This window comes from Schistocerca piceifrons, chromosome 3 (genome assembly GCF_021461385.2).
Source record: "Schistocerca piceifrons isolate TAMUIC-IGC-003096 chromosome 3, iqSchPice1.1, whole genome shotgun sequence".
NCBI classification, from domain to species: domain Eukaryota; kingdom Metazoa; phylum Arthropoda; class Insecta; order Orthoptera; family Acrididae; genus Schistocerca; species Schistocerca piceifrons.
Genome location: NC_060140.1, coordinates 901,909,586 through 903,063,018, shown reverse-complemented (window position 1 = coordinate 903,063,018; position 1,153,433 = coordinate 901,909,586). Strand labels below are relative to the sequence as shown.

The 1,153,433-nt window shown below is 40.3% G+C and overlaps 3 protein-coding genes across 18 annotated transcripts; 2 read left to right on the top strand and 1 right to left on the bottom strand.

The window, feature by feature from the left end:
- The first annotated feature begins 21,889 nt into the window (after positions 1-21,889).
- Positions 21,890-126,159, top strand: LOC124789178 (frizzled-5-like). The gene is made up of 7 exons (XM_047256472.1): positions 21,890-22,156; positions 79,364-79,504; positions 85,946-86,317; positions 94,770-94,922; positions 108,246-108,550; positions 113,560-113,803; positions 125,557-126,159. Exons 1-7 carry the CDS (start codon positions 21,890-21,892, stop codon positions 126,157-126,159), a joined length of 2,085 nt encoding a protein of 694 aa, XP_047112428.1.
- A 149,461-nt stretch (positions 126,160-275,620) lies between these two features.
- On the bottom strand, positions 275,621-537,579 carry LOC124789177 (protein bric-a-brac 1). Its single transcript, XM_047256470.1, has 11 exons — positions 537,456-537,579; positions 448,835-448,992; positions 416,648-416,812; positions 397,229-397,744; positions 369,226-369,433; positions 325,073-325,185; positions 324,864-324,951; positions 297,190-297,255; positions 291,917-292,201; positions 276,039-276,630; positions 275,621-275,672 (listed from the first exon to the last, which is right to left on the bottom strand). The coding sequence occupies exons 2-11, from the start codon at positions 448,970-448,972 to the stop codon at positions 275,621-275,623; spliced, it is 2,223 nt and encodes a 740-aa protein (XP_047112426.1). The 5' UTR covers positions 448,973-448,992; positions 537,456-537,579.
- A 203-nt stretch (positions 537,580-537,782) lies between these two features.
- On the top strand, positions 537,783-1,090,551 carry LOC124788276 (longitudinals lacking protein-like). Of its 16 annotated transcripts, none has more exons than XR_007016079.1 (7): positions 537,783-537,918; positions 538,302-538,488; positions 538,583-539,507; positions 539,684-539,779; positions 543,818-544,966; positions 545,250-545,344; positions 546,852-547,146. XR_007016079.1 is itself a non-coding variant. In XM_047255503.1 (7 exons), the coding sequence occupies exons 2-7, from the start codon at positions 538,315-538,317 to the stop codon at positions 1,090,121-1,090,123; spliced, it is 1,395 nt and encodes a 464-aa protein (XP_047111459.1). In that variant the 5' UTR covers positions 537,783-537,918; positions 538,302-538,314; the 3' UTR covers positions 1,090,124-1,090,257. The 16 variants fall into 16 exon arrangements, 15 of the variants coding, with proteins under 15 accessions (XP_047111459.1, XP_047111452.1, XP_047111460.1 ...); XM_047255503.1 differs by lacking the exons at positions 543,818-544,966; positions 545,250-545,344; positions 546,852-547,146 and adding exons at positions 1,070,759-1,070,848; positions 1,083,107-1,083,189; positions 1,090,097-1,090,257; XM_047255496.1 differs by lacking the exons at positions 543,818-544,966; positions 545,250-545,344; positions 546,852-547,146 and adding exons at positions 792,194-792,319; positions 795,787-795,986; positions 799,768-799,812.
- The last annotated feature ends 62,882 nt before the right edge of the window (positions 1,090,552-1,153,433 follow it).

Sequence of the window (1,153,433 nt, the reverse complement as noted above, 5' to 3'; positions counted from 1 at the left end):
CCCACACATTGAGGCTGAACTGGTGCTGATGGTTCGCTGCACCCATACCCTGGGGATTCTCCGTAGTCGACAGGGGGACGTTGTGAAGGTTGACGAAACCGCCCCTCGCGAAGATAGCCTGATCTCTGAGTACGACGGATGACAAAAACCGCAGCATCGTGGCTGCCTATGCGACGAACCAGCAATGAAAGCCCGCGTGTAACGAGGCCTGCACACGTTGTAAAAGATCCGGATAGTGGCAGTTGTGGAGAATGTTTTCACGTTCGTCTGGCTTGCTCATGCTGGTGAGCTGCCTACTTGGTGCCGATACTGGCTTCGCTGTCAGAGATCCTTCAAGTGGATGGAATGCTTTTCCGACCACATGGCCATCTGACCTTTCTTGTTTCTTACCTCGTCAGGGATCATTTCCTGCAGTCTGCAGCGTTTAGCAAATCTCCCTGTAGACTACGTGAAGTTTTCCTAGCGTTAAGAATGGAAGTTTGGATTAATGACATACTTTTTTTGTTTTTTTTTAGCTTGTTTCTGACTTGGTATCTCGAGGGACAACGTAATGCAAGGTGTCTGTGGGGAAGGCGCTAATCTCTAGCTGGGCTTCTAGCCTGGTTTTGTCAGATTTTTCCCAGTTCCTTAATCTCTCCATATCTGGATGAGCATCGTTAAGCACAACAAAATTACAAATCGATGGCGCTTCGTATTGTTTCTTAATTCATTTTTAACAGTTTATATTAACGATGAGAAAATCATTATTTGAATAAGAAACCTTGCTTTGAGTCTAATCGTCTCGGTGCTGCAGGAACGATTACGTAAAATAACGGATTCATTTCTCTGGCATCTGCTGGGTAAAATAATTGTAACTAGTGATTACTACAATGTAGCTAACTAGCTTGTGTGTTAACGATGTCCAGCGGTCACGGACAAACGAAACATACAGCAATTCCATATAGCATATCAAACTGTACATGCCATATTTTTCGTCTATTAATGGTCTACGACCTTCGATACTGTGAGAAGTGACCATCCACATTCTTGTGTTTTAATGTAAAAATTTTAATGTAATCATGTTCATTGTTCGTGCTTGTTACATGTCTAATTTTCATATGAATATTTGGGTTAAAATGTCCATCTTCAGTCAATTAAATATACTGGTTACTGTACAATGCTTTTGGACGCCTGAGGCTTGATCAGATGCGTTTCAATGGATGTCACATGTTCATTAGTTCTGCTGCGGGTTTAAAAAAATAAAACACATTACAAATAATAATGAGCGTATGGCATTGGTGGCCGGGAGACCCCTCGCGGGGCGGTTCGGCTGCCGCTCCACAAGTTCTTTAACGCCACTACGACGACTTGCGAGTGAATGAGGATGAAATGATGAAAGACACACAACACCCAGTCATCTCGAGGCCGGGAATCGAACCCGGGGCCCCTTGCGCGGGGAGCGAGAACGCTACCGCAAGACCACGAGCCGCGGACAAACACATAATTATGGCAGGCCAAGTAACTTTAACTGAATTTTGCACTACAAAGTGACACAGATACGTGACACTGTTTTCCAACATAGTTACCTAGTCTCTGTTGACAACGGTCGGAAGGATCTACCAATCGTTACATTCCTCAGCGATAGCAATAGAAATCCGCTCCTTGGTTAAGGAACCATTCGAGAACCGCTGTGTGAACGTCTTCATCGTTGCAAAATCTGCGATTGCACCGCATCAGTTTCTCGATTGCAATCTGTGGTCGATGTCGCTGGCCTTCCTCCCCGATTAGCCTCACCCACCCTGTGCGGTTTGGTCAAATTGTTGCCACCACATCAATACGGTTGGAACCGGACACTGTATGTGGTCAATACATCGCCAGGATTTCACGATGAATCAGTGCGTAATTTATACGATTTGCACACAAGTATAGTGCTACCTCGCGTACTGCAGTTTTAGAATAATTTTTCAGTTGCCGCACCATTTCACTCCAATAGTATGATGCGCCTGTTATCCGTACCGCAGCAAAACTGTGTCTACAAGAAACCCAAAACATGCAATCTCTTCTGCCAATGCGCTACTCTTGTTGTGTGTATCGTGGAACGACATGTATAACTCACTTTTAGAAGTCACCTCGTATGTGTTGTGTTGGTGAATTTCGTAAACTATTTTCGTCCGTAACATATTCATGAACCATACGAACATGCATTTTATCATTGTGGTAATTATTAAATCTCAGTGATTTGGCTTCTTGTTCATTATCTGCTGGTCAACCTCTACACTCCAAAAAGGTTGGATTTTTTTCTTTTTTCCTTAATTACGCTCAATCACTTTTTGAAACTGAATGAACAATTGACTAATGAAATAGCCAACATCGATTACCCGAAACAATTGGGGCAGGTGGCGTTCGGATAACTGTATTTTCGGATAGCTGATCATTTACAAAAACATGTTGTATCTGTGTTCGCAGGAATATGAAACAAAGAAGCTTTGAACTAAACATAAAACTCTACATTTATATATTTTGCGTCAAACTCGTCTTCTAGTTGTGCCGGTGCTACAGCTTTCGCCGCATCCGCATCTCTCTCGCCAAACGCCTCGATCTCGCCATCCATCCTTATCCTTTTCTATTGCTCTTCTTTCCATCGCTTCTTGGATACCCTCAACTATCCTTTCCGTGGACTTTTTCTCCTTCCAGGAGGTTCCCATCTGTATTCGTCCATTCTTTTTAAAGGCCTAACCATCCTAGCTGGCTTTCTTCTATTTTATCTGTCATACTATAATGAGTCTGCGTCATTCCTCTTATTTCCTCATCTCTTACGTTGTCAAGTCGGGAGAGTCTACACGCTGTTCTCAATGGTCCATTCTTAGAGCTCAAAGTCTCTTTTTATTTCTGTCAGTTCCAGCACTCACTCCCATAGCTTGTCATGGGTTCCACAACAGAGTTGTGTAAACGCATTTTAAGCTTTAAACTCATTACTGAGGACCAAAGAACACGATTTAATTCTTGAATAGCCGCTCTTCCCTTTCTGATCTGTTACTGTATACGTCTGTCACATTTTGCATCATGTGATATGATGCTACCCAGGTACTTTTTACGCTTAACACATTTTAATATGGTCTCCGTCATTGTCGAAGTTACTTCCCTCCTCTCTCCAACATAGGTATTTTGTGCTCTCAAAATGAATTTTCAAATCTCACTTTTTATACTCTTCAAACAACTTCCTAAGCATGTAAAAATATCCTCTTTATCTTCTGCTGCAACGACCTGATCGTCAGCACAGAAAAGCGTGTACGTACACTGGTTGCCTACTTCAGTCCCCATTCCCATGCATTTTCTACACAATAGATAAAGTGCCTTCTGCACATACACTATGTGATCAAAAGTATCCGGACACATGGCTGAAAATGACTTACAAGTTCGTGCCGCCCTCCATCGGTAATGCTGGAATTCAATATGGTGTTGGCCCACCTTTAACCTTGATGACAGCTTCCACTCTCGCAGGCATACGTTCAATCACGTGCTGGAAGGTTTCTTGGGGAATGGCAGCCCATTCTTCACGGAGTGCTGCACTAAGGAGAGGTATCGATGTAGGTCGGTGAAGCGTGGCACGAAATTGGCTTTCCAAAACATCCCAAAGCTGTTCTGTAGGATTCATGTCAGGACTCTGTGCAGGCCAGTCCGTTATGGAGATGTTACTGTCGTGTAACCACTCCGCCACAGACCGTGCGTTATGAACAGGTGCTCGAGCGTGTTGAACGATGCAATCGCCATCCCCGAATTGCTCTTCAACAGTGGGAAGCAAGAAGGTGCTTAAAACATCAATGTAGGCATGTACTGTGATAGTGCCACGCAAAACAGCAAAAGGTGCAAGACCCCTCCATGAGAAAGAGGACCACACCATAAAACCACTGCCTCCGAATTTTACTGTTGGCACTACACACGCTGGCAGATGACGTTCACCGCGTATTCGCCATACCCACACCCTGCCATCAGATTGCCACATCGTGCACTGGCGTGATGTGTGGCTTATGAGCAGCCGCTCGAGCATGAAATCCAAATTTTCTCACCTCCGGCCTAACTGTCATAGTATTTGCAGTGGATCGTGATGCAGTTTGGAATTCCTGTGTAATGGTCTGGATAGATGTCTGCCTATTACACATTACTACACTCTTCAACTGTCGGCAGTCTCTGTCAGTCAACAGACGAGGTCGGCCTGTACGCTTTTGTGCTGTACGTACCCCTTCACGTTTCCTCTTCACTACTACATCGGGAACAGTGGACCTAAGGATGTTTGGGAGTGCGTAAATCTCGCGTACAGACGTATGACGCAACTGACACCCAATCAGCTGACCTCGTTCCGCCGAGTGCCTCATTCTGCTCTCTCACGATGTCTAATGACTACTGAGGTCGCTGATATGGAGTAGCTGGCAGTAGGTGGCAGCACAATGCACCTAATATGAAAAACGTATGTTTTTTGGGTGTGTCCGGATACTTTTGATCACATAGAGTACATTTGAAAAAAGTGTGGCAGACAGACAGCATCCTTGTTTCAATCCTTTGGTTATTCTGAAGGCCTTCTAGAAATTTCTTTCCCTTCTTTAATGATGCACTCTGCCGAGTTGTAGCGGTTTATGATACTCCTTACATAAGTTTCTGGAAATTCCCTTGGCCACAGCACCTCGAACAACAGCTTAAGTGGCACTGTGTTACATACGTTCTCAAGATCTAATACTCACAAACTGTATAAAAAAACTGGACATCACATCAGTATTTTTAAAACCACTTCATGTCTGTCTCAAGGCAATGGAAAGCGTCCTCACTAGATTGCCCTTTAGTTGTATGTTCGGTGTCGCTAGGCTCTTTCTCGTCGTCACTATGACCCTGGTCATCGATGATCACTCATCATCCGTCAGTATTTGATAGTGTCGTCAACACCACAGCAAGCCAGTATTGGTTCAAATGGCTCTGAGCACTATTGGACTTAACGTCTGAGGTCATCAGTCCCCTAGAACTTAGAACTACTTAAACGTAACTAACCTAAGGACATCACAGACATCCATACCCGAGGCAGGATTCGAACCTGCGACCGTAGCGGTCGCGCGGTTCCAGACTGTAGCGCGTAGAACCGCTCGGCCACCCCTGCCGGCCAAGCCAGTCTTGAATATGTTCCTGATCCCATTGTCCATAATCAGCAGATTCTTTAATCAGCACAGCCAGTTCGGGTACAAACTTTCATCTCTTTTCTGTGCACGCTTCCACCTTATCAAGTAAATTCTCGAATTTTGTAATGCTATCACCCTTTCTTTTAACGTTCGATATTGCTGAATTTCCAACTCCATTCCCCCTAACAACACAGCGCCTTTCTTCAACTGACATTTTATTTTAAGTTTATTTGAAACTCTAAAAATACCGTTTCTGTATTTAGTTGTTATTGCAATGACACAAAAATAGCACGGTCTGCCATAAGCAAAGGTCTGGAAGTCTGCAGAGTACAGCAACAATGACGACTGGGAAAGAGAGGGAAACCGCCAGACTTGGCAGCCCAGCGCCACTGGAATTGCCACGTGGCAGCAATGTATAACGTGGTCGTCGAGATTTACTGTGAAACATGTTAATTTGTTGTAAACATTACCGTGAAGACATCGGACCATTCGACGCCGAGTTACAACTAAATTTCAACACGTGCGCTAAAATTGTTCCACTCTTACGATCACGTGCTGACTACTGGTAATTAGAATGGAATAAAACCGCTGTGAAAAATGGAAAGTTGACACGGAGTAGCTAAAGATGTGTGCCACTGCAGCAGCACTGGAGCACATAATATATAATAAAGTAATGACGACAATAATCATTCACACTATCCTGCACGCACATTAAAATACTATTCATGGATTAATCAAATTAATTACTTATGCAGGTAAAATAGTGCAGTTGCTAAACTGAATAATTTATTGGAATGGCTGAAACAGCGCTCTCGTAATGAAACTTTATACTTGTGTGCCAAAATAATTTGCAATGAAAGGTTCTGAAAATAGTTGTAAATGATGTCAGTTGTTTACACTACGTTTAAGTCAGTAGTCTCGGAAAGTGCACGCAAACTGTTAGTGAGAAACTGCACTTTATGAGTAATTATAAATTACCTGGATTGTTGCTGTGTCGTTGCCCTTCAGTGGCGGAAAATAAATTTCATGTCATTCCTCGTTCATTTTACATTAATTATATCATAGTGGCACCTCTGTTCTTGTATTATTTCCATACGAAACCATGTTATAAATATTCCACCATACGTATTCCATCGATCATCACAAAATGCTCGCAGTTGCAGACAGAGTACTCGCCATAGCCGCAGCGAATGAGGTGCCCGGACAACTACTCTCAAAGCTGCAAGATAAAGGAAGTCTCTGCTTACCTAATGTAGTTTCTCGTATAAGGATAATAAATGTTTTACATACTTCGTTTCTAATTTAACACATATTACAATTTAACTTTTGAAATAATTGGTTCCACAAATAATATTATTCACAAATACTAAAGTGCTCAGACATCAGTGACAATATTTATGCAAACAGTTCCGTACGCTACTACGAGATGGCGTTTCTGATTACAGTGACTAGAGAGCCGATGTAAAGAGAGAGAGAGTGGCCAATGGTGATAGCGTCGCTGATTGGCTGAGAATAGCCGGCACGGTAAATCAGCGTGTTCGGCCAGAGGGTTAGCTGCCCTCTGTAATAAAAAAACTGAGTTAATGGATCAACCACGAACTGAATCTTACAAAAAAAAAAAAAAAAGCCGAGGACGCCATGTTTTTTTTTACCAAACTGACACATGTTAAGCTGAAATACTAAACACCTTTTTCCAAAGCTGTTTCACAGAGGAAGACCGCACCGCAGTTCCTTCTCTAAATCCTCGCACGAACGGAAAAATGGCTGACATCGAAATAAGTGTCCAAGGAATAGAGAAGCAACTGAAATGACTCAACAGAGGAAAGTCCACTGGACCTGACGGGATACCATTTCGATTCTACACAGAGGACGCGAAAGAACTTGCCCCCCCTTCTGATAGCCGTGTATCGCAACTCTCTAGAGGAACAGAAGGTTCCAAATGATTGGAAAAGAGCACAGGTAGTCCCAGTCTTCAAGAAGGGTTGTCGAGCAGATGCGCAAAACTATAGACCTATATATCTGACATCGATCTGTTGTAGAATTTTAGAACATGTTTTTTTCTCGCGTATCACGTCATTTCTGGAAACCCAGAATCTACTCTGTAGGAATCAACATGGATTCCGGAAACAGCGATCGTGTGAGACCGAACTCGCTTTATTTGTTCATGAGACCCATAAAATATTAGATACAGGCTCCCAGGTAGATGCCATTTTCCTTGACTTCTGGAAGGCGTTCGATACAGTTCCGCACTGTCCCATGATAAACAAAGTAAGAGCCCACAGAATATCAGACCAGCTGTGTGACTGGATTGAAGAGTTTTTAGCAAACAGAACACAGCATGTTGTTCTCAATGGAGAGACGTCGACAGACGTTCAAGTAACCTCTGTCGTGCCACAGGGGAGTGTTATGGGACCATTGTTTCTCACTATATAAATAAATGACCTAGTAGATAGTGTCGGAAGTTCCATGCGGCTTTTCGCGGATGATGCTGTGGTATACAGAGAAGTTGCAGCATTAGAAAATTGCAGCGAAATGCAGGAAGATCTGCAGCAGATAGGCACTTGGTGCAGGGAGTGGCAACTGACCCTTAACATAGACAAATGTATTGCAAATACATAGAAAGGATACTTTATCGTATGAGTATATGATAGCAGAACAAACACCGGTAGCAGTTACTTCTGTAAAATATCTGAGAGTATGCGTGCGGAACGATTTGAAGTGGAATGATCATATAAAATTAATTGTTGGTAAGGCGGGTGCCAGGTTGAGATTCATTGGGAGAGTCGTTAGAAAATGTAGTCCATCAACAAAGGAGGTGGCTTACAAAACACTCGTTCGACCTGTGCTTGAGTATTGCTCATCAGTGTGGGATCCGTACCAGATCGGGTTGACGGAGGAGATAGAGAAGATCCAAAGAAGAGCTGCGCGTTTCGTCACAGTGTTATTTGGTAAGCATGATAGCGTTACGGAGATGTTCAGCAAACTCCAGTGGCAGACTCTGCAAGAGAGGCGCTCTGCATCGCGGTGTAGCTTGCTGTCCAGGTTTTGAGAGGGTGCGTTTCTGAATGAGGTATCGAATATATTGCTTCCCCCTGCTTATACATCCCGAGGAGATCACGAATGTAAAATTAGAGAGATTCGAGAGCACACGGAGGCTTTCCGGCAATCGTTCTTCCCGCGAAACATATGCGACTGGAACAGCAAAGGGAGGTAATGACAGTGGCACGTAAAGTGCCCTCCGCCACACACCGTTAAGTGGCTTGCGGAGTATAAATTTAGATGTAGTATATGTAGACTTGGTACGTGTATAAATAAATACTGTGTGTGATTTGTACCATTGGTTCTCTTCAACGCTTCGAACACCAATTCCATTGTACAATTGTGTACAGGTTGTAATACGGTAATATTTACGTAAATAACCTTACAGTCATTCTGTTGATGGGATCTATGACGATACTTTTAGAACTTCACAGCAATTTTAGAGGCAAAATTTTTATTCAATGTGATTTACTGAGCGTTACTAATAATATGAATTACAAAATCATCAAGGACAGTCAAGAGGAATGCCTGGTTGCTCCGCTGTTGGGTGCAAAAACCGAAGTGAAGACGGATATATGATGCTCGTTCTCCCAAAAAATGAAGAAACTGTTAGAAAGCTCGTTTGGTCTCTTTGTGTATCGAACAATCAATTTCGTTTTATATGCTTATAATGCTTGCAAAACGAAATTAAAAAATTACAGAATAACCTTTTTACTGTACATCCCCTCCATGAAAATGTAAGAACACTGTAGTGTGGCCTTGTAGCATAGGGGTAGAGTTTTAACTTTGTAATACAAAGGTCGTGAGTTAGAATCCTGCACATTCTAGGTTTTTTAAACGTTATTTTCTAGATTTTCAATGGTTGTAGAGTGACAATTCATGCTACACAATGTGTTGTAACATGCATACGGAACCCACTTGGGTCTGTAGTCTTGGCTACTCACATTCCTGTAAATTATAATAATCGTGCGGATATTCAGTTACCTATTTTGAATTCCTTTCTGCTGTTTCAGTAGACTACCTAAGTATTGATATTTTTCCGATTTTCTGTGGTATAAAGTTCCTATAAGTGTGTACAGAATGACATGTTTTGCCAGCATAAGAAAAGAAAATATTATAAGATCGACACACACTTAAAATGCATTATGTGGGGACGGAAAGAGACAAGGGTTTACCAATTTCAGCGATGAATACCCGCACGGAAAAATCTGAAATAGCATCATGTACTCTGAGTTACATTAAATGAAACTTATTTTTCTCATCAATGTTTATATAGCATCACAAAATACAGCTGTTGAAATTCGGCAGACATACACAGTTTCACGATACTTCCATTTGCTCACATATTTATTAGGCCTATATAAACATAGACGAATGGCATTTGTTTTAGTCATGTACCGAGTATTAAGCTGGAAGATCTGCTTTGGTCAAGTGCGTCAAACACATGCCTTATTTTACTCGTGAAGTGGCCAGCTTTCTGCTTGGGTCGCTACCTAATTGCACGTCCCGCGTGCGATCTGGTAAAAACATGGCGGCTACGGGCCGATTTTCCACTCTCTCCCTATATAGGCTCTTTACAGTCACAGAACAAAAAATGTGTTCACATGTGTGTGAAATCTGATGGGACTTAACTGCTAAGGTCATCAGTCCCTAAGCATACACACTACTTAACCTAAATTATCCTAAGTACAAACACACACACCCATGCCCGAGGGAGGATTCGAACCTCCGCCGGGACCAGCCGCACAGTCCATGATTGCAGTGCCTTAGACGTCACAGAACACTAGCGCATACTTGGAAATATTCCAGATCGTATTATCAACTGAAATTAATAAACTGACAAATGAAGATTGTGCTATATATTTGTGTTTTGCAAGTGATAGACTTTAAGTGTATGTTACCGTCTTGACGTAACTGTGTCGTTACAAACGCTTTCGGCTAAGCAATGTTCCGCTGATCGGTATTTGCATAATCAATGTTCTAACGTATTACGAACATTCTGTCGCTTCACTAGATCACAGAGGTTTTCTCCTTACACGAGAAACAGGATGAAATTCGTTTTCTGCAATCCAGAATTTTATTTCCTTCGGTTCACAGAAAGCAGTTATTCTAGATTTTTATGCGAGTGCATTAAACCGCCCGAGTCGAATGGCAGGAATTGCAACCCGAACCATGATGGCGATACCATAAAATATTCTCGACTTCTTCTTGCGTCATTTTCTGTTGATAAGGACGATACTGGTAACCGTCGAAAGCACGAGGTTTTATCCAGAAATTGCACGGCACGAAATCAGAATATTTTACATAAAGGTATCGTTTCGAAATACGTCGTTCTAGCATTAATCATGTTTCCACGGACAGTGTTCTCATCGTTTAGCTCAGGAAGTCGCGGCTACGGTTAAGTGCATGTGGTGGGATAATCGCCACTGGCTGTCGATTTCTAACGTACATATCAGTGGGGGAAGTCTGCCGTCGAAACAGTGACGCAGTAGCGGCGGCTGCGCGGGACGGCGGCTGTTTCCCTCAACTGGTGACCACTCTCGCCTCGTTGCACTGACAGCTGCCGCGGGACCTGCTAGCGGCTGTCACCCTTCACCCCCACCGCCTTTCTGCGGTGGGTTTATTTCCGTTCTGTGTGGGAAGAGCTCTTCGCGTGATAGAGTGACTAGTCTACCGCCAGAGACGTCCAGCATTTATGGTATTCCGTACTGCAGCAAACAGTGCAGGTCGCTACTTACTGAACTCTACTGAGACGACAGTTAAATAATTATTTTTAATTACGTTTTTAACCTTGTAATATTAGTCTCAGGTGTATTTTTTTAAATACCCCCACATTTTTGCCGGCCGGTGTGGCCAAGCGGTTCTAGGCGCTTCAGTCTGGAACCGCGCGACCGATACGGTCTCAGGTTCGAATCCTGTCTCGGGCATGGATGTGTGTGATGTCCTTAGGTTAGTTAGGTTTGAGTAGTTCTAAGTTCTAGGGGCCTGATGACCTCAGATGTTAAGTCCCATAGCGCTCAGAGCCATTTGAACTATTTTGAACCCTATATTTTTCCTACAAATACAGTTACTGGCACAGCATCAAAAACGGAAGGGCGATAAAGCACCAATAAATAACAGAACATTTTTGGTGGTCACTACTTGGATCACTTAGCCATCCATCAGACCACTTCGTGCTGCTGTTAGTCGCGATCAAAAACTTTCCGTTTGAGGGCGTTGATGCAGCGTACATTCAACGTACTGTGACTCCGACGTGGGTATATAACACCGACTTGTAAGCAAACGGTTAGTGTGCCATTCGTGTCTTTTCGACGTGTCTACGGTAAATGCCGAAACTTGAACTGTGGCGACGTTACTACCGACTGCGTCCAAACAAGACCAGCGTGCTGTTATTCTTTTCTTGGCTACCGAAGGACGAACACCGGTAGACGTCGATCGGAGAAAGAAGAATGTGTGTGGGGCAGCATGTCGGTCGAAAACCAACTGCGAGAAGGGGTGCTGCTGCTTCATGGCAGCGTACGTCCCCGCATCGCAAACGGCGTAACGCAGAAGTTACGCCAACTATAGTGGGAGTCTCTCGGGCACCCGCCTTGTAGCCCTGATCTCTCCCCACGCAATTATCACACTTGGGTCCCTTAAAAAAGGCCTCGAAGGGTCGACGATTCCTGTCGGACGAGGATGTATAGCAGGCAGTTGCGGATTTCTTCACGCAGCAGGACACGATGTTTTACGAAACGAGTATATTCAACGTGCTGCGTCGGCGATTTCGCCTGACTGGCTTACCGTTTCTGGATTTTACTGCCCCTTATACATTTAACCTGCAGTGCGGCATGGAACTGTGTAAATGTGTTCCAGCAAAGCACACCGGGCTTCACAGTAATACCATGTAACACTGCCCCTAGCGTTGGTTACGCTTCAAGACGGCGAGAAAGAGTCCAGTTCCGCCTTATCCAGATGAAGCCGCTCACTGGTATAACTACTAAATTGCGTGGATGTTGATTCTTACCTTTCACCCGATGTTCCAAATAGTCTGAGAAATTTCCTAGGGGATTAAGATCTGTGAATTAACGAATCAGTTGAGATTCCAAAGGTACCGGTGTGTACCTTAAACCACGAACTATGCGTGCAGCCAAGCTGGTGCAGTGTGAGAACTGGACTATGGGAACCCAGAATCAAATATACAGGTAGTCGCTCTGGTGTAGGCTGTAACAGCAGCGCATACATTGGTAGTTCCATTTACATGATGGCGCGCTCACAACCTCGACAGAATTATACTGAAATGTACTCCGGCCGTGAAAACCCACGTTCAGATGATGATTATGACGCTTCACGGCGCTCATCGGCACGGTTAGCACAGGTCTCGCTGAGATCAACGCACGCGTTTTGTGAACTGATCGAAGAAATATTTTCTTACAAATAACGCCAATATAGTCTGTCCCAGTATCTTCCAAGACTGGAGCAATTTCCCTTTAATTATTGGAACCCTAACAGTGACGGAAGAGCAATGTTATAAATGATAAACTTTACGAAAAATTTGTTACGAGGAAAATGAATAATCAGGAGATTATGTGAGTTTTTGACGTAGGAGGAGGTGAGTTCCTTTTTAAAATAACAAAACTACCGTCAAATATTGAAATTTAAAAACCTGTAGCAATTACAGGAAGTTATTATAGTCTCTACGTAAGCTACTACCAGGGTAATCCCAAAAGTAAGGTCTCCTATTTTTAAAGTACATAAACCTATTCATTTCTACAATGGTTTACCTCACTTTAGAGCTTGAACATTTATCTATTTTTCGACATTATCACCATTTCTGTCGATGCATTTTTGTAGACGCCGTATCAGTTTTTGTATGCCCATGTCATACCAGCTCGCCACCATGCTGTTCAGAAAGTTATAAACTGACGTGATAGTTGCTTGGTCTCAGGTGTAGAGTGGTATGCCCAGGTTTCGTCACCCGTGACAGCTGAGTCCAGAAAGTTGTCCTGTTCGGCTGTAAGGCGGTGAAGAAATGCGCGGGAAGCACCAACTCGTTGCCGCTTGTGGTCCTCAGTCAGCATGTGTGGCACCCATCTTGCGCGCACCTTCCGGTAGTTCAATGTTTCCGTTAAAATTCTGTGAGCGGTGCTTCGGGAAACCTCAGGAAGCAACGTGCAGAGATCATCCAGGGTGATCCGCCGATCTTCACGCATGCTTTGCTCAACCTTCAACACTGTCTCCTCAGGAATTGACGGTCTCCCGCTCCTCTGTTCGTCGTGAATTTCGGTCCGACCAGCTGCAAACTCTCTAACCACTTACGAACATTTTTGACTTTTCTTTGCGTATTTTTTCAGAAAACACTAAAAGATCGTAACTTCGCGAAGTCGCGCTTAGGCTTAAATTTTGTAAACGTGTTTGTTTCTTGTTTCCCGGTAATTTAACTAGTGTCTCGGTAACAAATAAGTAAACTACCGTAAATAGCGTATAACTTCATTGTTTTAATACAGATTTCAGAAAAACAGCGTAACTTTATATCAGAAACTTGCCTATATACATTTGTTTATAGGCCTAATTCTCGTAACGTTTTTGGAGAGTCAAAGTTAAAGTATCTCGTTTAATTGTCCTTTTTTTTCATTCCATCGAGTGAAATATATAATAAATAGCGTATACCTTCATTGTTTTAATACAGATCTCAGAAAAACAGCGGAATTTTAAATCAGAAACTTGCTTATATACATTTGTGAATAGGCTTAATTCTTGTAACGTCTTTTTTGATTTTCGGTAATTTAATTGATTTATTCTAGCTAAAGTATTATTTTTGCCATGAGTGAGAAGTGCCTGACTTGCCGTAGAATTGTTAGTTCCGGGGTTTGGTGTGATGGATGTAGTAGTTTTTTTCACTGGGGGGACTGCAGTGGCGTGGGTGTTGGGAAAGTGGATCAGGCTCATCAGTGGTTATGTAGGATTTGCAGCAGAGATAGGAAGATAGTGGAACAGGGGGGGAAAATTGCTGCCCTTCAGGCTGAGCTAGATCAGGCTAGGGAAGATCTGGACAGGTTAAGGAGGGAGAAGGGCAAAGAGATGTGGGAAGTGGCAACAGGTAGCAGAAGGAACAGGCCTAGAACTAAGTTTGACAGTTTTGTGGTGAATGTCAAAAATAAGTTTGACCTGTTGCTTCAGTTAGAAACTGATGAGCCTCAAGCAGAGGTAGGTGTAGACAGGACACAACAAACTTTCAATAGGAAATTGAAAAAGAATGTAGGAAAGTCATCGAAAAGGAAGAAAGTTTTGTTGTTAGGCAGTTCTCATGCCAGAGGTGTAGGCCAACTTCTGCAGGAGGAATTAGGACCAGAATACCAGGTCACAAATTTTTTCAAACCAAGTGCTAGTCTGGATCAGGTGACAGAGGATTTAGGTTCACTCTGTAAAGGATTTACCAGGGAAGACACCGTGGTTATTGTGGGAGGGCCAGGGAACAGCATCGACAGAGATCCTGGGTACAGTATAGAATGTGACCTGGTAAAGATTGCGTCGGCATCGAGACACACAAATGTTGAATTTGTATCTGTCCTGAGACGCCATGACCGGCCTCATTTGAACTCTTCTGTTGGGAGAGTTAATTTGGAGTTGGAACAGCTGCTTGGGTCGGGTGCGGGGGCTCATATTGGTGTGGTTCCTGTTGATTATCTCAGTTGGTGGGACTATACCAAGCACGGCCTACATCTCAACAGGAAAGGGAAGGGGAAACTGGCTGGGGTAATAGCAGGAAATTTAAGGGGGGGGGAGGCACTGCCATGAATGGTAAAAAATACCAGTGGTTACAGGTGTTGGAGCAGCACCTTTTTTAGGATAGGTAAGACAGAAAGATGTCAAGTTCTACGAGAGGTCAGGATTGAAACAACTCTTCAGTTTAGGAAAGAAATTAAACAGCACAATTCTAGCACATTTGATCACCAATCACAGCTATCAATTATAAATTTTCACCAATCACCAGAAATTTTATCTCCACCAAGTTGTATCTCAGTCCTAGGTAATTGCATTGATGAATTAAAGTCACCCAACCCAGTTGACATAATCTGCCTCTCTGAACACCATGTGACCACTGGTATAGGAACTAGGCCTAAGCACAATGAGAAACTCAGACAGGAGAGTACTGCAAATGTTAGAATAAGGAAAGGTTCTCATAAAAGTATAATTAAAAATAATGTAAGTATATTTCATCAAAATATTGGGAGTTTAAAGAATAAAGTAGATTAGCTTCTGGTTTGTTTAGAAGATTTAGAAGCTGAGAATGAAATAGATATACTATGCCTGTCTGAGCATCACATTGTTACTGATATGGATAAGGTAAATGTAAGTGGATATAAGCTCTCTGCACATGTAATGGGAGAAAATATGGAGAAAGGAGGAGTTGCCATATATGTCAAAAGTTATCATTGTGCAAAAAGTATAGAAACAAAAAAGTTTTGTGTAGAGAAACATATAGAAGCATGTGCCTGTGAGCTTAAATTAAATAAAGGCACATTTATAATTGTAACTGTATATAGGTCCCCATCAGGAAATTTTCATCTATTTCTGAAAAATTTGGACTCCTTGTTGTGCTATCTGTCAGACAGGGGGAAGCAAATTATTATTTGTGGGGACTTCAATGTAGATTCTCTGAAAGAGGGTAATAGGAAAAATGACCTTGAAGTATTACTCGGTTCTTTCAATTTGACACCCGTTATTGATTTTCCTACTCGGGTGGTAAAGGATAGCAGCTCACTGATAGATAACTTCTTTATAGACCAAGATAAGTTTAACCAGATAAATGCTCAGCCTGTTGAGAATGGTCTTTCTGATCATGGTGCACAGCTAGTTACAATATATGACATAGCTCCATTCAGCAATACTAAACAGTCCTCCAAAGTAGTACGTTCAGTCAACGATTTAACAATTGCAAATTTCAGGGAAAGCCTACAGCAGTTAGACTGGGATGAGGTGTACCGTGAACCTGATGCCAATTTAAAATATAATTTATTTCATGACATTTTTGTAAATGCATTTGAAAACTGCTTCCCCAAGAAAATAGTTAAATATACTTGTAAGAAACCTTGTAACAAACCATGGCTTACTAAGGGTATAAAAATATCTTGTAACTGGAAAAGGGAAATGTATCTGGCAGCGAGAAAGAGTAGTGACCCAGAAACTATCAAAAATTATAAAAACTACTGTGTTATATTAAGAAAAGCTATTAAAAAATCCAGGAGTATGTGTATCATGTCTGAAATCAGCAACTCTGATAATAAAATTAAAACAATTTGGAATATTATTAAAAGAGAAACAGGTCAACCAAGAGCAGAGGAAGACAGTATTACCATCAAATTGAATGAAAACTTTACGAACAAAAAGTCAGAAGTTGAAAATATTTTTAATAATCATTTTCTAAATGTTGTGGATATAGTAGGATCCAGGTGTTCATTAGAAGATGCTAAGCTGTTAATGGAAGAGGCCATACCTATGCAATTTGATACAATTGAAATCTCACCCACTTCTCCCTCTGAAATTAGGAAAATAATAAACTTGCTTAAAAGCAAAAACTCACATGGAATTGATGGCATTTCCAGCAAAATACTAAAAGCTTGTTCTCAACAGATAAGTAAGATTCTCAGCCACCTGTGTAATAGCTCTCTGGAACAGGGCATTTTCCCTGATGGACTGAAATATACTATTGTTATACCTTTGCATAAAAAGGGGGATAGATCTGATGTCAACAATTACCGTCCAATCTCCCTTCTAACAGCTTTATCCAAAATTTTTGAGAAAGTAATGTATTCAAGAGTAGCTTCACATATCTGTAAAAATGAAGTACTAACAAAATGTCAGTTTGGTTTCCAGAAAGGTTTTTCAACAGAAAATGCCATATATGCTTACACCAGTCAAATTTTGAATGATCTGAATAACCGAACACCACCCATTGGGATTTTTTGTGATCTCTCAAAGGCTTTTGATTGTGTAAATCATGAAATTCTGCTAGACAAGCTCAAGTATTGTGGCATGAGTGGGACAGTGCACAAATGGTTTAATTCATACCTAACTGGAAGAGTGCAGAAAGTTGAAATAAGTAGTTCTCGTAACATCCAAAGATCAGCAGATTCCTCAAACTGGGGAACTATCAAGAATGGGGTTCCACAAGGGTCAGTCTTGGGTCCTTTGTTGTTCTTATTATATATTAATGACTTGCCATTCTACATTCATGAAGAGGCAAAGTTAGTTCTCTTTGCTGATGATACAAGTATAGTAATCACACCTGACAAACAAGAATTAACTGATGAAATTGTCAATACTGTCTTTCAGAAAATTACTAAGTGGTTCCTTGTAAACGGACTCTCACTGAATTTTGATAAGACACAGTACATACAGTTCCGTACAGGGATTGGTATGACGCCATTAATAAATATAGACCTTAATCAGAAGCATATAGCTACGGTAGAATATTCCAAATTTTTAGGTGTGTCCATTGATGAGAGATTAAATTGGAAGAAACACATTGATGATCTGCTGAAACGTTTGAGTTCAGCTACTTATGCAATAAGGGTCATTGCAAATTTTGGTGATAAACATCTTAGTAAATTAGCTTACTACGCCTATTTTCACTCATTGCTTGCATATGGCATCATATTTTGGGGGAATTCATCACTGAGGAATAAAGTATTTATTGCACAAAAGCGTGTAATCAGAATAATAGCTGGAGTCCACCCAAGATCATCCTGCAGACATTTATTTAAGGATCTAGGGATATTCACAGTAGCTTCTCAGTATATATACTCTCTTATGAAATTTGTTATTAACAACCAAACCCAATTCAAAAGTAATAGCAGTGTGCATAACTACAATACTAGGAGAAAGGATGATCTTCACTATTCAAGATTAAATCTAACTTTAGCACAGAAAGGGGTGAATTATACTGCCACTAAAGTCTTTGGTCACTTACCAAATAGTATCAAAAGTCTGACAGATAACCGACAAGTATTTAAGAAGAAATTAAAAGAATTTCTGAATGACAACTCCTTTACTCCATAGAGGAATTTTTAGATATAAATTAAGAAAAAAAAGAAAAAAATATTTAAAAAATAAAAAAAACAAACACAAGAAAATAAAGTTGTTATATTAACTTAAGTATGTTGTTAAATTAACCTAATTATGTCATGTATTAGAAAATTCGACTCGTTCCACATCATTACGAAATATCGTATTCATGATCCATGGAACTAGTATTAATCTAATCTAATCTAATCTGACATACATGTACGACTCACCATACACTTCCGTCAACTGGCTATGGATTTCAATCGGCGCAGTGCCCTTTGCGTTCAAAAACTGCGCACAATTCGCACTTGGCGGTAACATCCAACGAGAGCTCCATTCTCAACGGCTGCCAAGCCAAGACTGAGCGCCTCAGCGCGGCGTACGCATGTTTACACACAGCGCTTGAAGCACCCTTCATAACAGTGTGACCAACTGGCACACAGTGTTCTGTACTTATAAAAAAATAGATCTTACTTTTGGGATTACTCTCGTATTTCGTGAATTTAAGTTTACCTGGATGAAAACACTAAAATGTTTCCCCTGATACATATGAGCAGCCGACCTCTAACGTGCGAAACTGGCACGAACCAGCCGCGCTCAGACTTAGGTCCGATATACAGGATGTCCCAGAAATGTTGCGACAAATTTCTAGGGGAGGTTTGTTCATTGTGTAAAGCTTGGGTATTGCATAGGAACCCGTGGCCGCAAACGACAGAGTAAGTGGTAGCAGAGGTTGAAGATCGGGAAAGAAACTAGAGAATGATTCACTTGAATCATTTATTCGACGTAATAAGTACACATGGTGTAAGGCATGAATACAGTTCTAATGTTACGTAGATGCTCGAAGTCTGAACAATCACCGACGGAGCGCTGACTGCCGGCAGTCCTCGATCACATCGGGAGCTTCTTTGATTGTAGCAGCTGCGCAGACGGTTCTTGCGATAAGATCCATTCGAAAGTTAACAGAATCACTACACGTGAGAGATTTGTTCGCATTGGACTGGATGTTCGTAGGCATTAGAACAGGTCACTTCCACATTGGTGGCTTGGGCGTTGTGGACCGATTCGCCGGTCCCCACGCACGCAGGGTTTATCGAGCCTCGATTTCTGTCTTTGAAGAGTCTGAAATGGATGTAGGATCGTTTGCACAGCTGCTACGATCAAAGAAACTCCTGTTGAGCAGTCAATGCTCCGACGGTGTGAGGCAGGCGTGGCATCTGATGGTTCAAACTTCGACCATCTACGTAACATTAGAACTGTATTCCTGTGGTTCACCAAGTGTATTCATTACGTCCAATAAATGTTTGAAATGAATCACTGTCTCGCCTCCTTTCCGATCTTCGACCTCCATTTGCGGCCATGGGTTGCTATGAAATTCTCAATCGTTATGTTCCTCACTTTCTACAAAAGTGTGTTACAACATTTCTGGGACACCCAGCATATCACTACTTCCCCTCAAGAAATCAGTTTTCCACCGCCAATATTTGTGTATCTCGTTTAGTCGTCTCGCATGGGTCTGGTCGATGTAGCAAACGTTTTCCTCTTAATGTTTGTGTGTATGAAAAAAAAAACTTAGTAAAGAGGGATCACAAGCTCGTTTTGCGGAGGGTTGGGGAAATACATCAAATGTGAAAGGAGACATTTCGGCATTTTGTTAAGCGATAAAGGGAAACCACGGAAAGCATAAATGTGGACCGGGGATTTGAACCGCCGTCCTCTGCCATCCGAATCCAGTGTCTTTCTACTGCGTCATGTCGCTTGGGACAGCAGAAAGGGCAGCAACCCAGTAACAAATACACAGCCTCAGCAACAACTCGCAGGTAGTCCAGCCGTGAATCTGATAGCACGGGGTCAGTTAGTCCCCTACAGACAAATCCTATGTTCATGTATCCCGCTAGCTCCCTTTAAACGTTTAATTTGCCACCGCCATCATTTGTCTCTCTAATTCAGTTGTTTTCCATGTTCCTGATCCATATATTAAAATAGTTCGTGCAGTAGTACAGTAGATTCTTTTCTTTGAATGTTCGTGTATATGACATAAGAAAATCGTAGGAGAGCTAGGCAAGTCACCAAACTTAGACAGCTAGGCGTTGCGGATTAATGATAAATAGACTGGCTGAGAAAAAAACTGAGTTATCCAGAAGACATGCTCGAATGTCAGTGTAAAGCCGTACATGAACAAACCACTGGCGAGAATGTAGATGACAGAGTTGCCATTATCTGTGCCAGGTAGAATATTCACAAGAGTACATTACTGTTGTTCATCTCTCTCCCCACATCCACCACTGCTGGCGGCTCACCTCCAACTGCGCAACGCTATGCGCTGTTAACAGCCAACTAGACTTGGCTACTGTTTCTATGTTTCGATACAGTGTATCGATACGTGGAAGGGCTGGGAAACATGGTGAATTTACAGTTACGGTTCGAAACACCTTGAAAGACAAAAATTTTTCTGTTATATTTTGTTATTTATTCGAATTATTTGGCATTGTTTGTGAGTCTATAGTCACTGTGCCTATTATCCACAATGATTCCCTTTGTGTGCATGGGAATTAGCAGGATGGGTATATTCCCATACTAGCGGAATGTGGGAATCCCAGTACCACATCCGTTGTTTCTGCAGTTCGCTCCCACCTCCAGTTCCGTTCGTGGTGGTTCTTCTGTCTTCAGCTATGGCTGTCCTCAGCCAATTGAAAAGTATGAAAGTCACACGACACGAAAGCAGCGCATTTGCTGCATGAAATACGAAACTGCCAAGACGCCTAAGTGATAGTTTCATACTTTCTGCGATATGATCAGCGCTCTCGCACCTCATTTGTGTTTATATGGACATACCTATACAGTAGACATTCAAGATGATAAAATGTCTAGGTTTATTAGATTACAACACACAAACTGTTTAACTGTTTCGAAACAGCCTATCGAAACATTACATTGTACTGTATCATTTGTTTCGAAACAGTTACGTGTTTCAGTTTGCCCATCTCTACAGCCAACTGCCCAACACTACAATACCAAATTCCAACAATGCAAGCCAGCCACAGACTGCACACAGCACAGTCAGTGATTTTCATATAGAGCGCTACATGGCGTTACTAACATAAAAACCTAAACAGCCTACTTACAACGTATTGATAAGTGGGCTCCAACTGCGAAGTTGTTTGTAAATTTAACTCGATTTTGTAATAACTAAATTACAAACACACATCCTCTGAACTGGTGAAGTTTCATTTCGTTTTCTCTTCAGCTTATGACTCCTCACTTTTTTGGTCAGCCAGCGTACATTTAGTACAGGAAAGCGGAGTTGTAGTACATAATGAAAATGAAATTCAAAGGAAGAATGAAAAATTTTGATCAAATTAGAAAAACAAAAATAAAGTAGCAAACCATAACGTAAGCAAAAGACTGAAACTACGAAATTCAGTAGTGAATCAGGGAAACAACTTACGAACCACGCAAGGGGGTGAAATACGATAGTATTAGTACTAAAGAATCGGCGTGTTTGGGGGACAGACGTAGGCGCGGCATGCGGAACCCCTGCTGCGTAGCGCGCAAGGGGAATGTGGTGCATTTGGTAGGAAAGGGCGGCCCCAGGAGATTTCGGCTCTGGGAAGAGGGCAGCGAGTGAAATTGCTTTGGGGAAGGACGCGAAGTGTTTGGCGATGCGGAAGCGGGGGGCGCGATGTGTAGGTAGAGGGTGCGCAGTTGGTGGGAGTTCGGCGCGCTGGCAGCGGCCGTGGCTTGTGACTGCCGCCAGCGTGAGGCGCGAGGTGCGAGGTGCGGACGTAACGAGCGGCATCCGCCCCACGCCGCACGCCGCTCCTACCGTATCGGCGCTCCACACGCCGGAGGCAGGCGGGGGCGCCAGGCCGCTGGGTCGCAGGCACGGCGTAATGGGAGCACCGGACAAAAAGCTCGTCTGCCCCGGGGTATGTCACGTTGATTTCGTGTAAGACCTCCTCTAGCCTCGAGAATGGCCTCGATTCGGTGAGGAAGACGGTCCACAAGGTTGCTCAGGTACACCGAATTCGATTAAAACCACATTCCCCGAGCGATCAAATTACACGGGTGTGAACTGCTTTCACGGACTGTTCCAAATAGTCCCAGACATTTTCTATTTGTCATTAGTCTCCTTACATTGGGAGAACGCAGATGTGCACTGAACTGATGAATAACCACTCCAGCTGGTAATAATCCATTAACTTACTCCACGGCCGGATTCCGCTTTCATACTGAAGCCATTTTCTAGTGAATCTAAAACTGGTAAATGCTACCAAACGTTGTACAACGACGGACGTTCAATAAAAATGCAACAAATTTTTTCCTATCCAATTTCGGTTGAAAAAATGCGGAATTTCTTGGGGGTCGTCGTGGGATATTCCCGCTTCAGCTCAATTGTTTCGTAAAGTTCGGATAGGTGGCGGCGCTATCCGTAGCCTTCAAAATGGCGTCCGTAACGGAAGTGCGTTTCAAGCAGAGCTTCAACCAGAGCATCGCAGATATTCACATGCGCCTACAGAAAGTCTATGGAGGCCTGGCACTGAATAAAAGCACGGTGAATCGTTGGGCGAGGCGTCTGTCATCATCACAGCAAGGTCACGGAAACCTATCTGGTCTCCTGTGTGTTGTCTGGACGTACACAGCTGTAACTCCTCTAATGTTGGAACGTGCGGACACTCTCATTTGAGGCAATTGACAGATCACAATCAAACAGCTGGTGCACAACTGGACGGCTCTGTTAGTGGTGCTGACACATTGGTCCACCAGTTGGGGTACTCAAAGGTGCATGTTCACTAGGTTTCTTGCTGAGCAACGAAGGACCATCAGCGCGGAATCGCTTGCGCGTAGGAGGCTGATCTTGACAGTTTTTGTCGAACATTGTGAGAGGCGATGAAAGATGGGCTCATCACTTAGACCCGGAAACAAAACGGCGATCCATGAAGTGGCGTCACTCTACTTCTCCTCCGAAGAAAGAGTCCAAAGCCGTACCCCCAGCGGGTAAAAGTCATGGCGAGTCTTCTGGTAGTTTGAATGGGTTACTTGTCTGATGTCCTCTCACACAAGTCAGCTCATTCGAGAGGAGCTCACAAAACTTCATTGGACTGTTCTTCCTCATATCTTTGACCTTCCGACTTCCATCTGTTTGTCTCAATGAAGGATGTACTCTGCGGGAAGCAGTACTCGGATGATGGGGAGGCTACTGATGTAGCAAGACGTTGTCTCCGACGTCGACCACTAGTGTGGTTCCATGCTGGCGTACAGGCCCTGCTAGTAAGGTGGCGTAAGGTCGTCGCACTGATCGCAGATTATGTTGAAAAATAGGGTTTTGTAGGCAAAAGAGTGGGAAGTAATATGCGTACATCCTGTATAAAAGCAAGCTGCTTTCAGAAAAAACGTTTTGTATTGTTGAATGCCCCTATTACGTAATGATACAATGAATACATAAGTAATTTACATAATAGGAAAGCAGTAGTTTCGAAAAGAAAATGTCAAGTTTACACATGTATAGTAAAGTTACAGAGAAAACAGAAATTAGTTTCCATTGTATTGTAGTAAAGGAAAGTTAAATGATTACGAAAGTAAGTCGAGTAGAATTAAACTGGTATGGCAAAAAAAAGTAGGAAAAATGGGTACGTCACGATTATAAGAAGTGTACACCTTGATAAATTACGACCATTACCACGCTTTAGCATTAAAAGGAATTATATCTGACCCTCCGAAAATTTTAAATTGTGTGGCTCCAGCGTAAAAACTGAAATCGGTCGTGGAATGAACTACATGATTTTTAGAAACCGTAGCTGCTGTTCAACGATCTTGTATGGGGTTAAGATGGGGTGATTTAGCGGACCAGTTGAAGTGCGATAGGACACCAAAGTCTACTTTGGTCCAGAAATGTATGATATTTGAGCAAATTCGTCAGAGCAAACTACACGCCTCCACCCCGCTAGCGCCCATTTCCTGTGATGTTTGGTCCAGTGACGGTGTGACCTTCATGTGGTACAGTGAGCGATGGCACATTCCGAGATATCAGATTCTGAATGTCCGTTGTATGTTTAAGTTGCCTTTGCAGCAGTCGCTCAGAAACTGGTTGAGGTGGACTTACCTCCACTTCGGTATTTGAAACCTATTGTCCCCGGTTCCGTCGGTTAGGATCGTTTTATGACCACTGTTCTTACGCAGTGTTACCTGACTGCGAGTGACACAGTATTCCTTGCGAACCTGTTGGACAGTCTGCTTTGATGCACCAATCTGTGCGCTATCTTCATTCACGATGTAGTCACGGGGCCCTCCAAACACAGTAGCTCCTTTCTTCCACTGTGTCGTGTCTCCATTTCGGCCTGTTTATCTGCGCTGATTCCACGCAACCTACTGACACTTGCGCACTACACCACTGCCGCGATGTGCGTGCAGGATTACACGCCCGCCTGGTACCAGTTGTGCTCCAAACCGATCAGTGTGTTCTTTTAAGTGCTGAGTAATATTTCGTCCCGTGAGCTTACAATGTCACGTATAACAAAGTATGGGACTCGGTCCCTACAGGCCGTAGCTCCTCGACTCCCCTCGTTCGGTGCAAAACATGACAAACCTGTGGCCGGAACTGAGAACTGCTCCTCAGTCTGGTACCCTCACCGAAGCAAATACAAAACAGAAAAGATACAAATGAGAGCAGCGCGTTTGTTTACGGGTTCGTTCGGTAAGCGCGAGAGTGTCATGGAGATTCTTTTCCGACTCCAGTTGCAGACATTACAAGAGAGGTATTGCGTATTTGTGGCTTGCTGCTAACTTTCCGAGAGGCCTCGTTCCTACAAAACTCAGCCAACGTAATGCGTTCCCCGACACATCTGTCGGAAACAAATCATGTGGATAAAATTTGAAAGATCCGAGGCTTCACAAGTGTCGTTCTTCCCAGGAACTATTCGCGACTGGAACAGGAAACGGAGAAAGCAGTGAAATTATGCCTTTAATTATTTTTATCATTTAAACACTGACCTACAAGATTTTCCCTGACAAGGACAACTCAAACTTAACCTCTTCGTTTATTACCCACAATACACAAGCCCAACTCAATCTGACTGCTATATAGTGACAACATGACTTCCAATAATAAACACAAAAGAACGACCTGAATTGCAAGAAATCCTAACAATAATAAGAATCCAAAAAATATTAAATTAAATATGAAACTACCTCCAACTCTGTTAATTTCCTAAACTCATTTAATTCACGAATCCCATTTTTTTATAAGTAACTTACCTAACAGAAAATCTTCATAACACGAACTACAGTTCTAAAAATTATATACTTGTCAATAATTCCACAACCCAAACATTACCAACAACATCCACCCTCATCCTCGTTTTCTTGCGTCTCACTTTACAATGCATGTCCTACCAGCACAGAGTCTCCACTAAGAATAATATGTCCATACACTTCTTTGTGCACTCGCTAATTGCTAGTCCGTCCAACCACAGAGGCTCTTGCCTAGGGCGCAGAGCGGTGTCAGCAATATTAATGCTGTCTTTAGCGCTGCCAACATACAAAAATACAAACAGGCTACCAAACAGGCTACTTACAGCAGAACTGCTACTTAAAGTATCCTCTGTCAGAAAGAGTAAAGTCGCTTGCAGAATATAGATTTACGTGTAATGAAACCTCTAAAGTCAGGCTCTTCCTTTTATAACTACGAAAATCCGTTGCCCTTACGGCAGCAGTTGATACAATGGATTTACTACAAATAATGTAGGCTCAGTGGTCCGATTTAGCTGCGAAAATATACTCAAATTGGTTGGTTACCACTACTAGATCAAATAGACAGTGAAGTAATAATGTATGTTCTGCTGGGGATGATGCACTTGTGCTGCCTGAAAATTTCACGCGACGTTGCGTACAACGATTCGTTCCTGACGAGTATCGTAACAAAGTACTCAGTTGCAGATTCTCACGACCATTACGAATGTCTGAACATGCGTTGGGTGGTTTGCAATCCGTTTTCGACCATCCACGATTTTTTGTAAAGGAAAATATTCTGCAGTAAGAAAAAGTAAACTGTTTATCATTTCGAAACTAATCGCTATAACTGTTAACTATGAGACACAATGGCCAATACCTTCTTGGAGAAATGTTTGCGGTTCCCTCAGGAACGGAGATTGAACCCAGGCGTACACCTCTTCGTCCGAAGCAAATCGAAGGCGGATAACGTCTTTCTTCAGGACTCCAAAAATATCGGAATCGCATGGGGAGATGTCGGGACTGTGTGGAGCACACGCAACGGCTTTCCAGTGAAACTTCTGCAGCGCAGTCGAAACGACTTTGGCAACATGCGTGCGGGCCCACACGTTTCGGCTACGCTGCAGAAGTTTCACTGGAAAGCTCTTTGTACACCCTCCACTAAGTCCCGACATCTCCCCATTCAATTTCCAAATTTTTGAAACCCTGAAGAAAGACGTTAACCGAAGTTAATTTGCTTCAGACGAAGCAAAGCACGGTTCTGGAGGCAACCGCAAAGATTTTTCCACGAAGGCATTGACCGTCTTCTCTGACGGTGGGATAAATTTATTAAGTTACGGCAACTACTTCTGAAATAATAAACGGTTTACTTACATTGCTTCCATCTGTTTCATTTTCATCTGCCTGTCCGTTATATTTTCCAATAAATCCACAATGACGCTGAAGACCTACAAGAAACTCCTAGGAACCCTCTTCTCTTGTCAACTGGTCAACTTCACAAACTGCAAAACTGCGCAGTAGAATTGGTCAGTGGATCCACTTAACCGGCAATTAAGTCGGAGTTGGTGAGCAGTGTGCCGTGTTTCGTGCTACCGCAGCAGCCGACGAGCAGGCTGAGGCTAACCTGGGGAAACAGAGGGATAGTTGCTTGAATATAGAGGAACAGCCGTGCACAATGACACCTAGTTTTACATGTTTTCTTTATCAGTGCACTGAAGGATAAGAATAGGAGCGCAGTAAGAACACAGCCCAAGTAAACAATGTAGAAACATTTCATTAGGAAATACATAAACCAACAAACTCCGCCTAGGAGAAAAAGTATATCATAGCAACTGTTTGTGAAGGTTCGTAATGTACACTGAATTTACACAAGTCTGAACCTGGGGTAAGAGTAAGCCAAGTCTGAGAATCACTGGATAGCGGAATAATGCAACGTGAAGGTCGAAGGCCGACATCAAAAGTCCGTGCATTCCCCGATGCAGAGGCCACGTCCCGATGATGGTGGTGACGGACACCGGCGGCTCTCTCAATCCGCATGGCTCAAGTACGGTACAGTATCACAGGCTGCAAAGTTTACAACGAGACTGACTGAAGAAGTGCGGGTGCTGTCAGCACCTGTCCCAGAGAGTGGCTTTGTGCTGGCTTAAATACCCAGGCTGTGTAGTAATACTGGAGGAACTCTGGAATCATGTGGCCTGTGGAAGCAAACAGGTGTGGCACTCAGACTGCCGCATGCTGGCCTGCTCAGTGTGCTCGATCGTGGCTCTGCCGTCTGCAGACGTAGCCCCTTCCAGGTAGGCTATCCGCATACCACAAGTGTGAGAGGAGGTGCAGATCTGTCTGTCGGGCGAACGAACTGGAAGTTCTCGAAGAATAATGATTTCTCCAGGTCAAGAGGTGTAAAAATTAGTGATTTTTCTATTGTTTAGTTGATTGGGTTGGATAGAAGATGGCTGAGGTACAGAACATAAATCAGAAGTTGAGATGGAAGCCACACTGATTAAGTGGATGGGTTTGTGGATGCATTTAGATAGGATGGATCCAGAGACACTGATAAAGACTGAGTGAATTCTGATGGGTCGGTAGAAGGAAGTATCGTTAGGGGGGGGGGAGCATTTGTATGAGAAAAATGGGATTTTGGGGCTCTCCATGCTCAGGTAGTAACTTGTGGAGAGGATCGTGTTGTAAAGGATCGCACGACTTGCTAGGAATAAATACAATTTTCGATAAGAGCAGGTGACTTTGAAGATTTTGTTGGGCGTAACTTCAGCGTCCCTCTTTTAGTCCAGAAGGGAGCTCATTAGAAAAGAGGGCCCGGCTTCTCGCTGCTGAAACAGAAAGGCCGCGGATTGTTCTGGAAGGCGAGTGCGTTGCGGGCAGCCGTGCCTCGCAGAGTGGTGCGGGCTTTGACGCGGCGCCGACAAAGCCCGCGGAACAAATGCTGGTCTCGGCTCTAGTGTGTACTCGGCATCTCGGAAAACAATAACGCGAGGATCTGGAGTCCTCAGCCCGGCCGGGCAGGGAAGGTAAACAGCAGCCAGATGCGCCTGCGACTGCGGCCGGGCTGCGACCGGGCGCCCGCCACGCCCCTGTGACGTCGGCGCCTTTGTTGTCGCTTTGCGGCCGAGGGCCGCGTAATTGGGCCGCCCGCCGCTGGCGCGCGCGGCGCTCGCGTCGCGTCGACAGCCCTCAGCCGGGCTCGAGGACCGCCTCAAAGGCGCCGCCCCGCCGCCCCCGCTGCACGCGAGGCGCGGCACGCGCTGCGCCGCGTGTGTGGTCGCTGCCACCTGCCCGGCAGCGAACCGCGGACGCGGGCCGCTCCCACCTCTCACATAAAAGACCACATTCCCACTCGGATGTGCAATCTAAATCTCAGAATTCGATTGATAAAACAGTTTGTCCGTTCGGCGCTACTGTTGTTGTTGTTGTTGTGGTCTTCAGTCCTGAGACTGGTTTGATGCAGCTCTCCATGCTACTCTATCCTGTGCAAGCTTTTTCATCTCCCAGTACCTACTGCAACCTACATCCTTCTGAATCTGCTTAGTGTATTCATCTCTTGGTCTCCCTCTACGATTTTTACCCTCCACGCTGCCCTCCAATACTAAATTGGTGAACCCTTGATGCCTCAGAACATGTCCTACCAACCGATCCCTTCTTCTGGTCAAGTTGTGCCACAAACTTCTCTTCTCCCCAATCCTATTCAATACTTCCTCATTAGTTATGTGATCTACCCATCTAATCTTCAGCATTCTTCTGTAGCACCACATTTCGAAAGCTTCTATTCTCTTCTTGTCCAAAATATTTATCGGCCATGTTTCACTTCCATACATGGCTACACTCCATACGAATACTTTCAGAAATGACTTCCTGACACTTAAATCAATACTCGATGTTAACAAATTTCTCTTCTTCAGAAACGCTTTCCTTGCCATTGCCAGCCTGCATTTTATATCCTCTCTACTTCGACCATCATCAGTTATTTTGCTCCCCAAATAGCAAAACTCCTTTACTACTTTAAGTGCCTCATTTCCTAATCTAATTCCCTCAGCATCACCCGACTTAATTAGACTACATTCCATTATCCTTGTTTTGCTTTTGTTGATGTTCATCTTGTATCCTCCTTTCAAGACACTGTCCATTCCATTCAACTGCTCTTCCAAGTCCTTTGCTGTCTCTGACAGAATTACAATGTCATCGGCGAACCTCAAAGTTTTTATTTCTTCTCCATGAATTTTAATACCTACTCCGAATTTTTCTTTTGTTTCCTTTACTGCTTGCTCAATATACAGATTGAACAACATCGGGGAGAGGCTACAACCCTGTCTTACTCCCTTCCCAACCACTGCTTCCCTTTCATGTCCCTCGACTCTTATAACTGCCATTTGGTTTCTGTACAAATTGTAAATAGCCTTTCGCTCCCTATATTTTACCCCTGCCACCTTTAGAATTTGAAAGAGAGTATTCCAGTCAACATTGTCAAAAGCTTTCTCTAAGTCTACAAATGCTAGAAACGTAGGTTTGCCTTTCCTTAATCTTTCTTCTAAGATAAGTCGTAAGGTCAGTATTGCCTCACGTGTTCCAGTGTTTCTACGGAATCCAAACTGATCTTCCCCGAGGTTGGCTTCTACTAGTTTTTCCATTCGTCTGTAAAAAATTCGTGTTAGTATTTTGCAGCTGTGACTTATTAAGCTGATAGTTCGGTAATTTTCACATCTGTCAACACCTGCTTTCTTTGGGATTGGAATTATTATATTCTTCTTGAAGTCTGAGGGTATTTCGCCTGTTTCATACATCTTGCTCACCAGATGGTAGAGTTTTGTCAGGACTGGCTCTCCCACGGCCGTCAGTAGTTCCAATGGAATGTTGTCTACTCCGGGGGCCTTGTTTCGACTCAGGTCTTTCAGTGCTCTGTCAAACACTTCACGCACTATCATATCTCCCATTTCATCTTCATCTACATCCTCTTCCATTTCCATAATATTGTCCTCAAGTACATCGCCCTTGTATAGACCCTCTATATACTCCTTCCACCTTTCTGCTTTCCCTTCTTTGCTTAGAACTGGGTTTCCATCTGAGCTCTTGATATTTATACAAGTCGTTCTCTTATCTCCAAAGGTCTCTTTAATTTTCCTGTAGGCGGTATCTATCTTACCCCTAGTGAAACAGGCCTCTACATCCTTACATTTGTCCTCTAGCCATCCCTGCTTAGCCATTTTGCACTTCCTGTCGATCTCATTTTTGAGACGTTTGTATTCCTTTTTGCCTGTTTCACTTACTGCATTTTTATATTTTCTCCTTTCATCAATTAAATTCAATATTTCTTCTGTTACCCAAGGATTTCTACTAGCCCTCGTCTTTTTACCTACTTGATCCTCTGCTGCCTTCACTACTTCATCCCTCAAAGCTACCCATTCTTCTTCTACTGTATTTATTTCCCCCATTCCTGTCAATTGCTCCCTTATGCTCTCCCTGAATCTCTGTACAACCTCTGGTTCTTTTAGTTTATCCAGGTCCCATCTCCTTAAATTCCCACCTTTTTGCAGTTTCTTCAGTTTTAATCTACAGGTCATAACCAATAGATTGTGGTCAGAGTCCACATCTGCCCCTGGAAATGTCTTACAATTTAAAACCTGGTTCCTAAATCTCTGTCTTACCATTATATAATCTATCTGATACCTTTTAGTATCTCCAGGGTTCTTCCATGTATACAACCTTCTTTCATGATTCTTAAACCAAGTGTTAGTTATGATTATGTTGTGCTCTGTGCAAAATTCGACCAGGCGGCTTCCTCTTTCATTTCTGTCCCCCAATCCATATTCACCTACTATGTTTCCTTCTCTCCCTTTTCCTACACTCGAATTCCAGTCACCCATGACTATTGAATTTTTGTCTCCCTTCACAATCTGAATAATTTCTTTTATTTCATCATACATTTCTTCAATTTCTTCGTCATCTGCAGAGCTACTGTATGGAATGGAAAGTTGTTAAAAGCCTTCTATTTTACATTACGGAGGCTGAATACCAACAACAAAATTTCGGAAGGCTGACACGGGTATTTATCGACTATTTAGATACAAGTAATCCGTGGTCTCCGGTGGCTCGCATATAGTTCACTGAATGCAATGGAACAATGGCACAGCGATGTTGACCCGTTCCTGCTCCGAAGACATCACAGTACTTCCGCACCTGTACACAGACGCCTATGAGAAACTGGAGCCTACAGTGTTAGAAAGATTGAATATTACAGGCTTTTTCAAAAAAATGGTTCAAATGGCTCTGAGCACTATGGGACTTAACTGCAGTGGTCATCAGTCCCCTAGAACTTAGAACTACTTAAACCTAACTAACCTAAGGACATCACACACATCCATGCCCGAGGCAGGATTCGAACCTGCGAGACTGTAGCGCTTAGAACCGCTCGGCCACTCCGGCCGGCACATGATTTTTCACTTTGCGAAAGTATTTTTATAGCAACAAAGGTCAATAGAAGGCAGTTCGGTTGTTGCCATACGCGTTTCGCTTCATTTATATTGGAAGCCAGAAATTGGCCAGCTGGAGTTTGGAAACCTAACGAATACATCTCCATGACCGCACACGAGTTAACAGCGCTGGAAACCGTAAGTAATACCGAACGATAAGTTCACATTACGAACTTGGTGCTACAGAAGTTGATTTTAACCTAAAAAACGAGAGAAAGACTCGTCAAAATGTAATATACCAGCATATTATATCTACCACATAAACGTTAATTGTAGGTAAAAAAAAAAATGTATTGCATGCCACCAATGGTGCTTCCCAAATAACTGAAGCGGAACGCGTATGGCAACAAATAAACTCCTTTCAATTGGTTTTGGTACATACCTCCAAGAATTTAAAGCAACTAAAGGCAAGACGGAAAACAGAAAAAAATGACGAAAGGCCAGTAGGGTAAAGAACTTACGGAGATCATCGTTGCACTTTAACGAGCCACTGGAGATCCCAAGTCCCTTACGCCAAAAGACTCGCACAGTATCCCCGAACAATCTGCGAAGTTCGGGTTCATGATGTAGAAGTGTACGAAAACTTACACTGCCGTCGTCTCCTCATAATTCAATGATAAATGAGAAAGTTGTACTGCGATTAAACAAAAATCAGGATTTGTTAAAAACAGCGAAAAGAAGAAAAACAGCTTTTTTACATCTTCTAATGAGAAAGTCAAAGCACCAATTACTCCAACTGATCACTTAAGAGAGAATAGAAGGCAGACTGCGAAGCGGTCGCAAGAAGGTATCATTGTTGTAAAACGTCAATAGCGGACTGGCCTACGTACGGGTGAACACCTAATACAAGCGGCAATGGACAGACTCACGATGAGTCATGTGGTCGCAAACTAAATCAGCAGATGCAGATCCAAATAAGAATATTCGCTACAGGTGCCGGGGAACGGGAGAAGAACGACACGGACGTTACGTCAGCCGTACCAAATGCCGTAGTACAGCCCGGTTTTCGGTAACGACCTCATGGTCACAGACCCTCTCAGCGCCATTTCCGTTATTATTTGACGAAGTAGTCTATTTTTGTAAACACTACACTTTTTAATTCGGTGTCGGTTGAATCTTAATTATTAGTGCGGCACGAAGCGTTTCGACAGCACGGTGTTACCACTTGCTACCGACCTGCAAATTATACATTATTTCATCTGCCTATATTTGTTAAAAGTGCGATGTTTTCGTTGTTGTTGCGTATACCACAGATGTCCGGTGACAAATATCGTTTGTTTTGCATAGACAATATATTGTGAGATATGATTCAACATTAGGTACTTTTACATGTCATTTCTTCTTCTTCTTCTTCTTCTTCTTCTTCTTCTGTCGCATCCAAGTTTCCATCTCCTCCTATCTTGCCAGTCTTCTTGCACGGCTCTGCCTTCCCATCGTTCCAGTGTAGCGGGGGTCTTTCTCTTTTTCTGTGTTGCGGAGCTCTCCAGTGCCATATTGTAGAACGTCATGTTTCCTCTGGAACTCTTCTAAGATGTCTACTTCATTGTGTCTACGAAATCCTTGGTACCTCCCATCCTTTCTCGTAGCACTTCATTTCTTATTTTGCCTGTTCTTCTTACTTCACAGCTTCGCCTCCAAAACTCCTTTTCTATTGCCTCTTATTTCTTCTCATTGACCCTGGAAACTGCCCACAGTTCAGCACCATACAGAGCAATGCTCTCAAAACGAAATAACCTTCAACGTTTGTATGATGACTGAGAATATATACCCCATTTATGGCACGCTGAACACTAAACAAAATCAAAGACAGCGATACTTACACACGACGCTCATATTTCTATAGTGATTGCCTCTATCAAAGAAAATATTACATCTAAACACAATGTTATTATACGTAAATTATACTACGATAATTGTCAGTACAGAGCAAATTTTTCTTAGAGAAATTACAGGAAAATATAGATTAATTTTAATTAACGAAAAACTTAAGAAACTGTAATTTCATCAGACATAAGACTGAGTATGTTCCACATAACATAGGACATGCGAACTATAACTTGAAGCCATGAAGCTTAAGAGTAAATTTTATGAGCAGGACCAACGAAATTTCGCTACCCAATATCTCTTTCTCATCCAGTAGCAAAAAACATGGCGTCTACAGTTAATATAATCAGACGAAATAATGTGCGATTGATCCATGGGTACTTGATGGTGGCCGCATGCTGTGGAAAGGTGCCCTTCGTGTTATTCAATCTGAACATAGAGCAAGCAGTAAAGGAAACCAAGCAGAAATTTCGAAACTAACTTAAAGTTAATGGAGAAGTAATAAAAACGTTAAGTTTTGGCATTGGCACTGAAATTTCGTTAGAGACAGCAAAACACTTGGAAGATCAGTTGAATGAAGTTGGATACTGCCTTGAAGACAAACCAGCAGATACTGAATTAAATTAGGAAATGAGACAATAAAAGTACTACATGAGTTTTGCTATTTGGGCAGCAAAATAAATGACGATGACAGAAGAAGAGATGGTGTAAAAAACAGACTGGCAGTAACTAGAAAAGTTCTTTTTCTGAAAACGAAAAACGTATTTACAGGTAATATAAATCTTAGGCAGTGTTCTCGGAAGGTACGCCGGTGAGCAACAACGTTCCACAAGATTGACTGCCGCCTGGTGGCGCGGAAAGGAAATCGAGGCGATACGGGAAGCAAACCCCAGAAAAGGCTAAGCCAACATTTTTGGTCCCGTCACTCGTTGTTTCCGTCGTTCAGACTTCCGTCTCTCCACCTGCAACCAACACATGCCTCTGACTAACAAAGTAAAGTATTCAGGACTAACTTTCGACACAAAACTAACACTGAACGCGCATCACCTTACCATCCAACCAAAGCTAGATGCCGACTAAAACTGCTAACTGGCCGCACCTCCGCACCTGGGGTCTACACCCTTCTACCATTATCCTCACCTATAAATTTCTCATCCGCCCCATCCTAACCTACGATAAAATTGCCTGCCTAAATTCTGTAAGTCCCTTGAAATCCTGGAACGACAAGCATCCGCTTCGCCTTCCGCATCCGCCTACTTATCCCAACTCGCATCCTGTACTAACTCATCCACAACCCACACCTTCTCTTCCTAGAGCACATTCGAATCCGAAACGTAATCGCAAAATCCAGTCCCAGCACCCAATTCCCCCCTCCCCCCCCCTCCCCCTCCCTCCCCCCCCCCCCCCCACCCCCCCCCTCCCCCCCCGCACTAATGACCAGTCCAGGTACCTTGCTATGCGGCACTACATCCATATTTCACCTTCCATGCACCTCCACGCCTTACCTATCCTATCCTGCCGGAATTTTAACCAGCTCCCACTCCACAACGAAATCCGTTCCTAGATATAACCTTCTTCCCAACCGTCCCAGTTTCGATTCCCGGCTGGGTCGGGGATTGTCTCCGCTCGGAGACAGGGTGTTCGTGTTGTGCTATCATTTCGTCATCGTTCCGGTAAAGTGGCGAGACTGGACAGCGAAAAGATTGGGAATTTGTACGGGCGCTGATAGCGACGCAGTTGAGCGCCTCACAAACCAAATATGATGATCATTTTTCCAAACCTAATCACAACGTGCCACGTCACACCATCCTCCAGTTTTTCCCTTCCCCCTTCATCCGTCTTGCTGACTTCCAGTCGCTACCTGCAGTTCTAAAAGGTCCCAGAGTCCTATTCATCATTACACCTTCATCATGACAATTTTTTCGTGTTTCACCTAGCATCACCATTACACCACTGCATCATTCACTTTCACATCTACATCGTCACTCTGCAATTCACACTGAAGAGCGTTGCTCGAACCATTTTCATAGTACTTCTCTACCATTCCACTCTCGAATGGCGCGTGGGAAAAAGGAACACCTAAATCTTTCCGTTCGAGCTCCGATTTCTCTTATTTTATTATGATGATCATTTCTCCCTATTTAGATGGGTGTCAACAAAATATTTACGCATTCAGAAGAGAAAGTTGGTGATTGAAATTTCGTAAATAGATCTCGCCGCAAAGAAAACCGCCTTTGTTCCAGTGACACTCACCCCTATTGCATGATAATACGAAACGAGCTGCCCTTCTTTGCACTTTTTCGGTGTCCTCCGTCAATCATACCTGGTAAGGATCCCACACCGTGCACCAGTATTCCAGCAGAGGACGGACAAGTGTAATGTAGGCTGTCTCTCTAGTGGATTTGTCGCATCTTCTAAGTGTTCTGCCAACAAAGTGCAGTCTTTGTTTCGCATTCCCCACAATATTATCTATGTGGTCTTTCCAATTTAAGTTGCTCGTAATTGTAATTCCTTGGCATTTAGTCGAATTCACATCCCTTAGATTTGTGCAATTTATCGTATACCCAAAATTTATCGGATTTCTTTTAGTACCCATGTGGACGACCTCGCACTTTTCTTTCTTCAGTGCCAATTGCCACTTTTTGCACCATACAGAAATTCTCTCTAGATCATTGTAATTGAAATTGATAGTCTGATGATTTTACTAGATGGTAAATTACAGCGTTATCTGCAAACAAGCTAAGGGGGCTGCTCAAATTACCATCTAGGTCATTTATGTAAACCAGGAACGGCAGAGGGCCTATAACACTACCTTGCGGAACGCCAGATATCACTTCTGTTCTACGCGATGATTTACCGTCTATCACTACGAACTGTGACCTCTCTGAGAGGAAATCACGAATCCAGTCACACAACTGAGACGATACTCCATATGCACGCAATTTGATTAATAGTCACTTGTGAGGAACGGTATCAAAAGCCTTCTGGAAATCTAGGAATATGGAATCGATCTGAGATCCCTTGTCGACAGCACTGATTACTTCGTGGAAATAAAGAGCTATCTGCGTTGCACAAGAACGATATTTTCTGAATCCGTGTTGGTTATGTGTCAATAAGTCATTTTATTCAAGGTGACTGTGTTTTAACTTTATTGTAAAATCGTCAAACGAGTTTTAAAAACCACCAGTATTTTCATGTATGTGTATTTAACAATCCTCGTTTATCGTCGTTAGATTTTTTGTCGCTATCGACCACCTATGTGTTTTTTACAATAACATGTCTAATGTCACCTTTTATAAGTTTTAACCGTTTTTAAATAAAGTTTTTGAATCCTTTGGCTGAAGTGTGGCCCCGTTATGGGGAATTGAAATAACAATAAAGAAAAAAAAGGATGCAAGACGCGAATGGGGAAATCCACTGACAAAAGTAGTTTTGAAAAAGGGTAAGCTGTTATGCCTTCTCGGAACCGGGGAAGGTGGTCAGCTGTTCGCCTGGTGCAGTTGTGAAGTGCTCGAAAGTCGATTAAACCTCAAGTGGGCGACAAGATGTTGGACGTCCACGCCTCATAGCAGACGTGGAGGTTGGAAGAATTCCCGCTCTGTAAAGCCGACTAGAAAGCGGTCTGTGGCACATCTGCCGACAGAGCACATCGCTGGCGCAGGCTCAGTTATTCCGGAGCAAACCGTTCTGTGCAAACTGTTGAACGTGGGGCTGGGCAGCAGACTTCCTCTACGTGTCTCCATATCAACCGAACGACATCGTCAGTTACGGCAGTAATGGGCACGGGACCGAAGAGATTGTCGCGTGGATCAGTGGACACGTGTCGCCTGGTCGTATGATTCGTATTTATTGTTACCCCAAGCCGACGGTCGTGTCCGGACGTTCAGCTTGGCTTCTGTGAGTCCTGTGGTAGCAAATCGAGGGCACCTTGGCAGCTGTGGACTACGTGAACGTATTGCGTTCCAGCGGTGGACCACCACGTTTCTACGCCGGTGGTCGTAATGCTTTGGCGCGCCGGTGTATTTGGCTAGAGTGTAGCCCTAAATGGAAGTAAAACGCGGACGACTACAAATACAGAAAGAAGAAAACTGAAGCTTTTGAAATGTGGAGTAGCAAAAAAATGCTGAAGATTAGCTGAGTGGTTAGAGAAAGTAATGAGCTCCTGAATCGAATCGTGGGGAAAACAAATTTCTGGCACGGCTTGATAAGTTTATCGTATACATACGGAGGCATCAAGATATAGTCACTTTGAGACTTCGTGAGGATTAAAACTGTGTGCGGTAACCGAGCTCGAACCCTGAACCTTCGCCTTTCGGAGGCAAGTGCTGTTTCGAGTGAGAAGGAGACGGCGCCTCACGTCATCGTCGATTTCGTCCAATTTTATGATATTTATTTATTGATTTACACGTCTAGTTCCATAGGAAAAAAACTGAAGAGCAAATCTCCAAGGTCATGGAACGTGTCAATACACGAAATTGCAACATAAAAGTAATAAAAGATAAAATAAAATGTTTATGATCCCAAAAAACTCGGGCCATAAGTTTAAGTAAATGCAATCAACAATACAACAAGAATCAGCTTAATTTTTCAAGGAACTCCTCTACAGAATAGCAGGAGTGACCCATGAGGAAACTCTTCAGTTTCGATTCGAAAGTGCGTGGATTACTGCTAAGATTTTTGAATTCTTGTGGTAGCTTACTGAAAATGGATGTAGCACTATACTGCACACCTTTCTCCACAAGAGTATAGGAATTGCGATCCAAATGCAGATTCGATTTCCGCCTAGTATTAATTGAGTGAATGCTGCTAATACTTGGGAATAAGCTGATATTGTTAACAAGAAATGACAGTAAAGAATTTATATATTTAGAGGCCAATGTCAGAATACACAGACTAGTGAACAGGGGTCGACAAGAGGTTCGCGAACTTACACCACTTACTGCCTGAACTGCCAGTTACTGATCCAAAAATATACTTTGAGAATGGGAAGAGCTGTCTTGTTGTTGTGGTCCTCAGTCCTGAGACTGGTTTGATGCAGCTTTCCATGCTACCCTATCCTGTGCAAGCTTCATCATCTCCCAGTACCTACTGCAGCCTACATTTTTCTGAATCTGCTTAGTGTATTTATCTCTTGGTCTCCCTCTACGATTTTTACCCTCCACGTTGCCCTCCAATGCTAAATTTGTGATCCCTTGATGCCTCAGAATATGTCCTACTAACCGGTCCCTTCTTTTTGTCAAGTTGTGCCACAAACTCTTCTCCCCAATTCAATTCAATACTTCATCATTAGTTATGTGATCTACCCATCTAATCTTCAGCATTCAGCATTCTTCTGTAGCATTTGTCCTGATAATGATGTCCTCTTGAGTAGTCCCCGCCCGGAGATTCGAATGGGGGACTATTTTTCCTGCGGAATATTTTACCCAAGAGGACACCATCATCATTAACCATACAGTAAAGCTGCATGTCCTCGGGGAAAATTACGGCTGTAGTTTCCCCTTGCTTTCAGCCGTTCGCAGTACCAGCACAGCAAGGCCGTTTTGGTTAGTGTTGCAAGGCCAGATCAGTCAATCATCCAGACTGTTGCCCCTGCAACTACTGAAAAGGCTGCTGCCCCTCTTCAGCAACCACACGTTTGTCTGGCCTCTCAACAGATACCCCTCCGTTGTGGTTGCACCTACGGTACGGCCATCTGTATCGCTGAGGCACGCAAGCCTCCCCACCAACGGCAAGGTCCATGGTTCAAGGGGAAGAGTTACCCCAAAATATAATACCGTACGACAAAAACGAATGAAAATAAGCAGAGTAGACTAATTTTCGTGTCGAACGATCACTTACTGCAGATACCGTCCGAATAGTAAAAATTGCAGTATTAAGTCTATGATCGAGATCCTGAACGTGGGCTTTCCACGACAGTTCACTATCTGAACACCTAGAAATTTGAACTGTTCAGTTTCACTAATCATATGCCCATTCTGCGAAATTAAAACGTCAGGATTTGTTGAATTCTGTTTTAGAAACTGTAAAAACTGAGCCGTATTGTGATTTAGCGTTGGTTTATTTTCTACAAGCCATGAAATTATATCATGAACTGCACTATTTGAAACAGTCACTGTTGCACACAACATTCTTTACCAACAAGCTAGTGTCATCATCAAACAGAAATATTGTAGAATTACCTGTAATACAATGCAGACCGTGGCCAGAAATGGAAGCTCCAGATGACGAAGAGTTTAGAAAAATCAGAAATTTCGGCGCAGTTCTGTCGAAGCATGGGCCATTTATGTTAGCGAAGTCCTTGAGGCAGCGGTTGGAGCAGTGGAAATGCGCAGAACGGTGATCCGAAGCGCCGTCATTGCTTCATCAAAATACCCTTAGATAAAAATTTTTGGAATGATGTGAACAAGCTCTACGTGCAGGAGAACAATTTTTTTCTATTACTTTACTCGTGCGGAAGACAACAAATCCACAATTACACGACGAGAGTTTGCAACATAACTAAGGATTCCCATTTTGCAGCATTAAACTGATTCGAACTCCCCCTCCTCACCCCCCTCCACCCACCCGACACACACACACACACACACACACACACACACACACACACACACACACACAATGCACTCCGTTAGTCCAATTCTGCGATGTCTATTTTTATGTTCAAACTGATCTCATTGAGAGAGAAAAAGAAATCAAATCCCGAGAAGAGTGTCTCAAAATACTTTATACTGTACATCATCAGCTATCCTCGCCAATATTTGGTGACGTGATGGTCTACGCGAGGTTTCTGCCAAACTGTACGATGAGAGCGAAACTTTTATGAATGTTAACCAAGTTTGTTTTTCTATAGAAACTTTCAAACTAACTTGCCATCATACAAATGTTGCGTTTTAACGTGTGATTATTCCCCTGTTAAGATGTGTATCAGTGCAGGAACTGTGGATGATCAACTGTAAAATAGTTGTAGGAGTAACCCACTAAATTAAAGGCCCATACCATTAACGTCGATATGCAGTAGGATTTTGGAACATACATTGTGTTCGAAAATTATGAATTACCTCGAAGAAAATAGTCTTTTGAGACACAGTCAACACACATTTAGAAAACATCGTTCTTTTGAAACACAACTAGCTCTTTACTCGCACGAAGTGTTGAGTGCTATTGACAAGGGACTTTCAAATTGATTCCGTATTTCTGGATTTCCGGAAGGCTTTTGACACTGTACCACACAAGCGGCTTGTAGTAAAACTGCGTGTCTATGGAATATCGCCTCAGTTACGTGACTGGATTCATGATTTCCTCTCAGAGAGGCCACAGTTCGTAGTAATTGACGGAAAGTCATCGAATAAAACAGAAGTGATTTCTGGCGGTCCCCAAGGTATTGTTATAGGCCCTTTGCTGTTCCTTATCTATATAAACGATTTGGGAGACAATCTGAGCGGTCGTCTTAGGTTGCTTGCAGATGACGCTGTCATTTATCGACTAATAAAGTCGTCAGAAGATCAAAAACTTGCATAACGATTTAGAAAAGATACCTGTATGGTGCGAAAATTGGCAGTTGATCCTAAATAACGAAACCTGTGAGGTCATCCACATGGAATCCGTTAAACTTAGGTTACACGATAAGTCAGTCAAATCTAAAGGCCATGAATTCAACTAAATACTTAGGGGTTACAATTACAAATAACCTACATTGGAACGATCTCATAGATAATGTTGTGGGTAGAGCAAATCAAGCCTTATTTTGAAATATTGCTGTGCGGTGTGGGATCCTCAAGTGGGACTGACGGATGACAGTGAAAAAGTTCAAAGAAGGGCAGCACGTTTTTTAATTATCGCGAAATAGGGGAGAGAGAGTGACTGAAATGATACAGTATTTAGGATGGACATCATTATAACAAAGGCGTTTTTCGTTGAGGAGGCATCTTCTCATGAAGTTCCAATGACCAATTTTCACATTTTCTCCTGCGAATGTGAAAATAGTTTGTTTACGCCGACCTACAAAGGAAGAAACGATCATCACAATAACATAATGGGAATCAGAGGTCGCACGGAAAGATATAGGTGTTCGTTTCTTCCGCGTGCTGTACGAGATTGAAATAACACAGAATTGTGAAGGTGGTTTCGATGAACCTTCTGCCAGGTACTTAAATGTGATTTGCAGAGTACCCATGTAGATGTAGAGTAAAAGTAACTAATTTTGTATAAGAAGTTCTCCTGTATGCATTATAAGCCCTTCCTGGAAATTTATTTACAATCCCAAATTTCCCTTTGCCTTTTCTTTCCATGCCTTTTATGAAAATATTAATAAATACAATATATTGAACATTAATTCTGTTTAGAGTGATCGTGACGTAAAAACTGAAAAGCTGTTGCATAGGTACTTGACCCCGCGATACTTCACTGCGTCCATCGCTGCCCGGAAAGTACGAGTACGTCGGAATACTCGCAAATCATTCGTGCCTAACCCGGCTCGTGCTAGAAACGATGTTTTCCCTAAACGCTTGGTCATCTGTCACTTTGATGTCTGGCCTCGCCTTGCATATACCGTAAATACGGAAGAAATCGGTGGTGGGGAGTTGGCGCAGTCCCCCTGTGAGCTACCCAAACAGGTCTCTCGACCCGTCTTTACAGCTCTACTTCGGCCAGTACCTCATTTCCTACCTTCCAGATTTCACACTTCTTCCGCAAAACTTGGAGGACTAGCATTCCTTAAAGAAACAATACTGCGGAGACATTCGGGATGTTTTCAGAATGAGCAGTCATTTTGTAATAGAGGGAAGAACGAGGAGTTAAAATTACTGTGGAGAGAGCCGAAGGTATGACTTAGTGAACAGGACCAAGCGGATGAAGGTTGCAGTAGTCCCGGAGAGGTTAAGAAACTTGCACAGTACAGAGCTGCGTCAGACCAGACTGACAACATCTACGACGACGACTGTTGTAGAATAATACTGTTCGTTTCTGTTTGTTTATAAAAGGAATATTAGCTGTCCGATAAAACGTGACCTACGAGCCTGGGACAGTGACGTCACTTGTAGGATGAACCGACCGAAATTTGGCCAGATGACGCCTCCCGTGACGTCGCATGCGCTGCTGCTGACCTTGTGTGCGGCAGCCGACGCAGGAGGTGTACGGAGATTAGGCAGTCAGTAACAGGAATATGGTTTCCCCCTTATTTTGTGAGCAATGAGACCTTTCATTTACTATCAAAACTAATAATGTTCAGAAAAAAACTGCCGACCAAACTTGTTGCAAATTACAGTCTTTCTCGAAGTTCCTTATCACTCACACGTGTTCTACATCTGCATCTGCATCCACACTCCGCAAGCCACCTGACGGTGTTTGGCGGAGGGTACCTTGAGTACCTCTATCGGTTCTCTCTTCTATTCCAGTCTCGTATTGTTCGTGGAAAGAAAGATTGTCGGTATGCCTCTGTGTGGGCTCTAATCTCTCTGATTTTATCCTCATGGTCTCTTCGCGAGATATACGTAGGTGGGAGCAATATACTGCTTGACTACTCGCTGAAGGTATGTTCTCGAAACTTCAACAAAAGCCCGTACCGAGCTACTGAGCGTCTCTCCTGCAAAGTCTTCCACTGGAGTTTATCTATCATCTCCGTAACGCTTTCGCGATTACTAAATGATCCTGTAACGAAGCGCGCTGCTCTCCGTTGGATCTTCTTTGTCTCTTCTATCAACCCTATCTGGTACGGATCCCACACTGGTGAGCAATATTCAAGCAGTGGGGGAACAAGCGTACTGTAACCCACTTCTTTTGTTTTCGGATTGCATTTCCTTAGGATTCTTCCAATGAATCTCAGTCTGGCATCTGCTTTACCGACGATCAACTTAATATGATCATTCCATTTTAAATCACTCCTAATCCCTACTCCCAGATAATTTATGGAGTTAACTGCTTCCAGTTGCTGACCTGCTATATTGCAGCTAATTGATAAGGGATCTTTCTATGTATTCGCAGCACATTAGACTTGTCTACATTGAGACTGAATTGCCATTGCCTGCAGCATGCGTCAATTCGCTGTAGATCCACCTGCATTTCAGTACAATTTTCCATTGTTACAACCTCTCGATATACAACAGCATCCTCCACAAAAAGCCTCAGTGATCTTCCGATGTTATCCGCATGGTCATTTATGTATATTGTGAATAGCAACGGTCCTACGACACTCCCCTGCGGCACACCTGAAATCATCCTTACTTTGGAAAACTTCTCTCCATTGAGAATGACATGCTGCATTCTGTTATCTAGGAACTCTTCAATCCAATCACACAATTGGTCTGATAGTCCATATGCTCTTACTTTGTTCATTAAACGACTGTGGGGAACTGTATCAAACGCCTTGCGGAAGTCAGGAAGCACGGCATCTGTCCTGGTAATGTTTCACAATCTTCAGTGAGCATTGCTATTCTGGAAAGATACGTACTCGTGAAATTTATTGATTCTTACTACTTCTGCGGAAAAAGTAATTTTCTCACCTCTTGCTCTACCCTGACAAATTATAAAGAAATAGAAAATTACTAGCACTAAGTGCTGTACTTTTCGATGGTAGCGTGCCTGAGTTATTGCAGACGTGTGAATTCGGACGTGTATTATAGTGGTTGCACAGTGAGATTGGCCGCACTGTATTAGCCGTGGAGCTGCAGGGTTTTTGAGAGCATTCGCCACCTCCGCTGCACAGCAAACTGGCAGCTGGGGTGCGCCCGGGGCTGGGATAGGGGGGCGGCAGCGAGAGGGAGCGGACCCTGTGTGTGTGTGTGTGTGTTCCCTCTGTAGGGCCACGCCCTGCCCGGCAGTCGTAAACCAGCCGGACACCATCGGGCACGCTTCTCTCTACTACATCAGGGCGGGACCTTTGCCTCATCAGGACAGACGAGTCTAGGGTTCAGCCTTTTCTTTTTTTGTGGTTGGACCGTGTAGCAGTGTGATCTTTTAATGCACAACGCCACAATTTCGCCTCTCGTGCCAACCTCAGATCAAGATTTCAATAAAACGTCTTGAGTTACGTATTATGTTCATCGGGTATCACAAAAGCGAAAACTAATGCGGGCGAAAGCACATGATAATAGAAGCAAAAACGGTACAGTAAACAGGGGCCCGCAACGAGTCTTTCGTCAGATAGCTATTTGCCCTCACTGACTTCAGGATGAAATATTGTCCTAGTTAGTACTGTCCTAGTTGAAATGTAAGCTTCTCGATTAAGTTCCCATCTCATAAGGGCTCAACTGTCACCTATGGTTTACCTTAACAAATATATACAATACTGCTTCAGCGCATTACACTCTACAATTTAGTGTAGACTCGTACCTCTTGCAGGAGGTGCTCCACGTGTCGTTCTCGCATTCCGATGCAATACTGTACTCGCTCCGCTAAGAGTTACGAATCCTTTCAAACACTTCATGTCTCAAAACAGAATTATCCAGAAAACTGAGGTCGGGTGATGTCGGAAGTCAGCATTGAGGCAGTGCACGACGTATCCACCTTGGACCATATTGGCGCGTTAGACCATGGGCATAGGCGATATTTGAGCCCAATTAGATAGCAACTTCATCAAAAAAATTATATTTTAAATGCATTTGTACTAACCAGGGCAATGATGTATCGTAATGGACTCGCAAAATATCTCACATTCACTGAAAGTTTCTATCTGTTACCTAATGTTTTAGCCCTTATCGGTTTACGCTATTAATTATGATTCCACTTCTATATTCCAGTATCTGTCCTTCCTTACAATTTTTACCATCTGAGGCTCTCTCTAGAACCACGGAAGCTATCCCCCTATCTGTTATCATATTTCCTATCTTCCTGTCCCGTCTTCCAGGCAGTGTTTTTCACACATTTCTTCCTTTATCTACTCCGAGCAGAATCTCATTTCTTATTTTATGACTACAGTTCATCTCTATAGTCCTCGTAACTGTCCCATCAGGACAGATGTTACAAGAGAGGCGCTATACTTCAAGGAGAGGTTTACTGATAAAATTCCGAGAGAGTACTTTTTCAGGTAATGTATTACTTCCTTCCACACCCATTTCCTACAATGACCGCGACGGAAAAATTATAGAATACAGAAATCATACGATAGCTTGCCGATAGTTATTCTTCAAGCGTACAGCAGGCGTTGACAGGAGGGGTAAACAGTGTGTCACAGGAGGAAATGTCAGCATCCAGGGATATGACACGAAGGATCATTTGAAGCAAAGAAGTTCATATGGACGTATATTTAATATAGTTTTTTTTTGCATTATTCGATACGTTTCAGGTTTTCACATGTACAACATCAAACATTGTAGCGTGCGTTTTACAAAGTATCAATTGAAAAATGCATATTCGTAACATATTCACCACTAAGAATTCTGCACGTCACATTACAGCTGTTGTACAATTCACAGTGTGTTGCTGTTACTCAACAGTTTTTTGAACTACACGTTCAGAAGAAAAAATAGGAACTTGGAAGAACACCTGTTTCGCGCAATGTACTGAAAGCTTCAGTAAAAGCTCTATTATTAGGAATTCGAGGTGTCGGAAAGCGCTGACGGTATTCTTCGACAACAGCAGCAGTACTACCGTCGCATAAGCCGTAAACATACACCGCATCTGCATATTCTTCATTAGTGGAGGTGTGCGGCATTTTAGTCAGCGCGTGTTCACAGTCGACCGACGCTTCTCTCCGGTACACTCTCAGTCGCACGCACCAGTCAGTACATACCACGGGAAACTGTGCACTAAGCGGGCAAATTTTATGGTAGAAAGACATACCGAGCAAAGACAGTGTAAGCAACGAGGTAGGCTGAATTAGAGGAAAGCGTCAAAGCGGTTTGATGGATAAAAATAGGCCGTTGACTACATGAGGGGCTGCACCGCCCCCACTCGGTGACAGGAACAGGCGATTTGGCAAGGCGTTATGCCGACCCTTCCGCAGTACGCTGTTTAAATCAATGACGTCGAAGTGTGCGCAGACAGAAGACGGCCAGCAGTATTTGTTTTATACCAAATGCGTTAAGGCATACGAAACGCAGTAGGTGCTTGCCTCGTTTCAAAGAAGATTATGTCAGAGTACTTCATGCTACAATACCAAGCTGAATCACAAGACTGACCGAGCTTGAAACAAGTTTTTTGTTTAAGATCGCACGCTTCCTCAAGCAGTATTAGTTTGAATAAAATCCTCTTGAGTGTTAAACCGTGTCGTCATGAAACACAGAACTCTAAAACAGACGTTTTGCTCGTATTTCAGCAGTCCACTTCGTTGCTCTATGAAATGGCTATAGTATTTCAAAATGACGCGGCCTAACAGTCAAAATGATTTTATTCGAGATTTAACAATATCAGAGAAGGAAAGTTGCTACTCACCATATAGTGGAGATGCTGAGTCGCGATAGGCACAACAAAAAGATTCACACAATAATAGCTTTCGGTCATTAAGGCCTTTGTCAGCAGTAGAGACACATACACACACGCACACACACACTCGTGCAAACGCTACTTGCACACACGTCTGCAATATCGGAGAACTGAAACCACACTGAGATTTAGACTATGTAACTGTCGTAAGCTATACATAAAAATGTGGGAGTACGAACATGTAACTATGAAATGAACATTTGGACCTGTCAGACGGAATAAAAAAACCTGAAAGTATTTCTGTGTTCATCTGCCGTGCCTAACTATTTATTTTATCAAATTTTTTATTTTATCAAATACACCGTACTATAAATAACGAAAATACTCTTTTCAATTTAGATTTACGGAAGTACCAAATTTATGGAACGGAAATCCTATCCGTGTGAATGCTTTGCTCCTAAACAGGTGGGTAGATTTCAGAAAGGTTTTAGGAACGGTGTAATACATTTAGTCCACTTGATTTATGGTTTTTCCACATTTAATCGGTTGAGTAGTATAAGATTTCTTTCCTGAATGAATACATTGGAAAGTCGGCCGCAGTGGCCAAGCGGTTCTAGGCGCTTCAGTCTGGAACCGCGCGACCGCTACGGTCGCAGGTTCGAATTCTGCCTCGGGCATGGATGTGTTTGATGTCCTTAGGTTAGTTAGGTTTAAGTAGTTCTAAGTTCTAGGGGACTGATGACCTCTGATGTTAAGTCCCATAGTGCTCAGAGCCATTTGAACCAATACATTGGAAAGCAGTTGTCACGACTTTTCGAAATTTTTCACTTGTAGCATATACCGTGACTCACTATACTGACTTCGATGAGATTGTCTACACTATATAGCACAGCTGTTTGCAAACAGTTGTAGGTCATATTTCTTAAAATGGGTGAATAGCAACGAGCCGTAGATTTGCTGACAGCCTCTCTTCGTTCAAGGAGCCTTTGTCTCGGAATTCAGAAGAACGCTCCAAGTTCCAAGGGATTTATAAGATTAAGACACATCCTGTTTGTGAGAAAATTGATATAGTTGGTTGACATGTTTTAAAGGTATATCTGATTTTGCTCGGATAGCGGTAAAAACATTCATTCCATTATTTATCGGTCTCACGTGGACCGAGTGGGGCTACGTAGTAGTTAGCTCACTCGACTTGCATTCGGGAGGACGACGGTTCACATCCGCGTCCGGCCATCTTGACTGAGATTTTCCGTGATTTCTGTAAATTTTTCCATGTTGTATCCTAGCCAGTAATGCCAACCGAGCCCGCTGCCAAAAGGTTGGCAGCATCAAAGTACGGACGCCGTCCGCATAAGCAGCGCCAGCGAGACAGGAAATCGCCGCAAGTCTGCGCGCGCCACCGCTGGCTTTTGGCTTCTTAAGCGCTGGAGTCGCGAGCGCTAGGACAGTTCTGCATTCGCCGCTCAGTTGTGTACTCGCCACCGAATTGTGTACTTGCTAGTCAGTTGTGTGTTCATCGCAGCAGAGTTGTTGTTTGTAGTCAGCCGACGCTGACCTATCCGCTCCGACTCGAACTAGACAGATCTCTGTAGACACGGAGTTCCCTATTGTGTTTCTGTATCTTTATCAATAAAGATAAGTACCGACTTTTATTTAATCAGAGTGTTTGGTTTTTCATCTTTCTGTTTACTGTTCCAGCGGACCGGTCGGCCCGCTATTAAAAGTGTGGCGGTGACTTCGTAAGCCATTTCTACAGCCAAGTGTTTGTCGCTACGAACACCGCCACAAAATTCCAGGTCCCTTTGAAAGGGCATGCCTGATTTTCTTTCCCATACTCGAAACGTTTCGAGCTTGTGCTCCGTCTCTGATGACCTTGATGTCGACGGGACGTTAAATCGTAATCTGTTTTCTTCGTCAGGTCTCACATGTGAACAGAATGCAGCAACTGTAGGTTAGCATCCACTGGTCAGTCGGTGGGTTCTTATTAGCAAACGCCGAACAGAGCAACAGAGGCTCGGACAACACAGCATCGTAATGAATGCGGCGAAGCTGCGTATAGAGTTCGGGGAGCTCGCGTACTAGCCAGGCAGAGGCTTACCTCCGAGAGCAAGATACGAGAGGCTTCTAAGTTTGTGGAATAGCCCGCCAACACGAACGGTAGCGCAGGGTACATACAGGCTCCCATCGCCTTGGCTCCCGGCAGCAACCGGGTTACGGACCTGCAGCGCTCGCGAGGGGTGGTTGCCCCGTCAATAAACATAGCAGCCCAAGCCTCATAACATAATGCACGGTGTGGGCACCGCACGAGTTAAATACTCAGACATTCAATTTTCCTGTTCCTCATTGGACGATACCAGACACTACAACACGGCAAACAAATTGTTAACGTGACAGTACGGCTGTCGTAGCTTGTTCCTGTGAAGAGCCTCTTCCTCGCCAAGAACGCTTGCTGCTCTTCGGTTGACAATCAGACCACACATGTAACGAATGACCTGGCCGGTTTCCTACGAGGTCACTCAAACTGGACAGAAACTGGTACTGTCGAATTAAGATCTCCAGCGAGCAACATAGGAAACACCGAGGCGCTCGTCGTTCTAGATCATTCATTGATGTAACTGATGGCAAAATACAGGTAAATAAAACAAGTGTACTGTCAAATCTGTGAATAACCTCCCATCACTAGGGGTCTACTGATAGATGGCAAATGGCTTTTAGTAAACTGTATCTGCAGTTAAGGTGAAGTTCAGTCTCGTCTTCGGTTTCATAATTTCTAATTTTGTTCTATCATAAAAAGCCGTGTTACCTCTGGTGTTTAACTTCCAGAAAAATAATCACCACCAACAAGTTAAATGTGTTTTCGTTTTTCAATAAAAATAACATACATCATAATTTAAACGGCACTATATCCTGTATAGACTGCAGCACCCACGGGCTTTGGCAAGGCATTTGCAGTATTATTTATCAACGTGACGTCACTCTAGGGGATAAGGACCAATTACATAATGCATTCGACTTTACATAATTTTGGTTGCTGTGACCTTCAGTCCAAGGACTGAGACAGCTCTAAACATTTATCTTCTGGAAGGCTCTTCCTCTCTGCCTGACTGGCGACCTGACTGCACTTAAAGCGATTAACTGCTTTCAGGTCTCGCCCCCCCTCCCCCCCCCCCACTCTTCCCTCCACAACCAAACTGAGTATTCCTTTCAAACTAAATCGTTGCCGCCGTTTGACAGTAGGTTTTCATCATTTGTTTATTTCAATTACGCGATTTCGGCTGTAAAGCCAGTATCTTCCATAACAAGGCACGAAGTTAAAATTAATTAAATCGATTGAATATTTAAGATTCAACGAAAAGAGTGGCGTTTGATGTGATTCTCAAATACGTTTGTGTGAAGACGGCGGCACCGTCAGATGCAACGAAACGAGTTAAGGAGTTTTCACTTTGCACTTGAAAATAGCTCTACAGTCGAAATCGCGATAAGGCGATAAATAAATAACAAAAATTACTGACCAATCTCGGCAATGATTTCATTTAAATTTCCATTATGACTGTGGTTACCGACAAAGGAAAAATCATGACTATTCCTTGATGCCTCCGAATGCCTTCTTTTAGTCAAGTTGTGCTGTAAATTTCTTTTCAGACCGGATTGTCAAGAGCTTCGCTTGAATCTATAAATACTGTAAAGGTAGATTTGTCGTTTTTTAAACATAAGTCGTGCCATAAGAATTGTCCCTCGAGAACCCATATTTCCCCGGAGCCCAAAGGGATCTTGCCCGTGGTTTGTTTCTATTAGTTTTCTCATTATTTTTTTCGTTCTTTTGTAAATAATTGGCGTCATTATTTTTCAAGTGTGACTTAAAAAACTGATAGTTCGGTAATATTCACATCCATCAGCACCGGTTTTCTTTGGATATTGGCATTATTACATTATTATTGAAGTCAGAAGGTATTTAATCTTCCCATATATCTAGGTGAAATAGTTTTGTCATGGCTGTTTTATCCCAAGGATTTCAGTAATTCTCTCAAATTCTTCTCACAGTATCATATCATCCATCTCGTCTTCTTTGTTCTACACTGAAGAGTCAAAGAAACTGGTACACCTACTTAATATCGTGTAGGCCCCAGCGAACGCGCAGAAGAGGAAAGGCCGCTGGACCTGATGGCATACCAGTTCGATTTTACACAGAGTACGCGAAGGAACTTGCCCCCTTCTTGTAGCGGTGTCCCGTAGGTCACTAGAAGAGCGTAGCGTTCCAAAGGATTGGAAAAGGGCACAGGTCATCCCCGTTTTCAAGAAGGGACGTCGAACAGATGTGCAGAACTATAGACCTGTGTCTCTAACGCCGATAAGTTGTAGAATTTTGGAACACGTATTATCTTCAAGTATAATAACTTTTCTGGAGACTAGAAATCTACTCTGTAGGAATCAGCATGGGTTTCGAAAAAGACGGTCGTGTGAAACCCAGCTCGCGCTATTCGTCCACGAGACTCAGAGGGCCGTAGACACGGGTTCACAGGTAGATGCCGTGTTTCTTGACTTCCGCAACGCGTTTGATACAGTTCCCCACAGTCGTTTAATTAACAAAGTAAGGTCATATGGACTATCAGACCAATTGTGTGATTGGATTGAAGAGTAACACAACGCAGTATGTCATTCCCAATGGAGAGAAGTCTTCCGAAGTAAGAGTATTTCAGGTGTGCCGCAGGGGAGTGTCGTAGAACCGTTGCTATTCACAATATACATAAATGACCTAGTGGATAACATCGGAAGTTCACTGAGGCTTTTTGCAGATTATGCTGTAGTATATTGAGAGGTTGTAACAATGGAAGATTGAACTGAAATGCAGGAGGATCTGCAACGAATTGACGCATTGTGCAGGGAATGGCAATTGAATCTAAATGTAGACAAGTGTAATGCGCTGCGAATACATAGAAAGAAAGATCCTTTATCATTTAGCTACAATATAGCAGGTCAGCAACTGGAAACAGTTAATTCCATAAATTATCTGGGAGTAGGCATTAGTGATTTAAAATGGAATGACCGTGTAACATTGATCGTCGGTAAAGCAGATGCCAGGCTGAGATTCATTGGAAGAATCCTAAGGAAATGCAGTCCGAAAACAAGGGAAGTAGGTTACAGTACACTTTTTCGCCCACTGCTTGAATACTGCTCAGCAGTGTGGGATCTGTACCAGATAGGGTTGATAGAAGAGATAGAGAAGATCCAACGAAGAGCAGCGCGCTTCGTTACAGGATCATTTAGTAATCGCGAAAGCGTTACAGAGATGACAGATAAACTCCAGTGGAAGACTTTGCAGGAGAGACGCTCAGTAGCTCGGTACGAGCTTTTGTTGGAGAACATACCTTCACCGAGGAGTCGAGCAGTATATTGCTCCCTACTACGTATATCTCCCGAAGAGACCATGAGGATAAAATCAGAGAGATTAGAGCCCACACAGAGGCATACCGACAATCTTTCTTTCCACGAAAAATACGAGACTGGAACAGAAGTCAGAACCGATAGAGGTACTCAAAGTACCCTCCGCCACACACCGTCAGGTGGCTTACGGAGTATGGATGTAGACGTAGAAGTGCTGTAACTCGATGTGGCATGGACTCGACTAATGTCTGAAGTCGTGCTGGAGGGAAATGACACCACGAATCCTGCAGGGTATCCATAAATCCGTAAGAGTACGAGGGGGTCGAGATCTCTTCTGAACACCACACTGCAAGGCATCCTAGATATGCTCAATAATGATGATGTCTGGGCAATTTGGTGGCCAGCGGAAGTGTTTAAACTCAGAATATTCCTGGAGAAATTCTGTAGCAATTCAGGACGTGAGGAATGTCGTATTGTCCTGCTGGAATTGTCCAAGCCCGTCGGAATGCACAATGGACATGAGTGGACACAATGGACGTGAGTGGATGCAGGTGATCAGACAGGATGCTTATGCACTGTCGCCTGTCAGAGCCGTATCTAGACGTATCAGGGGTAAAGTTGCGATGACAGACGCCTCGCCCAACTACTTACCTTGCTTTTGTACTCTGCCAGGTCCCCGTAGACATTCTGCAAGCGCCTATGAATATTTGCGATGCTCTTGTTTGCCACCAACAGAAAATCAGTAACAGCTTTTTTCTTGGAACCCACCTCCATTACAGACAGTTATGAAGCCTACGAATAGCGCCGCCACTTTTCGAAACAGTAGTGGCTGGAACTGGATCAGTCCACGATATTTCACAACAAATCCCGCATGTTTTCAGCTGAAATTGGCCGAGAGAAAAAATGTGTTGCATTAGTTACTAGAAGCCCTTTGTTAAATGATCGACGTGGTTGGGTGGTGTAGCTCTTCTGCGAGGCCGGAACGATTTCCCGCCCGTCATTGCCCAGCTGAGGTGGTGGTCGGTCCTAATGAGGCGTCGCCCACATCCGGTGGTAATGGCCGGCGCCGCGCTCGCCGCTGCTGACTGCTGACTGCTGACGCCTGACGCTGACAGGTGACAGCTGACGGGCCGTCACTGCGCTGAGTGGCGTCGGGACGCGCCGCTTCCCGTGCCCGCAGCGGAAGCGCCAATGAGCCGGTCAAATGGGGCGCGCCCGGCGCCCTCTCGATTGACACAATGAGCAGTGGCCTGCAGTGAGCTGCGCTGCACGTCGATTCCAATGAAGACGAGAGAGCTGATTGGGATTTTAATTGTAATAAGGATTTTAATTCCTTCTGACCCTCTCCCAATACACGAACGCGCCTTGGGGACGGGATCTTTGCTATTTGCGAAGCAAGATCCCACATACGGTTGAATTCCTCTAGTCCCTTGATCTACACGACTCGCATTGTCTTCTGTCTGTCCCTTTCGGTGATTTTCCTAGGTGGACTGAACCCAGCGGTACCGGATAACGGATTTGTTCCTTGGCGGGTAGCGTCGATTCTGTCTAGAGGTGAAACGAAACACAGCAATATTTATTTTGCTTCTATGATTTATTATTATGGCAGACTGATCTGTAGCCTGCCTTCTGAAAGGTGAGAATTTGGTTGTCAGTTAGCGTCTCCAACGAATGCGATAACGCCATTTCTTGTTATGGTGTGTACTATGCCCATATTAAATTTCAGTAACTATCGGTAAGATACATTATGAAAATACAACAACGGGAGGACTGGTATCTAGAGTGCGAGAACCTTATTCCAGGTCAGCCTGGGTGGCCGAGCGGTTCTAGGCGCTACAGTCCGGAGCCGCGCGACCGCTACGGTCCCAGGTTCGAATCCTGCCTCGGGCATGGATGTGTGTGATGTCCTTGGGTTAGTTACGTTTAAGTAGTTCTAAGTTCTAGGGGACCTATGACCTCAGAAGTTAAGTCCCATAGTGCTCAGAGCCTTATTCCAGACTGGGAAATTACAGGTCTTAATAACTGAGATGGAAATTTTAAATTTAGATATACTTCGTTTAGCAGAAGTGGTGTGGCCACAACCTGGAGACTTCTGGAGTGGAAATTATCGTGTAATCCATTCTGGTATAGCATACAACAAACCAGGATATGATGGATTAGGCGCAACCTTACATAAGAAACTGGGAAGCAGAGTCAACGGATTCGTGCAGGACAAGGAATGAGTAATTACAGTAAGAATTGAAACTAAACCAAAGGATACTGTGGTAGTTCAAGTCTACATGCCAACAACAGAGGAAGGAGAAGAAGTGGTGGGAAAATGTTATGAGGAGTTTTCAGAACTGATAGAGAAAATGAAGGGCGAAGAAAGCCTTATTTTACTTGGATATTGGAATGCAATAGTAGGAGAAGGAACCAAAGGAAATACAGTTGCTATAATTATACGGATTGGGAAAAAGAAATGAGAGACGAAAGAGATTTGTAGAGTTATGGCGTAAATTAGTCATAACGAATACTATATTCCAGTATCATCCGAGGAGAGGATATACGTGGAAAGCCCCAGGAGACATATGAAGGGCACAAATAGACTACGTACTGGTAAGAGAAAGATCCTACAATCAGACGGATAGCATAAGTTACTCTCGAGTTAAATGTCACCAGCAACCATAATGTAGTTATGATGCGCTGTGAACTGAAGTTACGAAGTTTAAAGGTGAAAGAAAGAAAACTGTGGGAGGTATCTAAACTTAAAGTGGAGTCTACCAAAGTCAGTACGAAGCACAGACAAACAGTACCATTAGAATACCAGAGAACATATGGGGGTGGAAGACAAATGGAGTAAAATAAAGATATACATATAAAGATATACATTCTAAACTCAGCAGAAGTATTATTAGGGAAAAAGAAGCAGGAGAATAGGAAAGAATGAAAAAACAGGAAGTCTTGAATATGATAAAGCAAAGAAGATACTAAAAGAATGAAGGATAAAGAATGAATGTAAAATACAAGAGCTTCAGGAACAAGATTAATAAGATGGCAAAACAAGATAAAGAATATCGATTAAAAGAAATTTGTGAACACACAGATAATAGCATGGAGGCAAGAGAAATTGGCATGGCTTACAGAGAAATGAAGGCGTTCTTCGAAACAACAAATGCAAGAACGAGCATTAATGTATGATGAAATTATAGCGAAACGATGGAAGGAATACGTAGGACAGTTATACAGAAGACACAACAGCAATCAGACTATCTAAAAGGAAGAAAAAATAGAGCTCCTGTCATGAGAGAAGAGTATGAGAAAGGACTAAGGACGCTATGGAAATGAAGGCTCTTGGATGTGATGACGATGTCGTGTGACTAGGGCCTCCTGTTGGGTAGACCGTTCGCCGGGTGCAAGTCTTTCGATCTGACGCCACTTCGGCGACTTGTGCGTCGGTGGGGATGAAATGATGGCGATTAGGACGATAGAACTACTTAAAAAGTTGGATAATAAAGTGAAGATGGCACTTTGTGACTTAGTATGTGATACGTACAGGTTTGGAGAGTAACTAGAAGACTTTGTTAAATCGATGATAGTACCATCGCCTTGGAAACCAGATGTAAGGACGTGTGAACAACACCGAACATTGAGTGTAGTGTGCCATGCATCCGAAATAGCCACCAAAATTATTCTCAGAAGAATGGAAAAACAAATAGACGGACAGTTATCTAAAGACCAGTACGGTTTTAGATAAGGTGTAGAAACAAGAGAAGCAATAGTGCACTGAGGTAAGTCACAGAGAAAAAGCTGAAAAGGGCAAGAATACATTCATAGCAATTGTAGAGCTTGAGAAAGCTTTTGACCTTGTCAATTGGAACGTATTGTGCAGACCCCTCGCCACTCAGAGAGAGAAGACTTACATATAACACCTACATGCGTGAAATCGAAGTAGTTCGCTGAGGTAATAAAGAAGAATCAACTAACATTCAAAATGTTCAAATGCGTGTGAATTCCTGAGAGACCAAACTGCTGAGGTCATCGGTCCCTAGACTTACACACAACTTAAGCTAACTTACGCTAAGAACAACATGCACACCCATGCCCGAAGGAGGACTTGAGCCTCCGGCGGGAGGGGCAGCGCAGTCCGTGACGTGGCGCTTCCAGCCCCACGGCCACTCCGCGCGGCAGCATTCATAACGGGGTACGGCAAATTGCACCCTATCCACATGCTTATTTAATCTACACATACAGAAGGCAGTCAACAGTGTGGTAGAAGAATTGAGCACGGGAGTAACGGTTGATGGATGTAAGGTAGAGATGCTGAGATTTGCCAATGATATTGCACTAATTGCAGGAAGTGAACAAGAGCTACAGAAAATGCTGAATACGATGGATAGAACAATGGAGGAGGAATTCTATACGACATTAAATACATATGAAACAAAAATTCTAGTCTACAGCAGAAAGAAAGAACGGAAGTAAGACAGCGGTAGAGTTGAAAAATGGAACAACCGAAGAAGGAAACGAGTTTAATTACCTGGGAGGTAAAATTACGAGTCATGGAAGAAGCTACAAGGAGATAGTATGCAGATTTTGCAGGCCGAGAATGCTTTTAATAAGAAGAAAAACATTTATTACAAAGAATATAAGCCTTGATTTGAGGAAACAAATGAAGACCTATGGTTCAAATGGCTCTGAGCACTATGGGACTTAACTTCTGAGGTCATCAGTCCCCTAGAACTTCGAACTACTAAAACCTAACTAACCTAAGGACATCACACACATACATGCCCGAGGCGGGATTCGAACCTGCGAGCGTAGCGGTCGCAGACTGACGCGCCTAGAACCGCTCGGCCACCAACGGCCGGTGGAGAATTGCAAGTACAGCAGCTACGATAGGAATGAGAGAGGAGATGATGCTCGTTGCTGCAGAATTATGAAAATCAGCTTCATAAAACACCTAAAAGGGAGAAGGGCTCAGCTTATAGACCATATACTCCTATATGTTGGTCTATTGAAAAGAATAATTGAGGGAGAGTACAAGGCAGAAATTACAGAGGAAGACGCAGACTTGAGTACATTAAACAAATCATGGAGGACATGTATTGTTATCCAGACTACGAGCTGAAATGGAACGCGGACAAGCGAGAATAATGTGGAGCTGCTGCCAACGACCATCACAGCTTCCTTGGCACTTTTTTTCCTCTGCCCTTCAAACCGCTACCCTTCGTTCGATTTCGACCAAATCTATCTCCAGATGAGCACCTTAGCCAGACGTACGCAAACATCGCAGTACCCACATCCTGCAACACCTCACTTTAGTGAATACTAACCATTATGCAGAGATGGCAGTAGACCTATTGTGTGTGTGTGTGTGTGTGTGTGTGTGTGTGTGTGTGTGTGTGAGAGAGAGAGAGAGAGAGAGAGAGAGGGAGAGAGAGAGAGAGAGAGAGAGAGAGAGAAGTGGGTTTTATCTGCCATTTTGATGACGCCATGAGTCAAAGCAGATGGATGGTATCAGCAGGGTCAGTATCTTCGTTTGACCTAATCCGTCCAAAGAGAAGCTCCGTAGTACCAGTTAAATATTGATGCTCGACTCTGCTATGCTCGCTTAAGGGCTAGACGTTATCACATGTCGTCATTACCATTAATTCGGAGATAATACTACGACAAATCCTGGCAGGATAAAGCATATGTCAGAGAAGTGCAGGACGAATGCCTGGTCAATGGGACAGTTCGTGTGGGTGCCAAAAGCCAACCGTTTTGCTACTGACATCACAGTAGTTATGGAGCCTGAGTCCTTTAACATATTCGCTAGTTGCTGGGAGCTGGACAAAAATATGAGTTGGTCGGCAGCTCTCCGAATGTAGGAGGTTGAGACCGGAGGGTAGAGATGCTGCTTGATAATGTTGCTGATTTCTGATTTCGAAGTTAGTAGTTTACAGTGACTAAGAAAGATATTTTTAGAGTACGGAAAGCGTGTGAAGTTGTACAAGGGCGTTCCAATGTGCAGGTGTAGAGATGGTTGCAGCCTTGATGCTTTGAGCTGTGCTCGTGATTGACAGGCAGTCGTGGATCTTGTAGCTAGCTGGAAGTAATGTTTGGTGAAAGAAACATACTTTATTTTTGGTTCGAATTTCGACCTACTTAGCTTTGAACTGTTATCCTGTTGTGTGTCTGTGGAGATTTATGCGGAGGTTGCGAGGAACCGTTGGAGGTGGCGTATGTTGTCCAGTCCAGAGCTCGGATCACACTACATTTCTGCCTTTCTAAAGGCAGTTACAGTGCTACAAGGAATTTATCAGAAGTGTTGGAGTACTGACAACTTTAACACACTTGTTCGGGTCAAGAGCACGGTGGCAACACGTTGTTGTTGTTGCGGTCTTCAGTCCTGAGACTGGTTTGATGCAGCTCTCCATGCTACTCTATCCTGTGCAAGCCTCTTCATCTCCCAGTACCCACCGCAACCTACATCCTTCTGAATCTGCTTAGTGTACTGATCTCTTGGTCTCCCTCTACGATTTTTACCCTCCACGCTGCCCTCCAATGCTAAATTTGTGATCCCTTGATGCCTCAAAACATGTCCTACCAACCGATCCCTTCTTCTAGTCAAGTTGTGCCACAAACTTCTCTTCTCCCCAATCCTATTCAATACCTCATTAGTTACGTGATCTACCCATCTAATCTTCAGCATTCTTCTGTAGCACCACATTTCGAAAGCTTCTATTCTCTTCTTGTCCAAACTGGTTATCGTCCATGTTTCACTTCCATACATGGCTACACTCCATACATATACTTTCAGAAACGACTTCCTAACACTTAAATCTATACTCGATGTTAACAAATTTCTCTTCTTCAGAAACGATTTCCTTGCCATTGCCAGTCTACATTTTATATCCTCTCTACTTCGACCATCATCAGTTATTTTACTCCCTAAATAGCAAAACTCCTTTACTACTTTAAGTGTCTCATTTCCTAATCTAATTCCCTCAGCATCACCCGATTTAATTTGACTACATTCCATTATCCTTGTTTTGCTTTTGTTGATGTTCATCTTATATCCTCTATTCAAGACACCGTCCATTCCGTTCAACAGCTCTTCCAAGTCCTTTGCTGTCTCTGACAGAATTACAATGTCATCGGCGAACCTCAAAGTTTTTACTTCTTCTCCACGAATTTTAATACCTACTCCGAATTTTTCTTTTGTTTCCTTTACTGCTTGCTCAATATACAGTTTGAATAACATCGGGGAGTTGCTACAACCCTGTCTCACTCCCTTCCAAACCTCTGCTTCCCTTTCATGCCCCTCGACTCTTATAACTGCCATCTGGTTTCTGTACAAATTGTAAATAGCCTTTCGCTCCCTGTATTTTACCCCTGCCACCTTCAGAATTTGAAAGAGAGTATTCCAGTTAACGTTGTCAAAAGCTTTCTCTAAGTCTACAAGTGCTAGAAACGTAGGTTTGCCTTTTCTTAATCTTTCTTCTAAGATAAGTCGTAAGGTTAGTATTGCCTCACGTGTTCCAACATTTCTACGGAATCCAAACTGATCTCCCCCAGGTTGGCTTCTGCTAGTTTTTCCATTCGTCTGTAAAGAATTCACGCTAGTACTTTGCAGCTGTGACTTATTAAACTGACAGTTCAGTAATTTTCACATCTTGCATGGGGGCTTAATTAAATAAATTTGATTGATTGAAAATATTTTTAGTTTTAGTAACTGTATGTCCGATTACGCAAGTCTCGTAATCGGTTGGCCCTGACTAGTATTATTACGCAATCTGACTGCAAAGAACAATGTAAGAAAATTTTCGTAAACACAGTTAATTAATTAAGACCCCAGCAACTATAAAAATCTACGAAACCAATGAGCACAAGAGTAACTGTTCTGTATGTGGGAGTGTGACTCAACGTCCACATCTGGCACGGTTCTTTTCCAACAAGACAAGAATTTTGATACCAATTATACTGACGTGACAAAAGAAATTTAGAAAAACTATAATTACGCAAAAAAAATCACAATTACACTCTAATGCAAGAACACGAGCCAGATGCTTTGTTGACTGAACCTGTAGTGACGCATTATTTCACACACACAATTAATAAAAAAAAAAACATTGTAATTTTTACCTTCATATATATTGACGAAATGCACTCATTACAATAACATCTGCTATCTCTCCCATCAAATAACTGCATAAAATATGGAACAACACTCTTTACTACAACATCTTACTCCGACTTCACGACAAGCACGAGCTCTTAACACACACTGTCCTCTCCGATCTCCTAACAAGCACTGACTGCCACGAACTCTAAACAGGCACTGACTGCCACGAACTCTCGACAACCACTGTGGAGGCGGCTTAATAGTACTCTTTGGCGCAATCTCTGGCGCAGTGGCACAGTGTAGCCACCTTTCATATGCCCCTCCTCCACAGGCCAGAATTTGATGGTATTTTTGCCAGCATTGGTGGTGAAAATACCACCAAATTCGTCCACAAAAATACAGACAAAAATAAAAGATAATATTAATACCTAAATATCACATAATTAGTTAAAAATTTAGGCTTTGCACTGACCTTTTACTAACCTAATATATGAAAAATAGTAAGCAATACAACTTATTTTCATACATGTGACTTTACATAAGAGTTCACACAATATACAAAAAATCAGTTTATACAAATGTTCACATAAAATGCTTTCAATGATTAGTTTATACAAAAAAAGATACTAACAGGTGACATCTTTTCAGTAGAAGCAGTCCATCAGTTGCACCCAGTAAAGTTTAGGAGGTACCCCCAGCAACAAGTCACATTAGTTCAGTAGAGGCAATCCATCAGAGGTACCCAGCAATGTTGAGCAGGTGCAGACACCAACAAGTGACATTATTTCAGTAGAAGCAGTCCATCAGTTGCACCCAGCAATGTTGAGCAGGTGCAGACAGCAAGAAGTAACATCATTTCAGTAGAAACAGTCCATCTGTGGCACCCAGTAATGTTGAGCAGGTGCAGACAGCAAGAAGTAACATCATTTCAGTAGAAACAGTCCATCTGTGGCACCCAGTAATGTTGAGTAGGTGCAGACACCAACAAGTGACATCATTTCAGTAAAAACAGTTCATCAGTTGCACCCAGCAATGTGGAGTGCAGGTGCAGAGAGCAACAAATGACATCATTTCAGTAGAAGCAGTCCATTAGTGGCATCAGCAATGTTGATCAGGTGCACACAGCAACAGGGGACATCTTTTCAGTAGAAGCAGTCCATCTGTGGCACCCAGCAATATTGAGTAGGTGCAGACAGCAACAAGTGACTTCATTTCAGTAAAAACAGTTCATCAGTTGCACCCAGCAATGTTGAGAGCAGGTGCAGACACCAACAAGTGACACCATTTCAGCAGAAGCAGTCCATCAGTTGCACCCAGCAATGTTAAGTAGGTGCAGACAGCAACAGGGGACATCTTTTCAGTAGAAACAGTTCATAAGTAACATCATTTCAGTAGAAGCAGTCAATCAGTTGCACCCAGCAATGTTGAGCAGGTACAGACACCAACAAGTGACTTCATTTCAGTAAAAAACAGTTCATCAGTTGCACCCAGCAATGTTGAGCAGGTGCAGACAGCAACAAGTGACACCATTTCAGTAAAAGCAGTCCATCAGTTGCACCCAGCAATGTTGAGAGCAGGTGCAGACACCAACAAGTGACTTCATTTCAGTAGAAACAGTTCATCAGTTGCATCAGCAATGTTGATCAGGTGCACACAGCAACAGGGGACATCTTTTCAGTAGACGCAGTCTATCAGTGGCACCCAGCAATATTGACTAGGTGCAGACAGCAAAAAGTCACATCTCTCAGCAGAAGCAGTTCCATCAAACTCACTAGCACTGTTCACACTGTTCATCAGCAGAAATTAAACACGACCAAATGTCACACATCATGTTGAAAAGTGCAGGTAACAGTTCAGAATATTTATCTTCACTAATCAGACAGTTCAGGCATGAACAATAGTTTGAATGCACATACAAATGCTTTTACAGTAACATACAAATCATAACAAACACACAAATGATGTCAGATAATTGTCCTATTAACTATTACAATACACAAATACCAGTAAACCTATAATATTTATGGGTGTCAGTGCAAGCCACTACCAACAAATAAAATAATATTTAGGAGATAGGTGGGTAGGATTAGGAAAGGAAAACACACAAAACACACTCACTCATCTTTCATCCACATTAAGTACTACTGTGTAATTGAATAGTGTTAACTGTGTAAATGTAATTCTGTCAAAATCTGATGTTCATCATGTGTATCAACTAGTACTGGCAGCAATGTATAACAGTCAATAATAGTTAGTCAACGTCATAGTCATCATGTCAAGACCAATGTTTGCCAAGCCAGATCAAAATGTACTGTTGTTGAACAACTGTCAGTGAGCCAAGATATGCAATTACTTCCTCTCTCCAAAAAAAAGTATATACTGCTAGTGATTTAACAAAGTGTGTGTATAGACTGTCTTCTTTCTACTTTAGTGTTTTAGTCTGCTCTCTTCATCCTCTTTGTTCCATAAGACCAACAAAAAAAATATGCTCCTCACTTACTTTACCTCTTATACACCAAAACTCCAATAATCATACCTCAATAATACGTCGATAAATATAAACCTCAGCACCAATATCATTTCACTTCCATAACAACTCAACTTCATATAATCTCTATACCTCAATAATACGTCGATAAATATAAACCTCAGCACCAATATCATCTCACTTCCATCACAACTCTTTCCTCTAGTCAGTCTCCTCGAACAAGTACAGATAAAATCCTAATGCAACTTCAAGTCAGCATCCCATACAATCCGAAGACACATTGTCAACACACAACCTCTGTGTAATCCATCTGACCCAAATTTTCTACTCATTATAAATTATAAGATACATTTTGGTTCCTTGTCCATCATTAAATAAAAGAAATGCATACCTGACCTCTAACAGACTTAGTTCGAATAACTCTCAGTAATTAAGTACGATTACGGAGTGTGAATGATCATAATATTTCACAGTGTGTACACCACTTCAAGAATCATAGCAGAAGCAAACATGTGGAGTATTTTTTGTGTCAAGTGTCACTTCCTATTTCAATTGCTCACGAAAAATGCAGTGTAATAATTGTCAATGGTCTAAACCTAGTATTGGTATGTCATGTCGTTAGCTTCCTTCCTATTAGCATAAATCTATACAGCTTCCATAAAACCTCAGCTCATGTGACTTCTATGACTTTCTTGTACTAATGTCGTTCGTCGAATGATAGTAGTTAATTTTTTTATCTTAAAAATGTAAGACACTGAGCGTAAGCAAAACTTGCAATAGCGAGTAAATATACCAGTAAAGAACAGAATGTCAACAAGTGGATGCAGCACAATTCCTACAACGAGGCTCTGCCAAGCGAACAATCTATAATTAATCCAATAGTGTGACCTAAACTCTATGTTTATACACAGTATATCAGCATTTCTATACACCAAATTAAAGAGCAGTTATGGCAACAAAACAGAAATGTGTAAGCAAAACTTGCAATAGCGAGTAAATATACCAGTAGAGAACAAAAAGTCAACAAGTGGATGCAGCACAATTCCTACAACGAGGCTCTGCCAAGCGAACAATCTATAATCAATACAGTAGTGTGACCTAAACTCTATGTTTATACACAGTATATCAGCATTTCTATACACCAAATTAAAGAGCAGTTATGGCAACAAAACAGAAATGTGTAAGCAAAACTTGCAATAGCGAGTAAATATACCAGTAGAGAACAAAAAGTCAACAAGTGGATGCAGCACAATTCCTACGACGAGGCTCTGCCAAGCGAACAATCTATAATCAATACAGTAGTGTGACCTAAACCCTATGTTTGTACACTGTACAACAGCATTGCTATATACCAAATTAAAGAGCAGTTATGGCAACAAAACAGAAATGTGTAAATATGCAATCCATACAAAAAGCAGCAAACATGTCATTAGCATCATATCAGCATAAGCAAATAAATGTTCATATGTCATCTTAATAAGTAAACATGAAGGCGCAAGCAGATAAATCACAAAGTATAACTTACATACATATCAGCACAATAAATCAGGTGACAATTATAATTTAAATAACTAAGCACAGCAGGCACATAATTAAAAAAATAGGACATCAGTGAAAAAGCAGCGCAGCCAAGCGATGCATAATATACACAAGTTACAACCCAGTTCATTAATAATCATTGTCAAAATCAGTTAACGTACGCAAGCACGTCGCTTCACAAGTAAATTCATAGAACCTGAAATTAGCACAAAGTATGAATCACGTAATCGCGAGCAGCAAATTACGTCTAAAGTACGTACCTAAGTGGAAACATGTTACCTGAAAAATAAACTCAATTAATAGTTACCCTTTTTAGTTTATTAGTTTCTTCTTCAAAATTACATTCTTCCTGAAAATTTCTCGATAGCAGGTCGTCTTAACGTCGGACACGCACAGAATTTACCTGAAGTTCTTAAATACTTTATACAACCGTATCCTGCAAAATACTGAATGTTAATAACACAATTCAACAAGTCCTTATAGCTTTATACAGAATTTAGTCGGAGAAATTAGACTGTGTGTTTGTTTACGGCTGTCAGTGCATTCGCACTGAGCGCTCGATCAGCTGTAGGCGCGTGACGTCGGAAGCTATTGTTCGCGGTCAACGACTGCCTTGTGCGGCGCGCAGACTTGACTGTTGCTTTGAGTATGTGCCGCCGCCAAAACACAGCGCGGTACTCTTGCATTCTCCGTGTTTACATGTGGCTGTTAGTTCTCCAAAGTATGTCATTCCACAAAAATTTTTACGTTTGATATATGATGTATTCCTTTAGAGCGTCGAGATTTAAGAGTTTCTACTTCAACAGTGTTATCATGTATAATTTTGCGAATTCTGTATGGACCGTTATAAAGCAGAAAAAATTTGCGACATAAGCCTTTTCCTTTATGAGACAAACGGTGGGACTTAATTAATACCTTTTGACCAACTGACAAGATTTTTAAACGACCAGGACGCTTAGATGATTTCTCTCTTTTAGCAGCCGCAGATACAATATTTCGTAGAGCCAGGTTGACAACTTCAGAATGCCGCAGTTTCCGTGAAGGTGGAAAAGGAACGATTTCAGAAATGCGATTTGTTGGCACTTTATTTTTTAATGTCAATATAGGCGGTAAAGAAGTTGAGTCATTAGGAAGTTCATTCAGAATGTTTTGAAAAATATGAAGATACTGATCCCAAGTTCTGTGATTCTGATGACAATAAAGACGGCACAATTTATTGATTTCCTTCATCCATCTCTCTGAAGCGTTAGATTGAGGGTGAAAAAGTGAAATGAAGATTGGTTTAATTTTACGACGGTGTAGAGTACGAAGCCAAATTTTAGAACGAAACTGTGATCCATTATCTGATATAACCTTATCAACATGACCAACTTCTTTAAGAAAATGTTTGATAAAAGCGTTAGATACTGAACGAGCTGTTGCTTTGCGTAAAGGTGTAAAACACACATATTTTGATGTCAGTTCCACTGCTACGAAAATGTACGCAAAACCATTAGTAGATCGAACCACTGGACCAAACAAATCGACTGCAGCCATTTCCTTTAATTTCGCTGGAATGATGGGAAACAACGGTGCTCTGTGAGAAATCGTTGGAGGCTTAGCCATTTGACATAATTTGCATTTGGCAAGAACAGATCGAATACGTTTTTCCATATTACTGAAGTAACAATTTTCTCGTAATTTATGAAAGCATTTTCGGGGACCAAAGTGTGCATAACTGAAATGCGTATACCAAATCAGCTTATTAACCCACTCATCAGGAATACAAACTAACCAAACGGAGTTGTCGACCGATTTTCGTTTAAAAAGAATGTCATTGCGAACTAAATAATGCTGTCTAATCGCCACGCTTTCCTTTCTCCTCCACTTCTCCTTAATGTCCTTCCAGATTGGATCCTTATTTTGCTCCTTAGCGATGTCCTGGAGCGAAGACGAAATAAAGTTCTCAAACGCAACACCTTGAATATACATCAAACAATAATTGTTTTCCTTGTAGTCCTCTTCAGCACTTTGTTTCAAACCCATAGGTGCACGTGATAAAGCATCGGCAACAATATTAGAAGAACCCTGTATGTAAACAATACTAAAGTCAAATTCCTGTAGGTACAGCGCCCATCGTGACAATCTGCCATGAGTTAATTTTGTTGGCATAAGAAATTCCAGAGCTCGATGATCGGTATAAACCTTAGTATGTCTGCCAAACAAAAATGTGCGAAATTTTGTAAAAGCCCAAACAACAGCCAAAGCTTCAAGTTCCGTAATCGAATAATTCTTTTCTGATTTAGAGAGAACACGACTTCCAAACGCAATAGTTTTCTGTACTACAACGCCGTTTTCTTCTATCTCTTGAAATAAATGTGCACCTAGGCCTTTGTATGATGAGTCCGTCGCCAAACAAAATTCTTTAGATAAATCCGGATGTGAAAGAAGTGGAGCAGCAACTAAAGCATCACGAAGCTGTTCAAATTCTGACTGAGCTTCCTCATCCCAACACCAATTAGATTTCTTTCCAGATAGTTCACATAAACGTGGTGTGGCCAAATCGTCCAATTTAACAAAGCGTCGAAGAAAATTACAGACACCAAGGAAACTACGAACGTCACGTTTTGTGCTAGGAACAGCATAATTACGAATAGCATCTAATTTTTCTGGATCAGGAAGAATACCTTCTGTAGAAATAATGTGACCGAGAAATTTCACCTGAGAGCGACCAAATTCAGATTTTTCCAAGTTCACTGTCATGCCAACTCGTGCAAAAATACGTAACAATGAATCCAAAATTTTGTTGTGCTCACTCCAAGAACGTTTAGCGATAAGAATGTCGTCAACATATGAAGTAATATTGTCACGAAGATAAACAGGTAAAATTTCATTTAAGCTACGAATGAATGCTGCTGAAGATACAGTAAGTCCAAACGGTAATTTCCGAAATTGGTAACAGTTACCAAAAGCTAAAAAAGCAGTGTATTTTCTACAATCAGGGTGGAGTTCTATTTGCCAAAAACTTGCGCGCATATCAATCGTGGATAAAACTTTAATTCCATGGAAATGTTGAAGAAGTTCATCTAAATTTTGTGGACGGTCAGTTTCAGGAATAATGATATTATTTATCTGTCTGGAATCCAGAACCAAACGAATTGATCCATCCTTTTTAAGAACAACGTGTAATGGGCTAGTATAAGGACTGACTGCAGGCTCAATAATGCCCTGATCTAACATGTACTGAAGTTCATTCTTAACCTTGTCTCTGTAAGCCAAAGGAATAGCGTACGTTTTCCCGCGAAATGGTGTGTGTTCTTTTACTTTAAATAGATATTGTAAGCCTTGTATAGTTCCTGTGTGATGACTAAACACTGTAGCATGTGAAGTCAAAATGTGGTGCAGCTCTTCTCTTGCAACGTCATCTGGCACTTCAGCTTTCTTAACCTTTTCGTTAATTAATTCTTCGCTATTAATTATATCATCCATCGCGTCTCTGTATCTGTTGTCATTATCATGAATAAACACATTGTCGTCATAATGCTCAACGAAAACATCAGAAGTAAGAAACCTTAAACATTTTGTATCTGACTCAGATCTTGTTAAACACTCGAAAAATTTTAAACATTTCGGCATTCCAGCAACAGTCAAATTTACACTTCCTTCTTTAAAGTTCAAAATGGCCTTATGTGCATTAAGAAACTCCATACCTAATATAACTTGTGTACTGAGTGATGGAACAATAATAAAATTAGCAGAAAATTCGTATCCTTGACAAATGAAATTTAAATTGGTCTGTTGTTTGACCTCCACACTTTTTCCAGAAATAGCACCTTGAATTGTAGTTTTAGAAATAGGTAACACAGGACAGGCAATAGTTCTTTCACATATACGAAAAACTGATTCACTAATGACATTCAATGGGCTCCCAGAATCTAAAACTGCAGTGAACTTATTCTTACCCACACATACTTCAATAACAGGATGTAAAAATGCGTCTACATTATTTTCCTTTTCATCTAACAAAATGTCTCTCATGTCTTCCAGGCGTACGTAGTGTAAAGTCGTAGTGTCATTACTTTCTGAACCGTCTATATTGCTGCCAGAAGCCGAAGCTGCAAGTCATTGTCGATTGTTTGCGTCACGTCTTTGAGTATTCGCGTCATTTCGCGGATCAATTTCTACTATTTGCACTTGTCTTTCTGAATTTCTGTCACGTGGAGGATGCCAATTAGGTCCCTCCTGTCTGTTAGATGCAAATTCTTGGTTGTGTCTGTTATTAAAATTTCTGTTTTCCGGTCTGTCTGCATAACTACTTCTTGTATAATTTCGACTGTCACTTCTGAAATTATTGTTGTATCTACTACCCTGATTATTTCTGTAGTAAGAATTTCTATTACTGTATGAATAATTTCTGTCCTGATGATACCGATGACTGTTTCCGTATGATTGATCATTCCGGTACGAATTACCGCTATTGTCTGTGTAATTTCTGTTAGAACGTCTGTTATTATCATAAGGCTGGTATCTGTTGTCCTGTCTGTTACGCCTGTCATTCTCAAAATTACCGCTATAACGTCCGTTCCGACCACTATCACTTTTCTCTGAAAATCTATTGTAATTACTGTTACTGAAAAAGTTACTAGAGGTCCCGTCGTCGTTGTCATACTCAAGTTCTTGCAACAAAGTCTTAAAAGTCTCAATGTCGTCTTTACATCTTCCGGCCAAAGCAATTTGTCTTATGGATTGTGGCAGCTTAGTTAAACAAATGCGAATTAATTCAGTCGGGCTATAAGGGTTGGACAGGAACTGATTTTTTCGAATCATGTCTTCAAAGTACTCTGCCGGCGTGCGGAACTCAGACTGTTTGAAATTACGCTGCATAATAAGACTGTGTTTGACTCTGTCTTGCGTGTTTTCGGACCAATATGCCGATAGAAATGCATGATAAAAATCATTTAGATTATTACAATCTCTAATGAGTGCACGCATCCGCGTCGCCGGTTCGTTTTCTAAATATCCACACATAAATTCCAGTTTGTGACTTAGTGGCCAATTTGGTGGAAGTGCGTACATAAATTGATCTAACCATGCACATGGATGTATGTCATTCTTAGAATTGCGGAAGATCTTAAATTTCCGGACAGTCAAAAAGTGTTTATAGTCAAAGTTTTCGCCTCGTGGCGACAAAGACCTACCGCGTCTGTCCCAGTCCGAATGTCGATTATTGTAAAGTTCGCGCGCCTGGCGCTCTCTTGTTGCATCCCGTAAATGAAACAAATTATTTTCTTCAAACCCCTCTGCTACCTGTGATTCTAAATTTTTTCTGCTATCTTTTCCTACAATTTCGCCTTCGATCTGCTTGACTTGCTTTCGTAATGCCTCAAATTCCCTTTTCACGCGTTCATTAAATTTTCCCTGATTTTCAACATGCTTATTTATGTTCTGGTATTCTTCGGTTTCTGCAAATGGCAATGGTGCTGTATCATCCGAATCTCTGTCCCCATGTAAACTAAGATTTGTCAGTTTATCTGAAATTTCCTCAACTCTTTCCGATAAGTCACCTAATTGTTCTTTCTGTTTATTTATGTCTTCCGTAAGTGTCGCGACTCGGGTTTCAGTATTGTCACATTTGGTAGCTAGCTGTTCATATTGTTGTGTTAGGTTATTTAATCTGTCATTTGGTACGGATCTTTCGATTCTCTCAAATATTTCTTCCTTATCCTTTGCACGTTGTAAATTTAACTCTGAAAAATTCTGTACTATCACGCGATCTCTTTCTTCCTGTTCTCTATCCTGTTCCCTTTGTCTGATTTCTACTGCAATTAATCTATTATTGTGAGAATTCAGAATCGGTTGTACTTCCTCTCTGATTTCCTTCTTTAATTCATCTTTCATATTTTTGAAACATGTCCCTATTCTTGAATCTAACCGTGTTTCCAAAGTTCCCATCTCTGTTTTAATTGTTCCAATCTCTGTTTTTAATTCAGATCCAAACCGTGTTTCCATTGTTCCCATATCAGTTTTTAATTCAGATCGTAAAGTTCCTATCTCTGTTTTTAATTCCGATCTAAACCGTGTTTCCATTGTTCCCATCTGTGTTTTTAATTCAGATCCCAAATTTAATATTACACCCATCAACTGCTCCATATCAGCCGGTTCGAAATTCTTTTCGCCCCTAACATTTCCCGCAAAACCATTTTCCTTCGTCATAGCTGTAAAGCTATCAGTGTTCGATACTATTCCAGAATCTTCTATCGTTAATCTCGGATTCTGTGGATTTTCTGATTGAGAAAAATTTTGAAATGGTTCCGGACTATTTTCCCGACTCATTACATTGTTTTCAACTCCATTATTCATCGCACTGTTTTCCTGTGTTGGCGAGTTCGCCATGTCAACAATTTCGTCATTCTCACTATCCATCATTTTTCCCTTTTTCATAGATCGCGTAATCATTTGCAAAACATACAAAGAATTCGTCACTGTACGAAAATTACACACGGTGACTCTTTATCTCAACAATACCATTCAAATGCAATGACTCCCTCAAACACGATCAATCGAACAATTGAAATAATTGCACAAAATTGTCAAACGCGTATACAAGGCAATAAAAATTAAATTTTGAAAAATACCATTAGAAGAATGCCAATTACCAAATCTACACATGCAAAATAGACTCCAATTACTAAACTACAAATTACTACAACAATACTACTGTCAACTACTTTTACAATCAGAACAATTCCAAGGGACGATCCGAAGCAGCGGTCGCCACGTGCATGGGGGCTTAATTAAATATATATTGATATTGAAAATACTTTTAATTTTAGTAACTGTCTGTCCGATTACGCAAGTCTCGTAATCGGTTGGCCCTGACTAGAATTGTTAACCTATCTGACTGCAAAGAACAATGTAAGAAAATTTTCGTAAACACAGTTAATTAATTAAGACCCCAGCAACTATAAAAATCTACGAAACCAATGAGCACAAGAGTAACTGTTCTGTATGTGGGAGTGTGACTCAACGTCCACATCTGGCACGGTTCTTTTCCAACAAGACAAGAATTTTGATACCAATTATACTGACGTGACAAAAGAAATTTAGAAAAACTATAATTACGCAAAAAAAATCACAATTACACTCTAATGCAAGAACACGAGCCAGATGCTTTGTTGACTGAACCTGTAGTGACGCATTATTTCACACACACAATTAATAAAAAAAAAAACATTGTAATTTTTACCTTCATATATATTGACGAAATGCACTCATTACAATAACATCTGCTATCTCTCCCATCAAATAACTGCATAAAATATGGAACAACACTCTTTACTACAACATCTTACTCCGACTTCACGACAAGCACGAGCTCTTAACACACACTGTCCTCTCCGATCTCCTAACAAGCACTGACTGCCACGAACTCTAAACAGGCACTGACTGCCACGAACTCTCGACAACCACTGTGGAGGCGGCTTAATAGTACTCTTTGGCGCAATCTCTGGCGCAGTGGCACAGTGTAGCCACCTTTCAATCTGTCAACACTTGCTTTCTTTGGGATTGGAATTATTATATTCTTCGTGAAGTCTGTCGGTATTTCGCCTGTCTCGTACATCTTGCTCACCAGATGGTAGAGTTTTGTTATGACTGGCTCTCCCAAGGCCATCAGTAGTTCTAATGGAATGTTGTCTACTCCGGGGCCTTGTTTCGACTCAGGTCTTTCAGTGCTCTGTCAAACTCTTCACGCAGTATCATTTCCCATTTCATCTTCATCTACATCCTCTTCCATTTCAATAATATTGTCCTCAAGTACATCGCCCTTGTATAAACCCTCTATATACTCCTTCCACCTTTCTGCCTTCCCTTCTTTGCTTAGAACTGGGTTGCCATCTGAGCTCTTGATATTCATACAAGTGGTTCTCTTCTCTCCAAAGGTCTCTTCAATTTTCCTGTAGGCAGTATCTATCTCACCCCTAGTGAGACAAGCCTCTACATCCTTACATTTGTCCTCTAGCCATCCCTGCTTAGCCATTTTGCACTTCCTGTCGATCTCATTTTTGAGACGTTTGTATTCCTTTTTGCCTGCTTCATTTACTGCATTTTTATATTTTCTCCTTTCATCAATTAAATTCAATATTTCTTCTGTTACCCAAGGATTTCTATTAGCCCTCGTCACTTATGAGGACAGTTTTACAGGTGCAGCAGTGCCGATAATTGTACAGCGTTCATCGATCCGTACTACTGGCGCTTATGTCCTCTTCATATAGGGGCCGCTATTGTCGCGTTTTCGTCCTGGAGAGGGGTCGGTCAGCGTGCTATTGGCTGACATCTTCTCACAGCCATCTCTTCTCTATGTATTGAAAAGATGTAGTCGATATGTATCCACATGTTTATTACAGTTCGTGTAATAATCGAAAGTAAGTCAGTCGAGTATTCGGATGCAACGTTATTTCATCGTCCCGTATCCTGTCAGGTCTGTCCACACGCTACAACTGCCTGGAATGTCACAGCCGGCACAATTGTTTTCCCCCTTCTCCAGGTGCTTCCAGATCCCCTCGTACAGAAACATTACAATACACAGCTTGCGGGATGTTCTAGGCTTCATATAAAACAAAACGATGCGTGATGACACACGCCGCCTGTGAGCTCGTGCTGGAGAAACGAGCGCTGGAAAACGGCCGCCTGTCAGTCCAGCTCTCGAGAAGGCAGCCTCCACTTGAGCCCACGCCGGCACGCAAGACGCTGCGGGGCCCTCCGTGCTTTGATCGTGCGCCCTTTGCATATTTATAAAATGTGCCGCGGGAAGCTGGGGTCGCGAGGATGTGCCGTGATGTGTGGTGGTGTTGTGAGGCCTGGTGAGGCAGGCTGGTGGACAGCTGCGCCCGCAGCCGTCGTCGCAGCTCAAACCTGTCGAAATGTAGTGTGAGGAGGGCTATGCGAGAGGCGTTCAATGAATTCGAAAGTGAAGTTCTATGTACTGACTTGGCAGAAAATCCTAAGAAATTTTGGTCTTATGTCAAAGCGGCGGGTGCAGACACTCTGTGACCAAAATGGTACTGAAACAGAAAATGACAGACTTAAGGCCGAAATACTAAATGTCTTTTTCCAAAGCTGTTTCACAGAGGAAGACTGCACTGTAGTTCCTTCTCTAGATTGTCGCACAGATGGCAAAATGGTAGATATCGAAACAGATGACAGAGGGACGGAAAAACAATTAAAATCGCTCAAAAGAGTAAAGGCTGCTGAACCTGATGGGATGCCAGTTCGATTTTACACAGAGTACGCGAAGGAACTTGTCCCCTTCTTGCAACGGCGTACCGTAGTTCTCTAGAAGAGCGTAGCGTTCCAAAAGATTGGAAAAGGGCACGGGTCGAGAAGGGACGTCGAACAGATGTGCAGAACTATAGACCTATGTCTCTAACGTCGATCAGATGTGAAATTTTAAACACGTATTATGTTCGAGTATAACGACTTTTCTGGAGACAAGAAATCCACTCTGTAGGGATCAGCATGGGTATTCGAAAAAGACGGTCGTGTGAAACCCAGCTCGCGCTATTCGTCCACGAGACTCAGAGGGCCGTAGACACGGGTTCCCAGGTAGATTCCGTGTTTCTTGACTTCCGCAAGGTGTTCGATACAGTTCCCCACAGTAGTTTAATGAACAAAGTAAGAGCATATGGACTATTAGACCAATTGTGTGATTAGATTGAAGAGTTCCTAGATAACAGAACGCAGCATATCATTCTCAATGGAGAGAAGTCTTCCGAAGTAAGAGTGATTTCAGGTGTGCCGCAGGGGAGTGTCGTAGGACCGTTGCTATTCACAATATACATAAATGACCTAGTGGATAACATCGGAAGTTCACTGAGGCTTTTTGCGGATGATGCTGTAGTATATCGAGAGGTTGTAACAATGGAAAATTGTACTGAAATGCAGGTGGATCTACAGCGAATTGACGCATGCTGCAGGCAATGGCAATTCAGTCTCAATGTAGACAAGTCTAATGTGCTGCGAATACATAGAAAGATCCCTTATCAATTAGCTGCAATATAGCAGGTCAGCAACTGGAAGCAGTTAACTCCATAAATTATCTGGGAGTAGGGATTAGGAGTGATTTAAAATGGAATGATCATATTAAGTTGATCGTCGGTAAAACAGATGCCAGACTGAGATTCATTGGAAGAATCCTAAGGAAATGCAATCCGAAAACGAAGGAAGTAGGTTACAGTACACTTGTTCGCCGACTGCTTGAATATTGCTCACCGGTGTGGGATCCGTACCAGATAGGGTTGATAGAAGAGATAGAGAAGATCCAACGGAGAGCAGCGCGCTTCGTTACAGGATCATTTAGTAATCGCGAAAGCGTTACGGAGATGATAGATAAACTCCAGTGGAAGACTCTGCAGGAGAGACGCTCAGTAGCTCGGTACGGGCTTTTGTTGAAGTTTCGAGAACATACCTTCACCGAGGTGTCAAGCAGTATATTGCTCCCTCCTACGTATATCTCGCGAAGAGACCATGAGGATAAAATCAGAGAGATTAGAGCCCACACAGAGGCATACCGACAATCTTTCTTTCCACGAACAATACGAGACTGGAGGAGGAGGAGATTACTGTTTAACATCCCGTCGACAACAAGGTCATTAGAGACGGAGCACAAGCTCGGATTAGGGAAGGATGGGGAAGGAAATCGGCCGTGCCCTTTCTAAGGAGCCATCCCGGCATTTGCCTGAAGCGATTTAGGGAAATCACGGAAAACCTAAATCAGGACGGCCGGACCCGGGATTGAACCGTCGTGCTCCCGAATGCGAGCCAATACGAGACTGGAATAGAAGGGAGAACCGATAGAGGCACTCAAGGTAGCCTTCGCCACACACCGTCAGGTGGCTTGCGGAGTGTATATGTAGACGTAGAAGGTGCAGATGTGCCAGAGCATATTGCCAACGTATGTGCTAAGGCTTTCCGGGCAGACTGGAGTGATACCTAATAAATCGATCCGGCCTAGTGAGACACTATCCACTAGGTCCTCACATTGCTGCCTTGCGCTGCATCTGACATCTTCAGAGTTTTTATATTTCTTTCGACTGCCGCTGATTGTTCCGTATTATGCGGACAATATGTCGTGGCAGTCGGCCGCGACCGTAAACCAACGAGAACTTAGAATGACCACGAGTAGAGAATCGCTGCGGGGGAACATGCCCCGCTTGCCTCTCGGAAGGCTGTCTTCCTATGTCTGCGTTCTGTGCTTCCACGAAAGCAAAACTGACATAACGGTCGCAGGGATCGCTCTGATTCCTTTTGTTGTGGCGAGAGTTGCATTCGAATCCCGTTAGGAACCGGATTAGCCTCTTCAATCATTTAAAAATAAGAAACAAAAACAAGCAATCCACAACGCAAAGGAAATTGGAGTACACGAAGCAGACTACCGTGCAATTGTTTGCTGCGGTTGGCAGTGTTGGTTCAGGCCCGACCTCTATCAGTATCTTATGCAACCGTGGTACAAACCACTCTCCACCTTAAACTGTGTCCGCACAATACCGTTGTTGTTGTCGTTTTCATTGGCCTTCAGTGTGTTACCGATGGGCAAAGCCTCTTTCCAGTTTCTTCCAGTAGTCCCATTGGTCATACTGGTCCTCCATATAGCAACAGCACATCTCGCACCATCATCTTTATTTTTTCCGTTTCCATTCATCCTTCCATGGCCAGCCATTCTGTCGTTACTGTGCTCCAACAGCGGTCAGACATTCTCGTCAGAAGTCCCATACACAGAAATTATAACGTTTTAGCTTGCTTCAGCACCGTTTACGTCAGTTTATTTCTGATTCTGTCTCTTCGTGAAGTTTTTAAATAGTGCACATTTAATTATTATTTCATATGGATAGATCAGACGAGGGTTGGAACTTAAATAGTGGCAACTACTGATTCACAACCGATACAAAAGAGTTACATGTTTGCACCGTTAGAAGAGCCTGTTCTGTTGATGGTGTGAAGGAGCGCTCTACTGCCTGTCGAATCTCTGGAACAGTTCTGAAGCGAATGCCACGATGCGGTTCCTTCATCTGCGCAATCAAATCAAAGTCACAAGGACAAGTCCGGAAAGTATGGTGGATGGTACAGTACTTCCCAATCTCATCGACTCAACAGAGCAGCCACAGCTTGCGCTGTATGCGCCCGCGCATTGCCGTGCAAAATGATGGGTGGGCTGCGCAGAAAGTGTCGCCGCTTCTTTCGCAAAGCTGGTCGCAGGTGATGCTCTAAAAATGGACAGTAATACTGTGCATTGACGGTCTGCCGTGGAGGAACGTAATGCGTTAGGATAACACTGTCACAGTAGTACACGAGAATCACCATAACTGTCACAATACGGGGCTCTGACGTACTTTCGACTTTCGCGGCAACCCAAAATGACGCCATTCGTTGGACTGGCGTTTCAGTTTTGGCTCGTACGATGTGGCCCATGTCTCATCCAGTGTTACGATACAAATTAAGAAAGCCTCTCCTTCGCGCTCATAGCGCTCCAAGTGCGTCTGAGCAGCGTCGTAACGCACTTATTACTGCATTTCCGTCAAGTCATACGGCACCCATCGTGATGCAATTTTTCGCTTGCCCAGGCGTTTCTTCAGGATGCGAAGCACAGTCTAATGCGCTAATCCAGTTTCGTGGGCTAGCTCACGAATCGTATGGCGTCGATCAATGTCCACTAACGCGGCAACAACATGCACTTCTTCAGAGATGCTAGGACGATCTACCCGATGCCATGTCTGCCACAGTTCGCCGACCTTCGTTGAAGGCTTTTACCCAACGTGCCACTGTTCTGTTCGGCAATGGCGATTCCCCGCAGGCTCTTGAAGACCTTGATGACACTGTCGTGCTGTACGACCTCTGGCACATTCAATCTTGATCCAACTCCATTGTTCCTGTTTCGAAATCATAGTGACACCGTTACGTTAGACCGCTCGCTCACAAGTGACTGTGTTTCCCTCGATTGTGCGCACGCCGGTGACGTGGAACGGGCGAGTCCATTTGCTCGGAGGTAAGGTAGGTATGTCAACAACGCGTGTTATCAGCGACAATCGTACGTCGCTGTCAAAATCTCCTCTCTGATACTCCCATTTATTCTCCGATTGAGGCACCTATCCAAACCCAACAACAAAATCTAGCAACCAGCGAGTTCGCCTGGGATTAAGGCTCGTTTGGAAGCTGTCGAGAACCGATCTTGTCACGCGCCATTTGTGAATGTTACAGGGATGGTGGAAATGAGAATATAAGGGGCAGTCAAATAAAAACGAGACACATGGAAAAAAATAAGAAAACCATTATTTCGAAAGTTATCGCAATAAACGTTGATATATCGTTGATACGTATATTTATCCCACTGTGAGACTAGACGGCCAGTAGCTTCATGGAGAAATGTTTTCAGTTGCCCATGGAAACGTTATTGTATCCAGGTGTGCAGATCTTCGCGCAAAGCAAATCGACAGCCACGAATGTTGTTCTCAGGGCACCAAAAATATGGAAATATCATGGGGAGAGATAGAAACTGTGTGGATAATGTAAAAGAGCTTACCAGCGAAATTTTTGATCTAACTAGTTACTCTCCTGTTTCTCTTTTGGGTCTGCGAGCGCACATGCTTCAACGCCTTGATTGCTTTGCGTTCCACCTTATAGACACCTGATGAAACTGTTCGTGTCGAGAGAGTATTCGATGCTGTACTGTTATATACCGAATAGAAACCGAAGCACCGTTTCACGCTTGTCGGCAGCGACCGAAAAAGAGCCGAAAACGAACGGAACCGAATGGAATCACACGCGTCTGAAATAGGCCTTACAAAGCCGGTGTAATCGGTCAACTTTTCGTACGATTACTGTTGGTGTTAAGTTCCGATGTTGCCCTTAACAACGATAATAACGCAATTAATATAGTAAATTAAAATTAGATGGATTGCGTTCAATAAGAGATTGAGGGAATCCCCTTTTAATAAATCGGTGTGTCCACAGAGTAAAGTAATGCGCTGATTGGTGTCTACTATAAATAATAGGGTTACCACCGTAATTTAGACTTTACCATATATTATGCTTATCCATTACGGATATTTTAGAACCGTGACTGTATATTAACGTAAATAAATTATACACAACTGCAACCAGTCACTTTTTTCATTAATAATGCTTTATTACATTAACCGGTTTTCGAACCCTTTCAGGTTAATCTTCAGATGATTTCTGGAGAATCCGGGAAGTTACATCATTACTGGGTGCTGGTTTGCGACAGTATAGGCGTCTTTTTTTCGTATCTGTCTGCCTCCATTTTGATGTCCAGAACACTTTCACACGAACTATATTAGTTCACACTTTAACAGTGTGTGCCTATACTGTCACAAACCAGCACCCAGCATTATTAATGAAAAAAGTGACTGGTTGCAGTTGTGTATAATTTATTTACCATATATTTTCCTACATCCCTGTCACAATAAAATAACCCTAAATTACACATAATAAAAGACGTTTCGTCCTAAAAAAAAGAGCGAAATCCCGGAGAGTAGAAAATTGTATTGACATGGAGTGACGCTGTTGCAGGGGATGGCGGGCTGAGATGGCGGCGAGTGCTTGGCTGGAGGCGGCGTGGGCGGCGGCGCTGCTGGTGCTAGCGCTGGCGGGGACGGCGGAGGCGGTGGGGGCGGAGGCGCTGGCGGCGCTGGCGCTGCTGGGTGCCGCGGGGGCGGCAGGGGCCGAGGCGCCGGCCACGGCGGCTGCGGCGCCACCCCCAGGGCTGGCGGCGGGGGCGGGCGCGGCGGTGGCGTCGGGACGCTGCGAAGAGATCCGCATTCCCATGTGCCGCGGCGTCGGTTACAACCTCACCTCGATGCCCAACGAACTCAACCACGACTCCCAGGAGGAGGCCGGGCTTGAGGTACGTGCGGCTGCCACACTCACAGGTGCCAGTAGTAGTACATGTCACACTCCAACACTGATCTCTTGGCATGACCAATGGGCACGGATGGATAATGGTGCTCAATAATAATAATAATAATAATAATAAGTCATGTTAAACAACATGGAGCGGCGTAGCGCTGTGGTTAATGCACTAAGCAAAGCAGCAAACTGCTCTTCGACAGAGTAATCGCAATTCTCCTCCCTCTGATCAGCTAAGTTCTCCTAAAAATGGGAACCTCCTATTCTCGCTGTTATTAGATTTATTTCCTACTGGCAGGATGAAATTAAGGCCAGACTCGTTGCTTAACGACAGTATCCATTACTAACGCTAAGAATTATAGGACAGAACTGGAGCTCACCAGAGAGACAGAACACACAGTGTGTCTGTGACACGTTGTTTAGCGCTCCCTGCAGTGCGATGCTGGGGTGTTAGCCGCTATACTTTCCGTACTCAATCTGTGGTTGTTCTAAACTCGACATATATTTGCATATAAGTTGTAAAATAAGAACTTGCTGAATTTCTTTTCGAAATCGCGCCTAACGTTTGCGCAATGTAAAAATGCACGCAAAGAAGCAGTAGAACTACGACATTTCTTATTTCGAGTGAGTACTGCTTTACAACAATACGGGGTTCTGGGTTAACGTTTATGCAAACACACTTGTTATTTATTTATTTATTCCCCCCCCCCCCCTCCCAAAGTGTTTTGCATCAAGGCGGGCCCGCAATCCCACATTGCTGTTTTTGTGTGCAAACACTGACCAATGAAACAGTTTCAAGATAAAATTGTTGAATACTGTTTTACTGGCCGTCCGCGGTTATAGTATTTGTATGAAAGCTATTGCTGCTGTCGAAAGACGATGCGTAAGGGGAGATAAAAAAGTTTCCTTTTGATGGCGTTACTGCAGCGTACATACAAAACAGCACGATTCCGATGCGAATATACAGGGTGGTCCATTGATAGTGAGCGGGCCAAATATCTCACGAAATAACCGTCAAACGAAAAAACTACAAAGAACGAAACTCGTCTAGCTTGAAGGGGAAACCAGATGGCGCTATGGTTGGCCCGCTAGATGGCGCTGCCGTAGGTCAAACGGATATCAACTGCGTTTTTTTTTTTAAATAGAAACCCCCATTTTTTTATTACATACTCGTGTAGTACTTACTGAAATATGAATGTTTTGGTTGTACCACTTTCTTCGCTTTGTGATATATAGCGCTGTAATAGTCACAAACGTGTAAGTACGTGGTATCACGTAACATTCCGCCAGTGTGGACGGTATTTGCTTCGTAATACATTACCCGTGTTAAAATGGACCGTTCACCAATTGCGGAAAAGGTCGATATCGTGTTGATATATGGCTATTGTGACGAAAATGCCCAGCGGACTTGTGCTATGTATGCTGCTCGGTATCCTGGACGACATCATCCAAGTGTCCGGACCGTTCGCCGGATAGCTACGTTATTTAAGGAAACAGGAAGTGTTCAGCCACATGTGAAACGTCAACCACGACCTGCAACAAATGATGATGTCCAAGTAGGTGTTTTAGCTTCTGTCGCGGCTAATCCGCACATCAGTAGCAGACAAAATGTGCGAGAATCTGGAATCTCAAAAACGTCGGTGTTGAGAATGCTACATCAACATCGATTGCACCCATCCCATATTTCTATGCACCAGGAATTGCATGGCGACGACTTTGAACGTCGTGTACAGTTCTGCCACTGGCCACAAGAGAAATTACCGGACGATGACAGATTTTTTGCACGCGTTCTATTTAGCGACGAAGCGTCATTCACCAACAGCGGTAACGTAAACCGGCATAATATGCACTATTGGGCAACGGAAAATCCACGATGGCTGCGACAAGTGGAACATGAGCGACCTTGGCAGGCTAATGTATGGTGCGGCATTATGGGAGGAAGGGTAATTGGCCCCCATTTTATCGATGGCAATCTAAATGGTGCAATGTATGCTGATTTTCTAGGTAATGTTCTACCGATGTTATTACAAGATGTTCCACTGCATCACAGAATGGCGATGTACTTCCAACATGATGGATGTCCGGCACATAGCTCGCGTGTGGTTGAAGCGGTACTGAATAGCATATTTCATTATAGGTGGATTGGTCGTCGAAGCACCATACAATGGCCCGCATGTTCACCGGATCTGACGTCCCCGGATTTCTTTCTGTGGGGAAAGTTGAAGGATATTTGCTATCGTGATCCACCGACAACGCCCGACAACATGCGTCAGCGCATTGTCAATGCATGTGCGAACATTACGGAAGGCGAACTACTCGCTGTTGAGAGGAATGTCGTTACACGTATTGCCAAATGCATTGAGGTTGACGGACATCATTTTGAGCATTTGTTGCATTAATGTGGTATTTACAGTTAATGACGCTGTAACAGTATGTGTTCTCAGAAATGATAAGTTCACGAAGGTGCGTGTATCACATTGGAACAACCGAAATAAAATGTTCAAATGTTCTTTCGTTCTGTATTTTGATTCAAAAAACCTACCTGTTGCCAACTGTTGGTCTAAAATTGTGAGCGATATGTTTGTGACTATTGCAGCGCCATCTATGACAAAGCGAAAAAAGTGGTCCAACTAAAACATTCATATTTCATTAAGTACTACACGAATATGTAATAAAAAATGGGGGTTCCTATTAAAAAAACGCAGTTGATACCCGTTTGACCTATGGCAGCGCTATCTAGCGGGCCAACCATAGCGCCATCTGGTTTCCCCCTTCAAGCTAGACAAGTTTCGTTCTTTGTAGATTTTTCGTTTGACGCTTATTTCGTGAGATATTTGGCCCGGTCACGACCAATGGACCACCCTGTAAAATCACAGACATTTAAGCCATGGGTTAGTGTGGCCTTCAGAGAGAAAATTTTTGATCGTCCCTCATAAATTGTTAGTGCGCTATACTCAGAGACAGTATTATTTGTTACTATAATCGCTAAGCGGTAACATTTAAAATTTTGTAGTTTCCTTACGCCTTATCATGTACCATGCCCGTTTCTTGACTGCTGAAAACGTGACGGAGGGTTGTTCAATTTGTTCAACTCTGGTCGCGATGTTGCCTCTCTTTGAAACTATCTGAGCCCGACCCTAGTGCCCAGAGTCAGTGGTCATGTGTGTGTGACTTACGTTTGCGTGAATGAATGTACGAGGGTGAGTCAAATGAAAACCTTAAATTTGTAATAACAAATCGAAATTTCGCGCCGTTATCCTGTAAGTTGGTAAGCGTGCTACAAACAGCGTGCAGAATGGCCTGTAGGTGGCAGCATAGTGCAGATGCACACATACCGTCGCAGTATCAGTATAAAGATGGCCGCCCCACTTGCGACTTGCACCAGGGAAGTACAGCGTTCTGCTATTCGGTTTTTGCGTAGTGAAGATGTGAAACCTATTGAAATTCATCGACAAATGAAGGTTCAGTATGGTGATGCATGTTTGTCACAGCAGCAAGTCTACGAATGGAGTAGGAAGTTCGCAAATGGTGTGAATTCAGTGGAAGATGCTCCTCGTCCAGGTCAGGCACAACGAGTTGTGACTCCACAGAACATTGCAGCAGTTGAAGCCGAGTGACACTGAATGACAATGCACCATGTTTACAGATTAGTCATGGGTCAGCACAGCACACTGTGCATGATGTGCTCCAGTTTCCCAAAGTGTCTGCAAGGTGGGTGCCGCGGCAGCTGACGCCTGAAATGAGAGAACGACGTGTTGATGCTTGTGAAGAACTACTTCGGCGCTAGGAACGAGGAGGTGATGGCTCCCTTGCAAGAATCGTTACTAGGGATGAAACCTGGGTTCACTTCCACCAACCCGAAACGAAGAGAGCGAGCAAGGAATGGCGCCATTCCTCATCACCAAAACCAAAGAAGTTTCGAACAGAGCCATCAGCAGGGATGGTTATGCTGATTGTCTTTTGGGACGAAAAAGGCGTCATTTCGGAGCATTACATGCCTAGAGGGACCACTATCACCAGTGCATCACACACAGATCTCCTAAAAAATCATCTCCGGCGTGGAATCAAATCAAAGCGAAGTGGACTGCTGTCAGCAGGTGTCCTTTTGCAACATGACAAAGGAAGGCCCCACACTGCCCGTACAACAGTTGCAACAATCACAGACCTGCATTTTGAGTGTCTTCTTCATCGACCATACTCACCAGAGCTTGCCCCAAGTGATTTCTATATGGTTGGACTTTTAAAAGTCGCAATGGGAGGAGAGAAGTTCCGTTCTGATGAAGAGGTACGCCACGCAGTGCATGAGTGGTTGCACGGACTACCAAAAGAATTTTTTTCTAAAGGAATTTATGCAGTTTGTAAGCACTGGAGGACTTGCATTGAGGGTGGGGGAGATTATGTTGAAAAGTGATACAGCTTTGTACCACTTGTGCATAATAAATAATATTTAAAAAACATTTAAGGTTTTCCTTTGACTCATCGTCGTATGTGCGTTGTCTATTTTAGAAGAAGGTCTTCTGGCAAAAAGCTCACGTGTTCAGCAGTCTTCTTGTTTTGTCTGTCTGCGACTCGACATCTCCTCTGTATGTCATTATCATAATACTGTCTGTATCTCTAACAAGGGAACCTCCCCATCGCACGCCCCTCAGATTTAGTTACAAGTTGGCAGAGTGGATAGGCCTTGAAAAACTGAACACAGATCAATCGCGAAACCAGGAAGAAGTTGTGTGGAACTATGAAAAAATAAGCAAAATATACAAACTGAGTAGTCCATGCGCAAGATAAGCAACATCAAGGATAATGTAAGCATAGGAGCGCCGTGGTCCCGTGGTTAGCGTGAGCAGCTGCGGAACGAGAGAACCTTGGTTCAAGTCTTCCCTGGAGTGAAAACTTTACTTTCTTTATTTTCGCAAAGTTATGATCTGTCCGTTCGTTCATTGACGTCTCTGTTCACTGTAATAAGTTTAGTGTCTGTGTTTTGCGACCGCACCGCAAAACCGTGCGATTAGTAGACGAAAGGACGTGCCTCTTCAATGGAAACTGAAAACATTTGATCGCAAGGTCATAGGTCAACCGATTCCTACACAGGGAAACGCGTCTGATATATTCTGTACGACACAGGTGACGGCATGTGCGTCACATGACAGGAATATGTTGTCGACCCACCTAACTTTTACACTTGGCGAATGGGTAAAAAGATTCTTCTTCCTTACCCGATTTAGGTTTTCTTGTGGATGTGGTAATCACTCCCAAAAAAGTGATGAAAACGTAAGTGTTTGTGACATAAACTGTAAATAAAAAATTAAAATTTTGAGTCTTTTTTTTTTGTAACGTAATAAACTTTTATTTACAAAATAACAAGTACAGTTATGAGATTTGAAGGTACTTTCAATTTTTATTTCTGTTAGTTATCGAGTCTTTTTCTTTTCTGGTATGTAACTTTGTTGCAATTGTCTGTTTCGTTATATGTTGTGCGTTTGCAGGTTGATTTACACTGTTGCACTGATTTGTAAGTCAGTGGAGCAAGAATATTTCATTTTTTTCAGCTTTGTTTGCATTTTTGTTAAATTTTATGGGTTGTTGATTCAAACACTTCTAAGTTCTTGACTTTATGTAGAGTTTTTGATCTGGTGCCATTATGTGGCATGTAACTATTATTAGAGTTGTCTTATTGGCTAAGGCTTACATCTAGGAGACAAAGGTCAATGACAAATATGTGTGAATGAGTATTGTGTATATATATATATATATAGCGAAGGTGTCAACGAGATGGTGATTGAGGGGAAGAGAGCGAGAGAGAGAGATAGTGAGAGGGCGATATGGAACACATATGAGACATAATTAAAGAAAAACTCTATAAGTGGACAAATATATTCTAGATAAGCTTAACATGATTAGATAGGAATTGAATATAGATGTTTCTTTTGTTAGTCTACTCACATAGTCATCTTCGGCGTAGCGAGTGAGGTTTCGCACATTTTTAAGAACGCTACCTGGATATGCGCTATATGTGTAGCCGTAGCACTCATCTACTAATATTTACACTCTTTTTTTTTTTTTTTTTTTTTTTTTTTTTTTTTTTTTTTTTTTTTGTGATTGCACTGCACAAATTTTACAGGGAAGACTTGAACCAAGGCCCTCTCGTTTCGCATCTGCTCACTCTAACCACGGGACCACCGCGCTCCTGAGTCCAAACGCTCCTTGATGTTGCATATGTTACACATGGACTACTCAGTTTGTATATTTTGCTTATTTTTTCATAGTTCCACACAACTTCTTCCTGTTTGCTCGATTGATCTGTGTTCAGTTTTCAAGGCCTATCCACTGTGCCAACTTATAATTAAATCTGAGGGGCGTGCGATGGGGAGGTTCCCTTGCAAGTGTTTATAAGAAAGCGCCCGGTGCGGCGGAGGAGTGACGTGAGAGTGGGCTTGGGCAGGTGCACCAGTTCTACCCGCTGGTGGAGATCCGGTGCTCGGAGGACCTGCGGCTCTTCCTGTGCTCCGTGTACACGCCCATCTGCCTGGAGGAGTACGAGCAGCCGCTGCCGCCGTGCCGCGGGCTGTGCGAGCGCGCGCGCGCCGGCTGCGAGCCCATCATGGCGCAGTACGGCTTCCCCTGGCCGGAGCGCATGGCGTGCGAGCGGCTGCCCGTCGCGGCGCCCGCCTCCGAGAAGCTCTGCCTCGACCGCAACAGCAGCCGCGCCGCGCCGCCGGGCCACGACGCCGCCCCCGGCGCCGCCTCCACCGCCAGGCCGCCGCGGCGCGGCGCGGGCAGCGGCCAGCACGCCGACTGCCGGCCCGGCAAGAAGGTAATGGCCGCTAGACGCGCGCGCAGGCGGCAGGGCAGCCCGCCCGGTTAGGCCGCTATTACACTATCAAATCTTTGTCAAAGATATTTGACGGTGTAATAGGGAACTCTGTCAAATGTCGTCCAATATTTGATCAAATCTAGGGCCTCCTGTAGATTTGATCAAAGAAATCGCTTGTCTTCTCTTCACTGCAATGTGACATGTTACCACATGGAGCGCTAGCATCGGTGCAGCGCTCTGTCGTCTGTAGTGTTTTTATAAACATTGCCGGTAAATACAATTGGTGTGTGTCGGCAACTACAAAATTAATGGAGATGTATGAAGCTGATGAGGCGCTTTACAACATGAGGCACCCTGAATACAAAAACCTAACATAACCCTCTCCTGTAGCAAGGAATCGGAGTGTTACAGTGAGCCTGTCTTCTGAAGATGTAGCAGTTCTTAAGTGAATATTGTACTTTGTGATATGAGGATACACTTCACTGAGCACATACAGAAATGTATGCTCATCCATTCTTAAGTAATTGATGTACGACTTGACGTCTTCCACTGTAAGCTGACGTAACAAGTTTTGTTGAATGCTTTTATCGTGTCTTCGTAAAACCCACGGCTTCACACAGATTAGATTAGTTTTTCGTTCCATAGATCCGTGCTGAGGAGATCCTCGTGGATGTGGTGGTACATGTCAATTTTTTATAGCTGAAATAACAATACTAATAGTGTGAATACATACAATACATCATTTGTTTCTATTAAAAATTTCGTCAATGGAGTAGAAGGAGTTGGCCACTAGTAAGTCTTTCAGGCTCCTTTTAAACTGATCTTTGTTTGTAACTAAATTTTTTATGTTTTCTGGCAAAATATTGAAGATGAGTGTTCCTGAGTAGTGGATCCCTTTTTGAACGAAAGTAAGTGCTTTTAACTCATTGTTCCTGGTGTTTTATGTATGAACTGAGTTGTTTGTTGGAAATATATATATATTATTTAGGACAAATTTCATTAAGGAGTAAATATACTGAGAGGCAATAGTTAGTATACCTAGTTCTTTGAAGAGGGTTCTGCAGGACGTCCGTGAATTTACACCACAAATAATACGTATTACACCGTTTTGGACTCTGAAAACTTTTGTTTGACTTGAAGAGTTACCCCAAAATATTATACCATATGACATTATGGAATGAAAGTAGGCGAAGTATGCAAGCTTTTTCATTTTTATGTCGCTTGTGTCTGCTAACACTCGAATTGCAAATACAGATTTGTTAAGGCGTTTCTGCAGTTCTGTGGTGTGCTCCTCCCAACTGAATTTATTATCAAGTTGTAATCCCAGGAATTTAAGACTGTCAACCTCGTATGTATGGTTCCTTTTTTTCCCCCACTTTTTTTCCGCATGTGCACACAATGCAAGTGCGGTACGTGCAACTGCTGCCGTTAATAACAAGTTGTTGTCAGCCATCTTGAACTTTGACGAAAAATTTGATGACAGTGTAATACCCCTTCTAGCGCTACGTCAAAGATCTTTGTCAAATATATTTGACGGATTATTTGATCACATCTTTGGTCAAATCTTTGACAAAGAAATTTGATAGTGTAATACCGGTCTAATACCCCTTCTAGCGCTACGTCGAAGATCTTTGTCAAATATATTGGACGGAATATTTGATCACATCTTTGATCAAATCTTTGAAAAAGAAATTTGATAGTGTAATACGGGCCTTAGCCGTGCGGTGTAACGCACTGCTTTCCGGACGAGAAGGCAGGCCGGTCCCCGGCACGAATCCACCCGGTGGATTAGTGTCGAGGTCTGATGCGCCGGCCACTCTGTGGATGGTTTTTAAGGCGGTTTTCCATCTGCCTCGGCGAATGCGGGCTGATTCACCTTATTCCGCATCAGTTACACTATGTCGGTGCTTGCTGCGTAAAAACTGTCTCCACGTACGCGTACACCACCATTACTGTACCACGCAAACATAGAGGTTACAATCGTCAGGTGTGAGACGTTCCCGGGGGGGTCTACTGGGGGCCGAACCGCACAATAACCCTGGGTTCAGTGTGGGGCGGCGGTGGAGTGAGTAGACTGCTGTAGCCTGTTGTGGGGTTGTGAACCACTGAGGGCTACGGCGGGGACGAAGCCTCTCCGTCGTTTCTGGGTCCCCAGTTCAATACTACACAATACAATCGGCTGGGCACGCTCGGGGAGAGCGGTAGTGGTGGGGGTTGCGAACAGGCGCTCTAGGGGAAATGCCGACCAGAGGGGTAGTGCTGTTGTAAACTGAAGCCTTTTGTAAATATTAAGTGGACCCCTCCATGCCCACACTTGCACAATGACCGTTCACGACGGTTGACTGTCACCTCTGCTTTGGCTGGTAAGTAAAAAAATTCCACTGAAAATGCAGCAAAAGCAGTGATTTATTTTCTCCTGGCTTGTTAAACTAGTAACTTTCGTAGAAGTGTCATCAGTGGCGAATTTTGAGTAAAACCTCCATTTATTTTGTTGCCTTGTTAAAAATTTGCTTCTTGTGACTGAACACAGTGCAGTGTACACAATGTCATCTCACTAACATGTTGCTTAGACTTAACTGCGAGAGAGTTCTGAACAGTGGTTTATTAAGTTAGGAAATGGGGAAAATAAGGAGAATAGCTTATGAAAAAGCACATACTCGGTACAAAAATAAATTTGTAGTGTCTTCACTTACGCTTTTCTGAAACCCACAGCATTTCAAGTTGTGCCAGCCATCGATGGCCCTTGAAAATTACACTTTTTCATCGAAAATGTCTGCACTTACTGGAATAACACGGTAGATACTGAAGTTTTGCGTAGCAACCATATGGCAAAACTCTCGCCTCTTTGCATGCTACCATTTGCCAAAATTTCATTCCGACATGTCAAACCACTTATGAAATATGAGGATCGTTATGGATTTTTGTTATGGTTTCATCACTGTCGCAGGCGCTTGCAAATGAGTGTGCTACTTCAGATTGATTTTCACTAGATTAGTGACAGAGGCCTGCACCAAAATCTAAGCAAAACTTCAATATGTTAGCTAAATTTCGTACACAGCAACATAGTATGCAATATGCACCAAACGCAAAATGATTGCGACCCCTATTTTTCATTGCAACCTTTTGCGAATTTGGCGCTGTGTCTTACTTAAACGCAAATATCGCAATGAGTATGACTATTAACGAAATGACTGGCTCGTCGTGATGAAGCTCAAAAGCGGGCAAACAATTCTGGCCTCTCCTTCCGAACGAACGAGCTCGCCCAGCGCTTTGGACGCGCATCGGCCACGGCACCCTGCGCAGACTCCACTGGTTGCTTTTCGCGACTCCCTGAAGACTACGGTAATCTTCCTAGTAGCCATGGTCAGTTACAATTGTACCCACATTACCTGCGTATTAGGTGTGTTGCAGACCTATCAGGTTTTACCTCATATCGATCGCTTTGTTTACGTATGCTATCAGTGTCTTACTAGATTCCCCTACAAACTGGAAGTAAGTTAATTTGGACGGCAGAAAAGTGTTGGGTGCTCTCTTTATTATTTCATTTTTTAGTGCGTAACAGCGATGTAACATGTCACAGGGGCTAGGCTTTGTTGATTTACTCGGTAAGTGAACGATAGATAAAAGCTACGTGTCACTAGTATTATATATGCATGTCCCGACAAAAAATGAAGTACCCAGAAGAAGTTGTCCAGTGGCAGAGTAAGTACTATCGGCTGGTATGTAAATGGGTAGAACTGCAATTCTCTGTGGCAGGTAGAGTGGACACAATGGCACATTAGTGTTGTTCGTGTTAATGTCGTCACCAGGCCTGGTAGTTTGTATAACAAGTGTCAGCAGCGTCAGAAATTGGGTGATGGCTGTGAAGGACGCGGAACAGCGTTATCGGCACCTGACAGAGTTTGAAAGATACCATTGTTGGTATCCATTTGGCCGGCTAGTCGGCGGAAGTTCGGCTGGCGAATTGCAAGTCTATTTAGTTAAGGCCATATTGGGCGACTTGTGTGTCGATGATGATGATGATGATAATGAAATGATGATGACAACACAACATCCAGCTCCCGAGGGGAGAACATCTCCGAGCCGGCCGGGAATAACCTGGGTCCGCTGTATGGCAGTCAGACGCACTGATAGCGACTGAAGGGACTCTGACGGCACAACAGTACCTCATGGACATCCTGTGTCCTCATCTACTAACTCTCAAGCGACAGCATCGTGGTGTCATTTTTCGACAGGGCAATACTCGTCTACATATGGCATGTGTTCTATGAACTGCTTGCGTGATTTTGAGCTACCCCATGGCCAGCAAGATCCCCTGATCTGTCGCGTATAAAAAATGTATGGGACCAGGTCAGACTTCAACTCTTACATATTGCCGTTATTCAGGATATCGAGGACCAGTTACAACAGTTGTGGGTCAGTAGGCTTAGGAGAGGATGTAATGGGTTTATGACATCCTTCCCAACCGATGGAGTGCTCTCATCCAGGCCACAGGGAGCGCAACTTCATACTAACAAGTGGGCTCTTACTGCTGAACAGTTGTGGGTCAGTAGGCTTAGGAGAGGATGTAATGGGTTTATGACATCCTTCCCAACCGATGGAGTGCTCTCATCCAGGCCACAGGGAGCGCAACTTCATACCAACAAGTGGGCTCTTACTGCTGAATTCTTTGTCAATTTGACTCGATATTGTAATCACCGAAATAACTTCTCATATTCTCTGAGCCTCTGAATATTCATTTCGTTTCCTCTTCCGTTCCTGGGTCTTTCACTTTGTTTGCTAGCCAGTGTGTGTTTCTTTCCATCGCATCGCAATTATGCTCTGTGGGTAACGAATCCGGCGACTGCACATTCCTCAAGGAATTGTGGGTGTACAGTACAGTGTGGAGTTTTGCATTATCACGATCGAACATGCCGTTAGATACCCTGGTCGTTAAAGGTATGTCAAAAGGTTTACCATTCTTGAGATATACCAACGAACATTACGCCTAGCTCCGCACACCAAGATCACAGGAGCTGGACAGTTAAGCGTCTCGAGAATCACAGCTTGTGTGACCTTGCACTGGATCAACTAGGGACACGACAGACAGAGAAGCGAGACTCGTCATGAACACCCCAGCATGCCACTCAGTGTCGCAGCTGATTCTGGCTTCACACCATGCAGGTCTCTATTTTTTGTAGTATGGCGTCTGCGGTAAACAACGAATCGAGATCTCATCTCAAATTCCAGTTACCTGCTCTCGACGGTCCGTGGTAACACTCTGCTTGTAATCTCTGCCCAGGTTTCAGCTGCTGTCGTCCTTCTATCAGTCTGAGCCAGTCGAACAATCCTACAGTCTACTTGTGGTGCAGTCCTTCAGGCAGGAAGCGTATGTATTCTTCGCGTCATACAGAGTTGTCCGACTTTTTACGGTCGTGTTCGGTGAAATACATACAAGTTCATCGTGTCCAGCTTTTGTTAGGCTTTTTAGCGATGAGGTAGAGAATGCACAACCAAGGTCCAGTTCAAACTAATCAAGTTGATGCAATGTAATTTAAAATTATCCTGCCAAGAGTTTCACAAAATAATTCCAGAAAAAGATTACATTCGTGGTAAATTGGATTCAAACGAAAAATATTAATACTTAACTGCAGGTTACAGTTATATTTTTATAAGCATAATTGAAATGACCAAAGTTACTGAGTATCTTTTCGTTTTCCATCTCAGAAGAAACGTAATTGTTTATTTTTTAACGAAGAACGTTTGGTTTATTTTGACGTAAGATTATTCTAGGAAGAAGGCTGAGTATTTAAGAAGACTGAACATTTATTTGCTGTCGTAACTCCCAACTGTTTACTGACAGTATTTTTTTAGTTTAAGCACGTTTAAGGCTGGTCTCGTAAAAACTGACTGTAATTGATTATTCATAAATGACTGAAAATACCCAGCTGGCTTTATTTCTATTTAAAATAGTAAGTCCGGCCTTTAGGGCAAAATGTGTGGCTAAATGTAACTCCGATGGCCGCTTTTCTATTTTTGAACCTGGCAGTCCTACGCACAGTTCTCCTGAGTCCTTAGAGGCGCCATTAGTTCTGCAGTCATTCCCCCTACACGCAACTCCGTGTGGAACCTGTTACCATGATACTCTTAGGAGTCTCCTGCCAGTCATTCGACCGTTGTCAAAGTCTGAAGAATGACGATAAGCAGCACGTGCACATTCTCAGGGTATATTGTATTGCTATATGCGTGTGAAAATTTCCAGTAACGTTACCAACACCTTTCTTCATCTGTAGGAATGGCTTTTTCTGCATGGAAAATACTTAAAACACACTTGCACAAGAATTGTATGAAATGGAGTCGAATGACAGCCGAACATCCGCCACAATGGGCGCGTGAATGGTCCCATTCAAAAATAATAACCACACGCGTTAAGACATTTACCTCGCTGGGGACGACACGATCGGCTCATGTTTCATAGAACGCGGTCGGCTGCTGACGGATCCACAACTGCACCAGTTCCTGTACTTCCTCGTCCAACTGAAACTGACGTCCACGAAGATCTTTCAATAGGTCGACAAAGATGTGAAAATCTTACGGTGAAAGATCTGGGCTGTACGGAGGATGTTACAGCGTTTCCCAACCAAAGCGCTGAAGCGTAGCCTTTGTCCTATTGGCGATGTGTAAGCGGGAGTTACCATGCAGAAGGATGATTCCGCCTGACAGCATTCCGACAGCCCGAGGGCAAACAGAAAGTTAGCAGTGGAAACATCCCGCATCTCCCCGCCAGAGAAATCGAAAGCTGTTCACGCAAGTTCCGGTAAGGTCACGATGATCTTCTTCGACTGCAGAGGCCCTCTGCCTCTGCTACGCTTCAGCCACTTGGTTGGGAAACACATCAGCATTCTCCTTACAGCCCGGATGTTTCACCGTGTGATTTTCACATCTTTGTCGAACTAAAGGAAGACATTCGTGGACGTCAGTTTCGGTCGGATGAGGAAGTGCAGTAGTGGATGGGGTTGTAGATCCGTCAGCGGCCGGATCACGTTCTACGAAACAGGAGTTAACCGTCTCGTGTCCCAGTGGCTGAATGTCATAACGCGCGAGGCGATTACTTTTGGATGGAACCATTGCAAGGTACCATTGTGGTGAATGTTCCAGTTTCATTTGACTGTCCCTTATATACACTACTGGCCATTAAAATTGCTACACCACCAAGATGACGTGCTACAGACGCGAAATTTAACCGAAAGGAAGAAGATGCTGTGATATGCAAATGATTAGCTTTTCAGAGCATTCGCACAAGGTTGGGGCCGGTGGCGACACCTACAACGCGCTGACATGAGGAAAGTTTCCAACCGATTTCTCATACACAAACAGCAGTTGACCGGCGTCGCCTGGTGAAACGTTGTTGTGATGCCTAGTGTAAGGAGGAGAAATGCGTACCATCACGTTTCCGACATTGATAAAGGTCGGATTGTAGCATATCGCGATTGCGGTTTATCGTATCGCGACATTGCTGCTCGCGTTGGTCGAGATCCAATGACTGTTAGCAGAATATGGAAGCGGTGGGTTCAGGAGGGTAATACGGAACGCCGTGCTGGATCCCAACGGCCTCGTATCACTAACAGTCGAGGTGACAGGCATCTTATCCGCATAGCTGTAACGGATCGTGCAGCCACGTCTCGATCCCTGAGTCAACAGATGGGGACGTTTGCAAGACAACAACCATCTGCACGAACAGTTCGCCGACGTTTGCAGCAGCATGGACTATCAGCTCGGAGACCATGGTTGCGGTTAACCTTGACGCTGCATCACAGACAGGAGCGCCTGCGACGGTGTACTCAACGACGAACCTGGGTGCACGAATGGCAAAACGTCATTTTTGCGGATGAATCCAGGTTAATGCACGACCGCATGTTGCAGGTCCTGTACGGGCCTTTCTGGTCACAGAAAATGTTCGACTGCTGCCCTGGCCAGCACATTCTCCAGATCTCTCACCAATTGAAAACGTCTGGTCAATGGTTGCCGAGCAACTGGCTCGTCACAACACGCCAGTCACTACTCTTTATGAACTGTGGTATCGTGTTGAAGCTGCATGGGCAGCTGTACCTGTACACACCATCCAAGCTCTGTTTGTCTGAATGCTCAGGCGTATCAAGGCCGTTATTACGGCCAGAGGTGGTTGTCCTGGGTACTGATTTCTCAGGATCTATGTACCCAAATTGCGTGAGAATGTAATCACATGTCAGTTGTAGTATAATATATTTGTCCAGTGAATACCTGTTTATCATCTGCCTTTCTTCTTGGTGTAGCAACTTTAATGGCCAGTAGTGTATATTATAGGCCATAGACATGGAAATGCTGCAGTATCAGTTTGGTAGCCGCGGTGTGACGTCTCCGTCAGTGTAGAGCAGGTAGCGACTAGAGACAGACGCGCTGGCTTTGCCACTGAGTTCGGTTGGCGGTGTTGCAGGGCTGCCGCGGGTCTGCGCCGGCCGACTGCTCGTGCCGCTGCCGGCCGCCGCTGCTGCAGCTGCAGCCCGGCTCTCCCTGGTTCAACGCCTCCGTCCAGGTGGCCGGCGTGCACGACTGCGCCATGCCGTGCCGCGGCGTCTTCTTCACGCAGGTAACACACTCCCACCCTTCCTGCCCTACGTCTGTCTTCGCTAACCAATACGAGCAATAGTTACAAACTTCTATTTATTTTTTTATTTTTGTTTTTTGAGTCATCTGTCGTCTGACTGCTTTGATGGTACCCGCCAAGAACTCCTCTCCTGTGCCAAACGTCATCATCTCAGAGTAGCACTTGCAGCCTATGTCCTCAAATATCTCCTGGGTGTATTTCAGTCTGTGTTTTCGTCTACAGTTTTTATCTCTACGGTTCCCTCTGGTACCGTGGAAGGTGTTCCACAATGTCTTAACAGATGTCCTATCATGCCGCCCCTTCCTTTTGCCAGTCCTTTTCATATACTGTATTTCTTTCCTCGCCGATTACCCGGAGAACTACCTCATTCTTCACGTTACCAGTACACCTAATTTTCAGCATCCTTCTGTAGCACCGCATCTCAAATGCTTCGGTTCTCTTCCGGTTTTCCCACTGTCCATGTTTCACTACCCTACAATGCTCTGCTCCAAACATACATACTCAGAAATTTCTTCTCAAAATTATGGCCTCTCCTCTGCATTTAACAGTACAATTGCCATCGCACTCTTAATGTTACCACATATGCTTTTAATTTCACTGAAGATTGTTTTGACTTTTCTATGTGCTGAGTCAGTCCTGAGTCTGACAATCATTTCTGTTCTGATCTCTTCTCATTTTTCGTGCAGGCATCTCGCCTTTGCTTCCCTACACTTCCTATTTACTTCATTCCTAAGTGACTTGTATTGCTGTATTCCTGGGTCTCCCTGAACAGGCTGGCCGTAGTGGCCGAGCGGTTCTAGGCGCTACAGTCTCGAACCGCGCGACCGCTACGGTCGCAGGTTAGAATCCTGCCTCGAGCAAGGATGTGTGTGATGTCCTTAGGTTAGTTAGGTTTAAGTAGTTCTAAGTTCTAGTGGACTCATGACCTCAGAAGTTAAGTCCCATAGTTCTCAGAGCCATTTCAACGATTTTTTTAACCCCCTGAACATTTTTGTACTTTCTTCTTTCATCAAATTCAAATGTCTGTAAGTACTATCGGACTTAACATCTGAGGTCATCAGTCGACTAGGCTTAGAACTACTTAAACCTAACCTAAGGACATCACACACATCCATGCCCGAGGCAGGATTCGAACCTGCGACCATAGCAGCAGCGCGTTTCGGAACTGAAGCACCTACAACCGCTCGGCCACAGCGGCCAGCTTCTCTCATCGATCAACCGAAGTTTGTCATCTGTTACCCATGGTTTCTTCGCAGTTACCTTCTTTGTACCTATGTTTTTCTCTCCGACTTCGGTCATTGCCCTTTTTAGAGTTGTCCAATTCTGTTCAACCGAAATGCATGCTGAACTCTTCCTCATCGCAGTATCTGTAGCCTCGGAGAACTTCAAGCGTACCTCTTGATTCCTTACTACTTCCATATCCCATTTCTTTGCACATTGATTATTCCTGACTAGTCTCTTAAACTTCAGCCTACTCTTCATCACTATTAAACTGTGATCTGAATCTGTATCTCCTCCAGGGTATGCCTTACAATCGAATATCTGATGTCTGAATCTTGCCCGATAATAATGTAGCATATAACTGAAATCTTCCCGTATCTTCCTGCCTTTTCCAAGTATACTGCCTCCTCTTGTGATTCTTAGAGTATTCGCTATTACTAGCTGAAATTTATTTCAGGACTTAATTAGAGCCGGCCGCGGTGGCCGAGCGGTTCTAGGCGCTTCAGTCCGGAACCGCGCTGCTGCTACGGTCGCAGGTTCGAATCCTGCCTCGGGCATGGATGTGTGTGATGTCCTTAGGTTATTTAAGTTTATGTAGTTCTAAGTGTAGGGGACTGGTGGCCTCTGATGTTGAGTCGTATAGTGCTTAGAGCCATTTGATTTGAACTTAGTCTGTCTCCTATCTCATTCCTAGTACCAAGCCCGTATTCTGCCGTAGTCCTTCGTTCTATTTCTTCCCCTACAACCGCATTCCAGTCCGCCATGACTATTAGATTTTTATCTCCCTTTAAGTGCTTAATTATCCGTTCAATACCTTCATACATTTTCACTCTCTCTTCATCTTCTACTTGCGACGTCAGCATGTATATCTTTCATCATCTCGAAAAAATCAAGGTGCAGCCGTGGAACCTGGTGATTATGTCAGTGCTTCTATACATATTTATTCTTCAATGCAACACATTTTCCCCAATAACTGTTATGTTGCGGGAAAAATAGTTGGTTGAGTGAAGACGTACTTCTCTGCCAAAGACGGGATGGACGTGTACAGCAGGAGGAGGTCCCAGTGACGATAATATAACTTCTTCATTACTTCTTTACTAATTTGTACAGCTGGCACTCTACAATGCAACTTGTTGGAAGTGGCTGTGGATAGGTATGAAGATGAACCGAAGACTTTAATTAATCCAGTCAACTCACACAGACATCTGAGTGCGTTTCCGTCTTCACATAATGTTCTGCCGCTGCAGTGGCACGCAAGGTGGACTTGCGTACAGTGAACATGTGCTGCTCTGGAGGCAGCAGCCTTGCCTCTCTGGTATGCTGAGTTGACAGCTGCGGTCGGGTGCTGCTCGTGGCTTTCTGAGGTGCGGGGCAGTTGGCAGGATCGAGTGGCGTAGCCGAAGGTTGTGGTGACCCAGCATTGTCTGGAATCGAAGTCTCGACCGACGCTGAAGAACAGTGGCGAGTGGCTGGTGCACTGTTGGCTGCCCGGGCTGAGCAAAACGGCCGCTGTCTAGTGGGTCGCCACGAGATGACAGCATCGCCGGTGATGGTGACTGGTTGATAGCGACTGAGCGTCTCATCGCTGCCCAGCTGGTCAAATGGGGACGAGCTGGTTTGGGAGGGCTTAAATGTCACTAAAGCTCGCTGCTCGCTGACTTTGAGGGAGGTACGGTGTTCAGTGTCTCACGCCGAATTATCTGGAATGAAGGCAACGACCTGCTGTCGTAATTAGCAGCGGATCGAGCTGCAGTTGTTTCTGGTGACCGACCTGGTTTCATCACATGGGCGGCTGTGAAGTGGTGGTAGTAGGTGTGTCTCAGCTCAAGGGTCGCTGACCGCTACCTGAGCCATAATGGCCGTCCTAATAATCTGTCGCTGGCTTCAAGTTCTGTTTAACTTCTTGTCTTTACAGGCAGAGACATTGGTTGTATGAGTCTGTATTATGGCTGTTCAGGAACAGTGCACAACGAGAAAAGTCTCCTCAGCATTCTGAAAATGCCTGTTGCGCAATGATTGCTTTGTCGATGAAACATGACTAATCACTGGGTGTCATATCACAAGAAAATGAGGGTGAGACGACATTTGATAGCGGAGTGGATTGGGTTCGTGTAAGTGTGTAACCTCCCCCTCACTTATCGACCTTAATGACAGTGAAAAATTAAACCGCGTGTACCTAGTGGAAATTTGGGAAAAGCAATCGTCACCGAAGTCAATTTGTCGGTAAAGAGGGAGGAAAGGGTTACATCTAGACGAAAGGAAAAATGCAAATGAAACTGGTGGAAATTAATTTTGAAAAGGGGTAAAGTTAATAAAGAAAGTAAATCTGCGGCCGTTACGTTAACAATTAACTAGCGGTAATTAGATATTTGAGATTTGGGGGAAATTACGGTCGCCAGTCCTAAGGACAATTACTATAGTAACTGAAAAAAGAAAGGTTATTACACATATAATTAGCACTAGAAGCGTGGCAACTGAAGGTTGACACGTGTAGTGTGAAAACTGAAAGTTTGTCAGAAGTAATAAATTTCGCTACACTCTGACTTAATTTAGCAAAAGAATTAATAAAACCGGAAAATCGAAAGTTATTTAGTGACTGAAGTTAATAGTGAGCTTTCTTTCTGAAGCACATCGAAATTCAGTAAAATACGGTTAGTCTTGGACTACCTCAACAATCATTTCAAAAGCTACTTTAATCTACGCAATGTAGAAATAAGAGATTTAACTTTGAACTTGAATTTAATGATTCTGAACAATTAACAATAGTAAAATTTAGTACGTATCAAGCTGAGCTGCAGTCACAGGTAACTAAAATATGGTAACGAAACTCACACTCTTAATTTGTGCTTCTGTAATCTAAGTATTGTAGCCAGCTATGAATACCTTAACTGAACTTTGAAATTAAAGTAGTGAAATCGAATGATTGTACTTTAATGCTGGCGTCTGAATTTCAACGACACTCGGGTTCATTTCGGAAAAGGAAGGGACCCTGCTTGGCAATGCAATTGGGACAATGAGCAACAAAGGTTCATGCTAAGTTGCTGTAATTTTGTGATGCAACAATTTTAAAAGTTTGAAAAGCTGAGGTCTGCCATACAGTTCTAAAACTTTACGTGCTTCCAGTCTTCCTTGTTGGTTGATTGAAAGTTTGAAGCCGTCGATCGAGGAGGTGGCGACAGTCCCTCATTGTCGGCCGTCGCTGTTGCAGATGCTGGATGTCGGCGCGCCTTTTTCTCGACACGGTCACCAGACGAAACGGGCTCTTGATGTGCGCCAGCTAATGGTTCCCGTCCGCGACACCATGTCAGAAAATATCACCGCAAGTCGAGCGCAATTACATGCTGCCAAACCCCGAAAGCGCGGCAACTCGCGGGAGCGTCACACAACACACCTGCTCCACTCGCTACTCCAGCCAGACCCCCTCTGCTCTGCCCGCGCTCCACGCGGTAGAGTTAATACTACCAAAGATCCTAAACACTTGGGTTCTCCACACGACCTATCGATGTATTCGTTCGATAGCATAGTTTTCCCTAGGCCAGACCCAGCGTATAAATACAAATAATATTCACAAAACAAACCAATTATAAATCGACATAAATGCATATATATATATATACAAATAGTAAAACAATTACAATATACAAAGACACAGAAACGTTATATCTTCAGGTAACAAAATAAGGAAAAAAATTGCAGTGCAATAGATGGAAATAGGAGGATATGCGTTTCCAGCGTTACAAGTGCTCGTTGCTATAATAAATCTGCTTGCAATAACCAGCTAGCACTATGTTTCACCACCACGCTCATCTAGATACAATAGTACAACTTCTTAGTCAATGACCGATAGGGTACTACCGAAACCCAGTGCACTTTGATAGGATTGCGTCAAGTGGACTACTTGATAGCTGGGGCAACTGCTCGTCAAGAAGCCCAGCCGAACGCTTATAAAACCTAGCAGTGTAACCGCCGTGTGGCTACTAGAGTGAGGCCACCTTCTGCTGGAGCAGTTAGATCTGTTTATCATTCTATGGGACAGACTAATTGGGGGACCAACAAGAACACCAGCGGGCTGAGCATCGAACTCGGGTCCTCCGAGCTACTGATCCTCTGGGCGTCCAATGCCAGACGCCCCCAGCCACACGCGAGGCTGGGGTTCGTACTCGGTTGTCATCAATGCTGACACACACCACGGTAAACTGCCAGCTCGCCTCTGTGGCGGCATAGCCACGCCAGACCGAGGCGCCAGCACGTGACACAGCTCTGTCGCCGCTGCCCTCGAATGCCAACCGCGCAAGGCCGCCATGCTACTCAGCTGTACTGGACATGGCGAGCGCAGGCGTCTTTTTGATGAATAACAGCCCTTTGAATATCGTGGATTCGACGGCCCTCGCCCTCCGCCCCCCCCCCCCCCCGGATGTGGTTGTGACACTTGTGTAGTAAACTCATAAATTAAAGAATGAGGTAACTGTCTGAAAGATGTGACTGGAACTGTCCGTGCTTGCCACTAAGGAACCCATCACTGTACAATAGTATTAAGTGTCTTAAGTCTTGAATGGAATGATCGATCTACTGACAAGGGAACCTCCCCATCGCACCCCCCTCAGATTTAGTTATAAGTTGGCACAGTGGATAGGCCTTGAAAAACTGAACACAGATCAATCGAGAAAACAGGAAGAAGTTCTGTGGAACTATGAAAAAAATAAGCAAAATATACAAACTGAGTAGTCCATGCGCAAGATATGCCACAACTGGGAGAACATAAGCTCAGGAGCGCCGTGGTCCCGTGGTTAGCAGTGAGTAACTGCGGAGCGAAAGGTCCTTGGTTCAAGTCTTCCGTCGAGTGAAAAGTTTACTTTCTTTTTTTCGCAAAGTTATGATCTGTCCGTTCGTTCATTGACGTCTCTGTTCACTGTAATAAGTTTAGTGTCTGTGTTTTGCGACCGCACCGCAAACCCGTGCGATTAGTAGACGAAAGGACGTGCCTCTCCAATGGGAACCGAAAACATTTGATCGCAAGGTCATAGGTCAACCGATTCCTACACAGGAAAACACGTCCGATATATTCTATACGACACTGGTGGCGGCATGTGCGCCACATGACAGGAATATGTTGTCGACCCGCCTAACTTGTACACTTGGCGAATGGGTAAAAAGATTCTTCTTCCTTGCCCGATTTAGGTTTTCTTGTGGATGTGATAATCATTCCCAAAAAAGTGATGAAAACATAACGAGTTTGTCACGGACGGACGGACAGAAAATAATTGTCTGAAAATAAAAAATAAAAACATTTCACTCGAGAGAAGACTTGAACCAAGGACCTCTCACTCCGCAGCTGCTCACACTAACCACGGAACCACGGCGCTCCTGAGCTCGTCTTCTCCTTGTTGTTACCTATCTTGCACATGGACTACTCAGTTTGTATATTTTGCTTATTTTTTTCATAATTCTTCACAACTTCTTCCTGTTTTCTCGACTGATCTGTGTTCAGTTTTTCAAGGCCTATCCACTGTGCCAACTTACAACTAAATCTGAAGGGGGTGCGATGGGGAGCACACACTATGCAATGAGCAGTGGCAGATGTGAGATTAACAGTAAACTTAAAACTGGAGGCCACGATGTAAACGTAGTGAAGGAATTCCGGTACTTTGGAAGCAAAATAACACACGAAGGTCGAAGCTAGGACGACATAAAAAGCAGACTAGCACAGGCAAAGAGCACAGTCCTAGACAATATAAATCCACTAGTATCAACCATTGGTCTCTATTTGAGGGACAAATCTCTGAGAATGTGCGTTTGGAACACAACATTGTATGGATGTGAATCATGGACTGCGGGAAGAAACCGAAGAATAAATGCAGAACGTTGCAGCGATTCATGAGTTTCCAGTTGCTGCACCCTTGTACGGGTACCAGTGTAATACAGAACTCGAAACTTTCCATATTACCGACCATGGGATGGACAATTTTCGTGGCAACACACGAGCACTAGCATTAGCCAGGGAAAGCGCTGCGCCGTCAGTTACAGCATCAGCAACCTTGTCAATAACTTCCGCCGGGAAAGGAAGCTTTCTTCTTCCAGGTGCCACACCAAGCTCACTCGTGTTTTCGAATTTCAGAATCATCATCTTGAAATCATTTAATGACATCGGGCGTCTCCTCAGACCTCTCAGTCGGCGATACTCTCTCAGTGGAGCTCTGCAGATTGCTGCCGTCCACATAACGCAGCAGTTCACTGACAGTGTTCTCTCTTCTCGATAGCCATACTGTTCGGGCACAGTATGGCTCGTCACATGTCAGCGTGGATGTCATAGCATCTTACAAACAGTGTACAGCGCCAGATTTGCTCCTGTTGGTCAAAATTGGAACTGTTTTTTTTTTTTTTTTTTTTTTTTTTTCAAAGTAAATCGGCTCCACATAAATGCATTAGAATGTCTACCAAGCCTCACAACTGTATGATAATTACAGCCCACACTTGACCTCCGTGAGTAATTGGACTTCAATTATAAGCACCCTGTACAATCGCGCTCAGTATTCATGTAAGGTCGTAGGCCTCCTGTGCGGCTTTATGTCGCAAGTTAATCGAAATGCACTATTTTAAAGGCAACTTGGTAGCGGAAACTAACTTTTTCCATTGTCTTTCAATGCTACAATTACCACTAGACTCTTGCTTCGTGCTTTATCAACATTATACTGCTTTGGCAGAGTATTGTGTGGATTCTGCACCTGTGCAGTCTAGGAAATAAATCAATATTATTTAGCATTCCATTTTCAGTTGTAGCATATACTTACGAAATACAGTATTGGAAATGACTGATTTACAAAACTGCCGGCTGTCCCGGTACAAGTATTACGGCAGCACGAATTTTTTATGATGGTATCGTAATGTAAATGTAGAACAATGTCGCAGTTCCATTGTAGAGTCTACAGGTCAACATTTCTGTCACGAAAATGATGAAAACAGCAGAAAGGTCTTAACTTTACGATCCAACATTGAAGGGCGTGCTGTGTCTTGTAGCACCACAGGGTCTGATACAAAATCTTCATCCATATTCTGAAAACCACGACAGAGGGAATTTCCCCTGTAGCAGTGATTAGGGCTTCTTCCCTTTCCATTCATGTATAGAGAGCGGAAAGAATGATTGTTCGAACACCTCTGTATGCGCTTGACGCTTTATGGAGAAGCTCGTCAAATTTGTAACGGTAACAATAAATTGCTGTTTTTGCATAGCCAGAAGCATTTTCTCGCATTCGTCGTGCGTAGCAGACCCGTAACGCTTCAGACTAAAAGTGTAGGAACCTGCGCTGCACTGTGAGAATTTCTTCAACTACTTGAACAGTTGCATCTTGGGAGTTCTGTGTAGCGTGAACGCATGTAGTTCAACAGTTGATCTATATATTGCTACTGATCTTGAAAAACGTTAAGTTATCGATTTTAAATATACATTACGTTATACAGATAATTTTGAAGTATATATCGATAAAAAATGGGTTATAGTAGACACTACAGCTAGTATTTATGGGCGTATTTTTTAAACGTTACATCTTCGTTAACTTAGGCATTCGCAAGCAAACTGTTCTTTTGTTTTAAATAATGAATCCTGCCGTATTTCAAGGAAAAAAGAGAGTTGTCACTCGCGAGGCTGGCGGAGAGAATGACGACGTCTGCATGAGGGCCTCCTGTAGTGATACCACTATGTAAGGTGAACCGACTGGATAAGAAGACCAAAGAAAGTTGACTGTCCATCAGTTATTCTTTTCTACAACTAATTCATGGGAGGAGCGGATCTTTTAGATTCGGCAATTGCGCTGTACACACTCGACGTTAGATTGAAAAAGTACTACTACCGGCTATTTTTTCAGTTCCTTGATATGGTGGTAGCAAATACGTGGTTATTGTACATGACGGACTGTCTCTCTCTTGATATATCCAAAAATAAGCAGAGGCCACTTTGTCAGTTCAGAGCTGAACCAGCTGATGCCCTGTGCAAAATAAACAAGGATGTAAGTGGGAGGAAGAGGGGCAGACCTCCTTCAAGTGTAGATTCTGAATGTATAGACAAGAAGAAAATAGGGCATGCTTCAAAGCCATTTCCCTCAAAGGCTGTTCTCCAGGACGATGTTGAACATTGGTCAGTTGTATCTGAGAAGAGATGTAGATGCAAGATGCCAAACTGCAGATTATCAGTTATCTGCCCGAAGTGTAACGTTTATTTGTGCATCGAGAAGAAAAGGGGCTTTAGTAAAGAATAAAAATTATGACCGTCAAAAGTTTTAAATTCTTAAATATTTTCATGTATCAGAAACGTATATATGTAACTCAAGAAACGAAGGAATTACGACATATAGCTGCTAGTGGGCATTTTGTACATCAATGGGGAAAGTTGAAAATTTGTGCCTAACCAGGATTCAAACCTGGAGACTCCTGCTCACTAGGCAGATTCTCTGATATCTACGAGTCACTGTGCAGACTACCCTAGCACGCCTCCTATCAGTTTATCCATACACTACTGTCGTACTGCCCCAGCCCAATATCCTCATTACTCGCGTCGTTTCGCCGATTTCTGTAAGAGTTCGAGCGTTGGAGTGAAGGGATTATTGGGCAACCTCGCCTCAGTGATATATGTGTGATCCGTCCATATAAGTCATTGGTATCCTTAATACATAATGTAACAAGTATTTAACGCTACAAAATATTTTACATAAATATGACAATGTATTTTTTATCAGTACAGGGTATATCATAATTAATGGCGTAAACGCATACAGTTGAAAGTACACGATACTAGAAGCAAAAAAGTCAGAGTAAACATAGGGTCGAAAATGCATACCTTAAGAGCTGCGAGCAATTTTTCATCTTCGATACTGTGAAGCAAATTTCTTCTACTGCTAGCTCTTTGCTTTCCACATTTTGGGAAGTAGTGTGGACCAAAACAAAAATAAGTCCAGTAAACATTTGCTCGAAAATGCATACCTTAAAAGTTATGAGTAATTGAAGAGCTGTTTTTCCTAGTAGCGAAGATGAGCACGTGCTCATAGCTGTTAAGGTATGCATCTTATAGCACATGTGTTACTGGACATTTTTTCCTTGTTTTGGTCCATACTACTACTTCCCAAAATATGGAAGGAGAGAGCTCTCAGTAGAGGAGATTTGCTTCACAGTATCGAAGATGAAGAATTGCTCGCAGCTCTTAGGGTATGCATTTACGACCCTGTTTATACTGAGGCTTTTTTGCTTCTAGTGTCGTGTACTTTCAACTGTATGCGTTTACGCCATTAATTATGATACACCCTACATACGTATATTGTGACCTTTAAGTAACACAAATATAGGATTTTTTCGACTTCATCACTTCATAATTCTTTCCATGGAAGAGTAATTAGTCTAACTTTGCCACGCGATCCCGTCAAAGCGGTACATAGTTGTTTGCAGTATATTCGAAGTACGCTTTCTTGCGATGGTTTGCATTTATCTTCAACTGTCTGCCACTTTTGTTTTTTTAAGCTTATCCATGACACTCTCCCAAGGGTCAAACAAACCTGAAACCATTCGTGCTGTCGTCCTTCCAATATCGCGCTGCTAGTCCTGTTTGGCATGTGTCTCAATAAGTTCTACAATATTCTTGTTAAACATCTCTTTTGTAGATTGACTTGTTTCTCTAGTATTTTACCAGTGAACTTAACTCTGCCACCTGCTTTACCGTAAATTAACTACACTAAAGCAGGTGGCCTATATAATCATTCCGTATCATATCCCTACAAATTATTACAAAAAAGTGTGAGTTGACTGCCGGCCGCGGTGGCCGAACGGTTTTAGGCGCTTCAGTCCGGAACCGCTCGACTGCTACGGTCGCAGGTTCGAATCCTGCCTCGGGCATGAATGTGTGTGATATCCTTAGGTTAGATAGGTTTAAGTAGTTCTAAGTTCTAGGGGACTGATGACCTCAGAAGTTAAGTCCCATAGTGGTCAGAGCCATCTGATCCATTTGTTGTGAGTTGACCGATTCGAATTGCAACTCCTCTGTATTGTAATCATAGGATACTGTGTGTTCTTGCATTGTGAAAGGCAAAATTGTACATTGATGAAGATTTAAGGCAACTTGTCTATTTGTGCACCACTTCGTAACCTTATCAACATACGATGTATATATACAGACTGAAGTGACGAATGAAAATTTGTACCGAGGCCAGCGTTCAAACCTGGGACTCGTGCTGACTAGGCAGCTGTGTTAACCACTACGCCACCCTGACACAGTGACTTTGCACAACTGCACAGACTGTACCCTAGCACTCCTCCCTCCTCGACCCAAATTCCCATTCACGATTCAGCCCACTGGTATTTCCCGTAGACTCGAACTTGAGACTTGGAAATATCTCTGGAATAAAACAGTTTTATTTGATTATCGAGATATGCCTGAATATTTATGCAGATTGTTTGCTCACTTGTGAAGTGTAAATTTTGCATTAAGGTAAAAAAAGTTAGTGAGTTTTATTTACACTACTGGCCATTAAAACTGTTACACCAAGAAGAAATGCAGATGATAAACGGGTTTTCATTTGACAAATATATTTTACTCGAACTGACATGTGATTATATTTTCACGCAATTTGGGTGTATAGAGCCTGAGAAATCAATACCCATAACAACCACCTCTGGCCGTAATAACGGCCTTCATAGGCCTGGGCATTGACTGAAACACAGTTTGGATGGCGTGTACAGGTACAGCTGACCATGCAGCTTCAACACGATACCACAGTTCATCAAGAATAGTGACTGGCGTATTGTGACGAGCCAGTTGCTCGGTCACCATTGACCAGACGTTTTCAATTGGTGAGAGATCTGGAGAATGTGCTGGCCAGGGCAGCACTCGAACATTTCCTGATCCAGAAAGGCCCGTACAGGACCTGCAACATGCGGTGGTGCATTATCCTGCTGAAATTTAGGGTTTCGAAGGGATCGAATGAAGAGTAGAGCCACGGGTCGTAACACATCTGGAATGTAACGTCCACTGTTCAAAGTGCCGTCAATGCGAACAAGAGGTGACCGAGACGTGTAACCAGTGGCACCCCATACCATCACGCTGGGTGATACGCCAGTATGGCGACGACGAAACACGCTTCCAATGTGCGTTCGCTGCGATGTCGCCAAACTCGGATGCGACCATCATGATGCTGTAAACAGAACGTGGATTCATCCGAAAAAATGACCTTTTGCCATTCGTGCACCCAGGTTTGTCGTTGAGTACACCGTCGCAGGCGCTCCTGTCTGTGATGCAGCGTCAAGGGTAACCGTAGCCATGGTCTCCGAGCTGATAGTGCGTGCTGCTGCAAACGTCGTTGAACAGTTCGTGCAGATGGTTGTCTTGCAAACGTCCCCATCTGTCGACTGAGGGATCGAGACGTAGCTGCACGATCCATTACAGCCATGCGAATAAGATGCCTGTCCTCGACTGCTAGTGAAACGAGGCCGTTGGGATCCAGCACGGCGTTCCGTATCACCCTCCTGAACCCACCGATTCCATATTCTGCTAACAGTCAGTGGATCTCGACCAACGCGAGCAGCAATGTCGCGATACGATAAACCGCAATCGCGATTGGCTACAATCCGACCTTTATCAAAGTCGGAAACGTGATGGTACGCATTTCTCCTACTTACACGAGGCATCACAACAACGTTTCACCAGGAAACGCCGGTCAACTGCTGTTTGTGTATGAGAAATCGGTTGGAAACTTTCCTCGTGTCAGCACGTTGTAGGTGTCGTCACCGGCGCCAACTTTGTGTGAATGCTCTGAAAAGCTAATCATTTGCATATCACAGCATCTTCTTCCTGTCGGTTAAATTTCGCGTCTGTAGCACGTCATCTTCGTGGTCTAGCAGTTTTAAATGCCAGTGGTGTACGTTTTGTTGCAATCGTATTTCCGAAGATGTGGTAAAATCAGTAGCCGCTGTTGCTGTGCATGGGATCCTGATCCTCCTGTGTGCGAGCATTTCCCCGACCCCAGTTGTGCGACTGCTCGAACGTCAACATTTTGCCCCTCCCTGGCACCTCGTGCACGGTCTAGTAACGAGCCGTGTGGTGTGGCACAGGAGGAGAAGGAGTTCGCGGCGGTGTGGATCAGCCTGTGGTCGGGGCTGTGCTTCGTGTCGACGCTGATGACGCTGACGACGTTCCTGATCGAGCCGGAGCGCTTCCGCTACCCGGAGCGGCCGATCGTCTTCCTGTCGGGCTGCTACTGCGTGGTGAGCGCCGGCTACCTGGCGCGCGCGCTGCTCGGGCCCGAGGCGGCGGCCTGCGACGGCCCGCTGCTGCGCCACGGCCAGGCGTCGCCGCCCGGGCTCTGCGCGCTCGTCTTCCTGCTCATCTACTTCTTCGGCATGGCCTCCTCCATCTGGTCAGTACCACCCGTTTCACATTATTTTGCCAACTTTTACTAACAAGAAACAAGCTAGGTTGCAAAGCCAGCATAAGCTTTATTGACGCGTTTCGCTTTTTTGAGCCATCTTCAGAATTCGTACAGTAACATTATTCATATGTGTCGCCCTATCTAAGCATAGATTCGTACCTTCGGCAAAGGTGCGCACCAAAATTTCGACTACTTATGACTAATGCCTTACCTGCCGTTCCCGTACGAATTCTGCAGACGCCTCGAAGCTCAAAGGCGAAACGCGTCAATAAAGCTTACGATATCTTTGCAATCTACATTGTTTTTCCTACTGACAATACAGAGGGGTCCAAAAAAATGCATCCACTGTTTAAAAGTCCATAACTGGCAAACTAATTGACGGAGTTGTCTCATCTTTGCTACTGTAATAGTTTGTAATTCCGGCAATCGTCACACAAGCGTTGCATTGCGTGGTTTTCTTTTGTCAGATAACAGTCGCCAGGTAGTCAGTGTTTTGTTCTTAGTTGTACCCAGTTACCTGAGTAAACGTGGCTAGCGTAAGGCTTACGTTCGATGAGTATCCACCACGTTCGCCAGACCTAACTCCTCTGGGCTTATACCTGTGGGGAACACTAAAGGACGTCGTTTATCGACAAAAGCCACGCACATTCAATGAACTTGGAGAATCCATCGTACATTCATGTGCAAATATCCAACTGAACAAGTTACAGTTAGTAGTTCGTGCTGTAGTTGGGCGGCATCGTTTGTGTGTGGATGTTAATGGTGACCATTTCGAACACCTGCAGTGATATCTTTAAGTTGGACTTCAAGCTACACTTTCACCAAAAATGACACAACTTCGTCAACTAGTTTGCAAGTTATGGACTTTTAAACAGTGGATACATTTTTTTGGACCCCTCTGTACATCACTGTTGCTGCGCCACGGCCATAGAGTTGGACGATGTATAAGTGTTTTCTACGTTCGTGTACACGTCTCACTGCAGAAAACAGAAGACTTCTCAAAAACACGTATTTACCAAAATGTTTCGTAATTGTTCAAACGAGTTCAACACTCATTGCTATAGGAAAACTGTTGTATAACACACTCTGAGTACCATAATTCCAGTTATTCGTTTGGGTAAATCTCATGTTTTTGCTTCATTCTTTCCAGTTTAGTTCGTAAAATAAATAAAATTCTTCGTAAATAAAACAAGTGCTTTATAAAACACTTTCTTTATGAGTAATTCTTATATACTCGCTGCATGTTTATCGTCTCACAACAGGAAATGGCATCATCTTTATTAACCTACATCAGTATAATAGATTTGTAAGGTTGCTGTGCATTTTAATATTATGGACTAGTCTCAAAGGTAGTGATAAATAATCTCTGATACTTCAATGATACGCAGAAAAGAAATATGTAATAGCCACAACGATAGTAACGTTATGTGACTCGACTATACGTGGAAAACAGTCACACACAGCAGACTTCCACAAATTCAGCGCAATACAAAGAATGGGGCTGCATATTGAAATATCGTACGTATTACAGGACTGAACAGTTTCATGAAGGCGGCAAATTATTCGCAATATTTGTGTTAACTTTCCGTTTATAGCGTCCCACTGAGCTATGCGTCTGCCTCCACGGTTGTGCAAGTATATTTTCACAGTGCGAAAGTAGTTAACTAGTTGAAAGATCACACTATCGTCTGCAAATTTTCTGAACTTTCTGCAGGCGTTTCCATACGCATCACAAAGTTACTTTATATATTCCAATCTCTGCCCTTCTCTACAATGTTTACCCCCTCTATGGCTCCGTCTAGTACCATGAAAGCTGTCCCCTGATGTCTCAACACATGCCTTCTCATCTTGTCCCTATTACACTTAGTACTTTCCACATCTTTCCCCGACGATTCTGTGTAGAGTCTATTCGTTTCTTATCTTGTCAGTCAGCTTGATTTTCGGCTCACTTCTATAACATAACATGTAAAATGCTTCGACTCTCCTCTTTTTCATTTTTTCCATACTCTTATTCACTTACTATTTACATTCCTAGAAACAAAGACAACAATAGTAAGCTCACTGAAGTAGTAAATATCTCAGGACCCTTTCTTGGGGGTTAATTATTACTTTGAGACAAAGGGAGCGTTGCACATAGACATTCATAGGAGTGCTGCAGTGTATTGCATTACTAGACACTGCACCGACATTGTGCTACCGATGAGCACCTCTCAGTGCATGTATTTGCGACTGGTGGGAGCTGCGATGTACACGACCGTTGCCCTTGTCGGGTCTGCCGCAACTCCGACAATAATAATTGCGGTGAGCACGCCTCACGTCAGACCTAACTTGACACTTAACTGAAGGACATTTCGTTGGTCCGAGATGAGTGCAATTTCAGCACCAGAGTGCTGACCGCGCTGTCCCTGACGAAATGATGATGATGATGATGATGATGATGATGATGATGTGCACCTCTCGTAGTGGATCGGCTTGACGGTGAACTGAAAAACATAAAAGAAATCTAGGTCCAGTTAAGCTGGCTTTAGTGATGATTCGATGTAGGGCTTTGGCCGGTTGATTTAGCACTTATCCCCTGCACTTTCCCCCCGCGCCCCCCCCCCCCCCTACAACCTTCTTCTTCTTCTTCTTCTTTTGCGGCTTGATTAAATTAACATCAGGGGTGCTATGGTGGCATGTTTATTTATTTATTTACATTTTCTGCGTGTAGACCATCAAGCTGATGACTTTTGCAAACGTCATACACTGGTTGAGTAGATTAATATAGATAACACTTACGTACAGTGGCGGTTAATACATTCATCTTTATTCTAATTATATGTTACAACAGAGGGCAAGTAGATTAGAATTCACTGAGTAATTATAAACATTTATTTACTAAGAAGGCTATTAATTCCCTGTGGAACAACTTTGGTTCACAAGTTGTCAAAATATGTGGCAGCTCTTGAACCGTATCTGACGATTAATATAAGGACTATTGTAAGTTATTTTTCTGCCAACAAAACTTGACCGCTTCGTCGGTTATCTCTTTCCTGTCTCAGCAGGTGAAAATTTGATAGGACTTGGTGAGGTCTGCCCACGAGATAAACTCCTGATACTTGAATTCCCAATTAAAGGGTTCGGGGTTCGAGCCAACGTTGGAAGGGAGAGTGGGAGAAAAGGAATGTCAGTAAAGGTAAAAGGATAGGGATAGTCGTGGTGTGGATAGGTGTCGTCGTGGGTAGACACGGCAATCTTATTGAGCGTCGCCCTCAAACTGTTCTTGTCCGTCAAGCCTGGCAGCGAAGTGTGAACCGTGAATTTACTTTCAAAACTTTTCTTAAGGATTTACTTTATCTACTAGTGATTCATCAAGGCTGAAAGACTACACTGGTGCAAATCTGCAACACACCAGATTACTTTAAACTAAGAGTTTTAACAATTTGCACAAGCACACAAACTATGGCGCCCCTGTGGGAGGGATGGAAATAGTACGAAACACTAACAATTAAAATATTAACTTGCCACCAAATGTGCAACTTGATTTTTTAAAAAAAACAAAAAAAAACAAAAAAAAACCTCTTACGGTGGAAGGGTGACAACTTTATATACTAAAATGACCATTTAAATAAAAACCCATACAATACAGTCTTACATACAATATACAAGGTTGGCCAAACATGCTCTACATTACACATATACCGCCTCTCAAGATGATAGGCAAGATAAAAACCTATTTGAGGAATTCGTTAACACCGAATCTGACAAACAAGACGGAGGGAACTACTAACGTATGGCAGATTGACAGGTAGATTACTGAACAACCCGATCCGCAGGTTGCTCTAACCCGCTCCTACTCCACAAGGTAAAAACGGACCACCCAATTCGTAAATAACCACCTTCCTGCGGGTGCGCAAACGGAGAAGAATGGTAGGACGACCCCAAAACAAAGTGGCTGGTGACCTCACCAAGAAAACAAGTAAAATTTAACAAGTAAATGACACAACATATCTCCAGTCACTTAACTTCTAACAAACTGCGATTTCTGGCGAAGACCTGGCGCAGCACCCACAACGTTCTCCCGAACCGTCCGCTGCCAGCCGCTTCAACGGGCGCAGGATGGCGCGCCGATCTCCCGTCTCACGGCGTCGCAGCTCGCACCGGCCAGACTGATGTCGTGGGTTGACTCCTGTTGCTCTCGTGTCGACCGCGAAGCCACTACTCCTCGCTATACGGCGCGGCCCACTGGACTTACGTGGCGACGTCACATGCGCCGACGCTCAAGGCGGACAAGTCATCTTGTGTTTCAGTGCGCGACCGACCAACCGATCGATCCAACCGCCAATGACCGTTGCCTGAGCAACTCGAGCAGACTGGCGGCCTAACACATACTAGCACTCCGGACGACAGAGACAGACACTGACTGCCCCACACTGACCCGGTTGACCAACTGACCCCTGGCGAGCTTATAGCGCCCCTTAAATGCACGTGAACGGGCAACCTTTCCCCTTTTCCACCAGAGGGGCGCCACAGCGGCGCCACCGCCAGAAACGATGGACGACTGCTTCACACAACGCGCTGCGGCGCGCTCTTCAAAACAGCAATTTTTACCACGGCTCAGACTGGGTCACAAAACGAGTGCGACCTTCCCCAAGCATTATAATTTTTCCTCTAGTATGTCCTTACTTCTGATCGGCAGGTTTTGATTCGTGTTAAAAGCATGATCTTGAGTGATGATTAATTTGTTCGCACGTACAGTGAACTCGTAAGCATTGTCAGGTCCCTATAACAGTTACCTCGATCGACAGACAAGTACGCGTCCTGGGTGCGCATCCAGTCCCTCCAGCTACTACATACAGTAGCACTCGGCAGCCCTCCTTGACGTCACTGCCTGTAGAATTTCTATCTCCAGGCAGCTTGCGCAGACTCGCCAGAGGGTAAGTGATTGGATTTTCAGCAGCTGGAGGATGGCTTGGTGGACGAAGTGGGAAGGAAACGAGTTGGGTGGTCGTGCGCAGGTGGGTGGTGCTGTCGCTGACGTGGTTCCTGGCGGCGGGCCTGAAGTGGGGCAACGAGGCGATCGCGGGCTACGCGCACTACTTCCACCTGGCGGCGTGGCTGGTGCCGACGCTCAAGTGCGTGGCCGCGCTGCTGCTCGCCGCCGTCGACGGCGACCCCGTGGCCGGCGTCTGCTCCGTCGGCAACCAGAACCCCGCGCACCTGCGCCTCTTCGTGCTCGGCCCGCTCGTCCTCTACCTGCTGGTACGTACTACTCTCTTCCAGCACGGAACTTAAGTTTTAACTGCCACTAAGAAAAAATATCACGCAATTAATTTTTATTTATTTATACGAGGGGCGTTCAATAAGTAATCCCGCTAGGTCACTACCGGGCTCGTCCCCACGCACCGCCTAAGTTACCCGCCTCGCAGACATCTGAACACGTTCGCACTTTTCCATGGATCACACTAGACGCAGACAGCTTGGGTACACTAATTCCGTCCCGGGTAAGGTGGGGGGGGGGGGGGGTGTACGGGGTGGCGACAATTTTTTCGGCCAATTTCGGTTGAAAAAATACGGAATTTGTTGTGAGGCACCGTGGAATACTCCCGTTTCAGCCCCCATAGTTTCACGAAGTTCCGACATGTGGCGGTGCTACAGGTAGTCTTCAAAATGGTGTCTGTAACGGAATTACGAGGCGTGTTTTTTTAGGTAAGTACCATTTTGAAATTTAAAAAACACGTGCTAAGATATCTCAATAATTTTATTTTCACATGAAAGCCCGTACCTTTTCTGCTTTTCTACATAATTTCCGTCAATATTGAGGCACTTGTCATAACGTTGTACCAGTTTTTGAATACCCTCCTCGTAGTAGTCTGCCGCCTAACTTGTTAACCACTGCATCACCACTGTTTTGACTTCGTCATCGTCTCGAAGCCGTTGACCGCCCAGGTGTTTCTTCGAGTGAAGGAACAGATGGTAGTAACTGGGCGCAAGATCGAGTCTGTACGGAGGATGATCTAGAGTTTCCCATCGAAAAGATGTGATGAGATATTCGGTCTGATTGGCCACATGCGGACGGGCATTGTCTTGCAACAAAACGATGCCCTTACTCAAGTTCCATGGACTGTTGCTTTGATTATGGCGTGACGTAGGCCACCCATGTTTCATCGCCACTAACAATTTGGCTTAAGAAATCATCACCGTCGTCGTGGTACCGCTCAAGGAAAGTCAATGCACTGTCTAAACGTTTGCTTTTGTGCACATCCGTCAACATTTTCGGTACCCAACGTCCGCACAATTTTCGGTAATTCAAGTGCTCGGTCACAATGCAATACAAAACACTACGAGAAACATTAAAAAAAGTCATCCCGCAAGCAGGAAATCGTCAAGTGTCCGTTTTCTTTCACCTTATTGTCCACTTCTTGCACCAAACTTTCATTAACGGCAGAAGGACGCCCACTTCGTTGTTCATCATGCACATTTGCGCCGCCATCTTTAAATGCTCTCACCCACTTTCTTACCATTCCATCCCTTCGTAAACTGCACAGATCTCACGATGAATACCGATCGCTTTTAGGCCTTTAGTACTAAGAAATCTTATAACAGCCCGTACTTCACAGTCGGCGGGACTCACGATGATCGGAGGCATCTTAAACACTGAGTACACAACGGAAACAAGGAAGAATCAAACTGTAATGGCGTCAGTGCGTAAATTAAGGTACAGGCTTTCATGTAAAAATAAAATTATTGAGATATCTTAGCACGTCTTTTTTTTATTTCGAAACGGTACTTACTTAAAAAACACGCCTCGTATGTTCCAAGGAAAGAGCTGTCATGCTTTCTTTTGAAAGTAAAACGGACCATCGGAGATATCCATAGGCGCTTGCAGAATGTCTACGGAAATATGGCAATGAACAAAAGCACAGTGAGTCATTCGGTGAGGCGTACGTCATCATCGCAGCATGGTTGCACAGGACTGTCTGATCTCTCGCGTGCCGGCCGGCCGTACACAGCTGTGGCTCATTCGAGGTGATCAACGCATGCAAACAAACTTCTCCTTCTCCGTGACAACACGAGGCCTCACACTCGTCTGCGCACCCGAGAGGAGCTCACAAAGCTCGTTGGACTGTTCTTCCTTATCCACTCTACGGCCCGGATTGCGAACGTTCCATCTGTTTGTCCTATCCTGCAGGAAGCAGTACGTAGATGATACGAAGATTATTGATGGAGCAAGGGGTTGGCTCCGAAGTATACCACGCGGCTATCCAGCGTAAGGCATTATTTGAAAAATAGTGTTTTGTAGCCAAAAGAATGGCGAATAATATGGTATATTGGAATCCTGAATGAAACCAACCTCCTTTCAGAAAAATTATTGCATTACTTAGTGTATACACCTCGTAACTAGACGTCTGCAAGGGTAATACACGTTGAAATCCCCACATCACATTAACGTAGCATCCCGCTAGAGAGCCAAAACAGAATGACACAGCCCATTTATATAACTGAATATCGTGTAATAATTCGCTTTCTGCATTTGAAGGAAAACAGATATGCAACAAGGTAGATAGATAGCTGATAGAAGAGATAGAGAAGATCCAACGGAGAGCAGCGCGCTTCGTTACAGGATCATTTAGTAATCGCGAAAGCGTTACGGAAATGATAGATAAACTCCAGTGGAAGACTCTGCAGGAGAGACGCTCAGTAGCTCGGTACAGGCTTTTGTTAAAGTTTCGAGAACATACCTCCACCGAAGAGTCAAGCAGTATATTGCTCCCTCCTACGTATATCTCGCGAAGAGACCATGAGGATAATATCAGAGAGATTAGAGCCCACACAGAAGCATACCGACAATCCTTCTTTCCACGAACAATACGAGACTGGAATAGAAGGGAGAACCGATAGAGGTACTCAGGGTACCCTCCGCCACACACCGTCAGGTGGCTTGCGGAGTATGGATGTAGATGTAGATGTATAATCCATGCTGAGTTGATGAAAATGGCTCTGAGCACTATGGGACTTAACTTCTAAGGTCATCAGTCACCTAGAACTTAGAACTACTTAAACCTAACTAACCTAAGGACATTACACACATCCATGCCCGAGGCAGGATTCGAACCTGCGACCGTAGCGGGTCGCGCGGTTCTAGACTGTAGCGCCTAGAACCGCTCGTGAGTTGATGAAAATGTACTGAACAATGTACTGTTGTATGGCAATGGTTAGATGTCGCAGACGAATGCAGTGGGGTCAAAAAGTCTGAATGACGAAGAGTGAAGTGGCAGACCTTCTCTCTGTGAAGAAGGGGGAGTCCGAACAGAAGTGGAGGCATCGTTGTTCGAAGAACGGCTTGTCACAATTGAGGCGATACTGGAAAAAGTGGAAATTTGCCGTAGATCAGTACTGAACATCTCGCAAGACATTTTGAACGCAACAGAGATCGTAGACCGCTGCCTTCCGAGGCTGATCCGCCTCCGTTCTTAAGCCCACCATATCCAGATAGCAGCGGAAATGCTGTAATTGTGTCGGATGACTTCGTCAGCTGCCTGTTCACCACGGACTACGGTGGAAGTGCCGAGACAAGGGAGTAAGGCAAGCAGTGGAAACATGGCGATTAAAAGGCGGACACAGCCGTCACCACAAAAGCTGAGACGATGTTAGAAAAATCTCCGAGCGGAGCTGTGAGGGGAAGTGTACTTGTTGCACAGGACTCAGTCACACGTACTGTCTCTTTGGGCAGTCAGATTTCGGTATAGCGCCCAATGACTTCTTCCTCTTCTCTCGGATAAATTAAACACTGCGTGCGAGACATTTATACAACGACAGGGGAGTGTTATGGGACCATTGCTTTTCACAATATATATAAATGACTTAGTAGATAGTGTCGGAAGTTCCATGCGGCTTTTCGCGGATGATGCTGTAGTATACAGAGAAGTTGCTGCATTAGAAAATTGTAGCGAAATACAGGAAGATCTGCAGCGGATAGGCACTTGGTGCAGGGAGTGGCAACTGACCCTTAACATAGACAAATGTAATGTATTGCGAATACATAGAAAGAAGGATCCTTTATTGTATGATTATATGATAGCGGAACAAACACTGGTAGCAGTTACTTCTGTAAAATATCTGGGAGTATGCGTACGGAACGATTTGAAGTGGAATGATCATATAAAACTAATTGTCGGTAAGGCGGGTACCAGGTTGAGATTCATTGGGAGAGTGCTTAGAAAATGTAGTCCATCAACAAAGGAGGTGGCTTACAAAACACTCGTTCGACCTATACTTGAGTATTGCTCATCAGTGTGGGATCCGTACCAGGTCGGGTTGACGGAGGAGATAGAGAAGATCCAAAGAAGAGCGGCGCGTTTCGTCACTGGGTTATTTGGTAACCGTGATAGCGTTACGGAGATGTTTAATAAACTCAAGTGGCAGACTCTGCAAGAGAGGCGCTCTGCATCGCGGTGTAGCTTGCTCGCCAGGTTTCGAGAGGGTGCGTTTCTGGATGAGGTATCGAATATATAGCTTCCCCCTACTTATACTTCCCGAGGAGATCACGAATGTAAAATTAGAGAGATTAGAGCGCGCACGGAGGCTTTCAGACAGTCGTTCTTCCCGCGAACCATACGCGACTGGAACAGGAAAGGGAGGTAATGACAGTGGCACGTAAAGTGCCCTCCGCCACACACCGTTGGGTGGCTTGCGGAGTATCAATGTAGATGTAGATGTAGAAGTGATTTCCGAGGTACAATGTTTCCTCATCAGCGAAAATGCAGACTTCTACAACCAAAGTCTTCATCAAGTCACCCATCGTTGGGAAAATTGTGTCGCATTGAAGGGTTAAGACCTACAGAACAACTTATAGCGACACAATATATTATTTCCGCAGCTTTTTTTTTCCTTAGAGGTGATAAATAAAACATTATGAATACCTTCCATACAATGGTACCCCATGAACAGAACAAGTAGTATGTAACGGGCAGTCAGGTGAAAACGAGAAGGATGGAAAAAGCAAGTAAATCGTGTATTATTTCACAAGTAATCGCCATAACTCTTAAATCATTTGTCCCACTCTGAGGCGAGACGGTCAATGCCTTTAGGAAAAAAAATTTGCAGCTGCCTACGGAACCGATATTGTGCTCGGGCCTGCACCTCTTCGTCCGAAGCAAATCGTCGGTCATGAATGTCTTTCTTCAGGGCTCCAAAAATATGAAAAATGCATGGGAGAGATCGGGACTGTATGAAGGATTTGTAATGGTTTCCCAGCGAAACTTCTGCAGCGTTGTCGAAACGACAGGCACGCCAGCTGCGGGAAAGTGATGACCTTTTCTTCGACCGAAGGGGGCTGCTGCTCACTGAGTTTCTAAAACACAGTGTGTGGATAATTTGCAACAACTGAAGCGCACTATCGAATCTAAACGGCCAGGAATGTAGACGGACGGTATCACTCTGTTGCAGGATAATGCCAACCCGCATATCTCCAGGGTTGTTTTCACTGTGCTTCATAAGCTTCGCGGTGATGTCCTGACTGTTCCTCCATACTGTCCCGATCTTTCTCAGGCGATTTACACATTTTGGAGCCCTGAAGAAAGACATTCGTGGCCGTTGATTTGCTTCGGACGCAGAGATGCGTGCCTGGGTACAATCAATCGTAGATTCGTAGGCAACCGCAAACCTTTTCTCGTGAAGGAATTGACCACTTTACCTCACAGTGGGATCAACGTATTAACAGTTACTGTGGTTACTTTTGAATTAATGAACACTTTATTTGCTTTTTTCCACGTGTCTCGTTTTCATTTGACTACCATTTATAGGTTTATATTGGCAGTTGCTGTATATCTTTACATAGAAATTATGTAACCTTTTTACTATAGGTTCCATGGAAACAGGAGACATTTGGTAAGGATTCACAATGAAAAATAGATATTTTTACTCTCCGTTTACCTTTCCTTATTCTCTTCGGCTGTATTCATTGATATATAATATGTACGCTATGGATATAAGAGCCAAATGTGACCAGCCAGCTCAGCCGAGAGCGCTAATGCGCTGCTTTCTGGACTCGGGTAGGCGCGCCGACCCCAGATCGATTCCGCCCGGCGGATTGCCGACGAGGGTCGGTGTGCCAGTCAGCTTGGATGTGGTTTTCGGGCGGTTTTTCACATCCCACTAGGTGAATACTGGGCTGGTCCCCACGTCCCGCCTATGTTACCCGCCTCCCTGACATCTGAACACGTTCGCACTATTCCATGGATCACACTAGACGCAGACAGCTGGGGTACGCTAATTCCGCCCGGGGGGGATGGGGTGGCGACAGGACGGGTATGTATCCGGCCACCCTCTGACACTAACAACGCCAAATCAGTAGTAACAAGGCCGACCCAGCGTTTAAGTGGGACAAAGGCACAAGGAAATGATGATGGATATAACAGCCAAATGCCCCTATGTTGAGCCACGTCACAAGGAGGAAAGAATCTATCTAAATCCACAAGGTATGTCTTTGAGAGTGGCAACGTTTTCCGCTTTGATACGAGTTGATAATGTTGTACATCCTTAGCAAGCTGTGACGTAGATAATATTAGTGGATTTAGGCATTCGGCTGTTAGACGTCATGCCATTGAGGAAACCTCCAGCCTACTCCACATTATAACCCTGGCAGCACAACGTCTCACCGATAACCCTTGTAGACTGTCAAATAATCCATCCTAAGCTATAACCCGCCCCACTCTTTCCTTCACAAAAGAAGGCTGGAGCCGATTTCACTATTGTAAACCCTGTTTACCTTCAGATCCGTCTTTCCCACCTATTACATCCATACCCCATACATATAATAACATTAGTTCCACTTATACGTTAATGAGAAGCCAGAGTAATAAATTAAGAGTCTCCATTGAAAGTAAGCACGATAAAATATAGGATAAGTGCTAGAATCCTCTTCAGGCAATAGAATAGTTAAACTGGAAACTGTTGAGACACCTAATGTATGCCAATACTTCTCGATATTTTAAAATGAAAGTGGATCTAAAATATTAGTGTTCGTGGGTTAATTAACTGCAGTTCACTTCAGTGGCGTTTTATAATGTGAAACTGCGAACAGAAATGGCTGAGATATATGAAGAACTATGTAACTATCTATCTTATATCCAAATTACCATTCTAGGCTTAACGTTCAGCATAGTGCAAACGAACAACATTCATTCCTCAATTTTGTGATATGTGTGTTTAATTGTGTATTTAAAGTATCGTAAAGTTTAAAGCCTAATTATAACTACTTTGTACATGTAAATAACTTGAGCAGAATTTATATAACTTTCACAAGATGTTATCATGCCATACTAATTTTCAGAAAGAATAATAAATGAAACACACCGACTAATTCAAAAATGGTTCAAATGGCTCTGAGCACTATGGGACTCAACTGCTGAGGTCATTAGTCCCCTAGAACTTAGAACTAGTTAAACCTAACTAACCTAAGGACATCACAAACATCCATGCCCGAGGCAGGATTCGAACCTGCGACCGTAGCGGTCTTGCGGTTCCAGACTGCAGCGCCTTTAACCGCACGGCCACTTCGGCCGGCCACACCGACTAATTAAATGGTGTCTCGGATAGGTTGGAATGTTCCTCCAGCCACATATAATTGAACCTGCTATCGCATACCTATCATCGATAGCCATAAACATTAACGAGGAGAATTGGACAAGTGTCGTAACCCGATTTCCCAGAAAATTTGCTCAGTGGAAGAGGGACCAAAATAAGCGAACATGTGTCTCGAGTTATCCGTAGATACTCGACCATTTCTGAGAAAACTACTCTCAAAGGTTTCGAGGTATTTTCCGGGCACTTTGTGTCTCTCTTACCGGATGAAATCCTCGGATTAAATGGTCGCTCAACGGTTAGCGTCGTTACTTTCTTTAATTTTGTGTCACGTGTTCCAAACCTTATTGTTACTTTAATTTTTGTTTTCATCTGCAGAAGATTACCACACGAATGTTTTCCAGTGTATATTGATATAATATTATCCTTATTCGTCTATTAATTCTATGTCAGGTTAAAGAATTAAAAAAAGTGAATGAGAAGATTATTTGGAACGGTTTTCGGTGAGACTTCTGTAATGTGTTTCGATTCATGACCAACTGCAAGCGATAGCTTTTGGAAAAGTCATCCGTTATGCAAGGTTTGCTCGAAATTATTGCCAACGAGCGAAACCTTCACCAAAGTTAACGACTTTTCTTTCGCCGACTAAGATTCATGCGAAGAAATGTCACTATGGCAAACCTGTCGTAGCACCATGCTCTTGGTGCTCGGAATATTTGTATTTCGGATGTTTCTGCGATCGATATCATCCAAGGGAGTGCACCAAATCTTCCTGAAGAATAAACGTATGAATGAAATGTAAGAATTGATATGACACTGGAATATCACAATGTGTAACCCCTCAACGTTCACATACAAATATACTGGGTGGTCCATTGATAGTAACCGAGCCAAATATCTCACGCAGTAAGCGTCAAACGAAAAAACTACAAAGAATGAAACTCGTCTAGCTTGAAGGGGGAAACCAGATGGCGCTATCGTTGGCCCGCTAGAAGGCGCTGCCATAGGTCAAACGGATATCAACTGCGTTTTTTAAAATAGGATTCCCCATTTTTTATTCCATATTCGTGTAGTACGTAAAGAAATATGAATGTTTTAGTTGGAACACTTTTTTCGCTATGTGCTAGATGGCGCTGTAATAGTCACAAACGTACAAGTACGTGGTATCACGTAACATTCCTCCAGTGCGGACGGTATTTGCTTCGTGATACATTACCCGTGTTGAAATGGACCGTTTACCAATTGCGGAGAAGGTCGATATCGTGTTGATGTATGGCTATTGTGATCAAAATGCCCAACGGGCGTGTGCTATGTATGCTGCTCGGTCAACCACCACCTGCAACAAATGATGATGTCCATGTAGGTGTATTAGCTGCTGTCGCGGCTAATATGCACACCAGTAGCAGACAAATTGCGCGAGAATCGGGAATCTCAAAAACGTCGGTGTTGAGAATGCTACATCAATATCGATTGCACCCGTACCATATTTCTATGCACCAGGAATTGCATGGCAACGACTTTGAACATGTGAGTACAGTTCTGCCACAGGGCACAAGAGAAATTACGGGACGATGACAGATTTTTTTGCACGCGTTCTATTTAGCGACGAAGCGTCATTCACAAACAGCGGTAACGTGAACCGGCATAATATGCACTATTGGGCAACGGAAAATCCACGGTGGCTGCGACTAGTGGAACATGAGCGACCTTGGCAGGCTAATGTATGGTGCAGCATTATGGGAGGAAGGATAATTGGCCCCCATTTTATCGAAGGCAATCTAAATGGTGCAGTGTATGCTGATTTCCTACGTAATGTTCTACCGATGTTACTACAAGATGTTTCACTGCATGACAGAATGGCGATGTGCTTCCAACATGATAGATGTCCGGCACATAGCTCGCGTGTGATTGAAGCGGTATTGAATAGCATATTTCATGACAGGTGGATTGGTCGTCGAAGCACCATACCATGGCCCGCACGTTCACCGGATCTGATGTCCCCGGACTTCTTTCTGTGGGGAAAGTTGAAGGATATTTGCTATCATGATCCACCGACGACGCCTGACAACATGCGTCAGCACATTGTCAATGCATGTGCGAACATTACGGAAGGCGAACTACTCGCTGTTGAGAGGAATGTCGTTACACGTATTGCCAAATGCATTGAGGTTGACGGACATCACTTTGAGCATTTATTGCATTAATGTGGTATTTACAGGTAATTACACTGTAACAGCATGCGTTCTGAGAAATGATAAGTTCACGAAGGTTCGTGTATCACATTGGAACAACCGAAATAAAATGTTCAAAGGTACCTACGTTCTGTATTTTAATTTAAAAAGCTACCTGTTACCAACCGTTCGTCTAAAATTGTGAGCCATATGTTCGTGACTATTACAGCGCCATCTATCACAAAGTGAAAAAAGTGGTCCAAGTAAAACATTCATATTTCTTTACGTACTACACGAATATGTAATAAAAATGGGGGTTCCTCTTTAAAAAAAAACGCAGTTGATATCCGTTTGACCCATGGCAGCGCCATCTAGCGGGCGAACCATAGCGGCATCTGGTTTCCCCCTTCAAGCTAGACAAATTTCTTCTTTGTAGTTTTTTCGTTTGGCGCTTATTTCGTGAGATATTTGGCCGGGTCACGATCAATGGACCACCCAGTATATCATATAATAACAGTGTGACACTTATTTTGAAATCGAGTTGTAGTTTTGCAGTTAATATAACTACCTTGTCCCCTAATTTGATAAGAAACATTAGTATAATAATTCTCTACGGACACTGGTAGATATTTAAAAACAATAAAAAGAAAATAAATATAAAAGTCAAGTTTCGGATACAGGGGGCAAAATTAAGAAATCGCAAGACGCACTACTGAGCCACCATATCGTCGGAGAACACTGCTCAGTAAAAGGCAGATAAAGTAGCTGGATAATACTTCGTAGCTTTGACTGTCATTTTTTTTCTGAAACGGTCGAGCATCTAGAGACAAGCCGAGACATTTGTTAGCTTATTTTGACTCCTTTTCCACTAGGCGAAGTTTCTGGGAATTCGGGATATGAAACTTGCTGAGTTCTCCTCGTAAGTAGCATTAACGTATGTAATGTTGATGCATTAAGTTGTTCTGAAAGCGGTGCTGATATTCAAGAAATAAAAGCGGGTTAAAATCTGTGAGCTACCTGGGGAAGTTAACCTTGCATTACTGAGCAACTGTTTCACCAGGTATCCAGTCTAGCTTACCAAATTCCCAACCAGACTAACATTAATTATAATCTTTTAGTAATCTTACGACAACCGGTGATATATATATATATATATATATATATATATATATATATATATATATATATAATAATTTAAATAAAAAGAAATAAACCAATTTATATTCGGACATTTATTTTAACATTGATCATTGTTCCGTTTAAAATTTCAGCATATTAAACTTGATTCATAACTAAACTGGTGCCTTCTTTAGGATTGTGAAAATGTGAATTTGTAATCTTATGGAACGCATGGAGCCAAGATTGGGAAACTGCATACAACACTGCATTCATAAAATAACACATGAAGAACGTTGAAAGATATGTAAGAAGAAATTAACCACAACCATCCGATTCAATTTTCACCCAAAGAAGTTAAGTTCGTAGCGCAGTCGTGTCCGTCATGAAATTATTACCAACCGAGGGTGCTTCACAGATACAAACGGAAGTGACCAGAGAGGGAGCTTCCTATGCCAACATGACAAGAGACGGACAGGACCATACTAAGAATAGAAACCTCTTTGCTTTTAGAAAGCGTAGCTACCTGTTCCGACGTTGGTCCTACTGTTCTCAAGCAGACAGGCTTGTTTGCTACCATCGAGCATGTAACCAGAAACACATGTGCTCATTCATCCTTTCACACAGAAGGGAAGGGGGATGCAGTATCTTATAGTATACGGTATATAAAAAAAAGCGGATGTAGGTTTCGTATGAGACTGTGTGACATGAGTTACATATAAACTGTGTTTTAAAGTGTAGTAGTGTGACAGATCGTTCTTGTTTATGTGTAAAAGTAACACGCTCCACTGCTCAGTCTCCTCGCAGATAGTCAGAAGCAACACAGTAAATTTAGAAGTGGAATGTATGCCGTAAATGACAACAGTCTTAAGAAATTAACATGAAAGGAATCCGACAGAGACCTTTCACGTAAAAACAGAAATAATGTGCGAAAGGGAACATTGCTGTTGTAACATACTGAAAAAGATGATGTCCCTCGCACTTTTCTGTTGTCTGGTCTCCCCCCCCCCCCCCCCTCCTACCGTCCTTTTCATCCTATCCCCTAACCTCCTCTAGCAGTGGTTGTTGATTTTTGGTTAGAAGTCTCCGGCTCTCTCTGTCCTTCAAGGGAGACGGATGCGCACTGACGGCCTCTGTCCGCAGGTGGGTACCTCGTTCCTGATGGGCGGCTTCGTGTCGCTGTTCCGCATCCGCAACGTGATCAAGCAGCAGGCGTGCGGCGGCCGCAGCAAGGCGGACAAGCTGGAGAAGCTGATGATCCGCATCGGCATCTTCAGCGTGCTGTACACGGTGCCGGCGACGATCGTGATCGGCTGCTACCTGTACGAGAGCAGCTGGCACGCGGCGTGGACGCGGCCGCTCGTGTGCCCGTGCGCGCCGCGCTCGCCGCGCCCGCTCTACTCGGTGCTCATGCTCAAGTACTTCATGGCGCTCGCCGTCGGCATCACGTCGGGCGTCTGGATCTGGTCGGGCAAGACGCTCGACTCGTGGCGGCGCCTGTGGCGGCGCCTGTGCGGCGCGCCGCCGCTGCCCGCGCCGCCCCCGGCGCGCAAGCTGCCCGGCGCGCCGCCCCCGCACGCCGCCGCCCCCGCCGCCGCCGCCGCCGCCGGCGGCACGTCCGCGCCCGGCTCGACGCTGCTGGCCGCGCCGCACGTGGCCGTGGGCGGCGGCGCGGGCGGCGGGCCCCCGCAGCACCACCACGTGCTCAAGGCGGGGCCCCCGCCCGCCCCCGCCTCGCACGTATGACGGCCGCTGCCGCCGCCCGCGCCCGCCGCCGCGCCGGCCACCGCCGCCCACTCGCACGCCACCCCCGACGAGGGGCTCAGCAACTACGGCCCGCTCTAGGCTGTCCACTCTGCACGGTCGAATGCTACGACTCGTCCAGTACGCTCGCGTCCCGAAGAGAACAATGGTGCAACCTCCCAAACCACACGGATTCCCTTTTGGTGATCTGTGCGATACGTCTTCGCTGCTTGGGATAACTACTGGAGGCACGTCTCCAGCGTCCGCCTCTTTGGCCGAACTACCGACAGTCGTCCGTTTCTCACCGACTGGCACCTCCCTTCGCGCGTGTGTTTGTATCTAGTAGACTGGGACGGCTTACAGAGTGTAAGGACGCTTGCACTACAGATCTCGATAAAGTATGTCGCCTTACATCGACATATCCTCGAGTATTCTCTTCTCCATTGGATGTCGACACCTCAGGCTACTCTTCATCCATTCTACTGCTGACTATTCAACGAGACGCCTTTCGTCGTGCCCGGTCAAAGAGCTTTGTAGCGTCCTGTCTGAGATCCAGCTGTTAGCTGTTCAGGAAAGCCGCACTGAACGCACGTACCAGTAGCAGTTGCTTCAATCGTATATTTACGATTTATGGGTTGGTGCGATGGCTTCTGTGAATCCGATCCTTTCTTTGTACCGTCACTGAAATCTCAGCAAATGACTCCTCTATTCTTGTACTGTCGCCAGGATGTAGTAGTTCCAACAGTGTATCATCGTGCCTAATCCCTTCAATACTTTGGCATATCTTACACATGAGAGAACAGTTCATTAGTCCAAACTGATGTGGGATCTAACAGTGTCTCTACATAATTCTTTGCCAAAACGATTTAGACAGACCTGCAGTATCTGAACTCACACTCTTGAGTCTTGAACATCTGTTCATAACTGCGACCGAGTATCGCTGATATTTATTAGTCCACAATTCTTTATTTGTTACTTGAAGTTCAAATTCTCGACGACCTTATTCTCCAGAATGTTATATATCATAGATTTATGGATCACGAACAATCGCATCTGGGGCTTCCTTCAGTTTAGTCATCTCAGATGCTTTACCTGTCAAAATAATCTAATTAATGTAACGATGGATCTTTTCAAGTAGTTTCAACGTGGATGCTTGTGGACTGCCAGTGAGCACTAATCACTGGTTATTTGGCAGATTCCACATGCCATAAACTTTGGCAGGACACACAGTCAAAACTTCTTTCCAGAACGAGGTTAGGACTATGATGGTAGGGCGAGATGCAGGACCGTAGCCAAAGTTTACTAATTCTTCACGCTTCCTGGCAGAACACAGTGTTTGGGGATTTCTTTCCATCTCCAGTATCTCTGATCTGCTACTGAAGTCGCCCATCTGTGTCTGTGGGACAGACTGCGATATGGTTATCAGCATATCGCACACAGTACAAATCTTTCGTCTTGCGTTTGTGTAAGATACACAGGAAAGAGCTTTCTCAGACTTAAAGTAACTCTTCTGTCTCTCCATATTCTCCATAAACTACCTTTTGCTTTAACGACCCTATACATTTTTAAAAGCGGTCAAGAGCTTGTCACATTAATGTATTGTAAGCACTTCACAGGATTCCTACAAGCCACTACATATATCATCTACATTTATCCACTTTTTCGGAGACCCTCCTTGACTGCTTCTCACAATTTCTCTGTCAGGCAGACGCTACATTTCTCTCTGCTTTTGGACTTCTTTCTTAATTGGTTCCCTTCCAAACTCTTCGGCACGGAGAAATTATGGCCTTTTATTTCGAGCCCATTCTTCCTTAAATGCACGTGCCTTCTTGCTTGTATCGCCCTCTTCTACATGTCTCTTTTTCATGTTCACGCAACTATCTCACCACTTTTTGTTTGGATTTCTGTTTTTGCTTGGATTCTGACGACTTCAGAGGTACTTACGGGCGTCATACACTGCTCAGATGATACAATATGATTACTCCAACAGACCAGCTCTTCCGCCACAGTGAAAATGGAAAGAAATTTCTGGAATCTACCAGACCCTGTACGTGTCCCGTCGGAAGGTGCGATGGGGAAGCATGGAGGGGTGAGGTGTGTTTGTTTGTGGTGGCAGAGAATGCTCAGAAATCCACCACGTTGCCAAGCATGACTACGGCTTGCTGTGGACAACAATAAACCTGAAGTCTGGAGATGAGCTGTAATCGCCGTCCAGCGTTGTTTACAGAAATGGATCCGGAAGAAGACTAAATGTGATTTGCTGCTGGTGGTTAGTAAAGGTGGACGTACATAACGGTTCAAAACTGCGCCGCCTTCGGACGTGACGCATTTGTCAGAAAAGTTCGTTTTATCACAAAACACACTGAACGGAGCAGCGACTTCGCATACAAAGAAATTTCTTTCAGTGTTAGCAGTGACAATTGACGTTACAGCAGCTACCCCTCACTTGGGTGGCTGTGCAATGCTGTTAAGAAAATTTCACCGACCAATTTTTCTTCTCGAAGACAGCTCCATTTTCACATCAAGTCTGTTGCGTATCGGGCAAGCAGACCGTTCTAATGGTTTTCGCCATTTATGATGTGATGTACAGTCTGCTGAACTGGGGAATGCGTTGGCCCACAGACTAAACATCACTGCCCGAACTACTTTCGTGGGTGTGCACTTCGATCTCAGTGACTTTTACGTAAAGTCATCTGAGTGTTGAAACCTATTTGAATGAGACATATTTATATCCATTTCCTAATGTGTACTGTTTATAGCCAAAGCGTTTAATGTTAAAAACTTGTAGCATCACGATAGGAAATATTTTTATATTGTGCTACTGGTGAATCAAACTCTGAGCACAGAGAGATACACTTTTACCTTTTTAAGTGCTACTCATCATATCTATACTTGTGTGTAAATAATCGTGACGTGAATGTTTGTGCTTTTGTGAGAAAATTAGCAGATACTATTTAATGAATAGCAGTTTTATATTCGTAGACTCAGTGTATTAGAACTGTATTGCAACGTTGCATTTTTATACTCATACTTAATATGTACATAAGATATAAAGGAGATGTTATATACATATTTTTATTGTACCTGTATACGACATACGTTAAGTTTATAAAGACTCCTTAATCTTTTGCTATTTCTCCCACACTCAGCGTCAAACTAATTTTGGCAATTTGGTTATGGCACGTTCCGACGCAGCACGGTTTTCTTTGATTCTGTCGGCTGCAGTCCCACGTTTCAGCACTAAAATAACTTCGGTCTTTCTTCAATTAGTAATTACAGGATGACTGCGTGAAGCTGTCATTTCTCATAAGACTTTTTTTTTTACTGAATGAGTTTCGATAAAATGTCAACATTCCTACTCGCGCTACGTTTACACCAAGAGTTAAATTCATTATGGAAAGAAACTGGAATTCCGACAGTAGCTGAAATTGGGGGCTGAAAGAAATTCAATGGTTACAAGTGAAAATTTGAGCCGGACCAGCACGCGAAGCCGGATTTCCCGCATTACGCGAGCGGTCGCCTTGACCGTTCGACTATTCGAGCATGCTTCCCACCCAACACAAATTCCCAACTTGTCGGACATTACATACGTAGCATCCCCTGTCCATTAGTCTCATTTTTCGCAGCCTCAGGCTGGTTTCCACAAGAGGTCGGACGAAGAGTGCATATGCACTAAATGATCATTCATTACCGTCAAAGTGCATATATTTATACGTGTGGTGTCTGTTCTTTCGGGCATGTCCGAAAGAGCAGGTACCACACATATAAACTTTACGTGTTTTCGTATGGCCTCCTTAAAACAAAGCACTTTAGTGTTCCGTGGTGAAACGAATATTATATAGTGGCTCCATTCTAGATTCACTGCTCACTGATAATGGTTGGAAAGGTGAGTTCTAGGGTGGAAATGGAGCTTGTCAATGCGTCATGTTCAGTACAAAGATCCTCCAAAATACCGTAAACTGAGCTTATTATGAGCCATCAGGCAATTGGTCTTAGCCTGAGGTTATTGTAGAATAAAATCTTTTAACTGCTCTGCTATCTAATGTCCATTATCATTATTCGTTCCAGTTTCAAGAATCCGTGTAGCTCGTTGTAAATTTGCTAAAAAGCTAACGAAACTAACAAATACTCAGTAGTCGTAATCCCGGCGTAATTTATAAGAAGACAAATTTCGTCTTCAGGTCGATTGTTCTGCCCTGTTGGGTAGCTGTCTCTGACGATAGTTTCGCTTCGCAGACGTAACTGGCATTCAAATAAATCACGGGAAACTTTAAAGTCTTTAATGCTGTTGTACTATGAGGTTCAATGCAGTTTCGCCAACAAGACATCTTCCAAAAACATTTAATTAAATAAGTGCAGCTACGGCCCATATCCAGAAACTTGCCTTTTTCACTGCCGAGACACAAAACAGTGCTAACGAGAGTTACAGAACGATATTTTGATTACAAGTTTCGAAGATGTTATTTTATGAAAAAGATAGAATAACACAGTCTTGGTAAGTCACAAAACTTAGCCGCACAAATGAAACACGGACAGAGTATAACGCTAGAATATGTGTGCTTCATCTGTGATATTTTTTCGCCGACAGAGCTGAGAAACCGTGCTGTGGCACCCTTCTAACTCGAATCGGTGCTTCATGTAATGTGGTTCTCCATTTTTACTGTGTGAGGGAGCTGCTGACGTTTATTAACTGAAAGTCCCAGCTGTTGCCTATCGTCGCAGACGAGGCTGCTGGAGCCGTAACTAGCCCAAACGAACCTTTTTTCCTTGCCTGCCTTCTCCGCTTCACTTTCTTTCGCCAAACAAAATAGAAAAAATAAAGCCTCACATTGATCCAAGACAACTCTGCATCAATATTCTTCCAGGCTTAGCCAGACTTTTTAGAACTTAGTGAAAACCTGAGTGGTCTACATGAGGATACGGGCGGTGCTCGTCGCGCACGACGCTGACGTAGACGGCGCCGCCTGCAGACTGCATAGCGTTCTCTAGCACACGTGTCGCACTTGGCGTCCTAGTCATAGCTGTGTTAGTATTTTCATACGTGGTGTCTCACGTTTGTAAAAGGTTTTTTATACAAGTGAGTTTAGTGTGTAATGAGTTACCAGAGTCGTAATTAAGAGAAAGGTGACAATGTCATGCTCTCTCTGTTATTATTTCTGTAAATTAAGAGATTAATTCCGCAGGATCTGCTTATTGATACGTAATTTTATCTTTTTTTATTTTAAATTGTTACACGAAAACCAAATCCTTAAATACAGGGTATTAAAAATACGTTGAGTTTGTTGAATTTCAATTAGATGATTTCAGACTGTTCATATTGTAAATAAAATTTTGTGTCTTTTTTGTGAAATTGAATGAATAAAACTTATTAGCATCTCTTGAGTACATGTATAATTCATTTACGTAGTTTTAAAATAAATCCAGCCTTTAAACATATGTTACGTCTCCCACGCAACGGAATCCAAGATCACTCAGCAACTTAGCGGTATTAAAATCATATCCGCACGTCCCTTTCTTCCTGAAAGTTTTAACTAGCAGGCTTACACAAAAAACCTTCAAAATTTAGTATAAATAGCGGAATACCACAGTACTGGTAAGAGTGTCATGTGTATCTGACATAAAAATGATGTTAGAAGGAAGGTCGGCGTTGGCCGTAATTTTGATGATTTATTGACAGCAAAATCGATTTTCGATCAGATAATGATCATCTTCAGTGCTGGAAGTTAAAAATTTCACATAGCTATCAGTGAATAAGAAACAAAAGACCACAAATACACCTGAGTATAAACCAACTGTTGGCAAGAACATACCTTTAGCATACAAATTAAAGCTCGAAGGCACTGGTGTCAAGTAATTATCAGTAACAAAAGCTATGAAACGATCACAATAACTGAAGCAGCTGTTTACATTCACCTATACAGCAGATCTCGGTGTGACAGGGGCTTGGAACGCCCTCTGTGACATGTCACGTGAAGACTTAACCTTACTTTATTTGGCAAGAGATTACCACAAAATACCAAAGTGCACTTGCAAATCATTAATTGAATATTTCAAATTTAAAATTGTACATTAAAAACGCATAGCAAAAAAGAAGGGGTAAACGCACATCTTGCCAACATACACTGGCGTGTTATTTTCAGATAACTATATTTGATGCCATGTTATTCGTATATTTTTCTTCTTTACTAGGCCTGTAATCTGACACCGTATAATTTTACCTGTTGTTTTTATTCTTGCATATTTTTTAAGTTATCTCAAAATAACACGCCAGTGTATGTTGGCAAGATGTGCAGTTACCCCTTCCTTTCTGCTACGCGTTTTTAATGTACAATTTTAAATTTGAAATATTCAATTAATGATTTGCAAGTGCGCTTTGGTATTTTGTGGTAATCTCTTGCCAAATTAATGTTAAGTCATCACGTGACACATGTCACATAGAGGGCGTTCCAAGGTCCTGTCACACCGAGGTCTGCTGTATAGGTGTATGTAAACAGCGGCTTCAGTTATTGTGATCGTTTCATAGCTTTTGTTACTGATAATAACTTGACACCGGTGCCTTCGAGCTTTAATTTGTATGCTAAAGGTATGTTCTTGCCAACAGTTGGTTTATACTCAGGTGTATTTGTGGTCTTTCGTTTCTTATTCACTGATCGCTATGTGAAATTTTTAACTTCCAGAACTGAAGATGATCATTATGTGATCGAAAATCGATTTTGCTGTCAATAAATCATCAAAATTACGGCCAACGCTGACCTTCCTTCTAATTTCACTTCTATGGTCGTTGTGCACATAGCACTCTATGGAGTCGCCAATCAATAAAAATGATGGTTATGTAATATATGTAACAAATAAGTAATCTTATGGTACATTAGCTCATAATATGGGCAGACAAAAAATTAATCACCCTCAGGAGAGAGGACGCTAATACACTATATACAAAGAACGAAGCGCCACGAAGGAATTATGCGAATGGGTTGGAAATCGGTAGATGTGATGTACATGTATAGATAAACAAACGGTTACAGTTTCAGAAAAATTGAATGATTTGTTCAAGAGAAAGATCTGCACGAATTGACCAAATCTCTAAAGCGTTGGTCGACCTGTGACTCCTACGCAAACAGTGATTTGGCTTGACATCAATTGCCACGATTTTTGGATGTCCTTTGAGGGATATCGCTCCAAATTCTGTGCAACTGGCGCGTTAAATCGTGAAAATGCCGAGCTGGCTGGCGGGCCTGCCCATAATGCTGCAAACGTTCCCAGCTGGGGAGAGATCCGGCGACATTGCTCGCCAAGGTAGGATTTGGCAAGCAGTGAAAACTCTCGACGTGTTCGCGCGGGCAACGTTTTGCTGATTTGTAAGCCCAGGACCGCTTGCCACGAAGGACAACAAACAGGGCGTACAATATCGCCGACGTAGCGCTGTGCTGAAAGGGTCCCACGGATGGCAACCAACCGCTTTCTGGGGCGTCTCCAGACTCGTCTTCGACCAGGAATCTCACTGACTGGAGCATAGTGCCTTCAGTAATGAGTTCCGCTTCGAACAGAGCCCAATGACAGCAAAGGCGTGTCTGAAGATATTCAGGGCTTACATTTCAGCAAGATAATGTCCGCCCACACACGGCGAGAGTTTCCGCAGCTTGTCTTCGTGCTTGCCAAATCCTGCCTTGGTCAGAAAGGTTGCCATTGGAGCAATATGGGCAGAGCCCTCCAACCAGCTCGGGATTTTGATGATGTGACGTGCCAACTGGACAGAACTTGGCACGATATCTCTCAGGAGCACGTCCAGCAACTCTGACTCATTGCCAATACTGCTTGCATAAGGGCCAGAGGTGGAGCAACGCATTATTGACACGCTCAATTTGTGAAGCTCTTTCTCTTGAGTAAATCACCCAGTTTTTCTGAAACTGTAATCATTTGTCTGTACATGTACATCACATCTACCGATTTCCGTCCCATGTAGATAATTCCTTCGTTGTGCGTCGTTGGTAAACGCCTCAGTTTGGCGAGGAAGAGAGTCCACAAGTTTCTTCATACTTAATCCACTGTTCCAAATAGTTGCATATATTTTCTGTGGGATTAAGGTCGGATGATTTACCGGGCCGACAATATGCGAGAAGGTGCCGGGGTATTCAGAAAACCGGGGAGCCCTATGTGCATACTTGGAAGCCGGTAGTGTCCACAGCAGACTATCTCGAAGACACAGAAGAAAGAGCAATACTTGTTCACCCAGAATGTTGAAACAAATCTGGTTCGTGTTCACGGTAACTTGAATGCTTGGTCCCGGGTCACGATACAAAAAACGCCCCCAAAACATCGCAGTACCATCTCCAGCCTGAATTACATCGTTCACACAAACCTAGCTGTTTTAACGCCTCGTTGGGCAGTCGACACAGCGTGTCGCTTCAAGCAATGGCCTTTTGCGACGAGCCCGTTTGCATATACCTATTACACGCAGTTCCCTTCGTAATGCTCGCTCGGAAACTGGTTGAGACGGACCTGCACTAACGGCGGGGATCCATGTCCGGATTGAAACCGATTGACATTGGCAAGGCATGGCTCTCGGCTCCGACTCCTACCAGTTAGAATCTTAAGACGAGCAATGTTCTTGCGCCCTCTTACTTGGCTGCGAGTGATAACCCTTCATTGTAGACACGTTGGGCAATCCTCGTTTATACAACAACAAATAGGACAGCTTCCTTCGCAGTGTAGTTATGGACACGTTCAAGCACGATAGCTTCTTTCTGCCACGTCTCCACATCGACCCCTCTTACTGCCGTGATTCCGTATGGCACACACACACACACACACACACACACACACACACACACACACACAATTTCATTGTCACAACTTATGTCTACGGTGGCGGTTGACACAACAGCACCATAGCAGTTTCACACCATCTGCAGCAATTCCAAAGCTAACACTGTGCTATTTTAAAGGAGGGACTAACATTTTGTCCGCTAACCAAGAACACAAAAATAATTCGCCCCTCCAGAGTCAGTTGTAATATAACGGCATGAGTCTTAAACACATCACTATACACTGCTCAGAGTACGTGCTCGGTCTGCGATGAATCGTTATACTTACCGCTTCGTAACACTATTATTGTGCAAAGCACGTAATATTGTAGTGTAGGTGTAACGTAGATAGGCTAAAACTATTTGTGTGTTTGGACACTGGTACGTTCCAGCTAAGCCGTCTATTAGCAACAGCCGGATTACACCATTTTCAAACCGTAAAATACGTAAATGTTGTCGTTTCTTAAGTAAAGCTACACGCCACTTTTCACTGTTGTCGTTTCGCTCATCAGTCCTAAGAATGATTCTTTGCGAGCCGTTCTCTTCATTTCAGCATACCTGCTGTATCACACATCACCGTCGATCTGCCTTGTACACTCGTTTCTAGAATCTTTCCTTCTACTATCCATTGAACAACAACTTTGAGCCTTGACTTATGTCGTAATCTGTGGCCATCCATTCAGTCTCTCCATTTCATTAAACCTTTAATTAAAGTTTTTTCATCAACCCATTGCAGGTCGACTTCTTTCCTTACTCGATAAACTCACTCGATACTCTAGCATCCTGAAAACCCACATTTCAAACGCTGCCAGTCATTTTTTTTCTGTTTTCTCTATCGTCCATTTTCGCGCAAGTGCAAAACTATGCTTCAAACATTCCACCAGTACTGACTACTCCACTCCGCTTCGGAAAATAAGAATAACACACTCCCCAACAATAATTTTTTTTATTGCACTCATGTTCCAAATAATAGTGTCTCTGTTCCATTTATATTGATTAATAACCCGTTTCGCGCTCTTAGTGCATCATCAGATTAATAGAAAAAAGTGTCAAGGTAAGTATTACATGAAAGTTCCTATTTGCGAACCTATCTAAAACATTAAGTGCAAGAGTAAGCTAATGGTGCGAAGATGTGAACATACATTAAAAAGGCAGCGCAGGCCTCTTTAGCCAGAATTAAAAGCCATGGTTTTAATCACCCTAATCAACATTAAAACTATGGAAAAGTCGTTTGAAGCGGAAACGCAATCGTCAAACTGAAGATAAAAATCCTGAAACGATAAAAAAAGTGGCCATGCAAGGACAAAAAACCACGAAATACACGCGAAGCCGAGTATTCACAATAAGGGAAGTGAAAGAACTCGGCAAGAACCATTAGCAAACTGTGCAGATTGGCCGGCGTTCACAGGCGTGGGTCTCACTGATTAACAAATACTACCGCCGATGGAATGTGTGCTGAGGTGTGGAAGACGCGGACTCAAGCGAGGTAAAAGCTGAAGGGTATGGAAGGCGGAGTTGCGATGTTAGCGGTGAGGGTAAGCTGCATTAAACGACTTACGTAAGCTGACAAAATTCAAACGCACTACTGGCCATTAAAATTGCTACACCACGAAGATGACGTGGTACAGACGCGAAGATGCTGTGATATGCAAATGATTAGCTTTACAGAGCATTCACACAAGATTGGCGCCGGTGACGACACCTACAACTTGCTGACATGAGGAAAGTTTCCAACCGATTTCTCATACACAAATAGCAGTTGACCGGCGTTGCCTGGTGAAACGTTGTTGTGATGCCTCGTGTAAGGAGGAGAAATGCGTACCATCACGTTTCAGATTTTGATAAAGGTCGGATTGTAGCCTATCGTGATTGCGGTTTATCGTATCGCGACATTGCTGCTCGCGCTGGTCGAGATCCAATGAGTGTTAGCAGAATATGGAATCGGTGGGTTCAGGAGGGTAATACGGAACGCCTTGCTGGATCCCAACGGACTCGTATCACACTAGCAGTCGAGATGACAGTCATCTTATCCGCATGGCTGTAACGGATCGTGCAGCCACGTCTCAACCTCTGAGTCAACAGATGGGGACGTTTGCAAGACAACAACCATCTGCACGAACAGTTCGACGACGTTTGCAGCAGTACGGACTAGCAGCACGAAGACCGTGGCTGCAGTTACCCTTGACGCTGCATCACAGACAGGAGCGCCTGCGATGGTGTACTCAACGACGAACCTGGGTGCACGAATGGCAAAACGTCATTTTTTCGGATGAATCCGGGTTCTGTTTACAGCATCGTGATGGTCGCATCCTTGTTTGGCAGCACCGCGGTGAACGCACATTGGGCGCGTGTATTCGTCATCGCCATACTGGCGTATGACCCAGCGTGATGGTATGGGGTGCCATTGGTTACACGTCTCGGTCACCTCTTGTTCGCGTTGACGGCACTTCGAACAGTGGACGTTACATTTCAGATGTGTTACGACCCGTGGCTCTATCCTTCATTCGATCCCTGCGAAACCCTACATTTCAGCAGGATAATGCACAACCGCATGTTGCAGGTCCTGTACGGGCCTTTCTGTACACAAAATGTTCGACTGCTGCCCTGGCCGGCACATTCTCCAGAGCTCTCACCAACTGAAAACATCTGGTCAATAGTGGCCGAGCAACTGGCTCGTTACAATACGCCAGTCACTACTCTCGATGAACTGTGGTATCGTGTTGAAGCTGCATAGGCAGCTGTACCTGCACACGCCATCCAAGCTCTGTTTGACTCAATGCCCAGGCGTATGAAGGCCGTTATTACGGCCAGAGGTGGTTGTTCTGGGTACTGATTTCTCAGGATCTATGCACCCAAAGTGCGTGAAAATGTAATCACATGTCAGTTCTGGTATAATATATTTGTCCAATGAATACCAGTTTATCATCTGCATTTCTTCTTGGTGTAGCAATTTTAATGTGCAGTAGTGTATTGTGAGGATATATAAGGGGCCGATTTTTCGTCCCGGGACAGTCAGTCCACGGCCGAGTTTCAGACAAGAAACCTGTGTTGGTTACAACAACAACAATGCATCAACTTAACTGTGAAATAAGTGTAACACAATTAAGCCATGTGTTAAAACAATGACAGTGTCTGTTCAATTTATTTGAAATACATTGTAATGTGTGGTTAGGCTTTTGTACTCGTAGATGTTCAACAGTAAACTACTGTAACAGTATGTGGATGTTTGCCTGCAACCTATTAATGAGGCTTATAGAACGTTAAACAATAACACACCGGCAATGTGACTGTGTATTATTGGAGGGTTGTGAACAGTGAAAGTAAAGAACTGTGAAATGCAAATACGCACTTGTCGGCTACATCATTCAAAGTAGTCAGTGTTTAACTTCCACCCCAATTTTCCAGCCAGTATAGCAATGCAGTACGTCGACATCGAGGACTAGCAACGAGATTATAAAGCAGTGAACGTCACCACTTCTTGTATGGTACTTCAACAGTTAGGGTTGAACTGTACAACTGATGGTGCTTCCTGTTACCCTACATATTAGTAATGACCGTATTTTACGTCTACATCGAAGTCTTAAGTGTTTGCATCTAAAATGGTATGTATTTCTGTTTAAAAAAGCGTTTTGTTCTTCAGTATTGTTCGTATAGAACTGATTTTTATAAGGAATTTGCGTTTCTGTAAAGTTTGTAACATAACATCCGTTGCCTTAAAGTTTCTAATAGGTCATCAGACGATGGATTAATAAATAAGTTCAGAGAAAACCAGAGACTGTTTCTAAGCTAGTACCATACAGCCTTTTTAAAATCTTTCCAATCATTATATAAGATACTCTTGCAGTTGCCACTCCTGTGGTTGATGCCACTTCTCAGAGGGCTGTCACTGGCGACAAGAGAGAAGCTACTCTCTTCACTGCTCCAGCTGCAGTTTTCCCTACATCGTGTACAGGCCGAGTCCACAGGGGTGAGGTCCCAAATGTGTGCTCTGGTTGCTGTGAGATATTCACTGACCACATCAAAACGAGCTACCTTAAATTCAGTTTACCCTGTGAACCGTGCTCCTAGAGACCAATTGAATCAGTTATTTTGCAAAGGGCATGAGTCACATTTTTTTGCCATATTGAGTTATGCTTGGATTTGGTATCTATAGAGATAGATACATCGTTTTGTATTAAAACGGCATCAGTCCAATGCATAACGTAGGTAGGGGAAGTTTGTTGAATGTTTTGAAAAGGGCATTTGTCGAGAACTCATGCCTCTTTCAAAACAACTACGCTGCTGCTATCTGGTGACAATTTTAGTAAACTCTTCACTCTTGGTTGAGTGTAGTTTTATAGTTGATTTGTGTGATACTAATGAATCACCTCGAAAACGCAAAAATGGCCAACGAAACCCAGAAGAATACAAACAGAAGAAGATTAAAATGTGTAAAGTAAAGGGAAATGAGCATGTCAGCTATCCTGGGAACGTCATTGCAGCCGGATCTACAGGACCCGATTGCAGGTCAGTTTCTAACCTAACTTTTGTGTAGGTGACATCTTATTAATAATAGAATCTAATACAAACTAAGCATTCAGCATAATGGGCAGCAGAACAATAAAATCACATTTGAATGGGGCAAACATTCACTTCATCTTCACTAATTAAAATCTATAAAACAAATATATCAAAATTTTAATGTAGGATCATTCTGTTTACTGGGATCAATCAATGAATTTTAGTGTAATTATTAATCTTCAACTACACAGCATAAATACAGACTCACCTGTATTTAAGCTCAAACAAATTAAAAATCTACAGTAGTAAATTTATATTTCCAAGAATTTATGCAGATAACACAGTTTGCCTAAATACCCATTGCAAAACGCTAAAGCCAAAACTAGTAGCTTTTATTTGATTTCAGAAGCAGTACCAAGTGTTTTACAAAATTCATTGACCTAGACAAGACAATAATTTTGAAAAATTTCCATGAATTTGAAACTAAAATGGAGCAAGATATTTTCCTACAAGCCCAGCTGACTATCTGTTGTTCATTGCCATAGACCATGTGTAAGGTGGCAGAATAAATGGTCAGTTTCGCACCTTACATGAGACCTTTACAAATCGCAATGAGAACGTGAGAATGACACCTAACGTAAATCGACAGTTATGAGAACATTTGTCTATCAATATGTAATGCAAAATGGGATGGCAGTCAAATCACTGTAATTAACACTCCAGTCCTATACAATGCGTTTCTTTGAGTGGAAGGTAGAACAGGGAACGCGAGTCGAGTCGAGTCGCTTTTAGTTTTGAAAAGCCAGCTCCACAACAGCATAGCGAAACCGTGCTGCGGGAGCTATGCTGGGTACCACTTAAAGGGGTGGCAGGAAAGAGGACAGTGACCCCGGGCCAGGTGATTCAAGCTGGAGTGCCGCCTGTAGCGAGGGCATTGGTACAAGAGCAAGAGAAGAAGCTTTAGAAAACTGTGTTTCGAAATTTCAACGGGAGTTGAACAAAAGCAAGTGACGCACTTTCGTCCAGCGAGTGCGACACACGGAAAGGCCAATGTACTTTAGGCATCTAGAATGGGCACAAAACGTCCGATTGGCGGAAACTCACTAGGAAGGAGAAAACTACTGAAGTATCGAAGCAGTTTGATAGAAGGGACGTTGTGATTGGTAGAGGGTGTTTCTACAAAATGAGAGGAACGCTCCTATTGGCCGAAGAAAGCCGTGACGTGAAAAAGGAATCCAAGTGGAGGGAGGCAGTTCTGTCATGACTAGGACAAGAGAGAAATTTTTGGGTGGACTCTTCTCTGAACCAGCGTCAAGTGCAGAACGGAGCGCTTAACGCTCCGTACAATGCAGAGAAGAAATTTGTGTGGACACTGCGTTCACAGCGGCTGCACTCCAGCTAAAATTAGCTGTAGCAACGTTTAGCTCCAACTGTGGAGAAACGAACCAGCCAGATTAGTTCTTACGAGAACTGAGAGGGCACTATAATATGCACACTGCTCCAACTATGCGCGTGTATATCGCCACATACTAACAGTAGGGCTGAGCACATGTTTTCTCGCATAACGGGAAACATAGGGAAAGTTTCTACTGGAAAGTTCAGCAAAGGCCAGATTAGTTTGTAGGAATTTCAGTGGGAGAGAGTGGCCTTGCAGACAGCAGCACGTCGCAGCTTAAGGTAAATACTGCGTACAGAGGCGTAAACTTTGTTGGTTCACCAGCTTGCGTCCACTGTACGAGGTGCATTCAAGTTCTAAGGCCTCCGATTTTTTTTCTAATTAACTACTCACCCGAAAACGATGAAACTGGCGTTACTTCTCGACGTAATCGCCCTGCAGACGTACACATTTTTCACAACGTTGACGCCATGATTCCATGGCAGCGGCGAAGGCTTCTTTAGGAGTCTGTTTTGACCACTGGAAAATCGCTGAGGCAATAGCAGCACGGCTGGTGAATGTGCGGCCACGGAGAGTGTCTTTCATTGTTGGAAAAAGCCAAAAGTCACTAGGAGCCAGATCAGGTGAGTAGGGAGCATGAGGAATCACTTCAAAGTTGTTATCACGAAGAAACTGTTGCGTAACGTTATCTCGATGTGCGGGTGTGTTGTTTCGGTGAAACAGCACACGTGCAGCCCTTCCCGGACGTTTTTGTTGCAGTGCAGGAAGGAATTTGTTCTTCAAAACATTTTCGTAGGATGCACCTGTTACCGTAGTGCCCTTTGGAACGCAATGGGTAAGGATTACGCCCTCGCTGTCCCAGAACATCATTTTTTTCAGCACTGGCGGTTACCCGAAATCTTTTTGGTGGCGGTGAATCTGTGTGCTTCCATTGAGCTGACTGGCGCTTTGTTTCTGGATTGAAAAATGGCATCCACGTCTCATCCATTGTCACAACCGACGAAAAGAAAGTCCCATTCGTGCTGTCGTTGCGCGTCAACATTGCTCGGCAACATGCCACACGGGCAGCCGTGAGGTCGTCTGTCAGCATTCGTGGCATCCACCTGGATGACACTTTTCGCATTTTCAGGTCGTCATGCAGGATTGTGTGCACATAACCCACAGAAATGCCAACTCTGGAGGCGATCTGTTCAACAGTCACTCGGCGATCTCCCAAAACAATTCTCTCCACTTTTTCGACCGTGTCGTCAAACCGGCTTGTGCGAGCCCGAGGTTGTTTCGGTTTGTTGTCACACGATGTTCAGCCTTCATTAAACTGTCGCACCCACGAACGCACTTTCGACACATCCATAACTCCATCACCACATGTCTCCTTCAACTGTCGATGAATTTGAATTGGTTTCACACCGCGCAAATTCGGAAAACGAGTGATTGCACGCTGTTCAAGTAAGGAAAACGTCGCAATTTTAAGTATTTAAAACAGTTCTCATTCTCGCCACTGGCGGTAAAATTCCACCTGCCGTACAGTGCTGCCATCTCTGGGACGTATTGACAATGAACGCAGCCTCATTTTAAAACAATGCTCATGTTTCTATCTCTTTCCAGTCCGGAGAAAAAAAATCGGAGGCCTTAGGTTAGGTTAGGTTAGGTTGAATGCACCTCGTATACTCGAGCGGCCTTGGGTAATCTTGCCCTCAGATTTGTCACTTGACTAACCATCCACCGTAGACCTGAGTGTCATCCTAAATAGTACCGAACTTTGAACCGGAATCGGACGATTTTCGTAGTACTGACCAACATCATAACGTACGTGTAGGAGCGATTTTGTAAGGAAACATCCAATTAAACTTTCATATTATTGTGCTTAGGATTAATGTAAAGAAACTTCCAATTAAACTTTCATAATACTGTGCTTAAGATTAATGTTCATTCAGAGAGTTAATATTTAACATTGTTGTGTATAAACGGATTTCACTTTTTGATGTTGGGAAGTTTGCGTTATCCATTGCCCTGTATTTATGTTGGCGAGTTGAAAACTGTGTGAAAAGCTGTAATTTGGTGAGAAATATTGCGACATTAAACTTGTCATATCACCTCACACAGTTGTTCTCAATTCAAGAATAAGCAAAAACAACAATAAAACCCAACCTCACACATGGAAGGATATTAACTCAAGTTGAGTTACTGTGATCGCTTCTCAGTTTTGGTTACTGACAACTTGATACCAGTGCCTATGAATTTATTGTACACCACAGCACTGAAGATGATCACTATGTGATTGAAAATCGATTTTGCTGGAAAAGTTCGTATGCATTTTCGTGGCGACAAACACGCCGAAGCCGTTCCTTCAGGTACCTGAGTAGACAGTCATTGCACCATGACGAAGGACATCGAACACTGTCCCAGAAGACCGTCGGCGTGAGTTTACTGGCTGAGGGTGCAGCTTTGAATTTTTTCTTTGGAGGAAACGTGGTGTGCAACCACGCCATGGACTGTCGTTTTGTCATCGGTTCGAAGTGATGAACCCATGTTACATCGCCTGTGATGGCGTTCGACAAAAACTTGTCACGGTCAGCCTCGTAACAAGCAAGCAGTTCCGCACAGATGGTGCTTCGTTGCTCTTCATGGTCTTCTGCTTGGCGGCGAGTACACCAGCAGGCACACACCTTTGAGTGGACGAGTGAGTAAGCACTATCAACAGGGAACTCCAGTTGTCCAGCGAAGCGTTTGATTGTGATCCGCCCATCACGTAGAATGAGAGTGTCCGCACGTTCCAATTTTGCAGGAGTCACAGCTGTGTGCGACTGGCCGGCATGCCGGAGATTGGGCAGTTTTCCGCGACATCGTTGCGATGTGACAGGCGCCTCACCGTGCTTTCGTTCACTGCTAGATCTCCGTAGACACCCTGCAAGTGCCTATGAATACATGCGATGCTCTGGTTTTCCGCCTAAAGAAACTAAATGACAGCTCTCTGCTTGGAGCGCGCCTCCGTTATAGACTACATTTTGAAGGTTGCATAAAGTGGCGCCACCTATCGGAACTTCGTGGAACTACAGGGGCTGAAGCGGGAATATTCCACGATGTCCCAAAACAAATTCCACATTTTTCAACCGTAACTGGCCGAGAAAATCTTTTTTTGCATTAATTATTGAACGCCTCTCGTATGTCAGTATAAGAGGTCCTCATGGTAGCATATTAGAATCGTCACTGTTTCTGATATAGAAATGATTTTCCCAATAGTGTAGGTTGGTTTGTGGAATTGAACGGACCAGACTACTAGGGCTATCGGTCGCGTTTTTCACGAACTTTAAACACCCACAAAGAATAAGAACGAACAATGGAGATGACAAGAGACGACACAGGACAAGAAAGACACAGACAGAGGCCAGAAAAAAGGAATTAAAATCACATCGCGTATGACAGTGGTTGGCCGACCAAAGAAACAAAAAAGGAAAAGCCAACCACCAAGAAACGCACCAAAAACCCTAATCATAGGCCAAAAGCCAGACTCAACACAAAAAAGTACAAACACTTAGATCAAGTGATCAAAACCCCCGGCACGAGTAAAACTCAAAACTAAATCTGCTATCGTAACGTCATCTGATAAAAGAGCAGGAAGCGTATCAGACAGCGCAAACGTCTGCCTGAGTAAAACTCAAAACTAAATCTGCTATCGTAACGTCATCTGATAAAAGAGCAGGAAGCGTATCAGACAGCGCAAACGTCTGCCTGAGTGGAGTTAAAAGCGGGCAGTCCAACCAGATGTGGACCACCGGTCAAAGCTGACCCACAGCGACATAAAGGTGGGTCCTCGCGGCGCAATAAATAGTAGTGTGTCATCGAGGTGTGGCCAATGCGCAGCCGGCAGAGGACAACAGAGTCCTTGCGAGAGACCCGCAAGGAGGAGCGCCACACACCGGTAGCCTCCTTGATGGCCCCAGTAGTGTTGGTCATGGGGAAAAATTCACTTTCATGACGATAGCAACAGTACAGACACTGATAACACAAGGGAACTCCTTGAAGAGACAGCGAATAAAAACATGAAGGGAGATCACAATTACACATTATGCAATAAAGTTAATTTGAACCTAAAGAAAGTGAGAAAGACACCGTTAAATCAAATGTAGAGTCTGTATTTATACACTGCATGACAAACACAACATTTATAGTGATTGACAATTAGCTGAACTGGTGTACACATACAAAGATGTTTGCAAGCAGAATGACATGTAGAGTTAGATTCCTGTCGTCAGTGTGTAACACTCAGGTATTTTAGTTATTTACTGTTCATACGAGACACCCATTCCACACCTACGTATGGAATTCTTTCTGGGGAACAAACCCACAAAATGTGAAGCCACATTTCACAGTGATTCAACGGTCCCGTCGAAACGCTATGTAGGATGCCATAATGTTCGTCAAACCAGTAACATCTGCATGCAGCCCTGTGGATAAGGCTGTTGTCTATTCGAAGACGAGAGTGTGTACAGCATTCTCATCACGAACTTGCAGAAGATAGGACAGTACGTGGTAACTGAAAATGTTGAAGTAAATAACGTGGTCCACATCCACGATACCTTAAAGAATGGTACGGAACTCACCGCCGAAACATCGCGGAACCATCTCCAGCCTCTGCAAACTGCGAGATAAAAACGGCATCGAGCCGTCGGTGCATTCGATGGCTTGCATCATTCGCAAAGAGTCACAAACGCAGCTTGTCGAACCACACCGATCGCCTCCAGACAACTACTGTCCATTTTCTGTGTTGTTCGGCCTACTAAAGAACGGAACTGGTGCTGGTAGTTGGGAGCTCCAACGTCAGGCGCGTAATGGGACCCCTTAGGGATATGGCAGCAAGAGGGGAATAAAACCAATGTGCACTCCGAGTGCATACCGGGGGGAGTCATTCCAGATGTGGAAAGGATCCTTCCGGATGCCATGGAGGGTACAGGGTGCACCCATCTGCAGGTGGTCGCTCATGTCGGCACCAATGATGTGTGTCGCTATGGATCGGAGGAAGTCCTCTCGGGCTTCCGGCGGCTATCTGATTTGGTGAAGACTGCCAGTCTCGCTAGCGGGATGAAAGCAGAGCTCACCATCTGCAGCATCGTCGACAGGACTGACTGCGGACCTTTGGTACAGAGCCGAGTGGAGGGTCTGAATCAGAGGCTGAGACGGTTCTGCGACCGTATGGGCTGCAGATTCCTCGACTTGCGCCGTAGGGTGGTGGGGTTTCGGGTTCCGCTGGATAGGTCAGGAGCCCACTACACGCAACAAGCGGCTACAAGGGTAGCAGGGGTTGTGTGGCGTGGGCAAGTACAGAAAGGGCAACAGCCTCAACGGGTGCGGGGCAAAGTCAGGACATGCGGGGACCAAGCAGCAATCGGTATTGTAATTGTAAACTGTCGAAGCTGCGTTGGTAAAGTACCGGAACTTCAAGCGCTGATAGAAAGCACCGAAGCTGAAATCGTTATAGGTACAGAAAGCTGGCTGAAGCCAGAGATAAATTCTGCCGAAATTTTTACAAAGGTACAGACGGTGTTTAGAAAGGATAGATTGCATGCAACCGGTGATGGAGTGTTCGTCGCTGTTAGTAGTAGTTTATCCTGTAGTGAAGTAGAAGTGGATAGTTCCTGTGAATTATTATGGGTGGAGGCTACACTCAACAACCGAGCTAGGTTAATAATTGGTTCCTTTTACCGACCTCCCGACTCAGCAGCATTAGTGGCCGAACAACTGAGAGAAAATTTGGAATACATTTCACATAAATTTTCTCAGCATGTTATAGTCTTAGGTGGAGATTTCAATTTACCAGATATAGACTGGGACACTCAGATGTTTAGGACGGGTGGTAGGGACAGAGCATCGAGTGACATTATACTGAGTGCACTATCCGAAAATTACCTCGAGCAAGTAAACAGCGAACCGACTCGTGGAGATAACATCTTGGACCTACTGATGAAACGTCCCCTTTGAACAATTTATACATGACTGTGCTTAACCTGACACACAATATTTTTTAGCGCAACGCAATCTGACTTTCAAAATTCCCTACAAAAAAATGGCCCTGACTAACATTAAACTATACCTTTCACAAATCACTTACCTCACAAAAATCTTCGCTGCTCAAGCTACTGCAATACAGCGAGCGCCACTACTGCCAGCTAAATAAAAGATTCAAACTATGGAAGGCACTAACTACTGATAGGGATAGTTAGCAAATGAAAGATATTAATAGAGAACAAACAATGTATTTACCTTGATATCATCATATATAAATATAGCAGTTCATGACAAATTTCAAAACTCCGCCATCTCTCTCCCCACATCCACCACTGCTGGCGGCTCACCTCCAACTGACCAACGCTACGCGCTGTTAACATCCAGCTGCCCCTCTACAATGGCAGACAACAATGCAAACTAGCCACAGACTGCACACAGCACAGCCAGTGATTTCATTTTCATACAGAGAGCGCTACGTGGCGGCGGCGTTACCAATATAAGAACCTAAACAGCCTACTTACATAAAGAAAACATAAACAGCCTACTTACATAGCCCCCATGCTCCCCACAAAATTTTTTTACAAATGGTGTTGGGCACTGGCCAATACAGATTTGACAAAAATTTTTCACAATTACAGTAACAAAGATATAAAATGCACACACTTATTGATACAATGTTGGTCAAAAGCTAAAATTTTCTCACAGTCCATAAAGATAGTCCTGATCATTCATCATAATAGTAATTACAGTTTCTCATTAGTAAAAGAAATTGCACATAGAAGTAGTGGATTTCCATACAGTCTTGAAGAAGTAGTGTTGTCCTTCCAACGGAAAGACAGTGCTGACTCTTGACATGCTGACAGGTAATGGGCCACAACAGAGTAAACCCACAGCAGAGTCAGTCGACGTTTTGAAGAATATATGAAACGTCCCCTTTGAACAATTTGTACATGACTGTGCTTAACCTGACACACAATATTTTTTAGCGCAACGCAATCTGACTTTCAAAATTCCCTACAAAAGAATGGCCCTGACTAACATTAAACTATACCTTTCACAAATCACTTACCTCACAAAAATCTTCGCTGCTCAAGCTACTGCAATACAGCGAGCGCCACTACTGCCAGCTAAATAAAAGTTTCAAACTATGGAAGGCACTAACTACTGATAGGGATAGTTAGCAAATGAAAGATATTAATAGAGAACAAACAATGTATTTACCTTGATATCATCATATATAAATATAGCAGTTCATGACAAATTTCAAAACTCCGCCATCTCTCTCCCCACATCCACCACTGCTGGCGGCTCACCTCCAACTGACCAACGCTATGCGCTGTTAACATCCAGCTGCCCCTCTACAATGGCAGACAACAATGCAAACTAGCCACAGGCTGCACACAGCACAGCCAGTGATTTCATTTTCATACAGAGAGCGCTACGTGGCGGCGGCGTTACCAATATAAGAACCTAAACAACCTACTTACATAAAGAAAACATAAACAGCCTACTTACACTGATAACAAACAGACCCGAACTTTTCGACTCTCTATGTGCAGAACAGGAATCAGTGATCATAAGGCCGTTGCAGCATCCCTGAATATGGAAGTTAATAGGAACATAAAAAAAGGGAGGAAGGTTTATCTGTTTAGCAAGAGTAATAGAAGGCAGATTTCAGACTACCTAACAGATCAAAACGAAAATTTCTGTTCCGACACCGATAATGTTGAGTGTTTATGGAAAAAGTTCAAGGCAATCGTAAAATGCGTTTTAGACAGGTATGTGCCGAGTAAAACTGTCAGGGACGGGAAAAACCCACCGTGGTACAACAACAAAGTTAGGAAACTACTGCGAAAGCAAAGAGAGCTTCACTCCAAGTTTAAACGCAGCCAAAACCTCTCACAAGGGGAGGCCGCCAATTGTGAAATTCAGATTCGATTCATACTGCGCATAATAAAAGCTCATGGCCAGAGGTGTAATGTGGCAAAGCACCAAGATGCACTTCTCAGCCGTTGTCGAGAAAATCGACAGTTAAAAGAAACCGTTGCGGTGAAATACTCTCTACAGTTAATAATTTTCTACAGCGTCGTGGCGCAGCGGTAAGCGCTCGGGTTCGTAATCCGAAGGTCGCCGGATTGAACCCCGCGGCATGCAACTTTTTTTTTTGTTATTAGTTTTTTGTATGAATTGCTTATGCATGTTGGTGAAGGCGGATCGCTCTCCAATTGTACCGCCTCCATTTTTCCTTTTGTTTAACAGGGTGTACCAAAGCTCTCACGCCCGCGCTGATTTTCGACGATGTTGTAAGTTGCGCTAGGGACCGCATCTACCTTCTTTCGAAGTTAGCAGACAACTACGCTGTTATGCGGCGGCTCGTTTCGGCCCATTCAACATCTGTCCATCAAGTGTAACGAGCGAGTAACGGAGTTTATATTTCATACCTGCCACAGCAAATTTGTGTTCGTGGGGTCTCTATTCTAATTCGAACGTTTGACTTACGCTATACGTATTCGTTTCGGAATATCGTTTCTACGTCTTCCGTTAACTATACGTGGTAAACATTATGAAGACAATTAATAACATTTGTGAAATACAACTTTGTTTGCGGAAAACATAATGATGTTCGAAGTCGCCAGTTTTTCCACGACAAACGACTTTCAACAACTTATTATATGCATAATTGTTGCAACTGATTGCCGGGAATTGTATATATGTGTGTGTGTATATATATATATACACATTTGAATTACAAAAAACAAATACTAAAAAAAAAAAGTTGCATGGCGCGAGATTCGATCCGGCGACTTTCGGATTACAAACCCGAGCGTTTACCACTGCGCCACAACGCTGTAGAAAATTGTAAATCGTAGAGAGTATTTCACCGCAACGGTTTCTTTTTAACTGTCGGTTTTCTCGACAACGGCTGAGAAGTGCATCTTAGTGCTTTGCCACATTACACCTCTGGCCATGAGCTTTTATTATGCGCAGTATGAATCGAATCTGAATTTCACAATTGGCGGCCTCCCCTTGTCAGACAAACAGAAGCTAAACGATGTCAAAGTTAGCGTAAGGAGGGCTATGCGTGAAGCGTTCAGTGAATTCGAAAGTAAAATTCTATGTACCGACTTGACAGAAAATCCTAGGAAGTTCTGGTCTTACGTTAAATCAGTAAGTGGTTCGAAAACCATATCTAGACACTCCGGGATGATGATGGCATTGAAACAGAGGATGACACGCGTAAAGCTGAAATACTAAACACCTTTTTCCAAAGCTGTTTCACAGAGGAAGACCGCACTGCAGTTCCTTCTCTAAATCCTCGCACAAATGAAAAAATGGCTGACATCGAAATAAGTGTCCAAGGAATAGAAAAGCAACTGGAATCACTCAACAGAGGAAAATCCACTGGACCCGAAGGGATAGCAATTCGATTCTACACAGAGTACGCGGAAGACCTTGCCTCCCTTCTAACAGCCATGTACCGCAAGTCTCTAGAGCAACGGAAGGTTCCAAATGATTGGAAAAGAGCACAGGTAGTCCCAGTCTTCAAGAAGGGTCGTCGAGCAGATGCGCAAAACTATGGACCTATATCTCTGACGTCGATCTGTTGTAGAATTTTAGAACATGTTTTTTGCTCGAGTATCAAGTCGTTTTTGGAAACCCAGAATCTACTATGTAGGAATCAACATGGATTCCGGAAACAGCGATCGTGTGAGACCCAACTCGCTTTATTGGTTCATGAGACCCAGAAAATATTAGATACGGGCTCCCAGGTAAATGCTAATTTTTCTTGACTTCCGGAAGGCGTTCGATACAGTTCCGCACTGTCGCCTGATAAACAAAGTAAGAGCCTACGGAATATCAGACCAGCTGTGTGGCTGGATTGAAGAGTTTTTAGCAAACAGAACACAGCATGTTGTTATCAATGGAGAGACGTCGACAGACGTTAAAGTAACCTCTGGCGTGCCACAGGGGAGTGTTATGGGACCATTGCTTTTCACAATATATATAAATGACCTAGTAGATAGTGTCGGAAGTTCCATGCGGCTTTTCGCGGATGATGCTGTAGTATACAGAGAAGTTGCAGCATTAGAAAATTGTAGCGAAATGCAGGAAGATCTGCAGCGGATAGGCACTTGGTGCAGGGAGTGGCAACTGACCCTTAACATAGACAAATGTAATGTATTGCGAATACATAGAAAGAAGGATCCTTTATTGTATGATTATATGATAGCGGAACAAACACTGGTAGCAGTTACTTCTGTAAAATATCTGGGAGTATGCGTGCGGAACGATTTGAAGTGGAATGATCATATAAAATTAATTGTTGGTAAGGCGGGTACCAGGTTGAGATTCATTGGGAGAGTGCTTAGAAAATGTAGTCCATCAACAAAGGAGGTGGCTTACAAAACACTCGTTCGACCTATACTTGAGTAGTGCTCATCAGTGTGGGATCCGTACCAGATCGGGTTGACGGAGGAGATAGAGAAGATCCAAAGAAGACCGGCGCGTTTCGTCACAGGGTTATTTGGTAACCGTGATAGCGTTACGGAGATCTTTAACAAACTCAAGCGGCAGACTCTGCAAGAGAGGCGCTCTGCATTGCGGTGTAGCTTGCTCGCCAGGTTTCGAGAGGGTGCGTTTCTTGATGAAGTATCGAATATATTGCTTCCCCCTGCTTATACCTCCTGAGGAGATCAAGAATGTAAAATTAGAGAGATTAGAGCGCGCACGGAGGCTTTCAGACAGTCGTTCTTCCCGCGAACCATATGCGACTGGAAGAGGAAAGGGAGGTAATGACAGTGGCATGTAAAGTGGCCTCCGCCACACACCGTTGGGTGGCTTGCGGAGTATAAATGTAGATGTAGATGTAGAACAATCTCCTCAATGCCAACCAGGGTAGATTTCCAAAACATAGATTATGTGAAACCCAACTCGCACTTTTCTCACATGATATACTGAAAGCCTTGGATCAAGGCAGTCAGGCAGATGCAGTATCTATTTCCGGAGACATTTGACTCAGTACCACACCTACGCTTATTATCAGAAGTACCATTGTATTGGGTATCAGACGAAATATCTGACTGGGCTGAAGACTTATTGATAGGGAGGACGCAGCATGTTATCTTGGATGGATAGTCATCGACACATGTAGAAGATACTGGGCCCCTTGCTGTTCATGTTTTATGTTAATGATCTTGCAGACAATATTGATACAGGATTTGGGATGGACGTCATCAAAACAAAGGCGTTTCTTTCTGCGACGGGATCTTCTCACGAAATTTCAATCACCAACTTTCTTCTCCGAATGCGAAAATATTTTAAAATCAGAGCTCGTACGGAAAGGCATAGATGTTCGTTTTCTCTGCGCGCTTTTCGAGAGTGGAACATAAGGAAATTTTTGTGAAATTGGTTCGATAAACCCTCTGCCAGGCACTTAAATGTGATTTAGAGAGTAGCAACGACGTAGCCGATAACTAGCTATAAGACGTTAACTAGTCATTGTAACTGCAGTTAAGGGCAGATGCTCCACGAATGTTCTCTCAGTGTACACATGTACACATATTCCCCTAAATCCAGAGTGGGTACTTTCCCCAGTCAGAATTTTTGTAGGTAGGCAGGACTACCCACCATACCCGTACCAACCGCTGACCCTGCGTCTACGCCCATTGCACCTTTGTTTTTAAATGATCTGACAATATTTGTGATGTCTGTTTCACCTGTCGGAAATATGAATAGGCATTCTGATATTTCTGGTGAAACTTTGCTCTTTTTAGTCCTTGTTTCATTTTGTTTCATCAGATTCTGAACTGTGTTTGTATTATCTTTCTAAAAGGCAATTTCTATACCCACTGACCCATCATCGCCCAGCCCAAACCATTAAGGATACAAACTTGAAATTTGCAGAGATTGTTGATCTTCTACTGTAGGCATCGTTTAAGAAGAGATTCTTCGAAATTCCACTCCTAAGGGGGTGAAGTTGGGGTGAAAGCCTTTTGAAAACATTTCGATGTTAACACAATTTTGTAGCTAGAACTACGAAAATTGGTATTTCGTTTCTCAGTAAGAAATTTAAAAAAAAATTCGTATTACAGTTTTTTTGGAAATTCAACCCCCTAACGAAGTGAAATGGGGTTGAAAAGTTTTAAGAAAATATTTGATTATGACAGCATTTTCAAAGTTAAGTCTACGAAGATTTGAATTTGGCCTCTCTGTTTCAAATAAAAGAACACGAGTCTCACGGTTTCTAGAAATTTAGCCACAAAGGGTTGAAATAGGGATGAAAGTTTTTAAGAAAATATTTCGTTACTTTAAAACGCTACTACATCGATGAAAACTGATAATCCACCTCTGTACTACCTATAACGAAATATGTGTTACGGGATGGAAGTTTCTACGGAAATAACACCACAAGAACGGAAAAGGCATGATTAACAAAAACTTCCGACTCCAGCTATCAGAAGCACTGTTGGTCAGAAGTATATTCGGATAAGAACTTGACTCTATTGCCTTAATTAGCGTTAAACGTTTACATGATTTTGCAGTTCGCAAACAAGATAAAAATTCGAAAAATAAACAAAAAGTCTGTGCAGACCATACAATCTAGCGAGTAAAGCAGCACGCACTAAGTTAGTACTGATTCAGAGTGGAACGCACTTCATGTGAATGAGTCAGTACTTCCCCTTTTGCTGCAAGTACTATGTTCCCACTAACTGGGTTATTTGATTCATTCCTCTTTGTAATTATGTGTGAGTAGACGTCTTAGAAATATTTGCTGATGTTCCAACTTGATGTTTACGATATCTAGATTTTGCTTGCCTTATCATCTTGCTACATTATGTCTTCTTATGTCTGTACATTTCACAGTCTGCTTGACTATTACATTTCCAGTATCCTTTTTTTAAAAACTTTTAAATCTTCTCTAGTATTGATGATTCTTCTGGTGATCTTTCTTATAAAATTAACTTTTGACAATCATTCATCTGAATTTAAAGAATTTACTAATTTCTCCAATCCATTATCATTCCGATTATCGTACAAAAAATCAGTTGTTTCTTGTTATACGTGACAAATCTAGTGGCCAGCATTCCACTGGGCTGTGCCAGAAAAATTTCTTATAGGAGCAGATAACAAACGCGTTATCCGGCGACTTCATTGAGGTAAGATTTTTCAATTTATTCAGAATGAATTTTCTGGGCCACGACGCAGCAATGCTGACGTCCAGACTTACCAGTTTAGGTGCACAGTCAGTTAATAATTGAAAAGTTATGTATGAGTCACATTTTTTATTGGGAGGTTAGTCTCGTTATTATTGCGAGGTTACGGAATAATAAACTGTTGGGAGGTTACATTGACTGTGAATGTTATCATTATTTTTTCTGCTGGGAGGTTACACTTGGCGACAACCGGCCAGGATCGTATTTTTTGTGAATTTCTGCGTAGTAGTCAGTTATATATCTGCTCTTATTTACCTAATGTTAAATGTAGTTTGCATCTGGCGCAACGCATTTACTAATTTGTCACTCCTTCTCTCACAGATCATCGGCAGTTTATTGCTCTTTGTTGTTATTGTATTTGTTCCATTTTGCTTTGTCTTTGATTTTGTGCCTACCTTTGAGTTGTGAAAATGCCGCGAAAAACTGCTAACAGTACATCGCGATGCGTAATGAGTGAGAAAGCCGTCTTGAATAATTTGACTGATAACACTAGCGACACTCAGTGTCATAATGATAATCCTCGAATTATAGATAACCAGTGCGTGCCGACCACCAGTAATGATTTTAATCCAAGTGATGAACAAACAAATTCAATCATGTCCACACTTAATTTAACGACAATTGATGACACGGCACGTTTCGGTACAATAAACGCTGCACAGTTTGACACACCTGATTTGCAAAATTTGCACAGTGAACAGATAAATATTTCTAACGGAGGTGAACAATGTACTCAAAATATGTCAGATTTATTTGATTCCGATGTAGTGACCAACAGTGCACATCCGATTGGCAAATCTTTTCGTGAATCAGACAATGAACAAATGGTTACACAAAACGTGACACATGCAGATACATCACACAGCACAGAAAATAGAGTCGCTAATTTTGACATGGATCAAGTTATGAAAATCTCAAACAGTTGAAGGAAAAACAAGACACCAATTATAGACAACTTAATGAAAACTACGACGGGTCTATCAAACAAACTAATGAGAACTTTAAACAGATTAATGAACAGATTACAGCCGTTGCCGTGCAATGTCATGATACTAAAGAACAATTACGTGAGGAAATTAATGTTTGTGCTAGGAACAGTAGTGAAGAAAGAGATGAAATCAGAGCAGTCGGTAAACAATGTTCAGATAACGCAACACAGTTACGCGACGAGTTTAAATTAATGTCAGCAGAACTTTCACGCACTCTGGATGCGGATGTCGACAAGAAATTTGAAGAACAGAACAGCCAAATTGACGAACGTTTTAATCACCACTTTCAAAACAGTGAGACGCGTTACCGTAAATTCATACAGTAACAGAACAAAGTAAAGAAACAAGTCATGGAAACAATTACTGCACAGTGACAGGAAGACCAGTGTTAAGTTGTTTACTAAAGCAAAAACATATGTAGACACCAACATTGCTACAGTATCAGACGAAATCTATGCTATCAAACAGTTGAACACTGAATTGCATGATGAAATCTCTGATCTTAAAACAAAAACAGATACACGCAGTAGACTTTCAGACAGTGACCAGCAAACTTGAATAATTGGAATTAATACAGGATCCCGTTGCCATTAAAACAGACGTTAAGAAATTGAACAAAACCACACGTAAAATGCAAAAACAAATTAATGCTTGTGACACTAAAAATTACGATCAGGTAAAAGCACTGACTGAAAAATTTGGTGAATTGGCCAGTCGTATTGACGTTATCGAAAATAACAGACACCAAATCGGACGATACGTCACCGATTTCGTTCAATCAAACATCCGAATTCCAAAATTTACAGCAGACAATCAGTGAGATATGTTCGTCCATCAATACATTGCGTAAAAAATTCTCATCTTTACAGCAAGAAGTGACAGAAATGAAAAATGTTTCAACATACGCCACATTCTGAACATTTGTCACACACAGACAGTAAAACTTAGGTAATTTACAGAGAGTACGTGACATAGATTCCGAACAGACACAGACAAACAGATTATCATAGAATCCTGAACCTGTTCAGACATTCAGAGACGATAATTTTGACTACAAGCACTTACTAGCTGTTAGGAAATTTAAGGTATTTGAAAATGACAGAACGCAGATTCTCCCTTTGGATTGGATTCAACAATTTAGTTTTGCAATTCCACCAATTTGACCCGTAACACACAAACTTGAATTTATTTGCAGTTTTTTGGAAGGCGAACCGGCAACTCGTCTGAGACTGATCGCGAGACAATGTTATTCGGTAGAAGAATTTCAGAATGCTTTTTTGTCAGCGTATTGGTCGAAGACAACACAGTGCGGAATCAAGCATCAGTTAATTAGCTTACTGAATTATGTGAACTCAAATTTTCCCACTGTCACGCAATTTTTTGAACACATGGTACCACAAAACCAATATTTATGTGACCATACAGTGAATCTGCACTTATCCAATTACGTATTTCCAAATTACCACGATCGTTAAGAGAATCACTTTTAACAGGACAGCAAAAAGAAAAAATTTCGGTATTTAGAGATCTGCTGCAGCTTTTGGAAGTTCAGCAATCAGACTATTCCTTCATAAACAAAAATTTTTCACAACACAACGAAGGCCAACAAGCATACAGTAATTATGATCAGCCACGCTATTTTAATAGCAAAGGTGATAGACGCTCCAGGAATGACAACAACCAGAACTTTAATAACAGACAACATTTTTAATTATCAATATCGTCAAAATTATCAGCAACAGCAATCATGTTTTGGTAACAATAGAGGTTTTTCCCACAACAACAACAAAACCAGCCGGTTAGCACACCTAACCAACAATATAATGTGCAAGGTCAACCAAGCTTTAATGTTTCTCCGCCTACACGTATAGCGTCGGCTCCGCCAAATAGTAACGCACAGCAGCAAGGAAATCACTACGTACAGAAGACACATCATTTCAACTCCTATCGCAGCGCGCCGTATAGCGATGACTATCATGACAGACGTAAAACTAATGAGCACAGTTTTCAGCGTACGTTTAATAACAGTCGGTCCTACCAGTAGCAGAGTCATCCACAACAACAGATTATCATGAATGAACCAGACAGTCGATATCATCCCGAACCTAACATGTCAGGACAAAGTAACAGAACAGTACAAATAGTTGAAATGCCACAGCATCCTCCCGCAAATAACGGCACGTCAGAAAGAATTTGACTAGATACAGTACAGGCTGCATCTTCTAGCAACGCAAGCAATATTTTCGATACACAGAATCTTGTTCACGAAAATGTTATTACTTTTGACGACATCCGAGACACACTTTTACATGAAAAACCAGTTATTCAAAAAAACCATTTCCCACCCTGTTACTGAAGTAAAGATTGGGTCATCCACATTTTCAGGAGTAATCGATTCTGGATCACCTATGTCAGTTATAAATGAAGAAACTTTCAACGAATGTAGCAAAGAGAACATTTATCCTACGTTACCATAAGGCAAAACTAAAGTAAAAGGAGCAGCATCTGGTAAAGGAGTAGATGTAAAATTACAGACACACTTATCATTTTGTATTGCAGGTCATATGTTCCACTCAAATTTTTTGATTGTTCCCTTATTGACAACAGACGTTATTTTAGGTACGAATTTTTTGGTACAACACGACACAATTATTGACTTTCAAAATTCCTGTTTAATGTTAAAGGATGAAAAAGTACAACTGGCATTAGAATTTCTGCACGCTTTATCTGCAGAAGAACAAGCAATTAATTGAACAAAGGTCATTTCTACATCACGTAACATAGACTGACGTTCCACATTGTTCACAGATATGTATGTACACAACTACAATACACCACACGAAGCCGACTATGGCGTTATGCAAATGATTTCTGATAAAGGAAAACAGGGCAACGCAAATACAGCTGACGAACGTACTCAACTACGCAAAACAATTTTACAGCAAGCTCCAGTTTTTGACAACATCCCTGGTATTATGTCCGGTTTTATGTATGAATTTCAAGTTAAACAGCATGACACATTTAAAGGCAAACATTATCCCATTCCATATATTCACAGAGAACAAGTTAAGAAAGAATTACAAGCTATGCTAGACCAAGGAATTATTGAACCGGCAGTTAGTCCGTACATAAACCCGCTCCATGATGTTACGAAAAAGGATGGCTCACTTTGCCTCGTACTTGATTCCCGTCATGTCAACGACATTATTGTTAATTGTTACGTCGTGAATCCCAGTAGAGCAGCGATTAGCAGTCTAACAACACTTTATTTCATAGTCACAGAACATCCAATAAAACAAGTCAAAGATACATTGTCCTAACAGTCTCTCACTTGCCCAAAGTACATCACTCTGTGACATCCTCCCCACCCTGGTCGACCTCCAAAGGTACGGCCAGCTGCACAGGACGACTAATGGTGTCCGGAGTATTATCGTCCTTACCCTGCCGTCTCTTCCTGGTAGTACCTTTTCTATCCTGGCCTTCTTCCACATATGCCGCGGACGAAGGTCGTCTTGGATCAGCACGATGTCGCCAGGGCGAAAGGGGATGACTCGTCCCGATGGGCGTTTAACATCATGATAGTTCCGGAGCTCCAATAGGTATTCTTTAACCCAACGGTTCCAAAAACTGTCACAGAGTTGCTGTCTCAGTCGGAATTCCTTTGTTAAATTCGTGCTCGCTGAAGGCTCTGGTCCTGTCGGAATAGTCGTAAGTTTTTCTCCCGTCAGAAAATGGGATGGTGTGAGTGCATCACAATCGTCTCCTGGTGTGATGGGCCTGGAGTTCACCACGGCTTCAATACTGATCAAGGTGGTGTTCAGTTGTTCCTCAGTGAGCTTTGCGAGTCCCAATACCTTCCGTAGGCAACGCTTTATAGTGTCCACCATTCTTTCCCACCATCCACCCCACCAAGCCGCCCGGGAGACAATAAATTTCCAAGTAATACCGTGGTGGGCGAGGAACTGATAAGTTTTTGTGGTGGTTAATGCCTTCCAAAGTCGTGTGGGGTAGTCCGCGTCTTCCGGCGAATCGCTGAAGTGCCATAATAAACTTGTCCGTTGACAAGTCTGTACAGAGTTCGAGGTGTACAGCTCGTGTGGTAGCACATGTGAAAAGAGTGATATATGACTTGTGCGTTTCCTTCCCCACTTTGATGAATAGTGGGCCAGCAAAGTCTATTCCGGTTATAGCAAATGGTTTGGCAGGTGAAACTCGTTCAGGCGGCAAGCGGTGCCTCGATCTGTTGCCCTCGTGGATTCTTCAAGATCTTGCGTGCGAGGCATGAGTGTAGGATTCTTATGATGGCCTGACGAGCTCTAAGGATCCAAAATTCGGTTCGCAGTTCGGATAGTACAGAACGAACAGCAAAGTGATGGAGGCGGATGTGTGTCTCTCGAATAACCAATTGTGTGAAGTGGTGGGAACCGTCAAGGAGTACAGGATGTTTTTGTTCCCTATTTAGGCTAGTGCACTGCAGTCGACCTCCTAGACGTATCAGTCCATCTTCTAGGAGAAGATTATTGTATCGTGCGATTTTTGACTCTCTTGGCAGTGGTAAGTTATTCTGAAGTGCATGTAATTCGCTGGGGAAGGAATCTCTCTGGCCTACTCGAATCCAATACATTCTAGCAGCTGATAATTCGGTGTCTGTAAGTTCTCATGAAGATTTATTCTTGTGAGTAATGTTGTGTAGGAAGCGGAGAGTCCATGCTGTGACACGAATGAGCTTCCAATACGAGCTGAATTTAAGTAAGTTCAAAAGGCTGGTTGGCGTGGGTATCGACAAGACTTGGCTCTGGGTTTTCTTCTTCTTTTCTTCGGGAGGAAGTCGTACCATCGTTGGAGTATCGTTTGGCCAGCATTCAGGAGGGCGTGTAAGCCAAGGCGGCCCATGCCACCAAATATCCAGAGAATTCATTTGGTAGCCGAGGAGTCCACGTGAGAGGTGGTCAGCAGGATTGTCTGGTCCTGGGCAGTGTTTCCATTGCGTGGGAGTCGTGTGTGTTTGTATCTCAGTTACACGATTACAAACGAAGGTCTTCCATCTGTTAGGATCACAGCGAATCCAACTTAGTGTTATTGTAAAATACGTCCACAATATCGCATGGGCAATTTTAAAGTCTGTTGCGCGGCAAAAGTAACACAATAGCCTGGTCCCTACTACTGCCGCTAAAAGTTCGAGTCGAGGCAATGTCACCTTCTTAATAGGAGCAAGTCTGTTCTTGCTGCAGACTAAATGGGTTACGACGTCATCATCTAAGACGGTACGAATGTACAAAGCTGCTCCATATGCCTTTTCCGAGGCGTCACAGAATACGTGCAGCTGAGAGTCTCTTCCATGAGCTGTAGCTATCCATCTAGGGACACGTATATGTGACAATGAAGGTAAGCTAGATATCCAAGTGCGCCATCGTGCCCCTAAGTCCCACGACATAAGTTCATCCCAGCCAATTCCTCGGCGCCATGTGTCCTGAAATAGCAATTTCCCAACAAGACACTGGGGAAAATAGTCCGAGTGGGTCATAGAATTTAGCCGTGCATTGTAAAAGGAGTCGTTTGGTGGCTGGCTCTTCCATTCCGTCCGATTACTCCAAAGTTTAAAGCAGTGTCGGCTAGCGATCAGCTGGTCCTAGTAAGGCGTTATCTTTGGATCGCTAGTCGAAGTAGTTCAATTGATGGTCGCTAGATGGCAGCACTAGTCATAAACAATCTACAGGCGTAGCGTAGGATCTAATAATTCGTTAAAGCGCTAATCGAACAGCTACAATAGCAGTACACAGCGGCAATAATGTAATCAGTTGCCTTTACAAATGGCACTACAAAACATGTTGCGTGATAATTCAATTGAACTTCGCTGTGTATGCAGGCGGTTGTCGTCGAAGAGCTTGTTGCGTGGTGTAACAAATCGCTGCAGTAAACCCCGTCGTAGTATTGCCGCGTGACGTGCGTCCAGAATTCGTGTTTCACAACGGCAATCGTGGAAATTGTCTCCCGGGTTTCGGCACCAAAACTGTTACGTCGTGAATCCCAGTAGAGCAGCGATTAGCAGTCTGACAACACTTTATTTCATAGTCACAGAACATCCAATAAAACAAGTCAAAGATACATTGTCCTAAGAGTAAACAAACAGTCTCTCACTTGCCCAAAGTACATCACTCTGTGACATCAGCTCCAGTTTTTGACAACACCCCTAGTACTATGTCCGGTTTTATGTATGAATTTCAAGTTAAACAGCATGACACATTTAAAGGCAAACATTATCCCATTCCATATATTCACAGAGAACAAGTTAAGAAAGAATTACAAGCTATGCTAGACCAAGGAATTATTGAACCGGCAGTTAGTCCGTACATAAACCCGCTCCATGATGTTACGAAAAAGGTTGGCTCACTTCGCCTCGTACTTGATTCCCGTCATGTCAATGACATTATTGTTAATGAAACAGATCGCCCACAGACACTAGAAGAACTTTTACAGAAATTTAGTGGTACTGCTATTTATTTCACATTAGATTTAAAATCTGGATTTTGGCAAATTAAGCTCCATCCAAACTGCAGAAAGAACACAGAATTTCTCTGTTTTGGTGATTGTTATCAATTTTGCAAATTACCGTTCGGTCTTACAATTTCTTCAGCAGCATTTATTCGCGGTTTGAATACTATACTTCCGACAGAACTTAAGACAGAATCACAACGTATGTAGACGACATCCTTATCGCAGAAGCTAACTGATCTGAACACAATTTGATTCTGGAACAACTGTTGCAAACTTTTCGTGCACAAGGACTCACAGTTAATCTTAGCAAATCACACTTTTGCAAAACTTCTATAAAATTTCTTGGACATGTAATTTCAGCAGAAGATATTGCGCCGGACCCGGAAAAACTTCAAGCTTTACGTGACATTACTGTTCCAAAGACGAAGAAACAACTACGCAGCTTTCTGGGATTAATTAACTTTTTCCGTAAATTTATTCATTACTCTGCTTTAGACACCCCTACATTATGCCAATTGACGAGTAAAAACGCTATTTGGTCCTGGGATAGCCAAACACAGTCTGAATTTGTTAATCTGAAACATGCCTTGTTGAATGCACCCAGATCCTACCATAAATTTTTCCATTGCCACCGACAGTTCTAACACAGCTTTAGGCGTACACGTTTTTCAGGAAATTGAAGAAGACGGTGCTACAGTAATTAAAAACATCGCTTTTGCAAGTCGCATTCTGTCATCTGCTGAACGCAATTATTCGATTACAGAACTTGAAACATTATGTGTTGTATGGGCATTTACCAGCTTTAGGCAAATTCTTTATGGAACACATACTACCGATTATACAGATCATAGAGCTATACAGTTTTTACTTTCCGCTAAATTTACACATGATAGGTTAAGCAGATGGAAACTTTATTTACAGGAATTTAATTTTACAATTGTTCCGTTCCCGGTACACAAAATATTGTAGCAGACGCACTATCCCGTTCTCTCAGCAACACTCGGCAAGATGTCGCAACCAACTTCTGCCAAGCAAATTTGAAAATTTCATTTCGTCGTCATTACGAGGCATAGCACAAGAGCAGAGCAAAGACAACGTATGGAAAGAAATTAAACACTTTTGGCAAGATAGGAATAACGTTGCCATTAGAAACCATTATACTATACGCAAGAACATTTTGTTTCGCCACTCTCATCCTGACATCAACAACTGGTTATTATGTATTCCTGACGAGCTTGTTAACAAATTAATTTGGAATACTCATTTAAGTTACGCACATTATGGAACCAGAAAATGTTTTCTTGTACTGAGACAGAACTGTTGTTTTGCCAACATGGAGAAACGTATTCGACGAGTTTTAGCGTCATGCAAAATCTGCCAGAAAGCTAAATCAGACACGACTTCACATATTCCTCCGTTACATCCCATTGTACCGATTAAATTTGAGACATATGGCCGCTGTAGACATTTTTGGTCCGATTCCCAGATCTAATAGAGGTTTTTGCTACATTTTTGTCGCTGTTGAACTCACTTCGAAATTTGTTACCTTCACTCCATTACGCAAAGCTACTGCTAAATATATTTCGAATGCATTTGTAAAACATTTTTTTATTCCATGTAGGACATGTATTGAAAGTAATTTCCGACAATGGGCACGTATGTTACGATCTAGAAACATTTCTCCGATCTATATATCCAGGTATCACGCTTCTTCGAACCCTTCTGAACGACTGATGAAAGAAATTGGTAAACTATGTAGAATATACTGCCATAAAAGACATTGATTGGGATACACACATATTCTCATTCCAGGATGTAATTAACTCCATACCAAATGAATCTACTATGCTATCTCCGACTGTTATATTGAAAAATGTTGAACCACCTAACAAAATTAAAGAATTAGTATCCTTTCCTACATCTCGTCGACTACGCCACCATGAAATAATTGACATTGCGCTCAACAACATCAAACGTGCCGCAGAGCGCCGGAGAAGACAGCAAAAACAGGTTTGTACACGCCGTGACTTTCACATTGGACAGAAGATATTAGTACGCACACATTATTTATCCAATAGAGGAAAGAGTAGATGCAGAAAATTGGAGCTTCTATACGCATGTCCATAAAGAATTCGCAGCATTCCTCACCCCAATGTAGTACATGTCGACACTCTGAGAACTAGAAAAACCAAGGGCAATCACCATATTTCCAATATTAAACCATTTATTGAATAAATATACTTTATGATTTATCACACTGTAATGCCATTTCCTGATATTTATGTGACCACTTAAGCAATTATATCTATGTGACTACTTACTGATGATGATCGCATTTTTTCTTGGCAGGTGCCCGGCAAGGTAAGGTTAGCAGGTCGCTTTCCTTGTCGTTATATATCAGACCGTGCACATTTTCAATTTTTTTGTGTATGTATGATTGTTTTCCTATCGAAAGTAGATTTTTTTTCTGTATGCACTATGAAATCTTTGAGATATAACAAACACCAGTTGACTTTGACATTTTGCCTTATGATATCTCAGTATTTTGACTATTCTAGATTTTTTTGCTACTACATTATGATATTGTATGTACATTTTCGCACTTGAAAACTCTCTATGTTTTGGCCTAATATGTTTTCTGTCTTGCTATGCTGTATGCTTAGTGATAGCACTAGAAACAAGTTTTCATATAATGGGTATATGAATTAAATGCAAGATATTAATCGATATTCATCATTTTCAGAAAGCAATACCGTATAAAAGAAATAAATTAAACAACCACAGTGGTTTACTATGAAATGGAAATTTCACAACTGGAATGAACGAAAGAAAATGCAATACTTTGTAATGAAGAGTAAACGGATCAGAATTAACAAGCATTAACAAGAATATACTACACACACTGTATGATAGCAGTCTTGACTAAGACAGAACTACACATATTAATTTTAGCGGTGAAATATGCTAGAAGTAAGAAACTCTATAATATATTAAATAATGAATGATAATGAATAGTTGTATGAGGAAAATGGTAATATGAATAATGAAGTGTCTATTTTTTGCAGATGATAATAAATGATGATGAATAGTTATTTGAAGAATATGGTAATATGAATAATGAAGGTTTTCTTTGCAGATGATGATAATTATAAAGTTTATATATTTTCTGTTAGTTAAGAAATGCCATGTTGTTATTTAAGTATTTGTTGCAGTTCTTTTTGACAGTATGTCATATGTTGCATAGTATAATGACTGAATGTTTTGGGAAAGACAGCTAGAGAACATACATATTAAGTACGCATTTCATTACCTGTTAATACAAATTTACTACTTTTCAGCCGGCCGCGGTGGCCGAGCGGTTCTAGGCGCTACAGTCTGGAACTGCGCGATCGCTACGGTCGCAGGTTCGAATCCTGCCTCGAGCATGGATGTGTGTGATGTCCTTAGGTTAGTTAGGTTTACATAGTTCTGAGTTTTAGGGGAATGATGACCTCAGAAATTACGTCCCATAGTGCTCAGAGCCATTTGAACTATTTGAACTACTTTTCAGCATAATATACATTTGTTCTTTCAGCTCAATAATCCACTTTGTATTTTTTTCCAGGAGAAGCTTTTCATGATATTAATATGCTACAAGCAGTGTGTTGAACAAACTTGTTCTAATACTTGCATTTTTTTACCCAGCTGTGTGTATCATTGTGAATGTGATCACATAACTCTACTTGTTTCATAACCTTGCTACAGCTGACTTATGACGAATGATGTTATTAATCCTTATTTCCAGCAATAAGTCAAAAGCAAATATTTTCATGCCCCAGCAACTGACTATCGATCCCAACGCAATGCATTGCTAGCACAAAAAAAAAATTATCACCAGTCACAGCTATTACCATTATACAACTAAATAATGCTATCAGTTTAAGATGTATTTCTAGTCCTAAATATAATGCAAATTTTTCTGTTGTATTGATTCCATTATGTCTATATATTATTGGACTAAACACCTTGAATACTAGTTCCAGTGTCTTACATTTTAAATATGTCTTATGTCACTTGCATGGTTTCAGAAATAAACACTAGCAGCTTGATGCTACATGCAATAACTCCTCTTTTGAATGTTGACTTCTGAATAATACTGAATAATGTTTTGTATTACTACATAAATGCTTTGTAAATAGCCAACGAATGCCAATAATTACTGTAATGAGATGACTTATGAATAATGTTCTGTAATACTCCATACATACTACATAAATGATTAGTAATTGGCCAATGAATGCCAAGGATTACTGCAATGAGATGACTTATGAATGATGTTATGCAATACTCCATACATACTACATAAATGCTTTGTAACTGGCCAATGAGTGCCAATAATTACTGCAATGACATGACTTCTTAATAATGTTTTGTTATATTCTATAAATGCTATGCCAATGATTACTGCAATGAGATGATTTATGAATGATGTTTTGCAATACTCCATACATACTACATAAATGCTTTGTAACTGGCCAATGAATGCCAATGATTACTGCAATGAGATGACTTATGAATGATGTTATGTAATACTCCATACATACAACATAAATGCTTTGTAACTAGTCAATGAGTGCCAATAATTATTCAAATCAATTGACACACTAGTGTAGTTCTGAATGATGACTAGCATAAGACTTAATGTATCCTTCATCTTCAGACCTAATTGCTACCAATTACTGCTATATCCGTATGTACTGTCCATCCTCATGATCATGGAGCACTATATTTGGTTTCTGCACTAATTCTACATTGATGTAAGAGTACGGATTCTACAAGACTGTGGTGTTGACATCAAGCTGTCCACTACTCTGACCAAAGGAGATGTCATTAAGGTCCTAATGTTTGGTGTAGCTAATGTATTACCAAAAGGATAACACACAATATTAATACAACATTTCAGTGTCTTGGATACAACACTTCAGTGTCTTGGCTACACTGATAAATACTTCAGGAAAGAGAACTTCAGATTGTCTCACTTGGTGTTGAGCTTCCGTAGAAAGATATGGACTTTTAGTGCAGCTATGTGCAACCCACTGTGCTACAACCATGATGGTCTCCTTCCAATTCCTTTCCTAGTTCTTATAAAATACTAAAGACTTACACAGTGCATGTGGACTTTATTTCATTTCTCAATATGTTTAAATTCCTGCAAAATGGTAAAGACTTACACAGTGCATGTGCACTCTATTTAATTTCTTAGTATGTTCTGTACTCATTGCGTATACACTTTGTCACTTCTTAATATGTTCTGTACTCAGTGCGTGTGCACTCTATTTCATTTCTTAATATGTTCTGTACTTATATATATATGTGTGTGTGTGTGTGTGTGTGTGTGTGTATGTATGTATATGTATATGTATGTATGTATATACTCAGTGACTGTAGACTTAGTAAACTAAATAGATTATAGAAAAATTTGTTGCTCATGGCAAGTCCAATTGTCTCACCATCGCTGCCAAATTCCCCCCCCCCCCCCCAGTGGAGGGTTATATAAGAGGTCCACGACTAAGGAATTTATTGCTAGTGCACTCTAGCAGATGTAATTTCGATGGACTGCTCACGCACTGCCTGCGATATGTAAGCTATAATAGAATCTCAGACCAGAGAACAGTGTCAGCTGCAGTAGGAGCTGTGTTGGCAGTAGTGGTGGTAGGTCGCAGTCGGCCGGTTGGGGCAGTCGTGCCTGAGCGATGTAGTATAAGGTAAAAGCAGCCATGTGCATATCTAATTTGTTACAACTAAATTTGTACTATTGTTACATCAAGTCACCATGTAAATGTTTTTAAAAAATCTTTTAATAATAATCTTCCTCATAAAATTAAGTTTTGACAATCATTCATCTGAATTTAAAGAATTTACTAATTTATCCAATCCATGGTCATTCCGATTATCGTAAAAAAATCAGTTGTTTCTTTTTATACACGACAAATCTAGTGGCCAGCATTCCGCTGGGCTGTACGAGAAAAATTTCTTCTAGGGCAGATATAAACGCGTTATCCAACGACTTCATTGAGGTAAATTTTTCAATTTATTCAGAGTGAATTTCCTGGGCAATGACGCAGCAATGCTGACGTCCAGACTTACCAGTTTAGGTTCACAGTCAATTAATTATTGAAAGGTTATATATGAGTCACATTTTTTATTGGGAGGTTAGTCATGTTATTATTGCGAGGTTCATCTACATCTACATCTACATCTACATTGATACTCCGCAAGCCACCCAACGGTGTGTGGCGGAGGGCACTTTACATGCCACTGTCATTACCTCCCTTTCCTGTTCCAGTCGCGTATGGTTCGCGGGAAGAACGACTGTCTGAAAGCCTCCGTGCGCGCTCTAATCTCTCTAATTTTACATTCGTGATCTCCTCGGGAGGTATAAGTAGGGGGAAGCAATATATTCGATACCTCATCCAGAAACGCACCCTCTCGAAACCTGGCGAGCAAGCTGCACCGCGATGCAGAGCGCCTCTCTTGCAGAGTCTGCCACTTGAGTTTATTAAACATCTCCGTAACGCTATCACGGTTACCAAATAACCCTGTGACGAAACGCGCCGCTCTTCTTTGGATCTTCTCTATCTCCTCCGTCAGACCGATCTGGTACGGATCCCACACTGATGAGCAATACTCAAGTATAGGTCGAACGAGTGTTTTGTAAGCCACCTCCTTTGTTGATGGACTACATTTTCTAAGCACTCTCCCAATGAATCTCAACCTGGTACCCGCCTTACCAACAATTAATTTTATATGATCATTCCACTTCAAATCGTTCCGCACGTATACTCCCAGATATTTTACAGAAGTAACTGCTACCAGTGTTTGTTCCGCTATCATATAATCATACAATAAAGGATCCTTCTTTCTATGTATTCGCAATACATTACATTTGTCTATGTTAAGGGTCAGTTGCCACTCCCTGCACCAAGTGCCTATCCGCTGCAGATCTTCCTGCATTTCGCTACAATTTTCTAATGCTGCAACTTCTCTGTATACTACAGCATCATCCGCGAAAAGCCGCATGGAACTTCCGACACTATCTACTAGGACATTTATATATATTGTGAAAAGCAATGGTCCCATAACACTCCCCTGTGGCACGCCAGAGGTTACTTTAACGTCTGTCGACGTCTCTCCATTGATAACAACATGCTGTGTTCTGTTTGCTAAAAACTCTTCAATCCAGCCACACAGCTGGTCTGATATTCCGTAGGCTCTTACTTTGTTTATCAGGCGACAGTGCGGAACTGTATCGAACGCCATCCGGAAGTCAAGAAAAATAGCATCTACCTGGCAGCCTGTATGTAATATTTTCTGGGTCTCATGAACAAATAAGGCGAGTTGTGTCTCACACGATCGCTGTTTCCGGAATCCATGTTGATTCCTACATAGTAGATTCCGGGTTTCCAGAAATGACATGATACGCGAGCAAAAAACATGTTCTAAAATTCTACAAGAGATCGACGTCAGAGATATAGGTCTATAGTTTTGCGCATCTGCTCGACGACCCTTCTTGAAGACTTGGACTGTCTGTGCTCTTTTCCAATCATTTGGAACCCTCCGTTCCTCTAGAGACTTGCGGTACACGGCTGTTAGAAGGGGGGCAAGTTCTTTCGCGTACTCTGTGTAGAATCGAATTGGTATCCCGTCAGGTCCAGTGGACTTTCCTCTGTTGAGTGATTCCAGTTGCTTTTCTATTCCTTGGACACTTATTTCGATGTCAGCCATTTTTTCGTTTGTGCGAGGATTTAGAGAAGGAACTGCAGTGCGGTCTTCCTCTGTGAAACAGCTTTGGAAAAAGGTGTTTAGTATTTCAGCTTTACGCGTGTCATCCTCTGTTTCAATGCCATCATCATCCCGTAGTGTCTGGATATGCTGTTTCGAGCCACTTACTGATTTAACGTAAGACCAGAACTTCCTAGGATTTTCTGTGAAGTCGGTACATAGAATTTTACTTTCGAATTCAATGAACGCTTCACGCATAGCCCTCCTTACGCTAACTTTTACATCGTTTAGTTTCTGTTTGTCTGAGAGGTTTTGGCTGCGTTTAAACTTGGAGTGGAGCTGTCTTTGCATTCGCAGTAGTTTCCTAACTTTGTTGTTGTACCACGGTTGGTTTTTCCCGTCCCTCACAGTTTTACTCGGCACGTACCTGTCTAAAACGCATTTTACGATTGCCTTGAACTTTTTCCATAAACACTCATCATTGTCAGTGTCGGAACAGAAATTTTCGTTTTGATCTGTTAGGTAGTCTGAAATCTGCCTTCTATTACTCTTGCTAAACAGATAAACCTTCCTCCCTTTTTTTATATTCCTATTAACTTCCATATTCAGGGATGCTGCAACGGCCTTATGATCACTGATTCCCTGTTCTGTACATACATAGTGGAAAAGTTCGGGTCTGTTTGTTATCAGTAGGTCCAAGATGTTGTCTCCACGAGTCGGTTCTCTGTTTAATTGCTCGAGGTAATTTTCGGATAGTGCACTCAGTATAATGTCACTCGATGCTCTGTCCCTACCACGCGTCCTAAACATCTGAGTGTCCCAGTCTATATCTGGTAAATTGAAATCTCCACCTAAGACTATAACATGCTGAGAAAATTTATGTGAAATGTATTCCAAATTTTCTCTCAGTTGTTCTGCCACTAATGCTGCTGAGTCGGGAGGTCGGTAAAAGGAGCCGATTATTAACCTAGTTCGGTTGTTTAGTGTAACCTCCACCCATAATAATTCACAGGAACTATCCACTTCTACTTCACTACAGGATAAACTACTACTAACAGCGACGAACACTCCACCACCGGTTGCATGCAGTCTATCCTTTCTAAACACCGTCTGTACCTTTGTAAAAATGTCGGCAGAATTTATCTCTGGCTTCAGCCAGCTTTCTGTACCTATAACGATTTCAGCTTCGGTGCTTTCTATCAGCGCTTGAAGTTCCGGTACTTTACCAACGCAGCTTCGACAGTTGACAATTACAATACCGATTGCTGCTTGGTCCCCGCATGTCCTGACTTTGCCCCGCGCCCGTTGAGGCTGTTGCCCTTTCTGTACTTGCCCAAGGCCATCTAACCTAAAAAACCGCCCAGCCCACGCCACACAACCCCTGCTACCCGTGTAGCCGCTTGTTGCGTGTAGTGGACTCCTGATCTATTCAACGGAACCCGAAACCCCACCACCCTATGGCGCAAGTCGAGGAATCTGCAGCCCACACGGTCGCAGAACCGTCTCAGCCTCTGATTCAGACCCTCCACTCGGCTCTGTACCAAAGGTCCGCTGTCAGTCCTGTCGACGATGCTGCAGATGGTGAGCTCTGCTTTCATCCCGCAAGCAAGACTGGCAGTCTTCACCAAATCAGATAGCCGCCGGAAGCCAGAGAGGATTTCCTCCGATCCATAGCGACACACATCATTGGTGCCGACATGAGCGACCACCTGCAGATGGGTGCACCCCGTACCCTTCATGGCATCCGGATGGACCCTTTCCACATCTGGAATGACTCCCCCCGGTATGCACACGGAGTGCACATTGGAATAATGAACTGTTGGGAGGTTACATTGAATGTGATTGTTATCATTATTTTTTCTTTTGGGAGGTTACACTATACCTTTCATGTATCTATCTGTGAACCTTTGGACAAGCTGTATTTATGTGGCAACTTAAGACTGGAATGAAAGTTTTTCAGTTTTCTTCCACATCGTTGCTGTAGACGGTACAGTCTTCCAGTCTTCTCAACTGGGTAATAATTCGAGTATGCTGAGATTTCCAGCATTTGTCAGTTTACTTTCTACAACTATATTTCCAGTTTGTTTTCTTAATCTCTAGCTCAATTAACTGCATATGGTGAACTGAAATTTACTATGTTAATTGCGTGTACTTCCAGTTTATTTAAAGGTACATTTGTAAAGTGCTCCTTGCTCTACCTTTACATTTACATCTATACTCTGCAAACCACTGTGAGGTGCATGGCAGAAGATAAATCCCATTGTATCAGTTATTAGGTTTTGTTCCTTTTCCATTCACATATGGAGCGTCGGAAGAATGAGTGTCTGAATGGCTCTGTGTGTGCAATAATTATTCTAATCTTGTCCTCACGATCGCTGTATGAGCGATGTGTAGGGGGTTGTAGTACATCCCTAGAGTAGTCATTTAAAGCCAGTTCTTGGAACTTTGTTAATAGACTTTCTCGGCGTAGTTTACGTCTGTCTTCAAGAGTCTGCACTTTCAGTTCCTTCAGTATCTCTGCGAGACTCTTCCATGCATTAAAGAAAGCTGTGACTATTCATATTGCTCTTCTCTGTCTGCATTCAATATTCTCTATTACTACTATCTGGTACAGGTCCCATACACTTGAGCAATATTCTAGGATGGATCACATGACTGATTTGGAACCAATCTCTTTTGAAGACTGATTGCACATCCCCAGTATTCTACTAATAACCCAAGGTCTGCGACCGTCTTTGCCCGTAACTCAGCCTGTGTGATCATGCCATTTCATATCCCTGCAAACAGTTACACTCAGACATTTGTATGAGTTGACCGATTCCAGCAGTGACTCATTGATATTATAATCGTAGGATACTACGTTTTGTGAAGTGCAAAATTTTACATTTCTGAACAATTAGAGCAAGTTGCCAATTCTGCACCATGTTGAAATCTTATCAAGCTATCACTGAATATTTATGCATCGTCTTTCAGGTAGAGTACTCCACTATAGATAACTGCATCATTTGCAAAAAGCCTGATTTTTACTATTAATATTGTCTGCAAGATCATTTATATACAACATGAACAGCAAGGGTCCCAATACACTTCCCCGGGGCACACCTGAAGTTACTTCTACATCTTACATTGACTCTCCATTCAAGATAATATGCTGTGTCCTCCCTACCAAAAGGTCCTCAATCCAATCACAAATTTCACTTGATGCCCCCATATGATCGTACTTTTGACAATAAGCGTAGTTGAAGCTGTGAGTCAAATGCTTTTCTGAAGTCAAGAAACACTGCATCTACCTGATTGTGTTAATCCAAAACTTTCAGTATGTTATGTGAGAAAAGTGCGAGTTGGATTTCACATGATCGATGTTTTCGAAAACCATACGGGTTGGCATTGAGGAGGTTGGACTATTTCAGAGCAGCTTCACACTACATGTATTTACAACATCATGAAAACATTTTGTACAGCTGTTCTGTTTCAATGTGTTTATTTTTATGTCAGCAGCTACTATAAAGTATGGAAAATCTTTACTAGGTTTATCAAGTAAAACTCGAAGTTCTGTTAGAAGATTTTTTATTCTAGAGCTTGGAGAATTGTATATACTTAACACTAGACATTTGTTCTCATATAAATTTGTTCGAATAGCTGCTGCTTCAAGTCACATCTGTCTACAGTTTGTGACCACCCATGGAACACATTCGCTTATATCGATTTTCACATACAATGCTATCCCATCATTTCATGTGTAGTTCTCCAAAAATATGACACTCTATTATAGCCCTTTAAATTGTACAATTTTGTTTCATTTTCAATCAGACCATTTTTCAGTCATTAGGAATGTATTAGGTACTTCAGAAACAAGTAAAACTTCTATCTTCTCCGCTGGTTTTGAAGTATACTGAACTTTTTCATGAAATATTCATAAATCAAAATTAATTTAAATTTATTTTCTATGTTCTAGTTTGTTTACTTTTTTACCTGTGGGTATCAGCATTCCTGGTCTCTCAGCTGTACAGGTTACATGTTTCCTAGTGTCTTTCCTCCTTCCAGCGGTGTAGTTGCTGCTTTTAACAAGAAAAACCCTTCAGATGACTTGGCTCTCATGTTCCTTCTAATTGGCAGTGCTGGACTTTCTTCTGCTGCTGGTATGGTTGGTGCTGATGCTGATGTGATTTCAGCTGGTGTTGGTGAGGTTAATGTTCATGCTGGTGAAGCTGTTGCAGATCTCGTTCAAATTTCTTCTGCTGTCAGAGTGATTACTGCTGATGTTAGAGTGGTTGTTTCCACTGAGGTTGCAGTCATTGGGACAACATTTTTATCATATGAAACAGGTTCTTTATAGTTTTTTTGTCTAGATCATTGATAATTCCTCGAATATCTTCTTTTTTATTTTCTGTTAACTCGAACTGCTGGGCTATTGTAGTTTACACTGTTTTGATTACTTTCTTTCCTAGTCTTCTGTCTTTTTCATTGGAATGCAAATCACACTCCCGAGACCTGACTGGGCGCAACCACCGTATGTTTATGTAGTGTTACGCCTAAATTAACTCATATCAGTGCCTAAACCCACTTTCAGGAATCAAACTTCCAAACCAAAATTGCAGTCTCAATGTTCCTCCATTGCCAATCACTCTGTAGCGTCACTACTATTTTGCGGCAAAATGTGAAGGAGAATACTGGTGATGCATTACACCTGCCGCAGGCATCTGGAAAGTACGAGATTTAGCATTCCTATCACAGTAACAGGGCTGCTTGTTCGTTACGGGATGGGACAGATTCAGCTCTGCAGAACATTACAGTATAGTGGGAAAATATGGTTCTTCCAGTGAAATCAGGGGGATTTCTCAACAGACACACTTTAGTGGAGTTGTCAAGAACGTGACTAGAGGTGGTGCATTGACACAACAGGTGTGCTGTTATCTAGTATAAATAGTTGCCATTTTACAGCAGATTCATTCACAGTAGAGCAGTACTACCAGGATGTGGAGGTTACACCTAATGGGGAGACGACATGAAGCCATCAGCAGCAGTAAATAGTCCAGGCATACATCACTGTATCTGCTTCTGCAATACATTCGCATTCCAGACTTGGTGCCATGGAGTACCAGGGCTACCCTAGGCCCACTCCATCAGCGAATCAGACTCTGCTCAGGAGGTCAGCGGATCGAGTCCTAGGGGCGACAGCCGCCTTCTCCCACCACCAGTGCACCTCACTCCATCACATACATACCAGGATTCACATGTCCACCAGAGAGCTGGAGAATGTTGAAGAATTTCGGCTTCCTTCGAGAGATGCGGACGCTAAGTGCTTGTGGTGCAAACGCTTGCTTGTGATGCAACACATAACTAGGTCGCATGCCACATATTGGGCACTGGCGTCAGTATTCCTGAACGGGCGTGCCGCAGCCAGTCGGTTGGGCACTAGCTGCCAACTCGCCAGTCACGCGGTCCTCGCCACGTGGTGGGATGGGCATGGTCGCTGATCCACGTCGGCAGAGTGCAAATTTCTGAGTAAAATAAAGTGTTGATTTTGATAGCTATGTTTCACTCGGCCATTCCAGCTAGTAACCCAGCCGTCACCCTCTACCATCGGCCATCCTGCACTGAAGCCATCACATTTCCCCTGGGGTCGGCTACAGTAGGAGTCAGAAGTGATGGCATCATTTTCAGTGGGTAGCTGATGGTCTGTCGTTCACGCAACATGACGTCTAGATCAGGGCCTGCAATGTCATCACAGTGGGGTGAGGGAGAGACAGTGGGGTGAGGGAGAGAACAGTTGGTTATTTTTACTTGTGTAACAGACATGGGGTCTAGGCACGAGAATCACTGTAACTTGAGGGTTATTTTGGTTAAGCTAGGACAACTGGCTGATGTTTCTGAATTTTGGGGTAACTGCAGGCAGCAGCCCTTCAGATTTTCTCAGTGCAATCTGCTTGGTCGCAACACCATTGTGGTCATATTGCAAGGCTTTGCAGGGAGTTTAGGTGGTTACTGATAAGACTTAGCGTGTAATTTCATGGTAACTGTGAAAAATAAACAAAGATTTCGCAATGGCAGTGCCGCCAGCCTCAGCAAGGTAGACGTTATTGATACCAGCAACAGAATATTGGTAATAGGGGTAGGCAAGGAGGAAATAAGCAGCTGTTAATCGCAAATGGTAATCCCAAGTCAATCAAAAACCATTCCCATTACATTTCGATTCAGTGGCAGAATGAGCAACAATAGGCATGATGCATAAGTTCTTGTCGGATACAGTGGCGCATTTGTCAGTGGGCAACACAGACTTAGAACGTCAGAGGCGATGGAACCCAACAGTCTACAGGCTGTGAGGGGTGGGAGATAATGATGAAAGTGCAGTGGGGTCAGTAGAGACAGATTTTCGGTTTGAGGCGGCTATGACACTACAAGTGGCTTGGCCCGATTATTTTATACGATGTTGTCACTAGCTTAAAGAGCCGGCAGACTGCTATATACAGTTGAACCAAGGAGTTGGTGCATGCTGCCGCGAAAGCGTGGTGGACATGAGGTGGTAATCGATCACCCTCTGAGTGGCTGACGATTTACATATGAAAATACTGTATCTTCACATAAATTGTTATAATTACCTGCAATGTACTACAGTGAATCCAAACACACTTTTAAAATTGGCGGAAGCTCTAGACCGAAATAAAATTATCGCCAAAGTCGTACGACTTATGGTTTAAGAACAATTATTGCTTAAACATTTATTATTTATAACTGTTACAACCGTTTACAGACAAGTTAAGGACACATGGCACATCAGTGAGAAGATATGGATGACAGTTACACAGTGAGACACCTTGGTAATGAAATTATTGTATACATAAGTAGTGGACCAAAGCCATCATGAGCCCATTTTGTTAATATGGGTTGCCTACACCAGGGGCAGGTATGCACTCAGGGGTTCACCTATTGTTCTCCTTTGATTGACAGGTACTTAACCTGTTGTTCTGTTAGAAGGATCCCTCCTTTAACCTCTTGTTCCCCCCCCCCCCCCCCAGCCCCACAGAAACCTCCTCCATGTTGTTACAGGTACACTTTCAGGTCTGAGTTATTGGAATAGTCCTCTCCCTCTTATCAATTCGAATGACTACTTAATTAAATTGATCAATATATTAACCAGCTCCCCTCCACCAGAAAATGACGGGACATTCAAATTCCAGCAGAACAATGCAACACAACATGACTACCTCCACTAACCTAGGAAAATGGCGAGAAAATAGGTCACTTGGACTACCTCCAGTAACCTAAGTCATCCAACCGCCACCTTCTCCTAGGAATTGGTGGGAAAGGACTCAGCCTATGCTGAATAGGATGGATGTAAGTCTTTATCTTCAGTCTTTATTTAAACAATTTGAGGCAGTACCGCCATCAAGTGTGTTCACCACGAGATTTGGAGTCCAACTGACCTAGTACACAGTACCCCCACCAGAGGGCACCATCGTCCCTTCTGTGATGTAATAAAATATGGCGGTCTGGAGGAGGAAAAATGGCAGGAAAAGGACTCAGCCTGTTCTGGGCTGCTGGAGAGAGGTAGGAGTGTATTTTATTTATTTAGGGACGGATTTGACATAGTATATTTATTACACTGATACAAAACACTCACCCTGAAGTGCTTGAGATTGCAATCAATAGTTTACAGATCTGCAAACTACTCGTAAATAATGCAGTACACTGATGTGTAGAGATGCAAACAACTCTGGGGCAAACATGTTGCATAACCTAATGTTCAGCACTGTACTCTGGGTATCTTAACCTAATGTTCAACCCTTTGTCGACACTTAACCTATTGTTGTGTTAAGTCGTTTTCCATGTCACCCCCATTTCCTTAAACTATTGTACCGCCTATGATACCAAATTAAATAATTAGTTTTATGCCCTCTCACCATTTTCTGGTACACTTACGAATGCTTTTGAACGCCATTTCTGACGCATTCTTCTCTGTCACCCAGCCCCTTAAAGTATTGTGCTGCATTTTACATAAAAATTATTCAAAGTGATGTTGTGTTCTGCACTTAACCTGCTGTTCTGCACCATGTTGTCCACTCACGCACACCCTCTCCTTAACTATTGTACTGCTAACACCATGTTGATGTAAAAATTTATGCAAATTAATTAAATCGATTTCTTCACATGTATGGGGTAGATTTTTTTTTAATTTGCAGCATCCTATTGGTCAGTGAAATTGTAGGAATATAGTTTAAACAAAAAATCGCTAGTAATAAACACATCCCGCCATCCCCTGTCCACTGGACACCACAGGACGCTACCGCACGTGCTCCCAGGAGTCAGGATGCACTCACAACCCCCACGAAGTGACAACACGGCTGTCAACTGCTGAACCATGTGCAGGCATCAGTTCAGGCCCTGCATGCATGAGGGAGCAGATCCCTTTCATACTTGATGCCCAAGAAATTCCTGTTGAAATATGTGTTCACCTAGGCACCACTTCTGCTGCGATGATGCAGAGTTGTTGGTCCATTGCTATAGAAATCCATTCCAATGCTTCCCAGAATAGCACAGGGTGCATTGTTCCTTGTGCTCCTAGTGCAACATGTGAAGTGCATCTAGCCATGCATGCATGCTTACCTGCCCAGCATGTCTGACACATCACCGCATAATGTTTCTCCTGCTGTCACCATACATCTTGGAAACGTTAAACGCTCTCGCTGGAGAAAGAGAGCCCTGTCTAAGCACAGAAGAGGGGAAATCAGAACAATTACACAAACAGAATTCGAAGCATTGTCTCACAGAAGAGAAAAATGGCGGGAATTTTCAGTATCCTACAGCTACTGGTCTGGAGATGTTCCAATGCCACAGTGGCGGATGAGTGACGGTATTCCTGCCAGTGATGGGTGGTCTGCTTCAACTTGTCTTTGAAGACTCGCTTTCTCAAAACTTTTCATTGATACCTTGCCTCCATCTTGTTCGAATCAGTTTGTAGACACTTCTACATCTCAGCACAAAGGATGTCTTGTGAATGAATGGAACATTATGATTGGTTCTTATTTAATTTAACCACTGTATTACTAATACTGGCAGTGTGGAAGCACTGTCCACCTTTTTTTTTTTTCTTTCTGTAGATGAGACTTTCAGCGGCAAAAAGTATTTTGTACAGATTACCATATTGCACCCACAATTAAACCCTGCAAAGTGAACTACAGATCGTCAAATACGGAAAGTCTCTTACTCAAATACACTGCTCTGACATTGAGGATGGGAGCTTGAATATTGGAGCGTGAAACCGATCTCAAACCCTGCAATATATCACCGTGTACCATGTCAATGTAGTAAACATACAATTCGTATTCTGTGCCATACAAAATCAGCCCTTTTACATTATTCATATAGCTATCAGACACCAGACACTAGCACGTATACCACAAAGACATAATAAGCACTTTCACCGTAGGTATGTTCCTCGTTGCACTAGATATTTCCGCGATGTCGGGCAGTAATCTACTCCTAACACGTGACCAGAAAGCTCTCAGCAGACCGAAGTCACTCTCAGAACTCTTCTACAAATTCGGGGTCTGCTCCCCTCGGCACAAAAGCATTACTGCTTCCGGCCCCAACCTGCTTGCTTGCTTGCTTTCCTACACCCATCTACAGACTCTGGGATTACAAGAACTTATGTGTTTTTCACACAGTTTGCCAGAATATTATACTATTTAAGCCAGGGCTTCCCAACGTGTGGTCCGCGGACCCCTTAGTGGTCCGCCGGCTCTTTCTAGGGGGTCCGCGGCCACCTTTCATCAAATCGTGTAAACTAATGAGTTAAATTATTGAATACAAATGTTAAAATCAAATTCATCACTTTTTTGTGTGAAAATCATGTGTACTTTTACTTCAGGTCGTATTCTCAAGCAGCCTTTGCAGTTCCTAAGTGAAAACGCATACACAGTTTAGTGCCGAGAATGCGGCTTTTCTGATCGACTGTTTCACAACAATACGGGCGTCGTTTGTGCGCCGGCTCACAGCGCTAGGTACACTGAAACCTTTTACGCATGTGCGGAGCGAGCTTTGTCGACCAATCACATTTGCAGTCCCAGGTGTCATTAAATGTTAAACTTTGCTATGTCAGTGCACTACCTATTTCATAAGTCGATTTTTGACCAGTTTATTACTTCTAACACGGATCTGTGGCTGAAATCAGGATCATTGAAGAAGGGTGCAGTTTCTACATCACCTTCAGAACAAGGGAATTTTCCAGTTGAAATGAATGAGGAGGGTGGACGGCCAAAGGAAGAACAATCACAAGAAGCTCCACAGCCGGATTTATTATGTGAAAACGCTGCAAGTACTCCATTGGTTGCAATATCCTGTGGAAGTGGAATAACCAAGAAGCGCAAGTACAACGAAAGCTATTTAGGAATGGGCTTTATGGAGACAAAGGAGGGTAAAGCTCAGTGTGTAATTTGTGCGCGAGTCCTTCTGAACAGTTCAATGGTTCCAGTTAAATTGCGCCGTCATTTTGAAGGTACTCAACCGGATTTCCAGGCTAAAGGCATCGATTTTATCAAAAGGAAGAGTGCTGAACTAGCTGCTTTTCAGCATTGCATGAAAACTCATGCAAAAGCAATTGATGAAAATTCATTAAAATTTTCTTTCTTGGTTAGTTATCGAGTGGCAAAAACAGGCAAAGCTCATACCATTGCAGAAAATCTCATAAAGCCGTGTGTTAAAGACATTGCTTCTTGCATGCTAGACGAAAAGGCAGTAAAGGTTGTATCTTCGGTGCCATTAGCAAATAATACTGTCAAGAGACGCATTGTTGACATGTCAAATGATGTGAAAGACAGTTTCTCGCATCCAACACAATTAATTTTCTCTGCAGATAGATGAATCCACTGATGTTGCAGGATTAGCGATTTTATTGGCTTTTGTCCGTTATGAATATTCTGGATGTTTTGATGAGGACCTCTTATTGTGCAGACCACTACCTGCCAACACAACAGGTGCTGAAATATTCCGTCTATTGGATGATTTTTTAAGGACTCACGAAGTTTCATGATCTAATTGCATAGATGTGTGCACAGATGGTGTAAAAGCTATGACGGGTCCTACAGTTGGAGCAATAACGAAAATAAAAGAAAACGCCAAGAATTGCAGCAGTAGTCATTGTGCTCTCCACAGGTACGCTTTAGCGACAAAACAAATGCCTGTTTCGTTCAAGAAAGATTTAGACGAATCCATTCAAATTATTAACTACATAAAATCAAGGTCGTTGAAGTCAAGACTTTTCACAGTACTATGTGAAGATATGGGGAGCCTTCATCGTTCCCTGCTTCTCCACACAGACGTGGGTGGCTCTCACGTGGGAATGCACACTCTCGGTTGTACGAATTAAGATTGGAAGTCTTAGCTTTCCTCTTGGAGCATAACACCAAATTGGCAGACCTTATTAATGACGAAAATTGGAAGTGTATACTTGCCCATTTGTCAGATATTTTCTCCAAAATGAACGAAATGAATATTTCACTCCAAGGGCAAAGTGAAACAAAGGTCACTGCTATCGACAAAGTTCGAGCATCCAAGAGGAAAATCAATCTTTGGGCAGAGAATGTCGAGGAAAGGAAGGTCCAGTGTTTTCCTCTTCTCTAGGAGTTTTTTAAAAGCAAAACATTGGCGCTTGGAAAGAATTTGTTTCATCAAATCCTGGAACATCTCCGAAGCTTGATGTCATTGTTGGAGCATTATTTCCCTACAGCTGAAGAGGAGAAGCCGCAGAAATACGAACGGGTGGTCAACCCATTCACTGTATCCAAAAAGCCGAACATTCTATCATCAAATGAATATGATAGAAATTGCCACAGACCCTACCTTGAAATCAAGTTTTGACATTGACGGTTATTCACACTTTTGGATCCGTTTGGATAACAAGAAATCCTACCCCCTTGTTGAAAAGGCAAAACGTGTACTACTTCTGTTTGCCACAACATACGTATGTGAATCTGGATTCTCGATCTATGCTGCCCACAAAACTAAGTACCGAAGCTGTCTAGATGCGGAACCAGACATCCGTCTCCAGTTGTCAAGAATTGAATCCAACATTTCAAAATTGTCAGCAGAAGCACCCTCAACCATCACATTAGGATTCCATTATTCTTATAGACTCACCTTTTAGATGCTCAGTGAACGTACCTGAACTATAACTCTGTAGGAATTTTTTTCTGTCTTCTCTCATTTACAAAATAATTATCAATTGAATTCTCTTGGCACTGATATTTTTGTTACGAAAATTAAAATGATCTCTAAAGCTAATTTCCTTTCTTTATCATATATTCCGTCCTCTCAGTTAAAAATATGGGCTGCCTATACCTCAATTACAATTACTTGCTATTACTCTGACACCATTTTGTGGCACCTGTCTGCGAGCGTAAACAAATGAGGACTTTCCACGTGCCACCTTGTAAAAGGTAAACCTCCTCTGCCAGAATTGTTTCCTTTGAGAAAAGAAGTCTTACGTTCTGTGAAATGCTTTGTCTTCTCATATAGAAATAAGAGAGTCTGTTTGTTTGTTTTCCTAATTTGTTTACAATCTATCCTGACTGCCACGATATAGTGTCCAAGTAGTAGTTGAAGTGTCAGCTGTGGGTGTTGCCACGCCGCCTGCCACTTGCCAGCTACCAACTGACAGTACACTGTTGCAACGCCGCCTGCTAGCTGCCGGCTTTGGAGTGACAGCTGCCGTTCAGTAGATACGCAAAGACGTAAAAATAACTAGACTTTCCTAGCTGTTTACATGGGCACGAAAATCGATTGTGGGACTGGAAAACGGCTTTATAAAAGCAGATTTCCAGAATCGATTTTGAATTGTTTCCCTGACCAACCAAAAGCGGAACTGGGACATCGGCTTACGAAATCCGGTTTTGGAAACGCATGTAAAGTGGGTGAATGTATTCCCACACATTGCACAACAGATGTCACAATAGTCCTTTAAAGGCAATTCCTTGGCCTCTTTTCTTTCGTGATGTTTTTGTATCCCGAATCATGGGTCTGCCTCATTTCTTCACAGTCGCTCGGAATGGCCGCGCAGTCTAAAAGGCGCCATATCGTCTTGGATTGCGCGGCCGCTCCCGCCGGAGGTTCGAGTCCTCCCTCGGGCATGTGTGTCTGTGTGTGTTTTGTCCTTAGCGGAAGTTAAACTTAGGTTAATAGTGTGTAAGACTAGGGACTGATGACCTCAGCAGTTAAGTCCCATAGACTTTACATACATTTGAACTTTTTTCTTCGGATTTCACGAAAAACCACACACATACACACACACACACACACACACACACACACACACACACACACACACACACTACTGTTACGAAATATGCGTGCTCCTTACACAACAGCAGCCAAACAGTGGAAGTGAACAGTCAACAAGCGGCAGCTTGTCATCAGAGAACAGTTTGGACGTGACGCTGATTGGTCTTGGAGGAAGGCAGTTCCAACGTGTGAAATGTCAATTACCAAGTAATTTTAATTAGGCTGTAGTGTGCTGAACAAAGGGAGTAAATCCACTAGTAAGTGTCTGGATACAGTGGGAATTCAAATTGGATCGTTAATTTCAAGTTGTTTGCATTCATCTCTAAACCAAACACTATAGATACTCCGGGGGTGAGGGGTGGGGGGATGGGCGTGGGAGGGGGTGTCATTAGAACATGGCACTTGCATTAAGAAGCTTTCAGTTCCCATGGGTTTCGCTCTGAAATTTAAAGTTACTGTGCTCTTGACTGACTAGAAGTCCGCTATGGATTTTCGACTGAAGAAGGGGTCCGCCAGCTGAAAAGGTTGGGAAGCCCTGATTTATGCCATACTTCTCAATATCAAGCACATAGCAGTATCACTCGCACAACATAATTTCAAAGATATAGACTGGAAATTATTTCTCTACAAACTCGACACTTTAGCAAGGTGGAGCGTGCTGTAAAGTATTAAGTAACTAGAAACTTGCCCCATCTGTGAAGATCTTTACGTGAAATCTCGAAAAAAAAGAGGAAAATGATATTTCCACTCACAAATACCGATTTCGGTGACGTAACAGATTCCAAATCATCTTTGTAATTTATAAAGTCAACTAAGGTGTTTCTCATGTCTAGAGAACCAGCAAATGTGCTTTCCACCCGTTTTTCAGCTGCAAGATGCACACACCACAATCGATGTTATCTCAACTAAATAAAGGTGCGAAATATGCAGAAGCAGTCAACCGGACAATTTACATGGGAGGGAATAATGGTCCAGCACAAACATACATCCATATTAAATCTCCTCAAATTTCCGCGCGATCACGAAAGCCTTCCAACACATACTAACAAGGGAACCTCCCCATCGCACCCCCCTCAGATTTAGTTATAAGTTGGCACAGTGGATAGGCCTTGATAAACTGAACACAGATCAATTGAGAAAACAGGAAGAAGTTGTGTGGAACTATGAAAAAATAAGCAAAATATACTGAGTACTCCATGGGCCACATATGCAACATCATGACAACGTGAGCTCAGGAGCGCCGTGGTCCCGTGGTAGCGTGAGCAGCTGCGGAACGAGAGGTCCTTGGTTCAAGTCTTCCCTCGAGTGAAAATCTTACTTTCTTTTTTTTTGCTTAGTTATTATCTGTCCGTTCGTTCATTGACTTCTCTGTTCGCTGTAATAAGTTTAGTGTGTGTGTTTTGCGACCGCGTCGCAAAACCGTGCGATTAGTAGACGAAAGGACGTGCCTTTCCAATGGGAACAGAAAACATTTGATCGCAAGGTCATAGGTCAAACGATTCCTCCACAGGAAAACACATCTGGTATATCTATACGACACTGGTGACGGCATGTGCGTCACATGACAGGAATATGTTGTCGACCCACCTAACTTGTACACTTGGCGAATGGGTAAAAAGATTCTTCTACCTTGCATGATTTAGGTTTTCTTGTGGATGTGATAATCACTCCCAAAAAAGTGATGAAAACATAAGAGTTTGTCACATAAACTGAAAATAAAAAATTAAACTTTTTACTCGATGGAAGATTTGAACCAAGGAACTTTGGTTCGGTAGCTGCTCACGTTAACACGAGACCACAGCGGCTCCTGCGTCCCCATTGTTCTTCATATTGCATATCTTTCCATGAACAACTCAGTTTGTATATTTTGCTTATTTTTTCACGGTTCCACACAACTTCTTCCTGTTTTCTCAATTGATCTGTGTTCAGTTTTTCAAGGCCTATCCACTGTGCCAACTTATAACTAAATCTGAGGGGGGGTGCGATGGGGAGGTTCCCTTGTAAGTATTAGCTCGCTTTTCGGCCGTCTAGAGATCGACATGGTAAAGTCAGCTACATTCCTGCACCCCAACTGGCCTCTCCATTCAGACACATCGTACTGTTAGCCGGAAACGTGAATCACTTGCGCCACAGGTCACAGGCGGTGCACACCAAGCACATGTAGTGAATTTGAGCTACGTGTTGGGAGCTGTATTACATTTACAAACAGTTTTAGAACATGGAATAGAGGTTATGTTGTGATCACGTGGGTAGAAGTGACATAAAAATCGACAGAATTGCGAAAACTAATGGTAAATACGTAAAAATTGAGGGGAAGACGCTGAAATGCGGGGAAATTTAGGAAGTAATTGCGTGTCTTCTGGTTGGTGCAGAACAATTCTTGTACATGGGACAAGTATGCGACAGCAAGAGGACTCCAAGAAAATGTCGACATTGCAACGAAGGGAACCAGGGAAACATATACTTTTTTCCTGTCGAGGCAGCATTCTACTTTGTGTCTATTGAAGGTAACAGTGATACACGCGGGTTGACAACTGTATTTGACGCTTTTAAGGAAAACAGAGAACCATCTGCTTCTAAACTTACGTGCATCTGCGTTAAAGGATAACTGGGAGTGGATGGATTGTTTGGTTGAGATGGAGTTGTAACAAGGTACGATTTAATGGTAGACTGATTCTGGTACCGTGCGCCGTGGAGTTTGAATCCCCGCCAGACATCATTGACGTCGAAGACCCCTAGAGGTCTCTGCACCATCGCGCCGTAAGCTGTGGCGGCGAGCGCGTCCTGGCCCACATTTAGTGTGAGGGCGCCACAGTGAAATACGTGGTTCCAGTGGCCAATACTGGCGCCCCCGATAGAGTATTTAAGAGCCGGCCTCTCGCTCAGCCAGCTACGGCGGACATGCCGATGCCCTCACCCCCCCGTCCACCTTCTCCAGTATGCCGATGACACCGCCTTCCTTGCCCTTGCTATCCCAACACCTTCTCCAGTCCCATCTTGACCGATTCACCACTTGGTGCAGCCAGTGGTCGCTTAAGGTCAATCCTTCAAAAACTCAGGCTATCATTTTATGCAAAACCGCCCCTTCCTTCCGCCTCCTCGATTTCTATGTCACCGTCTATGGCCGTCCTATCGCCCTCACCCCCACCCTTAAGTACCTTGGCGTCAACCTTGATCGTCACCTCTCCTGGACCCCCCACCTCCGGACAATCCAAGACAAGGCACACTCCCAACTCAAGCTCCTTTCTGGCCGTACATTGGGTCTGGACCCCTCCACCATCCTCCACACCTATAAATCCCTCATCCGTTCTATCCTCTGCTAAGCCCACCCTGCCTGGATCTCCGCTCCTCCTACCTTTTACAAATCCCTTCAGATCCTTGAACGCCACGCTCTTTGCCTCGCCTATCGTATCTGTCTCCCCTCCCCCACGAAGATCCTGTACGACCTTATTCCGTTCCCCCACCACCTCCTTTTCCTCGAACGGACACGGATCCTCTACACCTCTCGTAAACTCGATCCTCCTCACCCGCTTGTCTCTCCCATCCTATCCCACCCCCATCCGCTGCCGTGCCTGTATTTCCATGTCCCACCTGCTCTCCATCTCTCCACTCTGCTTACCCTCTCCCAAGGTGGCTTCCGCCAGCTCCCCCTCCCTGATGATGCCCTCCTCCCCTCCATCTACCCCTCCTACCAACTTTGATACTCCCCTCCCTCTTCCTGTGTTTGTTCCCATGGGCACCCTCTCTCCCTTCTCTCCCCCTTCCCTCCCTCCTCCCTTTCTCCCCCCTCCTCCCCCAGGCTTCCCCTACTCTCATACCTTCATTCCTCCCACCATCTCCTCTGCCATTGGCATCTATACTCTCCCCTCTCCCTCCCCCACCACCTTCTTCCCCTCTTGGCAGGTCCCCAGACTCGCACACGTTAAGTGGACATTCGCGCGCCGTAGATCATCGCCATCAGTTTCTCGTGTGTGCCTTCGTGTTTGTCATTTAGTGTTTTTCGCCGCCACGCTCCTTCGTTCACTTGTACCGTCTCAGTCATCAGTGTTTGTGCGGAGTGCCGACAGTTTTTCGTGTTTTTCGTCGAGTGTGAACGGCTTCGTGTTTTTTTAATTTTTTGTATCTACTGTTTTTTAACCACCAATCTGTTACTTTCTGTCTTCCTTGTCTCTTTTATTGTAATACTTGTGGCTGAAGAGCGGAGTAGATTTATCCGCTGCCAGCCCACCTTTGTATGAGGTGAAAAATAACAATAAAGAAAAAAAAAGCTCAGTCAGCGAGTCTAATCGTTGCGTGAGTCTCGACACATCGCCTCGACAACAGACAGCGTGTTTATCGTTCTTTGTTTTCATTAATAGTGGACGTCTTGGATTCGTTTGGTTGTCTCTGTCACTCCGTTGCTTCTTGCGTGTTGTCGTCGTAAGGTCACTCTCCATCGTCCGTCGTTGTTTCGTGTCTGTCCTTTCCGTTCGTTTGTTTGTTCGCGAGCCACTCTCCGTTTGGTCCCGTCGCGCTTTCTCGGCCATCCCGCGACCGTTCCGGTCGTGTTCACAACAGGTTACAACACTCATGATGATGCATTCTAGAAAGAGAGAGAGAGAGAGAGAGAGAGAGAGGGAGGGAGAGGGAGAGAGGGAGATGTTAGTGCAGAACGTTAGACTATTTTTTCCGCTGTTCTGTCAGGTTGCGTCAGTTTGACATAGCCTGTATTCGACTCTTATACAACCGCGTGTTCTGTATCTGATTCAGAGCACTGTCCACTTGCGATCGTTAACAGTAAACCTCTCTATCATCAGAGGACTTCCATCTCATGTGTGACACATTCCTCTAAACGAACGAAGATTTATGCGATGTACTCCATTCCCCTGTCGCATCTTTGGTGTAAAATCGATACTTCAGTTTCATAACTAAGATTATTCGAAGTTAGCAATAGGTGTTTGTGAGACTCTGCAATCCCTATGTATGCATTTGCTTGACAGATAAGCTGTTTACAGAGTTAGTGGCGGCATGAGTTGTAATTTCAAGTGTTGGACGCTGTTGCTATGCATTGATCTGTTTCCTTGTAAGAGGTATTCTCCGTTACTAACGATAATTTTATATAGGACTGATGGGGGCATAGTATAATTTCTGAACCGTGATCGGATGTGGATGCTAAACATCTATGGAAAGCTATATTGTGCATGTATCACACAGAGCCACTGTTTTAAGAAAGTAGATTTTTTTGTTACAGTTTGCTACCATAGTTTTTCGTAGAGAAACCTGCAAGAAGGATGTATGTCATACACTGGAAATATATTTCTTACACTGGAATATTAACTTACTGGATTCCACATGACTGATAGATCGGGAATTCAAGCGATCTAACATTATAGCCTGTTTTAAGTGCAGAACTGTGTAGCCTTAGGAGCGCATGTGTTTATGTTCTCTCTTACCAATACCCTCCTGGTACTGATCCCAGACACTGGAACAATACTTTAAAATTGATAGCGTAGTTGATTAACATAAAATGCTTCGAACTCCATCCGTCTGTAGCTCCAGTATGCATAAAAATCACGCGTTTCTTGTTCTTCGTAACCGTTTGCTATTACATCAGAACACTTTCAAAGCTGTTATGTACACTGATAAGGGGTGCTAACCTCCTCAACATGGGTGCGTCTGGAGAAATTTTGTGCACTTGGACAGACGAGGACTTGGCAAGCTCCATTCATTCAAGAGATGCGGAATGTAGCAGTCTACTTCTGGTCAGCTGCAGATTCTCTGTTATTCCCATTCGTATAGAGATAGATCGTAAATTAAGCACTTGCTAGAGATGTTAAAAATATGTAGAGCGCTGTCTGATATACTTTGATGATGTATGTGTTCGAGAATTAACAATGAATGGACGTACTGCACAGTCATCTATCTACATTTCCAATGATACCCGCAAATTAGAGAAGGGTCGGTTTAGCTATGATACTGAAACTGGGCAACATGCTGTCGCATCGTTGGTCAGTGTTGAAATTACTGTAAAACTGCTAAAATTGTTCGCACTATCAACAGTGATGCTTATTATTACAGTACATCGACAATGTCTTCTTCACCCCATCTGTCCACTGGCATGCTGTTGGTTACCACATAACGATTGATTGACATCGCTTGTTTGAGTTGGTGAAAGTTTTGGTGGAGGGGCAACAACTTCTGGGTATGGCTAGCACCGAAACTGTGATAGCATACATGACTGCAACATCAGAAATCAGTCGAAATGGAATGCAGAGCCATCAGTGATTCTGCCATTGTGACAGATAAGTTTAAATGTAGAGGTGGTCAATCTCCTTTGGACTGCAATTTGGAAACTCCCCACAACGCCGCCAAACTCTTCCAGTTTCCTTATGTTGTAATTGTCTTTTATTTAAAATCATACAGTTTGTGTCATGTGTTATAGTTGCAGCAGTAACAACATGATTGACACATGTTAATGTCAATTTAGAACCTGACACAGACCTCAAAGTCGTGGTGGAAAAACAAAATGTATGACAGTGTACAAAGCGTGTTACAACAGAGAAAAGCAATGTTTCAAACAGTGAGACAGGTTCACAGGGAGCATTTCTTGTGACTTACAGTTTAGTTCGCTGCATACGATTATTCTCCTACGGGACAGGTGATGAAACTTTAAACTGGTCTGTGCAGTTGATCAATACCTGTATATTTAATAAGATCGTCATATGTGCTCGATGCCGGCACGCAGATGGTATTTGTTTTCGAGATGCAGAGATGCAGAGGAGAGAGATGCGGTAAATATCTTATCGAGTTCTCTATTGGATGAAGTTAATGGAGCTTTTACAGTTCGTAATTTTTCTCTGTTGGATGGTACAGAATAACTAAGGTAGCATGTTGGGGTGACAGACATGAATGGGCTCTGAGGGACGCGGATCTGTAGTTTGGGGATGCACCACAGTGCAGTAGCAAAATCCTAGTCCTTCTACCAGTTCCCGTTTCCATCAAAAGGTCAAAACACAGTCATGTCACAGTAGCTCAGTTTAGCCTGTTTCTACATGGGTTGCAGAAGATGATAGATACAGCTTATAACACTTCTGTCTGCTACTGCTGTACCATAACCTTAAAGTTGTAGGCAGGTCGTGAAATAAAACTATTTTGTTGAAGCAATTATGGTATAAAGCAACAGAGTAGTGTTACCCTCTAAGAGGAATTTTGTTATGTTGACCGTGTTGTACCTAACGGAGGTGGCTTATCGGAAATGAAAGTCAGAATTACGTCTATATTTCAACAGTAACAAACAAAATTTTGCCTATCTGCACTGTTTAACGGATAATGAAAACGGTCGCCGGCCTAACTAGGCAAGAGAATGATTAACATTCTCGTTCAAGAAAATAGTTATTAGTAACTTTAATGGATAAACACAACCTATACTTTGTCACACGCGAGTGCAGTGAACTCTGACACATACATATGTTTACGGTAAGATTGAAACTAACAGTTAGAGCAGCACAAACTATTTGCAAAATTATAACAGATACCGAAACACACTATTACTTTCAGGGCCTACACAAACTGAATGGTCTTTATAACGTTATTATTACTATTCACTGCAGAATCATTAATTGGATATAGGTTAAGTCTCTCAGTTAAATACTTTACTATTTAAAACGAAAGTTAATTTGGATCCACTAACAGGTTGCTTCTCACTATCATTTGAATAAAGAAATTATGGTTTTCATAATTAGTAGTCTTTCCGTTACTTGTTACCTAGCATTAACACAATAGACTATCTGTGGATCCTGTTATACTATTAATATGCACTTCCAATGCACAAGAGAGACAAACACTTAGCAAACGAGTATATAACCTTCCATAAATGCAGTTCACGACTTTTACTACAGTGAGACACAATGTTGACAAATTTGCAAGATACTGACTCACCTTCTGCGATTTACAACAGGCAGCAATGTGATCATTTGCTAAGCAAAACTTTATAAGCCTCAGTCTTAAGCACCTTTAATTTTGAAGTTGGCAACAACACATTAATAAGCAGTTTTACTAGGAAAATTATTTTCAGCAAGCATCAATAACTTTAACTCACTCTCTTGCCACATTAACTTTAACTTTTTTTTTACTATGTTCAAGAGGCATTAATTAGCAAAACACTGGTCTTTTAATGTTCTTTCGGTAGGGACACTCGGTAATCACTTTAGTTCAAACGGAGAGGAACCTGAGAGGTGTTATGATAAGGAAAAGATTAAGGTAGGTACATAATTTCAGTTATAAGCTACCTTATATTTGAGCACACTAAAGCATCCAATAAGCTGATCCTTCACTGTACATCATTATAGTATTTTGTTACAGTGATTGCGCAATGTGGTGGCAACTGCATATTGGTAGGTGGATTGGCAGGCAGAATTGCTGGAGTCTGTCCCTTCTTGGTGGCGATGATGGATACCAATTCCAGAATCGTTCCAGCTATTTATCCATCCATCCGAGGCATTGGAAGGTGTCTCTCTCGGAACCTGAACACCATGCAACTTTTGCATGGCAGTTCACAGTTTGGTAGTTCGTCCCCGACCCGTAGCTCGTCCCCGACTGACTCTTGTTCCACCTTTTCTACCTTTTCTACCAACCACAATTTGCGCGCGCTACACATTTCCGTTCCCAAGGGGAAGCACAACAACTTTTACATACAGAATAACTAAGAACCCTAAGTGAGGATCAGCAGTTTACATAACAGCAAACAAACATTTTAAATAAAACTGAACATTTGCACATATTAGTATTTCTACAAAAAAAATTATTCACACAAAATTACAATTATATACAGTAAGTTTTGTTCCCTCCAAATGGGACAAAGAATTTAAATGACAGATATACTACATTGTATAGAATCAAATCATGACGTCAAAGTTTTAACAAAGAAAGGAGTGTACAGTTTTATGTTATCGATTCAATCACACACACTTACAGAAGCTCAACGATGTAATATTAAATAAAACAAAAGCAAAATAAATCAGTAGGGTATTAGAGTTATGGTGTTACAAGCTTTCTACAACTTCTACTTAGTTCCGACTGAAATTGGAAAGATCACATGCGTAAAGCTGCAGAAATGGCAGCAGTTGCAAGATGCATAGGGTCTACCTAAAACGATGTTGGAATTTTGCTGTAGCAGATAGGTTCGAGAAAGGTGACTCGTTTCAAGATACGAGAGCACCAGAAATATGATTCACTATTGGCTGCAATCATTAAAGGTCTTCTCCATAGGATCCAATGAGGGAATGTGGTTGAATGGAAAGATATGATTCCAAATCCCAGACAGCATTTCTACCGAACGAGTAGCAATAGAGATTTGAAAAGCCAGTGTACATTTCTTATGACCTCAATCAGCACACCATCTACTACTGTTTGTGATCCTTCTGAATCAACTATCGCCTATAACCCAGTCGATATATCACCAAACCTCTGACATGGCATTGAGACAGAATGCGTTACAAATACTGGAGAAATGTGGCGGCGTGAGGGGTTGCAAATGCCAGTTTCATATCACGCTCCTTAGCCAAATCACTTTCAAAATTCGGTAATTTTATTATGAGGTTGCACTGTTTGCAACGTGTAACCGCACTTTTGGTCTGCTACTATACACTCTGGTGATCACCGTCTATATTCAGTGTCATTGTCTTTGTCTGGAAAAAACCACTTCATTCAGAGGTAATGCCATATGTAGATTTATAAATCCAGTAGAGATTTTAACACCTGTAGAACCAAGACCACTTGTGAAGGTAATATTGTTGTGTTTCTTAACAGCTGGTGGTTAGTAAAACGATTACGCTCTCTTTCTAAGACACAGTGGTACCACTCACAAGAAAACTTATGAGACACATCCACCCATCGCTGATTTTCGGTCAGTATAGTTTTGTATTGCCAGCAGTCAGTTATTGACGAACTATTATACTTAGTAATAGGGAAGGTGTGATAGGTTCGCCTTGAGAATCAGGCTTATAAAGTATGTGTTTGTTTTCCGACACGTACAAAGGAAACGACTATGTCCAGTCGTAAGGAGGGTCTGGATTTCAAGTGGAATACTGTGACAGCAAAGGTAAGAGTATGTCAAGTCATAAGAATGGTAGAGATATTTCTAATTACAGAGTCACTGCCATCAGCAGGGTGTATTTCCTATACTTGCACATTGTCAAATGAGATCGCGATCGTAATATTTAGTTGTAAGTACAGGGATAAAACATATAGGTGGCCAGTTTTCTAAGATGATTCTGCCTATGCGTGCTTGGTATGCAGCGCCAGTGACCTGTGGCGGGAATGATTCACGTTGCCGGCTAACGGTAGGAGCTGTCTGAATGGAGAGGCCAGTTGGGGTGCAGGAATGTAGCTGACTTAACCGTGCCGTCCTCTAGATGGCCGAATAGCGAACTAATACTTAGTATGTGTTCAACAGCTTTCATGATCGTGTGTAAATTTGAGAAGATTCAATGTAGATGTCTGTTTGCGCTGGACCATTATTCCCTCCCATGTAAATTGTCCAGCTGACTGCTTCTGCACATTTCGCGCCCTTCTTTAGTTGAGGGAATATCGATTGTGGTGTGTGCATCTTGCAGGTGAAAGACAGGTGGAAGGCGCGTTTGCTGGTTCTCTGGACATGAGAAATACCTTAATTGCCTTGTAAATTATAGGGATGATTTGGAATCTGTTACATCACTGACATCGGTATTCATGGGTGGAAATATCGGTTTGCTCTATTTTTTTCGAATTTCTCATGTAAAGGTCTTGGCAGACGGGATAAGTTTCTAGTTACTCAATGTTTTACAGCACACTGCACCTCGCAAAAGTTTTGGGTTTGTAGAGAAATAATTTTCAGTCTATATCTTTGGGATTATGTTGCGCAAGCGATATTGCTATGTGCTTGATATCGAGAAGTATCGCGTAAACGGTATAATATTCTGGTAAACAATATGAAAATAGATACGTTCTTGTAATCCCAGAGTGTGAAGATGGGTGTATAAAGGCAAGCAAGCAGGTCGGGGCCGGAAGCAGTAATGCTTTTGCGGAACCGCGCGACTACTACGGTCGCAGGTTAGAATCCTGCCTCGGGCATGGATGTGTGTGATGTCCTTAGGTTAGTTAGGTTTAAGTAGTTCTAAGTTCTAGGGGACTGATGACCACAGATGTTAAGTCCCATAGTGCTCAGAGCCATTTGAACCATTAGTAATGCTTTTGTGCCAAGGGGAGCTGCCCTGAGTTTGAGGAACAGTTCTGAGGGTGCTCTGGTCACGCATCGGGAGTGGATGTCTGCCTAACCCCGTGGGAAATTTTCTAGTGCACCGAGGAATATACATACGGAGCATGTGCTGTAAATGTAACATATTGCGCATACATAGGAAAAGAAATCCACTACTGTACAGCTACACTATTGATGACAAACAGCTGGAGGCAGCATCTGCCATAAAATATCTAGGTGTAAGTATCCAGGGCGACCTTAAGTGGAATGACCATGTAAAACAGATAGTGGGAAAAGAAGACCCAAGACTCAGATTCATCAGAAGAATCTTAAAGAAATGTAACTCATCCACGAAAGCAGTGGCTTATAAGTCACTTGTTCGCCTGTTTCTTGAGTTTTGTTCATTTGTCTGAATCCCACAAGAATACTGTCAAGCCAAGGTGTCCACAGCATAATAATTCATGGAATGCTCTGTGGAGATACAATGTTCGGCTGTGGCTAACTTATGGGTTGAGAAAGACGAGTGTGGAGATCATGTTCAACGCATCGTTCACGAACAGCTGGAGGCAGCAGGGCTGATAGAGCAGATGCAGAATTTCCAACAAAGAGCAACGCGTTTCGTCACGGGATCATTTAGTTGGCGAGAGAGCTTTTCGGAGATGATAAACTAACTCCAATGTCAGACATTACAAGAGAGGCGTTGTGCGTCATGGAGAGATTTACTATTGAAATTTCAGGACAGCACTTTTCAGGAGAAGTCGAACAACATATTACTTCCCCCCACATACATCTCGGATATTGACCATGAGGAGAAAATTCTAGAAATTAGAGCCATACAGAGGCTTACTGACAATCATTCTTCCCACGCACTATTCGCGAGTGGAACAGGATTGGTGGGATCAGATAGCAGTACCGAAAGTTCTCTCCTTCACACACCATTAGGTGGCTTGCGGAGTATGATGTAGATGTAGATGTATGTTTTCGCAGTATATGTTTGACTGTCTGGCAGCTGATAGCTATAGGAATGATGTAAAATGGTCGGTTTTGTATGGCCCAGGATACGAATTGTATGTTTACTACATCAACACAGTGCACAGCGATTTATTGCTGGATTGGAGATCCGTTGCATGCTCTAATATTCAAGCTCCCATCCTCAGTGGAACAGCAGTGTAATTGAGTAAGAATTTCTCCGTATTTGACGATCTGTACGTCACGTTGCAGGGTTTAATTGTAGGTGCAATATGGTAATCTGTACAAAATAGTTTTTGCAGCTGAAAGTCTCATCTACAGAAACAAAAAAAGGTGGACAGTGCTTCCACACCGGTAGTATCAGTAATTCAGTGGGTAAATTAAATAAGAGCCAATCATAATGTTTTATTCATTCACAAGACATCCTTTGTGATGGAACGTAGGAGTGTCTACAAACTGATTCGAACAAGATGGAGATAAGGTATCTATGGAAAGCTCTGAGAAAGGGACTGTTCAAAGACAAGTTGAAGCAGCCCATCCATCTCTGGCAGGGATACCGTCACTCATCCGCCACTGTGGCATGAGGACATCTCCAGACCAGTAGCTGTAGGATACCGAAAATTTCTGCCATTTCTCTCTTCTGTAAGACAATGCTTCAAATTCTGTTTGCATAGTTGTTCTGATTTATCCCCGTCTGTGCTCCGACAGTGCTCTCTTTCCAAGCTACAAGAATGCTTAACGGTGTTTTCACAAGCATGCACAGACTCGATGAAGACTTCTAGCCGTGAGAACGTTTAACGTTTCCAAGTTGTATGTTGACAGCAGGACTAACATTTCACGGTGATGTGTCAGCCATGCTGGGCCGGTAAGAACACGTGCTCAGCTAGATGCAGCTCGTATGTCCCATTAGGATCACAAGGAACAATGTACCCTGTGCTATTCTGGGAAGCATTGGAATAGATATCTATAGTGACGGACCCACAGCTCTGTGTCATTGCGTCAGCAATGGTGCCTCGGTGAACACGTATTTCGCCAGGAATTTCTTCGGTGTGAAGTATGCCGCTGCCTCATCCTTGCAGGGCCTGAACTGACACCTGCGCATGGTCAGCAGTTGACAGTTGCGTCGTCAGTTCGTGGGGGTCGCCAGTGCATCCTGACTCCTGGGAGCATGTGTGGTAGCGTCCTGTGCTGTCCAGTGGACAGGGGACGGCAGGATGTGTTTTTTACTAGCGATCTGTTGTTTAGACTAGATTCCATCGTTTTCACCGACCAATAGTCTGCCACGAATTAAAAAAAAATTACCCCATACATATGAAGAATATCGATTTAATTAATATGCATAAATTTTCTATATCAACGTGGTGTTAGCAGTACCATAATTAAGGGGAGAGTGTGCGTTAGTGAGTGACATGGAAAAGAAAAGCAGGTTAAGTGCAGAACACTAGGTTACTTTGCATAATTTTTATGTAAAATGCAATACAATAGTTTAAGGGGGTGGGTGACTGTAGCGGCACCACTGTTTAGGACAGGGAAAGTTAGTTTTGTGCAATATTCTGAGCACAAGTTACAGCCAAGCGCAGGCCAGATTGCAGTGAGCTACGCATACCAACAGTATTTTTTCAGAATAAGTGTTAGTGTGTTTGGGTAAGTAAGATTTGTTATTTGTTTTTTCGTGGCATTTAATTACTTTTTTATTGGTTTGAGTATGATACGTTGCTGTAGGAAGTCGGGTTATTCTGTACTTATTATTATTTTTTTTTTTTTTGACTAACTGGGAACAAAAGCAACCCTAGGGCAGAGTCGGTGTGTCGGAACCAGAAGCAGTACGGATTTTGTTGGAAAAAGTAGCACAATTGATAGCAGACAATACGCAGTTGAGAAATGAATTAACATCTAGAAGTGTGCGGGAAACCGCATCTGATCAGTCGTTGTTGCCTAAGGTGCAGGAGATTGATCCAGCTGCCGCGAGTTTGATTATTCCGTTTTCTGGCAAGGCTTCTGAGGATGTGCGTTCGGTTGCTGTGGACTTGGAGACTTCAGCGGTGATGAAATGTTGGCCTGATGAGCCGTTGTTACATACAGCCAAGATTAGATTAACGGGTGAAAACATGTGTAAGGTGTTCTGAGACCTTAAGGAAGGCAAGACAGTTTAAGCAGTTAAAGGAAGGGCTTTTACAAAGGTACAAAAAACAGAATAGCGCTCAGTACTTTAAAGAAAGGTTAAGTACAATGTCAAAGAGACAGGGGGAGAAGATGGAGAAATTCGCGGACAGGATAAGGGAAATTAATGAGTTGGGTCAGAGGAATGAAGCGAATACTGTTCTGTTGCAGGAGGCCGAGCAAAGGGCACTTGATGTATTTTCGAGAGCGTTACCGGCGCATATGTCACGGAAAGTGCGTGAAGGGACTCCGAAAGATTTGTATTTGGCCATTCAGCTGGCAATTCAGTGTGGGGAAATAGATGTGGCAACAGGGGTACGCAAGAGGTTCAAAATGGTTCAAATGGCTCTGAGCACTATGGGACTTAACAGCTGTGGTCATCAGTCTCCTAGAACTTAGAACTACTTAAACCTAACTAACCTAAGGACATCACACACATCCATGCCCGAAGCAGGATTCGAACCTGCGACCGTAGCAGTCGCGCGGTTCCGGACTGAGCGCCTAGAACCGCTCGGCCACCATGGCCTGCTAGGCAAGAAGCAAACAGTGTTTACAGCAGGTATGAAATTTTTCAAGTGTGGTCGTATAGGAAATGTGCAGAGGCAATGCACCCATTCTCTGAGGAATAGAGGAAGGATTGGAAATCAATAGCGTGGAGGATGGAGAAGTGGAGATAGGAGAGGTAGACAAGCGTTAAACGGCAGAGGGGGCCCAAGACCCACCTAAGGGCGCTCCCGTTTAATTTTAATGCTACAAATACGTATGCAGAGGTGGAATGTTCAGTGGTAGGATCCATAGTAACTAAAAAGTTTAAGATTTTGTTGGACACAGGGGCGCAAGTGTCAGTGACTACCAGGAAGATAATGGGACGAAGGGAGCTAGACCCATCACGTTATAGGTAGTGTGGAGTGGGGGATAATGAGGTCACGCCTTTGGGGTCGGTGACAGTTGACTTTCACATAGGGAAAGACTGATTTAATGCATGCATGGTGGTACACCATGGGTGAGCGAAAGCTATGACATGATCCTAGGAGTAGATTTCTTGCATCAACATCATGCCACAATTGACCTTGGACAACGAACTGCGGAACTTGGTGGAATGTTATTTCCGCTAGGGGAAACTGTTGTCAAAGCAAAGCCGTCGCGAGGGGCGTTCAACGTAATGAACAAACCAATTGAACCACGTACATTAGCATTACGGCTTAATTCGCATGAGTGTGTGTCTAGTGGCACCGGGAAGTCGCTTTGGGTGTGTGGAATCAAATCTACCTGCGGGTGCAGTGTGTGTTATTGAACCATTGGAGGATAATGAAGTTTTGGGTCCATTGGGTTGTTTTGTGAAACGTGGTGTTGTACACGTACAGGAGGGGAACGACTGGCGAGTAGTTCCCGTGAACGTGGATAATTTTAGCGCTGTAGACGCGAATTTGAGGAAAGGAGTTTTAGTAGCAAATTTGGATGTTCCAGATGACAAAGACTGATGTTCGAGAGTAAGGCGGAGCGATCAACCACTAACTGCCGATAGAACTGCATTGCGTGACAAAATTAAGCGTTTTAATGGAGGAGAAAGAGAGCATATGGAAGAATTATTGTGGGAATTTAAGGATTTGTTTTTTCCGCAAGGGCCGTTATCAGCAACTCCATTAGTTCAACATAGAATACCAACAGGGAATGAAGCACCTGTTTACCGTAAATCATACAGAATACCGAGTTGTTTGCAGCCGATCGCGGAGGATTTCATTGATCAGCAGCTTACGGACAGTATTATAGAGCATAGTAACAGTTTCTGGGGAGTGGGCACTGTCATTGTGCCTAAAAAATCTATGAACGGTTCTAAGAAATACGGGTTCTGTTGTGACTACCGGTACCTCAGTAATAAGACAGCAACGGATGCATACCCCATTCCAAACATATCGGAGACTTTGGATCACTTAGGACAGTCTCATTTCTTTTCTACGATGTATTTGACAAGTGGTTATCATCAGTTAGAGGTGGCTCCAGATGATCGTCCAAAAAGTGCTTTCTCTACTCCTGGAGACCATTACCAGTACAATAGAATGCCATTCGGTTTGAAAAACGCTCCGGCAACGTTTCAGAGGTTGCTCGACAGTGTCTTGAGGGTTTTGAAACCACGGTAGTGTCTCGTCTATTTGGATGACATTATAGTGTTTTCAAATAGTATGGAGCAACATAGACAGCGATTAAGGGAAGTCCTTATGAGGTTAAGAGCAGTTCGTTCGACGTTGAGCCTGGAGAAGTGTCATTTTGCACTAGAAGTAAAATATTTGGGTCATATTATCAGTAAAGACGGAGTGCGAACAGATCCGAGGTTAGTACAGGCTGTAAGGGATTTTCGGGAACCGAAAACAGTTAAGGAAGTACAGTCATTCAACGGAATTTACAATTTCTATCGAAAATTCGTGAGGGGTTTTGCAGATTTAGCACGGCAGTTGATGCGATTGTTATGGAAGGGTGTGAAATTTGAGTGGACAGAAGAGGGTGAGAAAGCGTTTGACAAACTGAAAATAGTGTTAACATCAAGTCCAGTTCTTGTGTTTCCAGATTTTGAAAAGGAGTTTATACTAGCAGAGGATGCATCGAATCAAGTATTAGGGTGTGTTCTTAGTCAGGAAATTAATGGGAAAGAACATCCTGTAACCTATGCGTCTAGGCAGTTCATGCAGCAGAGAGGAATTACTCAACAACTGAGAGGGAGATGCTTAGCGTAATCTATTGAATCACATATTTTAAATGCTATTTATAAGGGAGAAGATTTCGGGTAGTGACAGATCATGCTGCATTGAAGTGGTTGTTGGGGTTGAAGGATCCGTCTACTAGACTCGTTAGATGGGGTGTGAGGTTTAATGAATTCGACTACGAGTTGGTGCACAAGCCTGAGAAGAATCACGGTAATGCGGATGCACTAAACAGAAAGGTGGTAAAAATAGAAGTCATAGGTTATGACCTAGCAGTGTGGCAAGAATTACAGGACGTGGACAACGATTGTTAATAGTATCAGACGCAGCCACAATTTAATATGTACGACGGTCTTCTGTGCAAGGGTAGTAGTGCCAACGAAGCTGAGGGATGGGGTTTTAAAGGAAGCACATGATCACCTGTTATCTGGTCATGGAGGATGTAGAGCGACGAATAGGAGAGTGGCGGAGAGGTATTGGTGAAGAGGTAGGAAAGTAGATGTGGATCAGTATGTCCAGAATTGTATATCATGTGCGCAGAGAGCAGATTTGAGCCGGAAACGGATACAGCTACAGCGATTACCGGAAGCGACATTTCTATTCTCTTCGCTGGGGATAGATGTCTTAGGACCTTTCAGGCAAACACCGTCGGGGAACAGATTCGTTCTGACAATAATAGACCATTTTTCGAGGTATGTATGCCAAATTAACAAGCAGAAATGGTGGCGCAAGCGTTAGTAAACAACTGGATTTTGAAATTTGGTGTACCGGAGACAATAATTACTGACCAAGGGACCAACTTCATGTTGCATTTAATGAAGGGACTGTTTAAATTGTTGAACGTAAAGAAGTTGAGGGCGAGCGCATTGCATCCATAGGCCAACGGAAGGACAGAACGGGTACACAGAACTATGGGGAAGATGCTGAGTTTTTATGTGGATTCTCATCGCCATCAGTGGGACGAGTATTCGAAGCATATTGTATGCGCATACAATGCAAAAGTCCATACAAATACCGGTTTGTCTCCATATGAGGTAGTGTACGGGCGAAAAATGCCGTTACCCTTTGATTTGGTGAGGCTACAGAAAGGAAGGACCGGTGAATCTGTACGTCAATTCGCAAGAACAATTCGGAATGTTTGGAAACGGGTACAAAAGGCGAATACAAAGACTTTGGAAAGGCAGGAAGACGCAGTAAAGCGGAAAGGAAGATTACCGCAGCATAGAGTGGGGCAATGGGTAATGCTGTCCAGCCCCTATACACAAAAAGGTAAAACGAAGAAGTTCCTCACGAGGTATCATGAGCCATACAAAGTTGTTGAAACCACAGCCCCCGTTAATGTTAAGCTTCAGCTGCCAACTAGAACAACGATAGTACACATTGGGCGGTTACGGCCATTTAAGGGTGAGAGGCACCCACATGCCTTGCTCATACTGTGGCATCAAGCAGTCAGGCCTGCAAGATGAGTGGTCTGCCAAGCGAGTGGATTCATTCTTATTTATCGAGTAATATGAACTCTCGTACTCACAATTAAGTTACAAATTACCCTCCTGTATGAATAATACGCAACGGAAACGCACATCTGACTATCAGTAATTTACAGAACTCTGACTGTTCACTACGCACTGGCAATACCACATTTTCTTTTTGTCTTTTATTTAACGGCTTTTATCAACACATGGCCACTGCACTGAATATGAATGGCGCACACATTATAAATTCGGGACATCATGACAACATACAATTCGAAGGAAAAGTCCACCAATCTTTTTCTTTTCACTATCTTATTTATTCCGCTAAATTCTATAACCTAAACACACAAATTCTATAACCTACAACAATAACACATGAGAAATTCCGCCCAGTGGGCATGGCTTTACATTGGTGAATCTCTACCTTATGGTCTTGTAATTATTTAACGCTACAGTGCACTTTCTGGATAGGATGGTGGATCATTTATTATTTCTCACACTTCGACTCTCACAATCATCATCACGAAACTTTCCTCCAGACCGAGCGGTACCAAAGGAACAAGCATAACCCACTAATCTTTTGAAACTACCTTGCTACTGTCCCATGCAAACCACACATACCCAAATTACATGACATGCACCACACTACGACATGGAATACAATACAATGAATAGTCACAACACTATCACTTTCAGCTTTCCCACTTCAATTAGTATTTATCCCAGTTTCACACGACACTGCCCCACTTTGTAATTCTACTTTCCTACTATGAACTCTGGAGATATATGCACGTCTTCCTGTGCAATGCAAGCCAAGTGGCGTTGCTGGATAGACGGCCGACTCACCTTGCTTCTCTCTCAGAGTTTGAATCTAGCGTCACACGGAATCATATCACGCAAAGTAATATTAAGAACATATTCATCACACACGCGAGTCCTCAACTGATACCATGGACGGGTACTTCTCTTTATCCTTTGTCTCATACACAGATTGAGACTCACACAGTACTCACCACGTGGAAGCACTCGTCTCTAATTTCAAGTTCTGCACACGCCATTTCTTAAATATTTCAACTTATGGTACACACGCTAATAATTCAGCTTAACTTAAGCACACGGAAGTATTTCAACTTATTGCTACACGTGGTTTCATTGTGACCGTTGGTCACTTCCGAAGATTACTACGATCCCATTAATATTACCTGCCTGACGTTTAACCCTCCCCACAAAAGTTCCTGAAATAGAGAAATTATTATTTCAAACTACTCTTAAATATTCCACATGCATACCATGTCTCCACTCTTTCGTCTTTACGGAGCACAACTAAGACAGGTCTTAACAGCACAAGATCCACGGCAGAGTGCTGAAACATGGCCGTTCTTCAGGTTCTCTCACACCTCTGTCGAAGTGGGGGAGCACCTTGCTACCGTATTGGTCAGCCAATTTCAGGCGCTCAAAGCTCAGGTAAATTTCATCTCTTTGGCCCCACCAAAGGTGGCCAAAGGATCATCTCAAAGATGATCATATATTCACATTCACTATCTGCGGTTAGCAGACGACCATACATTCATTCATTTCACAGATCTCATCAAACTGGATGTAGGGATTTATTTTGTGGGAGTGCACATGTGATCAATTAAATAAATAAATTGTCATTCTTTCCTACACTGGTATCCGGCTTCACTGTATTAATTGAAATTGAGTTATTTTACAAAAAAAAATGTGTTGTTCTGACAAAAATAATGAAGTATGTTGTACCTATTTTCAATGTCGGGCGGTACTGTACCCTTTCAAGCGTTGCTCGGATGTGATTCCAGGAGTGTCACAGGATCACAGGAAAGAGGAAGAAAGACAGAGTGAAAAGAGGTGTTAAGCACAGAGAAAACCAGGAAGATAGAGTACAACATGAAGTACCGTATGCTTTGCGATCCAGAAAGTAGTAGAGCATTTGTAGTTTTTTTTGTTTTTGTGTCATGTATCATTGGGTTTGCATAGAGTAATTAGGCATTGTATTTTCATATGTTGTATGTATTTTCGAATGTAGCACGCTGCGGACAGCAGTCCTTTTGAAGAGGGAGAAAGGGTGATGGTGAGCCCTGTCCTCAGGTCACTGAAAGGGGGTGCGTTGGCATTGATTCATCTCTTCATCATCGGGGAGGACACATTACAGGTGCAGCACCTGGATGGGGGTGTGCTGTACTCAAGGCAGGAAGATGTGATTATGTCGAGTCATCAGTGGGCATTAAGGTTGGTATGGAACGTATGAGAAATGTGGAATGAAGTAAGGAGGCTTGAGGAAGTGTTCGAAGAACTTAGGCAATGTGCAGAGGGCAAGGGAATCCTGAAGGAAGTTGCAGGGGAGGATAAGAAATTGTATGAGGCTTATAAGACGCTACAGAAGCAGGTAGGACAGATGGACGAAGCGGTGCCACAGGTAAGACGGAAACTAGGATGGCTGAACACAGGGGAAAAAATATTTAAGACTGCTTTTGGAACCGCAGACGAAAGCGATATAAAAGAACTGAACAACACGGTGGAAGAGGTGAGGCAGCTCGCAGAGCAAAATAGGGCAACGGAAGCTTGGCTTGCAGTTTAGATAGGGACATTGGAAGGGAAGTCCTGAATAACATACGGTTGCTCTGCACATAAGCAGAGCAGGTAGTGGAATACGCTAAAGCGTCGGAAGACGTAATAAATCGTAAGCTGGGAACACTACAGGGACATCTAGAAGTACTAGACAGCAGGGTGGTGTTAACCAGACTTTTGCAAGGAGTATCTGACAGTGTGTGGGATGTGCAGGGAGTAATAACGAATCTGCAAGAAGTGCTGCATCACGAATTGCAAGGCCAGATAAGTACCGATTTGCTATCGCCGGACCAATATTTACGCAGGTAGAGCAAAGCGCAGAAGGAACTACTGTCAGCGTTAAATTTAATAATGGAGCCCAGCGAGCAAAATTTGCCGTTTTTCTACCGAGTTGCAACAGTAAGGGTAACAAACGACCACAGACGAGTGTATATTTCGGTCCAATTCCCGGTTATGGGAAATAACGTGAGGTTTCAGTGTTACACGGTTCACCCATATCTAGCGAAGTGGGGACCGTTGAGCAAGTGTGTGGAAGTGAAAACGAAAGAGGTATTGCTCATCTCGGCAACTAGAAACCGGTACGCCGAGATGGCAAGGGAGGAATTACGAAGCTGCCATAGATGGAAGGTAATGGTATGTCCAGCCAGGGTGGCAAGTACTAATCCGACACATGCACGGTGCAGATACTTTTAAAATTAAAATTTTAAAACAGTCTTGATCGCAATTTTTTTATTGGAGTGAGTGACCGATTTCGACTGTTTCATAGAGTCATCTTCAGACTCCAGAGCGGTGGATTACTTTTAAAATTAAAATTTTAAAACAGTCTTGATCGCAATTTTTTTATTGGAGTGAGTGACTGGTTTCGACTGTTTCATAGAGTCATCTTCAGACTCCAGAGCGGTGGATGGACACAGCCAGACGAGTTCTGTCGACTCTCGACGCTCGTGTAACTGCTGTGAGCAGTTACTTTCGTAAGAAAGAAGTACATTCTTTCATAGGTATAGCTCGAAGTGTAAGGACAAAAGTGATCAGATAACTCTACTTAGTATTAATATTTTCTCTCTGCGTAATGTCAGCATTTGACAGTATATTGTCTATAAGACTTTCCGTTCTATTTGTTATTCTTGAGTGGTTATTTATGGGAGTAAACATGTTAAAGGTATGCAATATACACACATCAAAAAAACTTTTGCACCACCTCGGTTCCGAGAGTTCCGGAACCTATACAGAAAATTGGAATGGAGTTCAACATAAACATCGTTTCCGCCCTTTTTATTGCTCATGAAAACCACACATTGCATATTGTACCACCATACAGAGAGACCTTCAGAGGTGGTGGTCCAAATTGCTGTAGACACACCGGTACCTCTAATACCCAGCAGCGCGCCATTTTGCATTGATGCATGCCTGTATTCGTCGTGGCATGCTATCCACAAGTTCATCAAGACACTGTTGGTCCAGGCCGTCCCACTCCTCAACTGCGATTCGGCGTAGATCCTTCAGAGTGGTTGGTGGGTCACGTCGTCCATAAACAGACCTTTTCAGTCCATCCCAGGCACGTTCAATAGGGTTCATGTCTGGAGAGAATGCTGGCCACTCTAATCGAGCGATGTCGTTTTCCTGAAGGAAGTAATTCACAAGATGTGCACGATGAGGGCGCGAATTGTCGTCCATGAAGACCAATGCCTCGCAAGTATGCTGCCGATATGGTTGCACTATCGATCGGGGGATGGCATTCACATATCGAACAGCCGTTACGGCGCCTTCCATGACCACCAGCGGCGTACGTCGGCCCCACATAATGCCACCCCAAAACAGCGGGGAAGGTCCACCTTGCTGCACTCGCTGGACAGCGTGTCTAAGGCGTTTTGCCTGACCGGGTTGCCTCCAAACACGTCTCCAACGATTGTCTGGTTGACGGTATATGGAACACTCATCGGTGAGGAGAACGTGATGGCAATCCTGAGCGGTCCATTCGGCATGTTGTTGGGCCCATCTGTACCGCGATGCATGGTGTCGTGATTGCAAAGATAGACCGCGCCATGGACGTTGGGAGTAAAGTTGCACATCATACAACCCATACACACAGTTTGAATTGTAACACGACGTCCTGTGGCTGCACGAAAAGCATTATTCAACATGGTTGCGTAGCTGTCAGGGTTCCTCTGAGCCATAATCCATAGGTAGCGGTCATCCACTACAGTAGTAGCCCTTGGGCGGCCTGAGCGAGGCATGTCATCGACAGTTCCTGTCTCTCTGTATCTCCTCCATGTCCGAACAACATCGCTTTGGTTCACTCCGACGCCGGACACTTCCCTTGTTGACAGCCCTTCCTGACACAATGTAACAATGCGGACGCGATCGAAACGCGGTATTGACCGTCTAGGCATGGTTGAACTACAGACAACACGAGCCGTGTATCTAATTCGTGGTGGAATGACTGGAACTGATCGGTTGTTGGACCCCCTCCATCTAATAGGCGCTGCTCATGCATGGTTGTTTACATCTTTGGGAGGGTTTAGTGACATCTCTGAACAGTCAAAAGGGCTGTGTCTGTGATACAATATCCACAGTCAACGTCTATCTTCAAGAGTTCTGGGAACCGGGGTGATGCAAAGCTTTTGTTGATGTGTGTATTAGAAAAGAGCTTCCTAGATGCAGTTTCATGTACAAGATCTATACTGACGTCCCCCCAAACAACTATAGTGACTTTTTCAGTAAACATTAAGTTCAGCAGAGACTCAAATTATTAGTGATTGTGTCTGTGTCCTCACTATTAACTGCTGTAATTCACATTATCTCAGCCAGCTCCACACGCAGCTCAACAGCAGCAGCTTCAAAATGCTCTCCAATGCTCATACCTCCTGCCTCACACTTCGCTCGTAATCAAGTTTAGATTTAAGGAAAATACCAACTCCACCACTTTCGGCACCCTACCTACAAAACTAACTAGCCAACTTGTAACAGTTAATACTAATAAAAACAAGCTATTTTAGATCCCTGTGCCATTGCTCAATGTTACACATACATTCAGTATTGGCATGTTACACATACATTCAGTATTGGCATCCTTAACAGCAACATGAGGTACAAAAAATTTGTTTCTCAGGCTCTGGATATTATAGCTTAAAATATGAAAACCACTACGACAGAGAGTGGTAGCAGTTGTACTCACACTTTGCCATGTCACAGCCGATGCTGTTTTGAGCACTACAGGTATTCTGCACCTTGCAAGGTCTTCCTTTTGGCTGCGTGCAATGCTCTCCACGTCAGCTACTGGTAAGGCTGAGTCAACAGCTGCCAGCGATGAGTCTCCTACTACTGCTGCTGCTGCTGTCTGACTACCAGCTGCCGGAGCAATGTCCTTCGCCACTGCTAGGTGTCCCCCACTACAGGCGATGTGGCCCCCGCCGCCAGCGAGGTATTCTCCACTGACGATGAGGTGTCCTCCTCCAGTGTCAGTGTCTATCGGTCTAAAGTGTTCTGCTGTAGGTGTCCCAGCCTTCCTTGCAGGTGATCTGGCCCCTGCTGTGTATGATCAAACATTTGCTGTAAGTGGCCTGACCTCACATGTGTGTGTGACCCGATCTCAGTTGCAACAGTACTTGATTTCAGGACCCTTAGGATTTCAGCTGCCATTGCATCTTTTCTCTTTCTGTACTGGCGGAGGACATGTGTGGTGAAGTGTCCTGTAACAGTACTGTCTACACGAACAAAAGCTGCATTCGCAGTCTCTCAGCAGATTTTTTCCGGATCTTTGTTGAACTACTTTATGGTAAGTTCAAAGAGACTTCGGGATTGAAGCCAGTCGTCGTAAACTTCACTCCACGATACTTTGACTGGGCACCTGCTAGTCATCTTGAGGCGAGCCCTTTTACACGGAGCCCATACAGTGTCGGATGCAAGTGGTTTGATTAAATAAATTGCACATTTAAAGGCAATGTTAAGAGACAGTAGATACTCTACTCGGCAAATTAACAGGACATTCTCAGCTAAAACCACGAACCAGGAAGTGGACAAAGACGAGAACGCGCCGGCAAAATCCCTAGCATTTCTTCCCTTCGTTGGAAATATTTCCTTCAAAATCGCAAGAATCCTTAGTAATTTTGAGGTGATGGTGATTTTCCGCTCACCATCTAAGATTTTGGAATTGCTGGGAGCAGTACGGCAAGAAAAAAGGAATAAAAGTGAGATAGTGTTAATACTTTCATCCTTCTTCACCTCCTATGCATTACTGCAGATGACGTGTCACTGAGCACATTTGTACTGTGCATGCAGTACACGTGAGGTGCCTAGTTGTTTCCACCGCTCTGTGTGGAATACATAATTTCTTGTACACTTCACTAACATGCTGTCTTCATCATGATGATGTTCCCAGCGCAGAAAACAGCACGCAGCTCGTGGATTCTTTTTATTGAGTCTGAAATTAACTTTGCAAGGAACTGCTGCTACGAATAAACTATAACTTATTTGGGATGCCACTCGCGTTTTTATTGACATAGACACGAGAAACTATTCTTGATCACAACGTATTGAACATATCTTTCCACACTCATTATATCTGGCTAAAATAACATGAAATACATCCTGCCACAGACAACATGTCTGTCTACTGGAACGGTCAGAACTGGAGAGCCGGACTGTCCGAGACACTTCGCGCGCCAAGCCAGCCAGGCGTGACCCGAACGCCACCGAAGTGCATCGGCAGTAATACTTTGATTTTAATAATTTTGAAATGACTGATTGACAGCTGGCTGTTGAGAGATGTTTATTTAAAAAATGAAGTAATTTTGATGACAGGTTTAATTAATAATAGCAACTAAAGTTTAACGTTTTGGTGCCCTACCGCAGAACACAACAGCCAATCACAGAGCAGCAGCCACATGCAGGCGGTCTTTCTCACAGGAAAGGTACCGAATCTAACATTTGTCACCGGTACCTCATCCCACATTGCGTCATCTCTATGCTTGTTGCATCTCCACTGCCCTGGGAATAGCTTCCTGGAGCCTAATGTGATGGCTGAATAAGCCAGAAATATTACAGCAGTGAAGGATAATTTTTTATTGCAGAAGGCCGGAATTTGCAAAATACCTTGCCAGTGTGGTACGGCCTCTATGTCACAAACAAAACACACAGTGGAAGAACGCTGCACGAAACATAAACGTTACACTCACCGTTTGCAACCCAGCAAGTCTGCAATTGTGGGACGTTGTATCTCCAACGGGCATTCGATGGAGTATTAGAAAACATTAATTTTGGCAACCGCAACATCTTTTACGGGCTCCATTACACAAGAATCCGGTGAAATACGCATCGCGGAAAATCTAATGAACCGTGACAGCGGCTACCAACTGGATAATGCGTGGAATCCCATCACCTCCGAGATTTGTTCCAGATGAAGACGCCAGAATACTGCGATGGCTGCGGCGGGCGGCAACGCCGAAGGCAGCTGATCTTCGCAGTTCCACCAGCGAGGGCTCTGCCGCCGGGTGGTGTGGTCCATCTTTTGCTGTGATTCTGACTCATGCGCGGCAATACTCTCAGCGCGCTATATAGGGCGGAGAGGAGAACGTCTTCGTCACTCTTCGACGGCTCACCTGAAGATGACTGGCAAGTGTCCAGCCGAAATCTCTTCGAACATTTAATTCGCTGGGAAAATTTTAAATTTCACATCGGACACTTTATGGCACGGTTCACACACGAGTCACACATGAGCTTTCCATGGGGTCACGCCTATGAGGTACACTAACAATGATGAAATTTACTTCCAGTGTTTTTTGCAGTTTCCATAAGAACCGACACAGCAGTTTAGCGCACGTTTTTACAAACAACATTTGCACTTCCAATTAGCATGTAGTCAGTGTCAGGTTTAATGAACTTCTCACTGCCTTTCAATATTTCTTTGAGAGAGGCACTGGCTTGGTGATACCCATAACAATAAAATGAAATTCACTACTGGACATAATAGCTGCTACATCCCCTTCAAGGTATGGCTTTCAGACAATATAGCAATGTCGTGAGCTTTTTTTCCTTTTTTTTTTTTACTTGTTTCTCTACTGCACTCGTTAATGTTTCGGCAGCTTAAGCACACTCACACAAATCATTACACCGTCTATCAAGGCAGACAAATGTGAGCCATTGACAGATTCGTCAGAATCCAGTACATGGAATTTATTAATGGTCCTCAACACGACTTGTGAAGTATCACTACACCACAGTTGAGGCGATCTTTGTGGTACTCGTATCGATAGCACACTACTGGCGTCTTCATGTTGACAACAGGATTGCGAGTTTCCGTAAGACGGCGATAGCGATGGCATGGGATCCGGCAGACCCACTGGTGTGCGCCCGCTGAGCCATGCCTCCAGCGGCTCTGCACCAGGAGCGGCCTTTGCCCCTGCAATATAGACCAGCTGGCGATAGCCACTCCAGACACTTGCACTTGGAGCTTTACGCTACAGCACCGTCGTTTGTGCTTAGTACAGTGAGCCTCATCCTTGTTGACATTGTGATAGCTGGACTCTCTTTCTTGCTCCATTATTTGTAATGAGTCCTCATATGCTTGCAGGAATACAAGTTAAGTAAATCTTCTGTTTCCTGTGTTAACTTGTTCACTAATCCCAGAGGCTGAAAGTACCGCTATAGTTGTAAGGTTCTTCTGCTGCTCTGCGCTCGTTGGTAGCACACTATGTCATGTATACATCCATTGTGGCGCTCGGGATCACAGCACCAAGTTACGACACCTGAAGATGGGCGTATAAGAGACCAAAACCGCTAGTGTGCTAAATAAAATAACCTCACAACTGTAGCGATATTTTCAGCCTCTGGTATAATGCTCAGTTGCGGATGTTCCTCCGACAGAATTTGGTGTGTTCACTAATCATTTTTACTCCTGTCCAGCTTTCCTATGAGGACAGTTGCTGCACCATTCTGTAACCCACCTCTCCTTACCGTTTAGTACGAAGTCGTACACAAGAGTATGCTTCGCCACGTAACACCACAAAACAAACTTAACAGATCTTCAGTTTCGCGAACATATCTTTTCGCTGGTGAAAGTTTGTACTGAAGGGCACCTTCCACACATACTTGGTGGTTTTCAAATCCTTTGGCGATTGCTGTTTCTCTTGGACTGCAGTAAGCGAAACCGCAAGTATCATTTAATGTGCTTGTCTTCGCCAAACCAGTCAATGTGCCCGCACTTGCAAAACAGCACAAAGTCTCACGCTTTTCAACACATTTTATAGCAAATAATGCATTTTACATTTATGAAATGAAGAATTTCAGCAGAAGGATTTACTAACACGTCGGCGCGCGACGCTATCTTGTCAACTTCAAATTAAACATTCACCTTCTGAATGCCGTCTATGTATTCTACAGCACATTTTCCCCTGTTTGAAACTGCTGTTAGAAAACTGAAAACAACTCAGATACTTCTGTTGAGGTGGATAGAATAATAGTGGATCTTAAGAGCAAGCTAGAGAGCAGGAAACAAAATAAATTCTTAGGAAAGAAAGTTCATGAGATCCTGGAAGAAATACCAAAATCACGGAAGTTGTACTTTTGAATGCATTACGGGAACAGCAGTGATCAATGTCTTATAAATAATTACTATTAAAAACAGTCTTGATCACGATTTATTTAACAAGGTGACCGGTTTCGACCACTACTGTGGTCATCTTCAGACCTATAAGTTGTATACAGAGCTCTAATTAGAGGTCTACATACATTCAACAAAATACATAAAGTTATAAAGCTATAAAACGTTGAATTACCATTGAGTAGGAACCTCTTTCTGTTGGAGAATCACTACTGGAGAAACCAGTACTCGTCTTACTATATATAATGGAGGCTCCATCCACTTCTGACTGCATGATGTCATTATTAACCAATGAGTTATAAGTCGAATTACAATTTAAAATTTCTTAGTTAAAAGAACATTGTCAAGAATTAGAAATAAATACACACTAAACTTAGCTTATTAAACAGCTATCGTCAATTAAGAAGCGTTAAAAATATTTAAATATGTAGGAAAATGAACTTCGGTTTGGCAGTACATGGGTTGCCCTCTCAAGGCCTGTCAGTGAACCATTTGGAACCACTGGTTGCTATGGTGAAGTTAGACGCCGTTGCAAAGATGAAGCAGCAGGCTTTTTTCACTGAAGTTGTTGTAAAGTCGATAGTCGAACTAGTGGTTGCCATGGTGGGGACAAACGCCAGTGCAAAGATGTGGCAGCAGGCTTCTTTCCAACGAAGTTGTTGCGAAGTAGAATGGCAAAGACTGTGGCGTCGGACGATGTATTATTGAGCAGCAACTTGTCTTTATTGAAACGAAAAGAGTAAGCTACAATAATCTGTAGCTGACATGTATACTACATGCTGCCCAAATACGATATGAAGTAGTTGTCCATATATATGAAATATTATCTATGAAGTTGATATATAGATTACATGAGCCTTTTTTTCCATTTAAGGCATTGCTATTCCTCAAATTATATGCCAGTCATATAAGCAAATAAAAATGAAAGAATTTAAAATTATAAAATTATGAGCCAGTGTCAAAAATAAACCGATGTGAATTAGCAATATGCAGTCTAAAAGCATAAAAGCAAAATTCTATAACAGATAGTCAATCATAAAATAATGTTTGGAAAAAGACAATTACAATGTAAAGATAAAATATTTGCTAAAAGTCTTTATAATTAATATATATATATATATATATATATATATATATATATATATATATATTATTTAACCTTTTAAAACAAAGGACAGAAGAGTAAACATTCTAAAGCAGATCATCGAAAAGCTCAAAGAAATGTTTGTCTTTGAACTGAAGTTGTTCGTTTAAAACAGATAATGGATTACTTTTGTGAAGTGAAAAAATTTCAATTTCTTCTAAGGTATTTAGCAGTGGTCCTTTTGGCACAGTATGTAATATTTTCAAATTGCTAGAAATGCAACCCTCAGAATGATTGTATCCATCAAGATGTTGACCAAATATTGATTTGATACGTGCAGTACCAGTAGTATGTTCTTTGAAACATGTTAAAAAGTTACGGCCAGTTTGGCCAATATACTGTTTCTCACAGTCATTACATATTATTTTATAAACGCCTGACTTTTGGTATCTATTTGAGTCTCCAATTGTGTGTTTCAGTTTCATCTGTATTGGGTTATTAGTTTTAAATGCTATTGTCACGCTTGTGTTCTTAAATAATTTATTTATTTTATCTGAGATAGGTCCCATGTATGTCATTTGTGTAAATCTCTTCTTGGAATTTATAACAGCGTCATTTTTTTCTTGTAATTTTTGATATAACAGATCAACCTGAAGGGAATTATAATTGTTAGCAACTGCTATCTGTTTTAATGTATCAATTTCCTTTTGGATTGCATCATGTTGGAGAGGTAATTTCAGTATCCTACGTATCATAGCTTTAAAAAATGCCATTTTGTATCTTAATGGATGGCATGATGTAGCATTTATTATTACGTCAGTTGATGTGGGTTTTCTATAAATAGAAATATTATGTTTTCCATTCTGATTTGTAATTGTGAGGTCAAGGAAATTAATACTATTGTTACTTTCGTGTTCTACTGTAAATACAAGTTTTGGATGTAAATTATTTAAGTTGTTAGCGAAAGCGTCAATTTCTTCCTTAGAGCCGTTATATAATAGCAGTGTGTCGTCAACATATCTTTTGTAGTATATAATTTTATTTGTTATTTCTGGATTATTTTTGAAAAATTGGATTTCAACGTAGTTGACGAAGATATCTGCTATGGTGCTAGCCAGGGAATTCCCCATTGCAAGTCCATCTTCCTGTATGTATATTTTATTATTAAATGAAAAATAATTAAAATCTAGAGTAATTCTTAACAGTTCAATAAATTCTGCTATTTCTTTGGGGCTCATGATTTTGTGATGCGTTAAGTTATCATTAATGATAGAGATAGTCTCTTGAATAGGTATATTCGTATAAAGATTTGTGATGTCCAACAATGCGAACCTTGCGTTTTTTGGAATATCCACATCATAAATTAACTTAGTTAATTCGAAACTGTTTTTAATACTATAATTTTCTTCATAAACATAGAAGGATTTTAAGATTTGATTGAGCTTTTTGTTCAGGTTATAAGAGAGACTGTTGGTATTGTTAACAATTGGACAAATTGGTAAATTTGGTTTGTGTAATTTGATTTGCGGTCTCAACTTAGGTAAAGTGGGGTCATAACTCTAAGTGTTATTTTATCTTTAGGTGAAAATAAAGTCACTATCATCAATCAGCTTTTTAATTTTTGTTTGAAATCTTGAAGTCGGGTCTATATTAACCTCAGTTATTCCATTAGCATTAAAAAATTGTAAAGTTTTAGAAACATAATCATCTTCACTAACAATGACTAGAGTATTCCCTTTATCTGCCTTGATTGCAATAGCTTTATTAGTTATTAACTTCTAGTTGATTTGCTTTACAAGTTTTAATTCATTATTATGTTTATTTTTATCTTTTTCATTTGTAATGACATTCTTAGTTTTATGTGCAATGTCACATATTTCAGACCTACTAAATTGTGCATGTTTTGCAGCAATCTTTACATCAGCAATCACACGTTTAATATTTGCATTGCTCAATTGTGGAGCTAAATTATATTTTAGGCCTTTGTTTAAAAGTGTTGTCTCAGCAGGAGTAAAAGAAAGTCTGGTTAGATTGGTTACTCTTGGATAAAAGTTATGTACATTTGGTGAAACATCTTGTGAACACACATTTTGGTGACTAACAAGGGCTGCAATTTTCTTATTATGCTTATTAAGAATAGTTTCTCACACTGCATTAATTTTGTCATCTGTAAAGTTAAGTAGCTGTGTGTGTTCTTGGTCACAGTGAAAACTGATCTTCAAATAAAAGTGAACTTTTCTGAAAGTTGTGGTGAATTATTGAATTTTCTGAGAGGGGGAACAGTAAGGAATAGTGAAAGAAGCAAAGAGCAACGCAAAAAATGCATTAAAAATACAAAATAGTAATCATTTTACTGTTTGGACATTTTCTTCGAGATTTTGTATCTCTCTTTTGTTATCTTAACCTTAATGTTACTGTATTTCCTGTAAATGTTTCAGTCTATTTTATGTTTAAATGGCGAATCCATACATCATAGATAAGAGAAAGGGAGAACATTTTCTTTATTAATTTTTTGAAGACAATATTAAAATTATATTTTGATATGTTTAGTAGTTATATTACTTATGGTATTTGTAGTAAACTATTAGCATTTTGACAAATGGCCTGTTAACTTCTGCCCCAAGTTCTTTGGCCGACGTTTGATGATTTTTCGGACGTTTCGCCAGCACGAGTGGCTGGCATTGTCAAAGCTTCACCCTCCATTGTTGGTGGTGGACTGGAGTCGAATTCGAGACCGCAGATTATATGTCCACGGCGCGCCAGCTTCCACGTGTTTTCCCGTGCTCATTACCGCTACGGTTCTCCCCTTGCCACCTGCAACGATCTTCCGCCGCATCACGGGAATCGAGGGCCCGTTCACATTATGGCTTTCGTCTTTCTCGATGAAGATATTGTCATGTTTGTGTATTTCTATAGCTCCACTGACCAAGCAGATGTGATAGTTATTCTGCGCAGCAAGAACTGCCGAGTCGGCGAATTTCGCTGTGTGATCGGTCTGACATAGCGCTTGCTCCGCCACTGTCGGTTTTCCAACTGCGCCAGCCTGCAACGCAGCTTATTTTCGGTGATCCTGATGTTGATCAGTCGTCCAGTCATTCCAACATAGACAAGGAATGCCGTATATTCCAAGCGTTACGGATGAGACACACTTTGGTCTTTTTTGTCAGTTTATAAATAGTCTTTATGTTGTGTTTGCGCAGTATACGCCCTATTTGTCCGTCACTGTAGGAATTTTTAAGTCAGAAAGGCCGTACCCAACATTTCTTTCTTCGATACATCACATTACGGAGTATTTGATTCTGTGATACTTCTGATGTAACTGTGGAGTACCCATTGCTCCCCAAGAACGCTTTCCCGATGTTGCATCTCGCGTCTGAGACGCTGGAGGTGACATATTCGTCTTGTTCGAGCTACGAGATTATTAATCATGCCCCTTTTCTGGCTCGTGTGGTGATCTGGCAGTTTGTACAGTTATCAGACCCACTGTATCGTTTTCGATGTATGCTATGTCACATGTTTTTCACCATCCCTCGTGACCAGCACATCTAGAAAGTCCTTTTTTACCTCCATGGTAAATTTTATGTAGCCACAGAGACTGTTCAAGTGTCTTAGTAAGTCACAGAGCTGTTCCTCACTATGGCTACACTCAATTATTACCTTTATTACCAATTCCATGTCATTTACCAGTCACAGCTGGACAGACAGCGTCAAGATACAACATCATCAAAATACATGAATACAACTCTACTATGATAGTAATTTATACTGCAAGACATATTTAAGTTATAAATTAGATTACAATAATATCACAACTATAAAATAGATACAAGTATATAATGAAATTAAATATAACAGTTGCTGTTGGAGTCATGGAACTGAGCTGCAGCTCAAGTAAACACTATGCTATTACTACAGAAGAATTCATCAATATTGTAGAAGGGTTGCTCTTTTAGCTTACACAGAATAGTAGTTTTAATCTGCTCCCATGGTAAAGACTGAATGTCATCAGGTAGAGCACTAAACAATTTTAGGACAACCATTGGGAAGCTGTTTTGTGTCTTTGCTAACCGACACCTTGGCATGTCGATACTATCTTTGTTGCGAGTGTTGTATTTGTTAACTTTATTTCTCTTTCTCTAGATATCATGGTTTCTCTTTATGTAGAAGAGGCAGTTCAATATATACTGGCTGTAAACAGTCAGAACTCCTACCCTAGTGGAAATTGGTTTACAGTTATCTGTTTTTTGCTCAAAGTAATGATCCTCATTGCTTTCTTTTGCAGTAAAAGCACATCCTTGCAGCCTGCAGAATGGCCCCAAAACAACAGCCCATAACAGATGTGGCTGTGGAACATTGCATAACACACAGTTAGCAGGTACTGTTCTGGTACTATACTTTTCAGTTTCCTCAAGAGGTACAGGATCTGTGAAAGTTTGGAACATATATGTTTGGTGTGCTGTTGCCAGGTTAATTTGGCATCAATGAGAAAGCCCAGAAGTTTAACATCTGGTGCAGTACCCAGTGCTCCAGTATTGCCGAGGCTGCATATCATCCTCTGAGTTTTTTTCATTAATTTTCACTTTGTTCATGATAAACCAGGTCCTAGCTTCATTGAACAAGACTTCTGCTTGTTGGACTGCCTGTACAATATTCTCTCCTTTTGAGAACAAGGTTGCATCATCCACAAACTGCAAGGTGTGCCCATTGGACACTACGTCATTTACGAAAATAAGGAACAGCGGGGGCCCTATTACCGATCCCTGTGGCACACCATGCTGTAGCTTCTTCTCACCGGAATCAGCTCCTTGCACAGAGAAATCCCCCTATACCATATGTTTTGAGCTTTCAGAGCAGGGTCTTATGTGGGATGCAGTCAAATGCCTTACTAAGGTCACAGAGTACTATTGCTATAGACTCTTTGTCTTCAAAACCCTGACTTATATTTGTAACTAAGTTTTGTTGTTGACCTGCCCTTCTGAAAGCCATGTTTCACATCATAAAAGAGACTATTTCCTTCAAAGTAACTTAATAGTTATTCTTTCATTATCGACTCCATCACCTTCACTAGTACTGATATTATAGATATTGGCCTGTAGCTTGACACTTAATGTGGACTGCATTTTTTTGTAAACAGGCACTGTTCGTGCTACTTTCAGGAAGTCATGAAATTCCCCTGCACGGAGGCTTTTATTTATTATTACTGTTAATGGCTGTGCAATTTCACTGATTATAGTTTTTAACATAGTACAGGACACGCCATAAATATCTGAGCTCCCTGAAGATTTGTAGCTTTTTACAATTTTTGTTATTTCTTTTGGATACACTCTCTTCCACACTACCACGCTGCATTTATTCTCACATTTCACAGCAACTGCAGGATCTATTCCAAAGTCAGGAATTCCATCTACTGTGTTTTCCACTATTTTTATAAAATAGTCATTAGACTCCTCTGGACTGCAACATTTAGAGCAGGAGGTGGGCTTTTTCCTGTGCTCATTAAACAAATCCCATGCTGCTTTACAAGGACTGTGAGCTTCTTCAATAAATCTGGCATTGCTTTCCTTCATTGCTTTTTATACTCCCTTTCTGTAGATCCTTTTGGTCTGTAAATAACTAGAGTACAGTCTAAACTTAATATCTATATCTTTAGCAGCTTTGACCTTGTCATTTAATATTTGGACAATGCATTTAATTTTGGCTAGTTTAGGAGCATACCATCTCTTTACTTTGTTAGTTTTTTGTCTACGTTTCGATTTAGCATTTGAATATCCTTGTCATTTAATATTTGGACAATACATTTCATTTTGGCTAGTCTAGGAGTATACCACCTCTTTACATTGTTAGTTTTTTGTCTACATTTTGACTTAGCATTTGAATATCTCTTGGGATTTAATGGAAAATGTTCATCAAATGAAGGTATCGTCAATGTATCTGTATCACACCTTAGGTTTACGAGGGCCATGTCCAGCGCCTGTGCTTCAAAATGTTCCATGAAGAAGTTGGCCACCACTAGACTAAGTGGCGACACCTTCCAGTTGTTCGTAGAAGTTGCCATTCCACGTGACATTGCTCATGATGGAACATGTGTGAAAGAGATTGATGATGTCTTTTGGGAGAATAGAACCGATATACTCCAGAGAATCACTGAGTGGCACATTGGTAAACAAAGAAAAAATATCAAAGCTGACCAGGATTTCGTTTGGTCCAAGTTTTAGTTTCTTCAGCTTCTCAATTAAATGTCCTGAGTCCTTGATGTATGTTTCAGCCTTTCCCACATGCGGCTGGAGCAGAGAGGCCAAGTGTTTCGCCATTTCCTACGTCGGTGAACAAGGAGAGTTAACAGTCGGTCTTAATGGAACATTATTCTTATGGATCTTTGGTAATCCATACAGTCAAGGTAGTACGCCTTCTGTGTTGTCTTGAGCAACCGATTCTTATTCCGTGTGATCCGCTTCGTCGGATCTGCCTTAGTTTTTGGTACGTCATTCGATCTAATAGGTCCTGGATGTTCTGCTTATGATCTTCGGTCTCAATTAAGACGGACGGCAAGCAGGCTTCGTGGAACATTTCCAAGAACAGGCGCTAGATTCGGCATCTTGTAAACCTAAGGTGTGGTACGTTGACGACATCTTCGTTGTGTGGAGCCATGGTGAGGAACAGCTCTAGGTAAGTAAGACACTTGAACAGTCTCCATGCCAATATAAAATTTACCAAAGAAAAGGACCAACAGCTACCCTTTCTAGATGTGGAGCTCACGAGGATGATGAAGACCTGGGAGACAGCGTTATCGAAACCCGACACACACAGACCGATAAGTGCATGAACTGTCGAGATCACCATCCGGGCCAGGAAACAGGCGTCATTAATACGCTTGTAACGCGAGCAATATGATGCAAGATGTTTGAAAGCCTGAGAAACATAGGGGTAAGCTATAGGGAGAGACGGGTAATATATTATATGTACAAGAGCCAAGAGGGAATAATAAGAGTGGACAAAGAGCGAAGTGCTCGAATTAAAAAGGATGCAAGACAGGAACACAATCTTTCACTCCTACTGCTCAAACTGTACGTGAAAGACGGAATGATGGAAATAAAAGAATGATTCAGGAGTGGAATTAAAATTCAATGTAAAAGGATATCAATTATACAATTCGCTGTGACATTGCTATCTTGAGTGAAAATGAAGAAGAACAACATGATCTGCTGAATGGAATGAACAGTTTAATGAATACAGAATATGGATTGAAAGTAAATATAAGAAATACAAAGGTATTGAGAAGTAGCAGAAATGAGAACAGCGAGAAACTTAACAGCAGGATTGGTGATCATGAAGTAGCTGAAGAAAGAATTCTACCACCTAGGCAGCAAAATAGCTCATGACGGACGGAGCAAGGAGGACATCAAAAGCAGACTAGCTGTGGCAAGAAGGCTATACTGGCCCTGAGAAGTATCAAACATAGGCCTTAATTAGAGGAAGAAATTACTGAGAATGTACGGTTGGAGCACAGCAATAGTGAAACATGGCCTGCGGGAAAATCGGAACAGAAGAGATTCGAAGCATCTAAGATGTGGTGCTACAAACGACTGTAGAAAATTAGGTGGACTGATAGGTTAAGGAATGAGGAGGTTCTGCTTAGAATCGGAGAGGAAAGCAATATGTGGAAAACACTGAAAAAGAGAAGGGACAAGATGGTAGGACATCTATTAAGACATCAGGGAATGACTTCCATGATACTAGAGGCAGCTGTAGAGGGCAAAAACTGTAGAAGAGACAGAAATAGGAATACATACAGCAAATAATTGAGGATGTAAGTTGCAAGTGCTACTCTGAGACGAAGAGATTGGCACAAAAGAGGAATTCGTGGCGGGCCGCATCAAACTAGTCAGAATACTGATGACTCAGAAAATAAAAATAAAAAAATAAACACATGGAAAGCATTCTCAGGACCAATGGGTACTCCACCAGTTACATAAGAAATGTCACAGAGTAAAACACTCGGTGAAGTGACACACCAGAAAAAGAAATGCCGGGTATGGCCTTTCTGACATACATTCCCAGAGTGACGAACAGAACAGGTGGTATTGTGTGCAAACACGGCGTAAAGACTATTTATAAACCGACAAACAATATCAAAGAGTGTTCAGGTCGGTAAAGAGGAGAAGTGACCCACTTGCAATGTCGGGAATATACCACACACCACATACATGTCTGGTCTATGTCAGAACGATTGGCCCATCAACCAACACCAGGATCACTGAAGATAAGCTGTATTGCAGGTTGGAACAGGTGGAGAAATCGGCTGTGGCGGAGCACGCGCTTTGTGGGGCAGACCACAGAGTAAAATTCGCCAACGCGGAAGTTCTTGCTGTGCAGAAGAAGAGCTATCACATCTGCTTGGGCACGAAAGCTATAGAAATACTCAAATATGGTAATAGCTTAAACTAGAAAGAAGAAAGGCTAAAGGAAAACGGATCCTGGATTCCTGTCCTGCAGCAAACGACCAAGGGGAGAATCGCACCGGAAATGCCGATGGAAAATCCATTGGACGTATGTGCGCCAGATACACATAATATGTGGAAGCGAGCTCAACTCCAGTTCATCACCAGCAGTGGAGGATAGCAGCTATAAAGTGTAGGTTCTAGCTCACTTGGCTCAGTCCTGGATCACGCCAGGACCGAACCAAATTACCTAGAACCTACACTATATAGCTACTATAGTCCAATTAAGTCCCATAAGATTTCACACATTTTTACTATAGTCCACATTTTTAGGTCGAATTCACATAATTTCGTTACAAAAACGTTTATTTTAAAATAAATTACTTAGAAAGTTTATAAGAATGACTATCATGTTCACTTATTATAAAATAATATTTTTTTTTGTACAAAAGCTGTGCATAAGAAAATAAATTTAATATTTTTTTATAAAAGGTGCACATAAGAAAAAAAGTTTAATTCATTCTCACAAAGAATAATTCATATCAAAAATTTACTGCCTATCCAGTAGGTGAGGTGAATGTAAGTAAATAAATAAGAACTATTCTCAGAATGGGATTTTCACTCTGCAGCGGAGTGTGCGCTGATATGAAACTTCCTGGCAGATTAAAACTGTGTGCCCGACCAAGACTCGAACTCGGGACCTTTGCCTTTCGCGAGCAAGTGCTCTGCCAACTGGGCTACCGAAGCACAACTCACGGCCGGTACTCACAGCTTTACTTCTGCCAGTACCTCGTCTCCTACCTTCCAAACTTTACAGAAGCTCTCCTGCGAACTGTTGGTAGAGCACTTGCTCGCGAAAGGAAAAGGTCCCGAGTTCGAGTCTCGGTCGGGCACACAGTTTTAATCTGCCAGGAAGTTTCAAGAACTATTCATTTCTTACCCAAAGTTTTTCTAATTTTTTGCTCTGAGCAGCCATAAGATTTTTATGAACTGTCGATTGTACATGTTTTTTTAGATTATATTAATTTACAATTTAACATATTCACAAGTACCTCTAATTTTCTGGTATAACTTTTTACATTCTTTACAAATCCAGTCATATACATCTTTTCAATATTTAACTTTATGAAATTCATTAATATTATTTCTCTCTAACAGTCACCGCACCGTTTTAGATGTTTGGTATTGTCCATTTCAAGATTGTAACATTTAATAGGAAAAAATAAGAATTTTAAAAAAATTTCAGAGAGTGAATTCCAGCTCATGAAATTCATTACTTCCATTTTTAAGTTTCTTCATTCCTTTATATTTCACTTGCATCTGTTCTCTTCCAGTTTCTTGAAAATCCCTATCAGTATTTAATTTTGAATATCTATCTAGTAAAATGATCTTAAACCCATTATTAACCTCCATACAATTTTTTCTACATATCTAGTACGTAAACATTCACAGCCAGCAATAATACATAAAATATTTATCTCTAACTCAATTGATTTTTTGGAAAATCCAGGAGGAATGAAACAATATTAAGAAAAGGAAAATTGCTACTCATCGTATAGTGGAGATGCTGAGTTGCAGATAGGCACAACAAAAATACTGTCACAATATAAGCTTTCACCTAACAAGTCCTTTGTCAAGTATGATTACACACACACACACACACACACACACACACACACACACGCGCGCACGCACGCACGCACGCATGTACGCGCGCGCGCGCGCGCACACACACACGCACACGAGTGTGCAAGTGCACACACACGAGCACACACACGTAAATACAACTCACACACCCACGACTGCAGCCTCTCTCAGCTGAAGCCACACTGTGAGCAACAGCAGCAGTGATGATGGGAGTGGCAGCTGGATGGGGGTAAGAAGAAGGCTGGGGTAGGGAGGGGGAGGGATAGCGGGGTAGGGCTGGAGGACAGTGAAGTGCTGCTGGGGAGTGTGCAAGAATGAGGTGGAGACAGGGTACGGCAGCTAGGTGCAGTTGGGAGGTTAGATGGTGGGCTGGGGAGAGGTGAAAGGGGGGGCAGTAGCGGAAAAGGAGAGATGTAAAAAGACTAGGTGCATTGGTGAAATGAGGACTGTGTAATGCAGGAATGGGAACAATAAGTGGTTGGATGAATGCAAAAAATGACTAACAAAAGTTGAGGCCAGGAGGGATACAGGAACATAGGATATATGAGCTGTAGGGAGAGTTCCCACCGGTGCAATTCAGAAAAGCTGATGTTGGTGGGAAGGATCCATATGGCACAGGTTATAAAGCAGTCATTGAAATGATGGATGTTGTGTTGGGTACAATGCTCAGCAACAGGGTTGTCCACTTGTTTCTTGGCCACAGTTTGTTGGTGGCCATTCATGCAGACAGACACCTTCTTAGAATGAAATTTTCACTTTACAGCCGAGTGTGTGCTGATATGAAACTTCCTGGCAGATTAAAACTGTGTGCCACACCGAGACTCGAACTCGGGACCTTTGCCTTTTGCGGACAAGTGCTCTACCAACTGAGCTATCCAAGCATGACTCACGCTCCGTCCTCACAGCTTTAAAGCCGCCAGCACCTCGTCTCCTACCTTCCAAACTTCACAGAAGTTCTCCTGTGAACCTTGCAGAACTAGCACTTCTAGAAGAAAGAATATTGCGGATTTAAAGCTGTGAGGACGGGGCGTGTCGTGCTTCGGTAGCTCAGTTGGTAGAGCACTTGTCCGCGAAAGGCAAAGGCCCCGAGTTCGAGTCTCGGTCCGGCACACAGTTTTAATCTGCCAGGAAGTTTCAGACAGCTTCTTGGTTGTCATGCCCCCATAGAATGCAGCACAGTGGCTGCAGCTTAGCTTAGAGATTACATGACTGGTTTCACAGGTAGACCTGCCTTTGATAATCAACAGCATGAGGATGCAGATGGCAACGGAAACCACTGCATTAAAGTCACATAACGTGTATCCACGGGACACGTGGTCTGTAATTGAAAAATCCATTGGCGAAAGATTCCGGAAGAGTCCCCTATTCGGATCTCTGGGAGGGGACTGACAAGGGATAGATGTCTAATAAATATTGAATAATCAACGAAAGGATAACGTAAGTGAGGATACTGAAAGGGTAATACAATACAAAAGGGAGACGAAAATCTAATAATCATGGGCGACTGGAATGCAGTTGTAGGGGAAGGAGTAAAAGAAATTGTTACAGGAGAATATGGGCTTGGGATAAGGAATGAGAGAGGAGAAAGACTAATTGTGTTCTGCAATAATTTTCAGCTAGTAATAGCAAATATTCTGTTCAAGGACCACAAGTGGAGGAGGTACACTAGGGAAAGACCAGGTGATACGGGAAGATTTCAATTAGATTATGTCATGGTCAAACAGAGATTCCGAAATCAGATACTGAGTTGTAAGGCGCACCCAGGATCAGATATAGACTCAGATCACGATGTAGTAGTGATGAAGCGCAGGCTGACATTTACGACCTTAGTCAGGAAGAATCAATACGCAAAGAAGTTCGATACAGAAGTAATAAGGAATGATGAGACTTGCTTAAAGTTCTCTAAGGATATAGATACAGCAATAACGAATACCTCAGGCAGTACAACTGAAGAGGAACGGACAACTCTAAAAAGGGCAATCACAGACGTTGGCAAGAAAAATATACATACAAAGAAGTTAACTGCGAAGAAACAGTGGGTAAAAGAAGAAATACTTCAATTGATCGATGAAGGAAGGAAGTACAAAAACGTTCAGGAAAATTCAGGAATACAAAAATACGAATCACTGAGGAAGGGAATAAATAGTAAGTGTAGGGAAGCTAAGACGAACAGGCTGCATCAAAAATGTGAAGAAATCGAAAAAGAAATTATTGTCGGAAGGACTGACTCAGCATACAGGAAAGACCTTTGGTGACAAAAAAAACAAGGCTGGTAACATTAAGAATGCTATGGGAATCACTGTTAAATGCAGAGGAGAGCTAATAGGTGAAAAGAGCACACTGAAGGTCTCTATGAAGAGGAACATTTGTCAGGTGTGATAGAAGAAGAAAAAGAAATCGATTTAGAAGAGATAGGGGATCCAGTATCAGAATCAGAATTTAAGAGAGCTTTGAAATACTTAAGATCAAATAAGGCAGAAAAGGTAGATAACATTTCACCAGAATTTCTAAAATCGTTGGGGAAGAGGCAACAAAACGACTATTCACGTTGGTGTGTAGAACGTATGAGTCTGGTGACATATCATCTGACATTCAGAAAAATATCATCCACACAGTTCCAAAGACTCCAAGACCTGACAAGTGCGAGAATTATCGCACAATCAGCTTAACAGCTCATGCAGCTAAGTTGCTGACAGGAATAATATACAGAAGAATGGAAAAGAAAACAGAATGTGCGAGATGACGATCAGTGTGGTTTTAGAAAAGATAAAGGGACCAGAGATTAGAAGAGACTAGATTTACTTTCATTCCAACTGATACGTAGTGAGGAGGTCCTCCAGGATGTAGAACATGTCAGAATAACAATAATACATGGCAAATATTTACAACTGAAACAAATAAGCTAATGTACCTTCCTAAGGTCCCAAGTGGAATGATCGTCATTTTTTTAGTGAACACTATATGAAGAAATCATTTTACAAACACTCATTTACTAAGATCACATTAATGCACTGAATTCGAAATTTTAAAAAAGTTTTTTTATTTATAAGGTAATAAACATATAATAGAACTACTACATTCATTCATTCATTCATTTCATTGTTGCCCTTATGGACAGTGTTTGAACTCGAAAATCACATGATGACACAATTTTCACTTCTTTCCTTTCTTCCTCTTCTCTTCCCAAAATCTCTTCATCCTTTGGCTGTGCTCCTGTTTCCTTTGCTCTGTCCATAATGTTCCTGTCTTCTTTCTCTCCTTTACAATAAATTTTGCACTCCTAACTTTGTTTCTGAAGTATTTCCTGTCTCCTATCATTTGCCTGTTGATCCCTATCTGCCTTAAGTCTTCGTCTATTTCATGATACCAATTTGTTTTCTTGCTTGAGCTGTTTACTACATCAAAAATTTTCTTTGTAAGTCGGTTGTTGTCCATTCTCTGTATGTGCCCATAGAAAGTTAATCTGCGTTTTCTGATCGCGTCTGTTAGTCTGTCAGTGTGCTGGTACAGCTCTTTGGTAGGTCGCTTCATCCATATGCCATCTCTGTGAATTGGTCCAAATATTTTTCTGAGAATTTTGCGTTCTATTTTTTCTGTGTCTATGATGCCTGATGCTCCAATTGTGGTTGTTTCTGATGCGTACAATGCTTCTGGTAATACAACTGTTTTGTAGTGCCTAAGTTTGGCCTGCCTCGATATGCTTTTCTTATTATAATGTGACCATGTGAGTTTGTATGCCTTCTGGAGTTTCTTCGTTCGTTCCATGTTAGCCGCCTTGTTTGATCCTCCCATTTGTATGTACTCCCCTAAATACTTAAATTTTTCGACTCTTTCTACGGATCCATATACAGTATGCATGGTGCGTACATTGTTGGTCTGTCGTTCCATATATTGTGTCTTCTCGTAAGATACCTGCAGACCTGTTTTGGCAGCTATTTCATGCAAGCATTCCAGTGCTTCCTTTGCCTCCTGTGTATTATTGCTGAGTATGGCTATATCATCTGCAAATGTCAGACATTTTACAAACACTCATTTACTAAGATCACATTAATGCACTGAATTCGAAATTTTAAAAAAAAATTTTTATTTATAAGGTAATAAACATATAATAGAACTACTACAATATTTACTTATTTACAATGAACACATTACTGCACAGAAACAGTGCAGAAGTTAGATACTCAATCAGTCGGTTCTGCTGAGAAATTCATCAATGGAGTAGAAGGAGTTGGCCACCAATAAATCCTTTAGGCTTCTCTTAAACTGAATTTCATTGGTTGTTAAGCTTTTTATGGTCGCTGGCAAGTTACTGAAAATGTGTGTTCCTGTATAATGCACACCTTTTTGTACAAGAGTAAGTCACTCTAAATCCTTGTGAAGATTATTCTTATTTCTAGTATTGATTCCAAGCATTGAGGTGTTGGTTTGAAAAAGTGACATATTTTTAATGACAAATTTCATTAAAGAATACATATATTTGGAAGCAGTAGTTAGTATACCTAGTTCCCTATACAGGCTTCTGCAGGACGTTCTTGTTTCACACCACATATAATTCTTACTGCCCTTTTTTGTGCCTGGAAAACTTTAGCTTGGCTTGATGAATTACCCCAAAAATAATCCCATATGACATTATGGAATGAAAGTAAGCACAGTATGCCAGTTTTTTCATTTTTATATCCGCTATGCCTGACACAATTCGCATTGCAAATAGAGGTTTATTTAGTCGCTTCAGCAGTTCTGTGGTGAATTTTTCCCAGTTGAATTTATTATCAAGCTGTAATCCCAAGAATTTAACACTGTCCACTTCTTTTATCTGCCTGTCATCGTATGCTAGTCATATACTCATGGGGCCCCCTTACAAGTTCTGAGCTGCATGTAGTGTGTCTTTTCAACGTTTAGTGACAAAGAATTGGCTAGGAACCAGTGATTAATGTCCATAAATATTTTACTAGCAGAACTTTCTAAGGCTACACTTGATTTTCTATTTATTGCAATGTTCGCATCATCAGCAAACAAAATAAACTTGGCATCTGGTAATGTTACTGATTAAAGGTCATTGATATACACAAGAAAAAGTAAGGGCCCTAAGTTGGAACCTTGTGGGACCTTACATGTAATTAGTTCCCAGCTGGGTGATGCCTGATAGCTTAATACATGTTTCTTTCCTAATAACACCCTTTGTTTCCTGCCATAGATATAAGATTTCAACCATTTTGCAACATATCCTGTTATACCACAATATTCTAATTTGCTAAAAAGGATATTATGATTTACGCAGTCAAATGCCTTTGACAGATCACAAAATATACCAGTTGCCTACAATTATTTGTCTAATGAATTAAGAACATTATCACTGTAAGTGTAGATAGCCTTCTCAATATCAGAACTCTTTAGAATTCCGAACTGCGACTTTGACAGTATGTTATTTGTGTTAAGATGGTTATAAAGCCAATTGTACATTACCTTTTCTAAACTTTTTGAGAATGCTGGCAAAAGTGAAATTGGACGGAAATTTGATGCTGTTTCTTTATCTCTCTTCTTAAGCAGTGGCTTTACTTCAGCATATTTCTACCATTCAGGAAATATTCCACTGATAAACGGCTGGTTACACAGATAGCTTAATATGTTACTTAACTCAGAATCACATTCTTTAATTAACTTTGTTGATATTTCATCAAACCCATGAGATATTTTTGATTTGAAAGATTTTATGATGGACATTACTTCTGCTGGGTTAGTGAGAGTCAAATTCATGTTATGAAAGTTACTTGAAATGTCTGGTCTGAGGTATTCCATAGCAGCATGTACAGAACCTGACAACCCCATCTTTTCAGTAACAGTTATAAAATGTTTGTTAAAAAGTTCTGCAACACTACAAACATTTGTAACCAATGTATCATTTACTCTTAATGCTATTTGTCCCTCTTCATGTCTGATTTTACCGGTCTCCTCCTTCACTATATCTCATATTCTCTTTATTTTGTTATCTGATATGACTATCTTTTCCTTGTAATATATTTGCTTTGATGTCTGTATTACAGTCTTTCATATTTTGCAGTATTTCTTGTAATGTCCTATAGCATCAACATCAGAACCATTTCAGATTGACAGACACAGTTTTCTTTTTGTTTTACCAGATGCCTCTATTCCTTGAGTAATGCATAGTTTCTTTGTAGACTTTGCTCTAACCTTGGTGAGTTTTGGGGAAAAACAGTGTTCAAATAAGGTAAGCACTGTATAAGCAAAATTGTTATATTTCTTTATTCATGCCATGAGCACTGTAAACATCACTCCAGTGAATGTCTCTGAGGAGTATCCTAAAATAATCTGTTTTTGGCTTATTCATTACCTTTTGAGCTCATATTTAACAGATTTTATATCCTGTTCAATATTAACATTTAGCAGAAGGAACTGTGTGTCATGGTCTGAAACCCCATTAACTATTTGTTTTGTAATATAATTTTGTTCATTGGACTTTTCTATGACGATATTATCTATGGCTGTTTGTGAGCAATTGGCTACCTTATTGGGGAACTTTACAATGGGAATTACGTTGAATGATAGTGTTACTAAATTCTTATTGGGAGAGTCTTTAAGGAAATCTACATTGAAGTCACCAGCAACCAAGATTTCATTGGTTTTGGTTGTTAAATGGACCAGCACAGCTTAAAGGTGGTTTATGACCAGATTAAAGTTACATGTAGGTGCTCGATATACACTTAATGTTATGAAGGGTGTTTTGTGAAATTCTACTTCTGTTGCACATGCTTCCATATGCCGTTCCAGGCAAAATTTATGAATGTCTATGTCTTTAAATTTATGACAAATCCTGCCAAATGTGGCAACTCCTCCTTTCTCCATTCCTGCTCTACAAAAGTGAGATGCTAACCTAAATCCTGTAACACTTAAAAGTTCTATACGAGTGGTCACATGCTGTTCAGAGAGGCAGATTATGTCAGCTGGGTTTGAGCACTCTAATTCATCTATGCAGATAATTAATTCATTAATTTTATTTCTCAGTCCTCAAATATTTTGATGGTATAAAGATAGCTGACATTTCGCATTGACTGAGTTAAAATTGGATAGAGTTGAAATTTCTGCAGATTGTTGAAAATTCTTAACTGATAGCTATTTATACTGATTTAATAAGCTAGAACCATGTTTTTTGGTTTCTTTCTCAAACTGAAGGTTTGTCTCAATCCTAACCTCCCTTAAAACTTGGTTTCTTTCTGTCCTCCCTACCCTAAAAAAGTGTCTTTTCTGAACCCTATAATCACTGGTATTTTATCATTCTGGTATTTAACTTTCCTGCTATTTTCCCAGGCAGTTTACCCTTCCCTTTCCTGTTGAGATGAAGGCCATGCCTAGTACAATCCCACCTATTGAGCGAATCAACAGGAACCACACCAATGTGTGACCCTGCACCTGATGTAAGCAGCCGTTCCAACTCCAAATTAACTCTCTTGACAGAAGAGTCAAATGATGTCGGTCATGGCGCTCAAGAACACATTCAAACTCAACACTAGTATGCTTTGAAGCTGATGCAATCTTTGCCAGGTCACACTCTGTATCGTACCCTGTCATATATATACTGTCAATACCCAATATAACCACCGTGTCTTCCTTAATGAAATCTTTGCAAAGTAAACCTAAATCCTCTGTCACCTGCTCCAGACCAGCACTAGGTTTTAAAAAAATTGGTGACCTGGTATTCTGATCATAGTTCATCCAGCAAAAGTTGGCCAACACTTTGTCCATGGGAACTATCTAACAACGACACTTTCTTTCACTTTATTGATTTCCCTATATTCTTACTTTTCAATTTGCTGCTGAAAGTTTGTTGTGCCCTGTCTACACCTGCAACTGCTTGAGGCTCACCATCTTCTAACTGGAGCAACAGGTCAAATGTATTTGCCACATTCACCACGAATCTGTCAAACAAAATTCTATGCCTGTTCCTCCTGTTACCTGTTGCCACTTCCCACCTCTCTTTACGTTACTCCCTCCGTAACCTGTCAAGATCTCCCCTGGCCTTGTCTAACTCAGCCAGAAGGGCGGCAATTTTCCCATCCTGTTCTGCTATCTTCCTATCTCTACTTCATAACCTACAATACCGCTGATGAGTCTCATTTACTTCCCCTATTCCCACGCCACTACAGTCACATGGAAAAAACCACAGCGCCCGTCACACCAAAGCCCCGACCCCTAACAATTCTACGGCAAGTCAAACACTTTTCACTCGTGATAAACGTAATAGTTTATTAAGAATAAGTCAGTTAAATTACAGATAAACAAGAAAATATGATTGCATAAATTTGGCCTATACGCAACTGTGTGCAAACAAAAACAACAGTGCAAAGTTTCTGAAACAACAACTTAAGCTTTACACTACTTCCTGAAAATGTGAGTTAAATAATGAGGAGGTAAGCTACAGTTAAATTGCTGGAAAGAGCAAAGAACAATTAAACGATACTCTATAGAATTGCTGGGGCAAAACGTTAACAGAAAATAATAGACTGTAACCCGGCTGTTCTATCTTTTCGCGTTTTCTGCTATATTACGTTAAGAAAAATTAAACCTTTAATGGTACGCTTAAAAAGCACAATAATACACCTATTTACTACGCAATCAGTACTAAACTAAACTGACTTATCCCTACGAGAACACCAAAACTCGCGCTAGCCACCTGGTTGCAGGGCTGCCACAATTTACATTGTGATTGATAATGGAAGCAAGACTAAAGAAAAATAAATACATGTTCAAAGGATTTGTCGACCTGGAAAAAGCGTTCGACTATGTAAAATGGGGCAAGATGTTCGAAATACTGAGAAAAATACGGGAAAGCTATAGGGAGATACTGGTAATAGACAATATGTAAAAGAGCCAAGAAGAAATAATAAGAGTGGACAACCAAGAACGAAGAGCTGTGATTAAAAAAGGTGTAAGACAGGGATGTAGTCATTCGCCCCTATTGTATGGTATGTTGCAGAAGCTATGACAGAAACTGAAAAAAAAAAAAATCAGGAGTGGAATTAAAATTCAAGGTGAAAGGACATCAATGATGTGATTTGCTGATGACAATGCTATCCTGAGTGAAAGTGAAGAAGAATTACATTATTTACTGAATGGAATGAACAATCTAATGTGTACAGAATTTGGATTGAGAATAAATAGAAGGAAGACGAAAGTAATGAGAAGTAGCAGAAATGAGAACAGCGAGAAACTTAACATCAGGATTGATGGTCATGGAGTAGATGAAGTTAAGGAATTTTGCTACCTAGGCAGCAAAATAACCACTGACTGACGGAGAAAAGACATCAAAAGCAGACTGGAAATGAAGTCCCATGCTTCTTGACAGAGCATACGGGAATGATGCGGGATACCCACACCGCCGTACTAGGCGAGGTCCTAATGGAGGTGGGTTGCCGTTGCCTTCCTCTGACCATAATGGGGATGAATTATGATGATGAAGACGACACAACAACACCCAGTCATCTCCGGGCAGTTGAAAATCCCTGACCCCACTGGTAATTGAATCAGTCATGGCAAAAAGGGCATTTCTGGCCAGGAAAAGTCTACTAGTATCAAACATTGGGCTTAATTTGAGGAAGAAATTTCTGAGAATGTACATCTGGAGTAGAGCATTGTATGGTAGTGAAACATGGACTGTGGGAAAGCAGGAACAGGAGAGAATCGCAGCACTTGAGATGTGGTGCCACAGGGGAATGTTCAAAATTAGGTGGACTGATAAGGTAAGGAATGAGGAGGTTCTGCACAGAACTGGAGAGGAAAGGAATATGTGAAAAACACTGATAAAGAGAAGATACAGGATGACAGAAAACCTGTTAAGACATCGGGGAATGACTTCCATGGTACTACAGGAAGCTGTAGACGGCAGAAACTGTGGAGGAAGATAGAGATTGGAATGCATACAGCTAATAATTTAGGACATAGGTTGCAAGCACTCCTCTGAGATGAAGAGATTGGCACAAAAGAGGAATTCGTGGCAGGCCCCATCAAACCAGTCAGTAGACTTATCAAACAAAAAAAAAAGAAAGGTGACATTTGTAACCGGACTGCAGTAGGTGGCAGTGGGAAGATGTATGGGACTGGTCTTGCACCTAGGTCTATTATAGGAATATGAGCCATGAGGTAAGGAGTTGGAAAAAGGACTTGTGTATTGATGGATAGGTAAATTGTGTAGGTTTGGTGGATGGCGGAATACCGCTGGGGGAGGGGTGGGAAGGATAGTGGGCAGCACATTTCTCATTTCAGGGCACAACAATAGGTAGTCGAAACCCTGGGGAATGTAATTCAGTTGTTCCAGTCCTGGATGCTACTGAGTTACAAGGGGGAATGCTCCTCTGTGGCTGGACAGAGAGAGTTTAGGAGATTGTGGAAGACTGGAAAAATAAGGCAGGGGAGATTTGTTTTTGTACAAGGTTGGGAGGATAATTTCGGTCTGTGAAGGCCTCAGTGAGATCCTCGGTATATTTCAAGAGGGATTGCTCATTATTGCAGATGCAACGATCACAGAGGGCTAGGTTGAATGGAAGGGACTTCTTGGTATGGAACGGGTGGAAGCTGTTGAAGTGAAGATTTTGCTCGTGGTTAGTAGTTTTGATGTGGACAGAGGTACTGATGTAGCCATCTTTGAGGTGGAGGTCAACATCTAGGAAGATAGTTTGTAGGAGTTGAGTAGGACCAGGTGAAGCAAATGGGGGAGACGCTGTTGAGGTTCTGGAGGAATGTGGATAGAGTGTTCTCACCCTTGATCCAGACCACATACACTCCTGGAAATGGAAAAAAGAACACATTGACACCGGTGTGTCAGACCCACCATACTTGCTCCGGACACTGAGAGAGGGCTGTACAAGCAATGATCACACGCACGGCACAGCGGACACACCAGGAACCGCGGTGTTGGCCGTCGAATGGCGCTAGCTGCGCAGCATTTGTGCACCGCCGCCGTCAGTGTCAGCCAGTTTGCCGTGGCATACGGAGCTCCATCGCAGTCTTTAACACTGGTAGCATGCCGCGACAGCGTGGACGTGAACCGTATGTGCAGTTGACTGACTTTAAGCGAGGGCGTATAGTGGGCATGCGGGAGGCCGGGTGGACGTACCGCCGAATTGCTCAACACGTGGGGCGTGAGGTCTCCACAGTACATCGATGTTGTCGCCAGTGGTCGGCGGAAGGTGCACGTGCCCGTCGACCTGGGACCGGACCGCAGCGACGCACGGATGCACGCCAAGACCGTAGGATCCTACGCAGTGCCGTAGGGGACCGCACCGCCACTTCCCAGCAAATTAGGGACACTGTTGCTCCTGGGGTATCGGCGAGGACCATTCGCAACCGTCTCCATGAAGCTGGGCTACGGTCCCGCACACCGTTAGGCCGTCTTCCGCTCACGCCCCAACATCGTGCAGCCCGCCTCCAGTGGTGTCGCGACAGGCGTGAATGGAGGGACGAATGGACACGTGTCGTCTTCAGCGATGACAATCGCTTCTGCCTTGGTGCCAATGATGGTCGTATGCGTGTTTGGCGCCGTGCAGGTGAGCGCCACAATCAGGACTGCATACGACCGAGGCACACAGGGCCAACACCCGGCATCATGGTGTGGGGAGCGATCTCCTACACTGGCCGTACACCACTGGTGATCGTCGAGGGGACACTGAATAGTGCACGGTACATCCAAACCGTCATCGAACCCATCGTTCTACCATTCCTAGACCGGCTAGGGAACTTGCTGTTCCAACAGGACAATGCACGTCCGCATGTATCCCGTGCCACCCAACGTGCTCTAGAAGGTGTAAGTCAACTACCCTGGCCAGCAAGATCTCCGGATCTGTCCCCCATTGAGCATGTTTGGGACTGGATGAAGTGTCGTCTCACGCGGTCTGCACGTCCAGCATGAACGCTGGTCCAACTGAGGCGCCAGGTGGAAATGGCATGGCAAGCCGTTCCACAGGACTACATCCAGCATCTCTACGATCGTCTCCATGGGAGAATAGCAGCCTGCATTGCTGCGAAAGGTGGATACACACTGTACTAGTGCCGACATTGTGCATGCTCTGTTGCCTGTGTCTATGTGCCTGTGGTTCTGTCAGTGTGATCATGTGATGTATCTGACCCCAGGAATGTGTCAATAAAGTTTCCCCTTCCTGGGACAATGAATTCACGGTGTTCTTATTTCAATTTCCAGGAGTGTAGATGTCATCAACGAATCTGAACCAGGTGAGGGGTTTAGGGTTCTGGGTGTTTAGGAGGTATCCCTCTAGAAGGCCCATGAATAGGTTGGCAAAGGATGGTGCCATGCTTTGCCCATAGCTGTACCCTGGATTTGTTTGTAGGCAATGCCTTCAAAGGAGAAGTAATTGTGGGTGAGGATATAGTTGGTTGTGGCGACTAGGAAGTAGGTTGTTGGTTTGGAATCTGTTGGGCATGTTGCTCTAGATCCTGGAGCGCAAGAGGTTCAATGTGATTATGAGTTCCAGCAATTTGGGATTGCATAGTAGGAGAATTTTACAGATGGAGAGAAGGTATTGCAAGGAGGTTTGGGCTTGGTTGATGTGATTTTGCAGGACTATGTTGGTGAGGGCTAAGGATTGGCGGAATCTGAACAGACAGAGAACACTGGAGATGGAAGGATTGCAGCTCGAGATGGGTAATTTGATGGTAAGGCCATATGGGGGTGGGGAGTTTCCATGAGCCAAGCAACAATGCAGGAACAGCATGGGGGACTGGGTTCTGGCTAGGGATAAGGAAACTTTCCTATATTTATGCAGATGGAAGAAGCAAGTATCCATGGTGGTGAAAGAATGCGATAAATTATGTAAATAATGTAGAATTACATCCGAAAAAATTCGCAAAAGTACACTCCAATACGTAAGAAAAATCACTAGAAGGAAGAAATCACTCAGAATCCACAACCTAAAAAGACCTGTAACACAGTCATAAACCTTTCCTCCAAAAGCCTTAACCCTACAGAAACATCAGTACTTTCCAAAGGACTTACCTTTTTTCCCCACTCCCAAATTTAATCATACAGGACTTGTTAAAGACCTTCTCTCCTTCTCCCAGTCCCTAGAATGGAAACACTTTTTTGCCATTAACCCCTAATAGTCAGACTCAACCAAAGGCCAATGTTGAACACTGCCTGATTAGTTCACGCCTCCATCCAACCGTGATCCACTCCCACTGCCCCAAAATCACCCCCTGTTAGCTTCCCAGAATTTCTTAACCTCGAATCTTGCCTCATCCTCATTCCCAAAATCCCTCAACATGCAAACTAACCTTACATCCACAGAAAGAAGTACAGTCTACCATCTAAAGACTGATCATGACCTAATGATCCTACCAGAGGACAAAGGCTCCATCAATGTGTTTTTTGAACTGCAAGAATTACCTAGCAGAAGGACTCTGCCAGCTATCAGATACATCCACCTACAAACCTTGCACAGTGACCCCATTCCAGAAATACAACAGAATATCGTCTCTCCTCAAATCCTTAGTGCTATCCCAGAACCTCTCCCTGGAGTCCATCACTCTGCTCACCCCTACCATTCCCTGCACTCTTACCTTCTACATGCTTCCTAAAGTCCATAAACTCAACCACACAGGGTGTCCCATTGTGGCCAGTTAGTGTGCCCCCACTTAGAGAATCTCCAATCTCATAGATCAACACTTTCAGCCAATTACCTAGAATTACCCTCCTACATGAAAGATACCAACTATTTCCTCCACCGACTCTACACAGTTCCTGTCCCTTTACCACATGGTGCCCTGTTTGTCACTATCGATGCCACCTCCTTTTACACTAACATCCCTAATGACCATGGCCTTATCGCTGTTGAACACTACCTTTCCCAATGCACGATAGATTCCAAGCCTACAACCCCCTTCCTAGTCGCCATGACGAACTTATATCCTCACTCACAATTACTTCTCCTTTGAAGACATAACTTACAAACAAATCTGGAGTACAGCTGTGGGCACCCACATGGTACCATCCTACGCCAACCTATTCATGGACCATTTAGAGGAATCCTTCCTAAACACCCAGAACTCTAAACCCCTCACCTGGTTCAGATTCATTGACGACATCTTTGAGATCTGGATCGAGGGTGAGGACACCCTTTCCACAATCCTACAGAACTTCACCAGCTTCTCCCCCATTTGCTTCACCTGGTCCTACTCAACCCACCAAACCACCTTCCTAGATGTTGACCATCTCAGATGGCTACATCAATATCTCTATCCATACCAAACCTTCTAACTACCAGCAATACCTCCACTTTGACAGTTGCCACCCATTCCATACCAAGAAGACCCTTCCATACAGCCTAGCCATCTGTGGTCATCATATCTGCAGTGATGAGCAGTCCCTCTTGAAATATATCAAGGATCACACTGAGGCCTTCACAGACCGCATCATCCTCCCAACCTTGTACAAAAACAAATCTCCCATGCCTTATCTTTCCAGTCTCCTGCAACCTCCCAAAGCCTCACTGTCTGGCCACAGAGGAGCATGCCCCTTGTAACTCAGTACCATCCAGGACTGGAGTAACTAAATTACATTCTCTACCAGGCTTTCAACTACCTCTTGTTATACCCTGAAATGGGAAATATCCTGCCCACTATCCTTCCCCCCCCCCCCCCCACCCCAAGTGGTATTCTGCTGTCCACCGAACCTGCACAATACATTTGTCCATCCCTACACAAACCCTGCTCCCAACCCCTCATGGCTCATATCCCTGTAATGGAGCTAGATGGAAGACCTATCCCATACATCCTCCCACCACCACTTACTCCAGTCTGGTCACTAACATGACCTATCTCGTCAATGGCAGGGCTACCTGTGAAACCAGTCATGTGGCCTACAAGCCAAGTTGCAACCACTGTGCTGCATTATGTGTAGGCATGACAGCCAACAAGCCACTTACAAACTATGGACAAGAAACAAGTGAACCATCCTATTGTTGAACAGACTGCCAAACACAATATCCTTCATTTCAATGACTGCTTCATAGCCTGTGCCATAAGGATCCTTCCCACCAACATCAGCTTTTCTGAATTGTGTAGTTGGGAACTTTCCTTGCAATATATCCTACATTCCCATAACGCTCCTGGCCTCAACCTTTGTTAGTAATTTTTCGCACCCATCCATACCCTTTCCTATTCTCATTCCAGCACTACACAGCCCTCATTCCTCCAATGCACCCAGTCTTTTTACTTCCCTCCTTTTCCACTCTCTCTACACCTCTCCCCTGCCCTCTGTCTAACCTCCCAACTGCAACTAACTGCCCTACCCTCTCTTCACCTCATTCTTGTGCACTCCCCAGCAGCACTTCACTGTCCCCCACCCCTACCCCGCTATCGCTCCCATCCCCACCTTAGCCTCCTCCTTACCCCAACCCAGTTGCCATTCCCATCATGTTGTTGTTGCTTGCACTGTCAACAAAGGCCTTGTTGGCCAAAAGCTTATATTGTGACAGTCTTTTTGTTCTGCCTATCTGTGACTCAGCATCTCCAATATATGGTGAGTAGGAAGTTTCCTTTTCCTGATACTGTCATTTAATCTTTTAATCTCTTTTGAGACACTTGTGTTGTTTATCTTCTTAATTAGAGTCTCCATTTATATAGCAAAATCTTTATTAGCTTTTTTTTAATAATTTGTAATGCCCATATGGTAATTTATCTATTTTATTTTCCATACATATCTTCTGTCATCATGAGGACTCAATGCTTTCTTGTTTATTTCAACTGTGTATATTTCGTGTTTTTCACTTCGGATCATATTAGTTTTTCTGTGCTGTTCTCTATTATTAAATAAGCAATTTTTATAATCTTCTAAACTTATTCTATTTTTAACAATACATTTCTTAACTACTTTAGATTTTTTCTCTGTTTTACCACCAATTTCATAAATATACCTTTTTGCTCTTACCACAAGATTCTTCTAGTATTTTTCCATTCCATTTGTCTTCCATTTTTTCTCAAACTTTCTTGTTTACTTGAGGAATGCCATAAATATTATTTTCAGAATAATCACTAGTGTCAAAATTATCAATCATCGTTTACATGTATTCATAAAAACGTTCAGTTTTAAATGTTGTAGATATAAATGTCCATATCTTGATAACACAACTCATTATTTTCTCCATATTTTGGTTTCATTATTGTATAGTGAAAATCATACATCAGTTCTTTTGATAAATCAAGTATACTCATATCAACATTCATGGGTCTGTTGAACATAGTTTTTTTATTCATATAAATAGCAACAGGACTTTCAGTAAATATAGTTTTTCCTTTGAAGTCCTTCCTTTGAAGTCCATAGCAGAGTATACGTCCCATTGTGCCAGTTATTATTCTTTTTCATTTTCCCTCACATTTGGAACACGGGAAGAATGATTGTTTAAATGCCCCCATGTGTGCTGTAATGAGTCTAACCTTACAATCCCTATGGAAGCAATATGTAGAGGGTTGTAGTGTATTCCTAGAGTCATCATTTAATGCCTGTTCTTGAAAATTTGTATGTAAGCCAAAATTTGTATGTAAGCTTTCTAAGGATACTTTGTATCTATCTTCAGGAGCTTTCCATTTCCGTTTCTTTACCATCTCTGTAACACTCTCCAAATGATGATTCGTGCAGCTCTTCTCTGTATACATTCAATATCCCTTGCTAGTCCTATTTGGTACTGATCCCACACACTTGACCAATGTTCTAGGATGGGTTGTGAGAGTCATTTGTATGCTATCTCCTTTGTAGATTGACTGCATTTCCTCAGTATTATACCACCTGCTTTATCATGACTGAACATATTTGCTCTTATCACCACGAAGTGGTACACCCAGGTGTTTGCATAAGTTGACTGATTCCAGCTGTAACTCACTCATATTATATTCATTTCTTAATATTTATAGTAAGTTGCTACTCTTTGCTCCACTCTGAAATCTTATCAAGATCTGACTGAATATTTGTGCAGCTTTGTTCAGACTTCTTCATTGCAGATAACTGCATCATCTGCGAAAAGTCTGAGGTTACTCTTAGTATTGTCTGCAAGGTCATTAATTAACAACAATACAACATGAACAGCAAGGGTCCAAAAACACTTACCTAGGGCACACTCGAAGTTACATCTACATCTGATGATGACTCCCCATCCAAGATAACACGCTGAATCCACCCCACCAAAAAACCATCGATCAGGTCAAAAATTTCACTTGATACCCCATATGATCGAATTTTGGACAGTAAGCGTAGATGCGGTACTGAGTCAAAGCTTTTCGGAAATCAAGAAGAACTGCATCCATCTGACTGTATTGATCCATCACTTTCAGTATGGTATGCGAAACGAGTTGAGTTTCATATGATCACTGTTTTTGGAATTTATGCTTGTTGGCATGGAGGATACCTCATTACGTTTGAGCTCAGAATATGCTCTAAGGTTCTACAATAAATCGCTGTCCAGGACACTGGATGGTAGTTTTTTTGGACCACGTCAACTGCACTTCATGTAAGTGGGTGTGACCTGTGCTTTTTTCCAACTGCTGAGCTCAATTTTTGTTCCAGGGATCTACAACAGCTTACACAAGGCGATGGGTATAAGGGCAGATGTTCCTATTGGTGACCGAAGACAGTGTACTGAACAAAATTGCATCAGTATTTAAGTTGTCTGCAGACTAATAATTATAGCAATTACAAGTTGTATGCTTTTAGGTTCGTTAGTACTTCAAAGCATGTGTGGCAAGAGCAAGCCATTAATGCTTATTTTCACCTGCGGAGCATATCAGGTGTTGAAGTGTGGGCGCGGGATGCAAAAAGGTTAGTCCATACTGACAGGCGTAGTTAACCTAAAGTGCGCGTCATTTATGTTGTCGGCCGAGTTTAGGTTCGTTCTGCGCATCTGACGTCACAAAACACAGTCAGCCAATGAACAGAGAACGACGCTGCCAGATCTCGACTGCAGTGCAGAGCATGGACGAGTGTCTTCAGTTGTAGAAACATTCAGTCATAAATAAAGTAACAGAACAAAAGCAATGTCTTGAAAGCAGACTTTCTTTTATAGAAAGTTTGGAAAAAGCATTGTTTGTACCAATTGCTTCATATTCTATTAATTAATTAAACCAAACAAGCAATAAGACTTCTAATTCAGGCGATAGCAAGGAAAGGTGTTTGTATCAATCTCACGAACCGCTTTTTTGCAATAAAGAACATCGGTAATTGTTTATTTCCTATTGTACTTCGACGAAGCGTGAGTAATTCATAGTCATATACAACAGTGTTTGTCAGTATTTTGCGTGACACCTTAGAGTCCTCTTGGCGTGCGCAAGTCAGACGAGGTGTGTTAGCGCAACGGGTAAGGTGATGGGCTTCTATGTGAAAGGTTATGAGTTCAAACCTTATGCGGTGCATATCATTTTCATTATTCAAAAACAATATCGAAGTGCCTAACTTCACGAATTATATTCGTTTGAATGCAATTTTTTGAAATTTCTAGTGCTTTGTCTCTTCATTAACCCTTTCGCTGCTGCAGACACGTGCTTCCCGCATTCCGCGCTGTGCGCGATTTTGTCATCACTGCACTGCTCGCCTGTGCAGACACATGGTATTCTCACTGCTTTGACACACTTATCATTCGATTTCACAAAAACTATTTGGCCCAAAAATTTGATTTTTACAAGTCTTCTTGACTGATACCTTCCCCCCATAAATGACTTAATTTTGTTTCGATGTTCAACACAGTTGTTATGCAGCATTAAATGTAGTAAACCATTGCACGAAATTTTGAAGAGTTTGCAGATGTAGAAGTCCATAGCGTATACTTCCTGTATGGTCGATTTTAGTTGCCACAATGTTGAGAATGAAATGTGGACAAGATACCTAAATTTCATATAAAATTTACTGTTATAACAATATCTCACTTAATTTAAGCACCACATAGGTGTCGTATGTAATATTGAGAAATATTCCGTATTTCGCGACTGTAATAAAAGTTTTATTTTATTTACACCGGACGCGTTTGGCTTTATTTTAAAGCACTTCAATCAATGAAAGGTATGGCACATACACAATGGTACTCATGTTCTCTTTCTTATTTTTGTTCCACAGTCGCAGTTTTAGCAATGGTACTGAAATATATTCCTCTTCTGCAACTGTAATAAGCGACTTATTTAGACCAGACGCGTTTCTCTCTTTTGAAGCATCTTCAGTGGACAGTATTTTGTCTCCTCCATTGCCAAGTCACCTTTCGTAATTTTGTGCTGCGGTAACACAATATTCAACGTTTGTGTTGGCTGATCAGTGTTTTAGCAAATAAATGATGTTCGTGTGTGCCACACACAAAAATTATATTTGACATAGCTCAGAGCACTTCACTGATAGACGGTATATTCAAGTCCTAATGTTTTTGTAAGTCCACAGTTTTGTTTAATGTATTATGTCTACTTCCTTTTGACTGATTGAAATGCTTTAAAATAAAGCCAAACACGCTCAGTGTATATAAAACTTTCGTTACAGTCGTGGAAGACGGAATATTTCTCAATGTTACATACGACACCTTTGTGGTACTTAAATGAGATATTGTTATACAGTAAATTTAATATGAAATTTAGGTATCTTGTCCACATTTCATTCTCAACATTGTGGCAACTAAAATAGACCATACGGAAAGTATACTCTATGGACTTTTACCTCTGCAAACTCTTCAAAATTTAGTGCAATGGTTTACTATATTTAATGCTGCATAATAACTGCGTTGAACATCGAAACAAAATTAAGTCATTTATTGGGGGGAAGGTATCAGTCAAGAAGATGCGTAAAAATCAAATTTTTGGGCCAAATAGTTTTTGTGGAATCGAATGATAAGGGTGTCAAAGCAGTCGGAACACGATGTGTCTGCACAGGCGAGCAGCGCAGTGACAAAATCGCGCACGGTGTGGGTTGCAGGGAGCACGCCTTTCTAGCAGCGAAAGGGTTAATGCGGCCGTGGTGGCTTTACTTCATGAACTGCGCGCTTCCCCCTAAACGTAAGCTTGCGAACTATGCTATACTATGGTGCTGCTTCTATTGGCGCGTGTGCAACTGGCAACGCAGCAATCTCCCTCGTCTGGGCGGGGATGCGCGAGCCGCCAAGATAAAAGAATTGAGCTATAGTGTAGTGGGACGCGAAATTGAAGCGTCACTCATCCGCCAGTGTCAGCCCAGTTTGCAGGTGAATATAAGTTTAATTTAGTTTTTTGTTTATGTATTTTTGTAATATTTGTAATAGTTGTGAATTGTCTAAAGTTTTTATTTATTTTTTATGTTTCATGTACAGAGAGGGCGGCGCAACGAACGGAGACAGCATCTTCGCTATGTTGTACATAGGATTGTACATCCCAAAGCGTCACTTCTTATGGAACCTTCATCAGGTGTAATTAAAGGATTATATAGTGTCGATCAAATGAAACCCTTCATTCCTAAATAAGTTAATATTTAGTATATGTTACGTACAGAAGAGCGTTCATAGTTTATTCATGTGAAGTTTCTCGTGATAGTTACGTGTTATGTAGACTGGCAATGGCAAGGAAAGCGTTTCTGAAGAAGAGAAATTTGTTAACATCGAGTATAGATTTAAGTGTCAGGAAGTCTTTTCTGAAAGTATTTGTATGGAGTGTAGCCATGTATGGAAATGAAACATGGACGATAAATAGTTTGGACAAGAAGAGAATAGAAGCTTTCGAAATGTGGTGCTACAGAAGAATGCTGAAGATTAGATGGGTAGATCACATAACTAATGAGGAAGTATTGAATAGGATTGGGGGAGAAGAGAAGTTTGTGGCACAACTTGACCAGAAGAAGGGATTGGTTGGTAGGACATGTTCTGAGGCATCAAGGGATCACCAATTTAGTATTGGAGGGCAGCGTGGACGGTAAAAATCGTAGAGGGAGGCCAAGAGATGCATACACTAAGCAGATTCAGAAGGATGCAGGTTGCAGTAGGTACTGGGAGATGAAGAACCTTGCACAGGATAGAGTAGCATGGAGAGCTGCATCAAACCAGTCTCAGGACTGAAGACCACAACAACAACAACAAACGTGTTATTTTTAAAGAAATGACAGGAAGTTTAAACAAGTGTTCTACAATAATCTACCGGTACTTCAAAAAGGGAAAGATAACTAAAAGGGGATTTATATGGAAGAAAATTTTGCTATTAGGTCAGAAGGAATTTTGTATATTTTATATTTACTCGGATAGTAGGAACCAAAGGGGATGGTTAATAATTTTAGGGACCATGGGCGTCCAGAGCTATATGGCTCACGAGAACATAGCAGAGTCCCTTTAATAGAGATTTTTATTAGTGTTAATATAGAACACACCAAACGGGGCTCTCTCGCTTGTTTCTCCTAAATAAATTGCCATTACCCAACAATGTGTCCAAAGGTAAAGAAAGCCGCGCCGAGATTCTAAAGAAAGTTTGCTTGATTTCTTCTTGATATCAGGCATAAATAAAGCATTAAGGAAAAGAATGACGTAAAGTAAATAGTACTATTAGTTATTGTGAGAAACTTATTAGTAATATACATTTTTGGAAAGAATAACTATAGTAAATGAATAAAACTGAAACTAACCTATCACAATTTGAACGCTCTGGCCTAATGTAACAACGTTAAAGAACGTACTAAATTATTATTTACTAGCAACTTTAAATGAAAAGGAGTAATCTCCATATGTTCGGTTATGAATTACCATAATAGCACAATTAAAAGTAAATGACAAATAGTCACAACAATATTGTCATAAAAAGATTGAATTTATCTAAGAGGAAGGACTTTAGATTACGGAAAATGTGAGAAAAATATATAATATTAACAGTTAAATATTGTATATAGAAGAAGTTTTATTTCCGGTTAAAACCTGACAAACTGAGCTTGTGGGTGCGGTATGTAGTGGGACGCGAAATTGAAGCGTCACTCATCCACCTGTGTCAGCCCAGTTCGCGGGTGAATATAAGTTTAATTTAGTTTTTTGTTTATGTATTTTTGTAATATTTGTAATGGTTGTGAATTGTCTAAAGTTTTTATTTATTTTTTATGTTTCATGTACGGAGAGGGCGGCTCAACGAACGGAGACAGCATCTTCGCTGCCGGGACCAGAGAGAAAATTACTGGCCACTATACGTCGCGGGTCGACAGCCAAAGAGCAACAGAAGATCCTGAAACCGAGTTGTTGCGTCGTGCTTCTAAAAATTGAAAATTAAGAATTTGTAATGTTTCTACAACAATGACGTCATAGAAAGTTTAATCATGTTGTAAATGTTCAGTCCTATCTTGTCAAGGCTCAGGTTCACGTCCATATGTAGAAAGATAATAAAGTAGTGTATACTACAAAAGTTTAAATACGTGTTCCGAGAATTTATTTATGAAGAATTATGTTATGTAATTTATTTGACAAGACTATTAATTTTTGACAATGTTCATCACGAATTTGAATCTTGAAAGTTTATTCAATGTGGTTCTAATACCTATTAAAGCAGATAACTTGCATTAATATAATTTCTGAGGAGAAACAAACGACATCTAAATTGAAAAAGTTTACGCAAACCAATTGGACTGAGTGACGTAATTCTGCGCATACGACTCAAATGATGATGTTTTACAGTTTCGTTCAAGAACCATTCTGAGACAATTTAAAAAGAATTTAAATAATTTTGAAGTGTGTTGTAACTGACGTAGGTGACGAAGTCTGCACATGGTCATATGTCAATAAGAAAATCATTCATACAAAACTTGCGTCGTTACACTACACCGTGGCGACCTTAAAAACAGGACTTGTGTGCAACTAAATCACACAGGTACGAAAGAATTAAAACATCAAGAGTCCTTCGGAAGTCAACGCGAGTTTTCGCGGAGCCTTCACCAGCCAGCGGCGACTTCGCGGGTGTGGGCAACTGACGGAGCGCAGCCAAGCAGTACGGTCACGTAGTTATTACACGAGAAGGCGCATCTGTTGGGCAGCAGCTGAACGCTCCAAACCCCGACAACCTTTTTTCTCCCTAAACTAACAGGCCCAGTACGTCAGCTGGGGGCGGTCCTCCGGCTGGTATTAGAGGTGTTGCTGAGGGCTTCGCCTGTCTACGGTGCGGCCGGGCGTGGTTGCAGCCAGTGACGTCTCCGGTGTTCAACTCAGCGTCCTGCCAGTTGCGGAAGCGGGGTCACAGCATCTCAGCGGCTGCATCGACGGCTGTTACTTCTGCAGCCCATAGCAGCACACTGATCACCGAGAACTACAAACTACAATATTAGTGACCAGTGAGTCTGTTTCAAGTTGGAAGTGGAGTGTTGTACATAGGGAGTGTGCTTTTAATAGGATTGTTGATTACAAGTCTGCGTGTGTAACTAGTTAATATCTTATAATAATGTCGGGAAGTGAAATGTCAGACGAAGAGCAATCCATGTCCGATAGGAGCATGAGATCCCTTTTTAGGGCGATCGCTAAACTAAAACAGTCTAATGAAGAATCCACTGCTAGATTAAAAGAGGAACTAAAACAGGAATTAAAACAGTCTAACGAAGAATCTACTGCTAGATTAAAACAGTTTAACGAAGAATCTATTGCTAGATTAAAAGAGGAATTAAAACAGTCTAACGAAGAATCTACTGCTAGATTAAAACAGTCCAACGAAGAATCTATTGCTAGATTAAAAGAGGAATTAAAACAGTCTAACGAAGAATCTACTGCTAGATTAAAAGAGGAATTAAAACAATCTAATGAAGAATTTACTGCTAGATTGAAAGAGGAATTAAAACAGTCTAATGCTAGATTAAAAGGGGAGCTAACAAAATCTACAGACAGGTTACAGGAACATCTTAATGAAACCAGTCGAGAATTAAGTGATAAAATAGAGGCTTCTAAAGTTGAAATGCAGGAAAAACTAGTAGAACTTAGTAATAAGATTGTTGATAATTGTAAAAGGTTAGAAGAACATATCCAGGAATCGCGTGAGGAAAAAGCTCGCATGCGAAATAATATTACTGACTTAACCAAGAGACTAGATAATGTCAATGTCTTAGTTGTAAATGAAATAGAGAAAAATAACGATAAGTTACGAGATGAATTTTCTATGCAAACAGAAACTGTTCGTAGAGAATTATTAGAATCTATTAAAGAGGTTTCTACCAAACCTGTAGAGATTTCTTCAATAGATAATGTAGAATTAGAGACATTAACTCATCGAGTAGAAAAAGATCGTACTGAAATAGAAAACATGAAATTTCTAATTACTGAAATATGCAGTAACCTTGAGACTGCCAAAGATAATAAAATTGACGAAGGTACAGAGCGTTCACATCGTGAACACAGTGAAGAATCGATATTAGCTAATCGCGTATCCAATACAGAAATGCGAATACAGGAAATTACTAAACGGTTATCGGAATTAGATAATAATGAAAACATTTCAAGTAGTAGAAGTAATAACGTAATCAGAGACAACAGTCGCATCGTGTTTGCTAGCTCGGACGACAACAATACAAATAAAGAAATCACGGCAAGCAAATCCGACGCAACTCTGTCTCTGCAATCTAAACAAAATCCAACTATGTCTCTCGCAGAATGTTGGGATGATATAGCGACAAATTCCAATGTAGCAAGTCGATTTCCTGTATTCAAACTAGGAGGCGAACTTCATCATATAATCTTTATAAAAGCTTTTGAAACTTCATTATCTCCTAAATGGAGTAATGAAAAACGGATTCAATTTGTAATAGGACATTTAGAAGCAGAAGCTGCGGAATGGGCAGTACTGCATAGAACTGAATTTAGGGACTGGGATGATTTTGTTAAGCAGTTTAAACAAAATTATTCGTCAAGAGGAAAACAACAATACTTAACTTTAGAGTTGTTAGACCATCCTCCTTGTTCTAAACGGTGGAGAGGTTATAGGAATTATTTCGAATGGCATTTAAACCGTGCTAAATTAATTGAAGAACCGATTATTGAAAGTCATCTACTACGAGTCCTAATTAGTAGGTTACCGTATTATGTAAAGGAAAGAAAAAGGTTATTCTACGAAAAAATTTGCGAACAGATTGTTAAAAATGCTGAACGGAGAATTAAAAGTTATGATCAGCATGCTATAGCTCCCTCATTTCAGATATGAGACTTTGTATTAGTACGATCTCATCCTAAAAGTTCGAAGATCAATAAGGAATGTAGAAAATTCTTCTTTATCTTTGAAGGTCCATATGTTGTACATAGGATTGTACATCCCAAAGCGTCACTTCTTATGGAACCTTCATCAGGTGTAATTAAAGGATTATATAGTGTCGATCAAATGAAACCCTTCATTCCTAAATAAGTTAATATTTAGTATATGTTACGTACAGAAGAGCGTTCATAGTTTATTCATGTGAAGTTTTTCGTGATAGTTACGTGTTATGTAGACTGGCAATGGCAAGGAAAGCGTTTCTGAAGAAGAGAAATTTGTTAACATCGAGTATAGATTTAAGTGTCAGGAAGTCTTTTCTGAAAGTATTTGTATGGAGTGTAGCCATGTATGGAAATGAAACATGGACGATAAATAGTTTGGACAAGAAGAGAATAGAAGCTTTCGAAATGTGGTGCTACAGAAGAATGCTGAAGATTAGATGGGTAGATCACATAACTAATGAGGAAGTATTGAATAGGATTGGGGGAGAAGAGAAGTTTGTGGCACAGCTTGACCAGAAGAAGGGATTGGTTGGTAGGACATGTTCTGAGGCATCAAGGGATCACCAATTTAGTATTGGAGGGCAGCGTGGACGGTAAAAATCGTAGAGGGAGGCCAAGAGATGCATACACTAAGCAGATTCAGAAGGATGCAGGTTGCAGTAGGTACTGGGAGATGAAGAACCTTGCACAGGATAGAGTAACATGGAGAGCTGCATCAAAGCAGTCTCAGGACTGAAGACCACAACAACAACAACAAACGTGTTATTTTTAAAGAAATGACAGGAAGTTTAAACAAGTGTTCTACAATAATCTACCGGTACTTCAAAAAGGGAAAGATAACTAAAAGGGGATTTATATGGAAGAAAATTTTGCTATTAGGTCAGAAAGACTTTTGTATATTTTATATTTACTTGGATAGTAGGAACCAAAGGGGATGGTTAATAATTTTAGGGACCATGGGCGTCCAGAGCTATATGGCTCACGAGAACATAGCAGAGTCCCTTTAATAGAGATTTTTAATAGTGTTAATATAGAACACACCAAACGGGGCTCTCTCGCTTGTTTCTCCTAAATAAATTGCCATTACCCAACAATGTGTCCAAAGGTAAAGAAAGCCGCGCCGAGATTCTAAAGAAAGTTTGCTTGATTTCTTCTTGACCTCAGGCATAAATAAAGCATTAAGGAAAAGAATGACGTAAAGTAAATAGTACTATTAGTTATTGTGAGAAACTTATTAGTAATATACATTTTTGGAAAGAATAACTATAGTAAATGAATAAAACTGAAACTAACCTATCACAATTTGAACGTTCTGGCTTAATGTAACAACGTTAAAGAACGTACTAAATTATTATTTACTAGCAACTTTAAATGAAAAGGAGTAATCTCCATATGTTCGGTTATGAATTACCATAATAGCACAATTAAAAGTAAATGACAAATAGTCACAACAATATTGTCATAAAAAGATTGAATTTATCTAAGAGGAAGGACTTTAGATTACGGAAAATGTGAGAAAAATATATAATATTAACAGTTAAATATTGTATATAGAAGAAGTTTTATTTTCGGTTAAAACCTGACAAACTGAGCTTGTGGGTGCGGTATGTAGTGGGACGCGAAATTGAAGCGTCAGTCATCCACCTGTGTCAGCCCAGTTCGCGGGTGAATATAAGTTTAATTTAGTTTTTTGTTTATGTATTTTTGTAATATTTGTAATGGTTGTGAATTGTCTAAAGTTTTTATTTATTTTTTATGTTTCATGTACGGAGAGGGCGGCGCAACGAACGGAGACAGCATCTTCGCTGCCGGGACCAGAGAGAAAATTACTGGCCACTATACGTCGCGGGTCGACAGCCAAAGAGCAACAGAAGATCCTGAAACCGAGTTGTTGCGTCGTGCTTCTAAAAATTGAAAATTAAGAATTTGTAATGTTTCTACAACAATGACGTCATAGAAAGTTTAATCATGTTGTAAATGTTCAGTCCTATCTTGTCAAGGCTCAGGTTCATGTCTATATGTAGAAAGATAATAAAGTAGTGTATACTACAAAAGTTTAAATACGTGTTCCGAGAATTTATTTATGAAGAATTATGTTACGTAATTTATTTGACAAGACTATTAATTTTTGACAATGTTCATCACGAGTTTGAATCTTGAAAGTTTATTCAATGTGGTTCTAATACCTATTAAAGCAGATAACTTGCATTAATATAATTTCTGAGGAGAAACAAACGACATCTAAATTGAAAAAGTTTACGCAAACCAATTGGACTGAGTGACGTAATTCTGCGCATACGACTCAAATGATGATGTTTTACAGTTTCGTTCAAGAACCATTCTGAGACAATTTAAAAAGAATTTAAATAATTTTGAAGTGTGTTGTAACTGACGTAGGTGACGAAGTCTGCACATGGTCATATGTCAATAAGAAAATCATTCATACAAAACTTGCGTCGTTACACTACACTAGTGGTACAGTTACGACCAAGCAGAAAACGTCAGGTCGTAAACTTTGTGGCGTGCTTATGGGAAGAAATGTTTGATGGAGAGGAAAAACAACCAACACATTGTTGTGTGTACATATTAAGGCAACACATACAAAAATATCTGCACTTATATCCGTTACACTCTGTATATGGGGCGATCAAAAATTTTCTGTTCGAAGGCTGTACAATCCAGACTCGGTACGCCAATCAAGCAAAATCGCCGTGAGCATCGAGAAAATCATCCTACCGATGCACCAAGTTGAAGACACCCGTTTGATAAAACACTGTGTCCTACTGCGTGAAGACGTCCGTAACTACCAGCAGCACACCGTCGTCCGAGAGGAATAGTCGGCCCTTCAAGGCCTTTTCGGTGTGATAATCGCATGGGAAGAGATGAAGACTATAGCGCAGGTGCTCGAATGTCTCCCAGTTGAGTTGGCATATTTATGGGTTACGATATTTGCGATATAGGGGGACGTATGTTACCACGAAGCAGCAGCACCCCTTGTTGCACGATTCCACAAAAGTGGTTTTTTACAGACATGCTGCCCCATAACATTCTACATTTGCCGATGGATGTGTACCACTATTTGACCTTTGGCAACTAAGAAAAGAATGACAGTGTGTTGGTCCTGTTTAGATGCATTAGGTAACAACGTTACCATAGTTCACATTTCCGCAAACACATCGGAAAGACCCGAATGTCAACAAATCCCTTGCCTACATGCTGACACTTATATACACTCCTGGAAATGGAAAAAAGAACACATTGACACCGGTGTGTCAGACCCACCATACTTGCTCCGGACACTGCGAGAGGGCTGTACAAGCAATGATCACACGCACGGCACAGCGGACACACCAGGAACCGCGGTGTTGGCCGTCGAATGGCGCTAGCTGCGCAGCATTTGTGCACCGCCGCCGTCAGTGTCAGCCAGTTTGCCGTGGCATACGGAGCTCCATCGCAGTCTTTAACACTGGTAGCATGCCGCGACAGCGTGGACGTGAACCGTATGTGCAGTTGACTGACTTTAAGTGAGGGCGTATAGTGGGCATGCGGGAGGCCGGGTGGACGTACCGCCGAATTGCTCAACACGTGGGGCGTGAGGTCTCCACAGTACATCGATGTTGTCGCCAGTGGTCGGCGGAAGGTGCACGTGCCCGTCGACCTGGGACCGGACCGCAGCGACGCTCGGATGCACGCCAAAACCGTAGGATCCTACGCAGTGCCGTAGGGGACCGCACCGCCACTTCCCAGCAAATTAGGGACACTGTTGCTCCTGGGGTATCGGCGAGGACCATTCGCAACCGTCTCCATGAAGCTGGGCTACGGTCCCGCACACCGTTAGGCCGTCTTCCGCTCACGCCCCAACATCGTGCAGCCCGCCTCCAGTGGTGTCGCGACAGGCGTGAATGGAGGGACGAATGGAGACGTGTCGTCTTCAGCGATGAGAGTCGCTTCTGCCTTGGTGCCAATGATGGTCGTATGTGTGTTTGGCGCCGTGCAGGTGAGCGCCACAATCAGGACTGCATACGACCGAGGCACACAGGGCCAACACCCGGCATCATGGTGTGGGGAGCGATCTCCTACACTGGCCGTACACCACTGGTGATCGTCGAGGGGACACTGAATAGTGCACGGTACATCCAAACCGTCATCGAACCCATCGTTCTACCATTCCTAGACCGGCTAGGGAACTTGCTGTTCCAACAGGACAATGCACGTCCGCATGTATCCCGTGCCACCCAACGTGCTCTAGAAGGTGTAAGTCAACTACCCTGGCCAGCAAGATCTCCGGATCTGTCCCCCATTGAGCATGTTTGGGACTGGATGAAGTGTCGTCTCACGCGGTCTGCACGTCCAGCACGAACGCTGGTCCAACTGAGGCGCCAGGTGGAAATGGCATGGCAAGCCGTTCCACAGGACTACATCCAGCATCTCTACGATCGTCTCCATGGGAGAATAGCAGCCTGCATTGCTGCGAAAGGTGGATATACACTGTACTAGTGCCGACATTGTGCATGCTCTGTTGCCTGTGTGTATGTGCCTGTGGTTCTGTCAGTGTGATCATGTGATGTATCTGACCCCAGGAATGTGTCAATAAAGTTTCCCCTTCCTGGGACAATGAATTCACGGTGTTCTTATTTCAATTTCCAGGAGTGTATTATATCACGCTACATTGCCTATACACTGCAGCAACACTCTCAAACAGAAAATTTTTGATCGCCCCTTATAGTTAACAGAAGGGCTAACTCAGCCACAAATTCAGTATAGAATCTGATAGAAATTCCATTGGGCCCTGGAAATTTGCTTAATTTTGATGTATCTCAACATCGCTAACACTTATTTCGCTTGTCTTTTCAGTGGTATCAGGATTCAACTGGGGCAACTCTCCTGGGTTTCCCTTTGTAAAGAAATAATTGAAAACAAAATTAAGCACCTATATGGTTTTGCTTTGCTAAGCTAAATTTCAGCCCTTATCTCACCCATGAGTGACTGGACGATGACTTAGCGCACAAACACCCTTTGCATACGACCACAACTTCTTCGGGGTCTGTAAAAGATCATAAGGTTCAATATTCTGGTACAGTACTCATTGAAGGCTTCACGCTTTGCTCTCTTTGACAGCCAAACATGTTTCATTTAGCATCTGTCTATAGTCCTATGCCTTTTATACCTATTATGCAATAGTCTGTGTTTCTTTAGAAGTTTCTTTACAATGACTGTATGTGTAAACCACAGAGGGCCTCTCCCATGATGTACTGTTCTGGTGGGTGCACATCTATCCAGAGTTTAGTCAACTATTCTTTTAAACTTGATGCATAGTTCCTCTACATGCTCTCTTGTCTTGTGCTAAAAGTTTCAAGTTCCTCATTGAGAGATGACACTACTCCTTTATTTTGTTGTTTTAGTTGCCCATTGTACTTTGTAAATGTTGTTGCTACAATAGCCTCATGTTCACTGATACCAGTTTTGATGTGGATATTCTCAAACAGGTCAGTTCTATTTGTTGCCATTAGATCCAATATATTTTCATCCGAGTAGTATTCTGAACTATCGTTCCTAAGTAGTTTTCAGAGAAGGCATTTAGTAATGTTTCACAGGATGTCTTGTCACGCCCACTACTAACAAAAGTGTAATTTTCCAAATTGATTGTTGGATGATTCAAACCACCTCCACTGATTATTACAGTGTGATTGGAGAACTTACAGACAAATGAACTGAGTTTTTCTTTGACCTTTTCAGTTACATCAAGAGATGAGTCTGGTGGGCGATAAAAGGATCCATTTATAATTTTATGCCACCATTGATACTGAGTCTCGCCCACAGAGTCTCACATGCAGTTCCAACTTTTATCTCAGTTGATTGAGTTTCTTGTCTACTGTGACAAATTTACCACCTCCTTTTGCATTAGTCTGTTATTTTGATATACACACAAATTTTCCCCAAAAATATCACTGCTGTCAACCTCAGATTTTAGCCAGCTTTCTGTACCTAGCATTGTGTGAGCTTCACTGCTTTTCAGAGGCGCTTCAACCTCTGGCACTTTGTTGCGAATACTTCGACAGTTAACTCCTAGGATTTTAATACTTTCGTCTTTTGGGGACTTTACTTTGGATCTTACACTAAAACTTTCTGGTCTCCTACAGCTGCCATTATCTGGTAATTTTTTCGGAACCTGTACTTCCTCTTACAAGCATCAGGTACTTGCTACAGGACCTCACCTGTCAGTTGGAATACAAATAAATTACTGTATTTATTTACTTCATATGACGCATTTAAGAGCAGTTTGTAGTAAGTACATTTCTTTTCAGATATTTGTCTACAAGCGATCCGCATCTAACAATTGCTTCCTGCTTTCGTATGGGAAGAACAAATGTCTCCCTTCTAAAGAAAAACGAGTGTCAAAAACTGTACGTTTTTCAGCAATTGCGTTTGTCCTACCTAGCTGAAGAAATGTGGAAGAAACCAGAGACTGGTTTCAAGGAATGGTGGTAGTTTTCCAGCTGCACTGGCCGTAGATGGGAATCATTACGGATAAAACGCCCCATAAAGAGTAGCTCCAGTTATTCTTGTTATAAAAAAACTTTTTCAATTGTCTTGTTTGCAATCGATGATCACGATTACAACTTTATAGTTGATGCATGGCAGAGATAGCAACAGCGCTGTTTTTGAAAACTCTGCATTCTTTCTCGAATTTATAGAGGGAAAAAAATATTCTGCCTCCGAAGCCATTGCCAGGAACAAGCACGCCTGTGCCTCACGTGTGAAATGTTTAAATTGCAACTTATTTAATGCGCCCTTTTCCGAAATCTACAGCCTTGGAAAAGCCCTCAGAGACCTTTAACAGTAAGTACCTATGCACAACAGTGTGTGTGATGGAAAATGCTTTAGGAATTCTCGTTAGACAGACAGCAAACTAAAGGGAAAGAGCAAATTGATCAGCTGGTCAAAAAGCTTGGCACAGCCTGTTTTGCCCTGAGGGCTATTTCTCACCTTGTGACAGAGAAATATTTCTTCTGTCATATTTTGCATATTTCCATTCTGTACTCTCCTATGGTATTATCTTCTGGGAAAATGCTACAGGAGTTGAAAAAGTGATCGACAAGCAGTGAGGATAATATGTGGGGTCTCTAACAGAACATCCTGCACAGATCTTAAGACTCAGGATATTTACTGTTACAAATCAATATACACTCATGCTCATAAATTAAGGATAATTGCAGAATGTGGTGGCACTACACAAAACTGGCACTAATAGCATACACACATACGGAACACACACGACACAGATCTGTAAGACCATGGTATTGGTAATAAGTTGAGAAATCCGTCCCGAAACACATGTGCTACAAAACACCACTGTTTCCTGCGCATGTATCCCGACATAAATATAGGATATGATCACCATGGACACATACACAGGCCACACAACGGGTTGGCATACTCTGGATCAGGTGGTCGAGCAGCTGCTGGGGTATAGCCTCCCATTCTTGCACCAGTGCCTGTCGGAGCACCTGAAGTGTCAGAGGGCTTTGAAGACGTGCAGTGATACGTCGACCGAGAGCATCCCAGGCATGCTTGATGGGGCTTAGGTCTGGAGAACAGGCAGGCCACTCCATTCGTCTGATATCTTCTGTTTCAAGGTACTCCTCCACGATGGCAGCTTGGTGGGGCCGTGCATTATCATCCATCAGGAGGAAGGTGGGACCCACTGCACCCCTGAAAAGACAGACACACTGGTGCAAAATGACGTCCCGATACACCTGACCTGTTACAGTTCCTCTATCAAAGTCATGCAGGGGTGTACGTGCACCAATCATAATCCCACCCCACACTATCGAACCACGACCTCCACACAGGTCCCTTTCACGGACATTAAGGGGTTGGTATCTGGTTCCTCGTTCACGCCAGATGAAAATTCGGCGAGAATCACTGTTCAGACGTCCGTGAACACAACCTGGGACCACTGTTCCAATGACCATGTACTGTGTTCTTGACACCAGGCTTTACCAGCTCTCCTGTGACCAAGGGTCAGTGGAATGCACCTTGCAAGTCTCCGGGCGAATAAACCATGTCTATTCAGTCGTCTGTAGACTGTGTCTGGAGACAACTGTTCCAGTGGCTGTGGTAAGGTCCCAAGCAAGGCTACCTGCAGTACTCTGTGGTCGCCTGAGGGCACTGATGGTGAGATATTGGTCTCCTTGTGGTGTTGTACACTGTGGACGTAGCGTACTATAGTGCCTGGACACGTTTCCTGCCTTCTGGAATCGTTGCCATAATCTTGAGATCACACTTTGTGGCACACGGAGGGCCCATGCTATGACCTGCTTTGTTTGACCAGCCTCCAGTCGCCCTAGTATTCTACCCCTCATAACGTCATAAATATGTGTTCTTTGAGCCATTTTCAACACACACAGTCACCATTAGCACGTCTGAAAACGTCTGCACACTTACTCGCTGCACTGTACTTTGACATTCACCAATACACCTCTGCGTATGTGGACTGCTGCCAGTGCCACCGTGCGACGACTGCTGGTCAAATGCACCGCATGGTCATACCCCGAGATGATTTAAAGCTGCAGATCGTCCACCAGAGCGTTGTTTCACCATATATCAGCATTATCCTTAATTTATGAGCATGGGTGTGTATACTCTCTGATTATGGAACAAGGAATTATTAAAAAAAAAGATCTGTGACATTCACAAGCGTAACACAAGACAGGGGAAAAGTTTCCACGAAGGCTCCGCAATGGTCTCAAGTCTATAGAGGAGTAACTGAGTCAGGAATAAAAGTTTATAACAATTTATCAATATACAAAAAGGAAATTAATAACATACAGGTGTAAAAGCAAACTAACAAATTCCTGAGAGAACAAACTTATTGTAAAATGAATGAATTCGTATAGTAATAAGTCAGCCTTTTGAGTAAAAATAGAGGAACCCACATACATTTAAAAATAAAAAAATAGAACTCTTAAAGAAAATTTTTACTTATGGCATGAAGACAAAATTGTATATTCCTGACATAAATTATAATAATAAAATGTAAATTTATTTATATCGTAGGTTAAAATGTGTGTTAACATTTATTCTACGCTATTAAGTATTCACTTGAACTTAAATATGTGATGAAGATAAAAGCTTTGTATTTTACTGTAAATCATAATGACAAAAAGTAAATTTACTTATTTATTTGTGGCACTGGGATAAAAATTTGTACTTCCATTCATTCTGCTATTTCAGACATTCACTTGAACTTACACCTGTAAAATGCAGGTTCTAATATTGTCCGCAAGCAATCATTCATAGAAAATAAATATTTGTATGGCATATAAAATGCTCACTTAATTTTGTATTAATTCACTTGACTTGTCCTATATTACTAGTACACCTGTGTACAATATGTAATCGACAGGACCAAATAAAAACCAAATTCAGTAAAAGAAAATCGTTCAAGTGGCGAGTCTTTCTATGACCAATAGACTTGTGAATTGATGTTGCAGAACATGTCAAAGTAGATGGTGTCTACATAACAATCTTTGATGTAATGCAAGATATATACCGACAGTATTGAACAAGAGCAACAGACTGAAAACCAACCAGCTAATGCATTTTCGAATATGCAAAGACTTAAAACAGGGGTTTTGTAGTTCTGTTTCTGTTGTGTGAACAAAGTTCTTATGTATTTTTGTTAATAACTAGTGAGTATGTATTACCAACAACACTAATAACATTACTTTCTGTTACAGTTTTGTGTCAACATTTGTGCAGGCTTTTTATCCTTCTAACATTTTAACCTATGTTTTACACAACATGCTGCATGAATGTATGGTACTTTTCTTAACATTTATTTTTCATGTAGTAGTACAGAATATGCAAGTATACATTTGTTTGTAATTATGGGCAATAAATTAATCCCCATTTGATTCACAATGCGCCTATTTCCTTCCAAGTTTCTACCTTTTTCAACACACTTTTGTATTCTGGATGGATGGCAGGTATTCTACAGAAATACGTCTGGATATACAAAAATGACTAATTTCCCAGTTTCTTCCACCACACCGTCAGCAGACACTGTAGAAAATGTCATGCTGCACGCTACAGACTAGCACGTGCGCCCGCCTTCTGTTTGACCATGTCGAGATGGCCCTATTTGAATAATACATTGTACGCGGACATTGTTCACGCGAACTGCCCACTCTCTGACTGAGCCTTAACGTTTCCATCTGACAGACGCATCACCAGTAAGAGTCACATGAACTCACTTCCTGAGAAACTGCATACGGATTTGGAATTTAATCCAGGACATAAAGGCAGAAGGAAAATTGTCAACACAGCATGGCATACCTGAACGGTTACCCATCCAAGTACTGGCCACGCCCGACGGCGCGTAGTTGATCTGACCGCAATGTGTGTGTAAACCGCGGCACTGCCACTGACTACTGCTTATATGTCATAGAAACACAAGGCAGCAAAGTAAGACACGACAGGCATCATGTCACTTTTACTGATCCGTAGCCAAGAGTCTGGAACAGTCTAAGAGACATTCTTGGCATTTGGGGGTAAGTACGTCCACGATTGAAATTTTGGCTTAACGGCCAGTTTCAAGTGCTATAAATCATCCTTCAGCACATGTCATGCAGGAACCTGCACACTCCATTTGATATTTTTCTGTCATTTTCCATACATATGTCAAAAAACCAAACGGCATCGTTAGTTACAGATATTAGCAAATAAGGTATTCAATGCATTTTAAGAACATTCGAGAATATTAGAGATATTATGCATCCAATTAAAAGGCAGCTTTGGTTTCGATGTTCCGGGAATATATAAAATTAATTGTAAATGCAGTAACATTGGCCAGTCTATACCTACAATGTCAGACTACTGCACACAGCACCGATACTGCAGTAAATATCATAGTTTTAAGTCTACCGTTGCCAAACACACCCTCACAATCTGACAACTGTAGGCATTCTGTCATGATTGATCTAAGAAGTGCAATAACAGCTTTAATCCAGATAGTGGCAACACCTTTAGCGGTGACTGGATACGGGCACTCAGTGTCAAATGGTACAAAGAAAGAAGATGAATTATCCACCATTTAACTGAATAAGACTCTCAGGGTCTAGTGAAGCAGGGGATACAACCCGTCGGCTCTGACCAATGACGTCATACATTACTCATAGATAATGTCTTCACTTTCAGCCATAGACAATAAAACAGTTCTGTGTTCAGGATAAGCGCTACCATTGTACATTAAAATAATTGAATGTGATTTTAAAAGAGATCGCTACATATTGCTCAAACTATTCTTTGTGTGCATTTATTTAAATAATTGGTTGTTCGCAATTCATTCGGTACTTCATTTCATTCTTAGTGATCTTGAGGTAATTTGGATTATTAGTTTCTTATTTTAGGATAATTTTTAGTATCTCATTTTCGTTTGTAGGCATGGATTTATCTATTCCGATGAACCTGGATGATTTGAGAGAGACTATGTGAGTAGACATGTTGGCCACGATTTGTTTTTTAGAAATGTGTGGTCTCGTTGCCGAGTATGTTCGACGTCGTGAGTGAGGCGAACATATGCGCCTCACAAGTGTACATGCGCCATACTCACGACTTTTTCGTATGGCGCTGCAGCAAAGACCGGTTGTGGCAATCCATTAGACGAGGGACGTGGTTCGAAAAATCTAAGCTCGCCTTGAGAGGCATTATGAAAATCACGTACTGTTGTTGTTTGAGATATCCTGTGTGGCCATGAATGTTGTGTGAGTAAGCGTACAGTTGTGGACTGGTACTCTTTTTGTAGGGAAGGTTGTGGGGAATAAATGAAATATATGGGGCCGTTGGAGTGGCCGGGTGTTATGGTCGAAATTGACGAGTCACATTTTGGTGACCGCAGCTCGTGGTCGTGCGGTAGCGTTGTCGCTTCCCGCACCCGGGTTCGATTCCCGGCGGGGTCAGGGATTTTCTCTGCCTCGTGATGACTGGGTGTTGTGTGATGTCCTTAGGTTTAAGTAATTCTAAGTTCTAGGGGACTGATGACCATAGATGTTAAGTCCCATAGTGCTCAGAGCCACATTTTGACAAAAGGAAGTACTACAGGGGGGAACCTCCGGTGGGATTATGTGTCTGGGGAGGGAGGGGGGAGGGGGGGCTGTTGTTTCAGGTCAAGAGTGTGACGATGTAGTGTTTAAAGTAGTACTTAATCGAAGGAAGGACGTTTTGGTCAGCTTAATTGAAGATCACTGCTATGATGAAAACTAAAACTTTCAATCGATACTATTAGCATCGAAGGCGAAAAAAAAAAAAAAAAAAAACTGATCCCGTAGTGAAGTACTGGATACAAATTGTATATGTATCGTCTTATTGCCTCTTCGCGTAGTTCAACTGAGGTACAGGTTGCAAATGTAACGTACGCCCATTTCCACGTTTTCGTTAGCAGTGTACACATATACAGGTCAAGGGAAGTATGGGATGCAAATATTATGTACGTAGCTCCTTCCGCTATCGGTAGTATTACTATCTACGTAAGAACAGACTATTCGTGGTAGCAGAGGCGAAAGAAAAAACACATGTAAAATTTGTATCCCGTGCTTCAGTTGAGCTATTTAGTTCAACTGAACAACAGGAAATTAATGCTAACGAAAACGAAGAAATCGACGTAAGCTAAACTTGTATCCCGTACTGCAGTTAACCAATACAATTCGAATGAGGTTCGAGATACAACCAATATATATGTGACATGAGGTATTCTAAGCTATCAATATTTCCATCCATTTTTCCCCCTTCATTTTCCACAGAAATAATACGATACAAACACGCGCTATCCTTGACGTGAAAATACTACTTGTCTTGATATATATCAACTATATTTTTCGTCTCTCGTATTCCTTTGTTTTTGAACAGCCTTGTCAGTTCTTTCATCTGTGTAATAAATGCTCTCTGGCCAATTCTGACGTCCTTGGTCAAAACCGACGGGTTGTATCCCCTGCTTCACTAGACCCGAATCTCAACTAATAGTCCTCCATCACAGCCATCACTACAATTTCTGATAGCACACGGAAGTTCCAGGCTTCATGATGTCCACGTAACGTACCGTAACTCAACCAACTACATATAAAAGTTTCACGTGTCCTTTCAGTACGGCTGTTCTCCAGACGGTGAGCATCGTTGAAAGCTTGAGTTTAGGGGGAAAAAAAAACCTCAGATGGGAAGAAACCTGTGAAACATTATTCAAGAGTTTCTGCACGCGCGCACACACACTCACTTTGGCAGTTTCCGGTGATAGAGGGAACAGTCTGTGGTGTTGTGCAAGACTCACACTGCCCCTTCATTACTGAACTTACGCGAAGTTGTTCTTTAAAAAAAAAAAATGGCTCTGAGCACTATGGGACTTAACATCTGTGGTCATCAGTCCTCTAGAACTTAGAACTACTTAAACCTAACCAACCTAAGGACATCACACACATCCATGCCCGAGGCAGGGTTCGAACCTGCGACCGTAGCAGTCGCGCGGTTCCGGACTGAGCGCCTAGAACCGCTCGGCCACCGGGGCCGGCTGTTCTTTTCAGGATGGCTGACTGTGATAGTCTGCCTCACTTCTTCTCCGAAGATGCTGTTTTGGAGGAATTTTCTCTACTCTTAAGTAACTCCGTACACTCGAGATACTGTGAACTCAATCCCACTATTCACAACACACTACAGTTTTTTTTCACATACAGGAATCATTTTTAGTTAGTTCAACAATTTCCGGTCTGACAGATACTATTACTTATTCTTTAACATAAATACAGTACATAAATCTTTCAAAGTTCTAGTTAGTCCACCATCCGCACCTCACGAAAGTAAGTGAATAATTCAGATAAGTGTCTTTTTTTCTTTCTACAACCTTCAACTGTTTCCAATAATGACGGACGTCGCACCGTCATGGAGTATGGCGTGATTGCTCCTTATGCTGGGCGTGTAACTTCTGAGGTGAGCGCTGCGGATACCAGCCAGCGCCGATCATCGCCAGTCCTGCACACACATAATCGTGGCGCAGTAGACACAGTTCCACTTTCACACACACGTCTTTAAAATCACGCGTAACGCGTGTTCGAGACGGTGTAAATACGAGTGTCTACAATTTGCCCCGAAATTCGCGAGGCGCGCACACACACACACACAACCAACCCCATGTTCTTACATAATTTTATCTGCATGACAACTCCTTGTACTCCACAGAAGACTTTTGAAATGTGTAATAATATGGTGTGTGTGTGTGTGTGTGTGTGTCAAAGAGAGAGAGGAGAGAGAGAGAGAGAGAGAGAGAGAAGAACGAGTCACTATATGTATGACAAAAAAAGAAACATACCCTGAATAGGTGTACTATAATTCTAAAACTGACTTGACCCACATTATAGTGATGGTTGTAATTATGACCCAAAGATGACGCAAATATCTAACTGGCATAATATTTCAATTTCCGTGGCAGAGTTATGTGGCCAATTCACAAAATATTTACGTTTATTTCCACTACGACTTCATTGTTGTTTTCTTACTCTTTTCCAGCACAAATTCAATTCTTAAGTTCTGTATGACTTGCTCTGTTGCAAATCCTTTATGCAAGCCATGGTGAAAAATAAATACAAAGTTCTGCTCCGAAAAACATCACTATGCAGTTGTATGCCACCTTCACAAAATATATTGTAAAGACTGGAAGCACTGAAATGAGTTTGTACTTAGATCTCAATTTTTATCATTGATTTACCACTGGTTTTTTAAAGGTCAGGAAACATTGTTTCTGTCATTGATAAGTTACAGGTACAAATATAGATGAAAGGTGTTTCTATTTAGTCAACATAGGGTTTCAGTACTTGGTTAGAAGCAAGGTAGTGGACATAATAGTTTTTACACCTGCTTAGTTGCTGTATTTTTAAAACTAATGTTCGTCAGTTATGCATACAGTATCCACCAAAGTAATGTAGTCAATGATTTCAAAGTGTCATCTTTTCTACTACAGTTATTGTCTCAGAACTAAACTTAATTTGCCTCGGCACTTTCGTTAGTTATACATGATCCCTAACTGATGCATTTTAATTGAAAAAGGTTTTACATTTTATGTGTTTGCAAATATTCATTTCACATTTTTGGCAACAGGATGGAGTATTTTACAATAACAATGTGAATGGAGTTAAAAAACAACTACAATCTGTCCCTAACAATCAGCCAGAGCTCTCTGCCTGGCACTAAAATTAATGCCAATTGTTATTCACAATTTCTTCCTGTATCTGTTAAATTTCTATCTCCATATGTTTTTAGATAGATGTCATAGAATTGTAGAAACAGTTTGTAAAACCAATTCAAGAAATAAGGAGGGGGGGGGGGGGGGGGGGGACAAATAAAAGTGGCCCCGAGAATAAGAGTTGCAGGGTACAAAGAAGTGCAGCAGGTGAAAGGAAATAATACGAACCTGACTATAGCAGATGTTGAAAGAGACCATCATTCATCTCTTGACACTTCTGGGCCCTGTGCAGCACGTTGCTGAAGGTGGTTTGAAACCTGACTGCTGCAGTCTCATCTGAAATGTTCTGTTGCAGTTCTTGAAGACTATGAGGGTCACCGCAAACACCTTAGACTTGAGGGCTCCCAACACAAGGTAATAGCAAAAAAAAAAAAAAAAAAAAAAACCACACATCAGGGACCTGGCAGGTCAGCTAAGGCTGCAGTAGGGATGCATATGCAGGTCCATGTGGAGCGTTTGTCTGCATGAAGGATGTGATATTCTAGTCTCTTGGTAGGACTCTGAAGCATTTTCTAGTGAACTGCTGCCACGTTTTATGGTGTGCGGGCGTATTTCAGCTATCTAATACCATTTTTGGACTCGACATTGCATGACTCCATTTAACTTCTCAGAAAGCAACTGACCACACCATTTCCATGATTCTGTTGTCATGTAACATTCCACAACAAACACTTGCTGTCCCACTGTAAGTACCATCATCCGTTTTGCACTGCTCCACTCACACTAACACAACCAACACTGCACTCTGAACCAGTGTGGATCACATGGCAGGCGTACATGTGGTGTGCATGTCACGGGGTGTGATTAGCGCGTACATTCACATGTAATTGTTTCCACTCATTTGGGCCCTTTTTATTTTCCCCAAGCTCTACTTAAATTTTTCACGCACACACTGCTTTGTTCCTCCTAGACTTTCAACTGAATTCATGTTATAAACTTGTTTATACTGTATTCTCCACTTGACATGCAAACCAAAACCATTTGTGTCACTTTCGTATCTAAGTCACTGAAGACAGCTGGTTCTAAAAGCACGTTGTCAATTGCTGCTGCACTACCATCCCACTTGCTAGAACAGAAGATATTTGATGTTATAGTACACTATTAGTACTACTAATTAGAGTATTTCCAGATCTACTATTGTGTAACAGCATTTGATCAGTTCGGTTCACTATTTGCAAACCTATAAGTCCTGGAAAAACCAACAAGTTCCAAACATACTGTCTGGCACTAAGTAGTGTTGTATGGTCCTGGGGAGATGGCACGCTACACCTCTTGTTAATTTACCTCTATACTGCGACCACAAAAGTTCTGTTGAATGTACAACAGGTTATAAAGAGCTTGTCCCTTTCTTCTATCTGTAACTGCATTACAACAGATGTGTAGATAATTATTATTATTTTTACAATTATCAAGGAGTTTTTCAAAGATTACTTGATATACAGGGTTTCTACTGATTTTTCAGAGAATCACATTCATGACTTTTCCATTACTTCTTTAGTTAAAATCATTACCTCTCAAAAACTGGTGGTATGAAAAAAACATTTTTTTTAAATGAACTGTTAACACTTTTGAAATGAAAGCTGGATGTAAAAATTCTTACATCACTTAAACTGATGACAAGTACCTACACGACTTACAGTGCAGCATTCATCAAATGCTACAAATGCATTCAGTTCTGACCTACAATAGGGTACTGCTATTTTCAGATTCACTGCATCATTTAAAATACAAATTGTTTTAACATAGTATGTAGTGAAAACTTACAATCTTCAAAACAAAAGGTTCAGTGTTTTAAATTTCTTGGCTAAACTTACTGAGCGAGGTGGCGCAGTGGTTAGCACACTGGACTCGATTTCGGGAGGACGATGGATCAAATCCGTCTTTGGCCATTCTGATTTAGGTTTTCAGTTGTTTCCCTAAACCGCTTCAGGCAAATGCCGAGATGGTTTCTTTGAAAGGGCATGGCCGATTTCCTTTCCCATGCTTCCCTAATCTGAGCGTGCGCTCCGTCTCTAATGACCTCATTGTCAGCGGGACGTTAAATACTAGTCTCCTCCTCCTCTTGGCTAAACTTGAAATTTCAACACCTGAAACTTCAGCTTCTTTTTTATCTCTGAGCTCTTTCATTTCTTGAAATGTTCTCCTTAAGATTGGTCACTTCATTTCCATCAGATGTCTTCTTTTTTAATGCTTGTATTCTTTGTGATGAAACAGCCTTCACAGCTAGTATTGCTGATTTTGTGATGTCCATGTTTGGTTGTTTCTTACTGTTACGTAAGCCTCCCAAGCCAGATGTACTGCATTGTAAACACTTCTTTCTGCAACAACTGTATCATCAAAGTGTCCACTTTTGTTAACAGAAAAGTCTCTTTCAATTGCATGATTTTTATGAAACATACAGAACAGCTTATATACAAACTTGATGGCGTCATAATTCACACTTTGTAGTACATTCAGCAGAAACTAACTGTTCCAGCTGTTTTTCAAGATATTCACAAAATTTTAAATATTCTCTCATCACTATGTCAACTGTTGATACAGTTTTACATTTTTTGGACACAAATTCTTCCACTGGAATTGTCACCTTAGAATTGCTCAAAATGGATGTAAGGATAACTTTAGGTAATAAACATGACCCACCTTTGACAAACTTAAATTTCAAAGGGCACTTCTTGGCAATTTTTTAAATGAACTGTATGACTTTTGAAATGAAAGCTGGATGTAATAATTCTTACATCACTTAAACTGATGAAAAGTACCTACACATGTAACTGTGCACTCATTTCTGAAAATGATGATACCCTTTCCCCTGCAATTCTTGAAAGCAGCACTTGCAATAAACCCTATACTGTATCCACATAATGACTTGTTTCATGGTTACGCACTCTGCTAATATCAATAGCAAGTAATTTGCTAGAACAGTCTTCTTTATGAACCAAGACACGTTATACATTAAATTGAACAACTCTTTGTACAATAAGGGGAAGACAGAGTCATTTGAGCGATACTTAGTCAAAAAATCAATGTCCAATTGATAATGACATAAGAAACTCAGGAAATGAATAGAATTAGAGAAACAGCTATTCTGACTGATAGTTCACCAGTACACATTAGATGACAGCACTGTCTTGGTTGGAGCTACAGTTTATAAGTCATTTGCAGTAAGTGTATACACCTCATATAGGTCATTCATCAGTTTCATAACCAGAAGACACCCTGATGTGGTTGTTCAGCGTAAACTGATCACTTAATGTCAATAAGGCATGAAAGTTGCCCTGTTGTGAACTTGTAAATAAAAGTTTTGTCTGTGATTAAGCTCCAGGTATTGTAATGTAAGGTAGGAAAATACTACATCATGTATTATACACAGTACTATAAATATTCCTGTTCATAATCTATACACCATTTACTAAAGCTTACGGAAGATACTCTTTAAGACAATCTCAATGATGCTGCTGCTTTAAAAATGTAAGACGTGAAAATTTTAGTAAGGATTTAAAACTGGTTTAATTATGTTCCTTAAACTCCAATAATTGTACGTTGCTGTTTATAAACAGAACGTCAGTGAAAGAACCTTATTTACACGTGAAATGAGCTGCCTGTATATTGCTGCCAAGAGTATCTTTTGAAGGTTGTTCAAACTTGTCAAGTAACTGGCTATAACATAAATGTATTATTGCTCTTTTCCAAGTGATGGAATACAGCTCAAGGTCTATAGCACAGGAGAAAATATTGTGCGCTAGGACACAAAGTAAATGTCCAGTAATAATACAATGCACCCACCTTAGTTGATTTAATTAGAAAACATTTTTTACTAACTCATATTTGCACAAAAATGGTCATAAAAATAGTTTCAAATGCTCAATAGACATTCCATAAATTCAATGATTCTGTCTTTTGTTTTATTGCAAATGATGGAGTGCATCACAAGTAATAAAATTCTATGTTCACATATTTTACTAAGCACCATACACTATTTTAACTATAATTCACGTCAGTCATTGCAATGAGCATATTAAAAAACTTGAAAGATTTAATTGCACTACAATAAAGGTACAAAAGTATATCAAATTCTTCCCAGAATAAAAATTAGCAGACAAAAATACATAACAAATGGTAACTAATGGTAATGTATATCGAAACAATGAATAGCAAACAGGTAGCAGCTGAGCACCATTGTGCCTCATTTTCAGACTCTCTCTTTCATCTCAAGTCTTCTGCGACTTTCACATGCCATTACATTGAAAGTTTAAGGCTGTATGCCGACTTACACAAATTTTACTTCTAAAGATGTGCTGTCTTTTCTACACTTCCAAGTGGATAACTACATATACCATCATCACAACCATTAGAACAGTCAAAAAAAAAAAAAAAAAAAAAAAAAGGATGCACTAGGTGATCTGAGGCATCACATGAAATCGCATAAAATAAATGACTATCACATTGGCAAGTTATCACTCACCTAAAAAAATAATGCCTACTCATATTTCATTTTAAATTGTTATTGAACCATTACCACAATTTATTTCCCTTCTGTGGCAAGCACCTTTTACATGGAACAACAAGATACTGTCCAGCAATTTGGAGGGATAGGGAGGGAGGCAGGGAGATGAAAATTTTGTTTTATTGGAAGTTTGACAACATATTACAAGATTAATCAATGTTGCATGTATGCCACAACAAAGGCAAAACAAAGTACTACACACAAAATGTAAATGTAACACATAAATCTGAATTGGATGGACTAAATTTACGATAGACAAATAATAGATGGAGTGATTGTGTGGAACAATGATTATCTTTCTTAGTGGCTATCCTACTCAATTAACTAAGTTCCCCTTGTTTTCATCTTTTTAACCTTTCTCTAGTAAAGAAATAGCTTTGCAACAGACAGCTGCTACCTCATAAGCACACTATTATTATTAATAGCACAACCACAGGAAACACAACACACATCTGATGCTTAAAACAAAATTGTAGCACATTCCGAGGTTGAGGGCCACTATTTAAATATCTGAAGCAAAAGGTCTTTCAGATGAAGGACAATATATGCAAAAAATATCAAGGAGTGATCAAACACAGGTAAGTACCTCTTATTTCAGTCAAGTGCCATCAAAAATGACATTTGTATAAAAATCTGTAACTGGCCCTTTAATTTATGTTCCTGTTATTGTACTACGGCATATTCTTCTTTCTAACAAAATCAATATAAAATATTTATTTCTGATATACACAATATGTAGATGTATTGATAAACATAAGTGATACTGAAAAATGCATCTTCATAGAACATTTGTAATTTTTCAGCTAGGAAAAAAGGTGTGAATTCATGAATCTAAAACAGCTTTTTTAAATTAGTCATTCCTTTTCCTAGAAACTAGATATTCTCTACTCAGCCCAAGTCTCATAAGGCTTTTCTGTGGCAAGCTTGTTTTCACTGAGATAAATCACATCTGTGTTGGATTTGCCACATAAAAGAACAGAGTTTCCTCGATTTTTGTTCAGAGCTTTCACCCAACTTTTATACATCAGAAAAAGTAAAGTAACACACTTAGTACCACTCATATATAAGGTGTCCCTCCTAAAAGCACCCAATGCATTTTCTCTGGTGTTTTGCAGATATTTGCAACTTAGTTTTTGCATTGTGTACCTGGAGTGAGCCCAAACAAATGCTGCACATACTGTCACACGTGATGCCCAGAGTCAATGGAAAGTGTCAGTTTGTTTTCATTTGTAAATAAAATGATTTTTAAAGTGGAATTTTATATACCCACTTGATAGAATGATCCTAAATTAGTCTACTGTAGTATTCATTTTATCAATAGGCATTAACTGGTACTGTAAAACATGAGGAATAAACCAGTACTTCAATAACAAATGAGCAGTTATGGTGCATGGCAGTAGCAGTCGGTGTGGGCAGGGCCACGCTGTTGCTTCTGGTGTATTGGTTACTCTTCATGTTTTACTGTTCCTATTAAAAGATACTGATAAAATGAAAATTGAACTAGACTAATTTGGGGTCACACTATCGAATGGACTGTAAAGCTCTGCTGTAAAAATAATTTTGTTTGGGTGTTAACAAGAGACAAACTGACACTTTCTACTGACACTGAGTATCACATGAAAGACATGATGAGCAGTATTTGTTTGCAATAACTCTAGCTACATAATGAAAAACAACGTAAAATCCAGCATGGAATGTAATAATATTATGAAAAGGAAAGTTGCCACTCACCGTCGTCTATTTTTGATGAAGATTTATGGGCCGAAAGTTTTATTTGTTACAGTCTTTTTGTTGTGCCTACCCGTGACTCAGCATCTCCGCTATATAGTGAGTGGAAACTTCCCTTTTCATAATATCGTTAATCAAAAACAAAATTCAGAGTATCTGCTGAGACACCAAAAAAAAATGCATCTTGAAGACTCTTAGCAGAAAGAACCTGTACATGCAACTGTCAAACTGAACTATGTCTGATGCGTTACCTTCAATGCAGCACTTACCCCATAATATTAAATACATATTGATGCATTATGCCTCGAAAATGAGAGTCCAATAGCCTATTACATTAAAAAATCACTGATATGTAATGTATACTTCAGAGGTAGGTACTGTACGTGCATAATTTCTACATGACTCAGCTAATGCAATACAAATTCCCGTCTAAAATGGATCAGCCTATCCGCTAGTAGTAGAATGACTTTCAGTGAATTTTTACATTACGTAAAAACTTAAAAAAAAAAAAAAAAATCATCACCCATAGTCTCTTCATAGTGTTCTATACATCCCCCCTCCCCCCCCCCCCCAAAACAAAGTAAATTAAATCAACTGCAGGTATTTCAAGGGGTCTCCTCAGTCCATGGCTTCTCAGTGGCAACTATATCTGTTGCAAAATACCATTCTGTCTGTCACTGTGTAATGCATCAAAATGTAGTCTCATTCAAACAACTGTTATCTGCTGGTATGAAGTTTCCGCATTGTCACCAATCAGGAGAACAGTTCCACAATAAATGATGATAAATGAAACAACTTAAGTTTTTTTTAGGCTTTCTCAACATAGCAAATATTATTGAAGTTCTCATGTTTTGTCTCAAAAATAATTTCATAAACTATGCAACTTCTCCATAGAGCACCTGCTAATCTTGTTGTTGATTATTGGCAGAAGAGGACTACTTATGTAGTATTCTGGTTTAAGGAAGAAGGGTTAAGGTTTAGTTTCCTGCCAATGATAAGGCCATTAGGAAATTAGCACAGGCCAGGTGGGGCACAGGGAAGGAATTTGACAGTGGGATTTTCAAAGGAACTTGCTTAAGCAATTGTGGGAAATTAAGAAAACCTGAATCTGAGTGGCTGTTTGAGGATTTGGACACTGATTCTCCCGACATTTTGAGGAGGAGGTGGTGTTGGGACTAGTTGTTTTGTTTTAACACCCTCTTGATGAGATCATTACAGACAGAGTACAAGCTTGAACTGAGGAAGGAAACTGGGCCTGTGCTAATCAAAGAAACCATCTTGGCATCTGCCTTAAACAATTTAGAGAGATGATGGAAAACCTTAATCTGAAATGCCACATGGGGATTTGAACAACCATAATCTCGAATGTCATTCCAGTGTCTTACCACTAGTTGATTCAAGTTCAATGTGTCTTAACCATTGCATCCCAACAGTTGGTATCTCCAATTTTCCAAATCCAGCGCTTAAGACATCAGTTCTGTCAATTTTTTACTCCTTTTTTAAATCTATGCCCACAAACATTATAACCTGTCACAGCAAAAATAGTTCTCATCCTGATATCTGAGTGACCTGTTCTTCCTTTTGAACTTCCCTAAATCCATTCCCCACTCATGATCAAGGAAGGAACTGATAATTCTAAAATTAGGATTGCAGCACGTACTTTTGTATGTGTCTATAGACAGTACTAAATATTTTGCCTCCTCAAGGTACGTGTTGTCCATAAAGCTGTCTGAGCAGTGAATCTTTTTGTTGCTATAAAATAGTTCTTAGCTAGAGCACTGCATCCATATTGCAGAACTGCATGAACAATGCTCACTTTGCCCATGTTGCAGAAGCAGGTGCCTGGCAACAGGTGAGTGACCCTGCCATGTGGCTTAAGAAGCACAAGCTTTGTACAGCTTTGTGACATGTAGTGGAACTAATGGGCCCAGCAAGTATTAGAATGTATTTTGAATTAGAATTTCTTTTCAGCTGTCAATTTTCCAAGTTTTCTATAGAGAATGTGTATGCTGTGTACCTGAGATTCACTATTACACAGTGACTGAGTACAACCACGTATAAACATTAAGGAGAAAATTGAATATTGAATGTGACTGATTTAGCTTTGACAGAGCAAATGAAAAGGAATTATGTTGAGGATCATGACAACATATTATAATTGTCAACTTCACTTATATTAACAAAAGAAGACTTCAATCCAGCTAAACAGTAGTAAGCAATAGGCAAATGAACTGACAGGACTCATTACAGTTGACAATATTAACTGCAAATAATGAAATGAAGGAACGGAGTGCAAGGTGTATTGGCAAGAAGAGATGGGTATTATTCGAATAAATTTCTATTGGGATAATTATTTGAATAAATAGATCATTCACACAAATCTATGCATAAATAAATTATTTATAACTTAAATAATGAATAATGTAGAATGCCACTGTACTTTCTTTGTTTATTTTTTGTATCAAATTCTATGACTAGTGCTCGTTCCCTTGGGTCAGTGCTGTTTCTGTTTGATAAATAAGTTACTAATGGATTGTTCATAAGTGTGCCTAGCTGGCTCAGTGGGTTATGTTCCAGATGAAAAAACTAAAGGTTTCATGTTTGATCTCCCTGTTGGTAATATGATTTTTTACTCTTACTTATCACTTCTTTCATTTCCGATAATGAGAAAAATGCAAAGTCAAGTTGCAGTATGTTTTGGAGTATATATTAAACTGTAGGTTCCTCTCCAAGTGGCTGTATAAGGTTGAGGTGTGTGGTGTGTGTGTGTGTGTGTGTGTGGGGGGGGGGGGGGGGCTAGGGCACATCACCATGCCTAGTAAAGCACTGCAATGTTCAAAACAAACTTTGGGTTGAGCACAACTTCACTTGCTTTACAGCAACATAAAAATACTTAATAGGCAGTTGGCGTTATGGGTTTCACTACCGACACAGTCCATTTCAAATGACTCTGCACTTGCCAGTACTTCCCCCTTCTCTGTGCTAACATGTGGAAGTACTTTACAAGTAACCAAAGGTGAGAGTGCAGCCAACAGAAACTCTTAATCTGCAGCACCTTCTTCCACTGCAGCAAAATTGCTTGCACTATAGGATATTTATGTCTTATTGATATAACTATGCAATTTGTTCATGTTTGTAGTGCTTCAAAATGAGTGAAGCAAATAAGAAATCAGTTGATAATGACTAACAACAGACTTTCAAGAACTCCTATAACAATTGTGGAGTGTTGCTATACATACAAAATCATCCAAAAATGTTTTAGGATTAACTCTGACTAAGCTTTCTATCAGAATATGGAATAGTTTCTCATTCCGACTTGTGTATGTGTACGATTCAAACATTCAGGAGAGACAATGGATTAGAGTACGTAACAGAAAGCATAAACTGCAGCACACTGACATCTTTTTTAATGAGAAAGTGTCAAGAAACAACTGGAAGACATTTTTTACCTTTATACACCGACTGGAATTAGTGTAGCATTGTCTTACCCACAATTTAAAAACAGAGAGTTCACCTGTATTGCTATCCATGACCAATGGAAACTTACAACAAACTAGGGACATATAACAGCCAAAAAAATGTATAAGAAATTGGGACATGAGTTCTGAATGATGTTACAATGTAATAAGAAAATTTTATTTTGTATGTGAAATAGGATGTGAAATGAACATGGAATCAAACGAATTATCTTATAAAAACTACTGAAAAACTGAAGATTTCTCAGTTTTTGATGAAAACATTGAGAGCTGAAAGTCATATATCATTAAATAAGGACAATTTCAGGGGATTTAACACAGTGCTATCTTCTTTGCAAGAATTATTTTCTTTAGTGCCACAACAGCAAATCTTCACATATCAAATAAAGTTTAAGAGGAAATCTTCGAAAAAAATAGTTGTTCAGACAACTAACTTAAAAGCAACAAAAAGTAAATTTGTTTAATAGGTGACAAAGAAATGTTGTAGTAAATGTCATTGAATTTCAATTTTATCTATTATTCATAAAACATTTTTATTCTTGTAAGTGAATAATGTTTCAAATAATATTTAAACAATGAAAAATCCAGCATTGAATATAAAAATATCATGAAAAGGATAGTTGCTACTCACCGTTTAGCAGAGATGCTGAATCACAGACAGGCGCAACAAAAAGACTGTCGGAAAGTGAGCTTTCGGCCAACAATGCCTTCTCTGGCATCTGAAGACAGACTCAAGAGTTGTGTGTGTAAGTTGCAATTGTGCGCGTGCACTTGTGTGTGTGTGTGTGTGTGTGTGTGTGTGTGTGTGTGTGTGTGTGTGTGTGTATGTGTGTGTGTTTTGTCTATTTTCAACAAAGGCGCTGTTGGCCGAAAGCTCACTTTCCGAAGCTCTTTTTGTTGTGTCTTCAGCACCTCCGCTATATGGTAAGAGGCAACTATCATTTTCATAATATTGTTTGAATAATATTTGTTATTCAACAGTAACAAATACTAATTTTTATCTGTATTTGTTATTCAGCACTCAAATTTTGCCCATCTCTGGCAGTAAGCAAAGGGTACTGCATATGTGCAAACTGCAAACTCACAGCCTGTGTGCAAGTTAATGCAAATGCATGACAATCACGTCACTATGAACAGGCATTCACTCAGCTGTGCCATCTCCACTGCTGTGGAGAACCGCTCGCTCAGCTGTCATTACGCAATACACCATTGGTAACCTTCAACAACTTCCACCAAAGTATGTGAAGTGTACTGGCACTCTCTTTCACACACCGCAACTGTACTAATACCACACAAATCGGACATGAGCTTGCAGTGCTCTAATGCCATCCTGAGATCTTCCTCTAACAATCAACAGCACCTGGAGATGAGAAACAGGTTCTCAAATCAAAATAACAAATTCAGAGCCCAAGTGTCTTAGTAACATGAATATTTTTGAACTTCCTGAAAGGTGCCAGAATGTGATGCAAACCAAGACATTTGTCTCATATCGGAAATTCTCTTACCAACTGAGCTACTCAAACACGACTTACAAACGAGCACCCATATTTCATCTCCCTGTATCCTTCTCCTACCTTTCTAATTCTAAGGAGATTCCCCTCTATACCTTGCTGGACCATCACCCCTGGGACAAGGAATAGAACAGACAATGGCTTTGTTCATTAAGGGTTCCACAACAAATTTAGAGTGAAAATGCAATAAGATGTTTGAATCTAGTGGCTTCCTGGTAATCCCTTCACTTTCAAAATACAAAACTTTTCCCTATTTAAAAATTTTTCTCCCTCTTCCTCCAGTCACCTTGTTTCTTTAAAATATTCTCTATATTTTAGTTCTTCTAGCACTGCAACTTGAAGCCCTTCCAAACATTGCTCCTTTTCCTCATGGTGTCACTTTTGTTCTGAGAATACAAAGATCTGCGAACTAGAAGACGAGTTACCGTTTTGATATACCTGAGATCAGAAAGTCGTTCAGAGCATATTATACATACACGAGAATATCATACACCCTTGCCAGAAGAGAATTTGGGACAAGTCTTGCACTATGTGCACCTACATCTGAAGGAAATCACAATGGAATGAAATTTCTCTCTAAAGTATAATGTGTACTCAATATAAAAAAAGTATGTAATGCATGCCACAACCATAAATATTATCTATTATTATAACACAATGCTCCCATACGAAATCAGCAGTAGATTTCTTTTCAAGCTCTTTGTTATTTTCTGTTAAAACAGATTCTTGTGAAGCTGCATTGTACCTCAACATGACAGCAATATTACCAAGGACTGTTCACATGCATTGCAGAATACAGCAACACAAGGAAAATAAATGTTGTTATAGGATTGCGAAGTGCACTGAATAATGCAAACTAGACAATCAATCTTCCAATCACTCAAATCTAATAACAGGTGGGCCCAAGTACTGTAGAAGCAGGTCACTGAGACCTGCAAAGTACATAATAATGGCAACTACAAAAGTATTTGTAACTGTATGAAAGTCCATTCAACACGTATTTCTAGAATAATCTTTCACATGCCTACAGACATGCATATATAGATATATACTTTATATTTATTTATATATATATATATATTTTTAATACACAACTTTATTTAGTTTTTCTTTTCTTAAAACTTATAAATATATTTTGTGTCATTATAGTCACATATACTCAAATTTTAAGTCTTTCAATTAAATTTTTTCACACATGTATAACACGCACTGATTTCACAGTTACTTTAGGATGGATACCTAACATAAAAGCAGTTCATTTCTTAAAACAAAATTTAAAAAAAGGTGCTAAACAATAAACAGCCTCTACAGATGTTGTAACAACACACTCAAAAATTATTTGTTAAAATACAGCTATAAAAATAAAAATTTCTTGCATTTACTAATAGCTTTTTTTGCAGCAAGCTACAAAATGCTCTGTTAACAGCCAGAGCAGTTTAAAACGATTTCCTTGTTTCCAGTGCTACACAGTGCTCACATTAAAAACACTGTCGTAAAGGCAGAAGTCGAAATAACTAAAACATAAAAGGAAATGACAATAGTGAAGTGGGCATATAGAGGAAAAAAACGTCCTATTAAAGCAACTGTCACTGACAGTTGAATACATTAATAAACTACTTTTTCATACTGCTGGGTGCACCATCCCATATGAGAGTATTCAGTGAATGTGATTTGTTATTATAACCATGTGTGAAGGAAGCACTTCTCAGCTACTGTGTGGCTGGTAAAGCTGATGGGGTTGCTGTTGCTGTGGCTGCTGCTGTTGCTGCTGTGGCTGGGGTTGTGGTGGTGGAGGCTGTTGCTGCTGCTGTTGCTGGGGTTGTTGTTGTTGTTGTGGTGGTGGTGGTTGTTGTTGTTGCTGTTGCTGAGGTGGTGGTGGTGGTTGCTGTTGCTGCTGAGGTTGCTGCTGCTGTTGTTGTTGCTGCTGCTGCTGCTGTTGTTGTTGTTGTTGTTGTTGTGGAGAGTGATGCTGTTGCATATGCTGTGGAGTATGTTGTGGTGCAGGTGGAGGTGGTGGTGGAGGAGGTGGTGGCTGCTGGTATGGGACTACCATTATTTGTGGAGGTGGGGGAGATGCAACCACTTCTTGATGACCTTCTGCTTCATATTTACACCGTTTGAACCTACCATACAGAGAAGAATAGGGAAGGTTGTAATGAATAGCAGCTTGGTTAATGCTCATTTGGCCAATTCTCACTGCCTCTAAAGCCTCTCCCATGGCATCCTCTGACCAAGGAGTTGGATTGCTTCGTGATAATTCAATGCCTTCACGCTTGCAACGTCCGTACAATGTGCCGGTTGGAATACCAAACTCTGTGGAGGCCCGTTGCACTGATGATGCTCCAGACCTTATAGATTCCAGGGCACGTTCCAAGTCATCAGGACTCCACGTCGTTGGTGCAGCATTGAAGGGAGCAGCTAGTCTGATACCTTCACGTCTTGCTATTTTATACAGTGTACTACTTGGTATACCTGCAGAAAAGATTATTGTCATTTGTTAGAAAGCAAACACGAAAAAAATTGATAGTCCTGCCAGTACACACCAAAGAAGGTTACTCAGTGTCAATAAGCACCAAAACTTGATAGTGACTGTTTCCAAGTTCAACTCACAATTTTCTATATTCATAGCGTCAAATGTACAATGTGCACTGTACTACTTGTTTTCATAATACAAACAAGGAGGATTCTAGGGACCTCAAGGAAGTATTCAAAAAACATGCCGCATTTTACACAGGAACTCAAGACACTCAAAGAATCTTTTATCCTTAGTCTGGGAATCTATGATCACAACCATAGGTGGAAGCATAAGTGGTCAAAGACATGGCTAGCTAGGGCGAAACCACCTGTGGTGATTAACATACACAGTGACAACATCAGCAAGTTGGTGGTGGCATGTCTGTTGCTGTTAGAAGTAGTTTACCTTGTCGCGAAATTGAAGTAGATAGTTCCTTTGAATTAGGATTGGCAGAGGTCATTGTTGGCAACTGGAATAAAATAATAACTGTATCCTTTTTATGGACCTCCAAAATTTACCCTTGATATGTTGGTGAAAATACATTTTTAATTCCGGAGGTACGCATAAAACATCAGCTGAAACTGTGCTAAACGCATTCTCTGGAAATTATTTGGAGCAGTTAAAATGAGCCCACGTAAATAATGAACAAATGTGAAAACACACTTGACCTCTAAGCAACAAATAATGCTAAGCTAGTAATGAACATCAAAACAGATAAGGGATTAGTCAACATAGGATTGTCATAGTGATAAATATTGTAACCCACAAATACTTCAAAAATAAATGAAAAATATACCTATTCAAAAAAGCATATAAAAATTCACTTGATGCAATCTCCACTTCTTTCAAGTTAACAATGTAAGTGTAGACCAGATGTGGCTTGAATTCAATGAAATAGTATCAGCAGCAATTGAGAGATTTATATCAAATACGAGGGCTCTTCAATAAAGAACTTTAACATACTGTAGTAGTTTCATTGTTGGGGCTCCTGGTTCCTGCCTGTGAGAGGCAGGCAAGGTCAGACATTTTCAGTATCGCCTACCGATGCAACGGAGGTAACATGCGAGGAGCAATATGCAGCTCCCAAAGTCTGCTTTCATCTCAAAAAATCTTCAGCTGAGGTCTATACAATGTTACAGGAGGCCTATGGAAAGTCTGTTCTTGCCTATAGCACAGCTTGAAGGTGGTTTAAAATGTTTAAAGAGGGGAGACAATCAATTTCAAAGGAAGGTGGACCCAGTGCTCCAGTTACTGCTCTTGCAGAAGAAAACATCAACACTGTTGCTGTCATTGTGAGAGAGGACTGACGAATTACCATAAGATCACTTTCTGAAATACTGAACATTTCATTGGGTACCACCCACACATTGGTGACAAAAATTACACATGACGTGTTAGTGCGCGATGGGTTCCAAGACTGTTGATTCCCGAACAAAAGGACATTTGCGAGCAGGTCTGCATGCAGTTAAAGTTGATGTTAGAGGAAGATCAGGAGTTTCTTTCACATGTAATCACTGCTGATGAAACTTGGCTACATTATTGTGATCCTGAGAGCAAACAGCAAAGCTCAGTGTGGAAATCTCCTCACTCACCAACCCCCACAAAAGCAAAAGTGGTTGCTTCTGCTGGGAAAGTTATGGTCATCTCATTCTTTGATATTCAAGGAATGGTTTATCAGCATGTTGTACCTGCACACACGTCAGTAACTGGACAATACTACAGGGATGTCCTGAAAACTTTGAAGTCCAAAGGCCACATTTCCGTGAAGCAGACTTGCACCACTATAATGCACACCCGTATATTGCCAATGTTGCTGCTGAATATCTTGTAAAAATCAAAGTGTAATGCATCCCTCAATCTCCCTATAGTCCGGATTTAGCCTCATGTGACTTTTTTCTGTTCCCTAGCATGAAGAAATGCCTTTGTGGCAGGCATTATCAATCATTAGAAGCGGTGGTGAAGGCTGCGGAGGCAATTTTGAAGGTCCTCTCAAAAAATGGTTTCCAACATGTATTTGAAGACTGGCAGAAACACTGGGACAAGTGCATCACATTCATGGGATACTACTTTGAGAAGGACCATCAATTTTGAGGATGAGTAAAGGTATGTTGTCAAAAGAAAATTATGATCATTCTTTATTGAACAGCCCTCGTAAATTAACAAATGATGGAACTGATCCTCCTTGGTAGCCAAAATGTGTCAGAATACCGTTGCAGAAGCAACAAAAAGAACATGCCAAATTTAAACGGACGCAAAATCTTCAAGACTGGCGATCTTTTACAGAAGCTAGAAATTTAGCATGGACTTCAATGCAAAATGTTTATAATTATTTCCACAATGAAACTTTGTCTCAAAGCTTGGCAGAAAATCCAAAGAGATTCTGGTCACAGGTGAAATATGCTAGCAGCAAGATACAATTAATTCCTTCTCTGCACGATAGCAATGAAGATATTATCAAAGACAGTGTTGCCAAAGCAGAGTTACTACAGGCAGCCCTCTGAAATTCCTTCACCAAAGAAGGCGAAGTAAATATTCTAGAATTCAAATCAAGAACAGCTGCCAACATAAGTAACATGGAAGTAGATATCCTCGGAGTAGTGAAGCAACTTAAATCACTTAACAAAAGCAGGTCTTCCAGTCCAGATTGTATACAACTTCGGTTCCTTTCAGAATATGCTGATACAATAGCTCCACACTTAACAGTCATATACAATTGTTCACTCAACAAAAGATCCATACCCAAAGACTGGAAAGTTGCACAGTCACACCAATATTCAAGAAAGGTAGTAGGAGTAATCCACTATATTACAGGCCCATATAGTTAATGTCGATATGCAGCAGGATTTTGTTAATATTTGTGTTTGAACATTATGAATTATCTCGAAGAAAACTGTCTATTGACACACAGTCAACACGGATTTACAAAACATCATTCTTGTGAAACACAACTAGCTCTTTACTTGCATGAAGTGTTGAGTGCTACTGACAAGGGATTTCAAATTGATTCCGTATTTCTGGATTTCCGGAAGCCTTTTGACACTGTACCACACAACTGGCTTATAATGAAATCAGAATATCATCTCAGTTATGTGACTGGTTTCATCATTTCCTGTCGGAGAGGTCACAGTTCATAGTAACTGACAAAGTCATAGAGCAAAACACAAGTGATTTCTGGCATTCCCCAAGGAAGTGTTATAGGTCCTTTCCTGTCCCTAAATAATTTGGGAGACAATTTGAGTAGCCGTCTTAGATTGTTTGCAGATGAGGCTGTTGTTTATCGACTAGTAGAGTCATCAGAAGATCAAAACGAATTAGAAAGGATATCTGTATGGTGTGAAAATTGGCAACTGGCCCTAAATGATGAAAAGCATGAGGTCATCAACATGAGTGCTAAAAGGAATCTGTTAAACTTCATTTACACAATAAATCAGTCAAATCTAAAGGCTGTAAATTCAACTAAATACATAGGAATTACAATTATGAACCACTTAAATTGGAAAGAACACACAAAAAATAACCGAAGACTGCGTTTTATTGGCAGGACACTTAGAAAATGTAACAGATCTACTGAGGAGACTGCCTAAACTATGCTTGACTGTACTTTTTTTATAATACTGCTGACGGTGTGGGATCCTTACCAGATAGGATTGATGGAGTACATCAAAAAAGTTCAAAGAAGGGCAGCACGTTTTGTATTATCATGAAATATGGGGAGTGTCACTGAAATTATACTGGAGTCGGGGTGGATGTCATTAAAACAAAGGCATTTTTCGCTGCGGCACAATCTTCTCACGAAATTTCAATCACCAGCTTTCTCCTCCGAATGCAAAAAACTTTGTTGACACCAACCTACATAGGGAGAAACGATCACCATAATAAAATAAGAGCAATCATAGCTCACATGAAAAGATACAGGTGTTTGTTTTCTCCTCGCACTTTACGAGACCGGAAGGATAGAGAATTGTGAAGGTGGTTCGATGAATCCTCTGCCAGGGACTTAAATGTAATTTTCAGAGTATCCATGCAGATGTAGATTAATATTCGATTAAGTTAAGGCAAGAGGTAAGCAGAAGGAACAGAAAACACCAATTTCGGATCCAAAACTACATTTCATGCAGGAATAAAATGGTAGGAACAAACACATTTATAAAAGCAATAACACTCAAAAATGAAACGGATGTCTGCTGTGCTGTGACAAACCAACAAACAGCTTGCTTGTAAATATAATTTACAGATTCATCACTATTCTAACAGTTTAGATTTTTATTGTATTCATCAATGTAGGTATTCAGAATACTTCTAGTTTTTTTAACATTCATAACTGCTACATCTGAATGTGGCACTGTTTTTCATATACAATCAATGATTTCAGTGCTTAGTCTTTAAAACCATGGTTTATATATGACTCACATTTTTGCATCATGTTTATTTTATTCATCCAAAAGTTTTTACATATTTTGGAGTAGCTATATAATTTGTTTACAAATGGCATGTAGGAATGTAGATTCATTGATTCTCTCTTTCTGACTGTTACAGAAACTATAACAGTAATAGCAGTCTGCAGAAAAGGAAGAAGCTTCCAAACCTGTGCACTATCTAAGATAAAAGACCAACAAACACCTATCAGATAATGTGGGCGTACCCGAAAATTGCAATAAAAGTCAACAGTTAATACTTCCAACACCGGAAAGCAATAAGAAATTGTATTTCTCAGAGTCAATTCTAATGATTGCAAGCCTAGATGTACAGTGTATCACCAAAACTAACAAATAAATCCTCTCAGAGCTTTGTTCCATACATAAAAATGGAACTTACTGTGTATCCAAGAAAAGACAGATGAAAGAAGGGACAATAAAACCAGGAACAATACTTTTTTTTATTAACTACATAAAATCCACTCTGAAGTATGCCAGTGCTTTCTTCATAAGACCAGAACTAGCCATTACATCAACCAACAAAATTATGAACAACAACTTTGCCATCAAACTTCAACAACCAGAAAACACAGTTCATTTTAGATGACCTTAACTGCAACTGCACCACAGGAGTACTGAGGTACAAATGGAAATGGACATATACTAGAGCAGTGGGTAGAAATAAAGAATTTATGCCTTTCCAGAATGAGATTTTCACTCTGCAGCGGAGTGTGCACTTGTTCGCTAAAGGCAAAGGTCCTGAGTTCGAGTCTCGGTCTGGCACATAGTTTTAAACTGCCAGGAAGCTTCAATTTATCCTCTTGTAATAGTCCCACACTCATACAGCAACAAGATTGATACTTAAAAACCGTACATGCACCTTTTCCTAAAACACAACATCAACCTATCATAATCTGAACATATACTGCTGTGAGAACAACAAAAATACCATTCCGCAGGTGGATCGACTTTTAAAACACTGAATGGACAGGGTATGCTGAGGAGTTAGATGTACAAATAAAATCTCTGTAAAGTCCTGGAAAATTACCAAGCCTTTGTGGAGACCCTTCAAAAGACTTCTAGGAGACATATACTATGAGGCTGCACAGAGAATTTTATACCAGGCCTCTCCAATGAGTCAAAGAACATACCAAGGGAATATGAAATGCTCATAAACAGAATCCTTACAGTGAAGAGGTAGTCCTATATGGAGAAACACCAATGGAAATGATTAGAGTCAAAACAAAAGAAATGCGTCTAAATCCTAGGTAGAATGAATAAGACGTATAGCAGTAAAGTGGCCTGGAACTTTGTAAAAGAAATTAACAGTGACTCTAGGATAATCAAACAACTCCCTGGAGTAATGCCCAAACAAACTGCCCACCAACTTCTACTAAATGGAAATTCCAACAAGAAATGCCAGAAAATAAAAATTATCAGAAGCAAGAGCCAAGACTCAAAATCCCATCATTTATTATAAAAGAAAAATGGAAAAGATGCCGTAGTCAACGATGTACGCATGAAGCAGATCAAGCATGTTGGCACTAGCATCAACTAATAGATTTTCCAAGTCTTTAATCGCCGTCTAAAATCTTGCACGATCACGAAGAATGGAGGAAACCAAGGATAGTAGCACTATTGAAACCAACAGAAGAACTACCACCCAACTGTGTCCCTATACCATTTGTATAAACTGTGCGAAGAAATTATTTTAAAATTGCACAGCAAATATTTCAGAGCAGAAGCTCATTTCCAGTCCCAAAATACCATGCATACCAGTCAAACCCTGTCCATTATAGAAAACAGAGGAAAGGTCAAAAAAACAAACAAATAACAGGTGTAATTCTGGTGGAGTTAAGTTCTGCATATGACACTGTCAGTCATACAATACTCATGAAAGAACTCTACAACACTTTAAGGAACATCAGCTCACAAAAATGATTGAATCAAGTCAAAGGTATTGACAAAATAATGGTATCACCCAGGGCAGTGTCCCGGCCCTCTTTTTATTTAATCTACACACCAACGATCAACCAACCTCAGAACATATCCATTTCTCGTATGCTGACGTTTTGGCTGTTACTGCACAAGGAAAGAGCTATGAGGAAATAGAAGAGACTCTAGAAACTCAATCATCATGTCTGAATATTATCAAGAGAATTCCCTCGGACCAAACCCCTTGAAACACAAGTTAGCACATTCTGCCTTCACTCAAAACAGGCAAATGAAGGCTGGACTGGCAGCAACCTGGGATATAATACAAACAAACCAACCTACCTGGGTGTTGTGCTGGTCAGATCACTGACATAGAAATACAGTGACAGCAGGAAGGGGGGCGGGGGAAAACCGAGAGAGACAGAGAGAGAGAGAGAGAGAGAGAGAGAGAGAGAGAGAGAGAGAGAGAAAGTTGGTAGGGGTGTTTCTGCAGGTGAAAGATGATGTCTATTCAAATTTCGTGCCAGTCGCTTAAGAGTGATGCTAACAGTGCTACTATGAAGATGCAAATAAGGTTTGCTTTCAATTCAGTCATGAAAGTTAGTTACCTTTGAGATTGGGCATGGTGAGTTGATGTCAGTCAAGAAATGCCTTTAAGGGGACAAAGACACCACTATCAACACCTCACTGAGTTTGAATGAGGTTATGTAATAAGACTACAAGAAGCTGTATGTTCCTTCTGTGATACTGCAGAAGGACTCGGTATGAATGTAGCCACTGTACGTGACTGCTGGCAGCGATGGTCACAAGAAGACCGGACTCCTAACAGCCACGTGTCACTACCGAGAGGGAAGACCATCGCACTTGTGTCAGGCTCTGCTGCATTGTATTGCACTTGTAACAGCAATCTGAGCAGCACTTGGTATCCCAGTGACAACGAACTATTATAAAAAAAGGACAGCTCTGACACACACACACACACACACACACACACACACACACACACACACACACCCTGTAGCATGCATTCCACTGCTATTTGTGACTTCAGTTGACTCATGTTAAAGCTCATTGGAGGGTGGAGAGGATGTCTGTTGTGTTTTCTGATGAAAGCTGTTTCTGCCTCAGTTGCAGTGATGGCCACGAGTTTATTAAAAGGACCCCAGTCGAGTGCCTGCAACCGACCTGTCTGTGTGCTAGACACACTGGTTCGGGACACAATTTCGTATGACAGCTGAAGCACTTTCGTCGTTATCCCACACACCCTGACAGCAAAACTGTACATCAATCTGATGTTTTGATCTGTTGTGCTCCCATTCGTGAACAGCATTGCAGGGGGTATTTTCCAACAGGATAATGCTCACCTGTGTACAACTGTTAGTAACCCAACATGCTCTACAGAGAGTTGACATGTTGTCTTGGCTCATCTGGTCACCAGATCTGTCTCCAATCCAACACATATGGTATATCATTGGTCAACAAATCCAGTATCATCCACGAACAGCATTAAATGTCCCTGTACTGAGCCACTATGTGGAACAGGCAGGGAACTCCACCCACAGACTGACATTCAGACCTGCAGAACACAAAGCATGCAGGTTTGCATGTTTGCATTCAACATTCTGGCAGTTACACAGGTTACTAATGTAACAGCATTTCACATTTGCAATGACTTATCTCGCACTTACACTAACCTGTGATCTTGTAATGTCAACCACTTAAATATGTTACCTAGACAAATGTAGTCCCTAAATTTCATTACTCTACATTAATTCTTTTTTGGTGTTGCGATTTCTTTTCCGTCAATGTATCACTGCAAGAAGACCTGTCGAAAGGTCATCACCCGGAGCATCATCTTGAGAAAACTGGCAAATAGTTAATGAGGAGTCAGGTCAATCTTATTACGAACAACTGTCAAGCACTTTGCTTTTCCATGGTGGAATATTAAGGCTGAGTATGGTCCAGATCTACACATGCTAAAAAGTCAATCTAACCCTAAATGACATGCAGGTTAACAACGGGATGCATGAAACCCACAGCACCTGGGAAACAATGTAAAGAGGTTGGATTCTCAGGATCTGAGCCCCCAAGAATTGCCCATGAAAATACAGAAAAATTTAACAGATTTTCAATGAAGGCCACATCCTACATGGTATTCATGTGGACCTGACAAATTGAAAGGCCTGCAAGAGATTCCTTAAGACTGAGCTAAAAGAGCCCCCAAAGGGTTAACCTGTCTTTCAAGAGATGCCCTGTGACAATACAACAAGCTGGAAGATTTGGAGACTGAATCACATCATAATGGGTAAAGTACCAATCAAAACAAATTATTAAATAGGACCTCAAAGACAAGGCAGACAAGAAACACGATTGTGGTGAAGTCCATGACATGGAACATCATGTACAATAAAATAAAAGAAAATATGGTCTGCATTTGGCTGTAACATGGATGCTCTCTATTTAAATAGTGTGATTAGCTAACTTCGAAACTTGTCACTTCCGAGCATCTTGGCATCACTTTCTTTTGCAGACACTTCTTATTGAACGTATACATTTATTCCACTTCAGCATCTTTATCCAAATACATTGGTGTTTTATTATAGTAGCCCATGCTGTACTACAAAAAGACCTTAAAATTTTGTTTTTGTGGGGATCCACAGCCTCCTAATACTTTATAAAAGTAAACATGGTCTACAGTAAGCTGTAATGTAGATGACCTTTATTTACAAAAAAACATGGTTTATAGTAGGCTGAAAATAGAGATCATCTCCATTACAGCCAACTACAGACCATGTCAAATTTCCTGCACACGAAGAAGTAAAGTAAGCGTTCTTTTTATAGATCTAGAAACTGCAGAACTGTACCTGTCAACATATTTTACTTCTTTTCCATTAAGAAAATGAAAACACATTGAAATCACATCAAATGGACCATGGCAGTAACTGGTTCATAAAAACTGGGACATGTTGTTGTTGTTGTTGTTGTTGTTGTTGTTGTTGTTGTTGTTGTTGTAGTTGTCTTCAGTCCTGAGACTGGTTTGATGCAGCTCTCCATGCTACTCTATCCTGTGCAAGCTTCTTCGTCTCCCACTACTTACTGCAACCTACATCCTTCTGAATCTACTTAGTGTATTCATCTCTTGGTCTCCCTCTACGATTTTTACCCTCCACGCTGCCCTCCAATGCTAAATTTGTGAACCCTTGATGCCTCAGAACATGTCCTACCAACCGGTCCCTTCTTCTTGTCAAGTTGTGCCACAAACTCCTCTTCTCCCCAATTCTATTCAATACCTCCTCATTAGTTATGTGATCTACCCATCTAATCTTCAACATTCTTCTGTAGCACCGCATTTCGAAAGCTTCTATTCTCTTCTTGTCCAAACTATTTATTGTCCATGTTTCACTTCCATACATGGCTACGCTCCATACAAATACTTTCAGAAACGACTTCCTGACACTTAAATCTATACTTGATGTTAACAAATTTTTCTTCTTCAGAAACGATTTCCTTGCCATTGCCAGTCTACATTTTATATCCTCTCTACTTCGACAATCATCAGTTATTTTGCTCCCCAAATAGCAAAACTCCTTTACTACTTTAAGTGTCTCATTTCCTAATCTAATTCCCTCAGCATCACCCGACTTAATTCAACTACATTCCATAATCCTTGTTTTGCTTTTGTTGATGTTCATCTTATATCCTCCTTTCAAGGCACTGCCCATTTCGTTCAACTGCTCTTCCAAGTCTTTTGCTGTCTCTGACAGAATTACAATGTCATCGGCGAACCTCAACGTTTTTATTTCTTCTCCATGGACTTTAATACCTACTCCGAATTTTTCTTTTGTTTCCTTTATTGCTTGCTCAATATACAGATTGAATAACATCGGGAACTGGGACATAGTACTTGTGTTTCAAAATAAAACTGCCAAGGAGCAGTCAAACGGTGCTACTCAATGGTTCAGGAAGGCTTGTGGCATCATTAAGTACAACTGAGTTTAACATTTAGTGACATGACAGCATCTGGCACTATTATAGTCATACCACTGAAAACTAGGTGTTCACACATGAATTTATAGTATGCTGCAAGGAGTGGCATCACTTCAGTTGTGTATGTATATCAATGTAGCTTTACACAGTAATTACCTTAATCACCTGATGATGTCAAACAGTTGCTTCAAAGAAATATTGGTTGGCTTACAAACTTATCTGCTGGAGTCCACAAAGTGTATTTACAACTTATATGTAAACTGCAACTAACCAGTACTAGTAATAATGTAAACTTTCAGGTTTTATGCCACGGTCATTAAAAGCACAGGACATTCTACTCACAGTGGCTATTCTCTCGTATTTTTCTTTCTTATTGCTCCACTGAGAGGCATTCCACACAAGATCTGTCCTTCACCCAAAAATTTTTGCTTGTTGATGAAGGACAAAAGTTTTAGTTCCTGTGCTTTCTTACTTAAATGCACATCATTGTTATGTATTCTCTCAGGCAGCTTTGTTTATTTCCTTAGAAAATAGTGTGACTATTGTTTATTTGAGTTCTGAGAAAATGGCTATGTAGTGAAAATTAAAAACTTTCATATGCACAAGATGTTTTTAAATCACTGTCACAATAGGAAAAGCAATAGTCATCCATCTTTTTATGTACTTACCACTGAATTGTTAGGCCACATCTTAGGTGAAATGTGACATGCTGACAAAACCTACATTATGGAAGTAGTCCATATTTGTTTACTTGAGGATTCCAAAGTTCAAATAAATAGTGTGTGTTTGTGATTCTTTTCTTCTAACTAGTTACATTGCTACTTCGGCAAACAAATATACTAAATACCATTCTTTAGAGAACAAAATTTCATTCTTATTCTGTTTATGTAATCACTGAAATACAATAATTGGGCCTGCCTGTGTTTTGTTACTTTGATTTCCCTTATGAAAAGAATTCAAGATAAGAAACATGAACAGAAGCAATCAGTCCCAGGATTTTACAAATAACCTGATATTTAAATGTGTGTACCAATGTACGAGCAAACATGTGATGTCATGAATGGAAGATGGGAACGATAAACTTAGCAGAACATAAATGTGACAGTAATTTTCTCATGCATGGAACATACCAGATATGAGTAGAAACCATACATATAATATGAGGACCAAAAGCAATTCTAATATTAATAGTTAATGAAATGACTTATGTACAGTGATAAAGCAATGCACTGCAGTAATTCAATGGTCAGAATCTTAAATAATGTTCATATAGCAACTACATGTAACTAAACAAATAATCATATGAATATAATAGAGGGAAACATTCCACGTGGGAAAAATATATCTAAAAACAAAGAAGATGTGGTTTACCAAACGAAAGTGCTGGCAGGTTGATAGACACACAAACAAACACAAACATACACACAAAATTCTAGGTTTCGCAACCAACGGTTGCTTCATCAGGAAAGAGGGAAGGAGAGGGAAAGACGAAAGGATGTGGGTTTTAAGGGAGAGGGTAAGGAGTCATACCAATCCCGGGAGCGGAAAGACTTACCTTAGGGGGAAAAAAGGACAGGTATACACTCGCACACACACACATATCCATCCGCACATACACAGACACAAGCAGACATATGTAAAGGCGAAGAGTTTGGGCAGAGATGTCAGTCGAGGCGGAACTAAAGAGGCAAAGATGTTGTTGAATGACAGGTGAGGTATGAGCGGTGGCAAATTGAAATTGGCGGAGATTGACGCCTGGCGGATAACGAGAAGAGATGATATACTGAAGGGCAAGTTCCCATCTCCGGAGTTCTGACAGGTTGGTGTTAGTGGGAAGTATCCAGATAACCCGGACGGTGTAACACTGTGCCAAGATGTGCTGGCCGTGCACCAAGGCATGTTTAGCCACAGGGTGATCCTCATTACCAACACTGTCTGCCTGTGTCCATTCATGCGAATGGACAGTTTGTTGCTGGTCATTCCCACATAGAAAGCTTCACAGTGTAGGCAGGTCAGTTGGTAAATCACGTGGGTGCTTTCACATGTGGCTCTGCCTTTGATCGTGTACATCTTCCGGGTTACAGGACTGGAGTAGGTGGTGGTGGGAGGGTGCATAGGACAGGTTTTACACCGGGGGCGGTTACAAGGGTAGGAGCCAGAGGGTAGGGAAGGTGGTTTGGGGATTTCATAGGGATGAACTAAGAGGTTACGAAGGTTAGGTGGACGGCAGAAAGACACTCTTGGTGGAGTGGGGAGGATTTCATGAAGGATGGATCTCATTTCAGGGCAGGATTTGAGGAATTCGTATCCCTGCTGGAGAGCCACATTCAGAGTCTGATCCAGTCCCGGAAAGTATCCTGTCACAAGTGGGACACTTTTGGGGTTCTTCTGTGGGAGGTTCTGGGTTTGAGGGGCACCTACTCCAGTCCTGCAACCCGGAAGGTGTACACGATCAAAGTCAGAGCCACGTGTGAAAGCACCCACGTGATTTACCAACAGACCTGCCTACACTGTGAAGCTTTCTATGTGGGAATGACCAGCAACAAACTGTCCATTCGCATGAATGGACACAGGCAGACAGTGTTTGTTGGTAATGAGGATCACCCTGTGGCTAAACATGCCTTGGTGCACGGCCACCACATCTTGGCACAGTGTTACACCGTCCGGGTTATCTGGATACTTCCCACTAACACCAATCTGTCAGAACTCCGGAGATGGGAACTTGCCCTTCAGTATATCATCTCTTCTCGTTATCCGCCAGGCGTCAATCTCCACTAATTTCAATTTGCCACCGCTCATACCTCACCTGTCATTCAACAACATCTTTGCCTCTTTAGTTCCGCCTCGACTGACATCTCTGCCCAAACTCTTCGCCTTTACAAATGTCTGCTTGTGTCTGTGTATGTGTGGATGGATATGTGTGTGTGTGTGTGCGAGTGTATACCCGTCCTTTTTCCCCCTAAGGTAAGTCTTTCCGCTCCCGGGATTGGAATGACTCCTTACCCTCTCCCTTAAAACCCACATCCTTTCGTCTTTCCCTCTCCTTCCCTCTTTCCTGATGAAGCAACCGTTGGTTGCGAAAGCTAGAATTTTGTGTGTATGTTTGTGTGTCTATCAAATCAACCTGCCAGCGCTTTCGTTTGGTAAGTCACATCTTCTTTGTTTTTAGATAAATAAATAATCAGTTTAAAATATACTCAAAACTATATACTTTATGGGTAAACACACTATTATCATCTTAAATTTGTCTGTTTACCTGCTGTATGGGCAGAATGCTTATTTAGACTTAGCTATACATTCCAAAAGCTGAGCATAACATATCTGCAACTTACATGCCTGACAATGTAAATATTTCCCCACACAGGGCCAGAAGTCTTACCCACACAGGGCCAGAAGTCTTGCTTGATTAGAAAGCTGGAAATTATTGTAGATAATCAGACAATATGCCCTGTACATGAAGTTAAATGGTCAGGGAGGGAGGGAGGGAGGGAGGGAGGGAGGGAGAGAGAGAGAGAGAGAGAGAGAGAGAGAGAGAGAGAGAGAGAGAGAGAGAAGGGAGTGGGGGGCAGAGAGCATTTATGTAAATATTTTAATGTCGTAGTTTTTGGTGGGAGGAGTTTTGAACACTGGTTGGGTAATAGTGGAAGTTGGACTCAAACTACCATGTCTACAACACTGCCAATAATTGTGTTGTAGCTGCTACTGAATGTCTTCCGTTGTGCACTGTTCTTTCTTTTATCTTTTTATTTTGAAAGGAGTTAAAAGACTGGTCCATGATGTGGTTCCAGTATGACTCTCACAACACCAAAAGGGGTTAGTGATCCATATTACTACTGTGTCAGTTCTGGTCTCGTACGAGTATGGAGTATGTACACAGGCTGCCAGCCCTGTGAGAGGGAGGTAGGGCTCGTTTTCTTATTCCGCTCCTCTCCTCTCCTCTCAGGATGTCAAGATTCCTCTCTTTTTTGCACTCACAGACAACTGTCACAGTGTTTGCATTCTACCAGTCACTGCTTATTCTATATCACAAAAGAGAGAGCTGTCGGAATAAAGCCTGTGAAATGCTTATCTTCCTCTAGCCTTGGTCTCATTATTTCACTTTCAAATAAAGTAGGCAGTACATTCCAAACAAATCGAAGTCATCATGTATTTTGCACATCCCAACATTCATAACTTGGGCAGTTGCCATGGTGTATTTTTTCCACAGCATTTTGTTATGGTTTCATATTTCAGCAATAGAGGTTCTGAAATGTTGTCGTAATAACATGTGACAGGAATATTAGTGCAAACAATAGATAGGATTCAAGTGATACTACTGCTCTTCCTACACAATACCAGCTGACAAAAATATTTTGTCGTCACGTACATGAATCCCTTCCACTCAAAGGTAGGTTAACTATTCCATCAAAGATTGTGGCCATGAACAAACTTATGCATCATAGACGGAAGGATATTAGTCAATACATCTAGAACCCTTTTGTAACATTAACAAAGCTGAATCATGCACTTGATGTTTAATTGTATGTTCACCAATTTCAGACATCATCATGTCATCTACAGAATACATCAGCAGCTCATTCTGTCTTAAGACTGAATAATCTCAAGCCATATGTGAGATCCAGAGAGGCTACTTTTGGGATATCCTTTTCTTTAAATTTTGTAGATATAGCAAGTCATTTCAATAAATTTTCTGCTTTAATAATTCTCCTAGCTCAAACTCTAGTTAACTGCACATTTTTTCCACAAATGTTGAAGTTACATTTCTTGTTTCTTAATATTATTGTACATAGTTTACATGTTTTTTTTTATTTTTTTATTTTATTTTTTTATGCTAAACATTCTGCAGTGGTCAGGAAACAAGACAATTAAAATATATTTTTGGTAATACCAGCACTCCTTTACTTACCGTATGCTTTGCTTGCTTTGTTCGCTGAAATACTGCCAGTCCTTAGGGCTTCAAGTGCACTATTCAGGCTGTCCTCAGTCCAGCTTTTACTAGGTCCCTCTTTCTTGGGAGTGTCAATGCCTAACCGATGGGCACGTTGCCACAGTGTAGTGGATGGAATTCCATATGTTGCAGATGCTTTGGTCAAACTCATGCTATGATTACGAAGCGCATCCAAAGCAAGTTCCATATCTTCCTGTGTCCAAGACTTTGGTCCTGTTTTCGTAACCTCATGGTGGCTGACATCTAAAAAGGATTTATTAAGTGAGTTTCTATATGAAAAAGAAACTACAAGCAAATACAGATGCAAAAACATTCTACATATCAAGTGGCAGAGAGAGTGAGGCACATTCAGAAAACATTATATAAATACTATTTTTTTGGAAGCATGGGTTCCCTCATTCAGCTAATATTCTCCCTCAACCACCCAGAGGAGCTTTTCAGTAAGTAGCAAGCCTTGCAACAAGCTGGTCAAGTCCTAAGCTCCCTCTCTATATGTGTCCTTGTCATAAAGTTCATGGACTTCATCACTAATAGAAATCTATCAGCCATCTACCACCACTTGCACCAGCCCTAGCATTGAGATTGATCTAGTTCAACAAAAGAAGAGTTATGAAGGAGATAAATGACAGAAAAAGTTCTGGACCATTTAGGGATAGAATCCTGGACATTTTGATTTGTAGTCTGGCACTTAACCACTTAGTTACACCATTTATACCTCGCTAATTTCATTAGCTTGACATATGATTTAGGTCTTGTGACTGCTCCATAGCCAGGTTTGTCTTACGCACCACTAATACTTCCTCCTTCAGCGTCTTCACTGGTAAGACATATTCTAGCGAAGGAAAAAGCAATTCACACTGTATTTCAGCTAACATCAAGACACAGTTCAGCTTATTATCCCAGCATGATTACTAAAAAGCTATCAATAAGGATGCAGTTAGTTAAAATCAAACAATGGAAACACCAGACTGGAATATCAACCATACTAGGAAAAGGATAGATTGCTACTGAGTAACAATCTGTCCTTTTCCTAATGATGAAGAAGTTAGTTGCACGTTCCTTCGAAAATATTTATGATCTATTACTATGCTGTGGGACAAGTTAGTTACTTTACAGTAATCACTCATTTTCTCTGTGAAAAATATGGCGGTCTGTTGATCATCTATATGATTACCTTCATTTTTTTTATTCATATAGTGATTTACACCTAACTCTATATACAATCACTCACTCCCCACCCCTCTCTTTCTTTTAATTGTGCGCACACACAAATTGTATTAGAAACTCGGATATTCTTCAATGGGGTATAAAGTGTTGTCAATCAGATGAGATTTCACTTTGTGTTTGAAGTTAAGAATTTATAGATGTTACTGTTGTCTTCAAACTGTTCTTGATTATTAACAAGAAACTCTGTGAAGGAGTAAATGTAGTGTGTGGCTGTTTTCAATATGCCCAACTATTTAAAGGACTAGCTTCAAGAAAAGAAAGTGTAGAGTTAGCACCGCATATTAAATTTATTAAATGGTCCTTGTCCAACCAACACTTTTTTCCTTAATGAATATTTGCATTGGAATATGATTCCTTAAGCCATCAGTGATGGAACAGGAAAAGTATGTTAGCTTGTTCGACAACCCTGGTATCAGGCTTCATGCAAATGTTGCAGAATTCAGTCATTTTAAGACCCACACCACGCAACTTCCAGTTCAGGTTTCTATCCATATAACCAACTAAGAATTTAGAGTATTCTATTTCAGAGACTGATTTTTCCTCATACATTATTTCTAATAAAACTCTCACACACTGAGGAGTACAAAACTGGATATACCGTGTTATTGAAGTTCCATTTGCAGACAACCAAATTTCAAGAAAACTTTTAGAGCTGGAGTTTCTTCATTAGGCTTGATAATAATACTTGCATAATCAGTAAAGAGAATCAATTCAGTTTCTTGGATACATGACAGCACAGTATATGTAATAAGAACATGAATGGACGCAATATCGGTACGTGTGCATTCCACCATTTGCCCATCGGACAGACTCCTATACAGACGACATACTAATAAGCATCCCTGGCATAGAGAAACAGCTGAAAGGTTTGAAAGCAAATAAATCACCTCGTCCATATGGAATCCCAATTTGGTTTTACAAAGAGTACACTATGGCACTGACCCCTTACCTAGCTTGCATTTATCATGACTCTCTTGCCCAGCACAAAGTGACTGGAAAAAAGCACAGGTGACTTCTGCAAATAAAAAGGGTAAAAGAACAGACCCACAAAATTACAAACCAGTATCTCTAACTTCGGTTTGCTGCAGAATCCTTGAACATATTCTCAGTTTATCTTGAGTCTGAGAAGCTTAGAAAGCATTGCTCTTGTGAAACTCAGCTTGTCCTTTTTTCCCATGATATACTGCAAGCTATGGATGAAGGCCAACAGGCTGATTCCATATTTCTAGATTTCTGGAAAGCATTTGACATGGTACCCCTTTGCACTCTGTTCATGAAGATATGAGCATATGGAGTAAGTTTATAGATATCTGAGTGGCTTGAAGACTTCTTAAGTAATAGAACCCAGTATGTTGTCCTCAATGGCGGGGGTTCATCAGAGACAAGAGTATCATCAGGAGTGCCCCAGGGAAGTGTGATACGACCGCTGTTGTTCTCTATGTACATAAATGATTTGGTGGACATGGTAGGCAGCAATCTGTGGTTGTTTGCTGATGATTTAACGAATGGAGCTAGCTCTAAATGAGGAAAAATGTAAGTTACTGTGAATGGGTAGGAAGAACAAGCCCGTGAAGTTCGGATACAGAATTAGTGGTGTCCTGCTTGACACAGTGAAGTCATTTACACATCTGTGCATGCCGTTGCAAAGTGATATGAAATGGAATGAACACGTGAGAACTGTGCTACGGAAGGCGAATGGTCGACTTCAGTTTATTGGGAGAATTTCAGCAAAGTGTGGTTCACATGTAAAGGTGACTGCAAATAGCATGCTGCACGAGTGTTTGTGATCTGTACCACGTCGGACTGAGGGAGGACATAGAGGCAGTTTAGAGGAGTGGTACTATATTTGTTACTGGTAGATTCAAGTAATGTGTGTTATGGAGATGCTTCGGGAACTCGGATGCAAGACAACATTCTTTTTGAGGAAAACTACTGAGAAAATTTAGAGACCTGGCATTTGAAGCTGACTGCCGAATAATTCTACTGCCGCAGACACACATTGCGTGTGAGAACTGCGAAAATAAGACACCTCACGCTATTTGCAAGTGGAACAGGAGAGGGAATGACTGGTAGTGGTACATGGTATTTTTACTGGGAGGCTCTTATCCGAGATAAATTCGAGGCTTCAACCTGAGGCTCTAATGATTATATGGTGATCTTAGATGCGAATTTCTAGATCTTTGCTATGGTGGAGAACTGTAGACCTTTGCACATAAGTTAGGTGCGCACTATGAAGTGCGATCAAAAATTAATGGAAATTTTTCTTTTTTCTTAAAGAATTTACTTATTTAATCATGAACATCAACTTTGTCCCATTCATAAGTAATCCCCCCTGATATAATACACTTTTTTCCAATGTTGTAAGCACTTCTGGAACTCACTTTTCTTTACAGCATTCTGCTCCTTCTGTTCTTATTTTATCAATGGAGGCCAAACAATGCCTTTTCATGGTTCTCTTTAGCCTCAAAAAAAAAAAAAAAAAAAAAAAAAAGGTCGCATGGGGTCATGTCCAGCAAATACAGTGGCTGAGGCAACACAACGGGTTTGTTTAAAAAAAAACTTGAAATAGCATTGAGGCTTGAGATTGAGCTTTATCATGATGCAATTTCCATTTGTCACTTTTATGGCACAATTGTGGACCATACAACCATAAGGCAGCAACTCATGATGCACTATGTCATTGTATTAGAAGAAAACAGTGGGAAGAACCTTCACATGTGATGGAACTTATCGAATTTTTTTTCAGTCTTGGCTCTTCAGGCAGTTCCATTGGGACCATGGGGCCTTGGTCTCAACGTCATACTTGTAGACCCATGTCTTGTCACCTGTTATAACATTCTTTAGAAGTTCTATATCACTGTTGACTTTATTCAGCAATTCCGAAGTGTTGTCTACACGTAATTTTTGGTCAAAATTCAACAATTTCAGAACAAACTTTGCTGCTACAAGTTTCATGCTAAAAAATAAAAATTGCTCGACATAAGCCACAGGATATGCTGACATCATCAGCAATCTCTCTGATGGTTATCTGGCAATTTTCCTGAACCATTTTCTTTACTTCTACTACATTGTTGTCAGTAACTGCTGTGCTAGGGCATCCAGGGGCAGTCCCAATCTTCAACGTCTTCTTGATCCTCTTTGAAATGTTTACACCACTCATAAACTCTTGTCTTACACACAGTACATTCGCCAAAAGCCATAGTCAATATTTCGAATGTGGTGCTGCACGTTATTCCATAGAAAATTCTTTCATCAATTTTTTCAACGTTTTCAACTGTCAACAAAACAGCTGAGAATGCAAACATTCATCAGGAATTTGTGTACCAACACAATAATTTTTTAAATGTGACGTACAAAGCCCACAAAATTAAAAAAAAGTCCCATTTCTTTTTGACCATACCTCGTATGTGCAGGAAGTGACTACTAGGGTATTAAGAGAATGTGTGGCACTGGATGTTTAGGATAGAAAAACCTCCAATGCTAATCTTCCCCTTTTATGCAGTGGATCTCTTGGTCTGTTGTTTCAGAAGGTTTGTTACCACATGATGTGGCTCAACAGTGACACTGAGCTCGCACTCACAGTGCCAGTTAAAATCTTCGTCTGGTCATTCAGACTTTGGTTTTCCAAGGTTTCTCTAAGCAGCTTGAGGCAAATGCTCAGACAGTTCCTTCGAAAATGTCATGGACAATTTTGTTCCCCATTTTTCCCTAATCTGTGCTTGAGCTTCATCTCTAATGACTTCATTGCTGACAGGTGATAAACCATAATATACCTTCCTCTTTGCAGCTTTATGAATTGATTCCCACAGGGTATCATTTCTTCACACTTTTCAGTTACATAATGTGGAGAAGGAATCACTAGATCTCACAGTTAGTATCTGTGTCCCTTTTACTTGTGTGCTCATAAGACTGCTGCCACTCTTTATGTGATTATACACACATTTTTATGGAATTGAAAACTAATTTCCACAAAACTGCTAAACGAAACAAATGTATTTATTTACCTGTTATATCAAGGCTCTCCTGGCTCCAACTTTTGGGGCTTCCTTTCACAGCATCCCCACTCAGATCTGTAAACACAACTGACCTTATTATTGTATTACTCACATACACGAGTTATATTTAGCAACTTAATTTTCAGGTAAGAAATACTCTTAATGACAAATTGAGTTGAGAATTTTTTACAGTTATTTGTATTTATATAATGCCATTTTTGTACAAGTTGCTGAAACTACATATAAGAATAAGAATCTTTACTAACCGTTCAGTATTTTCTTATACAATGGGCTTCATCAATAAGTTCAATTACAGTACAAAGATGGTTATATTCTCGTAACAATGTATATATAAATCATATGAATGTTAGTGTAGTACAATAGCATGCATTTGGAATTTTGTATAGTGTTAATTTTACAATAATAAAGAAAACATTATACAAATTTATATTACGCGGGGAGTATTCATGTTAATGACAAATGGCTCTGAGCACTATGGGACTTAACTTTCCAGGTCATCAGTCCCCTAGAACTTAGCTAGAACTTAGAACTACTTAAACCTAACTAACCTAAGGATATCACGCACACCCATGCCCGAGGCAGGATTCAAACCTGCGACCGTAGTGGTCGCACGGTTCCAGACTGTAGCGCCTAGAACCGCTCGGCCACTCCGGCCAGCCTGTTAATGACACTATGTCATTATCATATAGTTGTTGATAACACTATGTCATTATCCTAAGATATTGATACAAATATAGATCACTCGAAATAGGTCTATGCCTATATGTTAGATATTGTTTTTCCAAATTTAGGTCCTACTACAGGCAGAGGTACCTGTCTCTATGTTAAAACAGCAAATCTGCCATATTACAATCTTTATATTCATCAACTGAGTAAAATGCTTTACCTTTGAGCCACTGACCCAATGTTGTCTTAAATTTATTTTTAGATACTGTTTGTACAATTTTAGGGGGCATATTAAACAGTTAAAGGCCTACATATTTATAACTATTACATATCTTGGACAATCTAGAATATGGCAGATCAATTGTGTGGTTTCGTCTTGTATTAAGGGTGTGGACAGATGACCTAAGGCGATATTGAGCTATGTTTTCTTTTACGTGTAATAAGCAATAATAGATGTACAAACAAGGAACTGTCATGATGTTAAGTTTTTTGAAATGTTCGCTGCATGTATCCCTAGGAGATAAACCAACTATATATCGAAGAGCTTTTTCTTGCCATTTAAAAATTGATACTGAATTGGGAGAATTTCCCCAGAGTAGAATACCATATGAAAGATGGGGGTGGATATAAGCAAAATATGAATGCAGCAGTAAGTTTTGGCTGACATTATTCCTAAGCTTATAAAGTAGGAACATAGCACGTGAAAGTTTACAACAGACGTATGCGATATGTTTATCCCAGCTAAGTTTCTGGTCAATCATCATTCCTAACAGTTTAACAGACTTATTTTCTTTGTTTGATACCCTCAAATTAAAGAATATTTCCTCAGTTTTTGTTTCATTTATGTATAGGGAGTTTGCACTAAACCAATGAACCGATTTTTCAAATATTATATTATGTTTTTCTCGTACAGATTCAAGAGTCTGTCCTGAATTGATAAAAGTTGTAACATCCTCGTAGAGGACTGTTTTACAGGATAAATACTGTGGCATATCATTAACGTACACTACAAACAGGAAGGGCTCAAATATGGAGCCCTGTGGCACACCTCTTTTTATTGTTTGTGGGGTTGACAGCTGCCCTTTTACACTAACAAATTGTACTCTGTTGCTTAAGTAGGATTCTAATAATTTCAGGGTGCCCTCTTCCATGCCGTAGTGTCTTAATTTCATGAGCAAAGTACTATGAGATACAGTGTCAAATGCTTTACTCAGAATGATGGACTGTCAATCTACAGACTGAGGCTGCCTAAACTACACAGTACAGATCCCACAAATATTATGCCTTTTATAATTGTCTCAAGTCAATGTCAACACAGATAGCCACCAATCAACATCAACATCAACATCTAAAAACCGTTTATCTGCATGTGATTAACTATGCACAGAATCTTATATACATTTGCTTTCTGAACTTTTATAACCAAGTGAAACGTGCTGAACTACATAAACACAATGGATAAAACATCAGTCCCCTCCTTAAAAAGAAATTTTCAGAGTACCGCAGATATAGAAATAGTACCAGGTCGCCACGTGATATTCCAATTCAATCAATGACATAAGCCATGGCAGTGAAGCTGTATGTGTCAGTTGGTTTTATGGAGTTCGTGCAGTATGATGGGTCAGTCAAGATTTGACAGAATGATCATTCAAATTGCCATATACATAAAAAACTCTGTTTATTTCAATATTCTCGGTGACCATCTGTTGCCCTTTTTTCTACAAATTCCGAATGATAACACTGTGAATAGTCTTTGACATAAAACCAAATGACCACCCTCCAGCTAAGGCAGAGACAAAGTCCGAGTCATCCACTTAAGGCACCAATAAAATTAGCTACCTCTCAGAATTTTCCGTCTGGCCATCTGCATGATCTGGCAACACTGTAGGACATGGAAGTTGCTGGAGGAACTGTTGTCTTCCACTTGAGAAATTAGGGTGCCGTATCTGCTCGTGGTCTAATGATAAATATGATACATGAAGTCGTAAGTTGGAGTCCTTTCTTTAATTTTTAACACACATTTCGATTGTCTGCTTACGCCACCACACTGATTGAATCACGGAGCTAATTTGCATCGTTTTCTAAGCCATCTGTAACAGCAAAATCTTCTGCGAAAGAGGTCGTGGCTACTCCAAAATATGCTTAAAGATTTTCCTTGTCCTACAGTGGTCACCAGCCACCCGCCACAGAGCTCCTTAACTCCAACCACCACCCAACCAGTTGATCCTAGCATGGCACACTTCTCTTACATTTTCAACATAAAATTGTTTGTTATTGTAGTTTGATTTTTTCACATTAAATAACTTCAATAAACCATCTGAACATCATGCAGTTACACAAGTTGTGTCAGTTGTTACGAGTGTGTTTATAAAGTGTCATTTTCTTACCTGAAGTTCTAGCCTTATAGAAAATGTTTTAAGTGTAATAAAATAGAGCACTAGTGCAAAACATCTGACATTTGTGACATATTGTTCACTTTGTGTTTAATGGAGGGGTGCAAGGAGAGGAACCAGTTTGAAACATTTGTATCATGTAGGGTGAGTGCCATTGGACAGATAATACCATAAAAGGATTTTCTTATTTCAAGAAGGGTTATTCTAGAGTTAATGATTTTCCACATTCAGGAAGTCTCGTTAACTGACACATGATGAAGTACCACAGTTGCATTCAATACCTTAAGATTCTGGGGTTGCGCCTAGGAAAACTGCATGTCTAATTCAAAACAACAAAAATCAAAGGGATAACTATTACTAAGATTTTAGTTGAACTGAATCGGTTTGCTCTTATGCAGTATTGTTACAGATGAAGAGTTATGGTGCCTTTATGTTAACTTCTCGAGGAGGAATTAATGGTTGAGTATTAACAAAACACATGTCTTTGAGCAAAGGGCAGTATGAACAAATAATATTTTGCACCTAATGGTACAAAAAGGGTAGTTGTACACCGCATTTTTTCCAACAAACGAGACACATTTTGGTCACAGTGTAAGAAAAACAACCAAGAAAACTGTAGTAACTGCCACTACTACACAACAACACTCTGCTGATTTAACATACTAAATTATCCCAGAGGTTCTTGGGAAGTCTGGCCTCCCACACTTATTCATCTGACCTTGCAGCGTCAAATGTTTAGCTTCTCTGCTCCTTATCACACAACCGTCAAGGATGAAAATCTACTTCAAACATTTTTAACACCAAACGAGTGGATTCCTACAGGCGTGGAATTAGTAAACTACCTGACCATTTATAGTCTTGTGGGGATGTAGAGCCACTGGCTCTACCCCCCTCCCCCCCACCCCCACCCCCCCTCTCCCAAATAATAACACTGCCCTATTGCAGCAAGAACAACTGTATGTTTGGCAGATTAGTTGTCTGCAGTAAATGCTCTATGCTACATGCATTGTGCATATGCTGTGAGAATAAAAGTATTCATATTAAGTGACGGGAGTGCAAGTGATTATTTATTGCCGTACTTACCACAAGCACTTCCCACTACCTACAGACTGTTATAGATAATGTCAGAGAACATATTGTTGATGATTATAACTTTTCTCTTGTGTTTACTGTTATTTTCAATAAACTAAATGAAAAAATGACATTAAAATATGCACTGTGCTAATACAAATGAATTACGACTTACCAGAATAACCTTAAAATGAGTCTATTCTAATAAAATATTAAGTATTTGTAACACAAGCTTGCCTACACCAGCATGAATTAATAAGACTTTGGACTTCAAAATGTACAGGTTTATGTGCTGTCTGGTGTCATACTTGAGTAGTATGGAAATTAGCAGTTGGAGCGGACACATAAAGCAGCTACAATTTAACTAATAAAATAGTGTATACACAAAAAATAAAAAATTATGATGGTAGAATCAGAAAAAAGGCATTATCAAGTGTTAAACTTTGGTCTGGCAGATGGAAACTGCCACAAGATAGGTAAAAAACATGCTTGCACTGAGACCAAACACAGCATTTACTTTAGAGAGAGAGAGAGCAACCATGTCATCTCACAGCTAGCAAAGAGCTGCCACATTTCTCTCTCCAATATCGACCATTTCGAATACTTTATGTTTTATTAAAATAGTATTTCATTGCAAGGTTATCATGGTAAAGTAGTAATTCATTTATACTCGTACAGTGCATATTTTAAGTGTATTTTTCCATTAGTTTATTGAGAATAACAGTAAAGATGACAGAGAAATTAATCATCAACAATATATTCTCTAACATTATCTAAAACAGTCAGTGAATGGTCAGGTAGCTTACTGATTCCACACCTGTAGAACCTACTTGTCCGACATTAAAGATGTGAGCATGCCACGTCTGAAGAGGATTTTTGTTGAGAAAGGAACTTTCTTGACGATTGATTGATTGATAAGGAGCAGGAAAGCGTAACATCTAAGGCCATAAGGTCAGATGAAGAAGTGCGTATGGGATGACTTCCAAAACAATCCCCTGGATAATTTACTATGTGAAATTAGCAGTGTGTTGTTGTGTAGTCGTGGCAGTTACTACAGTTTTATTGGTTGTTTTTCTTATACTATGACCAAAAGGATGCAAAAAATGCCATCTATGATGGAAACAACACCCTTATACCACTAGACACAAAATCTTATTTGTTCACACTGCCTTTTGCTCAAGGAAATATTTGTTCTGATCTTGATGCAGCCATGAGCTCTTTCCAGGAAGGTATTGATATTACCCGTGGGTTAGAATGTGATGCAAATTATCTTTGAGGTTCACTCAGTACACTACCTTTAGCAGACAGCAGAAATGCAGTTTAGAAAATAAAAAAAGGAGTGAACTCATTTACTACTAAACAATGAGCAGATACAGCACTGTAACATCTCAACCAGAAGACAACACTTCCTCTAGACATTTCCACACCCTATAGTGTTGCCAAATTGTGCAGATGGCGGGATTTAGAATTCCGAGGGGCAGCCAGTTTTATTGCCACTTTAAGTGAATGTCTTGGACTTAGTCTCTATGACAGTTGGCTGGTGGCAACATTTTATGTCTATGTCTATGTCTGTCCAAGATGATGACAGCCATGTTCAAAGAGCTGCACACATACACCCCTTGTTTGATGACCACTCATGCACCATATCGCATACTGACTGGCCTGCTAAACACTGACTGGCCTGCTAAACCACCCCATCTCATACAGAAAATACCTCGGACTATTTGAAACCGTGGATGTAACACAGGAATCAATATGTGGACAATTTGGTAGCTCTATAAGATTTAATATCAATGAATGGCTTCAGGTGGGTGTGGTGTACTTGAGAAAACTAGTAAACTCACTTCCTTGTTGAATTGAGGCCATCACCTCTTCATAGCATATGTAAGCAAACAATGTATACTCACAGTTAACCTGGCCACTGTACCTTTTCTTGCTGCAGGTAGTTCTCTCCACAGCTAGCGCAAGTTTGAACATTGTCATTCCCAGAACCACAATGTGGGTTTTGGAGAATGACGTGGGGGTTCACACTAGAAGTGGATTCCTAGGGTACAGTTGGTATACAGGACAGATGTATTTTTAACTAGTTCAGTGGAACTCCAATTATCCAGATCATTTTGAGGAAAAAGAAATTTGAACCATATGACTAAAATTGTTAGTTTTGTTCGATAGTTATTAAACTATACATTACCACGTAATGTTTCTTTATTGTTCTAAAATCAATCCACAGTGAATGTAATAAAAGATAAAATCTTCCAGTGCACAATGAATACCATATGCACAATACACACATTAATGTGTTTGTGCTGTCATTCAGTGCAGACTACATCAATCTGTTTTGTGACCTTAACTTACACAATGATCTGTCACTATATGTTCTGTCTCCCAAGGCTTTCGCTTTGTTTTGTGTTATGTGGGTGTTTTAATTTACTGAGTGGCATAAGTCCTCTAAAAGGAAATGCGCTGTCATATCATTGGCAGACAAAGCCAAAAAAATCGACAGTTTGTCTTCACTTAATGTGAGCAACCGCTGCCTACAGAATTTCAAGGCAAGGCACAGTATTTGAGAGTTGGATTTAAGTGGTGAAAAACTATCAACAGGCCTAAAAGCAGCAGAAACATTTATTGAAAAATTCAAAACTGAAGTAGATCTTATGACACTGAATTTTTATACAACACGGATGACACAGCCCTTATTTGGAAGGCTTTGCTTGAAATAACTTCAGCTCTAAAAGGGAAACTAGTACTTATGGCCATATGGTTAGTAAAGACCATGTTACCGTGCTGAGCAGGAAACAAAAAAATACCTTTTCTGCTGACAGGAAAATTGAAAAACCGCTAGGCTATCAAGGTTGTTAAAAATTTCCTATATTCTATAAGAATTGACCAAAGGCCTGGATGACTGCTACTTTCTTTTCCTACTGGTATGATTCAATTTTCATACCAGCAGAAATAGTAGTAATAATAATAATAATAATAATAATAATAATAATAATAATAATAATAATAATAATAATTATAAGTACCGTGATGTTAATTCTGGGCCATGCACACACCTACCCCACAGAAAGCCTTCTTGATAGAGAAGACGGAAGTTTTGAAAAACTCTTCCTGCTGCCAAATGTAGTGAGTTTGCTGCAGCCAATGGACCAATTGGTGATCCAAACTATGAAGTGACACTACAGAAGGCACCTGTGGAGGAACTTTTGATAAAAGATGGAAATGAAGAAGGCACTGTGGCTCATCATCAAGTATTGAATTTAAAAGACTGCTTTTACATGGTGGTAGGAGCATGGAATTTAGTCAAGACAACTACATTTGGAATCAATTGAAAGACATTTCAATTGAAGATGAGGTACAGAAAGATCAAGATGAAAAGCATATGTATGAAAAGGAAGAGGAAGGAACAGAAGCAGCTGAGGACAAAAATTCATTTGAGGACAAAAGAAAGATCCTTTTGAAAATTCCTGTATGTTCCAACTGCAGTGGTTTGCTTGTGATTCCTCAGACCCTGGAGTCCAGATTTTCAGTGACAATGAAATCAAACAAAGTATGAGAGAAGAAAATGATGGTCAGGAGGATGGCATTGTCACTGAACCAGGTGTGGGACAGTCAGCTCACGAGGAATTTGTGTGTCTTGACACTGCGCTAATGTGGATGGAGCAACAGCCTGAGTGGGACCATATCAGTTGCTCACCTCAAGCAGATGCCAGACTTGATTGCATGAAAACAAATGAAGACAGCACAACAACTGACTGAGTGATATGTGGAAGAACTGACACTGTATGTATATACAGTACTATAAACGGAAAAAAACTTGTTTTCATGATTTATCAAACTACTGTCCAGATATTTGATTATCCAGATCAGATCTGGTACCAAGTCAAAGGGTAACTGGACTTCTACTATATTTCCGTAAGGGATGACTTTCAATGAATTTTTATGTTACCAAGGATGTCATCTACATTAAGAGTTTCAAGTACTGCAAATTACTACAGGCAGTTCAAATTCTTGTGCATATAATTAAGGTTTTCGTGTGTGTGTGTGTGTGTGTGTGTGTGTGTGTGTAGGTAGGCAGGCAATAAAAAGGTTGTTAATCATGCTTATGACATTTACTACAAAATTTTACATCCACAGGTGATTTATTTATACAACCAACTCACACTAATTAATTTGAGAGAACTAATAATCACATCTCTCACCTCTCCGGTAATGGATTTACCTGAATAAAAACAGGATTGCGATTTCTTAAATGGACGTGTGTGGGTCCTCGACCTGACAGGGACAAATAACTGGTGTTTTTAAAATAAACTGAAAAGTATAGTGAAACTTAGCTTTGGAATGTCCTTACTTCAAATAGCTCTCTTGCCAATATCATGTAATTTGATTGGAAATTTAATAATGATCACTTTTGTTAGAGAAAACAGTCTTTCATTGGAATAAATATGAGGTCTGTTCAAAAAATTCCGGAACATTCATAATTTTGCCTCAATAGTATGTTGGAGTGAAAAGTGTTTGGCATCCCCGCACATGCCAGTGTTTAAAGTATATGTGCTGGAAGTTTCATTGTTGTACGTCTGTTAGTTTTGTTCTGTGCTGTATTGAGTAGAACATTGTTGCACAATTTGCGAATTCCAGCATGGCGGAGTTAGAGGAGCAACACGTCCACATTAAATTGTGCATGAAACTCAAGAAAACCTACACAGACACACACCAAATGATGCAGGAAGCTTACAGTGATGAGTGCTTAAGCCATACTTGGTTTATGAATGGTTCGCATGGTTTAAAAATGGCCGGATGGACGTTCAAGATGTCTCCAATTCAGGACACCCTTTGATGTCTACTGACAATTCTCATGTCAGGAAAGTCAATGAAATTGTGCATGCCAGTGAAAGACTGACAATAAAAGACTGACTGACTGAGGGATTGCAGAAGAATGTAACATTTCAGTTGTATCATGTCATGAAATCCCAATACAGCACCTTTGAATGCATCGTGTTGCTACCAAGTTCATCCTGTGACCCACGGGTCAAGACTGGAAAAACCTTCACCTCGTAATCTGTGAAGAGCTTTTGGATCACGCAAATGAGAATGAGATGCTTCTTTAAAGAATCGTAGCTGGTGATGAGACATGGGTCTACGGTTATGATGTCCAGACCAAGGGTCAACCTTTGCAATGGATCAGGAAAGATTCTCCAAGACCAAAAAAAGCTTGTCATGTCATGTCATGTCATGTCATGTCATGTCATGTCATGTCAAACGTCAAAGTCACACTGATGGTTTTCTTTGACTTTGAAGAAATAGTTCACCGTGAATTTGTGTCACAGGGACAAACTATTAATTGATGCTACTATCGGGACTTACTGTGTTGGTACTGCGAACAGCTGAAAGCAAGGAGAAACTACAGCCGTAATTTTTCTCGAGGGCATGCAGCTTTACTGTATGGTTAAATGATGATGACGTCCTCTTGGGTAAAATATTCCGGAGGTAAAATAGTCCCCCATTCAGATCTCCGGGTGTGGACTAATCAAGAGGACGTCGTTATCAAGAGAAGGGAAACTGGCATTCTATGGATCGGAGTGTGGAATATCAGATCCCTTAATTGGGCAGGTAGGTTAGAAAGTTTAAAAAGGGAAATGAATAGGTTAAAGATAGATATAAAAATTTAAAAAGCGAAATGGATAGGTTAAAGTTAGATATAGTGGGAATTGGTGAAGTTCGGTGGCAGGAGGAACAAGACTTTTGGTCAGGTGAATATAGGGTTATAAATACAAAATTAAATAGGGGTAATGCAGGAGTAGGTTTAATAATTAATAAAAAAAATAGGAGTGCAGGTAAGCTACTACAAACAGCATAGTGAACGCATTATTGTGGCCAAGATAGACACGAAGCCCATGCCCACTACAGTAGTACAAGTTTATATGCCAACTAGCTCTGCAGATGACGAAGAAATTGAAGAAATGTATGAGGAGATAAAAGAAATTATTCAGATAGTGAAGGGAGACAAAAATTTAATAGTCATGGGTGACTGGAATTCAACAGTAGGAAAAGGAAGAGAAGGAAACGTTGTAGGTGAAAATGGATTGTGGGTAAGAACTGAAAGAGGAAACCGCCTGGTAGAATTTTGCACTGAGCATAACTTAATCAAATAACACTTGGTCCAAGAATCAAAAAAGAAGGTTGTATACATGGAAGAAGCCTGGAGATACTATAAGGTATCAGATAGATTATATAATGGTACAACAGAGATTTAAGAACCAGGTTTTAAATTGTAAGACATTTCCAGGGGCAGATGTGGACTCTGACCACAATCTATTGGTTATGAACTGTAGATTAAAACTGAAGAAACTGCAGAAAGGTGGGAATTTAAGGAGATGAGACCTGGATAAACTGAAAGAACCAGAGGTTGTACAGAGTTTCAGGCAGAGCATAAGGGAACAATTGACAGGAATGGGGGGAAGAAATACAGTAGAAGAAGAATGGGTAGCTTTGAGGGATGAAGTAGTGAAGGCACCAGAGGATCAAGTAGGTAAAAAGACGAGTGCTAGTAGAAATCCTTGGGTAACTGAAGAAATATTGAATTTAATTGATGAAAGCAGAAATTATAAAAATGCAGTAAATGAAGCAGGCAAAAAGGAATACAAACGTCTCAAAAATGAGATCGACAGGACATGCAAAATGGCTAAGCAGGGATGGCTAGAGGACAAATGTAAGGATGTATAGGTTTATCTCACTAGGGGTAAGATAGATACTGCCAACAGGAAAATTAAAGAGACCTCGGGAGAAAAGAGAACCACTTGTATGAATATCAAGAGCTCAGATGGAAACCCAGTTCTAAGCAAAGAAGGGAAATCAGAAAGGTGGATGAAGTAAATAGAGGGTCTATACAAGGGTGATGTACCTGGGCACAATATTATGGAAATGGAAGATGATGTAGATGAAGATGAAATGGGAGATATGACACTGCGTGAAGAGTTTGACAGAGCACTAAAAGACCCAAGTCGAAACAAGGCCCCGGAAGTAGACAACATTCCATTAGAACTACTGACAGCCTTGGGAGAGCCTGGCCTAACAAAACCCTACCATCTGGTGAGCAAGATGTACGAGACACGCGAAATACCCTCAGACTTCAAGAAGAATATAATAATTCCAATCCCAAAGAAAGCAGGTGTTGACAGTTGTGAAAATTACCGAATAAAGTCATGGCTGCAAAATACTAATGCGAATTCTTTACAGACGAATGAAAAAACTGGTAGAAGCCGACCTCGGGGAAGATCAGTTTGGATTCCGTAGAACACATGAGGCATTACTGATCCTATGACTTATCTTAGAAAATAGATTAAAGAAAGGCAAACCTATGTTTCTAGCATTTGTAGACTTAGAGAAAGCTTCTGACAATGTTGACTGGAATACTCTCTTTCAAATTCTGAAGTTGGCAATTATAAGAGTCGAGGGGCATGAAAGGGAAGCAGTGGTTGGGAAGGGCGTGAGACAGGGTTGTAGCCTATCCCCGATGTTATTCAATCTGTATATTGAGCAAGCAGTAAAGGAAACAAAAGAAAATTTCGGAGTACATATTAAAATCCATGGAGAAGAAGTAAAAACTTTGAGGTCTGCCAATGACATTGTAATTCTATCAGAGACAGCAAAGGACTTGGAAGAGCAGTTGAACAGAATGGACAGTGTCTTGAGAGGAGGACATAAGATGAACATCAACAAAAGCAAAACGGGGCTAATGGAATGTAGTCAAATTAAGTCAGGTGATGCTGAGTGAATTAGATTAGGAAATGAGACACTTAATGTAGTAAAGGAGTTTTGCTATTTGGAGAGCAAAATAACTGATGATGGTCAAAGTAGAGAGTATATAAAATGTAGACTGGCAATGGCAAGGAAAGCGTTTCTGAAGCAGAGAAATTTGTTAACATATAGTATAGATTGGCGACTCCATGGAGTGTCCTGTGCACCACGACCAGATAATGGGTATACTTGGAAGGACAGACAGCATTGGTCGTATTTTTTTGTTTTATTAACCGCAAAATCGATTTTCGGTCACTTAGTGACCATCTTCAGTGCTGTAATATACAATTTAAATTGGTAGGCACTGGTGTCAACAAGCTTAGAGCGATCACATAAACTCATGTGGTGCTGCAGAAGAATGATGAAGATTAGATGGGTAGATCACATAACTAATTAGGAGGTACTGAATAGAATTCGGGAGATGAAGAATTTGTGGCACAACTTGACTAGAAGAAGGGATCAGTTGGTAGGATATGTTCTGAGGCATCAAGGGATCACCAATTTAGTATTGGAGGACAGTGTGGAGGGTAAAAATCACAGAGGGAGACGAAGAGATGAATACACTATGCAGATTCAGAAGGATGTAGGTTGCAGTAGGTACTGGGAGATGAAGAAGCTTGCACAGGATAGAGTAGCACAGAGAGCTGCATCAAACCAGTCTCAGGAGTGAAGACCACAACAACAAAATCAGGACGTATTGCAATGCCAGCAAGAAAATGTGAGAAGGAAGTGGCCTGAAATGTGGCGGACAATTCATGGCTCTTGCACCATGATAGTACACCTGCACATTCATCCCTGTTGGTGTGCAACTTTTGCACAAAAAACAAAATCACCGTGTTGCCTCATCCTCCGTACTCTCCAGACCTGGCCCCTGTGGACTTTTTTTATGTCCATAGTTGAAAATCCCATTGAAGGGACAAAGATTTGCAACAATACACGACATAAAGGAAGATTCACAGATAGTGCTTCACACAATACAGCAAGAGGCATACTAAGACAGCTTCCAGAAACGGAAACAGTGTTGGTAGCAGCATATGAATTGTGGAGGAGATTATTTTGAAGGAGGCCATGCACAATAAGTAAAAGGTAAGCACAGATAAATTCGGTGCACAAAGTTCCGGAAGATTTTGAACAGACAATCAATGGACCTCAGTTCAGAACTACTAATCCCTCTAATGCCTAAATTTTGATAAACTATAATAGTACAAAGTGATAGGGAGCTTAATTGTGATTTTACCTTTCCCTAATGTCAATCTTTGGTGATTATCAGAAATCTTGTGTTAATCAACTACAGTGGCAAAGAAAGAAACTAGAAGAGTTATCAGTAGTTCATGTATAAAGCATGTGAATTGACCCAGTAACCATAAGTTTTTACCAGGGATTTAACTACCGCAATGCATTTTGTCAACTATATGATAGCAGTAAGTGTCGAGAAACAACCTCAAATCACCAAAATGATTAAATATCATAAACACAATCAAGCACATCCCCAAGCATAATTTGCTTTGTGTAGCTGCAGTAGGCATTTTTGGGTGGCAACTACAAATAGTTTGAAAAGCGTGTTAGCCAGTGATTTGCACAGTCACTTGGGACTTTGCATTGGGCAAGAGATAGCTTTTCTTTTGCTTCTTCTATTGTCACACCAGACAGGTCAATGAGATACTGGATAGAAGCCTTACCTGTTTAGTGATTTTACATAAGACCTCAGTTTTATCGGGTTCTCGGCCAGACCTTCTGCTAAGGTATGAAGGTAATAGTTGTATGCTTCATGCACACACCTTTTACACATGTACTAGTCTTGCCTGTCATCATTTGTGCATTCTCTTTTGAACTGATAGTGTAACAGCCTTTGCTTTCTTAGCAGTTTTTGAATTTTGTTGTTAGACTACAGTGAGTTTTTTCTGTCCTTAATCCACTTACTAGGCACATACTTCTCCTGAGAACAATTTACAATCAATTTAAACTTTTCTCATAATTCCTCAACATCCATTACACTGGAACTAAATGATGTCACTTCATTGTCTGCTCTTTCTAGCAGACACAATGTACTGCTTTGAGAATTTCGGGGTAAATTCTAGAAACACTTGGCTCTCCACCACCTCGAACACCCGATATTTTAATGACAAGGGTGAGAGAGCCTTTTTACTGTGCCACACATGTCTGTGTGAGCAGGAAGGACAGCTGTCATGAGGAGCCAGGCGCTGTGTCAGACAAGCGGCCTCAACAAGTGGTTACAAGCAGCACCCTAGAAGTTATATCAAAAAGTCAGAGAGTATTTGGATAATGTTCCATGGTGTGTGGTGTCATGAGGATTGTTACAGAGACTTTAACTTTATGTCTTGGCTCTGTATGAGGCAGAGCATATGTAACTGTACGAGTGTTTAGTAGATTTTGACTTTTATCTTGGAACCAGTTGGCTTGCTGGAGTTGTACAGAATAATTGTTACTTTGGGATGAGAATCGAAAATATATTGTTGTTGAACTGACAAGAGCCTACGAGTACATAATCTATTTCAAGAATCTAGAGCTGGTTCATAATATTCCCCTTAACCTGATGCAGTCTTCGGAGATTAACTAAACGGTGACAGCAACACAGCTGATAACCCAAAGAAGAGGATCGGCTGCACACACAATGTACAAGTCGACTGGAAGAGAAGTGTGAGTAATGTAACCCAACATCGCACTGTCTTTTGTCTTCCAAGAGAGCGTGAGAACATGGTGACCCAACTTACAGGACCCAAAGAAAGCGGGAATTTTATGACAGAAATCGAGATAAGATATTGAGTTGCCATTGCAACTGAGAGTAACAAGACAAGGAAACTGTTATACAAAATTGGATTCTGCCTAAAAAAGAAAAAAAGGGTGAAAAAGTTAACAAGCACCGAACAAAGTAAGACGCAGAGAATAGTTCGAATAAGAAGATTTGGTGTGGGGAAGAAAGCAGTCCTCACACATACGTCGACCCAGCTGAAGTATATGCAGTAACCAGCCGACGCCGATGCAGTAACCAGCCCCCAACGTAGTATCCTGCCAACGACGCCGTCTGCAACTGCCGTTCACCGTTGCTGACTTCGCGTCCGCTCGGCGACACAGACACCGCAACCACCTTTAGAAGCTGCTAGCGTCCGTGCTGATCACTGGTGCTGATTGTACACCTGCTCACTAACGCAGCCTAGACCTCTACGACGGGTGAGCGAAAACCAGTAACTGTTTGGTAAAGTTGAAGGAACTGCGGGACAATAAACTGTGGGTGTATTTATTGTACACAATATTGTATTTTAGGTTAGATGATTACTAGGTCAAAGAAAAATAGAGAAATGGATAATATTCAGAAAGTTGGGGAAACTTCTGAGCCAGTCATGGCAATGACTGTAACAAAATAAATGCCAGACTGGACTGAGGTAGCAAATCTAACTAAAGCACTGAACCTTAAATTATATAACCAGATACAAGAACTAAATGCTAGATTAGATAACCAAAGTGCTGAGTTGGATGACCAGAAGGCTAATACAGCCACTCTAAGTGAAAAGTTAGAACCACAGAGTGAAGCTTTAAATTCTAAGTTTGATGTATTAAACGATGAAGTGGAAAATTTATGATTAGATTCAAAGAATGAATTAAGTAATTCTTTAACTGTGCAAATGAATCAATGTTTACAAATTTTAACCATAGACAGGATGAGCAATTTCAGAATTTTGCAAAGAAAATAGAATTTGACACTAAAAGTAATAATAAAGAGCTCGAGCTTAACGAAAAATTAGAATCTTGTGAAAATTATGTAATATTAAATTTAATTCTGTAAGACAGGAACTGAATATCTTGAAAGAGAGCACAGATCAACCTAACGAGTTAATATCAATTGTTCAATCGAAAATTCCAAAGAAGAGGATCGGTTGCACGCACAATGTGTAAGTCAACTGGAAGAGACGTGCGAGTCATGTAACCCAACACTGCACTGTCTCTTGTCGTCCCAGAAAGCGTTAGAACACTTCCTTCGTCTTCTTGACTGATTTATTAGCTTTCATAACCAAAGTCACTATGACGACATCATGATCACTTATCACCATCTCTGTACTGATGCCACTGATAAGGTCAGGCCTTTTTGTAAGTAGCAGTCCAAAATATTTCCACTGCATGTGGGCTATCAAACAAACTGCTCAGGACAGTTTTCGAAAAACTTTGTTCAAAAGCTACTTTGTAAGATTGTTTGTCTGTACCCCCTTGCAATGAATCCATAGACGTTCCAGTCTATACTCTGTGGGTTTTTTAAGTCACCTCCAATTAATATTGTTTGATCTGGGTATGTACACACTAGTGATCATAGACTTTCTTTTAATGACTCTAGAACTGTAACAGCAGTATCAGTTGGCTGGTAAGAACATCCAACAATTATCCTGATTTCACAAACATCTGTTTACATGAGGTAGTTCACAGTCACACTCAGTTTTGCCCTCAATAGATACAATATTTTTCTCAACTGCAATGAATACTCCCCTCTCCTATTGTGTCTAACCTGTTCTCATAATACATGTTCCATGGCCCGCTAAATATATCTGAGCTTTCTATTTTGGGTTTCAGCCAGTTCTCTGTCCCAAGAATAATTTGAGTGTGAGAACTTTCCTGCAGAAAAGTAAATCCAGAAGTTATGTTACCAATACTTCGACAATTTACTGATGAAATTTTGACAATCAATGTGTCTTTACTCTGAATGTGGACTGATTTCACTATCTGCATGTAGTCTGGCAAGTGTTCATCAGAGTATGTCAAACTACTGCCTGACCTACAATGCCCGATGTGCACTCCACAAATACCTGAGTAGCTGCTTCCTTTGTGTAGCCACCCCTGACCTATCAAGGGAAATTCTACAATTCTCCACCTGATAATGCAGATCCAGAAACCTGCAGCCAAGACTACCACAGAGCAGATGAAGCACATGTTTAGACTCTCTACTCGGCTCCAAACCAAAGGGGTCCCAATCAACTCTGGGAACAATGCTGCAAATTGTGAGCTCTTCTTCCAACATGTGTGAAGCCAGCAGCTTCTACAACTTCCACCAGCCACCTGTATGAATTGCGGATGGCCTCGGAACCTGTGTCAGGCATCATTAGTGCCAACATGAGCCACAACTTGCAGACAACTGCATCCTGCATGCTCAACAACCACTGCTGCCAGAAGTGCAGTCAGCTGTTCATGAACTGCAGCCAGCTCCTCCTGTGTCCACACACAGTAAGCACATATCCTATCCATCCTAAAAATACTGGCTGAAGAAGAAGAAGGAAAGTATAAAAGCAAGCAGAAACCTAGATATGCAATTTGCTGCCCTCCTGACAGGTTAGCAATGGACCTTGTTGCATTAATAAGCTGAGTAGCTTGTCGTTCAGAAAAAAATAAAAACTTCACTAAAGACTTACTGAATTTACACTTGCAGTTAAAAAATTAATAAATCATCTTAAATAAAAAACATGCGTGGAGTTTAAGAAGCATACCACTAGGAAAAAGCAGGAAAAGCTATATATGTAACGTGCCTCTCTGGAGATGTGTAAAAGATGACAGCTGAAGACTGACTGACTAGCTTACTAGGCTGGAATGCGCACACACTTGTCTTCAAAACAAACAAATGAGCAAGTACTGCACAACAAACTGAATGAATTTACGCTTGCAATTACAAAACCCAAGTTTAACCCTTTCGTTGCAGTGGCTGTGTATACATGTGACGTTCGCCATGTGTTCTGGACCCATAAAAGGGTGTCGCTGAGGTTTTCCTACAATGCTACAGACGACAGAGTGTCGTAGGCCACTGACCTCTCACTGCTGTGGATGAGTTATTTCCATTTCTCGGCGAATAAAAATGTTTCATGCATTTATCGTACGATGTATGTGCCTTCCAGCATGCTATTATTTGTAAAAAAAAGTTTCGATATATTGCATTGTTTATGAGATATGATGATTTTTATGAGCACATGACCTGCGAGGCACGAGGCCATGAATGGGTGTGCCACGTGTGACTGTCCTTCAGAGACAAAATGCAGCAACTTGAGAATAAAATGAGGTATCCCTCTGCTCTCAATTCTAAATAAAATTTGGACATATTATCTACATTTATTCACTGCAATGTATGAGCTAAAACCAACCACAAGCAAAGTTTACAAAATGCTTTATTAATTTGATGCAGTGCAGTAAATGTGATGAAAAACAAATTCAGTTCCTTTCTGAGTGAAGATATCAGACTCCAAGATGTGCAAAATTCAAGTTTTTTTCATCTAACAGTTCTTGAAAAATCAGATGATAAGCATTTCATATCAGCCAGAATGCCTCTCTCAGCTCATACGCCAGCATTTGGCGAGCAGTGAAAGGGTTATACCTCTTCAATAGAAAAACATGCACAAAATTTAAGAAATACACTCTTAGGAAAACACAGGAATAGTTAAATATGTAACTTAATGCACTGACGATGTGTAACAGGTGACAGCTGGAAAGATGTTAAGTCCCATTTAACTGTGAGGCCATAGCCACACTCACTGCAGCATGTTGTTGTGGTCTTCAGTCCTGAGACTGGTTTGACGCAGCTCTCCATGCTACTCTATCCTGTGCAAGCTTCTTCATCTCCCAGTACCTACTGCAGCCTACATCCTTCTGAATCTGCTAAGTGTATTCATCTCTTGGTCTCCCTCTACGAATTTTACCCTCCACGCTGCCCTCCAATACTAAATTTGTGATCCCTTGATGCCTCAAAACATGTCCTACCAACCGATCCCTTCTTCTAGTCAAGTTGTGCCACAAACTTCTCTTCTCCCCAATCCTATTCAATACCTCATTAGTTACGTGATCTACCCATCTAATCTTCAGCATTCTTCTGTAGCACCACATTTCGAAAGCTTCTATTCTCTTCTTGTCCAAACTGGTTATCGTCCATGTTTCACTTCCATACATGGCTACACTCCATACATATACTTTCAGAAACGACTTCCTGACACTTAAATCTATACTCGATGTTAACAAATTTCTCTTCTTCAGAAACGATTTCCTTGCCATTGCCAGTCTACATTTTATATCCTCTCTACTTCGACCATCATCAGTTATTTTACTCCCTAAATAGCAAAACTCCTTTACTACTTTAAGTGTCTCATTTCCTAATCTAATTCCCTCAGCATCACCCGATTTAATTTGACTACATTCCATTATCCTTGTTTTGCTTTTGTTGATGTTCATCTTATATCCTCTATTCAAGACACCGTCCATTCCGTTCAACAGCTCTTCCAAGTCCTTTGCTGTCTCTGACAGAATTACAATGTCATCGGTGAACCTCAAAGTTTTTATTTCTTCTCCATGGATTTTAATATCTACTCCGAACTTTTCTTTTGTTTCCTTTATTGCTTGCTCAATATACAGATTGAATAACATCGGGGATAGGCTACAACCCTGTCTCACTCCCTTCCCAATGACTGCTTGCCTTTCATACCCCTCGACTCTTATAACTGCCATCTGCTTTCTGTACAAATAGTAAATAGCCTTTCGCTCCCTGTATTTTACCCCTGCCACCTTCAGAATTTGAAAGAGAGTATTCCAATCAACATTGTCAAAAGCCTTCTCTAAGTCTACAAATGCTAGAAACATAGGTTTGTCTTTCCTTAATCTTTCTTCTAAGATAAGTCGTAAGGTCAGTATTCCCTCACGTGTTCCAACATTTCTACGCAATCCAAATTGATCTTCCCCGAGGTTGGCTTCTATCAGTTTTTCCATTCGTCTGTAAAGAATTCGCATTAGTATTTTGCAGCTGTGACTCATTAAACTGATAGTTTGGTAATTTTCACATCTGTCAACACCTGCTTTCTTTGGGATTCTTCTTGAAGTCTGAGGGTATTTCGCCTGTCTCGTACATCTTGCTCATCAGATGGTAGAGTTTTGTCAGGACTGGCTCTCCCAAGGCTATCAGTAGTAATAATGGAATGTTGTCTACTCCGGGGGCGTTGTTTCGACTCAGGTCTTTCAGTGCTCTGTTGCTTCACGCAGTATCATATCTCCCATTTCATCTTCATCTACATCTTATTCCATTTCCATAATATTGTCCTCAAGTACATCACCCTTGTATAGACCCTCTATGTACTCCTTCCACCTTTCTGCTTTCCCTTCTTTGCTTAGAACTGGTTTTCCATCAAAGCTCTTGATATTCGTGCAAGTGGTTCTCCTTTCTCCAAAGGTCTCTTTAATTTTCCTGCAGGCAGTATCTATCTTACCCCTAGTGAGATAAGCCTCTACATCCTTACATTTGTCCTCTAGCCATGCCTGTTTAGCCATTTTGCAAGTCCTGTCGATCTCATTTTTGAGACGTTTGTATTCCTTTTTGCCTGCTTCATTTACTGCATTTTTATATTTTCTGCTTTCATCAATTAAATTCAATATTTCTTCTGTTACCCAAGGGTTTCTACCAGCCCTCGTCTTTTTACCTATTTGATCCTCCGCTGCCTTCACTATTTCATCCCTCAACGCTACCCATTCCTCTTCTACTGTATTTCTTTCCCCCATTCCTGTCAATTGTTCCCTTATGCTCTGCCTGAAACTCTGTACAACCTCTGGTTCTTTCAGTTTATCCAGGTCCCATCTCCTTAAATTCCCACCTTTTTGCAGTTTCTTCAGTTTTAATCTACAGTTCATAACCAATAGATTGTGGTCAGAGTCCACATCTGCCCCTGGAAATGTCTTACAATTTAAAACCTGGTTCCTAAATCTCTGTCTTACTATTATATAATCAATCTGATACCTTTTGCCACTGCAGCATAGGTAAAGCAAAGCAAGGAGTAGACAACTAACAAACTGTTAGGAAACCAGCAGAAAATAAAACAAAGGCAGGCGCAAGCAGTTAGGAACCATTAAAGCTCTAAAGCAGAGCTAAGAGGAAATTCTGAGGAGACAGAAAAAGCCTACCCATAAATAAAAGATGTAAATTGTAAGCTCTAAATGTCACTGTAGCACATGTAAGTATCAAATATGCCATGAAAGTCCATTACTCGAACTTGAAATCGCAACCTGTGATGAAGACCAGACAGATTTAGGAGGAGATAGCCTGCACTGGAAGAGGAAGTAGTTTCACTTGATGGTGTGTTAGAGAAGCCACAAAAAGAAGTAGTAAATATTATTTGCAAGCTGGAATGATAGGCAAGGAAAAACCATTGTGGTAATACAAAATATAACACAGTTATATTCACAGGGGGATTTCCTTAGCAAAGTTACAAACAGTAGTGTTCCTGTGCAATTACAAAGATGAGTTGCCAGACAGATGGCCAGATGCACCCAAAATTACACATGCAGTCAAATTATTGGAAGACAAAGCTACAAGTCGGGGTGAGAAGCCAGAAACAGAAATGATAACTTACGCCAATTTTGAAGCTGCATTTTGAGCTGGGTATTGGTTCAAGAGTAAACAAGATAATACAGTAAGTTTGATTAATAATCAGCTATATAACTGAGTGCAAGGTGGCACTCACACTAAAATACTAGAGGGAGAGTTTAAGCAAAATCAATGCGTTGACATCCCCATATGAAGAATGCACTGTAGTACATTGGGTGATAAAACTGTTTGCCATCAAGCATACAAGAGAGATGATTTGAACCACCACTGAAACACATGATTAAGTGAGAAATATACTTGACCAATTAGAGGAACATAGTATGGGTATGTGTGACTTTTTTTTTTTTTTTTTTTTTTTTGCAACCAAAGAAGAGAGGAAAACAATGAAAATGGATCAGACAAAAGACAATTTTGGTACAGGAAACAAAACATCAGTGGCTTGGGAAGCCAGACACTGACCACAACAAACAGAGGTGGTGTCCAGATAAGCTAGAGCAACTGTTACATGGGTATCACAACCTTGAAGCAGGAGCATGTCACACTGTGACACATAGCCATTTTTTCCCTCTAGAGAAACATGGCTCAGATACAGTTACGCAGCTCTTTAGGCAGCACTTGCCTTTTCTCCCAATCCCAATATTGATAAAAGACTACAACCTTGGGTGGGTACCACAGTACTTGTGACCTGTCATTTAACATAACGAATATTGCTGCCTGTTTATCAATGCTATAAGCAATTCTTGGAACACCATTCCGTTCATTGGTGTAGCACATCAGACAGGCATGCAAATAGCATTTATGCTAGCACCCAACAATGTTCTCACTAGATAGCGAGGGGCACATAAATTGCAACTCACGGAAAATGTGACACCTCCAGCATTGGCACAAGTAGTGAAAGTATTCTGTGTGTGTGTGTGTGTGTGTGTGTGTGTGTGTGTGTGTGTGTGTGTGTGTGTGTGTGCATAGTCAAAAGATTTATCGTTCAATTATGGTCGTTAATACTTCCCTTTTTCATAGTTTCTTCCATTTGTTTTGCAGCAGACTTTTAAATTTTCAAGTGAACAGAATAACACTGAATGACCAAACTGTGACACATGGCAAACATGCTTTATCTGCGAAGTTTCTGATGATCAAATGTATTTTTTTGTAATTATTTTAACATTTTACATTGTGATGATGCAAATATTTACAGACATTTGCTAACTAAATAACGTTGATAACTGCAATAAAGTTACACAAATTCCAAACAGAATAATTTTACACCATCTTTAAATTAACACTTTAAATGTTTTTTCTATGTTTCCGAATATTTGAAATATTGTCTAGTCTCAGCCTGATTTAAAACACAAATAATGATTTTTGTGCTTGCATTTAAACACCGACTAAACCTTTTAATATACTTAATGTATGCTGTTTTTCATGTTCTATTATTGTGATTTGGAGTTAGGTCATATTAATAAGATTTGTGGATTTCTCTCTCTCTTTGTATTTCCCATATAATCTTGATCGTTGAGACAGATCTGATACTTCTTGAACAAAAGTAAATGTACCTCTGCAGCTGAGTGCTCAGCACATCTGACAGCATCCAGAGAACCCAGTTTCTATTACTGGTATTGCCAGGGATTTTTCCTTTGCTGGAAGACTGGAATGGGTCTACACAGAGCTTTGTGATGCCAATTCAGGCACTACTTGAATGAAAAGTCTAGAAAAATGATAATGGCCAGGACGGTGGAGTGCCAAATCTATATCCTTCCATGGCATTATATGACAGAGGATAACACAGTGGTTGACTGGCATCGCTGTTAGTGTGGGGGCATAAGCAAACCAAGCGCACTTACACTTGACCAACATGGCATAATTTTTTTTTCTGTCAATAGTTCTCTACAGGTTGTTGCATGGCCAGCAATACTCCGACATTGCCATGATGTGGAACAAAAATGTGGGAGAGTCAAGAACATAGTCTGCTTGGAGTGAGAGAGTGGGAAATGGATTCCTAGGACAGATGACAGATGTAATCAAATAGTGTTTCCTCAACATTTGACTTTTGATGAAGTTTTATGTTTCTGATGACATCATCTGTGTCCATAGCTTGAAATACTGAACATAATTATGGGTGGATAGAATTTTTTTGCAACTAAGGTTTTCACCAAAGTGCATTTTCATAAAGCCAACAAAGTGATTGTGAAGCAAACTTGGGATATTTACTACAAACTTTTATTACCATGAGTGATTTATTCAGGACAGCAAACCTATGCTACTTAATTTGAGACAACTAAGAAACTCATCTCTCTAATAATGAACTTTACCATAAAAAGACAGGACTGTGATATCAAATATAACTCAATTCTCGCTAATAGTATACACTTTCAATAGATGTTTAACCATGATTTAATTTAGAGCACAATAAATCCACAGATGTGAGCTCCGATACTTGTAAATCAGCACAATGCCTAAATTTTAATTAACTATAACAGTATCAATAATAGCTGGACACCTCTTAGTGGACATAATATGGGGCGTGTCCACCTTTGCTTTTATAATGGCCTGAACTCTGCTGGGAACACTTGAAATAAGACGTATAAATATATTTAGAGAAATGGTAGCCCATTCTTCCTCAGAGAGGGTAGAGATGTTGGTCAATGGGGTCTAAAGTGAAGATGATGTTCCATCTCATCCCAAACGTATTCCACTGGGTTCAGGCTGGGACTCTGTGAAGGCCAGTCCATTTCAAAAATTTCTTGTCCACGAACAACTGCCTCAAAAACACCGGTTTATGACAAGGTCCAACGACATGCTCCAGACTGTTTCTCTACAGCACGCAGTACACAATGCCGCAAAATATGTATATATTGATCTGCACTTAGAATTTTTTTGAGCGCAATAAGGCGATCACACCATAACCTGCCAATGTCATACCATCTCTTCCATACTTCACTGCTGGCACTAGATGATGGCATGTAATGTTCTACAAGTATTTGTCAAACCAAACGCCTTCCCTTGGAATGTCAAAGGGTCATTTCAAATCATTCACTTCTACACATCTACTGCCCAGTCGCATTGCTCTTTACACCACTTCAAGTGTCACTTAGCATTGACTATAGAAATTTGTGGCTTATGAGGAGCTGTTGGAACACTGTACCCCATTCTTTTAACACTTTCGAGACCAGGCACTTAGAAGAATATTGGGTCTAGAAAACCAGCCATTTATGTCGCTATTTAAAGCAGCACTGGCACATATGTAAATGATGTATCTTCACGACCAATACATACTAAAAAAGGGCCAATCTTCAAAATTTATTTTTCATATTTATTTTAGTTCTTTTATTGATTACAAATTTCAAAAATAAAGGTCACAGAAAGTATAATTTTCCTTCCAAAACTCCCAAAGAAGTGCAAGATGAGTTACTGAGCAATTTCGTCCTCTTGAGCTTATGAAATTTCTTGCTCACTCAACAAATGTGATGTATTTGCTGCAGAATTACAGTAAACTGTAAAACCTTATGAATAAAGACACGAAATTAAGTCAATACTATCATAATGACTCAGCCATTCATGACAGCAACTGTTACATTCACTAATGTTTCTTTCAAAATAATTCTAGAAACTGACAACAGAAGGCAATCCCGGAGCAGGTCGTCAGATATCTTTACTTTGTCCTCATACGAAATGAGTCCAGTTTTTGAACAATAGGTGGCTTGTGCATCGAGAAAATTGCGTCCGACCTATACTCCGCTGCAGCCTTTTTAACACACAGTTGCAAGCTGAGTTATGCTTAGACTTCCAAAATGTTCACTCCCTGCACATAGTCACTGAGCTAGCTAGACTGCTGGTAGCATGAGTGATTGCTACCACAGATTTTTTACAAGTTTGTTGCAACCACCCTTAGCAATGCTCGATGGTCTCTATCCGACAATACGTGGGGCCTGCCTGGTCTTGGTTTAGCTGTGGTCGTTCCTTTGCAATTTCACTTCAAAATCACGTCACCAACAGTCAACTTGGGCTACTTTAGAAGTGTTGAAATGCTCCTGATGGGCACCCAATGACTAATCCACATTCAAAGTTACTAAGCTTTCCTGACCCATTCCGCTGTTGCTGCTTCTCTACTGACAACACAATACTGCCCACCTCCTTTTACACTGGTACGCCTGCCTATTGTGTCATTTGGTGGCCAAATCCGCATTACATACTGGTATTCAGATACTTTTGATCATACAGTGTACTTATAGGGGACTTACACTGGGTTAGATCCTATTACATATTTAATACTGACCAGGTGCCAATGGTCAAGTTAGTTGTTATATGGTCTGTATCATTTCTTTAAGTACTATAACATCACAATGATTTATATTGAGGACAAGCTGCTTGCATGAAGCTTAGATAAAAACTGCATCTTCTGGTATTTTGTAAAAATTTCCTATTGGCACAACCTAAGATATTAAAAACTTGGATAATAGCATCTCATAAATGATTTTCCTTTTGATCATTATTTCTTGGTCAAGGCAGCAGCCTTTGTTCTGAAACATCATACTACAATATCAATATTGTTACATATGCTTATCACATGACCTCTCTGAAATAGCCTAGGTATAGAAGGAGCATATGGGAGGAGGAACAAATTTTGGCAGTAATGGCGTATATTGCCTCATTTACTTAAATCTGTGTACTGTGGCAATACAATGTTTGGCCAAAACATTGCGGACATCTGCTTATTAACATGCTGATCCACCACTGGAATGCAATACAGCTATGAGTTTGTAGGCATGGATTCAACAAGTCCTTGGTAGGTTTCTGGAGGTATGTGGCACTGAAGGTCTATGAAAGGTTATGCAATTCCTGTAAATTATGGGCAGTTAGTTTATGAGTGTGAAGCTGTTGCCTGTTAAGTGTCCCAGAAGTATTCCGTCAAGTTCAGATAAGGTGAATTTGGTGGTCAAGAAATCAATCCGAGCTCACTATCATGCTCCTCATGTATCATGATTCTGGCCTTGTGACATAAGACAGTTATCTTTCTGGAAGATGCTGTATCCACTGGGAAGGATATCAAACATGAAGGAATGCAGGTTGTCTGCAATAATGTTCACATAGCCCAAAGCTGTAAGGGTGGATTCAATTACTATAGTGGCATGCACATAATACGGCAGCAGCATGATGCGTTCTATGCACAAAGAGATGAAGAATACTTTTCAGCATCGCCAGTGTGTTCACAGGCTTTGTTCCACACCTCATGCTCCAGTTGTTGCCTACCCTGGTAACTGGCAACAAAGGTGTGAGTAACACACACACACACACACACACACACACACACACACACACTGTTCCTGCTTTTTGACTTATTAGCAGAATTTATATGTTCAGAAAACTATCACTATCACTTCTTAAGGCAGTATTTGTTCTGTTTACTCTATGCCACCCACACTGAATAATACAGTGGTTAGGTAACCTCAACAAATCTAAACTAACATAAAAATAGAGGCTAAATATTTCACACGCTCTCCTTGTGTGTGCTAAAGGCAGACACGGCATAATGATGCTATTGGATGAAGCATCATGTGGTACATTGCTTCTTCCCACTGCACATCGTCCCACCACCCAGGTTTATTATGTGCACACCACTATACCACAGGTCTCACCACAGGGGTTGAGATGGTTGGATGATACTGCCCCCAACGACCTGTGTCTGTGGGGCAGTGCATGTTTCGGGCAGCCATTCACTTGGATGACAACAAATTTGGACACTATCATCTACCTAATGTAACAAGGAATGTGATTCTCGAGGACCCCATGATCACTGCAATCATGATTGGTGAATTACTTAGTTAACAAATAGGGGACATTTGCTTCAGAGCCCCAACTGCTGAGTGGTGGGCTTTGAAACACTTGTGCCTGCGGCAGTACTGTACCCTGCTGTCGGATTTACCACATATTGCCACCCATCCTGCTTTACAGAGTGCGCAAACTTTCACTTTCTGTGATAAGTGTGTGTGTGTGTGTGTGTGTGTGTGTGTGTGTGTGTGTGTCCGTCCGTCCGTCCGTCCGTCCAATATCTTGTCACTTCCATGTGGTTTCATCATCCTTCAAACACTTTACAGAGATTCTCATGACAGCGTCACATGAACAGCAGAACAACTTTGCAGTTTTTGAGATGCTCATTGCTAGGCACCAGGTCAATGATGCTGATGTCAGTTTTTCCATTCATTTCTTCTCCATTTGTACATTTTTATTTTTTTATTTTGCCATGTCACTTGCCTGCAATGACACCAGGTACATACTGTCTCCTGATAGTCAGTAGTCACAACGTTTTGGCTCATCAGTGTATAGAGCCAGGTCTAAAGTCGGTACACTGTTATGGCATATAATACTGAGAGGTGAACAAACTGCTGACTACGTACCAGAATGTCCTGATGAGGACGGTATGAGGCCTAGAAGCTCTGGAGTAATCATCATTGTGTGCATTGTGTGATCCTCCTCTCCCACATTCTAGAACATAGCAAATTTATAGTCTGTAGACAGTTCGTACTAATGCAAGGACTTCAGACAACAATTAGGGCGAATAAGAAAGAAAAAGCAGATGAAGAAATGAGAAAGAAGAAAGACTTACCCGCTCTGACATGTGGCTATCAATATCTATTGTATCAGCCTGCTCCATAGCACGGAGAGTTTCAAACTTCACTTTCACATTTCCTTGTTCATCACAACCAACGCCAGAACTTTCTGAAAACAAAAGGTAAATTTATTTGAAGTATAAACAAAACATGCACATGTACAAATTAAGTTGGTTGCTTGACCATTTTTAAATATATTAATTTTTTTATGTGTGATTACCCTATAATTGAAAAGTTCAAAACAGCTTTTTTTAAATAATTTATCTTGCACCTTTACTGAGTGGCGGCCATTTTCATTTGTAAGCGCGCGACGATGTTTCAGTTTAAAGGCATGAGCAAAAATATGAATATCACTGCACTGGGTTAAGTTATATTAGAGAAGTGTCCTTTGTTAAATCTGAGCTCAAGAGGGTAGTTAATAAGCCAAAAACTGATTATTTTAGGACACTCCTCAGAGACATACTGGAGTGATGTTTACAGTGCTCATGGCAAGAATTAAAAATATAACAGTTTTGCTAATAAAGTGCTTGCTTTATTTGAACACTGTTTTCCCCCAAAACTAACCAAGGTTAGAGCAAAGTCTACAAAGAAGCCATGGATAACTCAAGGATTGGGGATAACTTGTAAAACAAAAAGAGAACTGTATCTGTCAATCCGAAACAATTCCGATGTTGATGCTATAGCACATTACAAGAGATACTGTAAAATATTAAAGACTGTAATACGGACATCAAAGCAAATATATTACAAGGAAAAGATAGTCGTACCAGATAACAAAATATAGACAATATGAGATATAGTGAAGGAGGAGACAGGTAGAACCAGACATGAAGAGGGACAAATAGCATTAAGAGTAAATGATACATTGGTTACAGATGTGTGTAGTGTTGCAGAACTTTTTGACAAACATTTTATAGCTGTTACTGAAAAGGTGGGTTTGTCAGGTTCTGTATATGCTGCTACGGAATGCCTCAGACCAGGCATTTCAAGTAACTTCCATAATATGAATTTGACCTTAACTACCTCAGCAGAAATAATGTCCACCATTAAATCTTGAAAATCAAAAACATTTAGTGGGTACGATGAAATATCAACAAAGTTAATTAAAGAATGTAATTCTGAGTTAAGTAACATATTAAGCTATCTGTGTAACCAGTCGTTTATCAGTGGAATATTTCCTGAAGGGTTGAAAATATGCTGAAGTCAAGCCACTGTTTAAGATGGGAGATAAAGAAATAGCATCAAATTTCCATCCAATTTCACTTTTGCCATTATTCTCAAAAATTTTAGAAAAAGTAATGTAAAATTGGCTTTATAGCCATCTTAACACAAATTACATACTGTCAAAGTCGCAGTTCGGATTTCTAAAGGGTTCTGATATTGAGAAGGCTATCTACACTTACAGTGATAATGTGCTTAATTCATTAGACAAAAAACTGCTGGCAACTGGTATATTTTGTGATCTGTCAAATGCATTTGACTGTGCAAATCACAATATCCTTTTAAGCAAATTAGAATATTATGGTGTAACAGGAAATTCTGCAAAATGGTTCAAATCTTACATCTCTGGCAGGATACAAAGTGTGTTATTAGGAAAGAGATATGTATTAAGCTATCAGGCATCATTCAACTGGGAACTAATTACATGTGGGGTCCCACAAGGTTCCATTTTCGGGCCCTTACTTTTTCTTGTGTATATCAATGATCTTTCATCAGTAACATTACCAGATGCCAAGTTCATTTTATATGCTGATGATACAAACATTGAAATAAATAGAAAATCAAGTGTAGTCTTAGAAAGTTCGGCTAATAAAATATTTATAGACATTTATCACTGGTTCCTAACCAATTCTTTGTCACTAAACTTTGAAAAAACACACTACATGAGGTTCAGTTCAGAACTTGAAAGGGGTGTCCCACAAGTATATGCCTAACATACGATGACAAGCAGATAGAAGAAACGGACAGGGTTAAATTCTTGGGATTACAGCTTGATAATAAATTCAACTGGGATGAACACACCACAGAACTGCTGAAGCGTCTTAACAAATCTCTATTTGCAATGCAAATTGTGCCAGACATAGGGGATATAAAAATGAAAAAGCTGGCATACTATGCTTACTTTCATTCCATAATGTCATATTTTTTTGGGTAATTCATCAAGCCAAGTTAAAGTTATCCGGGCATAATAATGTCCAGTAAGAGTTATAAGTGGTGTGAACTCAAGAACGTCCCGCAGAAGCTTGTTTAGGGAACTTGATAATAAATTCAACTGGGATGAACACAACACAGAACTGCTGAAGCGTCTTAACAAATCTCTATTTGCAATGCAAATTGTGCCAGACATAGGGGATATAAAAATGAAAAAGCTGGCATACTATGCTTACTTTCATTCCATAATGTCATATTTTTTTGGGTAATTCATCAAGCCAAGTTAAAGTTATCCGGGCATAATAACGTCCAGTAAGAGTTATAAGTGGTGTGAACTCAAGAACGTCCCGCAGAAGCTTGTTTAGGGAACTAGGGATACTAACTACTGTTTCGGATACTAACTACTGTTTCCCAATATATGTATTCCTTAATGAAATTTGTCATTAAAAATATATCACGTTTTCAAACCAACAGCTCAACTCATAGAATCAATACTAGAAATAAGAATAATCTTCACAAGGATTGAAAGTCACTTACTCTTGTACAAAAAGGTGTGCATTATTCAGCAACACACATTTTCAATAACTTGCCAGCAGCCATAAAAAGCTTAACAACCAATGAAATTCACTTTAAGAGAAGCCTAAAGGATTTATTGGTGGCCAACTCCTTCTACTCCATTGATGAATTTTTCCGTAGAACCAACTGATTTGTGTGTGTCTGTGTGTGTGTAAGTACAATCTAACTTCTGCACCATTTCAGTGCAGTAATGTGTTCATTGTAAATAAGTATTATAGTAGTTCTATTACATGTTTATTACCTTATAAAAAACACTTTTTTATTTTAAATTCAGTGCGTTAGTGTTTGTAAGACGATTCTTTCACATACTGTTCATTGGGGGGGGGGATTATTGTTTTTCTGCCATGTTCTACACCCTGGAGGACCTCCTCACTATGGATCAATTGGAATGAAAGTAGATGTAATCTAATCTCTACAACATTCCCTATTACACAAAATACCATAAATTCAAAAATAACCAGTCAAAATGACCTCCAAAGTTTGGTATCCAAATTTTCAAAAATACAATTTTTAGGTGCAAAAATAACAAACAAGGAGTGATTTATGAGTCTCTATTATTTGCTATAGTTCGTTATCATACACTACTAGCCTTATATGGAGCAACAACACTTACAAATGTTTCCTTAATTTTTTATGAACTTTTGAAATTTGAAAATTTGTAAAAATTTCAGCATTGATATCTGACTGTGAACAAAGATACGAATTTTTGAAAATGAGGAGATAATTTACATTACAACTGATTTTATGGCTGTTGCCTATTCATGTGTGATATTGGCAGGATATAATCAATTATTATTGAAGTAAGGTACTGACCTATATACAAAAAGTGGAAACATCACTGAAATTAACATTTATATTATTTTGACATACTTAAAATAATTATTTTCAATTAACATCCTACGAGATGCGACTGTTCCTAAACCTGGTGGTGAATGTTAAGAACACTTATTTCTTCAGACAGCTTCTGTGATACAGACTAAGACCTCCCAGTTGCTGTGGCAAGTTCAAGCATTGAAAGTTTCCTTAAAACATTTTTCATTGGTATCCAAACTTTGTCACTAGTAGATTTCTTGAATGATGTTCTTGGGCCCAGGATGGTAAAAGTGCACAAAAACATCATTGTTTTCCAAACTTATTCTTTCAACCTCTGTAAGCCACCACTGTCCACCATACACAACTGCCACTATGTCATTCAACGATAAAGACAGAGATGTAATTTTCCTGACACAATGATCCTCATAAATTTCAGTTTCAGATGTTACATAGCATTGAACTAAGTTTTCTGCAATGCCAAGGAATCTGTGGAAATGCCTTGCTCCTTTTATTGCTATACAGTTTTCAAATATGGTTTGAAGTGTTGTTTTCATATGCAGAACCACTTCTTCTTGCTTGATCAGAAAATAGGTAATGCCTTAAATACTATCCTTGCAAGACACATACATGTCCTGTACTGTGAGAATTTGGTCTGTGGTTTATCTTTGTAGGCTGGTTTTACTTACTTCACATTTTGTTGGATCTCCTACTCCATCACATGCATTTTTATCATGGCAAGATGCAAAAAAGTGCCATTCAGCCTCCAACCCAAAGTCTGTTTTGTGGTTGCACAGATTTGAAACATTCTTTTTGTTCTTATACTGACTACCACTTGCATCTGAAAAGTATATCAGCTTCTCAACCTTGGGAAAATTTTCTCTTATGTAATTTATTACATACTTTTGAAACATATGTACAGCCAAAGTGTTGTGCTTTAAGTAGTCGCTTAGAATGCAAATTGAAGAACTGCTAACTTCATCTTTCTCATTTTTAAAATAGAGAAGGCTGCACTGTTGCCTGGTCATTGACCCAGTGGTACACTTGTATTGTATCCTGAATCACAAATGTAAAATTGTCTGCAAAATCAGCTAGCACTATGCATTCAGTTCCATAAAGTTGTGCTTTTTTGTATGTCAAAACCTTACTTTGGGTTTTAGAAACATAGTGGTGACTTTTGAGGTTTTTGTAAGTTATCGATTAAAGATTCCAAGTATTCTTCCTGAGATTTAACCACTGTTATCATTTCTGCCCAGTCAGTTGTTTGAAGGTAATACTATCTGGCATTTCCTCATCATAATTGTGAAACAATTCAATAACGGTTTCCTTATCAGGGCATTTATTACATAAACTCATCATGCAGTCATAACTGTTAATGTCACAGATCATTAAATCTAGTAACTCTCTGTAGTTAAGATCACTGAGTTTTGCATCTGCGATCATTGACATTTTGATGATATAAACAAACACATTCAAGAGTGTATCCCTGAGGATCTAGCCAAAATACACCACTTAGGGTGAAAGTCACTAAATTTTAACCTACCAATTTTGCATTCAGGATGAGAATTTTTGAAAGCTACATAAAGTCCATTTAAATCTGACAGCACTAGTCCTTTCTGCTTTGTTACTTTAACTCCATTTATGACAACTCTTTTGCTATCTTTGCAACCTGGGCACATTCTACTGTTTTCATCATCCTCAAAAAATTGCTGGATCTTTTTAATTATTTCTTCACTTATACCTACTCCCTTCTTCTTTCCTAAAACTGGAGGAATGCCTTGTTCTTTCACTAATTTTTGGGTTAGTTTAACCGAATGATGAGAAATGTTCAATTCATGAACAATTTTTTCTCTTGACCATGAGTCAGGGAGCAAACTTCAAAATTTTTAACTCTTTCCTCTTTAGATGTCACTGAACATTTAATTTTTAATTTCTCTATTAAGCTCGAATATTCAGTGTCAGATGATGTTGGTGGTAGGTTTTCTTCTTCTTTCGAAATAATTTTGGTATCTGTATTATTAAAGCTCGATTCCAAGTCTTTTCTAATTTTGTCTGAAATTTGTTGTACCTTATTTTCAATAGCTGCTTTTTATTCTGCTACTTAATTTTATTGTTTTTGAAGCAGGAAATACCTCTAACTTAGACGAAGCAAAATCCAATATGCTAACAGCTTCCTCATTAGGAATATAAATGTCATTAACAAGGTTACATGATTCTGGTTCTGAATTCACAGCAAATATTTTTGAGTAACAATTTAGGCACAGGGAATTTCCAGGAATCACATTACGTTTCAGTTGGGAAGCTGTTTCACTCTCATATAACAAGGACAAATGTCCAAGTTTAATTTCCCTCAAACCTTTCGTAATGGGCTTTTTATGAACTTGAAGTGGATCTTCCAAAAATGTGGTTGTACTTCAGAATATATTTCTTCTCATGATACTCACACACTGATGTTACAGAAGAACTTACTCGAAATTTAAACGAAGTTTGTCGAACTTCATCAAAGTCATTGACATTTTAAATTTTTTTTTAAACTCAACTGTAAACTGTTTTGTGACACACTTCACTTGCTATCTGTCCAACAAAGCACTTGTTCATCCATGTTATTACATTCCAGTTAATCTCTCAAAATTAATTACAAATTACACACAGAACAAAGTGCATCACACATTCTACACTCGCCTTGAAGTATGTACATCCACTCTAACAGAGGTTTCAGAGCAGACTGACTATAAAAATGCCACACCCAGCAATAATGTACTTCTTTATTGACAATAAACCTAAACATAAATGGGCATTTTTATTACAATAGAACAAAAGCGAAAGCTCCTATTGTATAATATTGCATTATTAAAAATAAACTAAATGAATATTGGGTGATGGTGTTAACTAAATATATGTCACAATTAAATTTTATTACAATGAAACAATAAACCATTTAAATAGGCAACAGCCATAAGATCAGTTGTAATGTGAATATTTCCTCACTTTCAAAAACTCATATCTTTATACACAGTCAGATATCAATGTTGAAATTTTTACAGTATGTTGCTATCATATAGGTGTACAAACTGTGCAAAAATAATATTTTTATATTCAATCCCACCTGAGATAACTAACCCAAACTTTACTAAAAATGAAAATTTTCAAATTTCAAAAATTAATAAAATATTAAGGAAACATTTGTAATTGTTCTTGCTCTCTATGAGGCTAGTAGTGTATGATATTTAACTACAGGAAAAAATAGACTCTCATAAATCACTCCGTTTGTTATTTTTGAGCCTAAAAAGTGGATTTTTAAAAATTTGGATACCAAACTTTGGAGGTGATTTTGACTGGTTATTTTTGAATTTAGGGTATTTTGTGTAATAGACAATGAGACAATGTTGCAGAGGACACTTTTTAAAAAACAATCATGTGAATTGCGATGTTGTAACTTAACCCAGTGCAGAGATATTCAAATTTTTGCTAATGTCTCCTGACTGAAAAATCATTGCGCACCTACAAATAAGAATGGCCACCATCCAGTAAAGGTGAAAGATAAATTATTTTAAAAAACTGTTTTGAACTTCTCAAATATAGGGCAATCACATATAAAAAATATTTAAAAATGGTCAAGCAACCATCACTGGACCACTTCATATGGATTGACCCAGTATGTCACATACAACTGCATGTTACAACAATCTGACCTCCACAGCAACATAATAAATGTTTCCCCTAAATACATCTCTGTGCTTGTTTGACCAAAAAAAAAATGGTTTTTTTTTTGGTAAAAAAAAGTAATTCTTACTGTAATCCAGTGCAGTATCAAGTGATACTAAAATAAGAATCAGCTTAGTGTTACCAATGCAATTTCAAAATAACTATTACAGCCTACATTCATTATCTCATTTACACAATTGACAGTAATTTAAATCACATTTTTAAATTCTCATTAACAGCAATCACTTACTGAAATGAACTGATGGACCTAATGCCCATGTATCAACTGAACCAGTCATTTAAACTTCACTTGGGTGTTAGCGTTAGTTTGATTTGTGCTGCTGCTAATTACACAGTGGTGTGGTGCAGATAACACAAGTTTATGAATTATTTTATGATACGGCATTTATATGGAATGTAGAGCATCAGTGGTGCACTTCCTTGTAACATGGACTGTATCCACTAATTTCTCTTAAACATAGTTCTTGATAATGGCTGGCTGGAAATGAATATAGTCCTTTTAATGCTGTACCTTATGTCTACCAGTGTTTGCCCTTCAGCAAGCAAGAAAATAACTGCACATTCGTCCTACTTGGACGTATATGGCAATAACATTGCCATAGTTCACATTCCCGCTTTTACTGCACTCGCACACTTGCATAGGAAAGTGCCAAATGCTATCCTAATCCCTTGTTTACATGTTGGTGCTTACATGCTCATATCGGAGTGGAGCTCTGCTACATTGTAGCTATACTGCAGCAACGCCCTCAAATGGAAACTTTTGAATCACCCGTTATATTTTTATATATATTCTGGATTGGTGATATCAGATGTAAACAAGAAATTTTATTTATATAGTTCATTCACATTCTCTCTCTCTCTGTCTCTCTCTCTCTCTCTCTCTCACACACACACACACACACACACACACACACACACACACACATACACACACAAGGGGGGGGGGGGGGGGGCGGGATGGAAAGATTTTTCGGGGGATATGAGGTGAAATTTGTGTAAAACTTTAAGAAAGTTTTCGAGGGGAACATTTGCCTGAATATCCATACCTGGAAGGGCTTACTTTTCTACAGGGTCGATACAGTATGTATAATTTATGTAACTTTCATGGGGCAGGGCATTTATATGTTTTATTGATATTTTGGTTGAATTGGTAGGGCTTGTACATTTTTCTAGGGGCCGGTAGCTTTACTTACTATATTTGTCAACATGTAAAATGCACTTTTTCCCCTTCAAAAATATGCTCAAAAACTGGGTGTGTGTCTACAAAAATGATCATTTGTCAAGTAAAAGCAAGATCCACTGACAAAGGGATTGCCAACTTTACTGGATCATCTTGGTATTCAAGATTTATGAAGAGGTATCGGCTTTGTAGGTGGACCAAGACAAAAATAACACAGAAGTCGCAAGCCAAGTACAAAGAACAAATTGCTAAACTTCATTGCTTTGTTGTTAACACAAGGAAAAGAGAAACAACAGAGTCCCAAAACAGCAAAACTTTGAACTTTCACAAACTGGAAGCATGGATGACATTTCCCTAATCTTTAATGTGCCTTCTAATAGAACTGTGTATTCCAAGGACACAAAAAGAAATATTCTTAAAACTTCAGAGCATGGAAAGCCCCATTACACAGGTTTTTTTTTATCCTGCTGTGTTGATGGGAAAATATCGCTGCCACTTTGGACTTCTAAAAGAAAGATGCTTCCTAAGGAACGATTTACGAAAGGAGTAATGTCCACATACACCATACTGGCTGGATAGATGGGAGAGGAATGTGGTTGTGGATAGATAAAATTTGGACTAGGCGATCTGGAGGCCCACTGAAGAAGCCTGTATGTTAGTATGGGATCAGTTTCGTTCTCACTGAACAGAAGATGTTAAAAATAGGCTGAATGACTTGAAGACTCCATTAGCTGCAACTCAAAGAGGGCTAAGTAGTTTACTTCAACCATTACATGCGTGTATCGAAAGACCATTTAAGGGACTTACGAAGGAGAGGTGGAACAGATTTTGAAACCACACCATCAAGAAGGAAAAAAAGATCTAGCATTTATAAATTTGTGAGAGGGTCAAAGCTTCATGGCACTCCGTAAAAACTGAAACAATGGTTAAATTGTTTAAGAAGTGTGGATCAATAATCTGGCTCTGTGTGTGTGTGTGTGTGTGTGTGTGTGTGTGTGTATGTGTGTGTGTGTGTAGGGTGGGGGTGGGGGTGGGGGGGTGAGAATCCCAGGTTTTTCCCATTTAAAAATACACTCTCTTCTTGGTGAAAATGCACTATAACCTGGATGAAAGTACATTTTTCCACATTAAGTAACAATATGCTTTCCCTTGGAGCTGTAAAACATATCATCCCTTTCAGTAGTGCAGGTTTTATACACAAGCATAGGACTTCCTGGCACTCCCAGCCAAAAAACAACACATTCTGGAAAGACTTTTAATGTGAGACAACACGAACACTGCTTATTTTGGTATTACGAAAAGTATAAATATGAGTTTACCAAATACAGCATTGTAGTTTCTGAACATAGAACACCAAAATTTAAGAAGTGTGATGCCCATGTTATGATAAGGAAGCAGATGCCATAGCAGTGCCACGAGTAGCCTGATAATGAACTTCAAATTCGGGAAAAATATGGTCTGATAATATGTATTCTTGCTTTGCGAAATACCGTTACCAGATAATGTTTTTTTGTCAAGAAAAGCTAAGCTTTCACATGTAACACTGGTCGCCAAACCTTTTTTTTCCCCTCCCCCCCTCTCTTCATCGACTGTGTGGTAAGGCAGGATCCCAAGACCACAGCTTAAACTACAGCAGCTGAATATTTCTAACAAGAATGATTGTAAATTTCACTGCTGTGCTCTACACATTCCTTGCATTACCCTGCTGAATACACAGAAATGTCGATTATGGGTGAAATTGCTCAAGAACTCACCTTGCACTTTTTATGTAAGATACTTGTACTTTTTGCCATCACTACTGCATAATTTGTAGTCTCTGAAAGAACTAAAATAAATATGAAAAACTAACCTTGAAGATTCTTTTTTTTAAGGTGTGTGTTACCCTATAAGGTATATCAAACATGAATGGGCCAGTAAAATTTTAAATGATGGCATAAATGGCTGATCTTCTGAGCCTGAAATTTTTCTCTGTGTCTGGTCCTCATGTGCAAGTTTTGGAAAGAGTCAGATGCTCTATGATTTAAGAAATTCATTGCACATTCTCACATATAACATACTTCCTCTTGCGTAAGAGGAAATTTACTTTGGAAGTAACACTTCTCAAACCACAATTCATAATATATTCCCGAGACCTGTTGCAAATGTGAATTGTTGTAACATAATGCTCTTCAAAAGAAGTTTGTTGTTACAAAGTACTGCATAATCTTTGTCCTAAAGCCTTTGACACATTTTGCTGTCGGCAGATGCTTGTACGGGCACTGTATTTTGTTGGTGTAAATAATGCACTTTATGTCCAACCAAAGTTTTTTTTCCCCCCACATTTATATTTTATCGCTGCAGTATTATTTTGCAGTAGTGGGGTAAAGTCAAATTCTCTGTTAGAGTATCTGTTCTTTCCACTCAAAATTATAGAAATTTAATTGAAAATTAAAATAATGAAGAATTCCCAGAATCCTACAAAATTTCTGTGTATTTCCTGGATTTTTCCCCACATGAAAAAATCCCTGGATTCTTCACAGGGCGTATACACCCTGGTAATGCACTGGAAGCTGCAGAGGATAATTTATTGTATGGGGAGTCAGATTTTGACATGGCGGCTTCAAGTATTTCTTCCTTCAGCTCTGAGGGTGAATGTTGCAAATCTGAGGATGAAAATTGCAAGGTGAGAACTTTTTCCTATTTATATTGCGTAAATGTTTGATGTACACGTATGTATGTGTTATGATTATTTTGCAGCAGATATGTTACGTGATAAACCTTTTTCCATTAAAAAAAAAGCATCTTTAAAGTGGGGTGCATCTTTTATGCCAATGCATCTTATGCCCTGGGAAATACGGGGTGCATCTTTTATGCCAATGCATCTTATGCCCTGGGAAATACGGGGTGCATCTTTTATGCCAATGCATCTTATGCCCTGGGAAATACGATAAGTAGAGCTCATTCTTATTGCATACCAATGAGTAACTTTCTTGGATTATTCCAAGTTTCAAGTTGTCAACTCCTAGTACCCTAGACTTTTATTTGTAGTATGATCAAATAACCCTTTCTTCCAATCCCTTCCTTATGTTTTAATAGTGAGAACTGATCAGGTATTTCTGGTGACAGTATTATCACTCTACACAATAAACTTAATTAAGTTGACTATCAACAGGATTTAGAACTGGTTCACATGCTATTCTGGGAATAAATTACTCAAGTTGTGCCATTATATTGTACAATTACAGGGATTCACTTATGATGAACTTGAAGTTGCACATCAATTATAATTATGTAAAATTGTTAAACTTACATTGAAACAGATTTGTTTGAGCTCTTTCTTTAAATAGTTTGTGGATGTAGCAAACATGGCACTGCATATATAGAGGAAAACAAGTGTAATGCATGTAATAGTTCATGTAGTTATGTTCACTTGTTCATAGTGGCAGCAGATGAAAAGATGCAGAAACTTTGAGGGGTGAAAAACAGAACCTGAAATATGCATGAAGAACATCACACTAAAATTTCTGCCCCCTCAATGTTGTGACTAATGAGAAAATGTGTTGAATTATAGAATTACGTTATTCTGCAAACTCGTTTTACCTATGTACTGTAGACAACATTTTCCTTTGTTCGTATTTTTGTAACTTCTCTTTGAGATACTCGTTGGGCTGTGGGTGGCTTTGGGGACACAGCAGCTGATGGTACAATGTCAGAGCATATGGAGCAAAGAGACCTCATCGCCAACCGTAGCATCAAGGAATACACCAGATGGAAGACTCCGTCAACCCGGGTTAACAATGGAGAAGAAGAAAATTCTGAATTTGTAATTAGTCATTCTTTAGAAAAACGTCTCACTGTATTCTCTGGTGAGACATCATTGCTCGTGTATCCAAAGCTGGCAATAAATGAATTTGACAACACTAACTTCAGGTCTTCTGCTTTAAGTGCGCTGGATAAGTAACTATTTTGTTGAGTAGTATGGTTCAAGAAAGTACCACACAACTTGTCACTCACAGTTTAGATCATACAAATTCATGTGGCACACTTCCCCCCCCTTCAATCAATATCCACACTCTTCCACATACTGATGATGTGTCACCCTGACTATGCTAGGATTAAGGGTAACAGGTAACAGGTAAATTTCATATTTAAATAAATTCCAAACCGAATCACCACGCCACTGCCTCACGTAATTACTACCAGCAGATATTAAATTCTTCCATACAACGACTGGTCTCTGCCTTGGCAGGGCACAGTGACACATGGTTGCCAGATAGCAGGAGCTGTTTACCAGCAAGATGCCGTAGCCCTGCTAACAACCGATTTAACATTGTGGGCTACCAAAAAGCCTGTAATATACTGCAAGCAGTAATTGTAGCATATTATATGTAGGAACTGGAAGATCACAAAAACTGCCAACTCTGCCCAAGTCTGACACAAATTGCATGTAAACAGAACATGAGGAGTGACAAAATGTATTCGGTACTACATGTCAGTATGGATTAGCTCTGTTGAGAATAAGAAATTGCAAGAAATATGAAAACTACAGAGTCAGCAAAAACATGCAGAAAAATAGGCAGATGTGCAAAAAAACGTTTCTATGGCTTTTCAGTATTTAAAACTCTTGCTTGTGCTGGTTATACTGTATACTGTATCAAGTTCACAATTGGGCCCCAAAACCTGGAGACAGTGGTCATGTGTGCTTTTGTGAATGAGTGCTTTTTTCCTATTCTGAAAGAAGGACTTTTCTGCCGAGAAACTAAAATGTTATGCAGTCCTCTCCACTGTCTTTGTTTGCAACTCGGTGCCTCCTTCAGGTACATGGTGAGTAGCAATCTATCTTTTCATACTGCTTTTGGTTGGTTGGTTTAAAAGTTTATCGGTCTCTTGTTCCGTATAAAACAATGCTGTAATGGTGAGAATAAAACGAATGAGACTGACAACACACAACGGAATGAAAGGAAAAACCACAAGCGTGAAGGAAGGGCAACAAACACTTTAATGGACAAAAAGAGGACAAGAAAATGACAGAAACAGGTAGAAGAGATTAAAACGACAAAGCAGATTACCATGGCTGGCTGACCATGAGAATAAAAAGGAGAAGCCAGCTACTTTGCAACACATTAAAACCTCCACCCTAAAGGCACTAGGGTAGAGGACACAGAGGGACAAAGGACATGCGATGAAACTTAAATCAAATGATAAAACCCACCCTCATCAATAAAACTAAATCAGCCGATGAGGCTCTGTCAGCTAAAATTAGCAGCAACAAGTCCGGTAACCCAAGATTTCATTGCAGGGCAGTCAACAAGGGACATTGGACCAGAATACGGGCCACTGTCAACCGGGTGCCGCACTGACACTGAGGCGGGTCTTCATGGCGCAGAAGGTAGTCATGGGTCGCCCAAGCGTGGCCAATGCAGAGCCGACAGAGAACCACAGAGTCCCTACGAAAAGCCCGCATGGAGAACTTCCACACAGTCATAGTCTCCTTAATGGCACACAGTTTGTTGTGCATACTGAACCTGTGCCATTCCGTCTCGCAAAGCCGAAAAGCCTTGGGGCGTAAAAACAAATGCAGGTCAGTTATTGGAATGTCGATCTCTATAAGTGGTTTCTGTGTAGCCTGTTTGGCCAGCCTGTCAGCAAGTTCGTTGCCTGGGATTCCGACGTGACCTGGGGCCCAGACAAACACCAACAAACGACTGGACCATTCCAAGACATAGAGGGACTCCTGCATGGTCACTACCAAAGGATGACGAGGGTAGCACTGGTCGATAGCTTGCAGGCTGCTCAAGGAGTCAGTACACAGAAGAAACAACTCCCCAGGGCATCAACGGATGTGCTCAAGAGCACGAGATATAGCCACCAGCTCTGCAGTGAAAACACTGCAGCCATTGGGCAAGGAATGCTGTTCAATATGTCCACCACGGACATACACGAAGCCGATGTAACCGTCAGCCATTGAACCATCGGTGTAAACCACTTCGTGGCCTCGGTACATGTCACGAATCCAGAGGAAGCAGGCCAATCTGTTGGCCTCTGGAAAAGACTGTTCAGATGGCAGGGTTAAATGAGTCCTTAGGGCCATGTGAAAGTTCCAGGAAAAGCCGTGGCGTAGGTGTACACCATGGAGGTATACGTGTATGGACCTCAAGTATAGATGGTAAAGGCAAGGACACCAGTTTGGATAGAAGGGATCGGCTGTGAACTGCAATTGTAAGTCTTTTCCTGGGCCACCAACGCGTGAGAACCTTCAATGGAGGGACTCCAGCCTCCACCAGGACGCTGGTCACTGGACTTGTCCTAAAAGCTCCCGTCCCTAGTCGAACGCCACAGTGGTGCACTGGGTCGAGTAAATGCAACAGCGAGGGCGCCACTGAACCATAAACCAGACTCCCATAGTCAAGGCAAGTTTGAACAAGGGCTCTGTAGAGCTGCAGCAGCGTAGAGCGATCTGCACCCCAAACGGTGGTGCCCCGGCAGCGTAGGGCATTGAGGTGCCGCCAGCATTTCCGCTTAAGCTGAGGAAGGAGAGGTAGCCAAATCACCTGGGTGTCGAAAACCTGTCCTAAAAATCGATATGTCTCCACTACAGTGAGTGGATCATCATTAAGGTAAAGTTATGGTTCCGGATGAACGGTACGATGCCAACAGAAGTGCATAACTCGCAATTTTGCGGCCGAAAACTGGAAACCATGGGCTGCACCTTGTAAATGGCTCAGCAACACCAGTACTGGTGCAGCAGTACGAAATGCAGAAGTCGTCTGCATACAGGGAAGGTGAGACAGACAGCCCTACAGCTGCTGCTGCTAGACCGTTAATGGCCACTAAAAATAGAGATACACTCAATACAGAGCCCTGTGGGACCCCATTCTCCTGGATATGGGGGGGGGGGGGGGGGGGGGGGGGGGGGGGGGAAGGGACTATGGGAGGCACCAACACTGAAAGTACGAAGCAATAGGATATTCTGGATGAAAACCGGGAGCAGGCCTCGGAGTCCCCACTCGTATAATGTGGCAAGGATATGAAATCGCCAGGTAGTGTCATATGTTTTTCATAAATCAAAAAAGACAGTCAAGCTGTTGACCTCTGGGAAAGGCTGTTCAGATAGCAGACTCAAGGGACACAAGATTATCAGTGGTACAGCAACCCTGGCGGAAACCACCCTGGCACGGAGCCAGTAGGCCATGTGACTCCAGGACCCAACCAACCGCCAACACACCATACGTTCCAGCAGCTTACAAAGAACATTGGTGAGGCTGATGGGCTGCTAGCTATCCACATCAAGTGGATTTTTACCGGGTTTGAGCACCGGAATGATGGTGCTCTCCTGCCATTGCGATGAAAGACACCATCACACCAGATCCGGTTGAAGAGGACGACGAGATGTCGCTTGCAGTTGGACGAGAGATGTTTGATCATCTGACAATGGATCCAATCTGGCCCGGGAGCTGTGTTGGGGCAATGTGCAAGGGCGCTGAGGAGCTCACACTCTGTGAATGGGGCATTACAAGGTTCACAGTGGGCTGTAGTGAACGAGAGGACTTCCCTTTCCATCTGCCATTTAAGGATGTGAAAGGCTGGGGGGTAATTCTCCGATGCAGAGCCTCGAGCAAAGTACTCGGCAATCACATTTGCGTTGGTAGATAACATGCCACCGATGTTAATGCCAGGGACACCTGTTGGGGTCTGGTACCCAAAACACGTCTGATCTTTGTCCAGACTTGGGAAGGTGTCGTATGGCACCCAATGGTCGAGATGTATCTCTCTCAAGACTACTTTTACAGTCTTTTTATAAGCTGGTAAACGTGGGCACAGAGCCGTTTAAAGGCTATTAGGTGGTCCAGGGAAGGGTGCTGTTGATGTTGCTGAAGAGCTAGCCAACACTCTTCAATTGCCTCAATGACTTTTGGTGACCAGCAAGGTACTGACTTTCGCTGGGGGCACCCTAAAGACGAGGCATCGCATTTTCCGCTGCAGAAACGATCGGTGTAATGACCTGCTCAACCATAACATCAATGGCACTATGCGTGGGAGATTCAACGGTTACAGCAGAGGTGAGGGCTTCCCAGTCTGCCTTGTTGAAAGCCCATCTGGGTAGGCGTCTTCCTGTCACGCCGGGGGAGTGATAGGAAGATGGGGAAGTGGTCACTACCACCACACAGGTCGTCATGTGCTCACCAGTGGACAGATGGGAGAAGGTCTGGGCTGCAGAGGGATAAATCAATGGCTGATTAAGTGCTGTGAGCCACACTGAAATTTGTGTGGGCCCCAATATTTAAAGAAGCAGAGGTCGAAGTGAGACAGTAAAGTTTCGACATCTCTGCCTCTGCCAGTAAGCACGGTGTCACCCCACAATGGGTTATGAGCATTAAAATTTCCCAAAAGCAGGAAATGTGTAGGGAGCTGAGCAGGAGGAGGAGGAGGAGGAGGAGGAGATTAGTGTTTAACGTCCCGTCGACAACGAGGCCATTAGAGACGGAGCGCAAGCTCGGGTTAGGGAAGGACGGGGAAGGAAATCAGCCGTGCCCTTTGAAAGGAACCATCCCAGCATTTGCCTGAAAGGATTTAGGGAAATCACGGAAAACCTAAATCAGGATGGTCGGAGACGGGATTGAATCGTCGTCCTCCCGAATGCGAGTCCAGTGTGCTAACCACTGTGCCACCTCGCTCAGTGCGAGCTGAGCAATCAGTGCAGTCAGTGCATTCAGGGGCATTGCACCATCTGGAAGAAGATACGTTGCAGACAGTTATTTGCTGTGTCGTCCTTATCCTGACAGCCACAGCTTCAAGAGTGGTGTGAAGGGGCACAGGTTGACTGCATACCAGAGTTTAGGACACAGACACAAACTCCACCTGACACTCTATTATAGTCACTACAGTTCTTGTAATATCCCCCATAGTCGCGGAGGGCAGGGGTCCACACTGCCGGGAACCAGGTTTCCTGGAGGGCAATGCAGAAAGCAAGTGTAAAGCTTAAGAGTTGACGTAGCTCAGCCAGGTGGTGGAAAAAACTGCCGCAATTTCATTGGAGGATGATGTGCTCATTAGACTGGGAAGGCATGAAACACACAATCAGGCTGTCTACGCCGCAGGGTCACCTGCTGCCACCGGATGAGTACCTGTGCGATCAACATCCATTGTGTCTGAGGCCCCAGAGAGATCTAGGTCCTCAGCAGATGCCAGAATCTCCACTTCATCCTCAGATGCAGAGCTTGTAGGTAGCGGTGGTATGGGTGCCACCACGATGTCTAGGTTTTTGGGGGTCTTCTTCTTTTTTGTTTTCTCTCACTGACACCTCTGAGAGCCAACTGTAAGCCGTGGAATGGAAGGTGCTAGAACCATTATCGTAGCGGCCGGCGTAAGTGGATATCATACACACAGGATGTGGCCTCTTGTATTTTCACTTAGCCTCAGTGTAGGTCAGTCGGTCCAGGGTTTTGTATTCCATGATTTTCCTCTCTTTCTGTAAAATCCTGAAGTCTGGCGAGCAAGGTGAATGATGCTCTTTGCAGTTGACACAGATGGGAGGTGGGGCACATGGAGTATTGGGATGTGATGGATGTCTACAATCTCAACATGTGATGGTGGAAGTACAGTGGGAAGACATATGGCCAAACTTCCAGCACTTCAAGCACCACATTGGGGGAGGGATATATGGCTTGACATCACAGCTGTAGGCCATCACCTTGACCTTCTCAGTTAATGTGTCACCCTCGAAGGCCAAGATGAAGGCACCGGTTGCAACCTGATTATCCCCGACAGATGCACCAGCCGAAACGAACACCTCGCTGCCCTAAATAGGCGCACAGCTCATCGTCAGCCTGCAAATGAAGGTCCTTGTGGAATATAATTCCCTGGACCATATTTACGCACTAATGGGGCGTGATGGTAAGAGATGCATTCCCCAACTTGTCACAAGCAAGTCATGCCCATGACTGCACAGAGGATGCTGTTTTGATCAAGACTGACCCTGACTGCATTTTGAACAAGCCCTCCATCTCTCCCAGCTTGTCCTCTAAATGCTCCAACAAAAAACTGAGGTTTCATTGACATGAAAGATTCCCCATCAACTCTTGTACATACGAGGTACCGGGGCGAATAATCTCCGCTGCCATCCTTAGCCTAGTGATCCTCCCATGGTGTGGCCAGGGAAGGGAACGATTTTGGGTCATACTTCCATGCATTAAATTGAGCTCTTGAACGCTTAGAGACTGCTGGTGGTTGTCCACCAGCAAGAGACAATGTACTATGCTTCATGGCGTGTCACCCACCCTGATGCCACCTACTCTGACCAGGGGCCCTCCCTACGGCAAAGGCTATCTGGCAGGATGGCCGTTGCTGGGAATCCCAATGCCCCAGGGTGACGGGCATCTACTCTTTGGCATATGCGGGGAGTTAGCGGCGCAGGCAGAGCAATCCCTGTGTGGTCAGGGGGCTACAACCAGCAGGGTACATGGTGGCCCCACCACAACGGACTGGCTACTGTGCTGGATATCAGGTGCAACCAAGCAAACAGGTCCATTATTATCGTTAGCGCAGAAAATGATACTGCACAGTGGATGGAGGAAAATGCACCCAGGAGAGTGACCTTACCCAATAGCTGGAAAATGAGCAGAAATGCAGATCCACATCAACGAAGGATGCGAAAGGTCTCAGCGCACAATGGACACAATGCACCGTGTAAGGTGCCATTCCCCAACTGGCTCGCTCTTTGGGAAAATTTTTAAGAATGGAGGTCACATCCGACAGGGGACAATAACATACAGGCCGAAACATGTGAGACTCCTTTTAGTCGCCTCTTACAACAGGCAGGAATACCTTGGGCCTATTCTAACCCCCAGACCCGCAGGTAGGCATACTGCTGTTATTCCATCCTGGACTTTCCATTGTTTAATATATTGTATCCTAACACACACAATAACAAATCAATATGTTACAAATAAATTTTTGTATTTTAGTTGGTTGTTTGATCATGAGCTTTTCAACATTCTACTGACAACAGAGCATGCAGCAAATAAGAACATAAACAGGAGGAGGGGACGGAGGAAGAGGAAAAACCACTGAATACAATCATGTGTAAATGTGCAAAGCAACTGTCAAAATGAGAGGAGGAAGAATGATTATGGAACACAGTGCAGGTAAAGAACTTCCGTGTGCCATTGTCCTCCATAAAATACTATCCAATACAGAGTTTTATTGATTGGCGACTCCATGGAGTGTCCTGTGCACCACGATCAGATAATGGATATACTTGGAAGGAGAGACAGCATTGGTCGTATTTTTTTTGTTTTATTAACCGCAAAATCGATTTTCGGTCACTTAGTGACCATCCTCAGTGTTGTAACATACAATTTAAATTGGTAGGCACTGGTGTCAACAAGCTTAGAGCGATCACAAACTCAATACAGAGTTATTCAAGTGATATTGATTACATAAGAAATGGAGGGAAATGATAAAGGAAAGGAATTATTTATATTGGAGAAAATAAGACAATGCAGGTACAAAATGAATTTAAAATACAACAATTTAAAATTCATCTATGGTATATGTTCTAATTTGCTCTAATGTTTATAGGACAATTGTGACACTAATGTGAACAAATATCACTTAAAATAAATTTATTCTACATCATGTATTTCAGGATCATGCAACATGCACAATTACACATGATACGTCACAACACATCAAACAATCTGCACAGTTCTTAAATAAGCTCGAATTTTTTTTAAACTCTGTGCCATGATGTCCTTCCAGATTCCTATCCCATTTGGTTGGATGGAAAGCTTGAATTTTCCATGTATTCCAAATAATTCTGAAATTAGGTCATACAAATAGGAAATTCAACAATGCATACTAACTGTACATGATAGGAGAGAATGACAGGTTTCCAGTTGTTGGAAAAAGAGCTCACTTTGACTGCTGTGTAACACAGTTTAAAATTTGCCAAAAATTCATGTTCATCTGTGGAAAGGAATTAACAAATCTGCCTGTGCTGTGTTGCAATAAAAAAATAGAATTAAAAAAGTGAGTAATGACAACAGGATGTTAGTCAGAAGGCAAGCCAGTATTAACCACGGAAAGACCTTCAGACAATACCTTCCACAAGCTCAGCTTCAGTCCGTCTTGACTAATGGGGGATACTTCTATGAGCCACTCACGCTGGCAAATAATCATATTAACAATAAAACAGTCATCGGCCATGGAACTCTGAACAGACATGTCTAGACAATACATCATGAGGTGGCTGCAAAAATCTCGAAGTTTACATAGAATTTAATGAGCTCTAAGAGGGTCTAATTGTAGGGATCCACAAGTTGGAGAGTGTTCCATGATGCCAGACTTCAACTAACTCAGATTTGCCCCAACATATTGCAGCGGTATTGGAATGTCACAGAAACAATGAATGAAACTGTCACTCTAGGAGGCAGAAGTCATCAACTGACAGTATTTGCTGCTCTATCTATAAAAAGTGTAGTATGAGCCAATAGTGACACATCCTTGTCAAGTAATGCTCATAATTTCTGCTAACACTCAGATACCAGAACCAGTGAAAGAACAATCCACAGACAGGAAGTACAACTTAGTCTTCCTTGTTACTCTGTGTAATGCCACTTACAACTGTGAAAACATTTCACAGTAAGAGTCAGTCCTCTATTCTTTTTCTGAATATCCACTACTCTGTGTTTGCAGATGAAAACACTGTACTGGACAAAAACTTGAACCTGGAAGTTTACCTTTTGGAAGCAATCCTGTTACCAATTGTGCTATCCAGGGATGATTCATGACCCATAACTAACCCTCCCACCATCACTTCTGGCAGTACTAGTCTCATACTTAATAAACTTCACAGAAGCTCTGTTGCATACTCTACTAAGCTAACACTTCTGGAAGAAAGGATATTGCGGTGAAATTGTTAGCCACCCAGCCTAAATGTTGTTTCTTAAATTACTCTTATATTCTGCAGTGGACTATGCACAGGTTTGAAACATCACAGCTAATTAAAACTGTGCGCCAGACTGGGAACTGAACTCAGAACCTTGCCTTCCGTGTTCAACGATCTTACTGACTAAGCAATTCAGGAACAACTCCTTGGTCCTTCCACCCACAGCTTCACTTTTGCGAGTACATCAGCCATATTCATATTAGGCACGGTTCACAATGAGGCAATGCAATATACGATATGACATGCGATACAATGCATAAGCAAGCTGAATTGGAGAAGTGCAGAGAAACATAACGGAACTGACTTAACTGGTTCACTCTGGGATGAAAGCGATACAACACCGATACGTACCTCTATTGTACTGCCTAGTTGCAGTTTACGTTTGGTGCATTTTACTGTGTATATTGCTGCGTAAGAAGTGTATCTCACAAATCACTGGAAGAAAAGCTTTACCTCTTTCCATTCTCAAGTTAAGTGTGTGACACATTTTTGGTTTGGCTACAATGAGCTATGACGTGCCACACACGACTTAGCAGTAGCCCAAACTCTTTTAAGTCTAAACTGAAGAGTTTCCTCATGGCTCACTCCTTCTATTCTGTCGAGGAGCTCCTGGAAGAGCTAAAAAATTAAGCAAATTCCAGCATTACATTGTTGATTTTCTTTATTTAAACTTACGACTTGTCACCTGAATATGTTTTTTTTTATATTTCATTTTATCTGTTTTTAATATCGTGTTACAACTTCATGTATTGACTCGTTCCATGGCCATGGAGACTTCTCCTTAATTTGGTCCCACAGAACAATAAATAAATAAATAAAAATAAATAAATGATTGCATGTCACACTATGTCGAGATTTCTCGTGCTGCTGCGTATACAACCCGAAGCATTCACTTGCATGTGTGCTTTATACTGGAAAGATGACATATAGCCTGTGCATTTCTGTCTGTGCAGCATGTAGTCAACATGCCATTTACACAACAGACACTTTGATGATGATATCTTTTGTCCAGCTTGTTGAGAAAGGTCCTTGTCTGTAGGATTACACTATGCAATCACAGTTGTGGACAGATGTGACCAACTTGGTGTGGAGGGAGATAGCAACAGAAATGAAACAGGTAAGAATTTGCTGTGGAATCTGTACTATCGTTTTTTAACTCATTTTCTTCATTATTGCTGTTTCTCATTTAGATAACAAACTTATGGCTTTGGTTGGGGATTGTAAAATGTTGACTGTATTCTAAAAATTACTTCATTCAAAACTTAAATAGGAGAGTCCCTATTTAAGGTTCTGGGAATATTGACTGCAGGTATACAAACTAAGCAAGCCCTGTTTCCCGTACATTTAAATATACAGCTTAGAATAAAAGTTGCCTACAGCTGCTTTGACAAATAGATGAAGCTATGGTTCAAGTTTAATCACCATCTTACCATATTGTAATTAGCTGTTTCTTAGCAGGAGAAATACCAAGATGAAATGTGTCTTGCTTTGACATAGTAGCTGATACTACACTCATGCTCATAAATTAAGGATAATTGCAGAATGTGGTGCCATACAATGTGGCACTACACAAAACTGGCGCTAACAGCATAGGCACATAGAGGACACACACGGCACAGATCTGTAAGTCCACAGTATTGGTGATAAATTGAGAAAACCACCTGAAACATGTACTGCTAAACGCCACTGTTTCCTGCGCATGTAACCCGTCATCAATATGGGATATGATCACCATGCACACATATACAAGCCACACAACGGGTTGGCATACTCTGGATCAGATGGTCGAGCAGCTGCTGGGGTATAGCCTCCCATTCTTGCACCAGTGCCTGTCAGAGCACCTGAAGTGTCCTAAGGGTTTGAAGACGCCGACCGAGAGCATCCCAGACATGCTCGATGGGGTTTAGGCCTGTGGAACAGGCAGGCCACTCCATTCATCTGAGATCTTCTGTTTCAAGGTACTCCCCCATGATGGCAGCCCAGTGAGGCTGTGCGTTATCATCCATCAGGAGGAAGGTGGGACCCATTGCACCCCTGAAAAGGTGGACATACTGGTGCAAAATGATGTCCCGATACACCTGACCTGTTACAGTTCCTTTGTCAAAGACATGCAGTGGTGTACTTGCACCAATCACAATCCCACCCCACACCATCAAACCACGACCTCCATACAGGTCCCTCTCAAGGATATTAAGGGGTTGGTATCTGGTTCCTGGTTCACGCCAGGTGAAAACCCGACGAGAATCACTGTTCAGACTATAACTAGACTCTTTCGTGAACATAACCTGGGACCACTGTTCCAATAACCATGTACTGTTTTCTTGACACCAGGCTTTATGGGCTGTCCTGTGACCAGGGGTCAGTGGAATGCATCTTGCAGGTCTCCGGGCGAATAAACCATGTCTGTTCAGTTTTCTGTAGACTGTGTGTCTAGAGACAACCGTTCCAGTGGCTGTGGTAAAGTCCCGAGCAAGGCTACCTTCAGTACTCCATGGCCGTCTGCGGGCACTGATGGTGAGATATCGCTCTTCTTGTGGTGTTGTACACTGGACATCCCGTACTGTAGCACCTGCACACATTTCCTTTCTGCTGGAATCGTTGCCATAATCTTGAGATCACACTTTGTGGTACACAGAGGGCCCTTGCTATGACCTGTTGTGTTTGACCAGCCTCCAGTCGCCCTAGTATTCTACCACTCGTAATGTCATCAATATGTGTCCTTTGAGCCATTTTCAACATACAGTCATAATTAGCACATCTGAAAATATCTGAGCACTTACTCTTTGCACCGTACTTTGACATGCACCAACACACCTCTGCGTATGTGGACCGCTGCCAGTGCCACCGTGTGATGACCGCTGGTCAAATGCACCGCATGGTCATATCCCAAGGTGATTTAAACCCGCAAGCCGCCCACCAGAGCGTTGTTTCACCATGTATCTGCATTATCCTTAATTTATGAGCACAAGTGTAGTTGCCCCAAGAAGTGGAAACTGATAGGCTCATTCTACTTAATTTGTGGAATTCATGTTTGTATTGAGGGAGATCATGACAAACCACAGGTGCACTATCTCTGATATTAATATCATTGTACAGGTGCACCTAACACTTCCTTTTTTTCCATTGCTTGAGCTTTAAAAATTGATAAACTAGAATAATATCCTCTTCAGAAAAGTTCATAATTGTAACTAAGGCAGAAACACAATTCATCCTGTCCTGTTGTTTGTTGCATCACATACTGCATTGTATATTGTATCGTTCAAGTGGAAATGCAAGTGTCTCACTGATAAGCATTGCATTGTGTGACCTGTATTACAATGAATCACATTGCCTCAGTATTAAGAACTTAAATGACAAGCCATTGCTATTCAAACAATGCAAGACTGAAAGGTGGTTGGAATAATACAGAAGGGCTACATAATGTAAAGAAATTGAAGAAAATTTTATGGAAAGGGAGGAGACGTAGATAACGATGTGATGGGTGATGTGATAATGCTAGAAGACTTTGACAGAGTGTTATAAGACACATGACAAGACTTTGACAGAGTGTTATAAGACACATGACAAAGCAAGGCACTTAGAGTACACTTCATTCCCTCTTCTTGAGAGAACCAACCACGAAAAAAATTGTTTCAACTGGTAAGCAGATTATATGAGGCGGGCCAAAAACTCTCAGAACTGGAAGAACCATTATAATCCAAATATCAAAGGTAATAAGTGCGGACTCAAACATCAGTTTAGTGCTAACCTGGAGGAGGAGTTTGTGTTCTGGAGAAATGTAGGAACACTAGAGGCAATGCTGATTCTATGCCTTATCTTAGAAAACAGGTTAAGAATGCCGAACACACATTTAGAGCATTTGTAGATTAAGGAAAGATTTTGACAATGTTGACTGGAATACATTCATTGAAATTCCAAATTTTCCGTAGATAAAATACAATGGAAAATATGAAGCATACTTTGAACACAAAGCAGACTGCAGTGGCAGACATGAAAGGAAAGCAGTAACTGAGAAAGAAGTCAGACAGGGTTGTAGTCTGTCCCTTACATTATCAATCTGTCATCAAGTTAGCAATAAAAAAAATTAAGGACAAATTTATCCTATCTCTTGTGCTATTCAGTGTGTCATCAAGCAGTCAGTAAAGAAAACTAAGGTCAGATATGGAATAGGAATTGAAGTTCAGGGGAAAAAAACAGCCATATGCTGATGAGATTGTACTTGCATCAGAGATGGAAAATTACTTGGAAATTCATGTGAATGCAATGGATAGCGTCCTGAAAAAAGAATATAAGATAAAAAGAAGCTGTCAAATTTCTCAGTACATCACTGAATCAACTGAATCAACAATAGCATTCATTAACAGAAATAGTGATTGGACCTCACTCTTCTGCGATCAAATGTGTGTGTGTGTGTGTGTGTGTGTGTGTGTGTGTGGGGGGGGGCAGAGCAGAAAAGGTGTGTGTGTGGGGGGGGGGGGGGGGGGGGGGGGGAGCAGAAAAGGAGAGCAGGAATACTGAGAGCTATGAAAGTAAACATGAATGTTGTTGACTTATCCAGGGGGGGGGGGGGGGGGGTACTGCTGCTAAACCTTTAAGCTCCCATGCAAAAAAATACTTTCAAAATAGGAAAAACACACACACAAGCACAACACACACACACACACACACACACACACACACACACACATGGCCACTGTCTCTAAGTCAGCCCCAGTGCTAAGAGACAGTGGGCCAGATGTGTGTGTGTTGTGACTGTATGTGTGTGTGTTTTCTATTTCAGAAAAGGAATTTTTTGGCCAAAAGCTTAAATGTTTAGGCATCTTTCACATTGTGCCAGCCTGTGACTCTATGCTTCCTCTGTGTGGCGACAAGCAATCTATCCCTTTCACACTGTTGTCATTCCATAAAAATGAAGTGGAAGGTGTAAGGCTATGCTCTGTGTTGTATGTGTGGACACACTTAGTGTGTTTAATAAATGAAACTTCTTGTGGGTTCACACATTGCTCCACTTATTTACGTTAACCTCTTAAAATATGTATTATTTACAATATGATGGTTCTTTGTTCAACTAATTTTTTTTATTGCCAAAGTGAAATATTCAGTGAAGCACAATAATGACAGTAACAATGAAGTTATTTTTAGGTGCTTAACAATGGACATTTTCATCTCTAAATAGCCCTTGGTTTAAAATCACGAGTATACTCGTGATGGCTTAACTTTTTTTTTCCTTCTTAAAATTATAGTAATTCTGTTCATCGAAGCACTAAAAGTGAACAGCAACACTAACCATTAAAATTTAGAGCCATTTTTTATATGTTTGTGGCTGTGTGTAATACCCTGAAGCGAGGATCAATACACAGAGCTACACCACAGTCTTTACACATGTATCTTGATTCCCTCCGTGCCTTCTTCCCTCTGGCATCACGCACACTACTGCACATCCTACACGTTCTTGTTGGATTCTGCTTCTTCTCGGTCGGAGGAATCGTAGATGGGAAATGACGTGCAACAAGTCGCGTTGGGGTTGATTTTGGGTGAACATTCCTCCCTCTGATGTTTGGGGAAAGTCAAGGGCAATGAGCTTTCCTCCATGTTTTTTATATAGGACAAAGGCATTCCACTCTGCTAATTCCAATAGATGAAAAAATATCTTCTTGTAATACTTTTTACCCCTCTTGCATGGCAATGGATTGTTTGCAATGTGCTGATCAGCTTTATCCACACTCCCCATTGTGTCATTATAAGCAAATACAGCCATTGGCTCAGAAATATATTTGTTTCTTACTTTCCGTGTTTGTATTTCTGCATTGTGGATAGTGGACAGCATGCAGATGTGTCTCTTATCTTTCCATTTCAGTGAAGTCAGTTTACCTCGCTGGAATGCTGCAACCTCCCCTTTCTTCAGTTTCTTGGTCCGGAAAGAAAGCGGTATTTCTTTTCTAGTAGGATGCACGGTGCCATACATATCTGTTCTTTTTGTTAACAGAATGTCAGCAAGCTGGGGAGAACTATAATAATTATCTAGAGTCAAGCAGTATCCCATATTTAGCAAGGGTTGCATTAGTGTCATCATAATTTGTGACGACATTGGTAGATCACTGTATTCTTCCTCAAATGTAGTGCCCTTGCCAACATAAATAATTAGCAACAAAACATATCCAGTCTGTGACTCATACAACATGAATGTTTTTATGCCAAACCTAGATCTCTTGAGTGGCAAATACTGGATCCATCCCAGTTGCCCTTTATATAACAGCAGGCTTTCATCTACGGTGACATCTCTTTCTGGAACACAGCTGTTTCTAAATTTAGCCGACAGGTAGCTCACAACAGGCCATACTTTATTCAGTTTGGGTTGTGGATGGCTTTCTGCGTTATAGGTTGCATTGTCCGAAAAATGTAAGTTCTTCAAATTGACAAACCTCTTGAATGGTAGAACCTCTCTAAAAATTGGTGTGGCTAATATAGCTCTTTTTGTCCAGTACATCTGATATGTGGGTTTTCCACAATGCTTTGTAACAATATTACAGCAACGAACATGTACATCTCATCAATTGTTGTTGGCTTCCATGCCGGGACGTTTCTTTGTGTTGCATATTTGTTGGTCTCGGTAACCAAAATTTGCATGTATCCGTCATCAATGAACTGTCTAAAATAATGCAAGACATCTTCAATACAGGGTTCACAATTAATTTGAGGTTTACCTGTAAAAGGAAAACGTGGTAGAGCAGGTGGCAGTGGCTTAGATGGATCTATCTCGTGCCACACTCTGGCGCTCGCAATGTCACACTGAGAAGAAACTGATTCATCACTTCCTTCTTCCGAACTCTCTTCATAACTATCTTCACAACTCTCAGGCCCACTAAATTCAATATCCAACTCATCTTCACTCTCCATTTTAATAAAACGTGAGGAAATAACAGGCAAACTGCAAGAACAGATTGTAGAGTGATTGCTAGTACAACTGCCTGATTCAGAGACATCTCTTCCCAGAAATTATGTCAGAATTAAAAAAACGAGTATACTCAGGATTTTATGTTAAGCGGTTAAGTGCAGCATGGAAAAATGACCACATTGCTATATCATCTTACAGTCATGGAAGGGAAATAGTGGATATTATGCTAAATAGTGTTCCATGTTTCAATGTTATAGGTATCACCAATCCCAGCAACCCTCTCAAGGATGTACTGAAAGGCTGGGAGAAAATATTAAAACCTGGTTGTGAACGTGTATTAGTTGGAGGTGCCAATGATATGTATAGGAATGAGGGCAAATCCAAGCAATGTATTGCACAGCTTCAATATGTTTCTACAGAGCGAGGTGGTGCACTAGTTAGCAAACTGGACTCGCATTTGGGAGGACGACAGTTGAAACCTATGTTCAATCAACCAGATTTAGATTTTCCACAATTTCCCTAAATCACTCCATGCAAATGCTGCGATGGTTCCTTTGAAGGGCACAGCCGATTTCCTTCTCCATCCTTGACACAATCCGAGCTCGTGCTCCCATTTCTAATGACCTTGATGTTGGTGGGATATTAGACCCAATCTTCCTCCCCTTACTCTATGTGTTTCCTCTTATAAACAGACCCCCCCCCCCCCCCCAAAAAAAAAAAAAAAAAAAAAAAAAAAAAAAAAAAAAAAAAAAAAAAAAAAAAAGACAAATAAAATGTAAAGTATTACAGGCAGAAATGTTCAAATGTGGACACCGCAAATGTAGAAATTATTAATACTGATTTAGGTCTATATGACAATACTGGCCCTACCCACACTATTCCTGCTATACTAGTTGAAGCTGTGCAATACATAGCTGGCTTTGCTGTCACTGCTGTGCAGAACATTGGCACCTCCAATTTACACACAGTCACTACCAGGTTTTAACATCTTCTCCCAGCCTTTCCCTTATCACACTCATATTGCTCTTGGAACAGAGAGCTGACTGAAACTCAAAGTAACAAGATGCAAAATATTTACGAGATTTGGGACATATATTGAAAAGCCACATTTGACTCCATACAGGAGGCTTTCATGAAGTAGACAGAAATACTGTGTCTATCATGGCCCACATTGATTCAAACTGTGAGGCTATCTGGATGCAAGTAACAGGCCGAGGTGAACTCAAGTTAACTATCCAAATTTCCACTGGCCACCCGATTCCCTGCGACAGTTTTAGAATTACTCAGAGAAAGTCTATACTCAGTAGTCCACAAATACTCAGATTATACAATATTAGTTAAGGCAACTTTAATCATCAAGTGCAGACTGGAACGTATACAGATTCATTGCTGCCAGGATGGACAGACAGTCTTGGGAAATAGACTTGCGCAGCTTCTTTGATAGCCCTGACGAAATGGAAATTAGACATTGTATTTACAAACAGGCCTAACATTGTAACATTGATAGTGTTGGTGTAGAGTAGTGCCAGCATTGTGGAAAAATAGCAGTGCAGAATTGCAAAAGCCACAAGCAACTGGCGAGCACAGTATGTTGGCATACCAGCTACAGCAACAGGGCTGTTTATGCACTATGAGACAGACCAGGCCCGGTGCCATGAACCTGCCAGTGCAGTGGTAAAAAATGGTTCAAATGGCTCTGAGCACTATGGGACGTAACATCTGAGGTCATCAGTCGCCTAGAACTTAGAACTACTTAAACCTAACTAACCTAAGGATATCACACACACCCATGCCCGAGGCAGGATTCGAACCTGTGACCGTAGCAGTCGCGCGGTTCCGGACTGAAGCGCCTAGAACCGCTCGGCCACCGCGGCCGGCTGCAGTGGTAAGATAGGGTCTTAGGGATCATGAAAATGTGTCAGGAACATGACTAGATGCCACATGGGAACAACAAATGAGCCTCTATCTCATGTAAATAGATGTGACTTTTTAGCAGAGATACTCAAGGCCCAGCCGAGTGACTGCCAGACAGGGCTATACCAGACACCGCCACACCATGAGTCAGCAAGCAGCCACCATGAGACCAGCCAGCTGCCACTATGGCACACACTATTAGCACAAAGTCTGTATTCTGGGTCTTGGTGCCACTCCACTAATGTGCCACTTCAGGCTTGCCCCAGCAGCAGCTTGACTCCTGCCCAGGGTGCAACAGATTGTGACCAGAGCGGTACTGCAATCAGCGCTTTTACACAGCCATTAGTAAAAGCAGGATTTCCACTGGGAGGGTGACATCCACTGCAAGTGAAATACCAGTCTTCCTCTGCATCACTTCACCACTTGGACACAGCACGGCTCACTGAAATAGGATGTATGTTGCTAGCTGGCTGCAGGCATCAGCATTCCGGGGCTCATATGTCAGTACCCACTGGCTGGGCACCAGCTGTCACCACTCCACATGCGCTTCCTGCACCATAAGATGTGTGGCTGCTCACTACGGCGCCAGAGTGTAGCTGCATGGGTTGTAATAAAGTGGCACTGGGCTGCACCCTCGCCACGACCCACTGCCGTCGTTGACCAGTCCTGCATAGAAGTGGCACATCACCCCCCCCCCCCCCCCCCCCCCCCAAGTTGACTTCCGATGTGTTGAAGTCAACTTCAGTGGACATCAGAAGGCTCACCTTCACAACGTCACAGTCACAGCTTGCAGTGTCATCACACAGTGGGATGAGGGAGCAAACTGTTGATTCTACTTGTGTGTGCAGAAGAGATGGGATCCAGGTATGAAATACAATGGAACTTGAAAGTTACATTAGTCAAATAAGTGGGACCTACTATTGTGTCTCAATTTTGTGGGAACTGTAGGGAGTACTGTCTGTAGCCAGTAAGATGTTCTCACTGGAACCTGCTAGGGTACAGTGCATCTTATGCAGAATCAGTGCTGGCAGAATTTTTTGTGTGCTGTCATTATGGCTATACTGCTTGGCAGTTTACTGAATCCAGGTGGTGCATGGCAAGGTGTAGAGTACACGTTGATGTCGATTAGAGCTATGTTGTACTTTTTAGTGAGCAGACGCTGAAGATTTCACAATAGCAGAGTTCACAGACACATGATGTTTCCGCAGTGACATTGCAGGTTTTACTGGATAACTTAGCATAGTTAACCATAGATAAAATGAAGTTACTATAACAAATGACAATTAAGGATGAGCAGTTATCAATCCAGCCATCCGAGGCTGAACTAGATCCAGCTGTGGCCAATCTGATTACTTCCTTTTCTGACAAGCCAACTGAAAATGTGGTGTCTTTTGTGCAGGACCTTAAAAGATCAGAAGGGGTGAGTGTTGGTCAGATAATCAGTTGTTGCAAGTGACAAAGTTGTGTTTGATGGGAGAGGCAAAACTTTTGTTAGGTGTACAGAGGCAATAAAAATGCAAAGTCATTTGGGCAATTGGAACAAGGCCTTCAAAATGATATAGGGAGCAACAGAGGGCAAGGTTATTTTGGAAATGATTAAGCAGAATCATGAAAAGACACAGTGAAACAATGGAAGATTTTGCAGATAGGATACATAATGTACAATCATACAAGTTAGGTGAGAATGACGAGGTGAATAAGATTACACTGAAGGAAGCCAATCACAGGACACCTGACACCTTCCTGAGGGGCCTGTTACCCGATACAGTTGAGTCCCATAGTGCTCAGAGCCATTTGTTACCCGATATGTCACGACAGGGTGAGACAGTAATCTCCAGTCAGATTGAGAACACAAATTGAGAAGACAGATATGGCAATGGAAGTAAGGGATAAGTGCAGATTATTCTCCACTAATACAAAATATTGTAGGCATGAATCAACAGGCACATCCAGAGACATTGTCAACAACCTCACCATACTGAAGATTGAAGGTGGTAGGAGACAGTACTGTGAAGTCTTCAAGGTCAGAGGAATTAAATTGTCTGGTTGGGTCACTTCAATTTGAAAAATGTGTGGAAGTGTTGCCTTATGTGAGCAAAGGTTACTATGTGATCCTGAGATTAGACATTTTTGTATGAACATTGTGCCAGCGAGGTGTGGCAGAACTTAGTGGGACAACATCCCAACTGGGGAAAAAGCTGCAGAGTTTGAAGTGATCCTGCAAAGCAATGAAACTCACATAATACTAGGCACAAAAAGCTGGTTGAAACCCGAAATTGATGGCAATGATATTTTTGGGTAAAAGATGTGTGTTTATTGAAAGGGTAGGCTAGTGGGAAATATGTAAAATAAGATTTTACTTTTTAGAATGTTTTAAGTGAGAATTGCTATAAAACAGTGAAAACAGTGTGAAACACCCTAATACTAACACCATTTTAATACAATGCAGCCAATACTTAAAATAATTTCACTATCAAATATGTATCGGCTACCATTCTGCCCTTTATGTTATTATTAAATATGTACAGTAATTGCTCTGTATTTTAAAATTTTGTAATGAGTGTCCTATGCAAGCAGTTTCATAGGTATTAGAGAAACTCTTTCAGTCATGATTTAGACACCTTGAGCGATGTTCTTACAGTCATCAATAGTCACTTATAGTTAGTCATCACTGGGACATAGTTTCATACTGCAAGAAATATTCTAATCACTGGAATAGTTTTATACATACCACATGCATAGTTAGGTTAGAATACGTGAAGTTCTTTTACAGTGTTTACATTTTGTAAAACTAATGGATCTTGTTAATAGAAAGCTGACCAGCATGAGTGTATTTTGAGAGAATAATGTATATTGACTCAAACCTAAACATTGATAGTGTTAACTTGGTTTGTTCTGATTATTACCAACAGCTATTTATTCATCAGTTGAACTACAAAGTGGACATTCTATAGTGCATGAAGGTTCATATTAGAAGTGTAGCCTTATATGCCAGGGAAACATGAATGTTAAACAGTTCAGACAAGAGGAGAATAGAAGCTTTTGAAATGTGGTGGTACAGAAGAATGCAGAAGCTTTGATGGGTACATTGAGTAACTAACGAAGAGGTACTGCATTAAACAGGGAAGCATAAGTGGCGGGCAGGGAGTGGCCTGTGTGTGTGCACCGAGAGGGGGCCCAATCGTGAGATCATGTACAAGTGTACTTGTGTGTAGAAAAGGGGGGGGGGGGGGGGCGGAGGGCTTTAGAGGAGAAACTAAGGCTTGACTGTTATGGTAAGCAGGTTAGAGTGGCTGTACGCTTTAAGAGGCTTCATCAAACCTGTCTCTGGATGGAAGACCACATGACAAGACAACACAACAAACCACCTCTATCTCTACTTTCCCAATTCCACACACAGTCCCCTGTGAGAAATAACAGCAAAACATAATTTCCAAAATGATTTTGCACTGTTATGAAACTTCCCACTTTTTCTGTTGCCTAAATAGAGTGCAAGACAGGCCTACTGGTTGACGAGCGAATAAATTATTCCCTAATCTGTATCTGTTGCAGTGAAATACCTTTGAAATGTGTTTGAATCATTGCAAAGTTAATCAGACTTACCAGAGTAACATCTATCGCATGTTAACAAGGATTCTTCATCTTGGGGTCAAAGATGTTGTACACTCCTAATCCAAGCAACCATGATTCTTCACTTGGCAAACAGCCAGATCTACAATAGCTACACAATACAAAAGTTATTCTGAAAAACAGCATATAAAGTAGAAACAGGTAATGAAGAAATCAAACTGAAGCAGCAGAATTTACCAGAAGATGATATTCCTGACAATAAAATGCTCTTGGAGATGGTACAAGTGCTACAATTAAGTAGTTTACAGGGTCTTTTTAACTAACACAATTTACTGGTATTGTTGAAAACGATAAATTTGAATTAAGTGAACACATGATACAATACACACTGAAGCACCACAGAAACTGGTATAGGCATGCATATTCAAACACAGAGATACGTAAACAGGCAGAATATGGCGCTGGGGTTGGCAATGCCTATATATGACAACAAGTCTCTGACGTGTTGTTAAATCGGTTAGTACTGCTACAATGGCAGGTTATCAAGATTTAAGTGAGTCTGAACGTGCTGTTACAGTCGGCGCACGAGCGATGGGAGACAGCATCTCCAACGTAGCAATGAAGTGATGATTTTTCCGTATGACCATTTCACAAGTGTACCTAAAATATCTGAAATCCAGTAAAAAATCAAATCTCTGGCATCGCTGTGACCGGAAAAAGATCTTGCAAGAACAGAACCCACGACGACTGAAGAGAATCTTTCATCATGACATAAGTGCAACCATACCACAAATTGCTGCAGATTTCAATGCAACACCATGTCAGTGTGCGGACCATTCAATGAAACATAATCAATACGGGCTTTTAGAGCCAAAGGCTCACTCATGTGCCCTTGATGACAGCACAACACAAAGCTTTATGCCTCGCCTGGGCGTATCAACACCGACAATGGACTGTTGATGACTGGAAACATTTTGCCTGGTCAGACAAGTATCGTTTCAAATTGTATTGAGCAGATGGACGTGTACAGGTTTGGAGACAACTTCATGAATCCAAGGACCCTGCATGTCACCAGGGGACTGTTCAAGCTGGTGGAGGCTCTGTAATGGGGTGGCGCATTTGCAGTTGGAGTAATATGGGACTCCTGATACATCTAGATATGACTCTGACAGGTGACACATACATAAGCATCCTGTCTGATCACCTGCATCCATTCATATCAATTGTGCATTCTGATGGACGTGGGCAATTCCAGCAGGACAATGCAACACCCCACACGTCTAGAGTTGCTGGAGAATGTCTCCAGGAACACTATTTTGAGTTTAAACATTTCCACTAGCCACCAAACATGAACACTATTAAGCATATCTGGGATGTCTTGCAACATACTGTTCAGAAGAGATCTCCTCCCTCTCGTACAGTTGCGGATTTATGGACAGCCCTGCAGGATTCATGGTGTCAATTCCCTCCAGCACTTCAGATATTAGTCAAGTCTATGCCATGTCGTGAGGCGGCATTTCTGTGTGCTCACGGGGGGCCATACACGATATTAGGCAGGTGTACGGTTTCTTTGGCTCTTCAGTGTATGTATCATTAATTAATGGTTTTACTAGCATTCTCAGGTTATAGATTGTCCTCAAAGCTGTTTACTTCAGTCTGGGCACTGTCATAATATACTGACTGGACAAAATTACAAATGTCTGTGAGAAGTTTGTTAACAAACAAAGGTTTCTCAGAAAAAACAATAATATTTGTAACAGGAAAGTGGAAATCCAATTAACAGCTGCCACATTAAGATTAATCAGAGGAGGGTAACAAATGTCTAGATCTTTATGAAGAAAGGAAAAAGAGGACAAGAGAGGACAGGAGAGGAGAGGAGGAGGAGAGAGAATCTCCTAATTTTAATTTCATTTGGGGTTGGGGGTGGGGGTGGGAGTTGGAGGAGGAAAACAGAAGACAGAGTTAGCTATAGAACTGCAGAAGTGAAGAAACGTTAATCTGAAATCTGCATCAGCAGTTATAAACCAAGGAAAGTATTTGTGAGTAATAACAAAATAATACCCAAGAAACAAATACTATTTTCCTGTACAAGCAAATTTTAAAAATTCCAGAAACTAGAGATTCAACCAGATCTTTCAATTTTTTGTTATCTGGATTTGGAAGGAGACAAAATTATCATATCTAACCAGATGTCATGGGCATGATGTGAATACTGGCGTATTATGCTAATTTCTAATTTAATATTATCTCGAAAAATTGGGAAAAGTATCAGGTCATCACTCACCCAACAGATGGAGCTGTAATGTGGCCAGCAAACACATATAAACGCTGCATATATAGTTTTCAAATACCACCTCCATTTAGGAAATACTAGATACGCCTGTCAGTTATACCTCTGTATCAAGATTAAATATGATTTCTTTCTAATGAAAATAACATCTAACTGAGATCATCCATCTCTTCTTTAACTTAATTAACTTTGCAGAGCAAAGTGTGTGTATGTACAATGAATCAACTATCATGCTGTTTTTGATTGATAACGTTTCACTCAACCCAAACCAACAAACTGAAGTATTTTATGTCTTGTTATTTCCACACAGATCTGTTTTCAAGTCCTACATCTGTAGTGACAGATCATTCACTTGATGTTACAGAGAACCACTTATCCTCACACTGGCTCTACTAACATGCTATGGAAACTCTTTTGTAACTCATCAGCCAGTTCTGTACATGCATTGCATTTTCTAAATAATACCTCAAATATTGCAGTTTCTCCTTAAAAATAACACTGCTTTATTTTATGCACTATTATTTCCATACACATTAAGCAGAAATGTTCATCATAGCCACTGTTTGGCTGCTGATGGAATAATGTAAAAAGAAATCAGTCTTAGCAAGCCAGATTATGATTATAAATAATGACTGCAAATATCAAAATCCAATCCAGAATGACTTTTCACTTTGCACTAGGCACTGATATGAAACGTTCTGGCAGATTAAAACTGTCAATTGGACCAGTATTTGAACCTAAGACCTCTGCCTTTCACGCGCAAGTGCTCTATCAACTGAGCTACCTGACGACGACTCTCAATCCTGGGTTCGAGTCCCAGTCCAGTACACAGTTTTAATCTTCCAGGAACATTTTTATGAAAAGCCAATGTTTACACAGCAATATAATGACCAGATGTTCATTCTGATCTTCTTTATCGAAAAGTGGCATAAACACAGCAATATAAAAACCGAAGACCAGATCTTTACAGGAAAGGGGCACAAACTTTTAGCTTGCTGTTTCCTTTGAATGTTCCTTATGAATTGATAACGAGATTTTATTCATAAACCAGTAAATGAGTATGGTTAGCCTTTTTTTGGGGAAAAAATGTTGGTTAACTTTTTACCTATTGTTATTCAACTACTCTCACTGTGGAGCACAACATTGTCCCAAAGTAATTCAAATTAAGCTGGGGGAGGTGGGGTAGGGGTGGGAAATCACTGACTCATCTCAAAACACCTTTGTACATGACAAATAATGAGTTGGGATTACTTAAGTTCCAGCATCAATGGTGTATTCTTGTACATATTTTTAACATGCAAGATCGGATCAGAACCAAGATTAGTAAGAAAATCGCATTCATGCACAGCACAATTATTTATATCACTTCAGCCAGATTATCATCAGGGTATTACTATTTATTGCCATAGGGAAATACTACAGTAATCTTGTGATGACAGTACCACTGTTTGCCACTTTGTACGAAGTTGTACACAATAGTTATGTTAGCAAAGGTTTATAAAATGAAGCAAGTTGATTATGGTCATTTGAGTCTCATTCTAGATTTGTGATCTACTTGAGAAGAAACAGTATTACTTGTGTAGAATGGTTAAAACACACCAGTCAGTTTAATTTGCATTTTAATATACTAATAGCACAACTCTCATCACAAGCTCACACAGAACAGCTAAACTGATCTCAAATTGTGAGGTGTGCCTTTTGGCACTGTTAGGACAAGACAGAAGCTCCTTCAATGTACAATAGTAAATGGTAACATAGTGAAGACAGCACAAAAGGCAGAATTTCCAAATCAGATTATTTTTACTGCAGATTTTCTCAAAGAATAAGAGTGATTGTAAAGCGGTTGTCGAGGTGGGTTTCAATACCATAGTGATTTACTATTTGTGGTCCCAATGGAGGTGGTACTTTCTTTGATGTACAAACCCAGATAGATAACTGTCTAATGCAGAATCTGAGCTATAGAGCAACCTGGCATTCATTGTAACACAAAGCATTCCAAATCATTGTTTTAAAGACATTACGGAAGATGAGTTGACAAATATATAGGTCAATAATGAAATCTTCTGTTCTGTTAGTCAACACACTTTGTGCTGTACAACACCCTGAGTCCTTAAGCTCTTACCTCTACTAATGGACTACTTTTGTTTTAATTTACTTTTGACTTTTTGGTTCTTTTCATTTGCACTGTTTTTGCTGTATATTTAAATTTCAACACGTCCCACATTTTGCCCTCTCAAAATCAAAGGAAGTAACATATAAGATCATTAACAATAATTGTAACAAATTTGGGTGATAAGGTATTTCTTTTTAACTAGTATGTTAAAGCCCAGCTATTTTGATAATCAATTCTTCATGCATCTTTTTAAAGATTACCACAGTTTCCCCAGCTTACTACTGACTCTGATATTTATTGGTAATAACTAAGATTGTCACAGTTATTATCTATTTCATAATCTTCGAGGTGTCAGATCCTGGCAAAATTTCTTTGGTTTCCCACATGCAATCACTGCTGATAGATCGCTGCTAACAATTCAATGGTTTGAAGATAAATTATACAATTTGATCACAATCACAAAACAATCAGAGGGCTCACACAGACTGTAGATCTTGCCAATCTTAGCATGTATCTTTCACTCTGCAGTGGAGTGTGCATTGTTGAAGAACTTCCTGATAGTGTAACACTGTGTACAGGAGCATGACTTGGACTCAGATATTTGCCTTTCCTGAGCAATGCTCTTTTTGATTGTTCTATCAAGGCATGAATCATGTATGACTTCACAGCATTGATTCAATCATCAGCTCCATACTACATTACACACTTCATGTAAGTTCTGCATAGCTTGCTGGACTACCACTGCTGAAAGAAAGACTACCCTGGAGAAAATGACACAGTCATTGCTTAGGTGTTGCTTCCACAAATGAATGTTTCACTCTGCAGTGGCACCCGCATTGTTGTGAAATTTTATAATAGATTAAAACTGAGTCTTGAATCTTGGACTCAAGCCTTGTCTCCTAACTTTCATGGGCAATACTCTTACTGACTGAACCATCAGCTCCATAATATGTTTTCTTCCAGGAATGACAATCCAGGAAGGTATGCGGGAAAGCTATTCGCAAGTTCCGAAAGTATTGGAGAGAGATATTGACAGAATTGAAGCAGTGAAGAAAGGTTGCAAGCCTGCAAGAGAATTCACCATGAACAGCAGTGTTCTGTTTCGTATCCCAGTCTACGCACATTTTTAATGTAGTTCTTTATTTATTCAGTTTTAAAATCATAGTACTCTCAAACTGTCATTTATTATAATCTTGTCTCCTTCAAAAGCCTGATTACACACACCATCTCTTTCCATATTTTCCATTTCACATTAACTATTGTTTGGTGCGAATGCATTTGGGGACTAGTCACTCCTTTGCTATCTGAGAATCCTCCCTACCTGATAAGAACAAAATACCTTTAGATATGTATTAGCTGGCCACATCTAAGATGTATCTGTCAGCTGAGTGATGGCCCACTTCACATTCCCACAATTTATATTTTCGGCAACAGAATTTCCTTTAGTCTTGAATTAGCAATAATTTTCAATTACCACAAAATTGTTAATCCAAAACCTGAAACAGAAACATGAGTGAAATAGCTTGTGTATTCAACTGCACCCATAGTTTAATGAATAAAAAAATGACAAACATTTCACAAATATCATGTCTGCCATAAGTTAAGGAACAAAAATAAAATAATGTAAAGGAAAAAGATTTGGTGAAAAAGTAAACTAATACAATGACCCTTACATAAAATAATGTTAACATAGATCACTCCAAATTCCACAGTAAGCATATTATTTCCAATCACATCCTCCTCCAGCCTTAATGAATACATTGTTAGGGAACTAATGAAGCTGAAATATGCAACAACAATATCTCTGATGAAGTACAAATGGAAGATTGAAAGCAGACTAGAGAATGTAGGATTGTTCAACATTTATCTTTTGATTGATATAATTAATGTAAAATACTGCACAGAATTACAGCAGAAAACACAGTGACTAACACTGCCTGCCAATGATTTAAACTCCCGTATGGGTCTCCAATAATTTGCACATGAGACAATCTGTACATACTAAACTTTGTGAAGATGGTCTTACACTCTTGCCAATCAGTGGTATTCTCACTTGAAAGGAGTAGGTGGCATTTACAAAGAACTATGGAAAATGTGTTAGTCGTTTCTTCACAAATGAATATCAATTCCCTAGGTTGTTGTTGTTGTGGCCTTCAGTCCTGAGACTGGTTTGATGCAGCTCTCCATGCTACTCTATCCTGTGCAAGCTTTTTCATCTCCCAGTACCTACTGCAACCTACATCCTTCTGAATCTGCTTAGTGTATTCATCTCTTGGTCTCCCCCTACGGTTTTTACCCTCCACGCTGCCCTCCAATACTAAATTGGTGATCCCTTGATGCCTCAGAACATGTCCTACCAACCGATCCCTTCTTCTGGTCAAGTTGTGCCACAAACTTCTCTTCTCCCCAATCCTATTCAATACTTCCTCATTAGTTATGTGATCTACCCATCTAATCTTCAGCATTCTTCTGTAGCACCACATTTCGAAAGCTTCTATTCTCTTCTTGTCCAAACTATTTATCGTCCATGTTTCACTTCCATACATGGCTACACTCCATACGAATACTTTCAGAAATGACTTCCTGACACTTAAATCAATACTGGATGTTAACAAATTTCTCTTCTTCAGAAATGCTTTCCTTGCCATTGCCAGCCTACATTTTATATCCTCTCTACTTCAACCATCATCAGTTATTTTGCTCCCCAAATAGCAAAACTCCTTTACTACTTTAAGTGCCTCATTTCCTAATCTAATTCCCTCAGCATCGCCCGACTTAATTAGACTACATTCCATTATCCTTGTTTTGCTTTTGTTGATGTTCATCTTATATCCTCCTTTCAAGACACTGTCCATTCCATTCAACTGCTCTTCCAAGTCCTTTGCTGTCTCTGACAGAATTACAATGTCATCGGCGAACCTCAAAGTTTTTATTTCTTCTCCATGAATTTTAATACCTACTCCGAATTTTTCTTTTGTTTCCTTTACTGCTTGCTCAATATACAGATTGAACAACATCTGGGACAGGCTACAACCCTGTCTTACTCCCTTCCCAACCACTGCTTCCCTTTCATGTCCCTCGACTCTTATAACTGCCATCTGGTTTCTGTACAAATTGTAAATAGCCTTTCGCTCCCTGTATTTTACCCCTGCCACCTTTAGAATTTGAAAGAGAGTATTCCAGTCAACATTGTCAAAAGCTTTCTCTAAGTCTACAAATGCTAGAAACGTAGGTTTGCCTTTCCTTAATCTTTCTTCTAAGATAAGTCGTACGGTCAGTATTGCCTCACATGTTCCAGTGTTTCTACAGAATCCAAACTGATCATCCCCGAGGTTGGCTTCTACTAGTTTTTCCATTTGTCTGTAAGGAATTTGTGTTAGTATTTTGCAGCTGTGACTTATTAAGCTGATAGTTCGGTAATTTTCACATCTGTCAACACCTGCTTTCTTTGGGATTGGAATTATTATATTCTTCTTGAAGTCTGAGGGTATTTCGCCTGTTTCATACATCTTGCTCACCAGATGGTAGAGTTTTGTCAGGACTGGCTCTCCCACGGCCGTCAGTAGTTCCAATGGAATATTGTCTACTCCGGGGGCCTTGTTTCGACTCAGGTCTTTCAGTGCTCTGTCAAACTCTTCACGCAGTATCGTATCTCCCATTTCATCTTCATCTACATCCTCTTCCATTTCCATAATATTGTCCTCAAGTACATCGCCCTTGTATAGACCCTCTATATACTCCTTCCACCTTTCTGCTTTCCCTTCTTTGCTTAGAACTGGGTTTCCATCTGAGCTCTTGATATTCATACAAGTCGTTCTCTTATCTCCAAAGGTCTCTTTAATTTTCCTGTAGGCAGTATCTATCTTACCCCCAGTGAGATAGGCCTCTACATCCTTACATTTGTCCTCTAGCCATCCCTGCTTAGCCATTTTGCACTTCCTGTCGATCTCATTTTTGAGACGTTTGTATTCCTTTTTGCCTGTTTCACTTACTGCATTTTTATATTTTCTCCTTTCATCAATTAAATTCCATATTTCTTCTGTTACCCAAGGATTTCTACTAGCCCTCGTCTTTTTACCTACTTGATCCTCTGCTGCCCTCACTACTTCATCCCTCAAAGCTACCCATTCTTCTTCTACTGTATTTATTTCCCCCATTCCTGTCAATTGCTCCCTTATGCTCTCCCTGAATCTCTGTACAACCTCTGGTTCTTTTAGTTCATCCAGGTCCCATCTCCTTAAATTCCCACCTTTTTGCAGTTTCTTCAGTTTTAATCTACAGGTCATAACCAATAGATTGTGGTCAGAGTCCACATCTGCCCCTGTTAATGTCTTACAATTTAAAACCTGGTTCCTAAATCTCTGTCTTACCATTATATAATCTATCTGATACCTTTTAGTATCTCCAGTGTTCTTCCATGTATACAACCTTCTTTCATGATTCTTAAACCAAGTGTTAGTTATGATTATGTTGTGCTCTGTGCAAAATTCTACCAGGCGGCTTCCTCTTTCATTTCTGTCCCCCAATCCATATTCACCTACTATGTTTCCTTCTCTCCCTTTTCCTACACTCGAATTCCAGTCACCCATGACTATTAAATTTTTGTCTCCCTTCACAATCTGAATAATTTCTTTTATTTCATCATACATTTATTCAATTTCTTCGTCATCTGCAGAGCTAGTTGGCATATAAACTTGTACTACTGTAGTAGGTGTGGGCTTCATATCTATCTTGGCTACAATAATGCGTTCACTATGCTGTTTGTAGTAGCTTACCCGCATTCCTATTTTCCTATTCATTATTAAACCTACTCCTGCATTACCCCTATTTGATTTTGTGTTTATAACCCTGTGGTCACCTGACCAGAAGTCTTGTTCCTCCTGCCACCGAACTTCACTAATTCCCACTATATCTAACTTCAACCTATCCATTTCCCTTTTTAAATTTTCTAACCTACCTGCCCGATTAAGGGATCTGACATTCCACGCTCCGATCCGTAGAACGCCAGTTTTCTTTCTCCTGATAACGACATCCTCTTGAGTAGTCCCCGCCCGGAGATCCGAATGGGGGACTATTTTACCACCGGAATATTTTACCCAAGAGGACGCCATCATCATGTAATCATACAGTAAAGCTGCATGCCCTCGGAAAAAATTACGGCTGTAGTTTCCCCTTGCTTTCAGCCGTTCGCAGTACCAGCACAGCAAGGCCGTTTTGGTTATTGTTACAAGGCCAGATCAGTCAATCATCCAGACTGTTGCCCTTGCAACTACTGAAAAGGCTGCTGCCCCTCTTCAGGAACCACACGTTTGTCTGGCCTCTCAACAGATACCCCTCCGTTGTGGTTGCACCTACGGTACGGCTATCTGTATCGCTGAGGCACGCAAGCCTCCCCACCAATGGCAAGGTCCATGGTTCATGGGGTAGTGATTTTATTTATGTGCAATAGTCTAGAGGAAACTGAGATGTACTGGTTCTTTATGCCCTGTATAACTTGGCTGCTTTGTGGGAAAAAGAGTACTTTTCTATTATTGTTTCGGACAGCTCCTATAAATAAAATAAGAGAAATAATTCCATAATGTGACAATGTTACTTTACACAGAATCCATTTAGTCATGAGGAGCATAATATTTAAAGAATAGCAAGGTCCTTGGGGATTATCCCAAATGACTGTGTAGGACATTTTCTGTCGTTATCTGCCTGGGATTGTTCTATCCGAGGACAATTGATAGAGACAACAGTGCAAGCTATTCTTAATTGCTTGCGAACTATTATGAGGCACGCATTTCTATCATTTTCCATAGTTGGGCTCAAATGCAACCTCACTATATAGTTTTTCTACAGGCCTTTTCTATGTTCAAGAGTGTAAAATATTGTTTTCTCAAGAATATAATTTCAAGTAAAATTTGACATTGTTTTCATTGCACACGCTGATATTGTTTTGTTCCTTAAGTTACGACAAACACTGCATTTAATCATAAATGCAAACAGTGTACCTCGGTCATGAGCTGTGCACTCATGCATATCCATATTCTCCACAAGAGTTGCAGAAGGGGCAGGTGGCTGGGCCTCTGGAGGGATATCAACATCTGTTGGACCACTTCCAGAGCTGTGTGGCGTTCCATCCATAACCATCTGTTGCGTTGGCTGTGGCTGCATTCCGTGTGGTGTCATCACAGGAGTAGGTGCATTACTGTGCATCATCTGGAGAGGTAACAACTATAAAAATAATATCAGGAAAATCTAGCTCATACATTTCAAATTCATTGACACTGTGAATGGTAGTCCACTTTATGCTACCATAATTAGCATTTTCAGCAACAGTACTTCCTTTATTTTTGGATTTGCAGTGATTTTCAATGCTTATTTGTTTGTGACTGTGATGAAAATGTAGCAAAATAGACTGATTGTGGATATAAATTTATAGCTATAGATAGTTTGAAACACATGCCAATAACAATTAAAGTAAACTGGTATGTCAAAAGCATATCACTATAAAAGTACGTATATTTAAGTAACACCAACTGTTTTCCCATTCAGTGGAAAAATCAGAGTAAATATGAAATTTTTTTACAGGGATATGAAATATTTTTAAGCAATCACAAAACATTTAGCATCTGAAACTGTCAAGGTGGTAGCATTTCTATGAAGCTGCAGCAATACATAGAATATACAATCTTTGGCAAGATGGTGTCACACATAGATGTAATAGTACTTGCTCTGCTGAAATCCACAACTGTGTGCTAATAAAGGGCATTCCGTGCCATAAAAATGTATTGAAAGGGTTAGACTATGTTCTGTGTTGCACAGGTGGGCACATTTAGCATATTAACTAATAAAACATGTTGCTGTCATTTCGCGCATTATAATTGAAGAGTAACAGCCATCGCCAAATTTTTCGAAAATGTGAAGAACCCACAAAAAGTACTCTCATTAATGAAAAGTAAATTTTGGGCACTGAAGAGCTATTGAATACATTTTGCGACAGAAATGGGAAACATGAATTTGTACTGAATGACAGTACTGTAGGACAAAAACATTCTGACCGCAGTATAGCAATCCGAAATTCATGTCAAGGCCCATTAATAGATTCGAAGCATCAGAGTCAAATGAATTTCAATCTGACTTAGTTATATCAATCTTGTTAGATAATGCAGTAATTTGTGTTATACACTAAAGCTGTCCTGTACACAAGTACAGCAGACAAACACGATCAAAACATTGCACCACACTGCTATGCTATCTTACAGTCTTGGAAGGGAAGTAGCAGAAATTAAGGCAATGATGTTATGGATATCACCAATCCTAGAGCCCCTCTCAAGGAAGTAGTGAAATGCTGTAAGATTATATTAAATATGGGTAGTGACTGTGTATGAATTTGAGGTGTCAACATTGCGTATAGGAAGAAGAGCAAATGTGCAAATGTTATTAGGGAGCTCTGCGAAAAACACCTGAAGTGAATTTCTTTGTTGCTAGTGTGCTGTGAAGACATGATCTCATGGAAAATTCATGTGGTAATCTTGGAATAATAAAGTTCATGATCTGCAGTGATGCCGTCAATGCAATACTTTTTTATGCAAACAGTTTTGTAAGACAACCTCTACATCTACATCCATACTCCGCAAGCCACCTGACGGTGTGTGGCGGAGGGTACCCTGAGTACCTCTATCGGTTCTCCCTTCTATTCCAGTCTTGTATTGTTCGTGGAAAGAAAGATTGTCAGTATGCCTCTGTATGGGCTCTAATATCTCTGATTTTATCCTCACAGTTTCTTTGCGAGATATACGTAGGAGGGAGCAATATACTGCTTGACTCCTCGGTGAAGGTATGTTCTCGAAACTTCAACAAAAGCCCGTACCGAGCTACTGAGCGTCTCTCCTGCAGTCTTCTACTGGAGTTTATCTATCATCTCCGTAACGCTTTCGCGATTACTAAATGATCCTGTAACGAAGCGCACTGCTCTCCGTTGAATCTTCTCTATCTCTTCTATCAACCCTATCCGGTACGGATCCCACACTGCTGAGCAGTATTCAAGCAGTGGGTGAACAAGCGTACTGTAACCTACTTCCTTTGTTTTCGGATTGCATTTCCTTAGGATTCTTCCAATGAATCTCAGTCTGGCATCTGCTTCACCGACGATCAACTCTATATGATCATTCCATTTTAAATCACTCCTAATGCGTACCCCAGATAATTTATGGAATTAACTGCGTCCAGTTGCTGACCTGCTATATTGTAGCTTAATGATAAGGGATCTTTCTTTCTATGTATTCGCAGCACATTACACTTGTTTACATTGAGATTCAATTGCCATTCCCTGCACCATGCGTCAATTCGCTGCAGATCCTCTTGTATTTCAGAACAATTTTCCATTGTTACAACCTCTCGATATACCACAGCATCATCTGCAAAAAGCCTCAGTGAACTTCCGATGTCATCCACAAGGTCATTTATGTGTATTGTGAATAGCAAGGTCCTACGACACTCCCCTGCGGCAACACCTGCTCATACGAACAAAAAGGGTAAAAAAAGCAATGATAATTGAAACTCTCACAGTCATGAAATCATGTATGAAGGTCAAGGCAACATACATGCGAACTTCTCAATCATCAGCCAACTGAACTACAGAAAAAGTTATGGCAGCCACAGCAGCTAAGGTCAGGTCACCCATGGCATAGCATGGGTCACCTATGACAATCATCAGGTCACCTACAGCAGAGGTCAGATCATTTACATCAGAGGACCCTACACCAGCAAAACAGAGGAGCCTGAACTGCAGTTGGAGATCCAACACCAGGAGCAGCAGCCTCATCTGTAGCAGCTGTGGAGAACATTAGAATGCAGCCACGTAAAATACCTTCAAGGCTTAGAATACCTGTAGTACTCAATGGATCAGATATGACACAGAAAAGTGTATGTACAACTATTAACTGTATCTACATTAAAGGTTTTCATATTTTAAACTGTAATAAACAGAGTTTGAGAAATAAATCTTTTGAACTTGGAAGTTACAGTTAACAATGACAATACTGGCTGTACATGTATTATGAAACACTAGTCCAGGGATTTTGAATTAGTTACTGATAACGTTACTTATTATAAACTGGCTAGTCTGTTCTGAGAAATGTTGTCAAAAGTGGAGGAGTTGCATTTTTATTAAACCTAATGTTGAACATAAAAGGAGGTATGAGGCAGAAATACTGAGTATTGAAAAGCATTGAAGCTACCGCTGCTCAGTTGCATGGGAAGCTGTATAAAGTAATAAAGTAGCAATCTATCTTTTTTTACAGTAATGATATTCCTACACTGAGTTTTCATCACCTACTGGGGACACAGACATTTTCATCAATAAATTATCGGCTGTTCTGGACGTTATTCATTTACTAAGAAGGCCATGATAATAGTCTATGGGAACTTCAATAGAAACCTTGTGAATGAATCTGCATCCAAGGAGCTATTTCTTAATGTTCTGCACAGCTTCAACATGTTTCCTCTTCTAAATAGGCCCAAAAGAGTAACAAGTAGTACGGAAAGTCTTATAAACAACGTATCACCAAATATGGGCATCACAGAGAAACAACTTATTAATATTAATTTTGTGCTGTCTCATCATTATGCCCACATCCTTACAATTCCTTCTATATCTGGGAAAGAAAGGGATGTATATCTTTCTTATAGAAGAGACCACACTGTTATTTCTAAAATATTTACATTCTGAAAGAGTTTTCCTTACTATATTTCTTACTGAGGAAATTTCTCTGCAGAAATCTTTGCCAGTTTTATAAACAGTCTGCACAATGAATCATGGTCAGAAGTGCTTTCACAATTAGGTACTAACAATGCTTTATCTTCAGTGTTCATGACTAACTTTGAAGAGAGCTTTTTGAAGAAAGTGACCAGAGTCCATTCACAAAGGACCTAGTATGCAGTCATGCAGTAACATTTCCCACAGGACTCTAAACAGGCCTAGACCCCAAATGAAAAGATCCCCATTTCTCAGTTTATAGAATATGTTAAGACTTTTAAGAGAATATAGCAAAAGGGAAGTGCTAAGGCAAACCTACTTAGAAATGACACCGTGATATGACTGTTGGACAATAAATCTAATTCTGTGTGGTAAATTATAAAAAGGGAAGAGACATGAAGAACAGGAAATTGCACAAATGCTGATAACAGTAATACTGACAAAAATACTTGCCAAATTACATAAATGATTACTTTATAAACATTTCTCAAATACACCTTGAATTTCATAAATCAAGGTAAAAATACCTGCACACAACACAGATTAACTACAGCTAGTGAGGGTTAAGTATTAAAGGTGATTGAAAGCCTCAAATGAAAATTGTCAGCAGGTATAGATGAAGTACTAGCATCACATATAGCTCTTACAGTTTCACAAATTGCAAATCCCTTGGCTCATACTGCTAACTCGTCATACACTGAGGGACTGTTCCCTCACAGATTAATTTTGGAAGTAATACCCTTACTCAAGAGTGGTAATAGGTATAAAGTTGAAAATTAGCTACCATATCACTCCTCTCAGTACTAGAGAGTAACAAAACAATGAATCACCAAGCAATTCCGCCAACTTTTCCAGCAATCTGTTGACATCTTGAGGTGTCAGGTATTCTGCCAGATAATAGCATCATTCATACACTACATTTTGACAACATAACATGTTACCTTTATCAGATGCTACCTGAGATCGCTCATTGAGTGGTGAACTTGTATGTGTGCTGGCATTCTGTTTTCCATCCAGTGTGGTTCTATGTGTTTCCTCTGTGATCTGCTACCACAGAAGTGTCCTGTGAAGTTCAATCTTCAATCTGTCATGCCTGGTGCTATGTCTGAGTACGTTCACCATGTATACACCTTCAGTTCATCTTTTCATGGAGTTCTCCTGCTACCGCTGTTGTGTTTTCAACAACTCAAGTGCGAGATTTCAGGCTCTACTGAGATTGGTAATCAGTATGTCTATTCTTGGGGGTTTGTGTCACCTTTACAACTATAGATTCTCTTGTAACACTGCCCCAGTATCTGGGGATCTGTGCTGGACAGTTCTTTTCATTGGTTCATGGAATAATTTATTACCAGACAGTGCTCGGCTATGGCTGATTTCGTTTCCTGTTTTAGTTGGGTGTGCCCCTGATGTTCACTGAATTGGATGTCCACTGTCCTACAGTCCGATTAAAGAACAATGGCGACGTGCAAAGGTTAAGGCTTGGACAGGAACTACATGGTTGCAGGTTTGAAGTGACAGTCACAGTACATGCATACACGTGCTCTATGCTTGAAAAAAAAAACATTAATTGTGTAAATTATGTCTGTCCCTTCATTATTTACAATTTGTCACATGCCACCACCATCAGCGATGACAACTCACAACAAATGGAATGGAAATTCATTAAACGACTTGCTGCAATCACATTTTATACTTGCACTGACTATGATATTCACAGTAGAGTGCTCAGGACACTACTAAACACTCATTGGCTGTCGTAAGATAAGAGATGTAGATGCAAAGAACAAGCCTAAATTCTACTGCCATCTATAGTTGCTTGGCAGCTATACAACACGCCACACTGGCAGGGTATATTATAAATTCCTGGGATTTGTAGTTTCAGGTCATATTTTACATTTCCCAGTAGTTCTTTGTTTAGTAATCCACAAATGGTACACTCTCTTTGTGCCACAGTGCCCAGTTGTCAGCAACACTGGTGCATCACTGTAGCCAACAGCAAAGTCCTTGAAGAAACTGCTGTTCCTATATGTGGGAAAATGTATTCATCACACCCACCATTCTGAGGACTTCTTGCAACATCCCACGCAACTACATATCACAAAATCTGATACAATGGTCAGTTTCAATGCGGTATTCCTGCTCACTAGGATGCCACTGAAAGGCTCATTTGAATTAACTGCAAAAATCTGATGATGCTCTATTGGACCTGTTCAGGCATATACTGACTACAACTTATTTTCTGCATGGGGGCCAACATTATGAACAGACAGAAAGTGTAACCACGGGCAGGCATTAGAGACTGCTAGATACAAACCTACAAGCTTCTTCAAGCATTTGGAAGATACCTTTGTGATCTGGTCTCAATGTGGCTAGAGGCTCAATGAGTTTTTGGAACCTTTTTACTGACACCACCCAAATGTTAAGTTCACCATGGAACTGGAAAGGGATGGCCATTTGCTGTTTCTGGATGCACTTGTGAGAAGAAGGGTAGATGGGCCATTGGGTCACAGTGTGTGTCGCAAACCTATATACACTGGTTTATAGCTGCAAGCCAGCAGCTGTCACAACCCAATGCAGAAGAGTAAAGTTCTGAAGCATTGGTTCACAGGGTACACACCTTGTTATACTGAAGTAATCTGGCAGCAGAAATAAAGCATCTACGATTAGTTTCCTTTGAGAATGGAGATACAGCCAAACAGATCCAGAAGGCCCTTTAACCAGCCATATAATATACACAAAAAGCTGGATGAGTCAAAGACTTTGCCTGCCCTATGCAGGTCTATTTCTGCCAAAATCAGCAGGACTCTCAGGAAGCATAACATTGAGTGTCTGTTCTGTCCACCTACAAAAATAAGAGAACTACTGTGAAACGTGAAAGATGACCTGGTACTATGAAACCCAGGAATTTATAATATACCTAGCCAAAGTGGAAAGTCATACATTGGCTGAACAACAAGGACAGTGGACATCTGACGTAACGAACATTAGGGAAACACCTAAGTAAATCCAGGCAACTACATCAGCCATTGCCGAGCATTGTCTGGTACTCAGCCCTTCTACAAACAATGATGAAATGAAGGTTCTTGAGACGCTGGATACCAACCCAGTAGAGCCTGGGATACCCCACTGGAGTTGCTGAAAACACAACAAAGGCAGCACCACAACAACACAAAAAGAGTAACTGAGGATGTAGACAAAGGGAACACACCACAGACAGAACACCAGGTGTGCTAGACTAAACACAAAACTTTGCAGAATGCTTCCAGCTGGAGTGGACCACAGTTGGAACACTTAGAACCATACCAGATCAAAACTGAACGCCAGCACACATATGGGTGCATTGGACCAAAGATGAAACACGAGTGCTCGGCCTGGTGCACTGGACTGAAGAATGAAGCGCTTAAGAATGTTTACAACAGGAGCGGACCTCGGATTGAACACCAGGAGCCACAACAGACCAAAAACAGAATGCCAAGGTGCAGATAGGGAAGAGGGAACACCTAAAGACACTGCTAACACGTGCTGACTGCAGAATGAATGCCTGGAACTAACCATGGAGGGGGAAGGCTGTAGGTATAAATACCGGACCTTGTCAACTTCTTGAAATACTGTGCACGAATCACACTGATATCCAGCAGAGTACCCGATGCCTCCAGATGTCAGTCACCAGGTACTTATACTTACACACATTAATTAATAGTAATCAGCATTGTTTTTGAACAAATACAAGTACAGAAACAGCAATAACAGATTATACACATGAAATAATTAGAATCACAGGTGACAACAATAATGTTGTACGAGTTAACTTGCATGTTTCTAAAAAATTTTTGTAGTGTTAATAGCGAAATTCTTTTAGGTAAGTTGGGAGCAATGAGGATACAAAGGATAGAAAACAAATGGTTTCAATCATATTTGCAAAATGGATCACAGGTTGTGGAATTCACTTCCGCTTATTCTAATTGTAAACTCAAATTAACCCTTTCATCGCTGTTAGGTCCAAGCATCCTGCCTGCCTCGACAGCTAGTGGGGACAAACATCTTGAATACCTGAAAGATATTCACAGTTCCGAAAACAGAGAACCATCAACTGTATAATGGAATTAAAACAACAAAAATTTGTACCGGACTATCATTATGCTATCCAAGCACACTTCATGACATGACCCAAACTTCCGTATGTCGTCGGGGTGTCTACAACCTGCACCCCTTACGCCCATTATGTATATTTCCGTACAGGGGGGGGACATTGTAACTGAAAGTTGTTTGCCCTGGTTTCAAGTATAAATACTGCAGTGCCTATGTTGTTTAGATGTATGATGGAAAGTCCCTGAAGACATATATGTATGTCACATGGCTGACAACATATGGAAATTTGGGTCTGACCTGAAAAATACTCAGACAGCCAAATGGTAAGGCAACTGCTTGCATTAAGTGGGAAATCTGGGTTAAAGTCCCAGTCCAGCACAAATTTTCATTGTCGTCATTTCATTAAATAGCTGATGGCTGTCTATATTCACAACTGTGAATACATTTCATGTATTTCACAATGGCTGTAGCCATTGCAGTGCCTTTTCCTTCAGATATGCATGCAGGCTCTGCAATATTGTACTGTGCGCCTGGCTGGTAGACAGCTGACACAGCCCGACGACTGCTGCACACTATGGCCCCTGTGGGCTAATTGCACATTGCTGTATACACAGAACTCCTTTTGTAACATTTCATACATCAGTTCATTATGATAATTCATGCCCCTCAGATTATATAGGATTATTTCTTTTGTCTTCTGTAGGTTAAGAAATCAGACTGCATCTACCAGTTGACTCATAAGCAGAAAGGAACCAGGAGCATGTGAAATCTGTGTGACTTTCCGACATTACAGAGATCAGCAGATGATAAACAGCATTGGCAGGAACATTGTAAGGCAGACAAAAGTGAGTCACCATTATGCTGTGCGTGTTTACCTGCTCCTGTGCCCATGGGTACATCTTTGCTATTAGCGGCTGGGCCTTCCTGCCTGTCAGGTGTAGATGAATGCTAATAGCCATCTGAGTATTCTATCTGTCCGGAATACACGTATGCCTGTAGCTGTGAAAGAGTTGATATTTTATGCAAAGAAAGTGAAAATGTGTTTACCACAGGGCAGTGTGATAGCCGCCTCCTGTTTCTTATTTATATATAAAAAAAATAATAAAATAAATCAAACAACAGCGTCTCAGCATTTCCGCTATATGGTGAATGGCAACTTTCCTTCTCATTTTATTTATATATAAAAAAAGTCATACAAGCCTCAGAAACTGCAACTAAGACCTTGCTGTTCACAGGTGGGACTAGCATAATATTGGGCAATGTTAAGGAATCTCTGCTTACAACAATCGATCAAGTCCTCAAGTCCTTGCATTCATGGTTCAATGGCAACAGGTCGATGTTTAATGCAAAGAAAAAAAATTATACTCAATTTTAAAAATGAATCTAAACCAAGATCTCCATCTGGTACTGTGTAGAAACGAGTTAGAAAGGGTACAATGCAGAAAATGTTTAGTGACGTATGTTGAATAACACACAATGTAAAGACTACATGACAAAACCATTTCAGGGACGCAGTTCTGCAAGTTTTTCTCTGGGAATCATTTCTAAAGTATGCTCTTCAGTAAGTGCTCGAATAGTTTACTCTGTCTTTTTGTTGTGCCTATCTGCAACTCAGCATCTCCGCTATATGGAAAGTAGCAACTTTCCTTTTCACAATATTGTTACAATGGCTTACTTTGGTTACTTCTGGTCTCTTATGGCTCATATGCAATAGTTTTTTGGGATAAAACTATAGAATACAGACAAAGCTATTTGAATTTTGTCACATCTCTCTATAAGGGTTAACTGCAAGCTCCTATTTAAGAAATTGTGAACACTGATAATACTCTTCCTACGAGCACACAAGTGTGTGTTGATGAAAGAGCTAATCTTGGAGACCTGCACACCAGCAACGATTACCATAGCTAAAACACTCACAGCTGTGGGACCTTCCATGTAAAGCAAGCGAAAACACCTCATACTCAAGGACATGTGGGCTACTCTGGTGTCGTTCTTTAGAATGCGGTGCTAAATACATGAAGAGGTTGCAGAGGGAAATGGCTTTTAGAGCAGAGTTAAAAACATTTCTTGTTGAGATGTGTTTCTGTAGTATAAGAGAACGTGTCAGTTTACAGAATTCAAGCCCATCATTTACTGATGAGAACCTTTTAACCAGTTATTAGGTGCAACATCTATGCTCTGTGTGTCTTTGTACAAGAATGTTTCTGCTGTTGGTTTCTTGTTCTCTCTGTTTCACATGCAGTGCAATACATCTATTCAAAGTAGGGAACCAGGTGCAAGAAAAGTTTCTAGGGATATAGTGTTGGCAGGTGTTCTTGTGTTTATATTTTTTCAAGGTGCAACATAATTTTTCCAGAATGAAATTTTCACTCTGCAGGGCAGTGTGCACCGATATGAAACTTCCTGCAATATTAAAACTCTGTGCCGAACTGAGACTTGCACTTGGGACCTTTACTTTCCCTGGGAAAGTGCTCTGTCTCTGCACTACCCAAGCATGACCATCCCCACAACTTTACTTCAACATAATGTGTTGGTGTGTTTGTATTTCTCAGATGTGTACAACAAATTTTCAAATTTTAGTTCCATTTTTCATTTTGCTATATCTACATCTATACTCTACAAACCACCATGAAATGCATGACAGAGGGCATGTCCCATTGTACCAGTTACTGGGTTTCTTCCCATTCCATTCACATATGGAGTGTGGCAAGAATATTGTTTAAATGATTCCGTGAATGCAGTAATTTTTCTAATCTCATCCTGATGATCCCTATTGAGCTATATTTGTAGTTTATTCCTTGGATCATCATTTTAAAGCTGGCTCTTGAAACTTTGTTAGTAGACTTTCTTGGGATAGTTTACATCTACCTTCAAGAGTATGCCAGTTAGGTTTCTTCAGCTTCTCTTTAACACTCTCCCATGAATCAAACAAACCTGCAAGTATTTGTGCTGCCCTCCTCTGTGTACGTTCAAAATCTCCTGTTAGACCTATCTGGCATGGGTCACACACGTTAGCAATATTCTAGAATGGATTGCCCATTTGTATGGATTGTCTCATTTGTAGACTAATTACGTTCCCCTAGCATAGTCCTAGCATAGTACCAATAAACCGAAGTCTACCACCTGCTTTACTCACAACTGGGCATATCTGATTATTCCATTTCATCCCCCCCCCCCCCCCCCCCCACACACACACACACACACACACACAAAGTGATACATCTAAGTATGGCCGATTCCAACTGCAACTCACTGATATTATTGTGATATGATAGATACTATGTGATTTCATTTAGTGAAGTGTACAATTTTACATTACTGAACATTTAAAGCAAGTTGCTGGTCTTAGCAGTACTTTGAAATCTTATAATGATCTGACTGAATATTTATGCAGCTTCTTTCAGGCAGTACTTCATTATAGATACTGGCATCATCTGGAACACTTCCCTGGGGAATACCTGAAGTTACTTCTACATCTGACGATGCCCCTCCACCCAAGATCCACTATATTTCCATAATGGATAGTGTTCTGAACTATCTGTTCTAGCTACTTTAGGAGAAGACATTTAGTATTGTTTCACAGGATGTCTCATCATGCCTACCACTAACAAAACTGTAGTTTTCCCAATTGATTGCTGGATGATTAAAGTCTCCGCCAATGATTACAGTATGGTTGGGGCACTTACGTACAAGTGAATTGAGGTTTTCTCGAAAGCTTTAGGTTACATCAGGAAATGGGTTTGATGGGCAAGAGAAGGATCCAATTACAATCTCATGCCCACCACTGATACTGGGTCTGGCCCAAATAATTTCACATGCTTTTCAGAAGTGCCTCAAACTCTGGTATTTTGTTGTGAATTCTTCAGCAGTTAACCACTAGGATTTTGAAATTCTCACCTGTGGGAGGCATTTCTTTTGAACTAACACTGATACTTCTGGGTTTCCTACAGCTAAAAACACCTTGTGGGCATCCCACACACAGTCAGCTACCTGGCTAGAGCCTCTGATGTACACATTTGGGGCACCCTACAGTTCTCAACCCTACGCTGCAAGTCCAGAAAGTCGCAGCCTAGCTTGTAACAGGACTTTCAAAATCTCTGAGCAGTCCTTCCCCTCAATTCAGAGCTGAGGGGTCATGATAAGTTCCGAGGGCAATACAGCAAACTGTAAGCTGCATCGAACTCCTTGCACAAGGCCAGTCTTCTCAACCTTCTCTGCCAATCAGGGGAATGATCAAAGTATGACCTTGAAGCCCAGACGACAGGCATCATTTGCTGCAATGTGCGCCACAATCTACAGTTGCTTGCACCCGGTTTCTTCAATGGCTGCTGGAATAGACTCTTCAACATACTGAATGCGGCTTCCAGATGCACACACAGTGCACCTGGTGTCCTGTCCTGTTCCTTGCTGCCATTTACCAAAGGGGTACATAATTTGCTGTATGTTTAAACTGCCAACAATTAGCAGAATCCTATCCTTTTGCATTTGTCTCCTCTTGACACCAACAAATGTGATGATTGGTCAGAATCTGAAGCACACGTACAGTGGTATTGTTACACTCTTGGAAGTAGGTCCTACTCATGTATTAGATATCTTATCATTGAGTTACATTAAATGAAATTTAAGATATTCTAATGTATTAACAGCCAACAACAGTTTTCTTAATCAAGCATTTTGGCTATGTAGTTTTTTTATTTCAAAAATCATTTACAGTCACAGTCTTTCTACTTTTGTGCTTTGATTGTTGTGCTGTTAAAATATGCAGTATGATAATGGCGGAGGTTGCTTCCTCTCCGTAATGAAACACACATGTGGAAAACAATTAAAGAGTGCCGAGAAATAGTTGTCCTTCATGTTTTTTACAAAAAAAATCGGCTCTGAAGTTTTCTGAGGGACTGTATTTGATACGGTTGAGATGCAAGTAGACATTGGATGTTTAGTGGAATTGCTGGTTAAGTCTCGCCTGGGTCTTGGTGATCTTTATTTATTTATTTATTCTATATCTAAAAAGAAAGATGATGAAACTTACCAAACAAAAGCGCTGGCAGGTCGATAGACACACAAACAAACACAAACATACACACAAGTGTTTGGTTGTGTTTGTTTGTGTGTCTATCGACCTGCCAGCGCTTTTGTTTGGTAAGTTTCATCATCTTTCTTTTTAGATATATTTTTCCCACGTGGAATGTTTCCCTCTATTATATTTATTTATTCTTTTTTTCATTCAATTTGAAATAACTACATCTCATATTATCAATTGCTTAAATTAAGAAAACAACTTAATTTTTCAGGAAAAAAATGAAAAACTAAATACTTTTTATTTGGACTATGTCCATTGTTTTATACCACAGATGTAGTCTCACACGAATCAGAGTAGTAAATGTCATAGAAACACAAAAAACAATCATTTTCACAGCATCGAGCACATCATACAAATGTATATTTTTACATTTGTCACTGTACCATCACAATATAAACCCAATAGATTTGATATGGAGCCAAGTTAAGCAATTTATTATGAGAATTAACAAGACTGTTAAGCTGCCAAATGTACTGGAACTAACACATGCAGCTTTTTCATATGCCACTGCCGAATGCTGGTGGGATACAGAACGGAACATCATAAAAGAACAGGAGGAAATGCGGAGCCTGGTTGGCTTTGTGGATTCTATTGTTGATCAACTCATTATCAACATAGCAGATGACAGTTCCAGAACTGAAATGTATTTCTCAGATTCAGATAAAGGAGGAGCTAAGAAATTATCAGACAATTGATTGTAATTAATACCTACAGTGGCTTCAGAATTGAACAATATAGTGAAATCCCTGTAGCATGCTTTTCATCGCACATAGCTCACTCAGAAAAGTTAAGTTAGGAATTTTCATCACTCTTGTTTGTAATTGGAAGATATGTTAGGTGATAATAAAAGCATTTTACCTGTAATTGATACCTACAGTGGCTTCAGAATTGAACAATACAGTGAAATCATTGTAGCATGCTTTTGCATCACACATAGCTTACTCAGAAAAATTAAGTTAGGAATTTTCATCACTCTTGTTTATAATTAGAAGATATGTTAGGTGATAATAAAAGCATTTTACCCTTTCTGTTAGGTCACGTAGGAATCGTGCGGTACTGGTGGAGTTTTGCTGAATATAATTTCATTCTCTTTTAAAAATTAAATGACATTCAAAGCTATATTGTTTCTCTGCTTGTCTCATTTTACATCTAAAATGCAACTACTCACATCATTGCAGGTTAGTTCGACCAGGTGGGTGACCAGTGTGTCCAATTAAATGCACTGGTAAAGCTGTTATCCCACATCAGCGCTCAGTCTATGTGCATGTTAACACAGCATAAAATGTATCCTTATGCATCAGCGCTCAGTCTACGTGCATGTTAAGACAACATAAAATGTATCCTTATGATCGTACTTGACTGTACTAGACATTGCTTGGCTTCCGCTCTACATGAAATGAAACCCAATCAGATTCAAGCAAATGCAGAAAGTACATGGTGTAATGCGTACATCAGGTTTACTCTTTTGATGGATACAGTATAGACCTAACATCAAAACAACACTAACAGGCAAGTGAAAAAGTAATGACAGATCCCATACTTTCTACAGAGGAGACAGGATTCACAGAAGAGGATAACTGAACTTTTGTACCGGTACTATAGGTACAGGACTTGTGACAAAGCAAGCTGGGATAGTTTGACTTCCCCTCTTGTTTTGCCATCTACCACCTTAAAATTAATTTCTTAACTTCTAATTACCATTAATATACATAAGTATAATCTGCATTTTCATAAAAAAGAAAGGTTGGCAATCATTTTTAAAGAATGTAACAGTGCTCCCTGCCGCCGTTGGATAAGCAGCTGCAGCAGCAAGTCGTATACTCCTAGCTCACTCATTTGTTACATAGTTTAATTCTTAATTTCTTTGCGTGTTTTTGGTACTTGCATTGTTTAATTCATAAATTTCAGGCGTATTATAGTATTTGAGAGTTGTAGCATCGCGTTTTAGTACCTGAATAGTGTAAAATCGCGTAGTCTCCTTCCACCGCTGAGCAGAGTGTCAGCAGTGCGCAAATAGCAGCATTACTGCATTTACTAGGCAATCTTGTATTTTAATAACCGTTTAAATTTTGTGTCGATTTGTTTGCGCTCTCTGTACATTAGTTCAGACGTTCTTTGCACAACAGTTTTTAGCATGGATAGGTACTGCAACTGCTGTGTTCGGATGCAGGCTGAATTGGCATCCCTTCGCTCCCAGCTTCAGGCAGTGTTGGCTTCGGTCACACAGCTTGAGGCTGTTGCCAATGGGCATCACTGTGGGGGTCCGGATGGGGTTTTGTCGGGGACGGCCAGCTCGTCCCATGCATCCCCCGATCAGACTACGACTGAGGTTGCCCGGGATACTGCCCGCATTGAGGCTGATCCCTCACCTGTGGTAGAGTGGGAGGTCGTCGGAAGGTGTGGCAGGGGGCGAAAGACATTCCGGAGGGCTGAACGGAAGGCCTCTCCAGTTTGTCTGACGAACCGGTTTCAGGCTCTGTCTCAGGCTGATACTGATCTTCGGCCTGACATGGCTGCTTGTCCTGTTCCAGAGGTTGCCCCTCAGTCTGCAAGATCCGGGCGGTCGCAGAAGGTAGGCTTACTGGTAGTTGGGAGCTCCAACGTCAGGCACGTAATGGGGCCCCTTAGGGATATGGCAGCAAGAGCGGGGAAGAAAACCAATGTGCACTCCGTGTGCATACCGGGGGGGAGTCATTCCAGATGTGGAAAGGGTCCTTCCGGATGCCATTAAGGGTACAGGGTGCACCCATCTGCAGGTGGTCGCTCATGTCAGCACCAATGATGTGTGTCGCTATGGATCTGAGGAAATCCTCTCTGGCTTCTGGCGGCTGTCTGATTTGGTGAAGACTGCCAGTCTCGCTAGCGGGATGAAATCAGAGCTCACCATCTGCAGCATCGTCGACAGGACTGACTGCGGACCTTTGGTACAGAGCCGAGTGGAGGGTCTGAATTAGAGGCTGAGACGGTTCTGTGACCGTGTGGGCTGCAGATTCCTCGACTTGCGCCATAGAGTGGTGGGGTTTCGGGTTCCGCTGGATAGGTCAGGAGTCCACTACACGCAACAAGCGGCTACACGGGTAGCAGGGGTTGTGTGGCGTGGGCTGGGCGGTTTTTTAGGTTAGATGGCCTTGGGCAAGTACAGAAAGGGCAACAGCCTCAACGGGTGCGGGGCAAAGTCAGGACATGCGGGGACCAAGCAGCAATCGGTATTGTAATTGTAAACTGTCAAAGCTGCATTGGTAAAGCACCGGAACTTCAAGCGCTGATAGAAAGCACCGAAGCTGAAATCGTTATAGGTACAGAAAGCTGGCTGAAGCCAGAGATAAATTCTGCCGACATTTTTACAAAGGTACAGACGGTGTTTAGAAAGGATAGACTGCATGCAACCGGTGGTGGAGTGTTCGTCGCTGTTAGTAGTAGTTTATCCTGTAGTGAAGTAGAAGTGGATAGTTCCTGTGAATTATTATGGGTGGAGGTTACACTCAACAACCGAGCTAGGTTAATAATTGGCTCCTTTTACTGACCTCCCGACTCAGCAGCATTAGTGGCAGAACAACTGAGAGAAAATTTGGAATACATTTAACATAAATTTTCTCAGCATGTTATAGTCTTAGGTGGAGATTTCAATTTACCAGATATAGACTGGGACACTCAGATGTTTAGGACGGGTGGTAGGGACAGAGCATCGAGTGACATTATACTGAGTGCTCTATCCGAAAATTACCTCGAGCAATTAAACAGAGAACCGCCTCGTGGAGATAACATCTTGGACCTACTGACAACAAACAGACCCGAACTTTTCGACTCTGTATATGCAGAACAGGGAAACAGTGATCATAAGGCCGTTGCAGCATCCCTGAATATGGAAGTTAATAGGAATATAAAAAAAGGGAGGAAGGTTTATCTGTTTAGCAAGAGTAATAGAAGGCAGATTTCAGACTACCTAACAGATCAAAACGAAAATTTCTGTTCCGACACTGACAATGTTGAGTGTTTATGGAAAAAGTTCAAGGCAATCGTAAAATGCGTTTTAGACAGGTACGTGCCGAGTAAAACTGTGAGGGACGGGAAAAAACCCACCATGGTACAACAACAAAGTTAGGAAACCACTGCGAAAGCAAAGAGAGCTTCACTCCAAGTTTAAACGCAGCCAAGACCTCTCACACAAACAGAAGCTAAACGATGTCAAACTTAGCGTAAGGAGGGCTATGCGTGAAGCGTTCAGTGAATTCGAAAGTAAAATTCTATGTACCGACTTGACAGAAAATCCTAGGAAGTTCTGGTCTTACGTTAAATCAGTAAGTGGCTCGAAACAGCATATCCAGACACTCCGGGATGATGATGGCATTGAAACAGAGGATGACACGCGTAAAGCTGAAATACTAAACACCTTTTTCCAAAGTTGTTTCACAGAGGAAGACCGCACTGCAGTTCCTTCTCTAAATCCTCGCACATACGAAAAAATGGCTGACATCGAAATAAGTGTCCAAGGAATAGAAAAGCAACTGGAATCACTCAACAGAGGAAAGTCCACTGGACCTGACGGGATACCAATTCGATTCTACACAGAGTACGCGAAAGAACTTGCCCCCCCTTCTAACAGCCGTGTACCGCAAATCTCTAGAGGAACGGAAGGTTCCAAATGATTGGAAAAGAGCACAGGCAGTCCCAGTCTTCAAGAAGGGTCATCGAGCAGATGCGCAAAACTATAGACCTATATCTCTGACGTCGATCTGTTGTAGAATTTTAGAACATGTTTTTTGCTCGAGTATCATGTCGTTTTTGGAAACCCAGAATCCACTAAGCAGGAATCAACATGGATTCCGGAAACAGCGATCGTGTGAGACCCAACTCGCTTTATTTGTTCATGAGACCCAGAAAATATTAGATACAGGCTCCCAGGTAGATGCTATTTTTCTTGACTTCCGGAAGGCGTTCGATACAGTTCCGCACTGTCGCCTGATAAACAAAGTAAGAGCCTACGGAATATCAGACCAGCTGTGTGGCTGGATTGAAGAGTTTTTAGCAAACAGAACACAGCATGTTGTTATCAATGGAGAGACGTCTACAGACGTTAAAGTAACCTCTGGCGTGCCACAAGGGAGCGTTATGGGACCATTGCTTTTCACAATATATATAAATGACCTAGTAGATAGTGTCGGAAGTTCCATGCGGCTTTTCGCGGATGATGCTGTAGTATACAGAGAAGTTGCAGCACTAGAAAATTGTAGCGAAATGCAAGAAGATCTGCAGTGGATAGGCACTTGGTGCAGGGAGTGGCAACTGACCCTTAACCTAGACAAATGTAATGTATTGCGAATACATAGAAAGAAGGATCCTTTATTGTATGATTATATGCTAGCGGAACAAACACTGGGAGCAGTTACTTCTGTAAAATATCTGGGAGTATGCGTGCGGAACGATTTGAAGTGGAATGATCATATAAAATTAATTGTTGGTAAGGCTGGTACCAGGTTGAGATTCATTGGGAGAGTCCTTAGAAAATGTAGTCCATCAACAAAGGAGGTGGCTTACAAAACACTCGTTCGACCTATACTTGAGTATTGCTCATCAGTGTGGGATCCATACCAGATCGGGTTGACGGAGGATATAGAGAAGATCCAAAGAAGAGCGGAGCGTTTCGTAACAGGTTTATTTGGTAACCGTGATAGCGTTACGGAGATGTTTAACAAACTCAAGTGGCAGACTCTGAAAGAGAGGCGCTCTGCATCGCGGTGTAGCTTGCTCGCCAGGTTTCGAGAGGGTGCATTTCTGGATGAGGTATCGAATGAATATATTGCTTCCCCCTACTTATACCTCCAGAGGAGATCACGAATGTAAAATTAGAGAAATTAGAGCGCGCACGGAGGCTTTCAGACAGTCGTTCTTCCCGCGAACCATGCGCGACTGGAACAGGAAAGGGAGGTAATGACAGTGGCATGTAAAGTGCCCTCCGCCACACACTGTTGGGTGGCTTGCGGAGTATAAATGTAGATGTAGAACAGCAGACCTAATTTTGTGCTTAGTTTTATGTGCGTAATTGATTTTAAAATTTATTTCGACTACTCCTAGTTAATACTTTTCTTATACGGTGAAGTCAGTAGTTATTTCATAACTTAAATTCTATTGTTGAATTATAAATAAATATAAATTCCGTACTAATTATAAACATTTGGGGGAACAACTAATAGCATTCTTTGAGTATTTATTTGGCTCCATTCAAAAACATTTTAGCAAAGTCAGCTCTTAATTAATTCCAAAAAATTTACCAGTTTTGTCAAAAGTATTGTTTGCATAACCATATTTCTTTATTTCACCATTGAAAGAAATAATTCGGCCTAAACCTTGTAGTAGAAGAAACTGCTAAAAAGAAAGAATTTTTCCAGGTTTTCAGTTAATTGAAAAAGGTACGTTTTAATTGTAATTTCTGTAAATTAAACATTGAACAATGTGTAGTTTTGGTGCCTATTATTGTGATGATATATAAGGGCCCGATTTTTGGTCCTGAGACAGTCAGTCCACGGCCGAGTTTCAGACAAGAAACCTGTGTTGGTTACAACAACAACATTGTTCAACTTAACTGTGAAATAAGTGTGTTAATACAATGACAGTGTCTGTTAAATTTATTTGAAATACTGTGAAGGAAGTGGTTATACTTTTACTGTTCACAGATATTCAACAGCGAATTATGGTAGCAGTATGCTGATGTTTGCCAGAAAACTATTAATGAGGCTTATCATAAGTTAAACTATAGTGCACTGACCATTTTAACTGTGTATTGGGGGGATGCGAACGATAAAACGCAACTATGCAACTGTCAGCTACGTCATTTAAAGTAGGTGGTGTCGAACTTCCACCCCCATTTCTCAGCCAGTATAGCAACGCAGTACGTCGTCACCAAGGACGATCAACAAGGAAATAAAGGAGGCAAACGTCACAGACTCTCAGGAGCTGTTTTGACACAATGATTTACAGCAGTGCCAATTGTTTGACAGTAGTCTAGTCAGGATGATTTGCAGCTGCTTACGAATGTCAACCAACTCAACCGGTGTTCAAGAACAGCATCCCAGTGGGACTGCCTTTTGCCTGGTGCAATGTATTACAGGATAGTGAACAAATAACTTTAAACTAAGCCTGCTGATTATCTTTTATATCTGTGGAGCTACAAATATAACTACTTCCCTAAAAGAATTGAAGCAACTACACAAAAAAAAACAAGATATCTATTAAGGAAACAGAAAAACCTGTGGCAAAAATCACTGATTTTCTTAAACTTTTTGAGGTTAAATATAGTTATTAGCAAACTTGAAAATAGAGTAAATTTACGATAAATGTAGATAATGTATGCTCCTCTTCAAGGGAAAACTAGATGTAAGACAACATGTTAGTTAGAATATCTGCTACAGTAACTAAATCACGAGTGTCAGTTTACTACAAATTAGATTATGCATGGAGCAATTATAACTTCCAAAAATTCCCAAAAATGTGCATTTATTTGCACTGATATATAATGAAATTCAGGATGATTTATTCTTTGGCAGTATCAAAAATGCTGATTTGGTATGAAATAAGTTATCCAAAAACATTCGTACTCGTAACTTACAAAAATACATTTTTGTAAGTGTCCAAAAATCCTCAAAAATAACCTATTTCTCAGGTAATGATACAACAAAATTAAAGAACATTTGTCCTGAATGAGGATAGGCGTACTGTCCTCAAAAATTTTAAAAGAGTACAAGTAAGTTTAAGCCTACAATTGATGATAACAGTAGGAGTTTATCCCAACATTTGTGAATTTACGAAATTTCACAATACATCACAACACAAACAGTTATTGTTACAATCAAAGAAAGATTGTGCAAAAGTGATGGAAACAGTAAAATATGTGAATCTGGAATTTCAAATCAGCACGCAAATTTGCAGATGCAGTCTTGCACAAAGGAAAATAAATATAAATAAACATGCAAACAGCACAGATTTTTTTTTACTTAGCTGTTTCACGCCAACGTCTATACTGGTGTGCCAAAGGAGAACGCTACAACTTGAGCTTATCTCAGTCAGAATCTGGTAAAATGTGTAGCACAAACAAAGCACGATTTCTGCCTGTTGCAGCTAACAATGAATAACTAGTATCATCAGAATTGTCCAAGAGCTTCCTCTTGATGGCTCTCCTACGCTGTCTGGCCACCTTTAAATAGATTTTAATAAACTATCTGAAGACACCAGCCATTCCTTGTCTAAACAAAGCACGGCTGCTGGAGTCTAATCCTTTGCTGAGCCCAATCTTCTGCAGACCTTTGCCACTTTTTTATATGGGCCTGATTGCGCAGAGCCTCATCTTCTGCGGACTTTGCCACTTTGTTATACGGCCTTAAATACAGTTTTGGTACCAGTTCCACATCACATTCCACACACTCATTTGGATTCATTTGGAGTCCGGCCACGAAGTCATTTCTTTAGTAGACTAATATCTGCAAGGTCTTGGAATATTGGTTTTAATTCATCCGTTATGGTATGTGGCAAATGATGAGGGTGATGTTTAGTTACATTGCCTCTATTCTACTTGCATCAACTATCTCCTCCTCCTGGATGCAGCCCTTGTTGGGGATCTTCACTGCCTAAAGCTGAGTGAAAAAATACAGAGCCCTGGCTGTTGTTCTCATTAATTCTGCATGTCTTGTATTTTATCTAATTGCTAGACCTTAGCAATATCGCAAAATCTGTCAGTCAGTTTTTCCATCCTCAATTTCTTGCCATTCATGCTAGTGTCGAGCTGTTGAAGTCTTGATCCCAACATTTTCTGGATGTTGCCAACAAACCGTAGTTTTCAGATGTTCATGTTCTTCCCTTGGTCCCTCAGTTCCCAATTTCTTTGAATGCCTCTGAATCATCACTCCAAGATAACAAATGTATGTAAAGTTGCATCATTTTACTAAATGTTGATTAATACTCCTTACTCCAGCAATTTCCATACTAAAACTTGAATCAAATTTGCTACACACTCTCCCTCATGTTTATTTCTCATTTTATCCTTGGATCTGCACATCTTGGAAAGTACTTCCACATCAACTTCCTTGCCAGCGTCCACACTTGTATCCATTACAATGCCATTCAGAGATATGTGACTTCCCTTCTGCCAGCTTCCCTCAAAAGCTATAGACAAGTCCCTGTTATTATTATTTTCAACAACAGATCCCTCAACAGCACCTTTCATATTTTCCTGTCAATGATAAATGTGTCAGATTTTGAGGGCGGAGCATAGAGGTTCATCACACCACATAACATGGCACTGCAGCCCTGCACTTACCTACAGACTGTAATCCATACAACACCAGTTCAATGTGTATATCACATAGTTTACCTGTATCTACAGTAGCATGCGAGGAATTGAAAAAGATAACATTGTGTTTGCAATAATTCCACATCAACTCTAATCGACAAGGAAGACCTACATATATGTAGCTCTCAGTGAAAAATATTTTCTACAGTGTTCCTGAAAGCATCTGATGATAAAAACACATTAATCATCTCATATTTTGTAGTCCCAGTTTTTACTTTCTTGTATCATTCTTCCATTTCGGTTAGTAGCTAGTTTTCTTTTTGAAGCACTTTCAGATGTAGTGGCAGGAGCATCACAGTCAATGTACCACTACCAGTGTAGAAGTTAGATGCAACTGGGATATCAAATACTGACATGAACAATGCATTAGAACAATACTGAGTACCCTTTACTTTCCAGCACCAACGTAAATACTTTTTAAATACCTTCAGACTAGGTCTTGGCATGTTTTTTTTTAAATAAAAAAAAATTAAATTAAATTAAAAAAAAATCCTCAATAACTTCACCAAATATGAGTTTCACAACAAGCACATGGATATAACAAAAAAAAATTTAGAAATGGTGCAAAACTGATTGTCAACTGTCTTGTAGTGTAGCCAACAGAAAAGATAGCTCTACTGTGATCCATTAAATCTCTGGCAATGCAGACTACATCAGTCATGTTCTGTATCTCATAAACACAGTATGGAATATCATGTGCCGCAATTTTTTAAAAACTATTGAGGATACTTCTATCCACATCATCTCAATGTTTTATACACAATTTTAAATGGGAGACTCTAAACATTTTGAAAATGCATTTTCCCAAAAATTGTTTTGCTCATCAAAAAACTCATTCTGTATACCCTTAAGAAATGTTAGTGGAAAATAAGAAGTTAAGCTTTTGTGTAGATCTGGCACTGGCGAACTAACTGTCAACAAATAAGCAAGTGATGTTGTTGTTGTTACTGTTGTCTTCAGTCCAAAGATTGGTTTGAGGTAACTCACTATGCCAGTTTATCGTTTCTTCTCCGCTCAATTACCTTAACCTAAATTCATTTGAATTTTATTGGTCACATGATCTATTATTTAATTTCCAGCATTTTTCTGCAACACCACATTTCAGTTAGTATTATATGTAATTAAAAACATAACTTTTAAAGGGGGGGGAGGGAGATGAACCTCCATCTACATATACACTCTGCTAGCCATCAAGCAATGTGTGGCGGAGGGCACAATTCCCACCAAAGTCATATCCCCCCCCTCGTTACACTCGCGGATCGCACGAGGGAAAAATGACTGTCTGAACGCCTCATTATGAGCTCTAATTTCCCTTATCTTTGAATCGTGATCATTGCGCGATTTGAAAGTTAGTGGTAATAATATATGCTCTACATCCTCGGCGAAGATCGGATTTCGGAATTTAGTGAGCAGCTGCTTCCGCTTAGCGCGTTGTCCATCTGCAAGTGTATCCCACTTCAAACTTTCTATGAGATTTGTAATGCTCTTGTGATGGCTAAATGTACCAGTCATGAATCTTGCTGCTCTTCTTTGGAATCTCTTGAATCAGACCCAATTGGTACGGGTCCAATACAGATGAACAATACTCTAAGACTGGACGAACTAAAGTATTGTAAGCAATTTCCTTTGTTGAAGGATTGCATCACTTCAGGATTCTACTCTAAGACTGGACGAACTAAAGTATTGTAAGCAATTTCCTTTGTTGAAGGATTGCATCACTTCAGGATTCTACCAATTAACCACAATCTAGAGCTCACCTGACCCATTACTTGTGTAATCTGATCATTTAATTTGAGATCATTTCGAATAGTCACACCCAGATACTTGACAGATGCTACCGCTTCCAAAGACTGGGCATTTATTTTGTACTCATACATTAATGGGGATTTTCGCTTTGTTATACACAATAGGTTACACTTACTAATATTGAGAGATAACTGCCAGTCATTACACCACACATTTATTTTCTGCAAATTCTCATTAATTTGTTCACAACTTTCATGTGATACTGCTTTCCTGTAGACTACATCATCGGCAAACAGTCTAATGCCGCTGTCAATACCATCAATCAGATTGTTTACGTAAATCGTAAAAAGCAGCGGACCCATTACTCTGCCCTGGGGCACACCTGAAGTTACGCTTGTTTCTGCTGAAGTCACCCCATTCAGGACGACATACTGCTCTCTGTCTGTTAGAAACTTTCTATCCAACCGCATATGCCACTGGATAGACTGTAAGCGTGCACTTTTTGGAGCAAGCGACAGTGTGGAACTGAGTTGAATGCCTGATATAGATATGTTAGACATTTCAGGATTTAAGCTAGCTTCCTACTTCTGCAGAGTAGATATGGATGGAGGAGGAGTTGCCACATTTATCAAAAACTGCCATAAATTCAAAACCATTGACATTAATAAATTCTGTTTAGAGCAGCATCTAGAAGCATGTGCAACAGAAGTAGAGTTCCATAACAGATCCTATATAATAATAACTATTTACCGAGCACCTGCAGGAAATTATAATCTATTCTTAGATCATCTAGAAGCTCTTTTGGGTTATTTAACAGGAAGAAACAAAGAAATTTTGATTGCTGGTGACTTTAATACAGATTTTCTAATGCAATCTTCCAGTAAACATTCACTGCAGTTAGTAATGTTGTCTTTCAATCTAACTCACACTGTAAACTTTCCAACTAGGATCACTAAATCCTCAAGGACAGCCATTGATAACATTTTTATAGACAAATCAAAGGAACAAAATCATATCATAAAACCTGTTATAAATGGACTATCAGATCATGACATGCAGCTCCTTGTTTTAGATGTAAATTCTAAGCAGATTATCAAGACTGCTAAATCTGAGTACAGGAGAGTAGTCAATCAACCAAAAATTGAGTGTTTTAGAAAACTGCTCAAAGATATGAACTGGAAAGATGTTTTTATAGTGCTCATGACATGAATGAAAAATATAATACATTCATGAACAATGTCAGTACCATGTTTGAAAACTGTTTTCCTCTAAAAGTTACTCAAATTAAACAGAAGTCTATAATAAAACCATAGATTACACAAGGAATAAAGATTTCCTGTAAGACAAAAAGGAAAATGTATCTGTCGACCAAGAATAGCTCCAATGCTGATGATTTAGCTAAATACAAGGAATACTGTGAAACATTAAAAAAAGTAATTCAGACGTCTAAACAAATGCACTACGAGAAGAAGATAGCAATGTCAGGGAACAAAATAAAAACAATATGGGATATAGTGAAAGAGCAAAGTACTTTATATCCGCTACTGATAGAATGGGACTTTCAGGATCAGTAAATAATGCCCTTGAATATCTGAAACTAGCCTTCACAAATAGCTTCTAGTACATGAATGTGTCACTCACTTCACCAAAAGAAATAATGTCCATAATAAAATCTTTAAAAACAAAGCATTCTAGTGGGTACGATGAAATATCAACAAAGTTAATTAAGGCATGTTCTTGTGAGTTTAGTACAATTCTAAGTTACTTGTGTAACCAGTCAATTATAACTGGGACATTTCCTGACTGGCTAAAATATGCAGATGTTAAACCTCTATTCAAGAAAGGGGATAAAGAGGTACCATCAAACTACAGACCGATTTCACTTTTCCCAGCAATCTCAAAATTTTTAGAAAAAGTAATGTACAGGCAGCTGCTCAACCATCTGACCACATATTATCAAGAACACAGTTTGGATATCTGAAGGGTTCTGATGTCGAGAAGGCTATTTACACCTACAGTGAAAATGTACTTAATTCATTAAATAACAAATTACAAGCAGCAGGTATTTTCTGTGATTTGTCAAAGGCATTTGATTGTGTGAACCACAACATCCTTTTAAGTAAATTAGAATTCTATGGTGTCACGGGCAGTGCTGCAAAATGGTTCAAGTCATACCTCACTAACAGGAAACAAAGGGTGTCAGTGCAAGGGACTAGTGAATTAAGTCATCAGTCATCATCAGAATGGGAAGAAATTACATGTGGTGTCCCACAGGGATCCATCTTAGGGCCATTGCTTTTTCTTGTGTACATTAATGATCTCTCATCAGTTACGCTGCCAGAAGCAGAGTTCGTTTTGTTTGCAGATGACACAAGTATTGCAATAAATAGTATGTCAAGTGTAGTTCTAGAAAGATCTGCTAATGATATTTTCATGGATATTAATAAATGGTTTAAAGCCAACTCACTGACATTAAACTTCGAAAAGACTCACTATATGCAATTCAGAACCTGTAAGAGGTTGCCACCCAGCATATGCATAAAATACGAAGAAGAGCAGATAGAAGAAGTTGACAGTCTTAAATTCCTGGGATTACAACTTGGTAATAAATTCAGTTGGGAAGAGCACATCACAGAATTGCAGAAACGCCTTAACAAATCTGTATTTGCAATTCGAGTGTTAGCAGACACAGACGACATAAAAATGAAAAAGCTTGCATACTTTGCCTACTTTCATTCCATAATGTCATATGGTATAATATTTTGGGGTAACTCTTCAAGTCAAACAAAAGTTTTCAGAGTCCAAAAGCGTGTAATATGTATTATTTGTGGATAAATTCACGGACGTCCTGTAGAAACCTCTTCAAAGAACTGGGTATACTAACTACTGCCTCTCAGTATATTTACTCATTAATGAAATTTGTCCTAAATAATATATCTCTTTTCCCAACAAACAGCTCAGTTCATACATACAACACCAGGAACAAAAATGATCTGCACAAATCTGGGCCAGATGCCTTCCTGTCGTCTAAACACTATGTCAGCCATCCTTGCGTTTGTTCGATATTTGAAAGGGGAAATGGTGCTGCAGTCCTCTATCGTAAATGAGTTTTTGAAAGCTAGGATTAGGATTTTGACCTTCTGTTTATCACCATCCATTACATTACCCGTACTGTCAGCAAGAGAAGGTATTGAATTATTTGTAGCGTTCATAGATTTTATTTACGTACAACAAAAATTTTTTGGGGTTATTTTTTTAATCTGCAGATAAAATATTGCTTTCAAATTCGTTAAAAGAATCTCTCATTGACCTTTTGACAGCTTCTTTCATTTCGCATGATTTCTGTTTGTCAGTGGGGCAGTGACAACATTTAAAACGACTGCGTAAAATTCTCTGCTTTCTCAGCAACTTCCTAATATGTTTGTTGTACCAAGGTGGGTCCTTTCCCTTCCCTATATTTTTGCTAGGCACATACTTCTCTAGTACATGGTGGACAATACATTTAAATTCCGACCAAAGATGCTCAATATCTTTGTGTCCCGTGGTGAATGCTTGGAGCTGACTATGAAGATATTCATTAATGACACTTATTTGCTTTCCCAAACAAGAAAACTCTACACTGCTTCTTTGCCCTCTTTTTTTTGTAACCTCCACTGACACAGAAGCCACAATGACATTACGGTTGCTAATACCTTCTTCTAGATTAACCTGAGGGGATATGCTGCTCGCTGAAATAAATTACTAGATGTAGACTTTCAAATATTGCAGCAGAACTGAACATAGACCACCCTGCATCTATACACTACTTGCTGAAATCAGTCTATCATTTCTCAACTTTCTTTTCAACTTGTGGAAAAACTAATTTGATTATCATCATTTAAGATATATTACATTTAACAGTTTTACCTCATCAAACTAAACACAGTTTTGGAAATTACAACACAGAAAACGCATCATGAAACATAAGGGAGGAAACAGTGCTGTGCTTAATTACTTTACCTGATGCTGCTGTGGAATACGACTCTCAAGCACCACAACAGGTAAATTTTCATGATCATCTTCAGTAGATGTTGCAACAGTGACACATTCTGGTCCCATGGGAGGTCTGTTGGCACCCAATTCAGTCATTTCCATTTGCTGTTGATGCTGATGGTGGAGCTGATGCTGGATTGCCATTGGGTTTGGCTGTAAATGCTGGTGTTGAGGCTGCTGGTGAATGTGGATTTGCTGTTGCTGCTGCTGTTGCTGTTGAGGCTGCAGAAGTTGTTGCTGGTGTGGATGTGGGTGTTGATGCGGGTGCTGCTGAGGTTGTTGATGCTGCTGATCGATAAATTCTTTGAAGATATTGCGACGCAGAGGTTCAGGTTGGCGCTGTCTTTTTATGCCTGTGAGACGTCGTAATTTGGTGAAAGAGCGTCGAGAAAGAATAGGCATTGGGGTCACAGGACCCTCTTTTCCATCTGGTACTTCACAAAGTCCTTTGATTTTTAGTTGGTCAGCTGTTTTCAATAAAGACTGCAAAGCAAAGAGCAAATGGCTGTTACCAAAATAGTCCTCACAACTATTTATAAACATACATTGTTATTTATAAATAGAAGTAAAGCTTTCATAAAGACAGGACCTATAAAATGCAATGGTTAAAGTGTTACTCAGCAAGGTGAATTGGGAACCCAGCTGTTGCAGGAACTAGCTTGCTCCCACAACTAGGTACAGTCACATTCCAATTCAAAGCAGCGTGCATTGTTAGCTCATAGTATGAGTATGACAAGTGTTCATGAGCGACAAGTGCAGAAAATACCTTCACAGGAAGCCATGAGAACCTGCTGTTAATGTCATTAATTTTACTGACAACAAGAAGAACATAGGTGTGATGATACCAACAGATGAGGCACCAGCAAGCAAATGTTGACAAGGAAAAGTTAAGTAGGTCAATGGTGTGCAAATTATGGAAGGATGGACATGATGCTGAGTGGAACAATTTTCTAGTATGAGCCCCAACACAGAACAAGTAAAATGCACACAATAATTATTTCACTGTTGGTATAGATAAATGTATTATTAGGCAGCAGTGTCTAAAATATTGAGAAAAAATTGTTCCATCTATGGGATTTGATTTTAAAAGGTGTCTTAATAAGTGAGTCACTATTTATTTTTCAAACACACAACACTATAAATACATGCTGAAAAGTCACAGTATCTGACAAGTATTGTTGAACAACAGCGTCATGCAATGTTCCATTACTGTGAATACATAATTTTGTTTCATGGTCATTTCTCCTCTATGACTGACAGAGAAACTTGTGGACTGTCATGTAGAAATGGACAGAAAAATATTAAAAATACATACAGAAAGTCAAACTTATGGCATTAACTGAGGAACACCAACCTTCCCCTCTTCATTCTACTGACTAAATTTTGCAAGAAAATGGTTTCCTACCTACTGCTGCCATATCATCTAGCGCTAATTCTATAGGATTAGTCTGCAATCTTGCAAAGAATAAGATCTGTAATCATAATATGTCAAGTATCTCACACTCCAATGCAAATAAAGAATGGCTGACACTTTTGTTGCTAATAAACAAACTTCATCTATCACCTTGTCCGATGTAAGCCTTTCAGTGTTAATGCTACTTTATTGACTTGTGTATTAATTTCGCTGCTTTTATATTCAAGTAGCTTTTCAAACAATGGAAAATGACAATATTATGAAAAGGATAGATTGCTTTTCACTATATAGCGGAGATGTAGAGTCGCACATAGGCACAACAAAAAGATTGTTATACAAATAAGCGACTCAATGTGTCTGCTGTATGCTGAGTAGCAATCTATTCATTTCATAATACTGCCAAGTAGATTTTCAGTTTGCTTCACACAGCTCAGTAGATCTCCTTCCAGACCTTTCAACTGAGAAAAAATTTTGAAGTGGTTGCCAAGTACTGAACCCAAGGCCTAAATATTAATGGTCAAAATCATTGACCACTAGACCACTGTGTCAGTTTGCTTTTGCTGCTATAATATTAGCCTTTACTCTTGTGATATTAGAAGACCTGAAAGGCTAAGTATAACACCAAAAAAGTGAGTGATGACTATCGTACTCTGATAGACGAGGAAACTGAAAACATAATAAAATCAGTCAGCACATATTCAAACAAAGAGTCAGTAGCATAATTTGTGACAAATGGCAGATGATAAATGAGAAACTCCACTGTGAAATGTAGTGATAGCTCCAGGGAATGTAATTTTATGGATACTGCAAGCGAAGCATCATGAACTACTAAGGTGAGAAATACTGTATGTTCTGTTTCTGACCTTGTTCTAAATGGACACTTCATTCAGTGGTATGTAACGACACACAGTGTGTGCATAATAGTAGTGGAGTGTACTCTGTTTGCTACAACCTCTCCCTGCTTCTCAAGTGTAATGGCCAGTTTACCAGTTCAGTTTGCGGAGTGGCACTAGCAGGAGCTACTAGCAAAAGCACGAAACGAAAGGGGAGGGTGGGGTGCAGTTGTTGTTATTCTGCAGACATATGTAGCCATTTTCTGCAAGGTACAAGGTGATAAACAGAAGGATTAAAAAATGAAAAGAATTAAAACGAAGAAAAACAGCTGTTGTTGCTCAGTAAATAAATACACCCTGCAAGAGAGAGGTAAAGGAACCTGGTACTAAGAACTATAAAATATAACATAGCTCCAGAATGATACACTTCTCTTTTGCATAAGTTTGTATTTACTATGTTCCTGTGTAGGTTCATCTTCTGTCTAGTTTCATATGTGTGTATATCATAGTTGTGTTTGAAGATATTTCCTTTTTTAAGATGCTCCCTTTTGTGAAAATTAGTATTTCATATACACTCCTGGAAATGGAAAAAAGAACACATTGACACCGGTGTGTCAGACCCACCATACTTGCTCCGGACACTGCGAGAGGGCTGTACAAGCAATGATCACACGCACGGCACAGCGGACACACCAGGAACCGCGGTGTTGGCCGTCGAATGGCGCTAGCTGCGCAGCATTTGTGCACCGCCGCCGTCAGTGTCAGCCAGTTTGCCGTGGCATACGGAGCTCCATCGCAGTCTTTAACACTGGTAGCATGCCGCGACAGCGTGAACGTGAACCGTATGTGCAGTTGACGGACTTTGAGCGAGGGCGTATAGTGGGCATGCGGGAGGCCGGGTGGACGTACCGCCGAATTGCTCAACACGTGGGGCGTGAGGTCTCCACAGTACATCGATGTTGTCGCCAGTGATCGGCGGAAGCTGCACGTGCTCGTCGACCTGTGACCGGACCGCAGCGACGCACGGATGCACGCCAAGACCGTAGGATCCTACGCAGAGCTGTAGGCGACCGCACCGCCACTTCCCAGCAAATTAGGGACACTGTTGCTCCTGGGGTATCGGCGAGGACCATTCGCAACCGTCTCCATGAAGCTGGGCTACGGTCCCGCACACCGTTAGGCCGTCTTCCGCTCACGCCCCAACATCGTGCAGCCCGCCTCCAGTGGTGTCGCGACAGGCGTGAATGGAGGGACGAATGGAGACGTGTCGTCTTCAGCGATGAGAGTCGCTTCTGCCTTGGTGCCAATGATGGTCGTATGCGTGTTTGGCGCCGTGCAGGTGAGCGCCACAATCAGGACTGCATACGACCGAGGCACACAGGGCCAACACCCGGCATCATGGTGTGGGGAGCGATCTCCTACACTGGCCGTACACCACTGGTGATCGTCGAGGGGACACTGAATAGTGCACGGTACATCCAAACCGTCATCGAACCCATCGTTCTACCATTCCTAGACCGGCAAGGGAACTTGCTGTTCCAACAGGACAATGCACGTCCGCATGTATCCTGTGCCACCCAACGTGCTCTAGAAGGTGTAAGTCAACTACCCTGGCCAGCAAGATCTCCGGATCTGTCCCCCATTGAGCATGTTTGGGACTGGATGAAGCGTCGTCTCACGCGGTCTACACGTCCAGCACGAACGCTGGTCCAACTGAGGCACCAGGTGGAAATGGCATGGCAAGCCGTTCCACATGACTACATCCAGCATCTCTACGATCGTCTCCATGGGAGAATAGCAGCCTGCATTGCTGCAAAAGGAGGATATGCACTGTACTAGTGCCGACATTGTGCATGCTCTGTTGCCTGTGTCTATGTGCCTGTGGTTCTGTCAGTGTGATCATGTGATGTATCTGACCCCAGGAATGTGTCAATAAAGTTTCCCCTTCCTGGGACAATGAATTCACGGTGTTCTTATTTCAATTTCCAGGAGTGTATATACAAGCAAGGCAGTGGCAATATTTTCAGAGTTTTAAAAAGGGGTCTACAGGAACCCTTACATTTAGATTTTTTTATCACCCTGATAATCTTTTTCTATATTTTAAATGTTTTTGCAGTATTTGTGGAATTCTCCCAAAAAATTATTCTGTACATAAGTAGCGACTGTATACTGCAATGATACATTGTCAGCACTGATGAGCAGGTTGTATTTTGAGTGAGGACCCTAACAGCACATGCTGTGAATTCAGTCTCTTATTTCAATTGTTTAGGTGTACCTCTGACTTCAGATCTGCCTGAATATGTACACCTAGAAATTTTGTATGACTGACCTTCAACACATTTTTTCCTTTGATAGTGAAAACAGGGTTTACAGGATGGAGGTTTTGTGTGGTACGAAAGTTAACTGCCACAGTTTTTTCAGAATTTATGATGAGCCTATTGGTCTTGAACCTGTGTGTTAAGGTATGCATAACTTATACTGCAGCCTCCTGCAGATTTTCCTCATTCTTCTACAAGCAGTACAGTGGTTCCATCATGTATTTTACTAGCCAAGTCATTTACATACAGCAGAAATAGGGCATTTCCTAGAACTGACCCTTGTGGGACTCCATACTTGATTTTCTGCTCATCACTGTAAAAACTAGAAATTTTTTGTGTTTCGCTGTCTTGGTGTTTTATTTCTGTAATCTGCCGTGATTACTGAGGTACAACTGGATACACTTTTCAGACTGGCCTCTAATTCCATAATTACTTAATTTACACAAGAGAATGCCATGATCAATTACATCAAAGGCTTTACTTAGATCCAGAAATATCCCAAATACATATTGTTTATCATCCACTGCTTTTAATACTTCATTTAAGAAGGCAAAAATTGCTGACTGAGTTGACTTTTCAGCTCTGAACCCATGTTGGGAGTCACTTATCAGCCTCTCTATTTAGGAAAACTGTTAATCTTCCAAGCAACATAATTTTGCTGAGGCCTGACAAAACTGAAACTGGTATATAATTAGCAATATCACTTTTTGCACCCTCCTTATGCAAAGGTGTTACTTTTGCAGTTTTTACATTATCTGGAAATACACCACTCTCAAAAGATGAATTTACTATGTCTGTTAGTGGTTCCACAATAAATGTTGCACTAGCTTTGACAATAGCATCTGTTATCTCATCAACATCCACTGAATATTTATTAGGTAATTGTTTTAGGATTCTTGACAGTTCCTCACGTGTTGGTGAATACAGGAATAATGTGTCCGAATGAATTTTTTGATCTGAGTGATTGGTTGGCTGTTTGTCATGGTATGTATTTATTAACTGCTGTGCTATATTTGAGAAATAATTGTTGAAAGCACTAGCAACATGTTTGGGGTCAGTTAGTTTATTTTTATTCATAATCAGCTCAATATTACTGTGATTAACTGGCCTGGTGTCCATTTCTTTCCTTATAATTTGCCAGGATGCTTTAGTTTTATTCTTGGAATCACATAATATTCGGTCATTTTCTAGTTTTTTTGCTTTTGAAATAACTCATGTTAGTATTCTTTTGTATCTTTTGAAATATGCAATAAAGTCAGGACTGGTATTATGCTTGAAGTACTCATACATTCTCCTTTTATTTTGACATGATATCCTTATCCATTTTGTAATCCACTTGTTTGTTTTTTTTTTTTAGTAGAGTTCAACATAGTTGCTTTCTTGGGAAAAGCCATTAAAACAAAAAAAAAGAAGAAAAAAAGTTTGAATGTAGCCATAAACTTATATTTCTTATTGGTCTCATTACAGTCATATACACTCCTGGAAATGGAAAAAAGAACACATTGACACCGGTGTGTCAGACCCACCATACTTGCTCTGGACACTGCGAGAGGGCTGTACAAGCAATGATCACACGCACGGCACAGCGGACACACCAGGAACCGCGGTGTTGGCCGTCGAATGGCGCTAGCTGCGCAGCATTTGTGCACCGCCGCCGTCAGTGTCAGCCAGTTTGCCGTGGCATACGGAGCTCCATCGCAGTCGTTAACACTGGTAGCATGCCGCGACAGCGTGGACGTGAACCGTATGTGCAGTTGACGGACTTTGAGCGAGGGCGTATAGTGGGCATGCGGGAGGCCGGGTGGACGTACCGCCAAATTGCTCAACACGTGGCGCGTGAGGTCTCCACAGTACATCGATGTTGTCGCCAGTGGTCGGCGGAAGGTGCACGTGCCCGTCGACCTGGGACCGGACCGCAGCGACGCACGGATGCACGCCAAGACCGTAGGATCCTACGCAGTGCCGTAGGGGACCGCACCGCCACTTCCCAGCAAATTAGGGACACTGTTGCTCCTGGGGTATCGGCGAGGACCATTCGCAACCGTCTCCATGAAGCTGGGCTACGGTCCCGCACACCTTTAGGCCGTCTTCCGCTCACGCCCCAACATCGTGCAGCCCGCCTCCAGTGGTGTCGCGACAGGCGTGAATGGAGGGACGAATGGAGACGTGTCGTCTTCAGCGATGAGAGTCGCTTCTGCCTTGGTGCCAATGATGGTCGTATGCGTGTTTGGCGCCGTGCAGGTGTGCGCCACAATCAGGACTGCATACGACCGAGGCACACAGGGCCAACACCCGGCATCATGGTGTGGGGAGCTATCTCCTACACTGGCCGTACACCACTGGTGATCGTCGAGGGGACACTGAATAGTGCACGGTACATCCAAACCGTCATCGAACCCATCGTTCTACCATTCCCAGACCGGCAAGGGAACTTGCTGTTCCAACAGGACAATGCACGTCCGCATGTATCCCGTGCCACCCAACGTGCTCTGGAAGGTGTAAGTCAACTACCCTGGCCAGCAAGATCTCCGGATCCGTCCCCCATTGAGCATGTTTGGGACTGGATGAAGCGTCGTCTCACGCGGTCTGCACGTCGAGCACGAACGCTGGTCCAACTGAGGCGCCAGGTGGAAATGGCATGGCAAGCCGTTCCACAGGACTACATCCAGCATCTCTACGATCGTCTCCATGGGCGAATAGCAGCCTGCATTGCTGCGAAAGGTGGATATACACTGTACTAGTGCCGACATTGTGCATGCTCTGTTGCCTGTGTCCATGTGCCTGTGGTTCTGTCAGTGTGATCATGTGATGTATCTGACCCCAGGAATGTGTCAATAAAGTTTCCCCTTCCTGGGACAATGAATTCACGGTGTTCTTATTTCAATTTCCAGGAGTGTACATCTTTCCAACTTTCACCCTCTAGGAGAGAACAAAAACATTCCACATTTTTTATACTGAAATTCCTTACAGTGTGTTGTATTCGACTGGGAATTTGGGGTCCTGAAACATTCATTGTGAGAATTTGAGCATAGTGATCGCTAAAACTGATGTTTACAACTTGTGTGTTATAGGCATATTTGGACGTATTTATCAAGATCTGATCAATAATAGATGCAGAGGTAAGTGTTTCTCGAGTTAGTTCAGTTACCGTTGGACTGATGTTGAACAACTGGAGTAAATTTACAATGTCATCTCTGAATTCATTGGATTTTGAGAAATCAATATTAAAGTCACCACACACAATTATATTTTTCTTGGGAGAGTGAATTTCTTCCAAGAGTTCCTCCATGTGATTGTAAAACATTTTTTGTCTCCATCTGGTGACCTGTATACACAAATAATAACTGTATTTTGCCTTGGTAGTTCAGCAACAGAGTGTTCTATATCTTTTCCACAGGACAGTTTATGGTATTTAGTTACACTATTGAATTCAATATTTTCTTTAACATATATACAAGTACCCCCATGACTCAATATTTTCCTACAAAACATGCTTGCAAGTTTGAACTGAGGAAGGTATGTTTGCTCTAACGTATCTTGTTTCAGCCAGTGTTTTGTAAAGCATAATACAGAAATAGCATCTAGATCATTTAATATTATTTCTATTTCATTTAATTTATTCGGGAGTGGCTGAACATTTTGATGGAGTAATTTAAAATTAGGGACAGGGAGTGAATCATTCCTTGCTTGACCACTTACCTCACTACTTGAGCAAGTGTACTTAGTGGTAAAAAATCCTCATGTTTTCCAGGGATGGTATCCATGGTGTTTGCCTTGTGGCTTGCTGGTTCACCGTTTGTGGTTCCTGCCCTTCTTCTGTTGAAATGTTCCCAATTTTCAATTTTTTCTGTCCTTTTTCACTCATCTGTCGATTAATGACTGCCTTGTTGCTGCATTTGATGGCTTGAAATTCGATCTAGTAAGTGTGTTGTTATGACTTTCATTGGGCTTATATTTTGTTATAAAATGGTCCATAATAGTCTATTTTTCATGGGTGGCTTTTTCACTTCGAGACTGGCACTTTCTATCCGATTGTCCATTTGTGTATGCTTTTTTCCTGTACTGGTACTTGATTTTCCAGTTTTCGTCATGTGTACGAAAGGAGCAAGCCTATTACAAATGCAAATCTTTCCTTGTTTGTTTAGATGTAAACCATGAGTTGTATATTCATTTCTTTTCAGGCGTTCGATTTCTAAATTCACAGATAATCTCTTCCTACACACGGATGTGGCACTGTTGATTTTTTCTAACATAATCTGGTTTGCAGCTTTGATTTTTCCATTTAGACCTTGTGCGTCATTTCTAACCAGTATTGGGTGAATTACCGTATTTACTCGAATCTAAGCCGCACTTTTTTTCCGGTTTTTGTAATCCAAAAAACCGCCTGCGGCTTAGAATCGAGTGCAAAGTAAGCGGAAGTTCTGAAATATGTTGGTAGGTGTCGCCACAACTAACTTCTGCTGTTGAATATATGTAGCGCTACACAGGCATGCTTTGCAGGCACAAAGATAAATTCTGGCACCATATTCTCTGCGTCAGTAAATAAATTTTAAAAAAGGTGGAAGACGAGCTTTTTTCTCCGCCCCGAATTTCGACCACTGGATTTTCATACATTATCCAACGAAGTAAATACAAATTCCGTATTGTACATCTTCGAATGTAGCAGCCTTTCAGTGTACTACGAAAATCCGACTGGCAAGACTGTTTGCAATGTTTCTGAACTGAATTTTTTCCTACCTGTGAGAAGAGATGGTTGCTAATGGGAACTTTTATGAATTGTGAATCACATGCAATATTCTCTTCACCATAAGAATAATACGAATATAAACATTTTGCCATGTATTCTTTCGTGTTTGCGCTATCTCATTTAAATCCTATCTGCCTAATAAACTACGAAACTAGACTGAGACAACAGCAAACGCGGAAGAATACACATATCATGTCATGTTTATATTCGTATTATTCTTATGCCTAATAGTGATACAGTCAGAAATGAAGCACGGCAATTGAGTAGATTTTTAAATCTAAGATGACTTTAATTTCTGTGCAGAACGTAATGTACTAAAGAGGCGTCTGTAAAGATTTTCAAACAGAGAAAAATTTTCACTAAATTCTCGTTCGGAACATCTTCTATCATACGCAGTTTATTATTTGGTTCTTGTTGATCATTATCAAAGAAAGCAGCAGTATAAATAACAACAAATAGAAGTCTCTTGCCATTGTTTCGCTACTGAGACGATTCTTTGCCTTTGAATATGTCTGCTTGTGTGTGTGTGTGTGTGTGTGTGTGTGTGTGTGTGTGTGTGTGTGTGTGTGTGTGTGTGGGGGGGGGGGGGGGGGGGGGGGGGCGCACGCGCGAGAGATAGTGTATACCCGTCCTTTTTTCCCCCTAAGGTGAGTCTTTCCGCTTCCGGGATTGGAATGACTCCTTACCCTCTCCCTTAAAACCCACATCCTTTCGCCTTTCCCTCTCCTTCCCTCTTTCCTGACGAAGCAACCGTTGGTTGCGAAAGCTTGAATTTTGCGTGTATGTTTGTGTGTCTATCGACCTGCCAGCGCTTTCTTTTGGTAAGTCACATCATCTTTGTTTTTAGATATATTTTTCCCGCGTGGAATGTTTCCCTCTATTATATTCATATCAATAATATACACGTTTCCTATGCTCTGGTAGTTCTGCTGTTATTTTATTTAATGTTTATGGCTGTTCCGTTGGAGGACAGCACTTAGTACAAACCAGATCGGAGTTTTCGTCTGTCAACATGCAACATTTGGTACAGATCTGAGTGTCTGACATCTGGAGGTCTGGGTGTGAGAAACGTATAATGCAACATATGACATACATAGATGAAGTTGAAAAATGATGCCCGAAAAGTGGAAATACAACATCACATAAAGTCAATGCAGACAAATAAGCTGATAAAGATATTCATTAATGAAAGATGGATGACAAATTAATACAATAATGCCTAATGAAGAAAAAGGGTGACAATCTTTTGCAATTACCAAACTTGTAAATATGACAGCAAACACAAAACAACTTTATGTAATTATGAAATTTGACTTGCAAAATAATACTCTTAAGATTTAAGTTTTAATTATAGAAAGGGCTAACCCGTGACTAGTGAGAAAACAACAAGTAATTGGCTTCCACTGCTCCAATAATGTAGGAGTAAATTCCTGAATAACTATGCAAATCTGATAAGACATAAAATGGAGAATGTAGAAATAATCCTGTTTGACACAAAAAATATTTTTTTCTTACTATATGAAAAGATTTTTGAAATGTAAGAGGGCATAAATGTAAAATGTGATTTTCATGGTGCAATGTTATAATTACGAACTTCCAGCATGCTGGAATAGCTGTGGGTTAGCAACTTCTGTTAATCAGTATGACAAAAAAAACAAGCCAAAGTTGCGAATTTCACTTTTTATTCACTTGACGATTAGTTTCAGACCAGGACCCCACTTTCAAATCATCATAACATAGTGAAAAATGCTATTTCCAAAAATGCTAAAACATGTCAAAAATGTGCAAATGAACAGCTACAGCACAGTTATCTGTATGCGCTGTAAATGTTTGCTCATTTCTGACACGGTTTTTGCATTTTTGAAAATACCACTTTTGACTATGTTACAATGATTTGAAAATGGGTCCAGGACCAAAACTAGTCACCGAGTGATTAAAAAAGTGAAATTTACAACTTTGGGTGGTTTTTCATCGTATTGACAATGTTATAATACCTCTATTGTATAGCATCTTTGAAGGAACTGAAATGATCGACGCACACTTTCAGGGCATCTAGAAAAGAGGAGACAAGAAAGATTTTTTTTTTTCCTTTTTTTATGATAAATTTTATTATCTTACAACCACTTACAGCAAATTGTACATAGCAATGCGAACTAAGAAAACAATGTCTTTGAAGTCCAATATTAGGTTACATTCAATTTTTTTTAGTTACTACCTCTTCTGTCTATTGAGTTATTGGTGAAGAATGTTGAATAAATCAGACATATTAATGATATGTAATAGAAACTTTACTTATAAGCACATGAGTCTTTATGAACACAAAACTTATTCAATTAATTTCTATATCAATTCGATACAAGAAAAGGATTTCTAGTGGATAAAAGACACAGAAGGCTGGGCGAAAATGTACATTACACTGCAGACTCCAAGCCAAACGGAAACAACGCAAGATTCATTTTGGCAGACCGCGATTAAATTACTGAGGCTGGAGGACCACACTATGAAGAGGTAAAACACCAATCTTAAGTATCTCCAAAAGAATCAGCACCCATAATTACTCCAGAAAGGACAATCCCTACAAAAAGCTTTGTAGAAAATTTTCATTGTTCTTTCAGTTTCTGTAAGGGATACTTAAAAAAACACTTAACTGATCAGTAAAATAGCAGCATAATAGTGTACAGTTGTGCATAAATGTTAACATATGACATTGCCTGTAATGTCTCAACAAGGTAGTTTGAACACCATCTCTGAATGTCACTAGCATCAAAACCTTTATGGACAACTAGCAGGGAAAACTGTACATGTGACATTTTTATCAGATAAAAAAGTGTTTCCTTTTATCTTCTATTTACACAGCAAAATTCTGTCAGTATATTTTGTAACACTGTATATTGCAACACAAAAAAAATCCAAACTTGTTACAATGTTCAATATACACTGCTGGCCACCGTAAATGCAACACCAAGAAAGACAAGAGGTAGCACAACAAAATTTATTTTGTAGATAACATGTTGACCAAGTATCAAATGATTACGTTTACAGACGTCTGTGACATGTGGTTCCTGCCAGAATCAGTAGCCAGAGCAGCCGCCATTGTTGGAGATCACCGCTGCGACACGTCTCAGCATTGAGTCAAAGAGACGTTGGACGTGTTCCTGGGGTACACCAGCCCAAGCAGCTTCCACACGTTGCCAAAGATCATCTGGTGTGGCAGCTGGGGATGTAATCTGGGTCACTCGTTGAGCAACCATGGACCACATGTTTTCTATCGGCGAAAGATCCGGAGAGCGAGCCGGCCAGGGAAGCACTTCAATCTGGTTATTGATGAAGAACCTTTGGACAATGCGTGCCACATGTGGTCGCGCATTATCCTGTTGAAATATGGCTGTGGCCGAGCCCTGAAGGTAAGGAAGGACAACTGGCTCCAGCACCTTGGATATGTAGCGCCGGCTATTTAAAGTACCGGCAATGCGTACTAGAGGCGTGCTAGAGTAATATCCAATACCGCCCCATACCATAATACCCGGTGCAAGACCAGTGTGGCGGTGCATAATGCAGCTGTCCAGCATACTCTCTCCACGGTGTCTCCACACTCGAATCCGACCATCGTGGTGCTGCAGACAGAAGTGTGCCTCGTCAGTAAAGACGACGTCATTCCATTCTGCCGTCCACATCCGTCTGTCATCACACCATTGGCGATGGAGACGTCTGTGGTTCTGCGTCAATGGTAGACGAAGCAATGGACGTCTTGCGGACAGACCACTCTGCTGTAAACGGCGTCGAATGGTACGTGCAGACACTGGATGATGCGTTACAGACACAATGTGCTGTGATATGGTTCGGGATGTCACTGAGCGATCCGTCACTGCCATGCGCACAATTTGCCTATCAGCACGTGCAGTGGTGCACCGAGGTGAATGCGATCGACCACATCGGTCCGTCGTACCCTCCTACATCCAACAGTCACATATCCGCATTACAGTTGTTTGGTTTCGTCCAACACGACTAGCGATTTCTATGTATGATAATCCACAATCTCGGTAAGCCACTATCCTTCCTCTGTTGAACTCTGATACTTGATCAAACGATGTTCGCTGTTGTCTATGAGGCATAACTGATCGTCTTGTGAAACAACCACAAGGTAAACACACGTGCCGAACGTACACTCGTCGAAATCGCCAAGCCTTAAATGGCGCTATGAGGTGGCGCCACAGGCGCGCGTGATGTGCGTCTGCGCTGAAATTCTAATCAGTTGCATATCTCATCGCTGCAAACCCATGGTGTAAATTTCACTTGATTCAGATGCTTCCTTCAGGCTGTTGCATTTACAGTGGCCAGCAGTGTATCTTGTTTATTACATCACTGATTCAAGTGTTAAAGTGTTAATAAAAAGAAATAATGATTAGCACTGTTAATTTGTGGTGTCTTTTGTTTCCTCGATAGAAGTGAGACACTTAAACAAAAACTAACCATGCTATCACTTTGCAAAAATACTATAGCCACTTCCTTGCCCTTAACAGGACAAGTCAGTGGAGTTTATTCATTCTCGTGTAATATAAATACAATAGTAATGCTTAAATGTGTGACAAATGTGTATGCAGAAAACAACAGAGATAAACAACTGAAATATCTGTTCACCACAATTTCTAGCACAGTGCTCTTTCTTGTGAATAATAATGACATGTAGACCAGTTGATGAAAAATGACTGTTGAAAGAAATAAAAATGTTTGAAATCAAAGCACGCTAAACCTTTCAGTGAAGAATTCTAATAGTCATGTAAATTACAGAACAACAACATATAAAGACTTATTAGTTATTTAAAAAATCAAGGAGCATCCACATTACAGCAGAGTCCCGGTAATCTGAACATGAAAAATGTTAGTCTAAGTATGGAAAACTGTACGGTAAACTGCTGTACATACACACTGTTTTAACTTACACAGTACAGTCCACATGTATTAGAAAAATTGGCAAGAAAACATTAGGTATAATCAATGCATAACAATGAAATAAAAGCTGTCAAACTTAGTAAAATACAGCGGACATTTTATCCCTACTTTTTAGAGTCATTGTTTTCTGGCATAATGAAGGCAGTCTGTTATATAACGCATAGTTCCGCCATTGTCTCATAAACATCAAATCAGCAGGTGTAGCAGTGGACTGTTGCTCCAAATAACGTAGCGTGAGGTCAAGGGATTCTGCTGTGCCATTGTGTGGCTCCAGCTCTCCTTTGTCGCTTTCAGGCTCATTGTCACTTCCATCACAGCAGTCCACTTCTTCCTGGTCTTGAGTCACAGCAACAACTAAATCAGTGTCAGTAAGGTTCTCCACACATGTCCCATCTGCTACCATCCACTCATCTACACCTCCTTCACTAGCTTCTTCACATCCAGGGATTGTCTGTATCATTTGTAGTAGATTTTCCTCTTCATTTTAAACTAGGTTGTCCTGAAATTCAAGAGATGTCCACAGTTTTCTCCACAATTATCTCAGAGTATTTTCTGAAATATTCTGCCATGCCTCAGCGGCCCAATAAACAACATCCTTCACATCGGTCTTTTTTATTTTGTCCACAAAAGGAATGCTATCATCTTGGATCAGCGTTCTTAAAAATTGTTTTCTGTAAATCAGTTTTAATGTTTGCAGTACACCCTAGTCCATCGGCTGTAGAAGTGGTGTGACATTCGGCGACAAAAACTTTGCCACAATTTCTCCATTGCATAATTCCTCAGAGTTGGGGTGAGATGGTGCATTATCAGTCAGAAAGATTGCACGGGGGGGACAAATGATTTCCTTAGAAAACCGCTGAACAGAGGGAACAAACCGGCCACAAAACCATTCTTTGAACAGCTACCATCCATCCATGCTTTTTTCTGGTTGCAATAATATACGAGCAGGAACTTCATGTTGCAGTTTTTAAAAGCTCTGGGCCTAGCAGATTTGCCGATCAGCATTAAAGGCAGCTTGCGATTACCAGCAGCGTTGCTGTACACTAATAAAGTCACACATTTTAAAACCAGGAGCATGGTCTTCTGCTTCTGATGCCAGGCTTTTTGTTGGCAATGCCCTAAAATTAAGGCCAGTCTCGTCAGCATTATAAATTTGTTGGGGAGAATACTGTCCCCTCTCTCATTTTTTCAAACACACCCAAGTATTCCTTCACTGCATCACGGTCAGAAGAAAGCTTCTCTCCAGTAATTGTTAGCTGACTGATTCCATGAAGTTTTTTGAATATGTCCAACCAACCCATACTCGCACTAAAAGACTCCGCTCCATTCGTTAATTTGTTCAGATAAACAGCCTTCTACTGAACTAGTGCTCCATTCAAAGGAGTCCCCCTTTCTCTTTCTTGCGTAAACCTAGGGAAAAGAGCTTCATCCACTTTATCGTACTAGGACTATTTCAAAGTATGCAGAATTTCGAGTGTTTTTCCCAAAGACGTTGCACAGGACTGTTCAAGCTTCACTTGGTTCTTTTTCCAATCACAAACGGTTGCTTTACCAACACCCAGTTCCGTTGCCAGTTTAGATACATTCTATCAGCTTCAAAGCATTCAGTTTTTCTTTGAGAGTTAATGTTGTATGTTTCAGTTTACTCATCTCAACAATAAGGACAGGGAGTGAGTGAGAGTGAGCCATTGTTCCCACACTTGTTCCCATTTGTTACCATGGTGTACCTACTTGTCTGCTTGGTATACTTCACTGTAGAAACTCGTCACTGCAGTTCTGGCTAATCTGAACAAATAGGTAATCCGAACAAGGTCCAGTCCCAATTAGTTCAGATTAACAGGACTCTACTGTATGTCAGAAATCAGTAATTCTGACAACAGCCTTAAGGCTATATGGAATGAAGTGAAACAAGAGACAGGACAATCAGCCAAAGAATAGGATAGTATCACTACTGACTTAAATGGAAAGACTGTAAATGATGGGTCACATGTTGTAAATTTGTTCAATAATCATTTCTTAAATATGGTAAAAAAAAAATACGGGTGTAAACAGTTCAAGAGACAAAGCACAGTAGCAAGCTGAAAAAGCAACTATCATAAAATTCAATCATATGAGTGTATCATCAAGTTCTCCCTCTGGAAAAAAAAGAGAGCGTGTGTGTGTGTGTGTGTGTGTGTGTGTGTATTTCCAACAGAGTACTAAAGATTTGTTCCCATATAATAAGTTCTGCCTTTTATCAAATACATAATGAATCACTTTCTCCATGCACTTTACCAGAGAAGTTGAAATTTGAGATCGTTCATGAAATTTGCGATTTTCAGCCCCTCTATAAGAGAGGTGATAGGAGACATATCAGTAACTACTTACCTGCTTCACTACTGACACCATTTTCCAAATTTTTTGAAAAACTGATGCATTATAGAACAGTAGCCCACATGAGCAACAATAATATACTCAAATTCACACTTTCGATTTCAGAAGAGCTGCTCTACTGGAAATGTCTTTTACAAGTACACTCACCAAATTTTACAAGCATTGAATAACAAAATAGCACCAGTTGGTATTTTATGTAACCTACCTAAAGCATCTGGCTGTGTGAACCACAATATCCTCCTACTCCTTGATGAACTGAGGTTTTATGGAATTGATGGTATAGCCAACAAATATTCATTTCTAACTGAACGAATGCAGAAAGTTGTACTTAGTAATTCAACAAATGTAATCAAGGAAGATCTCTGACTGAGGAGAAATCACACAGTTCTTGGATCTGACATTGTTCCTCCTGTGTGTAAACCATCTACCATCTAATACAAAACAAGCAGAATTAGTTCTTTTAGCAGGTGTCACCAATATAGTAAGTTATCCAAGCATACCTACAGCAACAGAAGAAATGGGGGGGAACAGGTCTGTGGAGTACAGAGGATGAACCAGCACAGTGATTTCATTTTTTGTGCAACAGTCACGGACCAAAACGAATGAATGTGCAAGTGTGTTACCACGATGCAAAAGCCATGAATTGTCTTCGCCACATTTCAGGCCATTTCCTTCTCACATTTTCTTGCAGCCGTCGAAACATGTTCCGATAGTACCATCGATTAATAGTTTGTCCCTGTGGCACAAATTCATTATGAACTAATTCTTCAAAATCAAAGAAAACTATCAGTGTGGCTTTGACATTTAACCTAACCTGACAAGCTTTTATTTGGTCTTGGAGAACCTTTCGTGACTGAATTTGAAGGATGAACCCTGGTCTCAACATCATAACCATAGATATCTCACCTTGAGTTATGATCCTCTATAGGAACATCTTGATCTTGTTCGCGGAATCCAAAAGCCCTTCACAGATTGTGTGGCAAACGTCTTTTTTGTCTCGAGTCACGAGCCGTAGACAAACTTGGCAGCAACTTGATGCATTCCAAGGTGCTGTGTCACGATTTCATGACATGATCCAACTGAAATGTTACCTTCTTCTGCAATCTCTTGGACAGTCAGTCTTTGATCAGCACACACAATTTCATTGATGTTTCTGAGCATCATCGGTAGACACTGAAGGGAGTCTTGAAGGAGGATCATTTTTAACTTCCTTCTGGCTATTTTTAAGCCATGTGAACCATTCGTAACACCAAGTATGCCTTAAGCATTCATCATTGTAGGCTTCCTGCCTACACACACAACATTTAATACAGACACATTGCTCCTCTAACTGTGCCATGTTGAAATTCACAAAATGTGGGACATGATGTCCTACTCAATAAAGCGCTGAACAATAACTAACAGACAGATAACAATGAAGCTTCTGGCAATTACACTTTAAACACAGGAATGTGTAGGGATGCCAACCGCATTCCACTGCAACACACTATTGGTAAAAATTACAAATGTTCGGTAATTTTTTGAACAGACATGGCATTCAGTTTCAAATGTCTAGAGGTACTACTCCAAGGAAGGCCACTTGACAGTGAGGGGGTGGGGCAGAATGATTGATGTACTTAAGCCCTCCATGAGACACCTTCATCTGGATTACCTGTGAACTCTTGTGAGACTTTAATAGCAGAAAAAGAACATGAGGAGTCAGAATTATCAGTTGCTTGCTAGTCAGAATGACAGGAAACTACTTTTGGTACTTTAATTTCATTTGTGAAAGCATGCTGAGCTCCAGAAGCTCCAGCAGTTGTATACAATTTACCAACACTAGGATTAGACATAATCAAACCTTTTGCTGTGACCATCTGTCAGGAGCAAGGTGCACAATCATATATCATTATGGCACTGATTAAACTGTAGCCCAAATGCAACGAGGTGCATATGATGACTACAGTAATCAGTTACCAGAGCGCACACATCATGGAAAGACAAAGCCCTATGGTCCGAAAATGGCATCAATTTCTACACTGCTGCCGTGGACTGACATCTCTGTTACTGTTAAGACATGAACTGCTGGAGAGAAAGGTGCTGTTCTTGCTGTTGTTCCTTGTACTGCTACTGTTGCAGTGACGGCAGTTGCTGGTGGTGTTCCTCTTTAAGTGCAAACTGCTCCTGCTGTTGTTGTTGTTGTTGTTGTTGTTGTTGTTGTTACCAAACTTCTGAATGATTGTTAACATGTCACTGAAAGCATGACATGACAAGACATGGTAGCCACTTTTCTGTCAGCTCCCAACATGGTCATGTAATACATAAAATGAAGTTCATTGAGAGCAGAACATTAAGCGAAAGTCAGTAATGGGAACATGTTCTGGTACAATGCAGATTTGAAATCCAATAAGCAGAATGCTGTGACTGATAGCAGGTCATTTAACAGATTGTACTAGACTGAATCATGGCTCCCTGCTTAGTCCTGTTGACGCAAGAGGTTCCGTCCACATGACTTGATGCACACGCCCCTTGTGGTTATTGTCAGCCGCAGTCTGTAGTGCCTTTGAGCCACAATGGATATTGGCTTTTGGTGGTGCTAATGTAACACAGATCTTGCCTCCAAAAATGCAGGATGAAATTAGGTATTTTATCACTTTTCATTTGTATCTAAATTGGGCACCACCTCCTGAGTATAGATGTTTTCTCTAGCTTTATTTTATTGTTACTATTAGAATTATTATTATATTATCATGAAATTTGCAAGCAAGTTACCTGCAGCTCTGCTTGTGAGACATCAATTTCTCCGCGATACACAAATTCAATAATAAATTTGAGATCACTAAAGCATACATCTTGAGGCATAATAATTGTGGGATGCTTGCATGGGTTCTCCATCAGCAACTTCTGAAAATATGATGAGCATGCCGAAAGGACAACCTGAAACCAGAACAAATGCATCTTATTAGTGGATCCTGTATATACAGTGTACAAAAAAAAATACTACACCCACAGAACTAACTTCCTAAACTGCTGTCTTCTTATCTGCAGCTGATTTTTAATCTTATTCATAGCTCAAATGTAACAATCCATCTGCAGGGGTAAAAAGACCTCCATAGCAATCAGCACTTGGTCTGATGGTTAGAGGGAGGGATGGACAAAAAACGAAACCAATCTTTAGCTTTTCATAAAACATATGTCACAAATGCATAAAATCTGATGGAGTTGGCACTCCTCGACTCTGAAAAGTCTTTACATTCAGAAAACCAGTGACATGAAAAGCAATTATATTCATATCATGTATCTAACCTGGTTTACTACTGAACTGGAAACTTCTTGCAGAACGCAGCACTCTATCCTAATTGAAGAACCAGCAAAATATGCAAAAGTGATTTCTCACAAGCCTTGCGGCAGTTAACAGTTCTATTACAGTCTGTTACATGGTGAAGACTTGTTGTTGCTGTAGTATTTAGTACGAAGATAGGTTCGATGCTGCACTATCCTGTGCAAGCTTCATCTCTGAATAACTACTGAAACCCACATCCATTTGAACCTGCTTACTGTACTCATCTCCTGATCTCCATCTGCAATTCCACCCCCCCCCCCCCCCCCCCACACACACACACACACTCACACTCTTCCCTCCAATACTAACAATTCTCTGTATAACATTTAACAAATGAGAATGTTACCACAGAATAGATAGACATGGAGTGGGATGTCAGTGTTTTGAGTTATGTTTCACTTGGTGACCTGTGTGGGGAAATTCAACAGAGAACTCACTGATGCATTCCCACAAAACTATACATCACACAGAGAAGATAATCGCTGGTCAGATGAGAAAGATTTTTGCTCTTCAGGGTTAATTAGATCCCACAATATGTGACTTAGACATTCTGAAGAAAGAACTAGGAAAATATTAGAAGCAAGGAATCATAAGGGAACTGAGTTCAAGTGACATTTTACATAACACTAAATGAGTTAACATCAAATATAAATGACACTTTTTGAACAGAGACCACAAAAAAAAAATAGGGACATGTTTGTGTCTGTGACCATGTAAAGACTGCTGCAATGAGTGTGCGTTCACATGTGTGAAAGAAAGAGAGAGAGAGAGAGAGAGAGAGAGAGAGAGAGAGAGAGAGTACTTTGTTCTTGTTGTTCAACAGATTGCAACACGTTTTCTCGTGAACAGGATTATTAATGTTGCTGAAGTTAGTCACCTTCTCCCCTCACAGTTCTGGGAAATAAACTTTTCATGGCATGGCATGGTGCACAAGTTCAAGAAAGAAGGCCCACTTGCATTGCTCCTATTAGAAGCATTACTACACTGAAGATTAACACTTTTTGTGAACTTGTCAAAGGTGATTAGCACTTAACTGGGCTTGAAGTCCCTAAAACTTCAAATCAGTTATGGCAGTATTACTATCCAGAATGAGTTGGGTTTCCTGTAAGTCACAGCTCACTGGGTTCTAAAGTTGTTGAATAAACAGCAAAAGTTGAATAAATTGCAAGTCATTTCACACTTCTCATGAGATGCAAGAAAGGAGATAAAACACCTGAATCAAAGAAAATCAGTATGTGGAGGCAGATGGAAGTCAAGATATGGTTCTCTGATGATACACTCATGGCTATGTTGTTCTTGTGGTCGATTTCCTGCAGGAACATAGGACCACTGCTGTCAACAAGTCCAAGGTGACTACCATTAAAAAAGGCACAGAAACTAGATCAGAAGTGTGTTGCTCCACCATGACAATGCCAAACTCACATTGCAGCAATAGCCCAACAAACAAAGGCCAATATGCTTTGGGTTACAGCCTTCAACCAGACTTACCACCGTGTGACTTCCATCTGTTTGGATTGCTCAAGGAAGCTCTCAGTTGAGAGCACTTCACGACCAATGCAGAAGTACAACCATTTAACCATTTGTACCAAATCATTTCAGTCAAGTTCTTGTACTTTCTTTGAAAATGGCATTGTTGTTATTTGTTTTTCCATTAAAAAATTTATGAAAGTATGGCTAAAATGTATCACTAACATACAAGATTATGTAAAAAACAAATAGCTAAACTTTAAATTTCAATTAATTTTGAATAATAAAAGTTTTTTTAATTGAATATAAACAGTCACAACTGCAATAAACTTTCTTTTTTTATTTATAAAAGGTTAACAGTTTCCATCTGTTTTGCACTATCTTCAAACCCACACCATAATGTAGATGGTGGCTGTGAACTGAGCAGGCACTGCTTCTCCACGAATGCTAACAACTCACATAGCAGTTAGCGCATAGTGCAGCACCTGCATGAATGCTAACTGCTATGCGAGTAGTTAGCATTCGCAGAGGAGCAGTGCCTGCTCAGTTCACATCCACCATCTACATTATGGTGTGGGTCTGAAGATGGCCCAAAACACACCAAAACTGGTAACCTTATATACATAAATATAAAAATAAAAAGTTTACTGTGGTTGTGACTGTGGATATCCAACTTTAAATAGTAAATAAATTGCTGTACTCCAGAGAGACATTTTCTCAGAAATTAATAAAAGTTTCATTTCAAGAGGTTTCTTTGTGATTTAGTGAAACTTCTAAATCTGGCCTAAAGTATATGAGGAATCTCACAACATGGAGAAGAAAGAAGGGTGCAGCACACTGTTAGATGTGTAACTTAAAGGCAGGTCAGACACAAAGACAACTGGGGGAAGAACACCTTGCTGGTAGGTAGTAGTCTAGGGATGAGTGTAAGTCAAATGCAATTGGATACATAAAGAGAAGGCAATCAGGTCACAAGTATGATGAAATGGCGTACCAATTTGCCCAGTAGAAGATTTTTCAGTTCTAATTGTATTTCCCACTGACCACAGAGTAGAATAGCCTTTATAATTAAAAAAATATTTTTTAACAAAAGAATTCTTTAAAAAAAAAATAAAAAAGAAAGGAACTACTGTAACAGATGTATTCTTAAAAACTAATATGACTCATATTATGGAACACTCACAGCTTATGAAATGAACAGTTCAGTAATCAACCATGAAACTTTAACTGTAAATGTGAAAAAGGTTGTGGACTGAGCATAATATGGGACTCTGTTACAAAAAACTGAACAAATTATTTTTGGGAGTTACTGGGGACGTGTCAATGCAGATGTTTATAACTCCAAGTATTTTCAGGTTGACAAGGAGAGAGTGGCATTGTTTCTTGGGACAAGCTGTGTATATTATTCTAACAATCTTCTTCTGTGTTTTTAATATGGCTGTAACATGACTAAAGTAAACCAGGCATGAGACAAACACAAGTATTCTACCCTTAGATACTCAATAGTGACTAAATCTAAAAGTTTGCACACGAGATACGACACTCACGCTGTATTTCTGCATATTGTTAATACGTTCTTCCCAGACTAGTTTTGAGTTTACTACATCTATACTCTACAAACCACCGTAAGGTGCACGGCAGATGGAACATCCCATTGTACCATTTGTTAGGGTTTCTTCCTGTCCCATTCACATACGGAGTGTGGGAAGAACGATTGTTTGAATGCCTCTGTGCATGCAGTAATTATTCTAACCTCGTCCTCGTGATACTTATGTGAGCATACGAATAGGTTTGTAATGTACTCCTAGAGTAATCATTTAAAGATGGTTTTTGAAACTTCTTTGGATAGTTTACATCTATCTTCAAGAGTCTTTCAGTTCAGTTCCTTCAGTATCTCTGTGATCCTCTCGCACAGATTAAGCACACGTGTGACCATTGTGTAGCCTTTCTCTCTATACGTTCAATATCCCAAGATAGTCCTATCTGGTACGGAACCCCCACACTTGAGCAGTATTCTAGAACCAGTTACACGAGGGATTTGTAAGCATCTCCTTTGTAGATTGATTGCACTTCCCAGTATTTTAGCAATAAATTGAAGTGTAACATATGCTTAACCCACGACTGAACCTATGTGATCACTCCATTTCATATTCCTATAAAGTGTTACACCCAGGTATTTGTATGAGTTGAAATATTCCAACAGTGACTAATTGATGTTATAGTCATAGGAAACTACATTTTTTTCCATTTTGTGAAATGCAAAATTTTACATTTCTGAACACTTAAAGTAAGTTGCCAATCTCTGCACCACTTTGAAATCTTATCAAGATCTGACTGTATATTTATGCAGCTTCTTTCAGACAGTACTTCATTACAGGTAACGGCATCATCTGCAAAAAGCCTGATTTTACTATTAAATATACATCATCAACAGCAAAGGTCCCAATACATTCCCTGGGGGCACAACCAGCATTATTTCCACATCTGACAATGACTCTCCATCCAAAATAACATGTCGCTTCCTCAGTCCAGTCACAAATTTCACTTGATACTCCATATGATCATACCTTTGACAATAAGTATAGGTGTGGTACCGAGTTAAATGCTTTTCAGAAATCAAGAAATACAGCATCTACCTGACTGCCTTCATCCAGCTTTTCCTATCATCAGTGTTTCCAAAATTCATGCTGGTTGACACTGAGGTGGTCATACTGTTCAAGATACCTCATTATGTTTGAACACAGAATATGTTCTAAGATTCTAAAACAAATTGATATCAAGGATAGTGGATGGTAATTTTTGTGGATCACTTCTACTACCGTTCTTGCAGATGGATGCAACCTGTGCCTTCTTCCAAGAACTGGGCACGGTTTTTTGTCTGACGGGTCTACGATTGACTATAGTTAGAAGAGGGGCTAACTCAGCCGCAAATTCAGTATAGAATCTGACAAGGATTCCAACAGGCCCTGAAGCTTTGTTCAATTTTAGCAGTTTCAGCTGTTTCTTTATACCACTGACACTAATACTTCTTTCAGTCATCTTTTCAGTGGTGCGAGGATTAAGTTGGGGCAATCCTCCTGGGTTTTCTTTTGCAAAGGAACACTTGAAAACTGAGTTATGCATTTCAGATTTTGCTTTGCTAACCTCAATTTCAGATCCAGTCTCATTCATTAGGCTCTCGACACCGGCTTTGGTGCCACTAACAGCCTTTACATAGGGCCACAATTTCTTTGGGTTTGTGAAGATCACTTGACAATATTCTGCTACAATAGCCACTGAATGCATCACACATTGCTCTCTTAACAGCCAAACATATTTTTCATTCAACATCTGTTTATCTATAGTCTTACACTTTGTTTCGCACCTATTATGCAGTAACCTCTGTTTCTTTATAAGTTTCTTTACAGTGAATGTATACCATGGAGGTTCCCTTCCATTACAAACTGTCCTGCTGGATATATATCTATCCAGTGCATGGTCAATTATTCTTTTAAACTCGAGCCGGAACTCCACCATATGCTTCTGCCCTGAGCTGAAAGTTTCAAGTTCCTCGCTGAAATAAGACACTACTGACTTTTTATATAGTTTTTGCTTGTTTTGGTTCCCCTTTGTACTTTTGTAATCATTGTTGCCATGACTGCATGATCACCGATACCAGTCAGTGAGCTCTGGTCTACTTGTTGCCATTAGATCCACTATACCTCTATCATGGATATCATTCTGAACTAACTGTTCTACGTAGTTTTCAGAGAAGGCATTTAGTATTATTTCACAGGATGTCTTATCACGCCCACCACTAACAAAACTGTAGTTTTCCCAACTGATTGTTGGATGATTACAGTCTCCACCAACGATTACAGTATGACTGGGGAACTTACTTACAAGTGAACCAAGGTTTTCTCGAAAGCTTTTGGTTAAATCAGGAGATGAGTGTGTTGAGCAAGAGAAGGATCCAATTACCATCACATGCCCACTGCTGATACTGAGTCTGACCCAAACAATCTCATATGCTGCTTGGTGCATTTGAGTTTCTTGTCTACTGTGGCAAATAAACCATCTCCATTTGCCATTAGCCTCTTCTTTTGATACACACTTTTATTTCCCCACAAAATCTCACTGCTATCAATTTCAGGTTCCAACCAGCTTTCTGTAACTACACTACTGGCCATTAAAATTGCTACACCAAGAAGAAATGCAGATGATAAACGGGTGTTCATTGGACAAATATATTATACTAGAACTGATATGTGATTACATTTTCATGCAATTTGGGTGCATAGATCCTGAGAAATCAGTACCCAGATCAACCACCTCTGGTCATAATAACAGCCTTGATACATCTGGGCATTGAGTCAAACAGAGCTTGGATGGCGTGTACAGGTACAGCTGCCCATGCAGCTTCAACACGATACCACAGTTCATCAAGAGTAGTGACTGGCGTATTGTGACGAGCCGGTTGCTCGGCCACCGTTGACCAGATGTTTTCAATTGGTGAGAGATCTGGAGAATGTGCTGGCCAGGGCAGCAGTTGAACATTTTTGGTATCCAGAAAGGCCCATATAGGACCTGCAACATGCAGTTGTGCATTATCCTGCTGAAATGTAGGGTTTCGCAGGGATCGAACGAAGGGTAGAGCCACAGGTCATAACACATCTGAAATGTATCGTCCACTTTTCAAAGTGTTGTCAATGCGAACAAGAGGTGACTGAGACGTGTAACCAATGGCACCCCATACGATCATGCTGGGTGATACGCCAGTATGGCAATGACGAATACACACTTCCAATGTGCGTTCACCGCGATGTCCCCAAACATGGATGCGAATATCATGATGCTGTAAACAGAACATGGATTCCTCTGATAAAATGACGTTTTGCCATTCGTGCACCCAGGTTCGTCATTGATTACACCATCGCAGGCACTCCTGTCCGTGATGCAGCGTCAAGTGTAATCACAGCCATGGTCTCCGAGCTGATAGTCCATGCTGCTGCAAATGTCATTGAACTGTTCATGCAGATGGTTGTTGTCTTGCAAACGTCCCCATCTGTTGACTCAGGGATTGAGACTTTGCTGCACGATCCGTTACAGCCATGCGGATAAGGTGCCTGTCATCTCGAATGCTAGTGATACGAGGCCGTTGGGATCCAGCACAGCGTTCCGTATCACCCTCCTGAACCCACCGATTCCATATTCTGCTAACAGTCATTGGATCTCAACCAACACGAGCAGCAATGTTGCGATACAATAAACCGCAATTGTGATAGGCTACAATCCGACCTGTATCAAAGTCGGAAACGTGATGGTACGCATTTCTCCTCCTTACACGAGGCATCACAACAACATTTCACCAGGCAACGCCGGTCAACTGCTGTTTGTGTATGAGAAATTGGTCGGACATTTTCCTCATGTCAGCACATTGTCGCTGTTGCCACCGGCGCCAACCTTGTGTGAATGCTCTGAAGAGCTAATCATTTGCATATCACAGCATCTTCTTCCTGTCGGTTAAATTTCGCGTCTGTAGCACGTCATCTTCGTGGTGTAGTAATTTTAATGGCCAGTAGTGTAGTATTAGGTAAGCTTCACAGCTTTTCATGACTGCTTCAAACTGTGGCACTTTTTTGTGAATGCTTTGGCAATTTACCATTAGCATTTTAATACTCCCACCTGTGCGAGGCATTTCTTTTGATCTTATGCTGATACTTCTGGGTTTCCTACAGCTTTTGTTATCTGGACTGGATGGAGAATCACCTAATCTAAAAAAAACCCTTATATGCACCCCACACACAGTCAGTTACTGGAGTAGGAGCCTCTGAAGTGTAGTGCACACCAGACCTATTTAGGGGGACCCTGCAGTTCTCAACCCTATCGCCCAAATCCAGGAAGTTGCAACCTAGCCTTGTCACAGGATCTTCGAAGTCTCTGGTTCAGTCCTTCCACTCGAACCAGAGGGTCACAATCAGTTCTGGAGACAATGCTGCAAATTGTGAGCTCTGCTGGAGCTCCATGCACAAGGCTGCCCTTCTCAACCTCCTCTGCCAGTCACCGTACTGACATAGAATGAGCTCAGAGCCCAGATGACAAGCATCATCTGTTCCAACATGTGCCATAATCTGCAACTGGTTGCACTGTGTTCTTTCAATGGCTGCTGGAATAGCCTAATCAATATGTTGCATGAAGCCCCCGTGCATATAGACTGAGTGCACCTAGTGTCCTTTCCTGCCCTTGCTGCCATTTTCTTAAAGAGTACCCTCATTTTCTGTACATTTGAACTGCCAGCAATTAATAGACCCCTATCCTCTTGCGTTTTCCAGTGAACATTGGACAAAACAGGTTTCCACAAAACAGGTGAAGTGACTCCCACTGGCTCAGTTTCAGTTTCAGTGAAAGACAGCACTCCAAAGTTATTGGTTAGGGGGACCAGTACAACACTCCCTGGTATTGTCCACATCTTACAGAACATGAAGATCTACCAATGACACGCCACTCACAGTCAAGTGTACAAGTAATGACAAATCCTATACTTCCTGCAGAGGAGACAGGATCCACAGGAGATGATAGTAATTTAGGTACCTCTGGTGCAGGTATCACAGGTAAATGGCTCTTGGGAGCTCTTACAACAGACCAATTCACAGCAGCTTCCAATCATTAGACAGTAGTTCGGATGACTTCCAGATGCTTACGAACATCAACCAACTCATCCTATGTTCGAGAGTAGCACTCACAGTGAGGCTCCATTTTGGCTGGTGCAATGTATTACAAGGCAGTGAACAAATAGTTTTAAATTACGCTCACAGATTATATTCTAATCTGTTGGGCTTTAAATTTGCTAAATTGCTGTAAGAATTAAAGCAAATACACAAAATGAGATTTCTATCAATGCAACACAAAAACCTGTGGTAAAAACTACTACTTTCCTAAAACGTTTTGAGGTTGTTGTTAGTTGTTAACAAACTTTAAAACAGAGTTAATTTATGGTAAATAAAGAAACTGCAAAACGCTATGCTTCCTTACGGGAAAATTAGATGTAACACAATATGTTAAGAGGATCTGCAACAGTAACTAACTCACAAAAGCCAATTTACTGCAAACTGCTAATAGATGATGCAAAGGACAATAGTAGCTTCCAAAAATGCTCGAAAAAGCATATGTATTTGCAGGGTTGATATATTCTTTGGCAGGGCTGTGAATTGCAAACACTGAATTGCTACAAAATCTATTATGTATCTAAAACACTCGTACCAGTAACTTACGAAAATATGTTGTCCCAGAAATTCAACTGACTGCTCTCTCTGTCTTTGGTTAACCCTAGCTGGATGTGCTGCAATTTTTCATATTTGCAGAGCAGTTTATTGGATGTAAAGGAATACTGTGCTGAGTTCATTGTTTCCTGCATAATATGGTGCAACTCTCTAGTACAGTGATGTGCAGTAACCAGTTTTGTTTTGACTGTGGCACTACGTAGCTAAACATATCACTGACAACAACTATGAAGTAGAATGGTTAATGAACTGAACCCTTCTACACATCTATCCTTACTTCCTTCATAGCAAAATGTAATGAGACAAATTGTACCCTGTTGCTTAAATATGAATGAATTACAACCGTGGACAAGTTGCTTATGCAAGGGTCACAGTGCAGGTATTCTGGCGCAGAGTATTAAGTGATTATACCGAATGAAGTAAATAACAGCCTGACTAAAGAAGGAAGGTATAGTATTTGATGTATCCTGAATTGAATAAGACCAGCACAAGTGTGTTATTTGTGAGCGGTCCTACAGTGTCATATATATGCTCAGTAAACTAGAAAAAAATCAGTACTGTTATATCTCAGTGAGGAATGTTCTTAGAGAACAAAAGCTAAAGGGAGGAAAAGAGTGGCTTCCTAAACAAAAGTGGAGGGAATTAAAAGAGCTTGAGCCCAAGAGCTCCAAGAAAAGACTGTCCCTGGGTGAAGGGGGTGTACAAACCCCTTCTACATTGAGAGCAGACAGTAAGAGAACAAGGGAGGGATCTAAGACTCCCAATTCCCAGGACGAGCATATCAAGAAAAAAACCGAGGCAAGAAGTAGGGAAACAGGCCTATAGTACTGTAGTCTCTGTTTTTAGGATGGTGGTTATCCAACAAAGCTATCCACTGGTCAAGATCACCTCACAACAGGAGCAGCTCGTGCAGATGGCTCTCTTCAAGAAGATTTGTGTGGGGGGAAAACACACACACACACACACACACACACACACACACACACACACACACACACAGGTCCAGTACCCAAGTTCAGGAGAGTCTATCTGGATCACGGTGCTCTTATCTTTGTCTGTGAAGGGGTGGGTACAGTGCACTGGCTTAAGGAAAAGGTGCCCTAATATCATTGTAGGAGGATGTGAAGCTGCTGGTAAAGACAGCAGCTGAGCTCTTCAAGACGGCAAAGATATTAATCTGGGTGCCAAAACTCTTTAAGGATACCTCTCCAGAGACTGAGTGAGAAAATAGGGTCTCACAACCTGAAAGTCTCGACAGAGGATTGGCAGGTAATCAGCCGGAAGGTTGCACCAAACGGCCAAACCATTGGGGTGGAAATCGGAGAGAAGTTCCTCAAAGCAATGTGAGAACAGGACCTGAGACAGTTCTTTGGGTTCTCGCAAGTTGCCGTCAGAGTACTCAAAAATATCAGAAGCGACAATGGTGGCAAGATGGAGACTGAATATGCTGCAGACACAGTAAAGGGGCCACTGCTGCCCTGAGTTGTCTTCTGGGAAGACAAGAAGTGGACGTGGCCCTGATTCAGGAACCCTATTTATATAAAGGGGGTGTATCGGGCCTTGGCAGCACTGGAGGTAAGCTAGTTTATGCTAGAACTATAAGAAACTCCAGAGCATGCATTTATGTAAAAAATGGAATCCCCTTCATGCCGATTGCAGACTTCTGTTCTAGGGACTTAGTGTTCATCAGGATGCGGCAACGCGAGAAAGGTATCACGACAGAGTTTGTATCGGCATACCTTCCTTATGAGGACAGTGCTGCTCCCCCTCCTCAGGAGGTGAGGAGACTGACGAAAGCCTGTGCACAACAGGGTTACTAGCTATCGGTTGGATGTGACGCTAGTGCCCACAACTTAGTGTGGGGCAGCACCGACACCAACAGTAGAGGTGAGAACTTTCTAGAATTTCTTCTAGCTAATAACTTAGAGGGAACCTACATTTAGGAATATAAGAAGGGAAGATGTAATTGACATAACCTTCAGTCCCAATTTGATGGATAGTTATGTCAAACAATGGCAAGTGGCTTTAGAACCATCCTCACCAGACTACGTGTATATTAAGTTCGAGGTTGAAATGGGCATTAGACAGACCATGTCACACAGGAATCGCAGGAAAATGCACTGGGAGGCGTATATGAGGGACCTCAATTCAAGCCTATTGGAAGTCAGTGCTTCGATAAGAATCCAGTATAGTTTGAGGAGGTAGCAGAGGCAGTGACCTCTACTATCATGACCTTATACCATGACAACAGCTCAATCAACAAGAAGTGCATGAATAGGAATGTATCTTGATGGAACAACAACCTGGAATCACAGAGGAAACAGGTATAAAGACTGTTTAACCTGGCAAGAAGGAAAGGACAATGGGCGGAATATCGGGAGGCCCTTGTCAAATATAATCTTCCAAAGAAGCAAGCAAAGCAGGTGTCCTGGAAGGTATTTTGTGAGGAGGTAGAGGGTACGGCTGTTCAGGCTAGACTTCACAAAATCCTCACTAGGATACCAACTAATCCAGGAGGAACTTTAACGAAAGAGGATGGGGAGTATACCAGGACAGCACATGAAATGCTGGAACTACTCCTCAAGACTAGTTTTCCTCAATGTACTATGACAGACAACATAGACCAAGATGAGATTCCTGTAAGATATTGGTTTTCAGGTATTTGAAGGGAGAACTGGGAATCTGTCAGAGAATGTGTTGACCATAGCAAAATCCAACAGGTGGTGAGAACATTCCAACTGTTCAAGTCACCTGCCCCAGATGGAATTTTTCCAGTACTCCTGCAACAAGGAGTGAACTTAGTAAGATTCCTATGCAGGTTATTTACGGTTAGCCTAGTAGCACGAATCATCCCTAACATTTGGAGGGCAGTGAAGATTGTCTTCATTCCAAAGCCAGGGAGAATTGATCATACCAAGGCCAAGGATATTAGACCAATCAGTCTGTCATCCTTTTCTCTTAAAACATTAAAAAAACTGATCAACAAGCTTGTTAGGGAGAGGAGGTTAACTAAGGTCCATCCACATGTAAACCAACATGTGTACCAACCAGAAAAATGATGTGAAACTGCTCTCCACCAACTTGTTGGTAAGGTAGAGAAACCATTACACTTTCAGGAAATAGCCCTCTGTATCTTCTTGGACATCGAAGGAGCAACACGACCTTCAAAGCAGCAGGGCAGCAGAGGTGCATGGCTTGGAGATCACCATTTGCACGAGAATTAGGGGCAACACGACCTTCGAAGCAGCAGGGCAGCAGAGGTGAATGGCTTGGAGATCACCATTTGCCAGGGATACGCAGTCAGAGCTATGGCACAAGGAGCACTGAACATTGTGCAAAATTGGTGCAGGAAACAGGATCTAAGTGTCAGTCCCACGAAGACTTTTGTAGCACCATTTACAAGGAAGCAGATCCAACACACATTGAAACTCAAGCTTCTTGATGAAACACTACCAGTGAAGGGGACAGTGAAATATCTAGGGGTAACCCTGGACGAGAAACTATTGCACCTGTTCCAAGGCAAAAGGTGCTCTAATGAGTAACAGGAGAGCTTGTGGTAAAATCTGGGGCTTAAGCTCCAAGAGTATGTACTGGATATACACCATGGTAGCTGACCTATGATCACTTACAGGGCTACAGTGTGATGAAAAAGGCGAACAGCAGGTAGCTGCTAATGAGCTTGCTATGGTGCGGAGATTGGCCTGCTTAGCCATTACATGTGGAATTAGCAGCACACCCACTCTTGGATGGGAACCATGCTGGACATGCCCCCCATTACACTTGTGGGTAAAGATGGAGGCAGTTGGCAAAAACTGGAACTCACTGGGATATCCAGGACCTCTCACTAAAATACTGAGTGAGGTAGCCATAGATATGGTTAGGGAAATGCTGGCCAACTATATAATAATTCTCAGTTGCTTCAAGAAGCCTTTCAATGTAGTAGTTGGAAGTAGAGAGCTCTGGGAGAACAAATTTCAACACCGTACTGGGGACATAGTCTGGTTCACTGACGCTTCGAAAACAGACCAAGGTGTTGGGGCCGGGGTATACGGAGTGCAGCCAAGGCTGGAGAGTGCAGTCTCTCTAGGGAAGATGGCCACTGTGTTTCCAGCAGAAATATCTGCTATCAGGGTGTGCGTGGAGGAGAATTTGCAGAGGTGCTACAGAGGTCATAGCAGTTTCATTTATTCAGACAGCCAAGCAGCCCTGAAAGCACTGGCTGCCTCTGCAACATGGTCAAAGATTGTGGCAGAATGCCACAAACTCCTTGTGAAGCTAGGTGAAAGCAATGGGATAAACCTATTGTGGGTCCCTGGTCACTCAAGGATCAGTGGTAATGAACAAGTCGATAGGTTGGCAAGGATAGGGGTGATGATCAAAATAAAATTACCAGACTGGACAAGGAGACAGCATGTAGAATATTGGGCTAAAGTCTAAAAGCAAAAACATGGCAAGGTATTGATGCTGAAGCCATGTTCTAAGAGAAGTCTCTCAATCCTGGACTTGAACAGGAGAGAAATGAAACTCATTTGAACTATTGACAGGCCATGGGAATTTCAAAAAACACCTACATACAATGGTGGTAATAGAGAAAGACCCCAAATGTAGGATGTGTGGTGTGGGCGAGGAAATCACATCACATTTGATCTTCGAATGCGAGGCATTGAAAATTAAAAGACACATAATATTTGGATCAATCAGACCTGAAGAAATTGTGTCTAGCAAAGCACTGGTAAAGGATCTCCTTGCACTGTTCAAGTACACTGGTTGGCTTTGCTAGAGACACAGGGACAATAAACTGTTTCGGTGTAGGCTGCAGCAGGCTTGACCAATGTTATTTTGCTTCGCTGATAAAATCAAATCAAAGGTAGCAAAGCAAAAGCTGAAATGCGTAACTCCATATTCAAATGTTCTTTTAGAAAGAAAAACCCACTGGTTTGTTCCAATTTAATCCTCATACCACTGAAAAGATCAATAAAATAAGTATTATTATCAGTGGTGTAGAGAAACTGCTGAAATTGTTAACATTGAAGAAGCTCTAGGGCGCAACGGCACCCCTGTCAGATTCTATAGTGAATTTGCAGAGGAGTTAGCTTGTCTTCGAACTGTAATCTAGAAAAATGTGGGTTCCCAAAACAATGATAACGTGAAACCCAACTCGCACTTTTCTCACATGACCAAGTGTGCCAACTTACAAAGAATGTTAGGGGGACCATACTGGGGGTCTTGCCACGGGAAATTTTCTAAATTTTAGATGAAAAACAGTAAGTTTTAAAGTTTTTTTAAGCATTTTAGAGTCATGTGATCAACATTAGAACCCCAAAAACTGGACTCTCGATAACTTGACACGCCTGACATTTTTTTGGCTTTGAATACAGAAACAAAACATGCACGGCATTTTCATAAAAAGCTAATTTAATTTACAGTAATAATCATGCTTATAGACTATTACAGAGCAGTGAATATAGAGCTCTGAGACGAATGAAATTATATTCAAATTCTAAACTATCATTAAAAGAATAAAACATAAAATATTGCTGTCGCACAGTAATAGTACTTCGATTAATAAGTGAAATAGCTACTATAAGCTTACTTTGAATAAGGCTCAGGGTTCATTAAATAAAAACAATATCTCAAAGTTAAAGCATTAATACAGTTAATATAAAGTTAATACAGTATGCCTAATACTTTCAGTCAGAAAGTATGTAAATAGTGGGTTTTAATTGGGTCCTACACCCTAAAAAGATTTAAGTATTTGAAAATAACTAATACAGTACTATAGTAATACAGCACAAAACTAGTACTAATATTTTGAGTCTGAAAATTAACATGTATGTATATAATTCTATGTATGTATTTAATTCTCTATTTTATAAAGATTTTTAATATTGCTCTAAATGGCATTATTAGGGCTAGAGTGTCTTTAGAAAGGTGCAAATGTTGACTGCCTGACTGGATTACTGAATATGGTCAGATATCCAATTCATCCAAAACATCTCGGTGGGCACGAAGATCATCCAAGTTGTTCAATTGCTTCCGTCCCATTGTTGATTAGAGATATGACTTTACATGTCTAATGTCGCTAAATGACCATTCTGCTGTTGGTTAAGTGATTGGACCTACTTGGTGAAGCTTAATGCACTTCACTATTTCACATAAAATTTCTCCAACTGCAAGCTCTTGTGTAATGTACTTTCTTTCATCACGTGTGTTTTTTAAGATCTTTGCGATACTGGCTAACATATTCAAGTGTAAGCGCAGTCTCTCAATATCTAGGTCATTTTTGAGAAACTCGGTTGATTTCTCCAAATTTGTTTCACCTCTGTTTACTAAAAGCAAGCACTCTTGTTTGAGTCCAGCTAAAGCAAACCGTTCAGTAATGCAAGAATGCACCGTTTCACAAATTTCAATGTAAATAGCTTTGTAGTATTCCTTTGGGGTTTAGAAAGTGTGTGGTGAGCTGGCTTCGTTGTTTTCATACTTCTTTGGTATACTTTGATTCCGAGGCAGCGAAGGATCATCAACTTGTGAAGGTTTTTTTCCTTTTAAACACAATTCCCAAACGTATTCAAAACTATCATACCTTCCACTCAATATACAAATCAAGCCCTCATATTTTTTCCAGATCAGCAATATTTAGATGAGGGCACTGAATTTTTTCAGTGACATCCTCTACTGGGTTCATTGCATGGCAATAAAGACGTAAAAAGAAGTAAGTCTTGAATTGTAACCTTGACTTAAGGTAGCCTACATATTTGTAACCTGCCTGTTTTGTCCTCTGTAGAAAATGTTTCAAAAGAAGTTCTTCAAAGTTTTTCAATATTCTCAAGGCACTAGAAACTCACACAGTCCATCGAGTCGTGCAAAGTGGCCGTAGACCAGCTTGGTCATTGGCGCTCTCACAGCATACGCTTCTGGAAAGTCCCATCCTTTTACTGGATTCCCTTATGGTGTTTATTAAGTCCTTGGCTAAAGTCATAATGCACCTCATAGGCTTACAATGGTGGAGACCGTCTACAACTACCAAGTCTAAACTGTGAGCACTGGCCGCTGTGGCCGAGCTGTTGTAAGCGCTTCAGTCCGGAACCGCACTGCTCTACGGTCGCAGGTTCGAATCCTGTCTCAGGCATGAATATGTGTGATGACCTTAGGTTAGTTACATTTAAGTAGTTCTAAGTCTAGGGGACTGATGACCTCAGATGTTAAGTCCCATAGTGCTTAGAGCCATTTGAACCATCTAAACTGTGAACAATGCAGTGCACATAACGTGCTTTTGGTTGTATATCCAAAAATAACTTTTTTGGACCTTTGAACTTACCTCTCATACACGAGAGTTATCCATTGACAAACCAAGACAAGCGAAAACATCTTTTAAAATACTAAACAGAGCTTGTGATTCAGTGTTTGGGGTCTTCGTTGATGATTAAGGAATCATCGACAGCATGAATACAAAATGACACTTGTTCATAAATTGAAGAATCACTTGTTTTGTCAACCATAATAGAAAACCCCCCCCATGAACCATGGACCTTGCCGTTGGTGGGGAGGCTTGCGTGCCTCAGCGATACAGATAGCCGTACCGTAGGTGCAACCACAACGGAGGGGTATCTGTTGAGAGGCCAGACAAATGTGTGGTTCCTGAAGAGGGGCAGCAGCCTTTTCAGTAGTTGCAAGGGCAACAGTCTGGATGATTGACTGATCTGGCCTTGAAACAATAACCAAAACGGCCTTGCTGTGCTGGTACTGCGAACGGCTGAAAGCAAGGGGAAACTACAGCCGTAATTTTTCGCGAGGGCATGCAGCTTTACTGTATGATTACATGATGATGGCGTCCTCTTGGGTAAAATATTCCGGAGGTAAAATAGTCCCCCATTCGGATCTCCGGGCGGGGACTACTCAGGAGGATGTCGTTATCAGGAGAAAGAAAACTGGCGTTCTACGGATCGGAGCGTGGAATGTCAGATCCCTTAATCGGGCAGGTAGGTTAGAAAATTTAAAAAGGGAAATGGATAGGTTGAAGTTAGATATAGTGGGAATTAGTGAAGTTCGGTGGCAGGAGGAACAAGACTTCTGGTCAGGTGACTACAGGGTTATAAACACAAAATCAAATAGGGGTAATGCAGGAGTAGGTTTAATAATGAATAGGAAAATAGGAATGCGGGTAAGCTACTACAAACAGCATAGTGAACGCATTATTGTGGCCAAGATAGATACGAAGCCCACGCCTACTACAGTAGTACAAGTTTATATGCCAACTAGCTCTGCAGATGACGAAGAAATTGAAGAAATGTATGATGAAATAAAAGAAATTATTCAGATTGTGAAGGGAGACAAAAATTTAATAGTCATGGGTGACTGGAATTCAAGTGTAGGAAAAGGGAGAGAAGGAAACGTAGTAGGTGAATATGGATTGGGGGACAGAAATGAAAGAGGAAGCCGCCTGGTCGCATTTTGCACAGAGCACAACATAATCATAACTAACACTTGGTTTAAGCGTCATGAAAGAAGGTTGTATACATGGAAGAACCCTGGAGATACTAAAAGGTATCAGATAGATTATATAATGGTAAGACAGAGATTTAGGAACCAGGTTTTAAATTGTAAGACATTTCCAGGGGCAGATGTGGACTCTGACCACAATCTATTGGTTATGACCTGTAGATTAAAACTGAAGAAACTGCAAAAAGGTGGGAATTTAAGGAGATGAGACCAGGATGAACTAAAAGAACCAGAGGTTGTACAGAGATTCAGGGAGAGCATAAGGGAGCAATTGACAGGAATGGGGGAAATAAATACAGTAGAAGAAGAATGGGTAGCTTTGAGGGATGAAGTAGTGAAGGCAGCAGAGGATCAAGTAGGTAAAAAGACGAGGGCTAGTAGAAATCCTTGGGTGACAGAAGAAATATTGAATTTAATTGATGAAAGGAGAAAATATAAAAATGCAGTAAGTGAAACAGGCAAAAAGGAATACAAACGTCTAAAAAATGAGATCGACAGGAAGTGCAAAATGGCTAAGCAGGGATGGCTAGAGGACAAATGTAAGGATGTAGAGGCCTATCTCACTAGGGGTAAGATAGATACCGCCTACAGGAAAATTGAAGAGACCTTTGGAGATAAGAGAACGACTTGTATGAATATCAAGAGCTCAGATGGAAACCCAGCTCTAAGCAAAGAAGGGAAAGCAGAAAGGTGGAAGGAGTATATAGAGGGTCTATACAAGGGCGATGTACTTGAGGACAATATTATGGAAATGGAAGAGGATGTAGATGAAGATGAAATGGGAGATACGATACTGCGTGAAGAGTTTGACAGAGCACTGAAAGACCTGAGTCGAAACAAGGCCCCCGGAGTAGACAATATTGCATTGGAACTACTGACGGCCGTGGGAGAGCCAGTCCTGACAAAACTCTACCATCTGGTGAGCAAGATGTATGAAACAGGCGAAATACCCTCAGACTTCAAGAAGAATATAATAATTCCAATCCCAAAGAAAGCAGGTGTTGACAGATGTGAAAATTACCGAACTATCAGCTTAATAAGTCACAGCTGCAAAATACTAACGCGAATTCTTTACAGACGAATGGAAAAACTAGTAGAAGCCAACCTCGGGCAAGATCAGTTTGGATTCCGTAGAAACACTGGAACACGTGAGGCAATACTGACCTTACGACTTATCTTAGAAGAAAGATTAAGGAAAGGCAAACCTACGTTTCTAGCATTTGTAGACTTAGAGAAAGCTTTTGACAATGTTGACTGGAATACTCTTTTTCAAATTCTAAAGGTGGCAGGGGTAAAATACAGGGAGCGAAAGGCTATTTACAATTTGTACAGAAACCAGATGGCAGTTATAAGAGTCGAGGGACATGAAAGGGAAGCCGTGGTTGGGAAGGGAGTAAGACAGGGTTGTAGCCTGTCCCCGATGTTGTTCAATCTGTATATTGAGCAAGCAGTAAAGGAAACAAAAGAAAAATTCGGAGTAGGTATTAAAATTCATGGAGAAGAAACAAAAACTTTGAGGTTCGCCGATGACATTGTAATTCTGTCAGAGACAGCAAAGGACTTGGAAGAGCAGTTGCATGGAATGGACAGTGTCTTGAAAGGAGGATATAAGATGAACATCAACAAAAGCAAAACAAGGATAATGGAATGTAGTCTAATTAAGTCGGGTGATGCTGAGGGAATTAGATTAGGAAATGAGGCACTTAAAGTAGTAAAGGAGTTTTGCTATTTGGGGAGTAAAATAACTGATGATGGTCGAAGTAGAGAGGATATAAAATGTAGGCTGGCAATGGCAAGGAAAGCGTTTCTGAAGAAGAGAAATTTGTTAACATCCAGTATTGATTTAAGTGTCAGGAAGTCATTTCTGAAAGTATTCGTATGGAGTGTAGCCATGTATGGAAGTGAAACATGGACGATAAATAGTTTGGACAAGAAGAGAATAGAAGCATTCGAAATATGGTGCTACAGAAGAATGCTGAAGATTAGATGGGTAGATCACATAACTAATGAGGAAGTATTGAATAGGATTGGGGAGAAGAGAAGTTTGTGGCACAACTTGACCAGAAGAAGGGATCGGTTGGTAGGACATGTTCTGAGGCATCAAGGGATCACCAATTTAGTATTGGAGGGCAGCGTGGAGGGTAAAAACCGTAGGGGGAGACCAAGAGATGAATACACTAAGCAGATTCAGAAGGATGTAGGTTGCAGTAGGTACTGGGAGATGAAAAAGCTTGCACAGGATAGAGTAGCATGGAGAGCTGCATCAAACCAGTCTCAGGACTGAAGACCACAACAACAACAACAACAATAGAAAAACGTTCAGTTTTCTTGATTGAAGTCGATACCTTTCTCAACACAGACTTTCCTAGCAGATCAATGATCTCGTTTTGAATATCGTGGGACGTCCACATATACCCCGAATGCTCTAACCAATCTTTAAACTCAGCTATGTCATTCTTCCGGAGTTCCAACAATTGAAAAAAAAAATTGAGTTTACATGTTCATGCCCTCTAATTGCTCGTCCTCGACGGCACAGAAATTTCATGGTAGTAAAATCTCTCTCAAGAGCTAAACGACCTTTCTTCATATCAGTAACTGTTCATTCAATTGGAAAGCCACACTTTGGTTAGTGATAGAATTTAGTTTCAGAACACCTTCTTTATGCCTAAATGTATTTTCATGAAGACAGAATTTTTCGAAAGCCTTTTTCCAGTTAGTAAACGCTACAGAAGTAAATGCATCTTCTTTTTTTGAAGAAAATTTTAATGGATTTTTAGCATCTGCCTCTTTCCAGGTTTTGTAAAAAAACTTTTTCGGCAAATGTTTCATAGTCTAGCCATGTATATTTGATCAACCAAGACTTCTGAATTGATCTTCCCTTACCGGATTGTCCTTGTTTTGGCTGTGAATTGTTCTTGCCTGAAGATTACGAAGCAATTGATGACACAATAATTGTTGGAGGTTAACTTGCAGCATCATCAACTCGCACCTTTTTAGTAACAAATTTATCCATTGCAATCTTAATTCACAATACACTAAGAGAATACAGTAAACGAATAAAATATAGTCATACAAAATAGTCCACTAGACACTAAAGTCAGAACACTAAGCTAATGTCTCCAAGCATCAAGGCGATGTTAGGCGGAGGGTTCCAGGTGCTTCTGCTCCAGTCCTATTGATGGCGGCGCAGCCGCAGCGCTGGCCCGCCGGCGCCAGATTTTACTCAAAGGTTCGCACACCGGGACAAATTCTAAGTGTGCCCACAGCACTGTAACACTATCATGATTCACACAACTCTTTCAGTTAATCTGCTTATGGCCATAATAATTATTTGTTTTAACTCATTATTGAATGTATTTTAAAAGCTAACCATCATCAAACAATGAAAATAAAAAATTCCAACGTAATTTTGTGATTTTACAAAGCATATTATAACTAATAATATTCTTAAAAAAATGAGGGGGTTTGGGCCCCCTCAGGCCCCATGGAGTCGGTGCCTGTGCACATGATATATCTAAGGCTTTGGATCAAGGCAGTCAGGTAGATGAAGTATTTCTTGATTCCTGAAAAGCGGTTGACTCAGTACCACATCTATGCTTATTGTCAAAAGTACAATCATACGGTGTATCAAACAAAATTTTCACTGCACTGAGGGTTTTTGGTAATGAGGACACAGCAGATTATATCAGATAGAGCACCAATATCAGATACAGAGGTAACTTTGGTTGTACCCCAAGGAAGTGTGTTGGGTCCCCTACTGTTCATGTTGTATATTAATGATCTTGCAGACAATATTAAGAGTTACCACAGACTTTCTGCAGATGATGCAGTTATCTATAATGAAGTACTGTCCAAAAGAGGCGGCTTAAGTGTTAAGTCAAATGTTGATAGGATTTCAAAATGGTGCAAAGATTGGTAACTTGACACAGGAAGCCAATGGTGATGAGTGCTTAAGCCGTACTCAGTGTTATAAATAGTTCACACAGTTTAAAAATGGCCAGACGGAAGTTAAAAATGATCCTCATTTGAGACTCTCATCAATGTCGACCGACGACGCTCAAGTGAGAAATGCCAATGAAATTGTGCCTGCCAATCAAAGACAGACTGTGTGAGAGAATGCAGAAGAATGTAAAATTTTAGATGGATCATGTCATGAAATCCTGACACAGCACCTTAGAATGCATCATGTTGCCAGCTAGTTCAGCCCATTGTTCACAAGTCAAGACCCAGAATGACCTTCGCCTTGCACTCTGTGAAGAACTTTTGGATTCCGCAAATGAGAATGAGAAGTATCCTAAGATCATCATACGTGGTGATGAGACATGGGTCTACAGTAAAGATGTTGAAACCAAGGTTCAATTTTCAGACTGGGCCAGGAAAGGTTCTCCACATCCCAAAAAAGCTAGTCAGGTCACGTCAAATGTTAAAGGCATGCTGATAGTTTCCTTTAACTTTGAGGGATTAGCTCATCAAGAATTCATGCCACAGAGACAAACGTTAATCAATGGTGCTATCAAACGTGTTGCGATGCCTGTGAGAAAATGTGAGAAGGAAAGAGCCTGAAATGTGGTGAGACAATTCATGGCCCTTGTATCACAATAACACACCCCACACATTCATCCCTGTTGATGCATGACTACAGCACAAAAATGAAGTCAATGCATTGCCTCATTCTCCGTATTCTCCAGACCTGGCCCCCTGCGGACTTTTTTTTTTATTTCCAAAGTTGAAAACCCCATTCAAAGGACAAATATTTGCAACAATAAGATGAGATAAAATAAAATTCACAGATGATTCAATGTGATTCAGTTGGAGAGGAGCAGGGACAAGAAAAGAGAACTGTGAGCATTGTCAGAGAGTGGTGCACATTGATGATGAGGAGGCATGAATGGGGTGGAGGTGATAGAACAGACGAGGAGAAACTGTTGGTTAGGTGGTGTGGGAATACTACATTATCACAGGATGAGGCCAGGATAATTTTGGGAGCAGAGTATGGGTTTTAACCTTAACTCCCATCTGCACAATTCAGAAAAGCTGGTGGTGGCAAGGAGGATCCAGATGTCCCAGGTTGTGAAGTAGCCACTGAAATCAAGCACGATACATTCAGCTGCATGTTGTGCCATAGGATGGTCCACTTTGTTTACTGCCGAAGTTTGGCACTGGACATTCAACATGGCGGACAGCTGGTTGGTAGTAATACCAATATAAAAAACTGTGCAAAGATTGCAGCAGAGCTGGTATACGACATGGCTGCGTTCACAGGTGCCTGGGAACTAGTAGAATAGGATAAGCCTGATACAGAATTGGAATATGAGGTGTTGGATGGGTGGATTGGGATCTTTGGTAAGATGACCCTTATTTCAGGGCATATAATCAAAGCCCTCAGGAAGGTTGTGGTTTAGTTGTTCCTGTCCAAGGTGGTATTGATTGATGATGGAGTCACTCCTTGGTAGCTAGTTTTTGGGTATGGAGGGAGAACTGTGTGTGTGTGTGTGTGTGTGTGTGTGTGTGTGTGTGTGTGTGTGTGTGTGTGTTTTGGTGGGGGGGGCGGGGGGCGGCATATGGCATGGGAAATCTGTTTGCAGATTAGTTCAGTGGATTGTGTCTTTCTGTGAAGGTCTCTGTGTGGTCTTCAGGGTAGTTGGTAAGGAAGTTCATGTCACTGCAGGTATGCCCTATCCAGTTGGCCAGGCTGTATGGAAGGTTTTTTTTTGTGTGGAATGAACAACAGCTGTCCAAATGCAGGTAGTATTGGTAGTTGGTGGGTTTAATGTGAACAGGGGTGTGGACGGAGCCATCAGCGAGAAGGAGCTGGCTGGCATGCTGTGTTGAGGAGGACCAGATGAAGCAGATGGGAGAGAAGGTGTTGAGGTTGTGAAGGAATGAGGATAGGGTGTCTTGGTATTTAGTCCAGATCATGAATATATCTTAAGTGAACCTGAATGAGACTAGGGGTTTGGTGTTGTAGTTTGAGAGGCTAGCAAGGTTTCTTCTATATGGCCTATAAATAGGTTGGCACAGGAGTGTGCCATGCAGGTGACCTTGGCTGTGCTATGGATTTGTTCACATACCTTCCACTCAAATGGAAAGTAGTTGTGTGTTTGGATACAGTTAGTATGGTTTATGAGGAATGAGTGTTGAGTCTGAAGTTTGTTGGGAGAGGTATGTTAAATAGTGGCAAAACCATGGCAAAGAGGAATGCTGACGTGTAGGGAAGTGTTGTCAACAATTACTAGTAGGGACAAAGGTAAAAGGATGGGGATGGTGGGAAGTGGGTGATGATGTAGGAGGCTAGATTTTGGGCAACTGGTTGGAGGTGTTGGTCATTACGAGCTGAAATTCCATGAATGGAAGCATAAGAAATAACAAAGACAGTTGAGTTTGTGAATTTTGGGGAGCACGAAGAGTGAGTGAGTGTGTGTGTGTGTGTGTGTGTGTGTGTGTGTGTGTGTGTGTGTGTGTGTGTGTGCTGATATCTTTATAAACTGGACTCTGGGCCAAGACAACTGTCCTCATTCCTTCACAACCTTCAAATTCTTCTCTCCCCGCTTCACCTGGTCCTTCGCAACCCAGAATGCCACATTCCTGCAGGTTGACCTTCTCCTCTCTGATTGGCCACAATTCTGTCACAATAAACCCACCAACCACCAACACCAACAGTACCTGGATTTTGACATCTGCCCTCCCTTTGACATCAAAATATTTCGCAAATGCAGCCTGTCCACCTGGCACAGCATATCTGCAGTTACAAACTCCCTTGCCCAGTATGCTAAATGTTGCACATGGGCCTACACAGACAGGCGCTATCCCCCAGATCTAGTCTGCAAACAGATTTCATGCCCCACACATCTCTACTCCTCTCACCAGCCTCCATGAAACAACTACAATGGACTGTCCCCCCCTCAACCCAATACCACATAGACTGGAACAACTGAACCACATCCTTCATTACAACTTTGGTTATCTATCATCCACACCCTAAAATGAGGGACACCTTACACAAGATCTTTCACTAAGGTGGTATTCTCTCACCCATCCAACCTCCAGAAAAATCTAATAAATCACTATACCACTCCCAGTCCCAGCATCTTGCCACATGGATCACACCCCTGTGGAAGACCTAGGTACATAAAGGTCCACCCACCAAGCACTTTCTATTCCAGTTCTGTCAAAGGCTTATCCTGCCAAATAAGAGGATGGGCCACCTGTGGAAGTAGCCATGTTGTATAGCAGCTCTGCTGCAAACATTGCACAACTCTTTACATTAGTATGACTACCAACCAGCTGTCTACCAGGATGAATGGCCACCACCAATCTGTGGCAAAGGGCAAAGTGGACCATCCTGTGGCACAATCAAGCTGAATATAACATACTTGACTTCAGTGGCTGCTTCACAGTCTGGGCCATTTGGTTCTCTCCTCCACCACCAGTTTTTCTGAACTGCTCCCGATATTATCCCAGCCTCATCCAACAATAATTTACTGTTCCCACACCTTAACCCAAGAGTTCATGCTCCCTTTATTTTATTACCGGCACCCCACTCAAATTCCCTCATCCACATTCTGCACCGCTCTCTGCCAATACACTCACCTGTCTTTTCCCCTCTCTGCTCCTCTCCTTTTCCGTTCCCCCTCCCCCACAGTGTCCCGATCCAGCACCTGGCAGCCTTGTTCTGTCACTGTCTAGTCCCTGCACACTTCGCTCTTCTCTCGTCCAACCCACACCCTGCTATTCCTCCCCATTCCTTACCCCACTCCAGATTGTTGCTTCTGTTCAGTGAAATAATTGCAGTCTGGCCAGAGCAGCTGGAGATGAGGTGTGCTTACTTGTGTGTGTGTGTGTGTGTGTGTGTGTGTGTGTGTGTGTGTGTGTGTGTGCGCACGACTTGCAGGGGGGGGGGGGGGTAAGGGCAACGGGAGGCAGGACAGGGAGAGTCCAACATCCCAGCTATTTGCATCTGCATATTCTATTCAGTACTATCACACATTTAAGGCTAATGTCAAACAATACACAAATCTTTACAAGCTTAATGAAATTGGGATTTGTAAGTCATTAAAGTTCTAGAGCAGCAGGATCTGTTGGGGCATTCACTTACTGAAAGTAATCACACTATGGTTTTGTTTAACTATTTGACCACAATTATTTTGCAAAAAAGAGATAATTATCTACTTTTAGTTATTAATTATGATTTTTATTTCAATACATGACTCATTTTGAGCCCTGTGATCTTATCTTTAAGTGACTGATCAGTTTACATCACATCTCAAAAACGTGTTGCTTCTGGTCATCAGCAATAACAGTTACATAGTTTTAAGGTACAGCACGAGTAAACACACACATGCATATGAAAACTTTCATTTCCACAGCACAGTTACACAACATTTAACCAAGTGTCTACACGTTTAGATACTCACAGATTTTTTTTTTTTTTTTTTGTGCTAATGTGTTCTGGAACTAGAAGTGTTTGTTTACATGTAAATGTGTCTACACATGCTATACCTAAAATCCACGTAACCACTGCTCAATGATCGAGCAACAGAGGATGAACCCCCAAGGCTCAAAAAGAATAATGTACTATTTAAAATAAAAATTTTAAAAAATCTATGATTAGTGACTGACGGCAGTTTGTTTTTTGTTTTACAAAATTAAAAGTCATAGTGACAACACCTGTCAACAACGATAAAGCTTTAGGTACAATTCCGTTTCATTTTCTTATTAATTGTGTGCGCGAGTTCTGACAATAAAAGATTACCAACTAACTATTCGTTACTCTACCAAAAGCAGAGAATGACCAAATGTTTTATTTCATAATCCTAATTAATCTTGTCTTCAAGATCCCCATTTAGCATTTGTTATAGATACTTCCAAGAATGTTTGTCATGTTCAAAGACTAAAGTTATTTCATCCCTAAGATGACCAACAAATTCAGATTATGATGTTTGAAACAAATAAAAATTACTTATAGGCACCAGAAGCAGAATATTATGAGACACCAAGAGTGTAGTTCACAGACTTCCAGATGGATAATGAACTGAGTCTGCATCAGCTCATGGATAAGTTAACCAAAAATCTCAGCTCTGTTTCCTTTTCATCTAGGAAATGTTCCTCATTGGTTGACCTGAAGACAGGATTGCTAGCACACTTTGTCAATGGTGTCCTACGGCACAAAATAGATTTATGCTAGAGAACTAAGTAATAAGAATTTTGTGTGAAGTTCAGAAATGAACATCTTGCAGAACCCTCTTCAGGGACCTTGGGACTCTTATGCTTGGATGTCATTACATAACAAGAACGAATTTACGATGAACTATAAAATTCATGGTAAAAAACTAAAAGTAAACTAATTTAATATAGACTATTCATCTCTATTTAGGGTTCACAACAAATGTTTATATTCTGATGCAAAAGATTATTGTCAGACATCATGCAAGAATCTGAAAAATCTCATATATTCAAAAACAAAGTAAGAGAATACCGAGTTAAGCACTTCTATAATTTACCAGAATATTTAGACCCAATTCTATTCTACAGAGCAGACAAGCCTCCGAAGCACACGTTCTGTGAAGAGTTGTGGACGTTTAATGCAGCAATTGCAGTCTGGCCAATGTGAACAGAGATAGCAGTCACTTGTGCATGATGTGTGCCTCCTTGTATGAATAAGTGTGTGTGTGTGTGTGTGTGTGTGTGTGTGTGTGTGTGTGTGTGTGTGGTGTGTTTTTTTCCTGTCTTTGCTGAAAAACGCTTTGGCCAAAAGTTCAGTGTGCAACAGCCTTCTCATTGTGTCTGTATGCAACTCAACAAGTCAGCTTTATGGTACTCTATCCTTTTCATAATTGTTGTTTTTACTTCATCCTCTACCGCCTAGTGGTAGCTTCACTGTCCTACTTATTTCTGTAATGCATACAACAGTAGCACATAAACATTTCACCAGATTTGCCATTTTCGATATACTCTTTCACAAGCTCTGCATAACAATTATCTGTCGTTTGTCAAAGTTGCTATTTCAATGGATTTCCCCTTTACAGGGTCATACCCAGTTCATTCCTGTTTCGCTTACACACTTTTGCTACTGTGTAACGTGCCTACAACACCACCAGGTGGTGTAGGATGTAGTGGTGGACAGTGATCATAATATTCTAACTTATCAGTGTAAGTCTGACGCTGGGTTTATTGCTTGAAATAAGTAGGGCCAAATAATAGGCTGACGCACTCTCTGTTCAAAAAGAGGATGTGCAAACGATGAGAGGCAAAGATTAGTAGAGATTCTTATGTCTATGAAGAGACCTATGCACAAGGCTTACAACACCTTGGCTAAAGATCTGGTGGAAAACCAAAAAAATTCTGGTGCTATGTAAAACTGCTAAGCAGGTCTAAGACTTCCATCCAGTCACTCGATGATGAGTCCGGTTTGACAGTAGAAGATAGCAAAAGAAAGGCCGAAGTTTTAAATACCAAGTTTAAGAAATCATCCATGGAGGAGAATCATACAAATGAACCGTCATTTGACCATTGCACGGAGTCCTGTATGGATGAGATAGTAATAAGCATCCTCAGCATAGAGAAACAACTGAAAGAGTTGAAAACAAGTAAGCCACTAGATCTGGATGGAATACTATTTCCGTTTTACAAATGGTACTCTACACTCTGAGCCCTTACTTAGTTTGCATTTATCACCAATCTCTCAATCAGCACAAAATACCAAGAGACTGGAAAAAGTACAAGTGACTCCTGTATATAAGAACGGTAAAAGAGCGGACCCACAAAATTACAAACCAGTATCCATAACTTCGGTTTGCTGCAGAATTCTATAGCATATTCCGAGTTTAAATATAATTAATTTCCTCGAGACTGAGAAGTTCATGTCCACGAATCAGCATAGCTTTACAAAGCATCGCTTGTGCAAAACCCAGCCTCCTCTTCTCTCACACAATATATTGCAAACTATGGATGAAAGGGCCACAGGAAGATTCCATATTTCTAGATTTCTGAAAAGCATTCAACACAGTAGTGTGTTAACGAAGGCATGTGCACACAGAACAGGCTGCAAGATATGTGAATTGTGGCTGGTTACTGTGCCCCCACTGAGAGACTCTCTGCTCTCATAGACCAACACCTTCAACCTATTACCCAGAACCTATCCTTCTATATAAAAGATAGCAACCATTTCCCCAACCGAATCTCCACAGTTCCACTCCCTTTACCACATGATGCCCTGCTCTTCACTACTGATGCCACCTCCCTGTACACTAACACTCCTAATGCCCATGGCCTTACTGCTGCCGAACACTACCTTTAAAGATGTCCTACGGATTCCAAACCTACAACCTCCTCCCTAGTCTCCATGAACAACTACATCCTCACCCACAATTACTTCTCCTTTGAAAGCATTACCTACAAACAAATCCACGGTAACGGCTATGGGCACCCGCATGGCACCATCCTATGCTAACCTATTCATGGGCCATCTAGAGGAATCCTTCCTAAAAAAACCCAGAATCCTAAACCCCTCACCTGGTTCAGATTCATTGATGACATCTTTGTTATCTGGATTGAATGTGAGGACACCTTATTCACATTCCTCCAGAACCTCAACAACTTCTCCCCCAATTTGCTTCACCTGGTGCTACTCATCCCAACAAGCCATCTTCCTAGATGTTGACCTCTGCCTCAGAGATGGCTACATCAGTACCTCCATCCATATCAAACCTACTAACCACCAGCAATACCTCCACTTCGACAGCTGCCACCCATTTCATACCAAGAAATCCCTTCCGTACAGCCTAGCCACCTGTGGTCGTCTCATCTACAGTGACGAGCAGTCCCCCTCTAAATATACTGAGGGTATCACTGAAGCCATCACTGACCATAATTATCTTCCCACCCTTGTACAAAAACAAATCTCTCGTGCTTATCTTTCCAGTCTCCCACCAGCTCCTGAAGTCCCACAGTCCGGCCACAGAGAAGCATTCACCTCGTAACTCAGTACCATCCGGGACTGGAGCAACTGAATTATATTCCCCGTCAGGGTTTCGATTACCTCTCATCGTGTCCTGAAATGAGAAATGTCCTACCCACTACCCTTCCCAACCCTCCTACCGTGGTATTCCGCCGTCCACCGAACCTACACAATATACTCTTCCATCCTTACACAACCCCTGCTCCCAATCCCTTACCTCATGGCTCATACCCCTGCAATAGGCCTAGATGCAAGACCTGTCCCATACATCCTCCTACCACCACCTACTCCAGTCCGGTCACTAACATTACCTATCACATCAAAGGCAGGGCTACCTATGAAACCAGTCATGTGATCTACAAGCTAAGCTGCAACCACTGTGCTGCATTCTATGTAGGCACGACAACCAACAAGCTGTCTGTCCGCACGAATGGCCACCGAAAAAATGTGGCCAAAAAACAAGTGGACCACCCTATTGCTGAACACGTTGCTAAACATGATACCCTTCATCTCATTGACTGCTTCACAGCCTGTGCCATATGGATCCTTCCCACCAACACCAGCTTTTCTGAATTGTGCAGGTGGGAACTTTCCCTGCAATACATCCAATGTTCCCGCAACCCTCCTCGCCTCAACCTTCATTAGTCACTGTCCTCACCCATCCAGCCCCCTCCCTGTTCCCATTCCAGCACTACACAGCCGTCATTTCACCGCCGCACCAAGTCTTTTAATTTCTTTCCTTTCTGCTACTTACTCCCTCCGCACCTTCTCTCCTACCCTCCGTCTAAACTGCAACACTTCACTTCACTGTCCGCCACTCCCACCGTACTACCCCTCCCCCCTCCCTGCCCCAGCCTCCTCCTTACCCCCACCTAGTCGCCACTCCCATCTTGCACTGGTGCTGCAGCTCGCAGTGTAGTTTCAGCTCACTGAGACTGCAGATGTGTGTGTGTGTGTGTGTGTGTGTGTGTGTGTGTGTGTGTGTGTGTGTGTGTGTAGCATCTCCGCTATATGGTAAGAAGCAACTTCCCTTCTCTCGTATTCTTACATTCCATCCTGGATTTTCCATTGTTCGAAAGAGAAAATTAATGTGGATGAATAGGAAAAACAAACCCGTAATGTTCGGATACAGCATTAGTATTGTCCTGCTCGACACAGTCACGGCATTTAAATATCAGGACATAATTTTGCATCAAATTTTTACAGCGAAATCAGAAATCTTCTGTCGGATGATAAAATGCCACGAAAAGCAAAAGTGACTATGTACCACACTTACCAATGCTTAAGTATGGTTTAGAAACATGTACCCACTAAACAAGGACCTCAGCAGAATTAAGACAACAGAAATGAGTTTCATTAGAACTATGAATCAAACAACTAGAAAGGACAAAACCAGGAATGAGATGAATAGAAAAGTAGCTGGTAATTAGGTTCCTGTTACCACTTTCATAAAGAAATGCATGCTTCAGTGGCATCGGCAGGTAATGGGACTGAACAGTGAAAGCTCTGCCAATGTGAACCTAGTAGGAAGAAGACCACGGGGAAGACCAAGAAAATGCTGGATAGAAGTAAGATTAGACGTGGAGGAGAAAGGACACAAATGGGAAGTTTTCCTGCAACAAATATGTATGAAAACAGAAGGAGGTGGTGAGCACTTGTACACCACACCCGGGAAACTGGAGTTGGAAAATAATAATGATGATGATGAAGAACATTGCAGTACGATATGAAATGGAACGAGCATGTGAGGGTTGTGGTAGGGAAGGTGAATGGTCTACTTCAGCTAATTTCGAGAATTTTAGGAAAGTGTTGTTCATGAGGCTACATATAGGACGCTAGTGCTACCTATTTTTTAGTTCTTCTCGAGTGTTTAGAATCCGCACCCTGTCGGATTGAAAGACAACCTCGGAACAATTCAGATGTGAGCTGCTAGATCTGTTACCAGTAGGTTACATCATCATGCAGGTGTTACAGACATGCTCTGGAGCTCAAGTCGGAATCCCCTAGAAGGAAGCAGACATTCATTTTGAAGAACTAGAGAATCGGCATTTAATGCTGACTGCAGAACATACCTATCGTCGCCAACACGTATTTCACGTAGGAACCGAGAAGATAAGATACGAGACATTACGCTAATACGGGGGCATACAGACAGTCGTTTTTCCCTCATTCAATCTGTGAGGGGAACAGGAAAGGACACAAATAATTGTGGTACAGAGTACTGTCCCCCACGCACCGTACGGTGGCTTGCTGAGTGTGTATGTAGATGAAACAACCTTTTAGGATCATGAATTTGCATCAACTGCTAAAACCCAGTAAATTAAACCGAAAGCAAAGATATAAGCATTTCCCTATATTATCAGCACTACATCTGATTGCATCAAATATTTATGAACTACTTTAAAAGAAAACTGAACAAAAAGTGAACAACTTACCTTATGTGCTTTCAGAGATGAATCATTGCAAGCAAGAGTAACATCAACAAATGCCTCATTTCGCAACAGCTGATGGAATACCGATGTCATATTTGACTGATAGTTGTTCCAGCGAAGGCAGTAATGTTGACCTGCCATGCTGAACACAACAGCAGTCACTGTAACATGCAGAAGTATTACAAGTTAGTTTATTCAATTATTACTTACAAACTTAACAGTTCAGCTGGACAATTCTCTAAACAATCTCTGAGACAATGCCTGTAGTGTTGTCTTGTACAGTGCACTCTGAAAAGTGAATCAGACACTAAGCTAGGCAAAAAGTCTGCTTTTTTTTTTTTACATAACATCCTAATTCAATGCAAAGAAATTTAAGCTTCTCATTGCATTTCTGTGCAAACACCGCATCTCAAAAGTGATTATTTCCATGACTGTAAACATTATTTTTTTCACATGTTTTCATTTCCACAACACACAACTATGAAAAACCCATTTTATGTACACATAATGTGCACCAATACATCTTATTTTATTGTACTTGAAAGTCATAACCTAACATCAATGTTACTGCATAAATGACATTACATTTGGTAGTTTACATTTCTACAACATTTACTATTAGAGCTGTACCAAAGTCCAAGGAAGGAACTATCAACAAAGTACAACAAACTAAACATACAACTGGTGAAACAATTTTTCCTAACAAGGTATCAACATCATATGACAAGCAGCATGTAAAAGCTTGAAGTTCCAAAGGAGTGTAATCAGACACAGAAGAAAGATTATGGGCTTAACAGGACGAAACTACCTGGTTATTGAGTCCGTCAATTCACAGGGAATAGGACAATTGACAGCTGCAGGGTCTGTGACCATGTCACTGTGGTTGAAAATGTATGTGACAGCTAAAACTGTATACAGTCACTGAAGGATACACCCAGAAGGGCCATCTTAGTCAGTACAACTAAAATGGGGCGAGAAATTAAATTGGATTGAGAAAATACAGACTGTACAGACCAGAGAGCTAATCACCTTAAAACATAACTGGATAGACAAAAATCTACTCATGAAGTGGCAGCAGGAGAAAACTCACATAGAAGTACTGGAAATGTGCACACTTTCACTTTCAGAGCCAGTGACTCCTCCTCGTGGCAGAAGGGTTGAAGTGAAAGGAAAAGGAATGAAAGAAGAGGGGTGGCAAGGTTTAGGAGATGGGAAGAGTTACAGAAAAGTCGCCAAGAACCCCGGTTCAGGGGAGACTTATCAAGCAGGATAAGAAGGAAAGACTGACCCTCGGAACTGCACTGGCTGAGATTCAAAAACCTGAGAGCTTGATGGTAGAACATTGGGTAAAAATCATGATTGTTACTGACAAACCTGGAGCAACAATTAACAAGAGTGGAAAGCTATAAATGCACTGTACTTGGTAGACAGGCGAGGGGAGGGGAGGGGACGGGTGGGGGCAACAGACAACTAAATAAATAAAAGATATAGAAAATTAAAAGGGAGTGAGGAACAGAGACAATTACTAAAAATATATGCTGACACAAAACAAACTAAAGCAAATTTAAACCAGTTGGATGGCAAGAACCAAGCATATGTCGAAACACCAGTTCCAGTCCTTTGCCTTTATACCTCTTCCCTTACCTTCTCTCCTGCCAGGAGAAGGAGCCACAGGCTCTGAAAGCTTCCACACTTCTATTACTATTGTATGAATTTCTCCTGCTTAGTAAATAGATTTTTTAATGTATCCAATTATTTAGCCCGAGGCCACTGCAGAGAACACCGCAGCAAGAGGTACTCCCCCAACAACCATCCCTAACATCAAACATGGACATGCATTAAATTTTGTTATACATTTTTTCTCAGAAAATGTAAGACTTCGGTAGCTGCTAACCCATCTTTCACAAGTATCTGAGGTTGTGAGGTTGATTGCTTCTCAGGTTAGCCTGCAGGGCACACACAGCGACAATGTGAGCGATCACTAGGTCACTGCCGTAGCTGCACTGTGGGGGAGAGTCCATCTGATGCAAAAGGAACTCGTGGGTAAGACTGGAGTAACCAATATGCAGTCAGCAAAGTACTAGGACATCTTTCTGAGAGGCCTGAAGAGAAGTATGCCAGGCCTTTGTGGTCCCCTTGATCACTCTCAGTCAATAAGCTGATCATGGTAACCTCCCACTGCATATCCCAGGATTTCAACATCTGATGTTGCAATTGTAATCTTACGTCACTGTCTGGTACCCTGAGCTCAAGTTCATCTCCTGTGGTTGCTTCTTTAGCTAATTTGTCAGCAAGTTCATTTCCTGGAGAACCCAAGTGACTCAGTGTCCAGATGAACGTTACTGTCATTCCAGAGCTGTAGAGGTCAACCAACATGTTTTGGATGTTAGCGACCATAAGTTTTTTTGTTTTGGCATCTGATGGAGTCACTACAAACCAGGTTAAGTCCTTTGTGGCAAAAGTTTTAATGTACTGCAGAGCTCTTGATATGGTGACCGACTCTGCAGTGTGTACAATGCATGCACTTGGCAGAGAATACTTCTCACGCCCACTTGCAAGTGCAAAAGCAAAACCGACTATCGTTGACTTTTGATCCATCTGTGTAAATTTGAATAATCATGGTGAACCAAATGGAACAAGCATCTGAGAGTGATGAGATCAGTGCTTTTCTTAGGTCCGTCCAAACAATGGCACTGTGTCAACACGGGTAGGATGTGGATGCCGAGGAGGAACTCTGAACACACACCAGAGGAGACAGTTGGAAGTCCTTGCACTGAGCTTCCAGTTGTATCCCATCTGGTCTACCTATTTTTGAGCAATTCATAAACAGCCTGAACTGTTGATTGTGAAGCAGAGTCTAGTATCACAGATGAGTAGGCATCTCAAAGACTGTAGGCATCTCAAAGACTGTGACTGCATAATTTGCCATGTGTTGCTGGCATCTGACCCCTCAATGATGGGACATCTGGTTACACCAGGAGGCTGGATACATGGCTTCTAAGGAAGGCTCCACTTGCCAATCATACAGCACTGTGGTGGAAAAGGTCTAACAAGCTCAGTATTGATGGTTTTACCAACCTGTAGGCAAACTGTGAGTAACCAAGTTGGGATACAATCTAAACATTACAAAAAACATAGAACTGTGCAGGTAGCACCCCAGAAGCTGCTGCTGAGAAATCTGAAGGTATTAAGCTTCCTCATGCAATCTACCTTGAGCTGGTGTACATGTGGTAACCACGTAAGTTAGTGTGAAATAAAAGGCTTAAAAATGTGAAAGTTTCAATGACTTCAACCAGCTGGTTCCTTAGGTATAGACCTGGGCATGGATGCACAATTCTGTGTTGAGAAAAGTGCACTAAGCTATTTTTGATGTGAGAAATTTGATACTCACGATTCAGGGCCTAATTATGTGCTTTTGTATGGCCCATCAAGTTGGTGCTCTGTGATGCACAATAATGGAGAGCTATAACACTGTGATGATGAGATTGTGGGTCCCCAAGCAGTCATGACACCACTGATTGCAATGGTAAAAAGGGATACACTAGCACCCATACCCGAGAGACTCAGTTTCCTGTAGGTATTGGTTGCTGAAGTTTGAACCTATCCAGACTCAGGATTGTCAGAGGGACAGAAAATTCTGGTCAAGAATAGGTAAACAGCTCCAGAAGCCCCCCACTTGTGCAGTGTAGACAGGATATGATGGCACCAGGTGGTACTGTGTGCCTTCTATAGATCAAAGAATACAGTATTTGAATGTTGGTGACATGCAAAAGCATTGTGCATGCAGATTCCATATCAATCAGTTGGCCTATGGTGGACCGGAATGCCCGAAAGTTAATTTTAAATTGCGATAAATGTTCTTTGGCTTCCAGGCAATTATACATCGTCGCTTGAGCATTCTTTTAAATAACTTACACAGCCCATTCATAAGAGAGACTGATCAATAGTTAGTCAAAATCTGACAATCTTTTCCCTGTTTCAGGGTACCTGTCACTGTGAGTGAAGTTCAAGTTCCCACTAAATGCAAATGAAAAAACTTAGGATGTGTTTTATGCTGTCTTTGCTAATGTGTTTAAGCATTTGATTGTGGATTTTTTTATTCAGGGCAATTAAGCATTTCACAGAGGGATAGCACTTGTGCTGTTGAAGTGCCCTGCGATTTTCTCTGATAGCTATTGCTTTGGATCACCATGGCACCAGTGTCCATCAGGAAGAGCCTGAAGAATAGGGCTTCATTGCTTCTGCAGCATGTATAATTGTGCCAACAGCATCTTGTACCACTCCTTCGATATCCCTCTTTGAATGGTTTCAAAAGATGCTCTGGAGGTGAAAGCTTGCCAGTTGGTTTTCCAAAGTAATCAATAGGAAAGCTATCTCTGTTGCAGAAGGTGCCATGAATGAACCACTGGATTAATGATGAGATGCTCAGGCTGCAGACTGTAATATCTATGGCTGAGTTCCATAGGCCATACTGAAATGTGTTGCAGCTCTGGGGTTCAGGAGGCAGATTTCAAATTCTGAAATTAATTGCTCTATTACCTGATCTCTGCTAGATGTGGTTTGGCTGCCCCATGAGCAATTGTGGGCATTGAAGTCATGCAGTCGGAAGAAGGGAGGAGGCAACCATTCCAACAGCTCATGGTATGATATAGATCTGTCTTGGGGTTGACAGGTATTACATACTGTTACCCTAACTGACAAGTAGACATGAATACCAAGACTTGTAATATAATGGTTAGCAGCACCAACTCACTGAAAGTATCAGTTCGAATGAGTTACAGAACCGTTGAGAGGCCCTGTTGGCATTAATGAAATTAATACAGTAGGATGTGTAATTTTTAATAGTAGGGAGTTGGGTTTCTTGAAGGATGTCTCCTGAAGTGCCATGCCAACTGCAGAGTAAGTAGAAATTAATTGATGAAGTGGCAATGGTAGTCTTTAGTTACAATGAAGAAACGTCACATTGGGATCTGAGAAAGTAGCGAAGGAGAAGTGGGACTATGAATTACTTTACTGGAGAATCATGCTCCACAAGAATGCATTGTTCTGCATCCGTATTCACAGGCTTGAGCCCCAGCAGAGGGACGGGAGGGGGTGAAGGAAACGGGACTGACTGGAGCAGCGGATTCAGGTCTAGTTTCGATTTATTCTCATCTCTGCGAGGTTCCAGTTTCTGTGAGTATTTTCCCAGCTTGAGTTTTGGGACAGAAGAGGACCCTTCTTTTCTATGTATGACCTGACACCTGCCGCTTGGTGAGCCACTGGATAGTGAGAGACTAATGGTCTGTTTTGTCCTGGGAAGGAGGCACCTTGACAGATGCCCCCTTCCCTAATGATGCCAAAATATAACCAAGCAACTTCAGCCACAATGGGGCGGTGTCCATCCCCTGACAGAGAACTGTTCATCGTACCAGATGTGAATTTTGCCAATATGTTTGCAAAACATCACACCTTATCGATCAGTTTGAGTAGTGCAAACTTTTTCTTGGCGTCTTGACAAGAGAGGTGGTCAAATGTTTTATGAGACCTGAGTTTCTCCTGGCGTATACAACTTTCAAATAACTTCCGGGAATTCAGCCAGGTGGCACTAGTGTTCAGTGTGTGTGTGTTATCTTTCCTGCTTGGGTCCGAGAACCGAGGTATTAAATTTGCATGTACGTCGCCTGTCCGTTGCAGTTTGCCTTGAAAATGGCGGGGTGTTCTCCCGCCGAAATATCGGCGGTCGCTGAAAGTGTTACCTGGCTGAATTCCCGGAAGTTATTTGAAAATGTTTTATATTCCAGGATTCTCTTCTCCCTCTTGAAAACAGAACACGTAGGTGAACAAAGGGGATTGTTTTCTGGGCATTTACATATGTAGGGGGCTTTTTGCAAGGGCTGTCCTCATACACTGTCTTGCCACACAACCCACAAGTAGCCTCATTACTACAGCGGAACGACATGCGTCCAAAACCCCTAACACCAAGATCATCTCACAAAGACAGAAACAACATGGAGCTGTAGGCCTCTGCATTAAGACTCTTGCTTTCTATCTGCTGAGACGACCCTGTTGCTATAGCCACTGGTATGGATGGGTTTGATCAGTTTCACTACAGATCATCTGGCCTGATGCCACTCACTCCAATGGGCACCACTCCACCACAGCAAAGGCTACCTGGCACAGTAGCCATTGCCCCAAGTCCCTCTGTCCCAGGTTGGATAGATACCTACTCCTCTGTATACATGGGGAAATGACAGTTTAGGCATCAGCAGGGCAAACCCTGTCCTGTAAGGAGGCTACGACTGTGAGGGTACACTGACACTTCCCTCCCCCCACACAATGGATGAGCTACTGTCTTGGATTTTGGGTGTGAACATAAATCCATTCTAATAGTAGCTATAGAAGGTCATGGCACACAGTGGGTAGATATCCAACAAGTAAGGTGCCCTTCCCCAAACGGGCTGCATTCCAGCTTGAAGGGAAGGTTCTGAAATAATTTAAAACTGATGGGTGCCATAATTATAGTCAAGTCGTCAATGTAAAATATTCTCTAGAAATAGGACTTCTTTTAGTTGCCTTTTATGACAGACATGGAGCAACAAGATGTATATTCCAGCCCCCGACACAACCAGTGAGACAGAAGAAAGGAGATTCAGAAAACAGGATGGAGTCAATCCCTGAGAACCAGCCACCAATCAGTGCTTCACGTATCACCCAGGGCTTGATAATCAGCAAACTCTCATCATGCCCTGAGATGACAGGTACCTTATTTAGAATCCTAATCACAATCTTTAAGTTGTATTGCGTAAACCGCCCAAGCTACACACAATATCTGATGCCATCCAAATGCTAATTTTGTCCCAAATTCTGCACCTTATGGGACATTCTGCTGTGGATGACCCAAGTGAATGAACTTTAACATCTGGTTGCTGAACAGGCGACACATTGCCTGTCAATGAATAACCACTGCTAAAAAGGCACAATCATGGCTATCCTGTTGTTGAACATCTTGCACACCACAATGCTTCAAAGACTATGCGCAAATTCTGAAACCCTACGCCTCCTCAACTTCTCTGAATAATGTAAAAATTGGTGACTGTAGATACAGAACAGGGAAAGCTTCAGAGTTAGGAGAGGTTAGGATGGGGGAAACAAGTGGCTCAGCAGAAATAGCAAAATGATGATTACCTATGGTGAAAAGAAAGAAAGAGAGAGAGAGAGAGAGAGAGAGAGAGAGAGAGTGTGTGTGTGTGTGTGTGTGTGTGTGTGTGTGTGTGTGTGCGTACTTTAAGACAACAAAAATCTCAAGAGGCTTACAAAATTTTCTGGGCTGTTGCTTGCATCTACGCGTCACTCATCTGGAGAGAAAACAAAATCTTTGTACCTGAAAAGAATGCAGAAGAAACATGTATCCTTCTGCTGCTAACTGTACGAAGATCGGCATAGACAGGGTGCAATTCTTTTTGAGAAACAATATGTTCCCACAGCCATGAAATACAGTGGAACCTCACTTAACAAGCACCTCCCATAATGTGCAATTCACATAACACACAAAACAAATTGTAAAAAAGTTATTTCGCGTAACAAGTGACGATGCCAGTGTAACATCATCAGCTGTTCACACGCAGTAGGGGAAACATTCAACAATACGAACACCTTTCACTGTCAGCAGCAGCATCTGAACTATATATTTAGTATGTACTGCAGTCTGGGTTTAGTGCTCTTTCTGCTATCATCTTAGTGCAGCCTGTGATCACACATTTTTCTAAACTTGTGTTTACACAGTGTTTTTTTGTGTGCAAACTTTAATAGCCTTCATAAAAATGTCCCCGAAGGTAAAGCAACAGAACACAACCATAAGGAAAGAAAATGACCTTACAATGAAATGTAAAATCATTGAAAATGTGAAAGTAGTGTGAGTGTTGCTGACTGAGCACGCACATACAATCGGTCTGCATCTACTATTTGCACTATCCTCAAGAACAAGATTAAGGAGTATATGCTTCGAAGAGACTGACAAGAGTATCTAAACAAGTGTTTCGTATTCTGGACAATGTCGAAAGGTTGCTCCTTATATGGATAAATGAAAAACCAATTAAAAGGCGACACTAACAAGAACATTTGTGAGAATACGAGAATGAATTTCACTGACCTCATTAAGAAGACACCAGGACCATCAGTGGCCAATGAAGTGTCCATGGGAAGCCACTGTTGGTTCGAAAAGTTTAAGAGAAAAACCAGCATCCACAGCGTTTTGAGGCACGGCGAAGCAGCCAGCAACTTCACAATGCTCCAATATTCTGAGGATTATCTGCCACAACAGGTTTTTATAGTGATGAGACAGGTCTGTTCTGGAAAAAGATGGCGAAGCATACCTTTGCAACAGCAGGAGAGGAGAATGCATTGCCCGGCCAAAAGCCAATGAAAGACTGCCTCATAGTGCTATTATATGCCAATCCAAGCAGTGATTTGAAAATTAAACCACTGCTTGTCCACACTTCTTGAAGGCTTGTGGAGTTTCTGAATGGTCAAGTCCGGAAGAGGAGGTTAAATGTGATGTGGAGGTCTAAGAACTGGCCTGGGTGACATGTGATCTTTTTTGTGATTGGATCAATGAAGTGTTTGGTCCTTTGGTTAAAAAAAAAATTTGCTCGAGATGAATCTGCCACTCCATGTCTTGCTTGTTATGGGCAATGCTCCTGCCAATTCTCCAGGCCTACAAGACTACCCCGTTGAAGAATTTTGATTTATCAAGATCCAATTTCTGCTCCCCAAAACCACTCTGTTACTCCAGCCTATGGACCGGCAGATTATTTTTAACTTTAAGAAGCTCTACTATAAAGCACTCTTTGAGCATTGCTTTGAGTTGATTGAAGCTACCAATTTCACTCTCAGATGATTAAAAATCTGTGGGAATGGGTTACCAAAAAAACTCTCACTTCTGCTTGGAAGAAGCTTTGGCCAGAGTGCATTGTTGAAAGTGAGTCTGAGGCATTTGGGTCAGTACCTGTGGAGCCTGTAGCCAACGAGAATGTGTCCTTGGCCCACAGCATGGGACTAGAAGTGGAAACAATCATATCAATGAACTTGTGGAAGATCACAGCCAAGAAATGACTATTGAAGAGCTTATGAAGATGCAGTGTGTTTCACAGCAGGAGGCTGTGGAGAGGAGTTCTTCAGTGGAGGAGAAGGCAAGTGAAGCAGCAATCTTCTGGCGCACTAAAAGAAATGCTGAAAGCATGGGAATCAGTTGCGTCATACATTAAAATCATCATGCCAATAAAGCAGAGGCTAGTTGCACTACAACTTTGACAATAATGTCGCACTTTTGCCAAGTGTTAAAGCAATGGCAGAAGCAAATGACTACAGATAGCTTCTTAGTAAAAAAGAATTAGTTATGTATTGTGAATAATAAAGTACATAATACTGTATGCTGTTCAGAGCATCCACCTACAGGCCACCCGTAAATTAGAACCTCAAAAAACTATCCAATCTCCTGGTTTTCCACCTCCGGAAAGGCAACTCACTCACCCTTCACAACCTTTCCAGCAAACCTCAACCTCCTCTCACTGCACACAAACCCAGTCTCTCTCATCTACTCAATCTCCCACTTCCAGCTCCACTCCCTCCAAAACCTCAAAATTCCAATCAACACAATCTGGAACCACAACACCCCAATTCACTAGTTAACCTTTCCTCCAAACCTCTCTCCCAATCCGAAACCTCTGTCCTATCCAAAGGCCTCACCTTCAGCCCCACTCCCAGATTCAACCAAACAGCCCTAGTCAAAGATTTACTGTCCTACACTCGTACTCTCTGCTGGAAGTATCACTTTGCCACGAAGAAAAATGATCCTAATCCTGCTCCTAATGATCCAACTCCCCAAGACACCATCCAAATTGAACCCTGCCTGGAACAGTTCCGCCCTCCGTCGCAGCGGGACCCACCTCCTCTTCCTCAAAATCACCCTCTCCAAACCTTCCAGGAATTTCTGACTTCCAGCCTTGCATCTCAATCCTTCTTAAAAAACCTTAATCCTACTCCCAACATCACCACTGCTGAAGCCCAGGCTATCAGTGATCTGAAGGCTGACCGATCCATCGTCATTCTTCCGGCGGACAAGGGTTCCACGACCGTGGTACTTGATCGTCGGGAGTATGTGGCTGAGGGACTGCGTCAGCTTTCAGACAACACCACATACAAAGTTTGCCAAGGTAACCCCATTCCCGATGTCCAGGCGGAGCTTCAAGGAATCCTCAGAACCTTAGGCCCCCTGCAAAACCTTTCACCTGACTCCATCAACCTCCTAACCCAGACACCCTGCACCCCTGAAATCCACAAACCCAATCATCCCGGCCGCCCCATTGTAGCTGGTTACCAAGCCCCCACAGAACGTATCTCTGCCTACGTAGATCAACACCTTCAACCCATTACATGCAGTCTCCCATCCTTCATCAAAGACACCAACCACTTTCTCGAACGCCTGGAATCCTTACCCAATCTGTTACCCCCGGAAACCATCCTTGTAACCATTGATGCCACTTCCTTATACACAAATATTCCGCACGTCCAGGGCCTCGCTGTGATGGAGCACTTCCTTTCACGCCGATCACCTGCCACCCTACCTAAAACCTCTTTCCTCATCACCTTAGCCAGCTTCATCCTGACCCACAACTTCTTCACTTTTGAAGGCCAGACATACCAACAACTAAAGGGAACAGCCATGGGTACCAGGATGGCCCCCTCGTACGCCAACCTATTCATGGGTCGCTTAGAGGAAGCCTTCTTGGTTACCCAGGCCTGCCAACCCAAAGTTTGGTACAGATTTATTGATGACATCTTCATGATCTGGACTCACAGTGAAGAAGAACTCCAGAATTTCCTCTCCAACCTCAACTCCTTTGGCTCCATCAGATTCACGTGGTCGTACTCCAAATCCCATGCCACTTTCCTTGACGTTGACCTCCACCTGTCCAATGGCCAGCTTCACACGTCCATCCACATCAAACCCACCAACAAGCAACAGTACCTCCATTATGACAGCTGCCACCCATTCCACATCAAACGGTCCCTTCCCTACAGCCTAGGTCTTCGTGGCAAACGAATCTGCTCCAGTCCGGAATCCCTGAAGCATTACACCAACAACCTGAAAACAGCTTTCGCATCCCACAACTACCCTCCCAACCTGGTACAGAAGCAAATAACCAGAGCCACTTCCTCATCCTCTCAAACCCAGAACCTCCCACAGAAGAACCACAAAAGTGCCCCACTTGTGACAGGATACTTTCCGGGACTGGATCAGATTCTGAATGTGGCTCTCCAGCAGGGATACGACTTCCTCAAATCCTGCTCTGAAATGAGATCCATCCTTCATGAAATCCTCCCCACTCCACCAAGAGTGCCTTTCCGCCGTCCACCTAACCTTCGTAACCTGTTAGTTCATCCCTATGAAATCCCCAAACCACCTTCCCTACCCTCTGGCTCCTATCCTTGTAACCGCCCCCGGTGTAAAACCTGTCTCATGCACCCTCCCACCACCACCTACTCCAGTCCTGTAGCCCGGAAGGTGTACACGATCAAAGGCAGAGCCACATGTGAAAGCACCCACGTGATTTACCAACTGACCTGCCTACACTGTGATGCATTCTATGTGGGAATGACCAGCAACAAACTGTCCATTCACATGAATGGACACAGGCAGACAGTGTTTGTTGGTAATGAGGATCACCCTGTGGCTAAACATGCCTTGGTGCACAGCCAGCACATCTTGGCACAGTGTTACACCGTCCGGGTTATCTGGATACTTCCCACCAACACCAACCTATCCGAACTCCGGAGATGGGAACTTGCTCTTCAATACATCCTCTCTTCCCGTTACCCACCGGGCCTCAATCTCCGCTAATTTCAAGTTGCCGCCACTCATACCTCACCTGTCATTCAACAACATCTTTGCCTCTGCACTTCTGCCTCGACTGACATCTCTGCCCAAACTCTTTGTCTTTAAATATGTCTGCTTGTGTCTGTATATGTGTGGATGGATATGTGTGAGTGTGCGCGCGAGTGTATACCCGTCCTTTTTTCCCCCTAAGGTAACTCCTTCCGCTCCTGGGATTGGAATGACTCCTTACCCTCTCCTTAAAATCCACTTCCTTTCGTCTTTCCCTCTCCTTCCCTCTTTCCTGATGAGGCAACAGTTTGTTGGGAAAGCTTGAATTTTGTGTGTATGTATGTGTCTGTTTGTGTTTCTATCGACCTGCCAGCACTTTCGTATGGTAAGTCACATCATCTTTGTTTTTAAATATATTTTTCCCACGTGGAATGTTTCCCTCTATTATATTGTATGTATAATTTCACTGAAATAAATTGCTTGAATAAGGTAAAAGTTTTAGTGCTTTTTCTGCATGGAACACATTATCGTATTTTACATTAATTTTTATCAGATAAATTTTTTCGCTTAACGAGTGTTTCACACTATGAGTAAGATTCTGGAACAAATTATGCTTGCTATGTGAGGTTCCACTGTATTTTGAAAATCAAATATAAGCATTTTGTATTTGCATTTTATTACAAAAAATCCAGGGAGTGCTGGAGGACAACAACGGCGACTCTCACCAGGGTCTTAACTGAAAGAATTTTTTGTGTGTTTAACAATGAGATTTTTTAAGTGGTTTGGGTTGTAAATTATATACATATACTAATTGTACTGATTTAAATGTTGTAAATATTTTATATTTCATACGTAAAATCTAGGATGGAATGTAACAGAATTACGAAAAGGATAGTTGCTGCTCACTTTACGTCAGAGATGCTGAGTCAGATAGGCACGACAAAAAGACTGGCAGGAAAGTGAGCTTTTGGGCAATAAGGCCTTCATGAGAGAGAGAGAGAGACAACACACACACACACACACACACACACACACACACACACACACACACACACCCCTCAATGGAGCGCGGAGGGGGGGGGGGGGGGGGGGACAGCATGGTAGTGCTGTTTGTGGGAGCATAAATGAATGAGGTGGAGAGAGGGTAGGACAGCTAACTGCAGTTGGGAGGTTATACGGCCAGCAGGAGGGTTGGGGTGGGCGGAAGGAGGTAAGCGGGAAAAGAGAGAAGTAAAAAGATTGTGGGTGCGTTGGAGGAATAGAGGGCTGTGTAGTGCTGGAATGAGACAGGGAAGGGGCTAGATGGGTAATAAAAATGACTCGTGAAGGTTGAAGCCATGAGGGTTACAGTAACACAGATATATTGCAGAGAGAGTTCCCACTTGCACAACTCAGAAAAGCTGATGCTAGTGGAAAGCATTCAGATGGCACAGGCTGTGAAGCAGTCATTGAAATGCAGAACGTCCTGTTGGACAGTGTTCTCAGCAATGAAGTGGGGCCAGCTGTTTCTTGGTCACAGTTTGTCAGTGGCCATTCATGCAGACAGACAGTGTGTTGGTTGTCCTGCCCATGAAGAATGCAGCACAGTGGTTGCATATTAGCTTGTAGATAACATAAGAGGTTTCACAGGTAGCCTTTGTTGGGAAAGGTGATGCTTATGACCAGACTGGAATGAGTGGTGGTGGGAAGATGTATGTGACAGGTCTTGCATCTACCTCTCTTACAGGGATATGAGCCATGAGGTAAATGGTTGGGAGCAGGAGTTGTTTAATGATAGACGGGGATATTGTGCGAGTTCAGTGTGTGGCAGAATACCGCTATGGGAGAGGTGGCAAGGATAGTGGATAGAACATTCCTTATTTCAGGGCATGGCGAGAGGTAGTCGAAACCCTGGTGGAGAATGTGATTCAGTTGCCCCAGTCCTAGGTGGTTCCGAGTCACTAGGGGAATGCTCTTCTGTGGAAGGACGGTGGGACTTTAGGAGGTGGTGGATGACTGGAGAGACAGGGCACGGGAGGTCTGTTTTTGTACAAGGTTGGGAGGGTAATTACGGTCTATGAACGCCTTAGTGAGACCCTCAGTATATGTCGCGAGGGATCACTTGTCGCCATGGGTGCGACAATCACTGGTGGTTACGCTGTAAGGAAGTGACTTTTTGGTATGGAATGGTGTCAAAGTGGAGGTACTGCTGCTAGTTGGTAGGTTTGATATGGGCAGAGGTACTGATGTAGCCATCTTTCAGGTGGAGGTCAATAGCGAGGAAAGTTGCTTGTTGGGTTGAGTTGGACCAGGTAAAGAAAATGTGGGGAAAAGGTGTAGCGGTTCTGGAGGAATGTGGATAGGATGTCCTCACCCTCAATCTAGAATAAGACGATGTCATCAATGACTCTGAACCAGGTGAGGGGTTTGGACTTAGAAAGATTCCTCTAGATGGTCCATGAATAGGTGGTTGGCATAGGACGGTGGCATGCGAGTGCCCTTAGCCTTACCCCAGATTTGTTTGTAGGTAATGCCTTCAAAGGAGAAGTAATTGTGGCTGAGGATATAGCTGATTAAGCGGACTAGGAAGGAGGTTGTACGTTTGGAATCCGTTGGGCACTGGGAAAGGTAGTGTTCAATAGCAGTAAGACCATGGGCAATAGAGATGTTAGTGTGAAGCAAGGTGGCATCAATAGCAATGAGCAGGGCACCGTGTGGTAAAGCAACAGGAACTGTGGAGAGTTGGTGGAGGAAATGGCTGGTATCTTTTTATGTAAGAGGGTAGGTTGTGGGTAATACGCTAAAGGTGTGTGTCTACAAGAGCAGAGATTCTCTGAGTGGGGACAAAGTAACTGTCCACAATGGGGTGTCCTGATTGGTTGGGTTTATGGACTTTACCAAGCATGTAGAAGGTAGGAGTACCAGGAGCCGTAGGGGCGAGGAGAAAGATGGACTCTGGGGAGAGGTTCTGGGATGGAACTAAGCATTTGAAGAGAGACTGGAGATCCTGTTGGATTTCTGGAATGAGTCCACTGTGGCACTGTTTGCAGGTGGATGAATCTGACAGCTGGCGGAGTCCTTCTGCCAAGTAATCCTTGCGGTTCAAAACAACAGTGGTGGAGCCTTTGTCAGCAGGTAGGATTATAAGGTTGGAATCAGTTTTTTGGTGATGGATTGCAGTTCCTCCTGTGGATGTCATGTTAGTTTGCATGTTGAGGGCTTTGGGGAATGATGCTGCGGCAAGGTTCGAGGATAAGAAATTCTGGAAAGTTAGTAGAGGTGATTTGCAGGCGGGGGGAGGGGGGGGGGGATCACAGTTGGATGAAGGAGTGAACTCAGTAAGGCAGGGTCCAACATTGGTTTTTGGTTGAATCTGATTGGTAGAATTGATGGCAAAAAAGGATTGGGGGAAGGAGAGGTGGTCTTTAACACATGCTGCACAATTTAATTTGGGAATAAGGCAGAAGGTGAGGCCTTTGGTAAGGACTTATGCTTCTGCAAGGCTAAGGCTTTTTGAGAAAAGGTTCATGACTGTGTTTTGGATCTGTTTATGTTCTGCATTCTGTATGGTGGTGGGAGGGAATTTTTTAGGACAAGGTATATGTAGTAGGTCTGCGAGACAGGGCTTGTCAGCTATGCGAGGTTTGGAGGTTGTTGCAGAGGTGTTTTGAATAGTAGTAGTCCAAGGTGGGAGTAGGAAGGGAACAGGGTCGAGGTTATTTTGAGGTGGCGTTGGGAATGTTGCTGTTGTTCCTGGAGGGCAAGCGTTTTAATGTGTGATATGGGAACCAGAAATTTGGGATTGTATAGCAGAAGAATTTTACAGATGGAGGGAACTATTGCAAGGAGGTTTGGAACTGATTGATATGATTTTGCAGGATTATGTTGGTAAGGGTTAAGGACCAGATGGAGGTCATTGTGGAAGGAAGGGTGGCGGTAATCCATTGGAGCGATTCCATGAGCAAGCAGCAACACAGGAACAGTACGTGGGGCTGGATTCTCGCTAGGGATAAGGAAACTTTTCTGTACTAATGCAGACTGAAGGAGTAAGGATTCATGGTGAAGAATAAAAACGTGTAGAAATACATAAATAACATAGAAATACGCCCAAAAAATTTGCAAAAATGAACCCAAACACATGGGAAAAGCCACGAAAAGGAAGAAATGGATGAAGTAGAGGGAAACAAGATGAAATCTGATAGTGAAAGGTGAAAACCAACTGGAATTGGCGTGAAGACAATGAGATCAAAGGAAAATAAATAAATAAAAAGATTGTAGTGAGGGTTATGTGTGAGAAAGGGGGACAGCAGATGTGACCAGATTAGGTGATGACAATGTGCGCAAACTCTAATAGAGACGAGGAGTTGGGGATGGGGAGGGGTTGGTACGGTAAGATACGAATTTGTGTGTCACAGGAAGGTACGAGAAATATCATGTGGAAATACATGACAGTGAGGCAGGAAGAGTGATCAGTTTGAAGATATTGCAGTAATGATATTGGCAGGAGTAATATTGGATGCGAGATTCTGCACCAACAATCAGCGCAGTCTTTTAGTTGTTGGTTGTGCGCGGCCGAGACAGTTGATACAGTGGGACTGTAAGTACAGCATGAAATGCAGTTCTCAAGGCAACGAGAGAAAAACAGGAAAGAAGAGAAAGCAGGACAAACACTGAGTATCGGAGCATTAGAAAATAATGTCAAAGGGAAACAGCACTGGGTTGAGGTATGGAAGACAAGCAGCAAGGCAAAATTCAATAATGGAAAATCCAGGATGGAATGTAGCAAAATGATGAAAAGGATAGTTGCTACTTACCATATAGCACAATGCTGATTGCAGATAGGCACAACAAAAAGACTGTTGGAACATGAGCTTTCGGCCAACAAGGCCTTCGTCGGAGAAAGACGACATCCACACATTCACTCATGTAACTCACACATATTTTATATGTTTTTATTTAGAAATATCAGTATTGCATGTAGACCATTATTATATTATGTTAACTGGTTTACTGTCAATAAATAAATGAACAATGATGCTGGTGAAACTTGCATATCAACGCAATTCTATTTTGTGCCCCATTACCATTATTCTGGGAAGATTCTTTGAGCTGCAAATACAGTTCCTATATAATACACAGTTGGTATGGACACAGTGGGCATTCTGGAGAGTGCTTTTTTTGTGTCAGCATTTCTTTTAAAGTGAATCATGAGGTGTTTCAACTCTGTCGAGCGCAACTGGCCCAACAGGCAAAGCTGAAATGTTTTTGTTCCCCTCTCTCCAATTAGTCGATGTGGGCTTTTCCTGAAATTAGTACCTCCGTATCTTCAGGGGCTGTTTACAACCCTCTCCACTAGTTTCCATGCAGATGTGATGTTTGTGGCCTCTCAAGCTCACTGTGCACAAATATGTCTCACTTATGGAGGTATGAATTTCTGGTTCATCAGAGTTGTTATTTTGCTCAGTTGATAGATGAGTAATGTGAATTTTGTGAAAATATACAGTATTGTGAGCTCGGCCTTTCAGTCACTGCGCTGGGGTACTGCTGAAGATGATGAAGGAAGAGACGACAAAACAAGGAATTTTTATTTGGGAAGAGAGAAGATCATGTGGGTCAAAAAGCCATCTCGGAAAAGACATTGTACGGGATCTCACAATGTCATCGCTCACCTCTCTGGAGTCATACGAATAAGAACACTGAAAGTGCAACTGAATGTTGGAATAATTTACTCACTGGTGACATCCTTGACACCATTGTCAAATACACAAATCAATACACTGACACTGGATAGTTTCTCCAGAGAAAGACATCAGTTCCACAGATGTAATTGAACTAAGGACATTTAATGGTTTGTTGTACCTTCCAGGGGCATACAGAGGGAATAGTCCAATTCTGGAGGAACTACAGGGGACTGGAGCTGACGGTGTCTAAAAATTCAATCTCATGATGAATCTCAAAAGAGTCTGATATATTGCCTTCATTTTGAATACCGAATTACAGAGCTCAACAGAAAGAATTTGACCAGGTAGCTTCTATTCGTGAAGTTTTTGTAAAGTTCATGGAAAATTGTCAGATGTGCTATTGCCCTGGGGATAACATCACAATAGACGAAATGCTTCCTGGTTTTTGTGGTAGACGTGTTTTTAGGCAGTAAATACACTCCAAACCAAATAAATATGGATTAAAACATTTTGCTTATGTTGATACTATACTTATACACACAATGAACATGGAGATCTACGTTGAACTAAAGCCTGCAGGTCCTTTCTGTGTAAGCAATAATCCAACTCGAAGTAGTGCGACAAAGGGGGTATCATCCAACTCAGCATAGTTGCCACATTTATTCAAAATGGTGGCCATAGATGTGACAATTCACACTGACGTCATGCCGGGAAATTCATATTTTGGCAGGAATATAGGTCAACTGGGCTACCTCCAATAACCGGTCTCCACCCCCCTCCTACTTGCCCCCATCTGGAAAATGGCAGGAAAAGGACTCAGTTGGTGCTGGGCTGCCAGGTAGTATGGACATAAGTCTTTGTTATTTTGTGTGCTGTGCAGTATATTGTTTATGCTAGATGTGGGGTGGATATTTTCACTATTAATCTAGCACTGGAGAGTTGCTCCAGCCTGTCTATCCAATAGCCGTATATGGAAGGATAGATGATGGTGGTAATAGGACAGCAAGCTACCACTGAAGTACAGGGGGGTAACCTCCTGCCGATCTACAAGTGAATACCTGCTGCTAGGAGGAACATATGGGTGGATAATAATTATAATATTGTAACAGCAACCCACCGTGACCCCCCCCCCCCCCTTTTTTGTGGTTGCTTGGGATACAGCGCAACTGCGCGTCTACCATCCTGCCCCTATATACAGGACTACTTTAGCAACATCATTTGAGAATGAAACACACTTATACATGTTCCAAGTTGCATTCTAGCGAACAGAAACACGGGAAATACATTGTATGATATGTAGTGCTCATTATCTCACGTGAACATTGTGTCTCAAGACGAAAAAGAAAACTGACTAGCCACCTCCAGTCTAGCCTAGCATCATCTACCAAATGTGTTTTGTACATGAAGAGCTGGCCAGCCAGGGAGTTGCTGCTCACCAAAGGCTCAGCTCATCCTCTATTTCCTACTACCCCAAGAACTCTTACTGCCATCTGTGGTACATTGTGGCCCGGCTTGGCCTAATTCCAGTCCCATCCCTGACATAGACCCCTCAGTTTAAAAATTCTGAAACTGTGATATTTTGTCAATACACCTCAAATTTATCACATGAAATATAGATTCCTCCCATTTATACAAATTATTTTTGAAGACAGAAGAAATCGGACCATGTGCGCATTTTCACGTCAATAAAAATATCATTACTTGTTGTGAAAATCCTGTACATCACTATGTCATAGGCTATATTTCCTGTAACAAGGGAAATTTCCCATCGCACCCTCCCTCATATTTAATGGTGAGAGGGCCCAGTGGACAGCCCACCAAAAACTGGAAACAGATCAAGCATGAAAACAGTAATAAGGTGTACTGAACTATGAAAAAAAAGTAAAATAGAAACAGTCAATGGTAAAAGGACAAGATGTGCAATACAGGGAAGCTTGAAATAGCAACGGCGTCGTAGTTAAGTGGTAACGGTGTTGCACTGCCACGCAGGCGACTTGCCATCAAAACTCACTGCCACCAACTTACATATCAGGTAAGGTCCACAAAGATAAGATGTGGAAAATTAGTGTTCATAGGGATACATACAGGTTGTCTTCCCTTCCTGTGTTTGTGAGAGGAATAGGAAAGGGAATGACTAGTAGGACTACAGGATACCCTCTGCCACACACAGTGCAATGGCTCACAAAGTAAACATATAGATATAAATTTAGCCTCTCTATTAAAATGTCAGTCCATTCATTTATAGGCAATCAAAGAATGTTGTCTCTTATTTAATGAGAAAACAAAAGACGGAACTTCTGCTGTTGCCAATTGTCTCTCTGTAGAAACCTTTGTTGTTGTTGTTGTTGTGGTCTTCAGTCCTGAGACCGGTTTGATGCAGCTCTCCATGCTACTCTATCCTGTGCAAGCTTTTTCATCTCCCAGTACCTACTGCAACCTACATCCTTCTGAATCTGCTTAGTGTATTCATCTCTTGGTCTCCCTCTACGATTTTTACCCTCCACGCTGCCCTCCAATACTAAATTGGTGATCCCTTGATGCCTCAGAACATGTCCTACCAACCGATCCCTTCTTCTGGTCAAGTTGTGCCACAAACTTCTCTTCTCCCCAATCCTATTCAATACTTCCTCATTAGTTATGTGATCTACCCATCTAATCTTCTGCATTCTTCTGTAGCACCACATTTCGAAAGCTTCTATTCTCTTCTTGTCCAAACTATTTATCGTCCATGTTTCACTTCCATACATGGCTACACTCCATACGAATACTTTCAGAAATGACTTCCTGACACTTAAATCAATACTGGATGTTAACAAATTTATCTTCTTCAGAAACGCATTCCTTGCCATTGCCAGCCTACATTTTATATCCTCTCTACTTCGACCATCATCAGTTATTTTGCTCCCCAAATAGCAAAACTCCTTTACTACTTTAAGTGCCTCATTTCCTAATCTAATTCCCTCTGCATCACCCGACTTAATTAGACTACATTCCATTATCCTTGTTTTGCTTTTGTTGATGTTCATCTTATATCCTCCTTTCAACAAACTGTCCATTCCATTCAACTGCTCTTCCAAGTCCTTTGCTGTCTCTGACAGAATTACAATGTCATCGGCGAACCTCAAAGTTTTTATTTCTTCTCCATGAATTTTAATACCTACTCCGAATTTTTCTTTTGTTTCCTTTACTGCTTGCTCAATATACAGATTGAACAACACCGGGGAGAGGCTACAACCCTGTCTTACTCCCTTCCCAACCACCGCTTCCCTTTCATGTCCCTCGACTCTTATAACTGCTATCTGGTTTCTGTACAAATTGTAAATAGCCTTTCGCTCCCTGTATTTTACCCCTGCCACCTTTAGAATTTGAAAGAGAGTATTCCAGTCAACATTGTCAAAAGCTTTCTCTAAGTCCACAAATGCTAGAAACGTAGGTTTGTCTTTCCTTAATCTTTCTTCTAAGATAAGTCGTAAGGTCAGTATTGCCTCACGTGTTCCAGTGTTTCTACGGAATCCAAACTGATCTTCCCCGAGGTTGGCTTCTACTAGTTTTTCCATTCGTCTGTAAAGAATTCGTGTCAGTATTTTGCAGCTGTGACTTATTAAGCTGATAGTTCGGTAATTTTCACATCTGTCAACACCTGCTTTCTTTGGGATTGGAATTATTATATTCTTCTTGAAGTCTAAGGGTATTTCGCCTGTTTCATACATCTTGCTCACCAGATGGTAGAGTTTTGTCAGGACTGGCTCTCCCACGGCCGTCAGTAGTTCCAATGGAATATTGTCTACTCCGGGGGCCTTGTTTCGACTCAGGTCTTTCAGTGCTCTGTCAAACTCTTCACGCAGTATCGTATCTCCCATTTCATCTTCATCTACATCCTCTTCCATTTCCATAATATTGTCCTCAAGTACATCGCCCTTGTATAGACCCTCTATATACTCCTTCCACCTTTCTGCTTTCCTTTCTTTGCTTAGAACTGGGTTTCCATCTGAGCTCTTGATATTCATACAAGTGGTTCTCTTATCTCCAAAGGTCTCTTTAATTTTCCTGTAGGCAGTATCTATCTTACCCCTAGTGAGATAGGCCTCTACATCCTTACATTTGTCCTCTAGCCATCCCTGCTTAGCCATTTTGCACTTCCTGTCTATCTCATTTTTGAGACGTTTGTATTCCTTTTTGCCTGTTTCACTTACTGCATTTTTATATTTTCTCCTTTCATCAATTAAATTCAATATTTCTTCTGTCACCCAAGGATTTCTACTAGCCCTCGTCTTTTTACCTACTTGATCCTCTGCTGCCTTCACTACTTCATCCCTCAAAGCTACCCATTCTTCTTCTACTGTATTTATTTCCCCCATTCCTGTCAATTGCTCCCTTATGCTCTCCCTGAATCTCTGTACAACCTCTGGTTCTTTTAGTTCATCCAGGTCCCATCTCCTTAAATTCCCACCTTTTTGCAGTTTCTTCAGTTTTAATCTACAGGTCATAACCAATAGATTGTGGTCAGAGTCCACATCTGCCCCTGGAAATGTCTTACAATTTAAAACCTGGTTCCTAAATCTCTGTCTTACCATTATATAATCTATCTGATACCTTTTAGTATCTCCAGGGTTCTTCCATGTATACAACCTTCTTTCATGATTCTTAAACCAAGTGTTAGTTATGATTATGTTGTGCTCTGTGCAAAATTCTACCAGGCGGCTTCCTCTTTCATTTCTGTCCCCCAATCCATATTCACCTACTATGTTTCCTTCTCTCCCTTTTCCTACACTCGAATTCCAGTCACCCATGACTATTAAATTTTCGTCTCCCTTCACAATCTGAATAATTTCTTTTATTTCATCATACATTTCTTCAATTTCTTCGTCATCTGCAGAGCTAGTTGGCTTTGTGTCTATCTTGGCCACAATAATGCGTTCACTATGCTGTTTGTAGTAGCTAACCCGCACTCCTATTTTTTTATTCATTATTAAACCTACTCCTGCATTACCCCTATTTGATTTTGTATTTATAACCCTGTAATCACCTGACCAAAAGTCTTGTTCCTCCTGCCACCGAACTTCACTAATTCCCACTATATCTAACTTTAACTTATCCATTTCCCTTTTTAAATTTTCTAACCTACCTGCCCGATTAAGGGATCTGACATTCCACACTCCGATCCGTAGAACGCCAGTTTTCTTTCTCCTGATAACGACATCCTCTTGAGTAGTCCCCGCCCGGAGATCCGAATGGGGGACTATTTTACCTCCGGAATATTTTACCCAAGAGGACGCCATCATCATGTAATCATACAGTAAAGCTGCATGCCCTCGCGAAAAATTACGGCTGTAGTTTCCCCTTGCTTTCAGCCGTTCGCAGTACCAGCACAGCAAGGCCGTTTTGGTTATTGTTACAAGGCCAGATCAGTCAATCATCCAGACTGTTGCCCTTGCAACTACTGAAAAGGCTGCTGCCCCTCTTCAGGAACCACACATTTGTCTGGCCTCTCAACAGATACCCCTCCGTTGTGGTTGCACCTACGGTACGGCTATCTGTATCGCTGAGGCATGCAAGCCTCCCCACCAACGGCAAGGTCCATGGTTCATGGGGGGGGAGAAACCTTCATATTAGCCCCAATTTTCTCACTGCAGTTATTTCGTGAGATGTATGTGAGAGGCTGTAATACGTTTATCCACAATACTTAAAAGAAACAGTATAGAGTTCACCTCTGAACTCCACCAATCGTCGCAGTATCGCTTATCTGCCGTATTCTCATGAATCCTCCTGTCTTCAATATACAGCATTTGGCTCCATCTGATTTCAACGAGTAAGAGATATCCTCTCAACCAAGTTACAGCCCCCGCTAATTCTCTTGAAATCCCATCATACTTTGACAGCACTAACCCATTTGTTGCAAGATTGTCTTGTTCTCTGCCTGTCACTGACTACGTGGAGAGCTAACAATAACAAAAATGCACACTAACGTGCAGGTGGAAATTCATAACCATGCAGAGTACACATGGGCTACATAAAGAAATTCACAGACAATACCTACACTTCATCAACATTGAATGACTGACAATAAATACCCCTCCTGTACATGACATAATCTCCTTTATCATATTCCTATGATTACTATGCTAGAAATACGGCATTTCAATGGTTCCCGAGTATTTGTAACACACAACTGAATAAAACCACGAACTACAAAAACTTCGGTACCATCACCTGGTAGAGAACTCAGTAAGATTTTACCATGTCTCTCACATTATCAAATGTACAAAATCCTATAACCAATAAACTTGCTTTTTAGATCTATAGTGTTATGCTTTCTGGTAGTAATGCTATTTGTGATTTCGAATCAAGTCTCTCCATTCAACCACATACTTTGGTTGGGTCCTATGGAGATATCTTTTAATGATTACAGCTACTGTAACTGTTACATGGTTACTGTAATAAGATTGCAGGAAGAAAAATTACTCACCATGCAAAGCGGCTTCCACGATCAAATTAATTAATTAGGCAATCAAATTTGATGTCAATGATGTGTCGCCAGGCAGGTGGATGTGAGGGGGAGAGTACCACAGCTACAATTCGAGAGTTGGACAGTTAATTGATCATTATTCCATTGCACTGAAATATTTTAACAGAACCTACACAGGATGAAATGGTAATTGTAATAAAATCAGCTATATTATCGAATTTATATAGTGACATGTACCATAAACCTGACATTTCCAACTTCTCTGTGCTGTTACCCTGGGAGACTACGTACGTGACGAGACATTTGTTTACTTTAAGGGGGAGTTCAAAAGTGAGGTGGTGTTAATCAGGGGTTTTCTCGTTGTGGTGAGATCTTTTAATGGAGCCTGCACGGGGCAAGATGATGTCTTAATAAAATTAGCTAATTATCAAATTTATAAAGTGATATTTAATATAAAACTTATATTTACAGCTTCTCTGTGCTGTTACCTTAAGAGACTTCATGTGTGGCAAAGCATTTCATTACTTTAAGAAAGAGTTCGAAAGTGAGGATGCATCCTATGACGGAGGTTCAACATGCTCTTAGCACTCCGTCATGAGCCAAAAATGAGTTCATTATTCTAGCACTATTATGCAGGACATAACAGAAGGAAAGATTTCTTTCTACCTGATGAGAGACTATTTACAGGAAATATAGCCTAGGCCATTGCATGGTACAGAATTTTCACAAGTAGTAACGGACAGTTTTATCGGCATGTGAACGCATGCATGATCCAATTTCTTCCATCTTTGAAAATAACTCATATAAGTGGGAGGAATCTACATTTCACGTGCGAAATTTGAGATGTATAGACAAAATAACATCATCATTTCAGAATTTTTAAACTGAGGGGTCTATATCAAGGATGGGGCTGCAATTAGCCTGAGATGGGCCACAATGTACCGCAGCTGGCGTGAGGAGAGCTTGGGGCAGTAGGAAGTAGAGGATTAGCCAGGCCTTTCGTGAGCAACAGCTCCCTGGCTGGACAACAGCTCTTCAGGTACAAAATACATTTGGTAGATGGCGCTGGATTAGACAAGAGGTAGTCGGTCAATTTTCTTTTTCATCTTGAAGCACTGTGTCCAAATAAGATACTGAGCACTACATTCATAAGAAATATCGAACGATATATTTCCCATGTTTCTTTTGTCTAGGCTGTGACTTACGACTTGTCTAGAATGTGATGTACGATTCACAAAAAGGAAAAAGGTGTAAGTGTGTTTCGTTCTCAAATGATGTTGCTACAGGAGTCCTGTACAAAGGAGCAGTATGTTATAGGTGCAGTGACTTTCTGTTTCCTGTACGTGTTCACTGTGGCCGAAGAGCGGCGTAGATAGGCCGCTGCCGGCCTACCTTTATTGTAAAGGTATTAAAATAACAATAAAGAAAAAAAAAGAAAGAAAATAGATTCAGTGGGATGCTGTTCTAATATTATAATTATTATCCATCCTTATGTTCCTCCTAGCAACAGCTACTCCCTTGTAGATTGGCAGGAGGCTACTCCCCTTACTACAGTGATAGCTTGCTATCCTATCATTATTTACCAGATAGCCCTATTGGCTAAACTAGCTGGAGCAGCTATCTACTACTAGACTAATTGTAAAAATATCCTCTCCACTTCCAGCAGGTATTCAGTTGTAGATAGGCAGCACGCTATTCCACTGTACTTCTGTGATATCTTGCTGTCCTATTACCACTACCACCTATCCTTCCCACACAGGGCTATTGGATAGACTGGCTGGAGCAACTCTCCAGTGCTCGACTAGTAGTAAAATATCCACTCCACATCTAGCAGTTATTGATGAAACTGGATGGAGTTACTGTCTTGTGATCAATCAATGGCAATTCCAATTGTTTAAACAAACAATATCCTGCATGGCATAAAAAATAATAAAGACATGTCTGTCCTATCCAGCACTGACTTGGGTGTTCATGTGAGGATGAGGGGTATGTCAGCTATAGTACAGCTAGTGGCAGGGTCTCCCATGCCAGACAGGCATCAGTGGATCAACCTGGCGAAGCGTGTCCCATAAAGCCTCATTTCTCTGACATACATTCCCATAGACCCTCCCCAATCCCCCAATGTCTCGCTTGGATAGTTAGCTGCAACAGGCAGAAGAAGTGCTTTGATGATGCAGCACATTTTAGCGAGTTTGACCCAGATAAACTGATGCTGTAGTGTTCTTCAGCACGACAGTGTGCATAGAAACAGCTACGTGAAAAATCCTTGAAATATGCATTTATACATAAAAGCCAACTTCGGAATTTTCCTTGTGTGTGACCACGTGTCCAAGAATCATGTCGATTTGAAGTTCTAGATTCACATACCTTACTGTTCGCGTTTCTGCTGCATATTCTTTCAATGACTGTATCAGTGCTCATTTGCAGTGTGATACGCTGAGAAATTTTGAACATTTGTGACTGCCGCGATAAACTCTTTCTGTTACCGTCAATTATAGGCTTAAAGTTAATTATGCTCTTTCAAAAATTTTGAGAATATTAGGCCTATCCTCTATCACTCTATCAAAACAGTCCTTCTCTAACTTCTTTGTACAATTATGTGAGAAATCTGTTAGTTATGAGAATTTTCGGATGCTTGCAAAACTACATTTTCTTAAGTTCCTGGTACAAGTGTTTTGGATACGTAATTTATTTCAGAGCAAAATAGCATTTGTGGTTCACAGTTCTCTCAAAGAATACATCACATCACCTCTCAATTTCATTGTATATCAACAAAAATCAACGTGTATTTTTTTAAATTTACGGAAGTTAACATTGTCCTTTTGCATAATCATGAACAGTCTGTATAAAATCAGTATTTGTGATACAGTTGCTGTAGCAGGCATTCTAACTAACATATTGTGTTACATCATCTTCTTAGAAAGGAGTAGCCCTACACATTATTTGCAGTTGTCGTAAATTGCTAACAACCAAAATTAACCTCTAAATGTTTTAGGAAACTAGTAATTTTTACCACAAGTTTGGGAGTTGCAGTATTAATACAAATCTCGTTTTGCATATTTGCTTCAATTCTTATAGAGAATTGATAACTTTTTAGCTCAACAGACTGAAGGATAATCAGTGAGCTTAATTTAAAGTTATCTGTACACTGCCCTGTAATACACTGCACAAGCCAAAATGCAGCCCCATTGTGGATGCTATTCTCGAACACGGGATGAGTAGGTTGACGTTTGTAAGCAGCTGGAGATCACCTTGACTACTTTCAACCAACTGGCAGCTGGAGATCACTGGGTGTTGGAAGAGCTCCTGAGAGTCGTGCACTTGTCGTACCAGTACCAAAGGTACCTCAAGTACTATCCTCTCCTGTAGATATGTCTCAAGATACATCATTACTCATCCACTTAACTGCAAATGGCATGTCAATGGTAGATCTATGCATCCTATATTTGTCTGGTGGCAAGAGGAGGCAAACAGAAAAGGGTAGGAACTTATTAATCGTCGGCAGTTCAAATGTATGACAAATGACGTACCCCATAGAGAAATGGCAGCAAAGGATAACAGGTGCACTCTGTGTGCATGCCTTGGGGGTCTCATTCGACATGAGAAAAGAGGCTATTGCAGCAGCCAAGGAGGAAACAGGGTACAATCAACTACAGAACATGGTGCACATTGGAACAAATGATGCCCGAGGCCATACTTGGGTCATTCTAGCGACTGGCAGAGAAAGCTGAGAGGACTTCATAAAATCCTCACTAGAATATCAACTAAGCCAGGAGGCACTCTAAGGAAAGAGGAGGATTGATATACAAGGACAGCATGTGAGATATACTGGATGTGCTGCTTGAGACTCACTTCCATCAATGCACTCTGGCAATTAACACAGAACAAGTCTCTATCAGGTACTGGTTTATAGGTAAGGAGAACTGGGAATCTGCCATATACATCCAGAAGGCGACTGGAACGTTTCCACCATACAAGCCACCAGGTGCTGATGGAATCATTTCGGCTCTACTGCCACAAGCAGGAGAGGGGCTAGTTAGATTCCTACCCAGACTGTTTAGAGTCAGCCCAGTAGCAGGAGTCATTCACATTGCTTTGAGGACAGTGGAGGCTGTCTTCATTCCGAACTTGGGGAGATCTCATCACACCAGTCTAAGGATATGAGACCGAAGATTTTATACTTTCTCATAAAGACATTAGAAAAACTAAGGAGGTTAACTAAGGGACATTCACATGAGAACCAGTGCACATTAACCAGGCAAATAAAGTGAAGCAGCACTTCACCAACATGTTGGGAAGATGGAAAAAAACTCTGTGCATCTTCTTGGACATTGATGGGGCTTTTAGTAATAGTATCATCAAATGTATGGTTAGAGCTGCAGAAGAGCATGGTATTAAGACACCACATGCAGATGGCTTAAAACTATGCTAAGCAGATGAAAGGTAGAGGCCACCCAGATGCATGAGAAACTGGTGATTAACACCACTAGAGAGTGTTCGAAAGGAATGGTTTGGCCCTTGCTACTGTGGAACCTAGTTGAGAATGAACTCATTGAAGAGTTAAATACTAGTGGTTATTTTTGCCAGTGCACAACTTGCTATCAATTCACCACTGTATGCAGATGGAGAGACAACAGTTCAGAGCTTTGCTTCACCACTCATTCTGTGGCATTGTATGAGAGGAATGGTACATCATGAAACATTACAAAATTGCAAATTCATTCACAGATTTCAGAAGAGGTTTTAAGTAATTTCGTAACTGAGTGAGTCTTGACATTCGAAATGAGGCACAGATTTTAATGTAGAATAAACACAGCCTGTGTTGTGTTTTTTTCCATATTTTGAAGGGTTGCATTAGTTAGTAGTGCAGTGAAACTATCAAGTGCCAAACCTTGGGATTTCCCACTGATGATGATTTGGTGAATGTCGGTGCTCAACAAAATTAGCATCAGAGCCATTACCGAGACCCAACAAGTCATTTCGTTGTTTGTGGGAGGAGGAGAGGGGGGGGGGGGGGGGGGACCGTGTGTTAAAAGGTTAAATCCTATATACAGTCTGCCAAGCAGCACTTACTCCCATCAATGTGGTTGGTATGGAGTCCACCATACCTGCGTAGTTGACTTGAGTTGTTGTCCACCCCTTCCAACCATTATGTTTCCCACTGATTTACAATTCTTCTGTCAGATAATGAGGTATGGCATGCAAGAGGACAGAACACTGATGTACAACAACATACTGACCTGCTTATTTTGCTGCTTTTGCCAGCTATGTAGTTTCTCTGTACCCTGATGTGTCCAGATACTCAGCAAAAGACCACCTCCTTGTCTCACTGCTGTAAGGAGTCATGGACAGACTGAATCACATGGTCTACTGAATACATTTGGCGGACTGCTTACAGCACACAGAGTGTCAGAACAGACGAAAAAACCTTGTACTGTGAAGCCTCTGAATCCAGCACAGCACTGTCATAATGCCATATAACTCTGCACAGTAATTTGTAAATTGTTCTGAAAGGCATACTTGAAAAACACTTTTGGGGACAACAGCTGAACAACTGAGGTCATTCCGTTGCTGTGATTCATACATATAAATGATAATAAAACTGTGGTACACACTTAAAATTGAAGAGAACTGACTTGTAGAAACATGTTCTGGGGCACAAGTTTTCTTGTACTGCATCAGGCTTTAAATCGCTTTGGGTCTCTGAAGATGCCAAGATGGTAATTTGTTCTATCTCTGATTGCGTATTCGGAGGTCTAATAAATCCACAACTGTGAGACAGTTGTTAGCATGAATACTGGATGGCTTGGCTGGATGACACCAATTCCTGAAAAGCTGCTCAAAGTTGGGATTGATCACTGCACTAAATGCCAAAGACTGAGGCAAAGCTGAGATTTTCAGGGCCTGTCAAGCCATAGGGAGACACTGTCAATTCCAGAGTGGTGGTCCACCAGTGTCCGGATTTGAGGAGCCAGACGAGGCGGCAGTTGAAAATGCACTTTGGAGTCTTAACCATACAGCTATTAAGGGCTACCTCTACACTCTAGCAACTACCAGGGCTGGCACGATCAATGCCTGCTTTCCATAAGGGAATTAATATTGCTTCCTTCCAAGTGAAGGGGTAGTTTCCATCAAACTAGACAAGGTAGGTGCTTGTCTTTACTCCATGTCACAGTTTGTCCAGATAATGCATAGACAGCAAATAAGTGTTCAGCTAAAACATCAGTCACATCTTAGCCACATCCACCAAGACTCCATTTCTCAGCAAGGCCATAGGGGGAGAAGTACTGCCCTTGCCTGAAGTCCACATTATTGAGTCACAAATTCATGTGGTGAAAGAGGACCGATCAATGGAAATAATGAATTCCTTCCCGAGTTCCTCATCCATTGCTTTATCACTCCTCTCACTCATGGTCTAGCAGACTGGAAGACACAACTACATTGTCTATAGTTGGATCATGCTCGAATTGCCACCTGGCCCTGATTGCCAAGTGACATTCTTCATTCCACTAAGGGACAGACAGTTGTTTGATTACACAGGTGACATGGTCCGCCATCTCAATAGCAAATTCCTGTTGTTCAAAGAAGGCCTGCTGCTTACATCGCAACCAATTTGCCCTTTGAAGTATCCATTTTTGGGGTCTACTGCCATTCATCAACCGAGTCAGCATATGGATTCACACGGCAAAGGAGTCACTAAAATGCAAATCTGTGGCCACTTCTCACTGAACCTAAGTCTGTAATAGCTGGGGAGCTAAAACAAAGATCAATGGGGGGGAAATGACTCTCTAACTGTAGAAAAGTGACTCATTTGACCACAGCTCAAAAGGCAGACCCTCTCTAATGGACAAGATGCTCATTAATTCAACCCCTGGAACACGTGGTAGCTGGGCCTCACACCACATTTGTGTGCACTGAAGTTACCCATGAGGAGGAATGGGCAGGTGAGTGCCCAGAAGAGTGCTGTCAGTGTGTCTGCGGGCAATGGATCATGAGGTGGAAGATATAAAGAACGCACTGTGATCTGGTATGAGAACTTCCACTGCAACTGCTTGTATGGCATGGTAAGAGGAAATGGAGAAAGATCATCCATCATGTAAGGATGGCAGCCTCTTAACTCAGTTGTGTCAGTGACTTCAAAACAAGTTTGTAGTATGATTCTCCAGTTTCTTCCGGCGTATTTGTTTCTCGAACAGTCCATGGGTATACTGCCGGTTCATAGTGTCAACGGGCACAATATTTCGGTGATCAGACGTGTTGCCATTGTCAGGTGGGCTGACGAACTGAGCTCCTGACGGTGGGCGACCAATTTAAATCCCCTCCCCCTGTGGGCCGCTCTCTCCGCCATCCGCACCAGCGCGCTCCGCCATCCGCACCAGCGGTCACGAAGACGTGGGCGTCGGAATCTTTGATGGTGTGCAGTGTTGTTGGCGAAGGTTCCAAGTTCGTTCGTTCGTTGACATCTTCCAATGGTTTCAAGGTCAGGTGTAGCTGGCAGACTAGGACCCTACTACTATTATTCTGAGATGACTTCACGGACAGACTGACCAACTGAGCTCTCTTTGTTGGGTGGATATAGGTACTACCTAACAGTATAACCATCCCTTCAGGAGTAGATGTGAACTGAGGTGACTCTGTAAGGACTCCACGAGCTGGTAGGGAAACAACTGTCGACCCAGGCAGAGCCCCATGTGCTGACCAAGCAAACAAGCGTGGGAGAGAGAGATGGAGGGAGGGAGGGAGGTGCTTCAGAGGATGGCCACTAGAGACTGTTCTATTTCAACACCTATTCACCCTGTCAACATGGCATAAACCTTGTGATTCAGGACGAAGTCAAGGTTCCCATTCTTTGAAACACAGTATGTTCCACTGCCGCACATAATGATAGTTTCTGAAGTATGCCAAATTCCCAGTTTGGGAAACCAGGGATTGCTGTGCCCACAGCCAATCACTGATAGTGGAGCTTCCTGAGAAAACACACCCCTCCCTTTGCCAAAGAGTCGGACACTTGTTTTCAGGTCACTCCCCCAACAACTGTCCTGCCTGAGTGGCACTGCCAGCAGTTATGCTACTGCCAGCATAGCCCTCAGCATCACTGAGGCACCCAAAGCCTCCAGCTGGTGTTGATGGGGCCTAAAATGAGGAGGGAGGGACTGTTGCTGCTTGCCAACATTGAATAGGTCCCCAATACTGATTGTGGGGCAGGGCACCTCTGAAGCCAATATGGAGACTTTTTCTGGAGATTTATTGGAATGTTTTGTCTCATGTCGGTGTTCAGCTGAAGCATTTAGAGGTATAATATTGTATACTGAGTGCTTGACTAAGTAACATGTGGATGTAAAAAGTGTCATCTAGAGATTCAAATTAAAAGAAAATATATTAGGAACATTATGGACTTTTCTGTGCATGAAACCATATAACATTTGCAGTTTATTTAGTAAGAAAGAATTCTAAGAGCTTACGACATTGACTACAAGGATGATTCTTTAGTGAAGAAATACACAGCCTAACAACAAAGTGACACACTCAGGAGATATGGTCCGACATCAACATAGCTTCATACACATACAAACCATTGGCGGGTATGCAAATGATTACATTTGCAATTCTCTGTGACAAGTAGAATGGTCACCACACTGCATTAGTGTTGTTCATGTTTACTGCTGTCAGCATTAAGCCACTCTCGCATTTTGGTCAGTTGCAGTTGACATATTTTAAACTGCCTTTATTAATTTTTTAATAATATTATTTACATACAAAGTATGTCTCTAAGAGTGTTAGGTAAAGAAATAAAAGAATGTTATGTTGTAGACTGTTCCAGTCTGTATAAGCTACTATATGATACTGTTAGCTCACTTTTTTTTTCTTGCTTGCTGCACATATCGCTTGAGCTTGTATCTGTGCTGTGTAAAGAAAGTATTGGAAACACTACAAAGTTTATTTTAAACAGCACACATTCTTTAACCAGATACCCCTGCACCAAGTCAGCACAGAGAGAGAGAGAGAGAGAGAGAGAGAGAGAGAGAGAGAGAGAGAGAGAGATTAATTAACTTTTTATTAAAAGAGAATTAATTAAGAATTGACTTTTAACCAAATAGCCTGTGGGAGTTTAAAAAGTGACTTTAATCAGAATTTTTTAGTGTGAACAGTTTGGCACAAACAACCAAGATACTAACGGTGACAGTCGTATGTCAACCTCAAAGTTCAAAATGACGCAGATAATAAAGTCTCTGGTCAAACTTTGTGTGAGCTAGCATGAACCATGGACCTTGCCGTTGGTGGGGAGGCTTGCGTGCCTCAGCGATACAGATAGCCGTACCGTAGGTGCAACCACAACGGAGGGGTATCTGTTGAGAGGCCAGACAAACATGTGGTTCCTGAAGAGGGGCAGCAGCCTTTTCAGTAGTTGCAAGGGCAACAGTCTGGATGATTGACTGATCTGGCCTTGTAGCAATAACCAAAACGGCCTTGCTGTGCTGGTACTGCGAACGGCTGAAAGCAAGGGGAAACTACAGCCGTAATTTTTCCCGAGGGCATGCAGCTTTACTGTATGATTACATGATGATGGCGTCCTCTTGGGTAAAATATTCCGGAGGTAAAATAGTCCCCCATTCGGATCTCCGGGCGGGGACTACTCAAGAGGATGTCATTATCAGGAGAAAGAAAACTGGCGTTCTACGGATCGGAGCGTGGAATGTCAGATCCCTTAATCGGGCAGGTAGGTTAGAAAATTTAAAAAGGGAAATGGATAGGTTGAAGTTAGATATAGTGGGAATTAGTGAAGTTCGGTGGCAGGAGGAACAAGACTTCTGGTCAGGTGACTACAGGGTTATAAACACAAAATCAAATAGGGGTAATGCAGGAGTAGGTTTAATAATGAATAGGAAAATAGGAATGCGGGTAAGCTACTACAAACAGCATAGTGAACGCATTATTGTGGCCAAGATAGATACGAAGCCCACACCTACTACAGTAGTACAAGTTTATATGCCAACTAGCTCTGCAGATGACGAAGAAATTGAAGAAATGTATGATGAAATAAAAGAAATTATTCAGATTGTGAAGGGAGACGAAAATTTAATAGTCATGGGTGACTGGAATTCGAGTGTAGGAAAAGGAAGAGAAGGAAACATAGTAGGTGTATATGGATTGGGGGACAGAAATGAAAGAGGAAGCCGCCTGGTAGAATTTTGCACAGAGCACAACATAATCATAACTAACACTTGGTTTAAGAATCATGAAAGAAGGTTGTATACATGGAAGAACCCTGGAGATACTAGAAGGTTTCAGATAGATTATATAATGGTAAGACAGAGATTTAGGAACCAGGTTTTAAATTGTAAGACATTTCCAGGGGCAGATGTGGACTCTGACCACAATCTATTGGTTATGACCTGTAGATTAAAACTGAAGAAACTGCAAAAAGGTGGGAATTTAAGGAGATGGGACCTGGATAAACTAAAAGAACCAGAGGTTGTACACAGATTCAGGGAGAGCATAAGGGAGCAATTGACTGGAATGGGGGAAATAAATACAGTAGAAGAAGAATGGGTAGCTTTGAGGGATGAAGTAGTGAAGGCAGCAGAGGATCAAGTAGGTAAAAAGACGAGGGTTAGTAGAAATCCTTGGGTAACAGAAGAAATATTGAATTTAATTGATGAAAGGAGAAAATATAAAAATGCAGTAAGTGAAACAGGCAAAAAGGAATACAAACGTCTCAAAAATGAGATCGACAGGAAGTGCAAAATGGCTAAGCAGCGATGGCTAGAGGACAAATGTAAGGATGTTGAGGCCTATCTCACTAGGGGTAAGATAGATACCGCCTACAGGAAAATTAAAGAGACCTTTGGAGATAAGAGAACGACTTGTATGAATATCAGGAGCTCAGATGGAAACCCAGTTCTAAGCAAAGAAAGGAAAGCAGAAAGGTGGAAGGAGTATATAGAGGGTCTATACAAGGGCGATGTACTTGAGGACAATATTATGGAAATGGAAGAGGATGTAGATGAAGATGAAATGGGAGATACGATACTGCGTGAAGAGTTTGACAGAGCACTGAAAGACCTGAGTCGAAACAAGGCCCCCGGAGTAGACAATATTCCATTGGAACTACTGACGGCCGTGGGAGAGCCAGTCCTGACAAAACTCTACCATCTGGTGAGCAAGATGTATGAAACAGGCGAAATACCCTCAGACTTCAAGAAGAATATAATAATTCCAATCCCAAAGAAAGCAGGTGTTGACAGATGTGAAAATTACCGAACTATCAGCTTAATAAGCCACAGCTGCAAAATACTAACACGAATTCTTTACAGACGAATGGAAAAACTAGTAGAAGCCAACCTCGGGGAAGATCAGTTTGGATTCCGTAGAAACACTGGAACACGTGAGGCAATACTGACCTTACGACTTATCTTAGAAGAAAGATTAAGAAAAGGCAAACCTACGTTTCTAGCATTTGTAGACTTAGAGAAAGCTTTTGACAATGTTGACTGGAATACTCTCTTTCAAATTCTAAAAGTGGCAGGGGTAAAATACAGGGAGCGAAAAGCTATTTACAATTTGTACAGAAACCAGATGGCAGTTATAAGAGTCGAGGGACATGAAAGGGAAGCAGTGGTTGGGAAGGGAGTAAGACAGGGTTGTAGCCTCTCCCCGATGTTGTTCAATCTGTATATTGAGCAAGCAGTAAAGGAAACAAAAGAAAAATTCGGAGTAGGTATTAAAATTCATGGAGAAGAAACAAAAACTTTGAGGTTCGCCGATGACATTGTAATTCTGTCAGAGACAGCAAAGGACTTGGAAGAGCAGTTGAATGGAATGGACAGTGTCTTGAAAGGAGGATATAAGATGAACATCAACAAAAGCAAAACAAGGATAATGGAATGTAGTCTAATTAAGTCGGGTGATGCTGAGGGAATTAGATTAGGAAATGAGGCACTTAAAGTAGTAAAGGAGTTTTGCTATTTGGGGAGCAAAATAACTGATGATGGTCGAAGTAGAGAGGATATAAAATGTAGGCTGGCAATGGCAAGGAAAGCGTTTCTGAAGAAGAGAAATTTGTTAACATCCAGTATTGATTTAAGTGTCAGGAAGTCATTTCTGAAAGTATTCGTATGGAGTGTAGCCATGTATGGAAGTGAAACATGGACGATAAATAGTTTGGACAAGAAGAGAATAGAAGCTTTCGAAATGTGGTGCTACAGAAGAATGCAGAAGATTAGATGGGTAGATCACATAACTAATGAGGAAGTATTGAATAGGATTGGGGAGAAGAGAAGTTTGTGGCACAACTTGACCAGAAGAAGGGATCGGTTGGTAGGACATGTTCTGAGGCATCAAGGGATCACCAATTTAGTATTGGAGGGCAGCGTTGAGGGTAAAAATCGTAGAGGGAGACCAAGAGATGAATACACTAAGCAGATTCAGAAGGATGTAGGTTGCAGTAGGTACTGGGAGATGAAAAAGCTTGCACAGGATAGAGTAGCATGGAGAGCTGCATCAAACCAGTCTCAGGACTGAAGACCACAAAAACAACAACAACAGCTGGAACTTTTTCTGATAATTAACTAAATCATATTTCTGGGCCTTGTATGTTATTATATAGCATGTGAACAAACAGTGCGTTACTAACAAACCACATGTAGTGCATATTAAAAACTATTAAAACAATGTATTATTACAAACTGTGTTGCTTGGGACCAGGTTGTGTATCTTGTCAATGAGTAAAAAAGACCAGAGTATATATTTACAAAATAGAATTATTGTTACAAAGTAAAGCAATAGCAAGATCTTTTCTCTCAAGGCGATGCACGAAGATCGTTTCATCTGCTGACCCCACTACTACAAAAAGAACCATGACAATACAAGTAATAAATAAGACTTACTGCTAGTGAGACAAAATACCTTGAACTGGGACTGGTAGAGTATATGAGAGAAGACTTTTAAAGGAGTCTCACAGTGGGTCTTCATTTGGCCGGCTGGTCAAACTGTGTAATACCCACATTTGTGGGGAATTGTATGCAACAGTGGCCCTATGCTGGACTGAGTGCGAACATGAGGGCAGATGTACTTGTTGTCAGGTCCCAGTCGACATAATCTGACCACTCCAAGAGCAGATCTCCAATCACGCATCTGTGCCTCCCATCCATAGCAAATAACAGACTCCTTGCAACATTCTGTGTCACCCTACACTATTGGTGGAGACTAGCAGCAACCAGACTAGGGAACAGTTAACACCACAGCATCAACAGCTGCATTTAGAGTGGTGTTGGGACTGGAAGCATGGACTGTTAATGACTGGCATCACGTTGTCTTCAGCAATGTATAGCAGTGCTTCAGTATCCCGGATAACTATCGTTAGTGAGTATAGTGGCCACCCGGAAGAGGTCCCATTCTTTCAATGCTTTGGAGTGGTACAGCAGTGTTACTCCTATGACATGGACATCCTGTATCCTAAAAGTGTTATCTCACATCCAACAGTATCATGGTGCCATTTTGCCACAGGGAGATGCTCATCCACACATGGCACATCTCTGTTAAACAGAACACGTGTGGTATCAATGACAGTATCCAGAATATAAGGGATTAGTTACAAAAGCTGTGGGCCATTTGCCTCAGTAGCATATACAATGGCTATGACACACTTCCCAACTGAATCCGTGCATGCATCCCAGTCAAACGGGGTGCAACATCATATTGAGAAGTTGGCTCATACTGACAATTTATTTGTAAATCTGACTAGAGTTTGTAGCTTCTGAAATAACGTCACACAGCTTTTCAATCTGTGAAATCAAATAAAATATTTAAAAAAATATTACTCAAAAATTAAGATGACTGCTCCTAATTAATTGTTATGTCACTGAATATTATATTAGACAGTTACCCCATCCCAAAAACCTCAGTCATACACTTCCATAAAAACTGTCCTGGTAGTATTCATTCCAACAGTTTTCTGCAATGTCCACTTATCAGTGTCACTGGTGACTTCTTTATTAATATTTGCAGAGTACTAATATTTGCAAGTCTCTAATCCTGAAATATTTTTCTTCTTTTTTTTGGCAAATGAAATCAACTAAGACACTTGAAAGACTACCCTGTTGTGATTTTTTGTTTTTGGCTCTCATTTATGCCAATACTAAATATATATTTGATTGCAAAGTGATTTTGGTGACATTTTCCACTGCTAAAATTAGTTGCTTAGGTGAACAAATTTGTCAAACACTAGAAAGTGGTCTCACATAGTAAAAAACTCCTATAGTTTCCAAAATATGTATCAAGCATGGTATCAAAGAGATTGCAAAATAAAATAGTGTATGTACTTGCAGTATAGAAGTCGTTCATGAAATTACAAGCAAACATTCTGTCTTATTAATTGTTTGTTGATTAAAAGACTTAGGCTTATTTTAGTCCATTTTATCTTGTAAAAAACAATGATCTGGTGTCACAGCCTGCTGTATTTGTATTTATTGTTAGTAAGTGAATGAAGATAAAATAAAGTTTATCTGATGCAGCACGGAGCAACCAGGCCTTGTACAAGAGCTTTAACATCCATGTAGTTGCCTGTCCTGTAAAACAAAGGATGTAGCAGCCTATGGCACTACTTATAGTGGAGTACAACCCTGAAGAAAGTATAACGTATTATGAGACTACACTTCACTGAACATTGTAGCATTCACAGTGGATGACTCGTGTAAGCATTAGTTGGTCCAAGAAAATCATCAGTTATTACTATAATGGCACAGGAACATTGTGGTTGGATCATGGAACAATGGATGGGGATTACCCAACCAGTGGTACTTGTGGCATGTTGCAGATTTCTCACTTTTATTTTGGTGTCATCTATCAAGTTATCCCTTGCACACTCGCCATGTCTGACTTACCAAACTACATCTATTTTTAAACATTTAATTTTCAACAATATGATAACAAGATGCAAATTCATGAGTGATGCAAGAAAATAAATGCTGATGGGGAATTGGCTGAACATACACGTGGACACATTTACCAGAATATAATGATATTCAGGAATTTAAGAACTTACTGAAGTGGAGCTAAAGCCACAGCATGGCACTTTCATTGCAGAGGAGGAGAGCTCACATCCCTTTTTGACCATCCAGATTTAAATTATTTATGGCTCCCTATTATTAAATTTAATCGATGAAAGGAGAAAATATAAAAATGCAGTAAATGAAGCAGGCAAAAAGGAATAAAAACTTCTCAAAAATGAGACCGACGGGAAGTGCAAATGGCTAAGAAGGGATGGATAAAGGACAAATTTAACAATATAGAGGCATATATCAATAGGGGGTAAGATAGATACTGTCTACAGGAAAATTATCGAGACCTTTGGAGAAAAGAGAACCACTAGTATGAATATCAAGAGCTCAGATGGAAAACCAGTTCTAAGCAAAGAAGGGAAGGCAGAAAGGTGGAAGGAGTATATAGAGGGTCTATACAAGGGTGATGTACTTGAGGGTAATATTATGGAATTGGAAGAGGACGTAGGTGAAGATCGAATGGGAGATATGATACTGCATGAAGAATTTGACAGAGTACTGAAAGGTCTCAGTCAAAACAAGGCCCCAGGAGTAGACAACATTCCATTAGAATTACTGATAGCCTTGGGAGAACCAGCCCTGACAAAACTCTACTGTCTGGTGAGCAAGATGTACAAGACAGGTGAAAAAGCCGACTTCAAGAAGAATATAATAATTCCAATCCCAAAAAAAAGCAGGTGTTGACAGGTGTGACAATTACCGAACTATCAGTTTAATAAGTCACATTTGCAAAATCCTGACACGAAGTCTTACACATGAATGGGAAAACTGGTAGAAATCTACGTTGGGGAAGACCAGTTTGGATGCCGTAGAAATGTGGAACATGTAAGGCAATACTGACCCTACGACTTGTCTTAGAAGATAGATTAAGGAAAGACAAACCTACATTTCTAGCATTTGTAGACTTAGAGAAAGCTTTTAACAATGTTGACTGGAATACTCTCTTTCAAATTCTAAAGGTGGGAGGGGTCAAATGCAGGGAGAGAAAGGCTATCTACAATTTTTAGAAAAACAAGATGGCAGTTATAAGAGTCGAGGGGCATGAAAGGGAAGCCGTGGTTGGGAAGGGAGTGAGACAGGGTTGTAGCCCATCCCTGATGTTATTCAATCTATCACTGAGCAAGCAGTAAATGAAACAAAAGAAAAATTTGGAGTAGGAGTTATAATCCATGGAGAAGAAATAAAAACTTTGAAGTTTGCCGATGACATCGTAATTCTGTCAGAGACAGCAAAGGACCTGGAAGAGCAGCTGCATGGAATGGACAGGGTCTTGAGAGGAAGATTTAAGATGAACATCAACAAAAGCAAAATTATGATAATGGAATGTAGTCTTACTAAATCAGGTGGTGCTGAGGGAATTAGATTAGGAAATGAGACACTTAAAGCAGTAGATGAGTTTTGCTATTTGGGAAGCAAAATAACTGTTGACGGTCGAAGTTCAGAGGACATAAAATGTAGATTGGCAATGGCAAGGCCGAAGTCTTTTCTCGAATTATTTGTATGGAGTGTAGCCATGTATGGATGTGAAATGCGGATGATAAATAGTTTAGACAAGAAGAGAACAGAAGTTTTCGAATTGTACTGTTACTGTAGAATGTTTAAGATTAGACGGGTAGATCATATAACTACTGAGAAAGAACTGAATAGAACTGGGGAGAAGAGGAATTTGTGGCACAACTTGTCTAGAAAAAGGGATCGGTTGGTAGGACATGTTCTTAGGCATCAAGGGATCACCAATTTAGTATTGGATGGCAGCGTGGAGGGTAAAAATCAAAGGAAGACCACGTAATGAATACACTAAGCAGATTCAGAAGGATGTAGGGTGCAGCAGTTACTTGGAAATGAAGAAGCTTGCACAGGATAAAGTAGCATGGAGAGCTGCATCAAATCAGTCTCTGGACTGAAGACGACGACAACAACAACAACAACAACAACAACAACAACAACATGGCTCCCTAAACCAATTGTGTCAAATAATAGAAAAATACCTTTGAAACGATCCCAATTAATTTTGCTCTCCATCATTGTCAATAATGGATTGCTCATTATCAAGTGACCAAATCAAAGATACTCCCAGTTTGATCATCTTTGATTTTGGTTAAGTTTATACAGAATGTCCATGTGGGTTCTGCATGAACTTCCGCCAAGTTTCAGCTCCATTCGTGACTTGAAGTAGATACTAGAAACATTTTCAAAAGGGCCATTTTCTTAAAAACACCCACCTCAGTCAGACCATTGTTCTTAACCTAATAGAGCTAGGATTCTGCATCTTGCCATCCTAACATTCACACAGAACACAGAAATAGCATTCCAGCAAATGAAAATCAGAAAGAAATGCCTATGGTATACCTTACAACACTGGCGTATGATCATGTTTGCACTGAGTTTTACTCCCTGTACAGGGTGTTACAAAAAGGTACGGCCAAACTTTCAGGAAACATTCCTCACACACAAAGAAAGAAAATATGTTATGTGGACATGTGTCCGGAAACGCTTACTTTCCATGTTAGAGCTCATTTTATTACTTCTCTTCAAATCACATTAATCATGGAATGGAAACACACAGCCCTAGAGAATGACGTATTGTATCACAGCCGTCCTCAATACGAGCACGAAGAGTCTCTACATTTGGTACCAGGGTTGCGTAGATAAGAGCTTTCAAATGCCCCCATAAATGAAAGTCAAGAGGGTCGAGGTCAGGAGAGTGCGGAGGCCATGGAATTGGTCCGCCTCTAAGTACAGTACGTACTGACGAAACTAAAATGAGCTCTAACATGGAAATTAAGCGTTTCCGGACACATGTCCACTGTAGAATGTTTAAGATTAGACGGGTAGATCATATAACTACTGAGAAAGAACTTCTTTTCTTTATTTGTGTGTGAGGAATGTTTCTTGAAAGTTTGGCCGTACCTTTTTGTAACACCCTGTATATTCCTAGTGAAAACGTGTGAACAATTTTTTCAGCAAATTTGGAGAGAGAGAGAGAGAGCCATATGCATTGATTTCTGATTTTCATTTGTTATTTCTGTTAATACTCTCAGGATTGCAAGTTGCAGCTCTATTGGAACAATAACAATAGCTTGTTATCTCCCCCTCCCCCCCCCCAAAAAAAAAGTACCGAAGAAAGAACACCTTGTGAAAAAGTTATGAATGGCACTGAAACTTCACAGAAGTTCATGTATGTCCCTTGTGTAAGCTCCATACTAATTTTGATTAAACTTAAGATTGCTGAGGTGCAGTCCCTAGCTCACGTAACATGGAATGCCTCTACTACAATAGCAAGCATTTGCACTGTCTCTATTTGCATCTATAATCGGACATTACAACCCAATATTCATTCTTCTCCTTTGGGTTAGGCTTGAAGTACTTTCCTCTTCATCTGTACTATTAGGTTTTTTCATAGTTCTCACTAATCGTTGAGGGAAATGCCGAAATTGATTTCTTTCAAGAGGGCACGGCAGGCTTTTACTTCCAACATCCTTGTAGTACATCTTTTGTGCAATTATATTATTCTTTACTGTTATATGCAATTATACTTGTGTCTCCATTGTTTCTAGGTCCCCGGTTAATATACAATACAATACAACGCTAGAGGTGAACTGGATATAATACACAGACAAACTATTTTGAGCTTTTGTGCTGACACATAGTAAATTACTGATGTCTCATCGTCTGCACTTGAATTTCTGTGATCTCCCATCAGAGAGAACTGGGATCTGAGCTAGAGGGAGTGGATGGGGGAGCAATCATATTAGTTTCTTGGCGAATAGCATAACAGTCTTGAGATTTCATGACTAATGGTTCTGGGTACACTTGCTACTAGTCAACATCCATTAAATGTTCCACCTTCCTCCAAAGTCATACTGAATTGTGATTCTTCAACACCTCCCAGCATAATTAATGACAAAATAACTTACAGATGAATGACCAGATGTCCATTTCGGCAAGTGACCACACTCCCATCAGCGCACTTGATGAAGACAATGTGGTCTCTTGTCGAAATATTTGGCAGTTGAAAACAGAAATCCAGAGATTTGCTCATGAATTATATAGTCACACTGACCTGATACATCTCTCTTTGTGGTGGAGCAGGATGCAAGTTTAGATTGGAAAGACTTTTTTTAAAAAAAATTGGGTGTGGGAGGGTGGTGAGAGCAGGGGGGGGGGGGGGGGGTAGGGGTCAGTGCTGCTCCCCTGCTCCTGTGTGTTTCCATGGTGATATCATGGCATATAGCTAGTCTGTGGTTCCCACATAAATCATTTGTCCAATTTTTTAAACTGAATCTGCTCTCAAAGTTGGTAACCATACTGCTTTTACACTGTGACACCACCACCCACCAGTAAAAACCTGTAAGATACTTTCATCCATCACCTAGGCAACTTCTTATCGTTAATTGTAATGTGTTTGCATTTTACATAACTGCAATCTACAATGTAATACAGGTATTGTTTCTCCTCCTCAGTTTTTTAACGTAACATCAAAAACTGAAATACACTTGCAGTCATTTTTGTTACGGTACATATGTAGAGTCATTCTTGTTAGGCGATTATGGCGACAAGTAAAGTTATTTACATGACACTGGTATCTCATCGTGTCAGTAATACATTCAAACTGTACTGTTAACTATCTTCAGTGCCAATAGAAACTGATTATGCAATGCTGCCTTTCGCAGACGGTAGCTGTGTCCTTACTACTTTTTGTTCCACGCAGTTTAGCCATTGTCCACGACATATTCTCTGCCCGACGTTTCGTCTCCTAATGTTGGAGACATCGTAAGAGACTATAAGGACACACACTACGTTTACATGCAACACATATTCTGGAATATGAAAACCGAATTTCGCTGTTGTATTTCCATATTAAGGTCTAAAGTGATTTGCTAGGCCAATTACATATGGTATCTGGAAACCAGTGATCCAGTTTCTGATTCGGTCAACAAAATCATTATTTCTCTTCACTTAAATATTACAGGTAGACAGCTTCATGCTCAGTTTTTCTGCATCTTATTCACTGCATAGTAAATCCATAATAACCGAATATTCTGAAAACAAAACGTAACTTGACTACCCAAGCATATTTCAAAACCGGCTGATTTTACATGGGAGCGAAAATCTATTTCGGAATTGGAAAACCGACAACCAGAAGCAGATTTCCAGAATCGATACTGAAGTGTTTCATCATCCAGAAGCGGTATTGGGAAATAGGTTTACGAAATTCTGTTTTGGGAGCCTCATGTAAACGGTGTGACAGACAGTAGCTTCAAATTTGAGCAAATTCTGCAGGCCAAACTGTTTTACGTAACCCCGCAACGGTTGGTCCGTGACGTCATAGATCGCTGCCGTAAGGATGCGGGTTACAATGGCACCCATATCGGTGGATACCGCTGACGACTGACATCAACCGATCATTTAAGATTAGCGATGGGTTAAAATGCGATTTTTCGATATCAGTGATTTATGTGAATGCTTCTTTTCGGCAACTGCGGTTTGTCGCAGTTAAGAACCGCAGTTGACGAATTCACAACTTGTATCCCTCCGCTATTTCTGCTATTGCTGCTGTTGAAAAGAAAAGAAAAAAATTCCTTGACGTCTATATTTATGTGCTGCTCCATGACTCTGCTGTCAATATCTTTTATTCTTGGCTTGTGTGTAACTTCTGTGTATTTTCTTACAGTAAATGTGTTTTTTTTCGTATCCAGGGTGTAATTACAAAGCTAATAAAATGTTTTCTTGCCTTTAAATAATATTTTTCATCAGCTGCGATTTGCGCGACTTCGGCGCTTTATCACCGGAAGTGTTACACTGTCATAGTCGCAAGTAAGAAGTGAAGTGTGTCAATGCAACAGAGAAATATGTTCTCGGCTCTATAGACGATTGTTTGTGAGAGCCTAATGAAACGTTTCAGTAACCCAACTGACAAAAAGTTACCTGAAATGGTGTAGTTAATGTTTCCAACGATTCTCCCTCAGTTGTACATGATATACGGAAGATACGCTTGACCGCGTACAAAATATTAAGTATGTTCTTTCTTTAGCCTTTGTTGGAATTGTGTGAACAATATATTTCGTGTGTGACGGCGCAAAGTGCACTGTGTAAAATAGACCTCTTTGGCATTGTCTAACACCTTTGTGTGCGCTAATTATTTTGTTGTGTTCGCTGTAAATTTTTTGTTCTTGAATGTGCAAATATAGTTATTAGTAAAAATGTCCTTTTTTCCTCCTTAATACTTATTCAGCTGCGCAAATTCCAATAGGTTATGGGCCCAGACTGCATTTGGAATAAGTATATCAATAAAATAGTAGGGAGAAAGTACTGGAAAAGTTCCAATATACGTGAAGTGCGATCGGTGTTCTTTACGGCAATAAAAAGCAAGTTACCGTTAAGAATGAGTGCGGCACAAATTCCACAGATTGAAAGACTTATAGGTCGCGAAACCTATGCAACCTGGAAGTTCGCAGTAGAAGCGTATTTACGTTTAGACGACCTATGGGACGCGGTAGATGGGACAATGAAATCCACAAATCAGAATTATTCAAATAAGGATAGGAAAGCAAAATCAAAACTGATATTACTGATTGATTCGGTGAATTATGTTCACGTTGAAAAAGCTGCTACAGCGAAAGAAGTCTGGGACAATTTACGAAGTGCATTCGAGGATGGTGGTCTTACGAGAAAAGTAGGATTATTACGCGAGTTAATTACCGCTCGTCTGGACAAATGTAAGAGTGTAGACGAATAAGTTAACAAAATAATAACCACGTCGAACCGACTGAGAAACATCAGATTCGAGATCGCTGACGAATGGATAGGAACATTGCTGTTGGCAGGACTGCCCGAAAGGTATGCACCTATGATTATGGGACTTGAAAGCTTGGGTATACCAATCACAGGCGACAGTGTTAAGGTGAAAATCCTACAGGACGTAAAGAGTGCTCCAAGCTGTTGTGCATTGGAGAAGGAAGGTGCGTCTGCTCTCTACTCAAAAAACAAAAAGGAGAAATCGGTGAGGTGCTATAAATGTCAGAAGATGGGACACATTGCGTCTCAGTGCAAAGAAAAAGTAAGCCCAAGATCAGACACTCAGCAAAAGAGGCATGTTACTGATAGCCCAGAGAGAACGACCAATAACAAAGGTAAGGCACTCTCATGTTTTTATTCTTTTGGTGGGGTGAGTAATCGTGATATGGAATGGATTTTAGACTCAGGTGCATCTGTGCATATTGTTAAAGATAAATCACTTCTTTATGACATCAAAGATAAGACTCATATGGGAATATCTACTGTTGATGGCAACAAGCTCCAGTGTCACCTGGCTGGGAAACTAGATCTACATGTAAGTGTACAGATATGGTTACAGCACACAATGTTCATTATGTGAAAATGTGGCAACTAACGTGCTGTCTGTAGAAGAAATTGTCAAGAAAGGAAATACAGTCACTTTTGACATGCAGGGTGCAAGAGTAATCAGTGAAAGTGGTGAAGTTATAGCTACAGCAAGTAACGAAAGGGGTATTTTCAAGTTGGATACCATTGACAGTTAACATAAAAATTTTAGTGATTCAGTATATTGAGCAGAAGGTTTTTTATGGCACCAGAGGCTTGGACATCTAAATAGAAAGAGTATGTCTATAATAAAGGATATGGTAAAGGGAATACAGAATTTTAGTGTGTCCAAGGATCCTTGTGAGACACGTATAAAAGGAAAACAAGCAAGGTTACCCTTCAAGACTAGTAAGAGTAAATCCACAGAAGTCTTACAGTTAATCCACACAGATGTATGTGGCCCAATGGAGTGTGACTCCATAGGTGGGAGTAATAATTTTCTTACGTTTATTGATGATTACTCACGATATACTCATGTTTATTTTCTTAGTTCTAAAGACCAAGTGAGAGATATCTTTGAGGAATATTGCAATATGGTTGAAAGGTGGACGGGAAAGAAGATCAAGATCATCAGGTCTGATAATGGGAGAGAATATATTAACCAGAAATTGAAGAAACTTCTGGCAGAAAAGGGAATCTGGCATCAAACTACCATAAGGTACAGCCCATCTCAAAATGGGGTTGCTGAGAGGGCTAATAGGACCATTGTTGAGAAAGCAAGGAGCATGATGACTGACGCTGAATTATCCAAAGATTTTTGGGCAGAGGCAGAGTCAACATCTGTATATTTGAACAATAGATCACCTACAAAAGCATTAAAGAACAGAACCCCCTTATGAGATATGGATAGGAAAGAAACCTGATCTAAGCAATATAAGGTTTTTGGGTGTGATGCAATGGCACATATTCCAAAACAGCTAAGAGGAAAATGGGATCCGAAAGCTAAAAAGTATATTTTTGTAGGCTATTGTGAAAATTCAAAGGGCTACCGATTAATGGACCCATTGACTAAAAATATTGTCACAAGTAGAGATGTAATATTCTTTGAAAATAGAAAGGACTCAAAAGAGAGCAAAACCACTACGTCAACTGCACCTAGTTCAGAAGGTGAAACCTTGTGTGAGGAAATAGAAAGTGAAGAAGAGGAAGACGACAGCCAAAGACAAATGGATACAATTTATGATGACAATGAGTTAGAGGATGAAAAAAATGAAGAAAACAATGTAAGGCGTTCTTCTCGTGTACCAAAACCGAAGGAATATCCTGATTTTGAGATGTATACAGCACAGTCTTTTAATGATAAGCCAAGAACAGCAGAAGAAGCAATGAGTGGCCCAAACTCTCAAGAATGGAAAGAAGCGATGAAGAGAGAATTAGAATCTTTATATCAGAACGAAACCTTTGAATGGGTAGATATGCCAGGAGATAAGAAACCACTGCAGGCAAGATGGGTATTTAATTTGAAGAACCCTGAAAGCTCATCACCAAAATACAAAACAAGACTTGTGGTAAAAGGATATTCACAAAAACAAGGGGTAGATTACGAAGAAACTTTTTCACCTGTAGTCAAGTATGCATCATTGAGATATCTTTTAGCCTTGGCAGTAAAACGAAATTTAATAATTCATCATATGGATGTTAAAACGGCATATTTAAATGGGAAATTGGAGGAGGAGATATATGTCACTCCACCAAGGGAAGCCATAAAAACCAGATCAGAAAGTAAAAAGATTTGGCGTTTGAGAAAAAGTATTTATGGACTTAAACAAAGTGGACGTTGCTGGAATCTATGTCTACATGAAACTCTAATAAATATGAATATGAAGCAATCCAAGGCAGATCCCAGCATTTACTATAAGGGGAGAAAAGAAGAAGAAATAATAATAATGGCGATATGGGTGGACGATTTCTTTATCCTGACTGAAAGTGAAGGCCAAATGAGAATTTTCAAGAAACAGCTGCAAACCAAGTTTAAGGTGCATGATTTGGGAGAAGTCAAACGTTATTTAGGTATGCAGATTACTAAGGATGAAGAAAGACAAGAATTGAGTATAAGTCAATCATCATACACGGAAAAAAATATTAAAGAAATTTGGCATGAGTGATTGCAAACCCATAAGTACTCCAATGGAAGTAGGAGTGAAGTTAAGTGTAAATGAGACTGATGTGGAATGTGACAAGAATGTTCCTTATTTAGAAGCAGTAGGGAGTCTGTTATATTTTTCTCAAACGTCACGACCCGACATTGCTTTTGCCACCAATGCAGTGAGCCGATATTGCAGAGACCCAAAGGAAAAGCACTGGAAAGCTGTAAAGAGGATATTCCGATACCTAAGAGGAACCTCAAACTATGAGTTAAAATACCATAGAGATGGTAACGGAAAACTAGAGGGGATATAGCGATGCGGACTGGGGGAGTGAATTGGGAGACAGATACTCCACCACTGGCTGCTGTTTAAATTAATGGGGGGCCTCACATCTTGGTCCTGTCAAAAGCAAAAAACTGTTGCATTGAGCACCGTAGAGGCCGAGTATATGGCACTATCTTACACCACACAGGAAGCATTATGGCTACGAACATTAATAAGTGAAATAGAACCCAAATAATTGAGGAACCTACAACCATCTTCTGTGACAATAAGGGAGCCATAAACCTAGCTAAAAATGATGTTACTAGTGCTAGGACAAAGCATATTGATATACGGCACCATTTCATTCGGGACCACATAGAGCGACAGAACATTGCCGTGGACTATCTGCGCACAGAAGACGTATTAGCTGACCTTCTGACCAAACCCTTGGAAAGGGAGAAGTTTGATAAGATTGTGGGACTATTTGGTTTATCTTGTGGAAGCAACAAATATAAGTTCAAGGAGGGGTGTTGGAATTGTGTGAAGAATATATTTCGTGTGTGACGGCGCTTGCACTGTGTAAAATAGACCTCTTTGGCATTGTCTAACACTCTTTGTGTGCGCTAATTATTCTGTTGCGTTCGCTGTAAATTTTTTGTTCTTGCATGTGCAAATATAGTTATTAGTAAAATGTCCTTTTTTTCTCCTTAATACTTATTCAGCTGCGCAAATTCCAATAGCCTTAAATTAATGGAACAAATGTGAAAATATTGATAGTGTTATGTTGAATATCGTGCAGTACCATAGGAGTTCATGTTTGGAATAGGGATTCTAACCACATTGTTACGTTCACAAGTACCTGAATCACATTGTCGGTCGCCCGATAAAGCAATAACTCAAAATATGACAGCAGAACTGGAAAAGCTGCCACAGCGTCTTCGTCAGAAGTATGATTAGCTTCTAAGTTTGTGAATGTACGTAGGGCATCGTTTGTGCAAAGTGTGAAATCTCCCCTCTCTCAACTGCTTTCATTACCACAAGTATTAGCAGTTGTATAATGTTAGTTATACTGCTAGTAATTAGTAGCAGTATGAAAGTTTAATATCCCTCGTGATTTTCCAGACGCACTTCTCATTTCGATTACTGATTGATCTATGTATCCATCCACAACTAGAAGAGATAATCGTAAAGATTGAAGAATTCGCAGCGTAGAAGAGCGGTAATTGATAACGAACGTGTGCAAAATGAGTATTGGTACAGTGTGTCATTCAACACTGTGAATTAATTATGAAAGTTCCATTCTGACCTTTCATCCCACATTGGAAAGCACTGATCTTACAGTTACAAGTCGAAATTTACAGTAATAATAATGCAATATTTCAAAATGCAGACAGAAGTTTAACCGATACGCGGAAAAAATATGTCTTGTGAATACAGTTGTTAGACATTCGGTAAAGTTACGTAGTTGACACAAGATTGCATTTATAGTAGTTTATGTACGGTGTGTGTGTGTGTGTGTGTGTGTGTGTGTGTGTGTAATACGCATCAAAATACTCATCGGAGCCTTATCCTTTATCTGTTTTTGAAATACCGCGCAGTTTTAGCTTATATGATGAAGAGTATGTTTAAGTATGTCACGAAAATTCCAAGCTAAGCTTGTCAGTTAACAGAAGTTTTATTCGGTCTTCACATTCCTCGGCTGCACAAATTCTAAATCGAGTATAAAATTTTTCTCAGAGCAAATTAGTTTCTCGGTTCATTTCTTCGACCATAAGCATGTAACACATCCATATCGTGAGACACAATGTTCTTAGAACGAAGTAACGACGTATGACAAGAGATGGCAACAGCCTCTATGTTAACTGCGCTTTTTAGTTGCTCCTTGAGACTTCTAGCTGCGACTTGTCACTGAAATTGCAGCTAGACAAAAGGTTCACGAGAAGTAGTACGAAATTCTGCCAACAGATGGCACACGGCGTTAATGCTGAAGGCTACGTGCGACTCCTAGTTGCGATGAAATCGCAGCCAGTTTCTGTACAGTTATATCTCCGACTTCTTAATCGCTGTCGCTATGATTTATAACAGATACGCGATTTCTTGCTCCCTCCTGTATCAGATCAATACGCTTCTACGAGCGCAGTCACACTTCACTCCATCTCATCGTCCGAACGTAAGAGACTTCACAGACGATAGTTGGTGAAACTCAAGTTTGTTTTCTTCTGTCAAATCAACCGACGTTCTTTCACACAAAGTACTGACTCAGAGAAGGTGATAGTTTATTCCAAGAAAGAGTGGGTTTGTGGCATCCTGAGGATGAAAAATATTATGGGGTTGTAGTTCGGAATATGTGCGTAGAAACTGCACGTTTATTGGTAACTACACGTAGGCGAAATCTTTATCAAAATTTTTTGGCGTAAATAATAATCTGTTCAGGTGAGAAGGGTGCGTATCTTATGCTTATGGATACTGTAGTGGCTCTCTTTTGGGTTGTGGTGGATGGGTAATAGCTGCATACAAATTACTACTACCCTTCCTGACGTTTTTATGCCAGCAGAATGGTGACTGTTATATGAAATGGTTTGCAACTGTAGTGTTTCTACTTTTCAGTGCTTAAGGTTCTCCGAGTGTCTTGATCAAAACTTTATGCTTGTCTCTCACGTGTTGCTGAATAGTAGTCACTAAAAGTTAATTAACGTATGTCTCGAAAACTTAAAATAAATACAGGCAGTAGATAAACAACGTTTTCGTATAGAGTTCGTGATTTCTTTTTCAATGTGAGGGCAGGTTCTCATGTGCAGATTTCTCATTTTATCTCTATAATGTCTCAGGTGCGGTCTCATAGACAGCTGGCGGTTATTGTTGCTAATGCGTAGGAGATCACAGCATTGTGTAGTTGCTCTTATCCGAAGCTGCCGTGGTTCCCTTTGTCAGAAGCCGCTTTAATATGACGTGGACCTGTACTAGGCATCTTTCGTGCCACCAGTCTCTTGACCGCTCCTGGGACTTTGCGTTATGCATTCAGTAGCCAGGTCTGCGTCTATTGTTTATGTTTCAGATTCTGGCTTCGAGGATGCTGTTTAAAAATGGCTTGGGGACAGTTTAGGGAGTGGTGCTAGATAAGAGAGTGACAACGAAATTGAAAGTGAACATAATACTGTATAGGAACGGGGGGAAAGTGAAGACAAATTTGTTTTGCCACCTATGAAGTCCTCGAATGAAACAAGTCATCAGGCAGATGCAGAGAGAAGTGTGGAGACTGAATCTATAGCTAGAGGTTCTGCTACAAACATATTACGTCGAAACAAATACCGCTGGTTGTCGAAACCTTTTCCAACAATGGCGAATGGCATTATTTTTCCGCATGTTGGACGTAAGTGGTGGACTGCGACTGTCCTTCACAATTCCTACAAAGACAACACTCAGGTAAACCGCTTTAATTGTTGAAGAAGCTTGTAAACTCGCTGGTGACAGAACAGATAAAAAGCGAGAAAACTAGTATCACACACCCCCTGAATTTCGTGCATCCTTCACCGTGTTTTGGGTGTAGCAGAACCAAGATTATAAGTCGTCGTAACCGATTCGAAAAATGCAAAACACGCTCCACCTGTGATCCAAAAACGAAGAGAAAGGCATCTTATATTTGCCATTGTTGCAAGAAGTTAACCTGAACTAAAATCTGTACAAAAATTACTAACGAGTGCTAAGAAAACCTCTGAGAAGGAAACTGAACACCAAAAAAGTGCAAGTGTAATTTTCATTTTTCTGTATGTTTTTGTGGGAGTTTTTAATGCTTTTATCATTACATAAATAGTAAACAATAAAAATATAGCAAAAAGTAAAATTAAGAGAGCAAGGTATTTTAGTTTTCATAGCATTAACATTGTCATGTTATGTTCATTATGTACAATTTTATGTTTAAGTTCGTTTTTTTTCCCGTAAAAATGAACTTTAAAATCTATTTGAATATATTTTGTATAGTAATAATGCAACCTTTTACATGGGTGGTTTAATGCAACCTTTTACATAAAATCTGAACTGTCCCCACTGAAATTTCTGAATGCAGTTTTTATGGTTTTTTCAATATAGAGGGCACTCAGACCGCACCTGAAACTGTGTGTGTGTGTGTGTGTGTGTGTGTGTGTGTGTGTGTGTGTGTGTGTGTGTGTGTGTGTGTACCTTATGGGCTAGACCATTCAATGGATCAGCATATTGGTTTCTTCTTCAATAAACATAGTGCCAGCGTTATTGTTAAAAATACCATATTTGCATTTGTATCCATACCCAATGGTGCCAAAATGCAACATATACGAAAAGCATCTGGTTCAAAATTAAAGTTAAATTGACAATGTTGCTTGGTAACTTCACACGTTTCTTTGACATATCTGTGGCTATGAACCATGGACCTTGCCGTTGGTGGGGCGGCTTGCGTGCCTCAGCGATACAGATAGCCGTACCGTAGGTGCAACCACAACGGAGGGGTATCTGTTGAGAGGCCAGGCAAATGTGTGGTTCCTGAAGAGGGGCAGCAGCCTTTTCAGTAGTTGCAAGGGCAACAGTCTGGATGATTGACTGACCTGGCCTTGCAACACTAAGCAAAACGGCCTTGCTGTGCTGGTACTGCGAACGGCTGAAAGCAAGGGGAAACTACAGCCGTAATTTTTCCCGAGGGCATGCAGCTTTACTGTATGATTACATGATAATGGCGTCCTCTTGGTTAAATATTCCAGAGGTAAAATAGTCCCCCATTCGGATCTCCGGGCGGGGACTACTCAAGAGGATGTCGTTATCAGGAGAAATAAAACTGGCGTTCTAGTTCTACGGATCGGAGCGTGGAATGTCAGATCCCTTAATCGGGCAGGTAGGTTAGAAAATTTAAAAAGGGAAATGGATAGGTTAAAGTTAGATATAGTGGGAATCAGTGAAGTTCGGTGGCAGGAGGAACAAGACTTCTGCTCAGGTGACTACAGGGTTATAAATACAAAATCAAATAGCGGTAATGCAGGAGTAGGTTTAATAATGAATAGGAAAATAGGAATGCGGGTAAGCTACTACAAACAGCATAGTGAACGCATTATTGTGGCCAAGATAGATACGAAGCCCACACCTACTACAGTAGTACAAGTTTATATGCCAACTAGCTCTGCAGATGACGAAGAAATTGAAGAAATGTATGATGAAATAAAAGAAATTATTCAGATAGTGAAGGGAGACGAAAATTTAATAGTCATGGGTGACTGGAATTCGAGTGTAGGAAAAGGGAGAGAAGGAAACGTAGTAGGTGAATATGGATTGGGGCTAAGAAATGAAAGAGGAAGCCGCCTGGTAGAATTTTGCACAGAGCACAACATAATCATAGCTAACACTTGGTTTAAGAACCATGAAAGAAGGTTGTATACATGGAAGAACCCTGGAGATACTAAAAGGTATCAGATAGATTATATAATGGTAAGACAGAGATTTAGGAACAAGGTTTTAAATTGTAAGACATTTCCAGGGGCAGATGTGGACTCTGACCACAATCTATTGGTTATGACCTGTAGATTAAAACTGAAGAAACTGCAAAAAGGTGGGAATTTAAGGAGATGGGACCTGGATAAACTGAAAGAACCAGAGGTTGTAGAGAGTTTCAGGGAGAGCATAAGGGAACAATTGACAGGAATGGGGGAAAGAAATACAGTAGAAGAAGAATGGGTAGCTTTGAGGGATGAAGTAGTGAAGGCAGCAGAGGGTCAAGTAGGTAAAAAGACGAGGACTAGTAGAAATCCTTGGGTAACAGAAGAAATATTGAATTTAATTGATGAAAGGAGAAAATATAAAAATGCAGTAAATGAAGCAGGCAAAAAGGAATACAAACGTCTCAAAAATGAGATCGACAGGAAGTGTAAAATGGCTAAGCAGCGATGGCTAGCGGACAAATGTAAGGATGTAGAGGCCTATCTCACTAGGGGTAAGATAGATACTGCCTACAGGACAATTAAAGAGACCTTTGGAGATAAGAGAACGACTTGTATGAATATCAAGAGCTCAGATGGAAACCCAGTTCTAAGCAAAGAAGGGAAAGCAGAAAGGTGGAAGGAGTATATAGAGGGTCTATACAAGGGCGATGTACTTGAGGACAATATTATGGAAATGGAAGAGGATGAAGATGAAATGGAAGATACGATACTGCGTGAAGAGTTTGACAGAGCTCTGAAAGACATGAGTCGAAACAAGGCCCCCGGAGTAGACAATATTCCATTGGAACTACTGACGGCCATGGGAGAGCCAGTCCTGACAAAACTCTACCATCTGGTGAGCAAGATGTATGAAACAGGCGAAATACCCTCAGACTTCAAGAAGAATATAATAATTCCAATCCCAAAGAAAGCAGGTGTTGACAGATGTGAAAATTACCGAACAATCAGTTTAATAAACCACAGCTGCAAAATACTAACACGAATTCTTTACAGACGAATGGAAAAACTAGTAGAAGCCGACCTCGGGGAAGATCAGTTTGGGTTCCGTAGAAACACTGGAACACGTGAGGCAATACTGACCTTACGACTTATCTTAGAAGCTAGAGTAAGGAAAGGCAAACCTACGTTTCTAGTATTTGTAGACTTAGAGAAAGCTTTTGACAATGTTGACTGGAATACTCTCTTTCAAATTCTGAAGGTGGCAGGGGCAAAATACAGGGAGCGAAAGGCTATTTACAATTTGTACAGAAACCAGATGGCAGTTATAAGAGTCGAGGGACATGAAAGGGAAGCTGTGGTTGGGAAGGGAGTATAACAGGGTTGTAGTCTCTCCCCGATGTTATTCAATCTGTATATTGAGCAAGCAGTAAAGGAAACAAAAGAAAAATTTGGAGTAGGTATTAAAATCCATGGAGAAGAAATAAAAATTTTGAGGTTCGCCGATGACATTGTAATTCTGTCAGAGACAGCAAAGGACTTGGAAGAGCAGTTGAACAGAATGGACAGTGTCTTGAAAGGAGGATATAAGATGAACATCAACAAAAGCAAAACAAGGATAATGGAATGTAGTCGAATTAAGTCGGGTGATGCTGAGGGAATTAGATTAGGAAATGAGACACTTAAAGTAGTAAAGGAGTTTTGCTATTTGGGGAGCAAAATAACTGATGATGGTCGAAGTAGAGAGGATATAAAATGTAGACTGGCAATGGCAAGGAAAGCGTTTCTGAAGAAGAGAAATTTGTTAACATCGAGTATAGATTTAAGAGTCAGGAAGTCATTTCTGAAAGTATTTGTATGGAGTGTAGCCATGTATGGAAGTGAAACATGGACGATAAATAGTTTGGACAAGAAGAGAATAGAAGCTTTCGATATGTGGTGCTACAGAAGAATGCTGAAGATTAGATGGGTAGACCACATAACTAATGAGGAGGTATTGAATAGGATTGAGAAGAGAAGTTTGTGACACAACTTGACCAGAAGAAGGGATCGGTTGGTAGGACGTGTTCTGAAGTATCAAGGGATCACCAATTTAGTATTGGAGGGCAGCGTGGAGGGTAAAAATCGTAGAGGGAGACCAAGAGATGAATACACTAAGCAGATTCAGAAGGATGTAGGTTGCAGTAGGTACTGGGAGATGATGAAGCTTGCACAGGAGAGTAGCATGGAGAGCTGCATCAAACCAGTCTCAGGACTGAAGACCACAACAACAACAACAACAACAACATACGGCGAATTTGACAAAGTTTTGCGGGGGTCATAATGAGTTCTGAAAGTTTCATCGACCATTCGAAGAAAGTTGATGTAATCCTCGGATTCTGAGAGTGATATTTCCTTTAGCAAATTTTCATTGGCGAATAACTTTTTTAAGTCATTACCTGGGCCAGCCTTTTTTTTCTTATTCCTTAAACGCAGTACCAAAGTCAATGCCAGTACTGCTTTGTCTGAATTTGTGGTTATTCTCACTACTGTCAAAATACGAACACCGTGAATGCACTTACATTGACACACATTGCTTGTAAGTACACGTGCTTCCTTGGCAAATCCGTGGCTAGACAAGAACGGTTTTGTCAAACACGTTTGATCGTTTACGGGGACCTTTGGTGGCGAAATCGTGTCGACGTGTGTTATGAGCTTGAAATGGGAGAGATTTGGCACTGATTGCTTTATGTAGCTCTAAAGCACACAACTTGTTTAATTTCTATTCTTCTTTAACTGAGAGTCTTATTGCTAAATAAGGCAAAGAGCAACTCTTCCCCACAACATGCTTCAAACATACGTCCGTGCGTAAGGCAGCGGTTTGATGACGTCACGAGACGACTGCTATCTAAGTCTTCACAGCCTGTGATGATGTCTCAAGCACTAGAAGACGAAACGTTGGGCACAGAAATGTCTAGTACAACGGCTTAATGCCCATAAAACATAAATGAGAGAAGAGACAAAAGAAATTGTCAAAATTTAGCCATTTCATCTGGCATCACATACAAAGTGAAAAATTTCATTTTCAAAATTGTCGTTCAGAAATGGCGTGAAGAATATCACAACGGGATTCTGTTGTATACTTCCGTAACTTGCAATACACAAGGACGTGGTTACTTATGATTCTTCGTTAATTCCTGGGCAGGGACCACAAGGCTGTCGAGATACTGTCCGCCAAACGCGCAGCAACAGACGAGGAGAAAAGAAGTCAATTTATAAATGAACAGGGTGAGGTAGTTAATTTTCCTAAGCTTCGTGTTCCTATCTTGTGTCTACAAGTCGCGACTGTAGAAGCACGATGTTGCACGGTGTTAATTTAGTACTAGTAAAATCATAAACGATAATTACCCAATAGATTTCGCTAACTTATTGGAGACCACCACCACACAAGCAAGGAAAAAAAGGACATCATGAAATTTTACATAACGAAATAGTCGAACGTCTAACAGTGAGAAAGCATAACTGAAGGTAAATTCCAGTACCGTTTGAATTCAAACCTACGACCAAACAGCGGAATCGTTGAAGGCATCTATGACAGCAACATTAAGGGCAGACGCCTGCTCGATCGCGGTTCGACCATGTGAAAAAGCATAGGTCATGTAATGTCCCTTATTCATATGCATCGAATAAAAATTCTAGTTTCTGTAAGTTGTGATCAGGACAAAACTGACGTGACCGATATGAATCATGTAACAATGGTATGCCCAAGTTCAAAGATGCACTGGTCGCAAGAGGTTTTCCTCTAGCTACAAGTGTTGCCTTCTCGCTCTCAGAGATGTAAAGAAGTGCTCTCTGATAGAGGAATACTTAAAAGAAGCTGATATACTAATTTAAACTTGGTAAAACTAAACACGTATATTTGAATATGAGTACTTAATATGTTTCACACTATCTTGAATATGACACACTAAATGAAACCATTGTGGGAATAGATTTGTACATAAAGTGTTCTCCTTAGTATATTGTACTACCATATTAATTAATACTTATTCTGTCATAATACTTTAACCTAAAGTTTACGCTAACCCTGTGCTGTTTTAACTACTGCTAGCTGTATGGTCAATGTTGCCTAAAGCTAAAATAAAAAAAATAAAAAAATGGTTTATGTGGAGCGACTTGGTTCATACATTTGCCGCCTACACACGTCACTCCTGTTCAACATTGGCATTCTTGCTGCCATTTCGCTACGGCATTTTTAGGGTCTCAAAAGGCTGGCGAGCCGGTGTTCTGACAAATATGCTATTTGATCGAAGGTTCCAGCTTTTGCCGACGAGAAATGTAACTTACTTGCTCCTCAGGCCAGTGATTTTTCTGCTCCAATTTCCAGTCGGTACGAGCGCCGAGTAAGTAAGAAAATATTAACTATTACGCTTTCAGTGGTTGATGAATAGTATTACGGGCGTTGTTAGCCGTCATACCTACAAATAGCTATCTCTGTTAATCGAAGTTGAACGCTCGTTATAATAAACGTTGTTCCGTCACTGGCACCTGCTGAATTGCTCAAAAGCCTGGTGTCTTAAGGCCACTGGAAGTGAACTTTACTTATGCATTAGATATTTTATTATTCTAGTGTGAATGATAATAACACATGGTATAGCAACGGAAATCTTTGCGAATCACTCTGCTGAACATATGACCCACGTTATGTAGTTCTTGTATCAAATCTCGCTGGAGATAGTTTCGCTGTTCTTCATTTTTAATAAACCCACTGACGAAGTAATAAAATTTGCTAAATCTATGTAGAGAAATTTAATAGTTTTATAAGGGGAGGGAGGAACAGGCAGCTTTGGCAATTATGGCAAGTGCGCAGTCACCTCAATACTGTTCTGCTCCTCGTGCACCAATGGATGACGACGTTACTTTACGGAACACCTCAAAAGTAACGACATAATTTTTAGTTAAAAATATACCATATGTCAACGTCTCGCGTCGACTGCATCTTATAGTATATAACTGAGAACGTATTATTAAACCGATATAGAAATTCACAGATCTTCCTACGATTACACCGTTAATAATTTTACGCATGAACTATGAATTTTGGTCCATGAGCTCTCCGCGGAAGCAGATAGGTGACTTTCCCATTTTGACAGTGTCCTGTTAAAAAGCAGCTATTGCACGCCGTGTGCTATTACAGGGAAGTAGTGGCAGACTAAAGAGGAACAGGTGATGCCGAACAGCAGAACACACTGCGGCTGCACACATTTGACAGAGAAGCAAAAACGAGTGGTGACAAAAATAGCATATTAAAGTGCTGGCAAGAGTGAACGAACTTTTTCAAATTCATTTACTGCCTGGACTTTACGTCGACTGTATGGTGAAATGAATGATCGCTTTCGTCCTTTATTAACGCGGTACGAAATTTGCTACAATTGTGAAAACGTTATCGACATGCAGCAGTACAATGCCACTGAGAATTAAATTTGACGGTTCTCTCAGTTCTTCCGTTTCTTCTCGTGCAGGCTGCTTCCTCCATTATCGGACGCTGCTGTCTCCCCACTTCCTCCCTTTCACGCAACTCTCGCCGCGTGCGATTATAGGGAAGTGGGTGTATAAGGAAGAGGAACAGACGGCAGCGAAGAGCAGAAGACACTGCGTCGGCACTGTTATGAGAGAAGCGAAAACAAATGGAGCTACAAATCGCATATAAAAGTGCCGGAAAGAGTGGTTGGACTTTTCAAATACTGCTAGGACTTTAGATTCGCCGTGCTACCTGCCTGAAAACGTTATCTAAATGTGAGAGCACAAGATCACGGAGAAATATATTTTGCCGCTCCCTCTGTTCAGCAGACTTCTGCCTCTCATTATCGGCCGCTGCTGACACCGCGTATCCTCCCTTTCATACAACCCACGGGAAAAAAGGAGGCAGCATGCTGCAGGCCGCAGAGCCTTCGGCATGCAACAGTTTCCTGAAATCAGAAAGCATGTGCCGAATATTGTTAGGAATAAAAAAACATTTCCCTTCAACCACCAATTACGAACCGCCATTAAAACTGCTGATATTACAAACGATACAAGGGCGAGTTTGAGGTGGAAATTAAAGACTGACAAAACAATAACTACTGGCAAATAATGACCAAATTATGGCACGACCACATAGTGCATAAATGAGTGTACTAGTCTAAGGTTTATTTCGTACATAACTATGATTAATAGAGAAAAAGTTAAATTTTGTGATTAGTAAAATGAGGAGGGAACAAGGTAGAATGGCATACTATCCCACATAACGCCAAACGAATCACGATGAAACAGTTCCTTTTGGATATGATTTGATTCCAGTGTTTTAATATACAATCCTAGAAGAACTGGGTTCCTAATGCTCCACATCTGAATTGGCAGCAGAGACTTACTCTGGACTGGTAAGCGACTGGAAGCGACGTGACATCTGTTCCGTCACTTGTTGTCACCCTGTGCAACAGTTTACAGTTGTGGGAACTTTGAATCTGAGATATTAAAGCTTAAACATAGCTGCTGTTGACCCGAATACGTAATCTCATATATGCTATGAACTTTGCACTGATTTACCACCTTATGCTCAAAACTGGGTAACTCACAACATACTGTAACATACTAAGCAACAGACTGTCTACAGCTGCATCTTGCATCACAACATTCTGATTTCATATATGCACATCTTTAAATAGAGAAAACCTTCACATGACTTTTGGTCACTCAACTTATTTAGTTTGCACATCACCTGTATCTACTGACTGCATTCACAATCTTGTTAATTTTTATTATATACCAATGACTAAGCCCATCTCATTTTATACAATCAAATATCAATAAAGATTCTCGTTTCATGATCCGTAAGCTCGTTTTCTTCACTCTTACTAGTTCCCAACACGTATTTCTCCATTACCCACTGAGCAATGCTCAGTTTTTGATTGGTTTTTCTTATAATAGTCGATGCTTCATTACTGTATGTCAAAGTGGGAAATACATATATTCTGTAAATTCCTTTTTTAAGACAATTTGCAATTTGAAAACACTATTTAATTCATCAAAAATTCTCCAGGCTCTTCTGTTTATTTCGTCTGCAGTCCATGTAGTCCCCCTATTCAACTGTCCCACATACACTATCTTGTATTTAATTGACTAGGTATATATTCTTGATCCTCACTCGTACAATTTCATGTTCTGTGTGTTCACTGTACATTACTGAAGCCTTACGGTAACTAGCTTATATGCATATTTTTTTTTTTTTTTTTTTTTTTTTTTTTTTTTTTTTTTTTGTTTACCCTGCTCTTATCAAACTGCTTCTATTTCTTTTTGAATGTTTGTCTACAACTGATGCAATCGTCATGTGTCATAAGTATAAAAAAAAGGCAGTTCAGGTCTATTCCATTAATGAATATTCCTTTTCGATTTTCTCAGTTTTGAGATTGGCAAATTTCTTCTAGGGCTGCTGAGAATAATTTTTGTGGTATGCAATTTCTTGCCCAACTTGTGCTCCAATTTTGAATTTCTCACTGTCCTGCTGAACTCCAGTAGAAGCTACAACTTTGACATACATATTCTTCAGTATAGTAATATCCCTTGAATAAATGCCTGGTTCTCAAGGGCAATTAGTATAACTGTTGAAAGTAAGTAAATCTTTGCAGCCAACTTCAACAAATTTTATTGTAACCCCATCATTTCCAAGCACCTTTCCTGTCTTAAGCATTAATGTTGTACACAAATTTTTGAAGGAATCTTAAAAAAACATGGTGTCCACTCAATATAAATTCCTGTTTTGTTTCCTTCAGAGCATGACTGTGTTAATTGTTAGTCTTGCCAAGTACTTCCTATATCTTGTCACATAGTCCCCCTAACATTCCCAAACAGTTTTTCTTTACTTCAGCAAATTCTGTCATTGTCCCTACTGCTTTTGTCTAATATAAACGTACTTAGTACTTATAACAGAATATTATCTTTTCTGATTAATATAAAAATCTAATCAAACAATGAAAATATGTGCCAATTTATTATTTATTACTTCAAATTGCTTTTGCAATTATCATACACTTTCACTAAAACTGGTTGAATACCAGTAACTGGACTCGGTGCCTACCATGACAATTGGATTCAGGTGATAGCTACACAGCCACATTTAGAATTCTATTCAGACATCAGTTGGGGAACCCCAATATTCACTATTACACTTTAATTATAGACTGCTTTGGCACAATCAACTCAAGTCTCAGTGGTTATATTAATCTTTATTGATGTGCATTTTTTTGTCCCCATGCAGAAATATTCCATCAAATTCATCTGTCCCAATCTCGTTTACCATGGTAGTGAGTGATTTCAGAGGCTCTCAGATTTAACTATCATGCAGGGGTCTAGAACCCGCAGATAATGTCAGACATAAAAAGCATATAACAATATATTGCAAACCTGAAGTGGAAAATTAAAATGAACATCCACACATTGGAAATTATAATAAAAATCTCAATAAAAGAAATTACACGAGAATTGTAGCAAAATAAGTTAAGACGAATGAGAATCTCCTATACAAAGGCCGCAGCTCACATAGGATTGTTTTACAAGAAGGCCGACCTGATGATGGAGGTTGGTATTTCTGGCCCTGCAATGAACGTCAATCTACCATCCTCCGATTTCAATTTGTGGATATGCCAAACTGACAGAGGAAGAGAGAGCGAAGGACTGGCACCTTCCAATTTGCCATAAAAATCAGTATTACACTGTTAACCAACGAGTAATGAGAAACTCCCCCCAATTTTGAAAATTTCAAGCAAGCAGGACACTGATAAGTAACTTGGTACAAATGCATACTAACAATCATTTGATAACTACCCATTTATATCAGATGAACGATAACCCTTTCTGTGACTGTCAGTGGAAAGGAGGAAGATGTAAATCACTTCCAGTTTTCTTGCAGTTCCTTTGAGGAACACGTAAATCAGTTATTGCAAAAACTTGTGAAATTAAAGGTGCCCTTTTCAACAAGTACTTCTGTTTTACTGTGTCATGAAGATACTCAAATTTACAAACCCTTTTTTATTTTATGGAAGGTGGTAACATATGTATATGAAATTTGGCGTACTATCTGCGGATATGAAAACACACTATCTTCAGGCTTGCATACGACTGTCCTCAACGCTTGTAAGCAGTCTCTTAAAGTAAGGGCACCTGATATAGTGGAGATTGAATAAGTTTGAAGTTTAGCGAAACTAACACACTAGAATGTATTAGGACACGTAAGGAACTCGGCCAAGGTCTTGGAGAAGCTATTACGAGTTTGTTTGATCTGACTAACTGATGCTCACATTTACAAATATATGAACAAGCCCCCCAGAGTTGCCAGTCAACAATGCTATAAAGCTGTCTTTTCACTTCTGGTAATTTCTAAATTAACTTTAAAATGCATTGGAGCTGCTGTATATAACAACAGGAAAGTATACATTGCTTCACAAAAATATATTTCTCTCATAAATTTTATCACAAATCTGTGAAAGGCTAGCATTGTCAGTTGACTGTCTTACATAATGGTTATATACTGAGGAGAGAATGCTGTGCTTGTTTTCAGTAGCGAGTTACTGTACTGTGAGGACTAAATAAGAAAAACATATATTCATGTGATTATGTGTACTTTAGGAATAGATACTGCAAGAGATCTCAAGCACTGTAGTATTAATACGTCACATTCTTTTGTACACCTTGAACATTTTGTTAACAATGAAAGTATAAATTTACTGTAACAATCCTTGGCATGGATTAAGAAATGACATTTGTTGGCGTTAAAACTGTGTGCTGCAATGGGTCTCTAGCACATACCATTCTTTTAATTGGGCACCCTTATTCACTTCTCACCTTCCATTTAGAAGCACTCTACTCACAAAAAGCAGATGTCTTGAGTGGACTCTCAGTCCATTGCATTGTAATGTTAGCTGATGATGTCAACATTCTGATGAGCAACTAGACTGCAAGATATCCCAATACTGTTAATTCTTTGTTTGATGTGGCAGAAAGATGAATCATTGCAAATAATTTTTAATATCACAAATTAAATAATGCAGGTCTGGAGGGATAAAACAGTTTACAGGTCCCCTGGACTGGCACTGAACAGCAAGGCAATATGGAATACCAGCTAGTTAGATGTTTTAAATATGGAGATGACTGCTAAACAAAAATAATTTCTGAGATACAAACTGTAGTCCTAATAATGGAATCGCAATTGCTAATATTAATTCAATCTTAACAATTTGTACAAAGTAGAGATTAAGATCAAAACCACAGATCCATTCAGCTATGGGCCCACCATTCAATTATGGGTCACGCTACTAGTATCATTCACTGAACACACATTTGCATTTCGATGATCTACCCAATAGAATAAAGTAGTATCAAGCATTATCATACTGAATGTTAAAATATTTATTTTCTCTATAAACTCTCTCCCCTCCCCTCCCCTCCCCCCCCCCTGCCCTTTCTTCAATCAGCACATAGCCATAATTACACAATAATATGTGATATGAATATAAAATGACTCACTGTACATCTTTACGATTTAGACCCATGGGGGACAAAAGTAACTACTAAAATACTTGAAGAACTGGTACTTTTTGGAGATGATACTAGTGTTACAATAAATGTCATATACATCTACACTTGTACTCTCCAAACCACTGTGAGGGGCACGGCTGACGGTACATCCCACTGTACCAGTTAGTAGTGTTTCCCGCAATATTCATGAATGGAGTATGGGAAGAATGATTGTTTGAATCCTTCGTGCCTGCAGTAATTATTCTAATCTTATCCTTTTGCAAGGCCATTAATATACAACATGAACAGCAAGAGTCAATACACTTCCTTGGTGCACAACTGAAGTTGTTTCTATATCTGATGATGACTCTCCATCCAAAATAACATGCTGCATCCTCCCTACCAAAAAGTCTTCAATCCAGTCACGAATTTCGTTGATACCCGTCGCTTCCACAGAACCATACCAGTCCAGAGTAAGTCCCCACTGCCAATTCAGATGTGGAGCATCAGGAACCCAGTTCTTGTTTCATCGCATTTCATTTGGTGTTATGTAGGATAGTATGCCATTCTACCTTTTTCCATCCTCCTTTTAACACACACAAAATTTAACTTTTTCCTCTATTAATCGTAGTTATGCACAAAATAAATCTTAGACTAGTATACTCATTCATGCACTACGTAGTCGTGCAATATTTAGTCATCTTTTGCCAGTAAATATTGTTTTTGTCAGTCACGAATTTCGTTTGTACCCTATATGATCATACTTTTGTCAATATGTTTAGGTGTGGTACTGAGTCAAATGCTTTACGGAAACCAAGAAATACTGCATCTACCTGACTGCCTTAATCAAAAGCTTTCAGTATCTCATGCGAGAAACATGTGAGTGGGATTTCATATGATTTAATGTTTTCGGAATGCAAGCCGGTTAGCATTATGGAGGTCATTCCGTTCAAGATATCTCATTATGTTTGAGCTCAGAATATGTTCTACGATTCTACAACAAATCAACGTAAAAGATATTGGACTGTTGTTTAGGGGCTTACTTCTACTACCCATTTTGTAGACAGGTGCGACCGAAGCTCTTTTCCAAGAATTGGGCATAGTTTTTTGTTCGAGGGATCTACATCCGGTAATAGAAGAGGCTAAATCAGAACAAATTTAGTATAAAATCTGACAGGGATTCTGTCGTGCCCTGGAGATTTGTTCAAGCCACAAAAAAGTTTGTTAATGATGTTCTTAAATAGTTCCCTGTAAACAGATTATCCCTTAATTGTAATAAAACACTATATACTCAATTCTGTACAACAATTAGTCATACCAACAACTGATGTAGCACATGAACAGGAGTCTGTAAATGGGGCAGAAAGCTTCAAATTCTTGGTGCCCATATTGTTGAAAACAAACTGCAAAGGCGTATTACTGAGCTGGTCACACAATTAAGCTTAGCTACTTTTGCTTTTCAGATAAATGCTACTCTTGGAAACAAACCAATCAACCTCCTAATATATTCTTTATTTTCATTTAAAAATGTCTTAAGAAATCATTTCCCGAGGTAACTCATCACTTAGAAAGAAAGTATTTATTATAAAAAAGCAAGCATAAAGAATAATATGTAACATTCACTTGCAGTACATCTTCAAATGATCTATGGTACATGTAACTAAATAACTCACAAACAAGGCCAGAAAGATACTACAGGCTTTCGGAATTGGTGGACATTTTGTGCGTTAGCAAGCTGAAAATTCCATGATGTCTCAGAATGTTTCCTATCAACTGCTTCCAAGTGCTTCGTCATCTCGCACAGAATTATGTCATTTGAAATCTGCGTAGTTTTTATTTCTTCTCCCTAAACTTCAATCCATTTTCCAAATTTCTCCTTGGTTTCCTTCACAGCGTGCCCAATGTACAGACTGAAAAAAAAAAAAAAAAAAAAAAAAAATCAGGGATAGGCTACAACACTGTCTCACTCTCTTCTCAACTATAGTCTTTCAGATTCTTTGACTCATTTTGTAGTCTGGCTTCTGTACAAGTTACAAATAATCTTTTGGTCTCTGTATCTCATCCCAACTATCTTCAAAATTTTACATAGTGTAGTTTAGTCCTCATTGTCAAAAGCTTTCTCTAAATCTACAAATGGTATAAACATACCTTTGTCTTTGTTCAACGTATCTTCTAACATAAGTAGTATAGGGTAAGTACTGTCTGTATTTCACCAAAACTCTTAACTGATCTTCCCCAATGTCAACCTCTACCAGTTTTTTTTCCATTCTTTTGTAAATAAGTTTTATAATATTTTGCAACCATTATATTCTTCCTGAAGTCTAGAGGGTATTTTGTATGCCTCTTATTTCTTGTGGACCAAGTGGAATAACTTTTCCAAGGCTTACTCTCCCAAGCAACTCAGTATTTGTGGGAAAGTTGTCTAATCTAGGTGGTCTTGTTTTAGGCTTTGTTCTTTCACTGCTCTGCAATTCTACTTGCAGTATCATATTTCCCATCTCGTCTTCACCTTCTCTTTCTATACTATTGTTGTTAGGTGTGTTCCTTCCACATTTCAGCTTTCTCTTCTTTGTGTGGTGTTGACTTGCCTTCTGAGCACTTGATATCCATACATTTACTTCACTTTTTTCCGGAGGTCTATTAATTTTCCTACAGACAGCATCTATTTTTCCTGTAGTTATACACGTTTCTATAATCTTCCAGTTCCCGGAAAGGGGCAGCGGCCTTTCCAGCAGTTGTAGGGACAACGGTATGGATGATTTGCTATTTTTTTTTAACACCAGCTAAAATGGTTTTGCTGCAAACAGCTTAAAGAATTGGAAACTACAGATCGGATCTTTGCCCGACGGCAACCAAACCTACTAAAAGGTTTAATTATAATGGAATCCTCTTGGCTAAAATTTTCTGGTGGTAACAATTCAGATCTCCATGTGGGGACTACTCAGGAGATGTTAGCCTCAGGAAAAACAAGGCTGGCATTCTGCAGGATGCAGCAAGCAATGTTAGATTCGTTAGTCAGATAGATACAACAGAGAATTTAAAAAGGGAAATGAATAGGTTTTAGTTAGATACAGTGAGAATGTGTAAAGTTCAGTAGCAGGAAGAACAGGACTTCTAGTTAGGTCACTACAAGGTTATCAACACAAAATCAGATGTGGTAATGCAGGAGTAATCCTAATAATGAATAAGAAATGAGGAATGCAAGTTTGTTACTTTGAAAAGCATAATGAACACATCATCATAGCCAAGACAGACATGACCCCAGCACCAATCAAGTAGTAAAAGTTTACAAGCCAACTAGCTCCATAGACAAAGAAGGGACTGAAGGAATGTATAATGATATAATGGGAATGATTCAGGTAATTGAAGGAGATGAAAATTTAGTTGTGATAGTTAACCTTTAACTGCACGAGTGGGGTCTCAGCAGACCCCATGCTACATTTATGTTTTATAATTTCCATTGTTGGTGCACTACAGACTCTTCATTGTAGGTATTCTCAGTGTGCCGCTGACGCTTGCAATAAGTGGATGTGCGCCGCACTCTCGCAACAGTATCTGCCTGTTTTTCATTGTTGGGGTACCTGTAGACCCCATGCATGCTTTTACGTAGTATTTATTTACAATATGCTAATAAAGTAATTTCCTCTTATTTCAGTGTATTTACACCAATGACCCGCTTTCTTCGTGATGAGGATATTGCACGACTGTTGGAAGAAGGCACTGACTCAGAAGGTGAAGACACAGAACTAAATGACCCAGATGATGATGATGATGACATCAGTGATCACGATTCGATACACAGTGAACACCTTTCTGGTTCAGATGGAGCTAATTGAAGGCTCTTCTTCTAGTGAAGAAGGCAAAGAAAGCTCAGGAGAACAATTTTTACAGTAAGAACAGATTCAAATGGAGTAAATCTGCCCCACATTCATCTCTTGTGCGACAGCACAATATTGTATGAGAACGCGTGGGACTGAAAGGACCTGCTGCTTGTAAATGTGAAATGTCACCTGTAGAGAGTTGCGAACTATTATTTACCGATGATGTGATTGAGACTATTGTGCGCTATACCAACAAAAAACTTCAGGACAAATATTCACCTCCATTATTACAGCCGTATTATGCCAACAACATTGATTGCTGTGAGTTATGAGCTTATCTTTGATTACTTTTGTTTACGTTGATATTCAAGTCAAATCGTGAACATGTTAGATCGCTATGGGTGACTGATTTTACTGGAAGAGACATTTTTGTAATGGTGATAAACAGTTTTTTATTCATTCATTTCAATGTAACCTTTGATGACATCAGCACACGAGAAGAAAGAAAATCTACAGATAAACTGGCTTTGATACGAGGAATTTCTGAAAACTTTATAAGCAATTGTAGCATGTAACTATTCTTGTGGTAAAATTTCAAGGAAGGTGCTCTTTCAGAATGTTTATCAAATGTAAACCTGGAAAATATGGCCTGAAAATGCAGTGTATTTGCAATGCGAAAAGAAACTATTTATGTAATGCATTTATATACTCTGGAAAACCACTTACCCAAAGAAATATCCCTTTCGCAGTGCCAACACAGGATGTGTTGCAGAGCCATTTTATGGAACTAATAGGAATATCACTGGAGACAGTTGGTTTACGTCTGTTGAGTTAATAGACGAATTACTGAAACGAGGACTAACATACATGGGTACTGTACGAAAAAACAAATGAGGAATTCTTTGTCAGTGTTTGCCTGAAAAAAGAAGACCCACGGAATCATCATTATTTGGATTTGTTCGGGACAAGATCTTGGTATCATTTGTCGCAAAGAAGTATAAAAGTGTAGTTCTACTATCTTCCATGCATCGTGAAGTGTCTGTAAATCAACAATTGAAGAAACCTGCAATTATAGACTTTTACAATGCGACTAAGGGAGGAGTTGATGCCTTGGATTTGAAATGCTCAAATTACTCTTGTTCACGTAGAACAAGAAGATGGCCGAATGCAATCTTTCCTGCAATGCTGAATATTTCTCTTGCTAACGGATATGTTCTTTGGGTCGGTTCTAATCCAAATAAAAAAGTCAGCAGAAGAGAGTACATAAAGTCCACTGCAATGAGTCTTGTAAAGCCATAAGTTTGCAGGAGATTAGAAAATAACCCAAAGCTGGCCAAAGATGTAAGGGAAATTATGTGCAAATTGGTTGGCAGAGAACAAAGGTTTTCAACGCCTAATGCAGATGAGCCTGGTCCTAGTGCTTCTAGAAAGTGAAGGTGTTATATTTGCCCAAGGTCGAAAGATAAAAAGAGCTCTCTAACATGTAACACTTGCAAACAATGTATTTGTAAGCTTCATTCAAAGACAATCAATTTTTGTTTGTTCTGTGAGGCCAAAGGAAATGAATGATTTTGTAGGCACAAAATGTGGTGTCATTTTTTTGTCTTGTTACTTTTTCTGTTTTATAATTTTCATTTGATTTTATGCTCAAATTCCATACAAAATTTAAAAAAAAGTTTAGTTAGAAGTTAGTATTTGTTGATTTTTATGTCATTTTAACTGAGCTGTACAAACAGAAAACCAAAATGACATGTTTTTGTAAATGGCTTAAAGTTTCTGATAAGACTGATTCATATAAGCACAGTAAATGACTGAAATAATAAATATGTTGTCTTTTATTATGTAAATATAAAAATATCCAAGTTATTTCCAGTAATTACTTGTAAGCACACCTAAACACTGTTGGTGTACTTCTAGACCCCACATGTGACTGTATGTTACCAGAAACAGCGCGTGTACTTGAAGGTTAACTGGAATTCAGTACTAGGAAAAAGAAGACAAGGTAAAATAGGTGGGAACTGGGGGGAAATATCGAATTTTTTGTCTGATATCTATAGGGAGCCTGTTACAGACTTTTCATCAGAACATAAAACTCCAATGTGAATGCAAGATAGGGATACCTAATATACACAGAAATTATTTTCCCTTCTAGAACTGTGTTTTCAAATTTCACAGTTCAACACAGATTCACTCAGTAACCACCAGTGTCATTAGGAAATAAATGTATTGGTGTGCATTTGTAAGAATCTCCAAAACCCTGAAGTGGCTTCTGCACATTATTTAGTCATAAAATTCACATTATCCTTAGTGCATGCTTCTGTGAAACAAATATATCATCTACCTTACAGTATAACAACTTATATGATTATGATGTAGAATATATTGGCGAATTATGCTAGTAATCAAATATGTAAGTCAATACAACAAGGAAGCTTTTCCAAGTGCAAATGACGCTTTTATCAATCTAGGTGCTGCAAACTTCACACACTAAGCCTTAATTGGTGAGAGCCCATCAATATCTACTTCTAGTGTTCCATTATAATTTTGGATGCGTCTAGTATGTATGTGTAGCGTTGTTTATCAGTGCATTTCTATCATCAGGATCTCCGTGTGACACCACATTTGATGTCTGCCCATTCTGAAACAAGGTTTATTCCTGCAGTATCATTTTTTAAATATTGGTTTCTACTTTTTTTATCATTAAGTTATTAGTTCACCAGTGTAATGGGAATGCTTTATGTTTTACTTTCCCAAGTAAAGTTCTATGACCTACACAATCGAAGGCCTTCGTGGGGTTGCAGAAAGTGCTGACACAGAATTTAGTCTATTTTTACCATACCGAGTTTGTGATATCAACATATTGGATGTTAAAAAAATGCACAACTTCTGAAAAGTTATAATCAGGAAGTGCTTTAATATTCTGTTATGAGATACTTTTCAAAAATTCTGAAAACACAGGAAGAAGAGAGATGGATTTATAATTGGAGGACCCTATCATACGAAAGCTCTTGATTAAATGCATTCAAAAGTGTGCTATGGAAGCAGAAGACATAAGGGATATGCCACGTAAAGTAGGACACATACATGATTTAAAAGTTTAAAATTTGGTACTTTTTATCTATTGTTTGAAAAGGCTTGACTTCTTATTGTACAACAACAATTATTGCTTTCCCTCCATAATTTGTAGCCATTTCGTAATGGCCACATTTTTCGGGTGATGAGAGAGTGAATTATTGGATATTTTGGACCTTCGTTTCAACTAACTGGCAGGTAAAAATTAATATATCATTATAAGACGGAAAGTTGCTACTCACCATATACTAGAGATGCTGAGTTGCAGATAGGCACAACAGAAACAAATCTCCCAGCCCTAATCTTTCCAGTCTCCCACCACCTCCCAAAGTCCCACCGTCTGGCCACAGAGGAACATTCCCCTTGTAACTCAGTACCACCCAGGACTGGAGCAACTGAATTACATTCTCCACCAGGATTTCAATTATCTCTCTTCATGCCCTGAAATGAGAAATGTCCAGCCCACTATCCTTCTCAGCCCTCCCACAGTGGTATTCTGCTGTCCACCAAACCTACACAATATATTCGTCCATCCTTACACAACCCGTGCTCCCAATCCCTTACCTCATGTCTCATACCCCTGTAATATACCTAGACGCAAGACATATCCCACACATCCACCACCACCACCACCACCACCACCACCTCCTACTCCAGTCCATTCACTAACAGCACTTAGCCTATCAAAAGCAGGGCTACTTGTGAAACCAGTCATGTGGTCTACAAGCTAAGCTGCAACCACTGTGCTGCATTCTATGTAGGCATGACAACCAACACGCTGTCTGTCTGCATGAATGGTCAACAACAAACTATGACCAAGAAACAAGTGGACCACACTTTTGTTGAACACACTGCCAAACATGATATCCTTCATTTCAATGACTGCTTCACAGCCTGTGCCACATGGATCCTTCCTACCAACACCAGCTTTTCTGAATTGCACAGGTGGGAACTTTCCCTGCAATACATCCAACATTCCCATAACCGTCCTGGCCTTAACCTTCGTTAGTCACTGTCCCCACCCATCCAGCTCCTTCCCTGTTCCCATTCCAGGACAACACAATTGTCATTCCACCACCACACCCAGTCTTTTTATTTCTCTCCTCTACCACTACTTCCCTACCTCTCCCCTCTCCTCCGCCTAACCCGCAACACTTCACTGTTAGCCACACCCACCATACTATCCCTCCCCCTCCCCTCCCCAGCCTCCTCCTCACCCCCACCCAGTCACCACTCCCATCATGCAATGGTGCTGCTGCTCGAAACGTAGTTTCAGTTGCCAGAGACTGCAGTTTTTTGTGTGTGTGTGTGTGTGTGTGTGTGTGTGTGTGTGTGTTGTTGATGAACGCCAATGGCTGAAAGCTTTAATTCGGAGACACTTTTCGTTATGCCCATCTGTGACTCGGCATCTCCGCTATATGATGAGTAGCAACTTTACTTCTATAATATGTTACATTCCATCCTGGATTTTCCACTGTTTGATTAGTATATCATTATTTATACTACAGTTACAGACCCTAATGTGTTGCATGAACAGTATAAAATTGAAGTAGGTAAATTATAGATTAGGATAAATAATATAATAGAACAGCATGAACTTTCATGTAACGTGAGCTGCTTTCGTGTGATTAACTTTATATTAAGAGAAATGCAGCCTTGGCAGCAGCCTCGTTTCCTGGCTGAACGACATGACATTGGCTCCACCAAGAGTGAGCAAGTGACAGTTTTCCTGGACCCGCTGCACTAAGGGATGAGCAGTGTACAGCGCACAGAGACTTCGGAGGGCACTGAGTGAGTCTGAGCAGAGGCACAATTGGGAAGACTGTGTTGCTGGATGTACTCCGTGGCCTGATACACGGTGAAAAGCTTGGCTGTAAATACCGAGGAGTGTGCCGGAGGCCGATATCGAAAGACACAGGTGCAATGACGAAGGCACACCCGACCCCACGGTCAGTCCGAGAGCCATCAGTGTATACAAAGGTACTATCGCTAAGTTCTATGCGAAGGTCGTGAAACTGAAGGCGATAAATGGAGGCTGGAGTAGTGGAGGTTAACATCGGCCACTTCGCGAAGCCAAGGTGGTGAAGGGTTCACACCCACTGGTACAGTTGCAGGTAGCGTGAAGTTAAAGCCACCATAGCATGTGGCGAAAGCTGACTCCAGGAGGTAACAGAGAAAAGGGACAAGCCCCGTACTGACGATCTAAGGAATCAAAGGAGGAGGCATAGGAGGGGTGGCCACACATGGCAGACAAACGGCATGCATACCTGCTGAGGAGAAAGTCATGATGGTAGGACAGTGGTAGTTCAGCAGCTTCAGCATACAGACTCTCAATCGGCTGAGTGTAAAAGGCGACCGTGGCCGAACGGATGGCATGATGATGGATAGTGTTGAGGCAGCGTAAAAAGGATGGGCGTGCAGATGCATAAACAAAGCATCCGTAGTCGAGTTTTGAATGAACGAGGGACTGGTACAAACTAAGTAGGGTGGTTCGATCACCACCCCAAGAAGTACCATTGAGGACACGTAGGACACTGAGGGACTGCGTACAGTGGGCTGCCAGGTAAAATACATGGGAGGACCAAGAGTGTTTGCTATCGAGCATGAACCCCAAGAATTTTGTAGTGTCAATGAATGGACGGGCAACAGGCCCAAGATGTAGAGATGGTGGGAGAAACCATTTGCACTAATAGAAATTCATACAAACAGTTTTGTCAGTAGAAAAGCGAAAGCCATTGGCGATGTTTCAGGAGTGAAGAAGATCGAGACAGCGCTGAAGACACCGCTCAGTGAGACAGGTCCGTGGAGAACTGCAATATATGGCAAAATCATCGACAAAAGGGGGGTCGGAGATGCCCGGCAGGAGACAGGCCATTATAGGGTTAATGACAATAGCAAAGAGGATGACGTTCAGCATGGAACCCTGAGGTGCAACATTTTCCTGAGTAAAGATGTCCGACAAGGCAGAACCCACATGCACCTTGAAAACTCTGTCTTGTAAAAATGCCCGAAGAAAACAGGGTAGGTGCCCATGGAAGCCCCACGTGTAAATAGTCCGGAGGATACCAGTTCAAATGGTTCAAATGGCTCTGAGCACTATGGGACTTGACATCAGAGGTCATCAGTCCCCTAGAACTTAGAACTATTTCAGCCTAACTAACCTAAGGACATCACACACATCCATGCCCGAGACAGGATTCGAACCTGCGACTGAAGCGGTCGCGCGGTTCCAGTCTGAAGCGCCTAGAACCCTCAGCCACTGCGGCCGGCAATACCAGTTCTCCAGCAGGTGTCATAAGCCTTCTCCAAATCGAAAAACACAGCCTCAGTTTTGGATTTCCACAGAAAACCAATCATCATATGGGTGGACAAAGCAATGAGATGGTCAACTGCAGAATGCCAAACTCAAAATCCACGCTGTGCATTCGTGAGTAAATGGCGAGACTCGAGCCACCACATCAGCTGGGCACGAATCATACGTTTCATCGCCTTGCAGACATAGCTGGTAAGAGAGATGGGGCGGTAGCTGGAAGAAAGGTTTTTATCCTTTCCGGGCTTATGTATGGGTATGAAGGTGGCTTCACGCCAGCGTCCAGGAAATGAGCCCTCAACCCATATGCGGTTGTATGTGTTAAGTAGAAAGAGCTTGTCCACAAGAGAGAGGTGCGGGCAGCGTCTGGCCCTGGGGTGGAGGACCGGGATGAACTGAGAGCATGATCTAGCTCACTCCTAGTGAAGGCAGCAGCGTAGCACTCACGATTCGGAGAAGAGAAGGGTACGCCCAAGCCTCCTCCACTCTTTTCCGATGGATGAAGGGAGGGTGGTATTGCGTAGAGTTCAAAACTTCCGCAAAATGGTGGCCCAAGGTGTTGGAGATAGCTACAGGATCCATGATGATATCGGCCCCTACTGTCAGGCTGGAAATGGGGGAATGGAACTTGGTTCCAGAGAGCCGTTGGAGATTTGCCCACATGACAGAGGAAGGTGTGGAACTGTTGAAAGCAGTAGTGAAAGAAATCAAACTAGCTCTTTTGCTATCCCGAAGAACTCGACGACACTTTGCATGCATCTGTTTATAATGAATGCAGTTTACCAGCGTAGGGTGGCGGTTAAAAACGAGGAGAGCACGTCTGCGTGCGCGAATTGCGTCGTGGCATGCCGCAGTCCACCAAGGGACTGGGACACGACATGGCAAAGAGGAAGTGCGAGGAATGGAACGTTCTGCAGCAGTAAGGATAATGTTAGTGAGATAGTCCACCTGGTCATCACAACTGAGGAAATCTTGTTCTGCGGAGGTCACCAGGGAGGAGTAAAGTTGCCAGTCAGCCTTAGAAAGATGCCATTTGGGCATTCATGTGGATGAGGTAGGAGTCAGCAGATGGCGAGTACACGGGAAATGGTCGCTTGAGTAGGCGTCGGAAAGAACGAACAGACCACTCAAGGCTATGGGCAATCTGGGCAATGCAAAAGGATAGGTCCATATGGGAATAAGTGTGCGAGGAGTCCGAAAGGGAAGTGGGTGCTCCAGCATTAAGGCAGAAGAGGTCGAGTTGGTTAACAGGGTGTCTACATGGACAAGGAAAAATAATTCCCGGATTTCCCGGTTGAAAATACACTTTCTCCCGGTTGAAAATACACATTTTGTGTGTTAAGTGACAGTATACTTTTTCTCGGCACTTATCAATCCTTTTATGGTTTATGGTTTTATACACCGGCGTAGAATTTCCCGGCACTTCAGAAGATGAAACTCGGGGAAAAAAACACATTTTGGAAAGATGTTGATGTGCAGCAACATATACACTGCATATTTCCGTGTTACGAAGGTATAAATTCGAATTCCACCAAACACCGCATGTTACTTTCCGAAGCATTAAAATCGAGATTGCGACACGCTTTTGTAAGCCAGTCACAGCTCATGTTACCTGATCTCGCCAGCTGATGACAGCATTTGACACGTGATGTAGTCAGCCAGTAGCAAGATCACTCTTAAGTAGTGCAAACACACAAATAAGAAAAATTAATAGCTTACATTAATGTACAATTGTTGCTACAAGAAAAGAAAAGCTATCACATATAATATTGGTCTCTAAGATTAATAAGCTGCAAGAGAAGCTAAGCTTCCACATATATTGTTGATCTTTTTTGCGCATCATACATCACATAAATGTGCCAGTAAAATTTTTTAATAACGATGTAAATGTCTGATCTTCTGGGCTCAAAATTCTTCATATGGTCGTCCCCAAAGAGTTGATTTTTAAATGAGAGTCAAAGCTCTGTGATTTAAGAAATTCGTCGTACACTCTCTCACATAGTGTATCTTACATAAAAGGAAATTTACTTTGAACGTAACGCTTTTCAAAGCAATATTCGCAATATTTTTCCGTGACCTATTAGAAAGGTAAATTTCAGCAGTTGCCAGAGAGCGCAAGATAACAGGCGTCACTGCACTTGCGCAGCTACGACAACGCAGGAAGCCCGCATGTTCGTACGTGTGAAACATTAAAAGATCTTGCATTGAAACGAATCTAATGTAAAAAACTGTCACTTCACGCTCATTGGAGGCAATGTGTTGTTAAGAAGAACTTCACAGTCTTCCTAAAGCCTTTGACACACTTAGCTGCTGGCAGACTCTTGTATGAGCACTGTGTTTTTTTGTTGTATATGTCGCATTTTCTTTGCGACTTAAGTTTTATTTTAGTTTTTTTCTCTCGTTCATGTTTTGTTGCTGCAGTATTATTCTGCAGAAGCGGGATACAGTAAATTTTTTTTGTTAGAGTATTGGTTCTTACCAGTCAAAATCACAAAAATTTAACTGAAAACTAAAACAATGAAAAATTCCTGGAACACAAAAAGATTCCCGGGTTTTTTACGGTTTTCTCCCGGATGAAAAAATTCCCGGTTTTTTCCCGGATCTCCCGGCTGTCTCGGGTCGTTGACACCCTGGTTAAGAAGGTCAGCCAAGAGGGCATCTCTCTGGCTGGTCCTGGGAGAACCCCAAATGGGATGATGTGCACTGACGTCACCAAGTAGCAAAAACAGGGGAGGTAGCTGCCCAATAAGCTGAAGGAAGTCTGCCCTGGTGACATCGAAGGAAGGAGGTACATAAATGGTCATGGTCATCCTGAATGAGCAGCATGACACTCCCATGAGATGGGATGCCGACCTCAGGGGAAGGTTAAAACGAATCGGTAAGTAATGCGAAAGCCCAAAGTGGTCTTGAGGGCGCAATTTCATTTCCTGAAGGTAGAGTACAAGGGGATGCTGTGATGCTAGAAGCAGCCGTAAATCCTCTTTGTGGGACCGAAGGCTGCAAACGTTCCATTGGAGGACAGTCATGAGGAGTTAGAGATGAAGGAGTGTCAACTCGGTGGCCACCAAGGGACAGCCGGTGGAGATTCGCTACTACAGGGCACAGAAACAGGAGGATCCTGCGCCAAGTGGTCCGCAGAAGCATCGGCGTGCTTGTGCGGTCGGTCTGTGGAGTCCACAGATGCAGAGCTGTGAGACAGAGGCTAGACATGCTAAGTGACCATGTGGCTACACTGTTGAACAGGATCTTCGTGTTGGTGAAGGAGAAGACCATTTGTCTTTAGTGGACTTCTTCAAGCCCTTCTGATTAGAGGATGACTTGGATGTTGTTTGGCTGGAGGGACGTCTTCTCGGGAGTACTCCTCCTGTCCTTTCCTGCCTGCCAGTTGTGTAGTGGGTAGCTTTGCCCCTTCATGCAAGAGTTTGACAGTTTTTTGCACAGTGGGACAGGGGATGGCGATGCTATCTTGACACTGGTCAACTTCACAACCCTAGATTACCAAAATCTCTTGTACAGCCCGCTCATCTAGATACACAGTAAAATCCCGGGAGGTGGTGGTGTGGCCACCATTGCAGTTGATACAGCGGGGAGAAGGAAGTGGACATTCGCCGTCTTGTGTATCCCTGCCACAGGTTATGCATTTGGGTGGGTATCGATAAGATGTTCTAGTGTGATTGAACCGATGACACTGGTAGCAGCGCATCAGATATGGAATGTATGGCCGGATTGTGATGATTTCATAGCCAGCTTTGATCTTGGACAGCAGTACCACCCTATCAAAGGAGAGGAAAAGAGTGCGGGTGGGTACCAAGGAGAAATTGACCTTTTTCATTACACGATGGACAGCAATGACACCCTGATAAGAGGGGTAAGAGTGTATTTCAGCCTTGGTGATATTGTCAAGCAGCCTGGTGCACATTACACCACGGGAAGAATTCAAAGCTCTATGTGCCTCAGACACGAACAGGGTAGCCATGGAGAAGTGAGGCAGCAAGTAATTGTGCTTGAGAATCAGAAGCCGTCTCCAAATGCAAAGTGCCATTCCGTAAACGAGAGCAGGATTTCACAGGGCCAGCAATGGCATCAATACCTTTCTGAATAATAAACGGACCGTGGCGAACGACTGATCGTCTTCAGCATGTGATACCACAAGGAAACGCAGTGCAGCGGGAAGGGTCTCTGAATCAGTATCCTCATTATGTTTACGTATTGTCGATGACGATGGAGAGGACGATTGACTCATCGCTAGGATATCCCCCATGATTGCCAGCACCGTCAATGGCACACCCCTTCCAACTGGGGGCCCCCCTTCATGAGGGAGTGCACCTGCCTTAGGTGATTGTTCACACCGCAGGTCATACCTCCTGAACATCTGACAGATGGACCAATCGGCAGTTTGGGAAAATTACAGCTCAGGCAATCACCCTTCCCTGGGCCTGGCCTGTACCAGGGGGTACGTGTGAACCCTACCTGTCGACCTGGGGCTGAGAATTACACGTTACAGTCACCTTTTACACGTCAGATGCGTGGGCCGGCCTTCGGGTCGCACAGGGAGGAGGAAGAATAAAAAGAGGATCCTCAAATGCTGAAATAGAGGAACGACAAAAAGAAAGTTGAGACTGTTCGCAGGTCAGCGACAGAATGCAGAACATTCTCAATAACACCCCAGACATGTTTCCCAATAGAGAGGAAAAAGAATAGTAAGAGGATAGACAGACAGCACGGAAGGGAAAAAGTGCTGCAAAGGCTGGGGCCCCATGGTAGCAAAGCAGGAACCCGCCAAAGAGTGGCGAGCCCCCTGGGGGTTCTACAGTTGTGATTTTAGTCGCCAGTCACCAGGTAGGAAGGACAACAGTGATTAGACAAAATAATGAGAAAAAGACAGTTCATATTCATCACTCAGTCATGTCAATCATGGAAACATATGAGGCATTCAAGCAGGAACATCCTGCAGATCAAATTGTAAAATCTGAGTTTGCAGAAGTACTATCAGTACATGTTCAATTAAGCAGCAATTTATCTCATAACATATGTTTGTGTAAATATATAAGAAACATTATAATATTCCACCTTACAGCAATGAATTTGTATCAACCATCATATGAAAGCCACCCAGTGAGCTTTGTTGGCAGAATGAATGTAACGCACGTCGAAATGGTAGAGATTCCGATGAAGCCTATATAATCACCGAGCTGAAATTTGTGAATTTATTATGGTACATTTGAAAGATGGAAGAAAACAGCTCTAAAGTTATTAAAAGTCAAACAAGAAGGCTCTACAGCTGATATAGTGAAATACTTCATTTCCATAAGTCCTCAGTTTCTTCTTCATTGATGCACAAAGACAGCTCGCTCTGCATCTTATTATCATAAAAAAGAAATGGTTCTGAGCGAAGATTCCAAGATGTTTTCATCACTGCATATTGATTTTGATTGCACTTGTGTTTATCAAGACTAAGTGCAAAGATCACAGTGGGAACAAGCGCAAGTTAGTATTTTCACGGTGTCATTGTGGCATTGAGGTTCTCATCATCCAATTGTTGTTTCAGACAACCCATTCCAAGGATAATGTGATTGCGTACATTAGCAAGGTACTGTCAATTACCTGAAAACGTGAAGGTAGTTTCAATTTGGTCAGATGAAGCTGCATCACAATTTAAAAACAAATACATTACTGCTGCTGTACCTCAACTTAAACTGTTCCACACTGTGAAAATTATTTAAACTTTTTTGCTACATCCCATGGTAAAGGAGCCATAGATGAAATTGGTGCAGTTGTGAAACAGCAAGTGTAGAACACAGTAAAAAAAGCAAGAACTCATGGTAGGTGATGCATCAACTTTTTCTTAGCCAGCTGTAAGAACCACAACTATGTAGGATTTTCATATGTCTACTGATAAAATTCAAGGAATCAATGTGAAACTCGATCTGGCTCAAATATTTTCTTCAACTTCATCAGTACCAATCATAAAAAGCATTCACTGCTTTCACTACAAGAAAGGAGTACTATAAACATATTTGCTGTCTACAAAGAATTTCCCTGTTGCAAATCATCATACTGAAGAAACTATGGATAATGTCAAAATGGAGATGGGCACAAAGTATAGTATGATGGTAAATTCTATGCTGGAAAAGTACATGCAGTTTTTGGAAATTCTCACCAACTTAACACAATGGAGCACAGTGCTCACTACTGGGAAATGGCCTGCAAAATGTGATGAAACTCTGTACACACAGGACAACATTATGAAAAAATTAATCCATCTGATGTTATCAATGCGAGAGGATATTTTCAGTTCTCCAACTTTTAATTGAACTTACAGTTTATTTTCACAGATGTCATTCTCAAAATATTCCGGAGGTAAAATAGTACCCCATTTGGCTCTCTGAGCGGGGTCTACTCAAGGGGTTGTCGTTATCAGGAGAAAGAAAACTGACATTCTACAGATCGGAGCGTGGAATGTCAGATCCATTAATAGGTTACTTAGGTTAGAAAATTTAAAGTGGGAAATGGATATGTTAAAGTTAGATATAGAGGGAATAAGTAAAGTTCACTGGCAGGAGGAACAAGACTTCTGGTCAGGTGTATACAGGGTTATAAATACAAAATCAAATAGGGGTAATGCAGGAGTAGGTTTGGTAATGAATAAAAAAAAATAGGAGTGCGTGTAAGCTACTACAAACAGCATAGTGAACACATTATTGTAGCCAAGAAACATACGAAGCCCACACCTACCACAGTAGTACAAGTTCATATGCCAACTAGCTCCGCAGATGACGAAGAGATTGATTAAATGTACGATGAGATAAAAGAAATTATTCAGACAGTGAAGGGACATGAAAAATTAATAGTCAAGGGTGACTGGAATTCGATAGTAGGAAATGGGACAGAAGGAAACATAGTAGGTGAATATGGATTGGGGGAGGGGGGAATGAAAGATGAAGCCGCCAGGCAGAATTTTGCACAGAGCATAACTTAATCATAGCTAACAGTTGGTTCAAGAATCATAAAAGAAGGTTGTATACATGGAACAAGCCTGGAGATACTGACAGGTTTCAGATAGATTATATAATGGTAGATGTGGACTCTGATCACAATCTATTGGTTATAAACTGTAGACTAAAACTGAAGAAACTGAAAAAAAGGTGCGAATTTGAGGAGATGGGACCTGGATAAACTGAAAGAACCAGAGGTTGTAGAGAGCTTCAAAGAGAGCATTAGGGAACGATTGACAAGAATGAGGGAAAGAAATACAGTAGAAGAAGAATGGGTAACTTTGAGAGATGAAATAGTGAAGGTAGCAGAGGATCAAGTACGTAAAATGATTAGGGCTAATAGAAATCCTTGGGTAACAGAAGAGATATTGAATTTAATTGATGAAAGGAAATACAAAAATGCAGTAAATGAAGCAGGCAAAAAGGAGTACAAACGTCTCAAAAATGAGATCGACAGGAAGTGCAAAATGGCTAAGCAGGGATGGCTAGAGGACAAATGTAAGGATGTAGAGGCCTATCTCACTAGGGGTAAGATAGATACTGCCTACAGGACAATTAAAGAGACCTTTGGAGAAAAGAGAACCACTTGTATGAATATTAAGAGCTCAGATGGAAACCCAGTTCTAAGCAAAGAAGGGAAAGCAGAAAGGTGGAAGGAGAATATAGAGGGTCTATACAAGGGCCCAATCCCAAAGAAAGCAGGTGTTGACAGATGTGAAAATTACCGAACTATCAGTTTAATAAGTCGCAGCTGCAAAATACTAACGCGAATTCTTTACAGACGAATGGAAAAACTGGTAGAAGCGGACCTCGGGGAAGATCAGTTTGGATTCCGTAGAAATGTTGGAACACGTGAGGCAACACTAACCTTACGACTTATCTTAGAAGAAAGATTACGAAAAGGCAAACCTACGTTTCTAGCATTTGTAGACTTAGAGAAAGCTTTTGACAATGTTAACTGGAATACTCTCTTTCAAATTCTGAAGGTGGCAAGTATAAAATACAGAGACCGAAAGGCTATTTACAATTTGTACAGAAATCAGATGGCAGTTAGAGTCGAGGGGCACGAAAGGGAAGCAGTGGTTGGGAAGGGAGTGAGACAGGGTTGTAGACTATCCCCGATGTTATTCAATCTGTATATTGAGCAAGCAGTAAAGGAATCAAAAGAAAAAGTCGGAGTAGGAAATAAAATCCATGGAGAAGAAATAAAAACTTGAGCTTCGCCGATGGCATTGTAATTCTTTCAGAGACAGCAAAGGACCTGGAAGAGCAGCTGAATGGAATGGACATGGTCTTGGAAGGAGGATATACGAGAATAATGAAATGTAGTCGAATTAAATCGGGTGATGTTGCGGGAATTAGATTACGAAATAAGACGCTTAAAGTAGTAAATGAGTATTGCTGTTTGGGGAACAAAATAACTGATGATGGTAGAAGTAGAGAGGATATAAAATGTAGACTGCCAATGGCAAGGAAAGCATTTCTGAAGAAGAGAAATTTGTTAACATCGAGTATAGATGTAAGTTTCAGGAAGTCGTTTCTGAAAGTATTTGTATGGAATGTAGCCATGTTTTTGTTGTTGTTGTAGTCTTCAGTCCAGATACTGGTTTAATGCAGCTCTCCATGCTACTCTATCCTGTCCAGGGTTCTTCATCTCCCAGTACCTACTGCGACCGACATCCTTCTGAATCTGTTTAGTGTATTCATCTCTTGGTCTCACTCTACAATTTTTACCCTCCATGCTGCCCTCCAATGCTAAATTGGTGATCACTTGATGCCTCAGGATATGCCCTACCAAGCAATCTTCTTCTAGTCAAGTTGTGCCACAAACTCCTCTTTTCCCCAATCCTATTCGGTACCTCCTTATTAGTTATGTGATCTACCCATCTAATCTTCAGCATTCGTCTGTAGCACCACATTTCGAAAGCTGCTATTCTCTTCTTGTCCAAACTAGTTATCGCCCACGTTTCACTTCCATACATGGCTACACTCCATACAAATACTTTCAGAAATGACTTCCTGACACAAATCAATACTCGATGTTAACAAATTTCTCTTCTTCAGCAACGCTTTCCTTGCCATTGCCAGTCTACATTTTATATCCTCTCTACTTCGATCATCATCAGTTATTTTGCTCCCCAAACAGCAAAACTAATTTGCTACTTTAAGCGTCTCATTTCCTAATCTAAGTCCCTCAGCATCACCCATGTATGGAAGTGAAATGTGGGCGATAAATAGTTTAGACAAGAAGAGAATAGAAGCTTTTGAAACGCGGTGCTACAGAAGAATGCTGAAGATTAGACGGGTAGATCACATAACTGATGAGGAGGTATTGAATAGAATTGGAGAGAATAGAAATTTGTGGCACAAGTTGACTAGAAGAAGGGATTGGTTGGTAGGGCATATTCTGAGTCATCAAGGGATCACCAATTTAGTATTGGAGGGCATCGTGGAGGGTAAAAATCGCAGAGGGAGACCAAGAGATGAATACACTAAACAGATTCAGAAGGATGTAGGTTGCAGTAGGTACTGGGAGATGAAGAAGCTTTCACAGGATAGAGTAGCATGGAGAGCTGCATCAAACCAGTCTCTGAACAACAACAACAACAATAACAACAACAACAAAACAACAACAACAACAACTTAGAAGTGTGTCAACATGATATGCATTTTCTGTGATACAAACCAGATCCATACCCCTAACAGTTTGAGGACACTTTTGACTTACAATGTACATTAGCAGTACACATTAAATTCTTTTTCTTTGATTTTAATGCTTCTTCCCTCTTTAAATGTTAATTCGAGATCCTTACCTGAATAACATAATGTGTAATGGCGATTTACAAAAGAAAATCTAAGTTTATAGACTGATAAAAAGACGACATAATCTAACACCGATTCCAGAATGTAACATTAGTCAGCATGGAATCTCCCGTAAACTAAGTTCTCAAAAGTATCACTGACTGGTTTTCTGTAAACAGTCTCACCATAAATTTTAAAAAGACACAACATACTCAGCTTTGGACATCTAGGGATAATACACCAATGATAAGTATAGCACATGACGACAAAATAATAATTACGGTGGAAACTTCAAAACTCTTAGCTATCCTTAGGATGAGAAGTTAAATGAGAAATAGTACATTTCACAACTCCCGATACAAATTAATTCAGTCACATTTGCATTTAAAATTATTGGAAATCTTGTGAAAAGACAAACCAGTAAGTTAACATATTTTCATTCCGCAATGTCATATGGAATAATGCTGTGGGGTAACTCATCTTTAAGAAAGAATGTCTCCATTGCACAAAAAAGTGCCACAAGAATAATATGAAGTGCTCAAACACAATCATCTTGTAGACATCTATTTACTGAATTGAGCATTCTGACTGCCACTTCACAGTATACTTATTTCCTCATGAAGTCTGTTGTAAATAATCCACTACAGTTCAAAAGGCACAACACTGTGAAAAATAAAATACCAGAAGGAAAAAAGACATTCACTACTCCACACGAAGGTTAAATGTAGCACAAAAAGGGGTGCAGAATGCTGCAACAAAAGTCTTTGATCACTTACCCAGTAGTATAAAATGCCCAACTGACAGTAAAGTAAAATGTGAAAACAAACTGAGGAAGTTTCTCCTTGACAACTCCCCCTATTCCACAGTAAAATTTATGTTACTGTAATGTGTATAAGGTGGTGAGTAGGGATTACAAACTCACACCTCTATATCTTTTCTATTTTCTTTTTGTGAAAAGAGGTAAAGCTTGAAGTTCAGAATGTAACTGAATGTACAAATTATCTGATGTGAATGTAAAATGACACGTTCCACTTCATTATGATCTATCACGCAAAATGACCCATGGAACATTTAATTAACTGTGCTAAGCCAGACAACAAACAGGTCAACAGTGAGTCGTACATATTATGTAAACTTCCATTTGTTGCTTACGTGTGGATTTAGCTTCTGAAGAAATTAGGGCACCATCTAAATACATACATTTAGGCAACAGAAAAATGCTGCCCTATATGTAATTTGAATACATTAAGCCATATAAACCACAATTACGTTAAAATAATGAGCTTGCCCAATCTTCACACTGGGATTTACTTTCTTCTTTGCAGCACTAGGGAACTGTGACAAGATAAATGTGCCAGTTGATAACACATGAGAAAATTACTATCATATCTCCTTGAATATACAAGAACTGTGTTTCATACAATAGCTACATTAATCACATCATAAAACATCAAAATAAAAGTTCTTACTAAAAGCAATATTTATAGATACTTCGTGTATTGTTTAGCAACTGCAATTCACGCACATAATTTGCAAATCAAAATTCATGCTATTATACATTTTGTATCTGTAAATTGGTGTTTTACTACGACCTTTACTAATGTTCTCTATCATTTCCTCACAGTAAATATGTCATATATTCAGTTTACTAGTAAAGCGTGTGATGTATCAAAAATTGAGTGATGCAGAAAATACTGCTCAAGATCACCTGGGCATGTGTAATGGATAACCATATTTAGGTACAATCATATTGTGACAATCAGCTTTATTTACTGAACACAACTTCTTTAACAAACGGACTTGAGAGTATTTATTTGTTGCGTAACGGGAACATATACCTATTAATAGTTATGGTTGTATTTAAGCTCAACTCGCTACATAAAGTTAAATAAATGAGTAGACTTCATCTTATTTTTAAAGTTCCAGGTTGTGTATGTATGAACTGGGCAGGCCTGGGTAGGGCTGAACGGGAAATACAAAACCCGAGTTGTTACAGTTAACGCATCGTGAGCGTCTTAATTTGTTAGAACCCTTGCATCACAAAATCGTAAGCAAAGTGGTTTAGCGATTCAAAGCACGTTTCAGATATTCATTGTCCCTGTAATTTAAACTAGTTGGACTGCTCTGTCCTTTAAAATTTATGGTAGTGCCACATTCACGCTTAAAGAATTGACCTGAAAGAGGCAGGTGTCTAACGATATGGTAAAAAGACATCATATGAAAATAATTAACAATTTAAATGAGCATAACAAAGAAATGTTATTACCGTACCCGTTCTAAGATACGTGTCTCGGTTTTTGCAATAAATATCGCGTACATTTCGCTTCGCTAAACAAGAACTGAAATCTAAAACAATTTTCTTTTTGCAAATAAAAAAATAAAAATATTTTTCACGGGGAACAAAAACCAACACAGCTAAATTTTAATAATTTTGGCTTGCAATCAATAAAATGTGATTCTTATTAAACGGGCCATAACTGATATGTCGTGGTCGGATATTGTTTTGAGAAGCTGGATGATTGGTATAGTCAAAGAAGATTGATTGTAGTCTGAAAAAGTTGTTCTCGCAGCACTGGCTGTTTTAAAGACGGCCATAATTTGCACCACGGAAAGAAGTTTATTATGATGGCAAATGGCGTTATGGACTTTTATTGACAGTAGAAGTAGTCAGACGGGGAGAAATCTCAATTTTAAAGTGTCACAGACACCGTTGGGCCGTCCAATCTTAATTCCCTTTGCTGAATGTTTACCTCGATTCGATGTCATATTTATCAAAAACGCCGAGGAAATTATTGACTTTGTGTACACATCCTATGGCAATTTAATCACGCTTTAACTGGATTACAACATGTTTGTGAAATGTGTACAAAATAATGGGAACAGTATATTGTGTTATTCACAAAATGTTAACTTGCTGCCCATAAATGAGTAAATTAAGCATCTCCCTCCATGTAGTTTCCTTTGACCCGAAATGAGTTATAATAATTGCTGATTTTCCAGACCTCCTTCATTGCAAGTGTTGAATGTCGAATGTAATAATGGAACAAACATTATTAGCTCGAAAGCTTAGCGTGTTTAAGTAAGTTTCTTGATAAATAATTCTGGGAAATGTATTTTATTTTAATATATGGTACGAGTATGCAACGTCGGAGTTTATGTCAGTTTTCTTACACGAACGGTGAATTATTATATTCTTTTGTATGTCCCTTGAGTACCACAAGTAAAATCAAATCAAATCTGGTGATATGGAGTAGGGAATTGAAGGAAAGGAAGAAACATTATGTACACCCCCTGTACAGGTGTGTGGATTCAATAAAATTCTTTCGAAAATAAATATTCCTTGCGCTGGTTTTATATTGGAAAAATAGAATCCAGTAGTTTATCATGTTGCCACAGTTTCACGTCAAGCCAATAAGAAACAGCCGCAGTCCTTATCTACAATACATGGGCGTGCGGCTTGGGCATATCGCAACTAGCACTGCACAGCTCAACTTCAAGAAAATGCGCGCCTCGAATCGATCTACGTATGCCACCTACACCATCCACTGTCCTCTGGAAAGTATGCGCATTCTCAAATAAACAGTGGAAGGGAAGCATGCCAAAAAGCGGACAGCGGATAACAGACAGGAAAAACTATGCAGTGGTCAAAACTTTTTATCAGTGCTCTCGGTAGCTCACAGCTGTACTGCACCGCACTATGGCGCAAATTTGTCAATTTTTTCCAAGACTTCAAATAACAGGTCTAATTACCTGAAATTTGCTACAGAATTTCAATTTTGGTTGTTTATCTTAAGCACTAAAGGCAATAAAATACGAACTAACTTGACTAACGCACTTTCCTAAAATCGCAACGCTTCGGCGATGATTAAAACAGTAAACATATTTCATACTTCATAATACCACTATTTTGTGTCCTTACCTGCTAAATATGATCGAATGAAGTAATAGTTAAATTTCTGCAGCCAACAGTAAGGCAGAAAACAAAGTAGACAATTTTTAAGCTATTTTGTTGTGAACCCACTTCTTCCTCTCAGATCTCTCTTTGGACTTTTCACCGTTCTCCTTGCACCCTTTTCTCCTCCCGGTTCATGTAAAAGGTGGACGTAGGGGGAACGAAAACTGTTACGGAATGATAGCCGATAACCGCCAACGCCGCATACACAAAGATGCGCAGAGTGCGTAGTTTCGTATCTGCGCAGATTTCCGTTCTGGACGCTTCCACCTTTTCCCGTCATCAGCAGTGTGCAGCAGTCGCTACAGACGTTAGCAGGTAGAAGGTTTTATGCTGTTCGCGGTGCCGGCAGGGTGATCGGATAGCTGCTGAAGTATTTTGTTATTTTTGTGCAAAGTTCCGTATTTTTTAAAAAGTAGCGACAGAAGAGGTAATGATACAGTTACAGAACATTTTTATCTGTTTATCGCATGTGGATAAATATACGGTCTAATTTAATTTGATGTGATCTCACCACCCTTTGTACTGACTACGGAGGAACTGTATACTAAGTTTGTAACTAGTTTATGTACAATGTTTATCATTTAATTTTTTTATGTTTGTCGATTGACAAACTGGTATAATTTAGTGTACGTGTTCTAAAACTTGGTCTTTTTGTATTGAATGGTATTGAACCAGCCATCTTGTCTAGTTCGTGCAGTGAAGCGGCCATTGTGCAGTGGCGTCGCCCCCACCCTAGTGTAGGGTCAGTCAATGCAGTGCGGCAAGATGCGTAGTTAATCAAATTTCAGTCATCTTTAAATTCTTTTCCAGGAACTGAATCGATATGGGATCAGAACAGCAGTTTTGTTTGAGGTGGAATAATCATCAAAGCACTTTGGTTGCTGTTTTTGATACTTTACTGGAGAGTGGAACTTTGGTTGACTGCACTTTGGCAGCTGAAGGCCAATACTTGAAAGCGCATAAAGTAGTTCTTTCCGCGTGTAGTCCTTACTTTGAGGTAAGTGTGGTGCTAATATATTAGTATACAATTTACTAACTAATTTAACAAATTCGGATATGTGTTTCTAACTCTTGTTTTTCCTCCATTACAGCTCCTGCTGAGTCAGCATTATGAGAAACACCCGATCGTTATTCTTAAAGATGTGAAATTCCAAGAATTGAAAGCTATGATGGATTATATGTATCGGGGTGAAGTGAATATTTCTCAAGATCAATTAGGAGCTTTATTGAAAGCCGCCGAATCTCTGCAGATAAAGGGTTTATCGGATAGCGGTGGCGGAGGTACAGAGAGGGAAGTGGAACCTAAGAGGAGAAAAGAATCGGTTCCACCTCCTCCCACACCAGCAAGAACGCCACCTATTCTACAGCATTCGTCGTCGGGCCTCACTATCGAGCATCGACGAACGGCGCAGCCATCTCAAGTTCCGCAAGTTATTGATTTACCCGAGGATGCCCCGCCGCCGATGCCGTTGCAGAAGATGGCCACGACGAGGGAGGGCAGCATTTCGCCCGTCTCACGTAAACGGAAGAAGCATAGACGCCGATCAAGTTGTGATGAGAACAGTTTAGGGGCACCTGGTGTATTACCATCAACTGACAATCACGAAACAAGTAGCTCGTGTGAACTTCCACCCCAATCGCAGGTACCTCCTGCGCCAAGTATACCCGCCACCATAACGCCGGTTACGTCGACGCCAATACCCAAACCGTCGTTAGATACCCAGTTAAGTCATACAACTGAGGAGAAAAACAGTGACTCTGAGATTATGAGCAAACCTTTGGCCTCAGTGCAAGGTGCTGTAGCCTCCCCACAGACAATGCCAATTGAACCTGAACCTGTTGTGCATAAAGTAGAGCCACAGACTGAACCTCTATTAGAACCAAAGTCAGAGTACCTGGAGGAAGTGAACGATGACAGTGTGGAGGACTTGACTTTAGATGATGACATGGACGATATGGATCAGCCTAGAGCGGGTCCTTCGCATGGTGGGGAGGGTTCCAGCAGTCAAGGAACAGGTTAGTGTCGACAGTATATTATGTGTATATCTTGATCTTCAGATTTCGAACGTTTAGCTTGAGTTAATGCTTGGTAGATTTAGCTCATTTTTTCCTAGCAGTCAGTAAAATTTTTCGGCATTGTCAGTCATTAACAGCATACGCAAAGATATGAAATGATGGGTGTGTGTCTGCAGGCTTTGCACCGTGGCATGTAACTGCAACTGACAGATCGACGGATGAAGTCTTCATGGCTGCGCAGGAAGCGGTTGGTGCTCATAGGGATTCTCAAGGTAAGAGAAAAGTTTTACTAATTATTAGCATATTTCTACGCAAAGTCGGAACATTGTGATGTAAAGTGTAGCTATTTTGTACTACACCGATCGGAATTTGTCTATTCTGGCCGACTTGTTACTTTGCGGAGAAATATGCGTTCATTGAATTGGGAGGATGTGCCAGCAAATAAATTATGTACTGTCAAGAAAGTGTACCAGCGAATTAGTTGTCTGGAAGGATCTGACAACTGAAGATATTGGCTACATAAGTGTCTATAATCACTTCATACATAGGTTTAAATGGGCTATTGAGGTTCTTAAGTTATGAGTGGACAGTAGGCACGTGTTAGGTTCTTTGGAGGTGCAGTACTTAAAGTATAAAGTTTTCATTATGTTATTAGTGTTCTCTCTGTCTAGGTGTTGGGTAGTATCTGCTTCTGAACTAATGGCATTTATAAAAATTTAGTGACATGCTTAAAACATGAAATCTGTGGGAGCAAAGTGTAAATTTAAGGGATAGTGATACAGCATACTTAAACTTAAAATTCCCAACTTAATAAATTAAGGGTAGACATTGTTTTAGTGAAAGGAATCAACTGTGAAGTTTCTTTATATAGGATTTTAGTGTTCTGCTGCTTGGGTCTACTGCTGTGCTTGGTACTTAATAATTGGCATTCAGGAGCTGGCATGTCCTCTTAATTTTCTTTTGTTGCCATGCTTCTTGAGTAAGTGTCTAAAATTGTCAATCATGTTACAACTTACTCATGAAGAATGTCGCATTGTTAGGATTATATGTACTGTTAATCATTCTGTGCATGTATTATTATTAACAACAGGGTAGCTTTAAAGATTAAGTGCTAAGGTTTTGTTTGAGAATAAGGCAAGAACAGGTAGCCCAGGTCTGGAGTAAATTATTAAATCATATACATGCATTGCCTTACAATGAGAGGCATTAAACAGTGCTCTCTTCCAATATGATTTTTATTATTTTATAAGCATTTTATAGAATTAAGACAAAAAAAGTTGGAATTCAGCAAATGGTACCCGTAGTTGCATATGCCCATACTTTGTGTGGAAGTGGCTGATGACACCATATAAAGTCCCTATTTGTGTATATAGATGTCTGTATACTGTTCCTAAACAGCGTTTTCACCTCGAGCATTGAGTTTCATTCAAAGTGCTACAGAACTTCAAAACTTCCCAGTTCGTTCGGAACATCGTGTCAACTTTTTTGCGATTATGAAATTTCGGAAACTTGCTTTATGTGCGCATCGTCTTTACACTAGAAGAATCAGTCAAGCGGTGCTTATTACGAAAATCTTACAAGCCTACAAGATGTCACATGACCATCATTTGATGGAGAAGACATCAAGATATGCTGCAGCATGGAAGACTTCAAGATCAACAGTGTGGATAGAAGTCATCAAGATCTGACGATGCCAAAAGCAGTGTGCTTGCACATCCCATGAAGTGAAGATGACCACAAATCCTGATAGGAGGCCTTGATTGCAGAACAAAGTTTCAGAGAGTAAGTAAATTTTAATTTTTCTTAAATTACTGTTAGTCGCATATTCATCTAAAGTTGCTGTCTTACATGGAAAAGTTTGATAGGATTGTTCTGAGGGTGCTGATCTGAAATACATGTTATTAGTATTCTTTAGTTGTATGAATGTAAGATTTGCAGGCAAGACATTTGCTGGAAGCTTTCAAGGTTGTTGGTAAAAAATTTCCACCATTTGCGGATAAGAAAACACTGGATTAACACAGCTACACACAGTGTATTTTGCCTGAAGCAGCTCTGAAACTTATTTCAGTTTTGAAAGAAAGCCTTCCGTACTTGTTATAGTGCATTGTTTGAAAATGTATTCTCACCTTTAGGACAGCATCATTATAAATTTTCAACACTGATGACATCCCTAGAATTACCAACATGCCTTTGAGGAATTAGGTGAGTGCTGAATGTTTTCTGGAAAGTGCAGCAGAAGCCTTTGTACATTATTACCTTAACATGAAGTTGGATTTCAGCACACAGGTGAGTGGTATTTGTGGGACCTGCGACTAAGTGGATACTGCTTGTTTTTACTGCTGTGCAGAATAGATATCAATTTTATTTTATTTTTTTTTCCGTAATAAACGGAATGCGATCTTATTGAACACCGCGGAGGGTGGTTTCACCCAGCCTGAACGTCAAACGAAAAAGTTTTGCGTGCGCAAATTTTTGAAGAGAACTTAGCATCGGTTGCTGGTTATTTTAATACTAGCAGTTGCGATATATTATGAAGCTCTATCATCATCATCTTCACAAGAATTTGGCAAGAAGACAACTTTCCAACTCTGCTTAAGAAGATTACCCGTTGCTGTACTGAAGCAGTGAACATGATGAAGCAGCTGATGGTGGATGGTCCAACAGAGTGCATTCAGGCTATGGTGGACCGAATTGCAGTCCAATTCCATGCTACTGACATCATTTATGAAGATGGATGCATAGCTTATGATGGTCAGTATCATTTTTATATGGCACTTTTAAAATTTTAATAGTGATTAGATGACATGTCTCTTCTTTCCTTGTGTAGTAGCTGAAAATGTGTGTGGCAGACAAACCTTTATCAGTTGTGATGATAATACAGCTTTCAGAATGCAAAGCTGAGCTTGTTTGTGGTTCTGTAATGTTCCCTGAGCAGTTGATGCAATTTGGATTGTACGAGTGTGCCACATCTTTGGTACTGAAACTCATGTTGATTTTGAGAGGGGGCAAGACTGTAGACATGGTAAGTCCATGGTAAGTTGATGGAAGAATGACAGGCCATAAAAAAATCTATTGGTTTAATTTGAGTTCGATTAACATGTATTGGATGTGGTTGTGCCTCTCCAGGAGGTTGATGTGACCTGTGAGTGTATTTTGGGCATATGTGTCTAGTTTAATTCTATAAATGTGCCCAGTTATATTTGAATGAATTTAGGTTTAAAGCAGAATGGAGTGGTAAGAAATGATTATTTTACATGAATTTATATACCTGACACAAATATTTACCTGTTTCTTCCCATCTTCAGCAAATTTCTTAACATATACCTAGTGTAGTGTTTATTACAGGGCCTTTCGGAAGTATTGGGTTTGATGTGTTCAGGAATGGTCGAAATTGTGTTTAGTCTACTTTCTCCCCACTGCTTGAGGTGGCAATTATAATGGCACCAGGAACAATGCACTCCAGAGGTTTGTCACCCAAGTCTGGCTGTTCAAATTATCAACTACTGTTGGAGATCAAGATTGAAGTAATTACAGATGTTGGCAATATGTTGCTGTCGAGGTGCATTTATGGTGTTGAGGTGCTGTGTGTGGGCACAGTGCTGGTGGAAGTTTTTTTTGACGTATTATCATTGTGGCTATCTGAAATGTTGACATGGGAATACTTCACAGGTAATGTACTACTGTTGCTGCTGTGTTTTCAGGTATTTTCACTGTCAAAAATGTGACTTTGAGATGTTTGTAGTTTAACTTCTTTTTAAACTGGTATCATAGCTTAAGATTGTTCCCTGCTCACAAACACACACACACTGTGCGCGCGCACACACACTCACAAAATTATTGCTAATAAGGAACTAGCACCTGAAATGACTATTATAATGTGGTTGATTATAATTGCTTTGTGGTTGGTTTCCCCAAGTGAATTTTGCCTAAGACGTGTGACTGGTTCAGTATATCTTAATAAACAGTTTTATTTTATGCGTAAAAACTTTTGATGGGACAGATGTAAGTATCATTTGTATGAGCATGTAGAGTGAAGAAAATTTAGTTTAATGGAACTTTAAAATATGGCATATAATTATAGTTAATAGTGAATCACTAAGTTTCATGGTAATATAGGAAAATGTGTGCTTGAAATGTGTACCAAATTACTAGCTGAATGAATTCTTATGTACATGATTTGATAGTTCATAGTTTCTGTTCTTACTGGTACTTGTGGTATTGGGCTTAAGTTGTATGGAAGATTTTCCCCATATGCCTATATTTAGTTTGGATAGCAGGTAGTGACATAGGGATGTTTATTGTTGTTCCAGAGGTCTGGCCACTGTATCGCAGACTGGCCACCTTCTCCAGCCGGTTGACTACACTATCCTCAGACATAGGTTGTTCTAGCATGTTGAGTTGTCCGCGTTGCGACCGAAAGTACTCGGTCACCTACACACTTGATCGACACATGCGGTATGAGTGTGGAGTGGAGAAGCAATTTTGTTGTGCAGTTTGTATGAAACGATTTAGTCGGAGTGATGTTCTTCGTGCACACCAACGTAAAGCAGGTCACTTACCAGTTGAAGCTGGCTGGATGGGCTCTCTATTAGCTTACAATCGCAAGTGATTTTTAATGACACTTCACATACGAATCATTGCAGCAAATGGTAACATGAATTTTGAAGGTCTGCATTATCCTGTCACATAACCACTAATTTACTTCTAAAGTTTTATGGTGCAGTAAACTTTCTAAGCTTTCATTGGTAAGAAAATATTTTACAGTTGTTGAAGATTCATTTAAACATCTTTTGTAAGTAAATTGAAATTCTGGTTGGAAGTATTCCAGGGGTCCTACACAAATGATGCTTGTACCATGTACTCTGATCCATTATAGAGGTGGAGGCCTACCTATTGTGCAGCTGGTGCTACAGGTGCCAGTGAAGATGAACATTAGTCTAACTCTGTGCCTCACATTAACTTAATAACACATCCTGAAATTCAAAATTTTCGAATTCACAGGTGAAACACTGTCGTTTCATATCAAGGAAATTACATCAAAAACCAACTGGATGTGATTAAGCCATACCTGGATGCCTAAGTGTTTTGATGACTTATCAATGAATTTCACACATTGTTTACAGGCAGAAGTATGTTGTGGAGGAAGTACACGAAATGTGTGTGTGTGTGTGTGTTGTGCTTGCTTTACAGATAGCATCATCACATTATAGGCATATCCTTCATAAATCTAGGTTTTTAAAGGGCAAGTTGAGTGCCTAAAATGTGACAGAAAAGTCACATACTGATATCTTGTCATGTATTACATTGGAACAACTGGGGAGATTTGAAGCAGTGTGCACAGGTATATTTTGAGAAATCGCTCTGCACTAATCTGCTGCATTCATGGAGAGCCAGTTGCTGATTGGGTGTGAACTGAACTGCTGCCATTGCCACACCAAACTTCACTTCAGCTATTGAAAGTAAGTAAATACAATCTAGTTGCTTAATTAATAAATACTGTTTGAATTTTGAAATAATTTTATTTGCAATGCAGTTCAGAGGAACGAAAATAAGAATTGGCACTTCGTCATGTGCCCCCCTCCCCAAATATCTCTCTCTCTCTCTCTCTCTCTCTCTCTCTCTCTCTCTCTCTCTCTCTCTCTCTCTCTCTCGTCTTCCCACCCTACAGCCTTGATTCCTCTGAAATGTGTTGCTGGAATTTAAATGATACTAATGTATTTCTTTTTTCCGATAATTTTGTAGGTGCGGCATTTGGTGTTCCATTGTCTTTTCAACGTGTGCCTTCAAGTTGGAGAGTGTATTTCCTAAGCAGACAGCCTATTCTATGTGGACTAGAGGTATGTAGTACAGCTAATGATTTTTCGATGTTAACCTTTTCAAACAAATTCCATAAATGGGAGTTTATTACAAATGCCTCAGTTTGATGTAATGACTAAATATTAACAAATTATGAGCCCCCGAGTAAACCAGTTGTTGAATCGAGGGATAGTGTACGCTATGAAATTTGAGAGTGAAATTTTCAAATCCCTGTACTGTATGAAAGGGCGACTTGGGTAAAATGTTGTTCGCTGTTCCATTTTTAACTTAAAATGCTGTGACTTTCACTGTAAATGCTCTTATTGTGTAGCTAATTATCCTGGTTAAGGTAGTTATCAAAGCATAACATCATGTGGAGTCCTAAACTTGCACAGATTTGCTCAATAGAGGGTAGTCTCGTTTCAGCTATTCATTGACAGATGTAATCGAACTTTGCTGTCCCATTTCATAGTAAGCTCTCATCTCTGATAAGAGCTACTTCATTTTTATACCAGTTCCTTTCATACTGTATTGCCATTTACTGATGAAATGCGAGTCTGAGTAATTAAGATTTGTTGTTAATTTTGTACATGATATTTGTGGCAAAAGAAGTGTTATCTTCTTTTGCAGTGTACTATTACCACCCACAGAAACACTTACACATATAGTAATGTTGTGAATTTTTATTCTTTACATGTTTGTTAAGTGACAGTAAAGAATTTTAGTTCTTTTTCTTGGTATGATGTAGACTAAAATCGGTGTTACATGCTGCAACTGAAACATATCTCTACACTTACTGAAGTCCATTAACTTAGGTTTTTTTGCGTTACTGTATTATTTCCATCTTGGGGAAGGTGGTGTTAAAATATCACTGTGGATTTGCTCAGTGCAAAACACCAAAGCACAGCTCATATTTCTTCTGTTGTCAGAACTGCAGCAACAGCACAAAGATAATTGATTTAACTCATCTGCCAAGTGAATGTTACAGGAAATATGTGCACACTGTGCATTGGTGTGGTATAAATGCATGGTAATGTACTGGAAAATAGTAGTTCAGAACTTGAGATATCCTCTTCCGATCTTTAATTCAAATTATACTTACAAAAGAGATTCATACTGGTGTTTGTTCTCCAGTTGCAGATCATTTCTGTTTTTACAGTGTATTCTGGTTTATTAATGGGGTCTTTTTTTTCTCCCCCAGCCCTGATTCTAAAGTAATAAATATGCCTGCTATTGTAAAGTACTTCCCATACTGCAACTTTGAGCACTTGTTCTAAATTTTAGAGGATCTGTATTCTGGTCTTACTGCCACCGCTTTGCTAAAGTTTGTCTTGTAAATATAGATTAACAATTTTTCTGTTGGGAGTTATAGTTATGAAAACTTCGATTTTTGTGGGTCACTGATCCATTTGAGGCACTTGGCAACACATTACATACACCAAAATAATTCTCATGAATTTAATAAGGTGCCATTCCATTACAGGTGTGGTTATAAATATTGACTTTGCATCAGATTTCTCTTTAATTTGGTTCATGTCTTCTTTTCAGATTTCCAGCTCATGTCAGCATGTAGAGAAGTTTGTTCGCTGCATTTCATAGAGGATGTACACATAGGGTGTTGTAGGTAGTGTGTGTTGCGAAGGACTTGAAACTGTGAACACTTCTGTGACTTAGTGCCATCTGTGAATGAAGATATCTTTAACATTGAAATAAATGGAAACTTTGTACTTTACCGAGAGAGAAATAATATCTTATTTTTCTATTACATTGTTTGTTCTTTGTTGCTATATTTGTACAAGGCAGCATCGAATAAAGGTTCCATAGTTGTTCCTGTGATCATTAACTCATGTTCTCCATCAAAGGTTTACGATGCAACTTAATCATCCAAGATCAATGATTCATTATACCTATCCTTACCTGTATTGGGATTTACACACATGCTATATGACTGCTCACACAAAAAATAGTCACACTAACAATGAGATAGGTCATCTCATAGATGCTGGCAGTGTAAACTTTCGTATGACATGCGACACTACTGATGGGCAGATACTAAAAACTTTTCAAGGAGTGTTCAAAACAATTATTTGCGTAGGTTATATTGTAGTTTCTTGGAAGAAGGAGAAAATTTATTTTGGAAATGTTTTTCTTGCAACAAAATTGGAAAGAATGGTATTAGCTATTTTTCTTAATAAATTGTGTAAATACATTTTTTCATTTATATAATACTTACTGCAAGTTCTAAGACTGCAGGCAGTTTTTAGAGATAACTGGGAAAATAGAATCATTGCATTTATTCTTGTCATTGGCAGTGGTCGCGTTTGATAATAAAACTAAATGTCTTAGCACATCTTTGGCTCTTAATCAAAGAGGAGGTATTAGAAATGTTCAGATATGTGTTGTTGCTGCAGTGCTGCCAGACAAAGAATAGGGCATGTTCTTTGTATTTCACCATGAGCATATATGTAATTTAACACACATTAGTGGTTTTACACAGTACCTTGTGGCTTCTGTTCTTTCCTTATTTACTTGCATAACGTGTTTTATAGCAGAATGATGTAAATCCCATAATTTGCAAAACTGCACTTCGAATGCTGCTGTCCAGCTACTTCATTAATCAGAAAGTTGCCAGTTACTTCCATCACATGGCAGGCAGTTATTGATTGTTAGTATATGTGGTTCTGTGTACAAAATGTTGCTGGTAACATTGATAAAGGATTAGTTAATTTTACAGCTATCAAAGTTCCACAATAATAGATGGCAATATGTAAAAGTAAAAAGTTTGTTAATGGGTTGAAGTGGATATAACTTGTCTTGAAAGCTTGGTGAATGTGTCTGTATTATGACTGAATTTTTGACTTGCTGGAGCAACAGTTTAAAGTAATACCCATTGTTGGTGATGCACTTCTGGAAGACCTGATTTAAATTTGAGGAACAACTAAAAGGCTCGAAAGTAGGTTGATTGACACAACTCATCTGTTGGCCAGGAATTGTGCTCTGGAAAGGCAGTGCGTTGTCAAGCATTGTTGTGGAGCAGAGTTGGTGACCTTATGTGGTGTACTGGAGGTGTACGTGCATGATCTTTTGCGGCATTTACTGTGGAGGAATTGTTGATAGGGTCATCATTAATCTTCCATGCAAAAGAGGTCTCCACAGGTGTCAATTTGAACTTGCATTTGTTCTAGGATCAGAGTGGGGAACAAACTGAGTAAAGCTTCCATTTGCACGTATGTGGATAACTATGAAGTAGGTCATCTCAGTAAATTCCTCTTATCATTTGCACTGTCACATGATTCTTTGACAGTTTCTTCACTTCCTGTATGCCGTCCAGGGTGCATGCAGTTACAGTTGAAGTTCAAAACAGAGCAGCATACATGTTCACTGATTCATTTTGTGGTCTAGATCATGTGCACTACACCTTCACTCAGTGTGCAGTTGAAATACCACACGCACACACACACACATTATTGCTACTCAAGAACTGTCTGTTAGCAGTGTGATATTAGAGAATTTTCTGGACTGAGGTTGTGCCTCGTCACTGTAAATACCTATTGATGGTTAGTGGTAAAAAGTGCTCAAAAGAGAGAAGTGAAGTACAAGCTATTAACAGTATCGTCAGAAATTGAATTGAATTGCATGTATCGCATCTTGTTGATTGTACTAGTGAAAGGTTGTTGCTTAGGCCCTTCCGTATAGCATTGCAATCCATAACTACTGTCATTGTCCACTCTGAGATTGATGTAAAATGAGATCATCTTACTTAACGATGTGCTCAGCATGACTTGCGACTAGTTGCCTGTATGGCCAGACTGGCACCTGCATGTCAGTGCAGTGTTCCTCAAACATTTCTGACAGTTCAGTAACCTTGGGGTGATACATAGTTTTTCTGAAGGTACGGGGTTGTGTGTGTGTGTGTGTGTGTGTGTGTGTGTGTGTGTGTGTGTGAGAGAGATTGAAGGAAGCGCTGCTGACGATTTACACTGCATTGGATTCTTTGGTAATTTTTCTTGATTGCAGTATTCTCAGTAGACTCTCTTTGACAAGGTGGCACAAGCTAAACAGTGCAAGTTAAAGCATGTGTAAAGGAAGTAACCAATTAGAACTGATGTTTGTGGTTTCTTTCTGTGAAGGTTACCAGAATGTCTTGGTTGCACCAAGGCGAGATTAAGTTGGTCAGAAGAGCATACATGATTTTTAGGAATGTTAGTGAACTTTCGTTTGTCCAGGAAGTAACTGTAATGTGCTTCAATGAAGCTGCAGCAAATTTATTTGGGTCAGTCTAATGTAAATGAGACAAATGAGAAAAAGCAAACTTGTTTATTATTTCACAAATAATCTCCATAACTATTAGTTTTATTTATATTGCACTGAGAGACAACACTGCCATAGCCTTTGGGGGAAATTTTTTGTGGTTGCCTAAATGTCTATGTGGACACTTCACAGAAGTAGCCTGCAATCAAAGTGACCAGACAGAATCATTTCTGTTGTGGGATAGTGCCTTGCCCACATTTTGCCAAGATGGTTTTCCTCATGCATTTCCCTTGGAGCATTGAAGAAAGACAATTTGTGACTGTCAACTTTGGATCAAGAGGTGCACGCCCGAGTATAATCGTGGATTTGTGGGCAGCTACAAAGATTTTTTCATGAAGGCATTGACCGTTTTGTTTCTCTGGGACAAATTTTTTGAATTACGGCAATTACTTTTGAGGTAATAAACCATTTACTTTCTTTTTCGATCTCTCATTTCCATTTGACTGTCCCTTATTGATGCACACTGAGGTAAGCAGTCAAACAACCACCATTCAGTTGTGGAATATGTATCATCTGTTAAGGTGAGTTATTCCCACACAGGTGAGCAGTGTTCAAAACTTAATGAGGTAGAGGTTGATCAATTTAAAGGGATCATTTAGATTGGATGTTACATCTTAAAAGGGAAGGCTGTACTTCATTTGCTCTCATATCTCCACACACTCAATGGAACACAGATTTGTACATTTTGTTTATAGCAGAAAAGTATTAGTGGACACACTGTTGGTAATTCATACTGTTGTTGCAATCGTACAGTGTTAACTGATAATACTGAAAATGGTATTTTTAATAAAGTTCATGGCAATGGAACTTGTCATTTTGTTGCATATTGCTTTAAAGATTTTGTTTTTCAGATCAATAATCATTCTCTCTCTCTCTCTCTCTCTCTCTCTCTCTCTCTCTCTCTCTCTCTACACACACACACACACACACACACACACACACACACACACACACACACACAACTTGTCACCTCTGTAAACTTACTTTAATTCTTGAGTACCAAGCTGTTTTAAAATGTACATGGAAGTATTACTTCCAGGACTATATTGGAAATATGCAGAGGTAGACATTTGGATATACATTTTTTTTATGTTAACACTGTTGAAGCTTGTGGCACAAGGTACTTCTTACAATTGATCCAATTCAATAAAAAATGATTTCAGAACATATGAAATTTTTTTTACGATCTTAGTTACACGGATGTATTTCGTGGTTTTTGTGTGGTTAATTGCAGATATCTGCTGTTTCCTCCAGATGTAAGGTTAAAAACATTTTATCACTACCTTCCTAAGGAAATATTTCAGTGCACATGCAATCATTTGAGTAAGTTTCCTTTTTGAGGTGATAGCATAGCAGTGGAGAGGCAGAACAGTTGCACTGAATAATTTTGTGCATGTAAATATGTTCGGCACTGAGTTCCTGTATTTTTAAACTATTAAAGTGGTGAAATATGAAATGTAAGTACTTACCCTTGCAATGAATGAGTAGGCTAAAAATTAATGAACTGCACAATACTGCATTAAACTTTCTATTATGTCACGTCAGGAGATAAAAAGAGCTACATAAAGTTTGAAGCAGATTCCAGAAAAAGGAACAATTCATTTTCTTACTGTCCTATCAAAACTTCTTAGTGTGTCCAGCAAAAACAAAACTTTTGAGTGTATGCGGCTGTTACGGTTTGCTGGTGGTGTTTGTAGAAGGTAAGTAAGCATTTTCAGTGAAGAATGTAACATTTCTTCATATAGAAGACATACTGGAATTGGATTTGGCACACCACCTGAAGAAGAAATGATATTTATAAAGTCGTTGGGGTCATTGAAACGGTGTTCATTCTACCAGATTCTTGAACTTAATTACCTATGACTGCACACTACATAAATTCGAATCTGCTATTTTCAGAATAAAATGTGTCTTCATGTGTATTGACATATACGTTTAGTATAAAAAGAAAGTATTTGACAATTTGATTGTGTTGACTTGAATCACTATCAAGTATTGAGGAGATACGGAATTTGAACCAGTGAACGTTATCTGAACCAGTGAACGTTATCTGAACCAGTGAACGTTATCTGAACCAGTGAACGTTATCTGAACCAGTGAACGTTATCTGAACCAGTGAACGTTATCTGAACCAGTGAACGTTATCTGAACCAGTGAACGTTATCTGAACCAGTGAACGTTATCTGAACCAGTGAACGTTATCTGAACCAGTGAACGTTATCTGAACCAGTGAACGTGATCATCTTTGCAATGAACAAACACTACATGACAGCAGCTACATTACTATGTCACTGTTGTTGATTAAGCAGTTTTGAGTGTTTTAGATTGTGTATTTGATTCTTGAGTGGTTCAAGAGCAAGGTGGTTTGGTTGTTTTCATAGTGATTGCTGTTCAGATCTTAAACAGCCTGTGTTGATATCGGCATATATACTCTGCCCAATGTTGTGTGTTCAGCACATCCCATTAAAAAAAGCGTTCAGTGCATAGTGCTGTGGAATGCAGAAAAAACAGCAAATTGGCGCTCATAGGAAGAAGAACAAGACCAAAAATGCAACAGGAGCATAATATGTAAGAAACTGTCTACGCAACCTGCCAATGATGATGCCTTGCAGAAAATAAAGGCGAAACGCGTATGGCACTAAAATTGTGTTTTATTCAGTTGCTGTCAGACGGTCCATAAGTGAAAATCAACATACCGTAGTATTACGCGCAGCTGAGGAGGACAGGACCAAAAAAATTGAAGATGTTAACTGATTATTGTTGAAGTAGGGAGGATATAAAAGTAGACTGGCTACAGCAAGGAAAATGTTTCTGAAGAAGTGAAATTATTTTGTTAATCTTGTGTATAGACTAGGCAGGAAGTTTTTTCTGAAAGGCTAGAAGAAGGGATCGGTTGGTAGGACGTGTTCTGAGCTATCAAGGTATCACAGATTTTGTGTTGGAGGGAAGTGTGGAGGTAAAAATTGTAGAGGCATACCAAGAGATGAATACACTAAGCAGTTTTATATGGATGTAAGTTGCAGTAGTTATAAGGAGATTGAGGCTTGCACAGGAGAGTAGCATGGAGAGCTGCATCAAACCAGTCTCTGGACTGAAGAAGACAACATATGTTTACAGAATTCGTGCTGGCGTGGAGGTCATTCCGTTATATATAGAACATGTTTTTGAGCTGACCTGAAATGAGCAGAGTTTCTGCAACAATTTAGTGTCAATAATATTGGCTGGTTATTTTGTAGATCACTTGTACTACTATAAAGGTAAAAGCAACTGCATTTAACTAACAAGTTGGCAGCAAGTGAGGATTGGCTCTAAAAATTAGAAAAAATTAAATAGCATTCGGCAGCTGACAGTTACTCGGGAAAGTTGCTCAGCTAACAGTAAGGAAGCTGATGAGTTCGTAAGCAAGATACGGAAGGTGATAGAGGAAGGAGATTTAACTGCTGAGGCCTTGTATAATGCTGTTAAAACAGGATGCTTACATCAAAATCATTAGCTGCCAAGAACGAGAAGGAAGCTTGTGGTTACAAACGACAGAAACAGCACGTAACATTAATGACATGTTGTAATGCAAATGGGAGTTGTGAACTGCTTATGGTTGGAAGATCCCAATATCCACATTGTTCTCGGCCTCAGCACACTGACGTAAATACTCTACCAGTGCAGTATTGCATTCAGATGAAAGTGTGGATGGACAGACATAATTTTCTACCGGCAGTGAGAAAAGAGCTAAAGAAGAAAAAGCTTCCACTGAAAGCTATCTTTATAATTGACAGTGCTCCGTCATCCTTCAGATGTTTCTCTAAAATCTGATGGTATACAAGCAATCTTTCTACCATGCAATGTGTCAGACCTAATTCAGAGCATGGACCAGGGAATTTGGAATCAAACGTCATATCGGCATTCACTTCTTGTCTCCTTGCTGAATGAAGTGAAAACGACTTAATAAGACTACGCTGAAGAGGGTGGAAAGCAATTAATGTATGTGATGTTTTCCGAGGGGCTGAAGCATGGGCTAAAGTGGAGAGCACTACCCTAATGAAGAGAAAATTGTAGCCATCCATTGGTGCAGAGTTGGATCCAGCAGTTAGTGACAGTGGTGAGCCAGTCAATTTGGAATTATCATTTACTTTGTCCAGTGACAAGTTCCCCAACCAGTACAAATGTAATACTTGTAAAGCAGTTGCATGATAAAGCATGCCACTATCACGTATCATCATTGCGACAGTTAAAAATTACGGACATGTTTCATGGTGAGTGGTACAGCTGTATAATTATGTACAGTATACATTCAAGGACTAAGTTTTCTTTGGAAATTAATGTATTTTTGGATTTAATAAAGTATCTCCTCGGTTTTAAAATTGTATTCTTTGGTTAACTAAAGTACAGTACACAATATCCCCTTTGTTTTCATAATAAATGAATAAAATAAAATTTCAGAAACTCAATAATCCGACACTTCCGCTAATCCTGCACCCATATGCGCCAGGAATGGCCGGATTAGTGAGAGTCTAGTGTATTGGGCATGCTTTTCCTAGTTGAAAGAAGGGCTAGTTCGACTGCAAACTCTTTGTGTTCAATTTTAACAATGTGGGCTATTTTTGGCACGACAGACACTCATATTTATTTCATTCATCTTTTCAGTGGTACAAGGATTTAATTGGTGCAATTCTTGTGGGTTTTCCTTTGTAGTAGAATATTTGAAAGTGGAATTGCTTTGTTGCCCTGAATTACAGTTTCTGTCTTATTTGTCAATGTCTGGATACTGACTTCAGTGCCACTAATAGCCTGTACATATGACCAATTTAATGGGGTTTTGTGAAAGATGTTGCCCTCTTGAGAACCAAACACCTTTCATTTAGCATCTTTCTATCTGTAGTCCTATGATTTATTTTTTGCAGTTATCTGTTTCTTTGGAAGTACATTTGCATTTGACTGTATACCGTGGCTGGTTTCTTCCGTTATGAACTGTTGTGCTGGGTACATAATCATTCAGTGATCAACTTGAACCGTAGTTCCTTTAAATGCTCCTGCTCTGTTCTGAAAGTTTTAAGTTCCTCATAGAGATGGCACTACGGCTTTTTCGTCTACTACTTTACTGATCATAAATATACCTTTCTTTGTTGCCAATCATGTCATCGTCACTGATACAGTTTCCATGTGAACATGCTGAAAGAGGGCAAGTCTGTCTGTTGTGTTATTGTGTGTTTATTAAAATTTTATGCCCACCGTTGATATTAAATCTTTCCCAGTCAGTCTCTATCTAAATTCTGATTTAATTTCTCTTTAACTCCAAAAATACATCTCCATTCACCATTAGCCTATCTTTTCGATAGAACCTTAACGTTTTCACTAAGAATCTTTGCTTATCAGTTTATGGTTTCCATCTGCACATAGTATTGAGAAGGTCATTGGTTTTCAGATGAATACTTCTACAGTTAAGGATTTTAATACTCTCACCTTTTGGGAGGGGGGCAGGCATTCTTTGGATCTTACCCAAATACTTCCTGTTGTCCTACAGCTGTCATTACCTGGACATGTTGGAAAGTGCCTAAACTATAAAAACCTTTGTGTGTGTCCTACACACAGCTATCTGGGTAGCAGCCTCTTGATGTGTGGTGCACACTGACACCTTTATGGGGACCCAACAGTTCTCAACCCTGTTTCACAAGTTCGGGAAATCTTGCGAGCCTAACTTGTCTTAAGAGCCTTTGAAGACCCTGTTTGTCCTTCCACTCGGCTCAGAACCTGGTGACCGTAATCTGTTCTGTGGACAATGCAGCAAATTGTGAGCATTTGTCAAAATTCCATGTGCAGGGCTGGTCTTTTCAACCTTCGCCGCCAGTTGCTGGAATGACCCAGGTGGAACCTCGGTGCCCAGATGACCGGTATTATTTATTCCAACACGGTCCACAACCTGTAGTTCATTGTATCGTCTTGTTCTCTCTATGGTGGGCAATATTACTTCTTCAATATGTTGAATGAGGCCCCCAGGCATACAAACTAAGTGCACTTGGTTCTTTGCTGCCATTTTCCTAAAGGGCACTATTATTCACCTTACATTTAAACTAAAAGTTGCCCTTAATCTGTTGTTCCAAACACTGGTAGGGTTCCTTTGAAAAGAAAGTTGTGAGCTTTCTTCCTATCCTTGGCTTGTTCAGTCACGGATATTATTGTTGATGGGAGGCTGAACCTAATAGTTTATTCTGGGATGCTACTGTCAAATTATTTGTCATGCACATTGATTTACTTGGAAATAAGCTACGCAGCAGTTTCGTCATCTGATTGAGTAGTAAGTAACAGAACCACATTCACTCATCATTTGTGTCCTTTGAGAAAAGGACCAGTGGCCTACCACCAAATTAAGTTTTGGGCTGAGTGCTTTTTGGTGACAGCGTTTTATGTATCTGCATTAGTTCAACAGTGGTAATTGTTGTTTACAAGAGCCGCAATGTGAAATGGTCAAATCAAGTGAAGCTGAAGAAATTTTTACAATGTAAAGGGGTAATTGGAAGAAAGTGTGTGTTGGTTAATTCTGAGGTCATAATTACTGTAAAATAAAAGTCTGTTGATAGACCACACGTATCTGACGAAGTAGTGTTACCTGCTGACGACAGGAGGCAGATCAGTAAGGAGTTCCTGACATCTTCTCCCTCAGTATTTTCTCATTCACGAAAACTGAGATTGAAGATGAATTTGCTCATTTCAGCATTTTTTACTGCCTTCACCACTTGAACAACAGCATTTTTGATTGCCGGTAACAGCAAGAATTACCAATAAGCATAATGTTGGTTTATATTAGCCCTACTACTGTCAAGTTATGGATAATTGTTGATTTACAGAAATGCTATGTATTCCACTTTGGTTTTGACAACAGTGAGTCTACTAATTCAACTTTTGTGACAGTTATCATTACGTTCTGTAAGGTACATGCTTCTTAAGCAGGGGTTGCCAAACTTTTCCTCTGATGGAATACTTTAGGAATCCTAGTACTTTGAAGGAACACATTTTTATTTTTAAGGTTGTAAAATTAAAAAAAAGAAAAAGTTGTTTCATTCACTTATTTCAATTTTAAATTGAAACAAATAACAGAAATTATAACATCATAAAAAAACTGAAACAATCCATGTTGTTAAGATTTTTGCGGAGCACTTATTCATTTACTGCTGAACACGTGGTTCTTGGAACAGTTTGGAAAACTTGTTCTAAAGCATATGGAAAAGTCACTGTTGGTCATTGCATGTTTCTGCTAGATTCAAATTAGCTGTTGTTCCATGATTGGTACAGTTTGAAATGGTTCATCAAGAGAATGTTAATCATAAAATACAGGGTTTCCCCACTAGAGATATACAAAAAGAGTTATTTTTCACTGTTTATTAAGCCTTATAACTTCATTTCTCCAACATACTACACAGGACATTTTTATGTGCATAATTGCAGTTCAGTGTGAACATAGTTTGTAGCTTGAGAGTTACCAGAATGGTGCTTAATTTCTTGCCCCAAGTTCATAAGCTTCACAGGTGTTACGGTTTCTACTGCAGCAAAGATACATTGTGTCAAATGTACGACAGCCCAAACTTGTTCAGTGGGCTTTATAAACCCCAGGTAGATATCCAGTGGTATGTGGTAACAAATACATGGTGGCTAAGAGGGAAGGTAGCGGGGGGGGGGGGGGGGGGGGGCACAACCCTACTGGAAAATGGGGCAGAGAATGCATCTGTGGGACTGCATAGTTTGCCAACGTGTCAAGATAGGTGCACCCTGTCATTGGAGACGAGGTGCTGTTCGTGAAATGGTGAGGATCACATGTGTGGTAGAGTTTTTGTCTGCATATTTACTCAACAGTATAAAATGTTGACTTTCTTTTCTTGGATATAAGGATTTGTCTGTTTACAGCATTTGTATAAAAAGTAATGAGACTGAGCTTGTGAATCACAATTTATCATAGATATCGCTACAACCACTAAGTACTCTTCAGTGTATGACCCTTGCGTCAAAAACCCACTGCATGCGATATTTGCATACTTCAAATGCTGTCGCAAACACCGAGTCTGGGATGGCCTTCAAAGCCCTAGTCGTGACGGCTTGGACCTCCTCCAGGGTCGCACGATGGTGTCCTTTCAGGGAAGTTTTTTTTTGGGGGGGGGGGGATGTTTCTTGAGGTATCATTGATCATTGGAATCCCTTTCCAGATAGCTGACCACCATCAAGCAGGTGTGACTCTGCACGTTGTCATGATGCTGCATCCAATCATTTGTGATGGCTGACCTCACATGATGGACCCTTCGCAATAAAAAGCACTGTTGATATTTTGACAAACTCATGGTGAACCGCACCCCTGCCGTTGAAAAACACAATCAGCATAGCTTTCACCTTCTATTTGTTTATGCGAGCCTTTTTTGGGTATGGGGATACTGCGGTGTGCCATTGAGCACTCTTGTGCTTTGTGTTCGGGTCATACTAAAACACCCGGGTTTCATCTCTGTGTTAATTTTATCTAAAAATTCCACATCAACTTCAAAAGGCTCTGGAGATGTCTTGGCAGATGCCCACATTTGCTTGCTTTTGAAAGTTTGACAAAATCTTGGCGGGGGAGTGGGAGGTGGGTTGCAAGATCGAGCATTTGCTCTTGTGTAGATTCTGGGTACAGCCTTTTTATTCATGATAGAAATTAATGGAATTCACACACATTTTTAATAGTGAATATCAGAACCTAAAGACGAGATTCAACACTACTGAGCCTGATGGCAAATATACCATAACTTTAATAATCCCAATTTTTTTTTTTTGTTTACACAATGTTCAAAGGAAACTATGCCAATTGCCAAATGTGGTGGCAACTTGAGTGGTGTTCTGCAGTCAAGTTGGATACAAAACCGTGCTGAAGCAGAGTACTCAATTTTTTCTGTGTCACTTCCTCATAGACATTGCGTATCGAACTGAAGATTCCCTTGTGCATGGACGCTGACGTTGCTTCCCAGAACATAAACATAACTGTAGTATACCTTCCCGTTATCTGTTCCCCAGGCCCCATGACACCAACACCCTTAGCTGCAAATCAGAATAGCAACACCAGTTTTCTGTGGACAAAGGAGTCCTGTGATGGCTTGCTGAACATTCAGTTGCACATAGCGAGCAACAGTAGTACTCTCTGGTGAACGTGGTCATTGAATGCTGGAGGTGTGAACACACATTTCATCTGGGAGCGAAATACATGGGGGTGGGGGGAAATATAATTTTCTGTTGTAGACAAGAGGAGGCAAAGTGTAATTTTAAGGTTGAAAGGCTGTCGTCCAGGAATTGGGACTTACTCTAAACTCTATGGGGTGCTACACAGCACAACACACAGTCATGAGAGCTAAGAATTCTGCAGTGAGATTGGCTGGCTTTAAAATAAGTGTGAGAAATTGAAGACATGAAGGTTGCCTTCATTCAATCCCCGACTGTTAAGCCAGTTCCACAGGCCAGTTTAAGGTTGGTTTTGGACATACCTCATTTCTCCCGAGGATTCCATGCCGCAATCAGTAGAATGGGAATCCTTATAGGACCACCTTGTTCTCTGTCCGGCTGTTGAGAACACATTTTCTCAGGAACAGGTAGGTGTATAAAGTTCAAATTTGTCATATATGGTCACTTGGAAGTGGAAAAATTTTATTCAAGTAAGTTGCTTCATTCAGAAGATATGGCCATTTATTTCAAGGGTAGTTCCCACTTACCTAGGATCATGAAATTCAGCAATCGAAAGGTTGCCAAAAAAAATAAAAAAAAATAATTAAAAAAAATGTAAAAATATTTTTTTGCTATTTGAACTTACATTGTGCATTTATCATCCGTCAACAGCGTAATAGACGAACATTATTGTATGCAAACATAAAAAATTTTGGAACAAAAGTTTTATTACCTCTTCCCTTAACACACAAACGAACTTCATCTACTGTTCACTTCTTCTCCAGTATGAACTAGTCTGACGAACTACTGTAGAGACTTTGACACAGTCTTGGGAGTCCTGAGACAAGTATCTTGCTGCTGTCGATCTTGATAATGGGCAGAAATTGTTGTTTCTTGATTTCCAGGATTTGTGAACTGTATGTATATACATAATTCGTTATAATAGAGGGAAACATTCCACGTAGGAAAAATATATCTAAAAACAAAGATGATGTGACTTACCAAATGAAAGTGCTGGCAGGTCGACAGACACACAAACAAACACAAACATACACACAAAATTCAAGCTTTGGCAACAAACTGTTGCCTCATCAGGAAAGAGGGAAGGAGAGGGAAAGACGAAAGGATGTGGGTTTTAAGGAGAGGGTAAGGAGTCATTCCAATCCCAGGAGCGGAAAGACTTACCTTAGGGGGAAAAAGGGACGGGTATACACTCGCACACACACACATATCCATCCGCACATATACAGACACAATCAGACACATTAATATGTCTGCTTGTGTCTGTATATGTGCGGATGGATGTGTGTGTGTGTGTGTGTGTGTGCGAGTGTATACCCGTCCCTTTTTCCCCCTAAGGTAAGTCTTTCCGCTCCTGGGATTGGAATGACTCCTTACCCTCTCCTTAAAACCCACATCCTTTCGTCTTTCCCTCTCCTTCCCTCTTTCCTGATGAGGCAACAGTTTGTTGCGAAAGCTTGAATTTTGTGTGTATGTTTGTGTTTGTTTGTGTGTCTGTCGACCTGCCAGCACTTTCATTTGGTAAGTCACATCATCTTTGTTTTTAGATATATATACATAATTGTATAGAACCCTCAGTGCGCAAGTCATATTTGTACTTGGCCAATTTATGTCCTGGGCTTTGCTTTCTCATATATTTCAGGTTGTAGAATATCAAAAGATTGCATACATCGTTGAAATATGCATACTGCGTAGGTATGGAGTAATCTGTACAAGAACTCAGCAGATCCATTAAATTTTTAAAAATGACATTTTTAGAATTTTCAGCCCTCTTGGATATATTCCTGTGAGTGCGCATGTCAGGAGCAGTAATAATATATACTCAAATGAGGAACATAGAAGTTAATTAACTTGCAAAATTTGAATAGTTGCTGGGTTTGTGGTTTAAAACACTACATATATTTTGGAATATCAGATGGAGCCACATATTATAACAATACCTCATGGCTTTCTCTTTCCCTTTTTTAAGAGCTCAAGTTCAGCGGAGGAGATCAGAAGGGAAGACCTCTGAGATTAGGTATGAAGTTCTTGAAGGGCCATTACGAGATTCTTGGGTAAAAATTTCAGATATTGAGAACAAGTTGCAACCCGACTTTTTGGAGGTAATTTGGATGAGGGAACAGCATGCATCACTGAAAAAAGCAAATTATAGGTATGTCCATTGTAGCAATATAGCTTGGCAACGTGACAACATACAGCTGCATTCAAGGGCAAAATGGCAGTATTTTCTCGGTCAAAAAGTAGTTGGGGACCTGAATAAAAGATAAGTGTGTGTGAGGGATTTGCAACCAAGATCTTACAGTTTGTGCGTAATTGAATTTATGAAATCACCAGAGAGAAGAATGACCATAAACAGAAAGAACAGGAAAACACAAATTGTCCATTATCCACTGTCTGTCTCTTAAATTAGGTCCATTAACTGAATCCAGTCGAGAAGGAAACATGTTGACAATATTGATGAGAATTCCGAAGCTGTAGAGTTCAAAATGATGTGTATCTATGAAATACAGGTAGAGGAGCTATGTCTGAAGCAATAAAACTGGCAGTAGAAGGTTGGTGCAGTAGAAGGTTGGTGCAGTAGAAGGCTGTTTAGCAATGGACCGGAAACAGGAAAAGGAATATGCAGGTGAAGGACAGTGACTAAGGAAACTTGAGGCCAGGATGGTTACGGGAACACGGATATATTTCAGGGAGAGTTTCCACCTGTGCAGTTTAGAAAAGCTGGTACTGGTGGGAAGGATTTAGATGGCACAGGCTGTGAAGCAGTCATTGAAATCAAGAACTTTATATTGGGGAGCATGTGCAGCAACTGGTCTTGCCACAGTTTGTCAGTGGCCATTCATGCAGGCAGCTTGTTGGTTGTCATGCTCACTTAGAATTCAACATGGTGGATTGCGTCTTAGCTTGTAGTTCAAATGACTGGTTTCACAGGTTGTCCTACCTGATGGGATAGGTGGTGGTGGTGGTGGTAGTAGTAGTAGTAGTAGTAGTAGTAGTAGTGGGAGGATGTATGGGACATACCTTGCACCTAGGTCTATTACAGGGCAAGGGATAAGGAGCAGAGGCTGAGTAGGGATGCACCAGGATTTGGTGAGCGGCAGAATACCACTGTAGGAGGGGTTGGAAGGATAGTGGATTGGACATTTCTCATTTCAGGGCATGGTGTGAGGTAGTCAAAACCCTGTCAGAGTATGAGAATTCAGTTGCTCCAGCCCTTTGTAGTATTGACTCATGAAAGGAATGCTTCTCCGTGGCTGGATGGTGGGACTTTTGAAGATAGTGGGTGACAGGAGAGAGAAGCCAAGGGAGATTAGTTTCTGTACAAGGATGGGAGGGTAATTGAGGCTGTGAAGGCCTCAGTGAGTCCCTTCATATGTTTCAAGAGGAAAGGTTCGTTACTACCGATGTGATGACTGCAGATTGAGTAGGCTGTGTGGAAGGAACTTATTGGAAGGGAATGGGTGATAGCTGTCAAAGTGCAGGCATTGCTGGTGGTTGGTAGATTTGATATGGATAGAGGGACTGATGTAGCCATGTTTGATGTAATGGTCAACATTGAGGAAGGAACTTGTAGTTTAGAGGAGGACCAGGTCAAGTGAATGGGGGAGAAGGTGTTGAGGTTGTGGAGAAATGTGGGTAGGTTGTCCTCACCCTCTATCCATATCATGAAGAATGTCAAATCAAACACCTTTCAGCCATCTAAATTTCCAAATTGTTATTTTATTGGGCTGCCAGTTCTGACAATATATTACGTGATCGTCAGGCCTCCTGACTGACTTGCAGCAAGATTCCCACCTTTGGGCCAGTCAAAATAGGGGCCAGCATTCCAAGACTGGTATCCGTAGATTTTTGAGACAGCGATCACGGCAAGCATCACTTGCTGACCAAGTGATCGCTGTCTCAAAAAATCTGCGAATACCAGTCTTTGAATGCTGGACCAAAGGTGAGAATCCTACACATTTGCCAGGAGGCCTAATGATGGCATCACTCACTGGGACTGGTAGCCAAATAAAATAACAATTTGGAAATTTAGACAACTGAAAAGTGTTTGATTTGATATTCTGTACTGAACAGCCTAGGTCCTGCAACCATCTGTGGAAAGATCGGCACACAGAGATATTGTGTAGATGTCATCAATGAAACTGAACCAGGTGTGGGATTTGGGATTGTGGGTGGTTAGGAAGGATTACTCTTAAGATGACCTGTGAATATGATGGTGCTCTTTGCCATAACCTGGATTTATTTGTAGGTGAAGCCTTCAAAGGAGAAGTAATTGTGGGTGTGAATATAGTTGGTCATGGTGACCAGGAAGGAGGTTGTATGTTTGGAACCTATTGGGTGTTGGGAAAGGTGGCAATCAATAGCAGCAAGGCCATAACATTAGAGATGTTAGTGAAAAGGAAGATGGCATCAATAGTTGTGAGCAAGACAGCGTGTGGTAAAGAAACAGGAACGACAGGGAGTCGGTGAAGGAGATGGTTGATAAGTTTTGTGTAGGACAGTTCGTTGTGGGTAATAAGGCCTGTCTGCGACTCTGTATGTCCCGTATATGGTGGGTAGCAAATTGTCATTTACACAATATTGTAATTATTCGATCCTGTATTTCCATTGTGTGAGAAAGTGTATTTCGATGACTGTATTTTTCTAATTGTACAGCAACATTTTATTCACTTATTTTAACATCTCTTTCAGTTATTTCTGTTGTGAAAGAAACATTGTCAATGTCACCTGGAATAAAGGTACATTGCTTGGATGTCTTTCCATGACTTTTTATGGGAAGTGATTAGAACCATAGTGTTTTTTTTTTTTTGGGGGGGGGGGGCACAGGATAATTTACAAGGATTATCTACTATCCTACAACCCAGTGCTGTTTTTTAAATTACCTGATACAGGATGGCGACTTGTCTGGTAAATTAAGGAGTCAATGGGAAACTAGATTTTTCAGAGCAGTTTGGGAATTATGAGAGACTAAAGGGGAATTGAACAATTGGAAGAAATATTTTATTACAAATCACTGACATTCATCTTAGGAAGCAGTTTGTAGTGGAGTTGCTTAAGGGGGGTAGGACGCCAAACGTGCCGACTTGGAGCAGGAGAGGCACCACAGGACACTTAAAGGTGTATGAAACTCTAGAATTTTCCAAATCTGTTAAAAATTGAGGTAAATAACTATAAATTTGTGTTTTTTCTAATCATGAAGTTTAAAATATAACAGCTCATTTGTTTTTTCATAAATTAAATAAATTCTAGAGTTTCATACACATGTAAGTATGGTATGTATGCTGTGCAAAATTCATCGAAGAATCTCTCTAACTTATGAAGAAAAGTGTACCTATAGCAACAAATGCTGCCATTAGTAAGAGAAAAATGATGAAATTTCACAAGGAAAAAAATTTATTTTGTTATGTTTTTAAACTTCCACCGCAATGAGTGTGAATCCTGAATCCTTCCTGGTGATGCTGACAAAGTTTTATAAATTTATTTGTAAAAGTATAGACACTGGAAACTAAAATGTCCTGTGATGCCTCTCCTTTCCAAGTCGGCCCGTTTGACGTCATACCCCCTTAAGGAAAGTTGAAGGAATTAATTGAATTGCTGTAATGGCTAATGTCTGCTGCCTGATCGTGACTACCTCGTTCCCACTCGTTGAGTACAGGAATCTTTGTAATTGTCTCCAGTTGCATGGGGCTCTTGAGTCTGTTTGCCGTTGTCTGAGTATTGCTTGTTGGAGTTTAACACGAATACGAGTTTGGTACATAATTGTGAATTTGTCTTTTGCAGAAAGTTCCATGTATGAACATATTGTATACACATGTATTGTAGTTCAATACTGAATATTCTGTCTTCAGTTCATTTTTTACTAATTTCTGTGCAAAGTAGTACTTTGTTAACCTACTCTCAGTCTCGTACTGAAGTTAGCAATGGTGACAATGTAAAGAGCACCTGATTTGAAACGTGACGAGTTAAAGCTATGAAAAACTAGCATTCCATTCTAATAACAAGGGTTTGATGCATATTCCTGCAGCAATTTCCCATGTACCTGAGGTTATTGCACGGTGCCACAGAGTGGTGTATAATGATAGTGAAGAAATTTCCAGGAATGGCAAGTGCGTGTGATGTACAGTGTTGCTGAGAAAATTGTGGAATGCCAACTCAAGAATTTTCATTTGCAGCCATGAAAAGTAGTTCAGTAAAACACTCAATGTATACAGTAATAATTTACTCAGAGAAATTTGGAATTTCAACCCGGATAAACATTGAAATTTTAGATAAATATTTTGACGAAACAAAAGTTGCCATCCTGTAATAGCTTTTTGTAGTTGGTGACTACTGAAAAGTGTGAATGTCATTTGGGGTTTTGTGTATTGATGTTTGAGTTGAACATATTGATTTTGTGCTGTTGTCTGTATAATTGAATTTGTAGAGGGACACCATGACTTGAACACATCAGGCATGCTGCAGTAGATGTAGGCTGCAGTAGTTACACTGAGATTAAGAAGACATTTGCAAGAATGACAAGTATAGAGAGCTGCATTATTCACCCAACAAAAACTAATAAAACATCAACATATCTATGGGGGAGAGATCTATGTTATAATTCCAATCAAGGTACCTAGTTTTAATTTGTCACATGTTCCCATGAGTTACTATTTCTGTTTTATTTTATTACTGTTAGCTCAATGAGTATACTGTCAGGTATAAATCTAAGGTCGAGGGTTCAATATTGAGTCAGTCCTAGAATAGTTTTGTTGTTACTTACGGCTTCTTTTAATCCCGGGGTCTCATTTTTATTATACTGCAGCCCCCTATAATTAGCTTAGTAATTTAGTTCGATGAAAAGAACACCATAATACCATCTCCACTGGGACCATGCCTTGCAAGAAACGCAGTGTTGTTCCTTTTGAGAACAGCTATAATATGTTTATATTGTTGTAAGTAGGAAAGGTGGACCTTCCATCTCAGAATAATTTTATTCTACACAACATCTGTTAGTGCAGTTTTGCTTGGAATGCATTTTTAAGAGCTCTTCTTCGGATCAACTGTGTCCTCAGTATCACATGGTCTTTAGGTTGTAGCATGTAACTAATTTGTTATTGTTGCTGTTTAATGAAGAATACAAAAACATCTTGCAATCTTTAACGTCACCGCCATTCAGTTGGCGTTTAATTATTTTATTTGCAATTAATATGAAAGGCAGTTCAGATTGTGAACTATTTTTATATTAAAATGAAAAGCAATGGCAGCAACGTTAAAAGAAACTGGAGCCTCTTTCATTAAATGATTGATGTAATTCAGAACTTTTACAAGAGTTAATGCAATTTCTTCTGAAAGTAGTAACGACCAAAAGCTTTGCAAATCTCTTGGTAAAATTTGTTACTGACCATGAATGTAAATATGTTTCCTTGCAGAAGTTAGTATTAAACTGACTATCAGACTTCTAAATATTAAAATGATTGTAGGTTCTGTATTATTTCACAAACAAAAGATTACAGCACATGAAGTGGCACATTTAATCTACAGGGTGTTACAAAAAGGTACGGCCAAACTTTCAGGAAACATCCCTCACACACAAAGAAAGAAAATATGTTATTTGGACATGTGTCTGGAAACGCTTACTTTCCATGTTAGAGCTCATTTTATTACTTCTCTTCAAATCACATTAATCATGGAATGGAAACACACAGCAACAGAACATACCAGCGTGACTTCAAACACTTTGTTACAGGAAGTGGTCAAAATGTCCTCCATTAGCGAGGATACTTGCATCCACCCTCCATCGCATGGAGTCCCTGATGCGCTGATGCAGCCCTGGAGAATGGCGTATTGTATCACAGCCGTCCACAATACGAGCACGAAGAGTCTCTACATTTGGTACCGGGGTTGTGTAGACAAAAGCTTTCAAATGCTCCCATAAATGAAAGTCAAGAGGATTGAGGTCAGGAGAGCGTGGAGGCCACGGAATTAGTCCGCCTCAACCAATCCATCGGTCACCGAATCTGTTGTTGAGAAGCGTACGAACACTTCGACTGAAATGTGCAGGAGCTCCATCGTGCATGAACCACATGTTGCGTCGTACTTGTAAAGGCACATGTTCTAGCAGCACAGGTAGAGTATCCCATATGAAATCATGATAACGTGCTCCATTGAGCGTAGGTGGAAGAACATGGGGCCCAATCGAGACATCAACAACAATGCGTGCCCAAACGTTCACAGAAAATGTGTGTTGATGACGTTTTTTTCTACAATTGCGTGCGGATTCTCGTCAGCCCACACATGTTGATTGTGAAAATTTACAATTTGATCATGTTGGAATGAAGCCTCATCCGTAAAGAGAACATTTGCACTGAAATGAGGATTGACACATTGTTGGATGAACCATTCGCAGAAGTGTACCTGTGGAGGCCAATCAGCTGCTGATAGTGCCTGCACACGCTGTACATGGTACGGAAACAACTGGTTCTCCCGTAGCACTTTCCATACAGTGACATGGTCAACGTTACCTTGTACAGCAGCAACTTCTCTGATGCTGACATTAGGGTTATCGTCAACTGCACGAAGAATTGCCTCGTCCGTTGCAGGTGTCCTCGTCGTTCTAGGTCTTCCCCAGTCGCGAGTCATAGGCTGGAATGTTCCGTGCTCCCTAAGACGCCAATCAATTGCTTCGAACATCTTCCTGTCGGGACACCTTCGTTCTGGAAATCTGTCTCGATGCAAACGTACCGCGCCACGGCTATTGCCCCGTGCTAATCCATACATCAAATGGGCATCTGCCAACTCCGCATTTGTAAACATTGCACTGACTGCAAAACCACGTTCGTGATGAACACTAACCTGTTGATGCTACGTACTGATGTGCTTGATGCTAGTACTGTAGAGCAATGAGTCGCATGTCAACACAAGCACCGAAGTCAACATTACCTTCCTTCAATTGGGCCAACTGGTGGTGAATCGGGGAAGTACAGTACATACTGACGAAACTAAAATGAGCTCTAACATGGAAATTAAGCGTTTCCGGACACATGTCCACTTAACATCTTTTCTTCATTTGTGTGTGAGGAATGTTTCCTGAAAGTTTGGCCGTACCTTTTTGTAACACCCTGTATAATAACCAGAAGAAATGCTTTCATATTTAAGAAAACACACAAAATTATGGCTCTGTAAAGGAAGAACAGGTTTATAAATGAAATATGGTTAAACTTTTGAACAGTATATTTTAAAGAAATACAAGTCAGCTTACTCTATTCCTTACTGCCTAATATTTAAAGCAAAAGGTCCTCTACATGAAATGCATGATATTCAAATGCACGCACTTGACATTCCGATTTCTAACAACAGTTCCAGTTGTAAATAATTAAGCAAAAGTCCAAGAAAGATCTCTTGTGATCATTTAATCGAATCCACAGAATTAATTGCGTTACATGAATCAAGCTAACCAAGAGAGACGAGCATAGTGGCAAAAAGAAAAGAACAGAGGAAGAAAGAAAAGGAAGTGGTGCCCTTGTTTCATGACTGTTTATACTAATTACACATTATGATCTGTGTATGATTATCAATATATTATCCAGAGGTGTCTAGCATAGTTATATTACTTTGGGGTAAATTTCATATAAAAGTTAGGGACGTTATAAATTGCTCCCTCCATTTTTGACAGTTGTCATTCTTTATTGTTCTTGACTGTCTGTGATCTGTGTGGACTTCTAACAGTACTTTGGTTTTCTGTTAATTCTCACTCAGAAGTGTGTGTGCTGATCATCATCCTGAAGTTCACAGAAGCTTCCTGTCATTTCAAAATGTGTGGTTGTGGTGGTGTGTGTTTGTGTTTACTAGAATCATCACTCTTGGGTGCATAAAACTGAAGTCACTTTTAATTTTCACAATTTACTTTTTAGCTATTGTTCACAGTGCAACAGTTTAAGGCATCAGCAAACTAGCAATAGTTCAAGGCATCAGCAAACTACTTACCTTTGTTTTCCTGTTGCACTAAATAACTTCATTTCCACACTTTGTTTGTTGTGTCCAAAAATCTGGACCGTTTACTGGGAATTTTGTATTTATGTCATATTTATTTCAAGTATTTCCCTTTTTGTTTTCAGATTTCTTTTTCTTACTTTTCTAAAATATTTCAAACATAGACCACATATTTGTGTAATGTGATACCATGAGTTAATGGAAAACATTATTTTGGTTCTTATTACAAACTAAATATTCTTTGAATAGTAGTTTTGTGTAATCTGTTGCGGGATGCTTCAGTGTTGTGGTGCGGTGTTGGGTTGGAGGTTGTATTTTGAGAGTACTTGCTGGACACTGACTATTTACAGCAGCAACTTGAGGATGTTCACTTTGTGGGAGCAAATGGAGGACTGTGAAGCATGACACTTCAGACAGTGAATAGACTTCAGGATATATGTATCCTACTTTCCACAAAAGAACATTGTTTCTGAGTGACGAATGTCCAATTTCAGTATGGCTACACAACACACAGAACAGCACCTAAGTGGCTGTAACTGGCTTAATGTGATATGATGTCTTTATAGCAAACAGAATACTGAGAGGTCACTGGTGTTAATTGTGTATTCATAAGTATTTTAACCTACAAAAGGAAGCAGCTTTTGTGTTGAATTTGTGCATACTCACAATTTCTGAGTGCATTAAGTCAAGTTGTAATTGACTTAGGGTCTTCCAAACTTTAAAATCGTTTCAAATGACAGTGTTACACAAAATCCAGAAATTACAGTCTATTATCTTAATTCTTTCTACGTTTCTGTGTTGATCATTTTGGCAGTATCCTGTCTGGAAACTGTTCGGAAGAAGCCAAAGGTACCTAGAAAGAACATAAACCAGGTACATTTTTTACTTTTAATCATGGACCAGCACAGAATGCCAGTACATTCAAACAGGAAAGTAACACTAACATCATTGCACGCAGTTCAAAGAGGGTTCACTTTGAACAGAGTTAACTATAAAAGTCTGCCTTGTTGGAAGTAAAAGGGGAAGAAGAAAGAAAGGTCAGATTTGTAACAATGATTTTCATATTGTAGTTGGACGTGAATACACTGCTCGCCATTGAAATTACAACATGATGAAGACAGCATACAGTAAACACAAAGTGGCATGAATTGTACTTGGTGTTCAAAATGTAAAAAATTAGCATTTCAATACACTGCACAAATTAGGTAGGAGTAATGCCAGATATATTCTGTATACGAGGTCTGTTCAAAAAATTCCAGAACTTTGTCCATGGAATTTTTCTACATTTACCATTTACTTATTGTGCATGTTCTACTTCAGAGTACTGTCCTTCACAATTAATTCACTGCCCCAAACACCATTTCCACCTCCATAAGCAGTTTTGTTACACCTCTTGCTGGATCACACAAAGTGCTGTCAATGAATTTTCTTTTATTTCGTCACTCATCGCAGATCTTCATCCTTTCAGTGGAGTTTTCAACTTTGAGAATTAAAAACAGTTTCCAGAGACCAAGTCTGGAGGATGAGGCAGCACAGTGATTTTGTTTTTTGTGCAATAGCTGTGCACCAACAGGGATGAATGTGCGAGTATGTTATTGTGACACAAGAGCCATAAATTGTCTCACCACATTTCAAGCTGTTTCCTTTTTACATTTTCACTCGGGCATCACAAAATGTTCCTATAGCACCATCGATTAACAGTTTGTCCCTGTATCATGAACTGATGATTAACTAATCCTTCAAAGTCAAAGGAAATTATCAGCATGGGTTTTGACATTTGGCCTGATGAGCTTTGAACTTTTCCAGACCCACTATGAAGATTGAACCGTGGTCTCAACATCATAACTGTAGATCCACATGTCGTCACCAGTTATGATTCTCTTATGGAACTTCTCATTCTCATTGGCACTATCCAAACGGTCTTCACAGATTCCGAGGCAGAGGTCTTTTGGTGTTGCCTCATGAGTCATGGGACGAAATTTGCAGTAACATGATGCTTTCCAAGATGACGTGTCAGGATTTCATGACTTGATCCAACTGATGATGTGATCCAACTGAAATGTTCTATTCTTCTCCAATCTCTCAGACAGTTCAGTCTTTAATTGTCATGCACAATTTCGTTGACGTTCCTGTCATTAGCGTTGTCAGTAGATGTTGAAGGGTGTCCTGAATGAGGGTTATCTAACTTCCGTCTGGCCATTTTTAAACCTTGTGAACTGTTTGTAACTTAGAGATGGCTTAAGCTTTCATCACCATAAGCTTCCTGCATCATTTGGTATATGTCTGTATAGGTTTTCTTGAGTTTCATACAAAATTTAATGCAGATGTATTATTTCTTGAAACTGCGCAGTACAGCATTATACTCATTACAGCCCTGAGCAATAACTAACAGACATACAACAGTGAAAGTTGCAACAGCTACACATTAAACACAGGCACATGCAGGGATGCCAATCACAGTTTGTTTCAACATACCATTGGCGTGAAATTATGAATGTTTGAATGTTCAGAATTTTTTGAACAGACTTCGTATGTGGTAAGATTACAGTCTTTTTTTGCCCCCCTCATTCAGAAACCAAATCGGAATGTTTGTTTGTGAGAAGATGGCAGCAGTGCCCTATCTTCTAGGTCTCCTTGAAATTATGGTGCAACAAGACCTTATATCCATTCTGTCCAAACCTACCTCATACAGAGTGTGTTGCCCTGGCCAGCACATTCTCCAAACCTCTCACCCATTGAAAGCATTTGGTCATGTATTTGCAGTAATACTGGCACGCCAACATTCACCAGCCGCTATATTTGATTAACTCTGGCATGGAATTGAAGCAGCATGGAATTATGTACCTGTATCTGTCATTGAAGCTCAGTTTCACTCAGTGCCCAGCCGTCATGCTGGCAGAGATGGCAGCTGTCTACACTAAATTTTAACCCCATATAACCCCAAATCATTAAATTTAATTGCATGTTCTTGCATACTAAAGTCCAATTCATGAATGCTGCCAGTCTGTGTAGGTCAAGGCATGGATGGGTTTGCAACATTTCATTTTCAAATTACATGTGTGATACACACTCGAAGAAAGCATTTATCCCGCAAATTATGTCTCACTTACTTACATTGAATTTCTTGCTTATCACCATTATTAGCTATGACAGCTTGCAACAAATGGAATAAAAATTCAGTAAATAACTCGCTGTGATCACATATAATGCTCGCACTATCTACAACATTCAAAGTAGAGCACTCAGAACACTACCGAATGCTGACTAGCTGTTGGAGAATGTTTGATGTCAAGTGTGCAGAAGAAGCCTAAATTTGGCCGCTGTGGTTCACGGCTCCAGCTATAGCACAGACAAAGAGGGCGTTGTTAGTCAAGAGAAATCTAGTAGTAAATAACATTGGCCCCATTTGAGGAAGAAGTTTATGAGAATGTACATCTGGAGCAAAGCATTGTACTGTAGTGAATCATGGACTGGTCAAAAAGAACGAAGAATTTAAAATATTGTGCTATAAAAGAATATTGAAAATTAGATGGATAAAAAAAGATGTTGAAATGTTGAAAATTAGGTGGAATGACAAGATGAGGAAATTTGGGGGGGGGGGGGGGGGGGGGTCTGAATAGAGGGTAAAAACTATGGAGGAAGGTGGAGATCACAATACATTCAGAAAATAATTGTGATCATAGGGTGCAAGTGCTTTTCTGAGTTGATGAGGTTAGCAAAAGAAAAGGATTTTGTGGTGGGCAACATCAAACCAGTGAGAAGACTGATGAAAGATAAGTTTATAAATATTCTCCCAGTTGTGCTGTATATGCACAATAAGTAAAATTTTATTTGCAGTCCTTCTCAGTTGTTGGAACTTTAATGGCAAGCCATGTACTTTTTGTGTGCCATTTTTAAACAGTGTGAATCATTAGTAACACTGAGTGCAGCTTAAGCACTCATCACCGCAGGGTTCCTGCATCAATTGATGTGTCTCTGTACAGATTTTCTTGAGTTTCACACAAAATTTAATGCAGATGCATTGTTTCTCAAAATTCAGAAACTGTGTGACACAATCTTCTACTCAATACAGCGCTGTACAATAACTAACAAACATACAACAATGAAAATGTGAGCAACTGCTCATTAAACACAGGCCTGTGCAGGAATGTCAACCGTATTTTGCCCCCAACACACCATTGGCGTGAAATCACAAATGTTCCAGAATTTTTTGAACAGACCTTGTATGTGCTGAAACGGAAATTCCTGACCTGAGAAACTTACTGGTATTTGTGTTTTAAACTTTTTCTGCACTGTTGTTAGTGTCTCAAGCTTAGTGGTGTAAGAGCTGATGTTAGAGCTGCTATAATAATCAGTGACACATATCCTTTCTTGCGTCTGCAACTAATAAAGATTCTCTTTATTTACTCTCTGGCGTACGTACAAAAGTATTCAATTCTGTTTCTAAAAATTCAAATGCTCGCAATAAGTGTCACAGTAAATTGCCCTTGAGTTGTTCAGAGTGTGATACTGTCAGAGCGTGTTGGTCACAGAGAAATCATTACAGTGTTGTTACGTTAATCTGTCTGTGAACTGAAGAACTATCAGATGAATCCCTGTTCAGTCTACCTCAGTGCATCATAAAGAGCAGTTACAGACGGTTGCATAAAATTATACCAACCCTCCCTCAGGCCAACTCTTAAATCGGTGATTAGGAATGTTCAAACATATCTGTTAGTTTATTTGCATGGCCATACTCTGCAGTGTTATTTTCCACTAGGTCTGTTAACAAGAGGGTAGGAGCTACCCTGTAACCTCCCCACACCCTGATTATTTAAAGATTTGAACTCACATATAAAACAGCTTTAAATGTCAATTACTGTACAAATGAGTTAAATAGTTTATGTTAATCAACCTTTACGGCTGAAGATGCAGTTGGTTTTGTTGGTTTCAGATTATTCACTCGTAGGTTAATGAAAAAGTCAAAACCAAAATGGAATCAGTATAGTCTGGATAATTTGCACTTATTTTAAAAATAGCTAGTTTTTCATGCACCTCAATGTTTGTGATGTCGCATCACCTTAACACCTTGTACTCTGATATTTTGTAAGGACACGCTTTGACATAAAACCTGACCAGCCGGCCCAGAGTCCGAGCCAGCACTGGTTGTTATATGGGACAAATAGACTGGTCATGCTGGTAATAATACTATGTAAGTCCAGCTACCTGCGCTAACTGGCAACACTATAGGATGTGTATCAGTTCCTGGTGAATGTTGTGTCGCCTGTTCGCGTTGTTATGATGTGTCAATACTCATGGTCTAATGCTAAACAGTATGTCATCTGAATGTAATGTCTTGTGTTCGAAACTGCTTGTTGTCTAAATTCTTGCAGCGCATTTTGTCCAAATGCTGAAGTCTTTAGTGTAATGGTAGCACAGTTGCAATGTATTTCACTTCCATACACACTGGTTTCAACGTTTTTGTGAAAGCTTACATGGTAGACTGACTGTCACTGGATGCATTAGAGCTCTCCATGCCCACTTGCTGGTGCCCGGCAGAGGCTGCTGCAACTCAGCTGTGCTGCTTCGACTTTCTAAAAGCGTCATCTACTTCTCATAGCTTTGGAGAATAGAAAATGCTTTCCTGTTGTTGAGTAACATTCCTCAAAAAATGTCTGTGCGTTTCAACCTCGATAACAATGGGGCAGATGACTCATTATTATATGATGATTACTGTACTACACTTATATGCAAGGCATGAATATGGCTCAAAATTAATTTCATAATCTGACTACCTTACTATAAAATTAATTTTATAATCTGTCTACCTTACTATGTTGTTTAACGTTATTCTTAATTCTTTATACCTCGTTTATTGCTCTTTTTGAAGCAATTTCTCATGCAATTTTTGGGCTAGAAATTCAAATTTGTATGTTTTCTTCCAGGCACAGTTAGTCACTGCGATGTAATGTGTTTTACTGCCATGGTTTGTGTTGTGTCGGGTATCTGGGCCGACACCGTGAAGTGGAGATGGCTGAAAATGCACGCTAGACTAACGGAGACGGGCGTGAAGTACTGGAACGGGATACGTAATTAATGTTAGGAAGAAAAGTACGGAGCAGGATTAATACTTATCTTTAATATCATGGTAGTACATCGATCTTGACGATACACAGTAGACTTTAAGTTCAATCACTGTATGGCTAATGGCGCCTTGCTAGTTCGTAGCCATTAACTTAGCTGATGGCTATTCTGTCTCTCGGCTAATGAGAGAGAAAGGCTTCGTACATCTGGTCGGTAGCTAGGTTCTCGTACAACTGGGCGGTAGCTAGGTTCTCGTACAACTGGGCGGTAGCTAGGTTCTCGTACAACTGGGGCGAGTGCTCTCTCGTATCACGAGACCTGCCTTGGTGGTGGCGCTAGGTCTGCGATTACACAGTGGCGACACGCGGGTCCGACATGTACTAAATGGACCGCGGCCGATTTAAGCTACCACCTAGCAAGTGTGGTGTCTGGCGGTGACACCACAGTTTGATTTATAACGCTAAATGTATGTGATAAACTGAATGAATACCTTGCAGTGCATGTTCTATTGCAACGCAGGCACACTGCACATTTTGAGGTTCGTGAACGGATTCAAGGTGAAATTGATGCTGATCTAAAGTGATAGATTTAAACCAACAAAATTGCATATTTTTGAAGCTACCCAGAGTGGAAGGTAGTTCCTAACATTGGTGGCAGCAAATGTCTAGATGGGTGCCTAATTGCTATTTCACAGATTTAGCACAAGGTAACACTTTATAACTATTACCCTGACCTACGAAACTCGAATTTATGTGGTTGATGGTTGAGTCTTAAGTTTTTCAGATGCATTCGTATAGTGAAGACACTAATTTTCACAGAGCAGACATCTATGACCATTAACACAGCCTACTGAGTCGAACTTGTGAGAAAACTTAATATGCAAAGTTTTCCTTCAGACTTTGTTAAAGAATTTCTTTTAACAATTTGTAGCTGCATTAAATAAAATGGAAAATAATAACCTAGAGTTCACTGGTCTCTACCACAATTAGAACAAGAACTCCCACTGTCTTGGGATCACAAGACGTATGCAGGAGAACTGAGCTAACAAGATGTTCCTGGGTTCAGGTCTCTCTCATTGCAATATCAGTCATTGAGACTTATAATGCAACATTACCTGTAAGAATAGCTGCTGCGTATGTGAAGTATGACATCCCTGAAGTCCAAAACTTAAATTTTCTCTCTGTGTGTCTCACCTTACATGAGGATTTTATAGCATAAGTCATTAAAATGAACTGTCTGTGTGTCTCGCCTTACATGAGGATTTTATAGCATAAGTCATTAAAATGAACTGTCTGTGTGTCTCGCCTTACATGAGGATTTTATAGCATAAGTCATCAGAATGAAAAGGGAATTCCATGTGAATTTAGTGGAATGATTCAGGACCACATGCGGAAGTAAGTGCACAATCACAGGGTTGTTAAAGGCATAGCTATGTAGCGAAATGTTTGGCGTGCTTGTCGTACACGGGCACTCAGAGGGGAGGCACGACTGCATTTGGTTTTTATGCAGCATTATCTTCTGATACTTTTTTAACGTTGTGAATTATGCTTGTCAAAACATCCGACATTCCATCCTTCTTGGTTCATTGGTCATGTGCAGTTATACCAGATAGGGATGGAAAAGTTCTCGTGAGTGAATGAATAACAATGACAGTGACAAGCCAATGATGGATGAAATTTGTTGCATTAACCCTCTGGCAGGTGCGCCTGTTGTTGTCACACAAGCAAGGGCTTGTTGCCTAATTTACAACATGGACATTTGTCAGTAGAAATAAACATATGCTGAACTAAGTATTGTATTGATTGAAGAAAGCATTTTACATTCACTATCTTCAACATTTGTAACGAAAGCTTTCACTCTTTTAGTTCTTTTAATAACAATTAAGCCCGGTATTCTGACAACTGTTTATTGTCAGAGCACCTTTCATAGACAGTTTGTTTCTTGCAGTGCTGTTTACAAGCAAGATTATTACATCTGCGACATTTAGTGGATATGGATTAATTTTTTTATGTCCACAATTGATACAGGCCACGCCTTTCTTTGCTGAGGGTTTAGGTTGCTTTTATTTTGAAGTCGATGCTTCAGCATGAAACTGCGTAAGAAATATGGTGAGATCAGCTGGTATTGATTTGAGTTGAGCTCTAGATATGAGTTGTTGTTCTGCTTGCTTCTTGAGATCAGCACATCTGCATGAAGTTGACTGTGTCTATGTGAAGGAAAACAATAGGTATGAATTCATTCCAGCAATGTTTAAAAAATAATAAAATGACTTCAGGTTTGTGTATTTCTTCAACTGTTGCAGTGTCATGCAGAGCAGACAAAAGTATGATAACACAGTTTTTATGAGGTCTTACCCTGCTGAAATCCAAACATTGTACTCCCAGTTTCTCCTGTTTTGTTTGGGAGAAATTCTGGAGGAACTTCAGATATGTTCTTCCTCATTGTATTAATACAAATGATTTTCTTCTGCAGCAGATATTCAGAAAGGAGGTAGCTTGTGTACCAATTGTCAGTTGTAAGGTTCCTATTAGAATTTTCGACAGACATCACATTTCATAATTACTGAACGAACAAACCAACCTAAAGCACAAAAAGTTTATAGAAAATTTTATTCACATTATTAATCGGGAAAACGGCTAAAATAATAATATCAGTGGTTCTAAACAACACATATCCATAGTAACAGAACACCAACATAAATTGTAGACAACAACAGTTATTATGAAAAGTTAAAAAAGGAAAATAAAAGTAAAACTAAACTTAGGCAAAAACATAATTTGGAACAAACCTATATGAAAAAAATAATAATGAACAACTGAACTTCAAAAAGGTGTACGACTGTATCGACTGGAAAACTCTCTTCAAAATTGTAGCAGAATACAAAGTAGACAACAAAACACGTATTATCATAGAACAAGCCTTGACCAGCATGACCTCCAAGTTAAAGTTCTGTGGGGAACTATCAGAGCTCTTTGAAATTCGCACAGGTGTCCGACAAGGTGATGGCCTCTCGCCTCTCCTTTTCAATCTAGTGTTAGATAAGGTAATAAAAGAATGGGAAACATCATGACAGGGGATAACCTTAGGAAACCTACAGATTAAATGCCTGGCTTTTGCAGACAATTTGGTGATTGTCATGAAAGGTATAAACGAAACAAAAGATGCTGTTGAAAAACTACACGAAATCCCTTCCAAAACTGGACTACAGATCTCTTATGAAAAGACACAGTTTATGAGCACAAAGAAACTCTCATCTCTGAACACAAAGTACGGCATGATTTACAAAACGGCAAACTTCAAATACCTCAGTGAAACACTACAAATGAGCGGACATTCCAGAGACTCAAACGAAGAAAGAAAAACTAAACTGGGCAAGACATACAAAGTAGTGTGGAATCATTACAACAAGAAGTCTATCTCACCAAAAGCCAAATTACTCCACTACAACATGGTGGTGCTCCCTGAGGCACTATATGCAGCAGAGACCACACTAATCCTAGGGCATACACGTATCAGATAACTAGAAAAAGCAGAACGGAAAATACTTAGAAAATATTTGGCGCAACTAACAACAATGGAATATGGATCGAGAAACCTACAGAGGAACTACACAAACATACGGAGACAATCACAAAAAAGATTAGAAAAAACAGACTACAATTCTATGGACACCTATAGAGAATGCCATCACACAGACTGACCAGACAGATGTTTGACTGGCTAACAACTAGAAACAACAAATGAGTGGCAGAGGTAAAAAATGACCTGAACCAACTCAGCATAACAGAAGACACAATAAACGACTGAATAAAATTCAGAAACATCATTAAGAGAAGTAAACTACATGAGATATACTGTGACAAACGAACAGGCATAAAATGGACCAAAGAATGCAAGCAAGATCACAGCCGAAAGATGAAAGAAATATGGGCAACCAAAATGGCAATCAAGGTTAAGCCGAAGACGCAAAGCCGAGAAGAAGCACAGACAGATGACTGGAAACAGAAACACAGCGAGCGAATGATGGAAGTTTGGGCAGCAAGGAAGGCAGCAAAAGGAATTGGTCGTGTAGTTTAGTCCAACTGCGCTCTTTAAGGGCAAAACACCAATAATAACAATGAACAACTGAACTTCATGATCACTTATTTATAATGGTAACTATGTAAACATGTAATGTTGCTGACCCACTGTCATCCGACCATCAGGGAAGTTGCATATTTGGAAAACAAATAACATCTGATATACATCTCCACTCTACACCTGGGTGCAAGTAGTAATTCCAAAACAGACAGGACATGACAGGAACAATGTTACATGTAAGGTAAAACACCTAATGATATATTATAAATTTTCAAATTATAGTTACAAAACCATTATATTAAGACCATCGCTTATCTATGTATTACAAAGCACCTAACGATGACAATTTGCCAAAATGGGCTCATTGTGAATGAGATAAAATATAAACAACTTACATAACAGTGTAGCTAGATATTATTCATAAATAATCATGTCATTAAAAGACATATTTTGCGCTGCATGCCCCAAAGAACAAAAGCAGTTTTATTTTTCCAATAAAAAAAATAACAATCCTAAACACAGCCATTATTGTGTGCCTCGATGTGATGTTTATCATCTCATTTGCACGAGAATAGATGTCTCTCTCACTGTATATGTATTTGTATAATTTATGATTTCATCAATAATGTCAAGCTCAGTTATTTTCAAAAAATCACTAACTTATCAGGTATATGCATCACGTTTCTCTTTGGACCTCGTAGAATTTGCGCACTGTACTTTCTGTTGCTTTTTGACATTTTAGTACACTCACTTCAATATACATCCATGCAGAACTATTTCTTTTCCAATAAAGAACTCCTGCATATCTGCCATCTCTACTGAGTTCATCACCATCCTCACCTTCAAGTTCATATTCAGTACTGTGGCCCTCATATTCATTGTTTATATCATTCAGATCCACTTCACTTTCCTCCTATTCTCAAAAATCTGGATAGCCTTCATCACTTTCTTTGAGTAGTTCGTGAATTTCCTCATCTGATACACCCTTTGAACTGAAACAAAACATAAAAAGAAATGAAATGAGTAAATAAATTCACATGTCAGTGTAATGAAATTAATGTCTAATGTGCATGTATACAAAATAAAAAACAATTATCAAGTATAGTTAACTTTTTATTACACTTACCTCTGAATACTGACTGCTGGGGCAAAGCTTGCAACTGTCACTTCAGCAGACGCGCATTGCATGAGGGTGGTTTGAAAAGTTCTCAGAACTGAATAGAGAAAATGTACTTACATCACTGAATTTTTTTTTTTTTTTTTTTTTTTTTTTCAATGTAGTCTCTGTGTAGATTAATGCACTTGGTCCAGCAAAGTTCCAGTGACTTGATCCCTTCTTGAAAATTAGTTTCCTCCAAAATAGTTGTCAACTCTGGCTATCAGTTCTTCGTTTGAAGTGAATCTTCATCCACCAAGAAAAATTTTCAGTTTTGGGAAGAGAGAAAAGTCTGACGGAGCCATATCAGGTGAATAAGATGGGTGTGGCAACAGTTCATACCTTAGTTTGCGTAATTTTGCCATGGCGACGGCACATGTGTGCGGGTGCGCATTGTGAGTCATGCAACCCATCTTGCAGATAATTTTTTAATTTCTAATTCTTCATTTAAAAGTGATATACCCTTTCAGATGACATCTGGCAAGCGTGAGCAATTTCACGCACTTCCAATTGACGATCCTCCATGACCATTTTGTGCACTTTTGCAGTGATTTCTAGAGTAGTGACATCTTGACCGACCACTGTGCGGATTATCATCCAAGCTCTCTTGACCAAATTTAAATTCATTTGTCCACTTGGCAACAGTTGAATATGAAAGAGCAGAGTCCGTCCGCCACTGTATTCTGGAAATTGACATGAATGTCCTTTGCTTTCATACCTTTCTTTACGAAGTACTTAATCACTGCTCAAATCTCGATTCTTTCCATCTTCACAAGTCACTGTGCAGGAACAACAGCAGAGCCATGTTACCGCCACAGATCTCTTCTAAGATCACTGATGTGGCATGTGTTTACAGGCAACAGTCCAATAAATATTACATGAACAACTCGTTGCGCTAGTGCTGACCTCTCGTGATTCTGAGAACTTTTCAAACCACCCTCGTACTTTTTACAACATTTGACACCTGCTTGCTTACAATACAGAAAACAAATTAGGAAAGCTAACCAAAGGATCTGAGGCCACTGTAACATTGTAGAGAAAACATCAACACTGGAATACATGGCATCGGTGGCACAATAGCTCAAAGTTAAGGAATCGATTGTGCATAAAAACTGCTGCTGGTGTACTTCTTACAACAGTGCACCCGCTGTGGGGTTAAGAAGAATGTTGAAAATTAAAAATAAAAATAGGCTGATGTTCAGTTGGAGCAATGCAAATGTTTTCGTAGCATTTTGTTACTGAACTCTGTTCTGGCTGCTTTCAGAGAAAAAAGAAGAAAAAAAAAAAAAAAAAACGAAGTGGTACAGATCAGTAGTCCAACGAGATCTTAACCAGCAAGTACCCTTGCCTTAGATCATGAGATGAGCATGGTGCTACTCAGCAAATATGACAATGCCTCATTTAGCTCTCTGTCATTGCTCTGCTGGTAGTTAATGCAGACAGTTTACAATGAAATACAAAACCAGTTGAAATTTATCCATGGAATTACCTTCCTAGGGTAAACGATCACGCTCTCTTATAAACGTGATGACTATTCAGGTTACTATACGAGTATAAAAGGAGTGTTAAGAAAATCTAGCAAGATGAACGACCAGGAGGTGCCAAACATTGTCAGCAATATTGCCAAGTTTCAACTGCATTAGCAATAGGAAGAACTTCATGGGCAGCTCATAATGTTCTCACTGGTATCCACAGCCTGCTCCAGCCAGCCCTCAGTGGAGTTGCACTACCAGTCGCCAATCAAAGAGGCAGCTTTCAACTGACTGTAGATTACGGCATCGAAAAATACAAATGAGTTGCTCACTTATCCTCTTCGGCTTGTGGTGAAAACTTATTTTAACAAAAACTTGTTTTAACAAAACTTATTTTAACAAAATGAAAGATGTGTGCAAAATTAATTTCTCCAAATCAAATGGACTACGTCCATGTCCAGTCTAGTGTCGTATGCAACTAGGATATCTGGAATACCTACAAAATTTGGTGATATTATGGATAGTAAACTATGCATCTGTGCCACAGAGTAATAAATCAAATTGTGAATTCACAGGGAAAAATTGAACATGAGCCCACTCAGTTTGAAACAAAACAGGCAAATGTGCAGTTGTGCACTGCCGGCCGCAGTGGTCTCGCGGTTAAGGCGCTCAGTCCGGAACCGCGCGACTGCTACGGTCGCAGGTTCGAATCCTGCCTCGGGCATGGATGTGTGTGATGTCCTTAGATTAGTTAGGTTTAAGTAGTTCTAAGCTCTAGGGGACTGATGACCACAGAAGTTAAGTCCCATAGTGCTCAGAGCCATTTGAACCATTTTTTGAAGTTGTGCACTCTCATACAATCCTCACCTCCAGATCTACCATAGGTAAAGCATACTAATAATCTTGTTCATTGCTTCCATGATATATCCCATTTTGTTTGATACAGAGATGAAGAAAGTACATGTTCATGTCACAGACAGCTGCTTCAAATCTGATTGGGGACTTTCTTTTGTTTTGTTGGTGCTTTAATGTGGTATTTGTGATTCAGACAACGATGGTTACTCCTGTAAGATTGTCAGGAGACATATGACGTGGAGTGTTAAGATCATCACTTAGCTTGTGACGGTTAGCAGCTCAGTCAAAGTAGTACTGAAAGGAGGTGATAAGATACAGTTTGTGCACAAAAGCTCGTACTGATTTCGAAACAGCTACTATTTCAGAAAGGGAGTACTTTACAGCTATGCAGACAAGACATTGTTGCAGTGCACTTTCTCTCATTGCCATAACCATAGCTGAAGTAGATAGTTCACAATGTGAAAGATGAGAGGAAGGGTAGTTAATGTATGAAATAACCTCTTTTGAATCATAAAAGTTTACTAACCCAGTGTGATACTTTAGTGGCTGTTATTCAAAATATTTTATCAAAATATGAAAAAGTCAAGCGAATTTGGTAAGATCAATCAGTCTCTCAACCGCTAACACTGTTATGGCAGCAGGGTTGCCAAACAATGACTAAGGCGTTGCAAAGTCTTCACTGTGCTAGTGGCAGAATAACAAATTTTCCTAACAGGAATCTTGCAAGATCTTATCCTGACATCCTGTCTAACATGAGACACTGTACTCCATGTATTTAAGATATTTTTAACTTCCGAATTCCTTTATAGAGCAACTAGCAATTCAAACAATTTGATGGTATACAACAGTAAAGAACTTTCTGGATTATGAGGTGTGATTAGAAAGTTTTAAGAATGGGCTTGTAATTGTATAGTGGTGGTACTTACATGCTACTGTGAAGCATCTCCTTCAAAATAGTCCCCTTCTGACTGAACACACTGACTCCAGCGGTGTTTGCACTTCTGGAAACATTCCTGGAAATTTTTTTCCTGAAGTGTGTTAAGGACGCTCTCCGTATTTGCCTGGATGTCTTCAGTCGAGTCAAGTCTCTTCCCTTTCAGTAAAATTTCAGTTGAGAAAACAGGTAGAAGTCCGCAGGGGTCAAATCAGGGGAATATGATGGTTTTGGAAGCACAGGAATTTTGAATTTGGTTAAAAATGCAATGTGGAGAAGGCATGATGAGCTGGAGCATTGTCATGGTGTAGCACCCAACTTCTGTCTTTCCACAATGCAGGCATTTTCTTCTACACCTTTTGTCGCAAACACTGAAGGACACATTTGTAGTATTCCTGGTCAATTGTCTGTCCTCCATGGGTAAATTCATGATGCCAATACCAGCAGAATTCAACATTGTCTTCATCTTCAACCAACTTTGCCATGCTTTTTTCGGTCATGGTGAACCTGGGGTCTTCCAATGTGAAGACTGCATTTTGGTTTCAGGATCATATCCATATACCCACTATTTGTCACCTGTAATTACCCTATTTAACAGATCTGGGTAATTTTTAGTCTGCTTAATCAGTTCTTGGCACACTTCAATTCGGTGTTGTCTCTGGTCACTTGACAACAATTTCGGAATGAATTTTGCGGACACTTGATGCATGTTCAGATCTTCAGTTAAAATTGACTGAACTGCATAGAAACTTAAATTAAGTTCATCAGCCATCTCCCTAATTGTAAGTCTACGATCGGAGTGCACTAAGTTGCAAACTTTCACAACATTTTCATTCATTTTTGAGGTAGAAGGACGGCCGGACCGTGGTTCATCTTCAAATGATTTGCAGCCATTATTAAATCTGTTGAACCAGACAAAAACATTTGACTGGCTCATACAATTATCTCCAAAAGCTGTTTTTAATAGTTTGTAAGTCTCAAAAGCTGATTTTCTGGTTTTAAACCAAATTTTCATGCAGACAGAATCCAACAAAAAGCCCTAACAGATGTGCACTCGACCAGTTGCCATAACGAACTGAATAAAGGAAATGCAGTTTCCTGTCAGAGGGCATTCAGGGACAAGGCAATGACTCACTCCCCAGCCTCCGTGTACCTGCCCGCCAAACCAGTAAGCAGTAGTGGATCCATTCTTAAAACTTTCCAATCATACCTCGTAAGTTCTGACTGCCAAATGAATTAACCCTATCCAAAACCAACAAAGCAGGCGACAGTGAGAGAAGTTTTGAGTACATTCAGTATGTCATCAAGACATGGGGTGAAATTAAAATTAGTAAGAAACTGAAAAGGGACCTAACATAGTAAGATATTTCATCTACTACACTTCAGTAGCAATTCCCTTGTGAATATGCCGATAATTTTTCACTAATAGTACCTTTAGCAGCAATTCCCTTTTTTTTGCCCCTACAGAAGAGCTAAAAGTCTTTGCCTCCGGCATGATTATAAGTGAAAACGAATGCCCTCTTCCACCTGAAGTGTGAACAGTTTACTACACTAGCATACATGTGCGTATAATAGTGTTTTCTTGTTGTCCTAGCAAAGAAAGAGGATTCACAATGCTAATGATGAAGTAAGCTGCAATTTTTGTTGGAACTAACTTTCTTAACACGAAACCATAAATTTTCTATCTCTTACCTCGTTCCTCAAATGAGAATATTGAGAATATTTACTATAAGTGACATGAAATTATCAATTGAATTTACTAGGATAATTCAGAATCAACAAGCAAGTAAATTGATAGCCACATAGTTGCCAACATATTCCCAAAAATGGCCGAGCAGTTCTAGGCGCTACAGTCTGGAACCGCGCGACCGCTACGGTCGCAGGTTCGAATCCGGCTTCGAAAGTGGATGTGTGTGATGTCCTTAGGTTAGTTAGGTTTAAGTGGTTCTAAGTTCTAGGGTACTGATGACCTCAGCAGTTAATTCCCATAGTGCTCAGAGCTATTTTTGATTCCCAAAAATGTTGGCAATTCTTCCTTAGACTAGTGATGAGTAGAATACCACTGCTCAGCCGTTGTGAATCTTGAACTGGTTGGAATTGGGGAAGCTTGTATTTTGAAGAAGTGTTGCAGGCTGTCACTGCAATGACTGGGAGCAGAAATAACTGGTATAGGCCAACAACAAGTTTTATTCACATTCCCGTCAAATATGATCTGGGTTTAAACCATAGTTATGAATAATATCCAGATGCACGAACTACGTCTCCAACAGCATAAATAAAGAGCAGGGAGAAATGGAGAAATATTTGGGCAGTTCTCTTATGTAGCTGTCACTGTCCCCCCCCCCCCCCCCCCACCCCCTCCCCCACCCTCTGTCTTAAAGCAAACTGAAAAACTAAAAATCTCATGCACTGGAAGTGATTCAGATTTTCAGCATCACCAAACACTATTAATGTTATGAATAAATAACGTTCATTTTAACACTATACACTTGAAAACAGTTTTCCTTCAGGATGCTTGCATTGGCACCACCTTCCGTGCAAAATAAAAAGACAACATAACTCTTTTTTTTTTGTGGATGTTCAAGTTTGGTGATCAAATTTCATACGCTGCAAATAACGTATAGTTTCAAATCGCAAAAGCAAACCTGCAAGGGCATTTTTCACAATGACTGAAAAATAGGTCTCAAAAGCAGCGAAGATAATTAAACAAGTAAACTGTTGCAACCTCACCTTGATTCCAATAACATGAATGCACAAGTTGTGTTATGGATGTGAAACAAGGAACAAAAAGTGCCAAAATTAATGTGTCAAATAAGTCATTCTTAAGCAAAACTGATATAAATTCCATACAAACCAAAGGGATGAAAAGTGCCATCTTCTTGTAATGATTACATTATAACTGCTGGTTATGTTTTGTCTATAATGGGGAAGAGTGCTTGATGTATTACCTTTCCAGTTTTCAGACAGCTACTTAAGACAGAGAGAAACCAAAGTGACAAGAAGAGGATACTGTAAGTGAGCGTGGGATAGAACATCTAAGCAGTGTGCCGCAACTGGCGCATTTTGCTTTTAGTTTATTTCTTGGTTGTTTCACAATAACAAGTCCTCTATTCTATCAAAACATTCATACGTGAATTATCTATGTGTAACTGTCAAAACAGTATGCTATTTCAAATATTACAACACTTGTGGCTGGATCTTACTGTTGGATAATGCTACCTGTAGTTTCATTTCACCTTGGACAGTATAGGAGATTCTTAATAATGCTTTAAAAATATTGACTGTACACACCAACTCATTTTCTGAGCCAAGTGCTCATGAGCTCTCGCATAACTGAAAAGTTGATGGTTGTAAACAGGATAAAAACAGGACGAATAGGCATGGATACTAGACACCTCATTCTTTACATCATTGTTTAATAACTTGAAAAAATTAAGTTTTGGTAAGGGAATGAATTTAGGCACTTTGGTAAATCACGCTCATAGTGAGGAGTATCAGCCACCCAATACTTTCGTCATTGTCATCCTGCTGCGATGCATCCCCCAACTAGTGTCAAACAATTTCATCGTACAAGTCAGCAGTGATATAATGGCAGGCAAAGAGTCAAGTAGAGAAAATAAAAATGTGCAAATTGCAAAAAATGAAACTTATCAGTTTCCACAGGATCAGTAAGGCTTAATCTTTCCTTATCAAGACTAATGACATCATAGTAGTCATGAGGGATGCAGGTTGTGGTGAGTAATTTCGATAATATATTAATTTCTGAAGACTGAAGTTTGAGACCTACGGGATTTGGCCAAGCTATGTTTCTGGTGTGGAAGTGCTGCAAGAACTCGGCATGTTCCTGTCTGTGTGTTGTGTTACATGAGCAGTTTCCTGAAACTATTCTTACAGGGAGGAGCCGCAAAAGGGTGCTCTCATACTCAGTGTAAACTTCACTTGGTGAAAGAGGTGGAAACAGATTGACGTTTATGTGTCTTGGGTTTCAACACTCAATAACTTATGAGAAAGTAACAGTCAAGGTTTTGATGCTACTGTATCAGATCATGTACATATTGTAATAACAACTGAGTTGGTATCATAGTGGCTCATGCCACAGATTCAAATTTTTGCGGCCTGATATCGGATGCAATTTTATGTTATTTTTTTCATTTTGTTGTTGTGGAAGTGTGTGATATTAATGACATTGAGAGATATAATGAAATTATTAACAAAATAAATAAGCATCTCAAGTTTTATTAAAATTATCTTTAGCATCACAAATCTTGCATGTCCTGGCCCGAACTTGGCAATCATATGTGCATGAGGTGTGCTTGCTTGTGTTAATGAGTAGTGTGTGTTTATCTTTCTTTTTTTGATGAAGGCTGTGGCCAAAAGGTTATGTGAAGTGTCTTTTAATTGTGCCAGTCTACAACGTAATATGTCATCTTCGCAGTAAGTATCAATCTATCTTCTGGATTGTTCTGTGTTATTTAGCTATCAGTTGAGTAATTGAAAATGAAAACATATAAATTTTATTACATCAAGTTTTGCTGTATTCCACAGGGTGATTCCTATCATTAAATTGTTCATGCATAAACACTCAAAACGCTGACAGCAGTGTATGAAGGCACATACTCTGATCAGCCAGATCATCATGACCACTGACGTACTATCAGTATAAACTTGTCCAGGCGATAGCAGCATCACCTGGTAAGGAATGACTGCTATGGGACACATGCACGGTGCATGTAATGTCAGTGAGCGTGCTGTCCGTGTGTAGAATGGGGAAGGCATGCAATCTATCCAAGTGTGACCAAGGGCAGACTGTGGTGGCCTGGAGTCTTGGCTCAAGCACCTCAGAAGTTGCACAACTTGTTGCATGTTCGAAGAGTGCTGTGCCAAGTGTCTTCAGCATGTGACAAAACCAATGTCATGTCCAGACGTCAAGGGGTTGGACAGACACCCTTCATTGCAGATGTCGGATGTTGTAGTCTGGGCAGACTGGTAAAACAGGACTGGTGGTGACCTGTGGTGGAACTAACAGCAGGCCTTGTTGGTGGGCAGAGTACGGTGACCTGTGGCGGAACTAACAGCAGGCCTTATTGGTGGGCAGAGTACAAGTGTGTCTGAACACACAGAGCACCGAACACTCTTAACTATTGACCTCCGCAGCCGATGACCCATGCATGTTCCAATGTTAACACCACAACATCGGCAACTACGGCTGAAATGGACACGTGACTATTGGCACTTGACACTTGCACAGTAGGACAGTGTTGCATGGTCTAATGAACCCTGATACCTTCTTCATCATGCCAATACAAGGACTCGAATCCGTAATCTTCCAGGGGAACAGCTTCTTGATACCTGTACTGCGGGACAGAGACAGGCCGGCGGTGGCTATATTGTGCTCTGGGGGACATTCACGTCGGCATCCATGCATCCAGTGGAGCTCATGCAAGGCACCATGGCAGCCAAGGAGTGTCGTACACTGTTTGCAGATCTCATACATCTCATCTTGACGATCATGTTTCCTGACGGCAGTGGCATTTTTCAACAAGATAGTGCACCATGTCACAAGGCCAGGGGTGTGATGGAGTGGTTCGAGGAACACAGTAGTGAGTTCCAATTGATGTGCTGGCCCCCCAACTTGCCAGAGCTTAACCCGATCAAACATAACTGAGATATGATTGAACGTGGTGTCAGCATTCATCGCCCCCCTCTCCCTGGAATTTACGTGAAGTAGGTGACTTGTGTGTGCAGATGTGATGAAAGCTCCCTCCAGCGACCTACCAAGGCCTCATTACTTACATACCATGACATATTGCTGTCGTTATCCATACCAAAGGTGTACATACTGGCTATTAGGTAGGTTGTCGTAAATGTCCTGGCTGATCACCGTATGCTACAATGTTCTTTAATGTGAATATCATTAAGAAAAGCAACTTTGTTAACATTCAACATGCTTTATGATCTGGCATTAATGCCACGGTATACAAAGCACAGAAAAGTATTTCTCGTAAGCTGTTGCCTGCAATTGATTACAGATTCATTGCTTGTACTTGTGATTTCCGTTTGTTGTGTGAAAGGAATGGGGCAGTAGTAGGGGAATTTAATTCTTCACATGCCAGTAAAAGTATACTTCATAAGAGTGACAGAAGGCATACAGTTTGGTAGGATTCCTTTTAATGAACTCTTAGATATTCCAGTTTCATCGACTACAGGGTCATCGTGTAAGGAGGTACAGCTTTGCCTGTCCCACAAGTCAGTAATGTACAGAACAGCTCCCATTTTATGTAAGGTCACAAAACTTTGTCCAGAACTGATGAGAGGTACCTTTTGTGAGCTTTCTAGATTTTGTGGCTGTTGTTTACACATTATGATGCTGCTCCATCGGCTAGTTTACGTCTTGTGGGACTGGAGGGCCAACTTTTCCTTTGACTTCTTGGAGACAAACATAAACTGTTGTTTACAGTTTCTGAAAAGTGTTGAATGCACTAGCTCACAAGTATAAAACAGCTTTTCAGTGGGGCACCCAAGTGACAAGCAGAGGATCGACTCAGCATAAATATAAAATGATTGACTTGTGTCTATTCAGACATTTTACAGAGGCTAGAAACAGTGGATATGATTTAGCCACATGAACATTGCAGCAGTTGGCATTGGCTGCAAGAGCATCATTGTTGTCAGAGAGTTTTGAATTCGAAGCCTGAAACACCTGGTGAATTTAGTAAAGGGGAAACACAGCATTCAGTTGCGTCATGTCACCAAATACCCACCACCAATGACACGCTAATGTTAATGAATTATTGAAAACAGTTACATTCTCTCAACTTCAAAGCCCCACTGCATGAAGTCAGCCCTTATTTAGTTGTAAGTATGGATCTCAAACAGAATGTGTTATGTTTGTGGCAAGTGAATGTTATCGTTTCGAGGCGATGATGATGATGATGATGATGATGATAATAACAATAACAACAACAATTTTGTGTGTCTCAATGGCCTGGTACAAGTCAATAATAATAATAATAATAATAACAACAACAATTTCATGTGACTCAGTGGCCTGGTGCAAGTCTTTATATTGGACGCCACTTTGATGACTTGCATGTCCGTTTACCTACCCTAGTTATCCATCTGGATAAAGGGAACCAGCAGTCTAACATGGAATCTGAACCACATATTGTTTTGGCAACCCCTCACACCATTGAGAGGTGAAGGCTAGGTTAAAACAACTGGAAAATCCATGGTCTCACTAAGATTCAGTCCCATTATCTCTCATTTTGCAGGAACACATTTACTGCTAGACCACCATGTCTGACATATATGTAGATAAAATCCAGGATGGAATGTAACAGTATTATGAAAAGAATAGTTGCTACTCACCACATAGCAGAAATGCTGAGTTGCAGACAGGCACAACAAAAAGATCGTTTGAAAGTGAGCTTCCAGCAACCAAGGCCTTCATCGAAAATGGACAGTGCACACAACTACATTCACGCAAATCCGACTTGCACACAAATGATAACAGTCTCTAGTAGCTGAAACCAAATTGGCGTCTACTTTCGATGAAAGCCTTGTTGATCAGAAGTGCGCTTTCTGGCAGTCTTTTTGTTGTGCCTGTCTGTGGCACAGCATACTCGCTATATGGGTGAGTAGCAACTATTCTTTCCATATGTGAAGATAATTTATCTATAACTTTGATGAAAAAGTTTGAGAGTATCAAAATATTTGAAGCATATCGCTGAATGTTTGACTGCGTTGGCTTAGAAGCTTAAATTATTTACATTGACAAGGGAATGTGGACCTTAGTACCTTACATAAATTTAAACTTGTTACCTCCACACATTCCTTAAAAAGGGGTCCTAATGATCAGACAGACAACAGAATGTTCCTATAATGGGTTCCGTGTTTACCGTTTGAGGTTCAGAAACCTGAAAGTAGAGTCTTTTCTGTACAGTATTGACTTTTGAGGTGTGCAAAGCTGCCCAGCTTAATGCAGTCTTATCGTTGTCGAAGAAATCAGCATGTTGATGTGTTCATTGGAAGTGATTCTACTTCTGTCAAAGTGTATGCTATTCTTTCAACCCTACTTTTACTGACAAGTGAAAAATTACATTTGCCTGTTACAAAAGTGCCTTTTTCTTGTCACACAAGAATAAGCAGTCAAATTAATATAATTTACGACTGGATCCATAATCAGTTACATGCTCCAGGTTTCGAGAAACTGGTTTGATACACTTGGTTTGCCACTACATTATCAACAGACTGTGAGGTATTTAGGATGCAAAGGAATATGTTTTTCCTCACACAATGCTGGTGGTGGTTCAATTTTTTATGCTTTGAATGTTTTTGTGACAGGTATCACCTTGGGGAATACACTGATTCTCTTGAAGTGTAAAAGAAAAAATCAAACGAAAAATTGATATACTAAAATTTACATGTTTTTCATTTTCAATTACTGTTTGTTACATACCATTATATAAGATTTGTTATGGTAAAATGTAATTTTAATAATATTTTTAATGCTTACACATTTTGTAAATAAGCCCATTGTATTTTTCTGATGTGTCATAAATGATGTCACATACTTCCAAGACAACAAAATGAAAAAATAATAATATCATAAGGTTGGATTTGAACATGAGGCATGAAACATTGAACATGTGCTTTCATGAATTTTGTGTCAGCTCAAAATGTTGAATTTATTGCATCAGCCTCATTTCATCTAAATGCATTGCTTTACCAATGCTTAATTTTTTAAGTTATTCCACAGTGATGTAAAGAGTGACATGTCTAGTCTCAATGCCTATTTGTCCTTCTGGTTTTGTCATATTTATGTGACCCTGAACTTTCTAGTTACCAAGGGCTCATGGAGCAGTTGCCCCAGAAGACAGGTTGGTGTGTGAGTGAATATTTTTAGAGCATTATTAAGCCTCTCCAATAGTCTCCAAGATAAAATGAAATTACGGAGTCAGAACCAGGTACAAGTGCTGTCATATTTAGAATAGCATACTGTTTTAACAGTTACATCTCGATAATTCAGATATGAATGTTGTGATAGACTAGAAGGCTTGTTAGTGTGAAGCAACCGAGAAATAAACTAAAAGCAAAATGCGCCAGTTGTAGCATGCTGCTTAGATGTTCTATCCCACGGTCAGTTACGGTATCCTATTTTTGTCACTTTGGTTCCTTTCTGTCTTAAGTAGGTCTGAAAACTGAGAAGGTAATTCATCAAGCACTCTTCACCATTATGGATGAAACATCATCAGCAGTTATAATGTAATCATTACAAGAAGATGGCACTTTTCATCCCTTTGGTTTTTATGGAATGAATGTCAGTTTTGCTTAAGAATGACTTATTTGACACATTAATTTTGGCACTTTTTGTTCCTTGTTTCACATCCTTAACACAACTTGTGCATTCTTGTTATTGGGATCAAGGTGAAATTGCAACAGTTTACTTGTTTAATTATCTTCGCTGCTTTTGAGACCTATTTTTCAGTCATTGTGAAAAATGCCCTTGCAGGTTTGCTTTTTTGATTTGAAACTATACGTTATTTGCAGCATATGAAATTTGATCGCCAAACGCGAACATCCACAAATAGAGTTATGTTGCCTTTTATTTGTGTTATTTTGTATGAGAGATGGTGCTAATGCAAGCATCCTGAAGGAAAACTGTTTTCAAGTGTGTAGTATGAAAATGAATGTTATATACTCTTAATATTAGTAGTGTTTGGTGATGCTGAAAATCTGAATCGCTTCCAGTGCATTAGATTTTTAGTTTTTCAGTTTGCGTAAGGCGGAAAATAACCTGTGACAGCTACAGAAGAGGAGAACTGCCAAAATATTTCTCCCTGCTCTTTATTTATCCTGTTGGACATGTAGTTGGTGCATCTGGATATTATTCATAACTATGGTTTAGACCCAGATCATAGTTGACAGAAATATGAATAAAACTCATAGGCCTATATCAGATATTTCTGCTCCCAGTCATTGCTTTGGCAGACAGCGATGCTACATCTTCAAAAGACAAACTTCCCCAATTCCAGCCAGCTAAGATTCAAAAAGGCTGAGCAGCGATATTCTACCCATCGCTAGTCTATTGAAAAATTGGCAACATTAGAAAATATGTTTGGCAACTATGTGACCCTCAATTTACTTGCTGGCTGGTTCAGAATTATCCTGGCAAATTCATTTTATAATTTCTCACCATTTAGATTAAATATTCTGAATCTTCTCTCTTGAGGGATGAAATACGAGGTAGCAAATTTATGGTTTCAAGTCCAGAAAGCTCGTTCCAACAAAAACTGTAGCTTACTTCAAATTAACATTGCAAATTCTCTTTCTTTGCTGTGACAACAAGGGAACAGTGTTATACAGAGATGTATGCTAGCTTAACGGTAATTTGTTCACTTTTTCAAATGGAAGAATGCATTAGTTTTCAGTTCTAATCTCACTGGAGACAAAAAGATTTTTAGCTCTTCTGTGAAAGAGCTACTAGCAGGAAGTTTGACAATCAGTAAAGAAATTCTAAGAGAACTTTCCCCCCCATAAGTTTTGTCACTGCCTTGATTCTATACCTTGTGGATCTGAAGGTCAGAAACTTTGTTAGTGCCTGATTTTTCAGTTCTGTCATTTGTATTGACTTCATTGTAGCATTGAATAATTTGTTAACTGGATTTTGTTACGTATTTACCACAACTGCTATGTTTGCACACTTTTGTGGTGGTCCTGTAATGCTACTTCAATATGAAAGTGGACTGAACAAAAAGACAGACCATTTTGAAGATGAAATGGCATATTACCTTGCTGCTTTGTATAATTTGGGATACCTTGCTTAATTTTTTTTTTTTTTTACAGATCTTTTTTGCAACTATATGTTGATAAGTGGTATGTAATTCATGTGTTGTAGTACATTGCATACTAAATAACATCTTTCCTTTAGTATATTAAACACAGCAGACAAACAAACAAGGGACAAATAAATCAGCAACAATATAATCTACATGTTTTCTACATGTTTTGCATAGTTTTTTGATTTCATCTTTATAGAAAATGTATTGGTAGCACCTTGTGTCCTTGCATATTGTGCTGTATCAACAGACAGCAAAGGTGTCCAATCTAGAGCTAGATACTGCGCTCTCAGGATTTCCGATACGTGCTGTAGCCAGCTGTTTAAGTAGAATAGACAACTGAATAACATCCCAATGAGCATTTTTTCCATTTCTGTGACTCTGTTCATGGGTCATTCTTATAAAGGGATAATGTTTACAGGCTATATCAACAACCTACACCATTAATCCTAGCATATGCCTACCAAAGATTTGTTCATTGTTTTTTAGGTATATTAACAACATAATTTTCAAAGAGGTACTGATGTGTAAGAACCTGGAAATATCTTCGAACACACTTAGCAATCACTAAGTATTTTCAGTAGCATATACTACCAAGCTGTGCTGGAGTGCAATACAACTACAGTAAAATAATTTTTAAAATTGAATTTTGTTGATTGTTGTTGATACTTCCTAACATTCACATTTATCTTTCATGTTAGCATGTTTATCTTTTGACAAAAGCTGTTCTTGCTTTTGCCAGTCTGTATTTTATATCTGTTGTACTTCTGCGACCATCAGGTGCCTTGCTGCCTACATAGAAAAACTGACTCTGCATCAACTGACTTAATTCAGCTACAGTTTATTGCTCTTCTATTTACATGTAAACATCAAAAGGGTGATAAGCATCATCTACAATTAATTTTTACAGCATGGTTGTTCAGGAATCTTTGACAATAAATGCAAATAGAATCTGGTGAAAGAGCTTTTCAATTTGCATTATACTTCAGACCAAAAGAAAGAAAATAATAATAACAATAAGAGCAGCATTTTTACCATCTTGAGTGTAGGCAGGGCTGATGCACTGTCCTGAAGTTGGTATAATTTTCTCCCAGTTTACTACCTGATTGCTCCTAAAGGCACTGTTAGAAAAAATAATTGGCATATTCACATGGGAATTACTACTGAAGTGTAACAGATAAAATATGTTGCTAAGTTAAATCAGTAAGTGGATCGAAACAGCGTATCCAGACACTCTGGGATGATAATGGCATTGAAACAGAGGATGACATGTGTAAAGCTGAAGTACTAAACACCTTTTTCCAAAGCTGTTTCACAGAGGAAGACCGCACTGCAGTTCCTTCTCTAAATCCTCGCACGAACGAAAAAATGGCTGACATCGAAATAAGTGTCCAAGGAATAGAAAAGCAACTGAAATCACTCAACAGAGGAAAGTCCACTGGAGCTGATGGGATACCAATTCGATTCTACATAGAGTACGCGAAAGAATTTGCCCCCTTCTAACAGCCATGTACCACAAGTCTCTAGAGGAACGGAAGATTCCAAATGATTGGAAAAGAGCATAGGTAGTTCCAGTTTTCAAAAAGGGTTATCGAGCAGATGCGCAAAACTATAGGCCTATATCTCTGACATCGATCTGTTGTAGAATTTAAGAACATGTTTTTTGCTCGCGTATCATGTCATTTCTGGAAACCCAGAATCTACTCTGTAGGAATCAACATGGATTCCGGAAACAGCGATCGTGTGAGAGACAACTCGCTTTATTTGTTCATGAGACCCAGAAAATATTGGATACAGGCTCCCAGGTGGATGCCATTTTCCTTGACTTCCGGATGGCGTTCAATACAGTTCCGCACTGTCACCTGATAAACAAAGTAAGAGCTTACGGAACATCAGACCAGCTGTGTGACTGGATTGAAGAGTTTTTAGCAAACAGAACACAGCATGTTGTTCTCAATGGAGAGATGTCTACAGACGTTAAAGTAACCTCTGGCATGCCACAGGGGAGTGTTATGGGACCATTGCTTTTCACAATATATATAAATGACCTAGTAGATAGTGTCGGAAGTTCCATGCGGCTTTTCGCGGATGATGCTGTAGTATACAGAGAAGTTGCAGCACTAGAAAATTGCAGCGAAATGCAGAAAGATCTGCAGTGGATAGGCACTTGGTGCAGGGAGTGGCAACTGTCCCTTAACATAGACAAATGTAATGTATTGCAAATACATAGAAAGAAGGATCCTTTATTGTATGATTATATGATAACGGAACAAAAACTGGTAGCAGTTACTTCTGTAAAATATCTGGGAGTATGTGTACGGAACAATTTGAAGTGGAATGATCATATAAAATTAGTTGTTGGTAAGGCGGGTGCCAGGTTGAGATTCATTGGGAGAGTCCTTAGAAAATGTAGTCCATCAACAAAGGAGGTGGCTTACAAGACACTCGTTCGACCTGTACTCGAGCATTGCTCATCAGTGTGGGATCCGTATCAGGTTGGGTTGCCAGAGGAGATAGAGAAGATCCAAAGAAGAGTGGCGCGTTTCGTCACAGGGTTATTTGGTAAGCGTGATAGCGTTACGGAGATGTTTAGCAAACTCAAGTGGCAGACTCTGCAAGAGAGGCACTCTTGCTGTCCAGGTTTTGAGAGGGTCCGTTTCTGGATGGGGTATTGAATGTATTGCTTCCCCCTACTTATACCTCCAGAGGAGATCACGAATGTAAAATTAGAGAGATTCGAGCACACATGGAGGCTTTCCGGCAGCCGTTCTTCCCGCGAACCATACGCGACTGGAACAGGAAAGGGAGGTAATGACAGTGGCATGTAAGGTGCCCTCCGCCACACACCGTGGGGTGGCTTGCGGAGTATAAATGTAGGTGTAAGTCACTTTGAGTTTCTTACTGACCTTAATAGCACCCATCTTTTGATGACATACTGAATGTATTCCAAACTTCTCTCCCTGTTGCCTGCCTTGCTGATTTTGGAAAGTGTTAATTCATTTGACAATCAGAACTTAACTTAGAAAACCCATCACTGTTGTATACCAACAAATTGTTGAAATTACTAACTGCTGTACACAGGAATTTGAAAGTAAAGAGTACCTGAAATTTGTGGAGCACAGTGTCTCGTGCTAGACTGGACCTCAGGATCTGATTTTCCACAATTCCAGTTCAGAAAACCTGTTATTCTTGCCAGTAATGTAGTCAAGACTTTGCAACGACATAGCCATTTTTGGCAACTCTGTTGTCATAACAGTGATTTTGTGAGAGTGGAGCTGATTGATCATGCCAAGTTTACTTGTCTTGAAGAAGTATTCTGAGTAATTGTCACTTAAGATATGACACTGAGTTAGTAAAGTAAACTTCTGATTCAAAATCGGTCATTTCGTGTGTAAACTACCCCTGCTCTCATTTTTCGTGTTGTGAGCTGTCTACCTCAGCTACGATTTTGACAATGAGAGAGTGGTCACTGCAGCAATACCTTGTCTGCATAGCTGTAAAATACTCCCTGACTGTGATGGTAGCTGTTTCGAGATCAGCTGGAATTTTTCTGTAAAAGCTTTATCTTATCACCACCTTTTGGTACTACTTTAATTGAACCACTAACTTTCACAAACTTTGTTATCATCTTAAGCCAAGTGACGATCTTAACACCACTGTCACATGTCTTCTGGCAACCTCACAGAAGTAAACATAGTTGTTTGCATCACATGTCCCATGTTACACCACCAAAAAAACATGAGAAAGTCTCTGAACAGATTTGAAGCAATTGTCAGTGACATAAACATGTAATTCATTCAACTCAATATAAAAGAAAATGGGATAAATCATGGAAGGAATGAATGCAAATTTAGTTTTTGGATCAGTAGTCAGTTCAGCAGTCAGTAGTCAGTTCAGGTATCAGGAAAAAGAAAACTGGCATTCTACGGATCGGAGCATGGAATGTCAGATCCCTTAATTGGGCAGATAGGTTAGAAAATTTAAAAAGGGAAATGGATAGGTTAAAGTTAGATATAGTGGGAATTAATGAAGTTCGGTGGCAGGAGGAACAAGACTTCTGGTCAGGTGAATACAGGGTTATAAATACAAAATCAAATAGGGGTAATGCAGGAGTAGGTTTAATAATGAATAAAAAAATAGGAGTGCAGGTAAGCTACTACAAACAGCATAGTGAACACATTATTGTGGCCAAGATAGACACGAAGCCCCACAGTAGTACAAGTTTATATGCCAACTAGCTCTGCAGATGATGAAGAAATTGATGAAATGTATGATGAGATAAAAGAAATTATTCAGGTAGTGAAGGGAGACGAAAATTTAATAATCATGGGTGACTCGAATTCGAGAGTAGGAAAAGGGAGAGAAGGAAACATAGTAGGTGATTATGGATTGGGGGGGTAAGAAATGAAAGAGGAAGCCGTCTGGTAGAATTTTGCACAGAGCATAACATAGTCATAGCTAACATTTGGTTCAAGAATCATGAAAGAAGGCTGTATACATGGAAGAATCCTGGAGATACTAGAAGGTATCAGATAGATTATATAATGGTAAGACAGAGATTTAGGAACCAGGTTTTAAATTGTAAGACATTTCCAGGGGCAGATGTGGACTCTGATCGCAATCTATTGGTTGTGAACTGTAGATTAAAACTGAAGAAACTGCAAAAAAGTGGGAATTTAAGGAGATGGGACCTGGATAAACTGACTAAACCAGAGGTTGTACAGAGTTTCAGGGAGAGCACAAGGGAACAATTGACAGGAATGGGGGAAAGAAATACAGTAGAAGAAGAATGGGTAGCTCCGAGGGAAGCAGGCAAAAAGAAATACAAACGTCTCAAAAATTAGATCGACAGGAAGTGCAAAATGGCTAAGCAGGGATGGCTAGAGGACAAATGTAAGGATGTAGAGGCTTATCTCACTAGGGGTAAGATAGATACTGCCTACAGGAAAATTAAAGAGACCTTTGGAGAAAAGAGAACCACTTGTATGAATATCAAGAGCTCAGATGGTAACCCTGTTCTAAGCAAAGAAGGAAAAGTAGAAAGGTGGAAGGAGTATATAGAAGGTCTATACAAGGGCGATGTACTTGAGGACAATATTATGGAAATGGAAGAGGATGTAGATGGAGATAAAATGGGAAGATACGATACTGCGTGAAGAGTTTGACAGAGCACTGAAAGACCTGAGTCGAAACAAGGCCCCGGGAGTAGACAACACGCCATTAGAACTACTGACGGCCTTGGGAGAGCCAGTCATGACAAAACTCTACCATCTGGTGAGCAAGATGTATGAGACAGGCGAAATACCCTCAGATTTCAAGAAATTAATAATTCGAATCCCAAAGAAAGCAGGTGTTGACAGATGTGAAAATTACCGAACTATCAGTTTAATAAGTCACAGCTGCAAAATACTAATGCGAATTCTTTATAGACGAATGGAAAAACTGGTAGAAGCTGAACTCTGGGAAGATCAGTTTGGATTCTGTAGAAATATTCGAACACATGTGGCAATACTGACTCTACGACTTATCTTAGAAGAAAGATTAAGGAAAGGAGAACCTACATTTCTGGCATTTGTAGACTTTTAAGAGAAAGCTTTTGACAGTGTTGACTAGAATACTCTCTTTCAAGTTCTGAAGGTGGCAGGGGTAAAATACAGGGAGCGTAAGGCTATTTACAATTTGCACAGAAAACAGATGGCAGTTATAAGAGTCGAGGGACATGAAAGGGAAGCAGTGCTTGGTAAGGGAGTGAGACAGGGTTGTAGCCTCTCCCCGACGCTATTCAATCTGTATTTTGAGCAAGCAGTAAAGGAAACAAAAGAAAAGTTTGGAGTAGGTATTAAAATCCATGGAGAAGAAATAAAAACTTTGAGGTTCGCCGATGACATTGTAATTCTGTCAGAGACAGCAAAGGACTTGGAAGAACAGTTGAACAGAATGGACAGTGTCTTGAAAGGATGGTATAAGATGAACATCAACAAAATCAAAACAAGGATAATGGAATATAGTCGAATTAAGTCGGGTGATGCTGAGGGGAATTAGATTAGGAAATGAGACACTAAAAGTAGTGAATGAGTTTTGCTATTTGGGGAGCAAAATAACTGATGATGGTCGAAGTAGAGAGGATATCAAATGTAGACTGGCAATGGCAAGGAAAGCGTTTCTGAAGAACAGAAATTTGTTAACATTGAGTATTGATTTAAGTGTCAGGAAGTCATTTCTGAAAGTATTTGTATGGAGTGTAGCCATGTATGGAAGTGGAACATGGACAATAAATAGTTTGGACAAGAAGAGAATAGAAGCTTTCGAAATGTGGTGCTACAGAAGAGTGCTGAAGATTAGATGGGTAGATCACATAAATAATGAGGTGGTATTGAATAGAATTGGGGTGAAGAGGAGTTTGTGGCACAACTTGACAAGAAGAAGGGACCGGTTGGTAGGGCATGTTCTGAGGCATCAAGTGATCACCAATTTAGCATTGCAGGGCAGTGTGGAGGGTAAAAATCGTAGAGGGAGACCAAGAGATGAATACACTAAGCAGATTCAGAAAGATGTAGGTTGTAGTAAGTACTGGGAGATGAAGGAGCTTGCACAGGATAGAGTAGCATGGAGAGCTGCATGAAACCAGTCTCAGGACTGAAGACCACAACAACAACAACAACAGTCATATGTTCGATTTTTCGTTGTGAATCCACAATTTGATTTATTATTCAGTGACATCGATGCTTTGGTCTACTATCCATAATACCTCCACATTTTGTGGGTGTTCCTTATATTCTGCTTGTGTGTGACACGGGACTGTACATAGGTATAGCCCATTTCATGTTTTGGAGAATGTCATTTTGCACGCATTTTTAGTTTTCACTTTAAGTGTGCAACTCTTTTGTGTTTTTCAGTGGTGTAATCTACTGTCAATTTGAAGCTGTCCCTTAGATCAGCATTTGTTACCATAGGTAGCTAATTCTATGCTTAAATTTCAACTGGTTTTGTATTTCATGGTGTGAACTGTCTGCATTAACTGCCACCAGAGAAACGATAGAGAAATAAATGTAGCATTGTCATGTTTGCTCAATAACACCATGCTCATCTCATGATCTAAGGTGAGGGTACTTGCTGGTTCAGATCTTGTTGGGCTACTGATGTATGTTGCTTCTTTTTTTTCCCCTCCAGAAATAGCCAGAACAGAATTCAGTAACAAAATGCAAAGGAAACATATACTGTGCTCCAACTGAACGTAAGATAAGCCTATTTTAGTTTTTAATTTTCAATGTTCTTGTTAATGCAGTAAACTTCATTCATCTCTGGTTTGCTATGGTTCTCTCACAAGAGCTTTTGTATCCCTATTTGGTACCAACACACATGATTGTGATTCTGGAAGAATGAAATGTTGGATGCTTTGGCATGCAGAATTCATGACATTAAAAAGTATCAGAGCATAACCCTGCATAAAAATCAAATGTGCTCACGCCTCCCCTCTGAGTGCAGGACAAACATTTCACTGCACAACTGTTCCCAACAGAGCTATGAATTGGCAACATTGTTGCAGACATTTGAAAACCTTGGATTGTGCCCTTACTTCCACATGTAGTTGTGAATCAATCCACTAAATTCACCTACAATTACCTTTCCATTTTGATGACTTATGCTGTATAAACCTCATATAAGACAGGTCACTGAGAAAGAAAATTTAATTTTTGGACTCTAGGAACGCCGAACATCTTGTAAGTTAACAGCTGGTCTTATCTTTAGCATTGTGTTATGAAGCTTCCAGGAGCATCTTATTAGTTCAATTCTCCTACATCTATCTTGTGATGCAATGGCAGTGGGAGTTTTCGTTCTAATCACAGTGGAGGCCAGTGCACTCTAGGTTATTATTTTCTGTTTTATTTAATGCATCTACGTATTGCTAGAAGAAGTTCTTTAACAAAGACTGAAGAAAACCCTTGCACATTAAATCTTATCACAAGATCAACTTCGTAGGCTGTGTTAATGGTCATAGATGTCTGCTCTGTGAAAATTAGCATCTTCACCATACAAATGTGTCTGAAGAGCTTCGACTCGACCATTAGCCATACAAATTCAAGTTTTGTTTGCCACACAGGACCCATATGTCAGTGACTGTAATATTTATGAAGTGAGTATAGTTCCTTTGTGCTAAATCTTTGACATCGCAATTAAGCACTCCTTAAAATATTTGCTGCCACCAATGTTAGCAACTTTCTTCTGTTCTAGGTAGGTTAAACACACACACACAATTTTGTTGGTTTCAATCTAACTTAATGCCTTAAATATCGCTTTAAATCAGTGTCAATATCCCCATGAAGCCTGCAAATTGTGCGGTGTGCCTCTGTTGCTGTAGAGCATGCACTACAAGGTATAGACTCAGTTTATCACATACATGTAATGTAAGAAATCAAACCATGGCAGTGAACCTCATTACTCTGCAGTTACTGCCTGTGGCTGGACAAAAGCATATGAATTTTTGGCATAAAAATTGCGTCTAAAAGGTAAGAAATAAGACATAAAACATTAAGAATATCATTAAGGAGTGTAGCCAGATTGGATCATAAATTATAATTAGTTTTTAGCCATACCTGTGTCTTGCCTATCCGTTTAGTACAATACTAATGATATAAAAATGTCTCATCTACCTCCGTTGCTATGGAGTATGAAATGCTTGTCGTAGACATTTTTTGTTTAGCATCACTCATCACTCAACAACAGTAAAGCATTTTATATTCTCCACAGCAATGAATGGTAGTTGATGCTTTTGACAAAATGCGAGGCAGCACTGCACTTCCTGGCAGCCGCTGCCAGGCGCCAGCAAATGGATACCAGGCAGCTCCGAGGCATGCAGCATTTAGAGCATACAGTGTGCCAAGTAATCAGTCACAAAAATGTTATCAGATGGATTTGTTCTTATTGATGAGTCAGAAAGTGAAATACATTGTAGCTGTGCTACCATTACACTAAAGATCTCAGCATTCAGACAAATGACGATATGAAATTTTAGGCAAATAGTGGTTTTTAAATGTGAGCCATTGCATTCAGACGACATGCTGTTTATCACTAGACCACAGGTATAGATGTAACAACTCAAACAGATGACAAGACTGCTGCAGTCTGCAGTGTTGCCAGTTTGTGCAGTTTAGGTGGACTTAGCTTTGGCCAGCCACAATTAGTGAGGGCTTAGATCCTGCGGTGGCCAGCCAAGTTTAATGTCAAAGGATGTACATTCAGTTGTATATGTAGATACTGTCTGTGAATAATGTTAGTAGCAAAGAAAAAATAAATTGAAACATCATGCCTGATACTGAAGTCTTACTGCATGAACAATGATAATGTAATAGGTTATAAAGTATTTTCCTTTCAGCATTTGCATGGGGGTGTCAGTGAGCAAAAGTTTTGTGTAGGGTGAAATATGTGTAAATTTGTTGTTATTTGCTAAGTGTCCTGGTTCTCAATTACTGAATGACTATAGGGTGGGTAATTTGTGCCCTTTGAGATACACTGCTTCAAGACACATACACAGTTTCTGACATTAGTACTTGACTTCTTGTGCTAAACCCAACATAAGATTATACCCCTTAATGAGTAGGTTATGACAGCATTTTAAATTCAGTCAATAATTATATGGGACATTGAAATTAAAATTTTTGTTTCCCCAGGAAGCTTTTACATTGTAATCTTCAACTGAGTCATGACCAGGTTAGCCATTTCTATGCAAATGCTCATTGAGAGCAATCTTTTATGATGTCCATAATGGTTTGCATTTCAGCACCATAATCACAAGAGAATCAGTTCCAAATACTGAATGACAGAAACACTTAATCCATGACTATTCATGTCATGTTAAGTTTTGTCTATGCGAAGTGAGAGTGTTGAACTAAGTAATTTTTGTATAAAGCACAGCTAGACAGTGAACCAATTCATAGGTGTACTATACACCATGTAAACTGTTCTTCTTGGAAGGCCACATGTCGTCCCCCCCACCCCCCACCCCACCCCAGCCTCCACACCTCCACCACCCTCCCATGAGCACTGGTTGCTGTTCAGTTTACTGTCATATTAATTTCTCACAACACCGTCCCATTTTCCTTGCTGACATTTCTCAGTTGGAAGGACTTGATTACTTTCCATCAGACCGAGTATGACCAAAATGGATACTGCACAGTTAAGTCTAGCTGGACACTGTAATTTGAATCAAAAGAAAACGGCCAGGATTATATAATATTTACTTAATCGCTGATGCACAATTCCTAAAGTCGGATGACTATTCTCGTACATGAATATTTGTATAGAAAACCATCTTGGGGGTTGTAGGGTGAGGTTGGAAGTACACAGTGACTACTGTAATGATAAATAGTTGAGAGACCACTTTGTGAGACATAGCTGAACTATGACATAATGATTTCTTGCTATTACTACCACCAGGAGCCAGAATCCGAAATTCTGTCACTGCTGGACATCTTCATAGAGGATGCTTATTAACTTCAGTTTCATGTATGATATTTACAGATCTATATTTAGTGTATTATTCTACATTAACATTTGTTTCCAACGAAGTTTGTACACACAAATATATTTACATCATAAAAAGTTAAACAAAGTGAAGATGGAGTACTTCAGGTCAGCCAAGTACCTCAATGGATACTTTTTAACTTAGGTCTTCCAACAAATCAGTGAATGCTCATTGGTGGCAATCTTTTATGATGTGCACAATGTTTTGCATTTTCACACCATAATCACAGGAGAATCAGCTCCCAATACTGTAAGACAGCAACACTTCCTCCAAGACTAATCGTATCCTGTTAAGTTTTTCCTATGTGAAGTGAGGGGTATTGAAGCAAGTTAGTTTTGCATGTTGTTTCTGTGGTCTTCAGTCCTGAGACTGGTTTGATGCAGCTCTCCATGCTACTCTATCCTGTGCAAGCTTCGTCATCTCCCAGTACCTACTGCAACCTACATCCTTCTGAATCTGCTTGGTATATTCATCTCTTGGTCTCCGTCTATTATTTTTACCCTCCACGCTGCCCTCCAATGCTAAATTGGTGATCCCTTGATGCCTCAGAACATGTCCTACCAACCGATCCCTTCTTCTAGTCAAGTTGTGCCACAAACTTCTCTTCTCCCCAATCCTATTCAATACCTCCTCATTAGTTATGTGATCTACCCATCTAATCTTAAAGCTGCATGCCAATGATTGCATATTGTTAATGTCGTACATGCATTTGAGACTGTTGGTGGCCTGTATGCTCCTCAGATGCATCAGATAAATCTCATGCTGTCTTCCATGCAGCTTTAGAGATTACAGTCACGTTGTAGCACTTTTACTGTCTTCTGATCCTAGACCATAATCATGCAATGGCACTTTTCCCTCTATTGTGAGGAAATTGAATGTTGCTCATTGCAGATGAACAATGTAGTCAATATGATTCTTTTTATGTGGCGCATTAGACATCAACCTTGTAGTGTATAACCTATTTGACCATACCAGGAGGCAATATTCAGCTGGTGAATATACTGGGTATTTCCCTCAAATGAATGTTGGGGTTTTAAGGTTTTGTAGCATTTATTACATACAACTTACAATTATAAATAATACATCAAATGAAGGGGGGATGATATCAGGAACATGAAAGGAATCAGAGAAGAGATGAAGAATTATTTTGAAATCTTACTGAATGGGGAAGGTGCACAAGAAAGTGACACCGAAGTCATTGAATTAAAGGAGGAGTAGGAACCAGTCTCTTGTTTAGAAACTGAGGCTTCCTTGAAACAGATGAAAAGTGGGAAGGTGGCTGGAGTAGATAAGCTGACAGCGGATATGATTGAAGCCGCAGGAATCCATGGAATACAATGGTTACACTGGGTGCTGGGGTGACATGGAAAGGAAACAAAGTGCCGGATGAATGGAAAAAAGGAATCATAACACCATTGTTCAAAAAAAGTAGTAGAAACAAATGCACCAACTACCAAGGAATCACACTGTTATAACATTGCCTTAAGATAATCAAAAAGGTCATAAAAAAAGATTGTAGAAAATTCTAGATCACCAATTAGAGGAACAACAGTGTGGGTTCAGAAGTAACAGGGGAATAATAGATCTCATTTTCTCCCTCCGTCAGTTAATGAAGAAATATTGGGAAAAATGAAAGGACTTGATAGCAGTATTCGTGGATTTGGAAAGTGCATATGACATTGCACCAAGGGATAAAATATGGGAATGCTTGAAAAAACATAATGTTCCTGATGCATTAGTTAAAAAAGTCCAGATGTTGTTTGATGGTTGTGAGAGCAGTGTACGAGTAGGAGGTGGAAGATCAAAATGGTTTAAGACAAAGAGAAGTGTTCAGCAAGGCAGTTCGCTCTCCAGTTTACTCTTCATTACACTTATGGACACAATCATGAAAGAAATCAAAGGAAGGAGGAAATGAGGATCTCAGTGCTATTGTTTTTGCTGATAACATTTCCATTTTGGGAGAAATGGAAATTGAGGTTCAGAGGAGACTAGATTACTGGAACACAAAATTTAAAAGATTGAAGTTAACTTTGAGTAGGAACAAGACAGTGGCAATGAAGATGAGCAGGACGCCCATACCTTGTCACATCATACTGGAGGGGGAGAAGGTTGAATGTGTGAAATGCTCCAATTATCTGGGTAGTATCATATCACGCAATGGAAGTTCCAAACTAGAAGCCTTAAACAGAATAACAGAAGGATCTAGCTTCTTCCATCAAGTACAGAATCTAACCTGGGACAAGGAAGACCCTCAGGGCAACAATTGTGATGTATAGTCTAGAGGCCTGTGTCATAAATAAGAGAGTCAAATACAAGCATGTGAAATGAAGTTCCTTAGGTCAGCTCTGCAAAAAACTAGGAGAGACAGAGTCAGGAATGATTATGTAATGAGAGACCTGCAGGTGACATTGACTACAGAGGAGAAGATGATTGCTTTAAGATTGAAGCGGTTTGGTCATGTGAAGCGAATGCACTCGACTCGAACTCCATGCCAGTATTTGGAGATGGAGGTACCAGGAAGAAGACCAATTGGGCTGCCTAGAAAGAGATGGACAGACCAGGTTAAGGAAGATATTAAGAGGAGAGGAGTAACATGGGATGTAGTGGAGAGGGAAAAGCTATATCAGGACAGAAACCAATGGAGGCATATTGTTCACCAAGTTCCTACCTGGCTCAATGGAAGGAAATCCTGATGATGATGATGATGATATCAAATGAAAGAGCAAGTCAAACAGTTTTTCTTACAATATTCGATGTGAACACCATTCATCATGTTCTCATCAAGTCAATAGGCTAGTTTTTTCTAAACCTTGATCAGTATGCCTGCAGTAACTTTTGTGACTCCTACAATCCTGTTTCATAAGTCGGGTAGATCTGTTGATAGTAGAAGCACATACACACAATCCTTTATGAATCCCCAAAGGTAAAAATCACATAATGTCAGAGCAGGTGAGTGATGGCCATGTGAAACAACTCAGTCATGTGGCCCTTTGTGGCCAATCCAGTGGTTGGTTACAATGTTGTGCAACCAATCACATACTGAGTTATTCCACTGATGCAGCACACCCTCTTTTTCCCCCCTTAATGAAGTTCTGTGATTTGGCTTTTTGCGGTTGAAGAAAGAGACCTAGTTTTTATGTATCAAGATAATAAATACCAGCTACAGTTGCTTCACTGCAAAAGGAAGGCCCACAAACTTTCCTCCATGATATGGCACAAAAAAACATTCAATTTAGGGGAGTCTCATAACTGTGCCATCTCATGGGAATATGCCGACCCCCACATTATGTGTGTTCACATTTCCTTGTACTGAAATGTCTACTTATCCCTGAAGACAACATGATCCAGAAAATCTTCATCATCGTGTACCAACATTTCGTTTGCAAAACTGCCATGTAAATCATATTCTGTAGGTTTTAGAGTTTGTAACAATTACAAATGACAAGGACATAATTGTAGTTGTCTCCTTAAAATACTCCACACATATGTCACTGAAGTTGCTAATTCACAACTAGTGTACCGAACTGACTTCTTAGGTCTATGCACAAAAGACTCTCTCATTCATTCAACACGTTCTTCACTCACTCTTGGTTGTCCCATACTCTTCCCTTTGCAAAGACAGCCAGTGCCTTCAAACTGGCAGTACCATCTACAGATGATAATATCACTTGGATGACTGCAATGGAACTTAATACGGTACACACATTTCACTGTAACAACAAATTCAGTCCTTGCAAACTGTAAAACACAAAAATCTTTTTGTTCACCAGTTGCCATCTTTGATACTCCCACTTTGTGGTGGAAGACATAGGAAAGAGTGCATGCACGTGCACATGCACATGAACCCAGGTATGCAAACAGAATTGTTTGAGTTGCTCTGTCATTTGATGTATTATTTATAATCATAAGGTGAATGTAATAATAAATGCTACAAATCCTTAAAACCCCAATATTCCTTTTGAAACATCTGGAGTTAATGCTGAAGCTGTTGTTCATAGCATACTCATATTTGCAGATTCTTACCAGAAGTTTTTATGGCTTATAAGTTTGGCTGCTAGTTTTTAAAGATAGTACTAGTAAGTTAAGTATCTATCTAAGATATGTAATTCAAGTTTGAATAACAACTCGTGGAAACCAGGCACCTGCATACAGGAGCAGAGGGGCAGATCACACTTACTTTGAGATATCAAATATGATTGCAAGAACACGTTTTTGACAGAAAAAATTCAACCTAAGTAAAAAGTTTAATACATCCATGAAACATGAGACTTACTTTTATTTATAGATTTGTTATAACCTTTAATCACCAATAATTGCGTGGATATTCAAACACACTCACTTAGAAACAATAGCTCGTTACATGATAACAACTCAGTATCTCTTATTCGACTGCCATGCCGTGACATGTGGCCAGTGCCGTTCGTAGCTAGGTGGCGCTCCCGCGCTCAGCCGAGTTGCGGAGCACCTCTATCGCCGTTTGCACGTACTGTCGTGGTGGCACTGTTGAATGTCGTGGCACTGTCACAACACTTTTCCCCCCTTGAGAAAAAAAAAAAAAAACACTCACTTCCTTGGAGACATGGACAGTGCAGAGACATCCATGGCCTCTTGTGAGGCCCCGAGAAAATCCCGGGGAGAGCCACGAGAGTATGGTCGAAAATGTCCAGGACGGAAGCTCGTGCATGGAACATGCCTCCTGGACGAGATGATGGGTGAAAACTCCGGAGCAGCATCCATAGGTGTCGTGGACCTGGGGGTGTGCTCCAGCGAGATGGGTCCCGGAGAATGCGGCGTCGCGACTGGGGCCAGTTCCGGCGTACTCAGAAGCGGTAGCGACGTCGGCTGCATCAACACATACAGTAGATCGGCAGCAGTGACAGGACTGGCTTCTCGGGCTGGTGGAGGCGAAGGAAGGGGCGGTGGCACCGGCGTGGCCACCACTCGTGGGCGCATCTGGTCGTAATGGCGAACAACCATGCCGTCGTCCGTACATATTTCACAAAGCCGGCGGCCGCAAAGAGCCTTGACCACCCCTGGAATCCATTTAGGGCGAGATCCATACCCTTGTGCCCACACATCGGCGCCCACTGAGTATTTTCCCGCACTAGGGGACACAGCACAAGGCCTGACAGGGTGAAGCAGGTGCAGTAGAGTGCGCGGTTGGTGGCCATGCAAGAGTTCAGCAGGGCTGCGATCACCCAGAGGCGTGAAGCGATAAGAACTCAGAAATTGCAGCAGAGCATCATCTGTGGAACAATCACTAAGGAATTTTTTCATCTGGCTTATGAAAGTGCGGACAAGGTGCTCGACCTCCCCATTTGATTGCGGATGGAAGGGCGGTGCTGTAACATGATGAATCGCTTGTCCAGTACAAAAATAACGGAAGGCCTGCGAAGAGAACTGAGGGCCATTGTCCATGACGATCGTGGATGGAAGACCTTCTAGCGCAAAGATTTTGGACAAAGCCAGCGTCGTTGCCGCAGCGGTGGGCGACGGACATCGAACAACAAACGGAAACTTCGAGAAGGTGTCAATCAACAGTAGCCAATAAGTACCGAGGAAGGGGCTGGCAAAGTCAGCGTGCACGCGTTCCCATGGCTGCGCCGGATCAGGCCATGGAGAGGGCATAGTACGAGGTGGAGCCAGTTGTTGAGCACACTGGCCACACGCAGCAACCATGTGGGCGATGTCCAAATCAATACCTGGCCAATAAACGTGCCTGCGGGGCAGGGACTTAGTCCGAGAAATACCCCAATGGCCTTCATGCAACAGTTTGAGAACATCTTTGTGAAGAGAGGCTGGCACCACGACCCGTGGAGATGCGCCATCCGTGGCCAGAAGAACAACACCATCACGAACAGACAGACGAAGGCGCAAGGCATGGTAGTTGCGAAGGGGATCCGATGCTCGGCCCTTGGTCTTGTCCGGCCAACCCCGTTGAACAAAACCGATCACCTGACGCAGGACCGGGTCCCGCGCAGTAGCCGACGCGACCTGCGAACCTGTAAGTGGAAAACCCTCGACCGCACGACGTTCTTCCTCATCAATGTGGAAACAGAGTAGTTCATCACGATCGAAAACCGGGTCGTGGTCCATCGGCAATCGCGACAATGCGTCAGCGTTGGCGTGCTGGGCCGTGGGGCAATAGTGAATCTCATAGTGAAAACGAGACAAATATAAGGCCCAACGTTGCAGGCGGTGAGCTGCCTTATCCGGAAGCGACGCCGATGGGCTGAACAGAGAGACCAGCGTCTTGTGGTCGGTGATGAGGTGAAACTTAGAACCATACAAAAAAAACGCTGAACTTTTTTAGAGCATAAATGATAGCGAGCGCCTCCTTTTCGATTTGAGAGTAACGCCGTTGCGCATCGTTGAGGGTCTTGGAAGCATAGGCGATGGGTCGTTCCGACCCATCCTCATACCGATGGGAGAGAACAGCCCCTAGGCCATACTGTGACGTGTCAGTCGCCAGAACCAAGTGCTGACCCGGACGGAATGTGGCAAGACAAGGCACCGACTGCAAATGAGCCTTCAGGCGGACAAAAGCCTGCTCACACTCGTCGGACCAACAGAAAGGGATGTTTTTGCGTAACAGTTGATGCAGAGGATGAGCTACCACTGCCGCGGATGTAATGAATTTGTGATAATAAGCAATCTTGCCTAGAAACGCCTGAAATTCTTTGACCGTAGACGGCCGGGGTAGAGCATTAATGGCCACAACGTGTTGACGTAGAGGACGTATACCCTCACGGGACAAGTGGAAACCAAGATACACAATGGAGGGTTGGAAGAACTGTGACTTGTCCAGATTCCACCTCAACCCAGCTGAATGCTAAACCCGAAACAGTGAACCCAAATTGCGAAGGTGCTCCTCAGTGGAGGCCCCCGTGACAACAATGTCATCCAGATAGTTGATGCAGCCGGGAACGGAAGCCGTGAGCTGTTCCAAAAACCGCTGAAAATTGGCCGGCGCACTAGCGACGCCAAATGGTAACCGCTGGTACTGATACAACCCACAAGGAGTGTTGATGACGAGAAATTCCTTGGAAGATACATCCAACGGCAACTGATGGTACGCCTCCGATAAGTCAAGTTTGGAAAAGAACTGGCCCCCAGCGAGCTTGGTAAATAACTCCTCAGGACGGGGAAGAGGATAAGTGTCAATGAGGCTCTGAGCATTGACAGTGGCTTTAAAATCACCACACAATCGCAGACTCCCGTTGGGTTTAGAAACCACCACGATTGGCGATGCCCATTCGCTGGAGGTAACAGGAAGGAGAATCCCTGAAGCTGTTAACCTATCAATCTCAGCCTTGACAGGTGCACGCAATGCCACCGGAATAGGGCGTGCCCGGAAAAACTTAGGGCGAGCTGTAGGTTTAAGAGTAATGTGGGCTTCAAAATCCTTGGCACGACCCAGACCAGCAGAGAACCCGGATGAAAATTCAGAACACAATCCATCCAGCTGTTGATACGGAATATCCTCAGAGATGAGGTGCACATCATCATCAATGGAGAACCCGAACAATTGGAAAGCATCATAACCGAACAGGTTTTCAGTGCCCGCATGATCCAACACATAAAACATGAGGGGCCTAATAACAGACTTGTAGGCAGTGGAAGCATCAAACTGGCCAATGATAGGAATTTTCTGTTTATTATAAGTTCTCAGATTTCGCGTAACTGGAGACAAGGGAGGGAGCCCAACTCCAAATATGTGCGAGAATTAATGAGAGTTACTGCAGAGCAAGTGTCCACTTGCATGCGAATATCTTTATCCAGAACACGAACAGTAACAAACAACATATTTGTTTGAGAAAGCACACAGTTAACATCCATGTCCGATGCCTCGTCCTCGTCGACAGGAACTTTAGGGGACTGACACACAGAAGCAATGTGGCCTTTTTTCCTACATGAATTACACGTGGCCCAACGTTTTGGACATGCAGCCCTGTCATGCTGCACGAAACAACGTGGACAAGAAGGAAGTGCGGAACGAACCTGCTTCTGTGGTTGCTGTTTTCGCTGCGAGCGTTGCGGCCCAATGTGACGTTGTTTACGCAAGTGAACCGCCACCACATCTTCGTTCTCCTGTGAAACAGGCAAATTGTCCGTGTCGAAAGTTGACTGTACAGCGCCTACATCACACCACGCGTCTATTTGTGCGCCAGCAGCGTGAGACACTTCAAGGGATTGAGCGATGCTTAGAACTTCCGACAACGACGGGTTTGGCAGTTGTAGGGCATGTTGCCAAACTTCTTTATCAGGAGCAAGCCGTAGAATAGCATCCCGAACCATTGAATCAGCATAAGACTCATGATGAGTGTCCATGACAAACTGACATTTCCTACTCAGACCGTGTAGTTCCGCCGCCCAAGCCCGGTAAGATTGATGGGGCTGTTTATGACACCGGTAGAACGCCACGCAGGCGGCAACGACGTGGGCGTTTTTTAGGTAATAGTTAGACAGTAAGTCACACATTTCTTGGAAGGACAGAGAGGCAGGTTCCCACAGAGGGGCAAACTGAGATAGCAGCTGATAGATCCGTGGGGAAATCCAAGATAGAAATAACGACTTACACATAGGAGCGTCGACAACGCCAAAAGCCAAGAAGTGTTGCCACAAACGCTTCTCATAATCCTCCCAATCTTCAGCGGCCTCGTCGTAAGGAGAGAATGGAGGCGGAGAAGAGGAAGACAGACAATGAGTAAGCGACGTCGACAACGCCTGAATAGCAGCCGTCAGCTGCGTTTGTTGTGCCTGAATAGCAGCCGTCAGCTGTGTTTGTTGTTCAATGAGCGTTTGCATAAGCTGTTCCATGTCTGCCCCGTCACGAACACACAAATCCACAACGCAGTGAAAATATTCGACCTCGTCACCAAAAAGTGTTATAACCTTTAATCACCAATAATTGCGTGGATATTCAAACACACTCACTTAGAAACAATAGCTCGTTACATGATAACAACTCAGTATCTCTTATTTGACTGCCGTGCCGTGACATGCAGCCGGCGCCGTTCGTAGCTAGGTGGCGCTCCCGCGCTCAGCCGAGTTGCGGAGCGCCTCTATCGCCGTTTGCGCGTACTGTCGTGGCGGCACTGTTGAATGTTGTGGCACTGTCACAACAAGGTTATTGTTTAATAATGAAAGTGGAACTTTTCTACCGATTTTATACTTTTCATGGCAGAATGTATCTATCTGTTCACAATGAAATGTTGCCACACACACACACACACACACACACACACACACACTCTAGATGGCAGCTGCATTTATATGTACTTTCAGAAAATCTTTACAATACCATTGTTAACAACATCATGTGATTATAATTACCATGCTTGTAAATCAGTCACTAACTGTACATCCAAATGTACAGTGTACAGTGCAACTGAAAATTGAGCAATAAATAATTTCAGTCCACTTTATAAGCTACTCAGGTCTTGAATCCTTGTCTCAAAACTTTGATGCGGTGTACAATGTTCTGTTAATGAGCAACAAAACAATGTGTCTTGTGGTAAATGCAACAGTGTAAGACTTTTAAGTTCCCAGCACCAAAGTACCATTCAAATGTATTTAGGTGCCAATGAATGCATTTTATTGCACATATTAATAACTGATACATTCTGCTGTGCACAGAACCACTATTCAGCAATGTTCTTCCTATAAACAGTATACCCTGTATGGTCACAGTTGTTATAGTTTCTGATAACCTGGAAAGAGAGCTTTGAAACTAACCAACACTTTCAGTTATATGTTTATTATGGGCTGAAAAACAGTTGGTTTAGAAAATTGATTGGAACTTTTTTTGATAGTAAATCCTGTAACTTGAGACTTGGAGCTCAATGTATTTGTCTAAAATTTCATTAACATCAAACAAATGTGTTTCAAGATATATAATTTTAAAGTGAGTAGTGCGTAGCAAAAACGCCCAAATCTCAGCTACTTCTTGATAGTATCTTAAATAAAAAATTAGTACAGAAATTTAAAAACCAAATTGTGTCATGTATCTGGACTAAGAGTTAAATAAAGAATTTATCTGGATAACTCATGTTGCAATAGGCATGTGGCTTCGTTTGTGATTAAAGCCTAAAGTCATTCTCCACAGTAAGAAATCAGATAGTAAATGTCTACCTTCTTCATACTCGCTGTTTTCTTTTTCAGCTCATCATGTTCAGTACAGTTTACTTTAGTGGGTTCACATCCTCATTTTTGACGCAGGCTTTGGAGTTAAAAGCCATTTTTTTACTTTTATTTACTTTTTTATTTTTATTTTTTACTTTCCTTTACCTGAAACCTTGTCTCTGTGGTGACTTCAGTGCTAATGTCAATGCACAATTGATCATGGATTCGTATCCTCTCCCATGCCAGGAGGAACTGTTGGCAAAAATATCAGGTGGCCAGTACTTTTCTAAAATTGATTTGTGTGAATTGTACCTGTAGGTTCCTGTGGACGAAGAGTCTCAGCAAGTTCTTGTTTTGAATACCGTATTTACTCGAATCTAAGCCGCACTTTTTTTCCGGTTTTTGTAATCCAAAAAACCGCCTGCGGCTTAGAATCGAGTGCAAAGTAAGTGGAAGTTCTGAAAAATGTTGGTAGGTGCCGCCACAACTAACTTCTGCCGTCGAATATATGTAGCGCTACACAGGCATGCTTTGTAGGCACAGAGATAAATACTGGCGCCAAAACCTCTGCGCCAAAGGTGGAAGAGGAGCTTTTTTTTCTCCGCCTCGAGTTTCAGCCACTGCATTTTCATACATTATCCAATGAAGTAAAACCAAATTCCGTATTGTTCATCTTCAAATGTAGCAGAATTTCAATGCACTACGAAAATCCGACTAGCAAAACTGTTAGGGATGTTTGTCAATATGGCCAACTCTACATTCTGAATTTTTTCCTACCTGTGAGAGGAGATGGTTGCTAATAGAAACCTGATGAAATGTGAATCACATGCAGTATTCTCTTCACCATAAGAATAATACGAATATAAACATTTTGCTATGTATTCTTTCGTGTTTGCTGCTATCTCATTTAAATCCTGTCTGCCTAATAAACTACGAAACTAGAGTGAGACAACAGCAAACGCGGAAGAATACACATATCGTGTCATGTTTATAATCATATTATTCTTATGCCTAATAGTGATACAGTCAAATGAAGCACGGCAACTGACTAGATTTTTAAATCTAAGATGACTAATTTCAGAATTTGATGTACTAAAGAAGCGGCCGCAAAGATTTTCAAACGGAGAAAAATTTGCGCCTAACTCTCGTTCAGAACATGTTCTATCAAACGCAGTCTATTATTTGGTTCTTGTTAATCATTATCAAAGAAAGCAGCAGTGTTAGTAACAACAAATAGCAGTCTCTTGCCATTGTTTCGCAAATGAGATGATTCCTCTTTTTTTTTTTTTTTTAAAAGCGGCGGTAGCGCGCACAAAAGCAAGCCATTATCAAAGCAAAATAAGCAATCGATTCAAACCAGACGAAGCACGTGAAAAAGGAAGGGTATCCGTATAAATACGGACGGAGCGCCTGACGCATAGCAATGGCTTCCTGGTAAAGCTTAACTGCTAAGATTACGACTCAAACCAAACTACTGTAGCTGTATCGTCTTTCATTCGACCTAAATTGTGTCTCATTTTACAATGGACCAACTTTGTTTCGATTTGGAGGTGCGGCCTAAAACTTTTCTCTCCCCTTGAATTTTGAGTCTCAAATTTCAGGTGCAGGTTAGATTCGGGAAATTTTTTTTTCCTTTATTTCGAGTCTCATTTTTCAGGTGCGGCTTAGATTCGAGTAAATACGGTACTCCTTTTGGTCTCTATCAATATTTGTGTCTCCCTTTTGGTGTGGCTGACACCCCACTATTTTCCAATAATTTTTAGAGCAATTGATTATGCCTGTCTCAGATTGCACTAATTATCTGGATGATATTGTTGTTACAGGCTCCTCCACAGCCAATCACTTGAAAAATTTGCATGCTTTGTTTTCTGTCTTACATTCTACAAGTTTATGATGTAACCTTGCGAAATCTCAGTTTACTCAATCTTCTATTGTTTCTTTGGGGTTCGAGGACTCGCAAGATAAGGTTTGCCCTCTGCCAGACCACATCTCCACTGATACATCTATGCCTCGCTTCTCATCCATGAAGGAGCTTCAGGCCCTCCTAGGAAAGATAGCCTACTACCATAAATTCTGCTGGGGCAGCCACATTGGCTCACCCATTGCATCCCTTGATGTGCAAGAATGTACTTTTTTGTTGGAGCCTGCATTGTGAACGTGCTTTTCAAATGTTGAAATCATTGAAATCCAAATTACTCCCAGCCCCTTGTTTAACAATGTTCTCTGCAGACCATCACGTAGTTTTGGTGACTGACGTCTCACAATATGCCCTTGGCGCAGTCCTAGCACACTCTTGCTGTGGTCTATGCTTTCTGGAAATTTCATGTTCCTTTGCATGGCTCTAAGTTTCACCTTATTACTGACCACAAACCCTTGGTTTCCTTTCTTGCTGACAAGGCATCACAGTGCCTACTATGCTGGTCCCTGTTCTTATCTCACTACAGGTACAAAATCCATTTTCAACCTATGTCTTAACATATAAATGCAGATGCCTTGTCCCGCCTTTCTGTGGATCCTGATCCAACTTTGATTGTAAAGAACTGCTTCGCTCACATTGTAATCTTGAAATGCAGGTCACGGTCAAGGGTTTCCCAATTACGAGCTCGTGCATAGCAGCTGCTGGTGCTGCCGATCCATTCTCTGCTGGTGGTTTGGTTTGTTCATCAGGGCTGGCCAGATGAACAGCTCGGATTGGCTTCAAACCCCCTGTGCAATTATTTTTCCTTGCAGTAGTATAGTCTGTCAGTAAACTGAAGAGCGAGCAAGCGAGTCCCCACTCTGCCAAGTCAGCTACGTCACAACGCTCTTCTACAGGCTGTTTCACAAAGTAGTACCTCCCCTGCCGCGGCACGCCCTTTAAATCTGTGGCGATGCCGTGTACGGATAAGTCTCGGCTGCGTTCATTTTCAGACAAATGTATTAAGACCATAAGGAAAACAAAAAACGATACCTTCTTCCGAAACACAATATTATAGAGTAAATAATATTAAGATAAGAATGGAAGTCAGGATTATACTACAAACATAGAACCGAATGCCTGTTCATGTGAATGTATTGTATGTTCCTCTATTGCTATTTGTAAAATGAACCCCATATAATGCAATCAATCTGTAGAATTTGAGGCTTGTTCTTACTTTGTGTTTCTACTAAAAGGTAGAAGTTTTCTTTGAAGGACTGCATCGAAACTTAACAATTTTTGCAGCATGAAGAGTGTTTAAAAAGTAAGCAGAAATTTATAATTTTGTGTGTTGTATTAGTCCGATTTACACTACTTTTTGTCACTGTCTTCGTAAACATGTCTCAAAAGTATGTGTACAGTGTTATGCATATTGGCTATTTACTCTGTTGTCAGCTGTCAAAATGGTTACATGTGTTTCGGTAGCATCAACGATTATTTGTTTTGTATAAAAATAGATTAGAGAATCTGTATTAAATTTTGTTATAGGAATGTAATGAAGTGTATGAAATTTTTAGAAATGTTAAATATTGCTTTTGGTGAGCCTGTTGTAAGTGAACCAAGGGCATACAAGTGGTATAAACATTTCAAAGCAGGGCTTAAAGGACAGCGGTTTTATAAGCATGGATGAGATTAAAAGTGCACAGTTAAGAGACCTATAAACTACCCCGAAGAAACAGTTCCTAAAGAATTTCGAAAATTGGAAAAAGCAATGGCACAAGTGTATATAGTATGTAAAGGGGAATAACATTGCTGTAGATTAACAAATAAACTTCTTACCAAAAATTAAAAATTAATACGTGAACGCATCTCGTATGTCAAGCTTTTTGCTTAGAAGTCCAGAATCCACGTACATGTTTCGAAGAAAATTTCAGCAGTGTTTAGAATAGCTAATGTGCACAAATTTCAAGCAATATGTCTCAGAATCAGGTGAAGAGTGACCGAGATAGAGATTTAATGTTCCATAAGCATCAAAGGTTTTACGTGATTTAGAGACTGTCTATAACGATCGGTTTCCTCCCAAGATTATTAGTTTTCCTTCGTGACAGTTCCACTAAACCATGCGGCTTATTTTCGCGTTCCTTCCTTATGGGTGCTACTGGACGTTTGCATAAATTGCAGCCCTTTAATTGGGACTGGTAATATTAGCCAACAGTCCTTTTTGGGTCACCTCTTTAATACATGATGTAATAACATTAGAGACGATCGAACGCTCGTTACTCCCCAAATACCTCCTCTTCCTCGTATTCTGCACATTTTCTTGCAATGCTAGATGATTATCCGTCACTTCTGAAAATCGAAGTATATCAGTAAGTATACAAAGTTAACTGACTGACACTGGCAACTAAGATCATACGAACAGAAACGACATATATCACTACACGCCGATCTGCACCTCTAGACATGTAATGGGCAACAGATTTTGGGTGCCCCTGTAGGCCGGTGGCAGCGTTCTTCCGGGAAAGGCCACTTCCCCCACCAAAAGCGCTGCTCGCTCTTGAGTTTACAGACAGACTATATCACCTCTCTGTTTCTGATGACGGTTTGCTGTTGTCGACCGAACACTTGTCTCTCAGAGCAGTCATTCCTGCTGTGTTATGGTGTGATGTTCTATGCCTTCTCCACCAGGACCATTGGGGGCTTTCATGCACTAAAGTGTAAGCTAGGAGACACATTTTCTGGTCAAGGATTGAAGGAAAAATTGCCCATTTTGTCACAGCTTGTGAGCAATGTGCCTGATGACAGGCAGTCCCCAGGACTCTCTGTCCTCCTGCCCTGCTTCATGCCAGCCATGGAACTGAACTCTTGTAGACTTTGCGGGTCCCTTCTCAAATTCCTATAGGCTCTCAGTTGTGGATACATTTGCTGGTTTCTTTACATTCTCCAGTGTGCATTGATATGGAGGTCATAATTTTTACACATTTGAGGAATTTTTCTATTGAGGGGTTGCCTTGTACCGTAGTTTCCGTACTTAAATCGACCACCAATTGTATCGGTGCAAGCCGGCCACTAGAGGTGACCTGTAGGAAGCGTGCACTAGGGATGGTGTCTGGTGCGCTGTCTACCGGTGACTTGGGCCTATGTACATGCAGACCAGTGCTGTCTCACTGTCACCATGTTCTTTTAGAGTGTACTGCTCACATAAGCTGTTCAGTGTATTGCTTACGTCGTATGTTCTGTGTGATTCTTTTGTCTTGTTATATGTGGAGTCAAGAGATTCTCATTTCCGCTATTGTTCAGAGATTTATAAATAAAAGCAAATTTGTGTTACTTGTATGGGTTTTGTGTATTACTTGGTTACTACAAAAATATGGAAGAGATGGGAACTCTGCTACACTGGTGACTTAACGTATTATTCATTTGTACAGTTATATTAAAAGTAGAAATTGCAATACAGATTGATGAGGAACAGTGTGTTTGAAGAAAAATCAATGTGAAAAAAAGCTCTTGTACTTAAATTTGGTATGACAGAGCACAATTACGCTTGGTACCTTATAGTAAACTGTGGCTGCAAGATCTATCATATCAATTTAGTTTTTGTGAAATGTTTATTTCAGCTGACAGGAGAAATTATGTTCTTGAATAGACAGCTCATTATTCTGTTATGAGTATGAATGATTTTCATTTTAATTGTAAATCAAACCCTCATGCCTGAGATCAGTGTCAAAATGTTTGAAACTGCAACACACTTGACATTGTGTTTCCTGATGTTGGCTGACCGCAGTAGGCAAACACCATATAAGGGACTAGAACTTAAATCATTGCATCACTCTGCCTACTGAGCCATTCAAGCATGATTTATGGGTCAACTCCCAGTGTCAGTCCTCCAGTACAGTCTGGAGTCTGGGACTCCAGGATAAAATACAGGGCTATTACAAATGATTGAAGCGATTTCATAAATTCACTGTAGCTCCATTCATTGACATACGGTCACAACACACTACAGATACGTAGAAAAACTCATAAAGTTTTGTTCGGCTGAAGCCGCACTTCAGGTTTCTGCCGCCAGAGCGCTCGAGAGCGCAGTGAGACAAAATGACGACAGGAGCCGAGAAAGTGTATGTCGTGCTTGAATGCACTCACATCAGTCAGTTATAACAGTGCAACGGCACTTCAGGACATAGTTCAACAAAGATTCACCAATTGCTAACTCCATTCGGCGATGGTATGCGCAGTTTAAAGCTTCTGGATGCCTCTGCAAGGGGAAATCAACGGGTCGGCCTGCAGTGAGCGAAGAAATGGTTGAACGTGTGCGGGCAAGTTTCACGCGTAGCCCGCGGAAGTCGACGAATAAAGCAAGCAGGGAGTTAAACGTACCACAGCCGACGGTTTGGAAAATCTTACGGAAAAGGCAAAGCAGAAGCCTTACCGTTTACAATTGCTACAAGCCCTGACACTCGATGACAAAGTCCAACGCTTTGAATTTTCGGCGCGGTTGCAACAGCTCATGGAAGAGGATGTGTTCAGTGCGAAACTTGTTTTCAGTGATGAAGCGACATTTTTTCTTAATGGTGAAGTGAACAGACACAGTGTGCGAATCTGGTGGGTAGAGAATCCTCACGCATTCGTGCAGCAAAAGTCGCAATTCACCAAAAGTTAACGTGTTTTGTGCAATCTCACAGTTTAAAGTTTACGGCCCCTTTTTCTTCTGCGAAAAAAACGTTACAGGACACGTGTATCTGGACGTGCTGGAAAATTGGCTCATGCCACAACTGGAGACCGACAGCGCCGACTTCATCTTTCAACAGGATGGTGCTCCACCGCACTTCCATCATGATGTTCGGCATTTCTTAAACAGGAGAGTGGAAAACCGATGGATCGGCTGTGGTGGAGATCATGATCAGCAATTCTTGTCATGGCCTCCACGCTCTCCCGACTTAACCCCATGCGATTTCTTTCTGTGGGGTTATGTGAAAGATTCAGTGTTTAAACCTCCTCTACCAAGAAACGTGCCATAACTGCGAGCTCGCATCAACGATGCTTTCGAACTCATTCATGGGGACATGCTGTGCCGAGTGTGGGAGGAACTTGATTATTGGCTTGATGTCTGCCGAATCACTAAAGGGGTACATATCGAACATTTGTGAATGCCTAAAAAAACTTTTTGAGTTTTTGTATGTGTATGCAAAGCATTGTGAAAATATCTCAAATAATAAAGTTATTGTAGAGCTGTGAAATCGCTTCAATCATTTGTAATAACCCTGTACATAAAAATTAAGCAGAAATAGTTCTTATATACAATAATTTGTCTTTACACAAAAACATTCATAACAATCTCTAGGACACAGATTCGCAACCCAACATTGTCTCTTTCACATCACTATTTTATTTATTTATTTTAATTAAAGGTTTTTTGATTTTTCTGTCTCTCAGGGATCATCTCACAATGAAAGAGGGTTTATCATGATGTTGCAATGAAAGTAAATAGCTCAGAATATTCGTACACGCAGAATATATGAGTATCCTTAAGTAAGGGCAGGGCATGTGTTTGGCCATGACCTTAATGAAGCAACCGTCCTGGCATTTGCTGGAAATGATTTAGGAAAATCTGAATCAGGATGGCTGGCTAGAATGAACTCCATACTCCTGAATGCGAGGTCATTGTCTTAACAACTGCACCACTTCATTCAGTTGGTCCTTTGTCTCTCTTTGCATTATTTAGCTTAGGCTCCTTTCTCCTTTTCCTGGACAAACAGTGCTATTCATGGGGCATTTAAATACTCTTCTAGATTCTATAAGAGGCATCTGGAAGTGTTATGACAACTGAGGAAAAAAGTTTATGTAACAAAGACCAATTTTCAAATGTAGTGATGAAGACTGAATATAAATCACTTACTAATTATGTTGCTTTATCTTAGACTCATCTTTTTTTTTTTAAAGTGAGCGTACAGTGGCATGACAATAAATGGGCTTTGTGGTGAGATGTGTTGTAGGTTATGAAGAGATTAGTGAACAGTGGACGAAGGAATAGTGAAAATGATACTGAGAATGCAGCACATACCTAGAGCCTCTGCGGTTCTAATAAAGTGGATCTTACAGAACAGGAAACTGGATGCCAGAAGCATATGCTCAAAGGAAATATGAAGGAGAAATCTAAAATTATGAAAGACTATTGGCATTTGGTAGTAATGGTGATGAAGATAGGTTGATAGAAGAGAAAAGACCTGTCTTGGTACTAATAAACCACACTGTAAAATTCCTAAGATCTTACATTAGTAAAAGAGCAAGTAGCACATACAAATAATGATTCCAGTTTAGGTGGTTGGAAGGTAGCATTTAACTTGTATGCAGACACTATCGTTATCACCATCACTCATTAGTAGCATGAAGTACTTCCCATTCTGTGACAGCACAAACTGTTCAATTCATCTATAATATGGTCTTTCTAAACCTAGCCTGCATCTTTGATATTGGAGCATTTTATATGGCAACCTATTATGTGACATCCTAACAACTAGATGGTTCATTTTAGATTGGTACATCTGTACAACATGCAGTCATTATCGAGATCATGACACTATTGTTGTACATAATGAAAACTCATGCCAGTTTCTGTGGAGTACAGTAGTATAAACTGGCCTCACAGGATATGTAAATAATTTGAATCATACAGTGCAATTTGTTGTTGTTCACTTGTTTCTCCCGCCACCCCCCTCCTCCCCCCACAAACCATGGACCTTGCTGTTGGTGGGGAGGCTTGCGGGCCTCAGCGATACAGATAGTCGTACTGTAGGTGCAATCACAATGGAGGGGTATCTGTTGAAAGGACAGACAAACGTGTGGTTCCTGAAGAGGGGCAGCAGCCTTTTCAGTAGTTGCAGGAGCAACAGTCTGGATGATTGACTGATCTGGCCTTGTAACACTAACCAAAACGGCCTTGCTGTGCTGGTGCTGCGAATGGCTTAAAGCAAGGGGAAACTACAGCCGTAATTTTTCCCAAGGGCATGCAGGTTTACTGAGAGCTGCATTAAACCAGTCTCAGCACTGAAGACCACAACAACAACAACAACAACAACACTTGTTTCTCTAGAGCCATTGCCACTTTCTGACAAGTAAATCTACACAAGAAATACACTTCAATTTGATTGGCTTTGAATATGTAGTAGTGTACAGCAAAATAAGAATAAGAGAAACACTTTTTTTTTTGTTAGTGCCCATATGGCTGTTAAGAGGGTGAAAAATTTGAGTTTAATATTTCTGAATGAGTACTGGTGAAAATATATATATATAAACTAAGATGATGTAACTTACCAAACGAAAGCATTGGCATGTTGGTAGACACACAAACATACTCACAAAATTCAAGCTTTCGTAACCAACGGTTGCTTCATCAGGAAAGAGGGAAGGAGAGGGAAAGACTACAGGTACACACACACACACACACACACACACACACACACACACACACACACATCCATCCGCACATATACAGACACAAGCAGACGTGTATACCTGTCCTTTTTTCCCCCTAAGGTAAGTTTTTCCGCTCCCAGGATTGGAATGACTCCTTACCCTCTCCCTTAAAACCCACATCCTTTCGTCTTTCCCTCTCCTTCCCTCTTTCTTGACGAAGCAACCATTGGTTGCGAAAGCTTGAATTTTGTGTGTGTGTTTCTGTTTGTTTGTGTGTCTATCAACATGCCAACACTTTCGTTTGGTAAGTTACATCATCTTTGTTTTCAGATATATTTTTCCCACATGGAATGTTATATATAAAACAAAGATTCTGTAACTTACCAAATGAAAGTGTTGGTATGTTGATAGAGACAATAAAAAACACGCAAACACACACACAAATTTTAAGCTTTCGCAACCCAAGGTTGCTTCATCAGGAAAGAGGGAAGAAGAGGGAAAGACGAAAGGCTGTGGGTTTTAAAGGAGAGGGTAAGGAGTCATTCCAATCCCAGGAGTGGAAAGACTTAACTTAGGGGGGAAAAACTACAGGTATACACTCTCTCTCTCTCTCTCTCTCTCTCTCTCTCTCACACACACACACACACACACACACACACACACACACATCCATCTGCACATATACAGACACAGGCAGACATATGTAAATGCAAAGAGGTTGGGCAGAGATGTCAGTCGATGCGGAAGTACAGAGGCAAAGATGTTGTTGAATGACAGGTGAGGTATGAGTGGCGGCAACTTGAAATTAGCGGAGGTTGAGGCCTGGTGGTTAACGGGAAGAGAGAACATATTGAAGGGCAAGTTCCCATCTCCAGAGTTCTGATAGGTTGGTGTCAGGGGAAAGTATCCAGATAACCTGGACGGTGTAACACTGTGCCAAGATGTGCTGGCCGTGCACCAAGGCATGTTTAGCCCCAGGGTGATCCTCATTACCAACAAACACTGTCTGCCTGTGTCCATTCATGTGAATGGACAGTTTGTTGCTGGTCATTCCCACATAGAAAGCTTCACAGTGTAGGCATGGCAGTTGGTAAATCACGTGGGTGCTTTCACAAGTGGCTCTGCCTTTGATCGTGTACACCTTCCGGGTTACAGGACTGGAGTAGGTGGTGTTGGGAGGGTGCATGGGACAGGTCCCTTCCCTACAGCCTCTAGCCTACAGCCTAGGTCTTCATGGCAAACGAATCTGCTCCAGTCCGGAATACCTGAACCATTACACCAATAACCTGAAAACAGCTTTCGCATCCCGCAACTACCCTCCCGACCTGGTACAGAAGCAAATAACCAGAGCCACTTCCTCATCCCTTCAAACTCAGAACCTCCCACAGAGGAACCCCAAAAGTGCCCCACTTGTGACAGGATACTTTCTGGGACTGGATCAGACTCTGAATGTGGCTCTCCAGCAGGGATACGACTTCCTCAAATCCTGCCCTGAAATGAGATCCATCCTTCATGAAATCCTCCCCACCCCACCAAGAGTGTCTTTCCGCCGTCCACCTAACCTTCGTAACCTCTTAGTTCATCCCTATGAAATCCCCAAACCACCTTCCCTACCCTCTGGCTCCTACCCTTGTAACCGCCCCCGGTGTAAAACCTGTCCCATGCACCCTCCCACCACCACCTACTCCAGTCCTGTAACCCAGAAGGTGTACACGATCAAAGGCAGAGCCACATGTGAAAGCACCCATGTGATTTACCAACTGACCTGCCTACACTGTGAAGCTTTCTATGTGGGAATGACCAGCAGCAAACTGTCCATTCGCATGAATGGACACAGGCAGACAGTGTTTGTTGGTAATGAGGATCACCCTGTGGCTAAACATGCCTTGGTGCACGGCCAGCACATCTTGGCACAGTGTTACACCGTCCGGGTTATCTGGATACTTCCCACTAACACCAACCTGTCAGAACTCCGGAGATGGGATCTTGCCCTTCAGTATATCCTCTCTTCTCGTTATCCGCCAGGCCTCAACCTCCGCTAATTTCAAGTTGCGGCCACTCATACCTCACCTGTCTTTCAATAACATCTTTGCCTCTGTACTTCCACCTCGACTGACATCTCTGCCCAACCTCTTTGCATTTACATATGTCTGCCTGTGTCTCTATATGTGCGGATGGATATGTGTGTGTGTGCGAGTGTATACCTGTCCTTTTTTCCCCCTAAGGTAAGTCTTTCTGCTCCCGGGATTGGTATGACTCCTTACCCTCTCCCTTAAAACCCACATCCTTTCGTCTTTCCCTCTCCTTCCCTCTTTCCTGATGAAGCAACCATTTGTTGCGAAAGCTTGAATTTTGTGTGTATGTTTGTGTTTGTTTGTGTGTCTATCGACCTGCCAGTGCTTTTGTTTGGGAAGTCTCATCATCTTTGTTTTTAGATATATTTTTCCCAAGTGGAATGTTTCCCTCTGTTATATTCATATCGTTAATTTGAACCCAACAATTACGTTTGTTATTGTCACTGTTGCATTTCGAAATCTTTTCTGTCATCTTATTTTCTCTTTCTGTTTTTGTCAGTAGTTTCACTTTGTATTCACTTTCTCCTTTTTACCGTAATCTACTATACAATTTTATCCCGCCGATATATACTCAATAATACGTAATACGTAATAATACGTAACCCACTTCCAAACCACAACCAAAAAAAATTTTTTTTTTTTTCCGCTTTCAACACTACCGCTGCTATAAAATCCACCGTTTCTAGTTCACAAACAGTTCCTTCCACCTATTAAACAACCATTTCGGCTAGTTCTAATAACTTTTGCTTTATTTCCATTTCCGTTTTTCTCACATCACTGATCATTTTTAGCTGCTTCCCACAGGTTTTAACGTCATTATTTCTTCGTCAGACAATTGTTAGCCTCATTTTCATAATCTGCCACCACAAAACCACTCCTTTTAATACATTTACACGTAGTTTTTTCGAAATTTTCCCAAATTTCTCCACCCTTTAACATGTTTTGGCGGCAACACAACCACCTAACCTTTATGCACATCGTTGTCTACCTACACAAGTTCACCACAGGATCAACATGTCCCAGCTCTAACCAACATTTTTTCGCCTTTTTTCACACCAGATCTCCAGCTGCTTTCTAGTTCACCTTTATCTCTCCCCATTTATTTTTATATTTATTTTTATTTTCATTTTCATTCCAGCCTCATGTTACACTTTCCACCTTCTAATACCATGTCACCCTCACAACACCCCCACAACGACCCCATTAAGTTTTATTTACGTTCCCTCCGCAAACATGCCTTCACCCTAGCCAGATTACACTCCCATATTTTATTTTCTCAGGCTTGTCTGACATTTGGCATTAGCCCCAAAGGCCTCACACTTAAAGTTCCCATCTCTGGCTGCAACCCTTCTTTCCATCAGTCCCTATACCAGTTCCAAACTGAACAATCCATTGCCCTCACCCACCTAATCCTTCACCTACACATCAACTCAGCCAATGAACGCACCCGTCAACTCCTATCCTTAATAAAAGTCCTCAATCTTTCCTCTCCCACATCCACACCGGCTGTTCAGAGCATCCTCCTACAGGCCAGCCGCAAATTAGAACAGCATGCCACCCTCCACCTTAAAAAACTATCCAATCTCCTGGTTTCCCACCTCCGGAAAGGCAACTCACTCACCCTTCACAACCTTTCCAGCAAACCTCAACCTCCTCTCATTGCACACAAACTCAGTCTCTCCCATCTACTCAATCTCCCACTTCCAGCTCCACTCCCTCCAAAACCTCAAAATTCCAATCAGCACAATCTGGAACCACAACACCCATATTCAGTAGTTAACCTTTCCTCCAAACTTCTCTCCCAATCCGAAACCTCTGTCCTATCCAAAGACCTCACCTTCAGCCCCACTCCCAGATTCAACCGAACAGCCCTCGTCAAAGATTTACTGTCCTACACTCATACTCTCTGCGGGAAATATCACTTTGCCATGAAGAAAAATGATCCTAATCCTACTCCTAATGATCGAACTCCCCAAGACACTATCCAAATTTAACCCTGCCTGGAACAGTTCCATTCTCCGTCACAGCGGGACCCACCTCCTCTTCCTCAAAATCACCCTCTCCAAATCTTCCAGGAATTTCTGACTTCCAGCCTTGCCTCTCAGTCCTTCATAAAAAACCTTAATCCTACTCCCAACATCACCACTGCTGAAGCCCAAGCTATCCGTGATCTGAAGGCTGACCGTTCCATCGTCATTCTTCTGGCGGACAAGGGTTCCACGACAGTGGTACTTGATCGTCGGGAGTATGTGGCTGAGGGACTGCGTTAGCTTTCAGACAACACCACATAAAAAGTTTGCCAAGGTAATCCCATTCCTGATGTCCAGGCGGAGCTTCAAGGAATCCTCAGAACCTTAGGCCCCCTACAAAACCTTTCACCTGACTCCATCAACCTCCTGACCCCACCGACACTCCGCACCCCTACCTTCTACCTTCTTCCTAAAATTCACAAACCCAATCATCCCGGCTGCCCCATTGTAGCTGGTTACCAAGCCCCCAAGAACCTATTTCTGCCTACGTAGATCAACACCTTCAACCCATTACATGCAGTCTCCCATCCTTCATCAAAGACACCAACCACTTTCTCGAACGCCTGGATTCCTTACCCAGTTTGTTACCCTCGTAAACCATCCTTGTAACCATTGATGCCACTTCCTTACACAAATATTCCGCACGTCCAGGGCCTTGCTGCGATGGAGCACTTCCTTTCATGCCGATCACCTGCCACCCTACCTAAAACCTCTTTCCTCATTACCTTAGCCAGCTTCATCCTGACCCACAACTTCTTCACTTTTGAAGGCCAAACATACCAACAATTAAAGGGAACAGCCATGGGTACCAGGATGGCCCCCTTGTACGCCAACTTATTCATGGGTCACTTAGAGGAAGCCTTCTTGGTTACCCAGGCCTGCAAACCCAAAGTTTGGTACAGATTTATTGATGACATCTTCATGATCTGGTCTTACAGTGAAGAAGAACTCCAGAATTTCCTCTCCAACCTCAACTCCTTTGGTTCCATCAGATTCACCTGGTCCTACTCTAAATCCCATGCCACTTTCCTTGACGTTGACCTCCATCTGTTCAATGGCCAGCTTCACACGTCCATCCACATCAAACCCACCAACAAGCAACAGTACCTCCATTATGACAGCTGCCACCCATTCCACATCAAACGGTCCCTTCCCTACAGCCTAGGTCTTTGTGGCAAACGAATCTGCCCCAGTCCGGAATCCCTGAACCATTACACCAACAACCTGAAAACAGCTTTCACATCCCGCAACTACCCTCCCGACCTGGTACAGAAGCAAATAACCAGAGCCACTTCCTCATCCCTTCAAACCCAGAACCTCCCACAGAAGAACCCCAAAAGTGCCCCACATGTAACAGGATACTTTCCGGGACTGGATCAGACTCTGAATGTGGCTCTCCAGCAGGGATACGACTTCCTCAAATCTTGCCCTGAAATGAGATCCATCCTTCATGAAATCCTCCCCACTCCACCAAGAGTGTCTTTCTGCCGTCCACCTAACCTTCGTAACCTCTTAGTTCATCCCTATGAAATCCCCAAACCACCTTCCCTACCCTCTGGCTCCTACCCTGGTAACCGCCCCCGATGTAAAACCTGTCCCATGCGCCCTCCCACCACCACCTACTCCAGTCCTGTAATCCGGAAGGTGTACACGATCAAAGGCAGAGCCACATGTGAAAGCACCCACGTGATTTACCAACTGACCTGCCTACACTGTGAAGCTTTCTATGTGGGAATGACCAGCAACAAACTGTCCATTCGCATGAATGGACACAGGCAGACAGTGTTTGTTGGTAATGAGGATCACCCTGTGGCTAAACATGCCTTGGTGCACGGCCAGCACATCTTGGCACAGTGTTACACTGTCCGGGTTATCTGGATACTTCCCACTAACACCAACCTGTCAGAACTCTGGAGATGGGAACTTGCCCTTCAGTATATCCTCTCTTCTCGTTATCCGCCAGGCCTCAACCTCCGCTAATTTCAAGTTGCGGCCACTCATACCTCACCTGTCTTTGAACAACATCTTTGCCTCTTTGCTTCCGCCTCGACTGACATCTCTGCCCATACTCTTTGCCTTTACAAGTGTCTGCTTGTGTCTGTGTATGTGCGGATGGATATGTGTGTGTGTGTGTGTGTGTGTGTGTGTGTGTGTGTGTGTGCGCGAGTGTATACCTGTCCTTTTTCCCCCTAAGGTAAGTCTTTCCGCTCCCGGGATTGGAATGACTCCTTACCCTCTCCCTTAAAACCCACATCCTTTCGTCTTTCCCTCTCCTTCCCTCTTTCCTGATGAAGCAACCATTTGTTGCGAAAGCTTGAATTTTGTGTGTATGTTTGTGTTTGTTTGTGTGTCTATCGACCTGGCAGCGCTTTTGTTTGGTAAGTCTCATCGCTTTTAATATACGTAAAACCAGAGCACCCAGATTTGTCTAAAAAGGTTTTTTTTCCCCATATAAATCTTCTCCCCCCCCTCTCCTACACACACACACACACACACACACACACACACACACACACACACACACACACAGAAAATTACTTTTTCTTTATTTCAGCATTTAATAGCAAAACTTATAACATCATTAATACCAAATTAAATCATATGAAGTGGTATTCCAAAGATGAATTTGTCAGAAATAAGCTAGAAATATTGCTGTAAATGCTGTATCTGCTTCAATGTCAATTGTTGTGTTGGCTTGTTTAGTATGTCTTTCCCAGATAAATATATTCTAAATTTATATTTTAAGTTCATTAACTATAAAGTATTTTGTGTTGTATTTGTGTTTTGGTGTATTTTGTTTGTTTTCAAGTTGCAACCTTTTCAGATTTAATTATATTATATTTGAAACTGTTTGTTAATTATTCTCAGTCTGTACAATAATGAGGGAGCACAGAATTGTTCCTCCGCTGTCTTGGTGTACAGAATCAAATGCATTCAACATCTTTTTGACCTGAACAGTTCTATACTTCCTAGTTATTGTGCAGATTTTCAATAATGTACAAACAATTTCAAATATAACATAATGAAACCTGAATGGATTAAAACTTGAAAAAAAAAATACATTAAACATCAAATGTATTAGGTTTGTGTATAAGTTTGTAGCATTTTTCCATGAGTTTAATAAACACAACACAGACTTAAGTCATCAATAATATATTCTCCCTCACTATTTACAACTGTCTGCCAATGCTGGGGTAACTTGCCGATTCCACAAATGCGGAAATGACGTGGTTTTGAGACGAAGAACTCGTCGAGCAATGTTCGAAGTACATTTTAATCTGAAAAGGAAGTTCATAGAAGATTGTGTGATAGAGAGCAGAAACGATTAAAATCTGTGGGTGCAGTATCAGGTGTATAAGGGTAGTGCGAAATGACTTAACCAACACAACTCCTGAATGGTTTTTTTGTCAGTCTAGCATAATGCGGGTGGAGATTATCGTGGAGTAGCATCATTTCATGCAGATTTCCAGGTCTTTGTTTGTGGACTGCATCTCCAAGACATTTCAGTTGTTGACAATAAATGTCAGCAGTGATGGTTTTGTGGATATGTGTGTGGCGAACATGGGACTCCGAGCTACTGCCACTCTCTTTCCTTTCCAGGCTGCATAACTTCGTTTTCTACATCCCTCCCTGTCCCCCATCCTTCCCCACTCCCTCCTCCTGCCTCTTCCCTTCCCCTTCTCCCTCTCTTTGGGAGTATGTTTCATGCCTATGTCCAGAGACAGAGGCTTTTAACTGTAAGACATTGTTTCCCTTCTTTGTTCTCTCTGCTGGAAAGTCTCTGTCCTCTCTTTGTCCTTCTCTTTTCCTTGCTTCTTCTCTTTACCCTCTTCTCTGCAGCATTGTTGGAGACCTCTCTTCTTTCCTGTTCTTTGTTTCTCCCTTTCTCTTTCTTTCCTCCCTCTTTGTGTCTGAAGGCTGACCCTCACGTAGCTGGTGGTGAGCTAACGCGTAATTCCCTAGCTCAGGTAGAGGGTGATTACCTGAGCTGGTACCTTCCGAATGTGCCAATTGGTCCCTCCATCCATTTCTCAGGAGGTGCGACCTGAGGTGTGGACAATCATCTAAGGCGGGAGTGCCCTCAGAGAGGGCCCCCACAAGGAAGGAGTGCGCCATCGGAGATGCCAGTAATCATGGGGGATACTTTCGCAATGGTTTCATCTACTTCTGCAACTTCTGCCCACAAGAGAAAGCTGGATGAGTATCAACCATGGACAGTTCTTCCATCAGTGCCAAAGTTCCTAATTGTTTCTCAGTCTGACGAAGGTCAAGACTTCTCCACAGTCAACCGTTTCATTATTCAGACAGGTGTCGATGCAATTGCAGATCCTGTAAAGTCTTGTTCCCAATTATGAAATGGCACCGAGTTGTTAGAAATAGTCAGAGCCCTACAGGTGCAAAAATTGCTGCAAACTACAATGCTACGCACCTTCCCTGTCCGGGTGAAGGCGCACCGTACTTCAAATTCATCACGCAGTGTGGTTTATACACACACACTCGATGGATTATCCAACAAGGACATTCAACACTACCTGTCTGACCAGGGCGTAATGGCTGTACATCGAGTTATGAAAAGGGTTGACAAGGACTTGGTACCGACCCGTACTCTCTTCTTGATGTTTTACAGAGTTCAACTTCCTTCGAACATTAAAGCGGGATATGAGATCATTTCAGTTCGCCCTTTTCAGCCCCAGCCCTATGCATTGCTATCAGTGTCAGCAGTTTAATCATACCAGAAAAACACTTTCCAATCTGGCCAAATGCATTACATGGGGCAGGGATGCCCATGAGGGTGATTGTCCTCCTCCATGCCCTTGTTGCTTCAACTGTATGGGCGACCATGCTGCTTCTTCTAGAGATAGCCCTATTTTCAAAGATGAACGAGTTATTCAGGAAAGCCGAGTGAAGGAAAAGGTGTCCACATTTGCTGCTCGTAAGTTACTCGCCATTAGAAAGCCCATTGTGTTCCTAACAGGTAAATGTAGCACTGTCCTTACATTGCATCTCCTCGGCCTACTAAGGAGGTAGCCACACAGACTTGCGAGCTCACCTTTATTGCTACGGTCGTCAGATCGCCCAGCCCAAAGATTGTCCTCCCCACTATCACCTGCTCACTCTCAGGTTCACCCACCCTTTATCAGCTCAAGCTAAATCACGGGCCCCAAAATTGGATGCCTGGTCTTCCAAAAAAGAATTCACTCAACGAAGATTTTTTACCTACCCTGATCTCCCATCCGTTGATTCCTCTCTCCTCTCACCGTCCTGCTTCCAAGAAGACTCAAAAGAAACAAAGTTCCTCTCCTTCTTCTGCCAGTGCATGTCTCATCTGCAGCACCACCCAGCAGTAGCCATCCTCTGCCGTGTCGCTGAGCGGCATTGCTGGCGGCCGATCCACCAGCCGATCACTGGCGGCAGGAGCTGCCCCTGAACAACCTACGGATCAGGATATTCTGCTTTTGGCTGAATGTCATTCCACACCATTGGCCGCTGGCTCTCAGCGGTCGTTGTGTTGGCGGCAACCGTGGTGAGATTTTTCCCCTTTCTGTCTGCCCTATGTCAATTATCCACTGGAATATCCACAGAATTCGCTCCAATTGGAATGAATTGTCGATCCTCTTATGATCCTCTTCCCAGTCGTCTTCTGCCTTCAGGAAACAAAGCTATATCCCCATGATCACTTTGTCTTCCCTCATTTCCAATCGGTCAAGTTTGATCTCCCCTCTGTTGATGGCACTTTGTCACATGGGGGACTTATGATTCTTCTCCATGATACTGTCCATTAATACCCAATCCCCTTTAACAGTTCCTTCCAAGCTGTCACTGTACGTCTTTCCATTTCTGGATACACCTTCTCCCTTTGTATCATATACATTCCATTGTCCACATCAATGGCAACAGCTGATCTCCTTCATCTCCTTGGTCAGCTCCCGCACTCCTATTTGCTGATTGGGGACTTCAATGCCCACCACCCACTTTGGAGATCTCCGCGTCCTTGTCCACGAGGCTCCCTATTGATTGACCTCTTCCACCAAGTGGATCTTGTTTGCCTCAACACTGAGGAACCTACATTCTTGTCTGCCTCCACATCGAACTTCTCTCATTTGGACCTTTCGGTTGGTACTGTTCAGCTAGCTCGGCACTTTGAATGGTTCACTCTTGCTGATACACACTTGAATGACCATTTTCCATGTATCCTTCGATTACAGCCATATCTGCCATCTATGCGCCCCAGACAATGGAAATTTTCCCAAGCTGATTGGACGATTTTCTCCTCTCTACCAACATGACCATCACTTTCATAGCATTGACGATCAGGTCACCCATGTTACAGAAGTACAGCCACAGAACATTCAATACGTCATACCTCCCCTTTGCCCTGGCGCCCCCCAGTTCCTTGGTGGAATGAGACATGCCATAACGCAATATGCGAGCAGAGACGTGCTGTTCGCTTTTTCTGCCACCATCCTACATTGGCCAATTATATCTGCTATAAGCAATTACGTCCATGTTACAGAAGTACAGCCACGGAACATTCAATACGTCATACCTCCCCTTTGCCCTGGCGCCCCCCAGTTCCTTGGTGGAATGAGACATGCCATAACGCAATACGCGAGCAGAGACGTGCTGTTCGCTTTTTCTGCCACCATCCTACATTGGCCAATTATATCTGCTATAAGCAATTACGTCCATGTTACAGAAGTACAGCCACGGAACATTCAATACGTCATACCTCCCTTTTGCCCTGGCACCCCCCAGTTCCTTGGTGGAATGAGACATGCCATAACGCAATACGCGAGCAGAGACGTGCTGTTCGCTTTTTCTGCCACCATCCTACATTGGCCAATTATATCTGCTATAAGCAATTACGTCCACGATGTCTTTGCATCATCCGCGATGGCAAGAAGGCAAGCTGGGACTTCTTTACAAGCTCCTTTAACACCTTCACTCCCTCATCTGTAGTTTGTAGTCAAATACGACGGTTATCCGGCATGTCTAGTTTCTCCCCGATCTCTGAGCTCACTGTCGTGCCTGATATCTTAGTGGACCCAGTCACAATTTCTAACTCATTGAGACAACACTTTGCTGAGATTTTGAGCTTCAAATTATCCGCCAGCCTTCTCCTGAAGAAATGAACAGTTGAAGTGCAGCCTCTTGCTTTCTCATGTCAAAATCACAAAAGCTATAATAGACCTTCACCTTTATAATTGAATTTGGAATGACAGTACTTTTCCCAGAAGATGGCGGGAAGCTATTGTCTTTCCTGTTCTGAAACCTGGAAAAGACAAACATCTCCCCTCTAGCTATTGCCCCACATCTCTCACGAATAGTGCATGTAGGGTTTTGGAGCATATAGTGAATTGCCCTTTAGGCTGGTGGCTGGAGTCCCAAAACCTTTTAACACCTGCCCAATGCAGTTTCTGAAAGCATCATTCTGCAGTTGACCGTCTTGTTGCTCTCTCCACTTATATCATAAACAATGTTCTCAGGAAACACCAAACAGTAGCGATATTTTTTTATATGGAGAGAGCATATGATACCAGTTGGAGGACAGGCATCCTCCACACACTGTTGTCTTGGGGCTTTCGAGGTCGGCTACCCCTTTTTATTCGTGATGTTATGACAGAGCACACCTTTAAGGTGCGGGTGCACACCACTCTCTCCTGTACTTTCTCCGAAGAAAATGGGGTGCCTCAGGGCTCTGTGCTGAGTGTTGTACTGTTTACCATCGCCATAAATCCAACTATGGATTTTCTCTTTCCCGATGTCTCAGGCACCCTCTTTGTTGATGATTTTACAATCTACTACAGTTCTTGTTAGCAGAGTAATTTACAGGTGGTTTCTGATTGGAAGAATTTGTTAATACATTAAGCAAGCTCCATGAATTACACACACAAAACTCAATACACAGAATAAAATAAAATCATAGCATCTGTAGTTGCCCATAGCAACACAAAAGATATTCACACACCAGGGAGGCATAGATTCTAAAATCTCTCATCCCCACTAGAATTATGTCTGCAACAAAGATACACACACACACACACACACACACACACACACACAAAAAAAACAAAAAACTACTTTCTTAGTCCAAAATCTTGCAGTAGCAGATAATGGCGTACCTTCATCAGAGATTTTGTCGTCATATCTGCCAGCATTTGGTCGGAAGTATGAGCTCCACAGCAATTTGTGCTGACTCTATTTTTTCCCTTATGAAGTGGTGTCTTGTATCTGTATGTTTGGTTCGACTCTTATAGCCACTAGTCTTAGACAGGTCAATTGCTGCCTTGTTGTCACATAATAGTTTGATAGGCTGTTTTTTGGGGTTTGGTGATATTTCATTGCATAGCCTTTGAAGCCATAGAGCCTCCTGGCATTCCGAGGTCAGAGCCATATATTCTGCCTCAGTTGTAGATAAGGCCACTGTTGGCTGTTTCTTACACTGCCAAGATATCACTGCTCCTTGAGATTTAAAGAAATATCCAATTGTTGACTTTCTGTCTTCAAAATCTCCAGCCCAATCTGCATCACAGTAACCTACTATGTGGCAGTCCTCTGAGTTAGAAAACAAAAGTTTCATATCCTTAGTACCTTTTAGATATCTGAAGATTCTTTTGACTTCGTGCCAGTGCGGTATGCCTGGATTATTACAAAAACGGCTAACAATTGGAAAGGCGAGGTCCGGACTTGTTCCTAATTGAACATACATTAAACTACCTATTGCTTCACGATAGGGTATGTTCTTCATAGATTCTTGCTCTTGTTCTGTTTTCGGACACATATCATGCGTGAGCATCTGATTACTGTCCATTGGTGTACATATTAGTTTACACTCTTTCATATTAAATCTGTTGAGAATTTGTTCCACATAGTGTGTCTGATACATCAAAGCCTTCTTTGTGGTTCCTAGTAATTCAAATGCCTAAACAGGTTCTAACTTCACCAAGATCTTTCAGCTTAAATTTTTCTCTGAGTTTGTTTTTAAAAGCATCTCTGTCTTGTGAATTGTTACCAAAAATGAGCATATTGGCCTCATAAACAAGCAACTGTTAAAAGGTCTGAGCCTTAATTTTTATAATAGACACAAGGATCAGCTATTGAACTTTTGAAGTTTAGATTCAATAGTCTACTATCTAATTTCAAGTTCCAGCAGCGACTACCTTGTTTCAATCCATATACTGCCTTTTTCAGTCTTTTTACACCATTATCTTCCACTGTCTTTGTAACTGGATCTACTTCTGGAACTTTCACATAAATCTCCTCATGTAAGACACCTTGCAAGAAAGCTGTGACAACATCTAAGCGATCAGTGTCAAGATCATATTTAGCAGCCATAGCAAATAAATACCTTAACGAGTTATATCTTATGACTGGCGCGTATGTTTTATCATAGTCCAGGCCTTGCTTCTGGGCACAACCTTTTGTCACTAGCTGTGCTTTATAGCATACAATGAGACATTTCATATCTTTCTTTCTTTTAAATACCCATTTTGCTTTTAATGGCTTTTTATCTGAAGGTAAATCAGCAGACTCCCACATGTGGTTCCTTTGTGAAATTGTAACTCATCTTGTATTGCCTTCAGCCAGTTTTCAGTATTGTCTGACATCATCGCTTCTTCTAATGCCGAAGGATCGGAGACAGTTGACTGCTTAGACTGATAAGTTACAAAGTCATGAAGTTTCTTTGGCTTTGGAATTCTCTATGACCTTCGTATTTTTTGCAGTTGCTCATTATCATTAATTGTATTGTCTGGACTTGTGTCATCATTGCTGGTAGTATTCATTGAACTACTACTTGGTTTACACTCTCAGGTTCAGGTTCAGTTTCTTCTAATTCAGTTGTAGTTACTTCATCTTGCTTCTTCTCTGTCAGTGGGAGAAACAGTCTACTTGGTTCCTTTGACTCAGTTCCCTCTGTACACTGTTTCGAAGTATCTTCATCAAAAATCACATCTCTCGTTTTTAGGATTCTCTGACAGTTAGGTTCAAAAAGTCTGTATGCTTTTGAATCTTCGCAGTATCGTAGCAAAATACACTCAACACTTTTTTTGTCCCATTTTTGTCTGTTGGCTCTTGGAATGTGAGCATGTGTCTTACTCCCAAATATTCTAAGATGCTTAAGATTCGGCTTCTTGTTTATCCAAGCTTCCTCTGGGGTCTTGTTCTTCAGGGCATTAGTCGGGACCTGTTAATTAAATAAACAGCAGTGGAGACTGCTTCTGTCCAGAATTTATTTGGCAAATTTGCTTCAAAGAGTAGGCATCTTGCTTTTTCTACTATTGTACGGTTGTAATACTCAGCCACTCCGTTCTGTTCTGGTGTGTACGGCGCTGAAGTCTGATGTTGGATTCCTTCCTTTCTGAAAAATGTTATCAGATTATCATTAGCACATTCTGTGCCATTATTGGTATGTAGAGTGCAGATCCTTTTTCCAGTTTGCCTTTCTACTAGAGTTTTGAAGTCTCATATCAGTTGTGCTACTTGATGTTTATTTCTGAGAAAATATACAGATACTTTCCTGGAATAATCATCATTTAGAGTAAGGAACTATTTGGCTCCTCCAATTGATCTAGTTTGCATTGGCCCACACAAATCTGAGTGAACTAGCTCTGTGGCTCATGAGCTAGATCGTGGAAAAGGAAGTCTTGTTTTTTTCCCCTCTAAGCAAATTGCACAGGGAGTATTTATTGTTCCCTTATATGGAATTACACTATCCAGGCCATTACAAAGTGCATCCATAGCTTCAGAATGCAGATGACCTAGTCTTTTATGCCATAAGTCTGCACTCTTTGCCTGCAATACGGATTTTGCTTCAAAATTTCGATCATATGGTTGGTCTAGTCAGTACATTCCATTTGCTAATGACACACTAGCAACCATATTTTTTGCATGCGTCGTAAATACGACAACGTTGTTTGTCAAATAAAATCAAATGACCTTTTTCTACTATTTTACTAGATTTGTGCTTAGCTGAGGCATATACAGAATATCCTCTACTTATATTCTAGCTTTCTTGTTACCAGTGAGAACATCTACAAATGAAGAGCCTATACCTTTTACGGGTAAGTTTTCATTATTTGCTATTAAAACTTGTGAACCTGTCAATGCTTCAACTCTACTTTCATTACAGTGATATTTAGACATGTGCACTGATGCACCTGACTCTGCATACCATTCTGTCCATGTATTTTTACCTGCAGCTGCTCTTGTGAGAAACGTCTGGTAGCTGGCTGTCTTGGCCGAAGTTTTTTCATCATTTTTCTTCTTGGTGCGACAGTTTAAAGCCAGATGCCCATACTTGTTGCAGTTTTAGCACCTGAGACTTTTTTTGAATATTACATTGCTCTTTTTCTTGTTGTCTCACAGAGCAGATCGCTCATGAATTGTTTATTACAAGCTTCATCATTTATTTCTTGCAGTACTTTATTTTTTATGGAGGCTTGCTTTAGCTTGTCGCACGCTTCTTTTGCTGAAGATGTATCTTTCAAGTTTACATATATTGACGGATGGACGGAGAGTATAATTTTGGCTCTTGCTGTACAAACTTTAGTTACATCCTGTACTTCGCCACTGATGCAACCCCACAGTTGTTCGTGTTCTAAATATGTTCACATAGCAAACTGACAGGTACTGTGGTTTTCTCTTCCCATCAGTTTTTCGATCGTAGGTAATGAATTGGTATTTACTGACACCGTGATTTTAGCGATTACGTCGTTCCAAATTACCGCGCACTGCTGCTACTTTTCCTGAGCCGGTGATCTTGTAATTTTTTTTAGAATATTATTATATACTACATGAGATTAAAAATTGTACCAACTTAGTAATAAACACAGGAGAAACAGCTACAGTGCATATACACACAGTGCAAAATAAATGTCCACTAGCACCAGACATAGAGTTGTTTGCTAGAACCCTCGAAAATGTAAGCTCTACAAAATTTCTTGGGATATGGATCCAAGAAGATGTAAGGTGGGTCCAACATGCAAAATACATTACAAATAAATTAAATAGCATTTGCTATACTATCAAAATTCTTTCTGATTGCACATTGAAAGAGACACTAAAAGATGTATACTTCGCCCAGGCAGAATTCTTACTGCGATATGGCATAATCTTTTGGGGAAACGCATCTCCTAGCAAAAGTTTTTTTATCTGCCAAAAGAGAATTGTAAGGGCAATAGAAAATGCTGCATCAAGAAGCTCATGCAAGCACTTATTCAAGAAACTACATATCCTTCCACTACCATGTCTGTAAATTTTACTGGTAATCGTATTTGTAAGGAAAATCTTAGAAAATAGCAACAATCTTGTGTCAACCAACCAGAGTATCCACCTGTACAACACAAAGAGAAAGCAGGACATACATGTTCAACATGCACACACAACACTAAAACAGAATGGACCACTGCAAACAGGAAACAGACTATACAATAAGCTACCTACAAACATTAAAACAATAAAAGACACTTCAAAATTTAAAACTGCTGTCCATAAATATTTATTGCAAAAATGTTATTATAGTATAGATGAATATCTTGAAACATCAAAATTTATTGCCAAGGTTAAATATAATGTATGGAAACTAAACCTTCAGTTGTGTTAATATTAAGCCTAAATCAATGTAAATATTCTTGTGTGATTTAAAAGCATGTACTGTAAATCACAATGACTTGTCCAATATCATATTGTATACCTTGTACAACAAATGATCAAAAGGACCAATAAAAATGTAATGTAATGTAATGTAATTTATAATTCTGGGCCCATAACCTGTCAGCAGAGTAATTTACGGGTGGTTTCTGATTGGAACAATTTATTAATACATTAAGCAAGCTACATGAATTACACACATAAAGCTCAATACATGGAATAAAATAAATTATAGCACCCCTAGATGCCCATTGCAACACAAAAGATATTCACATACCAGGGAGGCATAGATTCTAAAATTCCACAGCTCTCAACGGACCAACCTTCTTGAACGACGTCTTCAAGGATGCCTCGATCGCCTCCACTCATGAAGCATCGAAACCGGGTTCAGATTTTCTCCCAGTAAGACTGTCTGCATAAATTTTTGCTGTTGTTTATTTTATTTATTTATTTATTTATTGTTCCGTGGGACCAAATTAAGGAGAAGTCTCCATGGTCATGGAACGAGCCAACACATGAAATTATAACACGATATTAGAAACAGATAAAATGAAATATAAAAAAACATATTCAGGTGACAAGTCGTAAGTTTAAATGAAGAAAATCGACAATGTAACACTGGAATTTGCTTAATTTTTTAGCTCTTCCAGGAGCTCCTCGACAGAATAGGAGTGAGCCATGAGGAAACTCTTCAGTTTAGACTTAAAAGTGTTTGGGCTACTGCTAAGATTTTTGAGTTCTTGTGGTAGCTTATTGAAAATGGATGCAGCAGAATACTGCACTCCTTTCTGCACAAGAGTCAAGGAAGTGCATTCTACATGCAGATTTGATTTCTGCCTAGTATTAACTGAGTGAAAGCTGCTAACTCTTGGGAATAGGCTAATATTGCTAACAACAAACGACATTAAAAAAAATATATGCTGTGAGGGCAATCTCAGAATTCCCAGACTATTGAATAGGGGTCGACAAGAGGTTCTCGAACTTACACCACATATAGCTCGAACAGCCCGTTTTTGAGCCAAAAATACCCTTTTTGAATCAGAAGAATTACCCCAAAAAATAATACCATACGACATAAGCGTATGAAAATATGCGAAGTAGACTACTTTTCGTGTTGAAGTGTCACTTATTTCAGATACTGTTCTAATGGTAAATAAAGCAGCATTTAGCTTCTGAACAAGATCCTGAACATGGGCTTTCCACAACAGCTTACTATCTATCCGAACACCTAGGAACTTGAACTGTTCCGTCTCGCTTATAATATGCCTATTCTGTCTGATCAAAATATCGGTTCTTGTTGAATTGTGAGTTAGAAACTGTAAAAACTGAGTCTTACTGTGATTTAGCATCAAATTATTTCCCACAAACCACGAACTTATTTCATGAACTACATTATTTGTTACTGTTTCAATATTACACACAAGATCCTTCACTATCAAGCTGGTGTCATCAGCAAACAGAAATATTTTTGAATCACCTGTAATACTAGAAGGCATATCATTTATATAAATAAGAAACAGCAGTGGCCCCAGCACCGACCCTTGGGGAACGCCCCACTTAACAGTGCCCCATTGGGACTGAACATCACTACCACTCTCAATATTGCGGAGAATTACCCTCTGCTTTCTGTTCTTAAAGTAAGAGGCGAACCAATTGTAAGCTACTCCCCTTACTCCATAATGGTCCAACTTCTGCAGTAATATTTTGTGGTCAACACAGTCAAAAGCCTTCGTTAAATCAAAGAAAACACCTAGCATTCGCAACCTTTTATTTAATCCATCCAAAACCTCACAAAGAAAAGAGAATATAGCATTTTCAGTTGTTAAACCATTTCTAAAACCAAACTGAACATTTGACAGCAAATTCTGTGAATTTAAATGCTCCAGTAACCTTGTATATACAACATTCTCGATAACTTTAGCAAACACCGATGGCATAGAAATAGGTCTGAAATTGTCAACATTATCATTGTCTCCCTTTTGTGCGGAGATTCCTCTGCCTTCCCTACATCTAGGCCCTGTTGACCTTCCGTTCGCTGACTTCGCCCAATTCTCGGGACTTATATTTGACAGAAAACTGTGCTGGTCTTCCCATGTTTCATATCTTTCGGTTCGCTGTATGGGATCCCTCAGCACCCTCCATGTTCTGAGTGGTCCCTCCTGGGGAGCAGGCCGAGTGGTCCTCCTCCGCCTATATCGCATCTTAGTGCACTCGAAATTCGACTATGGAAGCGTAGTTTACTCCTCTGCACGGCCATCTGTTCTTTGGTGTCTCAACTCTGTCCATCTCCGTGGATTCTGTTTAGCATCTGGAGCTTTTTATACCAGCCCCATGGAGAGCCTTACGCTGAGACTGCTGATCCTCTGCTGTCCAATCAGTGAGCTGTCCTACTGAGTCATTACGCTAGTCATCTGTCTTCCATGCCTGCCCATCTGACCCATGCCCTTTTTTTCGACACATCCTTGGATTTAGGGTATGCAGGCCGCCCTTTGTCTCAACTAACACTGGGAGTCTGCTTCCTTTAAGTGTTACAGTCTCTTTCCTTCCACTTTCCTAAAACTTTCTTGACATTTGGTTGTACAGCGCCACCTTGGCTTTGTCCCTGGACCTGCCTTCCTCATGCCCTTTGTCAGCTTCACAAGGATAGTACCCCCCTATAGTTTATCATTGGGCATTTGCTGCTCTATACGCACAAATGGAGGATGCCACATCTATTTACACTTATGGCTCAAAGAACACATTTGGTGTTGGGATTGCCTATATTGTTGACAACACCCCTAATAGATTTCGGCTTCCCGACCAGTGTTCGGTTTTTACTACAGAACTTTATGCTGTTCTCCAGGCTGTCCAATACATCCATCGCCATAAGCGGCTACAGTATATTACATGCTCAGATTTGCTCAGCTCACTTCTCAGCCTCCCAGCTCTTTGTCCCGCCCACCCTCTGGTCCACTGGATTCAGGACAGTCTCCACTAGCTCCACTTGGGGGGAGTCTCTGTGGCATTCCACTGGATCCCAGGGCACGTTGATATCCGTGGAAATGAGGCAGCTGATATAGCGGCCAAGGCTGCAGATTCTCTTCTTCGGCCCGCTGTTCGTATGGTTCCCTTTGCTGATCTACACAGTGTTTTATGTCATTGTGTTACTCTTTTATGGCACACACATTGGTCTACATTTCCCAATAATAAATTACGGGACATAAAACCTCTTCCCTTTGCTTGGACATCTTCTTCCTGGCCTCGACATCGAGAGGAGGTAATTTTAACTAGACTCCAGATAGGGCTTTGTCTTTTTAGCCATCGACATCTTTTAAGTTGTGATCCTCCCCTGCTTTGTCCTCACTGCTCTCAGCCGTGGACAGCTACACACCTTTTACTTCAGTGCCCCTATTTTAATCCACTATGCACCCATTTACAGGTGCCACCTGATATATCTTCCCATGCAGCAGATGACCCGCGCTCAGCAGATCATGTCTTTGAGTTTATCAGTGTCAGTGAGATGACATCGGTCATGTGAAGCACTTTTTTTGGGGAATACTATCCCCCTTCAATAGTAGTTTTCTAAGGTTTCCTTCCATTTTTAGTTTCCCTCCTCCTTGAGTTTTTCTCCCATTGCTGCTGATTTCGCATTCAGTTTTTTATCCTTCCCTAAGCCACAGAATGATTGCTTATGACCCTAAAACGAAAACAAGGAAAAAAAAAAAGCAGTGAAGGTTACACTTTGGGGAAGCAATTCATAGTTCAACATATCATTGCTGTTCCACCAGATGCATAACATTATCTTTTTTGGATGCACACAGTCTTTGCACAGGCAGTTGCTGCTTCATTTATGCTCAATAAATCCTTTCTTTTCCTTATGTTAGCATAAATACACCACTTCGCCTCACCAGTAACGATACAGGATAGAAATGGTTGGTGTTGTTCAAGAGCCAATTGATGATGAGCAGGCAGAGATGCATTTGTGGCCACCTGCTGATTTTTGTGATTTTGGCTTAAGAGCATGCGGTACCCATACACCTGATTTTGAAAACATCCCTATTGCATGCAGATCTGACACGGTGGTGGAATTATCATAGTTCATCACATTTGCCAGTTCTTGAGTACATGGATGTGTATTGTCATGGATTAATGCCTTTAAATGATCTTCGTCGAACTCCAGAGGTCTTCCTGAAAGAGGAGGGTCGCTAATGGTGAAACAATCCTCCTTAAAATGAGAGAGCCATTTTCTTGCCATGCTCTGTCCAGTGGCATTATCCTCATTCAGTCTGCCTCCGTAGGGCAGCGGTAGCGTTACTGCTTTCCACGCAAGGGCGCCTGGGTTCGATTCCTGGCAGGGGACTGGGTGTTGTGTGTGCTTCATCATCATTGACGTGCAAGTCGCCGATGTGGCGAGAACTAAAAAAGACTTGCAATACGGCGGCTGAACCTCGAAGGTGATATCCCAGCAAATAAATACCATACGATCATTACATTTCATCCTCATTCACGGCACAAATGTTTGTGGCTGTATCAACTACTGTCGCCCCTCTGTTGAACTCAGACAGAATAATATGTTCTAATTTCTCCACTTGGCACTCCATTTTCCAGTGTCCACAGTTCCACTCACTATCTCCAAATGACAATGTGTAAACTGAAATAGCAATGGTGAAGTACAAATAAAAAATGACAGTTGATAAATAAATCCATAGTAACCAAAGTACCAACATGCCCTCCCCCTCCCCCCCTCCCCTTTTGCCCAAGCTAAGAAAAACATAAATACAAATAAATATTTTATATTTCATAAAATTAAAGGAAAATATGTATACAGAACAATATATGTGGAATATACATCTAGTGAATATTCATCTGAGGAAGCAATATTAAACAACCCAAACTGATAATTAGTATCGAAGCAAGCACATACCAGTTACGGATACAGCGTTATAAAGGTATTTCTAGCTTATTTCTGACAAATACACCTTTGGAATACTACTACATCATATATGATTGAATTTAGAATTGATGATGCTATGCATTTTGCTATTAGAAACAGTATAGTAGGGTGTGGGGAAGGTTATTTTTGGGGGCAAAATTGCTTTTTCTATACAAATCTGGGTTCACCATTTTGACATATTTTAGCCATGGAACTTTTATTTGAGGTTTTTATTTTATATCTGTTACTGTTTCAATGATATTCATTCATAAATATTGAACCCATTTTTTCAAGGGCTTGTTTCACCTCCTTAATGGCCTTATGGACTCATATAAAAATATATGTATCTCTTATTTTCCTTTACACTACAATATATTCAAACCCAAAGTGTATCCTTGAATAAGTTTACTTGTGAGTCAGAGAAGATGGATATGTGAGAATGTTATATCATCAGTACTGTGTATATGTGTAGGTGAATAACAGTCCAAGTGCAAACAAGTTTTTTGTGAAAGTGATAATAATCCTGCAACTGTAGCTCAGTAATAGTGTTGTTGCAGAATGTGCACTTTTTGAAGCACATTTTAATGTAAATTCATTGAAATGTATTAAATTTAGGACTAATTGCTAATCATTTGGGAAGGACAGAGTAGCTCCTCCCTCATATATCTAGCCTTCAACAAAGCCAGTGAATTGAACAGCAGTCTCTAAGATAGAGACGCAACAGTAGAATTCCTCCACTTACCTGAAATAGTACCTCAGCATTATTTATTTGAGATACTCTGGGCATGCCATGAAATTGCATATTTGTCTTTATAGCTTAATAGATGTGAATGAAGGTCTAGTGGATGGTGGATGAGGTTTCAGAGAGGAAAACATATTCTACCACTGTGAAACCTATGATAATGGTATAATAGCTTGTCTGAAATAATTAAATTATTATGTATACACATTTGTGTGTTGTCAGATTATGTATCATTTTAATGGCTATTTATTATAAATGAAATTGTGAAAGTGATGATAATCATGCAACTGCAGCTCAATAATAGTGTTGTTGTAGAATGTGCCTACATTTAAAGCACATTTTAGCATAAATTCATTGAAATGTATTAAATTTAGGACTAATTGCTAATCATTTGGGGAGGGCAGAGTAGCTCCTTCCTCATATATGTAGCCTTCAACAAAGCCAGTGAATTGAACAGCAGTGTCTAGAATAGAGACACGGCACTAGAATTCCTCCACTTACCTGAAATAGTACCTCAGCATTATTTATTTAAGATACTCTGGGCATGCCATGAAATTGAATATTTGTCTTTATAGCTTAATAGATGTGAATGAAGGTCTAGTGGATGAGGTTTCAGAGAGGAAAACGTATTCTACCACTGTGAAACCTATGATAACGGTATAATAGCTTGTCCAACATAATTAAATTATTATGCATGCTCATTTGTTTGTTGTGAGATTATGTATCATTTTAATAGCTATTTATTATAAGTGAAATTGTGAAAGTGATAATAATCATGCAACTGCAGCTCAATAATAGTGTTGTTGTAGAATGTGCCTACATTTAAAGCACATTTTAACATAAATCATTGAAATGTATTGTATTTAGAACTAATTGCTAATCATTTGGGAAGGACAGAGTAGCTCCTTCCTCATATATCTAGCCTTCAACAAAGCCAGTGAATTGAACAGCAGTGTCTAGAATAGAGACATGGCAGTAGAATTCCTCCACTTACCTGAAGTAGTACCTCAGCATTATTTATTTAAGATACTCTGGGCATGCCATGAAATTGCATATTTGTCTTTATAGCTTAATAGATGTAAATGAAGGTCTAGTGAATGAGGTTTCAGAGAGGGAAAGATATTCTACCACTGTGAAACCTATGAGAACGGCATAATAGCTTGTCCAAAATAATTAAATTGTTATGCATGCACATTTGTTTGTTGTAAGATTATGTATCATTTTAGTAGCTATTTATTATAAATAAGGCAGGTTATAAAGTTGTTGGCACCTTGGGAGAAGAAATGCCTGGCCACCAAGATGTATTATGTATGTGTTATTAAACTGTTCTGAAATGTGTTGTACATGTAAATATACCTGTTTTACAATCTAAATTGTGTGAAACATAAAAATAAAATACTTGGATATCGCTGTGAAAAATGAAATAAATATCACTCATGTACAAAAATGTGCAGTATTATGGAAGCAAATTAAAACTGTGTTTTTTTAAATACACTACAGACTTACACAGAGGCGTACAGCAAAGGCTTGCTGGAATCTTCTGTTAAAGTTGTGTGGATGTTGAGAATTGTTTTGTTATTTAACCTTATCTGGAGACTATGAGCATTGATAGTTTTACTAATCTAGTGATCCACATTTTGTATTGTTTTTTTCTGCCTGAGCTTGTTGTTTTACATTGATCAAAATGTTGAAATGTTGTTTGTTCTCTCTGTGTCTAGGCTAAACATCTATGTAGTGAATGAGCCCCTCCCCCCCCCCCCCCCCCAATCCCCATGCCACACTGAGAACATTGCATCCAGCTTTGATTGATTTTCGTGGTCATCATGTGCGCAGTGAAGTGTATATAGTTACCGAGAATCAATTATGTAAAATAGATGTCTGAAATGTACTGCATGTTTTTAATTCTAATTTCTATGTTTACGTGATGTTTTCAGGCATAACACAAGATTTAAATGACTTTCCTTCAGTTTTGGCTTCACGCAGATTGCTTTTCTCGGATACTGTGCGTGAATTTCCAGCTTCTCACTCTGTTTGTGAAGGTGATATAGATTCATTTTCATATTTGTCACCAAACTTCAGTAATCAGAGCCATCAAGAAGCCCCATATCAAAGTAAGCACTGGACATTTTACTGTTTGGACTTTGACCTTTTTTGTCCCATACACAACAAAATATTCAGGGGACCTTGTAGCCCTCAGTTTAAAATAATTGCATTTTTAAAGTACTAAATGCTAGTATTGTAGTTCTTAAGAGTTTGGAGTATTTATTGCAAGCAGTAATTTCAATTCAGGTATGAATGTTTTATAAAGACTACACTTGTTTTCATTGCAGATGATGGGTGAGTATGAGACCACTATTTTTAATCATCATAAAATGGAGTTTCATAATGGAATAATGCAGTAATGATAGAAACTGGTTTAAACATATACAGTAAATGTGAATATACACACAAATTAAAGGTGGCACGAATGTTAGGTTTTTGGCATCAGTGTATTTCATGCAGTAAAATAGCGGGAAGAGTTTTAGGAACAAGTCTGTTGTAGCAGTTAAGTAGTAAAAGGTACCCAACATCCCTGATCAGTGAAAACACATCAGGGGGAACAGCACTCAAAACTAAAATTCTGATATCATATGAAAACCCAAAAAGGTAGTAGTTGTAGAAAGAGAGTGGTAAAGAAGTCAGTAGTAATGAAAGGACAGATTGAAATTAAGAGCAAAGATCGGGTAAATATGGGAGAAATGAAGAAACCTGTGAAGCAGGGAAAAAAAAAAAAAAAAAAAAAAAAAAAAAAAAAAAAGGGCAGTAAGAATAGCTGTGAAATATATAAGAAAGATCAAACGGGAATTTAGTAAATAAATAAATGTGCAGATGTGCAGTTGAAAGATGCTGCAGTACTGAGTTACGATAAAAACTGAATGGAAGTAGGCAAGAAGATTAAGTAGTTTTTAAGTTGAAAGCGGGTGAGATGAAGGAAACCTGGCCTACTGCTGCCCGCAGATAAACACCTCCTTCTGCGGGTCTACCCATGCCACGAGCTGTGTGCATCCTCCACACTATTTCACTCTACTACCCTCACCAACAGCCTGTCTGCCTCCAATGTGATGCCCATAGGTAGGGTTACTAAATTCCCCCCCCCCCCCCACCCCCAAAAAAAAAGAAGGTCACATAGGGCTGAAAATGACCAAACTTGGGTTGCAATCTCTGGCGCAGAATTGGAGAGGCCTCAGGAGAACCTGAAATTGAATCAACCACCAAAGAAGGCAATGCGCCTGGTGATAGATCCACGGGAATGGCAGAAAGGCACAGAGGTTGCAACAATGGGTGTCCACCGGCAACAGTACAGGTGATACCACCTCTGTTGGTGCAGGGTGGGTGGATCAAAATCCATTGAGCTCCCCATTGACAGGGTAAGTATGGGCCTCATTGGGGGCTGCTGCTGCTGCTCCAGATGATAGGAGGACAGTGGAGCACAGGAAGGGGATGGCAGTGGGGAAACATGCTGTTGCAGTTGGGAGCCATTACCCGTAACAACATCATGACCCAACCTGCTGCCCAGGGCAGACCAGCAATAGCTTATTTGCATTACAGGTCAGCTGCTTCCTAGCAACATCCATCACAAGCAACGGCTGACTCTTGTACTTACCATGACACCCTGATGCTGGCGGAAAGACTGGCCCTAAGATGTAGCCCGGGGAGATGGCACTCCACAATGCAGTGGTAGGTGACTCGTGCAACAAATCCAGTGCACCCTGCAGCTGGTGCCCTTGACATTCTGCCGGGTGGCACCTGTTTCCTGGAATTTCTCCAACAATGCATTGTCACCTGGACATCTTCATTTAGGTCTTAAATGTATGCATGAAGTGCTCCAACTCTGAGTTAGAAGCTAGGCGACACAGAGCAGTAGTCAGATGCTGCATACCACTGCAAACACAAAAGTCCTCAAACTCCCATAATACATAGTGCCAGCTGTTGTCAGATACCAATATCCTGTGGAATCCCTCAGTGGCAAAAATAAGCGACGATGCCTGAACTGTGGCAGTCAACAACATGGAGGACAACTTGACAAAGTACGGGAAAATGGGATAATACCTTGACCACGAACAACCACATGTGCCCAAAAAGGGGCTGGAAAAATCAAAGTGCACCCTGCCCCAAGGGTGATCTTGGACTGGCCAAGGAGAGAATTGGCACAGCAATGCAGCCTGATTATGTTCACAAGCCATGCAAGAATGCACCAGATGTTTGATATTGCACGATGCATGCAGCATCTGGAGTATGCAAGGATGAAATGCTGTGGGAACTACTTCATGACAGCATTGTTCCTCTGTGGCAAGCATAAGAGATCCCTCTGTACAATGTTAAGCCGATCACATAGAAGGAAAAACATACACCACACCTGCTCCGCACCTGAAGAGATGTGCTGGAAGGTCAGCAGCTATAGCGATCATGACTTCACATGCATCAATGGAAAGTCCAACTGGGTTTGCTGCAAGACATCACCCAGCACAAACAGTAAAGAGCCTCCTGCCGATCAAACTCTGAATCAGACCCTACCAGTAGTGCAATAGCGCACCAGCATTGGCATGCTGGGTAATGGAGCAGTAATAAATATTATAAAAATAGTTGCAAGTGGGTCCACTACTGCAACCAGTGGGCAAGGCTATCCAGCAGCTTGGAACAAGGGCAAAATAAGGAAACCAATGGCTTGGGGTTGGTAACGAGGAGATATGCATCTTTGATATGTAAGGAATGGGCTGTTTGATGCCGTTCGGATTCCACTGGGACAGGATGGCACCAGTGCCATACTGGGACATGTCAGAGCCCAGAGTTAAAGGTTTACCCAGCATAAAGGAAGACAGACAGAAGGCAGAGCACAAATGCTACTTGAGAGACTGAAAATCCTGTTGACAATCAGCAGACGAGAAAAACGTAATGGTCTTCTGGTGTAGCCAGTTAAGAGGCGGCAGAAGTGTGTAGCCTGGGGATTGATTGGAGCATAATACGAAATCTTGCACTAAAAAGGCTGGAGCTCCTTCAGGTTCTTGGGCTGTAGGTTGACAATGGCCTTGATGTAATCATCAGTGGGGACCAGGGTGATTTTTACTAAGTACATAAACCAACAAATGCGCCTTCGTGGAGAGAAAACTGAACTTCTGCAGCTTGCAGCAGAGGGCATTCTCCAGGAGGCATTGAAAAACTGTCTGGTTTCGTAAATGCTCCTTCTGAGTATGGCCCATTACCTGAATATCATCAAGGTATTTGATGCAATATGGAATGGCCTGAATCAACTGCTCCAAATACAGGGTGTACATAAAGTCCGGGAACACTTTCCATTATATATTGCACAAGAACTAAACATTGTACAGATGTCATACATATTGCATTTTGAAAAGAAACTCTGAAAGCTTTTTTTACAAACATTCAATATGTGAGCCATGATTGACCGGGCAGATGTCAGTATGGTGATTGAATTCTTGCCATACCTGTCTCATCATGGCATCGTCGACTGTGGCGGTCGCTTCCCGTAATCTGTACTGGAATTCTGCTACATCATGTGGTAGAGGGGGTACATACACCAGATCTTTAATGTGTTCCCACAGAAAACGTCACACGGAGTGAGATCTGGTGATCGGGGAGGCCATTTCATGAAACAGCTGTCCCCTTCTGTAGCACAGCCATGTTTGCGACTAGCACTGACTATTGGAAAATTACCAAACTACGTTGTGGCGGTATACATGAAAAAAAAGCTTTCAGGTTTCTCTTCATAATGACATATGTATGATATATGTACAATGTTTCATTCTTGTGTAATAAACAATTGAAAGTGTTTCCAGACTTAATGTACACCCTGTACTGTTGGTAAATTCCCAGTGCAGATGAGATTCTAAAAGGCAAGCAGCTAAACTGATAAAGCCCAAAGGGGATGTTGAGGACCAGGAAAATCAGAAACTGCATCCAATGTCAGCTCCAGGTAAGCATCACACAAGTTAATGTGGGAAAAATACTGACCTTCCGACAACATTGCCAAAAACTCTGCCTGCCACACACATTGCACATTGACCATCTGCTTAAAATCACTGCAAAGGTGCATGGTGCCATCGATCTTATAAATCCCCATCAGAGGGGTGGCCCACTGACTCAACGAAATGGGAGAAATGACACACTGACCCTGCCAATGCTGGAACTCAACCTTTACCTTGATGCGCATAGTGAAGGGAATGGGACGAGGGTGACAAAATTTGTGTACTGCCAATCGCTTAAGAGAAACGTGCCTCAAAATGTCCTGGTCAGCCCAAGGTATTTCAAGCAATGGGCTATAGGACAACAATAACAAGTCAAAATCATGAAAAGGAATGGACTGACACTAAATGCACTTTGTCAGTGATCTGGAAGCAAAAAATAGAAAATGCATTAAGCCGAAAGATATTCTGTGCCAGTGGTGAATTGACCACTAAAAAGATGAGTTGCTGTTTCACACTCTTATAATGTGTGGAGATGGAGAATTGCCCCTGCAAAGGAATTCCCTGTGTACTATAAGACACAACCAGATGGAGCAGGTGTTGCAACTGTAGGCACCCCAAGATCCTGTACATATTTATGTTAATCGTGCTGAATGTTGCTACTGTGTCTACCTGAAATTAAACTAGCCACACATCCGTTACCAACATCAGCAAAATATGCCAGAGTTACATGTGTGGGACATTGGTGGCAGTGCCAGAGTCAAGTAGAAACATCAGAATGTCTGACAACTGAGTTATGGCCCATCAACTGTCACAAAGAATTGCAAAATGTCATATCACCACCATACCTTAGACGTAACCTCCACATGTGGGCAGTCACCTCGAACATGCAGCAAATGACAATCAGGGAGGACTGCTGTCTTACCCAACAAATGGAAGGAGAATGACACCGAGGACCCAAGAAACATCACTGGCAGGAATTATGATGTGCGAACCTGCTGAGCTAAGCACAGGCAAGGATGGGCAGCACTGCAATGCCACTGCACAGGCATCATTAACGGCAGCATCACATGGTGACTTAGCCTGAGGCAAGACCAGCAGGGGTATCCCTTGGGACACTGGGGGCTGTTTACCATGCAAACCCAATTGAGCCGTCTGCCAATTATCAGAAAGGACGCCCACTGCTGTACAGTCATGAAATTCTGCGAGTTGGGCAACTGCTGTACAGTCATGCAGTTCTGCGAGTTGGGAAACATTGGGTAAAGATGGGTCAGGCAAGGTCAATGCTGTACTCAGAACCTCATGATCAGGAGCTAACCTGACAATCACTTCTCAAATTAGTGAGTCTGCATAAGAGGTAGCATATTGGGGACACCCAAAACTACACTTGCTTGGAGTCTCTGCATATCGGCGATCCAGGCCACACACGACTGCGCCGGGCACTTATGGTGCTGGTTAAACAGTAACTGTGCTGCCACCACATGGGTTTGATGTCCACAATACAGCACAGGTAAATGACAAAGCTTATCAATGGGAAGTTTCTTGTACGCAGTGGAGGGCTGCAAATTTTGGACAACTTTGTGTAAACCTGTGCTTCTGGACAACAAGGCAACCTTATCAATTGGATCAACAATACATCTTAGCTGGCAGTGCAGCAAGAATTGGCTCAGTTAATTTTCCCACCTTTCAGTCAACTCATGAAAACTGGCAAACAGCTTCATAGGTGGTAAAAGTGGCACAGAAAACAGAACTGTGGGTGCCTTCTCCTCAACAGCAAGGCAAGGGCACAAAGCAAGTTTGCATTCTGGTTAATCAGCATCTGCATGTTCACCTGTCGCTGCTTCTTCTTCTTCTTCTTCTTCTTCTTCTTCTTCTTATTGTGTTAGGCACAACTGATCCTGCCAGCATTGCAAAAATGCTTTGTCCATGGTGGCCCAAATGAACACTAGGAAAAGGGGAAAGACGTTGGTATTTTACTATTAACACAGGTATGAAGCAGGTGAAAATGCTGCTTCACTGCATGGTCAGCACAGATGCTTCATGGACTGACAGTGGTTCAGTGATAGCCGAGGAACAAAACTACATGAGAGGGAAATGAACTCACCACAGGAGTCAGTCTACGGGAAGCAGAGAGTATGAACCCACATAGGCAATCACGGAAAGAACCCAGCACCATTTGGTGTGGACACCTGATGGCTAAACACTTGTCACAACATGCAAGATGAGGTCCACAGTGGTTGAACTCCAAGGAAGCCCTAGCCTGCCCATCCTGCTGCTGATTACAGGTAAAGTCTTCCGCCAGCAGGTGTGCCCAAACCACGTGTTGTGGGTGCCCTCCATGGCAGGTTTCCACACTGTTCCCCTGCACTATCCACACCAACTCATCTGCTTCCATCATGATGTCTGCTGGTGGAGATAATAAAGTGGCCATGCCATTGCTCTGTTAAGCAGAGTTGGAGTTTGTGTTGCACTGGTGTTGTGGGCTCATCTATGAGGGCATATGATCATCTGAGTTATGCTTGTGCACCATCAATACTCTCACAGATTTCACTCATTAGATGTAACATTGCACATGCTACTTCTTCCATCATAACTCATTTCCATATAATAATTCATTTTCCCTTTGAGATTTCGTCATTTAGCAATCAATGTAGGAACTTGTTTATGGTAGAGGACTGCAGCACCATTACCCCTTTCAATTATTGAACAAACACAAGGATGGCCGACATAGTGTTTAGCGTATCTGAGATTGTAAAACAGTTAAGATTCTTAGATGCCAGGAAGGCATTTGGCCAAGATAGTATCCCCATAAGATGTTATGTAGACTATGCTACAAATATAGCACCATTCTTATCCATCATCTATCAGCTCATCTGCTGAAACCATCATGGTTTCAGGAAGCAGTGGTCATGCGAGACACAGCTGGCCCTCTTTGTGCATGATACACAACAGGCTCTAGATACTGGCTCCCAGGTTGATGCCATATTCCTCGACTTTCGAAAGGCATTCAACTCAGTTCTGCACTGTCGCTTGCTCCAAAAAGTGCACGTTTATGGTTTATCCTATGACATATGCAGTTGGATAGAAAGTTTTCTAACAGTCAAACAGCCATATGTTTTCCTGAATGGGAAGACTTGAACAGAAACAAGTGTAACATCAGGTGTGACCCAGGGCAGTCTGCAGGAAAGTAGTATCACATGAAGGTTGTGAACAAATCAATGAGGATTTGCAGAAAATAAATGCGTGGTGTAATGACTGGCAGTTATCTCTCAATATTAGAAAGTGTAACCTATTGTGTATAACAAAGCAAAATTCCCCATTAATGTACGAGTACAAAATAAATGCCCAGTCTTTGGAAGCGGTAGCATCTGTCAAGTATCTGGGTGCGACTATTCGAAATGATCTCAAATGAAATGATCAGATTACCCAAGTAACAGGTCAGGTGAACTCTAGATTTCAGTTTATTGGTAGAATCCTGAAGTGATGTAGTCCTTCAACAAAAGAAATTGCTTACAATACTTTAGTTTGTCCAGTCTCAGACTATTGTTCATCTGTATGGGACCCTTACCAGTTGGTCTGATTCAAGAGATTGAGAAGGTCCAAAGAAGACCAGCAAGATTCATGACTGGTCCATTTAGCCATCACAAGAGCATTACAAGTCTCATAGAAAATTTGAAGTGGGACATACTTGCAGATAGACGACGCGCTAAACGGAAGGGGCTGCTCACTAAATTCCAAAATCAGATCTTTGCTGAGGATGTAGAGCATATATTATTACCACCAACTTTCAAATCACACAGTGATCGCCATTGCAAGATAAGGGAGATTAGATCTCGTACTGAGGCATTCAGACGGTCGTTTTTCCCTCGCGCGATCCACAAGTGGAACAGGGGGAGGGGGGGGGGGGATATTACTTTGGCACGAATAGTGCCCTCCGCCACACACCACTTGGTGGCTTGTGAAGTATGTATGTAGATGTAGATGTAGAACTTAACACATGATATTCAACGGCAGTCTCAAGTAAGAAGTCTAGTAAAAAAAAATGGCACAGATTCTGATGCAGTGTTCTAGTACGAACAACATTATCTTGGATACTGTGTTGTTACAGGGTTGTAATCATTCTCAATTTCCTGTCACAGCTGTAGTCCCAGCAAATTTGTTACAGAAGGACTGTGACTGGTAAGCTGATGATATTAACTCTGGTTGTGATTGATGTGATCCATTGTGAACTAATTGATGTTTGAGATAAAATTATTTTCCATTACTTGAGCTGAAGTACTTGAAGTACTTTGGTTATGCTTTCATCATCTACATCTTGTATGTAGTGTAGTTATAAACAATCTGGAAAGCCTGTAAGGTTGTTGCAGGGTAGGTTGTGCTGAGAAATAATTGTTAAGAAAAAAATTTGATACATAGCACTTTTTCCTAGTTAATTAGCATTGAAGTTAGTCAATGAGACCATTGTGTGCAAAGATTCGAGCAGCCCACGAGAGATGGTGTCACCAGACATGTTCTTTGTTTGCTATTTTACAACCAAACAAGGGACACTATCATCTACACTATGAGAACAACTGACACTAATTGCATCTGGCGGGCTGTGTAAATTTGCACATGCAATGGTCTGATTGGCTAACTTCAATGTTAGTTAACTCAAAAATGATGCAAGATATCAATTTTTTTTCTTAACAGTTATTTCTCAGCACAACTTACCCTACAGCACCCTTACAAGCTTTTCAGACTGTTTCTGACCACCCTGTATATTGTCTCTGCAAAGCCTGTTATCATAGCATGTGTCATCATTGAATCAATGAGAAATATACCAGGGATACTAGAATTGAATTCCCAGCGGTGGTCTGGACTGCGTGAGGAAGGCATATGAACACACACTACTGTGCATGCTGCAGGGGTGCCCTCATGCTGATGACAAAGTTGGTGTGCCCACACACTAGCAGGGACCTTTTCATGGACAGTGACAGTAGTGGTGTGATTTATCCTTGTGTCATACATAGCTTATTTGTATATGACATTGTTTAAGTGTACACCTTTATTCGTAATTTTAATAACTCTTTTTGTTGTCTTTATGTGATTGCTGAAAGTGCCACCCACATTTAAATTATCTCCTGACTATTTGCTGGTGGCTTGCTTAACATTTTGCCTCATTTAAATTTTAGAATTTTAACTGGTTTTCCTTCTGAGTAACTTTTATAACATTGTGTTGTATAAATATTATAAACTGCGCAATATACCACATACATTTTGCAACTATTCTGTGGATAAGTTGATCAATTTAAAAAATATATATATTATCTTGCTTTTAGCTCTTATCACACCTATGTCAGGCTGATCCAACTTCTAACAAAATCAATTTTGTGCGGATTAACAGATGTAGTCCTTCAATGTCTAATGCCTCAAATGCACGAGATTCATGAATGTTGTGATGGTTACTACCAGCTTGGTGTCAATATTCGCTGCGCGGAGAATTGAATCTTGTGCATATGCTGCAACAAGCTATTAAAATATTGTAGGAAAAAATAATATACTCTTCTGCACCACTTAGAGCAACTTGAATCACTCTTTCAACCTCTTTAACATTCAGAAAGGAACATCCAGGCTGAAATAATGACAATATTATGAAAAAAAATGGATTGTTACACACCATATAGTGGAGATATTGAGTCACAGACAGCCACATTGGTAAACAAGTAAGTTTTCAGCTAAAAGGCCTTCTTCTGAAGTAGACAAAATACACACACATTCACACACACACACACACACACACACACACACACACACACATACACACACACACACATGAACGCAGACTGTGAGAAACAGCACATAATAGGAAAAACAATCTGAGTTGTGGGGGCTGGGATGATTAGGGGAGGGCAAGGGGATGGTAAAGGTGAAGAGAGAATAGGGTAGCTAGTTGCAGTCGTAGGATAGGTGCGGGGCAGGGGGTCAGAAAAGGAGAGGAATAAAAAGAATGTGGGTGCATTGGTGGAGTTGTGTAGTGAGGGAAGGGTATAGGTGAGTGAAGGACTGTGAGTAATGAAGGTTGAGGCCAGGAGAGTTCTAGGAGCATAGGATAGATTGCAGGGTGAGTTCCTAACTGTGCAGTTCAGAAAAGCTGGTGTTGGTGGGAAGCATACAGATGGTGCAGCCAAGCTGGTGTTCGTGGGAAGCATACAGATGGTGCAGCCTGTGAAGTAGTCACTGAAATAAAGAACGGTGTGGTGGGCAGCATGCTCAGCAACTGGGTGGTCGAGCTGTTTCTTGGCCACAGTTTATAGATGGCCATTCATACAGACAGGCAGCACGGAGGTTGCAGCTTAGCATGTAGCTCACACCACTGCTTTCACAGGTAGCCTTGCCTTTGATGGTCTAGGTGATGCTTGTGACAGGACTGGAGTAGGTGGAGGTGATGGTGGGAGGATATATGGGATGGGTCTTGGGTCTAGGTCTGTTACAGGGATGTAAGCCATGAGGCAAGGGATTGTTAGCAGGGGTGGCATAAGGATGGATGAGGATGTTCTGGAAACCCTGGCAGAGAATGTGTTTCAGTTGATTGACTCATGAGTTTTACTGACTCTTGAGGGGAGTGCTCCTTTGTGGCCAGATGGTGGGCTGCTCTCATAGACCAACACCATCAGCCTATTAACTACAATACCCTCCTACATAGAAGACACCAACCATTTCCTCTACTGAATCTACACAGCTCCTGTAGCTTTACCTCGTAGTGCTCTACTTGTTACCTATGATGCCAGTTCCTTTTACAGTAATATCCACAATGCCCATGATCTTGCCACTATTGAACAGTACATATTCCAATGCCTGACAGGTTCCAGACCTACAGCTTCTTTCATGGTCACCATGACCAACTATATCCTCAACCAAAATTACTGCACCTTTTAAAGCACCACCTAAAAACAAATCCATGGTACAGCAGTGGGCACCCACATGTCACCATCCTATGCCAACCTATTCATGGATGTCTAGAGGAATCCTTCCTAACCACCAAGAATCTAAACCCCTCATATGGTTCAGATTCACTGATAACATCTTCCTGATCTGGATCAATAGTGAGGAAACGCTATCCACATTCCTCCAGAATCTCAACACCTTCACCTGGTCCTTCTTAAACAAACAAGCCACCTTCCTCGATGTTGATCTCGACCTCAAAAATGGCTACATCGGTACCTCTGTCCATATCAGATCTACCAACCACCAGCAATACCTCCATTTTGACAGCTGCCACACATTCCTTACCAATAAGTTCCTTCCCTAAAACCTAGCCACCTGTATCTGTTGCATCTATAGTGATGAACAGTCCTCTTGAAATACACCAAGGGTCTCACAGAGGCATTCACAGAACAAAATTACCCTTTCAACCAGATACAGAAACTAATCTCCCATGCCTTATTTCTTGAGTCAACCACCACCTCCAAAAGTCCCACCATCCAGCGATAAAGGAGAATTCCTCTTGTGACTCAGTACAACCAAAGACTGGAGCAACTGAATCACTTTCTCTGCCAGGGTTTCTACTACCTCTTGTTGTGCTCTGAGATGAGGAATGTCTTACCAATTATCGTTCCCACCCCTCACACAGTGGTATTCCACCACCCATTGCACCTACAGAGTAATCTTGTCCATCCTTACTCCACCCCTGCTCCCAACCCCTTGTCTCACGGTTCACAGTCTTATAATAGACCTAGATACAATACCTGTCCCACATATCCTCCCACCACCACCTACTCCAGCCCTGTCTCTGGCGTCTTGTACCCCATGAAAGGCAAGGCTACCTGTTAAAGCAGTGATGTGATCTAAATGCTAATCTGTAATGACTGTACTGCCTTCTATGTGGGTATGGCAACCAACAAGCTGTCTCTCTACCTGAATGGCCATTGACAAACTGTGGCCAAGAAACAGCTGGACCACCAAGTTGCTGAGCATACTGCCCAACAAACGTTCTTCACATGTATGTGCCATCTGGATCCTTCCTACCAGCACCAGCTTTTCTAAATTACGTAGGTGGGAACTCTCTGTGCAATATATCATATGTTCTCATAAACCCCTGGCCACCAGCCCTTTTCACATTCAAGCACTATACAGCCTTTTAGTCCACCAACAAACCCGGGGTGTTTTTACTTCTCTCGTCATCAACCCTCCACCCCTCACCCCTCCCTGCCCTCCTGCCCTTGCACTCCATCTAACCTCTCAACTATACCTAGCTGCCCTACGCACTCTGCACCACGTCCCTGTATTCTTCCACAAGCGACACTTGACGGTCTCCAGCCCTGCTCTGCTATCCCTCCCTTCCCCACCCCAGCCTCCTCCATACCCCCACCACCCAGATTGCTTCTCCCATCATGCACAGTTGCTTGCAGTCTGGTCTCGGAGGCCAGAGACAGTGGTCATGTGTGTGTGTTGTCTACTTCAGAGGAAGGCCTTTTGGCTGAAATCTTACTTGTTTAGCAGTCTTTTCATTGTGGCTGTCTGCGGCTCATGATTGCCTTTACATGGTGAGTAGCAATCTATCCTTTTCATAATACGATAACATCCTATATAGATTCTGTGGCCTTCATCAAACCTTTCAATTGTCACAGTCCATGTGACTACCTATTGTAATACACTTTCCCTCAGCACCATGTTATTATTTACTCTTTTTACATATACGAGGGTCACTCCAAAAGAAATGCGCACTATTTTTGTAAAAATACAGTTTTCATTCTGCATGTGTGAAAGTTTTACAGTGTGTAGATACATCCTTCCTGCTTGTTTTCAAACTTAGTTCAACTTGTTCCCATGAGTGGCACCGTCACAGCATGTCTTCAGGATGGCTGCTACCTTGACATTCATCAGAAGCAACGTGCTGTCATAGAATTCCTGTGCTGTGAAAACGAGACAGTGGGAAACATCCACTAGAGGTTGAAAAAGGTGTATGGAGATGCTGCTGTCGGTTGCAGTATAGTTAGTCGGTGGGCAAGCAGGTTACGTGATGAAAGCGGGCATAGCAATATTGAGGATTGTCCTCGCAGCGGCAGGCCTCATACTGCACACACTCCAGACAATGTGCAGAGAGTTAACGAATTAGTGACTGCTGACAGACGCATCACAGTGAACGAATTGTCACGCTACGTTGGGATAGGGGAAGGTAGTGTTTGCAGAATACTGAAAGTGTAGGAGTTAAAAAAGGTTTGTGCCGGGTGGGTCCCCAGGATGTTGACAGTGGCTCACAAAGAAACAAGAAAAACGGTATGCAGCGAACTTTTGGAACACTACGAGAATGGTGGAGATGAATTTCTTGGAAGAATTGTGACAGGTGATGAAACATGGCTCCATCATTTTTCACCAGAGACGCAGAGGCAATCAGTGGAGTGACATCATGCAAATTTACCCAAGAAAAAAAATAAATTCAAAACCACACCTTCTGCTGGAAAAGTTATGGCTACGGTGTTTTTCGATTCCGAAGGACTCTTGCTTGTGGACATCATGCCAAGTGGAACCACCATAAATTCTGATGCATATGTAACGACACTGAAGACACTTCAAACTCGACTGAGTTGTGTTCGACCACATCAGCAAAAGCAGGATGTTTTGCTGTTGCACGACAATGCATGGCCACATGTCAGTCAAAAAACCATGGAAGTGATCACAAAACTCGGATGGACAACACTGAAACACTCGCCTTACAGTCCTGACCTGGCTCCATGTGACTATCATCTCTTTGGGAAACTGAAAGACTCTCTTCATGGAAAAAGGTTTGAAGATGATGACTCCCTTGTGTCCGCTGCCGAACAGTGGCTCCAACAGGTTGGTCCAGAATTTTACTGTGTGGGTATACAAGCGCTGGTTCCAAGATAGCGTGAGGCAGTTGAGAGGGATGGAACTTATGTGGAAAAATGAAAATATTGTTCCTAAAGGATGTATCTACACACTGTAAAACTTTCAAACATGTAGAATAAAAGATGGATTAAAAAAAAAAAAAAATAGTGTGCATTTCTTTTGGAGTGACCCTCGTACATACATGCTCTGCAAGCCACCATACAGTAAATGGTGGAGAGTACCTTTTATCACTGCGAGCCATACCCTTTCGTGTTCCACTCACAAATGGAGTGAGGCAAAAATGAGTGTCCATATTCCTCAATAACAATGTATCAAAATGATTAATTTAATCTCTTATTGTCTGCTGTCTTTTGCTCTCCCTGCTTTTTGCCTTTTTTCCCCATTTCTCTCTCTCTCTCTCTCTCTCTCTTTCTCTCTCACTCTCTCATTTATTTTGCACTCATTCCATCTCCTTTACACAGTTATCATTCAGTCTCAGTTGGTTTACCCTTATCTCTTATGTGTCTGCTAGTTCTAACTTCTGATTTTTTGTGTATCTTTCGTTTGAATATTTCATTGTTGATTTTCTTTTCATCTTGTCCTAGTATATCTCCTCCTAAGTTGGATAAAGCCAAAAGCCAGCATTTGTGTTTGTTTATTGTGTCCAAGAAGTAAAAGTGCTTTCATTTGATTTCAATTTCAGTTTTTTTAAGTTTGTTGTAGCAATTTGAGTATACTGAATGTAAGTAAGCATTTTCAGGATCTGTTCTGAGATATGTAATGAGAAACAATGTTATGCATATTAGAACATTAGCTTTACAGCCAAGTTTTGCAGCAGTTGGATTTTTTTAAGGTCATTCATATATAAATTATCTGATCTTGACTGTCAACAGAGAAAAATGTATTGCATGGAAAGATGAATAACTAGTTTGAAAATTTGCGTAACAGAAATGTAATTTCTTATCAGATACCTGATATGTCTGTTGGTGTGTATGTTTGCTTGAGTGACAGTTAATCAAGAGGCAATAATACCAGAGAAGGAAAGTTCCTACTCACCATATAGCAGAGATGCTGAGTCTCGATAGGCACAACAAAGAGATTCACACAATTATAGCTTTTGGCCATTAAGGCCTTTGTCAGCAGTAGACACACATACACACATGCACACAAACACTCACACAAATGCAACTTGCACACACGTCTGCAGTCTCAGAGGACTGAAACCACACTGCGAGCAGCAGCACCAGTGCATGATGGGAGTGGTGACTGGGTCGGGGTAAGGAGGACGCTGGGGTGGGGATGGGAGGGATAGTATGGTGGGAGTGGCGGACAGTGAAGTGTTGCAGTTTAGACTGAGGGCAGGAGAGAAGGTGTGGAGGGGGGAGGGGGTAAGTAGTGGAAAGGAGAGAAATAAAAAGAAATGAAAAGACTGGGTGTGGTGGTGAAATGACGGCTGTGTAGTGCTGGAATGGGAACAAGGAGGGGGCTGGACGGGTGAGGACAGTGACTAATGAAGGTTGAGGCCAGGAGGGTTACGGGAACATAGGATGTATTGCAGGGAAAGTTCCCACTTGCGCAATTCAGAAAAGCTGGTGTTGGTGGGAAGGATCCATATGGCACAGACCGTGAAGCAGTCATTGAGATGAAGGATATCATGTTTAGCAACGTGTTCACTTGTTTTTTGGCCACAGTTTGCCGGTGGTCATTCATGTGGACAGACAGCTTGTTGGTTGTCATGCCTACATAGAATGCAGCACAGTGGTTGCAGCTTAGCTTGTAAATCACATGACTGGTTTCACAGGTAGCCCTGCCTTTGATGTGATAGGTAATGTTAGTGACTGGACTGGAGTAGGTGGTTGTAGGAGGATGTATGGTACAGGTCTTCCATCTAGGTCTATTAGAGGGGTATGAGCCATGAGGTAAGGGATTGGGAGCAAGGGTTGTGTAAGGATGGGCAAGTATATTGTGTAGGTTCGGTGGACGGCGGAATACCATGGTAGGAGGGGTGGGAAGGATAGTGGATAGGACATTTCTCATTTCAGGGCACGACGAGAGGTAATCGAAACCCTGGCGGAGAATGTGATTCAGTTACTCCAGTCCTGGATGGTACTGAGTTACGAGGGGAATGCTCCTCTGTAGCCGGACTGTGGGGCTTCAGGATGTGGTGGAAGACTGGAAAGATAAGGCATGGGAGATTTGTTTTTGTACAAGAATGGGAGGATAATTACGGTCAGTGAAGGCTTCAGTGAGACTCTCGGTATATTTTGAGAGGAACTGCTCATCACTGCAGATGTGATGATCACAGTTGACTAAGCTGTAAGGAAGGAACTTCTTGGTATGGAATGGGTGGCACCTGTCGAAGTGGAGATATTGCTGGTGGTTAGTAGGTTTGATATGGATGGAGGTACTGATGTAGCCATCTCTTAGGTGGAGGTCAACATCTAGGGTGGTGGCTTGTTGGGTTGAGTAGGAACAGGTGAAGCAAATGGGGGAGAAGTTGTTGAGGTTCTAGAAGAATGTGAATAAGGTGTCCTCACCTTCAATCCAGACAGCAAAGATGTCATCAATTAATCTGAACCAGATGAGGGGTTTAGGATTCTGGGTTTTTAGGAAGGATTCCTCTAGATGGCCCATGAGTAGGTTAGCACAGGATGGTGCCATGCAGCCGCCCATAGCCGTACCGCGGATTTGTTTGTAGGTAATGTCTTCAAAGGAGAAGTAATTGTGGGTGAGGATATAGTTGGTCATGGAGACTAGGAAGGAGGGTGTTGGTTTGGAATCCATAGGGTGTCTGGAAAGGTAGTGTTCAATAGCAGTAAGGCCATGGGCATTAGGTATGTTAGTGTACAGGGAGGTGGCATCAATAGTGATGAGCAGGGCATCGTGTGGTAAAGGGAGAGGAACAGTGGAGATTCGGTTGAGGAAATGGTTTGTATCTTTTATATAGAAGGATAGGTTCCAGGTAATAGGTTGAAGGTGTTGGTCTATGAGAGCAGAGGTTCTCTCAATGGGGGCACAGTAACCGGCCACAGTGGGGCATCCTGGGTGGTTGGGTTTATGGACTTCAGAAAGCATGTAGAGGTGGGAGTGCGGGGAGTAGTAGGGGTAAGTAGAGAAATGGACTCTGCGGAGAGGTTCTGTGATGGGCCTAAGGATTTGATTAGTCACTGGAGATCCTGCTGGATTACTGGAATCGGATCATTGTGGCATGGTTTGTAGGTGGAAGTATCTGACAGCTGACGGAGTTCTTCTTCCACGTAATCCCTGTGGTTCAAAACAACGGTGGTGGAGCCTTTGTCTGCAGGTGGTATTATAAGGTCAGGATCAGTTTTTAGATGGTGGACTGCAGTTCTTTCTGCAGATGTAGGGTTAGTTTGCATCAATACAGTTTTAATCGTAAAGAAGAAGGATTAAAATTGGATAAGATATGGCAGTCGACGTTGCATCAATCACGTGACAATCGATTGCCTGCAATCGAGAGAGCAGACGATAGCCAGAGATAGCTGCACATCGACGCCACGTGATGTGCGGTGGCGCCCCCTATGATATCCATATAAGCGGCGGCCCCAGCTCCTAGCAGCCAGTCGTTGACTCACCTCGGAAGATGTTCTCCGTAGTTTAGAACGAAACGTCAGGGAGAAGAAGTTCTACAGTTCGACCACGACAACTTAGCCCGGAAGAGTTTACTGATGATTTGGGGAATGATGGTGAGGCAAGGTTCAAAGTTAAGAAATTCTGGAAAGTTAACAGGGGGGTGGTTTGGAGGCAGTGGGTGTGGATCATGGTTGGATGGAGGTGTGAACTGAGTCAGGCAAGGTTCAGTATTGGTCTTTGGTTGAGTCTGATTGGTTGGGTTGGTGGTGAAAAAGTGTTTCCACTGTAAAACTGGGGCAGCTGAATTACATTCTCCGCCAAGGTTTCGATTACCTCTCGTCGTGCCCTGAAATGAGAAACGTCCTGCCCATTATCCTTTCCACCCCTCCTACCGCGGTATTCCACCGTCCATCAAACCTACGCAATATACTCATCCATCCTTACACCCTTACACAACCCCTGCTCCCAATCCCTTACCTCATGGCTCATACCCCTGTAATAGACCTAGATGCAAGACCTGTCCCATACATCCTCCTACCACCACCTACTCCAGTCCAGTAACTAACATCACCTATCCCATCAAAGGCAGGGCTACCTGTGAAACCAGTCATGTGATTTACAAGCTAAGCTGCAACCACTGTGCTGCATTCTATGTAGGCATGAAACCAACAAGCTGTCTGTCCGCATGAACGGCCACCAGCAAACTGTGGCCAAAAAACAAGTGGACCACCGTGTTGCTGAACATGCTGCTAAAATGATATCTCTCATCTCAATGACTGCTTCACAGCCTGTGCCATATGGATGCTTCCCACCAACCCATAACCCTTCTGGCTTCAACCTTCATTAGTCACTGTCCTCACCCATCCAGCCACCTCCCAGTTCCCATTCCAGCACTGCACAGCCGTCATTTCACCGCCACACCCAGTCTTTTCATTTTTTTTTTTATTTCTCTCCTTTTCACTACTTACCCCCTCCCTCCTGCCCTCTGTCTAAACTGCAACACTTCACTGTCCGCCACTCCCACCATACTATCCCTCCCCCTCCCCACCCCGGCCTCCTCATTACCCCCACCCAGCCACCACTCCCATCATGCACTGGTGCTGCTGTTCACAGTGTGGTTTCAGTTCTCTGAGACTGCAGACGTGTGTACAAGTTGCATTTGTGTGTGTGTGTGTGTGTGTGTGTGTGTGTGTGTGTGTGTGTGTGTTTACTGCTGACAAAGGCCTTAAATGGCCTAAAGCTATAATTGTTTGAATCTTTTTGTTGTGCATATCGTGACTCAGCATTTCCACTATATGGTGAGTAGCAACTTTCCTTCTCTGGTATTGTTACATTCCATCCTGGATTTTCCATTGTTTAATCAAGAGGCAGGTATTCAGCTGCTTGTTGATTTAATTTAATCTTCCTTGACTATTCAGTGTGTAAAGGGCGAAGGAAAGGTTTGGAAGCTGAAACATTAATTATAACTCTTGACAGAAAGCACCAGTCACCAAATGAAAAATGATAATATATAGGGATATCTGTTACATAACTTTAAGAGGTTAAGTATACATATAGCTGTGAATAATTCAGTATTAGTTATTGACAGTATTCCTCTGGGTGTCATTTTAAATCATCACTTTGAGTAGCTTATGAGATGAATTTATGGTCATTGACTTTACTGATGTCATTGACTTTACTGATGTCATTGTTGCCATAATGAGTTACAGTTAGCAAAGTGCCTCACAATCACATGTATGGAGAGACAGTCTTCCATAAGTAGTTCATATTACTAAGTGACATTCACAAGATTTTACAATAAATGATTTTCTGTTACTGATGTCATTTTTACTTCTTTCCCCTTAGGAAAGGATACTACTGCTCAGAGGGACGAATTTAATGTAGAAGCAAGGAATTCTTCTGATGTGTCCTCTCAGAGGCTTAAGTGCAGAGTAAGAACAACATTGAAAGAGCAACAACTTGCTGTTCTGTGGAATAGCTTCAGCAATAATCCACGGCCTAATTCACAAGAGAAATTACGTATTGCTGAAATGACAGGTTTAAGCGTGAAAGTTGTGTCAATATGGTTTCAAAACAAAAGATGTCTGCAAAAGAAGAAGAATACTCTGTCTCAAGTCCAATGACAAATTATTATTTTGGCTGTTCAAAAATGTTCTGTTCTACTTTCTTGTATTCAGAAATGGAAATTGCATGTGAAGATGTGTACCATAAGCTGAAAAGCTCAGTAGTTGCTGCTGAGAGCTTATTAATGCTTAGTTACCTTCCATATATATATTTCTATTAATACCACTTGTGTTATCTGCCCCTTATGGAAGGTAGGTGCAATTACTTCATCAAAAGTGATGCAATCTGTGCTGCATTATCATATGTGATAAATGTTAACAGTGATAGAATTGTTTCTTTCTACCACATAAAAGTGGGAAAGTGGGAAAAAGGAGAACTAACTGACAAACTCCACTTCTTAATTCTTCCAAGGCCCTTCATAACTGCAATTTAATATGTGCATTGCTCCTATCTTCTGTGTGTGCTGAATGTCATTGCACCAGTATCCATATCTTTCTTTCTTTTCTAATTCCACTTGGTTTAAATTGACTCCCCAACTACAACCTGAAGTTGTTTACTTCTTTAAGTTGTGTGTTGCGACATTACACCAAAGCATGAGACTCACATTCATCCTTCTCTTCCCACTACTTTTATCCTTTGCCCTGTGCTATCCTTCTTTTCACCCTCCATTCCTATTCTGCCCCAGTCTTTCCTACTCTCTCCCTCCCTCCCCCCTTTTCCACACTTTCCTACTCTGCTCCATCCACTCCTACTCCCCCCTATTTTCTACTCTGCCTTATCCTCTTCAGCCAATCCCCTTTTCTCCTCTGCCTTTTTTTTTTTTTTTTTTTTTTTTTTTTTTTTTTTTTTTTTTTTTTTTTTTTTTCCAGTGGTTAGCACACTGGACTCGCATTCGGGAGGACGACAGTTCAATCCCGTCTCCAGCCATCCTGATTTAGGTTTTCCGTGGTTTCCCTAAATCGCTTCAGGCAAATGCCGGGATGGTTCCTTTGAAAGGGCACGGCCGATTTCCTTCCCCATCCTTCCATAACCCGAGCTTGCGCTCCGTCTCTAATGACCTCATTGTCGACGGGACGTTAAACACTAATCTCCTCCTCCTCCTCCTCCTCCTTTTTCTTTTCTTTTTTTTTCCTATTCTCCTACTTTCCTCCACTGATTTCTTTACTTTTCTCCTAGCTTTCCCCTCAATTTCTTTCCTCTTCGACTAGCTTTCCCCTCTGCCTCTATATCTTTATCCTCTACCCCTCTTTCATTCGTCTTGTTGCCTTTGATTCCTGCTTTCAGCTTTTCTTCTCCTCCTCCTGGCCCTTCTCATTCTTCTGCCTCTTCCTATTCCCTGCCTAACTTACACCCTCCATGGCCTCTGTCCTCATCTGTACAACTGGTCCTTCTGTGTGGCAAAACTAGACAACCACCTGATGTGCCAAAATTTGGAAGGGTGCCAAATATTGGGTAAAAGTACAGAAGTTCAACAAATTTATTTTTTCTCTTGATTAACACTGTTAGCCATTTCATCTCCTGACTACTGTGTTACAGAAGAATCACTCTGGAGACTGTGCACAGCCAAGAAATGAGCAACCTGCTCAGCAGTGACACACATCAGCCTTTTTCTACATTGAAGTCTCACAAACTGTTACCAAACAAGCTTCTCAAAGATTATAATTGTTGGATTATGGGTCCATACTGACTTAGCATTCTGGCTCTGATGAGCAATTCAGTGCCTATCAGCCATTGTGTCATCCTTCATTTGAATGCAGCATGGAAGGTGTGTAAGGTTAGGAGAATGTTCTCCCAGCCATTGTTACCTCTCCAAACCTTAAAGAAACCTTCATTCAAGATGCTCCTCAATTGGGCACTCCGTTCCAGTCCTTCCACCTAGAAAAAATCTCTAGTGGTACTGGGAACTTAACCCAAGTCCTCTGCCTGAACCCTCAGCTATGAATTAATTAAACAACATTATATTACAATATATAATTATTTTTATGGTGTGAGGCTAAGATTGAATGACAGGGGGTTTGTTGGCAAAGGGATAGTGGGGGCACCAAATACATTGCTTATCACAGGTGCGAAAGTACTTGGAAGCATCCATGCTAACATATGACATAAAACTGTCCCAGAATTTATTATGTGAATGTAGACATGCCCGGTGTATGCTAGTGATGAAAAGTCATGGGTTTCGAGCCAAATGATAGTGTTAAAGTGCTGCAGCTCGTATTCATACAGTACTAATCATCTTATGACAAAGTCACATTATATAACACTCTTCGAAATGTTGCATTATTTTAACACTGCCACCTGATTAGAAACACGAGACCTTTTCATCAATAGAATTTATTGCATTGACTATCTTTTCACCTATCAATGCAACACCTGGCTTTCAGGGAAGTAGTACCTCATGTACTTATAATGTATGACAGGAGTCATCCAAACTATTCATTATTGATTAAATCCTCTTGGATGGTTCATTTGGTTTTCATGTGCTCTGTCTGCCACTGGATTAAAAATGCTCTCCTGTAACTGAAAGACGAAGATGTATACCATGCACAGTGAAATGCCTCTGAATGGTACTACTCCGACTTGCAATATATTGTGTTCTGTTATTAATTAATTCTTTGATAACTACTTGGGGAAACAATACAATCCTTAAGAATGATTACACTAATGTGTGATTATTCTAAAACTGTGTATTTAACTTGTGAATTGATCTTTGTTTTGTTTCTTGACAATGTCTTTGTAGTATCAAACTAGAAACCGAAATATTTCACAAAAATGTGTTCCTATCTTGTTTGTCACTCATAAATATAATTGAAATTTTCCTTTAAATTTAATGTGATTATTGAAATTGTTTTTCTAAATAAATTTTTATTTGAAATTACTGTAGTTGCTGTAAATTGAACTGTCATTTGTACCCTCACATTCACCAATAATAATTGTGATAAACTGAAACATATTGATATTAAATAAAAGAAGTATTTGGAGATGGAAAATCTTATTTGAGCTTTCATTTTCTTTGTGTAACTATGTTGGCTCTTGTAACACAATTTTACAAAGACTTACCAGTTTTTGAATGGGGCTGTTGTTTTGACATCTTGCCAATCAGTGCACTTGATATAGTTGTGCCTTTGGATATTATGCTTTCAGCTGAGCAATGTAAACATTCTGAGAAATGTATGAAAAAGACTTCATATAACTTAGAGTCTTTTCTGCAGAAATTAGCTTCATGTGTAAAATAATGCTAGTAGTTCACATTTCCCAAGACCAGCCTGGCCAGTGCCTCCACATTGCAAGCAATTTAATTTCTAGTACTTGTAAAATTAAAAAGAGGTTACATTTTGCTCTTGGCACTTCACTAAAACCTAAGCCAACTGTTTTAATAATTATATAAATATAATAGAGGGAAACATTCCACGTGGGAAAAATATATCTAAAAACAAAGATGCTGCACATTTCCCAAGACCAGCCTGGCCAGTGCCTCCACATTGCAAGCAATTTAATTTCTAGTACTTGTAAAATTAAAAAGAGGTTACATTTTGCTCTTGGCACTTCACTAAAACCTAAGCCAACTGTTTTAATAATTATATAAATATAATAGAGGGAAACATTCCACGTGGGAAAAATATATCTAAAAACAAAGATGCTGTAACTTACCAAACGAAAGCGTTGGTATGTTGATAGAGACAATAAACACACAAACACACACACAAATTTCAAGCTTTTGGAGAGGGAAAGACGAAAGTATGTGGGTTTTAAGGGAGAGGGTAAGGAGTAATTCCAATCCCGGGAGCGGAAAGACTTATCTTAGGGGGAAAAAATGACAGCTATACACTCACACACACACACACACACATATCCATCCACACATATACAGACACAGGCACACATTTGTAAATGCAAAGAGGTTGGGTAGAGATGTCAGTCGAGGTGGAAGTACAGAGGCAAAGATGTTGAGTGACAGGTGAGGTACAAACGGCGGCAACTAGAAATTAGCGGAGGTTGAGGTCTGGTGGGTAACGCTAATTTCTAGTTGCTGCCGTTCATACCTCACTTGTCATTCAGCAACATCTTTGCCTCTGTACTTCCACCTCGACTGACATCTCTGCCCAACCTCTTTGCATTTACATATGTCTGCCTGTGTCTCTATATGTGCGGATGGATATGTGTGTGTGTGCGAGTGTATACCTGTCCTTTTTCCCCCCTAAGGTAAGTCTTTCCGCTCCCGGGATTGGAATGACTCCTTACCCTCTCCCTTAAAACCCACATACTTCCGTGTTTCCCTCTCCTTCCCTCTTTCCTGATGAAGCAACCTTGGGTTGCGTAAGCTTGAAATTTGTGTGTGTGTTTGTGTGTTTATTGTCTCTATCAACATACCAATGCTTTCGTTTGGTAAGTTACAGCATCTTTGTTTTTAGATATGTTTTGATAGTTAAATTTACGTGAACAAGGAATCATGCCATAATGTTCTGCAGGAGTCATTCGTAAAGTTTGGAGAAAGTAATGTATATTGTTGCCTTTCTTAAAAATGAACTATCTTTTCAAAGTTATTCTTTTCTAAATTGTGTGTACCAGAGCTTCCTCTCAAACCATTCAGTGAAAACTGTCAAATATTCTTTCTGGAGAAGACCGGTGAATACTATGTAAAGAGATACAGCCACGTAGAATTCTTCACATGCTTCCTTTTGGTTTTGATAAGAGAAAGAAGTTACTTATGGCGTGGTATAGGTCATTAAGTAATGCCAAAATGTATAAAATACATGTTTCTTAACTGTCCAATGAGCAGGAGCATGGCTGTAGTGCCAAATTTCAAACACATCTTTCCTTGGCTACTTCTCCCTGATTCGTTTGAAAAGCTCAGAAGGGCATGCTCCAGCATATCATTCAGCAGTTTCTGTAACTTGGTTTCACCAGCTCATGTGATAATTTGCCCACTTTCTGTGAGGAAACTGTATGATCCAGAATGGCAGACCTTACTACATGTGGGCCAAACACTGTAAAAGACAATGTCACTTTTGTTAGGCAAATATTTTTGGAGGCGATCCAAATGTATTATCAACTTCTCATCTCTGTGTTATACTGACCTTGCTTCTTGTCATCATGAGTTGTAATGTTAAATATAGATTTTCATATTCCTGAACTATAAAGCAGCTGTTAACAGAATCTGAGTTATTGGTTTAAGCAATGTGGGAGGGAAGTCCTGGCAATTGGAGTTCTGAACTAGTTTGTAAGGTATACTAAGATGCATCATCAGTTGACTGTTCCCCGTGGTCTGTCAGCCAGAAACTTGTCTAGGATACCACTGTACATGTACCGTGAGATAGATGAATGCAATTTTCAGCATTGTGTTCATTTGTGCAGTAAATAGTATAAAATATTCCTTCAAAACCAAATGTATTACTATCACTGACACAATTTGCGAGAAATGTGAAATTTTATGCTATAAATTGTTTATTATTTGTTTGTTTATTGGGAGGAACTCTGACTGCATAATAACAGTAACAATAGTGATATGAACATCTGCAACTTGCCAGTTTATACACTGTTTGTATTTATTTAAACTGTAACTAATGATTTCTTGGTGTAAAGTGGCTGTTCACTGTTGGTTTAATCTTTTGATCAATAGTAATGCATGTTACTGTGTTTTCATTTGACAAGATTTTTAAGTAAAAGGGGTCTGGATCCCATTTCATACCTCTCTTTCAAACAATGAAAGAGACTAAAATGTTGATACTTTGTTCATACTTGCTTTTTAACTTTTTCATTCGGTCTACACTACACCATGAAAATAAATATTAGAGTGATAAAACAGTACTTCAAACTCTGCTGATACTTGGATAATTGGAAAAGACACCTAAAAATTAATATATGTAAGGCACAATTTTGACTTGTGACTAGGTATTTAATGCCTATGAGTTTTAAACAAAGCTTGCTTCTCATACTTTTATCAACTTAAAAAGGACACAAATAGATTTCTATGTACATTTTCAGTATGTATACAACAATGCAAATTTTAGATATGCTACATTTTGTGTGTCATTATTCTCAAATAAATATTCAAATGTCCACTATGTTTCATTAATGTGTTTTAGTAAACACACAGTGCTATTCTCACGTGATTGATTTTGCAGAATGAAATCAGTTTCTGGATTTTATTGAATCACACTTATAAATCATGCACAATATGATTATTTTGTAGGAAAGTTCTGGCAGAATGTAAATGCTTTGGAGGAAAGGAGACCACTCACTGGAAAACAAAAGCATTGAGTCATCAGCAGACACACACAAAAAAGAAAGAAAACGTGCTAGCTTTTGGAGTAGAGTTAGAGCGTACACGCATACATGCATGATGTGCCCTTTCTGGGAATCGAGTATTTCAATGATTGTTGCCTGTGACCCAATATTGGTACTGGCAAGATATCAAAATATGTGACATAAATAGCTGTGTCTTTTGAGTGGAGTGATGCAGAAGCCTAATGTTTTAACATTTCCAAGGGACAATAGACCTTAGTATGTGACATAAATTTCAACTTTCTTCATCTGTCCTTTCCTGAGAAAAAGGATTCTTCACAGTCAGACATATCAATAGACACTCGGGCAACTAATTGATCCTATAAGGGTTCTGTTTTTGCTGAATGATGCACAGACCCCTAAAAATATAATGAAAAAGAGTGGGGGTGATGAATTAACTGAGATTGAGTTCAGGCAGGTGTTAGGCTGTGTTGGAGGTCAAGCTTCCTTTTCAGGAGTTCAGGGAATCTTGTGTCTGATGGGAGGATTCGAATTGCCTTTGTGGTATAGCATACACTCCCTTGAGTCATGCTGTAGACCATGCTCAGCAGTTGGGTGCTGCATACCCCAAGGGAGCAGTTCTTCTGTCTCTATTCATGCTTTCAACCAGTTTAGTGGTCGCCATTGTTACATAAAATCCTGTACTGTGGACACAAATTAGTTGGTAAACAACATGTGTGGTTTTGCAAGTTTCTTTACCTTTGATATTGGGGGATTTACTAGTAGTGGGAATGGAACATGTGGCAGTGGGTGGATGCATGGTATAGGTTTCACAGTGGGACATTTCCAGGGATAGAAAAGTTGTTGTAAGAGTAAGGGTTAAGAATGTCATACGGTTTTACTATGATGTTGAGGAGATTAGGAAGGTGACTGAAGTTGACAGTAGGTGGTGTAGGGAGTGTATTGGTGAGAGAGGATCTCATTGCAAGGACTGATTCATGAAAGTCACAGCCTTTGTGCTACTGGATGACAAGGGGGATGTTTCTGAGCTTTTTTGTACGTGGGAGATGTATTAGTCAGAGGGTGATACTGCCCAAATATTTGTTTGTGAGTAAGATCTGTGGGCTAATTGTTGGGGAGTAAAGTGTCAGAACGGTGATTGTGTAGTTGCTGATGGACACGTACACCAATCTCACAGATGAAATCTTCTTGGGTTACCAAACAAGTAACAAGATTGTCTCAAAGTTTCTTATTCATCTTCTTCAAGTAAATTATTAGGTTCCCATTGGATATTTTATTGCTACTAGCCCACTCTTACTCAGCCAAGAGATTACTGAGTGAGCAGCCAACTGCCTGCATCCACAAGAACGTGTTCCAGCCTGTGGTGGTGTTTTTTGTGTAGCAAGGTTGAATTGTTTGTGTCATGCGAAATAACATATTGTTTGCTGCTGTGTCAATGAATGTAAGTCTAACAAGGAGCAGAGATTCCTTCCTTCATCGTGCTCCTACAGAATGATTTGTTTCACTCAATGACCTTGTTACAGAATTCCTCAATGAACTCATCAACATTTTTATAATAGTTCTCAGCACACTGCTAATTTCTTTTCTAAATGAGGTAAAGGGTGTCAATATGACAATTAAATTGCCTGTATTGTTATTGCACGTTCAGAAAATTTGTACACATTATTTTCAAAGCTCACACTGTAGTGATCAGCAAGTTCTAATGCTGCCTGGTCATTCTGTTTGCTCTCAGTTAGGAACTTTTGATGGATAAGTGCTAATGCAGTGTTGTACATAGAACATAGATGAAAACCTCTATCCTGGTTGGCAATTGTGTCATATATTTATAAGAGAGACATCAAGAAAGTAACAGACATTTTGGTCTGCCATTCAGTGGGCAGGGCTACAGCTACTATCTTGGTACCATAAATTTCTTACACAATACTCATCCAGCAATGGCAGCATGTGGTCTGTGTCTCTGCTACTTTGCTTTCTGTGTCATGTTAAAATGTGCAATGCAATAGAAAATTCTGCTACTTGTGAATTGTGTTGGCAAGAAACAGCAAACCAATTGAAATTTATCACAACCTTTGTGATGTGTACAGAAAGGGAATAATGAGTGAAAGCTGAAGCAGTGGTGCATTTATTCTAAAAATGGCTGTATCAACGTTCACAATGAGGACCACAGATGTAGACCTAGCTTTGTCATGGATGAACTGGTCATAAAAATCAACATCAAAATTCATGAAAATCTTCATGATTATAAAACTTTTGCAACATTTCCCCCAAATTTCATGAAGTTTGGTACATGAAATTGTGGCAGTGAAGCTTGGTTACCAAAAATTTTGTGCTAAGTGGTTTCCCAAAATCCAGACAGAAGGCAACAAATAACAAAGACTGGCTACAGCTCTAACATTCCTCAAAGATTATGAGAGAAATGGTAACAAAGTTATCGATCATATCATAACTGGGGACGAAACTTGGGTGAAGCATGTCAGTTCTGAAAGAAAAAAGCAGTTTATGAAATGGGGACACACAGATTCTCCCAAGAACCAAAGGAAATATTTGCAGATGCTGTCAGCATGGTTACTATAGTACTCTAAGAGAATGATTCTTGTTGATTTCCTTGAATGTGGCACAACAGTTAACTCAGAGAAATATTGTCAAACAGTGACAAAGTTAAGGCAGGTGTTACAAAACAAGTGTCAGGGAAAACTTAGTACAAAAGCTTTGTTTCTTCATGACAATGCACATCCACACAAGGCCAATTGTACTAGAGAGCTCCTACAGGGCTTTGGATGCAAGCTGTTTGATCACCCACCATTTAGCCCAGATTTGCTGCTGAACTATTACCATCACTTCCCAGCAATGAAGACATGGCTTGCTACACAATGCTTCAATACTGCTGCCTAACTGCTTACCAGTATACACCCATGGTTGTAATTGAAAAACTTTGCACGGTATGATAAGTGCCTCAATTTGAATAGCAATTATGTAGAAAAATAGCTTACAGATGTACTTTTAAAATGTATACAATGAAGTCTGGTTTTTCCTTAGTTTTAATTTTTTATTTCAAAATGTTTGTTACTATCTGGATATCCCTCATATACCCACTACTTCTATGAAGACTGTCACAAAACCCATTGGCATAACGCACACCAGTTTTCACTTTTATAGATTAAACATGTGGTCTGCCACTGCAGAGTCATCTGTCTGGCACAGGCAAATGCTTCTTATATCCTCCACACAGCATGTAGTTTATAGCACTTCATTTAACTGTAATACTGTTGGGATATGATTTGTAACTGTTATTTCCCAGATTCCTGTCGGTTTTAGCTGTGGGTAATTCTACATACAGTAAGAATGATAGACATTTGGTTTCCTGTTACAATTTCTCCTTCTTCTTCTTCTTCTTCTTCTTCTTCTTCTTCATGTTCGACTGCAAAGAACATTTTATTTGCTCTCCAAGTAGCCAATCTTGCAGAAGGTTTCCTCTGCATACATCCTTTAGATGATTGTTGCCAATGGTCCAAGATCTGTGCACCTGTGTGGTAAACACATGGTATTGTTCTGCATTGGATAATGGCAGCTCATATTATTTAGGTACATGTCTGTGCATGTTTTCTTCTTGTAGATACAAAGTGTGTTCAAAAAGTTTTGCGCTTTTGTCTCTAATTTTTTTATGTTTTGCAGGAGGAGAATTGAATTTTTTGTGAATGTACTTGGAACATTTAGCTATAAGTTGGTATATAAAATTATTTTCTTTTATTTGGATGGGAGCCATAATGGACCGTGAAGTAGATGTCAGGTTGCGACAACGGTCGGTGATGGGGTTCCTCTTCAAGACCAGCAATGACACAACAGTTTGCTCCAATGACTCTTTTGTCATTGGATAGTGTGGTATCACTGGTACAGTCACTAGGGAACAGAAAAATCTTTTTGATTATTTGAACAATGGTCTCCTTATTCATATCAATCACTGCTGTCGATGGTCTACCGCATCGTGCATTGTCCAGTAGAGAGAAATCACCTTCTTTAAACCTCTGGAACCACCGCTGGATGCTACTGTGATCCACTGTGTCCTCTCCATAAACAGCGAGCAACTTCCTGTGAATTGATGTGGCAGAGTCATTGCTGGTCTTGAAGAGGAACTCCATCACCAACCATTGTCACAACCTGACATCTACTTCATGGTCCATTATAGCTAAATGTTCCAAGTATGTTCACAAAAAATTCATTCTCCTCCTGCAAAAAAATAAAAAAAAATTAGAGACAATTATGCAAAACTTTTTGAACACCATTTGTAGTTACCCAAGAGTACCATCAGATTTTTCTTTGTTGGAGTGTCCAGGAGCAATGTCAATAAATAAATAGATAGAGTTCCTTTAGCCCCTTTAAGCACTATCTTGTATATAGAGCAGTTACAGGAAAGAGCTCTTGAATTCACTTTCCTTTAACCAAACTCAGTCTACATATATGTATGAATGTTTCATGGTTAGACCAAAAGGCTAGAAAACCTGTGGAAATTCCTGCACAGCATCAACAACATGCACAAAACATCAAGTTCACCATGCAGATGGAAGGAAATGGATACCTAACATTTCTGAAATATTCACGAGACCTGCTATGAAAAATATAATGAAAATGACAAACTGTTGTCACCATTCTGACACATAGTAATCTACAACAGTACTTTCAGAGCACACTAAAAATACATTTTTTTTTCTCACAGTAAGACACCCAATACAAAAATGAAAGTGATGTCTGAAATACCAGTTTTTCATCATATGGTGTTGTTTCATAACAGAGAGAAAAACTGCATAGAATGTGGCACAGCAGATATCAAGTGAGTTATTTGTCTCTCTCTTAAAATATGCATCAGTTGCTCTGGGAGTCTCTTATCTGGAACAGTGAGAATCCATTGTGCATAAGAGAGAGAAAGATACTGTCTACTGAGATAAAGAAATAAGTCAATAATGCCTGTACAAATTGACACACTTATAGTGCAGCTGCTTAATACTTGCATCAAAGTCATCTCATCCAGACATCCCCACAAGGGGGCTACAAATTTACACGGCTCACCGTGTCTTTCTGACCAGCACTTAAAAACAAGTACACGAATGCTAGGTCGATAAAGCATTCAAAAATAGAACAACTTTAATGAGGAGAAGACAAATGATAACAAAGTCTCCCCTTTCACCCTCTCTACTGATTTGGATTTATTGTGTCAGTCTTATGACTGTAGGCTAATATGGTCCCTCTGATGTAACATCATGATTCCCACAAAAAACAGCATTTTTTGTTTTTATTATTATTTTTTTAACTTCAAAACAGCTCCCCCATCAATTCTTTCTTTGTCGGTACTTCATTAAATACATTGTGATATGCAACATTGGTGTCAGCTGTCAAGATTTTGAGAAATTTATGTCAAGAGAAGTAGTATGTGTTCTGAACATTGAGCAAATTACACACTTAGTCTGTTCTGCAAGTTCTTTCTCAGTCATAAATATTTATTATGAATTTCTAACAAGTAGAAAGTATCAATTTTTTGGATTCCAGTGACATCTTCCCACTTGGATCCAGCAGTCAGGCAGAATAGTAACAGGAAAAAACTACCAAAGGTAGTGAACTGGACAATTTCCAGGCGAATGCTGATTTTTGAACATCGTCAGCATCCAAAACCATTGGTCACCTTATGAACTTGATGTACCATCCCATGGAGACATTAATTACACGCCTTCAGGACACTTCCAAATGTAGGCTGTCTTATATACAGTTGACATTATACTCTTCTGGGTGGCATCTCTGAAAGTTAACACTTCATAGGGCTGTGTTTTGAGAGTGAAACACAAAAATGTTGAACACTATCCTTACAACAAAGCATACATTTTTCTCTGTTTGATAGTCCAAGTGTTTTGGATGCAACAGTCTCATTATCAAACACCCACTTTTGTGTAGCGAGGTTGAAAGGTTTGTCATGCGAAACAGCATATTGTTTGCTGCTGTGTTAATGAATGTAAGTGTAACAACGAGCAGAGATCCCTTGCTTCATTGTGCTTGTACAGAATGGTTTGTTTCACTCAACAACCTTGTTACAGAATTCCTCAATGAACTCATCAACATTTTTATAATAGTTCTCAGCAAACTGCTAATTTCTTTTCGAAATGAGGTAAAGGATGTCAATATGACATTTAAATTGCCTGTATTGTTATTGCATGCCCAGAAAATTTGCACACATTATTTTCAAAGCTCTCACTGTAGTGACCAGCAATACTGTCAAATGAAGCTGTAAGTTGACAGATATCTGGAATCTGAAAACTTGGATAATTAACTCTACTCAAACCACTGTAGATTCAAAATCTATGTTGATGGATTTATTGGTTGTGATAAATACAGTGCACTTGCCTTTGGAGTTGGCTTGTCTTTCTCTTTGATTTGCATTTGCACATGATATTTTCACTATTTCATGTTGTTGTTGTGCTCTTCAGACCAGAGACTGGTTTGATGCAGCTCTCCATGCTACTCTATCCTGTGCAAACTTCTTCATCTCTGAGTTACTATTGCACTCTACATCCTTCTGAATCTGCTTAGTGTCTTCATCTCTTGGTCTCCCTCTACGATTTTTACCCTCCACACTGCCCTCCAATACTAAACTGGTGATCCCTTGATGCCTCAGAACATGTCCTACCAAACTACCCCTTCTTCTAGTGAAGTTGTGCCACAAACTCCTCTTCTCCCCAATTCTATCCAGTACCTCCTCATTAGTTATCTGATCTACCCACCTAATCTTCAGCATTCTTCTGTAGCACCACCTTTTGAAAGCTTCTATTCTCTTCTTGTCTAAACTATTTATCAAATAGTTTAGTAAACAATTCCTGACACTTAAATCTGTACTTGATGTTAACAAATTTCTCTTCTTCAGAAACGCTTTTCTTGCCACTGCCAGTCTACATTTTATATCCTCTCTACTTCAACCATCATCAGTTATTTTGATCCCAAAATAGTAAAACTACTCTACTGCTTTAAGTGTCTCAGTTCCTAGTCTAATTCCCTCAGCATCACCTGATTTAATTAGACCACATTCCATTATCCTCGTTTTGCTTTTGTTGATCTTTTATATCCTCCTTTCAAGACACTGTCCATTCCGTTCAATTGCTCTTCCAGGTCCTTTGCTGTCTCTGACACAATTAAGATGTCGTTGGCAAACCACAAAGTTTTTATTTCTTCTCCATGGATTTTAATCCCTACTCTGAATTTTTTACTGCTTTTTCAATATGCCGATTGAATAACAACTGGGATAGGCTACAAGCCTGTCTCTCTCCCTTCCCAACCATTGCTTCCCTTTCATGCCCGTCGACTCTTACATCTGCCATCTGGTTTCTGTACAAATTATAATAGCCTTTTGCACCCTGTATTTTACCCCTGCCACCTTCAGAATTTGAAAGAGAGTATTCCAGTCAACATTGTCAAAAGCTTTCTCTAAGTCTCCAAAAGCTAGAACGTAGGTTTACCTTTCCTTAATCTATCTTCTAAGATAAGTCATTGGGTCAGTATTGCCTCACATGTTCCAACATTTCTATGGAACCAAACTGATCTTCCCCAAGGTTTTCCATTCGTCTCTAAAGAATTCATGTCATTATTTTGCAGCTGTGGCTTATTTAACTGATAGTTCGGTAATTTTCACACCTGTCAACACCTACTTTCTTTGGGATTGAAATTATTATATTCTTCTTGAAGCCTGAGGGTATTTCACCTGTCTCATACATCTTGCTCACCAGATGGTAGAGGTTTTGTCAGGGCTGGCTCTCCCAAGGCTATCAGTAGTTCTAATGGAATGTCATCTATTCCCGGGGCCTTGTTTCAACTTAGGTCTTTCAATGCTAAGTTGGATTCTTCAGGCAATATCATATCTCCCATTTCATCTTCATCTAGGTCATCTTTCATTTCCATAATATTACCCTCAAGTACATCACCCTTGTGTAGACCCTCTATATACTCCTTTGACCTTTCTGCTTTCCCTACTTTGCTTAGAACTGGGTTTTCGTCTGAGCTCTTGATATTCATACTGGTCCTCTTTTCTCCAAGGTCTCTTTAATTTTCCTGTAGGCAGTATCTATCTTACCTTTAGTGATATATGCCTATACATCCTTACATCTATCCTACAGCTATTCCTGCTTAGCCATTTTGGACTTCCTGTCAATCACATTCTTGAGACGTTTGTATGTATTCCTTTTTGCCTGCTTCATTTACTGCATTTTTATAATTTCTTCTTTCATCAATTAAATTCAATATCTCTTCTGTTACCCAAGGATTTCTACTAGGCTTCGTCTTTTTACCTACTTGATCCTCTAATTCCTTCACTATTTCATGTCTCAAAGCTACCCATTATTCTTCTACTGAATTTCTTTCCTTTGTTCCTGTCAATCGGCCCGTAATACTCTTGAAACACTCTACAATCTCTGGTTCTTTCAGTTTATGCAGGTCCCATCTCCTGAAATTCCCACCTTTTTGCAGTTTCTTCAGTTTTAATCTACAGTGTATAACCAATAGATTGTGGTCAGAGTCCACATCTGCACCTGGAAATGAGACTTTTCTGTGTCTCCAGTCCTCTTCCATGTGTATAACCTTCTTTCATGTTTCTGTGTTAGCTATGATTAAGTTATGCTCTGCAAAATTCTACCAGGCGGCTTCCTCTTTCATTCTTTACCCCCATTCCATATTCACCTACTACTTTTCCTTCTCTTCCTTTTCCTGCTATCAAATTCCAGTCCCCCATAATTATTAAATTTTCATTTCCCTTCATTATCTGGATAATTTCTTTTATCTTATCATACATTTCTTTAGTCTGTTCATCATCTGCGGAGCTAGTTGGCATATAAACTTGTACTACTGTGGTAGTCATGGGCTTCGTATCTATCTTGGCTGCAATAATGTGTTCACTATGCTGTTCATAATAGCTGACCCACACTCCTATTTTTTATTCATTATTAAACATTCTACTATATTGCCCCTATTTGATTTTGTATTTATAACAATGTATTCACCCAATCAGAAGTCTTGTTCCTGTTGCCACCAAACTTCACTAATTTCCACTATATCTAAACGTAATCTATCCATTTCCCTTTTTAAATTTTCTAACCTACTGGCTCAATTAATGGAACTGATATTTCATGCTCCGATCCATAGAACGCCAGTTTTTTTTCTCCTGATATCGATGTCCTCCTGAGTAGTCCCCGCCCGGAGATCCGAATTTACCTCCGGAATATTATACCCAAGTGGACACCATCATCATTTAACCATGCAGTAAAACTGCATGCCCTCAGGAAAGATTACAGCTGTAGTTTCCCCTTGCTTTTAGCCGTTAGCAGTACCAACACAGCAAGGTCTTTTTCGTTAATGTTACAAGGCCAGATCAGTCAGTCATCCAGACTGTTGCCCCCTGCAACTACTGAAAAGGCTGCTGCCACTCTTCAGGAACCAAATGTTTGTCTGGCCTCTCAAGAGATACCCCTCTGTTATGGTTGCACCTACAGTACTGCTATCTGTATTGCTGAGGCACACAAGCATCCCCGCCAATGGCAAGGTCCATGGTTCATGGGGGACACTATTTCAGACAAGTGTTTTAATATTTCAACTGTTTTAATCAGATATCCACCTATAATAAGAGAAAGACAAAACTTTAATTGGCAAGTGTGTTGATCACTTATTATCAACATAAAAACACCAGGAAATTATCTCAAGTGGTTAAGATTTTACTATCTTACCTGTAAGATTGATATTTACACTCAAGAACAAAAAAAAACCGGTACACAGCACAACATGGCATGGATTCAACTTATTTCTGAAGTAGTGCTGGAGAAAATTGACACCATGAATCCTGCAGGGCTGTCCATAAATCTGTAAGAGTATGAGGGGATGGAGATCACTTCTGAACAGCATGTTGTAAGGCATCCCAGATCTGCTCCATAAATGTTCATGCCTGGGGAGTTTGGTGGGCAGCGGGAGTGTTTAAACTTGGAGGAGTGTTTCTGGAGCCATTATGTAGCAATTCTAGATGTGTGGGGTGTCACCTTGTTCTGCTGGAATCACACAAGTCTGCCGGGATGCACAATGGACATGAATGAAAGCAGGTGATCAGACAGGATGCTTACCTACACGTCACCTGTCAGAGTCATATGTAGACATATCGGGGCTGTTGCATCATTCCAACTGCACATGCCCCACACCATTACAGTGCCTCCACCAGCTTGAACAGCACCCTGCTGACATGCGGGGTTTTTTGATTCATGAGATTGTCTCCATACCAGTATGCATCCATCCACTCGACGTGATTGAAAATGGGATTTGTCTGACCAGGCAACCTGTTTCCAGTCATCAACAGTTCAATGTCAGTGTTGACGGGCCCAATCAACGCATAAAGCTTTGTTCTGTGCAGCCATCAGTGGTACAAAAGTGGGCTTTCAGTCCCGAAAGCCTATATCAGTGATGTTTTGTTGAATGGTCGCATGCTGACATTTGTTGATGGCAGCATTGAAATTTGCGGCAATTTATGGAAAGATTGCAGCTGTGTCACATTGAATGATCCCATTCTTTCAGGATCTTTTTCCGGCCGCAGCAAAGTTGGAGATTTGATGTTTTACTGATTTGCTGATATTCATGGTACACTTGTGAAATGCTCATATGGGAAAATCCCCACTTCATCGCTACCTCGGAGATGCTGTGTCCTATTCCTCATTTGCTAACTATAACACCATGTCCAAACTCACATAAATATTGATAACCTGCCATTGTAGCAGTAGTAACTGATCTAACAACTGCGCCAAACAGTTGTTGTCTCATATAGGCGTTGCCAACTGCAGCGCTGTATTCTGCCTGCTTACATATCTCTGTACTTGAATACGCATACCTATACCAGTTTCTTTTGCACTTCAATGTATATCCAGCATGGAACCCTGAATTCTCTCTCTGAAGAGGCCTACATAATGACACTTGTTGGAATTAATTAAGTTGAAAAATTGGCATGTGCAGTCTGCAGATATTGTATTACCTGAATATCTGTTTTGTATATGCAGTTGACTCAATAGGAGAGGTCCACAGAAATATTGCATGTTGGTTTCAGAGGAGGCACATCTTCCAGTTTTGCCAAAACCAAACGACAGGAGTCCGATCAGTTCTTGGTACAGTGGTGCATGTGGTGAACCCAGGAGCCAGCCTGATTTGTGAGGCTTGCAAACTTCACCACAGCACTGTGGTGTCATTTGGAACTCAGGGTGACACAGGTGAAAAGCACGGCATCACTAACATGGAGTACAATTTACAATGGACTGTACCCTTGATAACCACTGTTACAGCTGTGTCCACTCCTCATCTTGGATATGAGTAATTGAGGTAAAGATAAATCTGTAATCTACCTGAAGATTAGTTCCAGCAAGACAGTGATTTACTAGGCTTCATTCCAGTGGAGATGGTAGACCCCTGCCATTTTCCAATCTTTGAACAAAGTTACCTGTCCAATTGCAGGGGAAACTACAGTTTACCATGGACGCTGAACCATGGACGACTGGGCATTTTCCCCATTAACAAATCATTGCCAGAGGTGAAAAAGTGATAAGTGACAGAAATCTCAGGATAGACAAAGAACTGTACCATGGACCTATGAGTTTGAAGTTGGAAACTTCACTGTTTAGCCACTGAGTCACACAATAATAATTTGTACCATTTGACACCAAGGGAATGGCCATAGTTGAAAGAGCAGTGGAAAGTTGTACTGCCTTAGTTTAATATCTTAGTTGATCTATCACCTTCAAAAATGTTGCATACATGTTTGTAGGGATAACTGGCCATGATCATACTGATAAGAGAGCAAGGAGAGAATTTATTGATCTGGCACATGGATATCAATTTTTAAAAAAAGTTTTTATTATGCTAAATCATAGCTGATTGCAAACTGATCTGTGGAAAAGGTAAAAGAGATGTAAGAATTTTTTCATTGTCAATGAAAATTTGTCTAAAGTTGATGATGGATCATAAGGACTCTAATTCTTCATTATCAACATTTAAGAGACGAGCTCCTGAATTGATGCTGTTGTAAGCTTATGAGCCCCTCCTTTTTCTGCATGCACGCGCCACACACACACACACACACACACACACACACACACACACACACACACACAGTGTATTTTTTACCTAATTCACAATTCCTTGATGCCTGAGGATGTTTTGTATCAAGCAAACCTGTCTTTTTATCAAGTTGTGCCTTAAATTATTTTATTTTCCAGTTTGATCTAATACCTCACCATTACTTATTAGTTATTTCATCTACCCATCTAATTGTCAGCTGTATGGATTAGGATAGATTGCAACACATAAAATAGAGGAGACATTGAATGCTAGACAGGCACATTTAAAAGTACATTTGAAAGTAGACTAAGATATCCGACAAAAGATTTAGAAAAATACGCACACACATTCATACACACACAACTTACACGTTCCTTCCTTCCTGCGTTGTGTTTGCGTGAGAGTGTATGTGTATGATGTCTAATTGTGTCGAAGGTCTTTTTGGCTGAAAGCTTACCTTTTTGTCTTTAGCCTATCTGCGACTCAGCATCTCCCTATGTGGTGAGAAGCAGTGTATCGTTTTCATAATATTGTTATTATTCTAGCCTAGATTTTCCATTGTTTGATTCAAAAGTAGTATTGACTTTGTTTTTGGTAAATTAGCTGTCACTTAGTTAAAAGAAAGGAACATAATTCGTTCAGTCCTGTGCAAGGTAAGATATATCTCATCAAGATCAATACAATTTTGGGGGAAAGGGGGGGGGGGGGGGACAGGAAATAAGTAAAACGGATTGTCCAGAGTTCCTGGGCATGCATGCTGATCAGCTGACTTTGGTGATGAAAGAATCGGAAAGTTGGCTTACTTTGGATATTTTCATTTTTTGATTTTGTATGAAATAATTTTTGGGACAATTCCACACACTGCACAAAGTATTCATTGCACAGAAACATAGTGTAAGAATAATACCTGGTCTCCGGTCTTGAATGTTCTGTAGGTAAATGTTTAAAAAATTGAGCATAGTAACAACTGCCTCACAGTACATTTACACTCTGATAAAGTTTGTTGTGAATATCGAGGACTGTTTACAAATGGTAGTAAAACTCATAAACACAACACTAGGAACAAAAGTGGTCTCCATTATCCCAACTTAACCATAGTCTAGCAAAGAGAGCTGCAAGTATGCTGTCATAAAAATATTTATTTTACCACCTCCCTTGTGAATTAAAGGAACTGACAGATAATGGAAATTTTCGAAACAAACTGAAATCATTTCCAACTGATGACTCCTCTATACCACAGATGAATTTCTGAGTGGTTATATGTGATTGGGTTACATTTATCATTGTTTGCTGTAGATTAAGATGAAAATAAAAACTACAATTATGTACGTGGTCAAGATATATCTATGTTTTCACAGGGAAAATGTGCCTTATTTGTGAACCTACTGACACATTTCACATAGAGGTGAGCTGTTGTGAGTATGATCCACAGAACATGCAAAAATTAAACTAAGATGACGTGACAGCAACAGATGCTCACAACGAAAATTATCTTCTACCCCCAGTTGCACCTTGGGTGCTATTATGTCACTGCTGAGGAGGAGAGTTGTGTCTTAGTAGGAGAATGATAGGCTGGAGCTAAAAAATAACAAATTAAGGATGGTGAAGTCCACAGTTTTGCCATTGCAAACATTCAGTCACACAATTGGAAATAAACATCTTTAACACAAATCAGAATAGGGCACTGTCCTTTGACACAGCCACCACCTCCAGTGGTAGGACCTACCAGAGTATTGTGCTTGTGGTGTTCCAATGTTGGCCCACCACATTTTACTTGATTGCAATTTACACTCCTGGAAATGGAAAAAAGAACACATTGACACCGGTGTGTCAGACCCACCATACTTGCTCCGGACACTGCGAGAGGGCTGTACAAGCAATGATCACACGCACGGCACAGCGGACACACCAGGAACCGCGGTGTTGGCCGTCGAATGGCGCTAGCTGCGCAGCATTTGTGCACCGCCGCCGTCAGTGTCAGCCAGTTTGCTATGGCATACGGAGCTCCATCGCAGTCTTTAACACTGGTAGAATGCTGCGACAGTGTGGACGTGAACCGTATGTGCAGTTGACGGACTTTGAGCGAGGGCGTATAGTGGGCATGCGGGAGGCCGGGTGGACGTACCGCCGAATTGCTCAACACGTGGGGTGTGAGGTCTCCACAGTACATCGATGTTGTCGCCAGTGGTCGGCGGAAGGTGCACGTGCCCGCCGATCTGGGATCGGACCGCAGCGACGCACGGATGCACGCCAAGACCGCAGGATCCTACGCAGTGCCGTAGGGGACCGCACCGCCACTTCCCAGCAAATTAGGGACACTGTTGCTCCTGGGGTATCGGCGAGGACCATTCGCAACCATCTCCATGAAGCTGGGCTACGGTCCCGCACACCATTAGGCCGTCTTCCGCTCACGCCCCAACATCGTGCAGCCCACCTCCAGTGGTGTCGCGACAGGCGTGAATGGAGGGACGAATGGAGACGTGTCGTCTTCAGCGATGAGAGTCACTTCTGCCTTGGTGCCAATGATGGTCGTATGCGTGTTTGGTGCCGTGCAGGTGAGTGCCACAATCAGGACTGCATACGACCGAGGCACACAGGGCCAACACCCGGCATCATGGTGTGGGGAGCGATCTCCTACACTGGCCGTACACCACTGGTGATCGTCGAGGGGACACTGAATAGTGCACGGTACATCCAAACCGTCATCGAACCCATCGTTCTACCATTCCTAGACCGGCAAGGGAACTTACTGTTCCAACAGGACAATGCACGTCCGCATGTATCCCGTGCCACCGAACGTGCTCTAGAAGGTGTAAGTCAACTACCCTGGCCAGCAAGATCTCCGGATCTGTCCCCCATTGAGCATGTTTGGGACTGGATGAAGTGTCGTCTTACGCGGTCTGCACGTCCAGCACGAACGCTGGTCCAACTGAGGCGCCAGGTGGAAATGGCATGGCAAGCCGTTCCACAGGACTACATCCAGCATCTCTACGATCGTCTCCATGGGAGAATAGCAGCCTGCATTGCTGCGAAAGGTGGATATACACTGTACTAGTGCCGACATTGTGCATGCTCTGTTGCCTGTGTCTATGTGCCTGTGGTTCTGTCAGTGTGATCATGTGATGTATCTGACCCCAGGAATGTGTCAATAAAGTTTCCCCTTCCTGGGACAATGAATTCACGGTGTTCTTATTTCAATTTCCAGGAGTGTATATTCAAGCAAGGCATGGCACTTTTTCTTGATAGTGATTTGTCCACTGTGAGATGTGTGTGGAGAAGTTTTAAGGCTTCGTGTGTTGTCCAGACTCCTGTCCAAATTTACAGGTTCCCTGTTTTAATGTGACTCGTTCATCCTTTTTCAGTTGGTGATCAAATTGACCAGGATTATATTAATCATGGCCATTTCTGTTTTAATATGTTGTTGTTGTTGTTGTGGTCTTTAGTCCAGACTTGTTTGATGCAGCTCTCCATGCTACTCTATCCTGTGCAAGATTGTTCATCTCCCAGTACCTACTGCAACCTACATCCTTCTGAATCTGCTTAATGTATTCATCTCTTAGTCTCCCTTTACGAGTTTTACCCTTCACACTGCCCTCCAGTACTACATTGGTCATCCCTTGATGCCTCAGAACATGTCCTAGTAACTGATCCCTTCTTCTAGTCAAGTTGTGCCACAGATTTCTCTTCTCCTCAATTCTATTCAATACTTCATCATTAATTATGTGATCTACCCATCTAATCTTCAGCATTCTTCTGTAGCACCACATTTTGAAAACTTCTATTCTCTTCTTGTCCAAACTATTTATCGTCCATGTTTCACTTCCATACATGGCTACACTCCACACAAATACTTTGAGAAAAGACATCCTGACACTTAAACCTATACTCAATTTTAAGAAAGTTCTCTTCTTCCGAAATGTTTTCCTTGCCATTGCCAGTCTGCATTTTATATCCTCTCTACTTCAACCATCATCAGTTATTTTGCTCCCCAAATAGCAAAACTCATTTACTACTTTAAATGTCTCATTTCCTAATCTAATTCCCTCAGCATCACTTGATTTAATTCGACTACATTCCATTATCCTCATTTTGCTTTTATTGATGTTCATCTTATACTCTCCTTTCAAGACACTGTCCATTCCGTTCAACTGCTTTTCCAACTCTCTGACAAAATTATAATGTCATTGGTGAACCTCAACATTTTTATTTCTTCTCCATGGATTTTAATTCCTAGTCCGAATTTTTCTTTTGTTTCATTTACTGCTTGCTCATTATACAGATTGAATAACATTGGGGATGGGCTACAACCTTGTCTCTTTCCCTTCCCAACCACTGCTTCCCTTTCATGCCCATTGACTCTTATAACTGCTATCTGGTTTCTGTACAAATTGTAAATAGCCTTTCACTCCCTGTATTTTTACCCCTGCCACCTTCAGAATTTGAAAGAGAGTATTCCAGTCAACATTTTCTAAAGCCTTCTCTAAGTGTGCAAATACTAGAAACTTAGGTTTGCCTTTCCTTAATCTATCTTCTAAGATAAGACAAAGGGTCAGTAGTGCCTCATGTGTTCCAGTATTTCTACGGAATCCAAACTGATCTTCCCCAAGGTTGGCTTCTACCCGTTTTTCCATTCGTCTGTAAAGAATTCACATTATTATTTTTCAGCTGTTACTTATTAAACTGATAGTTCAGTAATTTTCACATCTGCCAACACCTGCTTTCTTTGGGATTGGAATTATTATAATCTTCTTGAAGCCTGAGGGTATTTCGCTTGTCTCATACGTCTTGCTCAGCAGATGGTAGAGTTTTTGTCAGGGCTGGCTCTCCCAAATCTGTCAGTAGTTCTAATGGAATATTGTCTACTCCCGGTGCCTTGTTTCAACTTAGGTCTTTCAGTGCTCTGCCAAACTCTTCACGCAGTATCATATCTCCCATTTCATCTTCATCTACATCATCTTCCATTTCCATTACATTGTCCTCAAGTACATCGCCCTTGTATAGACTCTCTATATACTCCTTCGACCTTTCTGCTTTCCCTTCTTTGCCAACTACGGTAGTTCAAGTTTATATGCCAACTGGCTCTGCAGATGATGAAGAAATTGATGAAATGTATGATGAGATAAAAGAAATTATTCAGGTAGTGAAGGGTGACGAAAATTTAATAGTCATGGGTGACTGGAATTCGAGGGTAGGAAAAGGGAGAGAAGGAAACATAGTGGGTGAATAGGGATTGGGGGAGAGAAATGAAAGAGGAAACCGTCTGGTAGAATTTTGCACAGAGCATAACTTAATCTTAGCTAACACTTGGTTCAAGAATCATAAAAGAAGGTTGTATACATGGAAGAATCCTGGAGATACTAGAAGGTATCAGATAAATTATATAATAGTAAGACAGAGATTTAGGAACCAGGTTTTAAATTGTAAGACATTTCCAGGGGCAGATAAGGACTCTGACGACAATCTATTGGTTATGAACTGTAGATTAAAACTGAAGAAACTGCAAAAAGGTGGGAATTTAAGGAGATGGGACCTGGATAAACTGAAAGGACCAGAGGTTGTACAGAGTTTCAGGGAGAGCATAAGGGAACAATTGACAGGAATGGGGGAAAGAAATACTGTAGAAGAATGGGTAGCACTGAGGGATGAAGTAGTGAAGGCAGCAGAGGATCAAGTAGGTAAAAATACAAGGGCTAGTAGAAATCCTTGAGTAACAGAAGAAATATTGAATTTAATTTAAGAAAGGAGAAAATATAAAAATGCAGTAAATGAAGCAGGCAAAAAGGAATACAAACGTCTCAAAAATGAGATCGATAGGAAGTGCAAAATGGCTAAGCAGGGATGAATAGAGGGCAAATGTAAGGATGTAGAGGCTTATCTCACTAGGTGTAAGATAGATACTGCCTACAGGAAAGTTAAAGAGACCTTTGGGGAAAAGAGAACACTTGTATGAATATCAAGAGCTCAGATGGAAACCCAGTTCTAAGCAAAGAAGGGAAAGCAGAAAGGTGAAAGAGGATGTAGATGAAGATGGGAGATACGATACTGCATGAAGAGTTTGACAGAGCACTGAAAGACCTGAGTCGAAACAAGGCCCTGGGAGTAGACAACATTCCATTAGAACTACTGACGGCCTTGGGAGAGCTAGTCCTGACAAAACTCTACCATCTGGTGAGCAAGATGTATGAGACAGGCGAAATACCCTCAGACTTCAAGAAGAATATAATAATTCGAATCGCAGAGAAAGCAGGTGTTGACAGATGTGAAAATTACCGAACTATCAGTTTAATAAGTCACAGCTGCAAATTACTAATGCGAATTCTTGACAGACGAATGGAAAAACTGGTAGAAGCCAACCTTGGGGAAGATCAGTTTGGATTCCGCAGAAATGTTGGAACACTTGAGGCAATACTGACCCTACGACTTATCTTAGAAAATAGATTAAGGAAAGGCAAACCTACGTTTCTAGCATTTGTAGACTTAGAGAAAGCTTTTGACAATGTTGACTAGAATACTCTCTTTCAAATTCTAAAAATGGCAGGGATAAAATACAGAGAGTGAAAGGCTATTTACAATTTGTACAGAAACCAGATGGCAGTTATAAGAGTCGAGGGGCATGATAGGGAAGCAGCGGTTGGGAAGGGAGTGAGACAGGGCTGTAGCCTCTCCCCGATGTTATTCAATCTGTATATTGAGCAAGCAGTAAAGGAAACAAAGAAACTTTTGGAGTAGGTATAAAAATCAATGGAGAAGAAATAAAAATGTTGAGGTTCGCCGATGACATAGTAATTCTGTCAGAGACAGCAAAGGACTTGGAAGAGCAGTTGAACGGAGTGGACAGTATCTTGAAAAGAGGGTATAAGATGAACATCAACAAAAGCAAAACAAGGATAATGGAATGTAGTCGAATTAAGTCGGGTGATGCTGAGGGAATTAGATTAGGAAATGAGACACTTCAAGTGGTAAAGGAGTTTTGCTATTTGGGGAGAAAAATAACTGATGATGGTCGAAGTAGAGAGGATATAAAATGTAGACTGGCAATGGCAAGGAAAGTGTTTCTGAAGAAGAGAAATTTGTTAACATCAAGTATAGATTTAAGTGTCAGGAAATCGTTTCTGAAAGTATTTGTATGGAGTGTAGCCATGTATGGAAGTGAAACATGGATGATAAATAGTTTGGACAAGAAGAGAATAGAAGCTTTCAAAATGTGGTGCTACAGAAGAATGCTGAAGATTAGATGGGTAGATCACATAACTAATGAGGAGGTATTGAACAGAATTGGGGAGAAGAGGAGTTTGTGGCACAATTTGACAAGAAGAAGGGACCAGTTGGTAGCACATGTTCTGAGGCATCGAGGGATCACAAATTTAGCATTGGAGAGCAGCGTGGAGGGTAAAAATAGTAGAGGGAGACCAAGAGATGAATACACTAAGCAGATTCAGAAGGATGTAGGTTGCAGTAAGTCCTGGGAGATGAAGAAGCTTGCACAGGATAGAGTAGCATGGAGAGCTGCATCAAACCAGTCTCAGGACTGAAGACAACAACAACAGCAACAACTTCTTTGCTTAGAACTGGTTTTCCATCTGAGCTCTTGATATTCATACAAGTGGTTTTCTTTTCTCCAAAGATCTCTTTAATTTTCCTGTAGGCAGTAACTATCTTACCCCTAGTGAGAAATGCCTCTACATCCTTACATTTGTCCATTTTGGACTTCCTGTTGATCTCATTTGTGAGATGTTTTTATTCCTTTTTGCCTGCTTCATTTATTGCATTTTTATATTTTCTCCTTTCAGCAATTAAATTCAAAATCCCTTCTGTTACCTAAGGATTTCTACTAGGCTTTGTCTTTTTACCTACTTGATTCTCTATTGCCTTCACTATTTTATCTCTCAAAGCTGTCTGTAATATACAGGGTATAAAAAAGTATTCCATATTTTGAGAGATTGTAGTATGGACAAAAACAAGAAATATATTGCTCAGTTAATCTGGGCTTTAAAATGCATACCTTAAGAGCTATGAGGACATCCACATCTTCAGTACTCTTAAACACATCTCTTCTACTTCAAGGTCTTTGCTATTATTAATGACCTATGGAATATAGTAAAAAAAAAGGGGGACACATTCCTCTGTTATTGTCTGTGGATATAGAATGCAGTAAACATCTGTTAGTGTTCTTACTGTAAACTGTATTCACAGCTCTAGGTAAGTGCAGCACATACATTAGTTCTAATGGAACCAGTTTATGTTTTTAAAAGGTTGGAAAATGCTTTTACATTGTAGTTTTATCTTTGTGCTTACCAGCTTAGTGGAAACACTTTTATTCCACACAGAAAATGGCAGATATGATCTTCTGTGATGGTCTGGCATGTGGAAGCAAACAAAGATTGTGTCCATCATTTCCCATATGGAATAATAAGTTTCCATTATCCTGGTAAGTGCAAAATTAAGACTAGAGCTTTACACATTTCAAAAACTTAACAAAATAGAAACTGTTCCCATTATCACTAATTTATGTAATGCAGTTATGCAGAACTGTAAAAAACATTTACAGTAACGACACTAACAGATGTTTACTGCATGCTGTATGCATGGACCATAACAGAAGAATGTGTCCTTATTTGTTTACTGCATTCTATAGGTCATTTGTAATAGCAAAGAGCTTGCAATACAAGAGATGGGTTTTGTAGTGGTGAAGATCAACAACCATTTCAGTCTTTTTTTTCCATTTTTGGGATAAAAATTTTGTAATCTGGTATCCAAGTAGAACTTACTTATTGGAACTGTTTCATGTAGCAGAAACAAAAATTGGACTATCCTAATCGAAGTTATAGATTACGCACTTAAATTTTTTCCTATTTTTTCGGATTTTTTTATTGTGTATTTTTATTCTGTAAAGTAATTGTGACATCTGTTCTAAAGGAATGGAGCATTGAAATATGCTAGTAAAGTAGCTGTGAAAATTTATTAGAAAAAGCTTTGCAAAAGTGAAATGATGCTAGTGACACTATATTTTCATGTAAAGTTTATTTTGTATTGAATTGTAGAAAGCAGTTGTGCCTTCTTGCTATACAAAGATGAAGCTTGCATTTGGGACACTGTATCTTGTTTTAGCTTTCCAATCAAGATTTCATTTGAAATTCGGCCTCTCTTCTTAATAGTTTGCTTTCATGCCATAATCCACGATTCTGCAATATACTGATGAAAAGTGAATACATCCAAAGTTTCCTTTTCACGAAACCCAAGATATTTTGCCACATGCTGATATTCCAGCCATGAATTGGTTACAGCCATATCACTGGCATGAGTAAACATGTGCTGTGTCCACCTATGTGATGGAATCAGTTTTTTATAAATTGAAATGAAAAGGTCACACTTGTCAACACTACCAGTGGCCGTGTTGTACAGTTCCACATCCTCAATCTTGGAACATCAATATTCAATTTATTATTCTTATCCCAACATTGACATGTATCCTTGGTTCCAAAGCCTTTTAAGTTCCAGTGCCTTTGAAATTAAAGCCTAAAATCACAGCTGTTGTCAGACTTTGGAAGAATTATAGCACCAATATTCCTGACAACCTCCTGCATAAGTCTTTTTTCTGAAATCAATTTACCCAGATAGTTCCAATAATACCACTGGAATAGCCAGTATGTGCTGAAATAACTATCAAAGTGTTACTGTGGAAATGGAGCACTGATTCTCTCGGTTAGTCACATGACAGTACTTGCACCTAGACCAAACTGCATTTACTCTTCATGTATAGTTGAAGAAACTCCTTGAAAAATCAGGAGGACATTGATGTCACTTTCCACACACAACACAGACACTTTGAATCCTCACCTTTTTGGCTTAATTAGTATGAATGGTTTGACACTGATCTTCCGTTTTAAAGGGTTTGGGCTCTAACTTTTAAAGGGATCACCTGTTCATCCGCACACAATTGAGGTTCCATTTCACGAGTTTGACACCTCTATTTGACTGCATCAAACAAAGGACAGACTTCCCAGAAATTATCTGAATTCTAGGGATCTTTATTATTAGTATCTACAAAATGTAGATTTTGTCTCAATTTGAATACCTTATTCATTGTTATAGCTTCTGATATAACATGTACACAAAACTTTGTATTCTAATTTAATCATATTTGTGCCTAGTTCAAGTTTCCAATTAGCAAAAGAACCCCAATGTAACATAACATTTCTCCTACATTTGTCAGTGTAAAATTTGTAGTATTATTCTGAAATCCATACAACTTTGTACTTTCTACTGTTGTAAGTGGCAAATCTTTAAGTAAAATAATTATCATAGTAGGTGTTGGGGGCCTGACTACTGTTACATGCTCTTTACAGTTGGCTGAGAAAAATGAATATGTGGTGAGACATACAACAGAATTCCTTGAAATGTCCATCTTATATGTGAGCTTTTGTCCATTCAACTATTTTCTTGAAAATCCATCACCAGGCATACATGTTTGTTCAACAGAGTCCTTCTCTCCAAGACTTGTGATTCTTGTAAAGTATATCAAGAATCAGGCCCACCATCATGATTATATTCATCTAAATCTTCCTCCTTGAAATAATCCATTGTCAGGGAAAGTTCAGCATTGCTGTCAGCCACTGAAGAAAAATTGTCATCATGTAAAGTTCTTCAGTATCAGATATATAGCTATTTTCCAGAACTTCTAAAATCTCTTCCATACTGAGTTTTTCTTTATTATTCCTGATCATTGTTGAAATAATTCCAAGTAATTACTAACAACAAACTATGGTGAAAATGAGAGCAATCATTTTGAACCAAGTTGAATTGTTGTAGGAAACCGAAGATGAGAGTTACTGTAGACACTTTGTTCACTGTCGCAGACAATTTTTTGAAACTTTGCCATGGCAATTGTGATTCCACTAACTTATGATTGTATCCAATTTTGACTTTATGAAAAGCTCTTTCAACAGAAAAAATACCAACAATTCATTGAACATTTAGAAAAAAATTGTATACAGTACTATAAGTTACACTTTGTGCATGCTTTGGAAGTTCAAGCATTGGTAAACAAATGACACTGGAATGCAGACTCATAGAAGAGAATGTCCAATAAAAAGTACACTATGCCCAGCACCTTATGAAGCTTTTAGAATGTGTACATTGACTGAAAATAATATTGTCCACTACAGTGGACAGATAAATCGAATGGGTTACAGTATGCATTTTAGGGCCCCTATTTAATGGACATTTGTTTCTTGTTTTGGTCCTTACTACCACCTTTCAAAATATGGATTATTATTATTATTATTAAAACAGTGTATTCTGGGATTAGATTTTCACTCTGCAGTGAAGTGTGTGCTGCATATTTCTTAAACTGAAACTGAGGTTTTCCGTTAAGCAATTTTAACAGCCACATATAGAACCGTTGATTAACTTTTGCTTGTTCTCATAATGACTGGCCACTGTTTTTACGAGTGGTCAGCCAGCCACATGTACCACTTATTCTGCATGTAGTCATGCTTGATGGCATGCTTAATTTTTAATGATCAGTTTAAAACATTTTGTAATTAAACACTGCTGCCGTTGTTGTTGTCACTGCAGGTGAGTCTTTCAAATCTCTAATATATGTCCATGGGCCATTTTTCCAAGAAGATTGCTTACTAGGAAAGACTATTCTCACTAACCATTTAGTTCATATTCTACAAGGGCACACGTAACGATTTCGTTGAGTTCTATGAAACCAAAACAATCACCATCATCATCTTATATGCTGACAATAAATTGCTTGTCTTGGTCACTCTGTTGTTGTGGTTAGGTAATCAAACAGATAAGATAATTAACTTGCTATCAACAGACCTATGCAGGGAATATTGCTCTTGGTAGTCTGTGCTTTGAATGTTTCAAAGGAAAACAGAAAGTATGACCAGTCATCTTTTGAATACTGCCACATAGAAGTAATTCAGGAGGATATTGTCAGGGATTCAAAACTATGCACAGACAGTGGGCCTCATCATTTTAAAGTTTTGAGTGCTCCCACACAGGATTGCAACAGAATGAAGCTGTGTTACAGCCAAGAAAAGATGACATACTTCAGTGTGAACAATCACTGTTGTAGTTTGTGGATGATATGGCTGGTGATCTCCAGTCATTACATTTGAAATTGACCAAGCTGATAATTCTTGCAGGAAACTTCGGCTGCATCTCTTTTACACTTTGTACTTGCATGCTGGTGCTGCTTGTGTGAAAAATTGACTTATCTGTTTTGACCATGTAGAAGGAGACACTTCTGTGCATTGAGACTCAATCCCACATGGTCAGTGGCTGGAACAGCAGTGCCAACAGTCTCCTGTAGATACGGCTGGCAATGAACAAACAGATGTCATCAAAGAAAGAACTTACATTCATCCTTCTTCTAATTACTTACACAGCTATGTGAGATGGAAGCTTAGCGTACATCATGATTATCTCTGTGTTGATGCGATGTAATTTAGGAGATGACACTGTAACTCCACATGACAACAGCCCAACATCTGATGACTTTCCAGCTGAAACAAACAGGATGGTGCTGCTTTTAAAACAGCAGACTCCATTTGGGTGGATCAAGCTTCAAATCACCATCCAGCCATCCACAGTTTATTTTTCTGTGGCTTTGCAAAATCACTTAAGGCAAAGGTCAAGATGGTTCCTTTGAAAAAGGATATGGCTGACTTTCTTCCCCAATCTTAGTTAGTGCTTTGTCTTTAGTGACCTCATCACCAATGGGACAAGAAACTCTAACCTTCTTGACTTCTCGACTAATGCGATTTTGACCATACTCATCTGGAACTGTCTTTACTGGTCCGAGAATATTAGGATACATTAAATCAGAGACCTATGATGTGTCCAGAGTCGCCATACAGAATCACTGACTGGACAACATTACATCAGGAATTGTGAGGTGAAGGGGAAAGTGGTTTTCCTGAATCCGATCCTAAGAGGTGAAAGAACAATGTCATTCATACAGATCAAGGAAATGCATAAGGTGTCTTGGCCTCTACCAGAACTTATGAGAGCTGTACACTGAGATTGAGCTCTCCCACTTAACACAAATGGCCTTTCGTTGTATCAGGAGACATTGTGGGAAGAGCTTAACCTGTTTGTAGTTTATAAAATTAGCTCCCTTGATAGTTAAGGAAGTCTAAGCATGATTAATAGAATAAGCTCTCCTAACCCTCTCAGTGTGACTCTCCAGATTTGTTACTTTGTTGTGGGAATGATATGGTAGATTCAGAGGCAGAGCTTCATATGGAAACAACTGTATCCTGGCACAAGTCACATGCTACAGCTGGATCCTCTCCAGAATTGGATCACTGGCTGGGCATAGGGTCTGCTCCACTTACATATCATTCTTCTCAATGGATTAAGCTAGAAAATTAGTGAGCGAGGCATGTCATCTCTGTGGTACCTCTAGTGCTTGTCCACTGCAGTTGTAGCTACTCCCACAATGGATGGTTTAACACTACAGCATTTCACCAGGCAGGGTCCTGTTGGAGGTTGTGCAGTCTTATCTACCTCTGATTAGTGAAGCAGCTTTTCCACCCAGATTGGGGTGTGTACTCCAAACAATACAGAAATTAGTTATTTGTTACTTAGGAAAATAACTTTTCAAGATGAAAACCACATTACACACAAAGAAAATAAAATCATAATACTGCAGGAATCAAATAATGAACTCTGCATTTGTATCTTGACTCGTACCCTTTGCGTCGTGTAACCTAGATTCTGAAAAACAACAGTAAAGTAATCCAGAGGGGTAGCTGCTCCATTTCTAGAAACACATTCTGCATAGTGTATGAACCTCCTATTTGCTCTTTTTAAATGTGTCCTTTCTGCTTGGTTTCCTGTGGCCTAAGTGTGTCAACATTCTTTGCTTCCTTTGAGGTGACACGTTCTTCTGCTAAGTGTTACAATTATGAAATATGGTAATGGAAAGTCTTAGTGGAATGTAAATAATTTAAGCAGTAAAAGTAGAACATCACTAAATGGTAGAGGTGCTGAGTTGTTAAAGGACATAAAGAAGATTGAGAACTTCACTAGATTTAGGCGGAATCCTTTTTCAGAGCTGTAGAAAACATGCGTGCACACCCAACACACATGTACACATGCATGTGCATGCACGCATGCGTGCACACACACACACACACACACACACACACACACACACACACCCCTACCTCTGTATGGCTATATTGTTCTTACTGGTTTCACTGTACCAGTGTTGCTGCTTGAATGGAATGAGGAGGGGTTGTGTCGGGTGAAGTGGGCGAGGGGAGAAAGGAAGTGGGAGGGCAGCTGATGGCTGGAAAGAAAGACAGAAAGTGCACAGGACAGAAATGTGGCACCAGTTAACTCATTCTTGCCTCAGGCAAGGGCTGTTGAACACACTGCACAGTGACATCAATGAGTGCCAACCGACTTAGGGACCACCTATGAACGTTTCAAGACAGCCATAATTCATGTCTAGTTCAGGGCTTCAGCTATTTATCATTGTGCCCTGAAATGAGGGAATCGTACCCACAATCCTACCCACCACTTCTAAAGGGATATTCCAACACCCACTCAATTTACGTAATGTCCTAGTCCATCACATCCACTGTCAACCAGCTGCCATATATGTGCCAATAAATGCACCCAGAACAACCTACTCCACCATCACAGGCATATCCAATTCTATCAGAGGCAGGACCACTTTGGAAGCAAACATGTCATATTCCATCCCTGCCGTAATTTCTGCACAGAATTTTGTATGGACGTGACTGCCAACCAGTTGCCCACCCAAACGAGTGAACACCACCAAACTGTGGTGAAGAGAGGAGTTGACCACTGTAATATTACCATCTCACACATCACTATTAAAATTCTCTGTCTTTGCACAAGTTTTGAAAGCTTCAAGAGGTGTGAGATATACAAAAGGAAACCTTTTTACTTATCTTCATTTTCTCTTCTTATTGTTGGCTGCAGTTATTGCGTCTAGCGGTACATTCTTGTGGCTGAATTTTTGGTTTATAACATTGAGGGTTCCTGATGACTAAATAACTGATAAAGATTTACCTGTATTATTCGTGAATTTTATTCTTTGTCACATTTTCCAGTATAGCAGCGACTTTACAATTTCTGTTTGTATCACATCATCATCATCATCTTGGACAGTTTCCAGCCACTGGCTGGGTCTGTCGGGAACACAAGCCTCTCCATCGTGTTCTGTCTTTCCACCATTCCCCCTCTTCCACCTTCGTCCAGTTCTCTCCTCTTCTCGTCACACATTCCTTCACTCCCTTCACCCATCTATCTCTTGGTCTTCCTCTGGGCCTCTTCCCCTCCAGTTGCAGATCAAACATCCTCTTTGGAATTCTTCCCTCATCCATTCTCTTAATGTGTCCATACCACTGCAGTCTTGATTTTTCTATCCTGTCCTGTACTGGTTCCTCCTTTAGTCTTTCCCTCACATACACATTTCGCAATCTGTCTCGTCTTGTTACACCCAACCTGCTCCTCTGGAACTTCATTTCACTAGCCTGTACTCTACTTTTGTCGCTTTTGTGCATTACCCATGTCTCACTTCCGTATGCCAATATGGGGACAAAGTAGGTTCGGTATATAATTCCCTTGGATTTCTGTGGCACCTCCTTGCTCCAAATAAGCCCCCTAATGCATTTGTAGAACTGCCCTGCTTTTCTGCACCTTTCATTTATTTCCAATGCGTTTCCCCCCCTTACTTTCAATCACGCTTCCCAGGTACTTGAAGTTCTCTACCACTTGTAGTTTTTCCCCTCCACAAGTTATATCCACATTTGGCCTATTCATCTTCCTTGTTGTGACAATTATTTCACTTTTCTTTGCAGAGAAATGCATTCCATATTGTGCTGCCGTTGCCTCCCATGCATCTAACTGCTCTTGCACCTCCTTCTCGCAATTTCCTCATAACATCAGGTCATCGGCAAAAAGCACTGCTTTCATTTTATGATCTCCAATTGCATCTGACACTTGCTGTAGGATTTCATCCATAACAATAATAAACAATAAAGGCGAAAGTGCACTTCCCTGTCGCAGCCCATTTTCCAGCTTGAACCATGCAGTACGTTCCCTCCCCACTTTCACACAACTCTCACTTCCCTCACACATTTTTCTGACTTTTCGTGTTATCTCTTCATCTATCCCTTTTGCGTTCAGCACATCCCAGAGCTTGTCCCTACAGATACTGTCATACGCCTTCTCAATATCTAAAAAGGCCATGATTAAGTCCTTCCCGTACTCATAGTGCCTTTCCTGCAGTTGCCTTACTGCAAATATGAGGTCCGTTGTTGATCTTCCCGGTCTGAAACCGTACTGCTCCTCTTGCAGTCTACTTTCAATACTGCTTCTTATTCTCTTCTCCAGGATCTTTTCATAGATTTTTCCACAGTGGCATAGCAGGGTGATTCCTCTGTAGTTCTCACATCTCCTTTTATCCCCTTTCTTGAAGATCGGGACTATAATTCCTTTCTTCCAATCCTCAGGAATTCTGTTCTCCTTCCACACCACCCTCAGCACTCTGTATAGCCACTGGGTTCCTACTTCTCCTGCTGCTCGTATCATATCCACTGTTACTTCGTCCCAACCTGGTGCCTTGCCCCCTTTCATCCTCTTTATGGCTTCTTCCACTTCATTCCAAGTTGGATCATCAATTTCCCCACTATTATCATCGTCTGCTGCCTTAGGCTCTCCATCGCTGTTAGTTACCCGCTTGGCGGCATTCAACAGATCTTCAAAGTACTCCTTCCAAATCTTTTTGAGCTCATGCATTTCCTCCACAACTCTTCCATTATTATCCATGATCCTCAGGCACTCGCTTCTGCCGTTCCTCTTATTTCTTACCATGGTGTAAAGTACTTTTTTGTTCCCTTCACTGTCCTCTTCTAACATTCTTGTCCATTTTTCCATCCACTTCTTCTTCTCCGCCCTTACTATGGTCTGTGCCGCTTTCTTGCTTTCCTTGTATTTTACCCTAGCTTCCTCTGTTCGGGTCTGGAACCATTCTCTGAAGGCTTTGTTCTTTCGAAGTACTGCCTCTTTACATATGTTGTTCCACCATGGGGTTTCCTTACTTCTCCTCTTTGTGCTAGTTCTTCCGCACACAATCTCAGCTGCCTCAACTAGGGCCCTCTTAAAATCTCCCCATTCTTCTTCCACTGTTCTCTGATCTTCCTTTGGCAGCTTCTTCCTGATCAGTGTCTGGTACTGGGTCCTCCGTTCATCCTCTTTCAGCATCCATGTCTTCAACCTTTTCTCCTGTATATCTGTTGCCCTCCTATCTTTTTTCTCTCTCAGGGTGGCTACCAACAGCCAATGGTAACTGTCTAAGGCCTCAGATGGAATGACCTTAACATCTGTGAGGCTGCTCATCATCTGCCTATCCACTAGTACATAGTCTACTACTGAAGTTTGGGACCAGTCCCCACTGTACCAAGTTATTTTGTGACTACTTCTCTTCTTGTACCAGGAATTTGCGATCGTCAGCCCATTCCTCTTGCAGAATTCCAGCAACAATTTTCCTTCTCTATTTCGGTTCCCCCAGCCCTCTGGTCCCATTATCTCCTCGAATCCTTTCCTGTCTGTGCCAACATGTGCATTGAGGTCCCCTATTATAATCTGATTACCTCCATTTAGCTGCTTTTGCATGTCATCTTCAAATTCCTCCTTCTCCTTTTTTGTACACCCCACCTGTGGGGCATATGCTTGGATGATTTCAATGCTTTTTCCTTTCACTCGTACTCTGGCTTTTATCATTCGATCATTGATACCTTCCACCTCCTCCTGCAGACCCTCTTTGACCACTATTGCCACTCCATTTCTTCCCCTCTCATTCCCTATCCAGTACAGTTTACATCCTTTACTTAGTGGTTTTTCACCAACTCCTCTCCATCTAGTCTCAGCAAGTCCCAAGATGTCCAATTTCCTCCTTTCCATCTTTCTACAATTTCTTCTAACTTCCCAGTTAGAGTCCTTACGTTTAAGGTGCCCAGTCGTAAACCATCTCGTAATCCTTTTCCATTGCTTGGTCGGTTTCCTTTAAATCCGTTCCGTGATCCGAGGCATGTTCCCTTTCTAAAAGCAGTTGATTTATCCACTACTGGCTTGCTAGGCCTATCGCAGCTTCACCAGAGCCCCGTTAGCCGTCACGTTTCAGGGTTCCCATAGAGCCTTCTCAGCTACCGTAGCGGTCCTGGGGCACACGAAGTCCCTGCTGTACATCGCCCCTATAGGCAGTCCCCTACTTTGTGCCGTTGCCCATCTCCCACGACTTGGACGAGGGGTTGGACTTATGGGAGATTGTTTGTATCACTAATAATTTAATTTGTTTGTATCACACCACAAATTAAATTATTAGCGACACAATCAAAAACATGTCTCACAATATTCCAAAGAGTTTACAGAGCAAAAGAGTCTATAAACTTTCTTGACAAAAGAAGAATCATCACCAAGTTATAACATTATTTTATAAATGTATCCAGAAATTAATTTAATAGTTAGCATCAGATTGTGCAATTAATAATACGAATTTTAAGTATGCCAGATATATTGTAACTTCAGATATTTCTGCAAGAAGAATAATTTTAACTGTACATACAGAGCATAACAAATTAATTTATTTTTATACATTTTAGTTGAAACATATATACAGAATCATATGAAATTCTTTTAGTTATACAACTGAGATAATGTTCATCTATACGAGAATCAGTAGTATAAATGGTATCGGTTATTTCTATAAGAAAAAGGTTATGTTAAAAAAAGGGTGTCCCATTACACCACTCAGTTGCAGACCATGCTGCTGAGCACAGCCCATGTCATCTGGATCCATGCCCCCAAAACCAGATACTCTGAATTTTATAGCTGGGAGTTGTTCTCGCAACACATCCTTTGATCCCATAATCCTCATGGCCTTCATGTTTTCTGTAAATCACTGAAGACAAATTGTGGCATGGTTCCTTTGATAGGATATCACTGATTTCCCTTCCCACATTTTCCCCCAGAACAAGCTTTTCCTCTATCTTTTTAATGAAATTGTCAACAGCACCTTAAAGCTTAATCTTGTGACCCTCCCAGTTGACAAACTATTGAATGGCTTGAAACAGTGAATTATGTGGCAGATTTGCTTGGTCAACACATGAATATTGTAGAAACACTTGCACAAGAAAACTCAATAACAAAGGCAGTATGTGAAGAACTGCATTCAAATTTTGAGAACTCATATTCACAGAAAATTGTAAAGACATATTACTCTGCTATACACACATATCACATAATAATGAAGTAAAGAGAGGATACAATGTATAAAGAAGTATATGGACAGTTTTTTTTGTGTATTGCATCCACAGACATAATATGAAGGATTGTAAATTATACTGACACCAGGTACTTTTCATGAAATACATTGAGTTGTGGAATAAATGCAGAAATAGATATTGCATTTTCCAATCATTTGTTTGAAATGGCATCAGTCCCTTTTGAATTCATTGGTTCATTTACATATTGTTTCTCTAAATACATAAATAACAAACTAGTGATGATCTACTCACATTGTTAAGTACAGAAATTACTTCTGTACGACATAAAAAACCGCTACTTTGAAGGAAGAATACAACTACACTTTTGCTATTCAGTGGTTGGTTTCACTTGATATTGTCGCAGAAGAAGCTGAGTATCACAGTCACCATGGTGTAGTGGTTATGATACTAGATGGTTGCATGAATGGTCATGAGTTCAAAACTCACCTGAATTGTAAAATTTTGATTTCTATATTCAGTTCAAGTACATTCCAGAAGTATACACATATGTCAAGAATCATTGTACTTGAATGTTCTGTAACTGTATATCTACCATATGTGTTCTGGCCAAAGGCAGTTCGCTCTGCACTCTTGTGTGTGCAAGTGCTGAATAAACCATCGTTAAGTGAAGTTAGTGTTCATCATTCATCTGATTACACCTTCTTCTATGTGACATTATTCTGGTGGAGGCACTGCACATTGTCGACGACACAGTGGCTCCCATCAGGTCGTGACAGAGCCGCCGTTTATGTGGCAAGAAACCCGAGTTCGAGCCATATTCAACAGATCACAATCTATCACAGATAGAAGAAGATGAGGACGTTACAATCACAGCAACTGTGTGCCACCACTTGAGACATCCCTTCGGGTTCCCTGGTGACAATGGCCAAGATCCAAACAACTGGCTGAAGGTATATGAGTGTATAGCCAAATTTAATTAATGGGATGACACTGTGTGTTTGGCTAACGTATTTTTCTATTTGGAGGGCACTCTCAAGCAACGGTATGAGAACAGTGAGGAGAGGTTCACAAGCTGGTAAGTATTTCAGGTGGAACTGCACAAGTATTTCGGCAACACACAATGACAGAAGTGCTAGGCTGAAGATAAATTAAAGTGCAGGGCACAGCGTCCAGGAGAAACTACAGCATCCTACATTCAAGACGTCTTGGAGCTGTGTAAAATAGTTGATCCTAGAATGAAGGAGGAAGATAAGATTGCACATCTCATGAAGGGTGTTGCTGAGGGCATGTATCAAGCCCTACTGCTGAAGGAGGTTTCAACAGCAGATGACTTCATAAAATGGTATCAATATATGGAGACAATGCAGCAAAAAAGAATTACATGCAAGAAGTTTGAACAGCTTCCAAATGTCATATCGATGTCTGTGATGGAGGAAGGAACTGATTTCACAAATGCTCTTAATCAGATAGTGAGAGAGGAAGTTCAGAAGGCACTTGGATTGCATGGCGAACAAAAAACTGAGACACTTTGAGAGGTCATAAGGGAGGAAGTGGAGCAGACATTGAACCCAATCTCTCATCCTTCATTTCCCTTTAAAACGGTGAAAAAGTTGAGACCCAGGCGAAGTTACGTTCCTACAATGCCGCATGAGGAACCTGTTTGAGCACCAAGGAAGACTGAAATCTGGAGGACCCAGGATAACCAACCAGTATGTTTCCACTGCAGACAACCGGGACATGTGGTGCGCTATTTTCGAGAAAGTCAGCGGATATTTGATGACACCCGTGCCAGAAGACAGCAGACCGATCTTAGCCGACGCCAACTTCGGGACAACGAAGATGAACAAGAAGATGTGTGTGCAGGACGACGTAGGTCACCATCGCCGCAAGCTAGCTGGTGGAGAGGATGCTCCCCAACATGCCAATCAAGGTCTCCATCACCATTTAGAAGCTCCAACCGATCACCTAGCCACTGCAACCTGAAAAACCAAAGGGCCACCAAAGAGAAAAATCCCCCACTGTCGATCACTACAAAAATGATAAGAAACTATGTTGATATCTTCATGAATGGCCGACCATCCCAAGCTCTTGTGGACTCTGTAGCATCATTTTCAGTCATTCCGGAGAAGTACCATTGGCAGTTGCAGAAAACTGTATTGATTGACTACAAAACATTTCCGCTGAAGGTGGCTAATGGGAAATATGTAAAACCTACACAAAGATGTACCATTTGTGTGGGTATAAGAGGCCATACACAACCATTAGAACTCATCGTCTTACAAGAGTGTAGTTACGATGTCATTGTCGGATGGGACTTTTTGAAAGGTTCTCAGGCAATTATAGATTGTGGTCGCTCGAAGATTTTGCTAGACGAGCTGGGATACTGTGGACAGAAAGATGCGCATCCGAGTGTGTGGAGACGATGTGTGCTGGATGAAGTGATCTTTCCTGCAGTCAGTGCTAGAAAGGTAATTGTCACATGTCATGCCATGCATCAACCCATGGGTCTTGTAGTGGAATGTAAGAGAAGCATGCCACTGAAGAATAACTTTGTCGTCCCAGCCTCTTTTGTCTTGTTTAAGAACTGATTCAGAGAATTGTGGATTGTTAACTGTTACTGAGAACCGCAGATCCTTCCAAGACAGCATGTGCATAGCAAACACTGAGCTGGTAACTGAATAACAGCTGAGCAGCATAGAAACCTCTCATGCTGTCTGTGGGCGAAATTAGTGCTACCACTAAAATTCAAGATCTTCGAATTCGACTATCGGAGGGCCTCACTAAGGGACAACAGAAGAAGCTACTTGCCATTCTTTATGAGTTCTCTGAATGCTTCAATCCACAGGTGAAGAGCAACTTAGACAAATCGACAGTGAAGCATCAGATTAGCACTGGAGACGATCAACCAACAAACCAGAGAGCATACTGTGTCTCAGCAATGGAACATCGAATAATTCATGACGAGGTAGAGAAAATGATGAAGAATGACATCATTCAGCCTTCACAGAGCTCATGGTCATCACCAGTGGTTCTCGTCGGGAAGAAGGATGGCAATGGGTGCTTTTGTGTTGATTGCAGGAAGCTTAATAAGATGACTAAAAAGGACGTTTACCCTCTTCCACGAATTGACGATACACTAGATTGTCTAAAGGGGGCTAAGTTTTTCTCAACCATGGACATGTACTCAGGATACTGGCAAATCGAAGTATTTGAGGCTGATCGTGAGAAAACTGTATCCATCACCCCTGAGGGCCTGTATGAGTTTACAGTAATGCCGTTCGGTTTGTGTAATGCACCAGAAACTTTTGAACAGATGATGGATAATCGTCTAAGGCACCTGAAGTGGATTATGTGTCATTGATATTTAGATGACATTATAGTGTTCTCAGAGGTATTTGATGAACATGTAAAAAGACTGAGGGCCATTCTTAAGTGTCTCCAACAAGGCGGACCGAAACTTAATTCAAGAAAGTGTCTCTTTGGAGCAAAAGAAATTAAAATACTTCGACGCCTTGTGTCAAATGAAGGTGTGCGGCCAGACCCAGAAAAATTGAGATCTATAACGGAATTTCCTATTCCTAAAAGTATTAGAGATGTGAAAAGCTTCCTCGGATTATGTTCTTATTACCGTTGTTTTGTCAAAGACCTTTGTATCAAAGCCAGGCCACTCTAAGAGTTGTTAAAAACTGATCTAAAATTATCTGGTGTGGTGCTCAACAAGATTCTTTCAATGTGCTGAGAAAAGCTCTGACGAGTGACCCTGTACTTGGTCTGTATGATGAGAGAGCACCTACCAAACTACACACAGATGCCAGTGGGTATGGGATCGATGCTATTCTAGTGCAAATTTCTGATGGGAAAGAGAAGGTTATAGTCTATGCTTCTAGGACACTTACAAAAGCCGAGAGAAACTACTCAACTACAGAAAGAGAAAGTCTTGCTATGATCTGGGCCGTGTGCAGATTTTGACAGTATCTCTATGGAAGGCCATACACAGTTGTTACAGACCATCATTCACTTTGTTGGTTGACAGGTCTTAAGGATCCAACAGGACGATTCGCCAGGTGGGCACTACGTCTTCAAGAGTATAACACTACCACAGTGTACAAAAGAGGAAGAAAACACCAAGATACTGACTTCCTGTCAAGAAAACCTGTGCAAGACCATCAAGACTTTGAAGAAGATAGTGACTACCTCGCTGCACTCCAGGATCTCTCTGCTGAGCAGAAGAAGGACGCCAAGATATCTCAAATTATGCTTGCCTTAAATTGGTCAGAGGTTGTGAATTGACAATTTAAGGTAGTTAATGGATTACTTTGCAAGAAAAACTTTGATCTGTTTGGAAAGAGGTGGCTACCAGTGATTCCTAAACACATGAGCTTAGATCTTTTACAGAAATTCCATGACACACCTGAGGCCAGACATTTAGGATTTATTAAGACATATGATAGGCTCCGCAAGAGATTTTTATGGCCAGTTTTATTTAGAAGTGTCCGTCACTATGTGTCACACTGTCGAGAGTGCCAGAGGAGAAAGGCAGTTCATCAGAAACCACCTGGCCGACTCATATCAATAACACCAGTATAAATGCCTTTCCATTGTGTTGGGATTGACCTCCTCGGATGATTTCCAAAGTCTGCTAGTGGCAATAGATGGATTATTGTTTGCATTTATTATCTGACTCACTATGCCATTACAAAAGCTGTGAAAACAGCGCAAGTACTCAAGGTAGCCAAATTCATCATGGAAGACATTGTATTAAAACACCGTGCCCCAAGGTGGTTAATTACAGATGAAGGGAAAGTTTTTCAATCAAATCTTGTGACAGAGATAAACCGTCAGTGCAACATTACTGATCACATGATGACTGCCTACCATCTGCAAACTAACAGGCTTACTGAACGCCTTAATAAGACCTTGGCCAACATGCTATCAATGTTCGTCAGTGTTGAGCAGAGCAACTGGGATGAGGTGCTACCATTCGTGACGTTTGCCTACAACACTGCCAAACAAGACACAACAGGATTTATGCCATTTTTCCTGGTGCATGGGTGTGAGGCAACTACGACGATGGACACTGTGTTTCCGTTACGTCCTGATGATGTGGACAATGACTACATCAGCCAGGTGTTAACCAGAGCTGTGGAAGCTCGGCAGTTAGCTTGACTCTGCATGCTGCAGGCTCAAGAAAGTGATCACCGAAGGTATGACGCGAGGCACCGCCCTGTTGTCTACCATCCTGGGAACCTTGTCGGGATCTTCCTCCTCAGGCGCTACTTTGAACCTTATAAAGTTGTAAAACAATTGTCTGATGTTACTTATGAAGTTGAAGATTTTGACCCCGACACAAGACAATGAAAGATCAGAGATACAGTCGATGTCCTTTGAATGAAGCCTTATAAGGATCCTGCAACCCAGGGTAAATTCGAAGCTCCAGTGACAGGCAACAAGTGGAAAGGTGATGAAGAGCATAGCAGCAAAGGAAGTTCTAAGAAGATCACCGCCAGGGCGAACATCAGTCATTGGGAGTCGGAGTATGCAGGACTGATGACTCGTTCCCGGACTAGGAGGACATTACACCGAGATGCTGTTCTCTTAAAGAGGGAGCAATGTTGCAGAAGAAGCTGAGTAGCACAGTCACTGTGGTGTAGTGGTTATGATACTAGACTGTTGCATGGTGGATCGTGAGTTCAAAACTTACCTGAACTGTAAAATTTTAATTTCTGTATTCAGTTCAAGTACACTCTAGAAGTATCCACAAATGTCAAGAATCATTATAGTGGAATGTTCTGTAACTGTATATATACCATATGTGTTCTGGCCAGAGGCAGTTCACTCCTCTCTCTTGTATGTGCAAGTGCTGAGTAAACCTTTGTTAAATGAAGTTAGTGTTCGTCATTCATCTAATTACACCTTCTTCTACGTGACAGTATTACAGAGCATGTGTATAACTTACACAGAACACCGATGACAATATGAGAAGAATGGATGGCTACTCAACACATAGAGGAGGCACTGAGTGACAGACAGGCATATTGAAAAAATGCTGTTAAATACTATTAGTTATCAAACTAAGTTCTTCATCAACTCTGTACTGCCACAGTGAGGCAAGCTGCAACTGTGATCATCTTGCTGTCAGTGCACAGTGCTCCACACATTGCTGCCCTGTCTGTGTGGATATTTGTCTTGCTCTGTGGAACATTAAATTGCCACCTCAATGGACTACAAGCTGCTGCTGTCAAATTCTGACAGGTGCCGGCAGACATTTCTCCTCCTTATATAGAGCATAACACGATCTCCTCAACAACAAACAAATTTTAAGTTTGAATGCTGAATGAGAAACCTGGTGCATAATTTGAACTTGCTTACAGAATGTAGATGCCATTACTTCTACTTTTGCATAACCAAGTATATCAATCCATTGCATGCCTCCTTCAGAGAGATGCCATTTTAATGGCCTGCAGTGTACATTACAATCAACACCTTAAACTAAATAGAAAACTGCCATGCATGATTCCCCGAAAGGTTGTCTTGCGTTAGTCTTGAAACTGCTCAAACAACAGTAGAATTCTCTTCCATCTCGTCAGTTTTTTTCCTGGTTGTGATAACATTCGTGCTGCAGTGTTGTTATTTGCTAGATTCCATTACATAGCCGGCCGGAGTGGCTAAGCGGTTCTAGGCGCTACAGTTTGGAATCGCACGACCGCTACGGTCACAGATTTGAATCCTGCCTCAGGCATGGATGTGTGTGATGTCCTTAGGTTTGTTAGGTTTAAGTAGTTCTAAGTTGTAGGGGACTGATGACCAAAGACGTTAAGTCTCATAGTGCTCAGAGCCATTTGAACCATTCCATTACATATTTTCATGAACACTGCACTGTTACACACAGAAACACACCCACACGCACACACAAAACCATAACATACGAGGTCTATTCAAAAACTTCTGGAAAATTTCTAATTTTGGGCCAATGATGCATTAGAGCAAAATGAATTTGGCACCCCTGCACATGCCTGTGTTTAAGGTGTAACTACCAGACGTTTCATTGTTGTATGTCTGTTAGTTATTGTTCAGCGCTGTATTGAGTAGAAAGTTGCGACGCACGGTGAGAATTTCGAGGTGGCAGTGTTATAGGAGCAAAGTGTCTGCATTAAATTTTGCATGAAACTCAAGACAACCTTTACAGAGACACAGAAAATGATACAGGAAGCCTATAGCAATGAGTTCTTAAACCATACTTGATGTTACAAATGGTTCACACAGTTTAAAAATGGCCAGGCAGAAGTTAAAGATTACCCTCGTCCAGGATGCCCTTCAACGTCTGCCAACGATGCTCTTGTCAGGAATGTCAATGAAATTATGCATGCCAATCGAAGACTGACTGACTGAGAGATTTCAAAAGAATGTAACATTTCAGTTGGATCATGTTAAGACATCCTGACACTGCATCTTGGAATGCATTATGTCACTGCCAAGTTCATTCCACGGCTCCTGAGCCAAGGCCAGAAAGACCTTCATCTCGCATTCTGTGAAAAGCTCTTGGATCGCGCAAATGAGAACAAGATGTCACTGACGAGAATCATAACTGGTGATGAGATGTGGGTCTATGGTTATGACGTTAAGACCAAGGTTGAATCTTCATAATGGATCATGTCAGGTCAAATACCATGCTGATAGTTTTCTTTGACTTTGAAGGATTAGTGCCTCATGAATTCATGCCACAGGGACAAACTGCTAATCGATGGTACTATCGGGATGTGTTGCAATGCCTGCAAGAAAATCTGAGAAGGAAATGGCCTGAAATGTGGCAAGACAGTTCATGTCTCTCCCATCATGATAACACATTTGTACATTCATCCCTGTTGGTGTGCGACTATTGCACAAAAAACAAAATCACTATGTTACCTCATCCTCTATACTCTCCTGTCCCTTGCAATTCCCCCCCCCCCCCCCCCCCCCCCCCCTCCCCACAAAAGTTGAAAACTTCATTGAAAGGGTGAAGATCTGCAATGATAGACGAGATAAAAGAAAATTCTTGACTGGTGCTTCATGTGATCCAGAAAGAGGCATACCAAGACTGCTTCTGGAAGTGAAAACAGCATTGGGAGTGGTGTATCACTTGTGGAGGAGAGTATTTTGAAGGAGACTATAAGTAAAAGGTAAGCACAGATAAATTTTGTGGACAAAGTTCTGTAATTTTTTGAACAGACCTTATATTACACGTTTGAGGTGAGCTAATGTTTCATCTGAGTTAATCCAATACCTGTGTCAAGCCTGCCAGATATGTGATTAGCACACTCATGTATGATTTTAAAGTTGAATGCTGCACAATTTACCATCAAATAAACTAAACATGTCTGTTTTGGAAGATTAGCAGTGTGCTTAGTAACAGATTAAATGTGTTATTCTGATCTTGCTAAGTGCCAGATGATTACTGACACACAAATTGTTTGAAATATAGAAACAATTTTAGAGATGCTTTTGGGCTATGTTTTCATGAGTACATGAAAGCTTATTATTCTCTTGCAAGTTGCTAAGTGCTCTTTGTCATGATACATGTCTACATCTTCTCTGTTACATTTTCTGAAGATATTATCAGATGAAGTTTAATGACCCAATTCAACTGACCTACTACTTGGTCTGTAAATCTCTATAAGTCCTGTCTATAATGAGAACATAGTATTTTAGTGCCTTGGAATAGAGTACAGCAGGAAACTAATATGTAGATTAAAATATCATTGTACTGAGAGTAAGCAGCAACATATGAATCAGTTTCTTTTGGTATTTGGATATCTTTTCACCATTTTCAGAATGGGTAGCTTTGAGGGATGAAGTAGTGAAGGCAGCAGAGGATCAAGTAGGTAAAAAGATGAGGGCTAGTAGAAATCCTTGTGTAACAGAAGAAATATTGAATTTAATTGATGAAAGGAGAAAATATAAAAATGCAGTAAATGAAGCAGGCAAAATGGAATACAAACATCTCAAAAATGAGATTGACAGGTAGTGCAAAATTGCTAAGCAGGGATGGCTAGAGGACAAATGTAAGGATGTAGAGGCTTATCTCACTAGGGGTAAGATAGATACTGCCTACAGGAAAATTAAAGAGACCTTTGGAGATAAGAGAACCACTTGTATGAATATCAAGAGCTCAGATGGAAACCCAGTTCTAAGCAAAGAAGGGAAAGCAGAAAGGTGGAAGGAGTATATAGAGGGTCTATACAAGGGCGATATACTTGAGGACAATATTATCGAAATGGAAGAGGATGTAGATGAAGATGAAATGGGAGATACGATACTGCGTGAAGAGTTTGACAGAGCACTGAAAGACCTGAGTCGAAACAAGGGCCCCGGAGTAGACAACATTCCATTGGAACTACTGACGGCCTTGGGAGAGCCAGTCCTGACAAAACTATACCATCTGGTGAGCAAGATGTATGAAACAGGCGAAATACCCTCAGACTTCAAGAAGAATATCATAATTCCAATCCCAAAGAAAGCAGGTGTTGACAGATATGAAAATTACCGTACAGTCAGTTTAATAAGCCACAGCTGCAAACTACTAACACGAATTCTTTACAGACGAATGGAAAAACTAGTAGAAGCCAACCTCGGGGAAGATCAGTTTGGATTCCATAGAAATACTGGAACATGTGAGGCAATAGTGAGCTTACGACTTATCTTAGAAGAAAGATTAAGGAAAGGCACACCTACGTTTCTAGCATTTGTAGACTTAGAGAAAGCTTTTGACAATGTTGACTGGAATATACTGTTTCAAATTGTGAAGGTGGCAGGGTTAAAATACAGGGAGCGAAAGGCTATTTACAATTTGTACAGAAACCAGATGGCAGTTATAAGAGTCGAGGGACATGAAAGGGAAGCAGTGGTTGGGAAGGGAGTAAGACAGGGTTGTAGCCTCTCCCCGATGTTATTCAATCTGTATATTGAGCAAGCAGTAAAGGAAACAAAAGAAAAATTCAGAGTAGGTATTAAAATCCATGGAGAAGAAATAAAAACTTTGGGGTTCGCCGATGACATTGTAATTCTGTCAGAGACAGCAAAGGACTTGGAAGAGCAGTTGAACGGAATGGATAGCATCTTGAAAGGAGGATATAAGATGAACAGCAACAAAAGCAAAACGAGGATAATGGAATGTAGTCGAATTAAGTCGGGTGATGCTGAGGGAATTAGATTAGGAAATGAGACACTTAAAGTAGTAAAGGAGTTTTGCTATTTGGGCAGCAAAATAACTGATGATGGTCGAAGTAGAGAGGAGATATAATGTAGACTGGCAATGGCAAGGAAAGTGTTTCTGAAGAAGAGAAATTTGTTAACATCCAGTATTGATTTAAGTGTCAGGAAGTCATTTCTGAAAGTATTTGTATGGAGTGTAGCCATGTATGGAAGTGAAACATGGACGATAAATAGTTTGGACAAGAAGAGAATAGAAGCTTTCGAAATGTGGTGCTACAGAAGAATGCTGAAGATTAGATGGGTAGATCACATAACTAATGAGGAAGTATTGAATAGGATTGGGGAGAAGAGAAGTTTGTGACACAACTTGACCTGAAGAAGGGATCGGTTGGTAGGACATGTTCTGAGGCATCAAGGGATCACCAATTTAGTATTGGAGGGCAGCGTGGAGGGTAAAAATCGTAGAGGGAGACCAAGAGATGAATACACTAAGCAGATTCAGAAGGATGTAGGTTGCAGTAAGTACTGGGACATGAAGAAGCTTGCACAGAATAGAGTAGCATGGAGAGCTGCATCAAACCAGTCTCAGGACTGAAGACCACAACAACAACACGGTACAGCTTTTCCCAACATTAAGGTTGGTTTCAAAACCACATTGTTTTACTAAGCATGGTTCTATTGGAAGTGGTATCCCACATGCCTTATTACAACCTTTGAAAATAATTAACCATCCAATTACAATAGGACCTACTGTTTAATGCTGTCTCTCAACCATTGCACAGCTTGGCATTTTCACATTAATAATAGTGACATAAAAATATCCTATTACAAACTGAGAACTGAAACTCGAACTTTAGGATTTTCTCTTGGCTACTGAAGATTTCTAGTAGCCTAGTATTAAAAAATAAGTTGATGTAAAAGTTTGTTCAGTATTTACATGTTACCCACATATACTCAAACACATAATCACAGCAGGAGATGTTCATTTACTATAATGGTTTCTTTTTTCAGGTTATAATATACTTCAAAATACTTTAGAAGAAAGTGGGAAAACACCTGTACCTCCATCTCCAGTACTTGTACTTTGCAAAGGAGAACCATACTTCAGTGCTGAACATTTCATTAATGGTGAAAATAAGATGTACAGCTCTATCCATGACGAACGTGAATTGTTGGTAAGAAATGTGTGCAGCACTCAGTACTTGGACTGGAATACTGATCTAGGGAGTGACAGCCAACAGGTGCACTCTTTCCATTTAGTTGAAACTTCTCTTCACAGTGAACCTGATAGCAACTTTCATAATGTCTCCAAACAACTGTATAATTATACTGCTTGTAAGAGTGGTGATCAAATTACTAGTAAAAAAGTATCACTTCTAAGAAAAAGTACCACCTCTAAAAATTCATCCAGAAGATCTTCAAAGCAACACTCCCAAGGAAGACAAAATGTACAAGGTAACAGTCACTGTCAGAAGAAAAAAAAAAGAGTATGTAACACACAGCCTAATGATGCATCTCACACGCAACATAAAAAGAAATCAGCTACAGTTTTTCACAAATTTGATTATGTGCATAGTACGTGTACTTCATTAAATGCTAAAGTTCCTTGTATACAATGCCAACAATATTTCTGTAACAATAACCAACTTATGAAACACTTATTATCATGTAAACAGTCAACACAGCAAGGAAAAAAACACAAAAAATTATAGAATTGTAATTAGATATTCCACTCCCAGTACATTTAAGTAAAATTGGCTTTTGTGATGTGTGCTGTACAAATATGCATGACTTCCTCAAATTGGCATTTTACTAATGTAGTTCAGCTGGTGAAGCACTATATAAAATTATAATTATATGTTTATGCACCATTACTATTAACAGTTTAGTAATCTATACCACTTGACTCCACATTAAATTTGCACACATGCATTTTTGTTGTCATTGCTTACAATTTTATTTCTCCTTTTACATAATAAGTGCTTGATTATTTCACCACATCATCACTGATAAATCTAATCACACTATTAACTGTACTGATAGCTTTTTTTTCCTTCCCATGTATTTAATTTTTGGTTATCAAAAATTCATGTGCTTTCTTCTTATCTCCTTTTTTTTTAAAAAATAAAAAAAGGGTGAATAAATTGTAAAATAAGTTCCAAGATTCTGCAATGTAGCAGAAAGAAATTTTAAGTATTACTTCATCATTAGTCAATTGTTCAACACAATTCATTATTTGTGGATATAACAATAGTACAAAGAATCACCACTATATATTTAATTTTGAAAGAGCATTGAACTGTAATCATACTTGAATACAAATACGAATAACAGTTGTAATAAAATTTTATAGCAGTTTGTGCACCAAACAATATTCTGTACAACATAACTGTTAATGTATATATCAGATAGAATCATGAAACTTTGATTTGTTTTCTAGTGGTCAGTGTAGTAGGAACTGTAATCAGAAGGAAATAAAAATTCGTAGAATTATTTCTGCTTTGTGATTTTACCCTATATGCATTTTCAGGAAATAAGTGAGTAGCAATTAAATTTACAACATGATTGTAAATAGCCTTTTTTGAACATGATACATGGCAATATACTCAAATGATATGTTCTTGAGAATTTTCTTCATCAGTGAAAAAGTGCATGTAAAGTAAGCCAACATAATAGTTTATGAACACTGTGATAAAATTGCCCAGTGATAAATATAATTATGTATGGTAATCAACTAAATGTAAGTAATATATAAATGTTATAACGATCCGGAAATTTAAATACAGCTACAGGATAAATTGCATGTACTGGAAAAAAAGTCACTGTTAAATCATTTAAAAAATTTTTCAGCTTAATGCTTACGAAATTCACTGTGTATTAGTCCTGACACAAATGACCTGTAACATGTCACTTCATTTCCTTAATGACTATATTTTCAGATTTTGGTATTCATTACAAAGCTGCACATTTTCATTGCCCTCTTTTCTGTGAAACTGAGCCCACCTATAACATGTTCTGGCATAAGATCTGTAGCAAGTAGAGCACACTTTCCCAATCTGCAATGGAAGAAGTTTAGTTTTCTCTTAACAAACTCTGGCTCAAGCAAACAAAAGATAACAACAATAATAACAATAATGTGAGTGTGTGAAAGGTAACTAAAATAAGTGATCTATGTGTGCATCTGAAACAAAAACATTAACATATTAAAAGGAAAATTAGTTCAAAGAGTGCAGCACAGTAACAACAGTCCCTTTCTTGATCACTCATTGCTTGATTTTTGTGTTGCTCCGTTCGTCATTTTTGTACATAGTTACAAATTGATATTGGAAAATTCAGTTTCTTGTGAAATTATGTGTGATGATTATGAATATCATATCTACTACAACATAAATAACTTTACATACATAAAACTGTAAGCAAATTTATACATGTAGATTATTCCTTTCTTTTTTTTTAATGAAACAAAATTACATTAAATCATGGCACTTTTCTTATGAATTAATAACAGTTACTCTTATTAATTAAAAGAAACAGAGTAATATTTACAGTTTTGTGGTATCTTCATGGCTATAGTTTACAGCTTTTGCATTTGTACAAATGGTACAAATTTAAAGATCAGAAAATATCGACAATTTGTATGACATACACTAATACTGATTATGTTACTGACTGTAGTACTCTACAGGACCTCATCCAGATTTTAGAAACAAGCTAGCTTCTCTAACTTACATATAGTTTAAGATTGCATGAATCATAAAATAAATAAACATATTAATAAACATATTATTCTAAGAATTCTGCCATTATCATGTGTAATTAGAATTTAGGATCAAACAATGGTAACAACTCACAAAATAGTTTATGCCCTATTGCATCCTGCATTAGAAATCTTGTGAAGCTGAGAGAAATGAAAAAAGTGGGGTAGCCCTCACTTACGGCCATCAACATTTATTGAATGCAATTAACATCTGTAACAACAAATGACAATTTTCTGTTCACCCATGAACCAAAGAGTAATAGTACTTGGGGGGAAATTCATGTGAGCCAAAACAGTATTTAATATGAGATGGCTATAGATTAAGTACAATAAAGTTCGAACACTACTTAGTGATAAGCATGCATTAATAAAGTGCCATTTAGCTTAGCAGTAGTGGAAACCACAGCTTCATAATTTTTGCCACTACGCACACAGTAAACAATCATGGCAGTTAGAGTCCTCAAGTAAAGGCATGTTGCTGGCTATTCTAGGGTGTGCTTTGCTATTTAAGCCTTGGGTTAATATTTATTACAATTTTAATATGTTTTTATTAAATTGCTTATAAAATCTCTCTGATAAGATACACTACAATCTTTTAATATAATAAAAGTACATTTTTTAACAAAAATAGATGAACGTCAGATTATTAAGAGCTACTATTACAATTGACAATGCAATTAAGTATTCATTACTAATTAATATAATTTAAAAGATTGTTATCGTTATGCTATATGTAAACAATTGGGTGTGTACAAAAACAGCTATGTAGAACAGATACAATAAGTACAAGGAAAAAGATTTATGGGTAGAAAGTGTTCTACAGTTAGCATTGATCATTTGAGAGAAGCATGTGTGTGCCCACACACACACACACACACACACACACACACACACACACACACACACACAGAGAGAGAGAGAGAGAGAATGACTGTGTTATAATCAGGTGAAATCTTTTTGTTACTGTTAGTATGACAGTGGTAGAATTGTTTAGATTTATAGGTATGGATGATTTTTGCTGGAACAGAAGTCTGTCAGGGCACATGTTGTCTCTCTCTCTCTCTCTCTCTCTCTCTCTCTCTGTGTGTGTGTGTGTGTGTGTGTGTGTGTGTGTGTGTGTGTGTGTGTGTGTGTGTGTGTGTCAGTCTTACTATACTAAAGAGTAGTCATTGTTGTGTATTGTACAGACAATCTCTCCCCCCCCCCCCCCCCCCCCCCCCAGAGAGGACTGTACTAGTCCTATGACAGTTCTGTAGATGTATATTGTTGTTGCAGTACAACAACCACAGTGTCCCTGTACTTCATGTATTAGATTCTTGCATTCTCTTGTCTTGTCTAATAAGCATGTGACATGTCTGTTCCAACTCTCATAGTAGTTATAGGAACACACCAAGGTACATTGCAATGCCGACAAGTGTCAGTGGTGTGTTCCAGAGGGACAGTTGTATATCTATGTCATTTTCTGATCTTTTCCTAGTCAAATTTTTGTTTTTGAAGGTCATTGTTCAGATCTTTATGGCATTTCGTCTGATTCTTCAATTTTATATTGCCTATTTTTGCTGTATAGTTGTTGTCCCAAGTGCAGTGCACTAGAACATAGTATCATCTGCAACCGTTTCATCTGTTGTTGCTGCAGTTGGTATGTGAGCAGTGCACACCGTGTACAGCAATAGGGTTAGGACGCCTCCTTGTGGGATGCCTGCCTGTGGGGTGAAGGCTCAGAGGTTTCTGGGGATATACATGTACTTTACAAGTCCTCTCTGAGAGGCAGGTTTTTAGGAGCCTAACCTATTTTGTAGATAGTCCCAATCAACTTAGTTTGAAGAGGAGTCCTTTATGCCATGGTTTGTCAAATGCACAATATATGTCCAGAAACACTGTGATCATGCCTCGCTCATTTTTGAAGCCCTGTGTGCCTTCATTAACCAGTTTGAAAAGCCCTTTGTTCTCTGTATAGTTCTTGAACCTCTCAGTTATTATTCCCCTGGAAGTTTTCCCTAACACATTGAGTAGAGAGGTGGATCTGTATGAGCATAGACGTGTCTTTGGTTTGTCAGTTTTAGGTTTTATTATTGTCCTGCTTGTCTTCCAGGCATTTGGTATGGTGTCAGTATTAATGTACTTGTTGTGTGATAGTGATAGGATATGTGTAATTATGCGTGATGGATTCATCTAATATGATTTTGTCCTGGGCAGAGTTTCATCTGGACCGGATGGTGTCAACTATGTCATTGTCAGGTATCACTTTAGTTAGAGTGTGATCATCTTCTGTTCCCACTGTTGATGTCAGGGTTTGTGTTGGTTCTCAACATTACATCTGAAACCTTTATCAAAGTTATTATCCTCTGTGAATTAATATACATCCTACAGTACTTGCTGACTAGATCTGATTGTTTGCATTTGTCCATTGTCAGTTTGTTGTTTGTCTTGAGGGCATTGTTAGTGGTTTGTGTTTGTTTATTTTAAGTTTTAAACTTTTTACAAAATTTTCCTCCATTCTTATAGTAAAATTTTCTGCAAGCATCATCCCATTATATTTTGCCGTTACAATGAGTTCACCCACTGGATTTGACTGTTGAGTCTATTCCACATGTGTCTCAGCTATGGGTTGTTAGTTCTACATCTACGTAGACACAACAAGCCACTGTACAGGATGTGTATCCTGCACCTCTACTAGTCATTTTCTTTCCTATTCCACTCGCAAACAGAGCGAGGGAAAAATGGCTGTCTGTATGCCTCTGTATGAGCCTTAATTTCTCGTATCTTATGTTAGTGGTCTTTACACGCAACGTATGTTGGCAGCAGTAGAATCATTTGGCAGTCAGCTTCAAATGCCAGGTCTGTAAATCTTCTCAGTAGTGTTCTTCGAAAAGAACATCACCTTCCCTCCAGGCATTCCCATTTGAGTTCTTGAAGCATCTCATTAATTCATCTCATCTCTCTGTGTTGTCTTCTCTTTTGGTAGATTAGGTTGTCGATAATTATTTGAGGGATGACTTCGCCTATGACATTTCTGATTGCAGGCTGCAGCGTGAGGGTTACATTTCCAAGGTTGTGGTTGTGATGTTGCAGATATCAATGTCTGCAAAAATGTCTCAGGTGCTGTCTTCCACTGAAATTGCAGCTGAACCAGTGAAACATATTTCATATATTGTACCTGCATTAGGGGAGACAAGCACTAAAGAATAGTGGTTTGGTAGCTGTTGGCAGTTCGAACACATAGCAAATAATGGTACCTCTTAGGCAAATGGCAGCAAAGGTTTGGAAAGATCACCTTGAGCCTGAAAGCTACACTCAGGAATCTGAAGAGGTTATTCCAGGAGCCATTGAGGAAACAATGTGCAGCCAACTGCAGAATATGGTGCAAATTGGAGCAAATAATGCCTGTCTGAAATCATTCTTGGACAATTCCTGCAACTAGCAAAGAAAGTTTAGAAGACCAGACTTGCTCACATAATTCCAACGAAGGTTACAATCTGCAGCATTATACCCAAAGCTGCTTATGCATCTGAACTGGAGACTTCATAGACTCTTTAGTAAGCTAGGCTGTTACTTGCTAAACTTGTGCCATAATGCTGAGATCTGAAGGCATCCCCTAAATGGGTCAGAGGTACATAGAACATAGGTGGCCACTACCCAGGTAGCCAACTCTCTCTCTCTCTCTCTCTCTCTCTCTCTCTCTCTCTCTCTCTCTCTCTCTCTCTCTCTGTGTGTGTGTGTGTGTGTGTGTGTTTGAGAGAGAGATCAGGAAATTGGCAACCCTTCAACTAGTCCAGGTGATGATTGTTGCAGAAGTCCCCATATGCAACATCCAAAGAAATATCCCCCCAGAAAAGACACACAAAGTCAGAGTTGTCAAGTGCCAAAAAGTTCATTAAAAAGTGCCAGAGTTTGAAGCGCTTCTGAAAAGCAATGGAACTTACATAATACTAGGTACAGATGAGTGGCTAAAACCCAAAATTGACAGGGGAGAGATTTTTGGGGTAAATTAAAGTGTATATTGAAAGGTGAGCCTAATGGAAAAAGGAAGTGGTATATCTATTGCATTAAACTCAAAGCCACTGAGATAGAAATTGAAGCCACATTGGGGATTGTTTGGACAAGAGAAAACCTCAACTTCTATGTATGATCCCCAGTCACACTGTAATCATTGTAGGAGACTTAAATCATCCAACAATCAACAGGAATAGCTACAGCTTTTTAAATGGTTGGCATAACAAGGTAATCTGTGAAATAATACTAAATTTCTTCTCTAAAAATGACCTAGAACAGATAATTCAGAAGCCCACTCATGATAAAAATGTATAAGATCTAATGGCTATAAACTGAACTGTCTGCCCTGAAACTGGTACCAGTGACTGTGAAGCAGTTGTAGCAACAATGATTACCAAAGTACAAAGGTAAGCTAAAACAAGTAAATTGATTTACATGCTCAGCAAAATAGGTAAAAAGACAGTAGTGTCATATCTAAAGGAGGCACTCAAAATATTCCTCTTGATCACTTGCTTATAAAGGAACTGTGGCTCAAGTTCAGAAACATAGTTGAGCAAATACTGCCATAGTAATCCAGCACAATAGTCTGTGATAAGAGGGACTGTGTATCGTATTCATTTTCACAGTGGAATTTCTGAAGAAACACAATAGGTGAAAAATAGTGTATGACTAAAGATATAAAAAATGCTAAGTTAAACACTTTTGACTGTAAAAGAGCAATGTAAGAAACATTCAAAAGTCTGCTGCAATAGAATATTATTCAAAGATCTCTCACAAACCGCCAAAAAATTGTATTTCCTTTGTGGGGGACAACAGTCATATAGAATTTTTTGAAAAAAATTTCCACCATTTGACTGTTAATTGTTCATTTGTTGTGTACAATGGATGTGTACAATAATTGTTCATTTATTGTACACAATAAATGAACAATGAACATTCAGATAGTGGAAATTTCTTTCAAAAAAATTAGGTCACATGTAAAGGCTGATAGTGGCACTAAACCCAAATTAAAAATACTTTGTGATTGATGTTTCAGAGTGTCGAGTGGTAGGGGCCAGCAGCCAATCATAGTTCTTCTGTGAGTGCCATATGCTCCCTGTGTTGCCTGTTTTGTAGATACACGCAGCACCTCATGAAGTATGGCTGGCTGCACTGCCACACCCCTCCACCCCTCCTCTCCCCTGTGACTACAATCTATCAATCACAAAGTAATTTCAATTGGTGTATAAAGTTAGTGTCCAGATACACACGAAAAACGCACAAACTGAAACCAAGGATATCAAACCAAAAAGAGAAATACTGAAATCTCTTTTCATATGTTCCTTTTGCAAAGCACAATCCAGGTGCACTGCCCCGGTTTAAGCATCACACTACTGCAAAGATAAGTGATATAGGTAAATATAGTGTCAGTGATGTTAAGAAACATATGAAACTGCTAAAAATAAACAACTCTCTTAGCCTCGAAGGAACCCCTACTGAATTATATAAAGAAATTGTGTCTGAGGTTGCCCTTCTTTTAACCATAATATACCCTCTCTCCATTGAACCAGTAATTGTAAGAAAGCACAGATCACACTCATCTACAATAAGGGTAGCAGAAGTATTCCACCGAACTTCTGTTCAATATTGTTGGCATCCACTTGTCGTAGAAACTTAGAACATATTATGAGCTCAAATGTAATGAGGTATATCTTACAGAAAGACTTCCTCTGGTGCAACCATCAAATAGTTTGAAAACATTGGCTGTGTGAAACTCAACTGGCACTTTTCTTGCATGACATTCTGAAAGCCATGGGTCAAGGCAGTCGGACACATCTGCAAGCCACCATACTGTGTGTGGTGGAAGCTATCCTGTACCACTATTTGCAATCTTTTTTCTGTTCCAATCACAGATATAGAAATGGAAAAGTAACTGTCCATATGCCTCCGTATGGGCCCATATTTCTTGTATCTCTTCTTTGTGGTCTTTACACAAAATGTTTGTTGGCAGGCTGCAGTAGAATTGTTCTGCAGTCAGCTTCAGATGCCAGTTCTCTAAATTTTTTTCACTAGTGCTCCTCAGAAAAAACCCACGGCCCTCCAAGGATTCATAGTTGAGTTCCTGAAGGATCTCCGTAACACTTGCACGGTCTTCGAATCTGCCGGTAACAAATCTAGGAGCCCACCTCCAAATTTCTTTGATGTCTTCCTTTAATATGACCAAGTATGGTTCCCAAACCCACAAAGCAGACCTCATGAACAGGCCGCATTAACGACCTATATGCGATCTCTTTTACAGATGAACCACACTTTCCTAAAATTCTCCCAATACAATGATGTTGAGCATTTGCCTTCTGTACCACAATCCTAACATGCTCATACCATTTCATATTGCTTTTCAGTGTTACACTCAGATATTTAAATGATGAGACAGTTTCAAACAGGACACTACTTATGCTGTACCCAAATATTACAGGTTTGTTTTCCCTACTCATTTGCATTAACTTACGTTTCTCTACATTTAGAGACACCTGCCATTCACCACACCACTTTGAATTTAGTCTAAGTCAACTTGTATCATCCTGTGGTCACTCATCTTTTACAACTTTCAATACATCACAGCCTCATCAGCAAACAAACTCAGATTGCCGCCCACCCTCTCTGCCAGATCATTTATGTATATAGACTATAATAATGATTCTGTCACACTTCCCTGAGACATTGCTGATGATACTCTTGTCTCTGATGAACAATCATGCCAAGGGCTACATACTGGGTTCCATTTGCTTAATAAGTCTTTGAATCACTCACATATCTGAGAACCTGTTCTGTATGCTAGTACCTGTGTTAACAGTCTGCAGTGGGGTAACCATGTCAAGTGATTGCTCCTCATGCATAGTTTGTAGTATATCGTGTGAGAAAAGGGCAAACTGAGTTTCACATGAGTAAAGCTTTCTAAAACCATACTGGTTCATGGACATAAACTTTTCAGTCTTTGGGAAATTTATTCTATCCAAATTCAGAACATGTTGTAGAATCCTACAGAAAATCAATGTTGAGGCTATTGGTCTGAAATTTTGTAGGTCTATTATTTTACCATTCTTATTTACAGGAGTCAGTTGCATTTTTTTTTTTTTTTCCCACTCGCTTGGGACATTGTGCGAGAGATTTGTGGTAATTGCAAGCTAAGTAAGGGAGCAATGCCTTAATTTCATCTGGACCTGGTGACTTATTTGTTTCCAGTTCTTTCAGTTGTTTCTCTACACCGCGGATGCTTATTACTGTGTTGTCCATACGGGACTCTGCATGATAGTCAAATGATGGTATGTTTGTATGATTCTCCTGGGTGAACGATTTCTTAAACACAGACTTTCAAACTTTGGCTTTCATTTTGGTACCTCCATCTGCCACACCAGACTGGTCAATGAGTGATTTTTATTTATTTATTTATTTATATACTTGTTCCATAGATCTGTATATGTGAGCAAGTCACTCAGATGTGGAACGTGTCAATATACATAATAAAATACATAGAATAAAGACATTGTTATAGTATTAATAACAGTGCACAAAAGTCGTACTTATTAGCTTAAAAACTAGTCAACATAAATGTGAAGATAGCTGTTTCATATTTAGGGCATTATTGCATTTATTTTAACCTTGAACAGTAATCAAAACTTCCCACTTTGGGTTTAAAAGTGACCCAAAAATGGAAATGAGAAAAACAGGAATTTTTACATTAGGGCATTATTACATTAGTTTAACAGTAAACAGTGTCAAAAAATTTAAAAACATCTTTCCAATCTGGGTTTTACTTATTTCTCTGAAAGAATTCCTCTAGTGAATAAAGTGAGGTCTCAAGTAAATAATTTTTCAAGCTACGTTTAAATACTGATGTACTACTCCTTATACTTTTCATGCTGTTGGGTAGGGAATTGAAAATTTTCGTTCCAGCGTACTTTATCCCTTTCTGAATAAGTGTCAAGTTCTTTAACTCACAGTGGAAATCCTCTTTTCTTCTGGTGTTATGTTCATGACGTAGGCAATTTGTTTCATACAGAGTGGGGTTATTTATTATGAAGCACATCAGTGAATATATGTACTGAGTTGTTGCTGTCAGTATTTCAAGTCGTTTAAAAAGATTTCGACATGAGGTTCGTGGGGGTACACCACAAATGATTCTTATTGCTCTTTTTTGTGCTGTGAGGATTTTCTTTGCGGCAGGTGTATTGCCCCAGAAGATGATGCCATAACACATGACTGAATGAAAATAGCCAAAGTAAGCTGACTTTGAGATGGTAATGTCATTGAAGCGTGACAAAATTGGTAAAGCAAATGTTGCCGACGTCAGCCGTTTTAGTGTTTGTAGAACGTGATGTTCCCAGTTCAGCCTACTGTCCACGTATACGCCTAGGAATTTTGATAAGTACACTTGCTTTATCATCTGATCATTCTGTGTGATAACTATTTCTTTTGGGTTTTTGTGGGTTGTCTGGAACTGGATAAAATTGTTTTTTTTTTTTTCAGGTTTATTGAAAGGGAGTTAATACTAAACCAACCCAGAACTTCTTTAAGGATATCATTGACCTCGGATTCTAAGTCAGTAGTTGACACATTATCCACCACAATGCTCGTATCATCAGCGAACATTGTAAATTTACACTGCTTATTGATGGATAAAGGCAGATCGTTAACATATATGAGGAACAGCAAGGGCCCAAGCACTGATCCCTGTGGCACTCCATGCTGCACAATTCCCCACTCAGAGTCCACTATATATTGTGATACACTATCTGAAACATCTAGAATAATCTTCTGCTTTCTGTTTTCGAGGTACGATTTTAACCAGTTCCCTACAGGTCCTGTAATTCCATAATGACAGGCCTTCTTGAAGAGTATCTGGTGATCTACACAGTTGAACGCCTTTGATAGGTCGCATAAGACACCAATTGGCAGCCTCTTGCTGTTTATAGACTCTAGAACATCATTTGTGAATCAGAAAATTGCGTTATCTATTGAAACTCCCTTTTGAAAACCAAACTGCTGACTGTTAATGATGTTCAGGTCACCAAGGTGACTGTTGTACAGAGCTTTTTCTAGGACTTTTGAAAATGTTGTTAATAGAGAGATAGGGTGGTAGTTTGACACATTTGTAGCATCCCCTGCTTTGTACAGGGGCCTGACAACAGAGTATTTCATTCTGTCTGGAAACACTCCTTGTTGCATGGATGTGTTGCAGATGTGAGACAAAACTTCGGCCACTTCACTACAGCAAGCCTTCAACAGCTTGCTTGAAATATCGTCGATACCAGCAGAATGTTTATTTTTCAAAGACTGTATGATTTTTTTGATTTCATTGGCAGTCATGGGAAGCACACTTATTTGACTGAAAGGTTCTGGAAAATTATTTTACATTATACAGGCAGCTTTATCTACAGAACCATGGCAACCTATCTGTGTTGGGACAGTTAAAAAATGTTGGTTGAAGATTTCAGCAATTTCCTCACTATTGGTAATCTCTGAGTTGTCAACAGTTAAAACAATATTTTTGTCTTTGGTGTAGTTTACAATCCCTGTTTCTCTCTTTATCACATTCCAGATTGTTTTAATTTTATTTTCAGAATTAGTAATTTCAGATGCTATACACATACTTTTAGAGTTTTTAATTACTTTGGCAAGAATTTTACAGTAGAGTTTATAATGTTTTAGTTGAGCAGGGTTGTTAGAAGTCTTTGATGCTATGTAGAGTTGTCTTTATCTCTGACAGGAAGCTCTGATGCCCTTAGTGAGCCATGGTTTTTTTGCAGACCTAGCAGGTTGGACTCTGTATGACTTTTTTGGAAATACACTTTCAAAGGTACCTGCTATCTCATTTGTGAATAAATTATATTTTGAATTAGCAGTTTCTGCTAGATAAACAGGTGTCCAGTCAGTATGCTGAAGACATGATCTGAACGTTTGAATAGCTTCCTCACTTATTTTCCTTACTGTTTTCCATCTAAGTGAGGTGTCACTCAGAGGAATTCCCAAGCTGTTGAAAGTAACTCGTTGTCCGTCATGGTCAGACAGACCATTTATAACCATTTCAATATTAATATGGTTGACTTTACTCTGATCAACAAAAACGTTATCAATGAGAGTACTGGAAGAGGTTGTGGTTCTGGTGGCCGAGCTAACCACGGGAACAAGGTTGTACGTGCCCATGAGATTTTCAAACTCCACCTTGCAGGGAGAATTAACCAAGACATCTATGTTAAAATCCCCAACAACTACCATGCCCCTATTTTTTCTACTTAAGTACAACAAAAGAGTATCTAATTGTTTAACAGATAGACGGCATAAAGGGAAGAGGAAATTATGCAGACCTGAAGAGGATGACAGAAGACCGGACAGCCTGGAGAACTACCATGTGAAAACCTGCCTTTAGGCAGAACACTGATGATGATGTTCAGTTCAGTGACTGTTTGTTCTTTACTGTCACCCAAGCTTTCTCAAACCTAACACTTTCAATATCTGCCTCCGTAGCAGAGTGGTCAATGTGACAGGCCCACATGCAGGGAACCTGGGTTTGACTCCCAGTACTGCCAAGGATTTTTCCATGGTGAGAGGACTGGACTGGGGTACCCTTAGCCTCATCATGTCAGTTGAGGAGCTACCTGATTGAGAGGTATTGACTCCAAAGTTGGAATGTTGACAACAGCCTGGAGCGTGGTACCCTGATCTCATGACCCTCCAAACTGCATCTAATGATGAATGACTGAGGATGACATGGTAGTAGGTAGACTATCAAGTGGTCTTCATGGCATGATTATGAGGTTTAGTTTTCCTTTACTTTTCTAATACTCTCAGTTTCAATACTCACATTCAGTTCTGCTTTATTTGCATCTAGCTTAACACCTTCGGCATATAACTTCATTTGTACTTTGCATTATACTGTACCAATTGTCCCAAAATAGCACTCATCTCAGATATGATTTTAAACATTTCCTCCATTTTCCTGGTTCTCAGTGGCATACACTTCAGTGATGATAAATTAGCAGCTACCTTCTTCCAGGTACTACCTGAGTAAGCTCAGTTAAGAAGCAGAAGAAAAAGACATTGGGGGAAAAATGAGAAAAAGGATAGGGAGGGGAACGAAGATGTGAAACTAAAAGCAATAAGGAAATTATTTAAATGAGTCATAATATGAGGTGCAACAATAAAGTAATGAGACTGATGTGAAAAAAAAAATGTTGCTTACCATTTTAGTCAAATTTAGTTTTGTCTCCTTCAGAGTAGTTCCCTTCTGATTGCACACACTTTTTCCAGTGCTTCTGCCATTGATGGTAACATTTCTGGAACTCATCTTCTGTAATATTTTCCAAGACCCTCACATAGCTTTTTGGATATCTTGTGTTGTTTGAAAATGGTGTCCCTCAACCACTGTTTTGACTCTTGGAAATAGAAAAAAGTCGCATGGAGTGATATCTGGTGAATAAGGTGGCTGTGGTAGTACTGAAATTTGTTTTGAGGTTAAAAATTGCTGTACTAACAGAGCAGTATGGGATGGCTCATTATCGTGATGCAGAATCCAGTTATCAGCCATGTTGGCATGGACACGAAGAACTATTTTGCGAAGTATTTCAAAAATTTCTTTGTAATAATATTGGTTAACTGTTTGCCCAGGAGCACCCACTCTTTATGAACAATTCCCTTGGAATCAAAGAAGCACACAAGCATGTATTTCACTTTTGACTTTGACATTCGAGCTTCTTTTTGGTCTGGGTGATCCCTTAGAGCACTATTGAGAACTTTGGCATTTTGTCTTTGGATTGTACTGGAAAAAAAAAAAGAAAAAAGAAAAACAACTTTCTTCTTTCATCACCAGCGATAACATGGCTCAAGAATTCTGGATTGATTTCCATTTGCTCTAACAGATTGGCAACCACATTTTTCCATGTTTCTTGCTGTTGTGGTGTGAGATTTTTGAGAACCATTTTTGCACAAATCTTTCTCATACCAAGATCTTCAGTTATTATTAGATGAACCATTTCTTGATTGATGTTCAGTTCTTCTGCAATCATTTTCATGGACAATCTTCGATCAGATCGTACGAGTTCATGCACCCTGGCCCAGATGACATCTGACCATGATGTTGATGGTTGTCCACTACGATCTTCATCTTCAACATTCGTTCTGCCTTCACTAAACATTTTATGCCAACGAAAAACTTGAGCTCTTGACGTAACCTCCTCTCCAAAAGCCTTCTAAAGCAGTTGTCATTGCGCTTTCACCCAACTGAATGCAAAAAGAAATGGCATACCATTGGCAATATTATGTGGTTCCATTTCCGTGACGACAGATACAAACATTTGTTAACTTATTACAGCACAACTCACGACTGAGCAGTTGCATTGATGTGCTGCTTGGACTGTAAGCAGTTTATAGACCAAGGTCAAAGATAATGTGCCTACCAAGCCTGCAGGGTTTGCCACATCTTGCAAAGAAAATCAGTCTCATTACTTGTCGCACCTCATTAATAAAAAATCTGGATAATGCAAATAGGATTCGTGCACCAAGGGTTCCATACAAACTTCTCTCATGTTAGTTATTTTTGCATACTACTCAAAAGGTACCCTGAAGGAAGAGACTAAGAATTCAAAGCTACATTGCTGTGATTGTAATCAGCTTGTCTAACAGGTGATGTGGAAAAGCTCAATGAACATAAATAGATATTGATGGAATAAAGACGATTAGTTCATCACAAAAGGTGGTAGGGTAAATTTTAAAATAATCTGTGTCTGTATGTGTGGATGGATATGTGCGTGTGTGCGAGTGTATACCTGTCCTTTTTTCCCCCTAAGGTAAGTCTTTCTGCTCCCGGGATTGGAATGACTCCTTACCCTCTCCCTTAAAACCCACTTCCTTTCGTCTTCCCCTCTCCTTCCCTCTTTCCTGATGAGGCAACAGTTTGTTGCGAAAGCTTGAATTTTGTGTGTATGTTTGTGTTTGTTTGTGTGTCTATCGACCTGCCAGCGCTTTCGTTCGGTAAGTCACCTCATCTTTGTTTTTATACTTAAAATAATCTATGTTTGAGATGTATCTTACATAAAGACATTGTGTAAGAAATTAGGGTGAATATGGACTTGCATGTTGTTTGCTCATCTCATGAATGGAACAGGAAAAGCAGTAACAAAAATTGATATGAACTACTCTCCACTATCCATTGTTAAGCAATATATTTTGGATGTGTAGAAATAATCAGGAATTTCATCTAGCTACAATACCACAACAGGTTATTCATAGCTGAGTCATGAATCATGAATATTTGTTAGAAAAATTGATTTAGATCATTATTGAAATGTCAGTTGTTTTTAGAATGGATCAGTAGTCACAGCATGAAATTAGGCACTCATTTCAAATGACTTCTCTTTTGAAGAAATTTTACTCTTTATTTCAGTATAATTGTAAACATATTTGTCTCAAGTGAAATGATTACTGAATTACAGCATTTTACATTGTTTTGTCTAATTTGTAGTTTAATTAGTTTGAAAGTTCTACATTTATGTACTATTTGTTACATAACATATTTTCAGCATTCTGTCTTTGAGATAATGTACCGTCCATTTCTTTTTTTTGTTTTCACAGGGTACAGAAGAAATAGTGAAATGTATATTAACCAGTTAAAGCTGTGTCATATTTCACAAAAATCTGTTCCTTTAAATTCAAAAATGTGGAATTATGTGGATGGAAAATTTAAATGTAATGGATGTGGAAAGATGTACCAGTGGAGAAACTCACTTTACAACCATGTGAAACTTGAGTGTGGGAAAGAACCCAGCTTTCACTGTCCTTACTGCCCACACCGTTCAAAATTAAAGGGAAATTTGTTAAAACATATGAAAATCAAGCATGCAGAAATAATGTAATTTATGGACTGATGAAAATTATCTTCAGAAAAAATCAGAAGATTTATCTGAAGTTTCTTTTCTCTCACTTTTCATTACAAGATATTTCAATTTCCATTTTCATTTTATGTGTTATTAAGTGGCCCATACAAGTATCATTTGATGCCTGCACATGATCCATTAAGAAAGGTGTCATTGATTTACTCAGTAATAAGTACTGGAATACAGGATGTACAATATTCATTGAGGTATATTTTTACATGAAGCATAAAAGCTGAAATCATAATTTGAACTTTTTTCAAAGTAACTCTTCTAAATAAAATTCCATTACAGTGACATTCAGAAACAAAAATCACTTAATGCAGAAACTAAATATTTAAATTGTAGATGTTACACTCATATTGTTTTCCTCTGAGCCAGGAAAACAACAGAAAAAAAACAATGAAAGATTTCAAATACATGAGAATAGGCCCTGCACATAAAGTGTTAGTAGAGACAGATGAGCAGGGAGAAGAAAGGAGAACAGAAACAGTAAAACAAGATTTGTAATCTTTGAAGAATGACACTGGAACTATATCATGAAAAAGTGTTAGTGCCACTATTATTGCTACACAAATCTGCCATAAAGCAAAATAAATTAATGGAGACATTATATTCACCAGGTTAGGAAGTATACTGTAATGCTTGGATCTTAGAAGATCTTACGAGTATCAATAGTGTTTTGAAAAACAGGCATAGCATATATAGAAATATGTTGAGTATCTAAATCATGAAGAAGATAGCTAAAAGGAAGGTGCACAGTTATTAAGGATGCAAATGTCTACAGCAAAATAAAATATTTTGCCTTAAGCTGCCCCTTTGTAACCTAGATATCACAAAAAAAGTCTTAGCAGTGTTGTGTAAGATATAATGGAAATTGGAAATGCACAATTTCTAAAAATGAAAACGAAAGAGGTAGCTAGTTTTCTTCTATCAAATTTTGTTTTTTATTGATTGAAGCATTCACAACATAATTCAACAGTTTAATGACATATCTAAGAATTGGAAATATGGCTCCTGGAGCTGATATCAGTGTGGAAATTATGTAAATTAAATAAAATTAAAATAAAGTGTGTGAATCATTCATAACTGATTGACCTAAATTATCACCCAGGAAAAGTTATTTCTGTGTATGTAGACCTTCAATTTCCTAGGAATTTTTTTGTTCGTGTGGATGATGCTATATTCAGAAAACAGATTCAAGAAGAACATATATTACTAAATAAATAAAATACTACATGTTTTCATGATGACGGAATACTTTGGTCCATTCAGCTGCAGGTAGTATTTAAATTTGAATGTATACTTGTGAGTCAACTGGAAAAAATTATAGGGCTAATAGAGGAGTGTAATTCATCCATAAAACAACTGAATAAACGTGTGCACTTAATAGTGTATGCAAATGCATATAATACAGAACTTCCACGTGAGTATAGTGCTTTGCTATGCCACCATAAGTTGGGTATTATGAACCAGGAATCATTTATCACTGAAAAGCAATGTTATGTTTGTGGACCTTTTAGGTTTTTATGTTTACTATCTTTCTTAGTTTCTAGTCAGTTTAACTGTTATATGCACACAACTATTCGCCAGAACATCTTTGTGTTATTACCAGACACCTCATGCTAAACTGCTATAATTGGATGAAATTATTGGATTTTACACTTAGCATTCTAATCCAACAAATTTTGTGATGTGCCCTTATGAGTAACTACACAGACAAGACTAAAAGAGCTATTGCCAAACCAAAGACTGGTCTGAGCAAGGCAGTGCTTTCCAAAGCATAATCCAATTAAGGGTGGTATACCCTTGTCTTCTTCCAATATTTCAACTGATTTATCCAACCAGTTGCAAACGTACGAACAGTATAATGAGTCCTTGGAACATGGTGCTACTTGGTATTTTTCACATATGCAAATCAATGTTAGAAGTGAGAGAAGAAATTAGTGACTCAAAAAACCCAAGAACTGTCTGAGAATCAAACCCTGTACCTTTAGTTTTGTACACTGGCAAATAATCACTTAGCCACCAGTCAACATGTAAACGAGTGCTGCTTTTTAATTTCAAGATAAGTGAGTTTGCCTAGAGTGTGGTAGCAGAAAAATTTGCTTGTGAAATAATGACAGTTTTAATAACTTGGTATGCTGATTATATGAGAACATCACCAACATTAAGAAAGTTTTCTTCAGCAAAAATCAGTATTGACAGTGTGACCTTTCACAGCTACATGAGAAGAATGTGACAGTGTGCTTCTTTTTTTCATACAAATGAGTGCAATTGATGTTTTAAAAAAGAAAAGATAATAATTCATTTGTATACAATTTGTACTTGGATGCTGACATTACTGCTCCACATAGTCTCCACCCATTTTCTGACATTTTTTATAATGTAACACCAGCTTCTCTATCCCTTCATCAAAGAACAGTGTTGTCTGGTGTCTCAGCGAATTGTTGACAGCGTCATTAATTTCATTATCTCTTGTTAAGTGCTGAGTAGCCAGCCAGTCTTTCGTCTTGGGGAGGAGATGAATGTTGCTTAGTGCCAAGTACAGACTATAAGAGGAATGTCAGAACAACGTAAGGGAATGCAACCAGGTGACATCTTTGGCAACTACCAGTATTCTGACATGTGACCATCCCATCATTTTCAAGGCATAAGTGCAATAAGATGACATTGTGCAAGGAAACTTAAAACCTTGATTGGCAGAGCTATATTGACCAAGAACTGTAACAAGACATATGTAGAAAGACAACACACACACACACACACACACACACACACACACACACACACACACACACACACAGAGCCAAAGAGAGAAAGTTGCATTAACTCTCCCTCTCTTGTTTGACTAGGGAGAGAGTACGATTCCAAACAGAATTTAAGCAATAACACCATTTTTATAAGGTCATCAGCTAATTTAATCTCAACTGATCCTTAATAACACTGTCACAATAGCTGGAAGTTCATGTAAGAATCTGTGACTTGTTATACTCCGTAGGATGATCAGTACTGGGGCAAACTTCTGCAGTGGCAGATTTGCTCAGCTGTTGTAAGCATGTGTGCTGCTTATGCTGTATAAACCATTCCTCCATGATAATGATGGTCTGACCACTGTATTACATGCCACAACTGCATGGAATATGGTAGACACTGATCATACATGCACCCATGTCCTCCTACACAGTCCCATCTTTTTCTTGAGTCATTACTCTTCTAACTGTTGTCATGCAGCCAGCAACAAGTTTCTCTCTTGTGCCAACCTATTCTTTGATGTCTTAACACACATCCTATCAACCTGTCCGTTCTTCTTGTCAATGTTTCCCACATGTTCCTCTCCTCACTCATGGATGGAGAACCACCTCATTTTTGATCTTATTGGTGCACCTAGCACCATATGTCAAACACTTCAATTCTCTTCTTTCCCAATTTTCTCACAGTTCATGACTCACTACATACAGTCCTGTGTTCCAAACATACCTTCACAGAAATTTATTCCTCAAATTAAGGCCTATATTTGCTAACATTAGGCTTCTTTTGGCCAGGAACACTCTCTTTGCCTGTGCTAGTCTGCCTCTTTTGTTCTCCTTCCTTCAGCTGTTGCAAGTTATTTTGCCTCCAAGGTAGCATACTCCGCAACATTGTCTAATGTGTGGACACCCTTTACGTTTATCTTTGTTTGGTTTAGCTCCCAATACATTGTGTGTACTCATTAATCTGTTTATTTCACTCATCAGGTTCTGTAATTCTTCTTCTCTTTCAATAATAACAGCAATGTCATCAGCAAGTATTATTATTGGTATCATTTCACTCTGAATTTTAATGCCATTCTTGTCACTTTTTTTATTTCCATTATTGTTTCTTTAATGTGTAGATTGAACAGTAGGGACAAAAGACTGCATTTTACATCTACATCCATACTACGCAAGCCACCTGATGGCGTGTGGTGGAGGGTGCTTTGAGTACCTACATTGGTTCCCCCTTCTATTCCAGTCTCATATTGTTCATGGAAAGAAAGATTGTCGGTATGCCTCTGTGTGGGCTCTAATCTCTCTGATTTTATCCTCATGGTCTCTTCACGAGATATAAGTAGGAGTGAGCAATATACTGCTTGACTCCTCGGTGAAGGTATGTTCTCGAAACTTCAACAAAAGCCCGTACCAGGCTACTGTGCGTCTCTCTTGCTGAGTCTTCCACTGGAGTTTATCTATCATCTCTGTAATGCTTTCACAGTTATAAATGATCCTGTAATGAAGTGCACTGCTCTCCATTGGATCTTCTCTATCTCTTCTATCAACCCTATCTGGTACAGATCCCAGATAGGGGATTTGCAAACCACCATAAAGTTCATGGCAGAGAGTACATCCTGTTGTACCAATTATTTCGAGGTGGAGTATGGCATGTTAGAATTTTGAACAGGATAAGGAAGCTAGAGAATCTGAAAAAGAAAATGAAAAGGCTCAATCTAGATATAGTGGGGGAGAGTAATATCAACAGCAGCAGAAAATGGAGTAAGAGGAGTAGAATCCATTAAGAAGGTATGGCAAAGAATGAGTTCCTGTAAACAGTTCAGTGATACACCAGTTCCCACCAGAATCAACTGTAAACCCACCTCAACAACAACTTTTCTGTGGATGAGATGGAAGAAGAAAAGGGAATCAGTATAAAAGACATAGTGAGTCCATATTAGAGTGAGTGTTTAACAGATCTCTGGAAAGGATGGCAGAAGACACAGACGACATTCCATCAAAATTTCTGAAACCATTGAGGGGGGGGGGGGGGGGGGAGGGGGGGAGTGCCAACTAAATGATTATTCAAGTTGGTGTGTAGAATCTATAAACCTGGAGACAAGCCACCGCAATTTGGAAGACTATCATCCACAATCCTGAAGATAGCAAAGACAGATGAGTGTGAGAACTATCGCACAATGAGCTTAACAGCTTATGCATCCAAGTTGCTGACAAGAATAATACATACAGTGATAGTTAAGAATATTGAGGATCTGTTAGATGATGATTAGTTTGGCTTCTGAAAAGGATATACACCAGAGAGTCAATTCTAGCATTGAGATTGATAATGGAAGCAAGACTTCAGAAAAATCAGTATGTTTTCTTAGGGTTTGTTGCACTAGAAAGTGTTTGACAATGTAAAATGGTGTAGAATGTTCAAAGTTCTGAGAAAAATAGGAGTAAGCTGAAGAGAATAACAGGTACTATGGAGTATGTACAAGAACCAAGAGTGAACAAAAAGCATGAAAGAACAAGAATGAAGTGCTTGAACTGAAATGAATGTAAAAAAGCAATCATCATGACACTTTTTCAAATAAAGGCCCCTAGGTTCTGTGGAAACAAATTATTTGTCTCTAATGCAGTGGTTTCCATTGCCTTCTGCATCCTTATGCTGTTGATCACTGCTGATTATTCATTCTTTTAGGAGCAGTTTCCTACTCCAATGCCAAGATGTTGCCCTGAAACTCTCTCCAATCCTTTGTCCTCTTTGACGAGGCCATTGACAGAACTAGAGTGACTCCTTGTACTGGAAGCTTTCAACAACCACCACTGACAATCTTTATTCAAAACTTAAGCAGAGCCTCAGATCAAATCTGGATTGTTTTTATTATTATTATTATTGTTATTATTATTATTTTCGGTTATTCCCTTTTAAGAGAGCAATTGTAGTCATGATTTCTTCTTCTTTCTTCGTTCTTCCCAAATTCTCTTTATACGTTCACTGTGTTCTCTCTTGTGTTCTTCCAACCATCTTTTTCCCGTTCTGTTCTCTGTGTGTTCTTGTTTAAATGTGTGTTTCTTCATGATGTTTCTAAACTGTTCTCTATTGTTTATGTTGTCTTGTGTGATCCCCATTTCTTTACTGTCTTGTTCTGTTTCAGTAATCCACTTTGTCTTGTTTTTGCTCTTGTTTACTATCTCAAAGATTTGCCTCGTGAGTCTGCTTTTATTCATCCTGCTATGTCCATAAAATTTCATCCTTCTCTTTCTAATGGTGTCTGTTTTTGTTTCTATGTCTTTGTAAATCTCTCTAGCTGGCCTCTTCATCCAAATTCCTTCCCAAAACACTGGTCCATATATTTTCCTCAGAATTGTTCTTTCCTGCTTTTCAATCTCTCTGATCTTCATATGACCATGAATCACTGTAGTTTCTGCAGCATAAAGTGCTTCTGGTAGGACTACTGTGTTGTAATGCCTTAGTTTCGCACCTTATTATAGCGACTCCAAGTGAGCTTATATGCTTTTTGTAATCTGGAGATTCTATCTATATTGGCTATTGGTTTCAGTCCTGATGGTTGGATTATCTCTCCCAGATATCTGAAGTGGGCGACTGGTGCCACTTTCCCATTTTGGGTAGTAATGGGGAAATTATCTACAGGTTTGTTTTCCGTGTACTGTGTTTTCTCGTAGGAGATTTGTATTTGGGTTTTTTTTTATTATTAGTCAGAGAGGCTACAGCTAGACTTTAAAAGTGCCCTAATTTAGATGGTGATAAAAAACACACTTTAGAGCATGTTTCTGCAAAATACAACCAGTCCTGTTGGTAATGCTACCTGCATAAGGCAAAAAAGGCGTGGATCTTATTGTTTTCATCACTTGCCAAATTCACAGTTGGTCAATAGCACAATGCACAACTGATCTGTCTTTCACTGTAACAATTCTGGCAAAAAGTAACTTTGAGGTGGGCTAAATCAGCTGAAAAACTTTCAAGATTTAAGTATCCCTTTGTGCTGAGCCAGATGGTGACAACTATCACGCAAAGATACAAATTGGTGAGAGTTGGCTCCCTATAAATATCACTTCCCTAGTGCAGAAAATATTCAGGTGGCTGGAATTCAGATATTCTAAAAAGCATTGCAAAGTTTCACTGTCATGCGGAAAAACAACAAAAATATCACCTACATATCTAAAGAAGCATGTGAGTTTCAATGCAGCTAAGACCAAGGCACATTCCCCAAAATCATCCATAAAAAGGTTAACAGTAATAAGTGACAGAGAGTTCCTCATCTCAGTTCCATCTCTTGCTCATAGGTCATTGAAAAAGATCAAGTGGAAGTTAACACATATTGAAATAAGAATGTAGAGCATAAGTGTCACACGGGCCTAAAATTGCCAAGCAAATCTGCTCTTCAGAATATTGGCACAGCACATGTCATCCTGTGGAGTATAACAACACACAGATCTTAGTGTACATTTCCTGTTATTGCGATAGTATTGTTAAGGAGGCAGATGAGATTAAATTAGCTTATGGACTTTGAAAACAGAGATTGAGGCTTTTGCTTAAATTCTTCTCGGAATCGTGCTCTCTCCATGGCCAAATGCCAGAGGAACAAGTTACGCTACTTTCTCATCCAGTGGTAATTAGAGTTTACTATTGATATCATCCGATGTTGGTCATCTTTGGTTGTGAAGTGATGCTAGTTGTTTGTCTTTCCGCATGTGCCATTTTTTGATTCTTCACCAGCATACCCGTGCATACTGAAGGTTTATATTTCCTTTCACAGCAGTGTGTCATTGCATTTGTGCCTTTAAAATGATAGGATAATCACCTGCTGAAATATCAGTGGTATCAAAGACATCATCTGCCTGCATTTCCATAAATTGTTTGAACATTTTATACGTTGGGAGGAACTTAAGTTTCATATAGGGAGAATACTGAAAAATGTCCCAGGCAGAAAGTCTGAGATTTTGCTTCAGTTCATTTTCACTATGTGGACACACATCATTGTGAATGAGAATGATTCCTTTTGTATTGGTCCTGTACTGTTTGTTTTGGAATAACCTTCAGAGTATTATAAGTGTTTACAATAAATACTGTTGATGTCACAGTATTCTCGTGTATTAACTCTCATGAAATGTGCTGTCAAAATTCCTTTGCAATCCCAAAAGACTGTAATCATGAGCTTGCAGTTTCACAATGTCTTTTGGAATTTCTCTGGTTTATTTAGAGAATGAATGTCCATCGACTGTTTGGACTATTAATTTGTTTTAGAATTCACATACTGTACCCAAATGTCATCATAATTCTGTTCAGAAACTTCTCCTCCTCTTCATATAGTGATGAAGGGAATGTCAAGGCCAAAGTTAGTTAGTTAGTTAGTTGGTTGCATGTTCCATTGATCAATCGCACGGTACAGTAGCTGTTATGATGTGGAACATGTCAAGTGCAAAGAATTCGTCTATGGTATAGAAGGAGTTGTCAAGGAGAGATAATTTCAGTTTATTTTTGAAGCTATTACTGCTGTCTGTCAGACATTTTATTTCATCTGGTAATTTGTCAAAAAATTTTATAGCAGCATATTTTACCCCTTTCTGTGGCAAAGATATGTTGAGTAAAGGATAGTATAAGTCTTTCTTTTTTCTGGTATTATAATCATGAATGTCACTGTTGTTTTGAAACTGGTCCATGTTGTTGAGAACAAATTTCATTATTGAGTAAATGTACTGTGAGGCTGTTGTAAGGATTCCCAATCTTTTGAAAAGATGCCTACAAGATGTGCGACTATGAACCCCACTCGTTATTGCGATGACTTTCTTTTGAGCAGTGGATACTTTTTCTCTAAATGTTGAGTTACCCCAAAATATTATTCTGTATGACATCAGAGGGTAAAAGTATGCAAAGTATGTTAGATTACTAATTTCTATATCCTCAAAATTGGCAATTATTCTTGTTGCAAAAGTTGCTGAACCTAGTTGCTTTATAAGATCCAAAATATGAATTTTCCAGTTAAGATTCTCATCTATATGTACACCCAAAAACTTAGTATGCTCTACCTTCTGTTGATGTGTTATATTTATCGAAGGAACTGTACTTTTTGCAGCAGAAAATTGGATGTACTATGTTTTTTCAAAGTTTAAAGCAAACCCATTTGCAGAAAACCAATTAATGACTTTTCCAAAGATCTTATTTGTATCATTTTCAATTGAAGTTTCTTTTACTGGATTAATAATGATGCTTGTATCATCAGCAAACAGTATCAGTTCAGCTTTTTGTTTCAGATAAGAAGAGAGGTCGTTCACATATATCAAGAACGGAAGGGAACCCATGATTGAATCGTGTGGAGCACCCAATGTAATTTCACCCCAGTTAGATGAAGTGGCAAACTTATTTAAATCACTTGACCCATATAAAGAAACTTTTTGTTTCCAGTTCTGTAGGTATGACTTAAACCACTCATATGCTATTCCATTTATAGCATAGAATTGTACTTCCTGTATCATAATGTCACGGTTCACACAAATGCTTTGGACAAGTCACATAAAATTCCTATTGGTGACATTTTACTATTTAAAGACTCTATTATGTGGACAGTGAAACTGTATATTGCTGTCTTAGTGGAACAGCATTTTTGAAATCCGAACTGTGATTTACTAAGTATCCCATTACTGTCGAGATGGCTAACCACTTTTGAGTACATTACTTTCTCAAAGATTTTTGAAAATACTGTAAGCAAGGATACTGGCCAGTAATTGTTGACATCTGTGGTGTCCCCCTTTTTTGCAGAGAGGCCTGACAATGGCATATTTTAACCTGTCTGGGAAAATACCTTGAGTTAGTGATGCATTACATATGTGACTCAGAACATCAACTGTAATTGCTCCACATTGTGTTAATATCTTATTAGAGATGTCATCTACTTCAACAGAACATTTATTTTTCAAAGACTTAATACGAGGGCTATCCACAAAGTACATTATGTTTTGGAATTAAAAATAAATAAAGTATTGGAAATTTTTTTATTATATACAGATGAAAGCCACACTTAAATACTACTTTTCTACATAGTTGCCATTTAAATTAAGGCACTTATCATAGTGATGGACGAGCTTGGAAATTCCTTTGTCATAAAATTCGGCCACCTGCACCTTCAACGACGTGGTTACCTCTTCTTGAAGCTGTGCATCGTCATCAAAATGCTGCATAGCCAATCACTTCTTCATTGTTGGGAATAAGTGGAAGTCACTTGGTGCCAGGTCGGGACTGTATGGCGGATGAGGAAACAACTCCCATTTAAAAGATTCAAGAACTTCACGAGTGGCATTTGCCGTGTGGGCCCGGGCGTTGTCGTGAATCAGCAAGATCTTTGAGCCCAACTTTCCCCTGCGCTTGTTTTGTATTGCTCTTCTGAGGTTTTGCAGAGTTTGGCAATACCTTTGAGAGTTTACTGTAGTGCCTCTTTCCAGGAAATCCACAAAAGTCACACCTTTTCTGTCCCAAAAGACAGTCGCCATCACCTTCCTTGCCGACATTGTCTGCCTGCATTTCTTGGGTTTTTGAGGGGAATTTGTGTGCCCCCACTGCATTGACTGTAATTTTGTCTTGCAGTTCACATGCTTAACCCATGTTTCGTCACCAGTAACGATGCAATCGAGTAATGAGTCGCCATCTTTCTTGTAAGCGTCCAAAAACGTTAACGCTGCAGCCATTTGCTGATTTTTGTGAATCTCTGTCAAGATTTTTGGTATCCATCTTGCACAAAAGTTGTAGTAACCAAGCTTTTCCATAATGATTTCATGCAACAAACTTCATGAAATTTGTGGAAAACTCATAGAGAGTTCCGTTATTGTGAAATTACAGTTTTCACGGACCGCGGCATCGACTTTTTCGACAAGTTCGGCAGTCACTATGCTGGGTCTTCCACTTCGCTCTTCGTCGTGAACGTTAGTTCGGCCATTTTTAAATTTTATGACCCATTGACGCACTCCACCTTCAGTGATTATGTTGTCCCCATACACTTCACAAAGCTGCCGATAGGTTTCTATCGGTGTACAGTTTTTTGCAGTCAGAAACCTTATTACAGCACGCACTTCACACTTCGCAGCATTTTCAATTAACGCTGACATTTCAAACTGTCACAGTAACTCAACGGAGTACAGCACAAACCTATCACTAGCAGGCAGGATGCCGACTGGGCGGCGGAATGCCATGACACCAAGATGGCCGCATTAGCCTCGCCCCTAACGGACACAAACGAGAACGTAATGTACTTTGTGGATAGCCCTCGTAATTTTACTTATTTCACAATAGGTTGTTAGGTGAAAATCTGACTAAAATTTTTCAAAACTGTCTCTTCTATGTACTGCCTGGCTTTTTCTTTTGAACTATTCTCACCAATTTTTTCTCCTACACTTAAGATATGGTTGTTAAATACATTAGCTGCTTGTGTACTGTTGGTTAGGATGGACCCATTCTCTTTAATAGTAATACTACTTACCCCAGTGGTTTCTTTTCCTGTCTCCTTTCAAACAACATTCCATACTGATTTGATTTTATTGCCAGAGTTGTTAATTTCTTCTCCAACATACGTATTTCTTGATTTCCTTACAACTTTTCTCAGTGTGTTACAATAATTTTTATAGCGTAAAACTACTTCTGGATCTTTACTAGTTAAACCTGTCTCATACAGTTTTCTTTTTCTTTCTGAAGACACTTTAATACCTGTAGTAATCCAAACCAGTTCTTTCACCTATGTGAACATTGGTTAAATAGTTAGATTCATGTTCCATGGATCATTTGCACAACAAACAGTGCACAAAACATATGTTAATCTAACCTCTCTGTGACAATGTTAAAGAGGGTTGTTCTTCAAATCTGAAGCCCATCTTCAGAAGTTGTGAAGTGACATTTCATATTCAGAAATTCATCAACATGTTGCAGAAGTTCATCAGTCGCATGTGAATGTTTTCCTTAACCACTTTCATCATGCATATCTATGTGACCAGTCTTGAATTTTCTGCACCACTCCCTCACATTCTCTTGTATATGACCAACTGATGACAAATTTCAGCATCATTGACTCTTTCTGCTTGCAGGAAGTACATGGCTGGCCACACGAGTGGATTTCTGCAGCGGGCCAGAAATGATACTCAGTTCTTCCGGTATTTTTGTCAGATCTTGCCTGCCAATCACAGGCCTGTTGTTTTCCCCTAATGATCAGATCCAGTCCCTCAGATCAGCCTGGAGGCCAGGTCTTTTTGTGTGTGACACAAATCAGTGGATTTTCATGAATACCTGTGGACCCAGGACTGCAGTGCATCTTCAACAGGTGAGAAGCCACAGGCAGCAGAGTTCAGTAACTGCAAACATGTCTCACCAAAAGTGCGACTTTCTAGGCGTTATTAAAAAAACACGTGTGGATTTTTAAACTCATTCACATTATCAGCAGGAAGTTAGTTTGGGCGATAGCAGGAAGAAAACTGTGACAGACACTGGTGACTTGTACACTGTGCGCTCATTTATTTTTTGAAAGAAAAATCACACAAAGTGGGGGGGAAAAACACCAAAAAGCAACATTCCAGATGTACAGATCTGATTTAGGATATTGGGCATTTCCTTTGACAATGATGAGGTTCCATATGCAAGGATGAGGATGTTCTTGATCCTTTGAAAAGTACAGTAATTCATAATACCTGTAAAATAATGGATGAGACACAGTTGTGGGTAAGACAATAATGAACATAGTGCTAGCTACTTTTAATTGACGCTCAACATAATGTTTGTTTACAAAATTCAACCTCCTGTCCTATTTTCCGCTTCTTTCAAGAGCCTTGTACCTTTCTGAGCACTCTGATGTCATTGTTGAAGGTATTTTAAATCTGTATGTGCAACTACAAGAAAATGCTTTTTTTTGTCCCCCTATGTGTTTCTTTTCTTCTTTTTAATAAAACAACATATTGTGTTGTGTTTTGCACCAAGAAATACTATATTTTGGAAAACAGTGTGGGATAAGGCAGAAAATAACAGTGCCTAACAAGGGAATTTTTGTAAAGAACTGTTTTCAGCTCCAGGAAGCATGCCAAATTGCAAATGTTTCATTAATGCTGTTTTATTTCAATAAAGCTAAACATATTTGGTGACAAAAATAAACTTTTTTTGTAATTGGAAATATGGATTTAAAATACCTTCAAAAATTATAGAGAAACTACAGACAATATATCCACACAAATGAAGAATCTCTTTTCTGAACTTGATTTCAAATTTTGTACCTTAGATTTCATTAACTGTGACCCATAGTTGGTATACCATCTAGGAATGTTTCAACCATTCTTGTTTGTGTAATTTTCATGTGTGATTTCCACAAACACGAGGTATTTCATCGTAGAATTGTACCAGTACAAGTTTCTCACTGGGGTCTTTGGCCCATACCTTTACTATACTAGTAGCAACTAAAATTTGCTGTTCCCTGAAAACCACAGGATAATTCACAGACTTTCTAAACATGGGCTGTCGCAGAAATCTGCATGTGTGTGCCCGGCTGTGGGGGGGGGGGGGGGGGTGGATTGCTAGTTCCGAGCTCTGCAGGCCATACCTCCACTAATGCACAGGCGTTGAATTTAGGTGTTCCAGAATTCATCGGAAATATCCCTGGCCCATTGGTAAAATCTGCTTGTGAGTGGCCACATAATGACAGGACATAACTGGAACATAATTGGCAACTGGCAGAAGAAGAAATAACACCATTCTTTTCAGTCGCTTGCTGCTTACATGGTGACCAACAGAAGACAGAACTGACTGATGTAATGTGACATTCAAAATCTCCTTTTACAACTATGCAAGTGGCATGAAGCTACAACAGGATGTATATGCCCTGGGACAAGCAGAAAAAATCAGGAATTTTTTCATCTGGAAAAAACTTGAGAATTTTGTAGAATTCTGGGAATTTTTCATTGTTTGTTTTCAGTTCAATTTTTGTAACTTTGACTGGTGAGAACTGATACTCTAACAGAAAATTATAGTTTATCCCACTATTGTAGACAAATACTGCAGCAATAAAACATAAATGAGTGAATAATACCAAATCAATACTTTAGTTGCAAAGGCAATGCACCATTTACAACAATACACAGTGCACACACAAGCATCTGCTGACAGCAAAAGTATCAGAGATTATGCAATGCTTTGTAACACCAAACTACTTTTGATGCGTCTTACTCATGAGCCTTGTTTGGATGAGCATGACGTCACAGCTGTTTGTATTTCTATCAGGCCATGGGAAAATATTGCGAGTGGTGGTTTCAGAAGCTTTACTTTCACAGTAAATTTCCTTTTACGCAAAGTGATTTATGTTACGTTTGAGAATGTGCAATGAATTTGTTAAGTCACGGAGTGTTAGAATCTCATTCAAAGCATAACAATGAGGGCTAGCCACAGAAAAATATTGACCCCAGAACACCAACCATTTATGCCATTATTTAAAATTTTACTGGGACATTTGTGTTTGATATATCTTCTTAAAAAGGTAACACACACTAAAGAAAGACCCAAGTTTCAAGGTTAGTTTTTCATGTTTTAGTTCTCTCAGATTACAAATTATGTAATAACAATGGCAAAAACTATAATATCGTGAAATTTAAAATTTTCCCAGCGAATGAAACATTCAAATAGATTTCGGGAATGCAGCCAGTCATTATAAACTTCACTCCACTGTATTTCAACTCGACACCTGGTAGTTAGCTTCAGATGAGCCACTGATGTCCATTTGAAATATCGTGGAGTGAAGTTTATGACGACCAGCTGCAATCCCGAAACCTATTTGAACAAGTATAATATTATAGTTCAGGAAAAAGTGTAAAGTGAGTTCATGAGCAATTGACATGAGCCTTGCTTTACCATGCAAAATGTTGAAGAGATTGATGGAACTTGCATCCAGCCAGGTAATCTATGAAATGTCTTGTGTATAGCAGTGAAATTTATAATCGTGCTCATCAGAAATAATCATCTGCTGCAATTTAAGCTGGTGCTCTTAAGATCCTGCGTAACCGCACCCTCTGACAAAAATGCAAATTAGTTTTGACGATGAATATTGTATATGAAAGCTTAACTTTGCTTCCGGTTGTGCTGCGTGTATATTAATTTAAACCATTAACATTTCTGTTTGTGTGTTCGCGCTATGAAATGATGCCACAATTGGCTGGAGTAGAGGTGGCAACAGTGCATCTGCAGCTTGAAACTGGTTCATTGCTATTGGAATGGGGGATGGTTTGGGAGGAGGGAGTAGTTCTGCCTGTGATCCCATCACCCAACTATGTGCAACTAGGGATGTAGCTTCAGAAGTTGTACCATGAGGGGTGAGAGAGGGGTGGGAGACGTGGCTGAAGGTGATCGTGGTGGCCAAGGGATGGAGGAGGAGGCCAGGACAGGAGCACCAACTGTGGTCATAGCCAGTGCTGGTTGTGATGGCAGAGCAGGGGAATACCGCAGCCTCGACATCAAACAGCTGATGGGGCCTGAACCTATGATGACCTCTTTGGTCCACAATGGACACTAGACAGATGTGCAAGCCCAGACAGCAGCACCCTGAGTGTACGTGGGCCTGTACACAGGAGGGGCACAGTGCATTGGACACATAATAATAATAATAATAAAGATTTTATTGTCTTTAGGCCATTACAGCAATTGACAACGTCAAATGAAGTTACAGTTTATAATACAGTGTGATAAGGTATTGACTACTTAAATATTTTAGCTTATATTACAATCAATGTACAGTGGGTCATCTGTTAGATTCCTGCATTTTACAGTTGAAGAATTCATTGATATCATAGAATGGGTGGGCAATAAACCATTCATGCAGTCTTTCTTTGAATGTATGTTCAGGAAGATCCTGTATGGCATGTGGCAGCTTATTAAATAGCTTGTGCCCTGTGACTTCATAGCTATTTATTGATTTTGATAGTCTGTGGTAAGGCGTGTATATGTGTTTGATGCTTCTTGTGTTGTAACAATGTACATTTTCTCTACGTTTCACATCTTGTAGGTTCTTCTTCGTAAAGATTAAGACATTGTATATATAGAGGTTTATTACAGTCATAATTTTTTGTTTAGTAAATAAGGGTTTGCAGTGAGCCTTATGTGAAGAATTTGTAATTATCCTAATGGCTTTCTTCTGCAATAATAGGATGTCATGTATATGACTACAGTTACCCCACAAGATAATGCCATAGGATATTATACTCTGGAAAAATGCAAAATAAGATGATCTGATGTATGTTTCAGGTACACAATTTCTGAGTTGTCTCAATAAATAAATTACTCTAGATAGTTTACTACTAATATAGTTTACATGTTGGCCCCAGGATAACTTTTCGTCTAAATAAACTCCCAGGAATTTAACAGAACTAGGGTCATCAGATAGTGGCTTGTCTCTTAGAGTGAAGATTATCTGCTGAGTTTTATTTTCATTTAGCAGGAAACTATTTGCTCTGAACCAATATGCTGCATGAGTGAGTGTATTTTCAGCACAGGTTTTAAGATCATTAAGACTGTTACTGCTATGGAGAAAAGTCGTATCATCTGCATACAATACAGTGGTGGATCTAATAAACGAGGGGAGGTCATTGATCATTATCAGAAACAGGAAGGGCCCCAGTACAGATCCCTGAGGCACACCTACTCTAACATTTTCTATGTTTGACATTTCCTTACCAACACAAACTACCTGTTTACGGTTGTTGAGATAAGCTTTTAATAGTCTGAGACTGTTTTCTTTGATGCCGTAGAATTCTAGTTTCTCTAGTAGTGGCATGTGCTCAACACAGTCGAAGGCTTTGCTTAAGTCACAGAATGAGACCTGAGCAAAGCCTTTGTTTTCAAAAACTTTGAGGATGTAACTGACTACCGTGTTGATTGCATCAATGGTCGACAGATTCTTCCTAAACCCGTATTGTGTAGCATTAATTATTCCTAGATTCTCAAAGTGAGATGATAATTGTTGGTACATGATGCATTCTATTACCTTGGAGAATGTGGGTACTATTGAAATAGGCCTGTAGCTAGATGGAGAGTCTTTATCTCCCTTTTTGTATACTGGAACGATCCTAGACAGTTTTAACTCATCAGGAAAATATCCCTCAAGTAAGCACTTGTTTATACAATGGGTTAAGGGGTAGAGAATGCAGTCACACACTTTTTTTAGCAGGTTGGATGATATGCCATATATATCTAAGCTATCAGATGATTTCAGTTGTTTTATGACCCCTTGTACATATCTAGGCGATACTTCGGAGAAGGTTACCATGCTTGTATTTAGTGACTGTCTACCCCAATTTTGGGAGAGTAACTCTGATGGACTAATGTCTGGTTTGATAATTGTGTCTCCTATTTCTTTCACTGAATTAATAAAAAACTCATTGAGTGTTTGTGGTGGGATATTAATTTTGTCTTTTTTAGTATCTCTGGCAGCACTGTTAATTACTTTCCACGCAGTTTTGCATTTATTGGTGGAATTATGTATGCTGTTGGCATTGTAGGTTTTTTTGGCTTGCAGGATGGCTTTTTTGTATTCATTCCTGCATTCCACATAGGCTGATTTGGCACAGTCAGACTTCATACTATTGTATATATTGTACAGTAACAAAACTTGTTTCTTTAGATCTGTCAGCTGTTTAGTGTACCATATATTTTGTCTGTTTTGAGATCTGGATTTGTGGCTGCTGTCCATTATTTTTATTTTCTTTATGGGAATACTATGGTTAAATAGGGTCAAGAATGCATTAAAAAATCTATCAAATATTATTTTGGCTGGCAGATCATTACTTGATGTGTAATGTCCATCAACACTACAATGGCCAAACCAGTCTCTGTCAGCAAGGGAATTACGAAATGTTTTAATTTTATCCTCAGTTATGGGTCTGGTAATCACAACTGTTGGGACAGGTCTGTTTGCATTGCACCTATTGAGGGGAATTTTACTTGCATAATTTAGAGATACGGAGTCATGGTCAGAGAATGGGAACACTACAACTTCGCATGTGTTTTCAGTGGTCTTGAAGTTTACAAAGATGTTATCTAAACATGCTTTGTTTCTTGTGGGCCTGTTATTAACATGATGTAAATTGTATTGTCTTAGCAAGTTTTCCAGATCTGCAACACTACCCTTACATTTAGTAACATCAAAATCAGCATTCAAATCACCTCCTATTGCAATATCATAATGTAGCCATTTAATATTACTTAATTCACTCAATAGCATGTCCATTTTTTCTAAAAATATGTTAATGCTTCCCTTTGGTGATCTGTACATGGATACTACTATTAGCTTATGACTATTAATGATTATACCCGTAACTTCAAAGTGCTGTTCATCACACAAGGAATTTAGGTCTAGTTTGGTTATTGTACAATTGAGTGACTGGTTGGAATAAATTGCCACACCACCTCTAATGTGCTTTTTCCTACAGTAGCTATTTACTATACTAAAATTGTCAAATTTGGCAACTGCAAGTTCATTCTCATTAGCCCAGTGTTCACTCAGACAAAAAATATCAAACTGGTTATCAAGTCCAAACTCATTTATGATAAGTTCTTTATCTTTCAGTCCTTGAACGTTAAGGTAACATATTTTAAGATCCATGCTCTTATTGCTAACACACTGAACACTATGGTGATTGGTTTTCAAACGTTTTTCAGGGCTTATCTTTTGGATTTCTGCCTCTTGTTGCCTTTTACTAAAAAATTGTTCACTTGGAGTGGTAGCACATCTACTGTTGTATACCTACTCTTCCCTCCTTGTGATGATATTGTAGATGAAGCTGCTACTAGAGGAGTTGATGTAACTGCTGTTATGGTGTCTGGAGGCACTGTTGTGGCACCTGGTGACTGAGGAGATAAGGTGGTTGCTTCTTCTTCTCCTGCTGTTGAATCTTGCTGGTGAAGTGTGATAGGTACTGCTGCTGCTGCTGCTGCTGCTGTAGGCATTGTTGTGGCAACTGGTGACAGTGGAGATTTGGATGTTGCTTCATCTTCTGCTGCTGTTGAATCCTGTTGATGAAGTGTGGTAGGTATTGCTGCTGCAGCATTTGTTATATGTGTAGGTACAATTGCTGCTTCCACCTCTACTTCTACTGCTGCAATAGAAGTAAACATTTCTTCAGGCTCTGCTTGCGTCAAGCAAGGAACTGGAAGAGCAGCAATTACTTCTTGGTTGTCAGATGCTTTCAGTATCATGCTGATGTTTTGGCACAGAATCTTCTTGCCTCTGTTATTAAGGTGCATGCCATGTCTCGTGTAACAGTCTCTTTGCAAGGAGTCCATACTTATAAAATATGCATTTTGGTAGGCCCTGCAAATCTTTGAGTATTGCCTGTTTGCTTTTATGATTTCCACGTTCACACATGACCATTCCGAAAGGTCATGCCTATGTGGAATTCCGACTACAAAAACTGATTTCTCTCCTGTTGAATTTAGTATTGCTTTAAGGTTTCGTGTTGCACTGTGGAGGTCGTTTTTATATACATTATTGGCTCCTGCTATGACGACAATATGACGATCATTTTCAGTTTCTATGTTTCTAACGACTTCTTGGATGGGTGCACCTGGTTTGACAATACTAGTTGCTTGTATACAATGACTGTAACGTAGTATTTTTGCGATCTCACGTCCATGGCTATCAGAGAATATTTTCACTTTGAGTTTGTCTTCACGTTTATTGCGGAAGTTTCTGCTCATGTGCTTGTCACTATATAGATTCGGCGTGTTGTTGTCGTCACAGTTTTCCGTGGATTCCACATTTATATCTGAATCTAGTGCATGAAAACGGTTTTTTGTTACCACAGTAATTCTACAGTCACTGAATTTCACACGACCAACCCTTTTTGGCCTAGTAAACATATGTTGCCTTGTTGTTTCTGCCTTTAGGCCTATATCCACTTCAGAGCACTCATTTATTGTAGGAAGTCTAACAGGTTCTGATGTCTGTGTCTTTGCAGAAGATCAACTGGACTAACCCCACTGACAAGAGTGAATAGATATATCATGGGGAAGCTGTGCAATGCGTCCTCAGTTGACAACACTTGTAACATGTGAGTCTTGAATGGTAGGATGATCTGTTCAGCTTCCACAATGGAGATGAGATGGAAAGGGGCAGTGGTTGGATGGTTAATGTCATTTTGAAGAAAGAAGATCTGAAACTGAGTTTGGAGCCTCTTCTGACACCAGGCTGTGGGGTCCCCCTCAGTGGTGAAAATCCTCTCATGGGCACTGATGGTAGCGAGGATGTTGTGTACGACATGTGCACCACATATGGAAATTGGGAAAAGGCATCCACAAACAACAACCATATAGCTTCCTGAAATGGCCCAGCAAAACCATTGTGAACATTCTCCCATGGGTGGTCACAGTGGGGCCTTGGCAAAAAACATTCCGCTGGGGATGCCTGATTGAGGAAGAAGGTGTGGCAGGAGTGGCAACAATGCTGGGACAGCTGCCGGACCAGTGCCTTCATGCATGTCTTCCTCTAATACGATGCATGAAGGAGTCCTCCACAGCCAAAGTCTAGACACCCTGAGAGACAGTGAGCTGGTATGCAACTTGAAGTAATTAAAAAAAAAAAGGAAAAAAAAAAGCAGGTTGGCCTGAGGGAAACATGCTCCAGCTACTCCTTCTGGACTGCCTACAAAACATTGTGCAAGATAGGTCACAGAAAGCTGCCAAGGTGACCATGTGTGCCACCAGTGGAAGTTCATCCATGGTTGTTTATTTTGTTGATCCAACAAACAATTTCATGGCGGTCAAATCCTGCATTGGAACCAAGAGAGAGGCAGGACAGGTTACCTGCGTGATATGTTAGGTAGCAGGGCAAATATGGTTGTATTAATGATAGATGCTTAAAAGCAATGCCCGGCACTGCTGATGCTGCAGTTTTATCTAGGAGCTTTGACTGGTGCCCACTCAAGGAAATTAAGGATTTGTCATCAGTTAAGAGGTGAAATTTGTAGTGATACAGATACACATAAAACTTTTTGACAAAATAAGTAATTGCTGAAGCTTCTTTGCCAATTTGGGAGTAGTTGAGAGATGCAGAGTTTAATGTTTTAGAGGTGAAGGCAGTTGGGTACTCTGAACCATCTGATAGTTTGTGAGACAAAACCTCTGCAATGCCTTACTTGGACACATCTGTCACTAGCATCAGCCCTGGGATCAGACATGGAGCTGCCTTAAGACCATACTTAAGGCATCGAAAAGCCTATTGGCAGGAGGCTGACCACACAAGTTTAACACCTTTCATGCACTGCTGATTTAAAGGGTGTGCATCTGCACAACTTATGGAATGAACTTGGCATAGTATGTGATTTTAGCCAGGAACATTGGCAACTATTTATGGTTACTAGGAGCTTTCCAACTGACAGTGTAAACCATTCTCCGTGAGCCATTTGAAGGGGGATTCAAAAATTCTTATAATGTTATGCATGAATTGGGCCCATAACAATAATATTGGTCAGATAATTAACACAGTGCAGAATAGCTTGAATCATCTGTTATAATTACAGGGCATTATAAATTAAACAATGGAAAATTAAGGACAGAATAATGACAACATTATGAAAAGGATAGATTGCTACTCACCATATAGTGGAGATGTTGCGTTGCAACCGGTCACAACAGAAATACTGCTAAACAAGTAAGCTTTCCACCAAAAGGACTTCTTCTGAATTAGACAACATAAACACACGCATTAATGCTAACACAACTCACATATACATGACCACTGTTTCTGGCTGCTGAGGTGAGACTGTGAGCAACAGTGCATGAAGCGATCTGGGTGGTGGAGGTAAGGAAGGGACTGCAGCACGGAGGGGCTTGGACAGCAGAGTATGTGTGGGGGACAGTAAGGTGGTACTTTCTGTAAATGTACAGCTATGAGGTGGGGAGAGGGTATCGCAGCTAGATGTAGTGGGGAGGTTAGATGGAGGGTGGGGACTGCGGGAGGGAAAGTGGGAGTGGAGAAGGAGAGAAGTAGACTGTGGGTGTGGTAGTGGAATAGAAGGCTGTGTGGTGCTGGAGTGGGAACAGGGAAGAGGATGGGTTGGTGAAGGACAGTGATTAACACAGGTTGAGGCCTGGATTGTTACAGGAATGTAGGACATATTGCAGGGAGAGTTCCTGCCTGTGTAATTCAGAAAATCTGGTGTTGGTACAAAGGATCCAGATGGCACAAGCTGTGAATCAGTCATTGAAATGAAAAATGTTTTGTTGGGCAATATGCTCAGTGACTGGATGATCCAGCTGTTTCTTGGCCATAATGTGCTGTAGCCATTAATGCGGACATACAGCTTGTTGGCTATCATGCCCACGTAGAACACAACACATGGCTGCAGCTTGGCTTGTAGATCAGATGACTGGTTTCACAAGCAGTCCTACCTTCAGTGGGGTAGATGATGCTTGTGACTGACTGGAGCAGGTGGTGGTGGATGGATATATGGGACTGGTTTTGAATTTAGGTCTATTACAGGGGCTGAGTAGGGATGGATGAAGATACTGTATATGTTTGATGGGCGGCAGAATACCACTGCGAAAGAGGTGGGAAGGATAGTGGGTAGGACATTCCTCATTTCTGGGCACAATGAGAGGTAGTTGAAACCCTGGCGGAGTATGTGGTTCAGTTGCTCCAGTCCTCGGTGGTATTCGGTTACAAGAGGAATGATCCTCTGTGGCCAGATGGTGGAGTTTTGGAAGGTGGTGGTTGACTGTAGAGATAAGGTTTGAGAGATCTGTTTCTGTACACGATTGGGGAAGGAGGGGGAGGAGTTTTGATCATTGAAGAGGAACTACATGTCACTACAGTTGTGATGGCCACAGGTGGCTAGACTGTACGTAAGGGGCTTATTGGTATGGAATGGATGGCAGGTTTTGAAGTGGAGGAATTGCTGGTGGTTGGTAGGTTTGGCATGGACAGAGGTACTGATGTAGCCCTCTTTGAGGTGAGCTGGAAGTCAACATTGAGAAAGATGGCTTGTTGGGTTGATGCAGTCCATGTAAAGTGAAAAGGGGAGAAAGTGTTGAGGTTCTAGAAGAATGTGGATAGCGTGCCATCACCATTGATCCAGATCATCCTCACGAGCAGTTGAGAGCACGAAGATGTTATCAGTGAACCTGAACCAGATGAGGGGTTTGGGCTTCTGGGTGGTTAGGAAGGATCCCTTTAGATGGTCTGTGAATAGGATGGCATAGGATGAGGGCAAGTGGGTGCCCATTACTGTACCCCAGATTTGTTTGTAGGTGTTGCCTTCAAAGGAGAAATAATCGTGGGGAGGATACACACTGAAGCACCAGACAAACTGGTATTGGTACGTGTATTCAAATACAGAGATATGTCAACAGCCAGAATATGGCACAGGGGTCGGCAATGCCTATATAAGACAACAAGTGTCTGCTGCAGTTGTTAGATCGATTACTGCTGCTACAATGACAGGTTATCAAGATTTAAGTGAGTTTCACATGGTGTTATAGTTGGCGCATGAACGATGGGACACAGCATCTCTGAGGTAGCAATGAAGTGGGGATTTTCCTGTATGACCATTTCACGAGTCTACCGTGAATATGAGGAATTGAGTAAAATATCAAGTTTCCAACATCACTGTGGCCAAAAAAAGATCCTGCAAGAACAGGACAAATGAATACTGAAGAGAATCATTCGACATGACAGAATTGCAACCCTTTCACAAATTGCAGCAGATTTCAATACTGGGCCATCACCAAGAGTCAGCATGTGAACCATTCAACAAAACATCATTAATATGGGCTTTTGGAGCTGAAGACCCACTCACATACCCTTGATGACTGCAATACACACAGCTTCATGGCTTTCCTGGAGCTGTCAACAATAACATTGGACTTTTGATGACTGGTTGGACGAGTCTTGTTTCAAATTGTATCAAGCAGAAGGATGTGTACGGGTATGGAGACAACCTCATGAATCCATGGACCCTGCATATCAGCAGGGGGCTGTTCAAGATGGAGGAGGCTCTTTAATAGTGTGGGGCATGTGCAGTTGGATTGATATGGCACCCCTGATATGTCTAAATGTGACTGTGACAAGTTACACATACTTCAGCAACCTGTCTGATCACCTGCACCCATTCATGTCCATTGTGCATTCTGACAGACTTGGGCAATTCCAGCAGAACAATCCGACACCCCATATGTCCAGAATTGCTACAGACTGACTCCAGGAACACTCTTCTGAGTTTAAACACTTCTGCTGGCCACCAAACTCCCCAGACATGAACATTATTGAGCATATCTGGGATGCCTTGCGATGCGCTGTTCAGAAGAGCTCTCCACCCCCTTGTCCTCTTAGAGATTTGTGGACAGCCCTGTAGGATTCATGGTGTCAATTTCCTCCAGCATTATTTCAGACATTAGTAGAGTCCATGCCATGTTGTGCTGCAGCACTTCTGCATGCTCGTAGGGACTCTACATGATATTAGACAGGTGTACCAGTTTCTTTGGCTCTTGAGTGTAGTTGATCATAGTTACCAAGAAAGTAGTTGTAGGTGTGGTATCTGCCAGGTTTTTGACTACTTCACATCCTGGACTGAAATGAGGAACTGCTCACAGTCTGGTCTCATCAGCCAGAGACAGTCGTCATGTATGTGTGAGTTGCATTTGCGTTTATGTGTGTGTATGTTGTCTAATTCAGAAGAAAGCCTTTTGGCCAAACACTTATTCACTTAGCAGTCTTTTTGTTGTGCCTATCTGTGAATCAACTTCTCCACACATGGTGAGTAGTAGTCTATCATTTTCATAATATTGTGTTCATACATTAGTTTTACAACACTAACCTTTAACTGTAGAAAGCATAAACAACTTACAGAAATGTTTGCTACAGCACTGAATGCAGTTATCTTCCAAGTTTTATTCCTAAAGAACACTGTTAGTTCCCAATGTTCCCACTAGGTGGAAAGCACAAATGAGTTATTCCGACAGTCTTTATCGAGTGGTATAATGGTGCTGAGACTGAAGATTATTTCTTAATATAATTGTGTTCAGTAACAAAGCATCAAAGGGAATCAGCATAATGTTCAGATATGGGCTGAGCAGAAACCAGATTTAACAAGATTTATCGTCCTTTCTTTCTTGCTGGGTCAACTGTAACTGGCATATCATAGATGGATATGCCTGAACGATATCCAGTGCCTCAGTTACAACAGTGTATGGACACGGAATTTGTTTTTTCAGTAACCAGATTATCATCATGAAGTTGTCACATATCTCTGTAGGGACGTGCTGATTTGAGCAGGGCATGTTGGAACATCATCCTGGGCACTGTGATCACTTGATTAACCTTATGGATTTGTGTGGATGGGTTACATTAAAGACAGAGTGTTCCTCCACTTCCAGGAAATATCAATGAGCTGAAACAACAGATGATACAAGCAGTTGTCACCATACTCCAAGACTGGCAGAAAACTGATTAAATACGGGACATTTGTCATGTTACAAAAGGTAGCCACAGTGAACATTTGTAAGTAAAACTTGAAGATATACTGCATTCAGTGTTGTATCAAACATTTCTGTAAGTTATTTACCATTTCCACAATTAAAGGTTACATTTGTGCAACTGATTTGTAAACACCCTGTACTTTTGAAAATGGCAGATGCACCTGAAACCCCAAATGATAAGTGATTATACCAGATTAACCTGAATGGTGTATTTAAAACCACCAATTGACCTGAAGACTCATCAAGTGGCAGTTGGAGGTAAGCATCCTGTAAATCAATTTTTGAAAGATATTTCCCCTCAGCTAGCTTAGACAACAGCTTCTCTGGATGGGGCAGTGAATGTATATCAATGTTAGAATAATAGTTAACAGTGGACTTAAAATCACCACAGATACATAATGGTCCCATTTAGTTTTTTAAAGGCCAGTACAGGAATTGCCCATTGACTGGTGGAAACTGGGGAAATGATATATTGATCCTGAAGCCATGTGATTTCCACCTGAACAGCCTCATGAACCACAAGTGGGTGGGCTCTGCAAAGTTCAGGCACCAGAAGTGGCTTTGGAGAAATATGAGTGTGAGCCATAAAGAAATTTGCACACCCGAGTGTTTGTTCCAGTATTTCCCTACATGTCATGTGCAGTGCATCAAGATCAGAAAAAGGCACAATGGTAGACAATAAATTAACTTGGTCCTCCACTGTGAACACAAAAATTGTAAAGGTGTCTAAGCCAAAAATGTTGGTAGTAGTCAGGGAGCATCATACTAAAAGATTAGTACTCATTCAATGTTTTTGTAATTAGCTACCAGAAAAAATTCACTGAGAAGAGGAATGACTCTATGGCAGTAAGACAGATCTCAGCACTGGGACTGTTGCAGCATAGCAAACCAAGCTGTCAGTACGCAACCACATTGATTAAGGACACAGCAGCACCCATGTACAGTGGAATCATGTGCCCTGGATGAGTAGTGTCAAGTCCAAGGTAAGCTTTCGTGATGGCAGGGAAACTGCCAGTGCTAAATCCGTGATGAGGTGGATGGCCTTGTTGTCCTCCTGCTGCAGTGGAGTATGCATCCATTGGGCTACTTGTTGATACACAACATCCAATTGACCACCCTTGCCTCAAGCGCAGCATACCACAGCATAATGTGGGCATCAGCATCTGGTATGCCCACTGCCACACGCACGCATATTAAACTGTACTTGTATGTGAGAATCTGCAAGTCACCTGCCCAGGTGGCATACAATTGACTTCCGCACTGTTTATGACACTGATTAATCTGAAGCTTAGCAGCAAGAAGTGCCTCTGCTGACTGTAGTATTTGGTTAACAGAGCACAGAGATCACCAATAGACAACTCACTAGGGCCCAAGAGGCTGCAATTTCCACAACACTTTGTATAAATGACTGCTAGAAAAAAAGTAAATTATGTTTCCACTCTCTGGAAATATAATACACAGGACAAAACAAGTCAAAATGTCAGAGGCAGACATCTCAGCTCTCTGAAGCCCTGTCAAAGGAAGTGAACATCAGTGACGGGGCAGCTGTGTTCTCCATTTGATGTGCTTGTTGTTGCTGAGATGCAGACTGCTGTTCCTGCTGAGATCCAAGCTGTTGCTATTGTAGCTGCTGCTGTTGCAGAGCCACAAAAAAGTGTTTTTGTTGTAGTGACAGCTGTTTCTGCCACTGTTCCATAAATATGGACTCCATAAAGCAGGAACTTAAGGCAAAGCCAACGCCGCAGAAACAATAGGGTAAGAACTCAACACCTCTAAAGAGTCCACACCTGATGCAAATATGGGATCCTTGAATAAAGCCAAAGTTGTCATGAGCAGAGCATTGAACAAACACAAAGAATGTGTACCAGACTGTAAAGTTCAAAGCAGTATCGAACTGTGAATAGCAACTGAGCCACAGTGGCTCACTTACCCTGTAGCTGTCAGTGTGTCAGACCATGTGACTCTTGCAGCCATGCCTGTCTAGGTCTAACTGTAGTGCCTCTGCTTTGCTGCTGCTGATGGAGATATGGAGATATTAAATGAGGGAGACAGGGAGGGGGGAGAGAAAGGGAGAAGGGTGGAAAGTAGAGGAGAGGGGGAGAGAGAGAGAGAGAGAGAGAGAGAGAGAGAGAGAGAGAGAGAGAGAGAATGCCTGCACCTGTATTTGGATCGGGGGTGGGGGGGGGGGGGGGAGGGGGGCAGTGGTAGGACGATTCAGTACATAATCTGTATGGGGAAGAAGTAGTGTGGACAGAAGAGAGAAAGGGAAGGTAAAAGGTAACAAGAGGAGTCAGAAACAGATTAGCAGAGATTTAGGTCAGGCAGATTGCAAGGGTGCAGGTACACTGAAGAGAGGATGCTCACCTACGTAGTTCAGATAAACTTGTGCTGGAAGAGAGTATCCAATGATGCGTAAGTAGAGGCTCTGGTAAGGTTATCAATATATTTTAACTTCTCATGCTTTCTGCTGTAGATGCAGCATCTAGGGGCTGGTGAGTCTGTAAAGAAGATACTCGTTGACACAAAATGGGTGACACTTGTCAATGTGGAGTTATTGTTGGTTTGCTTGATATGTACCAATGCATTTATGGAACCATCTGGGAGATGAAGATCAGCATCTAGAAAGGTGACTCATTGGGTTGGGAATAGATATTTAAGTTGCGGAGGAAACAGCAAAGGTTTCATTGCTATGAGTCCAGCTCATGAAATTGTCATCAGTGAATCCAGACCAGACAAGGGATTTTAGGTGTTGACTGGATAGGAACGATTCCTCCATATAGCCCATAAATAAGCTGGTAAAGGACGATGCCATGCTGGTAACCATGACAGTACCATGGATTTGTTTACAAATTTGACCTTCGAAAGTTAAATTACTATAGTTCAGGATGTGGCTGGCTAGGAGGATTAGGAAGAAAATGACCCAGAAAAATCACCTTTGGGGAAAAAAGATCTATATTTTTCGTATTAGAAATGAAGGTCATTCTTCAGAACGTATTGCAGAACTGCCTGTAGATTTTGTAATGCTTCTTTTGCATGGAATTCATGACCCAGATATAATCAAGCTAGTTTATGCAACAGAAAATGTCCTGAATCAACTGCTCCAAATATTGTGGCGAGCAAGGTGGTGCAGTGGTTAGCATACTGGACTCGCATTTGGGAGGATGACAGTTCAAACCTGTATCCGGCCATCCAGATTTAGGTTTTCCATGATTTCTCTAAATTACTGCAAGCAAATGCTGGGCTGGTTCCTTTGAAAAGGCGTGGCTGATTTCATTCCCCATCCTTCGCACAATAAGAGCTTGTGCTCCATCTCTTATGACCTTGATGTTGACGGGATGTTAAACCCCTTCCTTCCTTCCAAATATTGTTGATAAATTCCAATCGTGGACAAGATCCTAAAATGCAAGTGATTAAAGTGATAAAGTGTAAGGGGGGTGTTGAGCACTAAGAAACTCAGAGGAGCAGTATCCAGTGACAGCTGCAGGTATGTGTTGACCAAGTCAGCACATGAAAAATACTGGCCCCGTGACAACTTTCCCAGTAACCCCTCCTTCCATGGAATCAGATATGCGTCTGAGATACATTGTGCATTAACCATCTATTTAAAATCAATGCAAAGAGGTATGGCACCATCTGGTTACTGAATCATCACTAAAGGGGTGGTCCGCTGACTCGATGAAACAGGAGGAATGACACCGAGGTCCTGACAGTGCTGCAACTCTGTCCTGATATTTTACACCAAAAGTGAATTAACCCCTGGCAGTGTAAGTTTCCATTCCGTATTCTTATAATGTGCAGAAATGGACAGTTGTCCTCTAAAAGGAATACACTGTTTACTATAAGACACAATGTCACGGAGTGGCTCTAGCAGTGGAGGGGAGCACTAGAGCCGGTATGTATCTAAGTTAATGAAGCTGACTGTCACTCCCATGTTTCCCTGAAACACAATTGATCACTCATCTGCTACCAGTATCTGTAGAATCCTAGTGGAGCAACACTTGTGAGGTGTCGGAGACAAGTTCCAAGTCCAGGAAAAACTCTGGGGCCTCTACTGACCATCCCACAGCTCGCCCACTGTCACAAACTGTTGCCGAATGGCCTACTTTGCAGTATACTCCATAGACAGCATCTGTGTACAGACAGTCCTATTGAATATGCAACAAATGATATTTGGGACAGGATTGCCTGCTTGCTCCTTGAGTGAAAACAGGTGTGGAAGCGGAGGGACACTAAGAATTTGAAAAGTGTTGTGAGTGGGGATTATGATGCTGAGACCAGCACAGGTGAAGATGGGCAGCACCATGCATCAACATATGGTGGCTCAGCGGAAGGCAAGGCCACCCAGCTCACCTCCTGGTACACTGGAAGCTGTTTACCACACAGTCTAACTTTGCCACCATCACTTTTTGGAAAGAACCTCTCTTGCTGCTGCAATAAGTTCATGTGATTCAGCAACCTTAGTGACTTCAGCTAAAGAAGGATTCACCAAGAACTGGCCCAGGTAATTTTCCTGCCTTTCCATAGCCTCATTGAAACCGGCAAATTGTGTGGTGAGGGTGGGGGTGGGGGGGGGGGGATGGGGAGGGGGCAGGGGGGAGAAAGTTTCCCTGCACATTGTTTTGAGGATATTGAAATCTATAGCCACATGCACCACAGTAAGATTGATATTCTTAATGAAGAAAAAAGCCTTAAAAACATTGCTGTCGTGGATGCCTTTCAGAATGTATTTGATGTATTATAATGTAATTAATTTTAGTTCTGTTATGTCTCTTTCAAATTCTAAACTGGCAAGGGGATACAGGTATCGAAAGGCTATTTACAATTTGTACAGAAACCAGATGGCAGTTGTAAGAGTCGAGGGGCATGAAAGGGAAGCAGTGGTTGGGAAGGGAGTGAGGCAGGGTTGTAGTCTCTCCCCGATGTTATTCAAACTGTATATTGAGCAAGCAGTAAAGGAAACAAAAGAAAAATTTGGAGTAGGTATTAAAATCCAGGGAGAAGAAATAAAAACTTTGAGATTCGCCGATGACACTGTAATTCTGTCAGAGACAGCAAAGGACTTGGAAGAGCAGTTGAACGGAATGGACAGTGTCTTGAAAGGAGGATATAAGATGAACATCAACAAAAGTAAGACAAGGATAATGGAATGTAGTTGAATTAAGTTGGGTGATGCTGAGGGAATTAGATTAGGAAATGAGACACTTAAAGTAGTAAAGGAGTTTTGCTATTTGGGGAGCAAAATAACTGATGATGGTCGAAGTAGAGAGGATATAAAATGTAGACTGGCAATGGCAAGGAAAGCGTTTCTGAAGAAGAGAAATTTGTTAACATCAAGTATAGATTTAAGTGTCAGGAAGTCGTTTCTGAAAGTATTTGTATGGAGTGTAGCCATGTATGGAAGTGAAACAAGGACAATAAATAGTTTGGACAAGAAGAGAATAGAAGCTTTCGAAATATTGTGCTACAGAAAAATGTTGAAGATTAGATGGGTGGATCACATAACTAATGAGGAGGTATTGAATAGAATTGGGGAGAAGAGGAGTTTGCGGCACAACTTGACAAGAAGAAGGGACCGGTTGGTAGGACACGTTCTGAGGCATCAAGGGATCACAAATTTAGTATTGGAGGGCAGCATGGAGGGTAAAAATCATAGAGGGTGACCAAGAGATGAATACACTAAGTAGATTCAGAAGGATGTAGGTTGCAGTAGGTACTGGGAGATGAAGGAGCTTGCACAGGATAGATTAGCATGGAGAGCTGCATCAAACCAGTCTCAGGACTGAAGACCACAACAACAACACGTCTCATTACACAGTACAGCAGGCAATTAATTGTAAACAGCAGACCATGTTCAGTTCCTTGTGGTTACAGGTTGTATTAACATTATTTTTGCATGCAGATATATCTTTTGCTTCTTCATTTTGTTTACTGTTGTTGGTTTCCAAATTGACCTTTCATTCATCATAGGGTCTCTCAGTGTCCTGTATTGTGCTTTCTCTCTTCTTGTGACTATACTTTTTATGTTTTTTATGCATCCTTGTTGGTCATTTAAATTCCAATTTGTTTTGCATTTTATTTAACATTTAAAGCATTTTTATTAGTTTTTAACTGCTCACCTGCATCTGCCTGCTTTCCTGGCTGACCCCTAAGGACATCATTTGCAACTTTCCTCTCACCTACTTAGGTGCCACCTCCTGACACATCTTAGCAGTGATCCTGTGTTCTCCTAGGATGCCTCACATGTAAGCTCATGTGACATATGTAAGTTTCCTGGATTTTAACCAATTTCATACAACATCTAACAATGGATGTGTGTTTTCTGTTTCATAAGAAGGAATTTTTGGCCAAATATTTAAATGTATAGCAGTCTTTTTGTTGTGCCTGTCTGTGACTCATGTAACATCTATGTTATTATGGTGTTTTTATTATGTTTGTTGACAAGCTGGTTTTCAACATTATTCAGTGTAATAACATGTATTCATTTTAATAGCAGATGAGTTCACAATACATTAATCTGTAATTTGTTTCTTTTTGAAGTCTATGGAGAGTTGTTTTGAACATTTATGTATTTGATTTATCGTCGATGATGCTTATTGCTGCATTCTTCACTATTTGACTAACTCTGTTGTACTTTGTTCTTTGATGCTATGTATACATCACTAGATAATGGCTGTGGGGGCTAAATCTGGTCATGGTTTAAAATAAAAAGAAAAGTGCAACTGCTACTGATATTTTCTTCAAAACCATTTCTGCAGTTTCAGTATGTACACCAAGACACCCCATATGCTGAACAAGAAATTTTTGAGGATGCTCCTAGTTTCATTTATGAAATGTATTATTTATGTTTATCTCCATACAAAATTGTGTCAACTTTTGTACTTGAGGCTTTTTGTAGAACTTCTGTTAAGTTTTTGAAAACAGCATGCATGTTACCATTGGGTGATCAATACACACTCAAAATGATTAATTTCTTGGTGATTTCAAGCCCTGCTAATTCAATAGATGATATTTCAAAGTGTTAGTCTTCACTAACTGTTCTCAGGCCTTGACTTGATTGAAACTATGTTCATTTTCTGATGTCAATGGATGGTCCTCCAACTTTCAAAGTAGTCCTACAGTAACAGTTGTGACAATAATGGCTTCTTGCTGTTTGATTCTGAGGATAATTTATAGTCTACACATAGTAATTGTGTGCTTTTAAAATAGAATAAAGTAATATATTTGCCGTAGATGTATTAATCAGACAGACAAATAACTCCTAGGTTGAGTGTAGATGTGATCAATGTTAAATAACATACCCCAGTGCAATGGTTTTTAGATTAACTAAAAGAAGTTTAATGTCTGTAACAATCACACATTAGTTCATTGGCTGGTGTAAGCAACTACTCATTTAAGTGATTTGAAAATAGCTCAAGCCCCTAATATAGGGCTGAGCGAACACACTATATAAAATTAATAAATAAAAATAGCTGGAAAACACATACTGGCTCATACCTCAAATTAACAGAAGATAAACTCCTTACTAACTCACATATAATAAGAGTCTTAAATGACACACAAAGCATAACCTAAATATTGATTAGTAACAGAAAATATTCAAAATACTCATTGGAAAACTGAATTAAAGTACATACTCAGTGCAAAAGTTCAGAGTCTACATCAACCTTCACATGCAAAACATGCAAAAATACAAGTTCTGCTGAACTGCTGGTAGAAATAAATTAGAGTCATGACTACCACAGAAAAACTCTTTATAAGTTCCAGCAAACTAGCGTTAAATACATTGGGTTGGTGCATAAGTTTTTAGTGTTTTTCTATAAGTCTATAAACACAACAGACACATATAACAGAGACTTTAGCCACCAATAATATATTTCTCCTTCACTGTTTAGAAAAGTGTGCCAGTGCTGGAGTAACTTCTTGATTCTGTGACAGTAGAAATCAAGTGTTTTTGAGGCTAATGACTCATTGAACAATGTTTGGAGCGCAATTTCACCTGGAAAGAAGATTCATTGAAGGGTGTTTGTTAGCAGAAAAGGTGAAAATCTGAGAGCGCAAGATCAGGAGAATGAGGTGGGTGTGGAATGACTTCCCAACCCAACTCTTCTATGGTATTTTTTGTCAGCCTGGCAGCACGGGTCTTTGTACAGGGCACAAACATTCCTTTCTTTTCCTTACATCAACATAAAGACACCATTTCTCATCACCAATAATGATACAGTATAGGAATGCCTGGTGTTATTCATGAGCCAATTGATGATGAGCAAGCGTAGATGCACATATGGCCACCCACTGATTTTTGTGATTTTGGCTTAGAGCATGTGGTACCCATACACCTGATTATTGAACCTTCCACACTGCATGAAAATTTTGCATAATGCTGGAATGATCACAATTCATCACATTTGCCAATTTTCAAGTACACTGACATGGATTATTGTGGATTAATGCATTTAAACTACCTTCATCAAACCCTTAAGTTCTTCCTGAATATAGAGAGTCACTTATGTAAAAACAATCCTCCTCAAAATGAGAAAACCATTTTCTTACTGTGCTCTGTCCAATAGCATTATTCCTTTACACAGTGCAAAAGTTTCTGGCAGCCTCTGCTGCTGGTCACCCCTTTATTGAACTCAAACAGAAGAAAGTGTCTTAAATGTTCTGTTTTCTCCACTTTGCTCTACATTTGCTAGCATCCACAGCTCCACTCACTATGTCCAAATGACAAAATGGCTGTATGTGTACTCAAAGAGTAACAGTGAACTTCAAAATAAATGACAAACAATAAATAAACCCATAGCAACCAGAATACCAACATGCAAAACAAAAGTGCTGCAAACCAACCCAATATTTCTGAGTGTTGTGACTGATGACGTGAAAAATATCTATCACCAAAAATATGTGTTGCTAGATCACAGCTCAGACCAATGTAGATCTAGCCACTTCAAACTCATACCAAACTGCGTGGGTCAGCGAGATGGTGGCAGCCCTTTTAAAGTGTTACAGCTCCCCCCTCCCCGCCATGAAATGCCATGCATGTACATCACTTAATGACTTTATACTTTCCCCAGCCTGACTCATAACTTTTTATGGATAAATGATATCCAAAATCTGATTGTGTTACTACTGTGTGCCTAAATTCAGACTGATACCTTACACTTAATTTTATGTGCAGTAGTTCACCAAACAAATGCAAAGTTTTGTTTCAGTGTTAAAAATCAGTTCATTATTTCTGTGGCATCAGTTCAACTATTACAATAAATATGGATATGGCACAAATTTCTTATTAGATTTTCCTCCTCTTTCCATTGAAATTATCAGAAAAAATGGTTAGGTATAACAGTTTTTAAGTTGTGGGCAAAACTAGGCAAATATTTAAATAATTAATTACAGATCCCAATAAACATTATAAATCTTATGAACTCAATGTTGGAGGTGGTGTGTAAGTATGTCTGCCAGTGCATACAATTGTGCTGACTGTGTATGTGTCTTGTATTAAAATATATGTAGACTTTTAATCAAAGTTCATGTAAAAACAGTCTCAGAGCCTAATAAATTATGATGTGATACAAGTGAGTAGTTCAACTGATGCACATTACTGGGAGGCACAATTTGAGTTCTTGATCTCTTTTGTATCATAAATATTATAAAAGTTATTAAAGATTTGTTGAATTTAAAATGGATAAATCTTCTAGGTGTTGCATATTCTGACTTATACTTATTACAAATTATATCTGCATACTAGCAACTTCTCTGTATCCATCAAAGTTTGTGCTGCAGGTGTACAAACACAAACATTATAAAATAAGCCATTTGTGTGGACTGGTGGTGGAAATGACATCACACTGCTAGTTTCAATCTGACAAGAGCATGAGTGTGCAGTCACTGCCACTCAGCTGTACAGCACAGCATGCTGGCATGCAACCACCTCCTCCCCAATGCCTGGTTAGCGCTTGTCATCAAAACCAATCATCCATGCTCAAACATAGCAAGTCGTGTCACACAGTCTGTCATTTTACAGAAAGTTAATTGGATCTTTGTGCCTCTACACCACTGCTCAGTGACACAAAGTACTGTGCTGTTTAAAGACTGGAACTCAACTTCAAATTCCTGTATCTTATTTTTTCTTGATCGTATGTTTTGATTTAGGATTGTAAACTGTGTGAAATGTTCCATGTTAATTTTTCCAATATTTTCTGTTCTTCATCACATGTAATATCATGTGTCATTTGGTGTTTTAGAATGTATGTCATAAGTCATTACTTCAGAATTTTTTAGACTGTTAGAGAGGCTCTTCAGACAGCAGAATATGTCATCTGGATTTATCCTAAAAGGCCATGCATGACCTGAGAGCCACTTCCTGTACTTTCATGCATCAGCTTTGCCAGTCTCTCATTCCCAGTCCTATTAAGTGGAAGGCTATGCCTAATGAAATCACATCTACTGAAAGTCCTGACTAGTACCAGACAACACGCATAAAGTCAGCTGTCATCATGCAATCTCTAACCCTACATTAATCTCACAGCTCCTTTAAGGTATGTCTAAACTGTTGTGACACATTTCTGTAGGCACAGGTATAAAACACATTCAGAGAATACAACTGGAATCACAGTCTCACAAAGACATTGCCTGCTAACACTGGAAATAGGCTTAAATGGCCATAAACTGACTGAAACACTGTGTATAAAATTCTGTGGAGAGTAGCTGGCCAGCCAGAAATAGACAAACTAATCAAGGAACTCAGTTTAATATGTTTTGCTCTTAGAAGTATCTTTCATTGTATTGACTTAAACACATGAATGTTGGCTTTTATGTATTTTCTACCCCCCATTCTCTTAAGGGATTGTCTTCATACGCAATGCACCCAAAGTAAGTAAAGCTAATCTTCACCACAAGTGAGTGGTAAGAATATTCTGTAAAGTTGATAACAGTACATTTTCCAGGAGCCTCTTTAAGAATCTTTGAATTCTTATACTCACTTCCCAACACATTTAATCATTACTAGTCTTTGTCACTGATAATTGATATCATTTTCAGATCAAACGTAATTAGCATACACATAATAGAAGATGAAAAAAACATTTTCATGTAAACTTTGCTTCCTTGTCAAGTGTTGAAAGCTGAGGTCTGTGCTTTGGTGCAGAGATCTTTAACAAGCTCCTATCTAATATAAAGCAAGAAACGAGGACTCTCTACCTTTTGAAAAGAAAATGAAAACATACAACTTTAACCAGTCCTACAAATTATCTCATTGTGTACATGTAATGATTGAAAATTCCTATTAGCTCTGTGGCAAGTAGCAGTGTTCATTGTAAAACCATATGACGAGTAGTAGTATATTGTAAACTGACATGTGTTGTTGTAGATATCTATTTTCCTTGGGAAAATACCATTGTACTCACAAAAATATTAAGCTGGTCATAGGAAATAAACAGCAAGTTGCATTTACAGAGTGATTCTTATTAATGTTTAAGAACCCCTGAAGCGGCTTAGATGACTTCGAGACATGTAATTTAATATAAAATAAATGTCGGGAAATACCCCAAAAGTGGTTGACAAATGATGAATGTGTGATGTCAGCAGTTGATGTACCTTGCTGCACATGCAGCAGTGGAGTGTATCAATCTCTTGCACTAGATCATCCCAACCAAAGTCAAGTACTCACTTCAGGGTGACTCTGGTCCTGCTTGTGTGACTTTAGCACTTGGGGCTCAAGGTTTGAGTCCTGCATGTGGCAGGCAGTGAGTTTTTTGGCATTGTGTTAGACAGTTGTGTGTTTACATTGAGGTAAGATTTATTATTTTATTTACTGGTCTCACAGTCTCGTGGAGCAATGTGTAGCACTGCCCCTATTGACGATGGTAGGGTCGACAAGCCCACTTGTTGCACATGTGCTGACATATCTCATGTGATGCTGCCACATTTTTAACATCCACTTTTGGGGTATTTCCTGACATTTATGTCCTGATGTGTCTTACATTACACTACTTGTCTCACTGTCAGGTATGTCACTTTGGAGGTTTTTAAACATTAATAAGAATTGCCCAATATCATATAATAGCAATTTGTCAGATTCCATTTAGCTTAGAATCAGTACCGTTAATGATAAGTAGTATACTGATAATTTATTTGTAGTGGTTAAGTTACTTCAAGTTGCTCATCTTTTACTAAAATATAACTTGGCCCATTCCTCATGCCTAAGATTATGCTTCTTGATGGGATTTGTAGAACACCATGAATGATTGAAAGTATGTAATAAATAAATGTGATAAAAGTCATAAGAGTTTGCCTGAATGCTGCATTTACCAATGAGTAATTGTGTTATTCAGGTTTTACTGCTAGCAGCATTCAGCTATAAAGACATTTACATAACTGAAAGTCATCACTTACATTTCCTTTCCATTTGCTTAGATTTCATTTGATTTATTGTTAAACTGTGCTGTGGAAGCTGTTATTAGCTGTTAATTCTTGGAATGTAAGGAAGTGTAAGTGTATAAAGACACAATAATTTTCATGTCATTAATGTCTTAATGGCAAGAAAAAGGAGAGTGCCCAGACTGTTACAGAAAGGAAAAGAAAAAAATGGAGAATGAAATACTGAACAAAGCCAGAAGACTACAGTCTGTATAACAAGTTTATTTTCCCTGCCTTGCTCATGATAGGGTTATGTCGTAATATCAGCCTAAAAACAGCTTGTATTTTTGATCATTTCCACGTACTGCAATAGGAGACATGCAATACTTTTGCATAACTAAATAATTAAACTAACGCAGCATGTTCACTTTAGTGATATAGATTCAGGTTACTGTGAATGAGAATGTTAACAGTAAATGTAAATCAGAGTTGGTCTTTACCTTTATCAATTATTTTTATGCTACCATGATTAATTCCAGATGGCACAGAATGATGATCATCCTCCCATCTCATACACAGGTGTACAACTTTGACTGTTGGAAATATAATGCATAAAATGTTTGTTTAAACACACATGTGGAACAACAGTCTTTCTCTAGTTAACATACAATTATGTTAATATAACACAAAAAATTCCTAACTTTCCATTTTGGTCAGAAAAAAGTCTTTGATAGGAATGTGGCAAAAAACTTAACTTTGTGTACTTATTTTCCCTCCTTAAGGCATCATAAAAATATAAGTATACATATACTGAATACCTACAGTAATGAACAGGTGATCTACAAAAAATATGTTTTTTTCTGTTTGTTTTTCTGAATTATTGACTCCAAACAAATTATTGTCAGAAATAAAATATGTTACATGAGTATTACAATTCTTATTGTGTACAAAGAAGAAAATGTGATATAGTTATAAAATTACATAACTTATATTTTTACAGCACTGTCCATTGTCAAAGGAACTTGTTGTTTTGGTTTGGACTTACTAAGAAGAAGCATATTTTTTATACCAAATATGATCAGTAACATAATTGCTACAAGTAATGAAATCAATAATTATTAATATTTTAATTTTTTTCTTTTAAACATAAATTTTTGTTTTCTGCACTGTTTGTTCTTTGAGTAAGGAACTTCCTTTACTATTTTAAAACCAAAAAATATTTGCACAGTAAGAAGATGAACTTCTATAGCATCTCTATGCGAGAATTAGAAAGTAACAAAACAAGAGGTTGATTAAAGTGGTTTTACAGTGCTAAAAGCGTCACACAATCACATGAAAGGTCTGTTTCCAAAATCCAAGGACATGTTACTCTCTACATATGTAGTATCTCTCTCTCTCTCTCTCTCTCTCTCTCTCTCTCTCTCTCTCTCTCTCTCAAAAGTAGTGCCAATGTCTCGTAAACTAGCTTAAAGCAGACACTACTACTGTACCTGAGTAGGCATTTTTTTCTCAGTGTGCCTCTTTAAATCACAGTGAACACTGTACCATGCTGAAGACATGGCTCATTCCCAAATAAGTAGCTTTGTATGCACAAAAAAATTGAAAGGCGATCAGTTGCTGGGAATTATACACTGAAGAGCCAAAATATTTGGTACATGTGCCTAATATTGTGTAGGGTCCCTGCGAGCACATAGAAGTGCTGCAACACAATGTGGAATGGACTCGACTAATGTCTGAAGTACTGCTGGAGGGAACTGACACCATGAATCCTGCAGGGCTGTCCACAAATCCATAAGAGGACAAGGGGGTGGAGATCTCTTCTGAACAGTGTGTTGCAAGGCATCTCAGATATGCTGAATAGTGTTCATGTACGGGGAGTTTGATGGACAGCTGTGTTTAAACTCAGAAGAGTGTTCCTGGAGCCACTCTACCAATTCTGGACATGTGGGGTGTCTCTTTGTCCTGCTGAAACTGCTCAGTCCATTGGAATGCACAATGGACATGACTGGATGCAGGTGATTAGACAGTATGCTTATGTATGTGCCACCTGTCAGAGTCATATCTAGACATATCAGGAGCCTCATATCACTCTAACTACACATGCCCACACCATTGCCAGCTTGAAGAGTCCCCTGCTAAATCCAGGGTCCATGGATTCATGAAGTAGTCCCCATACCTGTACACATCTTTCTGCTCAATACAATTTGAAATGAGACTCGTCTGACCAGGCAACAGGCTTCCAGTCATCAACTGTCCAATGTCAGTGTTGATGGGTCCAGGTGATGCATAAAGCTTTGGGTCATGCAGTCATCAAGGGTAGTTGAATGGGCCTTCAGCTCTGAAAGCCCATATCAATGATGTTTTGTTGAATTGTTTGCACACTGACGCTTGTTGATGCCCCAACATTGAAATCTGCATAAATTTGTGGGAGGGTTGCACTTTTGTCATGTTGAACAATTCTCTTCAGTATTGGTTTGTCCTGTTCTTGCTGGATCTTTTTCTGGGTGCAGCGATGTCAGAGATTTTTTGCCAGATTCCTGATATTCATGGTACACACATGAAATGGTCATACAGGAAAATCCTCACTTCATCACTATCCCAGAGATGCTGTGTCCCATCACTCATGTGCTGACTATAACACCACATACAAACTCACTTAAATCTTGATAACCTGCTATTGTAGCAGCAGTAACTGATCTAACAACTGTGTCAGACACTTGTTGTCTTATATATGCATTGCTGACTGCAGTGCCGTATTCTGCCTGTTTACATATTCTGTATTTGAATACACATGCCAACAATAAGCAGCTTTCACTCGGTTAATACTCAGCAGAAATCAAACCTCCATTTGGATCGGACTTCCTTAACTCTTGTGCAAAAAGGTGTGCAGCATACTGCTGCATCCATTTTCAATAAGCTGCCACCCGAATTCAAAAATCTTAGCAGTAATCCACGTGCTTTCAAATCAAAACTGAAGAGTTTCCTCATGGGTCACTCCTTCTATTCTGTCGAGGAGTTCCTTGAAAAATTAAGCTGATTCTCATTATATTGCTGATAGCGTTTGCTTAAACTTATGGACTGACTTTTTTTTCAGGTTCATGAACATTTATTTTTATCTGTTATTATATTTATGTTGTAAGTTCATGTACTGACACATTCCATGACCTTGGAGATTTGCTCCTCAATTTGGTCCTACAGAACTTGACATGTGAATAAATAAATAAATAAATAAATAAATAAATGCCAGTTGCTTTGCCACTTCTGTGTATTTACTCCATTTTTACTCTGAGCAACATTCATTGATAAGAGAACAATGTAAGGATGCACATCACTCCCTTGAACTGGCCTGTATCACTATGTATTGTATCCAGTTAGGAATACTCATAGAACATTAACTAAGGCATGACTGTGGTGCACGGAGAGGGAGGAAGATTGCCAAGGTCTTGTGCAGCTGTATGGACAAGCTGTGCTGTGGGTGTCTGTTACACAGGGCATGGCTGGACTGTTTCTTCATGAGAGAGTGAAAGATAGTGTGTGTTGTTATCCTTACCTCTCTTTCAACACTTGGGGTAGAGCCTAGGGTGGGGTGAGAGTCAGTGTGGTCTACTGTAGTGTGACAGTTAGTCTGTATTGGAGTGGAAGTGGGGGAGGCAGGGGAGTAGGCTGTGGAATTGGCGGAGTCATAGTTGTGGTTGCCTTATCCATCATTTGGTTGTGTGGGAGTGGATGCTGCTTCTTAGTAGCTATGATGGTAAGGCTCCGTCAGCTGGTAGTCATGATCTGATTGTGGTTGGTTCGACATCATGGGTTAGTTTGGTTTGTAGCTGTGAATGAATTGCCTGGAGAGGAATCCATCCTTAACCTACCATTCTCTGTGCTGTCCTTCAATGACAATGGAGTTCTTGACCAGTTTCTCAGTGATGTCTTTTGTTTGCCAAGTTTCACTAACAAACTGCTGTTGCTGTTTGACATGTCAAATGCACAGGCGTGCTCTTGAGTAGCATGATAATTTCCATTTGTGTGTGTTGTACCTTCGTTAGTTGTGCTGCTGGTATCTTGCATAATCCATGGTGGTTCACTATAACAGAGGTCAGTTTCCCCTGGAGGAGAGGATGTCAAAGGTGTTAGCACTGCACTTTCTCACTCTGTGGGACCCTGAATATGGTGCTGCAAGACAGGGAAAATAGAATCATTCCACAAAATGACAGAGTCATTGTCTTTTAGAGCTGGATATTCAAGCCACATGCCTGCAGAGGTGGTATTCTGAGGCATGCAGTGTGCTGTTTAACTTGCCAGATAGGAGTAGGTAGTTACCTGATGATAAGACAAAGTCAACTTGTAGGGTGAATGGCTCACCATGTAAGATTTCTGCAGGTCAGCTTTATACACAGAACTCAAATATAAAACACCCACATTTAGTGTGTGGTGCCAGTGCTCCACCAACCAATTGCTTTGAGGGTGATAATCTGTAGTGCAGAGAGTTGGACATTGCAGAGATTACAAGAGTTCGGTAAGTAGTGATGACTCGAACTGTCGATCTTGGTTGGTCATGAAGGAAGCAAGGCAGCTGAAACATGAGATCTATAACTGTTAAATCCTCTTGCTGTAGTTTCTGCTGTGGTATCAGGAAGAGGTATGGCTTCAAGCCAGAGGATGACATGATCAACTGTGGAGAGAATCCTCCTGACCCTGGGAGGAGTTTGACTAGGTAAAGTAAACATGTTGAATGTGGCTTTTAGGTATCACAAATTGACCTGTTTCTGCTGTGTACAGGGTGATTATAATTAAAGTTAAACTTTCAAACTGCTGTAGAAATAACACTACTGGTCAGAATGATGTCAAATTGCAATGGAATATTATTGGAGAAGGTGGAAAATGTATGTCAGAAGAAAAATAAATAGTTACAAAATTCAGCAATAAATACCACTGTAAACATCATAATGTAATGACAAATGAATCATACAACAATGCCTAAGGTGTATGTTTGATATTAAACAAACTGTACCACTCATTTTGTGTGGGTGTACAGATGTGATGCTGTTAGTTGCATAAGCCCATCCACCACAGCAAGGTCATACCACATCCGATGGGAAAAATTGGTTTTTAATTGCTCTGAGGCCAAAACCCTCATGAAAAGCATCAATCACATCAGTTTTTAATTGTCTTGAGGCCAAAAACCACATAAAAAGCATCAATAAAAATCAGATTGGATTATTAATTTCCATGTGACTGACACAAAACATGTTCAATATGTTGTCCACCATTTTCTGCAACAAGTTGAAATTGAGAAACAGCATGTTCCACAACCGATTGAAGTGTTTCTGGGGTCACATTCAGAATGTGTTGTGTAATGCATGCCTTCAATGCAGCTAAGTTTGTAGTCAGAACACTGAACACAACATCTTTCAGATAGCCGCACAGCCAGAAGTCACATGGATTAAGATCAGGTGATCACGACAGCCAGGCTGTAGGGAAATGGGGGCTGACAATTCTAGCATTTCAGAAATGGCATTTCAGCAGCCACTGAACTGGATTAGCAATGTGCAGAGTTGCACCATCTTGCAATAAAATGATCCCATCCACACTGTTGGAGAGCTGAAATGATGTGGTTGTGCAAAAGACACTCATAGCACTTACCAGTGACAGTAAAAGTGACAGCACCTGTCTCTTTGCAAAAATATGGCCCTATGATAAATGATGCCGTAAACCTGCACCACACAGTGACCTTTTCAGGATGAAACGGTACTGGTTGATTTGTGCGTGGATTTTCTGTTGCCCATATTCAACAATTCTGTGTATTGACATATCCTGTCAGATAGAAGTGTGCTTCATCTGTCCACAAAGTCTTCCATGGCCATTCGTTCTCCACATCCATGTGAGCAAGAAATTCTGAAGCAAAGGTCTCTCTTGCTTGCAGATCAACAGGAAGCAACTCATGCACATGGGTTACTTTGAATGGATAGCAAAGAAGGATGTTTTGTAGGATTTTATGTCCAATCTTCAGGCAATTCTCCATGCACTACACATTTGCACAGCACCACTCATCTCCTCCTGCATTACTATGGCCACTGCTAACACTGACATCAAATCAATTCATTTCTTCCCTCTACCAGGTTGCACACCAAAAGAACCTGTCTTTTCTAATCATTTTCTTCAGGCCCACAGCAGTCATCAGAACAATGCATTTTTTTCAAACCCTTCAGTGTCCAGAACTTCTGCAGAGTGATGTGTGCACAGTCATCATTCTTGTAATACAGCTTTACAAGCAGAGTGTGATCCTGCATTGAGTCAGTCATGGCGAATGTCGCAGACATGAAAGGAGGAAATGCAATGTACCTGGCATGTTTATACCACCTTCAATTGGCGACCGCATGACAGGTGTTTTCATTTACATATTCTGACACATACAGCACCATCTATTGATCAATTTTCACACAATTTTTTTCTTCTGCCATACGTCCCCCCACCTCCCCACCCCCTCTCTGATAATATTCCATTGCTGGGTGTGACTGTCCACGTAGTCAGTCATAAACTGTGTGATTAGTCCAGGTGTTGTAAACAGCAAGGGCAGCAGTCTTTCGATGGGCTATGAATGAAATCTGCCAATGGCTAGCGATCGGTATAAATAGTAAAATGTGTGCTGTCTATGTTGCCTTTGTAATGACACACTGCTGCATATACTGCCAACAACTCCCAGTCATATGCTGACCACTTATACTGGGACTCAGATAGCTCTGTGAAAACAAAATGCAACAATTGCTCTACTCCTGCTATAGTCTGCTGAAGTCACTGTATCACTCGCATCAGATGCGATTAACAAGGGAGTGGTTGGCAGCAGGTATACTCAATTAGTAGCAAGAGATAGGCTATCTTTAGTGTCATCAGATGCTTGTTGCATATGCAGGATTATCACAAGATTTCTTTTGTTGTATGCTTGCTTTCTTGCAAGTGCATTCATCTGTGGAGCCTGAATGGCAGCCAAATGTGTAAGTGCTGTTGGTAAAAGTCCACCACACCAAAAAATCAGCATAATTCCTGGTGGTTCTGGGTCTGTAGCAGCTGATGGATGAGTTCCATACATTGCACTGTTGGGCAGATGTCATTGCTAACAGAATGGTCATGGAAGGTCACTTTGGATTTTCACAGTTGGTATTTGTCGTTATTGATCATGATGCTGAAATGTATCAGTGCTTTGAAAATGATTATGAGATGTTCCTCGTGTCTGCGAGGGGAAAGGGAAAAGACTGAAATATCATTTAGATGTGCATAGCAGAAAGGAAACTTGAAGACAATATTGTGTATGAAATTCTGTCAAGTTTGCCTTGCATTTTTCAGGCTGCAAGACATGAACAGAAATTTATGAAGCACAAACAGGATGATAATTGCTGTGTTGGGTATATCCTACTTGTCAATAGCGATTTGCAAGTAAGCTTTCCTACTATTTTAAACACTGAACACAGAAGTAGCTGGTAATATTTTGGTGAAGTTTTAAACATTCAAGTTCAGGTAGCTATCAACAATTGTACAAGTACTGAGTATATGAATAGCCACATAATTGATATGTACAATCTGTTTTGGGGATGGGAAGGATGGGTGAGGCCCAAGGGCTGTCAGACTGTCTGATGATCCCTGCTTGAAGTGCTTTATTTATAGCTGAATTTTCTGCATGGAGTATATCTGTATGGCACACCGAGGGCCGGGGGCTAGGTGTAGCACTAATCTTATGTACAGCACCCTATCAGATAGCACTCTGTTGGGATGTCACACATGAGTCCTAAGGAGAAGGGGGGCTCACGCATGGGAAAGTGTTTGGGCACTGAGAAAAATTCACTATACTGATCTGTGCAATCTGTACTGGAGACGTGTGTATGTGTCCACTGTTGGCAGTATCAGCACTCACTGTCTCATTCACAATGGTGTTTTAGGAAGACTGTGACTGCTCAAGTGTGAGGTGTTGCAGATAAGAACATGTGGCACTGAGCTTGTCTGCGGTTGACAAAAATTTAGCATGCAGTTCGTGTTTATCCATGTGTTGGCTGATAGTCTCTTTTCTGACTTTTTCATAATACCACATCATCTGTAGTAACTCTAATTTCATTGTCTGACATTTGCAGAAAATTAGTAGATGGTTATTGTAGACAACAGTATTTGATGCCTGCGAGTCAGTATCTCTCAATGTGTATTGTGCTGGGGCACTGAAAACGCTGGTCACAGATTCTCAGTTGCTTGGCTGCTGTGCTGTGTAAGATTCACACATGTCAGGTCTGCAGAGAAATGGAAATGGTGAAAAACCTGTCACCAAAACAGGTTCTCTGCTGTCTGTGTCCAAAAAGTGCCATGGGAATGTGTGATGTAGGCCCAGGTTTATAGTTCAAATGTCGATTCCATAAATTGCAATAGGAGAATTGTTTGCAGCAATAAGTCAGATGGCTGGTAAGGTCCACTCTGTCAGAGGGTCCTCATAGGGAAGGGGTTCCCACCCCTGAACCAGTGTTGATACGAAGGAATCTCAATGTGGTGGTGGATCAGATTCATTGATGACATCTATGTGATATGGACTGAGGGTGAGGACGTCCCATCCATATTCCTCCAGACACTCAACACATTCTCCCCTGTTCACTTCATCTGCTCCTCCTCAACCCAAAAAGCCACCTTCCTTGATGTTGATCTGCACTTTAAAGCTGGCCACATACGTACCTCCATCCATATCAGTCTTACCAACCACTAGCAATACCTCCACTTGAGAACTGCCACCCATTCCATACCAAGAAATCCCTAGCATACAGCCTAGCCACCTATGGCCATCACATCTGTAGTGATGAGCGGTCCCTGTCGAAATATAACAAGGGTTTCACTGAGGCCTTCACAGACTGAAATCATCCTCCCAACCTTATACAGAATCAGATCTCCCTTGTCTTATCTATCCAATCACCCACCACCTCCCAAAGTCCCACCGTCTAGCCATAGAGGAGCATACCTTTTGTGACTCAGTACCACCCAGGACTGGAGTAACTGAACCACACTCTCCATCAGTGTTTCGGCTACCTCTCATTGTGCCCTGAAATGAGCAGTATTCTGTCACCCACCAAACCAACACAATATCCTCATCCATCCCTACACAACCTCTGCTCCTAGCCCCTTGCCTCATGAATTACATCACTGAAATACCTAGATGCAAGACCTGCCCCATATATCCTCCCACCACCACCACCTACCCTATTCCAGTCACTAACATCACCATCCCGTCAAAGGCAGGGCTACCTGTGAAACTAACCATGTGATCTGCAAGCTAAGCTGCAACCACTGTGCTGCATTCTATGTGGACATGGAAACCAACAAACTGTCTGTCTGCATGAATTGCAACTGACAAACTGTGCTAAGAAACAGACCAGCAAGTTGCTGAGTGCTGCCCAACACAACGTTCTTCATTTTAATGACTGCTTCGCACCTTGTGTAATCTGGATTCTTCATACCAACACCAGAATTTCAGAATTGTGGAGATGGAAACTCTCCTTGCAACATATCCTACATTCCTGTAACCATCCTGGCCCCAGCCTTTGTTGATCTTTGTCCATCACCCATCTGTCTCCTTATCTGATCCCACTCCAGCACTACACAGCCCTCCTATTCCACCAACACACCCACAGTCTTTTTACTTCTCTCCTACCCCTCACCCTCCATCTGACCTCCTGACTGCATTGTGCTACCCTACCCTCTTTCCACTTCATCCCTGTGTGCTCTCACAAGTAGCACTTTACTGTTTACCACTCCTACCCTGCCATCCCTCTCTCACCCTGCCTGAGATTCCTCCTGACCCTCAACTGCTCCCCTCATGGCCTTGGCAGCAAGAAACAGTGGTTGTGTGTGTGTGTTTGTATGTGGGTGTTAGCAGTCTACCCTTTTCATAATATTGTCATTATTCCATCCAGTATAGTATTTTGGGTTAGTCCCATACCAGTTTTTGTTCGATGTTGAAGAATAACGTGAAGGAAAGATCATATTTTCTCTTCATACTCTTGCAGAATTTCCTGAGATATTTTGATTTTGGTTTTCATGCCAAGTCCATGACACTTCATAAAACTGTAGCACCAACCAACTTCACCCTTAAAGTCTGTTAGGTTCCACTGTAGCCCTAGTATACAGATGTGTATTCGAATCATTTTTGTATTAATTCCAGTGCCATTTTGATGGTGTACTTGAATCAATTTCAGTATGTCATCTTCTAGTTTTGGTCATTTTGCATTCAAGCCTCTATTTGCACATTTAATCTTCCTGATTCTTTTCTGTTCTTCTTGACTAGCCCACCAATTGCAAATGGTTTTTTCTGTTGGTGGACGGTCAAAATGCCATTCAGTTGCTCTGTTTCCATGTTCTACTGCATATGCTCTTACTTTCAATTTATAGCCCATGTCATATGAATCGTTTTTATTTTTTTAAATTATGAAACTAGCTGCTAACAAAATTCTGTACTGTTACCAATAACATAATCACCTTCAGTTCAAGTTTACTGGCACTGTAGACTGCAGTGACACATATGCTAGACAGTGTTCTGGGTTTGTGATGGCAGAGCGGAAGAGAGAAGGTGTTAACAAGTTTGTGAATCCCCAGAACTCATGTTCATCGCATTGGTGCACTGCTGTTGCCAGTTGAGTCAAATTTTAACAGATAGGGATAGGTTTCCTGTGGCATTGAAAATATGGCCATTTTTAAGACTGATGGTAGTATAAGATGCATCTGAATTTTGGAGGCAATTTTTCAAAGAAAAATATGGATCTTATACTCCATAATGTATGGTTCTCTCTCAATCTATTAAGTTTTATTTTGTTTGTGCCTCACCTTCTTGGTGCTTCAGTCTTTTTCAAGCAGTGGATTTCAGTATTATTGCACACTAATTAGTGTTTTTCTCCCATGTTTGCTGTTTATGTGACTGTGTCTTGGTTAGGATCAGGTGTATTTTACTAGGATATGTCATTAGTAACTTTTATTAATCCAAGTTTTCATTAACATTTGATCTCATTGGCAAAATCCTTTGTTATGAATCAGTTCTTAATGTTCTCCATCAAAAATTATTTCAGTTTGTTCTATCTCACACTCTGTGCATGATCCTTCAGCTGACATATTCTTACATACACATACCACTCCAATATGGAGGAATCTTCCACACGAATTCACAAAAAGTCAATTAGTCATTACACAATCACTGTCCATGGAATGTGTAGACATCAGGTCATCTTAAACAACTGCAAGGTTCTCAGTTGCAGTAAAAAGACAAACTCCAACTTGTAATACACCTCTTTAATGCTGCATATTCAATGACATGTCCTCAGTCTGGACATTAGTCATTACTTTGAAGGGAAATGCATTAAATGACATATCCAGTTACTAAGATATAAAGTTTTTACTCAGCTGATTGTCTTCATGTTGTCTTCTTTGTCTTCTTTAGAGGCATTTAAATTTCTGCAGACTGGGCTAGTACATAGAAAATTAACTGATGTAAGGATTGTGAATACCTGCTAAATTTTAGGTTACAAAATGAAATAAAGCATCTCAACATTTAAATGTTTGTATTCTGATACTCTTCACGCATTACAGTGAAGAAATTTGAACTAATAACTGGAACAACACATCTACTTTCAGCAGTCTCATAGAGTTGCTAGATCACCATTCATCACAGCTTTCTTCCAAGTCTATGTATGATAAAGGAGCACGAAGATACTATAGGCTACAAAGCAAAGCTCTTACGTCTTTGTGAGACACATTCACTGATAAATATTTAATAAAACTTAATAGAACTGAATTTATAAAGTTTTATGTTAAAAACTTCAATAACAATTTAAAGACATCAAATATAAATATTTAAATATGAAATAAAACAATGGAAAATCCATAATGGAATAATGAGAGTTGCAGACAGCCACAAAAAAAAGACTGCTAATGAATCTTCATTAGTCCTGGTCTTTCACCTATCTATCCTCCTTCCCCCTTCCCTGTACCCAGTCCAGCACTACACACCTTTCTATTCCATCAGTGCACCCACAGTCTTCATCCCCTCCTCTGCTTCTCTCCTTTGCCACTCCCCCCCCCCCTCCCCCCACTCCCTCTCCCACTGTGTAATCTCCTGACTGCACCTAGCTGCACTACCCTGCCACCACCACATCCCTATATGCTCCCACAAGCAGTACTCTTCTGTCATTCACCCCCACCCTGCTATTCCTCCTCCTCCCTGCTCCACCACCATTCTCATCCCAACCACTCCGATGATATGCAGGTGCTCGCAGTCCAGCCTTGGTGGCCAGAGGCAGGGTCATGTGTTTGTGAGTTGTGCTTGCATGAATGTGTGTGCGTGTTGTCTACTTTAGAAGGATGCCTTTTGGCTAAAAACTCACATGTTTAGCAGCATTTTTGTTGTGCCTGTCATGCAACTCAGCATCTCCTGTGTGTAGTGGTGGATAGCAGTCTATCGTCTCCATAATATTAAGCGTGAAATAATTAATTTTAGTTGTCATAGTTCTTATATGAACTTTTCTTTTGTAAATAAAAATTCTGTGATATGCGCAGCGTGGTAGGCGTAAAGAGAATGTCTTAATCACAAAGGTAGATGGCCTATGGGAACATGTGTTATTGCATCTGTAGGCAAATGTAAGCAAGCAATTGGAGAAGACAATGTGAATTTACTTAGCCTTGGTAGTGTAACCAAACAGTGGGGCAGGCATGAGAGGCAGATGTCATCTGCTGCATCATTCAAACTGGATTTCACCAGAGTTTCATAATTTATTTTAAAAAATCTGTGTATATTGCATATAGCTATTTTCCACACATAAAATGTATTGAAATGATCACAATTTATCATTTCTATTTTGTTTTCTTTGGTTGTTAAATGACTGTACAGTACCTAAAACATACGTATTTTGTAGTGAATAGCTAAGCCAGAAGGACTCAAAGGGCATCTTGCACTGGTTACCTGATAGTCTTAAATAATGTTTACTTCTCCATGAATACTCCCTGTAGAAAAATTCCTTGACTGTTATCAATGTACCTTTTCTGATTGTGTATTCCATTCTGCTAATTCAGATGTCTCTATAGACATTACTTTTTAAGCTCATAATGTCCTTTGCCCTCCTTCTTGTCTTGCTGTGCCTTTATCACCCTCTTCTCTGCTTTTGTGGCTGGTTTTACAAACTACTGATGTGCCATCTCCATGATTATTACCTTTCTTCTCCTCCTCCACATGCTCCTGACCAGACCATGCAGCAGCTGCTACTTCATTATCATGCTACATCAGTCAGACTGAATACGAGATAATTGAACCCTAGAGTTTGAAAATTAATTCAAAAAAATCTGTGTATAATTGCATGTTGTCATTTTCCACCTTCATTCTCTTCTAAATGTTCTATGTTAGATGTTTCAGTATCTGGTTCATGATTTAATCCTGCCATTTGGTTTTAAAAAATAGCTGATGATAACTGTTTTCGTACTGAAATATTATTCTTATAATGCTGTTAGTATGAATTAGTATGTCTTTTTTTCTAATTATTCCAATATAATAATATGATTAGTCATAAAGTCATAGTTGTACATAAGCACTACAGGACTGTAGTTATGCAGATTTTAAAAATGCAATTTATTTTTATCTTTTTTCCTTGGATATACTTCACTCCCAGTTGAATAAGAATTGGTGTTACATTAAACTGTTCTTTGGTAGATGGATAGTGCAGCCTCAACCTAGTGTATTGCATTACACATAAAGTGCATGGACCTATACAGTTTCAGTGGGGTGAGTCAGTGACCTGCGCATTGATTCACCATTCAGCTGTATGTCATGCCACTTTCATACAGTAACTGCAATTTCAGTACACTACACACATGAAGGGCACGCTAAATAGTGTTCCATAAGTTACAAAAACACTTGCATATATTCTGAAAATGATGCATCCAAATTACCCAGTTACATTTTAAACAGTTTTTTTTCTATATGCTCTGATTTATTAGAGGCTGGAACAGATTATTGGCAGACCATTTTTGGAGCTAAAAGTCCTAAATGTTCCACAGCAGTTATGCAAAGTTCATTTGGTGCTTACTGTACTTGTATGGTATTTAATTCAATCCTGACATGGTGGAATACATATTTTTTCTTTGCCCTGTCATATTGTACAAAAATCTTTTCAGAGATCATGCTATAATTGAGCTGGGGATATCATGTCATGTTTTTCTTCTATAACCACTTTCTGTTCACCTAATTGTATTAGAGCCACACATTTTTATGTTATTAATATCACATTAAAAATACTTTCCACATAGAAACAATGCTATAGCACTTGTGCACTGTGGCTGTCCTTCCACGTGACAGATTTGCTGACTCCCTCTGACCAGACTGCTGCCACATTGTCAGTGACAAAGCTAAAATTATGGCAACAATGTGCATGTGAAATTAACTAGTGCAAGCACTTAATTTCAAAGGAATGACATATGCTTACAAAATGATTCAACACCACGAATCCCTCACTGTATTCCACAATAAATAAATATAATTTAAGCAAATGAAGGATAGCCCTTACACTCTCTTGTAGCTGTAATGTGTGTCATTTGTTTTTCCAAACATGTAACAGATTGTTAAGTGACCATGCAAACTGTTGCCATCTGATGAAGCAATGGTGAACTATATCCTTGCTTAACCACTGTTCTGATAAAATATAATATTGGAGAATTTGTGTATACAGTACTACATTTTGTTAATTTCTGAATTTTTGTTTTCTGAATGCCTCACATAATCATCTCCAATATGCATGCAACTGCAGCTGCTCTGCCCCAGTACTCATAAATCTTAATTTGAAGATAATCTAAATGAGACAATGTTATCATCAATCAGTAAAGCATGGAAACTGATAGCAGTATTTAAACCAAAAATTATGCTCACAGTTATTCCTTTAGTTACTTCTTGTTCACTTTTCTTCTGACATCGACAGAAATGAAATATGAAGAATTGGTTAAAGCTATTGTATGTCTTCTGATGCTGCAGCATCTGTTATTTTTATCCAGTAATTAAAAAAGTAAACTGCCTGGACAACTGAGCACATTAAAAGCATCTGCTTCTCGGACATGGGGAGACACTAGACCTGAATTAAGTCTGCATGGTGATTAACGATGAGGGACAGTGTGCTAACTGGTCTGGATGTTGTCTTTAGGTGGTATATGCTGGGCTGATTCCCATGTTCTGCCTCAGATACACAAAATACATACACTTTGAAAAATAATGTCACATTTAGCCAATGAATTACGCTAGGGGTACATAGATTCATCCCAGGAGGAGGAGTGGAGGGGTGCGGGGTAGCCTTAAAATGCTTTGTGGATGGGTGGCTGCATTGTATGAGGGTCATTCTGAAAGCAGTGCCTCCTATTTTTATTCATGGAAACTACAAGGGATACATAAATCACAACAGCATAGCTAAACAGAGCAATATTTTAGCTACAGACTGCCATTTTTCCACATAGTCACCACCATTCATTATGAACTTTTGCCAGTGATGAACCATAGCCTGTATGCCACACTTGTAAAAATTGTGACCAGCTGAAGCTCACCACTTCCTTACAGCTTTGACAACTGCCTCTGAGTTCTGAAAATGTTCGCCACGTAGTCCATCTTTCAGAGACCCTAAGAGATGGAAGTCTGAAGGCGCTAAATCGAGACTGTGCAGTGGATGTAGTAAGACAGTCCAGCCACATTTTGCAATGAGTTGCGTGGTTGCAAAACTAATGCGGGTCGTTATCGTGTTGCATGTGAAAGTTGGTCTTCTTCTCTGGCCTTACCCTTGAAATTCAGGCTTTTGGTTTAGTTAGTGTCATCTTGTTGCATACTGAATTGACAGTTTCTCCAGTCTCCAGGATATCCAAAAGAACCATAACCTGGCTATCCCAGAAGATTGTGCACATCACATTGCCTGAAGATGACTGTGTCTTGAATTTCTTCTTTGATGGAGAATTTACATGTTGTGATTCCATGGACTGCCTTTTAGATTCTGGCTCATAGTGGTGACACCACTTCTCATCTCCAGTGATGATACTATCCACAAAATAGTCACGTTCAGCTTCATATTCGTCATGCAGGTCCCAACAAATTTCCATTCAATGAGTTTTTTGTTCTTCTGTAAGCAACTGTGGGACCCATCTCACACAGACTTTGCAATAACCAAGATGTTCCAACATAGTTTCTAAGGCATTCCAGGTGACATTCAGCTTTGTATTCAATTCTCTGGTCATTATCAGCTCAGATGAATTAACCAAGACATCTTCATTGCAAGGGATGACAGCTGTGCATGGTCGATTGGGCCATGGCTTTTCATGCACACCCTTTTCACCAACTTGAAAATGCCGTACCCATTGCCTCACATTGCTCACATCTATTATATTGTCTCCATACACCTTTGGCAAGTGTCAATGGATTTCATTCAGCACAATTTCTTCAGCAGTGAGGAATTCAATCACACATTGCTGTTTTATACACATGGCCACCTCAGACTCCATTTTGGAACACTCCTCTACTGGAGCCAACTACAGCAGAACAACGGAACCACCTGCAAATGAAAGAGGAAGATTCAAGCATTAGCACTACACCAATGACCGCTGGCATGGATAACCAAAGTCACCACAAACAAATAGTGGCAATACTTTTGGAATGACCTTCATAATAGTAGCTGATATATGGGTGTAGTGGTTCTCTGCAAAATTGTAGAAGTGCCATATCAGTCCCAACCCTTTATCAACTGGTTAAAGGGGACCAGGAAGGAAGGAATTAAAAAACTGTTTCTGTTACAAAAAGTATAGCAATACAATCACACGAAATTACATTAATTTTTTGATTCTCCCTTCACTTACAGTGGAATGTGTGGTGAAGGGGATGGCAATAGTAGAGAGGGGGGGGGGGGGGGTGGATAACTACCATAATAAGTTATTCCCATATGCTAAACAAGTTTACTTATCAAAAGACAGCAAATTAACAAGTAAATACAACAACTGAGAGAGTCATTAGCTTTCAGATACAATGATTCCCCTGCCATATGAAATAGGGTGAAAAAGAGTTTAACAAAAGTAACTTTGCTTTAGTAAGGGCAGGAAACTTATTTAGGAATGTAATCAAGATGAAAACAATAAAAAGGGCTTCAACAGAATGCCTAAGACTATTGCTGGAATTTCATTCTTAGTTTTCCTGTTGCTCTGTTCCACAGAGAATAAACATCAATTTCATATTTAATCATGCTGCTGTCAACAACAAATATAATATCCAGCAATAGCTATTTATTTATGTTTTACAAGCATCAGACCTTTTGTGTAATCCATGCTGTTATTGCTTCCAGACTATGAGGAAAGGTGCCATAAAATCTCTGGCAGTAATTCATTGCTCGTAGACAAATTAAAATTTTGATAAGCTCAGATATATGTTTGTCAGTATTCACAGTTTTGTGATGATACAATGAAACTCATGTAATAATTATTATAAAACAAAGCAAACTGTTCCCTCTAATGTAGACTCAGTTGTGTAATATTCCTGCAGTTGTTGTCCAATGACTGTCAAGAATTATCCTATAAACCAAAGTGACCTCTTGCATAAACAGACATGGATATTTATCTTTTTTTGGTGTATTGTGGACATTGATTTTTATTAAAATTTTACTTTTTAGTACACTTTCAAATGATAACTGTGTTTTTAAGAATCCATTTGAAGTTACATGCCATCTATTAGCTTTTGTTTAGGCAAGATTCTTAGGAACTTAACAAACACTGTTGTAGACCAGTCACAAACATATTGTAACTCACTCCTGCTGCTTCTCAATCCAAAACAGGACTAGTTCAGAGATTATCTTGTAATATGAAAATGGATCTTAACCTGTGTAGCCTCTATACATATATATATACTCCATGACTCCATAGCTGAGTGGTGAGCAAAGCTGACTGCCATGTGCAAGACCTGGATTTGGTTCCTGGTACCCTGGTACTGCCAGGGATTTTTCCTTGTTGTGAGGATTGGTACAAGGTGCACTTAGCCTTGTGAGGCCAACTGAGGAGCTACTTGATTGAGAAGTGGTGACTCCAGATCATGAAAACTAACAATGGCCAGGAGAGCAGTGTGCTGATCTCACGTCCCTTCATATTGCATCTGATGACACCATGGGCAGAGGATGAAACAGCAGTCGGTTGGTACCAGCAGGCCCCAACATGGCCTTTGGATGGAATTTATGTTTATTGTTGTTATATTTCCATCTACAAGCCTTGCTGCAAGGATCTGATTCAAAATCTCCAGGAAGACCTCTGATGCTTCTTGAGAGCCCTTTACTCATTCCAGAATCTTGTTTCCTTCCTCACTCCTGTAAATTTGACTTACTCTTACTGAAATCCATAAATCGTATTACCCTGTATGCCTCATTCTAACTGGTAGTGTACTTCCATTAGAAAGTTTCTTACCATATTGACTAACACATTCAGCCCATAAGCCCACATCCCAACTTACTGCACCAAAACACCATTTCATCCATTGCCTCTCCACAGCTCCTGTCCCATCATCACTGAAATTCTCACTTGTTACTTTTGATGCAACTCCCATACACCAACATTTCTCATTTTAAAGGCTATGCCACCATTTAAAACTGTCCGCCCCCGGTAGCTGAAAGGTCAGCGTGATGGATTGTCAAACCTCTGGGCCTGGGTTTGATTCCTGGCTGGGTCGGGGAATTTTCTCCACCCAGTGACTGGGTGTTGCGCTGTCCTCATCATCATCCTACCATCTTCACTGACTGCAGGTCGCCGAAGTGGTGTCAAATTGAAAGACCAGCACCCGGCAAACAGCCTGCCCGATGGGGGGCCCTAGCCATACGATTAAATAAAACCATTTAAAACTGTCTCACTTCTCCTATGAGGGAAAGTATTCAAACAGATCTATGTCACAGTCACATGTAAGCCTCATATCATTCTGTTTAAGGCATTCATTGGCAATTCTCAACCACTAATCTTATTCAGGTTTAGCATTATCACTGGGAGCTGGATCCAGAGTCAAGATATTTCATCATTATTCTTCTACAGCCTTAGTTCTTTAACTCCAATTTTTTTCACCTCCCTGAGTACTGACCTCCACCTCTGTGATAGTGCCACAAAAACTTTCATCTCCTTTAAACCCAGCAGTAACTAATAATACCTCCACTTTGATAGCTTTGATTCTTTCTACACCACCTCAGAGTTGTTTTTGTTGATTCCTAATTGGTAGTCTTTTCCCTTCTAACTCGTTGGTCCATCAGTCATATCGGTGTGAAAGACACACTATAAACCTGCCCCATAAACTCACTCAGCACACCCTATTTCTGTCCTGTCAGATGTATCTTACCTCATCGGAAGCAAGACCATTAGTGAAAAAAGCCACCTAATATACTCATTCTGCTCTAATTACCACTTTTTTCCTTATGTGGGCATGACCAACTGTTGGTCTGTGCTCCCATTGAAATATATCCTCTCGTAATAGACCAACACTATGGACAAAAGCAAATTTGACCTCCTTGATGCAGAGGACATCATCACATTCAGTGGTTTTTATCCCACCCTCCCCCACTCCCCTCATCACCTCGGCCTATGTTCCACCATTGCACCACCTCCCAGGGGTGCAATATCCCTAAATCCCATTCTTCTGCTTTTGCTGTCATTCATCATTCCCTTCCCTGGCCTTGCATCTCCCATATTTCCCTTCTCTTCAGCTCTTAATTTTCCAAATCCCTCATTTCACCCATTATAACCTGTCACCTCAATCATAGTGCAGTGCTGGGAATCTGTAGTATGTGTGTGTGTGGCGGAGGGTGGGGTGGGGGGGGGGGGGGGGGGAGGGTGCACGTGTGTGTGTGTGCGCACGCATGGTCATGAATCGTGAAGAAGAAATGAGTTTGTAAATTTAGAAACTGTCAGTAAAACCCATTTCTTTAAAGAAATGAATTCCTGTGCGTAAAACAGCTTCAAACTTCTGATTGATTTACAACTTTACAAGTGAGTTAATGTATTAAATATTTAACGTTATGCATGTAAGCAAGGGAAACTTCAGAAAAATGTTTGAAATTATTTATAAAGTTCTCAAGAAGTCAGTAAGTGCTCTCATCATCAAACACTGAATGAGTATAGTCTGGGTAATTCGTGCTCTGTTTTAAACAAAAGCTAGTTTCTGATGCATCTCAGTGTTTGTGACAGCATGTCTCCTGAATTATCTGTTGTACAAAGGTATAATGTTGCAGTTACATTCAATGGTATAAGTAGATACCACCTATTAAATGTGTTGCAAATAGAGTTACTAGTAAGGAAGTAATAAAGTAAAATGTTATACCTGAAGCTGAAATTTTATTGCACGAACAGCAAAGCTAGTAAACAATAAACTTTTTCAATTTCATCATTTTATGGGGATATTGGCAGGAGGGTTATCAGCAAGAAAAAGTTTTGTGGTATTTTTAAATTATTTGTAAAATTTGATGAAGGTTGCTAAACACTCTGGTTCTCATGTATTGGATGAATACAGTCTGGGTAATTTGCGTGTCGTCAGCTGTGCTGACTCATGACATATACCCAATTTCTAACTGTAATGCTTGTCTTCTGTGTTAAACATTAAACATAAGATTATACCTTCTAATGAATAGATTTGACAGCATTTAAAATGTTTAAATTCTGTCAGTAATTATATAAAATAATGAAAATCAAATTTTTATTGGCTCTAGAAACCTTAAGATAGGCACCTAGAACTGGAATTGAGTGACCATGCCTGAGGCAGCCATTTTGGTAATGTCGATTTTTCAGTATTATTTTTAAATATCCATCCAATGTGCAAATGATTATCTTTACTCACCCTGCTGCCTTTGTGGTAAAACAATTATGTAATGTAATTATCATTATAAGATGAAGTAAGAGATCCTCTAATGCCAACAAATACCAACAAAAAATTAATTTCTTGCAATCATATTTTTGTGGCATATCAAGCATTGCTTGAGAGGTTCTCGTAAAACCTTGCAAAATAATATGTGGAGATCTGTATCCTGTCACCTATATTGTGAACACTGATTAATATTAAAATGTTGGTTCTCTGTAGTGCTCTATATGATAAATTAGTTGGTTTAAGTTATGTACAGCACATCCATTTGTTTTCACAGAATACAGAGGAACTGATGGACTAAATGAAAATATGATACAAACATCCCACAGTTCACAACTACTATTTCCCGTCAATCCAAAAAGATGGGCCTATGCAGACCGAAGATTTGAGTGTAGTGAATGTGGTAAGTTGTACCAGCAGAAAAAGTCACTTTACAACCATGTGAAATATGAGTGTGGGAAAGAACCTACTTTCCAATGTCCTTATTGTCCCCATCGCACAAAACTGAAAGGAAATTTCCAGAGACACATAAGACTTCAACATATGAATCTCTCACAACTCTCTTCATAAATTTGCCTGTCTTGAGCTATGAGAAAATGAAATGTAACTTCAATAATGTGATAGTGCTCTTATTTTCAGTGTGTCTTATGTCTAACTGGGTAAATTTTGTCCTTACCTAAATTTTCATTAGATGGAGTACTAATTTAATATTGAATGGAAGTAACACAGTGACTTATGCATTAAAGATTTCATGAATGTGAGCAAGTTGTGTAGTGTGTCTTGTGTAGATTTTTTTATTTTAACATTACAGTGGAGACAAAAAATGTATTCATATGCTACCTGACTAAAAGTTGTTTATATCAACATCCTAATAAATATTGTAAGAAATTGCTGTGTTTTGTTGCTTTTTAAAATTATTTATTGTGGTATTATCATTTATTATCTTACTAGAAGAAAAAATGGTGTTGCAAATTTTTCTTTAAAAACATATCTGTGCAGATCAGCTGACAAATGAGTAAAATGCATTTTACATATTTGTAGCTTCTGTTATATTACCCAATACATGGAGTAATGGTGTTTGGTAATCCTCTTTGATGCTATTTTTCCTGCTGGGACATGAAATCAAAAATGTTCATTTATATGTTGCCCTTTTTCACCACACACATGAATGATGTTGTCCCCAGGATATGCTTCATCCATTGTTTGTGTCCTTTGTTAATTTCTTCTGTATCCTAAATTACTATCATCATACAAACGTTGATTTATATTTGCAGATGGCAGCTCTTTGTGTTGAGTACACAGTGAAGTCCTATCTTGTGCAACTTACTTTACTTTTTCTGTAAAACTTTAGTATGCTTTGTGAAAAACATGTTTAAACATTGTAGTTTTCTGTTACAACTTGGATGAAGATGAAGTAACTAATATATTTTAATTACAGTAGCAAAATTAGGTAAGTAACATGAAATTCTGAATTGTTTTATTGATTAGAAATGTTAAAATTACAGAAGTGAGTATAGAGAATTTACTGTATAAATTTTTATATAATTATGTACTGAAATGTCTGTATATGCTATAAGATTATCACACTGTATTTCTAAAAAACTGACTCATTCCACGTCCTTGTGAACCAAACACAGTTGGACCTATGGAACACGAAATCAAATCAGTGCATAAGTGCTATTTAAAGTTTGAAATCATGTGTAAATGAGTGAGATAAACTGCAACACTTATTAAAACTGAAATACTTATTTATTTTATTCATTGGGTAAATATTCCATGGTTCTCTAAGTGTAAGTGACTTGGAAGTGAAACGAGTTTATATGTACAGGAAAAATAATAGTTACAACAAATGTGGCAACAGTGTGTTAGTAGTAATCAGAATGTTATAAATGTTACAATGCCTAGTTCATTCCATTGAATTTTCTTTTTGTGGTAGTTGAGGCAATTTTCTTAAACCTGCCATGATATATTTATCATTATAAGTACAACAAAAATATCGAGGTGGTGGTGAATAGATTTTTTATTATGTTAATGAATTATTTTGTTGATCTGTTGGTCTCCCTCTACAATTTTTACCTCCCACTCTCCCCTCCATTATCAAACTGATGTTTCCTTCATACCTCTGGATGTGATACCCTCTTTTGTCAAGTTGTGCAATAAATTTCTTATTTTTCCAAATAAATTCAGTGCCTACTCATTGATTACTCATTCTAGCCATCTGATCAGTATTCTCATGTAAGACCACATTTTATAACCATTTATTTTCATCTTTTTTGAATTGCTTAGCATCCATGTTTCAGTTTTGTCCCATGCTACACTCAGTACAAATACAATTTCACATGTACAAAGAAAACAGAAACTGTTGATGCCCTATATGTTTATTTATTCTGTGAACAAGTTTTCAGCTTTCAAGGCCATCATCAGATTTTTTACTATTGTTTTGTGAGACTTTAGAAAACTGTTGAATAAAACTGGGAAGAAATCATGTATGAAATGTTTGTTTCAAAACTTGCAGAGTAAAAATTGTCTTTGACAGTGCAGTCTTGATGTAGCAGAATATATTAAAAACTAATGATAAATAAAAATAAAAATCAAGTGAGAACAGGGACTATGTCCCAGATGTTTGTCTCCAAGAGAATCAGTTTTCTCCCTTTGTTTGCTAAGTGGATGATTGGTAGTGCCTAGTGTATCTGGTATCTGTCACATCTGTTAATATGGGCACAGCAAATGGAAAATTGGTCCTTTTCAACCTCTCTCTATGTTCATACTCACTGATCAGTTTGATATGGTTGACTGGTACCAAACTAATGAATAATGACAGCTGAAATATATTTATACTCTACTGTTATCTACAAACCTTCTTTTGTCTTGACTGTTAAAATTATACAAAGCTGTAGTATTTATAATATAATATGATGTTTTATAGTTGCAGGATTGTGATGTTTTGGCCATCTTCTGGGATACTAATGCGATTGTACAGCAATTTTCTGCTAACTTTGCAATGAATTGTTAGTGGAGTACAGTATCTTAATTTTTTTATGTACAACATGATCACCCACAAGCAGAGAATATTCGTTGTTGGTGGCAATGAATTTCATGGTATCTAGGTCTAATTGAAGATACACTTACAGTATGTGAACATATGAGAGATGATGTACCGTGGTGTGGAAATCTACAGGTTTCTGTTCTAATGAATGCCTTATGCAAAAATTATCACTTCAAAAATTCCTGATAGTAAAAACTATGCTGAACCTGTGACATGAACCTGGATCCTTGCTCTTCACAGGTAATGTTACTGAATAAACAATCCAGGTAAGACCCACAACATACCCACATTCATTTATTCTTTCATTGTGTTTCATGATTCCATTCTTGAAGGAGAGGCTTCAGGGATGTAAACAAATCAAAGTGTACATTAACTAGTAGAAGCACTCACAGAAGTATATTTATAACCAATTATTACTAGTGCTGACACGTTTTGGGGGTGTGATAAAAAAGTAACAGGATATTTTTTCTTAAAGCATCTTTATTTATTCATCAACATCAACTTTGTTCCCTTCAACGTAATCCCATTCAGATATAATACACTTGTACTAGTGATTTTTCCACTCTTGGAAGCACTTCTAGAACTCACTTTTTATTAAGGTTTCAGATCCTTCAGCAATTATGTTTTTATTTCCCAGTGGTTCTCTTCATCCTTGGGAACAGAAACAAGTTGCAGGGGGCCATGTGTGGTGAATATGGTGACTGAGGCAACATACAAATTTTATATTTTGCCAAACAATCCCAAGCATTGAGGTGTGAGTGAGAGCATTTTTGTGATGCAGTTTACTTGAATTGTTTTATCACAATTCTGGTCATTTTCTTCAGGTTACTTCAAGCAAACGGTGAATAACTTCCATATAGTATTCCTTATTGACCATATGACCATGAGGCAGCAACTCTTGAGGCACCATCCCACTGTAATAGAAGAAAACAGTGAGAAGAACTTAACATGTGATCCTACATGTTTCATGCCCAATGAGCATGAGCTAAAGGATATGTCAACATCATCAGAAACCTCTCTGATGGTAATTTGGTGATTTTCCAGAACCATTTTCTTCACTTATTCCACATTGTCATCAGTAATTGATGTGCTAGGGCATCCAGGGTGGTCATCATCTTCAATGACTTCTAGGCCCCCTTTGCGTAATATGAGATGTTGTAAGACAGAAAGTTAAGCTATTTGCTGGGAATCAGTTGTAAGCTAATTCCACTATTCCTCTGGATATGTCTGATATTGATGTGTTTTGACTTGTACAAGTATGTTTATGTCATCATTAAGCATCACTGTTTTTCTAAGAGTAACTTAATACATTTGATAAATAATTTAAGTGTATGAAAACAAAAGTCAGCAAAATATAAACCTTCCTGGGACACCATATTTAATGTTCTCCCGTATGAGTTTGGTTTTATTTTTATGGTAATATTTCTTAATGTGACCTTTTGATTTCTCTTGTTGGGATATGAGTCCAGATATCAAAGGAGCTCCTTGTAGCGCCATAATATTTTAATTTTTCTAGTAGAACTTTCCATATTGTTGGTATCTCTCTACTACTATTCAACCTTCAGAGAAACTCTCATGCCTAATTGCATGGACTAACATACCTAAAAGGAATCCACAGCTTAGGCATTGTTTCTAGAGGGGTCATGTACTCTTCTGTGGTGTCTACTGTTGTGAAAATTACTGATAGATTCAGGCCGTGTTTTGGACCAGGACTGAAATCTCTATTTTTATCATTTGTGAGCAATGATCTTTTAGTTTGTTAATAGTTGTTGTTTTTACTGCCACTCTGAAGAAGTAATAATTGAATTTATGCTTCTATATCTGTTTTACAGTTTTTGTACCATAAAATCCTTTCTTTCATGAGTGCTAGTCCTGCATGGTTCGCAGGAGAGCTTCTGTAAAGTTTGGAAAGTAGGAGACGAGGTACAGGTGGAAGTAAAGCTGTGAGGATGGGGCATGAGACATGCTTTGGTAGCTCAGTTGGTAGAGCACTTCCCCGTGAAAGGCAAAGGTCATGAGTTCGAGTCTCGGTCCAGCACACAGTTTTAATCTGCCAGGAAGTTTCATATCAGCACACACTCCACTGCAGAGTGAAAATCTCATTCTGGAAACATCCCCAAGGCTGTGGCTAAGCCATGTCTCTGCAATATCCTTTCTTTCAGGAGTGCTAGCCCTGCATGGTTTGCAGAAGAGCTTCTGTAAAGTTTGGAAGGTAGAAAACGAGGTACTGGCAGAAGTAAAGCTGTGAGGACGGGGCGTGAGTTGTGCTTGGGTAGCTCAGTTGGTAGAACACTTGCCCATGAAAGGCAAAGGTCCCAAGTTCGAGTCTCGGTCCGGCACACAGTTTTAATCTGCCAGGAAGTTTCAAAATTGCAACTGCTTAGTCATTAAAAATTATGATAATTCATATGCATTTAATCACAGAACGAATAAGATGATTAAAAAAAAAAATGAAACATATACATTACAATTCTTTTGAAAGGATATGGGAGCAATTCAAATAAATAAGATTTGTAAACATTTTATTGTGAAACATTTTTCAGGCATATAACTGTATGCATTGTGCACAGTATGTCCTGGACACTGCATTGGTTTCACACAGATGCACTGAAATTGTCATATCTTTAGGGCAGACTATGGCAGTGACATCATTGTAAATTTACACGCTGATGTGTGTGATACAGTGTGATGAGATGAGATGGAGGGTGGATGTAAACTAAAAAAATACTGGTGAATTGGGAAATGAGCAGACATTGGCCATCTCATCAGCTATGATGGTGATGGCATGCTGCTTGTTGACTGACCAAAATATTTGCACATGTGACATACCCAATTTGTGTCATGCCACAACATGATGTAGTGCTTCCCGTTACACCAACTGCAGCTTTCATTCATGGTGACACCACTTGACTGTACCCAGAAATGTGAGATATGACACTGTACAGACCTTCAGTTACTCTGACAGAACACAAAATGTTAAAACCTGCTCATATCAGTGTCTCTCTGCCTCCACACTGTAAAATGACATAAATAACATTTTACTAAATGTAAATCCGTTACATTCAGGAAATCCCAACCACTCCACCTCCCTGCCTTCTTTTCTCTTGCTCAGTCCCTCTCTCTTGTCCCCCTTGTCCTCCCATCTCCTCTGCACCCCCCCCCCTCCCCCTCCCAGTTATCTACATAGATAATTTCAACAGTTAGGTAAATACTTCTCTACTTTTTGTAAAATAGTAGATACTACAGGTCTAGTTTTATTTTGTTTTGAGATCTGAAGATAATCCAGGGAGTTCAAAATAAGTCACAATGATAACAATTGTGCAATGGGACTGGAGAATAAATGATATATAAAAATTTTTAAACTTTTCATGATGATGGAAATATTCCACAGGTTGTCTATAATCTATGTATCTGCACAGTCCATCTTCTCTTTTATTGAAACAATTTGCTAGCAAGTGATTTCTTGAAACCAATCTTCACATAATGAAAAATACTCATCATAGTTTCTTGTGTCAGAATTCCCTCTGTTGCTTTGCTCCTTCTTAATCAGTAATCTCCACGTTACCTAATCATACACATATTTATTTAGTTTCATGGTCCAAAGACAAAGACAGTTTTTCTTGTACCTTAACAGGTACTGTTTGAATTATAATTTCAACTAACTCTTGTTCTTGTACTGGATCATCTATATATTCATTTTTACTCAGGTTTTTTGTAAACATTTGTACATGGTACTTTCATTCCCTGTGTAAGTTGGTAGTGATAACAACAACGATTTTATAAACCATCAGTGGCTTTGTGACCAATATTTGTTCAACAAAGCTGCTTCAAATTCTTTAAAAGTTACACATGTTGCAGATGCTTTACTTCACATGTGTTAATTTTTTTCTTTCTTTATGGACAGGTTTTAGGATAAAGATTTTGAAACTGTTTGGTGATAACCACTGGATACATGTCATGAAGTAGTTTGAAGTCATAAAATTTCAAATTTAAACTGTGATTCGTGATGAGTACAGATGTGGTAAAAATAAATTTACTGGTCCATTCGCTGAATGCTGTATGAGTCTCATTCTTTGGAATTTCATCATAACACTTTGCTGTATTGTTGAGGCAGTTCACTAATATTATTAAACTTTATTTCAAGCTCTTTCCAGTAAACTCATACACCATGTGTCATTTTTGTAACTGGGATTGTTGTGGCTGAATTCACATTATTTTTTCACTAATTTGACTGCTTTCAAAATTTCTTCACTTTCTTCTAGTTCAGATCCATTAATTACATCATCTGTGCATTTTTGTTATGGTATCGATTTCTTGATTCTGACCAAATGAGAACCTTCAGCTGCAGATTTTTGATTCTGTATCTTCTGTTCTTCTCGCTGTATTTTTTTGCGGTGATTTGGCCCTCAGTATGAGTGCATTTACCTTGAAATTTGGCCTTGAGCACATGATGCTAAATGAATACAAAAATGACAATTTCACAAATGCTGCTTTTTTATGTTGAAATAATGATATTTATTTATTTCTAATCACATTAATGTGAAACAATTGTTCTTTTGAAGTAAACTCAGTTAACAAAACACTTAATTTTCCTACAGTTATTTTTGAATGGCCTGGTCAAAAATTGTCTTATTAATCAAAGTGTCTATGATAAGGGTCATCTGTGGAAGTTTCTAGCCTTTAGTGTAAATTTTAGGTACTAATTGTTATACAAATTTTCTTATGTGTCTTATGACTTAGCAAATCTATGTGTTTTTAAGGACATCACTGAAGTGACATATCTGTATTTCTTTTTGTTTTCATAGGTTTCATGGAAATTGAAGGAATACGTGTAGTCAGATACCAACATTGTAACATGACTGCCTGCTTTGTCTGAGCTCCACATCCCGGAACAACAAAAATGCCAGTTTTGAATTTAGTATATATGGTAAGATGTACCAGCAGAAAAGCAGGATTTACTGTCATGTAAAAAAAAGAGTGTAGGAAAGAATCATGATTCCAATGTCCTAATTACTCCTTCTCATCAAAACATAGAGGAAATTTCCAAAGACATATCAAATACTGACATATGCACTTCTTATATGTCATATTTTTCTTGTATTGAAGCCTAATACAGTAAAATATCCGCAACTACAGAACTGAGGGAGAGCATTCCTTCCTAAGAGCACCTTAAATTCATTTGGTCAGATTGTATTTTAATCCAGATTGCTACAAGATTGGGCATAGAAGTTTAAACAAAATATCTACAAATTCTGGTCTATAGTTCCAAATAGATAACAACAGGTCCACATGCACCTACATAGCTCTAAAAGTGACAAACTCTGATTAAAAGTAGTCATTTCATAAAAATAAATGCACAACTGAGACAACAAAATGAAAAAAACTGTAAATCTCAACACAGTTGAGAATCCTTCAGGACAAATACATCAGTGATAGTGAAATTAATCTACCATACCACTGATTGCATCCAAGTAAGTTTTTTTTTTAGTAAGTGTCTGATTATGAGCTACACTATTCTAATCGAATATGAAGATAAAGCTGTGTCTTTTGCCTTCTTTTTAACATGAGGTAGTGAAGGTGACAACTGTGTGTATATGTTATCTAGATGGAAGTAAGCAGTTCCAAAACATTAATAAAATATATAAGAAACCAATGACACCATCATTTCTTATTTTGTTGTTATAGTGATAATGAAATAAGGAATTATGTCTTCTGATTAACAAATTATTTGAGATCCTAATAAATACTTTGAAAAGGAATATGTGTCATGTATGCGGATTCATGATTTTTACCTCCATGACAGGAAACAATCTAGCAAATTCCATGGTGATCACAGTCACGATCAGAAAGTGAACTGATCAAATGTGGTGTGACACCGTGTTCTATTCTTGGTCCTCTTTTGCTTCTGATATGCATAAATGACCATCAACTTACATTTTGAGAAGAAATAAATTTTCTTTACTTGGAAGATGATACCTGTTTTAGTGCAGGAATACACTCAGGTGACAAAAGTCATGGGATAGCAATATGCACATATGCAGATGGCAGTAGTATCAAGTACACAAAGTATAAAAGGGCAGAAATGGCAGAGTTATCATTTGTAGATAGGTGATTCATGTGAAAAAATTTCTCACATAATTATAGTTGCATGACAGACTACATGGGAGATTCCATTTTGGCAATTGTTAGGGAATTCAATATTCCAAGATCCACAGGGTCTAGAGTGTGCTGAGAATTTCAGGCATTACCTGTTGCTGCAAACAACACAGCGGCTGACGGCCTTTGCTTAACGACAGAGAACAGTGGCGTTTGTTTGTAGTTGTCAGTGCTAACAGACAAACAACACTGTGTGAAATAACCTAAGAAATCAATGTGGTGCATAGGATGAACATATCCATTAGGACAGTGCAGTGAAATTTAGCATTAATGGGCTACGGCTGCAGACAACTGACACTAGTGCCTTTGGTAACAGGATGACATCACCTGCAGCAGCTCTTCTGGACTCGTGACCATATTGGTTGGATGCTAGATGACTGTAAAACCATGATCTGATCATATGAGTCCCAATTTGAGTTGGTGAGAGCTGACGGTATGGTACAAGTGTGGCATAGACCTCATGAATCTGTGAACACAAGTTGGCAAGAAGGCACTGTGCAAGCTGGTGGTGGCTCCATAATAGTGTGGGCCATGCTTGTACAGAATGGACTGGTTCCTCTCATCCAAATGAAACTCTTGCAGACCATTTGCAGCCACTCATAGACTTGTTCCCAAACAACTTGTGGAATTTTTATGGATGACAATGCACCATGCCACCGGGCCACAATTGTTCACGATTGATTTGGAGAATATTCTGGACAGTTCAAGCATATGTTCTTGCCACCCAAATTGCGTGACATGAATCCTATTGAACATTTATGGAACATAATTGTGAGGTCAATTCATGCACAATATGCTGCACTGGCAACACTTTCACAGTTACGGATTGCTATAGAGGCAGCATGGCTCGATATTTCTGCAGGGGACTTCCAAAGACTTGTTGAGTCTGTGCCACATTAAGCTGCTGCACTAAGCTGGGCAAATGGAAGTGCAACATGATGTTAGGATGGATTCCATGACTTTTATCAACTCAGTGTATCTCACATAAATTAGTACAAAATGCTAGCTTTTAATTTTTAGGGAAGTATCAGTATATGTGTGCCAGAAATAGTCTTGTGTAACTTCTGTGCCCTTAAAACAGTTAGTTTAATACAGTCTAACTGACAGTCTTTTCTGAACATAGGTGAGTGTTGTTCTTGCAGCACATCCTTTATTCCAACAATCCTCCTGTCTCAATCTCGACTAATCAACTGTTCTCACATCCTCAACCCAACAGTTTCGCCTTCAATTGCCCTATCACACCCTCAAAATCCGTGCCTCAATGTTATCCTATTCATGCCCCGCACCTAACCTGCTCCAGCACCCATGTATTGCAGGGGTAGGCCACACATCTGGCACTATTCCTCCTGCATTCCTAGCCACACAGTTCCTGCCTCCCTCTGAGCTGTTAGCTACTGATCCCCAATCCCTCCTGATTCCTGCCTCTTTCTCCCTCTACCAACTCTATCTGACACAACTCTCATCACAGTCTACCTGCTGAACTGCAATTCTATCATTGTATGTTGAGCTGGCACAATGTGGTGCACAGTTTTCTTTGTATGTGTATTTGTACTCTAGCTCATCAAAAGATTTCTTCTGATAACTAGCAAAATTTTCTTTCTCTTTTGTGTGTGTATATCATTCCTCAACATTTCTGTTTAAATTACTTATATTCCATGAAGATGTTCTTTACTGTATTTATACTAAGAAGTTGTTCTGATTTATTTTGACTGTGTAATGGCTGTGAACTAAACCAACAGCTATTTCTGTGGTAGTAAATGTTTTCGTCTATTGTGTAGTCTTCATCAACTGACACTTACAATCAATAAATTGCCCCTTAGAAATCATGTGAACATAATCTTTTATGAATGTTTCCAGAATGAAATTTTCACTGTGCAGTGGAGTGTGCACTGATATGATACTTCCTGGCAGATTAAAACTGTGTGTCAGACCTGTCCTCACAACTTTGGGAGACACGGTACTGGCAGGAGTAAAGTTGTGAGGATGGGCCACGAGTCATGCTTGTGTAGCTCAGTTGGTACAGCACTTGTGCGCGAAAGGCCAATGTGCCAAGTTCGGGTCTTGGTCTTGCATACAGTTTCAATCTGCCAGGAACTTTCATGAATGATTTAGATTTTTTCTCATAAGTAAATTTCATTATGTACAGTATTTAAACTTACAAGTTACATTTAAATTTTATTATGCAATTGTCACTAAATAGCTCTCATTTACAAAGTAATTGATCAAAAATTCAAAATTTATGTGTTACCTTTCATTGAAAAATGTTCTTTCTTCGAATAGTGTAAGCAAAGCTCAACCGTCAAAATAGGCAAGTGTGTAAGCTACCACAGAATGCTACTGTGACCATCAGTATGTGGAACATTATCAGTATTCTCATGTGGCATGTTATAATAAAACTTCAATGACAACTGAGCTGGCTCTATACATATTATCAATACTAGGAATAAGAACAATCTACATTAAGACCTAAAATCACTTACCTTGGTCCAAAAAGTGTTCCAATATTCAGGAACCCACATTTTTAATAAATTGCCAGCAACCGTTAAAAACTTGGTTTCAGATAAAGCACAGTTTAAACAGAGTTTGAAAGAATTTTTGATAGGCAACTCCTTCTATTCCACAGATAAATATCTTAACATAGACTGTTAAGCCAGCTTAAGTAAAAATATGTTAGATTTCAGTTTAGACAAAACTTGGTCACAACAGTCAAGATTAGGTATTTTGTCTGTGATAAATTTATTAATAGTGCATAACAGTGTTTCATTCTGACAGTTTGTTGATTCTGTAAATTTAGATGTTCCCATTTACTGCATTGTATTAACCTATTTCGACTATCTCCTGATAAATGATTAGGGTAGTAAGTATTATATTCAATGGCTATGAGCCACATGTGAAATGTCAAAAGTCTGTCAAAAAAATTGTTGCACCACTTATGATAAATCAAATGCATGTGAAATTCTCAGCACTTCATCCAGCTAGAGGCCCAATTGTCATTGTTTGCAAGACTCTTTATCTGAGGCTAAGTGAATCACTATGCCACGATTTTAATTTTACACGTATGTTTTACCACACTCACTTGTGAAGTTACATTTTCGACTCAACTCCTACAGTTCCACAATCTAAGCAATATAACTGGCATAAACTGACTTGCAATGTTGCAACAATTTTAGCATGCCCGTACCATATTCATTTGCTCAGAGAAGTGCTTGGCCAATATAAAGAATATATCAGACAATAGGAATGCAAATGGATTGAATAATGGAGCTAACTTTTGAATCAATGAATATACTGAGGACTCATAAATAGCACAGATGAGCGTCTGATACCACAAAAGGCAACAGTAAATTCATCTACATGCTGCAATGCCTCAGGGAAGTTTTGGCACACCATACAGAATAAACAACATGCCCTACATGCAGTATTGGTGGTCTGAACATTGGATATCACTTGCCTAAAAATGGAGTGCAATGCATATTTGAAATACTTTCCAGTCTTCATGAACCTCCTTAAATAGCTAAAATGCTGGGATGGTTGGCAGCTCCTGTGATGCTTCTGCTGCTACTGCTATTGTTGCTGTTTTAGCCACTGTTGTATTGAACTAGACAACCAATTGAATAATTCTTGATGCTGTTGTTGTTGCTGGTTAAGCTGTTGCTGCAGTTTTTCCTGTGCACATTGGTGCTTGATCAAGTTGTTATGCTGTTGCTGCCCAAGCTGGAGAATTCTGGTGTCCATGGTAATGCATGGGTAACTTTTCATAGATCACTCCATAATACGATTAGACCCCAGTGAGAATAGCTAGGTAACACACTTCATAAGGTAAAGTCCTGTAGAGGCAAGAAATTGTGGGAATCACAATTCCAGGAACTATTGTAATAATACACATGCTAAACTACTAGCACTGCAGAGTCCACTTGTAGAGATGATTGAATAACGGTGAACTGAGGCAGTGTCAACTGACAGTTGGCCTTTTATTCAGCCCCTGCTGATGCTCATGATACTGGACTGCGATAAGGGCCAGATTCCTGCCACAGGATGTGTGCGCCATTGCCTAATTGCCCATATCAATCATTTATTTGCACATTTGGTGAGATTACTAAAAACAGTCTACAGTTACTCTAAAATGTACAAACAAGTGGCATTAATGTGTTGTCAATATTCAATAAATGTCCAATGAAAATATTACACAGATAAGCGTCTGATGCCACAAAAGGCAACAGTAAATTCATCTACATGCTGCAATGCCTCAGGGAAGTTTTGGCACACCATACAGAATAAACAACATGCCCTACAATCTTCTGAAGTGTTGCACCTACAAGGCACTGCACAGTGTTATTCTGCTGCGTAATCTTAAGAGTTAATGAGATCCTTTGGGTGGTAGTGAATGTGCTATGCATGATATAGTCAGACCTTGCACCGAGGTATTACTGCCAGTTCCACTGCCTGATTATGTTTCTCACTGATAAATGTTTATAAAAATCTAGAAAAATAGCTTGAAACTTAAGGAGTTAAAATGTTAGTGTCAATACTTTTATTTTTATTGAAAAACATACCTTACATGAAAAGTGAACTTTCTAGAAATCAAAAGTGCATTGCAGTGTGTGCTCTAAATTTTTCCGAGGAACTCCTGTAGTGATAATATACTAACCAAAACACCATGACTGGTGCTGTACTTATATTTACTTGCCTTGTGTCTTTCCATATTGGGAAGGCCCCTTCTTTTGCTTCACCTTACTCCTCTATTCCCTTTTTCCTTGTGCTTTTCATCTGCTGTACTGAACGCCACTTCTCATTTTCATCCAGCAGCAGTGGGATGGTGCAGCTGTGTGTGTTTATACATTCTTAAGAGGAGCAAATAATGGTAAACTCAGCTTCTGTGGTCCAATTCTTGTTTGCCCATCTATTTACTATCCAATATCTCCACCACACTTGTTTTTTAAAGTTAGTTAATTCACAGATATACAAACAAGAAAATCACTTCTTGATATTCTATGTTTAAAAGTATCTCTCATTGTTCTGGCTTGAAGGCAGAACCTTAACTTCCATTCCATACATTTAGTCAGTCTTCTTTCACAGAAAAATTTGCTGGGGCAATTCATTTAGAGAAAAATGAGACATAAGAATACTATGTAAAGATATCAGCTTATATCACAAAGGCCCATTCAGAGAGATTGAAATTTTCATGCTCGCTTTAAGTACATTTAAACCTTAATGTAATTTGCTGATTATAATAAAACTCTTTAATTTACACAACCATGTAAAGGCAGCATGATAATAGTAATAACATCAACATAGACTTTAATCAGCATTAGTGTTGTGAGGGATGTGCCATAATATAAACTGTCATTCTGTAATTCCAAGTATAAGACCATGCCAACTTGGCGAAATTACATTAGTCATGATAATTTCCTAATTAATTCGAACCATTTCAAGTGACTAGTTTTGCTAAGGCTCAATTCAGTTAACTAACCATTTTTTTCAAGTCATGATAATTTCCTAATTAATTTGAACCATTTCAAGTAACTAGTTTTGCTAAGGCTCAATTCAGTTAACTAACCATTTTTTTCCTATTCCAGCCACAGATTTGACATGTAAACAGGTGTAATTACTATATTGCTGATAAAGTTAGGAAAATAACCCAAAAATAGAAATCTGTAAAGTATTCATATAGCTAATGTCCAAAATATGGTAGGAACATCAGCACTTAATTAGTTTCTAGGGAATTAATGCTTTTATGAATGGTATTGTTTATTTAGCTATTTTTGCAACTTTCAGTCAAAACTCTTATTGTATTGTAAAGTTCAGACGAAAACCAGTTTCCCTGCACTATTCAATTAATTTGAGATGTTAACTTGTAAATTGTCAAAATTACGTATTTAATGTGAATGTTCTGCAGCCATTTTTGAAAAGATATAAAAGCAGTGAGTGTGAAGCCATTTTTAAGTCAGTCCATTCCGAGATTTTGAGTGTGGAAGCAATGTCAGTCAAAACAGCATTAATGTAATGGTGCGATGCTGTGTCATTGTGAATAAGAAGGTGGACAATGAAGAAGGACAGTTAACAATGATTACTGACTAACTTTAATACACTCATGCTCGTAAATTAAGGATAATGCTGATACGTGGTGAAACAACACTCTTTTGGGTGGTTCGTGGGTTTAAATAACTCGGGGTATGACCATGCGGTGCATTTGACATGCGGTTGTTGCACGGTGGTGCTGGCAGCAGTCCACATATGCAGAGGAATGTTGGTGCATGTCAGAGTACAGTGCAGCAAGTAAGTGTACATACATTTTTAGTCGTTCTAATGGTGACTGTGTGTTGAAAATGGCTCAAAGAACACATATTGATGACGTTACGAGGGGTAGAATACTAGGGCGACTGGAGGCTGGTCAAACCCAGTAGGTCGTAGCACAGGCCCTCCATGTTCCACAGAGTGTGATCTCAAGATTATGGCAACGATTCCAGCAGATGGGAAATGAGGAAACGTGTCCAGGAATACAGTATGGGACGTTCACAGTGTACAACACCACAAGAAGACCGATGTCTCACCATCAGTGCCCGCAACAGCCATGGAGTACTGCAGGTAGCCTTGCTTGAGACCTTACTGCAGCCACTGGAACAGTTCTCTCCAGAAACACAGTCTACAGTTGACTGAACAGAAATGGTTTATTCGCCTGGAGTCCTGCAAGGTGCATTCCACTGACCCCTGGTCACAGGAGAGCCTGTAAAGCCTGCTATCAAGAACACAGTACACGCTCATTGGAACAGTGGTCCCAGGTTATATTCCCGGGCAACTCTAGGTATAGTCTGAACAGTGATTCTCACCGGTTTATCATCTGGCGTGAACCAGGAACAAGATACCACCCCCTTAACGTCCTTGAAAGAGGCCTATATGGAGGTCATGGTTTGATGGTGTGGGGTGGGACTATGATTGATGTACATATACCCCTGTATGTCTTTGACAGAGGAACTGTAACAGGTCAAATGTATCAGGACGTCATTTTGCACCAGTATGTCCAAGTTTTCAGTGGTGCAGTGGGTCCCACCTTCCTCCTGATGGAAGATAACGCACAGGCACACCGAGCTGCCATCATGGAGGAGTGCCTTGAAACAGAAGATATCAGATGAATGGAGTGGCCTGCCTGTTCTCCAGACCTAAACCCATCAAGCATGTCTGGGATGCTCTCGGTCAACATATCGCTGCACGTCTTCAAACCCCTACGACACTTCAGGAGCTCCGATAGGCACTTATACAAGAATGGGAGGGTACACCCCAGGAGCTGCTTGACCACCTGATCCAGAGTATGCCAACCCATTGTGCGGTCTGTGTACAAGTGCATGGTGATCATATCGCATATTGATGTCGGGGTACATGCACACGAAACAGTGGCATTTAGCAGCACGTGTGTTTTGGGACAGTTTTCTCAACTTCTCACCAATACCGTGGACTTACAGATCTGTGTCATGTGTGTTCCCTATGTGCCTATGCTATTAGTGCCAGTTTTGTGTAGTGCCACATTGTGTGGCACCACATTCTGCAATTATCCTTAATTTATGAGCATGAGTGTATAAAAGTGTCACACGTGTTGTTCGTCAGAGTGAGACTGTTGTAGGTTGATTAGGTTATACTACACAGTGCTCATTGTTGTACAGTTAGAAGGTGCAACATATGCAACTTGGAAAATGAGACTTAATTATCTAATTAAGACATGGACTGGCCGTAACACTAATTCTGTGAGGGGGATCTAGCATTTATGGAAGTAAAAGATGTGAGACCAAATGTGTGTGTCTCATCCATGTTATTGGATATAGGTTGTGCTGGTGCAGTGATGGGGAAGGATAGCAGAGTATTGGGGGGAAGATGCTTTATTGCTGCCTGTGAGTATATCCAGGGATGTGTTGGTGACCACATTTACAGCCAATTGTTCACTGTGATTGCTGCCACTGGGAAACTTCAAGCAGATGTATGACCGGGTATGTAAAAACTCCTTATCTTGGTTTCAGAATAGCCAAAGACAGCATAATAATAAATTCAATGTAGACTTTTTCTTCTCACCTTAGATTCAGAGTAGGTTAACTGTATTCTACTGAAAAGATCTTCAATTCCTACAGTTGCAAAATAAAATGAAAAAGATTGCTGACTACTTGTTCCTCATACAAATTATTTGGCTCTGAAGGAAGTAAGTTTCAGATTTTACTCCAAGAAACTTCAGTTTGTAAGTAAACCTTAGAGTAAAAGTATTAAATCCTATTTTTGAAATAATGAAAGATCACAGATATTTAATTAACATTCATGCAAATAAAACTCACTTGTTTTGGTAGGTGTTCAGTTAAACAAAGTAATAATAAGGCAATGAGAGAGGTTGGTGTTTCTCATGTCTAAGACCATTTTTTAATAAAATAGTGGAAAATCCAGGGTGGAATACAAAATATGAAATAGGATGGAATGCTATTCATCACACAGAGGATGCATTGAGTAGCAAATAGGTACATTGATGAAGACTGCTTGATATTATCAGCTATTAGATTAATTACTTTGTCAGATGTAAACAAATCAGCAATATAAGCTGGGATGAGTAGTAAGAGAGCTGAAGAGGCATGGTGCAGTGAAGAGGAAGGATAGCAGAGTATGGGGGAGAGGGGGGGGAGGAGGGGGGAGATGCTTTAATGCCACCTGTGGGTATGTGCAGAGACATGGTAGGGACAGGATGGTAGGCTGCTAGGTGCAACATGGGGAGACAGTGCTTTCGGTGCAGAAGGCGAGAAGAGGGAAGCAGAGAAGGGGTAAGGACTGTGCAGGTGGATAGAAGGCATGTATGTGAGATTGGAGTGGTATCAGAGAAGGGGTTAGAGACAGGTGGAGGACAGAGATTAGTGGAGGTTGACACCAGGGGATGTTACGGAAAAAACGGATATGTTGTATGGAGAGATTTCAAGTGACAATTAATGTGAAAAAATATGTTTTTGGGAAGAACCTTGATGGCATAATCTGTGAAGCAGTATTTGAGTCAAGAACATCATGTTGGGTGGAATATTCAGCTACTGGGTAGTCCTGCTGCCTCTTGGCCACAGTTTGGTGGTGGCTATTCATGTGGACAGACAGCTTGTTAGTGGTCAGGCCCATTAGAATGCCATATAGTGGTTGCGGCTAAGTTGTTAGACCACACGCCTGCTTTCATGTTTGTTAATACCTTTGTTAGGTTGGGAGATGCCTGTGACAAGGATGGAGTAGGTGGATTTTGGAGGATGTATGAGACAGGTCTTGCATCTAGGTCTATTACAGGGGTGGAACAGGGACAGACAGAGATATTACACAGGTTTTGTGGGGAGCAGAATACCACTGTGGGAGGAAAATAGTGAATAATATGGTGGATAGTTCCCATTTCAGAGTATTACAAGAGGTAGTTGATATCCTGATGGAGAGTGCGATTCATTTCCTCCAGTCCTGGGTGTTATCAAGTCTGAGAAAGTTGCTTGTGTGTGGTGGTCGGTGAGTATGTGGTGGGGTGTAGGAAAATGCTTGATAGAGCATATTGTTAATTGTAAATGCTAAATTATTTTATCTGTGATTGAGCATTTTTTATTACATGCATCGAGTATTGTTATTAGTTCTGTGAACATTAAAACATCATATATTTCAAATCAATATTGGTAAATCTACAACTTGCAATGAAAACTGTCAGTCTTTTCCTGTCTATTGAAATATTCACCAACTTTCCTTGCAAGATAATGTAAGTTTGATTTCTCCAAATAAATTCACAAGATATGTCAGTTTGAAAGTAAATACATTATTTGTTATTTTGTCTTGATGAGTTAACAAACAACAACAAACAAAACGGTGAACCACAGGCAAGGTTGTAATTCAGTCAAATGACTCAACTTGTCATGGTCATCTCTGAATGTGTACAAATTTCAGATAACATTGTTTCTGGATTTGTTACACAAGCTGTGGCTCCTTCCTCGTTGAGTGACATGATTTGAAAATTTCTGGTAATTCTTGTTGACTTGTGCAATAAAAGTTAAAGTCTAATGATATAATGATTGTAGAGATGGCTTATTAACTAAAGTAATTTAATTTAGTGATATGTTTGGTATTTAAAATTTTGTATTATCCTCCATGTGGTAATTACCCACATGTTGGCAATCACTGACATAGTTTGAAAGATTGAAACTTCTAGTGACTATGTAACAAGTGGTTATGTTCATTATGAACAGGCCACTATTCTAACAGCATGTAAGTTACCATTATTCTTTGATAAATATCTGTATGGTCCTTTCGACATTAAGGTATAGAAAGGGGATACATGACAGGGATGTAACATAACCTCTTAAGTAACAGACTAGTCTCAAAGTGGTAACATTCTTGTTAAGCTTAATACATTATTAACATTCCACATGAATACACGTAGTTTATAATGTTTAATGATCATTATTGCTAATACTGTTTTTAAGATGTTCTTCACTTTGTCTATACCCAAATTCTTTTCTTCATTTTATGGACAGAAAATGATGAATAACATAAAGGAAGATGTCATACAACCTACCTAAGCAGATAAACGTCTGATAGATAAGATAAGTGTTTTCAGATGAGGCTTAAAGTTGCTCCTTGGTAACTCATTCTTTACTATAAAGGAATTCTTTACTAAAAATAAGGTTTTAATTACAAACATGGCAATATCCAGCATGTAGTCATAAAAATATATATATATATATTTAGAAATGTTTGTAATGGTTGATGAATTGACACATTTCTTATGATAACATTTGCTGTGAATGTGATCCACAGATCACATCAGATCATTAACTAAACCAAGTTATTAGAAAATAAACTAATTCAGATATGTATTTGTATGTGTTAGCTGTTTTTTTAATGAAATAATGACAGTGATGTATCAAAATAATGTGAAATAGAATGTTCCTTTGATGTAAACTCCATTTAACAAAATGCTTTATTTTTATGCTATTGTCTTTTTATGGTCTGTTACAAAATTGCCTTATTAAGCAATGTGTTGATCTGGATATTATCCATTTGTTTGTATATTTTGGATACTAATTTTTATATAAATGTTTCATTTTGTAGGCTTTTTATGACTAACAAAGTTAATATGTTTTTAAGAACTCAATTGAAGTCATATGCTCCATATTTACTTTTTTTTCACAGGTTACATGCGAACTGATGGAATACATGTGGGCCAGATATCAGTATTGCAGAGTTCACAACTGTATCATCTCACTTCCAAAACATGGAACAGCGCAGATGCAAGCTTTGAATGTAATGAATGTGGTAAGAAGTACAAGCGGAAAAGTGGACTTTACAGTCATGTGAAAAATGAGTGTGGGAAAGAAGCCAAATTCCAATGTCCTTATTGCTCATACCGGTCAAAACGTAAAGGAAATTTCCAAAGACATATCAAATACCAACATAGGGACGTCTTGTAACTCATTTTTTATGATGTGAGGCTGTTACAGTAAAATACAACTACAGAAGTAAGAGAGAGCATTCATTTTCAGAACAACCTACAACCATCTGGACAGTTATTATTCTAATCCTTATTGCTGTGAGATTGGGTACAAATGAAGGAACAAAATGATCTACCATGCCACTGATTGCATCCAAAAAAATTTATCATATGCTGTTTGATTGTGAGCAACAATATTTTAATAAAATATGGAAAAAATTGTGTTTTGTTTTCTTTGTAAAATGAAGTAGTGAAAGTGAAAATTGTACCATGTGTAGTAAGATATGTTAATAAATGTCAATGTGAAACTTGGGTCATCATCCTTTTTAATAGATACACACACACACACACACACACGATTGAACAACAGTATTAATACAAATTGTTGTTTAGATTAAATTCATATGATTATTTTGAGAACAATGAGGTTACACAAAACTATTAATGTCTCACATTTACTGATACTTTGCTAAAAACAAAAACAACATAGCTGTTTTGGGCTAAATTGTTGAGACAGGCTAATATTGTTAAAGATGTAAATGCACTAAAATTAAACTTTATGCCAAAGCTGTGCAGTTTGACAAGATTATGAATGTTCTTAGTAGTGTAAATTTCATGCAATCTGCAGGACTGAATCACAGACAATGCCAAGATTTGATGGATTCACTAGAATCTGATTTCAATGCTGTTTCCTCTTTCCCATTCTCTTGATATTTTTTATGTAGTATTCATGAAAATATTTGAGAATTTCAGGTCACTTGAGCTAACTTTGACATCTTCATGTCAACCACACATGTTGACATCAGAACTGTGTCTGCAGAGGTGCAAGCAGAATTAATAGATCTGCAATATAATTATTTTATTATGGAGGCATTTAGAATAGGAAATGACGTCATTCAGTTTTATTCTTACCTTCCACAGTATAGATTTCCTCAACTATGTGCAAAAGTGGCAACTATTATGTGCATGTTTGGTTTTACATATTTATGTGAACAACTTTTCTCGTCCTTAAAATTTTGCAAATTGAAACACGTATCACAAACAGCAGACCACACAAACCTGATAATGTAAATTCTCTAAAAGCAAAGTAATTACAAATTCAATCTTCTGTCAGTACAAAAACTACAACCACCACACATAAGACCTTTTTGTTGACACACAGCCAACCTTAATTATTCTTTCGAAACTGACCATGAGGGAGAAATGTGGGAACTGTTATAGGATAGTGAGTAGAGGGATTTGTTACCAATCTTGTAGGAAATATTTTCACTGAGGGGGGGGGGGGGGGGGGATGCAGTGGGGAGAATGTTGGATTGGGAGAACAGAAGAGGCTCTCTCCTGCAACTGCAGAATATGCAGTAGGAACATTTTGATTGGGGAACAGGAAAGGAAAGTCTGTGCCCTTCAGGCACAGTTGAAGGAAGCAAGGAAGGAACTCATAAGGACCCAGGGAGATAAGGAGGAGGAGGGTGATTGGGTACTGGCAGCTGGCAGGAGGATAGGAAGAAGGAGAACGCGATCTGATAGTTTTATCATCAACACCAAAAAGAACTGCCAGAGGGGATTACAGAAGCATCTGATTACACCCATCTGCTTTGACCCATGATGTTACCAATATGGCGGAAAAATCATTCTCAATGTCTCCAATACGGCACATATGACGTCATTACATAAAAACGACAACAAACACGAAAATACATATAAAACCAACAAACATGTACCCTCCAAAAATATAATCAAAATAATGGGACCAGCATGGGAAATTTGGGGGTTTGGGTGGGGACAAACCAAATATAAAAACATACCCACACACACACACACACACACACACACACACACACACACACACACACCATGATCCCAAATCACGAAGCATGACGACATAAAAACACCACAAAATCCCCAAATTCCGTTACACTTACAATATCAACAGGAATTGGTCACTTCCCTGCACCTACATAGCTCAACTGCAATTGTCGATCCCACAAAATAAAAACCAACTACTCCAAAAATTATGATCCACCATAACTGTCGATTACACAAAACCAACACCTAAAACAACAAAAATTGTATTTGGACACTTCCCTTTGACCTATATAGCTCAACAGCAGCTCATGACACTAAAACACACACACAGCTACGACACACTGGAATTGGACACTTCCCTTGACATATATAGGTCAACAGCAGCTCACAGTACCAAATCACACATAGCTACAGTGACACATTGGAATCGGACACTTTCCTTGGCCTATATATGTCAACAGCTGCTCATGATACCAACACACAGCTACAATGACAAATTGAAATTGGTCACTTCCCATGACTTATATAGCTCAAATTCAACTGACAATACAAAAGAAAATTGAAATTGAATACTTCCTCTAAGATACATAAATCAACCACAAGTAATGATACCATAACATCAACCACCAACACATCCAGTAAATAACACCGACCCAATAACACATAAAAAACCCACCGAACATCATAACACACAAACAGGAGACCCAAAAAAAACGACTACTTGCCACAAAAAGGTTCCGGTGCTACACACTAGCTCAGCCACCCCAAACACACACACACACACACACACACACACACACACAAGCTTAATGATGGACAACATGTCATCCCCCATTTCAGCTTGCAGACATGCACTATTAAACTTAGAAGTCATATCCATACCTAACAAAAAAAGCCACAAATTGAATTTAAACAGCTTAAAATGCGACAAACAGCAAACCAATAACATCAAATGATACTGCAATAACATAAACACAATGGAAACTTAATTCTTAACTCACTGAAATTAATTTCCATTCTTCTATAACAGTCCACGACCGATAAATGCACACTGCAAGCACCGACACCCAAATGAACCCAATACACCACATAACATGCAGACCATACGCACACCGCCAGAGGACACCACCAACCGCAAAAAGACAACATCCTACGAATACAACACACTCATAAACTAAATTCCGTGCCGTCATGACATCACACACGACAACACCCTTATTTCATGGGTCAAAGCCGACAGGTGGGATCAGATGCCTCTGTTGACCCCTGCCAGAGTTTATTGGAGAAGAGCCTCAGATAGAACGAGGAGCAGGAAATGTGTAGCACACTTCAACCAAGGCCAAGAAGCCTAGAGATGTACAAAGTGTTAGGAAGATGAAAGTGCTGCTGCTAGGCAACAGCCCTTGGGCGAGGTGTCGGCCCTCGGTTACAGGAAAGTTTAGGGGCAGCGTACCAGGCCACCGTTATCTTCAAGCCAAATGCAGGGCTAAGTCTTTATGTATGGACTTTACAAAAGAGGACCATGTAGTGGTAAGTGGGGCGGTGCAGGAAACAGTTTGGAGACAGGGATGGGGCGTATGACGTAGGTGGTGACTTGGACAAGATAGCTTCCCTGACTCGTGGCACCAGTGTACACTTCGTTGAGCTGTTCCAGCATCATGATCGACCACACTTTGATGGTGCTGTGAGGTGAATCAATGTGGGGTTAGGGATGGCTCTGAGGACAGCCAACTTTGCTCATGTTTCGCTAGCACCTGTCAGGACTATCAACAGATGGGGTTTTGCTAGGCATGGCCTACACCTAAAACAACATTGGAAAGGGGAAGATTCATGAAAGTATAGGGGGTGGATCTCAGGCCACACATGGTCAAATACCTGTTGTCATAGGTAGGAAAAGTAAGTCTTTTTTAGGATAAAATCCCAGACAACTGGTTCTCCTGCCTAAAGAGTATCTCCAGCAGTTTAAAAAATACTGAAACAATCACTCACAAGACCAGATTTTAACACTTCAAATATCACACAAACCAGGTGGTCACAAAGAAAAACAAACCATTGGAATAGAAGTAACATAGGGAATTTCACAGACTCAAGAGTCCTCCATCACTACATGCAATCAATAAAAAATAAAATACAACCATTAGAAGTTGAGCTCCAAACTTTGAACTCCACAGTCATTTGTGGTACTGAGCACTGGTGTAGAGACACAGAAATCCAACATGTAGTATTGGCAAACTGTTACTGCAGAACTGCTTCAAGGGGTGGAGGATCTTGCATTTATATCAGAAAATGAACACCAGTTCAAATCAAGACATGACCTCAATGCAGTAAGTGAAGACAAACACTTTGAAATATCAGCTATTGAATTAAGAGGGCTTCATATCACCAAAAAATTAATCATTTTGTGTCTGTATAGATCTCCCAGTGGTAATGTGGACACAAGTACAAAGGTCAACATAATTCTGTGCGGGGACATTAACATCAACACTAATATAGTAAATGAATCCAGCAGCATCTTCATAAATATCTTCAAAGTTTTGGCATGTCCCTATTGGTCAGTAGCGCAACATGGGTTACTACAATGACTGAATCAGTAATTGACCATCTGGCCACAAATATGGGCAATTCAAAATGTGATGTAGCTGTAAATGAGTTAAAGGAACTTCTAAGACTCTTTACTTGTGAATTAAGTAGGCACTCGAATGTTACTTATCAACTAACGATACACTAGAACTTCATACAGAACAAAAGTCTCATTTCTCACATAAACTTCTCGTAAGTCATTCATATTGTCTCGCATCAGAAACAAAGTTAATCATATTTACAAATGAGTTGGCTTAATAACAATGACTCTATCACAGGATTCATAAAATACGTCTTGCCTCTAGCAAGGCTGAAATAAGAGTTTTTTAAGAGTTCTTTTTTCACTAACAATAGCCACTGATACTATTGTCATAGAGTTACATAAATACTCCATGGTCCTCTCGTACGCATTCACTAAAAATCCATGCACTACCTGACAGATACTTGTCGGTGCCGTTCAACAGCCACATCTACATTCTTCCTGTGACTGAATTTAAGCCTGCAGACACAGACGTGTGACACGCAGTAGGTAGGATTCCACTCTCTGACACTCATATCTAAAATATCATGTGTTCGAGATGGTAGAAGGCCGAGTGGTTCTAGAATTTACACTGAAATTCTTAAAACACTACATATTTCCCCCCCCCCCCCCCTCTCAGATCGAATACGTGATGTTTTATATATAATCATTATGTACATGATATCACACATGCTAACATTTACATTTTAGCAGTATACATTTCTTACATAGGTTTATATACACCTGTTCCACTTCAATAACAACCATTTGTTTTCTCTAGACCAATCTTTAGCTGAGCGTTTCTTTATTTTATTCTCACTTTACTTTGATTTCAAGACCTGAGTATTCATTTGTGCTTTAGTAAGCTTGACTAGTATTTAGGAGTCGTGAGGCTTTTTCTTTATTTCCAATTGTGAACTTCACATGTTCATGATACTTGAGTATTCTATTTTCTGTTCTCATTCTTTGTATTAGTTTGTAGCTTGTGGCATATAGTTTGGAGGAACTCTGGGTGAAATGAAAGTGTTCTTTTGACACTCATTTCTTTATATGAAACATAATAATGCTAGTTGTGCATAGAATTCAAAAAATGGTTCAAATGGCTCTGAGCACTATGCGACTTAACTTCTGAGGTCATCAGTCACCTAGAACTTAGAACTAATTAAACCTAACTAACCTAAGGGCATCACACACATCCATGCCCGAGGCAGGATTCGAACCTGCGACCATAGCGGTTGCTCAGCTCCAGACTGTAGCGCCTAGAACTGCACGGCCACTCTGGCTGGCCATAGAATTCAAACTTTCCAGAATAATCCCTATAAAATTTTGTGACTTTTGTCACGATACTGTCCCCCTTCTCCTAGGATCAGTACCTATACCTTGCTTGTGGGTTGACATTATGAGAGCACTTCCTCTTTCCATTTTGGTAGGTACGCCCCCTTATAAAACATTCCTATCTTTTAGGCCACAGGTCGTACTATCTCCATCATGTAAGTATGCCTGCCCTATATACTTAGTAAATGCCGGGTACACCCCCCTCCCCCTCCCCCTTATCATTTCTGAGTAGGCCTCATGGTTCATTACCCTAGTATACATTTCTATGTATACTATAATTAAATATTCCCTGGTAAAGCTACAAATCTATTCTACACTTCACATTCACTTTTTACTGCATCATTTACCCCCAAGAGCCCTCCTCTACTTCTCCATAGATAATATGTCTCCATACACTATTTAAGTCCCACTATCCTACAATCCATCAATTCCTCAGAATATAAATTACACTGACTTTTCTTAAATGACTATCACAATTAATTCCACTCTAGCTTACATTCTCTTTCTTTGCTCATGCCTCTTCCTTGTCTATCCCCTGCTCTCTACTGCTTTATAGTTATTCCACTAACTGACATGCTTTTGTCTCTCTTTGCGCATGAGTTGATCGCCACTATACTGTCTTAATTTACACTTCTTCATATATATAGAACCATCATAGTTTTTATATATATGTACATATTTTCCTATGTACACACATTCTTTCCCCTACAACACCTAGCGGTTCTCATATCGCAACAGGTTTCTAGTCTGGCATTTCAATGTTTGTGCATAAGGGTATTCTTGTGTGTATGTGGGTGTGTGTTCATGTAGTCTGATTCTTCGGCCTTCTTATCTAAAGATAAGATATAGGTTATTGAAACCACAGAAACCAGGAAGGACTTCAGCAATGAAGTTAGTGAATATGGAAAAAGGGAAAAATAGATAGGTCTTCAAATGATAAGTAAGAAAGAAAAAAAAATAGATATGGTTGCTAAGATTGAAGAAGAGAAAGAAGATAGTCCCAAAGACAGGAAACCCTTCCCACCCCCATTCCCCAGGATCCCTACCTCGCAGGTACTTGAGTGAGACACTGGAGGAGGTTTGGTGTTAAATCGTCTCCTACAGAATGTACATTCCCACCTTCACCCTTGAGGTCCCCAAATGAAAAGGCAACCCACAGTAAATTCAATCTTTTTAGAATCTTCCCAATTTTTCAGCAGAGCTTGGTTAAACATTGTTGAGAAATGTGTTGGATCGACATCTCCATCAGGCTTGAATTTAGGGAATTGTCTCGTTAACCCCGAATTCACTCCCCATTGCAGATCAGTAACTACTTCACTAGTTAACACAACATTGGGTGAAGTTATCCATTTTTCCACTTTGTCCTTAATAAGTCTGACTTCCCTCCACAGGTCATCTATGCCCTTCCTGGTATCTAAAAGTTCAGAAGAAACAATAGGCAACATGTTCCCAGATGTTATTCTCTCTGTGACTTTTTGATCTATAATCCCTTTAAATTGTTCCTCCAAACTACTTATATTTATGATATCAGAATTTGTTATATTCTCTTGAAAACTTTTCTCTACATTCTCCACTCATGTACTTACACCTGTAATTTGCGATTGAATGACAGGCATTAATTCGTTATGCTTATTGACATTCTCTTTTAAAGTATTCTATCCCTGCTTTACAGCATTAAGCTTAATATTACATACATTTTCAAAGGATCCTAACATTTCATTGATTTCAGATTCTGCAGTATTACATCTGTCTTCAATGTTAAATTCCATCTTTTTTTTTTAGAGCTAGGAAATCGTCATTTTGTTTCTGACTAAGGTCAATAAACATTTGATTTACATGACTGGTCAAGGAACTAGTCAATTAAGTCTTTAAATCTATTTTTAAATTATCCACTTTATTATTTAATGCACCGAATTCAGTCTTCATAACACCCATGCCTTTGCATAGATTACTAAATTCTTTACTTTGTGAATCGATCTTGGCATTTAACAAACATAAAGTTTCACTGTGAACCTTCAATTGAGCATTTAATTGGGTTCTTAAAGCTTCACTCTGGGCATCTAATCAAAAGTTTACTGAGCATATTTCTTCACTTAGAGTCGCTTTTAATTGTATACTCTGAGCTTTAATTAGATTTACTAATTCAGACCAGTCAGAAACTTCATTGGTAACTTTCACGGCCATGGTTGGTTCTGAAGTTTCCCCAGCTTGCTGTATGTTATCCATATTTTTACAAGCTTTAGACCTTGTGAGCATTTAAAAATTAACTCTAAGTATAATAACTGCACTACTAAAGTGCACTCAACAGTTTGTACCACTTTGTACTAAAACAATAAAGTTCTGTTTTACGCTCACGTGGCATAGAATTTGTGACACGTTGGTGAGCAGGTCAGCACCGGTGAACAGCAAATGGTGCTGGCGGCATCTGAAGTTGGTTTTCACGTCTGCATCACCGTAATATGTGTGAGAGCTGTACACTCCGCACACTGGACCATCTTAGTTGACTCATTCTAGGCGTATCTCTTCTTGGTCTAATACATTGAGATTTTCTCTTCGGTTTTTAACGTTGTGACTCTCTCACATCTTCTCCTTTTTTTGCATTCACAAATTCTCTCCATCAGATACGTGGGCAGGATCTAGTTTCTTAAAATGGTTCCCTTGTCTTGTTATGCTTGGTTGCTATGGCAACACTTGACAGCTTTTCCCTCATTTTCATCTTGAAATTCCTTTTTTCTTCAGTCCTTCCACACCGGTCACCACATTCTAACAGTTTGGCCAACAGAAGAGTGTGTGAAGTGTATGTATGCCACCTTCCCACCTCCTTTATACAAGTTGACTTACTTGGGAGTGCACAGTCAATCTTCTTTGCTGGTAAGGTGGCTGCTGGAATCTCTATGAACTTCTTCTCTGAAGGATGGTGCTAGTTAAAGGAACCTCTAAGACTCCCTCTTTACCCACGAAATAAGTAGGTACTAACGATATATTAGAACTTCATACAGAACGAAATTCTCATTTCTCACATAAACTTCTCATATGTCACTCATATCATCTCACATCAGAAACAAAATTAATCATATTTACAAATGAGTTGGCTTAATAACCACAACTCTATCACAGGATTCATAAAAAATGTCTTGCCTCTAGCAAAGCTGGAATAAGAGTTTCTTAAGAGTTCTTTTTTCACTAACAATAGCCACTGACACTATTTTCACAGAGTTACATAAATACTCCATGGTCCTTTCGTACACACTCAATAAACATCCATGGACTACCCAACAGGTACTTGTTGGTGCTGTTCGACTGCTGCTGCTACATTCTTCCAGCAATTGAATTTAAAACTGCACACACAGATACATGACACACAGTAGGTAGGATTCTGATCTCTCACACTCGTATCTAAAATATAGTGTGTTCGAGATGGTAGAAGGCTGAGTGGTTCTAGAACTGACACTGAAATTCTTGAATCACTACACTCTGTCAAATAACAACAGTAAAATCAGGCATTGAGACATTCCCTAAGCTACAAGGCTACAAATGACATCTATCAGAAATCAAAATAAAAGATTTTTCAAAAGAACTAGAAAAACAGAGCTGGGATGACATGTATAAGGAAACCAATGTGAATATGAAATTCTCTACATCGTTTAAATTGAACTTTGGTAAAGGGAATTTTCAAAAGTATGCATGTCTGTATCACCATCTCACAAAAACAGATGGATAAAAGCAGGTATTAAGAAGTCCTCCCAAACATTTAAACACCTCAGTTCAATGAAAAAGATTCATAATGATCTAGAATTCTTAAATTTCTATCATAGGTACAAAAGCATCTGTAGGAGTGTGTCATTTAATGACAAAATAATATATAATGCAGAGAATAAAAGCAAAGGAGTCTGGGATGTTATAAAAAAGGTAACGGGCAGAGGCACACAAATGCAGAATAACATACTGATAAGGGAGGGGTATAAGGTAATAAATGCTCCACAACACTTAGCAAACTATGTAAATGAGCATTTCTCAAGTATTGTAGAGAAGTTACAGCAAAAATTCCCCAAAACAAATATAACACCTGTAAATAATGTTGCACTAAGTACAATGATGTTACTTCCAACCATAGAGAATGAAGTCAATAAAACTGTTCAGAAACTAAAAAATAAAAACTCAATAGGCTTAGATGAAGCACCAATGTGTGTACTGAAATGATGCATAGGGATTATACAAGCCCCTTAACAAATATAATAAATGAATCCTTCACATCAGGGACATTTCCAGAGCAGTTAAAACAGACAAGAGTAGTACCTTTGCTTAAGAAAGGTAATGCAGAAGACACAGAAAATTACTGGCCCATTTACCCTGCTGTCAGAATTCTCAGAAATAATAGAAGCAAGTATGAAAGACAGATTACTGAATCACCGGAATAAATACAATCTTTTAAGTGAATCACAGTTTGGTTTCTGAAGTGGCAAAAATACGGGGTCAGCCATAGTAGAATTCACAAAAGTTGTACTCGATGCTCTTGATAAAGATGAGTGTGTCACAGGCATAGTTTTGGATTTTTATAAGGTGTTTGATACTGTTGACCACAAGATTCTATCAAATAAATTAGAAGCATTAGGAATAAGAGAGGTAGCTAATGATAGGTTTCAATCATACCTAGCAGATACGGTACAAAGAGTGGAGATAACACATACTTCAAATAGATTTAAACATTTAGTAAAACACTTATCAGAACCAAAATACATTAATATAGGGGTTATGCAAGGTAGCACATTAGAACCAATACTATTCCTGATATACATCAATGACTTTCCCAGTGTTTGTCGGTCAGTCCGCGGCTGGCGCGCTGCCAAGATTGCGTAGCGCCGCCTTATCGGCGGGGTCAAAGGTCAAGCGCTCAAAGAGCTGACGTAACATGCTGTTGCATACTCTATGTCGACAGATTCTAGATGTACCCTTGTCCGTTTTTAAGCTACGCTACAGATCACTTTATTTGTGAAAATACATTGTACAATCTCCTATAAATTTAACATATTCACAGGTACCTTTACCTTTAATCCATATAAATACAGTTTCATTAACTGATATCTTACGTCTACTACGTGTATACAAGGAGAAGGGTGAGGGTGACATATATGTTGATTTGCCGAAGTCTTTATTTGCATTTTCTATCACATGATATGTTCGATAGGCTATGATGTCACGATCGACGAAACTTTCCAGTCCGGATACATTCGGTACGCCTGTACCACCACGTACAATAGCGACTGTTAACCATCCGTTGCCATGGGTAAAGGAATCATTGATGTCGATGTTGAAGTTCAGTCTGCAACCACAGAAGACTGCGGGTCCATCCAATAGAGAATGTGCAGTATTCTTTTTTTTTGTCGGCGGAAGATGTTGTCATTTCAACGTCTTCAATTGTTTTATATATTGTCTGTCTTGCACGATGACGGTATCTTCTGTAAGGCATCTTGGCAGCGTTCAATGCAGTTGCCTGTGCAGCAGCAGCAGCGCGAATGATCCGCTGCGCTGGCAGCGCTCGCTTTTATAGACGCGCGACAGCAGATAAGGGACTTAGAATTTCACAGTGCCAGCCGCGCGTTATCCCGTACGGACGCACTAGTCCTACTAGGTGCGCCCGTCGGCTGTTTGTCGGTCAGTCTGCGGCTGGCGCACTGCCAAGATTGTGTAGTGCCTCCTTATCGGCGGGGTCAAAGGTCAAGCGCTCAGAGAGCTGACGTAACATGCTGTTGCATACTCTATGTCGACAGATTCTAGATGTACCCTTGTCCGTTTTTAAGCTACGCTACAGATCACTTTATTTGTGAAAATACATTGTACAATCTCCTATAAATTTAACATATTCACAGGTACCTTTACCTTTAATCCATATAAATACAGTTTCATTAACTGATATCTTACGTCTACTACGTGTATACAAGGAGAAGGGTCCTAGTAGGACTAGTGCGCCCGTACGGGATAACGCGTGGCTGGCACTGTGAAATTCTAAGTCCCTTATCTGCTGACGCGCTGTTGCGCGTCTATAAAAGCGAGCGCTGCCCGCGCAGCGGATCATTCGCGCTGCTGCTGCTGCACAGGCAACTGCATTGAACGCTGCCAAGATGCCTTACAGAAGATACCGTCGTCGTGCAAGACAGACAATATATAAAACAATTGAAGACGTTGAAATGACAACATCTTCCGCCGACAAAAAAAAGAATACTGCACATTCTCTGTTGGATGGACCCGCAGTCTTCTGTGGTTGCAGACTGAACTTCAGCATCGACATCAATGATTCCTTTACCCATGGCAATGGATGGTTAACAGTCGCCTTACAGAAGATACCGTCATTGTGCAAGACAGAAAATATATAAAACAATTGAAGACGTTGAAATGACAACATCTTCCGCCGACAAAAAAAAGAATACTATCAAATCTGTGCAAGACAGACAATATATAAAACAACTGAAGACATTGAAATGACAACATCTTCCGCCGACAAAAAAAAGAATACTATCAAATCTGTCGCTGCACATTCTCTATTGGATGGACCAGCAGTCTTCTGTGGTTGCAGACTGAACTTCAGCATCGACATCAATGATTCCTTTACCCATGGCAACGGATGGTTAACAGTCGCTTCAGTTATTGAGAAAACAAGAGAACTCCTTGCAGAGAAAGCAAATGAAACTCTCAAGGAAGTTTATGATTGATCAATAAGCAATAAAGTGACATTGAACGTAAAGAAAACTAATGCCATGAATTTCAGTTTGAAGACGAAAAATGACAATGTTAAATTAAATGTAGATGGCACTTCTGTCGACTGTGTAACAACTGCAAAATTTCTAGGAATGAATATTGATTCAAAGTTGAAGTGGCATGAACACACAAAGATACTTGCAAACAGAATGTCATCAGCATATCATGCCCTTAGAATCCTACCATCAGTGTGTAACATGCAGTGTCTTTTAGTTACATTTTATTCATATGTACACTCAATTCACACACAAAGGTGGGAATTTAAGGAGATGGGACCTGGATAAACTGACTAAACCAGAGGTTGTACAGAGTTTCAGGGACAGCATAAGGGAACAATTGACAGTAATGGGGAACAAAATACAGTGTAAGATGAATGGGTAGCTCTGAGGGATGAAGTAGTGAAGGCAGCAGAGGATCAAGTAGGTAAAAAGATGAGGGCTAGTAGAAATCCTTGGGTAACAGAAGAAATATTGAATTTAATTGATGAAAGGAGAAAATATAAAAATGCAGTTAATGAAGCAGGCAAAAAGGAATACAAACATCTCAAAAACGAGATCGACAGGAAGTGCAAAATGGCTAAGCAGGCATGGCTAGAGGACAAACATAAGGATGTAGAGGCTTATCTCACTAGGGGTAAGATAGATACAGCCTACAGAAAAATTAAAGAGACTTCTGGAGAAAAGAGAGCCACTTGTATGAATATCAAGAGCTCAGATGGCAACCCAGTTCTAAGCAAAGAGGGGAAAGCAGAAATGTGGAAGGAATATATAGGGGGTCTATACAAGGGCGATGTACTTGAGGACAATATTCTGGAAATGGAAGAGGATGTAGATGAAGATGAAATGGGACATACGATACTGCGTGAAGAGTTTGACAGAGCACTGAAAGATCTGAGTCAAAACACGGCCCCGGGAGTAGACAACATTCCATTAGAACTACGACGGCCTTGGGAGAGCCAGTCCTGACAAAACTCTACCATCTGGTGAGCAAGATGTACGAGACAGGGGAAATACCCTCAGACTTCAAGAAGAATATAATAATTCCAATCCCAAAGAAAGCAGGTGTTGACAGATGTGAAAATTACCGAACTATCAGTTTAATAAGCCACGGCTGGAAAATACTAACGCGAATTCTTTACAGACGAATGGAAAAACTGGTAGAAGCCGACCTCGGGGAAGATCAGTTCAGATTCCGCAGAAATGTTGGAACAAGTGAGGCAATACTGACCTTACGACTTATCTTGGAAGAAAGATTAAGGAAAGGCAAACCTACGTTTCTAGCATTTGTAGACTTAGAGAAAGCTTTTGACAATGTTGACTGGAATACTCTCTTTCAAATTCTAAAGGTGGCAGGGGTAAAATACAGGGAGCGAAAGGCTATTTGCAATTTGTACAGAAACCAGATGGCAGTTATAAGAGTCGAGGGGCATGAAAGGGAAGCAGTGGTTGGGAAGGGAGTGAGACAGGGTTGTAGCCTCTTCCCGATGTTATTCAATCTGAATATTGAGCAAGCAGTAAAGGAAACAAAAGAAAAATTTGGAGTTGGTATTAAAATCCAGGGAGAAGAAATAAAAATTTTGAGGTTCGCCGATGACATTGTAATTCTGTCAGAGACAGCAAAGGAGTTGGAAGAGCAGTTGAACGGAATGGACAGTGTCTTGAAAGGAGGATATAAGATGAACATCAACAAAAGTAAAACGAGGATAATGGAATGTAGTCGAATTAAGTCGGGTGATGCAGAGGGAATTAGATTAGGAAATGAGACACTTAAAGCAGTAAAGGAGTTTTGCTGTTTGGGGAGCAAAATAGCTGATGATGGTCGAAGTAGAGAGGATATAAAATGTAGATTGGCAATGGCAAGGAAAGCGTTTCTGAAGAAGAGAAATTTGTTGACAACGAGTATAGATTTAAGTGTCAGAAAGTCGTTTCTGAAAGTATTTGTATAGAGTGTAGCCATGTATGGAAGTGAAACATGGACAATAAATAGTTTCGACAAGAAGAGAATAGAAGTTTTTGAAATGTGGTGCTACAGAAGAATCCTGAAGATTAGATGGGTAGATCACGTAACTAATGAGGAGGTATTGAATAGGATTGGGGAGAAGAGAAGTTTGTGGCACAACTTGACTAGAAGAAGGGATCGCTTGGTAGGACGTGTTTTGAGGCATCAAGGGATCACAAATTTAGCATTGGAGGGCAACGTGGATGGTAAAAATCGTAGAGGGAGACGAAGAGATGAATACACTAAGCAGATTCAGAAGGATGTAGGTTGCAGTAGGTACTGGGAGATGAAGGAGATTGCACAGGATAGATTAGCATGGAGAGCTGCATCAAACCAGTCTCAGGACTGAAGACCATAACAACAACAACACTCAATTCTTAGCTATGGCATTCTTTTTTTGGGAACAAACACAAAATATGAACACAATTTTGAAACTCCAGGAAAGAGCCATAAGAATAATAACCAAAAATACTACTCGATCTCATTGTAAAGGTCTGTTCAAAACACTCAGGGTTTTAACTGCTCCATGTGTATACATTTACCTGTCAGTTGTAAACATAAAAAATAACATTCGTAATTACTAAAGAAACAACCCTGTCCATGACCATGCAACAAGAGCTAGACTCAACTTACATTTACCAAGAAAAAATGAACATAAAACCCAAAACAGCATTTCCTACCGAGCAATAAAACTGTACAATAAATTACCAAAAGAGGTTAAAGAAGTTGCAAAAATACAGTTATTTAAAAAGGCCGCTAAAAAGTACCTGTTATGCAACACATTTTATACATTGAAGGATTACTCAGATAAAACAGATTAGGGTTTGATAAAAAATGTTATACAAATAATAATAATAATAATAATAATAATAATGATTATAAAATATCCAACATTCCACATAACACCTTCAATTTATGTTTTTTCCTTCTTTTTTTTCCTTTCTAGTAATACTTATCCCCAAGCTATGCATAGCACAGTACTAACACCTCATCCTCTTTCTGAGCTCAACATCTCACTCACCAGTGTGTGTGTGTGTTTGTGTGTGTGTGTGTGTGTGTGTGTGTGTGTGTGTGTGTGTGTGTGCGTGTGTGTGTGTAGTGAGTGAAGTGTTACAAAACAATGAAACAATGTGTGTATAGTGTGTGGTGACTGATAGTGAGATATGAGTGAACAGTGTGGCATTACATTATTTAATAAGTTATTTGTAAAAAAAGTATTGTATACCAGGAGTAAATCTAATGATTGCCTCTAACTAGAAGTCTGTAAATGTATGTGTGTACAAATTACCTTATTTTAAATTTGTCTAATTTTGTAAATACTTCGTCATGTCCTATATCCTTGTAAAAAGAGATCTACAGATGAATAAACCAACTACTACCACCACTACTACTAGCAACATCAGGGGGCTGTTCTTCAACTGCAGACCACTGGTGATATTTGTCCATACATACTTTTACTTACAGCAAAACTCAGAAAATATACAGCATAATATACAAGAATGAAAATTACAATGTCTGTATTTTTCTATGCGATGTAAATATATAGTAAATATAAAATAATATTAAATTTAACCTGTTGCCACTGAACCCCTATCACTTCCAGGTGTGACACTGCAGTTCCAATCACTGCCCAGTAAAGCTGAGTTTGCTCTCTTGCTTTGTCTTGCTACACTGTGATGTGTGTTTGCTGCTAAGTTGCCCACATTTATATCGGCTGACTACTTCTGGTCTGGATGTTGCTGTTTGCAATTTCATAAGTAGAGAAGTTGAATTTTAGTACCTTCACATCAATAGCAATATCCTCTTGTCTCTACCTAGGGGAAAATATTTATTACAGTGAGATGTCTCAACAATTTGTTTTTTAAACAATGAAAAATCCAAGATGGAATGTAACAATACCAGAGAAGGAAACTTGCTACTCACCATATAGTGGAGATGCTGAGTCACGATAAGCACAATAAAAAGATTCACACAATCATAGCTTTTGGCCATTAAGGCCTTTGTCAGCGGTAGACACACATACACACACGCGCACACACACACTCACACAAACGCAACCTGCACACACTCTGCAATCTCAGAGAGCTGAAACTACACTGCCAGCTGCAGCACCATTGCATGATGGGAGTAACAACTGGGTGGTGGTAAGGAGGAGGCTGGGGCGGGGAGGGGGAGGGATAGTATGGTGCGAGTGGCAGACAGTGAAGTGTTGCAGTTTAGACAGAGGGCAGGAGAGGAGGTGCAAAGGGGGCAAGGTGTAATTAGCAGAAAGGAGAGAAATAAAAAGAAATTAAAAGACTAGGTGTAGCGGTGAAATGATGTCTGTGTAATGCTGAAATGGGAACAGGGAGGGGGCTGGATGGGTGAGGACACTGACTAACGAAGGTTGAGGCCAGGAGGGTTACGGGAACATAGGATGTAGTGCAGGGAAAGTTCCTATATGCGCAATTCAGAAAAGCTGGTGTTGGTGGGAAGGATCCATATGGCACAGACCTGAAGCAGTCATTGAGATGAGGGGTATCATGTTTGGCAGCATGTTCAGCAACAGGGTGGTCTACTTGTTTTTTGGCCACAGTTGGTCGGTGGCCGTTCATGTGGCCAGACAGCTTGTTGGTTGTCATTCCTACATAGAATGCAGCACAGTAGTTGCAACTTAGCTTGTAAATTACAAGACTGGTTTCACAGGTAGCCCTGCCTTTGATGGGATAGGTGATGTTAGTTACCAGACTGGAGTAGGTGGTGGTAGGAGGATGTATGGGACAGGTCTTGCATCTAGGTCTATTACAGGGGTATGAGCCATGAGGTAAGGGATTGAGAGCAGGTGTTGTGTAAGGACGTACGAGTATATTGTGTAGGTTCAGTGGGCAGCAGAATGTCATGGTAGGAGGGGTGGGAAAGAAAGTGGGTAGGACATTTCTTATTTCAGGGCACGACGAGAGATAATCGAAACCCTGGCAGAGAATGTAATTCAGTTGCTCCAGTCCCAGATGGTACTGAGTTATGATGGGAATGCTCCTCTGTGGCCGGACTGTGGGACTTTGGGAGGTGGTGGGAGACTGGAAAGATAAGGCATGGGAGATTTGTTTTTGTACAAGGATGGGAGGATAATTATGATCAGTGAAAGCTTCAGTGAGACCCTCCGTATATTTAGAGAAGGACTGCTTGTCACTGCAGATGCGACAGCCATGGGTAGCTAGGCTGTACGAAAGGAACTTCTTGGTATGGAATGGGTGGCAGCTGTCAAAGTGGAGGTATTGCTGGTGGTTAGTAGGTTTGATATGGATGGAGGTACTAATGTAGCCATCTCTGAGGTGGATGTCAACATCTATGAAGGTGGCTTGTTGGGTTGAGTAGGACTATGTGAAGTTAATGGGGGAGAAGTTGTTTAGGTTCTGGAGGAATGTGAATAAGGTGTCCTCACCTTCAATCCAGATAGCAAAGATGTCATCAGTGAATCTGAACCAGGGGAGGGGGTTTAGAATTCTGGGTTTTTAGGAAGGATTCCTCTAGATGGCCCATGAATAGGTCAGCATAGGATGGTGCCCATAGCCGTACCGTGGATTTGTTTGTGGGTAATGCTTTCAAAGGAGAAGTAATTGTGGGTGAGGATATAGTTGGTCATGGAGACTAGGAAGGAGATTGTTGGTTTGGAATCCATAGGCCGTCTGGAAATCTAGTGTTAGATAGCAGTAAGGCCATGGGCATTAGGAATGTTAGTGTACAGGAAGGTGGCATCAATAGTGATGAGTAGGGCACCGTGTGGTAAAGGGACAGGAAATGTGGAGAGTCGATCGAGGAAATGGTTGGTATCTTTTATATAGGAGGATAGGTTCCGGGTAATAGGTTGAAGGTGTTGGTCTACAAGAGCAGAGATTCTCTCAGTGGGGGCAAAGTAACCGGCCACAATGGGGCATCCTGGGTGGTTGGGTTTATGGACTTTGGGAAGCATGTAGAAGGTGGGAGTGTGGGGAATGGTAGGGGTAAGTAGAGAGATGGACTCTGGGGAGAGGTTCTGGGATGAGCCTAACGATTTGGGTAGTGACTGGAGATGCTGCCGGTTTGCTGGGATGGGATCACTGTGGCATGGTTTTTAGGTGGGAGTATCTGACAGCTGACAGAGTCCTTCTGCCACGTAATCCTTGCGATTCTAAACAGCGGTGGTGGAGCCTTTGTCTGCAGGTAGGATTAAAAGATTGGGATCAGTTTTTAGATGATGGACTGTGGTTCTTTCTGCGGATGTAAGGTTAGTATGCATGTTGAGGGATTTGGGGAATGATGGTGAGGCAAGGTTCGAGGATAAGAAATTCTGGAAAGTTAACAGGGGGTGGTTTGGAGGCAGTGGGAGTGGATCACGGTTGGATAGAGGAGTGAACTGAGTTAGGCAAGGTTGAGTCTGATTGGTCAGGTTGGTGGTGAAAAAGTGTTTCCACTGTAGGGACCAGGAAAAGGAGAAAAGGTCTTTAACTAGTTCTGCATGGTTGAATTTGAGAGTGGGGCAAAAGGTGAGGCCTTTGGAAAGGACTGATATTTCTGTGGGACTAAGGCTTCTGGAGGAAGGGTTCATGACAAACCCTAATTCTAGGGCTTTATTTTATTTTTGACACATGGATCTATGCCGACAATTGTAAAAATGGCGATGGTACATTGGTCCTTACTAATGTAAAATTGTAAGTACCAGTCATCGTTATCATACTTCTGTAATGCAAGAGTTCTCTAATTTATCTTAAAATTTATTCTTAGCTTATAAGTTTCATACTTTTCTAATGTAAACTATGATGTTCATTGCCCTTAGGTTACCTCCTTAAGAAGACAAATTTATATTTGTCGAAACCTAGGTAAAGAATTTCTTTATCCATTGCAACTGGTCGGCTGTTTATAATTTTATTATGTGAAACCGTTGCTGTTGTGCAGCTATGTTTAAAATATTGAAGTTTTGTGTAACTTAGTTGCTCTCAAAACAGTTACTTAAATTTCATCTAAACAAGAAGTTGTAATGATTTCTCTTGATTGTGCGGTAGCTGTGAATCCTTATTTATGAACTATTTTATCAAAATCTCAATTTAGTTTTTGTTAGTTTTCAGGGTTATCTCTCACTGATCAGAGCTCTTTAACTGAATGCTGTAAGCAAAACTCAAATTTCAAAATGGACATGTGTACAAATTGCAACTAAGTCATCAGAATGGCAGCCATTGTGTCGATGGTGTGTTCACGTGGAATTGATGCTAGTCATTCCTGGAGGTACAATGATTGCCACTACCCCTACACAGCATGGGAAAAAAGATAGAGATAGCAGTTTATGAGAGGACTTTGAGTTGTTGTGGCAGAAGTACATGAAAAGGTTTGTGAGTAGCAGTCTGCTATAATACTTTTAGCGCTGGGCTAAAAGTCATGATTACTGTCAAACTATGCAAAACAGTGAAAAGATCCAGGAGATGCTGCAAGTCTGAGAGCTTCAGATTATCTGCCCCCAGCAGCTTCTGTACTCAAGAGATTATGAACAAAGCATTCAGACAACACAAGATATTCAGAAGCTGTCTGACAACATAGCATAAGGTGCAAGAAGATTCTATGATGAAAAGTATTAAGAATGTTTTATTGTTGGCTCGTTATGATGTTGGGGGGAGGGGGGGGGGGGGGGGGGGAGATGTCAGAACTGGTAAGAAATTCTTTGAAAGATAATTACCAGGTAACTTGTATTTTTAACCCAAGTGAAGGGTTCAGTGATGTCACCTGTAATGTATGGAATTTGAGGAAAGTTGTTGGAAAAGAAGAATATGTAGTATTGTTGGAGTTGTATGCATCCCTTTGGACAATAACTTTATTCATACAATGGAGAATGATCCCAGTCATATTGCTGAAAAGACTCCTTACACTAATTTTAAAAATTGTGTCACTTTATCAGTGGTGTGGTAAGCTATGGAAGAAGTTTGCTGTGGAAGATGTTGCAACAGAACTTGGTAAATTGCTCTGGGGAAAGAGACATTCTTACAAGGAATTGACTGATGCATCACTGCTCCTTTGGGCTCTTTGTATACAGTGTGTTTTTCATCTGAATTCTTCTGCTAAGAGGCTACTTCTACAGCTAATTGCTAGGATCATCCAGCCTGACCAAAGCAGTATCCATGATTTTCCAGTGATTTCTGATGCGTTCCCTAGGCCAACTTTGGATTATTTGTCATAGTAAAATTCTTTGCAGGTATTAAATGATACAGTGCTACAACTAATGACAATGTACTTGTAGGCTCAATAACCTGCATTGGTTTAGCTATAAAGCCAATGTCCATTGGCTTCTCTGACAATGATAATCAAGTGTTAACAGTTGTAAGAGGTATCTCTCCTAAGAGTTCTCAGGCACATTGTCTCTGGTGTTTCAGCAGATATTTGCAATTTCTTTTCAGTACTTTGTAGATGGAGTCAGCCCAGACAAATAGTGCTCATCATTTCTTTCAATTGTCAACAGAAAGATTCGGCTTATTATCTGTTACAAAGAAAATGATTTTTTAAGTGGAAATTTTGTGCGTCCATTTGATTGAGCAGTCCCAGATCAGTCTTGAGTGATATTTGTTAAATTGATATGTATTAACAGTAACAGTAAAACTCGAAGAATAGCCAGTATCCAACAGTGACAGTACTGTCTTGGCCCACATTGACTGCTGCTGCCAAACATGCAGTGCTACTGAGTTGCTACAGGATTGTTGTTTATTCTTCAGGTTCTATTGTTCCTGTTAGTACATATCAGTAAAACAAATATTGCACTAGATTAATTTGTGAATACTCAATCAAATTCACAAACAAAATTTCAATTTAAAAATAATTTTGTTTTCCATGGGAAACAAATTGACACTTTCTGTTGACACTACGCATCACATGAAAGGTGCAACAAGCAGTAACTGTATGGGCTAATTCCAGCTAAAATGCAAAAATAAAATTCCAAATATCTACCAAAACATCAGAGAAAATGTGCCTGACAAATCTTAGAGACTTAAAAATGATTCCACTATGGGGTTTAGAGAGAAATTATGAGAATAAACTGGGAGGTAAATTTATCAAGCAGGCAGTGTAGATGGAAAATTTACCTCTTTTTTTATAGAAATTTCAACAGAACTTTGCATCACGTTTTCCTCTAAAACAACATTATTTCATTGATTCCTTCATCATGTTTCATAGAGCCCATCAAGGAGGAGAATCTTTAGGGATGTAGAACAAGTCAAAGTATATATATTAAAGAAGACAAAGGCATCATAGAAATTTAGTCCATATGCTATATTAACCATAAACTGTCACTATACTATTTGATGCTTTCCACAGTTATGGCGTCGAAATCTAACTGACAATGAGTAAATTAGTCAGAAAACTCCCCTTTCCTCAGTTTTATTATATAGCTATTGTTAATCTTCTATTAGTAAGGTAATATCTACTTACAATGACATTTTTTGTAGAAAATATTTTGACACCTGTAAATACTAAGTCCTATTTATAATACATTATTCTGTCTCATGCAGCTTTATATCATACATTACTACTTGCTATGTAGTTAATAGAACTTTTCAATCCCTGCCTCTAGAGATTCAGATAATTTGTAGAAAGAGTAATTAAAGAATTTTTTGGGTGGGTGGATCTCATTTCTTGCTTCATGTTGGATAGAAACTTATTGAATACCTTTGCACCAAAGCACATAACACCATTCTGACTCTGGACAAGGAGGCAAAGTCTACATGAAAATTGTGTTTGTGTCTTGTATTATGACTTTTTATATTATAGTTCAGTTGGAAATGGTTGTTGTTATCAGCAACAAGAAACATTAAGGAGTAAATATGTTGGAGACTGAGTGTAAAAAATCCAAGATCCTTAAAAAGGTTGCTGTAAGATGTACAGTTATCTACCTAACACAGCATTTTTACTGCTTGTTTCTGTTATACAAACAATTTATGTTGGTGAATTGCTCTCGAAGATAATTTCATAAGAGTAAAAATATGCAAAGTAAATAACACTCTTTTCTTTACATCAACACAATGAGGGAATCTTCTAAGGACATAACATGCTGAACTTAGCTTCTCAATTAGTTTAACCATGCCTTGACTCCATATGAACTTCTTGTCCATCTGAACCCCAAGGCATTATACATGTTGTCTCTCATTCAGCACATACCCAGTAATGCATACTTCTGGCACCAAATGGTTATTATTGCTTGCTTGAAAACACATAATATGAATCTTTGTAAGATTAAAACTTAAACATTTAGCTGTTTAGATTAGATTAGATTAGATTAGATTAATACTAGTTCCATGGAACATGAATATGATATTTCGTAATGATGTGGAACGAGTCGAATTTTCTAATACATGACATAATTAAGTTAATTTAACAACATACTTAAGTTAATATAACAACTTTATTTTTTTGTGTTTTTTGTTTTTATTTATTTTTTATTTTTATTTTTATTTTATTTTTTAAATATTTTTTTTTTCTTTTTTTTCTTAATTTATATCTAAAAATTCCTCTATGGAGTAGAAGGAGTTGTCATTCAGAAATTCTTTTAATTTCTTCTTAAATATTTGTTAGTTATCTGTCAGACTTTTGATACTATTTGGTAAGTGACCAAAGACTTTAGTGCCAGTATAATTCACCCCTTTCTGTGCCAAAGTTAGATTTAATCTTGAATAGTGAAGATCATCCTTTCTCCTAGTATTGTAGTTATGCACACTGCTATTACTTTTGAATTGGGTTTGGTTGTTAATAACAAATTTCATAAGAGAGTATATATACTGAGAAGCTACTGTGAATATCCCTAGATCCTTAAATAAATGTCTGCAGGATGATCTTGGGTGGACTCTAGCTATTATTCTGATTACACGCTTTTGTGCAATAAATACTTTATTCCTCAGGGATGAATTCCCCCAAAATACGATGCCATATGAAAGCAATGAGTGAAAATAGGCGTAGTAAGCTAATTTACTAAGATGTTTATCACCAAAATTTGCAATGACGCTTATTGCATAAGTAACTGAACTCAAACATTTCAGCAGATCATCATTGTGTTTCTTCCAATTTAATCTCTCATCAATGGACACACCTAAAAATTTGGAATATTCTACCTTAGCTATATGCTTCTGATTAAGGTCTATATTTATTAATGGCGTCATACCATTCCCTGTACGGAACTGTATGTACTGTGTCTTATCAAAATTCAGTGAGAGTCCGTTTACAAGGAACCACTTAGTAATTTTCTGAAAGACAGTATTGACAATTTCATCAGTTAATTCTTGTTTGTCAGGTGTGATTACTATACTTGTATCATCAGCAAAGAGAACTAACTTTGCCACTTCATGAATATAGAATGGCAAGTCATTAATATATAATAAGAACAACAAAGGACCCAAGACTGACCCTTGTGGAACCCCATTCTTGATAGTTCCCCAGTTTGAAGAATGTGCTGATCTTTGCATGTTGCGAGAACTACTTATTTCAACTTTCTGCACTCTGCGAACCACTTGTAAGCCTTTTCATCTACCATTTGAATAGTGTTTCATGTGGTCGAGTGTGGACCCTCCACTAGTATCCTTGTGTTGCCGTGAAACATCAGTTTTGTTTCACTCTTTAAAGTCTCTGGAAAATCGTTTATGTAGGATGGAAACAAGAGTGAACCCAGTAGTGATCTTCGTGGTACTCCACACAATATGTTTCCCCATAGCACGTTCTGCAACTTAGTGGTCAACTTTGTTCTTGGCAAGAGGTTGGTTGTGGCCATTCATCCTCATGTAAAGCTCATTAGTAGTTATATTGACATTAAAAGCTTTGCATTGTTTGCAGCAGAGCTGATACATGATGTAGCTGCTTTCAAAGGTGGTGTGGCTTCTCATGGGGTAGGATTTATTTATTTATTCTCCATAGACAAATACAAGGATTTGTTTTGGATTGTGAACATATTTTACACTTCTTCTCACAATTCTGTGCAACTAGTTTAAACAGCAAGGACAAAAAAGTGTATAACTTGATTACTGGCACTACTCTCTGATAGTCATTCCTTAGTATTATAAAAAGATTTATTGGTGAGAAACTCCTTCAAGGCCATTTCAAAGCACCTGAGCTTTTGAAGTATGTTATAAAATTGGATCCCTATGTATTAGGTGTTCTATACATGTTTCCTCCTCACTGTGTGGTAACGCTTACACTATTATATGGCTTGTATTTTAAAATTAGATTAACAGTTTTATATTTTTAACATATATATTTCAAGGAAAGCCGTTTGATCATCAATTTCATTTCTGTACCATCCTCAGACCTAACACACCATTTAACTAGGTCAGGTTGTTGGTGTACTTGAAAGTCCTTTAGACTTATTCTACTGATATCTAAACTTAAGTTATTGTTTTGGAAGTTATTCTTCAATCCAAGTAAGACATCATAAAAATTTTGCACCAGATCGCTCATTGTGGGTCTCCTGGTAACAACTGTTGTGTTAGCTGCATAATTTAATACCTTGATGTTGTGCTCTGTGTGCAGATCATCAATACATAATATGAACAATAAAGGCCCAAGAACTGATTCTTGGAGCACACCATGCTTAGCTATAGCTGAACTGGAGCTGTAATTGTTAATGATGTTGCCCACTTTGTGTGAAACTTGTATGACCTGATATCTGTCTTGTAGGCATGGCTGTAAGATACTTTTGGCTATTCCTTTTGATACTGTTAGTTTCCAGCTTATCAAGTAGCAGCTCATGATATACTGCGTCAAATGCACACAGTAGATCTAGGAATAAATGTGGCACCATTTCTTTCTCATCTAACTTCATAAGTATTGTAAATACTAGGTCATATATGGCAGATACTGTTGAGTAACATTTCTTAAAACCATGTTGGGTTTCTCATAATACTTTTTCTGACAAGAAAATTTTCTCATCTTAGTGCAATAATCTATTCTGACACTTTGGTTTGGACTCCCATTAAACTGATTGGTTGGTAGTTTTTGACTTTGTTGGTGCTACTTTCTTTTTTGTGCAATGGCTTAACTGTTGCACATTTTAATTCAGATGGAAACACACCTTGCGTCAAACATTCACTGAAAAGATGGACTCGAACAGGAATGAGTAAATGGATTGATCTTTGCAGAGGAAAATTCATCCTGTCCAGGAGGGACTTTGTTTTGCATTTTTTTTAATTATTCTCTGTATTTCCATTGCACCTGTTTCATACATGTACATTGATTTTTGTACCTGGTAAGGGGTTCTGTAGTTATCAGCACCATAGTTCACAATTCTGCTACCTGAATTAATAAAGTGGATCTTAAAAACATTACTGGTCATATAAAAACTGTTACACTATTACTCATCAGTTGGATATTACTGACATTTGACTTTGGTTTTCTGCTGAGTCTCTCATTTACACAGTTCCAAACTGATTTGCTTATGCTATTTGAGTTTGCTATTTTTTGTTGTATAATTCCCTTTGTGTATAAATTCAGTGACTGTTTATGGGCTTTTTGACATGTTTGGTAGTTATCCCTACCTGACAGTTTGGAAACTCTTTATATATTTTCCAAGTAATAAACATTTTCTTCTTCAGTTGTTTCGCTTCTAAAGACAGTGTTACACAGTTTTGAGCATATTTCTTTTTGGAAGTAAGTGACCATGTTACAATGGAATTGGCAAAGGAAGTGTTTTAAAATTTAATCAATTTGTCTGCAACCTTCTCTGCACAATATACATCATTCCATCTCTCAGACTGCAATGTGGAGTCTCAACTTCTCTAAAGATTTTTCGTTTACACACCTAATTTTCATCCTCTCATATGTACTTTTTGAGTCATAAATATTCATTATTTCCATTGTCTGTTATAAATGACCAGAGAGGTGGAAGGCTTTTTGTATCAACTCTGCAGTTATCTAAGTTGGTGAAAAGTGATCTAGATAGTGTGAGGAGTCTTTAATTAGTCTAGTTGGCCCATCAACTCTGACTGACAAATTATAACTATACCGAATATCATTTAATTTATCAGAATCTTATAAGCCTATGACAGGACTAGAGTAGGAAGTTCCATGTGTGTGAATTGTGCAGGTCTTGCACCTCCATCCACCATAAGGATATGATCCCTGTGGCAAGGGGTTGGGTGATGGGGGGGGGGGGGGCATAGATTTAGTTTTGTCTGTTTCTTGTTGAATAATGTTCCAAATAGTTTTTGCCTTATTCTTTGAGTGTATGATTTTTTGACAGAGTGGAGGATTCTACAGTATTGATGGTAATGGAGTTTAAAATCTTGATTACTGTTTGTTCTCACAATTACATAGACATCTATCTTCTTAGCACAAAATGCTTTAATGCCAGGAGTTTTCTAACCATTATCTTTGCTTTTATTAACTTTGCCCTTATTTGTTTAAGGGGAAAACAAAACTTAAAAGGCTGTAGGAACATGTTTTAAAAAAATTAAAATTTTCCATTAACAGAATTTGCTTTATAAATTTCTTCCCTGAATCCTTCCTCTAATTTCTGTCCAAATGCCATGATTGAATTATTGTTTATGATTCTGTATTACTAACTTTCCTTTTATGATCCATACCTGACTGGTCAGTAAATTTTATTGCTAACTTTTGTTAGTACACTACTCAGTTGGGGGAAGGCCGCTACACATTTTCTCTGAAACACTGTTAAGTGGTCAAAGAAGACTGAGTGGACAAAAGCTAGCTGTACACAAATCCAAAAGCACAAATTAAGAGGAAGTCAAATGGGAAGTTAAAAGAATCATCAACATTGTATGAACAAAACCTGAGTAGCAAACTGAGAGAATAACCCAGAGCAAGCATGCCACTGCCTGCAGATACCAATTTTGGTGACTAGACAGCTTCAGATACATAAACACAACTAGCTGAGAAATACCATCAATACTGTAAAATCCTCCACTCTGTCTAAAAATCAGACACTCACTACTGTTCAAAGGCTAGCCAAAATATGACTCAGTATTACGGGTGCAAATGCAGCCGTTCACTACCAACCCACTTTGCAGATGAGTCACATGTAAAATAGGTAGTGAATGAGCCCAAGTACAGTTGCAGCAGCCACAACTGGTTTCAGTGATGGGATGACTGCTCCAAGCCAGATGCAACATGGTACATTTGGTGATCAATGTGGCTGAGAATGAAGCCTAGTGTTCAACCTTGCTTCCGATTGAATGTGAGAGCCCACACAGTGGCACACTGCTGATAGCGGGGTGTGTAATTTGGGCTTTCAGTCTGCGGGGCAGGTTGCAGCAGCCTATGAGTGTGCACAGCTTGCACCTCAGCTGGGCTCTGTCTGTTGAAAGTGCTGGACTCATAGATGGTCCACTTTCAAGTTTGATGCTGGGTAGAAAGGGGCAATGATCAGGTGCTTTATTCCATTGCATTGACAGAGTGTCTCAAACTCTGAGGTCCATTGTCAGATGAAAAGGTGTGTGTGTGTGTGTGTGTGTGTGTGTGTGTGTGTGTGTGTGAGGGGGAATGGTAACAAGTGCTCTAATCATAACATGTGCAGTCATACAAGTGACTCGCACAACATATGGAAAACTAGAGAGCAACCACAGTGCATGTTGGAAAGGGTCAACAAAGTCAATGTGCACCTTCTCCTAAGGTTGCTGCATCTGGGCTCATGAGGAAAACAGTTTTGCTGGGGATGCTTGATTGTGAACCCAGGCCTGATATATATGCAGTGGTAGCTCTATTGTGCCATCTATCTCAGACCATTTAATGTGATACTAAGCTAAAGCTCTCATCCTTGACATATTCCAGAGGGATATATGTAGCAACTGGAGGATGTGGCTGTGGAGTGAAGTAAAGCAAAAATGCAACTTTCAGTTTCCTCTATAGACAATAATGGTCGGGAAATCTTGCAAGGTTTGGTGCATAGTCCTGTTTAGGGCAAAACACACTCCTTTCAGAAGGCCAAACTCAATATTCGAGTTGATGGGGAAGTATAACAAAGCATGAAAATGTGGACCAAACAAGAGCCAAGGAGTTTGTGATCTGTAAGTAATTGGAACTTATTGCTATATAGGAAAACATGGAACTTTTTAATGCTGTACACAGTGGTCAAAACCTTCTCCTCAATTTGTGAATAATTTTCTTGTGCCTGTGTGAACATCTTAGATGCAAAACTGATCAGTTTCTCTGTGCCACTGGTATTTTTATGCGAGAGGATGGCCCCAATCCTGTAATGTGACACATTTGTTTACAAGGTCAGGAGCTTGCCCGGTGTGAATGCTGCTAAATGTGGGGTCTGTTTTCAACTGCACTTTGGAGACCAAATAAATGTAATGTCTACCTTCCTCTAATGGTTCAATGAATGTGTGAGGTAAGCTAAATGGGGATTGAATTCACATAGTAGTTCACTTTCCCCAGAAAATACTACAATTCCTATATGTTTTATGAGTCTGGCAGCCTCTCAGTTGCATCAACATGTTCTGCTGTCAGTGTGATCCCTTTACTGCTTGGCATATGCCCTAAGTACTGCACAGACAACTTGCATTTATCCATTTTACAATGGAACCCATTTTCCAGCAGCCACTGAAATAATGTTTATAAGTTCTACATGTGGTCTTCCCTAGTAGTACCCACCAGCCAAATGTTAACAATATCAACTACTCACTTCAGAATACCATGCGTTAGTTGTTCTACGTACCTATGGAAAACTCCTGGTGCTGAGGCAACCCCGAAAGACAACCTTTTGTATTAATACTTCCAAAAAAAACATTTAATACCAGGATTCTATATGTGTCAGCATCTATATGTAATTGCAAGTATGTGTTCTTCAAATCAATCCTTGAAAAACTCTGCCCTTTCTAAAAGTTCCTGTGGCTGAGGGATTTAGTATATGTTGACCTCCTTTTGTAACAATATTATGAAAAGGAAAGTTGCTACTCACAATATAGCAGTGATGCTGAGTTGGAGATAGACACAACAAAAAGACTGTCACAAATAAACCTTCTGGTCAGTAAGGCCTTTATCAAAAATAGACGACACACACACACACACACACACACACACACACACACACACACACACACACACACACTCACACAAATGCAACTCACACATACAACTGCAGTCCCAGGCAACTGTAGCCATACTGCGAGCAGCTGCACTAGTGCAAGATGGGAGTGACGACTGGGTGTGGTTAAGGAGGAGTCTGTGGTGGGGAGGGGGAGGGATTGTAGGGTAGGGATGGTGGACAGAGCAGTGCTACTGGGGAGTGTGCAGGGAAAGGGTGGAGAGAGGACAGGGCAGCTATATGGGGGGGGGGGGGCAGAAAAGAATAGAAGTAAAAAGACTGGGTGTGATGGTGGAAAGAGGGCTTATAGTGTTGGTATGGGAACAGGGTAGCTGGATGGGTGAGGACAATGACTAATGAAGATTGAGGCCAGGAGGGTTACCGGAACATAGGATGTATTGCAGGGAAAGTTCCCAACTGCGCAGTTCAGAAAAGCTGGTGTTGGTGGGGAGGATCTATATGGCGCAGCCTGTGAAGCTATCATTGAAATGAAGGATGTCATGTTTGGCAGCGTGCTTGGCAGTGAGGAGGTCTAGCTGTTTCTTGGCCACAGTTTGTCAGTGGTCTTTCTGGTGAACAGACAGCCTGTTGACTGTGATGCCTACATAGAATGCAGCACAGTGGTTGCAGCTTAGCTTGTAGATCACATGACTACTTTCACTGGTAGTCCTGCCTTTAACGGGATGTGTGCTGCTTGTGACAGAGCAGGAGTAGGTGGTTGTGGAAGCATGTAAGGAGACAGGTCTTGCATCTAGGTTTATCACAGGGATATGAGCCATGAGGTAAGGAGTTGGGAGAAGAGGTTGCATATGGATGGACGAGGATATTGTGTAGGTATGATGGGCAGCAGAATACCACTGTGGGAGGAGTGTGAAGGATAGTGGGCAGTACCTCCCTCATTTCAAGACATCACAAGAGGTAGTTGAAACCCTGTTGAAGAATATGATTCAGTTACTCCAGTCCTGGATGGTACTGAAACATGAGAGGAATGCTCCTCTGTGGCCGGATGGTGGCACTTTGGGAGATGGTGGGTGACTGTAGATCTAGACATGGGAAATCTGTTTCTGTACAAGGCTGGGAGGGTAATTACTGTCTGTGAATGCCTCAATGACACCCTTGGTATATTTTGACAGGGACTGCTCATTAAGTACAGATGTGACAGCCATGGGTGGCTACACTGTATGGAAGGGACCTCTTGGAATGGAATGGGTGGCAGCTGTTGAAGTGGTTGTACTGCTGGTTGTCAGCAGGTTTTATAAGGACAGATGTACTGATGTAGCCATCTTTGAGGTGGTCAGCATCAAGGAAGGTGGCCTCTGGGTTGTGGAGGACCAGATGAAGCAAATGGTGGAGAAGGTGTTGAGTTTCTGGAGGAGTGTGGACAGGGTGTCCTCACCCTCAATGCATATCGCGAAGATGTCACATAAATGAATGTGAACCAAGCGAGGGGTTTAGGATTCTGGGTGGTTAGAAAGGATTCCACTAGACAGCTGATAATTAGGTTGGCATAGGATGGTGTTATGTAATTGCCCATTGGCTTATCCTGGATTTGTTTGTATGTGATGCCTTCAAAGGAGAAATAATTGTGTGGGAGGATGTAGTTGGTCAGGGTGACCAGAAAGGAGGCATTAGGTTTGGAATCTGTTGGGAATTGGGAAAGCTAGTGTTCAGTAGGGCCATGGGCATCAGGGATGTTAGAGTAAAGCAAGGCAGCATCAGTGGTGATGAGCAGGGGCACCATGCTGGAAAGGAATAGGAACTACATAGAGTCAATGGAGGAAATGTTATGTATCTTTTATACAGGAAGGTAGGTTGCAGGTAATAGGCTGAAGGTATTGGCCTATGAGAGCAGAGACTCTATCAGTGGGGGCACAATAACCAGCCACAATGGGACATCCTGGGTGGTTGGATTTATGGACTTTATGGAAATGGAAATGAGCAATTGTCGTCATTGGCCAGGAGGCCCGTTACAGGGCAAGTCCCGTCGCCGTAGTGCAGGTCTTATTACATTCGATGCCACATTAGGTGACATGCATGCCAGATGGGTATGAAATGATGATGAAGACAACACAACACCCAGTCCTTGAGTGGAGAAAATCCCTGACCCAGCCAGGAATCTACCTCAGGCCCCTTAGGACGGCAGTCCATCAAGCAGACCATTCAGCTATCGAGGTGGACATGAACTTTATGAAGCATGTGGAAGTAAGGAGTGTGAGTAGTGGTAGGAGTGAAGAGAGAGACAGCCTCTGAGGAGAGGTTCTGAGATGGGCCTAAGGATTTGAGGAGAGATTGGATATCCTGCTGGATTTCTGGAGTGGGTTCACTGTGGCAGGATTTGTACAGGGATGAATCTGACAGCTGACAAGTAATCCTTGTGGTTCAAACAACAGTTGTGGAGCCTTTTCCAGCAGACAGGATTATATGGTTGGCATCAATATTTAGGTGGTGTATTACAGTTATTTCTGCAGATGTAAGGTTAGCTTGCATTTTGAGGTATTTGGGGAATGATGGTGAGGCAGGATTCAAGGTTAAGAAATTTTAGAAGGTTAACAGGGGTACTTTGGGGGCAGTGGGTGTGGATCACATTTGGATAGAGGAGTGACATGAGTCAGATAGCGTTCAATATTAGTCTTTGATTGAGTCTGATTGGTAGGGATGATGATGAAAAAGTTACAGTGGTCATGTGTATGTAAGTTGCATTTGCGTGAGTGTGTTTGTGTACATTATCTAATTTGTGAGGCCTTTTGGCCAAAAGCTTCTTTGTTTAACTGTCTTTCTGTTTGTTCCTGTCTGCAACTGAACATCTCTGCTATATGGTGAGTTGCAGTCTATCCTGTTTATAGTAGTATCGTTATTCCATCGTGGATTATCTGTTGTTTGAATTCCGGCTACACTTTGATACTGGAAACATCCCATATAGTTAAGAGTTGGAAGTCAGAATGAAAGCTTTTGTACAATTGTAGTTCATGTTGTGTAGCTCTGACAAACAGTGTTCTATGGCTACATATTTACTTAGCTGCAGTAGATAAGAATGCAGCTGGTGTTCGTGCAGCAGTCTTCAGTAATGCACACCATTTGGATATGGAGGTCAAGGACACGGTAATGCAAGCTGTGAAAGTCATGTGGAGCATGGAGATAAATGTCCTGCATTCACCTGACAGCTGTCGGTCCATCAGTCCAACTGATGATGGCGGCATGGTCAACTAGCGAAACATTATATTCATAGAACACAAAGATCCAGCAAAAGGCTCAACAATAATTTTCTCAGCCTTAATGCTGGAAGAAACTGATGAGATACAACTCATGTCAGATGCCAACTTATGTGCAACCACTATTAATCCTTTTCTCTTAGCATTTCAGCCACAAGTTGCCAATAAAAATGAATGGACGTTTAACACTCTACATGTGCTTAATTTGAGCTAATCACCATGTAATACTAGTAATTTTTTGTGGCATGCTCTTCTTTCTTCTCTTATTTCTTTCCTTGCCTTTTCATTGTATCTATGTATTTGATCTTCCTATCTATGATTTTTTTCCCCTCTCTTTGTCTCATTTACACTTGTGTCTGACATGACTATTGACACCTCTGTTGTTTTTGTTGTGGCCTTCAGTCCAAAGACTGGTGTGATGTTGCTCTCCATGCTGCTCTATCCTGTGTGGGCCTCTTAGTCTCCAAATAACTACTACAACCTCCATCCTTCTGAATCTGCTTACTGTATTCATATCTTGGTCTTCCTGTATGATTTTTATCCCCCCACACTTCAGTCTGATACTAAATTCATTCTCTTGATGTCTCAAATGTGTCCTATAAAACCAATTGCTTCTTTGGGGCAATTTGTGCCACAAATTTCTTGTCTCCCCAATTCCATTCAGTACCTCCTCATTAGTAACATGATCAACCCATGACGTTATCAAATTTCTCATCTTCTGAAATGATTTTCTTGCCATTGCCAATCTACATTTTATGTCCTCTCTACTTCAGCTATCATCAGTTACTTTGTTGCATTAATAGCAAAACTTATCCACTACTCTAAGTGCCTCCTTTCCTAATCTAATTCTCTCTGCATCCCCTGATTTAATTCAACTATCCATTAGCCTTGTTTTGCTTTTGTTGATTTTCATCAAATATTTTCCTGTCAAGACACTGTCCATTCCATTCAACTACTCCTCTAAGTTCTATGCTGTCTCTGACAGAATTACAGTGGCATTGGCAAACCACAAAGTCCTTATTTCTTCTCCCTGAACTTGAATTCGTACTCCAAATTTGTCTTTGATTTCTTTAACTGTTTGTTCAATGCACAGATTGAATAACTCTGTCTCACTCCCGCCTTAGCCACTGTTTCCCTTTCATACCCCTTGACTCATACATCTGCTGTCTGGCTCCTGTGAAAGTTGTAAATAGCCATTTGTTCCCTTTATTTTACCCATGCTACCTCCAAAATTTCGAAGAGAGTTATCTACCTAACATTGTCAACAGCTTTTTCTAAGTCTACAAATGCTCTAAACATAGGTTTGTCTTTACTTCATCTATCTTCTATGTTAAGTAATAGGATCAGTATTGCCTCACGTGTCCCTACATTTCTCCAGAATCCAAACTGATTTTCCCCAAAGTCGGCTTCCAAAAGTTTCTCCATTCTTCTGTAAAGAATTCATGTTAATATTTTGCAATCATGACTTATTAAACTGATGGTTTGGTGATTTTCACACCTGTCAGCAACTGATTTCTTTAGAATTTGATTTACTACCTTATTCTTGAGGTCTTAGGATATTTTGATTGTCACAAACATCTTGCATACCAGATGGAAGAGTTTTGTCATGGCTGGCTCTCCCAAGGCTATCAGTAGTATTATTGCCAGCCTATAGGTGTTTGGGACAAAACCAAACAGAATAGGAAAAGGAGGTGAAGGCAGTTTATGTCAAGTACTGCTGGTCTCTGGTTATAAAGGAGGTAGAACTAGAGACAGATGGCATGGTTCAGTCAAGTCTGTCTGAAAGCTGGAACACAAGAGAGAGATGCAACCACACCCCGCTCACAATGATGTGGCCAGAAGTTACCATGAAACCACGAGGGGTATGCTGGCTCATTCAGCAAGACACCAGAAAGGTTGCTGTGGCGTTGATTCCAACAACCAAAAGAAAATGTTGTGTGATGCTGGCTCTGAAGTTCTCAGGCATATAGGCACAGCAGAAACTAGGGCCAGAGGAGTATTTGAAGGACTTGTCGAAAGATGAAGTTTGAAATAAAATGTTTGAGGAAAAATCCTAAATATTTCCAGATTGGCTGGCCATCCTATCCATACCTGAAGTCATGGAAGTACGCACCTGTATATCTGGGTTTGTATACAAAAAATAAAGAACAGTAACTAGTCAACTACAGATGAATATAGCGTGACCCATAAATACAGTAAAACATTGAACAGCGTCACTATCACTGGTTGTCAAGCTTCCACTATTCTTACAGCTTTATTACAAACAGCCATCCATTCATCCATTCTCTCTCTCTCTCTCTCTCTCTCTCTCTCTCTCTCTGACACACACACACACACACACACACACAGAATGAATGAATTAATGAACATAATGTACAATGGAGGTGAAAATTATTATGTGGGGTTGTGAAGACAGATGGAAGGAAAAGGGAGCAAGAGAAAGGAGTGAGGCAGTGCTGAAGTTATAAAGGTATAATACATTAGGAAAGTTGCTATTCTTCATATAGCAGAGATACTGAGTTACAGATAGGCACAACAACTTGTCACAAATAAAGCTTTTGGCCAATAAGGCCTTCGTTGAAAATAGAACACACACACACACACACACACACACACACACACACACACACACAAATGCAACTCACACAAACAGCCGGCCGTTGTGGCCGAGCGGTTCTAGGCGCTACAGTCTGGAACCGCATGACCGCTACGGTCGCAGGTTTGAATCCTGCCTCGGGCATGGATGTGTGTGATGTCCTTAGGTTAGTTAGATTTAAGTAGTTCTAAATTCTAGGGGACTGATGACCATAGTAGTTAAGTCCCATAGTACTCAGAGCCATTTGAACCATTGTTGATCACACAAACATGACTGTCATCTCAGGCAACTCCAGGCACCTTCCCTTCCCCACATCTCCCCTGCCCGCTGTCTAACCTGCAGCATTTCACTGTCCAACTGTTCACCATTCCTACCCCACTGTCCCTCCCCCTCCCCACCCCAGACTCCTCCTTGCCCCCACCCAGTCACAACTCCCATCAGGCACTGGTGCTGGTGCTCACAGCGTGCCTACAGTTGCCTGAGACTGCTGTTGCGTGTGTGAGTTGCATTTGCATGTGTGTGTGTGTTTTTTTTTCTTGATGAACACCTTACAGGCCAAAAGCTTTACTTGTGACAGTCATTTTGTTGTGTCTATCTGCAACTCAGCATCTCCACTGCATTGTGAGTAGCATCTATCCATTTCATATGATTGTTATCATATATTTGGGTCACAGAAGAAATAGGTAAGTTTTGGGAGAAATGCGAGAGGGAAACAGATAGGTCCCAGAGCCTGTAGCAAAAATGATTATTATTAGTGGTACCAGTCAACAGATTGAAAGTGTTAAAATAGGAGAGAAAAGAGGGAAAATAGAGAATAATACCTTTGCAGCAGAAGTAAGCTGTGGAGGAAAATGAAGAGAGGGGATTAGGTGAGAAGTGGGGCAGGGATGACAAAGGATGGAGACTAACAGAGGTTTTGGTGAGGGTGACTGTGGGTATAGAAGATGAGCTGGAGGGACAATTTCCATTTGCACAAAATAATAGGAGCAGGAGGAGGAGTTGAATCCAGATGGCCTAGGTATAGAACCACTTGTTCATGCAACTGGTGTACATCATGTTCAGCAGCTGTGTGGTTGAGTTTATGATTCATCACAGTTAGGTGGAGACTGTTCATACAGATAGTTCTCTATTTATTTGTTTGTACAGATAATTCTATACTTATAGAAGTATGTGAAATGTCAATCAATAGGTGCAGTACATCTGATAACAGATATATCCACTTTCACCTATGATCTTATGTCTGATTGCATAGAAAATGTCTGTGACCCATCTGAAAATTAGTGTGTAACAATGGAACAACAATGGAGATAAATACTCTTATGGTATTGGATGAGTGAAGGAGTGGAACTATTTAGTAGGAATAGCCTCAGTCATTCCCAGAAAGCATTGCTAAATTTAAATACTTGGTCTAACACTAGCAAGACTCCAATAATTATCGCTAGTAGGATAGTTTTCTAGCAGATTATTGTGTAATAATGCTAGGGATGTAATGTATATCTGTGATGATAACCAGCTCAGCAACAGCCATACTTGTGAGCAAATTAAAAATTATCCAATTATGAGGTGGTGGGCTAGTATATGGGACAGAGCTTTCATCTGAGTCACCAGGAGGGAAGCACCATCAGGCTGTAGAATCAGAAGAAGGTTTAGCATAAGTATGAACCAGAAAGTACAATAGACTGGGCAGCTGAAGGAATGCTGTTGGGGGAGTGACTGGGGCTTATAAGTGCAGTATTTTGGTTAGCATAGTATTCTGATAGGAATGCAACTAGAGATATCTAAAGCCTTGGCAAAGTGTATGACTGGAGTTCTCAAGATTAAGGTGGTAAGCAGAGTACTAGTGGTTGACTAGTTGTTGCCACTGATTTATTTGTTGATATTATGGAAAGAAATGAAAAGGAGGATCCATCAGTGTATATAGTGGATGCAGTTTCCATGGGTGCCAAATGCAAGGCTGAACAGAATGGAGTTTTTGATTGGAGTCTGTGAAAGCAGTGACAACGGAAACCACTACAGATTAAAAATGTAGGTTCCATTCTCAGGATGAGAGCTGATAAAGATGTTGGATGACTTGAGAAATTGGAGAAGATAATTTACTTACACTACAGCTTAAGAGGAGGAGTCCTGTCTCTATCTGAAGGAAGAGAGGTTAAGAGAAAGAGAATTATGTTTGTGGGTTCATAAGGTCAAAGATTATGGGTAATCAAGCTCTAGACAAGTGTAATATCAAATATTATAACCCTGGACTTGTGCCACAGCAAAGATGCAAGAAGAGTTCACTAAGGCATTGGCCCCTAACCTAGCTTGTATTTCTGCTGAAAAAGTGGGTTACGGATGGAAAAGACCCATCGTGGTTTAACAGCGCAATTTGGAGAATGCTCAGGAAGTGAAGACAGTTGCACTTGCTGTACAAGAAAGATCGGGAGAATGAGGACAGGCAAAAGTTAGTAGAGATTCGTGCTGCTGTAAAAAGAGCAATGTGCGAAGCATACAACCACTACCATCGTCATACCTTAGCAAAAGCTCTTGCTGAAAACCCAAGGAAATTTTGGTCTTACATAAAATCGGTAAGCGGGTCGAAGGCTTCCATCCAGCCACTCACTGATAAGTCTGGCCTGGCAATGGAAGACAGCAAAACGAAAGCTGAAATTTTATATTTAGCATTTGAGAAATCTTTCACGCAGGAGGATCGTACAAACATACCGCTGTTTGAGTTTCATACAGATTCCCGTATGAAGGACATAGTGATAAACTTCCCTGGGGTTGTGAAGCAGCTGAATGGGCTGAAAATAAATAAATCACCAGGTCCTGATGGGATTCCAATTCGGTTTTACAGAGAGTACTCTACTGCATTGGCTCCTTACTTAGCTTGCATTTATCGCGAATCTCTTGCCCAACGTAAAATCCCGAGCCACTTGAAAAAAGCACAGGTGGCCCCTGTATATAAGAAGGGTAGAAGGATGGATCCTCAAAATTACACACCAATATCCTTAACATCGGTTTGTTGCAGGATTCTCTAACATATTCTCAGTTCGAATATAGTGAATTTTCTTGAGACAGAGAAGTTGCTGTCCATGCATCAGCACGGCCTTAGAAAGCATTGCTCCTACGAAATACAACTTGCCCTTTGTTCACATGATATCTTGAGAACCTTGGATGAAGGGTATCAGACAGATGCCATATTCCTTGAATTCTGGAAAGCGTTTGACTCGGTGCCCCACTGCAGACTCCTAACTAAGGTACGAGCATATGGGATTGGTTCCCAAATATGTGAGTGGCTCGAAGTCGTCTTAAGTAATAGAACCCAGTACATTGTCCTTGATGGTGAGTGTTCATCGGAGGTGAGGGTATCATCTGGAGTGCCCCAGGGAAGTGTGGTAGGTCCGCTGTTGTTTTCTATCTACATAAATGATCTTTTGGATAGGGTGGATAGCAATGTGCGGCTGTTTGCTGATGATGCTGTGGTGTACGGGAAGGTGTCATCGTTGAGTGACTGTAGGAGGATACAAGATGATTAGGACAGGATTTGTAATTGGTGTAAAGAATGGCAGCTAACTCTAAATATAGATAAATGTAAATTAATGCAGGTGAATAGGAAAAAGAATCCCATAATGTTTGAATACTCCATTAGTAGTGTAGCGCTTGACAGAGTCACGTCGATTAAATATTTGGGCATAACACTGCAGAGCGACATGAAGTGGGACAAGCATGTAATGGCAGTTGTGGGGAAGATGGATAGTCATCTTCGGTTCATTGGTAGAATTTTGGGAAGATGTGGTTCACCTGTAAAGGAGACCACTTATAAAACACTAATACAACCTATCCTTGAGTACTGCTTGAGCATTTGGGATCCGTATCAGGTCGGATTGAGGGAGGACATAGAAGCAATTCAGAGGTGGGCTGCTAGATATGTTACTGGTAGGTTTGATCATCACGCGAGTGTTACATAAATGCTTCAGGAACTCTGGTGGGAGTCTCTGGGGGAAAAGAGGCATTCTTTTTGTGAATCGCTACTGAGGAAATTTAGAGAACCAGCATTTGAGGCTGACTGCAGTACAATTTTACTGCCGCCAACTTATATTTCAAAGAAAGATGACAAAGATAAGATAAGAGAGATTAGGGCTCATACAGAGGCATATAGGCAGTCATTTTTCCCTCATTCTGTTTGGGAGTGGAACAGGGAGAGAAGATGCTAGTTGTGGTACGAGGTACCCTCCACCACGCACCATGTGGTGGATTGCGGAGTATGTATGTAGATGTATATGATGGTTTTTTACTTACTTTTATTGTGAAACTGCTACAATAACGATTCCTACTCTTAAGGTGTGTGTTATGCTAATGTAGATGTAGATCATGGGTCTCTCACCCAGCACAAAGACTGGAAACAAATGCATGTGACTCATGTGTATAAGAAGGGTAAAAGACCAGACCCACAAAATTACAGACCAAAATCCCTACCTTTGGTTTGCTACAGAATCCTTGAACATGTTCTCAGTTTGAATATAATAAATTTTTTTGAGACTGAGGACCTTATGTCGAAGGATCAGCATGGTTTAGAAAGCGTCACATGTGCGAAACTCAGCTTGCCCTTTTCTCACACAATATACTGTGAACAATGGATGAAGGGCAACAGGCAGATTCCATATTTCCAGATTTCTGAAAAGCATTTGACATGGTGCCCCATTGGAGACTGTTAAGGAAGGTATGAGCACACAGAATAAATTCACAGATATGTGAGTAGCTTGAAAACTTATTAAGTTGTAGAACCGGGTATGTTGCCTTGATAGCAAGTGTTCATCAGAAACAAGGGTTTTGTCAGGAGCGCCTGAGGAAAGTGTGATGGGACCATTGTTGTTCTTCATATACATAAATGATTTAGCAGCAGGGTGGGCAGCAATCTGTGGTCATCTGCTGACAATTCATCAAAGTTGAGTGACTGTAGTAAGATACAAGATTACTTAGACAACATTTCTAGTTTGTGTGATGAATGGCAGCTAGCTCTAAATGTGGGAAAATATAAGTAAATGCATTTGAGTAGGTAGAACAAACCTGTAATGTTTGGATACAGCTCTAGTAGTGTGCTGCTTGATGCAGTCATATCATTTAAATACCTGGGTGTAACATTGCAAAGTGATATGAAATGGAATGGGCACGTGAGGACTGTGATAAGCAAGGCTAATGATTGGATTTGTTTTGTTGGGAAACTTTTAGGAAAGTGTAGTTCATCTGTTACAGGAGACTGTGGATAGGATTCTGGTGCAACCTGTTCTTGAACACTACTTGAGTGTTTGGGATCTGTACCACGTCTGACTGAAGGAGGACATTGAAGCAGTTCAGAGATGGGCCGCTACATTTGTTACCAGTATATCTGAACAACACATATGTGTTATGGGGACGCTTCTGGAATTCAAATGGGAATCCCTGGAGGGAAGGAGATGTACTTTTTGAAGAACAAAACTGAGAAAATTTAGAGGAATAGCATTTGAACGTGACTGCCAAATGATGATACTGCCACCAAAATGCATTATGTGTAAGGACCATGAGGATCAGATATGACAAATTAGGGCTCATACAGAGGCATATAGATAGTGGTTTTTCCCTCACTATTTGCAAGTGGAACAGCAAAGGAAATGGCCAGTAGCGTACAGGTTACCCTCTGCCATGCATTGTACGGAGGCTTGTGGAGTACCTGTGTCAATATAGATGTACATGTAGATGGAATGAAAGGATAGGATAAATTAAAAAAGTTACGGTGGTTATTGCTGAAACAACCATTTTTGGTTATATCAGTTGTTTTCTATGTCAGTTTAACCTGACTGTTAAAACTGCTCAAAATAACTAGTTTCTGACATAACCAATTTTCATTTTTTTCCTGGTATTTCCTTTAATAAATGTAAAAACCAAAGATTGAAGAACTTTGACTCTCTCAGTTCAAGATACTTAGAATCAAAATATTAAATTAAACAGGCAAATAAAATAAAATGTAGTCCCACCACCATTTGGTGCTTATCCTCAAAATGTGATAAGTGGTTGAATACCATACAACAATCAATCACTGGATTCACCTAGTGGTTCTAACTTACTGAAATTCTGCTCAAAAATCTTCTTGTAATCAGGGATAATACCACTATTTGAGCATTATGAATAGTCATTGTTAAAGGATGAAAATTGAACATGAAGAACTCGGCTTTTCATGTTAATTAGCCCACATTTCAAGGGCTACAAGTAGATAAAGGCAGATTATATAGACACAGGGAGCAAATCAGTTATTTTCTATTTTTATTGTATACTATGATGAACTGTTGTTAAGTTTAAAATTTATTACTCTTATCGTAATTTCCTTTTTCTTTCATCATTTCATAGAAATGGCAGACAAATCTTCAGTCTTTTAAAGCAAACAAAGCATTGCACCTCATTGCTATGCCACATGATAACAATATTTCCAGACTAGCATTGGTGCCATTCAGCAAGACAATGGATGCCTGGTGACAGCGGTGAGAAACTACTGTACGGTTTGGGTGGAGGCAAATCTTGCACATTGCACAAATACACATACCTTAATTCATGACATGCAGCAACATGGACATTATTGTCTCAGCTGTGCTGTAACAGTTCTAATGCCACGTGTTTGTTGCTTGTTTCTGTCAGCATTGTTGTTAAAATAGCACTGATTGCTTTTCCCATTTTCAATAATAATGTCATATTTGAAACCAATGCAAATATTACTTATAAAAATTACTCCTTTTGGAAAAATGTTTATTTAAAGAAGAAAAAATTTACCATTCCTGATAAGGCTAATTGATATTTCAGTTTGTTTACTTGGTTATTAGTTTTCACCAAGACCAAAGAAATACCAAAAAATAATAATTATTCAGAATTTAAATACTGGTATCAGTTTTAACTAATTGGTTTTTCCCATCCCTAGTGAGATGAGGTGGTAACCAATAAGTTTGTCCAAACCAAAAGTGGAGAGTGAGGTTGGCAAGTGGTGGAGGCTCTGGTGATGGGGTCATTGGGGTCAATGCACTGGATGTTTGCTCTGTTGACAGAAATTGGGGCTGAGGTGTCTTTTAGCAGCCGTGACTATGAGAAACCCATATGCAGAAAATGTGTAAGTGATGGAATCCAGATTGGCCTCCAGCGAGAGGTGGTATTGTCAGGAGAATGTTCCTGGTAGTGTGCCATCAAGGACATGTTGCTGCGATCATGATTGACCTCTGATGAGGTGTGGCACTGCCAGGAGTATATTACTGGTGATGTGTCATGATGGATATGTTGCTCATTTTGTTATCCTTCTGAGAGGAGAAGGTCTTCCATTAGTTTGACTGAAATATCCTCAGGTCAGAATTGGTGTAAGTTCATTCACACTATAATTATGTTGTCATCTAGGTTAACATGCAGAACATTGTCTATGTGATTGCTGATACCATGTCACTGCCATGTTCTGTAAGGTGGCTTGTGGAGTATCTATGTAGATGTAGATGTAGTTAGGTGAGTCTGTGGCATCATGCAGGGTCCACACCAGTTTAAGTCTGTTGACCATAACAGTGGTCTACGGTTGCAGGTTCAAATCCTGCCTCGGGCATTGATGTGTGTGATGTCCTTAGGTTAGTTAGGTTTAAGTAGTTCTACGTTCTAGGGGACTGATGACCACAGATGTTAAGTCCCATAGTGCTCAGAGCCATTTGAACCATAACAGTGATTAGTTTACCATGCAGCAAAATATCAAAAGTATTGTCAGTTTGCCATGCAGCAAAATATCGTAAGTATTGTCGCCCTGTCTAATTACTTTATGAGATCCTGAGTTGCAAGTGTGGATTGCCGTTTGGACACTGACTTTGCACACAATTATATGATCCCAGTCTTGCAGAGCTTCATGCACAAACACTTTATGTTGTCCATGTACTTGTGGTGGTGGTCTCTTTAGATGTGCAGTATGTTGCTTGATTTTGCTGACAGGCTGCAGCAATTCTTTGTATCTAGGCAGATGTGGCAGTTCTGTTAAAAGTGATGGTTTCTCTGTAAAGGAGTCCTGTGAGAGGTGCATGGAGATCTTTATAAGATATACATACACCTAGAAGAACACATGAGAAGGTGTCTGTCCATTCCCCTCCATTGCACCTGAGAGGAGTTTTCTTGTGCAGTGCCAACATTCTATGAGACCATTAATTTGTGGGTGGTAAACTGTTGTTTGAAAGTGCTGGACACTGCATGTGTTACAGAGTTCAGTAAAAACTTCTGACTCGAATTGCTTTCCTTGATCTGTTATTATTGTGGCAGGACAACAAAAACAAGAAATCCTTTGGCTGATAAATGTTTTTGCAGTTGTTACAGCAGTGATGTCCAGAATTAGTGTATCCTTGACACAGCATGTTACTCTTTCAATCTCTGGAAGAATTTATCAATACCCAATTGATGTGCTGAAAATGGCCTTAGGAACAGACTTACAGCTGAGTTTTGTTTGTGCATACCATCCTATTTTGGAATACTGGTCTGTAGCACAAGCTTATCTCCAATATTTACAGTCTTTCTTGACATTTGGCCAGACGAAGCAGTCAGTGACAAGCTTCGTTATTAGGTATATCAATAGATGTGCAAGCCCAAGCAGTTTATAAAAAAAATGGTTTGTCTCATGGTATGTGGTACCAGTGAACATACATGGTTTTGGGAGACATCACACAGTACTTGTTTTAAAGATCCAGAGGCATTACAGATTTTGACAAGCAGTCCTGCTGTGTTGCTATGCAGAAGGTGCTTTAACTGCGGGTCCTTGAAGTATGCTTGCAAGTGTAGCACAATCAGTATCTACTGAAACAGCATTTATCCATGAAAGAAAATCAGCTACAACATTGTCCACGACCATGCCGATGTTGGACATCTGTTGTGAGTTGTGTGATGAAATGGCGGAAGTGCTGAGCACAACAGTCTTTCATGGAATTTCTAATGGAATGCAAAGGAGTTCAATGATCAGTATAAACTGTCAAAGGTCTGTCTTTAATGTCATCTGTAAAGTACTATATTGCTCTGTACACTGCCAACAGATCTGTCATAGGCAGAGCACTTACATTGCAAGTCTGTCAGTTTTCTGAAAAAGAAACAGAGTGGTTGTGGCATACCTGTTATTGACTGTCAGAGGACAGTGTCAGTCACAAAATCACTCGTGTCAGTGATGGTAATGACTAGTGTGTGAGCCATGGTTAGATTAGATTAGATTAGATTAGATTAATACTAATTCCATGGATCATGAATGCGGTATTTCGTAATGATGTGGAACGAGTCAAATTTTCCAATACATGACATAATTAAGTTAATTTAACAACATACTAAAGTTAATATAACAACTTTTTTTATTTCTTTGTTGTTGTTTTTTTAATTTTTTTTTTATAATTTTTTTTTTCTTAATTTATATCTAAAAATTCCTCTATGGAGTAGAAGGAGTTGTCATTCAGAAATTCTTTTAATTTCTTCTTAAATACTTGTTGGTTATCTGTCAGACTTTTGATACTATTTGGTAAGTGACCAAAGACTTTAGTGCCAGTATAATTCACCCCTTTCTGTGCCAAAGTTAGATTTAATTTTGAATAGTGATGATTATCCTTTCTCCTAGTATTGTAGTTATGCACACTGCTATTACTTTTGAATTGGGTTTGGTTGTTAATAACAAATTTCATAAGAGAGTATATATACTGAGAAGCTACTGTGAATATCCCTAGATCCTTAAATAAATGTCTGCAGGATGATCTTGGGTGGACTCTAGCTATTATTCTGATTACACGCTTTTGTGCAATAAATACTTTATTCCTCAGTGATGAATTACCCCAAAATATGATGTCATATGCAAGCAATGAGTGAAAATAGGCGTAGTAAGCTAATTTACTAAGATGTTTATCACCAAAATTTGCAATGACGCTTATTGCATAAGTAACTGAACTCAAACGTTTCAGCAGATCATCAATGTGTGTCTTCCAATTTAATCTCTCATCAATGGACATACCTAAAAATTTGGAATATTCTACCTCAGCTATATGCTTCTGATTAAGGTCTATATTTATTAATGGCATCATACCATTCACTGTACGGAACTGTACGTACTTTGTCTTATCAAAATTCAGTGAGAGTCCGTTTACAAGGAACCACTTAGTAATTATCTGAAAGACAGTATTGACAATTTCATCAGTTAATTCTTGTTTGTCAGGTGTGATTACTATACTTGTATCATCAGCAAAGAGAACTAACTTTGCCTCTTCATGAATATAGAATGGCAAGTCATTAATATATATTAAGAACAACAAAGGACCCAAGACTGACCCTTGTGAACCCCATTCTTGATAGTTCCCCAGTTTGAGGAATGTGCTGATCTTTGCATATTATGAGAACTGCTTATTTCAACTTTCTGCAATCATCCAGTTAGGTACGAATTGAACCATTTGTGCACTGTCCCACTCATGCCACAATATTTGAGCTTGTCTAGCAGAATTTCATGATATACACAATCAAAAGCCTTTGAGAGATCACAAAAAATCCCAATGGGTGGTGTTCGGCTATTCAGATCATTCAAAATTTGATTGGTGAAGGCATATATGGCATTTTCTGTTGAAAAACCTTTCTGGAAACCAAACTGACATTTTGTTAGTACTTCATTTTTACAGATATGTGAAGCTACTCTTGAATACATTACTTTCTCAAAAATTTTGGATAAAGCTGTTAGAAGGAGATTGGACGGTAATTGTTGACATCAGATCTATCCCCCTTTTTATACAAAGGTATAACAATAGCATATTTCAGTCTATCAGGGAAAATGCCCTGTTCCAGAGAGCTGTTACACAGGTGGCTGAGAATCTTACTTATCTGTTGAGAACAAGCTTTTAGTATTTTGCTGGAAATGCCATCAATTCCATGTGAGTTTTTGCTTTTAGGCAAGTTTATTATTTTCCTAATTTCAGAGGGAGAAGTGGGTGAGATTTCAATTGTATCAAATTGCATTAACAGCCTAGCATCTTCTAATGAACACCTGGATCCTACTATATCCACAACATTTAGAAAATGATTATTAAAAATATTTTCAACTTCTGACTTTTTGTTCATAAAGTTTTCATTCAATTTGATGTTAATACTGTCTTCTTGTGCTCTTGGTTGACCTGTTTCTCTTTTAATAATATTCCAAATTGTTTTAATTTTATTATCAGAGTTGCTGATTTCAGACATGATACACATACTTCAGGATTTTTTAATAACTTTTCTTAATATAACACGGTAGTTTTTATAATGTTTGATAGTTTCTGGGTCACTACTCTTTCTTGCTGTCAGATACATTTCCCTTTTCCGGTTACAAGATATTTTTATACCCTTTTGGGCCGCGCGTCTCTTGCGCGCCACTAGACGACGACGGGGGGGTGGGGACGACGGAGTCAAGCGCCAACCCTTCCTTTCCCATCTCTTTCTTCTCTACTCCTCTACTTCTTCTTCTTGAGCGAAGCCTTCGCCTTAGACGGCGTCGTCGTCTTCTTCGGGCGCGGCGCCTTCGGCTTCTTCGTCGGAACCTTGGCGACCTTCTTCGCCTTCGACGGCGACTTGGCCTTGGCCGGCTTGGCCGCAGCCGCCTTCTTCGCACCCGCGGGAGCGGCCGACGCCGCAGACGCCTTCTTGGCGGCGCCCGCCTTCCGACCAGTCGCCGCCTTCACGCCACCAGCCTTCTTTGCGCCGGCCGCACGGGCGCCCTTCTTCTCCTTGCTGGCCGGAGCGGCGCGCTTCTTCTTGGCAGATGATGGTTTGTTACAAGGTTTCTTACGAGTATATTTAACTATTTTCTTGGGGAAGCAGTTTTCAAATGCATTTACAAAAATGTCATGAAAAAAATTATATTTTAAATTGGCATCAGGTTCACGGTACACCTCATCCCAGTCTAACTGCTGTAGGCTTTCCCTGAAATTTGCAATTGTTAAATCGTTGACTGAACGTACTACTTTGGAGGACTGTTTAGTATTGATGAATGGAGCTATGTCATATATTGTAACTAGCTGTGCACCATGATCAGAAAGACCATTCTCAACAGGCTGAGCATTTATCTGGTTAAACTTATCTTGGTCTATAAAGAAGTTACTGCATGGGAAAGGCCATCTTCAATTTTGTCGAATGCTTGTTGCATCTGTGGAGTCCAGTGAGTAGTCTTCTTGTGTGAGGTGTGCTTGTCTTTTAATGTGTCTGTAAGAGGTGCCTGTGTAGCAGCTGCATTAGGCAATTTTTTTTACAATAAAAATTTATCTTGCCGAGGAATCAGCACAACTCGTGAAAGATCTGTGCTCGTGGCAGATGATGGATTAATTCAGCACATTGAGGTGAGGAACAAGTACTGTCATGGAAATCAAATGACTGAGCAAGGTAACTTGAGACTGTCTCAACAGAAATTTAATATGTTTGTGTAAAATATCAAAAACTAACTTGAGGTGCTCTTTTTACGTCTGTCTCCGGAAGAAGAAAAAACTAAAATATCATTCAAGAAAGCATAGCAGAAGGGGAATTTAAAAAGATCACAGTCTATCAATCTTTGCCGTGTTTGTGCTGCATTTTCAAGGTCATATGGCAAGTAAAGATATTCATACAGTCTGAAAGGGGTAACGATAGCTTTCTTTGGAATGTCATAAGGGATCGTAGGTGTCTGTAAATATGTTTTCTTACAATGCAATACACTGAAAACAGAGGCACCTGCCAAATAATGTATGAAGTCCTGAATATTTGGGAAAAGATCACTATGTGGTACCGTGTAGGAGTTCAGCACTCGGCGGTTGCCGCCTAGTCTAATAGTACTGTCCTTCTTGGGTATTAATGAGTGAGGCCCAGGGATTATTGAACTGCCTAAGAATTGCAGCTTGCAATACTCCTCAATAACCGACATAGCTGTGCATAGTCTGTCGGGGGCCAGTCTGTGTGCTTTGTATTAGATTGGTGGACCCGGCATAGAACTGTACTGTTACTATAAAATTGTTACTGATAGCGAGTTGTTTGAACTGGACACAGGGATCAGCTGCACAGGCACCAGAAGAGCAATGCAGTTAACTGACATTTACAAGTGCTGATGAAGCTGTTGCAGATTGCTCCGATGGTGTGTGAGTGTCTGCTGTGGTCTGTCTTGCGCTCACTGATTCATTTGTGATGAAAAAACAGTAATAATAAAATGAATAAACAGGGGATTTATTCATTTTGTCTAAGCACCATTGTCTTGTTGCCTTTAAAGTCTTATAGTTTTACATGTCTATGAGTTGTCTAGGTTGATGGCCTTTTTTCTTTATTATCCCTTTAAATGAAGTATTGCAAGTGCCCGAACCAACCAGTCCTGATTTACCACCTTCTATATAATAATGACTTAAGTTACTTCCTGGTACACTACATGGACCTGTGTCACTCTGCACTTCTAGGCCTCTGGTATGACCCTGTGCTCAGTTCTGGTTTGCATCCAAAGCATACAACTGCATGACAGTGTACAGTGTGGGTACAGTATTTAGTTTTTGTTCCTTTTTCTTTCATCCCATTGAATGGACATTAAATGTTAGGTACATGTGATTGTTGGGCCCCCCTCCTTTTTTTTAAGTTTCACCTAAAATGCAGTGACTTCGAGCCCTTGCACTGTCTGACCTGACTGTATGTTAAGTATGATACAATAAGTGAGTCACCTTGTTTCATTAGTCTGCTCTTCTGATTTTTCCAAATATGAGATGTGATCAGTAAGTAATGGAATTTTTTGTTTTTCTTAAAGAATTTTATTTATACATCAACATCAACTTTGTCACCTTTAAAGTAATCCTCCTCAGATATAATACACTTGTGCCAGTGCTTTTTCCAGTCTGGAACTCACTTTTCATTGTAGTGTTCAGCTCCTTTAGTGATTATGTTTTTATCTCATCAGTGGTGGCAAAACAACATCCTTTCATAATTCTCTTCAAACTCAGGAAAAGGAATAAGTCACAGGGGGCAATTTCCTGTGAATACAGTGCCTGAGGCAACATAAGGATATTGTTTCTTGCCAAAAAATCATGAACAACCATTGAGGTGTGAGCAGAAAAATAATCATGATGCAACTTCCATGAGCGGTTTTGCCACAGTTCTGGTTATTTTTTTCAGACTGCTTTGCACAATGCACAAGCAGCGCATAGCTAACAGATAGTATACTTTATTGCCCATGTGACCATAAGGCAGAAACTCATTATGTAGTATCCCATTGTAATAGAAGAAAACAGTGAGAAGAACTTCACATCTGATTAAACTTGTCACTTCTTCTTCTTCTTCTTCTTTTTTTTCTGCGCTCTTCAGGCTTTGGTTGTACTCGTATACCCATATTTTGTCATCTCTTATGACTTTCGTTAGAAGTTCTTGATCATTGTCAACTTCATTCAGCAATTCCTGAGTGATGTCTACACAACAGTGATTTTTGGTCAAAATTAAACAGTTTTGAAAGAAACTTTGCAGCTACATGTTTCATGCCGAAAACATAAAAAAAAAAAAATGCATAGTATAAACCACACAATATGCTAACATAATCAGCAACCTCTCTGATGGTGACTCAGCAATTTTCCAGTTCAATTTTCTTTACATCTTCTAGATTGTCATCTGTAATTGATGTGCTGGGGCATCTATAGTGGTTGTCGTCTTCGTCTTCTCGATCTGCTTTGAAATGTTTGTAGGATTTGGGTAATGAACACAATGTTCATGATGTTTAATGACTGTCAACGTTACTGATTCACATACACAATATTTATTTATACACATTATATGGACAGATATGACTTAAACACTTGGTGTCTCAGAACACACTGCCCAAGGTCCAGAGATAATGTTTTCGCAGCAACATTCATGGGGGTGGAAGTCCATAGAGCTTGTATCATCACACATTTATAGGAGTACCTCTTGTAAATACTTGTCTTACTCATAGTAGATTCACCATAGGCAACAGTCAACATTTTGACTGCAGTGCTGAACTTTATTCCATTTTTCAAGCAAAATGTAAAGCACATTCTTTGATCCATCTTTTTCTAAAGTGAATATTCTCTGAGCACTCCAGGACACATACAGTCTTTTTGACTGTCAACAATAAACTAAATATTAAAAACAGCTGAAAATGCAAACATACATCAGGAAGATGAATACCAACAAGATAAAAAAGATATGAAAATCGGATGTATAAACCCCGCGAAATTAATATAAATCCGTTACTTTCTGATCACACCTCATATGTTTCCTTCCTCCTACCCTTCTGTATGTTACAGATGTTTATACATGTGGAGACATGATTTTAACACCCAAAACTGTCCGTGGATTGAATCAATTAATAATGCAACTGAAGCAGATCTCTTTAAAGTAATTAACTTGAATGATTGTTTGGAATGTGTCACAATTTTTGAGGCTAAGGTTAGGAAGGAACGCAAGAACACAACTTAAATTGAAACAAACAGCAATCATATTTATAGTCTTGGTTGTCACAAACATTTAACATTGATTAAATCCTTAAACATGCTTTTGTAAATTTGTCAGTCATAACAGACACCGCGCCACACGAACAAGCAACGTTACGTGATTGCTTTCCGATTTCATTCAAATGCCAGACACACTTTTGATTTTTAGTCACTTTTCCTCTCTTATTAACTCTTGCACACTTTCGTCAGTAAACTCTCTCTTGCCTATCACTCTATCTTCCACCTTGAAGATCTCAGGTTCACAAATCTCATCCGATTCAGTCCTCAACAATCAGTGTTTCCTTGTCATCCCGTGTGGTCAGTGTCCACTGACTGGTGGTTCTGGGCAGACAGTTCTGTAACTCTGCCCACTTTGTAAGCCTAACTAGTCTGTTTCCTTCATTCTTCTTTCTTTCCCTTCAACAGTTGTACTAGCAGAAAGAGTCACTGACTCTGAAAGCTTGCACATTTCCATAACTTTTATATATGTTTTCTCCTGACACCACTTGGTGATAAGATTTTTTTATCTATCCAATTATATAATATTTTCAAAAATTGATTATTTTTATTGGCTGGTCTATATTAGCTCTTGAGGCTGTCATTTCTTCATATATAACCCCCATGTCTGTCTTTGTCATTGTATTGTGTTATCTTGTTCGTCTGTTTTCAAGCATTTCACCTGTTACACATATTATTGCCATAACCAACATCTTTTCTCATGCCATACTGATTTCCATGATCTTAGATGGGTGCATTTTATTTACAAGAGACTTGCATAGGGAATTACTCAGTACACTCTGCAGTTCCCTCTGAGAAATGGCAGCTATTTCTTTATTAATGTTAGTTTTAATGTCACCTGAAGTGTGTGGATTTGATTTATGCACTTTGTCTTTTAAAGTGATCCCCCACCCCCACCCCACTCCCCCTCCTCACAGAAGTAAAAATTGCAGGGGATTTAGTTGGGGTACTGGGGATCCCATATGTTGTTAGTGATAACTGTATCTTTGTAAATACATAATGAATTTTCTGTAATGAGAGATTGGCTGTATGTGCCATCACAGAGCCACTCTGAAAAGTCACAAAATTACATTCTCTCTCAGTTAATTGGACAACAAATAGCTGCAAAATGTTATCCACATGTCTCTGACTGTTAATTGTTTCCTGGAAAAATATAGGGTGAATTATTATGTGAGCGCTAATAGTACACCACACTCCTATTTTTTGAGCCTACAGGGATGCCTCATTTATTACGTTAGGCCTTTCAGAATTCCAATAACAGTTACTTTGTGAATTAATGTCTCCACTTAGATGGAACCATCACTTTTCCAAAAAGAAAGATAGTCAAGGGTAAATGCCTCCTATTCAGGGTCCAGTCACAAAAATATAACCATCCTGAAGGGTCAAACAGTTTAAGTTCTTGCACTACAATTATTTTATAGGGCTGTAACCTTATTTTATAGCTGTTTGAACACAGTCACTGGAAATCCCTATTTCACTTAATTTTATTATCTTCCTGTAAATCATTTGCATGATGTAGGTATTGTCATGACAAACTTATTGTACAAGTACAAGTACTACAAACATAATAATGGAATATCACCTTCAAGGTATTTTTAAAAATAAAAATTTAGACATGTAAATTAAAATGTTTAGCAATAATTTTACACATAATCAAAGTACTCATCTATGTCATAGGAAGGTAATTTTTAAGCTCAGTCTTAAATTTTCCTTCATATGTTATTTCCTTCATGTACACTGGCAAAGCACTGTAAAGTTTTATTCCAAAATAACTTACATGCTTTTGGGTTTGTGTTGTCCTTACCCTTTCTACATACAAATTCTAACGACTTCTTGTATTACACTACTGGTCATTAAAATTGCTACACCACGAAGATGATGTGCTCCAGACACAAAATTTAACTGACAGGAAGAAGATGCTGTAATATGCAAATGATTGCTTTTCAGAGCATTCACACAAGGTTGGTGCCAGTGGCAACACCTACAACATGCTGACATGAGGAAAGTTTCCAACCGATTACTCATACACAAACAGCAGTTGACCAGCGTTGCATGGTCAAATGTTGTTGTGATGCCTCGTGTAAGGAGAAGAAATGCTTACAATCACGTTTCCGACTTTGATAAAGGTCGGATTGTAGCCTATTGTGATTGTGGTTTATCGTCTCGCGACACTGCTGCTCACATTGATCAAGATCTAATGACTGATAGCAGAATATGGAATCAGTGGGTTCAGGAGGGTAATATGGAATGCCGTGCTGGATCCCAACGGCCTTGTATCACTAGCAGACGAGATGACAGGCATCTTATCTTCATGACTGTAATGGATCGTGCAGCCACATCTTGATCCCTGAGTCAACAGATGGGGATGTTTGCAAGACAAAAACCATCTGCATGAACAGTTTGATGACATTCGCAGCAGCGTGGACTATCAGCTCGGAGACCATGGCTGCGGTTGCCCTGGACGCTGCATCACAGACAGGAGCACCTGTGATTGTGTACTCAACGACGAACCTGGGTGCACGAATGGCAAAACGTCATTTTTTCGGATGAATCCGGGTTCTGTTTACAGCATCATGATGGTCTCATACGTGTTTGGGGACATCACGGTGAACGCACATCGGAAGCATGTATTTGTCATCGCCATGCTGGCGTATCACCCGGCATGATGGTATGGGGTGCCATTGGTTACACATCTCGGTCACCTCTTGTTCGCATTGACGGCACTTTGAACAGTAGATATTACATTTCAGATGTGTTACAACCCATGGCTCTATCCTTCATTTGATCCCTGCAAAGCCCTACATTTCAGCAGGACAACACACAACCACATGTTTCAGATCCTGTACGGGCCTTTCAGAATACAGAAAATGTTCGACTGCTGCCCTGGCCAGCATATTTTCCAGATCTCTCACCAATTGAAAACATCTGGTCAGTGGTGGCCGAGCAACTGGCTCATCACAATATGCCAGTCACTACTCTAGATGAACTGTGGTATCGTACTAAAGCTGCATGGGCAGCTGTACCTGTACACACCATCCAAGCTCTGTTTGACTCAATGCCCAGGCATATCAAGGCCGTTATTATGGCCAGAGGTGTTTGTTCTGTGTACTGATTTCTCAGGATCTATGCACCCAAATTGCGTGAAAATGGAATCACATGTCAGTTCTAGTATAATATATTTTTTCCAATGAATTCCCGTTTATCATCTGCATTTCTTCTTGGTGTAGCAATTTTAATGTCCAGTAGTGTATAATTGTGGCATTCCTGATTTGTACATAGATTTTTCATATATGCTCTTGTACACAGAATACTTTTAAATATATACAGTAATGGCATTGTGAGTATTTGTAGTTGTTTGAAAAGGGGCCTACAATGAGTTCTTGGAGAAATATGTGTTATGATTTGTATAGCTCTTTTATGAAATTTGAAGATATCTATTAAGCTTGATTTAGTTTTACCCCAGGGCATTATGCCATAAGACGTGATGGACTGAAAGTAAGAAAAACACAAAAGTCTAGTACAGTCTGTGCTGCACACTCTAGATAATATCCTCAATGCAAAACATGCCAAATTGAGCCTGTGGGATAAATACTTGAGATGGTCTTTCCAGCTTAAGTTTTGATCAATATGCATGCTCAAAAACTCTGTGGATTGCACACTCTCTATCAGCTTATCAATTAGTTTTAACTTGAGGTCCATTTCTTGGGTTGTTTTGCCATACTTAGATTAAGTGTTAACTCATTATCATTAAACCATTGTTGTATATATTTCAGGACCACATCAGTTGTGATGTTTAATGATTTTTTATCATCACTTATAATTATGCTCATGTCATCTGGGAACAACATTATTTTGCTAGAAATATTTGGATTTTTTTTATATCATTTATATAAATCAAGAATAATAAGGGACCAAGATCACAGCCCTGTGGGACTCTTATTTCCATTTTCTTTGCATCTGAAATCCACTTGATTTTCTGATTTTTATGTTCTGGATGATTTCTAAAACCTGAGTTCTATCTTGAAGGTAAGATTCAAACCATTGCCTTACAACTCTCCTTATACATATTTCCTCCATCTTGTTTAACAGAATTTGTTGATTTACTGCATCAAAAGATTTAGATAGATCGAAGTTAATCCCCACTACACATTTTTTAGTTTCGAGATTCCGGACAATCTCTTCAGATATGTATGGATAGCTGACTGTGCTGTGGCCTGAGTAAAAGCCATGTCAATTGCAGTTCAGAAGTTCGTAAGCATCTAAGTAATTTATGAGTCTGGTTTTCATTAATTTCTCTATAATTTTGGAAAATGATTGGAGAAGGGATGTAGTAACATGATTCACGTTTCCGTCGCACTTCACCTAGTGTAGGCCGGGAACTGTCTGCTAGACCTGCCCAATGTGAACGGACTGGGCCCTGCCCATGCTGCCGGAGTTGTTGTTGTTGTTGTTGTTGTTGTTGTTATGCCGGCAGAGGTTGCGTCCGAATTCTCGCGTGCCCTCTGGTGGACGGGACTCTACTTGCAGCAACTACCGTCCGTGATGCGTCATGCCAATGTGTGCCTCCTGCGATCTTTCTGGTGGCTACAGCACTCCTCCTCCTTCGGGGGGTGCAGCCACTGTGATCCACTGCGTCGAAAGTTGGAGCGTCGGGCTGGAGCGATGACCTCCACATCCATTGGATGGCCGGAGTCAAGGGGATCTGCCAACCCTCGAGCCGGAACTTTCGAATACGGCTGGAAGTGACCCACATGAAGAGGCCCCTGTCGTCCCACAACCAGAGCCCGGGACAGAACGGGCGACAAGCTGTCGAACGCCGGATCATGTTCCACCTCGGGAGGGGCAAGACCCAGTGGCGGGGACGAAGGGGAAGGGACAACTCCAGATGAACCAGCCTCCTGAGAAACTGGGCCTGCTAGGGGGGCTGGCTCGCGCTGTGGCATCTCGAACGATGGGGATGCCAGTGCTGGAGCTACTGGAGGCTGCCAAGGCTGAGAACCATCGCAGTGCGGCAGAGTCACAGCGGAGAGAGGAGGTAACGTCCCCTGTGAAACCAACACAGGTGCCGGCAATGGGGAAGCTTGTGTCCGAGAGGTCAGAGGGTGGGTGCCTGAACGTGGACGTAGCTGATTTTGGTGACGACGTACCACCCAGGTCCCCCACCTGCAAGGTATAGAGCCGGCAGCCATGTCGGCACAGGATCACCGCCGGTATCCAACGTGGATTGCGACCAAACCCACGGGCCCAGACTGACATACCCAGTGGAAAGCCAGGCACTCCGGTTTGTGAAGACTGGCGAGGACCAGGCCGGAGGAGGTGCAGCAGAGTCCTAGGTTGACGCCCATGGAGAAGCTCTGCGGGGCTGCGTTCTCCCATTGGTGTGGTCCGGTATGCCGTCAAGAAAAACGTCAATGCTTCCTCCGCAGGAAATTCGTGCACATACTTTTTCATCTGCGTCTTAAATGTGCGCACTATGCGCTCGGCTTCCCCATTCGATTGTGGATGGAAGGGGGGAGAACAAATGTGCCGAATACCGAAGCGCCTACAAAAATCCTGGAAGGTCTGCGAAATAAACTGCGGTCCATTGTCCGAGACCAGGGTGATTGGCAGACCTTCCACAGAAAAGATTTTTGCTAGTGCCTGGATTGCCACTTCTGAAGTGGTTGAGGAGCAGCGAACCACATATGGGAATCAGGAATAAGCACCAATGACAATGAGCCAAAAGCCATTGAGAAACGGGCCCGCAAAATCGATGTGAACACGTTCCCATGCTTGGGTTGCCGGAGGCCATGAAGAAAACGCTGCCCTGGGAGATGCTTGTTGGCTCGCACACTGGGAACAGGCGGCCACCAAGTGCTCAATTTCTCTGTCAGTACTGGGCCAGTACACATGTCTGCGAGCCAAGGTTTTAGTACGGGAAACACCCCAGTGCCCCGCATGTAATAACGTGAGGACCTCCCTTTGTAAACCTGCAGGAACAACCATGCGAGGAGCTGTATCTTTGGTAGCCAGAAGGAGAACTCCTTCCAAGACCGAGAGGCAGTCTCGTAGAAGAAAATAATTACGAAGAGGGTCCGAGGCCCGGCCCGGAGGGCGGGAAGGCCACCCCTGCTGAATGAGGTGAACTACTTGCCGGAGAACCGGGTCAGCCGCAGTTTCCCTGGCGACTCGAGAACTAGTGATCGGGAAGCCATCAACCGCGTGGCGAGATGCCATATCCGAATGAAAACACATAATCTCCTCTCAATCCAACGTAGGATCCGGGCCCACCAGAAGACGGGAAAGAGCGTCGGCGTTGGCATGCTGTCCTGTAGGGGGAAAATGAATGTCATAATGGTACTTAGAGAGGAACAAGGCCCAGCGCTGTAGTCTGTGGGCCGCCCTATCTGGAATCTGAGAGGCGGGGCCAAATAATGATATTAACGGCTTATGGTCAGTGATTAACTGAAACTTCATGCCATACAAGAAAGGGTGAAACTTGGTAACAGCGTAGACAATGGCCAAAGCCTCTTTTTCCACCTGGGAGTAATGGGCCTGCGCAGGACTAAGCGTTTTAGACGCAAACGCCAGTGGTTGCTCGTTGCTGCGTTGCGATGGGCCAGGACCGCCCCCACCCCATACTGCGAAGCGTCTGTAGCAAGGACCAACGGCTTATGGGGATCAAAAGTAGCCAAACAAGGGGCTGACGTGAAGAGGCCCTTCAATGAGGTGAACGCTCGCTCGCATGCAGGCGACCAATCAAAAGGAACACCCTTGTGCAGAAGGCAGTACAGGGGGTGGGCTATAGTGGAAGCCCTGGGAATGAACCGATGGTAACAGGCTATCTTGCCTAAAAAAGCTTGTAACTCTTTCAGCGAAGTGGGCCGAGGAAGGTTGACGATACCTTGGACCAAACTTCCTAGTGGCTGGATGCCGTGCCGAGATATGGTGTAGCCCACATACTCAATGGACGGTTGGAAGAACGTTGACTTATGCAGGTTGCAACGCAAGCCCACAGACCTGAATTTGAGAAAGAGAGTGCGAAGTTTGTGCAAGTGTTCCTTCGTGCTGCGGCCTGTGACAATTACGTCATCCAGGTAATTAATACAATGATGGATTGTCGACGTGACATGCTCAAGATAACGCTGGAATATCGCCGGGGCACTGGATATTCCAAAGGCCAACCGCTGGTATTGGTAAAGGCCAAACGGAGTGTTGACGACCGCCAGCCATTTGGAGTCCTCATCAAGTGGTATCTGATGATAAGCCTCTGACAGATCGATTTTCGAAAAATATTGGCCTCCCGCCACAGTGGAGAACAATTCATCAGCACGAGGCAAAGGATAGGTGTCCACCACCAATTGTGAATTAATGGTGGCCTTGAAATCGCCACAAAGACGTAATTTTCCCGAGGGCTTCCTTACAATAACGAGGGGCGAAGCCCACTCACTGGAAGAAATGGGAAGAACGACCCCTAGGGCTGTCAGCCAGTCTAGCTCTTCCTTTACTTGAGGGCGGAGAGCCAAGGGGATCTGCCTCGCGCGTAGAAAATGCGGGCGAGCCGACGCCTTCAACGTTAAGTGAGCTTCAAAATCTGAAACACGCTCCAGGCCCTCCTCAAAAATATCTGGAAAGTCTGAGATCAATAATTCCAATGATTGATATGGAACGTCTTTGGAGACCAACTGTATGGTGTCAGCGATAGAAAAACCGAAAGCTTGAAAGGCATCCAGGCCAAAAAGGTTAGCGGAGCTCGCATCACTGACAACAATAAAAGTAATAGGCCGAGTGACTGATTTGTAAGTCATGTCGGTAGTGAATTGACCCAACAGGGGAATGAACTGTTTACCATAACTGCGTAGACGCTGGTAAACTGGCGCCAACGGGGGCGATCCAAGGTCGGAATAAGTTTGTGCATTCAACAACGAAACTGCCGCGCCTGTATCTACTTGCAGTTGTAACCGGCGTGACCGAACCGACACCTCGATAAAGAGTTTGCGTGCCAATTTGTCGGGAGCCTGGCCCGATGAAACTGCCTGAATGTCAACATCCATGTCCTCTGTACCTGCTTCCTTCGATTCTTTTGAGGCTGAGCATCAAACTTTAGCAATGTGACCTTTTTTATTACATTTGCGACAAACGGCCCAATGCTGGGGGCACTCTGACCGATCATGATGTATATAGCACGATGCACAGGACGGCAACAGGGGCCAGCGGCCGTAATTTTGTTTACGCGTCTTGCGGGAGCAGCAGTAACGGCCGGATTGTACCGCTCGAACGTCGTCTACCACGGACACAGTGGACGCGGCCGCACCACCCTGAACCTCAGCGACGTCGCACCACGCTTCCAGCTGTTGACCTGCTGCGTGAGAGACTTCATACGATTGAGCAATGGACAGGACTTCCTCGAGGGAAGGGTCTTCTAACTGCAGGGCCCGTTGCCGGACCTCCCTATCAGGGGCCGAACGAACAATGACGTCGCGTACCATAATGTGGGCATACGACTCTCGCGACTGCTCCGTGACAAAATGACACTTGCGACTAAGACCGTGCAGGGTAGCTGCCCATGGCCGGTAAGACTGATGGGGCTGTTTCTTGCATTGATAGAACTCAACCCTAGCCGCCACAATATGCGTGCGGTGGCGATAATATGAAGACAGCAAGGAACACAATGCGTCAAAAGACAAGGACGAGGGTTCCTGCAACGGCGCTAGCTGCCGCAAAATGTGATACAGCGAGGGAGATATCCAAGACAAGAAGAGAGCACGACATACCTCCACATCGGCAACATGAAACGCCTGGAAATGCTGCCGAAGGCGATGTTCATATGCGTCCCAATCCTCCGCCGTCATACGGGGGAAAGGGAGGAGGGAACTGCGCCAGAGCAGACGGCGTGGAGAGCAACGCCAGAAGCACATGTTTCATGGTGGCCATGAGCTCCGTCTGCTGCGCAACCAAAACCCGCACCAAATCCTCCATGCCGTGGAGAAGCTGCGAAACCGGAACAATGACGCAACACGCGAAAGAACGACCCTATTCATCGCCAATTGTGTAGTAACATGATTCACGTTTCCGTCGCACTTCACCTAGTGTAAATCGGGAACTGTCTGCTAGACCTGCCCGATGTGAACGGACTGGGCCCAGCCCGTGCTGCCGGAGTTGTTGTTGTTGTTGTTGTTGTTGTTGTTATGCCGGCAGAGGTCGCATCCGAATTCTCGTGTGCCCTCTGGTGGACGGGACTCTACTTGCAGCAACTACCGTCCGTGACGCGCCGTGCCAATGTGTGCCTCCCGCGATCTTTCTGGTGGCTACAGCAAGGGATATTGGTCTATAATTTTCTAATTTGTGTGGATCTCCGTTTTTAAACGGACGTCTAACCTTAGAGATTTTCAACCTCTGAGGAGACACACCTTCACTGAAAGACAAATTGGCAATATACCAGGGGCTTTATAATTTGTTGGGCAATTTTCTTTATTATTGACACAGGCACTTCATCCACACCTGCAGACATTTTTGATTTTAGACTCTTTATCACATTTAATATTTCATTATCATTTGTGGGAGTTAACAACATACTACTGTCTACTTTTGGGGCTCTTAATTTCTCATGTTTAGTAAAGTTTTTACTTAATTACACAGGTACACTTAAAAAGTAATTATTTATGTAATTTGCCAGAGTTTCATCTTTTAATTCAATATTTTCAATGTTTTTGAGAACTATTTCCTGATCTCTGGGTGCCTTACCTATTTCCCTTTTCACAATTTTCCAAGTAGTTCTCGATTTATTACTCGATTTTCATATTAATTTATCATTACTTAATAATTTTGCTTTTGTAGTTTCTTACATGTTCTTTAAACTTGTGGTCAGTACATCTTTTCAGTTTATAGTTAAGCATTTTCATGGTCCTGGAGGAATTTCTAATACCTGTTGTGACCCAGGAGTTAGCATGTAAATGCCCATATGAGTTTGTTTTGACAAGTTTTTTTTAGGAAAACACATTTCAAAATTCAACATAAACGGGGAAGAAAAAACATTGTATGCAGCATTTGTGGTAGTTTGTAACAGTACTTCTGCCCATGATTGGTTAATCAGCATGTTTATGAAGTGACTGCAACTATTTGTGTAGAAGGTTCTTTTGTACATTTGATATTAACTATTTTTGGTTACAGGTGCTATGGGAAATTTAAGTATGAGTGCATTGTGATCAGTTATTCCTAGGTCAACATTCATTACATCTATATCTATGGAATCTATATTTGTGAAAACATTATCTATGAGACCTTTTGAAGAGTTTGTTACTCTTGTAGGGTTAGTTATATGTGGATGCAAGTTGAAGCTCTGTAAAACATTCTGGAACTGATCTCTGGATGCACCTTCAGTCAATAAGATGACATTAAAATCTCCACCTATAATTATTGTTGATTTTTTATGATGTAATATTTTTCTAAAAATTTCAGGATCACCACATGGTGATCTGTACACTGACATTGTTATTAATTTACTCTTTTACATATTCAGCTGTTTTGCTGCAGCCTCGAAATGTTTTTCTTTGCTCAAGAATTCAGTTACAGCCATATTTCTAACCTATATTCCAGGTTTTACATAACTGCAAACACCACCATGTCTTCTTTCCTTCCTGCAATAATGACTTACTAATTTGTATGGGGAAATGCAAATATTTTCTAGTTCATAACTCATGCACATATGTTTTTGAATACAAATACAATCTGTCCTAGCTTCACTGACTGAAATCTCAAGTTCTAATATTTTATTTTCAATGCATTGTATATTAAGGCTCATTATTTTTAAATTATTAAAATTAGCTTGAGAGGAGAGTTCGTACTTATGCTTCCCAAAGTTACCAGCTATTCCTTGTTGAGGCTGGGTACCAAAAACCCTTAAGAATTACACATTTCCTGCTCCTTGTATTTCTTACCTATGGAGGTGCCACCATACTTGTTGTTGTAGCTGCTGTTTCAGTGGATGCTGGAGGTGTTTCTGGAGCTGATGTTCTGTGGATGTTGGAGATGCTGCCAGTTTTGATGCTGAATCCGTTTTTGTAACTGATGTTCCAGTTGACACTGGAATTTTTGCTGAGACTGAAGCTTCATTTAAAACTGGAACTACGGTTGGTGCTGATGTTACTGTGGATGTTGAAGCTGCATATGAAGCTGATAAACGATGCTTTGATGCTGTTGATTTTTCTTCTGTTGATGATGTCTGAGTGTCATTTTGTACCACTGGTCTTGCCTCTGTTCTTCTGATTGCTTGACTAGTCACAGATGCTGTGATTGTTTTCGAACCTGCTGGAGATGGTGGTACATCTGCTGCTGATGATAATGGTTCAACTGTTTTTGATGATTTTGACACCACTGATGAGTTGGCTGATGTACTGGATGACACTTCAGATTGTTTTACTTCTTCTAATGCCAAAGAATCTTCTGTTGTTACCAATGATTGTGGGACATCACCTCTTCCTATTTCCACTAATGTTGATACTGTATTAAGGTTGTTTTCAGACAGTGTGATAGTGTCTCATACTACTTTTGACTCTTTAGTATCAATTGATGTTTAAGCACTCATGGCTTCTTTCCCTTTCATGTTCTGTGAAGTCCATGCTCTGTAAAATGTTCTCTGCAATCACTATTTATCCTAACATATGTAGCATTAGGATAACCTTGACATATCTTGGCTAAACGTCTGTTGGTTGTGATAATTTCAGTATTCACGCAAGAGATCATACCTACAATGGATACTGGCAACAAAAAAATTCACTTCAGGCATTTTATAAATTACTTGCGTTAAACTGTTGTAGCACATTTAGTTTCATCATGGTATATATCGCTGGCACCTCCAATTATTACACATGTGCTGCCATTCATCATAGATTGCTTACAGCTATTTAAAACTTTACATAGTGGTGCTCCTGGTTTGATTATGCCTGTTACGTTGAATCCTGATTTGCCAGAACTCATAATTTCAGCTACACCTCTTCCACGGCTGTCTGCTAGAATAAGGATTTCATGTCTATTTTTAATGTGTGTTTTTTGTTTTGTTTACAAATAGTAGGGTTATTTGTTTTGCTTTGTAAGTGCAATTTAGCATTGATCATTGAAACTGTCCATGTGGATCATAGTACAATTCGATTGTTCTTTCTCATCTGTGTTATTTTCAACCACACTAAACCTATTTCTTAGTTTTAAAGTAAGTTCCACTGTTTTTGTTTCTGGTTGTGTGCTGCTTATTTAACTGGTATTTGAGAAGTCTTGAAGGCAGGTTTTGAGGAATTTCTTATACTTATTACCAAGTTTTCAAGTGTTTTAACGTATTTTATAGTATAATCAAGTTCTTTCCTAAGTTCATTCTCTACATTCACTTGCAAACTTGCACTGTGCATTTCACTGGCATTGTCCCACCCCTTGCATTCCATACCACAGTCACACTTATTTAGAACTTCCGATCATGAGAAACAATGTGTGTGACACCACTTATGATTGAACACGCAAATTCTTAATCGATCTAACACAGTTTTTTGGCATAGGGTACACTTCACTGATGAAATATGATCACAAATTACAGAGTGATTTGAGACTACATGTATACTTGCTGCTGAGACAGATGTCAAACTGATTTTTAGGAGACTTTTCCAGAGCATATGCCCAGTGTTATCACTTAAGACAAATGCCAGAACGGTTCCTTTGAAAGGGCATGGCTGCTTTCCTTCTCCATCCTTCCCTAATTCGAGCTTGTGCTCCATGTCTAATAACCTCACTGTTGATGAGTCACTAAAAGACAATCTCCTCTTCCTCATCCTCCAACATTGTCCAGAGTTTCTTCTCTAAGTACTGTTTGTGGTTGCCTTATGTTTCCTGTCAAGAACAGTTCCTGTTATGAGGAATTTATTTACCAGTTGGTGAATCATACTCTGATTAGGAACTTGAACATGACGAAATTCCTAGTGAATTATTCTCCTTACTGAATGCACTGATTCTGTACACACATATGAATCATACAAGGATATTCATTGACAAATATAACACTTTTAATTCACAAATAGAATACTTTTATTCACCATTTCATTTGAAACACTTTCATTTAATACAATGTATTGCATTGCCTAATGAACATGTGCTACCTCTTCAAACAAAGGGCTTGCAGCAGTGGGGAAATATAACCCGTCACTGCCACTGCCGGGTGGCTGCCCCAGGCAGATGCATTAAGAACTGATCACCCTGTACATGGCCTGTCTGCTGCTGAGCTCTATCTCAATGAGTGCCCAAACCTGTAACATCCTTCCTGCTCACCTTAATCAACTTTGCGTTTAGTAATATCTATTTTGCCTCTCAGGAGCACATACTAGCAGGTCAAAGGCATGCCCATTGGAATGAGGATGGCTTCTTCCTATGCCAACCTTTTTGTGGCCTGCTTGGAGGTGGCTTTTCTGGGATCCATATGCCTCTGGTTGGTTTAGATACAGTGATATCTTTGTCATATAGAAGTATGGTGAGACTGACCTGTAAAATTTTTGTAATCTCTAAATACATTCAACCAATGAAATTTCACATGATCATATTCCGAACCCCATTCCACTTTCTCTGATGTTGACCTAATCCTCTCTGAGGGTCAGCTACCCATTTCAGTTCTCATTAAACAAGGGGTGAGAAAAACCAGTCCAGTGTTTGAAGTTCGGTTTTTATGGGTTTTTGATTTTTCTTTCATATTGACAATTAAATAATTCATTTTAAATCTATTATTCACAAAAACCATTCTTACAAATACTTAATTAGTGCCTCTTTTCCATCCCTGCCAGCACTGCATCCATTGACAGAATTTTTTCCACCTATGGGTTTGTTTGTTCAGAATTAATAAGTAATTTAGGAGAACAAAGACCAAGAAATTAGTGAAAACTATAAAGTTTTGCATTCATCAAAAAATTATTAAATTGTACTTTACATTTATTATAATTCTTCATTAAGTTAAATTTTTTTTATCTGCAAGTGTAAATGTTATGTAGCTGTGTTTCTTATGTTGAAAGGTAAGTTAAAACCCAATATTCATGAAATAAATCCTTGTGACATAAATATTTGCCTATAATAAATGTGATTGCTCTTTTTAATTTGTGTAAAGCTAAGTATGTAACAACACAACATATTTTATATTAATTAAATTCTCATAATTTTTTGGATTTGGTTTTCCCAGGTTGGGTTAAATTACAACTACCCTGCACTAAATCTGTAAACAAAACTTACATTTTGATAGCTGGCATCTTCTCCAGACCAAACACTCCCTCTCATACAGCCTTAGCATTTCAGTAAAACATATTTGTTCAGAACCAAACTCTTTACAGCAATACACCACCATTCTTACCTCAGCCTTCACTGGACATAATTATCCCACCAACCTAATTCAAAAGGAGACTTCTCAGGCTGTTACATGCAGTACTGCTGCTGCTAATCCCCTGAAAAACAACTTAGGAGTATACCTCTTGTCACTCAGTGCTACCCTGTCTTGAATGTATTAATCAATTCATTCAACAAGGCTAGACTTCCTAAAAGCAAGCCCTGAGATTAGGTCCATTCTGTCTGAAATTTTGCCCACCACACCTAGAATAGCTGAACAGCTTTTCATTGCCCCTCCCCCTCTGCACCCCTCCCCTTCCCCTGTCCCCCCATTCCCCATCTCTCCTCCGTCCACCCTATCTCCACAGTTCCCTGCTCAGACACTATGCTTCTTCTGCACCCATTTCCTTACCCTGTTAGCCCTATCCCTGTGACTGTCCACGCTGTAAGACTTGCCCCATGCACCCTACTACCACTGCATACACCAGCTCTGTAAATGGCAAACACATATACGAGGGGAGAGCCATCTGTGAAACAACATGCCATACCATCTGGTACGTAAACATTATTTGACCTTCTGAATTGGTATTACTACCACCAAGTTATCAGTTAGGCTAAATGGGCATAGACATAGAGTGTATACTGGCAACACACAATATCCTGTTGCAGAGCATGCTCTACAATATGGCGGTCATGACCTCGTTGCCTGTTTCACCACATGTGCCAATTGGATTCTCCCTCCTGACACTAGGTGGGAACTGGCTTTACAACATTTCCTTGGTTCTTGCAACACATCTAGCCTAAATTTACTTTAATTTCCTTTGGTGTCAGTATTTGTTTTCAGTAGCTATTCCTTTTCTTTGCTCCCTTTTTGTTTTCTATATCTTTTATTTTCTGAACCTTCCCCTCCTCCACCCCCTCCCCCACACACCTATCTATCACATAGCTTTCCACCCTTATTAGTTCTTGCATGATGTTTTGTCAGTAATGTCTGTCTTGCTTACTACTCTTATCATACATCTCATCTCTAAGCTCTCAGGTTCTCAAATCTTGTCTGCAACAATCAGTCTTTGCTTCTCATGCTGTCTGGTATGTCGCCCTTGACCCACAGTTCTGGCCTACTTTTCTGTAACTCTCCCCATTTCCTCAACCTCACCAGCACCTTTCCTTCATCCCTCTTCCTTCCAATTCCACCATTCTGCAAGAAGAAAGAGCCACTGGCTCAAAAAGCTTGCACATTTCTGTAACTTTTGTATTTGCTGTCTCCTGCTGTTGTTTGGTGAAAATAGTTTTTAATCCTTACAGTTACATTATACTTTTAAAAATTGATTATTTTCATTGACATATTGGCACTGAATGTTTGATTTTTAACAATGTCATCGACAAACTTGATTGATTTTTTAAAATAAAATCAGGTAACAATGGCATTACAGTCAATGGTTACTTGTCAATTTTGTAGTCCTTCCTCATTTCTGACTAAGAATTCCTTCTTTCCATTCTGTCAAATGGACATATTCATCTAAATGCAATTTTCGTCAATTATAGTCAATAGATAGCAATCATTGTCACAGTTTTGGCATATGGATAATGAATTGCTGAAATAATCACCAGCATTTGAAGATGGATTGTATTCACGATCTCTAACCATAATTCAGTGAGCAAAGAATTACAGCAACACTGTGGAATGTTCCAGGGTTTTAAATAACTATTCTAATATTCCGATGTTATGAGAAGGAAGTTGCTACTCACCATATAGCGGGGATGCTGAGTCGCAGATAGGCACAACAAAAAGACTTTCACAATTAAGCCTTTTCCCACTGGCCTTCATCAACCACACTGCTTCTCCTGGATTCCATCCTGGATTTTCCATTATTCTTATATTCCTAAATACTACTAACTTGACTGGAACTAATCATCCAATTTTCCTTGGTGTTGCTGTTCAGTAGCTTGGATGCTTTGGTGCTGTGCTGCTTTTACAGGCAGGAAGGCAGCATGATAGCAGGTCCAGCAGGCCTACCATTGTGCTAATGATTAAAGATTAACACTGACATACTAGCACATACTCTTAATGCAGCAACTAAGGGTAGCACCACAGCTTCACTCTTGCTTATACATACTGTAATTGCCATAACAAACAATGGAGCCTGAAAAGGGAGTGGTTAGCAACTGAATGATGTAGAAGTGATTAGTAAACGAGATGTACATTTTTCTGGAGAAATGCAGTCATTCACTCAAATTCACCAAAACATCATATAAAAATTTGTTAACTTCAGATGTGTTCAGCACATCACTTACAAGAGCACACAGATGGCACTGATCACAGGCATCTGCCTTGCCAGTGTGCCTTTAGAGACAGCTGTTGATCATGCTTGTAAAAGTTATTATGATTGTATTTGTGAGGGTAGACTAGTTAATACTAGTCAGAATTCATTGAAGAAGGGAAACTGAAAAATGGTACCCTCTATATCAATTTAACTTGGATTGAACCTGCTATATGGGACACACTACCATTCTGACAGCATGAAATATGTAGGACTGTGTCATTAAGGAGGCCATACATATCCATATGGCAGACAATCTTATCAACAGAGATGCAGGTTTTCAATTAAGTGCCCCCTGGAATCTGGCACTGGCTGCCATTAAATCAAAAAAGGGAAAGTGAGAACTTCCAATTCATGATTCAATGCAATGTACTGCTGAGGTTTAATTCAGCTTTTAACCACAGGAGCATCTGGCAGCACAGTCACTGCCCATAGTGCACACGCCAAAGACCTTTCTGCAGCTCCAAGTAGGGGCACTGGGAGTGCCGCTTTCATCCAACTGTGAGCATCTTCCCCTGCGTTCATACTGCTTGCTCCTGGCTTGATAAATTTTGACACTGCTGTGTGATTATCATCAGTAATGTCTTGCAGCAGTAACAGCAGCACCTACCACCACCTGAAGATGTCAAGCAATTGCATCAATGAAATATTGTGGGATTTACACAATACGATCTGTCAGCAAACCTGAGAACTGTATTTGTGAAGGCTGAATGTACTTCTCTGTAACTCAACCCACTACGTGCAGTGCAACTCTTGTTTGGTATGAAAGGAAAAAAAAAAAAGACTAAGTTTCAGTGCTACAGTACTCCTAACTGAGTCACTTCACCTTAATGGGGGCATGATTTCTTACTGCATTATATAATACAAATAGCAGTTAGAGTTGCTACACTACAATATAAATATCAGTGATGAGTTGCTGCTGTAATAATTGCTGACAAATGAACCATAATTCAATTGCATGAGTGATAATTTTTTATTGGTTACAGGATTTGTACTTGGATTGATTTGTTAGATGTTGAAGAGCTAAGCTACTATCTTTATCTTTCCAAAATATTTCTAGGTACAGTTGCAAGTCATAATTGAGATGTTCTTCAGCAATATATTGCAATGTATTCTTTAGCTATTGAATAATGATGCCATGCTGTCAATATTTGCTGTCAGTGATTACCTATATGACCTTGAGGTGCATTTAATATTCATTCAAGCTCAAGTCTTGGTCTTTTGTAGACTTGAATGACAGTCTTATAGTTTTCTGAGACCATTTATTCCACTCTTGAAAACAATGACCAATTGATTGTGATTATAGAGTGGTTATTGTAATTACTGGACTTACTGTAGATCCTAGGTGATGGTGTATTGCTGGTCCACTCTGAGTTGTTCATCATTGCAAAAATAGATCTGTAGAAATTTAACATTGGCAATCTGACATTGCCACTCATACAGCACATGCCTTGAGTCTTGCTCTTGAATTTTTGTTTGCCATAGTACCCCAATTTCCCAGGGAATCACTTTGGATGTTGATTGTGTATTTCATGGGCCTACAGTGCAATCCACCAAGTTCCAGACTGCATTTCCTGCCATGCTTTAACTCATCAATTAGCATGAAGATTGCTCATTCTTTTCATGTTTCATTGCTCCTGCAATTTCTGTTTTTCATCAGATTCTCAGTTTTAGTATGAATGAATCCTTATTCTCACGTATTCTTTAATATCCTCACTTTAACCTTCTCTTCCTAACTGCACCCCTCTCCAGATTACATGACGTCATCTTTCTCTTTCTTCTTTTGTTTTGTTTCTTCATACTGTCTTATCTAGTTGTTATTTTGCTTCATACTGTGTAAACATTGCTCTTATGGTTTTGCATTTTATTGACAATTTTTGATTATTCTTTGCTAAAATAATGGTGGATGATGGCAAAGTTTTGCTATCACAGTGTAAATGAATACAGATCACGTAGAAGTGTATGAAGTGATGTACCAAGTGGCCATCAAAATGGAAGCAGACTAATGGACACCAACGGAACAAAAGCCACCCATACTGTCACAAGCCAGTACCCAGCATTATGCTAGAAATAGTGATTAACACCCAGAAAATCATCTGAAGATATACCTGAAAAGGTTCAAAAACTGGTTTAAGTAATAATAAATAACTATTAAAGAAAGTGATGGTTGCAGTTTTATGTATTTACTTTCAATTGACAGTCACAGGTTCCAAAATGTCTGTAATGGATAAACTTAATCAATCCTTTTGTTATTTGCAGTCTTATTTCAGCATTAGCTCATAACCAAGAAGAGGACAGGTTGTCTGCTAATCTGTAACAATACAGAATGGAATAAAAAATTATAGAGCAATCAGTATCAGTAAAAAGACAATTCAAAACAAACCAGTGATAGGCCTACTTACCCACCAACATCATCATTTTCTAAGTTTTCATCAGTGTCTACATTTGGATCTGGCAGCTCAACAAACCCATCACCCTCAATATCATCATTATGATGAATCTCCAGCGTCTCAGTAAACGATAAATCTCTTCTAAAGCAAAAAAGGGAAAATTCATCATTTTACTGGGTAAAAGCACTTATAATTGCCATGTGGCTGCACAAAGTTCAAACAGCCTAATTCAACATAAATTCCACATCAAGCAACAACTTTTAAACAATGTGTATTTGAGTATGTAAAGCATAATCATACTAAAAAACAAAATCATATTCCATATATCAGTGTGTAAAACATACTTACCTAAAATTATACTCCATTTTTTCTTCATTCAGCAAATGATGAATTCCAACACTGCAATGTCACAACTTTTAAATGTATTGTTAAGTCTATTGTATTGTAGTGATCTTTACAGTTGTATGAAATGGAAGCAAGTGCTGCCAAAACTCTCGCTTCATTGCTGTCATGGAAACAATGATTTTAACAATGTGTGACAAATGCATAGTGCTAATGGGTTAATAAACACCACTCAGTCTTGTTAAGTCGCTAATCTTTATTTAATGCTTCCCCCAAAATTGCATTATTTTAAGCTTATTATGTGACCTCTTGCAGACTACTACTCTTCTAATATTAATTAACTTTTTAATTTTTTATGTTGGCTCTTGTTTAAAAAATCCTGGAATTTTATTTTCATTTTTGAAAATGTAAAGTAAATAGTTAGATGAAAAATCTACTCACCTAGTGGCAGCGTGAAAACACATATAAAGGTCAAGGAAATTTGCAAGCCTTATGAGCCAGTGGCTCCTTCTGGCAGAAGGGCTAAAGGAGAAGACAGAGGAATAAAGAAAGAGGACGGGAGAGGTTTGGTAAATGGGGAGAGTTTGGATAAGGCACCCAAAACCCTGGGTCAGGGAAGATGTACTGGACAGGATGAGAAGGGAAGACTGATTGCAGGGGACTGCACTGGATGAGATTTGAAAACCCGAAAGCCTTGAGGGGGAAGATATGGCAATAAGGAGGACAGAGATTACTAACAAAACATTGTGCAAGAGTTAATAAAAGCAGAAAGCTAAGTGCATTTTAGGTGTTGGAGGTACAGGGGGAGGGGGGGGGGGGGGGGGTGGAATAGACAGATCTGAAAACAAAATATATGAAAGCTGAAAGAGAGTGAATAAAGGAGTAGTTTCTGAGAGGAAATGCTATGACTGAAAAAATTAATGTAAATTAAGGCCAGGTGGGTGGTGGAACTGAGGACATGTTGTAATCCCAGTTTCCACTTGTGGACTTCTGAGAAGCTAATATCTGGGTAAAGAATCCAGATGGCATGTGTGTGAAACAGGCACTGAGGTTGTGACTGTGTACATACTCTGCATCTGGGTATTGTGTGTTGTTAGCATACACCCTATGTCTATGTCCATGCATCCCGACTGATAACTTAGTGTAGTTATCCCATTGTAAAGGGCTGAACAGTGTTTACATAACAGCTGGCACATGACGTGTGGTTTCTCAGGTGGCTCTCCCTTCTACAGGGCTGGTAAAGGTGATGGCAAGAGGGTGCGTAGGGCAAGTTTTACAGTGGGGATAGTCACAGGGGTAGGAGCCATAGGTTAGAGAATTTTTGAGGCATGAACAGTGCAGTCTGACAAGTCTATCCTGACCTGGGGTGCTGAGAAACTTTTTCAAATCCTCCCCATTTCCTAAACCTTGCCACTCCTGTATCTTTATCCCTCTTCCTTAGAACTACTGGCAAATTTCTTCAACCTTCATAAGTGTATGTTCTCCTGCTGTCACTTGGTGAGTAGATTTTTTTTTTATCCATCCAGTTACATTATACTTTCAAAAACTGGAATCTTACAAATTTTATTTAATTTTTTTCCTCCCAACCCTTGAATATTTTATACAAATAAATTCAAATAAATACAAATAAATTCAGATGATATATATTTCTGATGATAATCTATGAAAGAAATATGTTTTTTTGTTGAGTACAATGCAAAACATTCTTAAACAGATATGACCTGTTGATGGTTTAAGAACTTTTAGCATTGTACTCTACACTGGGAAAAGAGCCGAAATCTAGATAGAACAAAAGATAAATACACTAATGCACAGTCAGATGGTGGTTTATTCTTTCAAAAAATATTGCATGACTGTTACTCAGCACATTCAAAAACTTAAAGAAATATTCATTTGTATGGTGTAACAACTTTTTTAAGAAATGGGTGTATTCATATGGAATGACAAGTATTTGACAGATTATCTGCTAATGTTCCAGGATCGTTTTTTTCCCTTTTTTCCTGGAACATTGCATCAATTTAAATTAGGTATGGGAGAACATGGTCTGAAATCACACATGGGCTATAAAAATAGGATGTCAATTTCTCTGGAAAACCTGAATTCTCAGGGAATTACATTTTACCTGGAAAAGTCAGGGAAATCTTAGAGCATTTTGTGAAATCGCATGGAGTTCTGTGCTTTTAACCTAACATTGGAATTTAATTTTATTGAGCATTTTATGTCTGAAATTTTAAAATGCTTAATATTTCATAGTGTGTTAATAATCTGAGTACTAGTCCTTATAAATTATCAGTGTTTAAAAACTGTAGTTAAATCACAACTGTGATGGAAGAAAAGTAAGTGATGTGATACTTTTTTTTTAAGTATTCCAAATTATACAGACTTTCTTAACCTGTATCAGACTGATAAACCTTTACTCCCATAAATGTTACAATATTAAAAAAGTGATTCATGCATTAATGTGAAGAATTTTGGAATCAAAATTGTTGAATAATTTATAGTTGTCTTAATAAAAGTTGAATACCAGAACCCTACGGACCACATTCTTACAAAAAAGTTGACCTTGGTTTGGTTGGTGAAAAAGAGATTAAAGAACTGTATTTTTCTGAAAAGGTTTCCAATGGAGGAGTACTGACTTTTTATGGATGTAAAATTGGTGCTAATTAAAGTGGTATGAGTTATAATTTCAAAATCACCAGCAGTTTTCTGCACTGTCAGAAATTTGTCACATGTGATACCAATACATTTAGTTGAAGAGAAACAAAATTGTATGAGGAAGATGAACTGTCTTCTAAGTAGCTTATGAGATGTAAATATTGTGAAAATTGCTGAACGTGATGACATTCCAGCAGGTTTTGTCAATTTTCCCAATGAAAATGTTTGTGAAAACACGGAATTATGATAAGGAACTTTCATGGTTGGACAATTTTTTTCCCTCTCATTTAAAAACAAAACTTATTAAAGTTTGGCCATATACCCAGAAGCTTATTTTATTAAGCATGACCAAGCAAATGTGTGAAGAGGTTTTAGTATTAACAAAATACACAGAAGTCGGAAACCTTAAAGAGGAATCATACGTAGCTTTGAGATTCATTTGTGATCATATAAATGCCTTAGTTGGAGATGACAGAAAAATTGTTATCAATAAAAATTCGTGCAACTCTTTTTCAATGGGAAGACATCGTAATTGATATCTTAAGATCTAAAAAACACAGAAAACACTAAACAAACAGGATGACTGAGATTAGTGAACTTGATGAAAATGAATTTAAAAAGAAAGGAAAACATCTAGTGCATAGAGAGATTACAAAATATGCAGATGAATGTGCTGACTAGGCAGAGAAACAACACTATACGACTGTGTTAACAAAATCAAATAGGTTGAGGAAGTCTGCAAAAGAAAACAGAAATGATCTGCAGAAATTAGAAGAAACAAATAATTTCATAACTACAAATTAGCTTTAATACATTGTTTCATGTAGTACATACTTCTATCCTCAAAATAGTTTTATAAAAGTTTTCCAACAATTTTTTCCTTTTTATTTAAATGTTCCTTTGTATGTCATAGCCTTCTGGTGTATTATTTCTTCTAATTTTTAAAAAATATATAACACAAAGTTAACCTTTGTTACATTATTGTTGATCTTTGATTTATATTTTGTGGACATATGTGATGTAATTGAAATATCAAGAGTAGAAAATGTAGATGCACATCTTACATGAATAAAAGTAAAGCTGCCTTTTTAATACTTTTTCTGAAGCATATATGAAATTAACAGAATTCACTGTCTTGTAGGATGAAAATTTGGCTTATGAAAAGGTTGAAGTGATTACTGCTGTTCTAAAATAACATATTTATAAATTAAGTTACCATATTCATGCATGCAATGGTTTTTTTTCTCTTTCCTCAGTTTACTTAAAAAGCTATTTGCATAGTCAGCAGTCACATAATGCGTGTTTAGGGTTTATTTTGTCTGCACATACAAGCAACAGTCATTGATTTAAAATATATATATATATCTAAAAACAAAGATGATATGACTTACCAAATGAAAGTGCTGGCAGGTCGACAGACACACAAACAAACACAAACATACACACAAAATTCAAGCTTTCGCACACACACACATATCCATCCACAGTGTATACCCGTCCTTTTTTCCCCCTTAGGTAAGTCTTTCCGCTCCCGGGATTGGAATGACTCCTTACCCTCTCCCTTAAAACCCACATCCTTTTGTCTTTCCCTCTCCTTCCCTCTTTCCTGATGAGGCAACAGTTTGTTGCGAAAGCTTGAATTTTGTGTGTATGTTTGTGTTTGTTTGTGTGTCTGTCGACCTGCCAGCACTTTCATTTGGTAAGTCACATCATCTTTGTTTTTAGATATATATTTCCTACGTGGAATGTTTCCCTCTATTTTTTATATAAAAATAGAGGGAAACATTCCACATGGGAAAAATATATCTAAAAACAAAGAAGATGTGACTTACCAAACGAAAGCGGTGGCAGGTTGATAGACACACCAACAAACACAAACATACACACAAAATTCTAGCTTTCACAACCAATGGTTGCTTCATCAGGAAAGAGGGAAGGAGAGGGAAAGACGAAAGGATGTGGGTTTTAAGGGAGAGGGCAAGGAGTCATTCCAATCCTGGGAGTGGAAAGACTACCTTAGGGGGAAAAAAGGACAGGTATACACTCGCATACACACACATATCCATCTGCACATACACAGACACAAGCAGACATTTGTAAAGGCAAAGAGTTTGGGCAGAGATGTCAGTCAAGGTGGAAGTACATGGGCAAAGATGTTGTTGAATGACAGGTGAGGTATGAGCGGCGGCAACTTGAAATTAACGGAGGTTGAGGCCTGGTGGGTAACGGGAAGAGAGGATATACTGAAGGGCAAGTTGCCATCTCCAGAGTTCTGAAAGGTTGGTGTTAGTAGGAAGTATCCAGTTAACCCGGATGGGGTAACACTGTGCCAAGATGTGCTGGCGTGCACCAAGGCATGTTTAGCCATGGGGTGATCCTCATTACCAACAAACACTGTCTGCCTGTGTCCATTCATGCGAATGGACAGTTTGTTGCTGGTCATTCCCACATAGAAAGCTTCACAGTGTAGGCAGGTCAGTTGGTAAATCATGTGGGTGCTTTCACACGTGGCTCTGCCTTTGATCGTGTACACCTTCCGGGTTACAGGACTGGAGTAGGTGGTGGTGGGAGTGTGCATGGGACAGGTTTTACACCGGGGGCAGTTACAAGGGTAGGAGCCAGAGGAAAGGGAAGGTGGTTTGGGGAGTTCATAGGGATGAACTAAGAGGTTACGAAGGTTAGGTGGATGGCGGAAAGACACTCTTGGTGGAGTGGGGAGGATTTAATGAAGGATGGATCTCATTTCAGGGCAGGATTTGAGGAAGTCGTATCACTGCTGGAGAGCCACATTCAGAGTCTGACCCAGTCCTGGAAAGTATCCTGTCACAAGTGGGGCACTTTTGTGGTTCTTCTGTGAGAGGTTCTGGGTTTGAGGGGATGAGGAAGTGGCTCTGGTTATTTGCTTCTGTACCAGGTCGGGAGGGTAGTTGCAGGATGCGAAAGCTGTTTTCAGGTTGTTGGTGTAATGGTTCAGGACTTCCGGACTGGAGCAGATTCATTTGCTGTGAAGACCTAGGCTGTAGGGAAGGGACCGTTTGATGTGGAATGGGTGGCAGCTGTCATAATGGAGGTACTGTTGTTTCTTGGTGGGCTTGATGTGGACGGACGTGTGAATCTGGCCATTGGACAGGTGGAGGTGAACGTCAAGGAAAGTGGCTTGGGATTTGGAGTAGGACCAGGTGATTCTGATGGAACCAAAGGAGTTGAGGTTGGAGAGGAAATTCTGGAGTTGTTCTTCACTGTGGGTCCAGATCATGAAGATGTCATCAATAAATCTGTACCAAACTTTGGGTTGGCAGGCCTGGGTAACCAAGAAGGCTTCCTCTAAGCGAGTCATAAATAGGTTGGCGTACGAGGGGGCCATCATGGTACCCATGGCTGTTCGCTTTATTTGTTGGTATGTCTGGCCTTCGAAAGTGAAGAAGTTGTGGGTCAGGATGAAGCTGGCTAAGGTAATGAGGAAAGAGGTTTTAGGTAGGGTGGCAGGTGATCGGCGTGAAAGGAAGTGCTCCATCGCAGCGAGGCCCTGGATGTGCGGAATATTTGTGTATAAGGAAGTGGCATCAATGGTTACAAGGATGGTTTCCGGGGGTAACAGATTGGGTAAGGATTCCAGGCGTTCGAGAAAGTGGTTTGTGTCTTTGATGAAGGATGGGAGACTGCATGTAATGGGTTGAAGGTGTTGATCTACATAGGCAGAGATACGTTCTGTGGGGGCTTGGTAACCAGCTACATTGGGGCGGCCGGGATGATTGGGTTTGTGAATTTTAGGAAGAAGGCAGAAGGTAGGGGTGCGGGGTGTCGGTGGGGTCAGGAGGTTGATGGAGTCAGGTGAAAGGTTTTGTAGGGGGCCTAAGGTTCTGAGGATTCCTTGAAGCTCTGCCTGGACATCAGGAATGGGATTACCTTGGCAAACTTTGTAAGTAGTGTTGTCTGAAAGCTGACGCAGTCCCTCAGCCACATACTCCCGACGATCAAGTACCACGGTCGTGGAACCCTTGTCAGCCAGAAGAATGACGATGGATCGGTCAGTCTTCAGATCACGGATGGCCTGGGCTTCAGCAGTGGTGATGTTGGGAGTAGGATTAAGGTTTTTTTAAGAAGGATTGAGAGGCAAGGCTGGAAGTGAGAAATTCCTGGAAGGTTTAGAGAGGTTGATTTTGAGGAAGAGGAGGTGGGTCCCGCTGTGACGGAGGACGGAACTGTTCCAGGCAGGGTTCAATTTGGATAGTGTCTTGGGTAGTTGGATCATTAGGAGTAGGATTAGGATCATTTTTCTTCATGGCAAAGTGATACTTCCAGCAGAGAGTACGAGTGTAGGACACTAAATCTTTGACGAGGGCTGTTTGGTTGAATCTGGGAGTGGGGCTGAAGGTGAGGCCTTTGGATAGGACAGAGGTTTCGGATTGGGAGAGAGGTTTGGAGGAAAGGTTAACTACTGAATTAGGGTGTTGTGGTTCCAGATTGTGTTGATTCGAATTTTGAGGTTTTGGGGGGAGTGGAGCAGGAAGTGGGAGATTGAGTAGATGGGAGAGACTGGGTCTGTGTGCAATGAGAGGAGGTTGAGGTTTGCTGGAAAGGTTGTGAAGGGTGAGTGAGTTGCCTTTCCGGAGGTGGGAAACCAGGAGGTTGGATAGCTTTTTGAGGTGGAGGGTGGCATGCTGTTCTAATTTGCGGTTGGCCTGTAGGAGGATGCTCTGAACAGCCGGTGTGGATGTGGGAGAGGAAAGATTGAGGATTTTATTAAGGATAGGAGTTGACGGGTGTGTTCATTGGCTGAGTTGATGTGTAGGTGAAGGATTAGGTGGGTGAGGCAATGGATTGTTCAGTTTGGAACTGGTATAGGCACTGATGGAAAGAAGGGTTGCAGCCAGAGATGGGAACTTTAAGTGTGAGGCCTTTGGGGGTAATGCCAAATGTCAGACAGGCCTGGGAAAATAAAATATGGGAGCGTAATCTGGCTAGGGCGAAGGCATGTTTGCAGAGGGAATGTAAATGAAACTTAATGGGGTCGTTGTGGGGATGTTGTGAGGGTGACATGGTATTAGAAGGTGGAAAGTGTAACATGAGGCTAAAATGAAAATAAAAATAAAAATATATGGGGAGAGATAAAGGTGAACTGGAAAGCAACTGGAGATCTGGTGTGAAAAAAGGCGAAAAAGGGTTGGTAAAAGCTGAGCTATGTTGATCCCGTGATGAACTTGGGTTTGTAAACAACGACGTGCACAAAGGTTAGGTGGTTGTGTTGCCTCCAAAACACGTTAAAGGGTGGAGAAATTTGGGAAAATTTCGAAAAAACTGCGTGCAAATGTATTAAAAGGAGTGGTTATGTGGTGGCAGATTGTGAAAATGAGGCTAACAATTCTCTGACGATGAAATAATTACGTTAAAACCCGTGGGAAGCTGCTAAAAATGATCAGTGATGTGGGAAAAACGGAAATGGACATAAAGCGAAAGTTTTTAGAACTAGCCGAAATGGTTGTTTAATAGGTGAAAGGAACTGTTTGTGAACTGAAAACGGTGAATTTTATAGCAGTGGTAGTGTTGAAAGCGGAAGAAAAAAAATTTTTTTGGTTATGGTTAGGAAGTGGGTTACGTATTATTAAGTATATATAGGTGGGATAAAATTGTATGGTAGATTACGGTAAAAAGGAGAAGGTGAATACAAAGTGAAACTACTTGCAAAAACAGAAAGAGAAAATAAGATGACAGAAAAGGTTTCGAAATGCAACAGTGACAATAACAAACATAATTGTTGGGTTCAAATTAATGATATGAATATAATAGAGGGAAACATTCCACGTGGGAAAAATATATCTAAAAACAAAGAAGATGTGACTTACCAAACGAAAGCGCTGGCAGGTTGATAGACACACAAACAAACACAAACATACACACAAAATTCAAGCTTTTGCAACAAACAGTTGCTTCATCAGGAAAGAGGGAAGGAGAGGGAAAGACGAAAGGATGTTGGTTTTAAGGGAGAGGGTAAGGAGTCATTCCAATCCTGGGAGCTGAAAGACTTACCTTAGGGGGAAAAAGGACAGGTATACACTCGCGCACACACACACACACACATATCCATCCGCACATACACAGACACAAGGCCTTTACAAATGTCTGCTTGTGTCTGTGTATGTGCGGATGGATATGTGTGTGTGTGCGAGTGTATACCTGTCCTTTTTTCCCCCTAAGGTAAGTCTTTCCACTCCCGGGATTGGAATGACTCCTTACCCTCTCCCTTAAAACCCACATCCCTTCGTCTTTCCCTCTCCTTCCCTCTTTCCTGATGAAGCAACCGTTTGTTGCGAAAGCTTGAATTTTGTGTGTATGTTTTTGTTTGTTTGTGTGTCTATCGACCTGCCAGCACTTTCGTTTGGTAAGTCACATCATCTTTGTTTATATATATATAAAAACAAAGATCATGTGACTTACCAAATGAAAGTGCTGGCAGGCCAACAGACACACAAACAAACACAAACATACACACAAAATTCAAGCTTTCGCAACAAACTGTTGCCTCATCAGGAAAGAGGGAAGGAGAGGGAAAGACGAAAGGATGTGGGTTTTAAGGGGGAGGGTAAGGAGTCATTCCAATCCCGGGAGCGGAAAGACTTACCTTAGGGGGAAAAAAGGACGGGTATACACTTGCACACACACACATATCCATCCACACATATACAGACACAAGCAGACATATTTAAAGACAAAGAGTTTGGGCAGAGATGTCAGTCGAGGCAGAAATACAGAGGCAAAGATGTAGTTGAATGACAGGTGAGGTATGAGTGGTGCCAACTTGAAATTAGCGGAGATTGAGGCCGGGTGGATAACAGGAAGAGAGGATATATTGAAGAGCAAGTTCCCATCTCCGGAGTTCGGATAGGTTGATGTTAGTGGGAAGTATCCAGATAACCCGGACGGTGTAACACTGTGCCAAGATGTGCTGGCCGTGCACCAAGGCATGTTTAGCCACAGGGTGATCCTCATTACCAACAAACACTGTCTGCCTGTGTCCATTCATGCGAATGGACAGTTTGTTGCTGGTCATTCCCACATAGAATGCATCACAGTGTAGGCAGGTCAGTTGGTAGATCACATGGGTGCTTTCACACGTGGCTCTGCCTTTAATCGTGTACACCTTCCGGGTTACAGGACTGGAGTAGGTGGTGGTGGGAGGGTGCATGGGACAGGTTTTACACCGGGGGCGGTTACAAGGGTAGGAGCCAGAGGGTAGGGAAGGTGGTTTGGGGAGTTCATAGGGATGAACTAAGAGGTTATGAAGGTTAGGTGGACGGTGGAAAGAAACTCTTGGTGGAGTGGGGAGGATTTCATGAAGAATGGATCTCATTTCAGGGCAGGATTTGAGGAAGTCGTATCACTGCTGGAGAGCCACATTCTGAATCTGATCCAGTCCCGGAAAGTATCCTGTCACAAGTGGGGCACTTTTGTGGTTCTTCTGTGAGAGGTTCTGGGTTTGAGAGGATGAGGAAGTGGCTCTGGTTATTTGCTTCTGTACCAGGTTGGGAGGGTAGTTGCGGGATGCGAAAGCTGTTGTCAGGTTGTTGGTGTAATGCTTCAGGGATTCCGGACTGGAGCAGATTCGTTTGCCACGAAGACCTAGGCTGTAGGGAAGGGACCGTTTGATGTGGAATGGGTGGCAGCTGTTGTAATGGAGGTACTGTTGTTTGTTGGTGGGTTTGATGTGGATGGACGTGTGAATCTGGCCATTGGACAGGTGGAGGTCAACATCAAGGAAAGTGGCATGGGATTTGGAGTAGGACCAGGTGAATCTGATGGAACCAAAGGAGTTGAGGTTGGAGAGGAAATTCTGGAGTTGTTCTTCACTGTGGGTCCAGATCATGAAGATGTCATCAATTAATCTGTACCAAACTTTGGGTTGGCAGGCCTGGGTAACCAAGAAGGCTTCCTCTAAGCGACCCATGAATAGGTTGGCATACGAAGGGGCCATCATGGTACCCATGGCTGTTCCCTTTAATTTTTGGTATGTCTGGCCATCAAAAGTGAAGAAGTTGTGGGTCAGGATGAAGCTGGCTAAGGTAATGAGGAGAGAGGTTTTAGGTAGGGTGGCAGGTGATCGGCGTGAAAGGAAGTGCTCCATCGCAGCGAGGCCCTGGACGTGCGGGATATTTGTGTATAAGGAAGTGGCATCAATGGTTACAAGGATGGTTTCTGGGGGTAACGGATTGGGTAAGGCTTCCAGGCGTTCGAGAAAGTGGTTTGTGTCTTTGATGAAGGATGGGAGACTGCACGTAATGGGTTGAAGGTGTTGATCTACGTAGGCAGAGATACGTTCTGTGGGGGCTTGGTAACCAGCTACAATGGGGCGGCCAGGATGATTGGGTTTGTGAATTTTAGGAAGAAGGTAGAAGGTAGGGGTGCGGGGTGTCGGTGGGGTCAGGAGGTTGATGGAGTCAGGTGAAAGGTTTAGTATGGAGTCTAAGGTTCTGAGGATTCTTTGAAGCTCCGCCTGGACATCAGGAATGGCATTACCTTGGCAAACTTTGTATGTGGTGTTGTCTGAAAGCTGCCGCAGTCCCTCAGCCACATACTCCCGACGATCAAGTACCACGGTCGTGGAACCCTTGTCCGCCGGAAGAATGATGATGGACCGGTCAGCCTTCAGATCAAGGATAGCCAGGGCTTCAGCAGTGGTGATGTTGGGAGTAGGATTAAGGTTTTTTTAAGAAGGATTGAGAGGCAAGGCTGGAAGTCAGAAATTCCTGGAAGGTCAGCTTTCAGACAACACCACATACAATGTTTGCCAAGGTAATCCCATTCCTGATGTCCAGGCGGAGCTTCAAGGAATCCTCAGAACCTTAGGCCCCCTACAAAACCTTTCACCTGACTCCATCAACCTCCTGACCCCACCGACACCCCGCACCTCTACCTTCTACCTTCTTCCTAAAATTCACAAACCCAATCATCCTGGCCGCCCCATTGTAGCTGGTTACCAAGCCGCCACAGAACGTATCTCTGTCTACATAGATCAACACCTTCAACCCATTACGTGCCGTCTCCCATCCTTCATCAAAGACACAAACCACTTTCTCAAACGCCTGGAATCCTTACCCAATCCGTTACCCCCAGAAACCATCCTTGTAACCATTGACGCCACTTCCCTATACACAAATATTCCGCACATCCAGGGCTTCGCTGCGATGGAGCACTTCCTTTCACGCCGATCACCTGCCACCCTACCTAAAACCTCTTTCCTCATTACCTTAGCCAGCTTCATCCTGACCCACAACTTCTTCACTTTTGAAGGCCAGACATACCAACAAATAAAGCGAACAGCCATGGTTACCATGATGGCCCCTTCGTACGCCAACCTATTCATGGGTCGCTTAGAGGAAGCCTTCTTGGTTACCCAGGCCTGCCAACCCAAAGTTTGGTACAGATTTATTGATGACATCTTCATGATCTGGACTCACAGTGAAGAACAACTCCAGAATTTCCTCTCCAACCTCAACTCCTTTGGTTCCATCAGATTCACCTGGTCCTACTCCAAATCCCATGCCACTTTCCTTGATGTTGACCTCCACCTGTCCAATGGCCAGATTCACACGTCCGTCCACATCAAACCCACCAACAAGCAACAGTACCTCCATTATGACAGCTGCCACCCATTCCTCATCAAACGGTCCCTTCCCTACAGCCTAGGTCTTCGTGGCAAACGAATCTGCTCCAGTCCGGAATCCCTGAAGCATTACACCAACAACCTGACAACAGCTTTCGCATCCCACAACTACCCTCCTAACCTGGTACAGAAGCAAATAACCAGAGCCACTTCCTCATCCTCTCAAACCCAGAACCTCCCACAGAAGAACCCCAAAAGTGCCCCACTTGTGACAGGATACTTTCCGGGACTGGATCAGATTCTGAATGTGGCTCTCCAGCAGGGATACGACTTCCTCAAATCCTGCCCTGAAATGAGATCCATCCTTCATGAAATCCTCCCCACTCCACCAAGAGTGTCTTTCCGCCGTCCACCTTACCTTCGTAACCTCTTAGTTCATCCCTATGAATTCCCCAAACCACCTTCCCTACCCTCTGGCTCCTACCCTTGTAACCGCCCCCGGTGTAAAACCTGTCCCATGCACTCTCCCACCACCACCTACTCCAGTCCTGTAACCCGGAAGGTGTACACGATCAAAGGCAGAGCCACGTGTGAAAGCACCCATGTGATCTACCAACTGACTTGCCTACACTGTGACGCATTCTATGTGGGAATGACCAGCAAAAAACTGTCCATCTGCATGAATGGACACAGGCAGACAGTGTTTGTTGGTAATGAGGATCACCCTGTGGCTAAACATGCCTTGGTGCACGGCCAGCACATCTTGGCACAGTGTTACACCGTCCGGGTTATCTGGATACTTCCCACTAACACCAACCTATCCGAACTCCGGAGATGGGAACTTGCTCTTCAATATATCCTCTCTTCCCGTTATCCACCCGGCCTCAATCTCCGCTAATTTCAAGTTGCCACCACTCATACCTCACCTGTCATTCAACAACATCTTTGCCTCTGCACTTCTGCCTCGACTGACATCTCTGCCCAAACTCTTTGTCTTTAAATATGTCTGCTTGTGTCTGTATATGTGTGGATGGATATGTGTGTATGTGCAAGTGTATACCCATCCTTTTTTCCCCCTAAGGTAAGTCTTTCCGCTCCTGGGATTGGAATGACTCCTTACCCTCTCCCTTAAAACCCACATCCTTTCATCTTTCCCTCTCCTTCCCTCTTTCCTGATGAGGCAACAGTTTGTTGTGAAAGCTTGAATTTTGTGTGTATGTTTGTGTTTGTTTGTGTGTCTGTCGACCTGCCAGCACTTTCATTTGGTAAGTCACATCATCTTTGTTTTTAGATATATATTTCCTACGTGGAATGTTTCCCTCTATTATTACTATATATATATATATATATATATATATATATATATATATATATATATATATATATATATATATATATATGTCTGCATACATGAGACCACCAAATCTTAAGGTCTAACACATATAAGATTTTTAATGATGTAGGAAAATACAGATTGAACTAACGGTTTTTTTTATCTTAAAGCAAATCAAAATGTAAATAACTTAATTACAGATCACTGAGGATGCTTTACCTCAATAAAGCAATACACATCTGATGAAAAAAAATTATGAATTTTTGTAGTTGCAACAACAGAACAAAAATACCCTTGTAAAACAACTACAGACAATATGGCCACACAAATGAAGAATTCAAGCATTCTCAGTGTCATCTCTGTTCTACAAAGCATGGCACCACAGTCCCCATGCACAGCAGCTGCAGAGGTAGTGCTTCATATCATCCATGGTTGGTTGGTTGGTTTGGGGTAGGAGACCAGACAGCGTGGTCATCGGTCTCATCGGATTAGGGAAGGATTGGGAAGGAAGTCGGCCGTGCCCTTTCAGAGGAACCATCCCGGCATTTGCCTGGAGTGATTGAGGGAAATCGCGGAAAACCTACATCAGGATGGCCGGACGCGGGATTGAACCGTCGTCCTCCCGAATGCGAGTCCAGTGTCTAACCACTGCGCCACCCCGCTCGGTCCATATCATCCATGGGAGACTGTGTGCAGTGTCATAAAATTTGTGTTGGAAGAGCCCAATGAGGGAGTAAAAATCCCTTTAAAATGTATGCTAATGAAGGTTGGCACTCGTGTTTCTCAATGCACAATAAAGAGCATAAAAAATGTGGTGAGAAACATAGCTATAGTTTCTTCCAAAGGTTTCTCTGTTCCAAGAAAGGCACAGAAGCTGGAAAGAAAACTTTACCTTTAGCCAATTTTGATGAACAAGTTGTCAGGAGACTAATACATAATTTCCCCATGGCACATAAACAGTGCCCAACATTAAAGTCACTACTTCCTTTAAGATGGAAAAAACTGCTTTTAATGGTGGCGTTTCATCAATATGATCCTTACTACACAAATTGTCCGCCCCCGGTAGCTGCGTGGTCAGTGCGACAGAATGTCAATCCAATAGGCTCGGGTTCAATTCCTGGCTGGGTCGGAGGTTTTCTCCACTCAGGGACTGGGTGTTGTGTTGTCCTAATCATCATCATTTCATCCTCATCGGCGCGCAAGTCGCTGAAGTGGCAACAAATCGAAAGACTTGTACTAGGCGAATGGTCTACCCGACGGGAGGCCCTCGCCACATGGCATTATTATTATTATTACTACACAAATTAGGCTACAGTTACATCAGTTTCTGTTTCATTGTTCCCAACTTCTTTCTATGTTTAAATGTTTGTATATTTCACATTCTATATTACTTACCAGGTGTAGAAGTCATCAGAAACACAAAGGTGCTAGTTGAACATTTAAAAGCACAAAGTAAACATACTGACTTCCTGAAAAAAAGCTGAGAAATTGCCATTAAGGGGGAGGTTCATCATATCTATCAATGAAAGGTATACTCTAGTTCTCATATTAGAAGGAATAAAAGCACTACTTTCAAAAGGACAACTCCTTGCTGTAGCACACACAGGTAAAAATCATATATCATGTCACCATTGTGCAGAATACAAGAAATTTTTTTGTGTCTTGAGATTAAGTAAATGATTCCACTACAGGAGGAATATCTGATTATGTTCCAAATGGACTTTTAACATTAAAGCCAAGGAGTAAAACAGCAGATCGGTACAAAGAGACAATTGCTGTGACTTTTTCATGATAATTATCTGAAGCCTTACAGTACTATTCGCTTCAAATGTAGGCATAAAGCAATATTGCAGTTCAACTGAATTACTGTCATTTTTGTATCAGGTGGCTGGAAAAGAAATCAGTTTTTAAATTTCCCAGTAGCTCCACTGTTGTGCTTGATAATGATATTTTGAAATTTTGTAGTTGTTGAATTATTGGTTGTAAGTATCAGAAATAAATCATTAATATGTAACTTATAACTATACATGGAAATGTGATCTGTATGGCCTATTTTAGCTTTTTAGAAAATAGGCTGTAGTTATGAAGAATAAATAAATAAACAAATAAATAAATATTGGTCATATTGATTTAACCTTTAACGTGATCATTTGCAGGCTAGACAGCTGTAGGATAGATAGGTGTAGTTATGCAGGATATGCTATGAACAAAGGCATAGCTATCCTAACTGCATCTCCCCTACTGCGCAAGGCCATTAACAGGGAAACCCCCACCACTACCATTGTCCCCTCCCCTACTGCACTCTCTGTGCAGATATGGCCATGTTATTTTATGTGACCTATAACATCAATATTCTGAAAACTGTGAGTTATATGTTTACCTGTTTAATAACATTTGTCACTTCTTTCTGTGGTTCAACACCCTCTCATGTTAAAAAGTAAACACTACATGGATAATCATTACCCATAAACTCCTTCCATGGTATGCAAAAATTAAAGAGTTTTATTTTTGTTGCCTGTCAAGGATTATCTCACTAGCTAAATTAACTCCTTGTATATTTTGGCAAGGAGTAATAATAAAATAATGTGTTGCTCTAGCCTTCTTCTTCATAACTGTATATTTTACAATCCTTGAAAGTTATGTATCCTGTATTTCCTTTTTTCACAGGATACAGAGGAATACAAGAAATGCGTATAAATCAGATGCAAACATGTCACAGCTCTCAACAACACTTTCCTCTAAATCAAAATGCATGGAACTACACAGATGGAAGATTTGAATGTAATGAATGTGGTAAGGTGTACCAGAGGAAAAACTCACTTTACAACCATGTGAAATATGAATGTGGGAAAGAAGCCAGATTCAAGTGTCCTTACTGTCCTCAGCGATCAAAACTCAAAGGAAATCTGCAAAAACATATCAAACACAAGCATATGGGCTTCATGTAACTCAGTTCATATGTCTGTCTGCTCAGAACCCTGAAAAAGTGAAACAAAACAACAAAAGTTAGGAGATCATAGTCATTTTCAGAGTCTGTTACTTCCACCTTCACAGATCATATTTTAATCCATATTATCATAAGGTGGAATACTGACATAACATGAAAGGGCTGTATTCCAGCACTGATTGCATTAGAATCTGTATTTTGTGCTGCCTGGCTATAAAAAATCTCTGTAAATATTCTAATAAACTTTGAAGAGAAGCTGAATATACTGTATTTTTCTATGTTAAACTTATAGTTATGATGAAAAGTGCATATGCCATCCAACTAGATACTCTAAATGTCTTAATAATCATTTATGAGAAAGTTGTTTCATCTGCACTTTTTTATTTTTGTGTTATAGTGATAACAAAAAGGGATCATTTGTAACTGACTTATAAATTATGTTAACATTCTGATAAAATTTGAAAAGAAAGATATGCCTTCTGCATTCAACACACAAGTAGAAAAAGGTTTCATTTTGCATACAAGGAATGAATATAACTGGACTGCCTTTTAGAAATTTCGAACTACTGTGAACATCATAGGATATATGTTGTTTTTGTTTGCTGCTGCTGTCATATTACCCTGTATGTAAAGTAGTGATGAATGATGATTTGTCTGCAATAGTGGGAAACTTCCTTGTTTTTGATGAGTCTCTACATCAAACTGTGCACCCTTTCTATCCCTTATCCCTCTATGCTTGAACTATGTTAGTACAAGGCTGTCTCACAACAAATTGACATTGGAATGTTGAACCCTAATCTGTCCCCCTTTTTTCCTACAATTACTACATCTATTGATATTGTCTGAGTCTGTTGTTAACGTGTAACATATTATTGTCATATTACTGTACACAGGCCCAGTTGTGATATCAGTGGGGCTGCTAGTTCTCCCATAAGAAAATTATTTTCCACATTTTGAGATGGTGCAAACTGTTAAACTTATTAATGGTTTTAAGCAAAATGTTTTTTGAATAATATTTGTATTGTGAATATAATGATATAGAAGAACTAATATTTGTTTGGTTATGATAAGAAACAGTATGAAGCAACAAGTATCACCAATTATGTTCTCTTTTTTTCAATCATTATAAAAATTTTGAGAAAGGTTCTATGGACACTCTGTTTATTATTAATAATGAATACTAAAGAAGACTTTCATTCTGAACCAAGTAGTGTGGATTTATGCTCCAAGAAAATGTTTTCTTCCATTCTGTTTGGTTGACATAATAAACATTGAATTGTTCCTTGCTATCTGGGTGATTTAATTTGTAGCATGTTGTTCCCCCTGGTCATGAACATAACAGTTCAGCTTGCTTATTCTTTACATGTGGCCTATCCATTTACAATGTCAGTTATGATCGGATATAGGATTAGAGCTTGGCAGATCCAGTTAGAGTGTAACTATTAAACTGCTGTCACGTTGTAACTAACATTTAATTTCAACATCTACACCATTTACAACCTTAATTACAAAACAGTCCACTATTGACGCAATATGGACATCACATCAATGTAGACATACTTGAAAATGGCAACTAAGCCAAAGAAGTCTGTCCAGTCTGTCGTGAATAAACATTACTTATTGTGAGCAGCTATTTGGTGTATGTACTCAAACAATCATGTCATTATCAGACATATATTACGCTGCTGACCCTAAAGAAGAAAAATTGTTATTTAATCTGCAAACTGATGGAACGTTGGTATTGAAGACATACAAATGGTCATTGTTATTGTAGGTTCATGCTTTTCATGCTATGACATTTTAACACCTTTAGTATTTTTGGACAAATGGCAGATTCTTTTGAGACATCTATATTAAGATTTCCGTACAGCAAATATTGGGGTATTTTAACTGTAGTGTTGTAGCAATGTTAGAAACTATATCAAAATCAAATCCTTTTATTTGTGTGAAGACAACATGAAGCATTATCAAGCACAAGTTACTTTTTTAAAGCCAATAGACTATAATGTTACACATTTAACTTTCATAAATGTCAGTTTACTCTTGAATATTACACAGTTTATATTTTACAGCATTTACTTCACATTATAATTAAATTATTAAATCATTTACACTATTACAACACTGTAGATGGCCTTTCTTTTTAGCCATCATTTCCTTGACGCTTTATGGTACTTTGTTCATAAACATCTTGTCAGTGTGTGCACAATTGGTTTTGGTCTTAAATAGTCTAATCCAGTGTACATTTATCTAGTTTTTCTCCCTGGTTTCGTAAGTATGGACTCTAGCCATAATTTTATGTATATGGGTATTCTCTTTGACATAGACAAGAACTTAGACTATGTGCAATCTGGAAATGTGTCATACTGTATTTTATATTCAGTGAAGTATTTTTTGTAGGAAGTTGCATTTTGTAGAACAAAAATGTGTCTTGTTGCTTTCATGTAGATGTATATAACTCACAAGCTTAAGAATTTCAATCTACTGCAATATGTTCAACATGTTTTTCATAATTCATTTGTTTGGCTTTAATGTGGCGTTACATTATACACTGTTTCTGGAAAGGCAGTCACTTCCCCTTTTGTTATTTCTACAAAACTGATCAGTAGTGTTGTAGCCTGGAAGAGAAAAATTATGAACTTCTAATCTTTATGACAAAACTCAGCTGAACAAAGCAAATTTATAGCTGCAGCTGGATGTTTAGGAAATATGTGTTTTCAAAATTTAGCTTACATGATCTTGTGTAAACACTAGTATTTATTTATTTTCGTTAACCTTCTGAAGCTGTGACCAAATTTAAATCCATTATTTTAAATGAACGGCTGAAAGCAAGGGGAAACTATAGTCGTAATATTTCCCGAGGGCATGCAGCTATACTGTATGGTTAAATGATGATGGCATCCTCTTGGATAAAATATTCTGGAGGTAAAATAGACCCCCATTTGGATTTCCGGGTGGGGACTACTCAGGAAGACATTGTTAAAAGGAGAAAGAAAACTGGCGTTCTACAGGCCGGAGCATCGAATGTCAAATCCCTTAATTGGGCAGGTAGGTTAGAAAATTTAAAAAGGGAAATGGATGGGTTAAAGTTAGATATAGTGGGAATTAGTGAAGTTCAGTTGCAGGAGGAACCAGACTTCTGGTCAGGTGAATACAGGGTTATAAATACAAAATCAAATAGGGGTAATGCAGGAGTAGGTTTAATAATGAATAAAAAAATAGGAGTGTGTGTAAGCTACAACAAACAGCACAGTGAACACATTATTGTGGGCAAGATAGACACAAAGCCCACCTCTACCACAGTAGTACAAGTTTATATGCCAACTAGCTCTGCAGATGACAAAGAAATTGATGAAATGTATGATGAAATAAAAGAAATTATTCAGGTGGTGAAGGAAGCCGAAAATTTAATAGTCATGGGTGACTGGAATTTGATAGTAGGAAAAGGAAGAGAAGGAAATGTAGTAGGTGAACATGGAATGGGGGTAAGGAATAAAAGAGGAAGCCACCTGGTACAATTTTTGCATAGAGCATAACTTAATCATAGCTAACACTTGGTTCAAGTGGCTCTGAACCAGAGCCACTTCCTCATCCCCTCAAACCCAGAACCTCCCACAGAAGAACCACAAAAGTGCCCCACTTGTGACAGGATACTTTCTGGGACTGGGTCAGACTCTGAATGTAGCTCTCCAGCAGGGATACGACTTCCTCAAATCCTGCCCTGAAATGAGATCCATACTTCATGAAATCCTCCCCACTCCACCAAGAGTGTCTTTCCGCCATCCACCAGCCTTCGTAACCTCTTAGTTCATCCCTATGAAATCTCCAAACCACCTTCCCTACCCTCTGGCTCCTACCCTTGTAACCACCCCCGGTGTAAAACCTGTCCAATGCACCCTCCCACCACCACCTACTCCAGTCCTGTAACCCGGAAGGTGTACACGATCAAAGGCAGAGCCACGTGTGAAAGCACACACGCGACTTACCAACTGACCTGCCTACACTGTGAAGCTTTCTATGTGGGAATGACCAGCAACAAACTGTCCATTCGCATGAATGGACATAGGCAGACAGTGTTTGTTGGTAATGAGGATCACCCTGTGGCTAAACATGCCTTGGTGCACGGCCAGCACATCTTGGCACAGTGTTACACCGTCCGGGTTATCTGGATACTTCCTAGTAACACCAACCTGTCAGAACTCCAGAGATGGGAACTTGCCCTTCAGTATATCCTCTCTTCTCGTTATCCGCCAGGCCTCAACCTCCACTAATTTCAAGTTGCCGCCGCTCATACCTCACCTGTCTTTCAACAACATCTTTGCCTCTGTACTTCCGCCTCGACTGACATCTCTGCCCAAACTCTTTGCCTTTACAAATGTCTGCTTGTAACTGTGTATGTACAGATGGATATGTGTGTGTGTGTGAGTGTATACCTGTCCTATTTCCCCCTAAGGTAAGTCTTTCCGCTCCCGGGATTGGAATGACTCCTTACCCTCTCCCGTAAAACCCACATCCTTTCATCTTTCCCTCTTCTTCCCTCTCTCCTGATGAAGCAACTGTTGGTTGCGAAAGCTTGAATTCTGTGTGTATGTTTGTGTTTGTTTGTGTATCTATTAAACTGCCAGCACTTTTGTTTGGTAAGTCACATCATCTTTGTTTTTAGATATATTTTTCCCACGTGGAATGTTTCCCTCTATTATATTTGTAATTACTTAGTAATAGTTTAATGAAGCTTAAGCTCTATGGAATTACTACTGTTATGTTACTGACCAATGATGAGGCACTAGATATGACAAGATATTTACAATAATATGTTTGAGTTCATCTGTACCATCTGCGTTTACTTTTATGTCTCATATATGTGGTGTGTGCTCTTTTGGATGTGTCCAAAAGAATGGACACCATTTTGATTCTTCAGCCACCATGAATCAGAAAACAAAGGATTTAAAGACATCACTTTCCAGAAGGCATTGATTTATATCAATGGGTAAGTTGAAAATTTGTGCTGGACCAGGCTGCAAATCCGGTTCTCTTGCTTACTAGGGGAATGTGCTGACTACAACATGATCTGGACACAGTATTCATCACAACCACATGGACAACCCTAGCATCCCTCCCTTCAGACCAAAATTCTCAACTTATACTGCACACTACCGATTACAGCCAGTGATCCCTTCAGTCAAAATGCACACTAAACTTGAGCTCTAATGGGGATCGGAAAGATGCCACAAATAATGAGGCTAATGAGAAGGCTCACTACATTAATATGTGGTAGAAGTTGAGAATTTGGGTCTGACGGGAGGTGTACTACGGGTAGTCCTTGCAGGTGTGGTGGCCACTGTGCCCGAATAGCATAGTGATCAGCACATCTGCCTAGTAAGCAGGAGACCTGGGTTTGAATCCTGGTCTAGTACAAATTTTTAACTTGCCTCATGGATATAATTCAATGCCCATCTCAGCCGAAAATAATGAGGTAAGACTTTTTTTTCAAAATTTGCAAAAAAATGTTAAGAATGATTTCTGTACTATGCAAGTGTTTTTGTTGTTGTGGTCTTCAGTCTAAAGCCTGGTTTGATGCAGCTCTCCATGCTTTTCTATCCTGTGCAAGCCTCTTCATCTCCCAGTACCTTACATTGATCAGCCAGAACATTATGACCTCTACCTACCAGCTGGTACGTCCACGTTTGGCATAGATTACAGCAGTGATGCATCATGTCATGGAAACAGTGAGGACGTGGTAGGTTTCTGGATGGAGTGGGCATCACATCTGCACAAACAAGTCACCTAATGCCCATAAATTCTGGGGAGGGAGGCCGTAAGCTCTGATACCACGTTCAGTCACAGCCCAGATGTGTTTGATTGGGTTCAGATCTGGCAAGTTAGGGGGCCAGACTATCAATTGGAACTCACCACTGTGTTCATCAAACCACTCCATCACACTCCTGGCCTTGTGAATGGCGCATTGTCCTGTTGAAGAATGACAGTGCCATGAAGGGGTGTACATGGTCTGCAACCAGTGTATGATACTTCTTGACTGTCATGGTGCCTTGCACAAGCTCCACTGGATCCATGGAAGCCCACATGAATGTTCCCCAGAACATAAAAGAGCTGCTGCAAGCTTGTCTCCATCCTGCAGTAGTGATGTGAAGGAGCTGTACCCTGGAAGATGATGGATTCGCTCCATTATATCTGCATGATGAAGAAGCCATCAGGATTCATCAGACCTTGAAATGCTCCGCCACTGCACCAATATCCAGTGCCAATGGTTACGTGCCCATTTCAGGTGTAGGTGCTGATATGGTGTTAACATTGGTACATGCTTGGGTTGTCGGCTGCAGAGGCCCATTGTTAGTAGTAGTGTTTAGTGCACTGTGTATTCAGACACACTTGAAATCTATCCAGCATTAAAGTCTGATGTTAGTTTCACCACAGTTCACTGCCTGTCCTGTTTTAACGGTCTGCCAGCCTATGACATCTGACATTTGTAATGAGAGAGGCTGTCCAATCCCACAATGTCTGGGTGTATTTTCATCTTGGTTTCGCCATATGTTATAGACACTCGGAAACCCAACATGTCATGCCAAGCCTACAGGCCATTGCAATTTGCCTTTGGTCAACCTCACACAGATTATGGGGCTTCCCCAATCTACACATGGACAGCATGCTGACACACTACATGCACCATGCATGTGTCTTACCAGCAGTCAGATCAGTAGTAGGTCAGTGGTCATAATGTTCTGGCTGATCAGTGTATATCCTGCTGAATCTGCTTACTGTTTTCATTTCTCAGTCTCCCTGTACGATTTTTACCCCTCACACTTCTGTCCAATACTATCCTGTGATCCCTTGATATCTCTGAATTTGTCCTATCAAGTTATCCCTTCTTCTAGTCAAATTGTACCACAAATTTCCTTTCTCCGCTATTCTGTTCAGTACCTCCTCATTAGTTATGTGATCTACCTATCTAATCTTCAACATTCTTCTGTCTCATCACATTTCAAAAGCTTCTATTCTCTTCTTGCCAAAACTGTTAATCATCAATGTTTCACATCCATAAATGACTATACTCCATACAAATACTTTCAGAAAAGGCTTCCTGACACTTAAATCTATATTTGATGTTAACAAATTTCTCTTCTTCAGAAACACTTTTCTTGCCATTACCAATCTACATTTTATATCCTCACTACTTCAGCTGTCATCAGTTACTTTGTTGCCCAAATAGCAAAACTCATCTACTACTTTAAGTGTCTTGTTTCATAATCTTATTATCTCAGCATCACCTGATTTGTAATTTTCAGTGTGATAGAATCTGCAGCTGCAATGAATTTTTTTGAAAGATTTCATGATGCCTTCAGCTGCCATTCTCTTTTTTTCATATATTATTGTACAATTTTGCCCTTGGACCATTTCAAGTATCTAAAGTGGAAGCATCAAACAATGGGAAATCCAGGATTGAATGTAACAATATTAGAGGAGGAAAGTTGCTACTCACCATATAGCAGAGATGCTGAGTCACAATAGGCACAACAAGAAGATTCATACAACTATTGATTTCGGCTATTAAGGCCTTTGTCAGCAATAGACACAAATACACACACGCCCACACACACACTCATGCAAACGCAACTTGCACACACGTCTGCAGTCTCAAACAACTGAAACCACACAGCCGAAGCATTATACATTGGATACATTAGTGATACTTGTGATTTTGATGTGAGAAAAGGGCACATCAGTAGATATACTAGGCACATTATAACTTACTTTATGGATGATTTAATTTGACTACATTTTGTTAACTTTGTTTTGCTTTTGTTGATGTTCATCTTATATCCACCACCAAGACACTGCCCATTCTGTTCAACAACTCTTCGAAGTCCTTTGCTGTCTCTGACGGAATTACGATCTTATTGGGAAACCTCAAAAAAGTTTTTTTCTTCTCTCTGAGCTTTAATTCCTTTTTCAAATTTTTATTCGTTTTCCTGTTCTTCTTGATCAATGTGCAGAGTGAATAATATAGCCTCATGTATGTCCACATTTCTTCAGAATCCAAACTGATCTTCCCCAAGGTCATATTCTACCAGTTTTTCCATTCTTCTGTAAAGAATTCTTGTTAGTATTTTGCAACCATGACTTATTAAACTGATAGTTCAGTAATATTCACACCTGTCAGCATATCCTTTCTTTGGAATTGGAATTACTACATTCTTCTTGAAGTCTGAGGATATTTTGCTATGTACCCTTGCACCCCAGATGGAGAAGTTTTGTCATGCCTGGCACAGCCAAGGCTATCAGTGGGTGTGATAGAATGTTGTCTACGTCTAGGGCCTTGTTTTGACCTAGGTCTTTCAGTGCTCTGGCAAATTCTTCTCACAATATTCATGCATCCTGTTTCATCTTCATCGAAGTCCATTTCCATTTCTATAATACTGCCTGCAAATTCTTCTCCCTAGTATAGATCCTCTATGTTCTCCTTACCTCTAGCGAAATATGCTTTGAATCCTTGCATTTGTCCTCTAGCCAAACCTACTTAGCCATTTTTGCTTCTTGTCACTCTCATTTTTTAGACATTTTATTCCCTTTTGCCTGTTTCACTTGCTATATTTTTATATTTTCTCCTTTCATCAGTTAAATTCAATACCTTATATGCTACCCAAGGATTTCTACAAGGCCTTGTCTTTTTCCTATTCGATCGTCAGGTGCCTTCACTACTTCATCTCTTACAGTTACCCAATCATCTTGTATTGTAATCCCTTCCCCTGTTTTAGTCAGTTGCTGCCCAATGCTCCTTTTGAAACTTGCAAAAACCTCTGGTTCTTTCAACTTACCCATATCTCATCTCCTTGATTTCCTACCTTTTTGCAATTGCTTCAGTTTTAAGCTAGAGTTCGTGACCAATACATTGTCATCAGAGTCCATATCTGCCCCTGGAAATCTCTTACAATTGAAAATCTGGTTCTGAGATCTCTGTCTCACCATTATATAATCAATCTGAAACCTTCCAGTGTCTCCAGGTCTCTTCTGCATATATAAACTTTTTTCATGATTCTTAAACCAAGTGTTAGTGATGATTAAATTATGCTCTGTGTAAAATTGTACCAGGTGGCTTTCTCTTTCATTCCATTTCCCCTGTCCATATTTACTTAAAATTTTCCTTCTCTTCCTTCTTGTACTTTCAAATTTCAGCCCCCCATCACAATTAAATTTTCGTTTCTCTAAACTACCTTAATAGTTTCTTTTACCTCATCATACGTTTCTTCAATCTCTTCATCATTTGCAGAGCTAGTTGACACATACTTTTGTACTACTGTGCTAGGTGTGGGCTTCATGTCTATCTTGGCTACAATATTGTATTCACTATGCTGCTCATAGTAGCTTACCTGCTTTCCTATTTTCTTATTCATTATTAAACCTACTCCTGCACTATCCCTATTTGATTTTGTATTTATTACTCTGTATTAACCTGACCAGAAGTTCTGTTCCTGCTTCCACCGAACTTCATTAATTCTCACTATATCTAACTTTAATCTATCCATTCCCTTTTTAAATTTTCTAACCAAACTTCCTGATCAAGTGATCCAACATTCCATGCTCTGATCTGTAGAACAGCAGTTTTGTTTATCCAGATGATGATATCCTCCTGAGTAGTTCCTACCCAGAAATCTGAATGGGAGACTATTTTATCTTTGGAATACTTTACCCAAGAAGATATCATCATCATTTAACCATACAGTAGAGCTGCATGCTCTCAGGAAAAATTACAGCTGTAGTTTCCCTTGCTTTCAGCTGTTCACAGTATCAGCACAGTAAGGCTGTTTTGATAGATGTTACAAGGCTAGATCAGGCAATCACCCAGATTGTTGCCCCTGCAACTACTGAAAAGGATGCTGCCCCTCTTCCAGAACCATATGTTTGTCTGGCTTCTCAGCAGATATCCCTCTGATGTGGTTGCACCTACAGAGTGTACTGTATTGCTGAGTCATGTAAGTATTATAATTGTGTGGATAATCTGATGATCTTGGATTGTCCCATTATTTCGGTAGCTAAAATTCGATTGTTTATTTTTTGGTCATATCTTTGAGAGGATTAGAAACAAGTATCTCTATAAATTTCACAATGGATTTTTGTTTGAATTTTGGTAACCACACGAACCATTTAGAAATCAAATTGACCATCTGAGGTGTACTTTTTTTTGGGGGGGGGGGGGGGGGGGGGGTGTAGATGAATTGTCAAAATGTTCACTTATTCAGGGCCCAGCTATTCTGTGTGGAAAAAGTTACATTGGTGTAAAAATTGTGGAATTCTTTCTTTCATGTTGAAAAACTAAAATCAATATCAAATTACTGGATGAACTGAAACTTCTCTGCTTTCTCTTCATCTATGTATTGCTACTAATAACAGAATACCAATCATTATTAAAATATTTTATAATTCATGCTTTCTGAACAAAACTTGAAAATAAATAATTGAAATACAAAAAGGTTAAATGTTTTGTGAAATGATTTGTTTAAAAGTAAGAAATAAAATAGAGTATAGAAACATATAATGTACCTTGGAATGATGTACAGCATCAAAATCATGTAAAGCAAATGAGGTGCCAACTGAGAATTTAAAGTTCAATGTTTAACTAAGAATCTTATGAGTTTTAAGACTGCTGTATGATTATCAGCGTCATTCGAAGGCATGTTAAATATTTCTTTTATCTTTTTTGTTTCTTACTTTTAAACAGATTGTTTCACACAACATTTTACCCTCTTTCCTTAACCATGTGTATCTAATCCTCTACTTATGGAAGAAGCCCTACAACACAAATATACTCCTTCATATGAGAATGTAACTGTAATGGGACAAATTACAGTAGAATTTGAAGCCGAAGTCAAAGCCCAGAACAGCAGCAAGGACACAGCCCGATGGCAGATGCTGTTCATTGTACTGCACGATCAGCTTCTGTGTTGTCAGATCACCAGTGCCAAAATCAAGACACAGACATTGGGAGCAGCTGACCGTCATCCATGTTTTATTAGCACCTCTAAGCAGCAGCAAGACTGGCCTGGGTCCAGCTCTTTAGAAGCCTCTTTGGCTTTACTGAGTTCTGTCTGTTATGCCAGAGACCAGTCATTGCCCTATTCCATACAGTTCACAGTGGCCCACAAACACAGCACTTCTGCTAATTCAACACCAAGAACAAGTATGTAATTGCTGATCTGGTTAAGTACATCATGTTCAGCGTGGCAGGGCCATGCACAATGCTTGCTGTGTCAGCTGGGAGTCTTCACAGTAAACTCTGCAGTCACCAGTCATGAACAAAGGACCTCTGCACGTCTGCCCAGCCTTGGAAGCCAACACTGCACCAGCCACCCACATCTACTCTTCACTATTGGTTTGGACTTTGAATCCATGCAATGCATTTGCTGCACCACCCGGAATTCTGTGGGCTACCATAGAAGTAGAAGGCACTGCTGGCTGGCCTTCTTCTACACTGCAACCTGCATATTTGCTGTCAGAACTGAAATCTTTGGGAGACTAATGGAATAACAATAACCAACAAAAGATGCAGCATGCTGATGGAAGAAGACTAGAAACAGTGATTCAACAGGGTCAGCATGAGATGTAAGTAGTAACCCAACCTTTTTATTTTCACTCTCGGGATTCTGTACAGCCTTTGGTTTGAACTTCCCGTATTTTTTCCTATTATGTCTGTGTTAGATACCACTGTAGTGTTCAGTAAGGGACCAAGGTTCAAAACATTAATTTCAGTAATATGGACCAAGTGTAATTCACCTGGGCACATCAGAAAGGTCATTACACGAACCAATGTTGGAAGTGTGCTTGGTTTAGATGTGGAAAACTGTGCTTGCTGAGAGGACTTAAGAATAGACTGAAGTAACTGTAAGTTTCACATTTAGAAAGAAAAATGAGAACTGTAAGTAGTTACAGTTTCGGTAACAGGTTAGAGAAACTTATAGATTAGACTCAGATTGTGTGGGATACGAGTATAGTTGAAACATAGCATGCTCAAGGAAAGGATAACCAGTGGTATGTAAGCACTGACCAAGTATGGCATGGTTTGAGAGCAAGAACAGAATTGGATGGTTCATATTTTCTGTCTCTACATTATGCATGACTGACCAAAAGACCAATATGCTGAGGCACCACATGGATGCATGACTTGTGACTGTCAAAGATGTCATCAATTAAATCAATCCAGGTTTGCCAGGACACAATGCACATAATAGTGGCAAATCAAGCTAGTGAAAGTAATTGATGATGCTACCTTATCCGTACTTAAAAAGGGGCTGAATTTCGCACCAACACCGACAACATTACCAACACAACAATTCATCAGCGCGGTAGAACAGGCCGCTCTTGCACTTCCACAAGATGCTGCAGAGGAAATACGATGGGAAACATACCATGTACTCACCAGGATGGTTCCGCCGAAGCCAAACATCATCAGGGAAGAGAGGAAAGCACTGAAACGGCTCCGAGAAGATGCCGAGACTGTCGTCCTCCCAGCAGATTAAGGGAATTGCACAGTCCTACTACCATGTAATGTATTCAAACAAATATTGTATGACCTATTAGAAGACAAAACCTACCAGAGAATCGAAAATGATCCTACCAGTAGAGTGAAAAGGAAGACTATTGAGCTTCTCCAGCACACCTTTGAAGATAAGAAGACGGTGAAGAAACTTCATCCACTAGCAGCTGCACCTCCTAGACTTTACGGACTACCTAAAGTCCATAAGGATGGATTGCCTCTCTGCCTGATTGTAAGCAACATTGGAGCACCAAGATATGAATTAGCAAAACATCTGATGTCGATGCTCAGTCCCTTTGTGGGCAAATGTCAGCACCACATCAGAAACTCCGCGCATTTGGCCAGCAGCTCCAGACCTTCCAATTAGGCCAAGAAGACCTCATGGTGAGCTTTGATGTGGTATTCCTGTTTATTAGGGTACCTCTAAGAGAATCCCTAAGCCTCAAAGGAGAAAAATTTGGACTAACAGTAACAAAAATTTTTGAATTCGTACTTATGTCAACATACTTTCTGTTTTATGGGAACTACTACAAACAAACTAATGGAGTAGTGATGGGCTGTCTGCTATCACCAGTAGTGGCCAATATGTTTGTGGAGGCTCCGCACGGAGGACAACGCCTCCAAGACTGTCTGTAGCATCTGAACTCGCTGCACCAGAATATCAAGTTCACGATGGAGGTAGAAGAAAACAACCAGGTTCCATTTCTGGATGTGCTCATCAAGCGAAGACCAGATGGCACACTAGGACACAGCGTCTACCATAAGCCGACACATACAGATTTGTACCTGTATGCCTCCAGCGGTCATGCTCCTTCACAGCTAGAGGGTGTTCTAAGCACACTGGTGCACAGAGTACACAAAATCTCGGATTGTGACAGCCTAGCAGCTGAATTGCAGCACTTGCAGGCCATGTTCCGTATGAACAGTTACAACAACCGGCAGATGAAATGGGCCTTAAGACCGAAGAAGCTGGACCGCAGCCTTCTGAGGACAAAGACAAACCGGTTGTGACAGCGATCATAGCATATGTCGGGAACACATTGGCGAAGATCGGCGAATACTCAAACATTGGCTAGACATCTCACCTCCTTGCTACAACTGCATATTAGTAAAACTGATAATCACATTAAAAATTCTGTGCACTTTATTGAAAAATTGAAGGAGATTACTGTCAGCCCATGTGATATCCTTGTAAGTTTTGATGTGGCATCCCTGTTTACCATGGTTCCTGTTCACAAAGCTCTTTCATACATAGCTGATATGCTTCCCACTGATATAGTAGCTCTGTTTCCACACCGCCTGCCCACGACTTGTTTTCGGTATGATAATGAGTTTTACGAGCAAACGGAAGGAGTTACCATGGGCAGCCCTCTGAGTCCAGCTGTTGCTAATCTATTCATGGAATTTTTTGAGCATCAGGTGCTGCAGTCTGCCAGTAAAAGCCCTTTTAAGTGGTATCGGTATGTGAGTGACACTTTTGTGGCATGGAATCATGGTGAAGAGGAATCGTATGGTTTCTTGGTGCACCTAAATATATTCATCCAAAGATACAATTTACTGTGGAGAAAGAGAGCAATGGACAACTAAATATTCTGGATGTATCAGTAATCAAATGGGCAGATGGGAATTTAAGGCATAAAGAGTATAGAAAAGATACAAACACTGAGCGTTACCTCCATAATGATTTGAACCATCATCCCAAGCAGAAGAGAGGTGTCGTTAAAACATTGGTGGACAGAGCTAATAAGACCTGTGAGCCAGTTTATTTGCAAGATGTACTAAATCATTTGTGAATTGCTTTTAACAAAAATGGATACACTGACAATGAGATAGATTGAGCACTTCATCCCAGAAGAAAAGTGTCTGACCACATTCAGCAACAACAATCGTCAGCTAGAAAAGTTTTTCTTCCATTCAACCGCAATATTACAAACATTATTGGGAAAGTTCTGGCCAAGTTTCAAGTTGACACAATCTTTAGACCCACTAAGAAGGTTAATGAGTATTTAAGATCAGCAAAAGACAGACGATGCCCCTTAGCAACTCCTGGTGTATGAAATTCCGTGTAACTGTGGAAAAGTTTATATTGGAACAATGAAAAAATGTGTCAGTACCCTCTTAACTGAACCAAAAGGAACTGTTGACTAGGACATACCCACAAATCAGCTGTAGTGGAACATGTTTTTAAAGACAGTGATCATGAAATAAAATTTAGTGATACAGGCATGCTAGCCAGGACATCACATTATTGTGCAAGTATGTATAGGGAAGCTATATAGATTCAGAAACACCGCAATAATTTTAATAGAAAAGAGAAAGGTTTGAAGTTTGGCAAGACATTGACTTTGCACCAATGATGTGACAATCAATTACCTTCAACAGAGAATAATGACAATAGTCACAGATAGACTTACAGTCAGCCCCACATGATGTATGGTGGTGCCCTCTATGTGATCTATATAAATGGGACCTCCACCGCCTGGAAGCCAATTGTTGACTCACCTCAGAAGATGTTGCCCACAGTTGGCAATGAAATGTCAGGAAGAAGATGTTTTACTGATTGACCACGGCCTCTCAGCCTGGAAATTTTAACTAATGGATACAATATGTTATTGGGTTGACAAAAAAAACACAGATGATGTGACTTACCAAACGAAAGTGCTGGCAGGTTGATAGACACACAAACAAACACAAACATACACACGAAATTCAAGCTTGCCTTTACAAATGTCTGCTTGTGTCTGTGTATGTGCGGATGGATATGTGTGTGTGTGTGCGAGTGTACACCTGTCCTTTTTTCCCCCTAAGGTAAGTCTTTCCGCTCCCGGGATTGGAATGACTCCTTACCCTCTCCCTTAAAACCCACATCCTTTCATCTTTCCCTCTTTCCTGATGAGGCAACAGTTTGTTGCGAAAGCTTGAATTTCGTGTGTATGTTTGTGTTTGTTTGTGTGTCTATCGACCTGCCAGCACTTTCGTTCAGTAAGTCACATCATCTGTGTTTTTAGATATCTGCCATGAATTCCTTTCCTGTGTTAACCTCTTCATCTCAGAGTAGCACTTGCAACCTACGTCCTCAATTATTTGCTTGATGTATTCCAATCTCTGTCTTCCTCTACAGTTTTTGCCCTCTACAGCTCCCTCTAGTTCCATGGAAGTCATTCCCTCATGTCTTAGCAGATGTCCTATCATCCTGTCCCTTCTCCTTATCAGTGTTTTCCACATATTCCTTTCCTCTCTGATTCTGCGTAGAACCTCCTCATTCCTTACCTTATCAATCCACCTAATTTTCAACATTCGTCTATAGCACCACATCTCAAATGCTTTGATTCTCTTCTGTTCCGGTTTTCCCACAGTCCATGTTTCACTACCATACAATGCTGTACTCCAGACGTACATCCTCAGAAATTTCTTCCTCAAATTAAGGCCGGTATTTGATATTAGTAGACTTCTCTTGACCAGAAATGCCTTTTTTGCTATAGCAAGTGTGTTTTTGATGTCCTCCTTGCTCCGTCCGACATTGGTTATTTTACTGCCTAGGTAGCAGAATTCCTTAACTTCATTGACTTCGTGACCATCAATCCTGATGTTAAGTTTCTCGCTGTTCTCATTTCTACTACTTCTCATTACCTTCGTCTTTCTCCGATTTACTCTCAAACCATACTGTGTACTCATTAGACTGTTCATTCCATTCAGCAAATCATTTAATTCTTCTTCACTTTCACTCAGGATAGCAATGTCATCAGCGAATCGTATAATTGATATCCTTTCACCTTGTATTTTAATTCCACTCCTGAACCTTTCTTTTATTTCCATCATTGCTTCCTCGATGTACAGATTGAAGAGTAGGAGCGAAAGGCTACAGCCTTGTCTTACACCCTTCTTAATACGAGCACTTCGTTCGTGATTGTGCACTCTTATTATTCCCTCTTGGTTGTTGTACATGTTGTATATGACCCGTCTCTCCCTATAGCTTACCTCTACTTTTTTCAGAATCTCGAACAGCTTGCACCATTTTATGTTGTCGAACGCTTTTTCCAGGTTGACAAATCCTGTGAAAGTGTCTTGATTTTTCTTTAGCCTTGCTTCCATTATTAGCCGTAACGTCAGAATTGCCTCTCTTGTCCTTTTACTTTTCCTAAAGCCAAACTGATCGTCACCTAGCGCATTCTCAATTTTCTTTTCCATCCTTCTGTATATTATTCTTATAAGCAGCTTTGATGCATGAGCTGTTAAGCTGATTGTGCGATAATTCTTGCACTTGTCAGCTCTTGCCGTCTTCAGAATTGTGTGGATGATGCTTTTCCGAAAGTCAAATGGTACATCGCCAGACTCATATATTCTACACACCAACGTAAAAAGTCGTTTTGTTGCCACTTCCCCCAATGATTTTAGAAATTCTGATGGAATGTTATCTATCCCTTCTGCCTTATTTGTCTGTAAGTCCTCCAAAGCTCTTTTAAATTCCGATTCTAATACTGGAGCCCCTATCTCTTCTAAATCGACTCCTGTTTCTTCTTCTATCACATCAGACAAATCTTCACCCTCATAGATGCTTTCAATGTATTCTTTCCACCTATCTGCTCTCTCCTCTGCATTTAACAGTGGAATTCCCATTGCACTCTTAATGTTACCACACTCTGACTATGTTGGGGTAACTTGTTGATTCCACCACAATAGAACTCAGATGGTTTTGAGGCAGAGAGCTTGTTGAACCATGTTCGAGCACATTTTCATCCTGAAAGGAAGTTCCTTGAAAGTGGTTCAGTAGACTTTAAATTAATTTTTGTTTGTGTTTTTTTTTCTATTTAAATGTACTTCCCTTTAAAATGTGAGACTGTCACATTTGCTGCCATCTTAATATTTACTAATTTTCATTTGCTACATATATTACTGGTAGGTTACTCTATACAATGATTTTAGACCCTTTTTTAGATTCTGTTTTTAGTGTATTTAGTACTAAGATTTATCAATATTTATTTCTCTTTCTCATTATATATATCTTCTATTTTTAGTTAAATAATGTTGCGTGAATTCTGTCTGTGAGTTTGTTCATAAACTGTTACCAATCTTTGATTGATTTTATTGCAGAAATGAATGAACAACAAAAAACAGCAAATTTGTATTAGGTTACCAGTGTCCAGATTGCCTGAAAGTGTTCAAGAAGGTGTGTAATTTGAAGCAACACCTGAAAAACGAGTATGGCTAACCTCCTCAATTCCAGTGTCCATACTGCCCTCAAAGAACCACACGGCAAAACAGCTTAAGACATCATATTATTCAGAGACATGACAGCAACATTCCATATTTTTAAATAATTGCAGGATAATAGGAAATTATTGTTGCTGATACAAGTGCTGTAATATAAATATAGAGTCAGCCACTTATTAGTAACTTTACCTTAAGAACTTGAGCTTCCACACTGTGAACTGCTGCAAATATACAGATATGAATTTGAGATCATCCAAGTGACTTAATTTCTTACATAGAGTGAAATCAATAGCCCTCTCCCTCTCCCTTTCTCCCTCTGTCTCTCTCTCTCTCTCTCTCTCTCTCTCTCTCTCTCTCTCTCTCTCTCTCTGTGTGTGTGTGTGTGTGTGTGTGTGTGTGTGTGTGTGTGTGTGTGTTCACTCTTAATGTATAAGAGTAACAAGTCAATGAAACAAAACAATAGAGTTCAGTTCAGTTCTACATGAAAATATAAACACTATGACACATTAATAACAGATGATATCAGCCATACTTTATTTGAGACACTTGTTCCTTGCTGGTAGAGACATAAATATAGCTTAACTAATGTAAATAGATAATGACAAAATGGAGAGAATAAAATGCTAGTCGCACATAGAGAATGTGCTGAGTCACAGAGAGGCACAGTGAAAAATACTGCTAAGATAATTAAGTTTTCGGACAAAGTCCTTCTTCCAAAAGTGATGGGGCACCTGAAGATTGTGGCAATGTATGTGTGAGTTGCACTTGAGTAAATGTGTGTTTGTTTTCTATTTCGGGAGAAGGACTTTGTCCGAAAGTGTAATTATTTTATCTCTCTTTTTCATTGTGCCTGACTGCAACTCAGGGACTCCTCTATGTGGTGATTAGCAACCTATCCTTTCCATATTGTTGTTATTGTTTACTGGACATTTCATTGTTTTGCATAGATAATGGATGTAATAAAGATAAAAACTCACTGTAAAATTGAGGCATGTAGTAAAGGTAACAACTCACTGTAAAGTGAAGGCACTGAGCTGTCAATAAGCACATAAATAAGACTGTAAAGTTTTCTAAGCTTTTGGACAACATCCTTCTTCAAACTAAGTAATGTAGGACACAAAATATGGCTGCACTGTCCCAGTCAGCTACATTATACAGGCACTCCACGTTAACTATGTGAGGGGTTGTATCAAATTGATTGGAAGAGAGGAAAAATGAGTTGGGCGATGGCTGGGTGGTGGGAATGGTGGCTGACAGCTGAAGGGGGCAAAGAGGATGGGGGCAGAGGGAGAAAATGCCATGGGATGGGGGTTAAGCACTGGTGGATCCACCCAGGTACAGGAAGAGAGAGTAGTATGTCACACAATAAGGTGGAGCAGTGAACTGGGAGTGGAAGATTCCACTGAGGAGGAGGGAAATAGCTTTTTCTCATTAAAAAGGGGCAGGCACATATGCAGTAAGTAACCAATTTTGATAATTAATGGCATTATAATATCATGTAGAAGGAAATGGGAAGTATATCATAACATGAAGGACAGTCGGAGCCTCATAACAGAAGTAAAATGCTGAGTAATGTCATCTGATAGGCATTGCATTACGCCAAGAGATTCGGAATCTCACAGAACAATAATGAAACTATTTGGTGAGTTGTGAATGAGATGTCAGGGTAGAATGTGAATGCACAACAATTTACATCCATCCTTTGTAAGAATTAAACTGTTAGTGACACACTGTAGTTGTGTAAAATCACTTGTTGTCAATAGTCAGTATATTTAATCTAAATTTTATTGATACAGGTAAATATGTAGAATTCTTGAAACTTGCTGTTCTGGACAACTACATCATATGCAGCTACAATTGAATCAATTATTACACCGTCAAAGAAGACTCCCATAGGTATGATGAAGTTTCGAGGATTGTGAAGATCAGTGCACCAGACAATAGCTTCATACTCAGTCACCTGTGCAATGTGTGTTTCAGGTGTTATCAGTTTCTTGATAAACAGAAACACTGATCTGTGACACCACTTTGTAAAATGAATCAAGAGGTAACATATACAATCACTGGCCAATATCTTTGCCGCCAGTGCCTTCAAAAGTTTTTGAGAAAGCAATGTATAGGAGAGTAGAGGCTCACTGCAGAACACATAATTTGCTGTTGATTCTCAGTTGGGCTTCAGGAAGGTAGTATCTACAGAAAATGGCTAGTTATTCTCTTGTTTGTGAGACACTAACAGGTCTAAATGATAAGTTAATATGGTAAGCATTTCTTTAATTTAACAAAAAAATTTGATTTTCTGCCATACAATACTTTTGCCTAAGTTGAAACATTGGTTCCACTTCATATCAGGGAAGTAGGAAGCAAAAGGTTATCCTCCAGTGTCAACAAAGAGAAAAGAGAAACAAACAGAGAAGAGACTGGGCTCATGTAAAGTGAAGAGTGTCACAGATTTCTGTTTTGGGTCCATTTTTTCCCTCTTCTTAGTGTGTGTCAATGATCTGCCACTTAACATGACGAATGACACAGAAATTGTTCTCTTTGCAGATGACACAAGTATTATTATGAAAGACATTGAACATAGTATAAATTATGTAGCTAATAGGGTAGTTAATGATATGAATATAATACAGGGAAACATTCCACGTGGGAAAAATATTTCTAAAAACAAATATGATGTATCTTACCAAACGAAAGTGTTGGCATGTTGATAGACACACAAACAAACACAAACACACACACAAAATTCAAGCTTTTGCTACCAACGGTTGCTTCATCAGGAAATAGGGAAAGAGAGGGAAAGACGAAAGGATGTGGGGTTTAAGGGAGAGGGTAAGGAGTCATTCCAATCCCGGGAGAGGAAGGAATTACCTTAGGGGGAAAAAAGGACAGGTATACACTTGCACACACACACATATCCATCCGCACATGTACAGACACAAGCAGACATTTGTAAAGGCCTTTACAAATGTCTGCTTGTGTCTGTATATGTGCAGATGGATATATGTGTGTGTGTGTGTGTGTGTGTGTGTGTGTGTGTGTGCGAGTGTACACCTGTCCTTTTTTCCTCCTAAGGTAAGTCCTTCCACTCCCGGGATTGGAATGACTCCTTACCCTCTCCCTTAAAACCCACATCCTTTCGTCTTTCCCTCTCCTTCCCTCTTTCCTGATGAAGCAACCATTGGTTGCAAAAGCTTGAATTTTGTGTGTATGTTTGTGTTTGTTTGTGTGTCTATCAACATGCCAACACTTTCGTTTGGTAAGTTACATCATCTTTGTTTTTAGATATAATAGGGTAGTTAGTAACATTATGAGATGGCGTTCAGAGAACAGATTAATTCTTGATTGTATAAAAATGCAGTGCATATACTTTTTGACATAAAACTCTGTAAAAGAAAAATTCCATTGTCTGGTGGTGGTTGAACAGTCAGTGAATTCAACCATTATAAATTCTTAGTACTGAGGGTGGATGGAAGACATTATTGGAATCACCACTGTCAAGTACTTGTGCAGAAAATGAATGCTACTATCTTCAGTATGACAAATATCTCTACTGTCTCTGACACTGAAACAAAAAAGCTTGTTTATTTTGTTTACTTTCACTCTATTATCTCCTGTGTTGTCACTGAGTGAGGTGGTGCAGTGACAAGACATCAGAAGGATGATGGTTCAAATTTGCGTACAGCAATCCTGATTTAGGTTTTCTGTGATTTCCCTAAATCACTCCAGGCATATCCCAGGATGATTCTTTCCCCATCCTTGAAACAATCTGAGCTTGTGCTCTATCTCTAATACCCTCATTGTCAATGGGACATTAATCCCTAATATTCCTTCCTTTCCTGTCTTATCATATTTTGAAGCAACTCATCAATAATATTCTTAGCCCAGAAATGGACTGTCCAACTGATCTATGTTTGCAGTTCATGAACTTCGTGTTGACCACTATCACAGGTGTCTAACTTTGCCATCCTTGTACATATAAGGGGCATTCAACTGAAAATGAGACAGAGGGAAAAACCTAAGTAAACTGTTTATTATTTCAAGAGTAGTTGCCATAATTGTTAATGCATCTATCCCACCATGAGACAAGATAGTAAAAACCTTCATGGAAAAATGTGTGCAGTTGCCTGTGGAACCACGATTGTACCTAGGCACGCACTCCTTCATCTGCAGCAAATCTATGGTCACAAACGTCTTTCTCCAGGGCTCCAAAAAGAGGAAATTGCTTGGGGAGAGATCAGGACTGTATGGAGAATGTGTAATGGCTTCCCAGCAAAACTTGTGCAGTGTAGTTGAAACATCTTTGGCAACATGTGGGTAAATAAGCCCAGAAGAAAGACATTTGTAGCCATCAATTTATGTACTTCGGACAAAGAAATGCACACCCAGCTACAGTCATAGTTTTTCAGGCATCCACAAACATTTTTCCACAAAAGCATTGACCGTTTTGTCTCACAGTGGGATAAATGTGTCAACAAGTATGTTGATTACTTTTGAAACAGTGAGCAGTTTACTTAGGTTTCTTTCCATCTGTCTCATCTTCATTTACTGACCCTTATATAGTCCATCATGGGATTTGTTGTTGGCAATATTAACTCATTCAGAAGAAACTGCAAGCTTCATTCAGCGACTACTAGGTGGAAAAATGATGTGCACTTAGATAAGACTTCATTAGGGATTGTACAGAAAAGTGTGTATCATTCAGCAGACTTCAGTTTTCAATAGGGTTTCAGAAGAACTTTGTTCGTGATACACATTCCATGAGCTCATCTTTAACTTGTAAAGTTATGGTTGGGTTTTCTGCTTATGTGGCAACCAATACTCTTTTTTTTACACTTACGGTTCATTTGTTGTTTTATATCCACATGCATATGTGCCTGGGTGTTTATTTGGTTTTTGTATATAGTACACTTGGTAACACATCACTCATCACTGACTGGTATGTTAGTGTCATCAGCAAACGATACTGTTTCTTCTTCATCATGTTGGTGAAAATTTATGGTAAATATCAAGAAAAGTATTAGCACATTCCTTGGGGTACTCCAATATTAATGTATTCTGGTGGAGAAAATTGTTTTAAGGTATGAGTGGAGTTAGTTTGAGTGATCTCCATCCATTGTACTCTGTTTTTCAGGTATGAATGAAATTGCTTATTTGCTACTCCCTTTATTCCTAGTGCCTCCAGTTTACTTAGCAGAATTGTGAGTATCAAAAGCTTTGGTAAAGACGAGGAAGATACCTGTTATATGATCTCATTTCTCTACTGCTTCCAGAACAACATTTATAACTTGAGTGATAACTGATGCTGTGTTTTTACCAGATCTGAAACCAAACTGTTGTTTACACAGAAGATTGAACTTTGTTATGTGCCCCATGAGTCTATTTTTATTTGATTTCTATTAATGTTGAAAATGATAAGAGTAAAGAGATGGGTCTATAGCTTTCTATGGTTTCTGGGTCATCTTTCTTATGTAGAGACAGGATTTTTCATTCTTTAGTGTCAGTGGGAAGTGACCCGCAACAATGAAGGATTCATTTATGATATGCACTAAGGAATCCACAAAGTCCTTCAGCAAGCACACAGGTACTTCATCTTTATCTGCTAAGGTTTTAATTTATAGGTTGCACACAACACTGCTGAGTTCTTCCACAGGGTTGCAGCATCACTGTGTTTAGCATACTGTACAGTGTTTGTAAAGGCTGGGCTTTATAAAACTACTGTTGCAGTAGGTGTCTATATTGCTGAAGCACTGATGTGCAAAGTTTGCTATATTTTTGAGATCATGTACTATGGTACCATCAGGCTGAAATTGCATATTTACTAGCCTCCCTTTTTTTCCAGGTTGCTTTGATTTTATTTCCTGCCTTTTAATCATTTTGGAACTTTTTTTTGATGGTAACACTTTTCTGTATATCTTTTTGTATGTGTGGTGACAGTTTCTAAATGCAGGATAATTTTGTTTGTTTTTTATGCTGTTGAGGTATTTAAGGTTTATGGAGGACTTCCTTATCCCATTGGTCATCCAGTCATAATTTGTTTTGTTCTGTAATAACTCTTTGTACTTTTGGAAACACTTCTTCAAATTTGAATGTAAATATCTAGAGGAACTTTGATAACTTTCCGTTCATGGTAGTCTCATTGTCCACTTCATCTCATGTGTGATTTTTCAACTGCATGACAACTTCAACTCTTTCTGGATTAGAGAAAACCCTTCTGTATGTGAATATTTTAGTTTTGTTTTCTATGGATACATTTAATTTTAAGATCTGACTGGAGTGATCTGAAAGGCCAATATTATATTCTATATTATAACTTTCTTTCTCTATCTCGGTCAGTATATGACCAATCACTGACAATGCTAAATAGTCAAACCTCTGGAGAAGGATGTGTTTTCAGCTTTTCAGTTTGAGGTGATGTTGGGTAATTGTTAGTGACTCTTTGCAGCTGGTTCACGTGGACAGTTGTAGGATTAGGTGTATATGTGGATAGTTTGTGGAAGATTTGTTTGCAGACCATATTTGGAGAATAGTGCATGTCTGCGAAAGCCTTACTAAGACCTTTAGCATACTATGCAAGGGATAAATCATCATTGCAGTTACTCTGTACTTAAATTACATTTCATACCAGAAATGTGTGCCAGGCCCAGACTTCAGGTCAAGGAAGTGTTTGATTCCAATTTTGTTGGTTTGATGTAGTTTTTGAGTAGTGATGATTGTGGACATGGTTGTAGTTTTGAGTTTCATGATTTGGTGTCAGTAGTTTCTGTTGACCTGTATAGGTCAAGGGAAGTGTTTGATTGTTGTTTTTAGTTGATTTTGGGAATGATGTTGTCGTTTTATTTTATCGTTTTTGTCATTTGGTTTAGTGGTGTCTGTTTATTTTTAGTTTTCCCCACCCACAAACCCCCAGTTTCCCCTGCTTGTCCCGTTAGTTTCATTATATTTTTGGAGGAATATGTATTTGGTTTTTCGATCTATTTTTGTGTTTGTTGTCATGTTTATATAATGATGTCATAGTCACAATATGGGAGTTGTTGTGAATGGTCGTTCCCACCATATTGGTGATATCATTGGTCAAAGCAGATGGGTGGAATCGGACATTTCCGTTAACCCCAGACTTCAACCCAGACATGTGTCTTTCAAATGTAATCCCCTTACCGTCTGAGCTACCTTGGCAAATCTTATGGCCTTTTTCAGAGCTACTATACTGTAACCCCATCCCATATATGATAAACTCTTGCTACAACTGTAAGAAGGATGATACCATCAAGTACTTCCACAACCATGGCTACATTGTCCTTTAGTAATAGACACAGTAAATACATTAGATAGTTCGACTTTATAGTCATTTTGTAATTAATTCTGAAGAAGGACATGATTCAAAAAATTCTCAATATTTTCATCTTTGTTAACATGTGTATGAAACACTCACTACCTCACATACAAGGTGAGTGGTTACTATTACCCTTTCCATTGTTTGTATTCCACTCAGGATTCTCCAGTACCATATTAACTCATGATTACCAAGATTGTGTATTCAGCAACAATTGCAGTTTTTCAACCAGCCTTGAAAGTCATTGTAACTTCATTTATGTAGCCTAAGAATAAGAGTGAGCCCTGTACCAGTTACTCTGGGCCCCCACATTCTTCCCAATTCTGGTTAGTTTCATTCCTGTAACATAGTCTGTCAGTGAGATCCCTTGTTTCTTCTGTTGATGGTAAGATTTCATCCATACTAGGTCCATGAATATGAGACACTGTACAGTTAGCCATGTAGAATTTTGTCATTTACACAACCAAAGGCTTTGGCAAGGTCACGAAGTATACCAACAGGATAATTTTTCTTTTTTAGCTGGCATTTCCTTTAGGCAGTCTTGTAGCATATTGTTCTCACCAAGAACAATTCTTTACAAAATCCAAAGTGAGGGATAATTAACAAGTTCTGTTCAATCAAACAAGTCAGTATTCTATCACAGGTCAGTTTTGGAAAGATTGAAAGATGAAATAGGTTTGTAATTAAAGGTGGTTTGTGTATCTCTCTGGTTTTATATACAAGTGCTACTACAGCATAATTAAGTGTGTCAGAAAAAAATGCCCCAAGTCATTGACTGATTGCAAAGAATGCTAAAGGATAATCCTATCAATTCAGCATAACTTTCAGTGTTCTGCTAGAAACACTACTATAGCCAGTGGAATTATTACTTGTTAATGATCTGGGAACTCAAGTTTAATATTGATGACTATTTTTGATGAGATTTTTTTGTTTGAGTTTATTCTAAAATGTTTTACCTTATTGTTGGAATGTTTTATTTTTTGGCACTTAGTGCATGTATATCACTTTTTTAATAGCAGACTGATTGATTTTACAATACTAGCGATAATGTAGTTTAAACTTGGGACTGCAGCTTGTCCTCGAAGTTAGGTGAAGCTTCTTCTAGCACAAGGTATTTTACTCCCAGGAGCTACCCATCCATAATCCTTGCTGCTGTTTGTTTTACTTTTGTTTGTTTTAGATGGGAACATGACTCAAAGTACTGTAAGAATATGTTTAAGAAAGAGTGAAATTTTCCATTTACACTGTCTGCTTTATAAATTTCTTCCAAGTATACTTCCTATAATTTATCTCTAAATGCTGTGATAAAACCATCAGTTATCATTCTGCAATACAATACTTTCGTTCTATAATCTGTACCTAGCTGGTCAGAATATTCCATCATCAACATTTGTCCATTGTGTTCAGATAAACCATTGGCTTTTGGCTTTACACTTAAATCATTGCAGATTGTTGGGTCTAAACACAAACTATCAGTGACTGTCAGTCCTGTCCTTCAATTGTTATAGAGAATTTTACAGTGGCAAATAATCTGAAATTGGACATCAACATCTTTTGGTGCTCTTGATCAATACTGTCTGACAGAAAACAATGATTCTTTGGTTGAGTGTGCATGACCTTATTAAAACTGTCACTGGCTGTTTTATGAACCTTAGGACAGTATTACTAACTTGTGTGTTTCTTGTTCCAGTATTGTGGCATAGCAGTCAAAGAGCTGTTCATTAATCTCATTTGCTTCTCATTTCACATCAAATGTTATTCCTTCTTTTGCACTGAATCTCTTGTGTTCTTCAGTTAGCATAAGAGTGTATCTAGAATTGTTGAGGTTTGTTTTCATTTTTCAATCACTGGGTTCCTAATCTTTTACTATGCCATCTGTGTGCCAGTACTCACCAGTTCCTTGAAGCTGCCATAGAATCCATAATGCTGTTGCAGTAATAATTGTTGAAATGTATTTATAGCAGACTTTTATTTAAGAGTGATATGATATGAGTATTTGAGGATGAGAGCAGTATTTTTCACTTTGCTTTTCCAGGTAACTCATCTGAGTGGACATCATTTGCTGACAGTTATCCTCTGGAAGACACTGAGCAATTTATTCAACACAGTGCAGAAAAGCCACTTAACCAAGATGAGTTCCAGTGTCCAGCTTGTGACAAAATTTACAAATATAAATCAAATATGATTCGTCATTTTCGTCATGAATGTGGTAAGGAACCACAGTTCCAGTGTCCCTATTGCCCATATCGTTTGACACAGAGAAGCAGTCTTTATGTTCATATTAGAAGAAAGCACACCACACATAACTGACAAATCACAGTTTTAAAAATCATTTCATAATTTCAGATGTCTCACAATCAGTGAACTGTCATATTCACTGTGATGGATCTTTGTAAACCAAAGTAGAGCAGTTGCCGTGACCTAGAATCAGGCAGCAAAAATGGAAGGTGCCAGTTATGTAAATTGTCAGATCCAAAGATCCATTTGCATTCTCATAATTTATTTGAACTCCGACAATTACATAACAGTATACAATTTCAGTGGTGTGTTGCTATTCAGTCATTCATCCATTCACTGATTAAGTACCATATGTACATTAAAAACAGAAGCAGCTGCTAGAGACTATATTAACAATTATCTGTTGTTAAACTACTGTAAACTATTTGCGCTCCCTCATGCTAAATGCAAATTAAAAGTAACAGCATATTTGCCACAATAAAAGTGCTGACTCTTTCTCTGTTGTATTAAACATATGCCATGTTCTTCCTACTAGTATCTTATTTTTGCCATGATCATATTGCTTTTAATCATAACGTCAAGTATTTGCATTTGTAACAGAGAGGACCTGTATACCATGAACAGTGGGGCTCGTCATGAATCTGAAAGGGAACTTCAACCCTTAAAACTAGCTTATCAGGTACTCAACATATGTAGTAAGAATATTACATTATTTATTATATCAAGCACTACAGTTTCCCAAGATATCTTGTTTTTTTTCTTATTCATATGTTGTGAAATATGTAAATATCATTGATATGAGGATGATATCCTCATAACAGCTATTGACTGCCAAAGATGCACTTCATAGTAAGTTGTCACATGGGAAATAGAAAAATGATGAAGTCATTATTGTAAATAAATAAATTCAGTAACATTCCAGGTGTAATATGTTGTACTTTCTGAAATACTGTAGAACTGTGGATGCCAGTTAACAAAAAATAATAGATTTATTAATTTTTTCATAAATTGTGTTCTGTAGACCCTATCCTGAAGACATATTCAGGGTCATAGGACAAAGTTTATTACACATTAACATAGACTACCCCCTACCACTAAGAGTATATGAAAGTAAAGGTTAGCCACTGAACACAACTTATATCTGAACTGTAAATAAACATCATACACAATTATCATAAATTGGTTACTTTAAAGTAATCTGCTCCTTTTTTTGTTTGTGCAGCATGTAAATTAAAAGTATGATGCATTTACTATAAAAATTAAATGTCATTTTAATGAAAGCATTCTTCTAAAGAAGCACACAAGAAAAGCTGTAGGACCTAATACAGTGGATTACCATTGAAATGTTAGAATAATGAATGGGCATAGCTGAGAACTATAAAATATTACAAAAGCTGTATGGTACAGTACAATAATAAGAGATGCAAAAGCAAAATTAAATTAACAGCACCATAATGAACACAGAAAACAAGATAAAGGAAGATTCAAATGTAATTAATTCTGAAAGAAAGGAAAATGATGTATCAAACAGGGAAACATAGATCAGGACAATGAAAGCACACAATGCAGTGGTTACAGATGGAAAAGAAGTAGCAAACATATTCAGTAATAGCTATATAAACATAGTGGAGCACTTATCATTGGAAAGAAATAGGTCAAAAAAGAGGGTTACTAAGATATCAAGAAAATTATGTTTCTGAACCAGTCACAGAAGATGACCTGAGAAAATTGATACAGAAATTAAAATCCAAGAATCAGCTTGTGACAATGAAATATGAATTCATACAACAAAACTAGTATGTGACCAAGTAATTACATGATATATTCTTCTTTATAATCTATGGTGTTAGAAAGTCTAATCAAACTGGTTGCTCTTTAGGAAATAACTGATAATCAATGCTTTCTGTCTTTGATGTGTCTTATATTCCACAAACTATTACAAACAATGAGGAACCCAGGATGGAATGTAACAATATATGAAAAGGATAATTGCTTCTTACCATATAGCAGAGATACTGAGTTGCAGAAAGGCACAACAAAAAGACTGTCAGAAAGCTAGCTTTCAGCCAATAAGGCCTTTGTCAAAAGTAGACAACATACACACATGAGCAAACTCATGCACATGCACCTAAGGCACAAATGACCACAGTTTCTGGCAGCTATAGTGAGAATGTGAGCAGCAGGGCATTGTGGGAGTGGCAACTGGGTGAGGGTAAGGAGGAGGCTGTGGTGGCAAGGGGGAGGGATATCAGAGCAGGAGTTGGGGACGGTAAAGTGCTGCCAGGAGTGTGCAGGCACGAGGTGGAGAGCGGGACTGCAAGGTACAGTTGGGAGGTTAGGCAAAGGGAGGGGGAGAGAAGGGGGATAGCTGAAAAGGAGAGAAGTAAAAAGACCAAGTGTGTTGGTGGAATAGAGGGCTGTGTAGTGCTGGAATAAGAACACGGCAGGGGCTGGATGAGTGACAATGACTGATGTAGGTTAAGGCCAGGAGGATTACGGGAACATATGATCTACTGCAGGGAGAGTTCCCACCTACATAATTCAGAAATGCTGCTGTTGGTGAGAAGGATCCAGATGGCATAGGCTGTAAAGCAGTCATTGAAATGAAGGACATTGTGTTGGATGGCATGCTCAGCAGCAGGGTGGTACAGTTGTTCCCTGGCCACAATTTGTCGGTAGCCATTCATGCAGACAGTCAGCTTATTGGCTCTCAAGCCCATGTAAAATGCAGCACAGTGGTTGCAGCTTAGCTTTTAGATCACTTAACTGGTTTCACAGGTAGCCCTGCTTTTGAGGGGATAGGTGACATTTGTGACAGGAACGGAGCGGGTGTTGGTGGGAGAATGTATGATACAGGACTTGCGTCTAGTTGTATTACAGGGATATGAGCCGTGAGGCAAGGGGCTGGGAGCAGGTATTGTGTAGGGATGGACAAGGATATTGTGTAGGTTCGGTGAGCAGCGGAATACCACAGTGGGAGGAGTGGGAAGGATAATGGGTAGGACATTTCTTGTTTCAATGTACAATGAGAGGTAGTGTTAGTCATTGTCCTTACACATCCAGCCCCTACCCTGTTCCCAATTCGGCACTACAGAGCCCTCCAGAGCCCTCTATTCCACCAACACACCCAGTTTTTTTACTTCTCTCCTTTCCTATTTTCCCCCCTCTCCCCCACCTCCCAACTGCACCTAGCTGCCCCACTCTCCACCTTGTTCCTGCATTCTCCCAGCAGCATTTTACTATCCTTGTCCCCTCTCTCGCTGTCCCTCCTCCTCCCTGCCCCAGCCTCCTCCTGACTGCCATCCGGTTGCCTCTCCCGTAATGCCCTGCTGCTTGCAGTCTGGCTCTAGCTGCCAGAGACTGTGATAGTATGTGTGTTAGTTGTGTTTGCATGAGTGTGTACGTGTCTGTATGTTGTCTAGTTTTGACAAAGACCTTGTTGGCCAAAAGCTTACTTTCCAGCAGTGTTTTTATTGTGCCTTTCTTCAATTTAATTTATCCATTTATTCTTTTCCCATGGACTTAAGCTGATAATTTTCAGCTGAGTATGGGGTGCAGCATACGGTTTTATAGGAAGACACACTAAGACAGATGTTACATATGTGCTCTAGCTGCATGTACTATGTTACATTAAATCAAACTTATGTACAATGTATATATAATAAATACATGGTTAAAAAAAAGGATTACATTTAACATGCCCATAAAAGCTCATTAAATATTTTCTGTAATAATACCCACTGTTAAACTCCTGTCGATTTTTTGTGCTCACTGAAGGTAAATTTGAAAAAGTAAAATAAGTAAGGAAGCTGTTTCTATAAGACAGTCTGCTGTTCCCTTAATTAAATAGCTGCAATTTCTTTCTTTCTGCTGGCTTAATATTTGCAAGGACATGCTTATCTTTATCAAAGAACTACAGTTACCTATATGATGTAACAATAGACGCCTGTTTAAAATGAACATTGCAGTTTGTTGTGCAAGTAAAAGGAATATTCAGGCCTTGAATCTAGACAGATAATTCTGTAATTTCTTTCTTTGTCTCTGATGAGAGTTTGTTGTTGTTGTTGTGGTCTTCAGTCCTGAGACTGGTTTGATGCAGCTCTCCATGATACTCTATCCTGTGCAAGCTTCCTCATCTCCCAGTACCTACCGCAACCTACATCCTTCTGAATCTGTTTAGTGTATTCATCTCTTGATCTCCCTCTACGATTTTTACCCTCCACGCTGCCCTCCAATACTAAATTGGTGATCCCTTGATGCCTCAGAACATGTCCTACCAACCGATCCCTTCTTCTTGTCAAGTTGTGCCACAAACTTCTCTTCTCCCCAATCCTATTCAATACCTCCTCATTAGTTATATGATCTACCCATCTAATCTTCAGCTTTCTTCTGTAGCACCACATTTCAAAAGCTTCTATTCTCTTCTTGTCCAAACTAGTTATCGTCCATGTTTCACTTCCATACATGGCTACACTCCATACAAATACTTTCAGAAACGACTTCCTGACACTTAAATCAATACTCGATGTTAACAAATTTCTCTTCTTCAGAAACACTTTCCTTGCCATTGCCAGTCTACATTTTATATCCTCTCTAATTCGACCGTCATCAGTTATTTTGCTCCCCAAATAGCAAAACTCCTTTACTACATTAAGTGTCTCATTTCCTAATCTAATTCCCTCAGCATCACCCAACTTAATTCAACTACATTCCATTATCCTCATTTTGCTTTTGTTGATGTTCATCTTATATCCTCCTTTCAAGCCACTGTCCATGTCGTTCAACTGCTCTTCCAAGTCCTTTGCTGTCTCTGACAGAATTACAATGTCATCAGCAAACTTCAAAGTCTTTATTTCTTCTCCGTGGATTTTAATACCTACTCCGAATTTTTCTTTTGTTTCCTACACTGCTTGCTCAATATACAAATTGAATAACATTTGGGATAGGCTACAACCCTGTCTCACTCCATTCCCAACCACTGCTTCCCTTTCATGCCCCTCAACTCTTATAACTGCCATCTGGTTTCTGTACAAATTGTAAACAGCCTTTCACTCCCTGTATTTTACCCCTGCCACCTTCAGAATTTGAAAGAGAGTATTCCAGTCAACATTGTCAAAAGCTTTCTCTAAGTCTACAAATGCTAGAAATGTAGGTTTGCCTTTCCTTAATCTAGCATCTAAGATAAGTCGTAGGTTCAGTATTGCCTCACATGTTCCAATATTTCTACAGAATCCAAACTGATCTTCCCCGAGGTCAGCTTCTACCAGTTTTTCCATTCGTCTGTAGAGAATACACGTTAGTATTTTGCATCTGTGACTTATTAAACTGATTGTTCAGTAATTTTCACATCTGTCAGCCACTGATTTCTTTGGAATTGGAATTATTATATTCTTCTTGAGGTCTGAGGGTATTTCGCCTGTCTTATGCATCTTGCTCACCAGATGGTAGAGTTTTGTCAGGACTGGCTCTCTCAAGGCCGTCAGTAGTTCTGATGGTGTGTTGTCTACTCCTGGTGCCTTGTTTTGACCCAGGTCTTTCAGTGCTCTGTCAAACTCTTCACGCAGTCTCATATCTCCCATTTCATCTTCGTCTACATCCTCTTCCATTTCCATAATATTTTCCTCAAATACATTGCCCTTGTATAGGCCCTCTATATACTCCCTCCACCTTTCTGCTTTCCCTTCTTTGCTTAGAGCTGGGTTTCCATCTGAGCTCTTGATATTCATACAAGTGGTTCTCTTTTCTCCAAAGGTCTCTTTAATTTTCCTGTAGGCAGTATCTATCTTACTCCTAGTGAGATAACCCTCTACATCCTTACATATGTCCTCTAGCCATCCCTGCTTAGCCATTTTGCACTTGCTGTCGATCTCGTTTTTGAGATGTTTGTATTCCTTTTTGCCTGCTTCATTTACTGCATTTTTATATTTTCTCCTTTCATCAATTAAATTCAATATTTCTTCTGTTACTCAAGGATTTCTACTAGCCCTTGTATTTTTACCTACTTGATCCTCTGCTGCCTTCACTACTTCATCCCTCAGAGCTACCCATTCTTCTTCTACTGTGTTTCTTTCCCCCATTCCTGTCAATTGCTCCCTTATGCTCTCCCTGAAACTCTGTACAACCTCTGGTTCTTTCAGTTTATCCAGGTCCCATCTCCTTAAATTCCTGCCTTTTTGCAGTTTCTTCAGTTTTAATCTGCAGTTTATAACCAATAGATTGTGATCAGAGTCCACATCTGCCCCTGGAAATGCCTTACAATTTAAAACCTGGTTCCTAAATCTCTGTCTTACCATTATGTAATCTATCTGAAACCTGTCAGTATCTCCAGGCTTCTTCCATGTATACAACCTTCTTTTATGATTCTTGAACCAACTTATTAAGTTGTGCTCTGTGCAAAATTCTATCAGGCGGCTTCCTCTTTCATTTCTTAGCCCCAATCCATATTCACCTACTACATTTCCTTCTCTCCCTTTTCCTACTACCAAATTCCAGTCACCCATGACTATTAAATTTTCATCTCCCTTCACTATCTGAGTAATTTCTTTTATTTCATCATACATTTCTTCAATTTCTTCATCATCTGCAGAGCTAGTTGGCATATAAACTTGTACTACTGTAGTAGGCATGGGCTTCATATCTATCTTGGCCACAATAATTCGTACGCTATGCTGTTTGTAGTAGCTTACCCGCACTCCTATTTTTTTATTCATTATTAAACCTACACCTGCGTTACCCCTATTTGATTTTGTATTTATAACCCTGTATTCACCTGACCAGAAGTCTTGTTCCTCCTGCCACCGAACTTCACTAATTCCCACTATATCTAACTTTAACCTATCCATTTCCCTTTTTAAATTTTCTAACCTACCTGCCCGATTAAGGGATCTGACATTCCACGCTCCAATCCATAGAACGCCAGTTTTCTTTCTCCTGATAACGACTTCCTCCTGAGTAGTCCCCGCCCGGAGATCCGAATGGGGGACTATTTTTCCTCTGGAATATTTTACCCAAGAGGACGCCATCATCATTTAATCATACAGTAAAGCTGCATGCCCTCAGGAAAAATTACGGCCGTAGTTTCCCTTTGCTTTTAGCTGTTCGCAGTACCAGCACAGCAAGGCTGCTTTGGTTAGTGTTACAAGGCCAGATCAGTCAATCATCCAGACTGTTGCCCCTGCAACTACTGAAAAGGCTGCTGCCCCTCTTCAGCAACCACATGTTTGTCTGGCCTCTCAACAGATACCCCTCCGTTGCGGTTGCACCTATGGTACGGCTATCTGTATCGCTGAGGCACGGAAGCCTCCCCACCAATGGCAAGGTCCATGGTTCTTGGGGGGGGATGAGAGTTTATTGAAGCTAAACACAAGAATACTGGACACCACTCCAGCCCCAAGTTAAGGAGATAAAATATACATGAAAAATTACTTTTGTGTCTATATTGTAGCTGGTCAGATCATGGTTCATCTGAAACTGATGTTTATTATTACAAATAAATACCACCAAGCAACAAGAGTCCTAGGAAATTAGTGTAAGAATTCTGAGAGCTTAAAAAAGGCTTGTTCAAGATGTTAGTTACTTTACAAATTCTCCTTCTGTCTGTTATGATGAATATGAACTTTATTTAATATACTTTTAGATGATAATTCTATAAGACAAAGTAAAGTGATAGCATGCAAAAGAAGATGGCATATTTTTCTTTGTGTCAGCACTGTGAGATATGTTTCCAAATGTAATATACTTTCTGCTGAACATCTTTTTAGTTTATCAGTGTGTTGACTCCACTTTTTGCTGTGAACCAAATGAAGTCCTGTTGTCCTGCCACCTGTGTCAGGTATGTTCAGGTTTGGGCTTTTTATTATTACCATATTCTATTGTCATCATCACAGACTATAGTTTTTCAACAACACTTCAAAGTTATGGGAAGGTCATTGATGTATAGTATGAGTAATTGAGGTCCTGATGTGGAGTGTTGTGGCCCATCAAATTTTATGTTCTCATATTCCAAATTTAGTTTTATTCCTGTTGTGTAGCTTGTCAGTATGGCTTCTGTTTCCTATTAAGAGTATAATGCCATAAAATTTTCATTTATGTCTTCTAGTACTTTGTTTGTACTACCATTTATGTCTTTATCTGAAGAGAATCCCCTATGGGAACAAAAACTATGAGAGCCATAGCCAAAGCCATTTGACAAGTTATGCTCATCATGATGAATCAGCTTTCTCTTCAAAACCACATTATCAGATTTTAAACCAAACAACTGAATGAACTGAAATGCAGTTGGAGTTATGATGGATTTGCTTCTTAAAACTATTATAGATAATTATTGTTATGGAATACCGTATTTAAGTCAGTCTCGAAACTTTCCTTGAACCAAGTATTCTGGTAGCTGTATACAGTTGACAAAAGATTTTATTCTTCTATTCAAGGGCCCAAATTGGACCATGTCAGAAGCAGCCCAGATTATTTGTTGGTTCACAGCAAATAGTTTGACTCTTAATTTCAGATAGCTTCTAATTATGAAAATTCAAGCAAGCAGAATTTACCTGTTGGTATCAGATGAAAATAGTAATTATTGTTCTTAAATCATTCACTTACATATTGTGTTCCATATCATCTATTGTGTTGAAAAGCCTTCACAGAATAAGCCAAGTTATTTGTTTAAAGACAGAAGCAGCCATTGTAGTCTGCTTCCATAAATTACGCTAAAACCATTTACATGTAGGAGCTCATCTATCCACATAACTAATTATGGAAACCACTTCTATATTATTTTTTAAAACATGCATTGTGTGTCATAATTAACAGCAAAAACTGACACAAGTGAAAGAATAACATCAGTATTATGGAAAGGATAGATTGCTTCTCACCATACAGAGGAGATGTTGAGTGGCAGACAGGCACAACTAAACAACTGCTATACGTTACAGCTTTCAGCCAAGAGGCCTTCCTCATAATCCAACCACAATGGCCAGAGACAGTGGTCATGAGTGTGTGACATGTGCTTGTATGAATGTGTCTTCTGTTTGTTTTCTGTTTTAGAAGAAGGCCTGTTTTCTGTTTCAGAAGAAGGCCTTTTGGTCAACATCTAAAATGTATAGCAGTCTTTTTGTTGTGCCTGTTTGTGACTCAACGTCTCCTCCATATAGTGGGTAGCAAACTGTCATTTTCATAATACTGTTTTTATTCCATCCTTGATTTGCAACAGCTGAAAGAATATTATAATACAAGCAAAAATGTGCCAGTAAACATTTGGCCACAAACCAGCCATTTACAAGATGATTTCAAATTTGTTGTTACGAGCCACTACTGATTTCAGTACAAAATACTGTCCTAGTCAGTACAACTGTGTATGAAATGTAAACTTTTCAATTATGTCCCCATCTAATTGGGTTTAAATTATAACCGTGACCTACCTTAACAAGAAATGCAATACTACTTTAGCATACTACATGTTCCAATTTATTGTACACCACATCCGATAAGGGAGATGCTGCATGTATCATCCTCACTTTTGTAGGCAATACTGCACTCATTTCTGCAGTGGGTTACTGATTCTTTCAAGTACCCATGGACAGTCTGATAATTCTTGACAAGATGGCATGATTTTTTGCTTTAGTTCTTGAACATTTTTACTTTTGAAATGATCCTAGACAGAAAAATTGAGGTTAGAGTATCTTGGAGGTCAAGCTAAAGGCTTGTCCCTCTTGGTCCCAATTGCTGCATTAAATGTTGTCTTATATCAGCAATATAATATGTTGGTGCCCTGTCCTATACAGTGAATGGACAAAACTATGGAAACACCAAAAACCCAATCCTAATAGGATGCAGGAAAATCTTTGGCATTCAAACTGGTTCCCTGCCACCTTGGAAATGGTAAATGCAGGTCCTGTATGGTTTTGAGGGAATCTTCTACCATTCTTCCTGAAATATTGAGACATGTTCAGGTAGCAGTGTAACACACACCCATCTCTCCAGAGTAGACCAGAAAGGCTCAACAGCATTGAGGTCTGGTGACTGTGGCAGCCATGGGAGATGTGACAGTTGATGTCACTATCCCAAAACTAGTCCTGGATGATGCAGGCTGTGTGAACAAGGGCTCTGACATTTTGGAACATGGCACTAAAGATATTGTACCATGAGATGGATCTGATCAGCCAAAATGGTCACCTAATTCTTGGGAATAATGCAGTTGCTGAGTAACCACGGGGCCCATGGACTACCACAATATGGCTACCCAAATCATCACTGAACCCCCAAAATGTTTCACTCGGACAGAAGTTGGAAACAGTGTGAAAGAAGACTCATCTGATCAAATGACTTTCTTCCATTGCTCCATACTTTAGCTTTTATGGCTTTGGCACCACATTTTCCTGTTATGGGAATTTGAATCACTGGTGGCTGGTTTTGGAATTCATATCATCTTGCAATTCCCTGCTTATGGAGCTCTCTTTGTGTAGTTTTGGTGCTGACATGTTTCACAGATGCTACATTCAATTCTGATGTGACTTCTGCAGCTGTTGTCCTCTTTTTATTTTTTTGTCACAGTCCTCCTCAGTGACCATCCATGATGATCACTCAACACACACATTTGTCTGTTCATTGTGACTTAGTAGATTATGTTTTTCCAATTTCCCTGAATGTGGTAGAGATCTTTGATGTGCTTCCTCTTGAAACACCAAACACTCTGGCTACCTTTCTTCGAGAAGACCCATTCATATGAGCACCAACAACAATCTGAATGCACTGAGCTCTGATGTAATGCCCTCACAACTATGCAGAAAACTGTCCTGAGCACGAGAAACATTTGCAACATATTGAGGATATTGAGCAAGTTCCGTTCGTGGTCGACTCCAGTAGTGTAACCTGCAGGCTTGGCTAGCATTTGCATTTTTGTTCAAGCTCGCATTTCTCACTGTGTTTCCATATTTTGTCTACTCCTTATAGGTACCACATTCCCAAAGACAGCTCACGGGTGAAAGTTGAGCCTGATTAGATGGGCACTTTATCAAAAAGCCTACATTTTAAATAAAGGTATTCTAACTAGTACTAAACTTCGTACTGATGTCAGTGGCAGCTTGTAATCAAAAATTTGCATTCATCTCATAAATGACTTGTTTGTAGTCTGTTTTTTTCGTCTTCTTTCACCCATGTCAGTTTTTTCCACAGACCCTCTTTATCAGTATAAAAGCCTTTACTTCTTGTAAAAAATACACTTCTTCCTCAGCGATTGGTCAGCTGCTTTTTTTATCTACTATTTCATACAAAGCATTTATATACATTTACCAATTTCAAAAAATACTGGGAAGTTAAAATACACTCCTGGAAATTGAAATAAGAACACCATGAATTCATTGTCCCAGGAAGGGGAAACTTTATTGACACATTCCTGAGGTCAGATACATCACATGATCACACTGACAGAACCACAGGCACATAGACACAGGCAACAGAGCATGCACAATGTCGGCACTAGTACAGTGTATATCCACCTTTCGCAGCAATGCAGGCTGCTATTCTCCCATGGAGACGATCGTAGAGATGCTGGATGTAGTCCTGTGGAACGGCCTGCCATGCCATTTCCACCTGGCGCCTCAGTTGGACCAGCGTTCGTGCTGGACATGCAGACCGCGTGAGACTACGCTTCATCCAGTCCCAAACATGCTCAATGGGGGACAGATCCGGAGATCTTGCTGGCCAGGGTAGTTGACTTACACCTTCTAGAGCACGTTGGGTGGCACGGGATACATGCGGACGTGCATTGTCCTGTTGGAACAGCAAGTTCCCTTGCCGGTCTAGGAATGGTAGAACGATGGGTTCGATGACGGTTTGGATGTACCGTGCACTATTCAGTGTCCCCTCGACGATCACCAGTGGTGTACGGCCAGTGTAGGAGATCGCTCCCCACACCATGATGCCGGGTGTTGGCCCTGTGTGCCTCGGTCGTATGCAGTCCTGATTGTGGCGCTCACCTGCACGGCACCAAACATGCATATGACCATCATTGGCACCAAGGCAGAAGTGACTCTCATCGCTGAAGACGACACGTCTCCATTCGTCCCTCCATTCACGCCTGTCGCGACGCCACTGGAGGCGGGCTGCACGATGTTGGGGCGTGAGCGGAAGACGGCCTAACGGTGTGCGGGACCGTAGCCCAGCTTCATGGAGACGGTTGCGAATGGTCCTCGCCGATACCCCAGGAGCAACAGTGTCCCTAATTTGCTGGGAAGTGGCGGTGCGGTCCCCTACGGCACTGCGTAGGATCCTACGGTCTTGGCGTGCATCCGTGCGTCGCTGCGGTCCGGTCCCAGGTCGACGGGCACGTGCACCTTCCGCTGACCACTGGCGACAACATCGATGTACTGTGGAGACCTCATGCCCCACGTGTTGAGCAATTCGGCGGTACGTCCACCCGGCCTCCCGCATGCCCACTATACGCCCTCGCTCAAAGTCCGTCAACTGCACATACGGTTCACGTCCACGCTGTCGCGGCATGCTACCAGTGTTAAAGACTGCGATGGAGCTCCGTATGCCACGGCAAACTGGCTGACACTGACGGCGGCGGTGCACAAATGCTGCGCAGCTAGCGCCATTCGACGGCCAACACCGCGGTTCCTGGTGTGTCCGCTGTGCCGTGCGTGTGATCATTGCTTGTACAGCCCTCTCGCAGTGTCGGGAGCAAGTATGGTGGGTCTGACACACCGGTGTCAATGTGTTCTTTTTTCCATTTCCAGGAGTGTATATTTAATATGAACATTAAAGTTACCTGGAATTAACATCCCAAGTCTTAACATCTGATTAAATTATACACTGAAGTGCCTAATATTGTGTAGGGCCCCCGTGAGCATGCATAAATGCCACAACTTGACATGGCATGGACTCAACTAATGTCTGAAATAGTGACGGAGGGAACTGACACCATGAATCCTACAGGACTGTCCACAAATGCATTAGAGTAAGAGGGGTAGGAGATCGCTTCTGAACAGCACATTGCAAGGCATCCCAGATATGCTCAATAATGTTCATGTCCGGGGAGTTTGTTGGCCAGCGGAAGTGTTTAAACTCAGAAGAGTGTTCCTGGAGCCACTCTGTAGCAATTTTGGATGTGTGGAGTGTTGCATTGTCCTGCTCAAATTGCACAAGTTCGTCTGAATGCACAATGGATATGAATGGATGCAGGTGATCAGACAGGATGCTTATGTATGTGTTCCCTGTCAGAGCCATATCTAGGTGTATCAGGGTCCTATATCACTCCAACTGCACACACCTCACACCATTACAGAGCCTCCACCAGCTTGAACAGGGTGCTGACATGCAGGGTCCGTGGATTCATGAGGCTGTCCCCATAACTGTACAAGTCCATCCACTTGATACACTTTGAGATGAGACTTGTCCAACCAGGCAACATGTTTCCAGTCATCAACAATCCAACGCTGATGTTGACGGGCCCAGACGAAGCACAAAGCTTTGTGTCGTGCAGTCATCAAGTGTACACGAGTGGGCCTTCAGCCCCAAATGCTCATATTGATTATGTTTTGTTGAATGGTTCACACACTGACACTTGGTAATGGCCCAGCCTTGAAATCTGTAGCAATTTGCGGAAAGGTTGCACTTCTGTCATGTTGAACAATTCTCTTCAGTTGTTGTTAATCCTTTTCTTGCAGGATCTTTTTCCAGCCACATCAAAGTTGGAGATTTGATGTTTTACTAGATTCCTGATATTCACAATACGCTCATGAAATGGTTGTAAGGGAAAATCCACAATTCATCACTGAGATGCTGTGTCCCATCACATGTGTGTCGACCATAACACCACATTTAAACTCACTTAAATCTTGATAACCTGCCATTGTAGCAGCAATAACTGATCTAACATCTGCTCCAGATATCAAATTTTGTAGTCTGATATAGGGATTGCCAACCACAGTGCTGTATTCAGCTTGTTTACATATCTCTGTGTTTGAATACGCTTGCCTATAACAGTTTCTGTGGTGCTTCAGTGTACATGGAGTGGCTAAGACAGAACTGTTTTACCTTGTTGTTCACAGGTGTCGAATTCCAATTTCCTTTACTACGTTTGGTGGAAACCTATTTAAGACCCTTGCACTAAAATATAAGACACATATACAAGAGTACATGGAAATTACTTTATTTCTAGTATTTGAGCTGAAAAGTCCTTAGTTCATCCTAAATTTATTGTTATTAGTAATTAAAAATGCCTTTAGGAAGTCAGTGTACTGACATGTAGGTGTAAGAATCCAAAGGTCCCCTATGATATGTCTGGTTATCAGTAATAAACTATATTCTTACTTCACACTTCTATATGATAAGTCCTATTCAGACTATTTGTATATTGACCCAGAAGACTAAGGGGGAAGAGAAACAGCTTGATAATAATGGTGGAGTAGTGTAAGGGTTATAGAATTGGGCAAAACTCAAATAATCAGACTTTGAAAATCCACCATTGTGGAGCTATGGCTGTAAAATTACAGCCAATCAGTGATGAACATGCAGAAGTGTGTGCAACAAACTAACTTATCCCAATTATTACCTGATATGCTAAAGACAGCATTTAATAATTAAATTAGCCAACAATAATCATTTCTGGTGATCAATCAAAGTTAGGCAAAATTTGAATTCCTGTGCATGGTTGTCTCTATTAGACAGAAAAAATTTCTGAGTCATCTACTGAGTAAATCTTAAATATGAAAACAACTATGCTAAAAGTACCTAATGTTATTAATATGTTAAGATAATAAGCCACCATGCAGTAACATAGTACACACTGTAAGGTATAATACAGTATTATTAGTAATGAAATCCAAAGCCTACATGATTTCATTTTTGCTAATGTATGGAAGGCATGAATGAATTTTTATTCTAACGAGTACAGTAGAACAAAAAGTTTGAACTAAGACAATGGTGAAAAAGAGAAGAGAAATTCAATTTTAAACTCTTTTTTTCACATTTTTTACAGCAAATGTCAAAAATTCCAGCCTCCGACATTGCTAAATAATTTTGCATTTTTCGGCCGGCAACCATGCATGAGCAGCACCTATTAGATGGAGGGTGTCCGACTGCCAATCAGTTCCAGTCATTCCACTAGGAAGAAAATACACAGCTCATATTGTATGTAGTTCAACCATGCCTAAACGGTCAATACCATGGTTTGATCATGTCCACCACTGTCACTTTGTGCCAGGAAGTGCTCTCAACAAGGACAGTGTCCAGGTGTCTCGGAGTGAACCAAAGTGATGTTGTTCAGACATGGAGGAGATACAGAGAGACAGGAACTGTTGATGACATGCCTTGCTCGGGCTGCCCAAGGGCTACTACTGCAGTGGATGACTGCTACCTATCGATTATGGCTCAGAGGGACCCTGACAGCAATGCCACCATGTTGAATAATGATTTTTGTGCAGCCACAGGATGTCATGTTATGACTCAAATTGTGCGCAATGGGTTGCATGATGCACAACTTCAGTCCCGATGTCCATGGTGAGATCCATCTTTGCAACCACGACACCATGCAATGTGGTACAGATGGGCCCAACAGCATGTCGAATGGACCACTCAGGATTGGCATCACATTCTCTTCACTGATGAGTGCGCATATGCCTTCAACCATACAGCCGTTGGAGACGTGTTTGGAGGCAACCCAATCAGGCTGAATGCCTTAGACATACTGTCCAGTGAGTGCAGCAAGGTGGAGGTTCCCTGCTGTTTTGGGGTGGCATTATGTGGGTCCAATGTACACCACTGTTGGTCACGGAAGGTGTCATTACAGCTGTATGATACATGAATGCCAACCCCCGACCGATAGTGCAGCCACATCATCAGCATAATGGCGAGGCATTCGTCTTTATGGATGACAGTTCACACCCCCATCATGCACATCTTGTGAATTAATTCCTTCAGGATAATGACATCACTTGTCTAGAGTGGCCAGCATGTTCTCCAGACATGACACACATTGAACATGCCTGGGTTTGATTGAAAAATACTGTTTATGGATGACGTGACCCACCAACCACTCTGAGGGATCTGCATGAATTGCTGTTGAGGAGTGGGACAATCTGGACCAACAGTGCCTTGATGAACTTGTGGGTAGTATGTCAGGATGAATACAGGCATGCATCAATGCAAGAGGACATGCTACTAGGTATTAGAGGTACTGGTGTGTACAGCAGTCTGGACCACCACCTCTGAAGGTGCAATGCGTGGTTTTCATTAGCAATGAAAATGGCGGCAATGATGTTTATGTTGGTCCCTATTCCAATTTTCTGTAATGGTTCTGGAACTCATGGAACCAAGGTGATGCAAAACTTTTTTTAATGTGTGTAGTGGCATCCACAAAGATTCTTGCAGCCAGCCCTCCATGGGTGTCAGTTTAAATCACATGATCTGGGGATCACTCTCAGAAACCACCATGCCCAACCCACCTGCAGCTGAACACTTTACTCAAATGTCACCTGACTGCTGGAGTAAAATGTGGCAGACCACCATTCTTTTGGAATAACATCCTTTGGAGTGTGTGAAGAGCAGTGTCTTCCAACACTGTGAGCAGTTTCACCTGCAAAGATTGGAAGTAAATGTGTTCATTTAATCAAGGAAGCAGAATGGAAGGTCCAGGTGTGAGTCACTGTTGCTGCATCTCAGTCAGTATGATACAAATACAACTCCCTTGAGGACCAACAACACATGTTTAAGCACCTCTGGACTCAACAAAGAGTTTTGCTGTTGCTTGTTTTTGAGCGTGCACCTGTGTGGCAAATGTTAAACTGGTCAGCCACAAACACTCGGTTAAAGGGAATATTTGAAAGAAAGCCAATCAGCCTGCTGAATTTTGCACATGTATTGGAAGAATATTGAACAGTAATTCTCAAATAGTGAATGTCATCCAGAACTGAAGCATTCATGGAAGTTAAAGTTTTATTCAATTCTCATGGCATGATTTTATTGGTATAATTCAATAATACCTTTTGACAAAGGATATAATGAATTATTAGTATGTAATGAAATTCATCCAAACAATCACCAAATAATACTAATGATGAAACACTCCACCATCAACAAGGAGAAAAGTAATTATCAACAAGGTGAGCAACAAAGTGAAATCCTCACACAGTCAGTCTGTCAATGATAATTCACTGAAAACATTCCTGAATATAATTGGTATTTTCATATGCCCACTGGTTACAGTTGTTGACATTAAGTAATTACTGTTTGCCTTGCCCATAAACAGGAAGAATTAGGGAAAATTCACATTTTTGGGTGGTAGTACTGCCTTCCCACCCACACACAAAAATTTGCTCATGTTGGATAATATTCTACTTTCAAAGCTTGGATCTTTTGTATACGGCAAGGATTTAAATTGTTTTTCTTTGCAAGTTTCCAAACAAGCCAAAGTGTAAAATCACATTTGTGAATATTGCTGTGTTACTATTTATAAGCATTGTCTCAGAAGGACTTTTTTGGGTGCAAGCATTTCCATTTCTATCAAGTGACAGTCCACAAGGCTTCTATTTTGGACATGTTCAGTATGCCCTATTCTCACGCCCACAGTACTGCATCCCTCTTTCCATAAGCCAAGTATGAATGTTGACCAACGTGTTGTTTGTGTACCTGTTTGTGGTGACTGCAATATAGTACAACTCATGGAAACAAGTGCAATAGAGCACAATAACCACAGCAGCAACTATGCCACTAGAGACATGAGACATGTTCATTACCAGGCAATCTTCTACACATTCCTCACATTTCCACTGTCATTTTATGCAAATTGGTTCAAAATGGTGCATTTGGATATTTCAAAGATTTTGCTCAACTTAAAGTCTCCTACTCTGATCATACTGTTTCTCTTGACCCTGGCTATGTCTGTTTGTTACATAATGGCTACCCGGTACTTACCCTCAACAGGAAAAATTCTTAGCACTCATGACTGATACAAGTAAAAGTACAAGAAAGTATCCCAGTGCTACCTCAAGGAAGAAAGTGACATAAGTTGAAGAACTTTGTAAAGAAAGGGAAGGTCACTCAGAAACCTGTTTTGAGTTTTATTCTTGGAGTATTTATGATGTCACTAATCTAATGTAGTTTGTCTCCTCTCATTGCCTCTCCTGCAGCAATCTCCAGTCTGTAGCTAAAATAGAACTGCAAAAATCTTACTGACTCAACAATTTTATTTACACTAACTTGCACATTTATTCACTTTTAGTTGTTTTCATTGATAAAATGGCCAGTTTGTTGGATATAAAAAAGTAATAAATAACCATGTCAGGCTAGCCTTCAGCTCACAATAATTAATTGTCAGTGTGGCATACCTCAATAAATCTATTATCAGCCAGCTGAAGCACAGTTTTTCAGTGATGATGATGAGGTCCCATACTCCAGTTCAGCATACAAACACAGCTTTTTAAAATAATATTTCTTATACAAGCTGACACAAGATGTGGAGTTCTCCATGTATTTTGACATACATTTTATGTCTAGAAGCTGACTAAGGCCGCCAGTTTTGGGGCCAAGTTGGCCTTATAAAGACTAGAGTAAGAATAAACTGTTATTTTGCAAACTACATAAAACTTTTAAATCTGGCTAGGTTAGATTTTATTGCTTTGGGGGGACTGCAAGCTCCAATATGATTATGACTTACAGAAAATGTTGCTGGTTAGAAATGTAGAAAGGTACATGGATGCTATCATTTTTCCGTGATGTGGATCCTCTTGCCATATTGAAAAATGTAGTAAGTAACTTGAAAGTATTAATTAGTAAGTTGAGTAATCAGTGGAATCTGTCATATTTTCCAGAAAATCTAAGCAGCAAAAGTAGGTGCTCAAAGTTCAGAATATAACAGTAGTTATGACAAAATCTGTGGTGAAAAATGATACTAGATTGTAATTTCAGATCTAATTATTTTGGAAGTTAATTAGTTTTGGGCAAAATAAAGTATATTACATGAAAATTGGAATACTTAACATTACAGTGGTATGTGTCATTAGGTAGAATGTGCCAATTAGCTTACAAAGTTTCCAACATGTCAAATTATAATGCTAACTTTAATCAACCATAACTTTTAGTAAATGTGCTCTATAGACCAACTAATGTTACTCATGGAATCAACCTAGCCAAAAGGAATACCTGAACAATAAATTGAAGTGGGGGAAGCTTAATCACAGTTTTGGAATATCAGTAGATATATCACATATTATTTATATGACAATGTTGAAAATATAACAGAAAACTGGAAAAAGGAAAAAAATTTACTATGGGGTGAAAAACATAGGGTTAAAACTATCTTGCTATGTCAAATATGTTTGTTAGTCATATCCTATTTATTCTGCTGTTCAGATATGAATTAACCCATGTAAGAGTTATCCCACATTTTAGTTTCCAAATAAAGTTCTAGTATCTACTTAATTAAAGCATTTGGCATATTTACAGAAAATTAACATAGGGTGGTTTTCATTGTTTAGTTCTACAGGAACCAAGTTTATGAGATCCTATGTTGCTCTCCCTGAAGGCAATCCTACCAAGCGAGTGGCACAGTGGTAAGCATCCTCGACTCGCATTCGGAGGATGATGGTTCAAACCCACAGCTGGCCAAGCAGATTTAGATTTTCCTTGATTTCCCTAAACCACTCCAAGCAAATGCCAGAATGGTTCTTTTGAAAGTGCATGATGTATTTCCCTCCCCATCCTTGACACAATACAAGCTTGTGCTCTGTCTCTAATGACCTTGATGTTGATGATGTGTTAAACACAATCTTCCTTCCTGTCTTCTTCAGACAATTCTTTACACAAGCCAAATTGAACAGTTGTAAAAGGTTACTGTCAGAAAACTGCCTCAGAGTTCTATTATATGCCACCTTCTTAAAAAATGTTAAGGAAATGGGAAGGAAGGAAGGAAATGGGCCTATAAATTATGAACTAAATAAAGCACAATTTACAAAATTTTTTTGTGCTGCAGCTAATAAAAACCTCTGATTCTTTCAGAACACCTTTGAACTAATTCAGAAGGTGAGTCATTTTGCGAGTTGAAGAAAAGAGTACTAGCTTATTTTTGGATAATTTAATTCCCTGTTATCTTATAGAATTGTCTTACTAGCCAATGCAGTTAAAGAAAAAGTAGTTAGACAATAGAGGTGAATAGTAAGAATATTGTATGAACAAGATAACTGGTATCTTCATACATTTTAGAAATCTAACACTAATTTCTTATTACAATTACCAATTTACATCATTTTTTGCTAATATTAAGAATAATTTAAACTGAATTGTGAATTAGACAACCATAATGTAGGACACAATATTAATTTTCATGCAATCTTTGTTCTCTTGTCTAATATTGAGGATAGTGCTCAATATTGTGGTACAAATATATTCAGCAAGCTACCGTCAGCCATAAATTAGGAGAGTTTTAAACCCAAAATAAGTTAAATGTACACCTTATTAGAACACCTGTAAAATGTCTAATTATTTAGATTCAATGACTGAAGTTTATTATTAGCTGCATGACACATAATAATGTTCATGGGAAACAAGTCTCCATTTTTACACCAACTATCATACGTAAACAAATATTCATTTCATCATATAAATATTGTACTAACTGTAGAAGATTAACTGCAAAAGCTTAACTTAACAGGGGGAGCAATAACTCTTTTTAAAAGTTACATCTTTGCTGCTATTTTTACTATGTTCATGTTAACATGGTTAAGTGCAAATATGGTATTGCTCTTTATTGATAGTTCACTGTCAGTTTGTTACTAACAAATGTTTCTCTTTGTTAATATGTTCCTTGATTTATTCCACATCCCTGAAAATTCTCCTTCAAGATACGACCTAAGTAACATTATAAATAGTGAAGTAATTCATGACATTAGATTTGCGGCAAGCTGAAGCATCTTCCATATCTGTTTTCCATACTGCTTACAAAATGAATTCAGTACATATGGCCACTTTTAACATGTTCATTTTGATATTTTACTTTCCATTTTGTTACATAAATAATCTAATAGCTTTAACATATTTTGTAGGTACAGTTGGTTGTATTACTATACAAAATAAAACCAATTAAACATAAGTGCCATGACATATGGCACATATAATTACACTTCAATAGTTCAAGATTTGTCACCTCTTCAAATTTTGAATTTGTAAAATGGCTTTTGTACTGTAAACTACCAGTGACATATGCACACATGTGGATAGTTCAATAACTATAACTCTTGTCCAATACTGCTGGTTAAAAATATATGTATTTTTGTCTCAGAGACTGATGTATTAGTACAGGAATATAGTATAGAAGATACCTTTAAAATATACTCACAAAAACAAATGAAGATGTATTAAAAATTCATGTAAAATATGAATAAATGCACATGATGAATCTTGTAAAATATACAACTATTTGACTTTGTGATGACTGTTCATTTAAGTTAATACTATAAAAAGAAAAATCTATAGTGGTAGTTACAAGTTTTATAATGAATTTATGCATTCTCCTCATTGTATACTGTGATATAGCAACATTTCTAGATAAAATCGAATATTATGTACACTTTAATGTCTTGTATGATGTAAACATGCACAAAAGTAAGTACCTTTATTTATTTTATTTATTTATTTATTTATCCATCTTTAAGCAATTACATGCAGTTGATGTCCTCATGAGTAATGTACAATTTACATATTTGCACCTGACTGTTATATTAACAGACCATTTTCTGTTTAGGAAGTATGTAGATAGGACTTTACAACTGTATGTGTATAAACAGCCTGTAATGATCACAGAAAATGACCCTTATTTTGTGGACCCTTGTAAGATATTAAAATAAAATGAACAATGCCTAAAACAGTTTTGTAGTTTCATTATCAACATCTGCATACACACTCTGCAAACCATCGTACCCTATGCCACTGCTAGTCATTTCCTTTCCTGTTCCACTTGCAAATAGAACAAGGGAAAAATAATTACCTACAGGCCTCAATGTAAGCCCTAATTATCATATCTTACCTTTATTTATTTATTTATTTATTTATTTCATGTTCCGTAGATCTCGTATTGTGAGCACGTCACATGCAAAACAACAAACTTACAAAAAGATACATAAACAGTATTCATTAAATACATAAAAAATGTTCTACATAACTGCATATAGTTAGTACAAAGTTTAGAGGAAAAACAGATATTGTAAATATAACAGCTGATTTCTTTGCGTGTTAATACAAAATTTCATGTTTTAATTTGGAGAAAAATTGCAAGCACATTTCTTTGTTAACAAGATGGATAATTGTATCTAAATGCTATTTCTCTTTTTGCATCATAAAACTCTTCTAATGTATAAATAGACATATTTAACAAATATTCCTTTAGTTTTGCTTTAAAAAGAGATTCATTTTCTCTTAAACATTTTATCTGGTCAGCGAGATGGTTAAAAATTTTTGTTCCTGACCATTTGACACCTCTCTGAACAACTGTCAGGTTCTTAAGTTCACAATGAGGATTTTCTTTCCCTCTTGTATTATATTTGTGATAGTTCTTATTTGATGGAAATTGTGCAGGGTTCTTAATTACAAGACACATCAGTGAATATATGTTCTGGGATACAGTGGTCATCATTTGCAGCTTTTTGAAAAGGTTACGACATGATGTCCTAGGGGGTACCCTGCACATAATTCTAATAGCCCTTTTCTGAGCCACAAAAATTTTCTTTGCCAAATCTAAATTTCCCCAGAAGATAATTCCGTAACACATAATGAAGTGAAAATACCCATAGTAAGCGGACTTCATAGTGGTTAAATCTCCAATGGAAGACATCATTCTGATAGCATACATAGCCGAGCTCAATTTTTTTAGGGCCCTTACATGAAACGTATGCTGGCATCAGTAGAATTGTTCTGCAGTCAGTTTCAGATGCCAGTTCTCTAAATTTTGTCAATAGTTTTTCTTGAAAAGAATGTCACCTTGTCTCCAGGGAATCCCATTTCAGTTCCTGAAGTATCTCTGTAATACTTGTGTTTTGCTTGAACCTTCCAGTAACAAATCCAACACCCTGCATCTGATTTTTTTTGAGTTTTTCCTTTAACCAACTTGGTGCAGATCCCAAACACTCAAACAGTATTCATGAATAGCTCACACTAGTGTTCTGTCTGCAATGTCTATCATAGATGAACTACACTTTGCCAAAATTCTCCCAACAAAAAAAAGTCAACCATTCGTCTTTCCCACCATAATCCTTACATGCTCATTCCATTTCATATCATTTTGCACAACTATGCACAGATATTTAAAAATCATAATTATGTCAAGCAGGATACTACTTATGCTGTATTCCAACATTATGGGTTTGTTTTGCCTGCTTGTCTGTATTAACTTACATTTTTCTACATAGCTTGCTACCATTCATTGCTCCAATTAGAAATTTTGCCTAAGTCATCTTTTATCCTCCTAAAATCACTCAACAATGACACCTTCCTGTGCACCACAGCATCATCAACAGACAACCTCAGATTGCTGCCCTCCCTGTCTGCCAGTTCTTTTATAAATATAGAAAATAATAGCACTCTTATCACTCTCCCCTGGGCCATTCCTCATGAAGCCCTTGTCTCTGGTCAACACCTACCATAAAGGGCAACATTCTAGGTCCTGCTACTTAAGAAGTTTTCAAGCCATTCACATATCTGGGAACCTATTCCATACACTCAAATCTTTGTTAACAGCTTGCAGTGGGACATCATGTCAAATCCTTTTCGAAAACCTAGAAATAGGGAATCTGCCTGTTGCTCTTCATCCATAGTTCACAGAGTGCATGTTGTCAGGCAATGGTAAGCTGAGTTTTTGCATGAGCAGTTCTTCCTAATACTGTGCTAATTCATGAAAAGCAAATTATTGTATTCAAACTCAAAACATGTTCAGGAATTTTGCAGCAAATCAGTGTTAAGGGTATTGGTCTGTAATTTTGTGGGCCTGTTCTTTTGCTCTTCTTATGTACATGAGTCACCTGTGTTGTTTTTTCAGATACTTGGAACTTTGCACTGGGTGGGAAGTTTGTGATAAATGGGCTACGAAGGGCCATTACAATATAGTATTGTTTGTAAAACTGAATTGGGATTCCATCCTGACCTTTGATTTATTTGTTTTCAGTTCTTTTAGTTGTTACTGTACACGAGGTATGCCTTTCACTATGTTGTCCATAAAGAAGTCTGTGCAATGGTCAATTTATAGTGTGTTTGTATGATTTTCATGCACGAATGATATCTTAAATGCGAAATTTAAAACTTTGGTTTTTGTTTTGTTATCTTCTACTGCCATACCAGAGTGGTCAGTGAGTGGCTGGATGGAAGCCTCAGACCAACCTAGCAATTTTACTTAGAATCAGAATTTTCATGGATCAGAGCCAGATCTTTTGCTAAGGTGTGACAGTTGTAGATGTTGTTTGCTTCACACATAGATCTTTTAACAGACACATAAATCTCTATTTGCCTGTCATTATTTGCACATACTCTTTTGAACTGAAAGTGCAACAGCCTTTACCTTCCCACCATTTTCTGAATTTCATTGTTAAGTCACGGTGGGTCTTTTCTGCCCTTAATCCACTTACTAGGCACATACATCTCCAGAGTATGATTTATGATCTGTTTAAACTTCATTAATAATTCTACTTTGCCCATCATACTTGAAGTAAATGATATCAGTTCTTTGTCTAAAGTCAATTCATTGTATAAGTGAGAGGCTAACAACTGCTTATGTGGTCCTTCTACTGCAAAATGCTCGTACATTTCATGACTGAGTTATTATCTTCAGTGACCACAGTCGCTATAATGACATCACGATTACTAATCCCTGTCTTTATACTGCTGCTGTCAATAAGAAACTTTCTGGAAAATGTGTTCAATAGTACTTTGCAAGACTGTCTGTCTGTACCCACTGGAATGAATCTATGGATGCCCCAGTCTATACTTTATAGGTTAAAGTTGCTCCAACTAGTGTTGCACGATCTGGGTATTTACACACTACTGGCTGTAGTCTTCATTTGAATAACTCTAAAACTGTCACAATAGAATCAGATGGCTGGTAAAAACATCCAACAATTACCTTGACTTCACCTAGACCTGTTATACATGACCATATAACTTCACTGTCACTTTCTATTTCACTTCCATAGGGAAAATACTTTTGTTAACTGCAATGAACACTCCCCCTCATATGGCATCTAATCTGCCTTTCTGATATATGTTCCATGATTCACTAAATATCTCAGAGCTGCCTACTTCAGGTTTCAGCCAGCAAAGTACAAGAACTTTTGTGGACTTCAGTAAATTTGGGAACTTTGTTATGGATACTTTGATAGTTAACTGATAAAATTTTGACAATCAAAGTCTCTTTACTCTGAGTAAGGTCTGATTTTGCCATCTGTTTGTCATCTGGTGAGTGTTCCTCAGAGTACCTCAAGTTACCACCTACCCTAAAAAAAAATCCCTGCACTCTCCACAAGTACTCTGCTACCCAAGTAGTTGTTTCCTTTGTGTAGTGCAAACCTGACCTATCAAGGAGAGGCCTACAATTCCCCACCTGATAATCCATGGCCAGAAATCTGTAACCCATCCCATCACAGAGTTTATGAAGTCTCTGGTTGAGACTCTCCACTTGGCTTCAAACCAAAGGACTCTAATCACCTGTAAGGACGGTGCTGCAAATTTCAGGCTCTGCTTGCACCTCATGTGTGAGGCCAGCAGCCTTCCTAACTTCTGATAGCCATGTGTATTAACTGAGGACGGCCCTCAGGACCCATGTGTCAGGCATCATTGGTGTTGAAGTGAGCCACAACTTGCTGACGATTGCACCCTGCACACTTGATAGCCACAGGCAAAACCTCCTCCACATCTCAGGTGAGGCCGCATCAGACATGCCGAGTGCATACTGGCTTTCTTTCCAGCCCTGAATACTATCTCCCTAAGAGGCTCCATAATGCAACTAAAATTGAAGGTCCCAATAACTAGAAAACCCCTGCTCACATGTGCCTGCTGAGATCCTGCTGAGGGAATAGACAGTTGTTCACTCACAGGGCAAATAGGGGAAAACAGGTGACTGATCTGCTGGATTGGGTACACTAGGAGGTACCTTGGCAGCAGAGTCCATGGGTGAAACAAGTTACACATGAGGTGTCCCATGTGAGGCGTCAAATTCTCCAACGTCCCAAGGCAGCAGCCTGAAGGTGACTAACCATAGCCAGAAGTGCGTGCAACTGTTTGTGAACTGCAGTGCATTCCTCCTGCATCTACATGCAGTATGCATACATCCTGTGCATCCTAGGAAGAATAGCTGAAAGAGTAAACTATAAAAGTAGACAAAAACCTGGATATGCATTTTGCTTTCCTCTTGACACGTCACCAATGGATGCTGATGCTTTAATAAGCTGTGTAGTTCACCAGCTGATTCCAAAAATAATAATAGAGTGATGCTGAAAGAAATGTGCTTGGCTGTCAAGAGAACACTGTATGAAGCCTCTAGTGAGTACCATAAAAAAAAGTTTGAAAGATCTTCCACAAAACCCAAAGAAATTCTGATTGTATAAGAGGCTGTAAGTGGCACCGAAGTTAGTGTCCATTCACTCACAGACTACACAGCAACTGTATTTAAAAAACAGTAGCTAGAGAAAAGCACAGGCCATACCCATCTACAACAAGGGTAGTATAAGTCATCCACAAAACTACGCTCATAGGCAGACTCGCCATGTCCATGCCAACCAGCACAGATTTCTTATACATTGATAAACTGATACTTTTCACACACAACATACTGAGCACCATGGATTAAGGCAATCGGGTATCTGCAGTATTTCTTGATTCCCAGCAAGCATTTCCCTCAGAACCTCACTTGAGTGAATAATCAATTATGTGGGGCTTTTATAACTTGATTGAGGATTTTTTGGTAGGGAGGACACAGTAAGGTATATTGGATGGGGTGTCATCAACAGATGTAGAAGTAATTTCAAGTGTGTCCTAGGGACAACGTGTGTTGGCACCCTTGTTGTTCATGTTGTATATTAATGATCTTGGTGACAATGTTAATAATAACCTCAGACTTATGTAGATGATACAGTTATCTACAGTTATGTACTGCCTGAAAGAGGCTGCACAGATATTCACTCAAAGCTTGATAAAGTTTCAAAGCTGTGCAAAAATTGGCAACTTGCTCTAAATGTTCAGAAATGTTGAATTGTGTACTTCAAAAAATTTTGTAACCCATCACTAAAATATCAGTGAGCCACAGTTGGAATTAGTACATGATTCCAAATACATGGGTGTAACAGTTAACAGGGATATGAAACAGAATGATCACATAAGATTAGTCATGTGTAAAGCAGGTAGCAGACTTTGGTTAATTTGTAGAATATTATGAAAATGCAATATGTCTACAAGGAGATTGCTTATAAATCACTCATAGGACCCATCCTACATTATTTCTGAAGTGTGTGGGACCCACACAAAATAGGACTAATGTACACAAGAAGGGCACCATGGATGTTGCAGGTTTGTTTGACCCATGAGAGAGCATCAGAAAGATATTGAAAGGACTGAACCCACAGACTCTTGAAGATGGCTATTTATAGAGAGATTATCAATGAAACATATAGTTAATTTTAATTGGATAGATAAAACATCTACTCAACTAGCGGCTGCAGGAAATCACACATGTAAAAAAAGGTTTTACATATGCAAGTTTTGGAGCAAGTGGCTCATTTTTCTGGCAGAAGGGTTGAAGGGGAAGGAAGAGGGCGAGGGAAAATAACTGAAGAGGTTTATAAAAAGGGATAGAGTGTGGAAAAGTCACTCAGAACCCTGGGTCAGAGGAGACTTACTGGACGGGATGAGAAGGACCATTCATGTCAGTCTCAAAAATACAGTTGTATTATATTTGTAAGTTCACTTCCTGTCAGTCTCATTTTTTATGTATTTGTATGCCCTGTTGCCTGCTTCATTTGCTGCATTTTTGTGTTTTATCCTTTCATCGATTAAGTTCAATATCTCCTGTATTATCCAAGGATTTCTATGAAACCTTGACTTTTTACCTATTTGATCATCTGCTACCTTTACTATTTTGTCTCTTACGGCTGCTCATTAATCTCCTACTGTATTCCTTACTCCTGCTCTATTCAACTGCTGCCTAATGCTCCATCTGAAACTCTCAACAATGTCTAGTTCTTTCAACTTATCCAGGTCCCATCTTCTTAATTTTGTACCTTTTTGCAATTTCTTCCTTTTTAATCTACAGTTCATAACCAACAAATTGTGGTCAGGGTCCACATCTGCCCCTGGGAGTGTTTAACAATTTAAGATTTGGTTTCGAAATCTCTGCCTTACCAATATATAATCAATTTGAAACCTTCCAGTGTCTCTATAGCCTTTTTTCATGATTCTTAAACCAAGTTTTAGTGATGATTATGATCTGTGCAAAATTGTACCAGGTGGCATCCCTTTCATTCCTTTTCCCCAATCCCATTCATCCACTATTTTTCCTTGTCTTCCTTTTCCCACTATCAAATTCCTGTCCCCCATCACACATACATTTCTTTAATCTCTTCGTCATCTGTGCAGCTAGTTGAATATAATCTTGCACGATTGTGGTAGGTGTGGGCTTCTTGTCTATACGTTCACTATGCTGTTCATAATAGCTTTCTGATTTTCTTATCCATTATTAAACTGTCACCTCTATTTGATTTTGTGTTTATAACATTGTATTCATGGGAACAGAAGTCCTGTTCCTGCTGCCACTGAACTTCACTAACTGCTACTATATCTAATTTGAATCTATCCATTTCCCTTTTTAAATTTTCTGGGCTATCTGCCTGATTAAGGGGTGTAAAATTCCATGCTCCAAACTGTAGAATATCAGTTTTGTTTCTCTTGATGATCACATCCTCCTGAGTAGTCGCTGCCCGGAGATCCAAATGGGGGACTATTTTACCTCCAGAATATTCTACCCAAGAGGATGCCTTCATCTTTTAACCATACAGTAGAGCTGCATGCCCTCAGGAAAAACTACAGCTGTAGTTTTCCCTTGCTTTCAGCCATTCACAGTACCAGCACAGCACGGCTCTTTTGGTTGATTTTACAAGGCCAGATCAGTCAGCCATCCAGACTGTTGCTTCCACAACTACTTAAAAGGCTTGCCCCTCTACAGGAACCTTATGTTTTTCTGGCATCTCAAGAGATACTTATCTGTTGTGGTTGCACCTACAATACAGCTATCTGCATCACTGAGGCATGCAAGCCACCCCACCAATGGAAAAGTCCATGGTTCACATATGTAAACCATTTACGTTGTAGACTTTTGGAGGACAACTCTCTGTATGTACGATGCAAAATTTGTAATGGATGAAAAATGTCATATTTTATTTATTTATTTTTATGACACTTTATATTATTTGAGACTGGTTAATAATGACACTGTGATGCTCTTTATTTTACTTTGATGTGGCCACTGGCCATGGACGTGCACCTAAAAGTAAAACACTTCTCTTATATTCAGATACATAATGTTTATGCACCACATTATAATTAATATTTGTGTAATACTTGTACATTTGTTATTGTCATTACTACACTGATGTCAAGATTAATAAACATGCTTAGATGCATCCATATTTAAAACACAATGCTCCCATTGGCTGTGGTCATGTGCTTGTACATGATCCAAGCCATTATTGATGTCTAAAGCTTCCTGGTGCTGTTGGCTATGTTGACCTCCAGTTTGATTTTGCTAAGAGGCACATGTGGACTGTGATAGTCATTCTGAAAACATTTTACGAAGTATGTATTCCCATTTTTAGGTTTATTATTGAGATCAGGCACTCTCAGTGCAGGTACATTTAAATTCAAGTAATTAATTTGTGTTAATTTGAACTTTTTATTGTAATTCCATTTTTATATTCACTGTTCACTGACGAGAATGTACTGTTATTTTGTAGCCTCAGTAGTCCAGGCTTGAAAATGAACCACATGGTTTGAAACTAGTCAACAAACATATGTACTGCAACTATTGACAGATTCATTAATAAGAACTTCATGAAGGCATTCAGAAATTTAAATGTTTACATTATCTGCATTGAAAGACAATAAAACTGAAAACTCACATTTCTTACTATTTTATATGCCAATTCACCATTTCATTCTATATTGGACTAATAACCCATCCATAACATTTTATCATCACATTGGATTGTTGTATTCTGCCAAAGATATATAACGTATCTATATTTGTGAACTGACTTTTTCTTGGTTGTTAATGATCACAATGGTTATGAAGGAAAAGCAGATTTTCTGTTATTTTGGGCTTTCTGAATGGAGATGAAATTGTGATTAATAGTTCTACTCTTGCTCTTTTTTCCTGCTGTATAATGAAATGTATAATTATATTTTTCGCAAATTCCATTGTATGTTAAGAAAAAAATAATGATTATTTGCCAGTGCAAAATAACAATGATAAGAGATTATTCATGTTCACTTTTTCAGAATCAGCCAGTTGGTCATTTTTAACCAACAGTGAGTCAGGAGACATTCTTCAGCAGCTTCTTCAGAACAGTGATAATCAGTCAAATCATCAAGAAGTGTTTCATTGTCCATCTTGCAGGAAGATGTACAAATACAAGTCAAATATGACCCGCCACTTTCGCCATGAATGTGGTAAGGAGCCACAGTTTCAGTGTCCCTACTGTCCATATCGTTTGACACAGAAAGGCAATCTTCTGACCCATATTAAAAGAAAACATTCAGATACTCAGGCAAACATACAAGCTTCTCCTGAATTTTTCGATGTTTAAAAAGCATAGACATTTTAAGATAAAAAGTACAGTAATTAGACACTGAGTCAAAGTAAGCTTCATTAAAATAAAAAAATGTACAATTTACGTTATTCTCCGCTTCACAGACATTGTAAATGAGTATGAATTTAACAATATTAAACTGTTTGAAAAAAATGAAGTTTTACATTCATTCATGTTTCCCCTTCCTTATATGTGTGGTTGTCTCCAAGTAAGCATATAAGTGGAAAATGATGCTTTTCTTTTATTCTGTCTACTCATAGCACTTAAAATTAAAACCAATTTAAAGAAAACTAGAAGTCTTTAACTTTCATACTGAATTTTCTGTATATTTTTAAACTGACAGCATTGAATTATAGAAAAAAATTACATAGCTGTTTACAAGCATAATGTGATAGTGAGAATTCTTGAAGGATTTTACAAGGTACACAAATGCTGTAGTAGGCTCCATCCTTCCTATATGATTTAAACTTTGTTTTCTGGAGATGGTCACATGTTATTTGAATGGTCTTCCTTTTCCTATGTGGCATCTTGCTCTCTCTTTTCCCTTTTTCCTACATTTTTCCTGGTGAAAAACTACTTAAAAGTTTTGAAGACTAGACTTCAGCATTTATTTTTAATTTATCTGGCTGTTGCCATACTCCAGTTGATACTTTTTTCAAGGACTGGTAAGCAAATTCTTCTTCTCCATCTCATTTCTCTTTTTTTTAATTTCCTTATGTTTTTTAAATTTCTGTTGTTAACTGGATATTGTTTTTCATTCCTTTTCATCAGAATAAATGTAGTATTATTAATACATTAATTCCAATAACGAGTCCTTAGCAAGTTCTGTTAAAAAGAACTTAATAGGGATACAATTGTACATAGTTATATAGTTGAATTTTGAGAATAAGAATGAGAAATAATGTAACTGTTGGTTACTTGTACCAAGTATTAATGCAGGATGTATGAATCTGATTATAATGAGAACAATTACTGATCTGTAATGATTACTTCCTTGAGAGACTGATAATGTTTCATAACAATTATTAAATGACTGTTGAACTCTTCAAACATAACTGCATATAGGTACTATGCTAATCATAATGATGAATGATTAATTAATTACATTGCAGAAATATAGGTTACCAAACTTGTAAAGAAGTCAATATGACTTCATTTCAAATTAATTAAGTAACTGTGTTATGTGTAATGGATAGAGAACGTGAGCCTTCAGAGTTGTAGAATGAGTCAACTTATACACAGATATTAGAGAAAAAACTCCTAGAAACTTTGTTTTTGCTCTGTATTCACAAGAAACTGTCACTGTGTGGCTTAATACTAATTGTGCTTTTGCCATCTGAATATAACTTACTAAATTAGCTAGTAAAATATTTCTGCTTTCTCAGCTATATTGAATAACTGCTGCTTATCTCTCATTGGTAGATTGGTATTTAAAAGAACACCCTGGTATTTTTCAAAGAAAATCAGTAGCAGTTATGTATAGCTGTTACAGTACACTAATTCTAGTCATTTACCTTCACAAAAAATACTGCTACTTACCACAACAGGAACATTAAGTTCTTGAAACTATATAAATAGATAATTTGTGTAGCCCACAAGCCAGTGTAAGAGCTCAAAGACCTTCAAAGAAGACTGCAGAAACATGTGGTTAGTTGCTTTACATAATATTCTTTCTGGCCAGATATTCTGAATAATTGCTTTTATGTGGCATGTAGCTAACAAGAATTTTCATTTATTTTAATCTAGTGTAGTCAGATGATTTGTAGAAAGAGTTGCTGATGATTCGATCCACTTCAATGGCAGGGCAGTCAGCTTTTCTGACTGTCACTTGGAGGCCCTGGATTTGGTTCACGGCACTACCAGGAATTTTTTCTTGGTGGGGCATCTGGAGCTGCAAGCACTCACTAGGTCAATGAAGGCACTGCTGAATGAGAAGTACCTGCTCCAACATCTGGAAATTTGACAATAGTTGGTAGTGTGGACCACATGTCCCTCCACACCACACCCAAATGACAATGCTGGCAGATGACATGGTGGCTGTTTGGCATGTATGGAACATGTAGTCCGTATTGGCTAGTGATTTATAATTTTAATTTTTGTGTCATTTTTTGGGGGTTCCCAGTTTCTTGCTTTATGTTAGATGGGAACTTGTTGAATAGCCTACCTTTGCACCAAATTATACAGGGTGTTACAAAAATGTACGGCCAAACTTTCAGGAAACATTCCTCACACACAAAGAAAGAAAATATGTTATGTGGACATGTGTCCGGAAACGCTTACTTTCCATGTTAGAGCTCATTTTATTACTTCTCTTCAAATCACATTAATCATGGAATGGAAACACATAGCAACAGAATATACCAGCGTGACTTCAAACACTTTGTTACAGGAAATGTTCAAAACGTCCTCTATTAGCGAGGATACATGCATCCACCCTCCGTCGCATGGAATCCCTGATGTGCTGACGCAGCCCTGGAGAATGGCATATTGTATCACAGCCATCCACAATACGAGCAAGAAGAGTCTCTACATTTGGTACCAGGATTGCGTAGACAAGAGATTTCAAATGCCCCCATAAATGAAAGTCAAGAGGGTTGAGGTCAGGAGAGCGTGGAGGCCATGGAATTGGTCCGCCTCTACCAATCCATCGATCACTGAATCTGTTGTTGAGAAGTGTACGAACACTTCGACTGAAATGTGCAGGAGCTCCATCGTGTATGAACCACATGTTGTGTCACACTTGTAAACGCACATGTTCTAGCAGCACAGGTAGAGTATCCCGTCTGAAATCATGATAACGTGCTCCATTGAGTGTAGGTGGAAGAACATGGGGCCCAATCAAGACATCACCAACAATGCCTGCCCAAACGTTCACATAAAATCTGTGTTGATGAAGTGATTGCACAATTGCGTGCAGATTCTCGTCAGCCCACACATGTTGACTGTGAAAATTTACAATTTGATCATGTTGGAAAGAAGCCTCATCTGTAAAGAGAACATTTGCACTGAAATGAGGATTGACACATTGTTGGATGAACCATTCGCAGAAGTGTACCTGTGGAGGCCAATCAGCTGCTGATAGTGCCTGCACACGCTGTACATGGTACAGAAACAACTGGTTCTCCCGTAGCGCTCTCCATACAGTGACGTGGTCAACATTACCTTGTACGGCAGCAACTTCTCTGACGCTGACATTAGGGTTATCGTCAACTGCACAAAGAATTGCCTCGTCCATTGCAGGTGTCCTCGTTGTTCTAGGTCTTCCCCAGTCGCGAGTCATAGGCTGGAATGTTTCGTGCTCCCTAAAACGCCGATCAATTGCTTCGAACGTCTTCCTATCTGAACACCTTCGTTCTGGAAATCTGTCTCGATACAAACGTACCAAACCACGGCTATTGCCCCATGCTAATCCATACATCAAATGGGCATCTGCCAACTCCGCATTTGTAAATATTGCACTGACTGCAAAACCACGTTCGTGATGAACACTAACCGGTTGATGCTACGTACTGATGTGCTTGATGCTAATACTGTAGAGCAATGAGTCGCATGTCAACACAAGCACTGAAGTCAACATTACCTTCCTTCAATTGGGCCAATTGGTGGTGAATCGAGGAAGTTCAGTACATACTGATGAAACTAAAATGAGCTCTAACATGGAAATTAAGCGTTTCTGGACACATGTCCACATAACATCTTGGTGGTGAATCGAGGAAGTTCAGTACATACTGATGAAACTAAAATGAGCTCTAACATGGAAATTAAGCGTTTCTGGACACATGTCCACATAACATCTTTTCTTTATTTGTGTGTGAGGAATGTTTCCTGAAAGTTTGGCCGTACCTTTTTGTAACACCCTGTATAACTCCACTTCGAACATTAAGCAAGGAATCAAAGTTTACATGCAAAGTACTGTTGTGTATTTTATTGTGGCTGTGTAGGTACAGTGCAGCTGAAATTGGTTCTTATTATAATCGGCAAATCATAATAAGGAATAATAAGTATTATGAAATGAGTATATTATTTACAATGCTGTAACACACCTGCTTCCAATATATTTATGAAAAAATTAATTTAAAATAATTTTAGCACTCAAATGCAGTTGTTCCAAGCAATTAAATGAGATTTTTGTCATATTTCAAGAACTTTAACTTTAAAGAATAAATTCTGCTGGTAATTGTTGATTGTGGTAATTCTTCATTCTGTTTGACAGCAGAAGTCCTAGATTTTCCGTTTATTGATAATGTATACGATGTGGAACATGTTGTACACCTTTCAGATACATTCTGACATCCATCTTACGTAATTGTTTTCTTTTGTTAACAATTTTGACTTCCAACCTCTCATATACTGGTGATGACAATTACTGCATTACAACAACTTACAACCCATAACTGCACTCTCTCTTTTGCTTCGGCGTAACATCAACCTTTATATGCATTAATGACAATGCATTATTATTTGGATATTGTTACAATTTCGGTTTTTCATAGTTTGCAATGAAAACAAGTTTGTTCAAATAATTTTAATGATTAGAATGACAAAGTGCCTGGTAGCTAGTTGTTTACAGGACAGTTACCACAGCAATAACCAATTAGAGAATGAGTTTGATCACACTCAAGGTCTGTAGAAAAATGGTTACACCTTGTGTCCAGTGCACAGTTGTCATATCACTCTGCTACCATTGCTGCTGTGGTCAACAATTCTGACCCATTACATAATTGTTATGATTTGTTCTTACACACTTCAGTTCTCTCTGTAGTAATTTTTTAATGAAATTTTCTTAGGAAAATAGTGAGACTATTAAGATCTGTTAAACAGAAGACAATACTACAACTAATGGGAAAGTATGAGTGTACTCACTAAGGAACTTCACTGTATTATGTATTGCTTTAACTCTTCTTACATAATTGCGACTGTAAAGTTGAAAGTTAACCCATGAACATAAATATGTAACTATGCAATAAACATTCATTGTGTACCATGTTGTTCAGTAGACAGGTGTATCATATATTTCAACTGGTGAATCTTGGTCTGTCACAATGCAATGAGCAATTATTTACTTTACACAATATTCTTAGTACTCATTTCTGCTGAATAATTACTTTATTTGGTTTAGATGCTTTGTCTAAGAAGATGATATCCTAACACTATAGGCAGTGAATGTATTGTCTTTATGTTAAAACAATGGGAGATGCTTTTGATTACAAAACACGCTCAACTGAGTTTTTTTTATCAGTTCCTCTGTGGACTGACCCGGTGTTAACTTATTATCTAGCTATATCCCAAGGAATTAAACTCACAGTATTTTATTCAGTTTATGATGATTAATGTCTACTTATGGTACTAGTAGAGCATTTTTAGTTGTTTGAAATTATAGAATATGAGTCTTTATGAGACAAAGGCTTAATATGTTAACTGTGAACCAAGTGCAGTTCTATTCATGTGTAATTTGTATCCTGGTAATGAGGATACCTTGTAGACATATAATGCTATTTTAGACATACATCATTAATCAAATTAAATGGTTTGAAATCACATGTTAAAGACAGAAAGCAAAGGACAGATCAATATGTCTCAGACAGCATATCATGTAATACAGTATCATCTGAACGGGAGTCCCACAGTGATCTGACCTTTTGCCACTGTATATCTAATATGTCAGTGGCATTCCTTCACCTGTGTGTAAAAAAAGTAACTTGACAGTGGTACAGATTATACAAACATGTCAACTATAAAATCTCAAGATTTTAAACATGGCTGAAACAGCAACTGTTGGAATTCTTCACAGTAAATGATAATTGCCAAACAGTTGCAGGATATAGATTATTAAATTTTTTGCTAATGAAGGTGTCTTCCTGTTTAGGTGTATTTTACTTCTGATGTTGGTATATTTAGATATACCGAAACCGTGGTCAAGGATTTTAATAAATCTTTATCCTGGAACTGTCTGGCTGTTATCATTTACTGTGATCAACTACAAAACTTAAGAGTGTTATGTGCTAACCTCATTCTCAACTCTGTATGAACAAATAAGAAAAACTCACTTCATCAAACCACAAGAACATGGAAGGCATAGTTATTGCACATAACTATTAGATTGCAAAGCAAGTATAATCCTGCAAGTTCATGGCTGTTCCGTCTAACATAACTGACGGAGTAACAGCTTTTTTCATTCTAGTAGCTCTGGTGCTAGTTTTACAAAGATGAATGTAGCTTTAGTTTGCACAAACAGCTAGGAGGAGTTCAACAGTTATTAATGGAATTTCAAACAGTTGTGTCACTTTGTTAGTTTATAGTTTCACTTGTTTGACATTCATGAAGGTTATCTTCCACAATTGGACCTACAGAATGTAGTGAATAAATGAATATATATGCAACTGGCTGAATGGGAATAGCATATTCTCCTGACACTAAGAAGGAAAAAAAGTCAGCATTTTGTGTCAGGTCTGAAACTGATTGTCATGAAAGAATGAAAAATATGGTAGCAATCCTGTCTGCAGGCCAACACAGTGAGAGAGATTTTTGAGTGAAAGCAGGCAGGACTCAGCTATTTGGTTAGCTTGTCCACACGATGGTGCCATTTCAGCTTATTCTCCACCCACACACCCCTGAACTTCACACATGGAGCCCCATCCAGTGCACAGGATTTAAATGAGATAGCAGCAAACACGAAAGAATACACGGCATAGTGTTTACATTCTTCTACCTTTTCTTTTAATTTATTTGCTGACGCAGAGGTTTTCGTGCCAGTATTTACCTTTGTGCCTCGCACAAAGCATCCCTGTGTACGTATGTTCGATGGCAGACGTTAGTTGTGGCAGCACCTACCAACATTTTTCAGAACTTCCGCTTACTTTGCACTTGATTCTAAGCCGCAGGCGGTTTTTTGGATTACAAAAACCAGAAATAAAGTGCAGCTTAGATTCGGGTAAATACGGTATGTTCAGCATTGTGCTAGATGCAAAAATGTTGTCTTTTAGTTTTAGAGGCCTCTCTTCTGCAATCACAAAAGCTAGAATAATTCCCATATTAATTCTCCAAAATGTTTGATGACACAGGAAGAAGAGAGATCAGTCATTAATTAGACATCAGTTGCTTACTTCCATTTTTGTGTATTGGTGTTACAACTGCATACTTAAGTCTTTCACACAATACATCTTGACTCATCAACTGATTACAGAGGCAACTCAAGGATGGCCCTTTCAAGTTATCACAAGATGTTAGTACTGTCACTGAGATACCATTATAATCAGAATAATTACTACTTTTTTTAGTCACAATTGATTTTTGTGATCTGTCTAACATATGAGTTGGCAAAAGTGATGTCTGGCTTTGGAGTATGAATAACATCTCCAAGTAAGCGTATGGAACTGCATTTGATTGACAATTTTTTTTTTTTTTTTTCACCTGTGTTTTCAGCTACTGTCAGGAAGAATTCATTTATTTAGTAACCAAGGGTTTGAACCTTGCAATACTGTTTGTTGTGTATTTTTATATGTTGATTAGAACTAGTCCTTTACTTTAAATTAAGCTCTCTCTCTTCCTATTACATTATATTTTGATTCAGATGCTACCCACTGTTTATCATGGTTTCCACTTTAAATGTCTCTGGCCGATTTTAAAGGATAACTGACTTCATAAAGTGGGAAGAATATTCTTAGGAAAGGATTAATTTCTCATCCTCTTTGTGTCTTTAGTAAACTTCTTCCCATTTTTCACCCTGTTAGTCATTTAATGGGATATTAAAAAAAAACCTGCTTACCAAGCAGCAGCAGAACACATGCAAGATTTGGAACCAGTGGCTCCTTCTTCAGGGAGAAGGGTTGAAGGGGAAGGAAGAGGGGTGAAGGAAAAGGACTGGAGAGGTCTAGGAAAAGGGGTAGGTTTTGGTAAAGTCACCCAGAACCACAGGTCAGGGGAGACTTACCACATGAGATGTGAAGGAAAGAGGAGAGAAGCAGTCTTTTCTTCTCATCCTCTACAGTAAGTCTCCCCTGAAAGAGGAGAGAAGGAGTCTTTCCTTCTCATCCCCTATGGTAAGTCTCCCCTGGTCCATGGTTCTAGGTGACTTTCCAAGACTCTACCCCTTTTCCTAGACCTCTCCAGTCCTTTTCCTTCACCCCTTTTCCTTCCCTTTCAACCCTTCTGCCTGAAGAAGAAGCCACTGACTATGAAAGCTTGCAAATTACAAGCGTCTTTTATGTGTGTGTTCTGCTGCCACTTGCTGAGTAGATTTTTTTATCTATCCCATTAAATAATTTTGTCAATAATTGTTGTTTTTGCTGTTAGTTAGTTTCATGTTCTTTGGATCATTTGCATGATAGATCATAATGACATGCAACAAGTCATTTTACATTTTCATCACAAATTATTTTGAAAAAATGCCAACATTTGGATCGTTTATAAGTTTTTCTCTATACATTAAAAAAGAAGAAGAAGAACAAGACAGAAAGACAAGTGTGAGTTAGTAATTTGTACCTGCAACCTTTTACAAATTAGAACAACAGAAGTTCTTCCTCAGATTTGTCGAGGAGAAATATTTTCATTTATTTTCAAATTTACTTTGATGTCTGTGAGACATTTTCTATCACTGTGTAAGACATCAAAACTTTTGGTTGCAGGATTGTGCACCCCTTGTAATCTAACCTTCCCTCACATCATTTGTTGATTGTCACTGTCTTTATGGTTAACTCTTTGAATAAGCTTCAAGAGGAGTAAGATCTAATACAAACACTTTACTTATCTTCTTTTCTTGTTATTGGCTTCAGTTTTTCGCATTTAGGGGCTGTTTCTTGAAGCTGAAATTTTTAACATTAAAGGTTTCATCATTCCCATTGATGTAATAAGTTTTGAAGTAAGCCTGTTCAGCTTTTCTGTTTTCTACGCTATACTTTATTCTTTCAATTTTTCTGTATCACACTGTCTTTTGAATTTTCACATTAACAAAAACTAAAATTACGTTTTTATTCCACATCACAAAAACACATCCAATCACATCAGAGGTATGCCCACTACTACTCACTCGGCAGTGATAACAATATTCCAAAGGGTTTACAAATTCTCTTGACAAATGAGTTTCTATTAATTTATTTTATCATTCTATAAATGAATCCAGAAATGAGCATAAAATAGTACCAAATTTTGTAATTAATAATACAAATTTTAAGTTTGCCAAACACTTTGTAATTTCAAATGTTTCTAAAAGAAAATAATTTCAACTGTAAATTCAGAGCTAGTACATATCGATTGTAATAAAGAAAATAAAGTAATTTCTTTTTACAGACTTTAGTTTGAAATATAATTCATTGTGTGCAAATTTATATCAAATTCCTTTAGAAAAGCAGCTGAGATGATATTAACCTATTCAAAATTTGAGTATATTCCTGGTATTGATTACTTCTGTTGAGGAAAAGTAATGCTAGAGGCAGGGTGTCGCTTTACACTCTTTATGTGCTAAAGACAATCTTAACATGGAGTAATTAATGTCATTGTCCATTCTGGAATTGTAATTATGTACATCCTTGATCCTTGTTCCTCTTAAAATGTAGTGGATTATTAAAGAAAAAAACCATTCTTGAGAGGATAAATATACTGTGAAGCAGTAGTCAGAATGTCCGCCTCCTTAAACAGATGTGTACAAGATGATCATTGATGAGCACTACATCTCATTCTTACAGCACATTTTTTAACAATGAAGAATGAAGACTTTCTTTCTTAAATATGACTTACCCCAGAACATTATTCCATGTGACGCTGAATGGTGTCAACTTACTAATTTTTGTCTCCCCAAGATTTGCATGGATTCCAAGTGAAAATATGGCTGAACTAAGCTGTTTTAGCAGTTTCAAAGCCTGCTTTATCCATTTTAAATTCTTGTCAATAGGACACCTAAGAATTTTGAAGTTTCCACCCTATTTATTATTTCCTGCCATGTGTTATGCCTACTTTTATGACCTGATGAAGCTGTGGATTCACTGACTGCTCTGAGAGATGGCTGATTGGAACTACAATGTATGAAACATTGGTTCACTTTCTTGGAAGAATGACAAAAATGTATACTTAACCATAAACAATCCATTGCCATGGAAGTGTATCAAATATTTACAACTTTCTTTGAAATTAAAGCATCACTTGATGCACACAATTACAATATCTTCTCTTGAATTAGTAGTTCAACATTTACAAAAGTTCAGTTCCATCTGAGACTTGATTAGCACTGGTGTCCTAACTATATGATGTTGACTTGAATGAAATTTTCGCTCTGCAGCGGAGTTTGTGCTGATATGAAACTTACTTGTAGGTTAAAACTTTGTGCTGCACCGAGGCTGAAATTGGTATTTGTACCAACAAGCACTGCACTTATATGAGATTTCATTTCAGTCACAAACAGCATGTTATACACACACTGAGCCCACAGCAATGTTCACCCAGAGCTGGTCAGGTTCTGTAGGACCTCCAAAAACACACTATTAGGTGTGTGTAGTTAGTATTCTTATTTCATCCAGGTTACATCTAAGGCTGTAATTTCAGTCTTCAGCCAAGCTGTTCCCTGTTCCACATCCTATATAATAAACTGATCCTCTTTGTCAGAATCCTTGGACAAATTCCCTTTGTCCTCGGTCATCTGGCTAAGGCTAGCTTCACAATACTTGTGACCTGGTGCCCTGTTCCTAACATGACCTGTTCCATCTGACCTACACCCCTGGCATGACTACTGTCTAGCAGTAAGACTCATTTGTTCCTTCTCTCTATTGGTACAGACCTAGTCTTAGTTTCTTTGATAGAAGTCTGCTGCACCCTACCGTGACCTACAGCTGGATGAGGTTCTTTACTTCAGGTAAAAAGTCAAATTCATTTTATACCATGAGCTCAAATGTAGACAAAAAAGCTGAAGAGCTGTTCCCCTTTCAGGCATCACTTATAGCCTTTACCCAGTTTCCACAATCTTTTCCTACTTTCAACCACTCTAGTACAAATTTTGTGTAATCTAATTCAGCCTGAAGGGCACAAGTCTTAACCTCCTGTTTAGTGATCCTCTTGTCTCTTTCTGCAGAGCCTAAAGTTCCATGGAACAGCCTCATTGAGTTCCCCATTCAGTTCCCCACCAATTTCACCTCAGTGACACCCCAACCCATGACCTACATGTCTAACCAAGCTACAGCAACATCCATATTCATGCCTTGTGCAGTTTCATCTTGTAACAGACTACTAGCATGTGACACTGCCATGTCATTTATGGAAGAATCTTGTGCATGTAGTATAAAAACATTACTGAATTAGATAAACATTACATTACTAAATATTTTCCACAGAAGGTGATGTTCCCTGTATGCCACTGCCACTATAGCATGTATTTAGATCAGGTTATGTTGTGTTTGCTACACAAACAAAAAGTAAACAAACTTTGTAGGAAAATGTAGCAATGCACTTTGTTTGTTCTATCATCTGGATCGATGAAAAGCTAGCCATTGTATTATACAAATGACACTTTAGAATGACAATACTGCAGTAAATGCTTAGCTTTGTTGTTCTTGGAACTCTGACTATTGGCAATATTTGATAATTAAAGTAAAAATTGGTATGCTAAAACTTCGACTGCTGCACTAAAATATATCTTTTAAGTAACTAATACTTTTACAGCAGCTTTTTAATCGCTAAAATAACAAAATTTAATGATGGCAGATGTTTACAGCATCAATGTTCAGTGTATTCAACTTATAAAAAAGCATCTTCAGATCATTTGATTTGTTCTACATCTAATATGTTAAGTCGTACTTTGAAACATAGTTTTAATAAACATATCATGAAAAGGATAGATTGCTACTCATTGTACTCACATAGTGGAAATTGCAGACAGGCACAACAAAAAGACTTATTTAGCAGTCTTTTTGTTGTGCCTGTCTGCAACTGAACATTTCCACTTTATAATGAGTATCAATCTATTCTTTTCATAATATTGTCATTATTTCATCCTGAATTTTCCATTGGTTTATATTTTTAATAAAAGTTATACAATAATTTACGTTATTTGCCATATATTAATGTACACTGGCCATATAACACACGCTACTTTTCATAGTTTACAGAAAAATATACAATTTTCTTGTTTGAAATGAAAATATCATACACAAATTCTTCAGCAAATAATAACACTTTTGCACTGAAAGGTTAAAGAATGGTCCGCTTTAGTGATCCAAGCTTCTTTCTAAATATGTTTGTGCCTTAATGCTTACTTCAAATTATACATTGCTGTTTGGACACAGAGTTTTAAAATGTGCGTAGGAAGCTTACAATTTGCTCTGCATCTTGCTGTATTTGTGCTGGTAATGGAAGGTTTCAGCGGTATGTTAGTTTTTGTATAAGAATTTCTAGGTCTCATAAATGTGTGGCGCCGATGAGGTCAACACCAGCATTGATATACATACGTCTTTGGACTCTGAGCATCATCTTTGGATTCAACATTGTCTTTGGGCTGTTCTGCCATGATCAGTTCTTTGTGAGCCTTGCATGTATTTAGGTGAATAAATGAACTACTGCTGAATGGGTGTTGTTTAGTGTAACCAATCCGAACTTCTCCCTCACTGTTAACCCCGAGTTGTAACGTCTTCCGTTTTCACCATTTTACTGTGTCTGCGACCTCTGCGTCAGTTATCTTCGTGTGTATTACATTGACACAGCATTTGAACAATGACTTCAGCCCAGAGCCTAATATCGGATTTTGTGATCAACATGCATTGTGTTGTGGGCGATGTGCACCCACCAGGACTGCAACACGATGCCTCTCACTCGATGATTCCGACGATTTCGCTGGACGTTTTCGAGCCTGCAACAATAAGTGAGGTTAGCAGTGTGCATGACTCCGGCTATCAAACGTCTTTGTTCCCGCCACATGTGCCCTTTCTCATCGACTGTGCAGTTACTTCTTACGGATCTCTGTGCAGTGCGGGACCAATGCCGATTTCTGCAAATGCTTCGTCGGACAACCTACTACTGCTAGGACAACATTTGCCACACCGAAATCTGTGCAGTACCACGCGGATACCTGCCACGTGGCCGGAACTGCTTCGTCCTCAGGTCAACCTCCTCAGCATCTGACCGTGCCCGCACCTGCCTCAGTTCAGCATCAGCACATTCCCTCCTACTTTGATACCTTGTCCTGCAACAGGAACAATTACTTGTTATCTGTGCCTGACCCCCACCTCCGTCCCACCGCTATGCCTTGGTGTTTCATGCCACGACATTCACCTTATCCACACACTATTTTGAGTGGAGTGACTATGAACAGTGAACATTCACACACCCCTCCCATGTTTTACATCATTTCCCACACTGTGCTTCTGGACAGCCCACATCTCCGCAGCCTCCCTGCAACACAGGTGGCGCCAGCTCTGATCATACATTGAGCATTCCACAGACTAACATGCATTGTCAAACTTTGAACGTTTTCTCACCTGTCACCCCTGCACCAGCTCCAGTTGAGCTTCCGCTACCGTTCTCAGCACATCTCGATGCCTCATCTGCATCGGCCTTCCGTGTTGTGACAGATCGCGCTCAACCACAACGGGTCACCTTCACGCTACCACCCGAACAGACGTTGTTGCCACATCCCTTGGAGGCACACTCTCCTGGAATACTACAGCAACAACAACTTCATTCAGGCAGTGCCACGACGAACTCAACTCAACCTGTTCTTCTGAACATTCTACAATGCTTACCAACGCTGCCGCCATTTAATCCAGACAGAGCTACATCCTGGTTCAAAATTGTAGACGAAGTGTTTGACCATTACTAACTCAACGAGTCAACCAGGTTTCTGTGCCTCATCACCCACCTGCACGACCAGGAGGACTGGACTGCTGACCTGATCGATGCCCCGGACACGTCTACCCGGTACACTCTAGCCAAAAAGACAGTTCTACGTTGGCTTGCACCCTCAACTGAGGCAGCAATACGGCAAGTGCTCCACGTCAAGCAACTAGGCAATGACAAACCTTTCCAGCTCTGGAGACGGCTACATGCCCTGGTCAGCACTGATCTACTCTCTGACACTGCTCTCCTTGTCATCTGGTCAGATAAACTCTCTCCTCACATCCACTTTGCTCTGGCTCAAAGGTTTCCCGAACCTGTCAAACAAAGAATGACAATTGCTGACAAGCTACATGATGCATCACTGCTCTATTTCGCCAGCCACTACCCACTTGACAAGTCTCAGGTTCAGGCTCATTGTCTTGAGGCTGGATACGGCTGGGGTCGTACTGTGCCGACCGTTCCGCACACTTCGGGAAGCAGTAAACAAGCAACTGGAACGTCACCGGCATCGCCCACAGTCATGCCCCCTCCTGCAACTGAACCTGCTGTGGCCTCCAAACCTTGGCCACCGCCACTGGCAACAAACGTTCCACAGGAAATGCAACTGCACTATCCATACTGTTACTTCCACACATGGTTTGGTGAGGTGGCACGAAACTGCAGACCACCCTGCTACTTCCCAAACGCCAGTCGCAGGTAGGTCCCAGTGCTGCCTCCTGCACACAACATGACAGGCACCCCACAGTGCTCCATTCTGTATGGGAACGACCGGATAATTGCTGATGACTTTACATTAAAGACATTTTGTCGGGATACCTTTTCCTACTGATGTTTCGCTACTGCCTATGTCCTTAGCGTCGTCGAACATCCGCCCTCGTCATACTTCACAGCAAGCTGTGAATTAAACTAAACTACAATGCTCGGGTTCAACTTCCCATGTTGTCTCACTCTCGGCAAACTCGAGCGGACTTTTTTAGTGTGCAAAATTGATGAACCTATACTATGCATTGACTTCTTGCAACACCACAAACTTTCAGTGGACCTAGTGCGAAACACCGTGTTTCATCATCTGTCCAAGACTCACTTCCCCTGTGCTCCGTCAAGCAACCCCCCCCCCTCCCCCTGTGACACATTGGACCAGGCTCATCTCATCCATACATGCTTGTCTCTGTTGACAACATTACAAGAAAACACGCACAAGTGCCTTGTTGAGCTTGAACACACCGCTCACCTACGCAAGGAAAACTTTGAGCTCTCCCTCTGGCTCCACAAAACACAGCTCCAGCTCTCTGATGCAGCAAAGGAATTACAGACGCTACAGCAAGGACAAAGGAAGGTCAATAAGTGCGACGAATCTGCTTGCAGTCACAGCAATCGAGCCTCCATGGGTTTACCTGCCGCTACCCCTAATACCTGTGCTATCAAGACTGCCACAATATGTACTGACAGTTCCGCAGGGCCACATCCTCCTAACATGGCAGCGTTTGACACTCAGCTGGACACAAGTGCGCATGAGCGATGAGCGTCACGTGTTCCCGAACTGATGGCTCTTACCCCACCACTCGCGGACAGCACCTCAAACTATGCAACTTCGGCTCCTGCGCGCCGCCGTATGAGCACCACTGACAACACAAACAGTGCACTTATGCCAAGCGTTTCACCCGTGACCATGCTGCCACAGGCCATGCCCTCGGACAATGAACTCACTAACGGTTCACAAACTCTACTGAGCTCACCCGATCACAGTGCCACTGCTTCGGGCCGGTGGCCATCTTCTCGGGTTGACTCCTGGGACACTTTGCCGCCTCGGCTTCCGTCGGATCCACCGAGTGGCTCCGAACACCACGACCATGCCTCGCCTGCCCCGCCCACCACACATTGTAAACAAACCGCCTCCCGTGCCTCCGGAAACATTTCTGTCATCACCAACGGCTCGGTTCACAAGCTTTGCCTCATGCCCGTAAACCATCTCGACTTTGTCCCGAGCGCCTCTCCGACCTTAAAAATCAGATTTCTGAACTACTAAGCTCCAGCATCATTGAACCCTCTGCCAGTAGCTGGTCTACACCCACACATATGACACCCAAGAAAGACGGGTCCTGGCGCATGTGCGGAGACTACTGTCGACTAAATGCACGAACAATTATGGACACCTACCCCATACCCAACATCGCCGACTTTACCAGTTCCCTTGCAGGTGCCACCACGTTCTCTGTCATTGATTGCAAATGGGCCTACTGCCAGATCCCCGTGGCACCTGAAGACATTGAGAAGACAGCAATTACCACCCCGATTGGGTTATTTCAGTTTCGAATCATGCCCTTTGGTCTGAAAAACGCAACCCAGACCTGGCAACGCTTCATCAACTAAGTTCTATTCGACCTAAATTTCTGTTTTGCATATCTTGATGACATTCTTGTGTTCAGCTCCTCCGTCGAGGACAACATTCAACATGTGCAAACTGTTATGAACACCCTCGCAGCAGCAGGCATCGAGACCAACCAGGACAAATTGCAGCTACATCAACCCGCTGTCACTTTTCTTGGTTTTCGGGTCTCTGCCGACGGCATTTCACTGCCCCCTGAGAAAGTACAAACAATACTAAACCTACCCAGACCTTCGTCATTCAAAGAGATCCGGCGCTTTCTGGGGTGGTTAATTATTATCATCAACATCTACCTCAGGCTGCGGAGATTCAGGCTCCACTGGCGGATGCCTTGGCAGCCACCAACACTTCTGGATCTCGGCCCATTCCATGGACCCCTGACTCTTTCACTGCCCTCAAAAATCTTCTTGCCGAGGCCTGCATCATCGCGCATCCTCATACCAATGCACTGCCTTTCATCACCACAGACACAAGCGATACTGCCATCAATGCTGTCCTTAGCCAGGCGATTGACAGCCAAACTTCACATCTGCAGTTCTTCTCGCACAAGCTCACCAATGCACAATGGAAATATTCCGCGTTTGACAGGGAGTTGCTTGTGGTCTTCGAAGCAATCAAGCATTTCAAGACTGACATTGAGGGATGTGCTTTCTATGTTTTAACAGACCACAAACCCCTGGCTGTGGCCATTACAAACCCGCCAGCTGACCCGCCTCCTCGCCGCTTCAGATACATGGACTTCATATCTCAGTTCACCACCGATGTCAGACACATAAAGGGTGCTGACAATATAGTTGCTGATTTCCTTTCACGAGTCAATGCTGTCCATTCACTGTTAGACCTCTCTGAACTGCCTAACCTTCAACCCGCTGACGAGGAAACACAAAACCTGATTTCAGACTCTACTTCTTCACTATACTTCGTCCACACCACCTTCCCTGGCATTTTTGGTGAGATCTGGTGCGATGACAGTACGGGCACATTATGCCCCCTCATCCCAACCATGCTCCGTCGAGCTGTCTTCAATGCATTGCATAATTTAGCCCACCCCGGTGTTCGTGCATCCGCCCGCCTTGTAGCAGAGCACTTTGTGCAGAGAAATGTCAACCAGGACTGCCAGCAATGGGCACGTTCCTGCGTCGCATGCCAACACTGCAAAGTACACAAGTACACTTCACCCCTCTCGGCTCCTTTTCAATCTGTCCTGGGCGTTTCCAGCATATTCATATTGACATTGTCGGCCCTTACTCCCCCTCTAATGGCTTTCATTATGTTCTCCCATCTATTGACCGAACAACTTGCTGGGTCGAGACTGTCCCCCTCCCCAATATTATGGCAGAAACTGGTGCTCGAGCTTTTGGCGAGTCATGGGTATCGCGTTTCGGATGTCCAGCTATCATCACGACTGACCAGGGCAGACCATTTTAAGTTTACCCTCTTCAATGGGATCTGTAACATTTGCAGCTTCCGGCGCATCCATACCACAGCATATCATCCGCAAAGTAACAGGCTAGTGGAGCACTGGCACCGCACTCTCAAAGCGGCTCTTCGATGCCACAACTCTCTACGGAGGGAGACCCTTCCCCTTGTGCTACTCGGCATTCGTATGATCCGTATGGAAGACCTCAAAGGCACAACAGCCGAGTTTGTGTACAGCCAGAACATTGTTCTCCTGGCGAACGTCTGAGCTCTTCTGCTTCTCTCCCTCAGTCTGACTTACCTTCCTTTGTTGACTGCATCAGATGCCCCTTCATCAACCTCCATATCTCTCCGCCCACCAGCCATTCCCGCCCTAAGGTTCATGTCCCGAAATCTCTGGACAATTGCGAGTACATCATGCTCCGAGATGACACTGTCCGTGCTCCCCTCCAACCTCCATATACCGGCCTGTACCAATTTCTCTGGCGCTCAGCCAGCACCTATGACATCCAGATGAAAGATTCAGCTGTTACAGTCTCTCTCAACAGACTTAAGCCACTCCCTCCACGTTGGACTTACACATTTGATCGAGTGACTTCCAGCTCCAATCGTCGAGCTCTCCTCCGACCACTCCCTCCATGTTGGACTTACACACTTGATCGAGTGACTTCCAGTTCCAATCGTCGAGCTCTCCTCTGACCTTGCCCTCTACTCTGGTCTTACGTGCTCCATTGAGTGACCACATGCTTCCCACATCGAGCTTACTTATGATCACGCCCTACCCGCCGGGCCCTTCGCTGCTCCCTTCGACCTCTCCACCGTCACCTGCACTGCCCTGTCGAAGTTTCTCATGCGCCCCCATCTTGAACATGCCCTCGCTCGAGGTGTTTGCTCCTGTCCCCCGGGACATAATACATGACATCTCAATAATACTGCATGATTATACACTGTTCGTCATGTGTTCCTCTTCATCCAGTGCTCATGACACAACCTCCATCATTCCCTGCCACCTGGTGAAATGTGTTCCCCTCCCACCCGACATCGACCTGGACATGCTTCGTGTGTTCACCACGCCCACTGGAGACATCGTCGTAGTCACTCCGTTCCACCTGCAAACCGCTGGCCTACCTGTCGCCGCACGACCAGCACGCTCAGTACGATGCCCGGCTTGCTTCAACGACTTCCAGGTTTGGTGGCCAAACCTTCCTTCATTACATCTACCCACACAGCTCCCCGATGACGCTGTTGAGCTGACCATGCTCCGGCTCCCATGGACCACCCCTGCTGATGCCTTAGTCACCCCCCCCCCCCCCCTGCCTCTCAAGAGTACCGCGTACTGCTATGTGGCGCCGATGAGGTCGGCACCAGCATCGAATGCATTTGTCTTTGGACTCTGAGCATTGTCTTTGAGCAGTTCTGCCATGGTCAGTTCTTTGTGAGCCTTGCATGTGTTTAGGTGAATAAATGAACTACTGCTAAATGAGTGTTGTTTGGTGTAACCAACCTGAACATCTCCCTCAAATGTAAAGGGGAAAAACATTATTTTCAAAGTGTGTCAAAATGACACACTTTTTCTGGTGATATACTTGTTCCTGTGTATCTTCTTCAGCAGTGTTGGTTGTCTCGTAGCTTTTGTTAAATTCTGCAAGAAGCTTCTGCCACAACAAATAACTGATTAAAAGTAAATGTGGTACACTATTTTCTTGGTATCCATGGTTGTAGCACTAGCAGGATACCCATTGCAAATGTTAAGTTTATGTGTATCTTCCAACAAAATTTTTGTGAATATTTAGGTCTAAAATGTTTTCAGTGTTTGCTTCTGTCATCTCCTGATCATTGCTAGTTATTTTTATGTTGTTAAGTTCTATTGATTTAGTTTGAGCTTCTATCATCCGGTTTTTTTGTGACTTTTTTTTAGTCCCTGCTGACTGAAGCAGGACTCATTCTCTCAGAAGTGTTTTGCCACTCTCTGGATTTTTTTCTGGCACTTTGTATTCAATTTCAGTTTACCTATCATCCACAAAAAAAACTGAATGAGCATCAATAATAAGTGGTAGAGCATCCATATAGAATAGAACATAGAAACCCTATATCAAACCCTGTGGGATCCCTCAGGAAACAGATTTTCAGAGAAATAATTGCCAGAATTTGATATTACAATTATTTTTTGTTCCCTGTCTGTTATGTATGAAGTGACCACTGTAAAGCACTGTCCCTGACTCAATACATCTGTAATCTGGGAAGAAGTAAGGAATGATTCTCTGAACTGAATCCTTTTGTCAGAACACAGAATTTTTGTGTGGCCCCTTTACTGTTATCTTATGTGGATCTTATCTTTTATGTAGATTTTCTAATGGCTTTCATAATTCCTTTTTTTTCTTTGTTAGAAGCCTATCTGGTTTTATAATTTATAGAACTGTTTTCTGCAATCTTTTAAAACTCATAAGAAAAGTCCAGTGGAATAGTTATAGAGCTGTATTTTCATATATCTTTGTCAATACCTTTCTGAACAATGGTTTAACCAACTCATATTTCAGCATGTACGTTTACAACATATGTTTCCATGTATCAGAGGAATTTCAATGAAACCGGCAATGATCCCTATGTCCACATCTCATTTGTATTATATAATAATGACACGGTGAAGGAACAACTAAAAAGATATTTCAGACCACAGTGAGGTGTATTAAAATCAAAAGTGCATTTGATCCTCTGCAAGAAAGTCAAAGGGGTACAGTTATCATTAACACATTTCATGTAAAACATTGCAGTAAACCTAAACTATTTGTAAGTATCAGTTTAGCTCATCAATCCTCTGCAAGAATGTCAAAGCGGTACAGTTTTCATGAACTCGTTTCATGTAAAACATTGAAGTAAACCTAAACCATGTGTAAGTATCAGTTTAGCTCATCAGTAATGTATATAATTATCTATAATACCTATGGAACTTGCTGGATGAAATAATACATAAAATAAAGGAAAGGTAACCACTCGCCTATAGCTGACTGATCTATGGTGCATAAAAACACTCAACAAAAAACAGTATTTACATTAGTTTTTTTAGCAGAAGTATCTGCATTCATACACACAGACACCCGAATGTACACACCTGCAGCCATGTGTACTTCTACCAGAGAAAGAACAAGATTATTTATTTATTTATTTATTTGTATACTTGTTCCATAGATCTGTACATGTGAGCAAGTCACTCAGATGTGGAATGTGTCAATGCACGTAATAAAATACATAGAATAAAGACATTGTTATAGTATTAATAACAGTGCACAAAAGTCACTTATTAGCTTAAAAACTAGTCAACATAAATGTGAAGATAGCAGTTTCATATTTAGGGCATTATTGCATCTATTTTAACCTTGAACAGTAATCAAAACTCCCCACTTTGGGTTTAAAAGTGACCCAAAAATGGAAATGAGAAAAACAGGAATTTTTACATTAGGGCATTATTACATTAGTTTAACAGTAAACAGTGTCAAAAAATTTAAAAACATCTTTCCAATCTGGGTTTTACTTATTTCTCTGAAAGAATTCCTCTAGTGAATAAAGTGAGGTCTCAAGTAAATAATTTCTCAAGCTACGTTTAAATACTGCTGTACTACTCCTTATACTTTTGATGCTGTTGGGTAGGGAATTGAAAATTTTCGTTCCAGCGTACTTTACCCCTTTCTGAATAAGTGTCAAGTTCTTTAACTCACAGTGGAAATCCTCTTTTCTTCTGGTGTTATGTTCATGATGTAGGCAATTTGTTTCATACAGAGTGGGGTTATTTATTATGAAGCACATCAGTGAATATATGTACTGAGATGTTGCTGTCAGTATTTCAAGTCGTTTAAAAAGATTTCGACATGAGGTTCGTGGGGGTACACCACAAATGATTCTTATTGCTCTTTTTTGTGCTGTGAGGATTTTCTTTGCGGCAGGTTTATTGCCCCAGAAGATAATGCCATAACACATGACTGAATGAAAATAGCCAAAGTAAGCTGACTTTGAGATGGTAATGTCATTGAAGCGTGACAAAATTCGTAAAGCAAATGTCGCCGACGTCAGCCGTTTTAGTGTTTGTAGAACGTGATGTTCCCAGTTCAGCCTACTGTCCCCGTATACGCCTAGGAATTTTGATAAGTACACTTGCTTTATCATCTGATCATTCTGTGTGATAACTATTTCTTTTGGGTTTTTGTGGGTTGTCTGGAACTGGATAAAATTGGTTTTCTTCAGGTTTATTGAAAGGGAGTTAATACTAAACCAACCCAGAACTTCTTTAAGGGTATCATTGGCCTCAGATTCTAAGTCAGTAGCTGACACATTATTCACCACAATGCTCGTATCATCAGCAAACACTGTAAATTTACACTGCTTATTGGTGGATAAAGGCAGGTCATTAACATATATGAGGAACAGCAAGGGCCCAAGCACTGATCCCTGTGGCACTCCATGCTGCACAATTCCCCACTCAGAGTCCACTGTATATTGTGATACACTATCTGAAACATCTAGAATAATCTTCTGCTTCCTATTTTCGAGGTACGATTTTAACCAGTTCCCTACAGGTCCTGTAATTCCATAATGACAGGCCTTCTTGAAGAGTATCTGGTGATCTACACAGTCGAACGCCTTTGATAGGTCGCATAAGACACCAATTGGCAGCCTCTTGCTGTTTATAGACTCTAGAATATCATTTGTGAATGAGAAAATTGCGTTATCTATTGAAACTCCCTTTTGAAAACCAAACTGCTGACTGTTAATGATGTTCAGATCACCAAGGTGTGCCACAATCCTGTTGTACAGAACTTTTTCTAGGACTTTTGAAAATGTTGTTAATAGAGAGATAGGGCGATAGTTTGACACATTTGTAGCATCCCCTGCTTTGTACAGGGGCCTGACAACAGAGTATTTCATTCTATCTGGAAACACTCCTTGTTGCATGGATGTGTTGCAGATGTGAGACAAAACTTCGGTCACTTCACTACACCAAGCCTTCAACAGCTTGCTTGAAATATCGTCGATACCAGCAGAATGTTTATTTTTCAAAGACTGTATGATTTTTTTGATTTCATTGGCAGTAATGGGAAGCACACTTATTTGACTGAAAGGTTCTGGAAAATTATTTTTCATTATACGGGCAGCTTTATCTACAGAACCATGGCAACCTATCTGTGTTGGGACAGTTAAAAAATGTTGGTTAAAGATTTCAGCAATTTCCTCACTATTAGTTATCTCTGAGTTGTCAACAGTTAAAACAATATTTTTGTCTTTGGTGTAGTTTACAGTCCCTGTTTCTCTCTTTATCACATTCCAGATTGTTTTAATTTTATTTTCAGAATTAGTAATTTCAGATGCTACACACATACTTTTAGAGTTTTTAATTACTTTGGCAAGAATTTTACAGTAGAGTTTATAATGTTTTAGCTGAGCAGGGTTGTTAGAAGTCTTTGATGCTATGTAGAGTTGTCTTTTTCTCTGACAGGAGGCTACGATGCCCTTAGTGAGCCATGGTTTCTTTGCAGCCCTTGCAGGTTGGACTCTGTATGACTTTTTTGGAAATACACTTTCAAAGATACCTGCTATTTCATTTGTGAATAAATTGTATTTTGAATTAGCAGTTTCTGCTAGATAAACAGGTGTCCAGTCAGTATGCTGAAGACATGATCTGAACGTTTGAATAGCTTCCTCACTTATTTTCCTTATTGTTTTCCATCTAAGTGAGGTGTCACTCAGAGGAATTCCCAAGCTGTTGAAAGTAACTCGTTGTCCGTCATGGTCAGACAGACCATTTATAACCATTTCAATATTAATATGGTTGACTTTACTCTGATCAACAAAAACGTTATCAATGAGAGTACTGGAAGAGGTTGTGGTTCTGGTGGGCGAGCTAACCACGGGAACAAGGTTGTACGTGCCCATGAGATTTTCAAACTCCACCTTGCAGGGAGAATTAACCAAGAAATCTATGTTAAAATCCCCAACAACTACCATGCCCCTATTTCTTCTACTTAAGTACAACAAAAGAGTATCTAATTGTTTAACAAACACTTTAAAATTTCCAGATGGTGCCCTGTAAACTGCCACAACTGTTAATCTGGAGACAGTGTCTGGCACCTCTATAGCACATACTTCAAAATGTAGCTCGAAGCAGAATCTTTGTACATCTATTGCCGTGAACAAGACATTGTTTTTTACATATACAGCTACTCCTCCTTTGTCCATATAGTTCCTTCAATAAGACGTTGCCAAAACATAGTTGGGAATAGGGACCACTTCAATACCAGCAGTGATGTGGTGTTCTGTTAGACACAGAATGTGGGCACTGTTTATACCTTTTGTGTCTTCTATATTTGCTGTGAACTGATCCAGCTTGCAGTATAGGCCTCTTATGTTCTGATGAAACACTGTTAACTTTTGTTTGTCTTTAATTGTATTGCTGTTTGAGTGAACTTTCGTTTGTGTATTAATTACTTGTTGCAGATTTTTGTTACTGGACCAAATCCTGCTAGAGTTGGCAGAGTTCTAAAGCTAGTGGAAATATTGTTTTCTGTTGTGTCATTCTATGCTATAGGCTAGTGGTTGCCTTTCCTTTATTTTATGTATTATATAATTATCTGTTTTGAAGATTGGAAATATTTGTTAGTAGGATGATAACTAATAATGCTCAATGTAACTATGTTGTTTTTCTTACAGTTCGTACATAACTGCCATTCTTTGGTAGGGGTCAAGACAGTGGTTTACATTTATATGATATTTCTGGGGGAAAATCCTCTGTTCATGGAAAAATGTGTATGTTCATGAAAAAATGTTTATATTTCTTTGAAAAAGTGTCAAACATGACGAGCTACAATTTGTTAAAAGTCCACTTACAGAACACAACTTTAGAATATCTGCATAACTAACCATATTAAAACTAAAACAATGGAAAATCCAGGATGGAATGTAACAATATTATGAGAAGGAAAGTTGCTATTCACCAAGTAGCTGAGATCCTGATTCTCAGACTAATATTAGGTTTGTGCATAAATTGGTAGCGTTTTTGTTTTGAGTGTTGGTATTCTGGTTCCTTTGTGCTTATTTATCAATTGTCATGTTTTGTTTGTTGTTAATGTTGCTATTTGAGTTTAAATTTCGTCATTTAGTCATTTGGATAAAGTGAGTGGAGATGGATGCTAAAAAATTGAGTACCAAGTGCAGAAATTGGAACATTTCCAACAGTTTCTCCTGTTTGACTTCAGGAGAGCAGTAACAGCAGCAGAGGCAGCCAGAAACATTTGTGCTGTGTATGGGGATAATGCCACTGGGCTGAGCATGGCAATGAAATTTTAAGGATGATAATTTTGACATTAGTAACTCTTCACTTTCAGCAAGACTTTCAGGGTTTGATGAAGATTGTTTAAACATGTTAATACACAATTATTCATGTCAGTGTAAGAGAGAACTGGCAAATGTGATGAAATTTGCATGCAATGGGGAGGGTTCAAAAATCAGGTGTACGGGTGCCGTATGCTCTAAGCCAAAATCACAAATATCAGTAGGTGGCCTTATGAGCACCTTTGCTTGCTTGTCATCAATTGGCTGTTGAACAACACCAAACTTTCCTATCCTGTGTCATTACTGGTGATGATAAATGGTGTCTTTATGCTAACATACAGAAAAGAAGGGAATGGTTGAGTCCAAACGAAAGATAATGTTATGCATCTGGTGGAACAGTGATGGTGTGTACTACGAATTGCTTCCACTAGGTGTAACTATCACTGCTGACATTTACTGTCAACAACTGAGATGTCTTGTAGAGGCAATACAAGAGCAATGACTGTGTGAAGTGATGCTACTCCATGCTAATGCCAATGCACATTCTTCTAGACTGACTAAAAACACTATACAGGAGTTGGGTTAGAAAGTCAGTCTGCACCCACTTTGTTCACCTGATCTTGCATCATCATATTTTCACCTTCACTCTCCACTGAACAGCCTTCAAGGAAGTTCCTTTCCAGATAAAAATGCATTCTGAACATGGCTCGACAAGTTGTTTGCCTCACAACGATACCATTTCTACAGTTTCTAACAACAAGAGAAGCAGTGCAAAACTGGATAGCAAACTCCACACTTCTCTTACTACAGTTGACTAACTTGAAATGCTTAGCCAATCTTCTTCTTTGGACACACAGCTACGTTGATCTCCATAACTTCTTCTCCAAAGAAATAATGCTGGTTAGACAAGCCAAAAAATTACTATCCCTCTCACTTGAAATAACTCGGTACTCTCATACTTTCAGTTCAGCTCAGGTGTATTTTCCTTTCCACAAGTTTCATATACCGTATTTACTCGAATCTAAGCCGCACTTTTTTTCTGGTTTTTGTAATCCAAAAAGCCGCCTGCGGCTTAGAATCGAATGCAAAGCAAGTGGAAGTTCTGAAAAATGTTGGTAGGTGCCGCCACAACAAACTTCTGCCATCGAATATATATGTAGCGCTACACAGGCATGCTTTGTAGGCACAAAGATAAATACTGGTGCCAAAACCTCCACATCAGTAAATAAATTTAAAAAAAAAAAGGTGGAAGACGAGCTTTTTTTCTCCATCCCGAGTTTTGACCACTGCATTTTCATACATTATCCAACGAAGTAAATACAAATCCCGTATTGTTCATCTTCGAATGTAGCAGAATTTCAATGTACTATGAAAATCCGACATGCAAGACTGTTTGGGATGTTTGATGGCCAACTCTACTTTCTGAATTTTTTCCTACCTGTGAGAAGAGATGGTTGCTAATAGGAACCTGTTGAAATGTGAATCACATGCAGTATTCTCTTCACCATAAGAATAATACGAATATCAACATTTTGCCATGTATTCTTTCGTGTTTGCTGCTATCTCATTTAAATCCTGTCTGCCTAATAAACTACGAAACTAGAGTGAGACAACAGCAAACGCGGAAGAATATACGCATCGTGTCATGTTTATATTCATATTATTCTTATGCCTAATAGTGATACAGTCAGAAATGAAGCACAGCAACTGACTAGATTTTTAATTCTAAGATGACTCTAATTTCTGTGCAGAATTTGATGTACTAAAGAAGCCGCCGCAAAAATTTTCAAACGGAGAAACATTTTCGTCTAACTCTCGTTCAGAACATGTTCTATCATACGCAGTCTATTATTTGGTTCTTGTTGATCATTATCAAAGAAAGCAGCAGTGTAAGTAACAACAAATAGCAGTCTCTTGCCATTGTTTCGCTAATGAGACGATTACTCTCTCTTTTTTTTTAATTGTAAGCGGCGGTAGCGCGCACAAAAGCAAGTCACGCCGTGAGCGGCGACAGGCCGTAAACACGCACTATCAGAATGCGACAAACAATGTGTGACACAGTACAGTAATGCATTTTCAGCTTTGAGTGACGTAAACACCTATAACAGAGAAAACAGCACTTATCAGATCAAAGCAAAATCAGCAATCGATTCAAACCAGACGAAGCACGTGAAAAAGGAAGGGTACTCGTATAAATACGGACGGAGCACCTGACGCATAGCAATGGCTACCTGGTAAAGCTTAACTGCTAAGCTTACGACTCAAACCAAACTACTGTAGCTCTATCGTCATTCATTTGACCTAAATTGTGTCTCATATTACAATGGACAAACTTTGTTTCGATTTGGAGGTGCGGCCTAAAACTTTACTCTCCCCTTGAATTTCGAGTCTCAAATTTCCAGTGCAGCTTAGATTCGGGAAATTTTTTTTTTCCTTTATTTTGAGTGTCATTTTTCAGGTGTGGCTTAGATTCGAGTAAATACGGTAAGCATACAAACTCTTGCAAGTCAACTACACTGATACCCATGAGATACAATTAAATATAATCACAATTGCCTGGTTTTAACAACCAAATTATTTATATACGTCCCATGTGTGTTGCTTCGTTCAGAGCTAAGACATGAAATAAGTTAAAATTCTTTGGTCAAATGTCAGTTTTTATGTTTTTTTTTTTTTTTTTTTTTTTTCAACAATCACATTCACTAACACAGCAAAGAATAGTGTTTAATTACTCCGTGTCCTTTCGCAAAGCTTCTTTGGCTCTTGTGGCAAACACTTGTTGGCATTGTTTGACTGCCCCGATTATTGTCTTCTCATTACAAACTTTGAACCTGCACACAGAAACCAGCGGTGCAGTAGATACCTTTTTGTTCTCTTACTTACTTTTAAAATATCGGGTGTTGAAGAAGGTGGAAGGCTGAGTGTCTCTAGAATTTACACCAAAATTCTTGAGTTACTACATATCCCTCCCCTTAGCTCGAACATGCGAATTTTATACATATTCATTATGTACTTTAATATCTCACATAATGCTAATTTACATTTTAATCAGTATACATTATATTTCATTTAGTAATTGCGTACTTAAAAACAACCCCGTTTTCAAGAAGGGACGTCGAACAGATGTGCAGAACTATAGACCTATATCTCTAACGTCGACCAGTTGTAGAATTTTGGAACACGTATTATGTTCGATTATAATGACTTTTCTGGAGACTAGAAATCTACTCTGTAGGAATCAGTATGGGTTTCCAAAAAGACGGTCGTGTGAAACCCAGCTCGCGCTATTCGTCCACGAGACTCAGAGGGCCACAGACACGGGTTCACAGGTAGATGCCGTGTTTCTTGACTTCCGCAAGGCGTTCAATACAGTTCCCCACAGTCGTTTAATGAACAAAGTAAGAGCATATGGACTATCAGACCAATTGTGTGATTGGATTGAGGAGTTCCTAGATAACAGAATGCAGCATGTCCTTCTTAATGGAGAGAAGTCTTCCGAAGTAAGAGTGATTTCAGGTGTGCCGCAGGGGAGTGTCATAGGACCGTTGCTATTCACAATATACATAAATGACCTGGTGGATGACATCGGAAGTTCACTGAGGCTTTTTGCAGATGATGCTGTGGTGTATCGAGAGGTTGTAACAATGCAAAATTGTACTGAAATGCAGGAGGATCTGCAGCGAATTGACGCATGGTGCAGGGAATGGCAATTGAATCTCAATGTAGACAAGTGTAATGTGCTGCGAATACATAGAAAGATAGATCCCTTATCATTTAGCTACAAAATAGCAGGTCAGCAACTGGAAGCAGTTAATTCCATAAATTATCTGGGAGTACGCATTAGGAGTGATTTAAAATGGAATGATCATATAAAGTTGATTGTCGGTAAAGCAGATGCCAGACTGAGATTCATTGGAAGAATCCTAAGGAAATGCAATCCGAAAACAAAGGAAGTAGGTTACAGTACGCTTGTTCACCCACTGCTTGAATACTGCTCAGCAGTGTGGGATCCGTACCAGATACGGTTGATAGAAGAGATAGAGAAGATCCAACAGAGAGCAGCGCGCTTCGTTACAGGATCATTTAGTAATCGCAAAAGCGTTACAGAGATGATAGATAAACTCCAGTGGAAGACTCTGCAGAAGAGACGCTCCGTAGCTCGGTACGGGCTTTTGTTAAAGTTTCGAGAACATACCTTCACCGAAGAGTCAAGCAGTATATTGCTCCCTCCTACGTATATCTCGCGAAGAGACCATGAGGATAAAATCAGAGAGATTAGAGCCCACACAGAAGCATACCGACAATCCTTCTTTCCACGAACAATACGAGACTGAAATAGAAGGGAGAACCGATAGAGGTACTCAGGGTTCCCTCCGCCACACACCGTCAGGTGCTTGCAGAGTATGGATGTAGATGTAGATGTAGAACCTCTTCTTTTTTCATTGTGATAATAACTATCTGAGCATTTCACCTAATGTACTTTTATATCTAGGAATCATGCCGACAACATTCTTGATTTCCAATCACAAACTCCAGGTGTCATAGATACTTAATTATTTCTTTTTTCATTCTAATTCTCTGTACTATTTTTTCTTTAGTACGTAATAGTTTCATTACCTACAGTAGCTTGTAGTCTGGAGGAACTCTGGGCAAATGAAATTGTTCTTTCTGACACTTATAAACATAAAACATAATAATGCTAGTGGAATGTAAAATTCAAATTTATGAGAGTAATTTCTACAAAATGTGTGATTTCTGCCATTATACTGTCCTTTTCCCTTTAGTAACAGTACCTATACCTTACATACAGGTTGACCCTGTGAGCGCACTTCCTCCTTCTGTTTCGGTAGGTATCCCCCTCTTAATTCCTATTTTCCTATGGTACAGGTCAATCCCCTTCTTGGTGTCTCTGTCCGCACAGTGTAGGTCAGCCTTTCTCAGATCTGCCTATCTGCCTTTTGTATCCAATAAATGCTGGGTGTGCCCCCCCCTTTATCCTTCCTGAGTAGGACTCATGGTTCATTTCCCAAGTATACACCTTTATGTACTCTATAATTAAATATCCTCTGGAAAATAAAATCTATTTCATACTTAACACTCACTTCCTAATACTTCACTTCATCCCCTAGAGTCCGGTGCTACTCTTCCACTTCTAAGCTTCCAGTAGACATCACATTTATATACACTATTCTGTATATCATTCATATACTTATGCCATACTTGTCCTCTATCCTACAAATCATCAGAACAAATATTCAACTGACATTCCTGAAAAATTATCACAATTAGCTCCTCCTTGGTTTATGCTCATTAATTCCTCCTTGGCTTATGCTGTCCTTAATTACTCACACTTCCCTCACACTTCCATCTTATGTATCCCTAATGTAGAATTATCATAGTTTTCATACACACACACACACACACACACACACACACACACACACACACACACACACATCCATCCGCACATAAACAGACACAGGCAGACATATGTAAATGCAAAGAGACTGGGCAGAGATGTCAGTCGAGGCAGAAGTACAGAGGCAAAGATGTCCTTTGAGAATATTTCTGTTGTCTGTCAGATATTTTATTTCTATGGAAAAATTCTCAAAACATTGTGTAGTCTTCTATTTGAATCCTTTCTTTGCCAAAGTTAGATTCATTAGAGGGAAGTTCAGATAATTTTTCTCTTCTATTGCTGTGGATACTGTTATTATTCTCAAATGTTAATGGATTTTTGACACACAATTTCATTGGGAAATAAATGTACTGTGGGGTTGTGATTAGTATTCCCAATTTCTTACAGAAACAATGCGAAGTCCATGTTGGAATATCAACAATAGCGGAAAGTACAGATTGCTAATATCCATAAAGGTGACATGTTGAGTTGCAGACTGGCACAGCAAACGGACTGTTACACATTAAGCTTTTGGCCAAAGGCTGCATTAGAAGAGAAAAAGACATATGCTCCACACAAGCAAGCACACCTCACAAAAACATGGCTGATATCTCTGGCTTCTCATGCCAGACTGAAACAAACACTGTGAGTGGGAGCACCAGTCAGTAGTGGAATGGGGAAGGAGGAGGGACAGCAGGGTACGGGTGGGGAAAGGAAACAGTGCTGCCTGTCAGGGTGTTTCAGTGATTAAAGGCGGCAGACATGTTTCACTTTAATATCTGTTTCACAACCTGGGGCAGCTGGATCCTCCCCTTCACCATCAGCTGTTATGAACTACACAGATGGGAGTTATCCTTACAACACATTCTCCACTCCTGAAATCCTCCCGGCCTTAGCCTACAGTAATCTACTACTCCACATACACCACCCAACAGTTTCCACTCCCCCTGTCCTATCACCTCCTCCAAACTCACATCCTCTTGATTGTTGTTCACTGCTCTCTGCCAATGCACCCACTGATATTTACCCCTTCCTTGCTCCTCTCCTTTCCATTACTTTTTTTTCCATTCCCTCCCCCTACACAGCCTCCCTATGCTGCACCAAGGGGCCTTGTCTGCCACCTCTAGTCGCTGCATACTCTGCCAGGCAACATTGTTTCCTCTTCCCCCGCTCATACCCTGCTACCCATTCCCCTTCCCCATTCCACTACAAATTATTGCTCCCATTCAGTGCATTTGTTTCAGTCTGGCTTGAGCAGACAGAAATAGCGGTTGTGTGTGTGAGGTCTGCTTGCTTACATGAATGCATGTGAGGTTTTATTTTCTGATGAAGGCTGTGTTCTAAAACTTAATGTGTAACAGTCTTTTCATTATGCCTGTCTTCAACTCAATACATCATCTTAATGGAGAGAAGTTTATTAAACAGCTTAAGGAGATCTGCTATATAGATATTCCAGTTCAAATTTTCATCAATTTGCGCATCCAAGAACTTAGAACTTTCTACATCATTTATTATCTTTTTTTGTTAACTACATTAATATGAGAGGGAGTATTTTTGACAGTGCAAAAGCTAATCTTACTGTGCAAAATCTGTTAATAATTGTTACAAAGGTTGTTGTTGTGGTCTTCAGTCCTGAGACTGGTTTGATGCAGCTCTCCACGCTACTCTATCCTGTGCTAGCTCCTTCATCTCCCAGTACCTACTGCAACCTACATCCTTCTGAATCTGTTTAGTGTATTCATCTCTTGGTCTCCCTCTATGATTTTTACCCTCCACGCTGCCCTCCAATGCTAAATTTGTGATCCCTTGATGCCTCAGAACATGTGCTACCAACCGATCCCTTCTTCTTGTCTAGTTGTGCCACAAACTTCTCTTCTCCCCAATTCTATTCAATATCTCCTCATTAGTTATGTGATCTACCCATCTAATCTTAAGCATTCTTCTGTAGCACCACATTTCGAAAGCTTCTATTCTCTTCTTGTCGAAGCTATTTATTGTCCATGTTCCACTTCCATACATGGCTACACTCCATACAAATACTTTCAGAAAAGACTTCCTGACACTTCAATCTATACGTGATGTTGACAAATTTCTCTTCATCAGGAACGCTTTCCTTGCGATTGCCAGTCTACATTTTATATCCTCTCTACTTCGACCATCATCAGTTCTTTTGCTCCCCAAATAGCAAAACTCCTTTACTACTTTAAGAGTCTCACTTCCTAATCTAATTCCCTCAGCATCACCCAACTTAATTCGACTACATTCCATTATGCTCATTTTGCTTTTGTTGATGTTCATCTTATATCCTTTCAAGACACTGTCCATTCCGTTCAACTGCCCTTCCAAGTCCTTTGCTGTCTCTGACAGAATTACAATGTCATCGGCAAACCTCAAAGTTTTTATTTCTTCTCCATGGATTTTAATACCTACTCCAAATTTTTCTTTTGTTTCCTTTACTGCTTGCTCAATATACAGATTGACTAACATTGGGGAGAGGCTACAACCCTGTCACACTCCCTTCCCAACCACTGCTTCCCTTTCATGCCCCTCGGCTCTTATAACTGCCATCTGGTTTCTGTACAAATTGTAAATAGCCTTTTGCTCCATGTATTTTACCCCTGCCGCCTTTAGAATTTGAAAGAGAGTATTCCAGTCAACATTGTCAAAAGCTTTCTCTAAGTCTACAAATGCTAGAAACGTAGGTTTGCCCTTCCTTAATCTAGCTTCTAAGATAAGTCGTAAGGTCAGTATTGCTTCAAATGTTCCAACATTTCTACGGAATCCAAACTGATCTTCCACAAGGACGGCTTCTACACAGTTTTTCCATTCGTCTGTAAATAATTTGCGTTAGTATTTTGCAGCTGTGACTTATTTAACTGATAGTTCAGTAATTTTCACAATCGTCAACACCTGCTTTCTTTGGGATTGGAATTATTATATTCTTCTTGAGGTCTGAAGGTATTTCGCGTCTCTCGTACAGCTTACTCAGCAGATGGTAGAGTTTTGTTAGGACTGGCTCTCCAAGGCCGTCAGTAGTTCTATTGGAATGTTGTCTACTCTCGGAGCCTTGTTTAGACTCAGGTCTTTCAGTGCTCTGTCAAACTCTTCCCGCAGTATCGTATCTCCCATTTCATCTTCATCTACATCCTCTTCCATTTCCATAATATTGTCCTCAAGTACATCGCCCTTGTATAGACCCTCTATATACTCCTTCCATCTTTCTGCTTTCCCTTCTTTGCTTAGAACTGGGTTTTCATCTGAGCTCTTGACATTCATACAAGTGGATCTCTTTTCTCCAAAGGTCTCTTTAATTTTCCTGTAGGCAGTATCTATCTTACCCCTAGTGATGTAAGCCTCTACATCCTTACATTTGTCCTCTAGCCATGCCTGCTTAGCCATTTTGCACTTCCTGTCGATCTAATTTTTGAGGCGTTTGTATTCCTTTTTGCCTGCTTCATTTACAGCATTTTTATATTTTCTCCTTTCATCAATTAAATTCAATATTTCTTCTGTTACCCAAGGATTTCTACTAGCCCTTGTCTTTTTACCTACTAGATCCTCTGCTGCCTTCACTACTTCATCCCTCAGAGCTATCCATTCTTCTTCTACTGTATTTCTTTCCCCCATTCCTGTCAATTGTTCCCTTATGCTCTCCCTGAAACTCTGTACAACCTCTGTTTTAGTCAGTTTATCCAGGTCCCATCTCCTTAAATTCCCACATTTTTGCAATTTCTTCAGTTTTAACCTCTGTTCATAACCAATAGATTGTGGTCAGAGTCCACATCTGCCCCTGGAAATGTCTTACAATTTAAAACCTGGTTCATAAATCTCTGTCTTACCATTATATAATCTATCTGATACCTTTTAGTATCTTCAGGATTCTTCCATGTATACAACCTTCTTTTATGATTCTTGAACCAAGTGTTAGCTATGATTAAGTTATGCTCTGTGCAAAATTCTACCAGACGGCTTCCTCTTTCATTTCTTACCCCCAATCCATATTCACCTACGATGTTTCCTTCTCTCCCTTTTCCTACTCTCGAATTCCAGTCACCCATGGCTATTAAATTTCCATCTCCCTTCAGCACCTGAATAATTTCTTTTATCTCATCATACATTTCTTCAATTTCTTCGTCATCTGCAGAGCTAATTGGCATATAAACTTGTACTACTGTAGTAGGTGTGGGCTTCGTGTCTATCTTGGCCACTATAATACGTTCACTATGCTGTTTGTAGTAGCTTACCCGTATTCCTGTTTTCCTATTCATTATTAAACCTGCTCCTGCATTACCCCTATTTGATTTTGTATTTATAACCCTGTATTCACCTGACCAGAAGTCTTGTTCCTCCTGCCACCGAACTTCTCTTATACATAGGTATCAATTTCCATTTTCCTTGTTCGTGCTTCTGTTATTGGCTTAATGTGTAACAGTCTTTTCATTATGCCTGTCTTCAACTCAACATGTCATCTTAATGGAGAGAAGTTTATTAAACAGCTTAAGGAGCTCTGCTATATAGTTTTTCCAGTTCAAATTTAATGTATAACAGTCTTTTCATTATGCCTGTCTTCAACTCAGCATGTTCAAATTTTCATCAATTTCCACATCCAAGAACTTAGAACTTTCTACATTGTTTATTATCTTTTTTTGTTAACTACATTAATATGAGAGGGAGTATTTTTGACAGTGCAAAAGCTAATCTTACTGTGCAAAATCTGTTAATAATTGTAACAAAGGTATCAATTTCCATTTTCTTTGTTCATGCTTCTGTTATTAGCTTGAGTATAATGCTTGTATCATCTATAAAAGGAGTTTATTCAGGATCTGGATTCAATTAAAGAAAATAAGGATAAAAAAATTAGTTTTTAACTGAGAAATGTGGGAGTGGAAATATGAGGCTATCACTTCTATGCACTGTAAAAACTACAGTTTACTTTTAAATATAAAATTAGGAGTTTATACAAAGAATGAGATATTCTAATGATTATCTAGTATACTGAGGTGTTAGATTTCTATAAATGAATGATGTAGCAAGAATATTTCTATATACTTACTTATCAAATATTAAATGCAAAGTCTGTGTTATATGAATGCCTGGCCACACATTATTGTGATTGAGTAAGACCAACTTTGCTACAACTTCATACCATGATAGAGTAATACTTCATGTGCTTGAGAAGAGTTTATGAAACTGTCATTGTTCATAACATTAATACCAAGAATTTTATTTATTTTTATTTCACAAATATTGAATGAACTAACTGGCTTACCCATATAACATAATGCACAGTGTGCTATCTTGTGAAACAGGGAGGTGAGCCAGGCCCATGTTGAATCCAGGCAACAGATTAATGACTGAGTGTAGTTTTCAGGTGGCTTCCTGTGCCTGCTCCCCAAATTCTGCCTCAGAGGGAAAGTTTCACAAACACTTAAAATACAGTCATACAGAACAAAATTTAGTGCACATGACTTCCTTCATTTATTTACTTTGTCAGAAAGGGCATCCAGCGGCTCAGTTAAATAATGGAAATAAATTTGCCAAATCCTGAATCTGCATACAATACAGGGTAAATGCAAGGGAAAAGAAAGAGTTTCATTTACTAACTAAGAAATTGCTATGTTTTTGGCACAAAATGACATAACACAGGACCTTTCAGTAACTTGTGAGTTAAATAATGTAGGAATTTGAATTTTTCTATTATACTGCATCTTGATAGTATTTGCCATTCTCTTCTTTCCTTCCGTCATTTCAGAGAAAACACTAGAGAACAGTGATTTTATGAGCTTTCTACATAATTCAAATAAAAAAAGCAAGCTCTTTGCCAAAACTGTGGCTTAAAGGGGTTTAAAAATGATTCATTCACTGCAATAGATAATCCATAGGCATTTCAGTGTGTTTTCTGATGGTTCGTTAACGAGATTATGTATTTACTATAAATGTCTCATACATGTTGATTCCAATAGAAGTATGACAGAATTGTTATTTATTGTTTCAGATGCAGCAAACAAATGGAGCAGTTTTGCCCTGAATACTTTCTGTACAGAAGCACTTAGGAATTTTGATTCAGAAGCTACTACTTCAGAAAACCCACCCCGTTTCACATGCCCTCACTGTGGTAGATCATATCGATACAAAAGTTCACTGACTTCTCACCTTAGGGTTGAATGTGGGCGTGGACCACAATTTCAGTGTCCTTACTGTCCTCAAAAGACAACACAAGACAGTAGTCTAAGAAGACATATTCGGAAACTTCATCCTGGAGCAAGTCTGGAGATACATTGATACAAAAGAAGATCTATTTAAGTATCAGCTGCCTTAAATAATGTACTTTCTGTTACTTTTACCATGGTAACATGCAATCCAGATCTGAAGCTCTTTGCTGGGCTAACAGACACACACAGCTTTATTATTAGGATCAATAGAATAATATTATCCTAGTTCAGAGGAGTAAGCTATGGGTTCTTAAATCCACAGAAGTCCACTGATCCCAGCTGGGTTTTGAGCCACTGCAATGGAAAGGTACAGTTAGTTTCTGTGGCTGGCATTGGCCAATATTGGAGCAATTTTGGCTGTAGTATTTATTTTCATCTCAGCACCTGTCTCCAACTCAATACAAATATTTTGGAGAACTAATGATTTCCAAAGCTTCACAGAGAAGGATTTGAAGTAAATCTGATGAGACAGTATGAAAATATTCTCATGTTTAAATATAGAAGTAACTGTAATATTCAAGTGAAAATATACACTTAACTGAGGTGAATGTGATTAGAGTGTTTAATATGATAATTTGGTTCATCAGTAATGCAGCCAGATAAACAAGATGCAAATGTTTAATGTCTGTTAGAGTGAAACAATTGTAGTACAGCTGACAAAAGCACAAAAAGCAGACAGACAAATTTTAAATTCTACAGTTATAGGTATCTTCCTTGTGACCTCCTGGAAATACAGATGAAAAAAGTAATGTTAACAAGAAAGATAAAATTAGTGGTGCAAGGTAGAAGTCACTCACAAAAAAGTACCCACAAAGACAAAAGTTGTAACTGAAAAGATATTGTTATGTCTGGCTGCTTCTGTGTAACTTCTCTCTCAGTTTGGTGTTCTGAGTGACATTTTCCTCTCCTTCTTACTCTGTTAATCTTAACGTCACTCGTATTTTGCCAGCTGTTAATAAATAATGCAAGAACAAAATATCTGTTTGGAAGCAGGAGAGTCATTGTTTTCATTTTCCATTTTTATATCTTTAAGATCCACCTTTTTAAGCAAATAGTAAGTGCTACTCTTTTTAATTAAAGTATTATTGGATATCTTTAGTCTTCATTTTTCTGAATCTAATTCATCAGGCCAACAGGATTATTCATAACTTTCAGTTAATCTTACTAAGAATGAAACAAATATTTTAGTAAATTCTAAAATACTATTGTTTTTATTTTAATGGTAAAAAGTCCTAGAGTGTTTTCATAACTGCTGTTCATCAGATTTCTTTCATGTAAGTATGTGAAATATACCTCATATTCATTTAATACTTCTATAACAGTTTTTTCATTTGTGTGTCATAAGGTAGATATGGCTTAATACATAATTTATTAAATGTGTTAGAGTACCTAATAGGTTTCACACTGTTTCCTGACATAAAGCTGCAATAAACATATAAACCTCTTATGAAACTGGTGAGTTCACTTATATCAGAAAAAGGAGTGTTTCATATTTCACCTGCTGCTTGAGAATTAGTGGCGGATCACTTTTCTTTATCTCCAAACAATCACTTAATATAGCAATGTAAGTCCAATAATAAGGAAGTCCATATTTTTTGTATGCTAAGATTTTGTTGAACATTTCCCTCTGAACTTGGTGTAACAACATCTAAAAAAGAAAAAAAAGCTATATCTTGCAATGAGGTAGTTTACAGCACAAAGTCATTAAATGATATAGAAACAGTAGTGGGGGCATAACATACTTGATATTCTTCCCATATAAACACTTAAATGCTTTACTGGCTCCCTTCTGTATAAATACCTGATAACTCACAAAATTTAAGGATCACTATAAGTAAATAATATTGGACTGATGCTTTGCTCAGAATTGATTGTTATATAAATCGATAAGAAGTCATAAGAAATGCAAAATTTATTCATACACATTCACTAGTCATGTCATATAATGCAAGTATTCTGAACAGAAGAAGTTCTCTCTAAGAAATCTACATGTGCAATGTCTCATTGCATCAACGTTTCTCCTCAATTGAAATTTAATTTTGTGACTCACCAGTCTATGTCCACAATTATTCATTACACATGCATGAGTACACTGCAGCATGAAACAAAAAGTCAGTAAGGAAACTGTAAAATAAGTAACTCTCCTGGGCCACAAGGAGATTAAAAAATTCGAACAACAAATTCACTGTGCATGCAGGTTAAGCAGAATACAGTGAAGCTGCTGTATAGTACCACAGATTTGGCAATACTAAAAGACAGTGGTAGAAACTACTACAGTAATTAGTTAGTTCACTTGGCTGAATAAGTATATCAGTCCATAGGTGACAAAGTTTAACTTCAGTCTACCTATCTTACATATAGGCATAGTTGCCTTTAATAATAGTACGCACAGACTCCTTCACTGACCGACAGAATCTGCAGACATATAACATCCCATCATTGGAAGTGTCAGTTAGATCAGAACATGGCATCTGAGATACAGCAAGCTGGGACCATTCCATATCTTATGACGCCAGAAGAACATTTGTGAATGTACAGTAAAGTGCAGCATTATTCTGTGGTGTTGAGCACACTGACAATCTTCTTTACTCTTTTATTTTTATGACTAGTCTTTCTATTGACTTAGATTTTTCACTTCATGGTGTCCACACTTAAAAATAAAAAGATATTGGCTAACTACTTCATTGAATATGTAGATGAACAAACATAGCACTGTACAGTATCACCTACTGCAGAGTCAGTGCATCCCCCCACACACATTGTACTACAGATCGGAATGACACTTTGTTGAAGCACATCGAAATTTTCAATGTGACATTGGAAACCAAGAAAATGCTGCATTGAACCTTCCTATGAAGATATCAAATTTATGATCACCATTAGTGTGCCTGGCAATAAAACATCAACAATCAGCACAGGTATAATATGCCACCCGACTGCCATGCAGAAGTGTACACATTTTAAACAGTTACTTCTTGAGCGGCTACATCAGTCAGTGGAACAATGTATCCAGCAAGCACTGCGTGGTGAAAAGAGAGGAGGTAAGTCACCTTCAGAATTTTGGCAGCAGCTGTAAAGCTTAGTTGATGACACCGAGTTGCCAGATACAACACTGCAACATGTATGGCGTGTGGCCAGAGACAGTTAGAATGGCTGTGGTGTTTTCTGACGCATGTGATATTTCATCATTGCTCTCAGTAGCCAACAAGGTCTATGTCTCATTAGATTCAGGGCATACATCATCTGTGATGTTCAAACATAACAGTACAGACCTTGAAGAAGCCACAGCAGAATGATGACGTCAACAACCGGATGTTACTCGACAACTGGGCGAGCTACAAAATCACATAGACAGCTTACATCAACAGATATCAACATTGCTTGGATGCAAGGCAGGTACATAGAATAAGAGCAAGGAAGATGGCAGCGTGTTTAAGGAGCTTATCTCCTGGTATCACCATTGCATCAGAGACAAGGTGATGCCGTGCAAATCATTCTGTACTCACACAATTGGTGACAGTGGCCAGCGATAGGCACTGCCAGTCACGAGTTTGAGCACCAGTGCCTGCCACTGTAAGATGAGAGTGATCACAGGCAACTACTGGTGGTAACCTTTCTACTTTACCCTTGCTGTCCCATCGACTTTAAGTCACAGACGTTAAATCTGGCCACACTTATCTAATCGACTCAAGTTCCGGCATCAGTGCATTGCCTGTTGAAGGTGAAATGTGAAGCTTCCTCCATCTCAATCAAAGCTCACAGCAGCAAATCAGACTTCAATAATGACTTATGGAAAATCCCAGATAGATGTAGAGCTCAGTTTAAAAGAACGTTTACCGTGGACTTTCATGATTGCTGATATGTCAGATGCAATATTGGGTGCAGATTTGTTGTTTCTTTATGTAGTTGAAGTAGCTATTGGCTCATTGAGCATTTGTGGGGTACACAGTGCATTACAGGCACCCTAGGAAGAGGTTCTCTGCCTATGTTCAATGACAGACAGGGGGTGACACCACACGTAGTGTACTGCAAATCCTTACCATGTGTGCAGGCAGTTAAGCACAACATGGTCCATCACATCTGGACTATGCCTGGTCAACCAGTGTCTCAGTGCCTGCACTGGTTACCTCCTGATCATTTCGCTACTGCGAAGACAGAATTCGGAAAACTATAGTGCTCGGGAATCATCCGTAGATCTGACAGCCCATGGTCATCACCACTCCATCTAGTAAAGGAGAAAGACAGGAGATGGAGACCATGTGGAGGCTACTGGGTGCTCAATACCTGTACCATTTCTGATTGTTAACCAATACCACATATTACTGATTTTATACAAAGACTGGCAGGCAACACCATTTTTAGTGTCATCGATTGCTGGAATGCATATCACTGGATGCTGGTCACACCTGCATATATACTAAAGACAGCTGTGATGACGCCATTTGGCTTATTTGAATACCTCTATATGGCATTTGGTTTGAAAAATGAGGTACAAACTTGGCAGTTATTTGTCAACAATGTACTAAACAGTTTACCGTACTGCTTCACATACCTCAATGACATTCTGGTCTTTTTGGCATCTGATAAATATCACATACTGCATCTAAAGAATGTTTACCTTGACATTGATGCATACGAGATTTCAGTCAATGAATCAAACTGTTTATTTTGACAATGTCAGGTGGGCTACTCAGTGACAGCAGCTCACTACAGGATAAAGTTACTCTTTTCAAATAGATGGCTTGCCACCGATTTTTACCAGCTGCACTGGTTCCTTGGAGCAGTGAATTACTACAGACAATATCTGCCTAATACAGTGGCTATAAAGGCACCTTTCATGTCAGCACCAGCCAGCAAGGATACAGTGGGCAAACAACATTTGCTGTGGGCGCCAGAGATACTGATGGCATTTGATAAGATCAAAGCATGTTGACATATCTGGTTGCTCACTTACAACTGGCAGTTGTTGTGGATGCTAGCCAGCAAGCCATTGCTGCAGTCTATGGCATGTCAAAGGCCACTGGCATCCTCAGGTCTTCTTCTCCCATAAGCTCATGTCATCACAAGTTAAATGGAGCGCTTACAATATGGAATTGCTGACAATTTACATAGCTGTCAGAAATTTCTGGCCATAAGTGAAAACCACAGATCACAAGTCAATTACTTTTGCCTTCAGTAGGAACAAGGATGACTGCTCACCATGACAATTTAGACAACTTGAATTCATCACCCAACTCATGACCTGCAGCATATAAAAGTATCTGAGAATGTAGTGCCAGATTTCCTGTGTGTTTGGAATCAATCTCTCAGGCTATTGACTAGAAGGAGTTAGCTGCTGGGGAAGAATCAGATCATAAACTCACTGAATTCTGTTGTGATAGTTAATGTAGGTTATATCTGTAGGAAATACAACCTGCTAGTGAACATTTCCAAGTTTGGTGCAACACATCACGGGGTAAATCTGAGACATTCTGTACCTGAGAAATTGCAATGACAATTATTTGACAGCATCCGTGGGCTGTCTCACTTGGGAATAAATGCCAGTGTCAAACTGATGATGGACATATCCATGTGGCCCAGTGTAAATGCTTACATATAGACCAAAATGGGAAGAGCCAAGTAGTATTGTTGTTCTGTTGGAACGGGTCAAACCTGAGCATGTGTTACCAACTGAAAAGGTCATACATGCTAAACACAAAGTGTCACCTTCCACAGTACCAGACATGGAAGATACCGTCTCAGTGCTACAAGGGGAACTGGTAGAAGCACTGGAGGCTGATGGAGTTCAAGCAACACCTTCAGTGTAGATACCCCCTACATTCCCGGAGCTCTGCTCTACCGGCAGAAGGGATGGGGGAGGGGGGGGAGGAGGCAATTGTGTGAGTGTCACCAAAAGAACATCTGTAAATAATGCAGTGAAGCACAGCATTATTCCGTAATGATGAGCGCATCGACAATCTTTTTTACTCTTTGATTTTTATTACTATTCTTTGTATTGACTTAGATTTTTCAGTTCGCGGTGTTTAAGCTTAAAAATAAAAAGTTATTGCCTAACTACTTTGTTGAATCTCTTTAGTGGACAGAGATATGAACTGGAGTTGGTTGAAAAGGTAACATTTTTAATGTGCTGACCCTAACACTGCACTTAGTTTTACTGGGAAGTTAGGTAATTAAAAGTTTTACCTAATTTAAAATTCCACCATTGTACTTAATAGGAAAAACCTCCCGAGCCAATATGTATTTCTGGATGTTGTGACACCATTAGTTATAAAGACTGGCAGTTTAAATTTCAAATAACATATTTTAAATTTTGTAAAACTAATTAATTTAACCTAATTAATTTAAATGTCAGATCCCTTAATAGGGCAGGTAGGTTAGAAAGTTTTAAAAAGGGAAATGGATAGGTTAAAGTTAGATATGGTGGGAATTAGTGAAGTTCGGTGGCAGGAGGAAGAAGACTTTTGGTCAGGTGAATACAGGGTTATAAATACAAAATCAAATAGGGGTAATGCACGAGTCGGTTTAATAATGAATAAAAAAATAGGAGTGCATGTAAGCTACTACAAACAGCATAGTGAACGCATTATTGTGGCCAAGATAGACACGAAGCCCATGCCTACTACAGTAGTACAAGTTTATATGCCAACTAGCTCTGCAGATGACGAAGAAATTGAAGAAATGTATGATGAGATAAAAGAAATTATCCAGGTTGTGAAGGGAGACAAAAATTTAATAGTCATGGGTGACCGGAATTCAAGAGTAGGAAAAGGGAGAGAAGGAAACGTAGTAGGTGAATATAGATTGGGGCTAAGAAATGAAAGAGGAAGCCGTCTGGTAGAATTTTGCGCAGAGCATAACTTAATCATAGCTAACACTTGGTTTAAGAATCATGAAAGAAGGTTGTATACATGGAAGAACCCTGGAGATACTAAAAGGTATCAGATAGATTATATAATGGTAAGACAGAGATTTAGGAACCAGGTTTTAAATTGTAAGACATTTCCAGGGGCAGATGTGGACTCTGACCACAATCTATTGTTTATGAACTGTAGATTAAAACTGAAGAAACTGCAAAAAGGTGGGAAATTAAGGAGATGGGACCTGGATAAACTGAAAGAACCAGGGGTTGTACAGAGTTTCAGGGAGAGCATAAGGGAACAAGTGACAGGAATGGGGGAAAGAAACACAGTAGAAGAAGAATGGGTAGCTTTGAGGGATGAAATAGTAAAGGCAGCAGAGGATCAAATAGGAAAAAGACTAGGGGTAGTAGAAACCCTTGGGTAACAGAACAAATATTGAATTTGATTGATGAAAGGAGAAAATATAAAAATGTAGTAAATGAAGCAGGCAAAAAGGAATACAAACGCCTCAAAAATTAGATTGACAGGAAGTGCAAAATGGCTAAGCAGGGATGGCTAGAGGACAAATGTAAGGATGTAGAGGCTTACATCACTAGGGGTAAGATAGATACTGCCTACAGGAAAATTAAAGAGACCTTTGGAGAAAGGAGAACCACTTGCATGAATATCAAGAGCTCAGATGGAAACACAGTTCTAAGCAAAGAAGGGAGAGCGGAAAAGTGGAAGGAGTATATAGAGGGTCTATACAAGGGCGATGTACTTGGGGACAATATTATGGAAATGGAAGAGGATGTAGATGAAGATGAAATGGGAGATATGATTTTGCTTGAAGAGTTTGACAGAGCACTGAAAGACCTAAGTCGAAACAACGTCCCCGGAGTAGACAATATTCCAATAGAACTACTGACAGCCTTGGGAGAGCCAGTCCTGACAAAATTCTACCATCTGGTGAGCAAGATGTGAGACAGGTGAAATACCCTCAGACTTCAAGAAGAATATAATAATCCCAATCCCAAAGAAAGCAGGTGTTGACAGATGTGAAAATTACTGAACTATCAGTTTAATAAGTCACAGCTGCAAAATACTAACGCGAATTCTTTACAGACGAATGGAAAAACTGGTAGAAGCCGACCTCGGCAAAGATCAGTTTGGATTCCGTAGAAATGTTGTAACACGAGAGGCAATACTGACCTTACGACTTATCTTAGAAGAAAGATTAAGGAAAGGCAAACCTACGTTTCTAGCATTTGTAGACTTAGAGAAAGCTTTTGACAATGTTGATTGGAATACTCTCTTTCAAATTCTGAAGGTGGCAGGGGTAAAATACAGGGAGCAAAAGGCTATTTACAATTTGTACAGAAACCAGATGGCAGTCATACGAGTCGAGGGGTATGAAAGGGAAGCAGTGGTTGGGAAGGGAGTGAGACAGGATTATGGCCTATCCCCGATGTTATTCAATCTGTACATTGAGCAAGCAATAAAGGAAACAAAAGAAAAGTTTGGAGTAGGTATTAAAATCCATGGAGAAGAAATAAAACCTTTGAGGTTCGCCGATGATATTGTAATTCTGTCAGAGACAGCAAAGGACTTGGAAGAGCACCTGAATGGAATGGACAGTGTCTTGAAAGGAGGGTATAAGATGAACATCAACAAAAGCAAAACGAGGATAATGGCATGTAGTCGAATTAAGTCAGGTTATGCTGAGGGAATTAGATTAGGAAATGAGACAGTTAAAGTAGTAAAGGAGTTTTGCTATTTGGGGAGCAAAATAACTGATGATGGTCGAAGTAGAGAGGATATAAATTGTAGACTGGCAATCACAAGGAAAACGTTTCTGAAGAAGAAAAATTTGTTAACATCGAGTACAGATTTAAATGTCAGGAAGTCATTTCTGAAAGTATTTGTATGGAGTGTAGCCATGTATGGGAGTGGAATGTGGACGATAAATAGCTTAGACAAGAAGAAAATAGAAGCTTTTGAAATGTGGTGTTACAGAAGAATGCTGAAGATTAGATGGGTAGATCACATAACTAATGAGGAGGTATTGAATAGAATTGGGGAGAAGAGGAGTTTGTGGCACAACTTGACAAGAAGAAGGGATCGGTTGGTAGCACATGTTCTGAGGCATCAAGGGATCACAAATTTAGCATTGGAGGGCAGCGTGGAGGGTAAAAATCGTAGAGGGAGGCCAAGAGATGAATACACTAAGCAGATTCAGAAGGATGTAGGATGCAGTAGGTACTGGGAGGTGAAGAAGCTTGCACAGGATAGAGTAGCATGGAGAGCTGCATTAAACCAGTCTCAGGACTGAAGACCACAACAACAACAACAACAACAATTAATTTATGAGATAATCAGTATTCAGTTTCGGAAGTAGCTACATTTTCCATGGCAGATTTTTTCCTCTTTCCTTAGTACATTATGACCTTTGATATTATACTCTTGTCAATCTGAATTTGATACACAAGATGGCATACTTCATTAACTGAGTCATTATCCAAGATTTTAAATACCTTAACATAATTTTCAATACAATGTTTGTACTCATAAGTCAGGTGTTTCCAGTGCTGATGCCTAAAATGATTCTACAAACTCTTTCTAAATTTCTATACCAACACATTTTAACAAAACAAACATTTATCAGTACTTATAGTCCAACCTGACTAGCAAAATCTTATCTAGAAATTTTTGAAATGACTTTGTAGTTGCTGAAATAACAGTTCATTTATAGACAGTCTGAAAACAGTCAGACGTCACTCAAGATGAACAGTCTGCACACAGTCCTGTTCAAGTTAACTAACATGTAATACCCATATTGAGTCTGCTTCTGATGTTCGCTCATGCATTAACCAAGACTAGTTAGCCCTTGAAAATACCCATATTGACATGTACAAAAATACAGTAATTTCGAAGTAAAGGGCTTGAGTGCTTTCTTAATTCAAGTTTGATAATGTTTTGACTGAACTGTGTAAAAGTTGGTAGGAGGTCTGTACTGTCATTGTCTTTTGAACAAGTTATTGTTGAGAATGACAACTTTCATTAAGGACGGAACTTAATGTATGTCTACCTGATCAGTCTGAGAACAATGACATGAAGTGTAAATATGAACCATTTTCTGTACCACATTTAAAATATTTTTTTAGTGATATATTCCAACTACCACTGGTTATTGGACAGTGCTTTATTAACTTATGCTTCAATAACTTTACAAGTACTCTGAGTAATTCTGCCACTGCATTCTTAGTTGCTTGTGGGCACCAACATGACTATATACACTAATAATCTCACAAAATTGAAAAACTGATCATTGTCTAAGCAATAGAGCCACAGGATAATAAATGTGTGAAAAGTACAACCAAAATTGTGGTATTGCGTACATTTTTGGGCAAATACCATCCCATATTCATTAAGATCTTCAGCTTCATGACTACAGACATTTGCTACCAAACAGTTGATGGAAGAGAGACTATGAAAATCAGCTTGATGTCCTTACAATTTGGTACCACAGTTTTTGGAGCATAATGCAGTGGGAGTATTGTGTTAAAGAATGCTTGAGGTTAAAGACAATGATGTGTGGCAAAAATTATAAACTGATAGTTTGTGAACTTAAGATCAAAACTGAACAGTGGCAGTGAACAGTAAAAACAATTAATGTGGCAAAAATAAACAATAATGTGAAGAGGACTGTGTGTTTGGTGTGTCTCACAGGAACCAAAATTAATTAAGACACTGTGCAACCAACAATAAACAGATGCTACCATACGGAGACGACTTCTGCAAATCAATTATGTGGAGATCGATGACGTTCTAGACCGAGCAGCAGGCAATGAGGTGAACCATCTTTGGAACCCAGCAGTACACAAATCAGCCTGGTACAGAAGCACAAATGACCTGATCTAAGAGCTACAAGGAAGGGCAATAAGCTAAGTGTGGGCACCAGCAACTGCCACTGAGATAATTTAAAGGTAAAGTGTTCTTGTTATTGGATATAATTAACTGTTCACCAAAATGAATGATGAAGGAAGAAAAGGCAATGTGTCTGTAAACTGTGAGGGACAGATGGTAAAAATCAAAGGTAAAACTAATGACAATAGTATGCCTGATGATCGGGAAGAAGAGCTAAGATTTGTATAGAAACAGAATGCAGGAATTCATAGTGAACTTTGTGATAACAGTGGGTTGAGATCAGAGCTAAACCCAACTTTGTATGATGAAGTAAATGCCTGTCAAGTTCTACACAAAATGTCAAAAACTTCAACCAATGATTATTGTAATGTGAAGGAGGAATAGCATTATTCTGATTTAATTGGACAAGTTAATGTCAAATAATGAATTTTGCAATGTAAAGCAATGTGTGCAAGAAACATATGGGACTGAAGGCATTAGGTCAATATTAGAGGCATTCATGGACAGCCTAAATGCAAAGAAAGACAAATATAGTAGTGACATCAAAAATATTATGAAAAGGAAGCTGCTCACCATATAGCACAGATACTGAGTCGCTGATAGGCTCTGTCACAAATAAAGCTTTCAGCCAGTAAGACCTTCATCAGCGGTAGACGACACACACACACACACACACACACACACACACACACACACAAACAAACAAACGCAACTCACACATACGACTGCAGTCTCAGGAAACTGAAACCACACTGTGAGCAGCAGTACCAGTGCATGATGGGAGCAGTGAGTGGGTGGGGTAAGGAGGAGGCTGGGGCAGGGAGGGGAGGGATAGTGTGGTAGGGGTGGCGGACAGCAAAGTGCTGCAGGTTAGACGGAAGGCAGGGGAGATGTGGGGAAGTAGTGGAAAAGGAGAGAAACGAAAAGACTGGGTGTGATAGTGGAGTGGTGGCTGTGTAGTGCTGGAATGGGAACAGTGAAGGGGCTGGATGGGTGAGGACAGTGACTAATGAAGGTTGAGGCCAGGAGGGATATGGGAACATAGGATGTATTGCAGTTAAAGTTCCCACCTGTGCAGTTCAGAAAAGCTGGTGTTGGTGGGAAGGTTCCATAAGGCACAGACTGTGAAGCAGTCACTAAAATGAAGGCTGCCATGTTTGGCAGCATGCTCACAACAGGGTGGTCCACTTGTTTCTTGGCCACAGTTTGTCAGTGGTCATTTATGCGAATAGGCAACTTGTTGGTTGTCATGACCACATAGAATGCAGCACAGTGGTTGCAGCTTAGCTTGTAGATCACATGATTGGTTTCACAGGTAGCCCTGCCTTTGATGGGATAGGTAATGTTTGTGTCCAGACTGGAGTAGATGGTAATAGGAGGACGTATGGGACAGGTCTTGCATCTAGGTCTATTATAGGGGTACGACCCATGAGGTAATGGGTTGGGAGCAGGGGTTGTGTAAAGATAGATGAGTATATTGCGTAGGTTCAGTGTACAGCAGAGTACCACTGTGCGAGGGGTGCAGGACATTTCTCATTTCAGGACACGATGAGAGATAGTCAAAAACGTGGTGGAGAATGTAATTCAGTTGCTCCAGTCCTGGGTTGTACTGAGTTATGAGGCGAATGCTCATCTGGGGCCGGGCGGTGGGATGTTGGGAGGTGGTGGGAGACTGGAAAGTTACGGCATGGGAGATTAGTTTTTGTACAGTCTGTGAAGGACATCAAAAAGAAATTTAAGAATGATATTAGTGAGTTGGGTTTGAAACTGAATGAAACTAATAAAAAGACAGATTCCATGAAAACTTGTTTTGAAAATAATGTAGGAAAAATATATTGCTACTTACAGTAAAGACGACATATTAAATTGCAGACATGCACAATTAAAACACTTACACAAAGCTTTTGGCCACAGCCTTCGTTAGTAAAAGAGAAACACACACACACAAGCAAACACACCTCATGCATACAAGACCACTAAGTCCAGCATCCCTTCATTTCCGCCAGTACCTCATCTCCTACCCTCCAAACTTCAGAGTTATGTCAGCTGTTCATTGAAGAAATAAATTATATAATAAACTTTGGTGTGGTTGAACAAAATAATCTTGTCTTTAATAGGCCCTAAATTACAAAAAGATAAGATATACAAGTGAGATTAAGCAGGTAAATGAAGCAGCTGTGATTATAAAAAGTATTTATTTTAACTCAACAGGAGGAATTATAGTAACTGTAATAAAGGAAAATGGGGCAGTTGAGTAAGAGGGATAATGTACAACATGGCCTGGATGCACTTACGAGTAGTATCTGCAGTTATAAGTGGTGAGTAAGGCAACTATGTCTGGTCATTGAGTACTAAGCTGGGTCACTCAGATACCAGGCTTTCCTTTTTACTTTCATGTTATAACACAGCACAGTAAGAGAGAGATCTAGAATGCAAACAATAGGATAACTGAAGAGAAAGAAATAACTAAATTTGAAGTAATGAAACAACTAACTTGAACTACCGACAGACATTACTCTACCAAATTTGCAAAGTGTGAAAATCCTCTTGGGGATTTAAATTCTTTATTATATCAGTGTTACATAGTCATTTTTCTTGCCATTTTGAGGTATACCAGAAACAATGTTACTGGGTGTGGAATAGCCACTATTTTAAATAGTCCATGATATTTTTGAAAAATTTATTGATTTCTGTCTTTAAATTATAACTAGGATGGAAATCCTTACCTAATACCAGATCATTAACCCATAGTGGTGGTATATTGCCTTTCCATTGGCGTTATTAATCTATTGTTTGCTTATTTTAATAGACGTCCTTTTACCAGATACTGTTTAAAATGCATTGAGGGTAGCCTTTAAACAGCTTTAACAGTGGTTTGCCAATAAAAGTTTGCTCCATAATTTCTACTGGTGATAGTCCAGTAGACATATGAGGTAATTCATTTAATATCTGGAACTCAGGAGTCAAATAAACCCATGTTGTATGGTTGTTAGGAAAATATGTTCTATGTAGACATCTAATTTCTCTCATCATGCATTACAAGGATTTGATTGTGGATGATATTTCGAAATAGCTACATGTTTTACACCTTACCATGGTAAAAATTACCTCATATTATTACTTTTAAAGTGTGAAGAATGCTATGAGGATTACCCACATCTTTAAAGTAGTCTCTGATACAGTTTATTACTGTATCTGTGCTGGCTTGTTTAATGGGGTAAAGTTTTATGTGTTTTGACCAACATTCTATTAGTAGAAGAATGTATGTTACTCCTCCCCTATGTGTAGGTAACTCTCTATAAATACTAGCAGCAGTTAAATCAGGTAATCTTTTGGGTACTGTGGGATATAACTTATTTTGTACTTAGCTCTGATAATTCTTAACCTTCTAACATACTGCACAAGATCACATTACCTTAACTACTTTTCTACTTAAGTTCCTAAAGTAATAAAATTTATTCATGTGAATAATGCATTTGCAAATGTTGAAATGTCCATATTATACCTTCTTCTACGTTCTTAGAAATGCCTTACAACTAGATACCTTGTTATCTAATCTCCAGAACAAAATATCATCAACAATGGCCCACTGTTCCTGCTCATCTGATAACATCCTTGTATGTGTGTTGCAGAAATCTGTTTTACTCCCCGCTTTGTTCTTAAGGCAATGGTCCTCTTCTCTTACTGATGTGACTTAAGGTTAAAAAGTTAATCCCAAAAATGACACCACGCCCTTCACTATGTTTCATTTCACTCATATTCAAACATAATCTTGACAGTGCATGAGGAACTAGATTCTGAGAAACTTTTATGTAATTTATTTCTGTTTGGAACTCTTGTAGAAAACAAGGCCCACCCCATTAGATGGTTATGCAATAGCCTACTTTCCATTAAAAATGCTAATGTTTTATGGTCAGTGTAAATAATTATTTTTGATCCCCAAGTTAACATCTGGAATTTTTGTATCCTCCAAACAATAGCTATTAACTCCTTCTCTGTAGCTGTGTAATTTAATTCATGTTTGTTAGGGCTTCCACCTGCAAAAGTGATGTTTTACGTTCACCAATTTTCGGTTTACATTCTGTCTGGAATAATTCTGGCACAATGCCATATTCTGATGTATCTGTGGCTATTTTCAATGGCTCATACATTACAGTAGATTGGCTCTTTCACTAGTACTTCTGTAGTATTCTTAATTGCTACTGCTACCCTTCATCTCATATCCATTTAGCTCTCGGCATTCCAGGCTGTGGCCAAAAGCTAAGCTACATGTGAGTATCTTTTTATTATGCCTGTCTGTAACTTGACATCTCTTCTTTATGGTAAATAGCAATCTATCTTTTCCTACATTGTTAATATAGCTCTTTGTTTGAATAATGATAACAATCAAGGATCATTCATTACTTGACCCTGCACATATCAAGGATAAAATCCAGCTAGTCAGAGGAATGAGCATAATTATTTTACATTCTGGGCAGTTATTTATGGCCCTTATCCTTTCAGGATCCAGTTCAATGCCATTTACCCCAAACGGATATCCCATGAACTTCAGTTTTTCCCTGCTAAAACGAGATTCTGGTAATTTAATAGTAATAACTTTTTCATAAAATTTCTGCAGAGTTTTTGTTAATTAGTTACAATGCTCTTCCCACATTTTGAATACTAATAAGATGTCACCCATGTAGATAATCTGCTGCTATAACAGTTCTTTCCCTGGTTTCATCTAAGGTACCAATAAAAAGGTAACACCCATAACTGATGTGAATTTCCATGAAATTATAAAGCTTTATAACGTTTTGAATTTTCATGTAATTTTACTTGCCAGTATACAGGTACCAAATCTCTTTAACTGAAATATTTGTCTTGGTTGAAGAAATGAGCAATTCATCAATGCATGTAGGTCTATATCTTTCAGTGTCTATATGCTTAATCAGAGAATGTATGCGTAAGACCCAGCACACCCTGCCTGTAGCTTTCCTAATAACTAACAACAGATTGTCTTAGACACTTATGCTCTGTTCAATTACTTTGTTTTCTTTTATTTTATGTATATCTTCTTGTACTGCAGATCAGAAGCATTAAGGTACAGGATAGGGTTTGCAAAAGAAAGGGCTCTCATCTTTTATTTTAAATTTGCAAATGTAATCACCTGTTGCTCCCAATTTATCAGAGACTATTGACCTATATTTCCACAGAACATTTATAATTCCTTTTCCTGCTCCTTCCCTAAGGGGAGATATTTGATTGTTATCAGTTTGCATATCAACTGCAGGTCATTATCTACTTATTAACTTCACATTTGGAATTAAATGTACATTATTCACCAATACATCTTGTCTATCCATTGTTGGATTCATCTTTAACTATATTATTGTCCAGCAGTCATCAAATTTCCAAACCAATAATTCTGCAGTAAATTTGGAGCTAAACTGCTTCAGTTGTAAAAGGCTTTTATTTTTTGAATATCAAAACTGGTTCCAGACTAACAGATGCCCATCATCAGGTGTAATATTACTGAAACAAACAAGACATAATGCTAGAGAAAAAATTTTTCTCAAATGATTGTAAGCATAAGGCAGTGGATACTAATAAGAACTATCTTAGCTAAAATTCTACCTGTGATTGCTCTAGCTGTGGTGAAAAACATAAGAAGCATCACAGAACAATAGTAGCTGGAGAATATAGAACGGAAACAGAGCCTGTATTGATATAAGGACATAATGCAGAATAACAGGTTGAAACTTATGTTGCATGTTGTGACCCTGAGCACCACAGGGCTGGTTAGAGCAGGGTCATCCACCACAAGCAGGAGCAGGGTATGGAGTGGCACATGCAGAGACAGGAAGTGAACAGATAAGCTACTAAATCAGCTCTGATTGTCATGGGACAGGGTAGAGCAGAGGTTACCAGCACAAGCAAGAGCAGGGCACAGAGCGGTGCACATGGAAAAGGGAAGTAAATGGGTAAGCTACCAAATTAATGGGGTGATGCAATAGCCATTTCCCAGTATGACTAAGAAGTGCCACGAGAGTGACTAGCCTAGCCACTCACATGAAAATGACTGTCTTAAATACAGGCTGGGAAGTATGGTATGAGAGATGTAACTGTTGCTGAAGGTGCATAAAATGTAAAAAGGTATGGTAAAGCAAACATCAAATTGACCATTTAAAAAAATTCAAAATTGAAACAGTATACTAAAAGTAATGCGAATGATTGCATAAAGTGTAGGAGGTATAATAAAACAGGCTAAAAGATTAGATAAAATAAGTCATAATAAGGAAAACACACTTTTTTCACATCCATAAATAAAAACACAATGAACAATTCCAAAAACCTTCCTACTTACCAAGAACATGTCATATAATGAAAAACATTGTTGAGATGCAATAAGACTGCAACCAAGCATAATTAAATAATTATCTGAAGCCAGAAAGCAGAAGAGGTGAAGCTGGACACTGTTTCAAAACAGATAAATTGTTCAGCAGGGCCATGTGTTTAAGTGAGTTTGTTCTTTCAAGAGTATTTCAGTTACCTTGAGAATACTTAGGACACAGTCTTTATGGTGAATGTGTGGGGTGCTAAAATCCATGTTTATATCTGAAACAGAGTGACAATTATTTTTTAATTGACTGGTCAAAGCTGAATTTTAGTTGCTAAGGTCTTGACACTCTCTGAAAGATATGTTAAAGGAATGGCCAGTCTGGCCTATAGAGACAGACTGGCAGTCCTTGCAATGAATCAGATGGATACATGATTGGCTGTAGTAACTGCACTCTATGGCTTTGTGATGTTGCAGTTAGAGTCCAACTTTAGTGAGGATGTAAAAAGCAGATGTCATCCCTGCTTTCCTAAGCTATTTACAGATTCTATATGATGTGGTACCTAGATACAGGACTCTGCAGTGAATTTTTACAAGCATGTCTGCACTAAGGGGTGATAAAGTAATTTGGTAACTGTTGTTAGGAAGGACTTTCAGTTGCTTTTTTTGGATGAATGAATCAATAATATTTGGTTGATAACCATTAGATAAATTTAACTGTGGGATATGATTGGCACAATGAAGCATTACACCAAGAGCAGCCGTTTTATGCAGTTTCGGGTGATTGGAAGTGCACTGAATGTACACTTAGTCATTGTTTCCATCCTGAAAATATTAAAGTGAACTTTATTGCAGGATTGTTTCCAGACCCAGAATTGGAAATGTGAAACCGCTGTCGTGCTCCAAAGTGTACTGAAGGTTAGGATGTATTTTATTAAAATCCTGTTAAAAGAGCAGTAATTGGGCATCAGTTCCATTATGAATGAGTATAATGTCATCGACATATCTTTTATAACAAAATATTCTTTGAAGGTGCTGAGGATGGGTTGAAAAAAACTGATGTTCAATATAGTTAATGTAAATGTTAGCAATTATGCTTGCAAGAGCGGACTCCTTGGCTAGCTTGTCAATGTTGAGATATTACGTTATTAAAGGAGAAATAATTATAACTCAGTATTATTCCAAACATAGTCAATAATTTGTTAATCATTTGTGGGTCTAAGTAGGAATGTTGTTGTAGGTTGGACTTGATGATAGGCATCACTTCTTTAATAGGGATATTTGCATACATGCTTGTAATATCCAAACTTGCTAAGTTACTGTCAGTCATGATCTTTACCTTATCAAGGTGTTTAATGAGATCATACCTATTTTTGATAGCATAATCAGTGTAAAAATGATACAGTTTACTAAGAATGATTTTCAGTTCCTTGGCTAGACGATAATCTGGGGAGCCATTACCATTAATAATTGACCTTAAAGGGGCATGAGGCTTACGGAGTTTCACTATACCTTTGAATCTTGGGGTTCTCACGTTCATTGGCAATACAATTTTTACAAAATGGCCTAAACAAACCATATGTTTCTTTAAAAGCTTTCTTGACATCTGCAAGAAATCTTACCATGGGATTGAAAGGATATATGACAAAATTAGTGGCACAAAGGAGATTCTGTGATTTCTGTATATAATCAGATTCTTATAAAATTAGTTTATATTTCGATAACCAATATATGAGACCTGTTCAAAAAACTCCGGAACTTTGTCCACAAAATTTTTCTACGCTTACCTTTTACTTATTGTACATGGTCTCCTTTGAAATACTATTCTCCACAATAGATACAGAGTTTCAGGGAGAGCATAAGGGAACAATTGACAGGAATGGGGGAAAGAAATACAGTAGAAGAAGAATGGGTAGCTCTGAGGGATGAAGTAGTGAAGGCAGCAGAGGATCAAGTAGGTAAAAAGACAAGGGCTAGTAGAAATCCTTGGTTAACAGAACAAATATTGAATTTAATTGATGAAAGGAGAAAATATAAAAATGCAGTAAATGAAGCAGGCAAAAAGGAATACAAATGTCTCAAAAATTAGATCAACAGGAAGTGCAAAATTGCTAAGCAGGGATGGCTAGAGGACAAATGTAAGGATGTAGAAGTGAGTATCACTAGGGGTAAGATAGATACTGCCTACAGGAAAATTAGAGAGACCTTTGGAGATAAGAGAACCACTTGCATGAATATCAAGAGCTCAGATGGAAACCCAGTTCTAAGCAAAGAGGGGAAAGCAGAAAGGTGGATGGAGTATATAGAGGGTCTATACAAGGGCGATGTACTTGAAGACAATATTATGGAAATGGAAGAGGATGTAGATGAAGATGAAATGGGAGATACGATACTGCGTGAAGAGTTTGACAGAGCACTGAATGACCTGAGTCGAAACAAGGCCCCCGGAGTAGACAACATTCCATTAGAACTACTGACAGCCTTGGGAGAGCCAGTCCTGACAAAACTCTACCGTCTAGTGAGCAAGATGTATGAGACATGTGAAATACCCTCAGACTTCAAGAAGAATATAATTATTCCAATCCCAAAGAAAGCAGGTGTTGACAGATGTGAAAATTACCGAACTATCAGTTAAATAAGTCACACCTGCAAAATACTAACACGAATTCCCCGACCTCGGGGAAGATCAGTTTGGATTTTGTAGAAATGTTGAAACACATGAGGCGATACTGACCCTACGACTTATCTTAGAAGCTAGATTAAGGAAGGGCAAACCTACGTTTCTAGCATTTGTAGACTTAGAGAAAGCTTTTGACAATGTTGACTGGAATACTCTCTTTCAAATTCTGAAGGTGGCAGGGGTAAAATACAGGGAGCAAAAGGCTATTTACAATTTGTACAGAAACCAGATGGCAGTTATAAGAGTTGAGGGACATGAAAGGGAAGCAGTGGTTGGGAAAGGAGTGAGACAGGGTTGTAGCCTCTCCCCGATATTATTCAATCTGTATATTGAGCAAGCAGTGAAGGAAACAAAAGAAAAATTCGGAGTAGGTATTAAAATCCATGGAGAAGAAATAAAAACTTTGAGGTTCGCCGATGACATTGTAATTCTGTCAGAGACAGCAAAGGACTTGGAAAAGCAGTTGAACGGAATGGATAGTGTCTTGAAAGGAGGATATAAGATGAACATCAACAGAAGCAAAACGAGGATAATGGAATGTAGTCGAATTGAGTCAGGTGATGCTGAGGGAATTAGATTAGGAAATGAGACACTTAAAGTAGTAAATGAGTTTTGCTATTTGGGGAGCAAAATAACTGATGATGGTCGAAGTAGAGAGAATATAAAATGTAGACTGGCAATGGCAAGGAAAGCGTTTCTGAATAAGAGAAATTTGTTAACATCGAGTATAGATTTAAGTGTCAGGAAGTCATTTTTGAAAGTATTTGTATGGAGTGTAGCCATGTATGGAAGTGAAACATGGATGATAAATAGTTTGGACAAGAAGAGAATAGAAGCTTTTGAAATGTGGTGCTACAGAAGAATGCTGAAGATTAGATGGGTAAGATGGGTAGATCACTTAACTAATGAGGAGGTATTGAATAGGATTGGGGAGAAGAGAAGTTTGTGGCACAACCTGACAAGAAGAAGGGATCGGTTGGTAGGACATGTTCTGAGGCATCAAGGGATCACCAATTTAGTATTGGAGGGCAGCGTGGGGGGTAAAAATCGTATAGGGAGGCCAAGAGATGAATACATTAAGCAGATTCAGAAGGATGTAGGTTGCGGTAGGTACTGGGAGATGAAGAAGCTTGCACGCGATAGAGTAGCATGGAGAGCTGCATCAAACCAGTCTCAGGACTGAAGACCAACAACAACAACACAATTGATACACTGCTCCCAATGCTGTTTCCACTTGTGGAAACAGTCTTGGTTTGCCTCTTGCTGGATCGCATGAAGTGCCATCTGTGAATTTTCTTTTATCTCATCTATTGCTGTAAATCTTCATCCTTTCAACAGGATTTTCAACTCTGGAAATAAAAAGAAGTCCATAGGGGACAGGTCTGGAGTGCATTTTGCTCCAACCCACTATTGTTGAGAAATTACGAATGTTTCAGAATTTTTTGAACAGACGTCATACGCCAAACAGTGCTCGTAAATTAGCATTTTGTACTTTCAGTAACGTCTACATAAATTCGAACTTTTTTGTACTTACAGGTATATGCATTTCTTGTTTAATTACATTACCTTCACTTCCATTAATACCTACCATACATACACCAATAAAGGTAGTAGAAGACAAAGTACTTTACTTCTTATTGTAGAAATTTCTGGGAGATCAATGAAATCTCACTGCCTCAATCTATATAAATGTATATACTTTCTTTCTACATGGTTCTCCAGCTATTATTGGTTTTCTTCAATTTCCTCATTTTCATCCGGTAACCACTTTCAGGTAGGCATTTTAGGGTAAAGGCTATGGACTTCTCTATATATGGGCATAATGCTGTAGTTTCACAGTCTGGATTCTGGCCTCGGGTCCAGGGCATTCCACTTTTTCTGCTACCCTGAGAGGATAATTCCTTAGTAGTACTCCATTATTGGTCCAAGATATACTCTTAGGTATTTCATTATTAAATTCACTGTTGTTTACATTTGATACTGATAGTTGGGCTGGCCGCGGTGGTCTCACGGTTCTAGGCGCGCAGTCCGGAACCGTACGACTGCTACGGTCGCAGGTTCGAATCCTGCCTCGGGCATGGATGTGTGTGATGTCCTTAGTTTAGTTAGGTTTAAGTAGTTCTAAGTTCTAGGGGACTGATGACCACAGCTGTTAAGTCCCATAGTGCTCAGAGCCATTTGAACCATTTTGAACTGATAGTTGTGACTGTGTGTTATTCCTTCTATGCTCTCATGAATGATTTTGATTGTTAGCTCTGTTGCTTGTACAGGATAAATTAGTTTCCCACTTTCATGCAAAGTTGTTGGAAAAACTTTTGTTTTCTGTATTAGGATTGATCTAGTTCTTTATATGGACATCTGCATTACATTCTTTATTTAATGTATTGAACCCTTCCATGCAAGTCAATAAATAACTAACTGTTGTCCATCCTCTCTACCAAATTTCCTTTTGTGCATAATGGGGTAATCTGCAAACAAAATCTTCACTGGGCATGATTCTTCTATCATGTTATGTAAATATTTAATCTAGTTAAATGCCATTCAGTGAACTTCTTACAAATACACCAAGGACTAGCATAGTGCTGTGAAACTAGTGCTTTAGTGTTAATTTGTCTAGAGTACTAGGTGACCAATATTTTCCTGTGATTTTTTTCTGGAAATCATCCAAAGATGTGAATTCTTCTGAACCGGTAATTCCCCATTTTGAGGCATCACCCAGTAGACAACTGAGCACAAAATATATTTTTGTAGAGTCCTCTGATTTCTTAGGTAATGATCTGGAGTATACTCTTACAAATAGGTGCCTAATTGAAATTCTACTAACCAGTCGCTTACTATCCCAGTGTTACCTGTAAATGAGCTCTTGCTAAGTTCACAATGTGTCCTTTCCATTTTCCTCCCACAATTTCTTAAACTCCTTTTGGCTTTATACTAACCACTCATCAAATTAAGTGTAGTACTAGCAGAATCTACTTTTCTTGTACTATTACTTTCACAAATACCTGTAGTCATTTTTCCAAACCAGTCAAAACATTCAAGTCACTAATAATGTTAACCACATCTCTACCTAGTTCTAACGCACCAACTCAGTTTCATGTCTCTGAGATTTGGCTATGTATATCTTTTGGTTCCTGAGTGACTACTTCCTCTATATTTTTGATTTTAGCATCTATCTCTTAAAGTTGTTCAGTCACTTTGTTTCTTACTAGGGCTCACTGCTTATTTATTTACAGCTATAAATCCTTAGGTAACTTTGCTAAGATAGCTTCTGTACTAGATATCTTAATACCTTATGTATTACTGTTAGAGTTTAAATCTGCCTTAGGTGATTTCATTACTACTTTTTAATTCCTCCCCTTGTCTTTTCTATTCTTTAATTTTTTTTCAAAGTTTTTGACATTCCATTAGCCTTCGAGTAACCCTGCAGAAAGATGTATGAGAGAGATTGGAATACTGTTTAGAACTTATTGTAGTAAGAATCGTGCCAGTTGGGTAGATTATGACAGTGATTTTTGGAATATAATGAACCGTTTACAAAATTCTTCAACAGGTTTTTCACTATCTGAAGCGATGTTTAATTGCAGACCATCTAACCTTGGTTCTGAAATTGTTGAGTTTCCACAATTTAAAATTCTGTCACCACAATTGAGGGAATAATGTATTTGGGAGATGATGAAAAAACAGGGGGATAGGAGAAAGCAGACACATGATGGTAAAGGGAGATTTTTGAAGTAGGGGATCTTGTGTTGGCAAAACCCAAAGAGAAATGTAAAGTGTTGACATTTGAGATAAAGAAATTTTTCAATATTTATATAGGACCATTCAAAATTCTTAAAAATCCACATCCTAATGCATGCAGGCTTGTGCACCCTAAATCTAAGAAGTTGTTTGGCTTACATAATATCACTGAACTGAAAGGACATAGGCATGGTCCTAAGCATCTGATTTTTGTTTGTTTATTCTTTTTTCATTGTCATGGATTTAGTGTGTAAGATGATGTTATTTCTAGAGTTCTGTCTTATCTGTTGATTGAGTTAAGAATCTATGACACACTATATAGTTATGTTCTTTAATAGGTTTGTGCTTTAGAATTATATACATATGTACCATGAGACTAAATGAGTATTCCTTTTACAATTTTGAAATGGGACAATGTTCATAATTTGTATTCTAAAAATTAGGAATAGTACATTAGGCATAACCCATGTCACTTTAGGCAGGGGGTTACCTTCATAGTCTCAGATATTATTGAATTTAGCATATATTAAAATTCAGGAGTAAGTAAGAAACACTTATTTTTTTGTTTTCTCCAAAAAAATTCCTGCTCCAAGATACAGGTCTCCAAAGATGACACTGCCAACACCATTTTGAACATTCAGAAAAAAATTTTTAACTGCTGTATCTCTGTAACAGTTCTATATTTTTTTAGAGATTTTTTATTTTGAATTTCTTTTAAATTTACAGAATTTTTTTTTTTTTTTTTTTTTTTTTCAAAAATGCCTGTCCAGAAATCTTCAGAGTTTGGGGATTGTAAGAACCTAGACACAATATATCTTTCAGTGAGGCTTATAAAGAAAAGCACACTCTTCTCTTCCCCTGCATGTGTAACTTAAGCTGGATGGATGTATTCACAGTATCAAAATGATATTGAAAGTATGCTGTACTATGACTAAGTAGTGTTCTTGTAACAGGGAATGAATTTTATGATTGAGCCCCTGATCTGCCAGTTACTTTGGAATTAGTAGTTGATTGCCTTAATTGTTTAACAGCAGTCCGTTTATTAGGCACACAGTTCAGTTTATAAAGAACGGAGATCATAATATCACTAACTGCTCAATGCGAATACTCCACTGAATGAAAGGGAGGGTATTTTGTGTTCACTGATAACTTTCTCATAGCCTAACAATTACGATCTATGCCAAAGCCAAGGTCATGGATCACAGCTGAGAAGATGGCAGCTACACCATCCCATATCACATGCAGCAGCCAATTATGCAGAACAATAGCTTTCTTTATTCAGTGTAAAAGTTTTGACTATAATTGGTGCATTTAAACAATTACTGCAACATGTATGGCTTCATCCTCTGGTAACAAATCCATAATTATTACTTGCTAATCAAATTCTGGGACAGCTCTGACATTCAAGGATTTTATTTTACTTAGAGGCAAACAGTAAAAACCTTCGAGCAAACTGTTATGAAGCAACAGTTTATAAGTGTGCTCGGCTTCTGCCCTTTCAGCATGAGAATCAAGGAGCTCAACTTCACCACTGTTTAATCTGAAGGGTCACCCATGTTCAGTATTTCCATCAAAACTGAACTCAAAAACAACGTCGCTTTCACTCTATCCTGTTTGGTGCTTTTCTTAACTTCTGCTCATTTCAGTTTCCCTATTATGATATTACAACTACTACCTGTCCTGCCGAGTTCCACATTTACTTTTGAATGCCATGCTTTCTGCACTCACTGAATAAAGAGATGTTACAATTATTATAGTCCTTGTGCCTCGTTCTCTCTTTAGACAAATGTGCTGTAGCTCCTCTTGCCTCCAGTGTTTTGTGTGTTGTTTCCCGTTGTCCCAGTCGCGCCCAACATACTCTGGTCTGCTGCTCTGCAGCTTTCTCTATTTGGCGGGTGCTGGTCACGCAACTAAAAGCTAATTCATATTGGTTATCATGGCACTGTCATGTCAAGGCACCATCATATTAAGACGTATTCACACTGTCCATCACATCACAGCATGTCAATTAACGTCACATGATCTCAACTCGCATGGCTGCGCTCAACCTGTTGTTGCAGGAACTTCGACCTTTTCAAGATGATTTTCAACTGTTTTTACATGTGAAGTGCACTTACGCCATGGAGGTAAGAATAGCTTACCTCCATGACTTACGCAATCTGGTAGCTCACATACATGGTTGCTAGAGTCCACATTTGTACGAAGATGGCACTTACTGGACTCGAATGGTTAGCAGCTTGCAGGGATACCTTAAATATTATACAAGGAACCAGGGGGCCGACTTATAAAAAATATATGGGAGGACCATACTGAGGGTCTTGCCCTGGGAAATTTTCTGAATTTTAAATGAAAAATAGTGAGTTTTAAAGTAAAAGCATTTTAGAGTCAGATGATCAATGTTAGAACACCAAAAACTGGACTCTCGATAACTCGACACTCCGGGAAACTCAACAAGCCTGACACAAATTTTGGCTTCGAAAAAAGAAACAAAACATATACATGCATGGTATTTTCGTAAACAGCTAATTTAATTTACAGTAAAAATCTTGCTTATAGACTATTACAGAGCACTGAAAAGACTGAAATGATATAAATCCTAAATTATCATCAAAAGAATAACACATAAAATATTTCTGTCGCACAGTAATAGCTCTTTGATTAATAAATTAAATAGCTAATTTAAGCTTACTTTGAATAAGGCTCAGGTTCATTAAATAAAAGCAATATCTCAAAGTTAATGCTTTAATACTGTTAATAAAGGTAATACAGTTTGCCTAATACTTTAAGTCAAAAAGTATGTAAATAGCGGGTTTCAATTGGGTCTTACACCCTAAAAATATTTAAGTATTTGAAAATAACTAATACTGTACTATAGAAATATGGTAATACAGCATTTATTCAAGATGGCGTAGAGTAAACGTAAATAACTAATACTGTACTATAGCTATATGGTAATACAGCATTTATTCAAGATGGCGTAGAGTAAACGTGTAACATATTCAAAGCTCACGAAAACTGATATAAATACGAGACTATTATGTGCGAAATGTGTAGAAAATGGTGGCGATAAGGACAATCTGTGCTACTCTTGCGCTGTAAAAGTAAATAACTGTAAAGGTATGTTTACACGATCAAAAACGAAGAACTGTGATTTGGTGCCACATGGCGATCACAAACTCGTAACGAACTCAGCATCGAAAGACGAAATAATTAAAGTGTTGCAAGAGGATAGAAACGTTCTGTTAGCGAGAATAGGCGAGTTAGAACAAGAACTAAGCAGATATGTAAGCAGTGAAAAGTGGTGCACCGTAAAAAGTGCGTCCAACACACAATTTAAAGTCGCAACTTAAAATTCACTCGTTTTATAATCTATCTGCAACGCCAACAGTATCCAGAAAAAGTGCGTCTAAACAAGTAAGTACACCTTCAGATAAAGAAACTGTTCTGATGTCAGCTGGTAAAGAGCAGTGCAATGTGTAAGTGTAACTGAAGGCAGTGTTTACACGGCAATCAGAGAAAACGGATCTGTAGTGAACGATACCAACAGTGTTCCAGAAGATAAAGCACCCGAACATATGAAACAAAGTTACGAGTTAAGGAATGCCGTACGGAATCCGAAAGTTTTAAAAGTGAGTGACAGCCAAGGCAGGTACTGCAGAAACATTCTGGAGACGAAACTAGACACAAAATATGACATTCAAAGTTTTATTAAACCAAATGCTCCTCTCTGTGAAGTTTTTAATCAAATTGACAAATTAGCAGAAGACTTAAACGCGAGTAATATTCTCATCTTAATCGCTGTGTCGAATGATACTGAAGCCTCCTACAACAACATTGTGGAAAGCATTGATAACGTGTTACCAAGTGTTCTCCAACTCAGTAACAAGACAAATATCATTTTGCATCCAATTCCACAAAGATTCGACAAAGAATATATAAACGAAGAAGTTGACATGGTTAATCATCATTTAGTGCAAACAGTGAATTGTTCAAAATCTTGCAACAAAAGTAGAATATCCATAAACTTTGAAATGGAAAGACTGTCTCGTGATAAATCCACACATCACGGATTCGACTTGAACAGACCGGGGAAGGAGCAAGTATGCAATAGACTGTCTTCAGTAATTAAAATTAACAATCGTACAAACCAGATGCATGTATCTCTGAATCGACCAGTCTACCTAAAGAAATCAGTGTTTCACCAAAATAAATACAAATGAAAACCAGTGCAATACAAGTGCCTAAAATGAAACAAATGCTACTTAACAAGTGTATTACCATTAGAGGCACCACAGCACACGAAAGGCAGGGCCCGGAATCCAGGGAACCAGCTAGCAAGAAGACACCACCCACACCTCAAATCAAGGAGGATTTTTTTACAACTAACAATACTAGATGTAAAAAAGAGGTAAGTGGTCAAGCAAGACACAATATAGTCCCTGCTTCATACTTTAAATTGTTCCATCAGAATGTTCAGTCTCTTTCCAATAAACTGAATGAAATACAAATCTTGTTAAATGATATGAGTGATATTCCCGTTTTATGCTTTACTGAGCACTGGCTAAATAAAGACCTGATAGAACTAGCACACCTACCTCAGTTTAAATTAGCTGCCACATTTTGTAGAGAAGTACTCAGGCATTGTGGTAGCTGCATATATGTCCGAGAAGATATAGACTTCACTAACATAACCAAATTTGACAGCTTATCTAAAGAAAGAGAGATAGAACTCTCAATAATAGAACTGCCAACTAGCAATTCTGTAATCATCTGTGTATATAGGTCACCAGATGGCGATAAAAAAGTTTTTTATAATCATATGGAAGAGCTGTTAGAGGACTTCAACACCATTAAAAAAATTATCATATGTGGAGATTTCAATGTTGATTTCACCAAGCCCAGTAAATTTAAAGATGGAATCAAAGACTTACTGAAGTCCTTTAACCTAAAACCAACTATAACCAACCCAACTTGTATAACCAATACTTTTGCAAAAACCATAGATCAGGTGTTTGTAAATACAGATAAATATATGTACAACACACAGACTGCAAACACTGTTTAGTCATCACAATGCCCAGATACTAACAATCGCTATTCCAGGAAATGCGAAAGCCCAGAAAACTAGATCTATTGTGAGGAAATTTAATAATGAAAACATAAATTACTTTTGTTCTCTCTTGAGAAGAGAAATCTGGACTGATGTTTACAGTTCAAACAACACAGATGACAAGTTTGATAAATTTATGGCCACATACAAACATTTTTTTGAAATAGCCTTTGCTAAACAAATGTCACTTATAAATTTTGTGCACAAACCAAATAAATGGATCACAACAGGAATGAAAATATCATGCCAGAATAAAAGGAACTTATATGAAAACTCAAAGCAAACCACAAATCCTGTATTTATCAACTACTTTAAACAATATAAACAAATACTTAGACAATTTATAACAAAAGCAAAGAAAATAGAAAATCACAAACAAACAAAAAGTACCAGGAACAAGACTAAAGCAACCTGGAGTATCATAAAAAGAGAGAAAGGTACTACATCATTAGCCCACAAAAATATAGAACTTCATGAAAACAACAATAAAATAATCAACCCCACAATAGTGGCTAATAAATTTAACAACTACTTTTCTAATGTAGCACACCACCTGATTACCAAACATTACAACTCACAACCAGAGAGCAATACACTCCAGTCAGATACAAAAATTCTTACAAGAACCCTATTCATGTCTCCAACAACACCTGAGAAATTATCTGTCATTATAAAAAGGTTACCCAATAAGTATTGAGCAGGTACTGATGAAATACCAGATATTATCATCAAAGTAAGTATAACGTCTATTGTAGAACCATTAACAGATTTTTCAATTCATCATTCATGAGTGGTATATTCCCGAAAAATCTGAAAATGGCAGAAGTGACACCACTGTACAAGAAAGGGGACAAATATGAAGCTGCAAACTATAGACCTGTATCCGTATTGTCAGGCTTTGATAAAATTCTTGAAAAACGATTTCTTAGAAGGCTGACAGCCTTTCGAAATAAAGAAAACATAATAAGTGATGTGCAACACGGATTCAGAATTGGCAGATCAACACAGTCAGCTATTTATACCTTCTTAAATGAAATTCTAACTGCAGTAAATAAGAAGCAACATCTGTCTGGCATATTTCTTGACCTTAGTAAAGCCTTCGATGTAATTGATCATAACACTCTGTTGCAGAAGCTAGGTAATTATGGAATACGAGGCCTGCCAAACAAGTGGATACATTCCTACCTGCATGACTGTCAACAGATCACTCAAATAAAGTACGAAGACATAAAAACACAAAAAATTTGTAATTTTTACAGTAAGACACAAAACATTACATATGGAGTTCCTCAAGGGTCAGTCCTTGGGCCAATTCTTTATGTTAATGATTTGTCAGAAAAAATGACTAAAGGGACAACAGTACTTTTTGCAGATGACACAAATATCCTAATCAAATCGTGTGATGAAGAAAGCTTACAAAAAACAGCTACAGGTATAATACAAAATTTGACACAGTGGTTCAGAACAAACAAGCTAATAATAAATAATGAAAAAACAGTGACAGTCAATTTCCATAATTCACAGAAACTACATCCTGCAAGACCAATTTTTAAAATTGATGGAAAAACACAAAATTTTCAGGTATACATATTCAGCAAAACCTAAAATGGGAGACACATCTTAACCATGTAAATAAAAAGCCTAACACACGTATGCAGTAAGAATCCTTGCACAAAATACAACCCGTGCATCTGTGATCACAATGTACCATGGCACTGCTGATGTTCGGCATTATCTTTTGGAGGAACTCCATAGGTACAAACAAAACATTTAGGCTACAGAAAAAGATTGTTAGTATAATAAACCATGCTAAGTACAGAGACTCCTGTAGACTAATATTTAAAAATCTCAGTATACTGCCTCTTCCTTGCTTATATATGTATGAAATATTAAATTTCACAAAAGGAAGTATTTTAAAAGATGGAAATATCTTCAAGTATAACTGTGATTACCTCCCTCATGATACTACGCAGAAGCAATACTTGCATGTCAACACAGTAAGTACAAACATTTGTAAGAGAGGAGTGTATTATACTAGCATAATGCTTTACAATCACATGCCACCCTACTTGAAACAGATTCAAAATTTACAAAAGTTTAAAGTGAAACTGAAAGCGTACTTGCTTGATCACTGCTTCTATTCTGTTTCCTAGTTTTTAGAGTACCAGAAAAGTGTAGTGTAACTGCTCAAATATTCTTAATAAGTCTATAATTTTATTTCATTATATTAAATTTGTCATCAATATTCAACATGTATTGAATAATTTTTAATAATTTATTCTTTCAAAATAACCATGTGTATGATATTGTATATACTGTCCCAACATCTCTTGTCCTACATCGTTTGTGTACAATATGTACCTAAACACGATTTACAGGACCAATAAAGAAATACAAATACAAATACTAAACTAGTGCTAATATTTTGAAACTGAAAATTTAACATTATGTATGTATTTAATTCTGTATTTTATAAAGATTTTTAATATTGCTCTAAATGTCACCTAGAAAGGTGCATATGTCGACCATCTGTTTTACTGAATATGAACTCATTGATGACTGGTCAGATATGCAATTCATCCAAAACATCTCGGTGGGCATGAAGAACAGCCAAGTTGTTCAATCGATTCTGTCCCATTGTTGATTGGAGATATGATTTCAGATGTCTAAGGGCACTAAATGACTGTTCTGCTGTTGCTGTCGTGATTGGAACTACTTAAAGAAGCTTCATGCACTTCATTACTTCACATGACATTTCTCCAGCTGCAGGGTCTTGTGTAATGTACTTTCTGACATCACTCATATTTTTAAGACCAGTTGTTTTTTATTAGCGATATCGGCTAACATATTGAAGTGTAAGCACAGTCTCTCAATATCTAGGTCATTTGTTTCACCTCAGCTTACTAAAAGCAAGCACTCTCGTTCAACTACAAAAACCTGTGTTAGTCCAGTTGAAGCAAACTGCTCAGTAATGCAGGATTGCTCCATTTCACAAACGTCACTGTAAATAGCTTTGTAGTATTCCTTTGGGGTTTTGAAATTGTGTGGTGAACTGGCTTCGTTTCTTTTATACTTCTTTGGCATACATCGATTCCAAGGAAGCAAAGGATCGTCAACTTGTGAAGTTTTTTTTTTTTTTTTTTAAACACAATTCCCAAAAGTATTCAGAACTATCAAACCTTCCATTCAATGTACAAATCAAGCCCTCATATATTTTTTCCAGATCAGCAACACTTAGATGAGGTCATTGAATTTTTTCATTGGCATCCCCTAGTGGGTTCATTGCAGGGCAATAAAGACGTAAAAAGAAATAATTCTTGTATTGTAACATTGAATCAAGGTAACCTGCACATTTGTAACCTGCCTGTTTTGTCCTCTGCAGAAAATGTTTCAAAAAAACTCCAGAAGTTCTTCAAAGTTTTTCAACATTCTCAAGATACTAGAAGCTTGCATAGGTCATCGAGTCGGGCTAAGGGATTGTAGACCAGGTTGGTCATTGATGCTCTCATAGCATACGCTTCTGAAAAGCCTGATCCTTTTGTTTGATTCCCTTACGAGATGAACAATCGTATTACTTAAACAATGCAATTAACAAAGTGTCGTGCATATAAAGAACCACATATGTGGATAACGACTTTAGATCTATTATGGGAACTATAGCCTCATGGACAAATGTAACATGCACCCTTATATTTCTCATGAGTACGGTGGTAACCGATACAAGGATTGCCATATCACTGCCAACCACCGGGGATAATGATGTGTGCTCATCAATAACTATGCTTTGTCCCTGTAGATGGCCACAGTGGTTCGATCTAGTTTGCTGAAGGAGTAGATTAACAGATTATATGGTTACTGTTTTTCCGTTTTCTAATGGTTGACATGTCGTTATCAGTATCGCCTTACTCGATATATGGCGACCTTTATATTTTTCGGGCAAACTTACATTGTTAATCGTTATTTCAACGAATATTTTAGGCCATTAGAACGTACGTTTGCTGCATTGAGCAGATGATCTGTGATTGCAAGATTGTTCATATTTGTTCACATTAGTACCGTACGATATAATACAGTATGTCGTGTTGTTCTCTTCCTGATGATTATTTATGTCACATTACATCAAGTGACGTCTATTTATTCTACAATTTTAACTTTTGGTTTTATAAATGGTTTTGTATCTCCTTATATGTATTAACTTTTAAAGAAAATATGTATTTTGTCAAATCTGATGCAACTGCCAATTTTGGCACCGAAACTGAGCCATTCTTATTCAAAAGAGTGGTTATTAGATGGTAAATGGTTTTTGGTGTTTAGAGTTGGTTTTACATATTTTGAGTGTGCTGCTCTTGTTGTTTTGTGTTTGACTTTTGAGCACCTATTTTGTCAATGGTGGTTGGCAGTGATATAGCAATCCTTGTATTAGTTACACTTATACTCATGAGAAATATAAGGGTGCATGGTACATTTGTTCCTGAGGCTATAGTTCGCATAGTAGACCTAAAGTCGTTATCCACATGAATGGTTCTTTATATGTGCAACACTTTGTTAATCGCATTACTTAAGTAATACTTTGTTTATCTCATACTGTAATTTTTACTTGAGCTCTGTCAACTTGGGATTTATGTATTCAGTAACATAGCGTCATCTATTGGAAGTAACATAAATGTGCCTTTTGATGCACTTGTAGTTCGTGTGTAGAACGGCAGATGGCCATTGATACCACTATTCGGTTTCGTCATTATGAAAAATAAGTTTCATTCCTTCAATTTGTGTGAATGGAATCATATTTTAGCGAGTTTATCTCTTCTTACAATTATGGTAATCGGCGTTTTGATGTATATACTTAATTTGTTATTATCATTCGACAAACAATGTTAAGACATTTTCACTTTTATAATTATTTAAATAGGTTATTATCAATTACCATCACTGTATAATTTTTTGTAATGTGATCTATTCCTTATTGCTTGTATTTTACATTACTTTTGTATTTTGTATAGAGGGCGGTTATTGCCACGTGGCGCCACATGTTGTCTTGTTGTAGTGTTGATGAATGTTGTGTCACTTCATGATAGAAATCTGCCAAAGACCGTGCTTATACTTATGGTATGTATATGTTAGAAAAATGGTATGTTATGACTTTGAATTTAAATTTCAGACATCTGTATATGTTGTAATTGATATAACTATGTTTTATTATAAATTTTTTTGTTTGTGAAAGCAGTTGTTGTTTATGCCCTGTCTCTTGTATTTGTTTTAGCACCGATGATGACTGATATCAATCAAAATCGATTTGCAACAGGATAAATAAATTACGTTTCTGCGACTGGTTGCTACATTCTTTATAATTCCCTTACGGTGTTTATTAAGTCCTTGGCTAAAGCCATAATATCCCTCAGAGACGTAAGATGGCGGATACTGCCTATAACTGCCAAGTCTAAACTGTGAGCAGTGCAGTGCACATACTGTGCTTTTGGTTGTATATCCAAAACTAACCTTTTTAGTTCTTTGAACTTATCTCTCATATTCGAGGCATCATGACAGCACTGTCCTCTTAAGTTATCCATTGACAAATCAAGATGAGCAAAAAGTCTTTTAAAATACTAAACAGAGTTTGTGATTCAGTGTTGGGGGTCTCTTATAAGCCAATAAAGTCTTGTTCGTGAACAGAAGAAAGTTTGGTCAGTCTTCTTGATTGAAGCCAATACCTTTCTCAACACAAACTTTCCTAGCAGATCAATAATCTCGTTTTGGATATCGTGGGACGTCCACATATACTCCAAATGCCCTAACCAATCTTTAAACTCAGCTATGTCATTCTTTCAGAGTTCCAACAACTGAAAAAAAATTGAGTTTACATCTTCATGCTCTCTAATTGCTAGTCCTTGTCGGCATAGAAATTTCATGGTAGTAAAAATGGTCTCAACAACTAACCGGCCTTTCTTCATATCACTATCTACCTGTTCATTCAATTGGGAAGCTACACTTCGGTTAGTGGTAGAATTTAGTTTCAGAACACCTTCTTTATGCGTAAACATACTTTCATGAAGACGGAATTTTTCCAAAGCCTTTTTCCAGATAAAAAACCTATGGAAGTAAATCCATCTTCTTTTTTGAAGAAAATTGTAATAGTTTTTAGCATCTGCTTCTTTGCAAGTTTTGCAAAAAACTTTTTCGGTAGATGCTTCATATTCTAGCCATGTATATTTGATCAACGAAGACTTCTGAAACAATCTTCTCTTACCACATTGTCCAGGTTTCGGCTGCGAATGGTTCTCACCTTAAGACGATGAAGCAATTGGCGACACAATAATTGTTGGTGTTGAATTGCAGTATCGTCAACTTCCAAGCGTGCCTTTTTGGTAACAAATTTATCCATTGCAAACTTAATTCACAGTACACTAAGACACTAAAGTAAAAGAATAAAATATAGTCATATAAAATAGTCCACTAGACACTAAAGTCAGAACACTAAGCCCATCTAAAGCGTGCAATGAATGAAAGTATCCATACTGAATGACTGTGACAGCAGGGTGGTCTTTATATAGCATGTCGTCGTAGTGTCTCAAAGCGTCAAGGCGAGACAAGGTTGAGGTTCCAGGCACTTCTGCTCCACTCCTTTTGATGTCACCACGACCACAGCGCTGGCCCGCTGGTGCCAGACTTTACCTCAAGGTTCGTGCATAGGGACAAATTCTGATTGTGCCCACAGCACCATGGCACTATCATGATTAACACCACTCATTTTAATTAACGTGCTTACTACTGTAATAATTATTTGTTTTAAGTCGTTATTGAATGTATTTTAAAAGGTAACTATTGTCAAACAAGGAAAATAAAAAATTCCAACATAATTTTGTGATTTTACAAAGGATAATATAACTAATAATTTTCTTAAATAATCCCCCCTCAAACGAACTTTTGAGGGGGCTTGGGCCCCCTCAGGCCCCATGGAGTCGGCGCTGTGCAAGGAACACAGAAGAGCAAAACAATGTGAAAAAGAGTGTAGATACGACAAATGCTGTTACATAGTCAGAAATGGAATTTCGCTTACTATACAAGGACCTCGAGGAAGAGGAATCTGCATTTTATTTTTACAAAGTCAAAGCACCAGTTTGTTTCATTTGTTACGTCTATATGCACCCAGAATTACCAAAAGGAACTGCTATCACTTCCTGTGAAAAACTGATTTCTTTAAGGTCCAGTTGTCAATACAGTGCAAATTTTCGTGCAATAGTGACAGCTCCCTCAAACCTCTCCCTTCAAGATTTATTGGTTTTCTTTAAACCTTGTATCTGGTTTCAAATAATTCAAATGTCTTTCTTGCACTGGGATTAGCTAGTGGAACCACTTACACATTGTCCACTGACACTTGCAAAACTCTTTCACACATAGGCACAGGGAGTACATAACAAAAAATAAGCCTGCCACAAACACATATTTAAACAAACAACCCAATACATTACTTGGTGCATATTTCATAGAAAAGCATTTTCCAGTGTTGCAGTGTCTGAAAGTTTCAGTCCATTTCTTTGTGAGACATTACAAATCCCTGCCAACATACAAGTAAATTCCACTTACTTATCAGTCTGATTCTACCCTGTACTTTTATCTCTTCAAGTTGCAGCCACATTGCAACACGCTTCATTGTAAAATATTAAGTATCGTATTAGAATGTAAACAATACTGCTTTATAAATGTAGTAGAGGGCAAGTAATTTAGACACTAACATTGTACAGTTCAGACTGCTGCATCACTGCTTCAATTAAATTGCAACAGAAGAAATAACAAAACGAAACAGTTTATAACTAACAAGAAAAATAACAAATAACTGATACCAGCCACAAAAACCATGATGAAACAAAATATGGAGACCTGAGCATGGTCGTATATTAGGAAGAATTGAGCTTGGCGGTCATGTGATCAGTAACAGATGGGTGATGCCAGTTATCAAAACATTCTTCCCAGGAAAAGAAATTACAATGAAATCCAGTCCTTTAGCTGCTTACAAGCGTTGATAAATATCAATGGGGACAGTTGAAAACGTGTGCCCCAACTGGGACTCGAACCCAGGAACTCTTGCTTCAGCACCTGTAGGTCTTGTATCACTCAAATTTATTTTCAAGCCTTCTTTCTGTTCCATTAACTCCCCACTACTCTACTTTGCTTTCATCAGCTGTTAAAAGTCTTGTTTAATGCATGTCTGGACTGAAACACTTAGTACTACTTAGCTCCCTCCATCTCAACCACCTCCCACATCCTTACAATCGTCCTTCACCTCCTCCTCAATGCTAGCTTTATCATGCCCTGTTTTCACGTTATCCGGACATCTAATGCACCATATTTGTAACATTGCATCATGTCCTGCTCTCTTAAGGAGAATACCCTACTCCTACCTGTCGGCAAAAACAAAATAAAACCTAACATTGGTTTTTTATTAGGGCAAGCAATGAATGACAATCGCTATGTGACAGTATACCTGGACCACTTTGACTGATCTGGTGTAGTAAGGCTTGTGTGGCAGGTCCTATATATGGCATTAGCAGCACAGTCAGCCTCCACATTTTCACGACCTTTAAACAACCTTGCCTGCAGTACAGCTACTCATGCATTGTTCATCATAACGATAATTCTGCCTCTCTACAAAAGTGTAAAACTGATGCATGGAAGTGAAGGTTTGCCATTGCTAAAGAAAGTAACAAAATTCTGGTAAAAATGAAGTAAATTCTTGAGGTGCGTTGACCTCTATAAAATCTTTTTACAAAGTTTCCCAGAAATCACCACTTTCGTGCTGCATGAGTCTGAATCCGTTATGATGGCGGATGTGTGGTTATGCCCATGTGTGTCACGCTTACCCCACTGGTGCAACATCCATTCCAGTTCCAATTTGTAATGAATTGTTCACAATTAGTATAACCTCATTTGTGCCATTGAGGCTAATGGTCTTTTTGCCAAACAAGTCTTCCTTATAAAATCACAGAATCTTTTCCAAAGGGCCGGCCCCGGTGGTCTCGCGGTTCTAGGCGCGAGTCCGGAACCGCGCGACTACTACGGTCGCAGGTTCGAATCCTGCCTCGGGCATGGATGTGTGTGATGTCCTTAGGTTAGTTAGGTTTAAGTAGTTCTAAGTTCTAGGGGACTGATGACCACAGCTGTTAAGTCCCATAGTGCTCAGAGCCATTTGAACCATTTTCCAAAGGGACAACATGGAACTACACAGTCTCGCCCCATTAAAGTCCCGCAATTCAAATTAGTAGCGATGTTAAACAATAGGCTATTGTCGACTTCTGCTTGACTACAAAAGAGAAGTACAGCAGCTGACTTACCATGACCGACAGGATCCCTGTTGTTGAGAAGAATAAGCTTTGCTAAATGAACTGCGTCCGTCTATGCCTCTATCATTGTCACTGTCCAAATCACAACCTATGTACACATTACTTCACAGTCTCTGGTTCTGTTCGAATAAAACGGAAAGCTTATTTACATGGTTTGGGCTAGCGACGCTGACGCCCATCCGTCCCGTTTTCCCCTAGAATTCCAAGTCCTAACAATGGCGTTCCTGCCACCCTTCCTTGTCTCTGCCCAACCATCTTTTTCGTGAAATTGAATGTGCTCATGCTTAACTCGTTCTTACTGACGCCCTAGCACTCGCATCACGGAATTATGTCTTAGTATTAATTTTTAGAACTGTTTTCTACTTTACTTTAACTGTTTACCGACACAACTATTTTGTCTTTGCCGGAGGGCACTGGTGGAACCAGTCCATCTTTCCCAATGTGGAGGGTTGTCAACCTATAGGTACGCGTTTTGAGTTTTTGACCTCCTCTTCGCGGTCCCTGCGGGAATATCTCTCGGTTATTCACTTAAACCTGCTTTTCGAACCTTTGTTAGGAGGCTTTCTCTTGAAGTGTCTGGCAGCTTCCTTGGGCTTTTCATTCTGCAGCGGTATGCATGAGTGTTTTGTAAGCAGTCTCATTTGTAGACGTTCTCTTTAATAATATGTGGATCTTTACAGAACTTGAAATTATTTTCATTTTCAATTTAAGTCTATATTTTTCAATGGTTGCGCTCTCTAATCTCAAACTTTCTATTCCGACAATTGAATTCTTTCATAAGCGTTGTACTTCTCTTACAGAAAAAGACGTATGGCACCTTAAGCCAAACTCACCACAGTAACTGTTATCAGAAACGATGCTCTTGCGGCAGTGAGACGGTCCAGGTCCATTCAATATTCGATGCACATCCTTGAAAACTTGTGAAACACTTTCATCACTTCTCACACCGCGAAATCCATTTTTGTACACTACCGCCACGAGCGATCATATTCCCATGAGCATACTACAGTGTTAAACATCGAGAGAACATTCGTGGCAGAGATACCTATCGTTCGGAAGTGTGCTGAATTTGTGCAGATGGTGTTGTTAAGTTGGCGAATGTGTAAATGTAAATATGAAGTTGTTTGTTTTCGAAAGTGTGTGGAAATGCGGGTTCTATGTTTTCGTTGTAATTTAAGTGATTGGTGGAATAGTAATTGTGAAATTTTGATTATTTTTTAAAAAAATATGAAACCCAATTACAGAGCATAAAGTAATATTCATCAGTCACATTGTAACAAAACGGAACCACAATAGGATTGTAGCAGTACATCAGCTTTTGTGTTGTGTTCTGTCGGTACTGTCAGGTATTAAGCTAATTAAGCACTGATAGACTGTAGGTGCGAAGATCTAACTTTGTTCCGGTATTCTATATGACGTTATCTGCCTATATTCACCCAGCTCGTTCACGTTAAGTTTTTATGAAATTTGTTTGTGTTATCGTAAGTTGATAAATCTCATTAATGGTATGCTACTGAGTCTCTTGCGTAGCTTCCTGAGCCCAGAGAAAATTTATAACATGGGAATGGACAAACAGCCTATGTTTCCCATACTCTTTAGCTTTCAATCAAGAATAGGCCTATTTATATGGTATGAGGAGTGATTGCCTAAAGACTAATTACTGAACAAAAAGGCAAAACGGAATTTGGGTATATGTGCTAGCTGCGTATTAAAACTATTGAGTTGTCAGAAGATACTGATAAGAAAACAATGTGGAGACGTCTAACATAGGCCTATACATATAAATATTTTTTTGTGCGTTTAAGTATCTTGAATCAGTGCATTGAGAAAGGGTGGAGAACTCTTCAGTGATTGGAATTAAACAGAAATTTTACCTTGCTTATAGTTTAGTGATTTTTCTTCGACTTGGATTTTGAACAAGTGATTACTTTTTGATTTTTCCAATTTTTTTTTTTTTTTTTTTTTTTTTTTTTTTTTTTTTTTTTTTTTTTTTTACCATGAATGTCGAAAGCTAATTTATAATCCACTCTCACAATCAGCAATAACAGCTTGTCATTTATATTCCAAGTGAAGGTCATAGTACCCAACCAAGACTATTGTGCTGTTATAATAGCACCAATAATAAAGCCAGGGAACCTAACTAGTTTGAATTTGTGGGACTTTAATTTTTGACAATATATATATTTCGAAATTAGGAGAGACCCAGTGTATTACTGACCGAGAGCAGAGCTAGCTGACTTGCCCTAATAATATGGGTCAAAACTGTGATAATTTTTTACGTTTTTCTAATGATAGGAAATCAATAGCAAATGAATTTTGCTGTTCCTTTGCAAAATCTAAGTAGTTTGTCAACAGACCTACTCATAATGGGATGTAGAATTTTTAGATGCTTTTCATTTATTTGTTACATATATTGTATACTTAACACTTCATTTGTCTATTAGAACTTTTATTGGAATCCCATACATCTTACAGTGAGACCAAGTCAAAGTAAACAATAAGGATGAGATTATGGTTGTATTATGAAAAGAAGGGGCAGATAATCAGTTATTAGCGTCTCGCTTGGACAGTGAACTGACATCTCTTAGTTCCACTACGATGGGCAAAGTATAGTCAGGTTGTAAATCATGGCCTGGAGAATTACGTGCCTAGTAAGTGCATTAAGAATGGAAAAAGTCATCACCGTTTAATAATGAGATACAGAAACTGCTGAGGAAGCAGAGGCTGTTGCACTCTTGGTCCAAACGAGAATGCACAAAGGGCAACAAGCAAAAGTTTGTAGAGATTCATGTGTCTGTGAAAAGGTCGATGCGCGAAGCATACAACTGCTACTGCTGTCATACCTTAGCAGGTTAGCAAAGAACCTGAGCAAAATTCTGGTCCTATGTAAAATCACTTAGTGGGTCTAAGGCTTCCATCCAGTCACTTGTTGAACAGTCTAGTGCTGCAGTTGGAGATAGCAAAATGAAAGCCAAAGTTATAAATTTCTCATTCAAATAATCATTTGTTCAGGAGAATCGTACAAATATGCCATTGCTTGACCATCAGACTGACTCCCTTATAAACGACATCCCCGGCGTAGAGAAACAGCTGAAGGAGTTGAAAACAAATAAGTCGCCATGCTGGATGAAATTCCAATGAGGTGTTTTGAAGAGTACTCTACAGCATTGGCCCCTTACTTAGCTTGCATTAGTCGAGAATGTTTCGCCCCCTTGCAAGGTCCCAAATGACTGGAAAAAACTGCGGGTGACTCCTGTGTATAAGAAGGGCAGAGGAATGGCACCACAGAAATACAAATCAATATCCCTGAGGTATAATCCATATCACTTCAGGCAGGGGGGCTACCTTCATAGATTCAGATGTTATTGAATTTAGCATATGTTAAAATTCAGGATTAAGTAGGAAATGTGTATTTTTTTGTTTTCTCCAAAAAAATTCGTGTCCTGAGATACAGACCTCCAAAGATGACACTGCGAGCACAATTTTGAAGCTGCAAATTTTGGAAAAAAATTTTAAATTATGTATCTCTGTAACAGTTCTAGATGCTTTTTTAGAGTTTTTTATTTTAAAAGATATGATTACAATGGTATCCTCCATTTGGACATATCTGTCAAAGTGCATTTATTGTTACTTTTTGATTTTTTTTATAATTTACAGAAAAAAACCTTTTTTCAAAAATGCCAATCCAGAAAAGTGAGATTTTTTTCTGTTGATTAGTACCATGTAGTACTATATTCTATGTAAAGAAGAGCTTCCACATTTTAATTTGGACAGTTTTTATTTTAAAAAATCATATTTTTTAACTTTCATGCGTAATGTATGTCTTAACTGAAGTTGTTTCTTACTAATTTCGTTGTTACAAAGGTTATTTCTATTGTCTTTGTTGCAGTTACTTCTTATTACTTTCTTTGTTGCAGTTATTTCTTTTCACTTTCATTGTTGCAGATATTTCTTACACTTTCTTGTAGTTTCTTGTCAGTTTCTTTGTCCTGCTTGTTCATTGCAGGTTTCTATATTGTAGTTGTTCAGTGCAAATTTGTTTACTGAAGAGGCTTCTAAGAAATCTCAGACCATCCAGTGAGTTCTGCATTTTTGTGATGAATTTGCCTGTTGACACAGTTGCAGTGTGTTTTGTGAAACGGACTGTTTGAAATGCCTTCTGATTGGAGCCATAGGAGAGTGAAGTGTGCTGACTATTTGCATATCCATAAAAAAGTGATATATAAGACAAACAAAGAAACATACTTTATTCAGGCTGGAAATAAGTGTTCTCATATGACGACAGTTTCAAAGTGAAGATTTTTCCAGTGACGACTTTTCGTGTTCTAACTGTTTTGACAGAATAACAACAATGATAGTATCTGAACAAGGTGAAGCCTCCCATGGTGCAAATGATGCAGATTTTGCATCAGTAGAGGAAGAATTAATTTCCTTTAATCAATCAAGTTAGAATTAGCTGTTAGTCCTGTTGAGAAACTGTGGTCAGTGAAGTCGAGTCATAAGCTATATGCATCAAGAAAGTACAGAGAAATTACTAAAGGTATGTATGAATACACTTCAGCAAAACTGACCACACTCTTCAAAGTAGGCTAGAAATTCCGTCTTCAGAAGAAAATTAACCAAAGCACTCTTGCCAGGAATTTTTCACGAATATCAATTCAGCTGTTAAATATTTTGCATCCTACAGTGAAAAGGTGCAAGATTTAATTGTTATCCCAGAGGCGTTTTCAAAGAAAACAATTTGAACCATGTTCCATCTGTATCAAAGTTCATGGTAGACAAATCAAGAAATGTGAGGTCTGTAGAAGGAGCCTTTGGAAGACCAGATCCCTATTATGTTCTTCCTGTAGAAGCAGCTCAAGTTCAAATAGTGCAGTCATTTTATCTGGAAGATAAATGGGACTGTTCTCACCAGAGTGCCAACAAAAAAGACATCATAACTGTAACAGCTGGAGATCAAAAACATGTGAAAGTGAAGAGGTACATGACTCGCAGTATTAAAGAAACTTTTGCAATTTATAGGAGTGACTGTACAACTTCACATATTGGAAGATTTAAATTTTACGCACTTTGACCTAAGTGGGTAGTTCCACACCCACCTAGAGATGCCTGTTTATATGTGCACTGCGCAAAATTTGAACTTTGTGTGGTAACTTTGAAGAACTTACTGGAGCACATGAGATATGGCACCTGGACTGAGCGTGTGAAGTCATTACTAGTTTGACATAAAGCGAGAGACATGTTTGTTTCAAGCATGTGGTGACTGCCCTGGAAAGGGAGGACTGTCTTCACAGTCACTTGGCCTGGAAGAAGTAGCAGATAACTCTGCAGAAGTTACATGTGCGACATGGGAGCTAAATAAACTAATTACGAAAAATGTTGCCTTTGTCAGATTCAGTGACGAACTTCGTAAATGGTCAGCGAAAATAGTAACACACCAGCATCTGAAGAAATTGCAGCAGCAGCACATTGCTGAAGTGAAAGGGAGTCTACAGGCTGAAGAACTATGTTTAATGTTTCACTGTGATTTTGCTGAGAACATGTCTGTAATTCACCCATAAGAAGTACAAGGGTGTCATTGGAGTAATGACCAGGTTTTAATTTTTACAGGAGTGACATATTTTCAAAACAAGACCACAAGTGTTGCCGTTATGAGTGATGACAGCACATTCTTTGCTAGCAATGCCCAAAATTATTCAACTGCAAACAGGGGCAGAGAAGATCATCATTATTTCTGATGTTGTCGTAGTCATTTTAAAAATCGTTACCAGCTGTTTGAAGTGAGTAAGTCACTTGTGCCAACTGACTGGGTATACAGTGCTACTGGTCACGGAAGGGACCTTGTGATGATGTAGGAGACCTGCTGAAGCACCATGCTACAACACACAATCTTTCCAGACCAGATACAGCTGTGATTAAGAATGCTGAGGATTTTACGAGAGTCATGAAATCTTACACATCAGCAGCCCTCACTCTTTTGTCCATCGAGGAAATCATAGAATTCAGTGAGCAGAAAAAAGAATGATCCAAACAAACTATTCCTGTGAAAGGAATGCAGAAGACGTATTTTTGCACTAAAAGTGATAGGCGAACTCATATTGCACGCACTTTAAAGAGCAAGAAATAAGAAATATCATTTGTTTGGCCGACACCTCAGAAACAGCAGGATAATATTCAGATTCACAACCAGAGAAGGGGGATGTTTGTAGCATGTGTGTATGACTGTGACTGGTGGAGTGCAGAGATTATTGACATCAATTATGAGTTAAACGAAACTGTAGTGAACTTTATGGTACCACATGGACCAGCTGCTGGGTATAGGTTTTCAGCTGAAGGACAGCAACAGTGCCATCAGTGCTCTCTTCCTATTCACAATGTTTTGAAGATTGTTAGTGCTCCAGTTCCTATTGGTTCATCAGGAAGGCATCTCTCTATATCAAAGAAAGATACTGAAGCAGTGGAACACATTTTTAGTGCATTGACTGGCTAATTTCAGTACAAAACAGAGTGCACAGGAGTTGTATAAATTGAAACCTGTGTCTTTGGACCTTTCACATACATTTTGGAACCATTTAAAATACTTGAAAAAATGAGTCTCTTACTCATCTTTCAAAACTAAAACTATGTTAAATAATACTAGATTTTTATTTTTATTTGCCTGTTATGTGATAACGTGGTAATAAAATAGGTTTTACATGTAGCAAAAATTTGAATTGTTTATAAAACCTATTCAACCTAAAAGTGGAAGCTCTCCTCTTCAGGGAATGTTGAACTAATCAACAGGAAAAAAATCATAATGGTATGCACAGTGTTATCTTTAGGGGGCTGTATCTCAAAGCAGAAATTTTTTTGGAGAAAACAAAAAAATACACGCTCTTTGCTTAGTCCTTCATTTTAACATTCAATAACATCCTAGACTATGAAGGTAGATTTTTTCCCAGCTTGCCTGAATTGACATGGACTATGCTGTAACATCGATTTGCTGCAGAATCTTTGAACATATTCTCTGTTTGAATATAATGAATTTTCTTGGAACTGAAAGCTTATGACCACAAATCAGCATGGTTTCAGAGAGATCCACATGCGAAACTCAGCTTGCCCTTTTCTCGCATGATTCACTGCAAACTATGGATGAAGGGCAATAGCCAGACTCCATATATCTAGATTTCCAGGAAGTCTTTGACTCCGTGCCCTATTGCAAGCTTATAAAGGGGTATGAGCGTATGGAATAGATTTACAGATATGTGAGTGACTCCAGGATCCTAAGTTATAGAATCCAGTAACTTGATATCGCCAGGAGTACCCCAGGGAGGTTTGATGTGATGGGACCACTATTATTCACTGTATATGTTGTGATTTGGTGGACAGCAATCTGTGGTTCTTTGCTGGTGATGCTGTGGTGTATGATAAAGTGTCAAGTTGAGTGACTGTGGGAGGATACGAGGTAACTTAGACAATATTTCTAGTTAGTGTGAAGTATGCCAGCTAGCTCTAAATGTAGACAAATATAAGTTAATGTGAAAGAGTAGGTAATGCAAACCCTAATGTTCAGATACAGCATTAGTAGTATCCTGCTTGGTACAGTCACACCATATAAATATCTGAGCATTATGTTGCAAAGCGATATGAAATGGAATGAGCATGTGAGGCTTGTGGTAGGCAATGTGAATGGTTGTCTTCAGTTTTTTGGGAGAATTCTAGGAAAGTGTAGTTCATTTGTAAAGGAAGCTGCATATAGGACACTAGTGTGACGTATTTGTACATGGCGTAGTGCTTGAGTGTTTGGGATCCATACCAGGCCAGATTAAAGGAAGACATTGAAGCAATTCAGAGGTGGGACGCTAGGTTTGTTACTGATGGTTTTGAACAACACACAAGTGTTACAGAGGAGCTTCAGTAACACAGGTGGGAATCCTAGAGGGAAGGCGACATTCACACTGTTGAGAAAATTTAGAGAACCAGCATTTGAAGCTGACCGCAGAACATTCCTACTGCCACCAAGATACATTTAGTGTAAGCATTGCAAAGAAAAGGTACAAGAAATTGGGGCTCATACAGAACCATATTGACAGTTGCTTTTTCCTTCTTTCTGTTTCCAAGTGATGGTACGAGGTACCCTCAGCCACACAATGTAAGGTGAATTGCAGAGTATTGATGTAGATATAGATGAAAGTTGCAGATTTCACTTCTTTATTTATTTATTTGTTGACCAGTTTTGGGCAGGGACCCATTTTCAAATCATTCAGATAAAAAGATGGTATTTCCGAAAATACAAGAATCATATAAAAATATTGTGGAATATAAATGAACAGTTTCAGCACATAAAGCACAGTTACATGTATACACTGTAACTGTTCATTTGCCTTATGATATGTATATATTTTTGACATGATTCTTGTATTTCTGAAATACCATTTTTACCATCTGGATGATATGGAAATGGGCTCCGGCTGGGAACCAGTCATCAAGTAAATAAAAAAGTGAAATTTATAACTTTGGTCTGTTTTCCCTTGTACTGTACATTGGAATCGTTTGTGGCAGTTTGTTAGTGAGTTATTTTAATGTTGGCAGTTATGGGCAATAGATTCATTTTTGGATATGGAATTATTGGTGCAGTCTGCTGTATATGGTTGGAGATTTACTTTTATGTTTTATTTTTTGCTAGTTATAGATGTGAGAATGAAGATCATGAGCAGGTCCCTGCATGCTGCAATGGCAGACAACATTTTGACTGTGATTAAATTGCTACAGTTATTTGGTTTAATTGCCAAGTATGTGATGTGTTGCTTTTGTGGAGAAGGTATCACATTAATCAAAGTTGCTCACCTTGGACCATGAACCAGTATATGTGGTGATGTTTGCTTAATAGAGTATCTAGAGGGGGCTTTGGTTTGGAAACTCTAGGCTGGCCACTCGAGAGATTGCGTCATCGACATTTTTGCAATTGCTAGTTTACTAGATTTATTTGTTGGCTGATTTTATTTGGTAAGTATGTTTTTATTTTTTTATTATATATGTATGGATGTGTGTTCATACTCATAATTGTATGTTTCTTATACATCAAGATTTGGTGTTAATCTGATTTTTTGTGAATTTTTTCATTGTGTTGTTGGTAATTATGCTGAATTGTGATTGGTAGCAGTTGTGAAGGTTTCACCTACACTGGTGAAGTTGGGTTTTTAATATTAGTTATATGCATGAGTTTTGGTTTTGTGGTCCTGTGGACTTAGTTTCAGCTATGTAGGTCAAGTGAAGTGTTAGATACCTTGCTCAATGTGACAAGTTGTGTGTGGCTTTTTGGTATCATAGATATAATTTGAGGTGTATAGGTTAAGTGAAAATTCTGGTACCAAGTTTTGGATTTATGTGTGGTTTCATGATATTGTGGACATCGCTTGAACTGTATAGGTCGAATGAAATTTCCGATACCAGTTCTTATTCAAGCTTTTTGAATTTTGGCTTTCTTGATTGCTGAGGATTTCATTTGTTTTATTTTTGCATTAATAAATTTTTCGGTATGTCTTCATTATTAGAATTGTTATATATTTAGTTTGTTCCTGCCCAAATGTCCAAATTTTCACAGTTTTACCTTTAGTTCCATGTTATTTCTGAAATTAAATATGTTTCATATTATTTTATTGTTTCCCCTTCTGTGTAATGAGTGACATCATGGTTACCATATTGTATAAGCTTGAAACAGAGGTGTCTCTTCTGTTTTGCCAAGGAGTTTAAATTTTTCTTGTAGAAAATACTACTTTACAGCTCTGTAGTGTATCTGTATCTTTTAATATTTACTGTGTTTTGCTTAATTCTACTTTTCTTTTACCTCTTAGAGAGCTTAAGATTCCAAAATGCACAAGAAATGTAAATCTCAGCAGTGATCAACTTGTTCATTAGCATGTAGAGATACTTTGCAGTAAAATTTCCTCAATTTTGTGTTATACTGGGTAAAATGGCTATGAAGATAAACAATCTTGCCAGTGGGGAGTACAGTTGATGATTGAATGTGTCTTTAAATGTGAACATATTATGTTAGGCTTTACCATGACTGTTATTGATTTCGAATGAAACAACATGTTTGCTGTTACCAGTCTCGGTTTGCTTGTATCTACACCATGTTTTGAAGGTTTAAACCTCCATCATCAAGTGGATTTACAAATCGTAACACAACACATCCGTCGTACTAACACAGGCCCACCATAATGATGAAGGTTTAAACTTTCAAAACCTGCTATGGATGTAAACATAGTGACTGGTGACACAAACTTGTTGTTTCATTCAATTCAATTCAGTGTCTCATTTAGATATGCACACTGTGGTTGAAATTCCGTGTGAACTATGTGACGTTTCTGTACAGACTGTCAATAATGAGTGAAAGAAAAATAAGGTAGGTGTTGTGCACTCAGGGAAGACAGTATCAAGTTGTACAGTGCAGAGTCAGTTTAAAGATACTGTGTCATGGAAGCTTGATTTTGGTAGTGATTGAGATCCCAGGAGGATGACTGTTAGATCTGGGTCACCAAACTAATGCAATGCAATTCTTAATGCAAATTGCACCTAAAGGCATGAGGTGTAGGCTCAATGCAGTCACACTGTATTAGACCTCAAACCTACTGGATTGTTGTTGGGATGTGCTGATGTGTGTAACCAGTGCATGTAAGAGCAGACATAATGTGCCTGGGACAATTGCAATAGCTGTTGAAAAATTAAAACAGATTTTCATTTCAGTCATATTTGTAATTTAACACTAGTAATTACTGGTTTTCAAACAATGGAAACACCAGGTAGGTATATTAACAATCTAGGAAAAGACAAATTGCTACTTACCATAAAGAAGACACTCAAGTAGCAGACAGGCACAATTAAAAGACCCTTACATATAGCTTTTGGCCACAGTCTTCATCAGTTAAAGCGACACACACACACACACACACACACACACACACACACACACACACACACACACACCCCTCATGTACACATGACCACCAACTCTAGCATCCATGGCATTATGCCCCAAGATGCTGCAGTTGGTGGTCACCTGTCTGTGAGGTGTGGGTGCTTGTGTGTCTGTCTTTTTACTGATGAATGCTGTGCCAAAAGCTATATGTAAGTGTCTTTTAATTGTGCCTGTCTGCAACTTGATGTGTCTTCGTTATGGTAAGTAGCAATCTGTCTTTTCCTATATTGTTAATTTCTGGTTTTAGTCATTACAGGTGCTCACCTTGAGGTATGATGGGAACAAAAGAAGGTGTGGCAGCTGCTGGCCCCACACAGCCATTAAGAGCAGTGACATGTTTTGTAGCAAGACATGAAATGTTTTATAACAAGACGTTACATGTTTTACATCTACATGCGTATTCTGCAAGCTACCATACCGTGCACGTCGGAGGGTACCGTGTACTGCTACTAGTCATTGCCTTTCCTGTTCCACTCGCAAATAGAGTGAGGAAAAATACTGTCTGTGCATCTCCATATGAATGCTAATTTCTCGTATCTTACTTTTGTGCTCCTTACACAAAATGTATGTTGGTGGCAATAGGATCATTCTGCAAATGCTGATTCTCTAAATTTTGTGTATAGTGTTTTTTGAAAAGAACATTGTCTTCCCTCTAGGGATTCTTGTTTGAGCTCCCGAAGCATCTTTCTTAGCACTTGTATGTTGTTTGAGCCTTCTAGTAACAAATCTAGCAAGCCCACCTCTGAATTGCTTCGATGTCTTCCTTTAATCTGATCTGGTGCAGATCGCAAATACTTCAGTGGTACTGAAGAACAGGTCACACTAGTGTCCTATATGTGGTGTCCTTTACAGATGAACCAAACTGTCCAAAAATTCTCCCAGTAAACTGAAGTCGACTATTCTGAACATTACAGGTTTATTTTTCCTACTCATCTGCATTAGATTACATATTCCTACATTTAGAGCCACGTGCCATTCATCACACCAACTAGAAGTTTTGTGTAAGTCTAGTTGTATCCTCCTGCAGTCACTCAAGTTTGACACCTACCTATACACTGCAGCATCATCAGCAATCAAGCTGTAGATTACTGTCTGCCAGATCATTTATGTATATAGCGAATAATAGCAGTCCTATCATACATCTTGGGATGTACCTGACGATATCCTCATCCCTGAATAACGCTCGGCGCTGAGGACAACATACTGGATTCTATATCTGAAGAAGTCTTTGAGCCACCCACATGTCTGTGAATTCCATATGCTCATACCTTCTTTAAGAACCTGCAGTGGGGCACCATGTCAAATGCATTCCGGAAATCTAGAAATATGGGTCTGTGCATTGCCCTTCATCCACAGTTTGTAGTATATCTTGTGAGAAAAGGGCAAGCTGAGTTTCACACGAGTGATGCTTTCTGTAACCATGCTGATTCATGGACATGGCTTTTCGGTCTTTAGGAAATTTTTTATAGCTTAATTCAGAATATTTTCTAGAATTCTGCAGCATACCAATGTCAATGATATTGGCCTGTAATTTTGCGGGTCCTGTCTTTTACGCTTCTTATATACAGAAAAGCTTCTGAAGTTTGAGGCAATGGAGTATTTTCACTTTCTTTTATCATTCTAGGTGCTATTTATTTTGAGACATGGCTTCTTTTTATGTGACACATTTGTTGGTTACACAAATATGCAATGAATTTGTCACCTTTCAGCCTAACTTATACCTCAGGTTATGCCACAGAACAGTCTTGTCATCACAACCTTCATTCAGAGTAAGTATCCACGAATCAACAATGAAGACGATAATTTTTCAATTTCGTCTCTGTAAATATACAGCCTCTTTTCTTGCCTCTCATTAATTACTTGAAATTGTGTCCCACTGGCTATGTGAACCTGACACATTGCTAGTCTCGGAGCAATAGTGAAAAACCACTGTGACTGGCGCCGTACCCGATCGAGACTTTAGCATTGTGATTCAGATATGCTCACTGAACTTGAATGGGAATATTTGGAAGCAAGACAATATTGTTTTTGCAAAACAATATCGGGTAACATCATAGAACTGGTATTCAAAGAAGACTGTGTGAAACTGCTACTGCCATCTTGCATTTGAACCATGAGAATAAGATAAAAGAAATTGTGCCACTCAATATGTGAATGGATTAAGAATAGAACTCACTGACATTGGAACAAAGTGCCCTCTGCTGTACACTGTTCAATGGCTTGTGAGGTATATATGTAGATGTAGGGTTATCCTCTATATATGACCAGTTTTCATGCAGCCCAGACCATTTTAGTGGCTTGAAATTGTAACAGCGTAAATTGCTCCAATATCAACAGTATGTTTAGGTATTCATTCCATTCCAGTGAATTACATTTTCATTGCAGTTACATTCCTGCAATATAAGTAGACCTTAAGTATTTTGTAACAATAGAAGTTTTCCGGGGAAAGAAAAAAAGGAAGATTAGGGTTTAATGTCCTGTTGGCAGTGAAGCCATGAGATGAAGCACAAACTTGAGTTGGAGAAGGATTGGAAAGTAAATCAGTTTTGTCCTTTTCGAGAAGACTGTCATGGCATTTGCCTTACTTGATTTTGGAGTACCACAGGAAACTTGGATCTAGCTGGCTGGACAGAACCTCCATCCTCCCAAGTGCGAGTTCAGAGTGTTGACAACATATCACCATAGTTAATAGTTTATGAGGAAGAGGATTCAAATTGTGTTTGAATTCTTGCTTTTTGTCATTAAAAACATTAATTTATTGCGGGAGTTCGTTGAAAGTATGTCCTGTAGAGTGCTGCACACTTACTTAATGGCAGTTAAGCATGTACTCATAATACGAGAATATTCCAGTTTTGGGTTTCCAGATTGGGTGCTGCTGTTCCTTTTATCCAAGTTCATAATGGCAGTCACAGATGTCATAAGTAGATCTTCTGTTCTGTTATTGTGAGAATCCCCACATTATTAAATAGTGGCTACATTAGCTTTGTGAATTATGACCAACTTGTAGACCAGAAATATTTATTCTACCTGAATCAATTTGCATTTTCCTATCTAGCTTCAAATAATGGAAGCAGGAAAAGTAAAGAAGTTCCTTTAAGGAATTTAATTTTGAGAACACCACAGACTTCAATGTATGAGGGCTAGTGATAAAGTGTTAACCGTCACCTCAAGAAAAAAGGAAAAATAAGAACTGCACCCATAAAACGTGGTGGTGGTGGTGGTGGTGGTGGTGGTAGTAGTAGTAGTAGTAGTAGTACTTTTCTGTACATTCACCATCAGTGAAACACACTCTCTAGTGATGAGCGACTTAATGGACATTGTAGAAGTCTGCATTTTAATTTAGGATTTTCAGGAATCATTCCACCTCGAAAATCACATTCTCATCATTCTGGAAATGCCTCCTACACAATAGTTTCTTCAACTAAAGAAACAGGAAGAAGACACTCGGTATCATGTTAGGAGAATAGTTGCAAATTCTTTAGCCCTCTGCGGAATGTAATGGGACATTATCATGGATCAAACACCGCCCCTTCGATAGGGTCCCATGACATTTCGTCTTAACAGCCTCCCATAACCTTGTCAGGAGATTTTCATAGTATGCATTTGTGGCAGTTTGCCTCTTTTGGGTTAAAAGCACTCTTAATCACCTTTTCCAGTGATGGCTGAATCTTTGCTTTTTTGGCTGTGATGAATCCACATGCTTCAGTGGTTACTTTGTTCCCTTCTTGTCATCGTGATTTTGCAGATAAAAAGTCATCTAGATTGACCTGACACAGCTGCCTCTATTCGGCAGGCTCTTTAGAAAGATGTGAGCAGTCACAGAACCCAGTAGGTGACCACCTTTGCTGTCTTAAAAATGTTCTATAATATGTTGAAAACTAGCCCGTGACTGCTTTTCACTTTTACCACTATTGCTTCAATTCTGATGTGGCGGCCTTTGAGCACTAGGGTCTGACACTCAATGTGGTTACTGATTCTTCACAGAGAGATGGTCTGCCACCTCATTCTTCATCATTCACACTTGTTTGACTGCACTGGAAGCATCTGAACTACTTACTCATTGTATCATATGACGATGCGTAGTTGCCATCAACTCAACATGAGTTGTTGCAGTCTTGTTCACATCTAAATGGAGAAAACAAATAACCAGACAATATTCAGTGTTATGTGTGGACTGTGTCATTTTGTTTTGACTCCTCTAGTGGCATTCTACAGTGCTTTTGCATGGAGTATTCGTTCTACCCCTATTCAAACATCTTTTTTGTGGCAACTAGTTTTGTTTTGTATTGATCATCATCTGTTTGATCATAGCTATCCTTCTGTTATTGCATCTCTTTGGTGGTGCTCATGTCATTGTTGCTATTTCTGTATTCAGGTAACTCTTTAGTGGGCCTTTTGTAGTTCGCTGGACTCCATTCTACCATGGAAACATCTGACGTTGTTGACTAATATCAAATTTGGTTTCTCTGAATCTGTAAGTTGGAATGTCAGCTACTAGACACTGTCATAGATGGTTGGAAAATCCAGATGGGTATCAGGGAAGTAGAAATTGATGACTGTAATTCATTCAGGAACGAAGGAGCACACTGCTTAAATAGTAGAAACATTGAGTTGTCAGCTGGCACACAAAAAAGAATGAAAACTTTGCTAGAATCCTTTAACAAGTTAGAGTACAGAAACACACACACACACACACACACACACACACACCATTCTGTGCAGCTATGTTGTACCAGATTAACCCACAGTACTGGGATTGTAGTTCAGCATGTGGACTCTGGTGAAGGAATGGGTGGAGGGAGAAAGAGGCCAAAGGAGGGGATGGAGAGGACGTCATTGGAGCTCAGAGGGAGGCAGCAGGTGTATGGCAGGGGAAAGGGTGAGGGAGGAGCACAAGCTAAGAATGCATCAAATGGACACCAGAATCGATGAGTTTGTCCAGTGGATGATGATATGGATTGGAAAGGGGATCAGGACAGAGGAAAGGGAAGTTGTTGGACAGGGTGTGTGTGCAGTGCGTTAACGGAGATTGAGGCAAGAAGGATTACAGGAGCAAAGACGTGCTGTAAGGATAACTCCCAGCTGTGAGTTCAGGAAATTTGGTGTTAGAGAGAAGGATGCAGATGGCACAGGTTGTGAAGTGGCCATTGAACTCAAGTGTGCTGTGCTCAGCGGTGTGTTGTATCACCTGGCCACAGTTTGGCAGTGGCCATTCATTCTGGTGGACTGTGGATTGGTGGTCATGCCCAGATAAAATTATGTGCAGGAATTACCTTAGGGCTGGGATATGGGTGGTTGCTTTCACAGGTGGCCCTGCGTATGAGGGAATAGGATAAGCCTGTGACGATACTAGAGTGGGGTCTGCTGGGTGGGCAGTTCGGGTAGGTCTTGCACCTGGATTGTCCACAAGGATATGACTTCTGTGACAAGTGGTTTGGAGTGGCAGAGGAATGGATCAGGATGTTCTGTAAATTTGGTGGTGGGTGGAATATTGTTTTAGGAGGGGTTGGAAGTTTTGAGGGTAGGATGTCCCTTGTTTCCAGGCATGCAGACAGATAGTTGAAGCTCTGTTTAAGCAAGTGGTTCAGTTGCTCCCATATGCGATGATATTGTGTGATGAGAAGTGCACTTATTTTTAGCTGGTTATTGAGGATGATGGGAGTATTATGGTTGTGTGAGGTTATCGCACAGGAAATTTGTTTGGAGAGAAAGTTTGGGGGCTGGTACCTCTCTGTGGAGGCCTTTGTGAGACCTTTAGCATACTGGGCAAAGGGATCCTTGTCACTGCAGATATACCGTCCACAGTTGGCTGGGCTAAATAGGTGTGGAAGGGGTAAATGCCTTGAAATGCAGATACTGTGAGCTTGATATGGACAGAGATATGGATGAAGTCGTCATGAGGTGGAGGTCAGTGGCCAGGAGGATGGCACATTTGTCTGAGAAGGACCCCTGGTGCAGCAGATGGGAAAGAATGTGTGGAGATTGTTGAAGAATGAAGAAAGCTCTGGATCCAGATCATAAAAGTATCATCAGTGAACCTGAACCAGAGAAGGGCTTTCAGGTTTCAATAGGCTGGGAAGGTTCCCGTGTATGATTAGTTAACAGATTGGAATAGGAGGGTGCCATGCAGGTGCCCATAACTGTGCCACATTTCTGTTTACATATCTTCTTGTGCATAAGGATGTAATTGAGAAGGTCAATAAGGACTGAGGTAGTGGGAGGCTGTTGGGAGAGGTAGTGTTTGATAACAGCAAGGCCATGGGCATGAAGCATGTTTGCGTATGGGGAGGTGGCCCAAATGGATGAATAGGGATTCAGGTGGTAATGGGATGGGGATGGTCAAGAGTCAGCAAGGGAAGTGGTTTGTACAAGAGCAGATCAAATATAAACAGAATTTTATTTTTTATTTAAATTCATTTATTGAAAAACTCAACGCAATTATAATTTATTTTTCCACATAGTCTCCTGCTTGGAAATGCATTTGTCCCAGCATATGGGCAGCTTTTTGATGCCCTCATCATAAAAAGAACTTTGTCGTGCCACTAGCCAGTTGCACACAAAGTCTTCCACGCTCTCTTCATCTTCAAATTGTTGCCCTTCTAGAGCTTCTTTAAGCGGTCCGAATAAATGGAAATTGCAGGGTGATAAGTCTGGGCTGTAAGGAGGATGATCGAGTGTAGTCCAGTGTAGCTTGGAGACAGCTAGAGCTGCAGTGTGGGGTCACGCATTGTCGTGGAGGAGGATGACCTGTTGAATCGATTGGTCTTGTCTTTTGTGGCGATATGCAACTCTTGCCTTTTTCAACAGTGCGCAGTAGTAAGCAGCATTGCTTGTGCATCGCTCATGCATAAAATTGATCACCAAAATGCCTCACTGATTGAAAAAAATGATTGAAAGAACCTTGCCAGCTGACAGTCGAGTCTTGGCTTTCACTGGTGCTGCCTCCTTTCCTCCGCCACTCCTTACTGGCTTATTTGGATTCTGGAGTGTAGTGGTGAACATGTGTTTCATCGCAGGTGGCTATCCGACTCAAAAATGCATCATCTTCTTCCCCAAATCTTGCTGTAAGCCTCTGACAGACCTCCAAATGTCTCAACTTCAGATTTTCGGTGAAAAGTTTATGGACCTATCTGAAACATACTTTACAGAATGGTAGGTTGTTTGTGATGATTGCTTGACAGCTCCCATACTGATTCTGACTTTTTGTGCAATTTCTGATACTCTCGCCCGTCGATCGTCATCAGTAATGTCTTTAACCTCACAAATGTTTTTGTCTGTAATGCTAATCCGAGTATGGCAATCGTGTTGCTGATTTTCCACATGTTTTGTCCTCCTTTGAACTTTTTATGCCAGGCAAACACATGCATCATTGATAATGTTTCATCACTGAACTGTGCAGTCAATCTTTGGCAAATTTCCGTTGCTGTAACTCCTTCACAAGCAAGAAATTTGATAAATATGTGTTGTGCAATGCAGGGGTGCACCTGTTGCTCAGACATCATGAGCGTTACTGACGAGACAGCAGGAAATATCTAACAGCACGCTTTCCTCATTTCTAACAGTCCCACCTAAGCATAGCAGACATGCGGGGCCAGTCCTACCAGCTGTTGATGTTCGGGAACAAAAATCCCATTTACATTTGATCCTCTCTCATATATACGAGAGGCTAGGATATGGGAAATTGGTTGGAGGTATTGGTCAACAAGAGCAGAGATTCTTTCAGTAGGAAAACAGTAACCAGGTACAATGGAACTTCCAGCCTTCATGGGTTTGTGGATTTTGGGAATCATGTAGAAGATGGGTGTGTGGGGGTTCATTGGTGTGAGGTGGGAGTTGGATTCACGGGAAAGATTCTGGAATGGGCTTAAGGATTTGAGTAGGAATTTTAAGTGGAGTAGGTAATTGTTTGAAGCCTTCTGTTAGTTAGTCGCTGTGAGCCATCACCCCAGTGCTGCAATTCTTGTCTGCACAAAGGACGATTAAATGAGTGTCTATCTTGGGATTATGAAATACTGTTCTTTCTTCTGTTGAGAGGTTTGTATTCTAGGAAAGGGATCTGGGAAAGGGTGCTGAGGCCAGGTTGGAGGCAAGAAATAAATTCCTAGAAGGTGACCAGGGGCAGGTTAGGTGGGAGAGGTAGAGAGCCATAGTTGGATAGTGGAATGATCTGAGAGGCAAGATTCAGTGTGAGGGTTAGGTTGGCATTGTTTGGAGGGATTGGTACTAAGGAAGTATTTGCACTGTAGGGACCACCGAGCGAGGTGGCACAGTAGTTAGCACACTGGACTCGCATTCGGGAGGACGACGTTTCAATCTCGCATCCGGCCATCCTGATTTAGTTTTTCTCTGATTTCCCTAAATCACTCCATGCAAATGACGGGATGGTTCCTTTGAAAAGGCACGGCCGACTTGCTTCCCCATCCTTCCCTACCTAATCCGATGAGACCAACGACCTCGCAGTTTTGTCTCTTCCCCCAAAACAACCCAACTGTAGGGACCGGGGGGGAGGGGGGGGGGGAGATTAATCTCTGATGAATCCAGCAGTATGTTTGAAATTAAGTGTGGGATTGAAGATGATGCTTTTGGGTAGATCTGAACCTGACACTTCTGTGGGATTGAAGTTTTTGGTGGATAGGTGGAGAACAGTGTTTTGGGTTTGTTTAGGTTCTAAGTTTAGTGGAAAATTAGGAGGAAGTTTGGGAGGATGTGGCAAATTGAGGAAGATTGCAAGGCATGGTCTGGATGCTACAAGGGGTTCAAGGGGTTGATGGAAAATGGAGGGGGGGGGGGGTTATGCTAAGATAGCTGTTGATGGATAGCGGTGCTCCGGATGACGATGATGTCTGGTTTGTGAAGTGCTCAGCTGCACGGTCATCAGCACCCATACAAAGTACCAATTTTTACACAGTCCAATCCAGCCACTGTCACGAATGATGATGATGATGATGATGACAATGATGATGATGATGATGATGATAATGACGATGATGATGATGACGACGGTGACGATAACACAAACACCCAGTCCTCGGGCAGAGAAAATCCCCAACTCCTGGGAATTGAACCCGGGCAGCACTGCTAGAAACTAGACCATGAGCTGCAGATGTGGTGCTCTGGGGCAGGAGTACAGGATGTCAACAAGTTTGATAATTTATGCAGTTGGTGTCTAGAAAGCTTTTCCATGTGTTGGAGGGCAAGGTTTTCAGTTTGGGATATGTGTGTTATAGATAGTTGGGACTGCATGGTAACACCACTTTGCCACAGTAGCAGTAACTTGAGGAGGAGGTGGGAATGGTAGTGGGATGCCTGCACCATGATTTGTTTCTATAGTACCAGGATTGTGAGGAATAGGGACCGGTGGAATCGAGCAGTGAAAAGACACTGTCAAAGGAGAGATGGGTTCCAAAGAAGGAAACGTATGGTTAGAAAACATTTAAGGAACAGGATTTGGGACTGGTTTTTAGCTAAGAGTATGGATAATGAGCTAACATGGATAGATAGAGCAGTAGTCAATTTGGAATGGGATATCGCTAGGAAAACGCGAAATACACAAAGGAAGCAGATGAATGAAAGCATTAGACACTTGTAAAGGGAACTGTGGATAATCAGTGTAGAGGGTGGAAGATGATGTGCTTAGGGCTGTCAAATAGTTCTGTCACTTGAGGAAATTTAATCACATGTAAGCCATCATTGCACATGGGAAAAAAAAATAAAAACCAGATGTATAGTTGTGATGGAAGTAATGTGTAAGGAGAGGTGGGGCAAAATGGAGATGCACTGTAGTAATTTGTTGCTTAGATAAGGTTCAAATATAATCCAGCTGACAGGTAGTTCATAAGATAGCATGCGATACAGTCTAAGTGGCCACTACTCATGTTGCAGGGCATCACAGCATCACAGAAGTAACACACCACCATGCTTGTAAGACAGGTGAGCAGGAAAACATAGGGAAAGATAGGGATGAAGAATACAGGGAGGACAAAGCACCTTTGAAGAGTTACACACACACACACACACACACACACACACACGGATTGGGGGTTTTCTCTGCCCGGGCACCGAGTGTGTTGTCCTCATCATTTCATCATCATCATCATCTTTTGTTACAGTGGCTGGATTGGACTGTGTAAAAAAAATTGGTCTGTGTAAAAATTGAGACTTTGTACGGGCCCTGACAACCGTGCAGTTGAGCACCCCACAAACCAATAATAATAATAATAATAATAATAATAATAATAATCATTATCATCACCACCACACACACACACACACACACACACACACACACACACACACACCTGTGCAAAAATTTTGGTGGCAGCATTGTGCAATCCTTTTTTTGCTAAAGACAACAATGTGGAGTTAATGAACATCATTTTTTTCTTCTGGTGTTTAATTATATACATCGTTGTTCCTTTTAAAGAGCATGGGATTATTTGCAACAAACCTCATGAGGAAATAAATATATACTGTGAAGTAATAGTCAAAATGCCTAATTCCTTAAACAGATGCCTACACAATGATTGTGAGTGAACACCACATATTATTCTTACAGCATTTTTTTGAGGAATGAACACTTCTTAATGGTGGGCTACCCTGGAACATTATTCCATATTCCATTGATGAAAATATCCAAAATATATCAACTTATTGATTTCTCTCTCCCCAAAATTTGCAATGGTTCAAAGTGTAAATGTAGCTGAACTAAGTTGTTTTAGGAGTTAAAAATGTGTGTTTTTTTGGGTTAAATTGTCATCAATATGTACACCTAAAATGTTTGAAGTTTCCACACTAGTTATTATTGCCTCACCATGTGTTAAACCCATCATTGGTGTTGTGCATAAGGATGGGCTGAACTGAATTTGTTCTATCATATTTTTGAAATTGAGAGTGAGATCATTTGCTGAAAACTACTCAGTAATACTTTTAAGAAAATCATTTATCGTTTCTTCTATTGCTGCATGCGCATTTGGATTGATTGAAGTACTAATGTCATCTTCAAAAAGAACCAATTCTGCTTGTTTTATGTTAGACAGAAAGTCATTTACATGGTGTGAGAAACAATAGTGGACTTGAGATTGAGCTTTGTGGAGCCCCATAAATGATTTCTCCCCAGTAATAACTATCTCCCTTGCTTACATTGGTTGAATTATTAAGTATAAGTTTCTGCATTCTTTTAGGTAGATAAGACATTATTCATTGGTTTGCTGTACCATCAGTTCCACAAAACCTTGGTTTATCCAGGAGAAGATTGCAATTCACACATTTGAATGTCTTGAAAGATCACAGAAAATACCAGCTGATGCTGTTTTGTTACTTAGTGCTTGTAAAATTTAGCGAGTGAATATGTAAATGGCACTGAGTAAATATTCTGAAATCCAAACTATGATATACTAGGATATTATTGTTGTTTGTGTGATAATGTTCTGGAATACATGTGGTCTTCTCAGTAAGTTTGGAAAATGACATCAGTAGTGAAACAGGTTGGTGGTTATTGACATCTCCCCTATCAGTTTTCTTACAAAGTGGCTTAACAATTGAATGTTTCAATCTCTCTGAAAAAATGCCCTGAGTTCATGATGCATTACGTATTTTAGAAAAGTCTGTGCTTATTATATGGGAGCTTTAGTACTCTCCTGAAAAGCTCATTGAATCCAGATCAGCTTTTAGTTTTGAGAGAATATGCAGTTTTCTTAATTTCAGAAGGGGGATTGTCTGTCTTATTACATCATCTCTGATCAATCACCGGAACCAGTCACAACCGGTATTGTTTTTTCTGGATCAGTCTAAGGTGATAAAATGGTGATTCCTTTGTTAGCATAGAAGGCAGACTTTAGACTGAAATTCATTGGAAGAGTCTGAAGGAGTGTATTTCACACACAGAGGAGGTTGCTGACAATACCCTTATCCTCTTGATTTTTGTATAATGTTCATCAGCTTGGTAAACTTGTAAAATTAATGGAGGAGTATGGGTGAATTCAAAGCTGAATAACGTGATATGTCATGTTATTGTTCCGTGAACATTTAAGCTTCAAAGAAATGCTCTATGAGAGATACTGCCGGTAAGTCATTATGATTGAAAAAAAGGTTTAACTCTTTAAATTCTGAGACCCTATAGCTAGGCAAGTAAAGGAATAAATTTCTTTCACCCACTTACATCTTCTGTAATCATCATGATGGTAGAACTAGAAGAAATTTACCCTCGTTTTCCATCACACAATCTGCAGTTGTAGTAGGAAAAGTGCAAAATATGAAAGGTGCACTATTATAAATCCCTACCAAAAACTGCGCAATGTGTTATGGAGTACAAAACAATGTCCCAGAAAAAAATCTTCATTTTCAAATAGCCTTTCAAAATTAGTGTTGCAACTGAAAATCCCTCCAAATGTGACAGCCGTTCTGTAATAAGGGTTCTAGTGGCAAACAATTTCTAAATTCTTGATATTCATCACATACTTTATGCTCTGTATAGACCAAATAAGTGTAGGTATTATGCATTGATATTTCTTATTTAAGAGTGGAGGGACAAATGTTCATGATGATGACAGAAGTGCTCATCCATCAGTAATCATCAAAGAACTGATTCAGAAAATTGACAGAAAAATTTGTGAAGATTGAAATTACGCAATATTTCAACTTTTGGGCAATTTTCCACAGATTTCTTGGAGTGTTTTACATGGTATTGTGGCCAAAAAATTATGGTACCACAAGTTCTGTGCTTGTTGGGCTCCAAAACTCTTTTTTGAGAACCACAAAACTCAATAGATGTCTGCTTTTTTGAACTTTCTCATGTGTTATCGTGTGTGGAGAGAGAGCCTACCATACATAAACTTGACCAATGACAAGACACTGAGACAAAGCAGAAATCAGTAGTGTATGGACATACTGCCAAGAAACCAAAGAAAACACACCAAACTCTTATCAGCTTGAAAGGTTATGGATGCCCCATTTTTGGGACACTAATTGAAACTTGTTTACGGATTTTATGAAACATGGAATGATGATCAATTCAGAAGCTTACTGTGAAACAAAAGAAAACTGAAAAGAATAACTTAAGCCAACTAACACAGTCACAGTCTCTAGATGTGCAATATCATGTTTTGCATGACTACTTGGTCACATTCTGTGTGCAAACACTAGAATTGTTACATCAGTTCAAATCGGACATTTTGTGAACATCTACCTGAAAACCCACACTTGGCTCAAAGTTATTTCCACATCTTCAAGCACATTCAAGGTTCTTGACTGCCAACAAATTTACTCCGATGAAGAACCTTAAGAGTGTTTTACGATCTGACTGCAATGTCAGGGGACAGAATTTTCTGCATATGGAGTTTGACAACTTGTGGAGAGATATGCTTAAATTTGAATGATGATTATGCAGAGGAGTAAAACAAAGGTACAGGTTTAGATTTTTCTAACCAGTTTACTTTAAATTTTCTAGTATTTCGTATGTAGCAATATGGCTGATGGGTGTAGCTTAATTGACAGAAATTGAATGGAATTCGTGAGCATTAATTGCTTTCTGGACACTACCGATTTTAGTTAGTGAAACACTACGTATTTAGCATGCCTGTGTCTAAAAAAATCGATTTCAAGCTCAGTTCTATATAACATTTCAGCAGATGTTAACTCTGTGTGTCGCTTCTGCTTCAGAGACATAGATGCGTTAAACACAGTGTTAATTGTTACTTAAGTTGGTAGTGACTAGAAAGCTGATAATACCAGTCAAAGGCATTCAATTTCCATCCATTCAGTTGCTGTCCTCAGCAATCTCATCAAGAATCTGTTTGTAGAATGCATAAAGTATATTCTTATTTCTTAAATTTTTCCATTATGAATTCAAGAAAATCCTTTTTCTCTTACTGTAGTGTGTGGACATAAATATTTTGACATGTCAGCATATTCAACATAATTTGCATTAGTGTAATGTGTGTGAGGGGTGAATGGCTATTCTTTGCCAAGAAAATTCTTGTACACTTCCTGGTGGTGGTAATTGGAGTCTTTGCTGCAGCAAAAATCTGAAATAATGTCTGCAGATGAGAGTGTGATACCCCAGGGGCCCCACAGCTCTTTGGTGGGTACATATGATGCGTGCATGGGGCCCCCAGCTATTGCAGCCTTTCTTCTCTCCCTGACTGCTCTCCCTTCCCTATACCCACACCTTCCAATCCTAGCTCCTCCCCTGCCTGCATTCTGCCCTCCCCCTCCACCTTTCTCCCTCGATGTTTCCCTTTATGAGGACCCAACTATGTTTCAATTTTGTGTGTCGTGTTTCCACTTACCCCGCCCCCCTCAGCCCCACCTCCTTTTTTTTCCTGGTCCCCTTTTGGGTTTGACCCCCCTTTCTAAATTGTGTTTCCATAGAGTTATGAGCCATTTGTGGAAGAACTCCATTCCTATAATCTCTGGCATGGGCTCCCTTCCTTCTTCTCCTTCTCCCCCCTCTCCCCCCCCCCCCCCCTCCTTTCCCTGACATAGTCCCCTTCTCCTCCCCTGCTAGATGATGAGCACTTGTAGCCAGTTCGTGTGCTGGAGCTGTTATATGCCCGTCTGGCTGAGCCCCCTGACAGCACGGGGATCACACTTCCGGTACCCGAGCTGTCACAGCTTTTGTATGCCTAGGAAAGATTGCTCTTCTTGTTGGGGTATCATAACTCCTGGCAACGCCTGCTTTGCCTGGTGGCACTGGCCAGCACTGTATGGCACCCACAGCATGATCCCCTGATCAGAGTGGGTGCTACCATGGCAGACACTCCACACATGAAGCATGCTCAACTCAATTGTGGTTGCTCTTTCGTAGCCATCTCTTCAGACAGGAATGGCTCTCTCCCTGCTCCTACTTTTTCTTCCCTGGCCTCCCCTTCCCTGGCCAACCCTGAAAAGAGGGCCAGGCCCACTAACTTGGGGCAAGACTGTTCCCCCATTACTTGGTTTGTTCAAGGCAAGGGGAGACTTTCATCGCTACCAAACTACTCCTTTTTTGTAAAACATGTTGAAGTTTGGTGAAGTTGACTCAGTAAGAAGCCAACTGGATCAGTACTGATTAAAGCTACTTTTGCCAGTCACCTCCCCTTTGTGCTTGTGAGTGTGTAGGACACATTTCAGGGAGCATTATTCGTCCTGGACTCGCATTCGAGAGGACGACGGTTCAATCCCGTCTCCAGCCATCCTGATTTAGGTTTTCCGTGATTTCCCTAAATCGTTTCAGGCAAATGCCGGGATGGTTCCTTTGAAAGGGCACGGCCGATTTCCTTCCCAATCCTTCCCTAACCCGAGCTTGTGCTCCGTCTCTAATGACCTCATTGTCGACGGGACGTTAAACACTAACCACCACCACCACCAGCACCACCACCACCATTACTCGTCACCAGTCCTTAAATGTGACCAAGGGCATTATTTTCTACACATATTCGTTCTTAAATCTGATGAGGAACTTGAATCTGATGAGTACATGGAGGTCCTAAGGACAGTCGTGTTGATACTGGTGCTTTTATCGTGGCTTTTGAGTGGGTTACGCTTTTGGGAAAAGTCAAATTTATGGTTTACCGTTGTAATGTGAAACCCTGTATCCCACCTCCAATGTACTGTTTCCAATGTCTGTGATTTGGTCATATGTCACCACGATGTACAGCAAATCCTGCTTGCGGTGACTATGGCCACCCTCTCCATGTGTGAAGTCCTTGCGCCCACCATCCAACTGGATGAATTGTTCTGGCCCACACTCTCCACACTATCCGGATTGCCAGATGTATAAAAAGGAAAGGATAAGGAGATTCAGGAATTCAAAACTCTTGACAGAGATTTGATTGTCTCCAGGTATCTTTAACGTCTTGCTTTGCTGATGTTGCATCCTTTCTGTTTCCTCTGTCCTCCTTACTTCCATCCTGCTACCTTCCATTTCCTCCTCCCAGACGGTTCCCATTACCTCCCTTCATAGAACCGCTCCTTCTCCTCGGGTGGAGAAGAAAACTTCTCTGGCAACTGCTTGGACTGGGACTCCCTTTAGGAATCCCCCTCTCTGGCATCTCCAAAACAAGAAGCCTGTTACTTTGAGTCGGACGTGAGACCCAACTCTGTGGGCCTCAAGGCTGTTTGTTCTCTTTTGGATCCTGGTATTAGCTGTGACTTACTCTCTTCCTGACCACACCTTCACCTCTTCTCTTGCGCTCTGAAGTAGAGGAAGAAGTGCAGATCTCAGGTAAGGCTCCCCTGCTCTCTCCCACTCTGACATCCCAGGGATGTATTCCTGGATTGGATGTCACTGCATCCTTACACTGAGTTGGCACACTGATGATTCTAGCCCATTCGGCATCCATCTGGACTCTTGTACTACTCTGCTGCCATGGAACTCTAATGGTTGCTGTCACCACCTTCTGGAATTGCAGTGTCTTCTTTCTCTCTACCATGTAGCTTGTGTTTTATTGCAGGAATTTGTTTTGGGATGCTCATTCACCGACTTGTATTTTCTCAGCCTTCTGCTGGAACTGGGTCAGCCCTTTGCGAGCCTCTGGCTTTGTCTGTATGTTGGTCCAGATGGACATTGTTAGTTCCTGGGTTCCTCTTCATACTGTGCTGTAAGCAGTGGCCATTAGGCCCCATTTAGACTCTGCTGTAACAATATGCAATCTTAAGCTCCCTCCAGACCAGCCTCCTACATTGCTTGCTCTTCTTGTCTTCCTTCAACAGCTCCCTCCCCCTTTCCTTCTCCTTGGGAATTTTAACATCCATAGCCCTCTGTGGGGTAGTATTGCAACCAGTGACTGGGGCAGGATTGTTGAAGACCTGCCGACAGGGCTTGATCTCTGCCTCCTCAATACGGGAGCCCCCACATGCTTTAGTGTGGCACATGGCACTTTCTCAGCTGTTGATATTTCCATCTGTAGCCCTGGATTCCTCCCATTCATTTAGCAGGCATTTTGTGACGATTTGTGCGACAGTGATCCTGTTCGAATCGGCTTACCTTTTCATTACCATCACTCGCCTGGACACTCTCTCAAGTGGGTCTTTACTAATGTGGATTGGGATATCTTTTTGTCGACTGCCATCCCATTCACTCTACCACACAGCAGCACTGATGATTCCGTATGGAATTTGGTCAAAGCCATCCTTTTGTCAGCTGCTTCAGTGACTCCTTCCTCTTTGGGTTCTCCCTGACGGAAGACTGCCCTTTGGTTCACAAAAACTGCTGCAGTTATTAATGACCGCCATTGTGGCTTCCAATGTTACAAATGGCGTCTTTCTGTTGACCACCTCTTGGTCTTTAAACAGCTGTGCCTGAGCTGTCATATTCTTAAACACCAGGAACAGATTTGTTGGGAACAATTGTTGCTGTCATAGGGCCATATACTCCCTCTTCACAGGTATGGGCAATGATCAGGTGCATTTCGGCCACCATCTCTCTACCGGATTTCCCAAGAATTTCCGTGAATAGTGTTATCCTCACCAGCTATCACAGCATTTTGCCGGATTTCGCCCAATCCTCAGCATCAGTCCACTATCCACCTGCATTCCATCTTCTGAAACACTGCCTGGAGTGATTCCCTTTATCTTTTGTTCCCCACCACCAGTAAGTGGAAATTCACCAGTGTTGTTTCTCTCTGCCTTGACATGGCTTGTGGACCGGACCAGGTGCAATCCAAATTTTTCAACACTTATCAGTTGCTAGCCAGTGTTGTATACTTGTTCTTTTTAAATTTCTTTGAAGTCAGAGGAGTAGCCGTCTCAGTGATGAGAAAGTGTCATTATTCCAGTTTTGAAATTTGGTAGCCTAAACTGTCTCTTCAAGTGGACAACTATTGTTCAGTCAGTTTAACCTATGTCCTCTGCAAGTTACTTGAACGTATGGTGAGTTAAACGCTGTATTGGGTCCTAGAATCTCTGGATCTTTTGGATTTGACCCAGGGTTGTTTTTGTTGAGGTCACCGTACTGCAGATAATTTAGTCCATCTGGAGTCTGCTATCCCAATGAGTTTTGCATAGTGTCAACACCTTGTTGCAGTCTTCCGTGATCTGCATAAAGCTTATGATACCACATGGCACCACCACATCCTTGCCACCTTACATGAGTGGGGCCTCCATGGCCCACTCCCAATTTTAATCCAGAATTTTCTTTCATGTTGCACTTTTCAGTCACAAGTTGGTGCCTCCCATAGCACCTCCCACCTTCAGGAGAACGGAGTTCTGCAGGGTTCTGTGTTGAGTGTTCCTCTCTCTGTAGTGGCTGTCAATTGTCTGGTGGCAGCTGCAGGGCCTGTGGTGTCCCCTCTTTGTACGCTGATGATTTTTGCGTTAATTTTTGTCTGTCTGCAATGGGCATTGCTGAATGCCAACTGCAGGGATCTATACACCAAGCGCAATCTTGGGCTCTCACTCATGGCCTCCATTTTTCAGCTGCCAAGACCTGCGTTACACATTTGTGTTGTCACCATACAGTCCATCCCCATATGGATCTGTACCTTGATGGCCAGTCCCTCAGTGTGGTGGACTCTCATCATTTTTTGGGACTGGTCTTTGATACCCAATTGACATGGCTTCCACATCTTCGTCAGCTAAAGCAGACACGTTGATCACAACTCAGTGCTTTTTGATGCCTCATTAACCCCAACTGGGGTGCAGACCACTCTACTCTGCTACATTTCTACAAAGCATTGGTGCAGTCCTGTCTACGTAGATCACTGGAGTGCCACATATGGCTCAGCATCATCTTCTGTGTTGCAGATGCTGGACCCTATACACCATTTTGGGGTATGACTGGCAACTGGTGCCTTTCAGACAATCCCTGTAATCAGTCTTGTAGCATAGGTAGGGGTTCCAACATTGCAAGTTCTGCACCAACAACTGTTGATCGTTTATGTGTTAAGCATCCACTGCTTCCTGGAGCAACCAAACTGCTGTCTCCTCTTTCCAAATACAGAGATCCGCCTCCCACAATGGCGACCCAGATCTGGGATTAAGATCGTCATCCACATCTGGGAACTCCAGCTTTCCTCTCTTCCACCTGTTCCGGGCCCACTCATGTACACTTCCATGGTGCAGCTCCAGTCCACAACTCTGCCTTGACCTATTACAGGGTCTGAAAGACAGCTCATCCTGAGACACTCTGCCGACAATTCTTCTCCATTCTTATCACATTTCGGGATTCAGAAGTAGTTTACACAGATCATAATGGCTCAATGGTTACTGGTCATGCTTACTTTGCTGATGTTCATGTAGGATGCAGTGAACTCTCGCACCTTGCTGGATGGCTCTAGCATTTTCACTGTGGAGTAGCCATCTCTCATGTTCTTGAGCATATACATTCCTGAGCTGGATAGTCCTTCCTCATCTGTTGTGAATCTTTGGTCAGTTTACAAGTTCTTGACCAATGTTACCTTTGCCATCCCTGGGTACTGACTGTCCAGGATTCCCTTGTGCCCTTAAATGTTGTGGATGCCTGGTGGTCTTTGTCTGGACTCTGCGTCACATTGGGATCCCAGAGAATGAAGTCACTGTCTGGCTGGCAAAATTTGCCGCTGGCAAGCCACCTCTTGAGATGGGTATTCCGGAACTGGACCTTCGATCAGTATTAAACTGTCAAGCCCTAAGGATTTGAAGTAGGGCATGGCATACTCTGCCTTTGCCAAACATACTATGGGTGTTAAAGGTGACAACTAATTTGTGGAGGTCCTCTATGTGGGGCTCTTGCAAGGACTCCATCATCCTTTGCTGGCTTTGCATTGGCCATACTTGGCTGACTCATGGTCATCTCCGTTGTGAGAATCTGCCCCAATGTTGTTGTGGTGACTATTTGACAGTGGTCCACATTTTGCTGGGCTGTGGTAATGTAGCTGCTCTACAGTGGTCTCTTAATTTTCCTGATTTGTCAGTCCATTGAGGGTTTGGCAGAGCCCATTGAGCATTTGGCAGGATGCCTTGTTGCCTCCTCTGCCTCAAATGGGCAGCAGCTGTTTTGATTTGGTGCTCCACCCCAGCCCACACTCTGCTGGCTCTTTTGCTCGTCTTTCCCCTTTTCGTGTGTTCTGCTTGATGTGGTGTTCTTCTTTTGTTTTCTTGTGCTTATTTCACCCTGTGTCCATGTCACTTGTCTCTTCTGGGTATTGTTGGGTGGGGTGCCTGTGGTAAGTGGCAACGGGCATGTGCCTCATTGTTTTTCTGTCTTTTGGGGCCTCCAGCTTCTCCCTGGTTGGGGCACCTCGCCTGCCTTTCTTCCTTTCCCCCGTTTTCTTCTTCTCTCTTGGTTTTGCTGGCCTTCAGTAGACCTTGGGGTTTTCTTTCCTTGGGTTTCGCACACTAGGCTCTTCTTTGCTGTGCATTTGTTTGTTTATTTTTATTTATATGTCTAGTTCTGTAGGACCAAATTGAGGAGTAAACCTCTGAGGACATGGAATGTGTCAGTACATGAAATTACAAGATAAAAGTAATAAAAATAAAATGTTTATGAACCCCAAAAGAGTCAAGCCATAAGTTTATGAAAACACAATCAACAATATAACAAAGGAATCAGCTTAATTTTTTAAGGAACTCCTCAACAGAATAGGAGTGACCCATGGGGGAAATTCTTCAGTTTCGATTTGAAAATGCATGGTTACTGCTAAGAGTTTTGAGTTCTTGTGGTTGCTTATTGACAATGGATGCAGCAGTATACTGCACACCTTTCTGCACAAGAGTTAAGGAATTGCGATCCAAATGCAGACTGGGTTTCTGCCTAGTATTAACTGAGTGAAAGCTGCTAATTCTTGGGAATAAGTTGATATTGTTAATAACAAATGATAGTAAAGAATGTATATGTTGAGAGGCCAATGTCAGAATACCCAGACTAGTGAACAGGGGTCGACAAGACGTTCGCAAACTTGCACCACTTATTGCCAGAACCGCCAATTTCTAAGCCAAAAATATCCTTTGAGAATGGAAAGAATTACCCCAAAATATAATACCATAAGACAATAGTGAATGAAAATAAGTAGACTAATTTTCGTGTCGAATGATCACTTACTTCAGATACTGTTTGAATAGTAAAAATGGCAGCATTAAGACTTTGAACAAGATCGTGAACATGGGCTTTCCACGGCAGTTTACTATCTATCTGAATACCTAGAAATTTGAACTGTTCAGTTTCACTAATCATATTCCCCTTTTGTAAACTTAAAATGTCAGGTATTATTGACCTGTGTGTTAGAAACTGTAAAAACTGAGTCTTACTGTGATTTAGCATTACTTTATTTTCTACAAGCCATGAACTTCTGTCATTAACTGCACTGTTTGAAACTGAGCCAATGTTGCACACAACACCCTTTACTACCAATCTGGTGTCATCAGCAAACAGAAGTATTTTAGGATTACCTTTAATACTTGAAGGCATCATTTACATAAATAAGGAACTTGAGTGGCCGCAGCACTGATCCCTGGGGCACCCTACATTTGACCATACCCCTCTCATACCCCACATCAGTGCCATTCTCAACACTGTGAATAATGACCTTTTGCTGTCTGTTGTTAAAGAGGTGAACCAGTTGTGAGCTACTCCCCATATTCCATACTGGTCCAACTTCTGGAGCAGTATTTTGTGATCAACACAACCAAACGCCTCAGTTAAAGCAAAAAATATGCCTAGCATGCGAAACCTTTTGTTTAATACATTCAGTACCTCACAGAGAAAAGAGAATATAGCATTTTCAGTTGTTAAACCACCTCTTAAACCAAACTGTACATTTGATAGCAAATTATTTGATATAAAATGAGCAATTACCCTTACATACACAGCCTTTTCAATAACTTTAGCAAACACTGATGGCTTAGAAATAGGTCTAAAATTGTCTACATGTCACTTTCTCCCATTTTATAAAGTGGCTTTACTACTGAGCGCTTTAATCATTTAGGAATCTGACCATTCTTAAAGGAAAAAATTACAAATATGGCTAAGTACAGGGCTAACATGTGCAGCACAGTACTTTAATATTCTGCTAGGCACTCCATGAGAGTCTTTTGTCTTCAGTGATTTAATTATTGACTCAATCTTGCCCATGTCTGTATCACTGAGGAGTATTTCAGACACCAATCTCGGAAAGGCATTTTCCAAGGGAGTTATATGATACCCTGTAGAAACTAAGTTGTTATTTGCTCAGAAAATGACTGTTATTTAAATACTGTACATATATATGACTTACCAATAACAGAAATATTTTTACTACTATGAACTGACTTTATATCGTTGACCTTAGTGCTGCTGACCAGACACTTCCTTCACAATGGTTTTAATTTTATCATGTAAATTAGCTGTTCTATTACTGCACCACATACTCTTTGCCTTCCTAATAACAGTTTTAAGCACTGTACAATAATGTTTGTAATGGGCTACTGTAGCTTGATTGTGATTACTTCTAACATTTTGATGTAATTCCCGCTTTGTTCTATGTTATATCCTTGTCCCACTAGTGAGCCACCCAGGCTGCCTTTAACTGCTAGTACCATGTTTAGAACATTCTAATGGAATGCAACTCTGAAAGAGCATGAGAAATGTGTTAAGGAAAGCTTTATATTTGTCACCTATGATATAACCACTATAAACATCTTGCCAATCTTGTTCCTTAACAAGGTTTAAAAAACTCTCTGTTGCCATTGGATTAGCTTTCCTATATAGTTTGTAATTATATGTGACTTTTTTTTAGTGCAAAAACCTTTTAATGTTAAAATTTGTGCATCATGATCTGAAAGGCCACATTCACCCTCTTACTAACAGAATGCCCATCTAGTAATGAAGAATGAATAAAAATATTGCCTGTGGCTATGCTTCTGTTCCCCTGCCCCTTGGTTGGAAAAAACACAGTCTGCATCAGAACATGATTTTAGGAGATCTACCAACATCCTTTTTCTTGCACAGTCATGTACAGAATTAATATTGAAGTCACCACATGTAACTAACTTTTGGTACTTCCTATAAAGTGAACCAAGAACCCTCTCTAGCTTGAGCAGAAATGCTCTGAAGTCAGCATTAGGAGACCCGTAAACAACAACTACAAGTTTAGTTTCACTAAATTTAAGTGCCCCTGCACGACGTTCAAATATCTGTTCAGTGCAGTGCCGTGATATGTCTACAGGCTCAAATGGAATACTGTTTTTTACGTGCATGGCCACTCCCTGATTCCACAAGAACCTTCTTGAAAAACAGCCAGCTTATCTGTATCCTAGTAAAGGAAGTCTCTGACTTGTCAAATTATTTAAGTGGTGCTCCGATATACCAATACCCATGTCAGAGTCAACATCTATCAGCAGTTTACTAACTTTCTTTCTAATACCTCTTATATTTTGATGAAATATGCTAATTTGTTCTCTACGTGGATACCAGATCTCCTCTGAAGGTGATTTCTTTGTTAGAGGGACTTCCTTTAAGCAGATTTACTTACCTGCTGACTTTGTTTTGTTGACTTTTTGGTGACTGGCCTGTTCCAGGACAGAGGGACTGATGACCTCCTAGTTTGGTCCCTTTAATTAGTAGAGCTACCAGCCATATTGTGGGAGGTGCATTTGTTGTATAAACAATATGTACTACCATCAAACGGGGTGATTTTGGACGGTTTTGTCATTATTTTGATTGTAACTTTCGTATATATTGTTAGATTAAATTGATTGTTATGGAAGTGGTAGGGTATATGTGCAATGAATAAAATATCCCAGAACCAGAAAGTATATGTGTAGGTATATTTATCTGAGGCAGTTACCGTAAATAAGCGTCCGAAGTCACCCCATGGATTGGGGTGATTGCGGACACACGTGATTTTTAAATCTCTGTCCGAAGTTACAGTATATAGAGGGTGAATTTGGACAATTACTGCCTTTTTTTTTTAAAAAATTCTACATGCTTTTTATTTGATTTTGGTGACATTTTAAACATTTTAAGGTACCCTTTGTTACGAATAAGTGATATGGAATGATGTAATGAATTTTATATATTACAGATAAGTTTTTATTTTGCAAGAATTTAAATAAAATTTTTTACAGCTCTTAACTGAAATATTAGAAACAGACAGAAGCAAACAAAGTAATTTAACTAAAAGGTCAAAATAATTTTCTCACTTATCATTCTAAATTGCAAACACTTTATATAAATGATTGTCTTCGAGTCTAAAGTGCATCTTCTCGAAAAATGAACATTCCTCGTTTCACAACTAGTGTGGGAAGTATTCTCGAAATTTGCAATTTTTGTGTTGTGTCTTCATCGGAGACATTAGGAAACACAAATATGTTTTTGCTGTTCTTGTGTGGGCGCAAGAATTTCACACTTACTTCCCTAGCACCAACATTTGTGGCCACTCCAACATACTGCCTTGTTTCCACGTTTATATTTGTACTCTGCAACAAGAAAAGCCTCTTCTTTCTGCAGTAAAACTTTGTTGGATGATGTGTCGTTTTCACTTTCACTACTGCTAGAAGGACTGTCACTTGTTTCAGCACTGTTTTCGTTTTCTTGAAAATCTCAGCCAGTGATTGATTTTCCAGGTTGAATGTCTAGTTTGCGGCGGCGGGAGCTACCAAGCTTATTTGGAAGATAACGAATTTCTTTGAGCATTTCTTCAAAAGTGGAAGACCATGTGTCTGCATTGCTTTGCTGGCTCTCCTTATTATCAGGCAATTTTCAGAAGACATGATCTAGATCAAAAGGGATTAGGCCTGTGGCGTGAAATCCACCCTTTATGTTTTCCTTGGAGTTTGCTGAAATCTTAGTCAGTGTCTGCTTCAGAAAAGATGTGAAGGCATCCTGGGAAATGGACCCATGAGTGTGTTTCTTCCAATCAGTTAATACAGCACGCCAAGCTGCTTTCATTGGCCTGAAGAAGCTTACATTGAGCGGTTGGAGGAGGTGCGTACTATTGGGGGGGAAGGAGAATGAATGAAATATTGTTCCGCTCACACTCTTCAATAACACATAAAGACACATGACTGGGTAAGTTGTCTCCAATCAGGACTGTTAGCCCATTTTGCCTCTTCAAATAGGGCAAAGTGATTGTAAAGAACAAGTCTTCAAATATTGGCAGGTCAAACCATCCACTTTTGTTCACTGAAACGGGTTCCTTGTGGTCCACCTTCTTCCCACGTGTCCCACAAATGGTCTGATTTGTAAAGGACGTACGGAGGAAGCAGTTTACCATCAGCACTAGGTGCTATCATTATTGAGATACTAGATTTTGATGAGTCCATCACTTTTTCAGAATGCTTACTCCCTTGTGTTGTAATTATCTGCTGCTTGCCTGGATCATCTGACATGTTGATTTCACCATAGTCGATCATGTTGCTGGGTGGGAGATTTTCCAGCTTTACCTTGATATTGGAGAAACACATCTCTGACTGTCGTTTGAGGGATAAATGCACCCATTCTTCTCCTGGCAAATTATTACGAAATTTTTTCTCTTTTTGGCCAGATTTATCAAGGTAGCCTTTAAGTAAATATCTAATATCCAGTTTAGTGAAGGGAAATCCCCAATATGCAGCCCTCAAGATACTTTGCTTCAACATTTCTTCTTCTTTATTTAGCACTGGCTGTCCTCCCATTTTTTTCGGATGTGCTTCCTGCACTTTATTGTGTAGGGTGGGTTTAGGTATACCATACAAATCACACGCTTTTCTGTACGATAATTTACCACTCTGAATATCACAGCTTTATCTAAAAGTTCCGGGTCATAATTACACCGTACTGTAGCACCTCTCCTGCTCTTATACGTTCTTGACATTGTCCGAAATCAATCCACACAGTACACAGTTTTACAAAAACCATCATTATTTTATAACCGTGCACGAGAAACTCAACAAACTTGTACAGAAATTGTCTCAATGCTGTTAGCCACTGAGCGCACCGATAATTACGGTTACAATAACTTCCCGTTCGGCACAACAATAGAAAGTTTCCACTTTACGATAATGCATGGATTTTTAACACTGAGACTGTTCGTCAATTATTCACCTAGGGAAACAACTGACGCAAAATAAAAGTTGTGGAAAGCGATAAATGCAATCTTGTGCTTAAAATATATGGCACACATACGTTAAAATAAGTAACTCTTTGTTTCTATGCAGTGGCAAAGAGCAAATAAGCCATATTGTCTGAATTTGCCCCGGTGTCCGAAATCACCCCGTTTGACGGTACTCATTTTTTTGTAGCCAATAGAATCATCCTGGCATATTTGTGATCAAGTGAAGTTCGTCATTCCCAAGTTTTCACACTCATGTGGCCAAAGGGGACCACTCGCCGAATAGCAGAAGAGAATGAAAACTTAATATCTTTCATGTATGAGTTATGTATGTGTGAATGTGTATGTGTATGTGTATGTGTTTTGTCTGTATCTGATGAATGACTTAGTTTGATAGCTATTATTATCTAGCAGTTTTTGTTCAGTGTGCCTCTGTGCCGCCCAATACCACATCTATGTGGTCAGTAGCAGTCTGTCCTCTTCACATAGTTGTCAGTACAAATGCTATAAATACGGTATCCATAAGTGTATGAATCTTAGTAAATAACACACCTTCTACAGAAATAACTCACTAATGATATAACATTGTCAAAACATGTCTCAGAAAAGGCAAAAATGTAGACACTGTTTGCTCAAGCTGCTGACCTCAAAGGACCTTATCTCTCTAATAATTCTTTTACCTTGTCTTCTTATTGCTATTTCTGTTGTTATACTTTTTAAGAATAGTTTTCTTCTTAAGCGTTTGTTTTAAATAACACTCTTATCCATTGATCTCCTGTTTATTTCCTTTATGATCCTGCTGTCATCATACTGATGTTATCTCTGCTATTTTGCTCATACTATTCCAGTCTTTATGGGTTTATGGTGTTTTTTTATCTATGCTTATGAATAGGCTGACTTGTCTTTCACAGTCTTGCTTAGGAAGAGACTGCAGCTGTAAAGCTAAGACACAGGGCTTTTATTTATACGTATGTTTTGCTTGTAGCAAATTGATTACTTTTTCTTGCTGAATTAATCTGTTTTCAATAATATTATTATATAGTGATGCTATTGTACTTGTATTTGAATTTCTGTCATATGCAGCAGAAAAGTTGCTGAAAAGTAATTGTAAATTTCCCTTTTTATTAATTTATTTCATGAATAAATATTTCATAGATTTGAGAGGGTTCTTGGAATGCTATACACATATATGCATATACACAATAAGGAAGATGCCAAGAGAGAGAGAGAGAGAGAGAGAGAGAGAGAGAGAGAGAGAGAGCATAAAACCTACTGTTGTGCAAAATGTAGGCCTCTTTTCTGTGGTGTGATGTTGTGAGTGTTTTTCTCATTAATGGATTAATGGAAGGTAAATGATATATTTCTCTGTGGTGTGTTTGTCGTTATAGTGAATATTGGATTGGTTTTTGTTTTTGCAGGTTCATTAGTGTATCATCGCCTATGTCATACAAGAAAAGAACTAAATTTATGTAACTTTTTGTGCACTGCAGATATTTTGTTGTATTGTTAAATAAAAACCTAAAATGACCACTTTTTAAGGTCTGAATGAAGTATTGTTGACTAAAAAACTAGTCTATAAGACTACATAAATCACAAAATTAGTGCCTCCTTGTTGTTGGCTGAGCCAATACCAACTGCAGTATGGATAACAGAATAACAACACAATAAAAGGAAGTGGGTTTTACACTATACATATTGTGATCCCAATTTTTTTCTTCTGCAATGATGGTAAAGACTGTAAGATAATTTTTATAAAGTTTTGGATTGTCATATCATGAATGCCGACACATATTCATTTATAAATTTGTCCCTCGTTTCCCAGTTCCTTCTGTTAGTGAAATCATGAATGCCGACACATATTCATTTATAAATTTGTCCCTCGTTTCCCAGTTCCTTCCGTTAGTGAAATGTATAACACCATTTCATTTTGTGGTGTTGCAGATGATAAGGACTGGCAGTGGTCAACATATCCACCTCCGACCAAGCAGTTTCATCAACATCCTCATGGGAGAGAAGCAGAATTATTATCAGGTTATTCAACAACACTCACACTTAAGAAAGATTTCCAACCTGTAACTTCCCTGTTGCCATCCCAACCTGATCCATTTCCGTGCACGCGTTGTGGAAAACTGTACAAATGGCGAACAAATTTACTTCGGCATATAAGGCTTGAATGTGGCAAGGAACCTCAGTTTCAGTGTCCCTTTTGTCCAAAAAAGACAAATCGTAATGACACACTGGTGAGTCATATTAAACTGGTACATCGCATTCCTGTACCAGCACGTAATGCTGATGGAAATTTCTTAGCACCAGAAGATTGCCGCTAGACATGCTTTTGACATTGTTAATATATTTGTAAAAAAGAATTAATCCTAGCAACAATATGAGAATATTTCTGTCATGAATTTTTTGTCTGCAAAATCAAATGGAACATAATTATTTGCTGCTGTTTGCGTTTCAGAAGATTGGATGTTATTGAAATGGTGTGTGAACAAATATTACAGAGAAGGTTTGAGATCATTGTTTCCATAGTAATATTGTAATTGAATGTGAAGATTATATTGTCATGAATCAGATATTTTATTTTGTGTGTAAAATGTAAAATATCAATAGTCCCCTGTCTCTTATGTATACTTCAATTAATTCTTTGATTTAATTATTTATTAAGCTTTATTTTCACAACATTAGATTTATTAGTAATTTTTGACCTCATTGTAAACTAATAAATCAGCTTGTTGAAAATTCCAGACGCAACTATACATACTTCAGAAGTTATGACAATTGCTTTTCATTACAGTTTGATATTTATGCGAGCTTTGGAAAGTAGTTGTATGCTGTGTCAAAATTTCTCACAAGTCTCTAAGCTATAACATTTGATGAGAGTGTGTAGATATAGCTATTTTAAATGATGTGTCTAACATATTATTGTTGTTTTTACATTCTATAACTTGAAACTATCTTCCTCAATTTTGATGTTCTGTATGTTCATACAAGATCCTTTATTTTGTTGTTATTTAGCACACAGCAGATATATCTGTTGCTTGTTGATTTGGTATTAATGATGATTGTAACTTGTGAACTGAAATTTAGCAAAATAAAAGGGGGTTATCATGTATAAATTTTCTGTGCCCAATGTCTATATTGCATTTTCTAGTGATGCCAAAAATTACACTTCATCACTTTTGGTTGTTTGTAATAAAATGCTAACAGATGACTTATGTGCTTGAAAAGTTTTGTAACTTTTAGAGGTATGATGTTGATTGAATTTAATATCTGTATTAACAGGCAAATAATGTTGATTATTTACACTCCATGCATATGATTTTGAGATCTGCTTTTGCTTGTCATTTTGCTGCCCCTGTTTCTTCGCCGCCGACCCCCCTCCCCCCCCCCCCCCCAACACACACACACACACACACACACACACACACACACACACACATTCATTCTTACAATAACTATTTTTATTGTTTACCATGTGGTGTTTTTGTAGCTGTATGGGCAGCAGCAAGCTGACCAATGCATGTATTACCTAATTCTTATTTTTGCTTTCCTTTGTGTTAGTATTTTCCTCTTGTTGGTCAGATAATTTAATTGTCTAATAAACACAGAGCAGAATTTTGCTTATTATTGTTTCTATGTAAAAAAAGAAAAAAACCACATTGTTTCCCATGAACTCAGCTGAATAATATCTAGGACAGACTCTGATCATTTCTTTCTGCTACACACTTTAGCGTAGACTGTTCAAAGTGAAGTGCCCATCAGCAGGCAGCTGGGGCTCCCAGTCTGCGGTGATTAGTGCTAGCAGCTATTCAGCCAGATGGTAGTGTATGCTCCATGCTACTCTGGCCTCATGCGCACGGACAGTAGTTGCCGAGTGGTGCGCACATGCACAGAGTGCATGCAGTAAGGCTACTTACCAGGTAGCCATTGCTAGCTGAACTTGCCCGCGAGCGAACTGAAGGGCACTCCCCTGCACCCATGCCCCTTGGAGCTGTATTGGAACAACTTACTTTAGAGAATCTTTTTCTTTTCGGGAAGGTTCTAAGGTTTTACTTGTTTTTGGCATAAACTGCTTCCATACATTCATTGTTGGGTCCATGTATTTGCTGTGTAAATATTGTACTTTAAGATATGAAGTAACTATTTCTGATCTTAGTAAGTAAGAACTAACAACATGGGACATGAGATACAAATTACGGAAGGTTTAGTTTGTAAACACATATTAAGTGGCCTGCTAAACAGCTGAGCATGGTGTACTATGCCACAGCTAGTGTGCCAGGTTAGATCTTTTCTGTTACTAATAACGACTTGCTTAATTTAGAAGGCAAATAAAATGTTAACTTCATTTTATGCATTTAATTAATTGCATCACTATCTGTATCTGGTTTATTGTGATTTGCCTATCTTAAAAACCTTTTATTGGTTACTAATATGGGCTGTGGGTAGGTACTTGTATCTGTGACTAAAACAGTGTATTTCTGGTAAGACCCCCCATGAACCATGGACCTTGCCGTTGGTGGGGAGGCTTGCGTGCCTCAGCGTTACAGATAGCCGTACCGTAGGTGCAACCACAACGGAGGGGTATCTGTTGAGAGGCCAGACAAACGTGTGGTTCGTGAAGAGGGGCAGCAGCCTTTTCAGTAGTTGCAAGGGCAACAGTCTGGATGATTGACTGATGTGGCCTTGTAACAATAACCAAAACGGCCTTGCTGTGCTGGTACTGCGAACGGCTGAAAGCAAGGGGAAACTACAGCCGTAATTTTTCCCGAGGGCATGCAGCTTTACTGTATGATTACATGATGATGGCGTCCTCTTGGGTAAAATATTCCGGAGGTAAAATAGTCTCCCATTCGGATCTCCGGGCGGGGACTACTCAAGAGGATGTCGTTATCAGGAGAAAGAAAACTGGCGTTCTACGGATCGGAGCGTGGAATGTCAGATCCCTTAATCGGACAGGTAGGTTAGAAAATTTAAAAAGGGAAATGGATAGGTTGAAGTTAGATATAGTGGGAATTGGTGAAGTTCGGTGGCAGGAGGAACAAGACTTCTGGTCAGGTGACTACAGGGTTATAAACACAAAATCAAATAGGGGTAATGCAGGAGTAGGTTTAATAATGAATAGGAAAATAGGAATGCGGGTAAGCTACTACAAACAGCATAGTGAACGCATTATTGTGGCCAAGATAGATACGAAGCCCACACCTACTACAGTAGTACAAGTTTATATGCCAACTAGCTCTGCAGATGACGAAGAAATTGAAGAAATGTATGATGAAATAAAAGAAATTATTCAGATTGTGAAGGGAGACGAAAATTTAATAGTCATGGGTGACTGGAATTCGAGTGTAGGAAAAGGGAGAGAAGGAAACATAGTAGGTGAATATGGATTGGGGGACAGAAATGAAAGAGGAAGCCGCCTGGTTGAATTTTGCACAGAGCACAACATAATCATAACTAACACTTGGTTTAAGAATCATGAAAGAAGGTTATATACATGGAAGAACCCTGGAGATACTAAAAGGTATCAGATAGATTATATAATGGTAAGACAGAGATTTAGGAACCAGGTTTTAAATTGTAAGACATTTCCAGGGGCAGATGTGGACTCTGACCACAATCTATTGGTTATGACCTGCAGATTAAAACTGAAGAAACTGCAAAAATGTGGGAATTTAAGGAGATGGGACCTGGATAAACTAAAAGAACCAGAGGTTGTACAGAGATTCAGGGAGAGCATAAGGGAGCAATTGACAGGAATGGGGGAAATAAATACAGTAGAAGAAGAATGGGTAGCTTTGAGGGATGAAGTAGTGAAGGCAGCAGAGGATCAAGTAGGTAAAAAGACGAGGGCTAGTAGAAATCCTTGGGTAACAGAAGAAATATTGAATTTAATTGATGAAAGGAGAAAATATAAAAATGCAGTAAGTGAAACAGGCAAAAAAGAATACAAACGTCTCAAAAATGAGATCGACAGGAAGTGCAAAATGGCTAAGCAGGGATGGCTAGAGGACAAATGTAAGGATGTAGAGGCCTATCTCACTAGGGGTAAGATAGATACCGCCTACAGGAAAATTAAAGAGACCTTTGGAGATAAGAGAACGACTTGTAAGAATATCAAGAGCTCAGGTGGAAACCCAGTTCTAAGCAAAGAAGGGAAAGCAGAAAGGTGGAAGGAGTATATAGAGGGTCTATACAAGGGCGATGTACTTGAGGACAATATTATGGAAATGGAAGAGGATGTAGATGAAGATGAAATGGGAAATATGATACTGCGTGAAGAGTTTGACAGAGCACTGAAAGACCTGAGTCGAAACAAGGCCCCCGGAGTAGACAATATTCCATTGGAACTACTGACGGCAGTGGGAGAGCCAGTCCTGACAAAACTCTAACATCTGGTGAGCAAGATGTATGAAACAGGCGAAATACCCTCAGACTTCAAGAAGAATATAATAATTCCAATCCGAAAGAAAGCAGATGTTGACAGATGTGAAAATTACTGAACTATCAGCTTAATATGTCACAGCTGCAAAATACTAACACGAATTCTTTACAGACGAATGGAAAAACTAGTAGAAGCCAACCTCGGGGAAGATCAGTTTGGATTCCGTAGAAACACTGGAACACGTGAGGCAATACTGACCCTACGACTTATCTTAGAAGAAAGATTAAGGAAAGGCAAACCTACGTTTCTAGCATTTGTAGACTTAGAGAAAGCTTTTGACAATGTTGACTGGAATACTCTCTTTCAAATTCTAAAGGTGGCAGGGATAAAATACAGGGAGCGAAAGGCTATTTACAATTTGTACAGAAACCAGATGGCAGTTATAAGAGTTGAGGGACATGAAAGGGAAGCAGTGGTTGGGAAGGGAGTAAGACAGGGTTGTAGCCTCTCCCCGATGTTGTTCAATCTGTATACTGAGTAAGCAGTAAAGGAAACAAAAGAAAAATTCGGAGTAGGTATTAAAATTCATGGAGAAGAAATAAAAACTTTGAGGTTCGCCGATGACATTGTAATTCTGTCAGAGACAGCAAAGGACTTGGAAGAGCAGTTGAATGGAATGGACAGTGTCTTGAAAGGAGGATATAAGATGAACATCAACAAAAGCAAAACAAGGATAATGGAATGTAGTAGAATTAAATCGGGTGATGTTGAGGGTATTAGATTAGGAAATGAGACACTTAAAGTAGTAAAGGAGTTTTGCTATTTGGGGAGCAAAATAACTGATGATGGTCGAAGTAGAGAGGATATAAAATGTAGGCTGGCAATGGCAAGGAAAGCGTTTCTGAAGAAGAGGAATTTGTTAACATCCAGTATTGATTTAAGTGTCAGGAAGTCATTTCTGAAAGTATTCGTATGGAGTGTAGCCATGTATGGAAGTGAAACATGGACGATAAATAGTTTGGACAAGAAGAGAATAGAAGCTTTCGAAATGTGGTGCTACAGAAGAATGCTGAAGATTAGATGGGTAGATCACATAACTAATGAGGAAGTGTTGAATAGGATTGGGGAGAAGAGAAGTTTGTGGCACAACTTGACCAGAAGAAGGGATCGGTTGGTAGGACATGTTCTGAGGCATCAAGGGATCACCAAATTAGTATTGGAGGGCAGCGTGGAGGGTAAAAATCGTAGAGGGAGACCAAGAGAAGAATACACTAAGCAGATTCAGAAGGATGTAGGTTGCAGTAGGTACTGGGAGATGAAAAAGCTTGCACAGGATAGAGTAGCATGGAGAGCTGCATCAAACCAGTCTCAGGACTGAAGATCACAACAAACAACAACATCTGGTAAGACCTATAGAATGTATAGTTGAACTACTAATTTTATGCCTTCCAGTTGTAACTTCTTGAATATATTTTTATAAAGATGTCACAGAGTGTACAACTTCCTTTATTCTTTAACAGCACATACATTAGATTGAAATATGGTACTATTCATCATAATAAAGAGGAATATCTCCAAGTCATGGATGTGAGCTTACTGAGAAAACAGTAATATAAATAAAATTACATTTGCAATTTGAAGTTACAATTCTTCTATATAAAGAATACATCTGTGCTGTATGCTTGGTGCTGTACACATCAGCAGCTTAGCCTGTACTCAGATCCACAGTCATCATGAAGTTATTGAATGAAACCATTTTCCTGCATAAGCTGTTGCTTTATTTGAAAGAAACAGTTATATCACACAATTGGTCAGTTATGACACTTTTCAAGTGCACATAAGTTTAAGTGCGTAACACCTACAAATTCAAAAGAAAAATATATTTTAGCTACCAACCTTCCTACAAATTACCCGATTATCTTCTCGTAGATCCGAGAATTGAAACCTCCTATTAACTGTATGATGAGTAGCAATATTCAGTGTAAAATGCCTTTTTGTTACAAGTGTAGAATATGGTAGTGTAGTGCTTAAACTAGTAGTGGGAGATAAATAGCAGTTGTTAAACAACACTGAGGCAGAAACAGCATTTCCAAAGTAGCAACTTTCCAGCTAACCTTCAACATTGTAAACCGTGGTAGTAGTGTACGGCTATGTCGTAATACAGTGTAATGATGTAGTTTTGGATAACTGGTTGGGTGTACAGATTTAAATTTGAACAGCTGAGCTCATTCCACTTTTCCAAATGGTTCTTCTTCTTGATTGGATATGTGAAAAACAATCAGTGAATAAATGGAAAAAATGAAAAGTATTTTTGGTACTGAACTTTGCATGTTCTATTAACGAGGGAAAGCTTTAAATGTACATCTGCTATTGCAGTGTTCAACTGCTTCATGTTCAGAAGAAATGAAATAGATGCTGTACAACTATTCAGATTATGTAAATCCCACTTGAAGTGTCCTTGATAAATCCAGTCACAAAGATGGGTGTCTGGACCTGTGGAACAAATCCTAATGTACGCTAACAATGAAAAGTAGTTATTGCTAACTTCTTTTGAAAGCTGTATTAACAGTTAACTAACACAAATATACTCTGAAATACAATATTCACACTTGAAAAGCAAATACACTTTGAGCTAGTGGCCACTTCTTAGAAGAAAAAATACCTGCTACTCTCACAAGGATAATATTAAGTACCTCTCTTCTGGTACTGTCTGCTTAAGATTAACATGAGTAGAATGATACCAGATGATGTGATTATCTGTGTGTTATTACCTTTTTATTACTAACAGACATCACAAACTCCAAAGCAAGATAACCACATGATTGAAACAAGTAATGGCTAATAAGGTAAACTTAAGTATACTTTCAAAATTATGAAGATTACCAATTTTTGTAGCTTTATATCTGTTGTGTACGATAGACTTTTGCATTGTAACCTGGAAACAGAGCTGCATGGTCTATGCTAAAATTATGCTTGTGCTTTGTATTGTAGTTGTGTAAATTATAAGTTAATAATATTTTCCCCAAATACTCTTAATCTGGGAATGTATATTCCAGAAGTGTTTATAGAGACTGGCTGGAGTGTATATATCTATTGCATACAATATTATTATTCCTGACATTGCAGTACCTTGGAAGACATATCCTTAAGACAATGCAGAGTGGTTTTGCATAACATAAACTGACGTTTTTGTGTGTAGCTCATTGCAGTGATACTTCTAAATGTAATGCATACCAAACCAAGATTGTTTTCAGCTGAGAGTAGATACTGAAAAAAAAAAAAAAAATCTCTCTCCATTAGAGTTTGTTACCAAATTTTCAGACTTGCTGAGAAAGAATTCAAGCAACCTAAAATTTCTCGGAGTTGTTAATTAATCACATGATTTTTTTTTGCTGCACAATTCACTGATCTTTACTGTTTGTTTATTATCATATATTAAGTGTTACATATCCAGAGACACAGACTACCTTGGCATATTTAAGGAACAACTGTTGTATTGGACTTTACTGTGCAAACTAGGAAGGTGATTTACACTTTTCAGGTACTCACTTTATTCTAAGAAAATGCAGGAATAAATGGAGAGAGAGTATTGATTTGAAGTTATGTAAGTATTCATATTTACATTTCCATGAAATCTTTAACTGCGACAAATTCTGTTGTCAGTGATTAGGTCATATATGCATTTTATTTTCAAATGCATCAAGGCAGTTTGTAGAATTTTTATCTAATAAAAATGGTACAGAACTGCAGTTATTTCCATCCCGTAATTGCTGTGAAAAATGGAGAAATTTTTCTATAACCTACCTGAGTTAGTTACATATTTTGTGTGACAAACTTAAGATGATACACCATTACTATTAATACTGAGTATTGTCTGAATTATATAAAACTAAAGTAAACAATTGATTCTGTGTTGTCCTAGCGGAGAGAGCCGAATGTTGACTTTTTTTTGTCAAATATGGACAAATATGATTTCTTCTGCTGCAGCACTATTTTCATTTTGGTTATGCTTGAGGCTGTTGTCTTTTGCAACAACAGAGGGCACAGTTGACTTGGATTAGTATTAAGTTTAAAATTTATTTCAGGCATCAAGCTTGAGATTTAAAAAAGTTTACATATATACAGTTTAAGAACTGCACTAGAAGAGTATTTTTTGTGATGTGAGTATAATAGGTTGAATTCTTTTTCAGCTAAAGAATCAAGCAAGTGGCTTCAGCAAGATCGTTCCTCCCACTCATTCCTTCGATTGTCTTCAGAATCTGCTACAAAGTGCTTGACAGAAAATGACTTTCAGAACTTGGAGACAAATTTATACAGTGGGATGAATTCAAATTTTGCAAAACCAACAGGAAATACAGCATTTCAGCAGTCTGATGACATCAGTAATAAGGAACCTGTATTCAGCAACACCATCAATAGCGCAACAAATCCACAACCTGCTAATTTACAGCTATTTACATTCCAGGATTTTCCTCCATCATTCCCTTGTCCAACTTGTGGCAATGTGTATCGTTACAAATCATCCTTGGCCAGACATGTAAGGCTAGAATGTGGGAAAAATCCTCAATTTCATTGCCCATATTGCCCACACGAAACAAAACATAAAAGCAGTTTGTTGAGTCATATAGAAAGTAGGCACAGGCAGGAGAAAATGTAGGTCACATGTGTAGAAGGAGTTATTCAGAATTTCAGGTTATTACACATAAATCAGTCAGTGAAGGTAGGTGATGTGTAAGAAACACTACAGAAACCATCCAGACAGCTTTACTTTTTTTTCATATGAGTTTGTCTTTATCTTCACCTTTACATGAAATACACGGAGATATGAAAATTGTTAATTTGTTTTCTCAACAATCTAAGTGCATTTGTCCGTATACAAAGTGCCTGCCATGTGAAAGCATAGTTCAACTTTGGAAAGTCAGAGCTTAAAAAAAGGGGGTGAAATTTAGACATTTGCCAACATTAAAACTGTTGTTGTACTTTTAGTGAGTGAGTGTCAAATTTCCAACAATGGAAGAATGGCATATGACATTATAAGAGTGAACTAGTACTCATCTGAGGGAAATGACATCATTTTTTCAGTCTGCAAACATTTGTGCTAGGAAGCCATTCATGAATGGTGTAAGGAAGGAGTATGATTGGTAGATGATTGGTCTTGAATTCACACTTTGACTGAGATTAAAGGAAGCCTGTCATAAAGTGTTACCAGATGGCTGTAGCTTTCATGGCAAATTATTTACAAAAATTTGATAATGAAAACTTTCAGGTAATGATACATTAGATGATGTGGAGGATTATGTAGACTCCACTTCAGAAAATAATTCTTTAGATAAAACATAATTCTTATACCCTCTTTTAATTTTTTTTTTGTGTTTGTGGTTCATTATATTTCTTGTTATTTGTGTAAGCACATATTGCAGTCATGTATTTATACCTATATTTATACCCATTTAAATTTCTTTTCGTGTTTGTGCTTCATTGTATTTATTTTATTTGTGCAAGCATTTATGACAGTCTTATGTTTATACCTATAATTATTTGTACAAGCACATATTGCAGTCATATATTTATACCTATAATTATAACTACTACTATTTTTATGTTCTCATGAATTGCAGTATTTGTAAATGATATTTCATAATAAAGTGCAGTATCCCTAACATACATGCAGTAAGCATCTCAAATTACAATTCTTTTTTCCCTTAGAAGATTTGTATCTGTTCGCAAGCACTAGTCCCTTACTCAAATCTCTATTTTTTTATGAATTTCTGTAATATCTTTATATGTCCAGCTGTCCATCAGTATAATACTATTACCTTGGCATCATGGTGTTTGGAACATTGATGGTATGTAAAAAGTGAAGCTTTCGAAGAATCAAGGTCTAATTTTTCAATTTTGGCCTGACTAATGTCTTGAGACATTGTTATGCTGGCTTGATGCTCCCATTGAATATTATGTATGTATGTACATTTTTTTTACATTTCTTAATTTAACAGTATACTCTTTTAAACAGCTTTCTGTCAGCAAGTGAAAGCAGTCGGCAACATTCATCAATATATTCTTATTTTGAGTTAGATGTACATGTAATTTGAGACTTAAGTGGGGTAAAATATACATTTTTGTTTGTTTTTCAGTTGCAGGTTTAATAACTTGGTTATCCAGTATCTGCTGCTTCTTTCACAGTTTTTAAGTATTATCACAAATACTTTTTCTTTTTTTTCAAACTTTTTGTCCTCTTTTTTTCCATGGGCATTTGTTTTCTCGTAGACTATCATAAATAAAAGTAAATGTGTTTATGGATATTTCAAACTAATTTTTCAATGACTTTTAGGCCATTAGTATTGTGTTTGTTTATTTGCGGTTTTCTGTAGGCATGTCTATCTGCTGTACCATTGTTTTGATAGGGAAATGTGATTTAAAATGTTCTGCTGCATGTTAACCAATGCCATTTTTATGTTGTTCCCTAGATTACTTAGGCTGTAAATATTTAATCATGAATAAGTGCATCTGTTGTGCATAAATGGCACAAAAAACCTATTCATGTCAACTTCTTGGCTTAATTCTGCAAACCACTCATTCTCCTCTTTTGCCTTACCTTGTAGAAGATTTTAAAGACATTAAATACGCATTTGTATATGTATGAATAGACACATAAATTTTTCATTACACGTTTTTGAACAGCATATACCACTAGCATTCTGTCAGTTTTTGTGGTGGAGTAATTGTGTATTCAGCAACATTTTATGTAGACAAATCTTTGTCAATTTTATCAGTACTTTAAAAAAAATCCTGTGTCTCAGTGTATTATCATCCACAAAAGGCAACTATTTGAATATTCTTCCTTACATTTAATGTAAAAGTTTTGTGAAAAATATTAAATATGCAACTGAGGGCATCTGCTTCGAAATTACCCAAAACATTTGAGCTGAATACATTTTTTGTTTATTACCAAATGTATTGCTATAGAATCAGCTACTTCATCCCAGTTTTCCAAACTGGTTTCCTGTAATATTTTGAGCTGTTGACTAGTATGTAAATATATTTAGTGTGTGTTGCAACCTTTCCCCATATGTTCTCTCTCTCTCTCTCTCTCTCTCTCTCTCTCTCTCTCTCTCTCTCTCTGTGTGTGTGTGTGTGTGTGTGTGTGTGTGTGTGTGTGTGCGTGCGTGTGTTTTAATTAATTGGTGAAGCAGTGCTATTTAGTTTAATCATGAAACTTTTGCAATATGATATTCAACACAAAAGTGCCAAAATGATGCCTGACTGTCAAAGTCTCACAGTGGCTATCAGCTGTATATTACTGCTCTTCAGTGTTTATGTTTTCTCCACTGATGGAACATGATCAGGATACATAGCTCTTGTGTATTAAAATGACAAAACAGCTGTAATTGTTATAGTAAAACAGTCATCATAGTTATTCATCAATACTATGCTAACTGACAGATTAAAACTGTGTGCTTGTTAGGTACTTGAAATTACAGCTTTTGCTTTTCATTTGCTAACACAAAGTTGTGGATTTGAGTACCATCCTGGCAAACAGTTGTAAAGTACATTGGAAATATTTTTATTACTGCACTTTGTATTGTGGAACAAAAGTTTCATTCTAATCCTGCATACTGACTGTCTGTATTAAGTACCTTTATGTGTCTGTGGTGTGTATTTCAGTTGTGTACTAATGTTAAATAGCAGTTCGTTTTTCATTTTAAATGTTTTCATTTTAGTGTATTTGCAGTAATAGATACTTTTATGTACAACATTTTTATGAGTATTCAGTTGTTGGGGAAGGTTGCTTGTATTTATTATGCATGTTTGTGGGTTTCATAAGTCTTTAGGCATGTCACATTTCACAAACTGCTGCAACATTATTACCTTTCACTGCAACTGATATATACGTTTTGTTTCAGACAGTGAAAGATTATGGAGTTCCTACTACGAAGGCTGGACGTGTCCCCCCAGCCCACAAAAATTTGGCGAAATTGTGTCAGTGGTCAGTATTAATAGTGAGGAACGAAAGAAATTTAAATGCCCTAATTGCCTGAAAGGTTATTGCTCCAGAGGAACATTGTTACGACATTTGAAGTTAGAATGTGGGAAAGATCCACAGTTCCATTGTCCTAATTGTAGCTATCAGACGAAACATAAAAGCAATCTCCAAAGACATCTAGCAATACACAGAATAGATTAGGTGAAATGGTAGCGTGCCGTGGAAAACGTGTGTATTTAGAGTGCAACCAGCTGAATATCTGATGTAACATATGCAAAACAAATCTTAGCTTAAAATATTTATGTTTGAAAGGTGTTGTAAACTGATTATATGGTAAACCAGCAACTGAATTATGAAATGGGAAGATTTGTTGCACTAATTAACTTCATTGATCTCTCTCTCTCTCTCTCTCTCTCTCTCTCTCTCTCTCTCTCTCTCTCTCTCTCTCTCTCATATGTTGAGAAGGAGAATAAAATGACATTAAACAGTATGGACATATGAAAGCAGTTATAGGAAGATGACTTAGATTTGTTATGAGTATTCTGGAAAAGTGTGTTGTGTACCTGTTTGGGTAACCACGTTTGGAATCTTTAGAAGTAGACCTAGTAGCGGAGTATGAAGGAATTTTGAGTGCAGTGTTAAAATCATAATAAGTTGGTATGGTTCATAGGAGAGAGTAACAGAGAAGCTTAAGGAAGTTAAATGGGAACTGTTGGAGCGAAGATAGTGTTATTATCAGGAAACAGTATTGAGTAAATTTGGAGAACCACTATTTGAGTTTCACAGTGTGACAATACTTTTGCCTCTGTTTCTATGCATCTGTTCATGAGAGTAGGTTAAGAGAGATTAGGAGAAATGTGAAAGCATACCAGTAGTAATTCTAGGAACAAACGGGAGGAGGGGGACGATAAGTAATGGTAGTAAATAATCTCTTCCATGCAGCGTACAGTGGATTGTGTAGCAAGAATGGATAAAAAAAATCATATTCTCGATAGAAAAATTTAAAAAATCAGTTAAATAATAAACACACGTACCCTCTGTTTACTCACCACTGATAAATGTATGACATTCGTGCACATCTTGTTTGTACAACAGCTGATTAAGTGTAGTGTTTCATTGCCTTGTTTTTTCAGTATTGCCAGTGGTAATAACTTCTCAAATAATGTGTGGAACAGCAATGAATGTGCTATTCAAATTACAAGCATTGCTGTTTTTATTTTGCTTGAAGAGGCAAATATTAAATTGAGGCTTATTTGAAATTCTAATGCATACTAGCTTTCTAACAGAGAACACACAGCATACACAAAATAAGTTAAGATTCCAAAATGGAGTATTATGGTGTCATATTCGAGATTTAGATAGAAATTTACTGGACTTTTATTAGATTGTGTGTAATTTAGATTCAAAAACTTGTAAATTATCTTTGTGTTCAAAATCCATCACTCCAATGAAATATATTCAAGTGGCAGGATATTTTAGTCTCATTTTATTGTTGTTATTGTTGTTACTGCTCATTCCTTGTTTCATACATAATGTTATTCATGATATGAACTACACAAAATAATTAAAATTGTCCCTAGTATTGTAATAATGGAAAAATTTCATCTGAGATGTTAATGAAATGATCTGAGATGTTAATGAAATGAAAATGATTTGTTAATGTATATCCCCAAGTGTTCTCAGAAATTTCAAATGCCTGTCAGAGGTGGATAAACAAAACGGTGTGCAGTGAGTTATGTACACAGTGTTTTTTCGATAATTAAGCATAATAATGTAAATTGGATAGCTGTGAAGAGAGAATATTGACTGCTTTAGTGAAGGGAATTCATATTGGAAATGATTCATAGTAACAGTCTACATTGTATGCTTAAAACATTTGTTTTGGGCATGCCACTTTTATATTAATGGCACACACATTAGAGTTTAATAAAGTGACCTAAACATAAGCTTTAGCTTACATAATTCTGTTTTTTTTTTCTCCCCCCCCCCCCCCCCTCTCTCTCTCTCTTTGACTTCCTCCTGACCATTGTCTACAACCTATCCCAGCATAACCTGAAAACAGTATTTGAAATCACAGTTGTCATTGTTATTATTTATTACTTTAAGCATCCATTAGTTTCAGAGATTAGAGATGATAAAAACTGAGGTTTGTATTTTGCCGTTTTATATCCAGTGGTATGAGTCATAACTGTCATATATGTATCACAATTTAGTTAAAAATATATGATTTTTTTAAAGTAATGAAATCTAAGAACACTCCACATTCAATTTTGTATGTATGTTTGCTTTAAGAAAAGTTGTGTTAAGTGAAATACTGAATGCAAAGCAGTTCACCAAGAATAAACTATGTATTTCAAGTAATGAAACTCCACCACTTCTTCTCTAATTCCAGTGCTATGAAGTCATAAATCTTTCCTCCTCTTAGTAACCCCTGAATGAATGCAATTCTGTGAGATTCTATGGCCGTGATTTCTTTGTATAGGTCTTTAAGCAGGGTGAACAATATTTTTCGTAGGAACTTATTCTTGCCTGTAGATTTATTCGCTGAATGAACATACAACATGGTTTTGTGTGGATGCACTTCCTGCGTATTATTATTAAGTAACATTTAACATGCAAATTTCCATTGCTTTCTACAACTTTTATGTATTTTGGTTAATGTTGCAAGAAAATCCTTGGTGTATATGTCTTTAGTAGTTTTGAACTTACTTAGCCTGACAAATCAGAGATTTATATTCAAGTATAAACATGCAATATAGAACCTTGGAAAAATATGATGATGCAAAAGAGACTAAGTTGACATGTAAGTTGTAGATGAATGACACCATTGTGTGGCATGGAGATATTGTTTTGGCTAGAGACACTCTACTTATAACAGAACTGACTGATCCATACGAAATCAGTAAGTGGAAATAAACTAAGATCTAATGGAGAGAGAGAGCATTTAGGTTGAAAGAAGGGGACAGTTTACATTTTTGGAGACAGAAAAGCAAGAATTGGTGCCTTAGATGTGGAATATTAAAGGGAACTTCCTGGAAACAGATCTTAAAATGAAACAAACCCACAAGAATGATGAAAAGAAACTTGTTTGTGAAAAAAATTAAACATAAACATTTTGCCCTTTGAACAGGCTACCATTTTTCATTTGTTGTCTTTCTATTCTACTCCTACTCCATAGTCTTTTTTCTCTCAAAAGCATGAGGAATAAATGTAGACTTCTGCAGTCAGCACAGTGTCAGTAATGTTATTCTATATGTATTATTTCATCTTCCTCCATTATTTTTGCTAGTATTGCAGGTAGCCACTTTCAGGGTGATTTTGTGTGTTACTGAAGCAGTGCACCACAGCGTTACGTACATACTGTTGCGTCTTCTTGTCTTTGCTGTGATTGAGGTATCATGGAACTCCTATTTTCACCTGTTTATGAGAGCATGAGGTAGAGGAGCTTAAGTGCTTTGTTGATATTGATTTACATTTAATTTTATTAGGCAGCACTGGTGAATCAGGTAATAGACACTGCTATATAGCACTGTTCGCAGCAACTGGTTGTGATTGAGATAAGTCAGTGTTTTATGTTTCTTTAGCTGCAAAGTACAAAGTTTTGTCTGATGAAACAACTGCATTTGCATTGTATGCCTGTAGGCTGCCTGTTGTTAGCAGCTAGGATAGGAGAAGCTTGTATACATCAGGCTGTTTAAACTATCAGGAAGTCCTTGTCTTCTTTGCAAGGCTAAGACAAAATGCCTGTGCTGGTTTGTGTGATATTCTGGTTATTGATTTCTCCATTGTTTCCACAGGAATCACTAATCTGTCTTCCTGGTAGGCTTGTATAGAACCATTTTATAAAGTTATCTCAGATCATTCATTCTATCAGTGTGGTGTACTTCGTGATATTCTCATCTAGGGTAAGGTATTAATTTATTATCAAATGTCATTGTTTGTGATATCCATTGTGGACGCCCATAAATTATTTCTTGGAAATTTCATCTTGGATGACTTCAATCCTTGACTGATATTTTGCTGAGTGTGTCCAGTTCTCACCTCTGTAAAGTAGTGTGAGACCTGCCATTACTCTGTCAAATTTAATTCTGATCTTGTGTGTTATATGTGTGAAAAAGAGTATATGCTGACAAACATAAGTTTTTATGTGAAATATTTTTTGAGTTGTTGCGTTGTAACACACTCATATATTTGAAATGTGCCATTTGTTTAAGGCTGTTTACTGCAATTTAACATTTCACTGTTCTTACATTTGAAGGCAAATAAATTTGTCTTTTCTGTCAGTGCTTTAATGTAATATTGTGATACTTTTGCACCATTAGGCATGCTAATAAGTCCCTCTGTCTCACTTATGTATATTAATCCACTTTCACAGCTTTCATCTCCAAGAAGGTGCAGTATTTCCATAGAGAACAGCAGATTACCAATTTTGTTACTGGTATGGTAAACTAGTTTGATGATCACCTATCTTAGAAAATGGTCACAGAGCCATGACAGTTGTAGCATGATGGCTATTGATCTGTGTTCTTATTCTTGTCATCCTTGTCTTTGTTTCAAATTGTCATTATTTTATCAGTGGTATTCATATGAAACCTTAGCCTCAGATGATACAAACCACTTTTTGGAATTCCACCTTCCAAGTCTTCAGCATCACATCTCCAGTGAATGTTCTTGCTTGGTGTCTGCAGAGCAGAATAGTTTTATTTTTGTTCATCAGTAAGGCATGATGTCTAAGATAAACATCCAGTTGAAAACATCCAGTTGACACACATTACAATGATGGCTATAAGGCTCAGTCCCCTGGCCAACCACAGCAGGAGGTGTGCAGCTTGTGGTTATAAAACACCGCATCTGAATTAACATGACAAACTAATACATCTTAAGTGATAAATCATAGAATAAGAGCTACATTACAACAGCAGCATACACCTGGTTTGTCCATATTATCTAGTAAATTCAAATTAGAGTTATTTTAATGATTTTGTGGTTACATATGTGCAACTAAATAACAGAAATTCTCATTTTGTCTTATATGTTTCACCTTGTTCTTTAAGAAGTATTTTCTGTAGCCTAAAATATATATGTATACAGGGTAGTCAGAAACAGTCTGAAAGGGTTGTAAGGGTGCTTTAAGGTAGTTGTGCTGAGAAATAATTGTCAAGAAAAAAATTGAATATGTTGCACTGTTTCTGAGTTAGTTAGCATTGAAGTTAGCTAATCAAGACATTGCATGCGAAAATTCAAGTGGCTTGCCAGAGACGGTGTCACCAAATACATTCTTCATTTGGTTTCCTAGAATCCAACAAGAGACTGATACAAAAATTGGACATAGAATAGTAGTAAGAAATGAATGCGAGCCAAAGGGTGGGCATTCCCATGCATTATCATCTATGCTCTGAGAATGACTTGACACTCATTATATTTCGTGGACCACTTAAATTTGCATGTGCAACAGCCTGCTTGGCTAATTTAAATGCTAATTAAATTGGAAGTGGCATTATGTATTGAACTTTTTTCTTAAGGGTTATTTCTCAGAACAACCTACCCTGCAATACCCGTACAAGCTTTTCAGACTGTTTCTGACCACCTTGTGTACATGCAGCACTTTCCATTAATATATACTAACATTCTCCGTATAGCCTATAAACTGTTCTGTCACTGTCACATATGTAGTGAAAATTTTCTTCTGCCTCTGACACTATGATAACTTTTGTGCTGGTGAATATGACAACTGTTTGCTGGTGAAGTTTTTCTGTTTTCAGTACTATAACCAATTGTCATAGCAACTGAGGATTGGTGAGACATCTGCATTGAAGATCAAATTAAAGCTGTAATTACTAAAGTGACTCAATCACCCCTTCCTCCTGTTTCTATATTTCACCCACAACATGAGTTTCATGATTCTCCTGTCAGGTTACAAACAAGAAAGGGAGACAAAAACATTACTGCACTGGTTGAGTAATAAGCAACTAGATGAAACCCACCTGCAATAATATCTGAATCTATTAGGGTATTTGGCATCATGATTGAGTCACTGAGCCAAAAGAATTTTAATGAAAACATTAAATATATAATTTTTCTGATTGTTAATGCGGATTATGTTCAGTTAGGACAACACAAGATAACTTGGGTATGAATATTACATTTTGCTTTTTCATAAAAATTAATGATGTAATTGATTAAAAGGAAAATATCATCCAGAAATATGAAAAATATACAGAGACAAATGGACTGGCCAGTACGTCCTTAGTGCAGTACAGCTGCCAGTCACAAAACATTTCCCTTGCTAACTCTTAATTTAGGGTAGGTGATACTCTTTTTCCCTCTCTCTTCTTTCCTCCCTGAAGGGAGCTAGATTTTATTAATTTTTGTGGGTTTTGTGTAACTGTCAGCAACACTGATCCAAGGTAATTACTGGCCAGCCCATCTGCCTCTTTGTATTTTCTTCACATAACTGATGTAATGTACAGTCTGAATGGATATCTATAATTAAAAAGGTGATAAAATAACGATTACCGGCTCTTTTAACAATTACTTGCTCTGGTGTTGTTTTCTTTTAATTTTCAGCAACATTTGAGCATTGCATCTTAATCTTGAGGGAACTTCTTTTCTGTCACACATTTATGTAATTCTTTCACCCATCATATGAAAGAGCAAGGGTGGTTTTTAAGTCATTGTTTACTGTTTCCCTTTCCTAATTTTTAATCTGAGTGAGCTGTATTAGTTTTTATTGCTTAAGTACTTCTGAATGTTTTAGCATATTTGGAATCAGTTGTATTATTACACGTGAATGGTGGGAATATGTTGAAATTGGAGAACGTGCAACACCTTCTGATTCTTTTTTGAAAACACATTTTTCATGCAATAGTGAATCCATTATATTTCATATGATTTTTTCTCATTTTTATAGGTACTTTCAGTGTGGGGCCTGTTTTAGATTGGACTACTTCACAAACAAAGATAAATTTGAAGCCATCTGTAGAAGCAACTGATAAAAGAGAAGCGGTGAAATTATTTTTACCAAACCAAATTACAAATGACGAGTTGTTCCTGAACAGCAGTACTGCAGTCACAAAACCAGACCAGCCGCCACTATTTAAAGTAACTTATCATAGTGAGAGTGCAGTAGGTCAGTTTGCTTGCCCTAAGTGCAACAAAACATTTTGTCACATGCGTATTTTTGTAGAACATTTGGCTCTGGAATGTGTTCAGAAACCTCATTTCCAGTGCCCTTACTGCCCCCAAACTATTACAAAGAAAGGTAACCTCAAGAGGCATATAAGAGAAATACATAACTGTGTTTTGTGACTGGAGTCTGTGAACTGTTTACCTTGCTCAATTTGAAGAGTCACTGGACATATATATTTATTTATTTATTTTATTTTTTTACTAGGTAACTTTATCCAAAATTCAGTGTCACTGTCATCGTATATGATTAAGAAGCTGGTACCCCAGTAACGTGTCTTCACATATTGAAGAATAAATGGTTGTCATACGTCACGCAGTAGTTAACTTCAATTTTTTGGATTTGAAAGTATTTCATCCGGCTAAAGTTCTTGTGCGCATGTTTTAAAAATCATGGGATTGTACTTTTAAAGTTAATTATCATTTTTCTGTTTAATTCTGACATTTTACAAAAAATATCATTTGTGGTATACTGAATGGACATTTTTGTTAGAGTTATTATTTATAGGAAAGATGCTAGATGATTGTTTTTGTCACCTTTGATTTAAATTTATTCATTTATATATCTTACTTGATCTTAATTTTGAGTATTCAGTGATCAAAGTGTATTTCTACATAATCATTTTGACATCAACCAAAATGATTGGATTAAGATGATAACACATTTGCTCTAAGGCGTATTTGACAAAACATAACCTTTTTACTCATGTGTTATAAAATTTATTGAACATTAGTATTATTGTTGTAAATGTGGGATAGACTGTGTAGTATTCAGCACGAATTATCAGTTCAGTTTAATGTTGCCACAGTTGAAAATTTCATTACATGAAAAAATTGTAATAAGACTGAAATAAATTTTCTGATTGATAATGCAGAAATAATATCCTGAACTGACAGTCATTTCAGGATTATGCATGGTTGTTAAAAAAATTGCTGAAACAGCTGAAACCTGTTACCTTTTAACTTTTTTCTGAAAGCATACAATGAATACTTATAGAAATCTTCATTAGCATACAAGTTTTGATCTTCAAAATTTGACACGTTTTCTGTGGAGAGGGTATGCTGTATATTCAGTTACTTTATATAGGAGTAAATGATCTATGACTATATACTATCTGCAGACAGAAACAAAACGTTGTAGTGATTGGTAAGCAAAGTGGTTGAAAGTTCATCATGATAAAATAAATTATGATTAAAAAATGCAGACTAAAAAGTCATGTTGATGTAGAGATCAACTAATATTATATCAATTTTAAATGGAAATTGAAACTACTTGAAATGAAAATGGGCATGTACTTGCCAAAGTGAAATAAGAAAAACTGACCAGTGGCAACAGATAAAAAATCATATATACGTATAGACAAAAAATATGAATCTGCAGCTTTGAGAATTTTAGAGCTATTACTATCTCAGGAGAAGGAGAAAGATAAGAAATCATGTGCTCCCTCCCAATGAAGGTCTGTAATTAAAGTTCCAAAGACCAGAGTGCCCTATGCATGTGTTTAAAATTAGTGTTTAGGCTGTTCTTTTTTGCCCACATCAGTAGTTGGTAAGTAAATCCTGCTCTTCTGTTTCCTGTGGTAAAGATAGGATAGGAATCATTCACCCTTAGATGCCACATTGTAAATGGCCTGCAAAATGCAACTTATAAGTCAGAATGTGTTCCACAGGTGAAAATAAAAAGCTTTATGAACTTTTAAAAATACCTCTGTTTTTCTAGACAAATACATCTGAGTTTGAGTATTGTATTGTATTGTTATTATCATCTGTAGTTTACATCCAGGGTGGGTCCTACAAGAAGTAACAGTCCTTTTATTTCCTGAATGGCTCAATATATCGAAACACTGTTGTAGGTGAATCATAGTACACAGAGGCATACAATTTTGTTACACGATTAATGTTGTCAAATGTTGAACTGTAGGATCACCTGAGATATGAAAGTAATTTTGTTTAAAGGCATGGCCTGTTAAAGAAATCACACTTGGATGTGTTTGCACCAAGACAGAGATCTCCGGTTGCTCTCAGTTTTAGCATATTTTTCAAATTACATCACAAAATATTTCAGCATCAACATTAACTGGCATTATATTACTGTTCTCATCTTCTGTGAGCTTTTGAATGATATTAAAAATAAGAATATAGTGATGTAACACTTGTTGATGTTGATATTAAAATATGCCTTGAAAGTATCTTAGAAACAAACTAAAATTCAGAGCAGCTTGTGGGAGAGTTGTGTACAGCATATACTGAACTGTATCCCTAAGATGTTCTGATTGCTAAAATCTTATCTGACCTTGTATCCGTGTTGTATAAAATAAGGCCAGGTGGAAATATGTCCATAGCTTTGGTCTGTCGTCTTGCAGCATATACCAATGGAAAATGGCAAGAGAGCTTCATTGGGCTGTGTTTACACTGGACTCTGTCCACCTTGCCTCTCAGTGTTTTGTTGATTTCTCAGATACTTTTACCAAAAGATTCAGAGCCAACATTAACAAGTGCTATATTATTATAATTGTATTATAAAAAATTTTTGAACACTAAAAAAAATTACATCACCCAATTAAAAAAAAAAGCTTCCTTCAATATCTCTGTTGATGTACAAGTTGACAGCTTTAACCATATAACAAAATCAGATGCTCCTTTACTCATGGAAAGCTTGTTTCATTATATTAAAATATTCAGTAAACAAAAGGATGTTCTGTCGTATGTGACTCACCTTTACAGTCGTTACTCCATCCTGGTTTTCCCATTGTTTGATTTCACCCTGTACACTCCTACTTACATTCTGAGATGTATTTGGAAATATTAACTCCTTTTCTGTAAACAACACTATTTGGTTCGGGAAGGGGGGGGGGGGATTATTTACATTTAAGCAGATGGTGTTATTTATGGTTACTGACAATTTGCAGTTGATGTACTAACATTTCGAGATCATCTAGATTAATCCTCTGCAAACCATTGTAAAGTACATGGATTTAACCACATATTAGCATTCTTTCCCATTCCATTCATGATGGATTGTAGGAAGAATGCTTAAATGCTTCAGTAATTCATCTGACCTTGTCATTGAGGTCCATATAGCAGCAGTATGTAGGAGGCTGTAGTATATTCCCAGATTACTGAGTGAATACTGTTCATGACACTAGGCTGTAGTATATTCCTAGATTACTCAATTAATACAATTCGTGACACTTTGTAAGCAGACTTTCATGTGTTAGTTGTTTTCTATCTTCAGTTGTTCACCACTAAGAATTTCTCAGCATTTCTCTGTCACACTGTGTGGTGGGCCACGCAAACTGGTCACCATTCATGATTCCCTTCTCTGTATACATCCAGTATAACCTGTCAGTCCTATTTGGTGTTGTTCCTAGACAAATGTGAGGTATATTTTAGAATGGGTCACATGAATGTTTTGTAAGCAAGCTTCTCTGTAGGCTGGGTGAGTTTACTCAGTTCTTGTCAATAAACTGACGTCTGTCACTGCTTTACCTTTGACTGCACCTATGTGATCATTCCATTTCGCATTCGTAACAAATTGTTCCACCCAGGTATTTGTACTCCATTTTTTTTTTTTTTTAAAAGTGCACGATTTTACATTTCTGAACATTTAAAACATATTGCCAAGTTTTGCACCACTTTGAAATCTCATCAAGATCTGCCTGGATATTAGTACAACTATTTTCAAATAGTACTTCATTACAGATAACTGCATCATCCACTCAAAGGCCGAGATTACTACTAATGTTGTCTGCCAGGTCATTAATATACTACATGAACAGCAAGGGTCCCAACACATTTCCTCGTGAAACACCTGAAGTTGCTTGTGCATGTGTCTATTCTTTCTATCTGAGCTTATATGCTGCACACTACCTATTGAGACAGTGTCAGTCCAGTCACAAATTTTGTTTGGTACTCAGGCAAATGCTTTTCAGAAATAAAAAATACTGCACTCACTGTATTTCCATTATCCATGACTTTCCGGATGTCTTATGAGAAAAGTGTGAGCTGGGTTTTGCGTGACTGATGTTTACAGAATGTATGCTGTTGGCATGGAGTTTGTGATACATCATTATGGTTTAGCTCAGAATGTGTTTTGAAAATCTATGGTCAGTGGGTGTCATGACAATGGACAGTTGTTTCGCTGATCACTTCTGCTACCCTTCTTGCAGATAGATGTGATCTGTGCTTTCCTCCAAACACAAGCGCACGGTTATTTGTTTGAGGGAACTGTAGTATATTATAGTTAATTAAGGTTCTAACTCATCTGCATATTTTTTATAGGCTATGACAGTGATTCCATCATTCAGTTTTAGGGAGTTCAGTTTTTTCTCAATGTTTCCTCTCAGAAGACGAATACAGTGGTAAAAAGTTTGACAATAATAAATGTATCATTCTTCTTTCCTGTGGTGCAAGAATTAAACTGGAGCATTCCTCATAGATCTTACTTCAGCATTTATGGTTTAGTTTGCTTCCCTCAGTTTTGGTTCCTGTGTTGTCCTTGAGCATCTTAGTAACTTTGGAGTCACTAACAACAGCCTTAACCTGTAACTAAAATTACTTTGGTTTTTGCGAGAGATGTTTTGATAAGATTCTGCTATAGCAGTTGTTGAAGACTTCACTCTTTGCCATTTATTTCATTTAGCACTCTCTACCTGTATCCTATGCATAGTTTTACACCTATTGTGCAATAGTTACTGTTTCTTTGAGACTTTCTTTATAGAGACTATGTATTATGGCTAGTCGTTGTTCTCATGAACCGTTCTACCAGGTATATATCTGACCAGCTACTCTTCTTACTGTTGCTAAATCTACTTTACTGAATGTGTAAATCTTTGTATTTTGTTTTAGTTGCCCATTCATAGCTTGATAATCATTGTTGCTACAACCTGCCTTGTGCTCACTGATACCAGTTTCAATGTTCACAGCCTCAAAAAGGTCATGTCTTTTTGTTGCCATTAGACCTATTTTCTTCATGAGTGGACTTCTGAACTATCTGTTCAAGTACATTACTGGCCATTAAAACTGCAACACTGTGAAAGTGGCAAGCAACAAACATCAAAATGGCATGAAGTGTACTACGTTCGTGGACAGCAAATGATTACACTATTTCAGTGCAGCTGCATGGAATGGATAGGAGTTACACCATCTGTTTTCTGTGTATAATTATGATTATACAGTATGTTTCTCATTCAGATATAACCTTTGAGTGATTGTTGTTTCTGAGAAGACGTAAGGGAAGACACTTTTGGAATCGCACATTGGAGTTCTTGGTCTGTCAAGACTGTGGTTTGACATTCCATTTTACTGCTACTCGTGTTTGTTAAAGTCTTGTTACTTGTTTGTGTATGGACACAGTGTGTTCAGGTGAACTGTACTCATTGGCATGCAGGGTCTTACTAGCTCTGCATGACTATCACACTTGAAAGCAGACATATTGTATTTTTGAGGATCATACACGCAAGGCATGCAACCTGAGTCAGGAAATAGCTAGTTTGCAGCATCATGGGTAGTCAGCATGGTGACCATTGTTTCAGCTTCCCTTGACGTAACACAGAGAGAGGGGTGGTGACAGTAGTGCATCCAAGGATAACACTGGACACATTAGTGGCACCACGTCATTTTATCAGATGAGTCTCGGTTCTGTATATAGCATCTTGAGGACACATCCCTGTATGTAGGTTCTGTGGATAAAAAAAACATTGCCAGATTGCGTTTGTCATAGTAATACAGGTTCAGCATCTTGTATAGTGATATAAATACCCTTGGGTACTCAACAGGATCACCTCTAGTTTGCATAGCCGGTAATTTCGACAGCAACCATTACATTTCTCTGCATTATCATCAAGACCTCCATGACATTATCTTTCACCAAGGTAATGCAAGACTGCAACTTGCCTGTACTGTACTGACAACACCTTGATACAGAGGTTGCTGGACTGTTGGGCAGATCTCCCGACTGTCGAAAACATCTGGTCGTTGGTTGCGAAGAGATTGGCATACCACCCCTCACCTGCCACTATGATTTATGCATTATTGGCATAGAGTCAAAACAGCATGGAATGTGAGTTAGGTTTGACTCAATGATCAACCAGGTTAGACCCCTTGTTACTGTCAGATGTGGCTGTTGCAGCTCTGTGTACTAAATTTTACACCTTGTAAAAAGGTAAACATCACTCAAGGATTAGGTCTGAGGCCTGTACTGACATGTCAACTGCTACCTAAAGGCAGTACAATGAGCGGTCTATGGCTGCGGGACACATGTGATCAGCATGTTGTCGGTCTCTGTGGCCTTTATTGCCAGTAGGTGAATCCTGCTGATGCTGTTGCTCCTTTATTTGAACAGCTCCTCATTTGGCCTCTTGAGGCTGAGTGGACCCCATTCTAGATCCTCCTAACTCATGTTATGGCTGGAGATGGATTGCCACTACGAGGGGTGGTGGAACTAAGTTGTTAGCATCAGAAAGCCAGTAGAACAACACCCTAAGTGAGGTAGCAATGGAGCAGTGTATGGATGCCTTGTAGGTGCCCAATGTATCAACACAGAAACATCATTTTAGAACTTTTATTTATTACTCAATAAGCTACAGCAGTCATGTTGGTGCTCACAGAAGTCAGCTTTCCCAGGATGTGACCTGTAAGCAGTGTATGATGAGGTGCTACTGTCAGCAGCATCGCAAGGGTGGTAGAGTGATAATGCCAGCAACACCCAGAAGAGCGCTGACCACAGCAGCGGGCGGCAAGAAGTTTGCCCACACTGGAGAGTAAAAGCGTGTCCAGCTGCATTGGACAAAGCGTGCCAAAACCACACTGTGAGTCCAGTGTGGATGAGAAGGCTCACAGTAGTGTCAGTGTCTGCTCTACATCAACAGAAGCAGGCAGCAAGGGGTTTGCCCACACAACCAGTGGTGTTCATCGGTGGGTGGTTCGTGGCCTCGGGCTCGAACAGTTGACGACCCGTGTAGGGGGCTGGCAGCAGCTGAAGTAGGCCCTGAAGTGATCTGCTGGTTATAGGCTGTTAAGTTTGCAGCATTGGATTTGATACGAGCCACAGCTATCTGATGCAGAGGCAGGAGGTGGTGACTTGTCGATCCGTGTAGGCCCGTAGAGCCCTAGGTGCCCCATGGGGCTGGTGTGTGGCAGATTGCAATACCTTTGACTAAAAATGACAAGTATCTATAACCCACCAGGGGACTGACAACTTCCCCGGCAGCTTAACGTCACACTATCTTGCACATTCCTGATGGGTGTGAATCCTTCACTGATTTGCCTTTGTGCAGCAGCTCACTTTCATATTGGACTTCATTCGCTTCCCAAGTACACCACTCTGGAGTTGATCTATTGCTGTAAATTTCTCGACCATCGCATGCAACTTAGCAACAGCATCTTCGTGTGGCATCAGTCTGATGAGAAATAAGGCTGCTGGCACTGCTGTTAAGGCTGCAGTCGTCCTGTCTCAGCCTTCTGTCTCTTCCATTCCACTAGATGATTTCCATGTTGCCATCTGTCGGCAGGTGGTGCCACTTTGGCATCATCACTGGTCTCCTCTTCACAGGAACAAGCTCCAGTGAATTAAACCTTTCCCAGTGGCTTGGCTGACCACATCTCGGCCCTCTCACCACGAGGAGTTCATTTTAGCTAGGTTGCTTATTGGGCACTGACTTTTTGGCCATCGCCATTTGTTAAGTGGTGGTCCCTCGCCACTTTGTGCTCATTGTCGTCAACCTTTGACAGTGTAGCATTTCCTGACTGAATGCCATCAACTGTTTTATCAGATGACGCGCAGACAGTTGACTGTATACTCCTCTTTATCCATTGTAGCAATATGGCAAAGAACATCTAATCTTTGGTTTGAGATGTCCGCTGTGTCTACAGTGTATTTTGTGGACCTTGCTCCAGGAGGAAGTCCTTGTTTTTACCTCTCTTTCCTTCCATCGAGTGCGCTTAATATGTTAACATCTTTTTCATATTAATGTTCTAACATTATGACATTGGTGCTTGTGCCCTAAAACGAAACCAAATCAAAAGTATTTATATGATCTTGGCTCCTCCTTTTTTGCTACGGCATCGGTTTCTATCACAATAGAACCATGGCTTGGACATGAAGCAACTTGATCACTCATGCCGCAGAGTCTTTGCCTTTCTGCAATGTCAATTCTAATACGTCTGTAGGCCCCTGCTTGGTTCCAGCATGTGGTAATCATCTCAATGCCTTGGAGCCACTAATTATCATAACAGCAGGTAGCCCTTGATATAACTGCATCTGTCTGGCTGTGGTCTGCCCCACTTCCATGGCCTCTTGCAATAGTTACAGCAGTACCATTATTTTTCTCAGTTGTGCCAAAAAATAGTGGTGGCATTACACTAAAAAATCATTCTGAAATGGTATCGGTAATCGAACCCAGGTCCTTTGAAACTAAAGGCAGTGCCACTAACAGTTCGGCTACTTGTACACCCTGCGTACTCTCAGATAACCTACATATTTGCTCATGTATTCTTCACACTACTGTGTAAAAGCAAGAAAGTAAAATTTCGCTATTTGGTATCATTTCTACTGTTGCAATTTTATTACCCAGCAGTGTAGTTTTCAGAGAAGGCATTTCGAATTGATTTGCAGGTGTCTTTTCACACTGAGCACGAAACTGTAACTATCCCAGTCAATTGGTGGATGACTAAATTCTCCTCCATTGATGACAGTGTGATTGAGAGCATATTTATTAGCAAGCTGTGGTTTTTGGATACATATTGGAGAGAGTTTGGTGGTCATATTCACCGTAAACATAATGAAGTAGTTTCATTGGTACAATAGTTACACATATTTAATTAAATGTGTTACACTACTTTATGCAGACCATTTACAAATTTTTTGTTCAAGAACTCAGTCAAGAAAGGAAGTGGTAATCAAAAAGAAAGAACTTTAAACAGCTTGCATATGTATTTAAATTATCAGCCATGATATTTCCATGTGAAAGAGTTCTGTGGCTGTGTACTTCAGCATTTTGTCTACCAAAATTGGTTTGATAGAAAGTTGAAAATTATTTTTCCTTCTGGTACAATACCTTGATGACTTACTGCTGTTGTCCAACAGCAGTGGGCTATTCATAAGAAATTTCACCAAAATAAATGTAAGAATTGTTTAGATACACTAGTGAAACAATGGCAAAACAGTCATGGTGTCAGGCATGAAGGTGATCGTAGATGTGACATTTATTTCTATATTAAAACTGGGCACCTTACTTGATCTAAAACCCAGAATCTTGTCTTTCATTGGCAATTTTCTTACCAACCAAACTACACATGCACATCTCACTAGGCTTACTTGAAATGGAGAGATACTGGCAAAACTGAAACTGGAGGACAGGTCTGTAGTCATGACTGACTAGCTCAATCAGTAAGAGCATTGCCCATGAAAGGCAAAGTTCTGGCCTAGAGGCTGCATCTTGTTTGCCATTTTGACCTGTGTGGTATTTTCAGAATGGCACACAAACTACTGCAGAGTGAAAGATTCATTCTGAAAATAATCTCCATGTTATGGCTAAGCCATTTCTCCATGCAGAGTCGCAGATAGGCACAACAAAAAGACTGTTACAAATACAGCTTTCGGCCCATAAAGTCTTCATCAAAAATAGATGACACACACACACACACACACACACACACACACTCTCTCTCTCTCTCTCTCTCTCTCTCTCTCTCTCTCTCTCTCGCGCGCGCACAAACGCAACTCACACATGCGTGACTGCATTATCAGGCAACTGTAGCCACACTGCAAGCAGTCCGTGATGGGAGTGGTGACCGGGTGGGGGTAAGGCGGAGGCTGGGGTGGGGATAGGGAGGGGTAGTAGGGTAGGGGTGGCGGACAGTGCAGTGCTGCTGGGGAGTGCGCTGGGAAGAGGTGGAGAGAGGATAAGGCAGCTGTATGCAGCTGGGAGTTTAGATGGATGGCAAGGGGAGAGGTGGGTGGGGGTGGAGTGGGGTGGAAACGAAGAGAAGTAAAAAGACTGGGTGCAATGGTGGAATGAGGACTGTATAGTGCTGGTATGGGAACAGGGTGGCTGGATGGATGAGGACAATGGGACAATGACTAATGAAGGTTGAGGCAAGGAGGGTTACGGGAACGTAGGGTAAATTGCAGGGAAAGTTCTCAGCTGCGCAATTCAGAAAAGCTGGTGTTGGTTGGAAGGATCCATGTGGCACAGGTTATGAAGCAGTCATTGAAATGAAGGATGTCATATTTGGCAGCATCCTCAGTAACCACGTGGTCCACTTGTTTCTTGGCCACAGTTTGTTGGTGGCCATTCATGCAGACAGACAGCTTGTTGGTTGTCATGACCACATTGAATGCATCATAGCGGTTGCAGCTTAGCTTGTAGATCACATGACTGGTTTCACAAGTAGCCCTGCCTTTGACGGGATAGGTGATGTTTGTGACTGGCTGGACCACCACCTACTCTAGTCTGGTCACAAACCTCACCTGTGGTCTCAGTGTGGCTACAGTTGCCTAAGACTGCTGTCATGCATGTGAGAGTTGCGTTTGCGTAGTGTGTGTGTGTGTGTGTGTGTGTGTGTGTGTGTGTGTGTGTGTGTGTGTGTGTGTATTTTTGATGAAGGGCTTGTGGGCTGAAAGCTTTATTTGTGACAGTCCTTTTGTTGTTTGTATCCACGACTCAGCATCTCCACTATATGGCGAGTGGCAACTTTTCTTTTCATAATAATATTTAGATTCCATCCTATATTTTCTATTGTTTGACTTTTTTCTGGAAGAGCTAGTTTAACAATGTGTACCGAAGAGCTTTTGTGGAGTTTGGAAATTTGGAAAGAGTTAGTGTTAAAATAGAGGCTGTATGGTGGATTGTGAATTGGGCCTAGATAGCTCAGTCGGCAGTAACTGTGAAAGTTTGTGTGATGATCTGGCACATAGTTTGTTTCAAAGCAGTGCACTTTTTGGGTGATATTAAATCCTGTTACTACCAAGTGTTATTGCGATAGATCAAGAGATATTACCAATAAAGAGTCAATACCATCTTACCATGTGCCTGTCATGGTAGGTGCAGGACATCTGGTGACTGTGGTTGCCAGAAGATTTGACAAACATCTCTGAGAGTATATTAAGTATCATAATGTGTGTGTTTTTGGGGATGTTCGTCTGCAGATGTACCTCTCTCAAAGATTGTGGTTTTGACAGCAGAATCGACTGGATGCTGCTGCACTCTTTAGTGTTCTGTCAACAAAAATTGCAAGGGCGTGGGTGGGGGGGTTGGTCATTGCAGACTATCACTCTCCTCTGCATCCTGACAGAGGTGATCCAGTATGTCACTGTGAGAGACCCTACAGTGTATTCAGTAAAGAGCACATTGATGGCTGATTATTTGAAACATGACATACTGCAATTGTTATAGTTCAGACAAAAATATTCATTTGTTGCTACAAAGTTCATGTGCTCAAATCTGACCAGTGCTATCAGGGAGGCTTTTATCTAGTCTTAACCAATATCAGTCTGCTGGGTGGCAAGTGCTATTAATAGTCTAAAATGGTTGTTGCTGAATACATACAGATCATTATTAGGTACTACCAGCAATATGGTACAACAATTGCTGAATATGTACAGAATATTATTTGGTACTAAAAGCAGTATGGTATAACAACTCTTACTCTGCCTTGAATATATAATCTACATTGAAATGTATTTATATCACTGCATAAATAATTACTTATACTGGCTTATGCTAATGTAATTTTAGTTATAATTTATAAGCCAATTTAAGTGTTAATTAATTAGACCCATAAAATATAGTAAAGACAATCACTTACTATAGCTGAATGACGTGTGACACACAGAAACACTCAACAGAAAACAGTATTTACACTAACTTTCGAGCTCTTTCTCTTTCTTGAGCAAAAGTACACACACACACACACACACACACACACACACACACACACACACACACAGAGAGAGAGAGAGAGAGAGAGAGAGAGAGAGAGAGAGAGAGAGCCATGGCAAGAGTGACTGTCGATTACCATGCATGAGGTGATGAGAGGATAGCAAGATGGTGTGAAGCAGGGCTTTCAACAGATGAATCACAGCAGCTGTGCAAAAAGACGAAAGGGGTTCAAAGGGTAGAGCATAGAAGAGCTAGAGAGAGGAACAAAGAGGAAAACATAAAGGAAAAGTAGACTAGAGCTGAGGTGAAGGGGAAGTCAGAGGAAGAGAGAGAGAGAGAGAGAGAGTGAGAGTGAGAGAGAGAGAGAGAGAGAGAGAGAGAGAGAATATGCCCGTTTGTGGGAGAGGGGAAGAAAGCATGATAGGAGAAGGCAGTACATGATATGGATGCGGAAGGAATGTTGGGGACAGAAGAGAGAAGGAAACATCTAAGGAGAGGCAATGGGAAACAGGTTAGCAGAGTTTATGCAAGGAAGATTGCAAGTGTACAGGATATGCTGGAGAGAGAATTCCCACCTGTGTAGTTCAGAGAAACTAGGACTGGTAGGGAGTATCCAAATGTCTCCACGGAATGCTGCACAATAATTGTGGTATAGTTGATATATAACTTGGGTTCTTTCAAACATGGCCCTGCCTTTTATAGGTTAGGAATAGCCTGTGACTGTATGGGGTGGGAGGTCATGGGTGGATGCATGGGACAAGTCTTGCAACTGGGTCAACTACAAGGGAATAACCTATGGGATTCAGAACCAGAAGCAGGACTGGAGAAGAGATGGACAGGGATATTCTATATGTTGGATGGATGGTGGAACACTACTTTGGAGGATGTGGGATGGATTTTGGATATGATATCCTTCACTCAGGACATATGAGAGGTAGTCAGTGCCCTCATGCAGGATGTGGTTGAGCTTTTCAGGGCCTTGGTGATACTGGGTGATCAGAGAAGTGCTGGCTGGTGTCAGAGGAGCTGGTGGCTTAGGAGATTTGTCTGTGGATGAGCTGGAGGAGATATTATCTCCCAGCAAAGGCTCAGGTAAGGTTATCAGTATATTTCGACAGCTCCTGCTTTCTACTGCAAGTGTGGTCTCCACAGGTGGTGAGTGTCTAAGGAAGATACTTTTTGTTATGGAGCAGGTGACAGCTGTCAAAGTGGGGGTACTGTTGGTGGTTCACGCAATGAAAATCAACAGGTGTATTTATGGAGCCACCTGAGAGGTGGAAAAATATGTCTACAAAGGTGGCTCATTGAGCTGAGGGGGACCAGGTGAAGTGGATTTGGGAATAGGTGTTGAAGTTATGGGGGAAAGAGCAGAGGTTACCATTTATTTGCATAGCTATGTTGTTTATTGGGAGCGGGTGTTGAAGTTATGGAAGAAACAGAAAAGGTTACTCTACCTTAAGTCCAGATTATAAAAATGTCATCAATTAATCAGAACCAGACAAAGGATTTTAGGTGTTGACTAGATAAGGAAGGATTGCTCCAGATGACCTAGAAATAAGTTGTCATAGTATGATACAAGTACCCATGCCAGTACCATGAATTTGTTTACAGGTTTGGCCTTCAAAAGTGAAATAATTGTGGGTCAGGGTGTAGTTGGCTAGGATTAGCAGAGAGGTGGTGGGTTTAGTATTAGGAAGACTTCGAGAAAAGTAGTATTCCATGGCTGTAAGACTGTGGACGTGGGGGATGATATAAGGATATCACATCCACAGTGGTCAACAAGGAATCTGAAGAAAGCAGGACAAGAACTGAGGAAAGGCGGTGAAGGAGGTGAATGGTGTTTTCAGTGTGGGATGGGAGGTTATGAACAGGGTTTGGAGGTATCGGTCAACAAAGGCAGAAGTTCGTTTCTGTAGGAGCACTGTACCCAGCCACAATGGGATGACCATTAGGGAGACCTGTGGTGTTGGGTTTGTGGAGTACGTGGAATAGGTAAAAGGTAGGCATTCAGGGGGCTACTGATGTGAGGAGGGAGGTGGATTCAGGTGTCAGGTTTTGGGATGGAATTTAGGTTATCTGCTGGGGATTGTGTTCTTCTGGGATAGGATCGTGGCTGTAAGGTTTGTATGCAGAGGTGTCGGAAAGTTGGTGGAGACCCTTAGCCACGTACTCACTGTGATTCGTGATCATTGTGTGGAGCCTTTGTCTGTGAGAAGGATAATAAGGGCTGGATTGATTTTCAGGTTACAGATAACTGTGTGTTCCATGGGAGGAAAGGAAGGTGAGGCCAGTTTAGAAGTGAGGAATTCCTGTATTACTAGCAGAGGGCAGTGTGGAAGAGTGGGAAGAGTGGAGGATCACAATTGGAGGGATGTTGGAACTTTTTAAAACAAGGTTCTTTTTGGAGTTTTAGTTGTTGTCAGTGAGGTGTGTGATGAAGAAATGTTTTCACTACAGAGAATGAGTAAAGGAAACAAGTCAAACGTGGCTGAACACAGGTTTTGTATTAAAGGTAAGGAGTTAGAAAGTACTGATACTTCTGTAGGGATAAGAATTTTGGTGTAAAGGTTGACGACAGTGTTGCAGATTGGTGTTCAGGAACAGTGTGTTTCATGGAGGGTGGAGGAAGTTTTTGGGGATGTCGAAGGCAGAATGAGTCAGCAAAGCATGGTCAGGGAGCTATGAAGGGTTGCCAGGGGGCTGAACAAGAGTGGTAGGCTATTTCTTGGCTATAGGCAGTTCCATGTAGGCATAGGACAGGAGTAGCTCGGGCAGCTTCCTCAGATGGTGTTGGGAGCACTGTTTCAACAGTTGAAGGCCAAGAGTTTGTATTTCCAGTGGTTGCAATAAGGAGGTTGCGGTAATGGAGTAAAAGAATTTTGTGAAAGAAGTAGACTGTCAACTATGGTTTGAGCCTGGATTGTAGGATTCTGAAGGACCATATTGGTGAGGGGCTGATGGAACTGAAAAACCTTATCCCAACCCTCACATCCTTTCTTCTCCCCCCCCCCCCCCCCTCCTCCTCCCCTCCAGTTCCCTCTTATATGCTCTATACTCTGAACTCCTTCCATCTTGTCGAAAGATCTGCCTCACATTATCTTGCTATCCTCTTCTCGCCTCATGCATCCATCCCTACCGCCTCCTTACCTCCAAGTACTCAGGCGAATGCCCTCAGTAATGATAATTATAAGTCCCTCTTGCTACAGGCATGAGCGTTTGCTTGTCTGTGTAGTTGTGTGTCCAAATGTGTGTACTTTAGCTACAGAAAGAGCTGGAGATCAAAAGCTAGTGTAAGTACTGTATTATGTTGTGTGTTTCGACGTGCCACAGGTCATTCAACTATAGGTGAGTTGTGGCCTTTCCTGTAATTTATGGATTAATAGGATCCTATTGTTCTGAAGTTTAATTAACACAATATTTGTTATTATGTTTTGATATAAATACACAATATTTAAGTTAAAATATTCTCAAAATTATTATGTATTATATAAAACCAGACACTTTTCTGTAATAAGAATACTTAAATCTTTAAAATCTGCATAGGCAAATATTCCAGCAAAAGCATTTTAGTGTGGTGTGAAATTTTAAATATCACTTTCCTCTGTAAAAGATAACCTTCTGCTAAATGTATATTACAGTCTGATTAACAAGAATTAGGAAAAAGCCTGTAAAGTAATTTCAGCATTGTCTGCAAATAAAACAATTTTTTGTTGCTCATGTATATGACCGTTGCCATAGTGGTGAACATAATGTTAGTTAATCACATAACAAAATTGTATCCCTAGTATTGTTATACAGTGTTTTACTATGCAGTAGATGAAACTGAATTTACCCTTACTATCTTGGCCGTAGTCTTTGGTGTTCTGCCAAGGCTAGACCTACTACGTGAGTTTAGTCATGATTTGTGGAAATTGACTGAGGATTCCCCTTCGCAAATTGTTTCACTCATTTACTAGCCACCAGCATGAGAGTATTTACTTCCATTGTTGTTCAATGATTTCACACTTAATTTATACTGTTGGCCATTCCTTCTTTTGTATATGCCATCAGAAACCAGTCAATGTCCTATGTCTTCCCCTCCATCTGTCTACAATTGCTTGGTAAATGCCAGTAAACATAGTTCTCACCATTCTTTGTGCCAGACTTTGCAATTTAAATTTTTTGAGCACTTCTGCGTTACTATGTGTCATTCTCTAATCTCCCATTATATGCTCCATCTCAATCCTTCTGTCTGCTTTGACTGGTATCTTTGCTGAGGCTATCCCTGCTGCCTGCTCCAACTGGGTCCTTACAAGGGACATCTAGGCTTTCTCCTTTGTACCCTTGCTCAACACCTTTGGTGTTTTCACATCGGTTACAGAGACTTATTCTGCTTGTTCACTGCTTCAGTTATGTGTAGTACCCAGTGTAGTTTTCCAGCACTTGAGTGTCACACACAGGTATTGGCCTCGTTCTGCTGTGATGATGTCCTGTCCCAGCTGTCTAGTTTCTCACAACACTTCTACTGTTTTTGAAGGTCACCATTGGCTCGTTTCTGAATTTGCTAACATCCCATTTCTCTTTATCCTATTTCTGATGTCTTCTAGGTCCTTCTGTAGTATCCTGCAATATTCTATTTTTTTATTTCCTTGAATACTACTATGTCATCAGAAAATAGTCTTAATTCTAATTTTAACTTTTCCTCAATATCATTTAATAAATCGGAAACAGCATTGGCTGTAACTTACTACCTTGTAGTATGCCTCTCTCTTCCATCACTACTTTCGATGTGGACTCTCCTATCCACATCCTCTGTTTTCTGTGGTGTAAATATTCTGTCACCCAGCATACTATTCATTCAAGACTGAGGCCTTACAGTTTTGTTAGCAGTACTATGTTATTCACCCTATCTAACACTTTGGAGAGATTGGTGACTATACAGTCAAGTTGTCCTCCCTTTTCAATCACTTCTTATATATCTTGCTGAAATTTTTTGTATGTTTTGTATATTTGTAAGTACATGTCTGCAGTCCTTTTTGACAATGGAAACCCATCACCACATACTGTAGCACACCACTAGAGGAGCCAAAAGAAAATGATGCAAACCATTGATAAACTGAAGATGATGTGTTGCTTCCATTCATTTCTTCCAAATCAGCATGGATTGTTGCAGCATTGTTCTCTTTCAAATGCCGAATGTTATTACCATAAGATACACCCACTTTATCAGTGGGCTGCACCATTTTGTTTTGATTCATCTAGTGGTGTGCTTTAGTACTGCAGCAGAAGATTTTTATTCTGTACCAGAACTGCAGACTTGTGCTTCCAAATTAACAAAATTTTAATTACAATGGAAGCACTGAGCCCCAATTATAGGGAACAGCGATCTCACTGGGGTGGGGGTTTATTGGGGGTACACAAGAGGTATGAGGTGAGGAGGTGGAGGCAGAGCAGGACAGGGATGGGGAAGATGCTATAGTGCTATGTGTAGGAATATGCTTGGATATGGCAGGGGTAGGGTGTCGTGCTATGCAGCATAGTATCCAGAGGCTGTGCTGGGGGTTAGAAGGTGAGTGTGAGGCTGGAGGTGGAGTAGGGAAAGAAATAGAGGCAGGTGGAGGCTAGGGGCAAGCAAAGGTTAATGCCAGGGGAGTTAAGGGAATGAAGGATGTGTTACAGGAAGAGTTCTCATCTGTGCAGTTCAGAAAAGGTGGTGTTGGTGAGAAGAATCCATGTGGCCTGGGATGTGAAGCAGTCATTGAAGTCAAGCGCGCTATGTTGCACGGCATGCTGGACAGACAGTTCATTAGTCTTCATTCTTGGGTAAAATGCTGTGTAATGATTGCAGCTAAGTTGGTACACAATATGGCTGCTTTCACAGGTGACCTTTCCTTTGGTGGAGTAGAAAATGCATGAAACAGCACTGAACTATGTGATAGTGGGAGAATTTATGGGACAGGTGTTGCATCTAGTTCTTTTAGAGGGACACAGGCCTTGAGATGTGGACTTGAGAACATAGTTGGAATGGGGAGAGAGAAGGATGAGTGGGTGGGAGGGATTCGGTGGATAGTAGAGAGGATATTACTCATTTCAGGACATGATAAGAGATAGTGAAAACCCTGGTGGAGAACGTGATTCAGTTGCTCCAGTCCTAGGTGGTAATGAGTAGTGATGTTGGGGCAACTCCTTTGTGACCAATCAGTTGCTATATGAGGGTAGTAGGCGACTTGTGAGACAAGGCCCAGGAGATGTATTACATGACAAGGTGTAGAGGGTTTGTAGAAGCCTGGGCAAGACCCTTGGCATTTGGCAAGGGACACTTCATCATTGCAGATCCAGCCACCACTGGTGTCTAAGCTGTGTAGAATGGACTTATTGATGTGGAAAGAGTGGCAGCAGTTGAAAAGGAGATATTGTTCGTGATTGGTAGGTTTGATGTGCACGGTAGTACTGATTGAGCCATCCTTTAGGTGTACGTCGGCATTGAGGAAGAGGTCTTGTTGGGCTGAGGAGGATCAGGCGTAGCAGTGAGGGAGAAGGTGTTGAGGTTCTGTAGGAATGTAGATAGGATGTTCTCACCCTCGGTTCCAGATCGTGAGGACATCTTCAGTGAATCTGAACTAAGTGAGGGGTTTGGGATTTTGGGTGGCCAGGAAGGATTCCTGTAAATAACACAGGAATAATTTGGCACAGAATGGTTACATGCAGATGTCCATTGTGTACCATGGATTTTTTTGTAGGTGATGTCTTCGAAGTAATTGTGGATGAAGATATAGTTGGTCATGGTTTCTTTGGGGTTGTAGGTTTGGAGTCAAGTAATTGGGAAAGGTAGTGTCCCGTAGTGGCAGAGCCATGAGCACTGGGGATATCAGTGTAGAGGGAGGTGGCATCGACTGTGACAAGCAGAATACCAGGTGATAAAAGGATGAGGACGATGGAGAGTTGGCAGAGGAAATAGTGTCATTTATCTAGAGGGTTAGGGTACAGGTAATAAGCTGAAAGTGTAGGTCCCCCAGGTGCAGAGATGCTGTCTGTGGAGACATCGTACCCAGGCACTATGAGGTGACCTCCGTACTTAATTTTATTTCTAAAAGTGATAACTAAAACTTCATGACTATCTCCTGTACTACCACATCTTTTCACTCATCTAGGAGTACATTATTATTTACATAAAAATCAAATAGCAATTGTAGGTAAGACACAGTGATACAACCTATGACTTTTTGAATTTCTTAATGTATACCTCACCCCAGCTGCCTTTCTTGCGCCTGTTATTTTTATGGCAATGTATGATTCATTTTTATTAATGTGGAGCTGCTCCACTTTGCTACCTTTCAAGGTTGGTTGCTCAGTGGTGATATTTGAGAGGTAGTTCAGTGAATGGCATCCTTACTTTTAGTTCAGCTTCCAGGAAACATGTTCGATGGTCCTGAGTGACTATTTGGGTGCACTGTTGGCCCTGGTTTCTGCTTCAGTCTCTCATAGATCAGCATTATACTACTTTGAGTGATGTTCTGTGTATTTAGGATGAACTATTCATCAGTTATCACAGAAAACACATAACTATTTTCTTTGTTTATAGTTCTTTTGGTTGTGTTGTCAACATTTCTTGATTAGTGCAACTTGATGTTAAAAAAAGAGAAGTTTTAAAAATGATTGAATTAATGAAAAAATGTTGTGTGAATTAGATCTGTGCGAAGAGGATACTACAAAACTGATCATTTGTGGGGCTTCCATAACAGTTGAGACAAAATTGCAGGTAGGGTGTAGCCAAAGAAGAGCAGAATGAGTGATCACAGGACAGTTTGCACACAAAAGAGTGTAATGAAAATGCTGAGAAATCTCAACTAATATACAATGAAAAGAAGACATCAAACATCTTCTAAAAATCTATTTAGAAAATTACACGAACTAGCTTACAGGATGGAATCTCATTTATCCCATAGGAAGTGAAAAGATAAAATTAACCAAGATGCCAAAAGCAAATAATTACAGTTGCTGTTACAAAACAAGGCGGTTCAAGGTTGCTCATGACAACCTCTTAAGTTTCACCCCACTTCATCCCTGCCTATAAAGTGTCATCATTTACTGGCTCTTCATTTGTCACAATTTGCTATGTCCATGTGTTTATTTTCATTTTGTTTTGTGAACTCTCTTCTCTGCAGACAATTATTAATGTAACTGAAGAGCAGCTTTCTTTTCATAGCATAGTTGCTAGTCCATATTTTCTTGGTGTCTACCAGGACTTAATGGACATCAGAAAACAAGCTAACTGTGTAATATTTAATGCCTTAAAGTTTTGCAACAAACTCCCACATTGTAAAGAAGCTAGACAGAACATTAACTTTGCTCAAGAACAAAAATTGATGGCAGACTCATGTAGAGTCTCAGAAACAACACTGCAACATGTTAGTGGCATCATAACATTTACATCTACATATATACTCTGTAAACCAACAAATGGTGCATGGCAGAGGGCACCTTGTGTATCTCTATCCCTCTGTACAAGCCATAATTTCTCTTATATTTTGCGATCCTTACGCAAAATGTACATTGACAACAGTAGAATCATTCTGCAGTCAGTTGCAAATGCTTGTTCTTTAAATTTTCTCAATAGTGTTTGGTGGAAAGAATGTCATCTTTCCTCCAAATTCCCATTTGAATTCATGAAGCATATCTATAAAGCCAATGTGTTGATTGAACCAGCTGGTAATAAATCTAGCAGCACAATCCTAAATTACTCCATCTGACCTGGTGAGGAACCCAAACACTCAAGTATGGGTCACACTAATGTTGTATATGTGATCTGCTTTATAGGTAAGCTACACTTTCATAGAATTACCCAGAGAAACCGAAATTTATCAGTCACTTTCCTTAATGCTGGCCTTATGTGCTTGTTCCATTTCATAGCTCACCGCAACATTCTGCCTAGATATTTAATCGACATGATTGTGTTAAACAGCACACCACTAATATTGTATCCGTATGTTTAAAGATTGTTTTTTTTTTTACTCATCTGCATTAGTTTATATTTTTCTATGATTAGAGCAAGCTCCCATTCTTCACACCAAACAGAAATTCTAAGTCGTCCTGTATCTTCCTACAGTCACCCAATGAAGACACTTTCCTGTGTGCCACACCATCACCAGCAAATAGTTGCAGATTGCTTGCTCACCTCATCACTCATGTCATTTCTGTATATAGAGAACAAGAGTAGTCCTTTCACACTTTGGGGCACTCCTGACGGCATCCTTGTCCATGTGATATTTGCCATCCCGAACAATTTACTGGATTCTGTTGCTTAAGAAGTCTTCAGGACATTCATGTGGGAAACTATCCCATATGCTTGGAGCTTCCTTAACAGTCTAACTAGGGTACTACGTCAAATGCTTTCTAGAAATTTAAAAAAATGTTATCTGCCTGTTGCTCTTTGTCCATGGTTCGCAGGATATTATGTGAGAAAAGGGCACGTTAGGTTTTGCACGAGTGATGCTTTTTAAATCTGTGCTTATTTGGGGACAAAAGTTTTTCTGTGTTGAATAAATTTATTACATTTGAACATATAATATGCCCAAGAATTCTGCAATGAACCAATATTAAGGATATTGGTCTGTAATTTTGCAGGTCCATTCTTTTACACTGCTTTTATACAGGAGTCACTTGTGTTTCTTTCCAGCCACTTGGGACTTTCCACTGGTCAAAATTTTCATGACAAATGCAAACTAAGTAAGGGTCCAGTGCCGAAGAGTACTCCCTGTAAAACCGGTTTAGGATTCCATCCAGACCTGGTGACGTCTTTGTTTTCAACTCTTTTAGTTGCTTCTCAATGCCGGCTATGCCTATTCTGTGCTCTCCCTACAGGAATCTTTGTGATAGTCAGACAGTGTTATGTCTGTACGATCCTCCTGTGATCTGTTAAATACAAAATTTAAAACTGCACCTATCCTTTTGCTGTCTTCTATTGTTTCACCAGACTGGCATAGTGACTGAATAAATGCCTTCAACCTGTTTAGTGATATTAAGGAGGACCAGGATTTTTTTGGATTCTGGACAAGATCCTTCACTAATAGCTGTGAAACTTGTTGAATGTTCTGCGCAGCAGTCTTTTTGTACATGCTTGAATTTCAACTAACATTTGTCTGTTGATGTTTCTGAATTCTTTTTTAAATAAAGTGTGTGACACTCTCTGTGTTTCTTCAGCATTTTTGGAATTTTGTTGTTAAGCCATGACGGGTCCTTTCTGTCCTTAATCCCATTACTCAGAATGTACTTCTCCAGAGCGCAATTCACAGTCAGTTAAATTTTGCCCGTAGTTCCTGTACATACATTATATTGAAACTAAATAATGCTCATTCATTGTCTAACTAGGATGATAACAACTCATTATCTGCTCTTTACAGCATTAAAACTCTCCTACCCTCCATTATGCTTTTGTTACCTTTAGTAACTATTGTTGCCGTGATAACATCATGGTCTCTAATCTCTCTGTCTGTATTGACACTGTTGATAAGGTCAGGCTCATATGTAGTTACAAGATCTAAAATATTTCCATTGCGTTTGGGTTGTTAAACTAGCTTGTCAGGACAGTTCTTGGAAAACATCTTCAGAATTGCTTCATAACACATGGAATGTATTTGCAGTTGTGAATATGGACAACCATCAGCTGTGTAATGGAATTGACAACAATGAAAATTTGTGCTGGATTGGGACTTGAACTCAGATTTTCTGCTTATCGTGACTGGTCGCCTTAGCCTTAGGCTATCCTAGCATGCTTCATGGTTGTGCCCAAACTTCCACGTGTCATCAACCGTATGTCTGCAACCTGCACTCACACAATCATTATGTATGTTCTCACACAGGGGAGATGTTTTAATTAAAAGTCACTTGCCCAGTGGCGGCAGATAAATATTTTGTAGTGCCTGTGTTGTTCAGAAGTACGATGCAGTGTTCCTTTGGACATGCTCGTGTGTCCAAAGAAACATTGCATCATATTTCTGAACAACACAAGCGCTGCAATATCATACTTCACATGACTGATTGCATAGATGTCCACTCTATATTCAGTAGATTAAAATCACCTGCAACTAATATTTTATGATCAGGGTACTTCCACACTACTGAGTGTAAAAATTTCTTTGAATCTTTCTACAACCATTGTTATAGTGACCAGAATTGAACAAAATTGGAGAAGACGTGACAGTCTGTGTAGACTGGCTAAATGGCTGAGGGTGTCAGCAGCAAGCTGCCTAAGAGCAAAGGACAAACAGTGGAGACACAAGTCCAGTAAGTTTAACCAAGTCAAAAAGCCGGAGACAGCGAATCCAGAAAGAGACAACAATGTTTAGCAAGCAATGTTTAGCAATAGCGCAGTGAAAACTTAACTGGCTGAGCAACTGCACTGCTGGGTTGAAAGAGCAGCTGTGGTTGCTGATATGCCACTGGGATGGACATGTAGCCTGGGTTGCAAAGGCGACAGCAGTGCTCTCAGATTATAATAGCGCCTCTAGTGGTTGTGATTGAGGTCTATGCCTTCTGGTGGGCTTTCAAACTCGCCGGTCCAGAATACCAGATCTCTGTCCCCTGCAATGGACTCTTGAGATTCAGGATGATACTTGAGAAGGTGAACTGGTGGTAGTCGGGGAGTCGCGGCACTGTAGCCCACCAGCTGAAGGAAATAAACCTGGCTTCTGGCAACATGCTGGGGACCGACAACTGTGGGGGCAGAGTCTACAGTAAGAACTTCACCTTCGTGCCTGCATCCATGGGAGTGCTGCCCTGGAGAGAAAGTTGTATCCATGCGGATGGGGCATCAGCAAGGTTGAACGTTCCAGCTCTGGCTGTGCCACTGACGGTGGTGTGATTGGTAGACACTGATGGAGTAGATTAATATGATGGCACTCCAAGCCCCTTGGAGTGTCAGCTGTTGCAAGACTTTGCTCGTGGTGACAACCTCTGTAACTGGCTTCCACGATGGTTTCACACTATATGGGTGATCCAAGTGGGTATCTTGTCAGTTGTGGGCTGTGGGGCTAGTAGATGGAGGAGTTTACGTGGCTGCCAGCCATGGAGGGGCTTTGCTAGGCTGTGGTTATGGGAAGTGGTGCCCAGAAATATTGTGAACGTAGTAGTGGTGGTGGAAGTGCCCATTGCCTTTAACATTTGTGCTTAATCATTCACACCATACAATCCACATCACCTGTGGAGGACAGGAGAAAAAAGTGCTTGATGCTGTGGGAGGTGCAGAACTGTTTGAAAGCAGCTCTATGAATTGGTGTTCACTGTCCATCACGATGGTGCAGGAATGCACTTTGATGGCTAGAATAGGGATGAGGGCTTTGAGGTTGGCTTTAGTGGTGATGGATGCCATGCTGATCACATGTGGGTAGTTAGAGTAAGCTTTCACTACAATAAGCCTGGGCTAGCAAAGTCTAGGTGGTTAGTCGCGGCAAGTGGGTCAGTAGACAAGTCGCCTTGCAAGAACTATCCTGTGATATACCCTTACCCACAGAGGAGTTGCAAAACCTGAAGGCACAGGGTAGACAGGATGACATCATGATGAGTATCTGCCCCTGCATCAAGTGGGAGAACATTGGAGATGACTTTTAAATGGTGGGGGAGGCGAGCCCAGGCCCAGTGTTCCAGCTCGGAAGATATCTAAAAGTAAGCAGGCCATCCATGGAGCACATAGCATAGGACGCACCATAAGACAGGGTTGCGGCATTTGTCTGCAACAATATGGGTAGCTATAATGGGTAATGTATCCAAGGCATACTGTCATTTCATGTCAGTGTGGAGACATGAGATCTTCTCTTGGCCAAATACTGGATTGGGGCTCAAGGGGAGACGAGAGAGCATCCGCATTTGTGTGATGCACTGTGGTCTTGTATTTAATAGCATAATTGTAGGAGCTGAAGAAAAGTGCCCAATACTGAAGCTGTTGTGCTGAGCTCTCCAGAGGTCAAGAGTGGGCCCAAAGAATGGTACCAATGGCTTTTGATCTGTAATAAGGGTGAACTTGGTCCTGAATAGGTAAACATGGAACTTTGTAAAAGGCAAAGGTGATCACCAGAGCTTCTTTTTCAATTTGCGAGTAGTTCATTTGAGCAGGTGTCAGCGTCTTGGAAGCATAGGCAGTTGGTTACTTGATAACGTCATCGTTCCTATGCACCAGCTCAGTTCCAGTGCCGTAGGGAGAAACATGCATGACTAAACCCAGTGGACATGTGGAGAAAAGAGCACATGGTAGGGTGCCATGTACAGCAGATACTTCAACTGTGTGACAGCATGCTCACAGTCGGTTCTCTACTGGAACTGAACACCCTTCTTTCACAACTGGTTGAGTGGAGAAATAATATGGCATGCTTGTGGAAGAAACTTAGATTAATAACTCACCTTTTCCAGAAAGAGCCTGCAGCTGCTGTTAACTTTGGTGTCTGGTAGAGAATCAGTAGCAGAAACTTTGCAGTCAGTGGGCTGGATACCAGTTTTGTTAAGCATGGAAATCTGTGACTTACCCCAGGTCAGTTTCCAGTAGAGGTGTGATGGCTGTTCTGGAAGGGAACCGTGTCCGAAACAATCATAACCTTGTCAGTGATGGAAAATCCAAACAATGAGAAGGCATCCAGACCGAAAATGATACCAGTTGAGTGACTTTCAATAGTAACAGAGTTATCAGTGGAACAACCTTTTTGTATGCAGCATTGACTGTGAACTGACCTTGCAGGGGAATCGAACTGTCATCATGTACAACAAATGTACAGGAGAATGGGGCCAAGTCAGGGGAACCAAGACAAGCATATGTTTGGAAGTTAAAAGTAACAGTAGCTCACGTGTCCACCAAGAAACAGACTTCCTGCTTTGCAGTTGTGAAGTTGATAAACAACGTAGTGGTCAAAGGATCACCTCGAGAAACAACTGCCTAAAGTTTATGCTTAATCCCTTAATGCATGTGGTGAGGAATATCTTATTGGGGGCATCTGACTGTCCTTACAGTTGACAACAGACAGTTCAAAGATGCCCATCTTTCCCACAATGGGTACAGTGTGCCCAGCAATCTGGAGAGTCCACATGTGGGTGCATTGTGGAGCCATCAGGAGACTCTGAAGCTCATGCCAGTGGGGTATGACAGCTGCTGAGAGGTCATTAATCTGAAATTGGTGACTTGCAGCACTACCATTGGGAAAAAGACTTACAAGAATTCAGTGGGACCCCCCCCCCCCCCCCCCCCCCCTCACCCCTCCTCCCCCTCAGCAGGCACAAAATTTTTTTGATTGTAGTGAATTCTGCTTCTCCAAGGTCTTACAACCTGTCTTTCCATGGTGTTCCATGCCTTGATAAATATTTTGGAGGTTTCTGCTTTGGGTTACATCCACCTGTTTGGTCTTGGTACAATGTGAGTATGACAGCCTTTCTGGACACTGGTAAATTCGGGGACTTTTGTTATAAACACTTAAGAAATTTACTGTTAAAACTTAGGCACATGAAGTGTCTTTACTTTGTTCACTGTCTAATTTTGCTCTCTGCATATTGACTGGTGGATGTTCAGTCAGTGTCAGAGGGGTGTAATCTACTTCCTAGCCTAAAAAGCCCACATATGCTCCACAAGTACTCTGCTGCCAGAGTAGCTGCTTCCTCTCTGTAGGGCACCCCCGACCAACCAAGGGGCTGCAGAGGCAACATGTGTTCCTTATCAAAACTTTATGTGCTGTGTCCCTCTTGCAGTCTCTAGAATTACCCCCTTACAACTCCTGGATGCCTGTAGTAGGAATTGTGAAACATCGTGTATAAATATGTAGGTGTGCAGAGCAGAGGGTTTCTGCACTGATACCACCTTGGTCAAGGGATCAAAGATGAGTGCAAATGTAGTTTATGCAATGCAATGCTTTAATGTTGTTGTTGTTATTGTCATACATTGTTTATGTATGTTTCAGGTACTTTAAGGGTATCTAGATATTTGTTTCTATTTTTATTTAAAAGCAGTCATCTCTGTACTGCTTGTTGACCACTCTTGATACAGTGTCAGTAGGTGTAATCCCATACTCTCTAATCCAGGGTTACTCTTCTTCACATTCATTCTCATACATTGTTCTGTTCACACACACATACACACACACACACGCACACACACACACACACACACACACGCAATTTACTTACGATGTTTTTGCCTCACGTATGTGTTCCAAATTCCTCTGCCTTTTCTTTCTTTGTTAATGGAGGTTGATGTCAAAAAAACTTCATTGCACATACACATTTAGCAATTTTGGTCTATTTTGAACCTGCTTTTTCTTATGCTGCATTTGTGTTTTTCTACTTCACCTCACTTCTGGAAACTACACAAAAGAAATAATACTATAGTTTCAAGTATTAAGCACTAAGCACAGTGTTTATGTTCATTCATTTATTTGCTTTCTAGGTTTTGTTAGTTTTACCAACCTCTGAAAGTACATTTTTTTCTTTGTATTTGTGTGTGTGTGACAGAGAGAGAGAGAGAGAGAGAGAGAGAGAGAGAGAGAGAGAGAGAGAGAGAGAGATAGAATGCAAATTAGAACAGATATATTAGATGTGAATGAGTGGGACTGTGGTGATCAGTTTGGGAAGAAGGGAATTGCGATTATAGGAAAATCGACTGGAAGGAGATGGTAGAGGCGGGTGGGATCTCTTTTCAGTACAAAATAGGCAGAATTGAGTACTTTGGTTTACTTATCCACATAATGGTTTCACCTCAGTTTTTTATCCATTTGGATGTCTATAAATTTCACAAGTGAGTTTTTTGTAGTTGTGAGTGCTGATTGATCTCTACTTTTAGAACCTTTTCTTTGTTTGCTGTTGCATAATATCAATCTTTGGAAAATAGGGCTTAAGATGTATGCTGTAAACCAGTTCAGAGCCTTTTCGATTGTTCCTGCTGTTTATGGTATGGATGTTTTTTGGCCTTTATTAGTACACATATGTCATCAGCAAACATTGAAATCCTCCAATGTCCCAGGCAACTCATTTATGTAGGTCAAGAACAGGAGAAGGCAAATCACTGAACTTTCCAGTATACCATTCTGAATTAGCTAAACAAATAGTGAGAAATGTACAAATGGGATATCAAATTCACCAATGTCATGTTTAGTTTTGCAAAGAAGGTTTATTTACTTTTAAGTAATCATGTAATTAAGAAAAAAAACCAGTAATTTGAGGAAAATTTTTTATCTGACTTCTCATTGCCATATGATGAGTGGGAAATGGACAAGTGGGACATCAAATTGATCAGTGTGAGACCGAATTTTGCAGAGGGGGGTGGAGGATTACTTCAAAATAACTTGGGTGATTAAGAAAAACGTAATGATTTGAGGGCAAATTGAACAGTATGTCTGCCAGTGGTGATGGAAAACTCAGTGAAGACATCAGTTGTGCAGACATTCTACCTCTACATTTATTCGTTTCTGAGGTTGCTTGAACTGCCAAAAGCTTTGTGCTTAGAGTGATGTGGAAACTGAGACAAATTATGTACAGCAAGACTGATGCTGTTCTTGTCACTGTACCAACTGCTGTTGCAGCTAAGAATGTAAATGGGATGACTTGCCATTGTGACTTTAGCCTTTGAAGTGACCAGAATTGTCAGATCACTTCTGTGCCATTGGCTGGTGAGCAGCTGGAGAAAGAAGTTGATAAATTCAGTGACGTTCATTGGATCATAACTGATGAATGCTCAGTGACTTCAGATGGAACATAAGCTGTGTTGAACAAGCGATGCATAGAAGTCATTGACATCCAAAATGGAAATTTGCTAATGGAAACATTCTCATTGGAAACTTGTTTCAATTGCATCCTGCTCTCGATTGGGGGGTTTTCAAATAGTCATAGTCATACAAGTGTTCTGTTAGTCTTTGATGCCTCTTTAATTTCATTGAACTCCATCAGAGTGTTTGACAGCAAGATAATGTCTTCATTGAATTGCTTAATTGGCTTCATGAAGGCAACATCACTTCAGATGACATGGATGTCTGCTACAGCAGAGTTGTGTCTGAAGTTGACTTGAGACCGGAGAGTGTGAAGCAGTTGCTTCTCATCTATCGAACAAATGCACTATGCATTTGGAATCAGCAAAGTCTTGCAGAACTGGCTGCAAAAGTTTATAAAGTTTGCACCAGTGATACATACTCCAAAATGTCAGAGAACCCAAGAAAGGCAGCAGTGAAAAAGCATTGTAAACAACATGCCAATGGCTATGGAAGGTTTTATTGATAAAATTATTATTCCAGTAGGTGCTGGAGTTATGCTTAAGGTACACATTTCAGTTTGCTATGGTCTCATGAGTGGCACATTGGGTGAAATTGATGAGATTCGTTGGTTGCTTCACAAAGGTCAGCAACCAGTGGAAGTTATTGTTTGCTTTGATGACATTTCAACTAGTGATAAAGTGATTATACAAAACATTTGGCTGTATTATTATTATTATTATTATTATTATTATTATTCGTTGTGTTGTTCTCACAAGGGGTTACCTTTCATCCATACCATTTTAGTTTACCTAGTAGAACTTTGTGATCTCAAATTATAAATGTATACAGTTGAAATCAGTTTCTTGTAAGATTCATGGATTACAGGAATTATGTATTTCAGGACATCTAAGTCACTCTAGACAACATTAACCAGCTATATTCCATGTTCATTAGCTTTCAATCGAACACCATTTCTCAATCAACAAGAGATATTTTTACACAATATGCAGTTATTTGGTGTCCACAAATATATGCCCGTCTTTGACATTGAGTAAAAGTGGTAAAAATGAGGACTGGCAAGTAGTAGTTACATGAACAATTGATTACATTTATTATGAAATTGAAGGCGAAAAATAAAAAAATCAGGAAAGATATAGTTAACATTAATGGAAACATCCTTTTTTATGTCAAGTAAATCTTAATGGTACCAGTTCATATTTTGTGCTCTGATTTAATTGTTTCTGAATCACTTATTTTATTGCAGTAGCTTATTTCTTTGTAAAAATCCAGTTGCTTTCTTGTTTGGTGATTTATTGTTGATGTCTTCATAGAGTGTTGGGGTACTGTGTAAACTGTAGGATAGATGTTTCTATGGGCAAAAATGTCAGGTCTTAAGTATTTTCATTTCCACTTACAAGCTTTCACAATGTTTTTATTCATGTGGAGTGGTAAAAGACCACTGTTGTTTTATAGGAAAAGAGAGCCTTTGTCAAATGAATTAGAGAAAATAATTGTGATTATCACAAAAATTACCACATGTTTGTATCTACATCACTGTTTTGTTGAGTGTTTCCATCTTAAATGGAGTGCTGGAGTACTGTATTTCATAAACAATATATGATATAGAAAATGGAAAATTCAGGATGCAATAATGACAATATTACGAAAAGGATAGATTACTGCTCACCATACAGCAGAGGTGTTGAATCACTGATAGACACAACAAAAAAGACTGTTAATGAAGTAAACTTTCGGCCAAAAAAGCCACGCAAACGCAACTCACACATGACCACAGTCTCTGGCCTCGGCAGCCAGAGACTGGACATATCTGTGTGTGTGTGTGTGTGTGTGTGTGTGTGTGTGTGTGTTTTGTCTAATTCCGATGAAGGCCTTATTGGCCATAAGCTTACTCGGTTATCCGATGAAGGCCTTATTGGCCGTAAGCTTACTCGGTTGACAGGCTTTTTTTGTACCTATCTGTGACTCAGCATCTCAGCTGTATGGTGAGTAGCAATCTATCCTTTTCATAATATTGTCATTAATATAATTTAATTAGACATACTAAGCAGATTAATGCCAGTTAATTAGTTTTGGCCAACTCTGTTAATGTTAAATTTTTCCACATCCCTGATTGTCTATCTTCATGATGAGGTCTGTGGAAAAGAAATAAATGAATACATGCTGGGTCATTAGGAGAAATATAATTTACATAGAATTTCAATGAGGAGACTGGTCCCATAATACTTGATGTTTTCTTATTTCCAGTTAAAAACACATTTGTTTTTTCATGTATATTTTGTATGTATTATTACAACTCTTCATTTATTCCACAATAAGCAAACATTGTAAAGAGAACATACATGTAAATGTAGAAACTGCAGTTAAACCACCTACAAGAATGGAAAGTTGATGCAGCTGTCATTTATTTGAAACTGATCTTTCCTCCACCACACTGTTTAATGAGCACCAGTTTTTCTGTGCCTCCATTTTCATGCCATCCCTATTTATAAGATTTCCTGACATCATTATTTCAATACTCCTCTTATGCATGCTGTCCCAAAAACATGATCCTTCACCATAATATTGGTCTTGTCATATCTCATTTCATGGCTGTTTATAAGGCAGTGCTGATTTGGTTGGTTGTTTCAGCTAAGTGTACTGCTAGTGTTCCTTGAACCCCACTTTGACTGTTCTGAAGGTGTGTGCAAAATGCATCATGCCACATTATTATGAAATGCAGTGTATGTCTGGGCAGTGGAACCTAGTTCGCCTTTTAACATTACAAGCCAGATACGTGATCTTTGTCAGTGGGAATGAAATGTGTTGGATTTCATGTTTAATGGGATGTCCCTACATTTCTGGCAATTGGTCTAGCATAGGGAGTGAAGTGACTTTTTTTCCTTGGTCTTGATCTCTTTCACGGGTATTATTATTCTGAGTATTCCTTTGGAGTGTTATTTATGGCTGTGGTGTTCTCTCCTTGTTCGATACTGTGGGAGCTTTATGAACCAAAGTTCTTATGTAGTCTTACTTTGTGACTGATGATGATGGCTCAAGGCATGGAGACATAGTTGGTGTGTGAGGGTTTTCTGTACGTATGTTGGTGAATAGATCTGCCCACTCGTCTCGTAATTATTATCTAAAGAAAAGTATTTGGCCCTTTTTATAAACCTCCATTGTAAATTTTGTATTGAAATGGGTAGAATTTAAGTATTCTAAGAAATTTTACAGTTTTTCTGTTCCATGTTTTTCCATTTTGTGTGACCACACCAGTTGGGTGCTCTTCACATACTGATGTAAATATATTGGCTTAAACATGGTGGTTTGCATTGCTTCTAAATGTTCCATGTGCAAGTTACGGGAGCAAATGATAGTACCCTGTCTGTTGTCGTCCTGTCAGTTTGTTGAGATATTTTCCTCAGATAGAAAACTGATTGATGTGAGGGTTCAGTGGTGATTGTAGTGTTTGCGTTTCTCCACATATTGGCAGAGAATGTGCTTTAGTGGAGTATACACTGTTTTGAAATGTCCTGTCTGATCAAACTATGTGCCAGACTGCAGTTCAAACTAGAACTTTGCAATCATTGTTCTGCCAACTGAGCTACTAGTCAAGCATAGTATCCAAAATGAAAGGTTCTGGGTTCGTCATCTGGCCCCACATAGCAAGTTTCAAAACAATATGTACTTTCTGCAGCAAAGTGGAAGATTAATCCTGGAAACAGCCCCAGATTCTGGGTAACGTATTTTGCTGCAGTTTCCTTACTTCCAGTAGTGTTAGTCCAACAAGGTATGCAGATGAGATTCCATGAAGTTTGTAAAATATAAGAAATACATTGGCAGAAGCGGAACTATGTGCCTCTTGAGTAGTGCCTGGGTCACTTGGTAGAATATGACGTGTGAACGACAAAGATGTGAGTTGCCAGTTTTAGTCAGCCAGGAAGTTTAAAAAATATTTCTAATTTTGGACCCTGTCATTATCCTCATCAGATCACCAAATTAAAGTTTTTTTAGCCCAATGCAGATTTGTAAGTGCTGTTCTTTCTTGAAGACATTGTACTTCAATGTTAGTACTTTGGTAAGTGCTCTACATTATTCACAGAAAACCTCTTTTTCTGCCTTTGGTGGGAATGAAATGGTGACGTGCTCTCCAGATCTAATGTAGTTTGTTATTGTTCACACTTTCGAATAATGTTCAAAATTTAGCTCCTTGGCAAGACTCTTAATAAATGATATCCTCAGACAGACGTTCTTTCGTTGGGTTAATTGCTGTACAATCATCATCATCGTCATCTTGTTTTGTCTTTATGTACGGAAAATTACCATGCTGCATAAACATTTTCAACAGCATTAATTCTGCATGAGGCCAAGCATTAACTGGAAAATAATTGAAGGTGGCAGTAGAAGCAAGTGCTAATCCACAAGGTTGTATTTTGAGTTATTCCATCTAACATGCGTGGTTGAATACAGAAACAAAAACTTAGAAAACACTAAGACATAACAGTTTATATAGTTGACAGTGCTTTGTAGCAGAACATGTGGAAGTACTTGTTATCAGCATGTTCAGTATTCGAATATACAACAGATGAACCCCTTCAGTTGTGAAATGAGATACAACAAGGCAATTATCATGGAGTAGCTGTAATCGTCTGGGATTGTGTAGCTAAGCAGTCTGTTGAAATAAGGATGTAGTGAAACTTCATAAACATGGATGAAAATTTCAATTGAAACTAAGCTTGGGATCCACCTCTCAGTCATTAATGTTTCACTAAACATCTTGTATATCAGGGCTAGAATACACTGAGAATATCTGTAATTTGTTGGATAAAAGCATGGAAATATGAAACAAATTTGGATCAATGGTTGCAATGGGGGCTAGAAGTTGAACTTGGTTACAAATAAGAATGTGACTCCATTAATCCTTTAAGTGGGCACAAAGGACATCTGCTCATTCTCAATGAATTGGACAAATATATCCATCCACAGGTTTCTGTGAGTTTTAATTCAATTTGAATGAGAAGGTACACAAAAGATGATGGTATATGGTGTTAGCTAAGCTTATTCCACTAAATTATAACTCTTGTCAGTGACAATAATGTGTTCCCAGCTAGTTCTAAAATTTTCTCACTTTGTGCCATCAAGTGGTGGTTCAGTAGTATGCTTTTCATACTTTTTAATGATATTCTGCTGTGCCAAAAATGAGTTGTTTGTTGGAGTCAGAAGTAGAATAGCAGCTTTTAGAAAGTGACAACAGCTTAATAGCTCAGAGTGTTTACAAGACATGGACAGTGAAGAAAATGAAAGTGACATGGATTCAGAATCATCTGACAACCACACAACAATGCAACAGACCTCCACAATATGCTTTTGTGGATGTTAATTCAGATCACCATCACTTTTTATTTGCTTTTGTGATTTCTATAAATGTGCCACTATTACAGTATCATGTGATGACTTGTTTTGAGTGGTTTATAGAGAAGTCTTTGTGCCAAACAGGATCAGACAAAAGAAACTTAATACGTACATCAGTACATAGCTTCTCATCCCAATACAGCAACAAGCTTTAGGATTCACGATTGGCATGAAACAACAGTGATGAGCTGAAGACACTCATTAGAATCTTAATTCTTCAGGGGATTTTGCACAAGTCAGAACAAAAACTGCATTTTTTTGAAGACATAAGTCATTTGACGCACAATTTTTTAGGAAACTTGTGAATGAATCTTTCACTGAAATTTCTTAATTTTGCAGACAATACATCATATGAGCTCTTAGGTACTGTGAGCAGAGAACTATTCAAAGTTCAGCCGATTATAGAATATTAAAGATGCACTTTCAAATGAGTTTATATGTCAAAAAGGAACATTACTATTGCTCTGCAAAGAACAGCTTGGGTGGAAGGAATTTATCCCATTAAAGTTCATCAGATTTGGCTTTCTTTTTTTAATTTTATGAAAATTTGTGGATGTATATGGGACTTTTTTGTTTGTATGGGAAAGGAAACAAATTATGGTAGTCATTATCCCAAAGAGAACGCAACATCTCAAATTGTTTTTGAGCTTACTCATTATTGCTCAGAAAGTGTGGTTATATTTACCTCAACGATTGGTACCTTAGTTATGATTTGGATGACAAACAATTCATATGAGTACCAGTATTAGCAGCACAACACAGACAAGACAGAAAGGAATTCCCAGGCTTCATGAAAAATAATAAACTGCATAAGAGGAACAGTTAACAGAGTACAGAAACAAGCATATGTTGATGAAATATAAGAACTAGAGAGATGTCATACGGGTCCAGGCATGTCCCATCATGATGCATTTATACAGTCAAACTCAAATAATGGCATAATGTAAAAGCTGTGTGTTTTCATGGATTACAACAAGAATATTGGAAGTGTGAGTAGGAGTTTTTTGCAGTTGCAAAGCTACCAGGTGGCCAGAACAGACTGGGAAAAAAATTGTAAACTTTTTCTACATTTCTGTAGAAACTGCATTCTTCAATGTGTAAATTCTTTATAAAAAATCAGAATCAATTTTGTGATCAGTCTTGGCTGGAGTTATCAGTTGACACCCCCTTGAACGCCAAATGCAACTTGTCTTAAAACTAGATGTTGAATATGCATGAGAAGAATACTTACAAAAAAGACATCCTACTGGCATTCAGAATATAAAATTCCTCTGTGTTAAGTACCACGTTTTAAAATATTTCATACAGAAAACAATGTGTAATTAAATAAAAATAAAATAACATTTGCTTCTTTACTTCATTTTATTCAATCCTGATCAATTTTCATGTAGGATCATAAATTAAAATTCAGAGCTGAAGAAACTTGCATGATATAGACTAGTGTGGAGAGCTACATCAAACCAGTCTTTGGACTAAAGAGCACAACAACAACAGTGCATGTCGTGCACCTACAGTTGGGGAAATCACCCAATGAAGCAGAGGTGTACTTCCATAAAATATCCACTGATCAGATTTACACCTCACAATCTGGAGACCAGACAGAGAGCACACTAATGCACACTGCTGCTGGTAGGAAACAAAGAAAATATGTTGGTGAGCTTACAAAATAGAGTGCACAAAATGGAATTGTCAACTCTCAGCATACCATCCACTTAAAATGGAAGTAAAGATATCTTTTCACTGTATGATTGAAGGGTTGAGAAGTCGACAACCAAAAATGAATTTTTTTGCTAAGATATTGTACACTGTCCTTCCTGACTGACTGACAATACACACACATGGTCACATTGTTCTGAAACCTGACTGTTAGGCTTCAGTGTGTGTGTGTGTGTGTGTGTGTGTGTGTGTGTGTGTGTGTGTGTGCACGTGTGCGTGCGTGCGTGTGTGTGTGTGTTTTACATGCTGACCAACCAAAACGTTTGTGATTGTATGTTGGTCCACTTGTCGACTGCAACACATCAGTGATCCCTGTTCTGTTGATTTGACTAGTACTTGGTAGGTTTCTTGAGGTATGTAGCACCAGATGTGTATGCACAGATCACACAGTTCCTGTGAATTTGGGTTGGGGGTTTGGATGCTGAGCTGGTTCCCAGTAGCACCCTAGATGTGTTGCATTGGATACAGATAATGTGAATTTGGTGACTAAAAATGTACATGAGTTCACTATCGTGTTCCTTAAACCTCTGCAACATGGTTCTGTTGTTGTGAAATGAACAGTTGTCCTGCTGGAAGATGACATCGCCTTAGGAGAAGACATCAAGCATGAAGAGATGCAGGCAGTGTGGAATACTGTAAACACAGCTATTGTGGTGCCTTTGATTATTACCACAGGTCCCATGGAAGCCCAGGTGAATCTCCTCCAAGCAAAATACTACTTCCTCTGTCCTGTGGCTGTGATGCAGTGCATATTTTGAGCACCAATTCCTCTGAATCGTGGCTTATCTGGACAGGATCATTGATTTGGTGTCACAAGAAACATGATTCATCTGACTAGGGACAGATTTTCATTGATCCATGGTCCAATCTTGATGATCCCATGCCTACTGCAATCATAATTGACTATGTTGTTGCGTCAATGTGGGAACACCTAGGGGTTACCTGCTGCAGAGCTCCATGATCAGCTATGAGTGCTGAATGTTGTACTCTGTAACACTTGTGTGTGCACCAGCATTGTAGTCTGCTTCAGACCGGCTACAGACTGCTGCCTGTAATGCTTTACAGAGAGGACAAGCCCTCTGATCACCATATTCTATGATGAGGCTTGGGCATCCAACACCTTGTCACCTACGCACAGTTTTGTTGTTCTTCAGTTGTTTTCCAAAGACATTGGCAACAGTCGTATATGAACAGCCAACCAGCTTCGCCATTCTGGAGATGTTCGTTTCCAGGTACTGTGTCAAAGCCACTTACATGTCAGTAGATTTCCCATGTCATCACTAGAATGAATCCCCTTTCATCTCTGCTCTGCTTGTATACTTTTGTTACAATGTCATATGCCCGTAATGCCACCAGGCGGCATTCAATTTGGTGGTCATAATGTTTTGAATGATCAGTGTCTCTCTCCACTCCCCCCACCTCTCCCATCCCTTTGTGTATGTGTGTGTGTGTGTGTGTGTGGGGGGGGGGGGCACACTTGTGTTTAGCAACAAGTTCATTCTTGATTATCTTTCTGTTGACTGCGCAACTTTACTCCTCTTGTCATTTGTTTCCATTCAGGACTTTCCAGCATCCTGTTAAAACCTCCCATTTATCTATTTTTAATGACACTAACAAACCTTTGTGTGAAAAACTTACTAAAAAATAAATCTACTGTTTCTTTGGACTTCATTTGGAACCATTTATATAGGTGCATGCACATTTTTTTCTTGACCTCCTAAAATTCTTCTGTAGAGTAATAATGTGTTTTTCGGGTTGAGTGTAATAGTAATTAGGGTATGAGAGCGTGCCAGAACAATTATGAAAGACTATTGTAACAAATTTGTTTAATTTTGGAAGGAATATACTCTTGAACATTAAAACATGTATTCATTACAGATAATCCAAAATATGAGATTTTAGTCTTCAGTCGTGACCAGCAAATCACCTTTGTAATTCTGGCACAACAGTGTTTCTCATTATCACATATGGCCCCAATGAGAAGCAGGGGAGAACTTCGCCAACCACTCCAGGAAGAATTGGAGAAAGATAAATTTCTGATCATTGTCCATCAAAGTCTCATCCTGCCTTGATGCAAGACCAGACATATCAGTTCAGTATCAGTTTGAAAAAAGTCCAGAACATGTTATAGATTTTGAGTAGTAGCAAGTGTGTCCCAAACAATTTGTCATGAAAATTCAAAACACTTTCACAGTTCTCCTAAAACTGAAAATGCTAGATGGCCCTGGATTCTAAAAGCTTCCAGTAATGTTACATGTTCAGTTCATGATGTTTCTTCTTGTGTTACTTGCCAATATCAAAAACTACTAAATATGTGAACATAGACATTATTTGCAAGTGTCTGAATGTTACCTGTCTAACATCAAAATAAGACCACAAATCGCATACAGACTATACTCTCAGATTAAATACATTTTGTATAGTACATACCTATTATGAAATGGGAGCGCTAGTGTTTCTACTGATTGATGAAAACAGTTTTTCAATAGTTTTGAGTTTTATTTTGTAAGAAATTGTGCTTTATTCCTTCCACCTCCTGAGCTCTTTTTTTCTACATACCCCTCTTCCTCTCTCTTCACAGTTTTTTGCTTTTCCCCCATCTCCTCTTTAAGTTTTAATTGCAATATTCATTTAACATTTCATTTATCTTCTTCTTTCCACCATTTCATTTTCACTCTTCCCTTACACCTCCTCTGGACTGATGCTAGTGTTTACAGATAAAACATCTTTGACCTCCTACACTTTCTGATGCCTCCTTGTACATCTTTGTTCCCTCTCATTCTCATAAGAGATGGGCCCTTTCATTGTGAATTCTGAATAATCTGCTGCTCTTCCTTTTTATCCAACTTCCCCCTCTCTCTTTCTCCTTGCCAAGAAAGGAACTAGTAGTCCTGAAAGCTAAGGTTAGTGTTTTAAATTTTAAATGTGTCTGTCAACAGAACTGAAATTAGCCTCCAATTTCAAATATTTAAATCTTCTTTTTTTCATGTAATCATGTTACATTTTGATCCTGATCTAGAACTGTGATTCCTGCTTTATGACTTTGTCTGTTACATGTCCACTAGGTTACTTCTACAGGGTTAAGTACATTCTCCAAGTGTTGCTTTAACTTGAGTTACACATCTACATCTACATCTACATCCATACTCCGCAAGCCACTTGACGGTGTGTGGTGGAGGGTACCTTGAGTACCTCTATCGGTTCTCCCTTCTATTTCAGTCTCGTATTGTTCGTGGAAAGAAGGATTGTCGGTATGCTTCTGTGTGGGCTCTAATATCTCTGATTTTATCCTCATGGTCTCTTCGCGAGATATACATAGGAGGGAGCAATATACTGCTTGATTCTTCGGTGAAGGTATGTTCTCGAAACTTTAACAAAAGCCCGTACCGAGCTACCGAGCGTCTCTCCTTAGAGTCTTCCACTGGAGTTTATCTATCATCTCCATAACGCTTTCACGATTACTAAATGATCCTGTAACGAAGCGCACTGCTCTCTGTTGGATCTTCTCTATCTCTTCTATCAACCCTATCTGGTACGGATCCCACACGGCTGACCAGTATTCAAGCAGTGGGTGAACAAGCGTACTGTAACCTACTTCCTTTGTTTTCGGATTGCATTTCCTTAGGATTCTTCCAATGAATCTCAGTCTGGCATCTGCTTTACCGACGATCAACTTTATATGATCATTCCATTTTAAATCTCTCCTAATGCATACTCCCAGATAGTTTATGGAATTAACTGCTTCCAGTTGCTGACCTGCAATTTTGTAGTTAAATGATAAGGGATCTATCTTTCTATTTATTCACAGTACATTACACTTGTCTACATTGAGATTCAATTGCCATTCCCTGCACCATGCGTCAATTTGCTGCAGATCCTCCTGCATTTCAGCACAATTTTCCATTGTTACAACCTCTCGATACACCACAGCATCATCTGCAAAAAGCCTCAGTGAACTTCCGATGTCATCCACAAGGTCATTTATGTATATTGTGAATAGCAAAGGTCCTATGACACTCCCCTGCGGCACACCTGAAATCACTCTTACTTCGGAAGACTTCTCTCCATTGAAAATGACACGCTGCGTTCTGTTGTCTAGGAACTCTTCAATCCAATCACACAATTGGTCTGATAGTCCATATGCTCTTACTTTGTTCATTAAACGACTGTAGGGAACTGTATTGAACGCCTTGCGGAAGTCAAGAAACACGGCATCTACCTGTGAACCTGTGTCTATGGCCCTCTGAATCTCGTGGACGAATAGCGTGAGCTGGGTTTCACAGGACCGTTTTTTTCGAAACCCATGCTGATTCCTACAGAGTAGATTTCTAGTCTCCAGAAAAGTCATTATACTCGAACATAATACATTGCATTAAAAAAAGCGTTCAGTGCATAGTGCTGTGGAATGCAGAAAAAACAGCAAATTGGCGCTCATAGGAAGAAGAAAAAGACCAAAAATGCAACAGGAGCGTAATATGTAAGAAACTGTCTACGCAACCTGCCACTGATGATGCCTTGCAGAAAATAAAGGCGAAACGCGTATGGCACTAAAATTGTGTTTTATTCAGTTGCTGTCAGACGGTCCATAAGTGAAAATCATCAACATACCGTAGAATTACAGCACAACTCACGACTGAGCAGTTGCATCGATGTGCCACTTGGACTTAGAAGCAGCTTATAGACCAAGGTCAAAGATATTGTGCCTATGCAAGCCTGCAGGGTTGCCACATCTTGCAAAGAAAATCAGTCTCATTACTTTATTGTTGCACCTCATACTTAAATATTCTTCTATTGAACAGGAGCTGTGAAAAATCTGATTTGAATTTGTTTTTAAAATTGTTTGTATTCTACGTCTACACTGTTCTACATCTGCATACGTACTCCACAAGTCACTGTACGATGCACGGTGGAGGGTACCCTGTACCACTGCTAGTCATTTCCTTTCCTGTTAGAATTGCAAATAGAGTGAGGGAAATACTTCCATATGAAACCTAATTTCTTGTACCTTATCTTCGTGATCCTTAAGCGACATGTATGTTGGTGGCAGTAGGATCGTTCAGCAGTCAGTTTCAAATGCTGATTCTCAAAAAGAACTTTGCCTTCCCTCCAGGGATTCCCATTTGAGCTCCCAGAGCATCTCCATAATACGTGCATATTGTTCAAATCTACTTACCAGTAGCCCACCAATGAATTTCTTCAGTGTCTTCCTTTAATCTGGTGTGGCACAGATCCCAAACACTCAAGCAGTATCCAAGAATAGTTCACATTAATGTCCTAATGTGGTCTCCTTTACAGATTTACCACACTTTCTTAAAATTCTCCGAACAACCTGAAATCAAACATTCCCCTTCCCTTCCACAACCCACATATGCTCGTTCAATTTCATATTGCTTCACAACGTTATGCCCAGATATTTAAGCGACTTGACTGTGTCAAGAAGGACATTACTAATGCTGTATCTGAACTAACGCTCCCATTTTTCCTACACATCCACATTAACTTATTTTTTCTACATTTAGAGCTAGCTATTATTCATCACACATACTAGAGATTTTCTCAAGTCATCATGTACTCTTCTACAGTCACTGAGCTTCGGCATCTTACCTTACACCACAACATCATCAGCAAATAACCACAGATTGTTGTCCACTCTGTCTGCCAGATCATTTACATGTATAGAAAATAACAACAGTGCTATCACATTTGTCTGGGGCAGTCCTCATGACACCCTTGTCTCTGATGAACCCTCATCATCAAGGGCAACATTCTGGGTTGTATAACTTAAGAGGTCTGTGAGCCACTCACATATTTGGGAATCCATTCCATATACTGTGGGGCACCGTGTCAAATGCTTTCCAGAAATCTGGAGATATGGAATGTGCCTGTTGCCTGTCATCTTAGTTTGCAGTATACCACATGAGAAAAGGGTATGCTGAGTTCAGCATGAGCAGTACTTCCTAAAACTGTTCTGATTTGTGGACATAAGCTTCTCAGTCTCAAGAAAATGTATTGCATTTTGACTGAGAATATGTTGAATGATTTTGCAGCAGACTGGTGTAGGGGATATTAGTCTGTAATTTTGTAGGGTCCGTTCTTTTACCCTTCTTACATACAGGAGTCACCTGTGTTTTTTTTTCCAGTCACTTGAGACTTAGTGCTGGGCCAGAGATTCACAACAACTGAAAGCTAAGTAAGGGGCCAATGCCCTAGAGTACTCTTTGTGAAACCAGATTGAGATTCCATATGGACCTGGTGACTAATTTGTTGTCAACTCTTTCAGTTGTTTCTTTACACTGGGAATGCTTATTGCTGTGTCGCCCACATGGGATTCTGTTTGATGATCAAACAACTGTGTGTTTGATTTTTCTGCATGAACAATTTCATGAACACGAAATTTAAAACCTCTGCTTTCATTTTGCTGTCTTCAACTGCCACACCAGACTGTTCAACAAGTGTGTTGCAGCCTTAGATCCACTTAACAATTTTATGTAGGACCAGAATTTTCTTGGATCCTTGCCAGATATTTTTGCCAAATGGTGGGTGCTATTGTGTGTGTAACGCATAAATCTTCTCACAGACACATGAATCTCTACTATCCTTTGCCTGTCGTCATTTGCACATTGTCTTTAGAACCAAGGGTGCAACAGCCTTTGCTTCCCCTGCATTTTCTGAATTTTATTGTTAAACCATGATGCATCTTTTCCATCATTATTCCACTTACTAGGACTGAGTGCGGTAGCACAGTTGTTAGAACACCAGAATTGTATTCCAGAGGATGATGGTTCAAACCTGCATCCGGCTATCTTGATTTAGGTTTTCCACGATTTCTGTAAATTGCTTAAGGCAAATGCCAGGATGGTTCCTTCAAACAGACACAGACACTTTCCGTCTTCATCCTTCCTTAATGTGAGCTTGTGCTCTGTCATTAATAGCCTTATTGTTGATGGGACACTAAACATTAATCTCCTCATCCACTTATTAGGCACATAGTTGTCCAGATCATCATTTACATTCTATTTAAACTTTGTCAACAATTCCTCCATGCCCGTCTTGCTGGAATTGAGTGATGTCATTTCACTGTATAAATGAGACATGGACAACTGTTTATCAGCTCCTTCTAGTGGAAACACTCTCCTAGCCATCTTGACTGGTTTATTAACTTTTGCAAACATAGTTGCTATAATGACATCATGCTCATCAATTCCCATCTCTATATCGATACTGTCAATATGGTCCAGCCTGTTTGTAGCTAAAAGGTCGAAGATATTTCCATTGCATGTGGCTGCCAAACTAGCTGCTCAAGACAGCTTTCAGAAAGCACGTTGAAAAGTACTTCACAAGACCGTCTGTCTATATCTCCTGCAGTGAATCCATAGACACCCAGTCTGTACTATTATTTTGCAAGGAACTCGATTGAGTATATTCAAGGCTGCATAATTAATTGTTTTTGTTGTTTCAGAGTTAGACTATGTTGTTCCTCTGTTTATAGCTCTGTACTGTTATTTTCAAATGTGAACAATTGTTGGTAGCGAACTTCATGAGAAAATACATTCATGAGCAATTTAATTAAAGATAACTGCCATGTAAGGTAAGGAAACACTCCTGTTATCACGGCAAATGGAGCAGTCTAATATTGGCTGTTGGCCCGACTGTCAAGCACATAATGTACAAAGTCTGTTGTATAGGATGTAATGATCTTGCTCTAAATATTGATGAAGATTGATACATAATCTAGCAGTAATTGCAGTTTACTTTAAAATATTGAATTTACTGCAATATTTTTAAAGTTATATAAGAGCAGGAAATGAAATGTATTTTGTAATTAACTTCAAGAATCAATGCTCTTGGCAGTTGTTGATCACAGTAAATCCATATTTTGCTGAGAACCATGGATTTTTATTTTTTTTGCATACAGTATGTGAAACTGATGAGTTTTTGGATAAATTTCAACAGCCAATTTCAATAATTCTCCCATTTATTCACATTCTCTTGCACACATAACATTATTGACATATTTTTCCACTTTGCTTGCTCAACCATAACATTTTGCACTGCCTTTGTCATCCTGGCCACTCAGCAGCATCACTCACAGATAACTACTTAGCCTTGCACAAGCCATTGTATAGACAAATAAGAACTGCAAATTTTATTATACTGTTACAGTTTTAATGTTTTGGTTTGCAAAGAAGAACTGAATTTTTATATAAACCCTTAAGTATGGGAATATGCTTTTCATAAATCAATAGCAGATTTGAAACACACATTTTTTGAACACAAAACTTTCCTGTATTAATTTTTTTAGTTTTAACAATCATTTGTAAAGGGTACAGATTTCAGTAATGTGGATAAGATATTTTATTTGCCTTCATTCACAGAGTTCCCCATGCTTAAGTTTTATTATTCTATACAAAATAGTGTTTAAAATCGTACTGTTGGTTTTTTATGTGCTAAATGTTTATATTTTGAACACTTGGCTACATCATTTCATGATGTTTTCCAAAACCTTCCATGACAATATTCTATGCCTTTTATATAACAATATCATTACATCAACAAATTTCTATCTTTCCAAATTATTAAGGAATCAAAAAATGTAAGCACAAGATTTCAGTTTGTACAGAATCATAATTTTTAATAAGAAATGAAATGATGAACTTTTCTATTGCAGCTCATTAAATCACTTTAAATGGTAATAAACAGTATTTACTATATATGATACTATTACATTATACAGTGCATTTGATAATGACTGTGTCGTAGGTGTCTGATGTATTATCTGATGTATGGGGCACTCCATCTCTAAGACTGTGAAGACACACTGACTTTCACATACTGCCATGTCAATTGTGTACTGTGTGTATCTCAACTTGTGTGAAAAAACTCTTCTGCCAATGTCAACTGGTGTGAGTGAAATAGTCATTGTTGCAGGCAGAGAGAGAGAATTGTGCAGAAACGTATAGTTCATTCATGTGAATTCCTGTATTCAGAAACAGAATCTTGATGGGCATCTGCAGGCAGCTGTTGAACAGTCAACGATGGGGCTGAAAAAATGTCACCTAAACTGTGTACTGTATTTATTCAGAATTGTTGAGATCCCCCCCCCAATCCCCACTTCCCCCCTCCTGTTAACCTCTTATTCATGATTGTTGACATGTCACGCTTTGCTTTTTTTCTCAGTTCATCTCAGAAAAAATTCATAGCACTTGGTTGTTTACTGCTGATTGATTATTGCACTACACATGAGAAAAGAGTGCTATATTATCATAAACCACAGCAGCATGTGAGAGGTTGTTCAATGTCATTCCTGTGAAAACAATTTTATGAGTTAGTTTTTTAATATATCTATCACTTTTCATATGACGAAAAGAATCCTTCTGTTTTTCATTTTGCATGGTTTATTTCACATACAAGATATTTCACATTATTTTGGAAGAATTATTTGCTAAAAATATGTAATTTTTTGTGTGTAATACCCACCAGCTCTAGTCATCAGTGAGCTTCATTTTTCAACACTTTTAAGGTCTAGTGGAGTCTAGAACATGCTGTATTAACACCATGATCAGGGTGAAAAGGGCTGCAATACACTGCTAGGTGGATGTGGCTAGTTAAGTTGTCAATGATTGTAAACATATTGTGAAGAAGTTGGTATCTTTATTTGCTTAAGCAGTTTTGTGCATAAGTGTATAGTATATAAAACTTGTGCAGTGAGTACTTTCTGTCCAAGTGTTGAATCATCCCAGATTATCTTGAGTGATATTAAAGACAGAAGTACTCAAAGTAAATTAATGTTATAACATTTTGATCTTGAAATTAGCAATCGCACATCTGCCAGCAACTGGCAAAGAAGTTAAGGAAGACCAGCCTTGTACATGGAGTTTCAACGAAGTTCACAATTTGCAGCGTTGTTCAAGTGGCCCATTTGGTTCTGAGTCGAATGGAAGGACTGAACTAGAGACTTCGAAGGTTCTGAGATGGACTAGATTACAAATTCCTGGACTTGCACCATAGGGTTGAGAACTGTAGGGTTCCCCATAATTGAGTCAGGTTTGCACTACATGTCGCAGGCTACTATCCAGGTAGCTGACTGTGTGTATGTGGGATGCTCACAAGGGTTTGTTAGATTAGATGACTCTCCATCCAATCCAGATAATGAGAGCTGTAGGAAGCCCAGAGATAAGATTGAATGACATACCTCCAACAAGTGAGCATTCAAGTCCTAGAGGTTAACTGCTCAAGCATTCGCAACAAAGTTCCAGAGTTTGAACTGCTCCTAAAAGCAGTGAAGCTCCATAATACTTACATACAGAAAGATTGTTGGAACCTGAAGTTGATAGCAGTGACATTTTTGGGCAAAATTTAGGTTTATATTGAAATTATAGGATAATGGGAAATGGAGGTGGTGTTTTTGTTGCAGTAGACAAAAAACTCTAATCCATTAAGATAGAAATTGAAGCTGTATGTGCAATTGGTCAAGACTCAGTATGAGGGGTGAACATAAAATGGTAATTGGGTCCTTCTGCCACCCACCGTACTCATCTCCTGATGTAACCAAAACTTTTAGAGAGAACTTCAGTTCATTGTACATAAATTTCCCAGTCATACTGTAGTCATTGGTGGGGACTTAAATCATCCAACAGTCGATTGGGAAATTTACAGTTTTGTTAGTGGTGGGTGTGATAAGACATCCTGTGAAAAATTACTAAATGTCTTCTCTGAAAACTATGTATATTTATTCCATAAACTAAATAAAAAAATCATCAGTATCATATCTCAACATTGGAGTTGAAACTTTCAGCACAGGACAGAAGCATGTAGAGGAACTGTGGATCATGTTTAAAAGAACAGAGTCTTTGCACTTGATAGATATGTACTCAGTTCTAAAGAAACAGAGGCTACCACATAGTAAGTGTAAAACAAAGCATAGAGCTATAGATAGAGAGATGATGAATGAAACACGTAAGGAGACCATGAATGAAACGCGTTCAGCTGTCAAGAGAGCAATGGGTGAAGCCTTCAGTGACTACTATAGCACAATATTGTCAAATGATCTTTCACAAAACTGAAAGAAATTCTGGTTGTATGTAAAGGTGGTTAGTAGCACCAAAGTCAATGCCCAGTCCCTAGTGAATGAAACAGGAACTGAAATTGAGGATAACAGAAAGAAAATTGAAATGCTTAACTCTGTTTTCAAATATTCCTATGCAAAGGAAAACCCAGGACAATTGCTCCAGTCAAGTGAAATTTGTGAGTGGATTGAGAACTTTTTGGCAGAGAGGACACAGCATGTTATCTTCGATGGAGAGTCATTATCAAATGTAGAAATAACTCCAGGTGTGCCCCAGGGAAGTGTGTTGTGAACCTTGCCATTCATGTTGTTTGTTAATGACTTTGCAGGCAATAACCCTCAGAATTTTTGCAGATGATATAGTTATCTGTAACAAAGTACTGTCTGAAAGAAACTGCATAAATATTCAGTCTGATCTTGAGAAGATGTCAAAGTGGTGCAAAGATTGGCAACTTGGTGCAAATGCTCAGTAATTTAAAATTGTGCACTTCACAAATAGGGATATGAAATGGAATGATCACATAGGCTTAGTCATGGGCAAAGCAGGTGGGCAAAGCAGGTGGTAGACTTCAGTGTACTGGTAGAATACTTGGGAAGTGCAAAGGAGATTGCTTAAAAATCACTCGTGCAACCCATTCTAGAATATTACTGAAGTGTGTGGGGCCTGTACCAAATAGGATATTGAATGTATGCAGAGAAGGGCAGCATAGATGGTCACAGGTTTGTTTGATTCATGGGAGAGTGTTACAGAGATGCTGAAGAAACTGATCCGGTAGACTCTTTGAAGGTAGATGTAAATTACACCGAGAAAGTCTACTAACAAAATTTCAAGATGTGGCTTTAAATGATGACTCCAGGAATGTACTACAACCACTGTGTATTGCTCACATAGGACTCATAAGGACAAGGTTAGAATAATTACAGCATGCACAGAGGCATTCAAACAATCATTCTTCCCAGTTCCACGTGTGAATGGAATGGGAAGAAATCCTAACAACTGGTACAATGGGATGTACCCTCTGCTATCCAATTTGCAGAGAATAGCTTTAAATGTAGATGTAGTTACAGCTGCTGAGCATAGTCTATCAGTATTACATTGTACAGAACAGAATTTTTTGTGACATCTTGAAAACTTTGGGTAACTTTGGCTAAAGGTATTAGTTGAGTGTTGTGAGAACAGAGTCGCTAATATTCTATACATTTTTTAATTATTGATGGAGATATTATGGTTGATGATGAACATCATCACTATCAAACATCTAACTATTCCTGGTAATTTACAGCCTCAAATGTTTTGATCCAACCATGTCTTGTTAGGTTCTGAAACATTTCTTCTTTTGTGGTTTGACTTATAGCTTACGAATATCTTTCGAGTTCTGGTCTCGCCCAATCTTGTCTTACATTCCTTCCATTTCTTTATATATTTTATTATTTCCATTTTGAGGTTAAGTGTCTTTACTTGTTTTCTTATGTCTTGTCTTCTATTCCTGTTTGGTAAGAAATTTACATTATTTCTGGTATGTTGTTTCATCAGTGTCCAACATTCACTTCCATTAAGCAATGCTGACACTGCTAATGCTTTGTAGATTTCTAGATGTTTCTCCTGTGTGCCATTCCAAAAGTTCAACTCAGTACCAGACAGAACACAGAAACCAAAATGTTTGTAGCTTTTAAAACAATATCATGTTGTGATTTATAGATAATGCCACATACCAGTAATAGGAACATGTTGACTAATTCTATGGTATTGTTGTTAGTAAGTATCTTGTTCCAGATTGGCTCACTACCTCTGAATGCCATCACTTTGGTCTTCATTGCTGAAATATTCAAATTGTATTTCTGACCTACTTTTGGAAGCATGTGCAGCTCTCATTGGAGATCAGCCTCAGAGTCCACTAAAATCAATTGCTAATCCACAAGGAGTATTATGTTTAGAATGATATCATTAACTGAACAATGTATTGGTCTTTTTTCTGCCATTAATTCATGTCATTATATACACAAATATTAAAAAGAGAAGGTGACAATGGACACATGCATCTAGAACCATGGATGATATGCTTGTGCAGTAGAGATCAGAAATGAGCTCCGTATACTCCCTTTAATCTCGCAAGCAAGTCCTGTGACATCATTTCTGTACTCACTTTCTCTTTCTGCTTGGAGACTTGCCTCAAGAGGCTGAGCGATGTGGTGCAGTGGTTAGCACACTGGATTCACGTTTAGGAGGATGACAGTTCAAACCCTTCTCTGGCCATCCTGATTTAGGGTTTCTGTGATTTCCCTAGATCACCTCAGGCATATGCCAGGATGGTTCCTTTGAAAGGGCAAGGCTGATTTCCTACCCCATCCTTCTCTAATCCGAGTTTCTGCTCCATCTCTAATGACCATGTTGTCAATGGGACGTTAAACACTAATCTCCTAATCTGCTTCAACTCAAGAGTCTCCGCTGCTGCCCTTAACTGGAAACTTGTCACTTGAGTTGTTGTTAGCCACAAGTGGACTTGTTCCACGTAAAAATAAGAGTGATTACACAAGCTCACAAGTATTACCACTAACTCGCGGCATTACTACTCGATATGTAACCAGTGTGCGTGACTATTATTGTATACCTATACAATGGCTGAATGGTTAACAGTGAATGTTGCTCTGTTAAGTGTGTGTGTGTGTGTGTGTGTGTGTGTGTGTGTGTGTGTGTGTGTGTGAGTGTGTGTGTGTGTGTGGGGGGGGGGGGGGGGGGAGAGAGAGAGAGAGAGAGAGAGAGAGAGTGGTGTACATGTGTATGTTTGTAGCTCTGAAACACCTGGATTGATTTCAACCAAAGCAGACTTGAGGAGTATCAGCACTGTGAGGGGTTTCTAACCTTTTAGCTTCAACAGAAGTAGAGAGATGGAAAAAACCACGTTTTTTAGTCCCTGCCATGTAGGATGTTCTGCATGGCAATAGGCTTGTGTCAAATTAGTATCAACCTGCTTTGCAGGGCAGGCTTCATGTCAAGGGCAAGAAATGTTTTTTCTGGCCCCTGGTGTATAAGGTGCCACGAACCAAAGGCACATTGTGTTAGACTCTGCCTTATTAACCTGCTTTACAAGACAGCCTACATGTCAGGCGAAAAAAAAGTTTTTCAAGCCTCTGATGTGTTGGCTGCATGGCACTACAGACGTTTTCTGGCAGTAGAACCGGTCAGCTTCATTTATCTGTTTTCCAGGAACTATGTGTGCAAATGGGCATGGTTGGAGGAGTTTTACATGGATAGAGGAGGTGATAGACACAGAGAGAGGGAGGCAGGAGGGAATGGATAGGAAGTAAGGTGGCAGGAGGGGATAATGTGGTACATTTGCTACTTGCTATAAGAGAATTAGCACTGTGGGGGCTAGAAACTCACCCTTCTCAGAGGATCTGAGATAAGGGCAAAATTTTTTGTATTACTGACATGTAGGCTGCCATCCACAATAGGTGTGGTTTTTGGGTAGTATCAGCAGGTCTTTCAGGACTACAAGTGTGGATGGGCATGGCTGAGCAGAGAGCGGAGGGAGGCTGGGTGGACAGAGAAAGGGGGAGGAGATGATGGACAGACAGACAGACAGACAAAGGACATAGTGCACACAGAGAGAGGGGAGGAGGGTAGGGACAGAAAAAGAGTGGTGGGATGAGGCGTACAGAGAGGGTGGAGAGGAGTAGAATGAGGGAAAGAGAGGACATGATCACGGCAAGGGGGAGGAGGGGGAGTTGTAGGCGGCAGGTGGATTGTGTAGAGGAATAATGAACAGGTGGGAAGGAGGATATGTACTGGGGAGGGAGATATGGTCCGAGAGATGGGGGGGGGGGGGGGGGAGATGGACAAAGAGAGGGGGAAGAAGGAAAAGGAGATACAGAGAGAAAGAGAGAGTTGGAAGAGGGCGACAGACATATAGAGAGAGGAGGATGAGGCGGATGGAGAGATGAGAGGGGGAAGAGGGGGACGCAGAGAGGGCAGAGGAGGAGATGGTTCAAATGGGACTTAACTTCTGAGGTCATCAATCCCCTAGAACTTAGAACTAATTAAACCTAACTAACCTAAGGACATTACACACATCCATACCCGAGGCAGGATTCGAACCTGCGACCGTAGCGGTCGCGTGGTTCCAGACTGTAGCGCCTAGAACTGCTCGGCCACCCCGGCCGGCAGGAGATGGTGCACAATATCTGTGTCAAATGCATTCGCCTATGAAGCCACAAGGAAGAGGATGGTTTTTTTGTGTGTGTGTGTGTGTGTGTGTGTGTGTGTGTGTGTATAACTATCTGAGAGACTGCTGTAAATTAATTTGTAAATTAATTTTTATATTTAATTTATTTTTGGAGAATAACAATTATGTTGATATACACAACACTTTCAACATGTTATCGAGTGTGGATGGACAGTACAACAAAACATGACATATGGATGAAATATATTCTCTAAATAGTGCTCAAGTATTAAAGTACATTTACTACAGTCTTCAAAAAAGTTTCTTATATTAATTATGAAATACACAAGTCACCATTAGCCCATAAATACAAGTTGGGCTCTATGTTTACAGTAATACAATGATGACATTGCTCTGTGCCATTTTCATTTGATGGAGCACATTTGTTTTCTCATGATGGAGGCGGAATAAACAAGAGTACAAACACTCTGTTTGCACTGGACAAAATTTGTTTGTTTTTCATCTAAATTATGGACTGAAGTATGTAACTTATTCCAGACATCACTCTTCCTCTTATGCAGTGGTCAACAAACCATGCCCCATGGGCTGTATGCGGCCTGAACCCCTTATTCATGTGGCCCATGGATGACAGGCATATTTTATAATAATATGCGTCTAGTAACTAACATCCATATCCAAAAACACTAAGTGTTATTAACAGCACCTTAAGGGTCTAGTCTTCCCATTCACTAACAAAAATACTTAGAGAGACTGTAATATTTTAAGCTGTGTTGAATTTTAATTGACACTGGTAAATTCAGCTGTGGACCAAATAAAGTTGTCTACTAAACACATGGGTAGGCTAGTAAGTAGCGTGTCCGCAAATGGGATTAGGGGATGTGAGAGGAAGAATGTTTTATTATTTGTCTTCTGACAACTCATAGGCATGTGTGACTCGTATCAGTCAGCTGCTATGGTATAAATTTCCAGCGGAAGTAGTATGGGTTCATGAATATGCATCATATAGGACAAAAAAAAAATTATCACCTTGAAGGAATTACCTTTATGAGAGACAAATCGGTAGCAGGGATGTACATTTACAGAAAAGCAAATGATTACAGTTTCAGTAAAATTTGATGCTTTATACAAAAGAGAGAGTGTCACAAATTGAACAAGTGGTAATGTGTTGGTCCACCAATAGCCCTTATGCAAGCAGCTATTTGGTTTGGCTTTGACTGATAGAGTTGTTATAAGTCCTCATGAGGGATATCATGCCAAACTCCATTCAGTTGGTGTATTAGATTGTCAAAATCCTGAGATGATTGAGGGTTCTGTCCATAATGCTACAAATTTTCTCCATTGAGGAGAGATCCGGAAATCTTTCTGACCAACATAGGGATCGCAAGCACAAAGACAAGCAGTAGAAACTCTTGCCATGTATTGGTGGGCTGTATCTTTCTGAAAGGCAAGTCCACGAGGCTTGCCACAAAGGGCAACAAAACAGGGCTATAATATCACAAAGGTGTCACTGTGCTGGAAAGGTGTGTTGGATGACAACCAAAGGAGTCCTGCTACAAAGAGATGTGGCACCTCACACCATCACTCCTAAATGTCTGGCCGTACGGTAGGCTACAGACAGGCTGGCATTCCACCACTCTCTGGGGCGACTCCAGATACGTCTTCGCTGGTTGCGGAGCTGAATTCAAAGCAGAACTCATCACTGAAGACAATTTTACACTAGTCAGTGAGATTCCAATCCGAAGACATGTCTGGAGGTGTCCCAGACAGTGGTGGGATACCAGTCTGACTCTAGCCTGCCATACGGCCTGATAACCAGGAATGATGGTCTTGGGTTCCATTTCATTTCATAGCAGGACCCCTTTGGCTGTCGTCTGCAGCACCCTGCACAGCAGTATGTGAACAAAATTCTACCTCCCAGTTTGTTGCCTTTCATACCAAACCATTCCGGGCTTACAATTCAGCAAGATAATGCCTGCCCACAAACGGTGAGAGTTTATAGTGCTTATCTTTGTGCTTGCTAATCCAGACCATGGCCAACAAGGTCACTGGGTCTCTCCCCAAATGATAATGTTTGAAACATTATGGGCGGGGCCTTCCAACCATCTCAGGACTTTTATGATCTAATGTGCCACTTGGACAGAATTTGGCATGGTATCCCTCAGGATGACTCCAACAGTTCTATCAGTCAATGCCAATCCAAATAACTGCTTGCATTAGGGCCATTGATGAACCAACACATTATGCCTTGCTCAATTTGTGAATGTCTTTCTCTTGAATATATCATCCAGTTACTCTGAAACTGCAGTCATTTGTTTGTCTCTATGTGTACATCACATCTGCGGATTTCCATCCCATTTGGATGATTCCTTTGTGGTTTTATTTTTTATTTTCTTTCCCTGTATCGTGTATTTGTAGCAAGGAATATGAAATTAAATTAAGGTGGTTGTAATACAACACAGTGAGTAGATGAAAAATGTTGTTCAAAACAAGTAGTAAATCTGTGAGATCATGTCTCATAATGCATAACAGACAGTTGCAATGTCACAACTTATGGGTCATTGAGGGTGACAGCAATCTGAAAAACAGGACAGTTGATACGAAGTGTTCCATTGATGGCAACTTTCTGTGATCAGTGCATGGAGTTCAGCAGCCAACTTGTCATGCTCTTTGATGGGTGGTCTATTAGGTGCTCATAACATACAAATTTATGCAGGTTTCAAATTAATTATAAGTTTGGTATGTATGTGGCCCAAGGTATTGCCCTACAATGTCAGAATTGGCTCTTTGATGACTGCTGCTTAAATGGAACACATTTGCGATTGTGTGCACTGTGTCACTCAATTTTTGCCTTCAAAACACAGCTTTGTAGAAAGAGATCTGATCCCAACTACTTATCATTTTGCCCTGTCAGTTTTACTTTACAATAGCAGGATTGTGCATTCGGCTTCGATACTAAGTCACTTCTAGCCTTATACTCCTGCTCACTTCAGCAAGAGAAAACATGTCGATGAGTAAGAAGTGATCACAGTGCCACCATTCTCAGACTAATCATATTCGTGGAACTACAACTGGAAGGAAGGAAGGAAGGAAAACAGTACACCACTGATGCAACAATGGTGCCTTGATTTGTAAAGTATCAGTATTAGGTTCATATTCACTCTGTTTGTGTTCTGTGTTGTGGTGTGCCATCTAAAATTCTGAAGTTATTGTTTGTGGGAGATCCCTTGTTCTGTAAAACTTCCAATAACTTTAATCTATTTACTCTTTCCTTGCAATAGCGGTACTCTCTTTCAGAGGTGCTGACTTGAAAATATATTTTTTTTGGGGGTGGGGGGGGGGGGGGGGGGAGGGGGGTGGCAAGGACCATTTTATTAGGTACTACATTTGACAGATAACTTTGCGTTTCCATCTACATGTTTCACACTCCAAACCAGTCCTATTTGCAGATTGAAGATGGAAATAGAAAGGCTCTTAGGCTGTATGCTGAAGTCACAAATGAAAAGATTTCAGAGTGGTTTGTGAGGAATAAGCTACTGATTAACCCTTTTTTTAAAAAAAGAAAAACGCCACTATACAATTCCACACACAGCAAAATTAAAAATCCGTCAAAACCAAATATTTCTTTGGAAAACCAAAAAATTAAGTGTCACTGAAACAAATTTGCTTTGTTTACTTACAAGACAATCTGAAATGGAATTCCTACATCACATTCTTAAATTCTAAGCTATCTAAAATGAACTATGCAATGAGAATTATATGGAACAACATAAGTGCTGAAGGAGAGAGGTGTATTATGCACACATACTTTCCCTTTTGAGTTATGACATCATATTCTTGGGAAATTCCCCTCACAGCATAACAACTTTCAAGAAACAAAAAAAGATTTTGAGGATAGTGAAAAATGCAAACAGCTGAAAATCATGCAAACTATGATTGGCTGGCGACTAGCCCCTACTCCTCGACTCACTGAAATGTCAATCACAATGTCATTTCAGTTGGAGTATAGGTCAGTAGTGGTACAAAACAAATACATAAATAAAGTTGAAGAAACATACCTTAATTTTTGAGGGCAAATGTACTCCTGCTCAGATCATTCCTGCATATGAACTCGTCACATATGGCATCAAGGCCGAATTTCATTGATTCATCTCTATGGGCATTGAGAAGGGCGATGGCATTAAGATGATCCTGCCTCATTATAGAACAAAGATACGTTTCACCCTCCGCATACAAGAAAACGATCCCTCAGCGGTGCAGGACGTTACTGGAATCATCAACACCACACGTATGAATTTCACTAGTTCAGGCAGTAGGTCAAACAGGTGGTTTTCCTGTTTTAGGTATTTCACTATGTCATCCAACGAACTAATATTCACAGAATCACTACTTTGGATAATCTCATGAAACATGCTTCGGTGGAGAAGCAAGCGTTCTTTGTCTGTATCTGATTCGTAGAAAGATAAAATATCGAATGAATGTTTGTTATCACCAAGAAGAAATTGTTCAATTTGATTTACAAACATGAATAATTGAGTTTTGGACCGTGATTCAAAGAAGCGGATGGATGTATCCATTGTTTCATAATACAATCTTATATATTTGTCACATACTTCAGTGAATGTTTCTATAGATGAATTGATGGAGTCATCGTATTTCGTAGGGCCTCCTCAAAGTGTAGGGATTTCCTCTGTAATGCTACGTTTACGGTATCAATGTGACCAAACAGTTTTACCAAAAGTGATAACATGAAAAAGAAATCATATGTCTGCATATTAATCAAAAAGCCGTTTGCTTTGACCCCAGTGTCTGATTGTCATTTCTTGAAACATTTGGAAAAAATTCCTGAAGTTCTGTGTAGTTGGATAAAACTGAAGACATTGCCAACTATCTTACGGCCCACCTTGTAGGACAGAGTGGTTTCAAATTTGTACAGGCATCTGCCTTCAGGTGAGCAAAAAGATCTACTCTTTTAGGTGAACCTCTCACAAAACATTCAATGCATTTCGACATTCTGGAACTGCTTTCACAGTGTCTTGTAGTGTTAGATTTAAACAGTGTGCAAGGCAGTGCACAAACACAGCTCTCTTCTCCATTTCCATAAACTTTGCCTGGACACCATTATATATTCTGGCCATGTTAGCTGAACCGTCAAAGCATTGGCCCCTACAATTAGATGTAGGCAAATCAAATCGTCTCAAAATGTCAATAATAATAATATCAAACAGAGCCTTACCTGTGGTACTTTGTATTGAGTATAGCCCTAAAAAATATTCTTCTATCTCTAGCGAAGCATCAACAAATCTTACACAGATACTAAGTTATTCTTTGGTTGCTACCTGTTGTTTCGTATGCTACTATTGCAAAATACTCTGCACTCTTGATATCCTCCATTAATTTTCTAAGAAGTGTATGACTTAAAATGGCCAAAATTTCGTTTTGCACATCATGGGATGTCCATTTGTAAGTTTCGCACTGTAGCCATATTAAAAGTAGCTGGTTATCTTCACATCGAAGGCATAATAAATTGTCCAAGTTACTTGTTTCATCAGTATGCCCACATATTGCAAGCCCCTGCACTGCTAAATAACGGGGGGAAGATATGATATTTAGTAAACAACCTCAGTTTTCTTTCATTTGTGTCAGTTTTTCTTTGGCAATCTGGCTAAATACATTGACATTTGATTTTAAGGATTTGAATTTCAGTACAGCTTCTTTGTGGCAGCCCGATGCTTCATGCGCTTTCAACTTTTCTACCCCTTTCTTCCAGTTCGAAAAACCAGTTTTCATTAAAGGTTTTTTCCATTTTGTGAGAAAACTGAAAACGATTTTCTTCAAACATTTGTCTGCAAATTTTGCAAAAAAATAACATCTTTTACCTTATTGTAATCGATCCATGCAAATTGCTGTTTCCAAGAGGGCTGATAACAGCATTGTTTTTTCCAGGAACAGTGTTTTTTGTCACCGCCACAGTTCCATCACTATCTGTGTCTTTGTTGCCACACACAGCACCACTAACACTGGGTCTAGCTTCACCATCGGTAACACTTGCCACATTGTCACATTTCTTCCTAATTATAAACTTGTCCATTTTAAACTGGACAGTCAGGGACTAAAGATTAACAACTGAACCGAGTCACAGTTAGACTAACTGACCACTGGCGATGCCTAGCTCCGGAATATTTACATTAGCTGCCAACATTAGCTGCGGCCTGCGTAACAGTACTGTGCGCCTAACAAGAAGTAGCCATGTAACAATAGTTAACAATAGTGTTGATTATTGTCAGGGCCGGCTCTAGGCATGGGCGGAGGCGGCGAGGGGGGGGAGGGGGGGGGGCGGGGTCGAACCGTGCCATCGCCCAGGGCGGCAGATTTTTGGGGGCGGCAAATCCATCTTGCGTAAATGAAGGAATGTGAAAATAAATTGGAAATACAAATTATTCATAAAATCAAGGGTCTTATTGAAAATTATCTATGGTACAGAAACAGTGTGCTCCGATTTACGAAAGAAACATTTCCTCCAACAAAAATGGCTTAAAATGTATTGCACTGGAAATGTATCACTGACTGCTGCTTTGATCTTAAAGACATACTCACAACAAAGAGACGAATGAGTGTGATATGTGAAAATAAGGCGTCATGTATGAAATATATTGTGGAAAAAGTTGACTATGTCGAGAAAGGCGGGGTGGGGGGAGGGGGGGGGGCACTTGACGTGTTCGCGTGGGGCGGCAAAATCCCTGGAGCTGATGCTGATTTGTGTGGTGTTGTACCTAGTGATTGTCAATAGAATTTACAAAAATGAATGAAGAGTCTTTGACGTTACCTAGTCCTTCTAGCAATCGCCATCAAATTCGGTGTCACTATTGCTCATTAGTTTCTTTTACAAGCTGCCAACGGGCTGCCGTGGGAGTAACTGGAGCTCGTCGTAGCAGCCAGAGCGCTGCAAGCTCATGGTGAGCTTTCGTTCCCCGCATACCTCCATACAGTAAAAGTGTGCGAATACTACAGATGCAGGGGACAAATCCTGTCACGACAGTTCGTCACATGCAGAGGTTGGAGGAGTAGCAGAAAGGAATATGCAATAGCTCGTAAAATTGGTAATTTTTTCCTACATAATCATTACATAGTATTATGCAAAAATGTATGTGCAAGTTTTAACAAATTTCCCAGTAAAGGATGAGGAAGGGGGAGAGAGCGGTGAGAAATGCACGTTTGAATATTTGGGGGGGGGGGGGGGCAAGGCCCCTACTTTTAACTATTGCCCCCCCCTCCCCCCCGTCCCCCCCGGGAGTTGGCTCCACTGCTCTGTTTACACTTTTTAATCCTTTTTCACAAATGTTAAAAGTCATGTAAGTTTGCCAACTATTTTCTCTGTTTTATATATATTTAACATTTATAACGAACATTCAAAAGTGTAAACAGAATAAAACACACACACACACACACACACACACACACAGACACAGACACACACACACACACACAGTACAGTACAATCCAGTCTGTGCATGATCTATCTTTGCAGAAACCATTTTCAGCACCATATATGAGTGCTGCTGCTGTAATTCCAACTTATACTTGAATGTCAAACAATGGAAAATCTAGGATGTGAATGTATCAATTTTATGAAAAGGAAAGTTACCACTCACCATATAGTGGAGATGCTGAGTTGCAGACAGGCACAACAAAAAGACTCTCACAATTAAAGCTTTCGGCCACTGGCCTTCGTCTCACACACACACACACACACACACACACACACACACACACACACACACACACACACACACAGATGCAAACGCAACTCACACACATGATTGCAGTCCCAGGTAACTGAAACCACAATGCGATCAGCAGCACCAGTGCATGATGGGAGTGGTGACTAGGTGGGGTTAAGCAGGAGGCTGGGATGTGGAAGGGGAGGGATAGTTTGGTGCGGGGGTGGGATGGATAGTGAAGTACTGCAGGTTAGACTGGGGGGCACGAGAAACGTGAGGGAAGTTGGTGTTGGTGGGAAGGATCCATATGACACAGGCTGTGAAGCAGTCATTGAAATGAAGGATATTATGTTTGCCGGTGTGTTCAGCAACAGGGTGGTCCACTTGTTTCTTGGCTTCAGTTTCTCAGTGGCTATTCAAGTGGACAGACAGCTTGTTGGTTGTCACGTCTACATAAAATGCAGCACAATGGTTGCAACCTAGCTTGTAGACCACATGGCTGGTTTCACAGGTAGCCTTGCCTTTGATGGGATAGGTGATGTTAGTGACTGGACTGGAGTAGGAGGTGGTGGGTGGATGTGTGGGACAGGTCTTGCATCTAGGTCTGTTACAGGGGTAAGAGCCATGAGGTAAAGGATTGGGAGCAGAGGTTGCGTAAGGATGGATGAGTGTATTGTGTAGGTTGGGTCGATGGTGGAACATCACTGTGGGAGGGGTGGGAAGGATAGTGGGCAAAATATTTCGCATTTCAGGGCATGACAAGAGGTAATCGAAACCCTGGCGGAGAATATAATTCAGTTGCTCCAGTCCTGGGTGGTACTGAGTTACGAGGGGATGCTCCTCTGTGATCTGACGATGGGACTTTGGGAGGTGGTGGGAGACTGAAAAGATAAGGCACGGGAGATTTGCTTTTGTAGAAGATTGAGAGGATAATTACAGTCAGTGAAGACTTCAGTGAGATCCTCAGTATATTTCAAGAGGGACTGCTAGTCACTGCAGATGTGACGACCACGAGAGGCTAGGCTGTATGCAAGGGACTGCTTGGTATGGAATGGGTGGCAGCTGTCCAAGTGGAGGTATTTCTGGTGGTTAGTTAGTAGGTTTGATATGGAGGGAGATACTGATGTAGCCATTTTTGAGGTGGAAGTCAACATCTAGGAAGGTTGGTTGTTGGGTTGAGTAGGACCAGGTGAAGCAAATGGGGGAGAAGTTGAATGTGCTTGTCATACATTTTATAGACTGTGCTCTGTAGGCCTATGCCCCTTTAGCTAAAAGATTTCACTCTCTCTCTTAAATATTGGGCACACTGATGCTGTGTTCCATTCCTCAAATATGTATCTGTGATCCCAACAAAGATTTTTGTAGCTCATATCTATTTATTATTGACAATTTATTATTGACAATATTTTCTATTGTCCTTTTCTTCTATACATGATTTCTTTAAAACTCTTTTGTAAAATATTTAACATGTGGCATTAATCTGTTTTCCTTATCAACACACCATCAAGACATACAATTATTCTTTTGACATTTTATAAGAAAACCCAGAGAAATCACATTTGTGAGACATTTGAATGTAAAATGCTTTTCCATGTTATGTTTACAGGAAAGGAAGAATACATTCAGAAAATTATTTTGTGAAAGTTCTGATGCAGTGCCGGCTATGGCAAAAGAAAGGAAAAAATATAATAAACACTAAGTGGATTTAATAATTATTAGTGTATAACAGATATAACTTGATTGCAATTTAGGCTTGTAAAAAGACATAAATATTGTTATTCATTTTCTGTCATTGCAGTTTCATGTTCAACAGAGTCCACAGATTGGATGAAAGACTCACTGGGCGTTTTAAATGCTTCAGAAGGAACAACAGAGTGTTGGCCACAGCAAAAGGGTCTTGGAAATAACAGAGAAATTGGAAATGGCAGTGATGAATTTTCATTCCAGCAGTCAAGCAGCAGTACTGAACATTTCCATCAAAAACATAGGTTTGAGGGTTATCAACATTCACTTCAACCAAATGAGGATGAACACCTTGTCATACTGGAAGATAGCACACGAATGCATGCTCCACAATACGCTGCACAAAATTCCAATGACTTCCCAAGTCATGAAACATTTGAGTGCCCTCGGTGTAATTCGAAGTTTATCTCACATCTTAGTTTATCTGAACATCATTGTTCCAGGGGCAGGAAAGTTTCAAAAGAAATGCAGATCTTATGGTATCGTTGTCACCAGTGCTATAGATCCTATGCACGGAAAGGAAGCCTTGCAAGACACTTAAAATTTGAATGTGGCAGGGACCCACAGTTTGAATGCTCAATTTGCCACCAAAGAATTAAACACAAAAGCTCGCTTGTACAGCATATGGCGGTCAAACATGGGCTTACCTCTTCAACTGATAAACCTGGGGAAAATTGATAATAAGAACTTTATTTCATATGATTTATTGCAATTGTAACATTTTAGTAATCAGTGACATACTATTTATGTAATGAAAACTAGTACCCTTATGAGAATATATGATGTTTCAAGAGAAAAAGTAATTGTTATTTATAGACATGAATGCTTAAAATTCTGTGCAACCTAGTTCATGTGTTCAAATTGATATAGCTTATGTTGTTGATATGATGTCTTTACAGTAAAGTGACATCTAAACTGTATACACAGATACTAAACAATATGTTCCATTTATCTTATCTTTTAGTCAAATTCAGTATTAAGCAACTATTTATAACATTAACTATCGTAAACAGCTACCAAAGTCTATTTTTTCAAAATGCAGAATCTGCTGTTTAAAACTTTATTTTGGTTCAATTTGTCACTTTGCTTACTCTGTAAGTCTCTCTTGCTTGAAGACTTGGGCCAGTGTAATGTTTTTACCTGTTTGGAAGTTTCACAACAATGTATGTTCTACTGTATAGTGAATGGTACATACCTTGTATTAAAAATTACAATGCCCTTAAGTATTGTTGTAAAAGAGAAGTTTTTTATTTTATTTTATTTTAAAGCCAGCATTATAAAGATTATGTATGTATTCATTACACATCAATCATGTTGAAGAAAACTGCCAATAGCCAGCATCTTGTTTCTCTTGACACTGTAGCATTATGTCTTCTGGTCTGTGGTGTCAACATCACCTTTTGTGGCATTTTATGTTATTATAACTTTGGGCTTCTTTACTTCTGATGGTAATATCATTGGTTGTTCATAAAGACAGCTAAAGACAGTAACAACTTTGTTCTTCTTAGGAACATGAAAGGCTCTCATTACATCAGGTTGAAAGGTAAATAGTGTGGAATGTACTTTGTGTCTATTAGGTCTAATGAAATTGGCAGGCAGTTTACCTTGATTTTTCCAGATAGTACAGACTGGTGTTAGATATATTGTCAACAAATAATGAGCCAAATTGAGAGATGGAAAAAAAATTATCACAGGTGATACTATGTCCATACTTTTCAGGTTTGGTCACCAGGTTTTTCTCAGCATTCTCTCTAAGTTGCATGGCTTTGGTTTCTTCCTCCATACCCAAATACACTTTAATCTTCCAGCAGTACCTTGTTTCACTGTCACAAATTGCTCAGTACTATAGTCCATATGTTCCAGGTTTTGAAGGCATGGACAGCAACCTCAAAATGTGACACACTGTTCATCCATGGTCATGCACCATCCTGAGTAGTTCCCCGCATCTCAAAAACTTCTCTGATTGATTCCAGTTTGTCACTTGACATATGTTCACATCAGGCTGCTGCGTTGTCTAAGTGTAACACACTCAGAATAGCATGGAAGCAATTGCGAGACATAATTTTGTTGACCAGTGGTTGGCTATTCTCAACACTTCAGAGGTGACTGATATATTCATTTCTTGACTTGCAAACACCAATCAGGATCAGAACACCAAGAAACTTTTTCATTTCATCACATCTACATCCTCTCAGGCCTTGTAAACAATTCGACTTTCCTTGTTGGTCCACGGACACACTTTTTCAGCGAGGGGTACATGAAAGAAAAACATAAAACAAGATTCTTCATTATCATAGTTCTAAACCAAATATTTAATAAGTCCCTGTTCTTTTTTCAGTACATTGTTTTTACTATGCCTACCATACCAGAAATTCCAGCTTGAGGGATTGTAGCCCATATTTCATTCCCATCACAAGAAAACAATAAGACATGCTCAACAGAATTTGCATTAAATTGTTCTCCGTATTTGTAAAGGGATTCTTCATGATGGTGGTCATCATCATCATCATCATCATCGTCATGTTGTTCTGAGTTTTCGGTGACATCTACCTCATTATCATCATCGCTGAAAAATTCAAATTGACTAGGTGGGTTTCAGATCAGGAGACTGCTTCAATAGTTCTCTTATCTCCTCATCTGATAGTCCTCTTCTC

Bases quoted from the DNA above. Each gene is read 5' to 3' on its own strand.
- LOC124789178 (XM_047256472.1), top strand. From the start codon at position 21,890: ATGCGGAAGCGGGGGGCGCGATGTGTAGGTAGAGGGTGCGCAGTTGGT. The intron at 79,505-85,945 runs GTACGTGCGGCT...GGGCTTGGGCAG, and splicing joins AGGAGGAGGCCGGGCTTGAG to GTGCACCAGTTCTACCCGCT. The intron at 94,923-108,245 runs GTAACACACTCC...GGTGTGGCACAG, and splicing joins GCGGCGTCTTCTTCACGCAG to GAGGAGAAGGAGTTCGCGGC.
- LOC124789177 (XM_047256470.1), bottom strand. From the start codon at position 448,972: ATGGCAGGTCAACATTACTGCCTTCGCTGGAACAACTATCAGTCAAAT. The intron at 397,745-416,647 runs GTAACTTGCTTG...TTTGCTTTGCAG, and splicing joins TCTCACAAGCAGAGCTGCAG to TCTTTATTGAAAACAGCTGA. The intron at 369,434-397,228 runs GTAAAGTAATTA...TTACCTCTCCAG, and splicing joins GTATTCCACAGCAGCATCAG to ATGATGCACAGTAATGCACC.
- LOC124788276 (XM_047255489.1), top strand. From the start codon at position 538,315: ATGGGATCAGAACAGCAGTTTTGTTTGAGGTGGAATAATCATCAAAGC. The intron at 538,489-538,582 runs GTAAGTGTGGTG...CCTCCATTACAG, and splicing joins CGTGTAGTCCTTACTTTGAG to CTCCTGCTGAGTCAGCATTA. The intron at 539,508-539,683 runs GTTAGTGTCGAC...GTGTGTCTGCAG, and splicing joins TTCCAGCAGTCAAGGAACAG to GCTTTGCACCGTGGCATGTA.